General features: G+C 25.3%; 221 protein-coding genes and 2 pseudogenes across 221 annotated transcripts, besides 2 other annotated features; 108 read left to right on the forward strand and 115 right to left on the reverse strand.

The window, feature by feature from the left end:
* Nucleotides 1–358: 358 nt before the first annotated feature.
* On the reverse strand, nucleotides 359–6,337 carry PmUG01_12048300 (aminophospholipid transporter, putative; the record flags this gene model as incomplete). Its single annotated transcript, XM_029006702.1, has 2 exons — nucleotides 359–4,948; nucleotides 5,234–6,337. The coding sequence occupies 2 exons, from the start codon at nucleotides 6,335–6,337 to the stop codon at nucleotides 359–361; spliced, it is 5,694 nt and encodes a 1,897-aa protein (XP_028863164.1).
* A 2,770-nt stretch (nucleotides 6,338–9,107) lies between these two features.
* Nucleotides 9,108–10,983, forward strand: DER1-1 (derlin-1, putative; the record flags this gene model as incomplete). The annotated part of the gene is made up of 6 exons (XM_029006703.1): nucleotides 9,108–9,260; nucleotides 9,513–9,586; nucleotides 9,982–10,075; nucleotides 10,327–10,466; nucleotides 10,654–10,806; nucleotides 10,956–10,983. 6 exons carry the CDS (start codon nucleotides 9,108–9,110, stop codon nucleotides 10,981–10,983), a joined length of 642 nt encoding a protein of 213 aa, XP_028863165.1.
* A 1,289-nt stretch (nucleotides 10,984–12,272) lies between these two features.
* Nucleotides 12,273–14,621, reverse strand: PmUG01_12048500 (zinc finger protein, putative; the record flags this gene model as incomplete). Its single annotated transcript, XM_029006704.1, has 1 exon — nucleotides 12,273–14,621. One exon carries the CDS (start codon nucleotides 14,619–14,621, stop codon nucleotides 12,273–12,275), a length of 2,349 nt encoding a protein of 782 aa, XP_028863166.1.
* A 6,609-nt stretch (nucleotides 14,622–21,230) lies between these two features.
* Nucleotides 21,231–22,310, reverse strand: LRR14.1 (leucine-rich repeat protein, putative; the record flags this gene model as incomplete). The annotated part of the gene is made up of 3 exons (XM_029006705.1): nucleotides 21,231–21,354; nucleotides 21,535–22,079; nucleotides 22,230–22,310. The coding sequence occupies 3 exons, from the start codon at nucleotides 22,308–22,310 to the stop codon at nucleotides 21,231–21,233; spliced, it is 750 nt and encodes a 249-aa protein (XP_028863167.1).
* A 754-nt stretch (nucleotides 22,311–23,064) lies between these two features.
* Nucleotides 23,065–23,691, reverse strand: PmUG01_12048700 (conserved protein, unknown function; the record flags this gene model as incomplete). The annotated part of the gene is made up of 1 exon (XM_029006706.1): nucleotides 23,065–23,691. The coding sequence occupies one exon, from the start codon at nucleotides 23,689–23,691 to the stop codon at nucleotides 23,065–23,067; it is 627 nt and encodes a 208-aa protein (XP_028863168.1).
* Nucleotides 23,692–30,778: 7,087 nt separating this feature from the next.
* Nucleotides 30,779–40,399, forward strand: PmUG01_12048800 (conserved Plasmodium protein, unknown function; the record flags this gene model as incomplete). The annotated part of the gene is made up of 1 exon (XM_029006707.1): nucleotides 30,779–40,399. One exon carries the CDS (start codon nucleotides 30,779–30,781, stop codon nucleotides 40,397–40,399), a length of 9,621 nt encoding a protein of 3,206 aa, XP_028863169.1.
* A 2,409-nt stretch (nucleotides 40,400–42,808) lies between these two features.
* Nucleotides 42,809–50,689, reverse strand: PmUG01_12048900 (conserved Plasmodium protein, unknown function; the record flags this gene model as incomplete). The annotated part of the gene is made up of 9 exons (XM_029006708.1): nucleotides 42,809–43,705; nucleotides 44,036–44,713; nucleotides 44,809–44,920; nucleotides 45,067–48,231; nucleotides 48,528–48,649; nucleotides 48,872–48,990; nucleotides 49,084–49,154; nucleotides 49,567–49,774; nucleotides 50,191–50,689. The coding sequence occupies 9 exons, from the start codon at nucleotides 50,687–50,689 to the stop codon at nucleotides 42,809–42,811; spliced, it is 5,871 nt and encodes a 1,956-aa protein (XP_028863170.1).
* Nucleotides 50,690–52,292: 1,603 nt separating this feature from the next.
* Nucleotides 52,293–57,793, reverse strand: PmUG01_12049000 (rab GTPase activator, putative; the record flags this gene model as incomplete). Its single annotated transcript, XM_029006709.1, is given in 4 exon segments — nucleotides 52,293–54,047; nucleotides 54,061–57,142; nucleotides 57,363–57,460; nucleotides 57,644–57,793. 4 exon segments carry the CDS (start codon nucleotides 57,791–57,793, stop codon nucleotides 52,293–52,295), a joined length of 5,085 nt encoding a protein of 1,694 aa, XP_028863171.1.
* Nucleotides 57,794–60,981: 3,188 nt separating this feature from the next.
* On the reverse strand, nucleotides 60,982–61,661 carry PmUG01_12049100 (conserved Plasmodium protein, unknown function; the record flags this gene model as incomplete). Its single annotated transcript, XM_029006710.1, has 3 exons — nucleotides 60,982–61,123; nucleotides 61,225–61,352; nucleotides 61,653–61,661. The coding sequence occupies 3 exons, from the start codon at nucleotides 61,659–61,661 to the stop codon at nucleotides 60,982–60,984; spliced, it is 279 nt and encodes a 92-aa protein (XP_028863172.1).
* Nucleotides 61,662–62,620: 959 nt separating this feature from the next.
* Nucleotides 62,621–63,249, reverse strand: PmUG01_12049200 (conserved Plasmodium protein, unknown function; the record flags this gene model as incomplete). Its single annotated transcript, XM_029006712.1, has 3 exons — nucleotides 62,621–62,719; nucleotides 62,881–62,993; nucleotides 63,198–63,249. The coding sequence occupies 3 exons, from the start codon at nucleotides 63,247–63,249 to the stop codon at nucleotides 62,621–62,623; spliced, it is 264 nt and encodes an 87-aa protein (XP_028863173.1).
* Nucleotides 63,250–65,115: 1,866 nt separating this feature from the next.
* PmUG01_12049300 (conserved Plasmodium protein, unknown function) lies at nucleotides 65,116–68,690 on the forward strand (the record flags this gene model as incomplete). Its single annotated transcript, XM_029006713.1, has 3 exons — nucleotides 65,116–66,763; nucleotides 66,995–68,476; nucleotides 68,596–68,690. 3 exons carry the CDS (start codon nucleotides 65,116–65,118, stop codon nucleotides 68,688–68,690), a joined length of 3,225 nt encoding a protein of 1,074 aa, XP_028863174.1.
* A 783-nt stretch (nucleotides 68,691–69,473) lies between these two features.
* Nucleotides 69,474–71,012, reverse strand: PmUG01_12049400 (DNA/RNA-binding protein KIN17, putative; the record flags this gene model as incomplete). Its single annotated transcript, XM_029006714.1, has 3 exons — nucleotides 69,474–69,535; nucleotides 69,632–69,683; nucleotides 69,798–71,012. 3 exons carry the CDS (start codon nucleotides 71,010–71,012, stop codon nucleotides 69,474–69,476), a joined length of 1,329 nt encoding a protein of 442 aa, XP_028863175.1.
* Nucleotides 71,013–72,355: 1,343 nt separating this feature from the next.
* L22 (50S ribosomal protein L22, apicoplast, putative) lies at nucleotides 72,356–73,240 on the forward strand (the record flags this gene model as incomplete). The annotated part of the gene is made up of 1 exon (XM_029006715.1): nucleotides 72,356–73,240. The coding sequence occupies one exon, from the start codon at nucleotides 72,356–72,358 to the stop codon at nucleotides 73,238–73,240; it is 885 nt and encodes a 294-aa protein (XP_028863176.1).
* A 514-nt stretch (nucleotides 73,241–73,754) lies between these two features.
* DXR (1-deoxy-D-xylulose 5-phosphate reductoisomerase, putative) lies at nucleotides 73,755–75,251 on the reverse strand (the record flags this gene model as incomplete). Its single annotated transcript, XM_029006716.1, has 1 exon — nucleotides 73,755–75,251. One exon carries the CDS (start codon nucleotides 75,249–75,251, stop codon nucleotides 73,755–73,757), a length of 1,497 nt encoding a protein of 498 aa, XP_028863177.1.
* Nucleotides 75,252–77,019: 1,768 nt separating this feature from the next.
* On the reverse strand, nucleotides 77,020–78,837 carry WDR79 (WD repeat-containing protein 79, putative; the record flags this gene model as incomplete). The annotated part of the gene is made up of 1 exon (XM_029006717.1): nucleotides 77,020–78,837. One exon carries the CDS (start codon nucleotides 78,835–78,837, stop codon nucleotides 77,020–77,022), a length of 1,818 nt encoding a protein of 605 aa, XP_028863178.1.
* Nucleotides 78,838–80,249: 1,412 nt separating this feature from the next.
* PmUG01_12049800 (DNA-3-methyladenine glycosylase, putative) lies at nucleotides 80,250–81,818 on the forward strand (the record flags this gene model as incomplete). The annotated part of the gene is made up of 1 exon (XM_029006718.1): nucleotides 80,250–81,818. The coding sequence occupies one exon, from the start codon at nucleotides 80,250–80,252 to the stop codon at nucleotides 81,816–81,818; it is 1,569 nt and encodes a 522-aa protein (XP_028863179.1).
* A 132-nt stretch (nucleotides 81,819–81,950) lies between these two features.
* On the reverse strand, nucleotides 81,951–82,088 carry PmUG01_12049900 (annotated as a pseudogene).
* Nucleotides 81,951–82,088: a sequence feature (conserved Plasmodium protein, unknown function, pseudogene).
* Nucleotides 82,089–83,104: 1,016 nt separating this feature from the next.
* PmUG01_12050000 (rhoptry protein, putative) lies at nucleotides 83,105–88,165 on the reverse strand (the record flags this gene model as incomplete). The annotated part of the gene is made up of 2 exons (XM_029006719.1): nucleotides 83,105–87,402; nucleotides 87,976–88,165. 2 exons carry the CDS (start codon nucleotides 88,163–88,165, stop codon nucleotides 83,105–83,107), a joined length of 4,488 nt encoding a protein of 1,495 aa, XP_028863180.1.
* A 1,737-nt stretch (nucleotides 88,166–89,902) lies between these two features.
* Nucleotides 89,903–92,836, reverse strand: PmUG01_12050100 (conserved Plasmodium protein, unknown function; the record flags this gene model as incomplete). The annotated part of the gene is made up of 1 exon (XM_029006720.1): nucleotides 89,903–92,836. One exon carries the CDS (start codon nucleotides 92,834–92,836, stop codon nucleotides 89,903–89,905), a length of 2,934 nt encoding a protein of 977 aa, XP_028863181.1.
* A 991-nt stretch (nucleotides 92,837–93,827) lies between these two features.
* NIP7 (60S ribosome subunit biogenesis protein NIP7, putative) lies at nucleotides 93,828–95,186 on the reverse strand (the record flags this gene model as incomplete). The annotated part of the gene is made up of 6 exons (XM_029006721.1): nucleotides 93,828–93,869; nucleotides 94,107–94,259; nucleotides 94,427–94,582; nucleotides 94,698–94,743; nucleotides 94,940–94,996; nucleotides 95,131–95,186. 6 exons carry the CDS (start codon nucleotides 95,184–95,186, stop codon nucleotides 93,828–93,830), a joined length of 510 nt encoding a protein of 169 aa, XP_028863182.1.
* A 2,029-nt stretch (nucleotides 95,187–97,215) lies between these two features.
* Nucleotides 97,216–98,037, forward strand: PmUG01_12050300 (conserved Plasmodium protein, unknown function; the record flags this gene model as incomplete). Its single annotated transcript, XM_029006723.1, has 1 exon — nucleotides 97,216–98,037. The coding sequence occupies one exon, from the start codon at nucleotides 97,216–97,218 to the stop codon at nucleotides 98,035–98,037; it is 822 nt and encodes a 273-aa protein (XP_028863183.1).
* A 439-nt stretch (nucleotides 98,038–98,476) lies between these two features.
* Nucleotides 98,477–99,741, reverse strand: PmUG01_12050400 (conserved Plasmodium protein, unknown function; the record flags this gene model as incomplete). The annotated part of the gene is made up of 6 exons (XM_029006724.1): nucleotides 98,477–98,535; nucleotides 98,640–98,715; nucleotides 98,892–98,905; nucleotides 99,012–99,071; nucleotides 99,260–99,324; nucleotides 99,632–99,741. 6 exons carry the CDS (start codon nucleotides 99,739–99,741, stop codon nucleotides 98,477–98,479), a joined length of 384 nt encoding a protein of 127 aa, XP_028863184.1.
* An 8,639-nt stretch (nucleotides 99,742–108,380) lies between these two features.
* On the forward strand, nucleotides 108,381–111,662 carry PMUG01_12050500 (transcription factor with AP2 domain(s), putative; the record flags this gene model as incomplete). The annotated part of the gene is made up of 1 exon (XM_029006725.1): nucleotides 108,381–111,662. One exon carries the CDS (start codon nucleotides 108,381–108,383, stop codon nucleotides 111,660–111,662), a length of 3,282 nt encoding a protein of 1,093 aa, XP_028863185.1.
* A 2,185-nt stretch (nucleotides 111,663–113,847) lies between these two features.
* Nucleotides 113,848–118,017, reverse strand: RPN2 (26S proteasome regulatory subunit RPN2, putative; the record flags this gene model as incomplete). The annotated part of the gene is made up of 3 exons (XM_029006726.1): nucleotides 113,848–113,947; nucleotides 114,079–114,206; nucleotides 114,418–118,017. The coding sequence occupies 3 exons, from the start codon at nucleotides 118,015–118,017 to the stop codon at nucleotides 113,848–113,850; spliced, it is 3,828 nt and encodes a 1,275-aa protein (XP_028863186.1).
* Nucleotides 118,018–124,837: 6,820 nt separating this feature from the next.
* PmUG01_12050700 (conserved Plasmodium protein, unknown function) lies at nucleotides 124,838–132,764 on the forward strand (the record flags this gene model as incomplete). Its single annotated transcript, XM_029006727.1, is given in 2 exon segments — nucleotides 124,838–127,192; nucleotides 127,206–132,764. The coding sequence occupies 2 exon segments, from the start codon at nucleotides 124,838–124,840 to the stop codon at nucleotides 132,762–132,764; spliced, it is 7,914 nt and encodes a 2,637-aa protein (XP_028863187.1).
* Nucleotides 132,765–134,418: 1,654 nt separating this feature from the next.
* Nucleotides 134,419–137,465, reverse strand: PmUG01_12050800 (protein phosphatase containing kelch-like domains, putative; the record flags this gene model as incomplete). Its single annotated transcript, XM_029006728.1, has 2 exons — nucleotides 134,419–134,503; nucleotides 134,830–137,465. The coding sequence occupies 2 exons, from the start codon at nucleotides 137,463–137,465 to the stop codon at nucleotides 134,419–134,421; spliced, it is 2,721 nt and encodes a 906-aa protein (XP_028863188.1).
* Nucleotides 137,466–139,760: 2,295 nt separating this feature from the next.
* On the forward strand, nucleotides 139,761–142,261 carry PmUG01_12050900 (conserved Plasmodium protein, unknown function; the record flags this gene model as incomplete). Its single annotated transcript, XM_029006729.1, has 12 exons — nucleotides 139,761–139,870; nucleotides 139,976–140,039; nucleotides 140,230–140,311; nucleotides 140,576–140,631; nucleotides 140,715–140,800; nucleotides 140,948–141,010; nucleotides 141,146–141,165; nucleotides 141,262–141,404; nucleotides 141,528–141,714; nucleotides 141,858–141,909; nucleotides 142,082–142,093; nucleotides 142,198–142,261. The coding sequence occupies 12 exons, from the start codon at nucleotides 139,761–139,763 to the stop codon at nucleotides 142,259–142,261; spliced, it is 939 nt and encodes a 312-aa protein (XP_028863189.1).
* A 1,041-nt stretch (nucleotides 142,262–143,302) lies between these two features.
* On the reverse strand, nucleotides 143,303–144,707 carry PmUG01_12051000 (40S ribosomal protein S3, putative; the record flags this gene model as incomplete). Its single annotated transcript, XM_029006730.1, has 3 exons — nucleotides 143,303–143,834; nucleotides 144,079–144,200; nucleotides 144,696–144,707. The coding sequence occupies 3 exons, from the start codon at nucleotides 144,705–144,707 to the stop codon at nucleotides 143,303–143,305; spliced, it is 666 nt and encodes a 221-aa protein (XP_028863190.1).
* Nucleotides 144,708–145,875: 1,168 nt separating this feature from the next.
* Nucleotides 145,876–167,805, reverse strand: PmUG01_12051100 (dynein beta chain, putative; the record flags this gene model as incomplete). Its single annotated transcript, XM_029006731.1, has 6 exons — nucleotides 145,876–145,956; nucleotides 146,313–146,890; nucleotides 147,256–162,991; nucleotides 163,283–165,280; nucleotides 165,459–166,049; nucleotides 167,209–167,805. 6 exons carry the CDS (start codon nucleotides 167,803–167,805, stop codon nucleotides 145,876–145,878), a joined length of 19,581 nt encoding a protein of 6,526 aa, XP_028863191.1.
* Nucleotides 167,806–169,685: 1,880 nt separating this feature from the next.
* On the forward strand, nucleotides 169,686–172,503 carry PmUG01_12051200 (aspartyl proteinase, putative; the record flags this gene model as incomplete). Its single annotated transcript, XM_029006732.1, has 13 exons — nucleotides 169,686–169,788; nucleotides 170,006–170,048; nucleotides 170,309–170,370; nucleotides 170,490–170,679; nucleotides 170,775–170,836; nucleotides 170,951–171,116; nucleotides 171,282–171,351; nucleotides 171,435–171,486; nucleotides 171,653–171,712; nucleotides 171,797–171,892; nucleotides 171,977–172,110; nucleotides 172,257–172,320; nucleotides 172,484–172,503. The coding sequence occupies 13 exons, from the start codon at nucleotides 169,686–169,688 to the stop codon at nucleotides 172,501–172,503; spliced, it is 1,122 nt and encodes a 373-aa protein (XP_028863192.1).
* Nucleotides 172,504–172,897: 394 nt separating this feature from the next.
* Nucleotides 172,898–175,977, forward strand: PmUG01_12051300 (conserved Plasmodium protein, unknown function; the record flags this gene model as incomplete). The annotated part of the gene is made up of 10 exons (XM_029006734.1): nucleotides 172,898–173,415; nucleotides 173,547–173,605; nucleotides 173,736–173,788; nucleotides 173,899–173,971; nucleotides 174,165–174,218; nucleotides 174,314–174,397; nucleotides 174,527–174,714; nucleotides 174,920–174,970; nucleotides 175,113–175,292; nucleotides 175,741–175,977. The coding sequence occupies 10 exons, from the start codon at nucleotides 172,898–172,900 to the stop codon at nucleotides 175,975–175,977; spliced, it is 1,497 nt and encodes a 498-aa protein (XP_028863193.1).
* A 600-nt stretch (nucleotides 175,978–176,577) lies between these two features.
* PmUG01_12051400 (potassium channel, putative) lies at nucleotides 176,578–180,792 on the reverse strand (the record flags this gene model as incomplete). The annotated part of the gene is made up of 1 exon (XM_029006735.1): nucleotides 176,578–180,792. One exon carries the CDS (start codon nucleotides 180,790–180,792, stop codon nucleotides 176,578–176,580), a length of 4,215 nt encoding a protein of 1,404 aa, XP_028863194.1.
* Nucleotides 180,793–184,404: 3,612 nt separating this feature from the next.
* PmUG01_12051500 (conserved Plasmodium protein, unknown function) lies at nucleotides 184,405–184,981 on the forward strand (the record flags this gene model as incomplete). The annotated part of the gene is made up of 2 exons (XM_029006736.1): nucleotides 184,405–184,460; nucleotides 184,768–184,981. The coding sequence occupies 2 exons, from the start codon at nucleotides 184,405–184,407 to the stop codon at nucleotides 184,979–184,981; spliced, it is 270 nt and encodes an 89-aa protein (XP_028863195.1).
* A 345-nt stretch (nucleotides 184,982–185,326) lies between these two features.
* PmUG01_12051600 (tRNA 3'-trailer sequence RNase, putative) lies at nucleotides 185,327–189,683 on the reverse strand (the record flags this gene model as incomplete). The annotated part of the gene is made up of 6 exons (XM_029006737.1): nucleotides 185,327–185,479; nucleotides 186,353–186,411; nucleotides 186,544–186,618; nucleotides 186,822–186,957; nucleotides 187,155–187,407; nucleotides 187,609–189,683. The coding sequence occupies 6 exons, from the start codon at nucleotides 189,681–189,683 to the stop codon at nucleotides 185,327–185,329; spliced, it is 2,751 nt and encodes a 916-aa protein (XP_028863196.1).
* Nucleotides 189,684–191,170: 1,487 nt separating this feature from the next.
* Nucleotides 191,171–192,202, forward strand: PmUG01_12051700 (conserved Plasmodium protein, unknown function; the record flags this gene model as incomplete). The annotated part of the gene is made up of 1 exon (XM_029006738.1): nucleotides 191,171–192,202. The coding sequence occupies one exon, from the start codon at nucleotides 191,171–191,173 to the stop codon at nucleotides 192,200–192,202; it is 1,032 nt and encodes a 343-aa protein (XP_028863197.1).
* A 578-nt stretch (nucleotides 192,203–192,780) lies between these two features.
* Nucleotides 192,781–195,321, reverse strand: PmUG01_12051800 (conserved Plasmodium protein, unknown function; the record flags this gene model as incomplete). The annotated part of the gene is made up of 1 exon (XM_029006739.1): nucleotides 192,781–195,321. The coding sequence occupies one exon, from the start codon at nucleotides 195,319–195,321 to the stop codon at nucleotides 192,781–192,783; it is 2,541 nt and encodes an 846-aa protein (XP_028863198.1).
* A 1,041-nt stretch (nucleotides 195,322–196,362) lies between these two features.
* PmUG01_12051900 (conserved Plasmodium protein, unknown function) lies at nucleotides 196,363–197,211 on the reverse strand (the record flags this gene model as incomplete). Its single annotated transcript, XM_029006740.1, has 1 exon — nucleotides 196,363–197,211. One exon carries the CDS (start codon nucleotides 197,209–197,211, stop codon nucleotides 196,363–196,365), a length of 849 nt encoding a protein of 282 aa, XP_028863199.1.
* A 3,159-nt stretch (nucleotides 197,212–200,370) lies between these two features.
* Nucleotides 200,371–202,488, forward strand: PmUG01_12052000 (ATP-dependent zinc metalloprotease FTSH, putative; the record flags this gene model as incomplete). The annotated part of the gene is made up of 1 exon (XM_029006741.1): nucleotides 200,371–202,488. The coding sequence occupies one exon, from the start codon at nucleotides 200,371–200,373 to the stop codon at nucleotides 202,486–202,488; it is 2,118 nt and encodes a 705-aa protein (XP_028863200.1).
* A 1,024-nt stretch (nucleotides 202,489–203,512) lies between these two features.
* PmUG01_12052100 (conserved Plasmodium protein, unknown function) lies at nucleotides 203,513–204,553 on the reverse strand (the record flags this gene model as incomplete). The annotated part of the gene is made up of 6 exons (XM_029006742.1): nucleotides 203,513–203,534; nucleotides 203,718–203,814; nucleotides 203,903–204,005; nucleotides 204,192–204,275; nucleotides 204,373–204,419; nucleotides 204,547–204,553. The coding sequence occupies 6 exons, from the start codon at nucleotides 204,551–204,553 to the stop codon at nucleotides 203,513–203,515; spliced, it is 360 nt and encodes a 119-aa protein (XP_028863201.1).
* Nucleotides 204,554–207,051: 2,498 nt separating this feature from the next.
* Nucleotides 207,052–208,200, forward strand: PmUG01_12052200 (ATP synthase (C/AC39) subunit, putative; the record flags this gene model as incomplete). Its single annotated transcript, XM_029006743.1, has 1 exon — nucleotides 207,052–208,200. The coding sequence occupies one exon, from the start codon at nucleotides 207,052–207,054 to the stop codon at nucleotides 208,198–208,200; it is 1,149 nt and encodes a 382-aa protein (XP_028863202.1).
* Nucleotides 208,201–209,653: 1,453 nt separating this feature from the next.
* On the reverse strand, nucleotides 209,654–213,670 carry UIS2 (serine/threonine protein phosphatase UIS2, putative; the record flags this gene model as incomplete). The annotated part of the gene is made up of 1 exon (XM_029006745.1): nucleotides 209,654–213,670. The coding sequence occupies one exon, from the start codon at nucleotides 213,668–213,670 to the stop codon at nucleotides 209,654–209,656; it is 4,017 nt and encodes a 1,338-aa protein (XP_028863203.1).
* A 1,672-nt stretch (nucleotides 213,671–215,342) lies between these two features.
* On the reverse strand, nucleotides 215,343–225,043 carry PmUG01_12052400 (conserved Plasmodium protein, unknown function; the record flags this gene model as incomplete). The annotated part of the gene is given in 6 exon segments (XM_029006746.1): nucleotides 215,343–215,507; nucleotides 215,702–215,776; nucleotides 215,902–216,009; nucleotides 216,110–216,205; nucleotides 216,427–223,746; nucleotides 223,760–225,043. The coding sequence occupies 6 exon segments, from the start codon at nucleotides 225,041–225,043 to the stop codon at nucleotides 215,343–215,345; spliced, it is 9,048 nt and encodes a 3,015-aa protein (XP_028863204.1).
* Nucleotides 225,044–226,593: 1,550 nt separating this feature from the next.
* Nucleotides 226,594–227,563, forward strand: PmUG01_12052500 (zinc finger protein, putative; the record flags this gene model as incomplete). The annotated part of the gene is made up of 5 exons (XM_029006747.1): nucleotide 226,594; nucleotides 226,744–226,836; nucleotides 227,086–227,145; nucleotides 227,246–227,370; nucleotides 227,519–227,563. Coding segments are annotated over 5 exons (324 nt in total).
* Nucleotides 227,564–227,576: 13 nt separating this feature from the next.
* On the reverse strand, nucleotides 227,577–230,457 carry PmUG01_12052600 (conserved Plasmodium protein, unknown function; the record flags this gene model as incomplete). The annotated part of the gene is made up of 2 exons (XM_029006748.1): nucleotides 227,577–227,991; nucleotides 228,308–230,457. The coding sequence occupies 2 exons, from the start codon at nucleotides 230,455–230,457 to the stop codon at nucleotides 227,577–227,579; spliced, it is 2,565 nt and encodes an 854-aa protein (XP_028863206.1).
* A 1,571-nt stretch (nucleotides 230,458–232,028) lies between these two features.
* PmUG01_12052700 (zinc finger protein, putative) lies at nucleotides 232,029–233,384 on the forward strand (the record flags this gene model as incomplete). Its single annotated transcript, XM_029006749.1, has 2 exons — nucleotides 232,029–232,080; nucleotides 232,348–233,384. The coding sequence occupies 2 exons, from the start codon at nucleotides 232,029–232,031 to the stop codon at nucleotides 233,382–233,384; spliced, it is 1,089 nt and encodes a 362-aa protein (XP_028863207.1).
* A 244-nt stretch (nucleotides 233,385–233,628) lies between these two features.
* On the reverse strand, nucleotides 233,629–236,082 carry PmUG01_12052800 (conserved Plasmodium protein, unknown function; the record flags this gene model as incomplete). The annotated part of the gene is made up of 1 exon (XM_029006750.1): nucleotides 233,629–236,082. The coding sequence occupies one exon, from the start codon at nucleotides 236,080–236,082 to the stop codon at nucleotides 233,629–233,631; it is 2,454 nt and encodes an 817-aa protein (XP_028863208.1).
* Nucleotides 236,083–237,077: 995 nt separating this feature from the next.
* Nucleotides 237,078–239,147, forward strand: PmUG01_12052900 (YL1 nuclear protein, putative; the record flags this gene model as incomplete). Its single annotated transcript, XM_029006751.1, has 1 exon — nucleotides 237,078–239,147. One exon carries the CDS (start codon nucleotides 237,078–237,080, stop codon nucleotides 239,145–239,147), a length of 2,070 nt encoding a protein of 689 aa, XP_028863209.1.
* Nucleotides 239,148–241,319: 2,172 nt separating this feature from the next.
* On the forward strand, nucleotides 241,320–247,331 carry PmUG01_12053000 (conserved Plasmodium protein, unknown function; the record flags this gene model as incomplete). Its single annotated transcript, XM_029006752.1, has 15 exons — nucleotides 241,320–241,352; nucleotides 241,836–243,407; nucleotides 243,737–243,843; nucleotides 244,038–244,220; nucleotides 244,336–244,503; nucleotides 244,600–244,693; nucleotides 244,884–245,012; nucleotides 245,207–245,323; nucleotides 245,464–245,673; nucleotides 245,856–245,924; nucleotides 246,173–246,295; nucleotides 246,467–246,586; nucleotides 246,708–246,791; nucleotides 246,947–247,087; nucleotides 247,311–247,331. The coding sequence occupies 15 exons, from the start codon at nucleotides 241,320–241,322 to the stop codon at nucleotides 247,329–247,331; spliced, it is 3,171 nt and encodes a 1,056-aa protein (XP_028863210.1).
* Nucleotides 247,332–248,307: 976 nt separating this feature from the next.
* PmUG01_12053100 (mitochondrial ribosomal protein S6-2 precursor, putative) lies at nucleotides 248,308–248,652 on the forward strand (the record flags this gene model as incomplete). Its single annotated transcript, XM_029006753.1, has 1 exon — nucleotides 248,308–248,652. One exon carries the CDS (start codon nucleotides 248,308–248,310, stop codon nucleotides 248,650–248,652), a length of 345 nt encoding a protein of 114 aa, XP_028863211.1.
* Nucleotides 248,653–249,377: 725 nt separating this feature from the next.
* CYC1 (cyclin homologue, putative) lies at nucleotides 249,378–250,358 on the reverse strand (the record flags this gene model as incomplete). The annotated part of the gene is made up of 1 exon (XM_029006754.1): nucleotides 249,378–250,358. The coding sequence occupies one exon, from the start codon at nucleotides 250,356–250,358 to the stop codon at nucleotides 249,378–249,380; it is 981 nt and encodes a 326-aa protein (XP_028863212.1).
* Nucleotides 250,359–251,336: 978 nt separating this feature from the next.
* PmUG01_12053300 (conserved Plasmodium protein, unknown function) lies at nucleotides 251,337–251,860 on the forward strand (the record flags this gene model as incomplete). The annotated part of the gene is made up of 2 exons (XM_029006756.1): nucleotides 251,337–251,432; nucleotides 251,732–251,860. 2 exons carry the CDS (start codon nucleotides 251,337–251,339, stop codon nucleotides 251,858–251,860), a joined length of 225 nt encoding a protein of 74 aa, XP_028863213.1.
* An 855-nt stretch (nucleotides 251,861–252,715) lies between these two features.
* On the reverse strand, nucleotides 252,716–254,310 carry PmUG01_12053400 (fam-a protein; the record flags this gene model as incomplete). The annotated part of the gene is made up of 5 exons (XM_029006757.1): nucleotides 252,716–252,814; nucleotides 253,093–253,326; nucleotides 253,489–253,598; nucleotides 253,799–253,868; nucleotides 254,047–254,310. 5 exons carry the CDS (start codon nucleotides 254,308–254,310, stop codon nucleotides 252,716–252,718), a joined length of 777 nt encoding a protein of 258 aa, XP_028863214.1.
* Nucleotides 254,311–255,939: 1,629 nt separating this feature from the next.
* Nucleotides 255,940–256,985, reverse strand: PmUG01_12053500 (DNA-directed RNA polymerase III subunit RPC4, putative; the record flags this gene model as incomplete). Its single annotated transcript, XM_029006758.1, is given in 2 exon segments — nucleotides 255,940–256,554; nucleotides 256,569–256,985. The coding sequence occupies 2 exon segments, from the start codon at nucleotides 256,983–256,985 to the stop codon at nucleotides 255,940–255,942; spliced, it is 1,032 nt and encodes a 343-aa protein (XP_028863215.1).
* A 1,195-nt stretch (nucleotides 256,986–258,180) lies between these two features.
* Nucleotides 258,181–259,812, reverse strand: PmUG01_12053600 (DNA polymerase alpha subunit B, putative; the record flags this gene model as incomplete). Its single annotated transcript, XM_029006759.1, has 1 exon — nucleotides 258,181–259,812. The coding sequence occupies one exon, from the start codon at nucleotides 259,810–259,812 to the stop codon at nucleotides 258,181–258,183; it is 1,632 nt and encodes a 543-aa protein (XP_028863216.1).
* Nucleotides 259,813–261,703: 1,891 nt separating this feature from the next.
* Nucleotides 261,704–263,239, reverse strand: RFC3 (replication factor C subunit 3, putative; the record flags this gene model as incomplete). The annotated part of the gene is made up of 2 exons (XM_029006760.1): nucleotides 261,704–262,693; nucleotides 263,195–263,239. The coding sequence occupies 2 exons, from the start codon at nucleotides 263,237–263,239 to the stop codon at nucleotides 261,704–261,706; spliced, it is 1,035 nt and encodes a 344-aa protein (XP_028863217.1).
* Nucleotides 263,240–265,608: 2,369 nt separating this feature from the next.
* Nucleotides 265,609–285,158, forward strand: PmUG01_12053800 (uncharacterized protein; the record flags this gene model as incomplete). The annotated part of the gene is made up of 12 exons (XM_029006761.1): nucleotides 265,609–265,893; nucleotides 265,977–266,062; nucleotides 266,231–266,357; nucleotides 266,459–266,523; nucleotides 266,645–266,704; nucleotides 266,946–267,029; nucleotides 267,125–267,222; nucleotides 267,394–267,490; nucleotides 267,734–279,634; nucleotides 279,906–284,247; nucleotides 284,539–284,928; nucleotides 285,093–285,158. 12 exons carry the CDS (start codon nucleotides 265,609–265,611, stop codon nucleotides 285,156–285,158), a joined length of 17,601 nt encoding a protein of 5,866 aa, XP_028863218.1.
* A 1,393-nt stretch (nucleotides 285,159–286,551) lies between these two features.
* On the forward strand, nucleotides 286,552–287,493 carry PmUG01_12053900 (conserved Plasmodium protein, unknown function; the record flags this gene model as incomplete). The annotated part of the gene is made up of 1 exon (XM_029006762.1): nucleotides 286,552–287,493. One exon carries the CDS (start codon nucleotides 286,552–286,554, stop codon nucleotides 287,491–287,493), a length of 942 nt encoding a protein of 313 aa, XP_028863219.1.
* Nucleotides 287,494–288,829: 1,336 nt separating this feature from the next.
* On the forward strand, nucleotides 288,830–290,986 carry PmUG01_12054000 (conserved Plasmodium protein, unknown function; the record flags this gene model as incomplete). Its single annotated transcript, XM_029006763.1, has 1 exon — nucleotides 288,830–290,986. The coding sequence occupies one exon, from the start codon at nucleotides 288,830–288,832 to the stop codon at nucleotides 290,984–290,986; it is 2,157 nt and encodes a 718-aa protein (XP_028863220.1).
* A 711-nt stretch (nucleotides 290,987–291,697) lies between these two features.
* On the reverse strand, nucleotides 291,698–293,134 carry GAPDH (glyceraldehyde-3-phosphate dehydrogenase, putative; the record flags this gene model as incomplete). Its single annotated transcript, XM_029006764.1, has 2 exons — nucleotides 291,698–292,627; nucleotides 293,051–293,134. The coding sequence occupies 2 exons, from the start codon at nucleotides 293,132–293,134 to the stop codon at nucleotides 291,698–291,700; spliced, it is 1,014 nt and encodes a 337-aa protein (XP_028863221.1).
* Nucleotides 293,135–297,093: 3,959 nt separating this feature from the next.
* Nucleotides 297,094–298,660, forward strand: PmUG01_12054200 (cytochrome c1 precursor, putative; the record flags this gene model as incomplete). The annotated part of the gene is made up of 2 exons (XM_029006765.1): nucleotides 297,094–297,168; nucleotides 297,551–298,660. 2 exons carry the CDS (start codon nucleotides 297,094–297,096, stop codon nucleotides 298,658–298,660), a joined length of 1,185 nt encoding a protein of 394 aa, XP_028863222.1.
* Nucleotides 298,661–300,903: 2,243 nt separating this feature from the next.
* PmUG01_12054300 (conserved Plasmodium protein, unknown function) lies at nucleotides 300,904–302,651 on the reverse strand (the record flags this gene model as incomplete). The annotated part of the gene is made up of 2 exons (XM_029006767.1): nucleotides 300,904–301,378; nucleotides 301,552–302,651. The coding sequence occupies 2 exons, from the start codon at nucleotides 302,649–302,651 to the stop codon at nucleotides 300,904–300,906; spliced, it is 1,575 nt and encodes a 524-aa protein (XP_028863223.1).
* A 1,332-nt stretch (nucleotides 302,652–303,983) lies between these two features.
* PmUG01_12054400 (conserved Plasmodium protein, unknown function) lies at nucleotides 303,984–309,860 on the forward strand (the record flags this gene model as incomplete). The annotated part of the gene is made up of 23 exons (XM_029006768.1): nucleotides 303,984–303,990; nucleotides 304,155–304,273; nucleotides 304,429–304,561; nucleotides 304,828–304,969; nucleotides 305,115–305,193; nucleotides 305,340–305,519; nucleotides 305,897–305,949; nucleotides 306,113–306,171; nucleotides 306,312–306,479; nucleotides 306,621–306,731; nucleotides 306,949–307,052; nucleotides 307,300–307,515; nucleotides 307,661–307,731; nucleotides 307,864–307,934; nucleotides 308,037–308,134; nucleotides 308,229–308,305; nucleotides 308,418–308,496; nucleotides 308,603–308,788; nucleotides 308,861–308,918; nucleotides 309,048–309,157; nucleotides 309,474–309,527; nucleotides 309,635–309,725; nucleotides 309,832–309,860. The coding sequence occupies 23 exons, from the start codon at nucleotides 303,984–303,986 to the stop codon at nucleotides 309,858–309,860; spliced, it is 2,295 nt and encodes a 764-aa protein (XP_028863224.1).
* A 3,421-nt stretch (nucleotides 309,861–313,281) lies between these two features.
* PmUG01_12054500 (conserved Plasmodium protein, unknown function) lies at nucleotides 313,282–326,085 on the forward strand (the record flags this gene model as incomplete). The annotated part of the gene is made up of 1 exon (XM_029006769.1): nucleotides 313,282–326,085. The coding sequence occupies one exon, from the start codon at nucleotides 313,282–313,284 to the stop codon at nucleotides 326,083–326,085; it is 12,804 nt and encodes a 4,267-aa protein (XP_028863225.1).
* Nucleotides 326,086–328,874: 2,789 nt separating this feature from the next.
* Nucleotides 328,875–332,972, forward strand: PmUG01_12054600 (conserved Plasmodium protein, unknown function; the record flags this gene model as incomplete). The annotated part of the gene is made up of 1 exon (XM_029006770.1): nucleotides 328,875–332,972. One exon carries the CDS (start codon nucleotides 328,875–328,877, stop codon nucleotides 332,970–332,972), a length of 4,098 nt encoding a protein of 1,365 aa, XP_028863226.1.
* A 1,619-nt stretch (nucleotides 332,973–334,591) lies between these two features.
* PmUG01_12054700 (conserved Plasmodium protein, unknown function) lies at nucleotides 334,592–334,813 on the reverse strand (the record flags this gene model as incomplete). The annotated part of the gene is made up of 1 exon (XM_029006771.1): nucleotides 334,592–334,813. The coding sequence occupies one exon, from the start codon at nucleotides 334,811–334,813 to the stop codon at nucleotides 334,592–334,594; it is 222 nt and encodes a 73-aa protein (XP_028863227.1).
* A 913-nt stretch (nucleotides 334,814–335,726) lies between these two features.
* PmUG01_12054800 (conserved Plasmodium protein, unknown function) lies at nucleotides 335,727–339,551 on the forward strand (the record flags this gene model as incomplete). Its single annotated transcript, XM_029006772.1, has 1 exon — nucleotides 335,727–339,551. The coding sequence occupies one exon, from the start codon at nucleotides 335,727–335,729 to the stop codon at nucleotides 339,549–339,551; it is 3,825 nt and encodes a 1,274-aa protein (XP_028863228.1).
* A 400-nt stretch (nucleotides 339,552–339,951) lies between these two features.
* On the forward strand, nucleotides 339,952–340,314 carry TLP1 (thioredoxin-like protein; the record flags this gene model as incomplete). Its single annotated transcript, XM_029006773.1, has 1 exon — nucleotides 339,952–340,314. One exon carries the CDS (start codon nucleotides 339,952–339,954, stop codon nucleotides 340,312–340,314), a length of 363 nt encoding a protein of 120 aa, XP_028863229.1.
* Nucleotides 340,315–340,959: 645 nt separating this feature from the next.
* Nucleotides 340,960–344,229, reverse strand: PmUG01_12055000 (valine--tRNA ligase, putative; the record flags this gene model as incomplete). Its single annotated transcript, XM_029006774.1, has 1 exon — nucleotides 340,960–344,229. The coding sequence occupies one exon, from the start codon at nucleotides 344,227–344,229 to the stop codon at nucleotides 340,960–340,962; it is 3,270 nt and encodes a 1,089-aa protein (XP_028863230.1).
* A 3,141-nt stretch (nucleotides 344,230–347,370) lies between these two features.
* On the reverse strand, nucleotides 347,371–356,046 carry PmUG01_12055100 (conserved Plasmodium protein, unknown function; the record flags this gene model as incomplete). The annotated part of the gene is made up of 4 exons (XM_029006775.1): nucleotides 347,371–347,808; nucleotides 347,913–349,362; nucleotides 349,429–354,556; nucleotides 354,612–356,046. The coding sequence occupies 4 exons, from the start codon at nucleotides 356,044–356,046 to the stop codon at nucleotides 347,371–347,373; spliced, it is 8,451 nt and encodes a 2,816-aa protein (XP_028863231.1).
* A 1,053-nt stretch (nucleotides 356,047–357,099) lies between these two features.
* On the forward strand, nucleotides 357,100–358,246 carry PmUG01_12055200 (conserved Plasmodium protein, unknown function; the record flags this gene model as incomplete). Its single annotated transcript, XM_029006776.1, has 4 exons — nucleotides 357,100–357,222; nucleotides 357,512–357,616; nucleotides 357,885–357,915; nucleotides 358,098–358,246. 4 exons carry the CDS (start codon nucleotides 357,100–357,102, stop codon nucleotides 358,244–358,246), a joined length of 408 nt encoding a protein of 135 aa, XP_028863232.1.
* Nucleotides 358,247–359,918: 1,672 nt separating this feature from the next.
* SF3B2 (splicing factor 3B subunit 2, putative) lies at nucleotides 359,919–362,385 on the forward strand (the record flags this gene model as incomplete). The annotated part of the gene is made up of 3 exons (XM_029006778.1): nucleotides 359,919–360,008; nucleotides 360,219–360,342; nucleotides 360,554–362,385. 3 exons carry the CDS (start codon nucleotides 359,919–359,921, stop codon nucleotides 362,383–362,385), a joined length of 2,046 nt encoding a protein of 681 aa, XP_028863233.1.
* Nucleotides 362,386–363,233: 848 nt separating this feature from the next.
* MND1 (meiotic nuclear division protein 1, putative) lies at nucleotides 363,234–364,866 on the forward strand (the record flags this gene model as incomplete). Its single annotated transcript, XM_029006779.1, has 7 exons — nucleotides 363,234–363,372; nucleotides 363,520–363,589; nucleotides 363,737–363,790; nucleotides 363,894–363,978; nucleotides 364,255–364,406; nucleotides 364,566–364,652; nucleotides 364,839–364,866. The coding sequence occupies 7 exons, from the start codon at nucleotides 363,234–363,236 to the stop codon at nucleotides 364,864–364,866; spliced, it is 615 nt and encodes a 204-aa protein (XP_028863234.1).
* Nucleotides 364,867–366,360: 1,494 nt separating this feature from the next.
* Nucleotides 366,361–368,155, forward strand: PmUG01_12055500 (conserved Plasmodium protein, unknown function; the record flags this gene model as incomplete). Its single annotated transcript, XM_029006780.1, has 4 exons — nucleotides 366,361–366,519; nucleotides 366,786–367,404; nucleotides 367,667–367,803; nucleotides 368,126–368,155. The coding sequence occupies 4 exons, from the start codon at nucleotides 366,361–366,363 to the stop codon at nucleotides 368,153–368,155; spliced, it is 945 nt and encodes a 314-aa protein (XP_028863235.1).
* An 889-nt stretch (nucleotides 368,156–369,044) lies between these two features.
* PmUG01_12055600 (40S ribosomal protein S28e, putative) lies at nucleotides 369,045–369,248 on the reverse strand (the record flags this gene model as incomplete). Its single annotated transcript, XM_029006781.1, has 1 exon — nucleotides 369,045–369,248. One exon carries the CDS (start codon nucleotides 369,246–369,248, stop codon nucleotides 369,045–369,047), a length of 204 nt encoding a protein of 67 aa, XP_028863236.1.
* Nucleotides 369,249–371,728: 2,480 nt separating this feature from the next.
* On the reverse strand, nucleotides 371,729–372,280 carry IMP3 (U3 small nucleolar ribonucleoprotein protein IMP3, putative; the record flags this gene model as incomplete). Its single annotated transcript, XM_029006782.1, has 1 exon — nucleotides 371,729–372,280. One exon carries the CDS (start codon nucleotides 372,278–372,280, stop codon nucleotides 371,729–371,731), a length of 552 nt encoding a protein of 183 aa, XP_028863237.1.
* A 1,212-nt stretch (nucleotides 372,281–373,492) lies between these two features.
* On the reverse strand, nucleotides 373,493–376,212 carry PmUG01_12055800 (conserved Plasmodium protein, unknown function; the record flags this gene model as incomplete). The annotated part of the gene is made up of 3 exons (XM_029006783.1): nucleotides 373,493–375,473; nucleotides 375,884–376,031; nucleotides 376,158–376,212. The coding sequence occupies 3 exons, from the start codon at nucleotides 376,210–376,212 to the stop codon at nucleotides 373,493–373,495; spliced, it is 2,184 nt and encodes a 727-aa protein (XP_028863238.1).
* A 781-nt stretch (nucleotides 376,213–376,993) lies between these two features.
* Nucleotides 376,994–379,172, reverse strand: PmUG01_12055900 (conserved Plasmodium protein, unknown function; the record flags this gene model as incomplete). The annotated part of the gene is made up of 5 exons (XM_029006784.1): nucleotides 376,994–377,072; nucleotides 377,407–377,473; nucleotides 377,634–377,680; nucleotides 377,891–377,976; nucleotides 378,207–379,172. The coding sequence occupies 5 exons, from the start codon at nucleotides 379,170–379,172 to the stop codon at nucleotides 376,994–376,996; spliced, it is 1,245 nt and encodes a 414-aa protein (XP_028863239.1).
* Nucleotides 379,173–379,860: 688 nt separating this feature from the next.
* PmUG01_12056000 (30S ribosomal protein S10, putative) lies at nucleotides 379,861–381,549 on the reverse strand (the record flags this gene model as incomplete). Its single annotated transcript, XM_029006785.1, has 5 exons — nucleotides 379,861–379,936; nucleotides 380,191–380,467; nucleotides 380,649–380,770; nucleotides 380,997–381,193; nucleotides 381,400–381,549. The coding sequence occupies 5 exons, from the start codon at nucleotides 381,547–381,549 to the stop codon at nucleotides 379,861–379,863; spliced, it is 822 nt and encodes a 273-aa protein (XP_028863240.1).
* An 818-nt stretch (nucleotides 381,550–382,367) lies between these two features.
* Nucleotides 382,368–384,317, forward strand: PmUG01_12056100 (snRNA-activating protein complex subunit 3, putative; the record flags this gene model as incomplete). Its single annotated transcript, XM_029006786.1, has 1 exon — nucleotides 382,368–384,317. The coding sequence occupies one exon, from the start codon at nucleotides 382,368–382,370 to the stop codon at nucleotides 384,315–384,317; it is 1,950 nt and encodes a 649-aa protein (XP_028863241.1).
* Nucleotides 384,318–385,916: 1,599 nt separating this feature from the next.
* Nucleotides 385,917–387,240, forward strand: RPL27 (60S ribosomal protein L27, putative; the record flags this gene model as incomplete). The annotated part of the gene is made up of 4 exons (XM_029006787.1): nucleotides 385,917–385,927; nucleotides 386,366–386,605; nucleotides 386,771–386,881; nucleotides 387,162–387,240. 4 exons carry the CDS (start codon nucleotides 385,917–385,919, stop codon nucleotides 387,238–387,240), a joined length of 441 nt encoding a protein of 146 aa, XP_028863242.1.
* A 947-nt stretch (nucleotides 387,241–388,187) lies between these two features.
* On the reverse strand, nucleotides 388,188–388,643 carry ISP3 (inner membrane complex sub-compartment protein 3, putative; the record flags this gene model as incomplete). Its single annotated transcript, XM_029006789.1, has 1 exon — nucleotides 388,188–388,643. One exon carries the CDS (start codon nucleotides 388,641–388,643, stop codon nucleotides 388,188–388,190), a length of 456 nt encoding a protein of 151 aa, XP_028863243.1.
* A 2,209-nt stretch (nucleotides 388,644–390,852) lies between these two features.
* Nucleotides 390,853–395,592, reverse strand: PmUG01_12056400 (conserved Plasmodium protein, unknown function; the record flags this gene model as incomplete). Its single annotated transcript, XM_029006790.1, has 1 exon — nucleotides 390,853–395,592. One exon carries the CDS (start codon nucleotides 395,590–395,592, stop codon nucleotides 390,853–390,855), a length of 4,740 nt encoding a protein of 1,579 aa, XP_028863244.1.
* A 3,737-nt stretch (nucleotides 395,593–399,329) lies between these two features.
* UCHL3 (ubiquitin carboxyl-terminal hydrolase isozyme L3, putative) lies at nucleotides 399,330–401,610 on the reverse strand (the record flags this gene model as incomplete). The annotated part of the gene is made up of 9 exons (XM_029006791.1): nucleotides 399,330–399,425; nucleotides 399,643–399,702; nucleotides 399,788–399,841; nucleotides 399,982–400,062; nucleotides 400,531–400,598; nucleotides 400,703–400,775; nucleotides 400,989–401,057; nucleotides 401,152–401,205; nucleotides 401,479–401,610. The coding sequence occupies 9 exons, from the start codon at nucleotides 401,608–401,610 to the stop codon at nucleotides 399,330–399,332; spliced, it is 687 nt and encodes a 228-aa protein (XP_028863245.1).
* Nucleotides 401,611–402,430: 820 nt separating this feature from the next.
* On the forward strand, nucleotides 402,431–403,364 carry PmUG01_12056600 (60S ribosomal protein L29, putative; the record flags this gene model as incomplete). Its single annotated transcript, XM_029006792.1, has 3 exons — nucleotides 402,431–402,466; nucleotides 402,786–402,851; nucleotides 403,263–403,364. The coding sequence occupies 3 exons, from the start codon at nucleotides 402,431–402,433 to the stop codon at nucleotides 403,362–403,364; spliced, it is 204 nt and encodes a 67-aa protein (XP_028863246.1).
* Nucleotides 403,365–405,083: 1,719 nt separating this feature from the next.
* Nucleotides 405,084–405,974, forward strand: PmUG01_12056700 (conserved Plasmodium protein, unknown function; the record flags this gene model as incomplete). Its single annotated transcript, XM_029006793.1, has 1 exon — nucleotides 405,084–405,974. The coding sequence occupies one exon, from the start codon at nucleotides 405,084–405,086 to the stop codon at nucleotides 405,972–405,974; it is 891 nt and encodes a 296-aa protein (XP_028863247.1).
* Nucleotides 405,975–406,564: 590 nt separating this feature from the next.
* Nucleotides 406,565–408,358, reverse strand: PmUG01_12056800 (conserved Plasmodium protein, unknown function; the record flags this gene model as incomplete). The annotated part of the gene is made up of 1 exon (XM_029006794.1): nucleotides 406,565–408,358. The coding sequence occupies one exon, from the start codon at nucleotides 408,356–408,358 to the stop codon at nucleotides 406,565–406,567; it is 1,794 nt and encodes a 597-aa protein (XP_028863248.1).
* A 1,125-nt stretch (nucleotides 408,359–409,483) lies between these two features.
* On the reverse strand, nucleotides 409,484–410,458 carry FCP (FYVE and coiled-coil domain-containing protein, putative; the record flags this gene model as incomplete). Its single annotated transcript, XM_029006795.1, has 1 exon — nucleotides 409,484–410,458. The coding sequence occupies one exon, from the start codon at nucleotides 410,456–410,458 to the stop codon at nucleotides 409,484–409,486; it is 975 nt and encodes a 324-aa protein (XP_028863249.1).
* A 4,142-nt stretch (nucleotides 410,459–414,600) lies between these two features.
* On the forward strand, nucleotides 414,601–415,182 carry PmUG01_12057000 (conserved Plasmodium protein, unknown function; the record flags this gene model as incomplete). Its single annotated transcript, XM_029006796.1, has 1 exon — nucleotides 414,601–415,182. One exon carries the CDS (start codon nucleotides 414,601–414,603, stop codon nucleotides 415,180–415,182), a length of 582 nt encoding a protein of 193 aa, XP_028863250.1.
* Nucleotides 415,183–417,920: 2,738 nt separating this feature from the next.
* Nucleotides 417,921–419,501, forward strand: PmUG01_12057100 (bax inhibitor 1, putative; the record flags this gene model as incomplete). The annotated part of the gene is made up of 4 exons (XM_029006797.1): nucleotides 417,921–418,369; nucleotides 418,700–418,834; nucleotides 418,996–419,059; nucleotides 419,409–419,501. 4 exons carry the CDS (start codon nucleotides 417,921–417,923, stop codon nucleotides 419,499–419,501), a joined length of 741 nt encoding a protein of 246 aa, XP_028863251.1.
* Nucleotides 419,502–420,525: 1,024 nt separating this feature from the next.
* On the forward strand, nucleotides 420,526–422,671 carry PmUG01_12057200 (pyridoxal 5'-phosphate synthase, putative; the record flags this gene model as incomplete). The annotated part of the gene is made up of 8 exons (XM_029006798.1): nucleotides 420,526–420,708; nucleotides 420,911–421,183; nucleotides 421,350–421,410; nucleotides 421,696–421,784; nucleotides 422,008–422,074; nucleotides 422,218–422,335; nucleotides 422,476–422,519; nucleotides 422,646–422,671. 8 exons carry the CDS (start codon nucleotides 420,526–420,528, stop codon nucleotides 422,669–422,671), a joined length of 861 nt encoding a protein of 286 aa, XP_028863252.1.
* Nucleotides 422,672–423,559: 888 nt separating this feature from the next.
* On the reverse strand, nucleotides 423,560–426,250 carry PmUG01_12057300 (conserved Plasmodium protein, unknown function; the record flags this gene model as incomplete). Its single annotated transcript, XM_029006801.1, has 1 exon — nucleotides 423,560–426,250. One exon carries the CDS (start codon nucleotides 426,248–426,250, stop codon nucleotides 423,560–423,562), a length of 2,691 nt encoding a protein of 896 aa, XP_028863253.1.
* A 2,541-nt stretch (nucleotides 426,251–428,791) lies between these two features.
* PmUG01_12057400 (conserved Plasmodium protein, unknown function) lies at nucleotides 428,792–431,755 on the reverse strand (the record flags this gene model as incomplete). The annotated part of the gene is made up of 1 exon (XM_029006802.1): nucleotides 428,792–431,755. The coding sequence occupies one exon, from the start codon at nucleotides 431,753–431,755 to the stop codon at nucleotides 428,792–428,794; it is 2,964 nt and encodes a 987-aa protein (XP_028863254.1).
* Nucleotides 431,756–433,645: 1,890 nt separating this feature from the next.
* PmUG01_12057500 (conserved Plasmodium protein, unknown function) lies at nucleotides 433,646–434,692 on the forward strand (the record flags this gene model as incomplete). Its single annotated transcript, XM_029006803.1, has 1 exon — nucleotides 433,646–434,692. The coding sequence occupies one exon, from the start codon at nucleotides 433,646–433,648 to the stop codon at nucleotides 434,690–434,692; it is 1,047 nt and encodes a 348-aa protein (XP_028863255.1).
* A 1,144-nt stretch (nucleotides 434,693–435,836) lies between these two features.
* PmUG01_12057600 (OPA3-like protein, putative) lies at nucleotides 435,837–436,412 on the reverse strand (the record flags this gene model as incomplete). Its single annotated transcript, XM_029006804.1, has 1 exon — nucleotides 435,837–436,412. One exon carries the CDS (start codon nucleotides 436,410–436,412, stop codon nucleotides 435,837–435,839), a length of 576 nt encoding a protein of 191 aa, XP_028863256.1.
* A 2,309-nt stretch (nucleotides 436,413–438,721) lies between these two features.
* On the forward strand, nucleotides 438,722–441,151 carry PmUG01_12057700 (WD repeat-containing protein, putative; the record flags this gene model as incomplete). The annotated part of the gene is made up of 1 exon (XM_029006805.1): nucleotides 438,722–441,151. The coding sequence occupies one exon, from the start codon at nucleotides 438,722–438,724 to the stop codon at nucleotides 441,149–441,151; it is 2,430 nt and encodes an 809-aa protein (XP_028863257.1).
* Nucleotides 441,152–442,096: 945 nt separating this feature from the next.
* PmUG01_12057800 (GTP-binding protein, putative) lies at nucleotides 442,097–444,829 on the reverse strand (the record flags this gene model as incomplete). The annotated part of the gene is made up of 1 exon (XM_029006806.1): nucleotides 442,097–444,829. One exon carries the CDS (start codon nucleotides 444,827–444,829, stop codon nucleotides 442,097–442,099), a length of 2,733 nt encoding a protein of 910 aa, XP_028863258.1.
* Nucleotides 444,830–446,404: 1,575 nt separating this feature from the next.
* Nucleotides 446,405–448,879, reverse strand: DBP5 (ATP-dependent RNA helicase DBP5, putative; the record flags this gene model as incomplete). The annotated part of the gene is made up of 1 exon (XM_029006807.1): nucleotides 446,405–448,879. The coding sequence occupies one exon, from the start codon at nucleotides 448,877–448,879 to the stop codon at nucleotides 446,405–446,407; it is 2,475 nt and encodes an 824-aa protein (XP_028863259.1).
* A 2,273-nt stretch (nucleotides 448,880–451,152) lies between these two features.
* On the reverse strand, nucleotides 451,153–452,358 carry PmUG01_12058000 (golgi apparatus membrane protein TVP23, putative; the record flags this gene model as incomplete). Its single annotated transcript, XM_029006808.1, has 3 exons — nucleotides 451,153–451,489; nucleotides 451,754–451,879; nucleotides 452,138–452,358. 3 exons carry the CDS (start codon nucleotides 452,356–452,358, stop codon nucleotides 451,153–451,155), a joined length of 684 nt encoding a protein of 227 aa, XP_028863260.1.
* Nucleotides 452,359–453,724: 1,366 nt separating this feature from the next.
* PmUG01_12058100 (DNA-directed RNA polymerase III subunit RPC5, putative) lies at nucleotides 453,725–455,932 on the forward strand (the record flags this gene model as incomplete). The annotated part of the gene is made up of 1 exon (XM_029006809.1): nucleotides 453,725–455,932. The coding sequence occupies one exon, from the start codon at nucleotides 453,725–453,727 to the stop codon at nucleotides 455,930–455,932; it is 2,208 nt and encodes a 735-aa protein (XP_028863261.1).
* A 2,105-nt stretch (nucleotides 455,933–458,037) lies between these two features.
* PmUG01_12058200 (exonuclease V, mitochondrial, putative) lies at nucleotides 458,038–459,099 on the forward strand (the record flags this gene model as incomplete). The annotated part of the gene is made up of 1 exon (XM_029006810.1): nucleotides 458,038–459,099. The coding sequence occupies one exon, from the start codon at nucleotides 458,038–458,040 to the stop codon at nucleotides 459,097–459,099; it is 1,062 nt and encodes a 353-aa protein (XP_028863262.1).
* A 711-nt stretch (nucleotides 459,100–459,810) lies between these two features.
* Nucleotides 459,811–463,551, reverse strand: PmUG01_12058300 (conserved Plasmodium protein, unknown function; the record flags this gene model as incomplete). Its single annotated transcript, XM_029006812.1, has 1 exon — nucleotides 459,811–463,551. One exon carries the CDS (start codon nucleotides 463,549–463,551, stop codon nucleotides 459,811–459,813), a length of 3,741 nt encoding a protein of 1,246 aa, XP_028863263.1.
* A 1,312-nt stretch (nucleotides 463,552–464,863) lies between these two features.
* SAS4 (spindle assembly abnormal protein 4, putative) lies at nucleotides 464,864–470,608 on the reverse strand (the record flags this gene model as incomplete). Its single annotated transcript, XM_029006813.1, has 4 exons — nucleotides 464,864–464,886; nucleotides 465,077–465,195; nucleotides 465,426–465,490; nucleotides 465,716–470,608. The coding sequence occupies 4 exons, from the start codon at nucleotides 470,606–470,608 to the stop codon at nucleotides 464,864–464,866; spliced, it is 5,100 nt and encodes a 1,699-aa protein (XP_028863264.1).
* Nucleotides 470,609–472,351: 1,743 nt separating this feature from the next.
* On the forward strand, nucleotides 472,352–473,305 carry ADCL (aminodeoxychorismate lyase, putative; the record flags this gene model as incomplete). The annotated part of the gene is made up of 1 exon (XM_029006814.1): nucleotides 472,352–473,305. One exon carries the CDS (start codon nucleotides 472,352–472,354, stop codon nucleotides 473,303–473,305), a length of 954 nt encoding a protein of 317 aa, XP_028863265.1.
* A 1,212-nt stretch (nucleotides 473,306–474,517) lies between these two features.
* Nucleotides 474,518–479,367, forward strand: PmUG01_12058600 (conserved Plasmodium protein, unknown function; the record flags this gene model as incomplete). Its single annotated transcript, XM_029006815.1, has 3 exons — nucleotides 474,518–474,742; nucleotides 474,867–478,996; nucleotides 479,256–479,367. The coding sequence occupies 3 exons, from the start codon at nucleotides 474,518–474,520 to the stop codon at nucleotides 479,365–479,367; spliced, it is 4,467 nt and encodes a 1,488-aa protein (XP_028863266.1).
* Nucleotides 479,368–479,659: 292 nt separating this feature from the next.
* Nucleotides 479,660–480,147, reverse strand: PmUG01_12058700 (conserved Plasmodium protein, unknown function; the record flags this gene model as incomplete). The annotated part of the gene is made up of 2 exons (XM_029006816.1): nucleotides 479,660–479,811; nucleotides 479,970–480,147. 2 exons carry the CDS (start codon nucleotides 480,145–480,147, stop codon nucleotides 479,660–479,662), a joined length of 330 nt encoding a protein of 109 aa, XP_028863267.1.
* Nucleotides 480,148–480,463: 316 nt separating this feature from the next.
* Nucleotides 480,464–480,640, reverse strand: PET117 (the record flags this gene model as incomplete). Its single annotated transcript, XM_029006817.1, has 1 exon — nucleotides 480,464–480,640. The coding sequence occupies one exon, from the start codon at nucleotides 480,638–480,640 to the stop codon at nucleotides 480,464–480,466; it is 177 nt and encodes a 58-aa protein (XP_028863268.1).
* Nucleotides 480,641–481,951: 1,311 nt separating this feature from the next.
* Nucleotides 481,952–483,682, reverse strand: PmUG01_12058900 (cysteine proteinase, putative; the record flags this gene model as incomplete). The annotated part of the gene is made up of 1 exon (XM_029006818.1): nucleotides 481,952–483,682. One exon carries the CDS (start codon nucleotides 483,680–483,682, stop codon nucleotides 481,952–481,954), a length of 1,731 nt encoding a protein of 576 aa, XP_028863269.1.
* Nucleotides 483,683–485,725: 2,043 nt separating this feature from the next.
* PmUG01_12059000 (conserved Plasmodium protein, unknown function) lies at nucleotides 485,726–495,565 on the reverse strand (the record flags this gene model as incomplete). Its single annotated transcript, XM_029006819.1, has 1 exon — nucleotides 485,726–495,565. One exon carries the CDS (start codon nucleotides 495,563–495,565, stop codon nucleotides 485,726–485,728), a length of 9,840 nt encoding a protein of 3,279 aa, XP_028863270.1.
* A 2,302-nt stretch (nucleotides 495,566–497,867) lies between these two features.
* On the forward strand, nucleotides 497,868–499,610 carry PmUG01_12059100 (conserved Plasmodium protein, unknown function; the record flags this gene model as incomplete). The annotated part of the gene is made up of 1 exon (XM_029006820.1): nucleotides 497,868–499,610. The coding sequence occupies one exon, from the start codon at nucleotides 497,868–497,870 to the stop codon at nucleotides 499,608–499,610; it is 1,743 nt and encodes a 580-aa protein (XP_028863271.1).
* Nucleotides 499,611–500,124: 514 nt separating this feature from the next.
* On the reverse strand, nucleotides 500,125–504,648 carry PmUG01_12059200 (large ribosomal subunit nuclear export factor, putative; the record flags this gene model as incomplete). Its single annotated transcript, XM_029006821.1, has 1 exon — nucleotides 500,125–504,648. The coding sequence occupies one exon, from the start codon at nucleotides 504,646–504,648 to the stop codon at nucleotides 500,125–500,127; it is 4,524 nt and encodes a 1,507-aa protein (XP_028863272.1).
* Nucleotides 504,649–506,633: 1,985 nt separating this feature from the next.
* Nucleotides 506,634–508,262, reverse strand: PmUG01_12059300 (conserved Plasmodium protein, unknown function; the record flags this gene model as incomplete). The annotated part of the gene is made up of 2 exons (XM_029006823.1): nucleotides 506,634–506,763; nucleotides 506,905–508,262. The coding sequence occupies 2 exons, from the start codon at nucleotides 508,260–508,262 to the stop codon at nucleotides 506,634–506,636; spliced, it is 1,488 nt and encodes a 495-aa protein (XP_028863273.1).
* Nucleotides 508,263–509,989: 1,727 nt separating this feature from the next.
* Nucleotides 509,990–511,294, forward strand: VPS4 (vacuolar protein sorting-associated protein 4, putative; the record flags this gene model as incomplete). The annotated part of the gene is made up of 1 exon (XM_029006824.1): nucleotides 509,990–511,294. One exon carries the CDS (start codon nucleotides 509,990–509,992, stop codon nucleotides 511,292–511,294), a length of 1,305 nt encoding a protein of 434 aa, XP_028863274.1.
* A 989-nt stretch (nucleotides 511,295–512,283) lies between these two features.
* Nucleotides 512,284–522,063, reverse strand: PmUG01_12059500 (conserved Plasmodium protein, unknown function; the record flags this gene model as incomplete). The annotated part of the gene is made up of 1 exon (XM_029006825.1): nucleotides 512,284–522,063. One exon carries the CDS (start codon nucleotides 522,061–522,063, stop codon nucleotides 512,284–512,286), a length of 9,780 nt encoding a protein of 3,259 aa, XP_028863275.1.
* A 2,511-nt stretch (nucleotides 522,064–524,574) lies between these two features.
* PmUG01_12059600 (conserved Plasmodium protein, unknown function) lies at nucleotides 524,575–526,392 on the forward strand (the record flags this gene model as incomplete). Its single annotated transcript, XM_029006826.1, has 1 exon — nucleotides 524,575–526,392. The coding sequence occupies one exon, from the start codon at nucleotides 524,575–524,577 to the stop codon at nucleotides 526,390–526,392; it is 1,818 nt and encodes a 605-aa protein (XP_028863276.1).
* Nucleotides 526,393–529,541: 3,149 nt separating this feature from the next.
* Nucleotides 529,542–529,937, forward strand: TRX1 (thioredoxin 1, putative; the record flags this gene model as incomplete). The annotated part of the gene is made up of 2 exons (XM_029006827.1): nucleotides 529,542–529,545; nucleotides 529,651–529,937. The coding sequence occupies 2 exons, from the start codon at nucleotides 529,542–529,544 to the stop codon at nucleotides 529,935–529,937; spliced, it is 291 nt and encodes a 96-aa protein (XP_028863277.1).
* A 967-nt stretch (nucleotides 529,938–530,904) lies between these two features.
* Nucleotides 530,905–533,922, reverse strand: PmUG01_12059800 (conserved Plasmodium protein, unknown function; the record flags this gene model as incomplete). The annotated part of the gene is made up of 1 exon (XM_029006828.1): nucleotides 530,905–533,922. The coding sequence occupies one exon, from the start codon at nucleotides 533,920–533,922 to the stop codon at nucleotides 530,905–530,907; it is 3,018 nt and encodes a 1,005-aa protein (XP_028863278.1).
* A 1,802-nt stretch (nucleotides 533,923–535,724) lies between these two features.
* On the forward strand, nucleotides 535,725–538,883 carry SPP (signal peptide peptidase, putative; the record flags this gene model as incomplete). The annotated part of the gene is made up of 9 exons (XM_029006829.1): nucleotides 535,725–535,821; nucleotides 536,071–536,183; nucleotides 536,347–536,435; nucleotides 536,633–536,741; nucleotides 537,238–537,313; nucleotides 537,693–537,823; nucleotides 537,963–538,013; nucleotides 538,195–538,260; nucleotides 538,377–538,883. The coding sequence occupies 9 exons, from the start codon at nucleotides 535,725–535,727 to the stop codon at nucleotides 538,881–538,883; spliced, it is 1,239 nt and encodes a 412-aa protein (XP_028863279.1).
* Nucleotides 538,884–540,037: 1,154 nt separating this feature from the next.
* PmUG01_12060000 (conserved protein, unknown function) lies at nucleotides 540,038–541,534 on the reverse strand (the record flags this gene model as incomplete). The annotated part of the gene is made up of 5 exons (XM_029006830.1): nucleotides 540,038–540,103; nucleotides 540,212–540,267; nucleotides 540,368–540,466; nucleotides 540,601–540,703; nucleotides 541,427–541,534. 5 exons carry the CDS (start codon nucleotides 541,532–541,534, stop codon nucleotides 540,038–540,040), a joined length of 432 nt encoding a protein of 143 aa, XP_028863280.1.
* Nucleotides 541,535–543,445: 1,911 nt separating this feature from the next.
* On the forward strand, nucleotides 543,446–545,599 carry VP1 (V-type H(+)-translocating pyrophosphatase, putative; the record flags this gene model as incomplete). Its single annotated transcript, XM_029006831.1, has 1 exon — nucleotides 543,446–545,599. One exon carries the CDS (start codon nucleotides 543,446–543,448, stop codon nucleotides 545,597–545,599), a length of 2,154 nt encoding a protein of 717 aa, XP_028863281.1.
* Nucleotides 545,600–549,980: 4,381 nt separating this feature from the next.
* On the forward strand, nucleotides 549,981–552,110 carry PmUG01_12060200 (conserved Plasmodium protein, unknown function; the record flags this gene model as incomplete). The annotated part of the gene is made up of 1 exon (XM_029006832.1): nucleotides 549,981–552,110. One exon carries the CDS (start codon nucleotides 549,981–549,983, stop codon nucleotides 552,108–552,110), a length of 2,130 nt encoding a protein of 709 aa, XP_028863282.1.
* Nucleotides 552,111–553,602: 1,492 nt separating this feature from the next.
* On the forward strand, nucleotides 553,603–554,448 carry PmUG01_12060300 (mitochondrial ribosomal protein L28 precursor, putative; the record flags this gene model as incomplete). Its single annotated transcript, XM_029006834.1, has 1 exon — nucleotides 553,603–554,448. One exon carries the CDS (start codon nucleotides 553,603–553,605, stop codon nucleotides 554,446–554,448), a length of 846 nt encoding a protein of 281 aa, XP_028863283.1.
* Nucleotides 554,449–555,200: 752 nt separating this feature from the next.
* On the reverse strand, nucleotides 555,201–562,538 carry PmUG01_12060400 (conserved Plasmodium protein, unknown function; the record flags this gene model as incomplete). Its single annotated transcript, XM_029006835.1, has 1 exon — nucleotides 555,201–562,538. The coding sequence occupies one exon, from the start codon at nucleotides 562,536–562,538 to the stop codon at nucleotides 555,201–555,203; it is 7,338 nt and encodes a 2,445-aa protein (XP_028863284.1).
* Nucleotides 562,539–564,683: 2,145 nt separating this feature from the next.
* On the forward strand, nucleotides 564,684–567,768 carry PmUG01_12060500 (conserved Plasmodium protein, unknown function; the record flags this gene model as incomplete). The annotated part of the gene is made up of 2 exons (XM_029006836.1): nucleotides 564,684–565,035; nucleotides 565,505–567,768. The coding sequence occupies 2 exons, from the start codon at nucleotides 564,684–564,686 to the stop codon at nucleotides 567,766–567,768; spliced, it is 2,616 nt and encodes an 871-aa protein (XP_028863285.1).
* Nucleotides 567,769–569,017: 1,249 nt separating this feature from the next.
* PmUG01_12060600 (conserved Plasmodium protein, unknown function) lies at nucleotides 569,018–570,250 on the forward strand (the record flags this gene model as incomplete). The annotated part of the gene is made up of 1 exon (XM_029006837.1): nucleotides 569,018–570,250. The coding sequence occupies one exon, from the start codon at nucleotides 569,018–569,020 to the stop codon at nucleotides 570,248–570,250; it is 1,233 nt and encodes a 410-aa protein (XP_028863286.1).
* A 578-nt stretch (nucleotides 570,251–570,828) lies between these two features.
* Nucleotides 570,829–573,645, reverse strand: PmUG01_12060700 (conserved Plasmodium protein, unknown function; the record flags this gene model as incomplete). The annotated part of the gene is made up of 1 exon (XM_029006838.1): nucleotides 570,829–573,645. The coding sequence occupies one exon, from the start codon at nucleotides 573,643–573,645 to the stop codon at nucleotides 570,829–570,831; it is 2,817 nt and encodes a 938-aa protein (XP_028863287.1).
* Nucleotides 573,646–574,770: 1,125 nt separating this feature from the next.
* SHMT (serine hydroxymethyltransferase, putative) lies at nucleotides 574,771–576,162 on the forward strand (the record flags this gene model as incomplete). The annotated part of the gene is made up of 1 exon (XM_029006839.1): nucleotides 574,771–576,162. The coding sequence occupies one exon, from the start codon at nucleotides 574,771–574,773 to the stop codon at nucleotides 576,160–576,162; it is 1,392 nt and encodes a 463-aa protein (XP_028863288.1).
* Nucleotides 576,163–577,237: 1,075 nt separating this feature from the next.
* Nucleotides 577,238–579,829, reverse strand: PMUG01_12060900 (transcription factor with AP2 domain(s); the record flags this gene model as incomplete). The annotated part of the gene is made up of 2 exons (XM_029006840.1): nucleotides 577,238–577,314; nucleotides 577,558–579,829. The coding sequence occupies 2 exons, from the start codon at nucleotides 579,827–579,829 to the stop codon at nucleotides 577,238–577,240; spliced, it is 2,349 nt and encodes a 782-aa protein (XP_028863289.1).
* Nucleotides 579,830–583,823: 3,994 nt separating this feature from the next.
* Nucleotides 583,824–586,089, forward strand: PmUG01_12061000 (polyprenol reductase, putative; the record flags this gene model as incomplete). The annotated part of the gene is made up of 9 exons (XM_029006841.1): nucleotides 583,824–584,126; nucleotides 584,220–584,253; nucleotides 584,628–584,760; nucleotides 584,911–585,016; nucleotides 585,266–585,305; nucleotides 585,386–585,515; nucleotides 585,664–585,707; nucleotides 585,864–585,915; nucleotides 586,056–586,089. 9 exons carry the CDS (start codon nucleotides 583,824–583,826, stop codon nucleotides 586,087–586,089), a joined length of 876 nt encoding a protein of 291 aa, XP_028863290.1.
* A 1,054-nt stretch (nucleotides 586,090–587,143) lies between these two features.
* CCp2 (LCCL domain-containing protein, putative) lies at nucleotides 587,144–592,370 on the reverse strand (the record flags this gene model as incomplete). Its single annotated transcript, XM_029006842.1, has 2 exons — nucleotides 587,144–591,519; nucleotides 591,974–592,370. The coding sequence occupies 2 exons, from the start codon at nucleotides 592,368–592,370 to the stop codon at nucleotides 587,144–587,146; spliced, it is 4,773 nt and encodes a 1,590-aa protein (XP_028863291.1).
* Nucleotides 592,371–595,777: 3,407 nt separating this feature from the next.
* PmUG01_12061200 lies at nucleotides 595,778–599,125 on the forward strand (annotated as a pseudogene).
* Nucleotides 595,778–599,125: a sequence feature (conserved Plasmodium protein, unknown function).
* Nucleotides 599,126–602,462: 3,337 nt separating this feature from the next.
* PmUG01_12061300 (ferlin, putative) lies at nucleotides 602,463–608,313 on the forward strand (the record flags this gene model as incomplete). Its single annotated transcript, XM_029006843.1, has 2 exons — nucleotides 602,463–602,573; nucleotides 602,620–608,313. 2 exons carry the CDS (start codon nucleotides 602,463–602,465, stop codon nucleotides 608,311–608,313), a joined length of 5,805 nt encoding a protein of 1,934 aa, XP_028863292.1.
* A 1,359-nt stretch (nucleotides 608,314–609,672) lies between these two features.
* PmUG01_12061400 (AP-1 complex subunit gamma, putative) lies at nucleotides 609,673–613,592 on the reverse strand (the record flags this gene model as incomplete). Its single annotated transcript, XM_029006845.1, has 4 exons — nucleotides 609,673–609,888; nucleotides 610,006–610,191; nucleotides 610,372–610,433; nucleotides 610,655–613,592. 4 exons carry the CDS (start codon nucleotides 613,590–613,592, stop codon nucleotides 609,673–609,675), a joined length of 3,402 nt encoding a protein of 1,133 aa, XP_028863293.1.
* A 5,083-nt stretch (nucleotides 613,593–618,675) lies between these two features.
* Nucleotides 618,676–619,777, forward strand: HlyIII (hemolysin III, putative; the record flags this gene model as incomplete). Its single annotated transcript, XM_029006846.1, has 2 exons — nucleotides 618,676–619,456; nucleotides 619,680–619,777. 2 exons carry the CDS (start codon nucleotides 618,676–618,678, stop codon nucleotides 619,775–619,777), a joined length of 879 nt encoding a protein of 292 aa, XP_028863294.1.
* A 1,876-nt stretch (nucleotides 619,778–621,653) lies between these two features.
* On the reverse strand, nucleotides 621,654–624,029 carry PmUG01_12061600 (conserved Plasmodium protein, unknown function; the record flags this gene model as incomplete). Its single annotated transcript, XM_029006847.1, has 1 exon — nucleotides 621,654–624,029. One exon carries the CDS (start codon nucleotides 624,027–624,029, stop codon nucleotides 621,654–621,656), a length of 2,376 nt encoding a protein of 791 aa, XP_028863295.1.
* Nucleotides 624,030–627,437: 3,408 nt separating this feature from the next.
* Nucleotides 627,438–629,183, reverse strand: PmUG01_12061700 (methyltransferase, putative; the record flags this gene model as incomplete). Its single annotated transcript, XM_029006848.1, has 7 exons — nucleotides 627,438–627,508; nucleotides 627,637–627,764; nucleotides 627,880–628,030; nucleotides 628,208–628,321; nucleotides 628,516–628,628; nucleotides 628,916–628,953; nucleotides 629,175–629,183. 7 exons carry the CDS (start codon nucleotides 629,181–629,183, stop codon nucleotides 627,438–627,440), a joined length of 624 nt encoding a protein of 207 aa, XP_028863296.1.
* A 3,426-nt stretch (nucleotides 629,184–632,609) lies between these two features.
* Nucleotides 632,610–633,667, forward strand: PTP1 (protein tyrosine phosphatase, putative; the record flags this gene model as incomplete). Its single annotated transcript, XM_029006849.1, has 3 exons — nucleotides 632,610–632,875; nucleotides 633,093–633,147; nucleotides 633,458–633,667. The coding sequence occupies 3 exons, from the start codon at nucleotides 632,610–632,612 to the stop codon at nucleotides 633,665–633,667; spliced, it is 531 nt and encodes a 176-aa protein (XP_028863297.1).
* Nucleotides 633,668–636,263: 2,596 nt separating this feature from the next.
* Nucleotides 636,264–638,714, forward strand: PmUG01_12061900 (MFS-type transporter, putative; the record flags this gene model as incomplete). The annotated part of the gene is made up of 2 exons (XM_029006850.1): nucleotides 636,264–636,285; nucleotides 636,544–638,714. 2 exons carry the CDS (start codon nucleotides 636,264–636,266, stop codon nucleotides 638,712–638,714), a joined length of 2,193 nt encoding a protein of 730 aa, XP_028863298.1.
* Nucleotides 638,715–640,726: 2,012 nt separating this feature from the next.
* On the forward strand, nucleotides 640,727–644,212 carry PmUG01_12062000 (protein phosphatase 2C, putative; the record flags this gene model as incomplete). Its single annotated transcript, XM_029006851.1, has 9 exons — nucleotides 640,727–640,834; nucleotides 641,261–641,304; nucleotides 641,517–641,537; nucleotides 641,708–641,763; nucleotides 641,892–641,960; nucleotides 642,272–642,301; nucleotides 642,669–642,734; nucleotides 643,149–643,318; nucleotides 643,544–644,212. The coding sequence occupies 9 exons, from the start codon at nucleotides 640,727–640,729 to the stop codon at nucleotides 644,210–644,212; spliced, it is 1,233 nt and encodes a 410-aa protein (XP_028863299.1).
* A 2,501-nt stretch (nucleotides 644,213–646,713) lies between these two features.
* Nucleotides 646,714–647,169, forward strand: PmUG01_12062100 (conserved Plasmodium protein, unknown function; the record flags this gene model as incomplete). The annotated part of the gene is made up of 1 exon (XM_029006852.1): nucleotides 646,714–647,169. One exon carries the CDS (start codon nucleotides 646,714–646,716, stop codon nucleotides 647,167–647,169), a length of 456 nt encoding a protein of 151 aa, XP_028863300.1.
* Nucleotides 647,170–648,919: 1,750 nt separating this feature from the next.
* On the reverse strand, nucleotides 648,920–649,606 carry PmUG01_12062200 (conserved Plasmodium protein, unknown function; the record flags this gene model as incomplete). The annotated part of the gene is made up of 1 exon (XM_029006853.1): nucleotides 648,920–649,606. The coding sequence occupies one exon, from the start codon at nucleotides 649,604–649,606 to the stop codon at nucleotides 648,920–648,922; it is 687 nt and encodes a 228-aa protein (XP_028863301.1).
* Nucleotides 649,607–651,643: 2,037 nt separating this feature from the next.
* PmUG01_12062300 (6-phosphogluconate dehydrogenase, decarboxylating, putative) lies at nucleotides 651,644–653,086 on the reverse strand (the record flags this gene model as incomplete). The annotated part of the gene is made up of 1 exon (XM_029006854.1): nucleotides 651,644–653,086. One exon carries the CDS (start codon nucleotides 653,084–653,086, stop codon nucleotides 651,644–651,646), a length of 1,443 nt encoding a protein of 480 aa, XP_028863302.1.
* A 2,477-nt stretch (nucleotides 653,087–655,563) lies between these two features.
* On the forward strand, nucleotides 655,564–656,265 carry PmUG01_12062400 (mitochondrial ribosomal protein S11 precursor, putative; the record flags this gene model as incomplete). Its single annotated transcript, XM_029006856.1, has 1 exon — nucleotides 655,564–656,265. One exon carries the CDS (start codon nucleotides 655,564–655,566, stop codon nucleotides 656,263–656,265), a length of 702 nt encoding a protein of 233 aa, XP_028863303.1.
* Nucleotides 656,266–657,294: 1,029 nt separating this feature from the next.
* ISU (iron sulfur cluster assembly protein, putative) lies at nucleotides 657,295–657,780 on the reverse strand (the record flags this gene model as incomplete). The annotated part of the gene is made up of 1 exon (XM_029006857.1): nucleotides 657,295–657,780. The coding sequence occupies one exon, from the start codon at nucleotides 657,778–657,780 to the stop codon at nucleotides 657,295–657,297; it is 486 nt and encodes a 161-aa protein (XP_028863304.1).
* A 2,575-nt stretch (nucleotides 657,781–660,355) lies between these two features.
* APP (aminopeptidase P, putative) lies at nucleotides 660,356–662,791 on the reverse strand (the record flags this gene model as incomplete). The annotated part of the gene is made up of 1 exon (XM_029006858.1): nucleotides 660,356–662,791. The coding sequence occupies one exon, from the start codon at nucleotides 662,789–662,791 to the stop codon at nucleotides 660,356–660,358; it is 2,436 nt and encodes an 811-aa protein (XP_028863305.1).
* A 4,009-nt stretch (nucleotides 662,792–666,800) lies between these two features.
* On the reverse strand, nucleotides 666,801–670,076 carry KIN (serine/threonine protein kinase KIN, putative; the record flags this gene model as incomplete). Its single annotated transcript, XM_029006859.1, has 1 exon — nucleotides 666,801–670,076. The coding sequence occupies one exon, from the start codon at nucleotides 670,074–670,076 to the stop codon at nucleotides 666,801–666,803; it is 3,276 nt and encodes a 1,091-aa protein (XP_028863306.1).
* Nucleotides 670,077–672,883: 2,807 nt separating this feature from the next.
* PmUG01_12062800 (conserved Plasmodium protein, unknown function) lies at nucleotides 672,884–677,242 on the forward strand (the record flags this gene model as incomplete). Its single annotated transcript, XM_029006860.1, has 1 exon — nucleotides 672,884–677,242. One exon carries the CDS (start codon nucleotides 672,884–672,886, stop codon nucleotides 677,240–677,242), a length of 4,359 nt encoding a protein of 1,452 aa, XP_028863307.1.
* An 860-nt stretch (nucleotides 677,243–678,102) lies between these two features.
* On the reverse strand, nucleotides 678,103–678,739 carry PmUG01_12062900 (tRNA intron endonuclease, putative; the record flags this gene model as incomplete). Its single annotated transcript, XM_029006861.1, has 3 exons — nucleotides 678,103–678,174; nucleotides 678,357–678,472; nucleotides 678,634–678,739. 3 exons carry the CDS (start codon nucleotides 678,737–678,739, stop codon nucleotides 678,103–678,105), a joined length of 294 nt encoding a protein of 97 aa, XP_028863308.1.
* A 736-nt stretch (nucleotides 678,740–679,475) lies between these two features.
* On the reverse strand, nucleotides 679,476–681,296 carry PmUG01_12063000 (RNA-binding protein, putative; the record flags this gene model as incomplete). Its single annotated transcript, XM_029006862.1, has 1 exon — nucleotides 679,476–681,296. The coding sequence occupies one exon, from the start codon at nucleotides 681,294–681,296 to the stop codon at nucleotides 679,476–679,478; it is 1,821 nt and encodes a 606-aa protein (XP_028863309.1).
* A 1,775-nt stretch (nucleotides 681,297–683,071) lies between these two features.
* PmUG01_12063100 (conserved Plasmodium protein, unknown function) lies at nucleotides 683,072–686,548 on the reverse strand (the record flags this gene model as incomplete). Its single annotated transcript, XM_029006863.1, has 1 exon — nucleotides 683,072–686,548. The coding sequence occupies one exon, from the start codon at nucleotides 686,546–686,548 to the stop codon at nucleotides 683,072–683,074; it is 3,477 nt and encodes a 1,158-aa protein (XP_028863310.1).
* A 2,291-nt stretch (nucleotides 686,549–688,839) lies between these two features.
* On the forward strand, nucleotides 688,840–691,515 carry PmUG01_12063200 (glucose-6-phosphate dehydrogenase-6-phosphogluconolactonase, putative; the record flags this gene model as incomplete). The annotated part of the gene is made up of 1 exon (XM_029006864.1): nucleotides 688,840–691,515. One exon carries the CDS (start codon nucleotides 688,840–688,842, stop codon nucleotides 691,513–691,515), a length of 2,676 nt encoding a protein of 891 aa, XP_028863311.1.
* Nucleotides 691,516–694,069: 2,554 nt separating this feature from the next.
* On the reverse strand, nucleotides 694,070–695,545 carry P23 (co-chaperone p23, putative; the record flags this gene model as incomplete). The annotated part of the gene is made up of 2 exons (XM_029006865.1): nucleotides 694,070–694,868; nucleotides 695,541–695,545. The coding sequence occupies 2 exons, from the start codon at nucleotides 695,543–695,545 to the stop codon at nucleotides 694,070–694,072; spliced, it is 804 nt and encodes a 267-aa protein (XP_028863312.1).
* A 3,093-nt stretch (nucleotides 695,546–698,638) lies between these two features.
* On the forward strand, nucleotides 698,639–704,316 carry PmUG01_12063400 (RAP protein, putative; the record flags this gene model as incomplete). Its single annotated transcript, XM_029006867.1, has 2 exons — nucleotides 698,639–703,824; nucleotides 704,121–704,316. 2 exons carry the CDS (start codon nucleotides 698,639–698,641, stop codon nucleotides 704,314–704,316), a joined length of 5,382 nt encoding a protein of 1,793 aa, XP_028863313.1.
* Nucleotides 704,317–705,636: 1,320 nt separating this feature from the next.
* On the forward strand, nucleotides 705,637–709,671 carry PmUG01_12063500 (pyridine nucleotide transhydrogenase, putative; the record flags this gene model as incomplete). Its single annotated transcript, XM_029006868.1, has 3 exons — nucleotides 705,637–709,092; nucleotides 709,344–709,455; nucleotides 709,625–709,671. 3 exons carry the CDS (start codon nucleotides 705,637–705,639, stop codon nucleotides 709,669–709,671), a joined length of 3,615 nt encoding a protein of 1,204 aa, XP_028863314.1.
* Nucleotides 709,672–710,513: 842 nt separating this feature from the next.
* On the reverse strand, nucleotides 710,514–716,651 carry PmUG01_12063600 (conserved Plasmodium protein, unknown function; the record flags this gene model as incomplete). The annotated part of the gene is made up of 1 exon (XM_029006869.1): nucleotides 710,514–716,651. The coding sequence occupies one exon, from the start codon at nucleotides 716,649–716,651 to the stop codon at nucleotides 710,514–710,516; it is 6,138 nt and encodes a 2,045-aa protein (XP_028863315.1).
* Nucleotides 716,652–717,204: 553 nt separating this feature from the next.
* Nucleotides 717,205–717,435, reverse strand: PmUG01_12063700 (Yos1-like protein, putative; the record flags this gene model as incomplete). Its single annotated transcript, XM_029006870.1, has 1 exon — nucleotides 717,205–717,435. The coding sequence occupies one exon, from the start codon at nucleotides 717,433–717,435 to the stop codon at nucleotides 717,205–717,207; it is 231 nt and encodes a 76-aa protein (XP_028863316.1).
* A 931-nt stretch (nucleotides 717,436–718,366) lies between these two features.
* On the reverse strand, nucleotides 718,367–725,901 carry PmUG01_12063800 (conserved Plasmodium protein, unknown function; the record flags this gene model as incomplete). The annotated part of the gene is made up of 18 exons (XM_029006871.1): nucleotides 718,367–718,898; nucleotides 719,047–719,142; nucleotides 719,371–719,627; nucleotides 719,814–719,907; nucleotides 720,057–720,277; nucleotides 720,511–721,599; nucleotides 721,774–722,042; nucleotides 722,269–722,790; nucleotides 722,978–723,158; nucleotides 723,490–723,870; nucleotides 723,992–724,025; nucleotides 724,176–724,212; nucleotides 724,339–724,551; nucleotides 724,742–725,016; nucleotides 725,172–725,247; nucleotides 725,344–725,439; nucleotides 725,595–725,660; nucleotides 725,853–725,901. The coding sequence occupies 18 exons, from the start codon at nucleotides 725,899–725,901 to the stop codon at nucleotides 718,367–718,369; spliced, it is 4,488 nt and encodes a 1,495-aa protein (XP_028863317.1).
* Nucleotides 725,902–727,105: 1,204 nt separating this feature from the next.
* On the forward strand, nucleotides 727,106–729,316 carry PmUG01_12063900 (dynactin subunit 4, putative; the record flags this gene model as incomplete). The annotated part of the gene is made up of 1 exon (XM_029006872.1): nucleotides 727,106–729,316. One exon carries the CDS (start codon nucleotides 727,106–727,108, stop codon nucleotides 729,314–729,316), a length of 2,211 nt encoding a protein of 736 aa, XP_028863318.1.
* A 1,494-nt stretch (nucleotides 729,317–730,810) lies between these two features.
* Nucleotides 730,811–733,396, forward strand: PmUG01_12064000 (conserved Plasmodium protein, unknown function; the record flags this gene model as incomplete). The annotated part of the gene is made up of 1 exon (XM_029006873.1): nucleotides 730,811–733,396. The coding sequence occupies one exon, from the start codon at nucleotides 730,811–730,813 to the stop codon at nucleotides 733,394–733,396; it is 2,586 nt and encodes an 861-aa protein (XP_028863319.1).
* Nucleotides 733,397–734,034: 638 nt separating this feature from the next.
* Nucleotides 734,035–734,718, forward strand: PmUG01_12064100 (conserved Plasmodium protein, unknown function; the record flags this gene model as incomplete). Its single annotated transcript, XM_029006874.1, has 1 exon — nucleotides 734,035–734,718. One exon carries the CDS (start codon nucleotides 734,035–734,037, stop codon nucleotides 734,716–734,718), a length of 684 nt encoding a protein of 227 aa, XP_028863320.1.
* A 342-nt stretch (nucleotides 734,719–735,060) lies between these two features.
* PmUG01_12064200 (conserved Plasmodium protein, unknown function) lies at nucleotides 735,061–736,374 on the reverse strand (the record flags this gene model as incomplete). The annotated part of the gene is made up of 4 exons (XM_029006875.1): nucleotides 735,061–735,246; nucleotides 735,416–735,580; nucleotides 735,773–736,183; nucleotides 736,294–736,374. 4 exons carry the CDS (start codon nucleotides 736,372–736,374, stop codon nucleotides 735,061–735,063), a joined length of 843 nt encoding a protein of 280 aa, XP_028863321.1.
* Nucleotides 736,375–737,160: 786 nt separating this feature from the next.
* Nucleotides 737,161–739,512, reverse strand: PmUG01_12064300 (U1 snRNA associated protein, putative; the record flags this gene model as incomplete). The annotated part of the gene is made up of 8 exons (XM_029006876.1): nucleotides 737,161–737,577; nucleotides 737,727–737,834; nucleotides 737,955–738,018; nucleotides 738,180–738,279; nucleotides 738,370–738,464; nucleotides 738,757–738,827; nucleotides 738,948–739,024; nucleotides 739,497–739,512. 8 exons carry the CDS (start codon nucleotides 739,510–739,512, stop codon nucleotides 737,161–737,163), a joined length of 948 nt encoding a protein of 315 aa, XP_028863322.1.
* A 669-nt stretch (nucleotides 739,513–740,181) lies between these two features.
* PmUG01_12064400 (conserved Plasmodium protein, unknown function) lies at nucleotides 740,182–751,356 on the reverse strand (the record flags this gene model as incomplete). Its single annotated transcript, XM_029006878.1, has 7 exons — nucleotides 740,182–740,254; nucleotides 740,534–740,597; nucleotides 740,797–740,902; nucleotides 741,096–741,225; nucleotides 741,421–741,485; nucleotides 741,670–741,776; nucleotides 741,951–751,356. 7 exons carry the CDS (start codon nucleotides 751,354–751,356, stop codon nucleotides 740,182–740,184), a joined length of 9,951 nt encoding a protein of 3,316 aa, XP_028863323.1.
* Nucleotides 751,357–753,881: 2,525 nt separating this feature from the next.
* PmUG01_12064500 (SNARE protein, putative) lies at nucleotides 753,882–755,745 on the forward strand (the record flags this gene model as incomplete). The annotated part of the gene is made up of 8 exons (XM_029006879.1): nucleotides 753,882–753,922; nucleotides 754,184–754,258; nucleotides 754,499–754,703; nucleotides 754,804–754,845; nucleotides 755,034–755,140; nucleotides 755,253–755,290; nucleotides 755,414–755,467; nucleotides 755,669–755,745. 8 exons carry the CDS (start codon nucleotides 753,882–753,884, stop codon nucleotides 755,743–755,745), a joined length of 639 nt encoding a protein of 212 aa, XP_028863324.1.
* Nucleotides 755,746–756,660: 915 nt separating this feature from the next.
* On the reverse strand, nucleotides 756,661–759,360 carry PmUG01_12064600 (conserved Plasmodium protein, unknown function; the record flags this gene model as incomplete). Its single annotated transcript, XM_029006880.1, has 1 exon — nucleotides 756,661–759,360. The coding sequence occupies one exon, from the start codon at nucleotides 759,358–759,360 to the stop codon at nucleotides 756,661–756,663; it is 2,700 nt and encodes an 899-aa protein (XP_028863325.1).
* Nucleotides 759,361–761,690: 2,330 nt separating this feature from the next.
* PmUG01_12064700 (DER1-like protein, putative) lies at nucleotides 761,691–762,755 on the forward strand (the record flags this gene model as incomplete). Its single annotated transcript, XM_029006881.1, has 1 exon — nucleotides 761,691–762,755. The coding sequence occupies one exon, from the start codon at nucleotides 761,691–761,693 to the stop codon at nucleotides 762,753–762,755; it is 1,065 nt and encodes a 354-aa protein (XP_028863326.1).
* A 504-nt stretch (nucleotides 762,756–763,259) lies between these two features.
* PmUG01_12064800 (aminomethyltransferase, putative) lies at nucleotides 763,260–764,891 on the reverse strand (the record flags this gene model as incomplete). Its single annotated transcript, XM_029006882.1, has 1 exon — nucleotides 763,260–764,891. The coding sequence occupies one exon, from the start codon at nucleotides 764,889–764,891 to the stop codon at nucleotides 763,260–763,262; it is 1,632 nt and encodes a 543-aa protein (XP_028863327.1).
* An 854-nt stretch (nucleotides 764,892–765,745) lies between these two features.
* LRR3 (leucine-rich repeat protein, putative) lies at nucleotides 765,746–766,777 on the reverse strand (the record flags this gene model as incomplete). Its single annotated transcript, XM_029006883.1, has 1 exon — nucleotides 765,746–766,777. One exon carries the CDS (start codon nucleotides 766,775–766,777, stop codon nucleotides 765,746–765,748), a length of 1,032 nt encoding a protein of 343 aa, XP_028863328.1.
* Nucleotides 766,778–767,932: 1,155 nt separating this feature from the next.
* RON2 (rhoptry neck protein 2, putative) lies at nucleotides 767,933–775,195 on the reverse strand (the record flags this gene model as incomplete). Its single annotated transcript, XM_029006884.1, has 1 exon — nucleotides 767,933–775,195. One exon carries the CDS (start codon nucleotides 775,193–775,195, stop codon nucleotides 767,933–767,935), a length of 7,263 nt encoding a protein of 2,420 aa, XP_028863329.1.
* A 2,790-nt stretch (nucleotides 775,196–777,985) lies between these two features.
* Nucleotides 777,986–781,129, forward strand: TSR1 (ribosome biogenesis protein TSR1, putative; the record flags this gene model as incomplete). Its single annotated transcript, XM_029006885.1, has 1 exon — nucleotides 777,986–781,129. One exon carries the CDS (start codon nucleotides 777,986–777,988, stop codon nucleotides 781,127–781,129), a length of 3,144 nt encoding a protein of 1,047 aa, XP_028863330.1.
* Nucleotides 781,130–782,736: 1,607 nt separating this feature from the next.
* On the reverse strand, nucleotides 782,737–786,136 carry PmUG01_12065200 (sortilin, putative; the record flags this gene model as incomplete). The annotated part of the gene is made up of 4 exons (XM_029006886.1): nucleotides 782,737–782,907; nucleotides 783,179–783,285; nucleotides 783,489–783,593; nucleotides 783,850–786,136. The coding sequence occupies 4 exons, from the start codon at nucleotides 786,134–786,136 to the stop codon at nucleotides 782,737–782,739; spliced, it is 2,670 nt and encodes an 889-aa protein (XP_028863331.1).
* Nucleotides 786,137–790,179: 4,043 nt separating this feature from the next.
* CNB (calcineurin subunit B, putative) lies at nucleotides 790,180–791,641 on the forward strand (the record flags this gene model as incomplete). Its single annotated transcript, XM_029006887.1, has 6 exons — nucleotides 790,180–790,184; nucleotides 790,433–790,601; nucleotides 790,842–790,926; nucleotides 791,080–791,225; nucleotides 791,354–791,434; nucleotides 791,594–791,641. The coding sequence occupies 6 exons, from the start codon at nucleotides 790,180–790,182 to the stop codon at nucleotides 791,639–791,641; spliced, it is 534 nt and encodes a 177-aa protein (XP_028863332.1).
* Nucleotides 791,642–792,879: 1,238 nt separating this feature from the next.
* On the forward strand, nucleotides 792,880–795,724 carry LAP5 (LCCL domain-containing protein; the record flags this gene model as incomplete). Its single annotated transcript, XM_029006889.1, has 2 exons — nucleotides 792,880–792,966; nucleotides 793,229–795,724. 2 exons carry the CDS (start codon nucleotides 792,880–792,882, stop codon nucleotides 795,722–795,724), a joined length of 2,583 nt encoding a protein of 860 aa, XP_028863333.1.
* Nucleotides 795,725–797,303: 1,579 nt separating this feature from the next.
* On the forward strand, nucleotides 797,304–797,741 carry PmUG01_12065500 (pre-mRNA-splicing factor CWF18, putative; the record flags this gene model as incomplete). The annotated part of the gene is made up of 1 exon (XM_029006890.1): nucleotides 797,304–797,741. One exon carries the CDS (start codon nucleotides 797,304–797,306, stop codon nucleotides 797,739–797,741), a length of 438 nt encoding a protein of 145 aa, XP_028863334.1.
* Nucleotides 797,742–798,427: 686 nt separating this feature from the next.
* Sir2B (transcriptional regulatory protein sir2b, putative) lies at nucleotides 798,428–802,378 on the reverse strand (the record flags this gene model as incomplete). Its single annotated transcript, XM_029006891.1, has 1 exon — nucleotides 798,428–802,378. One exon carries the CDS (start codon nucleotides 802,376–802,378, stop codon nucleotides 798,428–798,430), a length of 3,951 nt encoding a protein of 1,316 aa, XP_028863335.1.
* A 1,846-nt stretch (nucleotides 802,379–804,224) lies between these two features.
* PmUG01_12065700 (E3 SUMO-protein ligase NSE2, putative) lies at nucleotides 804,225–806,697 on the reverse strand (the record flags this gene model as incomplete). The annotated part of the gene is made up of 12 exons (XM_029006892.1): nucleotides 804,225–804,253; nucleotides 804,442–804,506; nucleotides 804,650–804,713; nucleotides 804,854–804,888; nucleotides 804,972–805,034; nucleotides 805,260–805,381; nucleotides 805,550–805,590; nucleotides 805,918–805,983; nucleotides 806,135–806,140; nucleotides 806,275–806,410; nucleotides 806,509–806,550; nucleotides 806,668–806,697. The coding sequence occupies 12 exons, from the start codon at nucleotides 806,695–806,697 to the stop codon at nucleotides 804,225–804,227; spliced, it is 699 nt and encodes a 232-aa protein (XP_028863336.1).
* Nucleotides 806,698–812,523: 5,826 nt separating this feature from the next.
* Nucleotides 812,524–817,560, forward strand: PmUG01_12065800 (conserved Plasmodium protein, unknown function; the record flags this gene model as incomplete). The annotated part of the gene is made up of 1 exon (XM_029006893.1): nucleotides 812,524–817,560. The coding sequence occupies one exon, from the start codon at nucleotides 812,524–812,526 to the stop codon at nucleotides 817,558–817,560; it is 5,037 nt and encodes a 1,678-aa protein (XP_028863337.1).
* Nucleotides 817,561–819,034: 1,474 nt separating this feature from the next.
* Nucleotides 819,035–821,533, reverse strand: eEF2 (elongation factor 2, putative; the record flags this gene model as incomplete). Its single annotated transcript, XM_029006894.1, has 1 exon — nucleotides 819,035–821,533. One exon carries the CDS (start codon nucleotides 821,531–821,533, stop codon nucleotides 819,035–819,037), a length of 2,499 nt encoding a protein of 832 aa, XP_028863338.1.
* A 3,787-nt stretch (nucleotides 821,534–825,320) lies between these two features.
* Nucleotides 825,321–827,822, forward strand: PmUG01_12066000 (conserved Plasmodium protein, unknown function; the record flags this gene model as incomplete). The annotated part of the gene is made up of 1 exon (XM_029006895.1): nucleotides 825,321–827,822. One exon carries the CDS (start codon nucleotides 825,321–825,323, stop codon nucleotides 827,820–827,822), a length of 2,502 nt encoding a protein of 833 aa, XP_028863339.1.
* Nucleotides 827,823–828,565: 743 nt separating this feature from the next.
* PmUG01_12066100 (acetyl-CoA acetyltransferase, putative) lies at nucleotides 828,566–830,163 on the reverse strand (the record flags this gene model as incomplete). Its single annotated transcript, XM_029006896.1, has 3 exons — nucleotides 828,566–829,524; nucleotides 829,772–829,903; nucleotides 830,061–830,163. The coding sequence occupies 3 exons, from the start codon at nucleotides 830,161–830,163 to the stop codon at nucleotides 828,566–828,568; spliced, it is 1,194 nt and encodes a 397-aa protein (XP_028863340.1).
* A 901-nt stretch (nucleotides 830,164–831,064) lies between these two features.
* PmUG01_12066200 (conserved Plasmodium protein, unknown function) lies at nucleotides 831,065–832,396 on the forward strand (the record flags this gene model as incomplete). Its single annotated transcript, XM_029006897.1, has 1 exon — nucleotides 831,065–832,396. The coding sequence occupies one exon, from the start codon at nucleotides 831,065–831,067 to the stop codon at nucleotides 832,394–832,396; it is 1,332 nt and encodes a 443-aa protein (XP_028863341.1).
* A 776-nt stretch (nucleotides 832,397–833,172) lies between these two features.
* PmUG01_12066300 (conserved Plasmodium protein, unknown function) lies at nucleotides 833,173–835,950 on the reverse strand (the record flags this gene model as incomplete). The annotated part of the gene is made up of 1 exon (XM_029006898.1): nucleotides 833,173–835,950. One exon carries the CDS (start codon nucleotides 835,948–835,950, stop codon nucleotides 833,173–833,175), a length of 2,778 nt encoding a protein of 925 aa, XP_028863342.1.
* A 1,303-nt stretch (nucleotides 835,951–837,253) lies between these two features.
* Nucleotides 837,254–839,071, forward strand: PmUG01_12066400 (S-adenosylmethionine-dependent methyltransferase, putative; the record flags this gene model as incomplete). Its single annotated transcript, XM_029006900.1, has 1 exon — nucleotides 837,254–839,071. One exon carries the CDS (start codon nucleotides 837,254–837,256, stop codon nucleotides 839,069–839,071), a length of 1,818 nt encoding a protein of 605 aa, XP_028863343.1.
* A 1,617-nt stretch (nucleotides 839,072–840,688) lies between these two features.
* On the forward strand, nucleotides 840,689–846,756 carry PmUG01_12066500 (conserved Plasmodium protein, unknown function; the record flags this gene model as incomplete). The annotated part of the gene is made up of 6 exons (XM_029006901.1): nucleotides 840,689–840,875; nucleotides 841,103–841,328; nucleotides 841,626–845,982; nucleotides 846,197–846,258; nucleotides 846,383–846,440; nucleotides 846,712–846,756. 6 exons carry the CDS (start codon nucleotides 840,689–840,691, stop codon nucleotides 846,754–846,756), a joined length of 4,935 nt encoding a protein of 1,644 aa, XP_028863344.1.
* A 2,192-nt stretch (nucleotides 846,757–848,948) lies between these two features.
* PmUG01_12066600 (zinc finger protein, putative) lies at nucleotides 848,949–854,233 on the forward strand (the record flags this gene model as incomplete). Its single annotated transcript, XM_029006902.1, has 2 exons — nucleotides 848,949–851,003; nucleotides 851,210–854,233. 2 exons carry the CDS (start codon nucleotides 848,949–848,951, stop codon nucleotides 854,231–854,233), a joined length of 5,079 nt encoding a protein of 1,692 aa, XP_028863345.1.
* Nucleotides 854,234–855,256: 1,023 nt separating this feature from the next.
* Nucleotides 855,257–857,833, reverse strand: CPR (NADPH--cytochrome P450 reductase, putative; the record flags this gene model as incomplete). Its single annotated transcript, XM_029006903.1, has 1 exon — nucleotides 855,257–857,833. The coding sequence occupies one exon, from the start codon at nucleotides 857,831–857,833 to the stop codon at nucleotides 855,257–855,259; it is 2,577 nt and encodes an 858-aa protein (XP_028863346.1).
* A 136-nt stretch (nucleotides 857,834–857,969) lies between these two features.
* On the reverse strand, nucleotides 857,970–858,611 carry PmUG01_12066800 (conserved Plasmodium protein, unknown function; the record flags this gene model as incomplete). The annotated part of the gene is made up of 2 exons (XM_029006904.1): nucleotides 857,970–858,325; nucleotides 858,578–858,611. 2 exons carry the CDS (start codon nucleotides 858,609–858,611, stop codon nucleotides 857,970–857,972), a joined length of 390 nt encoding a protein of 129 aa, XP_028863347.1.
* A 2,453-nt stretch (nucleotides 858,612–861,064) lies between these two features.
* On the forward strand, nucleotides 861,065–862,567 carry SRP54 (signal recognition particle subunit SRP54, putative; the record flags this gene model as incomplete). The annotated part of the gene is made up of 1 exon (XM_029006905.1): nucleotides 861,065–862,567. The coding sequence occupies one exon, from the start codon at nucleotides 861,065–861,067 to the stop codon at nucleotides 862,565–862,567; it is 1,503 nt and encodes a 500-aa protein (XP_028863348.1).
* Nucleotides 862,568–864,784: 2,217 nt separating this feature from the next.
* PmUG01_12067000 (serine/threonine protein kinase, putative) lies at nucleotides 864,785–867,415 on the reverse strand (the record flags this gene model as incomplete). Its single annotated transcript, XM_029006906.1, has 9 exons — nucleotides 864,785–864,932; nucleotides 865,049–865,134; nucleotides 865,344–865,434; nucleotides 865,600–865,718; nucleotides 865,884–866,227; nucleotides 866,376–866,508; nucleotides 866,747–866,807; nucleotides 866,946–867,057; nucleotides 867,379–867,415. 9 exons carry the CDS (start codon nucleotides 867,413–867,415, stop codon nucleotides 864,785–864,787), a joined length of 1,131 nt encoding a protein of 376 aa, XP_028863349.1.
* A 2,162-nt stretch (nucleotides 867,416–869,577) lies between these two features.
* PmUG01_12067100 (conserved Plasmodium protein, unknown function) lies at nucleotides 869,578–870,594 on the forward strand (the record flags this gene model as incomplete). Its single annotated transcript, XM_029006907.1, has 1 exon — nucleotides 869,578–870,594. The coding sequence occupies one exon, from the start codon at nucleotides 869,578–869,580 to the stop codon at nucleotides 870,592–870,594; it is 1,017 nt and encodes a 338-aa protein (XP_028863350.1).
* A 733-nt stretch (nucleotides 870,595–871,327) lies between these two features.
* PmUG01_12067200 (conserved Plasmodium protein, unknown function) lies at nucleotides 871,328–871,816 on the reverse strand (the record flags this gene model as incomplete). The annotated part of the gene is made up of 1 exon (XM_029006908.1): nucleotides 871,328–871,816. One exon carries the CDS (start codon nucleotides 871,814–871,816, stop codon nucleotides 871,328–871,330), a length of 489 nt encoding a protein of 162 aa, XP_028863351.1.
* Nucleotides 871,817–873,247: 1,431 nt separating this feature from the next.
* RRP6 (exosome complex exonuclease RRP6, putative) lies at nucleotides 873,248–876,760 on the forward strand (the record flags this gene model as incomplete). Its single annotated transcript, XM_029006909.1, has 1 exon — nucleotides 873,248–876,760. The coding sequence occupies one exon, from the start codon at nucleotides 873,248–873,250 to the stop codon at nucleotides 876,758–876,760; it is 3,513 nt and encodes a 1,170-aa protein (XP_028863352.1).
* Nucleotides 876,761–878,553: 1,793 nt separating this feature from the next.
* Nucleotides 878,554–879,949, forward strand: PmUG01_12067400 (conserved Plasmodium protein, unknown function; the record flags this gene model as incomplete). Its single annotated transcript, XM_029006912.1, is given in 2 exon segments — nucleotides 878,554–879,546; nucleotides 879,560–879,949. 2 exon segments carry the CDS (start codon nucleotides 878,554–878,556, stop codon nucleotides 879,947–879,949), a joined length of 1,383 nt encoding a protein of 460 aa, XP_028863353.1.
* Nucleotides 879,950–881,967: 2,018 nt separating this feature from the next.
* Nucleotides 881,968–884,523, reverse strand: PMUG01_12067500 (transcription factor with AP2 domain(s), putative; the record flags this gene model as incomplete). The annotated part of the gene is made up of 2 exons (XM_029006913.1): nucleotides 881,968–884,054; nucleotides 884,478–884,523. The coding sequence occupies 2 exons, from the start codon at nucleotides 884,521–884,523 to the stop codon at nucleotides 881,968–881,970; spliced, it is 2,133 nt and encodes a 710-aa protein (XP_028863354.1).
* A 6,356-nt stretch (nucleotides 884,524–890,879) lies between these two features.
* On the forward strand, nucleotides 890,880–895,217 carry MUS81 (crossover junction endonuclease MUS81, putative; the record flags this gene model as incomplete). Its single annotated transcript, XM_029006914.1, has 2 exons — nucleotides 890,880–894,968; nucleotides 895,173–895,217. 2 exons carry the CDS (start codon nucleotides 890,880–890,882, stop codon nucleotides 895,215–895,217), a joined length of 4,134 nt encoding a protein of 1,377 aa, XP_028863355.1.
* Nucleotides 895,218–896,582: 1,365 nt separating this feature from the next.
* PmUG01_12067700 (transcription factor IIIb subunit, putative) lies at nucleotides 896,583–899,240 on the reverse strand (the record flags this gene model as incomplete). Its single annotated transcript, XM_029006915.1, has 2 exons — nucleotides 896,583–899,006; nucleotides 899,238–899,240. 2 exons carry the CDS (start codon nucleotides 899,238–899,240, stop codon nucleotides 896,583–896,585), a joined length of 2,427 nt encoding a protein of 808 aa, XP_028863356.1.
* A 4,452-nt stretch (nucleotides 899,241–903,692) lies between these two features.
* Nucleotides 903,693–904,021, reverse strand: PmUG01_12067800 (conserved Plasmodium protein, unknown function; the record flags this gene model as incomplete). The annotated part of the gene is made up of 2 exons (XM_029006916.1): nucleotides 903,693–903,765; nucleotides 903,885–904,021. 2 exons carry the CDS (start codon nucleotides 904,019–904,021, stop codon nucleotides 903,693–903,695), a joined length of 210 nt encoding a protein of 69 aa, XP_028863357.1.
* Nucleotides 904,022–906,387: 2,366 nt separating this feature from the next.
* Nucleotides 906,388–910,463, reverse strand: PmUG01_12067900 (conserved Plasmodium protein, unknown function; the record flags this gene model as incomplete). Its single annotated transcript, XM_029006917.1, has 7 exons — nucleotides 906,388–906,459; nucleotides 906,594–906,654; nucleotides 906,924–906,988; nucleotides 907,228–907,345; nucleotides 907,583–909,573; nucleotides 909,872–910,158; nucleotides 910,409–910,463. 7 exons carry the CDS (start codon nucleotides 910,461–910,463, stop codon nucleotides 906,388–906,390), a joined length of 2,649 nt encoding a protein of 882 aa, XP_028863358.1.
* A 2,634-nt stretch (nucleotides 910,464–913,097) lies between these two features.
* Nucleotides 913,098–914,590, forward strand: GEST (gamete egress and sporozoite traversal protein, putative; the record flags this gene model as incomplete). The annotated part of the gene is made up of 3 exons (XM_029006918.1): nucleotides 913,098–913,203; nucleotides 913,572–913,720; nucleotides 914,096–914,590. The coding sequence occupies 3 exons, from the start codon at nucleotides 913,098–913,100 to the stop codon at nucleotides 914,588–914,590; spliced, it is 750 nt and encodes a 249-aa protein (XP_028863359.1).
* Nucleotides 914,591–916,019: 1,429 nt separating this feature from the next.
* PmUG01_12068100 (conserved Plasmodium protein, unknown function) lies at nucleotides 916,020–916,558 on the forward strand (the record flags this gene model as incomplete). Its single annotated transcript, XM_029006919.1, has 3 exons — nucleotides 916,020–916,065; nucleotides 916,233–916,317; nucleotides 916,468–916,558. The coding sequence occupies 3 exons, from the start codon at nucleotides 916,020–916,022 to the stop codon at nucleotides 916,556–916,558; spliced, it is 222 nt and encodes a 73-aa protein (XP_028863360.1).
* An 800-nt stretch (nucleotides 916,559–917,358) lies between these two features.
* PmUG01_12068200 (Appr-1-p processing domain protein, putative) lies at nucleotides 917,359–918,484 on the forward strand (the record flags this gene model as incomplete). Its single annotated transcript, XM_029006920.1, has 2 exons — nucleotides 917,359–917,689; nucleotides 917,973–918,484. 2 exons carry the CDS (start codon nucleotides 917,359–917,361, stop codon nucleotides 918,482–918,484), a joined length of 843 nt encoding a protein of 280 aa, XP_028863361.1.
* An 859-nt stretch (nucleotides 918,485–919,343) lies between these two features.
* On the reverse strand, nucleotides 919,344–920,315 carry PmUG01_12068300 (conserved Plasmodium protein, unknown function; the record flags this gene model as incomplete). Its single annotated transcript, XM_029006921.1, has 1 exon — nucleotides 919,344–920,315. The coding sequence occupies one exon, from the start codon at nucleotides 920,313–920,315 to the stop codon at nucleotides 919,344–919,346; it is 972 nt and encodes a 323-aa protein (XP_028863362.1).
* Nucleotides 920,316–921,547: 1,232 nt separating this feature from the next.
* On the forward strand, nucleotides 921,548–922,219 carry PmUG01_12068400 (SNARE protein, putative; the record flags this gene model as incomplete). Its single annotated transcript, XM_029006923.1, has 1 exon — nucleotides 921,548–922,219. The coding sequence occupies one exon, from the start codon at nucleotides 921,548–921,550 to the stop codon at nucleotides 922,217–922,219; it is 672 nt and encodes a 223-aa protein (XP_028863363.1).
* A 2,657-nt stretch (nucleotides 922,220–924,876) lies between these two features.
* PmUG01_12068500 (conserved Plasmodium protein, unknown function) lies at nucleotides 924,877–935,619 on the forward strand (the record flags this gene model as incomplete). Its single annotated transcript, XM_029006924.1, has 3 exons — nucleotides 924,877–935,021; nucleotides 935,154–935,259; nucleotides 935,494–935,619. 3 exons carry the CDS (start codon nucleotides 924,877–924,879, stop codon nucleotides 935,617–935,619), a joined length of 10,377 nt encoding a protein of 3,458 aa, XP_028863364.1.
* A 1,153-nt stretch (nucleotides 935,620–936,772) lies between these two features.
* HRD3 (ubiquitin-protein ligase, putative) lies at nucleotides 936,773–939,732 on the forward strand (the record flags this gene model as incomplete). Its single annotated transcript, XM_029006925.1, has 2 exons — nucleotides 936,773–936,987; nucleotides 937,308–939,732. The coding sequence occupies 2 exons, from the start codon at nucleotides 936,773–936,775 to the stop codon at nucleotides 939,730–939,732; spliced, it is 2,640 nt and encodes an 879-aa protein (XP_028863365.1).
* A 3,679-nt stretch (nucleotides 939,733–943,411) lies between these two features.
* Nucleotides 943,412–948,283, forward strand: PmUG01_12068700 (conserved Plasmodium protein, unknown function; the record flags this gene model as incomplete). Its single annotated transcript, XM_029006926.1, has 1 exon — nucleotides 943,412–948,283. The coding sequence occupies one exon, from the start codon at nucleotides 943,412–943,414 to the stop codon at nucleotides 948,281–948,283; it is 4,872 nt and encodes a 1,623-aa protein (XP_028863366.1).
* Nucleotides 948,284–949,461: 1,178 nt separating this feature from the next.
* PmUG01_12068800 (conserved Plasmodium protein, unknown function) lies at nucleotides 949,462–955,916 on the forward strand (the record flags this gene model as incomplete). The annotated part of the gene is made up of 14 exons (XM_029006927.1): nucleotides 949,462–949,527; nucleotides 949,810–949,950; nucleotides 950,204–950,342; nucleotides 950,539–950,693; nucleotides 950,870–951,009; nucleotides 951,113–951,182; nucleotides 951,484–951,561; nucleotides 951,745–951,875; nucleotides 952,004–952,067; nucleotides 952,195–952,257; nucleotides 952,428–952,471; nucleotides 952,617–952,695; nucleotides 953,043–955,201; nucleotides 955,403–955,916. The coding sequence occupies 14 exons, from the start codon at nucleotides 949,462–949,464 to the stop codon at nucleotides 955,914–955,916; spliced, it is 3,843 nt and encodes a 1,280-aa protein (XP_028863367.1).
* A 433-nt stretch (nucleotides 955,917–956,349) lies between these two features.
* On the reverse strand, nucleotides 956,350–956,868 carry PmUG01_12068900 (conserved Plasmodium protein, unknown function; the record flags this gene model as incomplete). The annotated part of the gene is made up of 1 exon (XM_029006928.1): nucleotides 956,350–956,868. One exon carries the CDS (start codon nucleotides 956,866–956,868, stop codon nucleotides 956,350–956,352), a length of 519 nt encoding a protein of 172 aa, XP_028863368.1.
* A 1,621-nt stretch (nucleotides 956,869–958,489) lies between these two features.
* UTP12 (U3 small nucleolar RNA-associated protein 12, putative) lies at nucleotides 958,490–963,105 on the forward strand (the record flags this gene model as incomplete). Its single annotated transcript, XM_029006929.1, has 2 exons — nucleotides 958,490–958,592; nucleotides 958,964–963,105. The coding sequence occupies 2 exons, from the start codon at nucleotides 958,490–958,492 to the stop codon at nucleotides 963,103–963,105; spliced, it is 4,245 nt and encodes a 1,414-aa protein (XP_028863369.1).
* Nucleotides 963,106–965,564: 2,459 nt separating this feature from the next.
* On the forward strand, nucleotides 965,565–969,632 carry MDR2 (ABC transporter B family member 2, putative; the record flags this gene model as incomplete). Its single annotated transcript, XM_029006930.1, has 1 exon — nucleotides 965,565–969,632. One exon carries the CDS (start codon nucleotides 965,565–965,567, stop codon nucleotides 969,630–969,632), a length of 4,068 nt encoding a protein of 1,355 aa, XP_028863370.1.
* A 1,547-nt stretch (nucleotides 969,633–971,179) lies between these two features.
* On the reverse strand, nucleotides 971,180–977,266 carry PmUG01_12069200 (calponin homology domain-containing protein, putative; the record flags this gene model as incomplete). The annotated part of the gene is made up of 1 exon (XM_029006931.1): nucleotides 971,180–977,266. One exon carries the CDS (start codon nucleotides 977,264–977,266, stop codon nucleotides 971,180–971,182), a length of 6,087 nt encoding a protein of 2,028 aa, XP_028863371.1.
* A 3,504-nt stretch (nucleotides 977,267–980,770) lies between these two features.
* PmUG01_12069300 (conserved Plasmodium protein, unknown function) lies at nucleotides 980,771–981,796 on the forward strand (the record flags this gene model as incomplete). Its single annotated transcript, XM_029006932.1, has 1 exon — nucleotides 980,771–981,796. The coding sequence occupies one exon, from the start codon at nucleotides 980,771–980,773 to the stop codon at nucleotides 981,794–981,796; it is 1,026 nt and encodes a 341-aa protein (XP_028863372.1).
* A 1,763-nt stretch (nucleotides 981,797–983,559) lies between these two features.
* On the forward strand, nucleotides 983,560–984,552 carry PmUG01_12069400 (conserved Plasmodium protein, unknown function; the record flags this gene model as incomplete). The annotated part of the gene is made up of 4 exons (XM_029006934.1): nucleotides 983,560–983,680; nucleotides 983,929–984,021; nucleotides 984,270–984,345; nucleotides 984,483–984,552. 4 exons carry the CDS (start codon nucleotides 983,560–983,562, stop codon nucleotides 984,550–984,552), a joined length of 360 nt encoding a protein of 119 aa, XP_028863373.1.
* Nucleotides 984,553–985,267: 715 nt separating this feature from the next.
* IMC20 (inner membrane complex protein, putative) lies at nucleotides 985,268–985,963 on the reverse strand (the record flags this gene model as incomplete). Its single annotated transcript, XM_029006935.1, has 2 exons — nucleotides 985,268–985,644; nucleotides 985,906–985,963. The coding sequence occupies 2 exons, from the start codon at nucleotides 985,961–985,963 to the stop codon at nucleotides 985,268–985,270; spliced, it is 435 nt and encodes a 144-aa protein (XP_028863374.1).
* Nucleotides 985,964–987,982: 2,019 nt separating this feature from the next.
* PmUG01_12069600 (conserved Plasmodium protein, unknown function) lies at nucleotides 987,983–989,366 on the forward strand (the record flags this gene model as incomplete). Its single annotated transcript, XM_029006936.1, has 6 exons — nucleotides 987,983–988,228; nucleotides 988,341–988,409; nucleotides 988,514–988,611; nucleotides 988,743–988,803; nucleotides 988,893–989,037; nucleotides 989,236–989,366. 6 exons carry the CDS (start codon nucleotides 987,983–987,985, stop codon nucleotides 989,364–989,366), a joined length of 750 nt encoding a protein of 249 aa, XP_028863375.1.
* Nucleotides 989,367–989,798: 432 nt separating this feature from the next.
* Nucleotides 989,799–990,457, reverse strand: PmUG01_12069700 (mitochondrial ribosomal protein S14 precursor, putative; the record flags this gene model as incomplete). Its single annotated transcript, XM_029006937.1, has 2 exons — nucleotides 989,799–989,951; nucleotides 990,272–990,457. The coding sequence occupies 2 exons, from the start codon at nucleotides 990,455–990,457 to the stop codon at nucleotides 989,799–989,801; spliced, it is 339 nt and encodes a 112-aa protein (XP_028863376.1).
* Nucleotides 990,458–991,688: 1,231 nt separating this feature from the next.
* PmUG01_12069800 (conserved Plasmodium protein, unknown function) lies at nucleotides 991,689–993,775 on the reverse strand (the record flags this gene model as incomplete). The annotated part of the gene is made up of 2 exons (XM_029006938.1): nucleotides 991,689–993,176; nucleotides 993,611–993,775. The coding sequence occupies 2 exons, from the start codon at nucleotides 993,773–993,775 to the stop codon at nucleotides 991,689–991,691; spliced, it is 1,653 nt and encodes a 550-aa protein (XP_028863377.1).
* Nucleotides 993,776–994,719: 944 nt separating this feature from the next.
* PmUG01_12069900 (conserved Plasmodium protein, unknown function) lies at nucleotides 994,720–995,638 on the forward strand (the record flags this gene model as incomplete). The annotated part of the gene is made up of 3 exons (XM_029006939.1): nucleotides 994,720–994,921; nucleotides 995,079–995,163; nucleotides 995,545–995,638. 3 exons carry the CDS (start codon nucleotides 994,720–994,722, stop codon nucleotides 995,636–995,638), a joined length of 381 nt encoding a protein of 126 aa, XP_028863378.1.
* Nucleotides 995,639–996,528: 890 nt separating this feature from the next.
* Nucleotides 996,529–998,190, reverse strand: PmUG01_12070000 (40S ribosomal protein S5, putative; the record flags this gene model as incomplete). Its single annotated transcript, XM_029006940.1, has 4 exons — nucleotides 996,529–996,675; nucleotides 996,945–997,530; nucleotides 997,779–997,854; nucleotides 998,184–998,190. The coding sequence occupies 4 exons, from the start codon at nucleotides 998,188–998,190 to the stop codon at nucleotides 996,529–996,531; spliced, it is 816 nt and encodes a 271-aa protein (XP_028863379.1).
* Nucleotides 998,191–1,001,452: 3,262 nt separating this feature from the next.
* On the forward strand, nucleotides 1,001,453–1,002,730 carry PmUG01_12070100 (glutaminyl-peptide cyclotransferase, putative; the record flags this gene model as incomplete). The annotated part of the gene is made up of 2 exons (XM_029006941.1): nucleotides 1,001,453–1,002,277; nucleotides 1,002,530–1,002,730. The coding sequence occupies 2 exons, from the start codon at nucleotides 1,001,453–1,001,455 to the stop codon at nucleotides 1,002,728–1,002,730; spliced, it is 1,026 nt and encodes a 341-aa protein (XP_028863380.1).
* An 877-nt stretch (nucleotides 1,002,731–1,003,607) lies between these two features.
* HDP (heme detoxification protein, putative) lies at nucleotides 1,003,608–1,004,705 on the reverse strand (the record flags this gene model as incomplete). The annotated part of the gene is made up of 3 exons (XM_029006942.1): nucleotides 1,003,608–1,003,835; nucleotides 1,004,131–1,004,333; nucleotides 1,004,492–1,004,705. The coding sequence occupies 3 exons, from the start codon at nucleotides 1,004,703–1,004,705 to the stop codon at nucleotides 1,003,608–1,003,610; spliced, it is 645 nt and encodes a 214-aa protein (XP_028863381.1).
* Nucleotides 1,004,706–1,006,373: 1,668 nt separating this feature from the next.
* Nucleotides 1,006,374–1,008,995, forward strand: PmUG01_12070300 (conserved Plasmodium protein, unknown function; the record flags this gene model as incomplete). The annotated part of the gene is made up of 8 exons (XM_029006943.1): nucleotides 1,006,374–1,006,815; nucleotides 1,006,993–1,007,059; nucleotides 1,007,252–1,007,363; nucleotides 1,007,630–1,007,680; nucleotides 1,007,861–1,007,976; nucleotides 1,008,157–1,008,250; nucleotides 1,008,591–1,008,746; nucleotides 1,008,966–1,008,995. The coding sequence occupies 8 exons, from the start codon at nucleotides 1,006,374–1,006,376 to the stop codon at nucleotides 1,008,993–1,008,995; spliced, it is 1,068 nt and encodes a 355-aa protein (XP_028863382.1).
* Nucleotides 1,008,996–1,011,819: 2,824 nt separating this feature from the next.
* Nucleotides 1,011,820–1,013,105, forward strand: CEN2 (centrin-2, putative; the record flags this gene model as incomplete). The annotated part of the gene is made up of 3 exons (XM_029006945.1): nucleotides 1,011,820–1,011,943; nucleotides 1,012,134–1,012,288; nucleotides 1,012,878–1,013,105. The coding sequence occupies 3 exons, from the start codon at nucleotides 1,011,820–1,011,822 to the stop codon at nucleotides 1,013,103–1,013,105; spliced, it is 507 nt and encodes a 168-aa protein (XP_028863383.1).
* Nucleotides 1,013,106–1,014,626: 1,521 nt separating this feature from the next.
* On the reverse strand, nucleotides 1,014,627–1,023,394 carry PmUG01_12070500 (conserved Plasmodium protein, unknown function; the record flags this gene model as incomplete). The annotated part of the gene is made up of 2 exons (XM_029006946.1): nucleotides 1,014,627–1,021,267; nucleotides 1,021,384–1,023,394. The coding sequence occupies 2 exons, from the start codon at nucleotides 1,023,392–1,023,394 to the stop codon at nucleotides 1,014,627–1,014,629; spliced, it is 8,652 nt and encodes a 2,883-aa protein (XP_028863384.1).
* Between the last annotated feature and the right edge of the window lie 1,560 nt (nucleotides 1,023,395–1,024,954).

Consider the following 1,024,954-nt stretch of genomic DNA (forward strand, 5'->3'; position numbering starts at 1 on the left):
TAAAAATAAAATAAGTTAAAATGAAGTTAAAATTAATTAAGTTAAAATGAAATAAAATTTGTGTTTAAAAATTTGAATATTTTAAATACGTTCATAACGCACATAATACATGCTATATATATGAACGAATAAAAGGAAAAGAAGCAACACACAATGTCGTATATAGTGTAAGTACATGTGAGCATAAATTTACATATACATACATACAAATATACGTATATATACATACGTAGATATACACATATGCATAAACATGCGCAAACACTTGTAAATACGTAAATTTGTGTATACTTGTGCGCATAGATGTAATCTGTAAAAACAGGGGTTAACACCCTACCCCTTAGGGGCATCTGCAAACTCATTTTTTTGAAAAAACACGAAAACATCTTGAAAAAATATTTTCATTCTTCATATTGTATTGAAAATTTTCAAGGGAGAAATTACAAGAATCAATGTTAAAAATATGATGGTTTTTAGATGATAAACTTTGAAAAGAATTTATATGCTTTAGTAGGGATGCTTCGCTCGTACATTTTTTATACAAATAAAAAGCAATAGATGGGAGGTTAAGAATAATGGTAGTAATTATAACATTTATAAAGAAAGTAGAATTTATGTAGAAGTAGATAAAATGAAATTCATTTAAGATAACTAAAATTATAAAATAACAAACCACAAATAGCACATATAATACTACAAGTATAATAAAATTAGAGCCACTATTGTTTAATAAAAACAAAGACTGTAACAAATGCGTAAGAAATAATGTTGTTAATGCATATATTTCATAATTTAAGTCTAAAATGAAATAGTAACTTAAAAGAAATAGTAAGGAGGCTTGATATAAAGATACACATAGTACTTTAAAAAATCCTTTTAAAGAAAAAAAATATTGCTTTAAATGTTTATAAATCATTGCATTCTTTCTTAACACATTTATATGACTGCTGTGAGTAGGGTAATTTATATCATTATTTTGTAATAGTTCAATTGTTATAACCGAAATAGTAGAAAATAAAAGAAAATACCATAATAACAAAATATTCGAAAAAATGGATAATCGAGATTTAAAAAAGTAAGAGAAATAAAACTGTAAAAACATTAAGGATGATCCTCTATAATAAATAGTCTTAAGAAAGGAATTAAAATTTATATAAATTTTATTACCATACAAAAAAAATATCGTTGCTAAGTCTTCGAAACATGATATCTTTATATGAGCATATAAATTACATATATTATTATTTGAATTATTAATTATTATGGATATATCAGATTCATTAAACATATTAAAGTCCTTCACATTGTTACCGATTGAGCATATACCAAATGTTGTATTATTTTTTAAACACCTTGCAACCATACCCTTTTGAATAGCATTGCATCGGTAAAATAAAACACACCTTGAATTTTGTAAGGCTTTTATAAATTCCTTTTCTTCATATTTTAAATAATAATCCAATATATCGCCCTTAACTATATACACGACGTTCTCTGTGTCAGCAGCATATCTCTCATTCGGCTCCGTTTGTAGACTACGTTTTTTCCCCCTTTTCTCAGCCGTTTTTGCTGCTTGTTTTGTGGCCCATTTTACGGCCATTTTTTCATCCCCTTTTTCGGCCCATTTTATTCCTCCCCGTGTGAATGCATGATTAAATTTGCATAGCATCATCTTTAATACATCGCGCAATTTTTCCACCTGCTCCTCGTGAATGCATTTTTTTGAGCTACTGTTAAATATTTTCCGTTTCGTCATATTGTCAACCGTAGCACCTTTTTCAAAAATGCTTCTTATTTCCTCCTTTGTACATTCCATGTTTTCAGTTATAAAGGGCGTTTTCATTTTCTCTGCAGTACTGCTGCTGCCACTGCTGTTACGGCTAATGGTGCTACCATGACCAATATTATTTAAAAAGAAGTTAGTTCCATTAATTGTAATGCAAGATATCATACATGCGGAATTGGTACTGCACTTATTGGTAGCGTATACGGAGGGGGAAGTAACCGTTTTTAGATATGAATTAGATTGAACCAATGCAATTTTTTTCGTTTTTTTATCTGGCTTTATCATCCTATAAGTACTATTACAATAGTTAGATCCCACATTTATTCTTCCCATATCAGACGTTTTTCTTCTTATTATTAGTCCTCTATCAAGTGAAGAGCTTAATTGTGAGTCATAGCAACTTATATTGCTGCATACGCGATTATTAGAAAGTGTTCTATACAATTCTTCATTATCACTTAACATATATATTAACTTTTTTTTATTTAAATAGCAAAAAAAATTATTTGCATTAACTAAGTTCAGTGTAGTCGTGACGGATATAATATTTTCCTTACTATCACCAGACAAAACCCACGTTTTAATATTTGCCTTTTTAAATATATCTATACATTTTTTTGCATTTTCTTGAATCTCTTCCTTAAAAGTTATAATGGATAATATTTTCATATTCTTGTTAAATATATTTTTAAAATATTCTTTTTTACTAATTTGGTTACTATTCTTTTTTACATATATATCATATTCGTCTTGTGTAATTTCTTTATAAGCAAAGACTAATATACGATGCCCATGCATAAAATAAGGTTTGCATATTTTTGCTAATTTTTTTTTATCTTCTATCTTTGTCAAAGAAACAATAATTTTTTCATAAGGACTTTTTATCAAATTAAAAATTTTACCGTTATAAGATATAAGGGAGCACACCATTTGGTTGTGATAATCGAATTGTACGTGATCTAATATTTCAAAATTATACATTTTTATATTATTATTTCTGCTTCCTTCGTCCCCTTTGTAATGTGTACAATACTGATCATTATTTCTGGGGTATCTTTCAGTCTTACTACTTCTACCGCTGCTACTACTTGTACTTCTTTCTTTCCTCGAAGTACATGAATCATTGCCAGAGTCAAGATCCATATATTCCCTTACCCCGAAATCCCTACACTTAAATACCCCCATGCCAACTTTGTCTGCTACGTTTGAAAACTTGAAAATGTTCTCCTTTTGCAACGAGTTTTTGAAATACATGTATTTTTTCCTTCCCCTCTGACTATTTTTATTATTATGCAATTTTTTTATTGTCTTATAGTCATACTTATTAAAATCAGCATATACCTTTTTTTTTTTTGTGTTTTTAATTTTATTTTGCTTATCCATAGAATTGTAAATCCCTATAACCACGTTAGATGCATCTGTATGTAGAACATGCATACCGTTATATTTCAAAAAATTTATTAGCAAATTTTCTTCAATTATTTTAGAGTAAAAAAAGGAGCTACGCCTGTTCTGAGGCTTACAAGACACTTTCTTCTTTTTCCTATTTGTTATTGTTGTACTGTTACAAAAGAGTATGCATAAGAATGTTAAAAAAATTTTATTTATTTCTTCTCTAGTGTAACTTAATATTTTTTGAAGCACTCTTTTGTTTTGCTCATGTTTCTTTTGCCATTTAGTATTATTGTTATTTTTTCCTTTGCTAATGCTATTGCTATTGCAATTTTTCTTCATATTCTCAATGTAAAATTTTTTGTTCGCATTTCTCAAAATTAGCTCGTTCTTGGTGCTATCACTAATAGATGGGGTCATAAATAGGCTGAAATCTACTAACTCTAAAAAAGCCTTAAAAAACAATATATCATAATTACTACTTCCATCTAATACAAATTCGTCGAATAAAAAATGAAGTCTCTTTAGCTTTAAATTGTCTTTAGTTAAGGTCCCTGTTTTGGCACATAAGAGAAAAGAGGTGTTACAAAATTCATCAATGATGTCGTAGTTCAAAATTTCTGCCTTTTCCATTTTGTAATTTGTGGTTAATATATTATTATACAAACGTCTGCTCATTATAAATGTATAAACATTATTAACATAAGGAATATATGAAAATAATAAGAAGAAATAGTTAAGAAATATAACAAAGGTATTCTTTTCAAATATGTGCTCTTCCAATAAACATAAGATCATACTAAGAGAAAATATAATTATTAAAAACATGTTAAATTTACATTTCACATTATTTTCAATTAATGGAATAGTATTTTTATTACTAATTGTGATACTTGTTTTTTTATCACATCCTGTGTAGGTAACTAAGCCATATATATTTCCCCTTATAATTGTACTGCTACACCATAACATATTTTCTATTCCTATTTTTTCTTCATATTTTATTGAATGATCTTCTTTCCTCTTATTACATATGCTGTAGGAATAAAGCCTCTTAATACAGTCCACATAAAAATTATTATCAAAACTGCTATTATTTAATTTAGGTTTAACCTTATCATCACAAGTTTCATTAACATTGTTCCTTCGACAATTTATTTCTGCCCCTTCTTCACAACACATGTTACTAGTACTATTCCTCATACAGCTTGAGTGATATTTACCATGTTTCTCTTCCTCTTCCTCTTCAGACGAATTTTTCATGATATCAGAACATAAGGTATCGCATCGAGATATACTGCAATTGTTCAACTGCTCCTTTCTTTCAAAAAATTTGAGTGAGTTCCTTATCAAAAAGTCCAAACAAGCATATGCTCTTTCAATATATGTATCTTCAATCAAATAATTAAAAATTTCATTGTAATAATCATTTTCGCTACTCATATTTTTGTAAAACGTCTTTTGCAATGATATTAAGTCGTTATATATGTTATGAACAAATTCGCTGTAGTTTAGAAAAATCAATAAGCCATTCATTTTGTTAAAATATTTATGAGGTCTTTCAATCATTACTTTTATTTTGAGTCTAAAGATATCATATATATTCGGTAAATGGCTTGTTAACTTTAAACATTTTTTTATTTTTAAATCTGTATTTCCATCTAAGCTTCTGGAAGACACAAACACCTTCTTTTCGTCCTTACCACTTTTTAGCAAAATCATATCTGCAGGTGTTTCTTCTCCTTCTTCTAGGTACAAAATGTCTCCTACCTTTTTGAGGAAAGGGAAGAAAAGAAAAGTTCCGTAAGCGAAGCAATTTAGAGGAACACCATCAGTATTGCGGCAATAAGCGTGCACATAAGTACACATGAACCACACATGAACCACACATAAGTACACATAAGTACACATGAACCACACATGAACCACACATAAGTACACATAAGTACACATGAATCACACATATACACCTATGCAGCCTCCGCAAAATACGGCTAACACAAGAAATACCTTTATCCTTGAGCTTGAAACGTCCACCAGACCGACATGAGTTACCCTTTTGTACTTCTTTCCATTTAAGCCTTTTTGACTTATCAGTTTTTTAGCTATATTATGAATTTCCTTGAAAGCGGACAAAATAAACAAGGTATAGAAACTTGCGGCGACAAATAAATAATTGTTCGATCTAAAAATGTGTATTTGTTGTAATAGGAAGGATATGGATAGAATGAGAAAGTATAAGTTTTTAAATCTGTTGAGAAGGACTTGAAATATGAAATGGTGTCTACTTTTATACTGAGCGCAAATGTGATCATTATTATTGTTAATAGGACCACTACGAATAGTACTATGAGTGCTAATGTTATTATTGTTTTTAAAACTTGAGTAATTTTTTGTATAATACGCTTTGACAAACTGTTGGTCATATATATTTATTTGATGTATATTATTTTTCTCTGCAATTTTCTCTTTTTTGTTATGTAAATAAGGCTCTTCATCTTTTTCAGTAATCATAATCTTTTTTATCAAAGATTCATCACTTATGTATAGATTATTTGTAGGGTTAAATGCTTTCAAATTGTTTATTTTTTTAACAAATGTTTCTTTTGTTTTTTTTATTTCATTGCACTCCTTATAATTCGTTGTAGTATTATAATCTTCTATATTATGAATACAATGTACAGTATTCGCTAAATAATTTTTGCAAATTTCAATTATATGTTTATTTGATAAATTGTCTGTAGGTTTATTCAAAAAGATACAACGATCAAAATTGTTTTTTTTTAAAATAGCTTTATTTTTTCCTAATTCTTTCGACACACGTTTTTGTTCCCCTTTAGACCTTTTGTTTTTCGAAATATAGAAAAAACAAACAAATTTGAATAGGATACTGATAACCCATTCCATTTTCTTACATAAAAAGGACAAAATAGGAGAGAACAGTGCAGCTATATAAATATTCTTTTTATTTTTACCTGACAGTTTGTCATCATCATAATATAAACAATTTCTTCTATCCGATTTAACATATATTTTGAAATTACTAGCTTTTTTTTTAATCGTATATATAATATTCTTCAGCTCTTTTGCAATTTTATATTCATTCTTTTTTCTCTCTTTTTGTATTTGCACTGCTATGTCTTTAGTATTTGGATTCATTTCTTTTAAAATGGTACAAAAATTCTCATGTTTAGAAATTTATTAGCTCTTCCTGGGAGGAGCTCCGTAAAAATAGTTCACCAAAGAAGAAGGTGGATGTTATCATTTAAAAGAAAAAAAAGAAAAAATAGGATAAAAATAGGGTAAAAATGGCTATGATAATAAATAAAAGGAGTTAAGTACATTCAAAAGGGGACAAATGAAAATAAATAATAAAAAAGGAAAGAATGCGAGAGAAAAGGAAAGAGCGTAAAATAAATGAAACGGGTAAAAAAAAAAAAAGAAAGCATGTCATTGTGATAGATAGGGTTCATAATTTCCGAAAATGAATGAGTTAAATGCGAACTTAGACAGACAAATAAATTAAAAAAAAAAAAAAAAAAGACAAAAAAAAAGTACGAAAGGGTAAGTAGTAAATAAAAAATTAACATTCGTCATTAAACATTAAACAGGAAGCAATAAATAAAGTCGTTGGGTATAACTAATTACAAGGATTTCTTATACATAACATGTTTAATAATTACATCTGAAGGCGTGATACTCTCAAATTACGCAAAATTGGAACTAAAAATATCCGTTTTAATTAAGGCAATACTAATGCGATATGAGGTACACACTTTGGCATATAATTATTATTACTTTGCCTCTTTCTCCTTAAGACCATGTATTATTTTCTCCCCATTATTTATTTACTTTTTTTGCTTTTTTCTTTACCATTTTTTACTTATATTTTTGCATTTTCCTATCCCATTTTTTATTTTATTTTTTTTTTTTTACAGGTCCTACGTATTGCTTTTCATGTGATCTCAATTCATTACTGAAAAATAAGGATAGTTAAATAGAAAAAATAAAAGTCGTCAAATATATATGGGCATTTGTTCCACTACTTCATTACATAAAAGTGTATATATATATATATATATATAGATAGATAGATATAGATATATGTATATAGATAGATATAGATATATGTATATGCATATGCTCACGAAACGAATAAATGTCATCTAAGGTTCTTAACAGTGAATCTAGAATAAATTATTCTTAAAAGTTAGTAGTCCCTATATAACACTACACTCCTTCCGGCAACTCGTGCTTGGGGGTAAAATTAACAAAAATGAAAATTATCAAGACAAAGAATAAATAATAGTAAAATAGAGTTGGGGAAGTATGTGCTATTCGTTCTTTTCCTTTTTCATGTAAACACAAATTTGCATATGAACGATTTCTATACTAAATTACACCCACTTAACTTTTTTCTAATTATTGAATTTAATTTCGTATTTTACTCGTTGTTATTACCATTACTGATATTGCGATTGGCATTGTATTTGTATTTGTAATTTTTTTTTTTTTTTTTACATGTTTATGCCCTTTTGGGAGCTTAAAATTGTACTTGTTTTTAAGTACCTTAAACTGGTAAAAAATATGTTTAAAATACATAACACTACAACATACTTTACCACTGGTAATGTATAATTTTTTTTACATGTTCTCTTTTCACATTTCCTTTTCTCTTTCGTTATTGAGAATATTAAGGGAACGCAATTGCAGACAGCCATAACTGTTCATGCAAGAACTTCTGAAAATTTAAACCTGATATGTGTCCATATATACACATGCACATATGTTCATATTTTATGTGCACATACATGTATTATATATGTACATATATATAAATATATATGAATATGTACCTGTCAAGATATACACTTAACATGCGCACAGATGAAGTTAATTTCACATTTTCAACAAAAGGTAATATATATTTATATATATATATATATATATTTATATATTTATACATTATATGCATAAAAGGGGGGAGGACATATAAAGGAATGGCGACTCATACATGTACGTATATACACGCATATGAATATATATGTATATATATTATGGGCATGTACTTTAATATTTTATACAATTTTCCCTTTGAAATTCTGTGCAGTTATAAAATAATCCACTGAAGAAATAAAAAATCAGTCATACAAACAAAAAAAAAAAAAAAAAAAAAAAAAGCAAATAAAAAATTAAGTGGGTATACGAAAAAACAAATGGGTATACAAAAGAACAAATGAATATACAAAAAAACAAAAGGACAAAAAAAAAATAAATTGATATACAAAGAAATAATAAGCAAAAAATAAAATGCAAAATAATAAAATAATAAACGAAAAATATTAAGTTAAAAATAAAATGGAAGCAGTAAAAAATGAGAAAAAAATATTATCAAACGTTTTATTTTTAATGATAAATTTGTGCTATTGTGTTATAATTCGAATATTCATTTCCGCTTCGTATTTTAACTCTATTTATTTTTAAAAAAATTTTACTATTTCCTTACTCATTTATTTTCTTTTTTGAAAATTTTTTAAAATCAAGTTAAATGAGAAAGCGAGTAGCTTATTAATATATGTGAATATAAAACATACATAATACATATACAATACGTATGTATATACAGATATTCGTATGTATATGTGTACGTATATGAGTATGTATGTAATTTATATATGATGTATTTGTACTTGATGTATATGTTTATAATGCATATGTATATATGCGAGTGAAAGAAAAAATGTAATTTTAAGATAATATATGAAATACATGACGAGCACAAATTTCGAAAAAACTTTAATTTTTTTATAAAGAAAAAAAGAAGAAAATAGGGGAAAAAAGCAAAAGGGAAGAAAAAAAGTGAAGGGCAAAAAAAAAAAAGGTGAAATAGAAAAGGAAATAGAAAAATAGAGCGAAAAAGAAAATAAAAATGGTTCAACTAGGTGAGCTATTAAACACTATTCCCTTAATTACTCGCTTATATCTTATTCTTTCATCAATTTTAATGGTCTTATGCTCGCTTGATATTATATCTCCTTTGAATTTGTATTTGAATTGGAACTTGGTATTGTCAGAGCATCAGGTACCTTTATTTATGATGTATATTATATATTTTACATTGTAACATAGATAATAGATATACTTTTCATGTATATGTATATATATATATATATATTTATTTATATATATATATATATATATATGCGTATAATCCTTTTCGACATGTATAGCGTCCGATGAATATAATGTAAAGTATTACGTAAATTTTAATTTTTATGTATTATCATTTATATGCAAAAGTATGTAGACCTTTTTTTGCTCGTTTTCTTTGTAGTACTGGAGACTCATTACCTGTTTTTTGTATTTCGGATCTTTTGGGTTACACTTTTTTTGGGATGCCTATGTTCTGTAATTATACAAATTTTTCAAAATATAATCGAAAAGGAAAATTTATCTTTATTTTTCTCTCCCATATATTTTTCACTATGTATACGTATACATCTATGTGTGCATGGGGGTATGTATGTGTGTATGTAGGTGTGTACGTAAATATGTATTCGTGTATGTATATGCGTATGTATATATATGCTTGTATATATTTTTGTGCCTGTATGCCCATTACTGTATTTGTGCGTACGCATATGTATGTGCTTAAACTGTAAGAGATGCGAAAAAGCGTCTTTGAAAATGATACATATGGCGCACGAACTAGAGATTACCCCAACTTCCCCCTTATGACTTAACGGAAAATGATATATGATATATTATACTTAATGTGTGATATATTTTTATTCATTTTATAGAATTTACTACTGCAGTTCTTTAGAGGATGTAACGTTCAGGAACAACTCTGCAGACTTTTTATGGATGATTATTGTTTCCTGTTTAATGTTATTGGTAATTTATTTTGAAAAATATTGAATGATGAAGAATACGAAACTGTGAAATGCGATATATTCCAATATAGATAAACACATAATGAAAAATGACGAAATATTTTGAGAAACGTTTTAACAAACCTAAAATATTCTAAAAACAGTACTATTTATCCATTACATCCATATTTTTTTAATATAATCTTCTTTTCTTTTCTTTTCTTTCCTTTTTTTTTTTTTTTTTTTTTTTTTTACACATATCTTTTCCCGTAGGCTGTATCGTATGTATTCGGAGGTGTATATTTCTACAGTAGTTGCATAATAAATGTAATCACATATGTTTGGAGCAAGAACAACTCCTCAACAAGATTAACTATTTTTTTTTTTACTATTAGAGCTTCCTACTTACCATGGTATTTCTTTTTGTATATTTGAAATTTATATATATACTTATTTTACATCAAAATGATAATATAATATGTGTTCCATATATTCACATGTATATATCTGTTTGTTCTTGTATACTTAATGTTGTTATTTTTATTTTGCTTATGTTCTATACCTTTTTTTTTTTTTTTTTTGTTTTATATTCCTTCTTAGGGTATTAACATTATTGTCATTAATTGTTGATTATAATTCTAATGATAATTTTTTCGGTATACTAGTTGGGCATGTGTATTTTTTTTTTACGAATGTTTTTCCCCTGATGCCAATAGCAAAGAATACGCAAATATTTAAAACACCACAAGTTTTGTTAGTTAAAAAAAAAAAAAAAAAAAGCTCAATTTGAAAATTGTATTACCACCATAAGGGGCACTTTGCCATCATATTTCTCGTATATACATATATATTTATGTATACATGTATGTGTTTTCCTGTTCTTTTTTTTTTTTTTTTTTTAGGAAATGGTTGTTGAAACAGGAAAATTAGGAAACGATTAATAGTTTTAGTTAACTATCATTTTACATAGTTCATTTAATTAGGTATTTGTTTTAAAAAATTAAAAATATAGTAACGTGTTTGTAGTCTTTTTCCCTTTTTTTTTTTTTTTTTTTTTTTTCTATCTCTCCCATTATTACTATATTAAATAATGATGCTTATATAATTAAAGTGATTGTTTTTTTATGTAAGCTTTTTTAAATACACACACATGTGTTATATCTGCAGTAGTAAAAGAGAATAAAAATTCATTGCGATATTTTAATAATTTTAATTTTATATACGTGCAACACAAAAATATGTACATATATATTTGTATATATACCCACGCAACAACAAAATAATGCTGCGTTCATAAACATCTGTTTGAGTATTTGCCCCTTTTTTTTTTTTGGTTTACATATTTAAAAATTTTTTTTTCCCTTTTACCAAATTAAATTAAACATATTATTTAATAGGTCAGTTATTAAAAGAACAAAAATTTTACAAAATTTGATAAACGAAAAAAATATTTGAAAATTTGCAAACGTGACCATTAAAAATTATATATCCAAAAAATGGTACAAAAAAAAAAAAAGCTAAGGAACATAAAATATTAGTTATATATATGTATATGCGTGAATACACATACACACATATATATATATATATATATATATATAAATTTATGTGTATATAAACAGGCATGTGCGCGTTCTCGCCACATCGACCTTTTCTTAATTACACCTCTGCAGTTTTGTCTTTATAATTTTATGCCTTAATTCTTTTAAAGTAAGATTTACATATAGGATTTGACTTAAATAATAGGAAATTTACGTATGCTTCCAATTTATTGTGTACTCCTTAAAATTGATAGAAGTTGAGTTATATCATGTTATTTAGTGTTGTATTATGTCACGTACTGTTAACTTATGTTACATTATACTATGGTATATTATATCATGTTACAATTTTTTTTTTTTTTGTTTTTTCAAGTTAAAATTTTTGCGAATGCAAGATTCACAATGTACAAATTTATACATAAATTAATAACTCATTATATGCATATTTATAAGTAAGTATATTTTACAACCCTACAAGGGTATATACAAAATAAAAATAAAAAAAAAAAAAAAAAATTTCCCACTTTAATGCACGAATTTACTCTATATTTCTTTTACTTTTCCCTTTTTTATATCTTTTTCCAGTTAATTTTTTATTTTATTTTTTTTTTCCAATTTTTAAATATTCCTCTTGAACTCATGAATATATGATGATTGGCTTCCCCAGGATTATTTTTTTTACTCAGATAGAAATGAAAAAAAAGACATGAAAGGCTGATGTGAAGAAGCTTTTTCACAATTATCCTTCGTTTTTGTAAAGCTTAAACTGTTTTTATTTAAGTTGTAATATTCCAAAAAATGAGAATCTTTTGTGTTCGTCTTTTCGTTATTCAAGTTTAACTGAGTCGTACGGAATTTCGATTTCATGGCTAGTAAATCTAATTCACTTTTTTCCCCTAAATAATTTTCTTTTAATTTCTCATTATATAAATTTATTAAATAACCTTCTTCTGTAATATCCGTTGTACCATTTATAGCATTCGTTTCTTCTCTTTTATTATCCGATTGAACACTTATCATTTTTTTATCCTTTTCCGTGCCAAATTCCATAATTTCGTACATGTGTCCCTTAGGAGTTTTCAGTACTTCTTCCTGATTTGCAAGGTTCCATCGTTCTACTTCCATATCTACGTCCGCATCATTATCCGAATCCATTCCAGCATCTATATCAACATCTATATCCTCTTTTGTACCTGCATCGACATTTTCCCCTATTATTTGTGCACCCATTTTTGTGACTAAATCTGCACATAGGTTTGCATCAACAACTGCTGACCCTTCTTCATGTCCATCTTGTCCCTTCGTGCCTTGACTATTACTCCCCGTCATCCTCCTGGTATTTATATCCATCTTTTTCAACTTGTCGAAAGTAAATTCTTTATTCCTATTATAGATATAATTTTTCGTTCTGTCTGTAGTTCTCTTTAATTTTAAAACCCTATTGAACTCAACTACACCTATAATTTCGTAAGTAATTTGGGCAATATTATCCCACTGTTCAGGAGAAAAGACTAAATTTCCCTTAATAATTTTACCATATAAACTTTTCAGACATTTAATAACTTCTAACAGATTAACTTCATTACTATGCTTATCTTCATCCAAACTGTTACTACTACAACTGAATTGATTACTACCATTATTATTTATTATGTCTACATCTTTATTTTTATTTGAAATTCGAGTATTTAAATTTTCATCAGTTTCTAGGTCGTCTTCCTCATCGTCAATTACATCATCACTTGTAACCTCTTGTTCGTTAAAGCTAATTTCATGCTCAGCTGTACTACAACTTGAATAATTCTGTTTATCTTTTAGAATGTTAAAGCTTTTGTTAAAATTTTCGTTGGTATATATCTTATCCGTAAAATTAGCACACAAATTTGATTTGGACGATAAGTCATTGCTACCCTTTGATGATGTATTATTATTACCAATTCCATTTATTTCCCTACAAATTAGCTCATTGTAATTTGCACAATTCATCATACTAGGAGAACGACGAGTATTATTAAGTGTGTTCACATTCCCTTTGATACTGTTCAGAACAGTAGTATTGATTGCATTTACTTCTATTTCACTTCCAAACCCATTCCCCATTCCACTGTAGATACTACCTCCGATGTTGTTCATACTTACACTATTTATATTACTTATTGTTGTTGTGTTGTTACCAATACTACTGCTATCATAGTTTGCAAATGAATTAATAGAATACATTAATTCATTTTTTCCTGTATACCTGTGTAAGCTTCTGTCAAGAGGGCTGTGATTAAATAGATTTAATTTTATATCCTCCTCAGAATAATTTAGTAAATTCTCGTTAAAAGATAAAGAATCTTTACAAACACTCATTTTACATGAATCATTTTTGTTTGATATAGAATCTTTAGAAGAGTAAGCACTCAATGCAATACAATTTAATTTATTATAGTTAGTTTCATTTTCCGTCATATCATCTATAAGTAAATCACTTCTCTTCTTAATTATTGATGAACCATTCTTCACATACTTATTATTGTCATTCATGGACACACAACTACTCTTATTGCTTATATCTATTTTATCAACGATAATTATATTCGGTATATTCGGTATGTTAATGCCATTAGTAAAAGGTAACTTATATGATCCTGGGACTCTCGTTTCAGCTAGACCGTGAATAAATGGACAGTAGTAAGTATTACATGATCCTTTCTTATAATCTTCACATCTCTTCGTTTTATAATAAAGCGGATGATATAAAATCTCTTCAGACGAATGTGCAAAAGGGCATTCACCTCCTCTTAAGCATAAACTGTTTATTGAACCATCACTCTTTGTTTCTACATCTGGACACATTACTGTTATATAACGAATAAAAGATGAATCACTTAAATAGAAGGGACATCTTCTATTCCAAAATTCGTTATGGCTATATTGGCATCTATCTAGTCCGAAATTACAACCTCCGTTCAACAGTCTTTTGCATTGCTTTGTTCGAAAGCGACTGAGGTCCTCTTCACTCAACAGAGTTGCATACACCATTGTTCGAGAGGTAAAAGGTATGTTTATATATATATATATATTAGGGAATAGGGGGAGAGAAGCACCAGCACCAGAAGGAGCAATAGCAGCAGTTGCAGAGGTATAAACAAGGAGAGATGAACAAAAATATAAACGTAATGAAAAAAACAGAATAAAAGTGAACAAAGTAAAACTAAATCAAAAATAAAATAGAGCAAAATGAATCCAAATAAAATAAAACTGAAGAAAATAAAAATATATAATGTAAAATTAAATAAAATAAAGTACTACGATATTATTGTCTTTCTCTTCAATTTGATCTTCGCATAGGTAGCTTATATAATATTTATACACATGTAGATTTATACCCATGTAGATTTATACATATGTAGATTTATACATATGTATGCAATAAGACGAGCTATCCAAATAAAATATATGAATAGTTAATATGGTTTATTATCTATAAAAGGAACAAAATAAAAGTAAAACCAAAAAAATATTATTTAAACAATAAACTTTATATTAAGCAAATGGATGCTGCAAATAAAAACAAATACGTGACAAAAAAAAAAAAAAAAAAAAAAAAAAGAAAGAAAAAAAAAAAATTATTTTTTCAAGTCTTCACTTAAAAATAAATCTTAAAATAAACACGAATAATTAAAATTTGAAAGTTAATCAAAATAAATTAAATCTACGTAGAATAAAAAGAGATGCGCCAAATAACAAAGAAGAGCATAATACATATGTACGTATGTATAAATGTATATATATATATATACATACAAATATATATATTATATTTCCCACGTGCACTTGTATGAATACATTATTTAATAAAAACACAATATAGAAAGGTGTAAACAAATGATAATTTTAATTTTATCAGAAATTCGGTTTGAATAGACGTCAGGGAAGATGTGTCTTTTTCTACGGTATCAATTTTTCTGTAGTAGTGCAAGGTGCAAATATGTATGCACAGGTATGGGCGTAGGTATCTATGGATGTATGTATTATATATGTATGTATTATATATGTATGTATTTTCTATTATGGATGTATGCGTGCATTTGTTTTTTTTTTTTTTTCTTTTTGTAAGATCTCTACATAAATGTAGCTGGGAAAAATCTGCTAAGGTGCAAATGTTTATATTTATCATAAAAATACAAAACAAATTAAAAAAAAAAAAAAAGGAAAAAAGAAGAAAAATGAAAATTTTATCAATCCTACGCTATTTTCCTTAGGAAATATTAATGTAGAAATATTAAAGAACAAATTAAAAATAGCACAACTGAGTAAAATTAAATAAATAAATACATAAAAAAAAAAAAAAAAAGGTGCTAAAAAAAATTCAAATTTTAAATAGACAAATTGTAAATTAAAACTATATGTTGTGTTAACAAAATATACAAAAAAAGGGACTATATAGAAACATAAAAGTGAATGTATGATGGGGGTTTCTAATAAAAATGTTAACATACTCTTTATTTTTCATAAGGCAAAATATAGATTAACTGATACGTATTATAAAATATACAAATTTCTATTTATTAAAATGAAGTTTTAACATACATGACTACTACTACTATTATTACTAAAAAAAAAATAAAATAAAATAACTTTTTTAATCTTTTTTATTTTTAAAATGTATTAAAATATTTAATTGTATAAAATTTAAAAAAATAAAAAGAACGTGTTCTAACATGTACACAACATTTCGATGAAAAGCAAAAGTATACTTGTACATATAAGTACAAACATATATACATATAGGTATTTGTTTATATTTATACACACATAACAGATGTTCTATTTACTTTAATAAAAAATTTTAAAATACAAAATAAAACAAAAATTGTATATAAACTTCTATGGGTTTTCATGAAAGGGAATTTCCACTTACATATTTTTTCTTTTACTCTTTAAAACATTGATTACTTTAATTTATTTTTTTCTAATATTTGGATATACGTTGCTTGAAAAAGAATAATAAGTCTTAAAAAGACAAATTGTTAGGAGTTGCAAATAATTAGATAATCTATGTATGTATGTATATATATATATATATATATTAGCATTAAGGGCAATATAAAAAACTGGAGGTACTTATAATTATATACAATTTTTATAAATGAAGTTATTAAAATGCAAATGCAACATTTACTAGTATATACGTTATGGATAAATTAATGCAATACTTGTATACATACACATATATATCTATATATAAAATTTACTTTTCTGTTACATTTATTTTGTTTTTTCTTGTTTTTAAAAATAGTTAAAAATATAAAATTAAATATTAATAAAATAAATCTTTATGGTCTTAGTTTTCAAAAAGTAGCATTAAACTTTTTTTTTCATTTTTTAAATTCTCAATTATTCTTCTGTTTTAAATAAAGGTAAAATGAAGGTGTAAAATAAATGTAAAATATATCACATAATTTTATGAGTTTTGTATATTACTTATACTTAACCAATCAATACACGAATTAAACAAATTTTCAAAACTTTGTTTACATATATATATGTATATATATATATATGTAGTTTGCTGGTACTACAAATATGTACATTTATACATAACACATGTATTAGTTTTTATTTTATATGATAAAACAAAAAATAAATGAAATAAATATTAAAGAAACTTTCTGTTTTCTTCTATTTTAAAAAATAAATGTTTATGGAAAATTAAAAACACCATATAAATATTATTATAATTACTTGTTATTATGTTGTATATATAATACATAATACGAAATGGTGTGTACTAAATCTAAAATTCTGTTAAAAAAATTTTTTTTTACACTTTTTTTATAACTAGTTTTTAAAATTGTCTATACAGCGAAAAAGAATTTTTATAATCTAATGAAACATAAAGTAGGAATCAAAAAAAGAAAAATTTATTAAAAAGGACGGTGTAGAAAAATTATAAAAAATAAGTAAATAGAAAAATGGTAAATAGAAAATTAGTAAATAGAAAAATAGTAAATAGAAAAATAGTAAATAGAAAAATGGTAAATAGAAAAATGGTAAATAGAAAATTAGTAAATAGAAAAATAGTAAATAGAAAAAAAGTAAATAGAAAAATGGTAAATAGAAAATTAGTAAATAGAAAAATAGTAAATAGAAAAATAGTAAATAGAAAAATAGTAAATAGAAAAATAGTAAATAAAAAATAGTAAATAAAAACTAATCGTGGGTTACGTGTAATTCTTAAAAAAGGTGTTCCATAAGTGTACAAAAGTTTAATATAAAAAAGTTTTTTTGGGAAATGGTGTAAACTTAAATGACTACCAAGCATTTACGTTAAACGAAATAAAACGTAGGTGCAATTCAAATTAAAAAATATATATATATATATATATATATATATATATATAACACCATATTATAGTGCATAAATGTTAAAATTGAAAAGTTTAAATTAATTTAAAAAGAAATGAAATTTGGGAAAATTAAAGATTAAGATAAACAATAGGACAAAGGGGCAAAGAAGAAAAACAAAAAACAAATAAAGGTGCAATTCGATTAGAAGCGAAATTGAACTTAAATATCTACCAGTTAAATACTTTAAAAAGGAAAAACAAAATTAATAAACAAATAAACTAATAAAGAAACTAATAAAGAAACTAATAAAGAAACGAACAAAAAAACAAACAAATAAATGTCCTCATATGAAACTGGTATAGAATTTACACCATATATGTATACATGTGTACATATATGTACATATAAAAATAAAATAGACGTCGTTATATTTATGTTATGTTGGCATTCGTTTATTGCATAAAAATTAAAATTTACTATTAATTTTCGTAATTTTTGTAAAAAGAATAAATATAGCAATATTTTATATATTAAAAAGTCAAAAAAAAATTTACAGCGACATTAGCTATGAAATTTAAAAATTTTTAAAGTCCATTCGTAATGTTATTACGTGTTTATATATATATTATTTTTCTTTACGTATAATGACATTATTTATTACATATTTTTAAGCTTTCCTAAATCAACCAAGTACGGTGTATGAATATATATACACATATATATATGTATATTTATATATATGCATAAAATAAATCACAAATATAGCATATATAACTTTTTTTCCTTTTCTATAAAAGTTTTTATATATATATATATATATATATATATAAGTAAAAAAAAAAATTATAAAATTTTTTGTGCAAATATATTTTAATGGTTATTTAACTCTATTTTTTGTTATTTTTTTTGTTTTTTTATATTTTCCCATTACCATTTAAAAAAAAAAAAAAAAAATCAAACAATCAAAAAAATTATAAAAGATAAAATTATGAGCTATAGGAATTGAGTTTAATATATTTTATTTTTAATAAATTGTAACTGCATATGTATATATTTATATATATGATCAAATGTATAAATGTGATAAAGGATCAAATATTAAAAACAAATTAATAAAAGAACCTTCTGGTGAAAACTTTAATTCATTTCTTATTTTTAAAATTTAACTAGTTATTGAAAAAAAAAAAAAAATTATTAAAAATTAAAATGAAAAATATTTTTAAGTTATAAAGTATTTATTAATTTGTTGAAAAATTGTAAAAATATAAGACACAACAGAGTGTACACTCCTTGCATCTAAATATAGATCATCACATTTAATGTCTAAAAAAAGAAAAGTAATATATACATGTACATACACAAATACACGCATATTTGCGTTATTTGTATTAGTATTTTCCTAAAATATTAATTACTCAAAACTATATCTTCGGAAATTTTGCGTACCAAATGAGATGTTAATTATGTATGTAAATATATATATATATATATATATATATATATACATAAATAATTTCACATGTTTGGTACACCGGGTTAATCATACAATATAAGAGTACTTCTAATTACACGTGTATAAACCGAAAAGTAAAAAAAAAAATATATATTGTTCAGCAGATGCCAAATATCATTAAATACATTCCTTGTAATGGTCTAATTTTTTTAAATGCGTTCTCCCAATTAAAAAACATTAAAAATTGATAAAAATATATATATATATATATATGGAGAGAGATATATATATATACATATAATATATACTTAAGCAAAATTTAAAAAGTGTGTTATAAAAAAAAAAATATAAATAAGACTAAGGTTTAAACATATAATCAATAAGTTATGGTATTTTATATACCAAATAATCCATTGTTTTTTTTTTTTTTCCTTTTTCAACAAAATTATTTGTACTTGTATAAAAGCACATGCATGCTAGCATTTTTTTCTCATGTTAAGTGAAAAAATAAAAAAGTAAGACTTTATTATTTAGAAGTTCTTACAAAATTACTGTTGGCAGTGAGAATACTTTTTAGTTAAACTTTTCGTTTTTTATTTGGTTCATTATTTCTGAAAGATAAATCTTAAATGAAATTGATGATCAATAAAAGAAAATGCTTTTTTTCCATACACAAATTTTTATGTATAATTATTAATTGCACATGCAAAAATGTTGAGGTAAAAGAATTCCTTTTTTTTTTAATTTCGTAATTGTCCATGCTATAATATAAAAAAAGAAAAAAATTATTTGCATGCAAACGTTGTAATTACATGTATATTTTGAAAAAAATATATAATTTCGTATGTTTGAATTTTTAAAAAATATATATACATTTTTTTTGTTATTGTTCTATCTTGTACTATTTTAAAATTAAAATTTTTTGTTAGTACGAATAAGTATAAAGACAAGCTCATTTTTCTTGAATTGGGTATATTGTAGGTACTTCTTGATGTGTACGTGTGTATATATATGGGGTGCTTATATATATATATACACACACATGTACGGTTTACTGTATAATTTATTTTCCTTGCTTGTTCATGTTAAAAAAGCTTTTTTGTTGACATTTTTTTTGTTAAAAATATCGTCTAACAATAATTAAAATGGTAAAACACAAATGGCTAGTTATATAATTGTAAATATATTCATGTAGTTATAAACTTACAAAAAGTTCGAAATTATGTTCTCTTCTGCGATCGAAGGTATCGGATTTTACTATACATAAATTTAAAGAAAACAATATTCGTTTCATTTCTAATACAAAACATGCTTATATTACTGTTACGAATTTAATTGAAAATGCTCAAGATATTTTAAAAATTGTTGAAATAAAAAAAAAAAAAAAAACTCAAATATGCATTATGTATTTTTTAATTTTATTTGACGACTGTAACATTAACATAACTCCTTGGAAATATTTCTGTAGTTCCGTTTATTGACATATGTATATATATTTATAAGCATACATACACACATACATACACACAAACATACATACATACAAACATACATACACAAACATACATACATACAAACATACATACACACAAACATATATACATACAAACATACATACACAAACATATATACATACAAACATACATACACAAACATACATACATACAAACATACATACGCACACGTTTTGCTTATAACATACACAGCTTAAAAAACAAAATTTAATGTGCGAGGGAATGCAAAAAAGGCCAAGAAATTAAAGATGTTATAAATGAAATAGCTGATGTATGCTAAAAAAAAAAAAAATTTTTAATTAAAAATTAAATATTTAAAATTTTAAATATTCATTCCAAATTAAATCTGTATTTGTGTGTGTTAAAAGCTATATCCGATTTGTTCTTCTCAACTTTAGTAATATCATGAAAATCTAAAGATTTAATTTGAGGTACGTAGTGAATTACAAAGGGTCTGCAAAAATATCATTAAAGAAAAAATGTAATTATCGCAATTAGAGAAAAAGACTTACTCAACGTAGGAGTGGACTTTAACTTTGTTCATGCAAGTTTGGAAAATTTAATTGAAATAGTGTATCTTATACATATACCCACATACATGTATATAATACATATTTGAGCGTGCATATATTACCGATAAAATTTATTATATAGATCCATAATCGGGTTATTTTCGACTGTCAGTTTTTTTAGCTTGGGCAAGGATTGGAGTTTCTTAATTTCGTTAATGTTTTCTAATTTATTTGAATGTAGGTATAAGATTTTAAGATTATTTAACATAAGCAAGTTATTATTTATTTCTACTAAATTATTAAAAGAAACGTCTAATGATATAATATTGGAATAATTAATAGATGACTCCATACCTTTTTGTTGATATATATGACCTAAAAGATCATTCAAAAAGCTCAAATCATCTAAATTATTATTATTTATATTTAAAAATTTGGAATTATTAGATACATTAATTTCTTTATTATTATATTTGTAAATTGTTTTATTTAAGTCGAGTACATCCTTTTTTTTGAAATTAATTATTTCATTTGTACCAGCCCATATTTTTATAGTATTTTCTAATTTAATATATTTTTCAACCCTACTGCTTTCATCATTATTTAAATTATCGTTTAAGCCTTTTCTTTTATCAGAAGTATCTGATTCCTCATTGCTTTCTCCACTCTTGTAAGGAAAAGATTTTTATAATATATTAATGCCTTTCGGTTCATACACATAAAATACGCATATACCATAAAATTATAATTTTTTTCATTACTATGTTTTTATTATTAATCAGGGAAGTTAAAAATATTTTAGCTATTTTTAAGTTACCAAAGAATCATTAGCTTCGTAAAATGTTTGCATATTCCCATATTCCTTGTAACTTAAATCTAAAGAATTGAAGTTATCCATACCTGTACAGTGCTTATGCTCTTACAATAAAGAACGTTTCGGTATTTTTCTCTATGTGTTTATATGAATATATATAGACACACATATGTATACATACATATATGTATATATATATATATATATATACATAAAAAATACACAAATATATATGTGTATAAATGTGTAAAAGCGTTAATATTATTATAATAGCCTTTTTCTTTATTCAGCTGTATTAAATTTTCATTTCAACATAAGAATAAGCCCATTTTTAACGAAAAAAAAAACTTCAAATTATAAGGTTAAAATAAAACGTAAGAAAATGTAGGACGAATAAGAGAAAACTGCCACATCATGTTACCATGTTTCAGTGGAGAAAAACAATGTAAAAAGATACGAAAAAAAAGGAAAAAAAAAAGGGGCGAATAATGCAAAATGAAGAAAAATGCAAAATAAAGAAAAGCACAAAATGAAGAACACCAAATGAATAAAACATATACATATACGAATTTTCAAAAATAGACAAAAATTTTAACTTGAAATTTTTTTTTTTTTTTTTTTTAATTTTGTACATTACGATAAAATTTTACTTAATTCCTATGATCATATTAATGGATAATTTCCAATATTCAAATTAATTAATTATACCACTTTATAATTTCCAAACTTTCTATCCACTTAAATATGACTGCTTCTTAATATATGCATTTAATATGTAAAAATTAATCAGTAGGCTCCTTTTATAAAAGTATACAAAAAAAAGAAAAAAGAAATTAAATTATTTTTTTGTGTTCATAAATTTTGCTTTTTTTAAAAGTTTTCTTTTGATTTTTTCATTTTCTTCAATATTTTTCAATTTTATTTCTAAAGGTAAAGGCATTTCAGTTATTCCTGTAATACAATTTAACTTTTCCGAGTTGTTAATTGAACTCTTAACTTTTAAATGGTCTGATAATTTATACAAATCGTTGATAGTGTTTCCCTGATCTTGTTTCTGCTCTTCTTTATATGACTCTTCTTTTGCATCTTCTCCTTTCTTTTTCTTATGTTCCTCTTCTTCAAAAAATTCCTTCATATTATTTTTAATAAAAGATTCTATATGCGCTTCTTCTATTTCCTTTTCCGTAATGTTTTTTGTAAATTGTTTTTCCAATAATTTATTTTCCTTTTCATCTTTCTCTAATATTTTTGATTCATAACTTAAGTTTTCAGCATTTATTCCTTTCTTTTTCAATCTTATATTTTGAAGTAATTTAAGATTCTTTGATGCTCCTAATTTGAATAGTTTATCCTCTTGCTCATTTTCTCCACTATTATCATCGCTTTTAGTTTTTAACTCTTCTTCTTTTTCTAAAGGAATTCTTTTACTCCTACTGTCGACTTTTAATTTTCGCTTCTTTATCATAATAAGGGCGGGGGAGAAAAATAGGAACAAAAACAAAAGTTAAAAGGTTTTATAATTTATTTCACATAACTTTTATTCTTTCGTTTTTTGATCTTCGCTCTTTTACTATTTGTCCTTTCCTCTTTGCCCCTTTTTTTTTCACTGAGCATGAACAGCAAGCCCCATAGCTAAAATGTTTTTTACGATTCTTTAAGCAGTTAAGGTACAAGGAATCGGAACAGCTGTTGTTAAATTGTACATATATGTATATATACATATGTGTACAATTTCCATAGATATATATATGTATACTAGGCTATATATTGTGTAGAGAATATGGCTTTTTTACAAGAGCATATGAAAATTAAGCATTCGCTAATGTGTTTATAAACAAGTGTATCTTACAAAGTACCTTCATTGCCCTTCGTTCCCATGGCAATTTCAATTATTTCACTTAATTTTTTTTTTTTTTTTTTTAAATGAAAATATTATGCAGCAAGAATTGCTCTGCTTAAAAAGCTGTAACAGAAAAAACAATAAAAATTCTCATCTGTACATAATATACTGAACTTTTCGGCTTAAAATTAAAGTACTACTGTGTTCTTCCATTTTAAGCATAATGATATACACCTTTTAAATTACTTTCTGGCAAACATAAAAATAATATACTTCAAAAATTCATATGTATAAGTGCACATGCCATGCTTCCAGAAAAGTGCGCATTTTCTCTTCTTCAAAAAATGAAAATATACGTTTATTAATCACTGTTTTTTAATATATACAAGGGATATGTCAATATATACAAAAAAAAAAAATAAAAAAATAAAAAAGGATAAAAAGTTGAAAATATATGCTCATATCGCAAGCATTTATTTTTAATTATTTTATCAGTATACTTTATTATATGTATATAAAATAAATGTGTAAAAATAAACTGGAACAAATAAGGCTAAACCTTACTATATATATTGTACATGAAATAATATTATAATTTTAAAATATTAACTTTGTTTCGAGGATAAAATTAAAATATATAAAAGGAGTACATATACATAATTAGCAGTGTATTTATTTATTTAATTACGTAATTATCTCTTGTTTTTTCATAATTCGACAAGATAAAATTTCTTCTACTTTTATACAATTTGCAGCATTTGCTGATGCATAACAGACTGTAACTAAAAAAAAAAAAAAAAGTATAACTTATTTGGAATTACTTATAATTACGTAATACTTAACATTTCGTAGAATTAAAAATTTTGAATAATACCCTATTAATTATTTGTTATATGAATATGATGGATATTACAAAATTACCAAAAAGCTAAGTTTCTGAATTTATATGATAAAATAAAAATGTTTTATTAAATTGCAATTAATAACAAATGCAAGGAAAAAATAAAGAAATGTTTATTTTTGAAGAAATATGTTTTCATCTTTTTGGAAAAATTACTAAGTTACAAAAAAAGTTTTCTTCCATCAATATATGAAAACTTTATCTTATATTTAATTAAATTTTTCCATTTACCAATAATAAACAGTTAAATTTTAGGCATTTGATTACCTTACAAATATAAGACGATTATGTATAAATTAAACTTGAAATAAATTGACGTTTGAATTGAATATTCAGTGGAGTTGTCTTTTTTGCCCATAAAATTGTCTTTTTTTTAAAAAAAAAAAGAGCAAATATATATTTCTGTTTACACATAAATATACATATATATATATATATATATATGTAAATTACAAGACTTTTTTCTGTTTTTCAAAAAAAGCTATTCATTAAAACTAACAAATGCAGTAAAAACGACCTTACAGTTAAAAAACTATATTGATGAGTTATAATAAAAGATTGTTAAAAATGTCATACAATTACCTTTCGTTTAAAGAATTTTCTTTTAGAAACAGTAGTAAATATTAATGTTCTATGCAAACATAAGCATATACATGTTCATACATGTGTTCATACATATATTTATACATAAATGCATAAATATGTATATAAATATGTGCATAATAATATAACATAAAAATGAGACGGTTGTCCTTTGACAGCGACATACTTACAAAGTATAACAGATAAAAAAGAAGAAAAATAATGATAGTAAATACTTACATTTAAAGTGTTCAAATAAAAACAAACAAAACTTCAAATAGTAAGAAAAGCATATAATAATACAAATAAAAAGGGAAAGGTTCTTAAAAAAAAGAAGCATAATTTTAAATTAATACGTAAGGATGTTATAAAAAAAAAAATATCTTGAAAAACTAAAATGTAAAAAATGACGAATAAAAGTTTGGACTGTAAAAAAAAATGATTACTCCACAGTAAAACTCAAAACACAGCAAATTAATCAAATAATTGTGTAAGACAATATTGTAAAAAATATAGAACATAATCATCTGTATATATATATATATATATGTAATATAGGGTAACAATAAAGATGATGAAAAAATAGCAGAATGTACAGAACTGCACTGTGTTTCCGTATCCTAAAACTAGAGTTATGCACTTCTATATACTTAAGCATATCACAGCAATACAACTTTTTTTTTTTTTTTTTTTTTTTCTTATAATTATACATTTATGTAATGTATAGAATTAAAAAGAAAATAAACATATCACAAATATACGAAGTTCATTTACATATATATAAATACAAGGCTCAAAAATTATTTACATATTAATAATTTTCTTACTTCGAAAGAGAATACTAAAACGAAAAAAATTTGACTTAGTTTTTTTTTAAACAATTTTCCTATTACCTTTATTTTATCTTTATATCACCTTTTAACTATTTATTTATTTATTTTTTTTTTTTTTTTGGATAACATTTTTATGAAAGTTTATATCAGAATAACATATTTTGTAGATACCCCTTTGTTCATTTTGCTAGCATAATGTATAATACATAAAAATATATATATCAAAATATATTTTCGCGATAAATTATAAATTCAAATTTTATTTTTATTTATAATCACAATTATTCGTCTTTACAACACACCATTTTATTTTTAAGCACTAAAAATATATTACGCATATTTATATACATATAAATATATATGATACATATTGTTAAAAAGGGTCCAATATATAGCTATATTATTTTTCATATTTTCTTGTATATGCATACATATATATATAGATATGCATACGTACATATGATATATATATTTATATAATACATAAAATATACACGTTATATATATATATATATATATATATATATATATATATATATGCATATTACCTATATATTTATGTATACATTATATATAAATTTCTATGCATTATAGGTGTTGGAAAAATTTTTAAAAAAAGAAGTTTAAGAAAAATATAACTTAGCTATGAAAGGTCAGTTTAACAGTTAACGTTAAAATGAAAACAAGATCTTTTTTTTTATTTCCATATCTTTTTCCATTATTTTTTAATTTCTCTTTTGCCGTCTTGACAATATTTTTTCATTTATGATATATCATTGCATGTAAATTTAGAATCTAACATATATATGCATATATGTACATATATATATGTATACATATGTATGCATATATGTTTATATTGTATTACTTGTATATAATATACGCTTGTTAATGAGAAAAAAAAAAAATATTTTAACTATACCAAGCAAGAAACTTATATTAGCAAAAATATGAAAGAAATTAACTAAGAAAAAAATTTTTCCTATGTAACAATAAAAATAATTTTAGTGCACATTTTATTTACTCCTGCATAACGACAAATAAACTTGTTCCTTTCAACTTCAATTATGATAAAATACAAATTTTACGATTTTTTTTTTTTTTTTTTTTTTTTTTGTGTATATTATTTTCTCTTTACAACAAATATGGGATTACCAAAAATTCCAACATTTTATGTATCATCATATTATATGTATGCATATATATATATATATGATAAATGTAATGTATATTATATATATATATATTAAAAAAATAAAGGCACATGAAAAAAAAAAAAAACTAACCCCTCCCCACCTGATAATTTTTTTATAAAAGCATATATTTTTTTAACTTTTTCTTTTACATAATAAATGAATTATCATTTTATAAATAATATTATATTTAAATAACATATGTACATATATATAAATATATATATACATCCAATTTGATTATTTAAGTATACAAATATCAATATAAGTATAATATTATTTTGTTATATGTGCACTTAAAAAATTATGATAGTAAAAATAAAAAATTACAGATTAAAAATGTATTAAGAGCAATATGCATAATCGTTTTTTTTTTTTTTTTTAAAATACATATAAAATTGTAAATTGAGATTATATATTTTTTTCTTGAAATATTATTTTTATATTTTCAAATTTTTACCATTTTATGTAAGTTTTTTTTTATCTTTTTATTAAAATTTTGAAAACATATTATACATATATAAGTAAAACGAAAATAGCACTTTTAAATAATTATTATTTATATATATATATATATATATAATATATATATATATAACAAATGTAATTATGAAATACTATGTTGATATGACAAATTATAAAAATGGAAAAAAATTGATGAAGTTAAAATACATATATATAATGTTATATATATATATATATATATATATATATATACATATATATATATATATATTTATTATATGTAATTAAAAGCACTGAATAGTGATCGAGAATTTTTATATAAAAAAATAGATGATAAATTTTAATTTTTTTTTTTTTTTTAATTTCATGAAGTCTTTTTTCCCAACTGTTATTTATGGAAAACACAAATTATTATTATTATTATTATTTTTTTTTATTTATTTTTTTTTTTAAATGATACTTCAAAATAAAATATTATTTTAAGGTTGTTTCTTTTTTAAGTGTTATATATGTGAATATATACAGATATATACATATATTTTCTTATGTATATATTTTTTCTTATATATATATATTTTTTCTTATATATATATATTTTTTCTTATATATATATTTTTTTTCTTATATATACTTATATTTTTATATATGAACATATATGTTCATATATATACTATGCCTTTATACATATATGCACGTACATTCATATTTATACATATATATTCATATATATACATGTACATTTATATATATATATATTGTACATATATAAATGCAACTTTATATGTTGTGTTTTAAAAATATATATTTTTTTATGACGTTAATTTTTTTTTTTCATCTTCAATGATTTATTGTGCAAATTTATGCTTATTTTTACACCGTCAAATGCAAAATTATAACATTAAAGGAAAATAGATAATTAAATGTGTATGTGTATATTCGTATGTTAAAGGAAAAAATTATTGTGTATATGTATGAATATATATATATATATATATATATATGTGTATATTGAGCATATATTTTTACTGCTATACATATGAACAATTCTTATGCATGAACTTGTATTAAGGAAAAACGCATGTATATTTATATTATGTATATATACATATATATATATATGCACTATAATAAAACAGTTACATAAAACTCCTAGGAGTTTTGTTAAGAAATTATGTGAACTGTTAAAATTGTAGCAAATTTATTTTTAAAATTAAGTGCTAAATAACCATTCATGTAATAATATAAAGTTAATATGTGCATATATGTATATATATATAAATATATGTAATTAATATCATTTTTCCTTTTATTTATTTTTACCATTTTTATCTCCTTACCTGTGAACTTATATATACATTTTGATTAATGTATATATAAAATGAGAATTTTATTATTACCCTTATTCTATTTTATTTTTTTTTTATTTTGATAATTTCAATTTTGTTACATTAAAAATTACTTTTAAATAATATTTATGTATATTTTAAAAGAAGTTAAAAAAAAAAAAAAACCATACATAAAAATAAAATTTATGTTTACGTATATATATATATATATATATATATATACATGTACGTATGAACCAATTTATATACATGTAAACTTATATACAATATAATCTACACATATATATATTTAAAGTAAATTTACATGTGCTGTTGAAGAAATTTTGAAAATTATGCATAAAACTTGTAAATATTGTAACCATATAAACAATATATTTTTTTTTGCGCAAATATGTCTTCAAGCAATATTAAGATTTTATGCTGTATATTTTGAACAAGGAAAATTAAAAAAAAAAGAAATTATATGCATTCGTATATATATATATGTATGTATGTGTATATATACCTTTTCCCATGTTGTAAATTTGTTTACATATTTACTAAGATATTTTTACTTTCCTTCTTTTTTTTTTTCTCATTTCACCCCCTTGGGAATTTAAACCATATAAATATTTTAACTCCTATTTTGAAAGAGTTTTTTTTTCATTTCACGACCTAAACATGTGTTAATTTGTTCAACATATGAACATATATGTGTATATATATATGTGTGTACCCTATTTCATTTTGTAATAAAAGAATTATTGTAATTGTTTTATGTGTATTATATTTTTTTACCTTTTCATTTTTATTAAATTTGTTTTGAACAAAGGAGAAATACACAAACAGATGAATATACACACAAATAAGTAAAGACACTTAAGAATATCATTTATATGTGAATTTTTATATTACCATAAATTTAAGGGGAACAAAAGTATAAGTACGTATACGTGCATATAGGTAAGTATACAAATATATACTTAGATATACTTATATAGATATACACATATATAATATATATATATATGTATGTATATGCGTACGCATGCGCGTATATAGATGCATGTAGTACTACATGCGTGAGCATATATATATATATATATATACATATATCACTGCATGTTTATGAGCATGTGCACACAGGTACGAGTATTAGTAGATATATACATATATGTACATATACAGTCTAGTATATGTTATTAATTTTGCTTATAATTTTACAAATTGAGCTGTTACATTTTGAAAGAAGTAGATTATATATATATATATATATATATATACAAAAAAAAAAAAAAAAAAAAGAGAAAGAGAGAGTGAGATAGAGAAAAAAACAAAAATAAAAAGGAGGGGATATAAAAAGAAACAAAAGGAAAGAAATAATTAAAATCGTTAAATGAAGTTATTGTTCAAATGAATAAAATAAATGGATCAAAAATTGATGACATAAAAAATATTGAGAAACATCTGAATTCATTGAACAGTCATTTACATAAAGGCGAAAATTATAAGATGAATAAAAATTTTAATATTGCAAATTATAATTTAGATTTAATTAAATGTTTACAAAATGATTCAGGAATTTATTTCATATTAGATCCAACAAAGGCTATACACGATAAAAAAAATACTGAAGTATATGATATTTTTATACCTGAAAATAGTGAAGGTGTTAGCTTGCATGTTCAGAAAATTAATGAAGAATATAAGTGTATAGGTGTAAATATAACAAAAAAAGGCATAGACATAAACACAGGTACGAGAATTTTTAACACAAAAATAGCCGATTGGCTAGAGCAACTTTTTCATTTTAATAAAACTTTATCAGTTAACAATAATAAAACATCCAACAACACAAATAATAGTAATAATAATAGTAGCAGTAGTAATTGTAACAGATTGAAACTAGTTAATACTAGCAATTCTGTTACTACTGAGAGTAGTAGCATCAATCCATGCACTGCCACTGTTATAAACAGTAATAGTAATACGAACAGTTGCAATAGTAGTAACAATAATAGCAGTAATAGTAATAATAACAATAGTAATAGTAATAGTAATAGTAATAACAATAATAACAGTAATAACAGTAATAATAGCAATTGCAATAACAATAATAATTGCAGTAATAATAGTAATTGTAATAATAAAAACACGAGCGTTGCTGTGAATTTCACAAATAGTAGTGGAAATAGCAGTAACAATAACACTAACAGTAGTAGCAGTAATAATAATAATAATAATAATACGACTCATAACAGTGTCGTATTAAATGGAAGTAATTTAACTAACAACAGCAAGTTTGGTAGTTATAATAATAATATTAGAAATGCATCATCAGGTATGCAACAAACATCCATTACTAATTTAGTAAAAAATACCAAAAATAATTTTGATAATTTTGAAAATAACGAAAATTATAATTCCGTTATGTGTAATAAAAAAAATAATAAAATTGTAAATCAATCAAATTGTAATTTAAATCAAACTCTCGGTACTAGTAATGTGGTAACACATATTGTACCATCAACAAATTTATCATCTACACAATCAAAAGATACGTCTTCCTTATCAGTTCATCCACACTTGCAGCAAATGCAAAACACAAAACAAATAAGGTTAAATAAAATGAATAATAATACACACTCACATAATAAATCTCATTTGTTACCCTATCATAATGTAAATTATGAGGATAAAAATAGTAAATTATATAATAATACAAATGGGAACAATTTAAATAACAACAAAAATATAACGAGTAGCAATTCTGGAACAACTCAAGTACCAGCGAATGTAAATAGTGAAATGATAAAAAATAATAAATTAGGATGTACAAATAGGCAGAAAAATATGAATCATCATATGCATAACCATCAACACAACTCCGAAATATATAGTGCGCATAATTCGCATCCGAGTAATCACATATATAATAATAACAATAATAATAACAATAACAGTAGCAATAACAATAACAATAACAGTAACAATAACAGTAACAGTAACAATAACAATAACAATAACATTAATAATAATAGTAACAACAGTGGTAATAGTAATAATAATGGTAATAATAATAATATGAATCATAGTAATAGTCACAGTAGTCACAGTCATAAATCGCAACAGTCATATAATGAAAATTTTGGGTATAGACCGACCCTTTTTAATTTGCTAGAAGTGTTAGCCAACCATAATATAACAACCCCAGACCAGCGGGTGTGTATAAGAGGCATAGTTACAGATTTCTTAAATAATGAATTACCACATGGAAAGATATATGCGTACATTGGTGCAGTAGTGGGTCATGATATTTTACATGACATAATTAGAAAATTAGAAAAAGATCCTAATAGGAATGTCGTTCCAGATGCGTCTGGGTTAGCACGAATAGAAGCGGCCTTTGGCTTAAGCAAATCATCGTATGATTTTATGAATCATAATTCAAATAATTCTAGTGTTAGTAACATACCTAATGTATTATTTAATCATCATAATTTGAATAGTGCCCTTTTGAATAATCATATCTATTCTAGTATCTTGTCTAACGTTGCTAATAGTAATTTAGGTAATCATAGCCATAGCCACAATCACAATCACAACCATAACCTCAACCATAACGTCAATAATAATGGCAATATCAGTAACAATAACAATCACAACAACAGTAGCAATAATAATCATAATAATAATATTTCGCTAAACAATGATCGACTAAGTATGGAAGCAGAGAAATTCCTTAGTAGTGGCAAAACAGCCGCGGAAATAAGTAACATACTTGAATATGCGAAGAATGACAAATTTGCGCATTCATGTAATAATTTGTTAAATTTGAATAAAAAGAAAAATCTAAATTTGAACAACATGAATAATATGAACAACGTGAACAACATGAATGGTATGAACAGTATGAACAGTATGAACAACTTACTAAATTTAAGGGGTGATAACGTATTTGGAGGTAACAACAACAATAATAATAGCATCAATAACAACAACATGAACAATATAAATGGCTTCAATGGGTTGAACGGGTTGAGCAGTTTGAGCGACCTAAACAACATGGTGAACGGTATGAACAATAATAACAATAAAGGAGTGTTGAGTGCGCACGAGTATTTATGTGCGTCTAGGAATTTAAATATGCACTGCAACAATCTTAACAGAAGCAATATATCTGATGATGAAGAGGAATTAATGAAAGTCATAAAGAAAAATATAGAGACATATAAAATGAATAATATTAAGAATATCTTAATTTCATCCGTATTTGGAAGAATAAAATGGTTAAAAATTATGAATGAGTCACCACATGCCTATTTATATGGACATAGTATAGTAAAATTTGGAAATAAATTATATATGTTTGGGGGATCAAATAGTAAACATAAAAAGGTTCCTTTTAATCATACATTAACATTTAGTTTAATTTATTACAATTATAAACTGTTACCTTTAGGAGGTAATTACCCAGAAGAAAGAGATGGACATACTACGCATTTGATATCTCTGAAAAATGGCTTGTCCGTATTTCTATTTGGTGGTAGTAATGAAAATATATATTATAACGATATTTATATATTAGATATGGAAACACGTAAATGGTCTCAAAGAATAACGAAAGGAAAGATACCATTACCCAGAGATCAACATTGTTCTATTGTATATCCAGCTAAGAGTGAGCATTTAAGAGGAGAAAAATCAAATTTAACAGAAGGTGTTATTATATTTGGTGGTAAATGTTTATATAATAATAATATTGTTAATTTAAATGATATGTGGATATTTTTATTTCAATTAAATACGTGGATACGTATAAATTATTTAAGTGAAGAAATACCTATAGGTAGATATGGAATGAATTTAGTATGGTCTGATACAAATACTTTGTGTTTATTTGGCGGAGAATATTTTGATGCATCTAAAAATATAAAGGAGAGGAAATTGCTAGATGACATGTGGGTATTTAAATTACACTCCTCTGCAATGACAAATGGGACAGGAAGTAATAATAACTTGATGAGTAACTGGAATATGTGTAGAAATTTTTTTTACAATAACTCTAGTTCTATGGAGGGAACGCTGTATAACCCTATTGACATGATCCAAACTGATGCATATAGTAGTCAGCAGGGTAATCGAAATTATTATCATAGTAATAATTCAATTGAAAAAAATACGTACGAAAGTGTAAATAATATAGCTAACAGTGCACTACTTGATAATAATAATAATAGTAATAATAATAATAATAATATTAATAATTTTAATAATATTAATAATATTAATAATATTAATAATATGAATAATAATAACAATAACAATAATAGTAGTAGTAGTAGTAACAATAATAATATTAACCATAATAGTAACAGTGCATATATATCCATGCCATTGAGTGATAAAGATTCGTCGGATAATGAAAAGGTTCATACGAGTAATATGTTGAAAAAGATTAAAATAACAGGGGAATGGAAAAGAGAGGTGTATGAAGGGAAAATAGGATGTAGATCAAATTATAGTAGTATTTTTATAACACAAAGACATCAAGATTTTAAAGGAGCTGAACCAAAAACAATAGAAAAATTGATGCTCCTTTGTAGCGGAATAACTTATATTAATAAAGAAAATAAACTCAAAATAGTATCAAGTGATGAAATATATGTATATTTCTTTTCACAAAGAAGATGGTATTTATTAAGAGGTAAATTATATAATGAAGAATTCATATATAATGCTAGGCAAAGACACGTAGGTTGTTTCTTCGAGTCAAAGAATGTATTAGGTAGAGCAAATAAAAATCCTGTCCCTTGTATATTTATACAAGGTGGTTTTAAAAAAAATACAATATTTGGTGATGCATGGTTATTATCTCTTACAGGAGAAAATCCATTACGAGTACATGAATATGATTCATCAAGAGAAAAAATTTCAACAACTCAAATGCCACTCTACTATTTTAGAGACACACATTCAATTAGTTTATTGTACAGTTTTTGTACGTTACAGAAATGGCTCTTTGGTGCCTTTGCTAACTTAGTCGATAATTGTGTACATGCATTAAATCCAGCAGAAAATGTGTTTATCAAGTATGAGTTAACTCCTGAGCATGATGGTATGTTGTCTATACAAGATGACGGGGAAGGTCTAGATTTCAATGCAATGAATAGAATTTTAAGGATGTATGGGAATTATAAAAATTATGACAGTAATTCGTTATATGATAGTACGAGTAGTAATAGTAACATAAAAAAGCATAGTTTACCTAATACTGATTTTATCAATAATATCAAAATAGATGACTATAATGAGTACACGAATGAAGACAATTCCTATATTAACCAAAATGGTGGTATAAGCGCGGTGTTTCCAAATAATAAGGCACATGAGTATGCTGTGGCAGATGGAAGTAGAGATCATGCCGCGCAAAAGGGAAAGTACAACAAAAATGCAAATTACGAAAAAGGTAAAGAAGCAAAGGACGATTATGCAGATAATAATGATAATAATATTTATAATGGCAACTGTGAGGGGACAAATAATAACGGTGAAAAGCAATGTGGAGAAAAGGAGACTCGAGGTAGCAATGCGGCTACGAAGAATGACAGCAGTAATGGTAATAGTAATGATAACAAGGAGGGTAACAATGACGGTAATAATGATGGTAATAATGATGGAAATACTAATGGGGAGAAAGGAGATGTAAGAAACGGTAACAACAAGACAGCTGCTGGAACGTGTAAAAGCGTAGAGAATAATAAAAAGGGAGCAAAGAATGAAAGTGATGATTATTATTATAAAAATTACGATCAGGAATATTTTTACAATGACAATGCTAATAGTATATTTGATATAAAATATGGGGTAGGTTTTAAAATGTCCTTTGCAAGAATTTCTTCAAGTTGTGCTATCATGTCGAGAACAATAAATACAATTGGAATTGGTCTATTATCTTTAGAGTTAATGAATCATTGTGATGCTAAAGAGTTAGCTACACCTTTGTGTATGTGGAAATTACCAAATAAAGAATTAATAAATAGAAATATTGCAAATAAATCAGAACATAGACATCATCAAAAATTGTTAATGTCGTATACCCCATTTAATAGCCCTAGCTTGTTAGCAGAACAAATTAATATCTTAGGTACATATAGCGGAACAAGATTATTATATTGGGACTTTAGAGATGATATGGATTTTATTGTATTTTGTCCATCTAATAATAATATTTATTTGAGTAGTTCTCCCTTAACTATAGAAGAGATTAAATATAACAAGAAAAGAAAAGGTACTTCACATAACAATTACGGAAGTAGTACTACTACTACAGCTACCTCTACCATGACTACAATTACAAGTAGTGCGAATAGGCATCACTGCATTGAAGATATTAAGCTCCAAAATAGAGACTTTAAACGAAAGGGAAATTTTGAGGAGGAAGAGAGACAAAAGAAGGCAAAGTTGGAAATTGATGTGGACCCTTCATATAACAAAAATGAAAATACCAGTAATAACTGTAAGTATGATCATGTTAAGGATGAAAGAGAAGAAGGAAACAACAATAGTAACAACAATCGTAACAATAATCATAACAAGGACATTGACAGTAATGACAGTAATAATAATTACCCGAACGAGGAAAATGTTAAGGATCATGATAATAAGAATAGCAGCTGTTCCAGAAATGAAAACGTGAATAGTGCAGGAAACGAAGAAAAAAGCAATAATCTTTATAATGGTATGAATAGGAACGATATAGATTTGAAAAAGGAAGAGTTATTAAATGGCAGTACTATCGGTAGTGCCAACCAGTGTGATGGTAACATTAGTAATAATAATAACAATAATAATAATAATAATAATAATAATAATAATAATAATAATAATAATAATAATAATAATAATAATAATAATAATAATAATAATAATAATAATAATAATAATAATAATAACAATGAGAACAATAAGAATAGTAATATTAGCAATAACAACATTAAGTATAATAATAATGATAGTGCGGCATATAAGAAAGACGCAAAAAAAAATCCTGCATCTGCGTCATCGACAAACTCCAATGAAGCCAAATTTTACGACCTGGAGCAGTTTAAACATTATAATAGTACACTAAAAAAATTAAACTTATTCGACTATAATTCTCATCTACACGCTTCTATATCAAAAGATAAATACAATATTAGTACCATCTTCCCCTTATGGGATCATCCTAAGGATAGTATAGATTACTGCCTCTCTACGTATTTATATTGGTTATATTTAAGAAGAAACACGAATATATTTTTACAAAACACGTTGCTCATACCTACATGTATGAGAAAAGAAGACAGCAATAATAATAGCGGTAATAAAAAGATTAACAAATTAAAAAAAGGAAAAGGGAAAAAAGGATACAAAAAAAAGAACAAAAATAATAATGTTGATTTGAATCAAAAGATAAGAGATAAAAAGGAAATTGGAAGTAAAATGGAAGAAGATAATGAACAAGGGAAGAACCAAGTGCATAACCCAACGGCGGAACTGAATGATAATGACAATCATCATCATGTAAAGGAAGAAGATGTTGACAAGGAGCATACTACGGACATAGTTGTTAATGAGAAATGTGAAAAGACGTGGAATAAAGACCATTTGGTTAATATGAATGATAATGATAATAGTAAGTTGACTGTAAAAAGCGAAGTAGGAGTAGAAAGACAGTTGGAAATGGAGGAAGAAAGGGAAAAAAAAAATACAAATACAACAAATGCAGAAAGCGTAGAGGCTGAGAAGATGCAAAAACAGGAAGAAGGTCGTGGAAACGTGAAGAAGGAAAGTGAGAAGGTTGAACTAAACGAGGGGAGGGGTAAAATTGTTGATAGAAATGTAAATAGTGTACATGAAGAGGATGATGATAATAATGATGATAGTGGACTAACATTACTTGATAAGAAAAAATTAGAAGAGGCTTTAGAATATGGTATATCTCAAGAAACGAAAGAGGACAATGATAAAAATAAAAATGACTCAGATGCAAGTGCAGAAGAAGATTATGATAATGATGACGATGATAATGAAGAGGAAGATGAGGATGGTGAAGATAATGAAGGGAATGAAGAACAAGAAGAAGATGAGGGTAAGATTGAAAAAGAGAATAATGAAGCACAAACAGAAATGTGTGCTGATAATAATGGAAATGAACAAATGGAATGGGAAAAAGAGGGTAAGGGTAATATTAAAGAAGGAGGAAAAAGAGGTAAGAGAGCAAAAAACAAACGTGAAAGAAATGAAAATAATAATCTGAGTAATAAAAAGAAAGGAAATATGAATAATAATGAAATAAAAAATGATGACAATGAAAAAGCAAGAAAAGAAAATTATGTAAACTTGTATATGGAAAATTTAAAAATAAAAGATCAATGTTATATAAATAATACAAGCAAGTATACTCTCTACAATTTTTTAAGAAAAAAATTATATAAAATGGTGGAATTTCATTATTTATTTACTCCATCTGATTATGAATATGGATCCTTTATTATGATGGGTTTTTTAAATGACAACAACAGTACATCTATAGAGGTGAATAGAGTATGTGAAGCAGGTATTTTATTATATTACAAAAACAGATTGATAAAAAGATTAGATGCACCTTTTATAGATTCTGCTTATAACCTCTTTTTATCCAAGTATCCCCCGAATCCATCTCTCTATGATGGAAATTTATATAAATATGCATTAACATGTGTTGTTAATGTACCGAATTGGTTGAAACCGTCTATTAGTAAACAAGAATTTATACATGAAAATAATTATGCTTTCCTTCTCTTTAAAAAAAAATTGGTTAGCTTAATTAAGTATTATCTTCAAATATGCCAAGATAATTTAAAATTAAGAAAATGGAGAGAATCAAGAGATCTAAAATTAAAAAAGTACCTTGAAAAAATGCAGTACAGTATGAGAAGAATGAAAAATGATTCAGATAATGAACATGAAAAGGCATATAAAATTATCTACAATGAAAAGGAAAAAACAAAAAAAGATGCTGAAAAGGAAGAAGCGGAAGAAGATCAAGGGGAAGTTCACCGAGAGGAAAACAGACAACATCAAATGCAACTACAAGAACAGCAGCAGCAGCAGAAGAAATCCGTCAAAACCGTTGAGAAGCCTCAGGAGGAAATTAGGAAAAGGGAAAGTGATTCATCAAATAAAAAGGAAAAAGATAAATTTAATCGAGTGAAGGATAAGGAGGAAGAAATGAAAGTAGTAGAAGAGGAAATAGAAGCAGAAGTGGAAGATGAAATAGTAGGAGTACAAGAACATACCGAACAACATCAACATACGCAGAGATCCCAAGATGACAGAAAAGAAAAAAATGAAGAAGAGGAAGAGGATGAGGAAGATGAAGAAGATGAGGAAGATAAAGAAGATGAGGAAGATAAGGAAGTAGTAGAGGATGAAATAGAAGAACAGGAAGAAGGCGAGGATGAGGTAGAACAAATAAAAAAGGGAAATAGTGATCAAGATGAAGAAGAATTAGTGGACGAAGAGGAGGAGAAAAAAAAAGAAGACGATGATGATGAAGATTACGATCCGGAAGAAGAAGAAGAAGAAGAAATAAAAAATGCAGAGGAGGAAAACGAGGAAAGAGATATTGAAAATGATGAAAATGGTTATGAAGCAGTAGAAGGAGGAAGAGAAGAAGAGGAAGAATTAGAAGAAGTAGAAGAAGAGGAAGAGGAAGAGGAAGAAGAGGAAGAAGAGGAAGAGGTAGAAGAAGAGGAAGAGGTAGAAGAAGAGGAAGAGGTAGAAGAAGAGGAAGAGGTAGAAGAAGAAGAAGAAGAAGAGGAGGAAGGGGGAAAAAAACGAAAAAAGCAAAAGATTCATGAGGATGAGGAACAAAAAGTGGAAGACGAAGAATACGACCTTGAAGAAGATGGACAAAAAGATGTAGATGAAAATGAGGAAGACGTTTATGACGACGAACCGAATGATGAAGAGCAAAATAAATTCGAGGAGGAAAATTACTCGGACTGATGGAGGAGGGTGGCATATTACTGAAAAGACAACAACAACAACAAAAAAAAAAAAAAACAAGATAATTGGCAAGATTAACTATAAGATGAAGGAGGAATTATATATTTTATTTATAAAGAACAGAATGTTAACATATATGGAAATAAAAAGAAGTGAACGAAGCTTCATAGTGTTGACATGTGTAAAATTATTAAATATAGTAAGGAGATAGGAAACTTAGCCCCAAAGCTACATCGGTATAGTACGATTATTTATGAAAAAAGGAAACCACAAATGGAAGCTAAAAATATTAGTGCAGAAATGAAGGATAATAAAAGGACCTTCAATAAATAAAGGAGTAAAAGGAAAATAAGTGTGTAACAGGAGTTTATATGTTTTAATATTATTGAGAAAGTGAAGCAAAGAAGTATATAGGGGGAGGGGGAAGTAAAGCGGTTGTTATGTAAAGATATAAGGTTGAACATGTTGTTATGATGGAAGCTGCTATTCAATTTCGATATAGTATTAAAAAAAAAGGGTATAATGGTTCAATGAAAAGAGGAGAAATGATTAATTTTAAAAGATTGTGTGAAGATAAAGATATAATTGATGGAAACTTCATCTTAATTCACTTTTTTTACCTTAAAACGAATAAGCTATGAAAATGCCAAAAGAGGGAAAATGGGAAATTTTACTTGTATACAGAAAAAATGGGAACTTTTTTATATATAAAAAAATGTTTAATAATTTATTTTCCTTGTGCTTATAGTTAATTATTGTATTTATAGAATCTTAGTGTAATTTTTTGAATAATTATAATAATGGTCAGTGATTAACAGTAATGCAACTTTCTTAAAGAAATTACCATTTATACACATGCTTGAACACATACACATAATACGTACCTACATATAAAAATGCCTATATTTTTATATTTTATTTTGTAAACTTTTGTTGTTTTCTTTAAAAAAAAAAATAATGCAGATATGCAGTTATATGATATTATTTTTAATGTAATTTTTTTTCTTTTTTTTTATAAAGACGGAATAAAAATCCCTATATATAGTATGTAAATATTATATATATATATATATATATATATATATTTTTTTTTTTTTTTTTTTAATATATATATGCTCACATGAACATATGTATGTATAAGATTATATTGTATGTGTATTTGTTAACTTAATTTTTGCCATTTTTTATATGCCTTATTTCACTTAAAAAACTTCTCCATTTTTCTGTTTTATAACATTTTTCATCATTGTTTTGTGTTTGAAAAAATTGTATATGAGATGTATATATACAGTTATACAATCCAATCATACATATTAAAGTATGTACCTCTTTTTATTTTTTGCAATATATTGTAATATGCATAATATTTTTATTATTCCCTTATGAATTGAGCGAACATTTCACTATGTTTTTATAACTTATAATTAAAAAGAAATATAAAAAATATAAAATAAAAAAATACAGGAAAAGAAGAATAAAAAAAATAATTTAACGAAATAAAACGAAGTAAAACAAAATAAAATAAAGTAAAACGAAATGTAACGAAGTAAAATGAAATGAAAAGAAATAAAAATACTTTTAATAATATTTTTCAGTAAGCCCAAAGAGAATCCCACGGCATGCGCTTTTATTACATGTGCCAACATGTATCAAGGAAAGCACGTCGTGATAATGAAAAGAAAAAATTTGTGCGCTGTTATATATTACAACAAATTTTATAAACAAAAAAAATAAAAAAAGACTCTGTAGCACCCTAGATATTGATCTAAAATATTACGATATATTTTTACTTATAAAATTTGCTTATATATTCGTGAGTTTGATGATCCATTTGTTTTGTTTTATTTTTATTTTTTTTCCTTGTTACATTTAATGGGAGTTTTTTTTCGAAGGAACATATAATTCATGTAGATACGAATAGGCACAAACCATTTTTAAAAGTATACACATAACACTGTGTTACTGTGTATTGCTATGTACTGTTATGTATTACTTTGTTTTTTCTTTTTTCCGACCATATATTTTTTGTACACCCATTTTGAAAAGATTACATTTATATTTCAAAAATATAATGTTGAAAAAACCTAATTTTTGTTTAATCATTTATCCAAACATACATTATGCTTAGCATATATATTTATAAAACAAAGATGATTATATTTTTTATTATTCATAATACTCATTTTAGGATGTGACTGTGTGTGGGTACGAAGTTTTTATAAAGTGGGAAAAAAGGAACGCTTTACGGATAACAGGAAAGTATCTATGTATGTACTTAGGTGTATAATGTACGATATACGTTATATGAAAGGTTGGATAATTTGAAAAAAAAAAAAATTAGATAAATATATATACGCACGTTCGTATGTATTATTCATTATATATACAGAGAAAAGGTCGAGTATATCTTTAACTTTCTTCATTTTTGAGTCCCTTGAGGATATGTATAAACTCGCTAATTTTTAACAGTAGAGCAGTATTTTCTTTTCGGGCATCGTTTAAAAGACAAGTTTTTTCATTTAATTCCTTATTCATGATATTTATCCGTCTATTGCTTTCAACTTCTTTATTTTTTATTTCTTCCAAAATTCCCTTTTTTTTTTTTTCTTGATATTTTTTCTCTAAGTCATTAAAATCAAATGACAAGTCATGTTTTTTTAGTTTATTTTTTAAGGCATTTTTTTTATCAGTAACCGTTTTGAACAGTTTGTTATTAACATTTTCTAATTCATTGTTTTCTTTTTTTAAACTCTTATATATAAAAAGAAATTTCTCTTTCTCTTTAGTAATATATTCGATCTTTTTCATAATATCTTTGTACTGCTCTCTACTAAGGATAGTACAATTACTAGCTGAATTTAGACGATATTTTTTTTTATCATAAAGATAATCAATATTTCGTAATTTTGAAAGTTGTAAAGTAATATAAAATTTTACTTCTGATATACTTTTCTTTTTATCATCTTCTATTATAGATATTTCTTCATTTATTATTTCTACTTCTTTTTCTATACTCTTTTTTTTAATTGTTAATCTTCTTTGTTCATTCTTTTTATTATCTATACTTTTTTTAATTCTATTTATATTATTTAAAATAATTGTATTTTCTTCTTTTATTCTATCTATTTCTTCCTTATTGTATATATCAATAACTGAGTTATCCTCCCCATCTTCTTCACTCGATTTATCACTTTCATTTGATGCTTCATCCTGTTTTTTTTTTAGACTTTTTACTAACATGTTGTAACATAAGCTGTTTTCACCTATTATTTGTTTCAATTTATCAAATATCTTCTCTCTGTTATCCTGTAGAAAAAGAAAATCATACTAGAGTTTACTACACCTTTGCATCTGTATTGAACATGGCAATGTGCCATATAAGGCATGCCATATGTTATGTATCTCATGTTATGTATTAAAAATCGTAGATAGAGTTATATGCTTAGACATTTATTAATGTATAGAGAGAACCACAAGACATAAACATATACAATACGGAAAAATGGAAATTATCAAAATGTGATATCCTCATAGAAAAGAAGCAAAATAAGCTATAGATATAAAATACAAAAGGAAAGAAAAGTGAAATATTATTTGATAATTTTATTTTTTATTTTTTTTTATTTTTTTTATTACATTATGACTCTCCAGTTCCTGCCCTAGTAACTGCATTTCATTAACATACTTATTAACCTGTTTTGCAATGATTTTCATTTCTTTTGTATATATTTTTTTTTGCTTTCTTAATTTTAATTCTTTTTTTCTTAATTCTGCTAATATATTATTCTTTTCATCAATTGAAATTATCTTCAATGTGATATATTTTATTATTCTAATGGCTTCAATTCTTTTAATATTTAATAAATGTATTTCTTTGTCATATCTTTTTATTACTCTTCCTATGTAATATTCTATGTCTTCTTTATCATAACTCTTATATTTCTTTTCAAAAAATTCATGATTAAAATTAATATTAGATATCTTTGATATGTTAGTATTTTTTTCCTTCTTAAAGCACAAAATTGTAAATTTTTCTACAATATTTTCGTATTTCTTTATTTTATCCTCATCCTGCTGATAATAAACACCTTCATACAATTCCTCACTCTGATTTTCTCCTTTTCCATCCATATGATCTATTCTTTTTTCATTATTTATCGCTGCACCTTTAATTTTAACTTTTGCCCCTTCTTCATTTCTCTTCCTAACGTCATCTCCATTGTGTTGTCTTTCATGGTGTACTTCATTTTGTATACTTCCCTTTTTTAGAGTATCCCTTAGGAACAATATCTCATCTGTTAGATGCACAAGTTTCTGTAAACACAAAAAAAAAAAAAAAAAGAACAGAATATAGACAAAGCTGAAATAGAAATATAATTTTCCTCAGTTAAGTTGTTTTTACTTTATACCATCGCTATGCGAGTTTTCAATGAGTTAAAATCCTCGTTGAAAGTTTTCTTGATATAATTTATTTGATTTAATAGCTTCCTTTTGCTTTCTTCATATTCGCGGATAATATCACTGAGAGAAATAAAAAAGGGTAAGAAAAGATAAAAATGAGATAAACAAGGGCGAGAGAAAATATGTAGAACAAGTAGGGTAAGCAACTCATGTATGGTACGCAACTCGGCCTCTTTTTTGTATATTCTTTTTCTTCGGAATAGTACGTGATGCTTGATATCCTCTGAGGAGATATATTTTCCTGATCCTGTTCATTCATTTTGTCCATCTGGGAGAGTATGTTTTCATACATTTTAATAATTTTTTTTTTAAAGCAAATTTCTTCGATTTTTTCTTCATTGTTTATTATCTTCAGCTTTTGATTTTTCTGTCTCAGTTTTTTGAATTTGTCTATATACGCATTAACTTCTGCTGTAAGTTCGAGGGCCTTCTTGCGCTCTTTTATTTGTACTATATTTTTTTTTTTTTTTTTTTTAAATTCTTTATATTTATTATTTTTTAAATATGTTTTTATACATTTGGCTTCAACGGTATTGTTATTATTATAACCTAAGGTACTTAATGGGTGTGTTGAAAACTGTAATCTTAAAAATGTGTTTGAAAGATATCTTATCCTGTCATCATACATTTTTTGGTTGTGTTCAAAGAAGTTTTTAATTTCACGTATTTTGTTTATCAGATTTTGGTACACATTATAAGAGAAATCAATGTCTACAATAAATTTTTTTTTTTTACATAACTTTCTATATTTTTTTTTTAATTTTTTTATTTTCATATGAATATTTTTTTTATATAGTAAAGCCATTTTTATATTCTCTTCTTTTTCTCTAGCTTCTTTAGTTTCCCTTAGACTATATTGAATATCCACATCCTTCACATTATTATTCAAGTTAAAAATAGTGTTTAAATTTTTCTGATCATAATTTAACAGGAGGTTAATTTTTTTTTTTTTTTCCTCGATTTCTTCCTTTTCGTCTTTGTTATTTTTTTGTATGAAATTCCAAATATCCATAATATCATTTTTTTCCTTTTCTTTGTTTTTGTTTTCATCTTGATTTATTTCTTTCTCCTTTTGAAATAATTGTATAAGGAATGTTATATCATCGTTAACCTGTTCAAATGTGAAAGGAATAAGGTTACATTTTTTTTTTTTTTTTTTTAGCATTTCTTCTATTATGTAATCATGAATATCTTCCATAAACATTGTAGCCAACAAGTTGTGATCCATAAAATTATCTTCTCTATTTTGTATATCGCTAAACAGTTGTAGGTATTTCCGAACATTTAAATGATACCTTCTAGTGATATTAAATAGATGAAAAAAGGAAAAGACAAAATTTAATTTTATATACTTGTTATATAAGCATACAAATATATACTGCTCCTTACAATGTTTATTTACGAAGATATTTCTCACTTTTTCGTAAACAGGGATTATAATACAATAGTACATAAAAAAATGTTTTGTAGAAAAAATATATATCTTATTGTTGTTACTTAAGCAGAATAATAAATGGTTATCTTCATTTACTATCATGGTATGTATAAACTGTTTTGGCAGAATTTGGGTTCTACTAAATCTAAAAATTATTTTTGGATTCATATTAATTACATTGTTATACTTTTGATATCCTTTTTTATTCAGGTTTAAAAAAAAAATGCAGTTATTTTTTGCACCTTCCGTGGTTAAGAAGAAGCCTTTATTTTCTTCCATTTTTTCTAAACATCGTATGTGTATTTCGTATTCTTTTCCATTTTCATAATTTTGAACATATTTATCCATTTGGTCCATTTGACCAGCTTGGCCCTTTTTGTCCTTTTTTCTCTTTTTGTCTATTTTTCCCTTTTTGTCCATTTTATTCTTTTTCTCTTCTTCTTCCTCTTCTTTTTCTTCCTTCTTTCTTTTACCTCTTTCCATATTTATACTCAAGGAAAATGGATGTTCCCTTTTTTCTATGTCCACTTTACTCAATACAGTCTTATTAAAAAGAATTTCAATGTATTTTTGTAGGTTCCTTTTCTTTTCTTTATTCTCAAAAACGGTATTCTTATCATCATTATTTCTTTGAATCTCTAATTCGGAATCCATATATTTTGTAAACCTAATCTTGTCTCTATAAAAACTCATTTTATTGTATGAATATTCGGACAGATCACTTGAGGAGCTATTCATTTTAAACTCATTCTCATCACTGTCGTTTTCTTTATGGGTACTATTATTATCCTCTTTATTAAAAGAAGAAAAATTGTATCCGTTCGTGTCTTTCTTTTTATTATCATTCCTAAAGTAATTACTACTAGTATCATAACTACATTTATTGAATTGTATTTTAATAATTTCATATTCTACATGTACGTCATATGCATTATCGTCATTTTCTTTTTTCGCCTCCTGCATGTGGTTTGATGGTATTCTCCTAGTAGTGCACCCAGGGGTACCCTTCGCTATGGCGTTCTCTATACCTCCCGCAAGGACTTCTCCTGCTTCCTCTTCAAGGCCTCCCTCCATTCCATCTATAATATCGTTCTCAGTTCCTCCAGAAATACCATCGTCCGTCAAACCTTTTATTTTGTTCGCTACACCCAAATCTTCATTTTTTTCGTCCTTCTGTCTGATATAATTTTGACTATCCTCCTGTACTTTATCAATTCCGCACTTTTGTTTCAACCTCTGTACGTTGATTCTAAATAAGTAATTGTGCTCCCCCAGTAGGTAGAAGGAGTCCGAGAATGCTAAATAGGCGCAATTTTTAATAGGAAATTCTGTAATTTTTAAGTACCCTATGGGTTTAAATTCATTAAAAAATTTATGTAAAAAAAAAATGTAGGGTTCTTCTTCCGATATAACACATATGTATTCACATTCTTTGCTTTTTTCTATTTTTATAATTTTATTATTACTAGTCTTTAAGCAATATATTATGTCTAAATAGAAATTCTTTATTTTGACTACTTTTATTACGCCATTGTTAAAACCAATACAAAAAAATAAAAAATTATTATCAGTATATAAATAGCATAAACAAGTAATACAATTTTTAAATTTATATAAGCACACATTTCTTTCTTTTTGTTTTTCATCCTTTTCATAATCGTAGATTTTCCCGTTAGAACCAAAACTATATATACTATTTTCAAAAGAAAAAATACTATTAATCTTGCTGTTATGATCGTTGTAAAATATACCTATATCATCATATTTATTTTTTTTAGATGTATAAATGGTGCTATTTTTTTTATCCACAATTAAGAAAAAGCTATCGTGTGAAATTATTTTGTTAATATTTATGCTAATCCTAATTTCTTTTTCCAGTTTTATCGTAAGTTTACTGCACTGTCCAATATTCTCCAGGTTAAATTTGCACTCCCACCTAAAAAGAATCAGATGGGTAAAAGGAAGAAAAAGAGAAAAAGAAATAAAATGAAGCAAGTTATAGAATATGAAATTCTGACTAAAAGTATTAAAACGGCATAAAACAGGCACAAAAATGTGCGCATATATATGTGTGTATACATATGTATCTATGTGCATATGTGCATATGTGCATATGTGCATATGTGCATATGTGCATATGTGCATATGTGTGTGTGAGTATATGTATATATGTATGTACTGTCCAACTGCAAATACGCGCTCTGCTGGGAATATTTCTATATAAAATTATACAGTTTCAGGGAGTCCCCTTCTTTTGTAGTTATATAATTATCGTAGTAATGTATGTAACTAATATCTTTATGATCATGCTCTTCGTAATTTTCATTTTGAATTTCTTTCTTTTCAATCAATTCCTGTAGTGGAAGGAAAATATTGGAACCATATTTCCAATTATTTGTGCGGTTAAGGGAATCAATAAAAAAAAAGAGAAATAAAAAAAAAGAGAAATAAAAAAAAAGAGAGAGATATATAGAGGTAGATATAAGGAAATAAGATATACACATATATGCTCATGTAAACATGTGCATGCATAAACATGCGGTATCTACGTGTATATTGCTTCATTTTGTTGTAACCTCCCACAAAAAAATGCATCCATTTGAAGTACCAATAAAAATATATTTTTTATATACGCAGAAGCAATTAATGTGAAACTTTTCATCTAATTCTAAGCTCTTTTCTTTTATCTTTAAACCTAGGAAAGAGAAACATATGTACGATTTGGAGTAGAGCAAGAAGGATATAAAGATACGAAGTTCTAAAAAGAATGCAATAAATTGGTTGTTACCTGTATATGTCCTCTCTAAATTCCACAAATACAATTTTTTTTTTCTTAAAATTAAAAAAAAATCGTAGTACCTGAAGGTGGCAAAAAATTAGTTAAGTTTTTACGCCTCACCATTATTATTTCTGTTACTGTTATGGTTATCGTTACTGCTACCATTACCGTTACTGTTGTTATTGCTATTGTTATTCCTTTTACTTTTATGTCTATGTTTACTTCTATAATTTTAATTTTTTTTTCCTTTATGGTATCTAAAATAAACACTGTGTACGAGCTTATACGCGCACTTTATAATTTTTGAGACAGCCACATGCGTGTCTATTTCACCATTTATGCAATGTATATAGTACATTTTTGCTTTCATATTATTCCATATAAAAATATGGGCAAATACATGTGTGTACATAAATATGCATCCTGTTAGGTATTCTAACTGTATTAAGTTTTCCTTTTTTTTTTTTTTTTTTTTTTTTAATTAGCTATTACTGCAAAATATTGCTATACTCCAGTTGTAGGTATATGCTGAAGATGAAATCCTTTTTCTCTGAATCGAGGACTTTTAAAATACTTTTGTTTGTTATCAGTAGAAAATAATTGTTTTCCTTTTGTACATAAACTTTTTCATAGTAATCATAGTCCTTAAGTGATATTTCTTCTGTTAGTGTTTGTTTTTCTATACAGTATATTTGTATACCTTAGAGCAAATAAAAAAAATAAATAAAATGTAGTAAATGGTGGGAAGGGAATAATATGGAGATAAGCTACTGCTGTAAGTGTAACTTAAGTTAAATCACAGACTAGCAAAAAATCATGTTAAAATGAGAGCAGTCAAGTTAATACAATAAACCCTATTGCATCTCTTAACTTTATTGTGCTCTATTCATTTCCTATGTCCTTAAAAGGATTAATTATGTACTTTACGAAAAAGTCATTTCTCTCTGATGTGTGTACATTTACACATATATATATATATATGCACGTATTTTTATTTTGTATATGTATATGTATATATATATATATATATATATATATAGTGAGAGAAAGAGAGAGAGGTATATATTTTTTATGCGGGAATATTCTATGCGTGCATAATTCCCCCTCTTGTATTACATGAATATCCTGAGGGGCTGTACAAAACAACTACTAGGGACTCCTTAAACAAATAGGAGCATGTAATAACATAATTATGTTTTGTGAATACAGTCCTTAAGCTTTTAATTAGAGGATTGTATATATTGATAACGTTTTGAAGAAAAAAGACAATATTTGAACTTTTCAAAATAAAAATGTCGACATTTAAATTAACTCCATAGAAATAATTTACTTTTATCAAATTATACGGTATTATATTAACACCTTCATTACGATCATCCAAAATTTTATCTTTATATCCCTCTATATCATGTGATAGCCTTTCTGTATTCTTACCATTGCTATCATTCTTATTCCTTTTATTATTATCATTGTCAATATAACTTATCTGATCACGCACAATATTTAGGTCAATGATATTCTGGTCAAATATATCATTTCTATTAAAACTGGAAAAAATATCTCTCCGAAGTTTGCTGAATACAGCTATATGGCTAGGAAGGAAGGATTTTTGCATAGCATATATATATATATATATTGTGTATATTATATATATTACTGCTTAATATTTATATATATAAGCATATACGTTTTCATGAAACACTTTTTCAGGGATATATTTTCGCAGGAAAATAAGGCCTTTTAGTAGGAAACATGATCAAATTATGTTTATACATATATATATTTACTATACACTCGTATATATCCACATATATATATATTTATGTGCACATTTCTCTTTTTTTTTTCTAGACATAGTGCCTTTGTCATTTAATACTTATGATTTTGCTTTTATATTATGCAGGATCATCTTCATGTTCATGCTTCTCTTACTTCACATTGCACAGCATTATACACACACATATACGTATATAATATAAAAAAGTGTACATATACATGTAGGGGGATACATATGTGGGCCTTTCTTTATCTGCCACATTATCTACAGTAACAGTATTTAATAGAAGTTCCCACTAGACAGTACATATACGAACGCAAAAAAATTTTGCACTTTGCTCATTTGCACATTTATAATAGCTCATTTTATTTTTTCTCTGCACAAGCAGATGCGATGCAGATATTTGCTTCCCAGCAATGTAATAAAATTGATAATGTTGAAATGTTCATTACTCACACAGAATGTGTGCACGGGCTCGCCTCAGAGCAAAATCGTCTTATTTATTTACATACATATTTATTTATTTACATATTTATTTATTTACATATTTATTTATATACATATTTATTTATATACATATTTATTTATATACATATTTATTTATATACATATTTATTTATATACATATTTATTTATATACATATTTATTTACATACATATTTATTTACATACATATTTATTTACATACATATTTATTTATTTACATATTTATTTATTTATTTATTTACTTATTTACTTACTTACATATTTATTTATATATTTACATATATATTTACTCATTTATTTATTTCATTTTATTTCATTTTATTTCATTTTGCTTAATTTTTGTATTTCCCCCTTAGATAGTTAACAGAGAATGGTCCACGGCAAGCGTACACCTCGGAATAAAATAATATCATTTTTAAAGCGAATAATTTTTAAATAGGTTTTATTAAAAAAGGAGAAGTAAATTTCATAGGATAAAATAAAGTAACAGCTATAAACATTAAACAAAAAATGAAAGGGATAAAAAAAAAAAAAAATACACATAAAATATAAACACATATATATATATATATATATATATATAGTATTTGTAAAAAAAGAAAACAGTTATAATAAATATAAATTACCGTAATCCGCGATGTTCATAATGTGAAATACATATACAAATACATACATACATACATATGAACATTCTAAAAAAAGTACAAATAATTATCTACATAATTTTCTATTATAACACTGTCCTTCATGTTACAACCTTTTCCTTTTAATAATTACTTTTTAACAATTTGAAGCTTACAAGTTGATAAAATATAATCATTTCTTCCTAAGCAATTCTTCTCGTTTTGCTTTACCTCATTACTATTTGGTCATTTCGCCGCTTTTCCATTTCGCCGCTTTCCCATTTCGTCGCTTTTCCATTTCGCCATCTCGTGTTTGCCCTTCTCCTAAGTAGCTACTTTAGGTTCCATATTTCGATGTCCATTATGTGAAAGTCATGACCATTTGATATTAGGGGAGGTGATAAGAAGGACTCAGAAAAGTGTGTTTTTCCGACCTTAATATCCTTATCAATATATAAGGCTATATCATTTCCGCCTATATATATGCCATCCCTTATAAGTACTAATGTGTTATTTTTTCCTGACCATCTATAAAATTTAAAAGCTGAATTAAAGGTACAAAGAAAAGCAGAACTTTTATCGGAGGTATTAACAAAATTATAATCTCTATTAAAAGAAAAGGGACAAAAAAAACCTATCAAGTCATAATCAAAAGTATGTAGAATTAAAATCATCGGTTTTTTTTTATTTTTTTCTGTTTTTTCTAATAATATCTGTAAATTATATCCATCTTTTTTTGTACAAAAAGTTAAGATAGGATCTAAGCTCCTATTATTACTAGGAATTCTTTCCCATATATTTTCCCAATGAAACGAACTAATTAAACGAGAATTATCATTTAATCTAGGTCTATAGAATGTTTTAATTTTTACATTCATTAAGTAAGGTGATGGACATTTTGTCGAAAATTTCATATGTTTTTCTTTACTTTTTAATTTAAATCTATACGCTATTTGTGTTAGTTCATTTATATTTAAATAAGGATGCATACATATATGATATAATATATTTTCTACTTCTTCAATATTTGAACATTTTAATATATCATTTTCAAGAAATTTTAATAAAGCTAAACAATATAAACATAATGTTTTCTGACCCTCAAATAAAAAGGTACCATATATTCTTAACACAAAATCAAATGGTAACATTCTTGAAAAACCGTCTTGAATACATCTAGCTGTCCATGCAGCTAAGTCAAAATTCAATTTTCTCAAATAATGATAACACTTGGGTAAAAACTGGATAAAGGTATTTAATATATATTTTACATACTTTACAAAATCTTTTCTTTTATATATAAAAAATGGTAATTCTTTATTTTTTATACTATCTATACCCTTTTTTATTAAACAATGAATAATACAATATACAACGGAAGCCTTAAAATAAATAAGCAAAATTATGCACAAATTTGGAATTATCGGAGCAAATTCTATATCATTTCCAAAATTATTATTTATAGCCCATAGTAATTTCTTTATCTCATGTTTTCCGTTATCATTTAGTAATGCTGTTAATTCTGTTGCATCATCTAAATTATACACATTCGGGTAAGCACTACAATGCTGACTATTTTTTTCATAAAACTTATTGTACAATTCCTTTTCAAAATTTGCATTCTCTTGATTGGTATACTTAGTTCCCCCTTTTTTTATTTTCCTATTCCCTTCTCCCTGTGCCTCTTCCGTATTTCCCGTGTCACTTGCTTCTTCAGTTCGTTCCCTTTCTCCTCTTTCCGTGTAATCACTTTTGGATTCTATTAGGTATACTTTTTCTGCATCTTTTTCCACTTCTATCTCTTCTTCATCTTCCTCTTGCCTCATCTTCGTTCCTCTCCTATGCTTATCTTCAGCATGAATTTCTTCCACAACTTTTTCTTTATATACCGAGCCCTTCCTTGAACTGTCCCTCGACTTGTCCTCCTCTTCCTCCCATGAATCCTCCTTGTAGTATTGATACACCAAATTGCCTTTCTTTCCTTTAAAGTTACCCAGCATCAAACCATTTTCACCTAGTTCTTTATTTTCTTTACTTGTCATATTACTTGTATCTTTATATTCCTTAAATTCATCTTTAAAATTTATTTTTTTTTTTTTTTTTTTTCATTTTGTTCTTTTTATTATTGTCATTATTATTTAACGGATGACTAGACGGCAGTTTGAAGTCTTCTAAATCATTTTTATATGACAAGTCATCAAATGGATAAGAATCGGGTGCATTACTATGGTCTTCTTTTTCTATTATTTCTATGCCTTCATCCTCATCAGGTTTACACCTCAAATCAGCAGAGAGATACCTTCCTACCTCTTCATTTACGTCGAAATATGCGTCCTCATCTCGTTCATTAAATGAATTACTTTTATTGCATGTATGAAATGGAGAGTCGTCAATATCACTATCATTACTTTCTTTTTGCTCTGGTTTCATTATAGATGTTTTATCATATGATTTTACCTGACTACTTTTTCCAAATTTTGATAAAAAGCTTTTACTATTCTTCCCTTTTAAATCATCACTACTTCCCTCTCCAATATTTGTTTGGTAATTAATTTTATTTCTACATATATCGTCATGTAATAATGCGTTGTCTATACGGCATTTTACCTTATTTTCATGATTGCTAATAATAATATTATATTTATTATTATATTCATTATCTGTGTTCTTGTTACTAGGATGATTCTTATCTATCATAACAGATGTGTTGTTAAGGCTGATACAACTGTAATCATACATTTTATTAACATTGGTAGCTTCACCAAAAATGGTTTCAGCTCCTAACGATTTAGAAGTAATATACGGTTTCCCTTCCCTTGTATCCCTTAGATGATTAGAGAATTTGTTGGTTCGGTTAATCTCCCTTTTTTCATCCTTAAAATAAGGGTTACAGTTTTGTGCTTTTTTATAATCATTTGAGTAGTTTACATTTTTTTTCATATCATTTATACCTCCATCTCTATTTATATCATTCACTTGATCAACTGTAGTAGTAGTAGTAGTAGTATCAGGACTGTTCTTTTTTTCTTGACTAGAATTTTTTTTTTTAATATAATTTCTACCTTGTTTACAGTTTGCACATTTTATTGTTCCTACTTCTTCATTATCTAGCGATTTTTTTTTTTTATAAAATATATTTTTTAATTTACCAAAAATGGATTTTTTACTGCTACGTTTTTCATAACTCCGAAGATCATACATTTCTTTTTCATGATAATCAAAGGAGCTTCCTCCATATCTTTCTGATTCTTTTGAGTTAAAATGACTAAGCTTTATTATGGAGTCTTCTCTTTTATCATTATGGTCACTGCCAGAGGAATATACACTTCGATTGCATTCACGTGACTGTTCTTCATCTACCTCAATTTTGGAGCTTATATTTCTTTTGAAACTTTTACTACGTTTTAGACGGTGTGTATTAGCACTAGAATTGTCTTCTCTTCCTATCTCATTTTTCACTCCATACTTCAATTCATTTTTCACTCCATACTTCAATTCATTCTTCTCTTCACAACTCCCTTCATTCTTCTCTTCACAACTCCATTCATTCTTCATCTTTTTCTTCTTCTTCTTCTTGTACTTGTTCACCTCTTCTTCGCTCGAGTAAAATTCTATCCCTTTGTCAAACTTAGAACATTTTACGTTCCTCCTATTAGATATAACATTTTTTTTCCCCTTTCTGTCCTTACATAGACTCTTCTTCAGTACATAAGAAATATGATCCGACAATTTCCTGTCGTTTTTCTTATTTGAATATTTAGCACTAAAAGCTTTTTTAAAAAAACTTTTAGTACGATGATAACTAGAAAATTTTGACAAAGAGTAATCATAATTTATTTCGTTATTAAACATTTTCTCATTATAATAAGTTGACATGGAATTATCTGAGTTTTGTGCACTTACACTTTTATTGGTATCATGGTAACTTTTGGACTTAATCTTATATCCTTCCTCTCTTTCCCTTTGTTTCTTTCTCGTTGTTCTTAAATATAACTTAGCTTTATTCATTTTTTCTGCTTGCTTTTTGCTTATTATATATTGTTCAGTCATGTAACACTGTATGTGTAGGTACTTGTTTGAGTCGGGTAAATCATTTGACAATGAGATGTTTGAAATTTGATTATCCTGATAGCAGTTATTATTATTAATACCGCTGTTGTTACATCCTGTATTACAATCATTCCTGTGAATAGTGTAATAATTCCTATTAACAGTAATAATACTGCTGTTGCTATTGTAATCATTCTTATTAACAATATTATTACTGCTATTGCTATTAATATTAATATCATTTTCGTCCCTTCGCTGCGTATTATGCTTTACATCGGATCCCCCGTTACTCGTATCGTCCGACCCATTATGAAAAATAATAATATCATCTTTTATTAGTATATTTTTTTCATTATCACTACAGTTGGAATGTTTGAAATTATTATCTTTGTGAATATTACTATCGTTCGTATCACCAATATTTTCTTCCTTCTGGTTATTAAATTGTCTACTAGCCTCTCTAATACCTATATTGTTGTCCTTTCTAGTGGTTTTATCATAAGTAGTTATATTTGCATTGGTATTTGTATTAATTTTTTTAGATGCACTCCCATTATTTGGTCTATCAGTTTTGTATTTGGCTAATTTACTTGAAATATTCTTCAGGATGAAATTATTAGAATAGGGTAAAACAGAATCGGATGCAACTCTCAAATAATTATCTATTCTTTTGTTTCTTAAAAGTTTATTCTTTACATTTTCTATATTTAGAAATTTTTTTTTCTTTTTTTTATTCATGAACCCAAAATTTGGTGTACTTAAAGTTTTGGGTTCAATCCAAAAATTATGTTCAGGTAATAAATATTTATCTTTCTTTTTCTCATTATCATTTGGACTATTAAATAATAGTTGTAATATATTACTAGTAGAATCATTAATATTAAAATGGCTACAATCATCATTATGTTCAATTTCTAATTCTTCTATTTTCGTTTGTACACACATTATGTCTTCTTGAAATCCCAATATTCCTCCACAAAATGTTGGGCAGTCGTTTGATAAATTAGATGGAACCTTTTCACCAAATGTATTGTAAATAGTAGTCTCGTAAAAGTGTGGAAAGTTTATTATGAAGTAGTTTACGTCATTTGACCTTATCCATATTAGATGCTTAAGTGAGTCTGATACGCCTCTGATAGAAAGGGGCAGAAAGAAAAATATGCATGCGTACATATATGTGTGGGTAAGCGCAAATATGAGTGCGTATGTTTATGTGATATTACGTGGGAGTATATGTATACGTGAATATATGTATTCAAGTATAAATACGTACGTATGTGTGCGCATGTGCACGCGTTCATGTACTTAGATACGATGAGCACATTTCAAAAAATGTTTTAATATTTCCCTACCTCCTTAGCAATTGTTTGACTTCTTTGTCCTTTAAATTGGAATCTACATTTAATATCATACTTAAAGACTTCTCATTCCAATGAGCGTTTTCATCCTTCTAAAAATGAAAATAAGAGAACAAAAAAAAAAAAAAAAAAAAAAGAGAATTAATGAGTTACATAAGCTTGTTGGAAAGGAAAACTACTAACTCACATATTCACATTTATTTCATTCTATTTGTAATGCTTGTACTGTTTGCTCTATTCATTTATTATTTTTTTTTTTTATATTTGCGCTATACATCTATGTTTAAATTTCTCCATTTTTCGTACACCTCCAGGTTCAAATAAATATTATTGTAGATGTGATTTTTGCTTATTAAATGGTGATATTTATTTTTGTGTGCTTTAAATATTTCGTCTGTTTTGGTTCCCTTATATATTTTTTTCATTTTAAGAAATTTCTTTCTACATTTTTTTATTATCTATATATAATTGGAAAGAGAGAGAAAAAGTACGTGGAAATATTCATAGTTATGTGATATGATTAAGAAAAAAGAAAAAACAAAAAATTGCAAAAGGTACGGAGCAGAAATGGAAAAGAAATAACGTGGGGAGGTAAAAAAAAAAAAAAAAAAAAAAAAAGGCATGCAAAAGGAATGCAAACGAATGTGAAGGAATGAAAAAGGAAAACAAAAAAAGGAGATTCAAAACTACTATTTTTAAAAAGGGTTACTTAAAACGTTTTTAAAAAAATGAAGTAAACTTATACGCAAATATAAAAGAATGGGGAAAAACGTATATATACATATAACACATATGTGTACCATATACGTTTAACATATGTGTATCATATACGTTTAACATATGTGTACCATATACGTTTAACATATGTGTACCACATACATATCATACATGTATGTGTACCATAAACGCATAATACTTGGATGTGTACCATATACGTATAATATATTATTTATATACATATCCGTATATTTAAAAAAAAAAAATTATATCATAATAAAAAATTATTTATGATAGTATATAATAATCTTAATTAAATAAGACAATAGGAAAAAGTAAAATAAAACACATTTATAATATTTGTAAAATATATATATATATATATATATATATATATTAAAAATTAGTTAAGGTAAAAATATGTTAAAAAATTTTATATAAAATATTTTATATATATAGTTTTGTAAGTACTACTTGTATAATGAATTTTAATATAATCAAAAAAAAAAAAAAAAAAAAAAAAAATAGAAAAAAGATAAGGGTAAAAAGATGGAAAAAAAGAAAGAAAAAAAAAAAAGTTCGAATTTTTAATTTTTTTTTTCTTCCATTAGACAAATGTATTAAAGTTATTATTTTGTTTCGAAATAAAATATTTTTAAAAAAATAAGAACTAGTGAGTTAATATCATTTTTTATAGAAAAAATTCTTTTTATATTCCTACACAAAGAGTAATGACGTATGTATATATACTCAATCAAACAAAGTTTAATATATATATTATGTGTATATATATCTGTATAAATATTTATATGCATATTATACAAAACTATAGCAAAATTAAATATTTATTACGTAACACAAAAAAAAAAAAAAAAAAAAAAAAATTAGAATAAATTATGATAAAGGATTAAGATGGAGGGAAAAGAAGGAAATAGAGAAAAAAAAATTTTAAGGTTAAAATTAAAAACAAATAAGGCAAAAAAAAGAAACAATTTTTATTAACTGAAAAAGGGAAATGTATAGTGAATGAATAAAAATTTAAGCATGTTAGTTTAACACCATTTTCATATACGACTGATAAGCTTTATTTTTGCATTCTTATTTGTAAATGTTGTGCGTAAAGAATAATAAATAATTATGAATAATTATAAATGAGAAATCATAAATAAGGAATCTTAAATGAGGAATCGTAAATAAGCATTTATAAATAATCATTTGTAAATAATCATTTGTAAATAATCAATTATAAATAAGCAGTTATAAATAAGCAGTTATAAATAAGCAGTTACAAATAAGCAGTTATAAATAAGCAGTTATAAATAAGCAGTTATAAATAAGCAGTTATAAGTTATCAATTTTTAAATACTATATTGTAAATATACGTTTAAATACATGTGTAAGTAGAATAAAAACATATGAATATGTATGTTATATATATACATATATATGTATATGAGAAGAATCATTTATGCTGCTACATATTGTAGTATGGAATTTGAAAACTCTATTTTATAAATTTTCTTTTTTTTTTTTTTTTTTTTGTTATGAAAATCCTTAAAGAGAAGAAAAATGGGAAAACCAAAAAAAAAAAAAAAAAAACAGAAAACAAAAAGCTGATTTATAGCTGCTTAAATTACAATACTTTTTAACAAATTTTTAATATATAAATTTATTAATAAGAATAATGGCATATTACAAAGTAAAAAAAAGTTTCTTTGCTTTTTTATATTTGTAGGTGTGTAAATGAATTCTTAATAATTATAATTTAGGACTGCATATAAAAAATAAACGTAAAGTTTATATATAAAATTTGGGGGTCCAAACATAAACATATATACAAACGTTTGTGTATACATAATACGATATGATAGTATCGATTATGAGATATTATAGTAACGTTAATACGATGTATAGGTAGCTTTAAGCTTTTTACACATTTAAAAAAAAAAAAAAAAAAATTATATACATAAAATAGAATTATATATATGTATATGAAATATGCGTATATTTGAAAAAAAAAAAAAAAAAAATTTGGTGTATCTACTGCTATATTTTTTTTTTTTTTTTTTTTTTTCCTTTTTGTACCTAAAATTTTAAGAAAAACTTCAGTATGCATATAAAATTAATTATCACTTAAAAAAAAAAAATAAAAGGAAATATTACCCAAAGTCGCTTCTTAAATTAATATTTACATTTATAATCGTTATAATACCGTTATCTGCGATTTATTTATTTATTATTATATTTTAATAAATTTACATTAACGGTTGTATAAACAATTCGAGAGTATGTTTATAAAGATTATTTTAATATATATACAGATTAAATTGTTTTTTCTGCATGTCGATATGTGTGTACACATAAAGGAATACACAATTGAAGGAGACATATAAAACGATTTAAATGTATGGAAATTTTGCTATCATTTTGAAAAGTTAAACAGGATAAAGGCAAAATTTAAAAGATAAAAATTGTCGCAATTCACATTAAGAGGAAAATACACTTATATATTTATATATCAAATTCAGAGGAGTGGTTTAACTTTTTTTTTTTTTTTTTTTTTTTATTAAAAAACACAAAATAATAATTATAAAGCCTTTACATATTTACACAAATTTTATGAAAGATGGGATTATATACTACAAAAAGTTACACGTTTATCATTGTTTACTCTTTAATTTTTTTTTTTTTTTTTTTATATATGTTCTGAATACATGTAAAATTAACGATTTCATGAAAATTTTTATAAAACATAATACAATTGTTCACTTTATAAAATTAAAAAAAATGGAAAGGCATTTTATTTTTCTGTTAAATGACCGCATAAAAAGAAAAAAAAAGGAAAACGAAAATGGAAATAATTTATAACATAAAAAAAAAAAAATAACTTATCCTTTCACGAAGTTATCAACTTGTAAATATTTGAATGACAACTCTGTAGCTTTTCTACAATTTCCTTATCGCAAAAACTTAGACGAAAAGAGTGCTTAAAACATTTATATAAATCTTCTGTGTGTGCTATGCACTCTCTCGAAATTCTGTAAAGGGCGATGAACGAAAAATAATCATGATCTTGGAAAATGCAACATTTAAGTAAGTTACTGAGAAGGGTATTTTTTTTTTTTTTTTTTTTTTTTACATGTGTGAAGTTGTATTTATCGCTTTATTTAACTTCCCCTCACATTTTTCCTTAACATTGCTACTGTGTATGTTCTCTTGGACACATAATTTATAGTCGTTGTAATCTTTTCGAGCTACTAGCGTATTCTGAAAAAAAAAAAAAAAAATATGGTAAAAAAAGAATGGTATAAAATATGATGATGCATAATGTTTTAAAAAGTTTTGAACTGTTGTGCCTTTTCTCAGAATTGTAATATGCTTTTTATTTTTGCCATGTACATTTTGCATAATTCTTATTCTAAACTTGGTTATTACACATATTCAAATACGTGTGTACAGTTGTAGTTGTGCAAGCTTAATTTATGGGTAGATGTACGCAAGTTTGTAAATTATAACAAAAATCTTTATTTTCCTTTTTTTTTTTTTTTTTTAAACTTATCTCAGTACCACACCCATTTTTTCCTTATTCAGCATAAAAGGTCCAGATGTACAAATATATATGTATGTGTGTCAATGTATATATATGTACTTATATATACTTATATATACTTATTTATTTATATATACGATTTTATGGAAGTACTTAAATAAGTAAATCTTGTTAAGTGTAATATACAAATTAACTTCAGCGTAAGGATGGTAACTTTTGCTTCGTATTACTACGCTATTTTATATGTAACAAATGCTTGCATAAAGAGGAAAAAAAGTAAGAAAATGTAAAAATATAAATATATGTAAAAATATTTATATATAAATTTGTGCATGTTCATATAAATTTTATATTTCTTTTATTAAAGTATGAAGATATCAACATATCATTTTTTTTTTTTTTTTTTTTGGTAAAAAAAATATCTATTTTGTGCTTAAAAAAAAATGGGGAAATTTGAATTATATATAGTCTACAATTTATGTATTTATAAATAATACATAAAAATAAATCCCTTTTTTCGGCGTTAGGCAACCCTTTTGCGTTAAAACTAAAAATATTTCATATGACACATAAATATGTATGTATAAATATTTACGTATGTGTATAAATAAAATTGGAATAAGCATATTTTCGTCTTCTAGTTCGATTTATATCATGTTTTTTAAAAAGGTACTTTCGTTACAATTATAAGCGTGTAAAAGTTTTTAAAAAAAAGTTTTAAATATGAAAAATTTATGCACTATTTTAAGCAATTCTTTAATGATGTTACAACACATAAGAATATGTTTACCGCTATACATATATAAATGAATGCGATAATGATTTAGTTTAAAAAAAAGAAAAAATGTAAAAATGAAAAAAAGTAAAAAAGAAAAAAGGAAAAAAGGAAAAAAGGAAAAAAGGAAAAAAGGAAAAAAGGAAAAAAAGAAAAAATGTAAAAATGAAAAAAAGTAAAAAAGAAAAAAGGAAAAAACTATTTTTTCTTTCATTTCCGTTTTTCACAGCCGTCCTTGTAGGATGTTAAAAACATGAGGGAGTTTTTCTTCATATTTTTTAGTTTTTCTTCCGTACATTTTTCATAATTCTGCATTGGAAAAAGGGTGAACAAAAAAAAAAAAAAAAAAGAAGGAATGCAAAGATATTTAAAAACCAAATAGCTTGAATGATGTGATATTGTATAGCATGAAATTAATACTTCTTTATATGGAGTATATTTTTCTGTGTTCTACTTAAAGACAATTATACTATTTTTAAAGGATGGCACTGATTTATCCCATTCCTAGCGGAATTCTCATTCCCATAAGGTTGCAAATTTTTATTTAAACATTTAAAAAATTTGTCACATACTGACTCGCATCCTATATATAGTATTGCAAACATAATTCATGTAAATTTTCTTTATAAAAAATATGAAAGAGTGAAAAAAGTCGCACTTATTTAGGTTTTATTTTTAATTAAAATTAAAAAAAAAGATAATAATAAATAAGGGTTTATTTTATACTTATGTAATAAATACGTATTTATACACATTTTGGTTGTATTTGAAGTATTTATTTGTTCACCTTGCAGTACAGCAGGAAAGTAAGGTTTCATTGTTTCGACATTCCCATCCATTTGTTTGATAAATCAGAAAAAATGAAAAAGAACAAAGGTGAATTTGTTGGTTCAACATACATTACATATGCACATATATGTATGTATACGCATCTTTTTTCCATGCCTCTTTTTTTGAATAAAAGTGCAAAATATATATTACCCTCAAAAATTTATTTTTTTCCATTATCATTTGTTAACGCAACATTTTAATTTGACTTTTTTCTTTTTTCTTTTTTCTTTTTTCTTTTTTTTTTTTTTTTTTTTTTTTTTTTTTTTTTTTTTTTTTTTTTTTTGCGCAATATGGAATTCATCCATTTATCATTACTATACCTTTTTAACTTAATTTTTTTTTTTTTTTTCTTTTTGGAAGGTGCATTACGCAAGAAAAACTTTTTCATTAATCTACAAAAGTATTCTCGTTTTACACAAAATAATCAACACTCTCATTAAAAAATGGAGGAAATTATTCATAAATATCATATATGTTAATATTTTGACAAAGTAATAATTTGCGTAATATGTATGGTCATCTTAACAATTTATAATGTCTTCTTTGGTATACTTGCCTTTTCTTCATTTTAGTAGCTTGAAACTGTAAGGGAGGTAAATTAAAGATATAATTTATATGGGATAAAATATTAGTGTAAATTTAAATACTTGTTTTGTCCATTTTCCCCCTCTCTCTGTACATATATGTATAAGTATCTATGTGTACGCACTTTACGTATGTATGTATGTTTATATATAAATACTAATTTATTTTTCCGTTTCAATGTATATATTAAGTATAAGGAAATTCTTTGAATTAATTTTAATTTTTTTTTTTTTCCTACCCTTATATAAAATATATCATAATATCGTAAGAAATTAAGTTACTTCGCAAATAACAATTGTCTCACCCATATATTTAAATTATGTTTATTTTTAATTATAATATATAAAGAAAAAAAATAAACAAAAAAAAGATAAAAATAAAGAAAAAATAGATATCACTATTCATTCAATAATTATAGAAACGTCTTTCTACAAAAAAATTCCTGAGCATTGTATGAACATCATATCTTTTCTATTTATGCAATCATTTATTTTTTAAAATAATTAGTAATTACCATTTAGACATTATATTTTTTCTTGTGGCCCTCGAAGTGTCAGAGAAAAACACTCATAACCATCAATGCACAGAATAATGGGAAAAAAAAAAAAAAAAATAGAAAAGTGAAAATAGAAAGTAGAAAATAGAAAGGAGAAAAATAAAAATCCTAAAGAGCAAAAACCAAAAAGCAAACAATGAAAAAGGTAAAACATTTCTTATAATAACAATAGCTATTTGGCAAAGGTATTTCTTTCACTCACTGCCCCTTATATACATTTATGCAAATGTAGAGTGCCGTATTCCTCATAATAATTTTGTAAACTCTTTTTTCTTTTAAAAATGTCCTTGGCAAAAAGGTTATAAAGCTATTACTTTTCCACAAGTACATACTCAAACATGCATAACACATTTGCACATATTCACATACACACACACGTACGTACTTACATGTATACCTATAAATTCCACTTACACATGTTTTATTGAACCCCTTTTTCTTCTAAACATTTAAGTTTTTTTGTTCCAAATAATCAGAGTCTTTGCCTTAAAAAAAAGAAGCGAAGAATGAATAGGTGATTCAAAGACCTAGACGAAAAAACGTTAATACTCAAAAGCAAAATAGCTATTTTATAGAAAAAAAAAATAAACATATAAATCCCATGAAGAGGGAAAAAAAAAATCTACTACAAAAAAGGAAAATTAGCATTGATGTAATTAAGAAAAATAATAAAAATAATAAAAATAAAAAAAATAAAAAATAAGGATATTAATCATATCCATGTTAAGGAAAGATGACCACCCTCTTGTCTCAGAATTCCGAAGTACAGATTACAAGTTCAAATAAAAATGAAAAAAAAAAAAAAAAAAAAAGCAGCAATAACAACGAAGTGAAAAACAATAATAAAAAGAAAGAAAAAATAAATATAAGGAAGGAAGAGGATACAAGGCATTACGGGCATCACGAAGTTAATCTGTACTCCCAAAATAGTTCACTTGAAGGAAAAAAAAAAATTAAAAAAGAAAAAAAAAAAGAAAAGAAAGATAAAGAAAAAGGTAAAGATAAAGATGAAGATAAAAATGAAAATAAAGATGAAGATAAAAATGAAAAAAAAGATGAAGATAAACAGATGGTGGAGAAAGACGTAGACGAAGATGTGAATGAAAGGGTAAACGATAGCGAACAATCTGTTAAAGGAAAAATAGAAATATATCAATCAACACTTGACGATACTAACGAGAGGAAACTACCTAAGAACGAAAATCATGTAAAAAAAGAAAAAGAAAAAGGAGAATCAAAAAGAAGAGACAAGAAGAAGAAAAAAAAAGAACAAACAAAGAAGGAAAGAGAAATTAATGTTGCAACGAACCAACATGATGAATTAGACTTAAACAAAATAAATGATGACAACGAATATGTAACAAATATCCCTCAGAATCAAATTAATAATAATTATAATGATAGTTCGTTAACAGAAAGATACAAAAATGATGACAACAAGCAGAGTGTTGATAAGGAGCTTGATCATTCTAGAAAAGATTTTCATGAACCATATAATGATGAGCTAAAAAAAATGAAATCAACAAAAAGAGAAAAAAGAAAGAAAGACAAAAAAGATCTTAATAGTACAAATGATTCTATTCGAAGAATTCCCAGAAGTAATGAATATGAACAACTGCATGCAAAATCAAGCATTGAAGATATGCATTTCACAGAGACATTGAACAAAAATTTGGAATTAAAGAAAAAAGACGAAAAAAAAACTAGCGCGTCTAAAAAAATGCGTGAAAATAGTAATATGCATATGGAAAAAAATACAGACATTTTGCCTAATATTGAAGCATCTTCAAAGTTAAAAGGGGATGAGGGCGAATTAGCCGCTTCGAGAAATTGTAGTGATCATTTATATGAGGAAAAGTGCCTAGTGGGTGATGTTAAAAGAGATGTAAAAAATAGTGAACGGAAGGAGAAAAAAAAAAAAGAAAAAAAAAATCACACAAAAGAGAATGAAAAGAAGGAAAAGAAAAAGAAAGAAGAAAAGAGGAATAAAAAAAAGGAAAAAGGAAAAAGAGAAATGAATATAGAATCAAGTGGAGAAGCTAGTGTTCAAGCGGGTGTACATCCAAATGTAGTACCTATTGTAGAACCGGATGTGGAACCTACTGTAGCAGATGCAGATCTAAATGCAGAGATGAATGACGCTAAGGAAGACTCAGTGGGAGAGACAAAATCGAATAGCGAACAGTCAGAAGTAGAATTCAACAATAAAGGAAAACCATCAGAATATGAAACAAATAAGACTGAGATAAAAGATAATGTAAAACTTAAAAGTGACAACTTTTTACTTATTAACAATGAAGAAAAGGCTTTAGATAAGAGGACAAAACTAGATAAAAATGTTTTAAATATAATGTACAATGCCAACGATGTGAAAAGATTAGGTATAAAAAAGCTACTTCATATTTTAACGCATTTTCAGAGGATATGTATGCAGGCCCCCACATATATGTACATATGCACACAGACAAGATCTGGCCTTTCTCTTTGTGCATAAAAGAAAAGAAAAAAAGCGCATTACAATGTCGACAAGAGGAACGTGTTTGTCTATTCTTGTAACAAGACTTACCTTAATCCCTTTTTTTTTTTTTTTTTTTCTTTTTTTTTATTATTAGATACGTACGAAAGCAAAATATGTGTTGTAAATTCAATTCAAGACATATCTTGCATTTCGTCAGAAAAGGACGATATCAACAAAGACAGCAATATGTGTAAAGCGTTCAGTTATAGTAACAAAAGTAAAGCGTTCGATCTGTTGTCATATCTTAAGGATAATGTAAAAAACTGTAGAAATATGTTAAAAGAAGAAAATTTAGAAATTTATGAAAGAAAATGTATTAAAGAAGTTATTTCATTTCATAAGCTAAAGTTAAAATGTTTAAAAAGAATAAAAAAAGAATTTATAAAAAATAAGCATTTAGAGACTACCTCTGTACAGCAGGATAACAATGCAGAGTCATCCAATAGTTCCGAAGAAGATAAACAAGACATAATAAAAAAATTTGAACAGTATAATTCTATAACCTTAGATGAGTCTTATGAAATGGAGAATATTACTATGTATAGAGGAGATACAAATAAACAGAAAAAAAAAAGAAAAAAAGAAAAAAAAGAAATATGTAATATGGTCCATAGAAGTGATTCATCTATAAAAATAGATCAACAGGAAGAATTAAATTATTTTAATTCTAATAAATTAATAAATAGAAAATGTTACGAAATGATTAAGAGTTCTGGTACATCCGCTAGTTCCTTAAATGAAAGGAATGTGTTAGGAGATAGCCAAGATGTATATAAATTAAGTGAATACAAATTGAAAGATCTCACATTGAAAAGATGTGAATCAAAAAAATTCAATGTTGAAAAAGTAGAGGATCACAAAGAAGAAAATAAAGACAATGATGTAAAACCAAAAAAGGAAAACATATTAAAAAATGTGGACATCGATAAAGAGGAAGAAAACCCAGCTAGTAAAAATATATTTGAAACTATTTTTAATTTTTATTCTAAAGAGGTAGATCAAGATATATTTAGAAATAATTGCGATTCTGCAAACAGAACAGGTGACGGAGAAAATACACTAAAAGGGATGGACATAGAATTATTTTTAAATTTTGCTAAACACTATAAAATTATAAAAAGTTTACTCACAAAAAGTGAGCTAGAAAAAATATTTTTTAATGAATGCAAAGGAAATACCTATATTCAACATAAACATTTTAAAAAAGTTTTAATGATATGTGCTCAAATAGCTTTTACTAAACCACCTCATAAAGTTAATTTTACTGATACGAACAAAATTTATGTTTTTCTAATTTCGTGGTTATGTAACAATTCTCCTGAGCAACAAAAAAAAATTATTTTAAAAATTATTTCCCCAATATATTCTACTATTTTAAATGAAAACAGTAAAATAATGGATGGTTCAAAAATCGACACCAAAAAATGGAGTGATGTAAAAAACAGCCTTCTGAAAAGTAGGCAGTCCTCTTTTTGCGTAATGGAAAAAGGTAAAAAGCCACAAAAGGATGGTGCATTAAATAATTCGCAAAATTTTTACATGTTATCGAATAACTCGGAAAAAGCAAAATATTTTCGTCATAATACGAGTGTGCGTTTGAGGAAGTAGTCAAAAACTCTAGATGTGGCATATGCCACTGTTTTTTCTGCTACCAATGTTTTACCGCTCATTTTGCCAAATATGACAAAATTGTAGACATTGCAAAATTTGAAGAAAATGAAGAAACCGCAGAAACTGCAGAAATTGCAGAAATTGCAGAAATTGCAAAATTTCCTTTACAGTATTTTTGAAACGTACGCAATGGTTCCTATTATTATGCAATGCCAATTTTTTTTTTTTTTTTGTAATTTAAAAAAACTTTCATTATTTTAATATTTTAAAATTTTAATAGTTTAATATCTTAATGTTTTAATATTTTAATAATTCAATCCTCTTACTTTTTGAAGTAATGACACATATATAGACCAAGTATTTACGTCAGTGTGATATTCATTTCGCCTCTTTTTATGAAAACCGCATACGTGCGCTTGCATATATGTGTACGTATGTATATACATGTAAATATATATACATACATATATATATGAATACAAATATAAACGCATACACATATATGTACATACAAATATATACGAATAGAAATATATACGCATACACATATTTGTACATACATATATATAAACATACACATATGTAAACATCTTCAATGGTGATAGCCAAACACCCATGTTTTTAAAAAGATTTGTATAATAACTTATTAACAATAGCGTTCCTTTTTTAATTTGGAATATGCCCAATTAGTTGGGTATCATAATACGGTGAGACAAAATATGAGAATAACTTAAAAAAAAAAAGAGGTAAACATAGAAAAAATTCTCGCATAGGGAGCAAAAAATTTCCAAATTTTTTTTTTTTTTTTAGAACAAACTGGAAATGTAAAAAAATAAATCTCGAATTAAAAGACATGTTAAAAGATACGTAAAACATATTATATTTACTTATATATGTTACTGTAAAAGGATTTCAAAAAAAATTATAAATGTGTTCATATGTGTTAAATATATTCCTAATTTTCACTTTTCTTGTAATTTGCTCACATCGTCAAACGGAATTGGCTCTTCCTTGATGATTTTATCTACAATTGATAAGATATTAAAAAAAAAAAAAGGAGAGAAAAAAAAATGAATCTTAATTTTTTCTATTTTAATTTTTTTTTTTTTCTGCGCAATACCTAAATTTTTATCAAAAACTGAAACTACAACGCATTCTTGATCTTCCAAAATCTGCACAGTGGTGGGAAAAAAAAGGGGGCATATGCACCTTTTGTATATAATTCACTAAATAAATATAGTTGCACATGTATATATATATATATATATATACGTTGGCGTATATACCTTTTTAAGTTCCCCCTTATGGCCCTTATACTTACCCCTCAAAATTAAAATTCTTCTTCCAATTTTGGGTATGACTGTTTGAAGCTGCTTTTGGTAAGCATAAACTGTTTTCTTCGCATAGTTGCTAATTTGTATTTCACATTTATTATCCTCGCTAGCAAAAATTGAAACAATTACTCCTTTATTGTTATAATACTTATGCTTTTTGTCAATTATTTTAACTATTATATTTTTCGAAATCCATATATCGTTCTTATCATCCTCAGACTTTTGGTCATTTTTTGCATTATATTTTTCAGAAGTGCCAACATTATTATCATTCTCATTTTTTAACTTAGATATAGCACCTTTAATTTTTTTTTTTTCTTCGTTTTCTAAAATAAGTAAGTCTAATGATGTGAGAGGTCTCTTCTTTAAAGTGCCTTTCTTTAAAGCTTCTGCGTTTTCAATTCTTTGCTCATTTTTTGAAGTATTTAGTTTCTCTTTATTCTCATTTTTCTCATCCTTCTCCTTCTCCTTACCACTTCTTTTTAAAGCTTCTTTCAAAAATATATTAACATTTGGTTTAGGCATTTTACTACTATTAGTACTGAAACTTTTAATTGATGATATAACAATTTTTTCGTCATTTTTCTTGTCCATCCCGGTATATTCTGATTCAATAAAATTTCCTTTTTTTTTAGCTTCTTCAATTGCTTCGTTAATTTTTTTTTCCTTTAATTCCTCATAAGAATATTCTATTTTTTTTCTTTCTTCATAAGCTTTTTCTCTCTCAATTTTTTCCCTATCAATATATTCCAAATACCATCCTCTTTCAGTCTGTTCAATTTTACATTTCCCCGTCTTTCCTAGATATAAAACAAAATCGGTTAAAGTAACCCATACAGTTGCATTCATATGTATATGTGTCTTATCACTTATCATGTTTGTGTATACTGTATTAGCTAATATACGAGCTCGACAATATTTTGTTTTCATTAATCGCATGAACTCTTTCTCAAACATTGAAGAATACTCATCCATAAATTTATTTGCGTCTTGGCAAAAAATTTGCATTTGTCTTTGATGAGTTTCGGATAACCTGTGACACTTAAAACCGTTTTCATCTCTACACTGCTTTTCACACATCTGACAATACCATTTTAATTTTTGAAGGCCTTTTGCCTTCATCTTATTAGCTAGCCATTTTGGTGTTCCTGGTTCTGCACGTGGCATATTATCAAGTATGGTTTTTTTTTTTTTTTTTTTTTTATATTACTGCATTAACTGTTCAGGTAAAAATAAATATGTCTGTTGTTTGTTATTGTTTTATAGTGAAAAAATATTCAAAACAAAAAAAAAAAAAAAAAAAAAAAGGGGAGTAAATGACTTTTTTTTTTTTTTTTTTTTTTTTATAACCAAATAGCTTAATGGAAAAACTTGTGCAATATATAGAATATACCATTTTGAATAAGACTTTTAAATATGTTACACGTAATTGTTAAAATACAGATTTTTTAAAGTATGCAAAGCGGCAATACCATACAAAAATAAACACATGTACATATATGTATATATATATATATATATATATATATATATAATAATGTACATATGTGTGCGTATTCATGTGTACCAATTTTTTAAGTTGTTCCTCATTCCGCAGTATCATTTTTTCCACTGTAGTTTTCTATTTTATTGTTACCTTTTGTTTTACTCTCACCTACAGGCATTTCCTTTTAATCTTCTTCCCTTTTTTATTTTTGGCATACTTCGTTTCTTTTGTTTAACGAGTATTTCGTTTCTTCCACTATCGCATAATTTTGTTAAATAATTGTTTTGTTAATATTGCAATGAAGTTTTATTTTTCACTTTATTGCCGTCTCATAGGATAAGATTTTATAAAAGATGGTTCCAACAAACAATCTGACTTTCAAATTGAGGTATATTTTTTAAAACATTACGTAAAATTATCTATAATAATTTGGAAAGATTTTTTTTCTTCTTTTTTGATGCGTAAGCATGCAAATATAAAGAAGTATTACGCATACAGAATTAATGCGACTTCAAATTTATAAAAAATTAAACAAAACAGTTTTTAGTTCTTGTATCAAAAATGTGCTTCCTACAATATTACGAGAGTTTACTTCTATTGGTATACTTTTTTTTTAAAAATTAAACATGTACAAATAGAAAAGTTACGGTCATGAAATAATTTTTTAATAACAGAAAAATAAAGAAATAAAATAAAACTTATACAAAATGAAGCAAAATTAGCAAAATAAGTAAAATTAAGCAAAATGAAAATAAATGAGGTAAAATAAATATATATTGTTAATAGTGCTGTACGCACGATATTAATTTGATTTTTGAAAATATGTCAGTATAATAATAATTCACATATATGCACACATGTTGAAAGTTAAAAAATATATATACATATATATATACATACAGTTATACATATCATATACACATATATACTCCGTATGTGAGAGAACTTAATAATGAATCGGATTAAGCGCTTTATTTTATGTTCTTTAGGCAATTAAGCAGTAATAAGATGGAGAATAAGAAGAATGGTTTGTATAAAGAAACTACTTACATTATTTGTTCTTCAGTTAATCTGTGATGAGGTACTATTATTAATTTATGGTTTTACCTTCAATAATAATAGTTATTTAACCTATGTAAAATATGATAATAATAATAATAAAGTTGCGAAGAGGCATTATATCCCTTATGAAGAAGTGAAGAAAACATATAGGAAAGATTACTTTATATTATATAGCACGCCAAAAATACAAGAAGATAATAATAGGAATGATATAAACGATCTATTATATGATGTAGGCAATATTAATGAAAATAAAAATTCAATATCAGACGAAATTGATATCTTTAATGAAGATGGTCTTCAGTTAAAACAGTGGTATTCAGCAGAAAAAGTAAAAGAAAAATGGAGAGAAAAACATATTGAAAATGTTCGAAGTAATTATGAAAAGGTATTATTAAATAACAAATATAATGAAATGTTTAATATGTACAGAAATATAAAGAACAATAATGTAGAAAATGCTAAAAAAAGAGTTAAAACAAATAGAATTAATCCCGTAATATATGTAAAAAAAAGGTTAGTATCTGCTACTGCTAAATATATTAAAATGTCTTTTATAAAAACTAGAAAAATTTTATGGAAAATACGATACATGCCAATAATTAAAGCTTTTGCATTTCTATATTATTATGGTTCTAATATTTATACAGTAAATATTTATAAGTGCATAAAGTCTTGTTTGCATAATGCTATTAATAAATATGGGAAAAACAATATAAAACCCGTTTTCCACACCCTTCAAGCTAATATGGGTGGATACACCAAAAAAATTAATATTAGGGCAAAGGGGAAAACAGATATTATACGTGAACCTCATACACATATAAGAGTTGTTTTAGAAGTTTAGATCAAAAAGAAAAATCTTGAAAACGTTGTACATTTATATTAATTGGATTTATTTTACTCACTTAACTCATTTTTTATATTCTGTTGTTATATCTTCATTACTCTTCCCTTGATATTATTTATTTTTATATTTTTTTTTTTTTTTTGGTTTTTTTAAATGTATTTTTGAAGACCAAAATACTTGTTCAAATGGAAAATTAGCTTAATCTAGTTTTCTTTTTTAAAAAAACATTTTCAATTTTATACTTTCTCTTTTCAAATAATATTATTCCTATATGTGCTATGCTTAATAAATGAGAGGTATAAAAGTTTTTAAGACAAAAAAAGGAGGCAGAGGTGTAAACAAGAATCAAAGTGATAAGGCACCAAAGTGACATATGAAAGGAAGTATGAAGGCGTGAAATTGTAGGAAGTTTAAAAATGTGAAAAAGGTTCAAAAAAAAATAGTAGGTTTTTGTCTTATTTTATTTTGCTTTATTTTATTTCATTTTTTACATTTTGGGTATGTGGTCGAATTACACTGAACTGTAATTTATTTTTTTGTAAATCTCCATAGCCTTTTCCTTCGACCAATTATATATTTCTAAGATTTGATTCATTAAATCCTCTGGATTTTCTTCTACTTTTTGAGAATTAAATGATTCCAAAACTTGTGATATAATAGCTGCAATATCAAAATATTTAATTTTATCATTTAAAAATAAATTATTCGCTATTTCATTAGATGTATTAAGAACGGTAGGATAAAAATTCCCTTTTCGCCCTGCTTCGTAAGCTAATGTAATACATGGGAAATGCTCTAATGATGGTTTATGAAATGTAAGAGGAGATATTTCGGCTAAATTTAAAGATTTTAAATCAGTTCTGATTCTATTTGGCCAAGTTAATGCATAAAGTATTGGAATTTTCATGTCCGGATAATACATCTGGCTTACGACAGATTTGTCCACAAACTCAACACATGAATGTATTATACATTCTTTATGTATTATCACTTCTATATCATCATAATTTACATCAAATAAAAAATGAGTTTCGATAACTTCTAATCCTTTATTCATCATGGTAGCAGAATCTATGGTTATTTTTTTCCCCATTTTCCATTTGGGATGTTTTAAAGCTTCTTGTGACGTTACATTTTTTAAAGAATTAATTGAAAGATTTTGAAAAGGGCCACCAGATGAACATAAAAATATTTTATTTATATTATTTATTTTAGAGAAACCATCTTGTAAACATTTTGTTCTTAATACTTTATTGTTATCTAAACATTGGAATATGGCACTATGCTCTGAATCCACTGGAATGATACAAGAATTTTTATGAACATTTAATAATTTTTTCAAAAAAAATCCTGCTGATACAATGGACTCTTTATTGGCTAGTGCAATCTTTTTATTATTTTTTATTGCATATATTGTTGAATATAAACCTTGAAAAGAATCAATTCCAATAACTATTACATCTATTGTGTTACTACTACACATTTGTTTCATTCCTTCATCCCCAATTAATATAATTGGTTTGTAATTTTTTATATTTTGTAATAAATTTTTTAATTCCTCGTATTTTGTTGCATCATGTATGCACACATATTTTGGTAAAAATTCCCTTGCTTGTTCATAAACTTCTTGTACACTTTTATTAACATATAACGCTTCCACATTAAATATTTTTTCAATCTTATTACAATCCTTTATAATGCTAAGAGCGTTTGTCCCGATGCTCCCGGTACTACCAAAAATGCCCACATTAATGGGTCTATTAGTCTGTCCGTTAGTCGATCTGTTAATTGGCTCAATAAACGATTCCCTATCTGTAGATAACACCATTAAATCATTTTTGCGTGTATTAAGGTGTTTGCGACTCCTAAGTTTTTTATAATTTCCGGTTTTCTTTACACCATCACGTACTGCTTTATTCACTTTGTAATTTATTATATATGCTTTTTCGTTTCTATTAAGAGCACCTTTAATCTTTTTGTTCCTTGCGAGTAAAAACTGAATCTTCATAATCAACAATAATAAAATTTGCAAGTACTTAAATATTGTCATTTATCTTTATATGTCATATAAATATATATTTTTTCCTCTTTAAGGATGTGTGCATAATGTGCAATGGAACAAAAAATGGAGTAATTAATGGGAGTGAAACGAATCAAGTTCACCACAGTTTAACATCGTCAAAGAACCTATTTTTATTTTACATATATTACACTTCATTTGTTTTATATTATATATTTAACTTTGTTTATTTTATGTTTACTTTTTTTCTGAATTCCTTTTCTTAGCACTTTTCGTAACTGAAGTAACAATTTAAATGAGTATTCATTAAAAAAAAAAAAATAAATAATAATAATAATAAAAAAATAATGAGCGCTTATAATTAGACTTAAATAGATATCCTAAATAACTTCATTATGTTTATATAATTGAATAAGGGCTAGTACAATATATACATTTGCACGTGTCCATTGTACTATTTTATTGATAACTATTTAAAATACCCAGAATTGTAAGTAAATGCAGCAAATAAATAAAAAGGAAGTACAAGGATACATTTATTAATAGGTGTCATACAAATTGACCAAGAGGAGAGAAGGTAAAAAAGGTGTGCTGTTAATTTATATAAAAAATATTAAATTATTTATATGGGACGTACAACATATTATTCCCTTATCAACTAATATTGCAGTGCTTAATAAAAGGAGATATACATATTTAAAATTATTCGTAGAATGAGGTAGAACATGCCAATTCTGTGAACAATAGTTCAAGAAAAAAAAGAGTTAGAAATGCAAAGCTAATTTAATTATCCTATGAAAGTAATATATATTAGAGCTCCATACAAACATAGTTGATTGGGTTACACTTTTTATAGCTTTTTTCTTTTATCTTTTTGGGAAACTTGTAGTTGTAACTACTGCTTTATTGCGCATATTTTTCTTTTTTTTCGTTTTTTCTTTTTTTTTTTTTAAACAAAAAGAATAAATGTATATATATATTTGTAGATGCGTTTATGTAAACATAAAAATGTGCTCATTTCTGTGCATATTTAATGGGATTGCCATTAAAATTAGTACGTATAAAAAAAGAACATCATTATGTTAATTTAAAATTTTTTCACAATAACTGTCATTTCAAAATAAATTTTTGATTTGATAGAAGAACAAAATAGAAGTGTTCGTAATGTGATAAAGAAGAAAAAAAAAAAGAATATATGACAAAATAACAAACTAAGCAGAATATAATCTTCTTGCCTCTATCATACATATAAAAATATGTACACACATATATCAAGCGAAATGATTTGGAAGCAATTTTTTATGAAAAAAAATATATTTATATGTCTGAGCGGTTAGCGACCTTACCCACGATTTAATACAAGGAATAGTCTAATCATTTGGTGAAGTAGTATATTTTACCCATAAGTTAAGTTTTATATATATATTAACGCTCTTGCCTTGACAACAAATTAAGATATACAAGAGTTTAAGAAGCATTATTGCGTACCTTACTTTCAATTTTTTTGTGTAAATTCAACACCTATTATATACTTATAAACAGAAGCGTAAAAAAAAAAAAAAAGAAAAAGTCAATATGACGGAAGTTAGCTTTTTTTTTATATCAAAAAAGGAAGGGGAAAACATAGTTATATACGTATACATGTGTATATATATATCCGTACATGTATGTACACAAATTTATGTGGGCATATTTAAACGTGGGAATGTAAGCATACATGTGCTAGCAATTTTTATGCAGTTCCCCATGTTTCCCGTTAATTCAGAAAGTCGAAAAAGACGGTGCAGGTACTGTTTATGTACTGCGAAACGGATGCAAAAGGAACAGAACTTTCCATATGGTTTGTTTCGCACTGCTTTTCATCATGATTGTTCATTTTATCATAAAGCAAACTTGTGATCATATCAACTTGGCAATTATTATTTGTATAAAATCGTCTCGTCCCTGATCCGGTCAAAAGGAGAGGATATTCTGGATGTACACTGACAGATATGATGGGGGAATATTTATTAATTAATTGTTTATGTATTATTTTGTTATTTATTATATCATATACGCTTATAAATCCGAATGTATCACCACATATTAGAAAATCTTTATATATGTCAAATAAATATTTCTGATTTGTTAAGGCAAATCTTTCAAATTTTTGTATATACTCTTTGCTATATCTCATATCAAAAAGGTGTATATAGGAACAATTTCTGCTACCACTTATGATGTAAAATTCATTGAACCATTTAAGAGATGTTACCCCATTAGAATTTTTTTTATTTTGAAATTTTAAAATATAATCATTTTTATGATCACAGTTATCTGCATATAAATATAAAGAGTCATTATAATCTCCTACAGCATAAATAGAATTTTTCCCATATCCTTCTTTTTTATATTCTATAGTTGATATAATTCCTTTTTGTCCCTTCCCCTTTCTTGTACTTAAAATTCTATTTTCTAAAGCTTCATTTGATTTATTAAAATCAAATACTTTTATCGATCTATTATTCGTTCCGCATAATAGCCAATTTTTTTCTGGATGAAAACATAAGGAATAACAATTACATAATTCGAAATTTTCACTTAGTGTTTTAAAGGATAGTAAAACTGATCCATCAAAAGCACTATATATATATACTGGCCTATTTTTTGAGCTTACGGAAAAGAAACATGTATTACTATTATTCCATTCGAAGTGAGGATAAAATTTACAGTCATAAATATACTCACTTGATTGCATATTCATCCAACTATTGTTTCTCTTCAATTTTTCTAATTCATCCATATTACAATATTTTTCATATAGTGTACATAAGTTTGCACTATCTATCTTTTCATTATTAGCTAAAAATTCTAGCAGCAATAAATCAGTTGCATACAACCTCAAATGATTGTTATTTGAAATGACATAATAGCAGCTTCCATCCCTGTTAAATTCACACTGCTTTAAAAATTCGTTTTTTCGTTTTCCCTTGTTCAATTTGGTACAAGCATGGTGTGATCTGTTGTTACTGCTGCTTGTGTTTTCATGACTATTGTTCTCTTTAGTAAGGTAATTGTGCGCCTTTTCGGACCTATGGTGTATTTTTGTATGGCTCTCCCTTGTTGCATACACCTTTTGATCCTTTTCTTCGTCGCCTTCCAGATTTATATGCTTGCTTTTTTCATATTGTTCACTTTTGTTCCTGTGCTTCTCATTTCTACAACATACATAATTGCTGCCCTTCTGATCTTTGCTGCTTTCATTTTCACTATTGCTAAAATGAGCTGACGATGATGATGATGATGACGATGATGATGATGATGACGAAGATGACGACGAAGATGAAGTGGATGAATCACCATCTATATAAAACAGTTCCCTTGATTTATTAAACTTTTCAATTTTTTCATAATTATAATTATATGAATCTATGTAAGGTATTTCGTGTATAATGTAAAATTTGTTCCTATTGAAATAAACTTTTCTTCCCTTCAAATTTTCCACTACTTCGTTCTTATTATTACTTATATGGGGTACGCCATTCTTACTTTCGCTCATAATCATATCTTTTTCGCTCCCGCTATATGAATGCATTTTTCTATATCTCGGTCAGAGTTCTACGGAACCTTAAAATGTCTGACGAGCATATGTGTACGTATATAGATGGATAAATAGGGGTACAAGTATAAATACTGATCTTTCTATGTAAACTCTTGTCTGTTCATTTCCTTTTCATGAGCTCCTCTTCATTTTATTCTTCCTTAATCTATTTTAACTTACTCTATTTTGCCTTATCATATTTTTTTTTTTTTTTTTTTTTTGTAAATCAGGATAATCTCACTGATATACTACGATGTTTTGAAAATATTTGTATCTACTAAGTTATAGTACAGTATAAAAACTTTCCCCATAATTATCACCCCTCATAAAAGAACAACAGAACATATATAGCGGCTGTTCTTTTTTTAAATCTTTTTTTATTTTACATGTCCAGGGTATTAAGCTTTACATACGTAAACACAAATTTACAGTTTCTTAATTGGCATACATTTTACAACGGAATACATAAAAAAAAAAAAAAAAAAATTGATATTTTAAAAAGCTTACCTTTTCTATAAATTTAAAATAGTTTTGTTTCTCAACAAGTAGAATAAAAGTGCACTTGCTTCTCTCTTTTTCTCAACAAATTCTTTTTTACAAGTGAAGTGATGTATTATTATTTTATGTTTACCAAAAAAATGTATTACTTTATAATTTTTATGCTTCAAAAAATAATTGAGTAAATATTTTTATTCGCTATATTTTATATAGTCGTAATGTTAAATTCTATGATTGGACATACATACAAAATAACGATGCAATGCATATATAATATACGTATTACTTAGCAATTTTTTTCTATCCTATTCAGAAAAAAGAAAAAAAAAGAATTGTAAAGCACGCCATTTAAAAGGATTCTATTACCTGAAGTAGATAAACTGTTACTGTTATTTAAAATTAGCAAGATGAATTCTAACTTTTACAAAACTGTTAATTGCCTCTTCAAAAGTTTGGCATCATAATATAGTTTTGTAGCATAGGTACGTATATATATATATATATATATATATATATATTTGCGCCAAAATATTGGGGTTTTTTGCATTTACGTGACAAGGACTTGCTTAAGGGCGCAAAATGAGCAAGTCTTTTCTGTAAGTGCGTAAATTAATTTTTGTAAGAAATTTAAAATGAAAGGTAAACACAAATAAACAAAAGAAGGAAAAGCGAATCGTTTAAGTTAATGGAATTTTCCCCTCTTTCGCTCTTCCTTTAATCAAAAAAAATTAAAAAAAATTTTTTTTTTTTTTTTTTTTTTTTATGGTTTCCTTTTTGTTTGCAATTCAGAATTTTTTAATAATTAGTAAGAATGAGTATAAACAGATTTCATAACTCTTACAGTAAAAGCTATTTTTGAAAAATTTGAAAAGAAGGGAAAATGTGTATTACATTATCAATAACGCAAAATGAGGGGGAAAAAAAAAAAAGGATCCGCCATTGGTAATAATAATAATAGTAATAAAAATAATACTATAGTGGAGGAAGAAGATAAAGAAGAAGAGATAAGCGATTTGAAGCAAGAAAACTATGGGAAAACAGTGAGTATAAATAGCAAGAGGGTAATAAGAAAAACGAGTATGCATATTTTAGAAAAGAGAAAAAAATCTATTGATGATGTATGTAGGTTGGCATATGTATATGTATTACTAAAATATTTTTTTGATAATAATAGTAATACTAAAATTTTAAATGAAAAATTTTATCTTCAAGATAACATATTAAACATTACTGAATCTTTAATTGGTCAAATTTTATGGGTGTTTGATAAGAAAGAAAAAAAATTATATGGTTCGAGAATAGTAGAACTTGAATCGTACAATGGAGTAAATGATAAAGCATCACATGCCTATAACAACAAAAGAACGAATAGAAACTTTTCCATGTTTGAACGAGGAGGCATTAGTTATGTCTACCTATGTTATGGGATACATAACTGCCTGAATATAGTTACAAATGTTGAAAACGTTCCTGATGCTATCTTAGTTAGATCTCTTGAACCACTGTATAGTATAGAAAATTGTATATTTAATAAATATCAGAATATTTATGAACATTTCTCTTTTTCAAAAAATATGTCAACAAGTTGTAAATTAAGTACAATGGAAACTAGCAGTAACGAAATTTTGAAAAAAGGGAGGGAAAAAGATATGAACACACTAAATGAAAAAAACTATTTAATGAATATTCAAAAATTGCAGGATATTTTTAAAATGGTAAATAAAAAAAAATTAGAAAAATTATGTAGTGGTCCTGGATGTGTAACGAAGTGTTTAGGAATTACGAAACATGATGATAGGGAAAATTTTTACATCAACGAGTTTCATCATATGGAAAAAAAACAAAAAGATCAATTTTGCATAAAGGGGGAAAAGGGCAACGATAATAGCAACAAAAATGGCTGTGAAGGAAGCGACAAAAATGGCTGTGAAAATAGCAACCAAAATGGCAACAAAATTGACGGTCAAAATATAGTTACGAGGCCAATTCAAAACAGTAGTGACTTAAAATCAAAATACTTTGACAATAAAAAGTTGTTAACTATGAATGGAAGGAGTGAAAAAAATAGCGCAAGTACATATAATATTAATTATAATGAAGCAAATAAGGGTATTAATATGGAGAATCAAGGTATGCCGTATGAAAATATTAATTCCAATTACTACTTTTCTAGTAATATAAATTATATACATAAAAGTAGATTCTTTGTTAGTATTTGTCCAACAATAAATGAAATAATAAATTTTTATGAAAAATTAATTGATGAAGAGAAGAAACAAGAATCATTTATAAAAAATGTTTATAACGAATATAAAACTTTTTTATTAGAATACTTTGATTATATGAAATGGCACAAAGATAAATGGGTTATTCAAAAAGATAAAAGGATAGGAGTTAATTATGCTGAAGAAGCTGCTTTATATGAGTATAGATTTTTATTAAAGAACCACCCCTCTGTTTCAGTCTTACCTAAATAGTATAAAAAATGTTTGTAGATGAAGGAGATTCGTATATACTTCATTGGTATGTATAATTAGCACTGTTCAAGTGAATCTTTGTTAATTTTTGGGTATATTTATCTATACGTATAATCATATATATGAGAATAATCACAGTAGACTTTGAGTGTGTAGCTTAAAATAATTCAAAGTTTATATGATAACATTTTTGTAACTTAAGAACAGGATTCCCATAAAGTCGATATTAAAGTCTTATACCCAGGCATACACACAAGAAACTCCTTCTCGGCAAAAAAAAAAAAAAAAATCCCATTTTATATACGTGAGTAAGTATGCACACATAATTAGACACATATATATGTAAATGTATGTGTATACGTATTTGTAATAATGTGCATATATGTAAATTTATTTCTATGTGTGAACAGTTATACACACACAAAAAAAAAAAAAAAAAAAAAAAAAAAAAATTATCCATAGCCCAAAGAATTGCAAAACTACCAGATATGGTCATATTTTTTACAGTTATCCAACTCAAAACATTACTTATAAAAAAATTTATATAATTTTATAACATCACATAAATTTAAGCTTATGTGACATAGGAAAAAAAAAAAGAAAGTATGCTTGATTATACTAGGAACTTTTATTGATACATAAATATATATACATATATACATATATATATATACATATATACATATATATATATATATATTTATATTTATATTTTATAAAATATATTCATAAACTGTAGGAATATCATATTTATGAAAAAACAATGTGAGCTGTCTAAATTTTTCTTTTTTTTTTTTATAAAATTATTAATTTATATGCACTAATTTAAAACAAAAATAAAAAAAATAATAATAAATTTTATTTTTAAATTGTTACAAAAAAATACGTACTTTCCTTTTTTTTATTTTTGCAACAGTGTTTTAAAATATAGAAAGAAATCAATTTTGTGAAAAACGGCAACATACATAAAGGTATGTGCTAAACAAAAAAAAAAAAAAAAAAAAAAAAGAAAAATGGAAAAACAAATATAATGAAATGTACAAAGATGTAAAGTAAAATTTTGTTACGACTTCAGTTATTTGTTCCTTCACATTCTTCATGTTTCATACATGTCGTTGATTGCACATGTACGCGCAGGTACGTACATGTATATATACATATATATATATATTCATACATATACTAAATTGAATTTACGCATGACAAATGCAGCACACCCAGTTATCAGTATGCCCAAGGCAAATAAATTTTTGGCTAATTAACATTTTAATATTCATTTATTCCTTTTAAATATTATCCTCAAAATTCTCTAAATCAATTTTCTCATTCCACACATCGTCATTTATTTGTACGTCATCATCTAATAAGTTAGACTGTAAATTTTGACTTTTACCCAAATTATTTTGTTGCGATTTTGGAATAATACCTGATGTTGGGTCATCATTATACATGTCACTGGACGCGATATTTTCTTTTTTCCCTACATTTATATCATTTTTATTTACATTTTCATCATAAGATGGACATAGTTCCCCGTTATATGTCAAATGGTTAGTAGTATTAATATTTTGTAGATCCTTATCATTTTTTATAATTTTATTTTCCTCTGTATTTAATTTGTTATCGATATTTTTTGCATACATTTGTCGTGTTTCGAATTTATTACAAGCTTGTTCAGGTGGAATGAACGATGCAACATTTTGTTTATTGTTATAATAGTTACAATTTGAAGGATAACTTTCTGTAATATTACAGTTTTTAATTATTTCCTCTTTTTCTTTGATTTTATTACGATCTTTTTTACTCTTATCAAATAGATCCATAATTCTATTTTCTGTATTTGCATAAAATTGAGAAACTTGTTGAACATTAAATAAATCTTTATTTTTATTATTACTTGATTTGTTAACATTTTTTTTTCCCATAAAAAGGTCTATATATTTATTTGTATTTTCAGACTGTTTGTCGTTTCCTAAACGTTGAACAGGGTTCGCAAAATTGTTATTAAAAATTGACTGTTCTTTAGAACAATTGTTATCATAATTAATTGATGTGTCTTTGTTTATCATGTCCGTTTGATTCTCTGCTGTTTCTTCTACTTGGCTAGAATTAGCTTTTCCCCTTTGCTCGTTTTTATAATTCTGATCATTCATAAAATTTGGTAACCTGCTCATGTTATTGTATATAAAATATTTCGCAAATCCAGCCACATCCACAGGGTCACGACTGTTGCTATTGATATTGCCACTGATATTGCCACTGATATTGCCACTGACATTTCTACTGACATTTCTACTGACATTTCTACTGACATTTCTACTGACATTTCTACTGACATTTCTACTGACATTTCTACTGACATTTCTACTGACATTTCTACTGACATTTCTACTGACATTTCTACTAATATTGTTGTTACTGTTAGTGTCACTACTGCTGTTGCTATTACTGATTGCACTTCCCTCTTTGTCATTATGAACTTTTAGTTTGTCGTCCCCTTTCTTTTCCACTGATGAGGTAAAAAAGGCTTTATTCTGTAAATTTTTCTTGAGCGGGTTTTCATTTATATACTTAAAAGTGTTTTCTAAAAAATTAGATGAATTTCCTATAAGTCCCTTGAGCTCATTTTTTAAATTATTTTCAAAAGCTGACAACTTTGATATATGCACAGTCACTTTTGGTGGCAATATAATATTTTTCACTTCCTTCAATTCTATTTGTTTTTCCAAATTATGTATATTTTCCTTTAACGATTTTATATTATTCTGATAACTCAAAATTGAATTTTGCAAATTCTTACTCATAAGTTTATATTTGCTTAGCTTATAATTCTTCTCATTTATTATTATATTTTTTTCCTTTAACGCAGTTGACAATTTATGTATTTTTTTTGAGATTTCCTCTTTCTTACTTATTTCCTTTTCTAATTCTTCCTTCAGTAGCATCGTTTCCTTTAGCAGGTACTTCTCACTGTTCAGAGGTACCCCACCGTTGTAACCATTACTGACATGGTTATCATTGCCATTGTTATCATTGCCATTGTTATCATTGCCATTGTTATCATTGCCATGGTTATCATTGCCATGGTTATCATTGCCATTGTTATCATTGCCATTGTTATCATTGCCATGGTTATCATTGCCATTGTTATCATTGCCATGGTTATCATTGCCATTGTTATCACTATCATTGTTATCACTACCATTGTTATCATTGCCATGGTTATCATTGCCATTGTTATCATTGCCATTGTTATCATTACCATTGTTATCATTGTCAGGGTTAATATTACCATTTTTATCCTCGCTATGGTTATCTCCTGTGATATTAATCTTATGTGCACCATTTTTTCTCTCATCTGACTGATGCCTCTGGTCAAAAGAAGGACTCACCAGTGTCTGCTCACAGCCGTTCAAATGACCAGTAAACTCTCGTCTCTTTTCTTCCCATCCTTTTTTATAATCATAATTTTTTAATTTACTTTCTAGTATATATAAATGTTCGTCATAATTTTTTACTAGGTTAACTAAAAAGGAGCATTTCAATTTGTATGTTTTTAAAGCAATAGATGAGTTTTTAATATCAGTCAAAAAATGTTTAATTTTATTTTTCAATTCTTCTTTTTGATTTTTCTCAGATTCTAACTGTTCCATTAAATTTTTGTTTTTTTCAAGAGTTGATTCCAAATAATTTTTAATTTCATAAATATCATAACTATGTTTTTCTATTTTTTTTAATTCTTCCTGTATATCTGTTAAGTCTTTTTTTAAAATACTATTTTCATTTTCTAACTTCATTTTTTCACTTACTAATAATTCTACCATTTTGCTACTTTTGTTATTTTCAATTAGTAAACTTTCCATTTTGTTATTCATTTCTTGAATCTTTTCACACTTCATATTGCTTTCTTTTTCATTATTTTGTAAATTGTATTTCAAGTTTTGTATATTTTGCTCATTCTTTTCATCTTTTATTTTTAAACTTGTATACACCTCATTTAGTTGTTTATTTGTGTTGGTTAACATTCTGTTTTCCTCTCTCAAATCATTTAATTCTTGCTCTAAGTATGCCACTTTATTTTCTAAAATTTCTATCTTATTTTTATTCCTTTCTTCATTTTTTTTTTCATTCTCTAATTCACTTCTTAATTTGTTTTCATTTTGTATAAAAAAAGTTTCCGTCTCATTTAGGTGGTTTTTATATTCTTGCATTTGTTTTTCCAAATTTTGTATTGCACATTGTTTTTCATTTATATATACTTCGCGTTTTCTAATATATTCCTTTAGTTCATAATCCTTTTCTTTTAATGCATTTTCTTTACTTTCTATTATTTGGCATAATTCATTATATTTCTTTTCATAGTCATCATATTTCCACTCTTCAGTATTAAATTTTGCTTCAAGACCTTGATACTTTTTTTCATATTCATAGCATTTATTTTTTAAAGATTCATATTTATTTTCAATGTCGTTACAGTGTATTTTTAATTTCTCATAATTTTCTTTGCTCTTTTCTTCTTCACTTATTTCTTCATTGTGCTTTATTTCGTATGCTGCATTAAGCTTTGCATGCAATTTTTCATTTTCATCCTTCATCCTTTTGTACCAATCTCTGTAAATATCCTTATCATTATAATACTCGTTAATTTTGCTTTTTAATTTCTCGCATTTATTCTCAAATTCTATGAACTCCTTATTTTCCTTGACACCTACTCCTCCTTTTTTAATTTCTTCTTTTATATTTTCAATGATATTTAAATAATACAATTTGTTTTTCTCTGATAAAGTTTCCTCATGAAGCCCTTTTTCGAACAACTGCTGATTATCGTGGTCTATAATATTTTTCGAATTAGTATTGTCTGCAGTAGGAAAGGAACCCATATATATATCCCCCATTCTGCTAATCTTTTCGATGTATTCTATTACTTTTTCATCCTCTGCAATGTTGAGCATATTTTTCACATATAACCAGCACTTCTCTGAAGGGGCCTTGGTTCTTCTACTATTACTATTACTATTACTATTACTATTACTACTACTACTACTACTACTACAACTTCTACGTTGTTTATTATTTAAAGTGTTATCCACATCGTGCTGATAATAACTCATGTCATCTTCTTCATCAACGACTAATTTATCTGCACCATTAAAATTATCTTTTAAATTGTTAATGCAAATGTTTTTATCTGATGAACTGTTATATGGAAAATTTTCACATTTTTCATTTTCTTTACTTAAATGTAGCGACTTCTTTTTATTTATATCTATATATTCCTCCGTGTTGTTCATATGACTACATAGCACATTCATACTACCACTTAAATTCTGATCCTTCCCTTGTTTTATACATAAATCATGGGATGAGTTCTCCTCTTCATTTTTATTCTTTCCCTTTAAAATGATTTGTTCGCTTTCGTTCTGAGAATACAAATTTTCATACCCTCTCTTTACTACTTCTTTACAGATAAAAAGTTCATTATGAGTTGCTTTATTTTTTTCTGTAATATCATCCATTTGTTCGTTCAAAAAATGGGCTTCATCCTCTTTTTCCTTCCTGGAATTGTCATTAAATTTTCCGTCCTCTGCAATATAAATAAGAGTGGGGAGGGGGAGAAAAGTAAACATGTGCAATATAAGCTTATGTTATACATTGTCTTAATGTGCAATTGTGGATATACATATACCCAAATTGTTAATAAAAGCTCAAAGAATGAAAATTAAAAACAGACACGTACGTATAAACACCTGTACATAAGAACACTTGAATATATAACACACCCGTACATATAAACACCCATACATATGGACATACGTACATATAAACACACATACATATGGACATACGTACATATAAACACACATACATATGGACATACGTACATATAAACACACATACATATGGACATACGTACATATAAACACACATACATATGGACATACGTACATATAAACACACATACATATGGACATACGTACATATAAACACACATACATATGGACATACGTACATATAAACACACATACATATGGACATACGTACATATAAACACACATACATATGAACATACATACATATGAACATACATATATGTATATAGCCATGCCACAATTTAAATGTTCTATGACCAAATAGCCGGTCTGTTAAAATAAATTACTCGTTCTCGACTTCTCTTCCAGTAATACGTTATTTTCATTTCCTATTATATTAAAATCATCATCTATAATATTTAAATCTGTATCCCATACATTTTCTTTATCAATACTAATTTGATCATCTGAAGCATCGTCAGAAAATTCTAGTTTTACTGAAGAGATCTTTTTCTCTTCTTTATTAATTTTATGCATTACTTTTTATTCCTACAAATTTATGAAGAGAGCAATATATTCTTTCTTCTTACATTCATAGCTATGACACCTTATACGGTTCTGAAGAGGTATCATATGTCATGGATCAAGTTCATGTTAAAATGTACGAATACGTACATACATACATACATTTACATATATATATACATATAGTATATATAAAATGTACATACAAAATACATGTTATACGCATATAGTATACATATAATTTATACATACATATATATATATATATATATATACACATACTCATACATATATACACGATTATATGGGATGTAAAAAAAAAAAAAAAATTAAAGGATTTTTCTCGATGTTATATTGTAATACAAATAAAAAAAATTACAGTGAAAACAAAAATACTTAAACAAAATGTAAAATTCCAAAAGGATGTAATTTAATGTTCTCGTCATCATAAAATAATCATTACTGTATGCAATAAGTTATAAATGAACAAAAAAAAAAAAAAAAAATATACACTTGCCTTTTTGTAAACGTGGAAACAGGAAAAATAAAAAAACATTATATTATAAGGGTGTACTAATAAAAAAGAACGCAAAAGTGGAAACAAACATAGTTAATAATAAGGCAAAGCTAAAAAAAAAAGTTCAAAGGAAGTGTTTATTATATATTATGTGCACGTATATTACATATTACAAATACTTATAAATATGAACGGTATATGTACATTTTTATATTTTGTTTTCCCTTTTACGAAGCCCAATTAGTTACTATGCCCTTTTAATAAAGCACGCTTTTTAAAGTATTTTTAATTTTGTTCTTCTGTTTTTTTCCTTTTTCTTAATCTTAATCGTAATCTTATTCTTATTCTTATTCCTTTTTGTTGTGTCGTAGAGATACTTGGAGATATACATACCGCCAGTTTTCTTTCCTTAGGATTGCAAACTTTTTACAAACGTATTTAGAGAAAGAGGACAGGGGGAAAAATGCAAGACATTTTATGTATGTACATGTTTACACATATATACAATACATATAATAATAAAGGAATTGTTTTTTTAGTTCTCTATATATGTTATGCTTAAAAGATGAGTTCTTTTCAATCCACTTATATGATTGGTTGTTACGTTTTTTTGCACATCAATAGTTTCATTTATGTGTAGCAACAACTAATGCATTAGCTTTTTTATACAAGATCGATGAGTACGTATGGGTATTGTACATCAGAGTGACTCATTATTTCGTGAAGCGCCAAGTATATTTATATGTGTATATATATATATATATATGTGCAAACACTAATGTACATGTTTATTTATATATGTATATATCAGCTTAAAATTCACTAAAAAAAAAAAAAAATATTATAAAAAATATGCAGAATTGTACGAGATACTTTTTACTGTGTGCACATTTGGAAAAAATTTACATGCGCCCATGCAGTTTTCTTTTGGTATAGATAAGTTTATACAACACATGTAATATCATGATTATATCATACAATTGGTTTACTACAATTTTTTTGTAGATATTCCAGTATTGATAAAATGTGTATTCGTGGGACCGTTTTTGCCGTATTATAAATTCTAATTGCATAAAAAAAAAAAAAAAAGTATAAAGAAAAACAAACATGATAAGATGCATTTCATGCCTACTTGAAATTGAAAAAAAAAAAAAAAAAAAAAGAGTTATAAAAAGGACTAAGCAAAATGACAATAATGGGAGACTAACTAAATAGTTACTTCAAAAGGTTAACTACCTTCTGCGCCCCTTCTTTTTATGAATATTTTTCCCCTTTGTTTTCCTATACATTCTATTGTGCTTTTGGTCATTATAACTCTTCACAGAATTAGGGTAACCCTTTGTATGTGCGTTGTCAAAATGATGGATATTTTCTTTTTCCCCCTGTTCCTTCTGAAAATATTTTATTAATTCTTCGTAAGGAGAAAAAACTATCTCAATAAAATCAATTGCTGTTAACATATATGGAGGTAGTTGATTAACAGATATGCTTGCATTAGTGTCTAACGTTACGCCTGCACTTGGACTTTTTCGAGACAAAAAAAAATTATCATCCATATAAACATTTTTAAAGTTTTTCCCAATATCAGCTTGACATAAACCTCTAAAGTGTTTTTGTGTATTTTTATAGAATACATCGTATGGGTCATATTTCTCAAAATTTTCTCTGTTTATTATTTTTTGTTCGTTCAAATTAAAGTTAAGATTAATAATTTTATTTTGTATGTCAGATTTATTTTGATGAATGTAATTTTGCAGTGTTGTAGTGTATTCCTCATTAGAGTCATTCAATGATATGTCCATGGCTAGAGATGATATATCATTAAAAAAACATGAATGAAATAAAGTATTTTGAAAAAAGGTTGATAAGGTATCATTCATAAGAAATATGACTGTACCTTCTTTTTCTACAACAGGCTTAACTAACGGGTATTTAATCAAAATATTCTGAACAAGTTTTAAAATAGAAAATGATATTACATAATCTGCATGTAGAGAAATAGTACACAGCTGGTACACTATTCGGGATAATAACTGATTATTAGTAGATTTAAAATTATTATAATTATATGTAAAATTTTTAGTTTTTAGTAATAAATCAATACAATATAACAGCTCAGAGCAAAAATTGTATTTTTCTTCTCTCCCTATTTCTTTATTCCACTTGTTTTCTAAACAATTATTTTCGTTTAATCGGTTTGCACTAATCTGCCCTTTTCCACTTGTCACTGTATGATCCTCCTTGGCACTGGGTAAATAGCGAGAAAATTTACTGCAATCTTGAAAACTATTATACATAAAATTTCTCTGTTCTAATAAGAAGTAGGCTGAACCACTGTGCAAGAAGGGAATGGCTGACTCCAGCAAATTCAAAAGAGAAACAGCAATCCATGAACAATCAATGTATATGCTATCATTAACTTTATTTAATGTTTCAAGAAATATATGGATAGATGTAAGTATGAGGCAGCTGGGAACAATTTTTCTATTGTCCCTACTGTTACTATTGCCGCTAACTCCGCTAACAACGTTAACGCCAAAGCAACCGCTATTTCCGCTACGAGTGATATTGTTACTATTTGCCGTAGCCAAACTCTTAATTTCTTTAAAAACATCATCCATGAGTATCTTATTTACATATAATGCATAATACGAAATAGCGTGCAGCACATTTTTTACAAGTGGCGTAGAATATTTGTTATACTCTCTTAATATACACAAATAAACCAAAAATAGTTGATCTAATATTTTTTCTATATTTTTTTCCATTATTTTTAGCTCCCCACTTATATTTGTTTTTATTCTTAATTCCTTATTCACTTCGTTATTTTCCGCATTTCCTATATCGTCCATAGAATATAATTTTGCATTCATCTTTTTCTCCCCTATACATATTTTTGAAAATATTTTTAAGAGGTTAGGACTAATATATTTTTCTTTTTTAAAAAAAATATTTACAAAATGATCTATTAAATATAATGTAATAGATAAATTATTATCATTATCTATTATTTCTTTAACAGTATTTAAGCATTTCATACAAAGTATGTCACAGTTAATCTTGTGCTTTCCCTTCATCTTTTTATTCTTAACTTGTGTTCTATTATACTTCTTCATACTGTATGTTTGTATATTGGAATATAATAAAAGATATTCAAATAATTTTTCATCTTTAGACAAGTTTAAATTAACTGTTACTATATCACATAATAAATTTACATAAACAGTTATGTTGTCACGTATATTTCCTTTTAATATTACACAGAAATCTTTAAAATATTTTACCGTATTTTTTTCTAACATGTTTACAGTTTGCACAATATTGGAGTAACTGTTTCCTTGCATATATGATTTTTTCTTGTAGTTTATCATTAAGCCGTTACTACTATTATGATTGTTAAATTTGGTGTTTCCACTTTTGTCATTTTTTTGATAATCCGTCTTTAAAATTTTATATGATGGAGTTATATATTTTAGAACTGTGCATATAGATATGCAGCTTAAGAGGTTTATATGTTCATAATACTTGATTTTTTTCTTAACTGCAATACTGCCACTAGTGTTATTGTCATTACGCATGTTACTACTTTTACTTTTACTGTTAATGTTACTGTTACTGTTACCGCTACTGCTATTATTGTCGCTTCTATTATCGTCCCAATTTTTGGATAACTCCTTTTTTCTTTTTAAGCTTTCATTAAAAATATAAAATAGCAAATTCATTTTATCAATGTTAAGATTCTGGTCCCCTATAATACTATTTGAAATTGTTGCTATCTCATTTTTAATATCATGAAGATGTTTCATTTTATTCGAAATTTTCAGCATCTCTTCTTCTATTGGACTTTTAACTATTTTCTCTTTTTTTTTTTTTTTTATCTTATCTAACATTTTTCTTAATTTTAATTTTTCTCTTTCTATTTTTTTACTTTTTCTTTTCTTTTGTTCTTCCGTCCTGTTGCCTATCTCATCATCATCATTGTCATTATCATCATCATTATTATCTTCGTATGTTAACATTCCATTTCTTTTTATTTTTGGTAAATTAAAATTTTCTCTTCTAATTTTTTCGCTCACTTCTATATTAAACGTCCTTACTCCTAATTCGCTCTTCCCCATTTCGTCTTCCTCATTTTTCTTTTTTTTTAGTTTCATTTTTGCCAACATTGCCTATATATTTATATCTACATATATATTATGTGTAAGCTGCTGCTTGGTATTATATTTATTACATCAATGTATGTTTTTTATGCTAACTTGTGTAAGGTATATATATTCATTAACTTGTTTACAAGCTCATTACTCATATGCATATAAACATTGACTTATGATTTTGCTAATTTATTATGAATGCATTAATATGTAATTTTTCTCATTACAAAATTAACTACTTGACAGTTTTTTTTTTTTTTTTTTTTTCTACTGTTATATCTTTGTAAAAAGTTGTTTGCTATGAACTTCGTTTTTCATAAATATATGGATATATAGGTAGAGATATATACGTATATATGCATATATACATATATGTATACTAACGTATAACTTTTTGTTTCCAATTAATGCATAACACGGAAGAACACAAATATATTGTAAAAAAACATATCGCTCCTACAATGATGAAGTATAAATATATACATTACATATGTACATATTTTTTTTCATTGTATGGAAATGTAAAAGTTTATTACATTTATATATTTCTTTTTTCGTCATTTCTTGAGTGTTTCAGTTAAATGTAAGAATATACTTGTGCAGCTTCTAAACGCAACATTGTACATAACATGTTGCATATTAATTGCAGTAACAAATACTATTAAAAACAAAATTATATACTTTTAAAAATATGAAATAACAGTTTTTCATTTTTTATATAAATGTAAAGTTTCCATAATTTTTTATTTTTTTAAATGTTCGCGCATTATTTATAAAAGTAAAAAGATAATACATTATTATATAAAAACACAAACAACAGTTACAAAAAATAAATTAAAAGAAATAGTTTTTCTTATTATTTATGCATTCATCTATTTGTTTATTTATTTGTTTATTTATTTATTTATTTTGTTAACAAAAACCAAAAATTTAATAGGTTCATATGTTTAATATACAAATGTTTTAAAAAAAAGAAAAAGAAAAAAAATGTTATTTCATTTGATTCTTATATAGTTTCTTCACTTCTTAAATATTCTCCAATATCACCCTGTAAAATGCGGAAATACATACATAGATAAATGATAAACACACAAATTACGAGGAGAAAAATAGGTACGTACTTATATATATATATATGTACATACATATTACATATTTATATATATAATATATGTGTCAATGGGGTAAAAAGCAGTCCGTTTAGGACATTGACAAGACTCACTTAGCATGAGTATAATAAAATAAAGAGTCGCATAATTTCATGCCAATAGAGGAAAGAAAATACCTGATGAATTAATATAATGTCCATAACATTTAAAATTTTGATGTCCTGTGTATTTCTCATAGATACACCAAATCCTATTGGATTATCGTTCATTGATAAAACCATTACACCATCTCCTTTTTTTATATTGTCACTTATTTTTAATAAATGACTCTGCAAAAATTGAAGCGCAAAAAATGTACTTACGTATATACATATGCATATATATATACACATTCACATAATTGATGCAAACAACAGATACCCCTATGTGTGATGGAATAAAAATAATAAAAAATGTTACAATACATTCATATGGTTTTCTCTTTTTTTGTCCTAACTTTAATGACATTGTTTCCAAATAAAAAGCTTTTTTCTCCGGATTCCTTTAACCAAATTTTATGAATGCAAAATTCGCTTAAAAGAGATAAGGAAGTAATTTTTAAAAAAAAATTATTTGCTTTCGTAAATTTTCCAAGGCATGTTCCCAAGGACATCTAAATTAAGGAAAAAAAAAAAAAAAAAAAAAAAAAACCTCAAATAAAAAGCATATTTATTAACATTATTCGTTCAAATTTTTTTATTAATGAAAGAGGAATAAATTTTTATTACCAATGAGTTTTTATTTATGGATTTGGCTTGCTTAGCTATGTCCGCCCTGAAAAAATATCAAGAAAAGTTTGTTATTCATAAGCAAAATGCATTGTATTATGAATATACATACGCCTATATATGTATATACATATGTAAATACATAGGTACATAAATATACATATATATATATACGAATTTAAGTATGCCTCTTCAAGTTAATTTAAAAATACCGAATAAAGTAAACGTTTAATTTGTGTAACCTTAAAACATATTCTTCATTATTGTAAGACAACATACTTAACAAATTATTCCCTAAGCTGTAAAAAAAAAAAATAAATATAAAAAAATTTACAAAAATATAAATATATATATTCTCCTCATTTTCTCATTTCAAAAAATATATTAAAGGCCAATAAAATTTTAATCATGGTATTATTTTTATATAAGTTACAATTTCGAAAGCTTTTTAAAAACTAGCATAGTTTCTTGGTCATTTAACGGCCTCATTTTTATTAATATTCGTTTTATATATCTTTAATAATAGAAAAAAAAAAAAAAAAAAAAAAAAGCATTGATTTTAATTATGTAGAAGCATTATTAAAGGTAAAAAAAAAAAAGGCAAAAAAAAAAAACTATACATAAGTAGCCTGTATATAGAAATAATATATCCTTTTTTACTGCTTTACTTATTATGACACGAACCCAATATTGTACTTAAAATTTATACATTTACAACTAAAGTGATGTTAGGTTCTTTGGTGCGGTAGATTAAATTTTATTCTTCTATTTGGCGCTCATTAAGTTATTTTGACACAGATTTATTAAAAATAATATGTACTATTCTTCCTGAACATGCCATATTTTTTTTTTTTTTTTTTACAGAATAGAGTAAAAATTATGAACAAGCAATAAGCTAACTTTTTCTAAATATAAAAAAAAAAAAAATTACTACTTCGTTTTTACATTAATCGGAAGAAAATAGATAATCCAACATACGTAAAAAAATGTATATATATATATATATATATATATATATATATATTTTTTTTTTTTTTTTTTTTTTTCTGTAAACCCATAGAATATTCTTTTTTACAATACTTTTTCGCTGAAGCACCATTAATTATTTTTTAAAATCACACAAAAAATGTATATAATATTATATAGAATGTATCTGTAGAAAAGTAGTACATTTCATAAGGTAACAAAAGAAAATATAATAATAGGAATTATAACTGTATGCTTATGCATATAAGTATAATTATATATTAACTACACGAAATATTTGTTTTAAGGTATTAACAGATAATTTAAAACACGCTGCATAATATAAATTTGGGGACGAATTTGTTATATATATATGCATACTTCTATAAAATATAAGTAAAGTGTGCACAATTTGAATTCTTAAAACAGAATTACCTATTCGTAATGTATTTGCTTTTTTTTAGCATATAATAATTTAAAAATTATAAAAAACAAAAATAGTTTCCCTTCTTTTAGAAAGACAGTTTACGTTTATTGTTCCTAATATAATAAAATAAGGTGAATTTATATATACAGTTCTTTTGGAGAAAATAAGAGATAAACGCATTTGCTTATGTATTTTTTCTTTTTACTTGTAATAAAGGATTCTTGCAATGTTTTACATTTTTATCCCAGAAAATTTCACAATAATTTCTATATGTATGTATATGTGTAAATACATATATGCTTATATATGTAGACATTTTGCCTTGCTTTTAGATATTATTATTTCCTTCAAAAAAGTTCCGAATTAAAGGGGAAAATATTTCCCTTTCTTTTTAGAGAAGCGCTTTTACGTTTTTAGACATTTACCTTTATAATTAAGATATATATATATTAATATATATATATACATATGTATGTTTAGAAATAAAATGAAAAAAAGAGAAGGAATTATTTTTTTATGAAGTTCAAAATAATATAATTTTTTTTGTTAAAAACTCGCTGCAATAAAAATAAACTGGGTTTATGTAGTACTTATAGAGACTGGCGAAAAATTCCTTTTCCTTTATCCCTTATCCGTTATCCTTTTTCCTTTTTTTTTTTTCTTTTCTATTTTATTTAATATAAATCTTTTGTCATGTAATAAGCAAATTATCAGAAAAAAAGGAAAACAAGTGAGCATAAATATAAATGATCTAATAGATAAATAAAATAAAAGAAAAAAAAGATAATGAAACACAGAAAAAAAAAAAATAGAGAATAAATTAAAGAAGAAGAAAAAAAGATATAAACAAAAGTAACGTGAAACCCATGAAAGAAATAAGGTTAATGCTTACTTGATCGTATGTAAAACATCAAAACGAATGCGAAAACCAGTAGCGTTGATAATAATAAGTTAAGTACATCTATGAAAAAATTAGAAGAAACAAATTTACACATGCGTATACACACACACACACACATGTTTGTATGTATGTATACATGGGTAAATAATGAAATAAATAAAGAAAAAATTTCTTAAAATATAATTCATTTAACACACACACACAAAAAAAAAAAAAAAAAAAAAATGGAGAACTACGAAAAGTTATTTGAAAGTATAGATTTAAAAGATGACAATGCATATAATATTATAAAGGAAAGTGAAGAAAAAAAGATAAAAAAAATATTGTACAAATCAAAACATGATCCTAATTTATTACCAAGCTATTCAACTTTTAATCTAAGAGGGAAACGTTACAGCATTTCTAATGTAGCAGGTGAACTAGTTAAAAAAGTAGAGAAACAAAAGAAAGTAAAAGATTTACAAAATAGTTATGACAAAAAAATATTAAAAAAAGGAGAAAAAAATCAAACGATACCATCTCTTAATGAAATAAGAAAAATAAATCCAACTTTATTAACAATTAAGGAAAAAAAAAAAAAATATAAAGACGCTCTACCAGACAGACATGATATACCATTAATGAATTTAACAGCAGATGTTGATTATGTTTATGATAATGCTGTTCAAGTGATTAATACAAAACCTGTTGTTAAAAAAAAAAAGGAAGGAAAAATTCTCTTAGATGAAGACCCACTAACCAAAGAAGACTATGGTAAAATAAGTCCATATCTAATTAAAATAAAAAATGAATTAAGAGAAAAAGAAAGTTTGAAGAAACAAGATATTATTGATGAAGAAAAAATAGCTAAAGAATTAGAATTAAAAAAGGAGAATTTATTGGTAGAACTTAAAAATAAATATAATGAAATCAATAAAGAATATTTAAAGATATCCCATATTGTCGATATTAATTCGGTTAGGAAATTAAAAAAAAAGGAAAATTACGAAAAGGAACTAAATCAGTTAGAAAAGGATATACAAAAATTAGAAAAAATGAGTTACTAAATAGAGTGGATCTCTTCATTTTATATTTCTTTTTTCTTTTTTTTTTTAACCATCTTATTTTTACTATTATTTTTATGGAAAACGCAAGTAGAGCATTAATTCTGACTATCATTTCATATATTTTTTAACATTCACCTTATTTTTCATATGATAAGGTTCGTACAACTCTTTTTTTTTTTTTAAATTAATTATGTGTCTTATGATAAAATTTAATTGTATATACGTTCATGATAAAAAAAGAGAAAATCAATAAATTATTAATTTCCATTTTCCAACAAATAATTATATATTATCTATATATCAGTAAATATAAAAAGGAAATTAATGAAAAAATGGGAAGGTAAAAAAAAGAGTAAAAAAAAAAAAAGTTAAATATATGTACAGATGTATGTAGCAAAACAAACAAAATTTTATTCTTTTTTTTCATTTTTTTTTAAATTTAAATTAATAATATTGGACCATTTATGTCCAGTGATTCTTTTCTCTTATTTTCATTTGCTTCATCATCTAAACAAATAAAGAACATTTATATATGTTTATTGTACTTTTGATCTAAAAAGAAGTTCACGAATAAATGTGTATATGCTTGTTTGAAATTTTACCCATTTTTGTGTTCCCTAGGAATGGAGAACTTTTGCTTTCCTTTTCAGAGGAAGATCTTTCAACTTCCATTTCATTCTAATTAGTAAAAAAGTGCATATATATATATATGTTAATATATAAGTAGATATATGTATATATGTATGTATATACATATTCCCAAATAAATATTTAAAAAAATGGGAAGGAAATGTATATAGAAATAATTTGTTCTTCCAGTTGTATAAGCTCAATAAAAGTTTCATTTATTTTACCTCGTTGTTTTCATCTATTAAAAAAAAAAAAAAAATTATATTTTTTATATAAATTCATATACTAACAAAAAAAAAAAAAAATTATAAAATTATTTGTAAAATAATTTATAATAAAATTACTTGAAATATAAAATTCTTTATAATATTTTCGAAGCAAGGTAGTTCCTTCTTTCTGAATTTCTTAAAGTTGTAAAGAAACATACAGGTAGTGTGTATACAAACACATATATATATTTTTATAATAAAAGTTTGTACATGTGCGCAAAAAGGGGATTATATAAATTTTTGAATTTTCATTAGTAGCATATATGTTTGCTTCATAAAAATCCCTTTTATGCGTCATTTTATTTTTTTTTTTCCATTTGAACCTGATGTTATAAAAATTTTTAAATTTTCCTTTAATTTTGCTAATTCTTTTGCCGATACCTTCCACCTGACTCAGAAGAACGTTTATGCTTCATATATTTTTTAGGTTTGTCAATTTTGTGTTTATATGTACAATGCTTTTTGTATTTTATATTACTTTATTTTATTTTTGATGTATAATTTACTTTTAAAAATTTTTATGTGTCTTCTGTTATTTATAAGTATTTTTTATTTTATATTTTCTCTTTTTATTCTTATTTAATTTCAAGGTTTTTTTTTTTTTTTTTTTTTTTGTAGTTACTAAAGATTTATATTTTGTTTATTTAATTTTACTCAAGAATAATTTTAAATGATACAAATTTTATATAAGTCACCTTTGCAAAGGAATCATTTCATAATTTATTAAAGGAATATCGTATGTCTTTTTGAGGAGAACGCTTTTATTAAAAATAAAAAAGAAAAGCAGCAATAGTATTATTTTCATGATGCCCTTATTAATGAATAAGAGAAATTATAATATAATATAATATTTAAAATTATACGATACAAGGCTAAATGAGCAATAAAATTACAAAAGAAGAAAATATAGTAAAATAATAACCCTTGGAAGTTATGAACTTTTATTACAGAATAATTTATTTAAATGGTATGAGACTACATTTAATCGCTTTTTATGTTAATTCGTAATCATTTATTTGTCAACTCACATATACACGTAAAAATGTATAAACGTAAAAATGTATAAACGTAAAAATGTATAAACGTAAAAATGTATAAACGTAAAAATGTATAAACGTAAAAATGTATAAACGTAAAAATGTATAAACGTAAAAAAGTATAAACGTAAAAAAGTATAAACGTAAAAAAGTATAAACGTAAATATGTATAAATGTAAAAATGTATAAACGTAAAAAAGTATAAACGTAAATATGTACAAATATACAAATGAATAAACATGTTTTTGTTGTGTTTAAAAAACACTTTCATATGATGTGTACATACACATTTTTATTCTGTCACAAAAGTTTTATATAATATTCACTGAAAAAAAAACTTTTTCCCCTTTGTGACCCAAGATATTCATTGTTTTATTTTTTCTTTTTTTTTTTTTTTTTTTTTGATAAGATAAATCCAAAGTTGAAAATGTATGAACCAACAACTGTAAAATATATATGCACACACGTACATGTATAAATATTCATACATGCACGAATGCCCAAATTTTATTATATATATTCGCCGTTAACGATACATTTTTTATTTTTTTTATAAAAAAACATGAGTATGTCATATAAATAGTGTTTTTTTAAATTTGTATCAACATTAATAAAGCAGGGGAAAAAAAAAATTATGAACAAATAAGAATTTTGAAAAAAAAATAAAGATAACTATCTATTTACAAGTTTGACATTTTGGCCTTATACAACAGCACATAAAAGTATGCTATACAACTCTCGATATCAATATATAAAGCCATCTTTTGCATATATATAAAATAGGTAAAACTATATTGGCTCGTATATATACATTTGTATATATGAGCTTATTAAAATATGCGACTTTAATTTCTGCTATATCATATATGTTTTCAGATAAACCGTTTTTAAGATTAAAATCCTTTTCATAAACAAAAAAAAAAAAAAAAAAAAATTATGAAATAGGATAATAATTATATATATATTATTCTTACAATTTTATCATTTTTACTCTTTTTTTAATTTCCTTTTTTTCACTTTTGATCTTGTTTCGTCATTTCAGTTGAATACCTATTTTAACAATTGTAAATAAAAAAAAAAAATTATAAATTATTAAATAAATAACACACGAATTTGCAAAGTATTTTATATTTCCACTTTACCGTTTCCCTATAATTAATAATAATTTTTTAACTTGTTGAAGGCTTGAACAAATATAAATATTAATCTATATTATATATATTTAAGAAAAGAGAACTGTAAAAGAATTATAAATAAAATATATTAGTAAAGTAATAATTTTTTTTTTCTTATTATACTTTAATAAATATACTGTGGACCGAGATTAAGCATCTATAGTTGAAGTATACTCTGAAACCTTTCATAGAATTTTTTTACCTTGAAAATTTTTTACTTAATAAAACTATTTTTTTCTTATTGAAAAAAAAAAAAAAAAAGTTAAGTAGTATAAAAACAGAAAAAAATAAGCTAACTAATTCAGAAAAAGAAAAAAAAAAAAAGTGTATATATTTTAGGTATGTAGAAAAATTCTGAACGAGAGCAAAAAAAAAAAAAAAAAAAAAAAGTTTTGTGTGTAAAACATTATATACACTATTATTACGTAAACAGAATTTTTTGGAAAGTTAATATAAAAACGTTCTTTTGAAATTGGTTTCCATCTATAAGTGTTTTAAAAGACTTTTTTTTTAATGAAGTGTAAAACAAATTAACTAAAATATAAAGGGTATAATATATGAAAAAATTGTTTTTTTTCTACAGTAGAATTTTATAAAAAAAAAGGGGAAAAAACTTTATACACAGAAGTAGTAGAAGAAATTAATTTTAGATTTATTAATAAAAAAAAAAAAATTATATAAAATATATACGTATATACATATATATGTAAACACGAATTAGCTACTATTAATCAACAATGGTAATTTGGTTTAGTGTGTACCGTAAGCAAAATGTTATATTTCATTTTAAGGATTCTAATGTTTTTTAAATTGACGTACATAATACTTTATTTACAATATCATTTTTGCCCCAGTATTATAAATTAAATTATTTATAATAAAACGTGTAAAAAAAAGTCACCTCAAAAAAAATAATAATTCAGTGTTAAGTTCCTCTTATTATGTATATATATTTTACATACATAGTACACTTTTACTTTTGAGAAATTAACTGTATATTTAAAATTAAAAAAAAAAAAAATGAAAGTGTAATATTATGATGTTACATGATTTGTTAGGATGAATATAAAATAAATAAAAGACATTATATTCTCACTGAAGAAAACAAAATATTGATTAAATAAAAATTATTTCGCTCGTGCTTGTGTTGTGTATAAAAATAATAAAAATGAAACTTTATATTTTTTACAGTTCATCTAATATTATTCTCTCCATTTTATTTAATGCGTTTGGTTATTTAAATCTTACTTTTTTCTTTTTTTTTTTTTTTTTATTTATAAACTTTTAGTCTTTTTGAGTTTTTCTTTTTACATTATATTAAGAGAAACTCGTTTCTACATGTTTTTTACAGATATTCTGATTTCATAAACATATATATATATATATTCTTTTTTATATGTACATTAATATTTACACATATATAAAATTATGTGGTTTTTCTTCTTTACATTATAGAAGATTTGTAGCATATATTTTATTTGAATATATACACTTAGAGCACATGTAATTAATATTATTTAAGCTTATAAAAATAAATAGATATATGTGCGAATATATAAAGATATATATTTTTCTTCATTTTTCTTGAAAGTTATATATTTAGTAATATTTTGTTGTTTGTTAACTCATATTATGTTTACATGTTCATACCAATGTTTTATTAACACGAAAAAATGACTCCTTTTGTATTTTTACCTTTTTTTTTTTTTTTTTTTTTGGTAATTATTTTGAATATGCTAAATTTTTAATTTTCATTGTTTAATAAAAATAAAAAATAATAAAGCCATTCACAATATTTTCTATTCATTTGTAATTTAATATGTATATTTAATGAAATTCAAAATACGTGAATTTTAGAGAATATAAAAAATGCACATTTTTTTTTATTTTTCTGTTTTTAAGCTTTTATCGCTTTTGCTTGTATTTATCTGTAAATATCTTTAATTTAAAAAAAAAGAATATGTAAGTATATCTATTCCACAAAATAGCAAAAACGTTTTTTTTTATGTTTATTGTAAATATGCATAATAATTATTTTTATTGCAGAAAATATGAATTATATAATAATCCATGTGTACATATTTCTATAACTTATGTAATTGTAATACTAGAAAATCAGAAAGAACACATGTTTATTCAACAATATACTCAAATATATATTATAATTAATTTTTAAAGCACTAATTTTTTTATAATATTTTAAATAAAAATTAAATTTTTTTTTTCCTACATATATAAATATACAGCTTACATAATACGTATATTGATATATAAAAATATTTACAGTTATTTTGCTTATTTTTCTTTCTTGTAAAGTTAAATTTTCGCACGTGTTTATATATATATGTATATATAATAAAACAGTTTGGTGAAAGAAATATTTACTGTTCGTTCCTTATATATAGTATATCTTGAATAAGAAAAAGAAAAAAAAAAAATGTGAACTAGAATATAGATGCAGAGAAAAAAACAAAAATAATATATAGTTTTTTTTCCTACCGATAAGGAACACACTATCAATGTTCATTATATATTGAATATAAAAAATTTAATATAATATATTCTTAAGTGTAATCTTATAAATTTGTATATTTTTTTGTACACGGATGTACAAACATATCTATATAATAAATTCATTTCATATTATGCGTATTTATACATTTTTTTGTATTGTAGGAATGAAAAAATATATATTTTCTTTTGTGCGTAGTGAAATTTTTTTTTTTTTAAATATATGTATATAAATATATATATATATGAACATATATCAATAAATATAGTATGTTTTTTAATAAATTTTTTTTGAAAGAAAAAGATGTTGAAAGTAGCAGAAAATTAAATGACTCATTGTACACTGTTAAATGATGAAGTTTCATTTTTTGATATGTGTATTGTCATTTAATAATTTTGTGCTTTCCATATAATTATAATGACAGGAATAATTTGTATATAACAATTTTTATGAACAGTTTTTTTTTGGAGGGTGCATAATTTTTTCTTTTATTAATATGTACCTATTATTTATATATTTACAGCCTACCTAGCTCAATTTTTAAAAATTTATATATGTAGATTGGGGTTCTTATTTCTTCATTTTACCAAAATATTGATATACATGTATGTATTAAAAATTTTTGGCATTATGTGATTGCATATATTTTTAATAAGTGCTTTTTTAATCTACATGAACACAGACACATATATATATAATATATATATACATACATATATATAATACCTGTTTATTCATATATATATAGTATATAAACATTACATGTTTACACCTATATTAGGTAATTTGTTTCACATAATGCTTCTATGTGTTTCCTTGCTTGAAATATCCTTCATTTTTAATCGAAATATTATTGTTTTTAACAATTCTGTCTAGATATTGTTCCTTTTTTACATTTTTAATTTTACAAAAAATTTTTGAAGAATTTTTTATAAGAGCTTTGAAGGCCTTACGTTTAAATTGTCATATAAAAACTTCAGAAAAATTTGTTCTTAATTGGGTGCATATATTATATTTGTATATTTTTATTTATATATATACATAATATATTTACAAATATATATAAAAATAAAAATAATTTTAACTTTTTAAACGTAATATATATATATACTATTTATATATATTTATATAAATGTAAAATTATTGTTACAAAAAAGTGTTTTTTTCTTCCCATTTTGTGTTAAAAATGTGCTTTTATTTTAAATGAATATATGTAAAAATTTAATCTTTATATATATACACTTTTTTTTTTTATTATATTTTATTTTTTAAAAAGGGCTGCATGCAACCAAAAAAAAATTTTAATAAAAGCTCGCATGCAAAAAGCGGTTACAAGAAAAACTAAAGGTTCTAAGAAACCAAAAAAAAAAAGTATAAATTTAATATATATTTGTAATAACACTTGACTTATCTATATATTTATTAAAATTAAAAAATTTTTAAAATATATATATGTATATATATATATATAATATATATAAATTTAATATTTAAACGAATAATATATATGAAAATTTCAAGTAAAATTGTATAATATACATATATATTGATGTTTAAAATAATGTAGAAACTTCATTTGAAAAAAAATTATTTTATAGAGAGAAATAATGGCAGATGTAATTCACTTTATTAAAATATTATTAATGCATTTTTGTATATAAATATATTGTTGAATTCAAAAATAATAAGGCTATACTACAAAATTAATAATTTTACATGCTGTTTTTTTTTTTTTTTTTTTGCATGATTAATTAATAACAGATATTTTTACTGAATAAAATATTACTTAAATGCAATTTTTACATGTTCACGAAAAGCTGTAACTTTTTGTGCATAATACATATTATTATATATGTTTTCTTATGTTTCATTAAAGCACATTTTATGTAATATTATATATATATAAAACATATATGTAGTATGTTTTTTTTTTTTTTTTTTTTTTTTTTTTTTTTGTATTAATATTACAAGTACATTTGTATGTGTATGTATATAGTATGTATGTATATTTATATATTCTATTTAAGTACATGTAAGTAAACATATAAATGACATACACTGATGTATGTATTTATAAATGATATATATGTACATATGTATATTATAAGCTTATATTACCTATATATGTTACATGTATATAATATGTATAATATATGTGAAGTTGTAAAGTACTATTTATAAAACATTCTTATGTACATCAGTTGCTATGCTAACATGAATATTATTAGCTTCATATTATGTATATGAGCGCGTTGAATAATTTTTTATTTATAAAGAATACTACATGTATGTATGTAGGTATGTATGTATGTAGGTATGTGTGTATGTAAGTATGTATGTATGTAGGTAGGTATGTATGTAGGTATGTATGTATTTATGTATGTATGTATTTATGTATGTATGTATGTATATATATTAGTAAAATAAATTGAAATATTTCAAAGGTAAAAAAAGAAAATAAAAAAAAAAAAAATACGATTGATTAAATTATATGCCAATAATATGGTGAATTAATTGCAAATATGTGTTTTATTTAACATTTTTTCATTTTTGAATGCAGAAACGTAATAAAGCAATGAAAACAACATAAATAAAATATAAGAAAATAAATATATTATATATATCTGCTTATAGCAATAGTATTGTATACACGTAGTATAGGTACACGTATGTACGTATATGTATATATAAAGAAATATATGTGTGTAAATGAGTTATAATATTTTTTAATAATTTTTTAATGCATATTAATTATTTTATTCATTTCCATATTAACAAGGCATTTTTTTGTTCTTGACATATTTAAATTTTTTCTTTTTTAAAATATATTTTTATGTATTATATAAAAAAAAGAAGAAAAGATTAATAACACAATGGCGCATTAATTTTTTTGTTTTTCATATATATGCATCACGACTATTATATTTTTTTAAAATTAAGCAAAATAGATGATATTAAAAAAAATATATATATGAATTTTACATATTACATATATATAATAATAAATACATCCATATTGATGTAAAATGTGAATTTGATTATTTAGAAATATAGATATATGTAAAATACTTGGCAGTATATTTTATATGGTAATTATAGGCAACAATATATATATACATAAATTTACATTTCCCTTTTTATTTATTTTTTTTAGACATAGTATTTTTTTTTTAAATGAGGTATAACTTTTAAAAAATTTAGTTGTAGCGTTTTTAAAGAAATATATGCTGCAAAGTTGCATTTTATTCTATTTTGTTCGGCTGAAATTTCTACGTAATATAAGTGCGCATATGTATAAATATATATTATATACCCATTACATATTCATAACAATGTATTTTAATTTTTATGTAATTTGTACGATATAATATTTTACATAAGAAATAGAGCTCATCATGTGAGGATATTTTAATTTATTACTTTATTATATTTGATTTAATTTATTTTTTTATTAAAATAAATTTTTGAAATTTATTATCAGGTGGTTCTTTTGTATTATTAATATAGAGGGGGTTATAAATATATATAAACACATGCATAATGCGCAAATGTTACAGTTGTTAACTATATCTTATGCAAGTGTGTAACATAATTCGATAATATTACCTTTTTTTAATTTTTATTGAAATTTACATTTAATTTTTTTTTTTTATTTTTTATTTTTATATAAATATTTTTTTGAAATATTCATAGAAAAACATATTTTTTTTTTTAAATACATGATTTAATATTTTTTTTTTTTTTTATGCATATATAATTAAAAGGGAGCCATTCATAAGAGAATATATTTGTTAAACATACATGTTTATTCAAATATGTAAATGTATATATACAATATACATATTTCTTTTCTTTTCTTTTCTTTTCTTTTTTTTTATTATTAATTATATTTGTAAAATATACTTTTAAAGTTACACTTATTAACATGTTAGGATAAGATATTCAAGGAGAAACATATTTATTATATGCGTAAAATATATATTGTATATATATGTATATTGCATATATTTGTATTGTATATACGTATATTGTATATATTTGTATTGCATATATTTATATTATATATATGTATTATGTATATATTTAAAACTTGTTAATTTTCAAAAGAACATATGTATTTATATATTATTAATTTATGTGCATTTTTATTTTGCATATTGATTTTTTTTTTTTTTTTTTTTTTTTTCATTAATATAATTATATTGGTTATTTTCATTTTTCTTTTCTTTTTTTTGATTTAAATACACGTAGGTGTAACAGTGTATACATGTTATATATAGTACATTGTATAGAGTGATTTATAGTTTAGATTACAGTATAATATATTTATATATGTGTATACATACATACCATACATATGCGAATGTGCATATATTTGTTTTATAAACTTATGGCTAGAAAAAAGTTACCTTTATTTCTTTTCCTCTTTTTAATTTAAAACATATGCCATTTATTTATATTTATCAATATTACTCTCCTTTGCATTATATATCTTTCTCTCTGCCTCTCTTTTTTTTTCTTTTTTTTTTTTTTTCCATTCCCCTCCTTTCTTTTTCGTTTTTTTTTTTTTTTTTTTTTTTTTTTGAATTACAACAGAAAAGATATACATTATCTTTTTTGTAGAAAATTAAGAATATCTTGAAAGTTACACAAATCAACATCTCTCTCTTTTGTAATGTGTACACAATTTTTAACACTTCTAGTGGCGATAAGATAAAAGATGGATGAAAATACAAATACGGAGCTAAATTTTAACTCCTTAATTTTACCACTTGATGGTAAGAGCACGCATCATAGCATTAACAGTGTTAGTAATAATAACAGTAACAATGGGAACAATAAGGGCAATAATAATAATAATAATTTAAATAGTACTACTACTATGAATTTGAGTACTAATATAAGTAATAATATGAGCGAGAGTGTGAATAATAATTTGAACAGTAGTATGAGCAGTAGTATGGGAAATAATATAGGAACTAATATGGGCAGTAATATGAGCCATCATTTGAGCAATAATATGAGCAATAATATGAGCAATAATATGAGTCATAATATTAGTAATAATATAAATAGTAATTTAAATAATAATATAAATAGTAATTTAAATAATAATATAAATAGTAATTTAAATAATAATATAAATAACAATGTAAAAACAAATATGAACAGTAATGTAAACATCAATTTGAACAACAATGTGAACAACAGTATAAACAGTAACATAAACAAAAACGTAAACAATGGCATAAACAGTAGTATGAACAATAATAACAGTAATAATAGTATTAACAATATAAGCAGGGGGGGAGGTGTTGAAAATGGTGGACTGAATAACACAGCTGGACCAGTTCCACCAATGGAACCTGTAGTAGTAGAAGTGAAAAAGAAAGTGGGTAGACCAAAAGGAGCGGTATCAGCAAATAAGATAATAAAAAAAGAAGAAAAGGTTTCTACGTCATCTTCAGGCTATCCAGGAGTTAGTTGGAATAAACGAATGTGTGCATGGTTAGCTTTTTTTTATGATGGTGCATCAAGAAGAAGTAGAACATTTCATCCAAAACATTTCAATATGGATAAGGAAAAGGCTAGATTAGCAGCTGTAGATTTTATGAAAACATTAGAAAATAATGGAAGAAAAAAATTAACAAAGAATAAAGCAGGAAGAAATAAAACGAAACATTTAAATAATGATCATTTGGCAGCATTACATAATAGTGATGTTGCTAATAGTTTGAATACCTTAAATTCAAATAACAATAATTTACAAATGCAATTAATGTCAATGAATCCAGGATTTTACATGCAAAATATAAATAGAAATTTTAATATGTCAAGTATGTCAGCTAATGAGAGAAATAATTTAAATAATACTTTTAATTCGTTAAATAATAATTCTAGTATGAATAATTTAACCAAAAATATGCAAGAGCAAAATGCTTTATATATTCACAATAGTAATAACTCGTTATTTAATAATAATATGCATTTAATTAATAACACGAATAATAACTTAAATTGTAATAATAGTAATAATAATAATAATAATAATAGTAACAATGGTAATACCAACTTGCATTATTTGAATGATCTAATTTTTCATTCAAATTTGCTTCAAGGAGCAGCAGCAGGTGGTAGTAACGTTTCATTTCATGACAGAAATATGAATAATAGCGCAAACGACTTGTTAAATTTAGAGGAAAATTTGGGATTGCAGAAAAAAGAAGTTGAAGGTTTAATGAATGCTTTATTTAGACAAAATTATAATATGAATCTAAATATGTCAAGTATTGATAAGCATTTTATGCAAAACAGTACGAGTAATAATAATAATAATAATGCTAGTAATAATAATGGTATAAGTAATAATAATAATAATAATAATAATAGTAACAACCATCAGGTTATGAATACATCTCCATCACATAGTGGTGGTGGAAATAGTAACAATAGTGGTAACGGTAACAACTCCATTAACAACAATAATAGTGTAAATAATAAGAGTACATCAAATTCTATTAACAATAATTCTTCGCAGAATGCGCACATGTATATTTCAAATCATAAAAATGATGCATTTGATAATAACAGTAATAGTAATATTAATAGTAATATTAATAGTAATATTAATAGTAATATTAATAGTAATATTAATAATGGTATTAATAATAGTATTAATAATAGTATTAATAATAGTATTAATAATAGTATTAATAATAATAATAATAACGAATCTAATAATAATAACAACCCATCTAACTTATCCAGTTTTTATGATTATAATTTTGACATATATAGAGGGAATTTATCCCCCCATTTACTTGATATGGTAAATAGAATGAACAATGATTTAAAGGAGGGGAAAAATTTAGATAATCTAAATGATGATATAAATGATTTAAATTTCCGTTTACATGAAAACTCAGCATGGATAAATCAACTAAGACATTCCCATAATAATTTATGTAACAATTTAAATAACAATCATTGTGATTTATGTGATACTAACGTTTCACCAGATCATAATAATAGTAATAACTTAAAAAATCAAATAGAAATAAACAAAAGAAAGAAATCAGGTAGTTCTATCCCTGTGAATAATAGAAAAAATGAATTGCTTGATGAAAATAATAATAATAATAATAATTGTAATAATAATAATAATAATAATTGTAATAATAATGCTAATAATAACTGTAATAATAATAATACTAATACTTTTGATATGAATAATTTACCATGTAATTGTCCTGCACAGTTAAGAAACCAGAAAAACCATAATCTTTTTTGCATGTTTTACAATCATTCAAATACACCTCCCCCAAATGATAATTCTTATAATTATTTACCTTGGAATAATGCTTCTTCAAATAATAATATTATGAATAACATGGAAAAGAGTGAAAAGTTAGTGGATAACACAAATGGTAATAATAACACGAACAGTACTAATACAAACAATAATAGTCGAAATGTAGGTGATGCAAATAACGTTATTTGTATATCTACAAATAATAATAATAATCCAAATAATGCTCTTCAGCAAAATGCAAAAATTTTATCTCATACCTTAGATATGAATCAAAAACGGAGTTCTCACACGTCTCAGTATTCTACAAACCCAAATATACAAGACATTCAAAAACAATTACACTTTCAAAATCAGCAAAATATGAATACTCCTGAATTGCACAATCCTATGCAAATAGTAAAGCAAGGTAGTGGTAATAATTACCAGCAAAAAAATATGAACAATAATAATAATACGAAAAAAAAAGGACCCAAAGAAGGCAGAAAAACATTATCAGGAGCACCGCATGATCTAAGTATGCAACATCATCAGCCATCCTCCAAGAAAAGCTCAGTTTCTTCCAATTTTATTGAACATAATAATTTATGTACAAAATTAAATAGTATAATCAATTTTGAATGGATTAGCTCAGATTTAAAGTTACATCAAAATGGAAATAAACAAGGTTCATTTGATGAAAATGATACTTGAGAAAAGAAATCTTCATCCCATTTTGTGATGCAAAATTTTGATAAAAACGATATATTTTATGCGCGTCCGTCCAGTGTATATATTGGCGGAAGATTATGCATTATTATGTATTGGTACCTGATACATTTTTAATAGGCTGCACTGGAAAAAAATACATTAAAATTATATACCACCAAGAAATAAAAAAAAATTTATAATGATGGATGAACAAGTTAGATCAATATATATATATATATATATATATATATATATGATATAATTAAATCCATTTATAATAGCCCTACTTTTTAATGAATTATATTGAAATTAAAAATTTTATTATAATAAAAAAAAAAACAAAAAAAGTATTCTTTCTTTTTTTGGATTTTAATATTTTTTTTTTTAAATCAAAATATATAATTATACAAATATATTATTACACATATATGTTTCAGTTATTTATTTTACTTTTATTTTATGATAAATTCATTATAATGTTTTTTTATGTTTATTTATATTAAATTCAAAAAAACTAATCAAACGCTTATGCTTGTATACTATGTATGTATTCAGGCCTATATATACGTACGCGTATCCACACGCGCACACGGTTCTACATAGGTATATGACTATCTCTTTCCTTAATATATATATGCATATTTATATACGAATATATATACATATATATACTTACTTGTACATATACATTCACATGTGTGCACTATGTATTTATGCAATTTTTTTAATTTATTAAAATATTTAGTTTTTTAATTATTTATATTCAATTTTTTTTTTTTTTTTTTTTTTTTTTTTTTTTTTTATTAATGTGAATTTAATGTTATGATATTTTTATAATTACAACATTTAATTATTATGTAAAAATTAAAGATATTTTAAAAAAAGAAAAACCAAAAAATAAAATTTAAGTGTTTCCTGAAATTAATGACATGAGAGCAAATTGTTGTTTGCTTATAAGCTACTATGGATATATCTTTTAACGTAAATGCGTAATTCAACATGTTATGTGGTTTATATATATATTATTATTATTTTTTTTTTTTGTCTTTATATTATTTTTGTTATATATTTGCAGTGTAATATATATAATACTACAAAAATTATATTTTTAAAATGAACATTGTTATGTTTTATATTTTCCTATGAATTTGTTTAAAATATGTAAAAATAGTATTCAAGTCGAATTTTGAAATGAGAAGTAGACATTTCTTTTTTTTATTTTTGAATAATTACCTGATAAGTGAATTGTGATACTTTAAGGAAAAGCGTATTCTTTTAGTAAAAAATAAAAGAAAAACAACAGAACTGTAACAATGTATTATAATGGTACAAAATTTATTAAAGCAATACAAGCATTTGCTTGTTCTGTTTGTGAACATTTCGAAAAAAGGTCGCTTAATCATATTGAGAAAATGCTTAAATTATTAACATACTTAAAGAAACAAATAAGGAGATTTTATTGTTAATAATACTATGTTCTCAAGATTTGTAATTTTTTTTTTTTTTTTAATAAAACTATATAAATTACGTTAAAACTGTTTTTGAAAAAAAAAAATAAAATTTTTTTTTAAGTTATAAAATATATACTTTTATAATTAAAGGCTACTTAAATACAACACACATATTTCAGAGTGTTATATTAATTATTATGAAATATTTTTTTTTTTTTATAAAAATACTTGTCTTTTCTATAATGCATAAATATCGTTCTGCGTACATACATACGCTCTCTATATATATACAAAGTACACATTTATGCTATATATATTTATAGGAAATTGTAAGTTTTAGCACATGCATAAATACGCACATTCTTTATTTTAATTTTATTATTATGGCTTCATATATAACCTCATATTATCTTACAGAACTTGAAAAATAATCTTTTGTGTTTTGGAGCTATGTAGAAAAAAAAATTATTAATGAATGTTGTACTGTACGTAAAATACGCGCATAAATGTTTAGCTTGTTAAAAGGATAATATATAAACATTCGTGTAAATATGTACGTATATGAATATATATATATATATATATGTCCACATACACATATACATCAATATATACGTATACATATAAGTATATATATATGTGTACGACAAATGGTGTGATCCATTAAAACGCATTTACAATGAAAATTGAAAGAAAATAAAAGGGGAGCTGAGGAAAGGGGGAAAAAAAAAAAAAAATTAATTTTCTTCTTTCCACACAAAAGGCTCAAAAGGAGGAGCTTCCTTCTTGCTATTATTCTCAAGGTTTAATTCTATAAAGTCGGATGGTTCTGATGGCCTATACATATAATCAAAAAGATGATGCATATGCACATATATATATATGACGGAATATGTACTGATAAAAGATAATGTGTGGAATGTTACGATTATTCTATTTTATCTTTTTATATAATTATTAATAATTACGCTGTATCTATAAGCATAATAAAGCCCGATTTTCGTGTTGGAAGAATAGGTTTGAATCTATCACTGGGTAGGTACTCAATAAACTTTTCTTGCATTTTTATAACTCTACACGGGTTTTTCATATCAACCTGTCAATGCAAAAATATTATATATACAACGTAATGTATATGCGATATATATGTGTTACACATATGTTACATATGTGTTATATAAATATTTGTATGTATATTCACAATATATACACATGCACATATACGTAGATACACACGCAAATTACAATCATATATGTATTTGTATATGCTAACACACACACACGTAATAGTTTCTTCTCCTTCTTACGTTATTATTAGTGGATGACGATATACTAGTATTTTTACTTTTACTGTCAGGTTTCTTAATTTTTTGTAGATGTGCAAAATTATTTGAATCATTTGCCTGTTCGTTCGTATTTTCGTCATTTGCACTACCTTCAATGCTTTCTGCATGAGATACATGACTAGACTGACCTACTGTAGCTGCTGTACTTAAAATTTCTAAATTTTTCATAGATTTTCCATCAGATAAAACAGAACTATTGTCGTCTTGTGCTGTTTTTTCCTTTGTTAATTTGTTATCACTTTTTTGTTTCTTCAATTTCAATGTTTTTCTCTTGGCAGTTGTAGATAAGACTGCTGTGACTGTTTCTTTTTTTTCTTGCGTTTTTTCCTTACTTAAAAAAGAAGGATAGTCAAAAGTATGATTTTTACAAGTAGATATAACACTAAAGTTTTTAGGAACTTTCAAATCTTCTGTAAGGCCAATTAAACAAGTAGGTAAAAAGGTTAAGCTTATCATATGTATTAAAGGAAACCAATACCATAATTGACTAAACAGGCAAAAACCAACAGCTGACTGCGGTCTTATAATATTAGCTCTTCTTGTAAAAAACGTAGAAACAGCATTTCTTCCACATATATCTAATAAGCCAGCACCTACAATAGCTCCAAATTTTGCCATAATATCTTCGTGTTTATCTGATAAAATTTTCATAATTTCATCTTTATATTTTTTAAAATTAGGATTAACATGTTCATTTGATTGTTGAAAAATTAATCCTAATGATATGAAAGCACTCTGCCTAACAAAATCGGTTGTATCTGTTAATAACGGCATTAACATATCTATTGCTTCTTCATTTCCTGATGCTGCACATGCAATACCTAACGCTAGAGCAGCACCATAACGTACATGTGGATTATAGCTTTCAATTAATAAATTTAAAAACATGGGTACTTGTGAAGGGGTATTACATAATACAAAACCTAATGCAATAACAGCTGCTCTTCTAACATCATCACTTACGTCTGAAACAGAAAAATGTAATAATTTCTTTATTATATGTTTATTATAATTTGATAAACCACAGTATGCTAAAGCGATAGTAAACATACCTCCATATCTTATAATAGCATCTTTATCATTTATTAATTCTTCAATTAATGCATCTGCTTCTTTTTCCTTTTGAAACATAACAAATCCTAAACTTATACTACATGCTCTTGTTATCTTTTCATGTTGCGTATCATGTGCATATGCCAACAATTCATCTACACATTTTTCATCTCCACTCCCTAATTTTAACAATCCAATGGCATAAGCAGCACTTTCACCTGCTACTGCAGAATCAGAATACATAACTGCTTTTAACTCATCATAAACTAAATCATCATCACTTTCTCCTAAGCAAACTAAACCTAACCCTAAGCAACAACCATGTTGTAATACTTCATCATTCACATTTAATTTTAATTGAGCTAATAAATAATTTTTTACCTTCTTATCATTAGTATTATTACAGGCATGTATTAAACCAAGAGCATATAAGGAACCCCCCTCTGAATATACACCACTTGGTGAAATACCTACGTTTAAATTGTTTGCTATCTGTCGGGTTACATCGTTGTATGGTAAATGAGATGAAAGAACAATGAAAGACTCATTTACATGTCCTTTATATACAACTCCTAAAGAAGCAGTGGCTGAAAATTTAGCCCAGTTAATTGCTTTTGATAACCACTCAATATTTGAACGTAAGAAAACGTCACATGTAGTGCCTGTTTGCATTAATGCATGTGCTATTACAATTCCATGATGTGTTATACTACTTCTAGAATCTACAGCATTCTTATAACTATCTAATAATATTAAATCAGCATGATTGTTACGATGCAAGAATTCGATATATAAATTTATGGTTACTTTTCCAGTTAATATATAAACTAATATTTTTATTTTATCATATAATTTATGTTTTTCATGTACGTACATGAATACATCATCATCAGATGATTTATTTTTATCTTCCTTTTTCGATTCGCTGTTCTTATCATTGTCTGTATTCTCTTTTTCCAATTCCTCCTCCTGTACTTTTTCATTCTCTATCGTTTCGTTCACACTATTTTCTTGATTTTGCAAAGGAGTTGTATTATCACCAATATTATTATTTTTATTTTTACTATCATCAACAACAGCCGAAGTTGCAACGGCATCGGCATGAGCATTATCTTTTCTTTCACTCTGATCCCCATTTGCATGCTGTTCAACTAAAATATTGTCATTCGTAATAATTGTATCTTTTTTCAATTCATTGAATGAAATAGTACTATAATTTTCCTCTCCGTAATAGTACGTTTTATTTTTCATAAGAATTTCTTTTATTTGTCTTAAAATATTTTTTAAAAATTTTCTATTTTCTAAATCTACTAAATCGAAAGATATTTGATATGCCATCAAATGATAATTATGTAACAGATTTAATAATATCTCTGCAACTTTTACATAATCATTTACATAAAATAAACATTTACATAAATTAATATATTCGTTTTTCAATTCTTCTTCATCCATGGAAAGATAAATTTTTACTAAAAGTTTAAAAAAATCTCTTCTAAATTTTTTAGTAGTATTAATATGTCTTTCATTAGAAATAGAATGCTGTAATATTTCTATTTTATTTGGAGAATTTAAAATGATATATTCTACTTTATCCAAACGTCTGGCATCTAAAGCAACCCCTAACGCTTCTTTCACGCTATTATTTTTTATACATATTTCTAACATCTCATCAACAAATTGCTCCATTTTTTTATTTATATCATTATTTAAATCCAAATTAAAAATGTCCTTATCATTTATACCTTTATTGGTATTACTGTTATTATGATAACTACTAATATTGTTGTCAAAATTATTATACAGGCTAAAGTTGCTTCTACTGTATGTATTGTCATCATCCACATTGTTATAATTAACATTGGTATTGTACGCGTTACTAGCAATAAAAGAAGCTCCACTATTTCCATTATTAATGGTAAGGTTACTTTTACCGCTATTATTATGAACGGGAACATGATTACTATTATTATTATTATTAACATTATTAACATTATTAACATTATTAACATTATTAACATTATTATTATTGTTGTTATTGTTACTACTGTTGTAACCACTAATGTTGTTGTATCCATTAATATTGTCATTATCGCAATAATCGTCATTGCTAAAATCCTCACCTTCATAATCCCTTTCCCTAATTTCTACGTATTTCTCAATACATTTAGCCAACATTGTTTCAACATATTGCGATTTTTCATTTATATTAAACAATTTACCTGAACACAGTGCATATTTTAAAGCTTCTGGGTATTTTTCTAAATGAAAATAAACCTTACTGGCAACTAAATTGGCTAGCTCTCGACCTACAAAATTCTGATCTTCACATAATTCCTCAATTTTAAAAATATGGTCAGCTAATTCAGGCCAGTATATATCAACAATAGCATTCAACTTTTCCAAACCAAATATTTTTAAACTAGTTTCTTCCTCGTTCAATAGTGCTATCACTCCTGAGGCTGATGTGACAATATCACTTTTGTGCAGGTTTCTCTCAAAATCCATCTTGTCGTTTTGTTTTGTTTTGTTTTGTTTAATAAAATAATTTTTTTTTTCAGGGGGATAAATAACACATATATACAAATGTATAGGTCGCTATTACTACTGGGGTGTTTTGTGTAATATATGTGTGTATATACCTATTTATGTAGGTATACATCCATATACATGTACATATGTATATATATATAAGCACACATGTACATATAGATACGCACGAATGTAAATCTAGGTACGCACGAATGTAAATATAGGTACGCACGAATGTAAATATAGATACGCACGAATGTAAATATAGGTACGCACGAATGTAAATATAGGTACGCACGAATGTAAATATAGGTATGCACGAATGTAAATATAGGTACGCACGAATGTAAATATAGGTATGCACGAATGTATATATAGATATTCACGTATGTAAATACGTGTATACATGAATGTATATAAGGATTCACCGATGTATATATATGTGTATATATACGTATATTTGTGTTATGCGTTTTATATACTGCTATGCGTTATTTATTATATATAATGCATGGTGTATAATTTTTATATGTTCACATGTGCTTCACTCATGAACCTGTTTATTTTCGCTTTCTTTTTTCATTTAATATAAACTATCACAAAAGCAGTTAATTAAATTTGCGCTCTCATTAATCAGTTTTTTCCTTTACCCCTTCAATCATAATATAATAAATGTAACATATAATGCATTTATTTACTATATTATAAAAATTACATAAGAACTATAAATTTGTTCAATCTAGAAATAAAAAGAAATATTTTTCACTTTGAAATTAAACTTTCAGTTTCTTAATTTCTTTCATTACTTTTTCATTTTGTAATTTTTTTTCGTTTTATTTTCATAGTGAGAGATGAACATATTTTTTGGCCTTTATCTTATGTTTGCTAAATTACGTACGCTCCTTTCTTGTACTATATTATTTTTACATATTTATAATAAAATAAATTATATTTTGAATTTATAATTTTGAATTTATAATTTTTTTTATGTATATTCGTATGAATGTACGCATAATATATTACACATGAATGAAATGGTTACGTATATAATACACTTTGACGTGAACGTATTAAATTTTTTTTTTTGCTTTTCAGAAAATTCGTTAGTAATTTTTTTTAATTTTTTTAAATTATGAAATACCTTTACACAGTAAAAAGAAGAAAACGAAATAATGCGTTATAAACTATGAAATCGTGTAAATAGATTCCCTTTTTGGCTTTTTCGTATTTTTTTTCACTAACATGATTATTCTTTTTTCCAACCCTATGCGTTCTAAAGGTTCATATATACATATATATATATATTTTTGTGTTTTCTCTCGTTTAAACAGAATTTATAACAACAAAAAAAAATTTTAAAAAATCTGAAATTTTAAAATTGTGTGAATTATTCTATTAATACTGTGAAACTATTTCGTATGTTCAAAATTGGGAATATATATACATATATATATATATATAATATGCATATATATATAATATGTATATATATATAATATGTATATATATATAATTGTAGCACATATGTAATAACATGAACGAACTACGTCACGTAATTATGGTTACACACACATATGTGTATACCAAATGGGAAATGAAAAAATAAGGCGTATATTAAAATAATATATATGATTTAGGTTTGTATCCCCTTTTAAGGCTCTAGAATTATCATTCATATAATTGTTCCTTCATGTACGAAATAAATATTAGCTTGGGATAAAATGTATATTTATTTGTTTTTCTCTTTTTATGGCAGTTGTTTTTTACCGACTGGTCTCGTTTTCATACTCTAAGTAAAATTAAAAAAAAGAATAGATAGGGATAAAGTAGAAAAAAATAGAATATAAAAGAATAGTACAGAATAAAATATAAAAGAATAGAATAGAATAAAATATAAAAGAATAGAATAGAATAAAATATAAAAGAATAGAATAAAATAAAATATAAAAGAATAGAATAGAATAAATATAAAAGAATAGAATAGAATAAAATATAAAAGAATAGAATAGAATAGAATAGAATAGAATAGAATAAAATATAAAAGAATAGAATAAAATAAAATATAAAAATATACAATGGAAGTGAAAAAGAAAAAATGACTTATGTGTACGTCTATCACGTACCGTTTATCCTGAATAAGCAGGAAGCAATATTTCTTTTATCTGTTTAAACAATTCATAAAATTCAATTTTATTTTACGGATTTAACCAATGGAGAGTACGATAAGACAAAAAGTATTAGTAAGTGAAGACAATTTAATTTTAGTTCACTCATTTTATTTGAAGTGTTTTAGATTTAGCATTTTTCATTTTTAAATATTAAAATAAGTTCTCATAAATCAATTTATAATTATTTATGCTATTAGAATATAGTGTAATATATTACCTCACTTTTTTACAACAAAAAAGGTTTTATCTAAAAAATGTACGAATGCATTTAGTATACTTCTCTCTTTTATTGAGGTATTTGTTTTAAATGTTTTTTTTTTTTTTTTTCTTTCGTGAACGTAAGGGAAAAATGTGTTTTAATCGTATAAATGCACGTATAATATTTTACCATATGGAAAGTATGTTTACACCCTATTAGAAGAAATCTCAAATTGCTAAAAAAGGTAAACAATAATAATAAATACTTGGGGAAAAAATTGACTGTTTTTGTATTTTACAAGTTACTTGTAAAGGTATGAAGGATTAGACAGTCATTAGCATGTACCACATGCATACGTACATATATATATACACTTACGTAAATACATACATACACTTAAGTAAATACATATCTACATACGCTTACATACATACACTTACGTACATGCATGCATACTCATAAATATGCGCATCGCTTAGGGATATTAAATGTTTTTTCCGAAGAAAAAAAAAGGGTAAGCTCTGTAAAACAGTCACATAAAACGATATAAACTTTTGCTTTTCCTCGTTCGAGTTTGAATTTTATATTTTTCTTTTTGTTTTTTTCTCCTTAGATAAGAGTGGAAGAAATGTTCACTTAGGCATTTAAAATTGTAAAACAATTTTACAGTCAAGAAGTGTTCCTTAAATTTATAGACATAATAAAATAAACATTACTCTTACAGGTTAACTTAAAATTTATGAAATTAAAAATTTGTTTTTTAAAACTACGTTTTTTAAAATTTAAAAATAAAATATTCTGCAGTAAAAATGAAAAAAAACAAAAAAATGAAAAAAATACGAAGGAAAAAGTACTTTTTAATTTTTGTGTGTAATGAAGGTACAATTATTTATTTCATTATTCATTTCATTATGAATTTTGCTATATATTTCGTCATTTTTTATGTTACAGTTTATCTATTTTGCTATATGCTATTATTATAAATTTATAAAATATAATGAACACGTAGATATGTCTCTTTAGAAGGAAGTAAAAAATTGGATTGCTTTTACCATTTTCTATGTTAAGAGTAAGCATTAGTTATTACACAAAAAATATAAAGTGCGTTCACATACATATATATGTATTATACTTCTCTTTTGCTGTGAAAAATAAATAAATATACATATAACATTTACTGCGTACTTAAGAAAATATAGAAGTATTATTTTTATTCAGTCCTGTTAAGTATTATTATGTAATGTAAAAAAAAAAAAAAAAAGGAAAATACTCAAGTTAAACTTTTAACATTTTTTGCAACGTCAAATTTTTTGCTCCCATCATAAATGCGCGTTAAATAGGAATTAAGCAAATACATGTATAATATAGAAAAGAGGTACAATCGCAGTTCTTTTCATTTTATTTATACATAATACATTTATTTGATGAAATATACATGTATATATGTACATATGTACACATATATGTACACTTGCATATACACACGTAAGCATACACATATATTCATACATATATATGTACAAATTTTCAGTAGACTTCACGGAATGCGAAATATATACTCAAATAAAGGGAATATGTTAAAAAAGTCAAGGAAAAAAATGTTATAATAAATAATTTAGTATACAGTGATATATCATTAAAAGGTCTTTCATTCCTGAAAATTTATATAGAACATTCATAAATATTTTTGCAGACGAAATAAAAGCAATAGGCTAACTTTAAAACATGGCTTATTATCAAAAATTATTTATTTTAACATCATTACAAATTTTACTTGACATATAATTTATTTGAAGTATTTTAAAAATTTTTTATATTATTTTTATCTATATACGTATACCGTTATTTGTATTTTCTTTTTTACTTATTTTTACGTAATATAATTTTTTATTTATTCCTATTCTAATACTTATCCTTATTTTAGTTTACGCTTTTCAATTTGTATAATGAAAAGCGATATGATAGTGAAAAAAAAGAAATAAGATATAAAATAAAATAAATCAAAATAAATCAAAATAAATCAAAATAAATCAAAGTAAATCAAAACAAAACAGAACAAAATAATATCATCACAACAATATTCCTATTATGAGAGATTTTAAAAGTAGATTGAATAATAAATAGTAATCAATGAAAACAAAATTCAGAAATAATGAAAAATCTTTTTTAGTAACCTGTTTTATGCTAAAATTGAAGCTATTAGGTAAGTTTCTAACACTTCCATAAGAACTTTTTGTACATTACATACATATGTACATTACATTTGAAGAAATTATCTGATATATTTTCCAAATTAAACTTATTATAATGACATACATTTCATATATCTATATTAGTTTATTATATCTATTTTTCCCCCTTTCTAATTACTGAGTTATTTGAAAGGATTGCTTTATATGCTACATTTACACATATGTACGAATATATGCCCATATGTTAGATACATACATATATGCGTCTATAAACGTTAAAACCGTTTTTATATATGCACAGTATTGCAAGTATAATTACACACCAAATATTTACATACATATATCATCATTTTACATGTTAACTACAAGGTAAATAAACAAAAATGTAACTAAAATAAGCACACGTATCACTGTGTATATGTACACGTATTTACATTTATATATTGATATATTTTCATGTGTGTCAATGTTTTTCCCTTTTTTTTTTTTTGTACTTCACGGAATAATATAAAAACACCTCATTATAGTAAAAAGTAAATGTTTAACATGTAAAATATAATACAACATATATATATATATATATATATATATATATATATATATATATTTTTTTTTTTTTTTTTTTTTTTGACGATCTATTTTTAATAATAGGAAAAAAAGAAAAATAAAATTAATAAAATAAAATAAAATAAAGAATATGCATGACTCACATATATATAAACCCTCCTCTTTATTTTGTATATTTTGTTATTTTTTATTTTATTTTCATTTTGTTCCAACTACAATAACTAGTTTTTACTTATTACAGCTGTTAAAAAGGAGCAATCGATATTTAATTTATATTTACTTGTAAATTTATAAATATATGTACATTTTTATACATGCTTACATTTATATATGTATCTTTACATAAACACATACGTGCCTATACACCTATTAAATTCTTTATTAATCGATGGTTATTTTAATCCATCTTTTATTAACTCCTCATTATTCAATATTTTGAACTTATGTTAAATGCATTGAAATTGTTTGTAAATTTATTTTTAGTTCATAAAATTTATTTCATAACACATTCCTACAGAGAGTGTAAAATACACATACGTGTGCAATTTTCCTTTAATGTGTTAATAATTAAAAATTAAATGAGATTACAGTTGAAATTAAAATTAAAAAAAAGATTATTTTTAAGAGTACCAGTAAACTTCATGGTATTATTTATTTTCGTTGAAAATATGCTTAATCGTTTATTCTTAAAATTTATTATTTTGCATATGTGTTTTATATAGTATATTTTAAATGTAACCAAAATGTACGTATGTATATATGTATGTATGTGCATTACATCCTTAGTGTATTAGTAGATAAACTATAACATCGAAAAATCTACATTGGTGTTTTTAAATTTGAATTTTCATGTGCTCTTTACTCCTTTTATCTTATTTAAATCCATTTTATTATATTTTATTTTACTTTTAATATATTTTACTTTTAATATATTTTACTTTTAATATATTTTCCTTTTAATATATTTTCCTTTTAATATATTTTCCTTTTAATTTATTTTACTTTTAATTTATTTTACTTTTAATATATTTTACTTTTAATTTATTTTACTTTTAATTTATTTTACTTTTAATTTATTTTACTTTTAATTTATTTTACTTTTAATTTATTTTACTTTTATTTTATTTTATTTTTTTATATATTTATATTTTTAAAAAGTTTAAAATTAGGTGTTGTGTATTTTAGAAATGATAAATGTGCAGGAAGAATACATAATTGTGTTTTTTTGTTTTTCTACAAAATGAAATTAAAAGTATGTTATTTTACCTTTTTTATAGTTTAAGGTTTATGTTTTTAATTAGGAAATGACAAGATTAAAAATATTTAAAAAGATCGCACGTGCATAAAGTAAAAATTACGTAAAACATGTAGATGTCGTTAATTATAATTATTATATACATAAATGTACGCACGCACGTGGGTATGTGTATCTGTATATCCAAATATGTATTCTTTTTTTTTTCGTTTCAATTCTTATACTACCACAGATATGTATTACTTGAACACTATTTAATCAGTGCTTTTTTGCTATTTCAAAAGTACATGTACCAGCCCTTTTTTCTACATTTTTTTTTTTTTTTTTTTCTTTTTTTATAATTTCTAATTACATAGTGGAACTACGAAATAATGAAAATATAAGTTCACGAGTAAATATCTTATGAACAGATAAAATGGAAGTTGGTAATACAAGTGATACCGTGCAGAACACCATAAAATTATGCAGAGAAAAAACAAAAGGAAAAGTAATAGAAAATAATAATTTAGAAACAAATCAACCAATATTATCGAGAGAGATCTTGTTAAATGACTCCTCAAAAGAAATATTAAATAGTAAAAATAACAATTGTTATGATACTATTTTTAAAATGACGAAAATAAAAAAATTGAAAAGGAAAAATGAATTTCCTCAAATGAGAGGTGAACTTAAAATGAGAAGTTTAGATAATATTCCTTCTACGTCAAATAGCAACGACAGTAAAGTCAATATTACAACGACCAACTATATCAAACTAAACAATGACAATTGTACGAAATATGTATGTACAAAACTGGAAGAGGAAGACAACAGAGTTCATCGTGTAGCTAATAACAAGAGTGAAATAAAAAATGATGAAAATATGAGAAATAATGATACATATAGGAGTTCCATCTACGCTTGCGATGATAAGAAGAACAGTTCTTACAGTAGTACGAACAGTAACTTTTGCAGTGACAGATTCAGTAACGATTTGAACAACGATTTATGTAGTGCCTATCTGGAGTGTAACACTTGTGATAGCAGCAATGGGAATGTTACTAATGTATTATCGTGCTTAATAGATAATTCACTATTAAAAGCGGACAACGATTCAGGAAATGGCTTCCACAGTACATTAAAAGGCAATGGGATTATTAAAGAAGATAATATTAAGTCCTACAGTAAAAATTGTATGAATAACACAACTATCAAAATAGCTAGTTTCAGTGATAAAAATATGGTAGAAGGTACTTGTATTATTTACGATAGACATGTACAAAGGGAGGTGGATGAGGGTACATACGTTGATAATAATGATATCCTTAAAAATAATGAAGAGGAGCATATTAAAGCAGATTCACTTCGTTATGTTGATTTAAGCAATATTAATAGAGGAAGCAAAAAAGATAAAAATGATAGTGCCGCTGATAAGGAAGGAGGAGAAGAAAAAGGAGAAGAACAAATAGAAGAACAAAGAGAAGAGAATGTAGGAGAACTAGTAGAAGAACAAGTGGAAGAGATAGAGGAAGAAGCACAAGTTACGCGTGAATACGCTAAGGAGAAAAAGAAGGAAACTCCTAATGACAACTGCACAAATGATTACTTACGTAGTGAGGAAGAAGTCAATTTAAACGTTGAAATGGAGAAATCAGAAATATTAACTAAATTAAGTTCAAAAGTAGGGACAGATCAAGTAAAACTCTGTATATGTAATATCAGCGTTGAAGACACAAATTCGAGTGACATACGCAAGAAAGAACTGGAAAAAAAAAATAAGGAAATGGAGTTAATCAAAAATGTTACCCTTCGTTGTAATGATGTAACAAGCATATTTAAAAATGAAAAAATAAACTATACTACTTTTAATGAAGGTCTTAATTTTTGTTATGATGAAATAAAAGGAGAGCACTTGTCTTCAGGTGAAACGGCATACAATAAGGAGAACGATGAAGACAATGATGTAGTGAATAATGAAGAAGAAGATGAAGAGAATGTTGATGAGTATAAAGAAGAGAATTATAAAGAGAATAATGCGAATAATGAAGAGAATAATGCGAATAATGAAAAGAATGATGAAAAGAATGATGAAAAGAATGATGAAAAGAATGATGAAACAAATAATAATATGAATAAAAACACATATTCTGATAATAAGGATGGTAACGTTTTCATTGATAATTTAGGATGTTATATCAGTGAAGCACAAAATAATAAATGTAGTGTTAGCCGTAATAACAGGTCATGTGTAAGAAGCACTCAGGATGTATTAAAACAAAACAAAACATCGGGTAGCATTTATGAGCAATATAGAAAAGAAAATAATTGTGATAATATAGATGAAAAACATTCGGATATAAAAAATTTACTAAGTTACAATGGAGAAACATTAGAAGGAGATCAATTGGACTTTGAAAAACTGAATCATTTAATTGTGTTTCGAGAAAATGCAGAAAAGTACATACAAAGTTATATAAATTCATTTTTGAAAGATTCGGAGATAATGTCTTCTTATCTTCCTTATGTGCATTATTATGACAAAGGTGTATATGAAGAAAAGGAGTTGAATCTTTTAAAAATTTTATCCTATTTTTTGGAGCATTTTCATACGAATGAAAAAATGAAAAGGAAGATTCTTAATTTACAAAAGAATTTCTTAAGAGCTACATTAAGTGAAAAAGTGAAATATGTTGACAAATTTCAATTTTTAAAATTATCACAAATAGGAACAGATACTCTGAAAAATCAATTTCTTAAATTATTAAAAAAATATACAGAAGAAAAAAAAAAAAAAAAAAAAACAGTTTTATAACAAACTGCGCTTATTTCACAAAATAACGAAAAAAATTTTTAAATTAAAAGAAAAATTTGTTGAGAATAATTTACTACAAATTATACCAGAGGGATCATGTGAGACACATAATTCTTCTACTGAGGATAAAATAAATGAAGAAATCCATATTAAGATGAGAGGTGGAGGTACATACTGCTCACGAGTGAATTGTAAAATGAAAGGTGAACCAAATAATAATAATAGTAATAATACATTATGGTACAATGTGTTATGTGATATTCCTTCATATGAGTATATTTCTAATTCCGACATGCCATTATTACATTCTTTCGTGGAGAATAAAAGACAGCATATGAAGATAAACAAAATGGAAAAATGTGATAAATTGAATTATTCTACTCTTTATAGTAAGAAATTTATACTTAGACACTTACAGTTACTGATTAAAAATAATATATTTAATGCATTTCATTTAAATCATTCTAAGCATTATGAGGATATTCATATAGGGGAAAATGATTTACATATTTGTAAAAGAATTATAATTAATAATATGCCTTTTTATAAAAACAAAATGAATAAAATATTCTCTAACCTAATTCTACACTTTCTAATGAAAAAAGTACTAAATAGTATACAACCCAAAATAACGTGGTACAACCACAATATTATTCCGAAAACTGGGCATTCAAAAAATTTGCTTAATAAGGATATGGAGCTTAATCTGTATAAGGACGCTATACAGAATAGTATAATAAAAATAGCCAACTCTTTTTCTAAGAAGATTAAAGATTGTGGTAAAGGTTGTGGTAATGATACTCATAATGATAATAATAGTGATAATATTAATGATAATGGTAATGATAGTGGTAATAAAAATGGCAATGATAATGGTAATCAAAGTGATAAGACTAATATGAAGGTTAAGTGTGAGGATGGAAATCCGACTTTCTTATACTTTTATGATAGAGAGGTGGAGAAATTAATTTTATACAGTTGTAATAGAGAGAGTAATGAAGAGCAGATGGAAAAAGATATAGACACTTTTATAAATAACCTGTTAATCAGCAATAATTTTATTCAAAATTACGAATGTAACATTGTACCCAGTGATGGGAATAATAATCATGATATGTTTAATATGCTTGGACATCCTAATAAGCAGAATTATTTTAAATCCCTTATTCACTTACAACAGAATGAAGTGAATATAAAAACTCATCAAGGGGAGTTAAAAGAATGGAAAAGGGGTATAGCAAATGGCCAAGAGTTGGAAAGAGAGCAAAATGAGAAGATGGAACAAGGAACAGGAGGGATAGGAAAAGACTTAGAATGTGTAATGAACAACGGATGCATAAACAGTCAGGAAGATCAAGCAGCATGTAAAGAAGCAGGTCAGTCGCTACATCAGCACAAGAACGATGAGTTGAAAGAGGAATCTGAAATAGTGGAGTTCCTGCGAGAAGAGGAAAAAGAGAGAGATATATCAAGCAAAAGAGAAAAAAGAAACAATATTAATAATAATAACAGTAAAAATAACAATAACAAATTAAAATTATCAGATGACTTGCAAAATCTATATGATGCATACAATAATGGAGAACAAATAGTGGTGTCTAAAAATAAAAAGAAACTATTGAATAATTTAGAACATTATAAACATTTTAAATTTCTTTCAAAACAAACCCTATTTGATGTTTATGATAATGTACAAAATAATATGAAACTAAGTGCATTTATTTCGAATAAGAATAATATGAAAAAGGAACGTTCAAGAAATATAAATTTAATGCAAAATATTGATCTCCGTAATTACTTAAACACACCAAATTATCTATATACAAATAAAAAATATACGAATAATTTCAACTCAAATTATTTTTGTACTTATATGAATAACCCCAATAACGTATATTTTAGTAATAGTGGATTAATGCAAGATTCTATGTACAATCAAAGATGTGAAGAAAGAGTTAATGGGTTTTACAAAAAATCTGGGAATATGAAAAATTCAGATTATATTAATTGGAATAGTACTAATTATCGTAATTGTAGTAATATCCATAGGAAAAAAGTAAGTAACACATGTTACAATGAAAACAGTAATATTATGCTGAACAATTATAACAACAATTTTGTAACATATGACTGCTTGAGGAGTTTATGTCCCACCAATTATACTAATATTGGGTATATGAATCCAAATGGGGTACAACAGGGAATGAAATATTTTAATAGCCTAAATTATAGTATGGAAAATTCTTCAAAAAATAATCCAAGGAACGTTCTTTATTATGATTACAATGGATATGACAATGTCTCATTCGCTAGCAGCCCAATCGCTAGTAGCCCATTCAATTGCAACTCATTGAATAGCAGTGCATTAAACAGTAGCGCACTCAGTGCAAGCCCGTTCAATAGTAATAATAACTTGCTTACCCCCCAAATGACACAAAATGTAAGCAACTATATGCTATTACCAAGCAGTTATGTGAATACCTTTGATAATAGCTCTTACAATATGTATAACTCTATGGGTAATCCTCTATTACTTGAAAAAACTAAAAAAGAAAATAATTTGAAGAATGAAACTACGTCAGCAAACTTTCCTATGACCGCCAGTCCTCCAGATAGTATGATAAATTACCAAGTACAAAATATAGATCAGAATTATCCTATTTTATATCCTCTAAATATGACTGATTGTAAGTTGAGTGATGAATATATTATTAACAATTTACCAAGTGGAATGCATATGAATACATATCAAAAAATTAATGATACTTATATGAATATACCCAACTGCGATGGCAATAACAACAATAATGATAGTAATAATAATGATAGTAATAATAATGATAGTAATAATAATAATAATAATAATGAGAGTGATAATGAATTTAAGAATAATAGTGATAATAATAATCTTATTAGTAGAACAAAAAATGAGGATGTAAATATACATATAAACAACAAAAATATCAACAATGATTTAGTATTAGCTCGTGACTTAGGTACATTTAATGTAAATGAAAATACTAGTATAACTGATAATAGGGTCGATTTTACAGAACAAAATAAATATTACGATGTCATAAATAAAAGCGTGAATATTAAAGAGGATAGTAGTGGTAATTATAATAGTAGTAGTAATAACGATAGTAGTAATAACGATAGTAGCAATAACGATAGTAGTAAAAACGATAGTAGTAATAACCATAGTAGCAATAACGCTAGTAGTAAAAACGATAGTAGTAATAACGATAGTAGTAAACACGATAGTAGTAAAAACGATAGTAGTAATAACGATAGTAGTAAAAACGATCGTAGTAAAAACGATCGTAGTAAAAACGATAGTAGTAATAATAAGGGCTACAACAAAGATGATAGTAATAGTAATCCTATTAACAACTACCTTAATGATGACCCCAGAGATAAATGCAATGATAGCAACGACGAGGTATACACTGATGATATAAGCAAAAAGGAGCATACAAATTCAAAAAACAATAATGATTTTCGTTACGAAAATAGTAATATAGCTACTAGTGATAAAGGTAATTTAAAGGAGGATGCAATAGTGTTTAATGGAAATAAAAATATATCATTATATAATGCGGATAAGGAAAATAGGATAATTTGTAACTCAAGTAGTAATAATTCTATGTTCAACAATGTAGAAACTGATGGCGCAGAAGAAAAAAGAAATAAGTATTTAAATAACATTCATGTAATGATAAACAATAATATTGATAAAGAAAAATTAAATGCACATGTTGATCCATATGCAGATGATTTTTTTAACAGTGTGAACAAGGGAAATGAAAATATTAATAATTCTAATAGCATAGCTGTGGATGAGAATATTAATAGCGATAAGCATGGCATAAGTACCACTGAAATTGGAAATAGTAGTGGTAATAACATAAACGCGAACAATGTTAACAAGTGCAATAATAGCAGCAACGGTAGCGGTAATATTACGAATAGTAGCAATAATAGCAACAATAACTTAAAGAACTGTAGTAACAAAAATAATAATGATAGCAATGATGACACAAATATGAACGAAATTAACTGTAATGATAATAGAAATAACTTGAATATCTTGTGTAATAATTTATATTATAATTATGGTATGAAAAATTTGGATACAAATTTTCGAAAAAATGAGTGCTTACAAAATTTAGAAATTAGTATAATGAATAAAAAAGGCATAAAAGATAGTAATAAATCATGCGATGTGAATGACTGTGATAGTATTATAAAAGTACAGAATTTAAATAATATACAAGTAAATATGAACAATATATCAAATGTTGATATAATAAATAATCACGATTATCATTATAATAACTACAGTAATAATTCGAATAATAACACTATTGATGATATCATAGCAACACACAGAGTTAATTCTTATAATGGTAATGATCATATATCAAATGTGAATTATGATGGTACTTTAACGCACGTAAATTATAGTGCTCCTTTTTTTTACGCCGATGGCATAAGCAACGCAGTGGGATATACGCACAACTGTGACAGTAATAAAGGAATCAGCGATGATAATAACTACAGTAATAACAGCACTAACGACAATAGTAATAGCAGTACTAATGAGAACAGTAATAACAGGACCAGTAACAAGAGTAACATCAGTCGCAACAGTAACAACATCACCAATAATGTCAAACACAGCAGCAGTAATACCATTTGTTTTTCCCCACTAGGTCCTTATGAAAAAAAGAGTCAAATTAACGCGGCTGGTATAAATTACGCAGATACAATGAACAACTACAATAATACAGATATGATGAATAGCATGGGGGTACCTTCGAATGTATACTATTATAAGAATGTTAAGTTTAATGAAAATGCGATTGATATGATAAACATTTATAATTGTTTCAATACGAATGGAATAGAACCTCCTCAATATAATAGTAATACAAGCAATAATATGGAAAGTTATATAAATTCGGAAATAAAAAATGACAACATAAATAGTTATAATTACAAAATGGATAAAAAGGATAATAGAGAAATGGAAAATGACTTAATTAATAGGCATCCTAATAATTTAATTGATAAATATAATTATTTAAATAATTATAATAGTACTAATTATACAAATGGATTTAATTTCATGAATTTTGATAACAATGGAAATGATGTAAATATAAATAATGGTATGAGTTATATGGACTCTAACAGCATGTTTAATGAAGGTGAAACTAATTATACATATCTTTCAACTATGAAAAATTTCAAAAAGAAAGATAAAATTAAAAAGGAAAAGAAAAATACAAGCATAAATAAATCTCAAACATGCACCTTAAATACTACTAGAAAGAAAAAGTTCGGAAATAATGGACCTCCTACTGCTGAAAAATTAAGTGAGTTACTTTATGAGCAAAATATGTCAGTACCGCAAATAGCAGCAATATATGGAGTGCACAGAACAACAGTCGCAAGGTGGTGCCATAACCGAAAAATTATTCAAAAGTCTAGTCATTATCAAGGGCGAAGACGAACGTCTACGAAACTGAATAATGAGTACATATAAGAAGGAAGCGATATACTAGTAAAAGGAAAAATAAAATTTACCTACATATGTATATACATGTGTGCATACGTATACTTGTATAGAAAAAATTCGATGAGCAGACATCGTGTCATTACGGTAGATACTGGTAGTACATACATTTGTGTGTTAATTTCGTGTTGAACATTCCCCTCAGAAAAATGAGAAAGGAAATGGAAAGTCGAAAATACACAATAAAATAATATATATATCGTTCCCCATACACATATTTAAAATTATATAACGTTTACAGAAATTGATTTATTTGAATAATTGCACTTGTATATTATATTCACATTAGCATAAAATTAAAAATTGTAATAATAAGAAAAAGTATATTTATTATGATGATTGCATAAGTTATTAATTCAAGACTATGTGTTAAATCCTTTTATGATTTTCTATTTTTTTTTCATTTTTTTTTAAGAACTGTTGATGCAGCAACTTACTTGCACCACCTTAAAGATTTTCGTACTGCAGAAGAAAAAAAAAGCATAAAATTATAAAAAGAAATAGTTTTATGCTAAAATTGAGAAGTGTAAATTGTGAAGAATATTTGTACCTACATATAAATATAATTAAATATATATGACAATTTTAAAACAAGCAGAGACTATTGATAAGGTATAAATATGTATAGAAAAATATATAAATGTACATGCATGATTATATATATACGCCCGGACGATACAGAATACCCAAATATCCCGCAGGGCAAATTTTGTTAGTAGAGTGAAAAGTGCATATAATTAAGGGAATGTCTAATATATCCGATTTTTTGTGGATATTGTTAAAAGGTATTTAATCCTATTTCAATGGAAGGAAAAAGATTTAATATTTCTAGAGTTTCTGTTATAGGAAACATCAACAATGGGTATATATATATGCACTATCCTTTGGGTAATTGTGTCTCCCGCCCCAAAAGGGCTGTGAAATGCGTAACAAAAATAAAAAAGGCTCAAAAGAATGCTTCTTTTTATTTATTATTTTACCTATAACTATTATATTTTTTTTATCAAATTTTAGAATTTTTTTGCTTTCTTTTCTTTTTTTTTTAAAATTATTTTTAAGATAATATATTTTTTTTAAGAAATATTACAAAAAAAGAAAAGAAAAAATTTACAAAATACACATCTTACAACAACAAAAAAATGAAAAAATATATCGTGAATGCTATTATGAACAGTGAAAAAAAAATAAAAAGACATACTTCAATAATTCACCATATATATTTTTTTTCCTGAAGAAAAAAATGTCATAAATTAATCTGTTATAATTACAACGTTTTAATATATTTAAAAAAAAAAATAATAAAATAAAATTCGCCCTATGTATGATGCTTCATTTATAAATGGAGGAATAAATGTCTTCTAAATTACAAATATAGGTTATTATAAAAATATAATTTTTGCGAATATATCCTATATTCACATCAAATTATTTGTTAGCTAATACTTTTTATTTCAAAATGGGAAAGAGATGAAAGATGGAAGAAGATGGGAAAAAAAAAAAAAAGTTAACACTTAGTATTACTTAATCCAATTATTTTTTTTTACGAAAATTTTAATTAAATATGTATATATATGTGTACATACAAATGTGCGTTTCTGAGAGAATAAAGAAAAAAAAAAAAATGTTACGGAGCACCATAATTTAATTCCCTCATTTTGGGTTGATTTCTTGGTGGAGTCGGCGGCCTGAGTTCCGTCATTTTTGTGTCCCTGGAAGAAGGAAAAAATAGGAATGCATATACATATATAAATACGTACACATATGCACATATTTATATTACCATATATATATATACATATATATATAAAATATATAAAAAATTGAACATATATAAATTACACATTTTAACTAATAAAATATGTAGGAGTGGTGCATATATGGGCTCATAAGATAAACCGGAAGAGCGGATTTATCATATTAAATTTATCAAAGCTGTTGAATTTTAATGTAACTTATCTTTTTTTCGAATAATAAATATATATATATATACACTCAATTGTGCACGTTATGCTTTTGCTATTTTGCCCCACTGTACCATGTGTTAAAGAACCGAATTTCGTCCTTTGCAGGATATATAAGTTTTGGTATTACTGTAAGATCTCTTCGAATGAATAGTAATGCTCCTGCATTTTTATGTGAGTTACAGTAATTGGTTGCTGAAAATAAAGTTATTAATTTGCCTCCTGCAAATCTTTCAAATCCATCCATTACACATTCGTGCGCTCGTATAATTAATTGAAGATCATTATCTTCCAAAAATTTATGAACACGATCAGGACCATATTTAACAATATGACCAGTACCATCTGGATCTCTTATATCATTAGGTATAGTTCCTAATATAGAATCGTTATCGGTTGGGTCTGACCATAAAAGATCAGTAACTTTTTGTTCACTCAAATTTTGAGGAACTTGTGAAACGATTAGTGGTCTTCTCAATTGAGAAATATCAGAAATTTTGTGAATCGATTTTCCTATTCCTCCATGAACACATAATATTTTTTCTTCTACTATAGCACCAATAGGTAACCATTCAAAAACTTGATTTATCTGAAACCAACATGATGCATTATCAGTTATGTCTTCTTTTAATCTTCTTTTACATTCCTCCTGAAAACCATATAAACTATTAATTGCCATATCCTCGTGATTTCCTCGTATTAAATGTATTTGCTTAGGGTATTTACATTTTAATGCAAAAAGCAAGCAAATGACTTCTAAACTATTTGAACCTCTATCAACGTAATCTCCTAAAAATAAATAATCATTTGAATCGATATCACCTATTGCATTTAATTTTTCTCCTAAATCTTCTTCTACTGGACACTTATATAATTGAAATAATCTCATTAAATCATAATACTGACCATGAATGTCACCATAAATTTTTATAGGTGCTCTTAATTTTAATATTATATCCTCTTGCTTGAAAATATCTATTACAATGGAGCATAAAATAGAAATATTAGCCCATGGAATTATGAAAATAGCTTCTGAATTGTGATTATATTGTATTTCAAATTGTGTAATATTAGGGTTTAATAATGTAGTAATAATTTTGTCATACACTGTATTTTTAAATTCACTAATATAATTTACTGGAGTACATAAAACACCATTGTTAATTTTTCTTCCTTCTTCTTCTAATTTATCAATTGAAATCTTTCTAACAAGTAGAGCAAAATCACTACCTGTCTCTTGTACCGCATGTGCATGTGCTGATAATTTTATTTTATTTGACATAGGTCTACTAGATAATCGAAATAAAGAAGAGGTAGGTGAATCTAACATATTTCTGTAATGTGTATTTTGTGCACTTGGAAATGTACTACCAGTACTGGAATTACATTTTATATTGTACAATTGTTTTGATGTTGCATATTGGTTATTATTTTGTACATTTTGCTGAGCATTTTGTTGTAAACAGTGTTGTATACTCTGTTGCGTACTCTGTTGCATACTCTGTTGTATATTCTGTTGTATATTCTGTTGTATATTCTGTTGTTGATGAGGGTTAATAATATCTTGGCTATTTAAATTGTACGAGTTCATAGTTCTTAGATCACTGTTTTGATGTTTAATACTTTCACTTGATAGCTGTTTTTGTTTTAAAGAAGATTGTTTCATAGTTTTTTTCTTATCTGCTTCTAAACTGTTTAAAGAAGTTAAGAGAGTGTAACATTCAAGGCATTCTAATTCATTCGTAGGGAATTGTTGTGTTTGATGACTAAATCCTCCAAATGTATAGATTGTATATTTAAACATCCAAGATGTATGTCTAAATTTAGAAATAGAAGGTAAGGTAACCCATTCTATTGTTTCTGTATTATATAGAGCTGTGGATAAGGGAACTGCACATCCATTATCATTTCGACCTCCTAAAATAAACATCTTAGATCCTATAAAAACAGACGTATGTTGATAACGAGCTTCTGGAGGAGATCCTTTTTTAATGGGAGCTTCAACCCAATCCCATCTACCGTCTCTATGTTGTCTTAAACCCCAAGTGTCATCTAATGATTTATTTTCTGAACTTCTTCCACCAAATATTACAATCATACCTGTTGCAGGTCCTTCTTTACACATATCAGCTGAATGATATACTCTTGGTGGTGGTATCTTACAATTATTTGGGATTAACACTTTAACCCATTCGAAAGGAGGCATTTCTACATGCATAAACCAAACATCATTTAAGGTTTGTTGACCATCATTACCACCAAAAACTATTAAATTTGGTTTACTGTATACCATTACATGACCATATCTTCTACCTGGTGTTACCCCTTTTGTAGGTACAGTCATCCAAGTATATCTTTGTTCTCTTCTTAAATCTAATATATATAAATCATCCAAAGACAAAGACCCACCTCCAGTAGCTCCTCCATATATTACTAACTGTTGTTCATCCACACAAGCAGCTGCATGAGCAGCTCTAGCTGTTGGAGTATTTTCTGTAGATAACTTTTTCCACTTATTTTGTACTAAATCATATATATATATATCATCGGTTATATTATATTTCCCTGCGTCACCTATGGCACCACCAAATACGGCAACTTTATTATTACCTAAGTAGGTAGTCGTATGTCCAAACCTAGGTGCTGGAATATCTCCTTTTTGTTTTTCTTTTCTGCAAACATTCGTTTCTTTAAATGACCCATTATTCATTTGTCATACAAAATCGGATGAATTGGTTAAAAAAATACATATACGCGTACACACACATATATATATATATATATATAATGCGCAAGTACTTATATGCTTATATATACATACGTACAACTCACAGAACAAAAAAAAAAAAAAAAAAATTGTACTAGTGTATTATATGTGACTCAAGTATATATATTTTTAAAACAAATATGCATACATGTACAATTTGTATGCTTGTCCGTTTAAACATGCAAAATTATAAAAATTAAATTCTTTATATTAAATGTGGCTTCCTCTTTTACTTTTGTTAGTGTTGTTTCAAAAGTAAATACACTTTTTACACGAATACTTAATGTGAAATATGTATAGTGGATATATATATATATTTTTTTTTTTTACCACCTTTGTGTATATCATGCTATATAAAAATAAATTTTTTGCAATAAAACTTTTTTTTTGTTTTCCTATTTAGATCATTGAAATATAATTTTTTAAGAATTTTAAATGGAAAAAAATAGAGAAAAAAAAAGGGGGAATGTAAAAATATAAATAACTATAAACTTGAATGAAGAATGAAAATGATACTAATGTAAAAAGATTAATGCAAAAGAATTAAAAGGTTAATATACAATTAGGTTTACGCGTAAATGTAATATATAACAATACTTGTAAAATGCTATTATAAAAAGATTAATGACAAATTACATAATGTAAATGATATGGCATATACATTTGTGAATGAAGATTAAATGTGCTCGTATATATAGTTGAATAGACAATAAAAACGAAAAGTAATGATAAATATTTTACTTATTATGCAACGTATTTAATCAATGTTTTTAAATAATTGTAATTTTTTTTTTTTTTTTCTTGTGCAAATATCACACATCTTCCCATTCAAGAATAAATAAAAAAAAAAAAAGAAACATTAAAACGATTTTTATATTTCATTTTATATATTTTAATAATATAGGAACCATATGCAAAAAAAAAAAAAAAAAGAAAAAGAAATTATGTGAGAAAGCTTTGTTTTTTTCTTTTTTTTTTTTTTTTATAATAATCATTGACACATAAAAAAGAATATAAAAAGAGTAGTGCACACTTGCACAATTGCGCTAAGACTCGTGAAATAATCTGAAAGCGTTAAGATAATAAAAATTATGAAGAAAACGAAGGTTCTTCAAGGACTTCTAATATATACAATACATATATATATATATATATATATATATATATATATATATATAACAGTCTTTTAAGGATTTTCTTATCCCTTTCCTTTTAGTATATACATGTTTGAACTATTTGTATTTATTTTCACCATAAAGCTGTTGTTCCACATATAAAATGGTGAAATTTTCAATTTTATACTTTCATTTAGAAAAAAAAAAAAAATACATTCGTAAAAGGATATTTCCTGGTTTTAGCAATAATGAAGTTATTTTCTTTTCTTATTCTCCCTGGTACCTAATTTATGCCTTATTCATTTGTCTGAAAAATACATAGGGATTAAAAAACAAATTTACTAAAAATTTATTTTTCGAAGGAATTTATATTTGGATATGAACATATATATACATATATTAATATTAAAAAAAAAAAAAAACAAAACACCCATATTTGTTTTATTCGCTCTGTACTCTTTCAAGATAAAACGCACATTTTTACGATAACATCATTAGGGTTCTTTAAAAAAGAATACTATTCATGTGTATACATATATATATTACTATATATATTTTAATTTTTAACTACTTTTGATCACGTAAGTACTTTTAATATGGTATTTCATTTTAGTAAGTGTAAAGGAAATTTCAGTGAAAGCTCCTAAAATAAAGGATCTTTGTTCATTTTACATATACATGCACTTGTATTCGTAGCCGTGTATTATTTAAAATGGGCAAAATGAAGAGCATATGATCGACTTGAAAGAGTTCATATATGACAATTGACTACATCGCCAAATAATTACATATTACAAGTAGTTACAAAATTTTACATTATTTCCTAGTACAATTTTTTGTAAAATCTATATGATATTCTTTCTTTTTCTTTTTTTTTTTTTTTTGCAATGTATGAAACATATATTTGAATATATTCTATGTATATACACTCCTCCTCTCTATGGAAGGATATACTATAAACATAATAAATTCCATAATTTTAAATATAAAACAAAAGAAAAAGTATATATATATATATAAACAAATAAATGAACGGTTAATTTTCTTCAATAATATTGTTCTTAATTTTAACTTTTTCTAACCTTTGTATTCCTTAGTAATTTGTCTTTTTATTTTTAACAAAATGCCACCTTATTTTTCTTTGTTCTTTTTGTTTATCTGCTTACTTATGATTACCTGTGCAGAAGAAAATTCATCCGTTAAGGAAACTGACATCCCTATATTTTACTATGGGTTTCAATATATATAAATATATACATATAACACATAATAACCCATTAATTTTAACTCTTTCAACATTTTATACCTGGTTTTATAGATTCCCTTTTTTTTTTTAAGGTTTATAAATAATGAAGGATACCAGCATTATTTACCTTCGAAGTATTCTAACACGCTAAGTGATGTAAATATAAGAGAAACCTGAAATAGTTTTTTTCCTTTTTGATTCTTCTATACTGTTTTACACGTTGTATTACTCCCTGATGTATCCCTTTTCACAGTCTAGAATAGGATTGTTTTATTCTGTGTATTTTTTCTTTTCCTTTCTTTTATTATATACATTATTGCTAATGGTAAATTTTTACACTTTTCAGAGAGATTTAATAAGTGTATCATGTCACAAAGGATATACTGTGGCAATTAAAAAGGCGTCTATAATTGATTTGAATGACGAAGGTTCAGCTTTTATTTATATATTATTCTCCAGTTTTCTGCTGTGTACTTGTGCAAAAATATACAGAAAAATTAACTGCTGTGAATATATATATATTTATGTGCACTTTGATTTTAAGTATTTTATCCATGAAGTTAATAAACTCGTTACAACACGAACTCATTTGATTTAATGCATAATGTTTGTAAATAGTGTATGTATATATACTTACCCATAAAAATATCTCAGCGTTTTACATTACCTTTGCTCTACTTTTATTTCAACAGAAAATGATTACAAAGATATGGCACAAGAAATCTGCTCAAAGAAGGAACAATGCAAGGTATTAAAGGGAGAAATATATATACATATAAACCATTTTATTTCTTAATCTACAAAATAAGTGAAATTTCTAATTAATTTAAGATCGATGTTAGGAAATTCAAAAGAAATACCAACAACAATCAAATTGAATCTTCTTCTGAACTAACAATAGAGTATATCTGTATGAGGTTGGCAAATTACTTTTATCATTCATTTCTTACAGAGTATGAATATGTATGCATACACTAGTACATATGCACATGCACATATATATATATATATATATATATATATATATATTAACTACTACATCACTTTTTCCTGTCGTTCATCAGCTCTCAAAAGAACCTTTACGATGGAAACGCTTTTCATCAAGGAGTCACACACAAATACCTAGTGTAATTTTCTTTTCTATTTTTTAAAAAATAATAAATTTGACAACTCATTACTTCATCCTTTTTTTCTTTTTTTAAATAACAAAAAACAAAAATAAAATAATAAAATTAAAAATAAAAATAAAAATAAAAAAACAGAGTACGAGATCAATCTTTAGGTAATGCTTATTTTACACAAATATTTTAATGCAGCTCCTAAAAATATGTTTACAATTATGATGCTCTTTCTTTAACCATTTGTTTATTTATTACAGCATGCGTTCAAAATTATAAAGACGTAATGATATTTCCATCCATTTCAAAAGCTTTAGAAACTTGCACTATAAATAACTGTAATTATGTTGTGTGGGATGACAAAGACAAAAAGGCAGTTATTTGTAAAGGGGACAACGCTGAAGTAATTATATAAAAATAAACTAAAAGCAAATAACATATGAAGAAGTGAAATAAAGCAAAGTCATATCATAAAAAGTTGATATGTACCCTACATAAGGAGAAGTGCATGCTTTATTTTTTTTAGATTCTAATAGAAAAAAAGAACAACATCACATATATTAACCCGAACCTTTTTTATACTTATGGATATGTAACTTTCTTGAATTATATGTCTATATGTGATAATGTTGTAAAAAGCGCTCCCTATAACTTAAGTATTCCTAAATCGGTTGACGTTTGCTCCCACTTAGATTGCGATTATTTCACACAAAGTAATTTCGATAATAAAATAAAGTAAAATAACGACAGCATAAGGTTCACAGTAAAAATATATATATATATATATATATATATATATATATGTATACACGTACATATTTTTATGTTCCCCTTTGTTTCGTTAAAATATGAATAGGTTATGCGGGGTCCATAAGATCATTAAACAATCACAAGAACGGCAAAACCTGGTTAGACAACCATATAAATTATAAGCATATTAATATTAAAAGAAAAAATGTTATAAAATAATGTAAAATAAAATAAAAAAAATAAAGAAGGTAAATAAAACAAAAGCAGAATATTAATTGAAAAATAAGTACTCTTATAAAAATGGTGATAAATACAATTTTTTCTTCACAGGTTTTGTAAAGGGTATATTTTTTGAAAGGGAGATATATATATATATATAAAATTCTAAAAATGTATTTAATACATGACCTTAGTTATATAAAATTACGCTCTGTTTTCCTTTATAGTTTTCCCACGATTATACCAATGGACGGATTCATCACAAGTGTTAATATAAGTAAATTTGTTTAAAAATAATATTTTCATAAATTTTTTTTTAACATGGAAAGTGTATATAAGCGCTAACATATAACATCTCTAAGTGTTTTTTTTTTACATATTTTTTAAATAAAATATAAAAGATATTTTAGAAGAAAATATAAGAAAAGGTTAGAAATTTCTTTTTTAATGTATTTTATCCGTTAGATACCTTAACAAGTTATACACTCTTTTTTTTAACAACCGTTATGTGAAACATCTCTCTCATTAAACTTTTGCTATACTAATTGTGTCATTCGGTGTTACATGTTGCTTCATATATATATACATATGTATACATATATATACATATATATGTAACTCGTTCCAATGACGTAATGATATGTGCATCATAGCAACACAATCCTTTTTTAATAACCTAATTTTTATACTATTATTTTTCTTTATGCAAATAAGAAAAAAAAAGAAAAAAAGGCTAAAAACAATAAAATATGAATAATTCGTTGGGTTGTAATAATATTCTAAGCTATATATGCTCATTTCAATCATTGAAATAATTACATTTATTCAAGTTAATGAGAGATTACAAAATTAATATTATCTATTTTTGAAGCATTAAGGAATGATTCGCTTTCGTCTGTAATATAAATAATTGTATATTTTTTGGAAACATGGGAAAACTATGTGTTAATGCATATGCACATATACACGAATGAAATGGTGAGGAGTAGGCGACAAGAGTATCTGCTTCCATTCTACGTACTAAAATTTTTGTTTCCGTTAACGGAAAGACTTGAAGAATAATAGTGTAGTATTAAATGTTACTGAATTTCAAAGTTTTCATTTTCTTCTAATATGGTAAAAACACAATTATATTGAATAGTTACTACATGTTGTATTAATTTTTTTTCTTTATACTTTTTTCTTTTTTTTTTTTGACTTTTAAAATTTAAAAAAAATTACACTTAAAATTTTCATGCATATTTATTTCACGCTACATTATTTTATTTTACTTCTTTATATTTCGTTACATTTTATTTGAATTCATTTTACCCTTTTTAAGTGTTATGCTTTTTACACGTCTATGGTATCTGTTTTAGGTTCTAAAACAGAAATGTTGTCTGGAAGAATAGATGGTAATCCTGTTTTTGTATCGATAGCCGTTGGTAACATAATTTTCACTTTTATACCCAAAACACCCTGTTTTAATTGGGCTGATCTTGTTGCAGTATTAACAAATCTTTTTGAAGGTTCTCCAGTAGATATTAAATAGCCATCACGAAATTTCATACTTTTAGCTCTTTGTGCTCTCAATTTTCCTGAAACTATAACTTCGCAACCTTTTGCTCCTGATTCCATTATATGTCTTAAAACACCATAGCATGCTCTTCTTACTGCTAAACCTTTTAAAAGTTTATATCTGAGTGATTCAGCTTGTGCCATTGCACATAATCCTCTATGTTCTACTCTCTCTGCAAATAATTCAACACTATTTGTTGATTTATTAAAAAATCTTTTTTGAACTAAGGATGTTAATTCACGTATTCTTCTTCCCTTGTCTCCAAGTACTTCCCTTGTACGAGTAGCTCTAATTATGACTTCAGTTCTATAGAAATAAAAATTAAATAACAAAATTTACGGATGTGTAAAATGATTATCACATGCATGTGTCAAATAATGACACAGCCTCACAAACTAATTTCTTTTTATGCATTCTCCACTATAACGGTTTGCATATGCGTATTTTTCCTAAAAGGAAGAACATAACTTATGCAAAAACTAACACACAAATATGCTCACAAATGTATACACATATACATACACAAACATATGTATGCACATATTTGTACCTTATTGGTGTAACCCTAACTTCTACCCCTGAATACCCATCCTCCGCTAAAATTCGAGCCAAAAACTCATTCAGTTCTGCTTGAAAAACACCATCATTGATAAATTTTCTCTTTTTTGACATCTGCACGGAAAAATTAAAACGCATAAACGTTTAGTTAATTGACAGAAAAAAAAACAAATTCCAAAAATTACATGTGCGGAACAGCACAAATATATATATATATATATATTTAGGTACACATAGTGGCATTTTTTTCCTATATAAACATTAAGAATTCCTATATTTTTCTATTAATTTTCTTTTTTTTATTTTAAGGGCACTTGCATATATATATGAATATCTCTATATGCATAAAAACTCTTTGTCAACTTTTTGTACCATATTTCAATAAAATACGAATATTGTATCAATCAAAAATAAACAAGGTCAAATAGTATATTAAAATTTCTTTCTCTCCTTTTATCATCACACATTTTTATACTTGTACTACAAAAATACATATGTAATTTATATATCTTTTCCTATTAAAAATCTTATTTTTACAACATTATATATAAACATTCAAATATGTAAATAATAAATATATATATGTATGCTTTTTATTTTGGGACTTACAGGAGCTGACATCTTTGTGAGATATTTTTGCTTCGATAATTTTTGTATTAAATTTTTTAAATTGTTTCAACTTTTTCAGTTCAATTATTTAATTTTTTCAATTTTTCCTTTTAATTATATTTTTTATTCTGCTTTATAAAATTTATATATTGGTATCATTATTTATTCCAATACTTTTTAAAGCATTTAAAAAATACCCTTTTTTTTCAGAGAAAAAATAATTTTTACGTATATATAAATTATTGTATTATATTATGTATATATATATATATATATATATATGTAAACATGTAGATTGTAATTATACATTTATGTATATATTATTGCTCATTGTATACTCTTATATACTGTATACCTAAAGCAGCGTGTTTTTCTCTTGATTTCTTTTTATATGAAAAAGAAGGAAGAATGCAAAAAAAATACGAGCAACTTATGCTAAAGAATAAATATTTAGTGCTTGCCTTAAAGGTTCCCTTTATTTATATTCATTATTATTTATACACAACACGAACTCTCTACGAATTTTTCGTTACAAATAGATTTATATATTATGCATATCATATGTTTTTATATTTTTTTATGAACATACGAATGAAAATATAATTTTTAACCGTTCACTGTGTACATATATATATATTTCAGTTATATGTAAATTTTGCAAAAGATTTAGCCTGTTATAGGTTAATATGTTAATCCCCTTAGTCACTCCAAAAGCATAAGGGAAAAAAAAAAAAAAAAAAAAAAGAATATAAATATATTTATTCATATATAATGTATATAAATATTTAAAAAAGAAAAATTTCGTAAAATAATCCAAAAGTATTTGTGTTGATTGCTTTAAAAGGGAAAAGAAATTTTTTTATTCAGGAATTCCCATTACGTAAAATATTGAAATAAAATATTTCAAACGAATAAAGCATTTGTATATTATAAAATTTACGAGCAACAAAAAAATAATAAATTTTCTTTTTTTTTTCATTCAAGTAAACATACTAATAAATTATAAGCGCATCCATTATAGTTTTTTTGTGGAATATTATATTAATATGAGAATAAAAGCACATCTTTTAAAAGGGTTACATTTTACATTGTATGCGCATATCCTTAGATGTTCACATAGAAGTATATGTGCGCATACGTACATATATACTTAAGTTTGTGTATCATTTTTACTTTATTTTTAACACTCATTTGTTAAAAATAAGCGAACTCCGAGTTTACCCCATTCAGATGGATTTTTAGAACCAGTGCGTAATCCAACCTATAAATGAACAAAAAAAAAAAAAAAAAAGAGAAAGATATATTTTTTATTATATCTGTTATATAATTCACATAGACGAATTTGAAGTAAAACAATTTTATAGAAAATACGGGATGTGTACTGAATCGTTTAATTCTTTGTATTTGCAACACCCAATTGAGATTCATTAAACGCATTCCGGTGAAACAATATTTTTGTAAAAGTGTAAACTGATGTATATATTTATTGGTAATATTGCATGTAACATAGGTATATATTACATTTATATTCATATTTTCTTAATATCAACTATTTTAAAGTCAGCCACACATATGTATTAAAACGCATATGTACAAAAAAATAAGACGGAAAAGTACCTGAATCAAATAGTTCTCGTTAATATCAGTGACATTCTTTTCTTGACACATATATAGAGGGCAATTATATATGTCATTGTCTTTGTCGTTTTTATTTTTTTTTTTTAACACAACTTTAAGATAAACTATTGGAATAATAAAGTATAAATTATTATTGTCCATTTCGATTAATGTCTGACTTATAAAATCCCATTTTGCACCTTGCAGAATTAAATTCTTTATATAAATACCTTCATCAATACTACGACTTTTTATCTTAGCTTCATCGGACTTGCTTATAGATGTACATTCGAACGTTACTAATTCATGACTAGCTTCGTTCTTTTTAGAATATTCATGTAAAATATATTTTAAAACACTCTTGGGGTTACAAAAACCTCCCAGCCAATGAATTTGTAAGTTCCCATGAATACACCACTCATTTAATTGATCTATTCGTTCATTTAAGTCTTGGAAAAAATCAAGGAGTCTTCTTTTTGAAACATAAAACGTCTTCCATGATTCAGGAACTAGTTCATCACTTAAGTATCTTATAATTTCGTAGATTTTTTTATTTATGACTATTTCTCCTTTTAAAGCTGCATCGTTTAGTAAATAGGTATGAATAAATATCGATATGCATGAAAATGACAAATTTACATGCTACTTTTTTTTTTCATGTGTATAAGCTTAGACAATTGCAACATGTTTGTAGCAGTGGTGCAATGTGTTTCTCATGCCAGTACCGTTACTGCTAGTGTTGCTTCTACCGTTACTGCTACCATTACTACTACCATTACTACTGCCATTACTGCTGCCATTACTACTACCATTACTACTGCCATTACTACTACCATTACTACTGCCATTACTGCTGCCATTACTACTACCGTTACTGCTACCATTACTACTAGTACTGCTAATCTCACCACTGGTGCTGTTTTATTTTTTTCTGAGGTCTTACCGCATTGAACCTTGTTGAGGGAACTGCGAATTTTCCTTAGAGCTAAATTGTGCTTGTATATTTCTTGATACATCAGATTTACGTAAATGTACTGCTCTTGAATATATTGCTTCTTCATTAATTCGTCTATATATATTTCATGAGGTAAGTTTTTCAGTAACGTTTTAGTGAAAGAATAGACTTCTTTTTCATTAATATTGTAAGAAGTAGTGTTCTGAAAATGATATTGATTTAAGTGCAACGAGTTTACGTGAAATAATAATGTAATAATTTCTTCAGATGCAAGGGAATTGAATGGGATTTCGGAGTATGGTTTCTGACCAAATATTTCTACATTATCATTATGTGGAATTTCCTTGAGATAATTACTTAGAAGCTTTTCATTACTAATGTCACTAGGTATGTAATAATTTATGGAGCTAGAAAAAATATATTTTCCTTTAAATATATTGTTGTTAAAAAATTCTTTTGCATATATATTTAACAGTTCCTTATCAAAAAAATCAATAATTTTGGAACCATATATTATATCACAAATGTAATAATGGAAATAAGGCCAATATATTTCCTTTACATTTTTATTAAAAAATATTTCTGAAATATACTTACTAAATATCACATCCTTATCACTAAAAAAATAATTCTCGCTATTCCATCCTAAATTATAAAACTTCTTTCTGTTGTTTAAAATTGAGTGAAACCAAAATAAACATAGCATTAACTTTTTATACTTAATTAACTGAATATTTTTATTTTCTTCTAATGCCCATTGTTCTTTAAATAATATAGAAATACTCTTTTTTATATTATGGGCTTCCTCTAAAATAACAATAATACTTTTTTGTAATAAAGAAGATGGAAATTTTTCATTAGGCAGAGAAGATAAAAACAGACGAAATTTTGGATGAACCCTTAGTTTTCTATTATTTCTTTTTAATAATAAATGATTCAAATTATCCACATATAAATTACTGTATTCTTCGTCTATCAATGCATTATAGCATTCTACACTTTCTACATGATCACCGCTCTCTAAAGAAATGATTTCCTGTCTTTTTACATTTTTAATTATTTTATCTTCATTCGATTTTTGCTCTTTTGTTATCTCCTCCTGCGCTTCTATTACTATATTTTGCTTATTACTTGAAATTTTTTTATATTTTTCTTCTACCTTTTTGTTTTTCTCATTGTATATTGATGTAACTTCTTCCCCTTTTCTCCTTTCTTCTGCTATATTTGCTTGGACATATAAAGGATTTGGTGGATCATGTGCATCAAATTTCATTTCATCAGAACTAGTATTAAATAATGAACAAGAAGTAGTACTCGCACTGAACACATTTTCAATTATTTTTGTTAATTTTTGTAATTTTTCTATAGAATTGTGTAAATTTGATATAAAAAGAACGTGCCCATTTTCCATTGCATCTATAAGATAATTATATATGAAATTAATATTTTGATTTGTTAAGGTTAAATTTTTAAGCTTCTGATTATTATCACGAGCATAGTTATATACATATTGAAAAGGATCATAGTTGTGCTTATAAATAATAGTTAGTGGTTCAATATTTTTAGAAGGACCTAAGATGTATTCAAAATTCATGTGATCTACATCTATATCATTATAGGAAATATTAGCATAAACTAAATTTTCTATAGCCTTATTTAATCTATCAGGTCTTAAAATTTTAATTATAATTAATTTTTGGAAAGAATTTAAATTGAATTCCCATTCATCTGGTAGTACATAATTTTCTACTTCTAAGAAATTAAACCATCTTCTCCATTCTCTAATTGATTTAATGAAAGAATTAATGAAACCTTCAAAGTTTTTCAATTTTTCAATATCTAATAAATATCTCCATTTTTCGTCGCTAATCCAATCATTCCCTGGATTAAGGACTTCTAAAGCTTTCTCCTCGTTTGCTGTAGTATCATTATTATAATTCGTGTTACTAAATTCTGAAAAGTCATTACTATCAAGTTCCATATACTCATCTGATAATTTATCATTGGAATTATATTTCTTCTTCGAGTTCTTCCTTTTCCTTTTATTGTTGATTGTGTTAGTATTACATTTTGGTTGATCAACCTCCCCAACATTAATATTCTTCTTCTCTTGGAAGTTCCTTTTTTTTCCTAATTCAAATTCATCATTTTTTATGTCAACATTATCATAATATTCTCCTTCGTCTTGTTCACTACCATTTGCATTATCTTCATTATCACCTCCATTATTGTCATTGTAATTGTCATTATTATTATCATTGTCATTATCATTATCATCGGCTTCATTATCATCACTTTCAATTTCTTCCGCATCATAATAATCGTCTTCTTCATCTCCATCCTCCTCCTGATCCTCCTCCTCATTTTCATTATTATTAACTCGTTCATCATCTACATAGTTGTAAGAATCAGAAATATTTTTCCCTATTTCTTGCTCATTTTTATTATCCTTTGCACCACTATGCTTTTTCTTTTTTTTCTTACTAATATATATTTTTTTTCTTTTATGATAAGCACTTCGCTTATCATTTGCAGCATAATTATCTTTTTCATCTGCCATATATATCTTCAAATACTTTGTGTGCACATTTTCATTGTTATTTTGAACCCCAAATATAAAAAAATTGTAGTCCTCTTGAGATATTTTATTTTCGAAAACCATAATCTTGCATAAGGAATAAAAAATAAAAAATAAATGATGCTTACTTGCTAAGGAGATCTTGGTATATTTTAGAAATTCGTAAAAGTAGCTATTAAATAATATTTCTTGTCTTTCAACTGGTGAAGAAGATACTGCTGTGTTATTTTTTTTAAAATTAGATATATGATACGTAAAAAAGGAGATAAAATTTTCTAAGGAAAACTGATAATAATTATTTACATATTTCAAATCATTTAAAATGGTAAATAGTATAGATGCTTTTTTTGCTAAAGGTTTGAAAACATTCTTGTTCATGTTCATTCTGCTAAGTGTGTCATTTATTTCTTCCAAATATCCGTTCTTTTCATCTATTTCTAATTTAGATTTTAAAAGAATATTAATCAAATTATCATCTTCCGTAATTTTATTTTCACTTTTAGTTATATGTTCTAGAATGTTGTTCTCTAATTTTATTATTTCCTTTTTAACTTGAACAAGACGCATTAGACATTCTTTATTTTCATATCCTAAATTCTTCTGTTCATTCATTACAATAACGTTTAATAGAATATTGTCCAAAGATTCTTTGTTTAATTTAAATACAATAACGCTAGTCAAGGTGTAAAATAATCTATCTAAATCGAAGCAGTTCTTATTAGAAACTAAAAATAATTTAAAGTTTTTGTGAATACTTATATTATTTAGTAGCTCCAACTTCATACAATATATTTTTTCTTCGTAAGACATCTTACTATTACTACTATTACTATTATTATTATTACTATTATTACTGGTATTATTAATGGCATTATTATTGGTATTATTATTGGTATTATTATTGGTATTATTACTGGTGTTATTATTGGTATTATGACTGGTATTATTACTGGTGTTATTACTGGTATTATTACCAGCGCAATTGCTACACATCTTTTTCTTTCTATTTATGTACTTTTTTATTAACAAGTCATTTGTAGAATAATGCACCCTCATATCAAGTAGACAATTGTTTTCTTTATCTAAAACAAATTTATTATACCTCTTAATTGTTAAGAGTAATATATCTTCCAGTTCATTAATATAATTTATCAATAAAGCCGTTCCTTTATTCATACAGTATATAATTTTATAAAATATATCTGAAGAATGAAAATCTGAAATTTGTAATATTTTGTCACTATTATTGTAACTTCTCTTTATCCAGTTGGCTACCTGATAATGAGGATCAACTATTAAAGTAGCACTGAAATTATTATTAATAAGTATAGAATTTTCTTTCATATATATATCATTTGATAAAAAGTTAATATTAAATTCTAAGGATTGAATTGGATCAATAAAATAATCAACTACATTAAAATTTGAGTTAACAAAAATATTATTTTTTACTAATAAATTTATACAAGTATCATAAATTAAATATTTCCTATCTTCATAATTTAATAAACCGGTGTACACCAGAAAAAAAGAAGATAAAATAGATTCACCATAAATACACTTTTTAATACGCTCATTATCTTTAACATACTTTTCCCATCTATTTTTTTCATCCATTAAATTAAAAAATATTTTTTCCACATTTTCAATTCGTACACATGATTCCTCATATGATTTACTCAACTCATTACTTGTTTTTGTACTTTCATTATGTTGTTCTTGTAAATGTAATAATGTTTTCTCAATTTCATTCAGTTGTTCCATTGCCACTTGCAATTCTTTTCTATTCTCACTTAGTAGCTCTTCAGCTAATTTTAATCTTAATCTTTTAGGTGCCACTTCCCTATAGACTTCTGCGTACATTTTCAATGCATGTACCCACATACACAAAGCACCTGTAGCGGAAGAAACTTTTTTTACTGCTTTTGGTGAATATATGGGGTTTTTTGTAAATTTTTCAATTTTTTTTAATGTTTTATCTGAAATAGAGTCTTTGTCAAATGATTTTAATTTACTTAAAAAATTTGCTTCACCTAGTTCAATTTTTGCTTGTTCCCAACTAGGGGTTTTATTTAAAATGATCATGACTATTGACAAAGTTTGCATAACTACGTCAGGTGGTTTTGTGTAAGCCTTTACTTCTGAAATACTTTTTTTGTCTAATTGTTCTAAAGATTGTGTAGCAACTTCTAGATCAGGTATAGCGTTTTGTAAATCTTTTCTTGCATCCTCAGCTAACTTTTGAGTTTCTATTTCCACATTCGATATTCTGATGTTATCTTCTTGAATTTTTATTTTCTTTTCATTAGATTCTATTTTTTTTTCTTCTATTTCTTTTAATAGTTGTGCACATTCTGTTTGTTTTTTAGATATATTTTCTTTTTGAAGACTCAGTTGAATTTGCATTTCTTCAATTTCATTTCTCGCATCAGCTAATTTGCTTAGTGCTATATTAATTTTCTTCTCTTGATTATTCATTTCTTCTGATTTCTTTTTGTATATGTATTCGAAAATTTTCAAAAATTTTAAAAAATGTTTAAAGTTAATGTATTTCTGTATGTTAAGTTTATCCTCTACTATTTTAGAATTTTTTATGTATTTAATATAATTTTCTTCATCTTCCTCATTTTTGTTTTCTCCTTCTATTGTATTTTCCTCTGTTCCATCACTAATAGTTTTTTTACTTTGCATGATACTTTTTGTTTGATTAGAATGTATATTGCAACTTTCTTTTGTATTTATTTGTAGACTATTATTTATCTGCATATATTGTTTGCTATCACTTAATTGTGTATTCTTCGACTTAATCGTTGTGTGATTCACTTCGTATTTTTTATTTTTTTCCTCTTGTTTAGGTATGTTGTTTTTTTTTTCATTTATATTTTTATATGGATAGTTTTTACTACTATCCATATGTGTAAAGAAATCATTTAAAAAAAATTGATTTCCCATTTTCTCCATACTTACCTTTTCTTGGAGATGTAAGAATATTCCTTCAAACATTTTTATTGCTGTGTAATGTAACTTACTAAATACATCAATATTTAAGTTATTTATTTTAAGTGTCTCTTGAGCAATTATATTATAGGAGGTATTTTTCCAAGGGAAGAAATAATTTACTGTGGAATTTTTTAATATAACACTGTACTCATTAGATATTTTTCTAAACATTTTACTCTTTAGAGAAGTAAACAGAACATAATGATAATTTCTTTTAATTAGCTCTTCAACCATTTCATTTAGGGTATCAAAATGTTTAAAGCCTATTTCGTTTTGTAGGAATATATTTTTTAAATATGCTATTTCTTCACTATTAAAAATATTTATTAAATTCTCATTATTATACAGCTCATGTAAAAATTCTAAAATATCATCATTCATATTATCATCTAAGTAGTAAAGAACACATCTTTTCTCGTTCTTGTAGCAGTTAAAAATTGCATCCTTAAATTTTTTTATAAAATAGTTGCATTTTAATTTTTCTACTACTGAAATATTATTACTATAATTTAAGGAATTTATATTTAATTTACTTGAATCTTCCTTTTCTACATTTAATTTATTCCATTCCCTATTTTCATTTAGCATTCTATCATTCAAATTTCTGTTTTTATACTTCCTTCCATTCGGCTTATCATTATTGAAATTGTCTAAATCTGCTTTTTTACTCAAATGTTCTTCCTGCAGCTCTTCATGTTCTCCTACTTCGATTGTTTTGTTCCTTCTGTTTTGTTCAATCATTTTATTTCCATGATCTGTCACTTCTATATTTATTTTATCCTTTTTTCCAGATAGTACACTCATTTCGATTGCTTCATTCACTTCAATTGCTTCATTCACTTCAATTGCTTCATTCACTTCAATTGCTTCATTCACTTCAATTGCTTCATTCACTTCAATTGCTTCATTCACTTCTATTGCTTCATTCACTTCTATTGCTTCATTCACTTCTATTGCTTCATTCACTTCCATTGCTTTATTCATTTCTGTTTCTTTATTCATTTCTGTTGCTTCCTCATTACTCTTTCCGTTTTTCGAAGAACTCATATAATTAACGATTGAAATTTCCTTCATGGAATGATCCTTATTAAACACATCATCTAGAATTGCACGTTGCTCTTCAGGTTTAACCAAATTTGCATTTCCATAATATAAATTCTTAATAACGCTAATTTTAATTTGATATATAAAACATGCGATTAAGCAACAAGTAAATTTTCCCGATTCACTGTCACCAATAGAGATAAAATGTTCATTTTCGAAAAGAAAAATTCTAGAAAATTTACAAATATTTAACATAGCTTCTTTAAATAATATGAAGTTTATAGGAGTATTTATGTTATTAAAATCATTATCATTTTTATTTACTAATATTTCTATTTCCTTTGATACTTTTTGCGATATATCTAAATAAGCTCCCACAGCCCCTTTTAAGTCGTTAGTATTATAATTTGCATTATCATTTGTGTTACCATTTATGTTGTCATTCGAACCTACATTATTTTCGCTGTGATTTATTTCACTTCTGAACATTTCGTATATGCTGTTTTCTGTTAAGTTCTTTTGTCCATTCATTAATAGAAAACCTTTTTTTTCCTCATCAGGAGAATCAACAACCATATTATAACTTTTGAAATACTCTTTTTTCTTCTTATCATAATTACAGACAACAAATGTATTATAAGAGGATATAACGTTTTTGAAAAATTCCATTAAAACATTTTCATTAAACACTGGTTGGTAGAAGAAATAGGGGTTTTCATTTTTTGTGTCATGGAAATTGTAAGAGCAAAAGTAAAAGTTTTTTTTATTAGGAAACAAATGATTATACACAACATAAAACTTTTTATGTAAAATATTTTTTAAAATATTTTTAAACTTTTTCTTTTCAGTTTTTAAAATTAATTGATCACTTATAGCTCGAAAGCATTCATTACACCATAATCTTAATACACTTTCTTTTTCTTCATATATAGGAGCTTCTGACAAATATATACCTTTAATTATTTTAAATATGTGCTTTAAATGAAAAAAGTAGTGATAGCAATTTAAATTTGCCTTAAAATATTTTGCTGTATCAAAAAATAATCGAACAGTTGCCAAGGAAAGGGGTTCTGACAAATTCTTTATGACTTCATGAAAATTAGAAAATTTATGTCTTAAGAAAACATGAAATGTATTCTTTATAACTACTTCATCCATTTCATTTAAATGAACAATATGCAATCTGTTTATTAGTTTTCTATTAAATGATGAAATGTATTTTTTATTATTTCCATATATTAAAAAGAAAAATAAATTCTCCACATTTTTTACAGAACCGTTGTCTCTGTTATAGTACATATTATAGTCGATAAATTGGTTGAGAAATTCTAAAATGCTTGTATTGGGGGCTGACTTATCGTGATAATTAAGATTGCTTTTGCAGCTGTTATAACTGTTATTTTTCGACTCATATTTTATGTCATAGTTAAAATCAAACAATAATTTGTTAGTAGAAGTAGTAGTAGAATTAAGGCCGTTAAAATAAGAATTATCATATTTTTGAAGACTATTTAAATCATCTAAAATAAAATATAGAGACCTCTTATTTCCTATTGGCTTATAAATATTTCTGCATTTCTTTTCTACATTCATTTCAATTTTTTTTTCTAGTTTGTTCGAGTTATATAATTTTGAGATGAAGATATAATAACTTGATATATCTTCTTTAATATATGGTAATATATTGTACTTCATAAAAAAGGTTTTTCCACTAAATTTATTTCCTATTAGTAGTATATTCTTTTTGTTATACATTAATATGTTAATAATATTTTTTTTTCTCAAAGATTCTACATTGTCTACATATATATTGTCATTAAATTTCTGTTGAAAATATTTTTGTTGTTTTGTTTTTTGCATGTTGTTTTCACCTATATTTTTCTTTTGATTATAGATATCTTTTAACGATGATTTATTATAGCTTTGAATAAAATTGTGGTTGAGGACGTTATACTCATCATTATCAACATTGTAATTATTGTTATTATTATTACAGTTATTATTATTCTTATTGTTATTTCTTTTCTCATCCGGGAATTTATTTTTACCATTTTTAATATTTCTATAGGATAATATATTATCAGAAAAATTATTATTTGAAAAGCTGTTATCCGAAAAATAATTGTTGGACATATTTTTACTGTAACTGTTAAAAGCAGTAGAATCAAGATAGTTGTTATTCGAATAAATATTATGCTCGGAATAATTACTAAACATATGGTAATTGTCTAACATGTTCATATCATTTATACTGTTTTCATTAGATGACATAAAATTGGAATGATATGTTTGGTACACATTGTTTAAGGTATCTTTATTATTACTATCACTAAACAGATTATTATAATTAATTGTGTATTTGTTAAAATTTTTGCTAAATTGTAAATTACTATTCAAGAAAATTTTATTAAAATTAGTTTCTTGGTTTAACGTTTCATTCAACTGGTTTGCGCTCACATTCATATATTTCATATTACTATCGTTTTTACTAAAATTGTAATTTTCATAAGAAAAAAAATTTTCTTTCACATTTGGAAGAAAATTATGGTTAGTTGTAATTAATTCGTCCCACAAAACCCAGCTGAAATTGTTTTTACTTATTGTGTAATCAAAAATAGTGTTCAAATGTGGAAAGGTACTATCTATACTTTTAATTAAATGATCTAGTAATTCCTTACTTTTAGGGCATAAAATATTAGAAAAAGTGTATATAATAGATTGAAGAAATAATTTTTCTAAGCAAAGGGAAGGGTTCATATTTCTTGGAAAATTTTTATCATATAAATTACATAACATATCGTAAAGTTGACAAATAGATATTATAATATTTGCATCACTTACATCAATAATTAAATTAAATTTATTTTTCTTAGAATTCATTATTTTTTTAATATACTTATTAAAAAATCCTTGAACCAAATTTTTTTCTTCTAAACTGAAGAAATTATTTTGTAAATAGCTATCGATGATCCATTCAAAGTTAAACTCTTCCTCATTCATATAAACTATTTTAGATCTACTAATAAAAGACGGAGTACAATTTTTCAAATTTTCTATTTCAAAAAATATAAATACGTTATCTGTATATTTTAATCTATTTCCATTTATAAATGTTAACACCTTATTTTCATCTAACAAAGAATGTAACGGTTCAGCTGTTAATGTATCTATAGGCCCATCTAAAATTAGCCATTTTTCATTGGGGGTATTATCATCAAATAACTTTTTCATTATTAATGAAAATATACCATCTTCATAAATTTCTTTCTCAAAGTTATAGTAACCATACAATTTCCTTAAGTCAGTGGACATGGGATTAAAAACTGTTATATCAATAGAATTATTATTCATGTCTGTACTATGTTTATTTTTATTTGAAAAATCGAGCAATGTTCCAGAAGAATTTTTACTTTGTATAGAATGGGTACTACTTATTTTACTCAATTTTTTCGTAGCTATATTATTTGTAATCATATTTGCATTCCCTTGGTTCTTATATTTGTTGTAGAACAAATTATTAGGGTACAACAAATTATAACTCTCATATGTTCCTTTATTTGCCATTTGCGAATGTGTAGGTATGATGCTTATTTTATTTGAGTTTGCATAATCATCATTGTAATTATTTAATTTATTTTTATTAATATCAGAATCGTGCTCATACGAATTGTTATAATTACCTTTATGTAACAACATTGCGTCATAGCTTTCTTCCTCTGCGGTAATGTCAGTAGCACTAGTAACAGTAGAAGTACCTGTTGTTTTTGTAGAACTTACTATTATCTTTGCGCTTTTCAGAATTTCGCAGAAATGCTTAAAAATATTTATGATACTAGTTTTACCGGTGCATGATTTTCCCACCAAGACAATTCCTTTGTTTGTTTTTTTTATTTTATGCAATTTTAATATGCTTTTTATATAATAATCATTTATTGTGTATCCCATATTTTTCATTATACCTGTAATTATTTTAACAGATGCATCATTATTTTTATTTTTTGCTTGTTTATTTTTTACTAATGGAAATAATTCTTTCAGAAATCTGTAAAATATATGTAAGTCATCTTTTAATAACTTTGATTCATTGGCTTCTACCAAAGCATCATATATAATCTCTTCTTCATTTTTTGTTCTACTATTAACTGTAAAATCTTCTGACACTAAATTAAGAAACTTTTTCATTTCCCTTAAATCAATTATATATTGTTTTTGCTTAGATAAAAATTCATATAGCAAACTGTAACATACATTAATTTTCTTTGATAACTTTTTTGCATTTTTAAAACCTATAGAAGTTAAAGAGAATTGACATATTAGATAAAAATTTGGTAATTTAAAACAAAATTCTTGAATAACGTTGTTATAATTTTCCAGCGAATATATACAGTTGTCATTTTTCTTGCACAGTGTTAAATATATGGAGCAAGTGTTCTTTATTTTAATACGTTGTCCTTCAAAAAAAGCGCATTTGTTATTACTCATCCTGTTATTACTAGCTCTGTTGTTCACGCTGCTAGTTTCAGTAACATAAACATCTTTTGCCTCATTATATTCAGATGATTTATTAAAGCAGCTCTTGTCAGTGATCTTCGTGCTCTCATCTTCGTATTTGCTTTTTGATTCGATATTATTATTATTTATATCGTTCCTTTGAGCTGTACTGTTAGGTTCATTTGAATGCTCGTTTGTAAAATTAGGTGTGTTCTTTTTTTTTTCTAAAAAAGACAGTTCATTGTAGTCGTTACAAAATGTGCCAAACGAATTAGTAGTCATATTATTTTCATCATTACATAATTTCCATTTTGACTTATGGTGGTAGGAAGAGATGTTTTCATAATCTGCATATCTAGGTTCATCACCATCATTACTATTACTACTATTATTAAATGCAAATTTTTGTAAAATATGTTTGATACATCTAAATTGCTCTACAATTATGACAATAACATTTTCATCTATTCTATTAAATTCATCAAAACAGCACCAAAATCCAGATTGTAATATACCAGATAAAATATTTCCTATATATTTTGTAGTATTATTATTATTGCAATTAATTGAAATAATATTAGTACCAAACATTTTTGAAAAATCTTTAATCGTCTCACTTTTGCCAACTCCTGTTTCTCCTTTTATAGCACTTACATAAAAATTATCTAAAGAAAATAAACAAGAATAAAAGCATTTTTCGGTTAATGGTGTAATAACTAACCTAGTAGTGTTTCCTTGATATTCGTAACAATACTTTCTTTTATTATTAAAATATTGTAAATATAATGTCATGGATTTGTTTAGCATTAAATTTATAGTTTTAAGATATTTAAGTTGTTTGTTATTTTTATTAGTTAAATCCAAGGTATTTATATCATCAGTTTTGTTCATATCTTTTACAATTGTATTATCACCTTCACCTAGTATATGATCTTTTATCGACTTTTTCCTTTTCATTAAAATTCCTCTCTTTGCTACTCTTGATACATTCGCCTCTTTTTCTTTGTCTTTTTCTTCACGATAGTCAATACTGCGTTTTTCCTGTTCTTCATCGGCCTCAAAGTTTTCGTTCTTTTTAACGTCTTTATCCGGATCAAGATAATTCTCTCTATCAATATCCTCTTCTATGTCATTATCCTCTTCTATGTCAATATACTCTTCTATGTTAAAATCCTCTTCTTCGTCAATATCTTCCTCTATGTCAGTATCAATCTGTTTGTCAATATCCTCCTCTATGTAAAAATCGTCCTCATTATCAGTATCTTCCTCTCTGTCTATATCCTCCTCTATGTAAAAATCCTTACACTTTTCCAAGTCATCTTCCTTTTCTTCATCTTCTCCTTTTTCTGTATTATTTCCTACATCCTGGTCTTCATTTAGACTGTCATCTTTATATTCGCATTGCTCTTTATTGCATTTCTTTTCCTTTTGTTTTTTCCCCTCTTCCTTCTCCTTTTGCTCAACATCCTTCTCACATGAGTTTTTTTTACCATTTGGGTGTAAACTATTTTTCTTGATAGAATTTATTATTTGCTTAACACTTTTCCCATTTGGTGTTATACTTTTTTTGTTCCTTGTATTTGAATTAGTGAAATCCTTATTTCCATTTTTATTTTCATTAGATTTTTTCTGTTTCTCATTCTCCTCTTTTTTAGTGACATTACTTTTACCATTCATTAATTTTGTAGATGAAAAATCCTCTATTTTCTTTTTTTTTTTTTCCCCTTTATCTTTTGTACTTATTGTATTATTAGCTTCATTTACAATTTTTCCATTTAATAAGTCTTGATCTAATAATTCATTTCTACTACTACTCTTTTTATAAATGTTATTTGTTTGATTTTCTACAAGCACATGGTCACTTTTCTCAAGCAAATCAGTGCATGATAATAATGTATTTTGAAAATTCAAACTTTCATTATTTTCATCTTCGGATAAAATATATTTCAGCTGACATATCCATAAAAAATTATCATTGCATTCCATTTTGTTTTTTATCAATTTTTCTGCAACATCTTTATAATAACTTTCTAGCATTATGAGTGTAGTGATTTTTATATAATTTTTTTTATCTTTTATAGTTTTTACTAACTCCGTTAAAAATAGTAATTCCTTGTGATTTTCATTTTTCATTTGATTTACAAAAATGTGTGATCCTTTGTTAATTTGTATTAGAAAATATTCATAATCATTTGTGAAATTTATGCATTTACTCGCTAGAACTAACTGCTGCGGATTATTCAAAATCCAGTTTTTAAAATTTTTTTCCTTTAATTGTAGTTGCACATTTACTAAGTCTACTTTCAAAGTCTCATATATATTTTCTTCTAATTTATTTAATATAATAGTGGATGACTCATAATTTAGTTGCATCTTCTTTTGAAGCTTTATTTTTTCTCCATATTGAGAATAAATATAAATGTCAAAGTAGGACGAAGAGTTAATGATCATATCTGAAGTAAAGTAATTGTTATGTTCATTTGTTATAGCATTTTCTTCATCTTTTTGTCCTCTTTCTTTGTTAATTAATTTATCGTTGTTGTAGAAATTAGATGAATTTTTGGCATTCTTTTTAGTTGCAAAACCTGTTGTATAATTATTTTGATGATTATTGTAATTATATTCGTTCACAGAAATGCACTTTGAGTTATTTTTCTGAAAATAAATTTTTTTTTCAGATAAGACAAAATCGATTGAATGGATAGAGGAAAAAATTTTTTCGATCTTCTTTTTTAGCATCATAGGATTTTTGTGTATTCCCAATATTTCCAAAATTTCTTTATTAGACAAAAAGTAAAATCGAGGAAAAGAACTCTTTTTTTTTTCCAAGTAACTTTCTAAAGATTTTTCAATAAAATTTAGCTGTTTTTGTATTTGTAAAAAAATATGTACATTATCATTGTTATTAATTTTTTCCAATATATACGAATTCTCAAAACTTTTGACAACCTTAATAAATCTTTGATTACATACATTGTATTCTTCATGTATTTTTTTTAATTCTTCTTTCATTTCTTCTGAACAGGATAAGATAGATTTTATATATTCGTTTTTGTTCTGTATAAAATAAATAATTTCTAAATTGTCGTACAGATTTCCTAATATGCCTTCCCATTTTTCTGTCTTTTTTAAAAAATTTATATCAAAGTTGTAAACTTTTATATTATTTAATAAGAACAAGTCCTCATTAATATTATTAAAAATGTTATCTGTATCTTGAATCAAAAAAGAAGATTTATTATTCTTCACTGATAGTTTCATATTTTCGTATTTATTTATTATATTTTTTAGGTTGTTTTCTATAAATAATTCTTTCTCTGCGTTATTATATAAAATCGTTATAAATTTTATTTCTTTATATAACTTATGTTCTATAATATCATTCAATGTTATATTATTAAGATTCCATTGAATATTAGTTTTTAATTCTATTTCTTTAAAATGCCTATATTTCATACATTCATTGGTTAAAATTTCAACAAGATATAAGGAAAATTTTAGTTTACCTACATTATTTTTTAACTCTTTATATATCTCCCAAGTATTTCTTCTTTTTATATTTATTAAAAATAGCTCAAAAATATCTATGAACTGCATTTTTACTTGGTTTAAAAATATTTTGATATTCAAACTTTTCGTATCAGGCACAGCTACTTCCTTTCCCACTTCACATTTTATTTTTTTCTCATTTTTATTATTCGTTAAGCTGGTATTTTCATTTTCATTCATTTTGCTCTCCGCATAATCATTTGACATATATAAGCTCTCATCAAGTGTGTTCTGCTCCTCTAAAAAGCATAGTGTATGGCACAATCTTTGCTTCTTATACTCCTTTATCATTACAATAAGATCGCCTAAAATATCATATAAAAAAAATATATTGATATTTTTAATATAATCAAAAGTGGTATTCCAAAATCGTATCATCTGCCAAATAGATTTTAAGTGACATAAGTCTATTTCCATGTCGTTAATTTGCTCATCACATACATCATCTATATTAAATAAAATTATTTTATGCTTTAAAATATTTTGAGCATCTTTAATGTTTTTCAATTCCTCTTCATAAAAGCTAATCATATTCAGAACATCATCAGGGTTATTATCTATACTTATTGGCATTTCCTTATAGAAAACCAATTTTTTTTTCTGCCATAATTTATTAAACTCATTGTATGAATTTTTAACTTCGTTCTTCATTTTTTCTTTCGCGTCTAAGTACATTGTTTTGCTTTCTACTAGTAAAGCTTCAAATTTTCCAGATAAGGTTGATGCCGTTTTTAATTTCATGATTTCATCTTCTTTTAACTCACCTTTCAATTCTATTAGTTTTAAATAATCAGCCTCCAATTTATCTAACTCCATTTTATGTTTCATATAATTCTTATTGCAATGTTCTAATAACGAGTTATGTTCTTTTAGATCATTTATGTCGACCGCTGATTTTAGTAAATTTGTGCTATTTTCTTTAAAGAAGGTGTATAATTCATTTAGCTTTTTTCCACACTTCTCACTGATATAGTCCAAAAATAGGTTTTTGTATTTACTAAAATCGGACAGTAGCTCTTCCTTTAGTGTACTCAAGTTTATTTCTATAAACAAAATGATTTCCTGTAAAACCGAAAAAGAAAAAAAAAAAAAGGTATGGGGAGTACAGAGGATGAAGGAACAGCAAAACAGATTAAAAAAAATACAAGATTAAACTAAATTGCTCCTACTAATTTTTTTTTTTTTTTTTGATTTAAAAGACAGGGTTAAATTAATGCCGTTGAGGGAAATTGAGTAAACTAGTGCTGCAATATTCAAAAATGTGTTTTGCGTTATTTTATTATTTCACTGTTTTACTGTTTTATTTATTATTTTCGTTTTTTTTTTTTTTCTCTCCTCTCCTCTCGTGCATACCTTGTCAATGTCCTGCTTGATATTTTCCTCTAAATTTTTGAAGACATTTATTTGGTTATAAACATACTTCATCGTGTCCTCGGCAGAATGCAAGTTACTTAACAGCTCAGTTTCATTTAAGCTCAAAAGTTTTAAGTTATAATGCCTTAGCCACTTAATCTTTTCCTTCAATTTTTCCATAAAATTAGCATATATATTATTTATTTGACTTAGTAATTTAGTACATTGATTACTGTTGTCATTTTTTTTCATCTGGTTATCTTTGACATCATTCAGCTGATCCTTGTCATTAGCATTAGTGGTATTAAAAGCAAAAGCTAATTTTTTTTTTACTTGTTTTTGTCTATTTTTAAATATAATAACACTAAATTTTGGAAAGGTAAAAAATATGTCTGATGCTTTTTTATAAATTTCATCTGCAAGATTTTTTGCAGACTGATGTGAGAAGTCATATATCAGTTCTTTATTTTTATTTAATTTTATATAAATTTTAAATAGTGGATAATTCTCCACTTCATCATTACTAATTTTATCGGTCAATAATTTACAGTAATTATATAGAGAAACTTTTACAGATATAAAATATTTTTCTTGAAAATTTCTTTCAATATTCACTATATAGCTCTTAAAAGAGTTCAAGCTTTTTGTAGAATATTTTTCAATATATACAAGTATTTCTTTCAAAATTTTTATAATATTTGTATGTTTATCTCTTAATATACTCCTTATTCCTTCTATGTTTATATTTTGTTCTTCTTCAAACTCTTCCAAGGTATAGGTTCTTTTTTCATCAATGGCAATTATAGATATCTTTTCTATCTCATTTAATATGTCTTTTATTTTTTCATCGTTAACTTTAAAAGCTGCAATTATAGTTTTGATGTTAATACACTCATTAAGGAAATTAAATAGAACATTCAATTTTATATTGTCCTTATTCCAGTTGTATTTAAATACAGTATTTTCAATATTATTATATATATTTCTCAAAACATATTCGAATATTTTATGTTGATCGGTATTTAGCATTATACAGATATTGTTATAATTTCTTACTAGTCTATTTACATACTCTTTACATATTTTTAATCTTTCTTCATGAAAAGATATTTCATTAATTACATTGGGTAGAAATATTTGTTCATCTTTTATCTTCAACCAAAAATTAACTTCAGATAAAACCTTTTTAATTTCTATATTGTATGTACTTTCTATATATTTGTCTTTTACTTTTATTAGAATTGAATTATCCAGCAGTGTGTTAACAAGAGAATTGTTCTTCTTGGAGGCGATAGTTTTCAGTTCGTTAATCCACATATTATTAATTTGTTTTATATAAATATTTACAGAATTTTGAAAATTATAATATCTTTCGCAAGCTATTTCTTGTTCTTTTACTTTTGGTATGTAAAAAAGCTTACTTAATTTTTCAAATATTCTATACACTTTTATATTGATATTTTTAGCAAGCATGATACAAGAAGAATGATATTCATATCTTATATTATAAGAAAAGTAATTGAATGGATTATCAAGAAAATTATTAAAATATTTAAAATATGAGTCAATGTATTTAATAAAACTATTCCATATATCTACTATTTTCTTGCTCATAAATGATTTTATATTTTCAGTTACTGCTAAGTTATAAAACTTATCAAATAAAAATATACTGTTTTCAATATTACTAGAATTCTCGAACGATATTTTAATTAAGTTTATAAATATGCTTTCCAACATTTTTATTAATTCTTTGGTTTTTTTAAAATCATTAGTCCATTCATTATTTCTTATACTTAAAATGTTATACTCCAAATTTCGAATGCGATTTAATTCATTGAAGAATGTGGACTCTATATCGTTAAATCCTTTCTTAATTACGTTGTAGTATTCATAGCTAAACGTTTTTATGTCCTCTTCCTTAATACTAAATAAAAATTGTTCGCACGCAAAGCATATCTCCTTAAGGTCTATGCATTTATTCTTGAAGGCGTTAATCTAACAAAAGGTGGAAAGAAAAAATATCGCACGAAAGTATAAATACATATATATATATATATATATACATATTTGTTGTTGTGTGCAGGTGTGTAAAAAATGATCTAACATTCGTACACATAACCTAAACAGTAACATATATAAAAGGCGAATATATTTAAAGCGTTTGAAATGTTACATTAGACAGGTTAATCTGATTCATGATGGATTCAAACGATGCATTCTTTTCTTGCATTTTTCCGAACGATATATTTATCAAATAATCCCAGTAAGAAACAAAATTAATACATTCATCTAGAGTCTCCGATAATTCTATAACTTCTTTGGTGTACATTTTTGAAAGATCAATGTAATTTTGTAAGGATTTAATAAATTCATTTAGTAACAGTGTTATTAAATTGTTTATTTGATCCGAATCCTTATAATATTTTGAAAAGTTAAAAATTAATTTTAACCTACTTACAATTATAGGTAAAATGTTATAAACATTTTCTATACTCTCATTATCTTCTAAACTCCTAAAAGGTTCTTCTAAAATTTTCAGTGCTTTTAGTTTATCTTCTAATTTAGCACATTTTTCTTTTATACTTGCTATTAACGTGTTATACTTTTTTACATTTATGCAATTACTTCTATCTAGGATATTCAAGATACAACTTATTATGTCCAAATTTAATTCTTGCAAGAGGTCTTTTAAAATGCTGTGCTTCTTCTCCACATCTGTTATGTACTCGCACAAGGTTAGGTAGCTTATTTCCTTGTCGTAAATCTGCACACAAGAAAAAAAAGCAGCGCGTTAGGAACGTGTAAAAAAATAAATAAATATATATATATGTATATGTATACATGCATATTCTCGTGCTGGCGGAAAAGTTAGAGAAGTAAAAATTTTTTATTATAGTTTTTCTAGTTCTCGTTTTAATTTCCAACATTGCAGATACGCCTTTTAATACTAATATATAAATAAAAATTTTTAACTACATATTGTTAATCTAAGACATTGTAATATGAGCTTGGGGGTTATAGACACAGTATGGAAATTCTATTTTTGTATTCATGAGTAAAAATAATAATTATTCTAAGTTTTAGTTTAATTATTTTGTTACAATTTAGTTCTACAATAAAGCATACGAAACTGCAACAGAGGCAAGAAAAACGAAAGTTAGAAGTTATATTATTAAATATATGAAATACTATTACTATTCAACAAGAAATAAAAAAACATAATAATAAAATAATAAAATAAAATTCATTTTCTAATTATTAAAATTGCAAAACTGAAAAACTTCAGGCAAGTTATATCACATAAAGTAAAAATCTCTGTATTAAAACTGTTATGTATGAATATAAAATGGAAGAAATTTTATTTTAAAAGAGTAAAATCCAAATGAAGTTAGAGGATGAAGCGAGGGTAGGAGAATATGTTAAACAAAAATGTCTTATTTACAAATTAATAATAGTGAATAATACATTTATCATATATATCATATTATATAATATAATTATGTAAATGCTCTCTTCATTTTTTTCACTTTTTTTACATAATGATCATAAATTATGTTCACATGGAACATGTTAATATTTCTTATGACAAATATAATAAAACTACTATTCACACTTTTAAATAGATTGTAGAATAAATGATATTAGAAATACACTCCTAAAATAATGGTATTTGCATAACTGTTAATTTTTTTCTCTCTAAAATGGGTTTATCAATATTTACAGTACAACTTAATTTGTTCTACTGTTACGTGAACATATAATTCTTTTGCGCAGATATCATTTTACACATAACAATTAAGATTGCATAACTATTTTCACATGTGTTTATCTGCCTATATGCCCATATGATTATCTATTTGTTCACTTGTACATTTTAACATTTGAACATGTGCTTATTTATTTTTTTTTTTTTGGCGCTTTACATTTTTGAACAACTTTTCAATGTCACTTATCCAATGATCCAGTAACTTTTCGAGGAGCTGAATGTAATTTTTATCAGTTGAGAAAAGTTCAATTTGATCCACAGAAATTTTAGGGTAATAAATTAGCTTGTTTTTAGAGAATAGCTGAGTAATATATGTCATAAATTCTACGGTAGTAATGTTAAAATCATTTTGTATATTGATGGGTGAGTTATTTTTCATGTCTAGCATGGGAATAAATACTCTATCCATGAGATTTAAAATATTTTCTTTTATTTCACATTTTACCTTATTATATAAAACTGTGTTATCTATATTTTCATATGTTATTTTTTTACTATTAATTTTTAAAAATATTATATATTCATCAATTGTTTCGTCTATTACTTCGTTAGGAAAATCAAAAGAGAAGCTTAATTTGATGTCATTATAATCTTTTAAATATATAAATAATATTTTGTAATTGACATTATACATCCATTTGTGAACTATCTTATTATAACTATTATTCCATAGATTAGTGAAATTAAATTTTGATAAGCTTATTTTATTCTCTATCCACACACTTATAAAGTCTTCACTTACTTCCTCCTCCATTTTTTCGAATATATTTCTTCTTTTTGAATAAAAATTAGTAAGAATAATTTATGAGCTCACTTTCGGGTAGAGCAAAAAGGGGATATACAAAAGTACATTTTTACATATTTTAAAGCAACGCATGCTGAAATGCACACATCTATATATATATATATATATATACATGTATGCATACATAACAATATTTTTATATGTGTCATAGAAATATAAAATATATGCCGTACGTAATATTTATTTAGCTGTATACACAATAATTGGAAGCCCGAATAAAAAGGAAAAAAGAAAAAAGGACAAAACAACAAATGAATTATAATAAAGAATTTATAAAAATAGGATACAGAGGGAAATATAAGTAAAATAAGCAGAGATCCATGGTGTGATGTATTGACAATGCGTTAATATGAAAATTTAGTAAGAGCAGGAAAAAAATGTAGAAAATAAAATGGGAAAAGATGCTTATTACATTAAAATATAAATAACAGAAGAAAAAGCGTAAATGTTATAGAAGGGAAAATAATTGCGTACCATTTTGTTATAATTATAGTAATATTATAAAATGTGTTTATGCAGCACTATCATTTTATTATTAGTACGATAAATTACTTAAAAGGATAAGGACTTTTATGTGAAACTATTCGTTTATATACTTTTTTCTTTCTACTTTTGCACATAAAAAAAAAAAAAAAAAAAAAAAAAAGTGGATAAGGAAACATTTTAACTTTGTCATCATGAAAAAGCATAGTCGGTGAATACATGAATATTTTACATGAAAAAAATTGAGTAAAATACTACAAAATAGAGTGAAAGTATTGATTGTGTATATAAACCCATATATTCTTAAAAAAACAGAAAATTACTTTTAGACACATTTGAAAAATATGTATCATTTCTTCAAAAAAAATATGAAAAAAAAATAATATGGCAATAAATAAAAACCTAAAAAGGTAAGGTAGAGTCATGTTAGACATTTAAAAAATTTTATTAATTTAAAAAAAGAAAAAAGACTGAAAGTTTTATCAGAAATTTAAAACATGAAAGAAAAAGAAAATGCTAAAATGAGGAAAAAATGGAAATGAAATGGAAGCGAAGTGAACGCGAAAAGAAACTAAAAGCAAAGAAAGCAGTAAAGTAACAGAAAACGAACAAAATGTTTATTAAAAAAATTCAACATATTAATTTTTTTAGTATGCTCCATTCTATATTTAATACACGCAAAAAAAAAAAAAATAATAAATAAGCAAAATTACCTTTAAGAATTGTAGCTAGAATTTCTGAAATGGGGTTAAATATTGTAAAAAAAAAAAAAAAAAAAAAAGAGTTGTATATTAAATTTGAAATATGCTAAATACTACGATGAATTGTAGCTGCTAATAATACATATGAATATATTTGTATAATATATATGCATATAATATTCTTGTGTTAATATGTTGTAGTTTATTTTACCTTTTTTTGGTCATTTTGAGACATCCTTAACATTTTTGAAAATTTTATTCTTTTAATGTTTCTTTGTGATAATTAATATGATAATAAAATCCTTAATAAACTGTTAGAGCTAAATAATATTTTATACCTAAAAGTAAAAAAATTCACTATGAATAATTTTAGTGTTGCAAAAAATAGGTTTTAATTATTCACTTGCAAATGTATATACACAAGAAATGTTGTATTCTTGGTAATATCTTCACATGTATCTTAAATTGTTAAATATAAAAAAGAAAAGAAAATGCATAGGAGCAAGTAATGGAAGTCTTTCTTATTTATTTGGTAAAAATTTTTTTTTTTTTTTATTTTGAAAGAGATAATAAGGTAAAAATATGTTCTTCTAAGTAGTCCTAATTTGTTTTCAATAAGTATGTTTTAAAATTAAATTATTCAAAATGAATATTCCGTTTTCCCTTTTTGTTTTACTTTTTTCAACTGTTCATTTTCTTGTAAAATCTTCAAAGGAGAATTTACGGGTGTCTAAATATAGCAATTCAGGTATTTATTCTATATTTAGTAAAACGAACTCAGTAGCATATCTGTCTATATATATATATATATATATATACACTTGTAATCATATGTATATGTATACATATATATATGTACGTGTTCTTTAAAACATAAACCTTTTTATTTCAAAAAATATAAAATATAATTTATTATTATTACAAAGAAAAACATTATAAATTAAATTTTAAGAATAATAATAGAGGAATTTCCACAATAGTACTAAAGGGAGGTTACATCAATAGACAGTAAAAATATAATATTCTATTATACGACTTGAAGTTTCATCCTTTTGTTTATTCTAAATATATGTTTTTCTCTTATTATAATATTAACTTCATGGTTTGTTCTTTCATTTTTATATATTATTCGAAAATAAAAGTAAATTTTATTTCATCAAAGGAAATTTAAAAAATAAAAAAAAAAAAAAGATAATAGTTTAAATATATTTCATATATTATTGCGTATCCTTAATTTTTTTTTTTTTTTTTTTTTTTGAATTGTAAAGATTTATTGGTGAAATAAGTATTGGAAGCCCACCCCAGTCATTCAAGGTTCTGTTTGACACTGGTTAATAGAGAAAGGAAAAGGAAAAAAAAAATTACGCACACGTGCTCTTGTATATTTAAGTATGTCATGTATGAGTAGGTAATTAAATATATGCATATATATATATATATATATTTAAGGCAGCACAAATCTATGGATTCCTTCGAAAAACTGCTACACAAAGGCTTGTTACAACAAAAGAAAATATGATCATAAAATTTCTAAAAATTACAAACTAGTCCAAAGAAAAACCCCTGCTGAAGTCTTTTTTGGAACGGGGAAAATTCACATTGCTTATGTGTCCGACGACATTCATATCGGAGATATTAAGTAATAAACATAAAAAACATAATGAACAAATACTCCTATAGAACAAAATAAAAATGTGTAACGGATGAATTTTTAATTTTATTAACATTTTATAGAGTAAAGAACCAAGAGTTTGGTGTAGCTAGCTACATATCAGATGACCCTTTTTGCGATATGCGTAACAAAATAGAAGAAAAAAAAAAAAATATATATATTTCTTAATTTTAGCGCCTAAAATTATGAAACACCCAAACAAGATTATTTTAACTTTTCTTTCAATTTTTATTTTCAGAATTTGACGGTTTATTTGGATTAGGAATTTCAGATGACAAAAAAGGAAAAAAATTAATATATGACAATATACCGAAGAATAGATTAAAAAAAAATATTTTCTCAATTTATTATCCCAAAAATGTTGAGGATAATGGTGCAGTCACATTTGGAGGATACGATAAAAAGTAAGGAGAACAAACGAAGGAAGATTTATATAAGTAAAAATGTATATATACATAGATATATGTATATGTGAGTATATATATGTGCATATAAAGGTATGAATATATAGATCCACTACTTTAGCTAAAGATCCTAATAGATATATATGTGTACAATTTTTTGTCAAGATTTATAGAACCAAATTCAAGCATAGATTGGTTTGATGTTTCTTCTAAAAAATATTGGGCAATCAAAATGGTAATGTGAATAAGTTTATCGTAGATGTAAATATAATATGAAAAAGAAAATCATACATTATAAACGTAATATTGTAAATACAGGTTGGGCTAAAAATTAATGGTGTGTTTTTAGACGTATGCTCAAAAAATAACGGTTCACATAAAACTATAAAAATCGAACAAACGAGAATGGATGTACATAGCACTGAGTGTTCAGTTGACTTATCAAATTCTACATCTTTTATTTTTTTTTTCGTTTTTGATTTTTTGAGTATTTATACATATATATATATATATATATATATATATATTACTTGTAGGAGGATACTGTGAAGCGGTAATTGATACGGGAACGTCGAGTGTCGCTGGGCCAAAGGAAGGTATATTATTTTACTTTTTTTTTTTTATATTTTAGCAAAAACATTATTATATGAACATATGATCTATAAATACGCATTTTCTAGATTTAATATTATTAAGTAGATTACTAAAACCTGGAAAAACATGTCATAATAGAGCTTTACTAAAAAACTTTTCCTTCGTTTTATGTGATGAAAATGGTATTTAAGTAATTTTAAGAATACAATTTGATAATACATAAAAATTGGTATTAATATAGTACTATATATGTTTTTATTTAATAGGAGTACAAAAAGAATACGAGTTGACACCTGACGACTATATTGTTAATTCTTTCAGGATTGACCCTATTTTAAAATCACCATGCAACTTTGCTTTCATGCCAATTAATATTTCTTCAGATAATGGATATTTATACGTACCTAGATTATTAACATATATAACAGAAACTTGCATATATAACACATATAACATATACATACATATAAATATGTGTGTTTATACTTGTGAGAAGGATGTAATATATAAAAACAAAAGTGCTAATACATATTTTTACTTTTATAGATTCTTGGACAAATATTTTTACAAAAATATTATGCAATATTTGAAAAGGATAATATGAAAATTGGTATTGTTAAAGAGAAAATAAATGTGCTCACTTTATATTCTTAGTATTCCCAACTTAGATACACACTCCTTACAAACACACATATATTTAAGTAAACGTATATGTATACTTTATGTGAAATGAAAAATTATATCACTATAACACTCTTTGTTTTCTTTTTTAGGATTAGCTAAGTCAATTTAATTATATTCTCTGCTTTTTTTTTTTTTTTTTTTTTTTTTTTTTTCCCTCCTTACATTGAGAATACATAACAGTTTTGATATCATTATCTATTTGCTTTTCTAGAGATGTTTTTTTAATTTTTTTTTTTTTTTTTAATTTGTCTATTTGTCAAAAATCATGACTACTATATATATGCTGTAGAAATTTTAAAATTAAAATCGTAAAACCAAATGAAACAAAAATTCTAATGAATGATATATCTTGTAATAAATTTATTAAATATTTATAAACTGTTAATATTATTTCTATTCATGTATAATAAAATTAAGACACTGTAACAACGATTTTCACTGAATCGCAATTTAATACATACATTTATAAATACATACGTAGATACCCATATGTTGACGGTAAAATGATTAGGAAAAGAAAATCAAAGATAACAGAACAGGAGGAGGTGAAAGAAAATAAACAAAATGAATTAATGGAAGGAGCATATTTGTTTAATAAAAAGGATTCCTCTATAAAAAGCATGGAAGAGATATTCGTTGAAGGGGAGTGCCAAGACATAAAATATACTGAATCTAAAAAATTAAACAAACATGTGAATACTTTATCTACTTCTAATAATAACAATAATAATGATGCAGAAAATAAAAATGGTAAGGAGCGAAAAGATAAAAACATTGAAAATGTGGAAAATCCCCTTACAGTGAGTCTTACGAATTCTGAACAAAATGAACATATAAATGATTTAAAAAATGAAACAAATGGAAATTATAAAAATAGTGAAATAATATTTAAAGGAATTGATGAAATATGTGATAAATACGATAAGGAGGTACAAAATCTGCTAGAAAATTTTGAATTTCTCAGTTTTTCACGGTTGTTTAAAAATCCATTTGATGCGACAATTAGCAGAGATGAGAAAATGTAGAGATAAATTAAAATTAGTACTCTCATTCGTTTTGTGAATATATATATATAAATATATATATGATACCTATGTATGTAGATATGTCTTCTTCACACTGCAACGTTTTTCCCTTATTTTCACTTTCAAGTGTTAGAATTTTTTACTATTCTGGCTTTTCCTTTTTGCCATATTTGGGGTGGGTCATAGGTAGGAATGTAATGTTTATAAATAAACATATATTTTTATAAATGTTTTATCTCTGCTACTGTTACATTCGCTACTACCGCCAGCATTATAGTTTTATTTCATTCGACTGGTATTTTCCAATATTTTTTAGCTTCAATTTATGGATCATTTTGCAAAAGGAAAAATGATAAGAATATTATTTCGGTAAAGGATAATACGAACAACTGTGTAGAATATTTGAATATATTTTTTTAATTATATTACAAAATTCTTAATATTTATTATTTTTTGTTAATATTTCTTTTTATTCCTAGTTAAGAATTATAAGCTCCATTCAATGCGCCTTTTTTGGGTTAATTATTATTCTGTTATTGGCAGTGATGAACAGTTAATATAGAAAATTTACAAATACACGTATATATTCTTATATATACATGTGCATATAAGTAAATGCATATATATATATATATATATATGTATATGTATAAGTATATGTATATGTATATGTATATGTATATGTATATGTATATGTTTTTTTTATGGAATATTATAAGTTTTTCAATTTTTTCTTTTTCAAAAGTGAACAATCGGAGTACTTTACAGTGCAAATATGAAGGGGTTTCATTTAAAAAAAGTAAAAATAAGATAAAAAAAAGAACCATAAAAAAGTAATTTTCTCATCATTTCTACCTTTCGCTCGTCTTTTTTTTTCTTTATTTTTAATTTTAGAGTTAGTAAAAGACGCTAAATACAACGTTGTATTTTTTGGACCAATGAGCACAGACGACTGGATGAAATCGAAACTAGCAAAAAGTACAATTCGCATTAGTACAGATGTAAAGAATATATGCATAATTTTATGCACATATATATATATATATATATATATATATATATATATACATGAATAACTGCATACATTTTATACCACAAAACATATAGTTGCTGAAGATTTACAATTTAACATTTATACTGTGAGTTACCCTAATATTAAGAATCACATAATAAAAAGAAAAAAGAATACTTTTTTGAAAGATGCTCTAGCATGTGCCAAATTGAAATATTCAAAAGTTATCCTATTTTCGTTTCAAATACAAAGTGCTTTAGATTTCGTTATCCCATTCCTAGAAGTAATAAGCTACATATAAAAGTATAAACAAATTATGTTAGTTATTCTATTTCTTTCTTTTTTTTTTGGTGAAAAAATAGTAAAAGTTGGTAAAAAAAAAAAAAAAATTAAAAGGAAAATTAAAAGTAAAAGTAAAATTATAATTAAATTTAAAAATAAAAATATAAGACAAAATGAAGTAAAAACATAGGTTCCATTTTTTTAAGAAAAGTGAAATTCTCGGATTTTTAAGTTTTTTGAAAAAGTTCCCGAAAAATGTAAGAAAGAAAAAAAATATACATACGTAAAATTCGTACATATATATATGTATGTATATACGCACATGCAAACTTGCGCAAGAGAACAAACTAACAAGTTACATATTTCTTGAAAAAATTAAAAACTATTTTATTCACGAAGACGCCAAGTGTAGAGAACAAAGGAAAAGAAAACATAATTTATTTTGCCCCTATGGAAAAAAATATATACGATATTTACAGCTCTATAACGTTGAGGATGTGTCAGAATGAGCATAAAAAATATTATAACATTTTATATATAGTGCAACACAGTTTTAATAAATATCGGATTAGATGTGCGGTAAGAGAAATAAAATATATAATATATAATAATTAAATCGATAATTATGGTAACATTTTTATTGTTCTTACTTTTTATTTTACTTCATTCTTTGTGTTTTTTATTGTTTTATATTAATATATTTTTAATTAGAGTTTCATCAACATTTAGACATTCGAACAATATTACTGCGTATATTTAAATCTTTATACTTTCATCTAAATTTATGCATGTATACTAATCATCTTCTAATGGGACCGTAATGTTGGTACTTTCTCATTATACATTCTTTGTCGAATCCCATGAGCATACAAGGACATATATACTCAAGATGTATGCCTTTCCCCACGAAATGAATAACTGTGAATTTTTTTTTTTTTGTCACTCCCCTCTTTTTCTCATTGTTCTTCCTATTTAATATGAGATATATAAAATTTATATTCACGTTTTTCCACTAATTATAACATAGAAAAACCTGGCAGAAGACTACAGTATAATTGTAAATAATTTTAACTTTAACACTATCGGCGTTGAGGAAAAAGAATCTAAATATGATGATGATGATTTCAATGAAGTAACAGATGACTTTTATCAATACTTGGCATTTGTTCGAGATATTATTTCCCAGAAAAATTTAGAATTTTATAGGAAAATGTTATGCAAAAATACTTTGTGTGAATCTAAAGGATCTGTGTGTGTTCTTTAACAAAGGTGAAAAAAATAAACTATATATTTTTTTTTTTTTATATGTTTTTATTAAAAATGTTTTGTTTTAAACATTATAAAGAAAAATTATTTGTTCCTCATATTTTAAAGTTATTAAATATATTAAAAAAAAACTATAGCGCATTACATAAAAAATTATTTATTTGAACACTCAGATGTATACATACATATGGTACATATATGTATATATATATATATAATGAAAAAAAGGAAACCTTTACTTTCATATATTCCTTCCTGGAACATTGTGGTATATTTCGAATTAAAAACAGAAAGAACAATAAAATAATGTATTTTGTGAGAACACGTGTAGCTTCCACTACTTTTTAGACGTCCGTAAAAACAAAATGTGTTTGGGGTATACACACACGCATATATATATATATATATACATGTACGCGCTTCTTACATTGTTAAGTGTTTCCTATTAGAAAAATCTGTTATTCCCCCCTATGTAGAATAACTTAACGAATAATTTGGTGGGGTGTTAAATGCATATATGCGTGTATACAGTGATTAAAATGTATATAAAATAAATGGGTAAAAAAAGCACACACACAAAAAAAAAAAGATGTAACCTCTACAAAATGTAAATTATATCATCAAATCTTAAGACGCATTTTTCATTAGGTTTTGTATAAATGTAAAAAGGTATATGTTTATCTCCTTTTCTATATAAAGCAATAGTTATAATATTTTTTTGGGATAAGAAGTAGAAAATATCACGAAATGTTTTGACCTTCTTAAAAGAAAAATCAAAATACTTAATTATATTAGATAAACGTATTATACTGATGTGTTTTATTAGATATTTCAATGTGTTATTACACACTGAAAATTTAGTAAAACTTTTATGATGAGTCATAAAATTATACAACATAGTTTCACAAATTATATTACTAGAATAAAATAGGGAAGAATTAACATAAGGAAAAAAATCACTATAAGAAAATTTTTTTTCCCTTAATTTTATCATTTTATTTTCCTCAAGAAAAATAACATTAGAATGGTTAATTAATTCTGTAATTATATTATTTATGTAATAAGTCTTTTTTCTTTTTTTCAGCAAGTGTTTAATTTTTCTTGTTAATATTATATTATTCATATCTGTTTCATTTATTTCATCTATATTACGTACTTCAGTAGGTAAAATTAATATATAATCCGCCTGAACCAAACCAGCATTTAATAAATTATAGTCATCCAAAGATTTACATTTTATAAAAACAGTATGATATTTGTTCAAGTCGCATATATTAATAGACGGTATTTCATGAGTTAATATTATAATGTTAAATTTGTATTTTTTATTTATTCTTTTAATTACTTGAATAATATGTGATGAATAATTTATTATTAATAAAATTCTCTTATTATTTTTGACAAAATACTTTTCACGAGCTTCCACATATGAGCAGGCAACTGCACTTTTTTTTAATGAAGAATTAAAATTTTTTACATTCATTTTTTTTTTTTTTAAAATTTCTTCTCTATTCCTAAAATTGTAAGGGTCATTTAACATGAAGTAATTATTTAAAAATATCTTCTTCTTTAATTTTTTTTTATAATAAAAATTATTGTCACACTTTTGTAATAATTCTGAGTAATATGTATTCAATGGTTTATTATCAATAATATTATATTTTAAAAAACTTGGACATTTTTTCCTTCTTTCCATATAATTCATTGAATCATCCTTTACGTAGAGCTGCTTTTCCATATTAACATATCCGTTTGTGTTACCTTTACTGCAAGATCTAGAATAAGAATAGTTGAAGCAACTTGATACAGCATTATTATAACAGTTCAAGGTGTTATTGTCATTACATTTATAAGCATTATAATTGTATGTATTACATTTTGCATTCATATGCTCCTTCAAATTTAATGAATCGTGTCTATTTTCCACTTCTTCACTTATAATTTTTTTAAACCCTTTTTCAAAATAATAACTTTTCCTAGTGAAAATTCTAGAAATTCTGTAAGTGTTAAATAAATCGTGATAGTTTATCGCTGTTACATTTTCATTCTTGGTAATCAAACTTTTACTCTTCATAGAAGACACGGTACGTGTATTTTTCTTTAGGTTTGTAGGTAAATCTTTGCTAAAGGTTTGTTCAGTTTTTATGACAGATTTTAAATCATACGAAATTTTATCTTCTTTTTTACTTTTAATTTCAAATAGCCAAAATAGACTTTTTGCTTTTGATAAATATTTTATAACTTTTTTAGAATTTGCAATTACTATACATTTATCATTCTCCTTCATGGAATAATTTTTTCCTAGCAAATTTAGGTAACATTCTACCTTTTTGTTACTTTTATTTATATTATTATCATATCTACATATATTTGTTTTGGTTTGAACTCTGTTATAGTCCAAATTTTTTAAGTCTTTAAGATATTTTTCACTATCAATCGAGTGTTTTCGCTTCATTTTATTATCCCCAATATTATTGCTAATGTTTATGCATATATTAGCAGAATGTTCTTCCTTTGTTAATTTATTTTTTTTTCTCATAAGAATATTATTCCTTTGAATTTTTCCCGTATGCTGGCAATTTTGAGAGTGAATTGTTTCATAGGTTCCCCTATCCCACACATCATTATTGGATTCATATTGCTTCCATGTGTTGGCATATTCATCCTTATCACATATTTTTAGTAAATTCGTTTCTTTTTCTATACACCTTTGTTTATACAATTTTCCTGTATCATACCCATTTTCTTTCTTACTGGAATTGTACCGATTTATATTTCTGGCGTGTTGTATACAATTAAGTGGATTAACATACTTGTTCAGTAAGTGCAACTGTATAAATTTAAATTTTTTTTTTTTTTTTTTTTGATTTTTTTTAATTATGTTAGCTATCTTATCCTTAAAAAAATATATATTTTTATTTCTATGTTTATAGGTGTTATTCATAGTATCCGTTTCAATACCTATAAGTATAATACCAAGCGAGTCGTATAATTTATGAAACAATTTGTCGAATTTTAATCCAACCATATTTTCATGAACGAAAAAGGAAAATATTTTCGCTCTAGAACCTCTATTAAATTCGCGTACATATTTAATGGACGTAAATGAATGTATATTGTCAAAATTATAAGAATTTTCATCATAATCATAAGCTGTAAACAAATTTAAAATTAATGTTATAAACCCAGGATGCTTAATGTTTTTAGCTATTAAGGATTGTTTTAAGTTAACTATAATAAAATTCTCAGATCCAATAGATCGAACAATGTTTGAAACACATTTATTTCTTAACTCAATAACAGCATTTTTTTTCCCATGTAGAAAATTTTTCAAGATTAATAATCTTGTAAAAGTTTTTGTATCTATGTTATAACGTCCACTATTAAATTTATCAGAAAATAAGAATAAGTAATAAGCATTTTGAGCATTTACACTATATAATAAATTAGTAATTTGTTTTTCATTAAAATCAAAATTTTTAATATACAGAGATATGCAAAAGTGAGAGGCTATTTTTATTTGCTCATTATAGAAACTTATTGGATAAGTAGTTAGAATATGAAATTTCAATTTGTTTCCATATGCAACGGATTCGTAAAGGAAAATATTTAATTGGTGCGGCTCAACATCACCAATTAATAGAATAAATTTTTTCCTACTCATACTAATTTTTCCGTAAGTGTTTTTTTTAGAAAAAATGGAAATTATTAAATCATTAAATTGTATTGGGACCCAAACAAATGTCCAAAATATAAAAAAAATGCATACCACTTTACTTAATTTATTAATAGGAAAAATATCTCCATATCCAACTGTTGATATAGATATTATAGAGAAATAGAAATAGTCTAAATAGCTATTAAGAAAGTAACTAAAATTTCCATGTTTCAAGTTATAAGGATGAATAGCTTGAATAGTATAAATAGTTGAGGCGAATGCGTTACATAGTAACACCACTCCTAATACAATTCTGATAATTTTAATTTCTGTATGTGTTAGGAGAGAATTTTGTTCTACTCTTGTATATGATACATTTAAAAATATTTTTATATTTCTTAGAAACCCCATCACGAAATATACATCAATTTTATTGTCGATAACAAAAATATAATTAGAAAAAAAAAAAATACTTGGTGCACTAAAAAACAAATCTATTAACAATTTAGATTTCATTACATAAAATTTAGATTTATTGTAACTAAGAATAATCATAATTAAATCAATATAAGATGATGATAATAGAATAATTAAAATTTCATATATATATTCTGGTATTTTATCAAAACTCCATATAATGTCATATTTATCTCTTCTCCAATAGTATAAACTAATGTACCATATTACAGCATATAATATATCTCTTATATTACATAAATAATAATTAAATATGCTATTATATATTTTTAGCATATACAATTCCAATGTTTTATGTTTTTTTTTTAAGGCGTAATAAGCATTCTGAAAAAAGAATTCCTTAATCAATTTTTTATACTCAAAATCATCCGATTCTACCATGGTTGCATTTATATTCCTATTTATTTTATTAAGGTTAAATAAAGTCAGGAAGTTTTTTCTTTTACATTCTTTAAAAATATATATGTCCATGAAAAATATACAATATATTGCTAGTAGAATTATTTTTAATGTAAGACCTATTATTATACATATTATCCCGCTTATAAAGTTAACACTGTTATTAGAATTATATAGCAGTTTCATTATATACAAACCATTCAGAAAAATAAGAAAATATTTTGAAATGTTTTTCACTAAAAAAAATATATCATAAATAGACAGTAATCCTCTTTTCATGTTTTCTTATTTTACTTATAGTCATTTTAAAGAAAATATGTCTACTATTTCAGAAAAAAATATGTTCCTTTTGAAGTCTACAAGTACATTTGTTTCATTCTATTTAGTGTAATATGCATTTTGCTTTCATTAACTCGTATATAACAAATTTTTTTTTGTTTTTTTTTTCTTTTTGCACTGATGAATGCAACATATATATTTATTCATTTAATTATATTGTTACAATTTCTTTTCTTTTCTTTTTTTTTTTATATTTATTTTTTATGATTAATCTTTCATTATTCGTAGTCTCATAATTTGTTACACGTAAATACACACAAATATAGATGTGTAAGTACCTTACTCTGTGTAGTAGCAATTTTTCTGAAAAGATCCTTTTTAGATATAAATATAGATAGATAAATAAATAAATATATATATATACGTAGTTAAGTTCTATGACTAACGTATTATGACAATGTTATGGAAAATGCACTGAGAATGATACTGAGAAATGTGAAATGAAAGGTTTGGAAAAAATATGAGAATTATTGATAATATAAAGAGAATTGTTTGTATGTTATACACATAAAACAATTTTAATTTACATTAATTACTCAGGGGAAGAATTATAAAAATAACTGAAAAGGAACAGTAAAGAGAAAATTATTGCGGCTTTCATTTTTAAATAATTTAACATATTTATATTTGTCTACTGCACTAAAATTATCACCTCTTTTAGTATTGCGTTTGATATTTAATTTTTTTGATATTCCCTATTTTTTAATATTAATATGTATTGCATATATATATAATATGAGCATTTAGTTTTTAAATGCTCTAAACGATTATTATTTTTACCTTGAACTTTGTAATTTTTTTTTTCTTTTTTTTTTTTATGTATATTATTATATTACGATTTATAATAATAGGAAAAGGATATTTCACACCTTTCAGATATAACATTTACTTTTTTTATTTTTATATTTTAATAAAATATAGATCTTTTTGTACATTTATAAAGAAGCATCAAATGAAAAAGCGCTTATATCATTTATAATATTTGTAAATTTCATTTTATATGCTTAAATAAAAGTGTGGAAAATGATTAGCCATATAGACAAAATATGAGAACTCCTAAAGGAAAATTTTTTACAAAATATATGCTTAAATATAATAGAGTACGCTTCACTTTGTTTCCTGTTGGTATTTTTCATCATGCTCTTCAAAAATCGTGAATAATAAATAATGTTTTGTTTTGCTCCTTCAAATTTATGATAGACAATAATAAAAAAAAAAAGTAAAAGTTATAAATTTGTATACACTTATTTTATCGATTATTCATTTCTTTTTTTTTCAAAGTCAATCAATTGAATTTACATTCAAAATAAAATATAACATAAAAAATAAATGAATTAAAGGTTTCTCTTTAAAAACAGTGTTGTTGGTTGCACAAAAATTTAAATAAATGTAATTTTAAAAATATTGTTATATTGTTTTTTTAGTTTAATACCCATGATGTTTAATTTTTGCTGCTATGAAATCCCTTCTTTTTCGAGTTAGAAAATGAATAATACTTAATAAAATAATTAAATATCCAAATATATAATTTATACTGGAAAAAAAAAAAAATGAACAGGCTATAAATTTTTTTTACTAATTTTTCTATTTATTAATTTATGACCCTTAAAAGCTCTTTTTTACCAGCTTCATTATGTGCGTATTTTTCTATTGTGGCTTAAATAAAATGTTTTCTATTTTGTATTTATTTAAATTATGAACATGCAATAACAATAACAAAAAAAAAAAAAAAAAAAAAAAGAATTTATTGTACAACCCCTAATGCATGATTAACACATTTAAAAAAGAAAAAAAGATTAATCAATTTGAGCTAGTTATATAAAAAACAAAATAGATAATTCTTAGTATTATATAAAATATCATTTTTTAAATTAACATTTTCAAATTTTCCAATAAAAACGCATAATTAGTTTGCATCTTTTCGATATTTAAAAAACAATTTGAAAGCATTCAAAAATTAAAAAATTGAAAATTTTATAAAATATTTTTGATTTCCAAAAATATTATACAATAAAGTTGGTTGTTGGATACAGGTCATTAGTAAATTAAATAAAACGAATTTACATATATTATTATATGAAAGTAATTTGAGCCTCTTTTTATAAAAAAATTAAGTACAAAATATATAATAATTTGTGTTAACTCCAAAATTACGTAGTTTATTTATTATATATACATATATCTTACTAAATATTTGAAAAAGAAAAAAAATTTATTTCACATATTTTAAATGTATATATATATTTATAAATAAAACAGTATTGGTAAAAAATTTTGCTATATGATTTTGGATTTTTTTTTTGTTATTTTAAAACTTTGTTATTTATAAAAAAAAATATTATATATATATGTATATATATATATTTAATATATCTTTTATTTTTTATTTTTTACAAATGTGGATGTCCGCAGTATAATTTGTTCATAAACGTGCGTATAATTTAAAAAGTATAAAGCATCAAAATTTATTTTTTTTAATAGTGCATATATATATAATACACTATGTATAAATTATATATGACATTTTTCCTAGAAATTTAGTGATTATTTTTTACTTTTTATAGAAAGAAATAATAAAAAATTGTAAACAAAAATGAAAAGATATCATTTTCGTAAATAACAAAAAATATAAAATAGTTAATAATTTTAACCATTTATTATATATTATTTTCTTTTGCTTTTTTACGTGAACAATAAGAACATATATAATATACATGTATATTTTATATATAATAACAATATAAATAGTGAATTTGAAATGAAAAAAGGTCATTAAATGACAAAATATTATATTTTTGCCCTTAAAAACAGTTATTATATACATACATATATAATATTACATATATATGAATATATATAATACAGCAAACTGTTAAAATATATTCAAGTTAAGAGAAAAATAAAAACAAAATAAGTAAAATATGTATTAATAATTTTATATGAGTAAAATGAAATTATTTTTATATTATTATTTTAAATATGAATATAGCTGACATTTAGTTTCATAAGAAGATTTTATGTTAATATAAAAGGAAAAAAATGAATTGCATAATAAAGGTATAGCATATTAATGTATATAGATATATGCTCATATATCTTCCTTTTATGTAATACATATATATATATATATGTAACAGAAATTTATGAAAGCAAAGCTAGGATTTTTTGAGATGATACATTTAGTGTGAAGTGCTTTTTGAATATAAGACAAGACATTAAAAATGAGAATTTTATAGTAGTTTGCTACATCCTTTTTTTGTTTTATTCTTTATTAATTTAATTTATCGAAAAACTGTTTTGTAAAAATAATAGATATTTTTCTTTGTAAAGTTGAATACGTGAATTAGAGTTTTGTGGCATTGCTGTTATTTTTAAAATAACAGTAATTTAGATATTGAGAGTATAGAGGTGGGAGTTATTTGAAATTTACATTGTTTTCCGAGGAAAAATAACGTAAGGTAAGTTAGAATAATTGTATTAAGGGACTTTTAAACGTAACATATTACACGTATTTGTTACATAAATCTTGAAATTTATTATTAGTTTGTTAAAATGTATAATTTGAGTAAATTATATTTGCTAAGATGGAACACTTCGTGGACTTATAAGTAAATAATGAATTTAATATATAAATTATGAATTTGTATTATTATTTTATTTAAACTTTTAGTATGTAATAAAATGGAACATTTTTGAGTTTTATTTGATTTGTTTTACTTTGTTTTATATTTATAATTATTATGGATTATTTACTATTTTTGCTTTATGTTGTGTTGTATCCATTTATAAGAATTTCATTTCATAAATATTTATAAATAAATATTTGTTCATTATAATGTGTATACATGTATATTACGTATGTATATGTAAAGGAAATTTTTTTTTTTTTTATTAATATTATAATTATTAATGTAGATTAAAGAGATATCACATGTCCCCAAGATGGAATGTTAGTAAATGGTTGGTGAAAGAAGAATATAAATCACAAAAATTTAACAAACCATTTTATTTAACAAAATGGGGAAATTTCAAAACATATCAACATCAATTTTTTCCGAACAATGGAGCTTTTAATAAATTTTGTAATATGAATAAATTGCATGAGAACAACATGAATATTAAAAAATAGAAATAACAACATATTTTACTTTATTTTTAATATAATATAAAAAAAAAAAAAAAAAAATTAACCTTTAAATTAGCCAAGTTAAGGGATATACATACGGATAAATACATGTATAGACAGAAAGCATATCTTATTTTGTTCTAGTGTTATTTTGTATTTTTTTTGAATTATTATTTTACGTTTTCTTTTTGTTTACCGCATCTTTTTTATGTTTTACATTTTTCCTGGTTATTTTCACATATTTGTTTATGTTTTAGTTATTAATGGATTTCTTTTTGCATTTTATACACATTTTATTTGTTCTGCTTTTTCTATTATTATTTTTTTTTGCTGCCTTTCCTGTTATAATTAAAATATTTTTTCTAATAAATTTAGTAAAATATTGAAATATTGAGGCAATTCATTTATTAAATTTAAAGGAATACACATATAGTCGAAGCTACAAATTGTTTTGTTCATAATTTCATTAATTTCTGTGGATGATTTATTTAATTTGGGTGCCTAAAAAAAATAAACAATATATATATACATTCATACACACATATACACATTTACGCATGCATTTATATAATTTGAAAGATGTATAAAAAAAAATTTTTAATAAGAAACGGATGTGTTTTAATATTTAGTTAATTTCTTTGTTTAAATAAATAAAAAAACGCGCTCATGATTCTACAATTTTTGTTATGATCTATAAGACTGTTAATTTTATTATTATAACAGTTGTATTTGCGTGTAATTAAAATAATGTTAAATATTTTCAATTATTATGTTTATGCTATTATTAAATTTTTAGATATATTTTTTTTGTTTTGCAATGTTGCTTAGGTATATTATAATAGATCTAAAACATAATTTCCTAAATATGTTACTTTTGCATTTTGCAAGTAAAATGTAAAAAAAGGATTTGATTTGTTATAAAATTCATTTGTTATAGCATCTTGTTTAATAATTAAAAATTAACGTCCTCATTTCTATTTTACATATACATATATACACATAAATATATAGTTACATTATATACAAATAATGTATACACTTGTTATATGCATACATATTTTTTATGCGACTAAAATGGTAAATTCATTTTCATAAGTCCAGTTGTGCTTTAATTATATTAGTTATTTTTAAACTTTGTTATAATTTTTTTAATTATAAATCTATGTCCCATAACAAAATTAATTCATATATAATTATTTTGTCTAAGTATTTTAGCAAATTACGGCTTATACGATCATATATGCAGTTTTACTCCGTAATTTGTATAATAAACACAAAAGTGCATATTTTGTCAAAGTGCCTAATTTTTATGTAAATGTGCATTAAATAATTGTTATTTTATTACTACACATTATTTTTATTTAAAAGTATTACCTTTGGATATCTTTGACTAAAATGCGTTAATATTAAAGTTTTACATTTAGCCTCTTGACCTGCGTATTAATCCATATACAATTATAAATGTACATATATGTGTTCATATGTATATATATAAATATATATAATGAATTTATATTAATAAGTAATTCACAATAATCTTTTATTTTTAGCATGTGCTATGTTACTAATTTGCATGGCCTCATGTGTGGTAGAATGCTTTTTGTGAATAGCTTCGCTTAATAATTCGTCATCAAATGTGGCTGAAAATTTAATATATACAAATTTGTATATGAATTATTCTCTAACGTAGATATATGTTATTTTTCCTGTATGTTATACTTTTAGTTATGCATTTTTTTTTATATTTATACGTACAGTATATATACATTATTTTAAAATATTTATCTATTTTTTGAAAAATTATTCAAAATTTATAGAAAACATTTTTTTTTTTTTTTTTTACCTTCATGTATTAAAATATCACAGTCTTTCGAATATTTTTTGACATTATCACAAGGTCTTGTATCAGCTGAATAAACAACTGATCCTATATGCTTGCTTTTTATTTTTATACCATAAGATTCCTTAATATGGTTAACCTAAAAAATGGGTCAAATTCATTGGAATTACTTTTTCTTATCCATGTTATAATAATGTATAAACTCTGCTTCTCTCAATATATATTAAAAAAAATATAACACATCATAATACAGTATAACATAATACTATATTATATGTAATTATTACGCATGAACAAAACATTTTAAATAAAATATTCCACTACACAACACTATACCTTAAAAAGGTGGAGGCTTAAAAAATTGTCTTCATCATTAATTCTTTGTTTTATTTCTAAATTTTCTTCATTATATACAACATTTATTAGCTTATCAAAAAATAACTGATTAAATAAATTCATCCATTTTTTTAAGGTTAATGGGAGTAATATTAGTGGATGTTTCAAATGTGGAAAGAGAATTTTTCTTATATACAAAAAATAATAAAGACCGGCGTGATGGTCCGCATGGGCATGAGAGATAAAAATCGTTCTACAGTGGGAAGAGAAAGTATATATATATATATATATATACGTATGCATGTTTTAGAAAAGAAAAATTATTAAGGCATTTTGCATAAGTAGAAAATATGTTCCTTTGTACAACTTGTCAGGAAGATGGGAAAAAAGGTGTATACTGAGAATTTGTTCATAGACATATATCCATAAATAGAAACCCCCCCATAAAACTTACTTTATCGATTTTATAATTGCGGAAAAATGGAGCCAGGATTTACTCATCCAGTATAGCTGGTATAAGGATCCTTCTCCAAAATCCAAAATAACACTAAAATTTTCTTGAATATGCAAAATGATACCAGATACATTACGAAAAGTTGACGGTATTGAACAACCAGTTCCAAGAAAATAGAAAGAGGGAAATGATAAAAAATTATGAGTTTCCGTTTTATTAAAATGTTCAATCGTTTCTACTAAATCTTGGTTTTCTTTTAAGATATTTGATATTTTTGAAAGGTTAAAAATATTTGGATATAAATCTGATAGTGTTTCATTTGTGCATACATTAATTTTATGAAAAGGATGTAAGACAAATTTTGTTAGTGGTTTATATAAAAGATAAGCATCATTTTCTTCCCCATCTTCTTCATTTATTACGTCGCTCTCATTTTCATATCTATCCTTCACCTTTTCGTTATCTTTTAAGATAGTATTATTCTGCATATTATTATGTTCATTTGGGGGAATATTTGAATTCTCTATTTTATTTTTATCAATTATATAAGAATTATTCTGTTGTTTATCCTCCTCTTGCCTATCCTGTTTATCTGCATCATTTGGTATTAAATAGGATAAGTCATATATAGGGGTATCCGGTTTGTACTTTAAAAATATGTTTGGTAACAACTTCGAAAGAAAGTTATTTAATGAGGAGGTAGAAACAAAGGGGCATACATTTAATGAACTATTGGATTGATTACATTTAATATTTTTTACATTTTTCAAACCTAAAAAAAATTTTTTATACCTCTTAGTGTTGATAATTTCATCACTAGATAAATGAAAGATATATTCTAAATTCTTTAAATAAAAACTTTCCTTATTTTCAATTTCTTTGATTAAATAATTTATATCCTTAATATTATGTAAATCAAGTACTAATGATTTTCTTCCATCAATATTTTCATCGCATACATCTTCAGGTTTTATTATTTTATTATTTAGTGTAATGGATTTTCCTGATTTTAGTATACCATAATATTTTCCTGATGGGATATTTAGGCTCCTAGCTTTTTCAACATGAAATTTGCCAATCGTCGGGGGGCATTCAATTAAATAACAAATGCTGTTCCATTTTTTATTATTTTCCCTATCACATGTGAATGTTTTGATATTATAATCATTATTATTTATACTCTTGTTATCGTGGATACTTCCATATGTACCCTCTCCACGTTTATTTTGACTTGTTCCAATGCATTCATTTTGACTTGTTCCAATGCATTCTTTTTGACTTGTTCCAATGCATTCATTTTGACTTGTTCCAATGCATTCATTTTGACTTGTTCCATTACATTCATTTTCATTTATTCCACTGCAGTCATTTCCATTCGATACCGTGCAATCATTTCTAGCTGATCCCCCGCATTCATTTATATTTGTTTCACTGTGTTCATTTCCACTTTTATGTATATCTTTACAACTTACCTCTAGCATCCTCTTTTTACAATAACTGAAATAGCTTCCATCTGAAGGATTCTTTCTTTTTTCAGTACCACATAAATTATTTCTTCTTTCATAACATGTATCATCTGGTTCAATATGTTTTTTCCTTTTATCTGTATTAGTAGGACTTCTACTATTACTTATATATGATTCGTTTTCCTCTAAAGAGTTTACATTTTTTTCATTAAGTACAATTGGGGTAATTATTACATTACCCTTTAAAACAATTGGTAATGTATTATCTGAAATTTCGTGGATTATTAATTTTATATTTTTCAGTTTTGCAAAAGAGCATGTAAAACTATTAATAATACATTCTATAGGCTTGGGACCGTAAATAGTAATAATATTATCGGATATATTATCTATAGTTAAAAGTAAACCTATTAAACCTCCAATAGTTTCTGGATTAATTTTTGTAAAACATATATTATTTATTTTTACTAGGTGCAATTTATGTTCATTCAAAAATCGTTGATTGTTCTCTCCACAATTAAAAAGTGTAAAGTCTCCATTCACGAATAAACGCAAACTCGATGGTATTGCCAGTCTATGCCAGCCTATCATTTGAATGTACACCTCCATTGTTTCCTTCTTTATGCGACCTCAATATAGTCAGGTAAAATCAATATTCATATATCAGCGTACATATATATATATATATATATATATATATATATATATATATATATATATATATACATATACAAATATGTTTTGTGCTAAACCAAAATGGGCTTATCTTTTCATTAAAAAAAAATAAATTGTTTTTTCCAAAAATATTTTGTTAAATAAAAATAATAATTAAGTAACACAGGATACAATATTGATTGATACTTAAGGACATATTCCATTTACAACTTATATATATTATATAATATATAATTTAAAGCATTTGCTAGAAAATAAGAAATTTGTTAGGATTTCAAAAGTAAAACTAGCATATCTTTACATATAAGCTATGTAATGCGTATTTACACAGAAATATTAACAGAAAAGATATAAATGATACGTACATACATATATATATAACCATTCAACAGTATGCACTTTATTACCCTAAAAAACGAAAATACGTGACATACTCAAAAAAAAAAAATGCGCTATACTTCCTTTTCATAAAACAAAAATTTATATATTATACTTCAAAAAATAGTATATTATTATAGCACAACGCTGTTTCAAAAAATACAAGAATTTATATTTCTCAAAAGGAAGGCACAATATAACATATTCTTACGTACATACAAATATACTACATATATATATACATATATATTTATTTATGCATGCCTATACTTTACCATAACGGGGGCTTATATTTTTCATTTAGATTAAAGTTTGTATTTTCCGTAACTTGGAGCATTTTTTTTAAAGATGAAAAATTGAATTCTTTGCATCCAAATAAATAGAAAACTTGTATAAGATGCATTTATAAATATATACGTCCATAAGTTTCTCTTAAACATATTGTGCTCCTGTTAATACAACAAATAAGGTAAATTCTTACAAAAAAAATAAAATATAAAGTATAAAATAGTCTAAAAAAAAAATAAGTTCAAATATTCAACATCTAAAAAAATTTACTACATATGAAAAAAAAAAAAAAAAATATTACACTAATGTATTAAGAACGATTTGTGTAAACATAAAATAGTTGACTTTTCCTAAAAAAAAAAGAAATTGAATTCAAGATTAGCAACCCAATAATATAATGTGTCAATACAGTGCACAAAGCATACTGAGATGAAATAATCTACATATATATAATAAAAATAAAAAAATTAAACAAAATCTAATACAAGCCTCTAAAAAGTTAAATATGCTTGTTTACATATATATATAAAAAAAAAAAATATGTAAACCATAAAATATGCTTCTTAAAATGATTACTATAGAAATTTTCTATATTATTTAAAAAAAAAAAAAAAAAAAAAAAAAAAAACTTAATAATTAAAGGAAATCGGAAATAACACATATTGATATACTATTTCGAAATATTTTGCATAGCAATTTTTATAAAAAAATTTACAGCATATAACACCATTTTAGGAATATATAACATCGATTAGATGGGATCTGTGTATAGAGATAAAAAAAGCTTTCACGAGGTAGTGTTAACGATAAAGGAAAAAATAGAAAAATATGATTTAAACAAATGGAAAAATATTGTGAAGCCAGAAGAAGAGACCTTATACAGTAAGTATTTTGAGGAACTGTTAAATAAAGCGGGAAATAAGGAGGTGGATAAGGAAAACACAAAAATTGATAATAGCAAGGATATTATAAGTGAAAAAAGTAAAAAAGGGTATGAGATAAACAAAGAATTTTTTGACAAGATAAGTAACAAAGAAAAATTTTATTTTTTATTGAATATAAAGGAAATGATGGAAACAAGCTGGTTACTAGCCGACAAAAGGTTAGATGGCATAAAATTAGAAGAAACATCTGAACCTGTAAATGTGCAAGAACTAATTAATTATTCCAGCATATTGTCCGATACAACATGTGCACCACCTGAATGTGATAACATAAATGATAAATTAATACATCAAGAATATTATCCAAATTATCATTTTTTAAATTTTGTAAATATCGAAGAAATACATTTGTCTAAATTATTTCAATTACAGAAATATAGTACTATTTGTTTTCCTCCTATTATTACTATACAGGAATATAATAACATCTTAGTTGTTGATATTTCTTGTTCAACACCAAGTACAACTATTTATTATAGGGTAAACGATGAAATAAAGGAGCAAGTATATGATGCCAATAATAAGCCCAAAATAAAGAAAAGGAAAAAGGTTAATATATATGCATGGTCAGTTAAAACAGGATTTATAAAATCTAGAGTTTCATGTATTTCTAAATCATATCAAGTTGAAGAAGATGATGTATCTTTAACAAACGAAATGTTAAACATTGAACAACTCGATAAACCCTCATTTGTAGAGAAAGTTAATAAGGATGAAAACACTTCTGACAAGCCATCCGCTATTACAAATGTGTTTAAAAATTTAGGTTTCTTATTAAGTAGGAAAAAGGAAAAATCATCAGAATCATCATCAAATGGAGGCTCTTCTTCAGGTGAAGATTAAGGGTAGTCAAATTAAATGAGTTAACAAAAATATATTAAAATGTGTGTACAAAGGAAACAACATAAAAACAAAAAATTAAAATAATAGAAAATTATTAAAAATAATAGAAAAAAGGAGAAAATAATAAAAAAGACTCATCAAATATAAATTGTGCATTTTCGAATATTTGGACAGAAATGCATAGTATGGTTATTTACATTTCTACTGTTTATTACATGTCATTTCTCGCTGTTCCTCTTATTTTATTTTATTATGCTTCAGTTTGTTTAGTTTTATACTTCGTTTTACTTCTTACTTCGTTTTACTTCTTACTTTGTTTTACTTCTTACTTTGTTTTACTTCTTACTTTGTTTTACTTCTTACTTTGTTTTACTTCTTACTTTGTTTTACTTCTTATTCATTTTGCTTCTTTATATACATTTGCCTTTTTTTACTTAATTTTTTTTTGTTGCATAAGTTCAATTATATAACATTCAACACATGATAAAGCGAAGCATAGTTATGCTAATAGTTATGTAACTTATTTGATTATTCTCTTATCCTCCTTTCCATTGTTGCATTATTTTCCATTTTACAACTCAATAATTTTTTAAAAGAAGATCTTTTATTTGCTCAGGAGTATAAGTCATGCTGAATTCTGTGGAGTACAGATCATATATATTTACATATGCTTTGTGTAAATTGTTTAGTATAGCTAACTTCAAATCGTTTTTTACATCATTGGATTCAATTTTATTTATAATATTAAAATTATTGAATTTTTCGGAAAAAACAAATTTATAGAAATTTTCTACAATATATTTTATTTCATCTATTTTTTTTTTTTCATGCTCTATACAATATTTGTCCATTTGTAAATAACTCATTATATGAAAATTTTCTAACTGTAAAATTTTTTCCTTTTTTTCATCAATAATTATGGTAAGTAAGTCACAATATTTCGAAGAGCCTTCGAATATTTTTATACTATCTTGTATAAATATAAATATGTTTACAATAAATATGTAATCGGTTTCTACATTTTGATTTTTATTTTTTAAACAATTATTTATTAACGGATTAATAGTGATATCAAGTACGCTTTGAAAATTTTGTTCGTTATTAGATGTTTCAAGTAACGCCCTGTTTTTATAAATGGAATAAACATTATTTAAACAATTCAAAATTTTTTTAATACAAAATAGTGTGTTATCCAAAAAGTTAGGATCTTCAATTTTAGTTGTCTTGTTTAAATAAAAGGTTACAACATCTTGTTGCCATAATGAAAAAAATTCATTTTCTACTTTCTTTTGAATTTTTTGAGTATAACTTAATATTTTACAGTTATATTTTTCTATACTAATAATTTTTTCAATCGATTTATTATAATCACCTAAATTGCTTCTTCTACTATTGCTCCCCTCCTTCATCTTGTTTTTTCCATTGACATTTTCTGCATTATTTTTATCTTTATTGTGTTTATTTGAATTAGAATCATTCATACTATAACATTTGTTATCATCTATGATATACTCATTATTTTCGTGTTCTACTTGTTGTATTACATTCCTTTCTGCTTTCTTCAAATTTTCAGTCTTTTCTGTGTAGGGATCATTTTCCCATATAGTATTCTCTGGATTACTAAATTTATTTGCATGTACATTTTCTTTGTTCCTTTTATTTAACACTATATTATTATCATTCAGAAACATTTTCTGAACAGTGTCTGTTATGTTATTAGAAGGATCACATAAAAAGGAGCTGCTGTTTCTATTCTTTTTTGTTAGAATTAATTCATAATCTTGTTGTAAAAATGAGTAATCCTTGCCATTACCATTTTGAATTTTTAATGTACTATGCTCATTCTTATTAATATTGTGTGCAATAGTTTTAGTAGAATATTCCATAATTATATTCTTAATATCATCATTTATTTCGTAGTTATCTTGAAATTGTTTCAGCTTATATATGAAGACGCTTAAAATATGAAATAGTTCATAACATGATTCATAACTTTTTGGGTATATATTTAGATTGGTTTCTACAAAATGAGTATATGGAATATATAAAGTATCAACTATATCGTATAAGTTATTATGCATATTTTCAACATGTGCAGAAATGTATGGAACTGTTGTACTTGCATAATAATTATTGAACAATAAAAATATTTTTAAAAAATTATCCTCCAATGTTATCAAATAATATATAATAGAAAAGAAATTCTTAATATATTGAGTTGAATAATCATTTTCATCATCTAATTCTTGTATATTCATCTTCTTTGTGGTTGTCTTATATTTATTTGCTATTAAATCTTGATAATTTTTTTTTATCACTTTTTTTCTATAATGTACAAAATTACTTAAACACATATTAAAATATTCTATATTTTCAACGATAATTTTATAGCACATTTTGGTTATAAGTGAAAAATTTCCTACATAATTTTTTATTATTATTTTTCTTTTGTCTTTTTCTTCATAAACGTTACATAATAATAAATTAATAATTTTCCTGCCTTTTTTATAAAAGAAGTGATTGCTTTCCCGTATTATGTATAAGCACATTTTTTTACACGCTTTATTTAATATCTGATTGTAATGTTTTGAATAAAATTTATATATTTTTTCCGATGAATTCTCATTTAGTAGTTTTATTATATTTTCTTTTGTATATTCAAAATGTTTTAAATGTTCAAAAAACTCTATATCTAAAGATATTTTTAAGTCAGTTAAAATGTTGTAACACAATGAGCTTAAACTATATTCCTCTAAAATTTTCTCATATATTTTTTCTTTTTTGCTTATATCATATTTTTCCTTTTTCAGTTTTCTTATTTCATCTACAATTTCTTTAGTCATTTCGCTACTTTCTAAAATTCGTTCTTTCGTATTTTTGTCTAATTCATTAACTTTTTTTAAATTATGGTGTATATTTTCAAAATATTTAAAGCACATACATGCCTCCCTAAAAACATGCTCGTAATTATTTAATTCTCTTAACTCATTATCATAATTATCATATAAAACATTATATTTATTAAAAGCACTTTTATAATTTTTAAAATTATCTAGTTCGTAATTAAGTAAATCAGCATTCGAAATTATATCTATGGTTGTATTTGTTTGTATATCCATGGTGTAATGGCACAATTCGATAAAAAAAAAAATTTAACTTGTTCAGATGAATATTCTTATTCTGAAGAACAATTTTATTCCCTTCCATCTAAATGTTAAGCGTGAGAAACAATTTATAACATTACATAGAGTAAACAACAAGAAAAAATAAAAACACGTGCGTAATATCTTATAACCATACATACATAATTATATATACATGAATTTGCTAAGTGTTTATACATTCTGTATGCTTATTAAAAATGAGATGAGTAAAATAAATTACTCTTTAAATATCTAATTGTTTGTAAAAAAGGTCAATTGATAAAATGTTTTATTATATTAAAACTTTTCTTCTTTTTTTTTTTAGTTGAACACATTTGAAATTTGTAAATGCGGGAAAATTATACATATATAGTATGTATATATATGTTATATATATGCATATGTAGTACAATAAAAAAATAATAAATAAATTTAAATGGTATAAAGCATTGTGTTATATATGCAAAAAAGAAATTACTTACCAAAAACTTGCTTTCAAAAAAAAAAAAAAAAATGTATATAATAAAAATTTGTACATAATTGTTGCTTCATATATTCTCTGTAATACGAGAACCTATTTTCTTTTCATTTTAATTATTTTCCAACTTTAAAAAGTTTCAATATTTTATTTTATACAAATTGCTTATTTTATTTTTTATCTTTATTATGGTATTTAAAGAAAAAAATTAAAAATATTTGTTAGTACGTGAAAGGCCTAGTATATATTAAACTACATCTTTCAGTAAATGCAGTTAAGCGTAAAAATACTACTGACGTTTCGGAAAATGCCCTAAACTAATAAAAAGAGAGACGGACGTAAAACGTATAATCTAAGTAGATGTACATATATCCACACTAGTGCACGTAGAACTACATACCTTACCGAATTTCATCTGTTATTCGCTTGCATTTTGCATATGTGCACGAAAAAGCATTAGTGTTAGAAATGAAAAAAAAAAAAAATGGGAGAACAAAATATAAAACAAAAAATATTAACTGCTAGGTATTTTAAAAATTTCAATGAAAATGAGATGGGTACAAAACAGATTTTGGAACAGATAAAGGATCTCCATTGTTAATAAAAAATTTATGTCCTTCTTGTTTCAACTTTTCAAAGCATTCTTTTTTACATTGAATATCTAACCAACGGCATTCTTTACATCTTGTCTTCGGGTAAATAAAAAATAATTTCCCATGCCAAGTAAAATCTCTTTTCTTTCCATTCAAATGTCCATAATCATATGGCTTTGGACAAGGGGGTTTCATCGTAAAATGAACTTGTGCATGATACCATAAATATATACACGCTACAAATAATAAATATACATGAAACTTTAAAAATATCATTAATTTCCTTTCATATTCTGTTAACATAACAGTAGATAATCTCGTATATGGATCTAAATCCAAAATCCATTCCTTTCTATTATTATATCTTGTCAGAAAACCAGAAATATCCAAATATCTATAGATTTTTTGTCCAGTTGTTTCAGGTTCATTCTTATCAAAAAAAATTAAAACATTCGGGTTTTTAAAAATTGATAAATTGCTTTTCGAACATTCCTCAGATATGCTAGATGCACTTTCTTTCGTTGCTCTGTTCGACTCAACTGTTGATATTCCTGAAAAACTTTTTATTAAATTTATTTTAAATAACATTATACTATTATTCCTTTTATATGTCAATAGAGAGGAATTATCAAGGTTAATAAGATCCCTCCTTAAATAGTGATTCTCTGTTACATACGTCCTTAATAACATTTTACTCCCGTATTTTTCTTCTATATTTATACAATTATTAAACATGCCATTTCTGCCTATTTTTAAAAATGCCCCTAGCATATGCTTATCACTTTTACCAAGCATTTTAGTTTCTATTATTTTCTTGTGTAATGTGCCCCCTTTTGTGCGTTAGTTAGTCTTCTTGTCTTCTTATTTGTTCGTTTGTTTGACTGCTTGTTGGCCTTTTTGTTCTATTATTGCTGCTACTTTTTTTTCTTTACGCATTTATAATGCCATAAATTTCAGATTAAGCATGTACGCAGTCTATATCCAACTAAATTATCGTATACATATTTTTTTCATAATTTTTTTCAAACAGAAATACACTTTTATTGAAATAATTTAGTATTTTTAAGATAAAAATAAAAAAAAATAAATGTGCATACGCGAACTTTCTAAAAACAATGTATACGTATATATTTATCCAATTAAAAAGGTATACTCTGATGTCTGAAAAAATTTATCTTAGGTTTGTTGATAACTTAAATGCTCTTCTTTCGTGTATTATTTTAAACAAAAATGAAAATGTATATATTATGGTACACACACAAACATGTACAAAAAAAAATATAAATATATATACGCAATATTTTTCATCTAAAAAAAAACGTTTAACTAATGTAAAAATAAATAAGTATTATTCATAAAAATAATAACATATAATTATTCTTTTGCCTTTTTTATCTTAAAGTAACAAAAAAACAAAAAAAAAAAAAAAATACGCATACAAACGAATATACATTATATAAATATTTATGTATAAACGCTTTCCCCATATAATATATACATGTATACGTACCTATTTTATGTTTAAAATGCTCTTAAGAAATGTAACGACAATTTCAGTTATTTAAAAGCATTTCATACGCTTTAAATTACACTTGCTAAAATACAATAATTTTGTCAACTTTCTTCTTTTCCTGTTTACTGGAGTGCTATAAAATAATATCTTTCAACTTTCATATAATATTTGCACGAAAAAAAAAAAAAAAAAAATTCAGAAAATAAATGCACATTAAATCACAATTTTATATTCGTAAATAGTAGTACTGAAAAAAAAAAACAAAGCTGTACTTTTTTTAATTTGCGATGCATATTTCTTAAAAAAAAAATAGAAGCATCAATGTGTAATTCATTTGATAAAAATAAAAATTAACCTAATTTCATGGTATGGGTGTGAAAATAAATTAGATGTTTTGTGTTTTGTGTTTTATGCTTTATGTTTCTTTTACTGCTTAAATGAAGAAAATTTAAAGGGACAAGTCTATTCAGAGAATACTGTTATGCAGGTGCCATTCACAGAATGGAAAACATTGTTAAGACTAAAAAGATTCAAAATGATTAGTAAAGTTAATCCCCCGTATTACATTTTTTTTTTTTTTTTCATGTGTATTATATTTATTTTTTATTATTATGTAGTTATTATGCATTAAAGTATTTTCGTTTTACATATTTTTATGTAATGTCAGTAGAATGATAATTATGATATACTACCGTATTGAATACCTTTACTGTTAAGTTATATAAATGAATATAAAGGAATTTTGATAAGAACAGTGTATCACTTTCTTGAATATATATATATATATACATATATTATAGCACCGTATTTTCATTATTACCTGCTTAATGTTTTTACCATGTTTGTGCCGTTTTTGCAAATGAAAAATAACAAACGTTTTAACTTCAATAAAATAATTTTTTGGTAGTATAATAAAAGATAAAAGATGAAAACATTTAAAAATGAATTAACACTATAACTTTTTCAGTTGTTTATGGTAACAAATTATAAGGAGCTAATTTCCTTTTTCTTTTCACATTTCAATAGAATAAAAAAGTAACGATATAATTAGCTGCTTGTGAAAAGATCTATTTTTTTTTTTATTTCTCCGTGTGCAGTAGTATATGTACGTGTTACAGCTGGAGTAAATCATTATGGGATGAAAGAAATGATTAAATATTAAGTGGATGATAAATGGAAATTCTGGGACACATAAGCATACTTATGTACATATATACATATGTGTGTATGTTTATATATATATGTGTACATATATTGGTATAAATTTCCATTTTTCCTTTTTTTTAATTTTGTTTAGCATAAATTAACACATCCAAATGCTGAAATAAATAAAACTCGAACTCAACCAAATGCATTATTTTGAAGTTAAAACATTTCTGTATTTTGAAAAACTTTTTGAAATAAATATATAAAAACTCTAATGGAGCATTTAAAAAAATTTTAGTTAAAAAACATGGGTTAGCAGTCAAATGGTGAAAATATTTCGAATGAATAATAACTGGAAGCAAATACTTTTCCATACATACATACGTATATAAATATATACCTATATATATATATATATATATATGATGAAAATAAATTTTGATCTAATGAAACTACGCTCAAAATAAAAAAAATGCAATTCGTTTAATCTATTTTATTCAACATAGGAATTAAAGATAAAATTTTCTAAAAACAATGAGTCTAAGAATTACTGACATAAAACATTTGTTAAAAAATCTATCCTTTTTTTATTAATTTCATGTTATTCATCAGTAAGAGAAATTCACATAAGGGTAACGTAAAATAAATATTTACATATACAATATTAACCATATATATATGCATACATTTATACATGTATGAGCGTGTGTATATAACATAAGAAAATGCTTTTTTTTTTCTTTCTATGTAATTTGCTCATCAAATGTTTCGCGTTTAACTGTTTCAATGAACGAGATATAATAGGAATTACGCATGTGTATATATTGAGGGCTTTTCAAGTATTCATTTTGAATGGCAGAAATATATATGTATATATATATATATTTTTTTTTTTATTGAAATATAAAAGTTGAATTGTTATATTTCTGAAATATGACTTCACGCAGAAAAATAGTGTAACTCCGTTCATTTATAATCATTAAAAACATTATTTTATATAAAAGCATAAATTTTAACCCCATTGTAAACAAAAATAGTATCTCTATTTTAATGATAGAGGTATAAATGGTTCTTCCACGTCAAGGCTTGTATAACAACATTGTGTTAAAGAAGGTATACGAAGGGCATATATTAGTTTTTTTTATTTTTTTTCATATTAACATTCACTCATTAATTGATTCATTTATATACCATTTCATTCATTTATTCACCCATTCATTGGAATATATGTATTGATGGATACACCATATTTAACGAAAAGATAAAAAAAAAAAAAAAAAGCCAAATAAATAAAAATGTTAATCCTACGGAATCTTGTGGTATTGGATTTAAAAAGAAGTACTATGCTATACGCTAATAATTTCGAAAATATAAGATGTAAATTAAACAGCAAAAGATGGTTTACTATATTGAAGAATGAAAGATTAGATAGATTGAAAAGAGAAATTCGTTACAAGCCTAATGATAATTTCTTAATATTACAGTTTTATAAAGAAGCTAATGTACATAATCCAAATGAAGTTATAAAACATTATGAAAGCACGAATTATGTGAAAAATGAAAGTATAATAAAAGAGTATATAAAAGCATTGGTGTATACAAACAAACTGAAATATACCAATCTTGATAATATAAAACATGATAATAATGATTATAACTCTTACAGAAAAACAACGGATGAATCTAATTATATAAATGAAAGGAATAATGAACGTTCCAATGTGTATGAAACGAATAATTTAAAAGGTGATTCAAGTTATAATAATAATATATCTCAATCAGCATATAAAGAAGATTATGCAGATAAAAAAAAAGGAGGTATATATGCGGATATTTTTAATTTGCAAATAGATCCAAAGAAGCCTTTAAAAGTATCTGTAATTGATGGAAATAAAAAAGGATTATGGAATTTACTAAAATCAACAGTTGGGTTCTTAATTTTAGTAGCAGCAGCAAGCGTTTATTTAGAAGGAGTATCACAAAATGTACAGAAGGGTATAGGAGTAGTAAATAAGAAAATAATTCCAGTAGAAAATGTGAAGGTAACCTTTGCAGATGTAAAAGGTTGTGATGAAGTAAAACAAGAGCTTGAAGAAATTATTGATTATTTAAAAAATTCAGATAAATTTACAAAAATAGGTGCAAAATTACCTAAAGGAATACTATTATCAGGAGAACCAGGCACAGGAAAAACATTAATTGCTAGAGCCATAGCAGGTGAAGCTAATGTGCCTTTTCTTCAAGCATCGGGTTCAGAATTTGAAGAAATGTTCGTTGGTGTAGGTGCAAGAAGAATAAGAGAACTATTTCAATCTGCTAAAAAACATGCTCCATGTATTGTCTTCATTGATGAAATTGATGCAGTAGGATCAAAAAGAAGTAATAGAGATAATAGTGCAGTCAGAATGACACTAAATCAATTATTAGTAGAATTGGATGGCTTTGAACAAAATGAAGGTATTGTTGTAATATGTGCTACTAATTTTCCACAAAGTTTAGATAAGGCATTAGTTAGACCAGGAAGATTAGATAAGACTATTGTAGTGCCATTACCTGATATAAAAGGAAGATATGAAATTTTAAAAATGTATAGTAGTAAAATAGTTTTATCAAAAGATGTAGATTTACATGTTTTATCTAGAAGAACAGTTGGTATGACTGGTGCAGATTTAAATAATATTCTCAACATAGCAGCTATAAAATGTTCTGTTGAAGGAAAAAAAGCAGTAGATATGAATTCCATTGAACAAGCTTTTGATAGAGTTGTTGTAGGGTTACAGAGGAAATCTCCTTTAAATGATGAAGAAAAAAATATTACTGCATATCATGAAGGTGGTCATACTTTAGTTAATTTTTATACCAAAGGTTCCGATCCAGTTCATAAGGCAACTATTATGCCAAGAGGAATGTCCTTAGGTGTTACATGGAAAATACCAATTGGTGATAAATACAGCCAAAAAATCAAAGATGTTCAAAGTGAAATAGATGTATTAATGGGTGGTTTAGTATCTGAAGAAATTGTATTTGGAAAGAATAATGTGACTACAGGTTGTTCGAGCGATTTGCAAAGGGCTACACATATAGCTCAATCACTTGTTATGAATTATGGAGTAGGTATAAATGAAGAAAACATATCCATGTTTCTACAAGATAAAAAAAATATCAGCGAAGAAATGAAAATAAAAATTGATAAATCCATTCAAAAAATATTATTAGACTCTTATAATAGGGCAAAGAAAGTCTTAAATCAGCACATTGATGAATTACATAGAGTTGCATCAGCTTTAATTGAATACGAAACTTTAACAAGCGATGAAATTAAATTAGCTATGCAAGGAAAATGTGATCAAATAAGGAAAAACAGAGAACTGAAACAGAAAGAGTTTAATTTGAAGGACAACAGTATTTCTTAACCCATTAGCAGGCATGTGCTCATATATATATGCATGTATGCATATGTAAATGTGTTTCCTCGAAAACATTCAGGAATTTCTTTTTTTTTATGTTACTATTTTGTGTTACCTTGTCTTATTCGCAATTACATTTAAGCCCTTATTTTATCTGTGTTCTTTTTTATCACATATTTATTAACCCCTATTTTGTATACGTATATTTTTTAACATTGTGTTTTATTGTTAAATTATTGCGTACCTGTTTTTCCTATTTGTGCATTTATATGTGTATGTATATATATATATATATATATATATATGTACATAGGCGTTAATAAATGGACACGTACAGATGCATACGTGTAAAAAACTAACCATGTGCATATATACTCACGCTACAATGAATTATGTATATTTCACCTAATACTCTTGTTTGTTCTCTTACTCTTAACTGTTTACAATTATTCTGTTCACATTAGCTTTCTCTTTCATAATTTTGGTACCAATTTTATTTTTTCATTATGTAATTTATCATTTATTTATGATCTCATACTCTTTTTTTTTTTAAATAATATCACAAAAGCATTATAGGTTAACATAAATTTTTGTTAATTAAAAAAAAATAAACGAAAAAAGAAAAAAGAAAAGAAAAACAAAATAAAACAAAAACGAACAAATAAGTTTTCCATAACAAAAACATGGGTCCTAAGTAGTAGTCTTTTTTCCTTTTTTGTTGTTTATTGCAGTATCTAATTTTATTACTTATTAGACGTGTCCTATGTTGCCTTTTTTTTCTTTTTCTTTTTAATATATATATAAAAAAGTATACAAAAATTACAAGAAAAAAAAAGTATAAAATAAGCATAAAGTAGATACAAGACATAAACATAAATTCATTATTTAATAGTTTGGGTATTACTATTTAATAATAAACCAAACAACTGAGGTCTTTTTTTGAAAATAGTTAAAGAATTACTTTCGCTGTGAACTAAATATTCATTTTGTTCTTTCATAAAATTTATTATCTCCTTAAAACTCTCTGATTTTATATATTCATAATTTTTTCTCTTGAAGGAAGTAAGGACAAGGCCAAAAAAAAAAAAAAAAAAAAAGACGAAGCATATGTCAAAAACGTCAATTCGCATAAGCTGTATTAATATGAAAATTCATAAAATGGAAATCTTATTTTAATGCATAATTATATGTTGTTACATAATCTACGTTTATATATAATTAATATTTTTTCTAACGCATAAGATTTGAATATTTCGAAGTCAACGTCGTTTGCTATTTTTATGTTTTCCATGTACTCTCTTTGTTTATTATTTAACACGAATTGATTTAATCCTTAAGAAGAAAAAGTAAAATATATTATAATAATGAGGGAATAAAAATAAAGCAAAAGTGAAATTATGTAAAATAAAATATTTCAAACCTAAAATACATTTATCCTTTGTTATATATTTGTTGTTTTCTAAATTTAAGAAATTATACATAGCTATTATGTCTTCCTCATCAAATACTCTTTTTATTTCTTTCTACAACATTTTAAAGGGGCAAATATAAATATATAAATATATAAATATCTATCTATATATAAATATATATGTTATTACAAAACGTGTAATACTGATAACTCAAAAAAGTGAAGCCCTAATCTCTGATAGCACATGTATATATTTTTTGTTTTTATCCTTTGCCGTTATTTTCAAAATTCTTTTTACTTCTTTTTCTAATTTTTTAAGTTCTTCAATTATAGACTCCACAATATTTTTTGGTTTTCTGTAATAAACATAACCTAATAAACCCTTCATAACGCGAATATTTTTTATTTGGAATAATTAAAAAAGAAGTGCATATACCATTATTTATTATTTATGTATTATTTTTTTTTTTTTTTGTTACCTCAAGTATCTCAATTATTTTTTTGCCTCTAATATATTCAAGATCTTCTAAAAATTATAAAATCACAAAGAAAAAAGAATATTAAAATACAATTTTTTTTCTTTTTTTAAAAAAAACTATACGCGAAAGTTAGCTAGTAAATTACACTTCTTGCATACTTTCATTTTATAGTACCACTCATTATCTCTATTTTTATTTAGAAAAAAAGACTTCAAATTGATAAAATGATAAAATATTTAACTATTCACATATATTAGAATTGACATTTAATGAAGTAATTTTCCTCTTTGTCAATGTAACTGGAACATTTCCATATAAATAAAAAAAAAAAATTCCTTTACACTAAAAAGTAAAAACTATGTAATAAACTTCATATTTTTTTAGAATATCAAATAATATTAAAACTTGAATCGAATTTTTTTTTTCTTTTTATAAAAATATTTATATTTGCTAAGATAATTTTTTTTGTCTTATACAGATTTTTCTTATCATATTTAACAGTGCATTCGAGTGTCTACTATAAAAGGAAATGTATTTAAAAAAGATATGGAACGTAAAAAAAAAAAAAAAGAAAAAAGAAAAATTCCCTATATTGTTAAAAAGGAAAAATAAAAAGAATGGTAATCCAAAGAAATTTAATTGTTCCTACTCCTACCTATACTAATATAATATTTCTATTTTATTTTTCTTTAAATGGGAAAAACACTCTGACATCCTTTTATTACTTTAAAAATGCACATAAACCTATACAAAATTAAACTAAAATGCATCTTTTGAATTTTTTTGAATTTTTTAAAAATTGTAAAAAATTGAATATGGGAAAGCTCTTACATAAAAAATAAATAAAATAAAATAAAATAAGTCCATATGAATAACTAATAAAAAGTTAATATAAAAAAGGGTTCAGTATACTTTTCCGTCATTATTTTACGTATATGACCAACGGTCTTACAGATATATATATAATTATATGTAATATTATTCTTGTTTACATTTGCCTATAACGTCATATTCACTTGTTTATATATTTTCATGTGTTACAGCGTTTTTAATACATTTTTATATTTTCTTTTTTAGTTTAATTATGAATTAATCTTTAAAGTGGTTTGTATATGACTAGGGAATAATATCACATAAAATAAACCTGGTATTTGAAAAAATATTTAAAATAAAGAAATGCAGTCATACATTCTTTAAAATATGCAATAACCATTTTTCATTTCCCTCAAAGGAGGTTATTCTTCCATGTTACTTCATTTTTTTTTTATATATTTTTTTTTTTGTAACAGCGTATAATTCAATAAGCTAAAATTAATTTCAATAAGGAAAAAATGCAAAACGAGACATAAAAATAGTATTTTAAGAAAATATTTTATTCTTATGAGTATCTTAAAAATTAAATTTATACATACATTATACATTACAACACCTCATTATTTATTTTTTATATAATAATTTTACGGCATTTATAGTTCTTTATTTACCTATTCGCCTATGTATGTATGTATATAAATAATATATATAAAAATATTTGTTAAAAAAAAAAAAAAAGTGTCATGGGGTTGTATGTTTTATGCTCTTTATTATTTAAATGCTCACGTAAAAAAAAAAAAATAACTTAAACCCTTTTTAATTATATGTAATTGTAAATATTATCTCATAAAAAAAATAGTTCTTTAAACATAAATTTAACGGAAACATTGGATAACAATTGTAATCAATAAGAATTAAAATGTTATAAAATATATAATTTTGTACGCATAGTTTAATTTGTAAATTTTATTTTATATATTTATAATCTTATATGTGTTTTAATAGAAGTATAATTAATTACTGTTTGCATAAAAATCATAATGTAAAAAAGTACTATTAATATAATGTATATATAATATTTATAAATACATAAGTATTAAAATACTTATATACAATATTACATTTATATAAATAATGAATGATTTAATATAGTTCATATTAAAACGAAAAGTTCGCTATAAATATTGAAAATTTTGATTTATTTTCATCACTTTCAATTTTAAGGATTATTCAAATATTTCTTTTTCAATTTTCTCAAATTTTAAAAAGAGATTATAGGAAATTTACATAAATTTTCGCACACACACAAGAAAAAAAAAGAAAAAAAAAAATAGCTTTTAAGATTTTATGAAGCCAATAACTATTAGTTAGCTCTTTTTATATGTTAAAATCTATTTTACTATATTTTTAAGAATTTTGCTGAAAAGGATAAAAAATAATAGTATTATCCTCGGATCTTTTTTATAGAAGTACGGAAATTTTTATGTATATTTAAAAGATAATTGCAAAATTAGCATTTATAAAGAGATATATTATATTGCATATAAATATCAAATTTAAATGAAATAAGAAAATAGCTTTTATAATTTGTATATTTGTTAACTTGTATATACCATCGCGTGCAAATATATATATATATATTATTATTAATTTATTTTTTTTTTTTTTTTTGTTACGTGTATATATATATATATTTATATGCGCGCATAAATATTGTTGGTTATACTTTTCCAAAAAAAGTTGAATTATACGCGCTATTTTATTTTATAAAAGATAATTAGCTGAATATATTTGGGTGTTATATACTTTGTATATAGCCTTATTTTTATTTTTTATTTTTTTTTATATTAAAGGACTATTTTAAGGATGGAATTATGTTTATATAACTCCAAAAATGGCTATTTGGAAGCTTTGCTGAGAGGATTTCGTAGTAGTTTTTTAACTCCAGAAGAATATAGGAAATTAAGGGAAGTTGATACACTTGAAGATTTAAAATCTGTTTTAGAGGATACAGATTATGGTTCTTTTATGATGGATGAACCATCTCCAGTAGCAGTCACAACTATTGCACAAAAATGTAAAGAAAAAATGGCGCATGAATTCAATTATATAAGAGCTCAAGCAGAAGAACCATTAAGAACCTTCTTGGATTATATTGCAAAAGAAAAAATGATTGATAATGTCATAAGTTTAATACAAGGAACGTTAAATAAGAAGTCAGCGGACGAATTGTTATCTCGAGTTGATCCTTTAGGATATTTTCCGCAAATGAAAGCTATAACTGCTATGGATGTACAAAATTCTCATGATGATGTTTTAAAAGTTTTATTAATTGAAACACCAATAGGTACGTATTTTGATAAATATATATCATCTCATTCATCAAATGAAAAAAATAATGTAACAACTATACTCAATGATATGGATATTGAAATTTTAAGAAATACATTAAAAAAAGCATGGTTAGAGGATTTTTACGATTTTATAAGAAAATTAGGAGGAAAAACAGAAGAAGTTATGGGACACATATTAAAAAGTGTTGCAGATTTTCGTGTTTTAACCGTTACTTTGAATACCATTAATTCTAGTTTAAGTCTTGAATTACAAAAAGATAGAAATGATATGTTTCCATGTTTTGGTTATTTATATCCAGAAGGTACAGACAGAATTAGGAAATGTTGGAACAATGAAACGGTTCAGGCAGCTTTAGAAAACTACCCCGCGTATTATAATTTATATGAAGAATGTAAGCAGTTCTATATCAAAAATGAAAATATAAATGAAAGTAAAATGTTTGATCATAAGATAAAATCATTAGAAGACTTGTTGTATGTAAAACTCGTGAAATTATGTGAAACTGCTTTTGAGCAACATTGTCATTTTGGTATTTTTTATGCTTGGGTAAAATTAAAAGAACAAGAAATTAGAAATATTGTTTGGATTTCTGATATGATTTTAATGAATAGGAAAGACTGTATTGATAGCATTATTCCAATATTCGAACCACAAATATAGTATTCTTAAATTGCAGAAGGTGTGTAAGTAGCTGTTACTTCCACACTCTGAAAAAGGAGCAGCGTAGAAAGATAAATCTGTGAAATAGTACCTAAGTGTGAATATATATATATATATATATATATATATATTCGTCTATGTAAGTATTTATATAGGCATATATATATATATAAGTATTTAATTATATATGTGTGTATTATGTATGTGTATACGTTTCCCCCTAAAAGATTACCAAATTTTTTTCATTACATTTTGTTCGTTAATTTTTTTTTAAGTCTTAATCAAAAAGTTAATTATTCTAAATACGATTGCATAATTTTTATTTCCCCATATATGTTACTTTTGAAGACATCTTATTTTTTTGTTATTTTTTCAACGTATTTATTTATATTTTAATATACCCCATGACATTTTATTATACATATGCTGATATATATATATGCGTAAATGTTATATGTGTATATTAAATCACCACATTTTGTAATTTCGAATAAAGCCCAATTTTTTTTATGTTTTCATTTTGTGATTTGTATGAATAAAAATTAATTTTAAAAATAAAAAAAAAAAAAAAAAAAAAGCAAAACGCATCAAGTACTGTAAAATTTGTAAACATTTTTAAAAAACATGGTATTTCGCACAAAACCTAAGTTCACGTGTTTACATGTATATACAATAATCCTATTCCTTTTTCTCGTTTAAAGAGCTACATATTTGTAGAAAATTTTTACCATTGCGTTTTCCAATGTGGAGAACAGTATTCCTTTTAAAATAAGAAAATTACATTAATATTAAAAATGAAACAAGAAAGTGCTCGGAAATCGGTTGTCCATTTTTTTATTTTATACAGATATATATATATATGTTCTTAAATAGATGATGGCTTAGTCCTTTATGTGTTTTGGAGTTTTAAACATAATTTATAAATATTTATAAGTTTTTCTAAATTATACTAAAAACAGTTCACACTCTTTTTACATATTTGCATATATTGAATCACTTATATTAAAAGTATCAAATTCAAAAAAACATGTAAAATATGAATCACCAAAAAATATAACAGCAAATATAGTATATAATAAACATGGTAAAATTAGCAAATGGAGAAAATACCATATTCATAATAAAAAAAATAATTCAAATGAAAAAGTAATACGCATTTATTATATTCAAAATATATAAAGTATGCCTTTAAAAGCAATTATAAAAAAATATATATATATATATATAATAATGCAAATTATATATAAAAAGGATTAAGCAGTTTTTTTTTTTTTACCTATAGAAAATTCAAAAGTATGGGATACGGGAATTATTAATTTTTCAAATTGTATTCACATTTTTTATAATTGATGGTAAACTTTAAAAAAAAAAAAAAAAAATTTGCTAATTCAATTTAATATAAATATTAAATTATAAATGTTAAAACATAAAAAAAATAGAATTTCGAAAAATGTCATGTAGAAATTCTATCAAGCCCAAATTTTAATTTCATTATTTCATCATATAATTTATTTATTAATTTAAAAAATGGTAGTCTTAATCCTACACCTCCAAGGTTACTAATTATTCTTTTAATATCTGGAGCTAGTTCAATACACAATTGAAAAAACGTTTTGTGATTATCTATCGTATATATATAATTTGCTGAAGAAATCGTTTTTATTTGTTCTTTTTTTGATTCTAAGTTCAATGCATATTTTGATTCATCATAACTTTTTAGAGAACATAACATTAATAAAACGTAGTTTGGTTCTGTCAGTTTACTTTCCCTAATTACTAAATATTTGTTATTTTTATGAACATCTTTTTCTAATGGAATTTCACTCATTGCTTTATTATTTTGCCCTTTATTTTCTTCGTCACTTTGTTCGAAATCTTGTTTTGGGTTATTCTCGTTTTGCTCTTCTTTTTCTTCCTGAGCATCTGCACTTTCTTTCTCTTCCTCCATGAGTGCCAACTCTTCTAATTGATCTGGGCTTAATTTTTTCTTATTTACATACATCCTAATTCTATTCACATAATCCTCTAGAGACACATTTTTTCCAATTTTTTCTTGTAACATGTCCTTTTCTTTTTTTGTCATATAATCGATTTTATCCAGAAATTGTTCTGGACTATATCCTAATGTTTCTATTAATTCTAATGTTTTCTTTTCATTTTCGACCTGTGCTCTTCTTTCTTTAGTTATTTCTGGATCTTCATTTTCATCCCCTTCCTTACCCAAATGTTCATTCATTTGGTTATTTTCTTCTTTTACAGCTTTTTCTATAGCTACAACGATATTATTAACAAGTTCTTTGTTAAAAAATATTCTATATTTTTCTGCCAATTCACGCATTACTTTTAACTTAACTATGGTTATTTTATCTAGAAATTTTGAAACGTCAAAAATAAGATTATTTAGGAAGAGTAATTCTTTGAAGGCATCTTGTTCTTCCTTTGTTTTTAATGTTTTCATGATTGAATTAAGTTTATTTGTATTTTCATTAAATTCCTCAATTTTAAATTTTATTAAATCCGGATTTTGAGCTCTAAACTCCTCTAATTTTTTTTCTAATTCTTTAATTCTATCCGCTGCATAACCATCTAAATCATAAAATTTCTTTCTTTCATGTTTTTTGTTTTTTATAATAATTTTATCACTAAGAGGTTTTCCATTTCTACTATTAATAAACTGCGTTATAAATTCATCCTTCGTTAATTTGTGAATACTAAATCCTATGTCCCTTTTATTTGACCATTTAGAATACCTATTCACATTACATCCCTTTGGTTTTAGTCCTCTGTGAATTGTCTTTAAAACATAACAAGTAACAGGATATAATGTTCCAATTACCTTACCAAAATATCCTCTACCCATATTACAGTTATCAAACAATACTCTGGATGAAGAACCATTAACAAATAAATCTATATTTCCAAATTTAATATGCTCCATTAAATGATCATGTGCACTGAAATATGCATCTACATTATAATTGAAAAGGAAATCCCTTAAAATGTCATGAAATGAATGTTCCTCATATGAATAATTATCAGCTCTTCTTCCGCTAGAAATTAATGGATGATGCCCGAATACAAAAATCCAATCACTGTTTTGTGCACTTTCATATAATGTTTTACTTAACCAATTAAATTGCTCACGGAATGATCGATAATTTCTTATAATTGGGAATCCGACCATTAGGGACCATGTATCAATAAATATAAAAGATGCCCTAAATTTTTCTTGATCAATAATTTCATTATCCATACCTCTTTTACTATAACTAAAATCATAATTAACACAATAATAGTTATTAGGCATAAAATATCCTGGTATTCTCTTTGAATAATGTTCTTGTATTTGTTCACTAGGAAAATTAAAATAATCTTTTTCACCTAATATTGAATAAAAAGGAATGGATTCAGTATAATCCTCCTCTTGTTCTTTCTCATCATCATCAAATTGATATAATTCTTTACGATTATTGTCATAATAACTTAGATCATCATCAGCATTGGAATTTTCTGAATCCTTTTTATTTTTTTTTGTTTTTCCATACAAACGAACATCCTTTATTTCTTTTATCTTTTCATTGTAAAAATCATCTATATTTTGTTTAGTAATTGGATTTTTTCCTAACATCGTGTTAATTTCCTTTTCACTCCTTTTTTTAAAAACAAAGAATTCCTTCATTAAATTATACCATTGAAAATTTTCAATATAATTTATTGCACCTTCATTTGGTACATTATCCCCTAAATTTATAACAAAGTCAGCATTATTTTCTAAATGCCATTTTTTCATAGTATCAACCGTACTTTTCAATTCATTATATCCCATAAAATTTAACATATTCTGAACATCAAATTCTTTCGCATCCTCAAATCCTTGACCAATATCCCCTAACATCATAAAATTCATACTATTTGTACCAGTTCTTTCAATGTTAAAAGTGAAATTTCTATTTTGGATCCATACAGATTTTAATTTACAGTATGCAGTTAAACAATTTGGTGGAGTAAACATCTCATCTTCATTCATTTTATATTCTCCATATATTATCCTTTTTTGTTTCTTTTCTACCTTTTCGATTAGACCAAATTCATTTTTTTTTTTTTTATTAAGTCCAAAATATTCTTTAACTAATTTAATTTGTAGATATAATTCATCAAAAATATCATACGAAAAAAATATTCCTATAATATTGGTATATCTAACAAGATGGTCAAATGTAGTTATACCTAATTTTCTTAAACCATCGTGTAATTTTGCAACAACTTTATTATCTTTGTTTGATGTTATGGCATTTATTAGTGAGATTACATTAAATGAGACTCCACTTAAGAAAAATTCCTTTTTCATTTTATAGCTTGTTCCTGGTAGTAAATTTCTAACCGCATTATCATTACCTGTACCAACATTTTCATTTTCAGAAGCATGACAAATTTGTTTGTCATAAAATTCCTCAAATCCATCTTCACTTGAATTATCAGGCAATATATTATCCTTTGATGAGCTCGAACCTTCTTTTTTTTTTTTGTTCTTATCTTCAAAGTGTAAAAGTTTCATCTGTTCTTCTGACTCCTGGTCTGTTTCTTCCACCTCATTATCTTCTGCATGCATGCTTATGTAAGTAGGAGAAGCAGATTTTTCTTGATTATTTGGATTCTGTGCATTTGAACTATTTTCATCATTTCTTGATGGAGGAAATACCAAATTACGGCATTTAAAATTATGGTCCTCTTCTATTTTATGTAAATAGGTTTTACCTTTATTATGATAAAGTTTTTTTGGTACATAATATTTTCTTTTATTATTAATGCTATAAAAACGGTAACCATCATTTTTCCAATTTTGCAAAAAAATATCATATATTGTTTTTTTTTTGTTCAAAATTTTTTCTTTTTCTTTATCCTTATAATCCACCTCATAGTACATATTTTTTACTTCAAGAATGTAATTATCTCTTTCATCTAAAAATTCTCTAAAAAATTCGTTTTCAATGGAATTCATTAATTTGTTTCTATCTTGAAAACTGTTTACAATATGATCAAAATTACTTAAAGTGTCTCTATAATGAACAAACAGTAAGGATAATATATCAATTAATTTTACACGAACTACTATTTTTTCATCTGTACTATATTGAGAACCTAAAAAAACTAGGAACTCGTTTAAAATATGTTTATACGTTTTTCTGCTTTTAAGGATAGTAAAATTTACATTATCCATATATTTATATTTCACTTTATCAAATTCATTTGATCCTTTATTTTCCAAATATTCTTTATATTCTTTCTCATCATCTATATCTGTTTCCTTATTTGCACTTTTTTCTCCATATTTAACCAAGAGAATTCTCTTTAATAAACCCTTTATATTAGTATTCAATAGATAGTTGTCGTAACTAATAAGGTCCTTCCTCGTAACGTACTTTAGTAAGATTAGAGGAAGAAAGATTAGAATAAATTTTGTTATATTCATTAGAATTCCATTTAATTAAAAAAACAAACGAATTAATCAAATAGTAAATTAATAAAACAAAATAATAATTAAATACAGCAAAATAATAATTTTATTATATAAAAAATGAAAGGTAAAATGTATGTTTATGCAAAAATTTATGAACAGCAAAAGTTTGTTATATTTATATAAATTATAACATCACCAACCAAATTATAAACATATCTTTTTTACGTAAAATAAATATTCTCAAACCTCCAAAATCATTGTAATTAACTTTTAAATATTCATATAAAAACATGTGTATACATAATATTATTATTGTTTTGTCAAATTAAAAATTATAGAAAATGCACGTAAAAAAAATATTACTCTCTGACTCTAATAAATTTAAGATAAGCTTAATGGTATGAACAAATTTTTGTTTCTCAAGGAATAAAGTATTTTTGATGCAAGGGTAATTTATATAGTATTACCATATATTTAGATGCATACATATATATACATATATGTATAATACATGCATATAAACATAGAATTCCGACGGTTCTTACAGAACAAATTTACGTAAATAACTTTATTTACATATATTTTTAGAAATGTATAACTATAAAATAATTTAAGAATATTTTTATAGAAAATGCAACACTATCTTCCTTTTTTTTTTTTTTTTAAATAGTGAATGAATTTCCTATTTAAAATTTTCTACTATTTATTTTAATTATATATATTTTATTTTATAAAGTATATATATACTATATAATATATTTTTTTTTTTTATTTGGACGAAAACATTTTTTGGGGGGCTTCAGGTTTCATTAACATGGTTTTATACAACATATACATTTATTATTATATATTTTTTATTTTTTAATAATACTTTTATATTTTGTTTTTTTATAGTTCATGTTGTAAAAAAAAAAAAAAAAAAAAAACATCAAAATGGTAAAATATTAAAAAAAAAGTTATATATATGAAAAAATTAAATTGTTAAAGTTACGAAATTTTGTAACATATTTAGTATATTATTAATTTATTAGTCCATACAAAATCTCTTTTAAATTTCTGTTTTCCCATATTAAATATTGCTGCATGCTTCTATTTTTTTTTTTTTTCTTCCTCTTTGTTTTTCTAGCACATTAATATATAATTTAATAATTTCAGAATTTCTCGTGCTACAACTTTTGATTCTTTATTGCTTAAAATTACAAAAGCAATTTTAACGCATATTAAAATTTTTTTTATTTATTTCTCCTTACTCTAAATTGATAATATATTTTTTCTTAAATTTTAAGGAAGTGTAACAAACTACAATATCATAGAAATGTTGTGGTCTTGAAAAAAAAAATTAAAAAATAATTATATATGCTGTTCTAAAAAAATTAAATAAAAAATATGTTCCACATAAAATGTGAAGTTTATAAAATAAAAATTACAAAAAAATTGTGTATAAAAACAAAACGTTCCAAGTGTTCCCTTGGACAACATTTAATATTATATATATATAAGCGAAGCAAATAATTTCCCCCAAAAAATATTTACTTAAAAAGAGAAACAGAACAAAAAATAAAATTTATATAATAAAGTGTAACTTTTCAATAAACATTTAAAAATTCAACTTAAAAAAAAAATTTTAATTTAATAAAAAAAAAAAAAGAAGTTATATATTTAAAAAAATTCCTAATTTATCGTATCAATATAATGTATTACACCGCAGATTAATAACACTTGTATTATCATGTGGTGAATTATTTAAAAGGTTGTGGTTCCACTCATGTTTTATTATTTTTTTCATTTCTGAAATTTCTTTTAAATTCTTCATAATAGCATTTGCCAAGTCGTATTCATCAATAATATCCTACAAAAAAATTACAAAATAAAATTATAACAATATATACATCTGTTAAACCGGTAATTTACTATAATGTTACATTTATAAACAGTGTACACACACATATATATATATATATATATATATATATATATATTTGCACGAATTGACTATTTTTATTTTTAAATAAATGTATTAAACGGAAAATAAAATACACTTACCTTAAATTGTGATATATTTAAACATTGATTGCACGTTTTGTTAATTTCTTCAATTAATGCACAGTACTCTTCCTCCTACCATAAGATACGAAAAAAAAAAAAAATTAAATTATTTTGCATATCTAATATGTACACATATTTACATATTCATATATACATCTTCCTATAAGTATATTATTTTTTCATGCCTTCTATATTACATTTAAGGAGCAAATAGGTTTATATAACTTCAAGTTCATTCTAATGTTTTTAATATTTTCCAAGATGCTGTTTAAGACGATATTTTTGTAATATCTTCTAAAGTAACCCTATAAATTTTTTTAAATAATTATAAAAAAATAGATATTTTAATATATGTAAAATTAAAAAAAAAAATTAAATAAATAAAAATAAAGTAGTTATATTTACCTTATAATACATATGCAACAATTTTACAATAACCAAATGGTGGAATTTTATTGGAAGCAATAAAATTGAAATGTACCCCAAAAGCGAAATGACAATCTGTTAAAAGGAAAAAATATAAACATATATTTTTGCTAACATTAGATGAGATCACCAACGCATGACAGGATATGTATACAGATATATACACACACATAAATAAAATATATACATACAAACGTACGTACCCGTACACACACGCACACATATATTCAAAAAAGCAAAAAGATCTTTTTGCATATCCATACATATGATTGCTTCATCCGAATTTGCATGCATACCTTTGTCAAGTTAAAATTTTTATGATTAAAAAGATTTAAAAACTTTTCTAAATAGAGATTAAGAATCATGTGCTTGGACATAAATATTTTTATATTGCTTTTTGCATTTTTATACATACTGAGAATATTTTTTTTATCCTTAATTTCTTCATAATATCTATTTGGAGAAAAATTATGCCTTATTTCACTTTTATTCATTTGTTTACTATCAGTTGATTCTTCTTCCTCCTCCTGATCACATTTCTCACTTGTTTTAACACTTTGCTTTTTATTTTGAACAAATATTTGTGCAAAAATATTTTTTTTCATGCATATATTTTTGTTTTTACTTGTATGTAATGTGTGAGCATTAGCAGAAAAAACATTCTTATTATATATTATTCTGACAATATGATTAAAATCTCCGTTTCTTTTCCTTTCTTTTTTTTTACCCTTTACATGGAGGTGTTTGGAGCATATAAATAAGTTATATATGTTGTTAATATATATATATGAAATAGTAAAAATTAAAAAATAATTAACCATAAACATTAAGAAATTGTAGTAAAACTTAAGCAATGAATTATCTTTTTCTACAGAATTATAATAATATTTTTTATTCAATAAAAATTTATTGCAGTTATTTATCATGATGGTTATAGCATGTTTCTCTCTCTTCTTCTTTTTTTTTAAAATATTCGTATTAACATATTTTGTCAATTCACGTTTATCCTTCGCACAAAGGTTGTTCCTATCATTACTACAATCTTTGCCACGACCCTTACAAGGATCGATACCGCCATAGTTACCGCGGTCGTTAATGCAATCATTATTATGATTATTAGCACGATCATTACTACAATTTTTATTATATAATAGTTTACTGTTGCCTTTAGACTTATTTCGTATTAACGTTTTGTATAAACATTTGTCCTCATGTTCACCAATTAGATTCGAAGCAGAGTTTTTTTTTTTATCGAATCCTTTATGATATATATTTTGATCCTTATTTTTGTTATTACTGATTATATCATTTCTATAATTTGATGTATTGAACTTATTAACAAGACTTCTTTCGTTTTTGAAATTAGCATCAATAACTTCACTTTCCTTTTGCTTTTTTAACGCATTAATTTTTTTTTTCGATGAATTATCAAAATAGCTAAATTCGTCTAATGAATTATAACATTTATCATTATTTCTTTCTAAAGTATTCGTAAGGTATGTTCTTTTTTTAACCTCAGTTAGATATTCATCCGGTTCACTATTATTCACAATGTAACTATTTTTTTTAAAACTATTCTTTTTTTCTTCATCACATTCATAATTAAAATTGATATTAGGTTTATTAACTAAATTTTTTAATGCATCTTTAAAGAAGATATTTTTATTCTTATTTTTAAGTTTAATAAATTTATTTTTCATATTAAGGAAAATTTTTTTTCTTTTACTAAATATGTTATTTTTATCCTCAGTTTCATATGACTGTTCCTCTGTTTCTCGCTTACATATGCTGTTCTTATCTGTTATATATACAGGTCTATTAAATACATCATACTTAATTTTTTTATCATTTTTTAAAGAATAAAAACTAGGTTTCTTACTTATAGAAGGGCAGATTATATTAATATCATTTCCATTTTCTGTTTCTAAATTTTTATACATAATATCAGAACAAAATTTTTTATTATTATCCTTACTTCCCTGACTTTCATGAATTTCAAAATCGCTAAGACACCTGCTCCTAAGAAACTTTATATAATCACGATTTTGTGTACGTATATCTCTCCATCTTGTAAATGATCTGTTTACATTTATATTATAACTTCTTTCTTCATTATGATCCAGTGTTAAATTAATTATTTCACTGTTTTTCTTAAAATTTTGGAAGTCTTCACTAATTTTTAAAAAGGACATATCATTATCCTTTTGTATATGAACATTTTCTTCCATAGGATTTTTAGAAAATATTCTTTCTTTAAAACCCATTAAATTAATCTTATTAATATCTTTTATGTATATTTCATTGTTCAATATGCTACTGTCCGTGCCCTTAATGTGAACAAATGCACCAAATTTATGTTTCTGTTCCTTATTCGCCTTGCTCTTCATATAAGAAATAATTTTATTTTTTATTTTCTTACTTTTAGAATTAATTAATTCATTGTATAGAATTTTTTTTTCATGAACTAATGGAATACTTTTATCAAAATTCGTTTTAGCATAATCAGATTCCCATTTTTCATAATTATTAAAATTTAAATTCAGTGTCATTCTTTTATTTCTGTTCATATCAAAATTTCCCTCCTTATATGTAGAAGTGTTTGAAAGAAAACGTTTCTCGATAAAACTATTTTTTCTAACAAAATTTTTACTATTATCACAGCTTTTATAATCAGGATAGTTTCTTACGTATGGAGTGTTATTAACATATATGTCTTCATTGTTCTTCTTTGCATAGATATATTCTTCTAGATTGTCATAGTAAAAATAATTATTATTAACACTAATATTATTATCTTTAGCACCAGTATTATCAGTACTGTTCATGTAGTCACCTTCTCTGCCTGCACCCATTCTAGAAGCAAACAAATTCTGCATATAGTTTAGCTCTTTTATATTTACATTGGTGTCAAATTCCTGTAGGTTACTTTGTATACCTTTTTTTTCTCCTCTATTTTGATCTTCATATGAAGTGTTCCTTCCTTTGTTGTTATAAAAGTTATACTTAACAACTTCACTATTAATTTTTCTTTTTAAAATACGCAAACCTTTTTTAAAGCGTTTATTATTCTTTTCGGATTTGTACATATTTTTAATTTGGATAATTTTTTCTTCTTTTATGTCTTTTAATTTGTTAAAAAAGTTTATACTTTTTTTTTTTTTCTCATCATCTACATATAACATCGAAAATTTTCCATTAGTTGCATCATTTTCATCATAATATTTATGGAAATTATCATTTGAAAAAAAGTTAAATTCTTTAAATTTATTCTTACAGTGATCTCTTAGTTCACTCATTGAAAAATATTTGGGTTTCAAAAATTTATTATTATTTAGAGAAAATTTTGTCTTATCGAATATAAATTCATCTTTATATAAACTATTGTTCACGTTCTCAAAGGATTTTGCCTTACACCATTTACAAAACGAATTATAATTATTATCATTATTGTAACTGCTTACATTAAGATTGTATATATTATATTCACTATACCTGTTTAAGTAGCATCTGTCCATATCATTCTCCTCATAGCTATTCACGACGTTACTACTGATTCTATTGGTGTAGTCACCCTTGGTAAAATAGCTCTGCATATCTTTCTCCTCTTTGATATTACAGCTGATTATATCAATATGGTCCTTAACGTTTGAAACCCCCCATTCTTCGTTTTCTTTCCTTTCTTTTTCCTTTTCACAAAAATCACACAATATATTTATATCTACGTTTGAATGCTTATCAGTAACACTGCATTTATTAATGACGTTATAATTTGTTAATTTTTCATCATTTTCATGCCATTTTTTATTAAGGTTTTCTTTTTCATCTTTTTCAAATGCTTCGCTGTTATCTGTTAATTTTTTATTTTCGCCTTCTCCTTTATCAAGAAATATTGAATCTATATTATTTTCAAAATGATAATTATTTTTCATATCATTAGATTCAACTGATACATTTTTACTTATGTTAAGCTTTATATTCTTTTTATTCGATTTTCTTCTCTGTTTCCAATTCTTAAATATGCGTTTTGATTTAAATAAAAAATTGGAGGTATAATTTTTTTCCTCATTTTTTTTCCTTGTGTCCACTTTAACATTTTCTTCATAATGTTCTGAGGAATCATATTTTTTTTCCTTCACTTTTTTAGTTTTTTTTGATTTTTTTTTTTTCATATTTAAGAAATAAAAATATAATGGAAAATCATTGTTTAACCCCCCATGGACTGTTATAATAAAAAGGCAATACACATAAATAAAAATTAATATTATGTTAATATATAATGTTTCTACTGTATTATAAAAGTAATTAGGAAAGTATTCAACAATGCTGAAAAAGGAGTCTTTTGTGTTGTTCACGTTGCATTCTTCACTGCTGCGTGTATAGTTTCTATGTGTAACTTTTCTGTAAGTGGTTTTTCTATTTGCAGCTTTCCCATTCCTATGTCTAAAATTTTCCTTCGTAGAAAAGCCAATATTGTTGTTACTATTATTATAGTGGCCTGATTTATGCATATGAACAAATCTACTTTCATGCAGACTTAAATCTATCCGGTATTTTTCATTATTTATTTCGAAACAAAATTCATCTTCATTAAAGCATTTTCTAACCAACATTTCATCTATATTTTTTTCATTATAGTTTGCTTTCGCAGTTTGTTCATTTTTACCTGAATCGTAATAATTATTTTTCATGTTATTGGTAATTTTGTTTTCCAAATCTTCTAGTATAATTTCGTTAATATTCACATCCTCTGGAAATTTTTGTCTATCTTCATAAAAATTCTTACACCTACAGCTGTTAATACTGCACCAGCTAGTATTACGATTGACATTATTACCATATCTCTTTTTACAACTGCTATTTTTGCATTTTCTATTTTTACAACTGCTACTTTTACAACTGCTACTTTTACAACTGCTACTTTTACAACTGCTACTTTTACAACTGCTATTTTTGCAATTGCTATTTTTGCAACTGCCATTTCTAATGCTATTTCTAATTCTATTTCTAATACTATTTCTAATGCTATTTTTACCGTTATTTACATTGTTATTTATGCTGTTATTTATACTGTTATATATACTGTTATTTTTACCGATATTACTATTTCCACATTTTGACATATATGAACTGTTCCTGTCGTAAAAGCTCCATCTTTCCATATTTGAAAAAGTGTCACGCGCACATGACATATAGTCATGTATATTTTTTATTTGCTCATTGTCACTGAAAATTTTTCTTTCCCCTTTTTTCTTGTATACATCATCAACAATTTTCATATCAAAAAAATTTCTTTTTAATTTAAAGGAATTAAAATTTTCACTTTTATTATTTAAATAAGAATACCTTAGATTTTCTGAACTGCAAAATTTTGCACACTCCACTTGGTTATAGCATTCCCCTTGTTTTTCCACATGGTCACTAGGCATGTAACCATTTCTGTTATTTTTTAATATTCCGTTATACAGTTGATTATCCTCTTCAATACTACTATTCGTATTTCTATTTTCAAGATGAATACTTTTTTTATTATAAGCCATATCGCATGAATAATTTTCTTTCGAATGATTTCCTTTCTTCATTTTATTTTTTCTCTTGTTATGATTTACATTTTTATTTTTGAAATATTTTCTCAAATTGTTGAAAATTTTTTCATTCATATTTTCTTCATTTTTACCATTTCTCCTCTTATCATTGTATGCATTTAATTCTTCTTCATAGTGTAGCTTAGAACTCAATATATTACTAGATAAATGTTTGTCTTCTTCATTCTTGTCATTGCTATAGTCATTACAGTTGTAATCATGGCTTCCCTCACCACTGGTCTTGTCAATGCTAGTATTCGTTTTATGGATTACACTACCATTATTACATGTTATTTCATTTTTATCTATTACACATTTTCCAATAATTCCTTTCTCCTTATATGTACCTTCGTTTTTGAAAAATTTGTCATTATAGGTTAATCCATCATTGTTCGCGTTTCCTTTATTAATATTGCTACTATTCCCTGTATTTTTATCATCTTTGTTTCCATCCAATACAGAAGTATACTTTGTCGCATGATCCTTCCTGTGTCCATTTTTCGTTGTATCATTCTTATCGTGCAAATATTGAAGACTTTTTATTTTTTTACAATTTTTCATCTTATTTTCCTTACCTACTAGGAATTTATCCCTACTACGTTCGTTATTTTGCTTCGTAAAAAAAAAATTATCGTAGTACTTGCCAACATAGGCAGGGGTATAGACAAAAAAATAAATGCACTTACATTTGTAATATTTATAAAGATACTGAAAAAAAACTGGAAATCTGTTTAAAATAAAAATATGAACAAATGTATGCAAATGATATAAACTGGACTTTTTCGATATCCTGTACAATAGTTCATGCGGAAAAAATAAATATAAGATAGGAAATTCATACAAAACGTTTTTGTAAAAATCATAATTCCTCTCGTTATTCATATATATTAAAAACGCAGCAGTTAATAATATTATAATATGTATATAATTTTTATAATAGGAACAAAAAACAATATATATAATGGAAATAATAGAAATAACAAAACTTTTAAATTCAAATATATTATTCACCTTATCGAGAAAATAATTAATTCTATTTTTTATTTGCATAGTTCTCTTTACATTATTCAAAAATAAATTAATTAACTGGTAATTATTATTTAAATTATTATTAGACATAACCAAGTCTTCATTATCACACAACAAATTGGTGGTATTCTGGTAAGGTAACAAATACTCAAATCTATTTTTACTTTTATATATAAATATGTGGACATATAAATTATTATCACTAGAATCAGAGATATTATATCTACTGTTTTTTTGACTGTTCTTTTTTTGTTCATTGTACAGTTTTCTTACAAAAAAATAATTCTTATCAAAAAATATATTTTTCTGATTTAATAGTGAAAATCCAGTTAATTCTTCCTCATGTGTTTTACTGTCAAATGAGCCAAATATTTTGTCTGTTCTGTTAGAAGATGTTGAACTGTATAATGAAATATTTCTATATTTATTATTTTTTGATAAAAAGAAATCGGTTCTTACATTCGGATTATTCAACTCCGATTTTTTATAAAAATCAAAATCTATATGTTTTTCAATTTCGTAACTATAAAATATAAAATGTCCTAAGTACACATTTAGGTCTGTATAAAAATAAAATATTATTTTATTTTGTTTATCCGAAAATAGCGGTATAAACATATCATTATTATATTCATATTTATAATAGTACAAAAACTCATCTACATCAATTATTACATATATATAATTATATTTTAATTCTTCAATGTTTTTAATTTTTAATATATTTACATATATATAATTATATACACCTCTATGAATTGATTTATAAAATTTTTTTAGTAGATTAAAATACATTGGTGAATTCTGATATAGTTCAAAATTTTTTAAAAATGTATTTTTTGTATATTTAAAAAATAGAATTTTCATATACTTTTTTATAGAACCATATATAGAAATAATTTTCATTAAATTTATTAATTCGATAATGACATTGATACTATGATTTGCTAAGCGAATTTGTTCATTGTTAAAATTATATCCATCATTTGATGTTTTATTACAATTTTTTTTCTTTTTTTTTTTTTTTTAAGGAAAAAAAATTACTGTTTGTAGAAGACGAACTAGTATTGTTTCTACTTAATCTTTTTGCATATACACTAAATTTATAAATGTTATTCGAACTTTTACAAATACTACTAAATGTTGAATGTGATATATCATATACATCTGGGTCTACAACTTTATAAATATCACTAATATTTTGTTTGAATTTAGTAGTAATTAAAAAATTTTTTTTTAACATCAATATTTTTTTTCTATATATATGTGTTGCACTTGTTTTTTTATACATATAACACGAAATCGTGTAATCACATTTATTTATCAATGTATTGAAATATAAATTATCCACATTTTCGTTTTCGTCATCTTCTGTTTTCTTGCTTTTCGTTGTCTCATAAACTTTTTTCATTACATGTTCATCGCTGTCTATACCATCGTATATTAGCTCTCTTGACACATTATACACGGCATTATTATTATTACCATTGTCGTTATTACCATTGTCGTTATTACCATTGTCGTTATTACCATTGTCGTTATTACCATTGTCGTTATTACCATTGTCGTTATTACCATTGTCGTTATTACCATTGTCGTTATTACCATTGTCGTTATTACCATTGTCGTTATTACCATTGTTGTTATTACCATTGTCGTTATTACCATTGTTGTTATTACCATTGTTGTTATTACCATTGTTGCTATTATAATTATTATGCTGCTTCATTAATTGTTTTACATTTTTTACATTCTCGTTTTTATTATTATAAGAGTATGTCTTTTTCCATTGCTCTTTCTCCTTCATCAACCAATTTTCCTTGTTTTTTTGATTTAAATTTTTATCCTCCTCCTCGCCCACCTGCTTTTTTTTTTCTTTCCAAGTTTTCCATTTACTGCTTTCCTTTTTTATTAAATAAGGAATTTTATTGATAAAGTTTAAGTTAGTCTCGTTTACCTTATTTTTTTCTTCAAGATTATTATTAATTTTGCTAAGATAAAAATCATATAAATTGTTATTATATTTATGGTTATTAATTTCATTATATAAATAGAATTCTACTAAGTTGTTTGATTTATATTCACTGTTTTCACTGTTAGACGAAAAATAATCATAAACATTTTCATATGTATTACTTAATATATTAGAACTGGTGTCTGTATTTTTATACCCATCTGATTCATTGCAATACATGAACTTTTTGAAATTATTATTATGATTATCACTGTTTTCATGCAATTTTTTATTTAATTCATTATCTTCATTGTGTATTTTATTCCTCTTATTTTTCTTAAGCTCCATTTTGTATTAACATATAATTTTATATTACATTATTTTCAACTTGTTTATGGACAATAGGTTTTGATTTTTATTAAAACTCGAACATCAATTAAAGAATTTTAAAGAAAAACATTGCATTATAATTGAATTTACATCCCTTTTCTTTTTTTTTAATTCATATACTTTCATGTTGTACCACAAATTACTTTAATTTTAATACGAAAAGTAGATATATTTGAGTAAGTTCATATATTGTACAATAGCTAACATAAATATTGATTTATACAAAAAAAAAAAAAAAAAAAAAAAAAGAAAGAAAGAAAGAAAGAAAGAAAGAGAAAAAGAAAAAGAAAAAGAGCAAAAGCAAAAGCAAAAGCAAAAAATTAATTACATAAATTCTTTACAAATAAAAGTATTGAAAGATATTTGCGGAATTGTATGCAACTGCACAATTGTTATAAATATATACACTTATGTTTGTATGTATTATACATATATTTATATATATATATAATATATATATACTTATTTATATTAACATTTATTTATATACTTATTTATTTACATACACATATATTTATTCATGCATTAATTCCCCCATTCATTTGCGTTTACAATTAAACATCATTACGCCAGAAAACATTGAACGATAAATTTAAGCACAAAAACTTTCTAAATTTAGGAAATATTCAACATATTGTTAAAAGTAAAATTATATAGTACGATCAAACATATTTTTTATATTATCTAAAATTTAATATCAGATAATTTGTCTATATATTTTCATATATTTTTAGGAAAAATCATGTTTATGATATCCTAAAGCGGGTTAAAAAGTTGACATTTTGGGTATTGTGGATGTAAATTTTCTATTTTACACAATTTTTTTATACAAAAAGGGAAAATATTGCGTAAAAATATATGCATATATGTATTTACGTTTGTATATATATATATATATGTATATGACTATGTACCTATATATAGCATCTAAGTATACATGCCCATTATATACGAGATAAACAAAATAAACAAAGAAAGAATATTGTCACTAAACTTTTATTATTTGGGAAAAATAAAAACAATAAATAATCATTAATCGTAGAGAAATTATATGGATGTTACAATACGACAAACTAAATTCAATATACTACGAAATTGTATGCATACATTATCGAACGGCGTATATGACAGCTAAGTAAAACAAAAAATAAAAAGATAAATATTAGTGAAGAGCAATTCAACTTTAATTTTTTAAAGTGTAAATTTATGTAAATATATTTTTTAAATTAAACATTCTTTAAGAAAAATACTGATAAATCTGCGTGTGCTTATTTTATTTTATTTAGTCATATATATATAATAATTTTTTGCTCTGCAGAAAATACTTAAGGAACATTATTAAAAGAAAGAGATCGTAAATAAACGAAAAATATTTATTTCATTAATTCCGTATATATATATATATATATATATATATATAAATATATAATATAAACAGTTACTTCTATGTTGAGCCACAATTAACTGATAAATATAGATTAGATTAAAGGCAAAAGAAGATAACGAACAGTGAGAATAGAAAGAGTGAAATAATTATAACTGATGATAAAAAAAAAAAGAAGCTATTTTAGTTTCCTCAAAAGAATATATACGTGTATGAATAAGTATATTTATATATACATACTATTGTAATATTTTCTTTCGTAAAAATTTTCCAGTGGTACTCTCAACAAGAAAAAAAAAAAATCCCCGTAATACCATAAAAAGTAAAATTTTAAAAACTAGAAAAAAGAAAAGAGATTTCGATCAAGGTAATAAACAATAAAGGCAAATTTTAATAGTTACATTTTCTTTTTAGAGCGGAAAAATGAAATTAATCTTTTATGGTTATATATATATGTTCATGTAAGTGTATATATATAGGTATACTTATCGTTAGTATACAAATATAGGTTTATATATATGTACGTTTATATGTATGTATATGTTATGTACATATATGCCATGTACCTGCCTGCTTAGGGCAATTCTTACTCAGTTTTACTCCGTTTTATTTACAGTATATAAAGACTACTTTAACCAACCAGAACTATCGTACGATGAAGATAAAAAAGGATATGGTAATTAATGATTGTAAATAAGAGTTTACAAACCCCAGTCAAATATAATTTTTTCGTAGTTTAATGAAATAATAAAAAATTGTTAACAAAAATTTTATAGGACAACATAAATGTTTTGCTTGCGATATTTATTTTATAAATGATGACACAAAAAAACAACACGAAAAATCGAAAAAACATAAGAGAAGGGTCAAAATGTTAAATAAGGAAACTCCCCATACTTATGTAAAAATTTTTACTTGTGTATGATTATATATACGTGTGTGTGTATATGTGTATGCCTAGAATATTGTATTACTATAATCACTGGTATTTATGGATTATCCTCTTTTTGCAGAAGGACGCTCTGAAGGCTGCTGAAATTACCTTTTAGCATGAACGCACACATATGAATATACAAATGTATACACACTTGTAGGGGGAGGTCTTCTTTACACATCTGTGAATGATATTATCTTGGTCAGCTTCAAAAATAGATAAAGATTATGAACTGTTTCGTTTAACTCAATTACATCGTTATAATGTGTTTCGAGGAAATTCTTGGCATCATCAGATTGTAAAGAATTATTTTTTAAGTTATCATTTTCTTTTACCATTTCATTAATATTTTTTATGTTATTGTATGAAAATATATTCATTAAAAATTTTTGAAAGGTGATTACATCGTTTTTGTTATCATCTTCATTATTTTCATGTGCATTATTTTCACTTAATATTTTCTTTTCCTTTTTATTGTTTGAAATAATAAATTCACACAACTCAAATAGACAAAACAAAATGGACCTGTGTTTTGTTAAATTTTTTATGAACTTTTTATCGTCCTCTTCTTTTTCCATCTTAGAAATTCTATTAGAAAGAAAAACAGAAAAAGAAAAAGGAAAAAAGGTAAGTAACAGTAATATGCAAATATAAGATGAAAATTTCAGAAAAGGTAAAATGGTACAGTTGTAAAGGCAAAGAAACTATGGGGTTAATTTATATGGTGTCCGAAGAGAAAGTGCATTCATCTTGCGTAGTAATTAATAGTAGCAATTATTATGATACATATATAATACTCAGCTTTAAATTTTACCGCTATTATATATTTATATAAATATATATATGTATATATATATATATATATATATGTGTATTTTTTGTTTCATTTTTTGCTTATTTTTACCTGCAAGTATTGTGTTCATATTCCATGTACAACGAATTCGTGAGGAGCCCCTTCAATATTTCTGCGTTTCCTTTTGCGATTTTCATTGTTTTATATTGTGCTGAATTTATTCCCGAAGAATAAAAGTTAATAAATCGAAAGCATAACAAAATATCATTAATTATATTCTCTTCTGTTTTTTCATCATTCAAATGATAATTACATACTTTCTTCATCTTCTCCATTTCTATATGTGTAACTAAGAAGTTTATTCCCTTTTTTTTCATTAAAAATAATAAGGTATATACATCTAAAGTGTAGTTGTAAATATCCTTTAGAACATCTATTCCATTGTCTAATAGAACAATTCCATTATTGCTTATATGAAAAATAAACTCATTAGCAATTTTACTTTTTAATTTTATAATTACTATATTATCGATATATTTAATTTCCCATTTAATGTATGGGAAGTTATTTACATTATTTAAATTAATGTAATAATTGCTGATTCTATTACTGTAAATTTTTAAAAAGTTTTTATTATTTAATGTGAAAATCTTACTTTTAACTTTAACTAAATTTATTTCATCATTTAGGATTATTTTATTACATTCCTTTAAAATTTCTTGATTTTCTTCATTGCTTATATCAATTTGTTTATCATCATTTTGATTCATTGCATTTGCATGGGTAAAATAGTCTTCTATGAGGATTGTACTACCGCCTATATTCATTTTTTCGTAGTCCCTGTGGACACTATTATTACCGCTGTTACTGCTATTATTACGGATGTTACTACTGTTGTTGTTATTGTTGATGTAACATTGTTTATTATTACTATTTTCGTAAGCATTAGGACTGTCAACATATTCTTTTGTTATGTCCTCTTTTTTATCCTTCTCTTTGTATATTGGACTTACTGAATTTATTTGCTCCTCCTTGAGTAGGTTATCCACATCGCAGAAATTTAAGCATTTCACCTTTTCGTTAGTTTCAATATAAAATATTTCAAGCTCTTCATTAGTATAAATGTCTGGAGGAATTTCTATTTCATATGTATAGGAAAATAACTGTTCACTAATTTCTGAAGGAAATAAATTTGTAACTTCTGACAGAACGAAGACTGTTCTGTAATTGTAGTTACTTTCTTTGTTACACTCTTGTAAAATAGAGTTAGGGGAGAAGCTAAATGATGATGTGGAGGCACATGGATTTGTGAAAATATGAATTTTAAATAAGTCTAAAAAAATGTAATCATTAATATATTCATAAGATTTAACCTTAGTTACTAAACTTATAAAATAATACTTGTCTAATTTTTTAGTTGAAATTATGTGCATAGTCATATTATCAAATTCTATTTTATTATCATTCTGTATTTCGTTTATTATCTTAGTTTCAAAAATGAAGTAGTCATTTTTCATGTTGTCATTTTGCATTTTATTTAACAGAACAAATTTACTTAATGTACTTTTATTTTTATACTTTATGTACTTGTTAAACAGATAATTTTTTAACCTGAAAAGAGTTTTAAAATTTTCTATGCAGTATTTTTTAATACTATAACTAAGGAAATAATAATCCGTTAACAAAATAAAAAATAATAATTGAGTCAACTGCATTATTTCACAACAATTTTCAAAATATTCTAATTCATGTTCTTTAAAAAATTCTTTCAAAAAAAAGGAAATTGTGTTTAAACATTTACTGTTTATAACATTGTAAAAGTAAACAGAATATTGTTCATATAACAAATTACTTTTTTTATTACTTAACATTATTTTATCCTTTAGAGACACACACAAAAAACTATCACATATACACTTGTACATACGTATATCAATAAAAAAGAAAGGCGTTTTTTTATCTACATAATAATATTTGTTTAATAAATCATTTGTCATTACATCCTTTCTTTGATTGATATAGGATTTTATCTTACTTATTAAATTATCTTCATTTTCGTCATACTTATTTATTTTAATATTCTCTAATAATTCGTTTTTCTCAGTTATTTCGATTTTATCTTCATTTTCAATTTTATCTTTTGTTATTTTTTTTTTTTTCTTCTTTTTTTTCTTTTTCTCACTGTCTATGTTAGCATTTTTTAGATTATTCTTATCCTTACCTACATCCGATTTTTTTATATTTTCTATTTTTTTTTTCATGGCGATGCGATTTATTTTGCAGTTCTACTTTACATTCACCTACTGTTAGATGGATGAAAAAGAAGTATAATAACAGGAATTAGCAAATCGCTTTTTTTTTTTCTTTTCTTAGTATCTAATTTTAATTAAATGCGAAAAAAGAGCTTAAATTAAAGCAAAGCAAAAATATAAAGCACTACGATGTGATGCAATATTATATGGTGTGAAATGATAAATGGACAATCGTACTTAAGAGAAATTTGATGACTTAATTAGTTATTATTTTGAGCAGAGAGTTTATAGGGCTATGTGATATTTTTGCATGTATTATCTTAGTGAGATGTGTTCGGGAACAGTGTATTAAATGTGTTTAAAAGAAAAAAGAAGAAGAAAGAAAAAAGAAAAAAGAAAAAAGAAGAATGAAGAAAGAAAAAAGAAAAAAGAAGCAAGAAAAAAGAAAAAAGAAAAAAGAAGAAAGAAGAAAGAAAAAAGAAAAAAGAAAAAAGAAGAAAGAAAAAAGAAAAAAGAAAAAAGAAAAAAGAACTGAAGAGTAAAAGAAAAAGAAGCAATATTGATTAAATATGAACTTGAAAATGGCTCCTTATTAATACCAACATAAATAATGCACTAGAAATTAAAAAATTAGACATACTATTTTTTAAGGATGTACTTTAAGGCTACTTATTACCATCCTATATTTTTTCTTGAATGAAAAAAGTGAGCTACACAAATATTGGTTCTCTTTTTATGTGCAATTTTTTTATAAACTACTTGAAACTTATGTACGTATTTGTATAGCTATGTTTATATCTATCTGTATATACATAATATACAAGAATAGATATTATTCATGTACGCTTCCCTATATATATAATATATACATAACCCCTTTCAGACATCTATCCATTTGGATGTATATATTTATGTTATATTAACGAAAAAACAAAAGTACCTCTAATTTTTGGTAAGAGCTTATGTTAACTACCATTTATTGTTTCTAAGAAAAGAAATTAAAAATTTTTTAAAAAAAATGAGAAAATGTACATATACCTGATCACCTAAAAATTGCTTGTTTTTACTTTAAGAATGTTCATTTTGTGTAAAAATTGTGATACGCTTTTTTATTTTCAAATTAAAAATAAAAACAGCAATAAAGGAAATAAGCATAACTAATTTATATTTTGTATATTTAAACGACAAATATTAAATTAATTGTAAAAATAAATAATAAAACAATTAAAATATATAATTTATTCAAAGAGATTTTCCACTGAAGCTATAAAAAAAAAAAAAAAAAAGTGGATTCTCAGTTATGGTCTTCCAAATTGTATTCCCTTTATATATACTTGTATATATGCACAAGTTAAAAAAAAAAAAATAAAGTCGTAGGTTTTTTTTTGAGAGAACATTTGATTGAATTTATATAGTAGATAAATTATAATCAATGTATATTCTCTGTATAATAACCTATTCATTTATAATTTTTTTTTTTTTTTCAATTCTTAACATTTTAAACATACAATTTGTTGTAAAAGGAAGGAAACTTATGTTTCAAGTATTTAAATAGAAAAAGTAATAAGTATATATAAGCAATGGAAAAAATTAACGATCAAGAGGTTTTAAAAAGAATAACTAATATTACAGGTATACTGAAATGACAAAAATGTTCACAATTTAATTTGTTCTCTATAAAATTTTATGTACATAATAATAATAATATATGTATGCGTTTGTTTGTACGTTAACGTACCTACTTGTATTATCAAACAAATATCAGACTAGTATTCATTACTTTTCATATGTTCATATATATATTCTATATATCATGTGTTATTCTGTGAGTCTTTATTTCTCTTGCATATGTTAATTCTTTCCATTTTTTATTTACTTTTTCACGTATTTTTTATTTAGGCAATTTAACGAAGGCTTCCTCGTGTATTAAAAGAAAAGGCAAAAAAAAAAAGAAGAGAAAATATAAAAAAATAGTTGAGGGAAAATGGAAAAATGTTGAACCAAAAAAAAAACAAACAAAAAAAATAGTTGACTTGTTTGAAGACTTTAAAATACAGAAGAAAAAAGAAACGTGTAAATTTTTTTTTAAAAAAGGAAAATGTATACATAATGAAAATTGTACGTACTCACATGATGTTACACCGATATATAAAATTTCAAAATTATGTAAATTTTTAATTAAGGGTAAATGTGATAAAGAAAATTGTATATTTTCACATGATTATCAACTCTTTTTCTGTCGTAATAATGTAATATACAATTCTTGTCATAACCCTATGTGTAAGTTCAAACATATTAAAATAGATAATACAATTAACAATGCAGATCAGTATAATTTGGAAGTTGATAATGTTTTGAGTAAAGATGACAAGATAAGATTTTTATATAATAATAAAAATTACTTAATGGAGTTATTAATTCATAAATATCATCAGTTTGATAATTACGACGAATTAAATATAGATGAATTAATAAAAAAAGAAACATACCCATGGTTTATTAACGGTATTATTGATTTAATTAAAGTGGACTTTAAATATAGTAAAGCACATGTCTTTTTTAAATTAGTAACAAACTATAAAAAAAAAACATACAGTTCAAATTTAAATATACCTGATCATAATGCAAACTTTTTGGAAAATAGGAACAGAAGTATTAATGAAGAGTCAACTGGTAATAGTTATTCTAAAGTGCAAGATAACTATTCCGAACAACAGAGCAACCAACAGAAGGATATTACAAACAAAATAAATAATAATAAAAGTGCCAGTGCCAACAAATACAGCAACGACAATGATAACGAAAAAGAACACGAGCACAACAACGATAGTAATAAGAACGGGGAAGAAAGCTTCAATGATTGTAAATTTTACTCAAGCGAGGAAGAAGAAGATTACGAGAAATATTTAAATAAACATTTTGAAATAGATTCATAATTTACTAAAATTTGTTGTTCTCTTTATTTTTTTTGTTTGTATTAAATGGCCCTTTTTTGCTATACACATGTAATATTATATATGTACGTTCTTCACAATATTTTGTTTTTAAATAATTAAAATTTTATTATTTTTTTTTTTTTTTTCAAGTTAAATTTTTGTTATTTATGGGCATATAATTTACTTAACAAGCAAACAGTATTGAAAAATAAAAAATAAAAAATTGAGGAATATTTGATTTTCATTATATAAATTTTATTTTTTTTTTCGTATATTTATTAGTAAAATTTGCTTCACTAATTAAATTATTATACGTTAGCAACGTAAAAATTAATTTATGAAAATTAATTTTGTCCATATTTAAATTAATAAATGAAAACACAAAAAATTTATCGAATTGTGTTATATTGAAACTGCTATAATTTTTTTTAAATATATTTTTCAAAAAGGAAAAATCTGTTTTATTTTTCACACAAATAATTTGTAATCGTAGGAGTTTTTTATAAATATTCAAAATCGTATATTCTTGTGTTCCACTACCACAGTTATTTCTTTTAAACATTTTCAGTTCATATAGTAATGCTAAGATAAGGGTTACATATACGGATCTGTCCGTTAATGCTGATTTAATGTACTTAACAGTTGGAAATACGCTTTCTTTCTCTGTTTCTACATAATGGTCCTCATTTTCGCAGTTACCAGAGTAGCACGTGTTACATAGTAATATATCACCCCTTTGGGTGGGTATTAAATTATTATTGAACCTCGTGAAATTTCTCTCCTCAATTTGTAATAATGTATTTACGAGTTTAATAATATTGGTTCCTTTGCACATCATAAGTGTAATGATATCAAAACGTTTTATTTTTTCATAAAGAAAATCAAATATTAATGATTCATAATTTAGCATTGTAAAACTGCTTAAAATGTTTATAGATGTTACACATGAGAACCCGTTACATTTTTCCTTTACAATTTCGCTAAACAAAATAAATATTTCTTTTTGTCTAATTTTATTTTTTGAAAATGTGTATATGATATTTTCTAAATGCGATGGAGCTATGTTGTATATATTCAACTTTTTTTTATTATTATTCTTTACATAAGTAGTGCTAAATAATATTTGTTTTTGTAAATTCTTTATAAGGAGTACATTTTCTTCCTTTATGTAATAGTTGCATGCATTTAATATGTAAGCAAGGTTTTTGTTCGTAATATTTTTCATTTTTTTAATTTTTTCATACATTTCTTTATAAAATAATAATATCTCATTATCTTGATGATATTTTTTATCATACATTGTAGCACAATATACAAATAATCTTACCAAACAATCATCATTTAAATATTTTATTAAATTTTTTAATATATAGCTATATCCTCTTACTAAACTAAGGTAGCAGTTGGAATTATCATCATTTTTGTTCTTATTATGTGCTTGTTCACAGTTGGTGAAAGCATCTTTATTCCTGTACATCTCCGTACATTTTGCTACATTTTGATCTTTATTAAAATAATTATAAAGACAACTGTTTACATTCTCCGTTGGTATGTCTACATGGTAATAATGAGCATTTTTTTCCTCTTCATTCAAAAATGATTCATTTTTTTTTTTTATTTTTTTTTTATCTTGATCCTCCTTATATGAAGAATAATTAAAATAATTTTCTATACCATGTAATACACCAAAGTTATCATCAAATATCTTTAACCTATTTACAAAATTTAAATCAGTTTTCATATTATATTCTTCTTCATCATGAGTACTCCTCATATATTCATAAAATAATTCATTCTTATGTTCATTTGGAAAAAAATTTTCTTCCTTCTTCTTCCAAATAAGCAGTTGACTTCTTTCATTCGGTCTTTTCAAACAATTTTGTAAATTGTCAATATTTATATTTTTTAATATCTTAAAAAATTTGATCTGGTTAATTATCTTAATTATTTGTAAAATTTTTAAATAAAAATCTTCATTATATTTCTCTTCTACTATACTGTTTTTGACAAAAGGAATGTTATTTAAATATGGTTGAAATGTGTGTGTAAACCATTCATTACATTTTATTTCATTTTTATTGCAAAAAAAATTATTTAATATTATATTTAGTTGAACAAATATTTTAAAAAAATTGATAAAATAATCATCACTTGGATGCACGCACTTTTTCCTTTTATATAATACATACTTATTCTTCGTATAAATAAGTAACGAACTTAGATTGAACAGATAAATACAGTCATCAAAATGTTTTACACTATTTATATTAATTATTTTCCTTTTTTTGGTTCTTGCTGGTTTTCTTATTTTATCAAGGTAAATATTAAATAAATTGTATTTTTTCAAGTTTTCTGTAAGTAGCTTTTCTTTCACTTCTTCCCTGGTGTTGTTATTTCTATGATCATATACACTTTTTGTGCTACTACACTCACTCGATTCATCAGCAATAAATAATTCTCTCACTTCTTTTATTTCTTTTTCATGCCTAACATATACTGACTCGTTCTTTTCATTCAGTCCTTTTACCACTATATTATCTTGTGCATTTATCAGAGAAAATTTTCTCTTACAGTTTTTATAAAATAATGAAGTTGCACGGGTAAGGAAAGTTTTAATAATATCGCATGAACATTTGTATGGAAAAAGGGATATAGCAAAAACAGTTTTTCCCCCTCTTGGAGCATTTACAATTTTCATAATAATATACACATTATAGATATATATATGTGTTTACGTATATATGAACGTTTTATTTTATTCAAGTGTGTGTGGTTATATCTTTAAAAAGGAAGCTCGTAACAGGACACAGAAACATAATAAAAAAAAAAAAAAAAGAAATATACTATAACGTAATTATCATTTCACTGATGTTTTCTTTTTTGTATGGAGCATTATGCTTTTAATTTCCTCAAATTTTCCTTCTTAATTCGAATAAATGATTCTACTATTTCTACTATTCCTTCAATTTTGAACTATTTCTTCTTTGTTTACATTAATTTGCCTTATTTTGCTATATTTTACGTTAATTTGTTTTATTTTGTTTTATTTTGTTTTAATTTTTTGAGTACTTACGATCCCTTATCGATTCAATGGTAATTGCTTTTACGTTGTTCAAAAAAAAAAAAAATAAACGGAAGCAGGATAGCCATTTTGTTAAGAAAAAAAAAAAAGAAAAAGAAAAAAAAGAAAAAAAGAAAAAAAAGAAAAAAAAGAAAAAAATAGCACAATAGTTCCTTATTATTTACTACAAAAGGGAGAATTAAGCAAAAATGAAATCTTAAGAGAGAAATAATAAAAATAATTCCTAAAACTGTAATAAATAATATATAAAATAGTTATAAAGGCAATAGAATAAACTATGGACGTGTATGAGTAATGTAGTGAAAAAGGAAATAATTACATACTAATATGTATATGTATGTATATATATATATACATATATTAATGAATTGTTGATTTAAAAGGCTTAAGAAATATACACAAAAACCAAAAGCAAGCAGTGAAAGTCCTTAAAAGGATACTAATCAATGTTTAAAGTTAAAGAGAAAAAAGAAAAGGATTTTTTTTATAATAAATATATATATTCATATATATGCTTGCATCAGAAGATAGAAAGGAAAATAAGTTGAGCATGAACAAAAAAGGTATTGTAGTTAAAACCTGGAAGAAACGATAAATATATAAACCGTGAAATGAGAAAAAAAAAAAATACAGGAGTTAAAAGAAAAAGTTATGGTAAAGGGAACGAATCAGATGCAAGCATCTTAAAGGGTGTTGAGCAGCATATCTCAAAGGAAAAAGTAGAAGCAGTAGTAGCAGAAACAGAAGAAGAAGCAGAGGAAGACGTAGAGGAAGAAGGAGAAGTAGAAGCAGATGTAGATGATGGAAATGAACTGGGTGAAGAGGAAGGAGAAAATGAAGAGGAAAACGATGAAGAAGAACAAGATGAAGATTACGAATTAAAAAATTACGGTATAGCGCTTAAAATGCCTAAAAGAAAGAACAGAGGAAAAAATTTGAAAAAGTTGATTGGTGAAGATTTAGAAAAAGATGAACAGTTTTGGAATAATAGTATTTGGGAAGAAGAAGAAATAGACGAAGAATATGTTAATTCGGAGGGAGAAGAAGAATATATTGATATTACAGACTCTGACTTTGATGAGGATGAAGATGAAGCAGAAGATGATATGGAAGAAGAAGATACTGAAAAGAATGAAAAGGAATTAGAAGATGATCTTGAAAAAAAGAAAAAAAAAAAAATGTACGCATATTTAGAAAAGCTAAAAAAACAGAAGCAAAATAATATGGCAAGATATAATATAATGAAAAATAGAAAATATGATACAAATAACTTGAAAAGAGGAATACAAAAATATGGGGCAGACCAAAAATCAGAAAAGGAAAGAAAAGAGGAGCAAGAAAAATTAAAAAATGAGAGAATGTTAAAAAAAAAAAAAAAATTAGAAAATGCATATTTAATGTTACATAGATCTACAAGAGACACAACAAGACAAAAAACAGAACAAGTGAAAAAGCTTTCTGAATTGAGAAAAATAAAAAAAGAAAATCGTTTCAAAAAATTCTATGAAAATAGAAAAAAAAAAAAAAGTATGCAAAGAGAAATGACAAGAGAAGAAAGATTAGAAGAAGCAAAAATAACTGAGCAGTACAATATACAATCACTTCTACAATTACAAGCATGGGAGGAAGAAAAGAAAAAATATGTTGAAAATAAAAAAATTCTATATCATAGACCCAAAAATGTTTTTATTAGTTTTTCATATTCAAAAGATAAAACATTTCCTTCCAATGAAAATTTGAAATATGAAGTAGATCCCTACAGTATAAATAATGACACAGTACTAGCAAATGATACCCTCTCTGGAAATGCTGTACTGTCATCTAATATAAACATGTTGGAAGCTTTGCAAAACGAAAAAATTGTTGTTGGAGGTAATAATGATGCAAATAAAATAGAGAAACATGGACATGATATACTGCATCAAATGGGGGATGATGAACTTGCTAAAAAGGAAATAGAAAATATGACATGTGACCAAGCCGATACATCAAAAATAATGAATCAAAAAAGAGAAAATGAAAATGATAAAACAGTCATAGGAAATGCCATTGATACTAATAGTAGTGACAATAGAAAGGAAGAAAGTTCAATTACAAATTACCAATTTAACTGGGAAAATATAGATCAGTGTGAAGATTTAAATATAGACTATTTAAATGAAAATGACGCATTAAATTTTGGTTTCCTAAATAAGGTTAATAAAAGCAATAATAACAATAGCAGCAGTAACAACAATAGTAACCATAATAGAAATAGTAACATTAACAATGACAGCAGTAATAACAACAGTGGTAAACGTTTAGGCAGATGTACCTCTAACGAATCAGACAAAAAAAGAAAAGTGAATCCCCCTGTTGTGGAAGAGAGACAAATATATATTGTTACTGATTCTAGGGAATTAGAAATGTATAGTAATTACAATAATAATAAGGACTATTTGAACCAAATAAAAAATAAAAATAACTTATGTGCAATTACAAATTTAGAAGGAAAATATTTTGATCCATTAACGAAAAAATATTATAATAATGCTGAAGCGTTTAAGTCACTACGGTTTTCGTATCATAAGGAAAAGTATGATTCTATTAACAAACAAATATCTCTCATGGTTAATCTTTTTAAAAGTAAGCTAACTGAAATAGAGGAAAACACAAAAAATGCAACTTATGATAACATTTAAAAGGGGAAACTCAGCTGTTATAATAATGATTAATAATATTGCATATGTATTACTGGTTAACCGGCATATAATATGTTATTATGTGACAAATATGTTTTTATTGTTCTTCCTGTTTTTGTTGCCTTTTTTTTTTTTCTTTTTTTATATGTTTTAAGAAAGGATGTAAATTATAAGTGCAGTTACGCAGTAATAATACTGCTGTAGTTTTGGCTCTTTTAAAAAATGTTTTTAGTTGTTTGTACATAAAAATATACATATATATATATATATATATATATATATATGTACATGTATTTTTATTATTTTCCGACATGACCTTTTTTATTAATTATAACTAATTTTTTTAGTATAACTTATTTACATTGGTTAACAATACATATTAAAGAGAAAAAACGAAAAAAAAGTTTAAGATTAAAATAAATAAAATTAAGGAAAATTAAGGAAAACAAAGTACAGCAAAAAAAATTTCTACAATATAAAACATTTGTAAAAAAACGAGTAAGCAATGAATAAAATAATTGCAATTAATGAAAAAGATTTTGTTGAAAATAAAAATGTAACAATATGGACTATTGGGGATACACATTTATAGTTGATAATATTAGTAATAGGTAGATAGATAAGAGAAAGTTGGCCATTTAGTTGTTCGTAAGTTTACTCTCATTTATGCAAAAATGTACGCATATATGTATATATATACAACAGAGTTTTAATAAGTAAAAAATATTTTTCTTGATGTGCATAGTTATTTCCGCTATAAAAATATTATGCACATGTCAGGAATTATCCAAAAATAATTACAGATAAACATAATTTGAAAAATGATTATAATAATGAAGTTATGGACAATGTTGTAAAAATTATGACTGTAGAAAAAAATTGTTGAATCATTATTTTATGTATTTTTAATATATTATTTACCTTTTTTTTTTTTTTTTTTTTTTTTTTTTATATTTATATATCAATATATTGTTGTGCACCTGGTTGCCTATATCTTGTTACATTCTGATGTGCGCGAACAGATGTAACTGGTAAGACATATATTATTATATTGATTACATTTATTTTTTATGACTATTGTTTACAGTTATAACTCTTCCTTAACTTTATATTTTATTTTATTTTTTTCTTTTGCTTCGTCCGAAAATAAACTCATGAATTATATATATGTAATTACCAATTAAGATTTAGAAATTTTTTTTTTTTTTATTTATGAAATAATAAATTGTAAAAATGATATAATAATCATACTTCACTATATAGTAGATAATTTTTGTAAAGCTAATTAGATTTCTTTTCATTTCTTTCCTTTTCCTATTTTTCTTTTATTTCTTTTTTTTGGATTTTGTTTAAGCTTTCGTTTATTTTTACTATGTTCTATCGATGAATAAAACAGAAAAAAAAAATAATACAAAAATTAAAAATATTTAATAGACAAATATAATTCTTATGAAAAATTATAAATCTGTATTCACATAAAATATTAATAATTGTAAACAAAGTAGAATAAAGAACGTCATTCATTTTTAAGTGAACAACCCAAATAACAATAAACTGTTTTATTAGTGTAATTTTAAAATATAAAGTTTAAAAAGACTCAATATTCTACTCCACTGATGTAATTACCTTGTTATCGTATCCTCTTCCTGTTATTATTTCTTCTCATTTATTTATTATGTACTTAACGTTTACTTATTATGTAATTAGTGTTTACTTATTATGTAATTCGTGTTTACTTATTATGTAATCAGTGTTTACTTATTATGTACTTAATATTTATTTATTATGTATTTAATACATATATATTATATAATATTATATTATTTTATTTTTTGTTTTTCAGATATTTGTAGAAAATAAAGATCATGTAAATTTTTAAAATATAGTAAATTAAATAATAAATGGTAACTTATTCCACAACTACACGACAATCACATTTTTAAGGTTAGAGAAAAATTGCTGTTTTGGTTTAAAAAAAAAAAAGAAAATTGAATTGAAGAGCTAAGAAAACAGAACAAATCAACTAAAATAAAACAGTTTCTAAAAAAAGAAAACACAGACTTGTGCAAAAGAATTATGCATTTTTATTAATTAGATGAAAAAGTAAAATATGAGTCTTTTAATGATTTTCCCTTTTTTCATTTTTAATTTTTTTGTAATAGGACCTAGAATATGTTAAAGTTGTACCCTCTAATTTTGTTATGTGTTCGTTAGCAGCTTAAAAATATATTCGAAGAAATGAGAGAGCTTTCTATTGCTGGAGTTTTGCATGATTTTCAAATATATACTCACATAAACATACACACACACTTACATACTAACACACTTACACATACATATACACATACATATACACATACATACATAATTAAGCGATATTCATATTTCTTAGAATGAAATATTTTCTATCCTACATACGAAACTTGAACAAGAATTGTTAGCATATACATAGTTTTTTGGAATAGTGCTACTTAAATATATTCGTGCGCGTTATATAAATATTTATATATACAAGTGTACACGTACATGTACATATAAGCCAAGTTAGCTGAATGTGCTAAGGTGCTTAGTTAAAATTTTTTTTTTCTTTATTATTTACCTCTATTTGTCTACTATGTAATAAAAAAATGTATGTTGTATTTCTTTACATTTGACACATATATTTCCTTTTTTTTTTTTTTTTTTTAGATTTTCTTAAAATATCCTCTATTCATTTTAAAAGAAAATATTTTTGAAAATCTCTCGTTTAGCAAGAATGAATGCTTAAAAGAAAAAGACGCGCGTTATTGTAAATCTGTTTGTCGTTTATTAATAGAAGACGACATTGATTTCTTTAATATAGAACAACTTAAAAATTTATTATATTTTCAGTCGAAATTAGAAAAACAAATAAGAAGAACACAAAAAGAAGAAAACAAATTAGAAGTATTAAAACAAGCTGTTAAAAATGGTAACTTCATTGGTTACCTTCACTTTGATCAAAAGGCTAATGAAAAGAAAGAAAACTATGATACGAATATTGATAAAAAAGAAGGAGTAAAAGGAGAAGAAAACAAAGAAAATGATTTAAAAAATATTGAGTATGGAAACCAAAAAGAAAAAGAAGTACAAATTGATCAAAAAAGTAAAAATAACATGAACAGTGAAGGTGAAATAAAAGTGGGGGAGAACATTCAGCTGAATAAAAATTCTTTAGCAAGAAATGATCCCATAATACATGATAGAAATGAAAATGTAAATGAAAATCCAAATGAAAAGGCAAACAAAAAGGAAAACGAAAAGACAAACGAAAAATTAGCTCAAAACAAAATAACATACGAACCGCAATCGAGCAAAGTATTAGAAAAAACCCAAGCAGATAAATTCATAAAGAAACATGAGCATCTAAATAATTCATCAGATTTTGGAAGTCAAAATAAAGAAGAAGGAAAATATACTAATAATTTTAATTTAAACAAAGTCTTAAAAGGTGCAGATTTTTCTAATAAACTCGAATTACTTAAAAATTATATTTCTTTTCATAATGAAGCAGATAATATAGGCCAAAGTTTAGCATCTAAGGAGCATTCAACTAATGAACAAAAACAAGATATATATGCAAATGATTTAAAAATAAATAAAGAAAAAATAATTTATAAAAATACACAGGGAACAAATTTTAACCAAGATATAAATAATAATATAAACAAATATAGGGAAGAAGACGAAAATGTGAAATTGGCAATGTCTAATGCAAATGTAGAAAAAAAGGAAAATGATACGCATGATCATTTTTATAATACATTTAAAAATGATGATGAAGAAAAAACTAATATTCGTTTAAGAGGAAAATATGCTAAGGAAATGCTTGATGTTAACGATTTAGTAAAGTATATGAAAAATTTTTTGGGTATAAAATCAAATATACATGAAAAATTTGAACATGAAAAATTAATACTAAAAAACTGTAATTATGAATCCTTTGGTCCAGATTACTGTAGCGTTAATGAAGAAGCAAAAGAAATGTTATGGAATTATGAAAAAAAAAAAAATTCTGCCTTTTTATTTATAATATTATTTACCTTATTTTTTAGTCTGCTCATACAAAATGTGGTCTATTATATTGAAAAGAGAGTAAGAAATTCTAAAGATCAGTTTAGAAAAGATTTACTCAATACAGCTTTTAGACAAATATCTTTAATTACAATAATTAACCTCACAATATGGGGTATTCTTCAGTCAAATATTGCTGAAGCGCTCGATGCAGTAATTTTTTATGATGTTAGTACCAACAAAATTAAGAAAACATATATAAATAAAAAATGAATAAATAGATAAAAAAGTGAAGTAAAATTAAGTAGAAAACCGAGGAGTTTCATATTAATTCTATATTGTTGTTGCACTGATTTGGCATTACTGTTTATATTTATGCTCTTATTCCTTTATGCTCATATTCCTTTAGGTTTTTATACCTTTATGCTTTTATCCCTTTATATTTTGATCCCTCTATGATTTTATCCCTCTATGATTTTGTCCCTCTATGATTTTATCCCTTTATGCTACTATGCTATTGTCCATTTACTCCTTTGTGATGTTCTCGATATTTTTAGATACTGCCACAACAAAGAAATGTTGATGAGATCCTGCATAATGTTGAACCACTACTAGAAATTATATTTGAAAAAATTCTTTTCATTTCCATGAATTTCTTAATATGGTAAATACAGGGAAATTTTATGAATGTGTATATAATTTTACTAAAGTGTTCATCTTATGTTGCATATATATATACATAAATATATATACATATATACATACATATGAGGACATTTGTGTAACTTCTTCACTTCAAATTCTACATCTACCGCTATTATTTCAAAATGGATCCTGTTCTTACCCCATTTTTTTTAGTTATTCGCTATTTATTATAAACATACATTTCGTAACAAGAAAAATATTGAAGTGGTTTTCCGAATCAGATAATTGTGACATATCAACTGTAGCAAAGGAGTTGAAAGAATATAGAGAAGGGTGTTTCAAGAATCTATTTTTTATTTCAAGATATGGTAGAAATTCTAAATATTTAGCCCACAGGTAAAATTTTTAGTTTAACAAAAATATCAAAAAATGAATAAAAAAAAAAATTCTTTTTCACATCCTATATTTATTTAAAAACTAAGGTTATTGTCGTTTTTTTATTCTACTGTAGATATGATTTTTCTGAAAATGTGGATGCTATAAGTATTCCTGGTCTAGACCCCAATGGATATTATTACTATGAATATATGAGAGCATGTTTATTGAAATATAACGTCAAGCTGATAAAAATACCTAATGCTGTTATATTATTTTTAGTATTCTCATGTATTTCCTTAAGGTATTATATCAGAAAAATTGCAAAAAACACATTTAATTTATTATGAAATATAATGTATTTTATCTTTTGATAATTTATTTGTTTGTTTTTATATAGGCCATTTTTTAACATAAGACTTAAAGCGGAAGTTATTTTTTTAAACGGATTGTCATTAGTGTGTGTTGTTGGGCTAATTCTATTGTTCATTTACGTAAAACAAAAATATCCATACGTATATATGTATTTGTGTATATATGTATGTATAAAAATGTGTATGTTCAAATATGTCGTGCATGTTTGGATGCGCAAGCATCGTATTATTTAATGATAGTTATCATCATGCCATTTAACACTATTTAATGAAAAAACTAAAATCACACCTTTTACCATTTTTTATGCAGTTGTATAGAATAGACAGGAAATTGCTACCAAGGGATATATCAAAATATTTACTAAATAGATATCATATTGAAACATGTGATCAAAACAAAAAGGATATTACTCCATATTATAAATTACTAAAACAACAAGTAATAAAATATTTAATAATAAAAAGGAAAATAAAAACTAAAAAAAAAAACTAAAATAAAAATTAAAATGAAAACTAATATTAAAATAAAATTGAAAACTAAAATAAAAATAAAAATTATAATTATGATATTTTACTAATTATATACATAGTTTATTGTAAAACTTTTCAATCTTTTTACTCCATTCTTTTTAGTCTGTGTACCCCTCAACAATAAATTATTTTCTCTATAAAACAACATTCCCCAACAAACATGAGCAACTGTTTTTTTTATGGGGTAATGGCCCCCCTCTAATTAATTTTATTTTTCAAGTAAGCAAGAAGAGAGAATAATTTTATGTAAAATATGTTGAGAATATAAGAACCTTAAATTTAGAAGGGTACGTCATTATTCGCACATGAAAATGTAAGCATTGTTTATGTATACATTTATTTTTTATTTTTATTTTTAGACGTTGTGCTTCTGCTTTTTAATCATATTATCTTGTTGGATATTTTTATTAAGAGTCGATAATATAACATGGTTTCAATTATATAGTTATGGCAGTTTGGCTATTTGTGTATGCATAGTACTTTTCTTATTTATGCTAAAATATATTATTTATTACAATATTATGATTAGCAAAACGGGCTATTTAATTGATACTAAATTGTTGGAGAAGGTGAGGAAATTTGAGGAATAAAAAAAGGACGAAAAGGAACGAAAAAAGAAGAAATTAATGCATAATTAAATGATGCAACACATGTATGACCGAATTGATGAAGAATAGTTGAAAAAGAAAAATAGAATAGTATATAATAGATAATAAACGCGCGTCTCGTATATGCTTCGCTTTTTTTGTAGGTCTGGGAATTTGAAAGATCAGACAACATAAAGAGAATATCTGAATTTATTGATGCTATAAAAATAAAGGTTAAATTTTGTATACATTTTTTCCTATATTAATTTGTAGATTTTTTATTTTGTATGTGTGTATAACATTTTTTTTTTTTTTTTTGGTAAATAATTTTATTTAATATTGACTCGTTTGTATAATATTGTCAAAATTTGGTCTAACTGTTGCCTTTTTGTAGTCCACCTTACATGCATTAAAAGAAGGAGGTGAAGTTTTTTGGAGGCAGCTGCTAATAAAATCAAATACAGTGCCATCAAATATACAGGAAAAAATGTTTAGTATTTGGATAGGACTGGATGAGGAAAACAGAGGTATTATCGATTCCGCGAAAATTTTGAAATTCCTAAAATCACAAGGAATTAACTTAACGTCAGAACATGATATCAAAGTAATTTCTTTAAAATATATAACTAGAAAAGTCTTAAAATTACAACAAAGAAAAAAAAAAAATATATATATTAATATAAAAAATGTAACGATTAATATAAATAATTTGTGTAAATATTAATCCTAATATATTTTGTTACTTTTTACTCATAAAAATATACCCCTTCTTTAGGAGTTTCTGGAAGTGTTTGACAGAAACAACAAAAATGGCCTAAACCAGGAAGAGTTTTTCGTTCTCATTATCATAGTCAAACAAATTTTAGTCGAACTCTTAGATATTAATGCTGTTCAGGTAGACAGCATATATAAACATAAAATAAATAAAAAAAAAAAAAAAGAAACGTTACGTTTATCATTTTTTTTTTTTTTTTAATACACCTCATACCACATTATTTTTTATGTTAAATTTATAGTCTTTGTTTGAAGAAGTCTACGGAATTCCATGGAATTCGCTATCGTCAATTGATGTTAACAGTTTAAAGCGAATATTATCAGAAGTAAGAAAAAATAGCATATTTCCTTCCTCCCCTCCTCACATCTATTTTTTCTTTTTTTTGTTTACATTACTATTAAACATATTCGCTTTTTTTAAGCAACTACAATAAATATGCTTCATATTGTCGGTATCATTTTGCGCACTTTAATTTTGTAGCTAAATTTACAATGGCCACATGGAAAAATTCGCAATTTAATTGACTTTGTGTGTGAAAATAAAAAAACGAAATATGTGAGTGCAGAATACTTTATTAAACAGCTGATAAATATCGAAGAAGTAACGTTGCAGCCCTTTCACGTAATAATACTTGCATGCATTATATATGCTCCAGTTGCAGCGAATTATGTATACACATGCATATATATATATACATATATATACACAAACACATACACATGTACATTTTCATTGCACTATTTCCTCTAACATAAAACGGGAAAAAGTTATTTACATAGACGAAATACACTAATGTAAGACAATATATAAATATAAAGTTTTCTTCTTTTTCGTTTTTTTTCAGTCAGTTTCAGACACAAAATAAAAATAAATAAGGGATAAATTTATTTTTATTTCCTTTTCCGATAACAACAATTTTCTTATTTGCTACATATAGGGAAAAATAGTATCTGTCAACAGTGAATATGAATATGGGAAGTCGAAGAAAAATTATCTAATTCGTTTATTCATTTGATTTTTTTTTTTCTTTTGATTTGATTATTATTCCTTTTATAATTATTTAGTTATTTACTTTATTTAATTACTTTTTTTTTTTTTTTTTTTATCACACATACAATAACGAAATTATCTAAGTGAAAATTTTTATCATTTTATTTGTTCATTATATTTTATTTTTTGAGTTTTGTTAAGCTTTCGCATACGCGTATATATATATATATATATATACATATACGTATATGTGTATGTATGCGTACGCATAAACGCTTCCTTTATTATTATAGCTTCATTTTTTAAGGTTTAATTTTTTATTGTTTTATCTTGATGTAATTAATCTTTTAGTTTTGTGATTTACATTTTTAATAAACAATTTGTAGTACCTTTTTTTTTTTTTTTTTAAAAAAAAACTTTTATATAATTTTAAAATATTATGCATATAATTCTTTTTCGTCCATTTGTATAAGGAAAATTTTATTTTATGTACCAACGATCATATTTTACCTCTTTAATTTTATATATATTCAAATAAATTACGAACGAACTGAAATGATGCTTATTTTGAAGTTACAGTAGAAGTCGAATGAACAGTTTGGAATCCCAAAGAAAGGAAGATTGTAAGATATAAAACGATAAATAGATAAACATACAAGATTTTTTTATATATGTATGTTTCTTTTTTAGAGTGCAACATTTTCACGTACAGGAATTATTTCTCTGTGTATATGTATATATATATATATATATGTGCTTATATACATTTGTGTGTATAGATTTATGCAAAAGAAGCATAAGAAAGATTGGTTAAACTGGCTCTGATGAATTAAAGAAAAGGATCACGAAAGATGGTTTTGTATGAGTCTTATATAGCCTTAAGTAAACACATAAAAAAAGACGACGTTAAAAATTTAATGAAAAATTTTCATTTTATAGTAAATAAATATAATGGCAATATAATAAGTATCAATGATTTAGGTTGGAGGAAATTTGCCTTTTGCATAAAAAAACCGAATGTAGGTACATTTCACTTTGGTAGATTTTACTGTATTACGTTTTATTCAAATAGCAAAAGTATAAAAGATTTGAATGAATTTTTTTATAGTAATACTTTTATTTTAAGATTTTTAAATGTTAAAATGAAATATCGATCAAATTTTTTGGTAGCACCTTTCTCATACATAATAGAATAGCAGGATTACACCACACTCGCACATACACATATATATTTACATATACAATAACAAAAAAAAAAAAAAATAAAAAATAAGAATTCAAGTGAAACAACGTATTTTACTGTTACATTACTTCATTTGTTTCATATCTTATATGTAGAATTAAGCCTTCTTTTATTTTTTCCTTTTTTTATTTTCTTTATTTTTATGTTTTTTTTTTAAAAGTATAACATAAAAAAAATAAAAATAAATAAAACAAAGACAAACATTAGCACGAAAATGAAAATAAACGAAGAGAACTGACTTTATTTTACCAATTAGTATTATTTATAAAAACAAATAAATAACTTTTGTTTTACTGCTTATAAAGGTCCAAAATTGAGAGGCACAATACATAAGTGACATAATAATGTGTACATATTATATATTAGAAATAAAAATAAATATATGTATGTGAATATTTTACAAAATATTACGTTAGTGGTGTTGTACTTACAATGTACGATATAATTAGTCTAGTGCTGTGCATTTTAACTGAAAAGTATAACATGTGCATGTAAATTCATTTTTATGCAATATATATATATAGCACACTATAATTACAGCGTAAAACTTCATGAACATTAGTCTATAGCAAAAAAAAAAAAAAAAAATAAAATAACTATAACATTCAAAATATTCTTCTCCAACTGTAAACAGAAAAAATAAAGTTTCTTATTATATGGGAACCCTTTTTTTAATTTCTATTTTACGTCAATCTTTTTGCTAGATTCGCTTTGCGTATAATCTTCGCTATTTAACTTCTTTTTCTTAGATTTTTTGTAACTTTTTTTTTTCTTTAAAATTTTATAAATATCAATACACATATCTAAGGTCTCACCTATCTGTCTAGTTGTATTTTCATCGTCAAATGTATTTCTGAAATCAAGATGTTCTTTATATTCGATATGCAGTTCATCAATTTTGTTCTTTAATTTTTGAAAAAGAATTTGATTATTGTTTGTAATAAACTCTAAAATAAATTTATCCGCATTAACTATATTAAAATTTATTTTAATATTATTTATAAAGCAATATAATGCTATTTGTGCAGGCGTATATGTAAAGGTGATGAAAAAGTTTTCAATAATTTTTAAGCATTCATCTGACGTGGTCATGTAAATTTTATCACATATATTTTCGAAGGAATTTTTTATTTCATTATCTTTATTTATATATTTATTAATATAATTTAAAAACTTAATTTTTAAATAATATAAACATTCTTTCGTATACAAAAAATTTAATTCAAAGTTTAATGATGAGCAAACGACATCTTCATGTTCTAATACTTTATCTAAATTTATGTCAATATCGTTAAAGAATTCATTCATTCTATATAATCTACCATACCCTTCCAATTTTATTGCTAATATGATACAGGTAAATATTAAGATACGTGGATCATATTCTAAAATAATTTCCTTCAAATAAAACCTGTTATACAACACAGTAGCACATTCCACTATTTGCGGTTTCAGTCCTTTTATTTCAGAAAAGTGAGTTAGCTGATAACAAAAATATAGCTTGGTTTTCTCTATATCAGCATATTTCGGTATGCTCACATTACTATCTTTAAATTTTTCTTTAAAGTCATTATATTTTTTTAAGCATATATCATCTATTTCTTTTCTGCTTTTGAAAAACCATTTTCTTATATGTGATGTATCGTTTGGGTAATTCATATTTTTTTATTATTTCCATTTATTGAAAAATAAGAAATAAAAACGAGAAAGAAAATAAATCAAATAGTTAAGACAAAAACTGTTAATAACTGAACTTTTGAAAATGCATACACGAGCGTGGGTATTTTTGTATGTATTCACTTACGTATATACTTATTAACTTATGAAAGTATATACCTATTTACTTATGTATGTATATTTTTCCTTGTATTTTACTTTTTACGTAGAAACATTAAGGAAATGTGAACTTTCGTAATTCCACATTCTTCCATTTAAGAATTTTAATTAAATAATACTAAATATTATTGCTTTTTTTCTTTTTTTTTTCTTTTAATTGCCATTCTTACATATTGGTATTAATACACTTTTTCATATCCATATTTTTTTATTATAGTGGATTATTGCTTTTATAACACTTTAATTTATTTTTTTTTTTTTTTTCCTTTTGGTTCATTTATATATATATTTTGTACAGAGAGAGTATATAAATAAAGAGTAGTCAAAATATTGCACATATCTACGTTTAAGTTATAAAAACAAAAGAATGTATGTGTCGTATTAAAGGTACATAATGTAATAATAACTACTTTTTTATGGAAACATAATGAATCATTTAAAAGGCTAAATATTCTCTCATATAAGAGTAATATGTATATATATATATATATATATATATATATATATTTTTTTATAATTCTTTTATAAATGGTTCCTTTTTTTTGCTATGCAACAGTAAAATAGATACATTTTTAACAGTAGTATTTTCACGTAATACGTTTATTTATACCAGTAAGTACATTGCACATATATATATATATATAAATATATACTATTACAACTTTGAAGATCTTTTAGGTGAAATCAAATATATTTTGGAAATAAGGAGCATAATTAAAAGCGCAGAATTAGAGGAGATATTAAGAATAGCTCGTTGGAAAATTCAATATTTAAAAAAAAAAAAAGAAATTTTGTTCCAAAATGATTGTAAAAAAGAATAAAAAAAACTTAACACATTTTGCGTGGTTAGCCTTATTAATAATACCAAGTTTTTATTTCAAGAATTTGCTTTTTGATGTAATACAGAATAAGCACATATATATATATATATATATATATATATATGTATAAATACATATAAACCCACACATGTGGACAAAAATTAAAAATAATAATATATTAATATTATTATGTTTATAATACTACCTGTGGGGAATATGCTTAGTGACAGTATTTTTTTTTTGCAATTTTTTTATGTGTTTAGTTATGAACTTTTTTGAACCAGCTGTCTCCCTCTGACATTTTAGCTCATATTGCATTTTTGCTTTTCTCTTTATGTCCCCACAAGTTATATTCCCTCTTCTTTTCCTTTTCAGAATTTTTCAAGCCTCAAATTTGATAAATTCAAAAAAAAGATTTACAATAAAACCCTTAAGCGCATTTCTTTGCCAAATAAGAATTTTGAAGAGATGAATAATTATATACTCCATGATAACTTTCACTAGATTGAAGTGAGACACGTTCGCACATATATATATATATGTATATATATATATATATATATACATATGTTTTATGCGAACGCATGTATATCTTATGAGAAGGTGTCGTGATGTATAAATTACGAATTGAAGTATCTTTTGGAAAGTAGTTTCACCAACGTTTGAAATAAATAGAAGAATATATATTATCCCAAATGAGCTGTCTTAAGATTAACAAAAATTAAATACGTGTGCAAAATGAAATGGAAGGATTAAAATGTATGTTGTGTGCAAATATATATATGTACATAGGTACACATGCGCATAGATATATATGAATTATACTATTTTTCATACTCTTTTACGCTATACGAGTTTTGTTTTACTTTTTTTTTTTTTTTACCGTATGTATCAACTAGAATACATTATATTAATTTTTTATTTGAAAAATAATGTTTTACAATTTAGAATAGTGTTTGGAAGTTTCATGAACACGTAAGTTCCTTTTACCTTTTCATAACGTACGTATATGTACACACATCCAATCACACATGTATATATACATACGTACATATATATATATATATATATATATATATATATATATATATGTGAATCTACATATTTATGTGCAACTAGACCCAATTGGGTTATGTAAAAATTTGACAAAAGATACTTTAAAACAAAAAAATAAAAATTCCTTTGATGAAGTCTTTTAAATTGGCCCAGAAAAAAAAAAAAGAAAAAAAGAAAAATATCATTATAACTACATAAAAAGATATTAATAAGGGTATTATATACAAAGGGATATAGATATGCCATTAATTTAATAATTAAACTAATAAATTCTGTCATAATCTATTCATTCAAATATAATAATCATATATTGTTTTTTAACATTGTTAAGAGTGACATTTTGCTAGCCTTAATCTTTCGTATAATAAATTGAGGAATCAAAGATGACGTATCAAGCTCAATCTAAAATAAGGTAATAAAAGGATAAAAAATATACGTAATGCATCATTTAAACAATAATTACAGTTTTATGAACATACACATATGCTACGTAAAAATGAGTTCATACATAAGTAACGAAAAATAAAATAAAGATAATATGTATGGATAAAGTAAAGATTACATATATAGATAAAATAAAGTTAAAATAAAAGTAAAAATAAAAATAAACCCAGAAAAAAAGTAAAATTTATCGATGAAAAAGCAATATCGAATAGCACTTATGGTTGTAGTTTTTTTACCGAGGAAATATAGGTTAATTTCATACTCGTGTTTTCTTTTTTAATATAATAACCAGACAAATTAATAAACATTTTTTTTAACGAAGAGTTCATAATTTCCTGATCACATTCAATATCAATTGAAAAGGAATTTACGCTACTGATAAAAGGATTTACAAAACTGCTTTTACCTTTTTTATTATTGTCATTTACATTTAACGACACACATGTAATTATGTAGGACTCGCTATTTATCTACAAACGTTACGAAAAGGAGCGTAAATATATTTGCATGTAAAAATAGTCATATATATATATATATGCATATAAAATACATTGTATTAGCTCATTTATATGAATGGTTGGTGCAAAAATAAGGTAAAATTATTTTAAAAAAAAAAAAATGCATCTTTTTACTTTTTTTTTGTGCGCCAGAGTATAAAAGTATCTGCCTTCATTTCCTAATGTGCCCTTATAACTTTGTTGTATTAATATTAAATCCTTATCGTACACTCGAAGAATTTTACCTAATTAAATACATGCGCACATTTTAAAATGTGTCATTATGCATCCAGTTGTATCAATGTAAATGGAAAAAAAAAAAAAAACGAAATTAAATTAAATTAAATCAAAACAAATTAAAATATAATAAAATGATAATATATTAACCAAATAAAAAAAAATTTCAAAATGATATTATCTGCAAGTATGTGTTTATTTTTTAAACCTTCTATAAAATGTGGGTCAAATTTTTTTGTGCCATTTTCGTCCCATATTACTCGTATTAATTTTTCGAGCTAATTAGTAAAAGTATTATGAATATTTTTTTTTCTATGAATTTTGCGTGATTTTTTTACGTTTTACGTTTTATGATGTACACTTTATGTTTTATATTCTACGTTTCACGTTTTACGTTTTATTTTTTTTTAATTTTTTACATTATATACTGTTTTAGTTTTTTCCATTTGCTTATACCTTCGAGGAGTCGTGGAAAATAAGGCTCAGCTTTCCTACATCCGTATTCTTAACTTTTTTAAAATACAGATGTGATTCTTTATCAATAGAACTGTATTTGTTATAATCATTATCCTCTACAGCAAATTTGTATAAAAGTTTATCTGCCTCTGTTATAATTTCATTAACTTTTTTAATTTCTTCTTTATTCTTGCAAACTAAGTGTTTCATTTTTTTTATTTTTTCCTCCATGTCCACCTCATTATTTACACTGTTGCTACGCATTTTAGAATTTGTTTACATTTCGCTTTCGGTAAAAAAAAAGGAAATCACTAAAACAAGGGTGAACACACTATCTAATACTTTTGCATACGTATGCATATATTCGTGTATGTAGGTGTAATATATAAGATTACAGGTTTGTAAATGATTGCAATATGTACACATTTATTTTTTTATATACATATATACTTTTAACAAAAAAAATAATAGGAAAAATGGTTCATATATACAACTAAAACAAAAACATACACAAAGAAAAAATAACAAAAAGGCGTGAAATACACAGATTAGAATAATGAAAAAATTACGAAGAACAATTTAATGCAAATAACAATTTCTTAAAAATTTTTAAATGTTGTTATGGAGTACGAAAGAGTTAATCTAAAAGATATCAAAATGATGCACACGTTTATCTAATAAAAATTTACACCTTTTAAAATACTCAAATGTATGTAAATTTATACATAAGTATTATGCGTACATATAAATACTTGTCAAAAAAAAAAAAAAAAGGGTAGACTTTCATTTATAATATTATAATATTATAATATTATAATTTTTTTTTTTTTTTTTTTTTTGTATGAATTTATATTGTTATTTCTTTTTAAATTTTTGACTGATACTTGTTTTAAGTTTATTCAATTACTATTGTATCAAACAGTTAAATTTTAATAAAGCACCATTTGTTTTATTTATTTTATAAAAGGGTGAGAGTGCACATTACACGTACATAATACAAACTTTTCCTATTTAAAAAGAAAAAAAATATATTAATTATGATGTGCATGCAAAAGGAAAATCATTTATTTTCCACTTACATTTAAATATCTTTTTAAAAATATAAAGACAGTAATAGTATTAAATATTTATTCCATTCCCGTGTTTAAAATAAATAAAGCCAATTTACTTCCTTTTATTATAGTAAAAATATTTCTTTAATTAATATTTAAAATCATTTGCTGTTGAACAATGCATATTTTTTCACATTTTATATTTGGAACAAAGCGGGTACATGTATGTACTTGTATAAATGTATATTTACATAGGTGAAACAGCACATATATACATTTATAAGCACAATTTGGTGTTACATAATGGGGAAATAAGAACGAAACTAATCAATTATTCCAAGTGGAAAATTTTCCATTTAATCCATATGATAAACATTATTATAGCAATTATGAATAACTCTTAATATTGAACTTTAAAAAAAAAAACAAAAGATGAGGTAAATTTATATAAAAGTGCAAATTTGTATATACACATTACTTCATATAAATATATATACTTATGTCAGTGTATATATATATACGAGTATATATATATGTGCCTATATGTATATATGTATAAGTGCGTATATGTGTATACGTGTATATGTATGTATTTGTTTACGTATATGTATGTATACATATCAATAAGTATAATTAGTTGGATATCTTTTTAAAGAACTAAGATTGTCATGTTTTTATTCTATGTAACATTATTACGTAAAATTCTTATTGTCATCTAAAACATGGCTGCAATGGAAAACACAAAAAAAATAAAATCATGTATTAGTTTTTTTTCTTAAAAAAAAAAAAAAAAGCAATACATGATTACAAGATGATACGAAGACATAGGAAAAATAATTTTTTATTTATTATTTATTATTCTTTCTATATTTGGAGTAACAACTACTTTATTATCGCAGTTTCCTAAGAAAATAAACTCGGAATTTTCCTTTATGTAACAACCTATTTCTTGTGAAAACGTACATTCCGATCCTTCATTAACATCAAATAAAATGTCGTTAATTTTCATTTTAATTTTTTTGTTCTTATATATAATTAGCTTTGCAAATTTTCCATTAGGTATTGTGTTTATATTGCTAAGCTTGTAAGCGTCTTTATCGGGTTTTTCAAATTTTTTGTTCCCATGTTTTATTTCCTTTTCTTCTTTTTCGTCTTTTTGTGCATCACCTTTACCTGTTTGCAAATCTTTTTTCCCGTCTTTTTCTCCCTTTTGCTTCATATTCTCTTTAGCTTCATTTTTATCATCATTTTGAATAACTGCTGGTAGCATATTAGGTAACTGGATATAAAAAAAGAATGGTTCCTTATTTAAAAATAATTTTCTTATTTTCTTTTGCTTTTCATTATTATTAAAGAAGGGTAAGGTCAAAGGCAAGAAATGAACATCAGAAGATATACATTTTTTATTATAGAAAATATTTTTACTTATGTTATTTAACTCATATATGTCAATAGATGTTTTTTTTTTTTTTTTTGGTCTATGCATTCATCATCATTATTATTTTCTTTTAATTGCTCTTCGTTTTGTAAGTTTACTTTATCATTTAAAGTTTCTTCTATACCTTGAAAAGGAGAAACTTTATTAATTATTTTATTATTATTAAAATAATTTTCATTTTTTTTTGTTTCTTTTTGTAAATCAACGCTAATTGTTTTTTTTATTAACTCTTGAATACTTTTATTGCTTAAACTATCTTCTAATTTATCTACTTCATCATTTTTTATTTTATTTTCATTTTTTAAATTGTCTATATTTGGTACAAATTTTTTTAGTGTACTATTCTTATTACTACTTGCACCATTTTTTAGGTGATTCGATTTATTACGTAACGCGTTGTTGATGCTTCTTCTCAAACTGTATTCGTTATAATTATGTCTATTATTCATTATTTGATACTTATTAATTCATATACTCTGTATATATTCTAAGCTAATCTATCTGTTTTAGCTATGTTTACCTAAGCACCTTTCCGTACAGCTCATGTTTAATTGCTACGTATTTATATGTATAAAATTTTTTTGTTATAAGTATATGAATTATCAGCCCTTTCTTATGTTATTCGTACATATATGAATATATATATATACATATTATAAATGCTGAATGAGTAGAAGCTGGTGTATTTAAACTTAAAAAAATAACTTCGTAGTTATGTATTATTTTTTTTTTTCCTTTTTAGCATATTTTATAATGCAGTTCAGAACAGGCCAATGCTCCGTAGAAAAAAAAAAAAAAAAAAATTATTTTTTGCTCAGTTATTTCTTAATAAAGGGTATGTACAATTTTTATTTTTCTATGTTTCTTTGCTTCATTTTTAATTTGAAAACAAAAAAAAATCTTTTTAAAAAACGTTCAAAAAACAATTCTTTTGTAGAAAAATAGAAATGTAAAAATGTTTCTTTCGTATTTCTTTTCGCATATTTTACAACACCATATATATTTTTGAGTATATTATTAAATTAAAAAATGTCAACGGAAATATTTTATTTATATATACAACTGTTTAAATTTTGTTTACTGAGGAATAAGAAAAAAAAAAAAAGATAATTAATGGAGAAAAAAACGGACGATAATAAATTTAAAAAAAAAAAAAAGCAAAGGAGGGAAGTAAAAAATTAATATTATGAAGCATTAAAGGGGGAAATATATAATATTATTATTACATTATACAAAGGTGCAAATTAAAAATATCGTAAAAACGTATTGCCTAGATTAAATTTTTAATATATAAAAAAAGGGCATAATAAAATAAAAGTTATTTTTTTCTTTATTTATCACCTTAAAAGTTTTCATTTTTTGTGTAGAGATATATACTGATAGCAAAAAGGAAAAAAAAGTCACCTTGAACTATATTTTTTTTTTTTTTTTTTTTGCGTTAAAATATAACAATTTCAAGGTTGTACGTACTTTTGCTAACCTTGTATAGTTTTTTTTTTTTTTTTTTTTTTTGTATCTGTTTCTTTTTCCGTTTATATATACCTTTTTTCAATCTCTCTGATACCTTTCTCACACTTGATTTATGCCCATTTGTACATGTTGCATGTTTACCATGATGTTTCCACATGTTATGCTTATTTCACCTCAATCGCTTACCTTATTGTGGTTAACAAAGACATTTTCGAGAATAACCCTTTTTGACAACTCGTATGATTCCGTTGGGGGTAGTATATAAATATTTGAAAAGAAATTAGATGGTTTTGCTTTACTTACATCAATGGAATAAGGACATATAAATAATTTTTTGTGTATTTCCTTTACATACGACTTTTCATTAGTATATGATGGAAACAAAAAAATATCAGGTAATCTATTTGGCTGAAATAGCAAATTTTTAAATTTAGTAATTTCGATATTGTACTCGGATGGATAACAAGGAAAGAAGGAAAGTTGTCTTAAAATCTGTTCAAATAAATAAAATAACTTCATTTCACTTGGTCTACACAATAAGTTTTTGCTTAAGTTATATATGACATCACATGATGTTAAAGCTATTTTTAGCTCATTTATATATATATAAGATGGGTTGGATAAAAAGTGCACATTTGTTAAATTGGCATTATTATTTTCATAAAAAAAAGGGGGCTGAGGTAATGGATAAATATTAATAGAATCATAAATTGATGGGATAATAAAAAAATGTGTTTTTTCTAATAATTCGTTTTTTGCTAATTTTACAATTTTTTTAAAAATATCTTCATAAATAACATTGATGTCTCCTATTTTTAGAATCGTTTCACTAAAATTACGAATATATAAAAAGGGGCCAAAAATTAAAACTACATGTGGTAATTTCTCATTTACAATTTTTAGAAAATTGTCTAAGTTGTCATTATAATCATTATCTGTGTATACATATCCATTGCAAATCATTATATGTATATTATCATTATTATATAGTTGTAGTATTTTAACACTGTCTTTATCATCTAATTTGCTATCTTCTTCTATTTCTTTACAATTAAAATATTTTAATAAAAATTCGTTATCTATTTTTACATTTTTTAAATGAGTAGGTAATCCAGCATATATGTTACTTACATAGTATTTTATACTGTATTGATTTATTTCTTTCTTTCCTTTTATGGCTAAAATTTGACCCAAAAAAAAACATAAGTTTTTCATATTATTTAAATTTAATAATTGTGCCTTCTCTCCATTACTCCATTTTATATTCCCCTCTAAAATTATATTCGATTCACTTATATTAATTTCACTGTCCGTGTATATCCTACCAAATATATAACATTCTTCTTCATTCATATTTAATATAGGACTTATTTGTATATTCAAATTTAATTTTTCAGAATACATTAAAAATAATTCTAAAAATAGCGTTATCTTTTTATTTATACTCTCAGATATAATATTTGTATCTAGTCCTAAAAATTTATAATTTTCATCTATCGTGTTAACACAATTTATATACCAATTATATTTATTGTTACAATTTATTCCTGCCTTTTCCGTTAATTCGGCATTGTATTGTTTTACATAATCATAATCATATATGATATTGTCTTTTAACAAATTTTCATTTTTTATTAATCTTTTGTTATATTCCCTCAAATAGTCTTCAAATAATTTATGGAAATTATTTTTGTGCTTATTTCTTTCAAAATAATCGAAAACTTCCTTTAGTTCATCACTTATGCTGTTATCTGTGTAATACGTTTCAAGAAAAAGCTTCACGTCTGCCTGTTTTATCTCCTTCATTTTTTCGTTCTCTTGAGAAGCTCACTGACAATAACTGGTTAAGTATGTGAGTATGATAAATACATGTACATATATGTGTGAGTATATTTGTATGTATTAGTGTACGTCTACGGGTACGTTTATGTGTATATATATATGTACATATACTTGTATGTATATATATGTATATTTACGAATTCATTTTCAATTAAATACAAATTATTATTCATTGAGGAAGCATAAACACTTTTCCTAGAAACTGAAAAAAAAAAAAAAAACTTGCTTAGGTTCGTTTTTGTACTTATTTTTAGCTCTGTTTTTTTTTCTTTTTTTTTTCTGATGCCACAATTATATAACAAAAGGATCACTAAATTTTATTTCATAAATGTTTCCTTTTATTTCATAAATGTTTCCTTTTATTTCATAAATGTTTCCTTTTCTTTTATGAATGTTTCATTGTATTTAATTTTATAAATGCATAATTTTTTTTTTCTTATATGTATATTTATACTAACCAGTTGTGATCTTACAATACCTTTTGAAATTTATTTTTACTTTTTAACTTCGAAAAAACACTCCATCCTTAAGTATACAATATATACAATCCAATATATCTTTTTAAAAAAACAGCTATAATTTTTTATTATAGAGTGTGCAAAAATTTATATATATGCTATATATACTTATACATATATATACACCTATTTCATTTTAGTTACATATGTATGCTTATTTATATATACACGGGAATATAAACATAAGGTTAACCATTTACATTTATCAAATCAAATATATGCAAAGCCTTCACTTTACTCATATTAATCAGTTGATTTAGACAAAATAACTCATAAAAGCAAAGCTAGTGCATGTTACATAAATGAAAAGACGTATAATTTACGTAATAAAAAAAAGAAAAAAAGAAAAGACATACTATACTGAATTCATAGTTTTAAGAAAAATACCTTCGTTTGTAATAATTGAACATATAAAGCTTTAAGCATGATTAATTTTTCGTATTAAAGTTCGTAATGCTATATGTATAAAATAAAAAATTAATAATTTTAAAAGAAACTCAGTGCGAAGGAATTGAAGGGAAAAATGAAAATATGTAAATGTATCGATTAGAGAAACTGTACACAAAGGAATAATATTATGCACAAAGGCATCTCTGTTTCTGATATTTAAGTGGAAGCTTGTTTACAGCAAAATATTTTTTAAAAATTATAAAAAAAGAAGGAATAAAAAGTTTAAGGTTAATCAAAGTTTTATTAATTCGGCTAATTATGCACATATATATATATATCCATTCATGCCTACAATTAAAATAAAATTAGTGAATCATATATTTGAAGGTCATTACAGGTTATGTGTGACAAAATAAACGATGAAGAAAAAGGTATATAACATTTTTAATAAAACTCTGCGTTTAAAAATGAAAACCGTTTGCTTAAACCCGTATACTTTTAATCAGTATATGCGCACACTATATTACACATACGTATATATACATACGCATCGTATAACATATAATACCCCAAACGTTTCTCCGTTATACATTTACTATTATGGGTATCCCTATTTTATTATTTTTTATTTGACTATCTAGCTCAAATAACATAAATAAATATAATGAAATTATAATTTAACTTTTTTTCATGAAACAATTTATACATTTATTTGTAAATGTAATACGTTATGCAAATAAATCTTACAAATTCATTTGATTCCCCTTGTTTTTTTTTTTTTTTTTTTTTTTATTAATATAGTATATGCTAGTACCCCTTATACATAATATATTCAGCTCAATGAAATATAAAGATATCTGTTTAATTTTTAAATGATAAAAACATAAATTTTTTATTCGGTTTATGTTGTTCTTAAATATTAAACTTCTTGTATGTGCTAGGCTTTTTTATATGTTACTAATATCATATTTCATTTTGAAAAGTTCGGATCTAAATTCAACAAAAGCACTAATTAAAGCAGATAAAGTGATTTGTTCACTAGCTCCGGAAGAACATCGTTCTTCTATTTCTCCAAAATTTTTAAGTAGTAGGCAAACAGCAGAATCTGGGAAATCATAAGTTAAAATTGATTCATATAAACAAACCATAATATCTTTTATTGAATAACCTTTACTGTATTGCATTTTTGTGACAAATTCATATGATTCTTTTATACTACTTTTCATAAAATGTTCCAGTATATCCTTTACTTCATTAGGTAGTGGAATATCTAGAGTTGATAATATTACATTTTCATCAATTGTCATATTTTTGTGGCTCAATGATACTACCTGCAGGCAATTTAAAATTCTCCTCATATCCCCACGTCCGACACGTATAAGACTTTCTAAACCTTCTTTTGTAAGTTTTACATTTTCAGATTTTGCAATATCTAATGCTTTGTTTATCATATATTCCTCTTTTAATGGTGAGAACTTGAAAGATGTACATCTTGACTGAATAGCAGGAGTTATTTTATTTACATAATTACATAACATGCAAAAACGAACATTCTTAGCATAGTTCTCCATAATTCTTCTCATTGCATTTTGTGCAGGAAATGTCATATGATCAGCTTCATCCAAAATAATTAATTTTAAAGACGTTTTTTCGCAAGTGTTATAATGATTTTTTGATTCGGCAAATGTTTTTATCTGATCCCTAACAACATTTATGCCTCTATCATCAGAAGCATTTAATTCTAAAACAAATGAACTTCTTGAGTCTCCATATAATTCTTTACACACAGCTAATATGGTAGAGGTCTTACCAGTTCCTGGGGGTCCATGTAATAATAAATGAGGCAATTCCCCCTTTTCAACAAACTTCTGTATTGTTGATATAACTTGTTCATGCGAAATTATATCATTTAACACATTTGGTCTATATTTTTCCACCTGAACAATGAATAAAAAACAAAATTACAAAAAAAATTGGACAGGTTACAGCATGCACCAATACTGGTGTATAAACGTTAGTGAGTGTATACATATATATATGCACGCGCATAATATTATGCATCAATACGATAAATTCTTGCGTGGGAAGCATGAAATGTATAAAAGCACTTTTTAACACAAAATGACATTATGTGCCGTCTTATCTATTAACGCCAAACTAATTATACATACATGTGTATATATATTCTCTCTTTAGTTTAAATGAATCATAAATATATGTTTTAAACTTTATTCAAAATGACATTAAAATTTCAAGTAAAATAAATGAATATATATTAATAATACCCTTAACATACACATACATGCACATAACTTTGCACAAGAATGTCAATGTTTGTATATATATATATATATATATACGCATATGTAACACAACATATATTACTGTATAGTATTTCTTTTTTAAAAGAGCTCTTGTTTCCAAATTTTCGTTCTTACCCATGGCGTGAGTTCCTCTGGTTTTTGGTTTTGAACATCAATCATTTTTAAGTATTGAGGTATAATTGCTCTATTTTAGATATGAATGGAATAAATTTTACCTTAAATAGTCATTTAAAAATGCTTGTTGAGATAAACTATATTTTATAATTTTAAATTTCATTTATTTTTATAAAAAAAAAAAAAAAAAAGTAAATGATAAAATAATAATGCTACGAATTATTTTCTTTTTGCAAATTCATTTTGTCTTTTGAATACATGATAAAATTTTGTGCTTTCTCTATTTTTAACTGTATTTATTTAAAGAACTTATTTTATTCTTTATTTTCAAATGAAAAAGATATACGCGGGGTTTTTTATGTTCTTACTACTTAAGTGTTATATTAAATATGATATACCTAAGTACGCATCTTTTATTAATAATAAAGGAGTATAAAAGGAAAATCATATATTATATGTGTATGTATAGGCATATATTTACAATCTTTTTTTTTTTTTTTTTTTTTCTTGAGAATGTTAAAAAAAATACTTAATTCAGAAAAAAAATAGTTTTGTCATTTTCAGTGTTTCTACTACTCAGTTTAGGTTATGGCTTCCCTATTCTATTGATGAAATATTTACAAGTAAAATTATATAAGGTAAGTACAAACAGAAGTTATGCTTACTTTTTCGTTAGCGTTGAAATAACTATTTTTTTGCAGAAATATCACTGATTTTAAAGCTCACAAAGTAAAAAGTATATTGTATGCATATATATATGTAAATTTGTAGGTATATTTGTAAGTTTATTTGTATGTATGTATTATGTATGTATGTTTGTTTGTATGTATGTATGTTTGTTTGTATGTATGTATGTATGTTTGTTTGTATGTATGTTTGTTTGTTTGTATGTATACACAAAAAGGTTGAACTCACTATTGTGCTTTTTTTTCTTCTAAATTTGGCATGATACTTAAAAGTTTTTTGATATAGTAGGTTATTATTCGTACATCTCGAATTGGCGGAAAACGCTCATAAAATGTATTCATCAAATAAAGGTCAATATGAATTTTAGAAAAAATTTGTTCTTAAAAGGTCTCTTCATTAATATGCATTGAAGCATTTGTTTTCCTTCTTTTTATTTTGCTTTAATAAAATAATATAATATTCCATAGTTTTACAATTTTTTAAAAAAAGGGGACAAATTATTTGTTTTCTGTTAAGTGTGCGCGATACAAAGAAAAAAATAAAAATAAAAATTACAAAATAATAACAGACGGTATATATATGTCACGAATTTATGAAAAAGTAAAATGGTTGAAAAATATGCATATATATGTTATATACTTTTTTTTTTTTTGGGAATATTTTAAAAAGAAATATACAACGAATAGCTTATTATATTTACTTTTGTTCACTCAAAAATTGTAGGCTAACGGAACATAAAAGAGTAATATTATTCTATTTAAGTTGTTTTCCAAATAAAGCATAGTGTGCTGTTTTGTTTCACAAATACATGTATTCATTATTTAATGGTCTAGTAAAGTAAGGGATTAAAACAATACTTACTATTTTGAAAAAACAAGAAAATTCTTCATATGAATGATGAATATGCTTATATATTCATGTAAATTAATGTTTATAGAGTATTTTTTTCTTGATCATTTGAGCATACCTTATTTTAACACCTTTTAAAAAAAGTTATATGTGTATTAATAAAAAAAAAAAAAAATAAAATAAGCCAAAAGAAATTAAAAGATCTAAATGTTAAAAAATAATTTTCCTAACATATTAATTATCCAGTGATTTTTATTAGTGCAATACTTTGAAAGATAGGAGATTCTTGATGCATTAAAAAAAAAAAAAAAAAGAATTATTTCATTTATCTTTAGTTAATATCCAATATAATATCATCTCTGTATGCATATATATATGTACGTAAAATGAGCATTCTGTATATTTGGCGAAATTTTATTTAGATTTTTGCTTTCTTTTTAAAGACTTATTATAAATGTGCATATGTAACAAGTCGCAGAGGCATTTTTATATTCGAAATTTAGCTAAAATGCTAATCTTACACAAATATGTGTTTGTTTATATATATATATATACAAGCGCGAAAGTATACTTACACGTGAAAATAGGCAAATATAAGGTATAAGTAAGTGTATCCTTATACATTTTTACATATACATTTGTGTTTTCATATGTCCGCTTATATTTGGTGTAAGAAAATGCAAAATGGTAGAATATGAATTTAAAATGAGAAATGCATTAAAATTAATATTGTTCAAAATATAACTTTCGGTTAAAAAAAAATGAATAAATAAAATAAATGCTGCATATTAAAATTATCAATTGTAAGAGCATTGCATGAATATAAAAAACTATCCATTGTTTTCTTTACTTTGAATAACATATAACACGTTTGTATTATGGACAGTTTAATTTGTTTAAAGTTGTTAAAAGCAAGAAAGAGAAATAACAAAAATAAGGTATATACTATTTTGTCGAATGAATGTAACAATATAATAGCTTTGCTTTGCCTAAAAGATAATTATAATTATGAAGAAAAAAGATTTAAATTATATTTCAATTTTTTGAACAGTTATGGTAATGATTTCTTACTAAATAATAATACAATAGACTGTTTCTGGATTAGCTGTGATAATGATATATTTACAAAAGGGAAAAATGTAAAACATCAGATTCCTATTCTGGTTAAGTTAAAAAAACGTTCAAAATAATATTTTTATAAGTTTTTATTATTTATTTTATTTTTTCGTTTGCGTTATTTTCTTAGATATCACAGCAACATACTCTCTTGAGTTTCTATAATTTTTCCCATGTCGACAAAATAAATGCACGTCTAGAAAATTGTGAAATAATGTACAGTTAAAAAAAAAAAATAAAAATACATACATATATAAAATTATTTAAGTAGGTTGTAAAAACTGTATATGTGTGATTTTAATTTTAAATTTAATAAAGTGGCATGTACATTATTTTCGCCTATCTAATATATTGTTCGCTCAATTATTTATTTACCATTTTCAGAATTCAAGAAAACTCATTGCAATTTGATATTTATAAAAAGACACGCCGAAATATAATTGAAAAGAACAAGTTGTATAATTTTTATATTACAAACGAAAAATTATTTCATTTTGCCATATCTATAAATGTAAGAATGTGCTAATGATGTGAAGATCTGTTAAAATAAAAAGAACATAATAAATGTATATATATATATATATATTTTATTTTATTTTTTTTAATGTGTAGAGAAATCTCTCTATTTTAGAATCATTCAGTGAAAAATTTGTAAAAATAGTACTGAAGGCGGAAAAGTAATTGGAATAATGTAAAATTTCTATTACATGATATATGTAGCATGAAGAAATAAATTCGTATAGCTCTGTTTTAATTATATATAAATAAACTCAAATGTAACTATATTCATTTTTATAGCTGCCTTTTTATTATATTAAATGATATCGCGTGTATAGAATTTGTCTCCAATGGATTCAGGTGAAATTGATAAATATGTTATACAGAGGAATGAATAAATATGTATATATATGCGTGAAAACACATGCGCATATATGAATATATGTGTTTGAATATTTATATATATATGTATGGATTGTCCTCATTATTTTCCATACATCGGTGAACTAGGTATTTACTGTTTTTCCCAATTTTCACCGTATACGTATTATATGAATCAGTTCCAATATATGAATAATTCCATATTCTTATATATTTGCAGCTTGAGAGCAAAGAAGGTGTTTGCCTTACAAAATATTTTGATGAAGGTCGATAATTATGTTTTCATTCAGAAATGTATTTGCAGGTAGTGATAAATATACTTCTATAACATAAATAATTAAGAAAACACGTGATATAATTACAATTAATTTTTCTTTTTTTTTTTTTAATTTTTTGTAGAAATGATATCATGTTTGTTTTAACATTCACACACCAACAATTTTTGCTCATTTATAAGGAGGAAAAGCCTTGTGTGGCAATAAATATAAATAAGCACAGTAATTTGTTTTAAATTATTTATTATTTTTTTTTTTTATACTAATTTCTTATTTGCTGTTACCTGAACTATCAATAATTATGTGCTCATATGATAACACTCTACGCTGATCATTAATAATATTAAGAATAAATTTTGTTTTCAAGTTGAACTTTATTTTTTTTTTTTATAGTTTGCACCATTTTTAACGACTTCGAAGTTAGCCATGATATGTCAAATGTGCTGCTGATTGATATGCGTAATCAAATTTGGATCTTTGATATAAATGTGTAAGTGTATAATTGGAAAAAAAAATTAGTAGAATAAAACATTTTAAAGTTAAGTATATGTCTTGTAATGGTAACAAAATTTAAACGCACAGCAAAATGTACTATAATAAAGGTGTCAACATAGGGTTACCTCTATTTGTTTGATTTGCCTCTAACAACGTTTCTAAGATTTAACTTATAACTTTTACCTATTATATTTTACGTCTTCTATTTTCTCTTTTATTTATTTTTTTTTCATTTTAGATACTGCAACTTAAATTTGGAAGGGACAAGGAATACAAAATTTTTAGGGAAAAAGAAAAAAATAAAAAATGTTGAAATGCACTCAATGCATTGTAAAGAGGAACCATTTAGGTACTTGGAAATTGGTGAAACAGAGAATTGTCTAAATGAGATTTATGGAATACAGAATAACTATCTTCATAAAAGGAAAAATGAATACAGAGTTAAGTTTAATGGGGAGTCCTATTTTCCTGATTTTTTTAATTTAAGACAGAAAAAAGTGTACATAAATAGAAACTTAAGAAAAGATATAGATAACAACATAAGTTTAATGAATTATAAAAAATTAGAAATTTCTAAATATGCATATATAATTGATGAAATTAATCAAAGTAATGAAATAATTGAAAGTAATGAAGTTAATGAAGTTAACGAAATTAAAGATATATATAAAGATAGGAAAACAATGTATCAGACGCTTAAGGAGGATAAATCATTAAATGAAAGGGGAAAGAATTATAGAGGGAATTCTGATATGATATATATTTACGAAGAAATTGAAACGTCTAATTGTTGTATTAACTTTTCCAAGCATTATAATGATTTTCGTTATACCAGTCAACACCAGGATGATAATACCAATAGTAGTAATGTATTTGAATATGCAGATTATGGAAAGAACAAAGAAAATATAAGAGAAGGATTACACCGTAACAATTCTGATTTTTACATTGATATAAAGCATAATTCTTTTCAAAATGAGGATATTTATAGAAAGGTGTTAAAAGAAAAGAGAGGTAAAGAAATAAAAATGAAATATGTGTACACATGTAAGCAATGTAAAATCTGTACTAGGACTCATGTTGATGATTACTATAGTTGTAATGTAAAGGAAAATACTAAGAATTACGTCTCTAGTGAGGAAAATAACAAGTCAGATAACTACAATGAAATGGATTTAAATTTGGAAGAGTCTATTAATTACCTTAATAAAGTGTTACCTAGATACATACAACACATTCACGTGTACAACTATTCTAATGACGTAAAAAATTTATTCTTAATTAAATGTTTCCAAATGCGTTTTTTAGAACATCGAAATAATGTTAAGAAGAAAAACATGCACCATAAAAGTTTTCTATACAATAGAAGAGTGTATAATACCAAAACATACGTGTGTGGGAATTACATTTTCGTTGAATTTTTTTTATTAAAAAAGCATACCAATATGTATAAAAGTTACCTAGTTGTTTTGAAGAAAATAAAAAAAATAGAATTTTTATTTATTTTGAAGAATTACAATTATTTTTACGTAAATAACAAATCACATGCTATCTTTAATATTGAAAATGTATTATGTAGACTAATATTTAAAAATTACATGAACGCGCTAATTAGTATCAGTTCATACAATAAGGTAAGTAAAGCGGAAAATATTCTGAAACTAAACAGCTTTAAAAGAAGTTATTACTATTTTATAATGATGTACAATGGACTTTTAAATAAGGACATAATTTTAATTAAAAACAGTTTAAAGATATTAAAATTTAAGGAGACCTTATTGTTATGTAGATTACTGTTTCATTATATTTGGAATAATTTCAATTTAAAATTAATTTTTTTTTATTTTATTGATTACTTTTCATTTATTAATCATGTTTGGAAAGGAAAAAAATATAAAAGGAAATTACAACATTTTATTAGAGAAATAAAGTATAAAAAGGAATTTATACAGATATATATGTCCATAGCACTTAAAAATATTTTCGATATAGTAGACGTAATTGGCAGAAAGATTCTCTGTTTTGGAAGTTCTAACGAATTTAAAAATTATGGGATGCAGAATTTTTTCGTTACCAACCAGAGGAGTGTGGAGCGACAGGAGCTTCATAATTTAGAAAATAATAATAATATTGATGGTATTAATAGCAATATTAATAGTATTAATAATAATAGAAGAAAAAAAGAACTGTTTGCAAAAAATGATATGACTTGTTTGAAAGCTCGAGAAAGTCATAGACATCCTTTAACAAATGGTGCTAATAATATAAAAAAAAAAAGAGAAGAACTTACTGTTGCACCTGAGTACTGTAGATTAGAACAGGGTAAATTGGATGATACCAATTTGACGTACCACTGTATATATGGAAAAAAGCAGAAGGAATGGAAAAGGGAAGGTATAAAGGAAGATAATGTGGAAATGAAAGACAAGGAGAAAAGAGAAGATGAAATAACTTTTATTAAAAATAAAAAGAATAATTCTAGTGCTTCCTTTAGAAATTGTAACAACAGTATGAGTAATTTAAAAAGTGACAAGGTACAAATAAACAAAAACTTAAGTATAAAAAGACAGTCCGATGTATACATGATCGATGTGAAGACAAAAGATAGAATATATAGCAGCAGTAAAGGAAATAATTGCAATATAAGAAATAACAAGTATAGTAACATATTTGAGGTGTATCATTTTGAAAAAATTTGCTTTCGATATAATTATAATTTATTTTTGAATAAAAAATACAGTATGGAAATATGTTCAATAGCGTTAAAGTTTATTATTTTATTTATAGATCACTTTGCAAAAAAACAAGAAATGAAAAGAAGAATAATCAAAAGGAAGAACAGTAAAATATTCTTAGAAATGAACAAATATATATATTTTATTAAAATTCTAATGAATGTACTATCCAACAATTATTCAACAAATATCGAGAAGCAGAGAAAAAGGAATGTAAGTAGAATGAGTCATGAGGGGGACGGAAATTTTTTTCTTGTTTCAAATAATGCATTACACGTTTTGAACTTTTTTAATAACACTTATTTTAATGTGTATAAAATGTTTGGAGCTATATCTGATATATTATATGTAAAAAAATCTCAGAACGATAAATTAAATAAGCTACTTTTTAAAGCAGATAGCCATTTTGGAACGACTATTAATACGAAAGAAAAATGTGGTGAGGATAAAAGAACAATGCAGGATAAATATGAGCCTTTTTTAAAAGATGTGTTAGGTGATAGTACAAATAGGAACTACTGTCAGGGGAATTATTTATGTACTACAGAAACACATGCCGTATGTGAGTACGTAAACAGTTCAGAATTAAAAGATAAACGAAAAAGTAGTACATCAAAAAAAGCGAATATATCAAATGTAATTAATTTGATGGAAAATAAAAAGAGGAATTATAATGCAAATGAGGGTGTTGGTTCCACTAAGGAGAGTATCAATATATGTAGAAATGAAAATAATAGAAGTAATAAGAGCATGAAGTATATAAGTAACGCTAGATGTATCCCCTTGAATTGTAAATATTACAATGATAGAAATTTCAGGGATTTCCTTTTTTATTTATGTTACTCTTTTATAGCAACTACAAGAAAGAAAAAGAGAGTTTCCTATTTTCATATAAAGGATGCTTTACATGAGGAAGTAACTAATTGCAACCGTTTAATTAATGATGAACATAGTTTTAGTACTATTGTTTATAATATGTTTAATAGTAAAGATCTGAGTACTATTATTTATTATATATATTCAAAAAAATATGAATTTTTTTTTAATTTTATGTTTTTGTATTTCAATTATTATGTGCTTTACAATTACTTTATAAAGGGAAGAAATAAATTCATTAAGAAAATTGATTATTGTTCTATTCAGAAAACTAGCATTACTAATGATGTTTATCGAAAGAGTGATAGGGTATACATAAGTAAGACAAATGATGAAGAGAAAGAAATAAAAAAAAAAAAAAAACGAAGAAAGTTGGACTATACCTTATTTTTTAACAAAATACTGAATGAAATTATAAATGATGGTACAATTATTAATAAAGGCGAAATGTATAATTATAGAACCTTCTTTAATTATTTGTTCTTAGATAGTGAAAATAGTAAATTAGTTGAGCAGAAGAAGAATGAAAATAGGATAAAACGAAATATCATGATAGGTGCAACGTGTAATGATAAAAATAGCAGCACCAATCTTATTAGAAGTGGTAAATGCTTTTTTAATAAAGAAATAAATAATGTAGAAGATTTCATTGTAACGAGGAACGATAATTGTACTAGCACTGCCGGAGGTAGTTTCTTTATGCGTACGCATTCAGATTCACAGAGTAGATCTACTAACATTAACGGTGTATATAACCCTGTCAGTGGTAAACTGCATAATTTGAATAACCGCAACTGTGCAGTGGGTACTCATAACAATAAAGTAAAACTAAGATATCTAATTTTTCAGATATATCAAATGTATGATAACTTAAATAATAGTGTTACAAAGTTAAAAAAGAATATAGATGTAAATAATTTAAGTACAATTTTTAGTTTTCATTATGATATGAAAAATATTTTGAAAGACTACTTATTCCGTATAATTGTATTAATGTATAAATTAATACTTAAGGATAAAAATAAAAGTAATAAATATTTTAAAGAGTACATAATGAATCATTTAATTAATAATGTGAAGATTCCTTTTAGATTTATACATTTGAACCCGCACAAAATTTTAATAAATTATTATGGTACTATTATATATAGACTTATGTGTAACAATATAAGTCATTACTTGAATGTATGTATATATATACTAAAGATATTATGCATAGACGTTCTGAAGTTTTTTAAAATGATAGCTTTTTATACACTAAAAAAATATATTAGAAATAATCTGTTGTTATTTTTGTTTAAGAATAGTTGTACACTAAGTGTAAAAGATAAAAAGGCAATTAAATTTATTTCCATATTAGAAATATTTTATAGAAATAGTTCTTATATCTCTGAACATAATTGTTCATATACAAATTACATTTTTAATAGAAATATTTTTAAGTTATACCAGAGCACATTTTTTTTAGCTGCATTAAAAAAAAAGTTATACTCCACTGGTTATAACTATATGTATGATAATATATATAAAGAGAAAAATGTGTTAACTATTTTTAAATATTTAAATATTTACAATGAATGCTGTTCTTATAACAGCTGTGCATTTCTTAATTATTTTAACATGGCTTCCTATCTATGTACCCCTTTTATCATTCGGAATTTTTACTGCCTTTATAAATTTCGAAGTGCAAAAGATAATAAGAGAGAAAAGAGAAAAGAATATAAACTGTATGAAGCCACTTTAGTTCTAAAAAGAGCACTTTTGCAGAAAGGCATGAATCATAAGAGGAAGAAGAAAGAGGGGAAAATACTTATAATTAACAGGTGTTACTGCTTTAGAAGAAAACATAAAGTGAGTGCAAAGTATAGTCATAATAATAAGAGGATGAAGAAGTTGAAGAAAATGTGGAAGAAGACTAAAGAAGGTAACAATGAATTCCTTTTTATCAGTAACGAATTACCAAACCACAAATACAATGGAGATGTTGCTATTCTTAAGGAAAATAAAGTATACTTGAGCTCAAATGAAAAGGTAAACATTTATATACCACATATAACACATAAGTACTTTGAACATTTAGAAAAAATATCTCATTATAGTGAAGGAAAGGAGGAAACAAATTATTATATATCTAACCTCGGCATTAACGGTAATAATATACTATTAGAAGATTATTTAACAGAAATAAAGGGAAAACAAAAACTGGAAAAACTAAAAAAAGAGTCAGTGGAGAAAAATAAAAGAATGGTAAATAATGTAGCAGAAATTAAGTATCCTATGAACTCATATGACTCTCACAATGGTAGTATAATTTACTGTAAAAAGAATGCTAATAAATTTGCTAATTGCTATTTTACAAACAAAAGGAATAACACTAATATAATTACATTTAACATGGCAAAAAATTGGATTAAATTAAAAGGAGAAGAAGTCGATGATTTAATGTTTATCAGTTACAAGGATCTTAAGAATAATATTATTAGTGAAAAATATAAAAATGACATAAAAAAAAATTTATACAATATAAATAAGAAAAAAAAAAAGACATGCTACTATTACGATTTTAATAATTATGATAATGAATGCTATTGCTATACCTGCAATTCAAGAGAAAAGAAAAAAAGAGAAAGAAGTAAAAAAGGTACAAAAGAAGAAAACAAATCACAAGTTGATTATAACTATAGTAACGTTGATGGAACTGATGATTTTATTATGCGTAATAATCAGATTATTGAAAATGTTTCAGAAATTTTGTATAAAGACAAAGTTTTTCCAAATGACCGGAATGCACAAACTTCATATATAAATAATACAATTATATTTGAAAAAGAAAAAGATAAAAACAGAAGGAAAGAGAAATCCTATATATGCAAAATGAATGTTCTACATCAAAATGAAGCAGACAAAAACAACAATTGTTTTGTTAACAGGAAAAAAAAACAAATCAAAGCATGTGTAGCTCTACCATTATTCAAAAAAAGAAAAAATTCAAATGAATGTAACAAATATAATTATCGCATAATACCTTTTAATGTTTCCAACAATGGTGCATATTTATGTTGTTCCTTAGTTATGTTAAAAACGATAAATAAAAGCATTATGATTAGAATTGTTTTAGAAAATAGGGGATTAAACTTCTTGCATTTTTTAATGAAATATTTTACTAAAAAGATAGAGAATGATTCTGCATCAGCCAAAATAGACATACATGGGCGGAAATCGGAGCAAGTTGCAAAAAACCGGATACAGAAGGAAGAGGCAGACATAGAGGTAGACATAGACGTACATGTAAACGAGAATGAAAACGCAAACGCAAGTGGAGCAGAAAAAAAGAAAAAAAGGGAATACAATCGTTTCCCCAAAAGCTTGAAGTTAGGAAGGAATTCTTTACATGCCTCCATTCCGAATAATAAAAAATATAATGGTCACTCCTTACGTAAAACATGTCATGAAGACAGAGTGAAAAGTGATAAAAGGCATACCACGGATAGGCGACTAAGTACAAGTGTTAACACAATTTACAAACATATACTTTTAAAAAGTTGCAGTAACGGAAAAAAAAAAATAGAGGTAAAAAATCTGTTTTATGAATTAATAAAACTTATTAACATAAAATCGTACAACTACAAAATTTTCGTATATATATTAGAATACTATATAGATAACATTAACCTATCAGCTGTATTTACCCTTCTATTTACGCTAAAATATTTCAGCGGTAATTTTTTCAGGACACTTCATAAATCAACATCGTTTAATTTTTATGAAAATTTTAAAATTATCAGAAGAGACAAAAAGATGAGTAGAGCACCCGATCATTATGACAACACATTTAATGATAAATTGGCAAATAGTCCATTACTTTATGAACATGAAAAAAAAACTATAACGATGGGGAATAAAAATAAAAAAAGAAATTTTTTGTTTTTAAATGCGTATGAAAGAAATTTCTTAAAAATTATAGTCTACATTCAAAACCATTTAATACATGAACCAGTATACTTTATGTATGACTACATTGAGTCTGTTCTAGAGTCTTATGGTATATTTTTGTTTAAATTTGATTTTTTATATAAAATAAAATTTTTAAATAATTCAAAATGTAAGGAAAAATGGTTAACAGGAACAGGCAGGAGGAAATGTTTACAAAGGAATGTGTTGAACATATTAGATGTCGTTGCATGGAAAAAGTATTTAAAAAGGGGGAAAAAGTTGAATAAACGTAATTTGGAAATATTTTCTTCAAGAAATTTGAGAAGTGGTCGGAAGAACAATAAATATATTTATTATAATATTATGGTAAAGCTAAGTAGAAATTTCCTATGTTTTAATTATTTATCCTATCAAGACTTTAATAACCGATTTGGTGTCAATATCTCCTTCGGGAATAATGATAATCTTTTGGAATATAATAAAAAATACATAGCATGTAATGAAGTAAACAATCTGCACAAGTATATTTTGAACTATTATTTAGTTAATCAGAGCTTAACAGGTATGTATTTTTTCATATTGTACAATAGGAACTTGTTTCGTTCTTTTATAAATTGTAATTATTTAGTTAAAAGGATTTACAATAATAAAGAAAAGAATATTAGCTTTTTTAAAAGATCCTTGAATACATGCGTGTCATACACGTATTGTTATATTTACTCGCAATTACGTAATAATATCGTCGCTTTGTCTTTATACAACTCTGCAATTATAGTCACTTATGAATTGAATAAACATATTAAAATGGAGAAATGTAAGAAAATACATTTAAGTCAAAATAATGCGTACTTAGAGGAAAATGATGATACATGTAAAATGCAGTTTATTCAAAGAAGGGCCACATTTATAAGTGAGAACACATGCTCATATGCGTATTATAATAATGTAGATATTACAATGTCAGAAAAGGAATTTACAAAGCCAATTTGTATTCATAAATATGCTTCTAACCAGGAGAGCGAAATTTTAAATGAAGGCTTAAATAATGGAGAAATAAATAAAGAGAATAATGAATTTGTATATATATATGACATACATCGTGAGCCTTATTTATTATTAAGGAAAGATAAAGACAATATAAGCTATATACCTCTATACATCCTAAGTTTTCTGAACGTAAAATTATTTCTTTGCATATTTATGTTTAGCAATATTGACATATTTGACTTGAGAAAAAACAAACCGAATAGCCCTTTATATATAAGCATATACTACTTTAAAAAATTAACGAAATGTTTCATTCCTTCCATATATGAAGCCTACTTTTCAAACAAGAAATATCTGAAGAGGAGTATAAGAATCAAATTAGAGAGTGAAAAGGCGACAAATAAAGAGCTCTTTAAGTTAGCTATACAAAATTTAAAAAAGTATAAAGAGAATTACCTAAAAGTGCAAAGACAAAAAAACAGTAATTCCTACAATAGCACTGGTAATTCTTCTATGAGTAACAGTTGTAGAGTCCCTAAAAGTTATAGTTACAACTTTTGTTTTGAGAATATACCTATAATAAAAGAAATAAACAAAAATAATTTCATTTATAGAGGCAAAGATAAGTTTAAACTAGTACAAAATATTCTTAAGGTTAACAAGCCTGGTAATGACTATCATAATGTGAAGAAACGTGTACATATGTCTAGAAAGGAGGTTGATTATAGTTATGATTTTTTCTCATATAATAGGGTTATTTCACTAAAAACGTTGTTAGAAAAAACTGTTGATGTTTGTTTCTTTAAAAGGTATTTTTCTCCTTTTTCAATTTTTAAAAATATATTTTTAAAAAAAAAAAAAAAAAGTAACAAATTGTTCAGTGTTGATAGTACTAATTTGAAATATGCAATAGATGATATGAATTCTGACACAAATAAACTAAACAAAAAGGAAGTGAAACAAAATTTGTTTTTCCTCTTTTGTAATAATATAATGAAGGATGATAACAGGATGGGGAAAATATGGAATTATAAGGAATTCTTTTCTCACGTAAGAAGGAACAAGAAAGAGGATAATTATATCACATATATATCAAAAAATAACAATACTGAATTAGAAAATATTAAAATAGAAAATGAAAACGATAAAAATTGTATCAGTTCTAAAGTCGACATTTACAAAAGGGGAACCATAGAAGACGACCACCATGGGGTACAAAATAACAGACGCATTTTAAAAAAAGATCATTTTTATTTTTTAAAATATTTTAACATAAAGTATTTTTTAACTTGTTGTCAGCCTTTAATAGCTTATCATATATTAATTATAAATCACGCATTTTATAGACATAATAAACCAGACAATTTATTAGCATACTTATCTATTAACAGTGGTGATATAACATCATTAAATGATTATATTATTAATAATCATATTAATTTACCTTTGAATTTAGAAGAAGAACTAAAAAAAGTAATAAATGACATGTGTCTACAATTATGTATTTTTTATTTTAATAATAATGATGTGTTGTGTTCACTTTTGTGCTTCTTAGACTTATGTAATGTGAATGTAGAAAAATTAAAAATGTATGTGCTTAGCATGAAAAGCATATATTATTATTTTAAAAAAAATTACAAAAAAAAATTTTTTTTTGATAAAATGATAAAAAAATGCTTTGACTTTTTTGAAATCAAAAATATTTCCATTGAAGATTTTTACAAAAGAAAAAAAAAAGTATTTTATGAAACTTTTACTCTGGTAGATATAAACTATTACGATTTATTTAAGAGGAGCTTTGTTGAGTTAATTATTATTAAATTATTTCTTCAATTATCAGAAGGAAATGAAAAATCAGACAATATACCTAACAATGGAAAGGATAATTTTGCAGCTAACCCATTTGGTAGTAGTAGTAATAGAAGTAGTAGAAGCTGTTGTATTAATGCAGAAAATGTCCAAATTAATTTCAAGCGTCATAATGAAGATATGAGCACATTAGATACCATCAATGATAAGGAAAAAGCTAAAAGCATGGAAAATACTACCAATTATAAATATGATAACAAGTGTAATGATAATGTGTCAACAATATATGGGGGCGTGGAAAAAATGTTACATGGTGAAGCAAACAAAACCTGTAAGGAAGATTATGGAAAAAATATAAATCTGGACAGAATTCATAATGAGGAAGAAAATTTTAGTAATGAAGCATACAAGGATGTATACGATTTGGAAATAAGTAAACATGGTAATGAGATAAACACTGAAGACGGTTATATTATTAAAGAGAAGACAGGGAAATTTTTTATTTTATTTCTCCTTGAAAAATCAATACATTATAGATTAAAAGAAAAGAAGAGAAGAAGAAAGAAAAAATATTTTAATGGTTTTTTTTTGAATATCATCTCTCTCTATTGCAAAATTAATAGAGTGCATCAATCGTTGACATTACTGCATATCTTAAGTAAAAAAAATGATATATTTATTTTTTTCTACGAATGTATTGATAAAAAAATTGATCTAAGAACGTGTAAGGATATTATTAATTTGTACACAAAAAATAAATACACCAAAAAACATATACTTACATTTTTAAATCATATTAAGATAAATGCCCATGAGATAATGAAAATTCAAATGAGAATTAAAAATAAAAATGAAGATCACATGAACAGTTGTAGTGGTAGAAATGATAGTTGTTACACTGATGTACATGGGAACTGTTCAACCACAATATTACTAAAAAAAATGAAAAACATTTTTACCAGGAATACGTCCTTTTGTAATAACGAGAATTCTATTAACCATTCTAGCAATACTGTCATAGAGTTACTCTATTATATCATATACAATAATTTTGATTATAAAATTCTTCAGAGTGTTATAGAAGTTGTACTCAAGAATAATGTATACTATACCAAATTTTATATATATCTAACTGCTTATGTTCAATTTGTATTTCGAAAAAATTATCCCTACTTATTTGTAAAAGGATGTAAAAATATTGTAGAAAAATTATATAATCTCAAATATAATGTGATTACAAGGTTAAAAAAATATGAACACATTTTCCATCGATCTTTTAACTCCTCTGAGGATTTAAAATTTTTTTTGATATTTTTTAAAAAGAAAGAAGAAGAATATAACAGTATAATTACTTTACTAAAAAATATGTGGTTTTTCTTACAAATTGATGAATACCTATTATTTTTAAAGAATTTTCAAATTATAGATATAAATAAATTAAAATTTTACAATATCGTACAAAACCTAAAAGAATATAAAGAAACCAGTTTAGAATTATTTTTTGATAAAATTAAAAAAGAAGAAATAACATATCTTTTAATTTTTTTTCTTATTTCAAATGATATATTTAATTTATTAGACAGATTCTTCTACATTTTTTACTTTGATGAACCGATCATTTGCTTAACTAATTTTGTAAAATGTATAAAAAAATATCAATTTTCAAAAGCAGAATACTATCTTAGGCGCCATTATAATAAATATATTAGAAAGAATAGAAATATTAACAAGCATAATTTATATTATATATTTTTTACTCATCTCATAAATTATTTGTTCATGAACCATTCCCATGTACGGTAATACCTACAAACAAATGTAATAGCACGCATATACATACTTATGTATATATATGTATAAATATAATTCAAACGAATACCACTTCAAAGTTGTGAAGTTATTTATCAATATGTGTCTGTGTGTGTATATGCACATGTAGCGTACAAAGAATGTCATGAGTACGTATATATATATATATATATATATGTTTATATATATGCATGTATACTTATATATATATATACAAACATAATGCCATCGGTAAACTTACCATTGCACAACCATTCTTAGGTATATCATACTGAAGATGCTGGTACGAACACATCATGACTGCAAGTACAACTTTGATTTTTACATACACAAGGCAGTAACAAATTTTAATCTAAGAAAAGATATTTTCCCTGGAATATTTGAGGTTTGTGAAGACTTAATAAATAGTAAAAAGTTTGCACATGTAAAAAATATGCTTAACGATATATATGTGTCATTAGACAATTGTTCCAAGTATGCTTTTGCTTTTGACAAATTGCATATAAAACGAAACAGATTTATTCTGTTGCATTACACATGTTTCAAATACTTCTTGCATATAATAAAAGATAGAAGATATATAGATGATTACATAATTTTGCTATATAAAATTTCAAGTTCTTTCCATTATTCGAACGTTATTTTTCTCATATTCCTTTTGAATTATTCATATACTTTTCAATTTGCGCTATGCATTTACGACCAAACAGCCATATTATTATTATGTATATATTTAATAAACATTTTAAAAAAGGAAATAAATCAAAAATGCAAAAATATGAAAAGGAGGAGAAGCATGTTTGAATATGTAGACAAAAAAATTAGAGTGGTCATAAATTTACTTAACATGAACAAAGAAGGAAAAAAAGGAGCTAAAATAAAAAAAGAAAATAATAATAATTCCAAATTGTGCATATTAAACTTCCTACCATTAAATAATGAAGAAAGCGAACAAATATTTTTATTCAAAGAATATCATGAAAATAGAAAAAAATATATGAAATATTATAAAGAGTTGTTTTTAAACTTTGAAGTGTATAATGAGCATATGAACTTACAGAGGTACTTTTATGTTTACTCTGAAAAATATTTTCTTAATTTTAACAAACATACAAATATTATTAAATATTTATGTATTAATAAATATACGGTACAGAATTTAAAATTGAAAGTAATATATTTACTAAACTTATCTACCAAAAAAAAAATACCAATAAATTTTACTAAATTAAATATATCATATATAGAATTCATTTTGAAAAACATTGATCAGTGTAAAAACAGAAATACGGTAGTACATGTTCATAGCGTCATTAGGAATAAGCAGGTAAAAGATGAGGTGAAAATAAATAAAGAATTAAGAATGATGACTATTCATTGTACTTATGAAGATGCGAAAAAAGATATTATAAATACAGGAAGTTTCAATGAGGAACTAACAAAACAAGAGGATATGAAAGATTCTCATGTAGCTACAAATACATACGTTAAAAATAGTTTTATTTATAACAGGGAAATTTTGGATGCCAGGTGTTGTTACATTAATAATAGCTGCGCGAATCAAACCTTTAACAACAATAAGAGTAAATCTATTCATATAGAAAATTATAATAAAAAAGTACTTGTTGGAGAAGGGGAAAAGAAAAATGACGGAAGTAATAACTTCAATTTTATTTTCAGCGTCAAAAGAAACCACAAAAATAAATTAGCTAAAGATAAGGTAAATCTATTGATAAGCATATTTATATGCATAAACAATTTAATCAATAATTTTGATATAATTATGGCCCAATATATAATAGACAGTTTCGACATCAAAAATATATATAAACAAATAAAAAAGGATGAAAAGAAGAAGTTAAAAAAAGAAAAAAAGACAGGTTATAAAAATATACTTAATTGTAACTCAGAATGGTTTAGTAAAAATAGCATTATTAAAAAAGAGAAGAAATGTGATAGAACAGAACCAATAGATATGTTTAAATCGCGGGGAAGCTCTATTTTTGATGAAATTTATGACGAAAATCTATATAATGAAGATGAAGACAGCATGAATAGTTATGATCCTTTTAGGAAAATAAGAAACTATTACCTTAATATAAAAAAAAGAAAAAGCGAATTTGATGTAAAGAAAAATATTGAAACAAAATTAAATTTTAGACACGACATGTCCTATATGAACATTGATGATATATATAAATATATTTATTTTAACTCAGTTTGTGCTCTTGTTATATTTTACTATTTATGTATTGACAGAGAATCAGCATTGCAACTGGTGAATCATTTTCCCTCCAAAATGCTAAAGGATAAAAGTAAGTTAAACAAATTAGGTGGGTTAAACAAATTAAACGAATTAAATAGATTAAATAAATTGGAGCAGTTTTTTGAAATGTCTAAAATTCATTGTAGCTGTGATGTGTACAAATTTATTCTGACGACTGAACTGCTATTTATAGTTAGAAAAAAAGCATGCATTAATTTGAAGCCAATATTTTATCATTTAAATATGGAAATTTCGTTTTTAATAATGTTTTTTTATGTTTTAAAAAATTTTACGAATATTGATTGTAAAAAGACATTTGATACATCTATAATATTAAAATTTATATGCTTGTTTAAAAAAAATTTGAATATGTTTGCTGCAAATTTACTGATTTATCACAATTTTATTTTACTTTTGTTAACTAATTTTCATAGTTACAAACTAGAAAGATCTAAGAATTCGGGCAATAGCAAAAATAATAATAATTATAATAATAATACCTTTAATATTTACACGACAAAGAGAGAAATAAAAAAAGTTCACTTAGAAGGGAATTTAAATGTGCATAAGATGAAAAGTGGAGGTGAAAAATATAGAGTAGATAATCTTTTTGTATACTATGAATGTTCACAGTCATTTCTAAATAAGTACACAAATTTAATAACAACAAATTCGTGTAATATAGTATTTAATAGTTGTTACATCGGTAGTATGTTAGATGTCTATTTCTATCTGTTTCGGATAATGATAAAAAATAAATACAGAAGAAATAAAAGAAAAGGAAAATACGAAAGTGACAACAAAAAAAAGTTGAAAAATTGGAGAGGATTTTATTACCATAGTGGGGACATTCATAAGCTCCTTTTTAACATTAAAACGTTGGATAGAAATTTTATTAATTTATTTTTCGCTAATATAATTAACTTCTATAAAAATATGGAAATAATATTACCAGTGGAATTAGAAGTAGAAATTATTATATTTTTGTATAAATTAGCGTGCAAGTTTACATCAGAGAAACATATTAAAAAAATTGAGCGTATAATTAAAATACGAATTTTTACCTATGTTAGAAAAAGAAAAATATATCTTGTTTTCAGATTATTAGTAAACGTAAACGAGTATGACAAACTAAATTTTGTCTTTAAATTAATTTTTGAGAATAATTATATATCGAGTTTTTTAAAATATAATAAAAACATATTTTTATCTCTAAATGTGCATAAGTTTAATTGCGATCTTAGTGTTTGCCTAAATAATAATTGTTTATTGTATAATGAAAAAATTTATAAGCTCAAGAATTCTTTTCACAATATAAAGCAGAGTATTATAGAAAAGAAACAGTTAAAATTATGTTCAACTCACAAAGTTGCCAAAAGTTTGTGTAATCGATCTACTGTTACTTACGGACGCAGTAATGAAAGAATTAACACATATAAAACTGCCGAAGTTGAGAGGGAATATGGGCATGTTAACAACAATAAAAGCGTTTTTAAAATTTTTGAAAAAAAAAACAAAAAAAACAAAAAAAACAAAAAAAACATATTTATTAGCAATTTATTGAATATTCTTAAGAATATATATAAAAACGAAAAAAGGGAAAGGAACAAAGCAGAAAAGAACCAAATAAATATTTTATACAATTTTAATGACATACATTTTTCAGATTTGCTAATTCTGTATGAAAAAAATTATGTGCGCAAATATCAAAATATATCTTCTCCTTCTTTTTTGTTTTATGATGATAATTTCTTTATACACATACTGTCCTTCTATATAACTATCTACTGCAAGCAATATGCCAAATGTGATATGGAAACGTTATTACGAATATATAAAAAAGTTGGTTTAAAGTATGAACTATACAAGTTATTAAAAAAAAAAGTTACCAGTTCTATAAAAAATTTAAGAAATGAAAATAAAGATATATTTGATGAGAGTAGCTTACATACAATAACTGTTAGCATAAACTTGCTACATCATTGTTCAATGATATTACTAGAAATGGAAAATTTATACGCTTATAATTGTAACTTAAATGTTATATACCTTTTGATTTTGCAAGTAAAATATATTTATTTGTACAATAAGCAGAAATTACAGATGACCAAATATCGTAACTTTTCTTCCTATTTAAATAAATTTATTACATTAAAAGCCTTGGAAAATAATAAAATATATGAAGTAGACAATATTGATAAAATATTCGAAAATGTTATACAAGAAAATATTTCCGTTTCGGATTATAAAATAAACTTTTTAAATTTATCATTACCAAGTCTTATTTCTTTGGTTGAAAATCATCCAATATTTTATGAAACGTTAATTTTACTAAAGGTAAAAACGCTTACATAAAACGAGAACAAAATGGGAATGTAAGAAGCGTGAAAGTATAACGCGGATTCAAATGTGTATCATTAGTTTTGACTTTTTTACGTATGTACATTCGTACATATATATATATATATATATATGTATACATTTACACATACATATATGTATATATATATTTGGTGAACGCTCCAACACGTGCGTGCAGGGAATCGTTTCGAAATTGTTCCTTTTTTCGTATGACATTAATTTCATCTGTGAGTATTTAGACAAATCAAAATTTTTATTTCTTCTTAGGCATATGAAAAAAATTACGATGATATAGTATACTCTTTTATTCCGAAAATTTTGTTCATTCAAGTTGTCATATACAATAATAAAAAATATTTATCTGATTACTGTTCTTATAGCTGTATTGACAAGAGTACTTTAAATTATATAATAAAGTTATTTCAGATTAATAGTTTACATTTAAAACTTTACAAAAATTTCCCGACAAAAAAATATAAATATATAACTACAAAAAAAAATTTGTTAACTTTTGATTTTGATTCTTACATTTTATCTTCAATAAACATACACTATTCAAATATGGAAGAAAAAAGAAAGTTTTGGGACTATGGAGAACATGTGCTTTCTCTTAAATACCTCTTAAATCAGATAAGCAATATCGATTTTAAAATGAAGGTATAAAAAGTAAATATATAGTATTATAAATATACATTTAAATGTACTTACATAATAGTATATGTGTATACTTATATAAGTGCCTCATATACATGGTCATATATTTTATAAATTTTTAGGAATTTATATACAACGAATACATGTTAATCTTTTATTTTTTTTAGGTTTGCAAAAAATTAGGTACTGATTTTAATGATATATATTTTGCATGTAAGGACATTCTCAATTAAGCAGCAAAAAGAAAAAAAAAAAAATTAAAAAAATAATTTGAGCCTGTTACGAAGGAAAATAAAAGCATAATCATTTTGTCCCACATATTATGCATTTAATACAAATAAATATCTGTAAGTGTAGATATATAAAAAAATGTATCCGTACACTTATTTTACGTAATATTTAAAAAAAAAAAAATTTTATTTGTTTTTTATATACATAATAATTTAACAAAGAAAAAGTGTCATTTGTTCCATTAAATTGCATATAAAGCGCCAATGTATTGTATATATTAATAAAATAATTATAAATTTCTTAAACAGTTTTTGCGAAATTTATATATATATATATATTTTTTTTTTTTTTAAAAGAGTTCTTTTCATATTTTTGTCACAAATATACATTTATAAATATGCATTCATTATTATACATATATATATATATATTTACACTTTGTAATTATATGTTATAAATTAAAATCTGTTATATGAATAAATTTAACATATTGTATTAATGCACGAAGGGACTTAATATTATTTTTGAAAAGTTATAGTCCTATCAACACTTCCGCAAATCGTTAAATATGTTTTAATATATATACAAACAGATATATATATCAGAAAATTTATATACTTAATAATAAATGTATATTTTTTTATTTGTATATATAATATATATATATATGTATACATATAAATATAGATTATAATATATTTATGTAAATATGTATATAATGTGAAATATATAAGATGAAATATATGTATATATATATATATATATATGAATTTACCTAATTAATGTATATATTTTTTTTTATGAAATTTCCAGTAAGATTTACTTTGTTTTAAATTATGATTATTTTACAAAAATTTAGCTTGTTTTTTTAAAAATTTTTATTTTTGTAAGAAATATATCTTAAATTGAAAAAACAAAAATTAAAAAAGCGGGAAAAAATATATTTAGATTAATACGTAATTTGTTTTTGAATACATATTTAAATTTTTTTTCTTTTTCTTTTATTCTCGTATTTTATATCATATAGAGAAAATATATATATATATATATGCTATATTATATGTTATATGTAAATATAATATTATATGTATTGTAATGCAGAATATACATTATCATAATTGTTCCTAAATATACAAAATTGTACATAAATTTAATATATTATTTATTACACTTCACGTAGTTGTACGTTGATATATATACATACAAATATATATATTTATATATATATTATATACTTCAAGTATTCGTAAACATATGTACGTTAAGTATACTTAAACGTATAAACATATAATTATATATATATATATATATATATGTATGACATTTTGCCCGTAATTATAAGGGCATTTTATTTGTACTCTTACTGTTTTTGTTTTTTTTTATATAAACCAAAAAATGGAAAAGGTAATTAGTATGAGAGAGATTATTACAAATACTAGAAAGATAAAATTGCATGAAAATTTTTTAGAAGATTGTAATTTAAAAGATATATTTTACAACGGGTTGGAAACCGTCAACTGTGGGTATAATGATTATGTAAATATCAAGACTTGGCTTTTTGTTATATCGGAAAAATTGTTTTCAGATGATTATGAAGAATTAGCGTATGTTGCTTGTGACGCATTAAAAGTTTTGCTGTGTAATAACAGATTTCTAAATGTAATTATTTTTAAATTGTTAAAGAAAAATTTGGAAAAATATATATTAAAAATAATGGGTATATGCTGTTTAACAGTTGCTTCAAGAATGCAGCAGATAAATGAAACAACTTGTTTTAAAGAAATATTGGAAATGGCAGATCTGAAAGATAAAATTAATGAATTTAATATAAGACAGATAGAAATAGATGTTTTCGTTTCATTAGCCCATTCAGGTTTTTGTTTTGAAAAAATAGTTACACCTGTTAATGAATTATATCATATTATGAGTTTTCTGGAAAGTTACCAAAATTTATTTGAAGAGGATGATTTTCTTATATTTAAATCATCTAGTAATTTGATGTTACGAATTATTTATTGTATGGTTCCAGTATTTAATATGAACATATATAATTATTCAATTGTCAATTATGTTTTAAGATTATTTATTAAAGATAATGAAAAATATAAATATATTTTTCAAAAACTAAAACAAAATTATATTGACAAAGAAATTATTGACATATGTAATTTTCAGAACCATATGCTTAACATTATTAACGCATTTAAAAATACATCCATTTTCTCAGCTAAAGATTCTATATTGAACAAGCAAAATGATATTGATTTATTTGATTATATAAATAAAAAAATAGAAAAGCAGTGGACCATTTATAGAGACAAAGAAATAACAGTATAGTAAGAAATTATAAAAGGTATCTAAGGAATAAGTAAGACCTTATTAAGATAGAGAAAAAAAAGAAAAAGTAGAAAAATGTAAATAGTGATAAAAATGAATATTAAAGTGAAAATAAAAATTTGTTAAAGTACGTGTTGTTTAGCAAAATAAAACATAACAAGAATGGAAACAATATGGAAATGAAATATATAAAACCATGTAGTAGTAGCGAGTATCATTCATTGTAATTAAAATTTTGTGTGCTCATGAATATCAGTATTTAATGTTATACTTATATTTTTGAGTGATTTTGCTTATATTATTTCACCTGCATTGTCGCAGCTATTTTTATATGTTCTGCTTTAGTTCCACTTGCATTTCGTCTGTTTTATATTCATTGTTTCATTCGATTAGTTTTATATAAAAAGGTACTTTTTTAATATTTTCCCCTTTTTTTTCCTTTTTTTTTTACCTTTTTTTTTTTTTGTTTTTTTATTCTTGAAAAAGGAGAGTATATGTTTAAGAAAATTTTTATGTTCATTCAAACATTATTAAAAAATTAATGTGCATATAAGTGTTATATTATAATACATATATACATGTATATACACATTTAGTTATTTACATATATACTATTATATTATGAATAGTTTTTTTATGATTTATTAATTATTTCTTTTTGTTTTTATTTAATTTATCATAACATTTCATATTATTAGTTTTTAATTTTTTTTTTTTTTTATTTAACCTTGTTTTTAGCCTTAAAATAACTTTTTATAAAAATATAAACATATAGCGTAAATTTTTTTGTTAAAATGTAAAAAAAAAGAAAAAAAGAGTAGAGAATTACGAATAACGAATAAAGACCAACGAATAGCAACATAAATGAAAAAAATAAAATACTTTTACCAGAACGTTCCCTAAATTGTATAGAATGGAACGTTAAAAAATAGAAGAATTATGTTGACAAAAAAATGTAATGAACTATTAAAATAGAAACATTAAAGAATATATTTGTTCTTTAATGATTTTTGGAAAAATAATGCCAAAATATATACGGTAAGAAACTTCAAAAGCCACGTTTTACTGCATATATAAAAAATATATACATGTATAAGTTATTAAAGAGAGGTGATACATAAAATTTCGTTGCTGATTTTTTTTTTTTTTAAAGCAAATTCGTTGAAATTTTTTTATATTATGAAGAAATTGTTTTCCACCATTTTGTAGAAAGTGTCAACATTATAATACAATGTATAAATATATATATGGGTTTATCAGATTAGATACAGTAAAATTTTTCAAATTTTGAGAGTATAAAAAGATGAAGAACACATAAATTATATACGAAATAATCATGGGAAGAGATAGTAAGAAAAATAGTAATACAACCAATACAATTAAATTGATAGAACTGCTTAAAAATGAAAAGAATATTTTTGCCTGTGTACAGTGTTGCGAGAAAAGTTCCTATGAAATATATAACAACTTAGTACAGTTTATAAAAAAGACTTTGGATATTCCCATATGTATCATTGATATTATAACTATATATAACTGCAAAAATATAGCAAAATTTCTTAAAGACATATTTTTGGATTTTATAAATTTTGTTAAAAGGAAGAAAATTTATAAATTCATTTTTTTTTTGCCATATTTTGATGATTGGATTTTACCTTTACAACAAGAGAGAAGTTTAACCTTTTCAGATGAAAAATACGGTGAGAGTTACTTGGCAAACTATTCGGATAATGATGAAAAGAAAAACAAAAAAACAAAAAAAAAAAAAAGGAACAGATATGAAGCATCTATGCACATATATAATTCAATATATTATTTAAAAACTAATTTGTTAAAAAAATTGAACACCAAATTTTGTGTTAAATTAATTGGTTTTCACATAACTAGAGATATATTTGATTTATATAGGAATTTGTTTGATTATAAAATAGAAATATCCCAGTTTGTTATTGCACACATTCCATATTACATCCATATAAATAAAAACCTTTTGTTTTTTTTTAAAAAAGGACAGTTATCTTTAGATCGAGTATATAATATCATTTCGAACAAAACAGATTTCATAAATACCAATGATGAGTATAATATAAACTTGTTCAAAAGTTTTTTTAAATACTACATCAAGTTCCAAAATTCTAACTCTGGTTTTACAATAACCGGAAAAAGAAGAGACACAAAAGAAGTGGAAGTTCTAAATATTACGTGCAAAAAGGCTGTTCAGAATTTTATATTTCAAAATAAAAATTATAAATTGTTAAACTTATTAACTAATTTAGAGAATTTTAAGTATCTCAGGACATATAACTATTTTTTAAGTAATAAAAAAAAAAGAAAAATCCATATTTTTCTTTTTACAGGTAATGATAAAAATGTTTTAAAATATATGTGCAACTATTTTTACTCCTCCTTTTTTATAAAAGAATATATTAACACTCTTCTGAAAAAACATACCAAGCACACTATAAAGAGGAATACTTATCAAAATAGTAATAGCAAAAATAATACCACAAATAAGGTCATTATTAAGGGAGATATCACTCCTAGTAACTGCATCTTTTTAAATAGTTCTGAAAATTGTACATTCTATTATGGCAATCATGGTAGTATGGAATATAATAACATATGTAATAAGAGAGACGCAACTAAATGTATGATGCACGATAATAATCTGAAATTTGGGAATTATGAAATCACTCAGAAATGTTTAAAACTGGAAGATCTAGCATATATTAGAAAGCATTTTATACTAAAGAATAGGTACCAACATGATTATTACAATATCATTCATTCTGAGAAAAAAATTTTTATTAAATTTTACTTTAGCAAAATTAATATTCCAAATACCCTTTTAATATATGGAAATCATGGTGTAGGAAAAACTACATTAATGAAATTTATTGTTCACATTATTTCTTCAAACTATAAAGATATGTTTATTCATAGGGGGGCAATGCATAATACGCACAACTCTATAACAGGAGATAATACAAACAGTAATACGGGGAATGGAAGTACGACTGAGAATAAGATATATGCCAATAATACACGTAACAATATACATTGCGGATATAGCAATATCAAGTACTGTGACATTATGAAAAAAATGTATCATAAGGAAAAAAAATTTTTTTTTTGTAAATTCCGAAATGTGTGCATAATTCCATTTGAAAATCATCTTTTAATAAACAAAACAATGGGCAAAAATAGTATATACATAAAAAAGGTTTTCTCAATGGCCTTAAAAAATCAGCCGGCAGTAATAATTTTTGATAACATAGATCTATTTCTTGAAAAAAATAAGAATTACAATTATCCAGAATATGATCAAAATGAAGATGTTTATAAAAATATTTATATTCTGTTAATACATTATTTGAATTTCTACGTGAATGGATCGAATAAAATAAAATTTATTGCAACATGTACAACACACCCACATTTTTACAAATTTTCCTTCTTGAATGTGATGGAGAAGATACTGTTTCTTTCGTAACAGGTTATTTTTTGTTTTCTACTTTAATTTTTTTTTTTTATTTTGTTTCCTTCTTTATCTCAATTTGTTTCTCATTTTTTGCTTTGTCATTTAACCATTTGTTATTCTTAAAATTTGTACTAGTTCAACTTAAGCATTAAAATTATACTTTTTTTTTTCTCTCTCTCCTTAAAAATTTTATTTCTCATATAATAAAGTTAAATGGGGAAAAAGTCTATTTTTTTGTTCATATATAGTATATCGGGTTTAATGTATTAATAAAAAGCAGTGTTTTAAATTAATTATTTAATTCATAGTTTTACTTAATTACTATTATTACAACACACTTCATAATGTTAACACGTATTGATTATAGGCAAAAAAAAATAAAATAAAATAAAATAAAATAAGTAAAAATATATAAAAAGCATTAACAACAGATCTCATTTTAACCGTAAAACGGGGGAAAATACGTTACATGTAAATAAGCATACGTGCGAATTCGTTAATTACAGTATTAACTGCACATTCATTTTTACTGCTAAATGTAGTGTTAATTCTAATTTTTTTTTTTTTTTTTTCTCATTTTTCTCGTTTTTTTGAAAAAGAATAAAAATAAAAATGCATAGATATATCGCCTTTTTTTTAAATCAATTTTAATAAAAATAATACAGTTTAATTAAACGCTAAAATTTTAACGATTGTGTTTTACTGTTGTAGTACTAAACTGATTTAATGTTTGGATATGTGGACGGCCAAATCCAGAACACGATTTGAGTATCCCCATTCGTTATCATACCATGAGACAATTTTAAAGAAATTGTCATTTAATGCTAAACCAGCTTTCAAATCAAAGATTGATGACCTGCTGTCATGTACAAAATCTTGAGATACAACTTCATGATCAGTATAACCTAAAATTCCTTTAAGTGGACCTTCAGATGCTTTTTTAAGTTCTGCAGCAACTTCTTCATACTTGGCTGGTTTTTGTAATCTACATACTAAATCAACAACTGATACGGTACCAATTGGAACTCTAAAAGCAACACCTGTTAATTTTCCATTTAATTCTGGAAGAACTTTTCCAACTGCTTTTGCTGCACCAGTAGAAGCTGGAATAATGTTTAGTAATGCACACCTTCCAGCTCTCCAGTCTTTACCTCCTTTGGATGGTCCATCAACTACTAATTGGTTGGCTGTTGATGCATGTACAGTTGTCATTAGACCTTCAATAATACCGAATTTGTCATTAAGTACCTTGGCAATAGGTGCTAAACAATTTGTGGTACATGATGCGTTCGAAACAATAAGTTGTTTTCCATCATATTTATCATGATTAATACCCATAACATATATTGGCGTATCATCTTTTGGTGGTGCAGACATTATAACTTTCTTTGCTCCTCCTTTAAGATGTGCACTTGATAATTCCTTTGTTAAAAACACACCAGTTGACTCACAAACAACATCAATTCCGTATTTTCCCCATGGTATCTGAGATGGCTCCTTCTCATTATGTATATTAATTGTTTTATTACCTACAATAATCTTTCCATCACCTGGTGTAACTTCACATGGGAACTTACCATGAACTGAGTCGTACGCTAGTAGGTAGCATAAATGTTTGATATCCATAAATGGGTCATTAATCGCTACAACTTCCTAAACAGGTTGGAGTAAAAAATATGAAAATATAAAGCGGTCTGGTTACAAATACAAAAATATAAATATATATATATCAAAATATTGTAAAAAGGCTTATAAGAAAAAAAATACATCGGTTTCTCACTATACATACATCCATTCAAATGTTATTTATGTAAAAATAATAAAAAGGAAAAGATACTCAACTGCATGAACATACTCCTATCACAATTATTACTGTCATATGCCCGCATAAAATTTTGCGCACAGATATGGGAGTAAATACCCGCATACATGTATATAATACATGCGTATATGAATATATTTGTATAGGTATATAAACACATTTGTAAATCTTCACAAATATACATATATAATATGCTCTACAGGTGGGGAACAAGCATATTTTCATTTTTCTCTTTATCGGAATAACAAACTTACAATATCAGTCCTGTCATATGCAGCTCTAAAAACTAAACGTCCTATACGTCCGAATCCATTAATACCAATCTTTGTTACTGCCATTTTTCTTTTATAAAAATCTTAAATATTAAAAGTTAGAGAAATTTTCTTTTTTTTATTTGTGTAAATATAAGATGCTAAATAACTTTTTAATTATTGTTTCAAAATTGAAGAATAAGTAAAATTTTTTAATAAAAATGAAAATTCTTTTTTACTTAATGCGTATTTGTTTTGCTTTTAATATTTACATAAAAATATTTTTTTTTTTTAATGAAGATTTAAAATGTGTTCTTAAATTTTTTTTTTTTTTTTTTTTTTTTTTGGATAAATATTAATTTTTTTTTTTGAACGCATGTTTAAAATTTTTTTTTTTTTTTTTTCATCTTGGAACTAATATATTTTGTTATAGAAAAAATTTCATTAAAAAAAGAAAAAAATTAATCCACCTCTATGATTTAATGGTAGTTATTTAACACAAGTAATGTGATATAATATTTGTAAATGCTATATATGTATATATATTGCATTGCTTTCCTAGATATGCATTCACCTTTTATAACTCGTATATTCCTAATTGCATGTCTGCGGGCGTAGGATTTGTAGTGATATAAATGTACACGTGAACATATATTACCTACATACATGTGCATATATATATTATTTATGCAAGTGCATATATATATCATATATACAAGTGAATATATATATCATATATACAAGTGAATATATATAGCATACATACAAGTGCATACATATATATATTATTAATACAGGGGCAAATATATATATAATATATATATTTACATGCTTAGGCACAGTACTGTTTCTGTTTTTATTTCTTTGCGTTTGTTCAAATAATTTTACAAGTTTTCAAATCCTTTTATGGAATGCTAGTATTAAAATTCCTCTATTTTTTTATCCTCTTTCATTGAACACATTTTTTATCAAACTTACACTAAACACATAGTAGTATTTTTGCTATCAAACAATAATTCAAAAAGAGTGCGAACATTTTGTAGTAGTTAAAATACACAGCTCATAACTTGAGGATATAATTATTAGGTACTTAAGGTGGTTAATTTTTTTTTTTTTTTTGATATGTTTTACTGTGTATAAAATGTTTTATCTTATTATTTAAATTTTTCGTTTTTCTATAATGAGACATAACCTTTGCTTAAATTAACATTCTTGGATAAAAAAGATATTTCGTTTTCTATGATTTTTATTACAAGCTAGCAAAAAAATTAGAGATGTGTACATTTGCATAAGGATAAATATAGATATACACATATATATAAATATATATATTTACATAAATATTTTTTGGAACTTCCTATTTTTTAGAGAAAGTAATAAAAAAGAAAAAACCCAATTCATATTTTAAAAAAAAAAAAAAGAAGGTATAGCACAGCAAAATGGATTTCCTCTTTTTTCTAAGAAACATATACAAAAGAGGAAACAAATTAATAATATTGTAACTCAAGGATTAACTCACATGCACTATATATAATAATATATATATTTATACCATTTAACAAGGTGAAATATCCTCAAACTTTTGAACAATCTATAATTTTTATATGTGTACCCTTTTTACAAGATGTGGCGTTTTATTTTAATATTTTGATAACATAAATATATATTATTTCATGTATCATTCCATCAACTGAACAATTAATATTTTATTATTCCACAAAACAAATTAATTAATAGCTATTTAAGAGATTATTTTAAAGAAGTTTCTGTTTTTCACCGAATCAGAACGTAGCAAATATACATATACATATATATATTTTTTATTTTTTTTTTTCCAATCTTAAACGCTTTAAGATGTATTTTATATAATATGGAGCCTTTCACTTTTCACAATGGGATATATTACAAACACATTAATATGATATAAAAATAATTTTTTTAAAAAAATTAGAAAAGAGAAGTTAACTCCAAAATTTTTTTTGTTTTTGAATTTTTGATGAGAATGAAATAAAGTATTTTTCTTTTCTTTTCTTTTTTTTTTTTAAAATTAAAATCGCATATGTTTCATTGAAAAATTAAAATAAACGGAATTCAGTAACACTTAATAATTATGAACACAATTGAAAAATGTGCTTTCATGTGTAAGCACTTATATTACATAAAAAATATATGACTTTGCAATCATAGTAATTTGTACCTTATGCGCAATACCTGTAGGCAATAAAGAAAACTGTTTTTAAAGCTATTGCAGGTATTTTGTTGAAATTGCTTCATTATATAAGCCTGTAGGTAAATATATTCATATATGTATATGTATATATTAGACTAATGTAGGAACAGTAAATTGCATTTATAACTGAAGCATTGAGGTTCTTTTAACAAAGCATTGTTATTTTCATGGAATGAAACAATTTCCTTTGAATATATGGTCCTTTTTCATTTTAGAAAAACTAATTTTGGATACATGTATAATGTATAAGCACATACCATTTATGTACGTTCTTATCTTCTTATTCGAAATTTTTTATTAGTAAAACACAAGTTAGCACTTCCAGTTTTTAGATGAACAAATTGAAGGTTAAAAAAAAAAATAAGTACATAAATACTATAATGAAAAATGGAAAGCATTTTAAATCATAAATATCAAAAAAGCTGTTTTCTAAATTCCATTTGCATTTTAAAGTTTCGCATCTTTTTAATCGAAATAATTCTAAAAAATATTGGTTCAAAGAGAATTTTTTATCTTACGACAATAGTATGTTCTATATTATTAAATACATATATGCACACTCGCAAAAATGTATAAAACCAAACACTACATATTTGAAAAAGCTTTGCTTATATATATATATATTCTTACATTCATGAGGTTATTTTTTTATTACATATTGCATTTTGTTAAGCATTTTTGCAAAATATTGGCGTTAAGATATGTGCAAATAAAATGTATTTATGTTAATTCGTAAAAATGGTTATATATAAAAAAACTTTTACATAACATATCAAATGCTTTTATTATTATAAGTTCAAAAGTGTTCATATAACGTTTCTGCCGTCTTCAGTGTATCATTTAAAATTTTATCAATATTGAAAAATATACTCTTTTTTTTTTTGCTCACTTTGTTTCATATTTACATATATGCTTATATATATATACATACTTATGTGTGTACACATACATGCAAAATTCACGTGCGGTAACAATTTTAGTTTGTTTAATGAATATCATGAATAAAAAAATTATCATCCCTGGTAAATGTAATATCAAAAACTTTCACCATAACAAGCCCCTCTATTATTTCTTCCTCTTTACCATTTACGCTTAAAAAAGATTAGCCAACATTTAGTGATTTTTACTAAAAAGAACCAAAGCATATTTAAAAAAAAAAAAATAATAAAGTGAGTGAATTAAAATGAACAAAATAAATAAAATAACATAAAATAAAACAAAATGTACAGCTCCTATGCGTACATAGTTTATTTCCATTTATAATATTATTTATGGTGTTACACGGGAATACGAGTGTTTATTTGTGTAATTTTCTTTGTTTTGTATAATTACACTTTTTTACAATATATTTTTTTTTAAGAATACAAATTATACAGGGATAACAAATTAAACGTAAGAATTATGAGCTCTTTTTTAATTATTTTTTTTTTTCTCGTAATGTGAAGAGGAAAAATAAAAATATACACTTATTTTTTTTAAATTCAAATAATATGCAACATGAAAAAAATATTTATAAATATATTTTTTTTGTTTTAAGATATGTTTAGATTAAATAAATGATACAGAAGTTCCTTTTTGTAAATATTTGTGTTGGTAAATATATTATAAGCACATATACATATATACATATATAAATGTGTATACATGTATATATATATGTATATATAAACTCACCTCATTAGAAAAAGAATTGTCATTTTTTATATGATAAGCAGCTTTTAAAAGATAACTTTATTTAATCGTATTTCAAAGTAAGCATACTTAAATTTCCCTTCACAATTTTTCTTAACAAAAGAAATCAAAAGTTCCATAAAGGATGGCCGGTGGGGGAGCATTAAATAACTTGTTTCCAGGATACAAGGATAAAATATGGCTAAAGCTTCCTTACCAAGTACGAAAGAATAATTGCTCGGCGCACGTACCTGCGCATAAGGAAGTCTATGCATGAGTACAAATTTATCTTAACACGTGTGCATGTTTATTAGTTATATAAATACATATATACGTAAACCCATATATATATACACCCATACATATATATACCTCCATATGAGTACATATAAAAAAAGTTAAAATTTTATATACCAAATTAAAAAAAAAAGAAAAAGAAAAATGTATCCTTTTTCCGCAAAGTTGCAATATGTTATCTCACCACTTTTACTTGATATGTGCTTTACCTTTTTTAATTGATTTTTATTTTTATTTTTTTTTTTTTTAATATAAAATTTACATTTGAAATTGTATTTTTATATTTGCATTCCTCCTGTATTCAGCTTCGAGTCTATTTAATAAATTCATGGAATAAGGAATTTGAAAAAAACATGTTAAAAGCAAAAATAAAAAATAACAGAATAAAAAATTTGAATTATTATATACTGGATAGATTTAAGCCAAATGATAATTACAAAAATAGTCATACAGATTATAAAAGACAGATATGTAGAGGAACGTTAGAAGAAGGGTGTGATTTTTATTTGCCTGATAGAAAAAATCAGGATAGATTAAAAAATCATTTAGAACCATATACAAATGAAGAAAATGAAGAAAGAAAAAAATATAAATATTTAAATTTAAAATATTATATATTATTTGCCTTGGGTTTTTCTATAGTACATAATAATATACAATCAAGACCAGTTGCTTGGTGTATGGACTCAGAACCACCACATACCCCTCATTATCCATTTTGGTTTAAGTCCATTTTTCATTCTCATGATATACCAAGTGTAAGGAGGGGGTTTGAAGTCTATAGACAAATATGTGCAACTTGTCATTCGATGGAACAATTACAGTTTCGTAGTTTAGTTAATGAAGTATATCCTGAAAAACGAGTAAAACAAATAGCAGCATCTTATGATATAGAAGATGGTCCAGATGACAAAGGGGAGATGTTTACAAGGCCAGGTGTATTAACAGATTCATTTCCAAAACCATATCCAAATGAAGAAGCAGCAAGATATGCAAATGGTGGTGCAGCACCACCAGATTTGTCAGTTATAACTTCAGCAAGACATAATGGACCAGACTATATTTTTTCATTATTAACTTGTTATCGTGATCCTCCAGAGGGCGTAGTACTAAGACCTGGTTTATATTATAATACTTACTTTGCTGGTGGATCTATATCCATGCCTCCACCCCTTCAAGATGATATGATTGAATATGAAGATGGAACACCGTGTAATGTTTCTCAGATGGCAAAAGATGTTGTAAACTTCTTAACATGGGCAGCTGAACCAACACATGATGAAAGAAAACTAACGGGTCTCAAATTAGTAAGTGGTGCTTTTGTTGCAATGGTACTAATGACTGTATGGCAGAGATTTTTCTGGACTATTTATGCTACTAGAAGAATTGATTTCGGAAAAATAAAATATTTATAATGTACATTAGTTTTGGAAAATTAAAACATAGAAGCTGTTGATTCAACGGTCTTTTTTTTTTTTTTTTTTTACCATCTCATTTGACGGTATAAATGTGTATATGTATGTGTAATTATATTATGTATATTTTCGTAAGCATACAGAAACAAGTCGATATACGGGTTACAAAGAAAGAGAAAAATTATTATACATATAAACATACATATATATGTATGCCATTTTGCTATTTTTACAGTAAAATCATAATCTTTAATTATACCTATTATATAATTGCATTTCATTAATTGTACACAGCGAACGTTTTTGTACTTTTATGGAGCACATTTTATTAAATATATGGAAGTTGTAACCTAGGGTTTTACAAAATTAATGAGCATTAAAAAAATATTTGATATTGTAGTTGTTGCAATTTAATGTTCTTGTTCCTTTTTTTCAGGCACAATTCTTGCAAATTTTTTTTTTTTTTTATTTTTAATTTGAAGTTTATTTTTTCATATTTTAATATAATTCTTTTTTTTTCCCTTTTTTTTTTTATATTAAAACATTTTCGGTACAAATGGTACGAAAATTTTTTGTTTTGTTAATTTATTTTTTTCCTCGTTATTTTACATTATTTATGCTACTGTAATATTCCATTTTATTTTATATTTTTTTTTAAGTTTTAAAGCTACACCTTTTTTTATTCTCTATAAACGGCACAAACTCAAATCTGAAAAATGAAAATTATGCTTTGCATGGTAGTATATAATATATAATTTTTCAACAAAAAAATTGATTGCGTAGAGAATGCTATTGCATTGGCGAAGCCCCTTGTAGGATGCTGGGAGTGTATCTATTTGTGTATATGCATATATGTTTATGAATGTGTTAATTTGACATTTTTGGAAACATTACCAACTTTGCAAAGAATGAAAATTATAGGTATATCCTTTTCTACCACGTCATTCTTTTCAGAACGTAGTCTAAGTTACACACGTATATGGTCACCTATGTTTTTTTTTTTCTTTTTTTGCTGAAAAAAAAAATGTTTTAGTATGTTCCGCAGATTCGTACTATGCAATTTCTAATATGTACATTTATTATTTTAAATATTAAAATAGAAATGGATAGATTAATTTATATGCTCGCCTGTTCTAATGTAATGCATTTTTACTTACAACTTTTATGTAGTACAATATTATTGTTGTAAATTATACTAATAAAAGTTGTTTCAATAAGGGGTTTTACTATATATTATATTGCAAAATTCATTTTTTCCTTTATTGTTCAAATGATAGGGAATAGTTCTTATGCTTTACTTTGTACATACTATAAAGGCTTCCATGCATCATTTATATAGTGTACTTAATTATTAATGTTCCTTGTACATTAAAATGAAAACTTAATATTTATTTTCTCCTTAAAATATGTTTAATTTTTACCTTAACTTTGTGAAGATGTTGAAAGTAAAATAACGTTTTTCTTTTATTTAATTTTATTTATTTTTACTTGGTTTTATTTATTTTTACTCGGTTTTATTTATTTTTACTTGGTTTTATTTATTTTTACTTGGTTTTATTTATTTTTACTTGGTTATATTTATTTTTACTTTTGTTTACTTATTTTTACTTAGTTTTATTTAATTATACTTATTTTTACTTAATTATATTTAATTTTCCTTTATATATTTTTTTTTTTTTTTTTGTAGATACATGAAGTAAAACGAATAATAGGAAAATTATATTTATTAAAAATGAACAACTAAAATGATAAATGATATGTGTAAGTAGAAGATGAAAAAAAAAAAAAAAAAAAAAAAAAAAAAAAATCATGACAAGAATAAAAGAAGTAATAATACACAAAAAGCTTTAGATTAATAATAACTTAAAAATGGACTAATTAAAAATAAGGATTTATCAAATTAAATTCGTAGAACTGTGTAAGGGACAGAGTGTAAAATAAAAATGTCATTATGAATTAGGCAAAATAAGAATTACAAAGAGTTAAATAGCATTAGAAAGGAGCAAAAAAATGAAAAAAATTAAAATAAGATAAAATAAATAATTAAATAAATAATAATAATGCGGATGTTGAAAATTGGACAACATACATTACCAATCGTTTGCATATGCCCTAGAGGATATTAAAAATGTACTGACGGACATATACCAACGTATGTGTATGTATAGGTATGCATTGTAAATGTATACTCACTTATATGCATTTTCTTGCTTACATCTTCGTGGTTTGCATATACGCAGATACTACACATAGTCGGGAAATTGCTCTTTTCGAGCACAAATAGAACGGAATGTGTAAAAGGAACAATAAAGAGAATATATGATCATAAATACACACAAGGCTATACATACTAAAAACATCTGTCCATTCGAAAATAAAACAAAACTTTTAAAATGTTCATAAGTTCTTTTGTTTAGTAATACCCAATAAAAATCGTTAAAGTCATTTCTTTTGTATGAATTGTATACTTTTGATCCTTCATTAAAATCTTCAATTAAGATATATCCAATTAATAAGCAAAAAAAAAACAAAAATACAAATATAAATCCCATAAAAAACTTAAATATGCGTTCACAAAAGCATTGGGAAAATATCAGAAGGAATATTAATATCAAACTGAAGACATATAATACTAGCCCAACAATCGAAAAGAAATGGATTCCGCTGCAAACGAATATGCACGCCAGGGTTATTAAGTAGGACATCATGGGAGCGTAACTAAAAAGGCGAAGAAGTTATATGCAGGTGTGTGTGTGTGATCGTATGTGCGTACTCATGTATGTATCTGTCTATGTACTCAATCGTGTATTTGGGTACATGCGAAGAAACAAATAAAGTAGTAATAAGCAAATGAGTGAAGCCCTTAATAAAGGACAAAGTAAAATGCTTACATTAAGGTGATTGACATTGAACTTTTTGTTGTTAAGGTTGCCCCCTTGTGAATGTAAATAAAAGACATGAGCAACAATACAGATGATAAAATAAGTATATTCCTTTTTTTCATATCATCTATGTATTCATCCAATTTTGCATTTCTCTTTTTTGTCCGTACGAGTTTTATTTTTTGTAGTGAATCTAAGTATATTTTTATTACTTCATTATCATGTTTTACTAATTCATATTGTAAAGAGTTGAATACAGACTTATTATAATAATTAAAAAATTTCTGAAATATGTCTGTAAAATTTTTTATTTTTTCCGAATTCGTTATAAAGGCAACAGAGTCGTTTTCCATAAATTTATAAAAATTATCATATATATCAAAATTAAGACGAATATTTTTTATTTTTTCATATAATTCTAATATGGTATTTTCAACCATAGTTTTATTAACGCTATGCTCAGAAGCTTTTATATTATTAAACATTTTCATTAAATCTTCTCTTGTTAAACTTTTTAATAAAATATCTTTTTTCGTTTCAAGAAATGATTGACGATCCTTTATCATTTCTAATACTTTACTTGCATCAAATACAGACTTAGCACTACTATCAATTACTGCACCTTCTGTTTTCATTTGACGTACAAGCTCGGCTTGTATAACAGTAGCATCTCCACCATCATTTAAATTATTTATTTTATTTAAAAGCATATAATCTGGGTGAAATTTTAGTGCATCCATTATACCTATAATTTTCAAAGAAATGTTTTTGCTTATTGATGTAGTATAAACTCCAGAAGAAATTAAAAATAAGGAGACGATAAAAGAGCTTAAATAAATAGGTCGTAAAAGACCCTTATATATAAAATGCCCTAATACAGAAAGTAATAACAAAACTGCCGCACCTATTAAATTATATATGCTTAAATAATAAATCATTTTATATTCTCCATCTGGTATATTTTTATTAAATATATTTAGTTTATCTTCATTCATAAAATGTAATAAAAATATCGAGGAGCAGAATATTAAGCTCACCCCTTTGGACCATGTTCCTATAGCTGTATTTTCAACTCCCCCTTTTTCCGTATGATTACATAAAATGCACATTTTCACGAAAAATAAGTCAAATATGAAATCAAAAGAAAATAATAATAATAATAATAATAAATACAAAATTAACCGCAATTCCGCAAATCTGATAGGTGGGTGTATGTGTGTGCTTATAAGTATTCAGATATACTTATATATATATATATATATATATATGTAATGCACGTTTATATACATATATAAATATATACATATATTTCTACATTTAAGCTATACTCTTCTTGGTTATCTTTTCTTCATATTATACTTATCTTTTCCTATTCACTCTATACATCATTTAAACATTATTACTCTCCTTCTACCATTTACCTCTTAATTTCTTATGTCCACTTTCTTCTATTTTGTTCTTTTCTAAATTTTTTTTTTTTTTTTTTTTTTTGCGTTAAACATGATTTGTGTGCCTCTAAGGGTACTTTTTCGTGCTTGCATATTATTGTGTGCTCCTTCTTCTTCTATATGAAGTACTCTTACGGGTGTTTGAAGTATATGCATATTCATATATATATATTATACTTACGTATGTATGTATTTATATGCATACTTGTATATGTGCACTTTTGCTACTTATATAAGCATCGATTTTGCAAAAATTTTTCGCGTCATTTGTGGAATTCTCTTAAAAGACAAAATAAAAAAAATATTCATTATATATTTTTTTTTTTTTTTTTAAATTATGTTATTATGAAAACCATGAACTAAAAATATACTAAAAAGATGAGTAGAAAAAAAAAAAAAAAAAATAAAAGAGTAAAAGTAAAAGCAAAAACAAAGAGAAAACAAAAAAATGAGGACATAAAATAACGAAATTATTTTTCATGGATAAAAAAAAAATATTTACGTAAAAAACAAACACGTAAAAGAAATAGAAAATGACAAATATAGCTGTAAAATAGAAAAGGGATTAAATGAGAGTATAATTTATAGTTAGAAAAATGGACATACACGTTGACAAACATTTTACATACATTACGCATATATATATGTATATATTTTTATTATATTTTTACATTTTGTTATGTAATATTTGAACATTCCTTTATTTGACGCTCGAGGAAAACTAATACATATTTGCACAGATAAATTTTATAGACGTCTCTTAAATATCGATTTGATCTTTTAATACTTATCTATAACACATTATATGTAAATAGAAAATAAAAATGTATAATTAAAGAATTAAAAAATTTAATTAATGAATTTTTTATTTATTATTTTATTTTATTTTATTTAGACAATTAATTTTCTTTTTAAAATATTTATTTTAGGTTGTCTACGATATATTTTTAGAAAATACAATTACACAAATATAAATAGCACAAGAGAACAAAAATGGACCGTATATTTCATTATTTTGTTAATTATTTTTGTTACACTTTTATTTAATTATTTAATTATTTAATTATTTTATTTTTTTATTTATTTACTAATTTGTTTATTGTTTCATTTGTTATTTCATTTTTTAAATAAAAAAAAATGCACTAATTTTGTAATTTTTTATAGTACCTCGAGAAATTATAAAATGGTTTCAATATTTAAATTTACCATACTCTTTTAAAAATATAAAAAATGCTAGTAATGGGATAATCATTTCAGAAATAATAAATACATACATACCCCAAGTATTTTCCTTTTTTTTTTTTTTTTTTATTTTCTTATTATATATTTACTTATTTTAATAAATTTATATTGCAATTCTTTAACTATAATATTGTTCTAAAATTTTTGTTTTTTTTAAATATTTCAAAAAAGTATGTATATTTATTTTTTTTAAAAGAGTATTAATATGAATAGTTTGGAAAATGGTTTTAGCAAGGAAATAAAAAAAAAAAATTGGCAAATCATAAAAAGAACATTACGAAGTTTAAACATTTCTTTCGATGAAACATCTATAATTAATTCGGACAAAAGTAAAAAAATAGAATCAATATTGTAAATGAGCCAGAACAGGAAAAGGAAAAAAAAAAATGCTTATATACTTATATATATATATGTATACATATACATGTGTATGCAGTTTATATGCAGTAAGTATGAAGTGTGTATACAATATATATGCAATATGTACACATTAGATATGTAGTTTGTATGTATTATGTATGAAGTTATGTGCGTGTATATATACGCCTATGCACACAACATGAACGTTTGTATTCCTCCTTTTCTGCAATTTCAGATGCTATAATAAATCTATTCATTCAATTATACGAATATTTTAATGAAAATAAAAGTAAAAATGAGTCCTATTGTATAAAAGAAGAAAATAATGAATTGAATGTCCCTTCTTTTGCTAGATCTACAATAACACAGAAAGTTCGGTGAGCGTGTTGTTAATCATTCGCAAAAAAAAAAAAGTGTATATTATTTTTAGTGCAATATATATATATATATATGTATGCACTTATGTATGAGCATTCATACATATTATACTGTAATATGCATATGTGCTCGTACGTTTCATAGAGAGAGTAATGTCCACGACATAGTAGATGAAGAAAAAAAAATGATGAGTACCTACGAAATAATTAAAAGGGAAGAATATGTAACATATAAATACATGTATTCACTATATTGTATGTACACATATGTATTATATAGATAGACAGATAAATGCGCATTTGCTTATTCATCCTCTTCTCTAACTAAAATTAGTATATATCTTATTAAAATTGTGACATGTTTTGTTAGCATAATGCAATGATAAAAGAGAAGGGAAAAGAGGAAAAGGAAAATAAAAACAAAAGAAAATGTAAAAACAAGAAACCTGGTTTAAATGAAACATCTTTGTTTTACGAGCTTGAAAAAAGTAGCAGCATAATAACTATAAATGATACTAGCAATTATGAGGATTATACAGACATTAAAACCGTAATTTTAAAACAAAGCCGCATAAATTTATATATATATATATATTCATGAATTTATATATATATATATATATATATATACATATTTGTGGGTACATTAAATGGATAAAATATAGACATATTAACAGGGAAATGTACGAACAAAAAAAATCATTAATTGATGCACAACTTAACTTTTAAAATTTGTTTACATTATCTTGATTATACATAAAAATGAGCCCGCCAATTAATAGGAAAAGTAGTTTTTATTAAATTTGCTTAAATAGTCGAAATCTCATTTAATCATTTTAAGAATTCGACGAAAGTATAATTTACTCATTAATAAATATAAAATTAACAAAAAATGTATACCCCTTATTACGTACACATTTATTTCAGCTTGATTCCTTTGTCAAGGATAAAAATAACTTAACGTCCTTATCATTCATGAAGTAATGGGGGAAAAAAATAGCAACAAGAAATATAATTAAAGTAGTTCATATATGTATATATATATATATATATTAATGCGAACATTACTAATGCAAAGGGAAAAGTACTGATCAGCTTCTTAGCGTATTCCCATTTTGTTTTCTTTTCTATGTACTTAATCAGAAATGAAAAAGAATTAAACGAAAATGAAAGGCAAAAGATTCTTAAAAAAAATTTTGAAGGTTGTGAACATTTAAAAATTGTTGATATATAACAACTTAATATATAAAGCATGATATACTTATTAATAATTCGTATTGGTACTTTTTTTTTTTTTTTAAAGAAGAAAATATAGAAGACATTATATATAATGTTTTGTCAGAAAACGTATCTAATTATACGATTGAAAAAGAATATAAGAATGAATTAATAAAAACCACTAAAAAGATGTATAAATTTTATCACATGTCGAATTTCGAACTGTATGATGATGAAAATACAAATAATTTATATGAAACATTTTATGCCTTATGCTCCTCAAAAAAATATGGTACCCACGAAGAATTGCTATATGCAAGTGTACATATATAAAAGATATGTGTATGTATATATATACATGTGTATGTATATATATATAAATGTAAATAGGTAAAGTTAAAACTTTCCCAATAATGTTTTCTTTCCTCTTTAGAATTATTAAGTAAAATATTAGATCAATTAAAAGATTTTAATGAAAATTTCTACAAAATCTTATCTTTGAAACCTTATCACTTTTTCCACATATGGAAACTCTTTTACCCTGGTTTTTTATAAGAAAAATAAAATAAAATAATAATAAGATATAATAAATTTGCATTTATCTTTTAATACTTATATTAGAATTTATTAGCATGTGTCCTAGTATTATTTGCTATAATATTTATATACACATACGTATATATATATACAAGTATTTATGCATCCATCTATTTATCTGTTTATTTTTCTTTCCATTTATATATATTTTTTTTTATTTAAAGTAATATCTAGCTCAAGATGTGACTGCAAAGTTTTTACTTTAATTATGGAATATATGAAGGAGCTTCTGAGCTATGTGAAAATAAATGACTTAACATCAGTCGAAGTAAGTAAATTAGGAATTTCTTGATCGTATAGAATATATGTGCGTACGCATTCATATATATATTACCACCTCTGTGTGAATACGGGCGTTTTTATCTTCCCTTTTGTATATAACCATATTAATGGGAAGCTTGTAATTGTTCTATCTCAATTATGTGTAGTTTTATTTTTTGACGAAACAAAAAAAAAGAAAATTTAAAAAATATAAAAAATAGCTTTGTTATAATAAAAAATATTTGTGTTTATAGATTTTCTGTAATATAATATTAAGAAGTCTTTTTATTATCGATAATAATGAAAACAAGGATGTTAAATGTTTTTGTGAATTAATTATCTTGATGATAAACAAGGACAGACATACTTTATTAAATATATTAAGCATAATTAAAAACACAATGTCTCTTAATTTCTTTTACCTTTTTTTGTCAACCCTTTTAAAGGATTCATCAAATGCGTTCATTTTTGTAAGAAAAACAGTTAATAAAGTACTTAAAGCCAATAGGGATTTAAATTATGAAATGGCTGTTTTATTATTATTATTATTATTATTTTAATTTATTGTTATTACTATTATTTTATTTTATTTTTTTTTTGTTTATATGTTAACAGAAAAAAGATGTGAAAGATATTTATCTTTACTACACGTTTGTTGGATTGCACACAAATAAAGAGAATATAATGTACAAAACTTTTTAGTAAAATGTTTAAGGAAAATCGTATTTCTTCGTTTAAATAAAATATATAGATATATTTTTTTCGTTGTTCATTTTTCTTTTTGTTTTTTTCTTTTTTTTTTTTTTTTGATTCTACAGGTTATATAGCTTGGACATTCTAAATACTCTAAGCCTGTTAGACAACTGTCATGAGATAGTTCTTCTATCGAGTATGTAAATATATCTGAGCAAAAGTGTTGTCGTTTGTTTATATACAAATATGTATATATATATACTCACGCTCACCTATTTTTATGTTTGTTTCGTTTTAGGCTTACTGCTTAATATCCTTGAAATAAATAATATAAATTATAACATATTTTTGTTCTCCATTAGCTCGAATATCGTGTCTAAATTAATAGAAAATCAGGTTTCCTATTACCCTATTGTTTGCTTATACACATTTACATTTATGCTTATAAAGCTTATAATTTTAATATATATTTTTTTTTACGTATTTATAGGGGGAAAATGAATACAAAGCAGAAATAAAACAGTTCATAAAAATTTGCTCTGTTATCTTAAAAAATGCTAAAACAAAGTAATAAAAAAAGAAATAAAAAGAGAATGAAGGGAAATTATAGCAAGGATACAATGTGTCTATAAAAAGAATAACTATAATATTCTTGCATTAATAATTTTTTTTTTTTAAGGCAGTTGTTGTACTTAATTCTTATATACTCTCACAAATTAATAAATAAGGATGATACATTTTTTGACATATACTTGAGGGTAATTTTATGAGATAAAGGCAGAACAGGAAGTCATATATACACGTACATATATATGCATATTAACCTATATATTATTTTTATTAAAAAAACATGTTAATATTTAGAAACTTAGCGAACTAAGTGATGAAGAACACAAAGTATTTATTAGTAGCGATATATTTGAAGTCTTATTTAAAAAAATGTGCATTTATAAAATCATTAAGAAATACTTTTCGAGCATCTTCAACGAAAATTTAAATGTGTTAAACCAAAAAAATAATGATGCCGTTCTTCATTTATTGTTGGCAAAAGTAAGTATTCCTTTTTAACATATATTTAATAAAAAAGGCAATTAATTCATTTTTTCTTGTCTCATATTTAAGGAAAAATGGAAAGAAGAGTTATTTTTAAGAATTTTAAAAAATTACATTATATATAACAGTAAGTGAAAAATAGGAAAACTAAGCAATATTCGCTATTTATTTATTTGTTTTGTTTTGTTTTTTATCTCATTCATTATGCTTCAACTTCTATGTTTAAATATTTCTCTGTACATAATAATTTTTATAGGAAAAATGGAGTTAACTAGGTACTTAGAAATATACAACCAAATTTTTAAATACACTATACAAAACCTTTTTTCGGAAAATGAACAATATTTCGAATTATCAAAGGATATAGTAATAACACCTTTTTTTCATTTGATTTTTATTTTTCTCTTATGCTTTCGTTTTTCTTTAGCGTATATGTTTAAACTGATAGATTTATTTTTTTGTATATATATACGTATACTACATCGTATACTACATAGTAATATGCATAATTTACTTATTTTAGCAACACACAAGCTGTTTATCATGTGTATATATAATAAATACATGGAAATACACTTACATACAGGATATATCTATATAGATATATTCAATGACAGAACGCGTATATGTATCTATTAACATGAACTTTTTTGCTCTATATTTTCTTCCCATTTTTACATAGTTAAATTTCTTTTGGTTTTCCTTAAACGAAGAATTAAAAGTTAAATCATTCGAGGTACACGAGGAAAACGTAAATATACAAAAAAAAAAAGGTGCACGTTCATATAAGTAAACTAAATAACACAAAAAGAAGTTCATCTATTTCTTTTATTTTTTTTACAGATGTCCTCTAGTTATTTAAAGGATTTATGTAAAACGAACAAACATATCTTAAATCTTCATACGAAAGAATATCTCAAAAAATTGGAAAACGGTAAGAACTAAAAACCTCTATCTTTATAATAATAAACAAAAGGAAATTATGATATAAACAATATTAATGAAATAAAGCAAACAAATGTAAAATTTTACCCGTTCAGATGCCTATTTTAATAGTTTTGTAAATTAAAAGAAGCTTTTTCTGCAAAATATTGAAAAATGAAAAAGATAAGGAGAAAAAAAGTACCCTTTTTATAAAATAAAATGATTATGTAAAATATGGAACAATAAAGAATATAAATTTACAGAAATAAGTAAAATAAGATGATATATATATATAAAATTAACGCAAAAAAACTAGTAAAAAAATTCTCCGTTTCCGTTACACCATCAGAACATTTTTCGAATGTGTTTACACATATTAAGGCCTTATGAATGCTTTTACGTATTTATATTATGATATATATATATATATATATATATATATATATATATATATATATATATTTATACATGTAATACTTAAGGCTTAAAACGAAAAATATTTTTCTTTTTGCTTAATATATTTTAGAACTTCCAAGATACCAATTTGTTAAAACAAGTAGTATTTTTCTTTTTTTTTTTTTTATAAAAAGTACATTATAAAAATACTCTTTGCTTTATATATATTAACGAAAATTAACATTGGCTAGCAATTTTTTAATTTGCTTTTCTTTTTTTTTTTTTGCCAAATTTTTTTTTTTATCCTTTTAAAAAGCTGACAATAAATTATGTTGTATATATATATATATATATATATATAATTTTTTAGTTCTTTACAAATATTTTAAATTTAAGAAATAAACCCTATACATAAAATTATATGGAGGTTTAAAAAAAGAGGTATATGATTAGCAGTTATATATAGAACTTTTTTTTTTCCCCTTTTTCACAAAAAAAAAAAAAAAAACGACACTACTTTTTTAAAAATATTTACACTCTTATCATAAACTTAATAGTATTGCTATACTTTTATTTTCCTATATTGAAGTTTAAAAGACCTAATTTTTTAAATGATACAGTAATTTTTTCAAATGAATATATATATAGTTTTTATATTATAATAAATACAAAAATATAAAAAAATTAAATATCATTATAATAAAAATCAATCTCAATTTTCATTTCAGTTTTTTTCTAATTTTCTTGTAAATAAAATATATACATAGTGCACGAAACATCTTTTAAATGATTTTTTACTATATATATATATATAAAAATGTTGTATGTTCCTCTCCCTAATTATAATTTTTTTTAATGGTTCAATTTTTTTTTTTTTTTTTTTTAATTAGTAATCAAACACATAACCTACAAAACGAGTTCTTTATATATTTTAAAATTAATATATTATATATTTTAATTTTTTTTTTTTTGTCATTAAAAAAAAATTGATATAAAATAATTTAGAGTAAAATATTTTGCATCTTTAAAAATGAGAAATGGTTTATTTTGTAAGAACAAATACGTAACAATATAATATATTTATATATGAAATTTAATTTATTATACCAAAAAAAAAAAAAGAATTGTCAGTTGCCGGTATTGTTTTTTCTTTAGAAAAGATAAAAAAATGTACTCTTCAAGTGCATTTAAAAAAAAAAAAATAATTTGGAATTTATATAATATTATATTATAGAGATATATAGTTATGTAAAATATAATAATATATAATTTATATTATATATATATATATATTTATATATATATATAAAATGTCAATTTTAAATGGTAAAATTATATAATAAGCTTCATTTACCGTTTAAAATAAAAAAAAAAACAGTTTCATAGTTTAAATATAAAAAAAGAAAATAATGAATAATTCGAATGAAAAAAAAAGTAGTATTATTATATTTTTTTTTTTTTTGCTTTTATTTAAAATGCTTTCTTTTTAATATAAGAATAAAAAAAAAAAAAAGCCTTTTTCATTAAAACAAGCCCCTATACGTATTTTTGTTTTTTTATTTTTTCTTATTATGTATAATTCAACAAATGCATGAATTATACATTGTACATATATATATGTATATACATGTATACGCATGTTTATATGAAGAATGTTTTTATACTTTATAAAGCATGTAACTTCATTGCATATATATGGTAATACATAAATGCATCTATACGGTATTGTCATGCATATTTATATTGCATTTAATTTCTATATGTTTATATATAAGTATATATATATGTATATATATATGTAAAAATATAAGTATATATATATATGTATATATATATACTTATATATATGTTTATATAAATATGTATAAATATAAGTATTTATATATATGTACATATATAAGTATAAATATATGTATATATAAACATATACATAAATGTATATATAAATTTATATATATATATATATATATATATATTAATGTATACATATATGCACAAATGTCAATACAAATATAAACGATGCGTTCCTCTCTTTGGCTTTAAAAATGTATACCCGCCTGTCCAAATTTTACAATAATATGGCATAAAATAGAAGCAAAATAGAAAAAATGGTATACTTATTGAAAAGTGCATGTTATACATATGTAAATTAATACATAATACATATCACTAACGCATCATTTTTGCTAAAGTTACAAATTAAGAGCATATGAAAAATGATGCAAAACAATACAATAATTCATTAATTAAAAATAAATATATATGAAAAACAGTAATATTTGTATTTTGGGTATATATATATATATATACATGCATTATATACCTATGCATGATAAATATATGAAACATGAGTCAAAAATTATAATCAATCAAATAATACAATTTTATAGTCAAAATGATATTGATATATAAAGATTCTAGTGGTTCCTTTTAACTGTTCTTATATATTTAACTTTATTTTTTGTAATTTATATATACATATTGCAAAAAATAAGAAAGAAGAAAGAAAATGAACCTTAAATACACTAAAATTATTTTGATATGTTCATGTATATATATAAGCATATACTGTATTGCACAGCGTTTCATTTAACGGAATGAAAAGGCACAATATGCATGCTTTTTCTATTTTGTCATTTTTATCATTTCCTTAAATTATCATGTAAACATAGGAAATAATGAGTTTTTTTTTTATTTTTGTCATCGTTAGTCGTGCATATATATATATATTTACATAGGAACCAAAAATTTGTTAAAATAATGGTTATAATAAACATTTAAATTTACAATTTTTGATATTTGCAAAAAAAGCATTATGAAAATAATAAAGCTCAGTTGCAAATATTTATTAATACAAATATATATTTGTTTTTTTTATTAACTTATCATTTCTTATTCTTGACAAGATTAAATGTTCCCTTTATTTATTTATTCATTTATCAATTTATTTACTTTATTACTTTTTTTTTTTTTTTGCTCTACTTACATTGTTTAAGTATATATTTACTTACGCATTACACATCAATGGATATACAATATTATATATATATAAATAAATGTATGTGTAAATATATGTATATGAATGTAAGAACGTACGAATGTGTACGTGCATATATGTATTTTATACATATATACGTAATTTATTCGTCGCCTTTGGTACTTATTAAATGATGCGTGATATAAATTCATCGCATGTGTCAAGCATTACTTTTATAAATAGTAATGGCGTGATAATTACTACTGAAATAAAAGAAACAAATAAAAGGATGAAAGAAAACTTTTTAAATGATAATGAAGGTAATTATGTTTTTTACGAAAAAGATTTAGAAAACATTAAAAATGTTGTTCTTACACTAAAACCATTTCATCAAAAATTTGAAGATAATATACTATTCCGAATAAAAAAAAAAGAGGATAAATATCGATGTGAATGGGTTTTATTACTTAAAACAATTAAAAAGGATAATATAAAAAAACAAAGAAAAGGTGATATGTTCGTAGATATAGAAAATAAAAATGATTGTGAACAAAATGGTGAAAAGGAAGTAATAGAAGAAAAAACATTTGACTGTAATGATATAAAAGATATTATGTTAAAATATATATATTGTATTACTTATTTTGATAACTATATTCTTAATTTAAAAAACAGTATTGGATTATTTAATTCTGAAAATGATCATTTTTTAAATGAGTTTATTAAAATAAACGATGATTTTACCAAAAAGAATTGTAATGAAGTTTTTGAAAAAATTAATGATAATAAAGATAATGAAAAAGAATTTTTTTATGATACATTGGACGCAGATAATAAATTTATGATAAATATGAACAGTTCGTGTAATATGTTAAATGAGCAAAGGGAAGTTCATTCGGCTAATCTAAGTAGCATTAGTGATAGAGGCTACAATAATAATAGTAATAACAGTAATAGCGTTAGCAGTAATAACAATAGCCATAATGGTATTGTCAGTAATAACAGTAATATCATTAGCAGTAATAGCATTAGCAGTAATGACAATAGCCATAATGGTATTGTCAATAATAGCACTGTCAATAATAGCACTGTTAATAATAACAGTAATAACAATAGCAGTAATAGCATTAGCAGTAATAACAATAACAGTAATAACAATAGCAGTAATAGCATTAGCAATCATAGTATTGTCAATAATAGCATCGTCAATAATATTGTTAGCAGTAATAGCACTGGCAATAAAAACATTAGCAATGATAGCACTGGCAAAAATAATCATAATAAAAATAACAGTAGCAAATATAACAATAGTAAAAATAACAGTAGCAAAAATAACAATAGTAAAAATAACAGTTGCAACAGTAATAATAGTAAAAATAACAGTAGCAACAGTAATAATAACTCAATTAATGATAATATATACAAAACAAATAACTGTAACAAACGTAACAATATTATAATTGATAATAGTAGCGATTATGCTACGAACGTACACTTTGCAAGAGCAAACTGCGATAACACAAATGTCGATAAAAAACAAAAAATACATAGAAAAAATATTGCAATGAAATATAATTTACGTAAATCTGCCAGTAGCAATTCAAATTATAATTATAATTCAAATAATTGTTCTTTCACATCTGTGAAAACAGATGATGACGTTAATAATTTAAGTGACGAAAAACACATAAAAGGTTATAATGATGACCACATGAATTTTTTAAAAAAATTGTTTTGTAATAATTGCAATTTAGAAAAACGTAATGTAATAGACATTGACAAGAAACAAAATGCAAGTTCAATTAAATTAATGATGAAGGATAATAACTATTTCTCACAGAAAATAAAAGAAGAGATATTGACAAATTATGTTGATAGAAACGCGGCAACTCTCGGTGACGAAAATTCCATGACAAATGCAGTTGATTACAATAAAGGAAGTTGTGCAAATAATGATAACAGTAATAACAGCAGTAAAGCTAATAGTAATAATAATATCAATAATAATATCAATAATCATATCAATAATAATATCAATAATAGTATCAATAATAATATCAATAATAATATCAATAATAATATCAATAATAATATAAATAATAATATAAATAATAATAAAAATAATAATATAAATAATAATAGCAATAATAATATAAATAATAATAGCAATAATAATATAAATAATAATAGCAGTAATAATAGCAATAATAATATCAATAATAATAGCAATATTAATAGCAATATTAATGGTAGTAATAATGGCAATAATTATACCAATAATAATTTCAAAAATACGTATAATCGTGACGCAGATATTCACGATTTAGAGGAAAGTTGCAAAGTTTTAAAGAATAAAAACGCAGAAGGAGGGAGAGGAAGTGTATTTATGAATGTTGACGATTTAAAAAGGGAATTAGTTAATTTCTTAAACGAAAATGAAGTAAAGGGGAATATTGATGAGGATAAAATAAATAATAAAAATAACATAACAGATAGATATCAGTTAAGATCTAGCAAAAGTGCTCATCAATATGATAATATGAATAGTATAAATAAATGTGCGTCTGATACACTATTAAATTCATCTGATAAAAAAAATCGTAGTAATGTTAAATATGATTTTGTTCATGAGGAAAATGTGCATCCAAATGGGGCATTGCATTATTTTCAAAAATTTTCAAATGATTCCATAAATAATGGTAAAAATTTAAATTATGATATACTTCATGAACAAAATAAAAATTTTGAAGTAAGTGATTTCATTGATACAATGGGTGATGCTAACATAGAATTAATAAAATTAATTTTGAAGCACCATATTAAAAATAATTGTAATAAAAATACTAAGGAACAAAATAGGCAAAGTGAAAAATTACAAAATGTGGGTAAAAAGGATTATTACGAACATATACAATATAGTGGAGATGATGAAAAGAATAATTTATTTTCAGCCGCTAAAAGGGAAGGCAGTAATATCATGAGCGATAGAACAAGCTGCCAGAATCATAGTAAATATTATGAGCATAATAACAGTTTTAATGCGGATGAATGTGTCGATGATAGTGGTAAAAACATTAATAACACTAACAATAGTAATGAGAACAGTCGTTCTATTAATGGAAATAAATCGAAATATGATTTTAGAATCAGGAAGAGAAGGGAATTTGATAACGAGCATGGCGATTACATTAATTATAATAAGATAAAGAATAAGAGTAATTCCTGTGAAAATAAGAAAGAAAAAAATATACCAGATTCTCATTACGAAAATATCGCAAGTGAAATATTGAAGGTCATTGCAAAATTTAATGAAAATTCAAACCTGAAAGCAGATTTAAGTGAAAATGACAACAATAATAGTTGTAATAATATTAATATCAACAGCAATAACTGCAATGATGGAGGTAGCAATAGTAATAATAGTAGAGGTAATAACTGCTTGAGTAGAATGAATAATTGCAATAGTAGGGGCAATAATTACAATAACAAAGACAGCAATAGCAATAACAACAATAGGAACGATAACCGTAGTAATAACCGCTTAAATAATGCCATAAGGGAATTTATTAAGAATGTAAGTCCCAGTGAAATAAACCAGATTTCATTAAATAAAGAGCAGATATTTTCGAAAATGATAAATGATAATTTAATTAATGCACAAAGAAATGACATAGAAAATGATGAATATGTAAAGAGAGCTGAATCTGTGAACACAAATACAAGTAGAAAGCAATTTTTAAAATCATGTAGTGTTAATAATAATCACTTAATGAATAATACATGCAGTAAAAGCAGTGTTAATAGCGATGATTCGTCCCATTTTAACAATAATACGAGTGATGTACATGTTAATACAGACAAACTAAATGAGAAAATTTTTGATGAAAAAATCTTATTTAACTCATTAAAAAATGATAGTGATGTGAGCAATTCATATTATAGCAATATAGCAAGTGTAATTAATTTGATAAAAACTAGTATGATAAACAATTATGACGAAATGGAGGATTCCCCAAAGGCTTTTTTCAATTACTGCGGTAATATTAATAATACTACTACTACTGCTGCTGCTGCTATCATTGCTACTACGAATAATAATGATAGTAGCATTATTGGTAGTAAGAACAGTAATAGTAATAATAGCAATAATGGTAATTATGGTAACAGCAATAGCAGTAATAAGTTAAAAATAAAGGGGGGGGATTTGAAAAAGGACATATGTACCTCAGAAGGGATAGCCGAAGGTTTTAATAATTTAGATAGTGACGATTATATTATTGACAAATCAAATTTGAGAGAAAGGAAATATTTCCGACTTGGAGAAAATAAGAAGGAAAATGATTATATTTTAAATTGTAATGAGGATGATAATAATAATAAAAATAATATGGTTCGAATTGAAGCTCGTGAAGAAGTGAATAACAACAAAAACCTTCTGAATACGTTTAATAATGGTAGTTGTACAAATAATGGAAGTAATAATAATGAGAACAGTAATAACAGCATTGATAATTTTAATAGTATTAATGATCATAATAATATCCTACAGACATTTATGTTGTCAAATGAAAATATGGACTTGCTGTATAACTATTATTTACAAGCTTGTAAAAATAATTTGATAAACGCTATTATTTTTAACAACAAAATTACCGAATTAACAGATTGTGAAAATAGTGACCATGTGAAAAATGTTACCAAGGTTAATAAGAAAGGTATTAGCGGTATTGGCGGTATTAGCGGTATTGGCGGTATTAGCGGTATTGGCGGTATTAGCGGTATTGGCGGTATTAGCGGTATTGGCGGTATTAGCGGTATTAGCGATATTGGCGGTATTAGCGGTATTAGCGATATTGGCGGTATTGGTAGTTCACACTGTGTTAACACCATTAATAATAACAAGAGTAAAAATAGTAACGGAAAAGGTATCAAAAATAAAGTAGATGATATGAAGGAAGGTCTTAATTATAATAGTAATAATGTGAGTAGTGGTAATGTGAATAGCGGCATTGTGAGCAGCGGTAATATGAATAATGGCAATATGAGCAATGGTAACATGAGCAGTGGTAATTTAAGTAGCGGAATTGTAAGCAATGGTAATGTGAACAGTAGCAATATGAGTAGCATCACGAATGTGAGTAACAGCATTAATGTAAATAATAATATTAACATGAATTTTAGTGATAATTGTAAATATACAAAAAATGTTGCTGATCAAGTAAACAATTTTTTTCACAGTTGCTTTTGTAGTTTAAAAAATCTTAACGACGATATTGGAATATATGAGAACTTAGTGAATCATGAAAATGAGTGTGATAATAATTCTTATGAACATTTTTTTTATAATGTGAAAAATAATATTAAAATTAATAATAGTATCAATAATAATGAAGAGTATATATGTGAAAATACAAAGTTAATTGATGAGCAACTTAACAATAATAAGATTAACGTGGATACTAGTAATATCCATTTGGGGAAATTTAATGATATGCATAACATTCTGTCTGGTAATTTATTAAAGGCTATAAAGAGTAGAGATGTGTATGATAGTAAGAAAGTTGCTGCAATAAACGATGCAAGCCATGTTAGTGGTGTGATTAACATGAATGACGTGAACAAAGCAGATAACAGTGGGGAAGTTTTTAAAAGTTTCGACAATCAGTTGAATGCACTTATGAATAAATATGAAAATAATGAGATACTTAACAATTATCAAAAGGACATTATAAAATTTGTAGAAGATTTTAGTAATCAAAAAGTAACAAATTATCAATCAGAACAGTTACAGCAAATTCGGAACAACAGTAATAGTAGCAGTAATAGTAATAGGAGTAACAATAGTAGTACTAATAATTGTAATGGTAACAGTAATAATGGTAGTAATAATGGTAGCAATAATGGTAGTAATAATGGTAGCAATAATGGTAGCAATAATGGTAGCAATAATGGTAGCAATAAAGGTAGCAATAATGGTAGCAATAATGGTAGCAATAATGGTAGCAATAATGGTAGCAATAATGGTAGCAGTAGTATCAGTGCTAAGTACAACGATGAGCATATTTTAAAGGCTATTTTAATTAACATGATAAAAGAATTGACAAATTCGAAAAGTAGTAATAATAATCCTTCAATGAACAAATACGCATCTGATTCGAAGAATGATACAGGCGATAGCAATAACATCAATATAAGCAATGGTAGTAATAATAGCTGTAACAATAATGATAGTAGTAATCGTAGCAGCAATTGTAGTAGCAATTGTGGGAGTAACTGTAACAGTACTAGCAGTAATGATTCTTTTAAAAATACACCTAACAGTAACAATTTGTCTTCCAGTGGTGATAACAAAGGGAGAAATACATGGAATCAAAAAAAAAATATAAACAAAAATGCAAGTTGTTCTAACACAACATACAATAATTTTCATGATAATGTAAATAGCAACATTATTTTTCAGACTAATGTAGATGCGTTTAATAATATATGTAACAATTTGGTTATAAAGAATAATATAAACAACTCAAATAATTATTACAATAATTATTGTCAAAATAATATTATTAATATTAACAACTGTAGTGGTAATAATTATTTTTATAATAACAACAATAGCAGTAATAGTAATGGTAATAATAATAATAATAATTCGAACAACAGTGATAATAACATACATATGTTGAAGGAAGAAGGTAATCTACTCTGTGATACTATAAACATTCAAAATAAAGTGAAAGACAGTTTTCACAATAATGTTGATTTTATTACAAGAAATAATATTTACAGAAAAGTAAAAAATAATAACCGAAATGAACAAAACATTTCTGATTTTAAGAAGTCATTAAATGATAGTTATCCTATGATTTATAGGAAGCGTAGTTATGAGGAAAGTAGTACTGGTATTAAATACTGCGCTGCTAGTGGTACAGCAGGCCACATTGACACTAAGTGCAATAATTATAATAATGAAAATGACAATGATAATGGTAATGATAATAATAAAGTTAAAATTGGTGATAATATTAATGAAAACAATGGTGAAAATAATGATGAAAATAATGATGAAAATAATGATGAAAATAATGATGAAAATAATGATGAATATAATGATGAATATAATATGAATAATATTAATAACACTGATGAAGATAACGATGATGGTAATGGTAACGATAAGGGTAGCGAGAACGACCATATTAATACTGATAATAATAATAATGATATTAATAAAGATATCAACAATGACATGAATAATGACATGAATAATGATATGAATAATGACATGAATAATGATATAAGCAATGATATGAATAATGACATGAATAATGATATGAATAATGATATGAATAATGATATGAATAATGATATGAATAATGACATGAATAATGATATGAATAATGACAATAATAGTATTATTAGTACCGGTAGTAGTAGATATTGCGATGACTGTAGCAATAGTCATAGAAACTATGATAATATGAGCAATAGTAACTATAATAGTAGTCGCGAAAATATCATTAATAGTAAATGTAATAGTAGAGATAATAACGTGCTGAACAACCAGCTCGTTGAGGACGATGAACTTTTACAAAAAGATATTTTCGAATCATCGAGAAGTAAGGAAATAATTGATATACAGATAGGAGATATAGATAATGGGAAGGTGGTGAGTTCGGAGCAAACATATTTTTTTAACAAAATAAAAAGTATAGATATAGACAAATCGAAAAAAAAAAATAAAAGAAATTCGTATGATGAAGATATTTTTAAAATGGGAAAAAGAAATAATTGTAAAAGTGGTAATATGAAAAATTTTGAAAATAACAATATGATCAATAACAATGATTGCTTAATAAACAGAAGCAATGATAAAAATTTCATTCCCCTAAGACATGGTGATGATAATAATATAGATAATACTTATAATAAAGTGAAAAAAAAAGAAATTTTTGAAGAGTTTCAAACGAAAAATAAAGATAAATATTTTTTTATCTTTAGCTGGAATATGGAAGACTGCTCAACCGTTTCGAACATTTCGAATTATTTGCAAAATTTGCCAAGTGTCAGTGATACAAACAATAATAATAATAATAATAATAATAATAATAATAATAATAATAATAATAATAATAATAATAATAATAATAATAATAATAATAATAATAATAATAATAATAATAATAATAATAATAATAATAATAATAATAATAATAATAATAATAATAATAATAATAATAATAATAATAATAATAATAATAATAATAATAGTAATAATAATAATAATAATAATAGTAATAATAATAATAATAATAGTAATAATAATAATAATGCTATATATGACACTTTGCAAGATGAAAAAAAGGAGGATTTATCCTTGAATATAGTAGAAAGTAACCCATCGCATAATAGTAATGGTACTGCCAATGGTAGTAAACAGAGTGTCAGTGATAGGATTTGTCCTACTTCATCCAACAACACGAATAACAACAGAGTACCTATCGATTTAAAAAGTTTGAAGCAGAATGATCTTAAGGAATTATTGTTGCAAAAAGGATGGTATTATAAAAGTATTAAAAAAAGTGAAGAGCAAAATAAAAACAATTTTAACCTTAATAATAATATGTATATGATGAAAAGGAAAAATAAAGATTCTGTATGCCAAGATTTATATAGTGACAACGTTAACTCGTGCAATAATTGTGAAGCCAATGTAAAGACTAATGTATACAGTAGTTATTCTTCATATAGTTCGTTAAATATTAATTTCTTTTCTCTCTTTGATGATATGTATGAAAATTTCTTTAAATATGATTTTGAAGATCGTGAAAAAATGTTAAAGATTTTGAATATAAACAAAGATATATGCTTCAATCAGCTGTTAATGTTTTATAAAAAAAAAATATTCTTCGATTGTAAAAATGGAAGATCCCATGGTAACGTTAGCGGTATCATCAGCAGTAGCATTAACAGTAACGGTAGTAGTAGCACTAACAATAAGAGTAATAGTAACATTAATAATGATAATGATAAATGTAATAACGATAAGCAGCCTCTAGATTTATGTAACGATTATAACCTGCATGCAAATGAAAGTGCAGTTGGCAGTAGTAAAAACAACACACTTTATAGGAACCTTCTCATGAGCAATATTATAGTAATAGATAAGAAGGACTACTTCCCAGATAAGCATAACACGGAACTAATAAATTGTAATAATAACAATGATAATACCATATTACCTAATTATTCGGTGCAGTGCAATGCAAAGGACGAGGTAATAAATGCACCGCGTTTTATCCTAAAAGACGAAATGGACTGCTTTAGTAAGGTAATAAATCAACTGAGGGACTTCAAGCAAATTATAAATAATAAATTGTTGTTCAAGAATAAAAATTATAGTGATCCTAAGGATAGCAGCAGAAGTGTTATTACTGACAGCACCACGAGGGAAGAAATAATCACAAATATTCAGACAGGAAGCACTAATTTGGATTCATTAAATGTTGATGAGAATGCCCAGGAAAATGATGGTCCAAATGATAAGCATTATTTTTCCGCAGAAATTGAAGAAGAGTTATCACATAAAACAAAATTGAACAATAATGAAATGAAATATATTATTAAGGGAAATAAAGGCACTATGGCATTAAAGGAAGAGAAGGATACAAATAAGCGAAAGGGAAAGGAGAAAAAACGTAAAGGCGTAAATACTGCACGTAACAACAAAAAGAACGGTAGAAAGCAAAATAAGGAAGAAGTATATGCTCGAAGTGTTGAAAAGGTAAAAAATGATATAAAGGAGGTGGTTGAAAAGAAATATAAGGATAATAATAATATTAACCATATTAACAATAATTATAATAATAGTAGTAACAATAATTACAATAACAATACGTATAACGAAAATATGAGCGATTTTTCCATAGATAGTGATCATGCACGTGAAATGGTGGAATATATCTTCGAAAAGCCGAAAAACGAAATGGGAAAAGATGATGGTAGCAGTAGTAACAGTACGAAAAATAGCAGCAATAGTGCAAACGACAGCGGCAGTGGTAGTGGTAGTGGTGATTTTATTCGAAGCGGAAGTAATACGATGAAATCTCCTAATAATGGTACGCTTGAATTCGAAATAGATATTAAGGATACGGAGGAAGACAGTAACCATACCTTGTTTAAATTTATTTATCACAAAATTAACTGTATAAGAAATAATATGTGGTCACAGAATATTGATGAGTTACAAAATAAAGAAATTAATGAAGTGTTATTAAGAAATATTAAAAGAAAAAATAAAAAGAATGTTTTGAATGATGAAAAAAGGGTAAGGGAAAAAAATGAACACGCTGAAAAAAATAACAACAAGGAAGAAGAGGTTAAGAAGGAGGTGAAGGAGGAAGAGGATAAAAATAGGAAGAAAGAAATTTTGATAAAAGAAAAACAGCAATCAGAAAATTCTTCCGCAAATGATATATATTATTTTAATATATACACGAACTTATGGGAAAATGTAGATCTAAATGTTAGTCATAAATTATTAGAATCATTGGAATTAAAAAAAAAAACTATAAATAAATACTATAAAAAGAATGAATATGGAGATACAAATTTCATTACATTTACTGAATGGAGCGTATACAATTTAATTATATCGAAAATATATAGAAGTTTTGATTTTAAGAAATTCGAAGATTATCAGTTGAAGGTATATAATATGGAAAAGTTTCACTACGAACTAAAAAAAAGAAGTACGTATAATTTTGGTATTAAAATTATAGGTGATTCTAGTACTAGTAAAAGTAGTCAACAAAAAAGTAAAGGAAAAAACTATAAATTAAATGAAGTTAATAAAGCATCTAAAATTTCGGATGAATATTCAGATTATAATTACGATGATGATTATTATATTGAGGAGGGAGATGATGAATATGAATTTGACGTATTAGAAGAGGATGTGGAAGAAGAGGAAGAAGAGGAACTATTGTATGATGAAGATGGGCAGAAAAATGAGTTGAGGGAACAAGAGGTAGAGGATGAGGAATCGAAAGAGTTCGTTTATATTACAGGGGGAAAGGAGAAGACTGAAAACAGTAATAATAACATTGGCGGAGGTAATAACTATGGAGGAGGCAGTAACAATGGAGGAAATAGTAGTAGAATGTTTTGTAAGAGCAAAAATAGGAATGGAAGCAGACTGACCGTTGGTAGCAATAAGGATAATTATGCATGTAACAATGCAGATAAGAAATGTGCAAATGAACAAAAAAATATTAAAAAAATGATTATTTTTAGTGAAACTACTAGAACTAACAACTATATGGAGAGAAGTAATTCACAAAACCCGAAAGAAGAAAAAGACAACACAGAGGAGAGAGAAAACAATAAAAGAAGCTTAGGAATGTCTTTGAGAAGAAAAAAAAGAAATAGCTTAATTAGCGGAAACGCTACTGAATATAGTCTTTTAAAAGTGAATAAAAGAAAAAGTAAGAAATTAAAAGTAAGTGAAAAGGCAGATAAATGTGTAGAGGGTTCACAGGAAGCTGGGGCAAATCAGAGCAATCGTAATGGTAATGCTACTAATGGAAATGGTGGTAGAAGCAGAAAAGTGCAAATCTTCAAAAAACGAATAAGACAAAAGAAAAACTTCAACCCGGTGAGCGACAAAAAGATGAATGTATATCACTTAATACAGTTACCTGACTATGCAAACCATAAAGAATTAATTAAGAGCAAAAACGAATTCCTCCCGACGTATATTTTACAGTATGAACAATTAAAAAAAAACGAATGTATATTTTTTAATATTCAAAATCACTACAATAATTTTATTAATAATGTATATCACTTTGCTGTTAGTTATGATCAATCGCTAAAACATAATGAATATCTTAATAACACTTTAAACAATGTAAAAGCGAGATTGCATATTAAAAGGTTGTGTTTAAAGAAAAACATAACCATTCGAGATAATATATTTGATATATGTAGTACTTATTTTAATGATTTGTACACATATGATTCAAATAGTAATACGTTTGTATTTTACAAATCTAAGAAATTAAGAACAAATAGGATGGAAAAAACTTTAAATAACCAAGATTATTATAGTATGTATGTGAATGATTATATAGAAAATGAATTATTGAATAAAAGAAAAAAATCCAGAAAAAAAATTGCAGCAAATGTATTATGTAATAACGAAGATAGTAATAACAATAATAGTAATATTAACAGTAAAAGTAATAATAACACTAATAATAACACTAATAATAATAGTAGTAATAATAGTTGTAATAAATTTAAATACGCAAATGAAAATGCTACGATGAAAATTTTGTCCAATTCATTTGAACATAGTGATTCATATGTAAATGATTATTCAGATAGAAGAGAATTACAGTGCAAAAATAATAATAATACCTTAACTAAGGAACATTTTCTCAAAGGAAATAATATTCATAATAACAATATTTATTCTACTTCAGATATAGCAGCTAATATGGAACATGGATTATGTGATCAGTTAGATTATATAAAATATTTTGGTGAACAAGTAGATAATGAAGAGGAAGAAGAAGGGGAGGAGGAAGATGAAGACGAAGAATGCAACAATGGGACATGTAAAAACATTATGTCTTTTAGTGAAAGAACAATGGAAGAGGAAATAGGAGCAGAAATGGATAACAATGATCAAATGGAAGGAGGAATGCATGTATTTAAACCTGAACAAAATAGATCTTTTTCTCCTGACTTGTTAAGTACATATACCAATAACTTTGAAGAGGAAAATGATAAAAGTGATAAAATTGATAAAAATAATTATAATAATAGATCCAGTGAAAGTTTTGTTAACTATTATAATCAAAATAATAACAAACTATTTTTTCAAAAACAAGAAAATCGAAATACTAAAAATTTTAACAATAAGAAAAAGGATCTTTATTTTAATGGAAATTTAAACCATGATGATATAATACAGTATATTGATATACAGTAAAAAGAGTCGTCTTTGTGTTTGTAGGAAGGTACACGAGCATATGAACATGAACATTTGCAAATATACATATATTGATGTGCACTTTGTATGTATTGTAAATTAATTTTTTTTTAATTTTTTATGTCCCTTTTGAAATATATTTATTATTGTCAATATTTGTTTTTTTTTTTCATTTTCCTTTTTTTTTGTCTTACCAATCCCTACGACAATATCCTCTCCCTTTTTTTTTTTTTTTTGTCAACATATATATATATATATATATGCGTATCTTATTCCTAGTAACCTTTCTCAACACCATTTTATATTTCATTAATTTATATATACCTTATGGCAAAAAGTACAGATGTTTGTTTAATATAATAATCCATTCTTTTATTAATCATAGAAAAAAATACACTTGATAGATAAACACACATGCATTTACGTATAGGTACGTAAATGTATATATGTTAATAGTGGACATTTTTTTCTAATCATTCTGTATTTTTAAAAATTTTACTTGTTTATTTTAATATGTTTATTTATTAAAAATAAAAATACCTTTTATTTCCATTTTCCCTTGTAAATTTTAATGCGGCATAATGCCATTTTTAGAAGCAAATATATTATATATGTATTATGTATGCATATATAATATCGATTATTTTTATAACATACAGTGAATACTATATTAATGCTAAAAAATAATTCCATAATTTTCATTGTTATGTATTTTATACATATTTTATTGTTGAGAATTCATAATTTTGCGTTTTTTTAAAAATCATGATTAACTTCTTTTTAATATAATGAACGAAAAAAACAAATAAATAAAACAAATAAATAAAACAAATAAATAAAACAAATAAATCCTTCAAAGATATTAAGAATGTCTCGAGTTATATACAGTTGTTTCCTTTATAATTTTATTATCATTCAAATGAATTATGTTCCAGTAAGCTATTATTTATGCATGTACGAGACTTTTTTTTTTTAAAAAAACCACTTTCGCATTTTTAAAAAGGAAAAACAATGTATTATATATATATATATATACTTATATACAATTAATTTACGATATTATGAAAAGTGTAAAATTCTGAAAAGTCGTTTCTACCATATTTAAGTAAAGCGTACAATTTCAATGTTATTCAGAGGATGTGTTTAAAAGTATATAGGTTCTCAAAGCGTTTAGCTATTTAATCATAAAAATTCCAATTTCTCTCCTATTTAAAAAATGTAACCATATAAATTTAAATGAAGAATTTATCTTCTTTTTTTTTTTTTTTTTTTTTAAATTATAAACAAATTGATAGAACTATTTTAGTTTATTTTTGGAAAATGAGATTCATTTTAATTATATAAAGTAAAATAAAAAAGACAGAATTATTGTTTTTAAAAAAATAGTTAGAACGAAGTAGCTCTTTGTTCATTTATATTTTGTTACTCATATTTTTAAGAAGCTTTTGCTCATCTGTAAAGTTTATATTGGTATTTGCACACAAAGAGTGGTAAAAAGAATTGTATGCCCTTTTTTTTTCTCGAGTAATGAAGCAAGGAATAATTTGTAGGAAAAAAAAAAAATGTACACATGGAAAATGATTTTGTAAATAAATAACAGAATGAAAACTTAGCCACGTATATACATATGCATATATATGTGTACATATGGATCTCATTTAAGTTTTTTCATTTTAATAATCAATACGCATAATTCTGTTTCATGCCCCCTTTCTTTGTGAACAATGAATAAAAATTTCGAATACATGCATTATACATGAATAAGAACAAAAAGTAATTTTATTATATATTTTTTTTTTATTTTCGTTTCTTATGTGTTATGAACTTATGCCTCAATTCGTCCATATTATATTAAAATAGGAATAATCCACATTTCATTATATATTTTATATGTAATATAAAAAATAAACAATGATTTCACTTAAAAATATAAAGAGAAATTATTCCTTGATAATAACCTTTATAATATTTTTACTAATGTACGCTTTGCAATGCGATATAATACACTTTCCTTATTTTGAATTTTTATTTTTGGAAGAACGTAAAAAAAAAAAAAAAAGAAATTTTTTTTTTTAATACAATTATGTAAACTCTTTTAAAAGAGCATACACATATTCATTATTTATACATATGTATTATACATATGCATATGGCATGTACGCGCATTGAATTTAGTAGATTAATTAAAACTTGAAATTTTAAAAGAATTATTTTGCAGTAAACAATTGACAGTCTCAATTTTATTTTATCTTATTTACTTATTTACCTATTTACTTGTTTATTTATTTATTTACTTATTTGCATACTTATTTATTAACTTATTTATTAACTTATTTTTTTACATATATTTTTTTATTATTTTATTTCATTTTTTTTTTTTTAAACGAAATTATTATAATTCCTTTTTACTTTTCCTTTTTTTTTATTCTGCTAAAATGACATTTACAATGTAATACACAGAAAATAAGCCTTCTTTTTCCTTTTTATGGTTTAAAAAAAAAAAGAAGTTAACTCATACGTAAATTTATGTACGTACGTAGGCATTTATGTGCGTACGTACGTATATATATATAATATATACGTATATAATACGTATATGTATAATATATACCATGTATAATATATACGCGTATAATATTTATATGTATAATATATTATATATGTATGCATATAATATATATAACAATTTACGTATGTACGTACATTTGTATATATGCAAGTGTAAGTATTTTTAAGCCCAAAAAAGAAAAAATAAGAGAGTGAATTATAAATGTGAACAAAAAAAAAAGATGAAAAAACTGTTTCCTTTTTTGCTATTCATAATTATAAATTCACTTATTTTTTACTGTGGCAGTACGGATGATAATACAAACAGTTCGAATGAAGAATCAGCCAATGGTTCTGCAAATAATTATAATTATACTAATAATGAGAGTTCTTCAAAAAATGTAGGTAATAATAATGATATGGACAATTATAATGATGATGGTAATGCTGAAAGATACGATACTGAAGATAATAGTAGTACTTATTATAAAGATGATATAGATGAAGATACTGATGAAAATAATTTTGAAATTCCATTGAATTGTAATGATGGAGATTGTTTAAATTCCATAGATGATATAAATAAAATAATTGATGATGAAAAAAGGAAAATACAAAATCGAAAAAAGAGGGGTAAAGCTATACAGATTATAAAACCAAATGTAAATCATACGGAATTAATAATTATTGAAGAGAATTTAGAAATTTTAAAAAAAGTTGAAAAACCAATAGCCATAGTTTCTGTTTTAGGAGATATGCACACAGGCAAATCTTTTTTACTTAATTTATTAAACGAACATGTAATTAATGATATTAGTAAAAGTGATAAAAATATTGAAAATGGATTTAAGGTAGGTAATGACATAACAGCTAGTACATATGGTATATGGATATGGTCAGAGCCTATTAAAGTAACAGTAAATAAATTAAAAAACATGTATGAATATATAGATAAAAATTTTACAAATTTTGTTAAAAATTATGAATATGAAAAAGATGAATATAATGAGGAGATTATAGATTTGTTAAATTTATATAAGACAGATGACTGGATTACCAAAATTGATGAATTACATTTATCCGATTCTGAAGAAGTGAATCTCATATTAATGGACACACAAGGTTTAAATAGTCCCAATGTTAATAAAAGATATGATGAAATATTATATGCTCTAACTAATTTAATTTCAACAGATATTATTTTCTTAACAATGAAAATGATAAATAATAAGGACTTAGAATTTATTGAAAATATTACAAAGGATGCTAACTTATTTATGTTAAGAGCATATACACGATCTAATGGTTCAACCTTTTCTATAAAAAAAAATAATTTTGATAAAATTTTAGATAATATGGATAACATAGAGAATAATTCTTTAATACTAGAAAGTATCGCTTCCAAAAATTTAATGTGGGTTGTTCATGATTTCAGTCAACGATTGGATGTAAGGAAGGGAAAATTATGGCTAGACATTTTACTAAATTCGGATAGAAGAGATTTAGATATTAAATATTGGAAAAAAATTATTTCAAATAAAAGTAAAGAAAAATATGATGCATATACTACAAAACAAAAAAAAATTGCATATCTAACCTACTCGGATAGTAGTAACAGCAGCAGTGGTAGTAGTAGTAGTAATACCAGCCTAGCAAATGAAACCTCTACTAATTACAAGCTGAACGTCCTTTATAAAAACATCGATTGTGTTTTGTTAAGAAATATGTACAATAACAAAGAGCTGGATTTTACCAATGCCAATATGAGCGATTTGAATGATGAATATAAGAATGACGTGATGCTACTAAGATATAAAATATATTTAAGAGCAATGTTATATCCGAAGAAGATATATTCGAATGTTCAGATGAATTATATAATGAGTAGAATTAAAAAAGAACAGCAGATGCGCAATCAAAAAGAAAATAACAGAACAGCGAATAGGGAAAATGATAACAGTATGAATAATGAAGCAGATGATACTAGTGGTAGTAGTAGTAGTAATAGTAATGGAAGTAGTAACAATGATTATTATAACCCCGAGGAAAGTAGCAACAAATATATGTCTGGGCAAGATGTATATGACTTCATTACCTTTTTAGTTAAGTCAGCTAACCAAAATTTATTTACCAATGTGAACCAGTTTTTTAAACATTTTAAAATTAACCGAGCAGAAATAAGTAGAAACGATTTAATATTTTTATATAAAAAGTATTTGCTACAATTTATGGAAAACGAAGATGTTGAATTTATTAGTTACCTAAATGAGGATAGTGATTATTTATCTGCGAAATTAGGAGGTAAATTGAATAATAATAAACAGAGCAAAATGGAAAATGACGAATTATTTAATGAAGATTTTATGGAGGAAGAGATAATTATTCAGGAAAAGACTGATATATATAAAATGCCTCCATTACTTAATGAGATAAGAAAATATGAAGAATTAATTCGAGAACAGATTTTAAATATTTGGTATAAGTACACAGAAAGTGATTTTCATGATGATGAGGAAAAAGAATTAATAAAAGATATTGAAACAAATTTATATGAAAGATTAGATCAAATAAAAAATGAAATGATTCAATTAGGTGAAACTAATATTCGCAAATTTTGTAAAATTGCATGTGAAGATGCACTACAAATAGTTGTTGAAGATATAAAAATGAAAAGTGATCAATACCCTATTAAACAAAAAGATCTTATGACTTTTTTTGAGTCTGTTAGTTATAATTTACTTAAATATTTAGAAAAAAAACTTTCTAAAAATTCAGATAAACTAGATCTTATATATTATAAAGACGAAATATGTAGTCCTTTAATTAATAATACTTTTCAAGAATTTTATTATTTAAAAAAAAAAAACATCACATTGAATGAAAGTAAATTAAAGTATCATTTTTCCAATGCTGTAACGAAGGGAAAAGAAGTATTTGAAATGTTAGCAGAAAGTACTGAAAACATAACAGAATATTTTAAAAATAAAAATCTATTTTATGCTACTTTGGATAAATGGAATGCAGAAGCAGTTAATGCATATATGACTACATTAAGTGATTTTTCAAAAGAAGAAAAAGAAATAAGTGAAGAATATTTACATATTCTAGATAATGATATAAAAGGGTTAAAACAGAAAGCCATGGAAAAGTGGCATAACCATTGTAAGGATAAAACAAATGCTTTATACAATATGCATAAGAGTAATCTAAAAAAAAATTTCTTAGAAAATTTCAATTTCCCATTAGATGAATTAATACTTCAAGATATATATTTAAGTTTAAAAGGTCAAGAAGAGTTAAAGTACATGGATATTTATTGCGCGAATGAAGAATCTTGGAACAGTGAGTATAAAAAATTTTTAGAATTAACTGATACAATATATAAATTCATAAAAGATGAGAATCTTAAGGCTATTCAAATAACATGCCAACAACCATTAGATGATTTAAAAAATGGAATACAAAATGAGATACATAATTATTTTTTATGGAGGTCATTGAAAAATACATTATATAATAAAGCACTTATCGTACTTTCAAATAATATTGAAAATATTTATTTAAAAAATCAAAGAGAAAATAAGATACAACCAACATTGGAAGAAAAATATAGCACACAAAAAAATACACATTATAGAAAAATATCAAAAGAATTAATGAGTAAAGTTATAAATAGATGGTTAAACAATGATATATATAATATATATTATCCCATTATAAGAAAACAATTAATTCATAAAATTATTTGTTATTTAGGTATGCTAATATTACTATTTGTAACATCATTAGTGATATATTTCAAAAAGTTTCATATAAGCTTTCTTTTCTTAATAATAATTTCTTTGTTTATGGTATTTGGATATGCTCAGATATCTTTATATTTTAAAAAATTCTTTAGACATGTTGTATTTTACATGTACGAAGGAATAGCCAATGTTTTTGGAACAGAAGGAGCAATTATTTTTTCCATTTTATTAATTTCAGTAACGGCTATATATGTGTACAATTATCATATTGTGAAATTTAAAAATAAGGTCGCAAAAAATACTAAGAAGTTATTGCAGTCACAAAATTTAATGAACATGTCAGGTATTAATGGTTATAAAGATGTGAACCCTAATCCTAAAATGAGAATATTCAAACCAAACATAATGAAATTTTCTGATTATGAAAAAGACCCAAAATATCATTCAACTAATATTCCTCACGATTATAAATTGCATAACGACGCCTCGCATTTTATTGATATGAAAAATAGGACAAATCGTTCCAACAAACTAGATGATTATACTTCTTACAATAACCCCAGTAAGTTTCAAAGAAGGTCCTACTTAGATTAGAGAGATAAGTAGAGAGAGGGAGCATAGCACACAATAAAAGAACAGGAGGAAGTAGAATAAAAAGAAAAAAAAAAAAAAAAAAAAAATTAAGCTGCGAGTTATATCACGAATATTATTAATGTGTAATTTTTTTTCTCATTTTGAACATTACCACTAACCATGTTTTATTATTATCATTATAACCACTACCATGTTTTATTATTATCATTATAACCACTATTATGTTTTATTATGATCATTATAACCACAACTATGTTTTATTATTCTTATTATAACCACTACTATGTTTTATTATTATCATTATAACCACTACTATGTTTTATTATTCTCATTATAGCCACTACTATGTTTTATTATTATCATTATAACCACTACTATGTTTTATCATTCTCATTATAACCACTACTATGTTTTATCATTCTCATTATAACCACTACTATGTTTTATCATTCTCATTATAACCACTACTATGTTTTATCATTCTCATTATAACCACTACTATGTTTTATTATTCTCATTATTATTATTTTTGTTGCAATTATTATTAGCACAATAAACATTGTAGCTATTTATAAGCTATGTCTGTGAAGAATACTTTGTAATTTTTTTTTTTTTTTTTCTCGTACACTTACTCCTCATCATTTTAGTTTATGTATATATTTTACTTCGCTTTAGTACAACCAATATAATATTTTGTTCAAATGTGAATTATTTTATTCTTTTTTTTTTTTTTTACATATCTAATTTTTTTTTTTGGATTTTCACTTATAAAATTTTAATATTTTATTTTAAATTCTTTTTAATTCTTTTTAATTATTTTTGTGTGCATTGTGTATAATGCGTATGTTGCGCATATTGCTTAAGTATGTTAATTATGTTGAGTATACTGCGTATGTTCCTTATTTGCATATAATACTGTATATATCTTATTCATCGTTAATTATCACATATATAATTGCGCGTACATTTTATATGTATTATTACATTGATATTTTTTTAATGTTACAGAAAAAAAAAGAAAAGAAACACGTTGTTTTTTCTCTTTTTCTACTGCGAAATATTTAAGAATAAATGTACAACTTGCATATTATTACCTTTTTCCTTTTGTATGAAGGTAGATGTTTATTTTGTGCGTATATATATATATTTTACCATTTTCACATAAAAATGTATGTTGTAGATACTGTTTTACTGTGCAGTATATCTTCACTTGTTTTTCCTTATCTTTTATTCGATTATTCTTTCTTTCTTTTTTTTTTTTTAATTGTATGAAACACAATAAATGAAAACAAAAGTATAACTTATAAATTGTAAAATGTAAAAAGTAATTTGTAAATTATAAAATTATGAAAGTATAAAAGTATAAAATGAAGTAGAGGCGGATAAAAAATGGCAATATAAAAGAAATAATATGGACAGATAGTTTAATATATCGTATGCCATACAACATAACACAAAAAAATAGAAGAAATTAAATATGAAGAAAAACAAATAAATACTTAAATGAATACTTTTACGTATAATACTGTATGTTTTTACGTTAATACTTATTTTGTAAAAATGATAAGCGGCTACATAATTTCAATTTAAAAAGAAAAAAGGCAAAAAAATAGAATATGCTAAACAGACCTTTTTCCTGTATACAGAGTATTTCTTGTGTCATCTAGGCCAATTCTATCATGAACATAGTTTACATTTTTGCTACACGTTTTTTCGAAAATGTTAATTTCTTCAATACATTTTGTAATGTCGTCATCATGTTTATGTAAACATAAAATTAACGGCTGCATATTACACACAACTTGTTGTTTTAATTTTGAACCAACCTTGAACTCACTCATCTGTAGCAGTTAAAAATAATGTAGTTGTCAATACATTAGGCAAAAGTGTGCAAATGCATACGTGTAAGCCTGAACATTAATGTACTCTTGTATATGAATATATATATATATATACATTTATACGCAAGTATTTACGTCGTTGTGATGTAAAAGCTTCTTACCCTTAACTTTTTCAAAAACGCAGAAAAAAAAGAAATCCTTATAAATAACCCCTATCCTATCTTGTTAAAACCGCTTTGTACATATACATATATATATATATATATGTACGTACATGCGTGTACGTATACCTATCAAATATGTTGTTTTACTATAAATTTTTTAAAGCCTCATTTATTCTTAAATCCAGAAAAAATTTTTTTAAGAATTAATAAGCTAAATTAATACTAAGTATAGGAGATGTTTATATATGATATTCTTACTCCTGCGATGCATTCATTATACATGTGCATTTTATCTGTTTTGTATCTTTTTTGTATCTTTTTTGTATCTTTTTTGTATCTTTTTTGTATCTTTTTTGTATCTTTTTTTTTTTTTTTTTTTTTTAGCATTGTACCGAAATGTTTATATCGCTGCCTAAACAAAATAAATATGTATTTCAATAATAAAAAACGAGCTATCGCGTTCCATAAGAAAATTTTATTTTTTCTTATCATATTCATATATATATTTTATTTTTCATTTGCATTTGTATCCTCAATTTCAAATTAAGTTTCCGCTTCATTTGCATTTTCATTCTTTTTTTTTTTTTTTTTTGGTTTATTCATGATTTCAATAATTACAGCGCGAATATACTAAAAATAAAGCTATTTTTTTTTTTTACCATTTTGTCATTTATATTAGCTGTATGTATGTATGCTTAAGTATATATATATATACATAGGTGTTATATATATGTTCGTAATACATACGTATGTATGCTTGTGAATCGTACGAAATGAAAGTAGATCCTGGGGAGATATTCAAAAATTACAACCACAATGAAACTGTAAAATGCATTGATAGTTTAAGAGATAATATAATTAACAAAGAAGACGCAATTAAGGATTTTTTAAAAAAGAAAAGCAGCAAAGTAATTGATAATACGATTAAAATTAAGAACATATACGGAAATGTGGAGAAAATAAAACACAACATAGAATATATAATTAGCAATTACAACAAGTTAATTAATGATGTGAAGAGTTCAGCAGGTGTTACTTTTAAAGAATCTTGTTATACGAAAGAATTAAATGAATCTGAAAAAAATATCATAAAAAATGTATGGATGCAAAAATATGACAAGTATGAATTCTTATTCAACAATTCATTTTTTTTATTAAATTCGGAAGAAAACAATTACTATGATTTTGTTAAGAAAAAAAAAGAAGATTTAATTAATTACGATTGTTTTTACTTAAACAATTATATAAACAATATTTATTTTGATATTAATAAAAAAGTGAGTGAAGAAAATTATATATATGTCGTTAATAAAGTTTATACAGATATATTTATTTGTTTAAAAATTTTAAATTCTATACTTAAAAATGAAGAAATTCGGAATATTTATAAAAAAATATTTGACAGTCAAAGTTCTTTATATTATTTAAATTCCTTTGCAAGTAAATATAAGGAGAATTTTTATGAAATTTTACTCAAGTTAATTTACTCCTCTTATTATAACTTAACATATAATAATAATTGTAAAATTAATGCAATACCAAAATGTGTAATTGTCTTACTAATTTTTTACAATCAGAAAAATTCTCAATTTATTGATATTATAAAAAATAATTTATTCGAGGAAATTCTGAATGCAAGAATAAATTTAATAAATAATTTTATTAAAAAAAAAAAGTTCCTAGGGGAAAAAAATTTCCTCTTTGCAAAACTAAAAACCTCTTTTAAAAAAATCACTTATTTATTATTAAATACCAAGTATATACTGCTCCTTCTAATTGATGTAAAAAAGAAGGATTTGTTGGAAAAAATAAAAAAAGGGGAAGCACATAAGGAAGCACTTGAACAAACCCGTGAGGAAAGCCATGAAGATGCACGTGAACAAACACCAAAGTTGAAGGAAGGTGAGGATAAAATCACACAAAGCGACACTAGTACAAATGTACAAATTGAACAAAGTGAATTAACGTGTGCTAAAAAGGATACTATTTTGTTAAAAGAACAGGAGAAAAGTGACAGAAGTGTTAATAGGAAATATTCAGACGATTCTACAGAAACCCAAGGGAAAACATTTTTAGAAATAATGAAAAATGATTTATTTATACTACAAGATTTATTTCATGAAGATAAAAAAAAGGAGATAAAAAAATATAAGGAATATTATAATTATGGTATAAATAGCACAAATGAAATAAAAAATATCATGAACAAAAACAGCATAGAGAATTTGAAGCTATTACAAAAAAATTACTCCGAATGTGTTAATCGTATTTATGATTATATGGTACATTTACTACACCTTTATTATTATGAAAACGAGTATAATTTTATATGTAATTTCTTGTTCAAAGAATATACGAGTATCAAACTACTTTATAATAAAATGAAAACAAAAATTTTAACAAAAGAAAAATATTTCAATAAATTTATGAAAGATGTCGATTTTTTTATAAGCAATGATTACTTAAATGCTATACATGATCAAATCTTTGAAATTTTTTTTTTTCTATTTTTTAACAAATTTATAAGTGCCATACCATTTTTTGATACGAAACCTATAAACAAATGGAAATTAATAATTATAAAACTTTTGCAAATTTTATTTTATAATATATCATCTATGACTTATGAAAAAACATTTGAAATGGAAAGATATATATTTCATTCTTTTCTTTTAAATTCCTTTTATTTTTACTATGAATTTTACACAACCGACTTGGATTCAATATATACAGAATTTTGTAAAATTGAAAAATACTCCAATAAGAACGTAAAAAGTAGAAAAAATTTTCAAAAAGAATTATCAGAATATTTTCTTACAAATAAAAATTCCTCAAAAGACAAATATTTTCATAATGAATTTAAAAAAATAATAAAAGAAAAAATACACCCATTGATGTTTAATGCATATAAGCTTATTATGTATATAGAAAGCAAAGAAATTAACAGCAGCGTGAATTCTGATTTTTTCTCAACAAATGAAGAGGATACAACTTTGATAGATTTTCACAAAGAATTCAACGCATTTATGAATATTTTGAAGTACCAAAAAGGGGTACCTTCGAACATTAGTAATGAGCACATTTTGAAAAAGTGTAATATGTTACTAATCTTTTTAAAATCAACTACTCGAGGGAAAATCAATGGGGAGATGAACTTTTTTCCTAGCACAGATGATAGTGGAGTTTTCAATAACGCAAACAATGAGCAGCGTGTCGCAAATATTGTTAATGTCTCTAATGCTGCAAATATCGCCAATGAAATTTTGAATTATGATAGTTCAACCAAACTTTATGATCAAATTCAGAGGACAGAAGACATAAATGAAGAATACAAAGAATTGTGGTTTTATATTAATCTTACTAGGTATAATAATAAACAAGAATTTAGTAAATTTTTGAATTGCTATTGCATAGGTTTAAAAGAAAGGAATACATTGGAGAGTGAAAAAGCGTATAACAAAGAGATCAGTTCGGATAAAGAAAAATATTTAAATGATGATTATTATTATAATTATTATCATAACGAGGGTGATAGTTGCATTAGTGGTGATATCCATGGCGATGATAGTAACGATGGCGCGAAGAGCGAACAAAATTTTTGCTTAAATGATTTAAAAAGTATATACTTCCATATAGTTTATCATATATTTAAGATTTCACTGAAATGCTTTTGTTTGGAACATTTCGATAATTTAGAGTGTTATTTAGACTTTTTACTGAATATGCTATCAAATAATGATATGAAAAATATAATATGTGAAAAAATGAACTGTCATTTAGTAAACATATTCACCTTCTCAAATATATTTATATTATATATTGAAAAAGTAATAAACACAGAGATGTATAGAAGCATTATTATCTTTATTGTAAAAAGTGTACTACAGAAGAGGATATACAAAATTTATCGCAAATTTATTTGTAAAATAAAAGAAATTTATTTAAATGAAAGTAGAGAAGAAACAAAAGACAAGAAAAACTTTTTAGATAAAAAAATAACGGAATTGTATAATATATTACTGCTAGACTTATGTTTTTGTGAACAAATTTTAGATAAAAATACTATTATAAATAAATACTTTTATGAAAGTCTTATTTCAAGATATAGAGAAAATGAAATTTACTACATGCAAGCGTGTTTATATTTTATTCATATTTATAAAGAAAAATATAATGTGTACAGCGAAAAAAAAATTAATGAAAATAATACAAAAAAACATCTATTCTTTAAAAAATTACATAAAAAAGACACACACACACAAAAAAAAGTAGAAACTAACCCATCTAGCTACTTGTTCAAAATAATAATTGATGATATTTTAGCAGAGCTAAATAAGTTAGATAATCTTAATAGTATTATTTTTCAAAAACACATACGCCTACTATCTCAAAATATCATAAGAAATTCTTATTTATTATATTACTTATTCGCCCACAGTTCAACATTAAATAACTTACTATTAAATGTACAAAAAGAGGAGAAGCAAAAATCGCTAGAAATTTTTAATTTTAATGAAATTCATATGATTGATAACAGTCTTATTGAAGATAAATTGTTCAAGTTTTTTTTTTAATTTATTTAACTCTTTTAAAAAAAAAAAAAATAAATAGGCATCATAGAATAACGTGTTGTGTGCTTCGAGTGTGTTTTGCATTTAGATATTGTTTATGTACACATGTACGTGCACATATACTCATTCACGTAGTACAAACAAATTTTTAGTATTATATTTCATTGCGTTATCATTAAGCCATTAATGCATTATTATTGCGCCATTGTTGTGTAGTCGTTCCACGATGACACTATTTCAACGTTAAATCATAATTGCCCTAATTTTAGCATATATATTCCACATAATGCGTTACATTATAGACTTTATTATATACATTCTTAAACAACCATCTTATTTTTGAGTATATTGCTATTTTTGTTTACCTTCACCTTCCTTGTAATTTGTTCTTTTTATAATAAAAATGAAAAAAGCCGAAGATAAAATATATCAGGAAATACATAATGAAGAAGAATATAAAAAATTATTTGATGAAAAAAATGACATTCTTTATATAATAGACGTCTATACCAAATGGTGTGGACCATGCCTTTTCACTTTTGAAATAATTAATAAGATTTATAAAAGTTATTGTACCTTTTCACAAAGTGTCAAAATATTTGCTGTATGTGCACAAACAATTGCATCATTAAAAAATTATGACAATAACTCGAAACCCTTTTATATAATATTAAAAAATGGAGAAATTATTGGGCAAATCATAGGCTGTAACACACCGCATATATTTTCATTGATCGATGAACATTTGGAGAATAAGTTGAATTGAAATTTTTTTTTTTTTTTTGCAAAATTACTAGGAAAAGAAATACCTAAGATAAATAAAATAAATTAAGTGCACAAAATATATGTAACAGAAATTATGGAGAAATATGAAGGGAAACAAAATACAAAAAATTATAAAAAATATATAAACGGGTAGTCGAAACACTGTAGTGGTATTAACAAAACTTATAGAAGAAGGAATGTAATACGTAAATCTAACAATAACAAAATTTTAAAAAATGGTAAATATAATAACATACATTCAGCAAAAAAGGGATACTCCAAAGGGAAGCGTACACATATATATTATTTCAGCCCAAACACACTCTATATATATATATATATATATATATAATTCAAGTATACTTATGTGTGTTCATTTATGCATAATTAATTTCATTTCTGTACGTACGCATTTACAGCGCTTGAAATGTACATCCATCAGATATATATGGGGAAAATGTTTTCATTATTATGTATATTCCAAAAAAAAAAAAAAAAATCCTTTTTTTAATTGCAGTTACTACACTATGACGTAAATTTGATCAACTTATATTTTTATATAACCCTTTTTGGTAAACTTATATTATTACTATTATCATTAGCGTTTTATTTCACTTTCTTTCATTTTATGTCTACAACAAGATTATCAATTTTTCAAGCATTCATTAATTTCAATTATAATATTTGATATATCCAGTATTTGAGAATTTAATTGCTCCACTTTTTCCATATATAAATTTCTGACTTGTTCAGGAACTTTTTGTTCGTAATTTGGATCATTAATTTTTTTTAAATACGAATCTAAAGAATTCTGTAACTTTTTATTTTTATTTACCATATTAAGTAACAAGGGTTTAAGATATTCTTCCGTCGACTGGACATATATAATAAATTGGTTCGAAATAATATCTTTTAGACATTTTTTAATTTGAATTTTTAATTCCTGCGATAATTCATCCACATTGTAATTAACTATACTTAGGGATGATAGCTTGGCTAATACTTGGATTTTACTTTTTACTTTTTCGATAAAAATTTCATCTGCTTTATTTTTTGCAGCAATAAAACAATTTAGCTTAGATTTTGGAGGAATTTCAAGATTTGAAATAAAAGATCTAAATTGCTTAACAATGATCATAAATGTATTCATTTCTAAATTAACTTGTTCATTATTCCACAATTCTACATATTCTGGATAACTAGCTATGGAAATAGAATCAAATTTGTATGCTTCTGCTGCAATTTTGTGATATAATTCTTCTGTTATGAATGGAGATATTGGATGTAGAAGTCTAAGGCCATAATCAAGACACGCATGCAGCGTTTTATTTGCTTCAAGCCCATCATCCATTTTACTATCAGTTAGTACACCATCAGGGTTATCAGTTGTATTAACAGCAGTGTAATTAGTAGTTTTACTACCAGATGGTACATCATCTTGTCTCTTTTCATTTGGTAACTGCTTATTTTGTACATCTCCTTGCGAATCTGTATTTAGGCGTGCCTTTATTAGTTCTAAATAAATATCACATAAATCGTATAGCCAAAAATTGTACGAAGCAAATGCTACTTCCGAAAAATTATACGCATTAAAATTTTCATTTGCACTTTTAATATATATATTTAATCTATGTAAAATCCATTTGTCCTCCCACTTAACGGTTTTGACATATTCAGGTTTGTAAAGTAAAATATTATAATTATCATAATTTTCTGGTAATGTCTTTAGAAAAAATTTGACAGCATTCCATAATTTATTGCAAAAATGTCTATATCCAATAATTCTATTAATATCTAAATTTACATTTCTTCCTTGTTTTAAGTAGGTTAGTAGACCAAACCTTAAGGCATCTGTACCACATTCAGGTATACCCTTTGGGAATTCTTTTTTTTGTAATTCTATAGCTCTTTTAATTTCTTTTTCTGGTAAATTTCCTTCATATAATTTCTGATGTAACCCTTCTAGTGTTATTCCATCAATAATATCTAGAGGATCCACAACATTTCCTTTACTTTTGCTCATCTTTTCTCCTTTCGAATCTCTTATCATAGCATGTAAATATATTGTATTAAATGGTAACTTTTTCATTAAATGTATGGAAACTATTACCATTCTAGCTACCCAAAAAAATAATATATCCTGACCAGTTTCTAAAATAGTATTCGGGAAGAAATTTTCTATGTCTTCTGTTTGTTCTGGCCATCCTAATGAACTAAAGGGAACTAAAGAAGAAGAAAACCACGTATCCAGGACATCTTCATCTTGAATTAATTCAAACTGTTTATCTTCTCCTATTAACTTTTTTGCTTTCTCTATGCATTCCTCATGGGAATTCCCAACTACCCATTGCTCCTGACCTTGTTCATAAGGATTCAAGCAGATATTGTTATTATGGATGCTTGTCTGACTTCTATTTTGTCCATTACTTTGTCCACTATTTTGATTTTCTGCGCCTGCGCTTTCCCCTGTTAAGTCATCTTTCATTATAATTTTATATGCAGGAATCCGATGACCCCACCATAACTGTCTTGATATACACCAGTCCCTAACATTTTCTAGCCAATAAAACCAGGTATTTATGTGTTGTGCAGGAATAATTGCTAGTTCCTTAGTCTTCACATAACTGATCGCCTGTTTAGCTAGCTCTGAGCAATTTAAATACCATTGAGGAATAAGCATATATTCAATGATATCATTGCTTCTTGAGCATAAGGGTAAGGACATGGAATTAGGAATTTTATCTGACAATAAATTTCGTTTTTTTAATTCTTCTTGAATTTTAAACCTACATTCAAATCGATGTAAACCTGCAAATAATTCTCCTCCGTTTTCATTAATATGTCCATCTAATGTAAATATATTAATATATTTTAAATTATGTCTTTTCATCATTTCATAGTCATTTTTATCATGTGCTGGTGTAATTTTTACTGCCCCTGTACCATATTCCATATCAACATATGTATCAGCAATAACAATTAATTTTCTATCCAAAATGAAAGGATGAATTAATTCTTTTCCTACTAAATGAGAATATCTTTTATCATTTGGATGTACTGCCACTGCGACATCTCCTAACATTGTTTCAATACGAGTTGTTGCAATTTCAATTTTTTCTTGACTATCTTTTATTTGATAAAAAAATTTATATAAAACACCTACTTCTACTAAATGATCAAAAGAAGGGATTTTAATTTTTGTTGGTTTTTTAATTTCTTCAAGATTAACCTCTATATCTGATAAAGCAGTTTTCAAATGAGGACACCAGGCTACTAATCTATTATCTCGATATATTAGTCCACTATCGTAAAATCTAATAAATGCTTCTTTAACAGCAATAGACAAATTCTCATTCATGGTAAAATATTCTCTTGACCAGTCAACGGATGCACCTATTCTTCTTATTTGGTTATTTATTTTATTACCATGCAAATTTTTCCACTCATATATTTTTTTTACAAATTCATCTCTTCCATAATCATGTCTTACTTTTTTCTCTTTTTTATATAACATTTTTTCAACAACGGTTTGAGTTGCTATACCTGCATGGTCTGTCCCAGGTATATATAACGTTAAATAATTTTTCATTCTTTTATATCTAACTAACGAATCCTGAATAGCTATTGTTAATGTATGACCAATATGTAACGTTCCAGTAATATTAGGAGGCGGTAATACAATTACAAATTTATTTGCATTATCTTTAATTTTTATTAATTCTTTTTTTGGTTTAAAATAGTCATTTTGTTCCCAAAATGTATACCACTTTGATTCCACACTTTTAGGATCATATGCATCCTTCATAGATTTTAAATTCTCCTTCAAATTTCTGTTTTCCATGTTCTTTACTTTACTATATCTTGCACACGTTTGATATTTGTAGAACAATATTCTTCTTAGTAAAGTTTTTCTCATGCAAATGAGGTAAAGATGAGACGCTAATGGTACAGGGAAAATGTATGGAAAATGTATGGGAAATGTATGGGAAATATATGGGAAGGGTAAGGGAAAAGTAGCAGAAAATGTATGGAAAAAGCTGGGGAACACGTAAGGGAAAAGCATTGAAAAAGAATGGAAAAATTAATGGGAAACGTAAAATGAACACTAAATATTACGCTTTTATGTACTACCTTTTTATAATCACTTCCAGCAAAATATATTATAAGGTAAAACTTGGGTGCTATATGCAAAACTTTTTTTCTCCTAAATGTCTACTAGCCCTTTTGCACTTGGTGAACATGTACATAACAATTTGTCTACATTTGAAAATGCAGAAATTATGGTACATATGTAGCGATATATATGCCGTATTTACCTTACACTTCTGTGCCCCACTAATTATATATACTATATATGTACATGCTTATGTATGTGTTGTTACACCTCTGAATAAATTTTCTACAGGTTAAAATTACATCATATATAGCACTCTTTCTAGTTTTCCTAAGTATTATGCTTTTATAATATATATAAAAATAGGTACGGGTTTACATATATATATGTATATACATATATAAATATATGAGTTTATATATATGTACGGTATCTACTCAGCTTCTCCCGTTCGAAGTTCAAATGAATATAACTAAATATAGTTATTCCTTCACAAATTAGAATAAATATTGCGTTAGTTCGATGATTGTTTCAATTTGTTCATCACATAAATGCATTCCACTGGAATGTCCTATTTCATGGAAATGATAAACAGGTTTCACTATTTGGTTCAATGTTTTATATATAAAGTTCAGATACACTTATTATCTTTGTTCTCAGTATTTTGTAATTTTTAATTTGTTCCCTTTTTTTTTTTTTTTTTTTTTTACCTTTTTTTTATACCTTTGCCTAAGCCTTGTATTACTTATTCTGCTACGTTTTATTTGCCAAATTTACAGGTGAACAAATTGTTGTTTGGCATGCTTGGTATTTGCTTTATTTTATAGAAATATAACCTCACTGCTGTTTAGGCATGTATAGGAGTGCGTCATAATAAAAACATACTATTTTCAAAAGGAAAACAATAATATATTATATAATTGATAAATAACCAACCATCTATATTTTATAAAATTAAAATAAATATTTGTTCTGAATATTATATGGTTGTCAATAAATACATTTTGTTGGTTCGAAACATTTTTTAAAAATACTGTATTTATATGTATACTTAATGAGTTTAATTGTTTCTCCTAATTTTGTGTACTGTAAATTTTATATTAAAGAATGGTTTTAAAAAAAAGAAATAGAAAAAAAGGAAAAGAAGAATACATAAGAAAAAAAAAAAAAAATGTAAATTTTAAGTGGTAAAACTTTAAGAACATATATTACGCTTAAAATAAAACAGAAAACTATGTAGATTTGCCCAAGCCCTGAAAGGAGAGGAGCAGGATTTCCAGATATAATATGTATGAATTATGTATATGCATAAATATGCATGTGCTGCTACATGGGTATATGTATATATTTAAATACATACGCTTCTTAATATAAATGTGCAAAAATTTTTAGATTAAATAACCGATTTTTAACCCATTATCATTATACTCATTTTGTGATCAAATTTTTCGCGTTTTTTCATTTTAATTGTGAATAGATTTATTTAACTTACTTTTGAAGAAAACAGTAGATAACTTTCCCCTCTCTGCTCACAACAAACTATTTTTGAATTTTTTTTGCGGCTCCTTCCATCTGTTGGTTACTAGCTAATTTATTTTTATATTCGTTTTCAAATATGTTGGATTGGTTATATGTCGATTTCATAACACCAGCTTCGTTCACTGTAGTGCTCAGAGGATAGATATATTTATTATTATTATTATTATTATTATTTGGATCATGATTTTTGTTTACCCCAATTTTACCCCCAACAAAAGTTACAAAATTATGAACATAATTATTGTTATTACTCAAGTTGGAAAGAAGTATATCCGTAAAGGTGTAACTTTTTTTTATTGTATCATTAATAATATAAAGAAGACCATCATATTTTGAAGTAATTAGAAAATTATTCGATGAAGCAATAATGTTACTACTTTTCATCTTTAAATTATGGTACGAGTTAATTTTAAAATTATTCTGCTTTGTAAATTTTTCATTTATGAATTTATTCTTAGTATAATTCATAATACTGTTGTTAACTATGCTATAATGATCGATGTATAGCTTGTTTTTATTTTTACATTTTTCATCATGCATTTTGCTATTATATTTGCAGTTCTCATCGCTTTCTTTCATCCAGTTGTTGTTCCATAGGCTGTGGAACTTAAAACAACTTTTGTCGCCTTTTTCATAAAACGTATGTCCGTTTGTATGGCAGTAATTTTTGCTTAATAAATGAGTACTTAAGAGACTGACCCCATTGCCCATATGTACTTCACTAGTTACTTCATTGTTTGTGGAAAGTCCTTATGTATTAGGAGAGCTGTTTTTCACTGAACGATATAAAGTTAATTTATTTAATGAATTATTTACCTTCATCATGTAAAAATTATTAGAACCAGATGAGCAATTTTTTTTTTTTTTATTATCAGCACTGTTATCATTCTTATAGGCACTGTCATCATTCTTATCGTTATTGTAATCATTCTTATCATTATTGTAATCACTCATATCGTTATTGTAATCACTCATATCGTTATTGTAATCATTCTTATCGTTATTGTAATCACCCATATCGTTATTGTAATCATTCATATCGTTAATGTAATCATTCTTATCGTCATTGTAATCATTCATATCGTTATTTTAATCATTCTTATCATTATTGTAATCACCCATATCGTTATTGTAATCATTCATATCGTTAATGTAATCATTCTTATCGTCATTGTAATCATTCATATCGTTATTTTAATCATTCTTATCGTTATTGTAATCACCCATATCGTTATTGTAATCATTCATATCGTTAATGTAATCATTCTTATCGTCATTGTAATCATTCATATCGTTATTTTAATCATTCTTATCATTATTGTAATCACCCATATCGTTATTGTAATCATTCATATCGTTAATGTAATCATTCTTATCGTCATTGTAATCATTCATATCGTTATTTTAATCATTCTTATCATTATTGTAATCACCCATATCGTTATTGTAATCATTCATAGCGTCATTATTATAACTATTATCATCGTTTTCATAATTCTTCATTTTAGATGTGGACAAAAAGCTAGTGCAACTTTTAAAAAATTCTGGCATAATAGCAGAACTGTCCTTTTGAATTATGTTTCTCCTGATATTTTCAACTTTTTTGCTTTTTTTGTACTTTCTTATATACCTTGTACTTCCGCCAACCGCATTATCTGTCGCTCCCTCATTTTGTCGTTTAATACGCTTTTTTTCATTATTTAATTTTTTTTCCTCTCCCTTTGTAGCATCCATGGATGAAATAAAATTATAATTTTTGGAAGCAATCATTTTGACCATTGTCCCTCTTATTATTAGTAAAAATGATATCCATCTTATTGCCACTGTTAGAGGTGGAGGAAACTAAAAAATGATTAATGGGTGTAATTATTATTTTCAATATTTTTCTTATTCCTGGGATATGCATATATTTCACAACCTTCTCTAGCAGCTGTGCATATACTAACTGAACATTTTCCCAATTTAGTAAATTTTCTTTTTTTAATTTCATTTGCTATTTTTTTCTTATGAAGAATATGCTTATTTCTGATTTCTTTAAGAGCTTTAATAGTAATTTTAATACCGTTCTTTTTGAGCATGTAAATCCATTCCTTTTTGTATCCATTCCTTTCACATGCTAGTAGGCAATATTTCTCAGCCACATGCCATACTCCTAATATATATGCAGCTCTGTATAAGTCTTTTATTTTCATATCTCCAAATGTAGATCTTGAAGTGGGAAATAAATTATTTGATGATAAAAGTTCATCACATTTCTTTACATTCGTCATTCTTTTTTGATGTAAAGCTTTTCGTAATATTGCCCTTCCATTTGTTCCTATTGGAATATCGAATCCGGGATACCACTCAATTAGGTGATTATTCCTATTTTCCATATTCTCCATATTACCTATATTATTTTCATTGTTGGTAAGGTATTTTCTGGTATCAATTTTTGAATTAACAGTAAGTGCATTACGAATAAGGTTTTCCCCTCTGCTTCTAAACGAACTGCTACGAATATCTTCGGAATTACAATTAAACGATTCAGTAATTTCTCCTTGTATCTCTGTGTGAAATGTGTCAGACCGATTGACTTGTTGTACTTCACAGTTAAAGTTGCTATTCAGAACTTTTGTCGATTCACAGGTGTAAATATTTTTCGAAGTTTTCTCACAACCATAGGACAAAGAAGTAGCCAACTTATTTTTGTTGCTGCAATTAAAAAAATTATTTACATTACTTTTCAAGTTATAACTGAAAAGGTAATTTTTTAAATCTTCATTATTATTTGTAAAATTTTTTTTTTTTTGCATTTCCATTTTTGAGGAATTCATTTCTTTATAATTTATTTCATTTATTTCGTTATTTATAGCTGTTGTAAAATTATTTACTTTTATTTCTGTTCCTATATTGTAATTTATGTTGTCAGTTACATTTTCCATAGTACAACTTGTTGAAAAATGATCATGTGCATAATTATTGTAACGGTTTCTACTCAAAATTGAGTTGCACTTCATCCTTATTTTTTCAGTACTTTCACTTATTAATGATTTCTTCAAGCACGTTTTAGTAACGTCTCCAAAAGCATTGTCCTTATGTAGATCCTCGAGTTTTCCACTTTCGCAATAGTTAGAAATTTTCCACTTGACTACCGGTTCCTTCATTTTTCCTTCTCCATTAAAGTAGTCATTTTTAGTTTTTTTACTCTGAGGATTATTATTATTATTACTATTATTATTACTATTATTATTACTATTATTATTATTATTACTATTATTATTACTATTATTATTACTATTACTATTATTATTATTACTATTATTACTATTATTACTATTATTACTATTATTACTATTATTACTATTATTACTATTATTACTATTATTATTATTATTATTATTACTATTATTATTACTATTATTATTATTATTATTATTATTACTATTATTATTACTTTATTACTATTATTACTATTATTACTTATTATTATTATTATTATTACTATTATTACTATTGTTACTATTATTATTACTATTATTATTATTATTACTATTATTACTATTATTACTTTTATTATTATTATTACTGTTATTACTTTTATTATTATTATTACTGTTATATACTTTTTTTTTTTCTGCCTTGTGTGATGATTGTTCCCCTTCAGCGCCTGGTATTGTGGAAGCACTGCTAATTTTTAAAATCACAGTAGGAATATCTCTTTTGTTAATGAATTTGTATAATGTCATATTTGAGTCCTTCTCACTTGTACCATTACGTAAATGGTCATTTTGTAAACAGTTTCTTTCTTTTAATACTTGATCCTCAGGTTTAAAGTGCCCATTGCAAGAGTTGCTTCTTCGGCTTCTGATGATGTTGCAACTGGTACTATTCCCGTTTTGAGAATTTACAAAATTTAGATATTCTTTTTTTTCTCCTTTTCCATATTCTAATACCTCGTTATGGTGCGTTACGTTATTTGTAGTGTCCGATTTTGAAATAGTGCTACAACGCTTGTCTGAATTTGTTGAACTATTTATTTTATCATCAAAGCAACTAGAAAAAGATTCATTACTATTGCTGTCATATTTTTTACTAATGCTGCTACTACATGCATGCGTATTATTATTCCTTATGTACACATTATCTAATACCTTTTGAACTGAGGAAGAACTGCTTACTTCGTTATGGCACTCGCTTTTTTTTCTAATCGATATATTATTTTTCTCATTAACAATGACATATTGCCCATTCAATGGTTTGACACTGTTACTGGTATTGGCTGGTTTAGTGCTGCTACGAAAATGGGCCAGTTCAGCGCTGCTACTAAAATGGGCCAGTTCAATTCTTCCGCTATTTGTTTTTTCATCTACACGTTGTAAATCTATGCATTTCTCGTACAATATTTTGTCTCTCACTTCTTTACACTCACGATCTGATACTCGAGTAAATACCTCGTTCATGTTTAGTTCATTATTTAATAGGTTTAGTTTATAGGTGTTCATATTACCTACTTTTCTGGTATTTGTCAACTTTTCATTAGTTTTTTTATAATGTGCTTTATTCATATCAACTTGTTCACTTGAAGTGTTGTACTGTAATTTATATTCCTTGTTATTTAGGACATGAACACTATCTCTGTTGCACATATTTTCTTTTTTATGCATGCAGCTGTAAGGGAAATTCACTATATCTACATTTTCTATGGTGTTATTCATATTTCTTATATTATTAATTATATTTATACCATTATTTAAATATATTATGTTATTAAAATTGTCATTAGAGTTGTCATTGTTGTTTGTGTTATACTTATTTGCAAGGTTGTTGTTTGGACCGCTACAAGAAGCAGTAATTCGAGGGCTATATTTTATGCTCTTATGGAACCAGCAATTCCCATTTGTATAATTTTCCTTTACATTGTCATTTCGATAGTTTGCATACGTTTGATCCCAGTCATTTCCCCCATTTATATCACCACTACTATCATTACTACTATTATTTTGACGACCTACATCTTCAAATAGGCTTCCGTTTTTGTCTCTCCAATTAGAACAGTAAATACCATTTAATGAGTGAGTTATATATTGTGCCTTTTCAACATTTTTCTTATTATATATATTTGCATCTTTTTTTTTTTTATTTATCATTCCTTCCATGTAAGATGCACTTGGATTTTCCTCGTTACACGTATTCTGGATCTCATTTGGGGCCTCATTTAGGTCCCCATTTTGGGTCTCCTTTTTAGTTGCATTAAAAAGATTCACTACATTCGTACCTTCCGAATGGATAGAATTAAAAAAACCTTCCTTGACACCATTTTTCAATCTTTCATATATGAATTTTTTTCTTAATATATCGAACGTATCTATATGTGCTGTATTATTGTGTTTTGTACCAATACATATGTCTTGCTCAAATTGTTTGCTGTTTTTTAGGGAAGAATTATTTAGTACATTAAAATCAACAGATATATTGCTTTTTGCAATATGGCATTTAGAATCTGAACCTACTTTACTACAACAAATTTTGTTACTAGGACAAAGATTAGCGGGATGCTTACTGTTAGGGACAATATCGGGGAAGTGATAGTTTTTGTTCATAATATTTTTGAATTCATTTGTACTAATTAAATAGTCTATATTATTAGACATATTTTTTCCTCTCTTTGCGTTTTTTGAATATTTTTTTTCTGTAGTATTATTATCATTTAAGAGGGCGGTTGTGTAACATCTTCTCCTCATTTTTCCGAAATGTTCGAAAATTTCGAAATTTTTGAAAGGTGTTATATTTTCTTTACTCTTTTTATAAATATCATTTGTATATATGACTGCATTAGATGGTGTTTTTTTTAGTTCACCCTCAATATCTTTGACAATGTAATAGCTCCTTATTTTTCCTTGTTTATGGCTCAAATGTGAGTTGCTTTCTTTGCTACTTATATTTCGTGTTAACAGCCTTTTTTTGTCAAGTATAGCATAATTTTCCCCTTCTCTTTCTCGTTCTCGTTTTCTTTCACTTACTTCTTCTTGTAGTAATATTGTGTATCTCTTCCCCTGAAGTTCCAAATGTTCCCATTTCTCAGAATGTTCGATAATATCATTTTTTATTTCATAATCGTTGTTAATTTTTTTATATGTTTCTATCAATTTCGAGGTTTTATTCGTTGACGTATTCGTATGATTATCTTTGTTATAATTGAGATGTTGCAACGTTTCAATAGCTTCATTACAACACTTCGCACATTTTGCACATTTTGAGTTATCGTCATGTTTGTTTTTATGCATGTCTTTATCTTTATTTTTTCCCCTGAAAAACTCCCTATAGCAACTTCTAACCTTTTTATCCTTTATTTCCCTTTTTATATATTTCCTTTCAAAAAAGGACCTATTTTTACACCAATACACGTTCGGTTTTAGGGGTAGTTCTTTTTTGCACCTACTGGAAGCTTGCACATTTATTAAAATTTCATTTCTTGTTCTTCTTTCCATTTCTGTATATGAATATTTTACTTCATTAAATCGGTTACTTCTTAAATTTATTGCTTTATGCACCCAACTTTTATTATCTGCATTTTCAATTTCGGCATAGCTACATCTAACCGATTCGCTGACCTTATTATCTTTCAAAACATGCGCAAATGATAAGGGATACTTGTAATTGCTTTTCGAGTGCGAATTAGTCGGTTGCACAGTCATTTCGTGTTCGGTAGCATCTCCATTGTGCGCTAAAATTTCTTCACATATGTAATTTTTATATTTGCCGTAACTATTGCTCTGGTTACTGCTCTCCTTATTAGTCTTATTTGTTTCGTCATTTTGGCTCTCATTATTATCTGCATTGTTATATTCATATTTATGTTCTCTTTCATTTTCGTCTCTCCCCTTATTATCTACTTTTATTCCTCTTAAAATTTTATCACCACTTATCATAGAATAATAAATACACTTGCAGCTGTCGCCTTTTTTGGTAGAATCTGTAATATCAAGATATATATTTTCATTATTGTTTGAAAAACTATTATGCATTTTCTTATAATTATTATCCTCCTCATATACATTTTCTAAATAAATATTTCTGCATTCTTGACATGTACTTAATGGGTGTACTTTTTCAAGCTCTTTATTTTTGGTATTTGTTCTATATTCCACGATGCTGAATATAGAATAAGGACCGTTCTTATTCTTATTGTTTTTTATGCCAGAATTATTCCTATTGGTACTATTTATTACATCTTTTATCTTCTTCAATTCGTTTGCTTCTATCCCATTTTCTTTATCATTGCAATAATTGTTATCATGTTTCTGACTCATTTTAGATTTACAGCTACTAGTACACGTAGTACTACAGGTGGTGACATTAAAATTGTTCACATTAGATATTCTGAATTCTTCAGAATTTATCTTATTGAAATGTATACAGAAATTTATATCCTTTTCATACTCTTTTTTTTTCCATGAGCAATTATTTGGATAAGTATTAACTGCTTCTAATGAGTAATTCGCCTCTTGTCTCCTGTTATTCTCATTTATTACCCCATAACTTTTTCTAACGTCAACTTGTCTTATTTCACTGTCACTATAGGAAAATCTTTTATCGTCTGTTACATTGTAGCATATTCTTTTAATTATATTCCTCTCATTATGTAGATGGTTACATTTATGCTTTTTTTGAACTCTGTTTATATTATATTTTATTTTTTTTAGGGGAATAATATAATTAATAATATTACTACTATTTGTAGAAACATAATCTTCAATTTCGTTATTTAACACTCTTTTTTTTACTCTTGTAGATCTATGTTCCTTTATATCATCATTGATATAAGTTTTTAAATTCATCCCTTTGGCAAAATCTGCACTGTTAGTAGCACAGGTAACATTAGGGTGAGTGCGTTTGGTGGTCATATCATTAGATCGAATGTTGTTAGGGTTTATATCGTCAGGGCTAATTCCATTAGTGCAGTAGTCACTACAGAAAATATCACTATCCTGCGTATCCTTTTTAAAGGTGCTTCTCGTCATGTCTTTCCTTTTATCGCAATTTTTGAAGTTATGAAAAGAATGGGAACGAATTATACTTTTTCCAAATGCAATATTACGTCTACTTACGTTATTGCTTTGATATAATTTGTTCATCTCATTATCACTGTAGAGATTGCTTTTTTTAATTACCCTCTTTGCTCTATTATTACGCTGTTTTGCTGTAGCACCTGTGTTTTTATTATGTATTAGTTTATCGTATACATATAATAAATTTTGAGAATTTATATATTGCCTATATATGTCGAATTGTTCATTTTTCACATTGTGTTGATGTTCCTGCGAGTTATTTAAGCTACAAATTGAGGGATATTTTTTATTTTTTTTAATATCATGTCTTATATTTCGTATGAGTACATTATGTGTAGGACAAAAAAGCTTGCTTAATTTTTTTTTATTGTTAAAATTTTCCATCGTTTCATCTACAGAATTATTCTTATTATTACTAATATTATTATTATTACTAATATTATTATTATTACTAATATTATTATTATTACTAATATTATTATTATTACTAATATTATTATTATTACTAATATTATTATTATTATATATTATTATTATTACTAATATTGTTATTATTACTAATATTGTTATTATTACTAATATTGTTATTATTACTAATATTATTATTATTACTAATATTATTATTATTACTAATATTATTATTATTATTAATATTTTTAGAACATAAAGTAACTTGTAAGTTGCTCTCATTTGGAAAACTATATAGCAGTGAACATGTGGGGGTACCCACATCACTCGCTTTTTTGTTATTTATTCTGTGAAATATATGTTTCTTATTATAATCCCTCTTTACTATAGTTTTTTCCCTATTAAAGGTAAATTTTTTTTGCACTAGTTTTCTATCTTTTACATATTTTGTATAAGGGGTGATATTGTCACTATAATTGTGCATGAGTCCTTCATTATTTAAATATATATAGCCTTGTTTAATTTTTCTTTTTATTCTATATAAGTCTATATCATCATAAGATAAAATGTTTATATTTTTATTATGTAGTACATTATTTAACCTACATCCCGCTCCTTCCTTTTTGGTACCATTATTTTCTGCATTTTCCCTTGCGCAAATTGTTACCTCTTTATCAAAGGGGCATATTTTTTCACATCTTTTCAAATTATTAGAAATGAATGGGGCACTTACATTTCTTTTTCGTTCATTCTTTGCATAATTCAAATTTAAGTTTTTTAAAATTTTTCTTTTTTCATCGCTTGATATTTTGTTACAACTGTTTAGGAACAAATCTATTTTACTATCCTCCGGGTGATGCAAATTTTGTTTGCTACCATCTTTAGGGCATGTGGCATTTATAAAATTTTTCCTAGTTAAAACATATACATTTTTTTTTTTTTTTTTTTTTTTTTTTAAATTTTCACTATATATATTAAAGTATTTACATAATATTTTCTTAATAGATTGCGAAGAACTGTTCTTATTTTTTTTTTGTTGTTTAACTTTGGAATCACTTTGATAGGTACAATACTTGAGTAAGTGTTTATTAAATGAGCAAAGATTATTTTCAAGCTCATTTTTCAAAAGGGTATTTTTTATACGTACTTTTTCACGTTGTCTGGAAAAGTTTTCCCTTTCTATTTTTTTATTATTTAATAGTTGGCAAATTTTACTATGCTTCGGGATAGTACAAAAATTTGAAAAAGTATCATATTCGCGTTTTTCATAAAAATTGTCTTTAACAACACTATCAAGTATATAGTCATGTTCATAAGGTTCTTTTTTACTTAAAAAAGAATATTTATTATCTGAATAATAAAGAAAATTTTGAAACTGTTCTATTTCTCTTTTAAAATTATTGTCATCTTTGCTTTCTATATTACCTACATTGTAACATAGATTGTGTATTAGATCACTACCTATATTTTTTATACTTGATTTATTTGCATTTTCTTTTATATGGCTAGTATCATGGGCACAATAACATAGATTAAACGTTTCTACAAATTTTACGCGTCTATCACGTTTGGAATAATTGGTTTCATGTGAAGGGATGTGATTTGGGGAGTAAGACATCATATATGCGCACATGTATACCAGCACATAGAAGCATATATATGGGTGTATATATGGGTTTACATATATGCATGTACATATATTGGAGCATACATATGTGAGTACTTCTTTTTTTTTCTATTTTAAATATGTTAAATTGGAAAAAGGAAGCGCAACAGGATGCTCCAAGCGGAATATAAAATAGCTGCACTGTAACTTATTTTATTTACATTTCTCATGAAAGGTAAAAAGCAAAAGGGTATTAATGGAATACACACAAAAAAGGTAATTCTGAAATATAAATGGAAATTATTAATATTCAAATAAGGTAATGAAACATTCATTTTTTTTTTCCTTTTTTCTTAAAATAAAGAGTTTATAAAGTGTTCGTTAGAACAAAAATGCAGAGGCAAAAAAAAAAAAAAAGAAAAAAAAAAGACATAAGTAATAATCTTTCTTCGTATTTCAAATAAGAAATTTGTTCCAAGAAAATGTGCTTAAAATATAGTAGCAGTAGGAAAATTTTTTTATTTTTTTTCAATATAAACATAAATGCATTTATTTTTATTTTTATTATTTATTTATTCTTTTTTTTTTTTCAAATGTACATACAGATTAAATGACTTGTAACACGCAATTAAAAATATTAAAATTATATTTAAGACAGGAAACGCTATTAAGGGGGATATATGGGAGCTTTAATTTTCCTTTATATTCCCTTGTACATATATACACATATAAAAACTTACATGTATATGTGTACCTATGTGTGCACAACACATATATATATGCGTGGGAACACGCATTTGTACGTAGAAATGTGAGTGTTTACAATTGACTGGAGGACATATTCCAAAATTTTTTGTGCCTATATATTTAATTTTTCTTTTTCTTTGTGAAGTAAATATATTTTCTATTTTTTTTTTTTTTTTTTGCATTTTGTTTAACAGTACAACTAACCCTTAAACATTACTTCATTTTAAACACGTCTTTCATAAGTGCATGTTAGTAAAGATCTCTTTCCCTTTCTTTTTCTCTTTCTACACATATATTTACTTATATTTGGTGCTCTACAAAATGAATAGAGCAAGATTCTTTTTACTGTTTTTACTAATTGTATTACTGCACAAAATTACGGATACAAAATGCTCAGGGAAGGGTGAACCTTCATCTCAAGACCCGAGACTGACTCAAACGAAAGTACAAAATTGTTTTTTTGCTTCTTCACTTATTCGTTCACCTGTCTGTTCAGTTGTCTTTTTACTTGTTTATGTACTTACTATTTTATATAATTCTTAACTTTGGAACCTATTTCGCTTTAAAAAATTTACACGTTTTTCTATCCGCCACTTATATTTTTTATACAATATACACTAAAAGAGAGAAAAAAAAAGTAGATTTTTATTTTTCCCTTCTAAAATATTAAAAAAAAAAAGAATTACTCACGCGAATTTCCATTTTATAATTATTTTTATTTTTTCCCTTTCAGGTAGAAAGTACTGAAAATAATATGCCTAGTATTTTTAGTTTATTTTCCGCAAAACCAAAAGACGTACAAAAAAATGTTAACTTTTTTTTGGAGGAGAACAGAAATGTAATAATATAACTACAGAGTTTGAACATTTAAATATGATACTTAGAATATTTGAAAAATAGTGTTGGGTTTTTGGTACATAAAATGGACTACCATTTTGTTTCTCTCTTTTATTTATATTTTACTTTTTTTATTTTGTTTTGAAGTATACTTCGAACGTTTTGCCAGTTAACTAACGTCCTTCTGAACATACATGTAAATAGTTTTTATTACCACTTCTTTTTCAGTATGTACAATTAACAATTTTTTTTTTTTTTCGCTATTTCAGTTATGGCTACGTCGCACACTGAACAATGAAAGTAGGATATTATCAGATACATTATTTGAATAACTTTAAAACAAAAAAATTGAACATATTACAATATACTGACTTAAAACGAAACTGTATACATAAAATTTGTAAATTCATGCATATGCATTGTGTGCACACACATATATATATAGATATGCATTTATATACATAAACATTTTTCATTTCTAGAGAGCAGAAACATGAGGAGGACTTTCGCTGACTTTCAAGAATTAAGACAAAACGATATATTACGGTTTAACGAATTAATGGTCATACAAAATGAGCAAATAAATATGCTAAAAAATGTTATATTGTCTATTAAGGAAATTAAAGAATGACAAAATAAACTATCAAACGTCTGCTATCACTTTCCCGCATTCAGTTGGATACTTTCGATGAGAAATTGTTTATGTCTAGGATTAAATCGCCAACCTCTTACACGTAACAGCAAATATATACCATCTAATATGTAACAACAAATATATACCGTCTAACATGTAACAACAAATATATACCGTCTAACATGTAACAATAAATATATACCGTCTAACATGTAACAACAAATATATACCGTCTAAAATGTAACAATAAATATATACCGTCTAACATGTAACAATAAATATATACCGTCTAACATGTAACAATAAATATATAAAGCCTAACATATTACATTTAATATATAGTGTGCAATGTCTTTTTAATGTGTCATTCTTTCTTTTAGATTAACTTCTGTCAGCTTTTATTATTTGTCATTAAACGAACTAAATTTATTAGCGGCCTTCAAATTTCTTTTGTTTTTTCTATCATAAATGATCATTTATGTAGTATCCATTAGCCGCAAAAATGCAAACAAGTGTACATATATATATATATATATATGTACGTACATGCGTGTACATATGTATTTACGTATGTAATTATTTACGTATGTAATTATTTACGTATGTATGTATTTATGTATGTAATTATTTACGTATGTATTTATTTACGTTTGTATTTATTTACGTTTGTATTTATTTACGTTTGTATGTATTTATGTATGTAATTATTTACGTATGTATTTATTTACGTCTGTATTTATTTACGTTTGTATTTATTTACGTTTGTATGTATTTATGTATGTTACTACGTATTTAATTATGTACATTTTTTTTAATTTTTTTTTTTTTTTACACGCTTATTTTGAATTTAACCAAATGAAAATGAGAAAAACAAAATTGTTATTTATTTTTGTTGCACAAGTTTAGCTAACTTGTTAAATGAAGCTTTTATCATTTAATAATAATTTATTATTCATTATTTATTTTTTTTTTTTTAAGTTATTTTTATTTTTTAATATAAACACAGGACTTCACATTTGTAAAAAAAAAAAAATAAAAAAATAATAATAAAATATATTAAATTAAATAAAATAAAAACACAAAATTTTAGATTAATTTTGAACGTCTAATGTGAGCAATGAAAAAGAATGCTGTAACAAGGAATTAACTAAACATATTATATTCATATATATATTTTTATGCTTACCGATTTGGTAAAATATATACTTATATGGCACTATTTTTACCAAAGATTTTTTTTTTTTCTATCTCATTTGAGATACAATTTTTTTTATTATGATATAAAATAATAAATACGAATATTTGTGCGCCCCAATTTTATAAGAGTATAAATGTATGTGCATAGAGGATAATGCATATATATATGTATATACCTTTATGTATTTATTATTTTTTTTTTTATATTCCCTTTTTATTGAATTATTAGCCTTTTTTGGCGTTATATGTATTTACACGTGCAAAAACGAACTGCCCATAGCGTTAAAGATAGCATGTGATATAATTATTTTTAAATATCTTTTATTTTATAAGATCTTAAGTGATGTAGTAGCATAAAACACAGCTTTAAGATAAAATATGAAAAAATAAATCATGAAATTAATGAAAACAAATGTAAAAAACACATAAGAAAGTAAAATTAAAAGCAGAACATAAGAAATAAATTGAAGTCATGGCTATATCAGACTTAGTTGATGTTCATAAGTTTAAAGAACTCAGGAGGAGTAATCCTACGAAAGCTAAAAACCTTATAAAAAAAATAGTAAAATAGAAATATTTTATATCGAAATTTTTATGTTTCAATATTAAGTAATAGTTTTTTTTTTATTTTATTTTATTTTTATTAGAACAATATCATAATAACTTTTCATTATACATGGAGCTGCTTATCATTTTATTATGTGTGAAACAAATTTTCTATAATTTTGCTCATGTAACAAAATGAATGCCAATTTATTTCTTCGTCTTGTAGAAAAAAAAAAATGCAAAGAAGATAAAAAAAGAGAAAAAGAATGACACGAAAAATAATGCAAATGAAAAAAAAAATTCAGCAAGTGGCTTCAACTATGACTCCTACGTAGAATATGTGGAAGAAGGTAAGTAGAGGAAAATGTGAGCAATGCATAAAGTAGTCACTGATATATATGTACATATTATATGCGTGATTATGTGTGGGGGTATAAGGAACATTTATGTAAGAAGCATGTATACATACGTACATATATATATACCCCTGTACATTTGTACAACTTTTGTATTAACCTATATTAATGTACTCCCTTTGCGCATTTTATATTGTATTTCCAGAAATTGAGGAAGACATTTTAAAAAATTTTGAAGATGTATATAAAAAGTTTAGTTTTAATAGAGAAGCTAATGAAGAATATGAGCATTACATAAGTGAAGAGAAAAAAATTAGTCTGGACGATAGTTATTCAGAAAATGATGAAGAAGAGGAGGAAGAGGAGAGAATAAAGAACAAAGAATATATATCCAAAAAAGCTTTAAAATTATTAAGTAGACCATCAGTAATGAAATTAAAAGAATTTGCTAAAAAACCTGAACTTGTAGAAATATGGGATACAACAGCTAGTGACCCTTATTTTTTTGTTTGGTTAAAATGCTTAAAAAATTCTGTTCCAGTACCTCAGCAATGGTGTCAGAAAAGAAAATACATGCATGGAAAAAGAGGAATTGAAAAATTACCATATATATTACCTCCATATATTCAAGATACGAAAATAAGTGAAATAAGACAAGCTATTAAAGAAAAAGAAGAACAGAAATCTTTAAAACAAAAAATGCGTGATAGAGTTAGACCGAAATTACATACAATGGACATAGATTATCAGACACTTCATGATGCTTTTTTTAAATATGCAACAAAACCTAAATTAGTAAAATTTTCAGATGTTTATTATGAAGGGAAAGAATTTGAGCTGAAAACTAAGAAATTTCGCCCAGGTGTCATTTCAGAGAAATTAAGGAAAGCATTAAATATAGAACCAAATGAGCCCCTACCATGGTTATTTAATATGCAAAAGTATGGACTACCCCCGTCCTTTCCTTATTTAAGTATTCCTGGTCTGAACTCGTTGACAGCTGAACAACCCACGGGAAACGTTAGCACAAACGTTAGCGGTAATGTAAGTGGTAATGTAAGTGGTAATGTAAGTGGTAATGTCAGCAGTAGCGTCAGCGGTAACGTCAGCAGTAACGTCAGCAGTAGCGTCAGCGGTAACATTAACGGTAACATCAATGTGAGCAGTAGCAGTGACAATAAATTGCAACAAGAAAGCGGATCGAAAATTCGGTTCGACAACATAGACGAGTCAGGAAACATTATTTACGGAAATTTCATATCTCATCGAGTGAGTGATAATACCAATAAATATGACGATGATTTTTTATGGGGGGAAATTGATGAAAACTATGAGGACTCAGAAGAAGAATCTGAGGAAAATGAAAATGCAGGGGAAGAGGATGGTGAGGAAAAAAAGAAAAGTCAAACAAAAGAACAAAAAGGAAAAAATGAAAATACAGATGCTGAAAATATAAATATAGATTTGAATGATAATATGAATGAAGATATGTTAAAGAATAATTATGCTAGTGGAATATATAGTGTTGTTACTAATTCAAAATTAAATGGGTCTTATACACCTTATATGGAAAGTGGTTTAACATCTGTAGATTTAACTTCATTTGTATCAGGTTACGAAACACCAAAGTATGTATATACTAATAATTATATGAGTGCACCAAATAATAAACCCTACACAGTTTTACAAAAAGAAGATGTGCCCATTTCGCAGAATAATTTATTTGCTTCAAACATTAAATATAAAATTAGTCCATCCGTTTCTTCTATTATGAATAAAGCTTCTAATATAACTGAAGGGGAAATGACTCCTTTTACGAACATCGGTGTAGGTACGCCATATGTGCAAAGTGAAACGGGTAAAGTTGTACATAAAATTCAACCTGCTACTTCAAATGTGGAGGATATTAAAAAGGAACTAAGTAAATTTGAAGAAATATCAAATAAAGCAAAACTTCTGTCTGCACAAGTGGACAATCCAAAGAAGCCCAAAAAAGACGAGAAAAAAAAAAAAAAAAAAAAGTATTTCAAGTTTTAGGAAAATGGAAGAAGGGGGGGGGAAGAATGTGTTCACATTTGGCGAGCATACGTGCATTGTATATATACATACATACGAGCTTATACGCATATGATGCATAATTGAATAAAACGTTCTCACAATGCACAAGACATTTTTGTTATGAAGGAATTTTTTAGATATACTTATATCTTTAATTCTCATGCAATTTTTTGATTATTTTGAATAATTCGAATTTTTTTTTATTTTTGTATTCATTTTATTATTATTTTTTTTTTTTTTTTTTTGTATGTTTTTAAGGAAAAATTGCACTTTTATGTAGCCCTCATTATTTGAAGTAACAATTTTTTTTAAATTGGTTTTTTTTTTTTTTTTTTTTTTTTTTTTATTCCAAAATTGCTTTTATCGGTTAATCATTTTTTTATCTTTTGTTGTATGTATATTTTAACTTTACCCCCTATTATAATTAACCAAATTTGCTGATTTATGATTTAATGTTTCGGTCCATTTCATAGGTGAAATATCCACGGTAAGTTCACACACCCAGAATTTTGAGTGTATTACCCTTACGAATGTACATTATATGTAAATATGAACATATATAACACTAAAAAGCAAGTAGAAAAAAAAAAAAAAAATACCGCAATGCATAGACACTTATAACCTGTGTATTTACATTACAAATAAAATGTGTCCATAACAAACCCCCCTCAACTTACATTTGGCATTGTGCCAAAATAAAACCTAAACCAAAACACCATAAAATAAATATATATTTTAATAATAACAAAAAAAAAAAAAAAAAAAAAAAAACGTATATAATTTATAAATCCTTAGAGTGGGAGAAAGAATGAAAAAACAAAAAGAAAATGAAAAAAAAAGGAAAAAGTAACGACGATAAAAAGTTAATATTATATGACATCATGCTTGAAAGTGAATCCTTTTTTATATTAAAAGAGTTGGAGGCTCTGGCGCCGAAAAAAGGGATTCGATCTATATTTGTTAAGGGTTACTATATATATGAATATATATATATATATACATGTACGTAGAGATATACGTATATGCATATGTGCATGTGTATGTGCATTTATGAATGATTGCTTCTGGAATTCTGTGAAAAACTGTCCCTTTGTACATTATCAATGAATGTAGACTTGCTTCAGCAACTTGTTGATGATAACAAGGTCAAGTCGGAAAAAGTAGGTTCGCAAAATGTTTTCTGGTATGTACATACAAGTTATACACGTGAACAAACCTTTAAGTATATAAGTGTATATATTTACGGAGCAACTTGTTCTTACTTATCGTTGCATATTATGAACATATGTCACCTCCTGCTTCATGTTCTTTTTAATTTCACACTTTTCAGGGTTTTAAAAACTGAGGAATCCTCGAACTTGCAGAATAAACATCAAGAATTAATGTAATTAAAAATTTTGTTATAACGAGTAATCTAACACACATAAAGTGTATGCATATGCGTAGATAGATCATTTATTACAATTTTTTTTTTTTTAAAAAAAAAGAGAAAAAAAGGGGGAATATGAAGATATTATAAAAAAGGAAAAGGAAGGATATGAGGAATTAGTGAATGCTCTAAAAATATCAGATGTAACAGCAGCACATATTTTTTCATTCACAACAGTTTAATATATACATACATATATATATATATATATATGTATATGTTCGTGTATGTATATAATCGTGTATGTATATAACCGTGTATGTATATGTTTGCGCATGTATATATTTGTGTATGTATATAATCGTGTATGTATATGTTTGTGCATGTATATATTTGTGTACGTATATATATGTGTATGTATATATATGTATATATTTATGCATGTATGCGTAACCTAAGCATGTTTCCGCTTACAACAGGACGAGTTAAGGAGTAAATTAAAAGAAGTTAAAAAACTAACAGACCAATTGGATCATAAAAAAAAGGAACTCGAAAATTTAAAAAAAACAGATATTAAAGAAATAGAAAAAATGAAAGCCCAAAACAAGTGTGCTGTTGAGTCTATACAGAGGTGAACAAAAATATTATCGTTTCGTTATTGTACTAGTATTTCCCCATACATGTATTCATGTACACGCATATATGAGCACAAATGTATGCACACACAAGTGTATACTAATATCTTATTGTTTGCAATAACATCTTTTAATCTTTATTTTGAACTTGAAAGATGGAACAATAATATTTTTATAGTAAAACAATGGATCCAAAATAGAACTGACAGACCTGAAGAAATAGTTGACAGATTACTTGGAATGTAATTATATTTTGAAAAAGAAAAAGAAAATTAGCATGCGTATAATTTAATTAACCTGTGCATCTATGAATTAGAGCCGCATATGTTTGTACGTTTGTTTGTGTGCATGTATGTATGTATATATATACATATATAGTTGTGTTCATTTATTTATTTATTATTATTTTTTTTTTTTTCTCATCTTAGCAAAGATATATTTCACAATTGGAACTAAAATTGTATAGCACTTGGACTTGCAGCAACTGCTATATTCTGTTATGCATGTGAACACACATAAATATATACATACGTACATGTATACATATATACATAAATGTATATAGATATATATTAATAAAGATGTACATTAATTTTGCATATGTAACGATTTTATACAAACGTAAAACAACTGAAAGTGATCTTAATGGTAATGTTTGAAGGGATAAAAAAAAAAATATATGACAACCGTATGACTACAATATTACAGCAGGATGAGAGCAATATGACAGCATTATGACAATAATATGATGACAGAACAACAACAATAAGACTAAAATATGATGACAATACAACAAAAATAAGTCAATAATATGATAACAGTACAATAACAATAAGTCAATAATATGGCAACAATATACTATGTTATTAACAAAAGAGGCCAACTTACTTTTGCACATATAATTACTTATTTTTAAAGAATAAACTTTTGCTAAAATGATTTTGCAGCGTGTAAGATATTTTCGATTTTGTGAAAAAATCGAAATTGTAAAAAAATCACATGCACGTGTAATTCTCGAATTTAAATATTGCCATATATGTATATGTATATATATATATATATGTTTACATTTACGCGTTCATAATTAGTTTATTCACGAAAGATGTTGTAAAAATTAATAAATGCAAAGAACATTCGAGTTTCCTGTTTTTGCACTAAAAATGTTTTATTATATTATGATGTTGTCCAAATAATAATAATAATAATAATAATAATAATAAAAAAAAAAGACTTCGAAAACGCACCATATTTAGTTCAGTACACAATATTTTCTTTTTTCTATGAATTTTATATAAATAATATTGTTGCATTTATTTTTTTTGTACTAATATTTTTTTTTTTTGATCTATCAAAACGTAATACTAAACTGAAAAAAGTCAAAAAAGCTGATTTTGAAGTACTACAAAAATTATGGACATACAATATGTGCATATATGTATAATTATATATACATATGTACAACTGCACATGTTCACATATATTATCCTGATGTCTTTTTATTTTAATAACCGTTGTTATAATGTTTTTCTCAGAATTCTATTCTTCAAAGTTAGGGCAGTAATTTGTTCTGTAAGAGCCCTTTTCATATTTCTTTTATGACATGAAACAACTTCCGTTTTTTTTTTTTTTTTTTTTTTAATTTTCCTTACGAAACTTAAGAATAAAAGATAAAAGATAAAAGGATAAATATATGTACGTATGTGTGTATGTTTACGTTTATATTTATGATTACATGTTCGTGCTTGTATATGCATGTGTGTGTATACTTTTTCTCGCGTAAAGTAAATTTTTTTAGCTTCTCTCTATTATTCTAAACATAATTGTGTACAGCATTTTTCTTTTCTTTTTTTTTTTTTTTTTTTTTTTTAAATATTTAAAGTGTATTTTTACGCTTTTTACTATTTTTATAATTTTTATCTTATATTTAATTAATTCTTTTTTAACTTAAAAATGAAGTGTTGTAGTAAAAATTGTGTAAATGTAGGAATACCCAAAAAAAGAACGAATAAAGACAAACAAGATGAAAAAAAAGAAAGTTCCAACTATGACCACCTCCCCACAACTACGGTCACATTAACGGATGGCTCTATTTACACGGGAACTGTGCAAGTATATATATACGTATATATATAACAATATAAATACATAGGATAATGAAAATTCTGAAATTCAGAAGGCGCACATTTATTGGTTCATGCGTTTATTAGCTCATTTATCTGTTCATCTTTCCATTTATCTGTTCATCTTTCTATTTATCGGCGCACATGCCCACTTACCCATTTACCTTTTTTTTAAAGTTGTGAAATTGCATGTATAGCAAAATTTTTCACATGATTCACATTTAAGTTACATTAATTTGGACTGTTGACATACAGGATGACAAAATACATGGAAAGGGAATTCTAAAGTATCCAAATGGAGAACAATATGAAGGTGAATTTATTAATGGGAAAAAAGACGGAATTGGAAAGTGGTCAGATAAAGAAGGTAATACCTATGAGGGGTCTTGGTTGGATGACAAGAAACATGGTTATGGAATATATAAAACAAAAGAAGGGTTAACTTTTGAAGGGAATTTTGAAAACAATATAAGACAAGGAAAGGGAACCATAACAGCAAATGATAATACAAGATATATCTGTTTTTTTAAGGATGATGTAGAAGAAGGAGAAGTCGAATTTTTCTTTTCCAATGGTGACCATGCATTAGGATATATTAAAGATGGATACTTAGACAAGAATGGAAGGTATGAATTCAAGAACGGGGATATTTATGTTGGTAATTTTGAGAATGGAATGTTTCATGGAAAAGGGTACTATAAATGGAATGACAATTCTTCTTTCACTGTTTATGATGGGGAATATTTTCAAGGAAAAAAGCAAGGGGCAGGTAAACTTACTAAAAACTGTGGTACAGTATTAATCGGTGAATTCAAAGATAATCATTTGCATGGAGAAGTTTTAGAAATCAGTCCCCAAGGAAATCAAACAAAGGGTACCAACTACATAAGCGTGCATAAGTTAATGTATATATGTATTTATAGGTATATGTATTTATAGGTATATGTATTTATAGGTATATGTATTTATAGGTATATGTATTTATAGGTATATGTATGCATAGGTATATGTATTAATAGGTATATGTATTTATAGGTATATATATACATACATACTTACATACGCACACACATATATACACATTTTAATGAACACGACCTGCGCGTATTTATTTATCTGTTTCCCATACCTTACAGTTCTGTACAGTAATGGGAATTATGTGAAGATCATTGAAAAACTTGAGGAAATAATAAACGTGAAAGAAGTTCGTGCAGAATCAGTAGCTAATACCACAATTTTTTCAGATCCTAATATGTATAAAAAGTTATATGAGGTATATAATTAATATAAAAAAAAAGGAAATTCCTTTTTAATGAAGCAAAAGACGTTCGCAACATTTGAATTGACCACGATGGTTATTTCATCATCATTTGATTGATGAGTTTTTGTGCATATATATACACCCATACGTACATATACATACACACTTACAGAAGAATATATATACATGTACGAATGCTCACATTTACAAATGCGTGTGTAAACCCTTGTATGCAAATTTTTTTTTTTGTTCAGATCGAAAAAAAAAAGAAGGCCAAAATTAAAATTCAACTAAAAAAATGAGAAGATAAATTAAGTTATCCATATAATAATAGGACAACTATAAAAGCAACAGTATCCCCTAAATACTTTTTTTTATTTTTTTATGTTACCTTGTTCACTACTTACTCCCTTTTGTGCCTCTTTGTTTCTGTTGTATAAAGTACATAAGCCATATTAAAATTGTTTTATGTAATCTTTTTTTTCTTTTTTTTTTTTTTTTTTTTTGGGGGAATGAAATATGGCTTTTCATCTCACCGGTTTCTTATTTAACCCATTTGGCAACTGAAAATATCTTACAGTAATTTGAAATTATTGTAAGCATATAAAATAAGTATACAGTTCTTTTTTTTAATTATAATAATATCCAAAATGGCTACAATAAACGGAGCAAACACATATGCAGGTATATATATATACATATATATATATATATATATATATATATATATATATATATATATATATATATATATATGTATGTGTGTTGTTCCTTTTTCGTTACTTTAAATAAGTAAAAAAAAGTCCATTTCAAACAGTTCACTTTTTATGGGTGTTAGTAAAAAAAAAAAAAAGTTCGCATGTGTATTATATATACATAATACATACACAACATGCAACCTATTCAATTTCATATATTATTGGGAAAAAAAAGTATTAAAAATCATAATATAAAAAGGAGAAAAGAATATAATAAATAATACACATAAATACATACATAAGCATATATACATATGCATATATACATATGCATATATACACATGTACATATATGCGCGCAGAGGAATAAAAGTAAGCATGTTAAATTTATGTCTTGATAACATAACTTGTTCTTTTGAAGTTCCTTGAAATTTATATACTCTCTCCGTTATTTCTTATATATATTTTAGACTTCTCTTTTCGTAGAATACAACTTTCAAACGTTCAAATACGTAAAATACGTATACAAACATTTAAAAAAAATAAAATTGTAAATCATCGTAATCTTCGTGCTTCTCTTTCTGTTTCTAATAAGGCTAAAATATCACCTTCTCTCACTGGGCCTTTAACATTTCTTATTAAAAATCTTCCAGATAGTTCAGTATCTCCCATAAATTGTGCCCTGACCTGTATAACACCTCCTCTACTTCCTGTTCTTCCTAATACTTTCTCAACTTTCGCTAATTTTGATTTTTCCATATTGCAGTATATATAGGTATCTAAATGTATATAATTTTGAATGTTTCACTTAAAAAATAAAAGTTATAACTAAATCAATTATATTATGAACATGCAAATTTATGCAAAGAAGTATTTATGTAAAGTATATAAATATATATTTATGTAAATCCTTTTTTAAAATATTCTTAAATGCTGAAAACACAAGACTCAAAAGTGTTCATTAGTATACATAAATATTTATATATATATATATATATATATGTGAACTTTTTTTAGAAAAATACGTATTTTGTTTACTGTATTGTACATATATATATAAATACTCTTTGACTTTTTCGTTTTTCTTCTTTACTAATATATATTTTTATTAAATTTTATTTTGTTATAATTATTTTATATTTCGATAGAAATTTTAAAATTTCTATATAATTAATTAGTAATATTATTTTTTTACCTGTTCGTGTTTCTATTTAGCATGATTTTGTTATTTTTTTTTTTTAAATATGTACTGCGGTATGGGTAAAAAAAAAAAAAAAAAGATGTTCCTCATTTATAATTTTTTTATTATTTTCGGTTTAATTTTTTCTTTTCTTTTTTTTTTAAAAGCACCAAGTTTTGCATATATATTATACTAATGCGTTGAATGTTGAATTATTTTTGCCTGTTCTTTTGTTTTTATATAATGTAAAATAGAACAAATTTAACGTAATAAATTATTTTATTATAAACAATTAAAATTCTTCCTTTTAAATATTTTTTTATTGTTTCAATTTCGTCCGTATTATATATAATTATTTATATTTTTTATTTGTTTTTACCAATTTGATTTTTTTGAACCTTTAAAATATTATGAAAAAAATTACGTTCCTTTCTTTCTCTTCAATTTTTCTTGAAGTGATTCAAGTGGTAATTAACTATATATTGTTGGAAAGAATGAAAAAAAAAAATTACATAAAGAAAGAATATATTTTATGTTCTAGTTATTTTATTTGGTAGTTTATTATGTTTTGTTTTGTTTTGTTATATTTTAGTTCAAAAGAACAAATTGAGAGTTTTTATCCTTCTTAAAAAGCATTAATTTTATATCAAAGAGAGTCTTTTACGTATATATTTATTTTTTAATCTTTTCTTTTAAAAAAATAACGTACGGAAAAAGAAAGATATTCCTACGCATTGTGCATCATATATATATTGTGCATATATGTGAACATATTACATACGTACAAACCTATATATATATATATATATATATATATATATATATATGTATACATTTTTGAGACTTAAGTTTGCCCAAATATTGCATTAAATTATGAGTGGATTGTAATAATATGACGTTTTTGGAGCGGGTCATTTTAATATACCATATAAAGGAATCTTAAGCAAAATACATAAATGAAAAATACCTACAAGCAAAAAAGAGGCAAAAATGTATCTTTTTTATTAACCTTTTAAAAAAATTATTTCATAAGATAAAATAAAAATATTAAGTAAACCGCTATATGCATTTGTATATATATATATATATATATATATATATATATATATATACATATGTATATTCTGAAACAATTTAAATTGGAATGAAGTATATGTGCGTATATATTGTATACTTAAACATATAATTCCATTTAATTATATACTGATTATCTTTACTCTTCTATTATTTCAAGTTCATATTGCAACACAGTAATTTTTTATTCATTTTTATATTTTTTGACGTGTGATATAATCAAACACAATATATAACTTGTTGCTGTACGCAAAAATTAACTTTTAACAGTTGTTAATCGTGTTTACTGGTATTCGTAAGTGCAGTTCGTACATATATATATATATATATATATATATATATGTTTATTTATTACAGTATTGCAATGAAAAATCTGAGCATTTTCGTATGCTCGTAAATAATGGTGAATATTTAAACGCAGCACAATTACACATTTAAATGTACCTATATCGTTGTTTTACTAGACATTTTGCTATTTTCACGTTTTGAAAAAATTATTTTTTTTTTTGTAAATGGATGATGATTGCTTTTTTTTTCATTATATTTGTGAATCAAAATATAAAAAAAATATACATTTTCATATTATTCCTTTCTTCAAAAAAAAAAAGTTTTATAAAAAAAAGGAATAAAATATTACAAGTTTACATTTTAAACAAAATGGGCTGTAAAAATATATAGATAAAAAATAAACTTTTGAAAAGAACTATAAAAAAGGAAAAGCGAAATTAATCACATTAAGTAATTTATTTTAATATATAAACAAAAAAAAAGAAAAAAAGAAAAAGAAAAAGAAAAAGAAAACTATTAAGCAAGTAACATAGAGATGGGTTTATAAAAATAATCCTTATATGAAAATATAATAAACAAAAATGTGTTATATAAGAAAAACAAAGCTACCAAAATATTGGAACGTATGTAGATATTATTTATCATTTTTTTTTTTTTTTTATCCTATTGTGATAATCATTTTGCTTTTACATTTTTTCTAATTTCCTAAAAGTTCATAATCGTCATTGTGTGCTTGATGCTTTTGTATATGCTTAATTATTTTCGAACCAACTGCCCATTTTATATGATCTTCTAAATTTCTATTTATATGAAATGCTGGATTATTAATTACATTATTTCCTACTCTTATATTTCCATGTTGAATATATGTTATGGCTAGTTGAATACTTTGAACAAATTTTAACCTGAACAAAATTACAGCTAGTCTTCTTCTACAAAATGAGGAGACAGATATTTTTTCGCATTCAGCTAAACTAGATTTATAACTTATTATTCCCATTTCATATAATTTATCTAATAATTCATCAGTCATTTTAATACGGAATTCATCTTTTTCTGGTAATAGTCTTAATTTCGAAACCAATTTTGTTATATATCCACATATTTTATTATATTTTGTATAATCTTCTCTATCTTGAATTATATATCTTCTCAAAACTTTTACTTCCCTTATATTTTTCGTTCTTTTCCAATCATAAAAATTTACCTTTTTTAGTAACTTTTGCTCATGATATTTCAGTTTTCTCATTTTTAACAAATTTTATAAAAAAATATCACAAAAATGTTTTTGAAATAAAATTCAAATTTTTTAAAATAGCTAGTCAAGCGATATTCCTTCTTTTCAGTCAAACGGGTCTGAAAAAGCATTACCAGGTCAGGGAGTACAAGGGAAAATAAATAAGCATATACACAAACATATATATATATATATATATATATATATATATATATATAAATGTATACATTTATGTATTTATATCTATATAATGACAACGTATTCCTTTAAAAAGGTTATACTCCGAGTTAAAGTTCTTACAAAATAAAATTTGCACATAAGTTGTCATAACAAATTATTTTTGGATTACTACTTTATTAATACTAATATAAGGAATATGTATTATTTAAAAATGCAATCACGGCTTCCGGAATTTTATGGAATTATGTATACCTTTCTACACTTAAAAATAAATTTTGTTCTTCCTTGAAATTTTAGCTAATATTTTTTTTTCAATATCGTACGGAAAAACATAAACTTCTTACATATTATATGTATATATATATTTATTTGTAATATTTCTTTTTTTTCATGGCGCCCTCATAAAATATTCGTAATACCTGGTTGAGCTGTATAATAAATAGGTGAACAAAAAAAAAAAAAAAAAAAAGAAATTATTTTTAAACAAACGAAAAACATAAAAAACGAAGTTCTGTTATGTATAAAACTTAAAAGTTGCTATTAAACCCAAAGAGAAATAAAAAGAGGTAAAAGAAAATATTTTGGTAAATACCAAAAAAAAGTTTATTCTTAATTCGCATACATTTGTATTTACAAAATGTACATATTTTTTTTAAAAAATATTGTGCATTTTCTGGCTAATAAATTACAAAGTGAAAAAATTTTCTTGCTAAAAAAAAGTTGTAAAAGAATTTATCTTATAAAAACGAAAAAAAAAAATAATAAAATAAAATAAAAAAAAGTTTTATTTTTACGTTGTAATTGCTTTTTTATTTTAATACTGTAACTATGTTTTATCATGTTTTGCCATCATTCTTCGGAACTACCAGAAGTGGCTTCCATTTTACTTCCATTTTGCAGCAATACGATACGTTTTTGCAAAAAGCTGGAGATATATATCTCCATTTAATTGACCAAAATTAAATATTATTTAAAATAGTTTTCCTTTACTATTAGTAGTAGCACATGTGAATGTGCACACATTTTGATGATAAACTATGTCTTCTAGTTTATATTTTTTTTTTTTTTTATGAGCTTGTTATTATCAGAATTTCCAGTATATTGTATATTACTTCTAAAAAAATTGGGTCTCTTTTTTTCTCTTTCGCTGAAATCCACTGTTTTTAATTTGTGCTCTTGATATAGTGCTTCTTCGTCTATATTGTCAAGAAAATTTTGAAACTCCTTTGAAAATATGATTTGCGCATTTGCATTTTCAAATGTATGAAATTCTTTAAAATAGTCGTTTTTTTTATTATTATTAATTAGAGGCCTATAGGTACTTGTGACGTCATTTAAGTATTTATCTAAATCTTTAATTTTATTTTGATTATCAGTACATTTTGTATCAACATTAACAACTTTTTTCGCTTCCTCCATACTACAACTATTTGAGCGAACTACAGTGTTAGGTGATTTTGTTTTATCAATGGTATCACCGGTACAATGAGTAATCATATTAGCATGATAACCATCGATATTTGTTGTAGTTGACGACTTATTATATTGTGCGCTTCTATTTGGTAGGTTCTTATTATTACTATTATTATTATAATAATATTTATTATTATTATTACAGTTAATATTACTATTATTATTACAGTTAATATTACTATTATTATTTTTGCAGTTACTATTATTAGTACTACTATTATTTCTACTATTATTTCTACTATTATTTCTACTATTATTATTATTATTTTTATTACTATTATTGATGTTAATATTACAGGTAAGGCGGTAATTTTGCGTAGATTCCCTTAAGAAGGCATCTATGTTATTTCCACTAGCGGATGGGGGCTTGTTACACGTATTAATAACTGCTTTTTTATTATTTTTTGCAAAATTCAAATTTATAGACTTCATCGAATTCGTTAAGGTGTTTCCATAAATGTTATATGCATTATTATAAAAATTTTGTTGCTTATTTTCATTTGCCATATCTTCGTTAAATGTGGCTTGTTCAAATTCATTATTACATAATAAGTTTAGTGTAGTATAGAAATCCGAATTTTTTTCCTTCTTTAATTTTATACTTTGTTCCATTAAGTTATTGCAAATAGTGTCTAATTTAAAAATTTCTGAATATTTTAATAGTTCCATTTTACATTTCTTTAATAATTGAAACCTATTTAAAAAGGTACATATATAAATAAGATGTTCTTTTTTAATGGGCATATTAATTTTATATATATTTTCCCTTAATATAACGCCTTGGGGATAATTAAATATTCCTTTGTATAGTTTAACTCTTACTATTTTTTGTATAGACGTATCATTAAGAGTATAACCATGTATATCTAACCAGTAGTTTTTGTAATCAAAAGTTTGTTTATTTGTTGTTGTATCCAAAACATTTAGAACAGTTGCTTTCATAGAGCATCGAGGTAAACAATATACATACATATTTTCACTTATATCATCTATTGGTAATACTTTGTAAAGATTAATAGTAATTTTTAAATGTATCTTCATAATATATACATAATTCTTTTTTTCGTTTAATATATTATAATCATTATTTAATATATTAAATTTAAAACCAATGCAATTAAAATATTTGCAACTATAATTACCACAAAATTTTGATTGAATTATAGTGTCCATATTATCCCCAATATGGATCCATTTCCCACACTCTAAATACTTGCAAACTAGAGTGAACTGAATTATATAAGACAATAAGTACTTTTCAATTTCCGCACTACCACTACTACTACTGTCACTACTATTACTACCGTTTATGCTATTGCTATTATTGTTATTACCTTTATCTACATTTTCTTCTAACTTTAACGAAGTAGAATATTTTTCTTCTAGCTCCTTCAGCAACATGCTTAAAATTGCCTTGCTCTCTTTATTATTGGAGTAGCATAATATTATTCTGTTGGATACACACGTGCCCATTATCTCATTTTTGCTTTTCATAATTATAAACCTAGTTATCTGTACGCTATTTCTGATTGGTGTACCACCATCTTCGTTGCTACAAAAAGTACATACACAATTGTAAGTCGTTGTCATATTTAAGGAATTACTCACACGGAGAACATAACGGGCAAATCGTAAAAAGCCAAAATGATCAGCCATCGCACGTGTGTACATAAAGACTGAAATGCAAGCAGAACGAAATGGAAAAACAACAAATGACAAACAATACAACGACAAAACAGAAATAAAACAAAATAATAAAACGACAAACAGCAAAACATTACTATAATTTTGCGACATTCAAAAATGTTATGAAAAACACACATAAGGTAAAGACAAACTTAAAATGAAATAAGGTACAGCAAAATTTTTCTGTATTGTACATGCAAAACGTGTGAGTATTTTCACTAGATTTTTTTGATTTTTTTTTTGATTTTTTTCATTTTTTTCCTCATTCGCTATAACCTTATGTCAAATAAATACCTTGATATGATTAAGTTTTCAAATTTCAATTCCATATATATTATAAAATCATTATTCTCCAAATTTTCTGCAGGAAGTTTTCTTAAATTACTCATTTCTTTATTTTCTTTTGCCTCTCTTTTTATAGAAGCTGTAAAAAGTAAAGGGAAATAAAAAAAAAAGAAATAAAAAAAAACATATAAAAGGAGGAACATGCAAAAATAATATTGTTTTTAAAAAAGATATATGAATTAGAATTATGGGAAAGATTAGGTACCAGATAAAAGTTTCCTCTCAAACTCATCGGATGTAGTGCTGAAATTTTTATTCATTTTTTCTTGCGTCCTTTTTTAAACATGTTTAAATTAAAAAATAAAATAGAATAATAAAATAAATAAAAAAAAAAAAAAAAAGGGTTTATTGCTCTGTGAAACTAAAAATACGAAGTTTTTAAAATATTGTAGAACAAATGACTATTGATGAAAATGTTACTTAAACGTTTGCTCGTTTGTTTTATTAATTTTTTTGTACAAAAATTGATGAAATATAAAAAATAAAGTAAATAAGAATGAAATATTTTATATATTTACCAAAAAAAAAAAAAAAAAAAAAAAATGTAGCGAAGGGAAATAGCGTTATTTATAGACTGAATGTGCATACGTATTTTTTGAAAGAAAAAGTGGGACACTTGATGCAAATTTCATTTTAACACTTTAGCTTAAGTGCTTACACATATAATATGTATTGACGTTTTGAGTAGATAATTTTTTTGAGTTTACAAGGTCCGTCGTTTATTTTATTTCTGTTTTATTTTTAATATATATTTGATTTATTTTTAATATATTTTTGATTTATTTTTAATTTATTTTTGATTTATTTTTGTTTTACTTTTAATTAATTTTTTTTTTTTTATGTTTTATACTTTACTTCTGACTTAATCCGTTTAACTCTGTTTCGTTTCATTTTATTTTTTTTGTTGTGCATTCGAAAATTTGTAGAAAAGGAAAACTGCGATCATAGCATAACTCACGATTTATAACGGTGGAAGTATAATAATTACAAAATATACATAATACAGATAAAATCATTATTTTTTTTTTTTTTTTTTATAAATTAATTAGAATTCAGCATTGTAATATCAGACAAGGGTTGTACAAAATAACATAAGTGTGTTCCATTCATATTGTATTCCCTTAAGTAAAAAAAAGAAAAAAAGAAAATTTTTTTTTTTTTAATATTAAACAAAAGCAAAAATATACATTAAAAAAAATTTAAAGAAATACTGTTACGAAGTAAAATAAGAACAATCATTATAATGGAATTTTTTGAATAATGAAATGTTAAGGAAGAAAAGACCTCTTTTAAAAACAGTCTTTCTCTGCTTATATGCATTTTAAAATTGAAAAAGTGTGTAAAGATTATATATGATAAAGAAAAAAAAAAAAAAGAAAAAAAAAGAGTGCACAAAGAAACGTTAAACAAACATACGAATATGCACACGTATACATTTATAATATTTTATTTACTTTAAGGTAAATTGGAACCTTAATAAGCCATTTTCCTGAAAATCCATCCTAAGATGAGAACTTATTTCTGATGGTATCGAAGAATAAAGAGTGCGTTAAATGTACATGTAGGTATATTTTATTTATAACATTTAAAAAAAAAAAAAAAATTTGCATTTTATAATTAATATTTTTTTTTTTTTTTTTTTCATGTTTTTCAAAATGTTATATTTCCATATGTGCTTTACTCAAAGCTTGATTAATTTTGGACAAATCTTTTATCCTGTATTTAAATCTGAAAATAGGGAAGGGTATAATCAAAATTAAGAAAAGAGGCGCACGTAAAAACGGTTAAGTAATAATAAACAGTGCAAGCATAAACACATATGAACGTGCATAAATGGATATGTGCGTATGAACATATACATATTCATAGGTACATATTCGCAATTCCCTTATACACACGCACATATGTGTGTTTGCCTAAGTAAACATGTTGACGTACATTTGATTTTTTAAACTCTTAAATTCTTCAAAGTTTTCCTTGGGCATTAACTGAACAGATCTTTGGTAATTTTTATTTTTCGTTTCCTATATGATATAAAAACATTGAGGTGTGCCTTTGAATATGCATTTATTTATTCGGAGTGTATGTATTAATACACATACTTACGGTTGCGTCTATATATGAATGTACATATTTACATTTGCGCGTATATGTGCATGTATATATGTACTTTTGCGTGTATATATGAATGTACATACGTACACCTGAGTTAATTTATTTATGTATTATGCACGTATGCGTGTGCCATATTTACCATTTTCAGCACAGTCGTGCTGTCATTCGTATACTCGCGTATGTAAAAGGTAATATACTGGTCGTTACTTTTAATTAAATACTCTAAGTAGAATGAGAAAACGCTAGATTGTAAAGAAAAGTAATTATAATCATTATTTAAAAAAGTATATTTTTCTAATTTAAATATTTCATAATAATAATCTACAATAATTCGGATGTAGGTCTCAGATGTATCACCCTCTTCATCAGTTAAATGTAAAATTAATTTTCTATTCAAATAGTCAAATTTTATATTTAATATAACAGCATCTAAAAATTCTAATGCTCTTAATAAATCATATGGAGATACAAGAAATTCAAAACCATTCTTTTTTTCATCAATATCTTCATATATTCTTTTTCTTATACTATATTCATTTTCATTTTCATCATATTCTGTATAATTTATTTTTAATGGTGATATACTTTTTAACTTAATTACATTTTCATTCTTGTTATCAAATATATGTGTTGTAAGTAAGTTGTCTGAATTGACACTTTCTGTTTCATCCTCATTTCTTCTTTTTAATTTCTTACTAGGTCTACTTTTATTTTCATCAGGACCTCCCCCGTAGTAATTCCTATGTCTATCGTTTGTAATATCAACTGAATTGTTTCTATTACCATGTTTATACTGTTTTACCATATTTTTATCCTCCTTTTCTAAAACATTATAGCTAGTAAAACAGTTAGAATCCATATATAAAAAACAATATATTTGTTTGCATTTGGACAAACTTCTTAGCATTAAACCATCATAGTATAAGTTAAACAAAATACAACTTTCCCCTTCTGGTGCACTATTTGTACCCTTCTTCAAATTTATATTATATTTATTATCATCAACATTTAACAGTGCTAATGCGTTTTTAAAAAAATTTACATTCTTAACAGAAAAATGGTAGTTAGGTATAATTTCGCTGTTCATTTTCCAAAAATGAAACATTGACGCGCAAAAGGGTCAAGCAGAAAGGGCAGAAATAAGGTAAACAAACAGAAAAAGTGTAAGAAAAAGAAGAAAAAGAAAAAAAAAAAAAAATACTAATAAAATACAAAAAAGGTAAAAAATTGCCAATACAAAAATGCAAAAATGCAAAAATGCAAAAATGCAAAAATACAAAAAAACAAAAATATAAAAATACCAAATTACTAAATTACAAAATATACCATATACTTATTTTCTACCATTTAGCAAAAATAAGCAGTTACCCTTTTACCACATTTAAATATAGCATTTAAAACAAACAAACAAAAAAAAAGATATAGTGGTAATTTCGAAAAATAATATAATGTGTGTATAAGTAAAATATGAAGTAAAAAATGGAAAGTTCAAACGTCCATTATGCTATATATACATACATATATATATATATATATTTTTTTTTTTTTTTTTTTTTTTTTTTTTGTTATAACTCCTATTTTGTAAGTAGCATAAAATGCAACTGCAAAAATTAAAGATTCGTTCACAACAAATGCAGTTACACATTTGTATACGGAAATTATTCATTTATAAATTAATGAAAAACATATTTTTGTGAAATAATAAAAAAAAAAAAAAATGCAAATTAAGCATTTCCCCATTTGGTCATTTCTCGACTTCCTAATTTGCTTATCTTTCCTTATGAATAAAATGACTAGTCATAGGAGAGAGATTCTATTTTTTTCATTAACTCTTCATTTTCGTGGTACCATTTTTTCTTTTCCATAGTTCTACAAAAAATGAGGAAGTTCATAACAGGATAAAATTAAGTACTAAACATTCATACATTTGTTCATACGGAGAACTTATATATGCGTATGTATGTGTGTATACGTATATATGAACGCATATGTATGTATGTACGTATATGTACGCTTATATTAGTACAAAAAAAAAAAAAAAAAAAAAAACTGCGTGTAACCAACAATTTACATTAAGCATATATTAAATCAAGCTTTTAACGTGATAAAACATATATTCTTACTTTTTATAATAATGCTTTATTATATCCAAGGGAAACTTGTACAAATCATAAAAATTTCTTGGCAATCTTACATTCATATATTTGGAGTTCTCAAGTAACAGATCTACGTACTTTTTCTTCTCCTGTGCGTTCAATAAATTTGTGTAATATTTGCTAACATGTTTTCTTCTTTTTTTCAAATTCTTTAATTCATCTTTTTTTAATCCTCTATAATTTTCCTCGAAGTAGTATTCAAAGCCGACGAATCTAGGCAACTTTACTGATAAGAAATTGGAAACTAGAGGGGGAGGGAAATGCGTATTATATGTGTGTACATACATGTGTAAACATACTACAAGTATAAATACGCTATATATACGTACTAATTGCATATGTGGTATATACATAGTTAACATTTTTTTATTTTCGTTAAGTATAAACTAGTAATCACGCATATAGCCGCTGTTATTGTTACTTACACTCACAGTCCTTCAAACTAACAGATGAATTTAAAAAAATGTCTAATTTACAACCATACTGTTTTATTTCAAATTGTTCTCTACTGTCTTTGTCGACGTGCGGTGATCTCAGGAACGTGAATCTGTGTTGGTAGGAAGGGCGGAAACAGCGTAAGCAGATGAGTTATTCTGTACATCTACATATATATACATATCCATATCTATATCTATATATCTATATCTATATATCTATAAATCTATCTATCTATATATATGTACGCACGCATGTATGTATGTACATGCACGTTGCAGCCAATGTATAGGAACGAAACGGCTGCAGAACAGCAATTATAGCTTTTTTTGCTAAACCTCTTTTTTATTGTTTTTATCGGAATAGGACCCGCAACAATGAACTGTGGATACTGACAAACTTTTTCCTTGATATTTAAAACTGCCTTTTGCAGATGGTCAGAAAAGTAAGAATTTAAAACAATCCGCAAGTGGTAATTGTCTCTCCACTTTTTTATTATGTCCAGGTTTTTTAAATCAGCATTCACCTTCTCTAACTACAAAGAGGTGGAAAAAAAGGGTGAAGAGATGAGGAAATTACCACGTAAAGACATAAGGAAATTGAGACTTCACATGGATAAGACGTGAACGGGTGAAGCATAAACAATTCGTGTATATTTCACATTACTAAAGGTTATACAAAAAAGCGTAATATAAAATGCACAATGTGAAAACGTTAATGAAAGAATTCATAATTTATTACGGTACTATAAATTTGTGCAGTCCTTATTTGCGTGCTTTTTTTAGATCCATTAGAAAATGGTGTGTTAATTTTTGGTTTCATTTTAAAGGCTGTGCTAATATCACAAGCATAATATATTATTAAGAAAATAAGGGAAATATGTATGTTCATTTTTTTAATCCCATCTTACCTTTTTTTACCACTTTCATTTTATAATAATTTGCCTTCTGATTTTTTTTTTTTTTTTTTTTGTTCTCACCACTGATCATGGGTGATTAATCATTTTCTTCCTTTCCTTGCCTTACTTCCTTTGTTTCTCTTTTTTTTCAAAACTATAATATTATATACTGGACGAAATAAATATGTACAGTTCATAAAAAATAAATTGTTATCAAAACACATACATACTATTTCCTTTGCTTGGTTGTTTTAAGTTGGCAGTTTTTGCGCCATATTTGGGGGTATACCTTATGCATACAAAAAAATATATAGACGTATATGCGTATTTATTAATTATATGTGTATATGAATATATATATACCTTTGCATATACGTGGTACGTTATACAGATCTTTTCCCGTGAAACTTTAAAACTTTTATTTTTTTTTTTTTTTAAACTATAGTGAAGAACAGCACCCAATGAATCATTAACTATAAGAAGTAAAGAAAAAAGGAAAAAAAAAAAAATTAAAATTATAGCAAATTATTTACCTCATACTGCTATAATTTTTTCATATTTTTTTTAAATTTTATTACTTTTTCTTTTGAAACGTGAATTTTTTTTTTTTTTTTTTTTTTACCATTTAACCATTGGTTTGAATTGAAAAAAATGGAATTAAAAGGCATATTAATGAAATAACGAAAAAAAAAATTTCCTTCATTTTTTGGTTTCTTTTTGCTACTTTTTTTCGCCCTTTTTTGTTTTTTTTTCTCCTTTTTTTTTATAAATTCTAAGAAAAAACGACGCTTTATTCCGCCTGCCCATTTTTATGGATGAAAGCAAATGCTGTTCATTCAATTTGCCTGTTCTGCATTTTTCTGTTAATCATTTATTTGAAATAGATGAATACGACTTTTACAAAATTAAGTGTAAGGAAAATGTGGGAGATAATTCAATAAGTAAGAAGATAAGAAATGAGATAAATGAAGTTAATAAGGATTCATTGAACAGTGAGAATGAGAGCGAAAACGAAAGTGAAAATGAAAAGCTGTTTATGAAGTATTTAAAAAACATTGTCAGAAAGGATAGTGGCGGTAACAGCAATAGTAACTGTAGCATCCGCAATAGCAACAGCGGGAGTAATAACAGGGGAAGTCTAACGAGCATCCCCTCCGTAGACGAACCAGGAAAGGAAATATCCGCAATAAACGAGGACACACCCTCTGTACATGTTCCTCCTCTAACGAGCTTGCAAGAAAAGGAGGGGTCTCTCATAAAAAAGAATGTGCACCTTTTTGAAAAATATCCAAATATTCCTATAAGAAAGGATTTGAGAATGGACTGGATTTACCACAAGCCTATGACAAGTTTTACTCCGAAAAAGATTAACATAGAAGAATTTAAGGAGGAATGCGATAAAATAAGGAAGAGACTAAAAATAAGGTACCGCAAGGGGGATGAAGAATCACATCCACAAGAAGTGCAAAATGAAGAGATGTACCTAGATTATTATCATATGGAACATTTTCCAGAGAAGATGATGCCCCCTTTTGAGAAGGAACGAAGTGACAGAAGCAGCGGAAGTAACAGAAACGGTGGATGTAGCAGAAGCGGTGGATGTAGCAGAAGCGGTGGATGTAGCAGAAACAATGATAGCCAAACGATAGGTGGTTGCACAGAAAGGACGAGCAAAAGGGATACCAACGACCAAGTTAAAAAAGAGAAGGTAACGTTTTATAACTACCTAATAAAAATTCTCCAATCAGGTATTCGAAGCCCGAATGTAAGCGAAATAATTAATCATATAGTACATTATAATTGCAAAGACTGGCAGCAAAAAATAGATCTAGATGTACTAAAAAAGGTTGCCCATGGTTCTAAAAGAATAAAAGTATTAAACAGGACTAAATGCATTTTAAAATGGTTACCCAAAACAGAAGATAATCCTTTTAATAAATATCAAATTATATCAAAATTAAAAGAAAAAACAATATCAAAGACATTTAAACTTGTTTGTGATTTTAATAATTCTATTTTAAAAGCATTATATATAAATCAAAATGTAATTAAACCATTTTATACAGAAAATAAATATACGTTTTATACAAGTTCTGTAAGGAATAAATCCTCTAAAGACATTTTTATTATTTCGGTTTCTTTTTATCATCCTATAAGAGGTATAAAAGTAGCTGAATATGAAATACTATCAACTCAAACATTAGCTGACTTAACTGATGTTTTTTTTTGTTTTGATTCATCAAATTACGGGTTACCAAAATTTCACGGCTCTCTTTATTACATTGATGGAATACTCTACCCAGACTTGAGAAATAAAAATGCGTTAGACTACTCTACTTGTATTTTAGACTTTTATAAAAAGAAACAGAAGGAATTGAACTTCGTTCGACCTCCTTATAAAATAAATCAGGAAAAAGCTGTTATTCAAGATATTGAAATACCATTATATCAAAAATGCTGCTTTTTACATCAAGGTAATTGTGAACATAGAGTTGTTTTTAATGATATACGACAATACAATAATTTTAGAGATAAAGAATTTTCAAAATACCCCCTTAGAACATTTAAACCTAATGTAGCTACTAAATATTGTATATGTTGTCATAAAAATATTGCTCAAAAAATTATTTTAGATTGTTATTTATTGAAGGAAAATCCTTCGTATATTTGTAATAACTGCTTTGCTCTATTTTTGCTAGATTCTGATGGAAAACCCGTTGACAGTTTTATGAAACATTTCGATTACATCAACGACGTTTGAGGTCGTCCGACGGGCGCGACTTCCATGCGCACACGCATATATGCATATATATATGTGTGTATGTAGGCAAATGGGTGTATATGTGCGTATGTACATGTGTATGTTTATACATTTATGTATTTATATTTACATATTTACCTACGTGCACATTTGTAATATACTCCCCCGTATTTACCGCATTTATATGCACCTTTCATTGATTAAAATGGGGTATACTCGTATATTTTAAGAAAAAATTCTTACATTTTTAATATTTAATGCCGTGTATAAATTCCATTTTAACTTATTTTGTTATATTTGAAAATAAATGATTTTATACAAATATATATGCATATAGGTATATAAATATATATATATATATATATATATATATATATATTTTTGTTTTGTTTTAAGTGAACTACAAATCGTATCATAAATTCGAATTTCATCCTTCTCCGTATCACGGCCATGCGACTCCTTAAAAATTAACTCAATACATTTCTGATTTGTTCACGGGGGAATATATAAATTTGGCAACATGGGGGAATCCTGATTCTATTCCATGTATATCTGAGGTGTAATAATGTAGGGCTTAAAATATGAAGTAATGTAAAATAAGATATGAACTATTTTGTTTTGTAATATATTAACGTTCAAATGTTTCTTTTTTTTTTTTTTTATCATACTTATTTCTTTCTGTATGGTCATATATTCGCAAAAGAAAATTATAACATTAAAATAATAATAATGTTATACATACAAAAAAAAAAAAAAAAAAAATGCTATAAAATTATACATGTATAATATTATAGTACTTGTATATTTCCAATATGACATTTCTATAGTATGATAATTATTATAGCAGAAAATGCATTAGCAAAAAAGGAACATTGCTTTTAATATTTTTCCCGAGCCTTTTCTCTATATATAACCTTTTCCATAGAGAAAATTATTATGCACATATTTTTTTTAACAAAATGATGAAGTGTATAAATATGATGTGCTCCCTTTTTTTTATGGTCTCTTAAATTTTTTATTACAGTAGCTTTATCTTTAAACATCTAGAGAAAAATAGTCGTAATTTTATTTCTGCAAATATGTATGTACATTTATAATTTTTTTAACATTTTTTTTCTTACAGTATTATATTAGATGAAACAGTTACATACGTGCATATGTATGTATATGTGTCCTTTTTTTTATGTGCTCTTTAAAAAACTTTTTATCCCCTCAGCTCTATCTCAAAATTATGCACTTAACAAAACAAATATGCTCATTGAACATTATATGTACATATATATATATATATATATAATATATATAATATATATATTACATTGTCGACTTCTTAAAAGAAAATTCCTTTATTGCAAAATTGTTTTAAATTTTTTTAAAGCAAAGTAGTGAACAGGGCTTTTATACAGATAATTTATTTTTATGAGAAAGCAATTTTTGTTAAATATTTCTTCCCAAAATTCAAGCATTTATAAAGGATACGTTTTAATTTTATATTTTATAACATTAAAAACATTTATTAAAAGATTAGAAAAAAAAAGGAAGCTACCTTTTACGTTACTTCATAAATACTGTTATAGTTCATTTTATTAAGCTTTAAAGATGGGAAAATTGTAAGTTTTTTTATATGTAATTTGCTAAATAAAGAAGAAAAAAAAATTGTTTAAAATGGTTAAAATTTCTTTGTTTTTTTAAAAAGTAGTGAAAGGGAAAATGAGCATTCGTTAAGAGGCGAAAAGGCGAACTTGATGAGAGAATTATATTTTTATAATATATATATATATATATATATATATATATATATATATATATATATATATATTTATTTGTTTATTTATTTTATTTTGTGCATCATTGTTATTCCTATGGCATTATTTATGTAACGTTCTTACATGTTCATGAATGTATGTGTATGCACTTAAGTGTACTTGTGTTGAGATCTGTCGAAGAGGCACCCGTATATCGCATTGCATTGAGGATATTTCTATACATATATATTATGTATATGTACATTTGTACAAATGTTGCGCTTAATTTAAATGCCCCTACAGACTGAAACCCGGAAAAGTTGTCATAATGTTAAATGGTCGTAGAGCTGGAAAGAAGGCGATAATAATAAATACATATGAGAGTCAAACAAGAGAAAGACCTTATAGCTATTGCCTAGTTGCCGGAATAGAAAAACATCCTCGAAAAGTGACAAAGAAAATGTCCAAAAGGAAAATTTTAAAAAGATCAAAAGTTAAAGCATTTGTTAAATATATTAATGTGAATCACATTCTCCCCACGAGGTACAGATAAAAAAAGGAGATTGTTCTCATTCGTGGATACATACGTACATCCATATATACGTATACCATACATAACTATACGCGCGAATTATAGGAGTTATTATGGAAAAATGCATATTACTTAAGCGAATTCATTCTTTTATTTGTTCTGATAACACTTCATAGGTATCAAGTATCAAGTGACTTCGACATTAAAAGTTTAACATCTGAAGAAGTTTTAAGATCAAAGAATAAAAAAAAGGAAGTTAAAAAATTGGGAAAAATTTTCAGAGATAAGTAAGTTTTTTTTTTTTTTTTTTTTTTTTTTTTATGAAATTGTTGTAAAATATGCTAGCTGGAAACGTTACCAGCCTAATTTTATCCATTACAATTTTTGTTTATTTAAAATATTATATTTTACACAGTTTATTATGTGTTAAAATTTTGCTAACATGTTTTACATGTACAGTGTTCCTGTGCTTATTTTATTAACATATAATTTTAATTTATTATTTTATTGTATTAATTTATTTCTTTTTATTATTATATTATATTTTTTTTTTTTCCCTATTATTAGGTTTTTGGACCCCATTAATAAAAAGACCGGGGAAGTTTCGAAGGACATTGCATTTTTACACAAGAAATTATACTTCTAAATTTTTTTTTTTTTTATTATAGTAATTACTTCATACTTTTTTCGAGTTTTTTACTTTTTTCTTTTCAATTTTTATTTCTGTATGTTTAAAAAAAAAAAAAAAAAATAAAGTGTTTAATGTAACATAGAACTTTTTAAGACAGTGATATTATTAAATAACTAATAAATTGGAAAGCAGTATATAATATGGAAAAAAAACAAATTTATGTAAAAAGAGAAAAAAAAAATAGTCATAATTAGTTAAATATGAAATAAAGGCTAAAAACTTGTTCGCATGTATATATATATATATATGTATATGTGAACATGATATCCGCGCTTTTATAGAACATATGAAAACTTTGTACCTAGATTTTTTTTTTTTCCTATCTATGTTGGTTTACCAGTAAACGTAATAGTAAAAAGGTTATTATGTAATATACATTGGTTTTATTAAGGGAATCAGGAAAGAATTAATGTTTTGGTTTTATAGAAATATAAAAGGAAACTACATAATTAAAAAAATAAAATAAAAAAAAATAATAATAATAATAATAATAATAATAATAATAAAATAAAACTATAAAAAAAAAAGTATAAAATATGGGAACAAAAAGACAAATATAAACATGTTAAAAATATGAAGAAATAATAAAATATTTTTAATTTAAAATATGTCAATTGAAAATAATCTTTAATTATATGTGGAATAATATTTACATATGCGTATATATATATATATATATACATATATTTGTATGCATGTCCATGTAAATACGCGTGTTCTGTACAGTACGCACCTTAAATGTAACTTCAACGACGGAAGCTGAATACACTATTTTTACCCACCATTTAAAAATAATTTCTTTTGATAATTTAATTATTTAATCAAATCACTGATTTTGACTGATCCATAATTCTTGAAATATTTATTTTGCGTGTCCACTTCCCTTATAATAAATAAATTATTTAATCATTGAAACAGTATTTTTCTATAAATTCATAAAACATTCTTGCTTCTCCTGGGCTGTCCATAGCAAATGCAATAGCTTTAAGAGTGCTTATTAAACGGATACCTATAACTTTAGGAGACTTTAATAAATTTTGTTCTGATTCTAATAACGATTCACAACTATTTCTGTGAAGTATACAGTTAATATCATTAAATTTTATAACTCTAACTTTATTATCTAATGATAACTCAAAGCACTTTTCCTTTAGAAAAATTTTAAAATGGCATTGTATTTCATTACCATCAGGAAATGCAACCTTAATCGCATTCCCATTTTTATATTTGTCTATCCAACTTTCTAACGTCCAGTCACCATAATCTCCATATATTTCTCTGGGGTCATGTCTATATATATCTATGTTTGATTTACTATTTTTCAAATCATTATTAATGCAACATAAACTACTTCCCATATTGAAAGGTTCAGAGATTAAAAAAAAGAAAGTAAAAAAATTAGCAATAATGTTGATACGTGGGAAGCAGGTGAGAACGTTAAACTAATGGCAAAATAGCAAGATGATAAAACTGTACGATGGTAAATTGTACGATGGTAAAATTACAAAATGGAAAAATCTCAAAATTGCAAAAATATCAAAATGGAAAAATATCAAAATGCCAAAACATCAAAATGGCAAAACATCAAAATAGAAAAATATCAAAATGGAAAAATATAAAATTTGCAAAATTTTTCTAATCCTACAACCCACGATAAAAATAAAAAAAAAAAAGAATCGAAGTGTTTAGAGGGAAATTTTGGCTTATTGCCGACTGTAATTTTTTTCACATATATATTTATATATATACTAATAAATGTACAAAAATTATAAAAAACCACAATGTTCGTCAAAACAGAACAAAAAACAAAATAAAAAAGGAAAAAATAGGAAAAAATAGGAAAAAAAAAATAAATAAGAATAGTAATAAACAGAAATGTGTAAAATTAAAATTGAGCATCTATCTACACAATTATTCAACTGAAGGTAAGATTTAATATGCAAATTTTTTTTCTTTTTGCTCATTGGAAATTAACTTACATATGCCTTAGATAAAACATTAATAAATTTTGCAAATTAAGTTCGCAAAAAGATAGTTTACAAGTTAATTATAATAAAAAAAAAAATAAAAAAGTGGATATAAATGTGAAAGTGGAAATGGGAATTCCTTTTTCTTAAGTAAAATGAAAAAATTCAATTTCTTATTTTTACACTAATTTTTTTGCACAAATTTTGCTTGATATTACACAAATGGTAAAATATGAACGTTAAAAAATACAACTTTTCAAAAAAAAAAAAAAAATGAACTGTTCAGAATTTAGAATTGCAATTTAATAGCTGTAAAAAAAAAAAAAAAAAAAAAAAGGTTTAAAAAAAAAAAAAAAAAAAAAAAAAAAAAGGTTTAAAAAAAAAAAAAAAAAAAAAACTTCAAAAAAAAAAAAAAAAAAAAGGAAAAATAAAAATAAAATATTATTAAACCTTTAAATATATTGTGTATATATATATATATATATATATCTAAAAATATAATATTGTTATATAATATCGCATAAAATTATATATAATTTAAATTTGGTGATATTGTGTATATCAAAAGAAATTTTAACTTTGGTTCAATTTTTAGAACTTCATTTTTTTTTTCCAGGATTTATATGTATTATGACTAGGTTAGAAAAAAAAAAAAAAAAATTTACACATTTTTTTTATGAACTTGACATAAATAAATTAAGTAATAAATTACGTTTAACACAAATGGCTATAAAATTTATTTCCCTTTATAAATGCATAAATTTTTTGTTTTTAATATTTATGTTTATAAGTTGAACGAAATTAATAGTAGAAAAAAAGTATAAAAATTTTTAACCCCATATATATATGTGGCACTGTAATTTATGCCCACTGGAACAAAATGCGTATGTATGTATATATATATGCATTTATATGTGAATGTGTAATATGTATTATTTATATAAATTGAGTATTATATATATGGAAAAATGTGATAAAATTAAAGACTTAATTAGGTGTTCGTAAAACAGTAAACATAAAATGAGATAACAAAATATAGACAGTTACGTAAAAATGAAGAGGGAAGAAAAAAAAAAAGCATTTTTTTAATTTTTTATTCCGAAAATAGCTTACTACTATTTATTTTTAATTATTTATAATTTAAGAATTTTATAAATATCTGTAATGAAATAGGGGTTTATTTGATTTTATTTTTTTATTATTCATAGTATTGTAAGAGTTTTCCTATATTTTGTAATATTTTTTACGAATATATCATATATCTTTTTTTTTTTTTTTTTTTTTCTTCGTTTACTTTTTCCATCTTTTGTTTTCCAATTTTTTGTCATTTTTAAACATACACATTATCATAGTTTTTCATTTAAGTCTTTTAATTATAATTATGCAGTACAGACTTGAACTCATTACTACTATACTTCCTTACCATTGTAAACACATTATTTCTAATTCTTTTCATATATATGTGTAACAACTTGTTAATTTCAATTTTTCACAGTTTTATGTTTTACGTCAAAAGTTCTTTTACTTCTGCAGTAGGCATTTTTTTGTTCTTTTTGAATGTCCCTGAATGTAATATCGGCCACTTTAAATATATCATTCTTCATGTTGTTTTGTTCTGTACTACTATATATGAAGTTTTAAAGCACCTATTATTTTGGTCCTTACCATAAATTTCATCCTTTCCAGTTTTATTATTTACATTATTGTTATTACAGTTATTATTATAATTGTTACTGTTATTACTACTATTATTGCTACTATTGCTATTATTTTTAATGTTACTATTACCACTGCTGTTGCAAGCGCTATTACTATTACTGTTACTATTACTGTTACTATTACTGTTACTATTACTGTTACTATTACTGTTACTATTACTGTTACTATTACCGTTTTGTATTTTATCGTTTATTTTTCCATACATATCATTAATTTTCTGCTGTGTCCTTTGTTCAGTTGCTATTACACTATTGCTTTTATAAATAATAGATGCCGCTGTGGATGTTCTAGATATTTCATGGTTTTCAAAATTACAAAAATGTATATTTTGATTATTCTGAATTGTACATAATATATCTTCATTACAGTTGACACCCTTTGCATGCGTGATGACATTATTATTAGTATGATTTATGTAAGGATCATTCATATTTTCCGCCATATTATGAAAATATTTTAACATATGATTCGTAAAAAAGTTTCTTGTCTTCATACATTTGTTGTCACTAAGAGTGAAAACATTACATTTTTCAAAATTGAGGGTATCCGTATTTTTATCTCTTTCTGAAATGTCATTATCTATCCAACCTTTATTTTTGAAATAATTATTACAGTCATGATATAATATTTGGGTATCTAAAATAACGTCGATGGGGGTCATTTTTTTTTCTATTTTTTTTAACATGTAACAACACTGACATATCATTAGTTTTTGCAGTTCTTCTCTGTTTAGATTTTCTATTATATTTTTTAATAAATAAAAATAATTAATATTACAACCTTTGTTATGTTGCATATTACTGCGTTTATTAATATGAGTATTATTACGCGTACTATTAGCAGTACTATTATCGGTACCATTAGCGGTACCATTAGCGGTACCATTAGAGGTACCATTAGCGATACCATTAACGGTATCATTAGCAGTATCGTTAGCGGTATCATTAGCGGTATCATTAGCGGTACTATTAACGGTACCATTAACGGTATCATTAGCAGTATCGTTAACGGTATCATTAGCGGTACCATTAACGGTGCTGTTACCGGTGCTACTAGCGCTATTGCTGCAGTTATGATTATTCGTACTATTTAAACTGGAAGTATAATCTTCATAATGTGGTGCACGAACATTAAAGTTTGTCACAGTATCTTTGTTACTCCTACTTAAAAATATACTATTTTTTTCATTTAATTCTTTTTTATGAAAGTTGCAAAAATGATCAAACATTACATTATTGTGTGCATTTTTATGCTCTTTAATAAAGTTATAGGAAATATTTATGAGATCTTTAGTTTCTTTAATGTAGTTGCTACAAGAGATGTTATCATTACTTGTGTTACTTTCTCTGGGGGGCACTGTACTTGAATTGTTATAAATATTATATGGAATAATATAATTTTTTAGTTTCAAATAGTTATAGTATCTATAAAGAATTTTTCTAATTTCGTTGTTTTCATCATTCGAAACAGAAATATTATTAACACTATGACTGTTGTTATTTGAATTTACTGATACATTATTATAATTTATATTTTGAGAATTTGCCATGTCATTACAAGTAACACTTTTACAGAAATTATTAAAAAGATTTTTATTACTACTAAATGAATTACTATTTAACATAACGTCTGAGGAAATAACATCTTGAAAATAATTGTTTGCATTACTACTGTGATATTTGTCTACATCAATTAAAGTTTGTTCACAATTAAATGTATTTTCTTCTTTCTTTGACTCTTTATTTTGTACTGTACTATTCAAACTATTAGGGTATAATAATGCGTTATTATTCAATGTATAGTGTCTTATATATGTATAGCAATAAAGATTAAGTAAATAATCATTTACACTCGGATTTGTACTATTTAAAATATTCAAATAATTTTTCAAAGACTCGTAATTTTCTTTGAAATTTTTTGACATATCACCAATGTGCGAAATACCCTTGATGTTATAAAATATATCTGTGTTACTGCTTAAGATATTTGAATTATTCGGCACATTAATTTGAGTTTTTGCATTTTGTGCATTTTCTTTATTTTGTGCATTTTCTTTATTTTGTGCATTTTCTTTATTTTGTGCATTTTCTTCATTTTGTGCATTTTCTTCAGTTTGTGCATTTTCTTCAGTTTGTGCATTTTCTTCATTTTGTGCATTTTCTTCAGTTTGTGCATTTTCTTCAGTTTGTGCATTTTCTTCAGTTTTTCTTGCTTTACCCTTTGCGGTTTTACTAATTTCATCGTCTGAAGCTTTACTTGTCTCATCACTCGCAGCTTTACATGCTTTACCTTTTGCAAGATCATCCACTCCAGTATTCGAGTTAACACTGAAGCAACGATAAGCCTTTAGAACGGGACTGAAAATTGTCTTAGTGGAGTTATTTGAAGACAATTCATTGATCCTTTCTTGATTCAAAATATGCAACACACAATATTTGCATTTTTCAAATTCTTTTTTATCAATATTGTTACTATATTTAAAGTTCTTAAAAAATGAGCTTAGGTCATCTTTCATTTCAGGTATAGAATTCTTGTCATATTTATAATTTAGAAATAAATTTTCATTTAATTTATCTTTCATAATTTCGAACGGTTTAGCTTTTTCCTTAGTTTCAATATTTGTTATTCTATGTTTGCACTTTTGTTCACAAGTAGTGTCAATGAGGTTATATCTTCCTGACTGATCATCATATGAATTTTTAAAAATATCCTGTGAAGACAAAATATTATTCTCCTTACAAGTGCGTTCACTTAATGAACTGCTTAAATTGAGACCACTCCTCAGTGAAGTAGTATTTTCGTTTGTGTTACAGTTTTTCTTATTTTCACTGCACTCTAAATTGTTATATCTGTGTGTGCCCTCATTTTTATGTGTTTCCGAAACATATTTATGATTATTTACATGGACATTCTTAAATTTTACATTTTTGTTTTCTTCGTTATCATTGATATAACGAACTTCATAGTGAATTCTGATATTTTCACGGCTACTTTCGTTCTTCATTTCTGCTTGCTTTACTTCTTTTTTTGCTTCGTGCTTTGCTTCGTGCTTTGCTTCGTACTTCGCTATATCCCCCTCTTCACCCCATGAGCAGCATATATGACATAGATCAATTACGCTTTTATCATTTGTAGTATCATTTGTGCTATAATTTATGATACCATTTTTTTCTTCACTAAATATTTTAACGCTAGAATTTATTTTATTAATGTCAGACTGCTTGTTAACACATTCGATGAAATTAGTTAGGACAGTTGTATCTATAACTTCTTTAATATTAAATAAATTCTTCTTATATTTATTACGTTCTTTGTTCTTTCTTTCAGTAGTTCTATTATTCCTAGATATATCTAAATTAACCTTATCTATTATGTCTTCGTCTCTATCATATGGAATGTCGTCATCATTGTTCCCCCTTCCGATGATGCTGCAGCTATTACTTGAGAAATTCTTTTTGTCTATACCCAACTGATCATTATATATTATGTTGTTCACATTTAAAAACGTGCCTTCCGTATCATAGTACGTTTTGTGCCTTCTCACACTGGTAGCTGTTCTACCACTGCCGCTACTACTGCTCCTACTACTGCTTACGCTAACATTACTAGTAGAGTCAAACCTACCAGTACCGTCAAACCTTGTGGAATTGCTCTGTTTCTTGGCTGACTCTGTGCACCCATGAATGTTCCATTTATTACTATAAGGTACGATTGACCTTCTGTTATGTGTGTTCGTGGTCAAACCATTTGCTGCATTATAATTGAAGTAATTTTTGTTAGGAATAAATATTGTGGAAAACATGTTGTGGTAATCCGAGGAGCTGTCTGACAATTGGCATTTAGCATAATTAAGAATTTTGTTACATTTAAATGATTTATTTTGATCAGAATATTTTCTTAAACTAAAACATTTACTATTTTTATTGATGAATTTATTGCTCTTTTCTAATTGTGCACCTGTGTTCTTTTTATAATCATCCTTTTTTAATAAAATTTCTTTTGCACTATTCGCATTATTAATAAAAGATATATTATCAATTCTTTGATTAATATGGATTAATTTTTCTTTTTCGATTTTTTCTTGTTTTATATTTATAATATCATTCTTCAGAGTTTCGCTTAAAGCAAAAGTATTTCCTGAACGTAACTGAGAACTGGTATTAGCGCTTATATTGAATTTACTTTCAAATGTACTACTATCTTTACGTTTAAATCTTTTATTATTTTTATTTGAGTCTACAAAGTGTCTTTTAACAGAATTCTTTTTTTTTTTTGTAGTAGAATTGCTATTCTGTTTGTGTTCTTCACATTGCCCGTTAGCGCAACAGTTCTTATTCTGCTCTTCCTTTTTCTTCTCTTCCGTGCTATTATTCTGCAAACTGTTTGAACGAGAGCAATCTGAGTCGTATTGATTGCTTGGATTGCTTCCACCAATTCTGCATGGTTCCATGTTAATTTTTCTCTCTTTTAACTCCTTAACAGTGTAATAATTAGTAGATTCTGTATGAGACATATTTTCGCGATTCCTTCTGATGTGATTTTCTTTATTTAAGTAAATACAACCTTCATCCTCATTTATAAATAAATTATAACATTTGTCGTTTAAATTATCTTCTATCATTTTCTTACACACAAATAGTGTCTTTTAAAATTAGTAAAGACACTAAATCTTTTTTTTTTTTTTTCTTCTTTTTTTCCTCTTTACTGTAACCTTTACTTTTTTTTAGCTTTAAAATCCGTTTGACTCAATTTGACTTTCTCTTAATTTTACAGGCTAATTTGTGTACTTGCATATACTACTTACGTATAAGCACATAAAAAACATGCTTATATATAAATATATACACATAAATATACATATATATGCACATATATGTATAACATATATTTCCCTTTTCTTCTGCTTCTTTTAGAAGAGGAAAATGTTAATAGACGTTACCCTGTAACGCGATTTAGAGATAATGTGAGAGTTGTGGGTAAAAAAAATACTATGTTTTGTACGCACACGTGAACAAGCACATATAAATATACACACCCACATGTACATACGCATGTATATCTAAAGTGAAAGTTAAAGTATAATGGTAAATGAAAACTTCTTATACGCATCATAACCTACTCTACAACTGTAAATATCCAAAAAATTAAAAAAAAACTAAACCATAGAAAATTAGCATTTAGAATAAATAAAATGTAAATACAGAGCTAAAACTAAAATTTTAATTTGCAAATTTTGTAAGCTTTTAAAAAAATAAACAAGTTGACCATACGAGAGAAAAATAAAAAATGGAAAAATGGAGAAATGGAGAAATGGAGAAATGGAGAAATGATCAAAAAAATGAAAAAATTATGAAAACCCAAACTCTAAAATAACTTCTCAATATAAAATAAAAATATAGATACATATTAATTATCAAAAAAAAAAAAGTTTCCAAATATCACCAACTGAATTCTAACAAATAATTTACAATGGAAAAAATGAGCTTACACATATTATTAACAAATTGAACAGGTATGCATATACTCTTAACTGTACACATGCATATATGTGTATAAGCTTGTATCAAACTATGTAATATAAAAATAAAACTTTACAATTTTTATACTCGAAAAAATGAAAAAATTACATTATGTTCTTAAATCTACAAACGATTTGCATTGCTTATTAATACTTCTTATTTTTTCTTTTTTTTCATTTGGTTACATGTACATGTACATGTACATATATATATATATATATATATATATATATATATATATATACAAATATATTTTTATGTAAATACAAATGAACTAAATTGTACATGTAAATTATTACTCCTTAATTCATTAATATATGGTTTTTATAGAGTCATAAAGTGTAAATGTAACAAATAAAACAAAATAAATAATAGCAGGTTATTACAGAAATATCCTTTTAAATAATGTAGTAAGCACATAATTACGTAAATATACAGGTAAAAATTTATGTATATATGGAAACACAAGTACGTATGTACGTGTATACATATATAAACATATTTATATATACATATTTATACACATATATATGTACATATATGCACACATATGCGTATGTGCATGCATATATGTGGCACGCTCTAAACATTTATAACATTAAAATCTACAACTTATACAAAATAATCCATAAAAAAAATTTTTTTTTTTTTATGGTCTTTGTATTATTGACACTACAATAAGAAATCGAAAAGTATCAATCTAAAATTTAAAACAAGAAAAGCAAATGACAAGAAAGAAAAAAAAAATATATATATATTAATAAAATAAATGTATTTCATATGTAGTATAAAAAATTTCAACTACCTGGAAAAGTTCACCATTTTGGTATTTTTATAAGGGAAAAGTCATAATAATACAAATTCTTTGCTAATTATTTTTTAATATACAATTTGTTATATAATTATGTTAGTAGTATAATAAAAAATTGTTATTATAAAAGATTAAAAATGTCGAAGTATGTCCAAATGTATATGTTAGTATACGTGAAGGTCAGCTAAAAAAAAAAAAAAGAAAAAAGTAAAATTATTACAAGAGTGATAATATATAAATAAAAATACATATTTATATGTGTGCTAACAGCCAATTTTATTTTTTGCTTGTATGTAGAACACATATATAAACACATAAAAAATATTTATATCTCAAAAAGGGCATTTGATACATCATATATATACGATAAAACGACGCATAAATAATGCAACCACATTTAATCTTCACGAAAAAAAAAAAAAAAAAAAAAAAATACTCTTAAATGTATAAAATCTCATGTAAATGTATTAAAAAAAAATTGATACCTTTCTTCCTCTATGAACAATATATTATTAATTTGTGTCTTATTTTATTTTATCTACATGAGAATATATCTTATCATTGATACAAATTTACAAACACTAAAAATCTTGACGCACATATATCGTTCACTTTTCTATCCCCTTGTCCATTAACATTACAATTCGTTAGGCAATTTATTTCGCTTTTTTTTTTTTCTTTTCTTTTTTTTCCTTAGTTGCAAACTGTCACACAAAAAAACAAAGAACAAATTTCAGAATATTAAAAATTTTAACGAATGTTACTAAGAATATGCAGGTTGCAAATATTACGTATACGTATATGTATGCTTTTTTTTTTTTTTTTTCCACATAAATTTTATACAAAATTTTTTTGAATACTTATTGATAGGGGTATAAACTTTTCAAAAAATCACACAATATTTGTTTTCTTATTTATAGTTACACAATTACATTTTCGTTTTACGCGAAATGTAATGAAATATTATGATTTCTCTACGTGCAGAAATAAACAATGAAATGAGGTTTAATAGATCTTCAACCATCTTTATAATAAAACAATACATATATATGTATATTTATACACATACCTATACATACACATGAATGATTTAAAAGTTTATAGGAGTTATTTTACAATATATTATGTGCTCCTACATGACTGTTCAAAAACATTGAAAAGGAGAAGCGAATGTGATAGTTTTCACAACAATGATAATGATATGTGTATGTAATAAGAAAAGTAAGAAAATATATATACCCGTGGTGAAAGAATTTTTCTTTTTTCTTTAAGCAAATAAACGTATACGCATATTTGCGTGCAAGCGAATGAGTCTAATATTTTTAATTCCTTAATTTAATGAAAAAGAAAAGAAGTGAAGCTAGAAAAAACGTATATCGTATATGTAAACACATATATATGATCGTATTACACGAATAATGCCGCATTCGGGGGCCTTTACCCACGATATGAATATTAAACTTAATAAAATATTGTCTTGTTTGAAGTCATTATTTTGTATTTTTTTTTGGGGGGTTTCTATGTTTTTATGTTTCTATGTTTTTATGTTTCTATGTATCTATATTTCTATGTATCTATATTTCTATGTATCTATATTTCTATGTATCTATATTTCTATGTATCTATATTTCTATGTATCTATATTTCTATGTATCTATATTGTATATATATTTTTTTTTTTTTTTGACACAAGGCTCTCTAGTCTGCTAAGAAACAATACTGCATTTAAGTGCTGCAGTTGTCAGAAGATTAACTTTTTCATTTCGTAAAAATAAAAAAAAAAAAAAAAAGCTCAAAAGATTACTTAATTTTGAGAAGAGTATAATGTACACATAAATTATGTATGTGTACATATTGTCCAATACTCATAAAAATGAATAATATACAAAGTAATTTTAGTAAAAAAGAAAAGAAAAAAAGTATACATATATACATATATATATATATATATATATATATATATATATGCATAACTTCTTTCACTACATACATTATAATCTTTATCTTTTATTTTAAAATATAAAATATTTACGCATCATCACTTGACACAACTGCTAAAGCTGAAAATCTGTTGTCGCCTTGACACTTTTCTATAAACACCTTTTGTATTATATTTCCTGCATCCTAATTTGGGCGTAAAGTAAAAGTGTGCAGGGTGTATCAAAGTCTACCATACGGAAGAATATGCATATAAGCACATACATAGAAGCATTTCTTTATGTATACATATATATATATATGTTTATTCCCATGTATATGAATATGCTTATTCATATGTATATGCACGTGTATATGCATATGTTTATTCTTTTGTGTATATTAAGCAAATGCGAACTATTACGTAAATAAAATTTTTCGGAGTCGTTGAGCTGTGAATAACTGGTTCATCTTTTCGTCCATCCTTCAATAAACACAAAAAAAGAAAATTATTACATGACCAAAAAATTCAAATGACAAAAATAGTTTTGAAGTAAATTTTGATTTACCAGTTCAATTAGCTGCCCATCATTTTCTAAGAAAACAATGAAGTGTGTATCAACCTAATGTAAAAAAAAAAAAAAAAAAAAAAAAAATTATTTCATTTTATTTTATTTCAATTTAACTTATTTTGTTTTGCTTTATTTTAATAGATAAATATTTTTTTATTTTTTCTTTTCATCAAAAAAAAACTAAACATTACGTCATTATTTTCTCCTGCACTTGAGAGATCACCACAAAATTCATGGTGTAACAGCTCTATGCTCTTGGTGTTTTGGAATTCCTTAAAAAGGTAGAAGTAAAAAAGAAATAAAACAAAACAAAATAAAATAAAACAGAACAAAATAAAATGAAGCATAACAAAATAAAATGAAGCATAACAAAATAAAATGAAGCATAACAAAATAAAATGAAGCATAACAAAATAAAATGAAGCATAACAAAATAAAATGAAGCATAACAAAATAAAATGAAGCATAACAAAATAAAATGAAGCATAACAAAATAAAATGAAGCATAACAAAATAAAATGAAGCATAACAAAATAAAATGAAGCATAACAAAATAAAATGAAGCATAACAAAATAAAATGAAGCATAACAAAACAATATAAAGCATAACGAATTAAAACAAAACAAAGTAAAATGCGACTTTAAAACAATCACTTTTTAACCGCAAAAAAATAAAGAAAAAATAGTAAGTACGAAATGAAATAACAATAAGAGATATACAAAACGTTCTAAAATAACACCTGTCCTCTTTTTTCTGGAGTCATTTCTTTAACTTTGTCAAAAAAATTGTCCAAGATAGAGCCCTTATCTTATAATGTGAAAATATAATATATACAACTCATTATAAAAATAAGAAAAAAAAAAAAAAAAAAAAGAAATATTATTTTTTTTGGATAATTATCAAGGTCTTACCGAACTCAAATTTACTTTTCAAGTTACAGTGTACGTGGAAAAGAGCAATAGTCCCACATGAGTTGGGTACAGTCTTAATCAAAAAAGGTTTGAAAATAAGAAGTACATGTGTTAAGATGCAAGGAGAGGAAAATTTTCACTTAGTGTTGGGTCTTATACATGTAGAGTCATATGTACACATGTAACATACATGCACACCCACATATGCATAAAAACACACAAAAAAGTGTAAACATGTTCATATTATTCTTTTGATGTCCATAACAAATGCAGGAGGAAGCTTTACTTGTTTTATGAACCAAACGTTCTCATAAGTTAGTTTCAAATTCCCTTCACTTGAATTTATTTCGCTAGTCTTTAAGAAGTGAAAAAAGGCGATTGTGAAATTTTGTGATAAAACGTTGTACATATATATATAAAAAGAAAAAAGAAAATTTTAATATTGTTACTATATTTTCATTTAATGGATATAAAAATATGATTGCATGAACTGGTCTAGGTATCTGTTAATAAGAATTTGTTAAAAAAGAAAGATTTATATATATATATATATATATATATATATTTATAAATTTCTTTTATGTGAAGACTTATGGAGCATAAAGGTGGTCAATAGGGACAGGCATGAAAAACGTTCCTTTTATTTTTTGTACATATTTTGCTGCACATCAATACATTATAAAGTAGCACATTTGTAATATATAATATATTATACTATGTATTTTCTATTATTTTCTTATTTTGCTAATTTTTATAAAATGTAACATAGCCTTAACCATATCTAACAACTCCTTATCGAAACCATAAATGTCTACAAATTTTAACTTTGTTTGCCCAAGCTTACAGGAATATAAATACAAAGAATCTGGGTTAGATTCTATGGGAACCCAGGTATTATTCTTTCGCATATTTTTTTTTTTAACTTTTTAACAGTTCGTGTAAATATTTTATTTTTATAGCAGATCGCGTGAATTTTTTTTATATTAACTTGTTAACAATCCCTGTAAATTTCTTATTTAACTTTTTAGCAACTTTTGCTATTTTTTTATAGAAAACTTCTAAGAACTGTAAAAAAAAATTGGGTTTATATTTTCCTCATAATTTTTTGTTTAATTTCCAATTCTCAGCTTTCATTTTTTTTTTTTTTTCTTTTTGAGCTTGAAAAATTTATTTTTGTATTCCAAACATACTCTTACTTTATGAAACAATGCATAATTCAAATAAATAAAATAAAAAGTTGTGTTAATTCCAAAAATTAAAAAAATTACCTAAATTGAACAAAAAAATTTTTTTTTTTTTTTAAATATTTTTTTGTTTTCTTTTGATGACGATTTGATTTTTTCCTAACTCTAATATTGGGATGAAACAATGACATTCTTTTTTTTAAGAGGAGATTAAAGTGCAACAAAGTAGGGAACGGTATCCTCAAATAATTGTATCTGCCATATATACATACGCTAACATACATATATGTGCTTACTTACATATGCATGTTTTCGTAAACGTACCTTTAATCTCAAAAAAATAAATGATTGTGAACACTTTTATTTCAGCGTTAAAATAAATTTTAATATATATTTCTTTTTTTATAATTTATAATATAAAGGCTAAAATAAATGAAGCAACATTTTATGAAGCACATTTAACAGAAAAACATTTATCCTTTTTAAAGAGTGAGAATTCTTTCACAATAAAATACTAGTTCGTAACCTCAACAGAATATCAAACATGGCAAAGTCAAAAAATCATACAAATCATAATCAAGTAAGTGATTATAATATATATATATGTATATGTATATATATGTAAACCTCTTAATAAATCTTCTTTTTTCTCTTTTTTAAAGATCAAGGGGTTTTCCTGTTTTTTTATTGCATTATCTTTTCTCATTTAATTTGTATATATTTCTGTGTAATTTGGCCTTTATGAGAACGAACATTGAAATGTTAATATTTTTTATCAAGATCATTTTTGTAGTTTTTGTTACAGTTGGCATTACAGCATTTATTTTTCTTTTCATACATCTCACTCCGTTACGCACTCATGCATATACTTTTTTTTTTTTTTTCTTTTTAAAAAATAGAATAGGAAAGCTCACAAAAATGGAATAAAGAAGCCTAAGAAGCACAAATTTATGTCACGTAAAGGGGTATGCAAAACGCAAATTTCGTAAAGATTGTATTATTCTTAAATGTTGCTTCTTTGCCTTTTTAACAGTTTCCCTATATTTTACACATTGTTCTTTTCATGCTGTTCATTGCTAATTTTTCTCTATTATTTCCCCTTATTTTTCATTATTTAACATATATACACAGCCCAACTAGGTTGTTTCACCCATCACTATTTATGTTAACGTGTGTTAATGCATAAATTAAATACATCATTAGTTATAATTATTTTATAAGGAACACTGGTGGTACGTGTTTTTAGTTTGTACATTCCCACGAATAAAGTTCTGCATATTCATCATTTTGTTCAGTTGTTCGTTTATTCGTTTATTCGTTTATTTGTTTGTTTACATTTATTATTTTGTTTTTTTTATCGTTATCCCCTTTCATAGTTGGACCCCAAGTTCTTTAAAAACCAGAGATATTGTTTAAAAGGAATTTTAAAGAAAAAAAAAGAATTAAAATTAAAGCAAAAACAGGAAAAGAAAAATTAGAGAAGGCGCATGGATTAACATTTATGTTGTCCATGAAATTTTTGACCCTTACCATTTTAAACAGTTTCAATTTTTCAGAATATTTTACTATATTGCTTATTTATTTTTATTTATTTTTTTTTTCCATTCCCCAAATGTAGAATATATGTCTTTTTAAATAATTTATTGTGCCTGTATCTCAGCGACCCCATTTTATTCTAAGAATGCACAATTTTATACAACACATATGTATAATCATATGTGTTTTATGTATATATGTATATAAGCGTATGTGCACGCAATAAACGTTTTAACAAACTATGAAATAACACGAACAAAAAGAAATAGTATAACAGTTAAAATATTATAAATGAATTTTTATAGAAAATTGTATATATTTTTTGCTCATATCAGTGATGGGTGTGTATATATATATATATACACATTAAATATCCAACGCGCTATTTAAAAGATAATGTATATACAAGTAACATAAATAAATAACTAAATGTTAACATACTTGTTAATGTACTTCAAAATTTACACACATTTTAACTTCTACTTATTCATTCATGTTTCCTGTGTATGTTATCTTTTAAGATATTAGAAACGCTAAAAGGTACATAAACTTAACACAAATAACAAGTTTTGTTATCGTCTACATATTTTTAAGCGCTCTAACAAAGGTATTACCCAATATTTAAGTCTATTAAGATTCTCATTTAAATGTAAGTATTGTTAGGAAGAATAAAATTTTCACTAATTTTTTAATCTATGGTTTGTTATACATAAATATTTTTCTTGAAGGTCTTTCGAAATGATTTGTTATTATAGCCATTTCTTTTTATTTTATTTTATTTTATTTTTTATTTTTCTTCCTTAATTTTTAACATATATATTTGAAGTATATCCTTTTTATAATTTTATTTTTGCTTCTCATCATGAATATTATTTTTGTAGTTATTTTTATAAGGCCTTATCAAATCAACAACTTGTTTTTTTATTATGTAAATTTTGCGAACATTATTATAATTTCCAAAAAAAAAAAAAAAAACTATATATATAATATATATATATACCTTTAATAGTATCTATGCAAAAGGATGAAATGAAACTTACCTATATATTTGATCAAATGCTTATACATATGTATGCATACAAGTAATCTTCTTATTACATTGTAAGATGGTTTAACACATCAAAAGGGGAGTGCTCTTTGCGACATGAAAATTCTGTGTAGTTGAATTTTTGTATTGTCATCTAATGCAAAAGGATTTTATTTTTTTTGTTTTTTTGTACATACTATTTACAACTGAATTAGCTATCAGTAGCTGTAGTTCTTATATAACTAATTTTTTTTTTTTTTTTTTGTATATATTTATATACATATATATGCATACACACATTTATATATATTTTGTTTGTAGAGAAAAGGAGCTCTTTGCTTTTTTTTTTTTTTTCCCCGCTCATCTTTAATTTAATTATTATTTTTCTTTTTTTTTTATCACAAATATGTAAACATGATTTTCATTTCCTTGTAATTAAAATAACTTATGATATGAGATGTAAGAAAACGAACATAAATACACTTTCAAACATTTGAATACATTTGCGTACATATGCATGCGTTTGCATACATGTAAATACGCAGGAATACTTTTACGACCTCTTACATTAATTGCGCAAACTACTGCAAAAAAGGTGTAATAAGGGCATTCCTCCATATTTGCTCAAAACCGAATGTCGTCAATAAAAATAAATAAAGATGAAAGTAAAAGAGTGCACGTGTGGATTAAAAGTGCTATTGGCACACCGAATAGAAGACAATATAAGCATAAAAATATAATGTATCCATATTTTCGCATGTACAAGTCAGCATATAGGGCTCGAGATTCGAGAACGAGGCAAGCATTTTGGCCTTGTGTCGACAAATACCCTTGGCATACCCACCAAAAAAGGTGGATTAGGAGTGAAGACTTAAATATAAAATTCTTTTCCGAATATACAAACAAACCCCCGAACAAAAAAAACTTATTTGAAACATGTCACACACTGCCATTTAATGGAATTAACTGTCTTTTTTGGAATCCAATTTACCTGAATAGTCATAAATTTTTTTTAAAAAATGGAACAAAAAAGGCTCAAAATGATGAAGAAAACAAGGCGCATAATGGGGCGCAAAATGAAGTACAAAATGAAGCACAAAATGAGAGGCAAATTTTACAGCAAGATATGGATAGAGATGATAGAGCACTAAATGAGCAAAAGGAAAATAAAAAAGTTATAAGAATAAATAACTTTTACTATATTGTAGACAACAAAGCTAAGAACGATGTTTATTTTTATCTTAAACACATCAAATATACAATGAGACCTTTTCGAGGGAAAATAATTGGTGACCTATATTTAAATGAAAACAAAATTAAAAGTAATATCTCAGCAAATGGTATAATAAATGGCGAATGGAAATACTGCTTTCCTCATATTAAAATGCTTGATAAGTTAGCTAACATTACTCTAAGTAAAAATTTAGTGGATGCAGATTTAGACGGTAATATTATTGAAAGCTTGGTAATAGTAGACAAACACACGTACAGACCTCCATTACCTAAATGTTTTAATGAGTTATGATTACTTAGTCCTATTTCTTCATTCGTTGTAGATTGCTTTTTCTTTTTCCTATTCTTTTTTTGTATTTTTAAAAGAGGATCCATGACAAGCAATCCCAGATACCTCAAGGATGCGTATTTTTATGTGTATGTTTATACACACCCCTGTATATATATGTTCACTCAGCATAAATTCCGCGAATCCTAATATTTTGGCTCCATATACGTAATACTGCACGTCTGCACCACATACCTCAACTTTTTAAAGACACAAATATATTACGTAAACACAAAGCTGACTAAATAAATAAATCTTCAGTTGCACATTTCCTCAATGGGATGAAGTAACAAAAAAAAAAAAAATAATAATAATAATAAATAAATAAATAAATAAATACATACATACATAAATAAATACATACATACATAAATAAATAAATACATACATAAATAAATACATACATAAATAAATACATAAATAAATAAATAAATAAAATAAAATAAAATAAAAAAAAAAAAAAATACATTTTCCATTTTATGTAAAAAAGTACACAAGAGAACAAAAGCTATTCTTCATAAAATTACATGAAAAAAACGTTTCTTCATAAGTTACTAAATGAATAACGATTTTTTATAAATTTCCCCCAATAAATGTGGCTCAGTTATCAGTCTATTAATTTTTTCATGGTCCATCAACTTATTATCAGTTATAAAATCTATGCAAAATTTACATAATTGTTTGCAATTATTTCTATAACTCAACAGAAGAATATTTAGCACATTTTGTTCATTTGTATGATTACTAATAATTCGTTCACATAATTGCATTAAGCGGAATATATGGAATTTTGTACAAGTCACTAATATTTTTTCATACGTTTTAAGAGAATAATTCAAAGATAATTCATCTGTATAAAGGTAATTTATAATAATTAAAAATATGTCATACTGTACATCGTTTATTGGAATAATGAGATGATGATTGTATGGTGGACTTCCTCCAGTTGTTCGATCTTTTGAAAAATGTAAATCGAATAAGGATTTAAAACTTGAACATCTAGCTGATAAAATGGATCTACAAGCATAAATATACCTTTTTTGTACCATCAGAATAATATCCGAGTATTTATAATTGTTAACCATACATGCAAATGTTTGAGTTAATGAAGAAGATTCAACATATACATTTTCTAATCTTAGTGCATATACATCATTTAAAGAGTTCTTACCATCAAATCCAGCAATACAGTAGATAACATTTTTATAAAACTGAATGTTCATACTACTTCTTTTTGAAAAATTATTCCTTGTAAGTATTTTTTCCCATATCCTTTGTTTTATATCAAATTTGTAAAAATCGTTTAGACGTTCAGATGAATGTATATTATAACCTCCAATTATATATATGCATTCATTATATATAAAAGAACCCATAAAGTATCTTGCCATGGGTATCCTTCTCTTACTATAATAGCAGCAACAGTCTATTCCATTTATGTCCTTTTTATTATTCAAAAAATGGTTTCTTATTGTCGTTTCATTTATATTATATTTCATTTTAGTCCATATACCCGTTTCTAAATGATACTGATAAAAATAATTCAAATCATCATCATCTTCTTCTATTTCTTCCTTATATCCTCCAAATGTGTAGAAATAACCATCATATATATGACCAATAGTACAAGCTCTAGGACTAGGTATATCACCACTTTGTTTAATATGAATCCATTTCTCCTTATATAAATGAAATGCATACATTTTATTATGTAAGGTTATACCATCATATCCCCCAAATAGATATAATATTCCTGTATATTCATGAACAGCTAAAGAAAAACCAAATAACGATGGTGGAGCATACATGTTGCTTTGTTCTTTTATCTTTACCATTTCCCATTTTTCTGTGTTCATATCAAAAAAATAGAAATCATTCAACCATATTCCTTTCCCTTGATATCCTCCTAATATATACATTTTGTCTTTATATAAAAAAGCAGGGTTATTTTCCCTTCTAGATGGACATTTTTTATCATATATTTCTGTCCATTTATTTTCTAAAATATTGTATTTGTAAAAGTCATTTAATCTTTTCCCCTTAGATCCATACCCCCCAAAAATGTATATATAATTTTTATATAACACTGATGCAGCTCCACTACGTCTGGGAAAGTATGCATTTCTAACGAGTTCTTTATGTGAGTTATTCTTAGAAGTACTATCTGAATCAAACTTTTTATATTTTTTTATATCATTATTTGGCGAACATATCAATTTATTCCATGTTAGGATATTTCTACTCATATTTTTATTTGTAAACGTTTTTGCTTTTTCTTTATTACGTTTAAATAAGGGCACATGAAACCCGCTGTCTTCAAAATTGGTATTAACCAAAGGAGAATTCATTTTTTTTCTTTTTTTTACATTTAAAAAAAATTGCTAATTAAAGGACCGATCAATGAAGACAATTAATTCGAGATTATCGGGAAAAAAAGAAGAAAAATAAAATCAAATTGAATTACGCCACGAACACAAAAACAACATTGCCATTATTGTTCAGGACAAAAAACAAATGTGAACAAAAAGGGAAAATGACATAATGAAAAAAAAAAAAAATGTACACGACGATTTTAAATCTAAATAGAGTGCGGTGTTTAAATATGTACAGCATAGTCTGCATTTATGGCATATATAAATATATATATATAAATATACACATACATATATATATATATATTATTAGCAAAAAATAATGCTCGGGTACAACTTAATTTTACCAATATTTACCCTTATGCGGATGCAAATATATATATATATATAACCATACGCACATATAGGAGCAACATATAAAATAATAACAAAATTTTCCTTTACTGTTGTGAAAGCCCACAATTTGTAAATTACAGGATATTAAAAACATTTGTAGAAATTAATTTAAAAAAAAAGGAGCAAGAGAGGAAAGGAATTATCATAAATTAAACGGATTTAGCAATGTGTTTTTAAAAAAAAAATTGGACGCAAATAAAAATGTATTAACAAAAAAAATGTGAAAAGTGTGGAAGGTATGATAAATATGAAACGTATGAAAAAAGAAAAAAGATTAATAAAAATACATATAATTAAAGAATATATCAAGAAAAACAAATTAAATTGGTACATATTAATTATTATACTACAGAAAGACATAAACAAATACGCAACCTTTTAAATGAAATATTCAGACATATTGCAGTAATCAAATGAAAAAATAAATAATAATGAGAAAGGAGTTAAATAGTTAGATGGATTGATAATTATGTACATAAAATACATGTATGTACAATAAATGCATACACAATATTATGCGTTAAAAGGTAAAAAAAAAAAAAAAAAAAAAAAAAAAAAGAATGGAAGAATAGAAATAAGGAAAGAAGGATGGCTGTAAAAAACGTAGATACACATTAGTAAGGGCGTATGCATAAACTATTTTATCCGTCTGTGCATACGCACTTTCATAAATGGGTACACACGTATTATTGCACTTTTATACAATCACATAATAGCACATGACCTTCTCTGACAATATGTACAACAATTTTCGTCCTCTGGTTCATTCGTTGGACCTTGGGCAACTGTATATGATACACTCATTTCATTTGGAGGATAATTAAAAGAATTTCGTAAATAAGAAGTTGCGCTACTATTTGTAAAAGAATAGTTGCTTTGTAATTCGTTGTTGTTTTTCATTTTCTTTTCCAGTTCTAGTTGATTACACCTTATAATTAATTTTTCTACTTGTTTTTTATATGAATGAATAATGCCTTCTGACTCTTCTTTTACTAAGGTTAGTTCATTTTTTTCCTTAACAAGACTTTTTATATTCATATTTTTTTGTTGAATTTCATAATTTCTTATATTTAATATTTTATTTAGTTCTGTTTTATGTTCTTTCTCCCTTTGTAATAGTTCCAGCTCTTTTTTCTGTTTTTCAATAATAGAATCATAATTTTTTATTTTGTCATTTAAATCTTTTAATCCTTTTTCTCCTCTTTTTAATAAGGAAAGAACATCATTTGATCCATCGCTATGTTCACTATTATTTAATATTTCACTATCAAATTCTATTAAGAAAGTTTTAAATCTTTCTACTATGGCCATTTTTTCACTTAAAGCTTTTTTTAAATCTTGATTTATTTGTTTTCTTGCTCCCAAATCTTCTTGTAGCAATAATGTTTGAGGAGAGGATCTTTCCAAAAAACATCTATCACATACTCTAACTTTTTCTGCATAACTGTATTCACTTATCTTTATTCTATTGTCTGAACAATTGGAACAAAATACATTTCCACATGCTCTACAATGATGTTTCCTTACTCTTACATTAAAAAAAGCATTACAGCTATAGCAATTCGTTACTTCCTCATCAGGTACCCAAAAATGTTTCTTGTCATTTTCATTATTTTCTGCATCCCTAATATGAGATGCTGAATTGTTCAGGTACAATTCGTTTTCTGTATAAGGGCCCATATATATTTTTGCTAAATTTTTTTTTTTTTTTTTTTTTCACCTCTTTTTAAAGCTTTTTCTTAATATAATTTGAACTAATTAAATACAAACTCTCAAACGTAAAACATAAGTATAAATAAAACATTTTACCATACATACATTTATATGATTAAACGTATATTATACGTGCATTATACTAACATTATTATACTTACATAATACATATACATATATTTACATAGCATATATAAATTATGTATACATTAATCATAAAACTTCAATCATTAAAAAAATTAGAATTAAAAATTAAATATTATGAATTAAGAATTGTGAATTAAGAATTGTGAATTAAGAATTGTGAATTAAGAACTGTTAATTAAGAATTATATGTTATGAATTATAAATTAAAATTAATTTAACTTTTACCTAATTACACTATGTCGTCAAAATTTACATACGTAAATGTATATTATTATACAAATTTCATTTTTTGTTTTTTCTTTTTTGTTGCGTACTCTTTAGTAATTAATATTCCCAATTTTTCTACGCAAATAAATTTGTTCAAACTATTTATCGCAATATACAATTTTATATATTTATATAGATTATATATAAATGTATTTAACTTAGAAAAAAAGGCATAGCAGATAATTGTTTTATTACTGCACACGTATTTATATAAAAATAAACATACTTAAAGAGGACCTTTTTTTTTTTTTTTTTTCTACCCTGTTGAAAAAAACGCTTATAGCAAATACATAATATTAGGGATAAAATCAACATCAAAAATATTCTGTAAAATTTTTTCAAATTTAAAAAAAAAGGTAAAATTTAAAAAAGTTTAGGGGTTACATTTTATTTTATCTGCTTTTTCCTATTAAAGTCGAAAAGAGAAGCTAAAAAAAAATTTCAAAAATTTATACTACTTTTTTTATATACTTGATAATTTAAAATATATACCAAAAAGCAAATTTTAAGGCGATTAATCTGTAAAAATAGAAAAATAAATAGATTTAATACGGTTCAAATGTATTTATTTTCACTAGTACTACATTAAATATTTAATATATATATATTTATTTATTTGAATAAGAAACAGTTCTGAGTAATAATTAGAAATTCATAAAAAAAGTATAGAACAAAAATAATATATTAGGAAATAATGGTAATATATTTTATTATTATTATATTTAAATAATGCTGAAGACTGGAGCCAATTTTTTTTTTTTTTCCTTTTTTAATAATATTACAAATGATATTCTTCTTTAAAAAAAAAAAAATTATAATTAGGGTTAAGACTTGCATCTTTTTTTCTTTTTTCTTTTTTCTTTTCCGATCAGGTTTGTTTTTGATTTTTTCCTTTTTTGTATATCCTCTTTAGTGTTTTATATTTATATAGGAAAAAAAAAAAAATGAAATAAAATAGAAAGAAAAACAGCAGATTATAACAAAAGGGCATATTTATTTGTACGAGTGTTCATATTTTAATACTTGATATATTATTCTTTCAGATCCTTTATATGAATGCAATATGGTTAGCAAAAGGAAAAATAGCGTATGCTACCATACGAAGATGTTAATACATATAAGCTGTTACAAATAACAGATAGGTTATAATAATGTAGCTAAAATTTTATCAAAAATATGTATGGACCTATATATATATGTGCACATTCACGTGGATATGTTAAAATATCCCACTTAGTAATTCGTATGTTCATCTCCATTTTGTACATAAGGTAGCAAAGGTTCATTAATTACATTGACTGTTCCGTTGTTATCATGTGATATGGGGATTGACATGTAGTACAACAACCCCATTATATTATCCACAATATTTTTATTGCCTATATGAATTAATATAATATTTTTCATACACAAATTGCATAGTGTTGAATAGTCAACCAATGATGAAAAATCTGTACTTTCGTAGTGTTAACAACTCCGTTTAGAATTAGTTTTAACATTTTAGTAATATATTCCACCTATGATACTAGACACTAGTATGTCCTATTTTATATTATGTTTTTATTCCATCTTTATAAATATAAAATTAATATTGAATAAAAGTTTATGTAATATAATGGAATAATTAATCGTTAATGACCTTGCCAGGTACTATGCACATATACGTAACAAAATTTTGTTGGGAAAAAAAAGTGTACTTTGAATTAGTGGCAAGGGTACCATTATTCACGTATAACATATATTAACGAGACTCACAGGAATTTATTATTATAACTATTATTAATTAAAATATCATTAGTTCATTTTATTTGAGATTTTAAATTGTAAAATTTTGGTGTTTGTCTAACTATAACAGTCGAAAAGCTTATGATACATGCACAACTGCATGTAACTTAATTTTGTTCTATAAAAAAAAAAAAAAAGACTCAAATAACTTACCTTTTGCAGTTAGCCATACATGATTTATCAAGATTTTTGTTTTATTTTTTCTTTATTTTTTCTCTTTCTTTTTTTTATTTTCACTCGTTGCAATTCCTTTTACCGAAAATTACAGCCGTAGTCATTTAAATATTACCCTTTAATTCTTCCATATACAGTACATAATTTTATGTTTCATTTTTCTAGTATAATTCAGTGTAACCAAATTGAGTGAAATGATATCTTCAAATTTAGTATACATATATCTATACGAGATAAACTTTTTTAATTATAGTACGCTTTCTTTTTTTCCATTTTAAACATATAAATTTTTAAATATATATCTTGCAAATTATAAACAACGAAATATTTATGCTAAGTAAGCAAAATATTACACATATATATGTACATACATGCATATACGTATGTATTATATATGTGTATATATTTGTATACTGTAATATTTGCACGCCGTTATTAGTAAGCTTTTTTTTTTTTTATAATAATATGGTTAACTTAATTTAAAAGAAAAATTAACACGTTACATTGCGTTAGATTATAATATTGGGGGGGTATAAGTTTTTGTATATACATCTTTTTCTTTTTTCTTTTTATAATTCCATATGGGATAATTTATTATTACGTACTGTTGTGTATTACTGCACATAACTATAATCGCCATTATCGTATTTTTTACTAGAACTATTGAACTTAGTGCATATTTTATCATAACAAAATAGTGGGAATGGTGAAGAGCCACTGATACAATTTTAAAAATTCGCTATATGTATCAACTAAATTATATTTTCATTAAAAAATGATTAATTTTTTTTTTTTTTTTTCTGTTGTTTCTAGCTGTTATAAAATGCATATATATATATATATATATATATATACTAAGGGTAGGACAACAATCCTATTGCACATAAAAAAATGCATAGAATTGCACTAGAGAGCAGACTTTTTCTTTATACAAGGAATATATTTTTCATCATATATTGAATTAAAAAAAATGCTTTGAAAACAGTCTTTTTTGAATATGAAAAAAAAAAAATTAATTTTAAATGTTTTAAATTGGAAAAAAAAAAAAAAAAAAAAAAAAAAAGAAAGAAAGAAAAGAATGGCATACAATACAACATATGATAAATTTTTAGTATGAACTATTTTGCCGCCTACCACAGCATTATTCCTTCGGGAAAAATAGGAAGCACTCAAATTATTAATAAAAAAAATAATATAAGTTGTGTCAGTACATATAAGGAAAAATATAGAACGAAAAGAAGCAGAAAAAAGCGCAAACGTAACAATAAAGGCGAAGAAAACCTGGCTAACCCAAAAACAAGATAAATGAAGAAGAACAATGATCTTGTAATTACAAATAAAATACGTAGGGTCCAATATTGTGGGAGTTATGAGTTGAAGTAAAATGTATATGGCTATATATTACTTTTCTGTAATTCTTTTCGGCAAGTTGTACTTTTACATTATTTTAAAAAAATTTTCTTGCCTTTTTCTTTATCTTTTGCAAACCTCCCTTCTGTTAATCAGTTTACGAGCATCAAACAAGATTAAAAAAGTGAAACTTTTTTTATAGTTGTGCATATATATGCGCGCATAGATAGATACATCTCTATGCATACATCTCTATGCATACATATATATATATATATATATATACACATAAATTTATCTACTTATATATACATATGTATGGGTACATATGTTCACGCCTTATATGTACGCGAATTCATGTACATATTATGAATTATCATTAGAAAATGTTTAGGACTCAGGGGATAAAAAGATGGACTATGAAGAGGTTTTTATGTTTTTCCATCGGGACGGCATCAACAATATATTCTATACTTCTCATCCTAATGTCTATTCTTATACTAACTCATATGTCACATTACAATGAAACATTATTTATAGTAATATCAATACTTAATTGTATTTGTGCCATATTAATATTTATATCGATAGCGCACAAAAATGCCTTTACAGCCTATATAGCATACAATATAGTAGTAATAAACTATATAGTGGAAGCCATTGAATGTTTAATATGTGTTTATAATATATGCACATCTCATAGTGTTCAGTGGTATTATGATAATTTTGATTGGCATAGGAAAATAATATATAATTATAATATGTACTATGGAATTTTGGAAATGATAGTTCATGTATTTATGTTTACAATTGCTTATTTTGTTATTCAATTGGTATGGAGCTTTTATAGAATTTTACAAGTCGGTGGAAATATTTTTTCTTTTCAAAGAGCAGAAGACATTGAAAAAATTTTACACGGGACTAACTATTACTCTTACGGAACTATGACCAACATTCAGTCTTACTAGCACGTGTGCATGTGCACAACGAATATTCGTTTATTAATATAAGCATGAACACACACATGCGTATACGTATGCATGAATATATACATTCATGCATGTATATATGTTTCCACTGCTATGCATTGTATTATTTACTCTTTTATTGCATGTATTTCCCCTTATATGGCATTAACTTAATGAACGAATTAACTTCATTTTATCCTTATTTTGAATACAACCTTTTTTTAGTATTTAGCTTATTTCGTACATTTCCTATATTTGGTACTTTAACTTTATTATGTGCACTTATTTATTATGAAACTCTTTACATTGCTCTTGCTATCGCGTTTGGCCTATTTCATTTTATTTTACCTTTTCGATTTTACATTTTTTATTTTACCTTTTCGATTTTTCATCTTTGATTTTTCCCTTTCGATTATTTTACTCTTACTCTTTTTTTTTGTTTTTTTTAAATATTGTAATTCATTTAATATCCCCTCTTTAGGTATTTGCTGCATCCTTTTATTTTTTTTTTTGCAGACCGTAAAAATTAATAAGAACGTGTTTGCGTGCGTATAGTACTTACATACGTATATGTAGTATGTGTGTATGTTTATACACGAACATACTAACAAGACAAAAAATATGCTATTTTCAAGCAAATATATACGCATATTTTTACGCATACTAAGGGGACGCGAGAATATTCAACTAAAACCAAATGAACGATACGTATATATGGTATATTATAAGAATAATCAAACGCCTTAAATATTTTATGGAAATAATATAACTATCGAATACTTCCTTAAGTGACGTTAAAATAAAAAGATTTTAATTGCCTTAGCAAAATAGCTTGTAATATATATAATGATGTTGAAAAATTTTAAAAGGAAAGTGAAATTTCTTGCGAAATTTGCTTAAACGTTTAATGGCTAAGCGTGCATGCTTTAAAAATAATATTTTAATCAAAGCGGATACACGAAAAAATAGAAATAAAATAAAGCAAAGTAAAATGAAGCAAAATAAAATGGAGCAAAATAAAATGAAGCAAAATAAAATGAAGCAAAATAAAATGAAGCAAAATAATATGAAGCAAAATAATATGAAGCAAAATAATATGAAGCAAAATAATATAAAGCAAAATTAAAAGAAGCAAAATAAAATAAAGCAAGATAAAATAAAGCAAAATAAAATGAAATAAAATAGAATTACTCAAAATAAAAAAAAAAAAAATGCGCATCAACAAATGCAAACTTTATGTAAAGAAAGTGGGCCCTTATACTGGTTGCTAATGGTAAAAATTGTACACGCGGAATAATAATGATGTTTCTTATATAGGTAAATATATCCAAACACGGTCAATATTTTCCATATAAATTTTAAGAACCCATATGCACGCACATAAATGTCCTCACATGTACACCATGTGATATACAATAGAATAGTTTTCTTCACATTTCTTTTTCTGAAGAAGTTATGCAAATTGCCTTAACAATTTCAACATGCCTTGATGTTTCTTTTTATGTATGAAACCTTCTTATATACTTTAAAAAATTCCGTTCATTTATATAAAAAATATAATTTTTAAAATATCATAAATGTCTATTTTTTTCTTAATGCAACAAGAACAAAAATAAAATAAGAAAAACGTAAAAATAAATAAAGTATATAAATATAAAGAAAAATTTAAAAAGAAAAAAATCTGTAAATACATTGTTTTTTCCAAAGTTGATACGAATTCTTTGTTTTTCAAAATGTTAATATATATTATATAATTACCTACAAATAACATCTTTGTGTGGCTCTTAAATAAGCCATTACGAAATGAGATTATTGAAATAAATATATATGTAAAATTTTAGTTAGAGTCTTTACTTCATACGCAAATATGGAAGAAATACTAACATCCCTTAAAAAATATTTTTTATTATACATATATATATATATATATATATATATATATATATATATATATATATATATATATATATATATATATATTTATATATATATATTAAAGTTAAGGCCTCAAATTAACCTACTACATTATTATATAATCATAAAGAGGGGTTTTTGATTAAAACATAAGAATATATTTTTGGATGTGATACAACTTTATTTTATGTAACAAGGGGTTTAATAATCATAAACTGAAAATATATATATACTGTAAGTATGTATATATATATATATATTATATATGTATATATATATAAGCGTACGTATATTTTAATACGTACACTAAACATTTTTTTTTTTTTTTTTTATTTCGTGCTCATTTTTTTTATACAAAAATTTATTTAAAAAATATGGAAAGTAAAACAAAAAATTTTTGTAAATTATTTTATTTATAAAGTAATCAAAAAAAGAGAACAAATTAAAATAAGCAAATTAAAATTGTTCATTTAAAAATATTATATATATATATATATATTAATACTCAAGTTAGAAGATATATATATATTATTATATTTTTTATAGCAAAATATTAAAACATATAAAATTTTGGTAAAATTATATATAGCGCATTAAAGCATATCAAAGGTCTTAAAATTATTTTTAACATTATTTACGGAATAATATATATATATATATATATATATATATATATATATATATAATTATATGCTAATATTTTTTTTTACTTATTTTTAAATATATATCGAATAACGAGCATAGCCAGTAGCTTATTTTTTATAAATTTTTGCTGCGGGGATTTATTTTAATTATTTAGTGAATATATATATCATAAAGAAAAAATGGACTTCCTAAACCAAATAAAAAAACGACAAAAGGAAATAAAATTATCGAATATTTTAAACTTTTCACCAATAACAAATGAAGAGAAGAATCATTTAATAAAAATATACGGTCTTTTGGCTATTGGAACGATAATAACTGCTTTGAGCTGTTATGTTGACTTGCATTTTGTGAAAGTCCCAAGATTTATAGCATCCATTATTAGTTTATGTTGTTCTTTTGCCTTGGCGGCATCATGTAATTATTCTCATTACAGTAATAACTTACTTGCAACATCAAAGAAGAGATTGCTTTATTTTGCTGGTATATCATCATCTATTGGAATTTTGATGAGTGATTATATTGCATATGTTAATTATTTGAACCCGTCTATTCTTCCGCTAGCATTTTTTGGCAGTTTATCCATATTTACCTGCTTTTCCTTGTCTGCCATATTTTCAAAAAACAGGTAAAAGGAGGAAAAATATGTTAGGCATACGTGAATTACGTACATATATATATATATTTTTTTTTTTTTTTCTTTGTGGTAATTTTCTATTTATGGGTCCCATTTAATTTTGTGGATCGTGCCAGTGTTCTTAATATGTGATGGAATTTGTCATAAGTATATGTGCTTATTTGTATAAGTACTCGTATGCATGTTCGGATGAATATTCGTATACGTGTTTGTATATTTTTACAGTTGAGATATTGCTTCTGTTTATATAGATTGGATAGCTTAAAAATTAACATAGGACATATATAATAAATAAATTTTTTTTTTTTTTCTATCCTTCAGAATTTCGATCTTTCTTGGAGCAGTATTATCTGCAGTATGTTCCTATGTAACCCTACTTTCTTTTATGAATTTTTTCATAAGGTCAAAATACATTGACGCCACCTTATTGTATGTAGGATTCTTTATGTATATGGGGTAATACTTTCGCACATATATGGCAACACATAAATACGTACCTACATACATATATATATAGCTTATAAGGGAGAACATATGTAAAGGTTTCCACCTTTTTTCAAAAATTAAAAAAAAAATACATAAATGAACATATGAATCATTATTTTTTTTTCTTGCAGATTTGTGTTGTTTGATACCCAAATTACTTTGCTTGATTTTCGTAGAGGAAACAAAGATTATATAGTAATAATTTACTAAAAAAAAAAAATAAAAAAACACGCATAATACATAAGGATCATCATTTGAATATAAAGAAATATGTGTGAATGCCTTATAATACATATATAAATATATATATTTATGTTTATATAAATGTGTATATATTTGTGAACGTACATGTGCATTTGATGTATATCCTTTTTGCATTATACTGAACTTTGCCTAATAATGATACCCGTGCAAATGTAGATGGCTATTTTCCTGTGAATATATCTTCGTTCATGTATTAACCATGTATTGTAGTACGGGAATAGAAGGTTTGATAATTTATATATATATATATTTTTTTTTATAAATTTTCCCCTATTTACAGATGCATTCTTTATGTCTATATTTAGATTTAGTTGGGTTATTTACGCATTTGTTGAGAATATTAGGTCAAAAAGAAGAGAAAAAAAAGAAATAATTTAAGTCCTGCATATAATTTTATTTGTTTTTTGAATGTATTATTTTCCAAGAAATTGTAATAAATTGAGCTTTCCAAGAAGGGACAGATATATATTTATATACGTATACATGTATATATGCACATATATAATTCTTTTATGGAGAAAAAAAAAAAAAAAAAAATATTCCTTTTTTTTTTTTTTTAAATGACATAATTGCTTGATAATTTGAAATTTTATTTTTATACCTTTATTTTTGCTTATCACGTTTTATTTTATTTTTTTTTTTAAATGTTATATTATTGTTGTGTATTTATTACTATAGCATATAACTACGTAACCCAATTGTTTATTTAAAAAGGATGTAAAAAAAAAAATTGCATGTGTATAAATTGCATGTGTATAAATTGTATGCGTATAAATTGTATGCGTATAAATGGATGCGTATAAATGGATGCGTATAAATGGATGCGTATAAATGGATGCGTATAAATTGTATGCGTATAAATTGTATGCGTATAAATGGATGCGTATAAATTGTATGCGTATAAATTGTATGCGTATAAATGGATGCGTATAAATGGATGCGTATAAATTGTATGCGTATAAATGGATGCGTATAAATGGATGCGTATAAAAGAATGCGCATAAATTTCATGTATATAAACTTTATGTATATTCTTATGTGAATATATAAATATTATGGTACCAAAAACTTCAAGTACAATTTGCATTTCTTCCGAAGCAAATTATTTTGAGAAATTAAAAAAAAAAAAAAAAAGCATGTTAATATAAACTAGTGTGATGTTTCAAAAGTAAGGAATAAATGTATTAATAACACATTCATATATGTTTGAAAATATATACTCTGATAATTCATAAAAGGCAATTTGTTTTAAATTATGGTTTAAAATAACCATAAAAATACAAGTATGTATTTACTGTACCTACCTATTATATACCTATGTACGCAAATACATATATGTATTATATGCATAGTACCTCTTGTTAGGCATATTTAAAATTTGTTCGCTGTAAGATAGTATGAAGGATTTATTTTTTTTAAAAACATCTGCATGCTTTAGAGCGCGAAATAGCTTATACTTTTTAAGTTTTCTTAATTTTCTAAAATTACGATTAAGTAATTTAACCTATATACATAATATTGGATTGCCTCAAAGAAAGAGAAGCAGTTGTAGAAGCTCCTTGAATCAGGGAGAAATGGAAGTAACTGTGAGAAGGGAAAAAAAAAATAAAAAAAGCTAGCCAACCAACAAACAACAAACGAAGAAGAAACGAAAAAATGATGTAACATACAAATTGTTATATAAAATACAAACATAATTATCTTAATATTCTTAATTTAAAGCGGTTTATGGAAATTTTTTTTTTTTTTTTTTCTTTCCATTTCTTATCTTTTTACACGTAGTATCTCTCTCAAACTATAGCACAAACAATAGATAATGAATTAATGAATGATGAAGTCGGGTACACAACAGAGCAGCTGATGGAATTAGCGGGACATTCTATTTCTCAAATAATTTTTAAGGAATATAATCCTAGGAAGTTTAATAAAATTCTCATTTGTTGTGGTCCCGGCAATAATGGAGGAGACGGACTTGTAGCAGCTCGTCATTTAAAAGAATTCGGTTATAACGTTACGGTCATATACCCTAAGGAAAATAAGAAAACCCTCTTCAAAGTTATAGAAATATTAAATGATTTTTTAAAAAATCGTGGTGTCAGTAGTGTTGTAGGTTCTTGTCGATAGTTCTTTTTTTTTTTTATAGTCTGCCATACTTTGCAGTAATTTTTAATTTTATGTATTCTGTTATATATTTTTGTCTTCTTAATTTTTATTATTAAAGAGGTTATTAAAGCTGATGGAGCATTACGAAATTGGTGTTTTAAAATTAACAACAGCAGAAGGTAAAACGTAATAAAAAAGAAAAAAAAAAAAAAAAAAAGATGCAATTATAAGTGCACAAAAAAAATATATATATAAGTACAAATGCACGTGTAAGTTGTGCGAAAGAGAAACGAAGTTCTAACCATGATCTCATCCTTTTGCGTGCAACAAAGGAAAAGACGTTTAAAACTTCTTTTTTACACATTATCATTAATTTAATGAAAAAAATATTTTTTACCTTGATTTTTTAATATTCTGATCTACTTGAACATACATTGTATTTTTACGAATTATTATGTATGCAGAAATGTTGGGGTATGATTTAATAGTAGATGCTATTTTTGGTTTTAGCTTTAAAGGAGAACCCAGGACTCCGTTCGATGCATTAATTGAGGTAAGATTTCTCTTATTTTGTATACATGACACACTTTTTTTTCATTTGGTTTTACACCTTTTGTTTAGTTCTATACGTTGTATACCGTTCTTTTTTTTTTTTTTTTTTTTTTTTTTTTGTTGAATCTAATATATCTTTCAATTAATTTTATAAAATATTTGTGCATTATTTTTGTTTACACCAAAAGTTTACGGATTAACATTTTTTTTTATCTCTGCTATAGATGATTAACAATTGCAAAAAGCCGGTTGTCTCAATTGACGTTCCCTCGGGTACTAACATAGATTCAGGTACCAGGAAAAAACAAAATAAAACGAACGAAGACAAAATAAAACAAACTTAAACGAAATAAAACGAATTAAAAGACAAAAAATAATGCAACAAATTTCGTGGACACATTTAAAAAAACAAATAATTGAATTTTAAAAATTAGGTGATACAACTAGCAGCCTTTTTGTGCATTCTGAAATGAACATATCTTTAATGCTACCAAAAGAAGGTTTAAAAAATTATCAGAAAAAACATTACTTGGGAGGGCGATTCATACCAACGTAAATTTTTTTTTTTTTTTTTACAAAAATGATGTAGTCTGGGTTGAACGCCCTACAGTGTTGTGTATATGTGCATTTATGTATGTACATATGTATGTATTTATTTATTTATTTTTTTTTTTTTTTTTTTTTTTGCGCAGTTCTATAATTAAAAAGTATAACTTAAAGGTCCCTCCGTTCCCAGGTATGTGTTTTATTTATGTAATTTTTCGTCTGATTATTTATTTCGTACATTCTTCAAAACATACACATGAAACTAAAGAAATGGCGGGAGAATGGAAAAAAATATTTCCTGTTCTTTAACTTATAGGAGATAGCTCATATGTCCAGTTATAGACACGGATATAGATATGAACTTTATTTAATGCCGGACTTTGGTCTTCCATATTTTTTTTTGTTTTTCAATTCGTCTTCTTATTACGAATATAAAAAAATTTAATAAATCATGGATAGTAAGAAAAGGCGAGTGCATGTTATGATGCCTTCATACGATTAGCAAAATTGCTATATGATTAGCTCTTGTGCATACATAGATATGTATATATATATATATGTATATAATAGTATGTATACATATCCCCAGAGATGTGAAAATAATGAAGAGCATTCACCTATTTTAAATACGAAATAGAGGCATAATTCAAAGCACTTTTTTATTTCCCGAACTTACCAAGAAATTACTAAAAAAAAAAAAAAAAAAAAAAGGTTTTTCTTCAATGCAAAGGGGACCTTAAAAAGTAAGCACGAATATAACTACTACTCTTTAAACTTTCTTAACAGACGAAAAGATTTTTTAGTAATTTTAAGTGGAATAATTCGAAATATGTTTTAATTTGCACATATTTTATCATTTTATGTTATTCAATTTTGCTGTATTTCGATATATATTCTTTTTTACTTCATTTTACTTAACTTTTTTGTTTAACTTTAAACAAAAATTTCAGCTTGCGGTGTTTTTCATATAAGAATAATGTACCAATAATGAAAACCAACTAATAAAAAAAAAATTAAAAAATGAAAAATAAACAATAATGGGATGTAAAAAAAAAAATTAAAAAATACATAAAATGCATATAGCTAAGGGTAACGTATAAAGCTTAATGTTTAAATAACGTTTTAATTGTGTACAATATGTAATTGGGGAAAATGAAAAAGTTTGTTCTTATTTGTTTTTCCTTTTTTTTTCCCTTTTTTTTTTGTCCTGTAGTAAAATAATATTTAAGTCTATAATTTCAGCTGGTCTGCTAACAACTCAAATGCATCCAATTTTACATTCGGTTTTGTGTTGGATTCCTCTGTCTTTGTGGACGTTATAGTGAAGGAGGTAAAAAAATTATTTATTTGGTCATCATCAATTTTCATCGAATTGTTCAGAGAATTCTCAAAACTATCTGACACTTTATTTGTATTATATTTGCTTTTATTATTACTTATTGCAGAAGCATTATTATGGTTTCTATAATTTGTTGCTCCGTCTATATATGATTCATTTTTCAAATTATGCATGTTCCCATCCATATCTGCATTGTCAAAAGTTCTCCTTGTTCCACTACAGATATTTTCATTTATGTCTATTAAACTAAAATCATTGTTATATTTAGAATTTTCTATATTCTGTAAATTCTTTTTATCAAACGGGTGTCTTTCCTTATCTCCGGATATTAATGCATTTATATCATTATTCGAATGGTTACTAAGTTCGCATTTTTTATTAATGTGGTCATAATTATTTGCTACACTCTTGTCAGGATTACCAATATTTAAATGGCTCAAGTCATTTATATGTGTGCTCGCACTCTGCATATTCTCCCATAGGAAATTAATTTGATTGTTATTACTTTTATAAGGATGTTTAATATTATCATTTTCGAAGCTTAAAATGTTATCATCATCATTTAGATTACTTTGGTTGTATGACAGTGTGTTTGTCTGACCCCCTTTCTGATTATAATCATTATTTTTGTTATCTAAGAAAATTAAATTGTTATTACAATTTTTTTTTATTTTGGTAGGAGCATTTACTATACTGTTTGTTGTTTGGCTTATATAATCTCTTTCTTCATTTTTTGATGTTGACATGTTTCTATATTTTGTATCACCATTTTTATTACTCATATTAATATTCATTTGAGATAAATTCTTAACATTTAAGCTGCTAAATAATTCGTTATTCTTATCGGTCTGGCTATTCATTAAAAAATCATCATTATGGTAATCCTTGTTTTCATTATATTTTTTTTTTCTTATACTCTCTTGGCAATTTTGTTTAATATCTTTTGTGTCGTGATGAAACAGGTCAAAACTGTTCATATTGTTATTTGGGCTAAAATTATTAATATTAATGTTGCTTCTACTGGGAACAGTACTACTGCTATGGTTATTGTTATAGTTATTGTTATTTGTATCGCTATTTCTGATGCTTATTCTATCGGTCATGCCGCCACCACGCATAGCACTATTAGTATCATGCTTATTACTAGGTAAGGGAAATTCATCATCAATATCTAGTAAATTTGGGATTTCTACAGTTTTTTTGAATTCTTTCTTTACAGACTCCTTTTCAGTAGAAGGTTTTTGCTGCAATCCCATCAAAACAAATATTTCGATGACATGCTTTTTTAACTGTTTAATTTCTTTGCATTTGTACAACTCTTCCAAAGTTTGATTTTTCAAGTCTTGTATTAAGAAATCTAACGTTTCTATAACTTTTTCATTTCCTTTTTTTTTTCTATGAATTAGTAGATGCCTTATAACACATAAAACTTTGAATTTATATTTCCATGTCTCTTCTTCATCTGTAAATTTACTTTTTAATTTTGAAGTCAAAATAGACACAATTACTTTTGTATCTAATGTTTCACATTTTTGAGAAAATTCGTTTAATAAATTTTCACATGGTACTTTATTAATTCCAGTAGTCATTAAAACATCATCTATAATTTTCGCTTCATATATTCCTGAAGCTTGCGATTCCTGAGGTTTTCTTGCCTTTTCCATTTTGTTAAAATTAGGATGGCAAGTTCCAATGTACCCCCCTCCTCCGTAGTTTCCGCTACAATTTCCTCCATAACTGTTAAAATTATCCTTACGCCTCATATAACTTTTTTCAAAATTTCTACTAAAAGCATTACCATTCATTATGCTCTGTATATTCAAAGAACCGTTTGCATAATTTTTTGAAATAGACGCACTAACTTTATTAATTTTATTTACAAAAGAAGAGGGAATGTATTTATTTGCAACTTCATTTAAATATTTCATAGCTATTTCTCCCTTGGTTTTTTGAACAGGGTTTTGGTTAAAATATGGATTACCAAAACCCAACATTTTACTCATATAATTATTTCGATTATTAAATTTGTTCATTGTGGAATTATTTGCATTTAAATTGTATTCCATGCTATTGGCACTGGCAGAAGTAGGACTAGTATAACTATTGCTAACTCCATTATTATACTTCTCAAATACAGAATTACCAAAACCTTCTATTCTGTTATTTTTCATCATATCTTGACTATTACTTACTGAATTCTTTACATTATTGTCTGCACCATCATATGAATATATTACTTTTATTAAATCCGTAGCTTCCTTACGAACTAACATAGATGGAGTATCACCTTTTAATTCGTCATGTACTATATTACAATTTTGACATTCCTTAATTAAGTCTATTTTCTTTTTTAAAAAGATTCTAAAATCAGATCTTTTCTTATCACATAAATGCTTTAATATTTTCAACGTTTTTAATTTTACATTTAAGTCTGTTCTCTGTAATTTCTTTATTAAATATTCACCCACAAAATTCAAAGAATCCTTGGAACAAAACGCTATCTGAGATATTTCATTGTATAAGTAACCCGGAGTAGGTTCATCATTTGATGAAGTTGCTTTGTTCAGAATCAGCCTGTTCATTTTGTTACCTCCCTTATTCTACTCCTTCGTTTTATCTTCGTTCGTTGTACCTTCGTTCTAGCTGCCTCCTTTGCCCCTTAATTTCACTCCACTTAATTATTTTATGCCTCTAGATTATTTTACTCTACTACTTTATTATTTTTCCCTACTAATTTATTACTATGTTAGGTTATTTTACGGGAATCTACTCTATCTACTCTATCCTTCCTAAAGTTTTGCAGGTAGTCATATTTTTAGCCCCCTTTACAACGTTGCTTTGTTATTACGGTGTCTGATTAGTTGTCTTGTGTAACTGGTTCCCTCGCTCAGTTATTCTATTTTGACTTTTTTTTTTTTTTTTTTTTTCTTAAATTATGTGTTATCTCCTTTGGTTATATTTTCCTTTAAATGTGATTTTTGTTTTATCGCCACTAGTATGTATACCTGATATATTCCTTCGATATAATCTTTTGGTATATTCCTTCGATATAATCTTTTGGTATATTCCTTCGATATACTCTTTTGGTATATTCTTTTGATATAATCTTTTGATATAATCTTTTGATATAATCCTTTGATATATTCCTTTATGTCTTTTAATTGCCCTCCTCTTATTACATATGTGATAAATATATTCCTCGCAAAATTAGCTCTTTATTTATCACCTTTTTAATATCCAAACTTTTTGCAAATATATTATATACATATATATACATGTGTGTATTGAAATGGTTTTTAAGTTGATATAAATAAAGTATAATATGCATAGTCACTTTAGAGGGCAAATATATAAGGGTTAATTGCACACTCCTAAAAATATTTACCTGCTAATATGTTGTTACAGTACCGGTTTTTTGGTATATTATTATATACGTAAAAAATGTTGTGCACACATTATGTTAAAAAAAAAACAAAAAAAAAAAAACAGAAAAAAGGAATAACACAGAAACGCAAAAATGCATAAACAGATAAACGCTTTAACGCATGAACGCAAAAACGGAAAAAAGGAAAACAAAAAGGAGATTTAATAATACGTCGATATTTTTCTCTTTTATTCATCTTTTCCCCTTTCCTTCACCTTTCTCTTCCACACCTTCTCTTTTTCTATTAATACAATTTATAAATATTTAAAAAATTCCTGATTATTATTATTTAAAAAAAAAATGTTAGGTATTACCTACAGTTTTCAATTTAGCTAATGCATTATTTTTTTTTTTTTTAAAAGAGAAAAAAACAGTAAGGTAAAAATATATACAAATATATTATTTATACATAAATATATTGCGCATAAAAAGAACCATTTGGTTAATTTAACAATTTGTTTTATGTACGTATTGACCTCTCCACATACACTTATGTATTTACATATTTTTGTACAATCCTCTTTTAGTAATAAAATTACATATTTAGCATCTTGATTGTACATAGTAATATATAGCATCACAAAATGTACAGTTTTTTTTTCTTTTTTTTTGTTTTTCCTTTGTCTTTCTTTTACATTTAAATATTCAAAATAAACAATTTTTACTCATTGAAATAGTCAATGAACTTATTTCAGTTTTTTTTTTTTTTTAAATTGATGAAAAGAAGTCAATTAAAAAATGTAAAGTGCAAAAATTGTATAAAAACTAAAAAATTTTCACCTTGACAAATATGTACGTATATATTTATATATATATATTTATATATTTGTATATATATTTGTATATATGTTTGTATATATGTTTGTATATATGTTTGTATATATGTTTGTACATGTATTTATTGTATACATATATATATTTTTTTTTTTTTTGTCAATGGATAAACATATGTTAAAAAGTAATACATATTTGTAGTTATATGGTCTTTAAAAATTGTATGTGCACACTTCTATTTTGTTTGTTCGTTTATTTGTTTTCTTCTATTTTATTTAAATCTAGGTTATTTTTTTTTTTTTTTATTTTGCTGCGTTATTGTTTTGAATATTACCATTTTATCATAAAAAGAACGTTACTATAATAAAATATGATTTAAAAAAAAAAAAAAAAAGGAAAAGAAAAATAGAAAGAAAAAAAGAAAGAAAAAAAATGTACAATGTGGTACATTCTATAATTTTCATAAACACTTGAAAGGTGAAAAATAGATGAATAAATAACGATATGTAAAAGCAGAGATTAATAAAAGAAAATTCATAAAATGCATATTTAACTGCTCTATCTCACTCTGGGGTTGAAGCTTAACTACTTATGACGGCAACAAAAGGGCAAATTTGATTAAAATTATTCATCACAAAAATTAGTTCAAAATTTTAGTTGTACGCCCATGTGCACTACTAGGAAAAAAGGGAGTTTCGTTTCTCCACAATTTTGAATTTAGAAAAAAAAAAAAACAAAAAAAAAAACAAATAAATAAATAAACCAACATACAAACGAACAAACAAGCGAACAATAAAACAGTTACACCAAATTGAGTGTACCTGTATTTTATCAACAACATTAAGTTCGCGCAAAAATGTATAAACAAACAAGCCATTAATACAGTAATAGGCAAAAAGTTTGCGACAGGAATGGATAAAATGAATTAAATTGCGTAAGAATACAAATAATCCTTAATTCTATGGAATAATTTATTAAAATTCACGTTAGCATAAACTAAAATCAAGAAATTAATTATGTATATGTTAAAATTGTAGTCAATCATTTTGCTCATGATGTTTATTATGTCATTTTTAGATGAGTCAAAATTTAAATTGTTTGAATTTAGGAATAACACAAATTGTTCATTTTTATATGTTAAATGAAAGTGATCTTTGAAGAGGTCTTCAAGAATATTTGTAATGTATGTAAATATGTTATTAGTAAAAGCAGAAATGCACGACTGAAAATATATATTCATTACATAATTTAAGAGTATATTATTATCTACATTTGTATCTGTACTGATGAAAACCAAAATTTTCCTTACTGCATTGTGAAACGGATTATATGCATCTTTATATATGCTTAAAAAGTTTAAAATAAAAATTTTTTCAAAAAAAAGAATGGAAATTTTACGCGCATCTGAGCTAATTTCGGAAGAATACTTCATATTGTAATTATTTATGTTTAAAAAATAATACAAAAGCTCATTAATTGTTGTTAAGTCATTTATATAATACAACTTTTTCTCTAAACAGATAAAAGTATTTTGAATCATATATTTATAAGTATAATGAAATAAAAATTCCTGTACATTTCTAATTTTAATTACATTCATATTTAGTAACTTACCTTTAATGTGTTCATACACATCTAGGTTATTTCTGTATAGTAGTAAGAAAAATTCTTTGTTATTTTTATAAAAATCCTTTTGTACCTCCAGATTGGTTCCATAACTATTGTTATTATTTATAAGTCTATACAGACTTGATAATAATACTTCAATTTTATCTGAAGTAAAACTGGAAGAATTTGAGAATTGCCCTATTCTAATACGTTCATATAAATAACCTAAATATGATAATACATATATATTATTTATGTGAGTACTTATTGATATAATATAGAATAACAATATATCTATATCTGTTGTTTTGTCTAGACTATTAATAAAATATATTAACATATTTTTGTAATTTATTGAATTTTCTAAACTTGAAAGAAGTATTGGTAGGTATTTCCTTTTACTGTTAGTACCTTTCGTTTTAATATAATGATTAATGCTATCTAAAAATTTTACATGCGCCAATAAATGTACAGTATGACTTTTATATACTCTATTATGTTTCATATTTATTTTGCTCCCATCGGTGGCATAATAATTATCATGTTTGTTTGCACTCATATTTTCCGTTGTGTACCTGTTCGTATTTAGTAGCACACGGGAATGTAGACCTCCAGACATATCGATGCAGATGTAGTTCTCTTTATATTTTCCTTCCCCTTTTTCTTCCCTTCTTTTGTCATCATTTTCAAAACCCATTTCGCCATGCCCATTGTCAGTATTGCTATTATGAGAAAAATGCTCATTATGCATTTCTTCTACATTACTGTTTTTATTGTTCTGGAGTATGTACTTTTCATTACTATATAAATATACTGAATAAAGTGTATCTACGCACTTATTAAAATACTTGCAAGTTACAACTGTGCTAATTTGTGGAGATTCGTCACTAGGTTGTTTCAATTTTTCTTCGATTAACTTAAGAATAGCATATTTCATACGACTATTTTGAAAGTTTTGGAAAACTTGATCACCTTCAACATCCCAATTATCTGCACCCCTTCCAACAGTCCAAACATTTTCCACCTCTACAACCCGTTCAACGTTTTCCACGTTTTCTCCTCCCTCAACATTTCCTCCTACCTGCAGCAGCAGAAACAACTGGTGCATGTCTAAATTTGACAGCATTTTATAATTCCTTTTAAGAAAGGAACAAAAATTAAAGAAATATTTATTTTTTTTATGTCCAAACTCGCAGACTTTTTTAATGCCTGATATGTAGTAAAAGCAGTCAATGATTGTGTAAAATTTTGTCAAGTCATATAGGGCGTTTTTATTTTTTATGTTTTTTTCTTTTTCACTTAAAGCTAATTCTACATTAGATATATCTATTAATTGAAGAGAGTTATCAAGGACACTAACAAAATGATCAAGTAATTCTTCAGTATATATATTATTATGCATATTATTATGTATATTATTGTACTTATGGCACAAAAAAAGTATTTCCGCTATTTGACTTAAGTGCAAACTTTGTTTTCGTTTGTAAAATAAATAGCTGCTATATTTAATCAGCGCGTTCGCAAGTTTACATATTTCACGATGAACGCTACTAATATCATTCAACGAGTTAATTTTTGCATCCTTTTTAAATTTGTTTCTTATTAAAAAAACATTGTAATTGTTAAGGTAAAAATGTGTGTCACCTTTTTTGTAACTATATTTGTTTTCAAAGTAGATGTAAAATAAATGAATTAATATTAAATCATTTGTTTTGAAATTATATATATTATTTATAATATGCTCATTTATTTTTTTTAAATATACGATATTCATGTTGTGAACAAAGAAGCTATATAATATTAGTAAAACCTGTTTTACGGTGAGGCTATTTAATGAATTCATTATATAAAGGTACACTTCCTTTATATTTAGTGCGCTTTTTACATCATTACATTGCTTGATAGTGATAGCATAATTACAGTAACGTTTGTCATATAGTTCTAAATTTGTAGATGCATGCATAGAATCATCAAAATTATCATGGATCATCATCATCATCTCTTTTTTTTTTTTTTTTTTTTTTTCATCACCTTTGTTCATAATAACATTTTTATAAAGATAAGAAATCCCTAAATCTATATTAGATAAACCATGCTCCTCTTTATATTCCTTTTCTGTGCCATCTTTAACATCTTTAATTAACTTAATAAGATAATTGCTGTTTTTTAGCTTCTCATATAAATCATTGTTGCTAAGTAGATGAAATTTACGAAACTGTAAGAAGCATTTTGCTTTTCTCGAAAGAAGTCTATGATGTTTTGCCTTAAGCCGTAGGATCATAATTTAGTGTTTATATAAGAAGTATTTGTGGGTGGGTATATGGTTGTATGTGCATTTGTGCTTGTTTACATATTTGTAAAGGCTCACGTGCACATACCCCCCCCCACACATATATATACACACATATATATACACACATATATATACACACATATATATACACACATATATATACACACATATATATACACACATATATATACACACATATATGTATATATATATTTATATATGTAACACCTATACATATAAAAGCACAAATATATCCACCTTACTGTTCAACACCAAATGTATAATAAGCGGGCAAAATATTTTTATTCTTTTTTTATTTTTTTTTTTGCTTTCATTATTTTATTATTTTAACATTCAGCTATTAGCTAGGCTACTTATTTTGCTTTCGAGGTGGGTTACTTAGGAAACATCAATGCTTTAAGTGGCTGATTATATGAATATATATATATAAGTATACATTTATATGTATGAACGTACAAATAACGCATATTTATTCTGTATATATTTACATGCAATTACTATCTTATGTGACTTTACACCTACCCCCCATTTTATTTCGTTATCGACAAATTAATTCATTTGTTCGGCATTTATATAGATTTAGAGGAAAAAAAAATAATAATAATAAAATAAAAAACATAAATAAATAAAAGAATGTTCAATTTGTACCAATTCAGCTACTATACAATGTTTTAAAAAAAAAAATTTATTTTTATTAGCATTTTAACCTCCAAAAAAATTATTTTTTCCTTTTTTCTCTATATCAAAGTTTTAAAATATTTTCTCCTTTTTTTTTTAAAGAAAAAGTTTAAAAAAAGTAAAAAAAAATTAAAAGGTGTAAAAAAGAATTTCAGCTAGCGTTACAGTATAATAAACCTTTTTTAAAAAATTAGGTGTAACAATCTATAATAATGATGGTGGGTATATATAAATAAGAAATATTGTTTAAGGTTACAAATATGGAGTAAATAAATGCACAAGATGTATGCTGTAACTTCGAAATAAATGTATATACGTAAAAATATACATATATAGAAGTACATGGAGTATATTTATAAACAGGACTTTATGTTCACTTATCGGCGATTTCAAAATTTTGCAAATTTGACAAATTTTTTCCCATTTAAAATTAAACGCAGAGAGTATGTATATATATTCATACATATATACATTTACATGTATATATATATATATATATATATATATATATATATATATATATATATATATATATATATATGTATAATATATTTTTTTACAAACCAGAAATCATGTTGCTTACTTTGGACGACTCATTTGTTTTTTTAATAAATGCCATTTGAAAAGAAAAAATGAACTGAACACTTTTATTTTTCACACACAACAAAAAAGCAGTGGATTACGGAAAAATTCTCAATAAGCTTTTTTAAATCCCACAGTTTGCTTAAAATACTATATTTGTAATAATAATAATAAAGCAAGGAAGTCACAAAAAAAAAAAAAATAAGCAATGGGGTTTCGCAGGTTTTAATAAAAATTTCACAAAGGTAATTGAAAAAGCTGAAATTAACCTTAAATCGCATACATCTTTTCACAACAAACTTTAATTCAAAATTAAAAAAACAAAACATGAAAAAAAGCAAAAAAAAACGAAAAAAACAAAAAAAACGAAAAAAACAGAAAAACAAAAAAACATAAAAGCAAAGAAAAGAAAAGAAAAACCAACAAACATTAACGAATTAATCTAATTAATAATATATACGTACATGGTAACAGAATTTATAGTACATTTGTTATACTTTATAAATTAAAAAAAAAAAAAAAAAAAAAAAAAACTTATGTTTACTCTATCAATTGTCAAAGCGGAACCATTTGAAAAAAAGTGTAAAATTTGCGAGAATGATGAATATATTTAAGCGTAAAAATTATAAGGAAAACGGTGCTTATCCTTCTGAGAGTTCGAAAAGAGATGAAGAGGAAAAAAAAAAAAAAAAAAAAAGTAGAATAAAAGATTTATTTAAGTATATAAAGTACATATTAGCTAATAAAGTTAAAACAAAATATAAGTATTCCTTTTTTGTTGGATTATTTATTACTTTTTTAATTTTTAGCGGTTTTTTTCAGTTTCTTCTCGAATTTTTTCACACTCACTTTTACAATATAAAATATATTGACGTGTCAGACACAGAAAAATTAAAAGAAATATTTTTTAGTAACAAACCTTATTTAGTATATTGTAAAAATGATAAGCAAGAAAATATACACTCAGTTATTAACTCAAACATATCAAATTTTCCAAGCATTTTGAATATAGCTATTATTAATTGTAAAAGCAAATTACCAAGTAACCAAAATGTGTATGAACGTTTTAAGTTAAGTGAAAGAACTCAAGCTTTTATTATTTGTTATGGTAGAAAACCTAAACCAATTACTTTGGATTTATTAAATAGTAAAAAAAAATTCATAACATTTGTACGTGATGCATTAGTATTTTCAGTTCCATTTTTTAGTAAATTTCCTCAGTTCCAGACAAAATGTTTAAATAAAAATAAAAAATGTGTACTATTTATTAGTAGAAATCATATGACTAACAGAAGTAATAAATATAATTACATTAATGATATTTTTGTTAATAATAAATATTTTGATATTAACCCAATGATCATTGACCACAAGAAATTTTTATTGAAGTTAAATGATGAAATTTTTACATCTTACAACAAAAATAGAGATATTCATGTTTTTTGCCTTTTCAATCATACTGAGGGACAGACTAGTGAATACTATGGTTATTTTTATAAAGAAAATTTTGATGATTTTAAGAAATTGTCATCTTTTGTTTCAGGGTGTATAAAAGCGGACAACAAAAGTAGTGAAGTCATAAAGCTTTCAAGCGTTCCTCAAATAAAGTATAGAACAAGTAAAAAAAAAAATAACAAAAGATAAAGGGACACGTCCCATTTTTTATTTCACTAGTGGTGTAGATACAAAACTATTGGAGTAGTTCATATACATTGTACTTGTGATAATATTTACCGACATTTGCTTACGTATTCCGTGAGTAACTGTTTTGTAGCCACAAAAAGGCCAAAAACAGCAAAAATATATTTGTGTTTTAGATTTTATTTTATTTTATTTTGTTTTATTTTGCATTATTTTGCATTATTTTTCATTATTTTGCATTATTTTGCATTATTTTTCATTATTTTGCATTATTTTTCATTATTTTTCATTATTTTTCATTATTTTGCATTATTTTGCATTATTTTGCATTATTTTGCATTATTTTGCATTATTTTGCATTATTTTATATTATTTTATATTATTTTTCTTTATTTCGCATTATTTCTCATTATTTTGCTTAATTTTTTTTTTTTTTTTTTGTGAACTTATTTGTAACTTTTGAAAATTATTCAACTTTAAACAATTTCTACGTATATGAACTTAAATGCATATATACTTGCTGATTTACGTAGGTATCTACACATATTTTCTCCCATCATTTTTCTACTGCATAATTGATTCGTACCATATATATATATATATATTCACTTACATTCAAATATACGTAGAAATAACTAAATTTTTTATGTGTTACCTATACTTTTCCAATGACATTTCAACTTAAACAAAAATGAAGCACAGTGGTAAATTTTTAAATAAATGCGAGAAAAAAAAAAAAAAAAAAAAAGCGGTAAAACTTAAAAAATGGAAATATATATATGTATATACATATATATATATATATATTTATGTTTATATTTATTTTTATACATAGACGATTTTTAAAATCCGAAAGTTTTACAAAAAATGGTAAGGAAAATATGCACGTATATAAATATATATATATTTATAAAACAAAAAAAGAAGCAAGATTTTGCCTTGTGTCAGAAACACCTGTTTTTTAAGCATACTCTTTTATCCTTATATTTTTTACAAAGACATAAGAAGACGTATACGTACATATACACTTATATACAAACAGGTGTATATATACACATATACATATATATATATATATATATATATAGCTTTACACCGTTGCGAATGTTCATAAAACAGCTTCTAACTTATGTTCTGATATCATGTACTACTTTTCCTTCTCCTCCGGAACATCAGAATAGTTCCTTTCCTTCTCATTGTTTGTCGTTTCATTAGATTTGCTCAAAATTTTATTGAAAATATCTTTAAAAAAATTCGTATTTGAAACGTCAAAACTTCTATTATTTCTGACATTCTTTTTATTTGGTAACACAATTTTCATAATTTCATCATTTTCTCTTTGTAACTCCTTAACTTGTATATTTAGTGTTTCTAACTTATGATTTAGTATTAATTCTTTTTTTGCTTCTTTCATGCTGTTTCTTTTATACTCAGCTACAATAATTAATGCAGCTACTAAAAAGATAATAGTTTCTCCAAGAATTTCACTACCTACATTAACTGACTTGTTTTCACTTATATAAGAACTGTAATTGACATTGGTTGCATTCGAATTATAAAATTTTTTTTGTATGTATTGTTCGAAGAAATAGTATTTTTTTCCACAATATATACATATGCTTTTAAATTTTTTATTATCTATAGCTTTTTTTTTTATATAACCTGATATTGGTTTACTTACTTGTCTTATTAAAACAATTCCTATTTTAAAAAAAGGAATCATTTTCTTTTTCCTCTGTATACATATATTAACCTTATTTTATTTTTTTTTTATTTTTTAACTAAGACAAGTTTCCTCTTTTTGAGCATAACTCATTTATGTGCAAGTTCATGTTACACATCTTTAAAAATTGTATTCGTATATTCTTTTTATTTTTGCATTTCTGCACATGGAATTGAAAGTTATATGTAATTTCGAGCTCCGTAGCAAAATTTCGAAGTGAGCCTAACTATATTTTCTACATATACAGGTATTCACATATATAGATACACATATTCACAAACATATATACTCATATGCATATATATATATATATACTCATATGCGCACGAGTTTGGGTGTAAATAGTCCACAACGTCCTACTAAATTTTGTATTTTTCATAGTTCATCTTAATTAAATTTTTCAAAAGTTTCCCTCAAAATTCTGTATCTTATTTGCATTTTTCTAACAATATCATTACTTTCTCTTTTTTGCGTTTTCACAGGACACCAATTTATATAAACTTTTTAGGTATGTTCTTAAAAATTTAATCTTCTATATTTTAATTTATTATGGTATCACATATAAAACGTAATGAAATATAACAAAATATAACGAAATATAAAAGAATAAAATACAATATAACGAAATATAAAAGAATAAAACAAAATATAAAGAAATAAAATGAAATAAAAATATATCGAAATAATTCAAAATGTATCGAAATAAAACGAAATGTATCGAAATTAAAAAAAATATATCGATATAAAACAAAATAAATCACAATGGGTATCCACAAAATTGGAGAAACTCAACAGCGACCTCTCCTCTTTTTATTTTGTAGGAATAAAAAAACAAGATGAAAATACACGCTTCCGTGCAGTAAAACAAAATACTGTATCTTTACTTTTTAGCGTAAAGCATATAAAAAAATAATAATAAATAAAATGGAATTCATACGCATTTAGTTTATTCTCAATATAACCTTTTCATAATATATAAGTATATATATATGTTTGTATATATGTGTATTGTTACATGTTTACATTATGCATTTACACAAACATGTGCATAACGTAAAATCATATGTACTGCCAGGGAAAAAAGGCATAAATGAGATCCTCCTATATAATACTTTTCTTTTCATGTATATATATATATATATATATATATATATATATATATATATATATATATAACATGTATCTGTTTGCATATTCATGTATACACAGCAAATATGTTTGTATATTATAAATGTATTTATACAGATATTACATAGAATATATGATTGTTTTTCCTTTTATTTTACATTATATTATTTGATATGCACGTTTGTTTAATATTTTAATTACGATATAATTTTTATGTGTTAATTTCCGAACTATTTGATTTTATTTTATTATAATATTTTTTTTTTCATGTTACTTTGAGTAAGCTAAAACAAAATTATTCGGTTTTTGTTATACAATTACACAACAATATTGTGTTTAAATATTAATATAGTACGAGTTAAGAGAAAACTTTACAATTTTGAACATACATATTTCTTTTGTCATTTTGAAATATTATATATGATATTGATTACATTAAGGAAAATTCGCCATTATATACAAATATATATTAAAATATAAATATATAATATATATATATAGTACATTATATTTACTGAATATACATATATAAATATGCCTACGCGTTTATGATTTTTATGTAATTTATTTTTGTTTTATTTTAATTTTTTGTTTTTTAGTTTCTACAAAAAATTTAATGTATAATGGTTTATAATAAAACATTAAAATTTTTGCATAAAGAGAAATTTTTATATTTCAAGCACCTTGGGGTGGTATAACATAAATTAAAATATTCTCCTATACGTGTATGTCAAAAATACAAATAATGACATAAATTTGTGGTGATTTAATATCTCCTAACAAAAATTAAAAAAAAATAAAAGTAAATTAAAAAAAAAAAAAAAAAAAAAAAGGCAAATATTACTATGAAAATAATAATAATAGTAATTATTATAATAATGTTGATGCATAATGTATATTATAATATGTAAAATATTTTAATAACGTACCAAAGCATATAAAGGAACTTTTTAAAAAATGTTTTATATCTTATTAAAAATATATACCCAATTATCGTTTGAAAAAAATAAAGAAAAAAGAACAAAGAACAAAGATTAAAGAGTAAAGAGCAAAAGACGAAAGACGAAAGAAAGAAGGCGAAACGTAGGGCTCTGTAAGAATAATAAACCCCAAAAAATAACAAAACAAAGGACGGATAAGAAAAGAAAGGGGTGGGGGGAAAAAAAAATAAAAAACGAAGAATGAAAAATACCAAGTATAACCAGTCTAATTCGAATTTACATGGAAGAAATAAATATGAATTAAGATGTAAGAAAAACGGGAAAAATAAAAACATAAATGAAGAAGAATCTGATGAAATCTCCGACAATTTAAGCGATTCCTCCTTATCATGTGCATCTAAATATATGACTAGGGGAGAAAGAAAATATGGAGAGAGTGCTTGTAATTTGAATAATATTAGTAACATAGGAAACAATATTAACAACAGCAATGGTAATAACAGCAATGGTAATAACAGCAATGGTAATAATAGCAATGGTAATAATAGCAATGGCAATAACAGTAGTGGTAATAACAGCAGTGGTAATAACAGTAGTGGTAATAACAGCAGTGGTAATAACAGCAGTGGTAATAATTATGTAGTAAGGGGTGAAAGGGTGAACAACCAAACTCAGAGAGAAAATAAAGACAAGGGTAAAAACGCACTGACAGTTGACCTAAACGATAACCTACTTATAAACAATGTGTTTTCTAAACAAAGCTTTGTATATGATCATTATAGAAAAAAAGATATATTATTGAGTTTATGGTGGAAAAATATTGTGGATTTATATTCAGATATATTAATAACGAATTTGTATAATAATGTTAGTAACATAGAAATTTTAAATATGAACAACCATTCAAAAGATGGTTATCAGTACCTTAATGAAGGAATCGTTGTTTTTCACAATTCGAAAAAAAGAGATAATTATAAAATGAGCATACTACGTGTAATAACTAAAGAAGAAGTAAATAAAAAAAATGAACAAGATTTTTTTTATTCCTCTGCTCTTAAAAATAATATTATAGATGATTCTTTTAAAAAATATTATGGGAAGAAATATAAACACGTACCAATTATTAAAAGATATAATTGTATGAATATACCATATTATGCTACTAATTCCACTATATTATATTGCAATAAAGAAATGTGCAATAATGGCACCAATTTTGTACACGATGGGAATGTTATTATAGCAAATAAATCCATAAAAGGTAAGATATATTTATATAATATTAAGAAAACAATAGATAGAATAAATAAAATAGAAGAAGATGGAATGTTAGATAAAGAATTAAATGATGATGACGAAAGAGGAGAAAACGAAAACGAAAATGAAAATGAGAATGAAGATAAAGATGACGATACGAAGTTCGATGTTAGACAAGACAAATGTGAACAAGGAAAAAGGGGATATAATTTAAATAAAAATTATGTAAGAAATAATGATGCATCGAATGAAAAGGATGTGAAGAATAAAAGAATTCAAGTGTCCGAAAAATATAGAAAAAAATTACAACAAAGGAAAATATATGATGGACAATTATTACTAGAATTAGTAGGGCACACGAAAACAGGAAAAGGGCTTTTTTTTAAAAATAATTATTTACTGAGTAACGGGGACGATAAAAACATATTCATATATGATATTAACAGTAATGCTAGTAATAATACTAAGTCGAGTAGTAATAGTAATAGCAATAGCAGTAATAGTAATAATAATAATCATAGTAGTAGTAGTGATAATAATAATGGTAAATATAGTGATGACCATGAAAATGTGTGTAAAATTCATCCATATATATCCATTAAAACGAATGAATTGTATAGCAATGTGAGATGGTTGTATGATTCGTTAATTATAGGGTCAACATATAGTGGTTATTTTTCATTATTTGATATAAGGATGAAAAATAAAAATACACAAAATAAGTTCAATCATGTGAGCAGTAGTAGTAGTAATAGTAGTAACAGCAGAAATGTATTTTCAACAAGTACTTCAAGTAGTAGTAATAATGTGAATATTCACTCAATTCATAAGAAAATAACGAAATATGAAATATCCGACATTGATAAATATAACAGTGAAGATAATAATTTGATTTGTTTAAGTTCATTAAATAATATTTTTATATTTGATATACGCTTTATAAACAATAACTTACCATATAAAATTATACATGATAATTCGTATAATAATTATAGTTTAAATGATTGTTATTTTGAGCCCTATCAGACATCCTTACAAAATGGAGAATATACTAACAGTACAAATGTGAATTACTTTTATGATCATTCATACAATAATTATTACAATGAAGATTTTTTCAATTCAGATACTTTTATTCATTCCCTCTTTTGGTGTAATATTGAAGCCTTTAATTATATTGGCTCATTAAATAATAAAGGAATAATTAATTTATTTGATGTAAATAAAAGCAAACATCACTGTGTCTTTACCTATGGATGCAAATACATAAAATTGTTCAAGTTTAACCCTTTTAAAATTAATAATTTTGTTTCGGTTGATAAAAATAATATCCTTATACTTTTTACACTACCAGACCAGATATACAAAAGCGATTTGGACTTGTACCTTAAAGACAATTTTAAGGAAGAGTAGTACCATAGATGAAGTGTAACCAGGAGATGACCAAGAAATGGCTAAGATATGACCCCCAAAAATAATAGAATAAAATATATACACCAAGTAATTAAATTATATCACAATTTTTCTATGAATTACCCTCACACACACACATACATACACCTGAGAAACATTTGTTATTTTATTTCTTTTTTTTTTTTTAATTTGTAATTAAAAAAAAAAAAAAAAAATTAATTACTCCTTAAAATTAATTTTTACTAAATTATGCGATCCATTGTTGATCCTTGCTTGATAGCATCAGACAATGTAATTGATTTATGTTTTTTTTTTTTTTTTTAAACTTGTTAATTTTAATGAATAATAATTTTTTAATTTTGTCATAAACAAATACATATAATTTATAATTATACATGCAAGTTTGTACACATTTTTGATTTTCTTATTTAAAACATTTATTAGACATATTTATTCTTAATTCGTTTGGCATATATATTATACGTATATATGTATGTATGTATACGCATATATACATATACAGATATATACATATATTTTAAAGTAGAAGCATAAACATTTTTATTTTTTTAATTATAAATATGATTTTTAAAAGAATAGCGCCTTGCTCTACAAAGGGGTGTCGTTCGTACTTCTGAAAAATAACACTCCTTTGAAACGTAATAAAAAATTGGATATATTGGAAAAAATAGAAAAAATGGGAAATATACGTTTATCCTACAAACATGTGTTATTTAAGAGCAACATAAAAAGGGGCAAAGGTCCTCGCAAACACAAGAACATATTAAAGAAAAGCAAAAATGAGAACAATTAAAAGGTAAAAATTAAAAAGTAAAAGGTGTAAGTGAAATGGGGAAAACGAAAAAATGCAAATATACATAATCGAAGTTAGGTAGAAAAAATATGAGGTCCACGGTTCGTACATTACTCTAAAGATTTTCTACATCACAAATAATGTACAATGCTTTCTATGTCAAGTTTATCAGAGATGATGGAAGCAGAGGTGGATGTAGAAGCAGAGGAGGATGTAGAAGCAGAGGAGGATGTAGAAGCAGAGGAGGATGTAGAAGCAGAGGAGGATGTAGAAGCAGAGGAGGATGTGGAAACTGCATTCCCAGTGTCCGCACCACCTACGTACATGAAGTTTTTTAAACCCTCTAGTTGAGCATTTTCACCCTGCAAAGTAATGTTTTTTATTTCTTGCCTTCTATTTGGATATAATCTATCCAAATCTTCGATTAACTTTTTCTTTTTTTTTAAAACCTTAGCTGTTCTGCCTCTATACGATTTATATTTAAATACATCTACCTGTGTATGTTTAACTGCATCATTAATCATTGATGGTCTCCTATAAATTTTGATATTTTTTGGAGCGAATATTTCAAGTATCTTTACTCCTCTTCCAGTTACTGAAAACCAACATAGATCTGAAATAACAATGTCATCTAGACTTTCAAAATCTTTTCCATAAACCTTAACTGTATGTTTAACAAATGGTTTTAATAAATCAAAATCTGCATTTATATGAGGCGGATAAAGAAAAGAGCATTTTTTTTTTTCTAAAAAATTTTCAACTTTTGCTGTCTTACACATGTGGATAGTAACTCTATTTGACATATAAAATGTTAACAAGGCAAAATTACCATAAATTAAATTGACATAACATAAAGAACCTATAATTACCGACGAATCATCTTTTAACTTGTATGTAAATGGTTGAATGAGTTTGTTTATACTTATACTATTAAGATCAATATCTCTATATAAGATAGAGGAATACTGATATTTGGTGGGTATACCAACTGTGTCAATAATATTTATATTTTTTTTTAATCGAAATACATTATAATTTAAGGTTGTATATGGAATATTTGAAGTTGTAACCCCACCTTTCTTTCTTTTGTTGTATATATCTCCTATATGCTTATAATTAATATATTTAAGAAAGGAATTAATGAAAGAAGACTTACCAACATTTACACATCCTACTATATATATATCTGTACCTTTTTCCAAATCAACATAGTATTTCATGCGTTCTTCTAACATGTCAAAATTATAAAATTTTAATGCTGATATAAATATTAAATCATTTATATGTGAATTTTTTATTTGTCTTACTAAATTACGGAACCATATTTTAACTATTTCTAGATTCGTTGACTTCGGTAAACAATCTACTTTATTTACTAGCCAAATGATATTTATATCTTTATTTTTGCAACCTATATAAAGTTCTGGGAGTATAGTATTTTCAATATTCGTTATATCAATTAAATATAAGACTAAAGATTTTCTTTTCATTTTTTTAATTAAATTGTTCATAATATGATTTCGATCTCCTTCCACATATTTGGCTGTGCTCACTTCCATCTTTTCGACTTCTAATTTTTTCATATCATTTCTTTTTTTCAGTATGTCCTTTTTTTCATAAATGTTGATGCTTCTTTTGTCGATATTGTACGAGACGTCCTGATAGTACTCCCCCTCTCCAGGGGCTACTTCAGAGGCTATATCAACTGCTATATCAGCAGCTATACCAGCAGATGCACCAGCGGTTACGCTTGATATCATATTTGCTGCTACTCTTGCTTCTTTCTCGTTGCCGATTTTTTCCTGCATGATTCCTTCACTTATGCCTTCCGTTTTCCTGCATTTTATGTTCAAAATATGATTACCTTTTTTGCGCATTTCCGTATTAGTAAAATCAATTTCATTTGTACAATTCAGCCTATCCTCATTTTCAAAACTTATTGAAGCTATATCTTTACATTGTTTATATTGTTGTTTCTGCTTTTTTTTCTTAAAATGATTATCAAAAGATTTTATCATTTTCCTTTTAATAAAAGATAAATTTTTTATATTATTTGCAAGTATTTGCACAAGTGCGCCCTTGTTCTGAGCTTTGTCTTCCTCCTTTTTGCATATTTTGCCATCATTTAGTGTGTTAACAGGATTACCATTTGGGATTTTAAGCCTTTTTTCATTATATTCTTCTGCATTGTTATCTTCTCTTTCTAATATGCTAGCTGATTTTATGCTATGTACACTATGTTGGTCTTGCAATTTATTGAAGCTATGTAAACCATTTATACAATGTGTATTATTTATGTCAACTATATTATGTTTGTTATATGTGTTACCTTTATTTTCTTTATCCTTGTTATTAACTTTTTTTTCTTCCCAGTTCTTCATATGATCCTGCAGTTGCTTCCTACATTTTATAATATTTTCGATTCTGTTAATATCTACCTCACATTTTGTATCGGCACATTTGTAATGTTGTAACCTATAGCATCTTTTGCACAAAATAATTTTGGTTTTTACTTTAAAATTATAAAAATTATTTACATCAACTTTTATACCATCTGGTACAGAACTCACTTCTTCACCTTTTACTTTTGTGTAAAATTTTAATCTTCCATTACTATATTTTTCATAAACATTAAAAGGAACAAAACCTGTTTTCCTCTCATTCGTTGATTGTAGGAATTCTCCACATCCGACACAGCTGAGTTTTCTCAATGGATTAACGTAAAAATAGTCCTCTTCTATTTTTAAATTATTACACGCTTTGCTACTAAAGGGAAAAACCCTTACACTCCTTTCATGACAAAAAGGACTTACTATTTGATATATATTTTTATGGAACAGATTCTGGTGCAATATTTTGAACATTTAGGAGAAAAGGTTATAACATAATGTATTAACGCATTTATAAGTGTGTACAGATAAATGTTTATGCAGGAAGAGACTGAGCTACTTAAAAGCTGATGCTTCCCTTTCGTCTGTGTTTCCGTATACTCACCTTCTGCATACAAGTATATATGTGTAAGGACATATTTACATATATGTTCGTATGGGTATGGGTATTATTACGTTTATGCTGATGTGCATATATATATCTACGAGATAAAATTTTTTGCTTACAATTTTTGCGCGACCATTTCATTTGCTCACATTTCACCTTCCAAACACAGCGGTATATTGGTACATATCTACAGTTTTAATAAAAAAGCTTATCTATCTAACGGCTTAGCGCAAACACATGAAAAGTTATAGTGGGAATTATGTTGTTGTAAATCAAGAGGAATGGCAAAAATAGTACATATTTTATGAAATTTGACACGTAATACTATACGAGTATTTAATATGAAAAAATTCAAGCTTAATGTGAGCAATAATGCCTCTTTTACCTCTTTTTTCAAAAAAAAAAAAAAAAAAAAAATATGCATTTTTGTATACATATATATATATATATATATATATAATATCAACACGTTCCTCAACGTTTACGCCAAATGGCTGGGAATGTATACATTGCCAAAATGAGCAGATGTTTTTGTGGAAAAAATGATATTTTGTAACGTTTACGTGGTTACTCCTTTTTTCGCACAATTCGAGCGGTAATAAAATTACTACTCCATTGTTTCATCCAAAATATAGGCTTAAATTTTGAAAGGCTCACACTGATGTATGTGTTTCATAAAATTAAATATGCATATTTATGTACACAAATATATATATATATATATATATATATACGTATGTACATACATACAAGCATACTAGCATAATGACAACACAAGCACAATAGAGCTTAGTTCATTTTGGAAAGTCCTTAATTTTATTAAAATGGGTAAACTCATAATTTTAATTCAGTTTTTTTAAGCAACAAAAATGTGTACTAACACAATGAAAGGGCATATAATTTTAAAGCAATTTTTTGGTATACATAATGCGTAAAAAGATGAGAGAACGAATGAAAGGACGGAATACAGGAAAAAAAAAAAAAAATTACATATAGAGTCTATATAATTTTTTTTGTTTTCCTTCTTCTTTCTTTTTCCTTCATTTCGATTTATTATAAGAATATATATAAATGCTTTGATATAATGACAAACAAAAAAGGGAAATTTTAAAAATAGTGCAGATTATATCAAATAAAGAGATGAAAGATCTAGCTATATAAGTATGCACATACATAGGAAGAAAAAGCAAGTATATATGTATACGTACACATTACATATATGTACATAATGTATATGTACATTATATATTTGCACAATGTATATGTACACAGTGCAGATGTACACATAATACACGTACACACCATGTATGCAAACATGATATGGGCATGTATTATGTATGTATGTATGTATATACTGTATATATATGGGGGTCCATCCTCTCGCTCCAATTTGTTATGCCCCCTGCCCCATGTGCGCTAACTTCCGTAGCCCCTGGAAGAAATTAAGTTTTAATTTTCGTCAAGGATGTTATCATGAGCTCTGAATCAAATTCCAAATCAGATATGATACACTTATAAAACTGTTCAATTTGACGAATATGCGTCATTTGATTTTTACTAATAAAATTTATGGCCATACCCTTTGTTCCAAATCTTCCTGTTCTACCAATTCGGTGAATGTAGGTTTCCATATTTACTCTTTGGTTAGATAAAGGATTTGAATTTTCTTCTATTCTTCCCTGATAAATATATGGTAAATCAAAATTAATAACTAAACTTATGGAAGGCACATCAATACCTCTTGATAATAAATCTGTACAGATTAAAACTTTGGAAATTCCTTTTTTAAAATCAGACATTAATGTATCTCTTGTCTTTGGATCCATTCCTAATACATTAGCTTTTTGTACTTGGTTTTTTGTAAATCGACTAATTATACTATCAGCACAAATTAAAGTAACGTTATGATTATTATCTGTCATAAACTGATATAAATTATAAGCTGCTTTTTTTGAATTAACAAAAATAACACACTGAGATATGGTCATAGAACAGTATAATTCTGACAAATAATAATATTTCTGTTCATCATTTTCAGTAATTAAATAATATTGCTTAACACATTTTAATGTTAAATCTTCTTGTCTTACACTTATTTTAGTAGCTCTAGGAGCAAATTGGTCCGCAAATAAACGAACATCTTTATTATATGTAGCTGAGAATAAAAGGATTTGAGTATGTTTTGGTAAAAATCTTTTGATACTTTCTACTTGTGATGACATATTATTTTTAATATCAATTAAATCATCTGCTTCATCCAAAACAAATATTTTTATATTTGTTGTATCAATATATTTTCTTTTTAAAAAGTCTAATGTTTTTCCAGGAGTACCTACATATATTTGAAAACCACTTGCCTTATTATATCTTTCACATAATGGAACAGCTAAGAAAACTTTTACATTCAAATATTTCGTGAAATTACCAACAACATCATAATTCTGTTGTGATAATTCTCTGGTTGGACATATACAAACTGCTTGTAGACATGATAACGTTCTATTAATTTTCGATAACATAGCAATAACAAATGTGAGGGTTTTTCCAGATCCGTTTTGTGATTGAGCTATTAAATTTTTGTTACTATTTAAAATAATTGGCAAAGCATATGCTTGAATTTTTGACGGGCCAAAAAATTTTAAGTAGGTTAATATTTGTATTAATTCATTGTCTATCTTTAGTTCCTCCCATGTGTTTTTCGAATGATACAGTTTAAAATCCCCCGAGTCGTTGTTGTCACCTCCACTGTTATTATTACTATTATAAATACTACTATTATTATTATTACTGTTATAATTATTACTATAATTATTACTATTATTATTATTATTACTATAATTATTACTATTATTATTATTATTACTATAATTATTACTATTATTATTACTACTACTACTTATGTTGTTCAAACTTCCTATACCTAATGGGTCACTTTTCTTCTTGTCATTATTTATTATGTTCATATTTTCTATTAACGATATGGCCTCCTCCTCCATTGGTTCCTTTTCCTCTACATTTTCAATTTCATAGTCATCATTATCTTCCACCAGTTCACTGTGTTTTTTTTTTACTGCTCTATTATTTTCAATACTTTCTAAGTTTGTATCATTAGCTTTACTATCAAGAGCAGTTACAGAGGAAGACGCATTTTCACTTAATTTATTTGAGCTAAAGTAGCCAAAACCAAACTTACTACTATTTTTATCCTTTTCATCTTCACCAATATTGCTAGTTATGTTTGACTGATTTTCCTTTGTAGAATTTGCTGTAATATTTTCCCCAACTGAAACATGTACATCATTTGATTTGATCTTTTCGTTTTTTGTTTTATTCTTCTTTTCATCATCCTTGTCTTTTTTCCTACTAAATATATAATATAGTTTGCTACCCCCCCTCTCCCCTTCACTTTTTTTGCTTTTTTCTTTTTCTTCTCCCATTCCTTTATTTTCTTTGGTTACTTGGATGTTATCCTTTTTTTCACTCGTCGCACTTCCATCACATGATAATTTATTTTCTTCATTTCCCCCTCCTCCCTCTTTCTCTTCTTGTTGTTCTTTTTTTATGTATGCACCTAGATTTGGGGCACTTGTAGGCAAATTATTTTTTCCTTGTCCGTTCATCACATTTAGCATCGTTTGTAGGACCTTTGGGTCATCCTTATTTTTTTGCAGGTAGCTTAAAAGCATATTCATAACACTATCATCACCTTTCCCTTCTTTCTGTTCTTTCTTCTGCTCCTCCTTCTGCCCTTCCTTTTTAATTTCATCCTTTGCATTTTCTGCATCCCCATTGACATCATCTGCACTTGTTTCCTTTTTTTTGTCCATCATTTCTTTTAATTCGTTGTCTTTTGCACTATCATTCTTTTTCTCAATTTCCTTCTTATTAGTATTGACAGTTTCTTCTTTTAAATTCATCTTGTCAGAAAATGGTGAAAAAACGTATAAAAATATTTTTTTCCCCTTAAAAATGATATATATTTTTTAACAATTCGCTTTTTTTTAAAGGATTAAAATTTTGTTGTTGCATTTACGAGTGCGAGTGAGGAAAAAAAGTACAAACTTAAAATTCGCTTACTTTGATATACGTTCTTATGTTGGTATATTTGTACGTATAACGTATAATATATAATTATAGCTCCCCTGAATGCTTATTTTGTTTCATTGGGTTAGCATTTATGTAACTCTATCGTAAAGATTCTGTGTATTATACTATTTTTTTGTATTATCCGCTTCCTATACATTTAATCTATTCATAATGTACACTCATGCATCTCTTTTATTGCATATGTAATATATACGTACAAATATATATATATATATATATATATATATATATGTACATACTTATATAAATGTATATAAACATACCATATAAGTAGAGTACATAGTAAGGCCACTTTTTACCCTTTGGTATTATATACTACGTTTACCATAATAACAATGTCATATTTTTTATTTAAAATAAAGTTCCTTTAAAAACTGTAGTTCGCACTTCTTCAACTTATTCTTTATTTGTACAAAGTCATTATTTTAAAAAAAAAACATTAAATTTTTTAAATGAAAAAAAAAAAAAAAAAAAAAAAATATCTTTAAAATGAGGAATTACTTGTAATGCTAAATTTTATGTAAATAAATTGTAGATTATTTTACTTGTATTTTAATATAATATATAAAACTGTTTTATCTGCTTCTCAAAAAAAATATAATTATATATTTTTTTTTTTTTTGCATTCATAAAACTTGGATTTATTTTAAAATAAAAGTTTCTTATTTTTCCCATTTAAAAAGAGGGGCTACGTTTTTTCCGTTTATTTTCATTTTATTATTATTATTTTTTTCTTTTTAATTTTTAATTTTTAATTTTTTCGTTATATATATTTTTTATTTTATTTTATTCTTTTTTTACGAAATATCCGAAACCGGTTATATTTTCATATTTGAACGTATAAAACTTGGTAAATAAGCATAAAAAATAAAACTGAAAAAAAGGAAAAGCGACCCCATTTTATCTGTAAACAGAATATTTGTGATTTAGGAATTATTATCATTGTACCCTGTGAAAAGTGTGAAAGGATATGGATCAGTAATCGTTTTTTGGTGGACAATCTCATGTATACTCTTTATTATATATGTATTATTTTTTTATAATATCATATTTTCATTTTGATATTCCCCAAAACAGAGAAAACGTAGCAAGGTTAAAAAGAATTTCATAAGATATAACGAATATAAAAAAAATGTAATCATAATAAACAATGTTCCATCGCTTCCTTTTTATTATATGTAATATATGAAATGTTACGTTCACAACATGAATGTTTAAAGGCCTATCTTCATTTCTGTTTACGGCCTTAATGGTAGTGAAGCTTTTTTTTTTCTTTTTTCTATATATAAAAAAAATGGAACATTAATAAGTTTTGGAAAATCAAAATAGTTATTCTATTGTTTTTATAAGCAAAGGGAGCTGTTTTTTATACACCTTCCCAAAATGTGAACAGAAGAAAAAAAAAATAACAACTTGAACGAATTACACACATATATAAATATTTATATACATAGGTACACACGTGCGTATGGACATATATACTTGCAGTGCTTTAAACTGAACAAGTTAGCAGTATCGAATTTTTATTAAAAGGTCCTCAGTAAAATTGTCCCATCAATTGAAGAACTTCGGTCAATTTCATAAAAAAGGTCATATAGATTGTAGTGATCATAATTATTAATTTTTAAACAAGCATGATCAGAATAAAAAAAAAAAACACGAAATTAATGTAAGAATGTGCATTATATATAATGTGTAGCGGCATAATTGGTTTTCTTTAAAATAAAAGGAAATTTTTAATATACAAAAATATATGTATTTCTTTTTTCTTTTTTGAATATATAAAATAAATGTAATATAAAAACAAATACAGTAATATATAATATAAAATGTTAAAGAGTACACAAATTTTATTATTTATTTGTCGACTACTTAAGTAAATTTTGTAATGCTCCAAAAGAGTAGAATGTTAATTCATTATATTAATAAAAGTGCGATGCTCATAAAAATGAAGTGATGAATTAATAGATTGATAAATTGTTAAATGCGGCTCTAATAACCCCCCACAAACATAATAACATATACACACACATGCAGTTACATGCACAACCCAGGCAAAGGCATACCTCATTAATCTGCTTAACTAAGTGCTAAACAATTTTTTATATATAAGATTTAAATTTATATTGTTTAAAACATTTCCAACAATTTTGTGTTGCTCTTTAGAACATTTCCAGAAATTATACAAATTACAAAATGACAAAAATACACATAAAAAACATAACATGAACCAACAAATTTGAAATGACATTAACATTTGGATAGCCTGCATTAACCATATGGAAAAGTTTATATACAGTGCATACCAAAATACCTTTTTATTTACACTATTTAATAAGCTTTCTTCAGATGTTTGAAAAACAATTTTGTTTGAATAGTCTTCGTTAGAATCTATCCACCAAATCATTTTCACTAAAAATCTTAAAAAAAAAAAAAAAAAGCATGCGCATATTGCAGATGTTGAGCATTCTTACATATATACATAAATATAAGGCGAATTACGCACAGTCCACGCAATCTAATATGTAAAATACTGGCATAATTAATCCTAATTAGGTGTAAAAAAAAAGAAAAAAAGAAAAAAAGGAATATGATGGACTATACATTAATACTACACATGTGGACGTAGATATATATATATATATTTATATATGCGAATATATGTACATATATGTACCCCATACCTCCCAGTTATATTCTTAACCAAATAGAAATCTAACGAAACCAAAAAAAGAGTAATTGCAAATGTTATAATAAAATCATTTTCTTTTGATTTTTCACTTCTAAATATGTAAGGCCCTATAAAATAGCTATAAAAGGAAAAAATCGTTTTTTCTTTTTTTTTAACTCTCAAAGTAAATTAGTATGTAGTATTAAAATAATGGAGGCGTTTCACTTTTTGTACATATAGTAAATGTGAACTAAGAGACCAAGCCAGTGCTCATACGAGCAATGCACATAATGGTATACTTATATATATATATATAAGTATATCATGTATGTTTATATATACAGTCACGGCACAGAGTCTAAACATAACCATATACATTTACACACTTAAGCATTACAGTAATACTGAAAGGATTTTAAAAGAAACATGTGCGATACATATATAGGGGTGCTTCGTATTATGAAGAAAGTCATTAAAATAATTCATCATGTCATTTTTATTAAATGCATTAGGATCGAAATTAAAATAATTCTTAGTGTTCATTGAATTTTGTGCATTGCTGGGAAATTTTGAATCGTTCGTTTCATTAATTTCACTTTCAAAGGGGCTTCTGCTCATTTTCGTAAATTCTGTGAATTTATGCGCTTAAAAAATTTCAGTCACTACGTACTCGCATATATATATACATATATATATATATATAAACAAAATATGTATGCCCAATAATACATTAATGAAATGAAGAATTTTCAAATAAAAAGTCGAAAAAAAAATTATGGAAAAAAGGATACTCCTTTTCAATTAATATTTTCCGCTATTCGGAAACTCATTTTTCCCTCAAAAAGAATACATTAAAAACGTTTACTTCAGCTCTTTTTACTTTCGCTTTACTTTCACTTTTTTTTTTTACCTGTAGTCCTTTACGCTATTTCAGTAAAACTTTTGTATTTTTTTTGTGTCAACGTAAAAAACTAAATTAATTTTTTGCAAAGAGCAAAATTTGCAAAAATTAGTTTGGATAATTTGTTTATATATACGATATTACTATTAATGTATGAAAGATGGAGACTGTACTATAAATTATTCTTGAAACTTCAATTTTAAGGTGTCATATGTACAACACGTCGTAATTGTAATACGTTTAATTTTACTTTTAAAAATTTAAAGAATATATATGTGCTCGTGCCTTAGCACAAAAAAAAAAAAAAAAATATATGTACATGTACAACATACCCCCGTTTTAAAAATATCTCAAATACGAATTAAAATTTTTTCATATTGTTTTTTCTTAAAATAAACCTAAAATTGAAAATATATATACTTTTTATTAATTTTTTATAGTCTATAATAATGCAGAGAAAAAAAAAAAAATAAATTAAGCTGAATGTTACATAATAATAGGAGATAAAATAAACAAAAAGCATATTTTTAAGGTATTATAAAATGTATACATATACATATATATATAAACTTTTTAATTTTTTAAGCAGTTTTTAAAATTATTAAATCATGTATAATTATTTGCTTACCATTTGACCAATCGACCTGCGGCCTTTATTTTTTATTGTTGTTAACATAGGGCAATATTTTGGACATTCCATGAAAAAGCAGTTTTGTTGTGGCTAACCAATGTTGATAAATCATTTATTTATGTATGTGAAAAATAGCGTAGTAATGAGTCCTTTTTATTTGCGTAAACCCTTTAAAAGCATAGAGGTAAAAGCGCCAGCGTTTATTATAAATATATAATATATATACATATATACGTATACACTTATATACATTTGTTATATACGTATGAACGATACCACAGGTATGATTGCACAGTTTTTTACAGCCCAATGATGGCAACTGTCGAGCATTTTTAAAGCGTAATAAATTGTACTATATCAGAAAGGACAGTTCATTTTATAAATAGGTGTACCGACGACACTCGTGTGCATATCAGGATAAAAAGTTTTGCCTTAAATTTATCACAATAAAGATGAATGAAGATTTGAAAGATCTGAGTAAATATGAATATAGGGAAGAGACGGATAGTAATTCAAGGACATCAAATTCGGATGAGGAAGAGATTGAAGAAGAAATAGATATATATTTGAATAATGTAAATGAAAACAACCTGAACAACATATATACATACTTGATACAGTACCCGTTGAGGCCAAAATATAGGCCTTACAATTTTACTAATAATATACAAAAAATATATAAATGTAAAAATTACAACAAATTAAGAAATATAAAAAATAATTTCAACACAAATGAAGAAACGTACATATTTGAGTATAAGTTGCATGAACATATGAAAGAAGAAGATATTCATGAATCTAACACAACATATAAAGAGGAACAGAACGATAAAAGTATAAGTAGATTAATTAGTACTAGTGTTTTATGTGAATATATTACAAACTGTGTGTGTATATTTAAGTACAATGATATAAAAAAAAAAAAAGAAATTTATATGATACCATTAAAACATATATATCAGTTTAAGCCATGTCATGATAATATAAAATTCGATATAAATTTTGAAGAAAAAATAAAAACTAGTGAATCGCTATCTGCAGATAATTTAAAAGATAGTAATATAGATATAATAGAAAATAACAAGTATATAAATGATAACAATTTTACAAATTCAATGGATGATAGGTGGAGTAAAATTGTTAATATATATGAACCCGATTCATATGAGGCAAATGAAATAGTATCTCTATTTACTAATTTGAATGAAACAAATTGCATGTTTGAATACCAAAGTAATGGGGATGATACTGCAAAGAATACTTGTGTTAGTAGTAGTATTAGTAGCAGCAACGGTAGGAGGAAGGACGACATTAAAGAAATACGATTTAACAGTGATGCGTACTTATACTTGAATCATATTTGTAAAAATGCCAAGGAAGATAACTATAACCATATACAAAATGACGAGAGCAGTAAAGAACGGAGAGCAAAAGAATGTAGTAAATATAACAACATATATAAACAAGAAGAGGATATATGTATGAATATAAATATGCTTTATTTTTTCTCCTTAAATTTAGACGAACAGATATTAAAAATATTGAGGATGAAAAATGTACAGAGTTTTAGTGAAATTCAAAAAATCATCAAAAAAAATGTAGATGATGAAAAGCTGATAAGTACTGTTAAAAAGTATTGTGTTAATGTATTAGGATTATGGGTAATAAAATCGAAATATTTATATAAATTTTTAAAAGGTAAAGAAAAGAAGAGTGAAAATGAAAAGAAACTAGAAACTTTTTCTTATGTCGATTATAAGATTCGAGTTCGTGATTTGTTGTTAGTAATTATATTTAAACAGGTGGAGCCTATATTGCTAAAATATGTGTACGAGAGAAGAGTAGAAAATAGATCGAAGAACATGCAGATCAAGTCTGACCATAGTTGCAGTAATAATAATAATAATAGTATAAGTAGTACTGTTGGTAGAATTGGCAGCAGCGCTGACAGTAGTGTTAGCGGCTCGTCGAAGAAGATTAATTCGTCGACGTCCATTATAATTGAAAATTTTGAAAAAGCAACAAACCTATCAAATAATATTTTATTGGAAATGTTTTCCCCTCTATGTGAATATAAATATACGGGATATTTTTTCAAGCACAAAATGGATGAACATTTTTTGGCTAATAATATAAGTCTGTGTTTATTTTATAATGAAAAGTGGAAAAAGAAAATGGTAAAAGTTGCTAAAATTATACAAACATATAAAAATAGTAAAATTATTATTAATGATTATAAATTAGATATAAGGACGTTAGAAAAAAATATCACTGATTTGTTACATAACAATTGTTTATCATTTGATGATTTATACAATAAAATAAAAAGAGAATTAAGAAATACAAATTTGGATTTACAAATTTTTTTACAAGTTTTAAATAACATAGCAATTAATATTAATAATATATGGTTCCTACGAATAAATAATCAAAATGATTTCAATAAATGTAGAAATGCAGTTATTAACATATATCAGAATAATCATAATTCTGTTTTAACAAAAAAGGACATAATTCATCATGTAGAAACGTATATAAAATCATCCCTAACCATTCCAGATATTTATTTTAGAAATATATTAAATGAATTATGTGTTCAAAAAAATGGAAAATATTTATTTAAAGGAAATGACCAATTGAAGTCTGAATATAGCGAGTAACTTTTACTCATACACAAAATATGGTACCCATTTTGTTGTTTAATTTGCTTTTTATGAATTCAAAAGGATTCCCCATTTTCAGGATCTCCACTCCTGCAATTTTTGAGACTCAAGTATATATATATGCACTCTTTTAAACGGTGCATAATAAGAATGCTGAAAATGCCCCCATAATGTTACTTTTGCTTTTTGTATTTTTTTCTTTTTTTACTCGCGCTTTAAGTAACTGCTGCGTTTTAACGAATACATGTGTATGTGTATTATGTAGTATGCTTTATGCATCCATATGGCGTATTTTGAATTTATGTAGATATGTATATATACATATTTTTATTTTTTGTATTTACATCATTAACCCGTTAATATTTGCTCTTTGTGAGCACTTTTTTAATTTTTATTATGTCCAAACATAAATTTATTTATTTATTTTTTTTTTTTTTTACGCTGACAAGTAATGAAGTATATGATTTTTCTGTGCCTTCAACTCATAATTTTTTTTTAAAACATATCTACTGAAATTTACTCTATCAAATATCCCAGTGGGTGTTAATAAGCAACATTGTCCCATGTATACATCTTTTTTATTTCAGGTATTTTGAAAAAATTTTAGAACATTTTAAATATTTGTAAAATGATGTCACCATTTATTTAACAAATTCGTTATCTCTTTTTATAACTCTTTTAAAAAATTCAAAATTTGTATGCATAAATGGATAACAAGCCTACGTATAAATAATACCTACACATACCCACTTACACCTACATTAATATGCCATCTTGTAATAACGTGTAATACGCATTTATAGAACAGTTTAGTAATGGTATCACTCCTTTCCAACATAGTGCTATATACAGTGGTTAAATGAAAAAAATGTACGTACGTATACATGTGTGTACAAATATGCTAATATATGTATGCGGATGTGCATATTTGTTTTTCATTAAAACAGCTTATCGCCTTTTTTATATTTTTCCTTTATATGCATTTTTAAAATACGAACTTTTAACTAAATGAAAAACGGTATTACAATAATATTAATAATAATTATAATAATAATAGTAGTAGTAATAAAAGTAATTACCACTTAGCATTTTGAATGGTGCTATGAAATTAAATAGCATTTTTTATTAATAAGCAATTTTTCATAATTATAGCGCAGTGCTTCAGAATATACAATATCATTATGGTCAGTTCATTTTTTTGAATTTGATGTGAATGCATAATAATATGTTCTCAACTTTCATTACATTTTATGCTTTAAACACAATATATATATATATATATATTTTTATGTACAAAATATATCAATTAAAAAGTTTTTTCTTATTTTTTTCTTATTTTTTTCTTATTTTTTTTTTATTTTTTTCTTGTTTTTTTCTTGTTTTTTTTTTTTTTTTTTCATATATATACTTTATATCATCTAAGTATCAATGTCTTATGTGAATTAAAAAATTTTTTTTTTTTCTGTATATAGTCTTACTTCAAATTTTGCACTTTCCCAGTCATATATACATAAGAGTTTACTCGTGGGTATCGGTTATTTTCTCTTTAAATATATACTAGTGTATTTTTTAACTGAATACAAATAGTTTAAGAATTTTTAAAACAATGTTACACTTTTTAAAATTATATCAGTTTTTAATATCCTTTTGAAGTTCCTACAATACATCTCCATTTTTCTGTATAAACCTGAGTATACAAATATTGTTCAGAGTTAGGTACATACACATGCAGCAAGATACGGATATATATATATATATGTGGGTGTGTAAATATTACGTACATACGAATGTGAATAAATCAATATGAATATTAACAGGTATTACTATATGTATAATATCGAATTGCCTTTATTTTAAAGAATAAGGAAATTTTTTTTTGCAATTTCCCCCTCGTTATTTTGATCCTTTTCTAGACATCCTTTCATTACTTTATTGCCACGTTTTGGTTCCCTTTTTGCCGTGTTTCCCTTATTTTTGCTACATTTTTGCCACATTTTCGTCACCTTTTTGCCTTATTTTTGGCTCGTATTTTTTGAACCCCCTTTTTAGCACCTTCATTTTTTTTACGGATACATATACACACTGATAAGTGAAGAGTTAAGATGCTGACAACGTACAATATAATTTGGAAAAAAGAGGATGAGGAAAAATTAAAAAATGAGAAAAGAGAAAAGAATGTAGAGGATAGCGAAATAAATGAAAAGAAAGATAGATCCTCTTCCATAGCTGATTTTGAAGAACTAATAAATGATGTAGAGGATTTGTTAGAAGAGCAACAAATAAATGAAACTGAAAAATTATACAAAGAGTCTAAATCTCCTAATGAAAAATTTAATAAAAAAAATAAATTAAGTATAACTGATTTATCAGCTCAATTATGGTGTGAACAACAATTAGAATTAGTTTTAACCACAGGAAAAAAAAGAGAAACCGAAGCAATGAGATTAGGTATAGAAAGACATGAAGTTTTAGAAAAAGCAGATCATCAAATTATTGATGTAGAAGTAAATACAAGAGAAGAATCATTAGGTTATCGTTTACTAAATACTATTACACTTTTAGGGCAATTATATGAGTTTAAGAAAGCAAGAGAAGTATGGGTTTTTGGAATAATTAGAAATTACGTACTTAGGGGAGTAATTGATGAACTTAGAATTGAATATGACAATGTTTCGAAAAGAGAATATTTAATAATATCTGATACTAAAACAAGAAAAGAAAAAAAAGAACCAAGTTTGGCTCAAAAAAGAACATCAGCTATACAAGTACAAACATACTGCTTATTATTACACCATTTAAAAAATGGAAAAGCTGATTTTCAAAAGTTATTTGAAATATATGAATGTAACCCTTACTATGAATTTACTGCTATTGATTTAGTTAAATACAAAAATTTAGACAATTTATCCAAAGAAGTAAATAGCTTATTCATTAAATTACCAAGAATTAAAGAAGAAATGGAAATTGTTTATGAGCATCAAGGTATAGAATTCGCTAGAAATCTTATCCCTTATTTTTACCAATCCACATTATATACTATTAACTTTTTGTTGGACTACTGGGATGGTAAAAGATCTAGTGATGTTGTTGAAAATTCGGATAAATGGAAATGCAAATTTTGTGATTTTGTCAAAAATTGCGTTAGGTGTCCCCTAGATGTGTGAATCATGCGAAGCAATAGAGCTTGAAAATGTGCAGCGGAAAGATGGGCAAAAAAAATAAATCACAAACTTAGCTATTTCACTCTGTTTTCATATATTTTAAGTATACATTTTCCTTTTAATTTTTTTTTCTATTTTTTGCGAACATTTTTTCCCAAAAGTTTATGCCACTTTTGATACATTTGATCAGTATGTCTGTATGCCCATGCAGAGCAAACATACGTACGCATATATATATATATATATATATATATATATATATACGTTAAAGCTGTAAAAATGTTTATTTATGTTTAACCTGTTTTTGTTTTACTTACGATTAAAAATTTTTAATTCTTTTTTTTTTTTTTTTCAAAGCTTAAACAATACTAAAAAAAGAGTAATTTCTACATTGATGCAAACACTGTAACCACTTCATTTATTTTTTCTAATTTTCAAGCAAATTACGAAAAAAAGTGATATACAAAAAAAAAAAAAATTAGAGAAAGAGGAAAATATACAAAACTTATAGCAAAGTTGGCATTAACTATGCACATACGAGGGTATATTTAAACAAAAAGCTAAAACGTGCCAACAACAAAAAAAAAATAGACAAATAAAAACAGCAAAAAAAAGTCTTTTACTAACAGAGCTTGGAACAAACGAATTAACACCAAAAAAACTATATTAACCAAAACGGAAGCAGTTAGGCACACACACATACATTAGCATAAATTAAAAATGTTTTCTCCTTTTCGGCCTCTGTTTAGGGATAAACTTTTTAAGTTCATTAGTAGGGGTTCCTTTCTGTTGATCATTCATAAGCTTACAAATATGCTGGTATGCATTAAAAAACGATTTAATGGATAATATAATTATTTGATTCAAAATTTTGTCATCTAACTTTCTTAAAAAATAATACGGAAAGATGTAATATTCAATATAATTTTTAAAACAATCATTGTGAAAATAAGTAAAGTTTGTATTCGTATAATTTTTTGAAGGGAAGTACATATTATTATGATTTTCCTTTTTTTTATTATCATCGTCTATATAGCATTTTATAATTTCGTTAAATGTGTTTTTTTCTCTTTTTGTCTTTTTATAAATATCTTCTAATATAGAGTTTGTAACTTCGTAACTAACCTTTTCAAAGTTCTCTATAAATTTATCTACTTCTTCATTTACGTACTCTTTGTTAATATGGGGGTTTCCTTGGTTATTATTTATTTTATAGTTGTCACTATTGCTTTTTTGAATATTATGTAAAACACTTAGAGTTTCATAAGGAATGCAAAATTTTTTAAATAAATTATAATAATAGGAAATAGAATCGTCTTTTCTTTTGCTATTTTTCGTATATTTCATATATTTCGCATATTTCTCATTTTTTGCATTTTTCGCACTGTTTATATGTTTTGCATTTTTTGTTTGGTGATAGTTCCTATAATTCACTGCTGGTTCTATAATTGTTCTTCTGAGAAGACAGTTTTCATCAATTAACATTTTTACACTATCAAAAATGTCATATATATCTATCGAATCAATGTGTAATAAATCATCATTTTTGTTAATCCCACACGATATTGTATGAGAACTTCCTTTTTTTTCGATTTTTTTTTTCATATTTGCATTTTCTTTATGTTTATTTTCTATAATTTTTAAAAAGTGTTGTGCCTCATTAATGTTCTTATCTAATATATCACAACTTATTTCATTATATAAATCTTTTTCACTTCCTTGGTCTATTCTTTTTGCACTTTTATTTAAATTATAGTTTCCTTCTTCATCCTCTTCAAAAAAAAAATTATTTAAATTTACTGAAATAACATCAATATAATAAAAATCATTATATTCATAGGAGTAATCGAAAGCAAATTTTTCTTTACACAAAAAACAGTAATTTAAGTGATAACTATTTATGTCAAATATAGGGACCTTTATAGGATAGTTACTATATATATAATTAAATAATCTGCTTTGAATTTCACTAAAATCTGTATTGTTTTTTAAATTGTTACTATTATATATTGTAAAATAACTCTTTCTTAAATAAAAGAGAAGAATATCTTTAAACACTTCTGTTTGTAAAAAATATTTCTCCTTAAAAATATTAATGAATGAACTAAATATCATATAATCATCTTCATTCGAATTCGGATTATGCTGTTCTTCTCCCAAACATTTCTTTTCTTTCTCATTTTCGATAAATACTGAACCTTTACTCATTACGTTTTGATAAGTCGTACTAAAAGATTCATTTATGCCTTCCTTTGATTTGTCATCTAGTTCTACCTTTATTTTTTTGCTATTAGTATAGTTGGTAAAGGGGTTATGAAAATGTTCGTCCCTTTTCAACTTTTCCCCATACGGATTATCATTCGATCCATGTTCCGCGTTGTCAAGTAGATCGTAATTTTTTTTTTTTTTGCAAGTTGAAAAAAAAATATTAATGGGGAACAAATTTCTACTAATATAAAAATCATTGTTCGTACATAAAGTCCATAAATTATTTTTCACATCTAATTTATCTTCTTTCAAATCATCCATATTATATTTGTTCATATAAGCACTAGTGATATTTTTACCTATTAACAAATTATTATATATCTTATCATTGCTTACATGTTGATACATTTCCGTAATTCTTTTGACAAAAAAATTCTGAATACTTCTTTGAGGAACCCATGAAGGAAATTCATAGGTCGTAATATCTCGAATTTCCAAACATTTCATAATATTTTTATACATAGATTCTCCATCAATATATTTTATAAGTACATTATTGTCCTCAGTTACAGTGTAGTAGTTTGACAAATAAACATCATATGTATTTTGGTTTTCACATATAAAATCAAAAAAATTCATTTCATTACTATTTTCTCCCAACTCCTTTATGTCATTACTTTCTATATAATTCCTTCTATCTTTTTCTTTCCCACTTTTTCCTGTTTCATTTTGTTTGGCATAAAAAAAGTTATCCATATCGTTAGACCCTTTCGTAAAATTAAACAACATTTGGACATTATTTTCTTCTAATAAACATATGTTATTTCCGACATTATGTGGGTAGTCTTTCATTATATAATAAGCAAGAGTTCTTTCCTTATCTGTTTTCTTATTCTTGCAAATAATTTCCATATTATCATTTAACCCTTCGTTCATACGTCCCTTCCTGGGGAACGAACACTGATGAGAATTATTCAAACCATCTAATTCGTTGTTTACATTTATCATATCACTACTATTCACATTACTTTTCAAAAATGATGAATTTTTTAAATTGTCATAATTATTGTTAAGATAAATAGTTTTCTTATTAAAATCAAACGCGCTGTGAAAATTGAAGGAATTACTATTTTTTGTAACAACATTATCATATAAGTCCTCAAAAAAAGAATAATCTTTACATATAAAAAACTCAATAGATATATTCATATGATCTAAAAAAATAAATTTTTTTTTACTTTTAATTATACTTGATATTTCTGAACTGTTCATGTAATTCCTGTTTTTCTTGTAATGAATTTCCAAATGATTTAATTTTTCCAAACTTGAACAAAATCTTATTCCACATGTAAAACATTGAAAACATCTTTCTTTGTAATAATATCTGTATATATCTTTTAAGGAAAACGCATTAATTTGAAATTCATCAATATTTGCAATAATTTCTAAATTCCTTTCTTCCTTTTCATTTTCCTTCTGTTCATTTTGTAATTCAGAGACAAAGGAAAGCAATAATAAAACATCATACATAGACAAATCATCAATATATAGTAATTGATTTGATACACTATTTAAAAATCGTTTTCCTACAGATGTACTTTTATCTCCCTTCAATTGCATTAGAAGTATATCATCGTTATTATTAGTATTTTTTTTTGCAGTACTTACCATATTCGAGCTCTTCAAGATGCTTCGTAAGATGAGCTTTTCTTCTTTCCCTTTTTGGAGACCCTCGTTTGATGTATTCTCCTTTTTCTTCTTCTTCCGTATCAGCGCTTTACTATTATAATTACTTACGTAACTGCTAAAGCAGCTTTTATCATAACTAATCATATTATTAAAACATTCTGTTGATGGATCAAAGAAAATACTCTTGTCAATAATGTCATCATTACATTCAATGCTACAAAATTTTCTGTTCACGGATAAAATATCATAACTATTACTTAAATTATCACTAAAAAGAAAATTATATATATTCTTCAATTCTTGTATTTCTTCAATATATTTTTCCATATCTTTAAAATGATCAATGCATATATCATTTTCTTTTAACTTTTTTTTTTTTAAGGTCTCAAAGTTTTCAAATACAGACACTTTCGCTTTCTTATTTACATGTCCATCATCATCATTATTGATATTATCTTCTTCTAGTATGCTTCTCTTTTGCGCATTGAAGAAACTACTATAGGGTGTATTATATATGCCATTCCTAGCACTGTATTTATTTAATATGTCTTCATTCATTTTGTCAGCTGGATACGAAAAAATGGTACTTTATATAAGATAGAAGAGTGTAAAAACATGAGATATATATGCAAAAGAACATGTATATATAAAAAATGTGCCATACCTCTTTTATGTTCGAATATACATATATATATATATATATATATATATATATATATATATATGTATAGATGTGTGCATAAGTACATTAAAACATGGCAGATATGAACACTCCTATTATTTCACTTTTTAAAGTTTAAACACAAGCAAATAAAATACATAATTTATGTTCGTATTTGCTTTGCCTCTATATTCAAATGATATGGGAGGAACTATGCAAAAAGTTTTGCAAGCATTTTTAAAGATCTCTAATTCGAAAGCGTTGCATAAAATAGTGGCATATGCAAGTATGTACATACACATACATTTATACATACACTTAAAAATATAATTACACATATATCTATACATATACATATATCTATACATATAATTATACATATAATTATACATATAATTATACATATAACTATACATATAATTATTCATATATCTACGCATATATTTAAGCATATATACGTATACATTTATATGTATATAAGTATATAATATTCTTGTATAAGCCTATTCCAACAATGGTAAAAATATTGGGGAATGACAAAAAAAATATTAACCAAGTAACTTAATTTATTGTACATATATTTTATAAATATATACATATACTTATGTATGTATATGTATACGTATGTACTTGCAAAAAAAATACCTTAAAATGGATATTTAAAAAAAATATTCGAACTTGATAATATATTTTAAAAAACATATGTTTTAATAAATTGTTATTTTTTATAAAAAGATGTTCTTTTTTCAAAAAATGGTGGTTAAAAAAAAAAAAAAAAAAAAAATTTTCTTTTTTTCTCTCACAAAATGTAATGTATTTATAAATTCGCGTTTACAATATTTATTGTGTATTGAGAAAATAATGCTTTCGAAAGGTAAATAAAAATAGAAAAGAAAAGAAAAGAAATAAAAAAAAAAAAAGAAAAGTAGGAAGTAAAAAGACTTTAGAGGTACGAAAAAAAAAATAATAATAACAAATCGTTTTATAGCATTTAACAGGAATTAATAAAATTAATAATTAGAAATGGTGAAACAAAATTAATAAATACTTCATATGTCATTTCTTCCTTGTTATTAAAGAAAATTACGTATATGTGCGAATCATAAAAAAAAATGGGCTTACTACTTTGTTTATAAAAATGTTCTTCAAAATTATAAAAAGAGATCCAAAAATTTTTTATAGAAATAATTTATTATAGTAACTAGGATTTTAATTTAACTTTTTTATCGTGCCTAAATATAATACAAAAGATTTAATTTTTGAAATATTTAATTTTCAAAGATGGGTACTAACACATAAATGTAGCATATACCTATATTCATTTATTCATTCATAAAAGTGTACACATAAAGACCCCAATACATGTAAACGTATAATGCTTAGTCAAGTACTTTCCTTTTGCATTTTATTTGAATATAATACCGTTACGTAGTATGGTATACTCCTCTTTATTTGGTAAAATTTCTTTCCGTTTTCCATCGCAAAATAAAATTTGCATATGACCATCGCTGTATTTACAATCTATTTGCCCACTAGGGAATCTTAAGAAAAAAAAAAAAAAAAAAAAAAGGAAAGAAAGAAAGAAAGCAGGGTAAGAAGTAATTAGGTAATGAAGGTAAGAAGGAAAAAAGTATAAAGGTGTACAGATATAAAAGGAGTAAAATCAAAAATAAAATGGGATAAAAAATTGGAGAAAGCGAATTATAGCAAATGGAAACGCAATTAATAAAATGGACTAAATTCACGTCATTCATTTCTGTTATCCCTTTACTTATTTAGTTGGCATTTATTAGGAATGTTAACTTGATATATGCCTTTATTAACAAAGCGAAAAAGCTAAAAAGGCAATTTTTATAAACAGAATTATAAAATTTTAAATATGTACATATGAAGAAACCTAAATATGCAAAAGTAGGATGGACATGTTGATAAAATGAATCCTGAGGATACCATGTGCCATAAAAATGTGTCTATTATTTGTATGAACAGACGTACACATATATATGGACATATACACCTATTCATGTGCGTATGCTCATGTAAAATGCAGGAAGGTTATACCGTGTACGAGTTTGGTAGCTTGGCCTTATAATCCTTACTTGGGTAAAGATAAATAGTTAAATTACTCGGATCGATGATTTTCTTGTTTCTATTTTTTTCAATTATTTTTAGACCATCATCGAATAATGTTTCCACCTTTCCATCAATAAATGCCTGTCTATATTTTATTTTTTTCGACGAGGAGAAAATGGATTCAATCACATTTTCACAAATATTAAATAATTCATCAAAATTAAAATTCATTATGAAACTCCAGTTCTTTCCAAAAGGGTTTAAACAGTTATTACTACTGTCCTTGCTATTACTGTTATTATTACCATTTTTATTACTATTATTATTGTTATTGTATATTCCGTTCTTCTTCGATACATTCCCGCGCTCTAAGGTGTTCCTTATAGTACTACTGGCGTCGTTATTTTGATTTTTGCTGTTATAGACATGATTAAAAGCATCAGGCGGGTAATTATCTTCACCTCCCTGATGCTTCGACAACATATCATACGTTAAATTACTATTGAGACAATTTCGATTTGTATTTATCCTCATTTCTCTTCCAATTTTTGATATATTTATAGGATATTCATCATGAGTATTTTTTCCCACCTCTTTTGATGTATTGATTACATTACAATTACTAGTTTTTTGATTTTTTTTATACTTTAAAAGGGTACTAGCTATGTTATCATTTTTATTCCTTGAAATGCTCTCTCTTTTAGGATCATTCAAATAATGGTTACCCTTGACGTCTCCATCTTTTGTACTCGAATTGCCAGAGGAAATATTCTTATTTAAATTATCAAACATTTGATTAGAGTTCTTTGCTTTTTTTATTTTTTCTTTTTCTTTTCTTGAGGTAGTTGTGTAGTTATTTAAATAGGACGTCTTCTTACCATATTCATTTTGGTTAGACTGTTCTTCGTGATCGTTATATGTAATGCGAATTTGTTTAGAATATTTATCATTTGCTTTCTTAATGTTTTCAAAGAAAAATTCTTTAGAATTTTTAACATGTTCACTAGCAGTAAGGCTGCTGTTCTCTTCTTCATTCTTCAACTTGTCACTACTTAATCTGTTATTATTATTTTTCTGAATTATGGATTTCATTTTGTTCAAATTTTTATTAATATAAGCTTCATCTTTCAGAACGGAACTGGAACTTTTGGTGTCTTCCTTATGAACAGCAAACAGTTTATCAAGTGTTACTTTGTTTCTTTTTTTTTCATTTTTTTTAAAATTATCATTAGAAATATTTATGCCCGAATCATCCTTTTGTAATTCATTTTTGTAATATTTATTATTATCACTATTAGAACTTTCATAAATGATATCTAATTCATTTTGCATTTTCTTATTCTTATCATATATTATTTTCTTTATTTCATTAGAGCTTTCTGAGTCACTTGAATGTTTATACTGTTCTATTTTATCTGTATATTGCAATGACTTTTTTTTATTTTTTTCACCTAATCTAACATTCGTCTTATGCTTCTGTAGTTGATTATTATTTGGAGTGCACAGGGTATCCATAGTGTCCTTATCCTCCATTAACTGGATATCACTTGGTGCGTTATAATGATATTCTTCACTGTCTGAATGCCCAAAATGTTTATTTAGTTTTTTCTCATTAACGACAGTTGTTGCTAGCTTCATTATAGTTTTTTGCTGATAACTCTCTAATTTGTTTCTGTACTCATCTGATATTTTTAACTCTGTCCTAAGTTTTTCATTTTCTTTTTTTAAGTTTTCCACTTTTTTTTTGAGATTATCTACAAGTACTTTATGATGTTTTTTTTCCGTTTCCAATTTCTCTTCTAATTCTTTAATTTTATTTTTAAACATTGCTATTTCGTTTGTTAATTTTCTTTTGTTCATTATAATATTTCTTTGTTTATCCACTTCATTTTCTATTCTTTTTTTTTCTTTATTCCATTTTTTTTTTTCTTCTTCAATAGTCTTCATCATCTTATTTTTTTCCTCTTCCATTTTGTTTTTCATTTCTTCTCGTTCAAGCTCCATTTCAGCACTTTTTGCAATTAATTCATATTCTAATTTTTTAACTTTACCCTGTTCTTTTTCTAGCTTATTTATTTGATTGCGTAGTTCATCTCCAAGTTCTTTTAGCTTATCACTATCCTTGCATTCTTCCGTTTTCTCGTAGTTTAGATCACGCTTTCCTGTTCCAGTTTTTTCTGAGTTATTGTTTCTATTGGGTCCCTTTTGGGTAACAGCTTTTACGAGAGCACCTTTTTCGCTGACACTCTTTCCACTGAGACCCTTTTCAGTAGCTCTATTTTCAGAATTGATCTTCGATTTTTTAAGCCTTTCCCTTAAAATAGTCACTATACCCTTTGTTTTTAAATCATCTTTTATCATATTTGTATTATCAATATCATCCCAAGATTCTTCGTCATTTAGATCAACAATTATATCTGTGCTATCATTGCTATTGCATACGGCACCTACATTTTCGTTATCCCTTCCCCTTTTTAATGAACTGGAATCATCTTGCTTGATGCTCCTTACAAAAACGTTCTTTTTATTTTCTTTATTTTCAGAATATGCACATTTACTGTTCTTGTAAGGACTTAAATTCTTCACCATTTTGTTGTTACTACTTGAAGTATTTCTACGTTTGACCCTAGTTGTAGTGACATCATCTTGGGTACTCAAAATTGGTTCATCTGTAATACATAAATTTTCTTTTGCTTGTTTTTTTTTAAATTTAAAATTCTTATATTTTTGTTCAAAAAATGTGTTACTACTTTTTTTACTCGTATTCTTTTCATGATTGTCCGTAGTACTATTATCACTAACCTTGCTAGTACTATTATCACTAACCTTGCTAGTACTATTATTACTAACCTTGCTAGTACTATTATCACTAACCTTGCTAGTACTATTATTACTAACCTTGCTAGTACTATTATCACTAACCTTGCTAATACTGTTATTGATATTGCTGCTTTCATGCACAGAATTTTTACCCAAGCCATTATTTTTGATACCTTCCAAAGAAATAATGTTCGTATTTTCACTCATGTTCTTATTTCTTTTATTATGATTAGAAACATTACTGTATAAACTGTTATCAGAATGAGAGTCATAAGCTTCTTTGTTACGAACAATAGTATCAGTATTATTTAGAAAACTATTCGTCGTTTTATCAAGACAATCAATATTATTAATATTTCGGCTTATGTTATTGTTGACAAAATCTTTGTTATTTCTACTATTATATGTATAATGACTATCAACACAGCTACCATTATTTAAACTATCATAAGAACCACCATTATGAACATAGTTATTATTATTCACACTGCTATAAGCATTATTATCAACGAAATTAGCATTATTCATGCTACTATACCCACTATTAAAAAGGTAGGATGCACTATTAATTATACCATTACGAACGTGTGTGTTGTCTATATCCGGAATAGTATGCTCATTAAGAAAAGTATTATTACCACAACTAGTGGATTGCTCATGATGTTTACAACTATCTGTATATATACTTTTATCTTTTTTCATAAATTTTCTATTACTCTTAATATTTACATGATCATCATGAATATTAATATCCTCTTTTAAATTATCACTGAAGATGCTTACTATGTCTCCATCATGAACATCATCAATATGATCATCATCAACATGATCGTCACAAACCCGTTCATTATCAACATGTTTATCATAAACATTATCAAGCTCATCATGGAGGTTTATGTTCTTATCCTCTAAATTATTGTTTTTTTTTTTTAAATAGTTCAAAATGTCGTCGTCCTCTTCATCTGCGTTAATATCCAAATTTTCCTTTAAAAAATTAGAAAAAGAGCTACTAGGTTTCAAGTAATATTCCTTATCCTCAATGTCTTTATTATATTTGTTCTTACTAATACTGAGACTACTTCCTTTATACCTGCTATGAGCATTATCAGTTTGCTCATTATTGATGTACTCCTTATGGGCATGCACCTTATCGTCTTGTTTTTTATCGTCTTGTTTTTTATCGTTTTGTTTTTTATCGTTTTGTGTTTTATCGTTTTGTTTTTTATCGTTTTGTTTTTTATCGTTTTGTTTTTTATCGTTTTGTGTTTTATCGTCTTTCTCTTTATCGTCATGTTCTTGATCATTATGCTCAATATTTCCATACTCATTATTGCTAAACCGTTTATCAAAGTTATCATTATCATAGATATCATTCCCATAGCTGTACTTCTCATTATCGTTGTCATTCAAACCATCCCATATGCTCATAGCCGAATCGTCAATATTAAACAAGTTGCTTGAGTGAACTTCAGCACTGTCCGACTCGTTGTTACTACTAATGAATTCCAAATTTTCAAGAAAATGATGATTGTTTCTTTTTGAGGATCCTTCATCATATGAATAATTTTCTTTTGAATCATTTTTTGACTTTTCTAACTCTTCATATATATCCTTAAATAAATAAAGCTCTTGATCAATCCGTTTCTCTTTATCTAATTTATTGCTAATTTGGTTATCCATTTTTTCTCTATATATTTTATCACTTTTTCTATGTAAGTTATTCTCTAATTTATTTTTATCAACATTTTCCTTATCACTTTCAATTTTACTATTAAATTTAAAAGAAGCATTAATTTTCTCATTGTCAATGAATTTTTTATTTACTTCATTTGTCTTTTCTACTATGTCACTTTTATTTAATTTTACCTCATTCGAATTATTTATTTTTGTTTTATCATGGGTACAAAAAAATAAGTTTTGCTTGGAATCTTCTTTATTTAATTTTTTTCTTATATTTTTCTCTAAACTCTGTGTATATTCCAGCTCCCCGAATGTGTCATGTGTCCAATTTTCCTCATAAACATCATAATAGTCATCAAAAACGTCATTGCTTTTTTTCATTTTCCCTAACTAGTATGCTTAAGTGTAAATTATAGTCAGTGAAAAGGAAAACATCGTGACATGCATACATATATATATACATATGTAAACAAAAAAATGTTAGATAATTATGCACAGTGTAATATAACGTAAGTTTTTCTTGTAGATTTTAATTTTTTTTTTTTTTTTCCCTGAGTACATATATTTATGTATAATATATCTTAATTTATTTTCTAACAGTATGCTTTTTTTTTTTTTTTTTTTTTTTTTATATATTAATTTGTTTTGTTTTGCTTAATTGGCTTTTCCTCTTTTCCGTTTTTTTTATGTTTCCCTTGATGTTTCCACCTGCGTTTCCATCTACAATTCCATTTATGTAACCATTTAAATATTCATTCACATATGCATTCACGCATCCATTCACGTATCCATTCATGTTTTCATTTTTATATCCTCTCCATCCTTTTTTATTTATTTTATTTTAGATCTAAAATATATCATAATATTATCATTGAAAAAAAAATATATTTTTACTTTTCTACTTATTTTTAATAAAGACAAAAAGCAATGGAAACAATAAGGAAACATACTTTAAAAAATATTTAGAATGAAACCTCCTTGGACATTATGATTAAAAAAGGTAACAAATATTGAACTTATATTTCCTTATGTCATTTGTCTTTTTCTTTTATTCGTACGAACTTTTTAACTACAGATATATATATATTATTTTTGATAAATTTAAAATGATGTTACAAAAAAATCACAAACACAAATAAATTTTTGAAGTAGTCCTTATTTTAGCTCTAAAAAAAAAAAAAAAAAGGCAATAAATAACCCCAAAACAAAATAAAATACTTAACTGTTTACTATTGTAAGAACCAATAACTCATAAATAACTTAAATACGAAGATTGACTATTTTGTTTTTTTATATATTTCTTAAACAAATTTATTCTATTTCATTTGTTCAAGAATATAAAAAAACAAAAAAAAAATTAAATGGTTTTACAGGGAATGAATTTATAATACTACAATAAAAAAAAAAATAAAAAAGGAAAAAACATTACACTCAGTGCAATTTTATTTTTTTAATGGAAATGACTTTTTGCATTTGTTAAAAATACATTAACAGAATTGTTTAATAGTTATGAAGAAACTAGAAAATGTGGAAAACACCCTAACTGTTCTCTTTCTTATTTTTATATAATTAAAAAAAAAACGTTTTTTCTTTTTTTTTTAAATCTTAAATTAATGTAGCTTGAAGAATAAATAAACGTACATTGTTAAATGAGAATTATACATATTTAGCTTATTAGCTTATTAGCTTATTTCGATGTTTATAATATAAGTACACCATTCATAGGTTTACTAATAATATATAAAGTGCGCAATCATTTATATATATATATATATATATACATACATAAATACTTAAACGTAATATAACTGTCCATACATATGAAAATATACATCTAAATGTAAATATATGTATACATGAATTAGTATATCCTTGTGTACTTTATAACTTTTCACACATTCTTCTTTCATTCAGATCTGTGCATAATACTTAGTGGGAAATTTTTTATTGTTATATACTCAATTAAAATATCTGAAAAAGTTGAATAAATTTTTCTAAAAAGTTTCATAACACATACTATCGAATTCAATTACTAATGTACTTGGACTTATTCTGTCTATACAAAAATTAATTTCTTTCCGAAATATGAGAAACATATAAAAATTAAAAAAAAAAAAAAAAAAAATGGCAATTTTAGTAAAGAATTATGAACCATCTTTAGTTGATATATCAGTCAAGGATTTTATAAAATTAGGAATCCATGGGGTTTACACGACCATGAAGACAGTGATATCTTATGAGTATATTTTTAACTTCACATTACATATGAAAAATTTGCAAAAGTATTCTACAAACTTTCTGAAATTGCAAGAAAATGAGGAAAACAAAGAGTGCATATCTCATATTTTAAAGAGTTTAACATTAGAGAACATACATAAAAGTAGTAGTAAAAATATTAAAAGAGGTTTTGAATTCTTAAATTCTTTAAATGATGACATAAAAAAAAAGTATTTCAGTGAAAATTCAAATTATATGGTAATGATTACTATAATTTGGGACACATGTAATAATGAGACTGTTTCCTTAAAAGAACCTTTTTCTATTTTATGTTATATAAAATGTTTACCAAAGTATAATAGCTATGTGCAAATTGATATAATGTGTGGTAAAAGAAAAATGCCAAATATAAAATATTCCGATGTATTTGAAGTACGAGATAAATTATTAAAACTGAAAAGTGAAGACAGTCATGAAGTAGTTTTATATAATGAAAACGATGAAATAACGGAAGGATTAACCTGTAATTTTTTTTGTTTTTATAATGACACACTGTACACAGCACAGGACGATTTAGTTCTTAAAGGTACCGTACGAGAACAAATAATTAGTTTATGCGAACGAGATGGCATAAAATTAAAAAAAGATTCTATTAATATACGAGATATTGAACTTTTTGAATTCTGCTTTATATGTTCCACAACTAGAAACATTTTGCCTATTAAAAAAATAATACTTTTTTCTAAAAATATGAAAACATTTGAAAAAAATATAGATCACCCAATTTTAATTAAGTTACAAGAAAAAATAATGGAAGAAATAGAAAACAAAAAAGAAAAATATGATGTACATATTTTTTAAAGAAAAGTATAAAGCCTATACGCGTTATGCGTATATATACAGTATATACATATATATTACATATATATATATATGTACACTTACCCAGTGCACGTAATATATGCATCAAATGGATGATTCGTTCACACAAATTTTTCTTTTATTTAACCTTTGACCTTTATATCCTCTTTTTAATATTTTTTTATTTTTCATTATTATTTTTCTTTTAACACATTTCTTATGTATTATTTAATTTTTTTGAATTATAAAATAAAGAAACAGTTTTCTTTTTTCCTTTTTTCCATTTTATGATTTCTTTAACTTACACATATTTTTTGTTTTCTTTTTTTAACAAACTGCCGATAATTTTGTTTTTATTTTTTATTTTTTTTTGCTTATTTCACTGTTTTTCCTGCATGTTCAGAAATTTTTTAAAAATATTAAAAAAAAAAAAAAAAATGACAAATATCACCATATTTTTATAGCATGCTCATAAATATTTTTATATTTTATAAAAATAAATCAAAAATAACTAAAGAAAACTAAAAAATGAATCATATAAGTTTTTTATGATCCTTATTTTTAATTGTTTTATCTCTACTTTTAAAGTTATTATAAATAAGATAAAAACGCCTTTTCTTTTAAAGCTGTTTATGCTCACACAATAAAGACTTTAAACGCTTGAAAATATTCCATTTTAGCTTAATTTCCGAAAAAATTGAAATGTACGATATATATATATATATATATACATACACATATATACAAATACAGGCACCTTTTCCCTTTTTTATCTCTTGTTAAATGTATACATAATCATATGTATAAATGAAGGTGCATATAATTATTTACACATTAAGTATTTTTAATTTTTATGTTCATCCTTTTTTTAATTGTTTATTACACAAAACAAAGGTTTTTTTTTTTTTTAATGTGACTCCAAAAACCTCGATAGTTATTTTAACCAATTTAAGAAAAATTAAAAGTTTAAATCATAATACTAACGTATTTATTATTTATGGAACATTATTTTTATATAATTTGTTTTGGAATAATCTACTGTAACATAAAAAAGTTTTAACATATATTTATATTTACCTATATGAACATTTTTTTAACCCCATTCATGTTTCAAAATGTATCATTTATACACATATATTTGTATGTAATACATCAAGTCAAAACAAGCAATAGTTAATTACTTAAATTCAACGTATCCGCATAACTACAATTATGTTTTCCAAAAAATTATTTAAAAGCTTTAAAAAAAATAGTTCATTAATCTTCTTCTTCATAACATTAATCTATTTTTTTTACACATATGTCTCCTTGTTTTTGTTTGTATTCAAAAACGCCTTATTTTGTCTATTTCTGAGTATATCAGTGTTTTACATATGTTTTCACTTTATCGTAAGAGCTTTAACCTACCCGGGAAGTTTATTTATATACTTCCATAAGGTGAATAATAAGAAAAAATAAAAAAAGTAAAAATGAAAAGAAAGTAAAAAAACCATAAGTTACAATTTTATAAGTAAAAAGAATTTCATTTTTTTTTTTGTTTTCCCCTTTTTCCCCCATTCAGACGAATTATGATAATAGAATAGAACTATGTAAATTTTATATGAAAGAGTCTCTGAAACTGTCCCTTATAATAAGTGACATTCGAGCAAATGTTAAGGAAATAATTCAGAAAGAAAATAAAACAAATATTAATCAAAAAATTAAGTTAGAAGAGTTGTTTTCAGATTATAACAATAAGGATAAATATTTCAACTTTTTCAGTAGTTTATATATATTTTATACATTATATATTAGTTATTATCTATATGTTAATTTGGAAGAACAAACAGATTTTAGTGATGAACAATTAAATTTTTATTATTATTTAAAGTTTTTTATGATCAAAATAAATGAAATAAAAATATATATTAATAAGGATGATATAATATACCCAGATACATTTACGGAAATAAGAATACACAAGGATTTCAATGAGCTAGTAAATGAATTCATAATAAATAGAAACCCTTCATACGGAAAAACGTGGGAAGATAACATAAAAAAGGATTGTAACTCAAATTCACCATTTCCAAAATGGATATTCGGTCTTCAAAAGTATCTATTTAATAAGAACAGAAATGGGTCTAACGTTGAGGAGGAAACAACGGCATTTCTAGCCGAAAAGAGGGACGATGAAGAAAATAATGACAATGATAATAACAATAGTAATAATAATAATTTCATAGGAAGCAAATCATACAGTTGTATACCTCACAGCAGTCACTACAAAGAAAAGGAAGACCTTAGTAGTTGCCGTGAAGATAAAAAACAGAATAAATCTATTAACGATATAAAAAGTAAAGATCACAATACGAAATTTAATTACGATATTGTTAATAACATCCCTTCTAATTACGTTGACGTAAATATTTTAAGTTTATTTTATCATGAAAATTATGAAAAGTCTGTAACTCATGTTAATTATAAAAAATTTTTTATGGTTATGAACTGCCATCAATTTTTGAAACTATTAGATGATCTGATGTTCTTTCTGAATAAATTAGGTGATCTTTTTAAAATTAATACTTTAAAAGAAAAAATGGAAATAACTAAATTTTTACGTTTTATTAATAATTTTACAAAAAATCACATAGCAGGAACAATGGATTTATTTAAATATGAATTAATATATAAATATTACGGAAAGCAACAGTATTTATATGTTAATAAGGCGAAAATAGATTGTATGTTTATACCATGTAAGAAATTTTTGCATGATAAAATGCAGAAATATATGGATTTAAAAAAATCTGGAAAAAAGTGTATATTTAGTAATGAGAATACCTCAAAAAATAGTAGTGTCTTTTTGAATGCTTTTAATAATGAATTTTATAATTATATGTATGATAATGAATATTTATACGATATACCAGTAGTATTATATTTTAACCCAAATGGGGCATATTATGAATTAAATGCTTGTTATTCTGGAACTCTTAATTTTTATTTAGTAAATAATATTAATGTTTTCGTATATAATTATCGAGGGTATAGTAAATCAAGTGGATATCCAAATCTTAATAAGAATAATTTAGATGCTTTAAAAATTGCTGAATTTCTTTTATCAAAAAAAGTAAAACATTTAGGGTTACATGGAACATCCATAGGGGGTCCCTTATGCTCATATGTGTCTTATCATTTATGTAATTTTAATAAAACAAAAAATAATACAGAATTCATGGATAAATTGTTTAAGAACGAAAATCACATAAAAATAACATACAAACAAATAAATAAAACAGTAAGATTAATGAGTAGAAAAAAAGATAAAATTTTAAATATTTTGTTAATACCTGTCAAGTATGTTATATTGTTGTTACAGTTTATTATATTATTTAAATTAAAAATATATAATTTCAGGATGAAAAAAAAAATTAACTCATATAATGCTCAAAGGAGAGAACTACGAAACAGTAATGATCATTTAGAAAAACCATGGATATCCTTTGTATGTATTGATAAATCCTTTTACAATATTGAGGAAGTAGCAAAATATATGGTAGGGGAATATGCTTACAACGTTTTACAGTTTACATCTTATAAATTGGATATAACAAAATATTATATGAATTCGAACGTACCTAAAATTGTAATTTATGATAATGAGGACGAAATAATTCATTATATGTCAATGGTAATTACAGGAGTGTCCAAGGAAATATCAAAATTATATAAAAATAGTAAACTTTATATGAATTTACAAAAGGGAGAATTTAACAGTGGTGAGCACAATAAATGGAGTGATGAAAATATGGATGATTTGTATCCCCTAGTAATGAATAATGACAAATGTTATAAAGATAATACTATGAAAAAGTGGAATATAGTGGTTAAGTTGTTACGCGATAATATAACTGATAAAGGGAGTGATTATGATTATACGTGTGACGAGATGAGCAGTGAAAATAAAAAAAGTGTAGTTATTTCAAAAGAAAAACCTATTTTTATTGATACTTTAATTATAGATGAATATATAGACAGCTCATGGTTTGATAATAAATTAAATAATATCGATTTTAGATTATTTTTGCAAAGTTGGAAAGTATTAAATGATTGCATTTTATTTCTTAATAAATCGTCTACAACAAATAATTCATTTATTTCAATAGGCTTAGAAACGTACAAATCTATCATGTCCTTATACAATTCTAAGGAAAATGAATTAGAAAAAGAGACTCATAATGCAATCTATTGTATTTATAATGATAATATGAGTTTTATGAATAATTTTAAAAAGGCAAATTCTAATTATGATGACTTTATAATGATAGGATGTACTAACAGTGATGAAGTTTTTAAAAAAGCAAATATATATGATATGTTAAAAGAGAATGAAGAATTTAAACTTGAAATGGAAAAGTTAAATAAAGTGTTAAGAGATATATATATGTCTAAAAGAAAAGAAGTACAAAAAGTTCATTTTACGTATAGTGGATTTTTCTTAAAAGATGATTATTTATACGATTATATAAATACAGAGAGCAGGAATAATAAAGATCAGCCTGCTTTTAACATAGAAGATATAGACATAATAAATTTTCTAAATCAATTTAGTGATTCTATAAGTAAAATGGTGAATGCATTGAATTATAATTTGAATGCATGTGGACAACTGTTTAAAGAATTGAATAAAATTCCTGAAAACGAGAAAGTGAGTTTTTTAAAGTCATTTATATCCCGAATGAAGGTTTTCGGTTCTTACCCATCTCAATGTTTTGTTTCATCAAATAAGAAGGAATTTTGTAATTCGTTTTATCAAATTCCTATTATTTTATCGAATTATTGTGAAGATGATGTGTTAAATAATATGGGTGATGTGAACGATGATATGTCCGTTTCAAGTAAGCAGAAAGAGGAAATATATGAAAGCTTAAATTCAGACACGGATACTGAGGATAATGAAATTATTTTAATACATAGTCATAAGGAAAAAAGAAGAAGTAAAAATAAAAGAAAACCAACAAAAGATGATTTTGAAATGGTTAACAATTCTATATATGATTGCAACACTTCAACTCCGTATATAACAATAAAGAAGTCTCTATTATTACATGATCTAATTATTTGTTTGAATTATTTTAAGAATGATAATGGTTTGAAAGAATTTCTTATATTTTATAAACTAGATGAGAGCACTTATATACTAGATATTAAACAGCTGATATTACTTTTAAAAACAAATAGTGATAATACGAGTGGTGGTATATGCTTTAAATCTAATAATTTTCTTGATATATTCTCAAACGATATGGGAATAGACACAAATAATGTACATTTTCCAGGTGAGTTAGAAAAGTATGTAAGTTGGATGCGATTAAACAACAGAATGAGCATTTGTAAAATATATCTTTCTTTAAAGAATGAAATAAATAAAATGAAAAATTATGCAGAAAATTTAATTTCTGAATATAGAACTATTAATCAAAATACAAATATTCACTTCACTATTTTTTTGATTTATCGTATATTAATATTTAAGAAAATACTAACGCACACTTATATTATTTATACATTTATGCAACGACTGAATAATTCATTAGATATAAATTTAAATAAAAATGAAAAAGACCAAAACATAGACTTAAAATCCTTAGAGCCTATTTCGTCCTTTAATATTTATTATAAGGACTCTTACAAAATATATGCACCCAAGTAAAAAAAGAAAAAAATATTTACCTCCTCACAAAATTGCTAGTATAATTTTTTAGTTATTTTGCGCATTAAATGTTTTGCAAATGTTCCAATATTTTGCTATTTTTTTTCTGTATTTTCACATTCCGGTTCTATTTTTTAGCCTTACTTGTTGATGTAGTTTTATTCGTTGCATATTACTTTTCACATCTGTACATTTCATTATCGTGTATGTCTCGATCGTACATCTCACTTTTTGTAAATTTTTATTTTTCTGCAGAGTTTTGGGTTGTCCGTTGATGGTAAACTGTGGACATAATGGTACTTTAAATAAGGAGGATCTAAACTTTTTCAACATTTGCTTAAATTTTTTTTTAAAGCAAAATACCTAATATAAATTAATAAAAAAAAGTTCTGACATGATAAGGTGAAAAAGAAGCAAAAACGAATTGTAAAACTGAATGAACAAACAAATAAAACGGGCGAAGGGAATAAGAAGTATAAAACGAATTATTCTTAAGATCATTTAGGTTTTATAAATAGATAAAAAGATAAAAAAAAAAAAAAAAAGTGGACTGACAAACATATAAATAAAAATGTTAATCAAATCTTAGACGTAAAATGTAATCATACGTATATGTTCATGAGTGTAGCCTTTTTGTAAAACTATGTTCCATATTAATATTAATAAATGTTCCACTTTGATGATAAAAAAAAAACAGATAAGATCATGCCTATGGTACAACCAATAGTCGTAATTACAACCCCATTTTTATACTTGCCGAATCCATTTTTAAACAGCTTTTTTGTTTTGATCACATGTGTGTAATTAAAATCTGCACATATGGAAAAAAAAAAAAAAAAAAAAAAAAATTACAAATTTAATTTTAAAATTTAAATATTATAAAACAGTATAGCACATATTTTTACATTTTAATAAATGTCAAGTAAAAAAATTATTATACATATGTTTTCTCTATTCATGATAGCATACTATTAGTTTTTATGTCATATTCTTTAAAATAAATATAATGCTCCTTCTTATTAATTTTATCATTCGAATATATGTTTTGTATTTTGATGTTTTTTAATATAGACGATTGGTCTAAATTATTACTTTTCTTTTTGAAAACATGTTTTAATTCGTTAACTAATAAACTTATTTTTTTCATTTTCTTAAATGAACTGACGTTATTTATTTATTTTTTTTTTTTTTGATAATATTTCAAGGCTGGATTAACAAAATACTTGTATAATTATTACTTTTGTCCTAGAGCACTTAAAGGTGTGCGCTTGTGAATATATACAAGTCCAAAAGAGTAAGAGAAAATACCAAAATAAAAAAATAAAAAATACATACACCTACGGAAAAGTTCCTTTTATATTTTTCTAGTTGCCATGAAATTAAAAACAAACAATTTAAAATGAAAAGTGTTTACACAAATATGATAATCAAGTGCGTTTTATTTGAATATTTAAGTTTTTATACTATAAATTATCAGCTTTCCATTTTTGAAGTTTCATTTTTTGTCTTTCTATATCTTTTAAAACACCTTCATATCTCCTTTCATAATCTGAATATTTTGTTTTCTTCACGTAACAGTATATGCCAAAGCTCAAAGCACAAGATGACAATAATAAAATTTTCCCGTAATTATTTTTCATAATACCTTTTTAACAACGAATTTATATATTTATATATTTATATATTTTTATATTTACGTATGTATGTATGTATGTATATATGTAAATTCCAGTGGGTCACTGTAGCTAGATACTTAACTATAGAACATTCTGAAATAAATGAAACAAAAAATATATATATTTGCAGCACTCCAAAAAATATTAGCACCTAATTAGGCAAATATATATATAAACATATATATAGCTTTTTTGTTCCTTTTGGGATGTATATATGTACGTATTTATATATTATTGCGTTCATCACGTTTATGGGTTTCCGATTTAAGAATATTTTAAGGAATTTATTATTATATCTCAAGGAAGTAAAGATCCCTTCAAAAATTTAATACATTTTTATACAAAAACAGTGCATAGCAATATTTATACATATCAACAAAACACTTCATCAAAAATTTTCAACTTTTTACTTTGAAAAAAAAAAATAAGAATAAGTCTTCAAAAAAAATTATAAATGAACAAACAAATATATCAACATACAATACTATATTTTCAAGTTTTCTTATCAAAGAGAAAATAATTTAAATTTAAAAAATAAAAAGTCATTAAGTATTTAGAATATGTATAAATTTATTTCCTAAAAACTAAAATAAGAGTTCCCCTCTTTTACTGAGCCAATATTAAATATGGGACATGAAAAAAAAAAAAAAAAAAACCCATAACCTTCTTGTTTCTTTTAAAAATATTTTAATAAATCATTGCGTACAACAGTATAATAAATATATACTTTAAAAAAATAGTAATTACAATGATTAAAAATGTACACGTAAAGGAAAAGGGTTCTAAAAAAAAGAAGCAAAAATAAATTATACACATAAAAAAAGAAAAACAAAAGGAAGAGCAGAATTAAATTATATGAAAAATAAAGTATGCATCATAAAATCAATAAATAGGAATTGTTAATTCAGTAGATTTAAAAATTCACCAATAAGAAAAACATAAAAATGGAAAACGGAGTGTGTAATGTTTTAATAGTGTATATATAAATATTTATTTATATATATATATATATATATATATATTATGCATACACTACACGTGATATAAGTTGCAGGATTCTTGTACAGAAATATCTTCTTCAATTTTTCCCAAATAGGATGCCATTCGATAAATCACTTTTGAGAAATATGCCATTCTGCATAGAATACAATGGCTTAGGACACTACAAATATACATATACATACATATACATATATATTTTTTTTTTTTTTCTTCTTATTTTTTTCTCTTTCATCGCTATGGAGATTAATTACATTGGGCTGTTAGATTCGCTGTTTACAAAATAGGATAAAAAACTTCAACACCTATTCCACAAAATACATTGTCTCCTTCCTTATTTCTGCTAATCCTCATAAATCCATTCTCACCCCATTTAGTACCCCATGAATTTTTTATAATCCAGTAGTACAACATTTCATCATCCGAATTGTGAGAACTTGTTCCTTTTTTTTGTAAACTGTTACTACTACTGTTACTGTTTTCTTTTGCAAATACGCTAGCCCTTTCCACTTGTCCATATCCAATTAGGAGAACGGAATGATTCAATTCCTCTGTACACGAACCATTAAAAATACCCTCGAAATAAAAAGCGAATTCATCTGTTACACCGACATTAACAGACACAGGTCCCACTTCGTTAAGAGCACGTATTAATTCATTTTCCATTACACCGCCAACGGATGTTAAAGCTACTTTATTTTTGCATCTATAACTTAGACAAAACAAATTATCGATTGCCCTATATTTATAATCTTCATTTAAACATATTCCATTTTCAACTCCATAAATAAAAGAATAAAAAGGATGTCCTCCATCACATCCAAAATTTAATTTAGAACAATCTACTATCTCTTGTTCACTTAAAGTTAAAATTGTGTTATTATTGTTTTTTGCATAAATACATTCAACATTACCTACACTAGCAAAGGCCCAACATGATCCACATAACATTTGATCTTTCGGTTCATGTACTATACCCTTTTCTCTATAATCTAGATTATCTGGTAGATCGCCAAAAATGCTTTTACTCTTTTCTACTTTATTGTTTTGATCTTCTTTTTTTCGTGTGCTCTTAAATGGGACTACGTATTTTTCTTTCAAATGATTTGGTATAGGCAATAATTTTTTAAAATAATTTTCGAAATCTTTTTTGGAATAGTCACTGAACTGATTTAGCTTCTTTTTATATAAAATATTTTCCATTTTATTATATGTTTCAATACTTATATAATTTCTTTTAAAATTTTCGTATTTTTCCATCTGTTCATTTATATCTTTGTACTTCTTATTGTACTCTTTCATATAAGAATTAAATTGGGATGCATATTTTAGGTTATCATATGTACTATCAACTTGTTCATTAACTTCTACATTTTTCTCATTATTATTTGTACTATTCCTATTATTATTATGTTCATCACTAAAATGATGGTATGCATTTTTTGGTGTCACATTTTCATCATTTTCATTACTATTTTGTTTCCTTTCTTGAATCTTTTTTTCTTCTAAACTATTTTTTAATAATCCATGTAACATTTTGGCTAGTTCCTCTCTATTTTCCTTACTCTTATCATTAACAAGGCGTTTATACTTTTCCATCAGTTCAGCATGATCTTGGCTTTTATTTTTTTCCATGTTATTTTTATTATTATCATCATCATCATTTTTTTTTCCCTTTTTTTTATTTTCCATGTTAACTGTTTCATCGTCTTTTATATCCTTTTTATTTTGTTCCTTATACTTCTTTAAAATCTCTCTTAGAGTATCTATTTCTTCATTGTTTAAAATTCCACCATTTTCCTGCGTAGAATTATTTTTGTTCTCATTATTCGTAAAGATAGTGAAGTATAAAATTACTGCACAACACAGAATAAACGTCATAAATGCATATGTACATATTTTGAAAATTCTTCTTTCATTCCTTTTTAAATATATTTGTTTTTTATTAATAGCTTTTAAACCAGATGAGGTCAAGCTAATGCCACTCTTTTTTATATCCTTTACCATGTTTATATAATATATTATATGTTTAAATATACTTTTTAAACTTTGGAATGTATTATAATAAAAAAAAAAAAATAGTCATAAAGTGAATTTTTAAAATGTACCCTCCTAATAGTGAACCATCAAATCAAAAAGAAGAAAAACAAAAGAAAAAGGATCAACGCAAAACAAATAAAAGTATAATAATGCAGTAAAAAATATAAAATATAATTCTTGCTGTTTAATAAATCCCCATTATACATGTACATTTGCGGTACGTAATAATATATTAAAAAAATAGTAAGAAATGTATATATTCTATTATAACGAGTACAAATTTTCAATACTAAAAAAAATAGTAAAAAGCTGTAACAATATTCATATGCATGAAAATGAAGGCATGCTTTTATTATTACTCTTCCTGTTAAATTTTTTCATTTCTTTTAAAAAAAAGAAAAAAAAAATTCTCGCATGGGTTGGTATTTCAGTACAATATCCTATTGGAACTTTCGATGCTTGTTATATACTACATGCATATACGTAAATTTACATTTTCATTAAAAAAAAAAGAAAAATAGAAGGTATAATTAAATGATAAAAAAAATATAAAGGAACGAAAATTCGTTAACCCAAAAATAACCTGCATTATTTTCTTTTTTACAGGAAAAGTACTATTTTTTTTTATTTCAAAAAGGTAATATTATTTTTGTATAGTAAAAAAGGTATTGCATTTTAAGTTGTAAAAAGTAATACTTTTATATACACAATGGTAAAATACTTCATGGTAAGACGTAATATGCTTTAAGCAAAAAAAGTAATACCTTTTTCATAGCAAAAAAAAAAAAAGGATATAAAATTTTACATATATACATAATTGAATTTTTTGAACAACTTTACGCTCATATGCTTTACCTTTCCCCACTTCTCAATGTAGTAGTACTATCATTTTTTACCATTTATTGATAAACGAAATAAAAAGGAAAGAGTGTAACATATGAACAGCAAGTATGCTTCTTTTTCCACGGTACTACATTATATAAAAATTAAAGGAAATTAAGTATAAAAAAGAAAAGAAAATTTTACACGTAATATGGATATATAAACATATACTTGAACAATCTACATGACCACATATATTTAGAATATACAAAGTATGTTCATTTGATAGTACGTTAAATCTTTTTATTTTCCAAAAAAGATACTCATACGAAACACTCTATACCTCTATACTGTTTTAGCAGCAATGAAAATAAGGAAAAACTACTGAAGTTGAATGATAAAAAATATATAAATATATATGTTGTTAATATATTTAATTGTGCAGGAAATCCAGAACGTTATAAAAATAAGAATAAGCCATTATTGAAAAAAAAGAATTTTTAAATAGCTTATAAGCTATGGACGGGTAAATGCTTAACAAAAAAAGGGAGCATAATAAAATTAATCAAATATTTTATAAAATAATTATTGTTAAATAGCTTTATGTTTTGCACAATTACTAAAAGAATAAAATGTTAGTTTTTGCTACAAAAAAAAAATAATAATAATAATAAAATAAAATAAAAAAATATAGTATGATATTATAAAATTAAAAATGTTAAAAAAATAATAATTGAAAGTGTAAGACATCATATAATTGTTTTATATGACGGATAAGGGGGGAAATAAAGGCACAAAACAACACAGAAGGTGTATATATACATGTATATACGTATGTATGCATATATATGTATATATGCACACTTTATGCTTATTTATAAGACCCCTAAAAAACATTCCAGACAAATTAACAAAAAAAAAAAACTTATATATATGCATACATATTTGCAAATAAAGAAATTAATTTTTTTGAAAAAATAAGAATAATGTAAAAATGTGTAGAACGCAAAAATAAAAATTTTCTAGTGTAGGTCAATACGCAAATAAAGGTTAAATGTAAGAATAAGTATTTTTTTTTTTTTTTTTTTGCCTTTGCTTCCTTTTTGTAATAAAAAAAAAAATTATAAAATAAAAGTAAAAAATAAAATATAAGTGAAATAAATCCACATAACACCCTATTACCTTTTTTTAGAGATTTATAAAAGGAAATATATTAAATGGTATAATTGGAAACTTAAAAAAAATAATATTTAAAATATTTTTGTAATAATTAGATTTCTTATAATTTTTTAATTTGAGAAAAGATTGATAATACATATATATATTTAAATATTCATAAATTAAGTCTGTTTGGTTATTCAAATGAAATAAGAGTTTTTCTTCCTTATCTTGGTATACATTTTGCGCAGACAAGTTGTTTTGTTCAAAATTTAAACCATGTGCCTTATTTTTTTTCTTAATAATATAATCTTTTTTTTTGTAGTGTTTATTTAATAATGACAGAATACTAATAACTTTTAAATATTTTTTTTTTAAAAAGTAATATCTAGCATACAAAATATTTACTTTTCTATCATTGTAATATATTTTGTTTATTAAAGATACATAAATTTTAATATTTTTTATGAGTCTATATTTTTTCTGTCTATTTTTTGTGCATCCCTCTAAATGGAAAGAATTAAATAACATTTCTGCATCTGCATATAATTTACTTACACTTTTTTTAATATTTTTGTTATTGATATCTTTTTTTTCTTTTCTTTTTGCTTCATTTTTTTTGATGTATGAATAATTTGTAATGTTTTCTTGGATTCTATTCATTTTCTCTTTTTTTTGCTCTATTTTTTCTCTTTTCTCCATTTTTTTTTTTTTTTTTAAGGGCCAAAATTTCCTTTTAAAAGCCTTCTTATCATTGATGCGAAAAGCTAATTTAAAATCATTTTTACTAAATTTATCATTAAAATAAATGTAGTTATTTTCTAATACAATTTTTGGCTGATGAGAGAGTTTCATTTGGATATTGTAAAACTCATGCTCCTTTTCGAAAAAATAAATTTTTGTATATAAATTTTTGTTATTTATTGATTTCATTTTATTCTTTCTACCTTTAAAAAAAAAATTCATTCTATCATTTCGAATGAATACACTGTTTTGTCTTCTCTGTATATAATCTCCACTTCTTAGCCTCTTTTCACATTTCGAGTATAAGTAAAAAAGGTATAAACATTTTAGACACATGAAATGATGGGTTAAATTATAAAAAAAGGTAGTATTTTCAAAATTATAATAATTGTTCTTATTATTTAAGCTTAAATAAAATTTTATATACGTGTCAATTATGTTAATAAAATAAATGATTAGCTTAGCATTAACCTTTAAATATATTAAAATTTCCCCTAAACCCAGCCAAGTAATAGCTTCTAAATACACACTCTTTAAGCTAATTTTTCTTATCCCTTTGTTATTATTATTACCGTAAATGTTATTAGTACTATCATTGTGGTCAGCACTGCCAATATTTTCGTAACTGCCCGTGTTGTTAACACTATCAGTATGGCTATCGTTATCAGTGTTATCCTTTTTACTTTTTATCGAGAAATAATAATTCTTATTAAATAATTTATTACATTCTTTAGAATAACTAAAAAAACAATTGCTGTTATCTATTTGGTCACTGTCAACATAAATGCTTTGGTCCTTTTGATGCAGTTCACATTTTATTTTGTTCAAATTTATATGGGATAAAAAGTTATTTAAATAAAAATGCATGTACATATCAGAATTTTTTTTCCTCTTAATTTGTTTATCGACATATTTATATAATATCAAAATTATAGGTATAGAACATGGTAATAAATTAACTTTACTAATGTCAATGTATTCGCTTTTGTTTATATTTTTTTTCTTTCCACTAGGTATATACCGATCGTTTAGGGTATATTCATATTGGTGAGGAGTATCCATAAAACTTACATTAGCCCATTTGGAAAACATGTACTCTAACTTACTATTTCTTTTGTTCTCATTTACATTTACATTTGCACTTGTAGTAGAATCCTTGTTTTTTTTTCTATTTATGATAAATAATTTTCCTTCCTCTTTTTCTTTTTTTGCATTCGTTTTCATATTACTTTTTCTTTCCAAAATTTTTAATGAAATTTGTATTTTGTCAATTTCTTCCATAATGCTATTTGTTAATATTTTATTTTCTGCCTTTTTTCCAATGGTTAAATTTCTGGGATTACTGAATACTGTAGGAATGTTGTAATGATATACCGTAAAGTTTTCCATTACTTGACAACGTTTATCATATTGACTGCACCTATCACATTTGTCACTCTCATAACTGACCTTGCAATCCTCCTTATTGTCAATATTTATATCATCGTGCTCATTATCATCAAAAATGATGTCATAGGAACGGCTGAAATAGCTTTCCTTGAAATTTTTATCATCCAAAAAACATATATCTGAAGACGAACTAGAACCCGATTTTGTTTTATATTTTTCCAACATGTCCTGCAACAACCAATATTTTAAATGTGCCTTATTCCTGGAATTATTTTTCTCATTTTTTTTTGGTTTTTCCCAAAAAAATAAAATATCATAAATAATAAAGATGTTAATCAAATAATAGACATATAAATATATAAAAAAAAAGTTATTAGAAAAGTAGTTCACAGCTTTTGATATAATTAAAATGCATTCTTTACTAGGTAGCTTCGACTGAAATAAATGAGTATCAAAATTTGCGCTAGGAGTATTTGTGACTGTGCCTCTACAGTAGCAGCTTGGGCTACTATAGCTGCACTCGTCAGATGCGAAACTGCATTCTGTGCCTTTTGGATTCATTTCAATATTTTTACTCCGCATTCCATATGTTCCAAATGATGAGTGTGATGTACGAGAAGTGTGTTCACCTTTGATGTACTCGTTCGCATTATTTGCTACATCTACACGGGCCTCATTTGGGTCTTCCTTTGCCATACTACACAGTTTGCTTGCCCCCTCGTTATAATGAACTAAATTGGTAATATTACAGAATTTATTTACATAACACCCCTTTTTCTCTTCATGTGTCCCAAACAAATTATTGCTGCTGGTCATAGAATTGTAAAACAGGGGGGAGTTCAACTTTAACTGGTTAATTAACGATTTATAACGATTCTCATAACTGTCAAAAATGCATGAGTTACACAGAGTGCCTTTTTTATTATCATTCATCTTAATGCTATTACCACAAAATTTCGAACGATCCATATGTGCTTTTTTTCTCCTCCGTCCCCATGAATAATCGCATTTACTGCTTCCATCCTTGCTACAATTTTTAATTCCGTTTAAATTCCTACAGCTACTAACTACTATACTTAACAAAAAAAATGGAAAGGAATAGGCGTTATGATAATTTTTTAGCAAAAAATTTTTACAAATATATATACACTTATCAATTTTTAAATTATATAAATAAATAATACATAGATAATAATAACTGAGTAAATTATTATGATCGACTTTAATACTTTTCATAATATATTTATAGCTCAAATATAGCAATTCTGTATAATCATGTTTTACAATATTATTAATATTTATTTTCTTTTTAATTAAATCCTTTTCATATACTAGATTTATCTCTTTTAAATTATTGTAATAGTAATTAGTGTTAATCTGCTTTAGCAAAGAAATTCCTATTATGTAAAATAGTTTGCTGCTTCTAAATTTGTTAATATCGATTTTATGATCAAACAAATAATCCTCCTTAAATATGTTTATTTCGTTCTTATAAATCTTGTTAAAGATATTACTCTTAATATATTTTTCTTTTATATGCCACTGATTATCACAGCATGAAGCTTTATTTCCTAAGAAACAATTTTCATAATGCACATTCTGTGAATGTCTTTTATCGTTACAATTTGAATTTTTTCTTCCTAATTCATTGCAACTTACACCTACATCCGTTGTACTGTTAGTATTATTACCAATTGTTTCTTCGCTGTTTGTGTAATTCTCTACGTCACTCTCATTTCTTTGTGGGTTACCTAAGTTCTCATGGAATGAATTTCCCGCCGAATTTGTTTTAATATATGTGACTTCACCATGGGAGAAATGATCAATTTTCTCTCCGTTTCTTTTGTTATTCACCTTACTTCTTTTCTTATATTTCGTTTCATCCTCTCTTCCACTTTCTGCTGTATTTATTTCATCTCTTTGTGCCTCCTTTTTTGTCTTATTTTTGTACTCTTTTTGCCTCGAGTCAATAAGAAGATTAAATTTGTGCGCATTTTTTATAAAAAAGAATAAATATTTCAACGAATTTTGCACACATATATGGGCATTACTCAAATAATTATAATTAACCTTTAGCTCAAAAAATATATCAAAAAATAGAGAGAAGCGGAAGGATCGTATTTCTCCCATTTTTTCATAAAATGTTTTTTTTCCAAAAAAATTATTTTTATCTTGTACATAATTTTTATCATTTATATAATTTGTACTGTAGGTATTAATTATATACTCATCATAATTAATGTCTTCATCTTTCATGTAAAAGAAAAAGTCTGATACATTTTGTTGTATATTAAAAAAGTGCTTCCGTTTTTCAAAAGAATCATCATTTAATTTTCCATATACATTTTTCTCCAATGAACTGATATTATTTTTATATACTACTTGTACATTCCCACTGCGATAATTATTTCTCGAATGTTGATTCATCAATTTACAATGGACATGATTGATATATCTCAAAATAGAAATGACTACATTATAGTTTGAGTATAAGTAATTTAATAATGCTACTCGCTGATATAATGAAAATATTAAATACGTATTGTATCTTGTAAAAAAGGATAGGGCTATAATTTTTTCATATTTTTTTATAAGGAAATATTTACCTTTGTTATGAAATTTTTCATTTAATTTGTATATATCAACTTGGTAGTAGTCATTAAAAAGAAAAACATTTTCTATTACTGTTTTTGCTTCAAATGTTAAACTGTACCAGCTACTCCTTAATTGCCTATGCAGTTCCTTAAAATTGCAAAAACTGACATAATAAATGTTATCGTTCATGTGTTGACTAAATTTCGTATTCATTTCTTTTTTAGAATATAATGAGTTTTTTTTATTAAATAAAGTATTTCTCCATTTTTTTTTTTCCTCATTAAATAAGGAATATTTTTGTATATAAGCTGTTTCATTTTTTATATTACTGAATGTATTCTTTTTGTAAAATGTTTTTCTATTTTTCGCTTCCTCTGAGTCGGGTTCATGCTTTTTTTTTCTTTTTTTTTTTTTCTTCCATGCAAATGTAAAAAATTTTACTCTCCTCATATTAAGTATGTTATAAATACTTGCTGAAATTTCCCTTTTTGTTCCTTTCAACAATCTTTTACGTCTTCCTGTGTTATTTCCCTTTTGGAATGTTATTTCTTCATCGTACGAAAAAGGTTTGTTTTCAAATCTAAATTTATCCATGGACGTGAATTTATTATTACTGTAACTATTACCATTACTATTGATGGCGTAACGGTGCACATTCTTGTGATACTTGATATATGTAAAAGAATAATGCAAATTAATATAGGGTAGCAATATAAGTGATAACATTTCAGTTATTAAAAACAGAAAACAGATATGCTCATACTTTTCTATATTTATTTTCATATGATAATTAATAAAATTTTTTTTATATGTATCTCTTAACAAATTTAAAATCCTACTATTATAATGCTGTTTATTATTTATTAGTAATGAAGCAATTGGAGCTGATATTTTCATATGTTCTCTAATCATTTTATACTCTTCTCCTGTTATAGATAATTTTTTTGGACTTTTGGTTTTACATTTGTCATTCATATCTTTCTTCACATTAACGTGAATAGTAGTTTTCTCCCCAAATATGGAGGTATAAATTTTTTTATCTTTTCTGTTATTATTGTGCAAATAATTTTCTTTTAAGTACTTTTTGTAATATGATATTTCATTTCCAATGTCTTTATTTGATTTATAAAGTAAATTATAAAAATTATATCTTAATTTTTGCTTCTTTTTTAAAACATTCACGAAATTGAAATATTCGCTTATATCCTTTCTGTGTATATTCATATATATATATTCATCAAATATGAAAAGGTATAAAAAATTATAAATTAATATTTTTAACTCATTATTTCGAAAATTAAAAAAATTTTTCAAATTTTGATTTTTCCAGTTATTCGTATCTTCTTCATCATGTATGTTCTTGTTCACATTAAAAAGCTTCTTATTAATTCTTTTTTTAAAAAAAATTGATTCAATGAAGTTATCATTTTTTCTACCGTTATTAGTACCATTTATATTGTTATTCTTATATAAATTATCACAAGAGACGTGTCTTAATTTATTTATATAACTATTTTCATCAAATACAAATTCTTTTCCATCTTGGTTATTTGGGCTATATGTGTTTCTATAATTGATATCTAATGTATGTGTTTTAATGATCGGATCTGATTTGTTTAACACAATATCAGAATTGTATCTTTTCTTATCATTTAACATTCCATACGAATAATTCGTATTATGATGCATGTAATTCATCAAATCTTGGCTCTTAGTATAGATATAAAATTCTTGTACATTACTTCTAATTTTATTAAAACTGTTTGTACTACATTTAAACTCACCATTTGTATATACGTCTTTTTTTTGATTTATACTCTTTTGGCACATGTTTATATAATTACTTAATATATATTTATCTACACTTTCGTTTGAATTTAGCAGAATATTAAAATTATAAAAATCGTCTTCATAGGGAATATTGCTCACCCAGCGTTCTGGACCTTTGCTTGTGTTTTTCTCCGAATCACATTCTTCATACAGTTGTTCCTCGGTGTGTTCCTGTACCTGTGCATGCTTCTGCAACTGTTTATGCGACTGCTTTTGTACATCCTGCGGATTGCCCTCCTTACTGCACAGATAATTTTTTTTCTTTTTCAAATTTATGATGGAGTAAAAAGATATTTCTTTATAATTTTCTCCTTTTACTTTTACTTCGCCCTGTTTATTAAAGTGTGTACAACTTAAATTATATTTACTATCCAAAATGTTTATAATAAACGGTATATTCTGCTGCTGACCTTGCTTCCAATAATGAGGTATGAAAAACTCGTTTTTATAAAGATTAAAATATATTCTAAAAAAAGTAGACTTCAATGAATAATCATTCGTTAAGTAGTTATTATTTTTTGCATGAAATATACTAATTTTATTATCAAGAAAAATTATACGTTTTAATACATACAGATTTTTTTCATACGTGAAAAGGTTTGAGTCATAACATTTTATAATTTTGTCCAAGTACAAATGATATATTAAATTTTTTAAGTTATAATTATATTGATGAAACATAAACTTTGTTTCAATATGATTTATCAAATTCAAATAAATTAAAATATGTCTTTTTATTCCATTACAAATATATTTATAATTAAAAGAGATTGAATTCTTTATAAAATTCTTAATAACTAAATCGTTAATATGATTGAAATGAGGAGACATCAATGGGTTATTCAAAAAAGAATAATTACGATATTTGGAATTCAAACTACCTTTTGTACAGTCATTTATAAAATAAAAACAACTGTTATCTTTTAGCTGATTCAGAAAGTGCCTGAACGTGTGAACAATTACCTCGTCGTATGCGCTGCACCTGTCGAAGTTATCGTTATCATCGACGTCGTCATTGTTATTATTATCATCATCATCATCATCGTTATTATTATCATCATCATCATCATCGTTATTATTATCATCATCATCATTATTATTGTCATCACCATTAGCATTTGTACTGTGACCAGTATTACCATTATCTTTATCATCCACATTATTGTAACCATAGTTACCTCCCACTGTGCTCCTACTAAATTTGGACGTAACAGCGCATAAATGCCGCTTGTTATACTTTTCTCCCTTACTATCATTCGTTAGGACATGATTTTCATTAAAAATTCCATTTTTTTTTTTTTTTTTTTTTTTTTTATGCTTTTTTTTTGAATTTTGTCCCTTTCTTATATGCTCAAAACCATTTATATAGTTAGTGTTATTTTCCTTTGTTCTTATAGTGAAAGAATTTAGTTTATTCATTTCGTGATTTATATCGAAGGATTTCCACTTTTTTTGATAATCCTCAAAAATGAAATAAAAATATAAATACAAATTTTTATATATATATAGGGAAACATTTAGAATATTTAATTTGCTGTATAATAGGGCCATAACTAGTAAACCTTCAATAATATGTATCTGCTTGAAGTAAGAAAAATATATTAGGACATCAAAAAAGTAGTTGTAGAAGTAGTATTTCCTATCTTTAATTTTTATTAAATTTTTAAAAAATTTTTCTTTCTTTAATAAATTTGTTTTTTCATTATATTCTATATTCATTAAATTTCTTAATCTTTTCATGCTGCATATTTTATCTTCTAAAGAAGTATTTTTCAAAACAGCTATTAGCCTTTCTAATGATATCTCCTTATACTTTATTTTTAAAAATAACAAATATTCATCTAATGTTAAATATTCTTTTTCTTTATATTTTTTTTTTCCATTCCATTTCCTCTTCCTTTTCTTCTTTCTCTTTCTGTATTTATAATTTTCTCTTTTGCGTTTATTACTAAAATGAATTCTTCTCTTTGTTGCTAAGAACTTTCCATTTGTAACCACGTCTCTATCGATATAGTTATTGTCTACATTTATGGTGTTCTTCTTGTCCTCTTCCCCTTTATCCTTGTCATTACCTGCATAACTGTTTTCATTTTGGTACAAACAGTTTATATTTTTCAATTCCTCTAAAATGTTAGAATCCACCTTAAAAGTGCTATCACCAAACAAAGAACCGCCATTCATGCTTAAGGTAGCAGTTTTGTTTTTGTCCTTTTTTATTACATTATTGGTGCATTCACGTTCTTTAGAGAATTCATCTTCGTTAATGTTACTTGTTATGATAAATTTATTATATATTTCGTCATTTACCTTATCAGCATTCTTATTTTCATTTTCTTTCGAATTCTTGTTCGTACTCTCATTCGAATTCCTACCCTTAGTTACTTCTTTCTGCAAATCCACATGAACACCTTTTTTTAACAATAGGGAGGAAGCCTTCTTTTCATACAATAAAAGGTCGTAATAATTATATATTTTACTTTTTAATTCTGATGATATCAAACTAGTAATTCGCAACTTCCTTTTTTCCGACTCGGAACAATATTTATTTATTTTTTTTAATTTTCTTTTTAGATAAATATACTCAAAAAACTTTATTTTAGCATTATGAAAATCTTTTAAATGAATGTAGGCAATAACAACCGATATGTATAGATAATACAAAACCGAATCAATATCAATGTATTTAATATTTTTTTTATTTATTTCGTACTTTAATTTTTTGTTATTACTAAATAGATATATATCAAAATAGCTAAATGTTGGTAACGCTATTTCACTGTTAACAATAATGTTGTCTAATTTTTCAAAATCCCCTTTTTTTAAAGTGTAGTTCAAATTAATAAGTTCAAATCTTTTATCTTCACTAGGGGTATCATCTTCATCAGTATATTTCATATCATCTAATAGTAATCCAGTTCTTTCGTTGTTTCTACCTTTTTTATTTCGTAATGAGGAGTTTTCTTTCACATAATTATTATCTCCATATATTAATCTTTTTCCTTTTTTATTTAAATATAGTATTTTTATAATTTTTGAGTACCGAAAATCATAATTAAAAATCTTGTTTTTATTTAAGAAACTGTTACTATATGTAATAAAGATATTTTTAAATGGTTCAAAGTTATCAATTACTTCTTTAAATCTGTGGTAATTTAACAGCCTATTGCAATGACGAATATATTTCCTTAAAATGGCTCTGAGTTTATGCCTATCATACTTTTTCACATTATTATTTAGTACATTTTTATCTAATCCTTTATCTTTATCATCTTTTTTTAAGTCTCCTCTTATCCTATCATATAATAATAACATTTTCACTACTTCTTTTGTTTATTTGAATATATCCTTTACCTCAATCATTTAATTTGATAATAGCATTATGTGTTTTTTTTTTTTTTTTTTTTTTTTGGCTACTGTTACATAGCGTGAGCCTTAAATATTTTACTTTTCGCTTTTTACTACTTATTACTTCTCAATTTTTACTACTTAATAATTCTCACTTTTTACTACTTAATACTTCTCACTTTTTACTACTTAATACTTCTCACTTTTTACTACTTAATACTTCTCACTTTTTACTACTTAATAATTCTCACTTTTTACTACTTAATACTTCTCACTTTTTACTACTTAATAATTCTCACTTTTTACTACTTAATACTTCTCACTTTTTACTACTTAATAATTCTCACTTTTTACTTTTTGGATTTTTTTTTTTTAAGTATTCTTTGAGAACATGAAAATCTCATGGCTTTCCGCATTGTTACATATTCTTTTTACTGTATATTTTTCATGCCACATTTTGTTAAATTTTTTTAAGGCATATATTTATTTCGTTTTGCTTCATTTTGTTTGTTTTAATATATTTTGTTTCGTTTGGTTTTATTATGTTTTATTATGTTTAGTTTTGTTTTGCTTTGTATAATATTATATTGTTTTCCTTTTTTATTATTTTGTTTCGTTTTGATTTTTCTTCTTTTTTTTTTTTTTTTTGTTTTGTTTTGATTTATTTAAACTCTTTTTTTTTTATTATGAGAACAAGCAATACCTTTTTTATTGTTCGATAGACATTTACATTTTTCTACTTCGCGCATTATTACCGTACACATTATTACAAATGAGTGCTTGTTATGCACATAATAATGTTGTGTATATATATGAACAAACAACGTTAAAGAGGGCCATAAGTAGTTAAAATTTTTTTAATTTTTTCCACAATTCTTCATTTATAGTTTACATCTAACATATTTCCAATAATTTATTTCATTGTTCAATTTGATACTAAGAGCATAACTGTGTTTTTGTTTTTACATGAAAAATACATGTATATATATATATTTTTTTACATGTGTTTATTTATTTCCACTTTGCTCCTTAGTAATAGAGCATGTGTCAGGGTGAACTTGAGCACTTTCGTAATGTGCGTCAAAAGAAGCACTTGTACTTATAAAGATGAAACGTATATATTACTATAACATATTTTATTTTTTGGCTATTTATAAAATTATTTTAGTTGTCAAGACTAAAGATAAATATGCCAACAGAGTGTTTTTTTCTCCCTCCCCCTTTTTTAATTCCCACATTTTTTAATTTTAAGTACATTTATGACCTTTTTTAATTCTATATTGCTCCCAATTCGATCAGTAAAAATAAAGAACTAATTTTTAGGCAAAGGTAAAATTATATTTCTTTATTAACGCCTGTGTAAATTTTTTTTTTTCAACTACATTTATTTTAACTGCATCGAATGAATCATAGAAAACGTGTGAGATAATTTTTATCTAATGTTAAGTGTAGAAGTAAGGAGTTCGTTAGTTACACTAATAAATATAGCATATATTTATGCGTGTGTATGGTTACACGTAAGCATATATGCATCTATAAGGGTTAGGCACGCATCAAGCGATAAGTTTGAGAACTTTCATATGTAACGTACGCTTCGCAGCGCTTTCCTTCACGTAGTTAAATCGGTGTAATTAAAAAATGAGCATTAAGCAAAATCATTTACGTGATTATTAAATTAATACAAAGTTCGCCTTAAATGATAAATATTTTCCATTTTCTTATATCACAGCACTATTTCGCATATTTGTATATGCATTACTTATGTGGCATTGTTTTTGATGGATTTACTATGGATCACATAATTGAAATTTAAGAAAAAGAAGACATGGTTTTTTTTTTTTTTTTTTTTTTTTTTTTTTTTGTCGAACTAGTTAGAAGGGGAAATTATAAAAATTAGAAATGGTAAAAATGGTAAAAATGGTAAAAATATTAAAAATGGTAGAAAAGGTAAAAATGGTAAAAAAGGTAAAAATTAGAAAAGGTAAAAATAGTAAAAATGGTAAAAATAGTAAAAATGGTAAAAATAGTAAAAATGGTAAAAATAGTAAAAATGGTAGAAAAGGTAAAAATGATAGAAATAGTAAAAATTGTAAAAATATTTTTAGACATTAAATAAATATTTTATCCCATGTGCCAATTCTTTTTAGATGTATCTTTGTTCCATTATCACAGTATCCACATATATATATATATGTATATATAGTTATACTTCCATACGTACGTATGTGTGCATATATGCCCATTTTCACCCATATACACGAGCAAAAAAATGAACAAAAAGAAAAAAAAGAAAACAAAGAATCCCATAAACATAAGTGAGTTAGAGGATAAAATAAATGTTTTGAATTTTATGAAAGATGACTTTGAAAAAATTTTAATAAAAGAAAATGAAAAGTTCTCTAGCATTTCTTCGGAACATACTTCTAAGGAAAAAAGATCATCAACTGAAAAAGAAAAAACGGACATAATTTTAAAAGAATTTATATCATTTTGTGAGGAAAAGAAAAATCTGTTAAATAAATATGTACAAACTGCAAATGAAATAATAAATAAAAATAATGAAATAATTGAAAATGAAAAGACAGAAATACAAAAGGTTATTTCCCAAAAGAATGAAGAAATAGAATATATTCAACAAAAAATTGAATTGACAGAAAATTATTACAGAGGAATTAATACTGCAATAATGAAACTTCTAAACAATTTAGACTTATTTCTAAAGTATAAAATGAATATAGAATTAAATTTTGATAAATTAAAGCACAGTAGTAAATCACAAATAAAAGTAAATGATCAACAAAAGGAGAATATGAATACAGAACAAAAGGATAACAAGTATATAAACTTTACACGACAGGAAGGTGACATAGTGTTTGTACAAGAATTGCATGAATCAATGGATGAGTATGACAAAAAAATATGTAGTATTAGATCTTTCATAAAAAAAAATAAATTAGATGAACAAACAAAAACTTTCTCCCTTCAAAACAGAATAGAGGAAGACCTCTTTAAGCAGCTTTCCGAGGGACTCGAAGTAGGAAAAAGGCATTATGATAATTTTGATAAGGATTACGATTCATGTAGCGATAATAGCATCAATAACAGCAATAATAATAGTAATAACAATAATAGTAATATCCACGCTAGTAATAACAATGATAGTAATGTCCACGATAGTTATAAAATTAATAATAGCTATATCCTCATAGGCGAAAACAAAGCAAGCAGTATGTTTACGAATAATGAGAATGCAGATCAGCATAAAATAATAGACAAAGGTGATACAAATCAGCGAACTTCAGATGGGACTAACTCTTTAAAAAATAATGAAAAGAATGAAACAGAGAAGGCTAATTGCGCCAAGAAAATAGGGGAAGAAAACAGCTACATTGAGCATACTGAAAAGGAGTCACATACAGAGTGGGATGATGAAGCAGAAGAAGATGAGTCAGAAGATGACGAGGTAGAAGATAGCGAGGTAGAAGATAGCAAGGTAGAAGATAACGAAGTAGAAGATAACGAGGTAGAAGATAACGAGGTAGAAGATAACGAAGTAGAAGATAACGAGGTAGAAGATAACGAGGTAGAAGATAGCGAGTCAGAAGATAACGAGTCAGAAGATAACGAGGTAGAAGATAACGAGGTAGAAGATAGCGAGTCAGAGGATGACATAACTGATGATGTGGGCAATGCAAGAGAGGGTAATGAAAAAGAAAAAAATTTTATGACACTTGATGAAAGTGAATATAGCTCTAGGAATACTGAAAAGAACAAACAAAAGTATATGGAAAAAGAAGAAAGTAATTATAAATTCAAAAATTCTAAGAAAAAAGATAATACAAATAAGAAAAGTAACCAAAAATTATTAAATGAAACAGAAAATATTGTAAAGAGCTTTTCATCGGACATATACAAAAAAATAGTTAGTGATAATATAAATATTCTCATGGACAAAATAAACAAAATAGATTATGATTATATATCTTATTTTGAAAAAAAATTAAAAAATTAATAAAAACGCATTTTATCATTTTTTATTTTAAGAAAAAAAAGTATACCAAAAAATAAAATTTCTATGTTTTTGGTGTCCTAAGATATATCGTAGCCACTTTTAAAAATATAAATAAATTAAACAAAGAATCTACATGATTAAAGATGAAAGCTCTTCTAAATTTAGAGAGTGAAAAGGTTAAAATATAGTTAACCAAAGAGTTGATGGGTATGAAATAGAACAGCACAAAATTATTAAAAAGCAGAAAATTTTTGAACAGTGCAAAATTAAGCCTTACAAAAGTACACGCCACGAAATAGCATAAAATAAAGTACCAAAAAAAAAAAAAAAAAAAACATATATATATATATATATATATATATATATCTTAACAGGAAGCTTTATCGGTTCCAAACTAAAAGTCTTCCTAACGAATTATCAAATTCGCTCAAAGGATGTTACACATCGAAGTTTATATATATAAAAAAAAAAAAAAAAAACAAATAGTTTATACACATTTTAAACAAATAAATTACTATTTATCTCTTTTTTTTTTTTTCTTTTTTTTTAGTTTAGCAAAATCCGAAAATTCTAGTATATCATCTGTGCGTTCGTTCCCTTCTTTAACTTTTTTCTTTTTGGAAAAGTGTTTAACGTTTTTTTCATCTTTCGAAAAATTGTTTTGTTCATCGTTTTTTCTTTTTTTCTTTTTGCTTTTATATAGCTTATTATGATACAATACATCGTCATCTAGGTTTTTATCTATGTCAAAATTTTTAGTTATAAAATCGTCTAAAAATTCATCTTCTTCCTGTTCCTCATCAATAGATGACGCTGAAGCATCACCATCATCTCCTTGTTTCTTTTTAACTTCATACTTATCTTTAAATTTCTTAAAACTATTGTTATTATAAGAATATAGAATATCATAAAAATATTTCTGATACATATTATCCATTAATTTTGACTTGACCTTATTTATTTCCTTTGTTTCATCTCTCTTTCCATTGATGCAAGAGTCATGGATAAAATTATTAAAAATATTAAGTACATTCGTTTGAATCTTTGCATTTTTATATTTTTGCGATAATTTTTCCATTATGTTAATAACTGTACTGGTTGTGTAGGAGTAATTATGAGAATACTTACCCAAATTGTGATGCGACTGCTTATCCGACTGCCCATGCGAATTGACTTGCAAATTACCTTGCACATTTTCTTGCAAATGATCAATCCCTTCACCTTTGCTTGGACATAGATAACCAGGTACACCATCATTATTTCTCACGTCGTCCTTTTTGCCACTCGCTCGATCTTCTTTATTCGAACCATAGTTCCTCCTGCCTATATTAATTATAATATCGTCATCTTCGCCAATAATATGGCCATTTACGGCATTGTTTTTATATCCCTTGGAGCTAAGTACACACTCTTTTCCTAATTTACCATTTACGATTGACGCGTTTTCACGACTTTTCCTTCCATTTGGATCATATGCTATCTTATCACCATACCTATTAATGGAACTACTTTTAATCAAATGGTATTTTTTTGTTTCATACGCTTCGTTGTTAAAGACTGATATATTTCTAAATTCGAATAAGACATGCTTAAAATTATCATTTAACAATGTTGAATAATTGTAAAATTCATATAAATGAGTTAGTATAGAGTTAGCATCTAGTGGATTATTTAATGATTTATTATAAGCAAATAATCGATCATTAATTTTTGTATCTTCCCCTTTATGATACTTATTAAATTTTATTATATAAGTATTTTTCACATAATCCATATTTTGTTCATATAATTTATTTTCATCATTATATAAATATTTCATTAATAAGTTTTTTTTAAAAATTATATATCTTATCATTATTAATGAAAATAAATGAGCACTGGATTCTTTAGAATGAATACTATGTTGAAATATTCTTTTTATAAAACTAACATTCCTCATTAAATTATTATCTGTTAAAATTAATACCGTTAGTAAGCTATAAAAACTGTACGTATGTTCACTCTCATAATAATTTAGATTTCTTAATATACTATAATAAAAACAGTATACATTGTCATCTATTTGTTGTGAGGAATATAACAAAAGAAACATAATAACTAGAAAATTTATTTTAATTTTATACGATTCCACATTCTTTATAATTTTCAGTAAGGACAAGAAATTTAAACTATTCAAGTACTGATTTTCTGCTGATTCGTTTAAGCTCCTTCCTCTACTGCTAAAACTACTATTATTACGACTTTTTAACATTATACAGTTGTTATAAATTATGAAATAAATGTTTTTAACCAATATACTGGATAACAGCTTAAGAACTTTTTTACTTAAGTAACCATATAAACAGTACTTGGTAAAAATATTTTCTTCTAATTTTTTTTTCTTTTTTTGATTTTCGCTCTTCTTTTTTTTCTTTTCTTCCTTCTTCATGGTCACGTTGTTTGCATCTCTCACAGTTTCGTTATGATCTTTTATTTTCATATTATTACTCCATTCGTCATTTGTACTATTCATATTTTTCTCATTCTTCCGGGACCCAAATTCTTCGCTTCTGTGATTAGAAGCACGGTTGCTATTCAGCTTCGCCTCCTTTATGCATTTATAATTACCACTCGAATTACAAACACTGTTATATTCCTCATTATTTATATTTACTCTTTTGCCATTCTCATGTGGTGAAAAACTAATATTGCGTGAAAGCGCAGCACTGCTACGATCACACGAACGATTCGCATCATCATCATTATTACTACCATTTTTGTAATTACTATTATTGTAGTTTCTATTACTATTGTTATTTCTAGTATTGCTAAGCAAATCATCCTTCATACACAACTTAACTTTTTCTTTATGATTTGTAAATTCGTTAATATGTGTATTTCTACTATCTGTTCCATTAAATGGAATACCGTTCTTCTCAGGCATCTCCTCTGTTTCATCATACGTCAAATCATGAGCTCCTAAGCTATGGTCAGATATGTTGTAATTTTTTACGTCTTCAAAATACCCCGTATCAGTGCTCTTACATATTATATAACTCATTTTTTGTGTGCTCCATTCACTCAATAATATATTTTTTTTTTCAAATAACTCATATACATTTTTTGAAAATATTTCAAAAAGGTATGTTGAAAAGTATATAATATTTTCCGTAATGTCATTAAGTGAATTCGTATTTATTTTATATAAAACGTATAAACATCTGGTAATACTTAAAATATCACTTTTTAATTTTTCATTTATTATATTTTTTCTCTTATTTCTGCTCTTCAACCATTGAACAATATGATCAACACAAAATCTCAAATTCGATAATATTTTATTAAAAAAATAAAAAGCAATATAACTTCTAACATTTTCTATAGTTATTAAATGTTTTAAAAAATTTAATAGCAATGGATTTCCCTTATTAAGCATTATATAACCTTCTAATATGATATTTAATTTTGCAAATTTCTTTTCTTTCTTTTTTAAACAAAATTCATTTATAATATTAGCTGATAAATAAAATACACTAGGTATCAAGCTATACATGGCATTTTTTAACATAAAAATATACTGCAAATATAATTTCTTGATAAAATTTTCGAAAGAGTACAAATATATTAAAGCATTAAAAAAAAAATAAAACGAAGAAAAATTATATTCCTTAAAATTAAATCTGCTGAACAATATATTTAAAATGTAGTTCATAATACTCTTGTTGTTCTGCTCAAAATTATGTAAATTATCATTTGGTAAAACAAACATAAATATATGTTTCAAACATTCGAGGATGGACTTTTTTATAAATATGTCTTCCCTATTATTATAAAAATCAATTAAAATTTTTACATATACAATATATATTAATGGGTTATTTTTCACTAATATGACCATATTATTAATTCTATCGCTAAAAATGTTATTTTTGTTATAGATTATTTCTAAATGAATTTTTTCTTCATCCTCCGCGTGCTTTTCTAAAAAAATTCTGTAGTTATCATAAATAATGCTCAGACCGATATCATACACTAAATTGTACACATCGCTCATGTCTACTTTCCTTCTAAGCAGTAGTTTTATATTCACATTGTTGTTCCTGAAGGTGCTATAACTATTACTGTTTCTACAGTAGCTGCTGTTGTGTCTGCTATTGTTGCTTCTACTGTTGCTTCTATCATTACTGCTACCGTAAGAATTATTGACATTCCTCACTTCGCTTCTTACAGCGTACAGTTGCCTCAGATACATAGGTATGCTACTGCATTCAATTGCACTGGAGTTTTCATTGGAATCGTTTATGTTTACACTTCCATTTATTTTTTCTCCTCTTGACGATGAAATTCGTCGTTTTAACAAAAGTTTTATTTTACTTTTCCAAATTTTCTCATTTAACACATTTTCGTCTTTTTCCTCATCAAAATCAAACATTTTTTCCTCTATGTCAACAAAAAGGAGCTTTTGTTGAAAAGATGTATTTGTGTTATGATCCTCCTCTTTTTCATATTGCAGCTTTATTTCTTCATCCTCTTTTAAATTTTCATTATCTAGATTGCTCTTATTCCGTTTGCTATTATACAATTTTTTTACATACAAATTTATGTTATCGTATTGCAAATTTTTTTTCTTTTTTTTTAAAACATATTTTGAAACAATATGTTCCAAACCTTTTTTTAAGAAAAACCATGTGTCGCTCAAATCGTAAATTCTTTTTAAATGTACTATAAAATTTTCATCTATTTTCTTTAAATGTATTTTATTTTCTACAACATTATTCAGCATATGCTCAATCTCATCGGTAAATAATCTTCTATGATTTTCATTGTTGTTAAGCACAAAATTGTTAAATCTTTTACTACTACTTTTCTTTTCTCCCTTCACATATGTGTTCTTAATTTTACTCTTCCAGTTATAATTTATACCGAAATTTCCCTTCTTTAATTTTGCCTTTTTATTTTTGAAGCTATTGCCCCTTTTCTTGAAATCGTAACCTTTCACATTCTTCTCTTTGTATTTTCTGTTTTTTTTTTTTTTGTTAACATTTAAATGTTTATTCATGGTATATAATTCAAAAGAAGTTCAAAATGTTCTACTTCATATATACATATATATATCGTATTATACAAAAATGCGACAATCTACTGTTTTCATTTTTTAATTATAAAAATGCTGGAGTAAAACTCCTTAATATGAATAACTATAAATGAATGAGAATATGTTCATGCAAATAAATATAAACAGGTAAATTTCATACATATTACATATTTACTGAATAAAATGGTTATTACAGAATATGCTTCGGTATACATATATACATATATTTTTATATATATATATTTCTTGCTCTCTGTATGTGATGTAATATATTTTTATTTTATTTTATTTTTTTATTGTATGTATAAAAAAATTACACTATTAAGGGAAATCGCCTTTTCTCATTTCCTGAAATCTTTAAAATTTTAACTGCATTTTTAAAAATGGTTCTTCACATTTCAGCCATATTAAGATAATACTAAATAAAACATATTTTAAAATAAAAATTGGCTAAGAAAATAAATACAATTTTAAATACGAAAGGAAAAAATCTGTAAGGATAAATTTTTAATAATAAATACTCAAATACATTCATCAGCAAACAGAGGTATCTTGCAATAAACAAGGCAAGCAGATATTTGATTTATTACTTGGTTAACCGAAGCGTTTGTATATGAAAAAAATATTTGCATAAATATATATTTATATTAATACATCTATATATATATATATATATATATATATATATATATATATATATATATATATGTATTTATATATATTTTTTTTTGTTAAGAACATATGCATATTGTGGAGAAAAAAAGGCTCTACATATTTTTATTTTTATAATAACATATATTTATTTACTAACTTTTCTGATAATATTGCTATTCTGTAACATAATGAAAAATGTATTTTTCAAAATCTCCTGTATATTTATCATTTTTGATGTTCGATGTTCTTAGATAGGTATGAAATATTGTATAGAATAAGAAAAAATGCAAATTTAAAAAAAAATGAAAATAGCCAATTAACACGTCAGAACAAAAAAAAAAAAAAAAAATTATAAATTAATTTGTAGCATTGAATTTTTCTTAAATATAATAGACAAAAATATTTTATTTTTATTTTGTAGTATTTTAGATCTGTTTTATTAAGGAAATTTAAGAATTTGATGTATGTATGCAAAATAATAATTGGCATTTTAAGTAGTTATTTCATAAAATTAAATGTTATTAAGTTAAATGTTTTGAAATTATATGTTTTGAAATTATATGTTTTGAAATTAAATGTTTTAAAGTTAAATGATTTTAAGTTAAATGATCTTACGTTAAATATATTCATGATACATGTTTTTTTATAAAATTTAAGCTTTAACTATAAATGATAATAGTGTGGAGAAAATAAAACTTTTTCTTTTTTTCTATTTTCCCAATATTTTGCTTCGTCCATAAAATTGTTAATGATCCTAATATTATGGGATAATGTACGTACCTCTCTATACTGAAGTCTTATGTGTTCATACTTCATTATAGCAAATGTGAGTAATTATATATAGACATTTTAATATTTTTCATAATATTTCTAATTTTCCTTATGGTTATATTTATACTATATTTTACTGTTGCAAAATACGGGGAATAAAAGTTAATAGGTTTTTATATTTTAACAAAATGTGAAATTCAAAAAAAGGGAAGGAAATGAATATTATAAATTTTAACTAAAAAATGTGCAAAATGGGAGAAAAAAAAAAAAAAAAAAAATCAAACTATGATTACAGCTACAATCTTTTTTTATTTTTTTTCATTTAACAAGGGTAACGAATGGTTTGGTGAAGGAAAAAAAAAAAAATAAAATAAAGTGACATAAAATAAAACGAAACAGAATAAAACAAAACATAATAAAACGAAACAAAATAAAACGACAGAAAACAAAACAAAATAAAACAACACATGCATGTCTGTCTGTATACATACACATTTTCATACAAGTAAAAATACGATTTGAATTTATGAACTTTTAGACACTTTACTTAGCTTCAAAATAGAATTATGAATAATATAAAACGATTTTTCACAAATTTTTTTCATATGAATGTTTATGTCTTTCACTCGATTAGCTGTTTGAATAACAAAGTCCCTAAAAAAAAAAAAAAAAAAAAAAAAAATAGACTTACGTATATATGAAGAAATAAGGGAAAAAATTTATTGCACATTACACACACATAAGCAGACAAAGAATTAGCAAAGAGAGGAATGTGAAAAGCATTGTTTTACTCACTTTGGTGAATCAAAATGTCTAATGGCACTTTTTGTTGTTAAATACACATCTTTTGAAAAATTAAAAAGGTTATTTTTTATGTCATAATAAAATTCTACATCTTTTAAGTTATTAAATTTTTCCCATTGAATATTTTTAAAATAATTTCTAAAAGAATTGCTTATAATTTGAACATTTTTGTACGGATAATATATGGGTTTAAAAATTATCTGATTTTTATAAAAAGGAAAGTCAAAGTATAAATTTTCTAAATTTTTGTTAACTGCTGTACTATCATCTTGTGGCTGATCTAAGGAATATACATTTTGCTCAATTAATAACCCGAAGCATTTCTTTACTGCTCTTTCTTGCGAGTATATATGTGTTCCTATACATAAGCTTGATTTTAAATTTTTTTCATAAGGTGATAAATATAAGTCATTATATATCGTTTTTTTTTCTTTTTTCTTCTTAAAAAAATAATTTTTAAGAATATTATAATTTTTTATAAAGAAGTCGTTTGCCTCATTATGACGAGGGTTATGTTCATAGTTCATTGCATGAATATCGTTGTTATTGTGTTGTTTCCTATGTTCTATTTTCGAAACAACATTTTTTTTGGTTAATATTTTATTAATGGCATCCTGTGAATAAATTTTATTAAAGGGTATCATCTTATAAAAGTAAAATGCATTGTTATCATTTACTCCTAGGCAATTTATGTTAATATTTTCGTTTATGTCTAAAAAGGAAATCCCTTTGCACACTCCTATTGATTCAAAAATGATATTGTTGTTAATATTTTTTTTCACAAATTCATCATTATATGAATCCACAAATTCTATTACAAATTTTTTATCCCTGTTTTTTGCTTTTTTTTTTTTTATCCCAAATAAATTAACAGGAAAATCGTGGTAATTAAATATGTCCATTATGTGCAATTTTTTATTATCATCGGCATCGTCATCTTCGTCATATTCTCTAAATTTATAAAAGCTCTCATTTAAAAAATCATTGTGTTTACTTCTTTTTCCAAAATGTATAGGTATTTCAAATTCATCATCATTTACACTGTTTTTTTTTTCCTGTTTTATGGTATTTTTATTTCTATTAATATGTTTAACGTTCTCCTTTCCCCTACTAATTCCATCATTATCTTTGTTACTTTTCACGGATTCTTTTGGCAAATAATTGTTAAAAATTAACAATCTATTTTTCTCGTCATCTATTTTATTTTTTTCTGAATTTCCTTTTTTCTCATGTTTTCCTTCATCCATTTTGTTAATGGATACTTCCATTTCTTCACTGTCAAAAAGAATGTCAATGTTTTTTTTTCTTATTTTTCTTTCATTGTTTTTTTCCTCATTATTATCATTCATTTTTATATATAACATACGTGTACATACATATTACACAAATTTTACATAAATATATATATATATATATATATGTTGATATATATTATATACATATTACATATATATTGTATATATATATATACATATGTTGATATATATTACATACATATTACATATATATATGAAAAAATGAAAAAAAAATAGATGAAACTTTGATTTTGTATAGAATTAAAATATGATTAAAACATATATAGCTCGCAGAACACGAGAAAAATTAAATTTTCACAATAATTCATAACATTGTAAAGTTTTTATTCTTTTGCTTATTTCCTGTTTTATTTTATAAATATTCTACTAAAGTATAGCTATACATGACTGTTTTGTGTAATTTTCTCTTTAAAATTGCTCATTCAAAATGGGAAATAAATAATTCATAATTTATATTCGATACATAATGAAGATGTTTTATTTGTTTATTTATTTTATTTTATTTTATTTAATTTAATTTTTTTTTTTCTGAATATTTTTAAAATAATATTTTTTTATAGAAAACTTTTTTGTTCGTGTTTTCAACTGAGATTGGTATTTTTGATGACACATTATTTCGGATATCCTACTGTTCTATTTTTTTTTATTTTTTTCGAAAGTCATTATTTTTTTCATTTTATTTTCTGTGCACGAGGAATTAATGTGTTTCACATAATTTTTATAAATCTATAATACATCTTTGCAGCATATAAACTTTTCTCAATACGTGCCTTAATTTTCTGGTTAAAATTTTTTTTTAATTTCTTCCATCAGTGGCGCATATAATAGTATATTGTTCATCGTAAGCCCCATAAAAATTTTGATATGTTAAAATGAAAATTTTAAATTTTATCAACGTTACAAATATGCACAGACACAAATAATTAAAGTGTAAGTAAAACAAAAAAAAAAAAAAAAAAAAAAAATTAAAAGCAAAATAGAACAAAATGTGAAAGTTTGAGGAAATATTTGCAAATATGCCTCTTCCACCTTTTTGTTATTAATAATTATTACTAATATTTCATTTTGTTTATCACATACACTCATTTCCATACACATATCTGCATACGTTTCGCATGTTTACATTTTAGTAAAGATTTAAAATGTTTAGCCATAATAATATTCTAAGAGTTTTCAAAAAGTCTTTGCATTTTAACCACAATTACAGAGAAGAAAAACAAATGTGTGTGAATATGTATATGTATGTATATATATGTTTGTGTATGTGAAAACTTTAGCAGTTAAGCAAGACGAGATTTTTTTTTTTTTTTTAAATATAAAAATATGCGTATTAATTTTAGCCTTTAGTTTAGTAGTTATTCGAATATAGTTTTTATCGTAGTTATTATTTTAGTCTCTTTTTTTTAATATTTAATTTATTATGCTTCTTTGTAATGTACTACGCTGCATTTAGTTTATTATATAATTTTTTTTAAAATCCGTATCATACATTCGTTTATACTACAACGTTTATATATTTAGAGGTTAATTCTGTACTTCAAAATTTCTCTAGTGTACTCATTTTAGCTTCATTACGGTAATTGTGTTTAGGGTGAATTAAATATGATGCATTTTGCATAAATGGGTTATATGACGTAACGTTTTGCAAAACATTTCTTAGAACATTTAGAAGAAAATATATCCGTATGAAACTTTGCACTGTTGCAACCCCGATTACTTCTTACTATTTTTTTGCATTATTGTCATTACTTTCAGTTAGCATGGATTCGGAAGAGTCAATTAATCTAGCCGTAAAATTCGCGAAGGAGGCGGTTATAGAGGATGAAAAGAAAAATTATAAAGAGGCCCTAAATTTATATATACAAAGTTTACAATACTTTAATTTTTTTTGCAAATATGAAAAGAATTCGAATATTAGAGAGTTAATTTTAAAAAAAATGCAAATTTACATGACTCGAGCTGAGAATTTAAAAGAAATGCTTAATAAGAAAGAAACGATTGAAACAAAAGAAAAGGTGAGTAGTTCCGAAGAAGTAAAAGAAAATATGAAAAAACAAATAAAAGATTTTATATTGAATAAAGATAAGAATGTCAAATGGTCAGACGTTTGTGGGTTAGATACAGCTAAAGAAGTACTAAAAGAAGCAATAATTTTCCCCTTAAAATTTCCAAAATTATTTAATTCATCGACATTACCATATAAAGGTATCTTGTTATATGGTCCACCAGGAACAGGAAAAACGTTCTTAGCCTTAGCTTGTTCAAATGAATGTAACATGAATTTTTTTAATGTATCGTCGTCTGATTTAGTAAGTAAATATCAAGGGGAAAGTGAAAAATATATTAAATGTTTATTCGATACAGCTAAAGAACATGCACCAGCAATCATTTTTATTGATGAAATTGATTCTTTATGTGGGTCAAGAACTGACGGTGAAAACGAATCCACAAGGAGAATAAAAACAGAATTTTTAATAAATATGAGTGGATTGAATAATTATAAAAACAATGTTATAGTTATGGGTGCTACTAACACTCCCTGGTCTTTAGATAGCGGTTTTAGGAGAAGGTTTGAAAAAAGAATTTACATTCCCCTTCCAAACTTATATGCGAGAATGAAACTATTTGAAAAATATGTAAATAACACTGAGAACAAGGATCAAATGGAGGGTAAAAACGCTGGAGCATATACCAGCACAAGTAATATAGGAAAAGAAGACATTAGATATTTTGCAACATTAACTGAAAATTACACTGGCGCTGATATTGATATTATTTGTAGGGACGCTGTATATATGCCAGTAAAGAAATGTCTCCTTTCCAAGTTTTTTAAACAAGTTAAAAAGAATAATAAAATTTTTTATACTCCTTGTTCTCCTGGAGACCCTGATACAACAAAAGTGGAAAAGAACGTGATGAGTTTAAATGAAAGCGAACTGTTATTGCCTCCTTTAAGTGTACAAGATTTTAAAACTGCCATATCAAATGCTAAGCCTTCTTTGTCTGTAGATGATTTAAACAAATATGAAGAATGGACTAAGCAGTATGGAATGAATGGTACATAATGGGATTCTAGTTACGTATAAGAGAAAATTTTGTGTTTTACAGAGTGTTTTTTTTTTCCCCTTCCCCTATTTTTGTCATTTATTTAAAACTTTGGAAGTTATTAAGAGATTTATTACATATATGTTATAATTTATTCATATGCAAAAGTCTATATATATGTATGTAACTAACGCGTGCTTCTTTGCTCTTGTTCTGCTCTTTTTATCGTACCTCAAGAGAGCAGTGGAAGTGCCTACATTTTATTTACAGTTATATGTTTATTCATTATTATGTTATCATTTTGTTTCTTCATTTTCATATTCTTGAGTAGGATATGGATGACAGAAGTTTGTTGCTTAGCACAAAAGATATACCTTTTTTAAATGGAACGATAATTATATTTTTTTTTTTTTTTTTTTTTAAGTAAAATTCCATGTAAAATTATAATTTTTTTGTATCTTTTTTTGTACCTAACATGCCCAAAGGCATACTTAAGACCTATTAGGGATTTTTCATAATTGCGCTAAATCAGAAATAGCACTTTTACAATAAAATACTCTAAACGTTAGGGTTTCTAACTTAGTAAAGGATAACATAAAGTTAACAAGTAAAAAACAGGAATATTTTTTCATTTATTTACCAACACAGGAGTATTACTAAAAAGTGGTAATTATTTTATATACAAAAAGTTTTGGCAAAATGTTTTTTCGAATTTAAAAATAACAAAAAAATGGAAAAGGTTATCACGGTATTTTGAAAAGTAGGCTTGCCCGAATTATTATGGTATTCATGAATAACGTGAAGAATACATGTACATGCAAGCATATTCACACAAATACATACATACATATATACACGTACATATATATATACACATACATATATATATATATATATATGTATCTATGTACATGTACACCGTAAGAAACCCCATCCGGAGATGCAAATCTCGTTTCTAAAGAACGTTTTTCCTAATAGGAAATTACTGAAAAGGAGAAAATTGAAAAATTCATATGCTCTTCCTTATATTAGATAATTTTTTTCTGAAAAAAATTAAATTGTCCAAACATTCACAAGACATAAAATGATCATATATGCTATTATTGTTCTCTTTATCTTCAATGACTTTTTTTTTATAAATTTTTTCACACATTCGATTACTAAATGGTATTTTATTTTTCCTTTTATAATTCAAAATGGATTGATAGCAGTACTCGCAAAGTTTTTTATTGAATTCTTCATTTGATAGTATAAAATTTACTTTTGTACTTTGTCCATAATATATATTTATTTTGTTTGCATTTTTCTTATTTTCTTCTTTCTTCTTATATGAAAAATGAGCACTATTCATATTTAAAATATAATTAAAAATATGATATAAATATGGAAAGAGGTTTATTAGAATATTTAACAGTATATAATTTTTACAATATAATATTAAAGCTAAAGCATGCATAGGTAATTTTAACAGTAAGAATATTCTTAATAAAAACCATATAATATCATTTTTATGAATTGAACATAATTCAGTTGTTGAATATTTTTTTTTTTTTTTTTTTCCAGGCTTATTTTCATTGTTCTCCTCCTTAATCTTGCTTTTTAAATCTACTATATTATTGGAAATATAATTGTATATTCTCCTTTTAATTTGATACTTCAAATATTGTTTCGAATACTTGGTATTTTTAGTATTACAGACATTAAAAAAATAATATAAATATTTTAATGTATTATATACAGGTATATATTTATACACAGACGGTGCAAAATACGTTTCTAAGAATATGTAATTGGTCAGTTTATTATAAATATTAAAAGAAAGTATATTTTTTCGATATTTTTTCCTTTTACATTCCATTTCTGTTTTATGTATACTATTCAGATATAGTTCATTTGTAATACTGGTATCTTTCCTTTTTAGTTGCTTCTTCTTGTTCGAGCAATTTATATCAAAATGATCTTTAAAAGATTTATAGATATCAATTAGGAAAACATTTCTTTCTTCATTTTGTAAAAATGTATTATTAATATTTTCATTTTCTTTTTCCATTTTTTCAAAAATGATCTTCAGATTTTTCATATGTTCTGTATACCTTATGTAATTAAAATCTTGGCTAAGCAGATCACTTAGCACGTCCTCTTCATTTTTTGCGAAAGACGTTTTCGACTTATCGCACCTCTTACGAGAAATATAGCTATGAAACACCTCTCCATTACTGTTTTTACCGTTATAATTATTATAATGATAATAATTATCATTATCATTATCATTATTATCATTATCATTATTATTATTATTATTATTATTATTATTATTATTATTATTATTATTATTATTATTATTATTATTATTATTATTATTATTATTATTATTATTATTATTATTATTATTATTATTATTATTATTATTATTATTATTATTATTATTATTATTGTTGTTGTTGTTGTTGTTGTTGTTGTTGTTGTTGTTGCTGTTACTGCTTCTGTAGCCACTGTTCCGACTAGTCGGATGCATGCTTTCCTGGACATTCTTTATTTTTAGTTTTTCCTGATTATAATTCATCCCATTAAATTCTTTTGAACTATACTGACATTTTTCAAAACTACCGCTGCTGTTCTTAGAATGGATTAACTTCTTTTCAGCTAGTTTTTCTGAATAATTAAAATTTAGAAAACAAAACCCTGTGTTATTGGAATAATACTGAAAGACATCAATAGGACATACACCCCAAAAAATATTTGTTGGAAATAAATTTGACTTAAAAAAATAAATATAGGAAAAAAAAGATAGTATGTCAATTTGAAGAGAAGTTACGAAATAGTATAGTTCAAACCAGAGCATGTTATGTATATAATAACATACTATATTTTGTATTAAAATAATAAACCTAATATAAATGTTTTGTACTTCAAGGTAATTCACGCATTTTTCCGCATCTGTCTTATCATCAACTGCATTTACCTCATGAGCATTACCGCTTAATTTTACGTAGGGATCAGCTGTAAATTTGCTCCCACCGAATGGGGAAGATCCTAACAAATTACTATTACATGTATGTAGCTTCGAAAAAATATCAACATTTTCATTCGAAATGTATATTATATCCATGTTGTAAAAAAATTCATATATAATTTTATTCATTTTAAATTTTTTGAAAGAGAAACTTTTAATCTCCAAATAAAAATTATTCCTCTTTTGTGAACTTAATAATTGTACATTATAAATATAATTGTTAGTATCTGAATTATATAAATAATTTTCTGCTGTTTTTTTTACATTATGTAGAGAGTGCATTATATTTTTATCATTTTTATACTGTATCACATTACCATTGGAAAAATGATCAAACGCAAATTGCAAAAGCTTTATGTCCTTCACTTTTTTTAATTCCATGTTATTTAAATTATATGCACATAAAAGAAAAAATAAAAAATTATCCCAATTGATATTTGTACCTTTTAACAAATTGTTCTGTATACTGTATTTTTCTAATCCAAAATAATTCCAATGGAAAATATAATTCTTCTTACTTTCATATAATATATAAAATAAAATTGACATGTAATGAATTAAGCTTGTTGAATATTTTATATTTTGCCTTAAACTCATACTAAGAAAATACATACAATAAAATTTACGAACATCATATATTCCTATATAGTTTTGTACATTAACCATATATAAGGAACATATATTATATCTCTCAGTAGGTATACATAATTTCATAAAATCATGAGGTGTGAAGTCACTTAGCGAATAAATTAATATGGCACTAATATAAGGATCCATTTTTCTTATTATATTTATTACTACTTCTGATATGTGATATTTGCAATATTTTCTTAGTATCCTCAATAGTGTAAACAAATGGAAGACATATTTCTTTTTTAGAATACACAACAAATATAGAGCAATATAGTACACATTGGAATTCATCTTATATGCGCAGTCACTCTTGATTTCAAAGGTATGGTTTTGTTCGCCTTCATATTTTCCTTCACCATCCTCTTCACCATCCTCTTCACCATCCTCTTCACCATCCTCCGTCTTTTCTTTTTCCCCATGTTTTTCCACATTTCTCTTACTTTTAAGTTTCAATAAATGAAAAATCATATTATATATATGTTGGTCCTTTATTCTTCCCTTCAAATGGTCTATTTTGGATATGTCATTTGGGGGAATACTGTATATCTTCTCGTTCAAAAAGGCAATTAATTTTTTTAATCTTTCATTTACTTCATTTCTCTTCTCATCAATTTTTTCCCCTTTTCCCTTGACGTTTGCTTTATCTAAATGGAATATCGTTTTATCGTTACAAAGTCGGTTGCTACTATATATAGAACTACCAAACATTACACTTTCTAAAATCTTTGCGTGTACATTTTGCCTATACCGTTTGCTAAGAAATAATGAATATAACACAACTATAGACATATTCAAGATATTATCCCTCGAGTTTTTTGTAATGAGTCTATCATAATAAGAAGTGCTACATATATCACTTAAATAGTTGTAAACAATTTTATAAGCTAAAATGTAAAAATTACTTAATCTACTAAGAGATTTGTACAAAACGATATCTAATATATTAATTACAAATATGTTTTGACTGACATAGTTTGATATTACGTTAACAATTAAAAGGCGCATTTTTTTTTTTTTTTTTTTCCCCAATGTGTTGTCATAGATGGGTCTATATTTATTTTCTCTATAAGAATAAACATCACAGTATAATTTAAAAAATTTAAATAAAATTATATTAATATAGCTATTTATCTTGAAGTTGATTTTATCAAAAACGCATGAACGGAAATATTTTGCTTTAGCATATGATTTTTCTTCTGAACGATCCTTTGCATAGGTACCTTTGGTTACTATACTTTCTGTTTTTGCATTTAATAGAATATCTTTAAGTATACCTCCTTTAGATATCTTATTACATACAATATTTATAAATAATCCTAGGCTGTGCATAATATGATGTAAGTAGAAATTATTATCATTTAAAAATCTATTTAATTTCATGTATCTATAAATAAATAAGTAACAATTTGTATACTTCCCTTTCTTAAAGGATAAGTTATTCCTTAATGCATCTATTAAAAAAAACTTATTGGAGCATTTGCTAATACTTATCACATTCATAGTATTGTTACAACTTAAATACAGATAACACGTTTTTTCTTTATTTTCTAATTCTTCTATAATGGAGTAAAGTTTATATTTAAGCAACGTTTTATTCATTTCTTTTTCAATTTGTTTGCTATTATGCATTGTCTTAAGAAATAAAGAAAGCAAAGTTTTTTCTAAAATAACACCGTAATGTTTCCATATGCTACACGTCGAATATTTCAAGTGATCCGTAAATTTCTTATTTTTCTTGTACTGATAATTATTTTTCAATTTACCCTTTTTTCCCTCTTTGTCATCTTTCACGTCATTCTGACTACATATAAACAATTTTTCAAAAAAAAACTTAAAATTTTTCATGTAAAGCAATGTTTCTTTTATAGAGCGTAACCAACAGTCAATCCCCTCATCTTTCACCTTCTTTTTTAACCTAATAAAACTTTTATAATTCGACGAATGTGCATTTAATCTATCCTTAAAAATGTTTTCAAAATAATTGTATTGGGCATTTTCTTCATTATTATCACATGAGTTCAAAGAGAAGAAGTCAAATGAAGATAATTCTACTGAGCCTTTAGAGCATTTGTAATAGGGATTAACGTAAGAATATTCGTCATTTCGGGTTACCAATTTTATACTCTCTTCCCTTGAACTAATTTTCTTGTCTCCAGGGAATGGCAATTCGTTTATTTTGGTATCTTCCTTCTTCTTACTATTGTTATGGTTATGATTGTTATGATCGCTTTCTTTCCCTTTACCTGTTCTATTCACATCCCTAACAGTAAATGCTTCTCCCGTTTTTTCATTTGTTGTAACATTTTTATCAAGGTTCATTTGATGCTGTTCCATCCCATCAGTTTTTTCAAAAAGTATGCTGTATTTTTTCGATATATCGTTAGGACTTTTTAATTCAGGGTGAGTATATAATTCAACTTGCCCATTAGAAAAAGGTGAAAGGGCTAGGTTCGCCAAGTTTGATTTCTTACTAATTCTGTTAATATTATATATTACAGAAATAACATAGTGGTAAAATAAATATATATAATAAATAGGAGAAGGCCATATATGTTTTATTGGGGCAGGCAAAGAGTAATAAAACAAAATGTTGTTGTCTTTTATAATCTCTAATTGATCAACTTTATTATTAAATATATGAATAAGTTCAAAATCGTAACAATTGTTATTGTCCACATATATATGCAGAAAACTTATAGAATTATCATAATTATGAAACACATAATTATATATATCAAATAAAGAATAAAAGCAAGTTGGTTCAATAAAATTTTTATCCTTATTTAAGGGCAAAATAAAAACATTTTCTGCTTTCAGTAAATATCCTGATTTGCTTGGATCATTATTATTATTATTATTATTATTTGTACTAATTTTAAAACATAATAAATTATAGAATGCATCTAGAATTATTAAAAATCTTTCATTTGAAATTTTTTTTCTTATATATATGTTTTTTTTTTTTCCTCCCATTTCTTCTTCTTCCTCTTCTTCATCCTCTTCCTCTTCTTCATCCTCTTCCTCTTCTTCTTCTTCCTCGTCCTCATCCACTTCTTCATCCTCATCGTCTTCCTCCCTTACCTCTTCATGATCTTCCATATCTTTATTGTCATAATAAACATGCGTTAATATTGGTCTATACAATAATTTAATAGAACAAATATAATTAGTAAACCTTAAAACACGATTTATATTGTACAAATATATGACATAGTAAAAATTGTTTTTATTCAGAATTTCTTCATAATAATTCGTCATTTCTTGAAAGTGTTTCTGTTCCTGTTTTCTCTTTTTTTTAATAGATTTCCTAACTTTTACAAATTTAATATCTTCATCTAGATAGCCATTTGGATTGCCACTTGGACTTCCATAAGGGTAATCATTTGAGTTGTACTTTTGGTTGTCATTAGAATTATCAACTGAATGTAACTTCTTCACCTTTTTGGTAAATTTCTTTTTTTTCACATGACCACGCGTACTCATTATATCACTATCTATGACGGTTGAACTTTCACAGGTAAACTTACATGCATTAGTGTCGTAGTCATAATTTGAGTTGTAACTCATGTCCATAAAATTAGGAAGATTCATACTCTTCTTAACATCATTTTGATTTTCATTATATTCGATATTGTTGCTTATATTATTTTGTAAATCCGTGTAATAGTTATGTATTGAGTATGAATATTCATCGTAATTCTGGTCATGATTCCGGTTTTGCTGAGACTGTTCCGTCTCCATAATTGAAGACTTGTTCTTATTTCTATATTCAAGAAATGCTTTTAAAAATACATTTGTATCTTCCTTCAAAAAGAAGTTATTGTAAAATAAGCAAAAAGGTTTTGTATAAATGTTTACTTTATTACTATTAAAATATTCTTCAAAGAATTTATAATACGTATCTTTGTCATTATGATTAAAATTGAATAAGTAGTTTAGTATTCTCAAATTGTCCACATATTTTTCTTTCTTGTTCATACCAATCCTTTCCATATGTTCATAATTTAATTTCCCATTTTCATTATTTGTGTTAGAGGTAAGACTGCTTTTTACCTTTTCATTTTCATATTCTTCGCTCCCCCCTTCGCTACTCTCTTCGCGATCCTCATCTTCGTCCTCTTCTTCTTCATCTTCATCATCCTCACCATCCTCATTATACTCATCATTCTCTTCATCCTGTTCATCCTCATCAACCTGTTCAGCCCCTTTTTCTGATTCAACACCCGAAGTCACAATTTTCCCATGTTGCAAGTTGTTAAACTGTACATGTTCATAACCAATTTTAGAGGACTCAAAAATGGGTTCCCACTGCTTATTCGTAGTTCTACTAAAAAAGATGGTATTCCCAGTTCGATCTGATTGACTTTTTTTTTTAAAACTTTTAAAATTATTTTCATCATATTTGTTATGTAAAGAAGTTACAAAAAAAACATCATCGCGAATCCAACCACAAGGATAATTATGAAAAAAGTACTTCAAATAATCGTCCATAAAATAGGAAAATACCTTTTTTTGAATACTGTAGATAGATATACCTTTAAAAATAATTAACATATGTGTGTTACTAAAATTCAAATACGATTTCTTAATAAATTTAAAAGGAGTAGTAATTTCTTTTATGTTTACAATATTTTTTTCAATATCATTTACATTATAATTATCTACATTGGTATCAAACATGACAAGATTATTTAAGCCAATATATATCTTCTTGCACTTTTCATTCGTGTAGTAATTACTATTATAGTGAAAAATTTTATTGTTACTATAAATATCATTTAGGTAAAGAAAATTTTTTACATTAATAAAATAATACTTTTCATCGCTCTGTAGAATATAAAGTAATTTAAAATCATTGAAAACAAAGGATATGTTTACATATCTATTTTTTATTCTACTAATTTGTAAATTATTACTTGAATGATTATTGGTAACGAGCTGCTCATTTTTAATTCCCCCCCTGATAGTTGTGGTGGTCACTGGGTGAGTAACGGAAATGCAAGTGTCAGCACCTTTTGCAGATGAGTTTAAATTATTTAAAATACCATCGGATTCTTCTTTAGAAGTAATATTATTGCTTCTCTTTTGCAAAGTTAAGACTGTTTTATCGTCATTTTGTTTAAAAAGATGTGCTTTTATACTCATGTTTTGCTCATCATCATTTTCATTTTCCTCCTTATACGTAGAATAATCATTTTTCATAGTGTAGTAAAACGTTCCATTGGTATTAAAAATGTAATAATTATTTTCATTAAATGATATAAGAAAAAAGTTATGCTGCCTATTCCATAACAGAAAATTATAATAATAGCGTGGATTATTATACGTATTAAATGTATCAATGGTAAATACGCTCTTTTTGAAAGTGTGTTTACATATATATGGATACGTAGAATATGCTTTTATAACAAAATTTTCCGTTATTACTAAAATAATTTTTCTATAAATGTTTACACTTATGTCTATTATAGAAGAGCCTATATATATACCTATAACAGGTTCATTTATTTTTCCTTTTGCATCACTATCTCTGTTAATGTACTTATTATAATTAATATCTTCCTTTCCTTTATTTTTTTTATGTTCTTTTAATTCCCCTTTTTTTTCTCCTTTTTGTATCCTTTCTCCTGTGTTCCATGTTCCATCATTAAAGCTATTTTTGTGAATACGACTACCCGAATAATAACAAGCTTTACTTTTAGAAAAATTGAAAAAGTTGTGAAAAAAAGAAAATATGTAGAAATCTCCAGTACGAGTTAGAAGCAATACATAATCATTGTGCACATTAAATTCTGCTTTTATAATTCCTTTAATATTAAGACATCTCTTATTCTTATTCATATTATTATTCAAATTTTCAGTTTTAGAATTTTTATTATTTATTAGCTTATATAAATTATTTTCTTTATTACTACTATGCAGGTAGGTAGCGTTATAATCTCCCCTTTTTTTTTTCCTACTACCTACCTTTATATTCCTCTTCTTCTTCATGTTTTTACATTTTTGAGTTATTACGATGTTATATTTTATTTTTTTACGACACACATAAACATTTTGATAAAATGGAGAATTTCTTAAACATGTTTGAATTTTGCCACCATTTTTTAAAGAAAAATAAATATGACGACATTTATATTTCCTTTGTCCAATTTTTCCTTTATTTGCATTTTTCAATAAGCGTAAGATAAGCTTAGTTTCTTTACATAATTTGTCATAATTACAGTTCTTTTTTTTTTTTTTTTTTTTTTTTTTATTTCTTACTGTTCCTTCTTCATTTTCTCGTACAATTAAATGTCCCCCTTTTTTTCTATAATATAAACATTTTAAGCTTATTATTTTTGTGTTAATAACGACCTTATTAATATTATTATGCTGATCTTCCTCTTGCTTTTGGTGAGTGCTATTAGCTAGTATACTTTTAATATTATCTGAAATGAATATTTCATCCGTTTTGTGTGAAAAAAATAGAATGTTACTTTTTGTTATTATTAAACAAGTTGATGGAATGGGTAAATATAATACCGTCATAAGATTTATACTAACATTTTTATGCGCTTTTTTTTTTCTATAAATTTTTTTGATATAGGTGATATATTCATAATATTCATTTTCATTTCCACTTGATTCATCATCAGAATATTGATTAATGTTAATCGAATGTATATTTTTATCATAATCTAACATAACTACATCATCCTTATTAGTTATATTATATGCATACACATAATTGAGATTGATACTTATGATATATATAGTATTATCTAAAGGTGAGAAGAACACCTTGTTATGGTACCCATATGTATTCACATGATCATGTTTTAAAGCATATATATTAATAAAAGAAAAGTCATAGTTATCAAATATATAGAAACAAAATTTCGTTATTATAAAGATAAAGGAATTACAAGTACTTGTACTTATGTATATTATTTCGTCGATCATGCCAATATTGGCATGGTCATTTTTATTTTTACTTGAAACAGGATAAGAATTGCCATTTTGGTTACTATGGAAATGTTGGACATTATTACTCAAATTTTCAATGACTGAATTTTCATTTAACACGTTTTTGTTATTTTCATATTTGGGGAAATTAAATTTTTTATATATTTTTAGTTCATCTTCTTTATCTAAACATAGCATTTTCCTTTTTTTTTTTTTTTTTTTCCCCTTAACAATTATTTATTACAATGATTTTTACAATTTATCTTATACTATACATCATAAACAATTTTAAGCAAAACTTATAAAAGTAACAATATTAACATTAAATAGTTGGAGGTGTACTATTTATCATTTGTTCATATTAATAAATATATATTTTTTTTCTTTTTCCTTTTATTTAAAGGAAAAATTACAAAAAATTAAAGCTTCACATTATATATACACAAAATAGGGCCTTAGAACTACAATAAGATTACGTGTAAAACAAAATATATTACAGTTCTTCGCTTTGCTTTTTTTTTTTTTTTTTTTTTGTGCGTAATTTGATAATGTTTTTTTTTCTATTTTCCTTTTAATAAGCATATCACTAAAAATAGGGTATGACGAGAAAAAAAATATTATTCTGTACACGAACGCTCATGTAATACATACGTGCACTTGTTTTTGTAAACATTTATCTATACATATGTGTATATTTTATTTATTTATTATATAAATAAATATATATATACGTCGTACATTTAAATGCATGTGCACAATGTACTGCAAACAGTAAGTGCTTAAAGCTCCTGGGATATATACTGGTCAAGGAAATAAATTTTTTTTTCTTTTTAATCATTTATAAAAAGATGTTTTTTCTATTTTTCTTAAATAATAAAATATAATACACGATAGCAGGAAATGGTATATAGTACTATGAAACAGTATAGTATACCAAATAAATGGCGTAGTGTATTAAAAAATAGCATAGTGCAGCATAACATAGCCTGGTGTACCTTAAAATAGCATAGTGAACCTTAATATAGCATTGTGTGTCATAGTATGGTGTGCTATAATTTAACATAATGTATCAAAGAATAGTTTAAGCTCAGAATAACAATAAAAGAGGAAATAGATATATTGTTATTTAGTACTATTTATACATACAGATATATGAATATATATATATATATATATATTTTTCTTTTTTATTAATAACTTTTTATATAAATAAAAAAATTATTTACATAATTATTCTTTTGTAGAAAAAAATGATACTTTCTTAGAATAAATTTATAGCGTAAAAAATTTTAAATTTATAATATTGTTTTATAGCTTTTATATAACCCTTTTAAGTAAAGAATAGAACAATAAAAAATAAAAGCGTTTATGTATAATGTAACTTGTTTTTTCAGAATTCTAACAGCCCTTACTATTTTCATTAATTCAAAAAAGAGTTGTAATGTCAGAAATTTTCAGTGGCACTAAGAAAAATTTATGGTGTTTTATATTCTCAAAAAAAAAAAAAAAAAAAAAAAAAGCTTAGTAACATTTGAAAATCAAAACATTAAAGAAGTTTAAATATTGTTATACATATGTATATATATATATAAATATATGAAACTATACTCACGTAACGACACGTATAAAAAAATATACAAGAACAAATAAAAATATATTCGTGAATATGTATATATTTATATATATATACGAGCATATGGAAAAAAAATAAATGAAGTAAATATACATATAAATATAGTTTATACGAACTTATATATATAAATTTATGCATGTATGTATATATTGATAACAGAATTAAATATAAATTTAAACACACATAAAATGTTTATTATGGGAATTAAAATACAAAAAAAAAAAAAAAAAAGTAAAAGAAAAAGAAAAAAAAAAAAATAGTTCCTTTAGTACTCTGTAGAAATAGAGGAAATATATAATATTTTAACCGTGGATTTGTTTTTTTACAATATAACTGGAATTTATTTTTTTTTTCCTATAGGCTTTTACGACTGTTTTACTCATTTTTTTTTTTTTTTTTTTTTTTTACAGTCAAACATTTTAATTCTTCATATATTATATACATGTTTATTCCATCCTCCTTTTTATTAACACTCCATATATTTACATAAACGTATATATATATGAGAACACCTTGTAGTGATATTGTGTTTTGTTATGGTATGCTGCTTATAATTTTCTTTTTACTGCCGTTGTGTTTTCAATAGATGTATGCTTTCATACACAAGAACACACGTAATTAAACTCCGAAGTACACGCGTAAATATACTCATAAATACACACGTTAATATACTCTTAAGTACACATATAAATCTACTCTTAAGTACACACGTAAATATACTCTTAAGTACACACGTAAATATACTCTTAAGTACACACGTAAATATACTCTTAAATACACACGTTAATATACTCTTAAGTACACATATAAATCTACTCTTAAGTACACACGTAAATATACTCTTAAGTACACACGTATATATACTCTTAAATACACACGTTAATATACTCTTAAGTACACATATAAATATACTCTTAAGTACACACATAAATATACTCTTAAGTACACATATAAATATACTCTTAAGTACACACATAAATATACTCTTAAGTACACACGTAAATACAGCTGGAATTACTCACTCAAATACGTATCCACATAACCCACACATTTCCGAATAAATTTATTCTCCCAAGATGGCGCAGAATAAGCGAAAATGCAAGAAACTTAATTTGCTGAAGGATCAAATGTTCCTAACGAAAAAATATGTAGATATGAATGATCCAATATATGATAGTGAAATTGAAGATGAAAATTGTTTCTATAGTATCCTGAACGCTGAAGAAATTGAGTACTCACAAAAAGTATCGGAAATGAAAAATAAAATGTTTGAAGATTTGAATATTTTATCCTTTGAAGAATTCGAGAAAAAATGCGATTTACTAATTGAGAACTTTTTTGCAGGAAGTAATTTTCAAGAGTTTATTGAAGATGTGAAGGAATTAAATGTAAAGAAATATAATGACTATTTGGTTTTACAACTAATTAAGAAATCTTTTGATCGAGATGATGAGTGCCAAATTAATGTGTCATGTTTGTTGAATGTTTTAAGTATTACAAAGTTAATAAACGCTGAACAAGTGCAAAGAGCTTTTGAAAAAATTCTTCTTAGTTTAGATGATATGAAATTAGATTGCCCTTTATGCTATGAAATTTTTTTAAAATATCTCAGATTTAGTACATTAGATAATGTTATAGACAAGAATTATATTTTTAAATTACCTACTGCCTTTTTTGATAATTTGGGAATAGATAATTTGAATGAACAGGAATTGCGGTTATTCAATGCTAAGGAGAATGATACAGCATTAAATGAAGAACAAGCACATGAAGAGATGAATAACATAAATATGAATCATACCCAAGATTCTAAACTTGCGCTAGAAGCAAGCGGTTCAAATGGTTCAAGCAGTGTAGGTGAAAAGAATGGGGAGCATTATGATATGTATGCACAGAATCTTGAAGATGTAGAAGAGAAAAAAAGAGTAAAGGATGAAATATGGAAGGATACACTACTGTGGGTTTTAGAGTTAAATATGAAAGACGTACAAAAGGAAAAAAAGGAATTTAAACAAAAATCAAGAGATTTTTTAGTAGACTTTTTTAATGATGGAGATATGAATGAAGTAATTGAATTTTTAAACAATACGAATAGTTTGTTTCATTATGAATTTATTAGAATTAGTATAATAGAATCATTTAGCAAAAATAATATATGTAGAAAGTTTATATCCTACTTGTTAGATAATTTATGCGAAACATATTTTTTCAAAGGGGATATTATCATAGCCTTTGTAAGAATTATTGGGTACATCGATGATTATGAAATAGACTTTCCTCAAGCTAAAGAAATGATATGCAAATTTTTACTTCGTTGTATCTATGATGATGTGTTATACCCAGCCTTTTTAAGCGATATTTATACATTGCACATAGGAGGTGTTACTGGCATGATGATTTGTAATAAAACCCAACAAAGGATTAATGATAAAAAGAAATTAAATTTAAATAACATAAATTATATATGGGATGAAGATGATACATATGAAAAAATGAAATTGAAAAGAAAAATTAATAACACTTTATTAGAATATTTTTATTCCTATATAGATGAAGAGGAGTTTTATTTGTACGTTGATGAATTTTTACCTCTATATCATGATTTATGCAATTATGTTGTTAAAAAAATGTTTGTGTTGAATGTTGATATTAACAACGACTTAAATTTATCCTTCAAACTTGTTGATTGTTTGTTAAAAAAAAATTTTATTTCAGAAAAAAATATTGAAGGAGGAGTAATTGAGGTTTTGAACTCATTAAAGGACATTATTTTAGATATACCAAAATATCCCGAAGAATTTAAAAAAATTGTAACACACTTATTGCAAATGAATTACATATCGCAGGAAATATTTGAAGATGCTTCTAAAGAAATTGAAACATTTAATATGTAGTACTTTGGTTCTTATATTTACTCGCTCATACCTTTTGCACCTTGGCATTATTATTTATTTATTTATTATTTTTTTTTTTTTATAGCACAAATTTGCATGCAACAATTGTGTATATATATATATACATGCGCAGTTCGTACTGGGTTGCAACAAAAAAAAAAAAAAAAAAAAAAAAATTAAATTCCAAAAAAGTTTTATTATGAAAAACAGAATAAAATAAAACCAATTAATGTACACATATATATGTATATATACTTTCGTTCTTCCGCTATATATATTTATGTAAATGAATTTATTTTATTCTGTGTATCTGTATACATGTGTAAATTTGAATCTATATATTTACATGTATAAATCTCATTCTTTATGTGCGCATATGTATATCTTATTGTATGTATGTATACACATATATTTTATATATATATATGTAAATACATATATATAATTTTTATTAGAATATGTTTACTACGCTGTTTGTGCACATATGTACATTTTGTTTTGTATATGTAGAATATATAAATTTCATTATATATATGCAAATGCAAATATATAATCATTATTTGTACCGTTATATTTTTTATTCCGTGCTTGAAAGTACACATATGAAACATGAAAAAGTGCATGCATATATTTTAATTTGCACATGTATATGTTTTACGCGGCACGTATATATATATATGTATATATTTATTTCACACTGCACAAGTGCACATTTAGTTGTGCAAAGGTATATATATATATATATATCTATTAACGTGCACATATATATATGTACATTTTCCTGTGCACAAGTATATATTTTTTTTTTGTGCTAATGTACATATTTTAGTATACACATTTATATCTTTTTTCTGTGCACACATAAATATTTTTCTGTGCGCATATAAACGTTTTATTCGTTGTATAAATGTGTATAAACGGCCGAAATAATTATGTGTAGCTGGACTACCTATATGTATTTTAGAAGAGCAATATACAATAATTTTTCAGTTATAATAAATTATTATTGTACTAATTTTTTTTTTTTTTAATAAAATTGCTAAAAACAAAAGATAGTTTTATGCTTGTACGTATTTATTTAGTATATGTATTTCTTTAAAAAGAATGATAAAATAAAGTCAAATGACAAAAAAAATATTATTTTTAAATAACGGAATAGGTAACAGTACGAGCTTGTGCTTATGTATATATGTATATATATACATGTATATATCATGGTACGAGTTATTTCCCATCTTAACGAAACAACAAACGTTGAGTGGACGAATAAATATAAAAGTTATATAATTTGCTTTTCTTTATAACTCTTTTATTAATATTCAAGGTAAAGCTAATACAGACATAACTGTATTTCCACATCCCCATATGTTAAAAAAAAAATATAACAGCATAATTTTTAATAACATGTAAAATTGAATTAAAATTACGTTAAAACAAAAAAAAAAAAAAAAATGCATATATGTTATGAATGAATTAAAATAAAACGCAAAGGAGATGAAAGCCATAGAGTTTTAAATAGTGTATCTTTTAAAAATATTAAAGGTGTAAAACGAGCCACACATCTTAATCAAATAAGATATAGTAAATAAGCATATTATGCGTTATCCAATATATTTGGATATACAAACATATATATGTGCATGTGCATATGTAATATCTTTTAAGGGGTAACATGCTTAATATTGAAAATGAAAATAGGAAGCTTATTTTCCCTATAAACACTCTTTATGTAAAACTATTAACAAATTATTATTAAGCATATTTTTATAATTTAGGTATGTTTGATTATTGTTATTCATTATATCTTTTTATATTTAACATTTCCTTTGAAGAAATGTCTTTCGTTTACATTTTTTTCTAAAGCAATTTTCATTCCTTCTGTATGATTTTATACAATTAAGCACATAAAACTTGGAGGGGAAGAAAATGACAATTAAGTCATCCATTGCTAAATCTTCCATAAGTGCATATCTTGATAGTGCATATAAGTGTACACGCTATGTACACATAAATATATATATGTAGAGAGGGATTGTTTTTTTTTTTTCCATTTTTGTGTGTGTTATTGCTAGGCATATGTAGCGCCGCAAAATATTTGCATTTATTTCTTAGCGTTTACGTTTTTTCATTTTTCACTTCTTTTTCGAATGACTTTTTAATTCGAGACAATTTGATAAGCTTCTTTTTTGAGTGATTTATTGATAAAATGCCAATTTAAAAGATGGAAAAAAAAAAAAAAGAAAAGAACAAAAAGTAAAAATTGAAAGCATAAAGGAATAAAAGTGTAAGAAGTAAAAGCGTAAAAGCATAAAAGCGTAAATTCGTAAAAGAGTAAAAGAAAATGTACCCTTTTCTCTCCTCTATCCATATCTAGGAAATTTATTGAACGTTCATACACAAAAGGAAAAAAAATATAAAATAATAAATTATTTAAATTATGAACAATGAATGAAGATAATATGTGAGCAAAATTTTTTTTGTAAAATATAGTCATTTAATAGTATTGTAACTTACAAACATTTACGTATTTATTTATTTGCCTACTTATATAATATTAACACATTTTACTACTTATATAATATTAACACATTTTATACAATTTTTATTACAATATTTTTTTTAAATCTGTAATATAAAACACTCTTCTATCCTTAAAATAATTTAATTTAGAAAAGCAAATATGGTTAAAATTGTTGGTAGTCAAGCAGGTTAAATTTTTATGTATAGAGTTTTAAAATGTGTCAAAAATATGATATATTGTGCATATAAGTATAAATATATATATATATATGTATATATGTAAATACATATGTATGTATTTGCATATACTTGTATATGTGGATGCTTTTACTTATAAAACAAAGTTTTTCTTTCAATGAAGGAAACTCTTTACAACTAAAATTCATTTTACAAAATACAAATTAACGAGCATCAAATTATAAAGGAAGAAAACGATAATAAATGAATATTTACATATATACATACATGCATATATACATATTTACATATATACATATTTACATATATACATATTTACATATATACATATTTACATATATACGTATTTACATATATACATACATACATATATACATACATACATTATTTAAATTCAAATAGTTGTATGCAATAACCTCAAACTGCTATATATGAGTATGGATGCTTAACTATGTGCATATAATACACATGTACATGTGTACACATATATATATATATGTAACACCTTCCCTTTTTTTCCTTACATTTTGAACTTTTCAGATTTCGATGCTGTTGTTTCTCAAAATGAATTAGTCATCGTTGACTTTTTCGCCGAGTGGTGTGGACCTTGCAAGAGAATTGCCCCTTTTTATGAAGAGTGCTCAAAGAAATATACCAAAATGGTTTTTATAAAAGTCGATGTAGATGAGGTTTCTGAAGTTACTGAAAAAGAAAACATTACATCAATGCCAACTTTTAAAATTTATAAGAATGGAGTTGTTGTGGAAACTCTATTGGGAGCTAATGATACGGCCTTAAAACAGCTTATTGAGAAACATGCAGCTTAAGTTACAAATAAAAATAAATAAAATAAAACAAAAAAAATAAAACAAAAAAAATAAAACAAAAAAAATAAAACAAAAAAAAAAAAAAAAAAAATAAAACAAAAAAAATAAAACAAAAAAAATAAAATAAAAAAATAAAATAAAACAAAATAAAATAAAACAAAATAAAATAAACAAATAAATAATAGTAAAAATTTATATGTGATATATTTTGTTATCGTCTAATGAAAACTTTGGTAGTAAATTTAGCTTTTTTTTTTTTTTTTTTTTTTTTTTTTTTGTATTTGCGGAATTTACTTCTTTCATTTTAATATAGCAAATTGAAAGTTGACAAAATTTAATGATTAATGTATGTATATATGCATTATATATATATATATATATATATATATTTACATGATATAATAATACAAAATTACAATATTTTTCATTTTCTCATATTTAGTATAATCCATTTATTCATGAGCACCACCTGTTTTTCTTCGAAACTTTAAATTAAGAAAAAGTTATTTTTTCTTTTTTTAATTTTCATATGTGAAGCAAATACGTTAATTGCACATACATATAAACGCCCACACACAAACGCACATATATATCTGTATCTGTCGGTCTCTCTCTATATATATATATAGAGAGAGAGATAGATAGATATATGTCTGTAAGGCGTATATGCCTATATACATAGCATACGTTGTACAACCAATTAATTACGTTACATGGACAAATAATATATTATATTATAACAAATAATTCAAAAAAAAAAAAAAAAAAAAATTTCTTAAAAAAAACCAAAAAAAAAAAAAAAAAAAAAGAGATGTAAAGTGGGACAAAATATAAAAATAAAAACTAGGAAACGAACAAAAATTAGCATTGAGTAGATTAAAAAATGTATATGTATATATACTCACGTACTTTTGTGCAGACGCCAATGTGTTAAAAATGCTTAAACAAGAAAAGGTCGCAAAGCACTTCATATAGATTGATTAAACAAATTTACATTACAGTAATCCTTAACTGTTTCGGATACGAAGTCTTTTATTCTGTTTTTTAAAAAATAATTACTACATATGGGTAAGTTTTGCTTTTTAATTATACATTTTTTCTTAGGTCCTGGTTTACTTGAGTTTTTATTATCAGAATACTCGTTATTTTTGTTAAGTGTAATTTTAACTTGTGATGTTTCTTTTAAAGCATGTTTTTCTTTTTCTACAGTTATATTTTTGTTTATTTGTTCATTTGGAGTTATACTATAATATGTGGGGTAAACATGGTAGGTGTCTTTATAGTCATGAATTTTATTTAAGTAATTGGAATTCTCATTATTATTATAAAAAGGATTTACTACAAATCTTCCGGTTAGAGCGTTAAAATTACTATGTAAAAGCATTCTCTTTGTATTCGCGTTTTGTTCATCTAAATATTTTTGAAAAAGTTTTTCTGATTCTTGTACAGATTTAAAATTACCACTTTGATTAATAGCAAATTGCTTTCCTTTAACTAATCTCCACTTATTATCATATTCTATGATAGTGTCATGTCTACTCTCTGATACAATTCCATTATTATTCCTTGTAGTTATTCCTTGAATAATATGGGGTACATCAAAATTTTGATTTGTGTATAAAGTTGGTTCAGGCATGCAACTTTTTATTTCGTCTATCTGATAACTTTTTTCTAAGAATTTGCTTAAGTATTGTTTTCCGTTAATACATTTATGATCATATCCAGAATTTACATATAAATAGCTATCATTTTCTAGCACGTCTGTTTGGGAGGTAGCAGCAGCAGCACCTGTGTACGTAGCATCCCTTGTATCAGCAGCATCGCTTAAGTACGTAGCATCCCCTGTATCAACACAATCCCCCGTATCAGTAGTATCATCCGCATTATCAACGTCCATTCTTTGCGCGAATTCTTTTTTAAAAAACGGGGTACCCTGGTACCACGACTTATCTGTTTTCAAAACATAGCTGTTCTTGTCTCTTAATCTTTGCATATTATCACTATCATTAGGACTGTATTTATAATTCGAATTATCATATTTTTCACTATTTGAATGATCATAGGCATCTGCTCTTTCTATAGAAGATCTCACCTTTTGTAAATTAGTTGTATTGTTTGACTGGAATCTACCTACTTTTTTGTTATTAAAATCTGTATTTAATGTTCTTACTGTTATAAAACCATTGTCTCTATCCTGCTTGTTCTGATTTATCAAACTATGTCCTGCTACACTATTAGATATAATTTTTTCCTGGGTAAAATCCTTATTATGTGCACTACTTTGTGGTAAAAAGGAATTATTTTTTTGAACATATGAATATTTATAATTACACACTCCAGCAGATAACTTATTGTTGATGTGTGCTATATCGTCTTTCGATATACCAAATGAATTATCATTATTATTATTATTATTATTATTATTATTATTATTATTATTATTATTATTATTATTATTATTATTATTATTATTATTATTATTATTATTATTATTATTATTATTATTATTATTATTATTATTATTATTATTATTATTATTATTATTATTATTATTATTATTATTATTATTATTATTATTATTATTATTACTGTTATTATTATTATTACTGTTATTATTATTATTACTGTTATTATTATGTGAGCTCCCCTTTTCAATGTCTGGTCTTATATTAATATTTCTCAAGTCATGCAAATTATCCTCATATGTATCTACACTAACTTTCTGTGCATACTTCTCCTTCAAGTTAGTTCTACACGTATTATGCTCAAAATTTCCATGTTGTAATTTCATGTCATTTTCATATTCGTTTGAAATGACATGTTGACGAATATTTGAAGCATTCTGTCTTCCCATATGAGGAATAATGTCTGATTCTTTCTCGCATACAATTTGGTTCCTCGATATATATACATTGTTATCATTTAATGCGTATATATTTTTCCCTTTTGGACTATACACACCGTGTTTACCTCCACTGTGTGCACTCTGTTCATTGCATATTTCCAAATGTTGAACAAAATTCATTTTATTCATTTTTTTTTTTTTATTTTCATTATCTGAAATTTCTGAACCATTGTTTATTTGTCTACGTTCATATATATTGGAATAATAGGAATTATCTGGAAAATTCAAATTGTTCCTATTTTTAAAAAATTCTTTGTTAGTATATTGCCCAATTCTGCCTACGTCAAATAGTAATGTCTGTTTTGAATCTGTACCTAAATAGCTTTGAAATGAATCCGAAATATTTTGATCTGAATTTAAATTTAATGTTTGTTGTGAGTTTACATGATAATTGTCTTGATAATGTTCTAATAAATTTTTCTGTGAATCATCATATGTTAGTGTTTGTTCTGAATCAAAGTGTATATTATTTTTACAATTATTAATTGCATATTTTTGGTTATATATTTGACACATATCTCTCTCTACTTTTGCATTAGACTGGTACTCTGCTGCAGTAAAGCTGTTGTTAACTTCAGATGCATTATGTGCTTCCAATTCTTCATCATTTAATATGTCTAGATGAGTGTTTTGTTTAAGGTGCAAATTGTTACCAGTGTTATTATTTGTATAATCGCTGTTATAGTTGATCTTATAATTGCTATTACAATTGCTGTTATTATTCCAAAGATTTATACTCTTGTTAGAAATTGTACTTCGATTGCATCTATTCCCATTTTCATAGCTATTACTATAACTGTTACCTAGTTGCGCATTTATGTCCTGCTTCAATTGAACCTTAATTGTATTTTGTTCTTCCAGATATTTATGTTTTTCTCTTGTTCCATCATTACCTACCATTTTGATAAAATTTTTCCCAATGGTATTTTCAAAATTAATGTTATAAAATGTAGTTTTGCATTCTTCATTATTCATATCTGTTTTTTTATTCTGCATCAAATTACCATGCATTGGTAATAAACCTTGCTTATTATTATACTTATAAAAACAAATATCGGTTCTTTTATCTTCTCCCTTCATTTTTTCGCTATAATTATAACGATGCACTGTTTCTACTGAATATAGTTACACTTGTATAGTACTCTATATTTAATTATGTTTGCTCAGTTATCAACGCTCAGTTATGTTTCCTTAATATTTAATTATTATGGCGACAAAGGTGGAGAAGAATTACATCTCTCTACATACATGTAGACATAAAAATCAGCAATGTAACACATCTGTGGGATGCTAAAACAAAAGCAATGTCGGGGAAACTTGTTCTATTAAAACACTTTTAAAGGTCAAAATACTATTTTAATTAGTTTTTTTTTTTAAAACAATAAAGAAAAAAAAAAAAAAAAATTATAAAATAAAATAAATCTACTTGGAAAACGGGTAGAGAACAATTAAAATTTAGCAAGTTTCTTAAATGTTTTAATTGTAAAAAAAAACCAAAAAAACAATTAGTATTATTAAAACTACTAAAATTTTAGTAAATTCAAGCTTTTACGTAAAATTATGCTTTTAATCAAACTGTAAATACCGTTATATAGCAAAAAAAGTATATTATATATATTTTGTACAAAATTTAATTAGAAGAATCATAATTATTATTTTTGATATGATACACGGGTAGCATAAAGTTCTTCTTAATGTGTAATGGCAGATTTATGCTTTTTTAATTAGAAAGATGTTTTATAAGGACAAATTGTAACACATAATAAAATATCATTGATTTTTTAAATTTTTTTTAAGGGTATATTTCCACTATCCTTTTTTATCTCAAAATTTTTTTCACAGAAAATACATTTAACTCGACAAAAAACGTTAACACAGAAAAATGCAAAATATGACAAAAAAAATAATGTTAAAAACAATGCAAAAAACAACGCAGAAAACACGAAAAACAATACAAAAAAAAAAAAAAATGCCAGAGAAATTAAAAAAGCAATATGTGTAGAAATACACAGAAAAAACAAACAAAAAAAAATGTCTATAATTTGTTCATCTTCTCATAAGAAAGCGGAATGTTTTAATTTTTCTGTGCATCTTTGAAAAAAACCTTTAGAATAAATTTGCAATCAACTCAAGTATTATGGACATAAACATTCATTTACTTATTTGTGTACGCATATATAAATATACATTTATTTATGTGCATAAACAATACAAATAAATGTACACATATATATGTATATATTTTTTTCTTTTTGTCCTAACGCGTTACCTAAAATTCGCATTTTAACTTTTATTATGTATTCATTGACAAAAAAAAAAAAAAAAAATATTTACACATATATATATATATATATATAACACACTAAAAATCAATCTAAAACGGTGTTTATTTACATTTTAATATTAAAAGTAAAATTACAGTAAAAAATTAATTTTTTGATTACTTCATTAATTTTTGTATAACATATGTATGAAAATATACATATATATTTATGTACACTATTAACCGTTTTTGTACATTCAATTTATATGTGAACAACACAAAAATATATATATATATATATATATACATATATATATATACATATAATGTAAACATTGTATACTTTTGAATAGCACATGTGTACCCTATAATTTTTTTTTTTTTTTTAAGTTATATTTTTGTGTTAAAAAATTGTAAACTAAATGTTTATTATTAACAATTTGACGTATGTTTCATAAACTATTCTGAACTGATTAATATAATATACGCAAAAAAAGTAGAGGAAAAGAAGAAAAATAAAAGAATAGAGTAAAAGCAATTTCCCTACTAATTATAAAGAGTTATATTAAAAATATAATTTTTATTACATTTTCCAATTTTAAAAAATTTTGTCGACTACATGAATTTGCTAAAGTTGATTGGAAAACATAATAAAAAGATGAAGGAAGATAACAGGGGGAATTCCGTAATCTATTATTCTTGTTATGCAATTATACGTAAAATAAAAAAATATTTTAAAAAATCTATATTTTTTTACCATTTTTAATGCCTTTTATATGTGCACATATGAACATATTTATGTATATTTGGATGCAACTACATAGGCAGCGTTCAGCCTATTTGCATTCACCCTAATAGACGGTCAAACAACTAGATAAGAGTATGTATAAATACAAATATGTATGGGCATATCCATAAGTAAATTTCTCACTCCTTAATACATATATATATTACACTTTTTGCAGTGATAACTTTGGTATTGTCTAAATTCATTGTAGTTCCTCTGTTGGCACAGATGTTTCTCTACACATTTATAACAATCTATATAGGAAGCCATGATAGTTTGAAGCAATTAGAAGTAAGAAATGGCATAGCAAATAAACATTTACAAAAAGTTGAAGAATGATTCTTTTGTTTTATAAAAACCAAAATTAATGTTTTAATGTTTCAATTTCTCAGTTTTTCAATCTTTCCATGTTTCATTCGTACAATGCTTCAATGTTTACTGCACACCTTTTTAGATTGATGACAAAAATAAAAAGGCTGATAATATAACAGCTTATGATGCGATCATGTTCCCCATAATTGGATCTGGAGCCTTGCTAACACTGTAGGAAAATGAGACAAAAAAATGAGAGATGAAATATGATAGTTAAAATATGAGAAGTAAAAAGTGAGAAGTAAATAATGAAAGGTGAAAAGTAATAGGTCGAGCGATGGGATATGTAATGTATAACTATAGCAGATGATATGAAACTTGGAAAAATAAAGGACGCGAAAAATAAAAAATTTTCCTTTTCTTTTCAGATATTTTGCTTATAAGTTCTTAGATCCGTACTATGTGAATATGCTACTAACTATTTATTTAACGCTAGCTGGGGTGTTCTCATTGCAAGGAGTTTTTGTAAATATTTTGGTAAGAAAGCTTAAATGTAAATCATTTACATTGTGTATAATATTAACTGATAACAGTTATTTGTAATTCCGTTTTTATATTAGAGGAAATGTAAAAAAAAGAGAGAATTAATGTGTATATGCATGCATGTATGCGTGAAACGAAGCGTAAATAAATAATAAGTATTATGTAGAAAATATAAATAGAAAAGAAAAGAAGAATAATCTAATTTTGTAATTATTCAATTACTTAATTATTTACCATGTTAGTATTACTGAATTATGATAAAGTATACGTTTGTTTCTAAAAGATTGAAAACAATACAAATATAGCACAACAATTATTTAATACACATTATACTATATTATTACATAAAAATGTATATTTAAATAGATATAATAAGAATGTATAAGGAAAATATTTAAACATTGAATATATATGTGTTCACATTTATGTGTATATGTATAATTGTCCATTTTAAAATATATACATGGATGTGTAATCTTACTTTCTGTAGGAACCTGCTATGCCAAAATTTTTTGAAAAAGACGAATACGTTAAAACGTTTAATTTACCTCGTTTTATATGCAAAGGTAAGAATTACATAACTCTAGTTGTAATTATTTAGCATGTAGAGAAAAAAGATTGTATGATAATAATAATAGTAGTAATATTAGTAATAATAGTATAAATATTAATAATAATAGTAGTAGTAATATTAGTAATAATAGTAGTAGTAATATTAGTAATAATAATAGTAGTAGTAATATTAGTAATAATAGTAGTAGTAATATTAGTAATAATAGTAGTAGTAATATTAGTAATAATAATAGTAGTAATATTAGTAATAATAGTAGTAGTAATATTAATAATAATAATAGTAGTAATATTAGTAATAATAATAGTAATAATAATAAGAAGAATAGTAATAATATTAATTTTTTTTTTTTTTTCCTTTTTTTGCTCTTTTAGAACCTATTGTGTTTAATACAAACAAAGGAGAAATAGTTAGTTTCTTGTTTTGTTTCGTTATCGGTGTACGCTGGATTTTTTACAAGGATTTTATTACGCATAATATATTAGCAGTTTCTTTTTGTTTCCAAGTAAGAAATTCTTATAAGTGAAAATGATAAATGTTTTAAACGAATACATGCGTAAGACATGCCCATACAATCTATACAATTTGATTTGATTTAATATAATATGATATAAAATAATATATTTTTTTTTTCACCCATGAAGGCCATATCACTGGTTATCCTTAGTAACTTTTTAATTGGGTTCCTACTTCTTGTGCGTATTAAAAATATAATTGCAATTATTTTTTTTTTATGTAGTTCTTAATCGCTGCTACGCCAAGCACGATGATAGTTAATGATAATGATAATAATAATAATAATAATGGTAGTAATAGTAGAAATATGTATTTTATTTTATTTTATTTTATTTATTTTTTACACGAACATTTGATTAGTCGGGACTATTTGTGTACGATATTTTCTGGGTTTTTGGAAATGACGTTATGGTTACTGTTGCAAAGGTAAGTAAAAAAATTAATTACATAACGTGCATCTTTTGTATGTTCTAAAGAGTATGCACCCTTTATGAATGTCGGATTGTATGAGATTATTTATTTTATTTTTTTTTTTTTCAAAGTCCTTTGAAGCCCCTGTGAAATTACTTTTTCCTGTTTCAAAAGACCCAGTACATTATAGTATGCTAGGATTGGGAGATATTATAATTCCAGGGATTGTAATATCCTTATGTTTACGTTTCGATTATTATTTACATAGGAATAAAATACATAAAGGGAATTTTAAGAAAATGTTTAATGACATATCTATTCATGAATCATTTAAGAAGTATTATTTTTTTACCATAGCAGTTCTGTATGAGTTAGGGTTAGTAGTAACTTACTGTATGCTTTTTTATTTTGAACATGCTCAACCTGCTTTACTTTATCTCGTGCCAGCATGTATATTGGCTATCGTAGGATGTTCAATATGTAAAAAGGAATTTAAAATAATGATTAAGTATCAAGAAGTTACAGACAGAAGTGCGAGTGGGGAAGATGGAAAGAAAAAAGTTTCTGAAAAAGATGAAATGATTAGGAGTCAAGAAAGCATTTTATCAACTACCAAAAAGAGAATAACTAGTAAATAGGCGAATTAAAGTGTGTTTATTTACTTTCATATGCTTATATAAGGTTTTATATAACTGTATATGATTTTATATGCATGGTATACATTATTATACACATTTATGTGCTTCTATATGTTTTTATGCGCTTTTGTATGCATGTATATATATATATATGTTCATGTATTATGTATATATATGTTTGTTTATATATATATGTATATAAATGTATGTATATATATGCAGACGTACCGCGTAAACTTTTGAACAAGGAATAAATATAGTCGAAAGAACCGAAACGCATGCAAGCAGGATAGAACAAATAAAGAAAAATATCAAAAACATAATAAATGGATAAATAAAAGACTAACAAAAATTTTTGGAATTAAGGGTATATGTAATTCTTATAATAAACATTGTGCAAATTTATGAAACATATGTAATACAGACGAATTTATGAAGTTCACTAAGCAAGAAAAATTTTTAAGCATAAAACATAAATTGTTTTACAAATATGTATGTATACACTTTTTTTTTTTTTTTTAATATATTTATATATTTTTTTTTTTTTTTTCTCGCTACTATTCGGATGTGTAAGTTTTTTTTTTTCCTATTTTTATTTTTTATAGTTATAGAATTATTTATAAAAAAAAACTATCCATTTTTAAATATACATATTAATATAGACAAAAATAAGAAAAAATTTTTTAAAGATTGTTATTACTGAGTATGCTTAGATATATATATACGCACATATATAAATGTGAAAATTTTGAAGTAGGTTGAACAAAAAAAAAATTTGTTTCAAGTCATGCAAACTCGGTTATACGCTTATATATGTGTATGTATTCATCTGACCCCTGTACAAATTTCATAAAATATAGTATAAACTTTTTTCAAATAATATTATTTTACACAAAAGAGGAAGCAAAGTTTTAAATTATTTTTTTCTGACAATTTAAAATGTATGTAGGCTTAAATATTTTTCTTAAAATAAGTCTAAAAATAACTAATTCCAACCACTCGCATATAAGTATGTATATATTATAAAAAAAAAAAATTTTGTAATGCAATCAGAATTTTTTAGATCAAAAAAAAAAGAAAAAGAAAAGATTAATTATGACGTATTAAGTTATATATAGGTTCATTCACATTTGTTCCAAGAAATATTTAAAACGTCATTCCACATTTTCAGTAATTTTGTTATTTAAATCGTCTAAAGAAATATTTGATACCATTAAAACCTAGGAATTTGAAGTACATTCAGACCAAATAAGCATTTAAGTTGTAGCTAAAATAGTTGAGTGTTTTTTTTTTTTTTGTTTGAATACAGTTGTTATTTTTGTTTTTACCTTATCCCTTGATTTTAACCCAGATACAATGGAAATATCTCTTTTCTTCAGATTTACTAAAAATTTGTTACATAAAAGAATCAGAAAGAAGAATTGTAACTTGTTAATTTTTAACAGTATAAAAAAGGAAAATTTTATAATTTTAATTTTTCTTACAAATATCTGAAAAATAACTTATTATAGCTACATTGGATTGATTATTAACTGGCTGTTCTTGTATGCTTATGTTAAGCACTTCTTTGTCCGAGTTAAAATCTGAGGAGAAAAAAAAAAATACAAAATATGATAAAAAAGATAAAAAAATAAAATAAAACAGTAATAGTAATTATGCCACAATACTATATTGCAGTAATATACATTTTAATAATGAAACAATGAGCAATTATTACATATAGATGTATTCTTAGCATTAGGCTTAACACGCAGATTTATTAAAATGTTTTCATCTTTTTTTTTTATATAACTGGGAATACTTTCAATGACATTTTTTGCCTGTACAATTCAGGAAGAATAAAAAATTTAGTATTTATAAAAAGTTTTAAAATTATGAAATAATATTGAAACATCGTATGAACATATTTTATTCTTGCGTCTCTTTGTTAATTTTTTATTTTTTTACAGCTTCTTTTGGAACACTTCTCGGCATTTTTTTTGCAAAGTTATTTAACAAATTATTCATATTTTATTCATCTATAAGGAAACTATAAATAAGTATGTATTTATGTATATAGCTAATGTTATACATATTGGGGCATATGAACTTATATACTAATTTTTCAATTTTAAAAATAAAAAACCCAACAATGAATTATGCACATTCACAGAAAAATAAAAACAATTAAAACTGAAATTCTATTTTTTTCTTATACTTATGTATATATATATATTTGCTGATAAGTACATGTGCTCATATACACATAAGTGTATGAGAATAACATATGATTATTTTGCTTAACTTTTTAACCATAGAATAAAATAACCATTTTCAGTGTTCACATTGCACCTTATTTGAAAAAAAATAACAATAAAAATAATAAAATAAAAAAGAATCAAAAATAATTAACGTTAGAAGGAATCTTATGTATATAAGGTTATTTTACATTTTTAATTGAAGGTATCTATTGTATATAAACTTATGGTACATTTTAAATTATATATTTTTTAATATATTATTGAAAAATAATCATATACATTGGGGAAAATAAATGGAATTACAAGTAGAGTTACCGATTTATTTACCATTAATAATCTACATGCACAAGGTACTTTATATTCATATAATAAAATGTAGAACGAGTAAGTTGAATATTTATACACATACATATGTGGGAAAAGTGTACCCCACAACTGTTATTTCTTATTTCTTATTTTAAGGTATAATATATAGTTTCCCTGTAAAGATATTCGTATGTATGAATACACAGTTTCTACTCTTTTAAATTATATTTTTTAATAAAATGTTGTTATTTTTTCATTCAAAACAGCATATAATAATTATACATAATCATATTACTATTATAAAATAAAAAATGTGCTTAATATCTATATTTTTAACGGGGTTATAAAAAGAAAAAAATTGAAAATTTTTAAGATTAATCCTGTTAACTGTTTTTGCATTTTTCGACATTTATTTTATTTTTTTTTTTTTAATGTAAATAAATCATATTTTGTAGTAAATCGAATATAATAATTAAAAATCTTTATTTAAAACGATTAATAATAAGGCACATATAGAAAGGCCTTGTTTTTCTCTTCTGATAGATCTTAATAACTTTTTAATAAATTAAGCTTAACAACTATTTATTGTAAAATAATCTCTATTTTTTCATCATGACAATAATATAAAACAAAAAAAAAAAATATTTATATATTTATATACTTCTAAATTTTATAAAGAATAATTGATGATAGATTCCCTTTGTACACTTTTAGCCTTGCCCTTAAGTTGTTTTTATTACGTATATAAATATCTATATATATGTATATATAATATATATATTGTATCATATTGTACCTATATATTTCATTAAGCGTATGAACTATTTTTTATTCCTACCTTAAACACGATTTTGGCTAAATTTTATCCAAGAGTCTAAGGCTTTTTATTATTTGTTGGGCATTAAAAAAAAATACATAAATACATAAATATATATATACATAAATATATATATATATATAAATATATATATAATTATATATATATATTATATTTATTTGCACTTTTCATAATTTAGTATAGATATATAAAAATATATATATATCTATCTAAAAGATGGTTCGTGATGAACATTATATAGATAGCTTTAATACATTTTATTAATAGTATTAATTGTATATACAATTGCGTTCTATCTATTTATTATAATATCTATAACACGATGTATTAACAAAAAAAAAAAAATTATAAATAAGAAGTATATATAATTATGTAATATTATTAAGAGTTTATAATAATATATAAAATAAAACATTTTTCCTTTAGATCATTTTATTTTTTTTTTATTACCAATTCCTTTAAAAATTATAAAAATATGCTAAATTGAAAAAAAAATTATAAAAAGTTCGAAGGTAATATATAAAAATATATATATGTTAAATTATATGTATAATTTACATTACATGTATGTTCTTAAGTACTTCATTTTGAAAGTATTACTTAAATTTTTTTAAAAATAATTTTATTAACAATTAGAATATGATAATTATTTAACTTTTATATATATATATATTTTTTAAGAATAAAAAGTACAAATTTAAGCGTTGTTAGAAATTTTTTTGAATTATTTTTATATATTTTAAATTGAAAATAGTGCTTTATTATTAATCCTCTTTTAAGCTATTTAACTATTTATATTTTTTAAAAAGTGTAAAAACAACTATAATATTTGTTTATTAATTGTTGTATAAGCAAAATATATACATTTTTTAAGTGTGTTATTATATGACAACAAGGAGTTGATGTTCTTCTGTTTCTAAATGTAACTATTTTTATGTTATCTATATAATAATGCTCGTTTTATAACAGTATTAATTTTATAGCGTATTTTAAATATATGTATAAACATATGAATGAACGTACGTATGAACAGGAGCATGCATGTTAGACGTATATATGTGTATACATTGTGTTTACATATATTTACTTTTTAAAATTACAAATTTTTTTTTTACTTATTTACGTATTTATTATTTTTTTTTTTATTCCTGCTTATTACCATACTTTGCTTTACGTAGATGTATTTGTGTTATATTTTATTATTTGCTCCGCCCATTTTTGGACTAATATTCTCAATAATAGAATGCATATGGGTAAGTAAGATAAATATAAATGGTCCAGAAGATAAATCAGATAAATTGGAAGATGGATTAGCACAAGTAGATAAAATGAAGGAAGTGGCATCCTACATTGCGGAAGGAGCAAACGCTTTTTTAAAAAAGGAGTATCAGTATTTAATAGTTTTTATTGTAGTATTTTCTGGACTAATAGGATTTTTTGTTAGTTACTATACAGCAATAAGTTTTATTTTAGGCTGTTTAACATCTATATTATGTGGTTATATAGGAATGAAAATTGCTGTTTATGCTAATGTAAGAACGACTAATGAAACGTGGAAAAGTTTAGATAAGGGTTTTAAGGTTACTCTGAATGCAGGAACAGTTATGGGATTTTCATTAGTATCCTTTAGTATAATAGCTCTAGGATTATTAATCGTTGTATATAAAACATTTATTTTTGCAAATGCTTCTTCTGAATCTAGTTTATATAAGGTTATTGCTGGATTTGGACTTGGCGGTTCTTCTATTGCCTTATTTTCAAGAGTTGGTGGTGGAATATATACTAAGGCCGCTGATGTAGGTGCTGATTTGTCGGGTAAAAATGAATACGGAATTCCAGAAGATGATATAAGAAATCCAGCATGCATTGCAGATAATGTAGGTGATAATGTTGGTGATATGGCTGGAATGGGTGCAGATTTATTTGGATCTTTAGCAGAAAGTTTATGTGCGGCACTAGTTATAGGTTCTTCTGTATTAAGTATGAAAGAAGGGATCCAATTTAATATTAGTCATTGTATTTTGTTTCCTTTAACATTTTCAAGTTTTAGTATTATTATTTGTATGATTACATTTTTTATAATATCCCAGTCTGTTAAAATTGTAGAAAAAAAAGACGTAGAAAGAACCTTGAAATATTTATTATTTTTATCTACCATATTACAGTCATTAGCTATAATTGTAATAGGATATTTTTCTTTTCCTAGTGTTTTGAAATATAATCTATTAAAAGAAATACAAAGATGGAAAGTCATTGTTCCAGCATTAGTTGGTTTATGGTCAGGTTTAATTATTGGTTTTACAACCGAATTTTATACATCTTATTCTTTTAGTCCAGTACAAGAAATAGCAAATACACAAAAGGTATCAGCAGCAACAGGTATTATATATGGATTATCACTAGGGTATAAGAGTACATTTATTCCTATTATGTGTTTAAGTGCTACACTTGGTATTTCATACGGTTTATGTGATATATATGGAATCGCTTTAGCAGCAGTAGGAATGTTAAGTACATTATGTATATGTTTGACAATTGATGCATATGGTCCTATATCCGATAATGCTGGTGGAATTGCAGAAATGGCTGGACTTCCATCAGAAGTCAGAACAAGAACAGATATTCTGGATGCAGCAGGAAACACAACAGCTGCAATTGGGAAAGGTTTTGCTATTGGTTCTGCTGCTCTAGTTGCTTTTGCATTATTTGGTGCATATGCAAATAGTGCTAATTTACGCCATGTTAATATATTAAATCCATGGGTTATTATTGGATTACTTATTGGAGCAATGTTACCATATTTATTTTCTGCCTTAACAATGAAATCAGTAGCAATAGCTGCTAATAGTGTTCTAAATGAATGTTTAGAACAATTTCCGTTAATATTATCCGATAAACAAAAACCAGATTATGAAAAATGTATTAAAATATCAACGGATGCTTCATTAAGACAAATGATTATCCCTGGGTTGATATCCGTATTTTCACCTTTAATAATTGGTGCATTGATGGGAAAATATGCTACTGCTGGATTGTTAGTAGGAATTATTTTATCAGGTATACAACTAGCTTTTTCTTCAACTAACTCTGGTGGTGCATGGGATAATGCAAAAAAATATATTGAGTCAGGTGCTTTAGGAACAGAACATTGTAAAGGATCAAGTGCTCATAAAAATTCAGTTATTGGAGATACTGTTGGAGATCCATTAAAGGACACTTCAGGACCTTCCTTAAACATTTTAATTAAATTGTCAGCTATCACTTCGCTTGTTTTCGCTGGTGTTATTGCTAATACTTTTACTTCAAGAAGGGGAGGCCCCAAATGGTTATAAGTTTGTCCATTTTACATAGTGTAATGTTCAAACGAACAAGAAAAAAAAAGGAAAAAAATTTTTAAATATTTTAAAAGAAATTAAAAAAAAAAAAAAAAATTAAAATTAATCTCCCTTTTCACTTGCGTGTTATAGATTTATATAATTCTCCATAATTGAACATGTAAATAAATATGAATTGTTTGGTATTAACTTTTTATATTTAATTAGGTGGGAAAAAAAAAAAAAAACATTTCAAAAAACACATTACGTGAAAAGACTCTGGTGAGTGTGTTTAAAAAATTGATATTACTTAATGCAAATGTATGTACAATTCCGAATAATGTTGCTTACACATATGAATTAGCTATAACGTTTTGAAGTGCAATATGTATATATATGTATATATGTAACATCGACAAATAATGATATATCTTTTTGATATGAAGATACTTGTTTTCTGTATTTTTAATTTTATGAAGGAAGTAAAATACAGTTACCTTTTACGCATGAATAATTAAAATAAAGAGAAGAAAAAAATAATTGATTTATGTACATTTTATTGCTGTATTACAAATCAGTTATATGCATGTATTTTATTAATTTATATACATACTTTATTATTGCTTAATTTTTTTCTTTTTTTTTCTCTCGTATTTAAATGTATAATGATTTTTTGAAATCGATAAGAATTAAATTTTTTAAAACTTTTTAATACATGCTGTTAAATTATTAAAATTTGTTATATAAAATGTATTACATTTTCTTATATGTATTATTTATTTATATTGTATGAAATATTTTTTTTTTTTTTTTTTTTGAACTTGTAATTTTAATATATATGCTGCGGTCTAAACATATAAACTTTGACATTTTATGTTACATTAACAAATATTTTTTTAAAACAGTGTATTATGTACTCCTATATATAGTACTACAGCCCAAATTATAATATTTGTATAAACAACATGTATGCTGTCTTTGTGCATAAAAAGAGTAAATGTTGGAAAAGTGAATAAACGAGTTGAATACCATATGTAATTTAAATTGTTGGAAGCCAAATAAACGGAAGAAAAGATATAAAATTTTTCTTGTAGAAAAAAGTATTTACTTATTTTGGTGAATTTGAGTGTAATATATATGTTTTCTAGTTTACTAGTATGCAAATTTTTTTTTTTTCTTTTTTTAATTTTTACGCATTTTATGAATATACTTTATTGCAATATATAAAAAGATAAGTTAATTTTTTTCATGCCGTTTTTAATAAAGCTCAAATGACATAATTTGCATGTGTGTCATTTTTATTTAATTTGGAATAATGTAGAAATAATGTGTTTTTTATGACACTATAAAAATGAGGAAAAAAACAATTAAACTTAGTACGCTTTTTTATTATGCATAAATGAAAAGTGCACCTTTCCGAATATAGTTAAATTTGCACTATATAAACACACAGGTGTGCCTGTGTATGCAAAATAAATGCTTGTTGAGAATGTTCACTATGTGTATGATAGTTTATTAAAAAAACTGTGCATTTTGGAATTCAAAAAGATGTCTTTACTGTTTTACGTCATGAAAAATGAAACATAAGATTAATAGCCATTACTCTTTAAATAAATATATATTTATAAGTTATGGGATTTTTTGTATATAATGTGAAAAATTAGGTAATTTCTAAGTCAAATTTAAATAATAGAAACCAAACATAAGGATTTATATACGATTGTGCTATATTCACAGTAATTAAAAAGACACATGTTGCATACACGTACACAATATATACTCATTTTTGCTATAAACAAATTGAATAAATCATTAACCACCATTTTTTACATTTCCCTAAAAGGCGAGTAAATTTTTTTTTTATCCTGAAGAACGTAGTTACTGAAGAACATTCAACGTCTTATATTACACACGTGAAAAAAAGTATTCACGTAATATTTGCTATTTATAAAAAAAATAAAATAAAATGAAAAATAAAATGTTGAAAATTATTACAATTATGAAACATATTTTTTCTTATCAGAACTATTTCAACCTTAATACATTGTTTTCTTTGCCTTTTCTCTTTTTTTTTTTTTTTTGTTTCTTTTCTTTCTCTTTTTCTTGGTATAATTCGTAAAAAAGTATTTATCAGTGATTCAAAAATAAATGTTTTCAGATGTGAAATAATATGATATGTGCACTGAAGAATAAATACGGGATATGTGTAAAATTATTTTAATCATTTACAATAAATTTATGTATGAAAAGCTTTTTCTTTATATCTGTTTACATATTATGAAGTTCAACTCTCATTTTTTATGGTGTTTACTAAAATATTTAAAGTGTTAAATTAGTAATAATAGTTTTACATTTTTTTATACACTTTAAATGTTTCACAAATAAAAAATTAATGTTCGGTACTATGGTGTTTACAAGTGAAATGTAAAATGTATGCATAAAATGTTCAATATACGTTTGGAAAAAAAAAAAAAAAGTATAATAAAAAAAAAAAATTAAACATTATTTATAAAAGAGAAAGAATAATAAAGGTAGTAAGTAGCAGTAGTAATAGTAACACATAAGATGTCTCCATGTATCATTTAATTTTTCTACTATTAACTCAAAGAAAAATATAAAAAATGTTATACTTCATTGTTGTCTTTACATGTAAAAACAAACTTTTAGATACAGTAAAAAATATTTAAAGGAATAATCTCACTTTACTATAAGATTTTTTTTTTTTTTATCAAATATTTATTTATATATATATAATATGACCTTTTTTTTAATTTTTCACCTTTTATCTATTTTTTCCAATTCTAATTTATTTTTACAATAAAATATTTTATATTATAAAAATCATTAAATTCGTATTTTATTATTTTTATTCTCTATGTTCTTATAAAATAACATAAAAGTAGTCATCAAGGCAGTGAAAAAAAATACATGTATATATTTTTTATAATATAAATACTACAATGCGTACAAAAAAATAAACATGTCATTTATTTTCACTTAAAAATTCCTCTTATTTAAATAAGTATATTAAATGTTCCCACTCATACATATTATTATAATTATTATTTCACGTGTATTAATTCATGTGAAAGTTAATTTTCACAAACGTTATGCATTTCCTTTTCATTTTTTTTATTATTATATATATATTTAAAAATTTCACATTTTTATACATGTATATATGTTTTTTTTATATTAGTTTTTCCTTTTTACGCGTTTATATTTTTACATATTTACATGTTCACATATTAATTTTTTTACGTTCCAGCGTGTTTAAATTTATTTATGCTTTTTTACGTGTTTATGTTTATACATTTTTACATATTTGAATTTTTATATTTTTGTTTTGTTTATGTTTGTAGTTTAAATCTTATAATCGTTTAAAAATTTTTCCATGTTTAAAATTTTCTGTTCAAAGCGTATATGTAAGAAAAAAAAATATGTAATACAAATATATATGCATATATAGTAAGTATATATTCATATATAATATGTATATATATATATATACATGTATAATATATATACTACATATACATAACATTTACATATATTATTTAAGAATAATCAGCGTTGAATTAAACTAATATCAGTGGACATCCGTTTTTTTTTCTTATTTTTATTTTTATATTTTACTCGGAATATTAAATTTTATAGTATCTCCTTAAAAACTATTTTAAACTTTTCATTTGCATTTGATATATTATGTTACAAAACAAAATATAAAAAAATAGTATTGTATATGGTATAAACGTACGAAATAATTATCAAGTGAAGAAGCACGCTTGAAGTTGTAATGCGTATTTGATTTAAACACGTGTATATATATATGTATGTGTATATATATCTACGTATGTATATATGTATTAATTATGTATGATTATGTATGTATTATGTATGCATTATGTATGTATTATAAATGTATGTGTAATTTTTCGCATTTATAGTAAAACTTTTACCAAATAATAAAAAATATATTACTACCATACAAATATGCATATTTATGAAAGGCAAATACATAAATTTATATATTTATGTGTACAATACATATATGTAAATGTATATGCACATAAATATATGAAGTAGTACATGTATATGTATGTATATATTTTACTCATATATTGTTGTTAAGATAAATTTGAAACTGATTTTGATATATACTTTATTATTTTTTTTATTTTTGTTTTACTTTTGGTGAGTAACGCTTTTATTATTTTCCTTCCCCCTCTTAGATATATTTCTTTTTATTTATCAAGATTTGCCTAGTTTTTATACTCACTTTTGCCCTTTTTTCTTAACGAAAATTTGCTGACCGTTTAAGGTTGACATTAAAGCAAGCATTTTTGCAAAAACTACCAAGAAAAAAAAAAATATATACATAAATTAAAATGTCATAAAAATGGATAATTCAAATTTTAGTAATTCGTCTTCTGTAAATATGTCGTACTTTTTAAACAATGGCAATATGAACATAGACAAAAATATTAATAATGCAAATATGATTAACAATGATGGAAGTGGAAGTAATAACTGTGTACCCTTTGTAAATAACGGACAAAGCCAGAATAACGATAGTTTTAGTAATATAAATAAAAATGAAGCTTCCATTGACATATTAGTTAATCAGATGGAAAGTTCCTTTTCCATAAGTACAAACATAATAAAGAATGTAAGTAATTTGCTTGAGAGTACAAAAATAGAGGATAAAATAAAAGGTATTCGATTAGTATATGCTTCATTACATTATAAATATAGGAATAACACAGATTATAAAAAGAACTTGTTAAATAGAGGTTGTGTTATGTTAAATACACAAGAGAAAAATGATGGAGATCAATTAGATACCGAAGGAAATAATGGTAATAATAATAATAATACGAATGAACAGCATAATAATGATAATAATAATAGTAATAATAATTACAATAATTTTTTCCCAAATAATTACCATAGTGACAATATAGGATTTTTTTCAAACAAAAATGATCCTAGGAATGGATTAAATAATAATAGTAATAACAATGCTAATAATAGCAGTAGTAACAATAGTAGTAGTATGTTAAATAAATTTTCAGTAAATAATCAGATAAATTTAAAGGTATTAAATTCTATGATTTTTACAAATTATAAAAGTATATCTAATGTGGACGAATATTTTGATTTGTTAGATAAATGCTTAACAAGGGAAAATGTTATTGATATTAATTTAAGTGACATATTTGAAATGAAAATAATAAACATCATTAAAGCGTTACTGTACAATTACATATTCCATAATGATGAAATTATTGTAGAGGCATTGACATTATTAATTATAATTTTTGGTTGCTGTGGTTCAAACGAAAAAATCAAACAGGATGTAGTAGATGAATTATACACATGTGCTATATACATGTTAAAAAATATCTGTCAAAAATCCTGTGAAAAAGTGTACACACCTTTAATTGTACAACTTATCATAGCATTATTTAGAACTATACTAATATACGATATAGCAAAATTAAAAAATGATTTGATAGATAATAAAGGAATAGTAGAAGTGTTATTAAAAGCTGTAGAGAACATTCCTAATTTAAATGGAGTTCGTGTATGCTACACTTTGGTAGTATATGGTTTAAAAATGTTTTATGTTTCCACATGTCAAATATATGAAAAATCATTTTTAAGAGAACTTGAGGTAATTACAAATTATTTATCTACTTGTATAAAAATGAATGACGAACGAGTTTTATTTTTAACAAGTTCCACTTGTATAACTATTTGTGAAAATCAAATAGGAATTGATGTTTTACTCAAAACAGATATACTACATAATGCTGTAATATTATGCGAGTCGTCTAATCCTGATTTAGCCTTCGAAGCTTTATCAATTATATCGAAAATAGCCTATGCTGCTAATCATCAGCAAATTTGTATACTCATATCATGTAATGTTATAAAGGCTTTGAAAAAGATTTTGAATAATACCAGAATCAAACCAGGAGCTAGAGCAAGGGCATGTAATGCTTTAGGAAATATTGGTTGTGAAACTGCTTCAGAAGTAGAGTTGTTAATAAAAAATGATGTATTTCCTTTATTAGTTGATATTTTTCAAACAGATAATGATTTTAATACCAAAATTGAAGCAGCTTATGCTGTTTGTGCATGTTTGTCAAAAGCTAACCAAAAACAGGTTGGTTATATTATTTCCTGTACGGCCACAACAAATAGATTAGGGCAAAATATATGTATGCAACTAATTGCAGACATGTTGGAATTAGTTAGTGAATCAGATCCAATGAATAATGGAAGTGTTAAATTGTGTAAAAGTATATTAAGAGGTCTGGAAAACATTTTAGATAAAGGGGATGATGAAACAAGGGATTTATCTCTTTGGGAAAATCCTTATGTATTTATGTTTAAAGAAGTTCAAGGAGACATTAAACTCTTACAAATGCAGTTTTTCCCAGAATATTATGTAGTTAACAAGACATACGATATTTTGGCGAAATATTTCTCTTTGACGTCAACATGGAACAACAGAAAATGATGCAAAATTGTATTTTTTGGTGTTATTTTATTAATTTTTTTATTCTTTTTTTATTTTTTATTTGTAGCTATTTTTTACCATTTATTCTTCACTCTGCATTTTTTTTTCATTTTTTATTCCACACACTTCCTCACATTAATATATTCCTTTTCAATTATCCCATTACATTTTATTATTGTTTATGTATGTAAAACTTTGCATATAAGAACGTATATAACAATGATACAGTATTGCTTATATAACAATACATACTTTCATGTGTGTACACAAATGTTTGTTTATTCAAGGGGATTACTGAAAAATGTGCCAAGTGAAAAGAATATATAGAACACTTATGTATAACAAATAGTCTATGAAGGACAGCATGTATATATATATATATATATATATATATATATGGAATTACCTTTAATTATTTCACCATTTTTTTAAATTTTTTACAAGTTCATTTTTTTGGGGTAGTTATAATAATTAAAGCTAACAAGCAAAATGGAATAAAATAAAACGTCAACATAAATTAACAGCAGTTTCGTTAAAAAAACAGGAGGAGGGTGTTTATATATCTAAGCATTCATATTATAAGCGCTAAAGGAAATTCTCTTCGCGTTTCATTTTTTGTGAAAATTTCACTCTATTAATAAGCACTCTACTAAAAATGAGTTTATACTCAGATGAAACGTGAAAAGGAATAAACAGCAAAATAATTTTTCTTCAAAAATGGATCACCTTTTTTTTTATTCCAACAGAATATTACGGTGCGCAATTTTTAGTGAATCATATGTTCATTCCATTTTTATACCGTTTTTATACCATTTTTATTCAACTTTTACTACATTTTTTTACCATTTTTATTCAACTTATACTCCATTTTTTTACCATTTTTATTCCACTTTTAATCCGTTTTTTTTTTTTTTTTTTTCTTTATACTAGATGTGCCGATTAGCACGCTTTAGTGATGCACATACTATTTTTGGAATATGAGTTCACACTCTTTTTTACATTTGCTTCTTCCTCTTTTGTTCATTTTAATTTTATTATTTTGTTCCTTTTTTTTTTTTTTTTTTATGGAGGAAAACTTTCGCAAAACGTGTAGGTAATATTAAGAACATGTGTACATGCAAATATTTCTAATAATTTTTAACTTGATATGTACAAAATTTTCCTCCTGACGTTAAAGTAAAGGAAAAGTGAATATATTCCATTTCGGAAAATATAAAAATAAGAGATTATGAAAGATTTTTAAAAGATAAATGGTTTAACAATAGGAAAAGACCCCATCACAAACGCAAGTTTGTACGTGCGCAAGTAGATATATACATACATATTCTCATATAAACACACACATATGCATGTAGATAAAACACTTATTCGAAAGATTACTCAAAAATATTGACTCTGAAAAGGGAAAAATTCGTTTGCTTGTAGAATAGTAACGCAGAATAAGCTAAGTGGGAATTCAAATTATATATATATTACTACTGAGCTTTAAAATATGCCCAAAAATTTAAATTTATTTGGAAAATATTTAAGAAGACTTGGGAAAAGTCATAAAAAAGGTTTTAAAAAAAAACAAGTAATTCATCCTATTCCTGTTAAGGCATATGGTAGAGTACCATCAGCAGCTTCACAAACAGGATTATATCACGATGAAGATTATAATTATTATACTAAAGTATCTTACTCTTTAAAAAAAACAAGAATAAAAGTAAAACCAAATGTATTTAAGAAGCATATTGTTAGTAATATTTTAAATACAATAATACCAAATGTTCGTATTACAACTAGCGCATTACATGCTATGGATGATGCAGGAGGGTTTGATAATTATATATTAAAAACACCTCCAGAAGAACTTCGATCAAATTTTGGGGAGAAGCTACGAAATGTTATGTATTTTTATTTGTCCCATCCAGATGTTAAATTATTTTCCTTGCCTTGGAAAGTTTTTATGAATAAATATCAACAGAGTGATTATTATTATGCAGTATATCAACATTTAAGAAAAAAAAGAATATATGAACTTTATCAAAAGAAAGAATCAGGTAAATACTCCCCTTACTATTTACCTGATGATAAATGTCTGCATCCACAGAGGCAAGAATTCCCCTTAAATACACAAATTCAAAATTTAAATTTATGGTATAACAAAAATAAAATACTAAAAAAGGCTTTTATTCAAAAATTAAAAGAAGCAAAATCATTTGATCAAGCTTACACAGATCATCACTTTTTGGATAGCTACAGAAAAGGTAGAGGAAGGGGAGGTGGTGGAAAACATGGAAGAACACCAAGAAAGAGATCAAAAACGTATAAATACTTTGAAATTAGGCCTTATTAGATATATATCGGAAGGGAGAAATCAAGCGGATGAGTGTTCATGGTAGTGCGTGAAATTCAAATGTACATATAAGTGCAGGTGTATACATATACACATATATGCATGCATTTGTGTATATTCGTTCTAAAGTATATGCGTGGGGAACAACTAAATTGTTACTCGGATGAACATGATGCTTAATGAAAACTCTTCATTAAATGCAAGAATAGGCGAATTCTATGGACACATGGAGAATTCATTCGAACTTAAGCCTAATGGTACGTTACATTTATCCGTAAATTATGAAGCATCATAAAATACAGTTTTAACATTTTTACATTTTTGTATTTTGGCATTTTTGCATTTGATCCTTTTTATTTTTGCTCATTTTTAATTTGAACTGTTTTGTGTAATTGTGCATTTCTGAATTTGCGCATTTGTAATTTTTTTTTATTTTTGCGAAAATAAATTTACAATCATTTGAGAACTCAAAAGAGAAGTTCTCCATTTAACACTAAATATGCGTGAAAAAAGATATAAAATGTTAAACTAAAATAATAATTATCCTATGGGGCATAAAGGAAAAACATATATGATAGCATAATACAGTGATGCTTAGATCATTTATACAGGGGCAGAAATACACCCACACCCACACATACATACATACACACACACATACATACATACATACATACATACACACACACATACTTACATACATACATACATACATACATATATATAAACGAATTAACATGGTTTCTTGTTATTCAAAAATTCATCAAATCATCTGCGTACGAAATGGGAGTGGATAATTCACTTGTTTTTTTTTTTTTCCTAATTTTCATAGGTGACATTCCAGGTATAAAATCAGAATTCGAGTCATCATAATTCTCCTCAAAATAATTTATTTTATCTTTTTTTTCTGATATAATAGATATATCATCATTATCCTTATCAGTTATATTATTTAGAGAGCTATTTAAAGAATGATCTCCTGAATTTTTTGGAGATATATTTAATGATTTATTTATTATATGTTTATTATTAATATTATCATCTTGTTCTGTTTTCGTAATTACATGCATCTTTGTTAATTTTTGTGACCTTACAGGTTTAGGACTGGAATCTATTTCATAAACAGTTTTATCCTTTTTATGTCGCACATCTTTATCATCATAATTCATTTCTTCAATTAGTTTTATATTATCGTCATCTTCATTTAAGCTTATAAAGTTACTTAAGGTAGAATTGGATGGGGATTTTTCATATTCAAACAAATCCTTTTTATTATCACTATCATCTTCGTCATTGATTCCATTTGTTCCTTTTTTGTTGTGATCGCCTTCTCCTCTTTTACTTTTCCCATTCTGCAAATTTTCTCCTTGTTCCCTATTATCCCTATTGTCTTCCTTGTCGTCATCCATGTAGTCTTCTTCCTTGTCCTCCTTCGCATCGTCATCGTCTGTACCTTCATTAACAAGTTCTGTCTTAACCCTACGAATATCTTCATCTTCATTTGCACCGTCATTCTCACCGCTATTTATATTCATGTTGTTTCCCTGCTCAATTCTATCACTTTGAATAAATTTATCCTGTTTGTCACCTCCTGCAGAATTCATGTAATTTTTAGAGACCATAACCCTCTGATCTTGTATGATGTTATTTGTTACTACCTTATCAGTTTGCAAATTTTTATTAAGGCCTTGGGAACTTCTCCTAGTTTTAATAGATGGTTCTGCCGAAAAATTATTTACATTGTTGGTAATATTTTTACTTAAATTCATATGTATACTTTCATTTAAATTCATATAAGAATTTTCATAATTGGAATCTCTAAACTCTTCATTTAATTTTCTTTTTTTACAAATTATTAGTAGCATATGTTCGAAAATACTATTTTCAAATTTTATCTGTGTATTATTAGAAGCATTATATGACTCAATTAGATTTAGAATTTGTTTCTTCAAATAACTATGTTGATATTCGGATAGATTTAATTTCTGCGCATAGGGCAATATATACTTTATGAAAGAATTTTGGTTTTTTAAATTCAATGCACAATTAACACAAGAATGAATAAATTTACACAATGGCAATTTTTGTTTGTCTACTATTTTAACTCCTAAACGACTAGCTATAGATGTACTAAATAGTAACAAATCCTTTTCTTCTAATGCATTATTAATATAGGCTGTATATAAACCAATTAATGCACATAATAATACTTCGTAAAAAATATCGATACTATACTTCTTTAATTTATTATGAAAATTTAAAGCGATAGAAGATAACCCTTTATTTTTCACATTAAGATGTATTAATAATAATACTCCTAAGCAACTATTAAAAATATTGATATTATTACAATTTAAAATAAATTGGGCTATAATTAAAGTCATATGCATATACTGCATTTCTAAAATTTTGGAATTAGTACTTAATTCGTCCTTATTATATATTTTACACATATCAGCAATATATGTATATGTGTTTATTGGGAAAAATACACTTACATCTATAGACAAAAAGGAATTAACAAAATTGTAGTTGTCATTGTTTATATTTTCCACATTTTTGAACAATTCAGTCACAAAATTGAAAAGCACATTGTCTTCTTTGTATACATATCTAGAGACGCTTTTGTACTTGTTTAGTTCATCATTGATGTCGAGATAATTTTTTTTAAGTCTTTCCAAATACTCCAAATTTTCCAATTTTTCCGATTCTTCCGAATTTGGACAATTCTCCATATTTTTTATATTTTCCAAATTCCCATCATTTTCCACATTTTCCAAACAGCCCAAATCGCAAAAGCTAGTGGTCCTGTCCATTCCGTCTATATTTTGATCCTCTTTCCCCTTATCAGTCATATTTAGAAACAGTTCTAATGTCTTATACCTTTTTAAATCATCCATTGAATATAGAAGCACATTTTCTAGTTGAGCAATATTCATTAAAGTTAAAAAGGACCCATACTTTAATACTGTATTATTTGAAGCTTTAATTAAAAATATGAGTACGTCATTGAAATCGTCTCTTAATGTTATAATATTATTATATATATAATTTAACTCTAGGAATAGATTTTTCAATAGGCCTTTTTTCTTCCCATTAAGATTATGCAAATTTTTTAAATCGTCTACATCTATATTACCACTACTCCTATTGCTATTGTTACCATTATTATTGGTAGTTCTTCCCTTTTCAGCTCCACCTGTTTCCCCCTTATTTGCATCGCTCGCCCAGTTTATATTATTTCCTGAATGGGCCTCATTCTTAATGTCCGTCGAATTTGATACATTATTATTTCCATCTCCTTTATTGTTGTAATTTTTTAAAAAGAAATTAAATAAATAATTAAAAAAATACCTTTTCTTGCATAAATGATAAATATAATTTTCATATATAATATATATTTGATCAATACACAATAAGAGCAACCTAGATGAGGGAGTACATGGAAGAGTATCCCCCCCTTCATAGTAATATATAGAATTAATTTTAGCTTTTATTATATATAAGCATAAATGTATTATTATATTTGCATACATACAAGCATCTGAATTGTAATATAAGTTATTAATGCTTTGTATATATGGAAAACTCTCATTCTTATTAATTGTACTAGTTTTATTGCTTATTTTTTGACCACACATTATCACATTTTCATTATTTCCACTTTTTCCCTTGGTATTATTGCTGCTCTTCTTTTTCTTTGTCCATTTTTCCTTATTATTTCTTTGATTATTGAAAGTTAAATCTTCGTTCTCCTCCTCGTCATATTCGTCCCCATGGACATCTGACTCTTCAGTATAATCTTCATTCTTATCATCATCTACTTCCCGTTCGTCTTGTTCGCTATCATTTTGTAAGAAATGTTGATCATAGTACACCATCGCATTTTCATCAAAGATATCATTGAGATAAATGTTATCCTTAAAAATCGATTGACATTTTTCATTAACAATAAACTTAAAATAATCTTCTTCGATAACTTTTTTAATGCTCTTATCTATTTTTTTTATATCGTTTTTCTTTCTTTCTACATAATTAGATAAGTCCCTATTTATATAATTAAAACATAAGGTATATATATGAACCAAATTGGTAATGTTTGCAGTTAAATCATTTTCAATCAAGTTGACTACATTTTTATCCTTATGCACTAAATTTTCATTAATAATAATAACCTTGTTTTTTTTATTTTGTATATATTCTTCTTCTTCATTACAGTCAATTTCAGCATTATAATTCTTACGATAATATAAAAATGCATCAAGGAAATTATTAAAATAGGAGTAATATAAATCAAAAAATAAATCACTTGATAATTTATTATTACTTTTTAAAAATTCATCATTTAAAGATAAAAATAGAGATATCATATTCATAGTATATTTGGATGAATAATAAGGCAACTTAAAATTTTTCAACAAATAAAATAAATATTCATACGTTTCTTTTAAATATGTAAAAACGTTATTAATAAAAAACGTTATGTTACTGTCAATATCATTTTTAAAATATTCCATAATTGTACAGGATAAGTTATATATATTGTTTTTTTCTTCACATTTGTAAATATGTTTACATTCATGTAGTGCCACTTTTAATATTTTGAAAACTAGTAACAAATGCTCTTGATTTGTTTGATGTAGTTTTATAAGTAATTTGCTATTTTTTATTATATGAAATGTGTACATGATCAATTTTTTTATTTTATTTGTGTCATGGCTTAGTTTTGTGTTCACCATATTTTTATCCGAAATACCACTCACACTCGATGAAGAAATTTTCTTGTTCTTATTTTTTTCTAATTCATTTATGTCCTTTTGAAAATTTCGATACGACGATTCACAGATATGTAGCAGACATTTCCGTAAATTGTAATCTGCTCTCGATTTGTTAATGTGTCTATTGGCTCCTTCCTCTTTGCTACTACCATCACCGCTAACCCTATCGCTGTCTGTGTCTCTACCACTCTTGGAGTTGCTTTCACTTCCAGTAATACTACTTCCATCCCCCTTAGTTTTATCTTTTAATTTTTTTGTGTTATCTTTTTGGACGTTTCCCTTTTTGTTTTTGTCTTTGTTACTTTTAGCATGATCCCCCTCCATCCGATATATCCCTTGGCCGCTTCCATTTTTTGCACCCATATCTCTGATGTCTTGATTGGAGTTATTCAAATACACACAGGCAATATCATCTTCACATAACAGTTCAATTATTGTTTCAATATTATTTATGGAATCTAGTTTCTCCCTAATACCAGTAATAAATTTATCAATTACTGTATACAATTTGACATTTTCATTATAATTTGTTAGATAGTCAAAATAATGCACAAAATGTTTAACTGTCGGAATATTCTTATTTAAATATTTGGTTATATATATTATATTATATCTATCTATTTCGTTATTTGTCTCGTTCTGTTCTACATCGAAGTAGTTATTATTTTTTTTTTTATCATTTTGTTTAACTTTGTTTTTTATTCGAGATTCATATATTAAGGAGGTTATTATTTTTGATATTTTATTGTTATTATTAAACCATATTAAATTGCTAACAATTTTTTTTTCCCTTTTGGATAGTATATTCACGATACCCGAGGTCGATGGATTTACATTATTATGATTGTCATATACTATAGCTAAATTGTTATTCTCAACCCTATCAGAACAAGATGAGGTATTATTATTTTCCCCGTCGAATTCATATTCCGACGACGAATCCACTTGGTTCCTGTCTTTTTTATTGCCACTATTGTTACTATTATTATTGATATTCTTATATTTGGCACGCTTCCTAAAACTTAGAAATTCATTTTTTTTAATTTTCATTTTACTCATTTGTAATATCAATTCAAATGTTTTTATTCTAACATTATAATCATTGTCAAAAATAAAATTTAGTAATTTTTTTTTGCACATGTATATCAGTTCAACAACTTTGAAATTTTTATTTGTACTAGTATTGTAAAGATTACATAAATAAGTTAAAACATCCAGGGAGAATATTTTAACTCTGTTCTCCTTATCATGCAATACCCATATTAATAATTTTGTAAATTTTCTATTCGTAAAATAAGTCGTTAATACTTGTAAATAATAATGTAAATATTCCAACGTTATGAGTCGGATATCTACAAACACATCTCTTATTTTATTTTTATAAAGAATATTGTACGTACACAGAAGAAAATTATTTAATATGGTTAAATTTTTTCTGTCATCATTTATATTATTAATTAATTGAGTAATAATTAAATTTCGATCCATGATAGCACACAATTCCTCATTATTCCTGTTTTTATTACACTGAATAAGCTCCTCAATATCTATACCTTTTTTAGCAGTAATTGTAGTGGTATTGGTAATACTAGTACTACTCCTACTTCTTTCTACTGTTCGACTGTTATCTCCTCTGTTAATTTTCGTCGATTTGTTATTTGTTCTTTCCCTGGAATATTCTGCTAATAATTGCTTTCTTGATTGTTTTTCATGATTGTTAATATAATTTATTTTTTTGCATAACCCCAGTAATATGGAAAAACTAGCAAGTGAAGAGGCGAATCTAATTTTTCTATATTTGCTTACACTTAGGGAAAACACCCATATACATATATATAGTACTTCATATATATAATTTTCATCAAAATGATAAGAAAAATCAGAAAAAAAATTTGTGAATGCTTTATATGATTTATTATTCTCATTCTTACTCTTTATTAATACATCATTATCTAAATCAGTGGTTAGGTATTGCTCTAATTTTTCACATTTAAAAGTACACACCTTTTCAAAACTGTTTTCATCTTTAATTATTTCATCAATATTTGAAATTTTGATACAAGACTTTGCTGTTGATGGTGTTATTAATTCTTTCATAGCTGTGTCTTTTGACGCATTATTATTAGTACTACATGTGCTAGTATTATTATTTCCATTGTTTAATAATGAATTATCCGTGTTGTTAGTAGAAATTTCCTCATACAAATATACCTGTTTATCTATATAATCGATTATGTCAGTTGTCCAAGTAAGCGCTTCATTACCTGAACATTCAGCTAAAAAATTTAAAAAGAAAGCCGATATCTTAACCTTTTCATTTTGTTCTCTATTAAATAAGTTGTAATATATTTCTTCAATTATTTCATGTAAATGTTTTGGCCCTTTTTTAATTTTTTCATATAAATTAAAATCTTCGAAATTTTTAGGAGAGTTCATATCGTTGTGCTTACGTCCCATATTATTAGCAATAGTAGTATTAAATGATTTGTTGTTCTTTTTTAATTTTTTCTTAGGTCTTATGCTTTCGTTTGAGTATTCATCATCACTCTCGCTTGAATCCTCGCTATTACTTGATTCAACATATACGCTTTTTCTTTTTTTTAATTTTATTTCTGTCATATTATTACGTCCATTATTAGTTGATATTCTTTTATTTCTATCGAATTTGCTGCTTTTTTTAAATATATCAAAATCATCATCATCAATACCTTTATTTAGTCTTTCTAGGTAACTATTGTTTCTAAAACTATGTTTTTTACTAGTTATTAAATTGCCAAAATTCTCATCAGATAAATGTTCCCCGCTCTGGGTTTCGCTTTCGCACGCAACTATGCTCCTTCGTTTGTTGTGCAGTTCATCATTATTATCAGTGCTTCTGTTCTTGTTATTATTGCTGTTTCTGTTCTTATTCCTATTACTGCTTTTATTCTTGTTATTATTTTTGATTCTATTCTTATTACTATTACTACTACTATTTTTATTATTGCTACTTCTATTTTTATTATTATTGCTACCATCTTTTCTTTTCCTCCTGAAGTCAACCGATGAGTCATCATAAACCTCATCATCATTATCATCCTCTTTCGCATTCCTGTCTACAGTGTAGTCACTGTCGTCTGTTAAATTGTTTTCATCAGCGCTTGTTACAGGTTCGTCCAAATAGTTAATATTGTTATTCTTTCTTTTATCCTTCTTTTCATTTGTTAAATCATCATCACTTGTATTTTCGATTAACTCATAATTTGAATTTTTATTCTGATAAACATTTTGACTTATTCTAGTTGACCTTCTCAAAATTATCTTACTCTCCATTTTGTGAACACCTTTTCAAAGCTTTAAAAGGAATGTTGAAATCATACAAGGAAATACACAAGTAGGCAGTGCGCTCATGAATATATATACATGTACATATATACATACATATATACATACATATATACGTACATATATACATACATATATACATAATTATATACATGCTTATATACATGCGTATATACATACTTATATACGGACTTATATACGGAGTTTTACATTTACAAATTTGTTTATTTATTTATGAACAGTGAAAAAAGTTTATTCGTTCAAGAAATTTTTTTGACTCACTGATGGTTCACTTAATAAAGCTATTAAAATGTTTAACATTCCTCTTTTGTGCTACTATTTTAATTCTTGTATATATTTTTCTTTTTTACAGAATAATAATTTTGATAAATTATTTTGCGTTTATTGGCTTTCTTATATTTATCATTCAAGTTTATTATGCACATATGCATTTGTTTTTTCCGTATACTGCATATGCAAGAGGATCTTGGGCGATCAAAAAACAAAAAAAAAAGGCAAAAAAAAATTTTAAAAGAAATATTGAGCTACATTCTAGAGTATAATAAAAACATTGAAATATCTGGTTACTTATTTTTTTCGCAACGTAAAAAAAAAAAAAAAAAAAAAAATTAATTTTACACTTTTATGTATAAATGAAAAAAATTGTGTGAGATAGTCTGAAATATCGAAAAGTGTAAACTAACACATAAAATAATATAATTTAATGATATTATTAATAATTATAAAGTCTATTATTCTTAAGCTTACGTTATTATAAAATAGGAATATTAATGACGAACACATTTGTACATATATTTTTAAAGTAGTATTCAAAGAAAAAAGTTGTTAATTCTTCAAAAAAAGAGGATTAAGGAAAAATAATTATTTAATCATAATTTAAAATTGGCTGAACACTTCTGTTGTCTGTTTTATGATTATTACATTTGTTTTCACATGCAGTATTTTGCGTTATAATTTGAATTAATTTGATTCGGTTTAGTTTTTCTTTTTCTTTTTTTTTTTTTTTTTTTTTTTTTTTTTTTAGGGGATACTGTATTTATAAACAATTTAAGCCAAGGATAATTTTGTTACATAATAAAATAATATACATCTTTTAATGTTACACGTTCATTTATTTTTATTTTTTAATTAAACATTGTGGTAACATTCTTTAGGTTCAAACAGCTACATGTGTATATACATTTGTTAGATGTACAATTTTAAAAGAATTTAAAAAAAAAAAAAAAAAAATTTCAGTTACATGCATATAATAAATGCTTATGCATACTCATGCGCAAAGTCTTTCAAACTTACAAACGTCCTTTTTTTTATAAAATTACTGCACGTAAAACATTGTTACACGTAAAACATTGTTACACGTAAAACATTATTACATGTAAAACGTGATAACACGTAAAACAAAGTCATATTTAATAATATATAAAAATTCCCATAAGTACTTTAAAAGTTCTAAAAACGTGAAATATGCATTTTTATGTACTTCGTAACTTTAAAGGGAAAATAAAAAATAAAAAAAAAGACAGTAACAAAAAAAAAAAAAATAAAATAATAAAATAAAAAAAATATGTAAAAGATTAATTTTTGCTCGTCTACTCAATAAAAAAAAAAAAAATTATTTAATTCTTTCTATTAAAATATGACTTTAAAAGATTCAATTTTTTAATTGTAAATAAATTAAGGTTAAAACCCTTTACCACGCAAGCTAATGAATTTTAAAAATATTTATTGTTAGCTTGTTGAGAAAAGTATAAAGTAATTTACAATCTACACATTTGTCTTATACATATACACGTTCTTTATCCACTCAATGTTTTATTTTGTCGAAAAACAAATAGAGAGAGCAGACACCCCCAACATTTCAATTTAAAAAAAAAAATATTCAAAATATTAAAATTTTAATATGAAATTATATATAACATGATAAAAAAAAATACTGAGGAAATAATTCAATTCGGGAAATTAGCGTTGTTTTTGTTTTGATTACTTTTAATTTTTTTTTTTTTTTTTTTTGTTTTAATAAGCAAAATTTTCTGCTTTTTATTTTCTCCATTTTTCCATCTTTACACTTTCAACTTTCTCCTTCCTTTTCGTTCCCCCCTTTTTTAAATAAGAATGGAAAAGAAAAAGTATAGTGCAACATCCTCTACATTTAAGGAAAAGTTTAGCACTAGTAAATCTTATTTAGATTTGAGCAACAATAGTAAAGTTAATTATAACAAGCAAAAATCAATTAATAATACAAATGAAATATGTGAATTCTTTACTAGTATAACGAATAATCAAAAAGATATAAGCAAAAAATATGAACAACTATTTTCTCTAATCAAAAAGTTCGGAAAGGAAATAAAGTATTTGCTAAACAAAAATGATGAACATAACAATATTCTATCTGACACGAAAGAATGTATTAAAAAAATAAAAGCAAAATTAGGTGATTCTTCTTACAGTGATTTTGAAAATATCGGTAAAAAAAAAAAAAAAAAAAAAAAAATGGGAAACAAATTAGTAGTAGATAACAACAATATATATATATTTAAAAAAAAAAAGTTTTTATATAGTAGTGTGCAGGAACATTCATAGGAACGGTTGACTGCAGATATAACAGTAGTATGTTATTTCTAAAAAAAGTAGTTTATTAGTTAATGTACCATACGTCTATTCATCAAAAAAATGATGAGTATTCATACATGTATTATTTGTACTCCCATACATGTATACGTATTACCATGCATAGGTACGTATTAACATACATATGTACGTATTAACATACATATGTACGTATTAACACGCACGTATACTTGTTCCAATTCATGTTGTACGTATTCATATATATGTACATGTGGACTCCTGCATGCATGCCAATCGTGTCGCAAAGTCATGCCTTTTTAAAACAAGGGGACAAACAAAACAAAAAAACTGTTCCTAATTTTTAGAAATAGAATTACTTGAAGATAGAAATAATATTGATGTTTTAGGAAGAATAATAACTTATCTACTGGAAGAAGTTGGATACTACAACAAAAATTCTTATGAATGTAACAAAAAGATAGAAGATTTAAAAAAGTATGTAGGTAATAAGGATGATTATACAAAACTGGAAAGAAAACTAACCTTAAAAAGTGAAGAACTAAAAAAGGAAATGGTAGATAATATGAGTTCTCTTAGAGAAAATCAAGATTTAAAAGTAAAAATAAAAGAAGACAGAAATATTTATAGAAAAGATATACAAAATATGCATCAAAAACTCCTTTATGTTATCTTAAAATTTCTGTTGCGCGATAAAAAATATAAAACACAAAAACAATGTTTTGTTATATGGTTAAATATTATTAAAAATAAAAAAGAAGCAAGGAATAAAATAGTATTTTGTTTTTGTAAAAAGCAGAATTATTTATTATCCTTTTGTTTAAGAAAATTAAGGAGTAACTGTTCTGAAAAATATCTGATAGATAAAATAACGTCCTTCATAGGTATGAATACGTATGGTAATAAAAGTAATAATGAAAATAATAACAACAATAGAAATAACAATAGCATTAATAATATGAGTGCAACAGAACACAGCTACATTATACACGACATGCAAAATGATAAAAAAAATAGTGAGTTTTCTAATTTTGTAAACAGCAAAAAAATGAAAAATAGTGATTTATCTTCCACAAATTATGACCTTGTTAATAATAAATTGAAAAAAAGAAGTGAATCAACACTTTTTTATGAAAAAAATAATAGTTCCATTAGAAGAGGTGACATGTTAAATATGTATGATGCCTCAGAAGACAGTACATCAAGAAAAAGAGATACAACAAAATATTATAACGATGGTGATACTAGGAATAATGGAAATAATGTGTATGATAAAAATGTGTACGATAAAAATGGGTACGATAAAAATGTGTACGATAAAAATGGGTACGATAAAAATGAGTACGATAAAAATGGGTACGATAAAAATGAGTTCGACAAAAATGAGTACGATAAAAATGAGTACGATAAAAATATATACGATAAAAATGAGTACGATAAAAATGAGTACGATAAAAATTTGTACGATAGAAATACGTACGATAGAAATACGTACGATAAAAATACGTACGATAAAAATATGCACGGTCAAAATAATGCCTATGATAAAAGTAATTCTTTATATGATTACTGCGGTAGTAGAGAACCAAATGATAATGTAGAAAAGGTGTATGACAAATTTCTTCACAAAATGAAAGAGAAAGCTGACAAAAAAAATGTAGATATATTACATCAAACATTGAAAAAATTAAATACTAAAATTAATGACATTCGGAACACACTAGAAAAGCAAAAGAAGATAAACGAGGAGTTGTGTAAAAACATACCTACGAAAAAAGTTTCTTCAAATTACAAAAATACCGCAGATACCAAATTAAGCGATACAGATTATAATAATTCAATTGAAAGAAATGATTCATTAAGCCTTTTTTCGGAAAAAACATTAAGTGAGTACTTAATGAATAGAAACACATCAAGAAATGTAAGTAGGAATAATAGTTTAAACAAAGGAAATGAAATAAAAAAAACAAGAGAAGATTTTAAAAGAACGAATGAGTATGATAATCGGAAAAAAAAATCAGACATTATATCACAAAAAAAATCTTCTAATAATAACGATGAAAAATGGAACTTAAGTAATAATAAATACTCCAAATATAATTCAATGGATACATTTAGTGTTGACAGTAATTATCTATATCTAAAAGATATCAAAAACAAGGTTCCTAATAATAAATACATAAAAAAAAATGACAGCAACGAAAGCAGATATGTGCCCAATGAAACCACTGCTGCCAATTCTTCCATTACTTCTAATACTGCCAATTCTTTTAAACCCGTAAATACTGCTAACGCTGCAAACGCTACGAGGAATGGAAGTAACAGGAGGAAGGACTTCATAGAAAATAGTAACGATAGCTCATCTCCATCAGATATTAAACTTGTTTTGAGGACTGGTGGGGGGTTCAGAAAATTGAGCGAGCATGACCAAAAAAATTATATGGAAAAATTAAATTACTTGAACGATAATAATTTGTTAGGTTATGAAACAAATTTGAACATTAAAATAAAAGGGCACCCCTTTATACATAATATACCAAACAATAATCGAAATGTGCATAAGAAGGAAAAAAGACATAGATCTCTTTCTAAGTTCTATAATATGCATTAAAAGCTATGACTTCATTTGGAAGCAATTCTTTTTTTTTATCCTTCATTGTCGAAATTTAACAATGATACATGAACAAGTTTCGCTTATCATGTAAGTGGAAACATTTTAGTTGTAATTCGTTATTACCCGTGTTTTAATAATATTTTATTGCGGCTTGATTTCTTTTTTTTTTTTTTTTGTTGTTATTCTTTTTTTAAATAATTTGACTACGCTTTATTTAGCAAAGTGCATATATAAGCATACGTACATGCATACGTACATGCATACGTACATACATACGTACATGCATACGTACATGCATACGTACATACATACGTACATACATGCGTACATACATGCGTACATACATGCGTACATACATGCGTACATACATGCGTACATACATGCATATATATATGCTTTTCACTCGTACATCTCAGTGTCACCAATTTTTCTGTTAGCATTTTTAATTTTTTTTCGCATTTTTTCATGTACAATATTATATAAATACATTACATGATTACCCATGTGCAACCTTTTTAATTGCACTTTTGAAAAACGCAAGTCAATCGTTAGAGGAATTGTAAATGATGAATAAAATGTAATACAAAAATATATTGGAAAAATGCAACAGAAAAATGATCAGGTTTTCTCGAAATTAATTTATATGTATTACATATATTCGCATATGCATGTATAAACAAATATTGCTGTAGTTAAGTTTTCTCTTGGTCACAGGTGCACTGCTTTCAAAATATACGAGCACTTAAATTAGAGGAAGCAGCATTCTTTAGTATTCTTCCTTATTTTTTTCCCTATTTTTTACTTTTAAGTGTATCAAATAGGCTAATACAGTACGGAGAAAATGTTTTTTAAAAGCAATTTTATGGGCATTGGTTGTTTTTATCAAATTTTACTACGTAAGATATGAAATGTTTTATATGGAAGTGTAAAAATAAAGCTATTACCTTTTAAGTATGGTAAGCTTATTTATGTATTATGCGTGTATGTATGTATTATGTATGTACGCATGTATGTATTATGTATGTATATATACATGTAATTTATGTACATGTTTATACGTACCTTCCCATGCCCACTTCAGCATGTACAATAATCAGCCAACATCAGTTGTTACATATACCGTGATATGTGCATACGGATTTTAGTAAATGTCCAGTTGTTCACGTGACAAACAAAAATTTAGAGAATAATTCATGGAACATTCGCAGTATTGGTAATATTTTGAGAACAAATATTACCAGAAAAAATGAAGGAAAGTGTAAAAAAAAAATTTATTTATGAAAATGAGAAAATATATGTAATATATGACGAAATTTATGATACTTATAGAAAAGAAAAAAGGGGAAGGAATTATTACCAGAAAATTATAAGATATCCAAACCCATTAGTATTAATTGTAAGAGTATTAACTGAACTATATAACCTGAAAGATAAAGTCGAATATATTTCTTGTAGTTCTTATGAAATAATAAAACCATATAGTTATTTTAATGGAGAAAAAAAGAGTATTTATGAAACATTATTTCTAATATATTCAATGAATAATAAAAATGATTTACAAATGGAAAATAGTTATATGACAATTGACAGTGATGTATGTAACGGCGATAGGATTATACCCTCAAAAAATATAGCTATTGGTGTTCATATGGACATAAGGTTATTTCACATTTTAAGCGAATTTCATGATATATACGAATATTTTTTGTTTCTTTATAAAAACTGTTATGAAAATTATACTCGTCAATTTTTTATAAATAGTAATTATAATATACTAAAAGGTTACATAAAATTATATTATATGACCAATTATATCAATAAAAAGTTTAGGAATATATCTTTCGATACGATACTAAACAAGTTCATTAAATTATTGAATATATTCATTCAGGGTGATAAAAATTATCTAGAAATAGAATATATAATTTTTTATGTGTATTTTTATGTGTTTTTAAATATTCCTATGCCCATATATCCTTGGGATGATAATAGTAGAAATGATATATTAAGTAGAAAAATATTGAAAGATGGAAATATTAATACGATTATTAGTCAAGTCCAAAGTAGTAAAAATAATTTCTTTTCCTATATTATAAACAATTCAACAATAGACACAAATGGTTATTATGAAACGTGTGATTTTAATATAGCCATATTGCTCATTAATGAAAAAGAAGTAAAAAATAGTGCTTTAATAAATGGTGATAGTAGTGAAAATGTTCCTAATAAAAAACAATATAATTTTTTTTTTGAGAAGAAAGATAAATATATTAATTTGAATGAATATATCTTGTATAAAAATATAGGTTATAATTCTTTAAAACAATTTTACAAACCGCATTTTTATTATTTAACCATTTTGAAAAAAATGTTTGTATTTCACAATAAAATGAAAATCATGCAATATTTTTTCCATGAATCAGCAATTCGAGTAGTTGATATGGACAAATACTACAAATATTACGTTAAAGGGGGTTAGTCACTCATATGTGCATTTTGTATAGTTTGTCCATACACGCATATTACAGGTATGCCATTGTAGTGTGTCTTGTGTACATACCATTTTTCAGTTATCACGTTTTTTTTTCGTTTTTATCCCTCTCATATATATATACGAGCATATATGTAATCATGCGTCTTAACTTTTTTCCCCTTTTTCTACTAAATTAACTCCCAATTATGTATAACTTGTTTAATTCTTTGATCCAGTGGAACGAATTAAAGAAAAAAAATTTCGTGCTGGTGCTATTTCTATGGCTGGACGTTCTTAATTTATGGATTATCTTTCGATTCGTAGTAACAACTGTGATGATGATGAAAATTCCTGCATCTTTTTTGTCGTTACGTGGTTATTGCTCTGTTCATCTGTCTATTTATAACTGTTACGTCCTATTTATTTTTACTCTTTAGTTTTACCTTTCTGCTCCCTCTTTCTTTTCTCTCCTTTTGTTTTCACCCTTACGTTTTGCTAGTTGTATTGCTTCAGTTCGCACGTTGCGCCTCTATGCTCACACAACTTATAGCGGTATAAGAACATATTCTATATGTAGCAGACTTCTAAAAGGACATGAGAATTTTTTTTATGTACTGTTGCTTGTCCGTGTAAGTTAAAGAATCAAAATATTTGATATTTATACTTCTCACATTGTATCCATATAATTTTAAGTGGTTCAATACAATTTTTGAGTCTCCTAGTTCCCTATTTATTTCATTCCTAGTAGTATCTTGAGTTAACATAAGAACTTGTCTTTTATTTTTTATCAAAATGTCTAAAATGTATGGGTTATAGGTATCAACTGAAACATGGTGATCAATTTGTAATTCATCTAATATTTTAGAAACAGATGATATAATTTTTGAGAAGGAGTACATATTTTCCTTTCTATTTAAAAAAAAAACTTTTACACATTCTAAAACACAGAATTTGGGTAAATCATATTCCATCCATTTAAATTGTATCATATGAGATAGCCACAACATGCAAACTTGTTTTTTTCTTTTTTCCCAATAAGTAGTTTTTCCTATTTTTCTCCATACAAATGAAAAGAAATATGTATTTATATGATATAAATTTGATAATACCAATGCATATGATATATTAATTGAAGTTTCTTCATCGATGTCATCAATATAATCCTCTAAATAGTTTAATGATTCTATTATGCACTCATTAATTGATTTATGAGTGAAGTTAAAAAAAGATAAGCACTCCAATAAAACAGAAATATCTCTTAATGGTAAAATTGCTTCCTTTCTATGTATGTATAAATAATGAAAATAGGGTCTAAATTTTTCCGCACTTAAAATAAGGCATTTTTCAAAAAATAAATTCATCCTTTTGAATGATCTTAAAATTAGGTAAATATGTTCATACGAAAATTTTTCAAAATTGTTCTCTACTATTTTAGATATATGGAAAAATATTCTGTCATGTTCCAATGCAAAAATCCGATGCTTTGAAAAAGCATCAGCTATTAAGCTCAAGTTGGATGGACATAAATACTGGGTATAGTAATAAACAACCTTTTCAGATGTTTTGAAAAATTCGAAATTATACACATAAATGTTTTTATATATTTCCAAGCTTTTAATGAATAATTCAATGTTTAAAAAAATAGGGGAACAATACCAAGTCATGTTATTCTCTTTTCCCCTGACACTTTGTGTATTTTCGTTAAAATATTTTGGGTAACTTCTTCCTTCTTTTACGTCCATTTGGTTTGACTTTTCAGACAAACTGCTTCTTTCTTCTACTTCTAGTTCTACCTCTACATCTTCCTGTCGCACTTGGCTATTTTTCTGCTGCGAACATTTTTCATCTAACATTTTTTTATTGCAATATTTTACCCACTGAGAATTGTCTTTATTATTGTAACGGTCATTATTATCACAGTCCTTACTGCCATCATAATTTATCCCTTTCCCATGCAATATCATCCTTTTCATGGGTGTGGATAAGTAACGGCTTGTTGATATGAACTCTAATGAATGTAAATTCCTATTTATGTTAAAAAATGCCAATATATCTTCTATACATATAGGATAATTCATATCATACTTGTAATTCATATATGTATAACTACTTAGCTGCTCTTGGTGTTGCTCATATATGGACCGTTCATTCATAGGAATAAAGTTATTCAACAAAATGGAGTTTATTAACTTATTATATATATCTAGGCTATAATAACCAGCCCATATATATGTATTAAAACATTGCAGTAACAACTGAATAACAGAAGTGATGTAAGAAATTTTATGGCAACTCTTAAATTGTTCTTTAATATAAATATCAAATTTTTTTAAAGGGTTAACAAACGAATTAAACAAAAGGAAATGTTTATAATTTAATTCTTTAAGTGATATCAAGATATGGCAAATAGATACAACATCAAAATGTTTTCTGTTTTTATAAATATCATCAATTAGTACTGCAAACCTTTCATCTAGCACAATAATTTCTTCCATTTTTTTATTTTGTTGAAATTTATTTTCATTTTCTAATAATTGTTTATTATTTAATATATCAAATATATGTTCATATCTTTTTATTAAATTATTTTCTATTTTGTCCATACCTGATTCATTCATTTCTTTGTACAGGTTACTCTTGTTACTGTGTGTTAATGAACCGCTACTATTACTAGAACTGATTTCTGGATTTATTTTTCTATTAACGTTGTCATCTACTGTATGTTCCTCTTCTTCTGGTTTAACAAAATATGTATATTTATTATTAATGGTAGACTTACTCAATTCATCATGTTCTATTCTTCCTTTTTTCTCTTCAACAACAAGCCCAGCTAGCATACGTATAGCTGTTATTAAATTTTGTAAAAATAAAGCCCCCCTATGAGTAATAAGAATAGATAGTACATCTTCATACGTTTGACATTTCAGTATTTTCTTATCCATTTGTAAACATATTTCGTTTATGTATATCATTGAATTGGTTTCATCAAGAATTTTTTCTAATGAACTCCTTTCAGTCGTCTCATATGAGTGTAATCCTTTTTTTCCTTCTACATTATCTTCATTTTGAAAGGTAAACTTTTTATTATATTCTATGTGTTGGTATTGTGCCGTTACAAAACTTCTACTGCTACTAATAAGACGTGAAGTAACATTCGCAATTTTGTATTTTTTATCTGCTCTAACCATAACACAGGGGTGATTATACCCAGGTAATCGCTCTAAGATATTTATGCATACTCGTTTGGTGGTTTCCCTATTTCTTTGTTTTGGACTACGCGCACGGCTAATTACATCATTTTTATTTTTTGTAGAAAAAAAAAAAATCCATTTATGCCTGAATAAGACAAATAATTTGTTCTTCCTATATTCAATTAACTGGAATAACAAATTTTTGAACATTTAAAACCAGTTTTAAAAGTCAAATACACATAATAAAGGACATAAAAAAAAAAAGCAAAAATGTTATGTATGTTTCATTTATTTGAACAGAACTTAGCATTTTTACTTTACTTCTCTCTTTTCTTTCTTTTCATAATATCAAGCATACAAAGTGAAGAGCATATAAACATTTAGCACTTTCGTTATTTTTTTAAAAAATGATTCTTCTTTTTTTATCAAAATATAAAAATTTGACTTCCTTTTTTACTTTATAAGAAAGGGCAAGGTAAAAAAAAAAAAAATAAAAAAAAATAAATAAAAAATGAGAAAAAAAATTACTGCTCCTTATTACGCTTTTTCGTGTTGCACCTTATCACAAATTTAAGTTATATTATGCTGTGCCTACGCGTGGAATGGCAAGCAAGCATTATAATTGTATGCCGTTATTTAGTCGAAAGTTAACCCTAAAAAGGTTTCATATGTATATATATATATATTTATATATATATGCGTGCACAAATATGAAGATTCGAATCGTAATATGATTCGTGTTCCTAGGGGCGAAATTTGCTGCAACTTTTTTTTTTTTATTACAAAGTGTATAATATTTATAGTTATGTTCCTCAAAATGAGCTCCTCACTTTTCAGAAGTGCTAATTAGTTCACTGTTATGCTGTTCCTTTTTTTTTTTTTTAGTTATACTTCATTTTTCTTTCTTTTTTTTATATGTTTGATTTCTATTGGAACCGATTTTCTGCCTTTAAATATATCTGCATATTCACTGTTGTGGGACATCCTTTTTTCCCCTCTTTCTTTTAAAAAATTTCCACAGATTTTTTAGTATCTCGTAAATATAATCTGACTTTTTTTTTTTTTTTCATCGCTCCTTAAAAAATAGATTACAATTTGACTAATTTGTGTGTATAGGATACCTTTCGCGCTTGGGCGTATTTGTAGCTGTATCTTGGACGTTGTTCCGTTTTGTTTGCTTCTGACATATACATATGTATGTTTATTTGTATAATTATATAATTTTATGTATTCATCTGTGTATACGTTAAGTTTTCTCTATCCTTAGTTGGCGTAACTTCTGTAGTATAATGTACCCATAAGCGGTTTAAAAAGAATATAAAATTTGTTCATCCGATGATGTATTCACAAAATTTCAAGAATGTAAAGTTTATTTCGAGAAGATTTATAACCTTATGTTCTCAAAGAATCCAGAGCAGCTTAAAAGATGTAGACAATGAAACACTGAACTTGTTGTCGCATTATAAAAGTAGGAATAGTATAAATTTATCAGTACGTAATAATGTAATACCTAACTATTTGAAAGAATATTTGATAAGTGATTTAAATAAGAACCTCTATTTAGATATAGACCATTTTAAAATGATTGAAGAGAGTATATTAAATTCATTTAATTTAGAAAAAAAATACTGGGGATGTCTATTCAGAAGTAGTAATTACAGTGATAGTAATAATAACGAAGTTGATGATTATTTCCTTTTGAAATTATTTAGAAGTTTTGTAAATTCTAAAAATAAAATAATGCATATAAGTTTTTCTCTATCAGATGCAGAAGAAAAATGTGAAAAGGGAACATGTAAAAATCCATCCATAATAGACGATTTTTACAATACAGTATACATAAAAAATAAGGATCAAATAGACTATATGGAAATAAAAAAACAGTATGACGATTTTAGTCCGAATTTAATATATATAGATGAAACTAATAATCCTTATAGTATGAATTATGAATTCATTAACAACTTGAAAAATAGAAATAATTGTATTATAATAACAAATATAAGTAATAAGGCAAATATTATATCTCAGAATCTTATTCCTTCACCTTTTAACCACTCAGATATTGTATTCACTTTTTTGAATGAAAATATGCGAGCATATAATTGTTATATAATTATGTATAAAAAAGGATATAAGAATATTAACGAGGAAGGGAAATTAATCTCTTATGAGTTTGGTGAAAAATTGAAAAAGACATTTTCTCAAAATTATGTAAATAATACTATATTTTCGTTAGCTACTTCATTTAAATTTATGAGAAATACCGAATTTAAAGAATATGTAATGCAGTCAAATAAAAATACATCTATATTGTCTACCTATATTAACAAAAAATATTTTAATTTGCATTATTCTAAAAACAGTAATTTTTTAAATTTATGTTCTTCTAATTCCAATTTTAATATTCAAGAATTTCATACATTCTGTAAACATTTACAAATATTTTTTGATATTATAAGTCCATTTCCTTATAATCAAAAATCATTTAACATAGGATCAAATTATTTAACGAGTTTAGGCTTACTAGAAAACGACATGAAAGTAGTAACAAATTTTATAAATCAGTCCATTTCCTTATATTTTCACTTAAAACAAAATGCTATAAATTCAAATACCCAATTTGCAGAATACATAAAAAACGGATACACGTCCTCTGACATGTTGTCTCTTTCGAATGATATTTTTTGTTTCATTTCTTCATTTCCGTCACCTCACAGTAATTAGTATTGCTTTGATCGTACCTGTTTTATTACGTATTGCGGCATATAATGGCACAACTTTGTTTAGGCTTCCCGCGATTGAAGTAGCACGCATACGTACATAAACGTACGCGGGTGTGTATATGCATACACATGGGTCCATGTAAATTTCTCTTTTTCATCATTTTTTATTAATATGGGATACATTAAAAAAAAAAATGGACAAACAACATAATGCTGTATTCTTTGAATAAAATAAAAAATGTCCAAGTAAAAAGCGCTCTATGGAATGAAATACATCAACATGTGTGTATGTATGTATGTATGTATGTATATATGTATGTATTAGGAAAATATGAAATAAAAACAAAACATTTGATATCTGGATAAATTAAATGAAGACACTAGTAAACACCTATTCCGAAAAAAAATATTTCAGATTTTTAATTCATGTGAAACATGATGTATTAGCTTGATAAATAAAGCGCACCTTTTTCTTAGTTAACAGAAAAAATGTATAAAGACGTTTGTACGTGCCTAGCTAAATATGCATAACGTGAACAATGCTCAAAAGAAAAAATGTAACTTCAGCGTTATTTGTTGCCAAATAAATAATTTATCTTTTCTCAAAAAAAATTTGCTGAACAGATAAGAATTTACGTTAACGCTGTTCTTAATTTAAAAAAAAAAAAAAAAAAATTTGAATTAAAAATAATTTTATATAACCAAATATAAAAAAGCTGTCTGAATATCACATAAAAAAAGAAGGTTTTTCTCTTTGATCTTCGAGTCGACTTAAATAAATAAAAAAAAAAAAAAAAAAAAAAAATACACATATGTATATACATGTATATATGTACATATATATACATATATTCTTTTCTTGTCAAAACGCTCAACAGTTGAAGAAGGAGAGCACTGGTTTTATTAAAATAAGGTATGCTTTATTATAATTTAGAAGAATTATATATATATATATATATATATATATATATATATATATATATATATATATATATATATATATACATATATATATACACATAATACATACGTAAGTACATACGTAATTGTGTATGTATATAATGCGCGACATTATGTCAGAGCAAAAGTTCAGCTTCTTTTTTTTCTCTCCACTCGATCGCCTTCTGCCTAGCTAGCTGCACAGATTTATATTCTGAATAAAGAAAAACACAAATACATGAACAGTAACACTTTCGGGAGAAATTACAGATATAAACTGAAAAGTATGGCAAGTGTGCATACATATATATATATATATATATATATATATATATATATTTGTATATAACTGTAGATTTTCGTACACATGAATGCAAAAACAATTCTACTTGTCGCTGCTTTGTTTTGTTGCACTGCGCTTTATCAAGTGTCCGTATATACTTCTTTTCTTTTTTACCGTTAACTGAAAATCCCTTTGTTTGTATCTTGCCATTTTCCTTCCAATTAGCTCTCCAAAGTTTTCTTGACTTGTCATAGTAAACTCCTTTTCGAGCTTCGAACGATGCAACAACACCATCTATCTCAAGATCATAATATCCAGTTCTTTTTTTTGGCCTTGAATTTATAGATGTATTTAAATTTTTTATTTTATAATTTTCTTTTTTTTTACCACAAATTTTTTTAACCTTTTTTGGAATTGTATTAGTTTCATTTCCTGTATTGGTTCTATCAGCATTATTTGTTACATTCCCAGTATTTGTTTCATTCCCCTTGCTTCCTTTACTTGATGCAGTTGTATTATAGTCCCTATTTATTGCTTCCCCATTATGTTCACTACACAATGTATCACACATACTGACAATGTGGGAAGGAATTTCCATTGCTTGTATAATATATGATTTTTGTTTTTGATTTTCTAGAATATCTAATGAACTTAAAAACTTTTTAATATCCATGGACTTATTAAAATTCTTCATATACCATGGTTGTATAAATTCGTTCATATTAACATAAATGTCTGAACTCTTTTCATATGTGTAGTCAGAATATTTCATACAATTATGTGTAAATATAAAAGGCTTGTAAAATGGTTCGTGCACTTTTCTTAATTCATCGAGTTCCTCTATAATTATTTTCAACATAAGAAAATTTAAATGTTTAATAGTTTCTATGCTTAATGATCTAAATATTAAAATATAAATTTTTAATTCTTCAATACTTAAAGCCATAATTTTCCTCCAATGAAAAAAAAAATTTGATTCATATTCTCCCCAAATAGGTACTTTTTTACGAATTTCTAATAATAAATCATAACAATTAATTTGATTTTGTAAAAATATTTCCGCATATACTCTTTTTTCAGTAATATTATTTAGTTCTCTATGTCTTTTTAGTTCTTTCTTAAACTTTTTTTTAATATTAGAAAAAGTGTTCGTTCCTTTTAACATATAAAAAATACTGTTTTTTCTTTCCAACATTTTCTCGTTTACGTTGTTCTCTTCTCTTTTTATATCCTCATCCCCCTTATCCTTTTTTAACCTTATGGTACCACCACATACTACGTCGTTACCTCTTATAACGCTATTATCACATACTATGTTGTTATCATTCTTCAGGTTTTCATCATTCACCATGTTGTTATCACTTTCTACATTACTTATGGAATCCTCAGTAACATCTACATCATTATTTTTATGAATACCTTTTTCACTTTTCTTTTTTTTGAAAAATTCTTCATTTCCATCTTCACTCTCAACCTCTGTATTATTTCCTCCCTTATTTATTATGTAATCTTTAAGAGTACTCTCTCTAGAATACAAATGATTTAAATCATTAGTAACAAATGTGCTATTAATACTGTTTTGGGTATTAAAATTAGTACTACTTTTTATGCTGCACGTATTATTATACGTTTTGTCATTATTAATTTTGTTATTCATATTATGATTTGATTGTTCTGTTTCTGGAAATTCAACACCACTTGTTTCTTTTACTTTCTCCATATGATCTAATCTAATTGTATTATCTAAAATGTATGGATTATTCGCATCATTTGTTTCTTGTTCTAGTAATTTCAATGTTTCATAATTTTCCTTTTCATTTATTACATTTATGTCTTCTTTATTATGGTTAGCTGCATTTACAAGGTCATTTGACCTGTTTCTATTTTCATCAAGGAGGAAGATGTTAGAAACATAGTTTGCATTTGGTTTAAGCATTTCACTGGAATTCAAATAATCAATGCCATTGGTGCTGTTATTACTACCGTTAGCGCTATTACCATCGTTGCCGCTAATACTGCCGCTGCTGCTAATACTATCGTTGCTATTATTACTACCATTGTCGTTATAACTACTACTACAACTTCTATTAGTATTGGTATCATTTCTCATCTGCCTTCTATCAGTTGCTCCGTTGTTATCCACACTATTCTCCTTAGTCCCCTCTGAACTGTTACCATTTCGTAGATTACCCCCTTCTCTCTCTCCTTCCTTTTTCTGCCTATCATATAAATAGTAGACATTATTTTTTTGTATTGTTTGTGTTCTTTTTCCGATTGCTATTTTTCGTTTATCTTCGCTCTCAAGTATCATAGCAGAGCTGTTACATATGTTATACTCATTTAATGCACTACCATTTCTAATTATTTTCCCTTTTTCATTCATATCATTTTTATCTGTGCATTCTGAGCTCATAATACTACTCTCGTCATTCTTCTTTTTGTCCATTATTATACTGTGGAAGTATTTTCACCTTACATAACCTACTTTTATTCTTTTGTTGTATATAACTTTAAAATTGGAACTAATTGTATAAGTGTACTGTAGATCTCTTCCTTTATATTATTGTTACAACTGTTAACTACGCAAGAGTTATTTACGCATTTGATTTAATACCTTGCTTACATATATGCACACATTTATGCACACATATAAGCATACATATAAACATATACATACCTAAACACACATATAAGTGAGCTCTTTCTTTAACGTAATAACCTCTATATGACAGAAATGACAAGGACTTTCCCTTTTTATATAAAAAGACATATTATCGAATAATATGCAGTAAAAAATTTACGTGCACAAGCATTATAGGCGATTATAGACGATGTACATATAAATACACATATACAAACATATGCTTACATACATACATATACATGTATGCATATATATATATATATGTTAAAAGGTAAAATTCGTTAAAGCTTGGTAAGAGGTTGATTGTGCAAATCTTAAAATAAAAAAGGATTAAAACAAAGAGATTTCACTATATATTGAACAAAAAATAATACATAAAAATGCAAATTTAAAAAAAAAAAAAAAAGTAGAATAAAAAGAACAGTTAAAAATAGCAGAAGTGTCTTTCAAACAAAAGTTAAGCTTACTTAACACATAATTAGTTGGAAGTGTGTTATTAAAGAAATAAGTTTATAATATCATCATATCATTTTCGCAATATTTTACACGTAGTGGACTTTATTAAGTATTCAGAAAAAAAAGCAGAATAAAATAAATAAAAACACAAATAAATAAGCAGATGAGTCGCAGATGAACTGGTAGATAGATAAGCATACAGATAAACAGATGAATATACAAATACATAAGCAGATATATGAACAAATAAATAACTAAATAAAGGAACAAATAAATAATCAAATAGAGGAATAAATACGCAAAAAAAAAAAATAAAATAATAAAATAAATAAATAATAAATGACTAAATGGGCAAATAAATGAGCAAATGAATAAGTAGAAAAAAGCATCTATGGTGTTTTATATAACATCGGAGTTTTTTATTGCTTTATTTCAAATTACACAATACGAGTAAACTGAAGATGTGATAAAGGCTTAAAAAAAATTTCCAAACAAGCGATAGTACTAATATACTACATATATATACACCCATACATATACATACATATATACATACATATATACATACATATATACATACATATATACATACACACACATACGTACACATACACACACATACATATACATACTCATATTATTATATAAGTTGTGTTAGAAGAGTAAATATTTAATACATACCCAACACCATTCAAACATTAAAACGTTCTGATATTCGCAATCTGCATTATGTCCCCTACTTCTGTAAAGAAGTCAATTCTTCATATTAATGTTCTTCATTTAATTATAGTTTTTATAATACAACTTTTTACTTTTAGGCTGTCTGATTATGGCACATTCACAAATTATTGCTCGAGTTGTGCGTTTTTTTTATATGTTATATTAACATTTTATATAAATTTAAAAATGATGTTTTTAGCATATTTTTACACAAATATAAGTTTAAATAAAAAAAAATAAAATAATAATAATAAAATAATATAATGAAATTACTACGTTAAATTTTAAATATAAAAAAATTAATTTTACCTAATTGTTACAAATCTATGTGCACGTAGCCAAATGATGATAAATTTTTATATAGAGAAAATGTAATATATATGTATTTGCAAAAAAAAAAAAAGTAAAAAAGAAAAAAAAATGTACGTTATGTATATTTATTGTTAAACAAATTTCGAAAAATCGACTACTAATTTGTAATTTTTTTCCTTTTTAAATAAATGAAATAAGTGATATAATAACTATTTTTCCGGGAATAGAATTCCCATAGCAGAAAAAACTCATTACTTGCTATATATTATTGCGAATTCACATTTCATTCTTTCTTTTATAATACAGTTGCTATTTATTTAAAATATTAGGGGCGAAGCAAAAAATGGGGAATAATATATATATGTGTACACTATATGTATTACATATGCAGCTTTTTTTTTTTTTTTTTTTCAAATTTTAAAATAAAAGGAAAAACCATTTTACCTTTTGGAAAAACAGAAGAGAATTTTTACCAAAATTCCAAAAAATTATATGATAATTAACAAAAAATTTTGTAATTGATTTTGCTTATTTTTCACTCATTTTTCTCACACAGAACTTTTTCCCATTTTTCCTATTTTCCCTTTTTTATTTTAAGTAGCCCTTTTGCCTTTTTTACACAAACATTAAAACGATGAGGACGATTTCATAATTCACATATAAAAAAAAAAAAATTATTTGGAGAATAATTTAAGTGTGCTTAATTTTTAATTTGTCAGATTTTATTGCTTATTCGAATCGTCAGGCTTTTCATATATAGACAAAGGCATATCGTAAGTATGTGTGTATATATATATTCATAATTGCAAAAAATTAACAGCATGTACCATTCAGGCTCCACATTAAACATAGTAACAAATAAGCATAAGAATATAAAGTGCTGAATATAAGAGCGATATATTATTATTCACACGTTTCCCAAGTGAGCTAATAAAAACAACATTTCTTCATAATTATAATATATGTGCTCATGAACATACATATATGTAAACATAGGTGTAATAAACTTTTTAATTCATTTTATATTTTGCATGGCCCCTTTGTTAAATTCCATATAATTAAATTAAGCACTCGATAAAAAGGTAAATACTGGGTAGCGTTTTTTTTTAAGAGTTCTCGAAAAGTGCAATTTTACTCTTAGGGTTTATATACCCATGCGTACACAAGTAGGTACGCTAATATCAGTTTATATACATATATACACACATTTTCCTGAAAATATGCTAAGGCAAGAACAATGTCACATATTTGTTTGAACAATGCTTGAGGTGTACATTTTTTAAAGTCATGGTTTTTGTTCTTTTCTCTCTCTCATATAGGGGTATATAAATTATAAACTACCCATCCAATTAGAGAAAAAAAAGGCTAATTTATACGTTAATTTCCTTATTTTTATTAAAAAATATGATTCAGGGTTATATATATATGTAGCACCGTATAACGTTGCTTGGCCATATAACACACACACACACACACAAATATATATATGTATATTTGATATTATTAAATTTTATGAACGTAATATTGTGTAAATTGAAATGTTCATTCGAAATTGCTAAAAGGGAATATTTCTGGAGAACATACACTCCATTGTGTACACTGGGTATATTGCATATTCTGTATATACTGCATATGGTGTACACCTACATAATTGCATACAAAAGGGAATAAATGGCAATAAAAAATTTTTTTTTTACTTATTCGAAAAAATATAAAAGGGCGCACTTTTGGTTTTCATAAAAAATGGTATAAATTAAAAGAAGATTTAATTTGAATTCATTCTTTTCGCACAATGCTAATTGTAGTTGGCTTGCGGTGCCTACTTAATATTTTTCATGAAGATTAAATTTTAAAAATATGATAAAGCTTATGCTGATGTAAGTAGGCACATATATAAATCTATATATACCTATAAATGTATATATAAAGGAATCAAAATGACAAATGTGCAGTAACAAGTACACACTAAAGAAAAAAAAAAAAAAAATTGTCGTACGTGGACTATCATCTAAAGGTTAAAAAATACCTCTGCAGAAGATTCCCATATGTGTTTATCTCGTGTAATGTATGTGTATCACCCTTTCCATATATATATGTACATTTGCAAGCTTGTATATATGTAACATGATATTAAATATTTGGTGCGAAATATGCACTCCTAAATTCTGATGAAAAATTTTGGCGTGCTAAATATCGTTGACTAGAAAAGAAAAAAAAAGTATTATATTTAAATATTTATAATGAAATACTTACTGTTCTGTTGAATTCATTGTTAAGAAAGAAAAAAAAAAAAAAAGAAGAAGAAAAGATGATATATAGATTCTCCTCATTAACTCACATGTACTCAAGTGCAAGCCTATTTGAGAATATTTGCTTATTATATCATATTTCAGGAATTTTTTTTTTGCTTATATCTTTTTATTTTAAAACAATAAACAAATGGTCCTTGCATGGAAAGAACTTGTTCATAACAATTGAAGAAGATGAAAGAGGACATACATATAAGTTTTACACATTAAAAAAAAAGATAGACGATATAATTATTTCGAAAGCGTATTTTTCCCATTTTTATATCGTTGGTTTGATAGTTAACTCGTTTTTATTATTCCAAGTAAATCATAATATTTTTATTCCCCTCTAATTATATTTCTTGCAGTATTTTTGGTGTTACTTTTTATTTAATAATAATTTTTTTTTTTCTTAGGATTTCATTGAATATTCGAAGAATGAACGAAATGGTAACATGATGTATTAGCTCTTTTTTTTTTTTTTTTTTTCTTTTTTGATAAAATTAGGAAAACTGAGTATACCACTTATGTACATTTTAGTTATGAGATGAAAACAGAAAGGAAAATGCCAACAGAAGAACGTTCGCATTTTCGTTGAATGCAAAATGATATGATTACACATTTTTAATATATATGATACCTAATTTTTTATGAGTATATATTTCATTTTGGTGTAAATGTATATTTGAATTTTTGCAAAAACACCCTCAGGAGTGTGTTCATGAAGTAAAATTAGGCATATATAGAAGTACATATGAATTCATAAATTCGTTTATGTGTGTATATATAATTACTGTTTAAACGTTTTTTCCCATTTTGTTTAGGTTTCTACTACATTTCTTTGACGAATGTTACACTTCAAATTCATTTGATAAGAAGACTGTTAGAACAATTATTTGTGGTAAGGACGACATCAAAGTCTTTCATGCACATAATATCATATTTCTTAGGAATAAGGTAATGAGAGGCGAGAGATATGCAGAAAAAAAATATATATGCTGTGGTGTATTGGACACGCATACATATATATATGTATATACCCATATATGATGTTTATTTTAGCGTTAAATACACATTTAAATAAATGTGTGCTTCACAACATTTCAGTTTCTACGTAGTAACTCCTTTTTCCTTGCGCCATAATGACAGAATAAAATATTCCTTATTAACTTTATTTTCTCTTACTCTTTTTGTGTGTGGAAATTTGATGCAGGTATCATTTTAAGAACGTTTTTTTTTTCTATAGGTGTATGTGAATATATTTAGTTTTTCATTTTATCGTTTTATTATATTATCATTTTACCATTTCACCATTTTATCATCTTATCATTTTACCATTTCACCATTTTATCATCTTATCATTTTACCATTTCACCATTTTATCATCTTATCATTTTACCAATTTTTCATGTTATCATTTTATCATTTTTTTTTTTTTTTTTTTTTTTTTTGCACATTTCAGTGTGATTCGCATGTTCGTTTGGCTAGACTTCGACCCCAAGGTGATTACAATAATAAAGAGAAAACATCAAATTATGAAAAGACTTCACTCATTTAAACCCTATTTATTTTATAATTTTAGGAGGAAAAAAAAGTGATATTCTGTATAAAATCCCTTATGGAGGATTATTTTATTTTATTAGTTGCCCTCATTATTTTTCTGAAATTTTAATCTATTTTTCATTTTTGACATTAAACCTGAATTTTATGAGGTCCCCATATTACGCGGCATATAAGGAAAATAGAAATAACGCTTAAAAACAACAATAAATATATAATTTTTTTTTTTTTTTTGTTTTGTTCGTTTTGTTATATATACATATATATATGTATATATATATTTTTTATCTATTATACCAGCTCTCTTAATTTTACCATGGTTTTTTTAATTTTAATTAAAAATGGTAAATTATATTTTTAATTCATCCTCAAAATTAGGTGTCGATTATGCCAAAACAACACCTGCACGAATGTGTATAACCTTAGATATATATACATGCACATCGTACGTGTGCAAACGTACGTATACAACATATGTACGCCCTCTTATCCCTTTTTAGGTATACAAACACACAAATGGTATCTTAAAACGTTACCCAGTGCATATCCCAAGTACGATTAAACAAATACACATAAAGTAAATTTTCATAATTGTCAAAATACATATATTCACCTTTTTACTTTTTTGCAGAAAAAGGAAGATAATATTTCCATTTATTTTTTAATATACTACGAACTGTAACATATTTTAGTAAGAACATATATCTAAAAGTAAAATATATATAGATAATTATATGTATATATATCTATATATATGTATATATATCTATATATATGTATACATATCTATATATATGTATAATTCAGTTTCAACAGAATATTTCTGCAAGCATTGTTACTGCCTACTGTACCTCTAATTTGTTTCCTCCGTTATTTTAGTAAAAATGGCTGAAGCTTATATACATATACTTTTTTTATACTAAAACGGCTTTAATTAAAATAAAAAAAATACATGTATTGAGTATGATTATTCCATATATGTTATATAATAATATGTACTTATATGAAAAAAGGTGTATATATATGCAACGGGTTTAGAAGTTTATGCATTAATGCGTGCGTTCATATATATATACATATATATGTATGTATGTGCATATTTACACGTGTTCCTGGTATAAGAGCTTTTCGTTAATTTTGTTACTTCAAAATATTTTATTAAATTTTTTAAACTTCAAATTTTTACGCATAATGAGCAGCATAATATGTCTAAATTGTACTGTTTTGTTTTGTTAATATAACGAAAATAGTTAACTGCATGTATAAAAAATTTTGTGCATCTAGTTTTTCCTTTTTTTAAAATATGTATGTTATCATAAATGTGTAAGTAACGATTTAAATAACTGATATAGCGGAAAAATAAAATACGCGTACATACGAATAAGCAGGTGTATTGAAGTATATATGTATGTATGCATGTATGTATTTACTTATTTATTGCATTTACGTATATATGCACATATGTACGTAAAGCATAAACACAGCTATGTGATGATATGTTCAAGGGGGAAGGCCAAACATTCGGACATCCAAATGTAAAACTTTGCCTTTGTTGTTCTTTCAGTGCACAGTTGAGCTAGGGTATTTTCATTAATACCTTTTTTATGTGAAACAGCAAATAATATAGAACGCAGGTATTTAAGTGTAAATGTAAAGTTCTCCATCATATTTGAATAAACGAATAGTTATATATGTGCTAAACGCATGTATGTGCGTATACTTATTGGATGAGTAGTAGAAACGCATGAGGCAGGTAAATTTACGCTCAATCCAAATCGATCTAATCGCATAAGGATATGCACTGGTTAACTAGAGAACTAATATTAACGTCGTTAGTAATTAGATTTTCCGGTATAGTAACGGATTGACAGCACATTTGACACATGTCGGTTAAGCACTCCTCTTTATTTGTATCATTTTCACATGACTGTTTTAATTCTTCATTAGGGGATTTAATACATGATTTTTTAAGAAAATCCAAAATTTCAGATGTATGCACAACTTTATCATCTAATTTTTCACATAATTCTATGCACGATTTAGTATCTTCTTCATTTAATGAACCAATATTATCACAGCAGAGTTTGCAGAATTCATTTGGACAATTAGGATTTTCCTTATCATATTTACTACAATACGTTAATCTATCTATAATATCTTTGTGAGTTGCACAATAGTATATATCTTTTTTAACTTGATCACTTGGTTCTTCTTCAAATGCATGTTTATCTATTTGGGCTTGTTTAACTTGTTCATCTGTTCGTTCAGAGGAAATATAATTATCATCCTGTTCAGTGTCTTTCTGTATTGTATCTTCTTTTATTTTAGAAAATATAGGCATAATGTTTTCAGTACCAATAGATGCAGGTGTAGGACTATAAGGTTTATAATCAAAAGGGTGTAGGAAAATATTACTGAAAGCAATATTATTACATCCGTAAGAAGTGAAACCAATTTGTTGTCCATCTTGTAAATCTAATCCTATTAAACTAAATATCGGGTAGGTCATCAAGCCACTTCCCATATTAACATTAATATTGGTAGAACTGAACGATATGGTTACACGGTTCCATATATTTTCTTTATACCCAGAAATAATGGATTTGGCTAGTAACTGATAGTTTCCATTTATATTTTGTCTTAAACGAGTAAAGTTAGAACCTATTTCTAATATCGTATAATTATTAGAATCATGAAATTTAAAAATTGCACCTACTATACCATTATTACTACACTGAGGGTATAAGGAAAAATTTATTACACCAACTTGACAAGTTTTATTTTGTAAAATAATAAAAGAAGGAACTTCCTTATTTTCATCCCCTTTAATATTAGATTTTTGTAAAATTACATGTTTTTCTTTCCCTATATTATTATCATAAGACCAATCAGATGGTCCACCAGTTCCGTTTTCAGGATCATATATGATATACGACTTATTGAACTTTCCAACGAAAAATTCTTCATATATATTGCAACTTAAGGGAGAAATATTTTTATATGTCCTTTCTTTTGTTAGGCATTCAACAGACTCAACAACTGGCTTTGTAAATTCAACTGAATCAATTCCGTATGTATAAAAACCTATAGTACCAGCAGTGTTATAATCATCATTCACTATAATATCAGGAATGGGAGATTCGTATAAAGGCTTAACCGTTTTAATAACACTTATGTTTATTTTAGAACCAATACATTCTATTCTTACTGCACACCAATTAGCTTCTTCAAATCCAGGATCTTTTATTATAGCTAATTCTGTGGGTTCATTATTTTGAAATTTTATTAATCTCTTAAATCCATTTTGACCATTATTTAATTCTAACATATAATAATTATATTTATCATATGCTCTGAAAATTAATCCAACGGATCCTGTTCCCTTCACATATATGTAAGTTGAAAACACAAAATCGAAAAAAGATTTATACCTTAAAAAAGCATATGTACCGGTAAATAAATTATTCATCTGAGGAGAATTTAAAACGCGTACATTTTGTGTCAAGGTATATCCAACCATTCCTTCGTTTACTGGATTATCAAGTATTTTCCACTTTCCTCCTTGTTGTAGTTGTACTGAATTTACTATTTCGAATGTATCATATATATCATTTTCTGTACTGATGTCTAATTTCCACGATTCAAATGCTTTCTGTCGTAGTCTTTCATCTATTAATATTTCTAATTTATATTTTCTCTTTTCCAATTCTGAAGTAATTTTTGAGGATAACAATTTTATCATATGAGATACCTTTTGTACATCTTTTAAGGTTTCATTAGATAATAATTCTATATTTTTTTCAAAATTCTCTGTTGGTTTTAAATACCTCCTAGCATTAGAAACTATTTTCATTGACTGCTTATTAATTAATGCTAAAAATGTTGGATCAGTACTTCCGACTTGTTTGTTAACTATCATAACTAAATCATTTATTGCATCAGCTGTTGATGAGTCTACGTATATATTTTCCTTCTCATCTATTCCACTTCTACTAGTATCAAGTTCAAAAAAAAAAAAATTGGACATCTGTGTATTTTTACCAGGACATTTTGGAGGAACATTAAAGAGTTTAAAAGCAAACTCTTGGTTATCATTTATGTAATTTTCTGAAATAATTCCATTTTGAAATGTACCTTCATATTCACCAAGTCCATTTACAACTCTTAGATGTATTAAATAATGTTTATCATAAACACCTGAATGGATAGCTGACAAGCATATAGAACTATCTTCGGAATATACGTTTGCTTCCCCTCCTATGATACTTTCTTCTGTTTCTCGTTCTAAACAATCATGAGGGCATTTAATTAGATACTCACTTCCAACCACTTTATCTATTTCGTTAGCTTGTTTTAGTGTCGTTTCACAACTTAAATTTACAAACGGTTCAGGCAGATTAATTGAATTTATATTGTCTGAACAAACAAAAGCTGACATTTCAGAATTAGAAGAATCAAAAAAAAGAACCCCTTCATTATTTACTCCAAATGTATTCCCTACAGGAGTTCCAAATTTTGTTACAACAGTATGAACATTTTCTTGAAAATCTAACGAAAAAAATGCTTCTGTTTCACGTCTAATAGCTAAAGGAACTGGATTGGTTATGTTTATATCCATGATATAAAACAAGTGTTTCAATACATGTACTTGATTTTCATGATGTAAATGAATGGGATCCAATCCATAAGTGGCACATACATTTTCTACATCCTTTATTTTGTTAATTAGGCTAGTATCTACTGAAGGAATATAATATGTACCTCCAATTTTCATATCACAAAATACTCTTAACACATCCTGAGAACATGATGGTAATACATAATAAAAACCAGAGGGTGAACTAGGTAATGTCATTTTTAAATGAAAACAGTTATCAGCTGGGTTTTCTGGTGTTTGTCCTAATTCTTTTGTAGAAGTTGAATAGTAAGAACTTAAAGAATTTATTTTAATTATATTTTGTGTCTGACTAATCACATCATAAATATTTTTAAGAATAACATTTTTTATATTAAGTATATCGCTATGTCGTTTCTCTTTTTCTACTTTACATTTTTTCATTTTTGGGTTCAATTTTTGAATTTTCAAAGCTTCGTTTTGTATTTTTTCAGCATATTGTTGTAGTTCATAATCTAATCGTTTTAATTCTTTACCTTCTTGCATATTAATTTCGGATACAAATTCGAAGAAATATTTATCTCTAGCATCATCTGAATCTTTTATTTTTTCACAGTCATCAACAATGGATTTAATTCTATTAGCATAGACAGAAAATTTTTTTATCCCATAATATAAATTATCTTCTTCAGCAAATTCAGGATTAGGAGACATAAGTTTTAATTTAATGAATTGAGCTTCTTCATTATGTAGATTATTAATAGTACTTCTTAAAAAGTTTGCTAAATTACTACTAACTTCTTTGTAGTTTTCTCCATCCTTACTTAACATTATAGAATATTTAGTAGCTGGATATTTCCAATCAATTATACATTTTTGTAATTTATATTTACTTCCTAGATTAATATCAAAATAAACAGAATCAGGAGCGGTGTCTATGGTAAATGGTTGAGAAGCCCAAAATGTATCTAGGTTCCCGTCAACAGCTTTATCTGTAGAAAAGTTTTTACCATCTCTTGATAATGTAGATGTAGCTTGTTTATGTAAGGAAACATCTACACTACCTGATTTAGATCCATCTTGAGACAGGCAAAAGTTTCCATCTCTTAACATTTTTAATTGATTGTTTGGTAATAATTTCCATGAACTACGACCATCATTATGTTCTAAACTAGAATTACAATCTTCCATTATGAGTTTACCTCCATTAGCTATCATGTTATCTTTTAAAGTTATACATAAATTATTTATTGGATTATATATTTGATTATTCGCATTCAATTTCCATAAGTCTCTACCATCTAAATAAGACATAGAAGTAATACATCCATCTAAAACTACTTCATTTGTTTCATCTATCTGCAAACATAAATCTTGAGTAAGGCTAGTCATTCCACTTTGTATTCTTAGCGTTGAATCCCCTGAACCCAGTGCATTCACAAAGTTAATACCAAAATATTCATGTATGGCATGTCTCATGAGTAGCCTAATTGATTTCGCCCTAATTATGTGGTTGAATATAATATTTTGGACGACGTTCCCTGAAGATGGTTAAAAAGTGTGTTACTGGTGATATAGCAGTAGAGAGCGCCATTTTTGTGAAAGTAGCTGTGCATTACGTGTTTCTATATTTCTACATTTCTGTATTTTTGTACTTTATTTCTGTCTTTTAATTATTTTTTTGCTTTTTTCCAGCCCTCATTAAAATTTTTCTTTTTTAGCTAACTCTCATTGAAATATTTCTTTTTTATTTAACTCTCATTGAAAATTTTCTTTTTTATCTAATACTCATTAATATTTTTCTTTTTTATCTAACACTCATTAAAATTTTACTTTTTTGCTAAAACTTGTTAAAGTTTATATTATCATTATTTTATTTTTCTTTTCAGCTCATTACTTACTAATATTTTTACTTTTCTATTTTTTTTTCCTTTTTTTTTTTGTCCTTTTCAGCTCATTGCATTTATTTCTGTTTCCCTGCACTGTTTTGCTTACCAGCTCGAGATTCAATAACTTGGTATGGCACCACCTCTTCGTATGGCTCATTTCCATCGTAGCTAGCTAAAACAGAAACTTCCCCAGGGGAATAAGCCCAATGAATTGTAAGTCCATTTAGTGATCTAACATTTTTTAAGTGTCCTGTCCACGAAATAATATCATTAGCATTATGTTTTCCCTCCGAACACCAATAACCTGATCCTCTTGTTAGGGCATTATCTGCGGCATACTGAGGTAATCCATTTTCTCCGACACTTGGAAATGTAGAAGTAGCCTCACAATTATCAAATTTAAAAAAAGTATTATTTATCTCATCTTCACTATTCACAAAAAAAACATGGAACAAAAATAATACGAATGCATAATTACAAAACAACTTTGCCATTCTTTTCATTATTATTTATATTATTTTTACGCAATTAAAATAGGAAAAAAAAAAAAAAAAAAAGTCTACACATACACGCGTCCACACATGTACAAAGAAAAAAATTAGTATGTATGTATTTAATAGGAAAATAAAATATTTTTATACATATAAAAATAACAACCAGAGAAAATTAAAATTTAAATCTTAGCGGTGTACCTCTTTTAAGATAATAAAAAAAAAAAAAAAAATATATATATATATATATATATAGATATAGATATAGATATATATGTGTATGCATGCTTATAAATGTGTGCATAGTACGAAACAACTAACGTTGTAGAGGCTTAAAACATCAAGCGTAATTACAAGAAGAAAAAAGTAAAAATAAAAAAAAAAAGTGTGCACAGTAGAATGGGAATTCCATAACAAATCATACAGCATAAAAAAAAAAAAAAAAAATTTTTATTTGTTTGTATTTACGTATGTACATATTTCTGTATACATGTACGTGTATATATACATATATTACACATGCGTATAATTCATTGCTACATATTATTTTATTCGTCTACTTGTGTTTACCTATGTAAGCATATTACATTTTTTTCTTTTTCTTTTTCTTTAAACTTTTATATATTTACTCTTTGTTTAAATTCGCATTTGCACAGTTTTAAATTCTTCTTGCGCTGCGCGTTTTTTTATTTATATGCACATCTTAAGCGTAGAAAAAAACATTTTGATCTTAATTAATTTTTTTTTTTTGGACACACACGAAAAAAAAAAAGAAGTATATATACACATAAATGTATATGTATTCATATGCTGAAATGTGTGTGTATACCTACATATATATATATATATATATACCTGTATGAATTTGCATTTGTATGCTTGGTCTACATAATATGCAATTCTTACAACTTAAAAAAGAAGAAATGCTCCTTTTATGTTAACAATACCCTCAAAAATGAATATATGAACAATATAGAACAGAAAAAAAGTAGAAGAAAAATGCAGGCTTTATTACCATCTCTTATATTAGTTAAACGTTTTACACATTTCTTTCAAAGAAAATAAAAGACACTTTTAGCGTCTACTTTCTTTTTTTTTTGTTTTTATTTAATCTTATTCGAATATTACAAATTCGTTTATATTTTGTTAGCGTTTGGCTTTAAGATCCCATAATGTATCAGAAATAGTAATACGCATAAATATATATACATATCTCTTTTGTATAACCCTTTTTAATAGGCAATAAAATATTTTACAACTTAAATAGTAGTCGCAGAAAAAATTATTGTTATATTTATGAAGTAATAAAATTAAATATAATGTCATGTATGAAAATAATTGTTCATATGGTCCCAAAAATTTCGTACAAAATGTCACACAAGACTGAGTATGCGTTACCTGATTAATTAGATATTAAAAAAAATTATTTTGACAATTTCTTTTTCTATGTAAGTCATTCTTTTATTAAATATATATTTCTTTTTTTAATTATTATAAAAATGAGGAAATAAAATATAAGGAAATGAATGGAAAAGAAAGGAAATAAGCCGAAAAGAAACAAAATAAAAGGAAAGAAAAAGAATGGAAAAAACTTATTCATAACTGTGCATCTGGAAGTAAGTTAACTAACACCTTTTCTTTTAATCCTAGTTTTTTTCAAAAATACAGGAAACATGGTAGGACTAAACGTATTTCAGTAAAAATGTCCTTAATAACATTGATATAATTAGGAATATATTCAATGATGAATTACTTTTAAATAATATATAAAGAAGAAAGCGATAGAATTATGAAAAGATACTAGTCTTCGCAGTGTTACTTGTGACTACTTGAAAATGTTTAATACTTGTAATTTCACATATCATGGAAGTTATTAATTGTTAACTTCTTTTTATACATTATGTTACCTTTTTTTTTTTCTTTATTATTTTTTTATATATTAATTTACTTATATATATATATATATATATATATTTTAAATAAATCTTTTTAAACTCTTAGGTGTAAAAAACTTTCATAGACAAAGAATTCCTACACATTTTGAATTTCAATCAACCTAACATATGGTATGGAAAACGAAATATTTAGTACGGTTTAAGCAATAATAAATTATTTCACTACGGAAAAAGAAAACATAAGGTTAATTAAAATATTATTTTTCCTATCTTCAGTTCTAACATATCTGTAAAATTTTATACACATAAATTTAATGATAGCTACACGTTATACACAATCGATTTTTATATAAAATTAAATACATATTCACTATATATATATCTGTATGTGTATATATATACACATATATTTACGTATATATATATACATATATATATATATGGTATAAAATTAAAAGAGTGTTATTTAATTATATATATATATATATATATTGAAATTTTTCATATAAACATTTGAATTTTTTTTTTTTAAATATATATATTTTTCATTATATATATACATATAGTAATATACATATTAACAGCTAAATTTTCAAATGGTCCATTTTGTTCAAATATTTAAAAAATCCATTTTTCATAAAATAATAAAAATATAATAAAACTACTATTAATATTCTTCTGCGTACAATTTGTTTAAAATTTATTATTTTCTTACTTTTTATTAAAATTAAAAAATAATGGATTATTCGTATAACAGTTTATAATTTTCCGATTTTTATTTAAACAAGTAAAAGTTCGCAATATTATAAAAAAAAAAAAAAGGAACATGGGGGCATCAATATGAATTTACCATATATATATAAAAAAGAAAAAAATTCATTTTAATATAATTTAAAGTAAAAAAAAAAAAAGATTATTTTCAGTGAATAAATGTGATTAGTGTAATGTCAAATATAGATATATACAAATATATATATATATGTATATATACATGTGCATGTAAAAATCTTATATTACTTTATCAAAGTAAAATATTAGTAACAAAATTCTTCTTAATATTGTCAAAAAATGGATAAGAACAATCGAACCATAGAATAATAATGATGATAATCAATGCCTTTTTAATTTTTTTAACATAATAGAATAATCAAATTTTTCTTTTAATTTTTTCTTTTTTTTTTTAATATTTATATGGTTATCTTCACCGTAGCACGTATTTAATACATATATATATATATATATATATACAGATGAACATATAGATATATAGATATATACATACACAGATATTTAGATAGATATATAGATAGATATTAACATATATATTAAGATAGATATTAAGATAGATATATATGTAGATATGCAGAAATAGACATACACATATATGTATAAGTACCCATATATACGCAAACTGATATATACATATAAACACGTACAGACTTATATTCATAGGTAGAAACATTTATATATACAAATATATTTTTCCCCAGTACATGTAATATTATATTCTTCAAATATGTAACAATGGCATCATCTCAAATACGACAGTTTGCCACCTTAATAGATCAATTACCTTGCGAAGCTGATGATTTTAACTTAATGGAGAATTTTGAAGATTACAGTAAATGTTTCGAAGGTTCAATACATGCTAATAACTTGAAAAGCTCAGACTCTTTTTTCTCCTTCAATTCGAATTTAAGTGATTACATAAGCAATATATCTAAAAGTCAGTTGAATATAAAGTGCAGCAAGATAAATGGTAAAAATATTTCCAATTCGTCAAATAAGGAAAATGAAAAATCTGTTTTAGAAAACACTATTAATTCGAGAAATAAAACTAATGAAAAGGAAATTTTAAAAAATTTCAATGTGAATAATTTAATTAAAAGTGAGTCGAACAAATGCACAAATATCAATCCTATTGCAAATGATACTAAAGAAATATTTTTTGATGAAAATTATATAAATAAAAACCAAAATCATAGTAATTTCAACTCGTTATTTGTTCACGCTAATGACTTAAAAAAAGAGGAGAAAAGCAATTATATCGAACTACTGAATAGTGACACGGAGGGAACCTATTGTAAATATGGAATAAATAAAAGAAAATCTTTATGTAAAAATAGTCGTAGTGAAGTTATTAATCGTAATAATGAATATTTAACAGATATTAATTTTTCAAATAATAATAAAAACAATGAAGATATTTCACTGTACACTTTTAATGATCCTTATAATGATAAAACATGTGAAGATAACGAAGAAAATATTGTTTACAGATATAGCATAAACATGCTTTCCTCGAAAAATGAAAGTTGTAACAATGAAAAAAATGTGGACAAATTTAAGATAGGTTCAAGCGTAAAAAATAAGGTTGAAAAAATTATTGTAGACGAGCCATCATACAGCTACAAAAATATTGCTAGTTCAGGTAGGAAAAGGGAAAAAAAAAAAAAAAAAAAAAAAAAAAAATATGTACATCAAAATTGACAATATTAAAATTGTTTATGTGCCTCAATATATTTTTATAATTAACACTTGTTCTTTTAAGCTATATTACAAACACATTTCATTTTATTATTGGTATTTTTAGTTTTTGTTTTGTTACGATTATAAATGCGAATAATAATAAAGCAAATGAAATTATTTTTTTGTTACACGTTTCCTTGATTGTTTTCTGTTTGATTTATTTTTGTTTACTCAATTGATTGTTGTTCATTTTTTATTGTTAATTTTTTTGAGTACCTGCTTGCATGTACATGTATTATTTCGTTCTACATGATTTTATTTATATATGAATTTATCAATTTTTTTTTTTTTTTTTTTTTTGTTTTATGGCTACTTAAAATTTTGTGTGCACTACAAATTAGTAACAATTTTCAACGAAAGTGCAAATAATTTTCCTGCCCTGTTTTTTTTTTTTTTTTCCTGTATGTACATAAATACAATTATATCTTTTTATATTTATTTTGCTTTAATTATGTAGGAGCAGCAATTAAGGAGAATACCCAAAATGTTTTATACAATGATAAAAAAAACGGGAACAATGAACGAAATAGAGAGCACACGAATAACAGTAACTTAAATAATTTCCTTAGGAATAGTAACATAAAGAAGATAAATAAAAATGTTAATGTAAAAATTTCAAATAATGACAATTCAACAGTAATTGATTATAAAGATTTTTATAATATGCTAAAAAAAAGTGACGATTTTAATAAAAATATACTGCTCTCAAAAAAAGCGAAGGTAATTAAATTGGACTCGAACAAATCGTTAGTTATATTTCCAGTTAATATGAATGAATATGGAGATAAATATATTGCAGTAAATCAGAAGGACTTACTAGAATATATATCTTCATCCATTGAAATTGATAATGAAGATCTTTCTTCGTTGAAAATAAAAAATTATCAAAAAGAGAAAGAACTGCAGAATATAAAAACTGCATATAGTATGCAAACAACTAATATACATTATTTGATAAACAGGGTTATATTTAAAGAATGTGAATATGAGAATTTAAAAAATAAAAGTCTTACATTAGAACAAGAGATAAATAAGTTAATTCAAGAAATTAATTCTCTTATAAGTCAGAATAAAGAAGGATTATTTATGCAAAAAGAATTTATTGATTATAAATGTAAATGTATATTAAAATTACAAGAATTACAACCCCTATTAGGTAAATATTATTTTGATATTTTTACATATATAACTTCTTGTAGAACTTTAGGACAGTTAAGTATATGGATACCTGCATTTCAAAAAAAAAATGATTCATTAGAAACGATTGCAAATAATTTAATTAAAATTTTGTTAAGTGGATTAGGTGCACCTATTAATTCGTGTCCTCAGTATTTTCTGTATAACAAAAAATTATTGAAAAAGTCTATATCCATTGAATCTGAAGAAGATACCTTTATTAATAATTTAGCAAAGAGAAAAATAATTGATAATTATTTGGTAAATAATTTAAATAGCTTCAATACAACAAAGGAAAATAATTCTCATTTTTCTAATAGTCATTCATTATCATTTAATAGTGAATCTTCTTCTCTCTTGGGAACAGAAGAATTATTTTTTAATTCTTCAAAATTTCCTTCCATGCATTCAGTTATTTTAAAAAATTGTAAGGATCAAAGTAAAAAGGAGAAATATTTTAATAAATTAAATAGGTCTAATACAACACCCGAGCATTTTTATATAAATAATGAGTCGTATTGTTATAGTAATGTGTATAGTAATAAGAACAAACAAGATATTTGTGTTACTAATATCCAAGATGAAAAAAAATTAGATAATGGTACAATGTTACAGGAAAAACAAAATATTGTTAAGCGGAAGCAAAGTATACCAAATGATGAAGAAAAAGAAATAAAAAAAATTAGATTCAATGGAAAAATGATGAACACAATTAATTTAGAACGGGATAATAATATACTTACAACAGACTGAGAGGGAATTGTTTTAAATGAAATAAAAAATAAATTCAGTGAAACACAAAAATCAGACGAAAATTATGGAGATATGAAGGAAGTAGAAATTCTTAAAGAAAATGAAATTTTAATTGGTAATGAAATAGAAGCAAATGTTTTATACACACAACAAATAAATAATAATATTGTGCTGTGTAAGAAGAAGAGTGACTATTCTAGTGAGACGCATATACAGGAATATTGTTCAGAAAAGGACGGATACAAGAATAACAATGCTCCTGAAACATTTAAGAGCGCGAATGGAAAAAAGGAAATAAAAGCGAATAAGGAAAAAGAAAATAATAAGTTAGATACCATGGGCGATGTTATAGAAATAAAAGATGTAATAGAAACGAGTGCAGAGATAGTACATAATGAAACAGAAAATATGTAAAAGGGATAGAGAAAAAAAAGAAAGAAAAAAAAAAGGTACAATTAATAGAAAATATGAAGCAGGAATTATATAAAAGCAAGGACACATAAAATGATCGAATTGAACTAAGTGATAAAAAGAAAGTGATAGATTTAGGGAAAAAAAAAAAAAAGAAAAGCATAGAACAAGAATTAGTTAGAAAAAGATGTATAGGAGCATTAGGATTTACTTTAAAAAAGAGGTTCTGAAGAAAGAGATACAGAAATACATTTTGAAATAAAATGTATTAAACGAAGACAAAATGAAGAGTGGACAAATAATAAATTGGTAATTAAAAATAGTAATAAATCCTATGATATGAACAACCAAATATGTATTAGAACAGAGATATACAATATAGAAGAAGAAGAGGGTGAAAATATAAAAACAAAATTTATGAAATGAAAAAAGCTTCAAAAGGACAATGTAGAAGGATGGAGTGTATATTCATTTTTTCAAGGAAGAAAAAAAAAAAGAGTTATTTGTAAGGTATATATATATTATATATATATATATATGTAAATTTTTAAATTAAAAATTTATAAATAAAATTGCTATTTTTTTTTTTTTTTACAAATGTGGTTACTATATGAAGTTACTTTATTGTGATGTGTTATTTGTTTTAGTAAATGCAGAAAAAAAAAAAAATTTGTTACTATATTATTGATAGAATAAATGGCAATGTAAAAAAAAGATAGTTAACAAGGTAACTACTAAGTGAAATAATTTTTTTTATATAAATAAAAGAGTCATAATAGGGAAATATTCATTATATAATGATGCCTAAGGATAAAGATAATAAAAGGAGATATATCAAGGGGAATGTTAAGAAAAAAAAAATATATAAAAAAAAATATAAAAAAAAAACATGAAATGTAAGTTATTAAACTTAAAGTTCCTATTCTGTGTATAGTGCAATTCCGTACAGGGTAGCGATTTACTTTTGTGTTAGATATTTTTATGTGAATAAATAACAAAAACATGCAGTTGTATTTTTACACGTTATATTAATATTAAATAAATGTTTTATATTTTTTGTTTCATTTAAAAGCTATACATATGTACATATGCATATATTTCTTATACATGCACATTCATGTCTATATTCTCAAACTTCAATATTACATAATATTTGGACTGGCAATTAAAACAGCTGAATACTGATTTATTTTTTTTGCACACTTCCGTTTTTAAGTATGATAATAATTTTTTTCATTGATTTTTGTTCAACTACAAAAGAAAAATACAAAGAAAAAAAAAAAAAAAAAATGTTGAAAAGTTTGTAATATTTATTAAGCTCATAAAAATTCTTCAAATATTTTTTATTTGTTTCAAGATGTTAAGTATTATTCATATAAAATGTTAAAGGGGAAAAGGATCTATTTTGTGTTTACTCCTTTTAGTGAAATATTAAAAAGGAAGTTACACCAAGAATCTTTCCGTATTATTCTGATTTTGTTAAAAATTTGCACATATATATATATATATATATATATGTGTATACGTGAATGTGTAAATAGAGGATAAACAAGGCGCCAGTGATAAGAATGTTTTTTTTTTTTTTTTTTTCCCCACAGGTTTAATATTTTAAGTAAACTATACTTTTGTCATATTTAGATACCGAAAGTATGTAGCTTAAACGCGCAAATTCATATTAATACTTTGTTCTGATAAATATGAACATGTTGTTATTCTTTTCAGTGGAAGTTAAACGAGCACGTATCACTTGCGAAAACTTCGCAATATTACCTTTTTGTCATATTATGTTGAAGTTCTCTTAAAGCCTAATAAAACAAATCTCCAAAAACATGTGTGTTACGTACGTTACTCGTGTTACTAATGTTACTCTATTTTATTCAATTTGTCCAGATTTACTTTTTGTTGTATTTAAAATTTTTTTTTTCTCTTTTCATCTTCTTTTTTAAACATATTATAACGATTGTGCAATAATAAAAAAAAAAGTTGTTCAGATTATTTCTAGAAAATACATTTGTTTTTCATAATTGTAAATACGTATGATTACCCATGCATACAAACTTGAGCATGCATATTTTCAAGTTTTTTTTTTTTTTTTTTTTTTTTTTTCCTGAACATTATTATATTCGCTATGTCTTGTTCATTTTATATTTTACATTTTATATTTTAGAAGTAACACAATAAATATATATATATATTTTTTTTTGTCCTTCAGTATGTTTGTTTCCCTCCAATAAAAACATATTATATACATATATATAAGTACGTATGAAGCATGTGTATGCATAATTTCAAGCTTTAATAATACTTTAATTCTGGAGCGATCATAAGAGGGGAAATTTACTCTGCATGCATTTGCCTTTATTGCATCTATTTTGTGTGCTCTTATGTGTGCTATTGTATATATATGGCATGTATATAATTACATATGTTACATTTGCATTATATGTCCATTACTCCACATGTTATATTTCGAATACCTATGGTAACATGAATAATACGCACATTGAACGATAGCCTTTGCATAATTTATGTCTTAATGCTGAAAATTTTTCACTTTAAGAATTCTGCATTTTTTTGAGAATAAAATAAAATCTATTTAAATAAATATGTGTACACAGTTAAATGTATACATGTATGTACGAACCATTTAAATGCAATGGCAATAATTTTATCGTTTTTTTAATCTTAACCAAAATTTACCCCTTTGAGGCTTTCTACACCAAAGTTATTTGAGTGGTCATTTGATTGATCAACTTGTGTATAGGCATAAACGTATTCAATTCACATTCTCATGTACTTTTCACAAAATTAAGTAAATAAATAAATAAATATATATATATATATATATAATTGGAGAGGTATTTTTAATATTTATACCTAAAAGGGTTAAGTGGGTTTCATGCTAACGATAGTACAGTAACGGATAAGGAGCAATTGTGCGAATGGAAATATATATATACGAATGCATGTATACAGAAGTATACCAAAACAGGTGTAGTGTAAACATAAGAATAGGGGGCGGAAGAGTCTTTCATTTGTTTGTTTAGGCTACGTTGTTTAACATTTTGCATGGTGTGTAATAGTTATTTTACTTTACATTCATTTTTACAACAAAAGTTCACGTAAGCGAAGATTACAAAAGTGTGGTAGTTATTCGCAATGCCCATGTGAAGGCATTAAACTGCCAACATATATTTTTTAAAATAGAATAAAAGTCTATTTTGAGGGTGTGTAGCATTAGAAAAGTTAACACTACTGACAATACTAACAGTACTCACACTACTGACAATACTAACAACACTCATAACACTCACACTGCTCACCCCCTTGACAAGCGTAAATGAGAACGATATCTGTGGGTTTCACAATTTACGAAGCGCAGAAGCTAGAAGTGGACGACAAAACTTTGCTGGACCCTTTAGTAGTTGTCCGTTGTTGTAACAAAGAATATGTAACAAAGAAAAAAAAAAAAAAAATACAATGCCGTAAATTGGGAGGAGAGTCACATATGGGATAGAATAATATTGTCTGAAATTGAATGGAATGTAGCAAAAATTGAATTTGAAATTCAAAGTGCAAATATATTTTTGAGAAACGATATAATTGGTGTAATTTCATTTGAGCTTAAATTAATTAAAAATAAAAAAAATCATGAAATATATGGAACATATCCTATATTATATAAAAATGGAACCGAGATAAGAGGTCAGCTAAGATTAAAAGTGATAGTATGTGATGAAAAAGAGTATATAACAAATAATGAAATATTCAATGATTTAACACAAGGGGATAATAAATACAATAACATATCAGAGAATGATGAAGATTTTTATACAGATTTAACAAAAGCTGTTGTAGAAGAGAATAATATTACATTAAGAGATAATACAAGTACTAGATTTTATTATTTATATGTTAACATACATAAAATAGAAGATATATATGTAGATATAAACAAAAAGAAATATAGAGATTTATATATTACTTGTGACTTTAATGGGTGCCATTTAAAATCAAGTCAAGGTAGAAATTGTACTAACTATACATTTAACGAATGTTTTAAAATACCTATTGCAACTCCAATTTTAGAAGATTCTATAGTGATCAAGATATGGGATTGGAATTTTTTAACAAATGATGAATTACTAGCTATTGGTGTTTTATCATTTAATCAAATAAAAAACAAATCAATTAGTCCTACATGGTTAAATTTATATGGGTTTCATAAAGATGAAATAAATTTAGAGAATATTTCAAGTTACGAATTATGTAATGATTTTAGTTTATCACTTGAGGGAAATTACTATCTAGGAAGAATATGTATTAGTTCATATGTTGAACGTATAAATAATTTTGATAATTTAAATATTGCCATGACACAATGTTGTTTAGTGGATGAAGACCCTTTATACATTCCAATTACACTACTATGTGATGTTTATTTAGTTACTGGTATATTGGCTCAAAACATATATGTTCAGTTGTCTTGTGGTCCCTATTACAAAAATACTGATTATGTTACGTCTAGCAAGATAGAACATTTGTCAAGTGGAAGAAAAGTTAAACCTGTCAAAAGTATTAAGTATAATAGAAATGTAAATCTTAAAAGTTATCCAAAAGAAGGAAGAGATTTTTTCCATTCTCTCAATTTTGATAACCTCTTAAATCTGGACAACTTTTTCAATGAAGTCACAGAAAAACAAAAAATTATTGAAAATAATGAAAATACCGAATTTTATTTTAGCTCTAGGAAGGGAAAAATAGAGAATATGAAACTGTGTGTTGTAAGGGACGAATTACAACAATGGGATGTTTTAATAAATGTCTATGAGAAGACAGAAAATTCCTACAGTGAGAATATTTTTAATAGCTTCCTGTACCCTTCTGCTTCCGGTATTGCGAATAATCTTGGCTTGTTGGAAAACGTCGATACAGATAACAATGGGAATAATAGTTCTAATAGGAATGATAACCATAGTGCCAACCGTAGTGGTAAGCGCAGTTCTAATCGGAGTGCTAACCGTGGTGGTAATAATTACAACTTCGGGGAAGCAGAACAGAAACTGACGGACCAGCAGGGGTACAGAAGGAGAAAAAATGAAATACATAATTATGAAGAACAGAAGGGAAGCACTAATGATAGAAGAATTGCTTACTATAGGTTACCACTAAAAAATGTTCTTTTACATAATGAGAAATTATCAAGGTGCCCCATTTGGATACCTCTAAAAAATATTCCAAGGAATGTAGATAGTGATTTTAATTGTATGTATAATATTTTTCAAAACGGATCTATATTAATTAATTTAGAAAAATCTTATGATGTACAATTAGGATTAAATAGAAGAAAAAATTTAATACCTGTTAGTTACGAATTGAGATGCTATATATATGCATGCAGAAATGTGATATCCCATTTTAATAATTCGCCAAATACTTTTGTTCATGTATCTTGTTCAGGAAAAATGAAAATTACATCATTAGTCTTAAATAATTCTAATCCTGTATTTTTACAATGTTTAAAATTAAATGTAGTTATTTTAACTGACTATTCTATTGGTTTACCCACTATACCTCTTATTGTTGTAACGTTGTATGAGTTTTATAATAACACCTTTTATTTTATTGGTAGATGTTTTTGCAATTATGACATATACTTACGAGATGGTCAGAAGAAATATAATATTGATGGTAGAGGATCTAACTATAATGTTGTTCAGCAAATAACACCAAAATGGGTTAAACTAAAAGGAAGTAAACATATAAAAGCTATGTATTCAAGTAATTTATGGCAGCAATATGGGAATGACAAGAGGATGATGCAGGAGTACTTGTATGAGAAGCAAAGGGAGATCCATAATAATAGTGATGGTAATATTTGCGATGGAAAGGATGGTGGAAGCTATGCCAAAGGCAGTAAAGGGAAAGGCTACCAGCACAACGACCTTCTGCGTGGAGAAAGGGTTGGTGATATTTTACTTTACTTTGAGCTAGTACAAGCAAAGGATGCAATAAAAATCCCTATCTATCCTATGATAACAGAAATAAAAAAATGCACTTTGTCCTTTTTCTGTATGTCGTTAGAAAATTTAGTATTGATAAAAAAACAAAAATATTTAGAATCCTTAGTAAATGAATCTACTAAATATAACATTACTCATCCGATTGTCCTATTATCTGTAACATCTTACTCCTCTTATGGAAAAAAGAAAAATGAACTCCTTATTAAATATGAAAAGTCTTTAAAGACAAATACAAGAATACAATTGAAGAATTGGAAAAATTCTTTCAATCAACAAAGTTTTGAAATGTTTTCCATCGACAATTTAACTATTGATATACCATTAGATCCCATATTTGATCCTATTCTAAATGTTAAAGTGTACAACAAGAAAATTAAGCAAAAATATTTCATAGGAGAAACGAACATTTCGTTAATACCTTACTTACCATGGATTAAAAACTTTGATGAAGTCTTATATTATTTACAGGCACATGACGATTACTCAGAAACTCTAAATATAAAAAGCATCGATAGTGCATTTAACATTTATAAGAATAAAAATGCAGCTCTTGTTATTACTGCAATTTCCTTAGCTGATTGTGAACATGCCATAAATTTAAAAGAAGAGCTAAAAAAATATGAAAATGATGATGACGAGTTATGGAATAAAATACCGCTTTTTAAAAACATCGAGGCGGGAGAACGTAATCAAATATATGATAAACACAAAGCGGGAGGAGATAATTCGGACCCTAGTTATTACCCTCGTGGTGTTGGCAGTAGCGCGTGCAGGCCTTACCCGGAAAACGGAGCGATGCAGAACATTGGCATGTACAACAATGCCATGTACAACTATGGAATGCAAAACTATGGAATGCAAAACTATGGATTGCAAAACTATGATATGCCCAATAGTGGAATGCAAAGCAGCGACATGCAAAACAACAACATGCAAAACAACAACATGCAGAACAACAACATGCAGAACAACAACATGCAGAACAACAACATGCAAAACTTTGGAATAGATAACTATGATATGCAAAACTGTGGTATGCAGAACAACTGCATCATGATCAACAACATGCACAAGAACAAGATGCACGATCCGTCCGATTACGGCATGGTAAACTACAGCTGCAACTACGCCACTAATAATATGGAGAGTTTTTTTCCCAACATGGGTGGTAAGGCAGCTAACCATTTTTATAACATTGGTCCATATAACAAAATTAATAATCAGTTTTATTCCTACTATGAAAAGAGGAAAAAAGATATATATAATATAAAATACCAAGACACTATATACAAATTATATGATGATGGAGTTCCTGAAGCTATAAAATCAACATATAATGTAAAAAATTATCCATATATAAAAATTTTGACAAGTAAATTTATTCTAAATGTGTATATTCCTCCAAGATTCATTTTATATTGTGAAGGAGATAAATTAAATATAGAAAAATATGTAAAAAATGCTCATCGTGTATCTGTTGATGGAATTTTAGAAAATTATCTTGATGATATATTAATACCTTCAATACCTTTAAAAAAAAAGTGTAATATATTTTTAGCAAATAGTATTAAGGAAAACAAAATAGAAAAAGAAGGAATTTCTTTTGGTTGTTTTGACAAGTTCCCATTTGTAGAAATGTTAGGAGGACAAATAAAATGTTTTGCTAAAATAAAATATAGAAATCTAGTATCTGAAAATATTCCCTTAAGTCTAAAACATATAAATAGCCAAAATACATTTAGAAATACATTTAGGGGTAGTAAAAAAATACCATTATACTTAAAAATTAGAGTATATGTATTAAGAGGTCTAGGCATCTATGGCGTAAATCAACAATATACAGCCAATCCTTACTTAATATTTTCTTTAGGTGAAAAAACCTCCAATTTAAGAAATTCATATAAAGAGTGTAATATGAACCCAGATTTTCGTTGCCTATGGGAAAGTGAAGCAATATTTCCGGAGGACGAAATATTAACTATTAGTGTATATAGTGCTGAAGATGGGTATGATAAACAAATAAATGATATTTATATTGGATCTACAGAAATTAATTTGTTTGATAGGTGGATGAGTAAGGAATGGAGGCACATGATGAAGCGAAATAAAGTACCAGTAGAGTACAGGCCGTTATATAATAACCACTTAAAGGGGCAAAATAGCGTATCCGCCAACAACGCTACTTCTACGGTTACAGCTGCAGTTACTGCTACTTCCGCTGCTAGTACTGCCAATTATACTAATAATGGTATATATAGCGGCTTATATAGTTGGAATAACATTTTTTCCTTTTTTGATTTTTTTGCATACCTTATGAAACCAGCTGCTGGGACTACTGCTGGACACTCATTCAGCATGTACTACTCCAAAAAAGAACACAATTTTTGGACAAATCACCAGAGGAATAATAATGGTATATTAGAAATGTGGGTAGAAATCATGGATTATGAACAATCGAAAAAAATACCCATACATAAAATGATGGCCCCTAAAAAAATGGACATAGAAATAAGAATAATAATATGGAAATGCATTATGATAGCAAATGAGGAGAATATAAATAAAACATTTGACTTAACTATTTCAGCTGAATTAGACTGTATTACATATAAAGGCAAAAATGCCCTTGTACAAACAACTGATGTTCATTATAATTGTAAAACAGGAAATGCTATATTTAATTGGAGAATCGTTTATCCTAATATTAGTCATCCATTAAATACATGTTTTTTACAGCTAGCAGCATATAATAATAACAATGTTGGGGTTAGTGAATTTTTAGGGGAAGTCAATTTGGAGTTATCAAAATATATACATAAAGCATCACAAATTAGTAATACTTTTGAATTAGATGCTGAATTAAAATTAAGAAAAAAAAATGGAAATGAAGTGGATACGAATTATAATGGTTACATACAAGTAACTGTGCAATTTGTTCCTCAAACTAAAGCGAATATAAAACCAGTCGGCTTAGGGAGAGAGGAACCAAATAGAAATCCATACCTTAGGACACCTGATAGTGGAAGAGACTGGAACGATTTCGTATATTCTATTGGCTTTAATGATATATACAAGCCTTTTTGGAGCTGGTTAAAAATGTTTTTCATTTGTCTCTTAATAATATTGGTGTTTGTCATGTCGTTTGTTTATCCGTCTTTATTAATGTAGGCCTCGGACATTACAATCAGCTGAGCATGCAAGGGTGCAAGAACTTGGACGTATACATATCATTGTATATATATGCACATTTTAACATTTTTAACATTTTTAACATGCACACATAAATGTGCACACGTTTGCATGTTGACTTGTTGGGGCATATGAAGTCACCTTTTTGTGCACTTTAATTTTTCGCATTTTTTCAAATTACTTCCATTTTGAATTCATCTCGTTAGCTTCCTTCCATTTTAATCTTACTCTTTTTAATTTTATATCATTTAAACATGATCTCTTCCAAATGCATTGTAACTGGAAGTTCTGGTCTGAATTGATTTCTTCTCCAAACTTTACTGATTTGCAATTGATTTATTTTTTTGTCTGTTTTGATCTGTTATTCGTTTTTTTTGTCTGTTTTGATCTGTTATTTGTTTTTTTTGTCTGTTTTGATCTGTTATTTGTTTTTTTTGTCTGTTTTGATCTGTTATTTGTTTTTTTTGTCTGTTTTGATCTGTTATTTGTTTTTTTTGTCTGTTTTGATCTTTTTATTTTATTTTGTTTTCGTTCTTAATTGTCTTGTTTGCTGTTATGATCATTTTTTTTTTTTTTTTTTTTTTTGTTATACTTACACTTTTTTTTCTTAGCTAGCTCTTTATTATGCGCTAACTTCCTCACTTATGTAATGCCACTTTTATGTATTATTTTTCTATTTAAATATTTTTGTCTCTTTCAAAACAGTGAGACCAAGGAATATTTAAAATGATAATGGAACAGAAAAATAATAAAATAAATGCTATATGCAAATGTTATGCTCTCTCTTTACGTAGTTAACAAAAGCATAGCAGTAAGTTTTCATGTGGAGCTTATAAAATAGTAGTATAAATTTTTAACGTCACATAATGGATGAGAACTACTCACGAAGGGGGATAAGTTGTATTGCTAGTAAATCGCAGCTATTCCCCTTACGAGCCAATGGCAAATTTTTACAATTGATAGTCAGGAAAGGGAGAAAAATGAAAGCGAAAGCGAAAAAAAAAAAGGACACGAATATATGATTTGTCTTTAATATATTAATAAAAAAATTATTAATTATCTTTCAAGTTAGAACGGAAGATTTTTTAATATTCAAATTTATATTTTCAGTGTGCGAATAATTTCCATTTAAAAGGAGGCTAAAAGTACAAAAAAAAAAAAAAAAAAAAAAGGGAGAACGAGAAAGACAGGAAAAGCGAGTAGAAACAATGAGAAGATAGGAGCATGAAATATGATTGAATATTATCACATATTTATGTGTGTGTTTATTTGTTAGATTTAAAAAAAAAAAAAAAAGGTTACTCGTACAATAATATAAAAATTTTGCGAATTTATATTTTATAAAGCATCCGGAAAATTGCCTATATTAATGAAATCCTGAAAATTCTCGTTGTTCTTGGTATATGATATCCTAACTTTCATAAGTACAGGTTTCTTTTTAAAGAGCTTATTAACAATTTTCAAATCTTGTTTAATTATATTTTCTTTAAAAGGCAGCAGTTCTCTGGAGGATGCTGCCAATATTTCCATCTTCACGTAATTGGGAACAACGGCCTATATAAAAAAGGGGATGTACATATACATATGTGGAAAGAAATGCTGACATGTAGACGTATATAACGGTAGGTGCATCGAACTATGCGCACATTTCACAGGTTCCTTTATGCTTACCTCAAAGATGAAGGACGATATTAACGAGCTTGATTTATTAGAATAGGTAGCTTTGATAATGGTGTTTTCTGAGTCTAAGTCTTCCTTTTCAAAGTGAAAGCTCATCTCAATATTATTTTTATCGTATATTTTCATTGGTTGTATTAGAACTTTCTTTTTCTCTGATTTGTCATCAATTAAGTTTAGCTGTAAGTGAAGTTATACATGCATCGGCGTATGTTAATTAATCAAAGCGGTACGTTCTTGGGTGCAAAAACCCAAACAAGGTTAGTAAATAAGACAAAAAAAAAAAAAGAAAATACAATATATGATACACGACACATAACACAATACATACATATATATATGTTAGGGATAAAAATTTACGTTTAGAATATCGCCGTGCTCCACAGTTTGTATATCGTCCAAAAGGTTTACGGAGTTATTGCCTGTTCAGAATAATTACGCGACAAATATAATCGGAATTGTGAAAAAAAAAAAGAAAAAAAAAAAAAATTTTGGAAGCATAGTGTAAGCAAAAAAATACACATGCATATATGTACACATAAACATAGAAGCATACACATACATAAACAAATGCACATGTGTTCAAGTGAACAGGCCTGTTCTCGCGCATTTGACACTTGACACGATGAACGAAACGCATTACCGTTTTGGCTTGAGCCATTTTGCATATTATCTTTGGGCTGATCAATTGAAATGCTTCCGAAAAGGTCTGCCAAAATATCTTCATTTTTTTTATGCACAAGTTCAGAATTATTCTCAATTTTTTGAATAGAGTCACACGAGACAATATTATCTATGGTAGGATTATCCTTTGTAGGAGAGTTATTTATTTTGAACGTATCACTAATATTTAATGTGTCTACCTTGTTAAAATGTGAATCATTTATGTTCAGGTTACTATCTGGATTGGATGTCTTATTCATATCTATATTGTTATCCTTCATGAGAAAAGTAGTATGTTCCCTGCTGCTGCTAAAATTGTTAATGTTACTAATACAGTTTGTGCTTCTAAAATTGTTTGGATCATCATTTTTGCTAACGGTACTTTGTATTCCCAGAACATCATCAAGATCTAGTAAGTCGACGTAGGCACTATTATTAGACTGAGCATCATTCGGTACATCAGTAGGCGCATTTTGTTTATTAGAACTATCAATGACTGTATCATTATATAATGGATCTACATCTTCTTGATTTGTATTTTTCCTTCTGTTAACTTTTTTAGTACATGGAGGTATACGTAATAGGATGTCTTCCCTAATATCATCCCACTGTGGATTCATGAATGCATGAAATTCACAAGCTCTTTGTTGTATTTCTATACATTTATTTTTTTTATATCTTTGTATAATTTTTTCTATTTTATTTTTTTGAGTTGGAAATCTTACAGTCAACTTATTTAAGCACATCAATATATACTGCATAATAATATTGTTATCGTCGTTATTTGCATTTTCGTTAATATTACAACATATGAAGGCATTTGTGTTAGCACTCCCACCGCAGCTACTAATACGAATATTATTATTACTGCTATGAATATTACTATTACTGTTATTACTTCTGTTCCTATTACTGTTACTGTTGCTGTTATTACCGATGTTAGAATTATCCTCTAAGATGTTCAGAGATTTATTATATATAATATTATGGATTGGGTCTTTTATATTAATATTATGAAGTTCTTTAATTCCGTTTCGTTCATACGTCTTTACAATTTTTTCTAATAAATTAAATACATCATCATGAGTTACGGTAATAACTTCTTCATCGGGTCCGATATTCTTTTCTTGTATTAATATGTCTCCTAATTCACCAATACACCATATGCCAACTTGTATTAATGCATATTGATCTATATTTTCTTTTATTGAAAAAAATATTTTAAAAACGACATATGAGTGGAACTCTGGATTTTGTAATAGGTAATAAATAAAATCGTCTTTAATATGATCTTGTATAAAATTTCCAGCTAGACAAAATAGTTTTATATATGTATCCAACAAATACTGCACATTAGGTGCATATTTATTTACAGCTACACATATATTAGAAACAATATCACTTTTTATTTCCATATCAGCAACTAGTAAGTAATTTAACAATTCTTTAATCATAACTTTTAATGAATCTTTTGTTATAAGTGCAAAGGCAACATCTAATGCTTTTTTCCTTATACTTATATCTTGATCTTTTAGACATTCTATTATAGTATTTCTATATATGTGTAATGTTTTTGGATCCTTTTTTAATAATTTCTGTAAAGTACATAATCCAACATACCTTATATTGTTGTCATTATTTTGTAAAAATTTTCCTAGCACATTTACAGCTAGTACTAACAAACCAGGATCTGACGAAATGTACGTAATAGTTTTAACACATTCGTATAATATTGCGTTACCAACGTTTTTCAAAGAATCGGTGTTTGTTGCTACTTGCGCTAACACTGAATTCACTTCGTCCATATCGTATAAACTATTACTAACATTACTATTACTAACATTACTATTACTAACATTACTATTATTATTATTACTAATATTATTATTACTAATATTATTATTCCTATTACTATTATAACTATCACTAATATTACTATTATTATTTATATTACTATTAACGTCATGATATGTACCCTCCATGTTTGTAACCTTCCCCTCCGTGTGTGCATGCACGTCCTGTCTTGTCATGAATTCATCAGATGTGAAATTCTTACTCGACTGATTTTTGTCACATTCATCATTTCTGTTATTTATAGATCCTCTGTTCTGCTTATTGGAATTACCACTACGTCCTGTACCCTCACAATTCAAATATTTTAACAATTTTAAAATTTTCACTTGAAGAAAAGGATCATTAATACCATATATATCATATTCAGCTCCATGTGAATAACCTGACATGACACAACTTTTTAAAATTTTCACAATTTTACTAGTATATACTCTTAAGATATGTTTATACTGTGGATTTTTTTCTATTAATGTTAACATTAATGTTACACCTGCACTTAAAACCCCATGGTTTCTATCATCTAACAGATTACTAATTTTTTCAATGAATAACTCTTCAATATCATTTGTTTTCTTTAATATACGTATTGCACACATAACAGCTTTCTTTTTAATATATGGATTGTTAATATTCATCATTTCAACAATTTCATGTCTTAAAGAAGAGCACATTTCACTATTCGCAATATTTCCTAATGCACATAAAGCTAGTCCATTAATATACTGATTACTATTTCTTAAATCATTCTTAATAGAGTTTGTTACTAACATTAAAATATCCGTATTTTCATCTAACAAAATGGTTAACCCTAAATATCCTATTCTTTTAAACGTAAATTTATTTGAAGCTATCAATTTTAAGCATTCTATCTGACCAAAATATGTAGGGTATCCTAGCATATTTATAAATAACAATTTAGCTACATTTCTGTGTCTATAAATATTGTCCTCTTCCTTAAAAGCTGTTCTAATCAGAGCGCACTCCTTAGCAACAACTGATCTTTCCTCTGCCGCGGTTTTGCAGTTTCGAATGCTTCGAATAAGTTCTCTAAGTTTTACTGACATATCTGCAGGTATAAATGAGCGTATCAGTGAGTGTAGCGGTTAGTGTACAGGTTGGTATAGCAATTAGTGCAGCGCTTATTGTAGCGGTTATCGTAGCGGTGAGTGTTACCGTGCGTACTTCCAGCACGTCTTCCAAATATTCGTTGTTAATGCGTTTTCCGCTGCTTTGCAAATTTCGAATCACTACACTTATAACTGTCAGTGTTATAAACGGCCTCTTAATTTTACCTTTTAATTTGCGCGTTTCTTTTTCGTACCACGTGCTCTTCCCAATCTCTTTTTTTTTACAAAATTCATAAGTTGTATATTTTGTGCAAATATTTTAAGAAAAATAAATCATCCTCTTCTCTAAGAGAATAATAAAAAATTAATGGACGTCCTATATATATATATATGTGTTACCTACGAATGTACACTAACATACGTGGGGAGAGAGTGACTTTGTAGTTTGTACATACACACAAATGCCTATACACGCATACATATATACATACACACATTTATGTGCCTACATCAGTCTGTACGTGTAACAATTGATACATACACATGTATTTTACATTAACTCTTAAGAAAAAAGCATATTTCGTACTGTACACATTTTTCAACATAAAAATAAAACAGAGTGGAATTAAAAAAAGGCGAAATATAACAAAATGAGGCAAGATAACGTGAAAAAAATAAAACAAAATGAAGAGAAGGTATATTAATAAATACTATATCATTCATGCGTTATTTGCTTTTTACACATTTCACAAAAAAAAAAAAAAAAAAAAAAAAAGGAAAGAAATGATACATACTTAAAATAACCGGCAGCGACCGGCACCATTACGAAGGGTATTTTTAGTTCTTTGAGTCATACACGTATACAAAAATATACATAGATATACCTACCTACACATACGGGTATGTGAGGGTATATACGCATATCTATCTATCTATATATATATATATATATATATATATATATGTACACACACATACAGGCATACATATAGCACTGCATATGATTGCTCTGTATTTTATTACCTTAGTTCACAACTCCTCCTTAATACAATATGTTATGTTCTAAATAAATCAATTACCAATTAATGCCTCATTTCCGCTAATACATAAATATTATAACGTACATATATCGTATACTTTTCACATAAACTCCTTCTTGGAATAAATTTATGTTGAGCGTGAAAGTAGGTAAATGTTGAAAGTTAAAAAAAAAAAAAGAAAAAGAATAAAAGTTAATACGTAAAAATTACTATAATATTATAGATTAATACGTGATTTAAAAAAAAGAAAAAAAAAAAAAAAAAAATTGATAACCGCAAGGTCAATTTAAGTTATTAAAAAAAAAAAAAAAAAAAGAAAAAAAACGATGGATGCTCTAACATTGTTTGGTAACATTCCTTTTTTTCGTTTTTCCTTTTTCCTTTTTCGTTTTTTCTTTTCTTTTCTTTTTTTTTTATTTCCTTTTTTCATTTTTTTTCATTTCTTTTTTTCATTTCTTTTTTTCATTTCTTTTTTTTATTTCTTTTTTTTATTTCTTTTTTTCCTTTTCTTTTTGTTTTATTTTTTCCCCTTGCCTGAGCAGCAACATTCGAATAATTACTAACACTTCCATAATTTTAATTGTATCCTAACTCATATAAATGTACGTATATAACATATGTGCTGTATATAATTTGCGCTGGGCATAATTTTTACATAATAACACAGTATTTATAATTCAAGGGAAAAGATAATAAGGATGCTGAAATGTGAAAAATATTATGATATGTACAATAATGTGCATATTATATATAACTGTGTAATAATTCTTTGTTAAAAATTATTAATATAAACTAAATTACATTTAAATATAGTTGGTTATAAGTGTATTAAAACATTTGTACACCTTTCTGGTTTTCGCAAAAAAAGAGGAATAATAAATAAATAAATAAATTATTGAACGGATGGTAGAATAATTAAATGATTAGATAAATGAATAAAGCATTACATGAAGTACACACAAAAAAAAAAAAAAAAAAAAAAAAAAAAAAATGCAATTAGAGAGATAATACACAACTTTATATTTCCTAAAAAAGGGAACAGGGGAGCAGTAAAACTAGTCATTTTGTGTCCCTGCTCTGCTACTACTACTGCTTCTCATACCCCTACGTGTGCTTATCCATTTAACACATCCTTGAAGCGGACGAGATATATATACCCATTTTTTATTCCATTAACGTGTGCCCACTGCACGAACATACATATATATTTGTGCACTTGAAACAAAGAGCGAGAAATTAATATCCTTTGTCTTCTGTACAATATTACTTAAAATAATGATTATTTTTGAATTCCCCTCCAAACAAAAAGTTTTAAATATTATTATTAATACTATTGTGTCAAATGAAAAAAAATGGAATTTTTTTGAAGAAGGAAGCAAAGCTTATAATAGGAAGTTTGTAACAAGATAAACATACATTATTTCTTAATAGCATTATTTTATTGTATAATGCTCATTTGTGTAACAGTATGTTGTACAGATGAGTGTATGCGAGTAAGTGTGCATGCGCTTTTTTTTTTTTTTTTTTTTTTTTATGTAATTGTATGTATATATATATGTATGTCTTGTTTAGGGGCAATAATTACCCATATCCACTCTACGAGCGTTCAATTTTAATTTTCAAAAAAATTAATAAACTCAGTGCTACTACATTCTTGTGCATAGAGCAACGTTTAACTAATAAAACAAACGTAAAACGTAAGTTATACATTTAACGTGATGTTAAATAGGATAATATTAAAAGTTTATGAAAAAAAAAAAAAAAATTCCCCGTCATTTCATGGAACATTGTTATGCTTTATTTCGTTGCAACTTAATACATTTTGACAACTGAGAACTTTGCTTTAGTACATATCTCAAATGAACAGTATATAATAAAATAAAACGAATGAAGGAAAATGATTATATTATTGCAAATGTCAGAATATCCCGGTGTGTGTACGTTAATTTTTTTTTTTATTTAAAATTATTACATGAGGGTTCCTAAGTGCGCCTCCATTTATGTTAAAACAGGTGTACCTTTACCCAAGCGCACACATGTGTACACATATATACAAATGCGGCATTTTAAAAAAACTGCAAAATAGCAAGTGTGATACGTTAAAAGGAATTGGGGTAACTAAAGGGACAAGACAAAAAATTTTGTACGTTATATATCCTTTTTTATGTGAGTATATAATTCGAAACAACCAAACATTTATGTTTGTACTTATGCGTTGGGAGTTGAGAACGTGAAATTTTACTTGTTACATTTTTACACATATACAAAAGTGCTGCATATGTGGACCTATTTTGCACTTCCTTTGAACGTACATATATAGAGAGATAGATGACAGATAGATAATTAGGTAGATAGATAAATGTATTCTTGGCTAAATACATTTTTGATACCAATACTAAGACTTTTATAAAATGTATAAATGTGATAAGAATAATATCGCCATATATTTTGTGTTTAGATGTCTGACTTTTCCGTCAAACTTTTTTTGTCTTGAAACAATTTTATCCTTACAACTTTGTGTAAATTTTCCTTTTTTTTTTCTTTTTTTCGGAATACGAATAACGCATTTTGAAAAAAAAAAAAAAAAAAAAAAAATTTCCATTGATCAGATAATATTATTACTTCATATTGTTCAAGTGTATGAAATAAAGGCGTTTAAAAGTCTTTTTTGTCCATATCATGTTGCATTGGGAAGAAAAGGAAATAAAAAATGAATTAATTAATATATATAGTTTTCCTCTTATTTGTTATAATATTTTTTACTTTAACTAAAGGAGTTTATATGAATGTAATCCTCATTTAATAAAACAGAATACATGTTAAAAATTTTAATACGACTTTAATATGCAATAGTGATATCTATATTTTCAAACTTTCTCAATATGAGAACACAATAAATTGCAATAATATATTTTTCTTTTTTCCATTATTTAAGGAAAAGAAAAAAATAAATAAAATAATAAAATAAGCCAGTTAAAAAATACGGAAAGAAATACATGAACACCCAAAATAAACAAATAAATGAAATAATTGAAAAGTAAATAACATAACGATGGGATGAAAGGCTTTTATATAAAAAATGCTACGAAAATTGTTTACCTAAAAAGGCATCAAAAAAAAAAAAAAAATTCAACAAATAAAAAAAAAGAAATATGAAATATGTACTAAGTAATGCGTAATATGTAAATGAAATATGAAATATGAAATAAGAAATATTTAAATGATATATAAAATGCGTTACGTAAAATATGTTATATAAAATACGTTATATAAAGTATGTTATATAAAATACGTTATATAAAGTATGTTATATAAAATATGTTAAATAAAATGTGTTATATAAAATAGGTAATATGAATTAAGAAAAGGTTAGCCTTTATAAATAATTTAGAAGAGCTAAATCAAGTTTTGACAAACCTGAAAAGTTCAAAAAAAAAATACAATTTCTAGAAAATAGAGTGGTACTATACATTGTGTACATATATATTTATATATATATATAACGCTATAAAATTATGTATATATACTATACTTATTTATATTACAGTATAGTATGATATAATATAAAATAAATTTATTTTGTAAAAAATAGGAAAACCAAATTTAAAACGAAATAAACTGACTTAAAATAAAAAAAAAAAAAAAGAAAAAAAAAAGCGAATTGAAGCGAAAAATGTACGGAAAAATGACACAATTATTAATGTACTATTTATAAAAAAAAAAAAAAAAAAAAAAAAGATGAAATAATTAAAACAATCTCTCTCCGGGCTCCCCCCCCAAAAAAAAAAGAAATAATAATAAAATTATAAAATAAATAAAGACGCATCAATCTAAATAGTAGTAACCCTTTGTTCCTGAAAATATCAAAAAAAAAAAAAAAAAAAAAAGGTAAATGTGTAAATATTTATGAAAACTGAATAAAATAAAACTGAAGTACAGAGGCAAAACATAATAGCAGCACACTAAAAGGGGGAAAAAGTAAGAGACAAAAAAAGAAAAAAAATAGCAAAAAAAAATAAATAAAATCAAAAAAGAAAAAAATGAGAGATTTAGGGAATTACTTCAACGTAAACTACAGTAAAAAGAAATTTGCAGATGTCAAAAAATATTTCAGCAAAGTAGACATATTTGATGTAACTGGCACAACGAGTATAGACGATGATAGAATTAGCTCTTTTTTAAATTCAAAAAATTTATCTGAAAATGATAGGAAAATAGTAGAATTATATCGTGAAAAGAAAATAAGTAAGGTCATATTAATTAAATATATGGAACGATATGAAACCACCATACTTAGAGGTAAAATACATCTAATATTAGTATTATTATCCCCTATATGGATGTTTTATATGTTATATTTATCCAAGACGATAACAGCAAAAATATTTACATCCATCTCAGCAATATGTATCTTTTTTAATTTCTTTGCCTCCTTTTTACTTCATAATTTCGAATGGAAACCCAATTTATTTTTTTTAATTGAAAAAATTGATCATATAGGAATCTTTTTAATGATTAGTGGTTCATGTTTGCCAGTACCTGGCTTATTATTTAATAAGATGAAACTATTTGTTTATTTGACTCTTCAATTATTTTCTGTACTATTTGGAAGTCTGTTTATTTGTCGTAGTTGTTTCTCATCTGGAAATAGAATTACAAGGGCATGTACTTATATAATAGCAGGATTCTTACATGCAGTTTTTATTAAAGACTATTTTGTTTGTCTACTAACGAATGAAATTATTTTCTTAATCCTTCTTGCTATATTATATGTTGTCGGGGCTATCATATATTCTATTAAGAAGCCAAATATAATTTCAGGTGGGTAATTACGTAAATATGCTACACGTTTGCAAATATATATTAGAAGCGAGTTCGTGTACTTATATCCATATACATATATGTACACACATATACCAGCACATCTATAGTCACATACTTACCCCTGCAGGTTGCTATATCTTATTACCATCATTCAGTGCGCTTTGTATCATTTTTGTTTACATCCACTTATGCCTTTATCAATTTTTTTGATTATTTACAGGTATCATTGAATTTCACGACGTTTTTCACATGTGCTGCCTAGGAAGTGCTGTGTGTACATTTGCCTTGAACTGCAGTGTTATAAGAAGGAAATCATAATTTTTTTTGTATGAATATTTTATGTATATATACATGTATGTATATAATCATATATTTGTTATGGAAGAAGAGCAAACTTGTATTTTTTCCACTTTAAAAAATGAAATGCAGAGGTGTACGATATTTAGAGGTGTACAATATTTAGAGGTGTACGATATTTAGAGGTGTACGATATTTAGAGGTGTACGATATTTAGAGGTGTACGATATTTAGAGGTGTACGAAATGTAGAGGTGTACGAAATGTAGAAATGTACAGAATGTAGAGATATATGAGCGCACTGATATTTGATATGCTATTTTATAATATATTGTTATATGCATATAAATAAATATGTACACACACATAAATATATATACATACGAACATACGCGCGTGCATACATGCGCGGGTAATCCATACATGTAGAGAGTGCCCATGTTAATTGAACCAAAGAGTTATAAAGAACACCGTCAATGCCATCTCCCAAAATATGTGTACGTTGAATACACGTTGAATGGAATATATAAATGAACTTTTATATGATTTATTTCTTTAATTTTTATTTTGATAAATTGCCTAGTTGTTACTGTTTCATGTATATGTGTATACGATAAGTTATCAATCATATTTTTTTGTATATAATGGTTAAATTATTTATGCGCACATAAATACGCATACGCACGTATAAATAAATAAGTATATATATATATATATGTGCCTTACGGTAAATTAAAAATTTATGTTTATGAATGTTACATTAATTTTATGCAGTCTACATTCATCTTCGGTGAAGGCTGTTTTTTTTTAAATGTATTTTAGTATATATTTATTGAATCCTACTATTTTCTTGATTTTACTGTGTTTTTTCTTTTTAGTTCTTTTTCATTTCGTTTCGTTTCATATCTTTTTTTTTTTTTTTTTTTTTTTTTTCTCCTGTTTTAAATGAATCAACCACATAAATGTACCTAGGAAAATTGCACCGAGTATCCCTTCCAGTTCTATATTATATTTCATCAAACATATGGCGTAATGTGGAAATAAAATGGAATGTAGTATTGAAATGAGTAAGTCCCTAACTTGGTCAGAGTAATTTATGGTGTACTTAACATAAAATTGGTTTATTTTTGTAAAAAAAAAAAAAAAAAAAAGGGAAGTAGAACTGTGTAAGCTTCTGTTCTCATTTCTGTAATGAGCTATAAATTGTACACACTTACACGTTTGTATATATTGTGTATTCATGTATATGTACTTACCACAATATGGAGCACAAAAAGGGTAATTATTATACCTCACACATGGTGATAGAGTGCGTGTGTATAGTCTTCCATGAATCATATTAAAAGAAAATTTAATAAAATATGTACTTTGAATCTTTTTAAGGATTGTGTATTTGACCAAAGGTACATATTATTGACAGAAAAGAGAAAAGGCGAAAAAACAAAAAAACAAAAATAATTAATAAAAAAAAGAAAGAACAACTAAAAATATGTTTATGGGAAAAAAGAGTGACTAAAAAAACATTAATAAAAGAGAGGAGGAACTTGGAGAAATTAACAAAGGTGAAAAATGAAAAAATGAAATAACTAAAATTGAAATTAAATGGGAAAAGAAAGACACAGATGGGCAAAAATAGGGAAGTATATAAAGGGAGATAAACAAAAACGACTAGCACCCAAATATGGGCATTGTGCATATTGTTGATATTGCGCATATTCTGTGTACTCATATGATCCTTGTGCGTGTATTTTTTTTTTTTTTTTTTTTTTTTTTTTTTTTTTTGCTACTTAATAATACAAGTTAACTCCAACTTGTGCATTAATTTTTCCCGTTTATCTTCGTATCCATCAAGTGACTAGTTTATACTGATACCTCTAAACAATGAAAAGTTTATGTCATCACATAGGTCGTGCAAGTATTTGAACTTTTTTAGGAAGGGGTTGCATCATTTGACCATTTGGGTTTATGAAATTTTGTCTTCTTAGTTGACCATGTTGTATATATTGAAGTGGTTGATCATATTGTACCGATTGCGCATGCTGGAATGGTTGACCATATTGTACCGATTGTGTATTTTGGAGTGGTTGACCATATTGCACCGATGGTGTATTTTGGAGTGGTTGACTATATTGTACCGATGGTGTATTTTGGAGTGGTTGACTATATTGTACCGGTTGAGTATGTTGAGGAGATTTATTTGTTGCTACACAACCTGCAGTGCTACAAGTAGGTAAATATTCACTAGATGTAGAAGAGTAACGCATTATAGGTTTATTTACATTCATGTTTTGTGACAACGAATTAAGTTGTATAAGATTTGGTGTTGCATGATTTAAGTTATTATTATTTGGATATACTGTTCTTCGTTGAGGAAGAATATTATTTGATACTTGATCTTGAACAAAAGTATTACGAGGTATATAATTTTGATTGTTATATGAAGTTAAATTATTGGCTAATGCTGCTGCTTGTGGTATCTGTTGTATATAGTTTCTTTCGTATGATAATGGCATTTGAACATTCTGTGCATTCGTATATGCTTCTAAATTTTGCGTCTGTGGAAGTAGTTGTACTGCTGGCAGTGGCATCGATTGTACTGTTGACGATGAAACTGACTGAAATTTGGAGGAAGGAACTACTTGCATCAAGGGGTTCGTCATAACGTGTTGCTGATTTAGTACCATTGCATTAAGCTCAGGTTGTGAAGTCATTTGTGCATACGAAGGATGTACATACTGGTAAGCCCTCGGCTCATATAAATTAAGCAAATTATTATTATAAAGTTGCTGCTGATTTTGCTGCTGATTTTGCTGCTGTTGTTGCTGCTGTTGTTGCTGCTGTTGTTGCTGCTGTTGTTGCTGCTGTTGTTGCTGCTGTTGTTGCTGCTGTTGTTGCTGCTGTTGTTGCTGCTGTTGTTGCTGCATAGCTATTACGTTATTAATAGAACTGGTTGTAGAATGAGGATACTGTACCTGACACGCACTTGAACCCTGAGTATGATCATTCATCATATATACATTTGGCATCATCTGTTGAGATATATCAAAAGTTTCATTATTATCTACTTGGATTATGTTCGTTGGTATTATTGTATCATTGCCTGAATTTGTGTTCCCTTTAAAAAAACAATTTCTATTATAAACTACTGGTTCTTTTTTTATGTTCACTAAAGATGGGTATTTTATAGCCTCATTTATTGCACCATTAGTACAAGTAGCAGTAGTAACAGCAGTAGCACCAGTAGCGATAGCATAATTTTCTAGTGGCATATCTAACTGAATGGGTGTTGTGTCCATATCCGTAGGATTCTGTAAAATGGCTGGGTCGTTTTTTATAATTATATTTGGCCTTGTACTATTTACATATATAGGTTGGGGAGCTTTATTTTTAAAAACGATATTTGCTGGTGGCGGATTAATTACTAAGGGTGGTCTTGGCTCATTAGTTACTATAACAGTTGGAGGTTGTCTTATATATAACTGTGGAAGGACTTGTTGATTTTTTAATACAACAGGAGTTGTTGGGTCTACATAGTTAGGGCTTAATACATTCATAGAGTTATTCATTTTTTCTGGTGTGTTTATGATAAATGGGTACGCCTTACTATTATTATTATTATTATTAATATTATTATTATTAATATTGTTATTGTAATTGCTATTGTTATTATTACTGTTATTGTTGCTATTATTATTGTTATTACGATCCTCCGCGTAAATCATCCTACTGTTTAATGTCATTACGGGCTGCTCGTATTGATTGTTTGCATTTGTATAAGAGTAATCGGAAATTTCCCCGTTTTTGATAGGGGTGTTGTTAACACCATTGTTATTTCCATTGATATTACCGTCATTGTCATTATTACAATAGTTATTACGATTATTATTACCACTGTTATTACAATTATTATTACAATTATTATTACCACTGTTATTATTGTTACCATTCATGGTATAATTTTTATGGGATTTCCTTTTGGACCCCCTTTCTCGTTTTCCAATTTTGTTTGTAAACATATCCTCCTGGGAATATGATACATTCATATCATTGTTTTTTTTCGTATTTGATTTTTTATATTTATCTTCATACTTATTACATTCATCATTGTCATTTTTGGTAACAAATTCCACCCATCCTTCAAATTCTATTTCTCCCTCATCAGTGCATGTATCACTATGTGTAGAACCGTTTACCGTTGGTTTGCAATATGTTGAACCCCCACTAGAATATCTATGTTTTCTACTTGAACTCCTTCTAGATTTAAGCACATCCATATTTTTATTCTTTTTATTTTTTCCTTCAACACAGTCTTTTTTTATATTTTCTATCTATACAAATTTTATTTTATTTTTTTTCTTTTTATAAAGTCTTTTTTTTTTTTTTTTTTTTTTATTATTATTCTACATGTGCATATGTAAGTATATGCTTCTGCAGTTCTTCACACGCATACATACGGGTACGGCGTATTCACGTACATACAATTTTTACATAACACAGATGAATTGTTCACTTGCGAATATTTCCTTCTAAACAAATGTCAGAGGTAATATCTACGCACATACTTCTTTTTGCAAAAAGAGGAGAAGAAACTTTAGGAATTCAATAGAACGGTTATAGTGTTTAAAAATACATTTTAGTTTTAACTTTATTTTTATGGTATGATTGAAATTCTAATTTAGGAGAACAAAATACTATCTGAAAATAAAAAAAGAAAAATATAGAAAATATGGTATAATAAAAATTTGTATATAAAAAAAATTTCTTTTTTTTTGGGGAAATTTTAGTTATATTAAGAGAGAACTACCTATTTTGGCTAGCTTATATTAAGTGTAAATTATTCATTAATTTTTCGTTTATTGAAGTGTAATTTTTACTTTTCGTATTTTTCGCCAATATATGTGAATATGCAAACGTATGTATATATGTATACATATTTGTACACATATATATATATATATATATATATTTATATATATATAATTTTAACAGTTTCGCTGTTGAAACTAACCAAATATGGCATTGCAGCCAATATGTAACTTCTTGTACTAGATTTATTCTGCTCTGGTAAGAGCAGCAATACATACTATATTATATATATTAATTTATGTATAGTTCTGTAAACATTTACAAAATCGCAACAACACTAATTAAATGAGAAAACAGGTTTAATTTTTTTTTAAAAAATTCGAAAAATTATTCTTAAAGAACAAATTTAAGAATCAGTTGCATGTTGCAAACATATTAAATCAATACAACTATGAGTTTAATAGTTATGCAAAACGCAAACAAATAATTGCCTAATTGAATTAGTAAATATAAGTGAATGAACAAAAAAAATAAAAAAAAAACATAATAAAATATAAAAACAAAATATACAAATAAATAATAAACGAATAAATAAACAAGTGAATAAATAAATATACAGGTTGATGGATAAAACAGTTTTACTAAAAGCGCAGATGTACAAATTATTAAGAAAAACGAAATGACATAAACAGTACGACAACATATAGAAAATAATTGTGCGTATTACCCTTTATAGATAAAAGGTTCTAATTAAACAACTAAAATAAAATGGTAAATGTATCAATTAAAAATATAAATTTTCATTAAAAAAGATAAAAACAACATAAAAACAAATTAACAATCAAAAAAACGAAAAAACGAAAAAACGAAAAAACGAAAAAACGAAAAAACGAAAAAACGAAAAAACGAAAAAACGAAAAAACGAAAAAACGAAAAAACGAAAAAACGAAAAAACGAAAAAACGAAAAAACGAAAAAACGAAAAAACAAAAAAACAAAAATATAAAAAAATAAAAAAATAAAAAAACAAAAAAACAAAAAAATAAAAAAACAAAAAAACAAAAAAATAAAAAAATTACAATTCCTTAATTCTTCACAAAATTTCGAAAGTACTTGTTTTCCATTAACGTATGAGTATCTGCACTTTTTTTTTTTTTTTTTGTTTAACTAATTTAAAAAAAAAATTGCGCGAATAAACGTTAACAGTATATGTATATAATAAATGAAATAAATGCACTGCTATTTAAGAGCTAATAGAAAGTTTTAAAGTATTGCCTTTCTCATAGGTTTAATAAAATTGTATAAATTTTGTTATATATATATATATATATATATGTATAGTTAATTAACTTAATTAGGTAAATCATAGTAAAAACGGAAAAATGAGTTTAACTACTTAAAACTGAGAAATTTCAAAAAGAAAAACATGTACATGTCAATATATTTACTATTAATTAAATATAATGCAACTATGAAGTAATAGGAAAAACTGAAAAAAAAAAAAAAAAAAAAAGGAATTCATGTAACTACGTAAATTGCAGAAAAAGGCTATAGCAATAATGCATAGCAGTGTAAATACAGAGAGTTGAAGGAATTTGTAGAACTGTTTAAAATGTGTATGTATATGTAAATATATGCAAATGTGAGTACACAGTGAATAAGTCTAAATTTTTCATTTATTTATGTGTGCATTCTTCCTTCTTTCTTTTAATATAAAAGGTGTAATTCTAATCAGGTAAATTTTTTGCATAACTCTATATATCTAGTTACAAAACAAGTATTTACCTCATCTTGTCAATTTTTTGTATTTGTAGATAAATTTAAAGCTACTTTAAAATAATGAATTTCAATATTACATAATTTAGAAATTTTATTTTCTCCAATATGGAATGTTTAATAGTAATTAAAGGTTTTATTTATTTATTTTTTCTTTCGTTGCTTATTTTTCTATTCTTATCACAATTATGCACATAGGTGTGTAAAATTTTCATGAAAATTTAATTGCATGTTAACTAAAATGCTTGAAATTTCGTAAGAAGAAAAACCAGTGAAAACAAATTATTTACATGTTGTATGTCCCATTCTTACAATTAACTGTAAGCTACAGTTAATTGTAGAATTATTCTTTCAATCAAAAAGTTAAAGAAAAGAAACAAAATAAAATAAAATGAAGTATTTTGAAGTATAGTGAAGTATAATAAAGCGTAATGAAGTGTAATGACGTGTAATGAAATGTGATTAAGTAAAATATAATAAAATAAAATAATAAAAAATACGATGGATATTTAATTCTTATAACAACAAACGACTTGAAATAAGTTACCTGACCGTTCAGCTATTTTTCTGAAAGTATATGACCAAATTTATTTTGCACACATTTGTATGGTCTTAAATGGTTTTTTTTTTTTTTTTTTTTTTTTATTTACTCTAAATATTTAACTTTTTAAAATGTTGTTCAGGTAAAATTTGATTAATAATAAAAAAAAAAAAAAAAAAATATAGATCACAATACAATACAACGCAATAAAATAAATTATACGAATGTCAAAAAAACCGCTCAATGGCAACTGTAAATTGATCAAACATGAATATAATATTGTATGAATTTACCATTGCATACATATATATACACGCATATGTGTACATATATATATATACATATATGTATTATATATATATGAGCACAATAAAATAATAAGACAGTGAAAAATTGTTACTTCAAGTAAGTAGCAATTTAACTAATTCTTAAAGTGCTACAAAGTGTGAAATAAAAAAATCGAAATTGTAAAAAGCCAAAACAGCAAATGCAATGTTATGAAAGATAATGTTAACTTGGTAATGGTAATGATCGAAAGTCTATTTTAAAAATAAATAAAATTATTGTTGTGTTTTTGTATTCCCCTTTGTACAAATGTAAACATAGTGTAGGTTATCATCTATAGGAGCAGCTTCAATAATTAAAAAAATTCAAATAATTTGTAAAGTAATGAAAAAACTATGACAAAGGGGGAAAAAAAAAAAAAAAAAAAATGTATACAAATAACATTTTTACACCTTTAACGAAGAAAATACTTACTCACAATCCCTAACATGGGTCGTTTAACTGTTTTGATCGTGACGTTCCACTTATAATCTTGTTTTTGTAAATACCCTAATCGATAAGTTGGTTGGGCATGAGAAATAACTACAAAAGTACCTTCAGATCTAACAAAAATTTAATATATTTGTTTTGTTACAATTATATACATACTGTAATTTTTCTTTTTTTTTTTAGTTTTTTTTCTTTAAAAAATGTAGATGAATATATATATAATAATACTTTAAAATCCTTGATACTTCCGACAACATCTCTTCAATGTACTTTAAAGAGTCCTCTGAGCATACTATAGAATCTAAACATGCTTTGTCTATAATTAAATCAAATTCTGCATTTTTAAATTCCTTCATATCACAGACGTTCATTAACATGTCTGAAGGATGTTTGAGTAAAGGAATAAACGTACGTATGTTTAAATATATATGTTCAAACAAAAAAAAAATAAAATAAAATAAAGTCAATAATATAAATAAAAAAACCGTGAACATGATAACAAAATGATACTATTATAAAGTTAAAACGTTAAGGCACTCTGAAAGCATTTGATTACATTTTAAATTTGGTTTATCTTTATATATTTCTTTCATTTTTTTTATGCACGCAGAGGATGCGTCTATGTTGGTTATATCGGTATAGCCACTATCAAGCATTTCTTCGCTAAATTCTTGAGGTAGGAAATAATACCCACATATATTTAATGTATGTGTACAGGTATGTATACGTATGTATATTTGTATATATATATATATATATATATATATATATATATATATATATATTAACATTTACGAGCAGTTCTTTAATAAATATGTGTCTAAATATAATTATATAGAGGTAGGGTATATTATTCTCTCATACTTGAGGTTCCACATCCAACATTTAAAATTTTTGCATCATTTTTTATGTCCAGCTCTGTGAAAATATGCTTTACTCCATACCATTTTTGGTGCCAATCGAACTGCTCTTCTTCACTTTGGAAAAAAAAAAGAAAAAAAAAATTACAAGCAAAAAAGTTAGCAATAAATAAATTAGCGACAAATAAATTAGCAACAAATAAATTAACAACAAATAAATTAACAACAAATAAATTAACAACAAATAAATTAACAACAAATAAATTAGCGACAAATAATTTAACAAATTAACAGATAAACAAATCTACAAATAATCGCAGCTTAAAGTGGAAAACATTCTCATTGAAGTAAAAAAATAATACAAAAAATTGTTATCCAAAATGGATGAATTTTATGTGTGTTACTTTGTGTATCGTTCATTCCAGTAAGATATACTACCATACTAAGTTAACGAAAAGGAAAGACAAAATAAATTATGAAATGTACTTCACGACAACATGAATTATGTTCATATACACATATATTATATATGTTTGAATGATATGTATATATATATATTTTAACTTCAAACTTGTATGCAAATTATAAAATATTTTTATTTTATTTTATTATTTTTTTTTTCCTTTTTTTTAAATTTAATTGTTTTCTTTTGCTTAATTGTACCACTGCCATTATGAAAGAATGATGAATATTTTGTTATATGAACAATTAAGGGAATTAACAAACAATAATATGGACTGATACAATTAAATGTTTATTTTTTTTCTATATAAATAAGGGAAGAAGGTGTAAAATTCTTAAATGAGATATTATTCTGAAAAGTTCGCAAGTTGCTTATATTAATTTTTTTTTTTTTTTTTCACTATTAGATTTTCTTACTTTTGATTTTAAATGTGCTTTTTTTTTTTTTTTTTTTATTCCCTTTTTTTTTTCTTTATTTTTTTTAGTAACCTGTTAAAACCTTTTTTTTTTAATTTTAAAAATATAAATGATCTTAAATGAAATAAATAAAAATGTATAAATTAATATATGCACATATTAATATATGCATTACCATGCCCGGTGAAAAAGGGAAAAAGTATTCTTTTGATTTTTAAAAGGGAAAGAGGATCTTAATAATTCTCTCCTAAGAACGAAAATAAGTTTTAATTTTTGTTAATGTTTCAATATAAACAATGTAAATGCCTATTATTATATCACACATCTGTGTACAAGACACATGAGATATATTATTTTAATATTTTAATACTTTATTATTTTAATATTTTCAACTTTTTATCTCTTTATTTTGTATGAATGAGGGTGCTGTTTGTGTTTGTGTTTGTGTTTGTGTGTGTGTACGTATGTATGTATATATGTGTGTATTTATATGTATATATATATGTATGCGCATGTTTGTACACGTGTGCTCGCATTTAGTATATCATTTTTTTTTTTTTTACATTTCATAAAACATGTTATGAGGGAATAACTAAGGTGAATTGTCTAATCATTTTATATATATGAAATTTAAATATAAGTTTCTTGAAAAAATATTTTTTCATTAAGTTATATACTTTTATTTCTTGTAACAATTAAGCTCATAATATTTAAAGATTATGAAACTTTATACAACAATATGCCAAAATATGAGCATATAAAAACAAAAGATGGATCACTTTTCATGTACATGTGTAATATATAATATTTATGGGGGGAAATAACAGGTACAATATTTTACTCTTTCGATCTCTATTCTTACCCCTTCTTTTCACTTCTCCATTTCTGTATATTCTGTTACTAAATTTTAGTTCGCGTATTTTTTCTTTTTATATTAACTTTTCATTACCACAAAACAAGTTCATTATTTTGCTGTGTTCTTTATCGATCTTCTTTAAGCACTCTTTTACCTGTTCCAAAGAGAATAAAAATGTTAATATGCAAACTATTGTTTTTAGGAAACGATGGAACAAGCCGACGCTACTAATATGGGTGCATATGTGTGTACATATATATATATGCGTACTGTGTGAGGTTTTTTTTTTTTTTTTTTTTTAAATTATATTTTATTTTTCCTCGCACGTCTTGCTCTTTTTCGTTTTTTTATATTGTAGGTGCAAACAGTGAGAACTACTGCACACGTTTAACAAAGGTTGTAATTTTTTCTTTTTTCTCTCTTTGTTTTTTGAAAAAAATAAACACATATGTGTATTAAAATATAAAGGACATATTCTTAAATAAATGAATTTTAATAATTTGATATATGTATATTCGAAATACAAAAAAAAAAAAAAATTAAGAAATTAAGGAGAAATTAGGGAGAAATTAAGGAAAAATTGAGAAAAAATTGAGAAAAAAATTACGAATTACGAAATAACTGAGAAATAATTGCAAAATAATTACTAAATAATTACTAAATAATTGCGAAATAATTAAGATAAAAAAAAGGGTACATTTTTGGTAAGTTATTCTATTAATGTATTACTTCTTTGAAAAGAATTTTAATTTTTTCATTTTCATCATTGGAAGTATCTGGTAGGTCCCCTTTATTCATTTTGCGTAAAAACAAGGTTGCTTTTTTATTTATTATTATTACTGCTGTTGAAATGGAAAAAACTGTGCTTCCCAAAAAGGAAGAAAAATTATATATGTTTTTATTATTTTACTATTACATATATCATATATATGTTTTTATTATTGTACTTTTACATATAGAATATATATGTTTTAATTATTGTTCTTTTACAAATAGCAAAATGTATATAAAAATACATATATGTACATATTGACACACTTTTAATTTTTTGCCATTAGTATAGGCCATTGTCTGTAAATTCTAATGATGATTGTCTAAAAAAATTAGAACGATATATTATATATAGAATGTAAATTTTACCTTATAAGAAATTACTTGATTTCACCTTTCACTATTTCACCATTTAACCATCTTTTTTTTTTTTTTTTTTGTGTGTGTGTAGAAACTATAAATTTAGCTTTTTCAAAATTGTAAATAGAAGTATTGTTTTGCTTAATAAAATGAAAAAATAAAATTGCAATTCTATAGTACATATTTATTTTTTTTTTTTCTATTTTATGCATTAATTTTGCGTACAAATTGACTATCTTTTTTTTCATTTCATCTCTTTGCTAAGATACGTGCTTAGTTTTTTTTTTTTTTTTTGTTGCGCTTTTAATTTACCCGGGCTATATATATATATATGCATTTAAGTATTTATTTATTTGATTATTTAAACCATTTCTTGCTCCGTACACCCTTTCAAGAATTATTTTAAATTGGCATATTTAAACTAAAAATGTAAAAAAACAAGGAATGGAAGAGTAGAAAAGAAAAAAAAAAAATAGCAAAAGGAGGGGAAAAATTTACTATTAAAATGTACATATATATATATATATATTTATATGTTTATGTGTATAAATGAATATGTTTTTTTTTTTTTTTTTTTTTAACTTTTCACCGAAGATATATTTACGCATATTTAGCACAATATGGCAATTCATAAATTAATTGTCTTTTAAGAAATAGCCCGCCTTCATTTTCTTTTTATTTTTCTCTCTTTATATTTATTTTTCTCTTTTTGTTTTTATTTTTATTTTTATTTTTACTTTTCTCTTTTTTTTTTTTTTTTTTTTCTGTTATTGTAACTATTTTTATTTTATTTGTCACTCTTATACATGTAGAAGCCTCTTTTTTTTTTTTTTTTTTATCAATCACATGATGTTTGTAAATTCGGGTTATTTGCAAAAATATACGCAAATTCATAAATATACAAATATATATATATGTATATATTCATATATATATACACTACTCTCACGTATATATAGGAACTTAACTACTTTTGCGCGAAAATATCTGGATGTGATAATCGAATAGTTAATTTTTTTGGCTAATTTCGAACAAAGAAATATGAGGATTTATGAATACGTGCGTATATATTTATACCTACATACCTTATAAATACCTGTGTGTATATAAGTACAATATTATACGTACATAATTTGTGTGTACGTTAAGCTACACAATATGTTATTCGCATATTAACTTATACGTTCTAACAAACGTTCTGGGCAGCCATTCAAGGTTGTCGATAAATTTAAATGATTCAAATATTACCATTTTTGTATATGGGAAGAAGGTATGATATAGAAAATGTTGAAGGACTTAAAGCATGTAATATAAAGGCATTAGTAATATGTTGTACTTATTTTGAATACCCAGATCATAAGGTACCAAATGGATATGCAAATTTACGGATTAATCTTGAAGATATGGGATTGGAACGAATTTCCTCATACTTTGAAGAGTCGAATAACTTTATTCATTCACACATTTCGCAAGAACAAGCTGTCCTCATTTCGTGCTGGTATTATTCATTTTAGCTATAGTAATAGCAGTAGTAGTAGTAGTAATGTATCCTTTGCATGAAAATCTTAAGGATTCTTGAATACCGTTTATATTTTTCACCATACCTTCAGTTTATCGTGCTGATAAACCAGTTTTTACTGTACAGACGAGTGCACAGGTGATTGTATATGCACTTAAACGCATACGCTTGTACTTCTTTTTTTTTTTTTTTTCAGCCAAGGCGTAAGTAGGTCCTCGACGATATCCATAGCGTATTTAATGGGAAAACAGGTCATACTTTTTTTTTATTTCGATATATATATATATATATATATATATATATATATATTTGAACTCCGATATAAATATATACATTTTTTTAATTTCGATAAATACTTTTAACTCTGATATAAATATTTTTTTTTTAATTTCAATAAATAAATAAATATAAATATATATATTTATATATTTTTTTTTTATTTTTCATTTTGGTACTGTTTGCAACTTTTCGAAATGATCGTAAAAACATCATAATATTATGCACACTGGTAATTTTCGAAATGCTTTAATCCTGTGCTCTCTTCTCTTCTTCTTTTTACAGAACTTTTTTCTTAATGAAGCATTTAGTTTTATAATGCAGAAGAAGAATATATGTCCAAATATCGGATTTATTGAACAGTTATGTGAATATGAAAAGATTTTAAAAAATAAAATTACTTTCTCCTCAAAAAAGTACATCAACTGGTTCACATCCGATATGTGTGGAAATAATGCAATTACAGACTTCAGTATTGATTGTAAAAAAAAATAAAATCTGCAAGTACATTTTGTTGATGAAAGATTTTTAAAATATAAGAATAAAATAAATGTTTTTAAAAAAAAAAAAAAATTGTTTGTTCCCTTTGCTTTCTCATTAGTGTTATGTGTCATATGGTTAAAAAGGATGTTGTATGTTGATACGATTTTACTTAAGCACGTTTGTACCCATGCACACATATGTATACATATATGTACATACATGTACGCAGCTAACTAGCAAGATTTAAAAATTCATGCAAAATAACAATACGCTTTAATAGAGCATGTGCATGCATTTGTTTATATGTACGTGCAAGGCATAAGTTTCTTTTTGTTAATTGCATCAGTAATTTCTTTTTTTATTTATAACATGTATAATCCACATTAAATGCTTTTCAAATGATGGAAGTAATGTGTGGAAAATGTGTTTTTGAATGATTTTGAATTTTGCTCTTGCTTTCGCTCTTGCTTTCGCTCTTGCTTTCGCTTTTGCTTTCATCTTTGCTTTTGCTTATTTTATTTTATTTTATTTTTTTTTTTTTTTTTGAATATATATATTTGTACTATTTCATTTATGAGTGCTTGGGGTATTATGAAAACTCAGAATTAACAACTTTTTGTCTTGTTCATCATTAAATTGGTGTACCATATTTTATATTAAAGTGAAATTATGAAAGTTGTATTCATCATTCGGCGTTCATCATTTAGCACTCACCGTTCATTATTCAGCATGTTATGTTTTTTTTTTATTTTTTTTCTGAAATATAAGATATAACAGTGCACGAAATGTACATCCGTTTTAGTTGACTGCACACACCACTTAGAACTGTGCATAATTAAAAATTTACGAAAATGCATATATAAGGTTCATACCTTTTTATGATTAAAAAAATGTTCTGATTTCTTGATTCCACATGATTTGTATCACATGATTGTTTTTAAGAAATAGGTATACGTATGTGCAATATACGTGGGTATATAAGTACGTATGTAGGTTAAGGCTGCTCTTATCCCTTATAAGAAGCAATTTTATTTGGGAATGCTATTTATATAAGGAATTTGTGTGTATACTATTTTTGTACCTTATTAAAAGGGAAATAAACGTAAAGTAAAAAATAGTTGACAAAAATATAAGAAGAAAAAAAAAAAAAAAAAATAAATATATGAATAAATAGATGAAATTAATACTTCAATAAATAAATGAAATTAATACTTCAATAAATAGATCAAATGAATACTTCAATAAATAGATCAAATGAATACTTCAATAAATAGATCAAATGAATACTTCAATAAATAGATCAAATGAATACTTCAATAAATAGATCAAATGAATACTTCAATAAATAGATCAAACAAATATATAAATAAATAGATCCGATAAATATAAAAATAAATCCGATAAATATATAAATAAATAAACGAATAAGGCATATATAGCACTTTGCCTGTGGCAAATTTTCTCGCACAGTATCTTCTTTACACGAGAACAAATTAAAGGTACCGTGGAAAATACAATAGCTAATTAATTATGAGAAAAAAAATACAGCTCAATTGGCAATTTTCTCCCCTTAAATAAGGTGTACACTAATGTGCGCATGAAAGGGATATATTAAAATCGAGGAATAAAAAAAATAAATTAATTAATTAAAAGAACTACGTAAATTAAACGGGTGATATGAATAAAAAATTGTCAAACCAATTATTAATTGGTCAACAAATTAATAAATGCATGAAAAAGTAAACGGCAGCAACAAAAAAAAAAAAAAAAAAAAAAAAAAAAAATTTAATAAAATAGAAAAATAATATAGTAACAAAATAATAAAAGAATACAAAAAAAAAAAAAAAAATATATATATATATAGTAAAAAAATATAAATAATTATAATGCAGTATGGAAAAATGAAGATATCGTATAGTGCACAACGCATTTTGTTAAATAATAAATGATCCTGAAAACGCGGGAGGTTTTCCTAAATTTGCAAAACAATGGTAGAAATTCACGAAGCAGGTAAAGAATACAAATTTTGCATAAGAGGAACAGGTTTTTATAAACAATGAATGGCATGGTCTGTTAATGTGAAAAGAGCCAAATACCTTCCCTCGTATGCGCTTGCATACATATATATACATGTGTGTAGCATACTCGTGACAGCATTGGAGCTTGTCTTCATCTGCGCATGTGTTATGTACGTATGCATGTATGTATTTGTAAACGTATGTACGTATGCATGTAAGTATTCGTAAACGTATGTACGTATGCATGTAAGTATTTGTAAACGTATGTACGTATGCATGTAAGTATTTGTAAACGTATGTACGTATGCATGTAAGTATTTGTAAACGTATGTACGTATGCATGTAAGTATTTGTAAACGTATGTACGTATGCATGTAAGTATTTGTAAACGTATGTACGTATGCATGTAAGTATTGTAAACGTATGTACGTATGCATGTAAGTATTGTAAACGTATGTACGTATGCATGTAAGTATTTGTAAACGTATGTACGTATGCATGTAAGTATTTGTAAACGTATGTACGTATGCATGTAAGTATTTGTAAACGTATGTACGTATGCATGTAAGTATTTGTAAACGTATGTACGTATGCATGTAAGTATTTGTAAACGTATGTACGTATGCGTTTATGTATTTGTGAACGTATGTACGCATACGTGTTGTGCCCATATTCGCATACTTCTGAATGCGGGTACTGTAAACGTGTGTGCGAATTAATCTGCTTTTTTGCTGCACCAAATTATGGGCACAAACTTTTTCATTTAAGAGGATATATTGTATTGTATGGTTTATATTGTCTCTGTTATTTATTCTTCATTGTACGGTATTTCTTAATTTTTTTATGTTTTTTTTTTTTTTTTTTTTTCAGCTAGCCAATCGGGGCTTCCCAAATTGTACAAAAGAAGATGGGTCATGTTGTTTTATTTCTCCTACTGTTGTATGGTGGATAATTTAATATGTTTTACGTTTGCACCAATAAATGACATATGTTATAGTATATACGGGAGTTCGAATAAGATATTTGCTCAAGTGTATTTTATAGTATATTCCGTATTTTCAATTCCCTTGTCCTTTTTATTGAGTGAATTTTCGTTAAGAAGTAATGTAATGTTTAGCTCGTTTTTACAATTTTTTGGATGTTTATTAAGATATATATATTGGAATAATTTTAAAATAGTAATGTTTGGTCAATTTGTTTCTTCTATTGGACAAGTAATTTTTGTGAATGCTCCACCTGAATTTTCTCTTGTGTGGTTTCCAGTCGAAGAGAGAATTATATCAACGAGCACTTCGATTATATCAAATGTGTTAGGTACTGCTATCATTTATTTATATGCCCCCTTTATAGTAGTAAATAATGAGGATGTAAAGAAGCTATTATTTCATATATGTTTTATCAGCTTTCTTGGATTTCTACAAGTTACGTTATTTTTTGAAAGCGTACCCCCCTCTACTGTTATATCATCCATTTCTGATAAGGGGGGAATGTCGTTAAGCTTCACTAAGAATGACAATATCTACAAGGAGGTACCTAATGAAAGGGGGGATGTATATATTTTAGGTTTGAGCAGTATAGGAGGGAGCAACCTAAGTGGAAGTAACGTAGGAGTGAGCAATGTAGAGGTGAGCAATGCAGAGGTGAGCAATGCAGAGGTGAGCAATGTAAGTGTTTACAATGCAAGTAGTAACAACGCATGCATTCATAACGCAAGTATAAGCAATGCGCGTGTAAGCAATTTAAGTGTGTGCAACACCACAGATGGGAAAAAGTCAGCATTGAGTGTGACCCACTTGACGAAAGAACTGATGAGGTTCTTAAGCGATCTAAGTGTTGAAGTAGGAAATATATTACATAAGAAAGATTTTATAAAAATACTGATAATATTTTGTTATTCAGAATGTATAATAAGTAGTTTCTCAGCTGATATGTCAATTGTATTAAAAGAAAAATTAATAAATAAATCCTATTTTGCTATATCCGGGTCTTTATTTATATTTAACACAATCCTAGGAAGTGCTATATTATGTTTTAATGCTAATAACAAATACTTTAAAAAATTAATTGTACTTTGTATATGTATGATTATGGTAGTGTGTGTATTATTAAATTTTACTAATAATGAAATCTTTATAATTATTACATTAAGTTTAATAGGGTTTTGGTCAGGTCCTATTCAACCATTAACTGTTGAAATGGCATCTATAACAGTACATCCTATAAGTTCGAATTTATGTACATCAGTACTGCAAGTAATATCACTTAGTGTTAGTGCTGTTTTTATATCATTGATATCATATATAACACCTTATGTACACATTTCAATTTTTTTATTCAATGTATCCTTTTTTGTGTTAATTATAAGTCTACTTATAAAAACAACACAAAAAAAAAGATTGTCCCATAACAACCTAACCGTCTCTGTTAGAAGCGGATTAATAAATAGACATACCTTTGACACACAGAAATATACAGATTTCTTTTATAAGGATGATAAAACGGTGCAGTTGTTAAAAAACTATAAGGACTTGTATGCTACCTCAAATCACAAGATTGGGTTAGATGAAAATTACTACTTTCAAAATTATTTCTCATTATGGAGGAGTAATCCATCGCAACTTCCATATTATGTAGACTGCTCACAGTATCTTCAACATGCTCAATGGGATATCACTCCTTTTTCGCCTGTCACTCCTGTAACACCTACCACTCCTATCGTTCCTATTACCCCTATTAGTCCTATTGCTCGAATCTCTGCATGTTTACCTAGAAGCACCTCCAAATGTGCAAAGAAGTCAAGGAAATTTTATCTTAATATAAAAGAACAAGCGAATTGCGCCACTGAGGATTTGTACAGATTTCATCTGAGTGATAAACTGGATATTAAAAATTTAAAAAAAGAGCTTTTATTTTATAATCAAAAAATGGAAGGTTCCAATGAAGAATCTAAATTTTATTCTAGATTTTATAGAGATGACTATGGTCAGCCATTCCATTTTGGTAAAGATAGGAATACTACTTTTAAGTACAACTCATACTAGTTCGCACTTAAACAAGATTTGTTAATTTGCATAAAGGGAACCTCATCATTTTACTCTTACCGTAATACGTTTTGAATATTTCTACCATTATTCTTATGGACTAATAGCTTATTTGCTTTAGCCACTTTTGCTTATGTGCGTGTTTCTTTCTGAACTTCAAGCGTCTAGGTTTTCCTGCGCGTTTGTATTCGTATCCGAATTATCTTTTTTTTTTTTTTTTTTTTTTTTTTTTTTAACTAAGCGTAAATGATGCTACTCCATTTTGCCTATTTTGTTTTATTTCCTCCTTCCAGCAGGTAGTTATAGTACGTGCAAAATGTGCACCTTCAGCTATTTCATCATATCTGTGGTATTCAGCTTATTCTTACAATGCTTCATATACTACATACTCTGCTTATACTGCTCATTTTTTAAAAAAACGAAATATGTTTGAAATGCAGGCGAATGGTTATGAAACACCATTGCGCTAAAGCAGTTAATCAGCTTCGTCTGTTTTAATTTCAAGTGAAATTTCTCAAAATTATGCAAAATTACATAACATTTTAATTTATTTATTCATTATTTATATATTTTTTTTTTTTTTTTATCGAGCTAAAAAAATTTTAAAAGTGGATGGGAAGAATTCATAAATGCATTTTTGTGTTCATTAACTTTCATTTTATTTTTTTCGAAAATTATTTTTATATAACTTTTAACTCTTGCCCCTTAAGGCCTAAAAAAAATCGCTGCAGCTCATATTTCCTACTCATAGCAACATGTATATATAATTTTTTGAAAGGGGGAAAAACAGTAAAAAAAAAAAAAAAATATATATATATATATATATATATAAATACTAATTACATACATATATGCCCGTGCACAGTTATAACCAAACCCTTACATACTCGTCCTTCATTTCTTATTACCCTTTTTTGTTTGACATAATCATCTAAAATTTTTGTCGATCATAATTTTTACTAAGTATGGAGGAAGAAAAAATATATTAAAATAAAAAAGCAACGTAAAAAAAGGGGGATCTAATTATTATAAAAATCGCGATTTTATTTTATTCCATTCTGTTTTATTCTTTTTTTATGATATCCTATGTATGAGGAAATTCATTCTAAAGTGCAGTGTTTTCCTATTTTTTGTTTGATTAAAACTTGGTAAATTTTTAGCATGCACATTTTTTAGTTCCTCGTCATTGTAATTTAGCCTGAATGCACCACACGCGTTTCTATATTTAAAAAAAATCTATAATTATGTCATAAAAATAGGAAAAGCAAAGTAATATAAAAATGGAAAAGTTTTCTTAACTTTTCTAAATATACATAAATAACACAAGCTCTGTAAAAAAAACGACGTAATTCTAAAAATGCCTACTCCGTTCTAGGACCTCATATATATATTATTCATATTTATATTTACATTTATATTTACATTTACATTTACATTTACATTTATATTTATATTTACATTTACATTCACATTTACATTTACATTTACATTTACATTTACATTTACAATTATATTTACATTTACATTTATATTTATATTTATATTCATGTTAATGTTTATATTTATTTTTTTTTTTTTTTTTTAAATTATTTGTGTCTTTAGACAAGAAATTCTAAGTAAAATTAAAAAAAATATATTTTTTTTTACAAAAAAACGTACACTAAGCGTTTCCAAAATACATGAAATTAAGAATATTTAATTAAATCTTTTCATTTTTTCCTTTGGCTTCCTTCTTAAGTTACGTCTTACATATGTGAATAAAAAACACATCCTCTAAAACGATTTTTTTTTTTTTTTTTTTCTGTGATATTCTACGAATGCTGTTTCTAAAACTACTCTATTTTAGAAGAAAAAAAAAATTTAAGTTATATTTTTAACACAAATACTGAAAAGAAACCATTGCCTTTTGCTCTTTTTCTTTTCTTTTTTTTAAATATATGAATATTACACAATTTAAAAAAAAAGTAAAAGAGAAAGAAAACACGCTTACCTTTTTAAATATAAGTGTAATTATGAGTAGAATTAATTTAATAACCACAAAGGAGGTATCTGAAATTGTCAGCTGGTATACTCACGTCTGTGCCGGGACTATGCAAGGGTATAGAGCAACGGAGGAAGATGTAATATGAAAAATTTCAATTCTACTTTTATTAGTTTTTTTTCTCTGTCCCTCTGTGTGCTTATATATTTACATATTTGTATGTTAACCTATTTTCCCTTCTTTCATGGGCCTCTTCCACCCATATGACTCACGAAAAAAAAAAAAAAAAAAAAAAAAATATGCACTTTTTTTCAGAATGAGCTCTAGTTTTAAATATTATCTTGATAAATGATACGATCAAATGAATGTCTTTACTTAATTCAAACTTTTTGTGTTTTAACTTCCATTTTGCATAATTTGAAAAAAAAAGAAAAATAAGAAAAAAGACCTAATTTTGGCTTGTCGGAAAATATTATGAATGAAACAGAACATGAACATATATATATATATATATATATATATATATATATAATATAGAAGCGTAATTTTTTTTTTTTTTCCCTAGGCAACGGTTATATTAGCGACTCTAAAAAATTTTCCGTCATGCAGGTAGAACAATACTCATTTGTGTAATTTTAAATAAAAAATATATTTTTTATTTTTCTGAAAATGATACAAGTACATTAAATTTTTAGTACAGTATTTCTTTTTTTTTCAAGATTATTTCACTTTACGGTTACAAATGCTACACCTGCTTCATCATTTCGTTTCGCTGCTTTATTTTATTTTATTTTATTTTATTTTTTTTTTACACAATCAAGGATGTGCACTATATTTGATGGGTAAATTTAGGGAAATACAGTAACCACTGGAAAAAAACAAAAAAAATATAATGAAATACAAATACATGCATATGCACTAAATGTATATATATATATGCATATATGTGTATTATTTCTCAATATGCTACATTTGTTGAAGAACGTACAGTATCTATTTACATACATTTTAGCCATATAGGAAAAGAAACAGCTTTATATTGCGCTCGAAATATAGCTGATTTCATAGGTGCCTTTTTAAAACTAAAAAGATATTAAAACAATAACCCGCTTAAATTGTACATAATATATATATATCATATGAAGGCATAATTTATACTTTTCATAATTATATAAAAAATAATTTTTTTGTTATAGGTAATTGCCAATCCTTAAATGTTCACAACATAACAAACGCGTGTATACAGCTGGACAATGAAATTTTGAGTAAAATTTTTATTTTACAAAAAACATAGGAAAAAGATAATATACACATGTTTAGGATTCAATTTTATTTCGTTATGCGTTATAAAAACAATATACTTGTTCTTATAGCACTTCATTACATTATTTTCATGCGCATGTGTGTTTATGTGTATTTATGTGTGTATATGCATATGAATACCTATATCTATATTCATGCTTGTATTTTCCCATATAGCAGAATTGTGTTATTATTAAATCCGTTGTAAATTATGAATATACGCAAATCTGTGCATTTTTCTAATTTTAAATAATTTTTATTCATCATTTTTTAGGTAGTAATTTTGCTAATAGTGGATCTACAGGTAAAAGACATAAGGACTTTTTTTTTAATTTTTAAAATAAAGCTTGAACAATATTTGAATAAAGATCAAAGAACCTACAAAAAATAAAATAAATTAAATAAATTCAAAATTAAATAAAATAAAATCGAGTAAAACGAATAAAATCGAGTAAAACGAATAAAATCGAGTAAAACGAATAAAATCGAGTAAAACGAATAAAATCGAGTAAAATCGAATAAAATCGAATAAAATCGAATAAAATCCAATTAAATCGAATAAAATCGAATAAAATCCAATTAAATCATATAAATAACGGAAATGTAAAAAATAAGCAAAAATAATTATCTGTTAATGTTTTACTACTTACAAATTTCCTTTTTTTTTTTAGCAATAATTGCAATAATTGAGAAAATTATGGACAAAAATGTTTTTAAGCTTTATATATGCAACTTGGGTAACACTGAGAATATTTGAAGTCATAAATTATTTTACTTCGTTCTGTCAAACAAGTGGCTGTTCGTTGAGTAGTGTAGACAATTTGTAAACATACGTGTGTACGAACATACGCATTTATATTTTTATTATGTATCTATTTATGTACGCATTTATGTTTTTATTATGTATCAATTTATGTTTTTATTATGTATCTATTTATGTACGCATGAATATATATATTATGTATGTATGTATATATATATAAATGCCCACACAATTACATAAGTATGCACGTATGCCCATGTGTATATTTGGCAATGCGAGTTTCATCTCTTTCGTTCCTTGTTACATATACGTTGTTTATAAACCTGTTACTTCTCCACTTTTGTAAATATTATCAATTGTAATTTACAATTTGGTTATGTTATGTAAGGAGATTCTCGGGCAATGCTAATAAAGAACGACGGTTCATTTATTTCGTTAAGTGAAGATCATAAACCTTATAATAAAAAAGAAAAGGAAAGAATTGATAAAATAGGAGGATTTGTTGAAAATGGTAGAATACTTGGATACATTGGTGTGTCAAGATCATTCGGGGACAAAGTAAGCATCAAGGATGATATGCTCTAAGACATTATAAAAATAAAGCAAAATAATAATAATATGGATGATAATAATTATAGTATTTATTATTATTGTTTATTAATTCACGTCTTTTCTTTTTTTTTTTTTAATATTCTCATCAAAATAGCTAAATATATCTACTTCTCTTAACGGTTGAGTATTTATTGAAAATTCTTTTTTGTTCATAAAAATTTCCATTTATAGAAATATAAGAGGTCAAGTTCTCCGTATAATCCGCACGAGACGATGATAACATGCATACCTGATATAAAAATTTTTTATGCAAATTCTGATGATATTTTGCTTTTAGGATGTGATGGAATATTTGAAATGCTTTCATGGAATGATGTGGCAAAATATAGTTTTGAATGCATCAATAGATATACGTTAAGTGATGCTGTAATTAATATTATAGATTATGCCTTATTATCAGGGTCTAAGGATAATATAACAATTCAAATAATAAAATTTTTTAATGATGAGGTAGAGAATTTCCATTTTAGAGAAATGTTGATACCAAGTGTATATATCCATAATGAGAAAGTATCAAAATATGAATTTTATGGACAGTTTTTAAATAAATATAATATAAATGATAAAAATATGATCAACAACTTAATGGAAAATTGTACTGAAATTAAAGAAAAATGTTATTCTATTGAACCATTTTTAAAAGAAATCAGAGAAAATAAAAATGCCCATATCATATTGAATAGACGGAATAACAAGAAGATAAAATATTTAACATTGCCTATACTACAAGAAGATCTTGAAACAAATAACGTTTTTAACAAAATGGATCAGGATGATTTTAATAACATGAGAGAGTTTTTTAGAGAATTCGACAGAAAAGTTGAAATAACGAAATGTTAAAAAAAAAAAAAAAAAAGGTGAAAACACATAACTCATCAAGAAGGATTTCACATGTGTATATTAATATGTTTATACATTGCACATATCGGTACTTAAATAAGTATGTGTGTACGTGTTTGCATATGTACACACGCAAATATGCAGTGTAAACATTACAGTATGACAAATTGAGTTAGTGGAAAAAATTGAAAGAGTACAACAACTTATTCTTGGGAATTCATAATAAGCCATAAATATGTTCAATGAAATAAGCGATGTATTATTTAAAAAAAAAAAGAAAAAACAGCATATAATAATTGTTGTATATAATATCCTTAAAAATAAATGAATAGTTGCGTGTTTAATCATTAACATATAAGTTGGGGCTAATTAAGACATGCGTATGTGTATACATATATATATATATATATATAGTATGAACGAACAAATAGTGAACTTAAAAATTTATTAAGATACTATGATACCTTAATTTCGGATATGCTTAAAATTAAGTAAATACAAATAAAAATAAAAATGGTTCTATTTATAAATAAAAACAACTATACCTTTGTACTTAACATATCTTCTAGCAAAAGGTTTAAGCTGTAAATAAGAGGGGTCTATCTAATATATACTGCAGGGATTTTCATGAGAATGATAAAAAAAAAAAAAAAAAAAGAGAGAAAAGATATAAATTAGTAATAAAAATAAATAATATATTAAAACAGAAACAAATATATTAATAAAACGACATAGTAAGAAAAATGTGTCTGTTCTTTACTTATTGGTATGTAACCTAGTATATGTAAACACAACAGTAGTGAATATTTCTGTGAAATGCTATACATACAAAATTAGGAGATGAATAAAAAATGTGTACAGTATAATAGTTAATAAAAAGTTATTTTACTACTAGAATTATTATTTTATTAACGGTAACCTATAACATATAATCAGTTCGATTTAATGTACATTTTGACATCTATTGGCTAGTATTGTTATAAATGAGCATATGTTTTACTACGCAAATATGTGTAATTGTAATAAAGGAAGGCTTTTTTTTTTTTTTTTTTTTTTACAAAGACTAATAAGAATATTATATGTATGAGAATACATACGCTACTGTTGATTGTTGAACGAAAAAAAAAAGATATATATATATATATATATACATACATACATGTATTTTCTTTACACCTCTTCTATATCTTAGTAATTTTATAGTTTACAAAATTTTATTACTTATATACCAGTTCTTTTTTTTTTTTTTTCTTAAGCATAAAATTGTTGATTAAATGTAATTTGTTCACGCAGTATGTATGTATGTATGTATGTATGTATGTATGTATGTATGTATGTATTTAGCGCAAATGTAAAAATACGTAATTTGAAAAGGTACTATATACATAAATGTTTCTCGAAAAAAAATTGTGAAGTGTTGTAAGAAAAATACATACTGTTCTTAATTTGTTAACATTGAAATGTTTAAAGAAAAAAAACAAGTTTTACTATAAAATGCTTACATATTTTATAATACTATGTTTAGTGTATTTTATCTTTAGACATACATGTGTGTATTCCCAGTTCTGATTTATATGTTTTCCCGCTTTTTTTTTTTTTTTTTTTTTTTTTTTTATAAAATGTTATCCTTACCAAACAAAGTAGCTAAAAACTAGGAAGTTCTTACGTTTTTTCTGAACAGTTAAGGATAATTACATAAAAGATGTTATATTTAAATGGCTATATGAAAAAAAAAAAAAAAATAAATAAATGTAAAGTGTGGAATGATGAACTATGTATTACGAATTCTTATTATAGAGTAAGGGCTTTTGTCATAAAAAATCATGACGCATTCATAGTTTATTTAATTATCATCAGCATTGTAGAATTTATAACCTACATGTATATGTAAGGATGTATATATTCCCCATAATGTGTATTTATTGCGGCCAAGTTATTTTTCCTAATTCACAATTTTCCACTATATAATGTCCATTAAGTGAATTTACACAGTATATACATGTGTACACACATATATATATATATATATATATATATATATATATATATATATATATATATATATACGTAAATATATATATACAGATATTTTTTTTTTTTTTTTTTTTTTTTTGGCAAAAATGGTTAGCTATTATTTCTTATGTCTTAATCCAAAATTAAGTAGATTAAATTAATATTTTCTTCCTTTTTGCACTTCCTCTTTTTTTTTTTTTTTTTTATTTTTTTTTATTTTTTTTATTTTTGTTGTTGTTATTGTGAAGTATACATAAAGTAATTCTTATTTCATTTTATAAATTTTGTTTGTTATTTTGCGTGATATATAATAAATTCAGGATATTTTTATAAATTGCAAATATTTGACTGAAAGTTTTAGTGGCTTTATATTTATAAATCTTGGCGAATTTTATAAATTATTTGCGTTACATACACACATATACCCATACATACATATACATATATATATATATATATGTATTTACTTTTACGGTGCTGTTTCCACTATGCAAAACTTCAATTTTGTTCCACAAATAGACAACAAGGTGAATGTTGTTCAACCACAACCCTTTCAAATGTATATTCCTAATCATAATGTAATGTTTCCTCAAACATATACTGATAACACACAGCATTATAACCAACCGATATTTTTCGAGCCATTGCCACCAATATATGTTAAAAATCAGTTATTGCCTTCTCCAATTTTGGTGCAAATGCCAACGACAGTAGTTGTTCAAAATGAGTCTCAGCCAGCAATGGTACTTAGCCAACCTCCCTCAAATATCGTAGTAAAAAACAACCCACCCACGTCCGTTTTTGTTAAACAATCTAACCCTAATGTAGTTGTAAAAAATGAAGCTCCACTAAATTATGTGCAAAGTCTTGATATTTGCCAAGACGCAGTAGTAACAGATATGAATCGCCCAGGCATGACATCACTAAGTAAAAGTATGTTGTAAACGTAGAAAGGAAGGAAGGAAAAAATAGGACGTAAGAAGAAGGAATTAGGAAGTGGGGAGAAAGAAGGGAAGGAAGTTATTCGCATATGAGCCAGATCAGTGACATATGGAACAATTTTAGCAAAGGAAGAAGAAGAAGAAGCAGAACAACAACAACAAAAACAACAACAAAAACAACAACAACAAAAACAACAACAAAAACAACAACAAAAACAACAACAAAAACAACAAGAACAAAAACAACAAGAACAAAAACAACAAGAAAGAAGTGAAGTACAGTACAGTGAATGAAGTGCTACATGTGATGTCAACATGTTAGGGGAAATAATACAATATAAATATACATAAAAAGAATATCATATTATTATTAGATATTTACGCTTCTCCGTTTCTATTACATAAATACTAACTTGCTTTCATATGGAGGCCAAGAAATACCTTATATTTTAAACACTTCAAAAAGCAGGTAGAAAAATGCTATTGTAATAAAATATAAATGTAACAATTTGTGATGAAACAAATGCACACTATATATATATACTTATATATATATATATTTTTTTTTTCTCTAAATATTTGCACTGATTAAGAAAAATATATATATATTTCCCTTTTGTTTTGTAATTTTTTGTTTTTTTGTAATTGTAAGTTTGTCAAAAAATAGCTCTTCGTAAAGCTCTTCTGCGTTTTCTTCTTTTTCTACTTTATTTTCGTTTTCTTTTTCCTTTTTTTTTTTTTTTTTTTTTTATAATAAAAAAATTCCATTTTTATTATATTAAAAAAAGTTTAATTATTTAAAAACTGGGCATAACAAGACAAAAGTGAATACAACATTTTTTTTTTTTTTTTTCTTCACTAATATAGCATCTCATTTAAAAAAGTTGAGAAGTAATAGTTGCTTTAAAAATTAAAATTAACCAATTTATTAGTTAATGCGATAAATATAAAAACAGTTAAAAATGATACTTTCGTATAACAAAAAAGATAACGTAGCAGCAGCAGCAGCAGCAGCAACAACAACAACAACAACAACAACAACAATAATAATAATAATAATAATAATAGCAATAACAATAACAGTAACAGTAACAGTAACAGTAACAATAATATTAACAAAAAAAAACATTCATAATATATTAATTCATTAATTTATTACATTTAAAACGCTCATTTATTTTCTCACAAAAAAAAAAAAAATTGTAGGTTATTCTTCATCTTCCACTTCTACATTCTTGTACACAAGTGTTTATGCTGGAGCGGCACCCCCATAAAATTGGATACTTGGTTCTGTCTCTTCACATAATATTAAACAGTTTTATTTTCTTTAAATGTTTGCACTTTTTTGGAATACCTGTTATTGCGAGTGTTTTGGTTCTAGGGTGTGCAAACTGCAAGTTAATATGGAGTAAAGTGAATGGGTATCAACACATACATACGTTCATACGTATGTATATATTGTACGAATTTGCTTAAATAAACACATACAGTTGCCGTACGTTACAAAATAATTCTGCCTATTAAATTTTGGAGTTGAGTAAAAATCTCAATATAGTACATAACAAATTTTTTTATTTATTCTACAAGTCAATTTTATTAATAACGCTCAAATATGACCATTTATGTGCATATTAATGTATGCAATTTCGATATTTTTCAATATTTTTCGTTTTATTTCGCTCTAATTCGCTCTAATTCGCTTAATCTCGCTTCATTATTTTTGTTCTTACTATTAGTACATTCCCTTGTGCCTCTAATATTTCGAAGGGATATTAACATAGTCAGCATGTTTTTTCTCATATAAAATCGTATTGTAAGGTGTGTAATCTTTTTCGTTATTTAGAGTAACATTGCCATAATACACACTGTCGGTAGGTACTGCTTTATTTTCATATATACCATTGTGATTGTTATATACGTATGAGGGATCAAATGGGGCAATATGTTGAATAGTATTTATTCCGTTTATATTCTCTTTAACTGCCTGTTCTATTGTATTAGTATTATACATAGTAGCACTGAGGTCATTTAACTTACCATTTTCAGTTATCGAAAAATTGATATTACCATTGTTAGCACCATTGGAGCTATTGTTAGCACTAGCGAAACTATTGTTAGCACTAGCGAAACTATTGTTAGCACTACCGAAGCTATTGTTAGCACTACTGCAGTGATTGTTAGCACTACTGCAGTGATTGTTAACAGCACTGTTATTATTGTAAAACTCGTGGTAAGGTTTCTGAATTATGATATTCGGGTTTTGTTGTCGTACTATTATAGGCTGTGGATCTTCACTCTTTAAAATAATATTCTGCGGTGGTAAGTCCAAAGTGACAGGTAGTTTTGGTTGAGTATGGATAATTACAGCCGATGGTTGTCTTACAATTATAGGTTGGATGCTGTTGTTCTGCAACAGGACGTAATACAGCAAATTATCCATTTTGCAAATGTTAGGAAAAAAAAAAAAAAAAAGGAAGAATTGGGAAGACAGAACAGTAATGAGAAAGAAGGGGAAAGGAAAGGAAAGAAAAAAAAAAGAAAAGATGAGAAGAAAACGGATGGAAAAATTATTGTAACGTAAATAAAATCAGATAAAATGATGCGGGGATAAGGACAAATGAGTTACCATATTTCAAGAATAAAACAACTATATATATAAAACTACAACAGAAAAAGTAAAAAAAAAAAAAAATTAAAAAATAAAAAAGACAATTGCGCAAGAATGCATACTAATATGTATTTTTTTTTTTTTTTTTTTTTTGTTTTTATTTTTCACAAATCTTTGAAAAAATTACAGAATGTCTAACAAAACTAATTAACTTCTAACATGTTAAAACAAAAACGAACAATTAACAAATTTTATAAATTTTTTGTAAACAACATTGGACATGCTAGAAATATAGGAGCATTTCACATTTCTTTCTAACGGTTCATCATTGAAGTAGCGAGGATGTGCGTGCATATGCGTACAAGTGTATATAATATATATATATATATATATATATATTTATATATTTATATTTATAATTTTTTTTTTTTTTCCATTCATGTATGTATTATACGATTTGAAAAGTACCAACGTATCGCATACGCATTTTTTTGCGTTATTTAATAATAAAAAAAAAAGAAAAAAGAAATACGGACTTTTTTTTAAACATTCGAAGCTATGAATTTTCATTTTGTCATATTACGTATTATTTTACTTCAACGTACACAATTGTATTACACGGTTATTCGTATTTTTTTTTTTTTTTTTTTTGGACATTATTTCTTTTTATGTCTTATAATGGACAATTTTTGGATGTATAATTTATGTCCAGAAAAGAAAAAAAAAAAAAAAAAATGATCCCTATTTTGTTGAACATATTAAGAACGCCCTTTTTTTTTTATTTATGGTATTGCATAATGTTGCATTTTTCAAAAAGCATACCAATGTTTTATGCATCTTGTTAATGGGAAAAACAAATCATTTACACATTTTTAAAGCGAGTTATGTTTTATAACATTCTCTACATTATGAATAATATTTTATGATAATATGAAAATTGATACTTGTATGTATGTAAGTAGAACGTGTTACATTTTTGCAAAAATAATAAATGGGGAAATGTCCGGGCTTTATTTTCAAGAAAAGTGCACACGGATATCACAGATGTATATGTTGTTAACTGCGTGTTAATATTTTTGAGTTATTATCTGTGCTTCATTAATTATACATCATTAATGGTAAAAAATGAAATTTAAATTATTACATGTGCACTTTGCTGAAAAGTGTGCTGACTGCCTAAGGCATATCTTACGCATAAATGAATAAGCAAAAAAAATGTGCAAGATGAATATATGAATAGCTCCACATGTATGCATCATGATGTATGTATATGCCATTTTTAAAAATAAAAAATAATTAACACATTTTGAATTATTTAAGAACGTAAGAAACATAACACTAAATAAATAGTGCGCGATGTGTTGTTATTCTTTCACATGACTTCTAAAATGCGCAAAAAGGGTCTTTACACATGCATACGTTTATCGCGATATTGCTTGGAGATTTGCACACATATATACTTAAGTACGTACATATATAAATACGTGCATCTATGCATACTTATATATACATGTGTACGTATATATATGTATGTATATGTATGTACATAAATATATGTGCGTATGCATTTTCCCCTTTACATTTGAGTTCATATGGTCTCAATCAAAATCAACGTTTGAAACAAATACCCTTGCTTGAAAAGTACAACTCATATGGACAATACAACTCGTTTGCAATAATTCCTGAGCCGTTCTACTGACACTTTTAGAGTGATTTTGGCTAGCATACTAACAAAAGAATTTGTTTTCAATAAATATGCGAGCATTAAATGAAGAATGCCAAAACATTTTTTACAAGCAATGACGTATTCACATATGTAACGATATTAAATGGAGCATAATGAGCAACTCGTATTTTGGGTATATCGCATCAATCCCACACTGTGTGGTAATCCCCTTCACGATCGATTCTCTTATATGTGTGAGAGCCAAAGTAATCCCTCTGTGCCTGTACCAAATTTAAGGGTAAATCCTTCGAAGTGATCATTTGGAAATATGCTAGACTAGCTGAGATTGCAGGGATAGGAATGGAACACATGGTAGAGATATGAACAACTTTTTTTAAAGAAGGTAATTTGTTTTTCATTTCTTCAGCAAATTCGTCATCTAAAAATAATAATTCTAAGCTGTTATTATTTTTATATGCCTTAGTTATACGATCTAAAAAAACTGCTCTAATGATACAACCACCTCTCCATATTCTAGAAATTTCACCTAAATCTAAATTCCACTTCATTTCACGCGAGACTTGTCTTAATAGGAATAAACCTTGTGTGTAGGAGATTATCTTACAACAGTATAAGGCGTTTAGTAAGTCATTTTCAAAATTGTTCATTAGGTCATTACTATTTAAGTTATTATCTCCATTTAAATTATTTACCTTCGATGCAGTGCTAAAATATGTATCTGCTTTTGTTCTTAATTCTTTGAATGCACTTATATTACGAGAATCAAGAGCAGCACATATGGTTGGACAAGGTATACCTCTTTCAATGGATTCAAGCATAGTCCATTTTCCCGTTCCTTTCGCTCCTGCAATATCTAAAATTACATCTACTAAATAGTTATCTGTTAAGTTATCTTTTTTATTAAGAATTTTGGAGGTTATTTCTATTAAATATGAATTTAAAATACCTTCATTCCATTTTTTAAAAACGTCTGATGATTTTTTATTATCATATTTTAAAATATGTTTCATAAGATAATAACTCTCAGATATTAATTGCATATCCCCATACTCAATACCATTATGTATCATCTTGACATAATTTCCTGATGATCCGGGTCCTATATAAGTAACACAAGGGGAGGTTCCTACTTTTGCTGAACATTTTTCTAAAATATCCTGAACACAGTCATATGCATATTTTGAACCACCTGGCATAAAAGAACAACCATATCTTGCTCCTGCTTCACCTCCACTAACACCCATAGCTAAATATTCTACTTGTTTTTCTGTACATAATTTTATTCTTCTCTCTGAATTTAAATACCATTCATTTCCACCATCAATAATTATATCCCCCTTCTCAAAAAAGTTCAAAATATTTTTTATATTTTCATCCACTGCTGGTCCTGCTTTTATTAATAATATAATTTTTTTGGGTTTTTTTAAACTATTTACCAATTCTTCTAATGTTTTGTATCCATAAATAACTAAATTTTCTTCCTTTGCCCTTTTCAAAGTTACTTCCGTCCTTGCGTATGTTCTATTGTACACCCCTATTTTGAATCCTTTGCTCGCTATATTCAGACTCAGGTTCTGACCCATCACGGCTAACCCCACCAGCCCAATGTCGCACACACCCGCCATTTGGTACCAAAAAGGGGTCAAGAATGGATATATATATATATATATATATATATATGTATATGCGCGTGAGGGAACAGCTAAATGTGTACGTATAGCTGCGTATGTACGTACACAAATGTATGCACGTATAGCTTTATTTGTATATATAACTATATGCGTAAACGCCGAACGTTTGCGAATATTTGGGAAATATCGGAACAAGCGCTTTTCAATCTCCACGTGCAAGTGAAGTTGATAAAAATCAAGGAAAACAATATCTTCTTACAATAAAGTATATACGGGGAATATCTATGCTAATTTATGTGTTAATATAGCATATATGTTCCTGTGAAAAAGCTTATAATTTTATGTGCTTAGATCTACTCCTTAATATAGGAAAAAAGATCCAGATGGTCCCTTTGCACGTGCCCCTATATACATGTACGCATACTTATATGAATATACGTAAATACGAATATTTCACATGTATGAGCTTGCACATATTTACATATATATATGTGTATATGCGTATATATTTGTACGTATGCTGAAAAACTTGTGCATAGGGAACTATCGCAGTTCTATTTTCATATACGGGGAGTTATATCTTCCTCATTACTGCTGCTTCTATATTTGAGCGGGGAAAAAAAAAAAAAATATATATATATATATACTTCAACTGTCAGCAATTTTTTACCAATAGTAGCTTCAATACTTTTAATTAAAAAATTTTGTTAATTAATTTTGAATTATATAGAATTCATTAAAATGTATCTTTCCTTCTACTTTTTTTTTTTTTTTTTTTTTTTTGTAATATCGAAGGTGATCTACAAGTAAATATTTTTAACTGCCGCGATTTGGAGTAAAATATTTTTCTCAACAAAATTAATTGCACGTATTTATTACATGAAGTGCTCGATGTCAGGTTTATCTATTATTTTAATGGCCTTTCAGCATTAAGTCCTTGTTTAGTATTGATTTTAGCTGCTGTTTAGCATTAATTTTAGTGCTCTTTCAGCAGGGCTTTTAAAAATACCTGCACTGATAAACCTTGGTAATACTATTATTGCGTGCTCAGAAATACGCCCATTAAAACGTTTAATCAAACATATAAAAGTGCATATTGAACTATGCACGTAATAGTGCATTTGACTCGTTTCATATCAATATTATTTTAAGCCTAGCTTATGTTGGAGATTATAGTGCATATGTATGAATGTATGTATTGTATGAATGTATGTATTGTATGTATGTATGTATGTATGTATGTATGTATGTATGTATGTATGTATGTATGTATGTATGTATGTATGTATGTATGTATGTATGTATGTATGTATGTATGTATGTATGTATGTATTTTTGTATGTATGTATTTATGTATGTATGTATGTATGTATTTATGTATGTATGTATGTACTTAAATATGCACTAACGTATATTTGTATGCAACTATATATGTTAGCAAGTTTACTTGTATGTTCACTTCTCATCTTAGGGAGTTTTTAAAAGAGGACATATAATTATCATGAGCATATGATAATAACATAGGAAAATACTCGAATTTTTTTGCTTTATATTTGCAAACATAAAATAAAAAAATGTATAGAAAGGGGAAAAACATAGGGTATTTTATGTGTACCAATTACCAATATTTTCTTTTGTATCCATATATATTTTTATTTTTTTTTTTATAATATTTTATCATAATGACTCCCCACAGCCACATGTATAATACAACCTTACTGTGCACATGAATTTATAGAAGCGTAAATATATTCATGTATATATGTACATATATACCCATAATATACGTTTGCACAATAGTCTAGTCGAAGTACCCATTTTACGAAGAAGCAAATCATTGCTTACCATCTACACGTAAAAATAGAAAAGGGGCTCATTTCGTTTATTTTTTATGTATTAACATATTAGTATGTACATTTTGTTTTTGCAATAGAAAAAGTAAAGATCATAGATGAAGTTTTATGTGCTTTGAATGTATATGTAAAAAGAGAGGGGACAAGAAAAAAAAAAAAAAAAAAAAAATTTATTAGATAAGATTAAAAATGTATCAGAGGAAAATAATCCAATAGTAAGGTAAGAGGTAAGGAGGTTATAACTGCAAAAGTGTAGTGCATGTAAAAACTAGTTTTTAAAAAGGGATAAGTATCAAAAACAAATATGTGTATACGTATATATACAATGCATATATACATAAAAGCTGATGCACATTATATAAGACTTCACTGAGCTCACCGTTAAGGATGTATGAACGAATTATACCTTTTTTATTTTTTTATCGTATATGATACATACACACATATACATTTGTGCGTGCCCATTATACGTGCATAAATAGTTAAATACATATATGTATACAGGTGAATATGAGCTACGCACACTTAATAATGAAATTGTTACAGGAAAATAAGAAGGTCATTTATTACACCAATTTTTATTTTTCGTATGGTATTTTTTTATAACAAATTTATATGATGTTAAAAGTTATGACTCTGATCAGAAAAGATATTTTTTTAAGGAATAATTGTGATATATTAGCGGACTGCAATAAGATAAAGAAATGTGGAACCACATGTTCAATGGGCTTAGCAAAAGTAAGTAGTAACACATTTAAATGGTATACAACCTTGTCAGATGAAGCAGTAAAAGCGATAACAAATTTGAAGGATGTGGTGAAAAAACAAGATAAAAAAAAAAAAAATATTACAAGAGAGACTCTTAAAAATTGTCAAGGTCATAAAAGAAGATATAAATTATTTGGGGATAGAGAAGAATTTCATAATATAGATAGAGATAAGAATAACTTAATAATAGAACCAACTGATTCCTTTCGAGCTGTTATTACAACATCGAAAAATAATGTACATATTCAAGTTATAAACAAAAGTAAAAATTACAAAACCATATTTGGTTCCTTTGCTGGTAATGTTGGATTTACAAAATCATTACAGCAAAGTGAAAGATGTGCTTATAGGATTGGAGAAAATATAGCTAAAAAATGTAGAAGACTTGGAATTTTTTCAATTGATATAAAATTTAGAAGAATTATGAGAGTTGAAACTGTTTTACAAGCAATGTATGCTAATAACTTAAATATTACTCAGATTATACATGAACCTAGATTACCAAAATGTGGATTAAATTCATCCAAGCCAAGGAAAAGAAGACGTGTTTAAAGGTAATGGGGTATTTTTTATCAGCCAGGACATGCATCACCCGCGAGTGCGCATGTGTACATATATATACGCACATATTTGTGCATAACCATTTTGCGTTTGTTTTTATTGATATACCTACGAAGAACTATTTCATCATTTATTATGCTGCTCAGCCAGGAACTTATTATAATGAAATATATATTCAAAAGTAGAGCAAAATTATACTGTTTCTTTTTCCTTTTTTTCTTCTTTTAAATGTATTATAAGTTCCTGCTAATTTTTTTTAAAAGTCACTCTAGCCTCGTTGTTTTTTACAATTTTGCTGTCAAAAATTTATGATACACATGTTTTAAATTTTTAAAAAAGTTTTTTGAATATTAATTTTATAAAGTCTTACTTTTTAAACGTCTTATTAAAATATTATATGCATAAAAAAAATGATAAAAAATGACGTAAAAGGAGGTATACGTAAAAATATATATATATATATATATGTATATATATCTGCTTTTACATATGTATGTATAGTTGCAAATATTTTTTATATGTTGTACATAAAAAAGTAGTTAAATAAAAAAAATGCCCCTTAATGACTTATTTGTTGTAGGGGCATTTCCAAGAAACAAACAGCAATATGTAGAATTCCTACAATAATGACCAAATAACCAATAAATATTTGACACATCGCTTTCAATTTGTCGAATTAAATAGAAAAAGGAAAAAACATACTATTACACATATTTTGTACTGTTAATATATGGTATTTATTTTAATATAATTTTATATTTCCTTCTCATTTAAAAATGTAGGAAATTGAGGAATGTATTTTTTAAGTGTGAAATAATATAAGGTCATAACATTGGGATATCATATTAAAAAAAAGCTAAATATGTAATGAAAAAAAAAAAAAGAAAAAAAAAAAAGCGTGTTATTTTGTTAACAATATCTAGCTGCCTACGTGTGCAAAAATTAAATATAGTTGTAATACGATTTAGACCCTGTCATATAAAAAAAAAAAAATATATGTTCCTTAAATATATTTATATATCAGCTTATTACTTTTTCTCTGTAATTTTTAATAGCATGTTTTATTGCATCTTCAGCTAATAAGCTACAGTGGATTTTGACAGGTGGTAAACTCAAGTGGGAGGCTATATCATTATTTTTAATTTTTAAGGCTTCGTCAATCGTTTTTCCTTTTATTAATTCTGTTGCATATGAACTACTAGCAATAGCCGAGCCACAACCAAATGCCATAAAACGCGCGTCTTTGATTACATTGTCTTCAATTTTTAATTGCAATTTTATAACGTCTCCACAGGATGCCTTCCCAACTATGGATGTACCGATATTCTTTTCATTTTTGTCAAAAGAACCAACATTTCTTGGTTTATGGAAATGATCTTTTACATTATCACTATATCCCCGTGTATTTACGTAACAACAGTTATTCGTACTATTTGCATTTAAAAACCTTCCATATAATGATCCCCCATTCCTTTTACAAAACAAAGAAAAAATTTTACTGCTCATTTTTTTATAACTTGTAATGTAAATATACGTGTTAAAGCAGCAAAATAGCAAAAGTTTCCATTCATCTGCATTAATTTGTATTAACGTATGCACGTATTTATATATATATACATGGGTATATAAAGTATATAAAGTATATATTTATATGTACAAAACTATGCTACATATATTTTAAAATGTAAACTAAGTAGCTTTCACTTAATACGGTAAAAAATTCACATACACCTGAACTGTTAAGTTTTTTTTTTTTTTTTTTTGCTTCTTGTTAACGTAAAAAATATGAACATTTCATAAATAAACAAAATAATCACAAAAAAAAAAAAAAAAAAAGGTACGAATATTAAAAAAAAATAAATTTGCGGTAAAACGTTATAAATTTACGCTTTTAAATGTTTGAAGTAAAACAAAAAATAATTAAAAGTAAAATATATTTTAATTGTAATATGAGTGATAATTTGATAAAAAAAAAATTTAAATGCAAATGAATGAATGTTGCATTGCATAGAATATTGTATATATATATATATATATATATAATGAAAACCAAATTTTTTGGTAACTATAACGTTTTTTATATTTATTTTTGTACGGAAAAAATGAAAAATAAATTAACAAAGTCAATTGGATGCTTCAGAAAATTTGTACATAAATGATGTAGTAAAAACAATTGTACGTACAACATAAATGTTAGTATGTTTTGTACCAGTATTATATGCGTATATTTATTATATATATGCATAAAAAAATATAATAAACATGGTATAATGTAAAATGGAGTGAGCCAGTAGCGCTTAATAATCAATTGTCAATTAAATTAAATTAAATTTCTTGAAAAATTATATAAAAAAATATATTATTGAAATATATATTAATTAAACACGTCAAAATCTTTTTGGTTTTATAAAATGATCCAACAAAATTAAGTAAAATTGTTATAAAATTTTATGCCATAGCACGATACGGGGGTATATAATATAATAACATCATTATTTATAGTAAAAAAAAAACAAAAACAAAAATTTTCACTTTTTTTCTGAAAATTAATAATGCTGTGAGAGCATTTAAATATGCATATGGACATATATATATATATACATGCAAGGACACTAATTTTTTTTTTTTTTTTTTTTTTGTCTAAAAATATTGTATATTTTTTTAAAAAAGGGTTTTGCTTTTTGCTTTTATTTACGTAACGAATATTTTCTCTTAAATTTTTCCTGAACAGTTAATGTTAAAGGAAAGAAAGAATTGATATTTGAATAAAAATATATAGAGAAAAAATGTTTATAAAAATAAGAACGAAAATTTTGGTCTTTCATGATCACCTTTTTTATTTCCTCTTAGTTTTGCATTTATATATATCTATTGTTTTAAAAATACAATGAACTTTTTTATATAAAGTTTTGCGAGCTGCTGCTTCTGTTTTCTTTTCGCTTATATGTGTAATGGTTTGTGATATGACCAATAAAACCATATCAAAAATATCAGCTTTTTTATTATGCGTTTCATTTTTTTTCTATTTAGCAATATTATTCTTTTAACACTTTGTGTGTTTTTACTTGCAAATTGGGGAATTAAAATACAAATTTTTCTTGTACAATTTTATTACTTTTTTTTTTTTTTTTTCATAGCATGTGCATTTTATGCATTTATTAATGTTGTATCACGATGTGTCAAATTATGGCATTTTTTACCACTTGTTTTTTTTCCACACGCCAAAAAAGAAATGGCCAAGAAAAAAAGAAAATTTCCCACACATGTACAAAAAATAATAAAATATTACTTTTTCATTTTTGTTTTAAAAATATTGTTTTCCAAAAGGAGTGCATTTATACTATTAGTTCGTTTCGTCCTCCACCCCAGTGTTCATTATATAAACAATATGCCTCTTCGAAAATGGAAGAAAAAATATATATTCGCTTAAAAATATTGCTTAAATGGTATTGTGCACCTTAAATATATCAGTTGTTTGCATGCACGCTATATAAGCTTTTAAAAGAAAGGTATGACATACAAAAAAAATGTCTTCTAAAAAAATATATACGTGTAAACGTGTATATGGTACATTTATGCATATGAATAATGGAATATTTTCCATGCAGTTTCTGCGTAATATGGCACCTACCGTTATAATTTATAAAGCCACACAGGGGTATAATCGCACACAAGTATAAATAACAAATGTTGTAAATATACGCATAAATTGTATTTCTGGGTGTATTGAATAAACGTATACGTATATATATAACACAAACATGTACATAGACGCATTTCTAGTAAAGACACACTACACCTACTTCCTTTTATACTTTCTCACTTTGGAACATAAAAATAAAAAAAAATAAAAAAAAAAATCAAAGCTATATGCATATATATATATATATATACTATTATATAAGTCGAATGAAAAAAAAAAAAATTCTTAAATGTACAGATATATATATATATACTACATATGTCGATTTAAAAAAAAATAAAAAAAAAAATAATAAAAACTATAATGTGCACAAATATAAATCGATAAAAAAAAATATACAAAATGGGAAATCAGATGGCCGAAAAAGACAATGGTGAACTAATTGATTTTAATTGGATCGGTAATTTCTATTAGGTACTTTTCTATTGCTTGTCCATATACTGTTGGATTTTTTTTCAAAATTGGCATGAGCGTTTTTCTAATAGTTTCATGATATTCATTGATATCTCTTATTTCATCAGTAGTTAGGATAGAAAAATCTAATAATTTTTTTTCATATGGATAAAGGGTTAAATCTTCAAAGGACAGAAATTCTAAATTATTATCTGTTCTTTTTTTACTAATAACATATTGCATATTTTCAATTCTAACACCAAATTTATTTTCCATATAATATCCCGGTTCGTTAGAAAGGACCATAGAAGGTTTTAATGGTGTACCAGCAGCTGGTGATATGGAACAACCTCCTTCATGAACATTCAAAAATAAACCAACCCCATGCCCTGTACCATGATTATAGTCAAAATAATGTTTAAACAAATTTTCTCTTGCTAAAAAGTCTAGTGCCATTGAATTCGTATAATTAGTAAAGATAACCTTTCTTAAATGTAAATGTCCTTTTAATACTAACGTGTAGATTCTCTTTTCTTCTGCTGTGGGTTCACCAAAATGAGTGGTTCTAGTTACATCTGTCGTACCATGTAAATATTGTCCTCCTGAATCTAGTAAATAAATACTTGGTGAAATTTTTGTATTTGTCGCTTCTGTACATTCATAATGAATAACAGCAGCATTTGATCCTATCGCTGATATAGTTGTAAAGGATGGGAATAAAAAGTTTTGTTTTGTTGATCTAAAATGATCTATTTGATTTTTTAAAGAAATTTCGGTTTCATTAAATAACTCTTTCGTTTTTCTTTTTTCATCACACCAGTGAAAAAATTGTAACAATGCTAAAGCATCTAACACATGTGCTTCTTTCATGTTATCAATTTCGACATCATTCTTCACAGCCTTCATATCCACAATTGCAGATTTTTGAAGCAATATTTTTTCCTTATCAAAAAGCATATATATAATTAAATTGATAAATGGACTCAACGATATTTCGTAAGTTTTCTCTTCCGTACTGTTCCTTCTGCTATTCAGCTGTGAACCTGTTACAACAACACTACTGTTACTGTTGGCCGTTAGAGCAGTGGACGTAGCAGAATCATTATTACTATCACCCTTGTTAAGCTTCGTCTTTGATGATACATTATCTCTCAAATACTCAACAACTGTTTCGTATTCCATAACAGTAACATGAATGGTATTTAGATGTCTAATAGCTCCAGGAGTTAAATTCTTCGATGTCGTAAACAAAATAATTTTATCAAAATCGCTATTTTCCCGGTTAAATTCAAAATAAAGATATGAATAAAACAAGGGAGAATATTTGTAATCATATCCACGTAAGTTTAAAATGTATGCTATTTCATCCAATTCAGATATAAATAATTTATCTACTACTTTATTATCAAAGGCAAAATGTTGTCTTAATTTTTCAATTTTTTCTCCTGCACACGCACCATTGAATTTTCTTTCATGAATATATATACTTTTATCACCCGTATCATGCGGAATTTTTATTTCTACTAATGATTTTTCTAAAATTAAAAAGTTTATTAAGTTATCTCTATTTGTGATATCATCAATGGAATCCTTTTCATAAATAACTTTCTCTTCAATAGTTTTATCTGGATAAGTATCTTCTACTTTAGTCTTTAATTTTTCGTAAAAGGAAACACTAGTACATTTTCCATCAAAAGCAACATTATTAAATTTTAGAGAAGATATGGTTTCAAATATCTCCTCTTTATTTGTTATTCTACTAATTTTAAGTGTAAATACAGAGTGATCTATTTCATTTTGTGCTTGTAATTCGTACAATGTATTAACATATAATATATTCTGTTCTTGTGTTATTATTAAAATTCCATCAGCTCCACTATAATTACTTAAATAATATATTTTTTTATCTTTATCATTTATTATCTCTGAATTGTGCTCATCATTATTTATTAATATGTACATGTCAATCTTCTTTTCCTTCATAATCTTTTTTAACTCGTTTAATCTTTCCATATATGGTTTCATCATTGTGTTATCGTTGTTACTACTACTGTTCATTGTGTATAATTCTTCGCCAGTATGATCTTTCTTTTCTTCGCTTAAATATTTGTTACTCTGCTCAATTATTTTACGAAATTTCTGTTTAAAAAAATTGCCACTTATCTTTTCTTGATTACTCAGATCAAAATTATTATCTCTGTTGTTAAAGTCATTTGAGAAGTTATTTGTACTGTTCGCACTGTTCGCACTGTTCGTACTGTTAGTACTGTTGGTGCACCCCGCACTGCTCGTACCGTTTGTATTAATTATATTATTTATACTGTTTGCCTTACTACTACTGAAATTACGTATCACGTTTATGCAAGCAGAAACATAATTTATCCTATTCCCTTTATATAAGAAATTTAAATGGAATACCATTAACGAGAAAAGTGTGTATGCAAACGCATTTAAACGCATGTTTACAAAAAAAAAAAAAAAATATAAAATAATGAAAAATAATGAAAAATAATGAAAAAAAATGAAAAAAATAATAGCATATATATATGATATATATATATATAATAAACTTAGAAGGCTCGTTTGTACTGCGCGTTTTTTATAGTTATAGCAGTTGTAGCAATAGTAGCAGCAATAATGGTAACAACAGTGCTAAAGTAGTGGTATAATATGGCACAACAATGGCAAAATAATGGTAAAAAAAGGGCAAAAAAATAGCAAAAAAATAGCAAACTAATGGTAAAATATTGGCTACAATTCCATTTTTAAGAGAGTGCACAAATGAACACCTCATGCATACATATATATAAATATATATAACATGTACATACATAATATATAAAATATATATTCAATATATGGTATATAATTACATATGCACAAGAAGTTCTTGCGATTAACTTGTCCCCTTGTTCACCTTTTTGCTTAGTGGTATTATTTAATTTGAGAAAAATTCAAAAGAGTAAAATTAAATTGACGTTAAAATTAAAATAAAATTAAAAGGTAAATTTTGAGTTTTGATATATTATATACTTCCACAAGCAAAGAAGAGTTTATACATTATCCATAAAAAAAATAAAATCAAATCAAAGGTAATAAAAGTTGGCCCAAAAAGAAGCTAAAAAAGTACCTAATCAAATATTTTATATAAAAAAGAAAAATAATCTATAACAATATAAAGAGAAATTTACAAGATCAAAAATAATAATATTATGTATTGTAGATTTACAATTAATATAATATTCACAAATATTCCTTTTTTTTCTAATGTACTTATACCTACATATATACATACATACATACATATATATATATATATAATAAAATAATGTAACACAATATAAAACAATATAAAAAGGTAAAAAAAAAAAAAAAAAAAAAGTAAAAAATAGTTTAAAACTGTTTAAAAAATATAAAACAAAATATTTCTATTTTTTTTTTTTTCTTTTGGTGAGAAAATGATGAACTTTTTCAGTAAAATTTTTCTATTAAAACAGGTTTTTATAATTCTTACATGAAAACTTAATTTCTACTTAAAAAAAAAAATCAAAAGCTAAAAAATGCATAGAATAATGAATAAAAGAAAAAGTTTCCAGTGGGACTCTTAAACAATAAATATAAAGTGGATAATTGAATGAATAAATGAATGTACTATAATAATTGATGTACGCATGAATGTACTATAATAATTGATGTACGCATGAATGTACTGAACTAATAGATGTACAAATGAATGTACTGTAATAATTGATGTACGCATGAATGTACTGAACTAATAGATGTACAAATGAATGTACTAATAGATGTACGAGTAATTATACTAGCTTATGCAGATTATAAAAAAAAATTAAATCTGTATCGGAAACAAAATTTTTTAAAATTAAAAATTCCTAGGAAGTTTCTCCCAATTTCTCCTCATATAGTGCATTTAAGGCCAAGATAATTCAAAGATGATGATATTTATTTATGAAGCAAAATATATGGGATAAAAAAAAATATATACATACAACATATATAATAACGTGTAGATATGCATATATATGTATATATATATATGTAAATATACTTGTGCAGTTATACATGTTTATAAATGCATTTATTATATATCACTTATATATATTATGTACACTATATATATGAATTATCATATATATATATATATATATATATATATATACTTTTGTATAAATATAATATATTATATACTCATTAGTTTACGAATTATTATTTATATTATTGTATATATTATTATATACATATTTTGAAGTAATGCTAAAGAAATCCCTTTGCTCTTTATAGTATTGGTTTCATTCATGAAAAAAACGTAGAAAAAGGAAAATTTTAAAAATTGAAAGTGTTTTACGAAATTTATAAATATGAATATATGTTTATATACATATATATTGTGAATATAGACCTTTTAAAAAAGATGCTTATAGGAATAAGGAGTAACATATATATATAAGTCATAAATTGAGAGATCGAATAAATTTTTTTAAATAATATATGTAGTATTCGTCATTGTAAATTGCAAAAAAGAGTTTAGGAACAAATTGGTTCAGTGTTAAATAATTAAGCGATAAGTTAATGTTATATTTCTTTTTACAGCTTTCTTATATATAAGAGAGATAAAGAACAACATACATACTTATGTATGTATGTATGTATGTATGTATGTATGCATGTATGTATGCATGTATGTACGCATGTATGTATGCATGTATGTACGCATGTATGTATGCATGTATGTATGTATATATGTATGTATATATAATAAAATTTTTGTTTTTTTGAAATTACCCAATTTGCAAGCATGTTATTACCTTTGAACATATGAAAAATAAGATACTGTACAAAATAAAAATAATAAACGAGCTACATTAAAAAATGAAAACTTCTCTATTTTCCCATATTTTACACATGTACAATTTTTCACATGTAGATTATACAATTATTGGTGAAATAGTGCATATATTTTTTGAAGTCATAATATGTATGTAAAATTACGTATTTAGTTAAAGTACCAGTGGTACAGTTTACATATATATATATATATATATTGGGGCAGGGTATAAAATTATTATTTATGCTTTTAAAATAATACAATTTGTTAAATTTTTTAGCTTCAGAAAATAGTGTTACTTGTTTTAAAAAAAATATGAATTGGAGAAAATGTGTTCTTATTATTCCACCTTACGGATATAAGGCAGCTTTATTGTTTTGCATACATATTGTGCATATACATTTTTCCTCTATATTCTGCATAAATATAATGTATATATATATATATTTTTTTTTTCAAAGAAAAAAAAAAGAGGTACATTATCACGGACCTTCCTCTTTACATACGTACGTAGGTACTTTTGCATTTGCATGTAATATTATTATTCATTTTTTTTTACCATAAAATATGTGCACCATTTGCTGCGGTATTTTATTTGTTTAAGGATTTTCGACTTCGTACTACCTTGTCCAGTATGACGCAAACAGGGCGCTGAAAAGTGTTCAATAAAGGGTTATTCGTCATTACATAAACATATATGTGCATGTATATATATACATATATGTATATATATATATATATATATGTATATATATATATGTATACATCCAAATTTATTTCTTTAGTTTTTTTTCTCTGGGCGATATGCTCTTTTGGAATAGAAGCTACATAATGTTTCGTTCTTTTTGTCATTCAACGCATAACGCATATTTTTACCTTAACATTCGAACTGGAATTTTTTATATTTTTTTTGTATTTTTATTTTTATATTTCATTTCGATACTACATGGATAGACATTAATAGGTTGATAAGCTTATCTACTGATACACGCGCACATATATATTTCCGTTATCTTGATTCTTAATTTTTAGCCCAATCCATTTTGGGCCTTTTTCCCATATTTACTAATTGCTACAATGTACTCATAACGCGTCTACTCATTTTTGTAGGCTCTTGTTAACTTCGCACATTACGGCTAATACGGCTAACTGTGCTGGTAGTACTTCTATCCGGTCTGTTTATATCTTCTCCGGTGAAAGTAGTACCGTTTTATCATAATAATAATAAATATTATTATTCTTATTATTATTCTTATTATTATTCTTAATATTGTTCTTATTACTACATTTACCACAGTAGTAACTGATATGCATTGCAACCACTGGGTATGTCTATTATAATTTTTATGTTTCTATTTGTTGTGTAACTCGTACTTTACCCTGTAGTGTTGTTCTTCATATTTTCTTGATTATATGCGCTTTGTCCATTGAGCCTGTTTGGCGTGCATTTTTTAGAACCATATTTATAAGCACTAATTTGTGTATTATAATACATAGGTAGGAAACTTTTTCGACCCCATAATGATTTCGAAATCGTTTCACGATGTTTGCAAAAAGCGTTTAATTTTGTGTAACTTGTGTGGTTGTCTACAATGTATACCTACATTTAGTTATATGCATACATGTGCATCTACCGGTACAATTACCAGTACATTCACAAGTGCACCTATTTCCCCCACGGACACTATCCTTTTTGTGAGTCGAGCTTACCAAGCTGGTGTTCTTGCTTGATTTATCATCATTGCCATATATATCTGTATGATTTATCTGTTGATCTAACAATTTCTGGATTAATATATGATAGCTGTTATTTTTGTTGAGATCAAAAAAGTTAAAAGGACAAATAATTTTTGGATTATGTAAAATATTAGATAAATTATTATCAGCTAAATTATACGAAGGGGAGGAAACATTAGGAATAAATTTATCATGATTAAGAGGAGGTACCAAGGTATTTGGAGAAAAAGAATTCGAATTTTTATGGACAAGAACAAAATGAGAATATAAGTAGTTATGCTTTGATATCATTCTAATAGTTTTGTTTAGAAAAAGATGATAAGCTGTTTTGATGAAATTCATATGTTCATTTTTGATTTCGTTAAATACGGTATTGTGATTTAATCTATAAATTTTACAAATTTTAGTTATAATCAAATGGTTGTAGTAAGTACCTTTTTCAATAATAATTTTATATAAACAAGTATTACAATTCATTAAGTTACATCCTTTTTCTGAATTGTACATAATATTTTTTATTTTCTTCATATTATGATTAGTGTACCATATGTGACTTTTAATATTATGTAAAGTGTACCTCTTTTTAAAATTCACATTAAGCATATTTTGAATTAAATGTTTTGCATCTACTGAAACATGCAATTCGAAATGTAATATACCTTTTATAATTGTCTGGAATAGTTTATGTATATCATTATGATTAAAGGGTAGTTTTCGGTTAAGTAGTAAAAAAATGATAACACCTAGAGACCATACATCTGTCAGTTCAGCATGATATTTATTACCCAATAAAATCTCAGGGGATGTATAATAAGGAGATCCACATGATGTTGTCAATAAACTATTCTTCCTATAAATTGTAGAAAGACCAAAATCTATTAATTTAACATTTTCATTATAATCTAATAAAATATTTTCTGGCTTTAAATCTCGATGAACTATATTATTTTTATGTAAATAATCTATAGCACTTATTAATTGATAAAATATGGTCCTTGCACTATCTTCATTAATTTTTTTCTTTTCATATATATATGTTAATAAATCACCTTTCGGCAAATATTCTAAAATCATGTATAAATTATTTTTGTTCTCATGTACTTCGTAAAATTTGCATATATGATTATGATCAATTTTTCTATGTATTTCTATTTCTTTCATTATTTTATCATAACTAATTAAGTTTAGCAATTTATTTTTATTTAATATTTTAATTGCCACCATTTCGTATGTATGCATATGAATACCCAGGCAAACTTTTCCGAAAGTCCCCTTACCAATTCTCCTTGTTATTATGTAATTTCCCACTTCCTTACTGTTGTTTTTTACGATCAATATTTTGTACATTTTGTTTGCAATCATTTTTTGGTACTCATTTTTTCGGTCAATTTTTTTTTTTTTTTTTGGACAGTTTTTAGGTGCCTCTTTGCATATCCTTATCTTATCACTTGGCTTAATCTCATTTGGCTTACTTTCACTTGGCTTACTCTCACTTGGCTTATTCTCACTTGGCTTACTCTCATTTGGCTTACTTTCACTTGGCTTACTCTCACTTGGCTTACTCTCACTTGGCTTACTCTCACTTGGCTTACTCTCACTTGGCTTACTCTCACTTGGCTTACTCTCACTTGGCTTACTCTCACTTGGCTTACTCTCACTTGGCTTACTCTCACTTGGCTTACTCTCATTTGGCTTACTCCAATTTGGCTTACTCCCACTTGACATATTTCCAATTAGCTTATTCCCGCTTGGCACGTTACATCTCGATGTGGCCCCCACTTTGAGCTGTGTACCCAGGGTGCCCTTGTGCTCCTTTACCAAATTTTGATATATTAATTTTTCCATCTCCTCCCCATTCATCCTTCGTTTATTTAGAAGAATGGTGCTCACTCTGCACTCACTCACATGGTTACTATGACTGGGTACTTGTATTTCTATGGTTAAAGACTCTATATTTTTGCTACTGTTGTCAGTAGTATTCCCATTTGTAAATGATTTATTTTCTATGCTTCTTTTTAAATTAACATTCCGATTTGATCCCTTTTGTGTGTAACTTATTTCACATTTGTGCACATTTTTTGAGAACTTCTGATGGATGTTCATCCGTATTTGCTTCCCATTTTTGTTATTTTTTACCTCTTTTTGATTTACATTACATACGCGTTCTTTTTCTTCCTGAACATGGTCAGATTTTATATTACATTTTTTTTCCTCTTCATAATGTTTGAGCGTATTCTTTTGATCACTTGTTTTATGTTCAATATGGGGTAAACAATTACTTGAATTTTCAATAAATTTGTTATATGTCAAATTTATATTTGTTCTAACGGATAATTTGTGTTCTTCTAATTTTCTCATATCCCACAAATTCTTCTTTACACGCGAATTTCCACACGTGTCTGTTTTTTTTTTGTTCATTGTAGATCTGTTCCTAGCCGATTTTTCATTTTTAAGACTGCCATATTTTATTGTCTTATTTGTTTTTAAATCTAAGCTCGAACTATTATTATCATTTTTACTCGCATAATATTTGCAATGCTGTATTTTTTTTTTTATTTTTTCATCAAGTATGAGTTCATTATTTTTTTTTTTCAAAAGTTGTTCAGGACATTTTTTACAATTCCCTCGATTTTCCTCCTTATTTATGTGAATTAATTTGCATGAGCTTTTTCCCCGTTTATTCGTTTGTATACGAGAAATATTATCCTTACTATGACTATTATTGAGCTTATTATTGTTATTATTACGTAAACGTATATTTTCAAAACGGGGGTGCAAGTTTATCTCTTTTTTTTCCTCATACACCCTAACACCATCGTTTTTGCAACTCCCCGTTGTGATACATAAACTGTTCTTATTTGTGCTACTGACTAATATGCGCTTATTTTTATTTAAAAACGAAATGGTGTTCACATATTTGTCGTGCCCTTTTTCGTATAACAGAAGTTCCAGTATATTTTTATTATTTTTTTTTTCTCCTATTTCGTAATTTTTTGTTTGTCTATTTTTTCTATAAATGAGAAGATTATCGTTTATTTTACTTTCTCTTAAGGGGGTAACTGGAGCGGGCCTTTTCCCTCCTTTAGACGTATGTAACTTTTTATTTGCATGCCTACTGTTTATCATATTTTCAAATTTGCGCAAGGAATAAATATATAATTTTTTAATTATTTAATTACTCAATTATTCAATTATTTAATTATTTAATTTTTTAGTCATTTAATTATTTGATTATTTGATTATTTGATTATTTAACTATTTAATTATTTAATTATTTAATTATTTAATTATTTAATTATTTAATTTTTTAGTCATTTAATTATTTGATTATTTGATTATTTAATTTTTTAACTGTTCACTTTTTTTCATAATATGTTCATGTATGTGGAGAGCACGCACAAATCGTCTTTCTTAAAGGTTACGAGTAAAAAAGGGAAAAAGAAAAAAAAAAGAAAAAATAAGAAAAAACAAGAAAAAATAAGATAAAATAAGATAAAATAAGATAAAATAATACAAAATAATACAAAATAATGCAAAATAATGCAAAATAATACAAATATAATGCGAAATAATAAAAAATAATGCAAAATAATACAAAATAATACAAAATAAACAATGACATTAATAAAAAGCACATGTATACGTATATGCTGCTTAACACTAAACACTAATATTGACGTTTTTCCATATTTTGGAATACTGGTTTTATTTTTTATTTTATTTATTTTTTTTAAATGTGCTTTTTAATTCCTTCCTTTTATCATAGTATTATTTCTTATTTTAATCTACTACTTTTGCCCATTTGAATGCACGTAGGAGTGGATATTATATATACACAATATACATATATGGGGTAGCAGGATTCAGTGAAATCTTTATTTTAAGTGTTTTATTAAAGATCTAATTGTAAATATTCAAAGCACTCAATAAGCAAATAAATTTTAAAAAAGTTATTTTGACAACGGGGCACTTCTCTTTGTGCTGAGTTGTTTAACAGCGAAAGTTCAAAAAGTTGTGCTAAGCATTTATATATATTATACATGTATATGTATATATATATGACGATTTTAAATTAATTAAAATATTGGTAAACTCTTAGTGTTTTGCGCAATTGGAAAGTGAAAAGTTCACAAAAAAAAAAAAAAAAAAAAAAAATATTTTAAGAATAATTCTAACAAAAATAAAGACCACAAGGAAGTAGATAATATATCTGCAAGTTATACTATTGAGAGTAAATCACAAAACGTTCAGAGGGGGAGTTACGAAGATGTGTACATCATGCGCATATATATATACAAATACATTATGCTGGCTTCCTCACCATTTTGATATATTGTTCTTACGTTCAAGGTGCAAAAAGATCGTTCTCATATTATAATGGAACATTTATAAGACATTCCATTTTTGTTCAAAATTGCCCTTAATAACCCTCAGTTATTACACCATATTACTATAATATTTCATTTATTACGAATTAACGTTTTGCACAATAGCATGGGAAAGAAATTAAAAGGTATTTCAACTAAAAGCCATTTCAACTAAAAGCCATTTCAACTAAAAGCCATTTCAACTAAAAGCCATTTCAACTATAAAGTTGGTTTATTTTTTTTTACATAATTATGTAGCTCATTTATAAATGGTTGGTTTACATTCCTTTTTAAAAAAAAAAGAAAAAAACCATAGTTTAAAAGAATTCAAAAAAATATCTATAAAATTCAAATTAAGAATTTTTTATAATTTGAAAAACGACATTTGCTTTATCTTTCGTAAATGAAAAATTATCACCGTAATATAAGCTACAGAGAGCAGCAATTATGATTTTTTTTTTTTTTTTGTTTTTTTGTTTGGAAGTTTAATATTAACCGTTGTGTCATTATTTAGTGGTATGCAATCGAAAATGAATCATATTGTGTATTATATATGTTGTACTATATATGTTTTATTACATGTATTGTATTACCATTTTATTAATCATATCTATGTCGTACTTTTTTTTATAAAAGGAAAAGAAAATCTACAACATGAAAATATATAAAGCAACATGTTGATAAAATCCAAAACATACCATTATAACTTCGTTTTGTAGAATTACCTTGCATGGTCAGAAAAAAAAAATTGTTTTTTTAAATGTATGACATATGCATAATTTTTTTACAACTCCGATATGGTATATAGATATGTATATATATACAAACATAAATGTATACAAATATAAATATATACAAATATAAATATATACAAATATAAATATACATTATATATGTAGGTTTCACATTTATTTTAATTTTTGACATAATGTTGCTATAAAATATATGCAAAAAGTAACATGAACGTAAAAAAAACTAAAAAAAAAAAAAAAAAAAAATACATAAATTAACATGAACGAGAAATAATTAAAATTCCTAACTGGAATTTTTACAAAATGTTCAGCAAATTTTGCTTTTAAAAAAAATGGTTAAAACATTCCCTTTGTAAAGGTATGGATGTATAACACGTACATTACATATAAGTATTACATATATATAAATATATATATGTATTATATATATATAAATATATATATGTATATATACATAAGTATGAATTCCAAAAATAAAGGTATTATTTTATTGTATTACTACAAGCCCAAAAGTATAGTAGTGAAACATAGCCATAAAATTAATTTGTACTTATTGTGAAGGAAGGAACAAGAGAAAAAACGAATTCATCAAATGCATTACTTTTAAAAGATAGGGGGACTATGTAAGAAAAAAAAAAAAGTGAAAGATAGAAAGAAGCAAAAAAAGAAAGGAAAAAAGAAGAAATATACAACGGAACATCAAAATTTTGCATAATTTTGCAAAGTTTTTCAAAATTGTGCAAAATTTGGTGGAAAAATAAAAAAAACAAATATCACTTAAGGGCGCAGAAAAAGAAAATATAAAACAGAAATAATGGATAGAAAATATCATTTTGGCAAAGGGGGTCGTAAGAATAACAATTACTCAATAGTTTTTGAAAAAAGAAAGGTAAATAAATCCCATGCAAATTTTATGGATTACGATGATTCCGACAATACTGAAATATTAAAAAATCATTTAAAAGATTTAAAACAACTAAAAGAAAATGTAATAAAAAAGAGAAACCAATCTAAGGCATTAATAAGAACATTCCTGGATTCTTTTTTTTCCAATAAAGAAACAAATTATAATTTTGATATATTTTATGATAAGTGTTTACTAATTATTAAAAGATATTTATTAGTGTATAAAGAAATAAATGATATATTGTTAAAAAGGAGTTCAAAAGATGGCGGAACTACAAACTGTGTAAATGTAAACTCCTCTTTACGTGACGAAGAAGGGGAATATAGGAACAACATAATTGGGGGAAAAAATGCCCCCATCAGTATTAATAATAATAATAGCCCTGATAATAATTATAACAATAATAATAACGATAATAGTAATATTAGCAATAGAAATTGCAACGGAAACTTCAGTAGTAACCACATCAGCGGTAACAGTGGTGTACTGTACGATTTAATAGACAACAATATGCTAATTCACAACAACAGACTACTTTTTGACTACGATGATGACAGCGAAATATACACATCAAGTGAGGAAGAAATTGTTATAGAAAGTAAATCCTTTAAAAAGAAAAAGAGCATTAAGGGTAATAATAAAAATCGAAAGAATTATGCAAATGATTCAGATTATTTGAAAAATAATAATCGGAAAGATGTTTTGAAAGAAAAGGAATATTTCGATAGAATGGAAAAAGAAAGAGTTACACGTAGATATAAAAAGAGAAGCAAAAAAATATGTTTGCTTAACAGATACCCTTCATATTTAAGAGACCTTATAAGAATTGTAAAAATTGCCAAAAATCAAGAAAAGAAAATTTTACAGATAAATTTCTTAAAAAAATATTCGGAATATATGAATAGAAATAAATTGAATACATTGTTTAATAAATTGTATATATCTAATTGTTATATGAATAACAAAAGTTATATTGAAAAGAAGAAAAAAAGATTGTTGTATCGAATAGTACGTCACAAACTGGTGAATTATCTTTATAAGAATCATGATATATTTTTAGAAAAATTATTGAAGAAGAAAAATAGCTACAATAATTTAAGTATAGAAAATATAGAAAAATTACTTGAAACGCATAATTGTGCTAAGTGCTCATTGTCTTCTACTTTGAAATCTTGCAAAATGTGCAAGGAGAAAGTGAAAATTCTTTTTTATATAACTTTTTATGATAATTTAAATTATACCTCCATTTTGAGAAATGCAAATAGTAAGGATGGTAAAGGGAATAAAACGAGTGAAGCGAAGCATTTGTTGACACACATTTTTCTTAACAAAAAAGAGAAAAGGAAAACAATTAATGTAGAGTATGATATATCTTATCATGAAAATAAGTATATATATATGGTATCAAAAAATAATATTTTTTGCCATATATTACATGAAAATTACATAAGAGATAATTTTAATGATTTGCTATTGAGAATTAAAAATGGAAGTAGAGGCTATAATTTGTTACATGTCATTTTTAATAAATACAAAAATAAAAATTATTTTAATTATAAAAAGATGAAACCGTATTTAGAAAATTTCTATCGTTCTACTTCCAGTACAACGGGGAGTAGTACTACCAGCGGGGTAAGATCTAATTCCCAAAGAAATATAGAAGGAGGAATATTGTTGGTTGATTCATTTTATGATAATTTTTCAAGTGTAATTGTTAAAGATGAAAAGAATGTAAATATATTTTATGATAAAGTATTTGAAAATTTTTATAACATATTATATATGGATAAAAGTAGTTCGAATAAAATAATGTACCGTAACGTAGGCAGAAAGGAAATAGAAGTTGTTAACTGTGATGGGGGAGACTCTGATGCGGATGACGTATTTTCTGGGGGTTCTATAAACGACAAGCTTATGCACTTGAACAATTACAGCCACGGCGTTGGTAACTATATCGGCAATAACAGTGGCAGGCACCCATCCAATGTAGCAAGACGGACAAGAAACGAAGAAGGCAAATTGACTTTACCAAAAGAAATGAGCAAAGTGTATATGAATGTGAAAAAGATGAGCAATATTGACGATCAATATATAGATGATGGTGCGTGGGATAAGAATTACCATAATAAGTATTATTACCTTAAAAAGATGACAAAGAAAAATAGTGAGGTCACAAGTAGAAATGATAATAATATGATGAATAATACATTTAATGATTATTTTAAAAAAATAAATGAAGAAACTGCTATTCTAGTAAATAGCGATGATAGTGATGAAAATATCCAATGTAACCGCGGGAAAACCCAATACTTAATGAACTATTTAAAAGGGGTAAACAGTAGAAATGTCGATGGTAGTACGTGTAATAAATTTATATTAGAAAGGTACAGAATGAGAAATTATAAAAAATATATTATTGTACACCCTTTGATTAATTCGAAATGTATAGGATTTAAAATTAATGTAAAGGACATTGCGAATAGGGATCTAGATATATATTGTATTAACAATACAGAATATGTGAATGCGTATAAGAACACTGTCCACTTTTTGATGAACAGTGTAAATATAGATATGAAAAAGAAGTATGATGAGTATAAAAATATTAGAAGCAGGGTAAATAAGGGGCAAAATGGAGTGCACGTAAATGAACTCGACATAAATGGTGCACGAAAAAGTGGAGTACACCCAAATGACGTTGACATAAATGTCGACTATGCAAATGTCGACTACGCAAATGTCGATTACGCAAATGTTGATTACATAAATGAGAGCAGGAGGAACAAAAATACAGTGAATGAATACATAGTTGTCATAGACGAAAATATGGTAGAGGATAAATACAAAATTGATATATACGACTATGGCGACGTAACTGCATATATAGTAAATACAAAAAAAGAAAAGAAAAAAGAATTTTATTCCAATTTTATAAGAAATGAAATATATACGCATAGATGGATAAATAGACTCCAGTTCAAATTACAAAATTATAGTAATGTATATGAACATAGTTATATAAAAAGTTCACATTTGAAACAGTTAAAGGAGTATTTATACGGGTTACTGATAAATTGTTATTATGAAAATATATATGATGTTTCTTTTAATATATTATTAAGTTCTAATTATAGAAATTTTAATCCAGAAAAAGAATATGTTTTAAAAAATATCAGTTATAATTTGAATGGCATTTACCAGAATTTGTTAATGTGTATTCAGAGTGACATTCTTAATTATGAAAGAATTAGAAGTTCTAATAATAAAGTACTATTAGATGAACCTAGTATTCAATTAAGGGTAAATAATTATTTGTTAAATAATAAGTGGAATAAACAGAATAGAGAATTTTTTGATCAAATTATTAACAAATATAGATTTATATTTTTATATTATATGGTATATACATATCCAAAATTTTTACACATTTTTAATATAATTAAAACAAAAAATTTTAGAGCATATATAAAAAATTGTATGCCTGAAAAGGATAATGATCACCAACATATTCATGTAGAACAAAAGGGTTTTACATCTGAAAAGAAAATATTAAAAAGTGCCAAGAAAAATAAAATTGAAAACAATATGGAAGAAACATTACTTTCGAAAGATGTGTACTTACCTCCATATAAAGTTGATAGTAACATATTAAATGCTTTTTCTCTGAGTGACCTATTATTAGTAGATATAAATAAAGAAGAAAACCATTTTGAAAATTCCACCTTTTTAAATGTGTTAAATGGGGTATCAAGTATAGAAACAGTAGGAAAGCAAGTGCATCCTACTTGTTATAATACATTTTTATTTTACATGCAGAATAATAATCAATATATTAAAAATATAATGAGAGTAAATCAAATAGCAACTATATTTTCAATTCTAAATGCTTATCTTTCATTCATAACAGCTCGCTGTTATAATTATTTTAGAACAAATAATCTTTGGAAATATCTTATATATAATTTTAAAGAAATCCAAAAGACAGAAAATTATGAAGAATTTTCAATTAGGGAAAAAGATTTCCCATCTTCTTTTGTTCAAAGATTTTTAGATACATTTTTACTTAAAAAAAATGATAGCTATTTTGTTTCAGATCGTACCCAATGTAAACTTTTGGTTTACACGTTATTAATACAGCTGTGTCTGACGGATAACTTGTTACCATTAAACTTAGCTTTAATAAATAAAAATATTAGTTATACTCTAAGAGAGCTCAATTTTACTTTTAAGGGTAGGAAAGCAATATCATTTAATATACAAGCATAGGTCAATGGAAGTTTCAGTGGGAATGAAAGGAAGGAGTGGCCGCTTTATACGTTATTTCAGCACTAAATTTTGACCCTATGACCGTACATTGCTGAACTGTATATATATTATTAATCGCGCAGTATAATTTTTTTTTTTTTTTCTTTTTTTTTTTAATTGCCATCCCATTTGTGTTTACTTCCCAATCTTCCTTTATTTGTGCAACGAACAGTTTATTCGTTCCTTTTCCCACGAAGAGGTAATATTTTTGCGACCATTCATTTTTGACACGTATAACATGTTCATACGCATGTATGTACGCATGTATGTGTATATTTATATGAGTACATATGGACATGCCCTATATGTATACTAATTTTCGCTCTCCCAGTAGCTCCACTTTTCAAATGCCCATTTCCCGTAATTTATTTTTAAATCTTTTTGTTAATTACATGTACAAATTTTACTTCTTTTTTTTTTTTTTTTTTTATTTTTTTTGGTTTTTACTCATTGTGTTTACTCCAGAAGGGTAATAATAAAGGGTACCTCCCTGTGCTCAGCTTAATGCAACGTACGCATGTTTGTACAAATGTGTGTACGTATTATAAGTATACACAAATGTTTGCAGGTAGAATATATATATATATATATATATATATATATGTGTGTGTACCCATATAAGATGCTTACAAAATGATTTGTCAAAAGCTTTAAACATAAAACTGCATTTATTGAACACTAATAAACATAATTCTTCTAGCAACAGTCAAAAAAAAAAAAATAATAATAATAATCAGAATTGCAATAGCAACAGCAATAGCAATAGCCATAGTAATAAAAGCAAAGGGAAGAGATCATCCCATTTTTCTCATCTAACCAGTTTACTCCTTTTTTCTTAGAATTTCCTCGTATCTTACGGTATTGGTGTTTTCATTAAAATAAGCAATTATACCCTATGCAAGAAAAAAGGAAAAAAAAAAAAAAAAAAAAAAGAGTAATCATCATATATAAGAAGCAATGAGCTTATCAGGATGGGAGAGGCAAGACACCGATTGATTGCAAATAAATTTGTGGATGAGGGTTAAGATGATCATGTACTATGCCCCTTTTCCATACATCATTGTTAACAACTTACTTTCTTTTTAACACTTTCGCATATTCTACTAATTATAATTTTCTCTTTATGATTTAATGTAGTATTCTCTTCTTTTATAAAGATGAGAGCAAAACCATGCTCATGATCAGTGGTATCTAAAAAAATATAGCAATTGAGCTTTTAACAGTTTATAAATTTTTGCAGTAATGTAACAAATATATATGGAGCTCTGCAGTTCGCACGGATTTACACTTTCAAATTATATGCATATATATATATATATATATTATAACACCCCCTTATATATAAATATAACCTTTATACAGCACAAAATCAGCCCCGTATTTTATCCCATCAACCACGATGAAGTGTTTGCTCAAGTCACTAAAAACGATTTCTCTTTTGGAACTTCTATTTGTCATTGAAAAAAAAAAAATATATTATCTAATTGTATATATATTGATAAAATTCGTACATTTTTAATTTGTTTTTTAGTATTTTTTTATTATTTATTTTTTTTTTTTTTTTCATATTGGCTTTTATAATTGAACAAACTATTATGCATATACATAGCATAATAGGAAATACTCAAGCATGCGAAAAGATTGAGAAGTATTCTTTTTTGTTTTATAAAAAGAAGAGTGCGAACGGTTGGGCATTCTATATGCCGTTATAAAATGAGAAAAAAAAAGAAAAAGAAAAAAGAAAAAAAAATTTAATTAATATTTTGAAATAGCTCAAAAATGAACTAACAAAACGATGAAGCGATACAATGATATTATGTATAAAGGATAATGCTGCAAATCCATAAAATGGTTTTGAAAAATTTATACATAAAAAAAATTTTTTTAATGCTTAACAATATGCAAATAAATCACGGCTCAAATGCTACGGTTCTACAAAAATTAAAGGGGGGGGGGAGAACATGTTAATGTTTTCAATTTTGCGCAAGTTGAAAATGCGCATGACGTGAGAAAACAGCACTTAAAAAAAAAAAAATAAGATAAAATAAAAATAAAAATACATATATATATGTACACATATGTATACCGCGCCAACATAAGCTATACTATGCGCGCTAGCACATGCAAAAGAGCTGTCCTTTTTTCGAGTTTCCCATTTAGCATGCCCTTCAAGCGCCTCTCATACGTATGATATTCAGTCGACTTTCAAATTGGTGGTGTATTCTTTCTCATCTGCAAAGGAAGCTTCAACTCTTCTACCAGCAAAGGTTCTTCCTTTGAATGTGTTCAAGGCATTTTGTGCCTGATCAGATGATTCATACTCACAGAATATTTTAACAGCAAAAGCATCATGTAAGTTTTTGTCAATTACAATATTGCTATTTAGTAAGTTTCCAAATTTTGAAGCTTCTTCTTCGATTTCTTCTTTTAACGTATCATCTACTTCATCAACAGTTACTAGATTAGTTAGCTGAATGATCCTTGAAATAGTTTTACTATCACAAGAATTAATGCTATCATTTGAATTATTTTTTTTTAAAATAACAGGTGCTTGTATTATTACCCCACTTCTTTTATCTACCTTCTGTAATATCAATGGAGCTTTAATACCCTGTTTGTCTTTACCTAACCCTTCACCTTTTTTCCAACCCATTTTTTCCATCATTCTAGTAGCGAAATCTTTCTTCACAGGGGCGTCAACTTCATTATTCGATCTGTCAAACGGTTTGTCAATCGGTTGTTCATTCGGTTGGTCAACTAACTTATCATTTGGATAGTCATACGTTATACCATATGTCTTACCATAAGCTTTACGTGAAACCATTTCTTTGCCTTTGTTCATATAATCATCATTACTGTCATCTATCATTTTTTCCATGTTATTTGTATTATACAAATTATGTGGTATTTTGTTCGTTAATTTTTCAGTATAGATTATATTCATTTGTTCATTTTCATCTTCCATTGTTTTGTACTCCTCTCCTATTATTTTTCTTTTTCTCTCTTTTAATTTATATTCTTTTTGCATATTATTTTCTTCATCTTGTTCCTCCTGTGATAATATTGTGCTATTTACATAATCTTTCCTATTCTTTTCTGCATTCAATAAGTGATCCTTTGTCGTGTAGCAATTTTTATCTGCATATCCATAATTCGCATTCTTACTCATCTTATCATATTCCTTTATTGTAGTTCTATTGCTTTCTTCTTTCGTTGTTTCTTCCATTTGTTCTTCCTCTAGTTTTTTTCTCTGCAATGCTAATAGAATTAATTTTTTCCTTTTTCTTTCTTTTATAATTTTATTTAAATCGTTAGGTTTATTTGGATAGTAATCTTCGTTAGCATCTGTTATGAAATATTTCTCATATAAGCCATTTTCAAAATATGTATTCTTTGAATTATTATTAATACCATCGTCATTTAAATTATCCATTTTGTTATTACTCTCATTAAATTTGCCATATTCTTTGTTCATTTCTTCGTTTCTGTCTTTCCTCGACTGTTCTCGATTGTCATCATGCCCAGAACCACGATGGATATTATGACTACTAGCTATTTGTTCGCTTTTGTTACTCTGCTGTATCTTATTCAGTCGATAACTAATTTTCTTTAAATCGTTTTGAATGGACTTATTTATATTTATTATTTCTATATTGGTATCACTTCTTATACTTTCATTGCTTTTCATACTATTATCTTTACTTATAATTTTATCACCGCATGTTAATATGGCATCTTCATCATCTCCATAATTGGAGCCCTTTGTAATGAAACCTTTATTCCCTCCATCCTTATTATTATCATAGCTGTTTTGTAAATTCTTTTCCTTGTTTACATTTTTTATATTTGCAATTTTCTTCTGAACAATTGCAGGTGTTATTAAAAATTTGTTTATTTCAATATATGTATTTTTTCCCTCATTTGATGTGTTCGTATTTTCACCTTTCCCTAATTTGTTACTACTATTTGAGTTTGAGGAAACTGGGGGGGGTAAATCCCCGTACAGGCTATCCATATGCCCTCGCTCTTTATATGATAATAATTTTGATTATTTGTAATTAGCCAAAAAAATAAAAAAATAAGGAAAAACGGAAGAAGTGAAAAGGGAAGAAGAAAAGATAAAAAAAAAAAAAAAAAAAAAAAAAAAAAAAAAAAAAAAAAAAGAAAAAGAAAAAGAAAAAGAAAAAGAAAAAAGAAAAAGAAACAAAAAAGATAGAAAAAAAGGAAAAAAACAAAACAAAAGTACTATAGCTTCTTCGTACGTCTTTGCTTAGTATCACTACAAAAAAAAAAGTATGGTGAAGAAACATTCACACCATGTTTCAATAAAAAAAAAAAAAAAAAAAAAAAAAAAAACAACATATGGGGAGACTCTGAGTGAAGTGTGGGCTTGCCATAGGTAAGCTCACAATAATACATATGCACATAAATATATATATATACATGCACGTACATAAGTTTTTAAATATCTATGTATGCATATATGTATTTTGCGGCATAATATTACTACGCCCCTACACTACGTTTGCCGCAAAATAACTACTTTTTCTCTTCCATGAAGTAAAGGCACAAATAATCTTTTACGTCAGTATAATTTTTTAAGGTATACAGAATTGATTGGTTCTTCTGTTCTATAACTCTGACCCTTATTTAATTCTGAATTGTTTCGTTCAACACATAGAGCTAAAGTAGTTCATGTGTTTTGTGGAAATATATAGTATACAAGTATACTAACATGAAGATAATTTTTTTCGAATTAGTTTTTACCCTATGGGAGCTAAAAAAAAAAAAAAAAAAAAAAAAAAAAAAAAAAAGCATAATATATATATTCATACATATACATTTATATACGTGTAGTGGTAAAAATTAAGAAAAAATTCCACGAAAATTTGAAAGGATGGAATACAATTATTTTTGTAATTAATAGATTGCTATGTTGTGTTAAGCTATTTTAAGCTGGGTTAAAATGAATTAAGGTAAATTTTTTTAATTTGCTTAATAATCTCTTTTCACAAAATAGGTGTTATCTTAATTAAAAAAAATTAAAAGGCAAAAAAAAGTAAAATTAAGACCATATGTTACTAAGATGTATATATATATATATATATATATTTACTTATACATACGAACACCGCGTGAATATTAAAATAAAAGCACAAATTAACTTTAAAAAGGGTAAAATTCAAACATTAAAAACAAGGCAAAACGAGAAACAATGTAATACGTATATGATGTTCATTATACAAAATTTAAAAAAGGTATCAAATGAAAACATTTTTTATCCCAATAATAATAAAAATTAACCCACAACAAATTCTTCTTACTTTTGTTTATATTTAATATGAATATAACAAATTGTAGACACTACAAAAGGACGAACAATAATTCATATCGTCAAAAAGGAAAAATGTGCATATGCGAAATTAACGTAAACAAATGTACATATATGTCTATAATTTGTAGCATTCTTCATAGATAGATTTTAAAAACAAAACGAAATAAAATGATATATAAAAATTTGTGATATGGGCTTAATAATCGATAACTTATATATACGTATAAGTAAACACATCATCAGTTCCTTTTTTCTTTTTATGACATATTTAGATATACCATTTTTTTATGCGATAATATTCTAATAATTGCAAATACAGCCGTAACTGCATTAGTCATTTGCTTTAAGGCTCGACGATGCATTGTTTTTACAAGTGAACGTTATTCTATTAAAATACTACATGTTCTGTTTATCGTTAGGCGTGATATATGGCTTTGGCACCGAAGGGGGAGTTATCAGTTAGCATTACCATTGTTACTACCACTGTCGGTACCATTACTACCCTTGATACCATTGTTACTACCACTGTTGGTACCATTACTGTTGTTGGTATCATTACTATTGTTAGTATTATTACTATTGCTAGTATTATTACTATTGTTAGTATTATTACCTCCGGTTGTTTCCCCCCTGGCATGCAACTTTCGGTTAAATGCCATAAAATTAATGTAAGCATGCGTTTTCATTTTGTTATTTATATTACACTTGTTTATCCCATTTGGCAAATTATTGTTTAACCTGAACTTGTTCAAGTTATAAACATGCCCACTGTGTAAAGTATTTGTCATATGTTGTGGTGGACAATCATTCCCATCATTTCTCTGATTATACACATTAAAATAATTTTTAGTCAAGAACTTTCTATTAATTCTTTCGTTTACAAATGATTGAATGTAATTATAAAGAAAAGTAGATTTACGCATAAAACATGTATTGTTATTAAGATATGGACTAACCAAATTTGTCATGTTATTAATTGAGCCAATTCCACTACTACTGCTGATAGTGGACAGGTAATTATTCGTAAAATTTGTACTATTAACTCCATTTGCAGAATTAACCCCATTTGCAGCATTAACCCCATTTGCAGCATTAACCCACTTTGCAGCATTAACCCACTTTGCAGCATTAACCCTATTTGCAGACATAACCCCGTTTGCAGAATTAATCCCATTTGAACTGTTGGATAGCGCATTGCCGCTTTCACTACTTGCTACAGTCATGTTGGTTGTTGTATTGTTGTATGCATCATTACATCTTATCATGTAATTATGAAAAAGAGTAGGAGCACGATCATGCACTGTCATACTATTTGCATGCGCATTCCCTACATTTACAAAGGATAAGTTTTTATATTTACAATTCATATTTCTATTATTTGAAGTGATATTGTTATACTGTTTCAGCAGCTTATTATGTTTTGGATGAATATATCTTTTTAAGGATGTTTTATAATAACTTTTACATAAAATTTTATTCTTCGTACCCTTTTTAGAATGTTTATTATCTATGTTAATCTTTTTATCATTTTTATTTGATCCGTTATGAGACAGTGTATCATTGCATGATAGTTTGTCATTACAATGCATTGTATTACTGAATGATGTACACGTCTCTGCACTGTCAGTATGCTTATCATATTTGTTAAGGCAAGTAGAATTACACTTACGATTGGTACTTACATTACTATTCCCTCTGTTGTTATGATCCTCACCTTGCAGTAATTGCATATCCGCAATGTTATACAAATCATTGTAATTGATAAAAACGTATGGTATTTTTTGATTCTTTAAAACAGTAAAGAATTCTGAGCATATGGACGTTCCTACATTCATAAATAATGCATGTTTCATATCAACATATATATCTATATTTTTTTTTAATTGATCTTTAATATTTGAAAAGATTAATTTTGCATAATAGAATACCTCAGTTTCATTTGAGTTTACATTAATAATACAACCAATTACTTTCCTATTTTGTAAGCATAAAACAGATGCGACACTTAAATAATAATTAGAATTAAATGCATGAATTGTTAATATATCATTTTCTAAATTAACCAATTTTCCTATCTTTTCTATTTTCCCATCTTCTTTTACTTTTTCTGGTGCCCCTATTAATCTTATTCTATTATGTTCTTTGAGACTATCTTTACCTTCAAACATATCCTTATCAGATCCTTTCAACCCTTTGGTTTCTTCACATGATTGTTCTATCATCTTTGAATTTTTTAAATAATGTAAATGTACGCCATTTTTTGAGATATCCGTATTGACCTTTATCGTTTCTGCATTTGTTTTGTTTACTTCTTTGTCTTCCATTTCTCCTTTTAGTTTATCATTTGCATCTAAAATTATTACATCGGGTATCACCTCTTCTATAGGGCCCTTAGGAGTTTCATCTACTTCGATTTCACCTTCGCGCTGTTCTTCAGCTTTGTTTTTTAAACCAAGGTCGTTTTTTATATCGGGATGATTTTCTTTATCACATCGATTTTCTTTATCCAAATGATCTTTTTTTCCGAGCCGCTTCCTTTCTTCGCTATGACTGTGTTTGTCATTTTCATTATGCTCATCCCGTTCCTTTTCATCATCACAAAAGTACATAGCAAAGTTCATGTTGTTTTCTTTACTGTGTATACTACTACTTATTGTTTCATTTGGTGAAGAGGCATCCCCCTTTTCCTCACCTGAATCATCATAGCTAGAAATATCGTTTGTCGTTTCATTTTCTTGATATTTTTGCTCTTTTAAAAAATGGACTGCATTTTTTTTTTTTTTTTTTTTTGTTTTTATTTCGAGAGAATCGATTTCATTTTGGTTAGCTAACTCACAGTAAGCTATTCTTGAAACAAGTAAATATTCATCCACTGTATTTTTACCATCAATAATTATTTGCCCTTTATAATTTTTGTCTAAATACTTATCAACTGTACTGTCATCCCCCACTTGTTCTAATTTCCCCATATCAGTTGTGTTTTCATTTTCATATAATGGGATTAAGTCATCTGGGTGCATATCCTTATACTTTCCATAATTATTTGATGTCGACGATTCGGCTGAATCGGTTGATACATCTGACCCATCTGATGCATCATCGTCACTTACAATATTAATATTGCTCATTCGTCCATTATTACATAAATCTGTCTCTTCATTTTCACTTTCATATAAGGAGCAAGAATCATCGGATAAATTTTCACGTGTTTCGCCATTGTTTGGACGCCTTTTATTTTCATCTCCTATCATAATAATCTTCTTGGCTTCACTTTCTTCATCCAGCTGGTAAAACTGTTTTAACTCGTTTTCGTTTTCGTCTGTGTTGATTTTATTTTCGTTTTCGTCTGTGTTGATTTTATTTTCGTTTTCGTCTGTGTTGATTTTATTTTCATTTTCGTCTGTGTTGATTTTATTTTCATTTTCGTTTTTACTTTCATTTTTTTTTTTTTTTTTCTCACTACTGCAATTAACATCATGTCCATCAACATCGTCAACAAATTTTGTGTCATCATCATTTCGAAAACATTTAGTATAACTTACGTTATTCCTATTATCGATTGAACTATTATCGTCAATCTTGTTATTATTATACTTACCTCTTTTTCTTCTATTTATTACTTTTTCTTTTTGCCTATCTAATGATAAGTAGTCCCCCCTCTCGTCCGTGTGCATTACCTTTGTCGGGCTCATCGAGGAACAGTCTTCAACATTACGCGCTGAACGCACATCATTTGGCACGCCAATCATCGAGTTATTTGGTATGCCAATCATCGAGTCATTTGTCATGTAACTCACTTCCTCATTTACTACCTCATTAAGTTCAATCTTATTTTTATATGCATATAAATATGCGTCGTTTATTTTGGGCGAATTAATTTTATCTGATCTGTCTTCTATTTGACATTCTTCATGCTCCTTTGCATTTAACATATTTCAAATATAAAAGGTTACAAAAAAAAAAAAAAAAAAAAAAAAAAAAAAGAATAAATTTATATAAAAATTCAAATAAATAAAAATAAAGCAATGGCATTTTCACCATTAATTTTATAATGCCTATTATAAATAAAAAGTAAATGAGCGAAAAAAATCTTCAAAATAATTAAATTCTGTTCGCGTGAAGTATGTATATATGTAAACAAATACATACATTTACCTATAAATATTATACGTTTGCATATATTTATATAATATGTACCTACATATACATTAAAAAAAAAATAAAGATTGCGTTTTTCGTTGATTATTCATTTATTTGTTCATCCATCTATTTCATTATTTAATTAAAATAAAATAAATTAAGCAAATGCTGCTTAAAATACAATGCCTGATTGAATTACAAAAACATGATAGTGGATGATAATACAACGTCACAGGATGTGGGTGAAAAAAAAAAAAAAAAAAAAAAAAGATAAACGAATTACATAAAAGCATATACATATACATATGCATATATATATACTATACCCATTTATAGTATATTTTTTTTTTTTTTTTTGTGTGCATACATTATTTTATATATACATAACGAGAGAAAAAGATTTTTAACTCTGATTTTTAATTATATATAAAATTATAAATAGAAATAAAAACAAACATTTATAGTTTTATGATTTCTTTTCTTTTTTTTTTTTATTATTCTTCATTTTTTCCTCAATTAACTTTTTCATCAAAACGTGTTATATAATACGCGAATGATACATATACGAATAAATACATTCGTAATATATAAATATATATATTATTTATACGTATATATTGTATGCATTTATGTATGTTCATGTATGTTTATATATATATATATATATATATATTATTTATATTTATATTACATATAGATGTATGTATTACTTCATAAAGGAAAGAAAATAAAGTATAACTTATAGTATATAATGATGAAATATGAAGCTCTTTTTAAGCACACTGGGAGATGTACAGCATACAATATATAGATATATTATATATACATAGATCATAAATGTATAAAAAAAATATATATATATATATATAAATGTATAAAATTTAGTAATTTTTTTTTCTGTATATATTTTAAGGAATGTTTTATGTGCTAATTTTCGAATAACATAGAATTATTATTGAATGCATTACGTAACTTACTACTTTGTGCTACACTATTTATCAAAAAAGGGCATAAAGGAATAAAAAAAAATAATAGTACAATAATAGCGAAAAAATAGCAAATTAATAGCGGAATTACAGCAAAATTATAGAAAAAAATATTAGCAAAGTAATAACGAAATAATAGCAAAATATTGGCAAAATATTGACAAAATATTGGCAACATATTGACAAAATATTGGCAGCATATTGACAAAATATTGGCAGCATATTGACAAAATATTGGCAGCATATTGACAAAATATTGGCAGCATATTGACAAAATATTGGCAGCATATTGACAAAATATTGGCAGCATATTGACAAAATATTGGCAGCATATTGACAAAATATTGGCAGCATATTGACAAAATATTCGCAACATATTAACAAAATATTTGCAAAATATTGACAAAATATTAACAAACTAATAACGAAAATATAACGAAAAAGTAGTTAATAGCGACTTAATACCGAATTAATTGCAAAATAATAGAAAAATAAAAGCCAATTTAAAGCAAAATAATGGCAAAATAACAAAAATGTAGTAGAAAAATAATAATAAAATAAGTGAGCTATAAGTAATAAAAGCACAGTAGAGTTCAAAAATATAAACCTTACTATATATGGGGAAAACCACATCCATTATGTATAGAAGTATTTTTGTGCATGTACGCATGTATAAATGTAATATTTTACGGTAACAATAATTCTATATGTCTGTGTGAAAACATAATTTTACAAATATATAATTAAATATAGAATTATATCTTTGTGCTTCATTTGCTTCTTGTAATTTATAAAAAAAAAAAAAAAAAAAAATGTTCTTTAACTCTAGTTACAGTAAGAAAAAGAGCATTTTGCATTATAATAATATATTATCTAAGATAAATTGTGAGATACATTACTTAAACAACTTAAAAGGTTAGAAGGTGGTTCCTCCAAGCGCAAAATTTTTACTACGCGAAGTGTTCGTACATACATATATACATGTATACGTACATATAAATATATATATATATATATATATATATACCTACTTACATGCACCTGTACACATATTCACGTATTCGTCGACACTCTCCTGGAAAACAGTTGAGCGCGAAATGGACTATCAACTATTTTTAGAAAGCTTGGAGGAAGCGAGTTATCTACGCAAGGTGAAGTACCTTAATGCTAAGGACTTAACAGATTTTAACATAAAAGCAGCATATTATATTTGCAAGGAAATACATGAAAAGCAGTTAAGTAACGAAAATGGTTATGTAGTTATAGGATTATCAGGGGGTAGAACACCTATCGATGTTTATAAAAATATATGTTTAATTAAAGATGTAGAAATTGATAAAAGTAAACTAATTTTTTTTATAATTGATGAAAGATACAAAAGTGATGATCATAAATTTAGTAATTATAAGAATATTAAATTTTTATTTTATGAATTACGTATAAATGAGAAGGAACAATTGTTCAGACCAGACACAACAAAGAATCTTGTTGAATGTATAAGAGAATATAATGAAAAAATAAAGTACATGCTGAAAAAATACAAGAAAATTGATATAGCAATATTAGGTATGGGTAGTGACTTTCATATAGCTAGTTTATTTCCAAATATATTTTATAATATATATATGAATAATTATCAAAATGGGTATATATATGAAGATAAGTCAATTCATCATATGCAAAATAATGAAAACGATAATGAGAATGACAGTTTAAATTTATTAAAAGAATATGTATATTTTACAACTACTAATAATTTTGATGTTCGAAAAAGAATTACAGTATCTTTAGATGTATTAGGAAATGCACTAAGTAAAATATTTTTATTGAATTCCGCAGAAAAATTAGACCTATGGAAAAATATGCTTTTAAAATCATATATAGATGCGAATTATAATTTATACCCAGCTGTTTATTTAATAGATACTTGTAACACTACTGTTATAACATGTGGTTATGAAAATTATACAAAACAGTTACAAGAAATTTATGATTCCAATAATTCCATATCATCCCACACTAGTAATAGCTTTCATAAAAGAGAATTATTAACTATAATTGTTTTTGGCTGTTCAGGTGATTTGGCAAAAAAAAAAATATATCCAGCTATATTTAAACTATTTTGTAATAAATTATTACCAAAAGATTTATTAGTAATTGGTTTTGCTAGAACAGCACAAGATTTTGAATCCTTTTTTGATAAACTAGTCATATATTTGAAGAAGTGTTTACATTGTTATGAGGATTTGTCTATTTCGCAAAAAAGAGATCTCTTAAATTCGTTCAAACATAGGTGCAGGTACTATATTGGTAATTATGCCTGTTCAGAAAGTTTTGAAAATTTTAATAAATATTTGATAGAGGTGGAGCAGGAAGCGCACTCCAATGAGTACACGTGTTATTACAATATTATAGGTGAGGATAAATCGTGCAGTAGTGATTTACACAAAAGGGGCACAAATGATGAATGGTCAAGATGTCCTCCAACGGATGCAACTGATGTAGCACATTCCACGGCGAACTATACTTATGTGATAAACAGAATGCTGTATTTAGCATTACCTCCGCACATTTTTGTTAGTACATTAAAGAATTATAAGAAACATTGTTTGAACAGCAATGGGACGGACAAAATATTATTAGAGAAACCTTTTGGAAATGATTTGGAATCTTTTAAAATATTATCAAAACAGATATTAGAAAATTTCAATGAACAACATATATATAGAATAGATCATTATTTAGGTAAAGATATGGTTTCAGGATTAATGAAATTAAAATTTACGAATACTTTTTTATTATCCTTAATGAATAGGCATTTTATTAAATGCATTAAAATTACCTTAAAAGAAACAAAAGGAGTATATGGTAGAGGTCAGTATTTTGATCCATATGGTATCATAAGAGATGTTATGCAAAATCATATGTTACAATTATTAACATTAATAACTATGGAGGATCCTATAGATTTAAGTGATGAATCAGTTAAAAATGAAAAGGTTAAAATATTGAAATGTATACCATCTATAAAATTAGAAGATAGTATTATTGGTCAATATATCAAATCAAATAATTATCAGGAAGATAATTCGAATGAAGATAATATTGATGAATCAAAAAGAAATCATAGTTATCATGATGATCCACATATAGATGCAAATTCAATTACTCCCACATTCTGTACATGTATCTTATATATTAATTCTATTAATTGGTATGGTGTTCCAATAATATTTAAAACAGGAAAAGGATTAAATAAAGACATATGTGAAATCAGAATTCAATTTCATAATATTATGGGCTCATCTGATGAAAATATGTATAACAATGAGTTTGTTATTATTTTACAACCTGTTGAAGTAATATATCTAAAAATGATGATCAAAAAAACTGGATGTGAGGAAATGGAAGAAGTACAATTAAATTTAACAGTTAATGAAAAAAATAAAAAAGCCAATGTCCCAGAGGCATATGAAACTTTATTATTAGAATGTTTTAAAGGATATAAAAAAAAATTTATTTCAGATGAAGAACTATATGAATCATGGAGAATATTTACCCCCTTATTAAACGAATTACAAGAAAAACAAATTAAACCATTGAAATATCCATTTGGTTCATCAGGGCCAAAAGAAGTTTTTGATCTTGTGAAGAAATATTATAACTATGGAAAAAATTATACGAACACTCCTGAATTTGTCAGAAAATCTTCCATTTATGAGGATAATCTGCTAGATATTAATTGGGAAAAGAAGTGTCTTAAAACCAGTTAATTTTACGGGTAGCGCTAACGCATAAGCTATAACGCATACGCTAGTGTATGTACATTTGTATATATATATATATTTATATATTCAAACGAACGTAGATAGGCAGTTTTACACACATTATTTGGTGCTTAAAATTAACAATAGCTGCAAATGACGTTGCAACATTTCCAACACAGATATGTGCACACGTATTTATATGTAAGTACGCATGTGTATGGGCATATAATCCTTATTTGAATACATTTATTAATTAATAGGTGCATTCGTTTATCCATTCATTTATCCATTCGTCAATGCGTTCGTTTAATCATGCGTATTTATATTCGAATATTCATTCGTTTTTCTTTCTGTTTATTCGTTTATTTGTTTGCTAGCATTTTATATGCATATTTATGAACATTTCGCATTTTGCAAAATTGTTCCACTTATTATGAAGTCACAGTGTACCTTTTCTTGTATAAACGTATATGTGCAATTACGAAAAATTAATTTTTATGAATTTTCACATATATATGTGTTAATCTCCCATCTACCTTACCTATTTACCCTAATTAAGTAATTACATATTTATTATAAATTTATGGATTTCAAAATCTCTACATATATATGATAACCACAATAAGTAGTTTACTATGTAGAATATTTTTTATGTTTTCAAATATTTTTATTTTGCTACACAATTTATACAAGACGCAGCGTTTTTGAAAGTATTCACATATATTTATATTATTAACATAGTGGCAATTAAAAAAAAGGAAAAAAGAAAAGAGAAACATTAAAAATATCAAATGTTTTCGCTAAAATTAAATTATTTTTTAAACATTTTATTTGTTTACTTATCGTAAAATTCGCATATTTAAAATGATAATAAAAATATAAGGAAATGGGTGTATTATTTTATATAAATATTTACATAAAAAAATTGTACGTGTGTGAATATGTGAGAACTGTTTTATTTTGTTTTTTATACATTTATTATGGCTGCTCTTTTTTTTTTTTTTTTTTTTTTTTTAAATTACTAGATATGTGTGCCAAAGGATCTATTCATTTTTATATAATAATGAAACATTCTCAAGTGATATAGCGATATTATATGGTGAGTAATTTTATTAAAAAAGGTAAAGTTTATAAAAAAGAAATTTTTTTTTTTGAAATTTTAACACTTGAACACAAAAATAAGTTTTAAGGCGAATTAAAGTAACAAAGGTATTATAAATAAGCATAAGAAAATGTTCGAACTTTTACTCATAGTTAAAATGAATTATACAAGATAAGCAAAATTACAGTCATAAATTTAATATTTTATTTTTTATTTTTCTATATAAAGAACATTAACTAAAAAAGTTTAATTATGCATTCATATTATTATTCTTTTATATAATGTTAAAACGTATTTTCATTGACTCGTTTTTGTAGTAAGCATTTTAAGAGGTTAGAGAAGATAACTTCAGAATGAGATACTTATATTTTTTATTAGGGTAATAAGTGCTGCTAAAATATAAAAATTAGTGCAAAAATTAATGCACACAATAAAATTTTTATATAAAATCCTTATTTTATATTTTATCAGTTACAATAAAAAAAAAAAATAAAAAAAAATTAAAATGTTGTAAGAAGCCACTTTACAAATACGAATGAAGCAAAACATTGACATTATCCAAAATAATAGGTATTTCTTAAGAATTATATTAAAATAAAATAGATGTATAACAAAACAATTCTTTTTATATATAAAAATTTATATCATTATTTTTCCATTTAATTTTTTCTTTTTGTACATATATTATTCGCGCGTTATTTGCCCACTGGCATATTCGCAATTATTCTGTTCTGTTTACATTTTTTAAAAAAGTATCAATACATTTTATAACTATTCATAATTTTTTTCCTGTATTTATATTTTCAATACGTTCTTTGTAATATTTATGGACCTTCCACATGAAGATCAAATATCCTGATATATTATTTTTTTTTTCAAGATAATATATATAATTGTTCTTTAAGTTACAATAATTTTACTAAATGAATTTTTTTTCTTTTTGAAAATGTATAAAAGAAAACTTTTCTTTTGATAAATAAACTGCTATGAAATACACATATATAATATATATATATATATATATATATATATATATATATATACATATAATATATCATACATAAAAGGATATATTCATAATATCATTTCGTATTTATTTTGCACATATTAACTGTTGATAATTCTTCTTTTTTTAAACCTTAAAATGTGAAATATTCCAATGGAATATAAAAAAAGTATATATATGTACATTTATATATATATATATATATGTAAATGATTACATATATGTGAATAATTATGCATATGTTAATAATTATGCATATGTGAATAATTATGCATATGTGTATGATTACATATATATGTGAATAATTACCTATATGTAAATAATTACATATATGTGAATAATTGCCCACATGTAAATGATTAAATACATATAAATACGTGGATGCTCATAAATGTGTATTTACATATATATATAATATATATGATGAGTAAAAAATAAGGCATAATTAAAAATTAAGCCACGGGTTCCTGAACTTCTACTATTGGATCTTGAATTTTTGCTTCCTCGTCACGTCTGCTATCTTTATCCATATTACATTTAGAATCATTGCACTCATGAATTTCATCTGCATCATTTTTATTATCAACATCATCACCATCTTCATCTTCATCATCATCCTCATCACTTGTATCATCACCATAAGAACTGGAATCGTCCTCATTCATATTATTCATATTTGGCATATTCTTAAATTGATCCATTCCGCCTAATCCAGAAAAATTAGCCATATCTTCTCCACCCATATTACCTAACTTACTAAAATCGAGATCTCCCATTCCTCCCATACCTGGCATGCCGCCCATGCCGCCCATGCCACCCATTCCTCCTAATCCTCCCATTCCTGGCATATTTCCAAATTGACTCATATCGGGCATACCTCCCATTCCACCAAAACTGTTCATTGCCATATCATCATATTCTGTTGTTTTATTTTCTTCATCCGTGTCAACCCATGAATTCCAGTCACATTTAATCCAGTGCTTTTTTCCATCATTATTTACTGTCTTCCATCTTTCTTTTTCTTTTTTTATTATTTTGAATTTTATATTTCTCTTGGTACTATATTTGGATTCTTCAACATTTATAGGTTTTAAAAAATTTAAAGTAAATTCATATTCATTTTTATCTTTGGTTCCATAAAAATATAATTTATCCTCTTTTAAGTCAATTTTCGTATTTTCCGCATCTTGTAACTCTATGGTTAGGTAAAGGCACTCTTTTTTTTGAGCCCACAAAACTACTGGAAATAGACTAAAAAAGAAAAAACACGCCCAAATGGATGATTATGTAGGTACATAAATATATATGTGCATAAATATATATACATATATGCACATATATACATTTATATGTTTATTTAGGTAATTTTATATATAATCATTTATTATGCACCAACATGTCGCATTAATAACATAGTAACGACACTCTGACTCAAAAAGGTGTGAAATATGTTGAATAAAACAATATACGTAGATTTTATCCCCACATAATAACCATAAAAAAAAACATTCAAGTAGTAACATTACGGAACAAAAATACGAACATATTACGCACATACATATATATATTATTTATACACGTATGCAGTATATACATATGAATAATATACGTTCAAAGGTACACAACTGGGCCGCACAAAAAATATTAATTTTTTATTTTATAAAAAGGCCAATCATACACAAAATAAACAAAAATCCACCATTCATATACCAAATATATAATGTAGAAGTCAACACTTAAATATCTATATATAATATGTAAATCAACTAGGGAAAAATGAAACAAATCAATGTACAAAAAAGGGAGAGGGGAAAAGTAAAATGTAATTAAGCTTTATTTTAGTATCACAGATATTCTGTTCTCTATTCATCATTTTATGCATATATAAATACATACTTTTTTTTTTTTTTTTTTGAAACTTACGGCATGTTGGGAAAATGATTGTTCAAAGTAAAATTAAAAAAGGGGATGAAAAAATGAGTTAATACTCCTTAAGATACAAATGAACTATATTAATATTTTTATATATTTTATCTGTGAGAACTTATAGGGTTATTTTCGTATAAATTTGATATAAAAATGTAATAGTTAAATGTATGCACTACTGTTTCTTTGTATATATATATATACTTCCGTATGTTTTCATGTAAGTATGTAAAATATATGTATATAATAAAATTTTACTACATTTGAATTTTATTTAATTAAATTGTTAATTTATATATATTTTGTATTTTTCTTTTGTTTCGTTTCGTTTCGTTTTATTTTGTTTTAATTTCTTTTAAGTTTTTTTTTTTTTTTTATGCGCATCACTGACAAAAAATTGTAAATATATTGTTACTGCAATAAGGGAAAGAAAAATTGTACCTTTCTATTTATTATATTTTTGAGTTCCAAGATTTTTAATTATTATTGTATATTTCCTTAATATTTTTTGAAATGTATACAGTTAAATATAATATATTATAGTTATATATATATTTTTTTTTTTTTCTTGAATAAGCATAAAAAAAAAAATTTAAAAAGAACGTCCCTTTGGCGTGTTCATTCTATATATATATATGCATATATATACATTCACATATATACACAACTTATACAAACATTTATATATACTATATATATATATATATATATATATATAACTTATATGTATATATATATACCTTAGCTTATACATACATTAAAATATATATAGTAAATACCACATTATTTATTTATTTTTTCATTGCACTTAATAGCAAAGGCATGTTTAAAAAAAAAAAAAAAGCCCTTACTAGGAAAATGTTTCTTCCCTATAATTTGCAAAATTTACAGAAGTCATGTTTATGAGAAAAAAAAAAAAAAAAAAGAATTATAATCATATAACTGAAAGGAAAAAATAGTGATTACATATAATAAATATTAAAAATACGAAAAAAAAATTACAAAATGAGAGCTACTTAATACAGTTAAAAAAATAGTATATAAAATTGTTTAGAATTGCGTAGAAAAAATACAATTTATACCCACTATGTATTCAAAAAAGAAAAAAAATTATAAGAAAATTGCATTATTTTTATGAAAACTCCTTTTTTTTAAATGTAAAAGGAGAGCTCATATATCTTTAAGAAAATTTTCACCTTTGTAAACAGTGTTATAAGAACACAACTCAATTACAATTTTATTAAAATCATTTACAATTTTATTAAAATCATTTACAAATTTATGAAAAGTTTTTTTTTTTAATTTAATTGAAATTTCACGAAAATTATAATATACTGAAATGTTATATTATTTATATATATTAATGTACCTGTTTTTTAGTAAAAATTGTGGCAAAAAATCTTTGCTTATAAATGTGCATATAGCATATATACATATATATATAAACATACATGAATAATGACATAACAGTATATTAACATGATGATATACTAACTTAATAACAGAGTAACATAACTATATTGTAAGTCTAAGCGGCATGCACATTAATAATTTAAGGTGTGATCGCTGTAGTCTTTTATTACATTCATTTTTAAGTTCCATGTGCCATGCGGAAACATCATGATTACAAGGGGGGAAAAGAAATCATTATTTATTTGTACGAAAGAAAATACTGACGGCTAATATATAAATATGTATGTGTACGCTTTATGTTCTTAAAATGTAAAAGAAGAGAAAAAAAAAAAAAAAAATAAAATAAAATACATTTCAGTGTTCTATGCGATGATACATTTTATTTTTGAGAAATTAAAAAAAAATACGCTACAAATTTATGGTAGTATCTATATTTTATCTATTATATTTGGTTAATATTGGTGGAAATTTTTCTCCATAAAAGCACAGAAAATTAGTTGATTTTTTTAACTAATCCTAATATAAATATTTTATTGCAAGGGATATGCGCTATAGCTTTGTTCATATATTTTAAGAATTTCAATATTCAACTAAAAAAAAAGATAAAAAGTAAAATTTACCAACTTCCGTTTTGTTATACCATTTTTATGTGTTTAAAAAGAATTAATTCTAATGGAACTTGCGTAAAAAAAAGAGTTACATAAAAAGGTAAGACGGCATTTTCTGTTTTATTATATTGTAACTTATTAACTTTTTTCTCTACCATTTTATTCATAAAAAAAACATGTTAAATATGACTATTATATTGCGAGTTAAACTCTGAAGACTCTTTTAAAATATTTCACACATGTATACACAAAAAATGAATACATGAATGATTACATAAATGATTGGGTATACGCATACACTAAAAGCGTTGCGTGAGTGGCTTAAAGCGATACGTTCCCATTTTCATAGTTTTTGTTTTAAAAATAAAGAATAGTTGTGAGCTTACGTTTTATATGTTCCATAATTTTTTATTTCACACAGTGTATGTCACTGTACATATCATATTTTGTTTGTTTCAAATGAAATATTTGAAAAAAAAATTTAATCATTTAGAGACTAACTTTTTTGAACGGTACGAGAAATGTAGAGGTACTATTATATATATCCAATAGTGGGGGATCTAGAGAATTGCTTTGACGTTATATTGTAAAATATTATTGTAAACCGAAAAAGAAAATCGCTATTTATAGAAGTTTTTTCATCATATTTTCCTTAGATTAAATGTTTTCTCTTCCTCTATTCTTTTTTTTAAGGAAAAACAGTGAAAAACACTTCCATTTTTTTATTAATACTTTGAAATACACAGTATGTATTTTTTAAAATCATTTGAAGCTGGTTTTTTATTTTATTTTATTTTATCATATTTTATATTAATTTAATTTATCATTTTATTTTCTTTTTTTTCTCTTATCACATTTTTTGTTTATTTTTTGGAGAAAGTTTTAAAATGTACATGAAAATATAAAATGATGTTATAAAAGAATACAGAAGAAAGAAATATAAAAAAAAAGAAAAAAAGAAAAAAAGTAAAATAAATAAAGACTATTAAGCTTATAACATATTTCAAAATTGTTGATAAAATAAAAACATTATGAACGTTAGCAGACAATACTTCTTATAGGAAAAGGATATTAATGTTGAGTTCTTCCAACATACCCGTTAAGTTATACCAAGTACGCAAATTCAGATTTTACATAGTTGCGTTTTTTTCCACAAATAAAGAAAAGAATGTACTGAAGAAAGCTATAGAAATAAATAAGGAAATATTAAAAAATGGAAACCTTCTTGAGATAATAAAAATAATAAATAAGAATAAGAAAAATACGAACATAATAAACTATGTAACATTTTTTCATAGATCAATGCAGTTAATACACAACAATAATTTTCTTTACTTAAAATATAAGGCACATATTACTACAGAAATAGAAGACAAAATTAACATAATTTTTCATTACTTAAATAATAATGACAATATAAAGAAGGTAAAAAATAACTACAACAAACGCTTATTTTCTTCCTTTATCTGGTCACTCTGTAAATATTATACCATTTTAAAAGAACATAACAATAGTTCTGCTTTTCACACAATAAACCAAATCGGTTTAACAAGCGTTCACTGTCTCAATGGAGTGAAAAATATAAAAGAGGCTCTACTAAATATAGAAGAGCAACATGCACACCGTCATACAATAATAAATAATATAATCTATAGCTGCACTAATTATGAGGGTAATTTATTTTTTACAGACCTTTTTGAGGAAGGGAACAAAAAGAGTTACAGAGGGACAAACAATAGCAACAACGAGAGCAGGCACAATCAAAGCTACTTAAATGTGCTAGACCATGAAAAAGGGAAGGAATTACTCAAAAATAACTATGACTATGGAATTACTCCACGCATGCATTACACATTCAATGGCTTCAATTTATTGTGCAGGTATGCAAACGCATGTTTACCGTCCTTAAGTGCGTCTCGTTATGTTGTTGTTCTTTGGGCGTTAAGCAAACTAAATAAACAGTACAAAGAAATGCATGAAAAGTATTACAAAAGAAGTATTAGTCTTGTACCGGTTTTAAAAAATAAGGAGCTTATAATTTTGTTGTTCTCTTATTCATATGTAAACTTTACAAATTTTCATTTTTATATAAGGATAAAAAATTTTATTATAAATAAAAATATACATAAACAGATAATACAAGAGAATAACCAGGAATCTTTAGTTAGCATGCTTTTGTCATTTGTTAATCGAAATATATTTTTTCCAGATTTATTTGAAAGTACAATTGCTTACATCCTAGGGACAAAACATTTTTTACATTCGTTAGGGAATAAAGAACTAATAACAATTTTATTCTGTATATGCAAAAGCCCATTTTTATATATGCCTGAGGGGAATAAATCTAATAAATTAGAAAAGAAAGGAATTGTAAAGAGAAATATTGTTTTGTACGAATTATTAAAAAAGAAAATTATGAAAAGATGTAATGTAGTAGATAGTTTGAAAGGGGAAAACATTCGAATTTATAGAAGCATGATGGATCATGTTTCGAGAATGAAAAAAATAATTGATATAAGTAGTAATATCACTTGTACTTTTGAAAATTTGGCTTTAATTATATGGTCCCTATGTCTTAAATATATTTATTCTGCAAAGTTGTTTCTGTATAGTTTTATTCAATTGAATAAATTAATGAAAAATGTAAATTATATATATAATTCTTATGACACCTTAACAAATTTTTACTTTTCCTTTTTATCTTTTATAATGGAAGATGAGTCATTAATGAATTTATATTTTAATAGACAAGAAGAAAATGCTTTGTATATCTTAAATGACTCTATTAATTTTCTCATGCATAATTTTAATGTATTCAAATATGTAATAAGTATGCATCAAAGAAAACATGATGTAGAAGTGTCAAGCATGCAAAAAGATATATTCATTATACTGAGCAATAATTTAAAGTACTCCAATGAAATGACTTTAATACATGAATACAAAAACCCTCTGAATATGTCTATAGATATTCTGTTATTTAGAAAGGACAAATATACACAGTGGATGAAAATAAATAAGGAGATGTCGCATGAAGAGAGCTCTTCCTGCAAAGAGGTGGATAGTGCACATACGAACTCCAGTGGAATGTGTATAAATTATGGGGGGGGAAATACCCCCCCTAATGGTAATATTAATGTAAAGCAAAAATGGAACAAAAAAAAAGATCCACCACTTTTGTTTTTTTTAAATTGTAAATATTACTCTTCAATAAATTTTCGCTCAATCCGATCATTAAAGGTAGGGGAGATTTTCTCAGTAAAATTAAACAAATATACTGTTGTGTACTCGTCTTCAATTAATAAAAAAAGCTTGTGCTTAACTGACAATAAAAAGATCATGAAAAATTACGAAATAGGAACTAATTTGTATGGATTCATTGAAAGAATCAAAAATTTAGATGATAGAAATTATCCTCATGCATTAAGAGTTATACATAACGATTTGATTTTCTTTTTTGATAAACATTTTGCTTATATAAATGAAAAGGATATGATTAGTTTTTTTTATAAATATTCTTCTTTTTTCCCTCACTTTTGTAAAATAAAGGGTATAATAACACATTTAAATAAACTCTTAAAGGTCTTTTCTTTTTTCATCGATTTTACCCTTTCGTCTATTTTGAACCAGAGAAACAAGAACATTCTTCTGCTTAGTGATGTGTCCTGGGTGTACTTCAGGTACATGAAATTTTTGTTATTGTTCTCGAAAGGGGTAGACATAGACAGAATGGCGCAAGGCGGAATAGCACAAGGCATAATAGGGCAAGGCGGAATATCACAAGGCAGAGTAGGGCAAGGCGGAATAGCACAAGGAAGAGTAGGGCAAGGCGGAATAGCACAAGGCAGAGTAGGGCAAGGCGGAATGGCTCAAGTTGCAATTCCACATAGCGAATTACCGCCAAACGATGTACTTTCTGTCCAAAGTGGTACAAGCAGAGGACTACTTTTACAAGAAATAAATAAAATAACAACCATATTTGATAAAATAATAAAAAGAAAAATAATAGACGAAAATATAATGAAGCATGCATCGTCCAAAACTACGGCTCTTTTCATTTCTATTTATGCACACCTTGAAAATTCAGTTGATATGATGCACTATTTACAGGACAATATTTTTGATGACATCACATTTACTATAAAAGATATGCTATTTATTTTAAGTGCTTTATCTAGATGCAATAATGTATGGGGTATCGAAAAATATTTTTGTAAAAAATTTATTGAAAATATAGGTAACTGCAAAGTAAATGATTTAGTTGAGTTTACGTATTTATGTGCAGAGTTAAAAAGTAGTAACCATTACATAAGTTGTGGTATTACTAACAAAATCAATTCATTTGTTGTCAGATCGTCAGAAGTGGAAAGTGAAAGTTATAGTAAAGAAATCAAAGGAAATTTTTTTTCAGGTAAAGGAAGAGACTTTTCCCATAATGACTGTAGTGTACCATTAAAATTTATTGATACATTTGAACAGGAGCAGTTTGCTCTCTTTGTAAGAAACTGCTACCGAATGCACTGCTTTGATAGGAGTTTTTTTGATTTCCTATGTGACGTAGCATTAAGAAAATGTAAAATTCTAAATGTAAAAAGTCTGTGTATTATCTTGCCCTGCTTTTCCCGCATATACTGTCTTTACAGTGTTGGAAGTACACTCCGAGGAAGTAGTACTCAAAGGAATAAAAGGATTACCGGAAATGATGGAAATCATGACGACCATGGCGATTACAGCAATCATGGAAATATTGGAAAGCATGATCATCAGAATGATCGTGGACATGGTTTCCTCCACAGAAGTGACGGTATTAAAGTAAAAAATGAGCAGAATGATTATTTGGAAAAAGATATATATCACTGTCGGTACAACGTTCCTGAGTCCCTAAAACAGTTAGTACAATATGCAGAAAAAAGAATTTTATCAAGTAAAGAATTTAATTTTCCTAATTTTTGTTATTATATGGAATCAATTACTTTACTTAAAATTGAAAATAAAAAGTTGTATAATATGTGTATAGAACAAACATTGAAAAGAGTGGAAAATAATTTACTGCTTAGTGAAAAGGACGTAAAGTTGCTGGGGAAAGTATTGTGGTGTTTATCTTATTATCACAAAACAGAGTTTTTATTTTCATTAAAAATTATTAGTTTTATTTTAAAATATAAGATATATCAAAATGTAATAATAGAAAATTATATTTCCATTTTTTTGTACTTTATTAAATCTAGGGTATATAACAAAAACTTATTTCATAATATGGGGCAAGTTATCTTGTTAAATATAACATTAAATGATTATTTTAATTCCGAAAATGTGAATACAAAACATTTTAAGCTGAAAGTAATTACTGAATTGTATGCTACAATGGCATGGGCGTATGCTTTTACGTACTGTCCCGATGATGAATTAGCGGGGGTGGAATATGAAGAGAGAGAGAAAAGGATCAGCAAAAATTTTAGTGGAAAATGGGAAAAATGTTGTGAAATGGCAATAAATGACAATACTGTGGGTGGTGAAAATACTGTTCGTAGTGAAAATACTCTGCTTAGTGAAAATACTCTGCTTAGTGAAAATACTCTGCTCAGTGAAAATACTTTGCTTAGTGAAAATACTCTGCTTAGGGACAACACTGCAGGCAATGGAAAGGGCATAAAGAGAGGGGGAAAAAGAGTATCCCCATTTTTGCATACAAATGATTCGAAATTCTTAGCGAAAATATACGACTATATTTTTAATGAAATAAGTATTCTGGAAAAGTATGATGATGTATCTCTTTTATTATTATCAAGATATTTATGGGGTGTTTCTATTGTGAATGTAATAAATGAAAAAATACTGAATTTTATAAATATATATAATTGGGATGATATTAAAATTATGGAATACAATCAAATGTACCTGCACATGATATTTACGTTATGGTTAAGGATAAAATATTCTTCTTTAAATTTTAAACTTTCAAAAAGTTTCCTAAAATTCAAAGATCAAATTTTTATTCTTTTAAAAAAAAATTATTATAAAAATAGCACAATTAAGAAGAATAACAACATATCTACTTTTCACCAACAAATATGTCAAATATTAGACAAACATAACGTAACGTATGAAAATGAATATATTACGGAAGATCTTTTCGCCATCGATATAAGAATAAAAAGGGAAAATTTGAGGGAAAAAATTGCTATCGAAATTGATGGTCCTTCTCACCACTTACTCGTCTTGAACGAGATTTACCAGACACACCCTGCAAACGTTAAGAAGTAAAACAAAAACAACAAAAAAAAAAATATATATATATATATATATAGAGAGAGAGAGAGAGAGAATGAGAGAGAATGAGAGAGAATGAGAAATTGAGAGAGTGAAAGAGTGATAGAGTGAGAAAAAAAAAAAAAAAATAGCAAACTTCAGCAAAACATGCAAAAATAGAACAATCATGCGGAACAGTTCAGCTTGACTACCATGAAAAATTGTTCATTTATTTTGCACTCTATTATGATTTACTGCTTCATTTTACTGCTTCATTTTACTGTTTCATTTTGCTTTTCCCATATAGGAAGTATGTGAGGTGTGGAACAACTTATTTTAAGAGTAATCTTCTGAAAAAAAGTGGGTGGACACTGATTAACATAGCGTCTTATGAATGGAATAAACTAAAGAAGGGTGAAAGAGATGCATATGTAATTCAAAAACTGTCGACAATTAGTAAGTGTCTAAAGTTCTGTTCTTTAAAATGTAATGAAGTGGTTTGAGTTTTTCTCCAAATTTGTACATATTAAAAAGAGAAAACAATATGGGAAAATGGGTTTTATATTATATATGTGTTGTACATACACATATTCTTGTGCAATATCCTTTTTGTTGAATCACACCGCATTGGAAGATAATATATGACCCACGAAGTTAGGTAACCCCATTTTTGTTTCAATTAATATTCGAGTTATTACTCTGAGAGGAGTAAATTCTTCATACATGAATGTGTTATTAGCATAGAAAGTCTGATATAAGAGTATAATTTTAAGTATAATTAAGTGCATTCTATTCTCCTTTTGTATTTACAACATTGAAAATATTGTAGAGGGGATGACATTGCATGATGTGTACACCTTTTTTTTTCTTTATTTTATCATATTCAAATGATTGTTCTGCGGTTTTTATTTATTTACGTCTTCGCATATTTGCTTCTTTATATTGACTTTTTTTTTTTTTTTTTTTTTTGGTTTTATTTGCATTTTGTCATTATTTGTTCCTGCATATTTCACACACAAAAAGGTGTATGTACATATGAACACCGAAAGAAATAGGAAAGCAGAAAAATATGTATTCTTCAGTTGTATGTTTTAACACACACAATTATCTGTAAATTGTATATATACTTGCAAACGTTGCATACGTTGCGTACTTTTCACTTTTACTGAATATAGATCTTGTGGGTCACAGAGCAGCAAAAAGCTGTGCACGTGAATATTCCCAACAGCATACACTTTTTTGCATACACTAATATGATCCATTGTACATATATAAAGCATAGAACGAATAACAAATTATATTTCTTCTTATTTTTTTTTTCTTGGTGTTTTTTGTTGTTTTTTGTTGTTTTTTGTTTTTTTTTGTTGTTTTTTTTGTTTTTTTTTGTTGTTTTTTTTTTTTTTTTTTTTTTTTTTTTTTTTTTTTTTTTTTTTTTTTTTTTTTTCTATTTTTTTTTTTCTTTTTTTTTTTATATTTTCCATTTTCCCTTTTATTTGTGAAGTAGAACATAAATGTACACTTTGACTAAATTTTGTGATAATTATTAACATGCACATATTTACTTCTTACAAATTTGTGTTTTGTTTGTTACCCTAAACACAAATTGGCAATTTTTTATTTAATTCTTTTTTAATTAGTTCAGTTCTTGTTTTGTATCCCTTCACTTTTGTCACTTTTAATGTACACGTAAGTGCCAGTTGTGCCTATGCGCGTGTACAAACATATATATATATATGTATGTATGCATGTATGTATGCAGGTATACGTACATGTGTATTTTTTTTTTTTTTTTGTCTTAAAGTTCCGTAAAAGTTAGGACAAAAATGAGGAGAACAATACTGGGGCTACTTATTTTTACTTTTTACTCACTCATTGCGGAAAAAGCGAATTGCAAATTGAATTTGAGAAACAGTTTAAAAAATTATTATAATCAGGAAGACAACAACAACAATAATAGTAACAATTTTCAAATAAAACTACCTATTGTCAATTTCCCCCCAAATAATAGTAATAAAGGCAATCATAAGGACAATGAAGACAATAATATTGATTATAGCATGATAAACAATAAAAATTATGAAAGATATGGGAAAGCAAGAAACGCAAGTGGATGGGATGCTGATCAGACTGAGTTATCTTCGTATTCGTTTGTACCTTCCTTATTAAATGCCGTTTATTTGTTTTCCTCCTTATGTTTTATACTCTGTTTAACAGGTTTAAATGACCACAAAACATCTAAAAGAGGAAATGTACTAGGTTTTATAGGAATAGTAGCAGCAATACTGGTAACCTTCAGTCAAGTAGGGTTCGGTTTCAGATATGAATTATTTTTGTTAATTGTAATACCAGCTATTATTATTGGATTGTGTATTGCTCATTATGTTAGTATGATTCAGTTACCACAATTAGTTGCTTTATTTCATAGTTTTGTTGGTTTAGCTGCATTATTTGTAGGATTTTCTAAATATCATTCTGAATCTTTTGAAAAGTATGGAATGAGTAAAATACATTTAATAGAACTATTTTTAGGTACTTTTATCGGTGCAATAACTTTTATTGGGTCATTAGTAGCAGCTGGTAAATTAAGTGGAATTTTAGATAGTAAATCATTAAAATTGAAAATAAAAAAATTGGTAAATATAATATGTGTTGTTGTTCTTATAATACTTGGATATTATTTTATTACTATTCCGTTAGTTTACTTAAAGACTATATGTTTATATATTTCTTTTCTGGTTGAATTGTTTCTTGGATTTCATTTAATAGCATCTATAGGTGGAGCAGATATGCCTGTAGTTATAAGTGCCTTAAATTCTTATTCAGGTTTTGCTACAGCAATAAGTGGTTTTTTGCTTCACAACAATTTGTTAATTATATCAGGATCACTTATAGGTTCTTCAGGAGCTATTTTGTCATATATTATGTGTATAGGAATGAATAGAGATATATTCAATATTATATTAGGTGGTTGGGATGACGATGAAGAGTTTAATAGTCAATCAATACAAGATAAAGTAATATCAAATAATAAAAAGAAAAATACAGTAAATTCAATTACCCATAAATATGTTGCTGAAAATCTAATCAATGCAAAAAATATTATTATTGTCCCAGGCTATGGTACAGCTGTTAGTAAATGTCAAAGAGAATTAGCCGAAATTTGTACCATATTAAAAACAAGAAAGATAAATGTGAATTTTGCTATACATCCAGTTGCTGGAAGAATGCCAGGTCATTTAAACGTTCTACTAGCAGAAGCTAATATACCATATAATATTGTTAAAGAAATGGATGAAATCAATTCATTCATAGCTAATGCAGACATAGTTTTAGTTGTTGGAGCTAATGATATTGTTAATCCATCTTCCTTAGATCCATCCAGTAAAATATATGGAATGCCTGTTATTGATGTATGGAAAGCTAAACAAGTAATTATTTTAAAAAGAAGTTTAAATACTGGTTATTCATGTATTGACAATCCTCTGTTTTATTTCCCCAATACATACATGCTTTTTGGAGATGCTAAACATTTGACTAACCAAATATTAAGTATTCTAAATGATTATGTAAGTCACAAGTACCCTGAAGTTTCATTAGATAATATAAAAATGGCTGAACAAGAATCAGATATGTTTTCTTTTCATTCCCTGTCTGAGAGTTCACAAAGTTTAGGTGATGCACATATAGACGAGGAAAACTATCCAATGGCTAGAAGAATAATAGGATTGGTAAAGGATGACATAAAATTAGAGACAGATGATATGAGAGAACAAATTCTTTGTGAGAAAGAACAAGGTAAGGAAAAAATCGAAAAAGCAGATATTAACCTGTCTATTGTCCCCCTAACACCCAAATTCATACCAAAATTAAGAAGAATGGGATTTCGAATATTAGTAGAAAAAGATATAGGAACAAGTATACTAATAGATGATGAGCAGTACAAAAAATATGGTGGTGAAATAGTCTCTAGAGAAATAATCTTTAAACAGAGTAATATCATATTAAAAGTTGATCCACCAACAAAGAATTTTATTAATGAAATACCAAATAACACTGTATTAATTAGCTACTTTTGGCCAAGTATAAACCAAAAGATGTTAGAACAAATTGTAGAAAATAAAGAAAAGAATAATATTACTTATCTAGCTATTGATGAAGTACCTAGATCTACTCGTGCACAAAAATTAGATGTTAGAAGTTCTATGAGCAATTTACAAGGATATAGAGCTGTTATAGAATCTTTTTTTACTTTACCAAGATTTAGTAAATCCTCTATCACAGCAGCAGGGAAAATTAATCCCGCGAAGGTCTTTGTTATAGGAGCAGGGGTCGCAGGTTTACAAGCAATTATAACTGCAAAGAGCATGGGAGCTATTGTGTATTCATACGATTCAAGATCATCAACAGAGGAAGAAGTGAAAAGTTGTGGTGGGATATTTGTAAAAATACCAATGGATGAAGATGAAAAAAAAAAAAAAAAAATAAATGTAGATATGAATACGAACTTATTGAGTGAAGAATATTTACACATACAAAGAAATTTATTTAAAAAAATAATTAAAAGTTGTGATATTTTAATATGTTCAGCATCTAATCCTGGAACAACTTCTCCAAAATTAGTTACTACTGATATGATCAAGTTAATGAAGGCAGGAAGTGTAGCTGTTGACTTAAGTACAGAATTTGGAGATAAGATAAATAACTGGGGAGGAAATATCGAATGTTCTCAATCAAATAAAAACATTATTATTAATGGTGTGTATGTATTAGGTAGAGATAAAATAGAAAGAAATATGCCATTGCAAGCCTCTGATTTGTTTTCTATGAATATGATAAATTTATTAGAAGAGATGGGTGGGGGGTTACAATTTAATGTTGATATTAGTAATGATATAATAAAATCATTAGTTGTTATTAAAGGTGGAAATATATTATATTCACCTGATAAATCAGTCGATAAATTAATAAAGAGTGAGAGTGTCTTCATAAGTGAACAAAAGGACCATACAGAAGATTCATCTTCTACATATTCAAAAAACAAACAAACAGTTAAGTACCCTAATGGAGCACGTTTAACAGATAAATTTATTGACTCAGATCTATTCTTCTATATATCTCTTATGTTCGTAATACTTATAACACTGCTAGCTGGAACAATATTTTCACAGTCAGATTTGCACCAATTTTTTTTATTTACTCTGTCCATAATTGTTGGTTACTACTGTGTGTGGTCAATCACCCCATCCTTGCATACCCCACTGATGTCCGTTACGAACGCGGTAAAAGAGAAGGGGAAAAAGAAAAAAGAAAAAAGTGAACAGACGAAATAGTGAAAGAGAGAAAAGTGCAAAAATATTTTTTTATTTTTGCAAGGGGAAGGCATGCACTAATTAGTTGGGATGTGCTCGTTAGTATATCTGTATGCATATATGCCCTTGCATCTGTATCTTTATATTGGCATTCATATGAGATTATGTGCATGCTTAAGGAGATTCAAACCCTCTCACGAGAAATTTTTCATTTTTTTTAGCTTTCAGGAGTTATAATTATAGGGAGCATGATTGAGTATGGAAATGATTTCAAAAGCTTAAGTTCCATACTGTCAATGATAGCCACTTTTTTATCTGCTGTGAATTTGTCTGGTATAAATTAAAATATTGCTTAAGATACGTCAATTTATTATAAAATAACGTACATTTTTCATATATGTCTATATGGGTTAACGTATTCATGCTTGTTATATCAATGATAAAAGAAAAAAAAATAAATAAATAAAACTTTTCTATTTACATCTTATCCTTTTTTTTTCAGGTGGATTTTACATCACAAAAAGGATGCTCGATATGTTTTTCAAATAAAAAGAACAAAATATTTTTTTTTGTTAAATTTTAATTCAACTATTAATTGCATACATTTGCATGTGCGTACATACATGCACACTTGTACTTACGTAACTGAATATATAAATACTTATATATATACATATTAAGAACTGCTACTTCTGTCACTCCTTTAAATTTTTCATAATTCAAATTAACTATTTTTTGAACGTTTGATATATATACCTTTTGGAGTTTGCTACTGTGGTGCATTTTCCCTTTTTTTTTTTTTTTTTTTTTACTTATTTCCTTTGTTTAAATATAAAAATATTTACGTAAATAATTTTTTTTTTTTTCCCCTGTGTACATGAAGCATTATTAAGCATTTATATTCGCTACGTATCATTTAAATTTTTTAATTTTCTATAAAGATTAAAATGTTTTGAAAGGGTTACAATAAAAATACAAAAAGGGGGCAGAGATGTTACACAATACTTACAAAAAGATTGTACAAGGTTATTTGTTTGCACTGCATATAAACATATATATATATATATATATATATGTATATGTATATGTATATAATTTTTGTTGATGTCGTTTCTCTAAAAGAACATAAAAAAAAATTAAATGAATAATGAAAGGAAATAAAAAAATTATGAATAAGTTTAGACAAATCACAAAAAAAAAAAAAAAAAGGGAGGCGTAGGTGAATGACAAAATGGACAAATGAGGAAGGAAATATACGGATAAGTGGAGGAATAATAAAGAAGTAATATGTATTAAAAAATACAAAAGTTTACTTTTCTCGTGTGCGTAGCCATTATTAGACCTTGAATAAGCATCAGTGTGGTTTATATAAAACTAATTTATGGAAAAATTCAAAGTAGACAGTATGTAGTGTCATTTGGGTCATTACTAAATGATTGAAAAGATAACATATATTGTAATATTGAAACTTCTTTTAAAATATTTTTATCTAATCTAATTATGTGGTTAAATAGCTTCGAGTCCTTATTTGGTCCGAAAAAACTGTTTTCCTCTACATTAAAAGAAATGATATTTAATTTCAACATAAACTCTGAAAAGTGGATTTCGAAAATGTTTGAAAGTGTTTTTATATCGTTCTTTATAGAAAACATTAGTTGCTCTTTCTCTAAATGTTTCAAATCATCCACAAAGTTTACCTTGTGCGTTTTACTAGCACCTGTCGTGTCATTAATACCGTTTATTATTTTATTTTTTACTTTCTTTATTTCTTCTTCTTCGTCTTCTTCTTCGTCTTCTTCATCGTCTTCTTCCTCCTCATCTACCGCATCATAATCATCCTTTTTATCTTTCTCAAAAGTATAGTCATAAGAGTTGTCGAAATTTATGTCAAAATTAATCTTACATAAATTACTCAGTTTTTGCAAAATTTCGTATATTTGTGAAGGTATGAATAATAAGTTTAAAATGTTGTTAGAAAATAGTTCATTTAATAAAAATTTTTTGTCAATTGAACTATGAGGAAAGGAATTTACACGTTTCTTCATATTTTTCCTATAAAATATATCCTGATCAGTGTCATCGCTTTTTTCGCCAATTATATTCTGGCTTTTCTTCTCATGATTTTGTTGCTTATTATGCGCTTTATTTTTGTCCTGATTGTTATATAATATGGTGACAATATTTGTACTGCATAAAGTAGGGTGTTTGAGTAGCTTCTCCTCTTCTTTATCTTCCTCATCTCCTCCACCTTCCTCATCTTTGTTATCTTCCTTTTTTTTTTTTTTTATACTCATGGCATAGTTAAAAAATTTATCTGCATATTGCTTATATGGCATCTTATTTTTATTATCATTATTCACGTAAAAGTTATATAACTCCTCATGATGCGTACAAATTGGAACTAACAATGTTTCTATTAAAAAATTGATATAAAATTCATGATAATTTTTTATGTGACACAAGGATTTGGCTTTTGATAATGTGTATACAAAATTATTCCAAGTGGAACTTAAAACCCATTGATAATAAGTGTAAATGGTGTTTAAAAAAAAGTATATTTTATACTTCAAAATACATAATGAGCAAATAATAATATGAAAATTATCATAACATATAACTTTTTTGTTTTTTACATATTTATAAAATATGTGAACCAAATTTAATATATGTAAGGACTTTTTAATTTCTAAAAAAAAAGAAAAAATAGCTGAATACTTTTCCAAACAATTTGAATCAAAGAACAAATTTATAAAAGGATCCCCATTGGTTTCTATAATCAAATTTCTATAATTTATAACATTTATGTTGTTATTATATATTTTATTTTCCTTTAGTTTAAAATAAAACTTTTTCAATATGCTACTTATTATATCTTCTTTGTAAAAATTATTTATTAAGTTTTTCGATAAGGATTCCTTTGGATTTTCGTACTTTGCATTGCTCTCAACAAAGTTGTCACTGCTACGACTGCCATTTCTACTACTGCCATTTCTACTACTGCCACTGCTACGACTGCCAATTCTACTATTCTCATAATCATATCTATCATTCCTGTTTTCCCTCTCCTTATTATAATTCTCTTTCCCCTTCTTCAGGGTTCCACTATTACAAATGTTTGCATCTTCTGCAAAATTTTGATGATAATTATTATGCTCCTTCATAGGAGCCCTTTCAACCTTACCATCCATTGACAATACATCAGGAGTGATATGTATCATATGAGTAAGATTTTCCCCATCTACATTACTACTTATCAAATTATTCCCCATAGTATGGTTACAATAAGTAGACGTTACATAATTTTCGTTAATTTTATATTCTCCTATCATAATATTTTTTTTCTTCGTCTTTTTTGTGCATTTTCCGTTATAGAGGTAATTTCTATGCGTTTCTTTCAAATTCTTTCTTCCATTAACACAATTTAAAATTATTTTATCGCTGTAATTTTTTTCATGCATACAATCAGTATCTTTAGATCGCAATATTTTCATATGGAGAATAATAAACTTTTTATGCAAAAATGCGGGACATGAGTAAGTATCATTTGTTATTTTATTGATCCTGGGGTATGTCTGACGACTGTTATGAAGTATGCATTGTCTAAATGTGGTGTTCATATTTCTTTCATCAATAATAGGGGAAGAAACTTGTTTAAAAATAAATTCAAAGAATGGTGAAATATAATCACTAATTTCTAGAAATACTAAACTACGCAAGCAACAAAAGTATTCTAAAAGATAGCAATATTTCATTAAACTGCATAAAAATATACGATTACTTTTAACATAAAAATTAAAAAATTGCTCTTGAAAAAATTTCTTAATAAACATATCATAAGGCACATTTAATGACATAATATTTTTATTAAAATATGGCAAACCCGCCTTTTTATTATTTCCATTTGTTCTTAAAAACTCTGATATTATATCTAGTGAGGTACCATGAACCTGTTTTATATTCTCTATATTGTAGTAATAATTAAGTGTATTTTCATGTAGCCTTTTTGAAAGATCTACACCTTCTTCAAAGAAAATGAAATCATGGAATGTATACTCATCGTTCGTCAAAGCATCATTATTAACAGTCTCATCCATGCATGAATACGGATAATTATCATTGGAATTATAATAATAATAATGATGATGCAATGTACTATTTGTGTCATGCTTGTCCTCCAATTTTGTTCTTTGTCTTTCTTTTTTTTGTTCCTTTAAGTAATAGTCAATATAGTCAATATTGTTCTTTTCATTATTAATTTTCATATACAGTCTAATATTATTTCCTAAACTTATTAGAAAAAAGACGAAAGAGTTAAAAAATTCTGGGCATAATATAAAATCATTTTGTTTCTTAATAAACAACATATGGTTTCCATATTGTTCTTCGTCGTAGTTGCTTTCAGAATATATAAAAAACTCATTGAATTTATCATCAATTTCTCCTTTCTTTATCCAAGTATTTATGTGATTCGAATAATATATGTTTAAATCATTCAACAAATATCGAAATATTTTTTCCATAGTCTTATTGTTCATAATTTGGCAATTTCTCCAATATAATAAAATCATATCATAACAGACACAAAACTTTTTTGCATTGTCATAGTTCATATTAAAATACATATAATCATTTATATTAATATTATACAGTAAATAGGATAAAACATAATTGATAAAATCGTATAAATTATTCCACATACATAAATATTTATTTAACATAAAATATAGATGTATCAAACTGAGTGACCTGAAACTTGATATATTGTCTTTATCAAAGTTTTCCTTCCTGTTATGCTCTCCATTTTGCTCTTTATGTTCATCATTGTGATGTATGCAATCTTTACTATATATTCTACCTTTACAATATATGTTGTCTTTAAAACGTGCATTATCATTATAATATATATCATCATTATTATATATACCGTCTTTATCATATATATCATCTTTATCATATATGTCGTTCTCGTCACTCTTATCATATCTTCCTTTTTTTTTTCTTTTTTTTTTTTTTTTTTTCAAATTAACAAAGTCGTCTACCTTTAAAAAATCTATAATACTTATTTTGTGTATGCCTTGTATAAATTCCCAAATGTGCTCGTCCTTAATAGGGGTAATGTTGTACTGCCTTAATATTAGCAATGCGTGATAATTGTAAAGTATATCTACTATACATGTCCATTCAGAATAAATATTTTTCAATGAGTTTATAAAACAGTCTAGAAAATTGCCTTGATAGAACATGTTGGTGTTATCACTATATTTGTTATTACTACATCTGCTACTATTAATCATGCTAATTTGATCAAAATGGAAAAAAAAACCTTTCTTACTCTCATCATTGTTAACATTTTCCCTAATGTAAATAATGTAATTAAAAATATACCTTAACTTGCAAGGTAAAAAAAAAAAAAAGTTACGAAATTTATGAACAAGGAATATAAAAATGTGCAAGTAAAATAATTTTATGCTAACTTTTTTCATTTTCTTTAAATAGTTCTTAAAAGTGTTTCCTCTTATGTTATACAATTTAACTTTCATCATTCTGTTTATAACTGCATGGTATTTAACAATATCATAATTGCTTATCTGGCTGCTATTTATATTCCTCTTTTTGATTTTTTTTTTTATTTCAATGTAGAATAAGAAATCATCTTTTATTTTATTCTTATCCATTACACTGTTAAATAAAAAATCAGAAAAATTTGAAAAAAAATCATCTTTAAATTTAATTGGACAATTAAAAGATAATATCATTAAAATTTCTTTTATTACAAATATTTCACTTACGTAGAATGTATTTTTCTTCTTTTTATTCCTTTTTTCCTTCGTCATATATGCCCCCTTTAAAATTTTATTCCTGTTATTATGCATATTCTTACCTTCTTCGACAATTAATTTGTCGTAATAATTCGAATTTTCGGTTTGTACATTATCAGTGGTACTGTTCCACTTGTATGCTAGTATTCTACTATCGTTATTTTCCTCATTCGAATAACTGTAATACATGTTTTCATTAATTATATTTTTCTCAAATGCTTCAAATGTGTCAGATGTTTTATTTGTTTCTCCTATTCCTTTTTTGCTAATATATCTGTTATTTACATTATTGTAGTTATTATCAGTTATATCAAAATTCTCCCTTCCTCGATCTTCCTTTTCTTTTGCATTTTCATCATACATTATATCAGTCATAAATACATTATGCAAATTATATATATCCGTTTCGTATATAATATTCCTATCACTTTCTATGTTTTCATAATTCTCTTCGTCAAACAAGTTTATATTATTAAAAAAATACTGTTCTTTTGGTCTGGACGTGAATAAGGAATCTTTGCTTTTTTTTTTTTTCTGTCTTTTTTTTAAACTTATGAGTATATTATCTTCATCAGATGTTTCACTTAAACTGTTACTGTAGAGGTGCTTCTTATTATCATTCTCATAATCATCATATATGCCGTAATTTTTGTAATATCTACTATTTCGGTTTTTAGAAGCCATAACATGCTCATCGCCGTTACCATATTTATCACGTTCAGCATATTCTCTATATTCACCGTATTGACCATATTGACCATATTGACCATATTCATCATATTCATCATATTCATCATAATCGTAGACACTTTTATTATTATGTCTTGAGAGATTATTCCTAGAGCCCTTTACTTTATCCTTCACATTTTTATAATGCGGATATTTGTAAATACAGTCGCATATCTTTTTAATGACATTTTCATATGTTAATTCGTTTTTACTTTTCATATAATTATCAACATAATAACTATATTTCTCTTCATAAAAACTGTTAAAATTGTATCCTGTATTAGTATCTTCTTGTTTATCTTTATAATTATTTACTTCAATACATATATTATTTAAATGGTTGTCATTTTGATCTCTTTCATTTTTCACTATTTCTCTTTTATTTGCATTATAGTCCTTCTCTTCTTCTTCTTCTTCCTCTTCTCCCGACGAAGTAAATCTTGTGTTTTGATCATCCGTTTCATATAACTCGTTCAGATATATTTTTTCTTCCTCAATATTAAAATTATTTATATCTTTTAAAGCTGTTTGTTCGTTAATATTTAATAACGTATTCGCTTCTTTTTGCTTCTTATTGTTAAAATATTTACCATATAAGGAATCAATAACTTGGGAATTTTCTATTTTCGAGCTTTCACTTATTAAAAATAATAATTTTAAAATAATAAACTTTAACTCGTATCTATCCTTTTCATTATAAATATAAAACTTATCATTTAAAAAATGTTCACATAAATATTTAAAAATATCTTTCTTCTTATATTCTGCATTTATGGTTAACTCATTTATATACTCATTAATATCATTCACAACTTCATTGTCATTCACATCTTGAAAAGGGTATAAGGCAATTTCGTTTAATGACTTATTTATTAAACTGTTTAAAACCTTTTCATTACAATACTGTTCGAACTTTCCGAATAAGTAACTTAAATACTCTTTCTGCTTTTTTCTTACTTCATTGATGTAAGCAGATGTCATATTTACCTAAACATGCAAGTAGTACATGAAGCAGGGGAAAAAAACCGGGTAACAGCAGTTGCCGCGTAAAACTGCGTAAATCTAAATTTACGGACTCTAAGTTAGAGCTCATGGGTTTATGAACGTACACACACAAATGAGTATAAATATATATATATATTTGTATGTATGTATGTATGTATATACCTTACGCGGTAAATATGTTTATGCATAAACTGAATGCAGAAAAAAGCATTTTTCTTCTTAATAAACTCATTCTTTTAAAGGTGACATGCAATTTATACATTATACTTTGCTTTTTCTTAAAAAGATATGCACGCAAACACAGAACACAGTGTCTAAATTAATTCGAGTAGTACACGTCAAAAAAATAATCTTCTATAGGCATTTTTTATATGAACATAGATATACACATGTATTAGTGTCCAAAATGCCTAAATAAAATTTCAGTGACAATATGAAGTATAGCAAGAAAAATTTAAGGATTTCGGAAGTGGACATATGTGTACACATATCACGCGATGACATGTACACACATATATTATTGCCAAAACTATCCAAATAAAATTTCAACGACAATACACAGCAAATTAAGAAAAATTAAAGGAATTTTAAAATATATTCTAATAGTGTAGAATAACAATTTTATGTTATCAAAAATATCATTACTATTTAAACTAATATCTATTTTTTTATATTTTTTTAACTTCTTTTCATTTATAATTAAAACGCTATTAATCAGCAACACCACACTTTCGAATAATAGAAAAAAATACATACTCATTTTTGCAAGTATTGAAAAACGATAAAAATATTATTCATAGAGGAGTCATGCACTTCAAGCTTTTCATTTTATTAATTTTTATATTTGGTTTTAATACTTGATTTTAATTTTAATTTTATTTATATTTTTTTTTTTTTTTTTTTTTCCCTTTCGTATTAGAAGTTTAAACTTAATTTATACTTTTAGCAAAATTGTTAGTCAGCAAGAGGGAAAAAAAATACGTAAAAAGAATTTTTTTTTTTCGTATATTATAAATACCTTATTAAAGAAATCATATTTTCACAATTTTTCACGCTGAAAATGGATGCATACAAATATATGCTTAAGTCACATGAACAATTAATATCTTACACATACCCCAAATTATTGATAAGTTAAACGCGGATATACATTTTTCTATATATTTATTCTGATAATAGAGCAAGTATGACAAATTAAAAAAAAAAAAAAGTGATAAAAAGGAATGAAAAAGAACATACTCAAAATTCAATATTGGGGGTTAAGAAGTTTATATATGTACATACTTATATATTCAACTAGTGACATTTAAAGGTTTCACAAGAAAGGAAAAATAAGATTTTACAATATATATATATTCATATTATACAAACATTCTGCTGTTATTTATATCTCATTAGTTTAGCACCGACAAAATACATTTCACAAATGAATAAAAAAAGGAACAAGAAAACTACTTATACACACAATAAAGTGAAAAAAAAAAAAAAAAAAAAAAATTCTTAGCATATGAAGAAAAAGAATATATAAAAAAAAATTAGCCAACAACAAAAAAAAAAAATTCTAAAAAATGAATTAACTTGTTCAAATGTTCTGAATGTAATTATTTACAGGGCATATAACAGAAGGTAATAGGAGAAAAATATATATTAATGTATTTCAATGATATCAATAAAAAATGAAGTACTCATATTTACTTCATAATATGATATTTAATATTTCTAGATTTTAAATCTGTTAAATTGTAACGACCTTTCAGTAAAAAATCTTCCTTTTGTTCCGGTGTACTGTTATTATCTTTGTTTTGTTGTTTTTCAAAAAAATTCTCAATTAATTTTTGTTCAACTTCTGTTAGATAAGCATTATACTCAGTATCTTTATTAATTTTATTTTTTGCTAATTTCGTAACTTTCGTTTTTCCCAATTCATTTTTATCAGACATTGATGAATCGTAAGTACATTGGAATGAAATAATATCTTTGTTTATTGAATTAAATAATATAGTATTAGCATCTTCTGCACTTAAATAATTAGAGTATAATTTAATTTTTTCTAGTGATCTGCATTTTGATATAATATTGTTTAAAAAAGTTATAATTCCTTTATTGTTATTAAACAAATTACATTGCAAAGACAAAACAGTTAAGTAAGTATTTTTATTTAATTTGTTAATATTTCTGTTGACATTTAATAAAAAGGTGTTCGTCAATTTGCAGTTGTCCAAGCTAAATAAAAAAAAAGAAAAAAATTAAATTAAATTAAATTAAAAAAATAGTATACCATCTGTACAAGCCATTTCTGCAGTGTTGCATACTTTTTTTTTTTTTTTTTTTTTCTCTATTTTATTATTTATATTATATTTTTTTTCCTTACTTAACAATTTTGCACTTTGTGTCGTTCAAAAGGTAGAAAAAAAGTTCATGTACTAAGGGACTTCCCCCTAAGTTCAGATCTCTTAAATTTACATTGCTGAAAACGGTGAAAATATGTATATATGGAATATAGGCATATACACATATGTACGTACACACAAGTACACAAACGTATACATATGTTTATCTTTATATGAAGGGCTTGTATGTTCCCATTACGGGATTCTTCATGCTACTATACTTTCATTTTTTCCATTTTCTTTCTGTATTTTATTTTATTTAGCTTTATTTTTTACGTATTTCTGCATATATACTCAAGACTTACAAAAAAATAGTGAAATTCGAAAGAAATGCAATAATTTCTCCCACGGGTAAATTTGAATCAATTAAATTATTACTTAAAGATAATTTGTAAACTTTTATGTCATATGAATAATCTTTTACAGAGTTAAAATATAAAATATCTTCATTACTTAAATAACAGCAACTAAAGTTTATATTTTTTACAACACTGTTTTTGCACAAGTCCAAGACAAAATGAATTTCTTCATGCGTAACATTGTAATGATAAAAATTTATATCCTTGAAATTAAAAAAAAACAAATATACAGTTATTATATTTGAGTGTGCATGTGCGAACATGTATGTATGTATGTACATATGCATGTATGCATTAGTATGTATACATTTTATACAAACGATGTTGTATTTACAAATTGGAAATTTTTTTAAAAAAGAAAATTTTTTTTAAAATTCTTTTTAAGTTACGCTTTCATTTCTCATAACAAAATAATTCAAAACATTCTCATTTATTTCTCTATTATTCTTCATTTGCTCGTAAAAGTACAACTCGCCACGGAAGCTACAAAAGAAAAAAGAAAATTAAACAAAAGTTTTTTTAATGTATTGTTACTACTCCTTTTTTAATGTATTGTTACTACTTTTTTAACGTATTGCTACTTCTCCTTTTTTGATTTCTTTCGAATATCCCTTTTTTCATTGTATATGTACCTTTTTTTTACTATATTATTAAATAGTAAGATGATATTATTTTTGAACAAATTTAATTCAATTTTGGTTTCCTTTTTATTAAGCATACACTCAATAAACAAAATCCACGCGTTATTCAATTTTTTAATTGTTATGTTTTTAATTATGTATAATTTTTCTTCAGGTTTTTCTATATACAAGTAGCAGAAGTACAATTCAAAGACAACAGAAGTACTTTTATCCTGCAGGAAAGAAAATAAAAAAAAAGAAAAGAAAAAAGCTTAGTCACAATAAGTATGTGCAACTGATATGATGGGGAAACAGTTATGGATGGACTAAATGCTGGAACTATAAATAGATAGGAGATCATATTCATTGAGTGCATATATTAATTATATATGCACATATGCAGGAGTATGTATGGATTTGGGTTAATATATATATATGTATGCTGGATTGGACATAATTGGCTTACATTTTCAAGCAGTTCAGCAATTCCCCTTAAATTATAAGAAAAGTACTTTTTAATTTCATAAATATTATTAAAATGAAAAATGTCTGGAACAGGCTTAAAGTATTTCTGCATTATAATGGATGATTTCTTTCTTTTAAATTCATATGATATATCAAAAATATCTGTTTGTATAAGATTTCCATATATATACAACATTTTAAAACTCTTATTTAATTCGAATAATATCTTTGTTAAGGATAGAATATCATAATAAGTTAGTTTATTAAACTCAACATTTACACAATTGATGGGACTTATTAAAGATTTTGTTTTTCTCTCCTTTATATATTTCACTAAATTATCAACGTTGTCTTTACGTAGTTGACAGTTAACTAAACTTAAAAAAGATATCTCAGTATTTAACAATAAATCAGAAATAAAATAATCAGAAGATGGATTTGAAAAATTGATAAAATCTAAAATAAGTTCTTTTAATTTAATACTTTTAAAAAACTTTATGACGTAGTCCATGTCCTTTTTAATTCTATTAAATATTAAGTTAGAAAACAATGGATTGTTGGCTAAATTTAATACATCACACTGTTTAATATTTGAAAAAGATAAAAATTCCGATAAATCTTCAATTGTCATATTTCTATTTGATAAGTTAATGCTATTTATATTAGTTAAATATTTGTTATAGGAACATATAATAGTATCTGCCTTTTTATCGTATTTGACATTTTTTAAATTTAATATATTCCTTTCAAATAAAAAATAATTCACTGCATTTTCAATAACACAAAAAGATGCAGACCTTACGTATTTAATATATGTATCTAATAATATTCTTCTCTTTATATTATTAAGAAGTATGTTTATCTGACTCCTATTACCTGACAAGCAACAATTAATTCTATCCTTAACGTTATTAATTGTTTCTAAAATTATTTCATATATATCATTATCCTTCTTTTGTATTTCTGCGATTGTGTTTTCGTTAATCTGAAGAGAGTACAACAAAGCCTTCTCTTCAATAAGATCGCTGTTCTCGTAAAATAGTATGTCGAAAACGAGGATTTCCATGAATAATATCCCCTTGTTCGTTCTCTGCAGGGTTGAAGAAAAGTAGTTCGTGTATGTTTATGTATGTGCGCGTGTGTGTGTACGTATACATGTATGCGTGTGTACAAGCATGTAACACACATAATTTTATAACACACTCAATTTCTCAATTTAAAAATATATATTCATTTTTTTCTTTTTGCCGTTTTAATTGCAGACCTTGTCGTTATTAATCAGAAAAAATTCAACCCTATCACACAGATAAGTAACATTCATTTTCGGGTCATTGTAATAAAATATTTTTTCATATGAATTATCGTTATAATATACATTACGCATATTCAAGTATTCATAAGACGAAATAGTTAATGAAGAATATGTATATTCTGAGCTCTTAAAATCATCCGTGTTTCTTTCGCTGTTATCAAACAAGTCCTTTTCTTCATATATGTCCGTCTCTTCTTCTGACTCCTCGTTGTTTTCAAAATCTTTTATTTAAAAAAAAAAAAAAAAATACGTATATATGAAATAGGGGCACATGTATATGGTTGTGTGGGTATATGTGAAGCTCCGTACAAGCGCGCGAAGAGAAAAAGGAAGACATTATTGAGCTGTATGCATGCATATATATGTGTATGTGTGTGTGTCTATATATAAATATATATATGTATATATATGTGCACAGTTATCTATTTCCCATCCATTCTATTCAACCTTGCTGTAATTTGGCCAGTAAATTGTATCCGCCTTGCTTCGAAATGTGCATAACTTTCTTAATGTTCTCTTTTTTCTTCCTTGACAGGTTAACTGTTTTCTGGGGCTTGATAAAATATTTTTTTTTATTTAATTTACGACATATATAAAATTTTAATTTTCTTAAATCTCCTGCAAAAACATTGTTACTCTTTTTCATTGCTTTATATTTTTTTTTTAAATTTGCTATACTTCTACTATCAATATTATCATACGATAAAGAACTATCCGTTTTATAACTCTCTTCATGTTCATTAACATCATCTATAAACAAATTATTCTGTGCGTCACTATAACTTTTAACAATCTTTTTTTTACTTAAAGGAATATGATCCTTATGGACAGATATATCATGATCCATAGTTAAATTTTCATTAAATGACTGTAAATTTTCGAATCTCAGCTTTCTCAAATTCTCTTCTTCTTTTTTCATTTTCTTTTCTTCCATAATATCTTCCTTCATTTTATCGTGTAATTTTTTCCCTATCCAAAGGGACAGAATATTCAAAATGTAATATGCAGTATATTATATGAATACATGAAGCTTACTATAAAATATCTAAAAGGGGTGTAGAAAATTATTTCACGTGTTTTTATTCTTCTTATTTTGCGTATTATTATTATTATTATTTTTTTTTTTTTTTTTTTTTTTTTTTATTTTTTAGCTTACTCTTGAGTTCATAAATGTTAAATTTCTTTTTACCAAAACCTGCGCTTAAATTTTGAGTAATGTGCGTACAGTAACCAGGAGAATATAAATGGTCTACATAGTTGTACTTCTCTAATAATTCCATTTCCTCTCTCCTCTTTTTTTCGCTCAATAATATTTTTCTTTCTATTAAAACACTCTCCTAAAAATTATAAAAAAAGATCCATAGCTGTTTTCCCCAGTCTTCTTAAGCCCATATACACATATATATAATCCCTCATACACATATATATAATCCCTCATACACATATATATAAACCCACATACACATATATATAATCCCTCATACACATATATATAAACCCACATACACATATATATAAGTCCACATACACATATATATAAACCCACATTCACATATATATAAGCCCACATACACATATATATAAGCCCACATAGACATGCATAAATCTGCATACACATATATATGCATATGTATCTCCTTTTCCAATTTTATACATGTACGTATTTACATTATCATCTGAGGCACTTTCATATACACTGTTTGTTTGACCATCACGAAGAAATATGTCCATGTTAAATTTCTCAGGAATGAATTGGGATAGATCTTTTTCGCATAAATCCTTTTTAACCTTAGTTAATAAATTATTAACGTTGTTCTTTATTTTATATTCTTCCTCATTTCCTAATACATAAGTTACAGATGCGCTATTTTTATGGCTGTTATGTTCCGAATCATCTGATGTCGATTTTTCTGAAAAGTTTAAATCATCATCTTGAAAATAGTTGTGGTAATGCAAGTAATCTAAATTACAATTTCTAGTGTCTTTAATCTTTTCTTTTTTCGTAATATTTAATTTTTCTTCCTTCTTTTTAATTTCTAAATGTACATCCTACATAAATTAGAAGATATATTGAGAGTTAAAAAATGATATACTTATTTAACAGTATTTTACAGAATATTAAAATATTTTCACGTAGCTTTTTTTTGTTTATTATTATTTTACTTAATACCTCACACTTATCGCTCTTAGCTGTCTCTTTGGGTCTAAAATAATAAAAAGGAATATGGAAAAAATGTACAAATATATATATATGTATGTATACTATGAACAACGCAGGTCAACGCGAATTTATGCTTGATGAAAGTGGAATTTTTAAATGAAGGAGAGAATATATAAATATTTTAAAGCATTACATTTTGCGCTCTTCAGATTCCATATCATTGTCAAAATCTGAAAAAATTTATGGTAATTAAATATAAAATATAAATTCTATAAGGATTTTTTCTATAATAATTAAGATTATTTACATATTCATGCAATTATACAATCATATATTTAGTGTGTTTATATACTTACTGTTATTTAAGACGTCTAATATTAAATTTTCAATTTTCACTTTATCACTGCTAACATCCTGTTTATAAGCCCTTTTTTCATATCTATCTAATATAAGTGAGTCGTTAAGGTGAATATTTTTAAATTTGCTTTTTTTTTTTTCTCCATCATTTTCCTTTTCTTTGTCAATAAAATACAGGTATCTGCTTTTATCGCTCCACTTATTCATACTATCTAAAAAGAAAAACGAAATTATTTATCATGAATATATTTGTAACATTTATGATGTATATAACATTTATTTAATTTATTATATATATCTTATTTATCATATATATTTTAGTCATCCCGTCTATCATATAATTTTTATTTCTTAAGATATAATTTTTCCCATTTCCATATATTTTTCTCTATGCTTTCTAACCTTCATATAGCAACATGCTATTATCGGAGAAGAAGTTTTCTGTGGTTATTCCTGTGTTTGCCATTTTCTCTTCTACATTTTTTGTTATGTAGTATTCGTTTGTTGCATTTATGAACTCATAATTTGCTTTTTTATCTTGACTATTATAATTAAAGTTATATTTACCACCATAAAAATCTTTCTGTCCTGATCGTATCTCATCCTTAGAGACTTTTATCAAATCATTAACAAAACTGACATTTATGTATTTTTCGCTATGTTCAAAATTTTTTTCTCTATAAAAATTGGAAATTTACATTTTAAGAGGTTTCACACAAGTACACACGCATATATATACATATATATATATATATAAACATACAAATAAATATTTCAATGCATAAGATGTAGGAACTTCCATTTCCATTAATCTAAATAATTCTATACAAACCTTAAGTAAGAAGGGTCGATTATTGATATATTGTTGATTTCTGGTGTTACAAATGTAAGGTCATCAGGTTTTTCTTCTAATAATTTAAAAGGGGGAAGGAGAAAAAAAAAAAAAAAACATTTAAATATTAAGAATGTTATATATTTTATTAAAAAAGCATTTTTTCAGTTACCTCTTTTTTCTATATTATCAAATTTGTTCATATATTCATTTCCATTTTTATAGAATTTTTTTATGTCATCATTCGGCCTCGTGCTCTCACGTGAGTCTAAGAAGAACGTTCCGTTAAAGTGTTTATATATATATATATATATATATATATATATATATATATATATGTGTATGTATGCTTATACGTACACGTAGCACAAATTACTCCTCTCTGTTCTTTTTTTCCTAATTACTATCCTATTATTTTTTAACCTACGAAGGGCTTTTTTTCATTATTGAGATTTGTGTCATGATGCTCGATAGTATTTATAAATGATTCTGCATAGAACATTTAAAAAAAAAAAAAAGTTCCCTTTGAATTAAGAGCAAAACTGACTTTCGCGAAACAGGAATACGCATACATGCATGTATACAAACCCACGTATGTATATATGTACTTCCATACGTTATTATGCTAATAATAACTGTTATGTGAACATTTCCATTTCCTTTTCATTATTTTGCGCTAACCATTTAAGTGTGTTAATCTGTCTTTTACTACATTTAAGGGGTTAGCCATCTTATATTTATATCATCTTCAATACATTTACAAAAGATTTGTTCTGAAAGAACAAAACAAAAAAAGAAACAAGAAAAAAAAAAATAGAATCATCAAATGTGACATATTATATAAATGTTTATTTTATTAAGCAGGAAAGAAAACAAATGTTTACATTTTTTGCTGAAGAACTAGCCAAAAAGGCAAAATAAATATAGGAATTAGCATAAAAATATTAAGAAGCTTTCGTTAAACATAATTTATGTCCAAACAGAACAAAGAATATATTCTTAAAAAGTAAAATAAAAGACATTTGATTTGAGGAAAAATGATTAATTCATTGTAATTCCTTCATTTTGTATTTCATATACATTTTTTTTTTTTTTTTTGGGCACGTAAAAAACGAAAAAAAAAAAAATTTTAATGTATAAACACAACACTAAGCATATAAAAACATAAAATAAAGAAAAAGTTCGGGGGATGCGCCTGATATAAAATTCTTTAAACTTACATGTATTATCTTTAAAAAAAAAGGAAATTAAAATGAAAAATAATTTTAATTAAAAATTAACATTATCTTTTTCTCATAAGTTTTATTTGTACATGTATTCCTAAAAAAGAATATATGTTTGATACAATAATTATTTTTTGTTTTTGTTTTTGTTTTTGTTTTTTTTGTGTGTGGGTTTTTGTACAATTATAGTCATAATAATAAAGAATATATTCATTTCAAATGAATTTATATTTCTGTTTATTTTATAAATATGAGGAATTTTAAAAAGGAAAAATGAATTGTTTTTTTTCATTCCTAATACTTTACAATTTATTACCTTAATCTGTTTGTATTTCATTGCCTTAATCTGTTTGTATTTCATTGCCTTAATCTGTTTGTATTTCATTCACTTAATCTGTTTGTATTTCATTGCCTTAATTTGTTTGTATTTCATTTGCCTTAACCCGTTTGAGTTTCATTGCCTTAATTTGTTTGTATTTCATTTGCCTTAACCCGTTTGAATTTCATTGCCTTAATATGTTTGAATTTCATTGCCTTAATATGTTTGCATTTTATTACCCTATTTGTGTGGAGTTTATTACTCTATATTTTTGCATTTTATAAGTCTGCCCTTTTGTAACTTTTCGTTCTGTTTGTATTTTTTTTGTGTGTGTATGCTTATATTTCCCCCCTCGCCCTCCCCTTTTTGTCGCCACCTCGAGCTAACATATAATGAAAAACAAGGTCTATATATTATTGGACGATAAATTATTTAAATTAAAAGAGCTATATTTTTGTGTCATATGCTCAAAAATTAAAAATGAGTTTAATCTGAGAAATGAAATTGAGTATTACTATTGTAACAGTTGTACACAAATATACACAAAAAGTGAATCAGCAGTTTATTCTTATGAGTGTTTACGATGTTTTAAATGTCCCTTTTGCTTTAGTTGCCTAACAATATCCCAAAACCTTTTTGACAATTCAATTAAGAGCATACTTAATATTGAGCACGCAAAAGGTAGTAATTATGCAGATCAAAAGGATGAGAGAAGTGAATTAAATAATGTGAATGCCCTAAATTATGTGAAAGATGAGAACTACACGAATGATACATGTAGTGTAAATTCTCCCCCATTAGATATGTGCACCTACGGTTATACAATAAAGGATAATGCCAAAAAAATTGTTTGTAAAGAAAGTAACACATTAAATGACGACTCCTCACATGACAAAAACAGTAATGTATTAGAAGAAGAAAGAATAATGAATAGTAGCTTCCCTAAATTTTTTGAAAAAGGAAAAAATATTTTTTATTTTAAGTGTCCATACTGTTTATGGTCATCTATTAACACTCTCTATAACACCAAACTAGACGAATTAATTGGAGATATGATACTCATTGAAAAAAATTGCATATTTAAATGTTTCTTTAGAAATATATTAAATGAATTAATAAAAAGTAATGAGGAACTGAAGGAAAAAAAAGTTCTTAAAAAAACAGCTCTAAATATAACCATGCATAAGATAGAAAATATGAGCTCGTTCAATGAGGTACATTATTACAAAAAATCAAATGAATCTATAAATAATAAAGAAAAAATAGGGGAATTCTTAGGTAGAAGGGAAGAAGAAAATTCCTCATTAATATGTAAATCAAATATAAAGATAGACAAAATAACTTTAAAGGATATTTTAAATGCTGAGCATATTAAAGATTATGAAAAATATCGTGATATTTTTGAGTTAGAAAATGAATACGTAAAATATTTAGATCCGATAGCTTATCGTAGTCAGGCGGGTTTAGATGAAAACAAAGAAACATGGGGTGGGAATACCACTCAAAATATAGATCATATAAATGGGAGAGACAAAAATGATAATCTAAATAGGGCTTTCAAAAAAAATGATGAAATTGAAGCTGTTGAAAAGGACGAAACAAATAGAATAAGTAAAGAAGTCAAAGCAAATAAAATGCAAGAAGAGGATGAAATAAACAAAACGTGCAAAGAAAACGAGGTAAACGAAACATGCAAAGGTGATCACAAAATGGGCAAGTCAAAAAACAGAGATATTAGCAATTTAATTATTCACATAAAGAATTATCTATCTACTGAACATATGCACGACTACCCGTATAATTTTTATAAGGGCATTAGTGCATTAAAACCTTTGAGAACAAAATTATTAAGCAAAAATTCAAAGAGATGTTCTACTTGTAAACAGTACATACTGAAGCTTCATAATTCTAATTTATCTTCATCATTTCGATTAAATAATAATGCTATGAAATTTTTACCCAGAATTTATATTAATGATTTTAGAATAATAAAAAAAGAACATGGTGTGCTGAATTTTATTTTGATAAATCCTCTGGGCGTAGAAATGAATATAAAAATAATACCAAAAGTGGAATATAACTTTCTAAAAAAATTAGACACAAATAAAATACCTAAAAACTGTACATCCAAATCGAACTCGTTCGAATTTGTATTGGACACCTATGATGAAGTGATAGATGACTTACTAAAAAATGAAAACACAGCTATTAAAACTGTTATAAGAAGCGAATATATGATTATAAAGAAACAGAATAATATGGCCTTAATAATCATTAGTTTTAATTATACTGATAACCATGTTTTAGGTAAGGAATATTATAAGGAAGAAAAGGAACCCAGCAAGATAAATGTGCAGAATGATGGTAATAGTTGTAATAACAACTGTAGTAGTAAAAATATTTTTACGTGTAATGATTTAAGTAGTAATAATAATAATGATAATGACGCAATAATGGATCAAAAAACAAAATTAAATTTCCCATTAACTGTCGAGTGTTCCTTTTCAGATAAGTCAAAAAAAGTGCATAAACTGCAGTTGAATCTCGTTTTTACAAATAACATTAGCACCAAAAAGTTTCATCATTATTCTCTTAATGACTGACTATTGTGATCAAATACTAGTAATTGGTAATTATTAATTAATAATTAGTACTTTGTTATTCGTAATTAGTAGTAATTCGTTATTGATAATCCTTTTTTTTTGAATTTTTTTTAGAAGCCCCTCCATAATTCTTTCCCCTTTTTTATTTTTGCAACGTTCGCGAAATGTACTTCTTAATCAACGATTTTTCACGATGCATAAGTTATATATATATGCATATATATTTACCATACATTAATTCGTATATATCCTCTGTGCTTAAAATTAATTTAACTCACTATACTGTTGTTCACAAATTAACATATAAGTGTTTATCTGTATAAATATAATAATATCAATTCAGTTCCACCTTCATATAAGTATCTTTCTTCTTGTGCGAGGTCAGCATTTTGCGTATTATAATTTGTATGATATGAGATTATTTTTTTCTTGACTTCAATATTGTTTTACTTAATTTTATTTAGCCTTATTTCACTTTATTGTATTTTACCCTATTTCACTTTATTGTATTTTACCCTATTTCACTTTATTGTATTTTACCCTATTTCACTTTATTGTATTTTACCCTATTTCACTTTATTGTATTTTACCCTATTTCACTTTATTGTATTTTACCTTATTTCACTTTATTGTATTTTACCTTATTTCACTTTATTGTATTTTACCTTATTTCACTTTATTGTATTTTACCCTATTTTACTTTATTTCATTTTACCCTATTTTACTTTATTTCATTTTATCTTATTTTTTTCTCTTCATTTTATTTTATTTTTTTTCACATCATTTCACTTCGTTCTTTTTGTCGTATTTGACGAAGTAATTAGTGAAAACTCTGGAATAATCGATTAATTATATTTGTACCATGATCAATTTGTAATAACACCTACAAAGAAATTTATTTTCTTGTAATATTTGTTACTAGCTTTCGAACGACGACGTTCAGCTGTAAGTACAGTTTCAAAAAAGTTTAAAAATAAATAGCATTTACTACTTACGTATAAAAAATGTAATTACATATAAATATAAATAAATAAATAAATAAATAAATAAATATATATATATATATATATATATATATATATACATATACCTCTCACATAAATATGTAAAGTCTCTTATACACTGTTGTATGTGAAGTAAAAGAAATTTTTGTAATTGTTAAGATATAATTTGAATAAGTAACTAAATAATATGAATAAGAGGCTAAATGACATAAATAAGAGGATAAAGTAAAAGGGAAAAATTTTGTTTGTATTACACAATATAAGCTGAACGAGATTAATTCGTGATTGTCATTATATACATTTACGTAATAATATTGAAGAAAATAAAATTGTAAATTGATTTGAAAATAAGTTTTTCCATGGGGGTTAAGGGATTAGTAATTTGAATATTTATTAATAGCTATTTTTTATGTGAATATTTATCCTTTTTACCTTGTTAATTTTGCAATGTGTTTATTTTGCCATTTTATTAGTAATTTTATAAAGTAGTATGAAAAGGACAAAAACAAAACTGGCTAGTACCCTACTAGAGAATGAAGAAAAGACATGCGATCATAAGACGTTCTTGAAATTATACGACACTGACTCTGATATAAACATAGATGAGAAATACAATTCATTATTTAAGTTTTTTAAAAATATTAAAATAAACAATGAGGAGAAAAAAAAATCTTTAAGTAAAATATGTTGTACTAAGAATTATTTATTTATTAGCACATCAGATATATTTAGTCAAGTACGAATTTTTAATTATAACAATTTAATAAATTCAAGAAAATCAGAAAAAGAATATGATGAGCGGATTACTTCCATGTATGAATCAGAAGAACATAAGGAGGATTTAGAAAAAAAAGGGAAGGCTAATACAAAAGAACAAGGGGATCAGAATGGTGAAAATTATGATGATGAAACGTTAATAAGTTTATGTGATATTTACACCAAAGGTAATTATTTCAAAGAAATAAATGATTCAGACAATGATATGTTAAGTATAAACAATGTTAATAAGTTATTTAATAATGTTTTTTGTGAGGAAAAAAAAAATTTTCTTCTAAATAGTAATTATAAAAGCAAGATAAAAAAGGCAGAAGAGGATAATTACAAAATGAATTATATAAATGTTAAGGAAATTATAATAGATGATGTTAATGGTGATTATGATAATCCTACAAATCGGTTTATAAAAAGAGATAAAAATAATCAACAAAACATATTGTCTACTTATCGTAATGTAAATAAAGAAACCATAAATTTTAGTTCATTTCACGAATTAGATACTGATTATGATGCATATTTTAAAGAAGAGTACTTGTATTATGATAATTTTATCGGAATTTCCAAAAAAAAAAAGAATGAAAAAGATCCATTAAAGATTACAAGAGATATGTTAGAGGAAGAAAAAAATAAAAGAGAAAAAGAAGAAGAAATGAAAAAAAAAAAAATACTAGAAGAAGAAAATTTAAGATATGAAGAATTACAAAAGAATGGTTACTATATGAACAGTGACCTTTTAGAAATAAATGTAGATGTTGTTAAAAGAAAAACAACCCAAGTAAATAATTTAATAGAATACATAGGAGTGTTCACAAATATTTCATCTCCAATAATTTTAATGAAAATGAATAATAGTGAAAATATATTGTCCTTACTAACTTACAGTGGTAGTGTATATAGTTATGATATTAGTGAAACTTCTCTTAAAGAATTAAAAGAGAAAAGAGTTAAAAAAATAGAATTTTTTAGTAATATAGAAAATTATTTTCATGAAATGGAAAAAAACAATACACTCAACGAATTTTTAGATGATCATGACGAAGAGGCAACAGTGCAGCCAATTTCTATATGTAATTCTTATTTTACGTATTCTGTAAAATGTTTTGACTTTTTATCTGATGATAAAACTTTAATATGTGTTGGTTTAAATAAGGATTACTTCCTCTCATTTATTAGTACATACACTGGAAAAAAAATAATATATAATAAAAAAATAAAAATAAAAAAGCCTAGTAAAAGTAATATGAATAATGTTAATAATATGGATAAAGCAAATGTACAACTCAGTTTAATTTACAATTTCAACTATATACATGTCGATAAAGAAAGGAAAATGTTTAATGGAGAAATGGGAAATTTCATATATTTAGGATCTTCCTGCGGATATATAGTATTTATTTTTATAAGTGAAAAATTGGTAGAATTTGTTAATAATATTATGAATAATGATCAAATAAGAGATGGTTCAGTATTTATTTATGATCCTGATATTGATTATTCACTTGCAAAAAATTTTTCTGAATACATTATAGGAAATGTAGAGGATATGTATAAAATAAATAAAGATAACTTATATGCATCATGTGACATTACTAGAAGGAGTAGCATGTGTAACACATCCTTATTTGGTAGTTCGAGTGGAAATATTTTCAAGAATGTTGAAGATAAATTCTTTTCATATGCATACTATATTACAAAAAATGTAAAAATTAATTCAATTACGAGCCTAAAAGCAAATAAAAATCAAATTATTCATTTGATAGTAGCATTAAATGATGGTAGACTTTTAAATCTACTTTTTGAAATTTATCCTGGCTATTGTTCAACTACGTCAGTTACTAACAGCAGCTGCTATTCTGTTTTGAATCAAAATCACGCAGAAAAATATCCTGATCATAATAAACATAAAAATAATAACAACGTTGTATATCCATCCGGGGATAATTATGGTCATAAATTCATAAAAAAAAGCGATAAAATAATATATGATTTTACTGGCTTACACAAGTCAACAAGTATAACTAAAACAAATTTTTGCGAAGATAAATTTCAAAACTCTTTTATTTTTATAAATTCGAATGTAAAAAAAGTTTGTGAAATGTCTGATAGAAACTTTTACACAACTTATGTACTTGATATATGTGATAAAAAAATTCATATTTTATATCAACATCTTGCTTATATTATTGATTCATGTATATCTTCTTATTTTTATTTTTGTTTAGATGATAATAACACAATTGCTGTTTTTTCTTCATCTTATGATGAAGAAAATTGTTTTACGAATTATCCCTTTGAATAATTATCTTCTGCATTATCTTAAAATTTTAAATTTATTTTTTATAAAAAAAAAAAAAAAAAAAAAAAAATGTTCTTATTAGAGAACCTCCATTTCACTTCAAAAATTATGAATTCTTTTTTCTTTTTTTTTATTTTCAGAAGAAATTTTTTTTTGCTGTTTAACAATTTTTTTTAAAGTATACATTTTATTTAAAGAAAAAAATAAAATAAATTTCTATATGTGTATTCTTTTTTCTCGGTGAAAAGTAGTTCTATATATATATGCTCCTTTTGTAAGAGGCACGTTACCAAGAGTTTTTTACCATTTTTCAGATTCATTCCTTTTATAAAATTTTAATTTTTACCTTTTATAATTTTTCGAATATCGCTTTTTACAAAGATTCCTTTTATTTACGTTTTTCACTAATACGTTTTCCATTTCTTTACTTCTTTTTATCTTACGTTTTTATATGCTTGCACTTCTCCTGTTCTCATTGCTCCTTTATTTTTCCCCCTCTTCGCCTTTTCACCCTCTTACCATCTCATTTACTTGTATTCACTTCTTCCTTTACGCATATCCCTCTTGTTTGTCTTTAAATCTGTGTATACTATATACTGCCCCCCACCATTGCAGCAACAGCATGAGCAGACATTGCAAAAATGACACTGATAAGAAAAGTTAAGAGGAACGTTTTACAAACTTTTAAAGAATTATATAAGAAAGGGAAAAGTTTGAATATTCACAAGACTACTTTTTTATGCCAAACATATGAAAAAAATTGTTGGAGGAAAACAAGAATGAGGGAAGAAAAGGTCTACTATAAGAAATACAATTTTTTAAAACATGCTTTCGATGTGGTTAACTATGGTATTGATAATAATTTAAAATTTGAAGTTGACGAGAAAAGAATTGTAGAAGAAAATTCTTACATACATGAGGAAACAAAGCAAGAATCAGAAAAAAATATGAAAAATGAAGTAGCCAATATTGACCTAGAAATAAAACATATATTGAAGTCATTAGAAGATATTAATCAAAAGTATAATCAGAATTATAAAAATGTTACAAGCTTATATTATAGCATTATGGATAAAAACTTTTCATTGAAGAAGTATGAATTTTTTAAAAAATATAATAATTTATACAACCCGACAGATTTAACAATAGTATATTACTATATAAAGAAATTTAGATTACTAACAAATAAGAAGAAGGTTTTAACTAATAAACTAAACATATTAAAATCAAGAAAGAATATATTTGATAAGGTAAATTACTCCTTTCCTGTTCATAAATTGGAGGAAATGTTCTACGCGCACAGTAAAAAAATTAATGTCTTGTAATTGGAGAATTTTGAAAGGAAGGCACACATATGCGTACAGAAAAATGCACATGATTCTTTGTATGTATGTATGTATGTATGTATATATGTATGTATGCACATGTTCATATGTGAGGGTATATATCGAACTTCTTTAAACTCATTTTTTATAATATAATATTTTCCGCTAGTGAAATTTTCACAAAAGGAATAAATCATTTATGTGCTAGAACATACTGTGGTGTATTAATATGTCCAAAAATTGTATAAGATTTCTTTCTATGTTTTCAAGGAAGTTACGTGTAAATCTATATATATATTACTTACATGTGTGTATATATCTAGGGGCATTTACACGCTTGGATTAAGTTGCTGCAGAAGGATAAAAATCGTCGCGTAGTTTCTTCTGATTTGTACATATAGTATTAATTTTTTCATCAATTTCCTTTTTGTTTAGTTCTTTTTCGTATTTTATATCTTTTATTTGATTTTCTATGTATTCCTTAAAGTGATAAGCATGTTCTTTGACTTCCGTTATGTGGGTACTTAACTTGAAATAGGAACGAAAATAGATATACGCTAATATGTAACTATGAATGTATGTAAGTATGGATAAATACATATATAAATATATGCATGTATGTATATATGTATGTGAGCATATATATGCATGAGGGTTGAGTAAAAGATAGAGGACTGAACAACAAAAAGAGCATTACATAATTTAAGGATTCCTCCATTTTTTTGTTTAATGTTTCATTTTCATCATTTATTAGTTGTAGAATTTCAATATTCTTTTTTTTATTTTCAATTTGATTATTTTCTTTATAATTTGTAAGTTCCTCTCTTATGTTTTCAATGTTTGTGTTCATTACATTTAGCATCTATAATGCAGTAAACACGAAAAAAAATTTTAAATAAGAAAATTATAGCATATCCTAAAATTTTAAATGTTTTAAGTTCTACGTAATTCATACGTGCGTGCATGCGTACCCAGACATACGAGAATATTCGCTTACATACATACACACATATACATGTACACTACATTTATGTGCCCACATATACATTCATACGTACACACTTTTATTATGCACTTGTACGCTTTTTATTTTATCGAAGTATGTCCTCGTGCTTGATTTGATAAGATTTATATTTTCTTCTTGTTGCTTTTTTAATTTCAGTACGTCATTCTTTACTAGATCAAAATCGTTCTTGAAAGTGTTACTCTCTGTTGTACTATTTTCGCTGCTTTTATTTAAGTGGTCTAAGTAATATTTTAATTCCTCAAAATTTTCGTGCGTATTATCCTTAAGAGAGTTAATTTTTTCATCAAAATATGTCTTCATTTTGTCTATATGCTCAGATAAATCTTCATATTTTCTGTTGTTATTCTCCTTTTCTTCCAAAAAAAGTTTTTGCAGTGTCTCAAAAACATTCTTACCTATGTTCTTACATGATAAAATGGTGGTGTTATATAAATATAGCTTGATTTGTATGTATATGCGTGAAAAAAAATCGCCAAAAAAAAAAAAAATATGAACTATTCATATTCAAAGAAATTAAAGAAAGACAAAAAAAGATGTATAATAATTACTTTGTTTTTTAAGGTTTCAAGGACTTCTTCATTTTTTTCATAAGATAAGTTTTTTTTATTGCAGTCTCCCTTTTCCTTCATTGTTTATATTTATTTGTTTTTACTTAATTATTCATACATATACGTACATAACTATATTTTTAACCTTTTGGACACTCTCAAGAGTATTTAAAATAAAATTTTTCATATGAACTTTTGTGTACGCGACATTATAGTCATAAAATTAAAAAGCAAAGGAAGAAAAGTTTTCTTAATTATTTCTCTATTATAAGACAAGAAATTGGGGGAAAAAAATTTTGTTTATGTTTTTTTGTTAATACAAATAAAAAAATAATAATTATGCACATGTATATAATATTTAACACATACATATATATATATATACTGATTCATAAGAAAAAGAAGAGGCACTAAATGTGCACTATGGGATATATATACATATAATTATGCATAATTAAATTTCGAAATGAACAATAAAAATAGGTAAGATTTACACATCAACTGTAGAAATAAATTTATACGTAACAGAAAAGAAAAGGATTACATATGGGTAATAATAAAAGTAATATTATTAATATTCCTCAAAACAATAATATAAAGATAGATATACAATGGCAACTAACATGTACACAGTAAGTGCGTATGATCTTTTTTTAATTTTATCCTATAGCATGTTATGTTCATAAAAAGAGATATGGTTAATGCATTTTGCAAATGAACTTTTGCGTGTGTACATTTAAATAAATCGCGTCTTATAATATATATATGTAAATATATGTACACATATGTATGTTTACTTTTTTGTTTATATATTCATTTACTATCTACTTAAAGAGCAAACGAAATCGATATTTTATTTGCGTCTTTTCAATTGTATCTATTAGAACGCTCTTTATGTCTATCGGATGAATGACTAGTGCTATTTGATTTACTTCTGTGGGTTGACGAATGTTTTCTGGAGCGTTTGCTCCTAATAGAGTGGTGTGTCCTACTACTTTTATCATGCGATCTATGACGTTTTGAGCTTTTTCTATGATTGCTAGATCTTCTTTTATGTTCATGTTCTCTATAACTCTTCTCACGTTTTGAGTGATTATTTTCATTAGAATGTTTCGTTTTTCGATGTTCTTCAATAATTTTTTCTCTCTCTTTTAATTCATTTTTTAATTTACTCAATGTGTTTCTTATTTTTTCAAAACCTAAATGCTGTTTCCCATTGACATGATTTTCAAATCGTTGAATGAGGTCACCTATTGACTTCATTGCACCGCATACTTCGCATACCTATGGAAAATATTGGAACAAACCGATATGTACACACATATATATGTATATAAATATGTGTACAAATATACATAGGTAGCTAATATATATATGTGTAAATAACTGTGTATACGTATTATTAACGAATCTTTTCCTAATTAATACAATACCTTCAAGTTAGTTTCACTTGTCTGATCAGGTTCTTCATTCAATCTTTTAATTTCCGCTTGTAACGTAGTAATTTGGTTGTTAAAACTAGTACCCTTTACTAAATCTCCCTTAAAGAATAATAATACATAGAATTCGTTTTTAATATAAATAATAAACACACTAAAATATACAATATACCTGCTAAAATGATGACAAAAATACTTATTAGTAAAATTCAAAAAATTTACCTTTTCTCCTGCTTCTTCAGCCTGCTTCAGTAGGTCGCATATGTGGCTGTTAATACTTTCTATTCTATAAATAATTTAAAACAAAAAAAAAAAAGAAAAAAAAAAAGACTCTCGTAAATAATGCAAACAAAATAACATTCACATATTTGCACATATATATATGTATATATGCCTGTACAAACGCATAAATTTTTTCGCCATCCGTCTTTCGCTTTTATTTGTTACTTTTCCTTTTTATCAAGGGGATTTTTGGAATTTTCTGACAACTGCTTTAATTTTTCTCTGCTTCTTTGTATTTTTATATCAGCCATTTCAACGATTTTTTCTAATGTTTCTAAAAAAAAAAAAATGGTATTGTTATCCTTCTTATACATTAGATAACATACAATAAAAAAAATGTGAAAAAGTTAATTACTCATAAATTTTTGTTGATATTTGGCTAAATAATATTTATAATTTTCATCATTTTCAAGTTGCTCTTTTAGCACTTCTGAATGTATGTTTTTGCATCTGCAAACAAAAAATAAAATGCACAATATTGTGAATTAAATAAAGTATGGAATATAAGTATTCCTTTATAGGAATCTTTTAAGGAATTACGCATTTTTTCTACTTTTAAGAAAACATAATTTTTTTTTCTTTATGCCAGTGCTTGCTTGCTCTATTCAGTAGACTTTTTCTACACATGCCCAGATATTTTTAGAACATATATGTAGGTATGTACGTATGTAGGTATGTATGTATATATGCATGTACATGTACCCTGACATATTTGCACCAATAATGTATTTTGAAAACGTACCTCCCTATATCACTTTTTGTATTTGGAAAAAGATCATGAGGACAAAAATCAATTAAATAATATTTGCATACCTTCAAAAAATTCAATTAAACGTTTATTATATTTACATTTGATTATTTTCATATCATATTAGCTATATATATGAAGTATGTTCAACACAATATATTTTTTTATTTTTATTTCATACATACATTTTCATCTTTAAAAGTGTGTTTTTTTTTTGAATCCGTTTCGTTTCTGTCCTTTCCCATTAGGGAATCTAACAATGCTAGAGAGTGTAACAAAAAAAGAAAATAAAAATAAAAAACATAATAATACATAAATATAAAAATATACACATACGCATATACACACGTATACTCAAGTATATATACACACATTTAGTTATATTTACATATTTATGTACTTAAAATTACAAAAGTGATAACTACACAATTTGAACAGTTGTTCAAACATGGATCGCACTCATATCTACATAAAGTCGAAAATATGTATAATAATATATTAAAATGACATATGACATGACCATATATTTAATTAATAAATTTTGAATAGTATATAGTGAATACGTTTGTCAACTGATTCATTAGGCAGAAATGCCTTATTAAATTCGTTATATAAAGTATGTACATGTACATATATATGTATATCTATCTATATGGATATATTCATATATGTATATGTCATATATGGTTTGAATCTTTTAAATATAATTTATTATTTTATTTTTTTATTATAACATCTCATTTCTTCCATAATTGGTAATGCATTTATATTATGAAATGTCCATTGCAAAGAAGGGGAGATGAGAACTTTTTCCTTTTATGACTTGTATATATAAAAATATCCTTTATATATATTTTTTTTAAACTTGGTCAATTATTTGCTTAACTTTTTAATGATAAAATTATTCATAATGATCCTTCAAATTTTGTTAACATTTAATTGTTTAAAACGAAAAAAAATATAAAATACAAAATTGTAAGAAAATACATATATATAATATATATTTATATAATATTTGAAGGATATAAGTTTATTATTGCTTAATCTATTATTAATGAAAAAATAAAAAAAACAAACAAAAACAAGAAATTGAATTAACACAAAAAATATATTATATACTATTATAATTTGCGTAAGAACATCACCCAAAATTCTTAAAAATTTTATAAATTGAGATGTGCATATTTGACTTTAATAGATACATGTATATAATATATATATATGTATATATATGGAGCAAAATAAAGACTAAAAACCCTAATTTACATTTTTTCTTGTTTGTGCTTTTTTACAAATGAAAGTTCAAGTGGAAAAAAAAAAAAAAAATTATAATAAATTCTAAAAGCAATAATCTCGTTTTATCGAACTAAGTTTTCATTTTCGAGCGTAGATGAAATATATCTATGCAAAAATCTTCTTTTAACAATTATTGTGATAGCACAATGGGTAAGATATAAGTTTTAGCAATTCCTTAACTGTCGTAAAAATTTTCCTGTATAAGTTAACGAAATGGAGAAAAAAACAAAATTGTAAATGCAAAAAAGGAAATGTGAAAATGGGAAATAAGAAAAAATTGAAAAATTCAATATATATGTTTTATTTAGATGAATGAGATTGAACAAGTTAAACCAGAAAAAATTATTATAAATTGTAAAAATAAAAATGTATGATACGTATATATATAAATATATTATATATATACACCTATTGTTAATTTTTCTATTATTCAGCTTGGAAATTTTTTCTTTTTCTTTTTTTTTTTCGTGTTTACGAATTTTTTGTGTTTAAGCAGTCTAAAAGGTACGGGTAACAAATGAACATGTGTGCTTTATCTTCTGCATAATGTTGAAAACGAAATTATGAAAATTATGAAATTTGTAAAAATTGCAAAAACTGTGAAAATAAGGAATATAAGGAAAATAAAAAAACATAATATACATATTGGGGGAAAAAAAAAGGTATACCCATATGTATTATAATTTTCTCGCATTTTATACATATGTTTTTATGTGCCTTTTATCCTATTTTCATTACCTGTGAATTTTAATATAGAACTGCTTTTTTTTATGTCGATGTAGGAATAATAGCATTTTAATTTTTTCATTTCATATAAAATAAATAAAACTTCGTCAGCATTATTCTTGAAAAGAAAAAAAGGAAAAATAAATATTCACCCTATTTAATTATATATTTTGATTTATATTTAAGTTCTAAATATAAATCATTACGTTGTATATATTTTGGATATACTAAATGGTAAGAGTGTAAGCAGATATGTATGTACATAAAAAATACATAACTTTAATAAAATGGCTAAATATATAAATGATTACTTCATCGATTCCACTTGAAAAATTCTTTAATGTTAACACGCATTTTTTTAGCATGACTAATGTAATAAAAATAGTATAATAATGATCGTTGTAATTTTCCTTAGTCATCTTTTCGTATTCCTCAAATAATCTACAGAAAAAAATTGTAATATATTTAAAAGGGAAAAATGGACTACAAGATTTGTAAAACGAACGTATATTAGCAAAAAAAAAAAAAAAAAAAAAAAGGAATGAGAAGCGAAAAGAAAATGAAAAAAAAAAAGCAAAAGAAAAAATGTCATAATAACAAAAATTTTGGTAATAACAATAATTAATATGTACTCACATTTGTAATGTCCAGCTTGAAAAGGCTCTTCTTTTTTTGTCATTCAGTTCACTTATAATTTTTGTCTGACGAAAGGAGAATTATAATGGAATGTTAAAAGGAGGCATATTAATAGGCATTTTACATAATTCAATTTTGTACATTTTAATGTTCCTCTTTTAATCTTTATTTATTGCACATATAATATATTAGTTCTTGAGATTTTTATTTCATTTGGTTTTATTTGGCTTTTTTCTTTGCAAGTATTACCAAGTAGATTTTTATAAATAGCGGAACCAGGGATTTTTCGATTAAATAATTATTCCTTATGAATTTTATGAGCATAATGTCTAACATATCAATTTTATCATTGCTACCTAGAATGGGGAGAGGGGGAAATTAAGTAAAATCAGAAATAAAAATAAGGTCACATGAAGGTAAAAATTATACATTATTTGTGTAAATACATAAATACATATATATATACATATATGTACATATATGTACATATTGTTTGTCACAGCGATTTCATTTAGACCCATTCAGCTTACAATTAACACAAAGTATTTTCTCGATTGAAAAAATGACAGAATACCAGTACTTCAGTTGACTATCTTTAGGAATAATCGTACACTTTTGAAGTACACTATATGTAATTTTCAACAATATGATTATGCTCTCGTAATATACAAAGCAAGAATTATTATTTAAATTATAAAGAAAACATTTCACATGCGTTGCTATAATATAGGGGAACATATTTATAAAAGAAACGAAATAGTCTTTTTCCTTCTGATAATATAAACTACAATATTCCTGTCTAACGAAATTACAAAGCATTATTGAAAATATTAAATTCATGTTATAATTTGGATATAAATTAAATTTATTATGAATATAATAAATATAACATGGACTAAAATAATTGAACAACCCAATTGAAAACAGTTGAAAACTTTCTACATAATTATTTAAAGGGTAAAGTTTTTTATAATTTAAGGTAAATAATCTATTACATTCTTTATTTTCTACACTTCTTTCATTCTTGTTCATATCCATTTCAAGTTTATTATATGTATCATTTAATTCTATTTTATCAATTATTTCATCCAAATTTTCATTAAATAATGCCTTGTCATTAAATAAGAAATTTACTAATTTGGTACAGATCTCTCTTTTCTGTTCATTGTCTGAAAGGGTATGTAATAAAAGTTTCACTGAATTTCGAAGCTCATAATTTATCAAAAGGTTAATATGATCATATTCCAACGTTAGAAATATATACATAATAATTGTAAAAATATCACTATTTATTATATTGCTATTTAAGTAATCTTTGTATATATCTTTCTTTTTCATATATTGATACGTCATACTTTCTTTTATATCATATATTTCTTTATTGTTTTCTAATATATTGTAAATATTTAATGGATCAATGATAGAATTATCTGTTTTGTATTCATATGAAAAATGACTATTTGCAAAAGATAGTTTTTCCCCGGAATTTGAAGTTTGACTTTTTTCTGCTTCTAATTTGAGTACATTATCCATTATATTACCACTATCTTCTTTTTTGTCATAGGGTTCTTCATAATTACATTTTTTATCCTTGTTTCCCCCCGATTCATTGTCAATGAAATAATCAAAATATAGCTTATTTAATAAGGAATCATAATTTAAAAAGGAAAAATTTTTTTTTTTTTTTATTTCATCTTCATTCACGGAAACCTCTAAATTGGAGGCAAATAACAAATGAAACAAATGCAAATACATCAAAGAATTCACGTATATACATTTGTCAGAATGTATATTCTTTAAATTTTCTGTAATGAGCTTAATTAAAAAGTCTTTAATCTTTTGATCATTGATAGAATAAGCATAATTATATATATAAAAAAAACATTTATCAAAAATGTTTAAATAATCTGTGTATGTTTTTTTAGTTGTTATGGAATTTTTCATTGTAAAGTAAGATACACCAAAATAGGTAAATTTGGACATAAAAATATTATTAAGTATTTGCAATATAGATATATGTAATTCAAACATGTTCTTACTATAATAATCAGTAAACAATATGGTCTTTAATATACATACAAATGTGTCATAAAAAAAATAAAATTTCTTATAATTCTTTTGCTCAAGTAATATCCTGTTAGATCCTTCTATAATTAAAATAAAACTTTCGATCCATTGCTTTAGTATACTGTCCCTAGAATGATGAATAATAATTTTACTAAAATTTGCATTAACGTAATCATATAAATCATAACTTTTATCTACTTCCAAAAATTTGCTAGCATTGATAATGGGTAACATCATAATATTCTCTACTTCATCCAATAAATCCGATCTCTTCTTTTTCTTTTTCTTCTCTTTCTTCTTATCTTTCTTCTTTTTTTTTTTTCCTGTTAAATAACCTTCTTGTTCTTCTATTAAGTTTTTGAAACTGTTTGTAAATGCTTCTCTCAACATATTACTAGCCGATTCAGGATTATCAAACAACGAAAATTTTTCAGTGGCATCCACTAAATCGTTAAACCCATTCACAGAGCATGAGTTTATTCTCGTTGCTTTCAAAACGTCCTCATTATGCGTTACTGTGTTTTCACTTGATGTGTTCCTATATGACTCAGTTCCATCCATAATGAACCCATTCGCGCTTTCATTATTTTCGCATTTTCTGCTACTACAGTTGTTACGGACATTGTTATTATAACTGTTGTGTTCATTACAGTCATAGTTATAATTAATGCGATTGTTGCTATTCTGATTTGACATGTCCAACGTAGGTATTTCATTGCGCAGTTTATCTCTCAGTTCAATTGCGTCAGTATGCTCCTTATTTTCTTTTTCTAATTTAAAATAATCCTGTATCTTGTAATAATATTTTATACTAAGTCTTTTCAATAACAGACATATGGATGTCTTATAAAAAAAGAAATCGAATTTATATATATGGGCCGACAGAATGCTCATAATTGTTTTAATACTACAATTTCTAACTTCTATTCTTTCATCAAAACAAAGTTTCGTTAAATGATTTAAAATAAAAATAAAAAAGCTTTTCATTTTTATATTCTTCATTTTAATTTCGTCTTGAAATATATACATTTTTTTATTTTCCATAAAGCATATATGCAATAATTTATTTTCCTTTCTGCTTCCATTTTCTGTATCTTTTTTTTTTACTTCCTTGATATTCTTATTTATATTATGTTTCAATAAATCAAAACAATTTATAATGTAGTCCACAAAGGACCAAGAAAAATTAATAGCTCTAAATGATGTATTATTACTCAAAACGTTTAAGGATGCAAATAATATAAGCATATGTATTATCACTTCCATAATTTTGCATACTGGTATTTCTTCAATATAGTCTACAATTATAATTTCTAAAATATTAAAAATGTTGTTAATATTTGATATATTTTCCTCAAGAATATCTTGATTTTCTCCTTCATTCAAACTTTTTAGACTTTTTTTTTTTAATTCTTTTTTGATAGACACATATAAGAGGAAAATAATAAATAGCCACATACCCTTGTTAAAAAATGAAGCATTTTTTCTAATAAAGTTCAAAAACGAGCTAATAAAATAAGAACGATAGCATACATATGGATTTATTATAAAGAAAAAAAATGGTTTAAATAAAAGAAGCTGAATTTTGAAATTATATTTATAATGTACTATAGATTTTTTTATTATATTAAATAGCGTATCAATACTCTTTTTTTGAATATCACTATTTTTGCATAAGGATAATAATAAAATACTCATACAACAATTGTTATAAATATGTGTTATTTTGTTCATATTAATTACACACAACATTTCTATCATATATAATGGGTAAAAGTCTTCAAAGATATAGCACTTTTCTAACCGCTTTAGAACAATATAAATACGTTCCTTCGTAGCTTCACCACTATCACTATTACTATCACTATTACCATTACTATTACTCTTACTATTAATGTTACTACTACTACTACTACTATTACTACTCCTATTACGGTTACTGTTAATTCTGCTACCATTTGAGTTGTTTTCAAACTCGGTTTTACTATTTGATAATCCACTGTGTTTCTGAATGTTTGTACAATCATATTGATTTATATCCCTGTCCTTATTTTTCTGCTTTGCATTCTTCTTTAGAAAAAACATTTCACTGTAATATGTGAAATACGAGGCGTACATAGGGTCAAAATGAGATAAATAATAATAAAATATTTCAAATATATCATCATTCTTATAAACAAAGTCCATATATTTTTCAGTTATGTTTTTCTTTCTATTTGATTTATTAAAATTATTTTTTCTTAAATCTATGAGATGTACATTTTCTCTATTTCTATCTGCATGTTCCGTTTCTTTTTTCCTTTTCTTGATGAAGCATAAATTGTTGAGTGAGTTTTGTCCACCACAGTACTTATTCGCATCAGCTGCAGCATTGTCGGCTATGAGATTATTATAACTTCTCATATCGTTGACATCCTTGTCATTACTGCTATCGTCATTACTAGGCTTCAACATATCATTGTTACTACCTGCACTTCTATCTTTACAATCTATATCACTTAGGTAATTATTATATGCAGCATTATTATTTTGTGTTAAGGCCTTATCCGCGTTATATGAAGAAGAGTTTTCGTTATCACTTTTCGTAGCACTGTTTTTATAATTTGAGCTATTAGACTGTTTATGAACAAATTTCTTCTGCTTAAAAAATTGATTAAATATCATGAAGTGAATGGAATTTAATATGTTCATCAGCGTGGATATGCTATAAAAAATTGTATTTTTAAAAAAATAAGAAAAGGAAGAAAATATTACAGTAATTTCTGCGCATAATACAGGATTTTTCTGTATAAATCTTAATATAAAATAACAGAATTCTATGCTCTTTGAATTTATATTTTGTATATAGGTTTTTTTATCTGAGTCAATCAGACGTTTACGTAATGAAAATACAAAATCTTCTTCATTCTTATTCATAAGATAAAGAAAATTTAAAAATTCGATGGTTTTATTTTCTATAGCAGATATATATTTATATATATAATTAATTTCGACAAATAAATTTATTAGTTTTAACCAATTATCAAAATCTAAATTATCACCATATACATAGAATATACTAATTACAGCTTTTATTGATAAAATATATTTTACATTATTTAAGTCATTATTCATATAATATGACTCTTTCAAAATCACACCGATAATTTCGTCAAAATATTTTAACAAGTCTTCATTTAATGTTGATTTGTAAGAAACAAAATTTGACTCAACAGTTTCTATGCTCACTTTTTTGGAAATAGGTTCCCTACCAAGTAAATTGTTTTCACCTGTAAAACTACTACCTTTGTACATTTCTTTGTTTTCATCACTACGGATATTATTATGTGCATTATTATAAGCTATGTTAAGGGAGTCTTTAGATGTGCCACTCTTTCTCTTATGAAATTCGACATAGTTATCAGTTTTATTCACGTTATACACACTGTTAGAATTATTAGTACCATTCACATCACACATTTTTCTATTTTCCAAATTTCGATCATTCCCTGTGTCATGTATACCATTTTGGGCCACTTCCCCATCTTTTCCTTTTTCTGTTGCATTTTTCAAGTTAACATTTGTTTCACTTTTATCTCTTGCATGCACATTTTTCTGTTCATTATACATATCAACCATTTTAACAGAATCCTTGATGTCTTCTTTAAAAATAGAACATTCTATATTATCATCACAGTTACTTATAGAATAATTAACAATGTTAACTTCTCCACTAGTACGCATATCTTTTTCCTTAGTATTTAATTTGTAAACATTTTTATTATTGTTTCTTTTAACTGATTTATGCTTAATATTATGTGTCGTGGAAATATCACCTTGAGTTTTATATGAATTCACGGTATTCTTATCACTAGAATTTGGTTTATTACTTTTAAAAAAGGGATTTTTATTCTCGTTAGAAGGGCTTGAGCTAGTTCCTTTGTAATTAGTTCTGTTACCTATTTTATTTTTCTTTGCTCTGACATTATTATCTTGTTTTTCAAAATTTCGAAGAATTTTCAAAAAAAAAGGAGAATTTTCTAATGTAAATATACTACTACATTTGGTCAACGTTTGCAGACATGCTCTTGTACAAATATTTATTTTTAAATGAGTACTGATAAAAATTAATTTCTGAAATCCACTAAAAAAACAAGGATCCAACGTGTTTGTATATGAAAAAATTAAGCACAATGAAGATATAAAATATCTACACGTAGAATTAAATACATAACAAAATAACGATATGTGCTCGTCGTATGAATTATTTTTCTTCCCATAAAGATTACTATCTTTTTCAATTTTGTCCGTATTATGAGCATTATCTGCACAATTATAATACTTTTGTTCACCACTAAAATAGTAATCATTACTTCTATTACTACTGCAGTAATTATTTGCTTTATCATTTGTGTTGTTATTAATATACGTCATTCCGCTATAATAACTGCTATTAATATCTCCTTTTGTGTCTTCATTCACCTGTACAATCGAGCTGTTATTATAATGCTCTATTCTTCGCTCTACTTCATAATAAAAATTTAAGTTCTCCACATTATTCACACCGGATCGCAAAAATGTATTACCAGATTTGTGTCTATTATCACCTACATTGTTGTATTTCTCCGTTTGTATTTTTTTTCCTGTCCACATTTCTTCATTAAACATCGTACTACGATCTGTTGACAAATTTGTTTTTTGTAAATTTTTTTCATCGTTTAAATCTATTGTTGCAAAGCAATATTGATTAAAAGATTTTTTTAGTATATTTAAAAAAATTACATAAAAAGAATTTATTATGGATAAAATGCTATCTACGGATGATGCAAGTAAGAGAATTTCATCGGCATCTTTGTAACACAAATCATCAAATAATATTTTACTTACTTTTTTTTCTGTAGAAAATTTAAATAAATAAAAATTCTCTCTTGGGTTTATATAATTGTTTGGCAATATTAAAGGGTAGCTCAAAAAATTACAAAATGATATTTCATTTAGTTCTGTTTTTCGTTTTCCTTTTGTTATTATTTTTTCTTCATTATGTCTTCTTCCATTTTCCTTTTTTTCTTTCTCCTTTTCTTTTCCTGCTTTACATTGATTCTTGTCCTTCATCTCTATCTCTTCCTCTATATCACAGTTCTCGTCCTTTGTGAAATTATTATTCGACTTACTTCTAACCTTATCAATAATATGATCTATATTCTTTTCGGTCGTATATATTCTATCATATTTAAATATTTTTAAATGAATATACATTTTAGTTACATCTATTGAATGTAAAAATAATAATTCATGTATAATTTTGCTAATGTATTCAACAATCTTTATAAAAACGAAATCGTCCTTATCAGTATAATTATCCTCCTGATCACTTAGTCTTTTCATAGTTCTATTATTATTCTCATAATCTGCATTTAGTTCAGATTTCATTTGTTCCTCGTTATATACTTTCACATCGGTATTCAATGAGTTTTTTGATTGCTTAATATAACTCTTCATATTTGTTTTATTTCCATCGTCATTCATCCTCCTGACCTCATTCATTTTATCGAGATTGCATTTCATGTCCTGTGATATTTCATGTTTATATTCATGCTTTTCTTCTTTAACACTGTTATGCTTTACTGTGGAATAAGCTTGTTCTAAATTATTTCGTCCTTTCTTTTTCTTCTGCTTTTTCCCCTTTGCCACCCTGCTATCATTCGCCATTTCTTTATCATTCGCCATTTCGTTATCATTAGCCATTTCGTTATCATTAGCCATTTCCTTATCGTCCACCATTTCCTTATCATTCACCGCTTCGTTATGGTTTTCCCCTTCATAGTCCACCTGAGTATCAGTTCTCAAGAGAATGCCCTTTTTATGTCTACTTTCATAATAAAAATATTTATATAAATGAAAAAGTGTCAAGGTATTATCAAACAGATAGAAAAAAAAATTTAAAACAATAAATAATTTTGAACATGATTCATTCAAACATAAATAATGAATTAATATATGTAATAAGTATTTAATTTCGCCTAAAAAATATTGGAAATATTGGTGACAAATGATTTTAAAAATTTTTAAACATCTATAAAAAACATCCATGTGTAAATTATATTTTAATGATATTAATACTATATAAATAATTTCAAATTTTAATAATTTGAAAAATTCAAAATTCTGTAAAAAGTATTCAAAATTATTTAAAAAAACATACAATAAATCCAAGCAAAAATTAAATGGCAAAATTAAATTATTTTTATTATAACTCGATAGTATGTCTGTTCTCTTCTCACGGAAATTCACGCATTTATTTTCATTAAATTCTATGTTATTAAAATCATCATCCTCATGCTTTGAGTTTGAACTTTTCAAAATTTTCAACAATTTTCTAATATTTGAATTTTTTGCGCCACATTTGTTATAACTATTACTGTTTCTGTTGTTGTTGCTGCTTCTACTACTGATGCTATTTTCTTTTTCATCATTTTTAAAGCTTCCCGTTTTGCAAACTTCTTCCTTAAATACATTCTCCTTCTCCGCCAAGGTACAAACATTGCTACTGTTGTTTACAGTTGTTACATTATTTAAACCATTTTTTTTTTTGCTACTTAATGAATTTTGACTATAATTGCAAAAAGCAGAAGGATTTCTGTTTGTGCAATCATCTACAGAATTATGATCTTTTTCTTTCTTTTTTTTTTCACTATTTTGAATTGATAATTGCTCATTATTTAAATAATTTTTTCCCAATTTATTAGAATCACACCTTTGTTTAAAGTTCAAATGAATGGTTTTATAATCATCTTTGTATTTTTCTTCTCTAATACTGAATTCGAAATTATCGTTATAAGTGTTATTTTTAATATGACTTTCCAAATGTTCACAATTATTACTTGGATCTTTTTTTTTATTTCTATATTCTTTTTCGTCACTTGCAATACCATATTCGCTTGAATGGGTTATATAATCTGAGTTGTATTTTGTTCGAATATTTACGAAACAACAATAGCACAAGTAATGAATTAATGATATTAGCTTATATTTATTTTTCCTATTACTCCTATTATTTAGATCATTTATGTATATTAAATCTACAGGACTGTTTGTATTATACTGTAAATCAAAATTTTCAAAATAAAAGTTTACACAACTTGAATGATCTTCATCCTTGTCGCTATCACTATCACTGTCATGATAATCATTATTATTTATTATTTTTCTTTTCTTCTTTTTGTCTAAATTCGTCTTCCCTTTTTTTTTATAATCATTACATGCATTATAATAAACTAGATTTTCTTTGTTACATACATCAATCAACGAATTTAGCAACTGCTCATACGCAGCACAACATGTCTGATATAAAACATGATTATTATCATATAAGGACGTATAATAAATAGCATACAAAATCTTGAGCAGTGTATTAATATTATCTTTATTATAGAATTCAATATATTTTGGTGAAAATGCTGCTAAAATGATCTGTAATATTTTAATCAGAATTTTCTTATCTTCAATAAAAGTCAGGTCAAACAATTTATTTGTGATTTTTTCTATTTGTTTTTCTATATTAATTTCTTTAAAACTTTTTATCATATCTCTATTATCTATTATGTATAATATGTAAAACACAACACGTTGAACTATTAATAAACAAATACAAATAATTTTATGGCTATTAATATTAACGCCTATATTCACAATTTCAATTATTTCATCTATGGGGAATTCAAAACTATTTAATAAATGATTTTTATTACATTTTATTATACTATTGTAATTTTTTATTTTTATAATAAATATTTCAGTTTTCTCTTTTATACATATTTTTTTTTTTTTTGTTTCAATAATTAATAATTTTAAATCATTTTCTAATTCTTCTAACACCGGTAGTGGATCCATGCTTGGAAATTTTTTTTGCACATGCTTATTTGGAAGGTATGTTCTATTTCTCTTTTATTACCCTATTTTGTATATTTATTTGATTCTTCCTCTATGATGTTTTATAACTCTCTCGCTGCGGTTATTTATGTGCCTCTCTCGCTACGTTTATATACCTGCTTTTTTCACAATACCTCCCCCTTCTGTTCTTACTGCTATTCCACTTTTTATTGAACTACCTTTCTTTGTTTCTCTGGTTAATATCAATATGTTCTTCAGTTATTTAACGTTTTATTTCATCATAATTATGTCGTTTTAATTATATATATTTTATGTTATACTTCATTCTGACTTTTTACTCCATTCGGGAAGCAAAAATGAGTAATATTCTTCATAAGAAAAATAAACAAACATTTAAAATATATATTTTTTACAAATTAATAGGTACAAAAATGACAAATAAAGAAAAAAGAAAAAAATATAGCAAAAACAGATATGGATAAATTGAAAAATATTGAAAAATCAAAAAACAGTATATAGTACAAAATGGGAGATTAATAAAAGTGAAGAAATGTAAATACATATATATGTACAGTACATATAAATTCGTACGAACACAAATGTTTTTTATTGCAAAAGACTAAAAAAAGAATATCATAAAATATAATATATATGTGCTAAAGGCGAAAATTCAAACAAGGAATGTAAATTATTTGAGGGGGAGGGGAACCTATATGTCTGTATTTTCTTATGAATTACTTTTTATTCATGTAGGTAATATAAAATATATATATGAAACAAATAACAACATAACATGAAAATATATAATAGATTGAATTTAAAAAAAAAAACAGATAAGTAGCAAAAGATTTCTTAATTATGCGCTAATATATTTATTTAAATTTGTTACAGAAGATAAAAAACATATTGAAGAAAAAAAAAAAAAAAAAAAAATCAGAATTGGAAAATATTAATGTCATTTAAAAATTCTCAGTTTAAAGTTAGAACGTTTTAAATTATTAAGAACAATAAGAGGAGTAAAATTAATTTTTTTAAAACACACTTATTATTATATCCCTTTCTATTTTTTTTTTTTTTAACGATATTTATTTTCTAACTTTACGGTGTGTATACATTAATATAATATAATAATAAAAATTACCACGTTTTGTAGTTTTCGAGTAACAAACTTTTCTGATATTTTTACTTTTACACAATGCAGAAATATACGTATTTATATATATATATATATATATATATATACATACTCTTATGCATACGTATATGTATATGTATGAATATATTTCGTCACTATCATCATTTATTTTTTAATCATATGCACATATATGTAAACGATTGCTTAAATAAATGTATATTAAATGTACTCATAAAAATGTATATAAACATATATATATGCACGAATACGTATTTGTATATATATTGTTCTTTTTATACTGAAAATTTTTAATTAACAAATATAGCGAATTACACAATTTTTGCCGTATATTTGCAAAAGCATAATTATGACAATGTTTTAAATTTTAGCTTTTTATTTTTCATTTTTACTTTGTATCATTTTACTTGTTGTCCTTTGTTTTCTTCTTTTATTATTCTTTTTGGAAGTGTAAACCTTTTTGGGTTTTCCATGGTTTTCTAAAATATAAATTTATAGTTATTTTTCCTTAACAAAAAAGAGCAGACTGAAAAAATAAAATCATTTAGAACAAATATATGGAATACTATTTTTATTAGAACAAAAACATGAAGTTAAAACACAATTTAAATACAATTTAATTAAAATGTAATTACAATATAATTACAATATAATTACAATATTTTTAAAAAAAAAAGTACATTATGTAATATTATAAAACCACTGATTGAAATTCTTGATACAAGAAAAATAAAAGCAAATGAGAAATCATATATCTTTTAAAATTATAGTACATGTTAACTCTTTTACATACATATATATATATGGAGAGAAAGAAAAAGAGAGGAAGAAAAAAAAAAAAAAAAAAACATGAATTTGAATCCCTTTTATACTAGTAGACACTTCAGAACAAAAAATTTGGAATATATATATATAACCAAAAAATAGAATACAACTTTTATTTTTTGTTTTAGTAAGAATTTGAAAAAAGGAAAAATAATAATTTTGTTTTATTTTTTTTTATAAATTTAGGATAATATATTTATTGTTATTTTTTTTATTTTAACTTTTCATTATGACTTACTAATTCAATTTTTTTATATAATCTATACCACATTTGGAATTTATTTGTTTCTCCGATTCAAAGAAAATTTAAAGATAAAAAGAAAAATTAGGAGGAAAAAGTTGATGTGTTTTAACAGTATATTTAACAGAAGAAGATATAGTATATGTGCACAAACATACATGTATATATGTATATATATATATATTGGCATGTAGAAATGCGCGCATGTTATTCTGTTATTTTCTCTATAAAATACATTTTAATCCTTCTTAATGATTGAAAAAGAATAAAAAAAGAAAAAAAAAAGAGACAAGATAAAAGATAACAATGAAAATTGAGAAAGTTGATCCGTTTCATGAGGCAAAACAGTATGAAAAAAAAAAAAATGACTTAAAATTTGTATATATTCAAGATTTATTTCGTAAAACAGATGTAATAATACTTATGCACATATTTGTATTGTGAGCTAATCCTATTTGCAGTTAAATATATTAATCAAAACATTGATTCATTTAAGTGTACAAGTATTAATAAGGGTATTGAAGTATAAATGCAAATTTATTAAAATTTATGTTAATATCTGTATGTTAATATCAATTACATGAAAACAATACATTGACCCTTTTTAGCGAAGTTGATATCTCAGTAAGTAAGCTGCAGAGTTTATACAATAACTGGAATAGTATGCCTGACAAGAATTCCATGTAAAATATTTTTCTTATTTCGTAATTTATTATTACATATTTTCAAACGAATTCCCCTCCTTATTTCTTTTACAAGCCAAGCATGTTTTTAAATAATGTTTTAATTCATTTTACACATGTCCATACATAAATAGAACATATGCGCAATGTATATACACAATGTACATAGCATACACACGACGTATTCACAAACGTACACACTAACGAATATTCAAAAATGCACGCTTGCTTTCATTTCAGCTTAGCAAAAGAGAAATATTTTTTGATAAAAGAAGAAATAAAATACTTGAATGAAGATCTAGATGACTTGGATAATTCTGTTAATGTTGTCAAGAAAAATTCATATAAATTTAATATTGGATCTGAAGAACTTGAAAGCAGATCACAATCCATAAAAAAAATTCGTACCATTCTGGGTGATATAACCAGTAATTTAACCTATAAGGTTAATAAAGGATAAAAAAAATGCAAGACAACAATAAATAAATACACACAAATTTAATTCGCACATATAAATTTTTTCAATCTTTTTGTTTTTATCACAGGTTTTAAGTTCAAATACTTATATGAATGGTGACTATGACGATGTAATTTATATTAAGAGATTAAAAAAATGATAAAATTAAACAATGAATGAGAGGAACATTTATACGCATGTCATCTCAGTGAATATTGAACAAGGCCTTTTTTTTTTTTTCACACATTTATCAACACACCAAAAGACGAAAATTAATATTTTACGATAATATATATATATTCGCTCATTTATCCGCAGGTCGTACAGAAAAGACAAGATGACGACCTAGATGAATTAGCAGAATCCGCAGAAAGGCTGCACAATGCTGCAATCACAATCAACACAGAATTAAAGGATCAACAAAAGTTAGTACATTTACAAAAAAATAAAAAATAAATAAATAAATGTTCCTATTCATCAGTTCATTCCAGCTCTTATTCTTTTTTTTTTATTCTTCCTCATTTTTTATTAATATAGACTACTTGACGAACTAGAGAACGAAATGGATAATTCAAGTTAGTTAAATGAAAAAACAAAATTTTAAATATTTTTTGTGTGTATACAATAATTTTCGCTCAATATATACATAAAATGCACTTTGCATTTTTGATTATATATTTTTTATTTTACTTTTATAGATGAAAAAATGAATTTTGTAACAAGGAAGATCTCGGATTACCTAAAAACAAATAGTCAGAGAAATATAAAATGAACTATTAAGAATATTAATAACAAATTATCTATAAAAAATGTTTTAAGAGATACTATTATCTTAACTGTATATGAAACAGTACAACATAGGTATTTTTTTCCTACAAATTGAATCGAATTAAAGTATTGCTTTACTTTATATAATTTTTTTTTTTTTTCTTACCTCTTTTTTTTTTTTTTAGATTCAAAGGTTTTATCATTAATAATATATCTAACACTTATCTCTTTTTTTTTATTAATTGTGCTTGTAGTTTCGTAATAGTAATACCGACAAGAAGAAAAATAAAAATAAAATAAAAAACTTAAAAAAATTGGCCTTAAACATGGAAGATGAAAAGAAGACTGAGCATATTTTCTGTATCAAACTGTATTCATTTATATGTGTGTAAACAAGTATGTACCTTTTTATTCAGTATAAGATTAATGATAATTATTAATTTTTTTTTTTTTTGTTTATATTGATATCTCAAAAAGTGAATAGATATTTTTTCTTGAAGGTTTAGTAGAAAAAACAAATAAATAAGGCGGAAGTGTATTTACAAGAAATGTATTAGAACAAAAATGGGAAAGTTTTTTTTCCTAAGTATATTACTTTTTTCATTTTATTTATTTATTATAATATTTTAACAAATTCCACTAATCATTTTTCTTTTTTTATTCTATATAATAACGATAAAAATAAGCGAAAAACTTTGTAAGCTTGTATCACAGATATGATAAATACATATTAATTTAATATTTTTAAGTAAACAAATTTTATTTAAGTTGTATGTATATACATACAAGACACGTACATTATGTTCAAATCTTATTAATAATAATTAATGTGAAATATATATATGTACCACATAGGTTTACCTTTTTTTTAGAAACCTCAAAAGAATGTTAAGGCAATATATATTTTAAAACGTTGTGAGCATTTTATATATCCTTCCTTTTTTAACAACTGTACGACGTATATGCACTGTACATATAAATATATATACATACAAGAAAGACTTACGTCTTGAATGAACAAATTTAAATAGAAGAGCAAGTTAAAAATTCCGCATCATTTTACTTTTTAACGCTACTTGTGCTTTCTAACCGTCTGTCACTAAAGAATTATTAAATGTCGAACATATATACTCACACTCACATATATATATATATATATATACACGTATAATTTAACTTAATGATAGTTGTTATAAGTATTTCTACTGGAGTTCGTATTTCTATATGCATTTTTGTTTGTACCGTTATCTCTTTTAGTGTTAAGATTATTATAATTATTTCTTGAATTATTGTTTTTAGAAGTATAATTAAAATTTTTATTAGGCGTATATTCGCAGTTGTAATGTTTCGAACTTCTGTTGTAATGATTCGAGTTTTGGTTGTAATTACTAGAAGCATTGTTGTAAATATTTGAACAGTTGTTATAATTATTCGAATTTTTGTTATAATTATTTGATGCACTGTTATAATTATTTGATGAACTGTTATAATTATTTGAAGAACTGTTATAATTATTTGAAGAACTCTTTTTACTCATATGATTACTAATACTCGTATTTAAAAAGGAATTATTCTGAGGTTTATTATTATATGTGCTATTTGTAAATTTTGCGTTTTTATATAGTCCTTCCTTGATATTTTCGTAATTATTATAAACTTTTAATTTGCTATTTTCCTCATTATATTTGTTATTATGGTAATATTTATTTATTTTCTGATTTTTATTATTGTCATAACTGTCATTATCGTAGTTTCCACTGTTATGGTTATAATGATTACTGTTATGATTATCTTGATTATGTATATGCCTACTATATTGTCTATTACTATTTTGGGGAACATTTGAAGAATAATTTTTATATGAATTCCCATCATGAACAAAATTATTTTCATAATAAATACTGTTACTTCGTTCTCTAGGATTACTTTTATAATTATATTGATTACTGTATGAGTTATATTGATTGTTGTTATCATATATAGTACTACCTTGATAGAGCTTATTTTTATTAACATAATTATTATTGTCGTGATGAATATTTTTGTGCCTTTTATTATTTGTATTTAAATTATTATTATGATGATAATCATTGTCTAAATTATATATCTCAAAATTCCTTTTTGGTTTATACTTTCGTGTATTATTATTAAATGAATATTTTATACGAATTTCACTACGTTTTGTTTCAGCAAGATCATAATTCTCATCACTCTCGTCCTTTTCGCTTTCTACATTATGCACATTTAAATTGTTACTGTGATTGTTAATATTGTTGTTTTTGTTCTGTATGAGATGAGGTATGGACCTTTCTGTATTATATATTACTTTGCTATTTATATGACTATTTCTATTATTATTATTATTATAAATTTTAATTGGTTTATCAGCAGTATTTGTTATAACTTTTTGACTATAATTTTTTTCACTTTTAAAATTATCCTTAATGGGATTACTTACAGTCCATATATTAAGTGGATTTTTCAAATAAACGAAATATATTGGATTCAATTTATAGCTAAACTTACTTCTCAGGTTGTACGAATATTTTGCAAATATAAATGGTGGTTTTCCACATTTTAAATGATCATTTGACATACATTTTAAACATGACATATATGTGTAAGGATATTTCAAATTTTTAAATTCATCTAATATATGCATTACATTAGCCTTATATACCATATATTGTGTTTTAGTATTATGACAAATTTGCCCGAACACATGCTTACTACATATATAACAGTACTTATTTTTACATTTATCTCTAAAAGCAAAATCTTTATCACATTCAAAGGAACCACAGTTCTGACAAACATATCTTTTTTCTCTATATAATTCAGTTAGAAAATATAAATGAAAAAAAAAGTTTTCGGAATTTAGATATGGGAATTTTACAAGCCAATTTTTTATCTTTTCTTGAAATTCTTCCATTACATTACTTAATTTTACATGAACACCTGAATTTACAGTACTTCCTATATTTGCTGTGTATTTTATTAAACCATTTTCTATTTTGTTCTTATTCAAACCAGTGTTATTTGAAGGAAAATTTTCTTTTATTTTGTAGTGATTTTCTATGTCATTTTCTTTAATTTCCGTTAATTTATCCTCGTTAACTTGATCTTCATTAACTATTCCTTCATCCGCTCCCTTACTATTATGCCCATTCCCTTCGTTAACCTGTTCTTCATTAACTTTTCCTTCGCTAACTCGCTCATGATTAACTTCTTCTTCGTTAGTTCCATTTTTGGTATCTCCGCTCCTCTCTTTTAACTCTTGCTCTTCAGTTCCTATTTCCCCCTCATTAACTTTATCTTTGCTTTGATTATCAATTTCGTCTAAAGATATGTCACTGCCCACAATTAAATCTACAAAGTTGCCTTCATCCGTATCATTAAAGTTAAAAAGGTTCTTATCAAAATAGTATCTACTGTTTAATTCCGATTTCCTGTTTTTTTTTAATTTTTCTTGAGATGATGAAATTATATCATTAATTTTATCTTTTCTTAAATTTAATTTAAAATTTTTCTTTTCTAAGATATGCTCATTAAAAATATCCTCTCCACAAAATTTCGGGAAATCAATTATAATGTCGTCTTCTTTAAAACATTTCAAAACATATTTACGGATGTTCTTCCTTGTATTTTCATATTCATTAATTTGATTATCATTTAATTCACCAAGTAAATCAAAATGATCATTTTTACATATTTCATTTATTTCAATTGATATTAAATTATTACTATTATCACTCTCTTCATAACTACTAGCTTCTGCCTTATCTACTCTTATTTTTATATAATCATTTTTTTCTGTTTTATTATTTAAGCGCACATTTTCATCTGGATTTATATTTATAGTAAAAAGATTTTCCATTAAAGGATATTTTTTTCTGTAATAAATATATGCCTATACTATGTACTTGTATGTTCTTGTTTGGTTATATAATAATGTTTTTTCTTCTTTTTTTTTATGTTTCTCCCTTTAAAATTATTGTTCTTAGCATTAATGGTTCTTCCACAAATGACTTGTGTTTTCCTTTAGCAGCAACAAACATATATATAAATTATTTATATATGTATGTACAGTTGCTTATGGGTATATAAACATACTTTTATATATAAAATATATACTGTAAATACAATATTCGTTTTTGTTTCAGATTTTAAAAAAATTCCAATTTATTCCCCTTTCGGTGTTTAAAAATATTCGGAAAATTTTTAAGTACGCAAAGAAAACATTTTATCAAAATTTAATTAAAATATATTATTTCTTAGAAATTTTTTATAAAATTATAATTCATTCCTCCTTTTTTTTTTTTTTTTTCTCATTCCTTTTTATTTTTTTTTCATTCATTAAAATAAAATGAATTTATAAATTTTTACGGCTTCTGTAATAAAATGCATAAAAAAATCGCTGGACAAATATTATAAAATTATTTTAAAAAAAAAAAATACATACTTATATATATCATAAATTCAATTACACCTTTTAAGGTGTCATTTTTTGTATTAGTACAAAAAAAAATAAAATAAAATAAATATTACTAAAAATCTCTGGTCTGGTTAATAATTAGAGGGCGATAATTCTAAAATATTAAATGTATTTTTGAATAAAAATTTATTTTCTTTATTTTTGAAAAACATCGCTAAGCAATATTTATAGGATTAAAAGAAAACCTTACATGAAATAAATATTAATATTATTTTATAATGTATACACAATAACATATATATTTTGAATTTATATATCCATATCCTATATGCATGGAAGTGTTTTTTTTTTTTTTTTTTGGCACATTTCTGTTTTAATGAAAATATGAACGTAATATAATTAATAAAGACGTGCTTTTTTCCTATTGTTTGCATTTCCTTTTAAGCAACCTTATACAATTCAAAGGAGTTACACTCATTCTATGCATTTATAGAAAAAGATCATTAATATCAAAACAATATTTGGGCCTAGATTTTTAAGGAAATATCCCTAATAGTTTAATGTAAACTATCATAATGACATATGTGAGTGTTCATTGTTAAAAATATGTTATCTGCTTAAACAGAGTTTATTAATATACATCACGTAGTTAAAAATATTATTTTGCTAGTATGTAAAAAGCAGAGGAAAAAAAAAAAAAAATTAACTAGCGATTTATAATAATACACAGTAGATATGTCCTATTTAAAAATATAAACCAGCATTAATTTTAAACAAAAATTTTGTTCTACTCCCGTATTTTTTTTTTTTTTTTTTGCAATTTCCCATAGAATATTATGGTAACATACGTAATATGTTCTGTTTATAAAAAATATTATCTGAAACAAGGAAAACAAAACAAATAAATAAAAAAAAAAAAAATAATGACGTAGCTTCTTCCACTTCTTTGTTATAAATACTTTAATTTTTTATGTTTAATTTAATTGGATAAGAAACGAAAACATGCTATATATTCGAGCAAAAAATAACATTCATTGCTTAAACAACTATTTCTCTAGGCAGTTTACCTATATATATACATATGTGAATGCGTATAGGGGGTACACATTTTACCTTTTAAAATATGACAAATTAAAAACTAATGTAGCGTTCAGTATTATCTGTTTTAAAATGGCTTTTATGTGTGTAAGAATGCTTGAAAAAAAAAAAAAAAACACTCAAATAAAAATATGTGTATACATTTATACATATTTGTTATTCTCATATGGTAATTTAAATTAAAGATAGTGTATTTTTGAATATTTATTCGCTTAAAAATTCTCGTAAACATGTAATAACAATTACTCTTGGAGATAACTATAAAAACGAAATATAGCCAAACAAATATGTAATATAAAACAAGTTGCAAAAAGGCTAGTAATGCTAAAAAAAATAATAATATACGAATATTAAAATAAATGAAAACAGCTAATGGGAAAATATTAATTATTAAAAAATTTTTTTTGAATTGAAGAAATCCTATTAAGTAACAATAAAGTCAGATTACCCATAAAAGAACTATATAAAAATGTAGAAATAAAAAGTGCCTTTTCTTTTGAAGCTAAATATTTGAAGTATATGACTGTAAGAGGTGTTTTACTTCGGACGTTCATAGTAATATATAATAAGGCACACGCTTTTACTTGTATATATGTGAACATAGGAATGTGTAAATGCAAAAACGGAAAATACATCATTGTATTTTGTATATACATATTAAACAAAGATACAAAATGAATATTGTTCTGTACTTAATTTTAATTTTTATATATATAAGTCATATTAAAAATATAAGTGTATATTGCAGGAAGCAGTATGATATAAAAAAAATAAAGAATAGCTATTCATACAACATAATACATGACGAAATAAGGGGAAAGTTCCAAAATGATTTTAACAATGTAATTTATAAAAGGAGGAAACTTTTGTATATTCAAGTTCCCAAAAAAAAGGAAAAAGGAATTAACCTATATAACAGTTACATACATGATAAAAAAATTAACGACCTTTTAAATAATAAAAAGAAAAATAAACTCTATTATTTACATATAAATAATAATGAAAAAGGCATAAAAAGAAGAAACAAGAACGAAACATTACAAATATTTTTGATAAAAAAAAAAAAATTACTCCAGCAGTATATTTACAACCTAAAAGAATCATTATTATATAAGTATAAAACTACGAAGATTATAACGAAAATTTTTATATCATCTTCTTTAATTTTAGTAGCACTTAATATAGGTGGTATAAAACCTGAAGATATTGCTCTGCATAGTAAAAGAGTTATAAGAGCTTTTGAATTTTATAGAATTATAACATCAGCATTATTTTATGGAGATATATCATTATATGTGTTAACAAATATTTATATGTTATATTTGCAAAGCCATGAATTAGAAAAATCCTTAGGCTCATCAGAAACTTTTTCCTTTTATTTATCACAAATTACTATTTTGTCTGTTCTATGTTCTTACTTGAAAAAACCGTTTTACGCAACCGCATTATTAAAGTCTTTGTTATTTGTAAACTGTATGCTAAAACCTTATCAAAAATCTAACTTAATATTTGGAATACATATTTACAATATATATTTACCATATTTATCAATTTTTATTGATATTTTGCATGCACAAAATTTAAAAGCCTCCTTATCCGGAATATTGGGTGTAACAAGCGGATCCATTTACTATCTTCTAAATGTTTACTTATATGAAAATTACAATAAAAAGTTCTTCAAAATTCCAAAATTTTTAAAAAACTACCTTGATTCGTTGAGTTCAGATGAATTATTTTAAGGCTAATGCATTGAGCACATTTCCTTTCGTATGTTGAGCCATCCATAGCACATTGCGTGTGTTCCTATACACTTGCAGGAAATTATACAGGAAAACCCCGTGAAGATATGTATAAGTATATATATGAACGCATAGATACATACACGTACGTGGAAAAACAACATATGATATTGATAATCTGGATTCCTTAATTTATAGCCATATTTCAGATTTTTATCATTCACCCATTATTATCATGTGTATGTTAAAACCTCTGTTTATAAATTCTCGTCTAAATTTTTTTTTTGTAATTTTGTCATTTCTTCGTATATGCAAGCGTATATACTTATGAAGATGCGCACATATATATATGTATATATGTATATATATATATATAGATATAGATAGATAGATAGATATAGATAGATAGATATAGATAGATAGACAGATAGATAGATGGGTAGATATATATATATGTACAAATTTATGCGTGGATTTAGGGCTGTTTGTAACACCCATGTCGAATTAAAAGACTTTATTGTTTTTAAATGGCAACAAACAAATTCTATGACTTTCCTTGTTAACTTTGTTTTTAATGTATATATTTGAAGAAACAGAATATAAATTTTGTGTTAAAAGATTTATTTTTTTTTTGATTAGAAAACATAGACCCATTACATGGTTATAATAAAAAACATGACCAATAATATTATTAGAGAGAGTATTACTGTTTGTGTGCTTATCCTGAATAAGTACATTATACTGATTTTCATAATTAATGACATTTTCCTCACATTTTAAGGCATTTTTTAGTAAAAAAAAAGAAGACCTCAATAAATTCTTATCACATATTTCTTTTAAATAATTGTAATAGATAAAATCGTCCTGTATAACTTTATTTAAGTTATGGGAATTTCCAAGAAATATATTATAATAGTCATAATTAATGCATATCAACAGTTGATACTTATTTATAAATATTTTATTTCTAGTTCTGTTTATAGCTTCTTGTCCCACATAACAGCCTTTATCCTTCGTTAAATAATTTAATTTATCATAATTCAGATCAAAAGGTGACAAATCTTTGAACGAAAATAAATCTCTTTCATTTTTTGCTCGTTTGTTATTATTTAAAACGCAACCACTATCTATTGTTGTGTTATTATTAGCTGTATTAGCATCATTTATATTATTTCGTGTGTTTTCTTTAAAAAATGTATAATTTGAATATAAATTCTCAATTATTCCTAAATTTAGCTTGAAATAATCGTAAATGAAGATTTCCGTAATTTTCCGTTTTTCTTCTGCTTCAAATTTGCGTAGTATATCACAGGTTTCATTTATTACTCCATTATTAATTTCGTAAATATAGTTTCTAACGTTTTTATCTTCCTTAGTATTTCCATTACTACTTATAGTCTCGCACATATTTTTATGCAACCCATTTTTTGCTTTCTTGCGCAATTCGTATATTCTGTATCCTAGAAGGTCATTTCTTTGATCCCGAGAGTAGAAAAGGGCACCTTCTCCGTTGAACCCTTTTAAAAAATCATTATGAAAAGTTATCACGCTGTTGCTATTACCATCATACGTGATACTGCTACTACTACCTCCCTGGGGAATGCTAGTTGTATGATTATCATTATTGTTACTAACATCTCCAGTATCGTAAAGACTTTTCTCGCTTAAAGATGATATACAAGGCAAGAGCTGGTAAACATCAATATTTGTCATCTCTTTAAAATAAACATCACATGATAGTTTCCGTTTTTCTAATACATTCAATATTAATTTTACAATTTCCACATTACAGTCAATGTAAAACAACCTAAAGAAATTCCTTTCATGAATATATTCTATATTATATATAAAACAATCGAATAATATTTTTCCATTGTTTAACAAAAATAAGGAGGGTAAACCTTGCGTTAATTTTTTATATTTTGTACTAGGGTTACTAATTTTATCATATATACTTGAATCAGACTTATTAGGTAATATATTATTGAGTAGTTTCTTATTTAACGTAATATCTTCTTCATTCATTATTTTGCTTAAATCATTTGTTGTCAAACTTTGAAGAAACCTAAAAGAATCTGAACCGCAGACTTGAATGAGCGTCCTATTTTTTAACTTACAGAGATTGTACTTATTCATTGAATTTTCTAAATTTCACACCTATTTTATGTGTACATACAAGTACACATACAAATATATATATATATATATATATATATATATATATGAATACAACTATTCATGTATGTTCAATACTATAACATGTGTATCAGTATTTCCTTTTTTTTTTAATAAATTAATTTCATATTTTTCATGGATATATATATATTTACAAATATGTATATACATTTTCTCACAAGAAAACGTTAAATCATTCATTTTTTGTTTTCATTCTTTTCAAGTTAAATATAATATTATAAAGGAGTTCAATGTCAATCATGTATCATTTTTTTCTAAAGAAAGATTCTTTTAATACAAACAGGACGAATTTCTTGAAAAATAAGTAAAATAGAGTATGTTATAGGTATTTATAAAAAAAAATTACGAATAACAGCGAACATATATGTATGTTCTTCTTCTGTGTATATTTATATTTTACACTTGAAAGTATATATAATATTTGTTCATTACATATATAGAGATGAGATAGGATGATAAACAAAATGTAGAAGCAAAATAATATTTTTGGCTTAATAATAACTAAAAAAATTATTAAAAAAGGTAAAAAAAAAAAAAAAAAAGAGTATAAGTGTGTTGAGCAGGTATTTGATTAGGCTTTTCTAATTTTTTTTATTTTTTTTTTTGTGCAATGTTATTTAAAAATTACCAAAAAAAAGGGTACGAAACAAAGTGTAAAATATAAATATATAACCTACAACACATACAAAATTTTTCATTAAGGTTTATTAAATGTCATTTTGTTACTGTTATATACAAAATTTAATTTATTACTACATTATTACACATTCTCAAGTTCTTACGTTCTTGTACTATCACGCTATTATGAGTTCTTTTTTTTTTTTTTTTTTCCTCTTATCTGTTTTATGAATGTGCATTTTTCTTCTATTCACTTGAACTTCCTTTTTTCTTTTTATTTCAGATTTTTCTTTTGACACTTTGGTATCATCACCATGCCTATTCAGGTTGGGAGGTACATGGTCTGAAAAGTCAAAGGAGAAATGCTCGAATATTCTGTTTGGTGGAATATTTACAGAGTTAATAGTAGTTAAGTTTCTTGTATTTTGAATAAAATTATTTAACTGATATATATTCATTTTTTTAAAAAACGGGTTATTTGATATAACAATATTTTTTAAATTGTTTAATTCTTTTAAATAATTTAAAAAATCTTCCTTCATAATAAAGTTATTATGTACATATAACTGCCTTAAGGATGTCAAATATATTATATCCTTTTCAATATTTATCAACTTATTATTATTTAATCTTAATTCTTGGACATTAGAAAAATGAAAACTAAAACAAAACTGTCTAATTTTATTGAAAGAGAGAGAAATTTTTTTTAAGTTTATCATTGGTTTCGTTGGTTTAACAAAGGTTTCAATAGAATTATTTTTAAGAATTAATGTTTCTAAATTTTTCAAACTCGCCAAATTTGGAACCTTTTCTATTTCATTATATGCTAATATTAATGTTTTTAAATTCTTTAATAAGCATACATCATCTATAATTTTAATTTTATTATTTGATAAATTTAAATATACCAAATTATTTAAATTATTTATGTAATTTATATTATCTATTAAATTGTTTTGTAATATAATTTGCTGCAAATTAAAATTCATTTCAACCATTCTCAAATCTTTTATTTTATTTTGACTTAAATCAACTTTGCTTAAATTTTTCATTTGATATAATTCTTCGCAATCTTCTATATCCTTATTTTTCAGAATTAGTTCCTTGCAATTTGATATATTTCCACCTTCAATGATCGAGGAAATTTTTACTATAGTTAATTTTTTTAAGCTATCATTTTTTCTTTTTTCTTCAAATTGTTTCTCCATTTTGTTATAAACAACAACATATATATGGTTCATAAAAATTTTCGAATGGCTATTCTTACTCCCTATATAACATACACTCAATTTTGTTTCTACTGATAACGAGTACTCTTAATTAGTCCGTGAAAAATTAGTGAAGATGCTGGAATAAAAGGTAATCCGAAAGAAGGAGAGTGTAAAAAAGCACAATTTTTGTATTCAAATATTTGGTATTATATCAAAAAAAAAAAAAAAAAATATAAAATAAATATAATATACTATAAAATAATAAAAATAGTAATTATAATAATAATGATAAATAGTAGACTTTTTAAATTATTGTACAGTTTTTGTTCTGTCGAAAAATTGTACTAAATTTTTCTAATTTGTTCAACACTTTTAAAAGAATACAACATAATAATATATGCCATAAATGAATAGTATAAAATTGAGCACTTGTTATTAGAAATAAAAGAAGCGTTTAATATTTTTTGCTTTTTAAAAAAATCTCAAAGGAAACACTAGGTTTTGATGTGCCTACAAATATTTATACTGAATATTTTTTTAATCGAAAATCCAAGAATACATGTGAATAACATATGTTCCTTAATATTATTTGCTATTCAAATATATTTATCATTTTTATTTTATTAATATTTTACAATTTATTTTTACATAATTTTTTTATAAAAATATAGAAAAAATTTAAAAGAACTAAGTATTTTTATTTGTAAAAAAAAAAATATAAAAACAAAAATTAAATTAAATAAAATAAAACAAAAGAAAACAAAACATAACAATGTATAACAAAATAAAATCTAAAAACAATGGCAAAGCAACAGCAGCAAAAAAAATAAAACCAAAAAAACAGGTAAGATACCCCCTAAAAATAGTAACTAATTTTTTGTTAATAACTGAAAAAAATATACCAAATTGAAGTACAATATTAAAAAAAAAAAAGAGAAAGAAGGAAGAAAGAGAAAGAGAAAGAGAAAGAAGCAAGAAGAAAAATATAAACAACTACCTCCTTCATTCATTTCCATTGCTTACATGTATTAAGTACAAAAAAATGTTGAAAAAAAAACTATTTGCATACATGTGTAGTACTTGTATGTATATAAACATGTATACATAGGTACGAATTATTATAAAACTGGTGTATTCCCTGATAACTTTACGTCATATCTTTATTCTAGCATAGGATATATAGTTATAACCACCTTTTGATTGGTTATGTATTTTCTTTATAGCCATTTTATGATCTTTGACTTTGTTGGGATTATTTTTCATTTCCATCATTTTATGTTCAGCATTTTCTATAAGTTTCTTTTTCATAGCTTTCCTTCTTTTAAAAATACCTTTTAATCTGCGAATTGCTGATAGGGATAAAAATTTTTTCCACATGGATTTAAAAACTCCTTTGAGGGCCATATCAATTCTTTGTAAAACTTTGAATTCTGATTTTAAAACATTCCATAATGCTAAACCAGCCATAGGAGCGAATAAATATGGACCGATTGATGCAAAGAGTCCAACAGAGAAAACGCTCTTCATGCAAGCTTCAGTTGAGTTAGTCAACGTAGCTTTTACTACTTGTTGTATACACACTTGCTTTGGTGGTGGTATAGTAGATGTATAACAACTTGTAGCAGGTCCTACTCCTATATCTGTCGCATGTTGAGTTATATCCATGGCACTTAAAATAGTGTATGCAGATAATGTTCCTAAGGTCATAAAACCTAATAATTCTTTCATCCTACTTTTTTCTCTTTCCTTTTGCCATTTTCCTATGAAATTACCAAAATAAGGGGCTTGCATATAAAACATTTTACTTAAATAAGGCAACTGCATTTCACTAAAAATAACTTTCGTTAACTTAAGTGAAAATGCAGATGTTAAAGATGCTCCATATTTCATAGCTTTTAATTCTTTCTTCATTGATTTAGGAAGTAAATTGTCAAAATAATGTAACACAGCATCACCTCCAATAATCATTTTAAAATTGTTAACAAAATCTTTATCATCAATTTTGTTTCCAAGTGAATTGCTCGAAAATTTTACTTCATAAGTTTGTAAACTATCAGGATTTTTCAAATGCTGTAAAGCAAAAGAAGAAATCATTTTCCATACTGCAGAACAATGATCAGCACACATGGAATTTTGAAGTTCTTTAAGTCTATCTTCATGTGGTATATAATTATAATTTGGATTAATAGCCATCATACCTGGATTTCTAACTACACTGAATGGCTCTCTTAAATGTTTCTCTGTACTTACTTGAATTACATGATCAACGATTTCAATAAAAGCCTCATTAATTAACCATGATTCATCCTGATCACGAATTAATTTATGCAATTCACTTACTTTTTCTAATATAACAAATGCCTTTTTTATATCAATAGTTGCACCAAACCATAATGCATGCTCGACTTTAAAACTAGGTTTTCGTAAAAGCATATTTCCAAGAGAAACAATTTTATTGAAAAATTTTCTAAATACAGTTTGCTTAGTTGCTTTAACTGTTCTTGAAAATATGATATTTTCCTCAATATTATTTTCTAATAAGTATTTACTGTCTTCTACAACTTTATAAACAACACTATTCTTTTGGTGTGGAGCATCATTCAATTCTAGCCATAGCCGTAAAGCTCTTGCATATTCTTTATTTATATAATGATCCCATTTATCATTTTGATTAAGGATGAGTTTATTTTCTTGTTTTTGTGCTTGTACTTTTTCATTTTCTTCATTTAATTCTTTTATTAATTTTTCCTTATCTGTCATCTCTTCATTGGAATTATCATATTCATTTGAATAATCCTTAAGATAATTTTGAATCGAAGTTTCCATCTTTTGATTCTCAATTTTCTCCTTTTTATATTCTTCAAAACCTTTTGAAAACCATGCAGACATTAAATTATCAGCGTACCCTACAAATCCACCCTCAGTAAATATATCTTTTGCAAATTGACTATTGAGTTTATCATTTGCACTTACACTTCTTGGAACAAATCTGGCGTTTTGAATAATCTGCATAGATGCTATACTATGTGTTGTGAAACGGATAGTCGTGATAATATTTTCCAGTATGTGTGAAGGGATATGTTGCAACAGTTTCATCATAGCCAATTTAGTAAGTAATTTCCTCTTTAGAAATCCTTTTTTCATTCCAACTACAAGTTTTCTAAGCTTATGAGGAATAAAAGCAGATGTTGACGTTGCAAATTTTTCAGAAAGCGTTGCTGAAAGCATTTTCCTTTTGTCACTATAATAACTTCTAACAGGATCTTTCCTTGCAAAAGCGGAGATTATGAATAAATTTACATAGAATAAATTTTCATTTTTAGCTATTTGATTTAAATATTCTATATTATTTCCTCTAGCCATAAATTTTAATGGAGAATTTGTTAATGTTTGTAATTCTATTAATGCCTTTTTTATGGATTCTAAATTAGATTTAGGCGATTTTGATAATATGCTATTTAAATAAAAATAATGACGAGCACTAGACACATCATTTAAAAATAATTTCCTCGCCTTTTGACTCTTAGAAGAAATAGTGTTATATCTGTCAACTAATGCATAAAAGGCTGGCAATGCTTTACTCTTTATATTGTATTTAGCATCCATTTTAAGTAGTTTCTTTTTTAACTGTTGACCTCTCATCATAAATTGATCAAATATATAGTTTTTTTTTCTTTTTTTTTTTTTATTTGCACTTGTTCCTGGTACATATACAAGTTCTCTAGTCTCATACCAGAAAAAGAATTTGTAAAAGTCCACATATTCATTCTGATTAAAAATGAGTTTTATATAATGAGGATTTGGTTCATTTGTTGAAGATGTATTCTCTATTTCAGCAAAAATTCTTAACAGATCAAAAGCTCTTTTCAAACTCTTTTGATTTTCTTTTTGTCCAATATCCTTTTTCAAAATCCTTGAATTATATAATTTAGATTTTTCAAAGTTACATTTTAATGCGTTTTCTGTATCATCCCTTGGGCAAACTTGTGAAAATATTCTTATTGCATTAAATGAAAAGGATAAAGAATTTTCATATCCATTAACATTATTTTTATTAAAAACATTATCTATTTCGTGAATATTTATTAGGCTGAAAACATTTAGTACTAATTCTAGTAAGTCACATATGGTTTTACGTTCACCCATGGACGTAGTAGTTCTTCCTGGTCTTGATTCGAGGGGAATAAACGTTATGTCTTTTTCAAATTTTTTGCTTGGATTATAATAAATATTGCACATTTCATTAAACATAAAGAAAGAGTAATCAGAATTAGCCATTATCATTGTTTGTAATGAATAAAAGGATTTCAATCCTTTAACAAAAAAATTGTTAAACGAAAGGTATGCCAAAGATAAGAGTAACATATGACCTAACATATATACATTGGAAGAAGATACTATATATATTTCGTAATTCAAACCAATAGAAGAGGAAGCTAACTTGCTATATTTTGTTCTTATTGGTTGTATAAGTTCTCCCAAGGCTAAATTATGAAAGTATAATCTTTCTAATTGATTAGTGCCTGGATTTTTTACAAATACGTGACAGAGATATTGTTTCATAATTTTGTTATACTTAGCACTTAACGGATTTATATTTTCATTTCTAAAAGCATTTGCTTCATTAATAAAACTTTTATCTTCATACACATCTCTATTACCATTTAAGTTTTTTCTATTTAATGAATTATTAATTGACTGTAAAATGTTGTTAAAATTATTAAGTCCTAAATATTTTTGTCTATTTAATTCTACTAGCATTTCACCCCTTAATTCTTCTAAAGCTCTCGCATATTCAAAAGCAGTATTAAGATAGTCTCCTTCTTTTTGTACTGAATTATCTTGACGACAATAATTTTCTACTTCTTTAGAAAATTTAGTTCCAATCATTTTTTCTAATTCGATCTCATTTGAGCCCAAAATTTCTTTTTTATCAAAATTCATATAATTTGAGAAATGGTAATTTACAGGTTTTCTATTTGCATAGTCGTTGTCATTTAAACCATCTTCTGTTTGATAATCTTCTCCATTAGAATTAAGCAATTTTTCTTTTATGGACATATCTTGTCCATTATCTAAATAATATAGAATTGAAGGATCGTCTAAATCGTCTGTATCATTTTTGTTGTTACCTCCAGAACCCTTATTTTTATTGCCTACTTTATCTCTTGAATATTCTCCTTTATTTAGATTATCCTCAATTTCGTTAGCTCTTTTTTTAGCATGACTATTATCATGCAATATATGAATAGGATTTCCTCCATACATATTATCTGTGTTTCCTCTACCTGGAATTCCATTATCACCTATTCCCATTCCTGTTAATCTAGGATCTCTATAATTATCAGTTTCATTTGGATGCCCGTTTTCATCATGATCTGATGATATATACGTTTTGTTTCCTGGTTTTGATCGATTATAATCTCCTTCATTTAACTCGTATTCAGTGTCACTTGAATTATCATCAGAATTTTGGGGAAAAGGATTACTTCTACGTCTTTGACTAGGTTTTTTATATACTTTTTTTTTATTTGGTGTATTATCGTATACATTTTTTCCATTATCAGAACTAATTTCATTTGGTCTTTTGTCATGAGGTTTTACATTTTGTCCATCTCCCTGCTGTACAGTATATACCAATGGATTATATCCTTTTCCATACGTACCTTCACCTTCGTTAACAGGTCTTAAATCATGAAGATAATCACTCAGTGGACCTTTTTTCCCTGGGTAAGCACCTCCATTTTTTCCATTCCCTTGTGCACCATGATTTAAAGAGTAGGTTGTTCCATCATCTTTGTTCCCTTGAGGACCCCCTCCATAATGTGGTCCATCATGTTCTCCTTTACCCTCAGAACCATTATAAGGCACATAGGACTTACCATCAGGACCAACAAAAAGTTTGTATGCATTCCCATCTGGTCCAATATAATTTCCGTGAAATTTTCCATCAGGTTCAATTTGAGGTGTGAAAGTTTTCCCATCAGGTCCAATATAAGATCCGTGAAATTTCCCATCAGGTTCTATGTAAGTTTCATAAGTGTTTCCATCTGGACCAACGAAAGATTCATGAATTTGACCATCAGGTCCAACGAAGGGTTGGTAAGTTTTTCCATCGGGTCCAATATAATTTCCATGAAATTTTCCATCAAGTTCAATCTGGGGTGTATATATTTTTCCATCGGGTCCAATATAATTTCCGTGAAATTTTCCATCAGCTTCAATATGGGGTGTATACGTATTTCCATCAGGACCGACAAAGGATTCATATGTTTTACCCTTAGGTCCAAAGTATGGTTTGTATATTTTCTCATCAGGCTCAACGAAGGGTTTGTATGTTTTTCCATCAGGTCCAATATAATTTCCATGAAATTTACCATCCTGTTCAATATGAGGTGTGTAAGTTTTCCCATCAGGTCCAATATAAGATCCATGAAATTTCCCATCAGGTTCTATGTAAGGTTTATAAGTGTTTCCATCTGGCCCAACGAAAGATTCGTGAGTTTTCCCATCAGGTCCAACGAAGGGTTTGTACGTTTTTCCATCGGGACCAATATAATTTCCATGAAATTGACCATCGGGTTCAATGTGGGGCGTATAAGTTTTCCCATCAGGTCCAATGTAAGTTCCATGAAATTTCCCATCTGGTTCAATATGGGGTGTGTAAGTATTCCCATCAGGACCAACAAAAGATTCTTGAGTTTTACTATCAGATCCGACAAAGGGTTTGTACGTTTTCCCATCAGGCCCAATATAGGTTCCATGAAATTTACCATCTGGCTCAACATGAGGTGTGTATGTTTTTCCATCAGGTCCAATATAATTTCCATGAAATTTACCATCCTGTTCAATACGGGGTGTATAAGTATTCCCATCAGGACCGACAAAAGATTCATGAGTTTTACCATCAGATCCAACGAATGGTTTGTAAGTTTTTCCATCGGGACCAATATAATTTCCATGAAATTGACCATCCGGTTCAATGTGGGGCGTATAAGTTTTCCCATCAGGTCCAATGTAAGTTCCATGAAACTTCCCATCTGGTTCAATATGGGGGATGTAAGTATTCCCATCAGGACCAACAAAAGATTCTTGAGTTTTACTATCAGATCCGACAAAGGGTTTGTAAGTTTTCCCATCAGGCCCAATATAGATTCCATGAAATTGACCATCGGGTTCAATGTGGGGCGTATAAGTTTTCCCATCAGGTCCAATGTAAGTTCCATGAAATTTCCCATCTGGTTCAATATGGGGTGTGTAAGTATTCCCATCAGGACCGACAAAAGATTCGTAAGTGTTGCCATCAGGCCCAACAAAAGTTTTGTGGGTTCTCCCATCATGCCCAGCGAAGGGTTTGTAAGTTTTCCCATCAGGTCCAATGTAAGTTCCATGAAACTTCCCATCTGGTTCAACATAAGGTTCGTAAGTTTTTCCATCAGGTCCAATATAAGATCCGTGAAATTTCCCATCAGGTTCTATGTAAGGTTTATAGGTGTTTCCATCTGGCCCAACGAAAGATTCGTGAGTTTTCCCATCAGGTCCAACGAAGGGTTCGTAAGTTTTCCCATCAGGTCCAATATAGGTTCCATTAAATTTCCCATCAGGATCTACATAAGGTTCGTAAATATCTCCATCAGGTCCAATATAAGCTCCATGAAATTTTCCATCAGGTCCAACATAAGGAGTGTAAGTTTTCCCATTAGGTCCAACATAAGATTCCTTTCCAATTAAATTATACGGCCCATTACCCAGTTCATCATAAACTCCACTATTAGTTTTATTTTTTGCATTTGAATTGGTAGAATGTGGAACATTATCTATGTATTCATAATCTGTGTCATATGGATCTTCTTTTTCTCTATTGTATCTTAATTTTTTATTTTTTCCTTTCTTATCTCTGTTCATATCAGCCATTCGTTCACGATTTATCCTTTCCGCTTCTTCTTCTTCTTTCTTTTTTAAATTTTCATATTCCTCTTTCATTTTATCATATTTTATTTTGTTTTGACCATTATTTGATTCATTTTTATTATTGGAATTATCATAATGTAATGGGGAATTTGCTTGTAATTGTCCTGTATTATATCCATTATTTTTATTTGAATTTGTTCCTTCATCGTGTCCATTTGGTGCATTTCCTTCATCATTTCCTGTACCTCCAGTGGCTCCTTTATTGGCACCCATGCCTTGTTTTCCTTTATTTACATTCCTATTTGCGTTATTATCATTTTCTTCATCTTCATGATCTTGCCCCCCCATATAAAAAATAACTTTTGTTTTTTTTTTTGGACTGTAAGTTGGACTTTCATTTTTTAGGACATCATTTGCATTTCTTACTCTTCTATTTGTTTTATCTGTTGTTATATAATCAATGTGCACATATATAAGTAAAATAAAAATAATAACTTTTAACATTTTATTCTTTTTATAGTTAGAAACTGGAACAACAACAAAAAAAAAAATTTAATGAATGAATAAATGAAAGGCATAAAAAATGAAAACTAAAAATTAAAAATTTTCCATTAAGAGAAATTTCACATTATTAAATTTTGTCAATAGTGAGAATTATATAAAACTAAACACAACAAAAACAATACTTTAAAATATTCTACATAAAAAGGTAAGTTATGTGATAATGTTGAGCAATATTTCTTTGTATCAGTTGTCTATATCTATGTCTATATTTTTATTATTATATTGATCTTTCGAAAACATCAAGACAACCAGGGTGATGAGAAAATAAAAAAAACAAAAAAAACCTCTAATTAAATCTTCACAAAAATTAATAACTTAAAAATTAAATACAAAAATGTTCTAATATTAATATATATATATATATATATATACATAAATGTACGTTTTTTCAGTTTTGGTTTATATTTAAAACACAAATATTGAAAAGCTGAGCTTCTATAAATATGGATAAAAAAAAAAAAAATAAAATAAAAATAAACGTAAAAATATTACAGAATTCTAGAATGAAGCCATTTTAAATGTTTTTGTCTGCACATATCTAACATTTAAATATGTGTTATAAAAAATATATTACTGCGTTAAACATATCTAGCTGAGGAATTATGTACAAAATAATTAACCATAAAGAAAAAATTACGAGAACAGAAATAAATTAGAAAAAAAAACAAAACAAATTTAAATCCTTCTTTATTATTTCCCCCCCTTTTCTAATATAATTGTACAAAAAAATATATTCTAGACTTTAAATATTTTTTATATATTATTTTACATTATATCATATTTCGTCTTATGGTACCATTTAACCATTTGCACAAAGGCGCACAATATTATTTTAAAAAAATAAAAATATTGAAAAATTATTGTATGCATAAATATTTGTATTATTGCTACTACTTTAAGTTCAAAAATTTTGATATACTTATTTTTATCGTTTGTTTGATGAATTGTTCTATACTATGTAAAAAGGAAAAGTACAACAGTGTCGTAACACATTGACATATGGGTATTTCTTTCTTAAAAATACATAAAAATGTTTAGAATTAATGAAAAAAAAAAAAAAAAAAATATATATATATATATATATATGTATAAAGACACATATTGCTATTCTTAGAAGTTAAAAATACAGATATCTTCATTGCATTGAATTATATTTTATTTTTTTTTTATCCTTTTTATCTTAATATTCCCATAACGAGTGAATAAGCAATGATATTTTTTAAAAGGAACAAATAATTCATGTACTGCAGTGGTGTAATAAATAAAATTTAACAATAATGTACATAAGCTTACAATAATTTAAAATCATTTCTTTTAAAATTCAAACTTTTTAATAATCATTTTAAAGGTGTTGTACATTTTCACTTAAAAGTCTAATTTTACGTTTGGTATAGAGTAGAGATATTAATTAAAATTTTTTTTTTTTATATTTTTTTATCATACTTTAATTAGTTGATAGTATAATTCGCATATAGAGATATGATATGCCTGCATTTGTTCATTTATTTATTTATAATATTACATTTTTATGCTAATGTAATATTTTAGGATAATAGGAAAATAAAACTTTTTATTTTTTACAACTACGTATATATATATATATGTACACTCCTTCCTAATATTTTATAACAGTTCTTTAAACCTTTCTATATTAATTTTGTGCATTTGACTTACAGCCCACTTAAGGCTTAGTAATAAACGCAACAAATAAAAATTTTCAATTAATTTTTCTTATATAAGCTGAATACGAAAGTAAAACTTTTCATTTTAATATCCAAGACTTTATAGTACTGTAATGTTTAAAAAATTTATTAGTTTTCCCAGTACGTAGGAAGGAACGAAAAAAGGAAAGTGCGCACCTATTTAAAGGCACATACATAAGTATATATACATATATATTTATATATGTATATATTACTATTTATTGATGAACAAGTATTTCTTTCAATATTTAGTCCCTTAAATTGTGCATAATCGTAAAATTTTTAGCCCATTTTATTCAACATATATTAGGATGCATGTATAGCAATAATGCTTTTATGCCTTTCATAATAAAGATAAGAAATGTAAGATTCATTATGCACTTTTTTTATTCTTTTATTTTTTACAAAAATATGAAGATAAATATTATACTGAGAACTATGTATGCATAGAATTATAATATGCTAAGGGCACAAGTTTTACGTAAAAATGTCAACAACTTGACTTACAACTACTTAATTTATTTAATATTCTGCAAAATCATTTTAAAGTTAATTTTTTCAACTTTGTGCCAAATAATATTTCCTTTTTGTTTTTTTTATTTTTTTATTTTTATCTTTCTCTATTTTGAAAAAATATATATATTTAAACAACATGTATGTAGTGTGTTTATTTTAAAATATAAGGTTATCATTGTTTTCAAAACATTTTACCAATTTTATTAAATCTCTGCTTCTCCTTTTTTTAAATATTTTAAATAACTTTTTGTGTATAATGCTTCCATTAAGTTTTTCTCATTTTTCCATAAGCTATTGCTAAAAGTAATTTTAGTAATATTATAAATATAATAAAAAGTACTGAAGTATAATTAAACATAAATGTGAGTTGATTGTAAAAATACAACATATACTTAGAGATCCTGCTGGGTATTTCATTACCATTATATAATTATATATTATCATCTGGGGTTAATATTTACATTAAGGCTTCAAAAAAAGAAAAAAAAATTTCATTACTTAAAATTAAACAATGAAGCATAGATCACATTTAAAGCAAAAAAACAAAGTTTATAAAAAATGTAAAAGTCAGAAACGGAATAAAAATTTAAAAAAAGTTCAGAAAAAGAAGAGAAATAATGCAACTTTAAAATACAGTCATATTTTACATAGGGCATTTCAATCCCATTGTACAAAAGCGAATAACTTAAAAAGTAAACTTCAGGAAAAATCAAAATACATACCATTTTACAGTTGTTTAAATATATGTTTAATAGGGTTTCATGAAAATGCAGATGTTCTATCATTTAAAAAAGAGTTCATAAAATATTTATGTGAAAAAAATGGTGAAGATATTATAGAAGATAACATAAATTTATATGATATATATACAATACATTCAAATAATGAAAAAAAAAAACGATCCTTAGTAATTTATGATATACCACGAGATATATATGGAATAATAGATGGAACAAAATGTGCCGATTTAATTTTGTGTATTTTTAAAGATGGAAATGTTGAGAAATCCTCTTTTGATGAATTGGGTTATAACTTGTTATCAGTTTTAAGAATACAAGGAGTTCCATCAGTTATCGGTATAGGATATAACACAAAAGAAAATAGTAATAAAAATACACAGAAATTTGTGGCCAGGTATTTTAACTCAGAATTTACATTAGATGATAAAATATTCTTTATTAATAGTGATGACAACAATAAAAATTTTCATTTTAACAAACTTTATAATGAAATAATGAATATAAAAGTAAAGAGTGTCTCTTATAGAGAAGGAAGAGGCTACATGATGGCTGACTCATGTCAATATAATCCAGTTAATGATTCCATTTACATAAAAGGGTTTGTGAAAGGTATAGGATTTAATATTTACAACCCATTACATATAACGAACATTGGAGATTATTATATCGATGATATATATGTCATAGATGTGATAAAAGGAAAAAAAAATATGAATAGTAGTGAAGGAATAGGTGCTAAACTTTCCCTATTTGATATAATTCAAAATAATGAACAAGAAGAAAATAGTTTTAATTTTATAAACAATTTTCTTCATAATAGTAAAATAGCTAATAATGATTTTAATTACAATTGTTTACACGTTCAAAATAGCGCAAACAGAAGTAATCTAAATGAGGAAAATGATTTATTGTGTGTACGACCATACACTTCCCAAGAAAATAATTTTTATGTTAACAATTTAATGACTCTTAAAAATAATTCTATAACAGAATATCCCCCTTCTAGATTGTTTGATCAAACAGATGATTATGCAAACAGCAGTGATCATGCTGTTTATAATTTTAATTTAAACAATGCCTTAAATGGTACAAACAATGATGAGTATAATAAAGGCGTGTCTAAGATAAGTACAAGCAGTATGAACTGTATGGACAGCACGAATTATTCAAACAAAACAAATAACATGTACAATGTACACGGCAGTGTAAATGGAAATAATGATCATAATAATACGTGCAAAAAGGGCAATTCGGATAATATTTGGATGTATATATCGAACGAAAAACATGAAGTAAACGATAATATTATTAGTTCTTTTGATAGACACGAAACACAAAATGTAGGAGTAAATAACACTGGCAGTAGTAATATATGCACTGAGGAGCATTTCAATAGTATCAGCTTTTCACAGGGAAACAATTCTTGTGAACATGGTGGAGGGGAATCAGAAATGGAGAAAGGCAATAAGAATAATAGTAGCAGTAGGAGTAGTAGTAGTGGTAGAAGTAGTGGTAGTAGTAGTGGTAGTAGTAGTGGTAGTATTGATAGTAGAAGTAGTAGTGGTAGTAATAATGATTCCATAGAAAAGGACTCAGATAATTCTGATTATATCTATCTGTGCAAAAATATAAGTGCTAGGGAACGGTTCAAGAGATATAGAAGTTTGCAAAGTTTTAGAACCTCCTATGTGGATGTGTATGAGGATTTACCTTTGGAATATTCACGTATTTATGATTATGAAAGTTCAGAAAATTTAGGAAAATATTCAAAAAGGAAATATATAGAAAATTGCAAAATTATAAATGGAGAATATACCTTAACAGATGCCTACTGTTTATTTATTATAAAAAATGATGGAAAATTGTATAATTTAATACAGTATTTACAGAAGAAAAAATTACCTTTTATATTATCAAGTTTACTGCCTTTTGAAAGAAAAGTAACAGTAGTGAATATGGAAATAGAAAGAACTTTTTCTTATTTAGGGAACGTAGAATCAAAAGAGGTATTTGAGATAGTATGTGGGTTTAGACATTTTGTTTCTTGTCCTATTTTCAGTGAACAAATTGTTAAGTCAACACAAGCAAAAGGAAAATATGAAAAAAATTTGAAATATGGGAAAAAGTATGTTGCTTCCGTATATGCCTTTACAACAGTCACCAATGCCCCTGTTTTTATTATAAAAAAAAAAAAAATTCATCAAGAAGAAGGAAGATGTAATGAGGATCGCTTGCATATACAAACACCAGAAAATGTATGCGACACGAAAAATTGCAACAATAGTTTAGAAGGTGCAGAAGGAGGCATTAACAGTAGTAATAACTACATTAGTAACAACGTCATTAGTAACAACTTCGTTAGTAATTACAACATTAGAAACTACAACATTAGTAAATACGACCGTAGTAGTAGTAACAATAATGGTAATTCGTCATGTACAAACAAGCTAAGAAGTGAGAATATCAATGTTGAACTTTTCGATCCTTTTACCACTAACGATACTAATAATATCATGTCAGTGTTAGTTGCACATGGGAAAGTTATCAACTGTGATTGTAAAAGAATAATTATGAAAAGAATAAGTATTTGTGGAAAAATTTTCAAAATTAATAAAAAAGGAGCCGTTATTAGAAACATGTTTTATAACCCGAAAGATATAAATTACTTTAAGCCAGTAGAATTACATACGAAATTTGGTTTAACTGGAAAAATATTAGAGTCATTAGGAACCCATGGAAAAATGAAGTGCATGTTTAATGATGTCCTAAAACAGCATGATAAAGTTTTTATTAATTTGTATAAAAGAGTATATCCTATATGGTTCCCTTTAACATGGGGAGGGGACCCCAATTTAGGTCCCGATGATAAGCATTTACAGAAAAAACGGAAAAATATTAATTTGTCTCATTTGTGATTTTGTTCATTAATTATACGTAATAATTATTTTCTTTTTAAATAAAATTTTCTTTTGCTTTAGAAACTTGCAATATGTATCCCTCATTTAATATAAAATTTTTCTTGATATTAATTTATAAATATTTGTTAATATGCTTTGTAAAAATTATTCTTTTATTTTTGATTTATGTGCATACATGTGAGAAAAAGAAAAAAAAAAAAAAAATAATCAAAATTAAATTATATTGTTTTACGTTATAATTGGTTAATTCAAAACAAATTAAAGAATTTCAACTGCTAAAATTTTGTTGGAAAAATTTATATTTCATTTAGTTTTCCTTAATAAAAAAAAAATATATTCCAAAAAGAAAATTGGAAATTCTGGAAAATGCTTTTGATTTTTAAGAATATACATATGTATAAATATATATATTTATTAAAAAAAATGTTCTTAGAAGACATTTTTAATCTAAAAGAAAAAAGAACAAATCAACCAAGTTAAAATGAAATGCCCTTGTGATTTATTATTTGTTTTTTTATATTTTATTAATGATGAAATATTTTCATTATTCTTTTGATTGTGTTAAAATATTTTCTTTTTAAGGTAAAACAGTGACATAATGGAGAAACTACAGGTGCCTCAACAATATCAATGTATATAGACTTGTCTATGTCTACTTATGTAATGGTATATAGTTCTACACACGTGTTCACATGTGTGTGCATATTGTTTATATCCGCAGTTATCCTTATACTCTAAAACGAAAGCACTTGCTATTTTAAATAAATGCAATTCAAATTATGAAGAGATTACGTTAGATATACATACGAATTTCTTTAACAGTGTAATATTTGATTTTTTTTTTTTTTTTTATTTTTTAAAGCTTAATATAAAAATTAACATTTTTGTTTTTCTCTTTTTCTTCTTTTGTATAGCTAAAATTTAATTTTCTTTTTTTTTTTTGCCACATTAGGTTTATTATAAAACAAAAAAACTAACAAAGAAAACACATAAAAAGTACATGCAACATATGAACGAAGATATATTATCTAAATAAATATGTCATTCGTATTCAAAAGAAAGTAATTTTGTAATAAAAATAGTATTACAAAAACTTCTTTTTCGATATTTAAATTAAAAAAAAAAAAAAGAAATGGAAAAAAATAAATAAAATTAAATATAGTAAAAATTACAACATTAATAAAGGTGCTAATCTAAAAAAATATATTGATAATAATTTATATAGATAATGGGAAAATAAAAAAAATAGGATAGCGTAAGGGAGTTTAAATAAATTAATAAAAAGGCATCTTATGGATATAATTAAAAGATAAGCTATTACTACATTAAAAAAATAACAATGATGATTACAATATTAACAAAAGTGTTAAAAATTAATTACTACATAATTCCTTCGTTCTTTTTTAATTTTTTATAATTATTATTTTTTCTTATTTTCTTACGTTGGGTTACTTAGTATTTTTAAAAAGTATTTCCATATATATATATACATGTATAAAAGCATGTGAATTAATTTTCTGTAAAAATGTACACTTCATTATATAAGGTCAAGCATACTATTACACACACTGCTATTACTTATGCGACCACTTAATTTCTTCACATTATAATAACTCAATATTTTCTCCATAACTTTTGGGAGGGGAAAAGTCTCTTGATGTCATATAATTATTTTGATTTGATCTGTTTCGGGCTAACTTAAAATCGTTATTTCTTGTTTTATTCCTTTCACTGGAATAAGACAAAAGCGTTGGAACGTCCTCCTCGTTGTCATCCTTTAAAAGCAGTTTCAAGTGCAAAAATAGTAGTAATATAATATAATAATTTTGACGTAGTGACATATATATATAAATGTAAATATAAATATGTATTTATATATATATACATTTATATATATAGATAGATATATTCACAAAATGCGCAACTTGACCAGCTAGAAAGTTGAAAACGAATAAAGAATAAGAATAAAAACAAATCGGACACAATAATATTATATAAATAAAAAAATGTTAAGAAAAAGATTAGGATGATGAAGTTATATCCTACTTGTTGCGCGTCTATAAATTCCATTTCTGGTTCAAATACATTGTTACTTACATTTCCTCTTTTAGTTTTAATGACTGAATATTTAACATGTTCAAAAGTATCGAAACCTGCAAAAAGGGCGAAACCGGGTGCATAAAGAAAAAAAAGTGAAAAGGGTGAACATAAAGGTTACATGAACGAGACAAATAACTAGACATTAATGCAACTTCATTAACACGTAATAAAATGATGTGGTATATATATATATATATGAAAGAAAAAATAAAAATTAACTAAAAACATGGGCTGTATATATGTGCACTATAATTACCATAGTTGTAAAACAGGTTTTTAAATTTTGGATTTCTGCACATGTAGGTAACTATGAGCATAATCAGGCCTATAATAAATATTATAAATAAAATAGACTTAGCGCCTAAAACAAAAAGGAAAAAAGAAAAAAAAAAAAAAAAGTATACGTATTAAAATAATACAGTATATTATAAAATATTATATGACATTACAGTACATCACAATATATAACAATATATGATGTTATATAGTACAAATATAAAGGAAACACAAAATGACACTATATAAATAAAAAAAGGCACAAGGAAACAAAAGGATAAAAATAAAAATAAAAATTATGGTTGCATTTATTGTACTTAATTAGTTTTTATAGAGTTTACTTCTATTAAAAGGAGCGTGTGCTGGGCAAGGGACAGGAACTTTCTCAGGAATCCAACCATTAATACAGATATCACCAGGTACTTTCCTATATGCATTTGCATAAAAATAAGAACTGCTTGTACATCCTTCAACTGTTAAAGTTGGATCATTGGGCTTACATTCATAACTTCCAATTTTACGGGTGAAACCAGTTTCACATTCATAATCTTCTGGTGTACATTCGCAAGCTTTTTTATCAACTGTTCTTTTTAAATCTTTTCCGTTAAAACATTCAGATGTCTGTTTTCTTCTTGTGTAAGTAATTTTTCTACCTAAAGTACATTTATCAGAAAAGGATCCACTACCAGGTGACCATGTTTCATAATCTGAAGAAACCGAATCAGCTGCCCACAAACCTTTACATAAAGGTTGACCAAGAGTATTAAAATCAAGATGATATAGAACACCAACATCATTTCTTGTACCATACACTAAAAATTCGACAGAGGAAGAATTCGGTTCTGCTACAATATTATCAACATCAATTGAAAATTGTCCTAATTCAAAATCAAACCAACTTTGTCCTTCATTCCAACTAAATACAATTTGATTTGTTTTATGTAAATCATCAGCCATAACTATTAAACCTCCATGATCTCCATACTCATAAATATATGGACCTTTATGAGCTTCCATCCATGTTACTCCTCCATCTCTTGACAAAAAAGTATTTACTTCATCGCTTTCATATCTTAAATGACTTCCAACATTACCTGTTCCCATAATTATTCCAACAGCATTTTCTATAGAATAAAATGGAGCATACTGATGATAATTTGTTATACCATGTAAATGTAGATAACAGTTATCTCCACAGTCATATCTATTTCCTCTACTGTCCACTTTTGGTGCTTTTAAATAAGACCAATGACCACCTTTGTTAAAAGAAATTACTGTTCTAACTAAATCTTCATTTTTCCCTTTTGCCGATAGTTTTTTCCTTTTTTCAGTATTTGTTTGAAATGGACTGAACTCATCTTCTAATTGTGCTTTAAAATTATTAAACCTTAAATCTTCATCTTTAATTTCATCTTGATCATCTAAAAAATTTGCAATGTACACTCCATCTAAACTCAGCACCTTATCAAATTCGCATTCACCTGAAGACGTTCTTATATTATTTGGTAAAGAAAGAGTATAATTTAATCCAGAAGCGTCCGAAATATACACATTTCCTGTATTAACTCTATCAGATGAAATTCCATGATTTACATGTAGCATTATAGCACCCTCTGATGTATCTAAAACGGTATAAGATTTTTCATGTATATTTTCTGGTAAATTGGCTTTATTAAATGTTTTACCTCCATCAGTTGATACCATCATATTAACAGTTTGTTTAATTACATCATTTAATCTAGCAACAAATATGTATCCATTTGATATTAAAAATTTATTTCCTTGTTTCACTAATACATCTACACTTCTTCCAAAATTATCCGTAGATACAAAGTCGACATCTTTAGACCATCCACTGAATCTCTGCTGATGCCCATTTCTATTTTTATGATGAGTATAATAGACTGTGTCTTCTAAATGTGATTCTTTATCTCCCCAATTAAATTGAACTACATAAATATCTATTAATTGAAAAGTTCTTCCTAAATCTTTTGTTACTGATAAAGTTTGCATGCATTCTCCATTTTTTTCATCCGTAGAATAACAGGCTGAAGTCCATGAAGAAACTAATGCCCAATGCGTTTTTGTACTATGAAACTGCCAAAAATTTATTTTGTTTTTATAATTCACTAATCGAAACGTTTCTCCTGCATTTTCTGAAACGTAATGATTTTTTTGATTCCCAATAATTAATACTACATTTTTATCCACTGGGTTCACCATAATAAGATCTACTACAGTCATCTCATTTGTATGATTTGATGCGTCATTTTTATTATTTCCATTTTCAGATAAATTACTTGTTATATTTGTCCATATCTTACCACCATCCGCACTTCTATATAATCTTCCTTTTACTGTTTTAACTAAAACAGTCATATGATTATTACCACACCACTGAACATCGTCCACAGCACTATCGAAATTGATTTCACTAACTGATACTTTTTTTTTTGTTATTTGACATTGTGCTAAATATATTAATGAGAAAAAAAGGAAAAAAAAAATGTAAAGAAAAGAACAATTTTTATTTATATTTTTTGAAAAAAAATTTCGCATCTTTGTTTCATCTGATCTGTAACTCTTTTTATATCTTAAACAATTCCTCCTTTCAACCTTTTTTTTCATTATTCAACTGTATAAATATTGTATTACTTCAGTACTGTAAAAATTGTTATTTTAACAAATAAGATATATTTAACGTTTTCCTCAGATTTCACATGTATGAAACACTTTCTTTTTATTTTCCTTTACGTCGAACGCTTCTTGGGCTTTGAGTATATTTTGTTATGAAGATGGAAGAAAAGCATAAAAGCGGAAATAAACAGGTGTTTATAAGTATATATATAATGTAAATATATATATAAATATACATACATATACATAAATATACATACATATACATAAATATGCATACATATACATAAATATACATACATATACATAAATATACATACATATACATAAATATACATACATATACATAAATATACATACATATACATAAATATACATATATATATATATATACATACATACATGCATATGTACATACCTTAAATATTTGCGAAATTCAAATTTTTTCTTAAAAAAAAAAAAAAAAAATTTCTTAAGGTAAAATAAAATCAAGCACATCGTGTGAATATATATATATATATATATAAACTGTTTTCATAATACTGTGTTACTTTTGAAAACATGTGGATGATTAAACAATTTTTGTAAAACCCATTATCACATTTTGCTTTTTTTTTTTTTTTTTTTAATTATATAATTACACCAGTAAGATATAATAGCGTTGCTTGTTTATGAACAGAATTGAAGGAAATAAAAAAAAATCAAATTGCAGGTAGAACTACAAAAATGCTTCCATGGCAGGTAGTATTTAATAAACTTTTAAACCTATTTATATATACAGATATATGTAATGCAGAGTTAAAAGCATTTGCTAAAAACATTATATTGAAGTATTGAAAGAAGTATATCAAGGGAAAGAGCATAATTTCTAATTGTACTCATAAGTACAACTTAATTTTATTTAAAATAGTACTATATGAAGATTTTTCCTATTCCTTTTTTATTTAAGTTTCTATCAAAAGATTCATTTGTTACACAACTCGTGGATTAATATATTTTTGTATAATTTAATGAACATGTACGTTTAAAAATTTTAAAATAAAGGTATCCATAAATAATATTTAACTTAGAGTGTCTATATAATCTTTATTTACATATATGTTGTACGTGCATATAAATGTATAGGTAAGTTAAAAATATTTATATAAATAGGTGTATATTATCTCGTTTCCTATTGCTTCGTTTTAATAAAGCTAAAGTTTAACTAAAATAATAAAAAAATTAAAAATATTGTTGTAACTAACGAAAAATAGAAAATGATTTATTTAACTAAATGCAAAATGAATATGATGTTTTGCTAAAATAGATGACTTTTTAATAAAAACCTAAAAGATATAAATAGTTAAATGAAGTGTGTATTCATGTATGTATACTTATATGTGTGTGTAAAGATAACTCAATAAAAGAGTTAACACTTGAACTACCCTTTAAACGTAAGTACTATTTTAAATATTAAGAAAAAAGAAAAACAAAAGCAATTTATTTATTATAGTGATTAAGTACATGTTATAAATTGCTCTGCAAGGTACATAGTCTTAACGCACTCTGAATTAACGTTGCGGAAGTATGCAAAAAGAAATTTCCATATTATATTTAAGTTGAAAATTATTTTATTATTTTATTTTTTTTTTTTGATTTTATACACTTGTAAGAGAAATAACTCTTTTTTAAAATGTATATAAAAATAAATATAGCCAAATTTGAAAATTGGTGTATAATTTATAAATTGAAAAAAAAAATGATTTCAAATTAAAAAACAAGGGCTATTTAAAGCATTTGTAACTCTAATTGCTATTATTTTTAATAGCAATTTACATTTTTTTACTTGATCATCTAATGGTTTAATAAAATAACAATGAATAAAAAGAAAAAGACTAGGTTTAAAAAAAAAAAATTATTGATTTAATTTTGTCTTTTTCTCAAAATTTTTATTATTTCTTCATTTATTACAAAAATTAAAAGTAGAAGCAAATGTGGTTTGTAAAATCATTTTATAGGCCAAAAAGTTTTCTAACTTTTTTAATATGCATTATACCCGTATTACATTTTTTTTTTTTATTTGTTGTTCCAAATAAACTATGTAAAATAAATAATCTTGTGTACTTAAGAAATGATAGAACATACGGAAAACAAAAACAAAAAAAAAAAAAAAAAAAGTAATTACGTCATTTTTCTTTAAAATAGTCTATGCTCATTACGTATTCACATTAAACTTTTCTATGGCTTCTTAAATGGATACTATTCAACTGGTTAAAGGAGTATTGCGTGATACTTTCTTAGCTGTATTTGCATGTATGTGCAAATATATATATATACTTAGAACGAGCATATTGATCATTGCTCTAAGAAAGGAACATTTAAGGTGAACAATAAAAATTTATGTTTTACCTAGGTTTTTTATTATTTATTAATATTGTCTAACGCTTAATACACATGTTTATGCCGTTCTAAGCTAACATTTTTAATGCCATTGTTTGTTTTTAAATGTTAAAAATAAATAAATGTGTATACATATGTTAAAATATGTAAAAAATTGGCGCACACACACATTCATTTTTGTTGTAGTAACATTTATTATGCTTCTCTCACAAAACATAGCTTACAAATAAAATGGTTATAAAGCTTAAATTTACTATGTTCGAATTAAGTTAAAATTCCTTATACTATATCTGTTAAAATGTAAAGTGGCCTTTGATGTTTATCGTTATTAATTCATTTTTTTTTTTCATATGTTTAATCTGTTTATATTTATCTACGTTCAATTTGTTTATTTTTGCTTATGTAAAATTTCTTCGCTTTTTCATATGCATAATTTCTTCGCTTTTTCATATGTATAATTTCTTCGCTTTTTCATATGCATAATCTCTTCACTTTTTCATATGTATAATTTCTTCGCTTTTTCATATGCATGATTTCTTCGCTTTTTCATATGCATAATTTCTTCGCTTTTTCATATGCATAATTTCTTCGCTTTTTCATATGCATAATTTCTTCGCTTTTTCATATGCATAATTTCTTCGCTTTTTCATATGCATAATTTTTTCGCTTTATTACATATTCAATTTTTTCATTTTCTTTTTATGATTAATTTTTTTTTTTGAATACACTTTTTTTTTTTTTTTTTTACCTCTCTTTTTTGTTCGAATGTGCATGAATGCGCAACAAAAATTTATTCACATTGAAGCATTTTTCGAAAAAACAATAGCCCTTCTTACTATTTAGTAATGACCATTTTATATATATACATACACATATGTATACATATATAAATATGTATATACATATGTTATCAAATTGAAGTATTTAATGTTTTGACGATTATTTTTATTATCTTTATTGGAACTTAGTTTTAGTTAGAATTATTAGCGTTATTGTGTGATACTTCAATACAATACACATTTTCCATTAATTTTTAGTTTATACCTACATGTAATATATCTTTTTAAAACAGTCCAACATTTTAGAAGCCGAAACTTCAGCGTACTTTTAATTTACAGTTATATTGCAGTTTTTAATAAATTATAATAGTTTTATTAGCTTCAGAAAGTAAAAATTCTATTATATATTACATTTTCCTATTGATAAAACTCATAATAGCTATGTTCAAGGAATTCATAAAATCATAATAACTATTTTAATTACCCGATTTTTCATATAAGCGGATGTGAGTATATTTACATATGTATATATATTATGTACATCCGGCCTACTTTAGCTTAGTAAATCTTCATATTAGGAAGGAGAAAAGGGTCATGAGGAAATATATCAATAATAATAACAAAAAGGAAAAAGAAGAATATTCCCTTCAGAACATACTTATATAACTTTAAAAGACTATAATTACACGGGAAATTTTACAAGAATGTTTATATTTTCATTTTTATAAAGTTGTCTTAGTAATTTTATTCGGAGGTAGTACATAATATATTTAAAACTCCAAAATTACGATTAAAAGAAGTAATTGAAGAAGAGTTGGAGCTATATTTAATTGAATTTTATGTTAAACTTTGCTATGAATACCTAGAAACTGAAATATGGGGTGAGTGAATATTTAAAATTATACACAAACGTACAAACAAAAACTTTGATAGACTCAATAAAGATTGGTGTAAAAAAGGAACCATTAAAATTACCTGATAATTCATAGTATATTTGTTTGAGTTAAAATATTGATGTGAGCATCGTAAAATTTGTTATATATATATATATATATATACATTTATTTAGTTATTTATTTATTTATGTATATGCATATTTGTTATTCTCTTCGTTACAAATTTGACGTAGAAACACACAAGCAATACTATCTGAGAAGGATCAAAAGGATTTATTACAAGCAGCTAATTTTAGTGAAACTGATATAAAAAAAATGTACAAAAGGTTTATAGAACTTGACACAAATAAGAACGGACAGCTAGATCCAAATGAATTATTTGATGTTCCTGAAATAAGTGATGTAAAAAGAAAAGAAAATTATTCTTGGAAATATAAAAAGAACTATTTCATGATTTTGTATAAAAATAATTTTTTTTTATGATTGTATTCTATCAAAGTGTTTCAAGACCAAAAATAATTTTGTTTATAATAATGTAATATTTTTTTTTTCTTTCTTATTCCTCATTTTTTTCTTCCACTTCTTTATCTTCTTCCATATGATGAGTTTATTAATAAATAATTATTTTTACATATATTTTAGAACCCATTAGTAAAACGAGTTATATCAATATTTGATTCAAATTCAGACGGAAAAGTTTCCTTTGTTGAATTTTTAGTTGGCATTAGTATATGATAAAATAACACTTCATTTAATCAATACTATTTTATTATCAAGTTTAAAAATACACTTCTAAATATTTTTAATTTCAAATATTTATATGTTTATTTCACAACGTTATTTTTATATAAACGTCTTTTTTACCACTTTCCTTTTATAGCAAAACTAGCGTCAAGTACTGACGATTTCCAAAAGAAAAAATTTGCCTTTGACATTTATGATATAAACAAAGATGGAATGATTTCCAATGGAGAGTTATTTACCGTTATGAAAATGATGATCGGGAATAATTTAAATGACATACAGGTAGTATCTTTTGTTTGAATGAAAAAAAAAATATATATAAGGAAAAAAAAATTCGAAATGTAAACTGTATTTTATATACAGTAGCTGTTTTAAGCACTATTTTATTTACTCTTCTTAACTTCTCTTAGTTACAGCAGCTAGTTGATCGAACAATTTTGCAAGCAGACAAAGATGGGGATGGGATGATTTCCTTTGAGGAATTTAAAGATGTAATTATTTGCTTTACAGTGCAAGTGTATATTGATGAATAATTTACATAGTATTTTTACCTTTCGTAATATACATATACATACATACATATACATACATATATATATATATATGTGTATACCGGCATGTAAACACATATATACATTTTTTTTATGTAGATGATATCACATATGGATGTTGGAAGTAAATTGAAGCTGGACTTATAAATGTAAAATCCTCCATATCTGGGAAATTACTCTTGCACGTTTATGTGCATCTAATTGTATGTTAATTTACTTATTAACTTACCTATTGACATTATTATCTAATTATGTTTTGATTTATCTGTTTATCCGTATATCAATATAATATGCAGATATATATATATATATATGAATTTATTTATTGCCTATATTATTCCCCTTTTTTTACTGTTACAACATAAAATTTTATTAATATTGTTTGTTTTTTTTTTTTCCATTTATAATGCTATATATCATCTTATCATTCCATTAACGCACACCCATACACAAATAAAAAAAATATATATATATGTATATGAACTCGAATAACAAATAAAAAAATTGAAAAGGTGTATTTATATATACTATAGTTATTACAATATTTTAATTTTAAATATAAATTTAAAAAGCTAAGAGTTCCCATATTATTTATAAATTCTCCCATTTAGTAGACATCCATATTTTCAATAATAATAAAATTACAACGAATATTAGAAGTATTTATTTCTGTATAAATTTTATAATAGTAGTTAGTAATAAAATAATCGTTAGCATACATACACGTTGTATTATTTTACAAGGGAAAATAATAGACCTTTTTAAAGCTTTTCCCGACCTGTAGAAGTTATGAAAAAAAAAAAAAATTATTAAGATAAACTAACCGGCAAATTTTATATCCATAAAATGATGTTAGACATATCTTTATTTTAACATATGACAAATACACTCATAATGACATTTGTGTACTGTAAGCATACAATAAAACATGTGCAATGAATTATTTTCCTCGTTGAAAAAGTGCAAAAGAACTCCTGACCGAACAATGTTTGATCCTTTATTAAGAAAAAAAAAAAAAATAAAATATACATATATATATATACTGAAGATGAAATGTGAAACTTGAAGTAGATTAAAGCACCATTTTCATTCCTTGTGCGGAAACTTCAATTTTACTGAATTTATTTGCCGTTTCTTTTCTTTATTGTCTTAATTATTATAAGCATTCTTTTGTAATAACATATTATGCACATACAAATGTCCAGTTTTTTTCTTTTGCACGCTCTTTATCATAATTATAATGTTACTTAAATTGCATTGCATCATTAATTTTGTAACATTTATATTTATTTTAATGTTGTAAAGTAAGAATAGAGGTTATTTATTTATTTTACGCTTTTGAAAAAAGATAATTTTGTATATATTTTGAGTGGGGGTAAGATAATATGGAAACTGTTCATTTTATTTTTCTTGTATTGTCCTTTCTTATATGTAAATGCTATTCTCAAAATTATGATAAAGAAAATTTGAAAGTAACAGATAAGAATAAGTGGAAGTACTAAAATATGCATACGTGCAAATGTCCGTACGTCCACGCATATATATATATATATATATATATATATATATATATATATATGTGTATATATATGTAGATACTTATAAATACTTGTATTTGAAGCCTTAAATGCTCTTTTTACTCTTGTACATCAGTGATTCATAATTCGTGTGCATATATATATGTACATAATGGCATCAGCTTCTGAAATACGAAAGAGTTTTTCTTCTTTTTAGAAACTAACAGAATACCGTCAACAACACAGGAAAACAGTGGATGGCCGGTTATGCGCTGCGGCGTTTGTGCAAGATGATCAGACATACACAGACTGTACAAAAGCGACGGATCCTAACGGAATAACTGGAAAAGATTGGTGTTATGTAGAAGTCCAGTTAATAGGCAAGGGTAACAGAGATTGGGATTATTGTAAAGGAGTAATTAATTATGATGTTGTAAGGTCAAAAGCTCGAACATTTTTTCAAGCGAAATCAAATGAGTTAAGTAGTGCTGTTACAAAATTAGATGTTGAACACAAGAAATTAGGAGGTATATATGAGAAATATCAAGAAATATGTGGAGCTACATCAGAGTTATTAAAAAAGAAAATTCAAGAAATTAATGACATAGCTAAAATATCGAGTAGAAATATAAATAAGTTATTATTACAAGCATCATCTATTAGTGATACAGAAACCAAAATGTATGAACTAGAAGATGAAGTAGACAAGAATAGAAAAGCATTTCTGGAAAACAAAAAAAATTGTTCTGTATTAAAAGGATATGCTGTTGAAGATAGAGCTGATGGACTAATTGGTAGCTACTATGACAATGCTTATTTTTCAGGATATCCTGTATCAATTAATACTGATAAATATATAAATTATATTTGGGATACAGGTATACCGATAGAAAATATTCCTTATCAACACTTTTCTGTTAGATGGGATGGATATTTAAAAATTCCTCAAACAGGTAACTATATTATAACTATTGAACATGACTGTGGCGTAAGAATATTTTTGGATAATTCTCCAATAATAGTGAGTAATATGCCATATCCAAAAGAAGATGAATCAGAAGAGATGAAACCAATATCTGTTCTTCCTATCGAAAAAATAAATGCTAAGGTACATAAAATTAGTTCAGAAAAATTAGGATTAATTGGAGGAAAGAAATACAAATTTCGTATAGAATATTTTCACTTAAGTAGTATTAAATATGAAAATCCTGACAATGCTCATATTATTATATATTGGAAATCTGATAATATAGTAGAGGAAATTATTCCAACAAATTATTTTTTCCAAGGTAACGTAACCAGCCCATTAAGAATTAGTGAACTAAGAGGTAATGAATATGAAATTATTTTCCTTGAAAATGGGGTGTATGCTTTTATGAATTCATTAGATTTCATAGTTACTGATATCCCTACTATTTATGAAAGATCAAAAGCTATCCGTACTTTGTCTGATCCTAATAAAAATACCATTCGATTCAGAATAAATGCATACAGTACTGCCTACATTGCTATACCAAAGGAAGAAAAGGAAATTCCCCTTAACGATGTATCTAAAAAGAATTTCGTAAATACGAAAGAGACCTTATCCATATATCAAGTACAAGAAGCAAATACTAACGCAACTGAACAAAAAATATATAATGTATTCTCGTCTGAATACTACGAGGGAGAAGTAATAATAAAATTACAGAAACCAACGCCATTTCTTATATTCATGCAGCAAAAGGAATTAAGATCTACAGACATTTGTAGAGGATATATACAAGCAGTTTCGCTAACAAATTCAGCTTATTTTAATTCTTGTTATACCTCTTCTTATGAATCCAAAAAATTTGATTGTAATGCTGGTTTTAGTGGAGATAATCATGAAAAGGAATATTCAACATGGAAAACAGCTTCAAATAAATCATTAGGACAATATGTAAGCATCAATTTTAACTACGATATGGATATATATTCATTTACTTTCAAAACGTTAAATTCGACAGAAAATGCAATTACAGAACTATCCTTATATTTTCCTAACACGAAGAATCCTGAAACGTTTACAATATCTTTAGGACATCATCATTACAAGCTGAAGACACCTATAAAAACAAAAACGATAAAAGCTGTTATATCTAAAGTAAATGATCCAAAAAGTCAGAGTGGTGGAAATATTGCTTTTTATGGTATCCCATGTATAGACTCAAAAAATCAGCAAATTAATATAGAAAAAAAAAATCAGTACGAAATTAATATTTTTTTTAGAAGTAAGAATGTTAACATATTAACAAAACCATTAAATTGGCTCATAGATAGTGGAATGAAAAAACAAGTGCATGGAAATTTTAAATACGGCTGGGAAAAATTACCTACATCAATAGAGTCAGAAAATTTAGACAAAAAAGATTTATCACATGCAGGTATATCATTCCTCCCTTTAGAATGTAAAATTAATGAAGCTTGTGATACTTTGAATACTTGGTCAATTGACTTATTACACGAAGGAACGTATTACATATCTATAGAAATCGGCTCCCCATCCGGAAGACAAGAATTAAATTCAATTAAAGTAAATGGTGAAGTATTTATAAATAACATTTTCTTGAAACCTAAGCAGTACACAAAAGTTAGCGCTGAAGTTAATATAACAAAAAATAAAATAGTACAAATTTCTACAAACACGAATACGGTAATCCAATCCGTACAACTTTTATTCCTGCATAATTAATATGCTAATGTTTATAAGTGCTATTGTACAATAGTATATTCTATTTATACAAAAATATACAAAGAAAAACTGTTAGCTGATTTTTATGAATTTGCAATTTTTCCTAAATTGTTAAAAAATTATATGTTCAATTCTTTTACTTTATAATAGTTATTTTTAATATGCAGCACAACCGTTTTTAAAAAAAATTTTTTTACTGTATTTTTTTACATGACTACATTTTGTAGACAGTATGTTTTTTATATTAACGTCGTTTTTATGAACACCCCATTTTTTCCCTATAACGTCTGCCTCACTTATATGGAAAACTAAAAGAAATATGGCAGTTTTCTGCAAAACGGGCTACCACGATTGTATACTTATGTAGATACATATGAACATATAAAACATTCACATTTTGTCTTTTCCATTTCTCTGAAATTTCACGTATAGACATAATTTTAATAATATAACTTCTATAAAACTACACTTTATATGCACATTTCCATGTAAACGAGGTAGTAGTACTGCACATTACATAAATTCATGGAAATATTTTTATTCTTTCTTTTTTTAATCTAGAAGAATATTGATATAGAATATGAACAATATTATAACCGAAATTTCGTTGCATCATTAGCTAGTAAATTAATAACTTCATGAACAAAATATTTAAGTCCCGTAAATAATGTTAAATTTTTTTTTTCTGTCTTCAAATATATACTACTAAATGTTAACCGTTTTTATGCCGTAGCCATAATGAAAAGTATTATTATTATAGTTGTAAAAAAGTGAGATTTTTAACGTACAATATTTTCAATGCTTTAACGCCGAATTAATGTAGGTACAATTAATTTTAGCTTTTTTGCTATCATTATGTCACGCCTTAAATGGTACATGTATACATCACATATATATATATATATATATATTTATTTATTTATGTAATATTATAAAAAATTGTTACACTTTTTTTTTTTTTTATTAAAAAAAAAATACTTCGTAATATATATTCAACGACGGATAAAAGTGTCAATCAATTTGTTTGGAAAATAATACATTTTCAGTACCAATATTTGTTTGCATCTTCATTAATTCGTATAAAAATCTGTGCATATTTTATTTTATATATATATTATTTATTCACATCATATCATGTAAAATTCTGCATCTCACTAAAATTTTAATTCTGCTCGATAAAAAATAAAAAAGTAAAAGAAAAAAATTGTGTTTTACTTTTGTTTTAAAAAGATGTAAAAAAGAAAAAAATATCATTTAAAAATAAATTATTGATAAAATAGTAGGAAAGCATTTTATACTTCTAAAACAGATTGAAAAAAGAAAATTTTTATATTATATGTGCTGTTATTACCTAAAAATGGCTTATTTGGCTCTCTCTATATATAAGATATATACATATATATAATTTAAGATAATGTATCTTCAATCCAACTTTCTCTTTTCTTTTTTTCCTTCACTCCTTTTCAAAAAATGACGAAAAAGGGGTTGTTGAAAAAGTTAAAAAAGTAATAATAAAAATATAAATATAATTAAACGAAATTTAGTTTGTTTGAAGTTGCATGGAAATGGTAAAGAAAAAATGGAAATGAAAGATTTTAATAATTTGAAATTTTATAATTACATTCCTGTGAATAGAGAACTTAAGAAATGTTGTGTGCCATGTCCTGATACAGAAGAATTTGAAGTGAAATTAAATCAAGAATTAGATGAACAATTGAAAAATGCATTCCAGGGTAATATCCTTGATCAAATTAATGCTAGGAATATCAATGTAGATTTGAAAAGAGATTTACAGAAAAAATTAAATATATTATCAAAAAGAACGGATAAAGCGATCATAGAATTAATTAAAAGGAAAATAAATGAAAGTAAAAATAATAAGGAAACGTCCAACGTAAATGACGAACAGGAAAATACGAGTATGACATTAAACTTTGACCGAAAAAATGACCACAACTTGGGTCATCTTCTACATCAGACACTCAATAAGTTAGATGTAATGGACGAATCAGATTAAGGGCATTCTCTTTTTAAGTTTTCACACAGCGCTATTTATTACTATACCATATTCTTCCCTTTTGTTTACGCTCTCGTGTGTACTTTATGTCTTTTTTTATTTTATGTACATATTTTTGATTCATTATTTTTGTACTCTTATATTCCTTCCATTATTTTTACACCTTTTTTTTTTTTTTTTTTTGGTGATTCACCATATTATGAAGTTTATTATGATTACATATTAAACGTTGTACACAATTTCTTTACGTTATATTTATAATATGGATAAACTATTTTGCTCTGTATCATATCCTTTTATTTGGTTATTCAAATGAACCTTATTTTATTTATATATAATTTAAAAAAATTTTTGTGCGTTTCTTTATTTCCAGCTGTGAAGCTGAAAAATGGAAATTAATAATCTTTTTGTTTAATAAAAAGAATAAAATTATTTTGCTGAACAGTGGTTTATTACATAAAAAAATGGGAAACATATGTTATATGCTAAAAATTTTAAAAAGTTAACTAGTACAAATCAAAGAAAGCGTCATGCGAAATTCTTTGAGACATTAAAAAAAAAAAGGAAAAAAAAAAAAAAACAAAAAAATAATAAATAAATATTTAATTAATAAAAATTTCACTGAGATATATATGACACTCACACATATATATATACATACACGTGTATATCATTACGTGCATTTTTTATAAACATTCGAATAAATCGTTAATATAATTCAAAAGCCAAAGAGGAAAATAGCATATTTCCTTGTACAGGGTAGAATCAATAATGTGCTCTTTGTTTATGTTATTTATTAGATCATTATATGTTTCGTGCCATATTTCATTTCTACATTTCTGCAGTGTGTTCGAATGTTTTTTATCCCTTATAAGTTTTCTATATGGAGTATATATTTTTTGAGGTTTAATATATTTGGGTATTTTAGATACTAATTCTCCAAGTTTATGTTTATTACTTATTAAAATTGTAGGGCAAAATAAGAAATGTGAGTAGGAACAATCACTGTCTTCACATTTATTTTCTGTGCTAATATAACTTTTTTCCAGAGGATTATTAACAGTTCCTTTATAAGATATATTATCATTTGCCAATTTACAATGATCGGCACAAGAGTTCTGCCCAATGTATTTATTTTGCAGTATATCGGAATTTATAGCTTTCCCGTCATATGGCATGCTATTATTATTACTACTACTATAATAATTATTATTTTTCTGCATATAATTTTCAGAACTGAGCTTATTATCATTCCACTCGGTAGCTATTGCATTGCTATAACAGTTGTACACATTACGAAAATTTCCGTAACTATTATATATTGTTTCATTTTCTGTAGAAGATTTATCTGAATAACTCGACTCCTCAATATTTTGTATAAAATCTTTATCTTTCGTTATATTCATTTCGTTTACATAAGAACACTGATTTATTTTGCATAATTTATTTATTTCTTCCTGCATTATTAAATCTTGTTTGTGTCTTATTATATTACTTTCTTCTGAATAGCTATTTTTTAATCGATAATTAAATGAATTATTTTTGATTAGGTCTTTGTTAATTTTTATTTTATACAAATCCTTATATTCATTCATATAAAGATCATAAAAAATAAAAAATTTTTCCTCCTTGTTTTCATCGGAAGAGGAGCACAAGCTGAAGTCATTTAATTTTCTTTTTTTTCTCTCTCTAAATGTATAATGACCTTGATAAGAAAGCTTTTGCTTTTGAATAAATAAATTTATAAAATTACTTGTATATATATTAATACTTTTTGAAAGGGAAAGGCTCTTTATAAAAACTTCCATTTTATCAATCTCTCTCTTCTCTCGTGTATAGTTCGTTTTTTCTTTATTTGACTTATTTATTAAACAAAATAAATTATATAACAGTTTAATCGAATTTGGTAACTCAAAGGGCATGTAACTATTATAATTGTACATTTTATTAGAATTACTTAATATTGCTAACAGTTCAACTTTTGATTTTGGTTGGATGTTAATTGGGTTATAGCCCACATGAACATGTTCATTTAATATTTCGGAAATTTGAAAATGTTCCAAACGAGGTTTGTTACAATTCTCACAGCACGAATAATTTTCACTCATATCGTTATTATTGTTGTCATTATTATTATTACTATTATGCCTATTATCGTAGTCATTATTATAATCCTTATTATTTTCTAATTCCCCATACTTATTTTCATTTTGCGCTCTTTTGCTTTCATAACAGTCATTTCCGTCAAGGAACTTGTGCGCGTTCTTATGGCATAAATATTTATTTTTAATCAAACTAAAACTTCTAATACTATTTTTGCTATTATTGAAATAATCAACGTCATCAATATCATCACCATGAGTGTAGGCCACATTAACAATCCATGTATTTAGTTCAATAAAAGTACTATGTTCATTGTAATTTAATTTTAATAAAACAAAAGAATTATACCATAACTCTATTTCTAATAGGCACGAATAATTCGTTCTTATTATCCATATGCCTTTATTGCTGTCTACTACTCTTACTGAAGTTTTACATAAACTGTCCAAGGAGACTGTTTTAATATTTTTAATCATTGAACATTTTATTAAAAAAAGTTGTTCCCGGGTGTTGTTTGAGGACTTTTGTTCATTTACGGTTCCATCGTTACCACTTATGGTATTGTAAGGTGTGTAATTCTCTTCGTCCGTATCATTATTATTATTATATTTATTTATTTTTTTTTTGTTATTATCAGTATTGTTACTGTTAACATCTCCTCCATTAGTACCATAAAAATACTTGTCATCTCTATCGTGAGAAACTTTCTTATAACCACTATAATTATTGAGAGTTTCCTTTTTATCAATTAATAAACTACTTCCTTCTTGGTCAAAATGTTTTCCTTGATTTGAATTGTTATTATTGTTATTTAATGAAAATTTAGACGATGGATCCACTTCTGTGTTATTGTTATAACCATCTTTTATTTCCTCTTTAACTTCCCGTAAAGACTCTAGGTCTTTGTTCGAGTTCATAACTGTGATTAGTTCATCACATAGTAAATCAAAATCCATTAGTTGGCATCTAACTACAATAATCAAAGCATTTCTAACAGACAATGGATCAAGAGAAAATTCATTAATAATAATATCTGAAATATCATTGACATTTGAATGTAAACTTAAATTAACTTCTTTTGATAAAGACGATTTTTGATAGTTAATCAAACAGCTATATGAATTTTCATTAGCAAATTTCTTTTTGGAAGGATAATAGCTTGCTGGTACAATATAAAAACTGGAACCCAAACAAAAATGAAAATCAGCCCTTTGCGAATGTTTGATTGAATTTAAATGAAAAAAATCCTCATACGCATTATTCCAGTCTAATAAGACGTCCGTACAAATTCCTACTGGTGGAAATGAACATAAAAAACATAAAGAACCTGTAGGCTTAAAACTAATTGTAGATATAACAAAATCTCTTAAATATCTTCTACCACAAAAATCACATCTTTCTATGAAAATATTTCCATGTATTTCTGAAATTTTCGAAAATTTTGTTCCACATCTATAATGCAAGGAATCTATATTTTGCGTAATTAAGTATTTTATAATATTTCTATTCATTAATTCTTTTATCATGATATGTGTTTTTGTCGGTAAAGCTAAATGAAGATCTATAATTTGTTTTTTCCTATTTCCAAATATTACATAATTTTCATCTGACTTTAAATGGTTAGTTATATTTGTTTTTTCATCAGTAATGGATGAATTATGCATATATACATTTTTATTATCTGATAATGAACTGCTATTCTGAGAATTACTGCTTGAATTTTCCTTCTTAATATATATGTTTCTTTTCTTTGATTGTTTATCTTTGCTATCATTATATGAATAATTTGGATCTAAATAGGGTCTATATGATTTATCTTTTCTGTCCACGTTTTTACTGTTCAGTGCGCTGTCACTGCTATCTCCATTTTCACTCTTGTCTGCATTATTAGCTGAGCTATTATGTGAACAGTCCTCTTCCACATTACTGTAACTCTTTAACGAATTTTTAATATCTATATAGGTATTGTAGTGGTCGGTCATATTTAGATTTGTATTTCTTTTATGATGTTCAAGAGAAGAGTCAGATATGGCTGAGCATCTTTCAATTTTATCGTCTTCACTAAAATTTTCAACTTTTTCTTTTTTAATAACATTAAATTGGGGTTCTGCTTTATTATTTGAGGAATAATATATTGTGGCATAATTTAAATTTTCATATTTTCCCTGCAATGATCCTTTTATCGTCTTGTATGTCTTTATTTTTTCCTCTTCGTTTTCCCTTTGCTTTACCTCTTCCTTTTCCATTTGCTTTACCTCACCCTTTTTCTTTTCCCTTTCGTTTTGTATTCTTCTTTTGTAGTTTATTTCGTTACGGGACTCATTTGTCCATATCCCTGTTGGACCTCTAAAATCCTGTAGCCCAGAACTGGTAGATATACCAGCACCTGAATGCACAACAATGTATTCACTTGTTTTTATTTTTTCTAACAATTCTTTTACTTTGCGTTTTTCTTCTTCGTCATCTTCAAAATATTCTTTTTCACCTAGTGGACCTTTGTTTTCATTTTTAGACAAGCGCAATGCATAATTCATGCAGCTCATTTTACCATAAAAATGAGAAACGAACAAATGAGGTTGTGGTTGAACAGAAGGTTGCTGTACAAGAAAAAGAATAAGAAGGCGTAAAAAAAGAAGACGAAAAAATTATACATATAAAAAAGAGTATGTAATAATTTACATTCCATATGTTACTTATCTTTCCATTTATTTGTAGTACCATTCAATTTTTAAAAGTTTATTATATCATCTGCATATCGTCATCTCTATAAAAATGATCAAACTTTACATGTTCGTTAAAATGTTTTTTCTTTTTTTCCAAAAGTACACATGACTTATGTATCTTTTTTAAAAAATAATTTATTTTTATAAACTAAACTATGAAGTAACATTATATTATTATATTCATTCAATTAAATCATTATCCTTCAAGTGCTGCTTCCCTGTTAAAGTGAGCCTCAATACAATTTTGTGTTCTTTCATATATACTTACAATTCAATGATATTATATCCCTTTTACGTTGTTATGCAGTTATTGTTATTATGGTACTTTTATGCCTATTTATTTATTAATATTATGATACATTTATGCCTATTTATTTATTAATATTATGATACTTTTATGCCTATTTAATTATTAATATTATGATACTTTTATGCCTATTTAATTATGAATAGTATGGTATTTTTACAACTATTCATTAGTTATATACCTTCTTTTAATCTTTCGCTAAATTATATATATTTATATAAAAAGGGACACTAATATAAGCAACTTAGAAATATCACTTGCTATTGGATTTATGTTCCATTTTAATGATTTATCAGAACATCATTACGTAAACAGAAATGTATAAAAGGAAAAAAACATAAAATACAAGTACGCGAAAAACATACGTACAATATATATATATGTATACATGCTCTTATTTATGTAATAAAAAATTTATTTTTTCTTGTTTTGAATTAAATTATAAGTTAAAGCAAAACTGCAATAGCAGTGATTTTTTTCACATATATATATATATACATATATTTATATATAATGTTCAATGAGATATTGACCTGAAGTGTATCTTCAGTATTTAAAGTATGTTAAAGAATAAACAATGGAATAACTCACAAGTTCAATTTTTTTAAATTACATGAACTTAATAGTGAAAAAAAAATAAAGGGTACTTTTACAAAACTGAGGAGAAGGTTCATCTTATTTCCACCTTTCTAAATATGTTAAGTGTTGACGAGAACTCCTTTTTAAGATAATATTTTCCATATTTTAATTTGGTATAATATATAGAGGTTAGCAAAAATTAGTAACTTTTTACAAAATTGTGGATTATATATTTGGATATAATGGAATAATGATGATTTATTTTAAATTAGAATAAAAGGATAAAAAAAACAAAGTGTACATGTAAAACGTAGTAATTTTGTAATAGTTAATAGAATAATCATTTGTTGAATTACATAAAAGCATATAAAAATTAACGCTTTAGGTAGACAATTATTTTTACTTTTTCCTTTTTTTTTAAAATATATAAAATTGCTTAAAGATTTATAAACTACATTTTTTAATTTTAATAATTTATGAATGGTATATATATAGATACCGTGATATTTCACGAAGTGATAAGTACACATATCTGAAAACACATGTAATATTCTACTTAGTAATGTGTTAAGGCAAAATCAAAATAGAATAAGCATATCAGTAAAAAGAAAAACTGTAATAATACATATTAACAAATGGCAATGCTGATTTTTAAAATTTTCAAATGTATTTTATTATTATGTTCATAAAGGTATAATATTTTAATTACACATAAAATTGAAAACTGTTAAAAACAAGTTGAGCTTTGCGGTTGAATAGCTTATTATTATGTTATTCAACAAAATCGAAACTTTTATCCTCTTAGAAAGAAAAGACGAACATATAAAAAATTATGAGAATATTTTACTGTTAATGTGTATATAATATTATAAATATGCGTACATACATATGTGCATGGACATATGATATATATATATAAATTTGTGTGGAAAATGATCTAACGTATCTATTTCATTATTTTTTCCTTTTATTGAATTTATGGTTATACCATCATTCCTTAGATTTATATAATATTCCTTCGCTTCTGTTATATTATCCCTAAATTTCTTGAACCTAATTTAAAAAAAAATTCAACATGATAAAAAAGGTAATGCCCTTTATTAAGTATTCCTAAAAAATAATACTATACTTGCTTATATATAATAATTTATATAAAAAAAAAGTTAGACAATTAGAACATATTATATAAATGCAACCTTGAATGATGAAGAAATTCGTAATCTGGATGCAAGCTATTTTTGTAAACTTTCTTTTTGCATGCTAAAAAAAAAAAAAAAAGTAAACATATGCACAAAAAGGAAAAAAACTGATAGAGCAGAATAGGGAAAAAAAAAAATAAGGTAGAATATAAAATTCTTTTATTTCATATACATAATAAAAGAAAAAATAAAAATTAATACCTGCAATTGGACACTCAATTGTGTCTTTATTTACCCTGAATAAAACATACGAAAAAATTAGTATGTACGTAATATAAGTTTCTTATTTCATTTTGTTTTTTTAACAAATAAGTTTTACATTAGCCGCAGAATAAACGCCTTTTCAAATGTGTGCACGCAGGCTCTCCTATTTTTGCTGAATCTGAAATTATGTGAATTGTATAAAAACACAGTATTAATGAATAATATATAAATATAAATATATATATATATATGATTATCACTTTTCGTGGAATATCGTATTATAAAATATTGTCTGCAGTATTATACATGTTCACCGCTCACACATTGTTCCCGTATTTGAGGTGCAATATTTTTTTTTATTAAATAATTAAATAAAAATAAACAAACATCCAAATATTTTTACCTTTGTGTAACAGGATCTTCAAAAGGCATTTGTGATATTGGGCATTTGGTAGGAAACACTCCGACCTCTTCGTCCACTACTAATTCATCCTCATCGTCATCTTTTTGATTTTTTAAATGGAACTATTAAATGTGAACGGAAAAATACGCATATAAAAAAAGAAAAAAAGTATTATATATAATGTTTTATAAACATAGCATACAAGTGAATGATACTTTATACTTAAATAAACAATGAAATTTCTTTTTACTTCTTTATTTTTTTTTCTGATTTTTTTTTCATGTCAATACTCTTGCTAATCTAGAAATATCCTTTTCATCTGATTGGTTTCCTAATGTGCGCATATAAAAAATTTTTTTATTAACAACATATATGCTAAAATTCTGTATAATGTAATTACCGGGGAAAGGATGATAAAATGATCATCAATATTTGTCTTAATATGTTCATAAAATTGTTAGCTCTGTAAGGTGAATCTCGATATATATACATATGCATACATACAGACACACAGAATATACGTATGTATATTTTCATATATGTTTGTTCTCATATTAATTAGTTCTTCACAAAATATAGAAGTTTAAAATGTGGAATATATTTAACAGAATTGTAAAATATCAGGTTTATGCAATAAAAGAGCGATATCTTTGTTTACCTTGTAACTTTAATTTTACATACTTATTGACTAATTTCAAAAATTTTTCATCAATATTTAGTTCTTCTGATATGCAATATAAAATATAAAGGTAATTTAAAATTTTCATGATAATAAGGTTTATAATAAGGAAGGAAATGAGAAGGAAACATAGACAAGAAAATCAAAAGAAAAGTGAAGGATAGATGATTTTTTCTCTCTTCGAAAATGCGTTTACCTGAACCTGGATGAATATTGAAATATTCCATATGTGTAATATTAAAATACATCAAGTGATATAAAATTTTAAAATTATTAATAAAATGAAAACAAACTTATATATCATTTTTATTTGGTTGTTTATTTAGGCAAACTTACGAAAATATTTAATTGAAAACAATATATTATACAATATTTTTTGCAAATGATTGTGATATTTTTGAATTTCGTGAGAAGGTGTGTATTCTTTGTCATATTTATCTAAACTATCCCAAATGTCTGTAAAATATGGGCTCTATAACCAGATAATGAAAAATTATATTTAACCAGTATATAAAATTTAAAGAAGGGTATACAAAATTTTATTTTATTATTTTTTTTTTATAAAACTACATAATCCTCATCTGGCAGTTCATCTTCAGTGTTTCTTTGTGCCTAAAACAGATATTTTACATTCCATAGGACATGAAAGGGATGATGATTTTTTAACTAATACTTTTGAAGTACTTACATAATTTTCTTATTTTTTCCTTCTTTTTTTTATAGACATACCTTCTTAGATGAATTATCTTCTTCATGCATTACGGTTTAAATTGTTTTGAAGTAATATTCCTAATACTGAAATATTGCTTATTATATATTAACTGTCGAAATAAAATTTAATTTCAGTATAAATAAAATTTTTCTCCCTTTTACTATTAAGGGTTTAGATTACTAAAATTATTAACATTCAATATATTTGAAAGAATCAAAACTTTGATATCTCAAAAATTGTTTAAAATTTTATTCATCGAAAATGATTTTTTTTTATATATATTTTTCACAAATTTTGTTTTTGCATTAACAAAGTGGATGATAATTTTACTGTTGATACTTATATATGAAATGTGAATACTACACACGGTTATTTCAATGTGAGAAAATGACTTTTAATTTCTGTCGATAGTGTTACATGTTTTACATGAATATATGCGTATTTTTTTTATTTTTTTTTTTTTTTGTGCACCATACTGATCATTTGTTTGAACATTTTTAATTTACATTTATTCATATACTCATATATATATTTGTGCATTTACCTAATTAAATCTTTTTATACGAACGTTTAAACACAAATAAAAAAATATCTGAAATAAATGTGTTGTTTTTCATTTTTAATTTGACAAACAAAAACTGATGAGTAAAAAAAATTGTCATTATACCGTATACATATATAGGTATGCACATTATTATGCAATATTATAAACATGTCATATATTTCCTTTTTAAGGAATATGTTTATTTATCAGTATACGGAAGATGATACTGTTATCTTTGAAGCAAAATTGGGAAAATATTAAGAATAATTATATAGATTTTATGTGAGATAAGGATTCTTTTTATATTCTTGTTTTACATTAACAGATAAACTTAACACAACAATTAATTTACAGTTGTAATGCTTACGTAGAATTTTCATTTCCTCTTTAAAAAAGTTAACAAAATTTTAATTAAAAAAATGCAAGAACTGTAGAGTGGGAGAAGAAAATTGAAAAATAACAACTCCATTAAGGGCAATTTTTAAAATAGGTCGATTTTGTTTATAGATTTGCACACATATATATTCATTAAATTAACATTAAGATATGCCTCTATGAAAGGATGAAATAAAGCAAGCAGGTGGTATAATATATACGATTTAATGGTCATAGTTATATATATTATGACAGCTTCGAATAATAATTTAAAAAAGACAGCTTGTAATAAATTCACATTTAGCACACAAAAATATTTTTTTTATTCGGTCTTTATTACAACAATATGTTCCATTTTTTGCAATTTTTCAATCGATTTTTTGCTTTGCCATCGACTTTCAATTTTTAAATTAATGTAGCTCAAAAAAAAAAATTATATGTTCCTATCTCAACACAAATTGAAACAACTAAATTTTGATAAATTACACTTTTGTTATATCATGAAAAGTTTTTAGAATACTATATATTTTCACAGTTAAACCTTTGAATTCTCTTTTTTTTTTTTCACATTCATACAAAACAGGAATTTATGGGAAGTCAATTATTTTATATAAAAATTTGTTCATATTTTCAAAAAAATAAAAATTTTCTTGAATCTTTTGCACATATTCTTATTTAAAATATTTCTATTTCTTATTTTTTTTTTAATGTACGTTATGCAAAAGGGTATAAGTGATTATTTTTTTTCCATTTTAACCACATATTTATGAAGAAAGAAAAATACGCCTTTAAAAGAACAACCGTTCTTCTTCATTCTCTTCAAGCTATGTGAAAGACATTTAGGCATGTTGTATAAATGTATGTTAAAAAATTAAATGTATAATATTATATAAAATGAATCTTTTCTTATATATTAAGTTATCTCATATGTCCTTTGCATATATGCATAGGTATATATATATATATATCTATATATAAACAAATGATATGTTTCCGCCTTACTTTATAAACAATAGAAATGTTTTATATTTTGAATAATGAAAAGGAATAGAAGGGAAAAAGATGATGAAAGTATTTTTAAATTTCAAAAAGTATAATTTTATGTGGTTTCATTATTATAATACCATTTGCATGTTAAGAAACTATTTCAATAACTTGACAAATTATTTGACAAATTGTTATTTATTAAGAAAAATAAAAGGAACAAAATTAGAAAGTGTTCATGAAGAAAGAAAAATGCATTGTTTTTTTTTTTTAATATATACAGTATACTTTATGCTTTGCATAATGTGTTAAAAATAGGAAAAAAATAAAAATATATTCTTTTTTTAAATGTTCCATATTTTATTCAAATGTGATAAATAAAAATAGCACATCTTATTTTTAAATATATGAAGTGCTAAGTAAATATTCAGTTATATTTGTATATACATATATATATATAATACATGTGCATAAATGAATGAATACGTATAAATATTTTCAGGGTGAACAAATATGTTTACTTTTTATTGAGTTTATGCATATATGTGTATATATATAACGTACGTACATGCATAAATGAAGATTTATATATATGTACGTACATTAGTTTTTAAAAACATTCCTTTTCCTTGAACTGCACGTTTTTTAACATTTATTTCTTTATTTTTAATGTTATATTTTTTTTTCGGAAAGATACTGTTGCTCAATTTTCCACATTTATTTCTTTTAAATAATTAAATAGAGGTGCCATAATCTGTGAAAAATACATACATAATAAAATTTACATTCAACCATTGCGTCGTTTGAATATCTACGTTTTCACGCCTTAATTATTTTTCTTAGGTTGTAGTTTGTGTATTATTTTTATTCAAAAATGCATAATATTACAGCTATAACGTGCACGAAACTTCTATGTATGCTTTATTATTCTATTATAATATTTTTTAAAGTATGCAAATATATATTTATGCATACAATATATATTGTTTACAATTGTCATTTTAGCAATTTATAAATAAATTATAAATAAAAAAAAGTACTTGTGAACAAAAATGGTGCATATCATTTTATTTATTCAATATTATAAAGAAATTTTAATAAAATCTATTTACATAAGTAAAAAAAAAATATGAATTTTTATAAAATTCTTGAATTTTTTACACGTTTTGAGCTGTGTATATTTTTTTTGTTAAACAAATTTTATTGAAAATAATTATCCTTCAAAAGATTTAAACTGTTTATTATGGATACATTTAAATGCCTATTCAAAAAAAAAAAAAAAATTGTAAATTTTTATATAATGCTCAAAGTGTAAATATTAGTCAACAAACTTTAAATCATTTGTTTCTTTTTTTTTTTTGTTTTTTTTTTTTTTTTCCAACAGTCAATTATTTTATATTAAAATGCAGGAATTAACATGTAGCTATTTCGTATAGCTGTTATTTAACGCACAGAAAAGTTCGTAAATAATTTATTATACAGAACTGTTTTATAAATATTTACTTTTTTTTTTTTTTTTTTTTTTTATGTATTACAAAGTAATAAAGATACTTTTGAAAGTGAAACTAACTGAATTTTTTAAATTTACGCTATTACAAAAATGGTACATATATAGGTGTATATACATAAGCACATAATATATAAATGTATTTTACGTGCTATCTTTAACATAGATATGTAAATGTATGTTTATACATATATATATATTCTTAATAGCTCATTGCTCAAATGTTACAGAGAATAAAGGTATTGAAATAGTATTTTGAAAAAAACATTATACAGAAAAACGTAGTGAAGTAAGATAATATATTTTAAATTACATTTTTTCTTTTTTTTTTACCAAATATACATCAACAGGAATGTTTTAATGTATGTATGTGTATTTATATATATATATATATATATATGTAAATATAGCTAAGTGCATTTTATGTTCATACGTGTGTTCATATATTTACGTATGGGACATATACATATATATGCACATTAAGTACAAATATATTCATATAGTTATTATATAACCACATTTTAAAACAACACAAAAACGAAGAGCTGTTTGTACAGTTATATTTCATTATCGGTTGAAATATTTAAATTAATTTTTTCTTCACAGCAGCTGCATTAGATAATATTTCAATTTTATATTTTTTATTGTATCCCCATAAATATTATTATCATATGAATATAAAATAGACAACTTTTTCATTATTTTAATTTGCTATATCAACTAATTTGTATTATTGTATTTTACTTATTAATATGTATATATATACATAAATTTCTGTTAAAAATAAAATTTACTATAATATATTCTTTAACATAAATAATCTTAGAAACAATAATCCACCTTTTTAAAGTAATATATTTTCGATTTTCAGCCCCCCCCCCTTTATTTATGAGATACAATTGTTAAAAAAATATTATTGTTTTTCCTTATTTAAATATTTTTTTTTTATATTGTTTTTTTATTTTTTTTTTTTGCATTAAAATTAAATATATAATATGTTATTCCTTTTTCTTTTTTTCTTTTGAGTACAAACTGTTTTTTGCATACATATATATTATTTTATTCCAATTATTTAGTTATCTTTACAATTCGAACTTTAAAAAAATCACATGCTATTATATATATATATTATAAAATGAAAACTAAAAAAAAAATATTTATCAGAACTGAAAAAAAATCAGCATACAAAAATTCTGATGATAAGAAAATTATATTCAGAGAAATGATAGATGACATTTCATATATATTACGAGGTAACTAAAAAAAAATTTTTTAAATTAAAAAATCAATTTTTTTTCATTAATTTTTTTTGTATATTTATTAAAAATATATGTATATATAAATATATATTATTTATATGCGAGGTAATATATATCATATATAAATATCTCTATATATAATTATACATTTGAATTTGTTTATATATACATAAAAATATATATAAATATTAAAATATATATAAAATAACGCGAACCGAGGCCACTTATTTTGTAATATTTTTTTTAATAAAATAATAATCAATATATAACCAATATTTCTACAATATTAATCTATATCTATTATACATATATATATATATAATTTATATAAATATATTAGATTGATTCTTTTTTTTTAGTTTTATTATATAGAACAAAATGTTTTTGAAAAATTCATTTTTTTTTATAATAAATTTATAGTATATGAGGCAGTTTTACTTTTTTAATATATTGATTATTATTAATAGAGCATTTTAGAATTGTTATAACATATATAGTAAGATTATAAAATTTTTTCTTAATAAAATGATTTAGTAGTTATTGAGTAAATGTAATGACATTAGTAACATATTAAAAAGATTATCATTGTAAAACATTATTTTTAAAGTTATAATTTTTAATAAGAGGAATTGTCCACGATTTCATTTGTACATAAATCTTGTATGAGTGAAATTTTATTCAATATATTATATCCTGTTTCGTATATATTTTTTTTTAATAAAAAATAAGTAATATATATATATACTTTTAATCATATATAGTTTATGCTTTTTTGACGCAAAAAAGGCATTTCCATAATTTTAATACATGTTACATATGTACATCGATATATATATATGCCCAAATATGCATGCATGTATAATATACATATATGTATCAAAGAGCACAGTTTAATAAACATATATATATTATATGTTGTTGAATGTTAAAAACATCTTTTATGTGATATTTTTAAATTTAGAGAATTAGGAAATTTGTATATTTATATATATTTTGTATATATTTGTATATATATATTACATGATAATAATGTACGTATGATTTCCACAACCAACGACACTACGTTATTATGTAATCCTTTTTTTCCTGTCAATCAATAGATAAAGAAACAAAAACGAAGAAAAATGACGATCAAGAAGATGCCCTATTATTAAATATCAAGAAGAGTAGTAACACAAGTTCTATTAAATTGAAGAATAGTAAAATGATTTTAAAAAATGAAGTTAATAATAATAATGGAAAATCTAATTCGAAAGTTGCAGTTGTTCATAGTAGTGTCAATGATGAAGAATATCTTGAAAGTGAAACAAAAGATTATGAGGTTAATGTAAATGAATTTAGAGAAGATAGGAGAAGGAAAAGGAATAGAAGTTTATGTAGTACCGACACAAACGATAATAATGGTAACGGTAATAGTAATAGTAATAGTACAAGTACTAGTTTATTTAATAGCAATGTGAATTCTTCTAACTCTACCGAATTAGGGAACAATAGAGAATTAAAGGATATTATTGAAAATATTGTAGAAAAAGATAATTACGATAAATCGAATGTAAATGTTTTGGATAGCAGTAGTAGTATTGTTAAAACGAAAAATGTAGAGAGTGAGTTAAATGAGGAAAAGGATACTATTAATACGATTAAAGAAATGATAGATAATGGGAATAATATAGAAATTAAAAATAATGAGGAAGAGAAAAAAAAATTTATAAATGATAATAGTACTTTTATTAGAAAAAGGAAAAGTAGAAGAGGACAGAGTTTGAATTACGAACCAGTTACTTCTATTAGAAGAACAACAAGAAAATGCGCTAGAAGTTATAGAGATAATATGTTTTTTCAAGAGGAAAATATAGAACACAATGAAGAAAGTAATGAAATAATAATATCGAATGGTGAGGTGAAGGTATTGGAAAAACAGAAGAATTTATCGCGTGAAATAGAATTAAACAGTTCTGATGATAATATTTGTAATGAAAAGGAATTAGGTGAACCTAGTACTAAATTGAATATAACGAATGTTGAAGGTGTTGAAGGAGATTACACTGGAAAGAATGTTTTAAATGGAAAGGATAATTTATGTAGAAAAGGTTATAATATAAATAGTGAAAAATCATCCCATTATTTTTGCAATGTTCTAGGAAATGATGTTCTAGTCGATACTTCGGAAAAACCCTTAAATAATCATAACAAAGATATAGATAAATCTAGTGAAAGTAACATAGATAATAGTATTTTAAAAAGTAATGATAATCTTGATTACTCTATGTTGAATAATTCAGAACAGAAGAAAGAAGTTGCTCTTGAAGATATAACAGTTGTTGGTCATAAGAAGGTAACACATGGCCATAATAAAGGTAAAAAATACAATGTTAGAAAAAAATTAAAAGGAAATAGTACTGTAGTTGCAGTGAATGCTGATATATTAGAGAATAATACTATTTTGAATAGCAGTAAAGATAGTAATGTTACTATCAATGAGGAAAATAAAGAAGATAATTTAATTAGGCAAACGCATGAGAGAAAAACAGTTGTTCCCCATGTAGAAGTGAGAAGGAGAGGAAGAAAAAAGAAAACAAATAAAATATTAAATTATGTGATAAATTTAAATACAAAGCAAAAAATTAGTGAAAATAAGAATATAACAAGCATTTGTACAGACGAAAACAGAGGAAGAAAAGATGATGTATATAGGACGAATAGCATAGCATTTGATTTAGATAGTCAGAACACAGAGCTACCACAAGCGTTACAAAATACGCATGAAAATTTGACTTTTGAGGGTAACTTAAAAGTTGATAATAATAATAGTAGTAGTAGTATTAATAAAACTAATATACATAATAAAAGAAGGAAATTGAGGGATGAACAAATTAAAGATGATTATGAATATAATAATACGAACTCTGATTGCTTATTAAGAAGTAATATTGTAAGAAGGAGGAAATACAAAAGAGGAAAAAGTAGAAATAGAAATCGAAGTAGAAGTGGAAATAAAAGTAAAAGAGATTGTGAGGTGAATAGAAGCTCGTTAATGGACATGTCATTTAACGCTTCAAGTTGCAAAGGAAGTAGTACCGTTTTGGAGAACGTAGATAAATGTAATAATGATGTAAGTGGTAGATACTGTAGTAGTAATAATAATAATAACAATAATGGTACGCATAGAAATAATAGTGTTAGTCATAATAATCGTGATAGTGACAGTACTAGTAGTACTAGAAGACTGTTTCCGAATGAAACTTTTCAAATTAAAGAGGAGTTTCTGAATAATGTAAACAGTCTTAATACAGTATTTAACTTTAATGAAGAATTTGTTAGATTTTTACAAAGAGTAAGTCAATTTGAAGACATAGATTATGATACTATGTTATCGTTTTTAAATGAAATTCAAATTAAGTTGACCAACACGATTAAACAAGAATTCTCTAATGAGTGTTTTGATTCTCATAATATAGAAAAAACAGTGTATACGATGAGACATGTAGTAGATATCATAAATAATAACAATGAAATTTTAAATAAATTAAATCAATTAGAATATAAGTTTTATTATGACTATTTAAGAAATAGATCGGCTGAAGGAGTTACCAATAATTTTTGTGGGGGCACAGAAAATAATATAGCAATAAATATTTCTCGTATTCCAAGGAATATTAATAATGAATGTTGTGCTAAGATACAAAGAAATAATGAAGATTCTCCAATTAATATAGAGGAGGATAATACAGAACATAACAAAATAGATGATGAAGAGGCAAGGAAATTAAATGAACTTTTACATTGTACAAATAATAAAGAAACAGATGATGCATACATAATTCCAAATTGTACAAATGTAAGAACAGATGTATATTTCATGAATTATAATGATGAAAATGATTGTTATCGTTTAAACGAAGCACAAATGTTAAATTTAAGCAATACTTGTGATATTTTAAATAATGTTAAGATTGAAGATATGTATGTTGATGAGAATGATGAACGAACAAACAATGAAAGTAATGTGTTATTTTCATCAGAAGAAATACGTTCACAACCTCTTCAGAAAGGCGGTGATGAACACTATGAAAGAAGAAGTTTAAATAAAAGTACAGATTATGATGATAGGGATGAGGATATTGAGAAAGATGTCGATGATGATGATAATAATGAAGATGTATGTTTAGAGAGTAGGAAAATAACGAACTGGAATGAAAGGGAAGCAGAGGAGGAAGCTGCAAATAGAATTCGCGATGACGAAGAATATAATGAAATTGCAAGGAAAATAAATGATCTTCAAAAAGAGTTAAATACGAATAGAAGAAATTTTCAAAATGAGCATGCACATAAATTGATCTATCAGAACAATGTTGATTTTGTATGTGATGAATTAAATAGACTTATTAAACAAACATTAAAAAGTGAAGATTTATATTATTCCAATTTTTCCAAAGGAAGATACAGAAATGTGACCCATAGAAGTTTATATAGAAACTATATTTCAAGCAAATTATATAGAAGTAATAGTAACTATATGGATATATGTAAAGAGGAGAACATGATAGGAGCACCAGGAGGAGTAGGAGTAGCTATTAGGAACTCAGGATATTGCAGGAATAAGGACGAAATACATAATAGTAATGTAAATATAGAGGACAAGGTAGATGAAAATGCAAAAGAAAATGAAAAAACGCTTATGGACAATTATGCTAATTACTTTAGAAGGTTAAACGATATTAATAGTAGTACTAGTAAGAGTAAAGAAAAAGAGCCATGGGATAACAGTATGTTCAGTAGAAATTCAACATTAGACAATGCATTAAATTATTCATGTTATTCCAGTGATAATAAAAATAATTCTTATTGTAGTACCAGAATGTTACGAAAGAATGAATATAGAAATAAGTACAACATTGATCCTAATGTAGTACAAAATTCGATAATAATAGAAGACAAGACAAATATGAATTATACGAATACAGAGGTTAGCAGCAACACAGGGGAATTTAATTATTCTTCGAATGAACAAAAATCAAGTAGGAACTTCAAAAATAGTACCATTCTGAACAATAATATCACGAAAGATCATTTAAATAGTGTTGACGTTTGCTCGAGAGATGAAGGTACTCTTATAAAAGGTAACACCGTGAAGAATATGAATGATAATTTAAATGATAGTTTGCATAATGGTAGTGTCAATATTAGAAGTGTGAACGTTGATAGTGTGAAGATTAATATAAAGGAAGAAAAAAATGATGGAAAGGAAATAAACAGAGAAGTTAAAGGAGAAAATGAAGTAGATAAGGATAAAAGGAATGATGATAATAATAATAATAATAATAATGAAAGAAGCAATAGCAGTAGTAGTAATGGAGTGAAGAAAAATAATAGTCAAGAGGATAATAAAGAATCTAGCATGTCAAATGTGAATTTCTTTTTTACAAGAAATATAGAAAGTAGTGAACAGGAAACGCACGATAATTGCGAGAAAAGGGGTAATATTAGTAATAATAATAGTAATAATAGTTGCAGTAATAGCATTGGTAATGATGAAAATACAACAAATGTCTTATATACAAACTTGGAAGCAAATAATAAGAATGACAATGAAAAGATTAGTTATAAGGAAATGAAAAATATCAATGTAATGAAGAAAGTGATGAATATCCACGAGAACACTCATAGAATATTAGAAGTTACAGGTGAAGATATTAATACATTAAATAGAAAATACAATGAAACAATAATATTTGACGATTTAAGTAGAGCAGAAAACGAGGAGCTTAAAAATTGCTGTACATTAAGAAATGATTCTTTGGATATTTCGGATCTTAGCATACAAAAAGAAGAGAATGAGCATTATTTGAGTAATGAAAAAGACCAGGACAAAAATAGTAGGAGCATGCAGTATGTGTTAATAGATGCTAAGAACAATTTAAATGATACATATAATCAAAATTCTAATTCTAATCGTGCTGTAAATTGTAAGGAGGATAAAGAATGTGAAATAACTATAGATAGTCTATTAAAAGAAACATTTCGTTTGAAGGATGACAAGCTTATGAGTTTAAAAACAAATACAACGCAAAAAGAGATTTTAGATTGTTTAAGAATGGTATCTAATATTAAAAAAGTATTTTTTGATGAATGCACAAAAATGATAAATGATCAGATTTTTGCATTAGAAAAAAATTTCAGGATACCTAACTGTTCCTTATCAATACTGAAAAACTCATTTGGTTATAATGAGGACATATGAAGTGGTATCCCCCTTTTCTTTTATTAATAAAAGAAGTGATAATCGACCATTTAGTGTATTTCGTATTTTTTTATAGTAACAAAAATAATTAAATGAATAAAAAATAAATAAACATATTTGCTTATTTTTTAATTTTGCTTATATATCATTTTTTTTTTTTTAAAAATACTTTTTTTTAGTTTATGTAGAATTCTATTTTTCAAACTTTTTTAAATTTTTAACCAAGTTTTAGTTTTTTTATGTTAAAACTGTTATATATTATACATTATGTTTTAGTTACATGTATTTTAATTTTTAACCTTACACATCCTAACGAAGGAATTTTTAAATATATAACATTCATACGTGCCATATATTTATATATACATTTTTTATTCCGTTCATATACAATGGACGGTTATGCGTTGCTTTCTAAAACAATTTAACATTTAAGAAAATATATATTAAAATTGCTTCAACATTTGGAATTTTATTTTCTCGATCTTGTACATTGCACAGAATAAATGCGCCTTTTTGTGCCGATGTGTCATTCTAGTTACGCATATATTTTTACTAGCTGTAATATGGTTAGTAGTTTTTAGTTTTTTTTAATATTAATGCGCTCTGCAAAATGCACATATATATTATATATATATAATTTGAAGAAAATAAAAAATAAAGAAAATACAAATATTTATAAAAAATATATTTGTTTGTCGTAGAATATAAATAGCACGCACGAAATGCTAATAAGGACAAACGAGTGAACAATAGCATCTTCATGTACATTGCGCGCGCACTAATGCACAACTGCCATAAAAAACTTGCATAAAAGTTGGAATATTTATTAATCTTTTGAAGTTATTATAAACATGTTAGGCAGCGTTATATACATATCTTTCCGCTTTAAATTTTTTAGTTTTTTTTCCATTTACATATAATGCTTTTCTCTTCCCTACGAAATATACGCTCATAATATTTACAAAAACATTGAAAAAATATGGAACATTTGTGCGTTAAAAATTTGTTATATTACCTTAATAAAAATGCTTCAATAGGTTTATAGTTTATTCATATACATATAAAATATTATATAACACGATGAAGTATAAAATATAAAAGGTAGTAAAATTTAGTAAAAAATATAAGATAATGAAATAAAATATGCGAACTCGCTAATATAAAAAGAACTTCTAAATATTTGTTCTTTATACAGAAATAAATAACAAAATACGTTTTACGCACATGTCAATATTGGCCTCATTTTTACTCAAGCATACATAAAATAAGGCACTGATACCTAAGTGTTTGAATATATATATATATATATATATACATATGTGTACATGTTTGTGCGGACACTTCCTCTATTTTTACATAGGATTTTACTGTTCCTTCAAAAAATAATTTTTTTTTTTTTTTTTTTTTCAGTTTAACATAAGACTAAAGTTAGATATGCTCGTAAATAATGATATTAATAAAATGCCTTGGCGTTTTACAACTTATCTAGGTAGTTGTCTAGCTGTGGCATTTCCACTTTAATACCTTTTCTTTCTCTAATATTCATAATAATTTTATGTGAATTTTTATTTGAATCAAAAGGATCATCATAAAGAACTGACCAGTGATCAAAGACACACTGAGGAAAGGCTTGACCAGATGTAGCAGCACGTAAAGCTGATGTGAATCCAAATGATTCTGCAACAGGTAAATGAGCTTGAATTTTTAATAATGGTGTTCCTAATTTTTGATCTTCTGAAATAACAATACCTCTTCTTTTGTTTAGAACACTATAAACACCACTAACTACATCTTGGGGGCAACTAATGTCAACAAGATATATAGGTTCAACAAGTCTTGGATGAGCAGTTAATTCACATGCATATATACACTTTTTACATGCAGGCATAATTTGTCCAGCACCTCTATGAATAGCATCAGCATGCATATGAACATCTAACATTCTATATTCACACCCTCTCATATTTTCTTCACATAAAACTCCTTCTTTTGATGCCCATTGAAAAGCTGCTACACAATGAACTTTAATTTCATTCATATATTGAATACCACTAGTGTTATCTGTTAATAAATTGGGACCTATAGTTTCTGGACCAAAAGCCCATATTTTTAAAGCTAAGTTTTTGTCCCATTGAAAATTACTATGTAAGTAATTTGCTCTTGTCTTAGGGTCATCTTTATCTGATACTTTACCTTTATCAATATCTTCTGGTAATCCTTCAGCCAATGGAAAAGCTTTCATAAATAAACGATTGTGTTTATTTGGTGATTTTCCTAAACAAGTAATTGTAGACTCTTCAGTTACGGTTTCTCTATATGAAACAACCGGGTCAGAAACAATAAAATCGATTTGTGCATATTCGTCTTTTAAATCTTTTAAACAAATTTCTATATGTAATTCACCACAACCTGAAATAATATGTTCTCCTGATTCGTCTGTAGTACATAAAACTAAAGGATCTGATTTGGCTAATTTCTTAAGTCCATCAACTAATTTTGGTAGTTGTTTACTATCTTTTGGTTTCACAGCAACACGTACAACAGGAGAGACACTATATTTCATATCTGCAATATTGTGTGCTTCTTTAAAAGTAGTAATAGTACCTGATTTCACTATATACTGATCAACACCTACTAAACAACAAGTATTACCGCAAGGTACATCTTGAACTTGTTCGGTATATCTACCCATCATTAAAACAGTTCGTTGAATGTTCTTTTCATATAAATCCGTTTTTTCTCCTGGAACGTAATGGGGACCTTGTATTCTTACCTTCTGTCCTGTGGCAACTGTACCTGAGAACACACGACCAAATGCATAAAATCTTCCCTTATCAGATGTTGGTACCATCTTAGAAATATACATCATCAATGGACCATTTGGATCACAATTACGTATAGCATTAGCAACTTCATCATCCATGGGACCTTCATATAAATTTTCTACACGATATTTTTGCGCATCAGCTGGTGAAGGTAAATGCGTAACAATCATTTCTAATAAAGTATCTCCTGCTGGTAACCATAATTGCATAGCTTTCTTTAATAACTGTTTTCCTGTTAATAATTTATCATCCCCTTTTAATTCTACTCCAATGTTCGTTAACATTTTTGAATATTTTTCCTTATCATCATTCATAATGGACTGACACAGATTTAAAATTGGTTCCATAATGAATTGACAAAATCCTCTTTTATATCCTTCTTGCTGATTTTTGGACCATTTTTTCGTTTTTGCATCATAAAAACTGTTACCCCATAAACGTTGCATCATTTTGCTTTTTTCGATACCAAATTTCTTTGCATATATTCTTGAAAAGGTCTCTAAAGTAAAAGCCCATCCTTGTAAACCTGAACCAAAAGAAACTGTTCCTTTTTCAGGATATACTTGAATATCTCCCATTAATTTGTCTGTGTATGTAGAAATAATAACATTTACACTTTCAATTGTTCTTGCGAATGTTTGATAAATATCTTCAACCTCCATCTGCAATTCTAATAAAGCTCTATCCACCTTATTAACATGTAATACTGGTTTAATTCTCTCTCCTAATGCTTGATACAAAACCGTTTCTGTTTGTACACATACACCTTCGATGGTATCGACAACAACTAAAGCACCGTCTGTAACTCTTAAAGCTGCTGTAACTTCAGATGAAAAATCTACATGTCCTGGTGAATCAATTAAGTTGATAAGAAATGGCTTCTTTCCATCTCCATCTTCTAAATCGTGCTCAAAATACATAGATATACCTGTGGACTTAATTGTAATACACCTTTCTTGTTCATCTTGTCTTGTATCTGTAAAACGAGCATCTCCTGCATGTTTGCTAGATATAATACCAGCTTTGGAAACTAAGGAATCTGTTAATGTTGATTTTCCATGATCCACATGTGCTATAACAGACATGTTCCTGATTTGTTTTGTTTTTTCCATGATTTCACGGACCTGATCTACTGTGAAGTTCACCATTTTGTTCTACCTTTCTTTTTAATAAAAAAAAAAAAATAGTTGCACGTTTTTGGAATTTTTGTGTATTCCTTAATTTCTTTGCAAATGCAAAACGGGGAAATGATACACGAATATGTGTATGTATATATATATATATATTACTCAAATTTCATATACTATATATATGCACCTACTACTTATTTATGTGAATGTTTTGTAAAGAGTTTGTATCATAAATATATTTTGCGCAAAAAGTATACACGTACAACAATATACATAAAATATTCCTTTTTTATGTATATATATTGATAAATTATAAAACAAGAACATAAAATTATATCATAAAGCAGTTTATGATACACCATAGTATATATTTATATTTTTTATAAAAGATTCACTATTTTGTTTGGTTTGTTAACAATTTTACAAATTGTTTATTATTCTACATTTTTTTTTTTTTTTTTGAAGAGAATATATAAAAACGATAAATTACTTTATTTTTTTTTAATATGATTAAGCAAAATATTAAATAAAAAATTTTTTTTTCGTTAAAAAGTAAAATGGTGTATATCCATATATGCGCGTATGAATATGTATATATAAATATTTATATATGTATGAAAAGTTTTTTTGTACATTTAATAAAAGATTGAAATGAAAAATATAATAAAATAGTAAAAAAATTGTTCGTCGTACATTTTACTGTTCATGTGTACGTATTAATATGGTTCATATAAATAGCCTTTTGAAAGTATAACATAAATAAAAGTATTAGCTTAAAAATGAAGTTATATGGAGCAGGGTATTTTCTGTTACGTTTTTGAGAGGCGTGTGACAAAATACACGACTACATTATTACTCGTAATATATATCATAAAGCATTTGATTACAAAACTTGGCACCGAAAAGATAATTATATATATATTTATATATAATGAATGTACAATAACAAATATATAAGGTTTTCTGAAATCTTAAAGGTATGGTTATTGATGATATGCACGAAATTGTTTTTACGTTAAATAAAAAGATTGTAATAAATATAACGCTGTGTATATACGTCCTTCTTTACATGAAAATATTCCTAAATTAAAAATGTATACTTCTTCCTTGAGAAAAATGTAAGAACATTTTATAATGCACTACACATAAAATGGGGCATATTACATATTTATATATATATATTTACCATTATACACATACATGTATATATATGTATTTTAGTTAAATTAGCATATATATATAGTAATTTGCCTACACTCAAAGGGTACTTCATTTATATTGTTTAAATAGCTTAAAAGAAATATAAAAATCTGTTACTCAGAAAAAAATAAAATAAAATTTTGAATAGTATACAATATTTCCAATTAATATTATGCAATAATTTATAAACCTCATATAATTTTATTAGTGTAACCTTTTAGGAATAATAAAAAAATAGATAAAAATTATATAATGTTAAATAAATGTTGATAAATTAATATTTAGAAAATTTTTTTATTTTTACTAGCTTATTTTAATAAATATTTTTCATCGATATGTTTCCTATTAATTATATAATAATGTGCAATAGCCCGTTAATAATTCGTATAAGCTTATTTTCTTACATATAAAAAGTATATTATTTAATATTGCAATTAATATTGCAATTAATATTGCAGATTGAATTTAAATAGTCCAATAAGGCAAAAAGAGAAAAAAAAAAAAAAAAAAACTGAAATGAAAACGAAATTGTAGTATACAGCAGAAGATCAGTTTCATAGTTAATTCTAGGTTTTTACTATATTTTTTTTTTTTTTTTAATAACGTTAAACATATTTGAAGCGTAACATTTGCTAGTACATAAGAATTAATATACACATAAATATGTAAATATATATATATGCACATATATATATAAATATTATGGCGTCCTTGGATTTTCACTTTTTGCCTATATATTTTCATCCTTATTTTAACGGCTAATAAATTCATTTTATAATAAAGTTCCAAACAAGAAATATTATATTCCTTTTAACAAAATGAGCTTTAATTTACATATATATATGCATGAATATATTTACGTACTTGTATGTATATGAATTAGGAAATAAGAAATCATCATTTCTTTAAAAATTAAGAGCTATTTTCATATTACTTTTGAAAATATATATTATTTTAAGAACATTTATTTAAAAAGCCCAACTTAGTACTAATTAACGAATACTGTAATGACATGACGTAATGTTGTAAGTTTTATATCAAAACGAAGAAAATCTGACAGTTCCCAATGTAGTGTGTATTTGTTGTATTATGATTGTATATATTTATATGTATATATTCTTTTCACTAATATATATTATGCAATAATATATTCCCCCATCAAATTTGCATTTATTACATTTATATCTTATTTATAAGTATTCATCAGTGAAAATAATAATTTGCATATTCATCAGAAAAGTTTTGTAATCTTAAAGCTTTATATATACATATCACTTATATAACAAAAACGAAATAAAGCAAAAGTGAACGATACTTGTGTATTTAAAAGTATTATATACGTTGTACTTACTATATTGCCTCAGTGAAAAAATACGAAGTTTAAAAATTGTTCTCTTTAGAAGTACTGATTTGTAAAATTTTAGGTGAATTAAAAATAAGTTGGAACAATGCATATTTTTTCACGCATATTTTATGAAATACAGAATATATATATTGAAATGATTTTATACGAATTCAATTAAATTTTTTTTAAAATTAAAAATGTATGTGATACTTAATTTTATTGAATAATACAAAAAAGCCAACTTTAAATTTGAAATAGTATGTATGTTTTATTAAAAATAGCAATATGATGAGTATGTGGATTTAATTTATTTATTTTTTCTTTTTTTTCCATTTCGTTTGTTATTTTGAAATTTTAGACTGAGAAAACAAAAATTATGATATTTTTTATGTAAATGTACTGTCAACCTTCTTAACTTAAGAAAAAATAATATTAAACTTGTGTATATTTAACGCTACGAATGATGTAAATTTACATATATAATCATTGTTATAAATATATTCATGAATTTCTGTTGATGTATGTATATTACCGTAAGTGTATTACGTAAGAATATTACGTAAGTACTTTACACTAAGCATATTGCTGTTAGTATATTGCTTTGTATATGTGCTTAAATTAGAACATTTATGGACGAAAACCTTAAAAATATATTACGCAACAGTATAAATATAAGCATTATATTTTGTTAGTACTGCAGCAGTACCTATAGTATAAAGGGAAATTATATTTTCAACGGGTGTTTAATTAACTGCTTTAAGTTGTTACAGAGAAAAGAAAAAATTTTTCACATTTAGGTGATTTTTTTTCTCAAAAGAGGAAGGAATTGTGCATTGCAGAAATTTTAAATTGTATATATAATACAAAAAATAAAAAGAAAAAAAAAGCCTTAATATATATAGATATATACATGCATTTACATGTATGCGTAAGTACTTGCATACACATAAGAGCAAAAAATGTTCACAACAATAATCGGAGTTCTTGATTTGCGATAAGGTAACTTTGTTGAGGACTAATCAAAAAAAATTCTATAAGATGAAAAAGTTTAACATTTAATGTTAATAAATAATTAGAAATATAGTGAGCTCTTAGCATAAAATATATTTATAAATGAAATGTTTGACAAATTGATTAAATAGCAAAAATATATACATATATACATATGAATAAATACATAAAACAAATATGTAAAATAAATATTCATATAACTAAGAAATAAAGCAAATAACTAACGCATGAAAACACAAGAAAACAAAAATGTTTTCGCTTATTAAGTCAGTTTTTTCTAATTTTCAAGATGAAAAAGATTTAAAAATACTAATTATTGGTGAATGTGATTCAGGTAAGACAAGCTTATTTAATTTAATTAGTAGCTACCATAATAAGAGTAAATATGATATCTTGAACACGGTGTTTTCAAAAAGTGATAATAGCAGTAACTGTGCTCTAGGTTTTAATACAAAAAAAATTATTTTTAATAGAAAAAATTTGAAAATATACGATTTAGAAGGAACAGCAACAAATACTATAAGCATTTATGACTGTTATTATGAGGACACAGATGTCATTTTTTACGTAATTGATGCAAAAATTGAAAAACATATTTTTAAAGCAATTATATATTTAACTTGCTTAGGAAGAAATAGAATTAATGATAAAAAAAAGAATAAAAATGAAAAAAAAGAGGAATTTTTAAGACCCATTATTATATTGGGGAATAAGTCCGAAGATAATTCTTCTTTTTTTTCTGCACCTTGTATATCTAATTATATTAAATCTATTGATATTTATAAGAATGAAAAATTCTGGCAATTTTTTTTATCGAATAATAACACATTTCTAAACTACTATTTAGGTGTATTGTATGAAAAGGTAGTTGACTACTTAATAATAAATAAATTTTCTCTAGACAAATTTTTAGTATTAGGGAAAGAAAAAGACTATAAACGAAGGGAAAAACAAGGGTTGGATAATTCAGAATTGTTAAAAAAATGTAGAAGTTTTATAGAGGATATAAAAAACAATAATAAACATTGTATAACCATAGATGAAGTAGAAAATAATGAATTACTTTGTTATATTTTGAAAAATATTGTTAACGAAAACATAAATTATTATAAATGTATACCAGTGGAAGTATACAATATAAGCGTATTGAAAAATAAGGGAATTTATGAAGTTATTGAAGCAGTTTTTCAAAAGCACTTTAATAGGGATAATCGTACAATTAAAGGGTATACTTATAACAACTTTGATGAAAAGGACACTAATGCAATGAAATTTGTAGACAGACAGATTAGTTTTTATGAGGATACTAATGGGAACTATTATCATTCTGAAAAGGGTGATTGTAATATAATTGTGTCCACTGCATATGGAAAAGATGTTTTAGAGGGTAATATTATTGATACGAAATATAATGATGATAAGTATGACGAAAAAAGTTATGAGAATAACAAAGGGAATGAAACTTATAAAAATTGTCATATGAACATGAATAAAGGAAGAGATAATAGTAATGCATTAGTTTGTCCGTATTTATCAACGAAAAACGTGCCTTATGTACATGGTAGCAATCAGAATTATCTTTTGAATAATAATGAATCACGTAATAGTAGAACGGAGGACACGTTATCAAACACACGAAATAATGCATATATCATGTATGAATATAATACTAATCCTGTTAATTTATTTATTGAACATATTCAACATGTATATTTTGGAAAAGATAGTTGTGAAAGTATTCCTAATATATCAAACTCCTTGAAAGAGAAAAATGCAAAATATGAAAAAAAAAGTAATATTTTAAAAAAGACTCAACAGACAAAACAAATAGATTTAATGAATATGGAGAACAATGAAAGACAAAATGGGACCCATGTAGAGAAACCATCGCTCAAAAGAGCTGACCAGCAGCATCAAGAAAAAGTTGAGGTGAGGCAGGAATATGAGGAAGGCGCATACAAGGAGATGATAATATACGAGCAGAAAGAAACATTTGAGGAAAAGAAAACATTCGAGAATAATGAAACAATTGAGGAAAAAGAAACACATGATAGTACATTATTTTCAATAGAAAAATTTGAACCAGAGAAGAATGAACATAAAGAAGGGAATATTGTGAAAAGCATAAAATGTAAACAAAATAAGGTGGGTACGCAGGAAATAAATGAACATATAGAATATAAAGAAGACGAGGAAAACGAAGTAGGCTTAAACAAAAGGGACAAAGATAAAATTTTACATAAAGAAGCAAATAAGAGTATGGAAGGTACACAAATTATTGAAGAACAGGGGAAAATAAACGAGGAGGAAACATATATAACAAGGTCAAATAATAAAAAGAAAAATGATATAAAAAACGATTTGAACGAACTATGGAGCAGGCACGAAAATGACGTTGAAAATATAGAAGACGAAGAAAGGAAAGTAAAAGAGCATTATGAATATGTAGTTGAAGAGAATGCTTATGAAGAGGCCGAACTTGATGGACACGCACACGGAATGGAAACATATTCAAAAGATAGCTTCCATTATAATGATGTATCATGTGGAGATAATTACAAAAATAATATTAGTTACACAGATTATTCATCAAATGAGGAAAAGATAAAAAAAGGAAAAGATTTATTTCATAAAAAAATGAACCCAAATAATAATATGGACGATAATGGAAATTACATATATAAAAGCAAGATTTACAAAAAAAAATATTCATTAAAAGAAAAAAAAAAAAAAAAAAAAACTTTTGTATAATAAAAAAATCGAAAGCAATTTTGAAGTAAATTCCAGTAATTCATTTGAAAATGTAAGCCTGATGAATGTCATGTGTATAGATTCATTAAATAATACATAGATATAAAAAAAAAAGAAAATTAAACACTTAGAAGTTCTTCGTACATGTATTAAAATATACACACTTTTATTATTACGCACAAGCTTGATATTAATCGAAATTATTCAATTTCTTTTTAATTCCTCCATTTATGTTCTTTCTTCATTTTACAAGGAATCTAAATTTACTCCTCGCCAATTTAATAATAAACTCTATTCACTAATACGTCATTTTTAATGCATACATATATATATATATTATAAATCATTTTCATTTTGTTGCCCATTTTTTACCACTTACTTATATGTGAATATCTTTTCTTTTTTTTTTGTGAACGAAACTATTTCCTAATAATATAATACCTTTTATGTTTATCAACTTAATATGAAAATACTTTTAACAGTCAATTGAAGGTGTATAAATAGGTAGACATATAAACGTATATAAATAAAAAAAAAAAAATAGAAAAAATAATATATATAAAGGAATAATAAAAAAAAAAAAAAAAAAGGATACAAGTTAATAAAGTTAGAAAGGGTTGATACTTACTGAAAGGAAAGATGGAATAATCATTAGGGGAAGGGAGTAGTAGTAGTCTTAAATTGAAACATTTGTTAACTAATACATTTTGCGAACATTACTGATTTTATTACCTCGATACACTTTACACATTTTCTAGAACTATGGATGTCGAAGAACCTAAATAATTATTTATAGAAGCACATCCTAGTTTCATATCAAAATTTTTTAAAACTGTTATTAATGATATAAAAATTCTTGAGCCAGAAACTGCACTAGGATGACCTAAGGATAGGGATCCACCGTTTAAATTGACATTTGATAAATCTAAATTTAAATTATTCATATTAAATATTACATCTAGTGCTGATGATTCATTAATTTCGTAGTAATCTACAAAAGATTTGTTTATTTTCTTCAAGCATTTCGTTATAGAGTGAGATATACTTAAAGGAAAATCAGAAGGATAAACAGAAGCATTATCATATGTTATTATTTCAGCTAAAGGATTCAGTTCAAGTTCATTTATTTTTTTTTCGCTCATTAATATAATAGCGCATGCGCCGTCTGCGAATGGGGCTATATTATAATTTGTTACGATAGAATCACTAGACAAATTACAAATATTGTCAATACTACATTTTTTATATATTTCATCACTGTCGATGATAGTTTTTTCTAATTCTAATTTATTTTTTTTTTTTTGAATTATTAATGGGAAAATTTCTTGTTGAATCAAATTATCACTATAAGCATTAGCTGTTCTTTTGAATGAGTTAATAACATATTCATCTAAATCAACTCTTGGTATTTTAAACTTCTTACAAAATAATTCGAACATATTATCTTTTTTTAATTCCTTACTATTAGTTATGTAATCATACCCATCACTCAAATTAGTGTCATAGAGAATATTATTCCCTAAATTATATTTTGCTGTTCTTAAATTTTTCAAAAAAAATGGGCTCTGTGACATAGATTCCATTGAGCCAACAACACAAACATCTTTTCCTCCTTTGATAAATTCATATCCAACTGTTATGGAATCTAAACCACTACAACATAAATTGCTTACTAGATGCGTTTTCGCGTCTATGTTTATCCCTGTAAAGGTTTTAGCAGTAATGAACGTGGGTGTAAATGTGGCTACGTATACCAACGCAGCACAAGGGCGCAGTAAAAATTTGCCTACTAATCTGCCAAGGATTATACATATATACGTACATATATACGTACATATATACGTACATATATACGTACATACATGCATGCATACATTCATACATACATATATACATAAGTATATATATACATACACATATATGTATGTTTAAATTCATGCGTAACTTACCTGTGGCAACAAGAATTTTCTGAAGGGGCAGTGGTCCGCAACCGCCTGAAAAGGACTGGCCAAAAACTAAACAATCGACCACATTTTTTTCAATTTGACTCCTCTCGAGGGCTTTTAATATAGTGGGAATAGCTATTGCATAGGTTAACAAATGTAGTGAATACGTAAATATAAATATATATATATACATGTACGTGTGCGTAAAAAGTTTTATTGGTTAAAGGAAAAAATGGGCAAATAAAGACGCCCCGCCATTTATATATATTTTAATTTTTCTTTTTTTATATACCTAATTTGTGTACAGGTATTTGTGAAATGCTCCCGCATAAGGCACCTATTGGTGTTCTGGCGTAACCAACAACGTAAACTTTTCTGAGGCTATTCTCTATCATAATTTAATCCATCCGTTCTTATTAACACGTTATATTATGCATTTATATTATTCATATTTCTGTATATTTTATGCTCATGTACATATGTATACAATATTAAAAATTCATATATAAAGATCACTGTTAATCCTACCTTATATGAATTTACAAGTATTGAGGTTCACAATTTTTTTTTTATTATTTACAAGCCATTACAAAACGTAAGAAACATTAAACCCATTCTCAAGTTACGAACACATGGCAAGCAGTTTAGTGATATGTATATATATATATGTACACAAATGTAGAAAAAAAAAAAAAAAATTTCATGCAGTACTTCTTGAAGCGAATCTGTGCTGCACATGTAGAAATCAAACGAAAAAAAAATGTATTGGAAAGATTTAAGAGGGGAAATAAAATATTAAATATGTAATGCTCAAAGCGGAAAGGAATAAAAGGAAAGTAAAATAAATATGCTATAATTTCCTGCAAATATTTTTTGCAGATAAAAAAAAAGAAAAAAATATATTTTAGTACCAGCATCCTGTTGTGCCCTTTTTGAAAAGGATCTCATATAAAAAGCTTAAGTAAAACTTTGAAAGACCTACTATTCTCATAAATTGTGCACATGAAAAACGTATTTTCCGGAGAGATTATTAACAGTTATTGAAAATTATTATGTACGCAAACGGAAAAATAGGTTATAATGGTTGTAGTAAAAGGGAAAAAATAAGGAAAAGGACATAAAAACTTGCAAAATAAAGCAAAATTAGGGTGAAATAAGGCAAAATATGGTATGTTAAAGAAAAATAGGATAAACTGAAACAAGATAAGTTAGGACAAGGCAAGGAAGGGAACACCAAGTCTAATAGTGTAACAAAATATAATACTACAAGGTAAAGAAAAAAGACGAGGTTATAAAATGATCAGAAGCATAGCGCTAAGATGCAAAAATAACACAAAAGTAAACGGGAAATGGAAAATTAGTAGTAATGTAGATTATAAAAGAGTAAAATTCAAATGGGACGATAAATATTTTTCGTTATGTATTTGTGATTTAGTACCAAGTAATAAAAATAATGTAGAAGAATTAGAGATGAAAAATATGAACATAATTAAAGATATAACGAAAACAAAATATGACTTTGTCATATTTGGAATTGGATATTTGGACTCTGATAAAATATTAAAATCTTTTAATAGAGCTGATTTACTTCAAACGAAGAGGATTGATTCGATTCACTCAAATTTAAAAAAAGCTAATGGTCAATATATTTCAATAGTTCAACAATGCCTTCTTTTAAAAATTCCACATTTCTTTTTAGGTAGGGACAGGCTAACTGAATTGACAAGTATCGGTACAGCTATATTTAGCAACCCCAAAGAAATATTTTCATTATTATATTACTTTCTTATTAATAGTGAAAAAAATGGAAAGAATAGTAGTACTACCTCTAGTCAACATAAGAGGGAACTAGAGGACAAGGAATATAATTTACAATTTAATGCCCCCAATTTTTATAACGCATTAATTGTAGAAAATGCTTTATATCTAATATACAATATTCATGCAACCTTGTTAAAAATAGTGAAATCAAAATATTACATACCTCCCCATGGTAGTACCGCCTCTACCTCTACTTCAAATTATACTAACACGAGTAATGGTATAAATAACACAGATGTTAAGAAAAATGTGAAGCAAAGAATATTTTCCTTTTTCAACGAAACAACGTATGACCAAATAAATAACATAAGAAATCAAATTAGAAGAACAGAATTATTTGATGATTACATAATATCTACAGACAAAACAGATATAAACATTTTAATTGTTTGTGACAGTATAAGTGTTGACTATTTTTACAACTACTTACAAAAAAACCTCTATCTATGGCATACCATTAGTCCGTTCTATAATGAATTATTTGCCTTGGAAAAAAAAAACATATATAAATTTGTGTTGTCTTTGTTTTTATTTATAATTGCACCTCTGGCCTGGGCACTTACCTTCCTAATCAGATATTTGTACTATCTATGGGTAGAATATTTTACTAAAGGAAAAGTAATAACTGTTGGAGGAGATTTATTTTTTCAAGATTCTAAACTAGTTCATGCAAATGAGCACACCATAAATTCTGAAGATAATTATGATAAATTCATTAACTCTATAAACAATAACACAACTGAATTTGAGAAGGTAAGCCTGCTAGGTGGTCTACTGCAGTGGTTCAAAAATAAAAGCAGAAATTAGCATTTATGTCCTCCGCTTATGCGAATACGTATATGTATACATATATATATATATATGCTTGGGCGCATGTATATGGGTTTATTTATTTGTACCTTTCCACCTTCTCTTTTTTTAAGCATATTTCTTTCCTAACAATATTTGGTATTATCTTAAAATGATTTGCTCAAACAGCTTTACATATAAATTATGCTTAGCAAACTTAACTTCCTTTCTTTCGTTTTTCTTATTTTTAAAATTAATTTATTTACTTATATGTATACTACTGCTTATTTTATGGCAAATATAGTCTCATGCGTTTATGAGAAGCACAAAAAAAAAAAAAAAAAAATGTATTTATAAAAAATATTAAATAAATATTGTAAAACAAGTTATGGAAAAAAATATTGATAAGACGTAAAACAATCATTTAAAACTTTGCTTCATCGATATAGTGAATTTAAAAAAAAAATAAAAATTTTTACACTACTATGGAGATGTTTTTTTGAAGTAAAAACATTAAACTGCATACCGTTTTGTGAAAATAATTTGATCAAAAATGGTATAAAGTTTTTATTTTATTTTTTCATCACTGTAGTGTGTTATATACAATCAATATTTTATTTATTTGTCTTGGCATATAATTCTTTATTTATGTTTATTTTTACTTTATTTTTTTTAAAAAATAAAAATTTTCTTTTTTCTTTTTTCCTCATTATTTCGTCTCCTTTTTCTTTGGTATTTGTGTTATCCGTGCTCAGTTTTACTTATTTAATACTTTTTTTTTTATTTTTCTTACCTTAATCTTTTATTTTTTTTTCTACATTTGCGTATCTTTCACGCTTAATTTGTTTTTTGTCCTTAACTTCTTCTTCAGATGATATAGATCTTGGTCTTTCTTTTTCTTCACCTTTTAGTCTTTGTTCTTTTTTTTCTGTTTCTTCCTGTTTTTCCCCTTTCGTCCTTCCTCTGAGATCCTGTTTAACTTCATATACTTTTGTCTGTTTTCTTTGTGTTTTTTTTCCATCTTCTTCCTTTATTTCATTAACTTTTTCATCTTTAATTTTTTCTTTACCCCTTTCACCTTTAACTTTTTCACTTTTGACATTTTCTTCTTTTACTTCCCTATGTGATCTTTTTGTTTCATATCTGTTTTCCTTCAACTCATATTTTAAGTTATTTGATTTTTCCACATAATTATCTTTTCGTCTTTTTCTTTGTTCCTCAAATTCTTTATCACTCTCATTCATTACTTCACTTTTGTTTTTTCTTTTATTTCGCTCGTTTTTCACATTATGATTCGGATCAGAACTTTGGTTGGATGTCGAATCATCTGCATGATATTCTTTTTTTCTCTGGTGTGTATGATTATCCGTATTTTCGTCCGTATCAGACGATAATTTCGAATTGTTAGAAATGTTTAACGAATCATTTTTTTCGGTATTTTTCTCTCCACCTCTTCTTTCATCATTATATTTCCTACTTCTATCAGTTAAGCTGCGCCTTCTAGAACTCCCTGATTTGCATTTTTCAGAATCGACACTGTTTTTTTTCCTATAATAATTTTTAATATTATTTAATAATTTTAAAGTTTCTTGACTACTTCGATTATTGTTCATTTTGGAATTTTTTAAATCATGATTATTTTCTTTTCCATGATTTGTAGAATAATTTTCATGTCTTTCTTTCCTTTTCAACATGCCTCGTGTCAAAACGCTACCACTTCTTACAATACTTTCCCTATTATATTTATAACGTCTTACATAACTAACATCTGAATCATCATCACTATAACGTTTTTTACGACATCGTTTATTAGAATTTCTTCTACCTTTTTTATGTGAATTCCTTCGGTTAGCTCTCCCATGTTGGACTCGGTTTATATCCCGTAACCTCGAGTGTCCCCTTTTGTTATCAATGTCATTCGTATGCCTATCATTCGTATGCCTATCATTCGTATGCCTATCATTCGTATGTCTATCATTCGTATGTCTATCATTCGTATGTCTATCATTCGTATGCCTATCATTCGTATGCCTATCATTCGTATGCCTATCATTCGTATGCCTATCATTCGTATGTCTATCATTCGTATGTCTATCATTCGTATGTCTATCATTCGTATGCCTATCATTCGTATGCCTATCATTCGTATGCCTATCATTCGTATGTCTATCATTCGTATGCCTATCATTCGTATATCTGTCATTCATATGCCTGTCATATGAATGTTTATCATGCTTATGCTTTTCTTGCCTGTGGAGTTTATACTTATCACTGTCATACTTATCGCTGTTATAGTGATCATTGTTAACCTTGTTCTTATTCACGTTGTCATTATTCTCGTTACTGCTACTATGATTTTTATTGATATCGTCATTACTGTTCCTCCGTATGCCATTTTTATTTTTTTTAGTTCCTGCTCTAACGTCATGTACATATTTTGCTACGTTAAAATTGCCGGTATTTGGATTCGTGTACTCTTCAAATGACGTCGACGAATCAGATGGACGCGCTGAGCTCACTGTATACGATTTAGAATTAGTTCCATATGAATCTCCTGAAGGAGTTGATTCACTGGAATAGGGTGACCCTATTGGACATGCCGAATCACTTGTATAGGAAATTCCGCTCACATGCGATACGTCTCTTGGACAAGAAGTGTCGGTAGGGGTTTCTGGACATTTCAGTATTTTAATCTTTCGTTTTTTTTTTTTATATTGTTTCCTCTTTGACTTAGACGAATAGCTAGAATAACTGGAATTTGACAAAGAGGAATTTCTTTTTATACTTCTTGATTTATCTCCTTCGCTTGAAATATCCGATGATACTGTGTCCTTCGCATTACTTGATTCTTTCGAATATGATGAAGCGTATTTTTTATCATTTTTGAAATATTTTTCATTTTTTACTCTTTTTTCCTTATTTTCATATTTTGCTAATTTTTTTAATCTGTTTTTACTATTATTAAGCGTTCGTTCTTCCTTTATGCGCTCCTTTTTTTCTTTTACGCCTTCCTCTTTTTCCTTTACATGCTCCTTTTTTGTTTTTATGTGCTCCTTTTTTTCTTTTACATACTCCTTTTCTTCCTTTAGGCTCTCCTTTGCTTCCCTTTCGTCTTCCTTTTTTTCCTTTTTAATTTTCAGAGCCCTTTGAAAATTTTCTAATTGTTTTCTTTTTCTATCATTAAGCATATGAGTATTTTCGTTAGTGTTAATAGTTCGATTTTCACTTATGTTAAACTTTTCTTCTCTTTTTTTTTTTTCATAATATTCATCATATAGTTTATTTCTGTAATTATTAACTAGTTCCTCAACGCCTTCTTTACCTGTATCTCTCAGACTTTCTTCATATAAATGAACTTTTAATTCTATATTTCTTTTATCAGAATGTTCAATGATAGAAAAATCGCAAGTATATTTTTTGTCAACTAGATTATTATTCATTTTTACTTCATTTCTAAATCTTTCATATTCTCTTAAAGTATTCCTAGCATTTCGAATATGTGCCATGTTCGTTTGAACGTATCCATTTGTTCCTGAACCTCTTGGAGTCTTCAACCCAATACCATTATACATTTTGAGACTTCAATCTTTAAACTTTAATCTCTTATGCATAAAAAGGGAGACAGTAAAATCTCTATTTTTAACTCAATGCCCAATGCATACATATATTCATACGTACATAAGCACGTACATATATATATATATAATTTTTTTTTTTTTTTCCTTTAATAGCTTCTTATGTGTGAAAATGGGCTCTACAGTGTTTAAGTGCCTTCAATAAGTATATACATACAAACATTCATACCTTCATGTATATATACATACATACATACATACAAACATACATACCTTCATGCATATATATGCATATATATATATATATATATATATATTAAATTGTTGATTTATTTCCGCACAAGGTAATTGTTTATGCTGTGAGGAGTTCATGCATATTCATATATAATACGTAAATATGCATATATACGATAAGTATTTATCTGCTTGTTCGCTTGCTTTATAGGTGTAATTTTTCGTAAAAACACTCTTGTGTTTTTATTTCTGAATTCAGCAATTTCCGTATTTCTTCCTTCATTAAACTTTTTAGCTTCTTTTTAAGTATATATAAAATGCTATTATTCTTTTTGAGTTATATTTATATTCTTCCTATAATTTCTTTAACATTACAATATTGGAAGTTTGTATGGAAAAAATAAAAAATTATTTATATATTTTTTTTATTTTTTTAAAGAAAAAAAAAAAGAAAAAATGTTTGAAGCAGGTCTGCTTAACTTTGGAATTTAATTAAAAGAAAAAAATAAAAATGTATAAAATAAAATAAAATAAAAAATTAAATTAAATTAAATTAAATTAATTATAAATTAAAAAAAAAAATATATAATAAAAAAAAAAAATAAATAAATACAAAATTAAAATATAAAAAATTAAAAATTAAAAATGAAGAATGAACAACTATGAAAAAGAGTATATGAATATAAACATTTTTAGCAATATCGTATTGTAAGTAGGAAAAATTTGATCGTGCGATTAGAAGAGCAAACTCAAGGCGACACAATTGAGAAACGAATCAAACATTACTAGGATATTAGCTCTTCAATTAAATATATATATATATATATATATATATATATGTATATGTGTACATTCACACGTTACACGCAACTACGTAGTTTATAGATATAATAAAAAAGGGGGACACGATAAAAACAAGGACGCTAGCATTTGTTATTTTTGTTTTTTAAGCATACCCCATTTTACGAGGTGTACTTATGTATGTTCGTACATACCCACGTGTGCAACTGCTTGGGCCATAATACATAAATAGACCTATTTAAAAAAAGTTATTTTTACGGCTCATATGGTGACACTATATTCATTCATTAAAGACACATTTTTTTTTTTTTTGAAAAGGAATTGCAATTATTGGTTATTAAAAAGGAATATAATTCTATGTATCCATAGTAACAAATATCATACACATGTTAATTATTTTGATAGACCTGTAAAGAGACCAACATTAATTGTAAACGAGAAATGTGTGAAGAATATACTTAATGGTTTTCCTTGGATATATTCCAAGGATGTGAAAAATGCAGAAGAATTATTTTTATATAGTCCTTGTTTAGTTAATATAAAAGATGAGTTCAATGAAAACATAGGAATAGGGATATACAATAAAAATTCAACTATTGCATCGCGAATATTAACTAGGAACATAAATGATAATATAAATGAAGAATTTTTTAATTGTAGAATAAAGAGAGCATATAAAAAAAGATTAGAATTATTTCCTAATGATAACTTTTTTAGAGTTGTAAATGCAGAAAGTGATTCGTTACCAGGTATTGTTATTGATAAATTCAATAAGCTTATATGTGTTCAAATAAATGCAAGTGGAATGGATATACTGTCTCATGTTATATTAAAAAGCATTGAAAATGTTTTAACACCAGATGTAATTATTTTAAAGAATGATAATCAAATAAGAAAACTAGAAAAATTACCTCTAAAAAAAGAAGTATATAAAGGTTTATATACATCACCAATAGAAGTTAGAGAAAATGGGTTAACATTTTTTGTGGATATATTGAGAGGACAAAAGACAGGATGGTATTATGATCAAAGATATAATCGTTCAATGCTTATTTCATATTGTAAGAATAAAAATGTATTAGATTTATTTTCATATACAGGCTCCTTTGGTATTACTTTAGCTTATTATGGTGCTAATGAAGTAACCTGTGTTGATTCCTCTTATCTAGCTATTCAAAATGGAATAAAATCAGCTCAATATAATAACGTGTTAGATAAAATAAATTTTGTGCATTCCTGCGTTAAAAAATTCTTTAATGTATGTTTGCATGTTCAGTTAATAACTGCTTTCAGGAAAGGGGAAACTTCGAAAAATGGAAAGAGTTGTCATTTGGTAAGAATAAATCAAGAGAAAAAAAATAATGAAGCAAAGTATTTTCCAAGTGGAAGGGAAGAACAAAATAATGAAGCAAAGTATTTTCCAGGTGGAAGGGAAGAACAAAATAATGAAGCAAAGTATATTCCAGGTGGAAGGGAAGAACAAAGTAATGAAGCAAAGTATATTCCAGGTGGAAGGGAAGAACAAAATAATGAAGCAAAGTATTTTCCAGATGGAAAGGAGGAACAAGTTAATTCAACCAAACATGACATGAACAGTTCAGAAAAATCGAATTATATAAATAAACAGGAATGTGAAAAAGGGGAGCAGAAACTCTTTTCAGATATTGAGAATATATTTATATATGAAAAGAGTAATAGTAATACAACCCATATAGAGGATATAGAAAGCTTACTAATTAAAAACAATAATTATGATTTTTTCAAAAAAAAATATGATGTTATATTAATAGACCCACCTGCACTAGCACGTAACAGTTATTTATTACCATCTGCATTAAAAGTTTACGAAAAACTTTTGTATATTTCATTTAAAATAATGCAAAAACCTGGATATGTCTTTGTGTCAAGTTGCAATAAATTAGTAGGTTATGAGGAATTAATTCTTTGTATAAGAAGATCATTGAATTGGTCCAATTGCGAGGGTACAATAATAGGTGAAGGAAGAATTAGTTCAGATCATCCTATTCATGTTTCATTGCCAGAGACGAAATATTTAACGTCCGTTCTTTTAATGGTTACATAGCTATTTATTTTCATTTATAACGTGTTCTGCGCTGGTATTTTGGTATGTTAGCATCCCAATATGTTGGCATCTTTGTGCTTGTGTGTTGTTTGTATACCTTGTTTACATACACTGTTTGCAAACTTCTTTGCCTGCTTACGTCGATTTTTGTTTATTTTATTATTTGCTTATTTTTGTGTTGTGGCATATTTATTTTTTTTTTTTCAGTGAAAAGATAAGTAAACTACTAATTTTTTTTTAAATATATTAATAAAATAATTAATTTTTGACTAATTTGACTTTTTTTCAAATTTTAGTAACAGTTATTCTATAAAAGTTTATATATTTTAGTACTTCTCCATTTTTTATAGTTATATTCTTTAATATGTTTTATTTTATAAGACTTATATTCTTATGAAGCTTCTATCAAAATATAAAATGAATATTTAAATTTTTATTTATTAAAAATGTATAGCAGTTAAATTCATAACCCTCGCAGTTTTGTTGTAACATTTACATTTTCAGCAAAACGGGAAAATAAAATTATTTAAGCATGCAAAAATTGTTTTTTCGTGTATTCATATTTTAGACCTGTTCAAAATAAAGTACAAAATGCAACGGAGAACTCATTGTCAAATGCAAGAGCAAAGGTAGCAGCGAACATAATAGCAAGGATTACAACAGGTATAATTTTTCTTCGTGTATTTATATATGTGCACACATTTTCAAGCAAAATGGATAAATAAAAAAGCAGAGAATTTAATAAAATAAAAATGCGAGTAATAAATGATTTTCCCTATTGTCCTGTATATATTAATCTACTTATAAATTACTCTTTGTGTAAGGAGTATATTTAAAACCATTAGTATTTCATTAAAAGTTTATAAAATTGTGGAAAAAAAAAAAAAAAAAAAGTATGATTTTGCTTTGTATTTTTTGTTATTACTAAAAAATTTATTTTCCCGTAATTTTACACTAGTGAAAAAAGGAAAAAATTGTGATATTCATATGATTTAAAATTATGTTGCATGAGGATAATAAATCTTTTTTAATTAATTTAAGAAATACTTCCGAGCTTACAAGTTTGCACGTATGCATATATAAATATATATATATATATATATATATATATATATATATATATATATATATATTTATAAGTATTTGTTGTGTTAAAAAAAAAAAAATAATAAATGAATAAACGATCATGAATAATGAGAAATTTATATAATGATCATTGAACTAGTGACCGTGGAAAGTGAGTAAATAATAATTCATGAAAAATTGGTAATGCACAAAATAATGAATAAGCAAAAAAATGCAAAATGGTAAACTGGAAATTCCGACATAAAAATAATATGTCCATGTTCCCAATGCGAGACAGATATAATAGTTTTTATGTAATAATTGTTCTTATTTTTATTCTTTTAATCCATTTATTTGGCGTGTGTGTGTTTTTTTTTTTAGTCACTGCAACGTTATGCTGATATGATGAAAAATGTAAATATATATATATATATTTATATTCACGTGTGTATGTATACAACTTCCCAGTATTGTAGTGAAATTTTGTTTGAAAATTGTCCTTCACGTTAGTACATAAAATTGTTTTTTTCAGTACTTTATTTTTCATGAGTTATGAGTACTGGCTGGAATTTTAACTTTAATCAAAAGTACGCCAAAAGGAAAAAAAAAGAAGAGTTACGATACATCAAATTATTTAACAAGAAGGGGTTAAAAACCTCAAGAGAAAAGAATGACCTCTTTAGAGAAGGTTTAAATTGTGGACCCGCTGGACGCAATGCATTAATTAGATGGATTGAATGTACAAAAAGGGCAAATAAAAAAAAAAAGAAAAAGAAAAAGCAAAAATAAAATAATACAGAATAATACAAAATAATATAAAATAAAATAGCACTTTCGAAAGTATACGAAAAGCTGTTTTGTATAAACTTATGAGTAATTAATATCATTTCTTTCCAATTTTAGCCAAGTAGAAAAAATAAAATCCCCCAAAACAATTTTTTTATACTTGTTCATTTTTATATATAGATAACTACGAATTGAAAAACGAAGAAGAAAATGGCTATCCAGCTGTTAGCGCTTGTAAAGTGTGGCAAAATACTCAGTCTTTTCAAGATATTACCTTATCAGGTTTGGTTGATTTTCTTAAGTTCCTAAATATTCCTAAACATATAACATACAAAAATGTTTTCGATAATTACTTATCCCTCAAGTTCATTAGTAAAGTTAAATCGATCGAAAACTCGCAGAAGTGGTAATGAAAAGAAAAAAGAAAACACAAAATTGAAAAGAAAACAAGCAAAAACGAAAAATGAAAGCACAAAATTGAAAAGAAAACAAGCAAAAACGAAAAAAGAAAAAAAAAAGTGTACCATAAAATGGATTTATTGCTGAAAATTGGCTCATTCGATAGCATCATTGCTCGTTATGAGAATGTGTGACCATATATATGTATGTACGTACTTCTATACATTTGTGTATTCACTTTCATACGTGTGTATACATGCCAATAACATATATAATGTATGTACTTATTCACTGTTGCTCACAGTTTAACCAAGCTTGCAAAAAAGATGATACTAATGTTTCAAGTACGCGAAATTCAACCACTGTTCTCTATGTTACTAGAAAAAATAGATGTGATACCATTAGGAATTTTAAATATTTTAATAGAAGAAACTCCTGCAGCTAAATATTTTTACAAAATAACGTCGATAAAAGTAAGAAGGAAAATATGGGTATTATGCCCCGATAAATTTTATGAAGAAGTTGAACATATAATTGAAGAAATAATTTTAAGAATGAAATTAAGGAGTACTTATGATGAAACTATTACTAATTTAATTAATGAAATAATTGAGCTAATTGGAGAAGAAAATGAAAAAACATTTCTTTATAATTTATGTATACACATTATACGATTGAAATGTTTGCAATCTATTTTGAATGAAAAGGAAAATTTTTCCTATGACGCTTTACCTGACACGGTATCACGCAGAGGTCAACAGTCTAAAGTAGAACCACATGATGATAAGATGTCACCTATAAAAACGAAGATGCATAATATTATAAATGAAGAAAGTGTATCCCCTAAAAATAATACTATTAAAAAGGAGCACAGCGAAATAGATGAAACCATTTGTGAAATGATGTTAAATTCTAATTGTTCCTCTAGTTCAATATCAGATAATATTAACAACAAGCTGAAAAGATTAGAAATATGTTTTGATAAAATTATGAACAAAAATGAAAAATATGAAAAGAACTCATGGCGCTATAATGACAATTCCAAGCTATATTTTATAGCTCTTCGTGAATATAGCCAATATAATACTTCATTTCAGTATTTAAAGAAAAGGAAAAATAAAGAAATACATGATGAAGGTAATATAAGGCGTATGATGAAGAATAATAATATTAGTTTAAATAATGATAAAAACAAAAGAAGGGATATTTGTATAAATAATAATAATTACAGCAATAATTATTATGAACCGAAAAGTTCTCAAAAGAGAAGTTTAATTATAAGTGAAGAAAAGAAAAAAATGAAAAAAGTGAAAATGAATTCAAATAGTTTTAATGAAGTTAATATATTTAAAAAGGGTTGTTATTCAATGGAAAAGAGTCGCAGTGAAAATAAAAACAAATATGCCCCTATGAAAGAAGTTGAGAAGGAAGAGGACGGAAGTGTTATGGGAAAAAGAGGCAAGAACAATTCAAACTGCATTGGTGTCAATAATGTGAAGGAAAAGGAGAAAAAAGAAGTATCTACGCAAAATTACACAGACAATATGAGTCATAAAAGGAACATGAATGAAAATCATCAAAAGAAAACATTGTTACCTTTTGACAATATGTTCTATAGCAATCTTCGCATATTGTTATGTTTACAATACAAGGAAAAGTACAATGTAAAGGACGAAGAAATGTTGGTGATAGACAAATATTTTTACATTGTTGAATTTATAAATAATATTATAAGAGATGGTATATTAAATTTTTCAAATGAAATTAAAGCAAACGATATAATTAAGAAAACAAAGAATTATATTAGAATAAACAATATAGATGATTTGTGTGAATATTCTTTATTATTCAATAACATACATTTGAAATTTTGTATTATTGAAGGAATTTGCTTCTATTTTTATAAAAGTAATTTTGATATTTTAACACAGAAAAATAATATGAATTTTTGGACTTCTCTTTTCTATTTTGGTATTTATAACAACTTTTTCTCTTTAATTAAATACGCCATAGATAAAATTGAATATAAAGACAGAAAAAAAAAAGTAAAGAACCTTTTTGAACAAAGGCGCAAAATTATGTTGAATGAAAATGAGCAGCACAAACATAAATACTGCAGTGAGAATATACATCAGACGCTAATTGAGCAGAGGAAGGTAGAAGAAAAGTTAACTGATGATAGTGTAGAGAAAGACACAAATGATGAAAGTGAAGTAAATGATAGTGAGGGGCGTGCTGAGAGTAAACATGGATATGAACAGATAGAATACTGTGCTGAAGTTAAGGACTATTGTTGTGGTGATAGTGTTCCCTGTGAGACGTACATAAATGACGTTGAAAGTAAGGAGAGTTATCGTAATAGCCCAAACATGCATAATTCGGTAGTAAATGAATATGATAGCAACGTAAATAGCTACTACGAAGAAGACATATGTTATGATAAACTATACAATAAAAAGGAAAGAGAAAACCAAGAACGAGCGCATTTTAAGTACATGCAGTGCCAAGAGGAAGAAGAAGAAGAAGAAGAGGAAGAAGCAGATGAAGTAGACGAAGTAGATGAAGAAGTAGATGAAGCAGACGAAGAAGCAGATGAAGAAGATGAAGAGGATGAAGAAGAGGAAGAAGAAGATGAAGAGGATGAAGAAGAGAAAGAAGAAAAGGAAGAAGAAGATGAAGAGGATGAAGAAGAGGAAGAGGATGAAGAAGGAGAGGATGAAGAAGGAGAGGATGAAGAAGAGGAAGAGGATGAAGAGGATGAAGAAGGAGAGGATGAACACGAGGAGAATGAAGACGAAGAGAATGAAGAAGAAGAAAAAGAAGAAGAAGAAAACGAAGAGGAAGCGGAAGAAGAAAAAGTTGCGGATGAACAGGAAGATGAAAGTGTTGAGGAAGATAAGGAAGAAATGGAAAAGGTGTATGACCGCTACCATTACAAGCAGGAAAAGATAAAATTATCTCCTTTCAGCTCTAAATTGCAAATCAATAATCCCTATGGTTGGAAGAAGAAAAAAAGATATAGAGATTCATATTTTAAAGTGGAAGCACAAGACTTGAAAAACCTGAGTAAAGTAAAAGCAGAATTTACAACAAATAATGCAATTACATTAGAGGATATAAAAAATATAAAATACAAATTATTTCCTAATAATTGTAAAGACAGTTATTTTAAAATACCTTTAATTAGTGTCCTAAAATATATAGTAAATCCAATTAATGGACAAAGTACATTTCTCTCCTTTTTTAACTTTTTTGAAGAAGACAATAGTAATATAGAAGAATTAAAGTCAGATAAGGAGAAAAATAGTATTTTATTATTGTCAGCTTTATTAAACATACCCCAAATTGATTATATAAAAATAAAAAATTTTTTTACAATAATTGATGAGTTTTTTTACCTCGAAAAAACTAATTTTAGAAATACATCAAATGGTAGTAATATGAAAGATGTTGTCTTTGTTCCTGAAAATATGAATGAAGTAAAAAGGGTAGGAGCAAACAAAAAAACATGGGCCCCAAATGATATTTTTATTAGGGATAGTAATTATTACAACGATCATTGCAGGATGGATAAGGAAAAACTGGAGAGCAATACTACCACATTCACGTACACAACTACAACTTCTGCTACGACTGCTACTACTGCTTCTATAAATAATAATTATAATATGAGAACAAGCCGAAACGATGCATTTAGCGAAATGAGCTATAAAAGAGACTTGCTGAAAAGTAATTGTGAATATGCATCGAATTTTGAGAAAGAAATAAAATGGGTTAAATACAATGAAGAGAAAATAAACAATTCAGACGGTAAAAGTAACAACATTGCTCTGTTAAGGGATAAAAATACATTTGATAGTATAGGGAAAAAGCTAGTGAATCATATAAAAGACATGAATAAGGCAATAAGTGGCAACCAATTTTTAATAAATAATAATATAAGTTCCTTATGTGAGTACTTAAATGATATTAGTAGTGCCGATAGTTCTAATAATGATATGAACGAGCAAAACGCTAGTGCCATGCATGGTTCTAATAGCATGAATAGCACTATTAACGCCAATAATGTGAATCCCATGAACGGAGGAATGACTCTGTTAAAAGGAGAACTGGGTGCTACATCTAAGAAAGTTACAAAGGAAAATAATATCTGTTCAATTAGTTTATTTTGTGAAATAACAAATGAAATTGTTCATAAGTTAACCAAGTGCAAAGGTACTACGTCTACTAGTACATCCAGAGCTACAACGATAAATAAGTACCTCCCGTATATTCTAAAAATATGCTTCCTAAATCTAGACTTTTTAAAAGGAGAAAAGCTAATAAATATGTACATAAAATATATGTATTTATATGAATATTTATACCATATGATTTTAAACAGAATTCTATATATTAGTACTGTTAAATCGTTTCCATTTTTACAAAATATTATATTAAAGGAATTACATTTTTATTTTGAAGATTTTAAAAATAGGAAAGTTAAGAATCTGTGGAAGTTCTATTTGTATGTTCATACCTTAATTGATATAAATAAAAACAAAAATAGTTTAATAACTAAATTGTTTCATAATAATGCTATTGAATATTTTATAAAACTTTTTTATTCCATATCATTTTACAATCCAGCATTTTCCGTTCTTTTTCTGAAGCTTATTGAGGTATATATATGTAGTATATGCCCAACATATATGTGTGTTCCTGTGCATATATATATATATATATATATATATATATATATATATATGTATATATATGAGCGTAATTACAATATATATAACAAAACACAAAAGTTGTTGCAGCCCCTTAGAATGTTTCTTTTTTTTTTTTCAGTGGATTTTAAAATATACTTGTTCAAATTTTTTTTTTACTCAGACCCCATTGTTTTATAGGAATATTGAAAATAAGAGAGAAGAAATATTACAAAATCTATGGATGTAAGATGACATGAACATTTAATGTCTTCGTTTAAATTAATTCGATTTTAACTCTAATGATTCTTGTGATATGAAGACATGAATATATATGTACATATGTATTTATTTTTTTTTTTTTTTCTAGTGGAACGCATGAACGATCTTTTGCAAATATGTCCCCAAATAAAAAATGTCGTATTGAGGTAAAAACGAAAATATGAGCACTATCCATATATGGCAGCTGATTTTACCTTATGCATACACATATATGCATACACATATATGCATACACATATATACATATATATATATATATATATATATATATATATATATATATATATATATATATATATATATATATATATAAGTACTCCTTCACGAATTGCATGTACTTAAATATATATATGTCAACTCGTATTGCTTGTAGAAGCATACAGACAATATGTATATCTGTTTTACAACATTTTGCAGTATAAATTTTGGTTAGACTCGTACAAGAAATTTTCCGAAAGATGAAGAGAGAGGTTTCTTTTTTTTTTTTTTTCTTCTGAAATTTCCTTTTTTATATAATGAGAGTATCAAAATTTTAAATTCTTCATTTATATTTGTTTTAAAAAATTTAAATAAATAGTTATTTGTACAAATTTGCGCAAATTTTTTGTTTCCTAAGTAACACATGATTTTCCTTCCTTATAATCCAATTTGACTATTATACTTGTGTAAAAACAATTATATATATTATATTTTGGGTCTTATTTATGAGTCATATTTTTGGGTCTTACTTTTTTACGTTTTGTAAATTCTTAACATACTATAACTTTAATATGCAAACAAAATTGTTTTTATATAATCTTTTTTTTCGTTAATTTTTCGCTAAGATGCAAATATATATACACATACTATATATATGAATTTAATATTTTTTTCGTCTTTTTCGTTCTTTTTTTTTTTTTTTTTTTGGAATATATATATTAGTTATCTTTTAATTTTCTCTTGAAAATAATAAAATAAAAATTAATATGTACTAATATAACAAATTTTTAATCAACTTTAAATGAACTGATTAAAAATATATCATACAATAATGTTAATAGGTATGTATGATGTTCCCTATTTTTTAATTTTATTGCCTTATATTATTTAAAAAACAAAAGTTGTAAAGAAAAACAAAAAAAAATGTGTTAGCCAATATAACAGAAAATAATATTCAACTACAGGATTGAATATATAGAAATTTTATTTTTTAACTCTTTACGGTTTTTTTTTTTTTTTAGTTTTTTTTAATTTTAATAATTGCTTCGAAAATAAGTTATATAACAAAGGAAACTTTCTATTTTTATTTAAAGTTAATGAGTTATTTTTTTATTAACCTGCAATATGGGCATATAAAGGTATAATACGATGAAATATTGACATAAGTAAATACAAATATGTTAGCAATTTATTACATATTTAGATAAAAATGGTAAAATTAATAAAATTGATAAAATGATATCTGTAAAGTCATAATTGTACATGTACAAGGCATCTAAATTGTAAAATACATGTGCTATTAGAAATGGAAAAAATATCGTTTATCATATTTGTTCTTTTTTTTTTTAATTGGACTGCTAAAGAAATTTTTGTATAAATGATTTTTTTTTTTTTTTTAACAAAACATAAAGCAAAAAAATTGAAACAAAGGATAATATAGTTTCTATTATATGTTGAAATGTATAATACCATTAGTATTTTGCATATGTGCAAATAAGTAGGTATTATTATATAATATTATATAAACAAATATATATGTACTACATATATATATACAAATTTGTTACGTAGTATATATATTATATGTATATATATAATTATATGTTTTATTGTATATATATATATATATATATATAATTCATTGCATGTTAAAATATTAAGGGATTTATAAACTGTATTTTGAAGTATTAAAAAGATGTACTCAAGTAAATTTATAATATATTATATTTTTCACATAACGATAAATATAATAATAAAAATGTTATAAATATGTAATGGGAGAATTAAAAAAAGAAAAAAAAAAAAAAGAAATATTATTTTAATAGTTACATAAAACCAAAATGAAGAAATATAATTACCAACGAATACAGAATATACAGCCATAAAGATAAAAAAACAAAAAAAAAAAGGATAAGGAAAAAGGAAAAAGGAAAAAGAAGAAAAGATTACACTAATGTATACAACATATATACATAGCAACATTATAAATCCATTTTATTTATTTTAAAAGAAAATATGTCATGTTTGCGTTATATATTAAATCCTGAAATTTATCATTTATATGCCGTGTATAGCTTTTTTTTTTTTTTTTTTTTTTTTTTTTTTTTTTTTTACTAATCTCGTCGTCTTGTTTTCTATATTTGTATATATATTTACATAATAAATAAATATATAATATGTACATATATTCAGTACGTATATATAGTACATACACATACGTACACATTTAATACATATTTTGCGACAATTTTGTATTTTTTTTTTTTTTTTTAATGTTAAAGTCCTTCCCCATTTTATTATTCCCTAACGTATATATATATATATTAATTTTTCATTTACTGCCTATACATCACTTATAGGTATATGAATACATATATATATGTGTGATACTTCGGAATACAGTGTTTATGTATTTATATATACATATATATAACTATACATTGAGTAAAAAAAAAATGTATAGAAGCCGTGACAACCTTGTTAAAAATAACAAGAAGCATGAATTTGTCAAAAGTCAGGACGAAAAAAATTCGCAAGGAGAAAATACCAAGTATATTAATATTTCCTATCATATAAGGAAACTGTTTAGTTATTGCGATGCAGACATATTAAGGATAGAAAATAATTTAATTATCTATAATAGTTTAATTGATAATATAAAAAAGAATGGAAATAAAATAATAAAAAAAGAGGTAGAAAAAATAATACGAGAAAAAGAAAAGAATGAAAAGTACTGTTTGAAAGAAATGAAGGAAGAAGTATTCAGAGTAAACAATTTTGATTTAAAGAAAGTAGAACTAGATTTTAAATTTATAGAATGTAGCTTATGTTTTGAATTAATTAAATTTGTATGTATACAAGAATGTAATCATACCTACTGTTTTTTATGTTTTTATCGTTTATTATATATGGAAAAAAAAGAAAATGATACTGAAAATAATAATAGAAGAAATAGTAATATTCGTGAAAACAATAGCAGTAACAATAATATGTATAGGAATTACACAATTAATCGTAATCCCCTGAGAGGTATAGATAATTTTGAATATTTTAATAATAATAATAGTAGATCAAATGAAAGAAGAAAAGAAGCAAAAGATGAAAAATATAATTATGATTTTGATAAAGAGAAAATGAAATGTCCTTTTTGTAAAGAACGTAACGAATATATTTTTTTTTGCCTAAATAACTTTTATACCTATTTTACTTACGACAATTTGCTACAAACTTTGCTCGAAAAAGAAAAAGATAAGTATGATTTTAGTAAAGAAACCATTCAACTTACTGACTTGAATGGACATCTTTTTAACAGGAAAAATCAGAACAAAGGAAGCGAAATAAATCGTTCATTGAGAGAAAACAGGGAAGGAGGCACCTTAGAAGAATATCATATATATACACATAGCTCAATAGATGAAAATGAAAAAGATCTAATTAGAACAGATAACAATATTGACGAGAAAAAAGATAATTTTTTAAAAGGACAAAACGAATTAACAACAAAAAATGATATAAAAAAAGCCTTTTCATCATACTATGATGATATTATAATTTTGCGAAATATCCTAAAAATGAACAGTGAAGCAAACAGTCATAATAATAATAATAGTAATAGCAATACTAGTAACAATGCAACAAAAAAATGTGAAAATTTGTATTTATTTTTTTATTATGAGAAATATATAAAGAGGAAAAAAGAGAAAGTACAATTTCTTTTAAACGCTTGTGTTAGTTCTTTAAAACGATATGCATTTTATTCAAAAATTTTTGTTGATACAGAAAAAAAAATATTTTATGAATATTTTTATATATTTAGCTTATCAACACTTCTTACTAGTTATGTGTGTTTATTAGCTCCTTGTATTGAATACTGGGTAATGATCCAAAGTAAAAAAGTAGAAAAATTTAAGTTAAATCATAAAACAGATAAATATTTTGAAAAAATTTATATAGATAGTGAAAAGGATATAATAAGAAAAAAAAATGATTCTATATATGATAAATATCAACAACCTTCCAAAAATTTTGTTTGCATAAAAGAGGAAGAATCAGAGTTATCGGATGATTATTTTAAAGTTATAGATATATTTTCTAAAGCTTGCTTTACTAACCTGGACAATGTAAATAATTTAAGTAATTTAAAAAACTACTGTTATAAAACTTTAAGTGGTTTATGTAAGCATATAGGTGAACATAATAAAACGTATTGTGATATATGTGTAGGGAATAATGATAATATTTTTTTATTTGAATATAATATATTTTATAAAAAATATGTGAAAGTACATATAGAATATGGAGAAAAAATATCTGAAAATAAATATAAAACAAGGCATATATATTGTCATTTATGTGGGTTCTATTTATACGATTTCGATACATTCATGAATCATATAAATAAGTATCATTTCTTTTGTAAGTTTTGCTTTAACAAGAATCCGAGTGATGGAAAGGATGTTGCAAAAAATGGAATAGAGGATGTTGTCTACTACGATCTGCTACACCTTCATGTAATAAAATACGAAAAGAAAAAGAAAAATGAAAAAAATATTGGAAAATTTTGTAATTTTTTTTTTTTTTTTTTTTTTTTTGCACATTTTTGTGGTCCACATGTGCACACACATGTAGATGTACAAATGCGAAAGAATATATACACATTTATGTACACAACGAATACAATATATATTTTGCATCTTCATTTAACTGATTTTTTTAGGTATATAAAGATTACGAAAATTTATTTGATCATTATAAGAAAAAGCATCATCCATGTTTGTATGAACAATGCATATTTGTTGTCTTTGATAACAAAATAGATTTGTGTTTTCATATAGCAGAGAAACATGAAGAGAAAGGAAGTAATAAGAAAAATAAGATAACCTTCTCCATAGGAGGAGCATCATATAACGAAATACGTAATAATGGAATTAACGGAAATGGCAATAATAACAGTGGTATTAGTGGAACTAGTAGTTATTATAATAACAATAAGAGAGATAGGAACAGTAAAGATATTAGTAACTCGCTGGAACATGATGATCAGTTAGGAAATAGTAAAAAAACATTTGACGTTAATAGTCACAGATGTCTATACAACTTTAAGAGATTTTATGATTCATGGTATTTTGATTATTATGTTGAATGCAATATAGTAAATTTTGTTCAATATTTTAGTACTAGAAAATATTTCTTTTTATATATTATGAGAACAGATATGGACATAATTTTAAAAGTGTTCGAAAACTTATGGAAAAATAATTCTGATTTATATTTTTCACAAGATGAAATAATAGAATTAAACAGAAGTATAATAGAGGAAGATTTTCCTATGAGCAAAAATAATTTTTTTCTTTTCAAATTATTTTTGGATTATATAATAGAAAAAATAGATTTTTTATTATATAATAAAGAAGATTTAGAAAGAAATTATTTAAGCCTATTTTTCCATATAATTGTTCATAAATCATTTGTCCTGTATTACGCGTTCTTCTTTCTGTACCTAAACGAAAGATGTGTGAACTTGGACAAAGTTATTACCACGGTGTACAGCAGTGGTTCTACAACTAACAACAAGGCTGATAGTTCCATAAACAATCATACTTGTTCCAATAACATTCGAGGTAATAATTTGAAAAAAAACACAGAGAATATGCAAAAAACGAAGCATATATACAATTATGAAAAAGATATGATCAGACTAAGGAAAATAATAGAACAAAACGCGAAGATTAGCTTAGCCGAATTAAGCAAATATGGCTTTCTATATTTAATTTTTTTATTTTTTAAAATAGACAAAAACGGATTTGAAAGAGTATACACTTTTGTAAAGAATATTTCTTTACTATGTAAAGACACGTACGATAAAATAAAAAAGGTAGATGCGAAAGGAGATATAAATAAAAACTGTAGTAGTAACAGGAACAGCAATAGCAACCACAGTAATAATAATAATATATTAATACCGCTAGTTCAGAAGAAAAAGGAAAAGAGCAAACATGAAAACGAAATGGGGAATGGCAGCTCGCTCTTAGATGCAATTAACTCACAAAAAGATTTTTCAGAATTAGAAGATGTGAATCAGTTAATTAAAAAATATTCGAAAAGGAAAGGAGCTCAAAGTAGTAATATAATTAATAATATATATGATAAAAAATGGGATATATCAAAAAAGGTAGTCTTAGATTTACTTTATTATATTGATCCAAATTTAAATTTAGTTTCTTTCTTTTATTTATTTTTAAGTAACTATTTTTGTGCTTATATGAAGGACTCTTGTATAAATAATATGGTTAATATATCGAATGAAAATAAAAAAAATATATTAAAAAGAATATCATATGATGTTGATTTGGCATCGTTAACTAGTATTTCAAAAGATTTAAGTAATTTTGTAAATGCAAAAACGTTGGAGGAATGTTTATCCACCGGACCAGAATATTATAGAATAAGAAAAGATATAGAAATAATTCTAAAAACAAATGGACAAAATGGAAAAAATGGAAGAACTAACAATGAATCGGACAGAATGAAATATATGGATAGTACAAAAATAAACGTCAACTTATATGATGTATCTTTGTCATTAAGAAATAGATTTCTAAATATAATTAAAAGTACCAAAGTAAATGAATTGTACGTCATTTACTTTTATGTAAGTAGTATAATGCTTTCAAGCACAAGTTGCAGTAGTTCAAAAAATGAAGAATTTCCCTCCCTCTTTGATATGAACAATAATATGAACACTACTTCTAATGGTATTAGCATAAACAATGTAGTAGGCGTCTACAGCAAAGAAACACTTAACATATTAAACAGAAACGCGTCTACTAGTATTAATAATAGGGTTAATTCACCAAATAAAATTAAAAATAAAAATGCAAGTTCATATAAAAACAAAGTAGAACAAAGCAAAGAAGAGTTTTTAAATACAAGAGGACAGAATATCGATTTAGAGTATCCTCCACTTCCAGAAATGAAGCAAGAGGATACTGTTCAACTTTTATTAAAACAAGACAAGAGCAGCAAGAAAAACGAAAAGAATAGTAGTAAGAACGCCAAAAATAGTAATAAAATAAAAGGAAATAAAGATCATCGCTCAGATGTCGTTAGTCAAAATGTTACGTTAAATAAAAATAAGAAGGAAAATAAATTTTCACCTAATAAGACAGTAGTAAATAACATGAAGATTAATAAGGAAAATGAGAACAATGCAAAAAAAATAACATGTACAAAAAGCACGACACCAGATTTTATGTATTCTGATTTTCCTTCACTTTGTAGCAATATTAAGGCCGACGAAAATAAAACAAAAAAAAATAAAAATAATGAAAAAGGAAAGGATTGTAGAAATAAGAACATCGCAAATGTGCGTATTGAATCATTTACTGCTGAAGAATTCCCGTCTCTTCACCCAATAGAAGAAAACAAAAAAAAGATAAACAGAAGCAGTGGTAACAGCAGTAAGAACAACAGGAACAAAAAAAATAATAATAATAATAATAATAATTGTACAAATATTAATCATGTAAATAGGAACAGTGAAAAAGATAAACATAATAAATGTACCGAAAACACGAACGACACCCCTTTTGCTTTTAACCAAAAATCATATTTGAATGCATCAGAAGGCAATGTTACCTTCACCATTAAAAAAAAAAGCAAAGTGAAGAGGTGCAACATGTGTACATACGAAAATCTTTTTGAAAGAACCAAATGTGAATTATGCGAAAGTCCTCTATAAATAATGTGAAAAAAAGAAAAAAGAAAAACATAAGCAAGTTTTGTATTTTTGTCATAAGGCTTATACATTGCTTCGGATGAAATTTCACAGCTACTACTAATTATATTTTATAAATAAAGTTAAATTATTTATGACGTAACTTTTTTTAAAATTATATATTTTTAAAGGAGCGAAGAAAAAAACAAGGTTTTGAAAAGTATATAAAAATACGCTATTTATGTTATATTCAGTTCCTTCACAAAAAAAAAAAAAATATATAGTAGAATAACAAAATAGCAAATGGAAAGTAGTATAGTATATCACAAATTAACAGATTATATCATTTGTTACATTTTTGTAGAAATGTTGCAAAAAAAAAAAAAAAAAAAAAGTAATATTTTAATTTATTTCTCAATAAAAAATTTTAAATAATAAATACCGTTGTCACTATGAAAATCATATGCATGATGTAAAAAGTATGTGAGAAAAGGAAATTTACAAAATAGACAATTACTTAGATTTTATTCTCGTATGTTGTTACAATTCCATTAGTTTTTTTTCTTTTCATCCAAATGTCCATTCCCTTTTTTCACATTGCTTACGTGTGCCGTATATATTGTACGTAAGCGTGTGTTCTTAATAATTTGTTTGTTAATTTTACCTTCTATGCAATAAGGTTTAAAAAATTATTAAAAATAAAAGTGCACAATTAAGTCTTATTGTTTTTAATTTCATTATATGCATTCTCTCTTTATTTTTTTTTTTTTGTAATATTTCATTTAACTGATACGTTCAATGGTGCGTAAATGTATATATGCGTATATACATATATATATGTATACAACATATGTTCATGTGAATATACACAAATGGGCGCACGAAGAAAGAGCTTCGCGTTCTGCGAAGGGCTACAATTAAATAACTGTCAAATATGCACATACATACATATATATATATGTATGTGCGTATTCTTATCGTATTATACATGACTTTCCTCGCTGCTCCCTTATTATTTTTTTTTTTTTACTTTCTATACATAAAGAATTAATACCAAGATTCTAATATAATAGAGAAATCGTCTATTTTTTTTTTTAAAAATAAATTTATTTCTTCCATGCTTTTATTTTGTTCCTTTTGTTTTATAATATTAGCAAACATTTTAATTAAATTTTGCGAAAATGGACGAGATTTTCCTGATATTAAAATTATTGTATTTATATTTTTTAAATGTTCATAAATCATGTCTTGTAACATCAAAATTAGATCAGTTACATATAATTTTTTCTTTTCTTTCAAAAGTTGTTTCATTTCTTCGTAGTTCATTTGAATAATTCTATTTTCTCTTGTTTCGAAATATTTGTTCGGGTTTGTCGAGTTATTATATGTATTATCACGTGAACACTTTTGAACTTCCTCGTTATAAAAGAGAAAATTGTCCCTTTCGAGTCTGGAGAAAGCCACAAATATATAATTGAAATATAAATAATTTTGTAACTCCTCTTGAAAATAGAAATCGTTTAACCTGTTTCTAAAACCAAGGAAAAGAAGATCTTTATTGAACGAGTTGCATGACGAATAAACGTTTTTCTTTTCGTTTTGCTTTTCCTTTGGCTTGTTTTTATACAGACGATTATACAAATAATGGCGATGTCGAATAACCCCTAGTAGGCTACTGAAAGCTGCTCCTATAGAAATATAAATAATTCTATAATTAAGATTTAATATATTTTTATTTGTGCATAATAAGCTATTTTCAATTTTGGCATAAATGCAGGAGCCAGGTTTTAAATTTATTAAATAATCTGAACACAGTCCAACACATTTTTTATTTTTATTTATTGTAGTTTCGTATAAGCACACTAATAATTCAATAATATCTATCTTATTTTGCGTTATTCTATTTCTTATTATGTTGGTATATTTTAACGAATAAATCATTTTCTCCATCATTATGTTATAGGTATAAGAAGACAAAATGTTTAACGCATTTTTTTTTTTATTTATATAATAATTTAATTTCAAAATATGAATAATCCAAGAAAAATTTGGGTTTGTGCTAAAGTAGTACAAATTATAAAAGTTAAAATTTTTTAAAAAATAATAAGAATCTATAGTATTCAATATGGAATAACATCTCTCTTGAATAGATGGTAATGTGTTAATAAGAAAGGACACATCAATTTTTATATAATTATAAAAATCAAAAAATATATCATAATATGACCTTTTATCTTGATAAACGTAGGAAAAATAATCTGAAATATTGTTCGTGTCAGCAAGTTGTAAAAATTTCTTTTTGTGTATATCACTAACTGTTTTTTTACTTAAATATAAAAAAAAAAAAGGAGTAACAATTTTATTAAGATCTAGAAAATATATAAACAAATCTAATATTTTTATTTTTTTATTAACAGGAATAAATGTGTTATTTGTACAATGTACATGATCGTTTTGAATAATTATTATATAATCATTATAATTAATTTTTAATAAATTTAAAATATTTTTTGTCTTCTCTTCATTTAAAAATGGATGAACTTTTATTAAATCGCTCACATTAAAACATCGTGTTGGGGCTATTAAATCAATGTATCTAACATCTTGATGATACGATTCATCACTACATTTTTCATTTTTTAACACTTCAAATTTCATGAAATTTGACGACTTACAAAAATATTCATCTATACTGAAATCTGCATAATTTGTAATAATATTATCACTACTAAGAGTATTGTTCTCATAAATGTTATGACACTTTTTCCCTTCCAAATTTGAATATTCGTATTGCAGTTTCTTTACCACCTTATTTATTTCACCGCCTATGTTAGTGCACGATTCCTCTAACTGCTCCTCCTTTGCTTGATATTTGTTCGTATTTACATTTACCACAACGGAAACTTTTCCATTATTTGTTTCATCATATGGTGCAGTTACATTATCATCCTTTATCGTGTTTACTTTGTAAGAATTGCTTTTTTTGATTTTCGTTTTACCATTTTTATTAGCTGTGATTTCTTCTTTTTGGCTTATTTTTATTCCATTATCTTTTTGCTGTTCATTTTTAGAATGACTATATATATGCTTTACGTTAAACAAGCATGGAATATTATCATTTATTTGAAAATGAAAAAAATTTTTTTTTAAAAACTCATAAACGTTCGCCTTCCAAATATTGAAATTTGTAAAATGCATTGAAGGATGTTGATAATTACCTAAGTTATAATTAACAATATTAGCATCCAATGATTTTAGTTTTTTTCTTAATTTTTTAGCTACAATGTTATAATTATCATATGAACTATCACCTAGGCCAAATAAATGAAAATTCATGGTATCATAAAATACTAAGTTCGTCTTATGTAAGTCTTTCCAAAACTTGGACATGTTATGTGTATAGCAACCATATCCTGTTGTACTAACAATTATAATAATATTTTCATATCTATAAAAGCTCATTAAATTTACATCATTCAAGCAAAAAAAATCTATATGAAAATGCATATACAGTTCATATAAAACATTTCTGCAGCAGTCGTAGGCCGTGCCATATTCTGAACCGTACAATAATAAAATTTTGCTCCTCTTCTTTATATCATCATCCATCGTACTGTTAAACATTATCTAGATGCAAAATCCTCTTACTTTGCAAAGATGAAAAAAGAAATATTATGTACATATATATATATATATATATATATATATATATATATATATAACTACAATAACTGTATCATTATATAATTATGAGTAACCTTCACATTCTGTCTCTGAGCAAATGACCATACTTTTTTGAACAAGCGTTAAGGCATAATTCTTGTTCTATATCTTTGTAATTCTTTTCTAATTTTTTAATATTATCTTCATCGAAATTTATACTATTCTTATTACTGAAGATTTTATATTCTATAATATCTTTTTCAAATCTTTCATACAAATTTTTTTTACATAAAGTAAAACAATTTCCTTGGTTCTCTGCGAAGTTTCTTAGCTTTTTTATATTCTCCCTCTCATTGCTGCTATCTATTGCGTCTAAATTTTTTTTCCGTTCCTTAAACGCCTTAATTAATTCTGCAATTTCGTTTATGTTCTTACTTCTTAACTCCTTTAATCCTGAAAAAGATGCAGTAACAACATGCGTGGTAAACATATATTAAAGGTGGTGGGGATGACACAGCAAAAAAAATGAGGTTTAGGAAAAAAGACAAAAATGGGTTACAAAATGCTGCAATTGATGGTACGATAATAAAATTTACAAATTATAATAAATACATATATATATAAGAATAAACTTATAGAGTTAGCATATTTCTCCTCTCCCACGCATGAGCAATACACATTGGTTCAAGTCATTTTTTTTTTTACCTGTCGTTGTCTCGCAATTTTGATAACTTATCATTATTATTAAACATTTAACAGTTAAAAAGAAAATTAAAGAAAATATATAAAAATGCAATATTATAAAATGAACCAACCGGCATACATATGTACCTAATCCAAGGATCTAAATATTATTATCACAGAATATTACGTATGACAAAAATCAAAATGGTGAAGTAATGGAGTGACCTCTACAGTAGCGCTAAATTAAACATATAATACATATATATAAGAGTTAAATTACAGAATATGAGGGGTTTATTTTTATATTAGCTTATTACATTGAGTTTAAAAATAATCTGAACAACATTATAAATTTTTATATTACTCTTTCTCATATATTTTCGTACTTAGAGCGCAAAAATATAACTCTTCTATATTAAAAAAGAACTACTTCGCTTACATAGACTGACAAAAAAAGAACTTAATTTTAAATAAACGATTCATTAAAACGAAAAAATTAAACGTATAAATACTTATTTAACTGACTATCAAAAAAAACATAAATATATTCTTATAACGGTTATGTAAAAAGTAAAGGTTACAAAATAGCTTCTTTTTTTTCCGTTAGCTAAAAAACAAAAATATTTCGTTGTGCATATATTTTTTTTTAGCATATGCGCAAATAAAATTTACTTATGCGTACATATAAATATGTATATAGCATAAATTTAATATATATATATATGTATATATATATATAATATATGTATATATGTATGTTTTTTTTTTTTTTTTTTACTCTTTTTGTCCGTGGCTCTTTTTTTTTTCATCCTCTATTTTTTATGGTCCCCTTTAAATGAACATTTTTTATATTTTTTTGAAAAATGTTTTAAAAAGTAAATTGTACATAGTTCATTTGTGTATAAGGCTGGACATATATTGGATTTATAATACTTTTATAGCAACATTTTATATCTTTAAGCAAATTATTACTAATTGCGGTAGTTTACATATATAAAAATTATTATGTTATTATGTACGTCATAATATATGTAACGTTTATATATATTTATATGTTAATATATTATGTATATGTAAAATGGAAGAATAAATACCTTTTTGGTTAATGGTAATAGCAGTCAATAAATTTATATTTTTATATATGAGTATACATATACTTTATATTATATATATAACATATATATATGTATACGTAACAATTTACTGGTTCCTTACCTTTTTTTTTTTTTTTTTAATAAGATATATGAGTGATAATTTGCTAAAGAATAAAAATTATATGAATATATATATGTTTATGTATATGTATTTATTTATATTTTTCTTTATTAAAATTGGGTTAATTAGAGGCAAAACGAAGAAAAAAAATATTAATTTAGAATAATTCAGAATTGTAAATATGTGTTTATTCAGGAAGTGTAAAAATGGGCATGAAGAATGAACTGATTTACTTTATTTACAGAAAAAACTAATATATTTTTTTACTTTTTTGTGGCAAGGGGAATTGACGGTTAATTCGTGCTTTCTTTATATATATGTATAGTTATGTATTTATATGTGCCTTTAATGGATAAACCATTGTGTCAGATAAAAATATTTACCGCTTTCTCCTTATATTAATTGTAAAGCACATACAGAATGTTTTTGTAGAGTCATATCTCTTGATTTCGTGAACTTTTTCGGCATACTCGTGTGCATATATATATATACATACATACATATATACCTACATATATACCTACATATATACCTACATATATACCTACATATATACCTACATATATACCTACATATATACCTACATATATACCTACATATATACATACATATGTACATACATATATACATACATGTCTGTATAAGTATGAATATTATTAATTAAAATATAAAGAGAAAAGAAACGCAGCTTTAAAAAAACAATTTTTTTTTTTTTGTTTTGTTTTGTCGTTTTTATTTTTTGTAATTTTATTCTATTTTATTTATTTTTTTTTTCCTTTTAAATTTTGAATACTGTTTTCCATTAAAACGATAATTCTTCAAAAGGTGCACTGCAAAGAATAATTGTATAATAATACATTTAGTAAAAGGTTGATGTTGTAATTTTGTCATCAAATATTATCAGACTTTATGTGTATAATTCAAAATTTTTGGGTTAAAGGAAAAAAGACAAGTGCCTTTTTATATTATAATTAAAGAAAAAGGGAAGGAAAAACGTATCAAAAAATAGTTTTATAAAAAGCGTATATATATATATATATATACAAACATATATAAAGCTATATATACATACATATATAAAGCTATATATACATACATATATAAAGCATAAACGAATAATAAATAAAATATTTACAATCAGCAGTCGGTGCCTCATTTTTATGTATTACAAGCTGTACATAGAACTGAAGAAGACGGAACTAAATAGTTGCCAGTTGGTGACAAAAGAGAAGAGGCCATTTGAAAAGACAAGTATTATAGAATAAAGAGAGGAAAGGAAAAAGAAACCACATAATGGTACTAACAGAACTTGGAGCGCAACTTACGAATGCACTGCAAAAACTTCAAACATCAACTATTGCAGATGATATTGTTATTGAAGAATGTTTAAAGGAAGTGGTAAGAGCATTAATTTTGGCTGATATAAATGTTGTGTATTTAAAAGACATAAAAACGAATATAAAAAAAAATATTGAAAAGAATATTGATATATATGGGAACAATAAAAAAAGATTAGTTCAAAAATATGTTGTTGAAGAATTAATTAATTTGTTAGAAGGTAAAAAAGAATGTTATGTACCAACAAAAGGGGGTAGGAATGTCATATTATTCGTTGGATTACAAGGTAGTGGTAAGACAACTACATGTACAAAATATGCCCATTATTACCAAAAAAAAGGGTTTAAAACAGCATTAGTATGTGCAGATACATTTAGAGCTGGTGCATTTGATCAATTAAAACAAAATGCAGCACAAGTAAAAATTCCTTTCTATGGTAGTTATTCAGAAGTAGACCCAGTAAAAATTGCAAAGGATGGTGTAGATGCATTTTTAAAAGATAAATATGATTTGATTATTGTTGATAGTTCTGGTAGACATAAACAAGAAAATGATTTATTTGAAGAAATGAAACAAGTTGAAAATTCTATTAAACCGGAGGAAATCATATTTGTTATTGATAGTCATATAGGTCAAAGTTGTCATGATCAAGCTATGGCTTTTAAAAATTCAGTAACATTAGGAAGTATTATAATTACAAAAATAGATGGTCATGCAAAAGGAGGAGGTGCATTATCAGCAGTAGCTGCAACAGGTTGTCCTATTACATTTATAGGAACAGGTGAACATATAAATGACTTTGAAAAATTTGAAGCAAAGTCTTTTGTATCTAGATTATTGGGGTTAGGTGATATTAGTGGACTAGTTTCAACATTAAAAGAAGTTATAGATATTGAGAAACAACCACAATTAATGAATAGATTATCCAAAGGGAAATTTGTTTTGAGAGATATGTATGATCAATTTCAAAATGTGCTAAAAATGGGTAGTTTAAGTAAAGTAATGTCTATGATACCTGGGTTTGGTAATAATATTATTAGTAAAGGTACAGAGAAGGAAGGAATTGATAAAATTAAAAAATTTATGGTCATTATGGATTCAATGACAAATGAAGAATTAGATTGTATTAAACCTCTTAATGATAGTCGTACTTTAAGAATCTGTAAAGGTTCAGGTACTCGACTTCAAGATGTAAGGGAATTATTAGAACAGTTCAAATTTTTGCAAAAAGTGGCTTTAAAAATGGGTAAATTAGGATTAAAAGAAAATAACCTAGGCGGTTTAATGAGAAATCAAAAACAATTTTTGAGTAGGATGAATAATATAATGGATCCGAATATGCTCAGTCATATGGGAGGAGCTAACAATATGGTTAACATTTTGAAAGAATTTACAAAAATGGAAGATTTTGGTGGTTCTATGGCTAATATGATGAAGCAGATGGGTTTGAAGAAGTGATTATGTTATTGGGGAACAGGGTTCACTTATTCTTGTTATGCATATATATATGCATATGTATATATGTACATGTATGTATGTACTTCTATACGTATGTACATATGTAAGTATATAGTATACATAATTTTATAAGGAGTAATTAGTACCTATTCAGCAGGAGGAGACAATTTGTGATACAGTAACGTGCGCAGCATTAACCTCTGTTTAAGTAGATTTTTACTTATTTGAAAAATTGGTTAGATCGGCTTGATACAGAAGAACAATCGTCTATTGTAATTGCCATACAAATTTACATGTATACGAGTACGTAAATACACATGTATATATATAATAATATTATGTGCACATATATCCAAATAATGCTCATCTTTGGAGATGGATAAAAAAAGGTAATTATAGTAAACCATGATTATGTATGCTCATGTTTGTATAGGATTGTACATATAAAAAAAAAAGAAAAAAATTGATCCTAATTTATTTACGTAATTCTTTTATCTCTCTATTATATGTACACATGCTTAAAAAATTGCCAATGAGCCGTAACTAGCAATTTTGTTAAAAAATTATGAAATGTTATATGTGCTCAAAACAAATAAATAAACTAAAGAAGGCACAACTAACAACTTTATGTAAATTTTTATGTTATACATTTTTATGTTATACATATTTTTGAGCAACAAAGAAATAACACAAAACTTTTTTACTTCGTTATTTCTTTGTTTTGTTCATTCCTTCTTCCATTCTTTCCCACCATGTTTGTTTTTTTTTTTTTTTTTTTTTTTTTCTGAATTATATTCTTATTGAAATAATACGGATATCTCTCTCGCCCTCTTTGTAATATTCTTTGTTATTATTTTGTACAACACATAATAATGTTATTTATGTTAAAATATGAATATATTTTAAAAAATAATATGATTTTCCAGTTGTTTATTATTCTTCTGTATATTGTTAATTGAACAGATATTTTTGAGCAATATGTGAGGTGTTAATATACGCATAATGCTTAGACATAATCACATTAAATCTGTATGGAAATACATACACACACATACGTACATACATATAAATGAATAAATATATACTCATAGATATTTTATAAAATGGTTACATCCCTTCGTAAAATAGATAAAACGCTTTTGAACTGTACAAATGTCCATCTATATGTTTGCATAAGTGTCGTATGTTCAAAGTATACAATTCTACTTTTAAAGTCCCTGGATGAAATTTACTTTGCTGAATTTTTATATCCCTTGGAAAAGTTATATACAGCATTTATCATCAAACATAATATGTGTTAAAGAAATGATAGAAGCTTTCTTATTTTGCGTATAATTTCGTAGAACCTTTATATATAGTGATAAACAATTTTAAATTTAATTGAATAAAAGTAAAAAAGAAGTAAACAGAAACGGAAACAGAAAAAGAAATGGGAACGGAAAAGCAAAAGGTTGTTTATTTAAATTGTCCTATAATAATATGCCTATTCTGAATAAGAAGGCAATTTATTAAAAAAACAAAATAACGTTTATTTTGTAATGGGTATTGAGAAAGGAGTCTGGGAAAAAAGAGTTATAAAACATCCTTTTTGGTTTATAATTAAAATAATTGGAAATGTATATTTGTAAACATAAACATTAATTATGAAATAAATTCGAAATAAAGGGGATATGAGAGGTGAGGGAAAAAAAGGACGAAAAATAAACAATAAATTTTGCTAATATAATAACAATTAAAACAATCCAGAAAAAGAAAAAAAAATACATATACATATATATAAGTATGTATATATATATGTATGCATATATATATGTATGTATATATATATGTATGTATATATATATGTATGTATATATATATGTATGTATACATATATGTATGTATATTTTTCAAAGAGAAGGGTCATGAGGAATAAATTAAAAAAAAGGTATTACACCATATATTTTATTTATGCCCATAAAAATGAAAACGTTTTATTGAAACAAAAAAATAAAAAATGATATAAAGCGTATTCAAAATTAATCAAAAATGAAATAAACAAAATTTAAATTTTAAAGAGGGTTATTTATTCAAGTAGTAAAAAAGGAAAATATAAAATACTGTCATCATTTGGAATATACATATATATATATATATATTAACATATTGACAGCTAAAACCTCTTCCCAAATGCTAGAAAACTTATAAAAAGAGTACCTCTCGTCAAATGATAAAAGGCTAATTTGTTATTTTTTTTAAAAAAAAGGTGTATTTTTTTTTCATATTGGCAATAGAATCCTTTTCCTTATCAAATGATTTATCATTTATTTGGTTGTCTTCACAATTATCGTCATACGTATTTCGTTTTCTATCTAATCTTAATTTCCTACAAAAAAAAAGCGAGTTCAGTATATATGAAATGTACCACATAAATATTTAATGTTACGGAAAAAAAGACATCTGTAAAAGCCAAATAAATATATAATAATTATCATATATTACTTTATATACGATGCTGAGTTAAAAATTTTGAATTCACAGCTCGTCAGCGTTCCTCTTATCCATCGATGGTTTAGAATATCTGCACACTGTAAAAATGGGGAAAAAATATATATAAATAAATATGTACATAAACTTATGCATTCACATACACATCAAAAAGCACGTCTTAAATATACAACAATCATATAAAATGAAAAAGTTATATTTAATAAAGAAATATTCAATATTTAATATGCAATATTCGACGATCATGTTTTTCATATTTTTATGGTCATTTTCAATTCTTGCTTATTACGCTAAATCTTTTGTCTGGATCATGAACTAATATATTTTCTAATAAATTTTTGAGTCCCGGCTGAATATTTAAAGATTTTTCCTTTGACAATCTAAAAGGGTGAGAAAAAAAAAAATATTAATAAATAAACATAAATGGGTATATGTACAACTTGCATGCTTATTTATACTGGCATAAACATAGAAATATACACATACATGTTTATAAAATATGTATGTACACAGACTACCACCATGCTTCCCATTTTTGTGCTTACAGTTCTGGGATGTTAGCTTTAAGAATGTTGTTATATAGTTCATTAGCATTTTTCCCGGTGAAGGGTACTTTACCCGTAATTATAAAAAATATTAAAACACCTAGACTCCATATGTCGATCTGATGGAAGGAGGGGAAAATTAATAAAAAAATGTTAAACGCCCATATATATATATATATATATATATATATATATATATGTAAATGTAAAAGTGCGTGTGTATGTATATATATAATACACAGTAGAACAACTGTCTCTATATATATATATCTAAATATCCCTACTTTTATTCCATATTCTTTGTTCTTTATAATTTCTGGAGCTAAATAAAAATCGCTTCCACAAACAGATCTACTTTTTACAACGGCTTGATTTGACGGAGTTATTTTGGCTAGTCCGAAGTCTGACAAGACTACACTTTTGACATTATCCTTAGTTCTAAGCAAAATGTTTTCTGGTTTAATATCTCTATGCATAATTTTTAAAGAATTTATATACTGTATAGTTTTTGTTAACTTTATAATAATAACCCTTGCTTCTGAATGCGTGCAACTGCCATTTATTTTTATATACTCGAACAAGTTACCTCCCTCACAGTATTCAAGAATTATTTTAACTATATAGTACTCTACAGGGAAATAAAATGAGGAGAAATTTAAACAAGGTGAAACAAAACATACACACAAATGAACATATACATATATATATACATATGTGCAAAGGTATATGTAAGCACAATATTTGCCCATTTTGTTATTTAATTTTCAATTTCTAACTTTTCCAAATTTTTTCATGATAATCAAGAATTTTAACAATATATGGGTGTTTATTATTTATTGTTTTCATTATAAACAATTCCCTCTTAAAGCAGTTATAATGTGATGTTTTTTTAAGGGGGCAGCACATTAACTAAAAAGGGGGGGGGAAAAAAAAAAAAAAAGAAAGGAAAGATGTAAATAAGAATAATGCAAAGAAGTTGTATAACATAACTCATTCTGCATATAAAAGTTAACATTTTACTATCACTTTGTGTATGCACTTATGTATAACATATATTACTCTATAATATTCATGCATATAAGTTCGTTTTTTATTTTATTATTTTTTTTATCTTTTATCTTTTTTCTTTTTTGTCGTTGTTACATACCTTCATTGCACATTTTTTTTTATTTTCACCTCTACAACAAAATACTTTTGAAAAGTTCCCACTGCAAAAAAAAACAAAACAAAATTTTTAAAAATTAAAAACAAAAATAATTTAACGTTTTTAACATTCGTACGTGTCAGAATTTTGCAAAAAGTACAGAATAAAACAAGGTTTATAAAATGAAAAATTATGTGATTACTCTCCAATTTTATTAATTATTTTATATTTTTTTATAAATTCCAAGTTTGAATCGTGTTCTTCATTTTTCTTTTGTCTTTTGTTCTCGGAAGTGTCATTTTTTGTACTTTTATCTGAAAAAAAAAAGGAAGAATATTAAGTCAATTTTGCATTTTAAATAAATAAAAAATAATTTTTCTTTAACTATATCAAATATGGGTGCATAGATTATAAAAGACGACAATAAAAATAAATATATCGTATTAACAAATTATAAATATTCACAAAAAAATTGAATATACACATTTCTTTATTTATCACTTGAGAGTAAATAAGTACAAATCACATCATATTTTAATTTATAAACGTATGCACACTTGTATATGTATGTATATATCTATATATGTACGTGTAAAAAAACATTTTGTCGAAATTCTTGTACGCGTTTATCTTACCCAAATTGTTTTTTCTTTTACTGATGGCTGTCCCCATTGTTTATGTTTTTTTTTTTTTTTTTTAAAGAAATAAAATTTATTCATAATAAATTCAAAAAGAAAAATAAATAAAAAAAAATAATATATTGTGCTTATGTTTTAATATTTCCTTATTTCAATAAGCTCAGTGGTAACAATAAATTACTCATATATTTTCGTTTCTTTTTTTCATTGAAATCCGAAAAATACAGGGTATACATAAAAACAAAGAAGAATCCTTTTGAATTAATACAGAAGAATTCTAATGAAATTTTCAATATCCGCTACACATTATTTAACAAAGAAAAGTAAGCATATCTATATATTTAAAGATATGTACACACATAGGTATGTATTTATGTATGCATGTATGTATGTCTGTATGAACATACGTATATATACACTTATTTGTATTATTTGTTAGCACGAATATTTGCATAACAATGACGCAAATAATAACAGAAAAAGGAAAAGTACTAACACTGATAACAGAACAAAAACGTTACAAATGAAGACGCTTTATCCAAAGGGTCTAACGGAAATACAAAAAATTCGAGAAAAGAAATAAAAAAAATTGAAATGATGGAAATATTCGCCTTATATAATATACTGTTGTAACGACTAAAATGATAAAAAACAGCAAAAACTACTACAGTATATATATATATATATATATATATATATACATGTGTATATATGTATATAAAAATAAAGCTAAAACATATATACTTAAAGTCTTTCTTGTAGATAAATTTTTTTCTATATAATAGTGGAATAATGTAAATGTCATAACAAATCTTGTCTTTTAAACGCTAGAAAAAAAGGCGTACAGCATAATTGTAATAATAATATACAATAAATAAAAAGAAAAAAAATTTACATATGGAAAAAAGAAATTATTCCAGGCAAAGCTTCAAAAAAAAAAAAAACTCTAAAAATTCATGAAATGTAAAATTACTTAAATGCATTTATTTATATGAACGTACATATTTTATTTCATAAATTTAACTGAGCGTGAAAAAATATATATATAATATATACATTATTACATGTATTTACGTATATACATATAATATATATGAATAAACGCCATTTTTAAAATATTTGTATATTATAACACAAGCTATTTCTCCAAAATTATGAAATCCTAAAAAAAGCGAGTTCTAAAAAATGTAATTTGAACATTTAAATATATTATATATATATGGAAACGTTCAATATTTTATATCAACAATTTGCATCTTTATTTCTTAAATAAATTGTATTTAGTTTAATATAAAAATTTTAAACATAAAAGGTCAAAAAAAAAATTTTTCGTTTAATGAAATTAGAAGAAAAAGGAAAAACAATTATAACATTTAAATAAGTATATAAATATAATATATATATTATATATATATTTTATATATATTATATTATAATTATAAATATATATACTAATATATATACGAATTATGCATATATTAATTATATATATATATATGGATTAGTAATATATAGATTAATAATTATATATATTAATTATATATTTATATATATATTTATAATATATACGTATAGATAATTTAAAAGTTTTCACTAGCATTTTTTTTACTTATATTTGAAGAAAAATTTCAATAAAATCTCCTAAAAGTCATAAAAAAAAGTCCGCGAAGCAAATACATATTATATATAATAAAGTTTCTTTTTTTTTTTGGCAAAAAAATATTATAAAATGATCTGAATATAAACGGCTTTAGAGAAGAATTATCTATTAAATAACAAAATATATATATTATGAGTAATACTTTTCATACTATATTTTATTATTTAAAATTTTGTGATGTGAAAAATTTTCTCAAAAAAAAAAGCATTCACTATGTTTCATTTTTTATTTTAAAAGGGAATAATATAAAATAAACGCTGGTAAATATTTGTTTGAACAATTATGTGAACATTGTAAATGATTATTTAATTATACAATACAAATATATATATAATAATATATGAATACAAAAGGGGGAAACATATATATATATGTATATTTATGTATTTTTATATATATTAATATTTATGTATATATGTATTTTTATATATATTTATATATTTTAATATAAATGTAATAAAAAAAAATGGTTAAAATATAAAAAAGAATTAACAGAAATGGGTAAAATAAAAAGGTTAAAACTATGAAATAATAAAATGGGCGAAATTATGGGTGAAAATGTATACGATAACTTTAATGCAAACATTCATACGACCACTTTTATAAATGATAACAATGACAACAATATACAACCAGAAGAAAGTAAGTATAGCGGAGACAGTTTTGGCAGCTCGGAAATAGGAACTGATGATGACGATAATAATAATAATAATAATGGAAATAATAATAGTAATAATAATAGTAATAATAGTGCTAATAATAATGGTAATGGTAAACGCAGGAAAAAGAAAAAAGCTGGTTCTAATAACATTGAGATTGACGATGATATCAAACTAGCAGTTAAAATAGCTTTACAATTTTTATTAAAAAATCAACCATTTCCTGTCAAAAGGGAAGATTTATTTTCTGTTATTAATCTTTATGTACCTACGTGTAACACCAATTTAAAAAGGAAATCAATTTTAAAACTTTTAAAAAAGCATGTGAATGATATTTTAGCATTAAACTTATTAATATTAAGTACTAAAACTAAAACAGAATATGTATTAACACAAAACATAACATATAAACAACACAATGATTTATTACTTTCAAAGTTAGATCACAATATAAGAGGCTTTCTAATTTTTCTTGTTCCCTTTTTTAAAGTTTTCCATAATAAAATACCTTTAAATTATTTATTATACGAAATAAATAACTCAGGTTATAAAACTTTAAAAACGAAAGAAGAGATACTAAAAATTTTGAATACACCTACTCTTTTTTCAAATATTAAAAATAATTTAACCTTAAATAGGGAATTAATGGATCCATTAGATTACATAATTTATGCTAAAAAATTATCTTATATAGATTTTAGCAATGATCAGTATGATGAACATTCATTGGACGGCTTTTATATCACACCGACAATTCGCTTTGAATATGAAATTAATATGGAATATTATATAACGGAACTACTAAATATTCCTAATAAGAAATTCCAGTTAAAAGATGTGTATGTTTTGTTTGAAGAGAAATATTTTATGAATCTGAATTACGACAACCTTTGACGGCTGTCGCATGAATGTAGTATGGGCTTCGTATGAACTAGTATATATATATATATAGATATAAATGTATGCGTATATATACCTGCTCCGGTTATCCTTTTAGAGCTCTTTTTTGCTACTTCTGATTGGACATTAATATTAGAATTTTAAAATGACACTGTTTTTTTTTTTTCTTTTTTTTTGTTAAATTGACTTGTTTTTTGTTCCTTCACAAAAAAAAAAATAGTAATTATAAAAAATGATTTAATAATTATTCGTAAAATTGAGAGAAAATTTACGATAAATGGGTATAAAAAAAAAAAAAAAAGCCAAATAATATTTAATGCACTTTTAAAATAAAAGATTGCAAATAATATTGGAAACCACTTTAACAAAATTCGATGAATTATAAAAAATGTGCATCTCCATTACACATACTTATATAAGTATATAACGCATATGTACATTTGTTTGTACATATATATATAACGAAAAAATTAACAATTTTAAACCCTTAAAGATGAATGAACCCCATTACGTAATAGAAATAAGCTACTCCCCATTTTTCCTTAACCCATTATATATATATATATTTTTTTTTAATGTATATGTATGTGTTGTGTCAATATATGTAAATATGGCATAACACACAACACATAAAATTATCCAGCAATGTCAACAATATAACCTTTTAAATTGCTTAAAATATTTTTGTTTACTCATTCCTATTTTATTTGTCCTGTTTATTTCACATTTAATCCGCTTTTTCCTCTGTTATAAGAAATTTTTTTAATTCATCCCACATCTTCATTCTTTCTTCTCCAACTAAACTACCGTCCAATTTTGCAGAATGAACCTTTTTATCACAGAAATACCAAAGGCTATAAATTTCTTTACCATCAGATAATGGAAAACCATTTTTATCTTTTATATTTATTGGTGGACCCATTTCTAATAAATTTTTTTGTTCTCTTAAACATTCTGATTTTTGTACATTATTAATATATTTATGATATTGCGTTTCTATTAAAATACCTGTACAATTCATGCAAAACATACTTGGGTGCCATTCACCAAATTCATGGGTCTGATATTCAATGTAAGTGTTTTCATCTATATCATCATAGCAAATTAAACACACCAAATTTTCAGGTACTTTTTCAACATGATTGTTTTCAGTTAACATCTTTGTGTTACTTAATTTCTTGTCTGTTGGTAAATTGTTTTCTTCTTCTTTGTTCATATTTTTCAATATAAGCAAATGCTTAATAAGTTCGACCAGCGTAGATGAGATGAAAATACATGAATATGCACCCACTTATGTCGAATATGCTCATAGGGGAGTCAAGTTATATGTGTGTATATATATGTATGGGTATATATATTTGTGCACACATGCATATACACAAATTTAAGTATATAGGTGTACATAAATAAAAGGTTATGAAGAGACTATCAACTAACTATAAGTGATAGCGGTATAAGATGCTCACAAAAACAGGTCGTAATAATTTATATATGTTTGATTAGCCTAAAATAAGGAAAACAAAAAAAAAAAATCTATATATTACTAAAATACGAAGAATCTAATATAGTATTAATATATGAAAAATATGCAATATAAACACTTCATAGTGAAATTAGTTCTACATGTAAATTTTTGTTTTCCAAAAAAAAAAAATTGTTTAAAAAGGGGGTAATAAATGGGGAACGTTTTAACCATTTATGTGAAGATTTTGAACCTTTTTCTTAATTTAAAAAATAAAAAAAAATGTCAAATTTGTACTTAAATAATATAGGGATAAAGGGGAAAAAAGAAAAAAACGAAAAAATGGGGAAAAAAATGAAAAAATGGGAAAAAAAAAAAAAAAAATGGGAAAAAAAAAAAAAAAAAATGGGAAAAAAAACGGAAAAAAACAGAAAAAAATCAAAAATAATGAAAAAAATTGAAAACAAAAGTTTTTCTGTTAACCATTTTAAAATGCAAAAATAGAGGCTGATTTCATAATTTTTTATAAGTTATTTTCCGTTCTTCTGAGTATTAATTTTTTTTTTTTTTTTTATGTCAAAAATATATACGTATTCACAATATAGTTTTTCGGTCACTCATTGGAATATGATTGATATATTTTAAGTATAGTTTAATACTTTTTAGTTTTTAAAAATTGTGCTATTAGTAAATTTTTTTAGATATACCTTAGTAACATCGTTCATGAGGTAAAATTGTAAATACAATATATATGCAGTTTGTAAACTTGTAAACAATTCGTAAACAGTTTGTAAACAGTTTGTAAACAGTTTGTAAACAGTTTGTAAACAGTTTGTAAACAGTTTGTAAACAATTTGTAAACAATTTGTAAACAATTTGTAAACAATTTGTATACAATTTATATACATACTTATATATATAATAAATCATTAAATTCCCATTTTTTTCATCAACTCGCTAACGTTTCAGAAATATATTTTTCATATTTTGCGGTTTTTTAAAAGGAAGGAAAACCACATTTGCATAAATTTATAGATAGCTGTAAGGACAAGAAACATATAGAAACGTGCGTACTCAATGCATACATGCAACATATATACGTACGTATATATATATTTATAACTACGTATATATATAATTCCATAGCGCTTCTTAAAAAGGTGCGCATAATTATGAAAGTAAAGGATGGAATACTGTAGTAAAAAAATTGAGGACTTAGTGAAGGGCAAGGTGCTATTGGGGGAGTTACAAAATGACGAAAACAACTATTTAATGAAAAAGTTACTAAATAATATTGTCGAAATAGTGAAATTAACAAATAAGATATCTTATAATTGTTTATATAAGAACAATGTAGATAGTGTAATGTCTAATAGCTCAGAAATAAAAGACTTGCAAAATGAGTTATTAAAAACTGTATACGATTTATTACTGTACAGTAGCAATGATAAAACAAAAAATATGTTAAAAGATCAATATGCAAAAGACTATTCTGTTTTACCGAATAATTATCATATTATATCCTCAACATTAGAAGAGATAATTTCAAGGTCAAAAGACTGTTTCAAATTTTTCCATATAGATAATAAGGATACATCAATTTTAACATGCAGAAATACAAAAAATGTAAGTAGCAATTATTTAAATGATTCTGAAGGTATTGATAGAAACTATTTGAACGAAGTGGTTTATTCGCAGCTTACACAGAAAAAGGAAAAAAATGAAATATCTGATGAACATCATAATGAGGAATACCAGAAAACAGGAAATAAATGTAATTATAATATTCTCAGTATTGGTGAGAGAAAGGAAGAAAATAGCGGTAAATGTTATGTGGAAAAATTCGACAAAAAGATGAATAACAGTGAAACAACTCTTATGAGGGATATAAAAGAAGAAGAGAGTACTATTTTTGAAAAAATACTTAATCCTAATATTTTGATAATTGATAATGATTCAGAAGACAGTTGTATACTTACAGATGTCCAAAATAATAGTAATAAGAAAGTAAAAAAAGAAATATATAAAAATTCAAAAAGAAAAAAACAAAAAAGTACATCTACAACTGAGCGGAATAAGGGTAAATATAATAAGGAGGATGCTTTTCATCATAAGGAGAATACTGATAAAAAAGTTCAGAATTCCTGGTTACACTTGACAAATAATTATGCAAAAATTTTTATTCCTCGTGTTCCATTCAAATATAACAAATTGGTTGATCTAAATGACGATTTAATAGAAGCAATGGAATGTCAAGAACGCTATATCAAAAAGAAGAAATTATTATTGCAGTATCGAGAAGAATTTAATTGTAAAAAGTTAAAATATACAAGTAGTGCTGATATTATAAAGGAAATATTTAATGACAACGAAATAAGAGAAATAAATGACGCAATAAGCGACGTAAGTGAGATCAGTGATATGGGCAAAAAAGAGGACCAGGTGAGTGTAGTCAACAAAATGAATTGCTCAAGTAACTCAATTAACGCGAATAACTCGAATAATGCGAATAACTCGAATAATGCGAATAACATGGAGGAATGTAAAAGAGTAAAAGACGAAAAAGGGGGGATGTTTCCTCCCTCGTGTAGTAGTTCCGATATCTCTATTACAAATTACAACAGTGTTATTAGCGACGATTTTTTTTGTAAAATGTTAAAAAAATTGAACAAGGAAATAAACAAATATGATTACAAATTTAGTAGTTTAAGTCATCCTTATGAATACGAAATAAATAACCTGATTGAACTATACAAGAATTGTGATGATAGCATTTCAAAGTTTGTAAAAATAAATGTGGAATTAACAAAGCCATTAAAAATAAATGAAAAAGAATATAAAATAATTGATAAGAGGAGTGAATTAATAGATATGATAAATGTAATAAAAACAAGACAAGATAGGTTTTCTATAATGGTAGCTGTAAATTATAAAAACTCATATCGTGGATTCAGCTCTTTAATTCTAATAGGAACTAGTGAGCTTGATTATATTATTGATGTTTATACCATATTTGAGGATATATATCTATTAAATGAAATAACAACGGACCCTAGTATATTGAAAATTACGTATAATTCTGAAAATGTTATCCTATATTTGCAAAAAGACTTTTCTATTTATTTTGTTAACATTATTGATATTTTAATTTGTTCAAATTATTTAAATATAAAAAATACACTAACGTATTTAGTTTACAATTATTTTAATGTTAGCATTAATTCCATTGGGCTTTCTTCAAAATATTTGACTCGACCCCTTACTCCTGATGTTATTTATACTTTGAGAATTTCGTTTCACTATTTGTATTACCTATTTGACTATGTTCTTACGGACTTGTATTTCAACTTCGTATTTAATAAGTGTAGAAGTGATGATAGAAATGATGACCGAGTTAATGACAAAATTGAGGATGAAGACAAAATTAAAAAAAGTGACGAGGAAAACGATGAAAATATTACTGCAATATGGATCAACCATAAGGATTCTAATATCAGTGGTACAGGAAATATTTACGTGAATTTTGAAAAAATAAAATTTGTTGACTTATCTGAAGAGGAAAAAAAATATGGAGAAGAAATTATAAGGAACGTATTTATGCATAGTAATAAAGCATGTACAAAAGTTCATAAAGTAAAAGATGTTTGCGATATTATGAAGACGAAGGAACAAATAAAAACAATTATAAAAGCATCATACTGTTTGAATAATTCTGATAATTTAATAGAGGATATATTAATATGGAGAGAAAAATTATCAAAAAAAAAAGACGAATCACCTGATTATATAATTAATATTCATAATATCATTTCTATTATTCTAAATATGCCAACATCCATGTCTAATTTAAAAAGTAATATAGTACCATTGTCAAACACGTTATCAGAAAATTTAGAAGCCTTATTTGAAATTATTATTAAATCGAATATGAAGAAAAAAGCGAATGTTCACTTTTACTTGAATTATATTAAAAATGATGGATTTAATAATAGTACCAATGGCAATGAAAAAAATATGATCATACATTATTCATCCAATAAAGAAAAAGTAAATACAGAAAAATATGAAGAAGCTATTATCGTTCCCAGTATGCATTTTCAATGTATTTCTAATGATCACAAAAGCCATTTTTCACATACGCAAAATGATGATAAAATAGTTCGAAGCGACCAAAAAGGTCGAAATAAGGCCTACGCAGTAGATGAAATATTTGCCTTAGAAAAAACGTTTTTTAGTGAAAGCGAAAATAATAGCGATTCGAAATGTCATAAAAGAATTAACGATAGTAAATGTATTAGTAATAGTGGTAATAATCATGGTAACAATCATGGTAAAAATCTTGTTAACAATAATGATAATAAATATGGTAATAAATATGATAATAAATATGGTAATAAATATGGTAATAAATATGGTAATGAGAATCATGAAAGCTACACACTCTTGTCTTCCTTACTTAGTTCTGTTAAAGATCGTAATGAGAGGGTGAGCTATGTGCATAATCACAGTAGTAGTAAGGACACTGAACATAGTGTAAAAGCAGAACAGGGGAAGATTAAGAAAGACATAAATAAGAACAAAAAAAAACGCACTTATAATAACAAAAATAAGCAGATGTACCAGTCATATAATCAACAGTACAATATCAGAAGTAACAGAGGGCTATATTCCAGAAATATTCTGGATGAAATAAACTGAAAAGAGGATGATGAAATGATACTGGCTAAATGAAAACCATCGTGAGAAAGAAGGATAACCAATGCAGATGAGTTATTTGCTTAATATAATTTGCTTCAGAGAGCACATGTAAATAAAAAAAAAAAAGAAAAAAAATAATAAGTGAACAAGTGAATTTATGAACAAACGAACAAGTGAACAAACAAGCAAACGAACGTTACGAACATACGAACAACTTAGTATATAAGGGAAGTTGTTCAGTTGTGTATAAACAACAGCTGTCTTTTCTTATTGGATGAATATTTTGAATTGCCCAAAGGTATTACTTTTTTCAGTTACGTATTAGCTTTTTTTGTTCGTACTTGCGCATGTACTCTTCTTCACGCGAAGCACACTGCGCTTATTGTGCATCACAGGAAATTGAGCATTCCTATTATTCAAAAAATGTATAATATTTGTTACTAATGTACCATTATATTTTTGAGCCTGATATATATGTATTCATGAAAAACAAGCTATATTTTATTATCTTAACTTCGTACATGTCCTAAAATTCTGTTCTCATACATTTGAACAGGAAAATTAAAGAAGTCATTCGTCATATTTGTTTGTAAAGACGACAATGTTTAATGTTTTTTTTCTGTTTCTATTCACCAATAATGATTAATTAGTAATTGGCCTTAACGCAATATTTTACTCTGTTTTGCTTTGCTGTATTATGCTTTGTTTTACTTTGCTATAATTTGCTTTGTTTTACTTTGCTATAATTTGCCTTGTTTTACTTTGCTATAATTTGCCTTGTTTTACTTTGCTATAATTTGCTTTGTTTTAATTTACTATAATTTGCTTTGTTTTACTTTATTATTATTATAATTTCTTTTTTTTTTTGTGTATTTGAAATATAAATAAACACGAACGAATACGAGTCTAAAGGGGGAAATTAGTTAATGCCATAAGGCAATTTCACAATTTTTTAGGAAATAAAAAAAGTAAAACATGGTGTAATACAAAATGAAAAAATAAAATAATAAAAACAAACAGAAAGAAAGAAAGAAAGAAAGAACAAAAAATAAAAATGAAGGATAAGAACGACAAAAAAAATAAAAATAAATACTGCTAATTTTAATTGCATGTTACAATTGCAGCAAAAAGTTGTGCATTATTTTTACGCTTTTACATATATTTAATTTACGTTATTTTAAACCTTTTAAAGAATATTTTTATGGTTGCTTCTCTGAGTAATTAAAAAATATTACCCATTTAGGGGATGGAATTTTTTTTTTTTTTTTTTTTTTTTCGGCCAAATAGCTGTAACATGTAAAACATTTTATTCTTTACATGGATAATTATTTCACCCTTAAGACGTGTGATAATAAGTTTGTGAAAATTATTTCGTATTGTTTTCTTTGGCTGAACAAGTCTGGCATGTTGGTATTTTTAAAATAAATTCAGGATATTTTAATATTTTTTTATTTTTATGCTTACCCGCGCATCAGATAAGCAGGATAAGCAAAGTAAACGAAATACATAAAATACTTATAGTAGACGAAATCTTAAAGTACGCAAATTAAACGAAATACATAAGGTAAGCAAATTAAACGAAATACATAAAGTACGCAAATTAAACGAAATACGTAAAATACGCAAATTAAACGAAATACGTAAAATACGCAAATTAAACGAAATACGTAAAATACGCAAATTAAAAGAAATACATAAAATACACAAATTAAACGAAATACGTAAAATACTCAAGATAAACGAAATACATAAAATACGCAAGTTAAACGAAATACTCAAAATAAGGAAAAAGCATGGCCAGCGTACCAGCTACAAACGGAGCAGCTGGGGAAAACGGATCAACAAATATGTTAAACAGTGATATAAGATACGACAAAAATAATGATGAAAATTACAAAAAGTTAAAAGAAGACAAAAAGAGGTTAAAAAAAGAATTATTAATTAAAGATAGCGAAATAAATAGCTTAAAGAAAATATTGGAGGAAAAAGATAAATCTACAAAAGTAAATTACATTCCTTTGAATGAAGCTAGAAAAATAACGTATAAAGCGTTAGTAAAAGGATCAGCAGCACAAAAATTTATTCATTTAATAGAAAGTAATAGTATAAATTTTAAATTAAAAAAAAAAGCTATAAACCAATTGGTACTTAATGCCTTTGGAGATATGCATCATCAGAAAAATAGATACCCTGAAATTTTAAAGTATACAGATTCTCATTTTAAATTATTTAGACAAGAACAATTAATTTTATTAGCTGAAAATGAAAGGCTCACATTACAAATGAAAGAATTAAAAAAACAACTTCTAGACAACAAAATAGAATATTTTAAAAGGAATGAAAAGAACCTAATTAGTACTATGAAAAGAAGTGCAATAGACAAGGGAAAAAAAACTTCAAGTTGTAATTATACAGGGGATGATAACTATGTCGAATTAGATGCAGATATTGTAGAAAAAAATTTTATTAATTTAATAAAGAACTTCAAAATTGCTCAATTAAAATTATTATTTTATGCATTCAGAAAATTAAGCAATAATTTATATTACAATTCTGATGCTGTAAATATTAATGCCAGTTTTATTTCTTCACTTAAAAGAGGTGTCGAGATCTTAAACAATATTTTAAAATATAAAAAAATTGTAATTATATCAAACTCGTTTTATAAATTATTAAGTTATAATGATAGTAATTTCCTATATAATAATAATAGGAAATATTCTTACCTTACTAATATTAATCATTACACTAAAAATGACTATACTTGTGAAAATATAAAAAAAAAAAAAAAAAAAAAAAAGTCACGGCATATCTAATTTTGTGTTTAAACCATATTATTATGATAATTTACCTAGTGCAACATATGATGTAAAAAATAAAAGATGTACATTAAACAAGTTGAAGAAAAACTGCATAATACGAGATATATTAAGTAATGATGATGCGGTTGATGAAACAATATATGACCCATTTTTTTTTCAAAATAAAATATTAAATAATAGTACTGCTACTACCAATGCCTACCATAAAATTTACAAAAATTCGTACTTCGATTTAGGACTTGATAAGAACAATGATAATTCTGAAAAGCGCTCTTATTATAGTGATCTAGATTACTTTGGCGAATTCAGCACATACGACAAGGAAAAGTTTATTGATATGTTCATATCTGAAACGTCTAGGAGATGAAGCACTAGCATATTACCCTATTGTTTTGTTCCGAATATAGTAACGTGTACGTTGCTTCTTTTCACCATATGTGTAATTAAAAGATGCTTACATTATGCGGCATAAACATGAACATTCAAATAATTACGTACATGTATATATATATATATATATATATATATGAGCACATGTGAGTAGGTGAACACATGTGAATAAATTTAAAGTAATTGCAAGATACGTGCAGACCACGAGAAGTGCGTCGTTTATTTCCTCATTTTGTAATATTAGCAAATAATTCTGTACGTGCGTAATTTGCATGTTTATATACGTACACACTTATATATATACACATATATTTGTTTTTTCTTTTTTCTTCTTACTAATTGAATGTGTAAAATAGCTACTTACAACTGCATCACTGCTTTTCTGGACATCACTTTTCGTTATGCCGAAGATTTGCATTTTATTAAATTTTTAAGGAACATTTTTGAATTGTGTTATTTATTGCACTACTTTTTTGTACCACTGATTTTCTCTTTCAATTTTTTTTTTTCCCTATTGCTTATAATTTATAATTTATCATTTTTGTTTTTTCTTCTTTTTTGTTATTTTTATTTTTTCTTGCGTTTTATTTTTATTTATGTATTTTACTTTTTTCCTCATTCTCTCGAGAAATTTTTAACACCATCAGCAAAAGTATAACTTCAATACATTTAACAAGACAAAAATTTTCGTTTCATCGGTGCAGTTTTAAGTTCATAATTATTCAAATTTTTTTTGCAAGTTATGTTTTTTCACATCCAAAAAAAAAAAAAAAAAAAAAAAAGAGGACCGCTTAAAAACCGTTTAAAAGATTTATGCACTTGGCAACAACACCTTTGCATGAACACGTTAAATTTATCAATTGTATCCTAATCATTATTTTAACTTAATGCATAAAGGTGTATATATATATATATATATAACTTTTTATAAAACTGAAAATTAATGTTTCACTTGTACTAATTGTTATTAATTTAGATGCAATATGTACTATTTTATTTTTTTATTTTTTATTGAGTATTAAAAATGATAAAAAAAAAAAAAAAAAAAAAAAAATTTACAAACAAAATGGTATACAAACAAAAATGTTAAGGGAAAAAACAATACCCTAATAAATAGAACGTATTAAATAAAAAAAACGAGTGGCAAAAAAAAAAAAAAAAATAAGGCGTACTGATGCATATATTCGTTTATATATATATATGTATGCATAATGTCAATTTTCAAAATATAGGAGGATTATAAAGCGTCGAACAAGATATCACATGGAGAAGCGTACATATACATGCTGCATTGAACAAATATAAATATTTAAATTTTATAATTGTACAATCATAATTACATGTATACGTGCACACGCGTAGGTACACGATATATATATATATATATGTGTGTGTGCATGTATGAACTTATGTACATATGCACATATTCACATTTGAGCGTATACACGTATGCATACACGGATTTAAGCACTCTGGTAGGGTAATCATAACAGGCATATGAATCTTTGGATGTGTTTTAACACTTTTTAAAAGCACCCTTTTCTTTTTTTATAATTATACTTAAAAATGCGCTAATTAAGATGTAAGGAATACAAAAGTAAAGCGTACAAAAATAGGCTTAACAAATATAGTATAGGTTTTAATATGTATTTATACATACATAAGTATACATGTGTATATCTGTAAGCTAAAATTTGGATTTCAACTATGGTGGGTAACGACAATAACATCTGCCATAAAAGCGCGTTAATTTGCATGCATAAATAGCACGAAAATGTGGAATAAAAACAAATAAAGGTACACATACGTTTCACATTTGTAGAAGTTTCACATTTGTAGAAGTTTCACACTTGTAGAAGTTTCACACTTGTTTATGTTTTAGATTCATACTGCACAAGTGTTTATGCTACACACTTGCTTTAAACCACTTCCTTCACTTGGTTTATCGCTCTTTTCATGCTCTTTCCCCCTATTTACATTTTTTGTGCCTTGTATTTACAACTTATCTAAGTAAAACAACTGATCCTTTAATTCCATGTGGCTTGGCAATTTGCTATTCTTAATACATTCGCTGAATAACTCGAGATAAGGCTCTAATTCATTAATGTGTTTTGTAAATTTTGCACTTTTTAAACATAAGCGTAAAGAATTGGAATATCTTTCTCTCTTTTCTATACCAACAGGTATTTTTGGAATAACATTTTTTTTTAAGTCTTGTAAAATTAATGCTAACGCTTCTCTAGTTAAATCTATAAAATTTGCTTTATATTCTTCTTTATTTTGGTAACAGTAATCTGAATAATAATCATTTGAAAAAATAAAATTACAATCATTATCGTTATTGTATTTATTATTTTTTCCTTTGTTTGCATTTTCATTGTAATCATAAATGAGGGGTTTTATATAAATTATATCTTCATTTGTTTGTTCAGGGGAATCCATTTGAAAATCTTTGTCAGTTATTATGCAACTGCTATGGTTGTTTTGGAATTTCTCGTAGCTGTTATTTCTATCATTATATGCATTTCCATCGTAGCTATGGCTTCCACCATTACAGTAATTCCCATCGTGGTGCGTGTTATGGGTGCCATAGCTGTTATTACCATTATTATTATTATAATTATTATTATTATTATTATTACTATTACTATTATTATAGTTATTACTATTATTATAGTTATTACTATTATTATTATTATTATTATTATTATTATTATTATTATTATTACTATTACTATTATTATAGTTATTACTATTACTATTATTATAGTTATTACTATTACTATTATTATAGTTATTACTATTATTATTATTACTATTATTATTACTCTTATTATTATTATTATTATTATTATAATTATTATTATTATAATTATTATTATTATAATTATAATTATTATTATAATTATTATAATTATTATTATTAGTAGTAGTATTATTATTATTATTATTATTATCATTATTATTATTATTACTATTATTATTATTAATATTATACAAATTCTTGTCATGTTTTACAAGGTAACTAAATTTATCTTTAGCTTTCTTTTTTTTGTTTTTATTATCTATATAATTATTATTCAATTCATGTGTGTATTTATCGTTCTTTTCGTAAGAAATTTCGGGGTATGCAAGATTATCTGTTTCGTCTTTTAGGATCTTATATATATCATTATTTATATTATTATTTATTCTACCATTCGTGTTCTTATTATTACGGCTGCTTCGACTGTTATTATAATTATAAATGCCATTATCATTATGATTTGTAATTGCGTCGTTATTGCCATTGATATTATTATTACCATTGATATTATTATTACCAGTTTTATAATAAATTTTGTTGTTATTGTTACATTTTTCATTTTCCTTTTCTATATCCGGGTAATACTTACAGTTCCCCCTTCGTGTGTTATATCTTCTCTTTCTATTTGTTGTTTCATATATTCCGTTCATATTTAATTTATCATTATTCATAACAACCGTATATTGCGGGTAATTCACATTAACTACATTTTTACTATTAACGCATGTATCTGCTTCTATTTTCTCTTCAAAAGATTTCTTATTATTCTTGTAATTAAGATCGTTCATATATGCATTATTTATATAATCATTTCCATTGCTGTTACTTTCAATTTTTAATTCACTCGAAACATAATTTCTTTGCTTATGTTTCTCTTCGACATTTCCATTATTGCTATTATCCAAACTGTTGTTCACGCTGTTGTTCACGCTGTTATTCACGCTGTTATTCACGCTGTTATTCACGCTGTTGTTTATGCTATTGTTAATACTATTGCTTGCGCTATTATTAACGCTATTGCTATAATTGTAATAGGTTGCATTTTTGCATTCTACGGCTAACATTTTAGCCTTTTTGAATCCATGTTTTTTTACTGAAAATACTCGGAGGTGTCTTCCACTTCCTTTCACACACGCTAACCAACATTTCGTTCTAGCATTATACCACACCCCTTTATTTTTTGTGTTATCATCATTTGATTCGTAAATATCTGATTCGTTTATATCTGTCACCCTTTCGAATACTCCGTTTTTACATAAATTAGTCGTTCCGTTCTCTAATAACACAAAAAAAAAAAAAAAAAAAAAAAAAAAAACATATAGATATGGTAACAAATGAAACAAAGATGTGATAACAAATGACACGTATGTAGCATAAAAAGTTTCATATAAAATAGAGTAAACAATTTTAAAAAAATGGGAAATATAATATTCATGAATCCTATTCGACTGAGTAGCATGTATATATATGTACACACATTAGAACTATATGAAGAAACAAATATGAAGATGCAGCAGTAGATATGCATAAGTATAAATAATATATAACTAATATAAAAAATTACACGTATGTGTGTGTATAATATATGCATCCAAAAACCTGCAATAAAAATGAACATATAAAAAAAGCACAGTACATACTCTTATGTACATCATATAAAAATTATTTTGCAATTTTCTGTTATCATATATATTCTTACCTTTTTGACTCTCAATAATGTTTTTCTTTTCTCCGTAATTAATCATTATTACTCTTTATTCTTAACTGCTGCTTGGTTCATGTATATGAGCATACGCACATATATATATTATAAATATGTGTGGACGTCGACCTAAATGTATGTGTGCATATAACCTTATTTTGTCGATTCCCTCACAGTATCTTATTCTCGTATTACCACTATAAATACCTATGCTATTACTAATGCTAATATTACTTTACTACTACTATTTCTTGTTAAATAATCTATTCAAGTTATGCTTATTTTTCTAAATTATTGTGGTGTTTAAACCAAGAGAACAACTTAGTTTCCCAATAAGTGCTTAAATAAATGTGCATAATACCTATCCGTACATGCATATATACACGTATATGCACAAAAATTAATAACTTATAGTATGTACTTATACGTATGTATATATATATATATATATATGCCTATTCATGTAATGTGCTATATTTATGATATGCAAATTCGTCAAGTCCTAATATAAAAAATAATAATAATAAAATAAAAATGGTAATTATTTTAAAAAAATTCTATTAATGGGTGTAATATATATCTTTTAAACTAACAATTACAGTCATTGTTTTTTTTTTTTTTTTTTTTCTTTTCGTTTTTATAAAAGCTTTATTTTTTTTTACGTGTATAGCTAAAAAATATATATATATATATATATTTATGCAATCAGTATACAATAGCTGAAATGAAAAAAGAATAATCTATATTAAGAATATAACGATGAGGGAAAATAATAATGATTCTGCTTGTATTAATTGAACATTTATAATATATCTTATATGAAAATTAAATAATATGTGAAAAAATAAAAAAAAAAAAAGAAAAGATATAAAAAGTACGAAGAAATAAGAAGAAATAAAAAGAGGTAAGAAAGAATAAGAAAAGAAGAGAAAAAATGAAAAGATTATATAAAGAAATGTAAAGAAATATAAAGAAATGTAAAGAAATATAAAGAAATGTAAAGAAATATAAAGAAATGTGAAGAAATAATAAAAAGGAAGATGAAGAAAAAAGAAAAAAAAAAAAAAATAGTACAAACATAAATAATTAAAAAAAAAAGGTTACTGTAATTTATGAATGTAGTTACTCATTAAAAAGAAAAATATACTCGCGTTTCATATTTAAAATTTGTTAGAAAATGTGAAATATGTTATTACGGTGTGCTTATGTATAAAATGAACATAACACATATTATACAAATGCTATTTGGTAAGTCTGTTAAAAGTTTAAATCTTTTTTGCAAAATATAAAAGATTATACTACTTCATTAGTTCTACAAAAATATGTACCACACATTCATGTATTACATAAAATAATTAGAACAAAATAATAAATAGCTATCTAAAAAGAACTATATTATATTTTTGTAATCTATATATTATAACAATAATTCTTTTAATATTCAAATGTATATTATAAAACATTATTTTAATAAAAATTATAAAAAACTAGAAAGATTATACATAGCATTGAGTAATATTATTAAACAATAAAAATAGTGAGACTATAAGGAAAAAAAAAAAATAAAATAAAAAATAAAATAAAAAGGGAAATTTTTAAACACGTGCGAGCGTATATATATATATATAATTATATGTACTTTTATATGTATATATATAAATAAAATATATAAAGTATATACATGCGTAGGATGTTGCGCACAAAATGAGCTCTTATTCTATTTCGTGCAAAGACAAAATGGTTTAATTAAATGATTTAGGAATTTATGATGTAAATAAAAAAAAAAAAAAATAATAATAAATAATAAAAATGTGCATATATGTATGCAAACACATTATTTAGAAATCTTAAGAAATTCATAAACCTCAACAAAGATGTAGGAGGGGAAATATAAAATATAAAAAGAAAACTATTATTATACAATGAAAAAAATAAGTTTATTACTTTATTTTATATTAAATTATACTCATTAGTGTGTGATATATTCTCTTGGTGTTTATAAATAAGTATACATAATAAGTTTATATGTATATATATATATATACATACATACGTATATAATGTATTAACATAATATTTAAAATTTTTTCTTTTTTCCCTAAAACGATAGGTCATAAAACAGTGAATAAAGCGATACACTCGTGGAACCACAAAATAAAAATAGTAATTAAGAACAAAGAAAATTATTCACGCACAATTAATTTTTATATTTATATGCTATGCAAAACCAAAAATAAGCATTTAAATATGAATATAAATATATAACCTATATATAATTTTATGAAAAATAATGAACAAGTAATTTTTTTTTTTTTTTTCTTAATTATAAATGTTATATATATCAATTATTATTAATCTACAAATATATAAAAAAGTAAAAAAACGATATTTATTTTTTCATTTTAGTTTAAAAAAAAATATTTCATAATAGCTCAATTAGGAATATGTAACTAAATTTTAAACATATCTGAAAATTTGAATTAATCCTTATGTATACAACATGTATGTCATATATGTAAAATTAAATATAAATACTAGTTAAAATAAAAAGGAAAGTAATTGATATACACTTACATGAACAGGCACTTAAATAGGCATATGTATAATTATATATATATATATATATATATACATATATACGCATAAAAATAAATATGCACAGATGTACGCTGCTTTACACACATGTGCAAAGGTTTATATAAATATAAAATGCAAAGGGTAAATCTCTATATTGATACTACTACTCATGTATATAAAGAATAAGCAAAGAAAAAAATTATTTATAAGTACTTACAACATGCAAAAGATAAAACAAAACTTTTACACCATATGAAAACGATAGTAGAATGGCGTCATTAAAAATAGATATATGCATAAGTATATGCATATATATATATATTTATTTGTAAAAAATAATATATGTGTCGAACGAATATGGCCTGATTTAATATTAATATAGTTGTGTCATGTAGAATATTTAATAAAAAATAATATATTTAAAAAGGAGTCTATATTAGGAAACGTTACAATAAAAAGAAAAATATCTATGATTTATACTATTCTGAAATACTAAAATAAAAATAAAAATAAAAATTTTTTTTTCTCTTTTCATATATTACAGTATTTATTAAATATAATATTTATAAAACTTATTTTATTTTTATGAAACATTATTTTGGTTGTTCAAATTTACAGGAAAATCTATAAATTTTTATTTATTTTATGAAGAATGTAATTTTTTAATTTATTATTATTTTATTAATTTTTCTTTATTGAATGAACATTATATATAAAAATAAAATATAGATGTATTTCCCTTATGAAGGAAAAAAAAAAAAAAAAAAAGGAATTATCGAGTTCAAAAAATATTAGCTAATTTATGAATAAATAATTATACTTTATTTAATTTTTTTTTATGCATACAGAAAACATTAGACACTTGTTATAACAGTTGTAAGTTATATAACCTTTCAAATTTATTTGTAATGATGTTTTAAATTAAGTTTTATTAAACATTTTCGTAAGTATTTATATATATATATACATATATATTTACATTACTTATGTACTCATAAGCAACCATTACATATTTCAATTTTCTGTTTACTATTCTAAATTTACGTTTACATTCAAGTTTACTTAGTGCATAAATTTTAATAAAAAAAAAAAAAAAAAAAAAAAAAAAAAGTAAACTTTTATTCGTAGGTTATTACTTTTACAACTTAAAGGTTAAATTTTTTTATTACTTTTCAGTATACACACGAGAATATAGTAAATAATTTAATAAGAAATGGAAAAAAAAAATTGTATAAATGACACATTATCAACACTATTATATTTATTATATATATATATATATATATATATATATAAGAAGATTTACAAAACGAATGATTTTATATGTATCAGATCGATATTGTTGTAAAAATAATTTTTTTTTTTTTTTTTTTCTATGTACACAGTAATTGCTAAATCAAAATAATACAAAAAAATTCAATATTATAAAATATTAAATTTAATTTTAAATTTCGCATAGGTTGACTCTTAATAAAAAAAATAAAATAATAAATAATAATAATATTAATTGAACAATATATGTATATATTTAAATATTCTTAAAATATTTTTAATTTTTTTAATAAAAATAGTTGTCTGTATAATTTAATGCCAAGAACAAATACATGTTTGCACAAATTATATCTTGCATTTTTTTTTTTTTATTACATTAATTTTTATCTTCTCCATAAAAAAAAATTCTTTTTTTTTTTTTTTTTTTTTGCTTATTTTTAAAAAGTATATCAATCTTTATATAATAAATAAATGTAAATTTTTATATTTTATGTGAGTTATATTTATATATTTATTTCTTATTTTATTTTCTGAATAATATGCTCGGATTGTCTCAGTTTCTCACCGGCGTGTGCTGCTTTATTTGTGCTGATTTTTTATTAAAAAAAAAAAACAAAAAACAAATAATATAAATATATATTTGTACATGCACATTTCTGCTATTTTAAGAAGAAAGTTATTTCCTTTTTGCATTTACTATTTTGAATTATATTTTAAAAATTTCCTCAAAGTCATATTTATAAATAAAAAAAAAATGGTGTTTCTCTAATGCGTTTTTACAACTACCATTAGCAAATTATGCTTATATTATTTTTTTTTCATTTAACAGTAATTTCTTCTCTAATTAAAAAACTTTGTAAAACGTGTACACATTTATATGTATTAATTCATTAATAAAATAAAAGGGAATAAAATAAAAATTAGAAAAAGTTTACATGCTTACTATTTAGCATTTACTTACCTGTATAAATTTTCCCGAATTAGCAGCTTCTAATAATACTTATAAGAACGATAAAAAGAAAAAAAGTGATAGTAAAATGAAAGTATATATATATTAGAAGTAATGAGTAAAAAAAAGTATAAAATTGCTCAGTTAATCATCGTTCTCAAAAAGTCTATACATATCTATATGTTATTTATTTTATTTTTAGTTTTTTTACCTTTTTAATTCAATTAACAAAACATTTTGTGTGTTTGTATTTCGCAATTATTTTCAACTTCATATATTGCTATTACAGCTTTTCTTGTTTTTCTGTTTTGTTTTGTTTTTTATATACACATTACAAACAGTTTAACTTTAATATACTGCATGATGTATAATTGGTAAATATATAAAATTGTTGAGGGTTAAAGAGTGTCACTTTTTCCTCAGTAGTACAAATGCACATGTAATATTTATTCTCAAAAACCTCCTATACGTGCAATGGGTTTTTAGAAATAAAAAATAAAAAAATATAAAAAAAGTAAGATAAGAATAAAAGACTGTGTAAGGAAATTAACTAAATATAAAATATAAGATCAAATGTGTAAATTAAAAATATAATAATTCCATTCATAGGAAGAAACATGTAGTATTTTAAATATAATAAATCCCTTGTTTTGAGATGGAATTACAAAGTATTGCATTTATTTTAATAATTATTTAGTGGAATATATATTCAACAATCACACTCTCACAAAATTTAATATAAATTGTTAAAGAAGGTTCTGAATATTAATTAGGGGAAATTGCAGTGTTATAACAAAATAAAGAAAAGAACAAAAAATTGATTTTTTTTAGCCTTTCTTTCAATACGTTCATATACATATATATATATATATATATTTGTATTTATTTATTTACTAAAGTCTCATTTGTTCTATTCTATTATGCCGAGTTTTTATTTTTATGTGTGCTATAATTTTTTGAATATTATGAACACATCATGTATTTCCAATTTGTCATTCATAAAAAGAAAAGCTGTTTTTTTTTTTTTTTTTTTTTTACAGCTAAAAATGAGCATAATTAAATAAACAAATAAATAAGTATATTCATATAAATAATAGATTTATAACCTTTTTTGAAAAGTGCGTATTTATTATTAAATTGTATTGATAAATTTGCCATGTACTACTATAATGTAAGCATGAGTATATATATATTACCTGCCATGTCTGTGTATAGTGCAACGAAAAAGGAAAACCAATATTATTCAAATTTTGTGATATGTACAAAAGGAAATTATGTCCGAAGAATAAAAAAATAAAATAGCAAAATTTTATGTCTTGCACAGATTAATTTTAGTATTCATTCTTTTTTTATGATTTTATTTTATTTTATTTTTCTTTTACTTCCCCTTTACTACAATAAGCTGTTTTTTTTTTAATTAAATGTGAATTATGTTTTTCCCAACATTTTTACATTTATATTCGATTATAAACTTGATCTATCATTTTGTTCCTCTGTTTTGTTCTGCTGCTTTGTTCTGCTGCTTTGTTCTGCTGTTCCGTTCTTTTGCTTTTTTATTCTTTACTTTTTTGTTTCATGAGAAAGTATCAGATTGTACGTAAATGGAAGATAATAACTATATGAAAAAGCTAGCGAATAGAAAAATTAGAAGGAATTACAGTATACACCCTGAAAATATAATTTTTTATGACTACTTTAACAGTTTAAAACGGAAAGCACTGGCGCAAGGTCACAATAATTTGGTTATTTCTTTTAAAAAAATTATTAGTTCTATTTTAAAATACCCATTACCTATTAAGAATAGCCTGGACGCATATAAATTAAAAGGCGTAGGTAAGCGTTTTTCTTACTATTTTGAAAAGGCCTTATCACAAACCAAAGAAGAAAATAGGTATAATAATGTCAATGACAAGAATGGTTCTTCCAGTGGACATTTGTTACGCATTAGCAATCACATAAATAAAGTTATTAACAATGCAGATAACTTTATAAGGGAGTTAGATGATGAGCTTTATAATATAAGAATAATTGGGGAATCGTCAGAAGATAGCATTTTAAGAAACATAAAAGAAATAGAAAAGGACTACTCGAATAGTAATAATAGTAGATGTAATAATAAAAAATTTAAAAGAAAGAAAAAAAAAAAAAAAGATAATATAATATCTGATGAGAGCAGTTATAACCGTTCCAATGAAAAAAATAATACTTTGCATTTAACTGCAAAAGCATATATATATACGAATAGTAAAAATTTAAATAATACTATAGTATCAGATAATACAATATATAGAAATAAATCATTCTTAGAATGTGAAGAAAAATCTACAAAAAGGAGCATTTCCTTTGCAAAGGAACGAAGAAAAAATAATTCCAATAATAAAAGTACATTGTGCCAGAAGAGCAAAAGGATAGAATTAAATGATTTTGAAAAAACTGTTCTCACTTTTCTAGATACATATGGTCATTTATATAACGAGGGTGCAATGAGCAAAGAAGAAATAACTATCGGGTTTTTAAAATCTTATAGAAATTCGGTAAATATTAATTTTAGGACCTTACGTAGGCTAATAAAATTAGAATATATTGAGAAAGTGGAAATCTTCGACAATAATTCATGTAATATTTCTACCACTTTTTCTATATCTAAGGCAAAAAAAAGTAAATTAAAAGTTGTTAGCAAGATTAAATTGACACCAAAAGGAAAACATTATTTGGAGCATTTGGATCATGTGGAGTACTTGCAGCAGAAAAAGAGTAACTTACAAGAAGAAATTGTTTTTACAAAAGAGGAAAGAAACAAAACATCAGAAAAGGAAAATAATGGCGACAAAAAAAATATCTTATCTGACATGTTAAGTTCAGAAGAAAATTTTGAGAATGCTGAAAATGTATCAACGAGAATTAAAAAATTAGAAGAATGGATGAAAAAAGAAAATACTTATAGTAATAAGGAAAATGATATTGACCTCGTAAATTGTGATAAAGCGAGTGAGAAACATTTTGATATATCTTCGTTTGTTACAGATGATCTTAATGGATATGACATACAATCGATAGACAGTAGTGAAGAATGGAAAGAGTTAAATAGAAAATATGGTACAAGTAAATATAATACGAAAAGAGAATACCAAAAAAATAATGATAAATCTGAAAAGGAATATACATACAGTTCTTCAGCATACACTAATTATAGTATATCATTTGGAGTTACTACTAAGACAGAAGTGAATAATTGTAATAATAAGGAGAGAATAAATTCGGAGAATGAAGAAGATTTTATAGTGGATAAAAATAATAACGAGGGTAGTTCACACAATTTACATAATTTATATGTTAAGAAGAAAAAACAAGACAAAAGTGATAATATTAATTTAAATTTTGAATTAAAAAAAAAAGAAATTAATAAAAAGCTAAAATCAAGTCTCAAAGATAGGTTACAAAATAGAATTATGAACATGAACAAACAAAAGAGTAATTCTAGTGTATTATGGAGTAACGTATCAAAGTGGAATGACTTTTACGATAATTACAAATTAGATGGCAATGGAAATGGTAAGGGAAAAAAACTAACTAAGTTGTTGTTCAATCATGAGAACAAGGATGAGATTATTAATGAAAATAGAGATGAAAGAAATGATCATGGGGGACATGATACGAAAAAATGTACAAATGATGATACTAATACTATTAATAAAAATGGAATGAATTGCATTAGTCATTGTATTATACCAAATATGGATAATAACAAAGTAAAATTAAACGGAGCTGAAAAATCAGTAGATAAAGAATACAAGAATAACAAATCAGTTCTACCATCTTATAATAAGACAGAACAGCTATCTTATTATAGTGGAGATTGGTGCAAAATAAATTACGACATTAATGAAAATATAATTAGTTACGATAAAAAGGATGAAAAAAAAGAAAACACAAAAGGTTATTACCTTGACAGAGATACTGTAAGAAGTCAGGAAAAGGGAATTCTTGAATATTGCAAATCTGAAAATTGTAATAATCAAAATTGTACAAAAGATAACTGTACCATTGAAAATTGTAGCACTAAAAATTATAGCATTGCAAATTATAACACTGAAAATTATAACACTGAAATGAATTCATCACTAATGAAGGGTATATCCGTACTTAAGAAATTTGGTCCAAATAATAAAGATAATGTAACAATTAGTGATAAACAAAATATTGTGGACCTAATTGATTTGTCAGATGAAGCATCAAATAATACTATAAGAAGCTATGCATCTACTGATAAGTACAAACGGAGACCTGAAAACTGCAAGATGAAGAAAAGAAATGCTTCAAATGAAGAAGGTAAAATAAAGGAGGACACGAGAAAAAAGAAAAGAAGGAAGAAAAAAGGGGAAGTAAAAGAAGAAGCAGAGGAGATGACAGAAGTGGGAAAGGAGAAAGAGGAAATGTTGAAAAGGAAAGGAATAAAAGGTAAAAACATACATGAAATAAATGTAAAGGATAAGGACTTGAAGGACAAAGACGTAAAGAACAAAGATGTAAAGGGCATAGACGTAGGTATTGGTATAGAAAAGGACCATATAAGCGAAGGAAAAGGAGAAAATAAGGATTGTCATGTTAGGTACGGGCCATTCGAAATTGTTATGGTGATTGATAATAGAGATGTGTCAGGTGCAAGCTATGAACAAAATGAAAAAATGAAAAAAATTTTTAACAATTACAAAGTAAAATATATAACTAGAAATTTACCATTAGGTGACATTATATGGTTATGTAGGAGAACAATATATTATAAGAAAAATTCGTCAAAAAAAATAAGTCGAAAAAATAAGAAGAAATTTAAAGGTGAATATGAAAGGGTAACTAATGAAAAGAAATATGGGGGCATCTTAAATAATGGTAGCAGTGGTAACGACAATAATAATAACATCAACAGAAATAAGGGAAACGAAGAGGAAAGTGGAGAAGAAATGAAAGTAAAGGGAGATAAAGAGGCAGCAGAACAGGAAGTTAAAGATGATGAAGAAATAGAATACGAGGAATACGTTTTAAAATGGATTGTTGAAAGAAAAACTCTAAACGATTTAAGTGCTAGCATAGTTGATGGAAGGTATGACGAACAAAAATATCGTTTAATGAGATCAAGAGAAATATATCATATAATATATTTAATAGAAAATAGTAATAATTCTTTCAAGAATTATATGAATTCTACGAAAGTACCATATGAAATGTTAACGAATGCACAACATAGCACTCAGCTAGTTAACGGTTTTTCTATATTGAACAGCGAAAATATGAAACATACCTTCTTTTTACTGTGTGAAATGCATATACAAATTATACAAAATATAAAAGAATATTGTCATATAGGAGAGAATGAATATATACTACATAGTGATAAGTTATCTTTATACTTAAAAAATAATGCTTCATTATGGGATCATTGGAATAATGAATCTAAAAAATCCAAAAACAATATTGTTAAGGAGGTATTTGGTAAGCAGCTAAGACTTATAAATATGTGTGGATCTGAAGCCACTGAACTTATTTTATCCCTGTGGCCAACACCTTTCAAATTATATGAAGCACTTAATAAGTATACATATGATGGTATACTTGCTGAAAAGATTAAACGAATTTACTTAAAAAATCGTGATATCATAGGTAAAAAAAGAGTCAAGTCTCCCATTGATACACAAGTAAGTTTTCGTTCTGTTGTTCATTCATGTATATGTGCAGATGTTTACTTCTCAAAAGAGAAGTTAATCGCCTATGTTATTCGTACATGTGAGTCGATATGTATATAGTAATGCATGCATATGTATATACTTATAGGCACATACATATATATGCAGATACTTACATGTACATATTTATCTCTCCCTGCACACCCTTTTTTTCAGTTGATAGCACAATTGAGGCAAATGTATGCACCTGACTCAATTTAAATGTTTGAACGTATTATCATAGGTCCTATTTAAAGGGATATAAAAATAATCATGGGGGAAAAATATGGTCATAATTAATTTATACCGTCTTATTAATACTAGTATTTTGTTAAGCATAACTGTTTTGTAATAACATGAGCCTTGATCCTTATCGATCTTTAATACATAGTTCTTCATTAGCGGCATCTTAAAATTGTAGAAGAGTACAATTTTTATGTAAAAACGATCTTTGTTTATTATTCACACTGTGTATATATACATGGGATGTTGGTACTTACATATGGGTAAACGTAATTACATTTTCGTTTGCGTTTGTTTTTGCTTTCTCCTTCTTTCCCTTTCTTTCCGCTTTTAAACTATATTTGTGTCCCCTTTTTTATGTTGCCCTATTATTTTTTTTATTTTTTTTTTTTTTGTCATGTTAATGTTCATTATAAGCATTAAAGAGAAAAGTTCGTTGTTAAAATGTATTGTCTGAAACAAAATATTTTCAATTGAAAATTTAAAGACATCTATAGATAAGTAAAAAAGCATAATAGAAACAGTAAAAAAAAAAATATAAAAATAGAACAAATAATTAAAAAACAACTTAAAAAAAAAAAAAAATAATAAAGCACACATTAATAACTACTTCAGATAAATGGTTACTGGGGAGGGGGTAAAGTAAAAATATAGGAGGAAAAAGGTGCATGGTTAAAATGAAAATCATAGTAAAATAAAATTCAGAATATGGATTAGGATATAAGCTAACTAATAATGGGAAAATATAAATATATCAATATATACACACATTAATATATCAATATATTATTATAGCAATATATCCATATATTATTATAGCAATATATCCATATATCATTATAGCAATATATCCATATATCATTATAGCAATATATCCATATATCATTATAGCAATATATCCATATATCATTATAGCAATATATCCATATATCATTATAGCAATATATCCATATATCATTATAGCAATATATCCATATATCATTATAGCAATATATCATTATAACAATGCAAATTTTTAAATATTAACATATATACATATGTATAAACATATAAACAGCACAAAGAAATGCAAAATAGCATATTCGCATGTCTGTGTAGAAATCATATTTGATATGGTTAGTGAGCACAAAATTACAAGATTTCCATAAAAAGAACTAAAAATAATTATTCATTAACAATTATGCACTCTTATGTGGGAAAACAAAAAAAAGGGAATTCACATATATGTGGTCTATGTAAAAATGTACATATATGACTATATATGTAAGTATCCAAGTATGCACGTATGTATGCACACACTCTGCAACATATAACCGATATGGCAAAAAGAGGTATACATTTTTATCAAGAGGAAAAAAGAGATTTCAATACTTGGTAATTAATTTTCCCAGAAAGATTTCTGTCTGATTTTTCAAGAGCCCTCAAAACAGAATCTCCTGTTGATTGAGTATCCTGAAGATCATCTACTTTTTTTTTTTGTTTGTTTCTCATTTTATTTTTTCCATTCGTAGTATTATCAGTATTATTTCTTTTCTTTTTTTTTCTCAACTGTTTTGATAAATGTGGTAAATAATTTTTCATCATGTCATCCCATATGAGCATTTTTATTTCCTTTTCCTTTTCAGATAACATAATATTCTCCATTTCACTATCATAAATGTCGCTTAATGTTTCATCATCAGGTTCTATCGATGTATCTGAGTTTGAATTGAAGTTAACACTTTGGTCATTGGTACAATTAGAGTTATTTTCAAAGAAATAGCTCAAGTCGGTTAGAGCACTGCTAACATTGTTCGCACTCTTCAATCCATTGAAGATATTGTCACTACATCCAATTTCTGTATTATTTATATTTTTACCTTGTATATTATTACATTCTAAATAGTTAAATTCATCTACATCATTAAGTACACTACTTAGCTCTGAGTTTACAGTTTCTTTCAGGGTAGAGCAATAAAAATTGTTATCTGTCAATTCGCTACCTTTGTTTGAACATTCTTCTTCAAATAAATTCGTTTTGCTACTACGGCTTAGATTATCTAACTGATAAGTAGTACTGCAACCATCAAAGCCTGTAAAATCACTACAACTATTACTATTCATAGCATTATGAAGTTTACTAATATTTTGGGGCTCCCTTATTTCATCTGCGTTTGCAAAATTTTTACAACTATATGCACACGTTATATTACTTTTATTTAATTCATTGTCTTTGTCTAAAATGGGTGAAGTAGTTATTGAATACTCTAAATCTGACATTTTGTTTGTATTAGGAATTGAAAAAACGGATTTCATGGATAAGGCATCCACATCCTTTTCTTCCCCTTTCTGTTTCATATACTCCCTTTCTACGTTATCGTGCTCTTTTTCATTAATGCTGCCAGTGGTGCTAATACTGCCAATACTACCTGTACTACTAGTAGTAACACCATTACTGCAAGCCTTGCCTGCTTTACTTTTTGCAAAATTATTATTTATTTTGAGCTTGTCACAACTCCCTTCTATACTAATAGTGTTCATAATTTTTAATGCTAAATTATCTATATCATTTCCCTCAGGATTGTCATTACATATTTCTTCTAAATTTATTCCACTATTCGATAAAATCCCACTTTCTTGATTTTTCTTTTGTGCTATATTATTTACTAGGTCCGTTCTTTCCCTCTCTCTTCCCTCTTCCGCTCCCTTTTGCATTTCCCTTTCCCTTTGTTCTTCCCCTTGCTTATCCCTTTCGATATCCCTACCCTCACTCACAGCACAACTAACCGTAGTGCAATATTCTAGCTCATTACAAGATGAGTGGTTATCCACAAAAGAAAAGTTATTACAAGTATCAGCATCATTATAGACATCATCATATATGGTATTAATAACACTATTGCGCAATGAACTACTGTCATCGAGAATTTTTGGCGTGTATACTTCTTCCGTTAGATTCTCTGAATCATATAACGATTTTGTACTAGCAGTAAACTGTTCTTCGGAGTGAAGCAAGGATAATGTTTTATTTTTTTCTATTATTTCATATTTTAATTTTCTTTTATTATACGAAATAACACATGGAGGTATAGTACTTGAAGGTATATCATTAATACTGATTGAATCAAATTCGCTAGCTTTAATTTTAGCAGTATTGGTATTTTTAAATTCTGACAATCTTTTAATAATAGTAGGATTTGAAATTCTAACAATGTTAGCTATCGTATTCGAATTAATTGGAATACCATGCATCCTTGTTGATATTAAAAGAGCAGCACCACATAAACCTGTTGGTCTTCTACCTGTACTTATCCAATCTCTTGTCATCGCTTGAATGAGTTTGATACCTGTATAAGTAACTTTATATATATCATTCTTTAAATTAAGTTTATGAGCAAATCTTTCTAAGAATAAAGAGGGATCTATGTTTGGAACATTGATATGTAATAATCTTAATAATTTTAAAAAAGTTTTTCCTAAAGGTTTTACAGGTGTTTGTAATATATCACTAAAATCTATTAACATGATAGGAGATTTTTCCCTCCTACATATTGTGTATAAACAAGATGCAGCAACATAGGAATTATTTCTACCCATGGTAAAATTTCTTTGTAATGCCATTAAATAAATTCTTTGTGCTGCTTCGATATGCTGACTTGATAAATGTAAATTATCGGCTATCTTCTGAATGTTTACATAACCTTTTTGCAGTGATATTTCCCTGCTTTCTCTTATGCCCCATGACAATATGAACGACTTGTTTCCACTCGACGGGATGAACTGACCAACCTGTTAAGGAGGGGGGAGGGGGAAGCACGGGGGATCGATTTAGGAGTAAAAAAGAAATGGGCGAAATGGAAAAAATAGCAACATGTGGACAACGTATGAACAACATATGGACAACAAAAAGAACGTGAATGCAAGCTAAATGCTCATGAAATGCAATACAGTCAAAATGTTAACATAACGATTGGCTTAGCAAAACTACAGTGAGAACATATATTTTGTTTTCTCTCTTACCATTGAAATAGCACCATTGTTATTTTCCACAAATTCCAAAGATTCTACTATTTTGTTTTCTTCTAAAACTGCTCCACATCTTAAGCAAATAACTTCTCCTTGCCCTTCATTCGTTTCAATATCTGAGCTTAAGCAATTCTTGCACACAACTTGATTCACTGTAAATGTAGCAATAAAGAGTAACACAATAAGATGAGATGTCAGTAGTTTAAAGAATAGTTTAGTGCGTAGAATAATATGTAGTATGTCTTACGTAATGCATATTTTGTAATGTATACTTCGTGATATATACTATGCAACGTATACTTCGTGATATATACTATGCAACGTATACTTCGTGATATATACTATGCAACGTATACTTCGTGATATATACTATGCAACGTATACTTCTTGATATATACTATGCAACGTATACTTCTTGATATATACTATGCAACGTATACTTCTTGATATATACTATGCAACGTATACTTCTTGATATATACTATGCAACGTATACTTCTTGATATATACTATATGACAGTTAATATGACTACTCCGTCATTTAGGCAAAAGGAATAATGCATCAACGACATATGCGAAGCGTTAACACAAATATGTTCACCTTACACGTATATAAATATATTATATATGCAAATTATCTCAGAATCTTATATATTCTTACTTTCATTTAAAAGTTTTCATACAGAGTGTAGTAATTATTACAAAACAGGAGAAAAAATTGGTTTATATTATCATATATCTATATATAAATAGATATAGATATATATACATATATGTATATATGTATATACTTATATATGTATATATATATGTACGTATATACTTATGTATATATTTACGTACATATATAATGTACGTATGTATATATTTATATATATATATAAATTATTATCTTTCATTTAATAAATAAATTTAATTGTTATCTTTTTTTTTTTCTGGTCGACTTAAATCATGGTTAAACTCTAACCTGAAAGGTGAAAATGTAAAAACAACGTTTAAAATAAAAAAAACAAAAACAGAAAAAAAGAATAGAATAAAAGAAAAAAAAAAAAAAATGTATTTAGATATTTTGAAACACTGCACAATTTGTAATATAAACCTATATATATGTATATGTATATATATATATATATATATATATATATATATATATGTATATATCGTAATTAAATACAAGAGCACCACTTCCTAGTAATTTATTATTATGCCATTATTGTCGACTGTTGCTGCGTATGGATTATTGGCAACACTTCATTTTTATTACTATGTACAAGAAGTGTTATTGCAATTTTCGCGGGGAAGCAAAATACAGTCAAAAATAAGCTATATACGTACATTTAGGTATATACATACATATCCTGTACGTATTTGTTCATGGTACATGTTTATATGCACACCTGTTAGGTATACAAAATATTCTCTGTTTTTTCCTTTTTTAATGATGGTTAATTCGGACTCTTTTAAGGAGAAAAAATAGGCGAATAAATGAAAGTTTTATTATAAAAAAATTATTTTTTTTTTCTTTTTAATTTTCTATTATATATATAAAATTAAAATTGTTATTCTTTATATTATATTATTATTTAAAAGGAATTATACATGATGTAAATGCTAACATAACTTATGGATAAGAATAAAAAAAAAAAAAAAAAAATATAATATTTAAAAATATAATAAATAATTATTTTATTTTTTAATAAAATTAGCTATTCAAATATTAAGTAAACGTATGGAATATTTTTAAAACCATGGATGCTAATTATATTTTTGTTTTAACTTATTCAATACAAAACATTTTACTTAAATTGTAAAAGATCACTTACCAATGTGAATTGTAACATAATCTCACCTTTTACTTTTTTAATTTGGTAAAAATATAACTTACTCTGTGGGGATATAACAAATATACTGCATACAAAGCATAAAGTATGCACTTTTAAATGACAGATTTTGTAGAAAAGAAAGAAAAAAGATGAGCAAAAATGTTCTCATAACCCTATGCATATGTACATATATATACATACATACATACATACATACGCAGATTTTCAGATGTACGAGGACGCTTTAAAGATACTTCAGTCATCTATTCTTAAGTATATGGAAAAGGGTATAAATTTCTTTTTCCTTTTTTTTTTTCTTTTTTTTTCCTTTTTTTTTTCCTTTTTTTTTTCCTTTTTTTTTCCTTTTTTTCCTTTTTTCTTTCTTTTCTTTATCTTTTTTCTTCCCATTGAATTGGTTACTATTTATTACCGACCTTCACCATGTTTAAAATGAAATTCTGTATTTATTTTTTAGCATACAAGTGTGCTGCAAGCTCGTATAAGTTCTTTTTTAAATATATAAACTACATATTTCAATAACTGAAAAAATGAACATTCTTCGAAAAACATTTAAGGAAATTTGAGTAAATTTGGGTAAATTTGAGGAAAAATATAAAAATTGACAATGTGTGTATAGGCATGCCATGACAAATGTTACTAGAAAAAAGGTATAAAATATACTTATATATCTAATTTTGCATGCATACGTTTAACTATGTTTACAACAAATATAAATTTATATATATATATGAACAGCACATTCTGTTTTAAAAACACTTCATAAATATAGTTTCCGCTTTCTCTTCTATGAAACTTGTGTCAAACGAAGATATAATTTAATGGCTGTAGAGCAGTCAGTATAGATAAAATTATTGTTCATTATTAAAACCAATTTTCTTAAAAGAGCATATTATAATATATTAAATAATTTTCTTTTCTTCATTAAAAAGAACGTTGAAATGTTTACCTCTTCAAAATATAATTTTTTTATACAAAACGATATTTATTAAAATCTAATATAATACATAAAATGTTACATAAATATAAAAATTCGAATTACTACTACGTGTATTTGTTAAAATTTCTTTTCTTATCCATAAACGGAGCATGCATCTTTCATTTCGATATGCATGTACACGAACGTTGTTTAGCACATATACAGTTTACTAAAAATAGGAAGTATTATTTTCACTTTGGAAAAAAAGGTAAAAATAAAAAAAAAAAACCTGTACTACTTATTTGACGATTAAAATGCAAGCATCTACAAATGTATGTATTTATATATATATATATATATATATATATATGTATATATGTGCATATATATACAGTTTCATATAACTGTGTAAAAATATGCACACATACATGAAAGCACATATCATCTTAATATTCTTCATAAAATTTAATATTGCTAATAATATAAAAAAAAAGGAATAAAAAAAAAAAAAAAATTCTCATAACGTATTCTAAAAAACTGCTGAACAAAAATGAAAAAAAAAAAAAAAAAAAAAGCTCATAATTTCTATAAGCGATCTTTATTTAAGTTTGTCATAATGAGCATGCATTCCTCGGTTTCATATTTTTTTTTTCTTTTAATATATTCCCTTTAAAGCATTATATATTATCATCAAATGTACAAGTAATATGTTTTATTTATTATACCAATTTGTTAAAAAATAATACAGATCTCCTTATTTTATAACTGTGTACACGTAATTTGTTATACGCGAAATTTGCCTACTAATAATTTACTTTTTCTTTTTAATAGCTTTTTTGACATTGGCTTTCTTCATTACCTTTTTTTTGGTTGGCGCTTCCTTTTTTGTTTTGGCACCTTTCTCTTTTTTGCTAATTCTACAGAGAGAAAAAAAAATTGATAAATAGTAAGTAATAAATAATAATAAATATAAGTACTAAATAATATTAAATAGTAAGTACTAAATAATATTAAATAGTAAGTACTAAATAATAATTACTAAATAATAATGAATACTAAATAATAATGAATACTAAATAATAATGAATACTAAATAATAATAAATACTAAATAATAATGAATACTAAATAATAATGAATACTAAATAATAATAAATACTAAATAATAATGAATACTAAATAATAATGAATACTAAATAATACAAAAAAAAAATAAAAAAAGAATTAATGTGCCTTTAATAGTATTTTACATGTAGGAACAATCATTGCAAAAAAAAATAAAATAAAAGTTTCCAGTGGTATATATAATAATATTACATGTAGCACAAATTTATATATGTATGTATATTTTTTTTTTTTTTTTTTTGTGCGTTAAATAAAAAAATTATGTTATGTAAACTTGTTTTCATCAATAAGCCCAAAATGATTTATAAAGTTGTTAACGTTAATCTTAAATGCACAACAGGTGTAGTAAAAGAAAAAAATTTATGGATGCATGCATGTACATATATAATTTCAAAGATGCATCTAACACACGACATATCACGTAAATGACGAACAGAATAAAACAAAAAAAAGAAAAGAGTAATATTTAATTGAAGATGCATGTAATATTTATAAATGGGTAAAATATATAAGTGAAATAAAATATTATGTAACGAATAAAAAAAATTCTTTTTTATTTAAATTATTAAACAAATTCATCATAGTTATATATAATATAAGAAATACTTTGAAGAGGGTGGTATACATACACATGGACACTGCACATCTTTAAGGGGCGTTGATTTGTATATATTTGTGTTAGGCATATTCATACATTTAGGTATACATGTATACATAATGTAATGCAAAACAAAATAATAAAAATGCATGAACTTACAATTTTTTGGACTTGATCTTCTGCTTATTTGAAACAGCTCCCTTAATTTTTACCGTTTTTACTTTTGCTAATTTTCCTGCATTCTTAACTACTTTTTTTTTAAGGATTCCTTTAACGTCTTTTTTCTTTGCTACCATTTTTGATAAGTTTAAATTTATCTGGAATTGAGAAATTTAAAAATGCCAAAAAAGGGGAAAAGGAAAAGGAAAAAGAAGAAAAAGAAAAAGAAAAAAAAAAAAAAAAATTATGTATTTCTGGAGGAAATGATATACGCCGCAATATCTTTGATAGCAGAAACTTTTAACACAAATTTATTTTAAAAGCTTTTCTGTGATAGTTGCAAAATTAGAAAGTAAATAAAAATAAAATATAGTAAATTGTTACAAAAAAAGGCTAAAGGGATATGTTGTTGATTGTCTATACTAAAAAGGAATAATTATAATTTTTTTAAAGTTGCGGCAAAAAAAAAAAAATTTATTTTCTTTCAATTTATTTTAATTATTTTATTTTATTGTTTTATTATTTTATTTTATTTTATTATTTTTGTTTCATTAATTTTTGTTTAACTTTTTTTTTTTTTTTTTTTGTTTCATATATTTTATTTAATTTTTTTCTCATTTTTTTGTAATTTTATTTATAATAAAATGTATAAAAAATATATGTACATTTGCATATATATATATATATATATATATATATATATATAATATATATATATATTTGGTATGCCAGATGTTATATTTGTATACACATGCACTGAGAAAAGTTGTAATGCATACAATTGCTAATTTTAGCGCATTCATTTAGCGCGTTCTTTCAGTAAATTATATATATTATACTGCAAAAATTAAAAACGTATGCTAATGCAATACCCTCAGGAGTATTTTTTTTTTTTTTTTTTTAACTAGTCTTGTTGAATTATGTGCATAAGGGGTGCTATAACGTTTTCTCAAAAATTCCTATTTTATTTTTTTTTATTTTTTTTACTACAAAAATGTTTGTAAAGTTTGCCTATTGCATTTATTCAATTGTGTATATATATCTTTAGAAAATATATAATGCTTCTTTTTCCTTTTTTTTATGTATTTTTCTTCCTTTTTTATTTTAAAATAGCAGTGCTTCTAATTAATATTTTCATTCTGTTCAAGCGTTTTCATTATCCTATATTTATATTGTAAAGGGGTAAAGCAAAATCAAAATTTGAATTTTTTTTTTTTGTTCACATTGTCACTCCCCAATAAAAATAAATAAATACATAAAATTGAAGAAAACATTTGTTTCACAGAATTTTTAAGTGAAAAAATCGAATGGTATTTGAAGACAGGTGTCAGGTAAAAATTTTCCAGAAAAGAACACAAAAAAATATAGATATGCAGTAAAATTGTATGTCCCTAATTTTCTATACTAAGCAACAAAACGGCTAAATGTATATATATATATAAATATATATATATATATATATTTATATATATATATTTATATATATATATATATTTATATATATATATATATATTTATATATTTATACATATAAACGTTACGAAAATTGTGTACCAATATTTTTCAGTAATTTTTCTTTTTTTTTGTTATTTATGGAAAAAAAAAAAAAGAAAAAAAAAAAGACTACCATAAATAAATGAACATATTACTGATGGCTATTTAATTCCACCATAAAGTGTGTGCTGTGTAGGCATACATTAAGAGTATGAATCGTAGGAGGTTGTTCATTACACAACCACCATTTACTGTCTACACTCGTGCCATTTTCATAATATCAAATATTTAGCATATGTATATATATATATATATATATATATATATATATATATATATATATATATGTGACTATATATTATAGCTTTTCAAAAGGGGTTAACTGTCAAGTTGTGTTTTTCATTTTTTACTTTATCAGGAGAAGGTTCAAAAATACTAAAAGTTTTTTTCAAAAATTAAAAATTTATTTTAAAAAAGTTTTACTTTTTTTTCTACTTCAAAAGGAAGCGCTATATATATTAAGAGAAAAACTAAAACTTATAAACCCAAAAAAATGTAATCTATCTTAAAAAGAAGAAATCACAAGAAATATAAATTTATGCTGTAAATTGAGATAAAAGATGAAGAAGATCTTTTTATGTGTAATGAAAAACATAATTTTCCAAAATATTGAAAAAAATGCTTATTTCTTTTAAGCAGAAGTATAAAAATTATGAAGAAAAAACGTATCAAAGAGATGGCAAGATCAAATTAGAAAAATAATGAAGACGAATAAAAAGAAAAAGATATAGAACGAGAAAAAAGCAAAAGAAAAAGTAAAAATATAAAAAAAAACATGGAAATAATAGTAAAGCTACAGGTTTTTAAAAAAGATAGCCAAATTAATGGAAATTGCTCAGCACAAAAAACAAATTAAAAAAAAAATAAAAATAAAAATAAAAATAAAAAAAAGTTAACAATTATGAGCAGTTAAAAACTTTTATCATGTTCGCACAATATGCAGAATTATTTAGCTAAACTTTATTTTTCCTAATACCATATCAATTTCATTTTCTGATGTTCGCTCCGTCAAATTTTCTATCTGTTATTGTGTAAAACAAAATAAAGGTGAATACATTATATTACAGTGATAAGGTAAAAATTAAAAAAAAAAAAAAAAAAAATAGAACTAAATTTGTGATACATATAAAAAATTATGAATTTTTTTTTTTTTACCTTTTTTATTTTTTCTGCTGGAATGTGCAATTTGCTACCTATTTGTTTGATTGGGCATATGCTGATATGGCAAAAAATATCAAAATAGAAAATATTACAATGATACATAATATTATATAATATAATAATATTTAATAATAATCATATTTAAAACAAATAAATGAGCAACTTAACACACCATTGGAAGTGGTGCAAATGCAACAAAGATATAATGCGATATAACTAAAAGAATGGACAGTATTATATATATATATATATATATATATATATATATATATATATATATATATATATATATATATATATAATTTCTTATCTTTTTAATATTACTTGTCAAGCACAACCAGAGCTACTCTTGCTGTGCACTTTATTTCGGCGCTCCCACCTGCAGTACACTAAAATAAAGATTATTTAAAAAATATGAATATAGCTACTTATCTTATATGGAGATTTCTTCCTCAAATTTAAAATATTTTTTATGTAAAAAAAAAAAATAATAAACAAAACAATTTTATACGCAAAAAGGTGCACGAACAAATACATAAAAAATTCGTTTTAGTATGAATATATTAAGCAGGTATGTAAAAATGCATTTATGCAAGTGTATTATATACTGCCTTATCAGTATTCTAACCTCAAGAAGGGCTTCTATTAGCTTATTCATTTCTTTAAATTTGCAAATGTTCTCTTCATATTTAATAATCACAGCGATTAAACACTTTAAGCATATCAGGTTATATGTCTTTTGTTTTCTAAAAACAAAATTAATAGTTTTAAATACACTGTTTGCTTAGGTAGGACTGAGGAACTACACAAGGTTAAAGCATAACTTTTCGCTCATTATGTGGACTCACATACAGAGGTTTTTATATGTATATATACATTAAAGTGCGCAGTGATATGTACGATAATAATTATGCTAATAAGCACGATAATATGAACGCTAATTTTATACTTTATCTCTGCCTATTTCTCTGTTTTGCTCTTACGATGTAACTATTTTAACAAAATGGAGAATCAGTTTACTTTCACTACATGAATTACAAATAGAGAGTAATGCATTGTTAGCAGCACTGCTTAAAAAATCAATGGAGGTCTGATGTGCTTTTTTTAAGCACGGTATAATAACATCATCTAACGTAATATCCATTTTTTTTTTCCCAATGGAGTAAAATTCGGATAAACATAATAGTGCATTTTTTGACACACTTGATCTTGGACTATTTAGCAAATCTATAATTGATCTACATATTTTTCTTAATTCCTTTGTATGATTTTCAAAAAATAATTTATGATGAAATTTTAGAATTCTTCGTAGATTAATTAAATTTTCTATTTGTTTTGTCCATTCTTGATCCTTTGTAATTTCAATTAATTTTGTTATCATATCATTTATGTTATCATCATTTATTTCAAATTGAAAATTTGTTATTTCTTCATAAGTAAGGTAAGTTATTGCTACGTCATTTTTTATCTTGGAGTTAACATTTAAGTTTTTTGTATTCTTGTTAATAATTTTATTTGGTGCATTATTATACGTCATATCATTTAGTGCTTTACCAAAACAATTTTTTTTATCCTGCATTTTTACATTTGTTAAAGCGGTTTTATTTTTATTTACTGTTTTCATATCGCCATTTCCTTCTGCATTTATATTTGTATCAATCATGGTCCTTTCGTACAGGTTATTTTCTCTATTAGAAATATTGATATTGAAAGACGTCTGTGTATTATTATCTACAATTTTTATTACATTTTTAGTATTATTTGTTCTATTCACACATATATCATCAATATAATTGTACATTTTGGAAAATTGCGTATTTGCCTTATCATTCAAACTTTTGTCTCCTCTCTTGCTATAGTGACTGTTACTGTTATTACCTGCTTCTTCATTATTATAATAATAATTATTATTATCGTTGTTATTATTATCACTATAGTTATTATTATCACTATAGTTATTATTATCGTTATTGCTGTTGTTATTATTATCACTATAGTTATTATTATCGTTATCGCTGTTATTATTATCGTTATCGTTGTTATTATCATCATTATCACTGTTATCATTACCATTATTATCCTGCATTACACTATTTTTAACATACTTATCTCTCTTGTAAATCATACAACCATCGTCCATTTTACAGCTATTCGTCGACACTTCACGTATCCTATTTTTATTTGTATTATTATGTAAACTACTTTTCTTAGTATCATCATGTTTATTATTAGTATCATTTATATATTTTTTTTCACTCATTAGTGGGTTTTTCTTTTGAATAACGTAGTTTTCGTAAACGATACCCTTACGCGTAAGTCCACATCTTTTAGTGTTCATATCAGTTACTGTATTATCATCTAGAATTGCATGCCCTTCGTTCATTTTAGTGTTTCTATTACTGATACATATTGCTTCTTCATTAAGCTTATACGTTTTGTCCTTACGGATAAACTCATTATTCATATATTCGCTATCATAACCTTTACTTCTATTAATAATCATATTACTTTTTTTAATTTTATTATCATCATCTAGAGTATATTCCTCATTATAATACTCTTTCTTTTTTATCTCAAGTAATCCTTTCATTTTATTATTTTTATTCATATAGTTGACACACTTGATCATCGTATTATTTTCAGCTTCTATTTTTTTTTTGGAACTGGCAATTTTTGGATCATTTAATGTAGCATCATCCATATTGCTAGTACGTAAATCATTAAAATTCTTTCTTGATTTTATTAGCAAAAGGTGTTCTTGCATTTTCATGTCTGTGCACTTATTTAACTCATTTATATTTTCTTTTAAGGATATCTCAACCTTTGAACTATTATGATTCCCTCTAGATTTTTCTTCTTCATGTTTTGTTTTATGTTTGTATACCCCGTCCATATTACTGCTAGTTCCTATTCCTTTGGGCGACTTAGGGTAAGTTGGGTTGCTTCTTTTAAGTAAAGTCAGTTGATACCTTTGCTGTAAAAATATGTATGAAAAATATACTACTAAATGTGTATGTTTCTTCGTGCTGAAACAGGGATTTACACATACATAAGCACTTTTGCAAAATATGTCTATATATGTATATGCATGTATGTATAAATAACGCTTCATCTACAATAACAACTGTCATTATTAACGTATATAGTACTTGTGTAATTTTAAAAAGAACAAATGAAAGTACAGTGAACGAAAAAACAAAATACATTAAAAACGAATTATGAACGGGTCATAAAATAGCAACATGAATAAGACACGTTAACATCACTCTTACAATTTCATTTAGGGGAGATTCTAAACAGAGTTCATTTTGATCTCCACAATTTTTATAATTTTTTACACTATTTGATTCTTCAATTTTTTTTTCCCCTAAGTTACTACTTTTTTCTATATTTAAACCTATAGCACTAGTACGAGTTGAACCCAAATTAACATTAACGTATAAGTTTTCCTTCTGAACATTCTGTGAATCCGTTTTTTCCTTATTTAAATAGAGAAAATCTTCAACAATTGAATAATCATCTTGTTCATCAATTGATTTCCTTTTGTAATTTCTTGTGTCTAATGAATAAAAGGGAAGTTAACACATATATGGAGTAATTACTTAAAAGGATAAAACATTTTATATATCATGTAAGATTTAACTATATTTGCTTCATATGATGTCTTTTCAATTTTTTTTTTTTTTTTTTTTGAATTTTTTTTAAAAAAAAAAAACAATAATTATTAAAAGAATACATCAGTTTTTTTTTTTTCTTTCCTTTTTTTCTTCCATTTCTAATTATTTCCTCTATTCATTGAATATACATACCGTCTATGAATATGTTTCTGTTATTTCTATGTTTGTTTTCTCCTACATTAGGCATTTTTATATTTTGAATTTGTATGTTTGTTGCATAAATATAAAATTTCTTACTTTTTCTTAAAATGGATTTAAAAAAAATAATAAAATAAAATAAAATAAAAAAAATTGTAATAAAGTTAAAAAAACAAATTTTGCATTATTTAAAGTATTTAATAAATAACTAAAATGGTTATATTATAACTGAAAACATACTTTTTCTCATATTTATATTTTTTTTTTATTTAGCTGTGTTAAAAAATTTGCACACACTGTACATTATTGATGTATAATAATATGGAAGCCTTAAGAACATCTTTTGTAGTAAATACATGTACATAGGGAGCAATTACCACTATTTGTAATAATTATGAGAAGTACCGTATTTATTACACTAAAAATTTATATTATATATGTATATATATTATATATATGTAAATATATATATACGTATACGTACTGCTAAAGAATATAATTAATTTAACATATAACTCAAACCATAGTATACAAATTTAGGAAATGCACAAAATAAGAAAATAGTTAATAAAGAACAGCAAATGCTTTTATCATTATTTGCCGTTCATATGGAATTTTTTTTGAAAATTAAAAATATGCAAATAAGTTTTCATTTATTTGTGAACATACTTTTTTTTTTTTTTTTTTTTTTTTTTTTTCTGTTACTGATAATAATATAATGTTTAATACCACAATGTGTACCTCAACGAAGGAAAGGAAAATGTGAAATTATGCAAAGTATTACTTAGCAAAATTAAAATAAAATTAAAATGAATGCTATAAAGTTGAACGATATAAAATTGAATGAAATAAAATGGAATGATATAAAATTGAATAAACAAGGATGATTAATATGAAGTCAAATAGGGCAAAATTGAAATCAAACAAAACATGACAATAACATTTAACTGCGTATCATGTACATTTTATAAAATATGTTAAAAATAAATATAACGAAATAAAATTTTTGTCTGTAAAATATACCTTAATTAAAAAAAGAGGACATAACACGTAAATGATAAAAAAAACAATATAGAGAAAACAGGAAAACATTTTTCTAAATAATACATTTCTCTTAAAAATTTTGGTGTGCAAATTACATCTTTATTGTGTAGCTTTTAGCATTATCTTATCTTTTTTGTCATATATATTGTCACTGATTAGGACTTAGCTGCATACATTTTTGAAGGATTAAAATTTTTTAAGAACGAGCCTTTTCGTAAGCATATATTTTATACTGGAAAATACCTTAAAATGAAATTTTTCTTTTCTTTTCTTTTTTTTTTTTTCCTTTTTTTTTATTCCATGTTCATAACAGTTTGTAAAACTGAAATATGTATTTTGTAATGTTATAAGAAATTTAAAAAAAATTAAGTTCCCAACCAATTCTTCAGATTAGTGCTTGAGAAAAAGTACATTTATTTAATCAATTTTTTTTTTTTTTTTTTTTTTCTCTACATTGATCATTAAAACATAACTTGCTGGATAAAATATAGGTAAAGTGAAAACTGAGATATTATTACATTAAAAATAATTGTACCAATGGTATCATATATCTGAAAATATATATAAAAATATGGCTTAACACCATCTGTAGGATAATGTAAAATACACAATGTAACAAGTTTGAGCAAATTAAAAAAAGGAAAAGCTGAATTTTTTTAAATGAAAATCAACACAAAAGAATAAGATTTACACATCTGTAATAAAAAGTAAAAATAAAAAGAAATAATATATATGTTTACATTAAAAACAGATTTTTTAAAACGTTTCAAAAAAGCCAAAAAGACATGTACACACCAAATTTTACATGCTGTCCTGTTCATAAATTTGAATATTGATTTTGATATAAATTAACGAAAATGAAGCATGCAAAAAAAAAAAAAAAAAAATAAAGTAAAACTCTCTATTATGAGCTCTTTAAAAACCTTCTTGAATGCAATGAAACTCCAAATAATATCAATACTGTTTTTAATCTTGAATTCAAAAAAACAACAGCACTTTTTTATAGCCAATATTTTAAAGTAGCTAGCTACCAAAAAATGTTTATTAAAGTGCTCATATTTTTTAAGCCAAATTATGTGAGTACCATTACGAAAAAAAATTCAAAATAAAAAAAAAAAAAAAAATTCGTGTAATATGTATAATATGTAATATATATTTACGTAAAAGGAAAAGCAAAAAGATATTCTACTTTATTAACACAATAGTTATTTGAAAAAAAGAAAAAAAAATTGCATGATAGCTCAAAAATGAAAGTCCTATATCCTTTGATGTTCTATTAAATAATTTAATTTTATTTTTTTTATAATGAATTAAAATGTCTTTTTTTTTATTTTTTGCATTGTTTTTTTTTTGTTTTGTAAATTTTGAAATGATTAACATTAATCATTACACACTTACATTTTTTTTTCCATAAATATTTTATAATTGTACGCTTTTTCTATGATCATCCATTTTTAATGACTTAACATATCTCCATTCTTTACCTGGGCCCGCACTTCATTAATTTTACGCTTATATATAAACATTTATATATACATATATTTAATAACTTTACATTTTTAAAATTTCATTTAAATATATTTCTTCTCTTTTTATAATATTATATTCAAAATATTTTGTGTGTGTGTGCCTGAACAAAATGAAAACATTTGTATGTTATATCGGTCTTTTAATTACACTGGCTCTTCGATTAAGAGCCACACAGTTTAATTCTGCAAGCCACAATCCTTCATCGTATATTGAACGTAACACACATAAAATATATACATAGATATGTGAAAAATTGGTTCTATATATGTGTATGGGCGTATATACTTATATATATATATATATATATATATATATATATATATATGTATGTATGTACACCAAATTCACATTCATTTTAATACCTGTTTATTAATCAACGTATTACTGGCACTAGCTGAGATAATATATATACAACTTTCCCACATTTCCATTTTTCATGGAAGAAAAATTAGGAATAGGAAATTAAATTTATTTTTCTATCGACGCTTTTGTTCAAGACTTTTTATCAACATTTTTAATCGACATTTTTTATCAGTATTTTTAACCAACTTCTTCAATCAACAATTTTATTCTCTTTTTTTAGTTGGTGATAGAATTTCAAATAAAGTGGGAGCAACATGGAAAAACCAGTTAGATTCATTCGTAGATGTTGTATCTACAAAAATAGTGGACAAATTAGAAAATGATATATCAAATGGAAATGGTTTAGATAATATGATGGTTCTTCTTGAAGTATGCAGCAAATTTTTGAGTTATCCATTATATATTATTTTTTTTTTTTTTATTATATTTTTTTTTTTTATTTGTTTATTGTTTATTTTTTGTTCATATTTTGTTTGTTTTTTGTTTATTTTTTGTTTATATTTTGTTTATTTTTTTATTTATTATTAATTTATTTTATTTTGATTATTTATTTTGATTATTTATTTTGATTATTTATTTTGATTATTTATTTTGATTATTTATTTTTTTATTTATTTTTTTATTTATTTTGATTATTTATTTTTTTATTTATTTTTATTTTTTATTTTTTTATTTATTTTTATTTTTTATTTTTTTTCATAATACTTGCACATCTCATAAAAATTTTGTCTTATTTTTTCATAGAATGATGCAGAAATCTTCGACACAGATGCCTACACAGGTCATAACATGGCACTTATTCAAACTGAATTTATAAAGAAGTTGAAAGAAAAGTTTAACAAGAGTAAATTTGGAAATCATCTAAAAAAATTTGGTAAACATTTAAAAGATAAAATGAAAGTTCTTTATCTTAAACACAAAGATAAATTGAAGAAATTTTTGAAAGTTATGATTGTCGGTTTAGTTATACCCCTCGCAATCAAGTTCATAAAGAAAAATTTGAAAATATGGGAACAAAGAACGTTAGAAGCTACTAAAAAACTTGATCCAGATACTAGAAGTGTAACGACACCAATTATTCAAGCTTTATATAGTAAATTTGAAGAAAAAATTGACGATTATGCTGCGGAACACGAAATAAGTGTTGACAAAGAATTGAATGTAATTCAAGAATTGGAAAGAGAGAAGCAAGATATTGAAAATATAGAAAATCAAGAAAAAATGTTAAAGCAGAATTAGTTTGGTAAATAATTTAATTAAACATGTAGTATCGAACACTATAAAATTAAAAACAAAACAATTTAAATTCTGTTATTGCAATATTTTAAATGGATAAAGGGTGCTGATAGTACAAATTAACTAGACAAGGATATATATATATATATATATATATATATATGTGTATATATGTTTATAATTTATTGTGTTATTATAATTTTTTTGTTGTTGTTTCTCTTTAGTGTTTATTACATTTATCAAACGTGTACAAAACAATTTGACATACATAAATATGGACTTTTATATTTCTTAATTTCAATGATATACCCACTTTTATGAAGCTATTAAATAAAAAAAAAAAAAAAAAAAAAAAAAAAAAAACATTTTTGTACATCATTGGGATTAATGCATATACATATAAATAATGGATACTTTCTACGAAGTCTTTTATATATTTTATGCATTTCTCTAGGCTACAAAATGGCATATACGTAAAAAACATATTTTACCACAATTTATTTGTTAATTACAATTTGTTATATTTTAATTTTACACATTATTTTTTACTTATTTTTTTTTTAATATACTCCCGTTTCTTCGTTTCTTTTCTTTTTTTTTTTTTTTTTATTTATTTTTTTTTTTTTATCTAACTGATTTTATTTAATTGAAATACTTTATAATTCATAAATTAAATAATATGAAACGATATTATATTAATGTGTACGCGCTCTTTTTGATATTACAATTTTATGAGTACGCCATTTAATAATTAAAAAATATAAATATAAATACAAATATACGTACAAATAAAAAATATTATTGCTACCAAGCTCAAAAAACCTTCAAAATACGTGAAATAATTTTGTTTTAGGTGGTAAGTATTTTCTAGCTATAAATAAAAAACACAAATTAGCAATAAGCTTAGTTTTTAAAATTTGGTAGATACGTATTGCTTTGTTCATTGGTCAATCATTCTCGTAAATGCCAGATTTTTGACACAATTGCTTTGTTAATTCATTAATTATTATATGTTGTGTTATGTTACGTTATGTTGTGTTATGTTACGTCACGTCATATCAACTTATGCCATGTATTTTTTTTTTTTATTATTTATTTAATTTTTTTTTTCAACTGTAATTAAACAGAATTCCCAAAAAAAAAATACAGACGTTAGACTAACGTGAACAAATATATGAGTGCATATAAAAATAAATTTTATGAATACACTTTAAAATCGATGCAAAGACCCCTTCAAAAAAGAAAAAAAGAAGAAAAAAAAAAGGAAAAAAATTTTTATGTAAATCCATTAAATTTTTAAGTTTCATATTTTACTTCATTCCCCATGGAACTCTTTAAAAACGGAAATTTATACCTGATTTTCTTTTTTTTTCTTTTTTATTTTGTTTAGTTATTTAAATTTATATAAATCTCATTAAGTTAGTTTTTAAATATGGAAAAGAATGACGTTAACAAATCATCTAAATTGATGAAGATAAGTAATAATATGAAAATATTTTTTAATTGTAAAAATATTTTATGATTTATATAAAATACATTATGTTTTTTTATCCTCAACTTTTAAAAATATTAATCATATACTGTAAAAATTTACATTGAAGTTAGTAACACCAACACTATTTATATTTATTTTAAAATTGTGCAGAAAGGAGTTTGTCAATGAGTTTATATTTTATTGGTATTTCCACCTTATCATTTTTTATCTGTACTACAAAAAGAAGAAAAGAGTGGTAATTAATAAAAGAATAAACCTTTTTTTTTTTATATTACTTAATAAAATATCACCTGTTTGTACTCATATGTAAATGCATATATATATATATATATATGTGTACATAAATATGTAAACATTCTTTTATGTGTGTAAAATTATTTCACAGGGCAGACATAATGCTTGACTATGTTCATCACAAAAGGTGTTCTTTTTTATCCAATTCGTGGGAAACGTTTTTGAAGAGATTTAAGTCATAATTTAATTTTAAAAAAAAAAAAAAAAAATCATTTTAAGAATAAAATAGGTACATATATATTAATTCCGATATATCAATCTTTAATTTACTATTAGAAAATTATTTGAAACATGATACTTGGTAGCAAGGAGACTGGTACGTTACATTAATAATACACCATGAGAAAAATTGTTTAGTACGTTAAAATGAAGCAGTATTTGTATATATATATATATATATTAGCACAGAACATCAGCACTGTGTAAATATTATAGTATAAATATATTCGTATATATCAACTATGCATAATAGTTCTATGCATGTATGAATAATTTTTTTTTATAGTTTACTTAAATATCTTATAATTGTATTTTTTTACAGTGCACATTTGCGTATCCATTTTCCTTCGAACTCCTGTTATTTTATTTTCATTTTTTTTTTTTTTTTTCTAAACATACATGTATTGCGCATCGGAATGTACAGGTTTAATATATTTTTTTTTAATTATTACTCTCAAAAGTGCTTCTGTATGTATCAGATTAAAACGTCCTTTTTCTTTTTTCTTTTTTCCTTTTAATTTCTAAAATTTTATTTTTTTTTTTAATAATAGCCATACATTACACATCAATAGTAAGAATTATTGCAGAATAATTTATTTTTTTTTATTATTCCCTTTTAATTTATTTTCCTACCATATTTTGTATTTATTTAAAACGAAAAATGAATTAAATTTTCCTTTTTGAAAATTTTTAAGTATTAATATAAAAAAAAAAAAGTGAAACATAATAGGTGAAAAACAACGTATGAAAAATAATAGATCAAATGCAATGGATAAAGATTTGTTTTTTTTTTAAGTTAACTGAGAAAGGTACTTTCCTTCATAGCTCATTATTTAATCCATTTTTACGCAATTTCAAAACAAATAAAAATGTGAGTATTAACAAATTAATAAGAAAGAAGAAAATAAGAAGCCACGAATTACACAGTATAGAAGATATAGAACCCCTGTTACAAGAGAAACAACATGATGTTTTTCAAAACTATCCTACTATTAAGAATATGAATAAAATTATAGACGTACAGAGTATTCCTATTTTTAAAAAAAATGAGAACCCATACAGTATTTTAAATAAAATAGCTCTACATTTTGGAGGTACACATGCTCTACCTCTATATTAATATGGACTGCATAGTGTGTTACTAAAATGTAATGTATTTATATAGATATATTCACATTTAATTGGCGATTTTTGATGGTGCATAAATACGCGTATATACATATACACACATGCATACGGAAGTAGTGGGGGATATATATACATATACATATGTATATGTATGCACCAAACAACTTATCCATTGGGGTATCCATTCCTACCCATCCTTCTACATTTCTATTTATATGCCAATGAAATTTTTTCTCTTTTATATTATAGACTTATCATACCTAAAGGGTGATGTGGCTGTAAATGGAACAAACAAGATGTTTGAATTAATGAAAGAAGGTAACGGTTATGACTGTTCAGGTAATTTTTTGAAAACATGTGGTGATTCTTTGTTTAATGATATAAAAAATATTCGAGATCAAAATAAAGACAAAGATTTATTGATAACAAAAGGGCACAAGAGTGCATATAAATATATTATACATACTGTGGAACCATATTACAATGAAACAACAAAATTAAAAAAGTGCTATAAAGATGTCTTATTAGCTGCAAAAAATAATTCTTTTAAAACTGTTGTTTTCCCATTACTTGGTAGTGGTATTAGTTTATTTAAAAAACATGATGTTGTTATAAGTTGTTTAGAAGGAATATATGAATTCTTAAAAGAAAAAGATAATTTTATTTCAGTTGATAAAGTAGTTATATGTACCATTAATGATACATACTGGATGCTTTTACGAGATTCAATACCATTATATTTGGATGAAAATACCAATTAGGAAATGCACAGATAGTGGAGAATTGTGTTTACATTTTCGAGTTCTTTTTGTTTATTTTTAGTTGCTTTGCGTTATTTTTCTTTTTTTTCTTTTTTATTTTGTAACTATATAAAATCTGAAATGAAATATTTGGCTAGCTGCTCTTAATTTTTTTTCTTTTCCTTTTTTTTAAAATAAAGTTACTAAAAAAAAATATGAGCATTGTATTCTTACATAGAATTTTTAAAATTTATTCATTTTTTTTTTTTTCTTTGAATGTTTTAACATATCAAATTTTATGATATAATATAATTGCGTAAAGTTCCCCTTTTGAATTGAATAAAAAAAATTTAAAGAAAAATGAGACTACTAAAAAAAAATTATTTGTTTGTCATAAGCAGTTGTTTTATGCCCCATATGATGAAGGGACGTCCATTTATAAAAAAAAAAATATATATAAGTATCACGAAACAAATGAAGTTGACATGTAATTTATTCTTATACACATCCTTTTTAAATGAATAAATATTTCTATAATTTTTTTATATTTTAAAAATAATGCTATTCGTTTGGTCGTATGGTTGTTTGGTCGTATGGTTGTTTGGTCATATGGTTGTTTGGCCGTATGGTTGTTTGGTCGTATGGTTGTTTGGTCGTATGGTTGTTTGGTCGTATGGTTGTTTGGTCGTATGGTTGTTTGGTCGTATGGTTGTTTGGTCATATGGTTGTTTGGTCGTAAGGTTGCTTGGTCGTATGGTTGTTTGGTCGTAAGGTTGTTTGTCCGTTTGTTTGCTTTTCCGTTCGTTCATTAGTTCTTTTTCATTGCTTCCTTGATTGCTTTATTTTCCTTTTTTTTTCCCTTCACTTTTTGAACTTCTCGTCACGGGCCGACCGGAAAGGGAAGGCCCTTTTTAGCTATGTTTTTTTTAAAATTTTCGTGTGCTTCATTCCATAAATTTTTAAAGGATGTGCTATTGTTATTTTTATTAGTCGAAATACGAGATGGTAAACTCGATATATTTATTTGTTCCTCATTTTTAAATAGACTTGACCACCAAATGTAAGCATTTTCAATTTCATTTTTTTTTTTTAATGAAATATATAAAAAGGTTTCTTCTTTATCATCTCTATTGTGTACAAAATCAAAGTTTGCATTTTGATTATTTATTTTATTAGATAAGTGAAAAAGGGAATTCCAATTTATTTTCATATTCTTTATTTCCCATAGTTGTGTATCTTCATTCATATTTATTTTAAATGAAAAATATTTATTAATTAATATTTCGAAATTATCTAACGAATTAATCTCGTTACTTTTGTTTTTATTATTTAATGTTTTCTCATTTTTATTTCTTTTGATAATCAATTTGTCTTCATATATTTGTACTACTAATGATTTAGCTTTACAATGTAATGGTAAAACTATATAACCATTAATATCATGTTTTGACTGATTCCAAATATATTTATATGGAACAACTCCTCCATTTATTACCATATTTTTTAAAAGGTTCTCATTAATCAAGCTGCCTTTATTTTCATTCCCTTCATCATTATTATTGGCAGTGTGTGTAATGATAGCATTACCATTATAGGCATCATCCTTTCTCACACTTTTAATTGGTTTATCATTAACAACACGTTCGTTTCCTGACTCGTTCGTAACTTTTGTTACCTCATCATTTTGCATCTGATCCTCGTTATTTTTCAAAATTGTTAATCCACTTGGCCCAATTACTACTTTGTCATTGTGACATAATGTGGTTACATGAGGTTTTCTATTTTTATTTTCGTCATCTGATGAGCTTACGTCTATTTTATCAAACTTTGAATAGTTAATTATGCTACTCATAGTATTGACATATTCCTTAATTCTTGAGAATTGAAATATATATAAATACACATGTAAACATATATGTACAACATATGTGTATATATTTATGCATATGTGTATATTCCTTAAAATGGAATTTAAAAATTTTTAAATTTTACATTTTACTCGATATTCCTCATTCTGCATTGTTATTCATCTTATCAAATTTTCTTCAAGTACATGCATAAATTTGATAAGTAGCATTTGCATTATTATTATTATGTACATATAAAAATATGATATTTTCACTTCAAAAATGCGCAAAAATCGGTATATATTATTTTATGTTTTTATTTAAAAAATGGTCTTTAGTACTGTTTAACGATAATTTTAACGTTAACTATAACTTTAAATATGACTTTAACTATAAATTTTTTTTTTTTTTTAATTATCATTCAATGTTCATTTTCCAAAAAAAAATTAAATTTTGTTACGTATTTATACATTCCTCACAATGGCTGTAATAACATTAAAAAACTAGAATTAAGAAGAATAAAAGGAATAAAAGGAATAAAAGAACGAAGAGCTTAATTATGCCGTTATTGTCATACATATAAGTACAGTTTATACAGCACAAACATTATATATATGTATAATATATGATGTATATATACATATATACATACATAAATAAATACTTATGCATATATACATATATATGTTTAAGTTCATATTCGTATTAATAATTTCCGTGCGCATACATTTAGCATGAAAAAAACAAAATAGAGCGCAAGTTAATTCAAGCAAATTCTTTGAACATAAAGCAAAAATTTTCCCATAAATTTCAGCCGAATATAAGCTAAAATTTAAAATGTACTAGTAAAGCAAAATATCGTTTTGTTTAAAACAACTATAAATATATATATATAATACCAATTTTAAACCATAGCAAATTTTTCTGATTATAAAATATTTGGTTTTGCCGTTTTAGCCTTTTTTGTCGAACTGTATCACGTTGCTTTTTCTTTTGTTCTTCCTTTTTGCTGTTTTGTCAATTTGTTACATGACTCTTCACATTTGCTACTTCAGATTGAGTTTCGACTTTGTGCAAAAATTGGACAAAATGTGAAGCCAGTAGAGTATGACATATTTTATAAATAAAATGTATCATATGTAATAATATATTGTAAATAAATTATGAACATGTCAGGTGAAAAATAAAAAGGAATTTTTAATTTTTTTTTTAAATAAAAGTACCATTAAAAAGAAAAATGAGTGACATATTTTTCTACTCTGAAGAGATTGATAACTTATTGGAAGACTATAGAAAATTATTAAATGAATTACAAAACGAATTGGATAAAAATGGGGATAAGACAAGTAAATATTCCGAAGATATAAATTTTATAAATGAACGAATAAAAACAGCTAAGGATGCATATTTTATTGAAGTTCGTAACTTACCAGAATATGAACAGAATAATTATATTTTAAAAATTAAAGGGAAAATGTCTATTTTAGAAGATTTACATATGCAATTTGAATTTATAAAAAGTAAATTAATATATGAAAAGAAGGAAGCAAATAACAAAAATAAGGAAACACAAAAAGTGAGAATTGTGACGCCAAAAGATATAGAAATAAGAGGAGATCATATTCAGGACGAAACACAAGAATCTATTATTCGTATGAAAATGATGGTGGACGAATCAGAACAAATAACAAGAGATGCTGCAATTAAATTGGAATCACAAAATGAGAAATTACAAAAAGTAAAAGACAAAGTAGAAGATGTTGATATAAATGTGTCTAGTGCAAAAGAAACTTTAAAAGAAATAGCAAAGGAGGCAGTTACCGATAGGTTTGTTCGGTTTTTTTCGCTTTTAATTTTTATTGTTTTAATTGTTCTCATTACTGTAATTGCTATTTCGAGCAAGAAGTAGGTTTTTCTTTTTATATTTTGAATTTATATATATATATATATATATATATGCGTAAAAGGGAATAACATTATTGTTACCATGCGCCAATTTTATTTTCCATTTCTCCTTGATATTTCCGTTTTATTTGTCCATTATATCTTAGCATTTCTATTTTATTTCTCCAGTATTCCTTATCATTAGCTTCTTTTTTTTTTTTTTTTTTTGTTTACCCCATAATTTAGTACCGATTATGAGGGTGTAGAAGTATATCTTTACTTGATACTTTTTTTTAATATAGTATAATGCTATTTAAACTAATTTAATTTTAAATAAAAGATATATATCTTTTAAAAAATAAGCTTCCATGAAAAAAAAAAGAAAAAGACAAATAATATTATTTCCTTATTTTTAAATATAACCATCTAAATTTACTCACGTTTTTATATAATTTATAATTTTTTTTTTTTTCTATTATGAGAAAGAAATAAATGGTTATAGGAAAATATCAATATAGCGAGTGTGACCACTTCCCCATTATTTAATGGTCCAATATTTTATTGCACATTAATTCTTTTTTGTTGAGTATAACTTAATAATTCAACTTTCAGATTTGTTATTCCATTATTCTGTTCTACTATATTACTTTAACTCATTTTAATTAATATCCCCTCTTTTCTATGTTTACGTTCACTGCTACACGTTCAATGTTATACGTTCACTGTTATACGTTCACTGTTATACGTTCACTGTTATACGTTCATTGCTATACGTTTACTGCTATACGTTTACTTCTATACGTTCACTGCTATACGTTTACTGCTATACGTTTACTACTAGAAGCGTTTGTTGGTCATCTGTTTTCATTTATGTGTTAAAACAAGGATAAGAATAATTTTCATACTTACTCTTAAGAATAAACAAAATGAGAATACATATATAGAAAGAGAAGCAATAAGATCCTTTTTTATTTCTACGGACTTTATATTTAATTCTGTTTTGTATATAGCAAAATATGAACTAAGATGCAAAGGAAGACTAATTATACAATAGCAGGTATGTAAGAAGCTTGACAAAGAAGATATTCTTATATGTATGTTTTATTTGCTTTTCCTTTCTATGCTGTTTTATGTTCTAATTTTCCTTCCTTAGTTTCGAGTATATAAACATCTTGAAGTTGTTACTCCTTTGCTGAAATGTTTAAGCATTTTGCTGTGTTTTGTTTTATTTTATGATATTATTCATTTTATTTTATTATTCATTTTATGATATTATTCATTTTATGATATTATTCATTTTATGATATTATTCATTTTATGATATTATTCATTTTAATTTATTACTCATTTTATTTTATTATTCATTATATTTTATTTTTCGTCTTATTTTATTTTTTCGTTCCAAAAAGTTCATATTCAAAATTAAGCTAAGAAGCAATAAACAAAGCTAAACAAAGTTAAGCCATGTTACACATAACTAAACAGAACTACTGAACAAATATCATTGCTTAAAGAAACAAAAGTGATAGTTAAACATCAAAAAGGAATATAAATAAAATGTAAAAATAATTGAGTTTAATAAAGAGGGAAATATACAAGGATAATGAAATGGAAAAAAAAAAAAAAAAAATGCAAAATATAAGTTCTTATAGGAAGCTTGCATATATACACATATACAGAACATATCAACAAGTACGCTTTTGTATATAGGAAAACGTACAAATAAAGCATATGTATATGAGAATACACAATCTTACAAAAATGCTTATGCGAACTCATGGCAATTTTAGGAAAATTAGGTCTTTCGAAAACGATCTGCTTTGTTACACATTTTACAAAAAAGGAAGAAATGAGTTTTTCATTTTAGGTAGAATGGGATTGCTCCTTATTTACTCTTTTCTTTATCATAGAAAATAAATAGAATAATGTACAAAATTCCAAAAAATAGGTGAAAAACGTTGACACGAAAAACGCGATAAAATGATCTACAGTTAAAATTAAATATATATGCTATTTTTTGTTATATATATAGGACGAACAATCATATATACCCACATATACATATACATATATATATATACATACAGATACACATATATATATATATACATACAAAATTTATCTATTGCGTGAGCTTGTCCATTTTCTTGAAATACCGTACCCTAGGAATTAAAAAATTAAAGATGAAATTGAACTGAAAGTGAACTGAAATTGAACTGAAATTGAACTGAAATTGAACTGAAATTGAACTGAAATTGAAGTAAAACTGAAGTAACATTGAAGTGAAATTATATTCAAAATAAAACCAAACTGAAATAAAACTGAAATAAAACTGAAATCGAATTGAAACTAAATTGAAGTCAAATTTAAATCAAAACAGTATATTGTAATCAAATCAAAAAAAAAAAATAAATAAATAATAATGATAAAATAAAAAAAAAAAAAATAATGAAAAAAAATAATGAAAAAAAATAATGAAAAAAATTAATGAAAAAAATTAATGAAAAAAATTAATGAAAAAGAATAGTAAAAAAAAAGGAGTAATTGCAAAAATGAATAATATAAAAAAATGGGTTAATAAAAAAAAAAAAAAAAAAAAAAAGGGCAAGAAAAAATGAAAAAAAAAAAAAAAAGGGTGAGTAAAAAAAAAAAAAAAAAGAGCCTAATAAAAAAATATGGAAAATGGAGAATGAATTTTCACGTGACAAAAATCCTATAAAATCTTTCAACCGAAAAAGGGATTGCACACCTATTATTGAAGAGGAAAAGAATAATAGAAATAAAAATACAAACATGCATGACAAGTCAAATAAAAATATTTCATGTGTTAATTTTAAGTATGATCTTGTACAATTGCAAAGTAAAACAAAGGCATGTACAAAAGATGGAAGTGAAATGCAGCCTGACTACTCTTTCAAGATAACAACATTAAAAAGTAAGAAGGAAAAGAAGCACATAAATCATGATATTAAAAATGATGAAATGACCAATTGTGAAATGTATTATAATAAAAATAATGTACCAAATAGTAACAGTAAAATTCATCCTAGTAGAATATATAAAAATAAGAATTGTCATTACGATATAAATAAAAAAAAAGAAAAGAATAATAGTAGTAATTGTAATGACAAAAAAAAAACAGCTATATGTGTTACCAATTCAGATGGTAATAAAAATATGAACAACCATAAGTCTATACATGAAAACATAATAATCAATTTTGAAAGAGAAAAAAAGGATCTGTCCTTTTCAAATAACAAAAGGAATTTTTTGAAAATGCATGAAGAAGACTTTAGAAGTAATAAATATGATGAATACAATGATGATAAACTGATGCAGGCTGATAAAATAAAAGTAGACAATATTGTGGACAGTATAGACAACTTCAATATTAAGCATAAAGTATATAGTCAACATGCGCAACACAGGGGGGGAGAAGTAAAAAAATTAAAAGGAAACACAAATGAAAAAAAAGAGGGAAATAGTCCGAATTCATATCCTTGTATGCAAAATGAAAGCACAACAGATGATTTATATTTTACACAAGAAAAAGGAGAAGAAAGTGGGAAAAATACGAAAAATGAGAAAAATAAGAAAAATATGAAAAATGAGAAAAATGAGAAAAATGAGAAAAATATGAAAAATATGAAAAATATGAAAAATGAGAAAAATGAGAAAAATATGAAAAATGAGAAAAATGAGAAAAATATGAAAAATGAGAAAAATATGAAAAATGAGAAAAATATGAAAAATGAGAAAAATGAGAAAAATATGAAAAATGAGAAAAATATGAAAAATGAGAAAAATGAGAAAAATGAGAAAAATACAAAACACACGAATATTCGACGAAACAACAATGCGGAAAGTGACAACAACATGCATCCACAATCCCCTATAACATCAGCTAAATGGATGGACGATAATTTTAACAGAACAAATTTTACTAGTTTAAACATGGCCAGTAATGAGAACCCATCTAGGAGTAGTGATAGGGGCGGAAAAAAAAAAGATTTTTCAAAGGAAAATATAAATAATGGCAAATTATATGTACGAGAGTTGGTCGATTCAAGTGGCAATCCTTTTGAATGGAAAAATAGTAGTGACGGTAGAACTGATGGCAGTAATGACAAGAATAACGATTACAGTAATGACAACAATAAATACCACAATAATGACAACTCATTTGATTTATCAGGATGTAGCCTATATAATAAAGGTGTTATTCGGCCGTCTACTTCCCCATCGTGTACATATCAAATAACTGCTTGTTTAAATAGCCATAAAAGGAGAAAGATTGAACCTAATTACGTGATGAATAACGTGGGAAATAAAAGTTTGATTAAATCTGAACATTGTAAAGAGTTCTACAATTTGAGAGAAGAGGCAAAAGAAACACAAGAAACAGAAGAAGCAACAGATGAAAAGGTAGAAGATGAAAACGAAGCAAGAAACAACATCGACATAACTAAATGCAGTAAATGCATCCCAAACGACATAAGCATTAATAATAACATAAACAGCAGTTTTAGTAACAGAAGCAGTAGCAGTTGTAGTGACTACGTAGCTGATGGTTATGCAAGCAACAATACGAATAACACCAATCTTATGGACAATAATAATAAGAGATATAATAATTTTTTGCACTCTTCTCAGGAAAATTATAGAGACGAAAACACAAATATAGGAGATGAAAATTTTATAATAAAAACAAAAAAAGTAATGCACAACGGCCTGAAAGGATGCGAAAGGTTTTATGAAAACTATATACTATATAAAACTTTCCTTTTTTCTTTTAATAGTTCTCAGACATTCTCACGCTCCATATCATCCAATGAGCTTGAAATAAATGAAATGAACTCATTAAAATATAAAATTTTAAAAAATGAAAAATACTCACTATTAAATAATATTCCAACGTATAAAAAGTTTGAAGAAAAATACTTTTCAGAAGATCTTATTTCTGATGACTTTAAGTGGATTGAAGTGGATGGTGTTATTTCTTCCTATGCCTATGATTTTGCCATTTTTGATATGGCGGACAGGAACATGGTATCGCTTGATGTGTTAAATGAGGGGGGATCCAGTGGTAACGCTCCTGTCTATCCATGCGTTAGTTCGGGCGGTAGTTCGTGTAACAGTTCGCATGACAATTCGTTTGGTAGTTCGTGTAACAGGAAACGGAACAATAAAGGAGATGACCTCCTAAGAGTTAAACGCTCCATACATAATACGAAAAATTATGATGATGATCCATACTTAGGTGTGAACACTTTAAGTAACATAGAAAATGAAGTAGCCACAAAATGTGAGGATGTCCCACAGATTAGCCATAGAAAGGGAGAAATAAAATGGGAAAATCATATTTATAATTCTTACAATAAAAAAAAAAAAAGAAAAAAAAAGAAGAAGAAACAGTTAGAGAAAAAGATAGAGAAAAGGATAGAGAAAAGGATAGAGAAAAGGATAGAGAAAAAGGTAAAGAATAAGGATAAGAATAAGAATAAGAATAAGGAAAACACTAAAATATCGCATTTAGGTAAAGATTTACGTGCAAATGGTCAGGAAAAAATAATGGAGAACGAATTTAACATGAATGATATGAAGAATGCGAAAAGTTGTAGTTCCCATAAGGATAATATAGAAGGAAGGGAGAAGAAGTTCTTAATTATGTACGCTAAAATTATAAACATAAGTTTTATATATTCAGCAGATATATTGAAGCAATTCAATCACCCATCAGTGAATATATTTAATACAAATAGAACACATCATATAAAAAAGAAAAAACAGAAGAATGCATGTAGAGAAGAAGAATATAAGGAAGGTGATGATAATGAAGGTGAGTCAAATGTGAGTGAACCATTTGAGGAGTGCAAAAAAGAAAAGATAAGTAGCGAATTTTTAGCACATAAAAAAGTAGATGAACATTATAAACTAATTAATAAGGAATCCAAATTAGCAAAAGGGAAAAATAAATTTATAAGTAATAGAATAAAAAAGCATTTAAATAGTATTAATGCAAGGATAATAATAAAAGAATGGTATATAGATTATGGAATATCACCTAATTGCACACCTTATATTTATGTTGTTTCAGAAAATGACAATAGGTATAGACTAGATAAGGTACTAGACAAATATTACCATACCTTTACTAATATAAGACTTAAATTTGAAATTACTACAAGAATTGTGAAAACTTTACAAGTCTACCCTAACATACCTTACGATACTCTAATCGGTTATTTAACATCGTATGAATCAACCAAGGGTAGGCTAAAAAAATTGAAAGCAGCTAAAAACAAAAAGGGGCGAATAACAAGTAACATAGAAATGGCTATAAGGAATGTTAAACTACGAAATGTATCAGTTGATGAGGAAAAACAAATGGAATATCACCTGCATAATATGAACACATTGTTAATGGAAAATGCCTCTGTAAGCACCTTATATGGGAAAGATACTACTTCTCCTAATGAGAACGTGAAGAATGAAAGTAGAGAAAATTTGGATATCGTCAATTATTCAAAGAATAATAAAGTAATGAAAAAGAATTTATGTATGTGGAATTTTAATTTATCTGAAAAAAATGGAACAGGCGTTTACATAATGCCAGATGGAAAGAGAAGTAAAAAATGTACTTGGGGTGCAGCATATGCTGTATATAAATGTAATAAAAATGTTATTATTAAATTATATAATTTTATAAGAAGTGAAATTCTATTATTAGAAGAATGTTTTAATATTAATTATTTACTAAACACCAATTTTATGAAAAGGTTAGAAGGGGAGTTTATTTCTAAGTATGCAACTGACTGTGGATGGAGAAATGGTTACCATGATTACTGTAGGTGCGGCACTGTGTCGTCCACCATTGGGGGAATCCATTACCATTCCCATAGTGAAGAGGTTGATCGAGGTGATCAGGTTGACGATGACATTGACGATAATGATCTGAGTAATGATCGGAGTAAAGATCGGTGTAAAGATCTGAGTAATGATCGGTGTAAAGATCTGAGTAATGATCGGTGTAAAGATCTGAGTAATGATCGGTGTAAAGATCTGAGTAATGATCGGTGTAAAGATCTGAGTAATGATCGGTGTAAAGATCGGAGTAATGATCGAAGTAATGATCGAACTAATGATCGAAGTAATGATCGAAGTAATAATGAATGCATTAAGATGGGGCCCTATTTTCCACCTTCAAATGATCTTCAGAACGGAGGAAAGGACAGAAGCAAGGTCCCCTTGCTACTACTAAATCATGGGGATTACAGAAAGGTAAAATGTAGTACAAAAGAGGGGAATCCTGTAAAGGAGCAAATTTATATTTCGTCTACTATGTCCAATGGGAGTACGCATAGTATGTTATCTGCGAATTGGCAGATGGAACAGAACAATTGTGTACTAAATCGGCGTGCAGCAGAATTGGAAGAAGAGGGGGAGAAGGTGGAATATAGGAAGAAGAAGGAACAGAACAACGATGACAATGTAGAGGTGAACGGAGACTGCACTATAGTGTGCAGAAAAAACTGCAGTATGAAATGCAGTAACCATTGCAGTAAAAACCGCATAGATTGTAGTGACTGGCTCTCCACATTGCGTACAGATAACGAGGAAGATGTGAAAAAGAATGATAGCGAAAAAAGGGGGGAAGTGCTAAACCTTAACAGAAACGTATACGAGCAAAATCTTCCCCTAAATCTAATTGTTCCCGTAAAATATGAAACGCTACTAAACATATGGACATTTTTTGAAACGTTTAAAGAAATACTAGATATAAAAATAACAATGAATAATCTAGAAAAAATATTTCTATTTAAAAGAAATAAATTTAATAAAAACATTATCTCCTACTCAATTAATAAAAGCTATTTACTTAAGGAATACCTCCGAAAACACAATAAATTAACAGAGTTCATTGAGAAGAACATCTATGGTGAAAAAGTGGAAGACGACCTAATATTAGATATAAAATATAAAGATAATATTTTAAAGAGTTTGCTAATGTTGTTACACTACGCACTATTAATAGATAATATCATAGAACATAATTCTAATAAAAGACAAAAAAAAAAGAAAAATATAATTTTTGCAAATAATTATTACACATACCAAATTTTTGACGAATTTGAAATTCCTTTGATGAGAAACATTTCTAGTTTCTCCTTCAAAAAGAAGTTCAAAGGGATAATCAGTAAAAAAGGTAGTAGCCAAGGTTGTAGTAGCCAGGATAGTCTAGACATAAACAGGTCAGTTCATCAGCAAAATGTTGTGAGTGACCAAATGTGTAATAAAGGTGTTACACAGAAAGTAGCTCTATCAGATGATGTAAAAATAGGTTACAATGTATGTAGTAAACCTATCAAGAAAATCCAAAATGAAAAGGTAGCACATGCGACTGGATTGGATACTACACAGAAAGATGCTACATCTAATAAACGAAATGATGAACAAAATGATAAGCAAAATAATCAAAGAAGTTTCGAAATGGCGAAATACAGCATTTGTCAAAACTATGTTTCCTCAAGGAATATTTCGAACAGTCCTGATGTTTTTTCCTCCAACATGGAATCGTCCTCTGACGATAATAAAAGGGGATCATGTTCTGATGGGATAAACGGAACGGCTATGGGGGATGAAACGGAGGATATATCGACTGGTGAGAAACAGGATGAAGAAAAAAGTAACATCAAAACATACAGTAATAAATATGGGGGTAGTAAGTCCACAGGGATTATGCTTAATCGAAACAGTGCCTCTAATAACAGTAAATGGAACAAAACAGGATTCATAGCGCATGGAAAGAAGGTTGATTATGATTATGATTTTAATTCAAGGGATATGGAGATTCATAACACGAAATTAGAAAGGTATAAAAGAAAGAAAAATGAAAAAGGGGATGACATATATGAAAATTGTTATAAATTTTGTGAATTGCAAAATATAAAGAACGGGAAATACGATGAGGGAGATAAATCTGAAGAAAATGAAACAATCGAAATGCACAATGAAGGAGTGAAAGGAAGTATACATGGAATTATGATGCCTACCCAGGTAGTTGTAAAGGAGAATATTAAAATGACACAATTAAAAGGTAAGGAAACAACAGAAAAGAGAACATCAAAAAAGGGGAAAGTAGGAAGGGGAAAAACCGAAAAAGACCTAGCTAGGGTTATAAAACTTGAAGATCAGGACAATTCCTTTGAAGATACATCCCAGTTTTTCGAGTTAACAGAGTTTGAAGAAGATATTAATAATAATTCTTATACTTCTGTTTTGTCCAACCTCTTTTTGAAAAGAAAAAAAGAAAAAATGATTTTTGAAGAATATGATGATATAAGAGTACTAGACAACATAACATGGACCATATTATTAAAAAAATATTTTTTTATTATTTTATATACGATGAAACATTCATTTATTTTTGATAAGAATGAATGCAACAGGAACAATTTAAGTAAGAACTTTGAGAGTACAAGAATAAATAGGGAAAAAATCAGTGCTGTGTCGTCAAAGGAGAGTTGCATTAGAGTAGTCAAGAATAACCTTTCAAAAGATAAAGATTGTGAGAGGGCTGAAAGTAGGGGAATGGACAATAAGACTGAATGCAATGGATTTGGTGGTAACTTATTTGAGAGTAGTTACACAAATAGAATAATTGATGCAAATATAATAGATTCTAGCGGAGGAATTTCAAAAAAGGAAGAAGGATTAGAAAACATTAATTTGAAAAAATACAAATTGGGTTGGATTCTGAACTTTAAGAAATTTGACGTGTCCAGAAGTGAAATTATAGACATGGTTAATATTTTCAATTTTTTGCGCAATAAGAATAATACCTATGAAATGTTAAAAGAAAAGGATAAGATGAAAATGATCATGTTCTTTATAAAGATAATATATAGTAGTAACATATCGAGAGAATTCATAAGTGACAAGATGAAGTACCTAAATAATATAAAACGTTACATTGCCAATACGCATAATTATCAAAATATCAGGAGAAAAAATGGGGCAAAATGTGCAGCTAAATATGCAGCTAAATATGCAGCTAAATATGCAGCGAAAAAAGGAGACAAAAATGGAGTCAAAAATGGAGTCAAATATGGAGACAAAAAGGAAGTCAAATGCGACTCCAAGTGTGGTGCCAAAAATGATTCCACATCGACGAAGGTAACACAAGAGAAGGAAGTCCTCTGTACTAAATACAGTAAGAAAGAAATTGAACAAATAGTAAATATAGAGGGGGGAGAAAATCGCCTTTACAGAGTTAATGAAAAGATGAAGGTGCAAGCGAGTTATATTGGAGAGGATAGACATGCTAATAAATATTTTTATTTTGGTAGTTCTTTTGGGTATATAGATAGAATATATATCCAATATATGACTAAAGGAAGCACACGTAAAAATACGTATTTGAATAAAAGTAGTTCAAATGAAACTAAATATGCTGATGAGAAAGAAACGTTCTCACAGTTAAAGAATGATGTAAAGATAAAAGGAGAAAGTGCTAATTATAAAAAAGGATCAAAAGATTATATACAATTAGGTTATATACAAGGAATATATAATATTAATACCTTCCTTGAATGTTTTTCACCTTATAATATTAGGGAAATAAATTTAAAAAAAAAAATTCTTGAAATTATGGAGATAATATTAAGAGGATGCTCAGAAAGTGGAGATCATTTGGCGTTTGAGGCGTTGAATGAAGAATACACCAAAAAAAAGAAAAGAAGTCAATGTGTAAATATGAACAGTGAAGGTACACACAGTGGAAGGGTAACTCTTCCCAATGAGAAGTGCACAATTGACCAATTCTCATTTAACAAAGTAGAAAGAGAAAAGCAGAGGAAAGGAGAACATATAATACGCGAACTGGAAAATGGCCCAGAGCTAGCAAACAACAATAGTTTTAACAAATTGAGTAGATATATGAAGAATCATACAAATGATGAGCTAAAAGATAAAAATGAAAATGCTCTCATAAACATGAGAGAGGACTACTTATTTACGCAGCTACAGAATGATGAGAAACATGAACAGGTAAGGTGGTACTTTACCGAAACAGAGAAACTTTTTGAGCAGTTTTTCTTCATAGGTGAAAAGTTAATCTACTTTATGAAAGAAATAAATAATATATTGAGTTACCATTTTGAATCAGTAATTAATCAAAAAATTTATGATTTTATTTTTTTTTGTTTGGACAATTTTGTTCATAAAGACATAACAGAAAACATTAAAAAAAGTATATTTTTAAAATATCTGGATATTATTTATATAATAGAAAAATGTTTTTCGTCCTATTCTTTTTATTTCCTTCAAAAGATATGGAAATTATCTCTTAGTTATCAGTGGACTAAGGAACTTGATGTTATAAAACATGAAATAGTTCATAATTTTTCATCTTTAAACTCATTAGATGTATTACCAATTTTAAGTATTTATTTTAATTTTTTTCGTATTTATGGTATTAAGGAAGAAACTATTACTATGTTGTGCAAGTACAATGTAGTATATCGAATTTTTCAAAAAAGAAATAGTTATGATAGCAACGTGAAGAAAGATTTATTTATACTTCAGAAATTCCTTGTTCAGCATAAGGGGGATAAACAAAAGGATACCAGTAAGTATATCCAGCAATTGCTTAACATACAGAAGAAAAGTAGCTACACAGATAAATGTCTTAAGGAAGAAATGAACGAACTGAGAAATAAAATATACGACTGCTTACCTTTTAAAGTCAAGGAAAAATATTTCTATTTCAAGGAAGGGCACTTCGAACATATGAAGAAATTTTCGGACTACAGCTTTTTTTTTAATGAAAAAAACGATTTAACCGATATCCTTGGCAACATTGAGCAGGTAGAAGTGGAGGATATAAAAATATTTATACTTTCCAGTGATAAGAAGCGAAGAGAAGAAAAAAACAAACAAACACACAAAAACGTGCCAAGAGAAAAAGGTGCAACCATATTTCAGGAGGGACCTAATTATGAACAAGCGCTTGATGCAATATCAGAAGAAAAGATAGAAGAAAAAAACTCAAACAAATGTAGTAACAAAAATATGGTGATGTGCAAATTAGAGGAAAACACAAACGAGCAGAAAAAAAGAATAAAAAGTGAAAAGTGTAGAAAGTTAAGTAATCAAATAAGGAATGACGTGAATGACCGGAATGACGGGATTGACCAGAATAACAGAAGTGACATGAATGACCGGAATGACATGAATGACCGGAATGACGTGAATAACCAGAATAACCGGAATGATATGAATTATTGCAAACTGCATAACGATTTGTTCAAAATAAAAAAAAGAATAGAAAAATGCTGTTTACGCTCAGATGATAACAAAGATAAATTACTGCATTTTAATTCTTTTACAAATTGCGCAAAATTATTAGACACCCAAATATGTAACCATTCGTCAAGTCATCAAGGTTTCTCATTTTCAAAGAATGAAAATCTTTTCCTCAACAGTAATATATCGAACGAAATAAGTTCAACGAGTAAAATATGGGAAGCATATCCAATGAATGTCATAAATTCATTAAGTAGCCAATCCATAAATAATAACCTAAACGAGTCATGTATATTTGTATGTCAACTTCATTGCTCTATTATACCCCGACATTATGAAATAGCTGATACGTTATGCGAAAAATTAAATGTATTAAAAAATAAAGCTCTTAGTAGTGCTGTCACAAATCCTCCTTTTTCTGTGTTTAACATATGTTATGATGAAAATATGAAAACCGTTTTGTACATTGTACCTTCCGACAAGTACGCATTATTTTCTGCTTTTTATCTAAGCATATGTTCGTTTATTCTATAGTGATCATTCATCGCATAAAAATGCAGCACGCACATGAATACGTACATGCATACCGTACATACACACACATTAACATATATTTGCATGTGTATGCATTTTATTCCATTTTTGTTAATTAGGGTTTTAAAATCCTTAAGTATTAAATGGGAATCCGGCTTAAAATGTGAAATCCGAAAACCGATGTGCTCGTTTGATTACTCGAGTTACCCAGCTACTATTAATGAGGTAAATGTGAATTGATCAAATATGAAAAAAAAGAAAAACAAAAAAAAAAAAGTTCAAAAATTACTTCTATCTAATATTCATCATAAAGAACACACCAACATGCGCAGTTTTGTTGAGCATGAATATGCATATAAACACGTAAATTCTTATATACATTTAAAAATATTTGTAATGCAAACACTGAAACTTGTGCCCAATCACAGATAAGTTATATATTTTACCTTGCCTGTGCAGGTCAACGACAATCCCGTACGTTTGTGGAAAAGTGTAACCATAAAAATAGACAAAACAGGCCATAAAAATCAATCAGTTAAGAAAGATGTAAATATTTGGGAACTATATATGAAAAATGATTTATAATTGTTCATATAATAAAATATTTGTGCTATTTTTTTTTTTTTTTTTTAATTTATAAATACAATTGTCCAATCTTTTTTATTAGTCTCCTTCATTCAAGATAACCTTTTTTTTTTCATTATTGTACTTTGATTTATTGCAAAAAATTGTTTTTTTTTTTTTACATTCATAAAAAGAACTTAAATGTATAAACATGCATATATATATATATATACATAGATATAAATTTTCGTGACATAAAATACGTGAGGATGAAAAACATACCCAAACCCTAGTATGTTTGCAAATAATGTAGCTCTACTTACGTAAATATAGTAGCGCTAAGTAGAACAACAGTGGGTACATAATTACATATACAAGTACGTATATGTATATGCATGTATGTATTATATTTATATGTATGTGCGTACATAAGTAAACTAATATGCACATTTTACACTGTTCTGTTATAAATGACCATCTATTTTTTTATGTGTAGCAATTCATTTCATCCTAATAATAGAAAGTTTTGTCATTTATAGATTACCCAATTCAACAATATTGTTAGTACAAAAAAACAAAACAAACAAACAAAACAAACAAACAAAACAAACAAACAAAACAAACAAAATTGATTTTAAAAATTTTAGATATTTATTGTGTGCCTTCTTTATTTTATTTTTTTTTAATCATAAACAGAAAAAAAAAATATATATGAAATAAATAAGATAAAAATAAAATAAAAAAAAAAATAAATAAATAAAACAAAATAAAATGATAGATAATGCATAAATAAAACACAGCATTTTTAAAATGCATCATCTAGCTGCTTTATTTTTTCTTTTCTTTTATTTGAAGAGTTTATTATACCTTTCCAAAAATGAATGCATAAAAGGTATATAAATAATTTTTTGAAGAATACGGATAGTAACATTACATTTTTCCGCTTTGGTAAAAAGGAATTTTTAAATAGTAAATTACAATATTCTCAAAGTTGGGGGGGCTACTATTAAAAGTGCATAAATACGTGTATGTATTTAAGTATATATGTGTATATATATATGTACATAAAAGAATAGATACATGTCAGTTTCAATAAATTTGCACGAGGGCTTCTGTAGGGCTTCTAACTATTTGAAATACACTTTTTTTTGAATAAAATGTTTTAGGTAGAAGTATGTATAACACGTCCAGTTATTTTAAATCGTTCCCCATTGTGTTATTCATCATTTCCCTAATACTACTTCGTCAAAATTGTGTTTGCACACATGATTACTCTGAAAACTCAAATAAAAAAATAGACCACTTTGTTGAAGCGTATGACTTACTAGATAAAGGTGAATACGAAAAATCTTTCTCCAATTTAAAAAGCTGTGTTCACTATGATATAAGGTATGTGAACAAGAGTAGATGCAGTTTGCTGTGCGTATGTACGCATGTATGAGGGGTGTTAAACATATTTGTGAGTGGTTATACATGTGTTCTTGTAGTTATGCATGTATCTTTGTAGTTATACAAGTATGTAGTTATATATGTGTGCTTGTAGTTATGCATGTATCTTTGTAGTTATACAAGTATGTAGTTATATATGTGTGCTAATAGTTATACGTGTATGTGTTTAGTAATACATACACGTGGCTTATTACACATATATATCTATCCGCGTCCGTATGAACAGTAGTATAAAGGTGCAACTATTTCCGTATTTACAGATGTTTGACACTGAGTGGGGTATTCTATTATTTAGGGCTGAATCCTGTAAAAAGGGACGTATGTAATGCTCTCTATATATGGAAAGTGTGTTCAGATTACGGCAGTTCAGATGCTCAATTTTACTTGGCTGTTATGTATTCAAACTATTTTTCTTTACCTAATTTGTATTCATATTATGTTGAAGAAGATGAAATAGAACAGAATATAATATTATTTAGAATGTATTTACTTTTAAGAGCTAAGTATTTAGAAAGGGGTATAGCAGTTGGTCTACATCAAAAAAGTGGAAAGTACGAAGAGCAGGTAGAAGGGGAAGTGGAAAAGGGAGAGGGGAAAAATGAGGGTAAGAAAGGGGGTAAAAAAGAAGGAAAACATACACAGGGAGTAGAAGCAGAAGCAGAAGTAGAAGTAGAAGTAGAAGTAGAAGCAGAAGGAGAAGCAGAAGGAGAAGAGGAAGTAGAAGCGGAAGTAGAAGCGGAAGTAGAAGAAGAAGACGCTCGAAATTTCCGAAATGTTCCAATGATCAGCTTTACCCAAAATAACGAGTTAGTTTTGAAAATAAAAAACATAAGGTACAATACTGATGAGCTAAAAGTATATTTTAAGAATTTGGACAACTTTCCAAAGAAAGATTTTTATGTTAAAAAAGGAAGAAAAATAAATTACAGTCGCAATCATAATTTAAGTTTATTATATTATTATAGTAGTAGTATAGCAAATCACCCAGGCAGCCTTTTAGCATTAGGAGTAAGATATATGAACGGTTATGGGGTAGAAAAAGACTGTGACACTGCTGCTAGATATTACTTAAGATTAATAAAGGAGATATTTAATTCTGGTGAAAAAACTGAATTTGAAATTGTTGATTTAATGAGATTAAATGTGCCATATTATGATAGATATAATATAAATAATAAAAGAATAAAAAATATTGAAATTTTTCTAGAGTCATCCTTACATGATAACCATCGAATAATAACAATGATAGCACGTAGGTATTTAATGGGAATAGATGGAGTAGAAAAAAATTATAAAAAAGCTCATGATTATTTAATAAAAGCAGCTAAATACAACAATTCGGAAGCAATATCTTTATTAGGGTATATATATATGCTTGGCTTAGGAGTTAAAATAAATTATAATAAAGCAGCTGAATATTTTATAAGAGGAAACAAATTAAATGATTCTTTAAGTTTTAATGGATTGGGTTATATGCATTTTTTTGGTTTAGGTAATTTTAAAAAAAACCCTAATTTGGCATTTTACTATTTTGAATTATCAGCTAAGAATAATTTATCGTCTGCTCAATTTAATTTAGCATGTTTGTATTTAAGTGGAGTTGGTGCTGCTCAATCTTTTCAAAATGCTTTCTATTGGTTTTATAAATCATTAAATAATGGAAATTTGTTAGCAGCATATGTGATTGGATATATGCATTACAATGGAATTATTACTGCAAGGAATTGTAAATTAGCCTTATCTCTTTTAGCGAAAGTTGCAGAAAACCATGTTTTTATTTTAAATACAACCAATAGAATTATTAGATATACAGAAAAAGGAAGAATCAAAGAAGCTCTATTTTTAATGGCATTACTAGCTGAAACTGGAAGTGTGCAATCACAAATAAATTTATCTTACAAAATTAACAATCATGACTTTGCATTTTTTTTACCAACAAATGATAAATGTAAAAAAGTTTATGCTAGCAGATACCTAGCCATGGCATCTGAGAACAACGATTTTAAGTCTTTGTACACTTTAGGGGACTATGCTTATAAGGGCTATGGGTTGTACATTCGTATATTTCCTAAGAATAACCTACCCATTAATTCGTTATATGATATAAATCATAGTGAATATTTGTATACCCATGCAGGAATTGGCCAAAGAAGCGGTTTAAAAAATGGTGTAAAAAATGGCGAAAAAAGTGGAACAAAAAGTGGAACAAAAAGTGGAACACAAAGCAATGCAAAAAACATTGCCAGAATAAGCGCCCGAACCAGTGACGGTTTCTCAGGTGTGGTAAAGACGAACAAGATAATTTCTACAGATTTCGTGGACGAGGCTGGTATAATTTTCAACGACAAATGGAAATTTCATTTTGGATTTAAATTTTCTTTTAATGAGGTAGACTACCAACTAGCTTATCACCATTATAAAAGTATAATATCTTATTATCCGAATAATTTTTATGTTATTCAGGCCTTGTCAAGAGCTTGCTATAACTTAGGGTTCATGCATTATTATGGTATAGGTGTTTCAAAAAATATAGAAAAAGCATTAATTTATTTCAATTCATCTATTAAAATTTACCCAACGAATAAAGTTCCATCTGTTTTATTTGTCTTATATATAAAATTGAACAAACATTTATATAATTTTAAAAAAAAAATTAAAGATTTTAAAAAGATTTTATTTTTTTAATTAAGCATTTTTTTTTTTTTCCTTCATACATGAACATTATATGTATATATATTTATTTATTTCCCCATTTCCAGATATGACATATAAATTATATGGAAAAATTACTAGAGCATATGTATATTAAATAAAAATGTGCAATTAAAAGAAAAAATTTTCTCACTCTTTTCTCGTTAACTGCTTTGTACATGTGAATAATACATGTGCACATATATGAGCAAACTCACACATCCATGTTCACATGTACGTATATATATATATCAAATGGGGAATCCCTTAATAAACAAATTCTTAAAGTGGTATATACACAATTTGTTTTGTAAAAATTAAAAAAAAAATTAAGCTCCACTGGATAAATATATATATATTATTACTACATGTTTTGGGATACTTTTTTTAAGTATATTGTTAAATTATTATTAACATAAAATTTATTACATTATTCATTTTCCATTTATGTTTAATTTAATCTGTGAACTTTTTACATTTAAACACGCGACAATATCTACGTTGGAGTTACAAGTTATCTGTGATATGTACCACTTGAGAAAAAGTAGTTCACGTTATGTTTTGCCGTGTGTAATAAAATTTCTTATAATTTTTATAATTATTTTTAAAAATAAGTATTTATAGAAAATATTTACATTATTATATATTTATGATTGTATGTGTATATATAATAGTATTTGCATTTACATATGAATATATATTTATGTATTATCATTGTGAGTATGTGCACAATACAACTTGTTGCAAACACTTCTGTCTTGCAACGTAAAAATATGAAGATGCACAAGTTACTATTTTACGTACATGATACTATTAATTTAAATTCCAAAAAATTTTTAAAAAATCCATTCCTTCTCCCTTAATTAGGCATTTGCTATTTTAGTTATTTTTATTACCCTATTTGGACTTTTTTTTTTTTTTTTTGTTTCACTAATTTTTCATATATATATATATATATATATATACATTTTTTTTTTTTTTTTTTTTGTTTTTTGTTCTTAGTAGTATTTATAAATATTAACAAGACAAATATGTAATTCTATTTTCCAAAAATTTTATCTCGAAAAAAAGAAAAATAACAATATTGTGTTCAATATACATAATTGCTATAGTGGTTCAGTACAAAAAAAAAAAAAAAAAAAAAAAAAAATAGTAAAATAAAATAATATAATAAAATAAAATAGTAAAACAAAATAAAAAAAATAATTGAAAGACCAAGTTAATTTTTATTTTCCATAAGCAAATCACATTTTGTAAAGATATAAAATAATCTTTTTTTTTTTTTTTTTTTTTTTTTTACTAATGCTTTTTGTGAAAATAAAATTTATCTTATTCATAATGAAAGAATGTTAAATGTTGAAAATGTGACATTATGTACTTGTTTTATATATATTATTCCATTTTATTTTTATCCTTTTTTTTTTTTAATCTGATCTTTAATTAATTTTATAGTAAGTGTACATGCAAATATATGTATACATATAAATGTATATTTTAATATGTGTATATATATAAATATGTATGTAAATATATGTATATGTAATTATACGTATATGTAAATATATGTATATGTAAATATATGTATATGTAATTATACGTATATGTAAATATATGTATATGTAAATATATGTATATGTAAATATATGTATATGTAATTATACGTATATGTAATTATACGTATATGTAAATGTATTTATGTACATTCATATACATGTGCCTATAAAATGGTATAATTTCAAATATTTAGGAAGTCACAAAATAGAGAAATTCTTTAATAAAATCTGCTTTAAGTTTATAAAAATAATTCGAGTGAAGAAATCGAATGCACAGCTTTATTTGTTCAAATATATATATTTATATATTTATATATGTATATACATCTATACACATATGATACGTATATACTTTCTTTATTTAATGATTTACCTTCTGTTGGATTTAATTATTTTTTATTGTTTAAAATAGTTTTAGATAACGCTTCCTTTGAGAGTGTCTAGAAGAAAAATTAAATTTGTTTTAATGATAAAATTTTATACACCCCTCTTATGTATATATATACATGTGAGTATACACATGCTCAAATTTTTACATATGTTAACTATTCATACGGTATATGTACGTACTTGTGCTTATATACATATTCAAATTTTTATGTACACCGATTGTTCATACCATATATACATAAATATATATATATACATGCTTATACCTCTATAAATTCGTGCTTATATGTATGTTCAAATTCGTATATACAATGACTGTAAATGAGGTTTATGCGTATATATATTTATGACTTGATTGATAGAAGTTTGTACATAAAAAGTATAATAGAATGAACATATGTATATACATTATCTTTAATTACATATACACACAGTTTTATAATTATGGATACATTTATACTGTACCATTATCATAAAAATAAAAAAAAAATGAAACATTGTAGTTGTATAGTTTATAGTATGTACATACTTGAATAATATAATTTTTTTTTTTTATAGTTATACATGTAATAAAATATATTAAATTATATATGTATACATTATATATATATATATCTATACATTATATATATATATGTATACATTATATATATATATATGTATACATTATATATATATATATATATAATTATATATTATGTAGTAATTTAACAATTATAGCTTTTGGTAACCCAAAACAAGAAAGACATTGCTAAAAAAACCCCAAAAAATATAAAATAAAATTAAAAATATAACAAAAAAATAAAGAAAACGTATATGTTAAAATATATATATTTATACATAAATGGAATAAAAAAAATAAATAAATATAAATATAAATATAAATATAACAGTAACAGAAATAACAGTAACAGTAACAGTAACAGTAACAATAAAACAGGAACAATAACAGTAACAGTAACAAATAACAGTGACAATGGCAACAGTAATAGCAATGGCAAGTACAGTAGTAACAATGACAAAAGTATAACAATACAATGACAAAAGAATAATATTAATAAATAATAAATTAAGATTTTTGCAAAAAAAAAAAATAAAAAAAAATAATATACTGTTATGCAGAAGTAAAAATTAAATTAAATAAAATTATCAACAATAACAGAATAAAAAAAATAACATTAAGAAAAATATTAGCAAATACAACAAAATATTGAAAATATAGCAAAATATTGAAAATATAGCAAAATATTGAAAATATAGCAAATATTGCAAATATTGCAAATTTAGCAAATTTAGCAAATTTAGCAAATATTGCAAATTTAGCAAAATATTGCAAATTTAGCAAATTTAGCAAATATTGCAAATTTAGCAAAATATTGCAAATTATTACAAAGTCCAAATAAACAAGGAAGAAATACATACCGAAATAAAACAAAAGCAAGGTTATATATAATAGAAATGAAGAAAACCAACGAAAAGGAATTAAAAATACATTTGGTATATAATTATATCGTTCGCGAACCTTTTAACTGCTTGTTCAAGAAAGAATAACGAAGACTTACAGTAATAAAAGTTTTTATAAAGTTAATTAAAATTTTTCTTTTCGTTCTTTCGTTTTTTCTTTCATTCGTTATTCCCTTCTTTCGTTCGTCTGTTCATTCTTTTTTTTTTTTTTTTTTTTTTTGATCTGTTTATATAAAAATATATATTTATATATAATGTGAAAATCAATGGCTACTGTCGAAAAAAAAAATAAAAATATAGATCATAACCATCATGTAATTGAAAGTTTATATAAAAATGAAAAAAAGATCAAAGGCAGTAACAAAATAAAACATGTAAACATGAATGAGGAGAAGAAAGAAGTAGAATTAAACGTTCTTAACAATGTCGAAAATAAAAATGAGAATAATTTAGATTTTTTGGACATGGGAATAACTAAAATTAATGATATGAATATGGGCAGCAATAATTTTCGTAGTAATAGCAATAGCAATGTTGTTATAAAAACGAATACTGAAACGGAAAAGGAGGAAAAAAAAAATAGTTTTATTATTGAAAATAAGAGTAGTTATGAGACAGAGGAAGAGAATTTATTAAATGAGGATGGAAATTTATCAGATGAGGAACTAGAAGTAGAAGAAGAAAACGTAATTGAAAAGGATTTAATACTTCAAAGATATAAACATGGGATTAACATATACATAAATTTTGATAATCATGATGATGATGTAAGAAAAAAAAATTGTAAGATTATTGATTTTTATTTAGAATGTTTAAATAAATATAAAAGTGAATGTAGTTTTGTTTATTATCAGAATTACAACAGTAATAATAATGTAATTATAAATGAAAATATGGACATGGAACATGTGCATAATACAAAGATGTTATGTGAAAACACTGATAATAGTGTGAATAACTTATCAATCTTAAATGATAAAAATATCATAACGAAAAATAAAAGTATTCTAAAAAATACAGTTAATAGTAGCACGAATGGTAGTGGTGGTTGTACTAGTAGTATAACAACTGTTACTTCACCAAATGAAGATTTCAAAAACTTTAATCTTCAGAAAAAGAAGCAAGAATATTTAGACCCTTTGTTAAAATGTATAAACTCCCTATCTGATAGGATAAACCTACAACATTTAGTAGGTGATCCAACAACTTATTTTAAAATTGGTGGAGGGGATATGTTTTATGATATTAATGATCCATTTTTAGATGACGAAGAAATGTATAAAGAATTAAATAAAACAAAAAATGAAATAATTTTGACAAGACAAATAGAAGATGAATATAGTGTATGGAGTGCAGATATGTCTGATGATTATGTAGATATTAACCCAAATTATTTCATTTCGTTTTATAGCTCAAAATGTAAGTATGTGTCTTATAGTGATGAGGAAGAGAAGGAAAGAAAAAGAAAAAAAAAAGGAGAAATGGGGAAAAATAAAGAGGATAACAAGGAGTATAATAAGGGGGATAACAAATTGCTTAATATGGAGCATAATGAAGTAGTTCAACGAGTAGAAGATTGTGAAAAGAAAATACACATTAATGAACAAAATAAAAATAAACATGAAAAAAGCCTACCCCTTAGTGATGAAAAACAACAGAATAATGAAGATATGGAGTTAGATATTATATATTCCTCTTGTTCGTCCAAATCTGATGATAGTGTAATGGAAATAAGTGAATCATATATTGATATAAATAATTTTGAACAAAACCCAAATGATTTTATCATATATTCAAGTGAAGGAGATATAGAATCATCTTCATCTGAAGATGAGAATGATGATAACTCACAAGAATCATCTTCATCTGAGGAGGATATTATATTTAATCCTTATGCATGGAAAAAATTTGAAAAACATATTCCACCCGAGTTTATACACTCTTTTGAAAAATTAGAAAAAGAGCTAGATGCACTACCTGTGGAAGTAAATATATCAGATATACAAATAATAATAAAAACATATATATATAAAATTTTTGTACAAGTTATGGATAAACAAAAAAATGTTTTAAATCATTTTGATAAAAAATTAAATGATTTCATTGAAATAGATGTAAAGCAGTTGAGATGGCTTACAACTATTATGAGCAAGACATCTAACACTCTCAACGATATAGATATATGTAGAATATGGTTTGAGCATATATTTACATATAACACGAAAGTATATATAAATTGTGAAAAGGAATTTATTAGTAAAATAAAACATTCTCAGATTTTTGAGAAAAATAATAAGACGCATTTGAATAATATTTTGAAGGATATTTCTTCTTGGAAATCTTATCAGGACAATAAGGAAAAGACAAACAAAGAGTTTACGGAAAGTGGTACAACCATTCATGTTGGTACATCTATTGATGGAAATGCCAGTACCACTAATGGAGGAAGTAATTGCTTACTCAAAAATGGTCCATTTTGTAAAAACAGTAGTAGTGATGCACATGAACTCGTTCATGCAAATTCTAACAAATCAGCAATTAATAGCACGAATAAGAATAGCAACATTATCTGCGAAGTAAATTTTAAAAAGTTTGATAATGAAAGTGGTTCAAACAATTTAGGAGAATATAATAGAAACAACAGTAGTGAAAAAGAGTTAATTGGAAACATTAGAAAGGATAATGAGGAGAGTAAGGACAACAACATGTTTAGTATGTGTGATAAAGCAGTTAAAGAGGATAAAAATACATATAATAATAATCTTGTAAAAAGAAGTAGTATAATAATACCACGTACAGATTTGAGTGTAGGAAATATTTACAATATAAATTGTTGTATATCGGGTAGTACAAATAATAAGGAAAGTACAGAGGAAAACGATAAAATGAAACTAATAAATATAAAAAGCGAATTAGATAATAATGATAATATGTCCATACATTTATCAAATCATAGCACAATAGAGCATATTGACGGGGATAAAAATGTATGTAGTGATTATAGCTCCGCTAATAATAAGAAGAATAACTTGCATAATAGGAGTTCCCATAATAATGATATCACTAGGAGTGATAATAACACTAATAATGATAGAAGTAATATTGGTATTAGTAATAATGATGGCATTATCAGTGGTATTAATAATGCTTTATTAAAAAATGAGCATATCATAAACAACAGACCAGATAATAACACAGGCAGTTTGTGTGCGGATGGTAGGAAATGCAGTGTGGAGAATACGGACGGAAAGGTGAACCAACAGACGTTGAAACATATGGATGATGGTGGAAATGGTATCTATAATAGTAATAGTAGTAACAGTAATAGTAATATTAATGGCGTTGGCAGCGGTAAAACCCCGAAGGGGTGTAAATCAACGGATGTGGAAAAAAACAAGGGAACGTGCAAAAATAATGAAAGTACGGATCTGGAAATGGAAACAAATAAAATAAACAAAATGACTAGTATAAATGGTACTCAGAAGGAAGACTATAAATCACTGGAAAAGTTTTTCAAAAGATTTTCAGATATATCGCATGATTTGTTGAACTATATTAAAATATTTATTAAGAAAAAATGCATATTAAAAGATATGATATTAGCAGGTTTTGAAGCACTTGTTGAAAAACAAAATAAACATTTTGTCAAATTACCCTATATGACTTTGTCAGAAATTTTAACAAACTTATTTAATTTTAGATATAAAACAAATATTATTATTAATGCTGATTATATTGAAGCCCTTGTTGAGTTCTATCAAGATAAATATAAAGTTGATTTATTATATGATAAAGGAAGGAATAAAAAAGTGTTTCTATTCGATACAAATGAGATGCAAAAATTGAATAATGCCTATTATCGAAATAAGAATTTGTTCAAAGAAAATAAGATGATATCAAATGATAATGATAATACTTGTAAGGAGGATAATAAAAATAAAGGAAATAATAAAACAGAGTTAGATGAAAAAAGTTTGGTAAAAAAAGGGAGTACTTGTAGTAATACCTACAGTGAGATGCAACCAAGTAAAGACTTTTGTAATAAATCAAATAATAAGAAACAGTCAACACCAAAGAATGAATATAATAGTGGAAACAATAACAAACAGTTAAATAAAAAGAAAGGAAATGAATCTTTTAAAAATAGTAATGTTAAGGAAGTGAGTCCCACAACCAAAAAGAAAAATAATAAAATATTGTCAAATGAAATAACGAAAAAAAGTGCAGACAAAAAGAAAAATAGCAAAACTGAGAAAAAATTATGTGCTACTCATATAATTATATGCTCGGACAATGAGGACAGCGATGATATGAGCGTAACACCAAATAGGAAGATCTCAGCTCCCGAGAAAATAAATCCAAAAAATAAAACAGAATGTAGAAATATTAGTATGTTTATAGAAAACATAACTAGAAATAAGTATAACACTACTACTGCTACTATTACTACTGCTAATAATAATAATAATAATAATAATAATAATAATAATAATAACAATAATAATAATAATTATAATAATAATAATTATAATTATAAGTATAATTATAATTACAATGTTGCATCTAATCGTAACAGCAGTATCAGCGCTGCTGCTAGTGTCGTTAGAAGCAATAGCTTTAATATGGACAACAACTTTAAGCGAAATTACAACATTAACTATGTTAGTAATAATTATAAGACTATTGTTCATGGTAATAACCATAATTATACAAACATTAATAGTAACATGCGCAGTAACATAATTGATAATATTCATAACAACATGAAGAGAAATAACAATATTAATACCATTCGAAATATTTTTAGTAATAGTTCAGCAATAAATAGTAATCTTATTAACAAGAGTAATAGCCATTACGATAGTCAGAAAAATAAATGCCCTGAGGAAAATCTCTTAATTATTGCTGATGATAAGAAAAGTTTTAATTCTAACCACATGTTAAATGAAAAAATGAAATTATTTAAAAAGAGAAAATTAAAAAATGATTATCAGTGTAGTAAAAAAAATCAGCATACAAATATACTAAAAATTAGTAAAATTAATGATAAAATGAAAGGGAAAATTACACACTTGAATGAAAAATGTGCAGTATATAAATGCATAAATGTCGACTCGTCTGATGAAAACAAGTCTTAGTTATTGTGATATGAGCAGATAATTATAAAAAAGAAAAAAAGTAGAAGAAGAATTATTACTATATTGAATATATCCGTAAAGAGGGTACATCACTGTAATGTAAATAGTGAGAATTGTGTAATGTATTCTTTAGCGAAAAAGAAAATACGTGTTTTACCATACTGCCTTGGGACGAATAGACTTTTTTTAAAACGTTAAGGAATGGAATACGTATCCGTGCACGTACATTATATACGTAAACCTTTGCATGCACATAACTACGTATTCCTTTACACGTGCGATAATTACGTATGCTTTTACGCGTGCGTATTTATGTATTCCTTTACGCGTGCGTATTTACGTATGCCTTTACGTGTGCGTATTTACGTATGCCTTTACGTGTGCGTATTTACGTATGCCTTTACGTGTGCGTATTTACGTATTCCTTTACCCGTACATATTTATTTATGCGATTTATTTTATCATTGAAAATTTTTTTTTTAATTTCATACTTCCTTTTTTTTTTTGTTTGTGTATATATGTCTTATTGAATCATATGTGCGTATATATATTTATTTATAATAAATTATAAAAATAACTTTAAGTTGTTTATATTTGATATTTTTATTTATATAATATGCTTATTTTTTTTTTTTTTTTTTTTCCCCCTTTCATTAGCATAATACACATTTGATAAACATTGATTTTGTTTGTGCATGTTTTTTATTTAAACTATGACCTAATCTTATTCTTCTCTGTAATAAGAAATAGACCATAATTAAAGAAAAGAAAAAGTATATTTATATATGCATAATAATTTTGTAATACTGATATCGATAGAAGAAAAAATAAAAAAGGACAAATTGTTCAAGCTGTGTGTTATTTGTACAATTATACACATGAATGCAGCGCAATATTATGTACATTCATCCAAATACACTATATAAGGATAATTTTAACGTACAAAAAATAAAACATTAATTTATATTCGTACTAGGAAGAGACTAATATGGAATAATTACTCCATTTTTATTAATCATTTCTCGTCTACATTAAAAGAGAAAAAAAAATTAATCTCTTGTTATATATATATATATATATATATATGCAAAGGGAGAAAACTATTGCCATATATAGCAAAATCGCAAAAATCTACTATCTTTATACTATATTAAAAATGCCTAATAATTAACTCAAAAATGTATGAAGACATTTTAAATAATATTAAAGAATTAAATGGATTTAAATTGCTATGTAAAAAGAAGGTAAGAACATATGTAAAGACTCAAATATGTCTGAGTATCCATTACGAATAATCAGATATTATCTACAAAATAACTTTTCCTATGTTATGTTACTTTCTTTATGAATTAAAAATAAAAATGAAAAATAGCTATTTTTGTGTGCAAAGGTTTAAGGGTAAATTATTCTTAAAAGTATATATACTTTCATTTTAACTAGATCAACTAATACTGCGCTAATAGGGGCTTCCCTCATTATAACTCCGCTTATTCCAGTTTATTATTATTTTTTTATAACTTTATCAGGTGGACTTTCTTAGTTTTTTGCGTGCCTGTAAAAGCAAAGATCTTGAGCAATTATGGATATGCCTCCACAAAATACTGGAAGAACATATTCGCCCTGAAAATTTAATTTATGATGAGGAGAACTCGACATTACTGTTTCGGGTATAAGGAAAAGCATGTACATATTTGTCATTATATGCAATGTTTTAATAGTCTTACATATTATCAACAATCTTATTATAGGGGAAAACACATAAGCATGTATGTATATATATAGGCGTTTTTACGTATATTTTTGCATATATTTTTACGTGTTTATCTATGTAAATATATATATATATATGTACATATGTAACAAGGTAGGAAATGTGTTTTCCTTTTAACTAGCTATATTTTTTTTTTTTTTTTTTTTAAGGACGAAAATAATAGACAGTACCTATTAACATGCATAAATTTTGTTTCGATATACTTACAACATTTAGTAAATAGCCAAAAAAAGAAGAAACATATAATTCTCGATGAAAATTTCCAAGTCGTTTTTTATAAACTCACCGGTTAAAGACAACAAAGAAAATTAAAAAAAAATGAAATAGGGGAATATAAGATAGATAAATGAATAAATAAATGCATAAATAAATGAATACATATACATATATATATATATATATATATATATATGTATAAATGCTCCAACTCTGCGACAAGTGTACATATATATCTTTTTTTATATACACTCTTTTTAATGAATAGAAATCCAATTTATGCTAAGTGACAAAGAAGTTAGGATATATTTTGGCAAATGTTTGCTAACTATATGTGATATAAATTTAAAGGAAAATGAATATACGGGAAATGTAAAAATAAACCTGTTGCTATTTTTATTGTGGAAAAGCTGTTCTACCGAGGTAAAATAAAAATTTGAAAAATTGGGATCTTCTTTGTGCAACCGGATTAATATGCGCATACAAGCATATAGTTATGCATATGTATATCTATGTGTATGCGTATATGTATAGTTATATAAATACAAATGCGTGTATGTAGATATATGTTTATTTTCCCTCTTCAATTCTTAATAAAGGGAAAGGCTGCTGACATCGGCAAATTAAAAAAATATAAGGATTTTTGCAAATACATAAAATGGGGTATATCAGAAAGAACAACTGACTCGTTTTATCTTTTGTGCTCCTATACCTTAAATCTTCCCAAATTTTACGATAAGTTCGAAAAAAAAAAAAAAATTTTAAATAAATTAAAATAAGCATACAATATATATTATTTAGTGATAAATAAATGAATAAGAAAAAAAAATTATCTTTTTCAGCCCCGATGGAAAGACCTTTTTGTCTTATGTTTGGTCTCAAAATGAAAGCATAGCGTTTCACCTTTTTAAGGTAAATGATAATGAAAAAGATGGAAAGGACTACTCTTTATAAATAAGCAAGGCTTAGTTTTCATAAATTTCATGTCATTTCGTTCATTTTGTTCATTTTGATCATATTTTTCGTTTTCATCGTTTTGTTCATTTTAATCATATTGTTCGTTTTAATCATATTGTTCGTTTTCATTGTTTTGTTCATTTTAATCATATTGTTCGTTTTCATTGTTTTGTTCATTTTAATCATATTGTTCTTTTTCATCGTTTTGTTCATTTTAATCATTTTGTTCTTTTTCCTTTTTTCCTCCTTTTATTAGAAATTTGTACACAACTTGGTGCTTTTATCGTATGATAATATCAGCCACTATTCTCAAATTATTCTTTTAACATGGAAAGTACAAAACACAAAAATAGAACAGAGTTTTTTTTTTTTTTTTTTTTTTTTTTTTTTTTTAGCTAGATCATATTTTACTAATTATAGAACATGTTCTTAATTTTTTTTGTACAATCAGTTACATATTTTCTTACGTATAAATGAATATATGTAAGTATATTTTTTTTTTTCTGCATGTATGCAGAATTGTTCTGGTGATATGATTAGGACCCTAGAAACCCAAATCGAGTACCTCGTTCACTTTGCCCTAAAGTGTCCTATTAAAATTGCGGCACGTTTTAGAAGCTTGCTTAATATATTTCATACGAATAAGGGGTAAACACGTATAAAAATTTTGCCATATACATACATATATGCTTATATATTATGGGAATATTATACATATGTACCTGTGTTTGTTTTTCGACTTCGTTTTGTTGTTTAATTTTGTCCCGTGTAATAAGAGACAAGAGCATCAATAACTTAATCTTCAAAATTTACGACCCTGTTATATGGAGAAATTTAATGGTAATTTAAGCGACATATATATATGAATATGTATATATATACATATATATATATATGTGATGAAAATCAAAAATAGAAAATAATTTAGTGCACGATTTTTTTTTTTTAAAATACGAAATATTGTTAGTCCCCCAATTGGAAAATTCGATTTAATGCGACATGTATTTTCCAGTTTATTTTTCCTGTTGTGGTAACCTATAATTTATATTGAGTTTTCATAAGAGTTTCTACTTATTTATTTTTTGAGCATTTTTATAATATTCATTTATTTTTATTTTATTTTATTTTTTTTTTGTCGTTTAAATTGTGTACATATATATACATACATATACATATATGTGTACATATGTGTGTGTATAGGACCCGTGCATAAAGAGCATAGACTACCTACAGGAAATGGAAAAGTTAGCTCAGGAAAAATTGACGATTGCAAATAAAACATAAAAGCATATATAGATATGTACATATGCATATATGCACATATATGTGTATACGTGTATATATGCATGTACATGGGGACTTGTGCCCTTTTACGCTTCCCTTTTTAAGAGCTTACAACGCCTTGTTTGAGTTATCGGAAGATGGAAATTCGTGTGTTCTGCAGGCTGCAGCCAAGTGCATATGCTACGTAAGAGAAAAACAGACAGCACATAAAATGTGAAGAATTGGCAAAACGAGTAGAACTAGCAGAAGAATTTAGTTTAATAAAATACAGTGATAAGTAATATAGTGCATTACGCAAACTCATATATGAGCGAGAGTAGTATTTGGACGTAGTTTCATTATAACACTTGTGTATGCATTCAAAATAGTGCTTTAAAGGGGAGAAGCAGCAGAAAAGCTACGCTTCTTTGTACATATGCACAAATATATACCTGCACGCATTATGTGTGCACATGCGCATGTACATAGGTGTATACGTAAATGTATACACACTCATTCACTACTCTTCGACATATCCCACCCCCTTTGAAGGTGCTAAACGAGTTGTGGGAAATAATTAGCGACGAAAAAAGAATGTCCTTATTAGAAACATTAATGAACAAGTTTTTGAAAGAAAAATATTATGATAATGTAAGGAATGAAGTTGTTCTAGGATTATGTGACCTAGCGAAAAATAAAAGGATAAATAAAATTTTTCTTCAAATATTTAAGAGAATTAAATATTTATTGAATGATAAGAGTCTACGTGTAAGGAAAAATTTTGTAATTCTTGTATTAGAGTTGAATAAAAATTTAAATCAGGATTTTTTTGAACAACTAGATCATAATGAATTTACTAAAAGAATAACAAAAGATTTTTTTACATTCAGTGTTCAGTCGTGTATAAAAAAATTATCGTATATGAAACAACAATATCATGAAAAAATAAAAAATAAAGAAATATGTGAATTTTTAAAATTATCGACAAATTTGATGACTTATTCTATATGGAAATGTGATATAAAGGAACAAGCGAAAAAGTGCATTAACCTGATAAGTGAATACCCTGTTTTGATGATTTGTATAAGTAAATTTTCGACAAATTTAAAAATAATAGATAGGTATAAACTGTCATCTGTGCTGTTTGAAATAACGAACATCAAACTGAGGGATGAGGACAATTCAATTTTGTTGAGCGAGAATAGTTGGGAGGAGGGGAAGGCACACACCTTAGTGAATGGTACAAAGGATAAAGGAATTAGAAAAGGAAATGGAAAAGACAAAGGAGAAGACAAGGCTAGAGAAAAAGGAAAAGATCAAAGCACAGACAAAGACAGAAACAAAAACAAGAACGAAAACAAAGACAAAGAAACAAATAATGCACTCCTAACTGATTCTAATTTAAATAAGAATTATATTAGATACTCTTCCTTATTAGTATGTATAGCTAATTTTTTGAAACCGAAAAATGAGGAGGAGATAGATTTTTGTGGCACTGAAGAAATTCAAGAATTTCTAAAAGTAAAATTTGCAGAAAAATATTTTCTGGACAGTATAAATACTTTAATGCAACCATATTATTTTAAACTTTTAAAATATATAAATTTAAATCACGATAATTATATTGTAATACATAAGTATGCTCGTAAGCAATTAAACAGTTTGCACACTCTTACAAATGAGCATGTGTGTGAAAAATATATTATACCTTTGTTTTACAAGTGGGGGCTACTTAACTCACTTGTTCATAAGCATATGCACTTTTTAAATGTGTCAGTTAGGTTTATCTCCACTCACACCTTTGGGGGGAGCATCGAAAATAACAGTAACAATTCAAATGATAAAACGGAAAATTCTATAAGAAAAAATGCTTTTTCCCTAAAAATAGATGATACCGATGCGCTCGTAGATGTATCAAGTTTTCTAAGCAGTAGTTCAGTATATGACACAGAAGATGACATACAACATACTGAGCAGATTAATGAGAAGGAGAAATATTCAGATGGAAATAAAGGAAATAAAGGAAATAATAAAAAGGTGTATAATAATGATGAACCTCATGGTAGTGGTAATGGTAAAGGAAACAGAGGAAGTAATAGTAAAATGGCTAGTAGCGCAAACGATGGAATAGACTACACAAAAAATGACATTATAGATAGGAGCAAAAAAATTAAAGATATGTACCTAAATAATGAGAAAGAGCTTAATGCTTTGATTTTTTTATCTCTTATTGTTAAGAAAAAAAAATATCATTATTTAATATTTAAATCATATGCTGATATAACGTACAACTTTATTTATAAATTTAATTCTTTTCTTTTACATGTTTTCCAAAGGCTTTCACTAAATGATTTTACATTACCCTCTTATTTTATGTCAACATATTATGAAAAAAATAAGGATTCTAATTATATACAGCTAATTTTATGTGATGAAGTAAGAATAAAAGGGTATATGCAGTTATATATTTCTTTTTTTTTCCTCTTCAATTCTTTTGCTATACAAAACAATTACTCTTATGAATGGGACACACTAATAGAAAACACTTTACAGTCTATTCATTTAATAACTTCTATAAAATTTAAAAATGAAATTCAAATTATAACAAGAAATATTCAACCAACACGAAGCAACAACAATAACGATGAGCAAGTCCAGGAGCAACGAAAGGAATGCGCATCCTACATAAGAAACATCATTCATTTTATACTGTAACGATCTTTCCATCATGCTCCTTTTAGTTGTAGCGGCGAATGAGCGGATATACAGACAAGCAAACGAGCAATCTAGGCATATCATCATGCAGTCGTTATATGCAGTTTACGCTTGCATCACCACATAGATACAGTTTCTATTTGTTCTGACTCGTTAATGTGATATACATTTTTTTTTTTCAACTTTTTTTATTTCAGGTATTTTCTTGACATGATTGAATACACCGTTGCTATGAAGAAGCTGTTTATTGAAGACATCGATTTTAACGATTTTGTAAAAAACTTATTTTTATTTTGTAAGTGCTATGAAATTGCAAATGAAAATGTGAAGGAGATTAAAATGGGGCATGTGGAAGAAAAAGAGAAGAACGAGAAAGCACCAGTAGAATTATATTTCAAAATATGGCAAAGAATAAGTTCATTCCTTTTGTTCATATTAAATTTTGATTATTTTGAAAAAAAAACTGAAATCAAGTTGATGATTATTAATACGTTTTTTTTGTTTACATATGAGAACGTTCCTAAGAAGAAAATTGAAACGGTCGTAAAGAAATATTCAACTATAATTAAAGAAAAGGAGTTATTTTACAATTTTTTAAAAAATTTTAAAAATAATAATGATGCAATAAACTATATGTATGAAAGTCAAATAAAACATATACAAGACGTTCTAGATGGTGCACTATTGCACAAGGGTGCAGCAAAGAAGTAATATACCTACGGGGTATACACCCATACATACATGTACACATATGCACAACCCAACATACATATATATACATATATATATATATATATATATATACCTATGCATGCACTCAAAAAAAATGCACATTCAAAGCATTCATTTTTTCGATGATGCCTACTGTGCGAAGGGGGAACGAGCAAAAACATAAAAAAATGAAGAGGTTACCTATTTAAGCTTTTCCCCTTTACCGAAACTTACTTTTTTGCAATTTGCAAGGATATACAAATGTCTATTTGTACATACATAAATTGGCACTAACTTTTATGCGCCTATTTTTACTAAGTAAATATGCGTTAAAGGATATCATCCTTATTACAATTCCTGCATTTCAAAAAAGCGGAAAAGCACAAACGAATAGCATAAACAGAAAAAATTTTAAAAATAATAAACGCACAAATCAGAAAAATTTGTTAACATTTAATTTTCTGTTTTTAATTATTGTGAGCATCTCTAAAATTACCTCCCTTGTTTTCATAAGTTTGTTTAATTTACTTGTTTGTATTTTCATTTCTATTTGTGCAATATCCTTTTGATATATTTTCTTTTTTAATATAAAATTACTAGCTAGATCACCCACTTCTTTGCCTAAGTCTTCACTCGTTTTGCTCACTTCGCTCTCTGCATTTTCATTTAATTCACTTTCAAACATATCATTGTCTAATTCGTAACTTACATTTTTGTTAAGTTCTTCCTCGAATATATTTTCGAATAAATTTTCACTTATACCTTGGTTTAATTTTTCATTTGTCTCATCGATTAAATTGTACGGACTGTCAATTTTGTCTCCATTCCAATTTCCTCTTTCTTTACATATTTTACTATTTTGAGGGGACTTTACTACCATCTTGCTCTTTTTGGTTTTATCAAATGATTTATCTTTTTTAAGATTTAATTTACCCTTGTTTTTATTCTCCATTTTAAATATTAATTCAAATATAGGCCTTAAAAGGGAGAGTTCTATTTATTTGGCTTTTTGTTTGAGCATTTTTTCCTTGTACAGAACAAGTTACATATGTTTCTCTGACTGTAGTTCAAGTTTGTGCTTCGCATATGCGTTTTGCACACGCCTTGTGAATATGAGCTGTGATATTATTTTGTGGTATAACTCTATCATACTACTGAATTAGACCCGAGTAATATATAATTGCAATAACATCTCAGCTTTTTCCAAAGGAATAAAGCAGCGCCCCTTATTTTTTACGTATGTATATGCGTAAGTGCATATATAAGTATATGCCCACGTATTAACTTTTTCCAGCTTCACTATTCTTTCGATTTTAAAATTTTCCTTTTTTAAGAATATAACATTGAAAAAATCATAATTGCACAACACGAAAAGAGACTGTCAAATGTGGCAATCATCTCTTTTTTAAATTAAATGGATAAAATATGCAAACATATGGATATATTTGCTTTTGTTAATTTGTTACAATTAATTTGTTCATTTATTGGGTCATTTGTTCATTTGTTCGTTCGTTCATTCGTTCATTCGTTTATTCGTTCATTCGTTTATTCGTTTATTCGTTCATTTGTTTATTGGGTCATTTGTTTACTCGTTCATTCATTTGTTCAAGCACTTATTTATTTATTTTATTTATTCTTTTTTTTTTTTGTTGCGTTACTTATTTTTACTTTTGAACGCGTAAAAATATTTCTATTAGGTAACAGGCGTGTAGTAACATGCCTTTCGGTAATGTTTAGCACCGTTAAATGAAAAAAAAAATGTAGGGGAGTAACATACATATATTTATAATATGATATAAATGATGAGTAAGTATATATTATGCGTACGAATATATATGTACATATTATGCATATTTTTTCATTCAACAAAATAATATTTTTTTTTTTTTAAGGCGTTTGCTTGAAAGAAGAAAAAAAATTGTTCCAGTTTGTTATACAACAGTAAATTAATATTTTATAATGTTCAGAATAAATTTGTAACTGAAGACTAACAATAGCTGCATCGTCATATTGCTAGCCTTCCCTGAATTGTTCCATGCATATATGCATAATTTTTGCGTATTTAAAAAATAAAGTTTAATTCGTTCAAATTATTTTTGAATATACAACGAAGCGGATAACTCGTAGTTGAGCGAAAATTTTACAATATTTGTTTTCTCTCGTATATGGCATATATTATTATGTAGATCTATATAAACGTATGTATATATAAATTCAGGTTTGTATATATATGTTTATGTATGTATATATGCATATGTGTCGTATTTTTTTGTATAAAATATATATTTTACGCTTAATGCAAATGCGTATTTGACGTTCAGGCAAAGTGACGTTTGTTCAGAATACTCGTAAATCCATTTTTGAAATTATATATGCGTTTATATATAATGTACATATATATATATATATATATGTGCGCATAAACTGTATAGGCGTATACGTAGGTAAATATACAAAATTGTCAGAATGCAGAGAAATATGTGTTTAATTTTTTAAATGAGAATAATTTGCAAATCTTTTTACCGAATCTTCGCTTCTTTAATTTTTACCTTGTTTATATTTTGATAATTAAGATGGTGAAATCATACGACAGATATGAATTTGAAGACTGCTTCGGCATCGTTAATTCAAGAACGTCCAACTGTGTTTTCCTTAATTACAACAACATTTTATCTGGTAAGGAAAAAAAATGGGATATAAAACTAAGCAAAATGAAAAAGAAAGGATATAACATGGGTCGTCAAAATATTGCAATAAAACTTTTGGTGCCCCCTTTTTTTTTTTTTTTTCCCATTTAATAATGCATTATGTATATATGTACGTACATCTGTATGTGTAGAGTATACCCCATTACTGCCATATCACTCGTGTTGCTGTTCTATTATTCCCATTTTCCCCAGTTCAATATCTCTGCGTACAGTATAGCTGTTTTTACATGCGGGGATTTATTTATTCATCTGTTTACATGTTTAACTATTTGCTTATTTATTTACTCACGTATTTATGTACTTATTTATTTACTTATTTACCCATTATCTTTTTTACAGGACATGACGAATGTGTGAGTGTATGGAATGTGAATGAAAAGGAAATAAAAAAAAAATTAACAGTTCCTTTTGTAGCTCCTTACTATTTTTTTTCCTATCATGTAACATATATCTGTATAAATGAGAAAAATAAAAATATAATAGCAGTTGGATACATGAATGGATCGATTAGATTATTTGATATAGAAGAGAATAGAATAGTGTCCACCTTTACTGGTCATACAGCAACAATATGTAAGTTAAAATTTAACAAGGATGGTAATTATTTATGTTCTTGTAGTAAAGATACTAATATTATAATATGGGATGTAACTAATGATAAAGGAATATTTAAATTAGAAGGACATAGTAATATTGTAACTGATGTCGAATTTTTAAAAATGAGAAATGATTATGTAGATGATTTTATTAGTAACAATTTATTAATTAGTGTTTCAAAGGATTGTTTAATTAAAGTATGGGAATTAAATATTCAATCATGTGTTCAGACAGTAGTAGACTGTGAAGAGGATATTACTTGCTTAATAGTAAATGAAACAAATACTAGGTTAATTATTGCTTGTTTCTCTTTTTTAAGAATATACAAAATAGATTTGTATTCTAATATAAAAGATAAATTTACAAATTGCATTGTTTATATTACCTTCTTAACTAGTATTAAGAGGACAAATAATTGCAGGATTTCTAGCATGAAAATGGTCTTCTGTATTGAACATGAAGCATATTTGGAGGAAGGGCAGAAGGACAGCTTTTTCCTCTCGTTGGATAATGACTGCCACGAAGGGGGAGCAAACGATGAGAGCGGCTTCAACGGCAACGATGGTAGTAGTGGTACTAATGCAAACTTCTGTCGTGGTGGAATCTGTGGGGGAAGAGAAGACGATGCAGTGAATGTATTAGCAGAAGACAAAAATACCCTTAACTTTCTGAATAACACCCTAAACCGCTCTGTTAAGTTTTGCAGCAGATCCAGCTACTGCTCAGAAGGGGATAACAGCGGAATACTCGTATGCTGCACGAATTCAAAAAAAATAGAAATATATAAAATAAATTCTGTAAAAAATCAAAAAAAATCAGAAAAGAACAGGAAAAAAAGATATGTAGAAAAGTTAAATAAAAAGAAAAAAGCAATCATAAAAGAGCAAAAAAGAATAGAGAAGTTTAAAGGAAAAAATGCTATTGATTACAATAATTTACAACAAAAATTAGAAGAAATAGAACAAGAAATAGATATTTATAAAAAGTACGAAATTCATACAGCAGATGATGAAGTCAAATATTTATTTTATCACAACTGTAAATTTAAACTACAAGATATTGACATTTACAAGAAAAGGAAAAAGGACAATTATGTTTATTTCCTCGTTTCATATAGTTCAAATCGTTTGCACATATTTCAGGTGAACCTTTTTGATATTTTGAATAATAGAGATATTTTTCTTGTTATGAACGAGGGACAAGGGTTGCAGGAAGGTATTTCTCCCAGGGGGGTAGAAGTGACTAGTGAGGGGAGGGAATGTAACAAGGGGGAGAAGGAGAAAAAGGAAGGGGATGAAGAGGAGGAGGAGCAGCAGCAGAAGCAGAAGCAGCAAATGTATGAGGAAGAGGAAGATAAGGATGAGAGTGAGAACGAGGCTGAAGACGAGAGTGGGGAAAAGAAGGGAGAAAATGGAGAAGATGTAATGCATGGCGCAAAGATTGTGGAAAAGAAAATATACGACTATTCCAAGTGCTTCAAAGAAATATGCGAAATAAATAAAGGGCATAATAGCTCAGTTGATTTTTTGAAATTATCAGAAAATAATGAGTTAATGATTTCGATATGTAAGAAGTATGTAAAAGTATGGAATATGAAAAATTTTCAAAATGTTATAACAATTTGTTCTGAAGGATCTACTAGTGCTTTCTTTTTCCATAATGACGAGTATATAGTAATTAGTAATGATACTGGATATATTTATGTATATGAATTAAAAAATATTGAATTAGTACATACGTATAAAGCGCATGCAAATAGGATTATTAATCTGTGCAAGGATTCGAGAAGTAATGGTTTTTTGTCAGTAGGCGAGGAGAACTATTTAAAAATTTTTGAATTTACCACAGGTGAGAAACAAGTGAGTAACAAGAATAGTGAAGATCAAAGTGGAGAAGAAGGGGGAAATCCAAACTTATGGAGAAGTAAGAAAAGAACAGAAGATAGCGACACAGGGGAAGAAAACAGGGGAGGTATTAATGTGGGGAGAAAAAAGGGGGGAAAAGAAGGAGTAAGGGATGGTAAAAGGGAAAAGGAAAGAAAACTCGGAAGTAGAAGGGGAACCACTGGCAAAGAGGAGAACAAAATGGAAGATGAAACTGAGGAAGAAATGGAATTTGAAGCGGAGGACAAAATGGAATTTGAAGCGGAGGACAAAATGGAAGATGAAACTGAGGAAGAAATGGAAGATGAAGTGGAGGACGACATATGTGCAGTGATGTTCCATGAAAGGGAGTGTTACAACTTGACGGACAAAGTAAGTTGCGCTATGTATTCTCCTAATGGAAAATACATATGTATAGGGTATCTAAACAATTTAATAGAAGTGTTGTATAGTGACACGTTAAAACTGCATTTAACATTATATGGACATAGTTTGCCAATTACGTGTATGGATATTTCGAAGGATAACAAGATATTAGCATCTGGTTCATCAGACAAGTATTTATTTTTATGGAATTTAGAATATGGTAGTATAAACAAGAGGTTGCATATAGATTGTGATGTATTAACGAGAATTCAATTTTTTTATGAACATAATAATTTAATAAGTATATCAAGAGATGGATATATAAAGATGTGGGACTGCGTAAAATTTCAATGTATTTGTACTGTAGATGGGACTTTTGGTACTTTAACATCCTTAGTAATTAGTTCAACCGATGATTTTTTTTTAACTTCTGGAAATTTCAAGAGTATTAGATACTGGAAAAGAGGAGATGATTTAATATTCTTAGAAGAAGAAAGAGATAAAGAATTGAATTTACAAATAGAAAAGGAAGCACTTAGAAATGATTTATTATATCCATCTTCTGTAGAGAAAAATGTATTGCTAAATAAAGCTACAATTAAAACCATTGAAACTATTAAGTCATCAGAAAAATTGATAGAATATTTAGATATTATTGAAGAAGAATTGACTTTATTAGATATCTATTACAAAAATTTAACAGCGTATGAAGAAGCAAAACAAAAAAATGAACTCCCAGATTTTGTACAAGCACCAAATAAACCAAAACCTAGACCAGAATTATTACATAAAAATCCATTTGAATTTATAATTGAAGTTATGTGTAATATTAAAAATAATATATTAAATGAAGTCTTAATATCTTTACCTTTTTCTTATGCTTATAAATTGTTAAATTATATTAAAACGTATCTTATCGCTTTTTACTTTTTTCAAAAAATTCAAGATAATTACAAAAAATTTATCGCATGTGGAAATTTTAATTTCCATGTAGAATATTCAATAAACATCGTTTTGTCAATTATAAATATTTACAGAAATCAGTTCTTATTCGACACCAAATTTAGATTCCTCCTTTATGAGTTGCATCAACTTATTACGCCTCATTTGAAAAAGTCAGTAGAGCAATGTTCCTTTAATCAGACGACTCTGGATTTTTTGATAAATTCGTTGGACAACGACGGTTATGATGATGACAATGAGAGTGAAGATGATGTGAATGACGATGATGTGAATGACGATGATGTGAATGGCGATGATGTGAATGGCGATGATGTGAATGGCGATGATGTGAATGGCGATGATGATAACGACGTTATCGATGAACTATATCTGAATGCACAGTTGCAGAGGGATAATCTGTCTCGTTATAAACAAAAGAGAAGATCAAGGAAAAATTTTAAAGCTGAAAAGGGGGTACGCAAGAAGTTACACATTAATGGATCATTAAGGGGGTCTGATGTAGCACGAAAAGCGGCAAATGAAACGGGTGGCGAGGACGACAAAGAAACAGAAGACGAGGAAGACGAAATAACAAACGGTGCGGAAGATGAAATAACAGACGGTGTGGAAGATGAAATAACAGATGGTGCGGAAGATGAAATAACAGACGGTGCGGAAGATGAAGATAAGTAATAATACTCGATCGAGGAAGAAATGGTAAAAGAGCATAAATAAACAAATAGTTAGATCAGGATGAAGAACAAAAGAAAATAAAAATATTGAGCTTGGGGTTGTATTTAAAACATGGAAACTGCTTATGAGAAAAAGTCATGAAAGTAAAGATAAAAAACAGGGGACTTGAAAAACATTTACTAAAACGTGGGTTACACACAATATAGCAGAAGAAAAAAAAAAAAAAAAAATGTAAATGAAAAAAAAATCTTAGCCATTTCAAATTTGTTGAATATAGGAACATAAATTCACACGTGAAATTTTTTAAGTTTTGTTTTTTTACACATAAATGTGTTGTTCTTTCCTTTTTTTTTTTTTTTTTTTCTGTATAAACACATATTTCCTTTTTCCATTTGCACATACGTACTCCCATTATTTCTTCCTGTTTCACATATAAACTCGAATTATATTCTCCTTTTTTTAAACTCATTTTCGTTTCTTTTTCGTTTAACGTCATTTTATTGAGATTTATCTTATTTTGCCTTTTTTTATTACTTTTATTTTACGCCTTTGACATTTTTGTGCTCAACTTTCCTTTTTTTTTTAATTTTTTAATTAAATGAAAATATATTTCCCCCTTTTCCTCTTGCGCTTAAAATGTATTTTATACTATAATTGAAAGAGCACTGGGGTTAAATTGAAAACACACATATATTTATACAACATAAGAAAATATATAGAAAAGTGTAAAAAAAACGTTTTTTTTAATTATGTTTTATTTTGTTAAATATAGCATAAAAACTGCAGTGTGTTTTTGTTTTTTTTTTTTTTCCCTTTTATGTGTAGTGTACACTTATATATATAAATCAAAATAATTGATTAGAGAAGCATTTTTTCCAAATAGTGTTTTCGTTTCCATATATTGGAAAAATGAGCAATTTTCCAGGGATAAATTGAAAAAAAGAAAAAGGAAAAGCATAAAGGCCAAGATTAAAGAAAAGAATAAAGAAAAAGAAAAGAAAAGAAAAGAAAAAGGGACGTGAACGTGGGAAATATGAATGGAAATCCCGTTTCTCGAACTGAGTAACATGACCCATACAAGTTTTAAAATACATTACCAATGGAACAAACAAAAGTGAAAACTTTAACGTGTAAAAAAAAATTTGTACATTCATATGATAAATAATCGTTAAAAATTAGAACATGTCCAATAGCACTATTATAATTGTTAAATAATATATCTACAAAAAGTAAAGCGAAATAAAGCAAAAATAAAGCAAAGCAAAATTAAATGAAATAAAATAAATTGAATTAAATTGGAAGAAAGAAAAAATATAAAATAAACGGAAAGTAAAAAAAAAAAAATAAATAATAAAATAATATTTTATTAAATTAAATGAAGTACAATAATAAATTGTACTAAGGACAAAAAAAAAAAAAAAAAAAAAGAAAGAGGAGAAGGAAAATGAAAATGAAATAAAAGCCAATAATAAACTTAAAAAAATAAAATAAAATAATAAAAAAGTAATAAAATGAACGTTATAAAAAAAAAAGAAAAGTACATAACTTCAAAAAAAAAATATTAAGGAACATTAAAGAAGAAAAATCCTTAATAAACATTGAAAAAAAGAACAGGAATGAAGAAGCATATTTGAAAAAAAAAAAGGATTTTTATATTTAAATACGTAAAAAAATATAAAAATACATTCCACAAGTTTACGTCAGTATATTAATAAACAAGCAATGAAGAGTAACCCATAAGAAGCAATGGGTAGGTACTATTAATTGGACATTTACATATAATAATATTTATTCCCATTCAGCATTATCAATTTTTAAATTTTGTATAATAATTTTGTATAATAATTTTGTATAATAATTTTGTATAATAATTTTGTATAATAAATTTGTATAATAATTTTGTGTAATAATTTTCTTTAATAATTTTGTTTAATAAATTTATTTTTTTTTTTACTTGTGTGTTTTTTTTTTTCATTTTTTTTTTTTTATGAGCCTATATCTATATCATTATTTAGATAAGTAATATTAATACAAAACATGTATATGGTATTACTTGTATACGAATTCAGGGCTTCTTCCCCTCTTTGCTTATATTTCACAGCTTTGTAACGTAGCAAATAAATAATTTTACAGCGTCATAACTTCGTATCTACATAATTTTTCAGCATCATAGCTTCATCACTAAATTATTTCGAAGCGTTAAATCTTTGGAACTACAAATTTTTGTAACGTCAAATTTTTTAAACTTCAAAATTTTGTAACATCGAACTTTTGTAACTTCAAACATTTGCAACTTGACAACTTGGAGCTTGATCGAGGGAGGGACGAAATTTTTTAGTATCTTTTTATTTTCCCTTTTTGAGAAAAAGAATTATATGGTACATTTTTTTTTTTTTTTTTTTGAGTGAGAAAAATTGACTCTTGAAGATTTGTCTGAAAGAAGATATATGATCATAAAAATGGATGTATCGAACTATGAGTATTTAAGATATCTAGGAATTCAAAATGAGATAAAAAGAAGAAAAATACATAAAAATTTAACTATATATCACTTAATAGATATTGTAATATTAATATTATTATTTTTTAGTTGTTATAAATTTAGTATAAAATTTTGTTATAAATATGAAAAGGAAATATTTTATAATTTTTATAAATCGTTAATAGATTTATTTTTTTTAAATATTACAAGAATAGTATATACCATCCTTTTACTTTTTTTTTATTCGAGAATAAGTAAATTAAATACATTAGAAAATGTATATGTGTTCTCAAGGCATTTCACAGGGATTCTAGCACTCACGAATTGTATAAAGATGATAAATTTTCATTATAATGTAAATCCAGATCAAAATTTTTCCAATAATTTGTATTTAAATATAGCTAGAGTGTCTATCATTATATATAGTGTACTGTCGTCCATATATTTCTACTATTGTCAGTATAAATTATATAATGTTAAGAAAAGAAACATAATAGCTGAAACGGAATTGGAAAGAATTTTACTCAGAGATATAAAATCCAAGAAGTACAAATTGTTCAATGGGGAACTAAGAAGTGACATACTAGATACAGATTGTAGTACCTTAAATAATGATACAATACCAATAGACTATAAAAATATTACAGATTTTAATTTATCGTATAGTAAGTTAAAAAACTCAGATGAAGTATTTAAGAATGTAAAAAGATGTAGAAGATGGTACAGAAAGAAATCTACTCAGATAGCGGACAATGTAATTGGAGGAAAAAACATAAATGAAGCTTTGCTTAAAAAAAAAAAAAAAAATTATTCCCATGAAAATAATGATGAAGATTGTGCTTCTTTTAATGCTAATATAAATTATTTAGAAAATAAATTAACATACAAAGAGTTTAAGAATATTTTGTTACCCTATTTATGGCCTAGTAGAAGAGTAGATTTAAAAGGAAACAGTTTAACGTTGCGAACTTATATAGTGTTCATAATTTTATTTATCATTTTATCAAAAATTTTTAGTGTAATTTCTCCCATATATCTTGGTATAGCATCAAATGAGGTTTTAAAAAAAAATATGACAAATTCTATTTATTTTTTGGCATTATATGTAACCTTTTTTTTTATATCCAAATTTTTGAAGGAAATGTGTGGGATATTATATTCACAAGTACAGCAGTCTGCATTTATCGAATTACAAGAATCAATATTTCAAAGTTTTCATAATTTATCGTATGAATGGTTTTCAACAAAAAATGTTGGAGGTATAATGAGAATAGTTGATAGAGGCACTGAAAGTGCTAACAGTTTAATGAATTCTTTATTAATGTATATCATACCAGCAACAATAGAAGGAGTTGTAACATGTGTTATATTTGTATTTAAATATAAGAATAGTCTCTTAGGTAGTGTACTTTTTATCGGTTTAACATTATATATATATGCTACAATAAAAATAACAAAATGGAGAAAAAAAATTCGAAGTAAAGCAAATAAAATGGATAATGTATATCATGATATAGCACATGATTCTTTGACAAACTATGAGAATGTAAAATATTTTAGTAATGAAAATTTTGAAATAAAACGATTTTGTAATGCTTTGTCAAACTATAATAGATATAACCTTAAAATTTTGAACAGTTTAGGTATTTTGAATAGTATTCAACAATTTATATTAAATAGTACTCTATTCTTTACCTTATTATGTGTTATATATATGATAATAAAAGATGGAGCAGATAGTGGAACATTTATAAGTGTTGTTGTATATACATCCAATGTATTTGCCCCGTTAAGTATATTAGGTACTCTCTATGCAAACATAGTAAAATCATTTACAGATATTAGTGACCTTACAGACATTTTGAGAGAAAAAATTGATATGTCTGATGACTCTGGATTAGAACCATTTGCACTGACATCTCATGAGAAGAAGTTTGGTGTGAGTATTCAATTTATTGATGTTAATTTTATTTACCCTTCTCAACCATTACACATGTCTTTAAAGGATATTAATATTTATATACAACCAGGTACAACATGTGCTATTGTTGGTCATACAGGTTCAGGAAAAACTACCATTTCGAAATTGTTATATCGTTTTTATGATGCAGAAGGAGAAATCAAGATAGGTGGTAGGAATGTATGTGATTATACTAGAAATTCTATTAGAAATGTAATAGGTATAGTACCACAAGATACTATTTTATTTAATGAAACTATAAGGTATAATATTTTATATGGTAAATTAGATGCAACTGAAGAACAATTAATACAAGCGGTGAAATCTGCACAGTTATATGATTTTATTGAATCACTACCAAAAAAGTGGGAAACACTAGTGGGAGACAAAGGTGTTAAGTTATCAGGAGGAGAAAGACAAAGAATCGCTATTGCTAGATGTTTATTAAAAGATCCAAAAATTGTTATATTTGATGAAGCTACTAGTTCCTTAGATTCAAGAACAGAATTTTTATTTCAAAAAGCGGTAGAAGATTTAAGAAAAAATAGAACATTAATAATTATTGCGCATAGACTTAGTACCATTTCTTCATCGGAATTAATTATATTATTAAATAAAGGAAGAATTATAGAGAGAGGGACGCATCAATATTTGTTAAAACTCAATGGTGAATATACAGAGATGTGGAACATGCAATCACGATCAAATGATTTATACACAGATAATACTTCTTCATGTAATGATGAAAATAAAAGTCTACCACGTACTAAGAAAACAACAAATTCTTCTAAAAATGATTTAATGACTAGCTGTAGATCTGGCAGTGCACAAAATAGTGTCTCAGGTAGTGACGCAAATAACAATTATTTTGATCATAGTAGTAATAAGGGCGTCTGTGGTAGTAGCAGTAAGGACATCTGTGGTAGTAGCGGTAAGGAAATCTGTGGTAGTAGCGGTAAGGAAATCTGTGGTAATAGCAGTAAGGACCTCTGTGGTAGTAGTAGTAAAGGAGGAGAAGAGGGTGGAAAAAGTGCCAAGAATAGCAGTAGTACGAGCAGTGTTGTTAAAAGCAGGAGCAGTGCATATAGCGGCCACGGCGTTCATAATATACACAAGATGCAAAACGGCAGAGGTATGCGCAATTACAACCATAGTGCATATGACAGCTACAATGTTAACACGAACAGTAATGAAAATAGTGTGTACCGCGCTGGTAACAAAAAGGAAAAGGAAAAGGATAAAGATAGTGATCACAGTGGTGATAGCAGCGGTAATAGCAATGACAATAGCAATGAAAATAGTAATGACAATAGTAATGATAATAACAATGACAATAACAATAACAATAGTAATGATAATAACAATGACAATAACAATGACAATAGTAATGATAATAACAATGACAATAACAATGACAATAACAATGACAATAACAATGACAATAACAATAACAATGAAGGCAACGATAGCTATAATGATAGCTATAACGATAGCTTACGTGGAGATAGCGGTGTTAACAGCGGTAGGAGCGACAACAAGGATATGACTTATGAAGACAAGTATGGCGACAAGATTGACGCCAATAGTGAACATAAGGATAGAGGTAATGACTTTAGAAACAGTAGCACTAGTAGCAACAATGAAAGTAGTAGCAACAATAATATGAACGATAGCCTTAGTGGAAATAATATTGGATACAGTAATATATATAACAGTAATTATAGCGCTAAGGATGTAGAGGGTAAGAGTAACCATGGTGAGAATACCATAGACGAGCAGGCGAGAGACAACAATCTTAGCGCCAGTGATCCTATCGGAAATGACATTAGCGGCAATAACATTAGCGGCAATAACATTAACAGCAGTAACAATAACAGCAGTAACAATAACAGCAGTAACAATAACAGCAGTAACAATAACAATATCAATAACAATTATAATACTCGCTATAGCAGCGTAGATGATGATTACGGGTATAACAGCAACAGCAACTATAATGGGAATGATGTCAGATACAACCTGGGGAGTAGTACGAATGATAACAACGTTAATAATAATGATCGAGACGAGGACAATTATTACTGAAACGAAGGGATATAAGTTGGTAGCAATAGTTATACACATGTGAAAATTAAAAAAAAAAAATTTTATTCACATTGAAATATCATTTACAATAATTGTATACGCAGAGCTGTATTATATTAGTGTCCCCTCAAAAGATGCTGTTTATGGTATAATTGAAAATAAATAAGTAAAGCTGTGAGTGAATAATTAATTAAATGGTAAAAATTTGATAGAGAAAATAATAACTCTATATAGGTCAGATATACAAGTAAATATAGTTTGCATATATTCACAAAATTTTTTTTTTTTTTTTAAATTCATTTACATTTGAGTTAATAATAATAAATTTTATTAATTTCTTGGATAAGACACTCTAACAAAGATATTAATTTTCATTTGTATGTTTTTCATATTAAATTGCACACTTATTTTTGCACAGGAAACATCGTTTCGTATATTCATGCTCGTTAATAAATATTGCTTTAACTCCCGTACACACATACAAAGATGCTTACATATGTGTATATATACACACATGCGTAAATACGTACCTGGTTAAATACATATTTAAACACATATATATGCTTATACGTGCACATAAATATGCATGTGCTCGTGTTGGTTAACAGCTTTTAAATTATGTTTCATGTAAATATACTTGGTCTACTTTTACTCCCAAGTTTTTACATTAATTCATTAATACATCGTCATAGTAGTTTCATAATTTCCATCATTTGGTAAATATTAATTGTTCAATGATGGAACAGTACTTCAACATAAATAGGTGACCATAATTTCTTTTTTCATACTATGTAAAATTAATTCGTTGTACCATTATATATACGTATATATGCATATGTATACATATACATATAAATATATATATACATATACATATATATATATATACATATACATATATATATATATATATACATATACATATACATATATATATATATATATATACATTTGTGCACAATTCAGGCGCCTCCTAATTTTTTTAAGCGTATTTCTTTACATATATATAGTTATTATAATGTAATTCGTATTTATTTTTTCGTCCATCATTTGAATAATTTTTAAAACTCACACATAAGTTTAAAGTGAAGTCATTATGGAATTCGTTGAAAAAACAAAAAATATATTTATATATATACACTTATATTTATACATATATATAAAAATATATACATACACATGTAATAACGTCGCTAATTTTAAACCCCTATCGCTTAAATGTATAATTGTTACAATACCAAAGGCTAAATTTGAAGAGAAAAAAAAGAAGAAAAAAAAAGAAAAAATAGGAAAAAGGAATAGACACAAAAAATAAATAAAAAGGAAATACACAAAGATATTATGTAAAAATTAGCACCATAAAAGTACATTATAGTGGAGGGATACATGCTTTATACAAGAGGAAGGCATAAATTTTGGAGTAATATACATTTATGTGTAAATATATATATATATATATATATATATATATATATATATATGTATATAAACACATAGGCATATTTACATGTGTACGTACGCGCGCGTATACTCGAGATGAACTACATTTAATGATCATACTCTATTTCGTTAATGAGGTCGCTAAGTGAGCATTCGGGGATGTGTTTATTTTTATTGTTTACTGTTGAAATTCTAATCTTTGAAAAGTTAGCCAACACTTGAGAACCGTTTGTACTTTCTTTTATTGGCCCATCCTCATTACCGATATATTCTTTTTCGTTCCATTGTTTGTTCCATTGTTTGTTCCATTGTTCGTTCCATTGTTCGTTCCATTGTTCGTTCCATCGTTCGTTCCATTGTTTGTTCCACTGTTTGTTCCTTTTTTCTTCTATTTTTTCGTCCATTTTTATGTCCATTTTTTCGTCTATTTTTACTTCCATTTTTTCTTCTATTTTTTCGTCTATTTTTACTTCCATTTTTTCGTCCATTTTATCTTCCAATTTTACGTCCATTTTTTCGCTATTTTTTTCATTTTTCGTTATGTGAATGTTGTCTGCCAGATCAAGGGAAAAATTTAACTGCTCGTGCTCCTCCTTTTCATCGACATTTGCTAAACCCAAAATTACATTTTCATCATCTTGAGATAAACTGTCTAATAAATATAAAACAGAGGAATATTTTCCCACATAATTCTTAATTGACTTTAGGGTATTTTTATATTTTCTTATGACCATATTAAGTTGTTGCATTTTCGTTAAGTTTTTACTTTCTAAATATATTTTGTCTCTATTTAATAAAAATATATGTTCATTTAAATTATTCACATTATTACTTAAAGTGTTCAGTTTAGATTTTAAAATTTCTTTTTTTTCTTCTAAACATATATATTTATTTTTTTCATTTACATTTTCTTCTTTTAATTTTATTAGTTCCTTTTCCAGACTTGCTATTTTTTTTTTTTTTTCCTTTATCTCTTTTTCTTTCATGTTAACAATATTTTGAAACATTACACAAGATTCTTTCGCCATTTGTCTAAGCGTGGACGTCCACTCGCTCTCAGCAATTAATGTATCGTCCTTTATAGTTGACTCATTTCCTCTATCGCTCTTCCTTCTGCTATAACTGCCGCTATTATTTCCTATCCAATTGATCTTTTTCAATTCTAGATTGGAGTTGTAGTTCAATATATTGTCTTCTCCTTGTTCATCCACCGTATCAGAGTCAGTAATTATGAAATCTTTGTCATTGCCTAACTGTTCCGACTCACTTGTGTATGAAAAATTTAGAAGGTCACTATTTTGAATAAGATCCAAACAAATTGTAAAATTATTTTTATAAAAATTTAGTTCATTGTTAGAGTTAATATTTGAATAATGATTACAACAAGTGTTTACGTAATGATTGTCTGCTTCGTTCTTTTCTCTCCGTTTCGAATACATATCGTCCTCCTTACTACAGTAATCATCTTTTTTGTTCCTTATCTGTGTTTGTCTTTTTTTCGAATGAGCAGAACAAGTTTTGTCACTTAGAATTTTTTTTTTATTCATATGTGTATTACTGACCTTCCTTATCTTGTTTAGTTCTGGTTCTTGAGCATTGGTTGAAGAATTTGTTTGTTTGTTTGTTTTTTTTTTTTCTTTTTCTACTCCACTAGATTTGTCCTTGATTTGAACAATGTCATTCGTGTTATTATTTAACTCGGAATAATCGTAATCATCATGTATGTTCACCCTTTGATAACTTGTTTTGTCGAAGCTTTTCGATCCTTTTTTTTGGCTGATTGCAGTAATTTCAATCCACACACTTTTTATATCATCTTGATTGTTCATATTTTTTATATCACCTTGATTGTTCATATTTTTTATATCACCTTGATTGTTCACTAACGAATTTGTTAACTCTGCTGCTAACAATTTTACCAGCTTTTTCCATTTCTTTTCCCTAGCTTTATATATTTTTAAATTATCATCTACTTGTCTAAATTTCTGGATGGTAATTTTATATTTGGTACTTTCATTTTCATAGTAAGAATTAGTTAACAAGCGTATTTTTTTTTTTTCCTTTTTGTATTCTTCCTTCATTTGAGTATATTTATCTTTATACACTTCCATGTTCAATTTAGCAAGTCCTAACATTTTTCGTAAATTATATTTTTCTGACAAGTAAATATTTTCCTTATTTTTACAACAAATATCAAACATTTGTTTCTGTTCTTTTGCCATTTGTTCGTTCTTTGAAACATATTCATTTAACATCTTCTTCATTTTGTAAATGTACTCGCATGCCTCTTGTATAATATTTCTGTATTTGTAAATATCCCCTAAAATTTGCCAAAAAATATGCGTCAGTTCGTTTTTTAAGTTTTTTTGAAAGTCTCTCCTACTAGTGTTGCTTTGGTTAAGTTGACTGAGTTTGTCATTTGTTCCTGCTTTTGTATGAAGGTCTACTTTATTCAAGAGACAACATGAGTGTTTGTGTGTTGAACATATTTCTCCATTAACTCTGGTTATAGGCTTCATTTCTTTTTTTATGTAAAAACCCGATTGCTCATTGTTAGTTAGGAAACTACTATATTTATTATTTTCCTCTGCGTTATAATAGTATGATAATAGGTTACTAGGACTACGATAAAGGGAATCATTATTTTCGAAAATAGTTAAGTTATTCTCATTGTCACATCTACCTAGCTTTTTTAAAAGATACATTAACTGTGCATCCCTTTCATCTTCCTTTTTCTCCTCAAAGGAGTTCAGATAGAATTGTGGAAACCATATAATAAAAGGAGGATCAATGGGATCTCTTTGTGGATCATCTATTTTTTGAATTTGCGTAAAATTAGGAAATTTTCTGGAAATGTTGCTACTACAGATGTTGTCACTGCCACTGTTGTTGTAGTTGCTAATATAGCCGCTAATCTGTGCATACTTTCGGCGCAAATTTTGTAGAGCACCTTTCCATATTTCTATATGTTCTAACTTTTTTTTATAGTATTCATTAATAAGTAGTAATTTTTTGTTCTTTTCTTCTAACTTTTCTATCTTTTCTTCTACTTGTATTGCTTTTTCGAATTTTTTTATTTCGTTGCTGGGGATTTCATCAGACAAGTTATTTACACGCCCTTTGTTGTTCTTATGCTCCAGATATTTTTCAACATTTTCCTTATTTATCAGTTCCTCTTCTTCCATCAATTCCTTTTTTTCTATAAGTTCCTCTTTTTCCATCAGTTCCTTTTTTTCTCTTTCGTTTTTCATATAATCTGCTATAAAAACATTTCTTTCCTTTTGTATTTTCAAAAGTTCATTTTTGGTTTTTTCTAAATTCAATAAGGAGACTACATAAACTATTAAACAAACTAGTGAACTCTTGTCTAAAATATTTGTAATTTCCTCATCCGCCATACTATCAGTTTTTTTGCTTCGAATTAAGGCATAAACCTTATTTTGAATTTTTTCTATATAAGCAAGATTTTTAAGCAAACCTTCCTTTCTACTTCCACATTGCACACTTTTTTGCATAGTATTCCCTTTCTCATTTCCCGTTAAATTCCCTATGTCACTTCCCGCCTTACTTTCAATCCATTCCACCATTTGACTAGAAACTTCACTGCTCCATTTTCTGTGATTAAATTTTTCTTCGTTTTGTAACGAGATATCATTTAGCATTGACCTTATATTGAAGATTTCCTTTTTTATATATTCATTGTTTAAAGCGTGTTCCCTATTATTTTCATTTAATACATATTTTATTTTTTCAATAGAAGCTTGAATATGTTTGTTCATGTTGTGATTGTTATTGCATAATTGCGTTTCTTTTGTTCTATTTATAATATTTGCTTCCACGACTGTGTTTGGATGAATAGTTGTTTTATCCTCTACATTTATTTCTTCCTCTATTTTACTGATTTGACATGGTTTGTCCTGCTCGTATATAGATTTGAAATTTAAGAAGGTTTTCTTTTTTGGCATATCATTATTGTAGTTTTCTTCTTTTATTATATATCCATGTTGTTTTGTATTACTCAGCTGTTTTGTATTACTCAGCTGTTCTGTATTACTCAGCTGTTCTGTATTACTCAGCTGTTCTGTATTGCTCAGCTGTTCTGTATTGCTCAGCTGTTCTGTATTGCTCAGCTGTTCTGTATTGTTCAGCTGTTCTGTATTGCTCAGATGTTCACTATGTTTGTTATAGGACAAGATATTAACATCTTCGGCGCTTCCAAAGGTAGATTCTTTTCTATCTAGATTATAGATTGACTCCTCTGATTGTAACCATTGTGTACACCTTTTGATCTTTATATTATCACGCTCATTATACATGCTGGAATTTTTATTTTCACAATTTAGGATGTCTAAATTTAGTAATAAATCTTCTTCTATATGATTTAACTTTACTTCAAAATTTTTTCTGACCGTGATAATATTTTCTAAATATTGTTGTTTTAAATAAAATATATCTGTTTCGTATTTGTCCTTAAGTGTTGTTAATTCTTTGTTGTGTAGTTCATTAATGTTATTGATCTCTTTTTCGTGCACCTTTTTTGTTAATTGTACCTCTTCTTTTTTTAAATATAATTCCTTTTTATACATTTTTATTTGCGTTTTTAAAAAGTAAATAAGTGAATCTCCTTTTATTTTTTGACGTTCATTATTCCAGATGAATTCTAAATTTTTATCGCTCTCATCATTCAGTAAAAAATTTGATATACTATCTTCACACGTTTGTGTGGATGCATCTACTTTTGGATTTGTACCATTCAGATTAATCTCCTTATCATCCTTATGTATGTTGTTCTTCTTAACTTCATTCGTAAATTTATGCAAAGTTAAATGAGGAACAGATAAATTTTTTTTCTCATAATCATTTATATCATTTGGTTGATCATAACTCTCATCTTTGTTCATATTAAAATATTTAAAAAAAATACTGCTTGGGGTTGTACAAACTTCGCTTAAATTGTTTGAGATGCTTTTTTTCTTCATTTCTAAATTATAATTATTATTTTTAGATAAACAGAGCATATCTCTGTGTGATGGTATGCAGTTGCTTTTATCAGTCGTACTGTTGTTACTTTTGCTATGTTCGCTGATCATGTAGCGACTACTTCCGCTGTGGCTTCTGTAGAGAGGCGTGTTACGAAAATGGGACGGGATATCTTGCACATAATTAGAACTGCGTACTGTACTTACGTCATTATTGCTGTTACTCTTGCTGTTACTATTGATGTTACTCTTGCTGTTACTATTGATGTTACTCTTGCTGTTACTATTGATGTTACTCTTGCTGTTACTATTGATGTTACTATTACTATTATTATTACTACTATTGTTATTACTACTATTGCTATTACTACTATTGCTATTACTACTATTGCTATTACTACTATTACTATTACTACTATTACTTTTACTACTATTACTATTACTACTACTATTTTTTGTGCGATTTAGGCTAATGCCCTGGTCATTTCTTACACGTAAATATTTTGCCTTTGTATTACCATCTTGGTCTGCTAGCTGCAAATCATTAAGTTGTCGTCTAAAGTTATGTTCGCAGTTATTTATGCACCATTCAGAATTATCGTCGTGGTTATAAAAATCTGTTGTAATGTGTTCACCCGTTGAACAAGAATTATTCGTTAATTTGTTTATTTTTAAAGAATCGATTTTTCCTTGTTCATCTATTTTTATTACATTTTTTGTATTGATAAATGAGTTGGATATTTTTTCAAAAATATTTTCATCAAATTGCACACTACCTGCTTTCACTAAACATGTTAAGGGATCTTCACTTGACATAAAATCCGTCAACTTTTGGTCAATTGGATAAGTTAGAATAAAATCACATTCATGATGTTCAACTAGAGAATATAAAAAATATAATATTATTAATGACTGGTAACATTCTTTAAAATTATCTGTCGCTATTTGTTCATAATTAATAAAACTTTTATCAATATTTACACAACTTAGCACATTATTTATGATATTCCAATTTTTCTTTTTCTTTTTATCTGTTAAAGGGTTTATGTGAATACACCCCTTGTACTTTTTCATTACATGGGGCCATATACACTCAAATAATTGTAAGTAAATATCTCCATATTTCAAGCTCTTAAAGTCGAAATTTGTTCTCTTCAGCAGTTTTTCTACCCATACCGTCAGTTCTGCTTTTCCCACTTTGATTTCTTTTTGCATTATTGGGAAGGTCTCTACTCGCTCTAGTATTCGCGAGGGGGTGTATGCATGAGCATACGTATTTGTATTCATGTATGTGTATATGTATTTACATGTACATGCATACACCCACTTGGCCAACGTCAAATTCACAAGAATGAACTTTTTAACGTGTAGAAGGAGGAAAGATGGGAAAAATAGAAAGATTGTATAACCAAATGAACTGAATAAGCAATTCTTACTTTTTATAGTATATCATGAAAAATTGTCTTTTTTCAAATGAAATGTAAAAATTAATATACAAAAAAAAAAAAAAAAAAAAAAAAAAGAAACGTGGAATAATAATACAGAAAAAGTGTTACATTTTCTAAAAATGGTTAAATTATTAAAATAAAAAAAAGAATTATTTTGCAAGTTACTGGAAAAAATATTCATATATGATTAGAATGTTTCTCATGCCGCATTTTTTTTTTTTTTTTTTTTTTTTTATTTGGAGAACCTATAAGGCTAGAATAATACATCAACAAAAATTACAAAAGCGAAAGCAAATGCAAAAAAAAAAAAAAATTATTTAAAAATACAAAATTATTTGCAAATATTTATACACACACTAAAATATAATAAATGTATGCATTTTTTTGTAGTAACAAAATGCTACACGTACATGTGCAGCTATATCTTATTTGATGCCTTTTCCCTTAATTTTTTTTGCAATATTGTTTTTTTTTCCCTTTCGAACGTGGATTTTGTGTATGCACAACTATTTTAAAAATTTCTTTCTTCTTTTTTTTTTTTTTCTTTCTTTGTTATTTTGTGGGCCATTTTGTTTTTACTTTTTGTTGTTTTTTACTTTGCTTTTTTTTGTGCACTAATGTGTTTAATTTGTTTGTTAAGTCTATCTCTTTTGCAGTAGTAAGCTGCAAAAGTTAAAGATTTTACGAAAATAGTTGTCTACTTGTACATTTAAAAATAAATTATTTCTTCTCTGTCGTCACACATACATACAAACATACATACATAAATATATATACATAAATACATATATAAACACATATATAATATATATATAAGTCCTTGTTTTACTTCCTTACAAGGGGTAATACATAAAAAAAAAAAAAAAAAAAAAAAGTGCACTACTAGTGAACTATAAAAATGTTATTATTCTTTGCAAGCCTACTGAAATAGAGTCATTTTACGCTAACCCATTTTTTTTTTTTTTTTTTTTTTTTTATTTTACTGATAATAATAGTTATATAATCGTGCGAGAAAAAAGGTTACTTATGCGAATATTTTCTGATACGTTAAAAAGCACCAAAAATATTTGAAGATCATTCAAACAACTTCAACTTTTAATATGTATATGCGTACATGTACATGTGTATACACATATAATATTAGCTATATATACATACTTAAACGTTTTGAAAGCTGTAACCTCATATAATTATCCATGAATGGATCTACTCCCATTCAACCTATACTTGTAAAAGTGGTTTATGACGAATGCTGCATTTAAACACAAGCCGATTTATAACTTATGGAAAAAATATTTTTTTATAAAAATAAAAGAACAAAGGGTATGCAAGGGAAGTCATAAAAATGCTCTATTTATATGTTAGACTTTGAAAAATGTTCAAATACAACACATTGTCATTTAAAATGTTTGATGATATTTTGATTGAAAATGAGAAAAAAAATAAAAATAATAAAAAAATAAAATATGAAACATCAAATGTGGAATATAATTAAATAAAATATGACAATACAGATGAACGACGGGATAAAATATTGGTTTTATAAAAAGTTATAAATATTGAACAGACGATAATTTATTCTAGCAATGAACCATAATACGCGAAAAATACCAAGCGATTTGTTCATTTCGTTTTAATATGCACAAAATTTTATAAAAGCTTTTTTTTCTTTTTTTCTTCTAATTTTATGTGGTTAAATGAACTCCTTGGTTGAAACCCTAACCATTTTTATGCACAACGTGAATAACAAAAAAAAAAAAAATATATATATATATATATATATATATATATATATATATAGGCTTTAAAATTTACTGCGTAAGAGATAAAACATATTTATGTTTTAAAAATGCATGAACGAAGAAACTTTCTGAGCTATTAACCATTTTGAGTAATCATACATAGCAACGAAATAATATTAATTTTCCATTTTAAAAAAGGGAAAGAGATATATAATAGTGACATCCTAAAATTGTTCTAAATTCATAAAGCATGAGAGTTTGCATGTATTAAGACATTGTTTTTCACTAAAATGTATGAAGGTAAAAATAGTTTTTCCTTCTTACAGAAAAATTATTTTATATACAAAACGTGAATATATACTTTCACTTCATTCTGTTTATTTACAAAGAGTAATCGGTAATTTGAAGTACCGTTCGAGGACGATTTTAAGTCGTAATAAAAATTTCGTACGTGCGCACTCGCATACAAATATATGCACTTATATACACACATATATACCCACATACATACACATATATACCCACATACATACACATTTATACCCACATACATACACATATATACCCACATACATACACATATATACCCACATACATACACATATATATCCCCATACACACATATATATGTACATATGCACATGTATATATATCTTATAAATATATTTGCAAATAAATTAACCCTATAAATTTTTAAAGGTATAAAATGTGTGGTTATAAAAAAAAAAAAAAAAAAAAAACAAAATAACAGACATATGGTAAAAAAAAAAGTAATAATGGTTAAAAAAAAATAAATGGGTAAACGATCAAATTAAACATAAGTGAAATATTGCATACACTCATATTCTCATATGTATAAATGTGTACACATAGTGCATACATGCGATTTATATATATCATCGTGACAGCGAGTACGCAAGTGAAAAAGGGATAAAATTTCACAAAAAACATGAACCCAAATTATATACCAAACTTAAAATTCCAATTGAAGCATTAAAAAAAGGTAAGAAGTAAATGTATGTATAATTATTAATAATATATAATAATTATTTACTTTTTTGTAATAATTATTGATCTTAATAGGGGGGAAAGAAAGCAAAATTGAAAAGCCCCCCAAAATTATATAATAGAGTAAAATTTGATAATGTACACCTTTTTACTCGAATGATATTTTAATTGTAGTTGATAAATATATGCGTAAAAAATGTAAAAATATAAACGCCAAAAAAAAAAAAAAAAAAAAAAAAAAGTTATAACGTATATTTTGTAGTATGTACTTAGGAAAAAAGGGGAAAAATAAGAAAATAAGGGAAAAGGGGAAAAATTGAAAAAGAAAAAATAACTAAATAACGAAATAACAAATAACAAAATAACAAATAACGAAATAACTAAATAACGAAATAACTAAATAACGAAATAACGAAATAACGAAATAACGAAATAACGAAATAACTAAATAACTAAATAACTAAATAACAAATAACGAAATAGCGCAAAACGGAAAAAAGTATGTATAAGAAAAAAAAAAGATGGAAAAGTATCGAGAATTTTCTGATGCTTCCACAGGAATAAATCCATTTTTACCTGTATGGGTTAATAAGAAATTAAGTTTACACGAGAAATTATTAAAGTTACTATTAGTCCCATTAGTAATATGTCGATTGTGCTTCCTGTGTTTGACGTTAATATTTATGTTTTTTTTAAATAGCATATTATGGTTGCTAATATTTCAATGTATAAAAGAATTTTTTTATCAAATAATTCAGGCAATTTACTGTAGATTATTGTTATTCTATTTAGGTTTCATATATTTAGATGAACAATATGCTAATTACAAAAGAGTAAAAATAAAATGTAATAAACAGAAAATACCATTTGCATATGATGACTATGGCCATATATTTTTATCCAATTTTACATCTTTTGTTGATGTGTTATATTTGGCATTTAGATTAAACCCCTTATTTATGATTATAAATAAAAATGGGAGTTTATCTCCTGTTTTCTTTTTTGATTTGATAAAATTATCCTTACAGTTTTCTATACCTAACAAGAAAGGACTATTTAAAAATATTGAAGAAGTACACATCTATGCAAAGAATAAAAAAATTCGTAGTATTGTAATATTTCCAGAATCAATGAAAAGTAATGGATCATGTATCCTTTTATGGAAAAATGAAATATTTACGAATTCGGAGTATGTCTTGAGAAATAAATGTAATATAATAACGTTTATATATGAAATTAATATAATTAATAAAAAACTAAATCAATTATATACTGCTCCACATACTGTTTTTCATCCATTCATACATATAACTCTTTTATGTTTTAATATTTACAACAAAATTAAAATTGTCTGGTTAAGTGAAAAAGATATTTCATGTGCTTTAAAAGTAGTTGAATTGACAAATAATGATGAGTTGGTACATTATTTAAGAAATCTAATGGGGCAGATGAAACCGACAGGAGGTACTTTAGTTAATGTAAAATCAGAATTGCTGGAAAAATTTGTGAATTACTGGAATATGACAAGAAAAAGAGTATATTTATAAAATATATATATATATATATATGTAACATATACAAGGTAGTCAATGCTAAGACGCACTATTTGTTAATAGTTTTAAGCAAAGAGGATCAAGAAATTTTTTTTCTCTTTTTTTATGAAGTTTCAAAGGCTAGATATAGCTCACGCAGCTAACTCAGTGTTTCCAGGAACAAATAAGGAAGAAAGTGTACTAAGGAGTAGAAGTAGATTAAAAAGATGAAATACAGTGCTACATGATATATAGTACGAATTTATAAGGTGAAGCATTTGCAAAGAGTGAAAATGAAGAATTTGTAAAAAAAAAAAAAAAAAAAATATAGAAAAATGTAGCATAACAAAACAAATATACCGTTTTATTGATATAAAAGTTTTTCCATCTTGAATGAATACAATATTTGTGAAAGTATGTAAAGGAAAAATTTTAATCCAAAGAATGCTTTTATAATTTTTCCCCATTGATCTTTTTTTTTTTTTTTTTTTCTCTTAAAAATACAACACCTAATAGGAAAAATATGTTTGGCTTCATATAAAAATACATTATATATAGGAGTATGCATTTTACTACATAAAAGTATGTGCTTGTTTGTACATATAGATAAGTTCATGTACATCTATATACGTATATATGTACAAATAGAGTAATTTGTGCCACCACGCTCAACCGATAATTAAGGAAAGAATTAACATATTCTTATTTTGTATTGTGCACACATTTAGTATTTTTCTTTAAATATCACTAAAGGAAAAATAAATTTTTATAGCTTCTATACACAGAACATCTCATTAATTGGGTATATATACATATATTTATATATATATATATACATACATATGTGTGAACGTATTTATACGTAGATATGCGTGTATTTACGCACGTATTCATTTATTTCCTTTTTGTTCGTTTGTGATATCAAGAGCAAAAAACATTAACTATAAATGTTTACACCTTTCAAATTATCTTCTTGAATCTATTTATTTATAGCTGCAAAAATATATTTTTTTTTTTTTTTAATTATGCTCCTTTTTGAATTTGTTGATTTTGTTCGAACAAAAATAACATTATTTTAATTCTACATATAATTATTTTACAAAAGCAAGGAATATATATATTTAATATTTCTTAATAAACTTATAAACAAAAAACAGGTATAAAGGCGCTGGTGATACATTAACAAAGTGGCATTTATAATTGAGCATATATATGTGAAGTAACTACAGTTATTAAAATGAGGACTATTGTTTTTATGGATGTTTATTTTGTTTTATGGTATAGAGCAAATACAAATGTAACAAGATAACTACTGAAATGTGCTTAAATTGCGTAAAAGAAAAATTGCTGATGATGACAGCATGCATGTATGCGTGTGTGTATATATGTATGTGCGAATGTAGACATAAGTACATTTATGGTGTAGTAAGCTTATGTGAGAATTAGTTCAATCTAGGTTAATAATATTTTTGAAGAGTACAATTTTTATTTCTTTAAAAAAATTATAAATTTTTGCAATGAAGATTCAGTTGAATTAAAAAATACGTGCGCACACTTTTTTGTTTTTTCTTTTTTTATTTTCCATGAATATAAGACATAATGTTAACTGTATATAATTTTCATTTAATTATAACAACATAAATTGCCTGTCATAAGAATATAGTACAATAATTTTTTTTTTTTTTTTTTTGTATTTCTTTTACTTTTTCTTTTTTCCCCCTATTTCTGGAAAAATATTTTATAGAATAAAATTTCACATAATATAATTAAAAGGGATAATGAAGAGAGTTATTATTTTTGTATTAGCTACAATATTTTGCGTCATTCGTCATCATGTAGGACACTGTCAAATGTGCACAACTGATATATGCGAAAAATGCTGCCACCCAACACAAAATGGTTAAGAAATATATAATGCTGTTTGCTATAATTAATACTACTATGATTACAATCACAATCACTATCACTATCACAATCACTATCACTATCACTATCACTGTCAATGTTATTATTATTATTATTATTATTATTATTATTAATTTTATTTTAATTTTTATTTTTTTAATTTTATTTTATTTATTTTTTTTTTTTTTTCTCCTTTTTGGAACAATTTTACACTTCAATTATGGTCCTCTATTTTAACGTAGGTTGTGAAAATAACTTTTATAAAACAATGAGAGGCAATCATTACAGCGATAGAACATATTGCAAACTGTGTGAATGTAAAAACCCCATTACAGGTACTTTTGAAACCTTCTCATGTGTTTAACTCGATTCATGAGATTTTTATACATATATGCGTAAATATATCATATATATGATATGTATTACACATAAGTGTATGTAAAAATGCACTAAAATTTTTTTACCAAATATAGCAAAATAAAAAATATAGCTAAAAGATACTTGTAGTGCTTTTCGCCATTAATTCACAGCAATAATTTATTGTACATAATAATTTTTTTAAACATTTCATATTTTATGATAGGATGTGGATGGGTAGCTGAAAAGTATGAAAAAGTAAAATGTACAAGTTGTACCTTTATAAAACACGCTTCCGCCAGGTATTCCTTAAATACATACATACATACATAAATAAATAAACATATATACATATATATATATTCCCAATAGTATAGTACATATGCCCATTTAATCCTTTTGTAATCACGCATATTCTTTATATATATCCTCTACGTAGAATAAAATATTTTGATATATGTGGTTGTGGGTATGAACTAAAAAAGGGACTTCTACTAACTAGTAGTTAAAGCAAATGAAGAAATGAAATATGATATCCTTATGGACAAAGCTTGTGTTTTGTGCCTGTTATTTTGTATATGCATATGCTAGTTTGTTAAGTTGTTATTTTGTTTAATTGTTTTTTTTAATCTGCTCCGTTTTGCTTTGTTTTGTTTTATTTAATTTTAATTTTTTCTTTTTTATAATGTTAATGTTTTTATTGTTATTTATTTTGTTATTTATGCAAATGAAGCAAAATGTATTTTAAAAAATTAAAAAAGTAAATGTGGGTATTGAAGTATATCAAAAAGGATTACTAATTATTTGTTTTTTTCTTTTTTTGTTTGTTTACTTTTTTACTTGTACATTTGTTTACTTTTTTACGTGTACATTTTACTTTTTTACTTGTACATTTGTTTACTTTTTTACTTGTACATTTGTTTACATTTTTACTTGTACATTTGTTTACATTTTTACTTGTACATTTGTTTACTTTTTTACTTGAACATTTGTTTATTTTTTTATTTGTTCATTTATTTATTATTATTCTTTATTCGCATAAAGAAAAAAGGGAAACAGAACTTCACAAAAAAAATCGAATAAAAAGTAAAATTTAACAAAATGCAAATGTTTTAAGATTTATTCCTTATAATGAATACATTTTATTAATATAACAAATAAATGAAGCGTTCTTTTTTTTCTTTTTTTTTTTTTTTCTCTTTTCAAAAAAGGATAAATAAAAATTCATTTACATTTGCAAGGTTCACAATATGCGGATTTAGACAAGTCAGATAAGGTACATTTTTGTCTTCTTCTTATATATACTGGATCAGACACATAACTAATAGTTGGTAGTTGATATTTTTTATGTGTTTCCAGATCATTCATTTTTTCGAAAAATGGTCCTTGCGCATAACTTATTAAAGGGACCTCATATAATATATTCTTGGCGTAAAATTCGCTATCTATTTGATGATAATACAGCTGAGGATGATCAAAAGATTCTAACACAATGCGTTCAGTAGGTATACAAGGAAAATCAACGGATTTTTCTCTGCTACAAAGATCATGGAATTCATTGTACGTATAAGTCCTTTCTGTAACTTTTATTTCTGCTTTTTCTGATATGAAGATGTAGAAGAAAAATATGCACATATGTGTTTGAGTATATATGCATACATACACTTTTATATTAATACGTACGTACGTATGTATGTATGTATATATATATGCATATATAGCATAATGCTTTTACCGATAATGCAGCATATAAATATAAAAAAATAGATGTACCACATAAAATGAATGTAGGAGAAAAATAAATAAGCATTATACGTAAAACGGAATTTCAATACATTAAGCTATTAATTGTTTATATTTACCACAGCAGCATTTACACATATTGCAAGATGAGCATGTAGACTTGCTGAATATATTCATTTTAAAAAAAAAAAAAAAATATTAAGTACAAAAAAACTATAAAAATGTAATACGGGAAAAGAGATTTGCTTTTTGTTCTAAAGTTGGGAAGAAATGTAACAAGTACCTATTCCACAATAGTAATATATGAAATTCAAAAATAAATATCTAAAATGGGATTAAGAATAACGATTTTATAAAACTTTATGTAAAGATAAGAAAATAATATAGAAAATTAACAAATAATATTTTTTTAAAAAATTAAAAAAATAAAAATTATTATATCTGAATTATAAAAAAAGGGCGTTGTACTGTTACCTTGTATTATTTAAGCTTAAAAAAAAAATGTTTAGAATCGTAGTTATAAAGGATATAATAAATATACATGTGTATTAACGATTTGGAAAAATTACAATTATAATACGCATTAACTAGCTATTTTGTACATTTATTTGTATATTCATTTGTATATTCATTTGTATATCCATTTGTATATTCATTTGTATATCCATTTGTATATTCATTTGTAATATTTACTTTTTTTTTATTTTTTTTTTGGTTGGAAATTGTTTTTTGTGTCAACAAAAGTTATGACACATGCATAACGTTTACTAGCTAAAACGAATTTGGAAAAGCTACTTTTGTAATTTTTTTACCTTGCCTGTTCATAAATAAAGCAATAATAGCATTATTTTTTGTTTTCCTGTGTGTGTGTGCAGCAAAAGGGTTGTTTAAATAAAAAAAAAAAAAAATGTATCGTTACTTCTTATTTAAAAATATATTCAGTAGGATCATATTATTTGCTTGATATTTTTAATCCTTTAAAAAATTGTTCAAATACATTTTGAATACATACTGATTGTTGTAGTGAATATCCAACTTCGCCAATTGGTGAATATAATTTTGAAAAAGCAAAAATGTAAATAATACAGATTTGTTATAGTATACAAAATGTGATAACTTTTTATTTTTAATTAATTGAAATATAAATAAAAAATATAATTCCTAGATAATAATGGCACGTATACCTAGAATAAAAAAAAGAACAGAATATTTTATTTTTTCCTTTTTTTTTTTTTTTTTTATTTTCCATGTTTGCATTATATCATATCATTTAATTTTGTGGTTAGTATTGTTCTTTGGAATAAAATGAGAAAGTTTCGTAAAAAAACAAAAATTGTTAATCTAAATATTAACATAAAACAAAAAGATATTACATAATTCTACCCGTTAATTTAGGTATAAAAAATTATATAGGCCTCTTATATATAGAGAGATTAGTACAAAATTAAGCTTTACATGTTTTGTTTTTGTTTATTTAGGCAAATATTACTGTACATTTGTTTTCTCTTGTAATATTTTGAACATACGCGGGTTGTTTTTTAGCAAAAAAACGTTCATGATTTATGATACGAGAAGAAGAAATGTCATCGTATTTCAATTCGCTTATTTCGGTCAAAATAATTATGCTTCTTTCTTCTTTTAATGTTCCTTTGAAAAAATATTCCACAGTTAAGGCTTTTTTCTTTTTCCCCTCTCAAAATTAGGGATCTTTTTATAAAAAAAAAGTCAATTTGCTACGTAAATTTTTTGATTACAATTTAAAAATAAATAAATATAAATATATATATATATATATATATATATATATTAGTACCAAATTCATTAAGGGACGCAAAACTAGGATGAAAAATATGTTAGTATATATATTAGTAAAAATATAATTTTAAAATAAAATTACTATTGCAATTATTTTTTGCTATCTTGTATTTTTTTCAATGCAGACCATGTAAAAATTTTAATTTACTAAATTACAAAATTATGGTGTAAAAAAATTGGCAATGATACACAAAATTTTGAATATTTGAGAGCTTAATAAAATAAAAATAGAATAAAAATAAAAATAACAAAAACAATAACGAAAAAATAAGCAGTAACGAAAGCAAAAGCAATAACGAAAATAAAAATAAAAATAAAAAAACGCGCTAAATACAAACAACAAATGAATAATACATATATATAATACCAAAAAAAAGAACTATGTTTCATGTTCCTCAAAATTTAATTGTTCATTACCATCATTGTTCTATAAAAGATGTTGGCGATGTTTTTATAGACTGTTTAAATGTTCAATTATTTTTTCTAAAGAACGTTTTAAATTGTCCTTTCTTACATTTAGTAGAAGAAATACATCCTTTTAGCAATTATGGGTCTTACCCATATGCTTTTAATACCTTAGAGGGGAATATTTTATATGACACGGAAATTATTGACTATTTGAAAAATGTTATACGAAAATTATTATATAAAAAAAGTTATTTTAAAAATTAGTAAGAAGTATTTATGTAATCTCCAGATGTTTATATGCTTTTACATATGATGTATTTCCATTTTTCAGATTTATTTATTTGGTTCGATTGAATATGAATTATATTTTGGAATTTTGAATGAACTAAAGACAATATTGGTATCATATTTTTAGTTAAAGTTTTGTAAAAATATATAGTAAAAAAAAAAAAAAAGTTTAGATAAGACTGTTCTTATGCACTGGGCGAAATTTCTTTTACTCAGATATACTACCTATGGGCAGATGACAAAATTTACAATAATTTTACCAAAAAAATATATAAAGATAGGTTTTTTTATCTATACTACGTTTACCTAATAAGGTACAATATAATATTCCGTTTTTATACATACATATATATATATATATGTATGCGTACTTACATGTATGTGCACTTATATGTATATGCTTAAATAAATGAACTCCTTATTTTTTGTTTTTTTTTTCACATAGAAAGCTGAGAGAAGAAAATTTAGAAAAATGCAAAATGAGAGGATTAGACAACCACAGTTTTGTTAGTACTATATACATTATATAGCATTTTTAATTAATATATAAATCCCAATTATAGGCATATATATTTTCCGTTTCTTTTATTTATAGAATATAAAACGGTTGAAAACAATTTTAAATATATTAGATAATATTTTGTATGATAAGAACAAATCCAGATCAGAAAGTGATGTTTCCTATTTTCATTCAGTGTGCTTTTCTGTTTTATCCATATTTTACTCAATACCTTTAAAATGTATAAATATACCAATGTTATTAACAGAAAATATTCTACAAACTGCTCTATTATTAAAATATACATATAAGACAAAATAAAATTATGCAAGAAAAAAAGATATATGAATTTTAAATTAAAACGTAATTAGGAACTAATTTTTCATATATTTTTTTTTATCTTTTATCTTTTCTTTTTTTTTTTTTGTTTCTGTTATAGTTAACATGGAGTTACAAAATGTTTTACTATCCAAGCCGACTTTAATAGAATTTGTTAAAAGCCTCAACGATACTCACAAAGTGTGGAAAAATGAGAAATCGTTTCTTTTAGGTATCTGCAACACATGCTAGTGTGATAGCTTTTATATGTACAGCGAAAAAATAAAGACCTTACTATTTTTTAGAACACTATGGACATTATTCTTTATTTATTATTATATTATTATTATTATTCTTTATTTATTATTATATTATTATTATTATTATTATTATTATTTTTTTTTTTTTTTTTTATTTGTGAATGTTATTGGAATACATGTTTATAAAACACATTTACTGATAATCAAAGTGGACATAGTTTTTACATAAAAAAAAAAAAAAATGAAAAAAAAATGAAAAAAAATGAAAATATTAGAAAACCATTTTATATGGTTATATATTACCAATAATTCGATTATATGCATATAACGTATGTATAAAAAAAACACTATAAAACAAGTGTAAATGTGTTATTCCTACGAATATATTTTGTGAAAAAATAAAAGAAGTTACTTTTTAACGATTTTACCTGAACAGGTCAGCTCTATAACCATATTTTTTTAACCAACCTTCTCTAGCTGTTTGAAAAAAGGCCATTTTTGCCATTCGCGTAAATTTATAAATTCCTCTAGAATATCCTCCTTGTATACACCTCATCCGTATTCTATTAACACCAACCTGAAGGTCAACAAAAAGGGGGGTTATTTATATAACTATGATTAAAAATTAAAAAAAAAAAAAAAAATTACATTGAATATATATATGTATTTACGTAGAAAATATTTTGAATGACATCATTCTGGGTATATACTGATTATATTAAATGAATATTTCAATTTTGTCAATTAAAAATAGACTATGACCACATCTGTTCAATTAAAAAGATTATTCTTTTTTTTTTTGGGAGTTCTTATAAGTATTATACATACATGTATACATACACTCATACACAAATTCCCACATACGTAAATACGTATATGGGCATATATCCCCCTTACTTTATTGTTAATTCTTATTTGTCCTTTAAAACCAAGGTTTTCAAAAATATTTTTATAAACCCTTGTGTTTACTTCAGATTCCATAAAAGCCCGCCTTGCTAAAATATCTCTGTACACTCTTCTGTTATAACTAGGAAATCCTAATGGTACTTGATTCAAATATGGACCTGGGTTTCTTGCTGCCATTTAAATGATCGTAAAAAAGTTGAAATAAAATAAAAAGTCAAATGTACATATACGAACAAAGAAATAGAGAAATTCATAAATAAATTATAAAATAATTGTGTGATATAATAAAATTATTAAAAATATATATATATATATATATATAAAGAATTGTAAAATAACGAAAGGACAAAAGAATTTTTAATTTTACGTTTTCACAAGAGTTATTTTTGTATTTTCTTTTAAAAATTTCTGTGCAAAGAATAAATGTGCACGCACATATAAGTTAATATAATGAAGAAAATGGGGGTACATAAATGAAATAAGGCTGGGAAGTAAAAAAAAAAAAAAAAAAAAAAAAAAAAAATTAAATTATCAAATGAAATTTATATAAAATAAACACTTATGCTTCTACACACGGAAAAATAGTTTTTATAAAAGATTCATAAATCCTTCTTTTCACCGTTCCACAATTAAATCATATATTTTACTCTCTGAAATTTCATGCATGATTTTTTTTTTATTAGCGAAAAAATATATTATATAATAAAACATCAACTACGAAACTTCACTAAATAAATAAATGAATACAGAGATATCACAAATGGAAACAAGGTTAAACATTAATAATCGTATATATGCACCATTTGAGCATTCTGAAAATTACGGAAGGATTAATTGAAATAACAAGTTTACTGTTTACTATTTTAACTTTTACAAATGATCTGTTTGTATAAGCAGATTATTTGATTTGGCTCCCTTTATCAGAGTGCATTGTATTCATGCATATACATATGCATGTGTATATGAACATGTATTTGTGTATGTACATATGTGAAGGGCTACATTTACGCCTTAAATTTATATTAAAGTGTTGTAATATAAATTTGCGTTATAAATGCTCTGAACCGATATTAACAAAAATACAATTCCCGCAAGTTGTGTAATATGCATTTTTGCTATCTCTCAATGATATAATCTATTCAGTATTTAAGGGGCAATGGTTAAAAAAAAAAAAAAAAAAAATTTTTACTATATTTTTGATGAAAAACAATACTTATCAAATAATGAAATGAAGGTTAAGAAATTACTGTGCTACTATAATGCGACATTGCAATTCCCACGGTGAAGCAAATAATATTGTCTTCATAATTCGTTCATCAAGGGAATATTATTTCTACGGCTGAAAGTAGTTCGTATAGGTGCACTCCGTGTTCCTTAAATTTTTTTTTTTTTTTTACTAGTATTTCTATCATTTAGGTACATATTTCGGTTTTATATAAATCATTTTTACTTTTTTGTTGTTTATAGTTTGCGAACTAACATTACACAAGTTTTTTATACATTTTTGTACGATTAGAAAACTTTGATTTTTTTCTTTGATGTTTAAAATATCTAATAGAGTTAATATATCCATTTTCCCATTATTTTTTTCTATAATTTTTAATAAAATTTTAGCACAATTATCTTCTTTAATTTGTAATTCTTTTTTTCGAATTTTTTCCTTAATAAATTCATTAATATTGTTACTTTTATTACTTGTTGTAGCTTTATTTTTTGCCTCTTCTTCATCTTCTACATCATCATCTTCGTCATCCTCGTCATCCTCGTCATCATCATCATCATCATCATCATCATCATCATCATCGTCATCATCGTCATCATCGTCTTCGTCTTCTTCATCATCCTCGTCTTCATTATCATCATCATTGTCATCCTCCTCCTCCTCCTCCTCATCGTCATCCTCTTCTTCGTCCTCCTCATCGTCTTCTTCAACCACTTCATTCTTTGTTTGTTTTTTGTTTACATCTCGTTTTTTCTTTTTATCCTTTTTAGTGTTTTCACCTTTTTTTGGTTTATTTTTTAAAATTCTTTTTTTCACTGTTCGTTTTTGTTTTTTACTAATTTCTTGTTCTTTACCTTGGTCTATTTCATCATCGTCATCATCCGAATATTGATTTAGTTCATCATCCTCTTCATCATTGACTTGCTGTTTTAATAAAGATTTCAGGGTTTGACCATAAGATGTTAATGTAGATTCATCATTATATGAATTGTTATCTGAGTCATCATTTTCATCTTCATCTTCATCAAATTCTTCTTGACCTGAATCATCGACATTTAAATCTTCATCATCGCTTTTCTTACCATCATTGTTATAGTCCCAATTAACATTACTTTTTCTAAGCGATGTAATTGCTAAGGCTGAATTTACATATTCAATTTCGTCTTTATTTTCTCTTCTTAATTTATATAAATTTTTAAATCTTTTTTTTTCTTGTCTTCTTAATCCAAATTCATCATCATCGTCTTCTTCATCTGAAGACGAATTTGTATTTATAATTTTTTTTTTTTTTTTTTTTTTTTTTTCGTCTTTTTCTTTTATATTAATTTTCATCATTTCTTCTTTATTTTTTAGCCTTTCTAATATATCATCTAATCTTTTATTATTTAGTTCACTTTTCAATTTTTCTTGTGCATTATCTGTATTATATTTATTGGAAGTCTTAGCTGACAAGTCAGGTTCAAAAACATGCCAACTAGACACAGGGTAAAGATCAGAATATTCTTCATTTTCAATTAAAACAAAAAAAACGTCCGAATCTAAATTACATTTTTTAGATACATAAGATTGATGACTTATCTTTCCTTTTTCATTAGACGTATTTTTCAATAACCAATAAAATGAATTATTATTCTTCTCGTTTCTTAAAGTACTCTCTATATCTTCATCTTTGGACTGAAAAAAAAAAAGGCTTAAATTTATCGAACGTAAAGCGTCAATGAGGGAAAAACGTAGAAAAATGGCACAACGTTCAGTCAAATGAGTCTTACGTATGCTCACGCACATAGAGCACATAAGGCACAATTGTACGTACGTACATACATATGTGTGTATATATATGCACAAATGTAAACATGTTTGCAAGTGTAGATACAAATATACATATACAGTTACATATACACTTATGTATTTAAATATATACATATATATATACATATTTACATATATACATACATATTTACATATATACATACATATTTACATATATACATACATATTTACATATATACATACATATTTACATATATACATACATATTTACATATATACATACATATTTACATATACACATACATATTTATATATATACATATAATTATGTTTTTTACTATAAATGTTATGGGCGGGGTTAACTTGTTTAATTCGCGATTATCCGTAAAGCGCGAAACAAAATATTTTACATTGTCATCCGTTTTGTTTATTCTTAGTCTCTTGTTACCGAATTTGGACAAATTAAAATCTGAATATTTTAACGACTCATTTGTTTCACTCATTTTTCTTTTCTCTTCTTTTCTTTTTATTTTTTTATAATATCAAATGTTTTGTATTTGGCCTTTCGTTGAGCCTTGGATCATATTTTCGCAAAAAAAACAAGTACTATGTATTTTACGGAAGGCGCTGCATATGCACATACATAATCAAGTGAATTTACTTTTATATATATATATATATATATATATATATATATATATATATATACACATATGTACGTATGTATGTAAAATATAATGGAGCTTTCTTTTTAATTATGGACACTGGTAAAAAGAAAGAAAAATAAATTAAAATGGGGAAACATAAACAAACAAGTACAATGAAACGATGGCACAAATTAAAATAAAAATAAAGAAAAAAAAATAAAAAAATAAAAAAATAAAAAAATAAAATAAAATAAAAACAAAAAAATAAAATAAAAACAAAAAAAAAAAAAAAAAAAAAATAAAATAAAAATAAAGAAAAATAAATAATTATAAAAGTGTATACATAAGGAAAGCGACAAATATATCAATACCATAGCGTGTAAATATAAATGTATATATACAAGAGGATAAATGTAAAAATGAACGAATGAACGAATGAACAAACAGCGCTGCCTAAAATTGAAGAAAAAAAAAAAAATAATTAACCAAAAAAATTTACAAAGTATTATAAAATAATATAATATACCATTTTCACATGGTATTATTTGTGCTTACATATAATGTAATTAATTTTTTTGTGCAGCAAAGCTAGTAAATAAACGAATAAAAATATTTTAGCAAAATATGCATTAAGTATTAAGATAAAAGAATGTAAAAAGTTTAGTCAAATTAACATATATATAAAAAGAGAAATTTAAAAGGGCGTAATAAATATACAACATATGTATATATATATATATATATATATAGAAGGGAACAAAAATGATTTAAACCGTAATATACATCCTTAAATATAACTAATGGCGTTAAAAATAAAGAACAAAATTGTAAAAAAAAAAGCCAATAGTAAGGGTACTACCAAAAGGAAGAAAGAAAAAAATGTAATAAATGAATTGAATGATTCTTTAAATTGTAATCCTTTCATGAAAAAAGAAGAAATAAAACCATTCATTTTAAGCATAGAGGATGAAAGGAAGGAAGACAACGAAGTAGAAAGAAAAGGTGAAATATAAACAGAAAAAAATTCAAAATTGCACATAGATAAAGTTTTAATCATGTTATGTTGACCTATGGAAAAAATATTATTTTGTACATATAATTATGTATATACTTACAAACATACGTACATTTCTATTGCCTGTTCGCGTTATATTTATAGGGACATTTGAAAAATTACTAAAAAAAAGAATAAAGCAAATGAATAACAAATTAAAAGAACTAAATAAGGGGAATACTGAATTCAGGTAATACAAATACAAGAACATCCATGGATGCAATTTATTCAAATTCATATATATATATGTATGTACATGTATAGGTGGGCATAAGTATGCACTCTTAATTAACTTGAAAAGAAGAAAGCTCGTTACATCAGAGTGCTTTGCTTATATCACATATCTGAAGATTTTTTTATTTGCTATAATAATATTTGCATTATCATTTCATTTTTCATTTTCGTTTATAATAATAAATATAGAAAGAAAATAATAATTATTGACATAATATGCATACATAGGACACACACATGCATAATTTTTTAGGCATATAAATGTTAACCGTTTTTTGCCATTTCATCATATATTTTTTCCTTTTTTTTTTTTTTTATTTTTATTTTGAAATTACAGCCAAATGTATGAAGATGATATTGAAAAATTAGGCAAAAGATGGTATGAAAAAAAATTAGTTAACGATGTACCAAGAAAATTAACAATATTCTGAAGGAGAAATAATTAGAAAAAATTATATGGTTATTGCAGCGGGGCAGAATATACTCTTTACCTTTGTTTTAATTGTTTCTTCATTATTGTTCACCTTTTTTTTTTTTAACGATTTTCAAATAAGGAAAAGTATTTAGATCCATATATTAGCTATTTAAAAGTACTTTTTTTCCTGCATCATTATTTGTTAAAAATTTGTAAACATTTTTTAATTTGACATTGAATAATGTCCAAGTTGTACATAAGATTCAAACATTTTGTTTCTTGTACTATAAAACCTTATTATGTATTATGACAAATGCTGGGAATCTGTCAAACGATTGTTTTTTACTGCTGTGCATATAGAATATGCGATAAAATAAGGTGCACGACCAAGTTATAAAAATTTACACACATATATATATATATATATATATATATGCAGACGCGTAGGTAAGTAGTTGCTATTTAGATTTTATAACCTTTCAACTGCAGCTGTAGTACGTTACTGACGAAAAAAATACAAAGGTCAATATTGTCTAGTCTATTTTATTTTAAAAAGGATATTTTAATGTAATTTAAAAATATAAGATAAATGTTTACATATATATATATATATTTTTTTTTTTTTTTTGTATCCATTATGAAAAAAAAAAATTTTTTTGATACAACTTTTTATTCGTATTAAAAATTAAGGAAATCATAATAAGAATTATTATTTTGGGTAAAATGGTGTATATATAAAAAAGAGATAACAAAATGTGCACGTTTTGCAAAAACTACCACTTCACTGCTGAAATATATAATGAAATTAATTACTTGGTGTGTGTAAAAATGTATACATATATGGGTATACATATATATATTTTTTACATAAAAATATATATAATATACATGTTCACATAAGCCTGTCTAAACGGTTGTTTTAATTCCCTTTACATTTTGATAAGTTTCCAGGAAGTCGGACCATTCTTCATATGGAGATTTGTCAAAGTTTGTTACCTTCCATAAATCTGGTGTTAAATATCCGTATGTTTTACTTAAAGCGTTGAAAATTGCCTAAAATGGAAAAACGAAAATATACGCGGTGCAATAAGGGTAATTTAACGCGAAAATATACATGTCGATATATATATATATATATATACATTTGTACATATGTGCACGAGTTTATAAGCATTTCCAATGTTCGTGCAAATAACATAATAAAATTTTTTTTTATCAATTATTATAAAAAAAAAAAAAAAAAATCAATGCACACAAGAACGCTAATAAAACTATATTTAAAATGAAGAACATAATATCTCTTTATAAATAAAATTTCTTACTCTTAAAAAGTTTCCTCTCGTTTTTGTTTTTCCACAAGACGACGAAAAGCAATCTTTAATTCCTGCAAAATTTAACATTTTCTTTGTTGTTGGTGCACCAACAATTTGTGTACCTCTGGGTGCTGGTACTAAACGAATACGAACACTTCCACATTTTCCTGATACTTTCATAGGTACTGTGTGTGGATCACCAATTTTATTTCCCCAATATCCTCGTCTGACTGGTATTAAAGAAAGTTTTGCAGCAATAATTGCACCTCTAATAGCTGTTGCGACTTCCTTTGCACACTTTACACCTAATCCACAATGACCATTTCCATCACCAATAGCTACAAAAGCCTTAAATCTTGTCCTTTGTCCAGCACGTGTTTGTTTTTGTACAGGCATAATTTTTACAACGTCATCCTTCAATGGGTGTGCACATTCATTCGGTTGAAAAAAGTAATCAATAATTTGATACTCTTTTATTGGCAAGGAATGTAAATATATTTCTTCAATTGATACGATTTTTCCTTCCTTCACTAATCTTCCTAATTTCGTTACTGGCACCCAATTTTTCAAGTCATCTTCAGCTGAACTTCTTCCTCTAAAAATTATGAACCGTTCAGGTAAAATTCAGCATTATTCGAATTTACGCGCGCGCATCGGTGTGTAACATTCATTAGTACTTCACGTATATTTATATAACAACAATCAAGCATTTAAGTGCACATACACAAATACATGTATATATGAAACATACCCATTTACAACGATATCTGCATACACATATGCGTTGGTACGTAGGTATGTATGTACATATATATATATATATATATATATATTCATTATTACCTTCCTCTTCCCCTTCCTCTGGCTCCTCTAGGTCCCCTTGGACCTCTTCCAAATCCCCTTGAAAAACCTCCTCTATCTAATATTCGTTAAAAAAGAAACATATATACATACATATGTATATTTTTAACTGTAATCACTACATACATCTCTTACATACTAGCAACCTTGTTCTCTTTAAAAATGACGCAATCTTATTGTACACAAAGATGTACGCATCCATTGTGCGTGCATATGTATATGTACATCATGTAAACAATCATATGTTTATGTATAACTTGATAATTTTTTAAAAACAGAATAAAGCAAAATAAAGAAAAATACAGCAAAATATAGCAGAATAAAACACAATAAAACAATATGCGTAAGCAAAATTTATCGTCATAGGTCAGCAAATTTGTAGTTTACCTTCCATTGTTTATCAATTGGATTGTTTAAAAGAAGATGTTTGTTTATTTATATAAAAAGCTTTATATTTGTTTTTTCTTTAATTTTGTTAAATTATATATACATACATTTATTTTATAAACTTATTATGTATATGTATATATTATTTTGTTTTGTTTTTGTTTTTTTTTTTGAGGTGTGGGGGGGGAAAGGCATTCCACTTAGAACATAATTTATATTATATTTTTTTTTTTTTTTTTCTGTAAGTATTCTTAAATGTGATGAAAAAATATTAATTTTTTTTTTTTTTTTTTTTTTTTTTTATTGATATATAATTTGTTTGATACTTATGCTTTTTTCTCACACGTAGAAATGTCGCTTATCAGTTTAAAGAAAAATATAGTCCTTATTATTTATCAAAAAAAGAAGTAAAAACATAAAAACTTTAAATAAATAAACGAATAAATAAAGATAACTTAGTAAAATTATAAGGTGCATATACTTTCCAAAAAATATAGTAATTAACCTAGAATATTTGCTGTTTCAGAAAACATATAAAAAAAAACGTTTACTTACACAATTTACCGACGTGCATCTTTTTTATTTTTTTTTTTTTTAGTAAAGCTCATTTATATTTTCACTTTTAAGTATAGTGAGAGCAAAAAAAAGGGGATGAATATATATTACTGTAAGGAATTTAAACCGTATTATAGTATGCACATAATCAAAAAGCGAGGGTTATTAAATTGTACATAAATATCGATACGATTTTAAGTATTATAAATTTGAATATTTGTATATATATAGTCTACGTTTTTGTTGTCTCCTAGGTCCTAAAATACGCAAGTGCTTCAATGAACTTAGCTTGTAGATGGAACAACTTGCTTTGGTGAACGTTTTAATTATTTTTTTTTCTTATGAAATATTTAAGAATTGATAAACTTTAAATTATTCTTAAGGTTTTATAAAGTAAATATACTCAAAGGTGAAATTATCCACTTTTCTCACCTGATATGCAATTTTATTGAAAAAAAAAAAAATTACGAACAAAAAAAAGTAGGAATATACTTTTTTTAGTATACATATGATGTAGTAATAATACAATTAAACTTTTGTTAAAAAACAAATAAATTCAACACCGTTTTAGAAGAAAATATGTAGGCATAACGTAATTTTTACCGAAAAATTATACATTATCTTAATTATTTATAACTTAATGCAAGCTGCAAATTTATTTTTCCACCCATTCGTTTTTTGTTATATAATCGTCCTTCGTAAAATTTCCTTCACTCCGTTCATATTTACACATATATATACATGTATATATTTTTTTTTTTTCTGTTTCCGTGGTAATTGCATATTTTGTGTATTTACATAAAGGTTATGAAGAGAAAATAATTTTTTAAAGTAATATAAATTTTAATCTTTCCTGCGACTACCTAGCAATATATATGTTTTTGAAAATAGTATGTTGCATTAGGAGAGTTTGTGCTATATATTTGTAAAGCATATATTAGCAGTTTAGTGGCAATCATTTGTTCATATGTGTAAAAGTATTATATTTATATTGATATTGTTAATTATTACTTTATAATAGGCCTATATACATACATATATGTATGTATGTATGAATAGAAGTAGCGTGTACAGCATATATAAACACCACACATGTGTACGGTCGTCTGTACATGTTAAAAAATACAGATAAAATTACCAAAAAAAAAAAAAAAAAAAAAACAGGTTTCATAAAAACTGAATATTTTTGCGAGAACCGTAAGGCAGGATAAAGATTTATTTTTTAACTTTTTATTGGGAATTTTACTTTTTCTTTTTTTTTTTTTGTTTTTGTCTTCCGTCCATTAGACCAAATATATTTTAATCAATTAGCAAAAAATACAAATGTTTTTTCGTGGATATATATATATATTTATATATATATGGACATGAGAAAAAAAAAGACTACCCATATTACAAAAATGGAATGGATATAAAATTTTTAAAAAATAGGATAAAAAAATGAGTGAAAAATATGGTATTAAAAGACTTAAAGCGAGAAAAGCTGTGTCTCCCAATTATGGTGACATGAACCTTAATAAAAAAAAAAGTTTAACAAGGTAAAGATTTAAATTATGGATTTGTACATGCGTATATATGAATATATATTTATATTTATTTATTTATTTATATATTTACTTATGCCCAATATCAATTATGCATTTTTTTTATGGACATAGAGCATGACAGTGTTGCAGATCCGTCTTTGTTTTTATGTAACATAGATATGGAAAGACGTCGAAATTTTTAATTAAATGAGTCTTTATTCTGCATTATTTGTATATATATATATATATATGTACAATACGGGAAAAAAGAAAAAAAATTGTAAACATGCAACTTTTTCGAAAAAGCATTATTACAGTTCAAAGATCATACAATATGATCACGTTCATCTGGTTAACTTAAATAAAAATTATAAAAAAAAAAAAAAATGGAAAGAAGAAAGCAGAATAAATAATAAAAAAAAAAAAAAAAAATTATGTACCTTTTTGAGTATTTTATTTGAACAAATATTTTAAAGCTGTTGCCAGGTTGTAATTTATTATTTTTTTTTGTTTTTTTTTCAAACTTTTAAGTTATATTAAAATAGCTTACGTTATTAAAAACGTATACGTATATAAATACAAATACATATATATATATATATATATATATATATATAGTGTTTTTTTTTTTTTTGGACAAAACATAATAAGCTCTTTTTGGTAGCAACGTCATAATACATAATTTGCTTGTCTATTTTGGGCATAAATATATATATAATAAACACAAAATATAAAAAAATAAATACATAATATATAAAAAATATATACATTATATATAAAAAATATATACATTATATATAAAAAATATATACATAATATATAAAAAATTTATACATTATATATAAAAAATATTTACATATTATATAAAAAATATTTACATATTATATAAAAAATATACGCATTATTTATAAATAATATATGAATAATGCATGAATAATAAATGAATAATATATAAATAATATATAAATAGTACATAAATAATATATAAATAATATATAAATAATATTATATTATATATATATATATATATATATATATACATATACGGGCATATATATTGCACGTATGTACATATACACCTATATGTGCATATACAGCCAAATCGCCCTTGTTAATACATACTAATTTACAATGTGTGTGTGTAGATGTTTCAGGAGGACCGTCATTTTTGTGGCCGTAGTTGTTGTTATGCTCATAGTTGCCGCTGTTTTGTTAATTCTACATTTTGTAAAAAATTCAAATGCGACAAATGGATTTCCATTTCCAATAGGCATATATACATATAATGTGATAAATAAATATGATCACATTCATGATCCATCAGACGGGAATTTAGTAAGCATAGATCCAAGTATAATTCGAAAGGATGCAAATAAATATCCCTTTACTCAAGGATTATTATTTTTAGATAATGATACATTAATTGAATCCTCAGGATTATATGGTTATAGTTATTTAAGAAAATTTAATTTATCTACAAGTAAGACAGAACAACATTACAATTTAAAGAGTAATTATTTTGCAGAAGGAATTACAGTATTAGTTGAACCATCCACTTACAAAAAATATATTTTAATGTTAATGTATAAAGAAAAAAGAGTATTTGTTTTTGATTTTTATTCATTCATATTAGAGCATATGTTTGAATATGATTTAGATGGCTACGGTTTAACGTCTAACTTAAATGTAGTCTATTCAGAAGAGACACTAAAAAAAAATAATTTTGCATCTCGTCAAAAATTGTGGGCAACATCGGGGGATGATTTTCTTTATGAGCTTGAAATTCCCCATGAATTTTTAAAAGAAAAGAAATTATCTATAGCCAAAAAAACAAAAATCACTTGTGCAGGTTTTTCGATCGAACGTGTTAATGAATTAGAGTATCATTTCGAAACTGATTCTATTTATGGAAATATATTTTTAACGGAATTAATAATTGAGTTAGATATCACTAGTGGATCCTGCCTTAAAATAATCAGTCTTCGTGGACTAGTTGAACAATGCGATAACTATGTATGAATTGCATTTCTATAGTTGCATGTGTTTGGTGATATTGGCTATTTATTACCATGTGTGTGTATATGCTTATTTGAATTGGTGTATTAATGGGTACATTAATGGGTACATTAATGGATATATGAATGGATGCATGAATGGATGCATGAATGGATGCATGAACGCGTATATATATATATTTATTTATATGCACAAGTATATATATATATTTATTTGTGTGCATCTGCTTCTTTTCTTTTAATTTTATAGGATGCAAAGAAAAAAAACATAGAGGCCGTGCCAAACGGTGTAGCAATTAACCCCAGAAATAGAAAAGAGCAGTTACCAAACTTATTAGTAACGGGAAAACTTTGGTCCAACATATTTGAAATAAAACTTGAAAAGAATGAAAAATTAAGTGCCGGAGTAATTTTGAGTGAATATTTCAAATTAATAGGAGAAAATCTCTAAAAATTTTTATGTGTTAAGAGCGGAGCAGTCGTTGTGCACATACGTTCTTATGGTAATGCTCATTCCAATATATGTATGTAGGGGTTCACAAACATTATCATGTGTAGGTATTTGTATTAAAATATATATATATATATATATATATATGTGTGTGTATACTTATATACATAATGATTCTTCTTTGATACCGCCGTACATTCGAATTTACCCTTTTTAAAATTGACACCCTGATAGTTTTTAATTCCATTAGTTAAATGACCATTTAAAATAGAATAGTAGTTAACTATATTTTTTTATCACAATTATATATTTTTATATGTCTTTTTTTTTTTTTTTTTTTTTTTTTTTTTTGTGAATAGGCTTTGCAATCATCAATGTACTTATTTATAAAATAAAAGCTCAAACACTTTTAAAACGTTTATTCATTAAAGATGATATTCATCTATATGTGTATGTGTACACCTTTGTGTAAAATGTGTAAAAAGTTATTCGTAAAATATATGCATATTCGGAAGCTTCACTTTCTTTTTTTTTTTGTCTTGTTATTTGTGTAATTTTTCACAAGTGGGTAGTATATTACTATATTTTAAAGTCAATAACAAATAAAAAATACAAAGATAATTGGAATGCAGAAAAAGGAGAAAACAGCAAGGTGGAAAAGCGGTAAAAGTTCAAAGCGGTAAAAGTTCAAAGCGGTAAAAGTTCAAAGCGGTAGAAGTTCAAAGCGGTAAAAGTTCAAAGCGGTAAAAGTTCAAAGCGGTAAAAGTTCAAAGCGGTAAAAGTTCAAAGCGGTAAAAGTTCAAAGTGGTAAAACTTCAAAGCCGTAAAAATATCCCAAATAATCCTTTTTATGCATTTTCAGTAAATTATAAAAACGTCAATGATACGCTGAAATGTCTAAATGTTCGTGAAATATTATTGGCCTGTTCACAATATGTGCCACTCCGTTGTGACATTTCATGTTCGGCCTAATTATTTTGGATTTATTCAAATAAATCGCATGATCACAATTTTTGAATTCTCCTTTTATTTTTACCATTAAGTCGTTGTTCATTAAGTTTGTAATTTTTTCTGGAGCTTCCCTTTTTTCGTTGTACATTAACCACTGCAAAAATGGAAAGAAAAGGAGAAAAAAGGAATCAGAAAAAAGAATAAAAAAATAAGAAAAGCAAAAGTAATATAACAAATCGGGAAAAGGGCGTTTACATAAATACATCACTGGAAGCAAACTAAAAGCTCCTTCTTATGCCATTTTTACGACGGCATATATATGTGTATCGGCTCAAAGCATGAATATAAATACATAATGCAATAAATACACATGTATATATATGCACGAACCCTTTCAAAGGAACAATTCACATAAAATGTGCTTTATCTTTTGAAATGTTTATACTAACTGGTTGGTATGAAGATCCATATAAATCCCTATATAGCCAATAATCTCTTGTGAAATGATTTAAAACAAATTCCGATAATTTATTATCATCGTGATATAACTTATTTAAACTTTCTTTGCTAATTAATTTTAACGCCTCATTTGATGGAAGAAATCCTGTATAAGGGCCTTCTAAGGACAACTCATGAATTAGAGATGTACCAACTAATAAAAGAAAAAAATAAAATAAAAACAAAAAATAAAGAAATTCAAGTGTGACCAGGTATAACATTAAATAATAAAAATGTAAAAATGAATAAGTGTAGTAATAAATATACGTACATAATTAACTGTAGACATGTGATTATAAAATGATGTTTAACCATTTGGGTGATTTAAAAAATTCGAAAAAAGTTTTAATTCATTGTGTGAGAATATCAAATTAACTAATGTCCTTTTAATAGGTTTGTGTTCAAAACACCAATAAACTTTTCTGTTAATACTTTCTGGGTTGTTTGTTACCTTCTGGGGTTTCCTTAGTCCCCCGCTACGAGTATACAATCTTTTAATAACAAAAATGTAAAATGTGTATTTCATATTTTGTATTTACACGTATTCGCAAATGAGCGAATAAGCACATTGGTAAACAAGTGTGTACAGGTGTTTGCACGCGCATACATGCAATTATAAGCACGAATATACACATGCACATACACCCACGTACATATATATATATATAAATATATATATATATATGTATTTATTTATTAAGTAGAGCCCTCATGTTGGACAAAAAATAAAATAAAAATAATTAACTGTACACGGTAACTGCTGTACATTTAGTTCAAACATAAAAACGATAAATATTAATACATTTTATGAATGTATGCAAGGCGAATTCACGCATATATTAGCGAATATGTGCATTTCCTTCATTTTTATCAGCGTCCGAAAAAATAAATAAATGAATAAATATAATATAAAAAATATTTAAAATACATAAAATACATAATATACATAAAATATTTAAAATACATAAAATATATAAAATATATATGATAGGATAAAATAATGTAGATATTTGTATCCTTTTATATTAATTTCAAATTTCAATTTTTTTTTTTAATTTTTTTTTTTTTTATCTTGAATAGGAAAGTGAAATAATCTTTTTATAAAATGAAAAAACATTTAATTTTAAGTACCATACTGCCTATGCACTGACAAATAAAAAAATAAAAATCGGTGAAATGCTATATATTTGCATATTTAATAAATAAAAAAAACAAAGAGAATTTTAATCATACTACTTTATAAAATTTTTTTACTTTTTTTATTGCTCATTTATGTTTGTTGATATTATTGCTTCATATATTTTGTTTTACGAAAGGAAATATATTTACGTGCGCAGTGTTAATACAGCAACGTGTGTGTACGTTATACATGCATATACATATGTGCGAATATATACACGTATGTATGGGTGAATATATGTTTGCATGAGTGTACATATACGTACACTTATACAAGGCGGGAATGTAAGCAAAAATATGCTCAATGTTTGCAAATAGTCTAACGTATTCTTTGCTTGCTTAAGTAACTCTATACGTACCCTTGTTAATTTTACGAATATCACGTGTTAACACAAAACGTCCTTAACGGTTTTTTAGAAAAACTGAAACAACTTGTTACATAACTTATTCAAAATAGTACCTAATCTTTTTTGTACGAATTCTTTTTTTTTTTTTTTTTTTTTTGTCAGCCGTATTTTTGTATCCCATTAATATGAATAATAAACACTTGGGGGGACCAGTTTGAAACGCTGTTAGTTTAATTTTAAATCCCTAATAAGTTATTTTGCAACATGTATTTTATTTTATTTTTTTTAAATAATTTAAAGAGAAGGGATGAAATAAGCGTACATATGTATATATGAATATATATACATATATATATGATTAAATATATGTATATGCATAAATTTCTACGTGTATGTTGATTTTTGAGAGACAGGCGAGTACATTTTAATTTCGACATTTTGTAAAACTTGAAAAAACAAAAAACAACAGACGAAAAAAACAAAACAACGAAAGAACGAAAGAACGAAAGAACGTTGCTATTCTTTCCCTTTTTCTTTTTTTTTTTTGCATTATTATGCCATGTATGAATAGCTATCATTAAGTTAAGGACGGTTAGGGCAAGAACAAAGACAACTTTTAGAGGAATACATTTACGTATACCAATTTTTTAAAGTAATATAAGGAAAAGATGGAGCATATTACAACTGTAGATAAGAACAGCGGTGTAAATAACTTAACATCTTTTAGTAATCAAAAACAGAATTATAATACTAGCATAAGAAATGATGATATATATTCAAAGAACGATTTATTCTACTCATTTCACAAAAAATTTAATGAAATTTTTGAATTCATAAAATATACAAATGAAAATAAAAAAGATTTAGAAGATGAAATTGATGAAAATTTAATAAAAACATTATATAATTTATGTCAAGAAATTTTAAATTATATTAATCATATAAATGATTTTGGTAATATGAACTTATGTAATAATGACCAAGAATTAATTATTGAATCGTATGAAAATTTTGTTCGTCATTGCAAACAGTACAATGATAAACTTCAAGTAAAGCAGTTAGAAAATGAAATTTCAAATTTATTAGATCTACTCTTTAATAATACATCAGGTAACGGGACAAAATTATTTGAAAAATTTATAAAAAAAAGAAAATATTTTGATGGGACAATTTTTTTTTTTTTTTCTTTGGCCTGTAACGAAAACGATCTTATGCTTATATAGAGAAGGACTGATTTATAATCTCTTAAAAATATTTTTCCCTTTTTTTTTTTTTTCTTTTTTACAGAAGCTGTAAATATATTGTTCTCAGCTAATTCCTTTTTTGTCGATCATGTAGAAAACTTAAAAATAAAGTAAGACAGTTGAAAGATATTTGATGTGTAAATATTTGTTATGTCGTATTGCTGCTTTACCGTTTTGCTGCTTTATTATTTCACTACTTTGTTCTTTTGTTACGTTGCTATTTTTTTCTCTTATAGATTTTATATTCTCTGTTTTTTTCCCGCTTCTAATTGTATACACGTATCTTACTCTTGGTTTTGCAGGTTGACGGAAAGGAATCAAAAAATAGAGTTTGAGAATGAAAGGTTGAAAAAATTAGAATTAGAAGCAAAAGTTGAGGAGTATGATGCAATTTTTGACAAGAATAAGGAAAAGGTGAGGAGCTTACACAGATGAATATGTGCTCATGTATATAATTACCACATACATAAGTACATACATGAATAATACAAAATTTATTCTGCAAAAAGATTAACTGTGTATAACTGTTATTCAGATACGTGTAAATGCATATTGGTTTGTAGTAGCGTGCGTGCATATGCATATATATATATATATATATGCATTTATTTTATATGTACATGTGCGAACATTAACGAAGATATCGTCGTAATTATTTTAAAAATTTTGTTATTTTGAAGAACAACGAAATGGATGAAACATTGAAAAAACTTAAAAAGGAAATCAACAAGGTACGCTTAATCGATATAATAAAATAGCCGAATGAACAAGCTCAAAAATGAGTCTTCGATTATTTTGATAATTTATGTTATATTATGTAATATTATTTTATTTTATGTTATTTGTTTTATTTATTTTTATTTTATTTTATTTTTTTTTTTATTCTTTCTCCTCTCTTTCTTCCACATAAGTTAAGAGAAAAAATAGAAAAATACGACAACTACATGAAAAAGAAAAGAAAGGAAATAGACATAAATTTTTCAGACACATTAGACTGCAAAGAGAGAATTAAATTATTAGAGGAAAAGTAAGAAGAAGACTTAGCTATGTTCATGTTATTATAAATATATATTTACATCATGTAGGTTATGCGTAGGTATATATTATGTACATATATATATATATATATATATATGTATATATATACATACGTCAACACTTAGACACACCCTTTTTTTATATATATTTGTGTTGATTTTCATTTTAGTATAAAATCAGCAGATAGGAATATGAAAACTACCCAGTTGTCACCACTTAAGATAATAGAGAAAACGGATGATTTTATTATTCTCGAATTTACGGTAATTATAATGTTGTTTGGTTTTAAGTTAAATTGTCCGTTCGTAAATGTCTAGCATTTGTTACTGTCAATGCTACTACTACAACAACTACTACAACTACTACAACAACTACTACAACTACTACAACAACTACTACAACTACTACAACAACTACTACTACTACTACAACAACTACTACTACTACTACAACAACTACAACTACTACAACAACTACTACAACAACTACTACAACAACTACTGCTACTACTACTACTACAACTACTACAACAACTACTACAACTACTACTACTACAATTACCACTAATGTTGTTGTTTTATCGTTCTTCTCTTTCATTTCCAGACAATACGTAATGTAATGCAATTCAAAGTAAACAGTTATCATTCAGAAAATGTCCAAGTAGAAATAAATCCGTGTGATCAAAATATTTTATCTTATATAAATGAAAATATAAAAAAATGCAAAGATATATCTGAGATTACATATTTAATTAAAGAGGTACTTCTATATGAACTTTGCCTTCCCTCGATAGTCATTCTTTTTTGCTAGTGAATACATCACCTTTTTATTTTAACGCATCTTATATTTGTACTTAATATGTGGTTTTACTTTTTCTGTTGAGTAGTATTTCTACTGTATGAACTTATATTGTCCATACTCCTCTATCGTAGTGTATTTATTTTTACAGATTTTCTTTTTTCACTTTGTAATTCGTAGGCAATATACTTAAATTTTCTGGACATTTGAGCTCATCCTTACTTCAAAACAGTTCGGGGATTAACCATACGAATTTTTTTTTATATGTCTGTAAAATTTCTTCGTTTACGTGGACATATACATATGTACGTAAATAAATAAATACAAATAAATACAAATATATATATATATATATTTATTTATTTATTTACGTATGTATATGTTTAACACATTATTTGAACATCTTTAAAAATTGACCTATTGCATACTTTTTTTTTTTCCTCCTTATTATTCAAAGCGCAACAAAAATTAAATGAAATAATGTAATACTAAATAGACAGACAAAAGGGTCTTTTATTTTCCTTTTTTAATGTTTTTTAATGTAAACGTATTGAAGTATGTTGTGTTTTTCTGCCTTTTAAAAATTACGTTTGTAGCTGCTTTTTTTTCAACTTGAATAAAGGCATGTACGTATGTATGTACGTACGTATGTATGTATGTATGTATGTATGTTTGTATGTTTGTATGTATGAGTGCGTACATGCATTAACATGTCCTATACTTTTTTTTTTTTTTTTTTTTGTTTACACCCTTTAAAAAGATTAAAAATTCACGTCAAAAAAATGTTTGCTATAAGATTGCTGTAATAAATGCCGTATACAAAAGGATATATAATCAGCTGTTAAAGTTACAATAAAACGAAACAAAGGGAAGGGTTCAAGGGTAGCTAATTTAATCGTCTTTTTCTAAAGCGAATTATGCATAGAAGAAACTTAAATTTTTCTATGTTTGCATATATGAATATATTAGGTATATGTTTACATATATCCTTATCATTTCCATTGAATATACTTATCTAATTATAAACAGAAAAAAAAAAAAAAAAAAAGGACATCATTATGGTGAAGAGATAAGGTGGATTAGTTCCTTTTAATTTGTAAAGTGCGTTTTTATTATTTCTTTTTTTTTTTTTTTTATTCCTGAACAATTTATTACACTATTTTGAAATGATATGAACGCGTTAAAGTGTATTATAAAAAGACTTTTTAACATTAATCCCATGTTTTAATATAGCAAATAGCCGATAAAATTTAATTAGAATTATATATCGAACATCTCTTAGTGGATAGCTTAAAAACATCGTTACTAACAAAATTAGTCTTACTTTTTTAAAAAAGCAACAAGTATTGTAGTTATAAAATGGCCATGCCATTTATTTATTTCACAATAAACGAGTTACATATCTTTTACAAAAATTGCACGTAAGTATGTAGGACGCACGTACGTATGTAGTACACACGTATGTACAATACATACTAGCAAAGATTTTAGTAAATTTTTACACACATATCACGGCAAATAAAAACGACAAAAATCCTTCGGGAAGAACTAACTTGTCTATGTTTTTTTTTTTTTTTTTTTTTTTTCTACAGTGTAGAGAAATCCTATATTGTGCTAGTTGCATATATATACCCGTGTACACATGTGTACATGTATCTGTGTGTATATAATATATTATGTTTACATTTTCACATTCTGGTGAGCGGCGAAATGTTGAACATAAGTTAAATCTCTATAGGGCGTTTTTTTCTTCATAGGAAAAAATTAATCTGCTTGTGTAAACATACTCAATGAGACTTAAACCTAAAATTATTTAAATTTTAATATAGAGGATAATATTGTTTAACTACAATAAATGATGAGTACACTTAAAAATGGAAAAAAAAAAAAAATAATAAGTTACTTAGCGTTATGCATGTATAAAATTATAACTGCCGTGGGTATTAAATAAAAATAATTTTATACAAATATATTATTTTATATCTTCTTTTATGTGCTATATTTTTCATTAAATGTAGAAAAAAAAAAAAAAAAAAAAAAAGGAATGACAAAAAGAGTGACATAACGAACAAAAGAGAAAAATATTAAGTGTTATTAAATAAAGAAAAAATAATTTTTTTTTTTTCTGTAATTTTTCCTAGTTATACGAGTTATCAATAATGCATAAGGAGATTTGTTAAGGGACAAACATGTAAACAAATATGTACACATACGTTATATACGTTTATGTGTATGTATATATATATATATATATCCTAACATGCGAACAAATAACAAAAAAAAAAAATTAACCTTTTCAATATATTAATAACTACTGAAAAAAAGAAATAAAAAATTTGTAGATTTTTTAAATATTAGTGAAAATTTTGTAAATCAAAAAAGAAGAAATCGCGTGAATGAAATTTAAAAATGTTCAAAAATGAAAACACAAAAATTGGTCTGATTAATTATATATATTTAAAAAAATAAAATAAAATGAAATAAAATAAAATGAAATGAAATAAAATAAAATGAAATAAAATAAAATAAAATAAAATAAAAAATGAAATATTAAAATTTACCATATAATTATACATATACATGCATACACATACATATATTATATATGAATTAATATACATCCAAGCGCAGATACATTTTTTCAAGCAAACTTTTGTGAGATGTGAAGTGCTTTATACACCCCTTTAAAATAATATGAAGTAAAAATAAATTTTTAATGAATAAAAGAGGTCATTTTTTTTCATATTACGAATTAAATTTTAAATTAATAAGAGAAAGGGTAAGTGGAATTAATAATTGCCATGGTACAAAAGGGAAATACCCATAGTTGTACGTTTATATATATATATATATGTATATATATGTATAATACGCATATACATATGTTTAATTCATTATATGTACTATACACATGTGACGTTTCTTTAAAAGGAACAAGAGTTCGAGGAAAAGAAAATAAATATTGAAATAGTAAAGGGATCAAGCCGTATTATTTTATAAGACAGCTAAGTAAATTTGATATTATCCCAAAGTAATGACAGAAAATACGTCAATAAGAAGGAGGTATGAGAAAAGTTTCACAGAACGACCTGGTTTTACCGAAGATGAAATTGAAGAAATAAGAGAAGCCTTTAATTTATTAGATACAGATGGGACAGGTATAGAAGCAAAACATGAACAGTACATGAATAATTAATAAAGCATTTTTCAATTATTATCCATTAACTGCCCATATATAGCGTAACTTTGTTCGTGCTCATTCTTCATACCCATTAATTAATCTCCCACCTGTATCTTTTTTTTTTATTATTTTATATTTTTTTTCATTTTCCATTTTGCATGTTGTAGGTACAATTGATCCCAAAGAAATAAAATGCGCCATGCAAAGCTTAGGGTTAGATGTAAAAAACCCTATGATATTTAGAATGATAGCAGATTTAGAAAAAGATGGTTATTCGTCAATTGATTTTGAAGAGTTCATGGAAGTCATAACATCTAAATTAGTAATATATATATACATATATGTATTTTTTTTTTTGGTTAATTTGAGCTAGCTATTTTTGGCATTCTAAAGGAAGCATTTTTTCATTATTTTTTCATAATTTTTTCGTTGTTTTTTCATAATTTTTTCGTTGTTTTTTCATAATTTTTTCGTTGTTTTTTCATAATTTGTTTGTTGTTTTTTCATAATTTTTTCGTTGTTTTTTCATAATTTTTCGTTGTTTTTTCTGTTTTTTCATAATTTTTTCGTTGTTTTTCATAATTTTTTCGTTGTTTTTTCATAATTTTTTCGTTGTTTTTTCATAATTTTTTCGTTGTTTTTTCATAATTTTTTCGTTGTTTTTTCATAATTTTTTCGTTGTTTTTTCATAATTTTTTCGTTGTTTTTTCATAATTTTTCGTTGTTTTTTCATAATTTTTTCGTTGTTTTTTCATAATTTTTCCGTTGTTTTTTCATAATTTTTTCGTTGTTTTTTCATAATTTTTCCGTTGTTTTTCTATAATTTCTCGTTTTACATTCTTTTTTGGTTCTTTCTATAGTTGATTGGTTAATTTTTTTTTTTTTTCTCATATTTTTCCATTTCGCTATAGGGAAATAAGGATACGAGAGAGGGTATTCAAAGAATATTTAACTTATTTGATGATGATAAAACAGGAGCAATTTCATTAAAAAACTTAAAAAGAGTTGCTAAGGAATTAGGAGAGACTTTGACCGATGAAGAATTGAGAGACATGATAGATCGTGCGGACTCAAAGGGGGAAGGAGAAATATCATTTGAAGATTTTTACACAATTATGACAAAAAAGAGTTTTTTATAGCTATTTTTCTTTATTCTATTTATATTAGCAGAAGAATTGTTTACGTTTTATGCGCAATATATATATATATATATATATATATATATATATATATATATGTATATATGTATATATACATGTGAAATGTATACATTTTTTGAACCCATTGAATGTTTTGTAAATTTCTTTTCTAGTATTAGCTTAGCGTGAAATATAGTTTCAGATAAAATATAGACTCATCATGGCTATTCTAATATATTATTATGCGCATATATGAGTAGACAGTTTTATGATTATATGACTGAATTATTATGCGGTTATACGACCATATGATTGTATGATTACACCGTTATGTGATTGTTCGGTTATATATATATTTGTAATGATATTGCTTATGATGCATTTAACCATATTTTACTAGTGCATAGTACGGCATTAGGAATATATGGGACTTGATATGTAAGCACCTTTAGGTAAGCTTAACCGCATGGGGATCACCCAACAATGGCATATATATATATATATATATATATATATATATATATATATATATATATATATATATATATATATTTATATTTATATTTATATTTATATTTATATTTGTATATATATTAATACTATTTATATAAGAAATGCGTGCACAATGACGTAGTGCGACTTATCATTGTTGTTCCAAAGATATCGACTTTACAAAATCGTTATCATTATGATTGCCCTTTTTATTCCTATTTTATTTTATGATAAAATTATATTTAAGGAATTGTATATGCATGTTTTAAACGAAATATGTCCAAGGCAAACGCCTTTTTGTTAGGCTTTTATATAATACCAAGATTTAGCAATCTTTACAAATGCATTTTTCACTTTGCATATATAAAAACGTGTATGTACATATATAATGTATATTATTATACGTATTATATATATACATGCAAATATAAAACATTTTTTTTTTACTATTATAATCCAATTTTTACAATATAATATAAAATGTTTCTTCTACAATTCCTTTTTTTTTTTTTAAGTAAATATGTTTGATAATTTAAAAATGAAAAAAGAAAAGAGATAAAGCTATAGCACGATAACGCGTTAATGCGGTAACACGATAAAACATATTTTATGCAACATAATATAATGAAATATTTACATAAAAAATTAAATAATAATAAATAAAAAAAAAAAAAAAAACTACTTCCAAATGTGAAATGCAAAAAAATTACGTACTTACACACAGATCGTACATGTACACAAATATGCTGTTAACTATTACAAGTAACTACATAAATAATATATATATAATTTATAATCTGCAAATTTACAAATAAAACGAAATGGCAATAAGAAAAGACATGGACAGGTGTGCAAATGGAAAGTCGAACAAAAATAATGAAAAGTTTAAAGTGATAAAAAAAAAAAAAAAAGATAAAGCCGTGAAATGTTTATATATGTATATAGTACATTTATGTACATATATATATATATATATATATATATATAATATACGAAAGGCACGTGAATACGAAAGGACGGAATAAGGTATCAATCTATCATATTCTGATGTGTGAATTTGTGTTTTATAAATATGTACAATTCTTTAATTTGTTCCTTGGGGTAAAAATGAAGATCATCTGAAAAGGCTGAATTTATTATGTCATTGAACAATACAAGATTTCTATACAAGTCATCAACAAGATTTAAAGAGAATTCTTTGTTATTAAAAATATATTTAAATAAATAAAAAGTATCAATTATTAAATTTCGTATATTGATGGTTATATAAATATTTACATCCTTTATTATACGCTTTTCAATATTTCTTATAATTTCTACTAAAGTATTTATTACAAGAGCAATTTTTTTCCCGTTACTTTTTATTACATTAACTAAATTTTCCATAATTTCATCTTCATTTTTTGTTTTATCAATATGATATAATTCTTTTTTTTTAAAAAAATTGATATATTCAGAAAAAAATTTTTTCATAAAATTGTTTATATTAGCTAATTGAACATACATATGGAAGTGTTTATTATGCACTTTATCATAATCTTTTACAAATACATTATTTATCAAAGCTGATGAACCGCGTTTATAAAAATATTCTCCCTTGGAAGAATAAATATTAAGCAGGTCGTCCAGTAATGACTTGTTTACCATGTAGAGGAAATAGCACGAAAATTTCTTTTCCTCCTGACTGCCGTTATTTCTGCTGTTACTGCCGTTATTTCTGCTGTTACTGCCGTTATTTCTGCTGTTACTGCCGTTATTTCTGCTGTTACTGCAGTTATTTCCACTGTTACTGTCGTTATTTCCACTGTTACTGTCGTTATTTCCGCTGTTATTGTTGTTATTTCCTCCGTTGCTATTGTAATTTCCTGTATTACCTTTGTTATTGGCACTACTACCAATATTGTCACTCCTGCTGTGGCTGCCTCTATTACTCCTATCGATTGATGCTTTCCTTTCATCGGAGTTCGTGCATTCCTCCTTATGTAAGCTAAAAATATTGCCCGTTATTATTTTGTCCATAATGTGAAATTTAATATATTTAGATATATCTTTAAAAAAGAATGAATAATAATCTAAATATTCTGAATTGTTCATGTCATTTAGTTCTCCATCTTTGGAATTTTTGGCCTCTATCCATTCTGCTGGTACAATATCTTCATGAACAATTATGTAAGCATTTATTAAACTTTTATGAAAAATATAATCATTATATATGTTATTTTTCTGAGCCTTCACTCTACAATGTTCAAAATATAATGCACAGTTAATCGAATTTTCTATGTCATCTAAGGCAAAAAACTTTTTTATAAGCATATAAGCAATCTTGGTTTTAAAGATATACTCATATCTGAAATCACAATATAAACAAGAGTTATTAAAAAAGTTTTCCAGGATAATAAAATGATTATATGAGGTAACGATTTTATCAAATAATAGATTAAATAATAAAATAGGCATTTGAAACATAACATATAGATTGTTTTTTATATGATTTAAATAAGCACATGCTATTTCGATTTCGTTAAAACTTAATAAATGGGATATATTTTTTAACTGCATATTAATATAATATAATAAATTTTTATCACAAATTTTTTTTAAAATATTGATTTTATCATTTTTTGTCTTTATACAATTATTATCTAAGTGGTTACTAATTTTTCTTAAGTTATTATTTGTACCATTTATGGCTGATGAATATTTATTTATTTCTTGTTTTTCTATTGCATCCTCTTCTAGTTTTTCTGCAGAAAAATAATTATAATGCTTTAACATAGCAATTAAATTTACGTATAAAAATTCATATTTTTCCATTTTAAAAATCCTATATTTTTTCAACACATTTAGGATATCATTTTTTAGAATTAATTCTAGTAAAATACATTCGCATGCACTTAATTTCTTTATCTTTATATGTGCGGGTAGGAATAGTTTGCTTTTCCTCTTTTTCCCTTTTGACAGGTAAATATATTTTTCCTTTATATTTATGTTAAATGGTTCGTCCTTGTAATTGTTATCCATCACATCGGATATATCGCTGCTATTTGAATTCAGAATATCTATCAAGTTGTTTTCGTCAGGTGTGTTCTTTTTCTGCTTCTTCCTCTTTTTCCCTTTCCTTTTTCTCTGCACCCTTACATCACTGTCGTAACCACTGTGGCTGTAGTGGTTACTTGTGTCGTCACTTTCATAGTCGCTTTTGTCATAATTCTCTTCATCACTGTCTTCATCACTGTCTTCATCACTTTCGTCATCATTTTCGTCATCATTTTCGTCATCATTTTGATCGTAAATTTCCTCGTCACTCTCATCATCATTTTGATCGTAATTCCCCACATCGTTTCGATCGCTGCTTTGTTGGTCAAACTCCTCCTCCCTTCTATTCCCCTTAGAGCACAGTTTTCGCCTTCTACGCTTTAACTCATGGTCAGAAAAAGACTGGTCTGAGCGGATTGCACTGTCTGCACTGTCTGCACGATCTGCGTGATATGAACAACGCGAACGGTCTGAATGCTGACCATCTCCACTTGATGCATGATCACTTAATTCGTTTGACTTCTTCTTCCGATGTGTCAAATCGGATGCACCTTTTCTCGAATTAGCACCAGAAACAAAAGAGTTGTTTCGAATGCTGGAAGAGGAACGGACACTAGTATTTTGCTTAATATGAGAATTTTTTTTCCTTTTGTTTTTCCCTTTCACTTTTTTATTATTTTCCTCATCTAGGGAATATTTACAATTAAATGATTTATAATTTTTGTACAAGTTCATGTAATAGTTTAAGTAGGATGGATAAATTTTATTGGTGTACATAAAATTTTGAAAATTTCGTTTGATATCAGAACTATTCTTTTGATACCAAAAATGATAAATATTAAAAGCATCAAATAATGATAATTTTGCATTTTTTAAAACATACATATTTTCAGCTGATAGGAATAATACACTTTCATATATACAACAATTTATATCTAACGTTTTTAATAATCTTCTTGATAAGACATGTATTTGTTCAAACAGAGTAAAATCATACGTTTCGTCAAATTGATTTTTAATTTTAATAATTTTATTGCAATATTTATTAATTTTTTCATTATGAGGATAAAACAATATAACTTTTTCTGCCCAATAATTTAAATGAAAATTTAATGCACACAAAAATAAATGGTGTCTTAAATCATTTAGATCAATTACATCTTTGTCTAAATCAACATCAATATCATCAAAAGATATTTGCTTATTATATGTAACAATTCTCTCTAAGCTTTTTTTATCCAGTATTGGCATGTACTCTTTTCTGTTACCCCGTGAGTTATTATTGTCATCATCGTTGATAAAAAACATATCACTATTTCCATAGATATTGCTACTATTAACATTATTGATATTATTATCACCCTCCACTTGCATTAAATATTCGTTCATTTTCAATTTTTCTTTACAAATAATCTGTTCTTCCCTCTGTTTCTGGGTCAGCCTCATTCTATCATACGACCCATTTGCTCTATGTTTCTTTTCTTGACGATTTTGTAGGTACGAATCATCTTGTTCGTTCATGTTCCCACTATTATTGTTATTACAACTCTCTTGAAATGGGACCTTCCTCTCTTCATGTGCATCTGATGTATTGCCAAAGGGTCTGGTCTCACTAAAGTCATCATAATAAGTATCACCATAATTATTACCATATTTACTGTCACAATTACCATCATAATTACTATTATTTTGATAGTTTTTAGTATCATAATGATTCCTCATAAAATTCTCTTTCTTCTTTTCATCCGCCTCGTGGTGCATCGTGGTTGCACCCAAAATGGAATCGTCATTTTTAAAGATATTTCCTACGTGTTTATTACTTGATACCATCGTACCCACATTATTTAAAACATCTTTTTCGATTAAATTATTTTCTCTTGAATTTATTCTTTGTTCGTTTATTGATGCACATAGTATGTCCTTACTTGGAATATTATTAAAATTCAAATTGTTCAGAATATTTTTCGTATCACTTAATGCATTACCAACTTTACTTTTTTTAAAAAACATATCCTCATTATTATATGAATCATTTACATTAAAGGAATTATTATAACCACTTGATTTTTTTGCATTTATCTTATTTTGTCTATTATTTAGTCCCCATTGATCCTTATCATCTAAGAAACCCTTTTCCTTAAATTCAACAGAATTAGTACGAAATTCATTTATATCCACTTGTTCTTCCATATCAAAATTTCTTCTTCTTTTTCTGTTTTTTACATCATCATAATTTATATTCTCACATGATTTATTTTCATTAAAATGGTCTATATTTAATGTATTGCCATTAATCATGCTAATTCCCCCACTATTGTTAGTATTCATCATAGTAAAAATGTTTTCATTTCCTGTATTAGGAAAAGACATTTCTCTTGTCTTCTCTTTAGTACTGTCCATTGAAAAAATGGATGTTTTGTTTTTTTCATTATTATTCAAAGATTCATTAAACATGGTAATATTACTTTTATCAGTACTTAGCTTATTACCAAATCCAAAACTAGGAGTCACATTTTTGTATTCCTGATTCATATTAATGCTAAATAGGGATGTTTTGTCCTTATCATCGTTATTATTACCAAAGTCAAAGATGGACGTTTTAGCCTTAGCATCATTGTTGCTGCCAAGGTCAAAGATGGACGTGTTCTCCTTAGTATCATTGTTACTACCAAGGCCAAAAATGGACGTGTTCTCCTTAGTATCATTGTTACTACCAAGGCCAAAAATGGATGTGTTCCCTTGATTAGCTTCTTGATTACCTTCTTGATAACCATCTTTATTCTTACAACTGTCCTTTTTTGCAGTAGAACTTGCATCCTGTTGTTCTAACTTTACCTTTTTTGTATCATTTGCTTCTTCCCCATCATCTTTACTTTTTTCCTCTTTATTGGTAATTATTCCAAATACATTTTTTACTTTATTTTCACTAGATACACCATCATCTTTTTCTTTCTCTTCTTCATTTTTTGTATTACCAAGAAACAAATTATTCTTAACATTGGTACTGGCACTATCCGTAGTGTTATTCAGTAACGTATTATTTGTTGAGTCTATATTATTGTCCTTCGCGCTTAACAAACTATTATTATTAAATTCAAATAACGTTTGTTTATTACCAAAACTTGTCTGCTCATTATTTACACCAAAGGATGTACTTTTATTTAAATTAAAAACTGTAGCACTGCTATTATCTTGTGAGGAGCTAAAATTAAAAGGATTAACACTACTCACATTATTACTGTTATTTAAAAGATTATTTGTAGAGGATATAACACCTAAGGACGAAGCGGTTAAACTATTTGAATCAGAAATACTATTAGTACTGTTATTTGAAAATAACAATAACATATTATTTTTCGTAGTTTTTTTTTTCCTTTCTTCTAATGTTAATTTTTTAATCGGAATATTCAAATTAGGTGGGTTACTGATTTCATTTTTACTCCTATCATTAGAATTAAAAAAAAGGCTGTTCCCAAAGCTGTTATTATTTCCACTGCTATTTCCATTGTTGTTACCACTGCTATTGTTGTTACCACTGCTATTGTTGTTACCACTGCTATTGTTGTTACCACTGCTATTGTTGTTACCACTGTTATTGTTGTTACCACTGCTCTTATCATTGGTACTTCCCCCAAAGATGTTATTACCCGTAGTACCGAAAATGCTACTGCTATTGTTAACAAAAACACTGCTATTATTATTGCTGGTATTACTATTTCCTGCTGCGTTAAAAATGACTTTATTTGTACTTGTCTGAAGAATGTTACTCGGATTGAATACATTTCCTTTATCACTGTTATTCATTAGGGAACTGTTTGTACTACCAGTGATATTGTTGTTACTGCTTGATAATGCGTTAAATGAAGTAATACCTGTTGTACTAGATACATTTGAATTATCATTTGTAGTGTTATTATTATTGTTATTTTGACCAAATATAACCTTCATTGGCTTTTCTTGACTATTTAATAAATTATCTTTGTTCATATATAATGAACTAAATATATTATTTTCTTGACTTAAAGTACTAGGTGTAAGGAGTGAGCTTTTTGACGTCCGTTTTGAAAATAGCGGTTTCTTATTAACAGTAAATTTAGGTCCTGTATCATTTGATATTTTTAAATCTTTAAATAATTCCTTTGATCCATTTTCATTATTAAAAAGATTAACAAAACTATTTGTACTCTGTGATGTGTTCATGGAGTTAAACTGCAATAATCCTGTATTCATTTGAGTTGTGTTCGTACAAATATTCCCGCTTGTGTTGTTGTTTGACATATTATTACTGTGGAAATTTAAAGCAGCATTTGTATTATTACTAACAGTACTTCCGTTGTTTTCATTGCCGCTGTTTACACCGCTAACACTGCTAATATTTGCAAAAGCGCTAACTGGTTTGTTGAAAAGACCCTGATTTGTGCTATTATTTAACTGTGTTCCAAAAATGCTGGGTTGACCCACCGTAGCACTTGCACCATTGGTACTGTTAAAAATAGTATCACTAGTTTTTATATTCGAGAAAATATTTGCTTTTTGTATGTTCATATCATTTTCAAACACGGATTTAGAATTCAACGAAACCTTTGTTGTGTTCATACTGTTATTTATGAGGTTTCCTCCTGCTACTGCTCCATCTGATATAAAATGAAAAAAATATAAAATAATGAGTTATCTTTGTTTTTATTACCAAGAGGACACAAAAATGTATATGTACATGTAAAACTTAATGCGTTTTTATCATTATTATTACTATTAGTTGTATTACTATTACTATTGTTATTACCTGCGTTGCTCACATGTGCGCTTTCAAATATGCTATTTTTCTGACTGTTATTATTACTGTTACTACTAGTAAATGAGAAAATATTCTTATTATCCTTAAAATTTACATTTCCAAATATTGAAGAATTCTGTTCACTATTATTAAAACCAAAAAGGCCGCTACTACTATTAGGAGTTAAATTAACATTTGGCATATTTTTACTAGCAGCATTTTTTGGATCAAATATGTTTGAAGTTTTCTTCTGAGAAATATCTAATAAACTGTTCGAAACACTATTATTACTTTGAATCCCTAAATTGTGATTACTTTTTATGTCGTATATATTTCCTGATGAAGGTACAGAATTGTTGGATTTATTCAAACCTAAATTCGTATTACTAGTCAAGGTGCTATTACTATTGCTGTTACTGCTACAAAGGTTATTACTACCACCACTATTAATATTACTACTACTAGTATTGTTCATGTTATCACTATTACTTGTACTGCTATTTTGCGCTTGTGTATTACCGGATAAGGCTCCCGTAAACTTTGACATTCCGCTATTTGTAGATGATTGATTATTATTAACGCTTAGGGGATTTCCAAATATGGATGTGCTACTGTTCTGGTTGTTGCTTTTCATAAATATACTGCTTTCATTATTCTTATTACTAAATATATTATTGCTTTGATCAAACCCTTTAAATGGTGAGCTAAAATTATTCACACTAGATGTATTCGTATTCTTCATAAGTGTTAAGGCGCCACCACTATTACTACTACTAAAAAAGTTTGTAGCTGTATTTGTTGAGTTTTGAAAATTACTAAAATTGTTGATCTTATTTAAATTTTCTAAATTTTGCTTATTTTTGTTATCTAAATTTGTTGCATCGGAAAGTCCTCCTCCTATTTGTTTATGTCTATTTTTTAGATTCGGATAATCCAAGACCCCATTTTCAAAATAATGGCCACTACCTGTGTAATTACTAGAATGTGCATTTTTTTTTCGTTTTTTCTTTGCATGCGAAATATTGAAAATTTTGGGGTGCAAATTAATAAACATTTCTAACTGCTCATTTATTTTATGAATACTTTTTTTTATCTCTAATTTATTATTCATATAATTTAAAAACCATATGAAAATATTGTACGTAGAATGCTCTTGAGAATACCAATATTTATGTATAATAAAATTAGTTATGTGATAAAAAATTTCTATATTATTGAATTTTTTTTTTTCACTAAATAGAATATTTTTGAATTCAATAATATAATAATTTTTCTGATTATCCATATCTTTTGATATTTCTTTTCTGTTACTTTCCGTTTTACTATTTCGAACATTACTTATCATATCTTCCTTATTTGTATCATATTCATCATCACCATCATTCGAATATGCAACTGTATTTACAGATTTTAGGGATCTTTTTTTAGACTCCTTGTAATTATGCCTTAACCTACCATTTGGGTCTTGTATCGTATTTTTAGTATCCTCTTCTTCTCCTTCTAAATGCCTTAATGTTTTCAAGTTAACTTGTTTCTTATTATGAAAAAAGTCAAATAATAAACACACTATTACTAAAATTTTTTGATAATACAAATTTTCACAATCAAGTTTTCGTACTACTACGCTTTGTAATTTTCTTAATACCTCTTCTATATTATAATCAATAATTAACTTATCCACATTTTTATTACTACTACTGTTACTGGTATGTGTTCCATACATTTTCTCATCATATAAACAAACTCGATAAAAGTGCATGTACCATTTTCTTTTAAAATCATTTCCAAAATGTCTTATATTCAAAATAGCTGAAAAATAATTTAACAGATTATCCTTATAATTGGACGTTACTAAACATCTTGGCTTGTTCTTTTTGGGGGTTGAATGTATTTGCTCATAAATTATTTCTTTATCATATATTTTTTCGTTCTTGTTTTTTTCATTTCCTTCTTCATAATTTTTTCTCTTCCTGCCTTGTGAAATCATGTCGTTCTCTATGGTTTATTCGAAAGAGAAACAAGGAAAACCGGAAAAGAAACGAAATGAAAAGAGGAGGAAAAAAAATAGAAATGACGAAAAAATGGGAAAACTTATGATAACGATGATAGTAATGATTATGCGAAAAAAAAAGGAGGATAAAATAGACTTTTCGCGTGCCCCTTAAAACATAATTTTCCCTTTTTTCTTAACAAGTTAATGTACAACACAATAACTGTTTTACTACGATGTTAAAACATTAAGTTAATAAAAATCAGTGGTTTGTACGCTATAACGTAAAATATGGTAATAAAACTCCTTGCTCTCTTCTCTCTATATATATAGCATAAACATAATGTTGCCTTTTCAAAAATTTTCTTCGTTAATTAATTATAAATTTGTATGAACATGTCATAATATATAAATACAATTACTTTGATAATATACATACATACATACATATATACATATAATGCATAATGTAAAACGTAGAACATGTTAAGGTTACTACTATGCAAATTGTATAATGATATAAATGTTTCATAATATACGAACGTGAAAAACGTACATATAAACAATTATACATATATAAATAATTATACATATATAAACAATTATACATATATAAATAATTATACATATATAAATAATTATACATATATAAATAATTATACATATATACATAAATATACATACATAAATAAATATATATAAATAAATACACATACAAAAATAAATAAATAAATATACATATAAATATACATATATATGAATAAATATATATATAAATATACATATATATAATATATATACGTATAAACCAAATAGTTTGTAGGGATAAAATAAACAAATTAAAAAGATTAAAATTTTTTCAAAATTTCCTTTTCTTTTTTTTTTTTTGGAAGTCTTCTCTTTTCTTCAGTCTTCCTTTTTTTCATTACTGATTTGGTGGGGATTCGGAAATATCACGATTGTTATAATTTTTAATGATTCATTTACAATTATTTTTATTTATTGGAGAGCACCCATGTTATTGTAAATATATTATATAGATACGTACGTATGTATTGTATGTATATAATTTATAAGTATACCCCATTATTATACATATATATGTATAGTATATACATATATGTATATATACATATGTTCTTATAGGCATAAGGCATTTTTTATAACTTAATGAGGTAATAAATGCACATTATATGTCATATAAATATATATGATGAACCTTATTACTATGATTATTTTTGAGCATCTTACTTATGCATACATATACATATATATATATATATATATATATATATATATATATATATATATATATATATGACGTATAATATATAATATTATGAATATATTTTTTTTGTACGCCTTAAAATGAAAAAAAAATATTTACAAAATTTACATCTTTTTAAAGGGAAAAAGAAAATTCATATAAAATAAATATGATTTATTTTAATGTATATAAATGTACATTGCGTAAGTACATGTATACGTACATATATGCAATTACTAATATTTATTTATTGGAACTTTTGTGAATTGGGGTATTTCTGTATTTCTGTA

Source organism: Plasmodium malariae (genome assembly GCF_900090045.1).
Source record: "Plasmodium malariae genome assembly, chromosome: 12".
Taxonomy (NCBI): domain Eukaryota; phylum Apicomplexa; class Aconoidasida; order Haemosporida; family Plasmodiidae; genus Plasmodium; species Plasmodium malariae.